Genomic DNA, 1,050,123 nt, shown 5'->3' with positions numbered 1-1,050,123 from the left:
TATCTAAACTCTAATAGCCATATCAAAAAAGTACTCAGCAAACCACTAACCAAACCCAAAACTCTCCTTCGATAAAAAAAATTCACTTAAGTAATCACTAAACTCCAAACAGGACACACCAACCTAAATAACCACCTAAAAAAAACCCACACACTACAGGTAACTGCCCGCACTGCAAACAACTAGAAACCCCGGAACACGCACTCATCCACTGCACATTATACCTAACACATCGAAACGCATTACAAACCACCCTCAATCTAAACAAGGCTCTCACTCTAGAAGCAATACTAAACCCACAAAATAAACTAGAAAACTTCAAGGCCTTAGGCGTATTCTTAATCAAAACAGCATCTAAACACAAACTAATCTACCAAATCAAAATCACATAAACAAACAAACATTCACCATACCCAGCTCCCTTAGTTCTCCTCACCAACCCCATCGGCATCTATTCCAGATCTCAAAATTCCCAAATTCTATATAAGCAACCCCTTAAGCCCCCTCTTGGGTTGTAGACACCATTTTAGCCTCTTTCGGAAACACATTAAATGGCCTGGCCGGGCCCGTGTGCGAAATACGCATCAGTCGGAAAGCGCAAGTTAAATCTCCAAAGTAAGTAAGTAAGTAAGCTTGAGTCGAGGTGCCGTTTTCGCTTGAGTCGAGATGCCGTTTTCGCCCGGTGACGTTTTGCTAAGGTGCCGATTTCGCTATAACCCACATTTGGCTCCACAAGGGAGATAACCTTTCCAAAAGTTAAGGCTTTTTCATTCGTGCCCATATTTGTCTTATTCTTACCAGTATATCTTAGGTGTCCATCTGGCACTTGCTTATTGCTAGTTTCGATATGATTGATATCAAAAGATCTTGAATAATGTTTTCATTAAAAACGCTTCATTTAACCAAATCAAATTCAACCATATAAGTTTGTGCGGAGGTAGTTAACTTCCGGCTAATGGCGGACACGCTTATAAACATTGAATAATTTATGATATAATCGACGGTGTTGAATATGCCAGGGGGGCGTCGGATATTGTCGAGGATTCAGTCATCCTCCTCGTATCCCTCGTCTGTTCACAAAGGATCTGGAGCAGCTGGAATGTGAGAAACATCATTGTTGCGAATAGGAAAATGTGATGAATAACACCTCATATTTCGCGCAATATAGCTACATTGACCTGGTATTGATAACAGACAATCGTATCAAATTAAGTATAAGTATGTACGTATACATGACCACATGAATTAGGGACCACGATGAATAAATTGTACATTGGTGATTGACCAGAATAAAAAGGATTCATCAAAATCGAGTGTTCTTTCGAAAATACAGGAACTTGAAACACTATCGGAGCTTTCAACATCTAAATACCAACCTGGTCACGACCATTTACTTAATCATCAAGTTTATTCAAGATATTTATAAGTTGTTTCATAATTCCTCAGATTTCGATAATCGTAATGTGTCCTCTACTGCTTCCTAGGACTTTGAAAACTAGGAGCTGATACTCTAATTTTGTGTGTAGAAAAGTGTCAATGTCCTATACAGGCAACTTAAAGACAGAACATTCTCTAGGCTAGCTGTACTATTGTTGTGCCTATCACTGCCAGGGATATGTCTAGGCAACTATCCAGGACTGTCTGGGTTTACTTTCCCAGGATAAAAGTATGCCATCCTGACTCAGTCAATGTTATTATGTGACATCTAGAGCAGGATTGGTTTACGCTTCTGAGTTGTGACAGTGGAACACAGTAATTGTGCTATTTACAAACATAACCACTACACAAGTAATATTATCCTTGAGCACAAGCATTCAATGAAATTGATGTATACCAGCTTTATACAGTTTCATCCAATATTGTGAAAACTCCTATGTGAACATATAAACTATTTAGAACTTCAATGTTAAATTATTATTTGGCTGAGGAATGTCCTACAAAGTGTATTCAATTGTCAGTGTGAAATATTACGCATCATCATTGGTTACCATGACAATATGTTATGTATGGGATTCTTATTTTGTCACACTATGATGTAGGTAACGCGTAGTCATTACCCAGATGGTTGTATTAGTAGGACAGGAAACATGCTGTTATCACCATCATCTAAATGTCATATGACCTCATGAAATTTCTTTTTGTTATATAAATTATCTCAGATATCACAGCCATATTTCTTCATGATAATAATGAATAAGAAATGCTTTTATCAACTTGTTGTCAGTCTTGCTGAAGAAGAAGTTGTTTCAACTGGTTGTGTTCCTAACCCCATCACGCAGCTCCCACATGACCACGGAAGGGATGACGTCACTGATACCACATTACTGCTGTCACTCAGAGAGAACAGTCACCTGTTTTGAGCTCTTAGCTATATACATTGCAATATTTGCATGTTATTCAACACTGTTGTTTTCTGTGAACTATATCCTTTCTATGGTTTGTGTCTTCATATGTTCTATATAATTTTTACCATTACATTAATATTTAACTCTTGATAGTGGCGTTTTGTCACGGTAAATACCAGGCAAATTGTTCTAGTTAGCCATTTCAATTATATTGTTGTACCTATGCTATATTATCGTTATTAAAGTGTTTTTTTTCCGCTTTCCTTGCTTAAACTTATTTTTTTAACCCACATGGTTGGGATGGAGATTATAGCATACACAATCGGGTTGGGAACACATAATAAGTATCAAGTATCACTGTAATAAGGTGTGATTCTCAACCTTTGTGTTTTAACTGAATTTACGGTGTTAGAATTTGGCATTAGTCCTGTAGTCCTTGCCAAATTGCCCAACAGTTAAGGTATCATAAGGACTAGTAGAAATTTGCCCTTTTTAAGGGTTTTGCTTTAAGTTATCATTGTAAGGACTGGTGGACTCAAACTGTTAGTTTCTATCGCTCATAGATATCTGCTCAGCAGCTACTATGTGTAGCGCTCGTCTCCCACTCTGTCCTACTGCATTCTACAAGTACCTAAAGGTCTGGTAAATGCCATAAACTTGCCCTCAGGAAGATGTCAGACTCCTCCGAGTCTACAACAACCCCACCAACCACGATTACCCCTCTTCTTCAGGCGGGAAGCCCCCGGTATCCACTCTTCTATGTTCGACTTCGTCTGAGAATCTCTCTACAACCACTTTGCCTAAACTGGTGTTGACGACCCAGACACCGCTGAGTACTCTATCTATGGCACATATCTTTCGACTGTAAAGACATTCCAACAGCGTCAGATCGATCATATGAGAACTTATCTGCGTGCTGCTTTAGCAGAACTGACCACTACTCGGTGTCTTTGGTATCTTGCGCTTTCAGAGTGGGACTTCAAATTCAAGCGAGACTTAATCCGACAGCCATGGTCGTCTATCTCTCTCTTCAATGGACAGGTCTCTGCCACTTACTCCTTACCGCAGAGATGAGACTGCTCTCAAAGCCCTGGCATAAGTTACTCATCACCCATCCTTCAAGTCTTCACAGACTGAAAACTAGCAACCCAAGCAAACTTCCCTTAAGACCTGTGGACATCTTTCGTGACAGAAGGAAAAGGAAATAATCAGGGAACTACCAACTTATGGCAGGAGCAGGGACCGCAAGAGGAAACAATGAAGCGATGGATGCCAACGACTGGGAACTCTCTCCCCCCCCCCAGTCGTTCCAGTCGTCAAAACACCTGTAGGTGGGAGACTAGGATGTTATTGACAGAATTGGGACATCCTGGGACCCATACATCACCAACAACCTGTGCCAGGGGTATCAGCAAACACTGCTAAAAGACCTACCTCTGACATCGTCAACTCTGGCTGACGGCTACCCCCTACACAATATCAACAACTAAGAAACATAAACATGCTGATGGCTAAAGAGGCTATAGAGATTGTACACTCTCCGGCCATGACACCAGGCTTCTACTCCCCAAGGACTCCGACCAATTCTAAATGATCCACAACCTGGCTACATTCAACCAGCGCTACCTAGACTGCCTGCCATATTTCTGTATGACCGCGGTAAGGCTGCTCAAGACCCAAATCCAGGCCAACGATAGCCTCAACATCCAGGATGCCTATCTACATGTGCCAATCCATCCCAGCGACAGGAAATTCCTAAGTTTCATCATCAATGGAATCCATTACCAATGGGCGGTGCTCCCATTTGGCACTTCCATGACCCAATGGCTAAATACACACATCACCAAGCTGATAGCCACCTTCCACCACCTGAGGAACGTCCTGTTCGAGGCGTATTTTGACGTTTGCCTCCTGAACCACCAGAACATGGCAAATCTCATCCTCCACAGGGTTTTTACACAATGGCTCCTCCACCAGTTGGGTTGGATCGTCAATGTACGGTAGTGGGAGCTCACGCCTCATTCACCCTTCAATTCATAGGCGGCCTCTTTCAGACTGCCTGAGACCTCCTATCAGTCCCTAGGACAGATGGCACAAAATCCAGTGCCACCAACTCCCAGCGCTCCAGCAGTCCCGTACACTTTGCCAGTGGCAGGCACTTCTGGGTCTCCTCACGGCTGCACAGGATTTGACCTCCAGAGGCAGGCTTCAACTCCGACGGATACATATATTCCTTGCTCCTTACATCAGACGCCAGGACCAGTTAGCCTCCATCGTCCTCCAGTGATGGATGTTTGAGTCGAATGTCTTAGGAGGCATCTCCTTCACAGAGCTCACGCCCTCACTACACCTGTTCGTCAAAGCCTCTCTTCAAGGTTGGGGAGATCAGCTGGCTGTGGTCAGATGCTCAGCGCCAGGGCACATAAACAACTTAGCTGGAGGCTCTCATTCTGACCATCTGTCACTGGAAGCAGGTCCTTCGGACAACATCACAGTGATTATCAGGGGACGATGTACTCACTGTCCCTGTTATGACAGACGTTCCGGTTCTCCTGGCTGGTTGATCAAATGGACCTACAGTCCAGCACATCCTGGGTTGCCGAAACATTCTTGCCCTCTTCAGACCAGACAATGTGGCTCCCACAGATTGGAAACTCCACCCAGATGCCTTTGACCTGGTCTGTCAACATCTCGGCTACCCCAACATCGACCTGTTTGCCACCCGCCAAAACTTTCAGATCCAGACCTATATATCTCCAGTACTAGATCTGCAAGATTGGGCTGGTGATGCCCGAAGCATTCCATGTGAAGGACTAAAAGCATACGCTTTTCGGCCTCCTGTCTTCCTACCCAGGGTCCTTCAAAAGATCAGATCAACCCAGAGCCTAGCTCTGATTTTATTCACGCCTTGGTGGCCAGCAAGGAGCTGGTTTGTGGATCTCAAGGGATGTCCCCCGTCAACCCCCGCGAACTGCCAGGATGGCCAAACTTGTTTATCCACCCACACAGCAGGCTGCCTCATCCATCTCCTGACAGGTTTTATCTTCACACCTGGAACATCTGCAAAGACCCCTAAGCACCAAGGGCTCCTCGGCAAGGGCGATCACCTTGGCGCACAAACCTTCTACCAGGGGGCTCTATGACAACATATTGTGCTCCTTTGAGAGTTTCTGCAAGGACCCCACATCTGTGTCGTCCAAATTCTTGGCTGAATTCCTCCTCTTTCTGCACCGCCAGCGTCACATGAAGGGCAGTACCATCACTATGTACTTCAGGCCCCAGGCTTGGTATCTGAACTTGGTTGTTACTTTGCTGAGAGGCGCTTCCTACTACAACCTCACCAAGAAGACGGTTTTCCTCTTGGCTCTGGCTGCAGTGGCATGGGTGAGTGACATGCATGCCCTGGATGTCCCGTTTTAGATTTGAGTGCAGAGCGCATGGAGCCGTTCATCTTTGGCTGTGCTGGGACTTCATAGTCAAGAATCATCTACCAGGACAGCCTGATAGATCCTTCAACATCCCTTCACCATTATGGAGGAATGCTTCTGGCGCTCGGACACTGTCTTCACCAGCCTTTATCTGCAAGACACCACCTTGGAAGACGTGGAAGGCATCCACAGCTTTGAACCTTTGGTGGTTGCCCAGCAGGTTACTTTCCCGTAGTGCCATTGACTCTTCCCAATGTTTGGAGCCAACTTTTCTACCTCTCCGCTGCGTGTCACCCTTGACTAGAACGTTTACATGCTACTTGCTTTGGCTTGATACATCAGTTTTAGATTTTAGCTAAATGCCTAATTTCTATTACTGCAATGCTACCTGGACACACCTGAAGGTATGCCCTCCAACTCTTTACCGTCCTATAAGGATGCAGTAAGGAGTAATGTAGGATAAGTAAAAAATGTAGTAAAATCTAAATATTTTTTATATTTCTATACTTATCCTGCATTACTATGTCTAAAGTGGCCCATTCATCGCAGAGCTGCCTCTACACAATGTGTTCAGTTGCTCTGTTTTAGGAGTTGTATGCTGATCAGTGACGTCACCCCTTCTGTGGTCATGTGGGAACTGTGTCACAGGGTTAGCCACACAACCAGTTGTAACAACTTCTTCTTCAGCAAGACCTCACACAGCTCTTCGTTCTGTAAGGGGGGCACGGCTGGCCCAGTTGTCTTAGGAGCCGCGGGCACACCAGAAACCTATGATTGTGGGTTCGAATCCCAGTTCGCCCCGATTATATTTCTAGGTTCTATGTTTCTGTGGTAAACGTCACTTTGGGCTTTCCTCCCACATTAAGCTGACCGCCCCAATATAACTAGAATACTGTTAAAAGCGGTGTTCAACCCAACTCACTCACTCACTCTGTAAAAACAATCAGTAAATGCATTAAGGAGTAATGCAGGATAAGTATATACATATAAAAAGTATCTAGATTTTGCTATCATATTTATGTACATTTTGTGATCTGCTTGTAGATGTTCATTATGAACATATTTCTCATAGGCTTGTGTTGATTTTTTTTTTCACAAAGCCAAGTCAAAGTCTAGTTACAATATTATCCTCTCTGCTAATATCAGTTCAAGTACACCTGGTAATGGCAAGCAGCCATAGAAGTTGGGTTTCTTAATACATGCACTGGTAGAATATGATTCCCATTTTAAGGTTATCCATCAAATGAGTAGAGAAACATTGTTTTTATCAAGAAAAATAAAGTTGATTATTTCTTACCCTGACACAACACATTGCAATTTCCTTCTGGACTTCGATCCTATAGCACAGAACCCCAAAAGTGCCTCTTCCTCCTCCTGGGCATCCCAGCCCTTGGTTACAGGAGTCATCTGTCCCTGATCCCTGAACCCACTACTTCTCACATGCACTTTCAAATTGACTACTATATCCTTGTGTTTTTACAATTTTTGGTCATTCTGAATTACTGTTTCTCCATTAATATCTGTTTCTTCATATTGTGTGGGAAGTTTTTCTTTCGCATGTGTATTTTGAAAATTTTAGGCCATGTGGTGTGTTGGAAATAATTTCCCCGCGAAAAAAAGTGAAAGTATTTCTATATTTCCATTCGCTATTATTTGTTGCTGTTGAATTTGCGTTTGGTTTCTATGCCCTGTGGGGGATTTGTACATGCTTATATGTATTATATGTTTTTATATGTTGCAGAGCATGGCATAGACGACGATGTGTGCACATCTCTTGTGTACGTGACAGTGTGCTTCATGTGTCACAGGGGGAAATCTCACAGTGATTGTGGATTGTCCTGACTGTAGGGACTCTGTATGTGACTTAGTTTCTAGCACATTATCCAAAGAGCGGGTTGAAGTTTATCTCAAATGCATGAGGAAGAGAAGAACTCAGCAAGCCTGCAGAGAAATGACCCGATGGGAGGTGGCCACCGTGACTACTGCCCCGTTCACAACGCCTGCAGTGGTGACTGTTGCCGCTGGGACAGCAACGACTCTATCGACTTCAGCGTTGACCCCTACAATTACGTGTCCGGTCCAGACGTCCCCATGCTCTAGGCCAACAAGCTCTCCAGCTTTAACGCGGGTAGAGGAGCTGACTGGAACTTGCGTGCAACCTCCCAAAGAGGCATTGATTTAGGGCGAGCGCCAGAACTTAGATTAGAGCGACGCACAGAACATGGGCGCCAGCCAGAATATTGGATGGAGTCCTAGCCATGACTTGAGCAACGTCGCTGGACGAACTTGGGTAAGCGAAAAGCGCTGGATGGAGGACTCTGATGTAGAGAGTAAGATTAAGCAGAGAGTGGATTGTCTAATCCGAGTGGCAGAAGTGCCCGGTTTGGAGCCACCCAACCCCAAGAAACCTAAGGTGTTGTCCTGGTACGTCAAAGTTTAAGCTGCATGTCTTACAATCTCCCATTGTGTCACCATCTGTGGACAAGGAGATTCATGTTCCAGGGGAGGGGCTTCCAATGGCAAGTCATGCCATTTGGAATTTCCTCGCCCTTCGTGGTTGCCCTGTTGCACAGCAGACGTGTCAGCTTCCATCCATACATAGACGATTGCATCCTCAATGAACAGGATCCACTAACGCTAACGCAACACATCACCTGTTCGAGCACCTGTTGTCCCAGTTGGGATGGTTGATAAACCAGGAAAAGTCGGAGTTGATTCCATCGCAGTCTCTCCAGTTCATAGGAGGGCTGTTCGACACCAGCAGAAGTTTACTAATGGTACCGATGGACAGGAAACGTAAGATACAATCACCAATTCAACAGGCTGTCTCTCATGACATCACAGTCAGCGATTGGCAGAGTCTACTTGGTCTACTGACATCGGCTCAAGGTGCAACACGCACGGGTTGACTTCAGCTGAGACCCATGCAATGTTATCTCCAGTGTGGTTTGGTTGGAGTGACCCAGAGCTGATTGTGCTGTAACCACAGTGTTGGATGATCCCAACACCTGCAACGGGGTGTCTTTGCGAAACTTCATGCCAACCCACCATCTCTTCGTTGATGCATCACTGAGGGGTTGCGAAGAGCACATGGATCAGCTAACACTTCCAGGGGTGTGGACAGAGGAGCAGGCAGGCTTGCATATTAACAGCCGAGTTTTGGGCTGTGATTCTGGCAGTGAAACTAGCCACCCATGTGCTGATATCCAAGACAATGCCACGGTCCACATCAACAAGATGGGGTCCACACATTCCAGCCACTTGTTAGACCGAACTTTTCACCGGTTTACGAGCTGAAAGAAGTCAGGGCTCGGCACATTCCTGGCATCACAAACGTTGTTGCCGACGCACTGTCTCGCCCTCATCAGTCCACACCGACGGAATGGCAACTGCATCCCAACCAGTTTTGGATGGTGTGTCACCACTTGACCATGCCCATCGTCTTTGTGTCTCCACTTCCCGATCCACTGGGTTGGGATCAAGACTCTCTCGCTATCTCCTGGGAAAACCTTCACCTTCATGCGTACACATTCCCACAACCAGCAGTGCTACCCAGAGTCTTGCAGAAGTTGAGGGAAACGAAGCAGATCCATCTGCTTTTGGTAGTGCCTTTATTGGCCCGGGAGATTGTGGTTCTCAGAGCTCCCTCTGTGGCAGAAGCAACTCATCAACCGGCTTGTTAGCTCTGCACACGTAGTGCATTTGCAAAGAGCATTGACAACTAGAAATTTTTCTGTGAGAGCCGCACAGGCCGTTGTGTGAAAACGAAGCATTTAGATCTGATGAAGGTCGCTACTCCATTTATTGTGGAATACTAACTGTTTCTGTGTTCAGCTAGACATTTGCGAGGCGGTACTATCGGTATGTATGTGGCAGCCCTTACCGGGTAATACCATCATTGCAGCTTCCAGGTCCGTCAAGATTAGTTCAGCGCCAGAAATCAGAGCTATGTTAGAGGGCTTCCAACATCAAGATCAGAAGAAGCGCTTAAGGCCTCCTGCTTTGGATCTAGGGGTGGTCTCTCTATGAACCGATGGAGCAGGCTCAAATTATAGTTTTTGACTCAAATATGGCAGTTCGTATTGGTAAAATACATGCTTTGGACGTCACATTCAGTTTGACAGGGGCCCAGTCGCTAAGGTTCACTTGGGCTTATGTGGAATTTTGTGGCTAAAAACCAGCAATTGGGTGAGGATAATTCGACGGTTCACGATGTCGCCCATATAGGTCATCCTTAGGACGGAGGACACTGACGATGTGTTGTTGTGTCCTGTGCGGGTGTTCAGGCGTTACTTGGAAGTGACCAGAGTTACGGGAGATTATTCCTACCTCTGTCGACCAGAAGTAGAGCAGAGGTGACAAAGAATACCATGGCGTTTTGGCCTCATGCTACAATTCTGCAGGCGGATCAGCATGCAGGATTGGACCCACCTCAGACGCACAATCCACATGAAATCAGAGCCTTTGCATCCACAATAGTGCTGCATACTAACTGTACGCTGACGGATGTCATCAAGGGTGTTTTTGGCGCACTAACATTTCCTTTGCCAACTACTATCTGAGGGACCTCTATGTTGAAGACGTAGAAGGCGTTCATCAGTTCAGGCAGCAGTCAACTGTCCCAGGTTCACATCATTGATTTTGACGCTGTATTTAACCATTTATGAATAAATATTGTTTGACAATATCTTATGGCGTACCTCCATTTCTGTTCACCTCACGAACGATGTTGGATCCTGCTGTGTGTCATAGACTCCTCATCGATGTACTCAGTGCATTGCCAGATATTTCCTTGTGTCACGTGTGGTTCAATAAATATGCTGAGGTATTGTAGGGCGTGGGTTGTTATACGCTACATCCTATAGTTCCGATCGTTCGGGCGTCACAAATCGGAAACCACACAGGTACCCGGACATTGACCGGCGTCTTACATGTTAGAGTAAGGATGTGACAGGTGATACAGGATTAGTGCCGTGAGCACATCAATTTCGCTTCTCCTAATCCAGACTTAATTCGGGTGGTCCCTCAAGCTCCAGCACCATTCAGTGCGTTGCCAGATATTTTCCTTGTGTCACATGTGGCTCAATAAATATTCTGAGGGTTTGTTTGGCTTGGATCGTTATGTGCTACATCCTATTGTTACGATCTTCCTATCAGATGTTACAAGTGATACAGGATTAGTAAAGAGGTCGCCCTGCCAAGCATAGCCTAAACCAGACATTATTCGGGTGGTTATCAATACGGCAAGTGGGATAAGCGTTGCAATGTGTTGTGTCAGGAAAAGAAAAAATCTACATGCATTGATTATTCATGATGTTCGTATACTTATCCTGACACAACAAGACTCAGGCCCTCCCATCCATCCCCCGTCTGTCCCCCGTCTGTCCCCCGTCTGATGTGCACACAAAGCGCTGATGAGAAGACACTGAAGGGATCAGGAACAGATAACTCTTGTTGGTAACCGAGGGCTGAGGGAGCCCCAGAGGAAGGAGAGGCACGTTTTGGGTTCTGTGTTATAGGATCAAAGTCAAGAAGGACATTGCAATGTGTTGTGGCAGGATAAGTATACTAATATCATGAATAACCAATTTTTGTGTAGTATTCCCAGTTCCACCCAATCATTCGTGCTTCAAGCTCATGAATATGATGAAAAGTCACAGCCTCATTAGCATCATATGCTGTCATCATTATCAGAAAGCCAAATCCCTTTTTGCCTGTATACTTACTGTGATAGTGGTAGTTTCATTCGCTGTTCTTTGTGTTTCTTGCACCGATGAAAGTTTGAATGACATGTTAAGGATGCTAACTATTTATTTCAGCAGTAATGGCGATGACCGTGAAACCAACATGATTCCACTGGCATCAATGGTTGTGTTGCCCAAACATGCATCCGTTCCAGAAATCCCTGGAGACAGTAACCTGTACTTTGAGGCGATGTTGTATGTGTTTGGAATCATAGTGATGTGTCTCCAATACATCAACTTGTACAAGACTGTGTGGTGGCTGCCCCATTCACATTCTAGCTATGCTTTAGTAAGAAAACAATCTTTTACTTTTTACCGCTACTTGTCATGTGTACTGGATCAGCTCATACACTCATATGTCAACTGTCTTCACATGTATGTCAGATTAACAAATGTATTTGGGATAAAACTTTCTTAGTAAAGTACAGATTCTCGTACTTTTTGGGTGGAGTCCTGTCAAGGATTCGAACCCACACTGCCAGAGTGAGGCACCTAATCGCCAGCACACAAAGTCAGCAATCTAACCCACTCGGCCACCGAGGCTTCCAAAAAAAATGGCATTGTGTATTCCTAGCTTTCAGCCATGGGATCTGTGCCAATTTACACATGTCAGAGGGGTACAAAAAGTACGTGATCTCGACTACCAGTTTCACTTTATGTTGAAGCCTCGGTGGCTGAGTGGGTTAGATTGCTGACTTTGTCTGCTGGCGATGAGGTGCCTCACTCTGGCAGTGTGGGTTTGAATCCCGGACGGGACTCAACCCCCCAAACATCAAGAATCTGTACTTTGCTAAGACAGTGTTATCCCAAATATAACTTTTCTTACATTTCACCACTTTCTAAATGGCATTGTGTATGTCAGCTTAGTTACAAACATTTAAGATCATGTAATGTTGATAGGGGGTAGGTTTTGCAATACTGGTAAATCATATGTCACACTAGCCTGAGAACAATTTTTTTTTTCTCATATGACATATTTGCATCAATCGAAAAAATTAACACTTTTTCAGTCAATTTCATGTGTCGTACTGAGCAATCACACACAGCTTCCTTCTTTTAAAGGTAAAGAAACTGTTTTTGTCTTTCACTGATTGACCCCTGATGGTGTCAATGTTAAAGATTCTATGTTACTGTTACAGAACTTCTACCTGATTGACCCATACCTGGTACAGTTCCTCAGTCTGCTGATGAGCAGGAGGTTGGTGGCGTGCTTTGTACAGGAGGTAGGCATTATAACAAGTATTGAGTTGACATTGTGATAATGGTAAAATGTAAATATACTGAAGTTAGGGATCCTGAATACTTTTGGGGATATGTTTTTGTAGTGAAAACTGAGCACAAAATTTATAAAAAGTATCCCCCAAAATATTCACATGATCCCTAATTTCTTTTTTGTTCTGTATATATGCACATGCACAAAAGTTAAGTGCCACCATATTCATAGTCTCTTGATTTCACGTGTGGGAATCAGAAATACGAAATATGATGATGTATGACTGAATTGGGCTTCCATAGTTTCATGAACCCAAATTTGACCAGATACCACAAGGAAAGCTTGCTTTACGTGTTGCTGCAGTTCCCCTACCCTATAAATAGTGAAATTCAAGTTTCACACATGTGGTTGCATTTTGCTCCTGTGTGAGATTCCCCTTCCAATAGAGGTTGAAAATCAGCCATGGTGATGAGAAAGTTAACGAACGCTGAAAGATGGCAAGGGATAGGCATGAAAAATGCTGGCATGTCATGCAGGGCCATTGCAAGACAAATGGGTCGTTATCACAGTGTTATCACTCGTTTGATTGTCTAACATGGTCTAACCAATGATGTCAATGACAGGCATAGGTCTGGTAGCCCAAGAAAGACCTCTAACAGAGAGGATAGACGTCTTTTCAGGATAGCCAGATGAAATCCATTTGCCACTTTAACAGATTTAAGACTGCAGTGGATTACCCATCAGAGACTCTCGAGGATGACCGTAAGGCGTCGCCTCAGAGAGGCTGGTTATAACGCCAGAAGACCAGTAAAACATCCTCAACTGACTGAGAGGCACATGGAATCGTCTGATATGGTGTTGTGCCCGTAGTCGATGGAACTTGGCCAACTGGAGAAGGATCCATTGGTCTGACGAGTGTCGAATGCTGCTACGAACTGTTGCTGGTTGAATATGTGTTTGGAGGCAACGTAACACTCGTTTTGCACCAAGGAACATCCAGAAGACCTTAGCATGTGGCAGGGGTCTGTCATGATATGGGGTTGTGTTTCCTTCAGCTGCAAACTTCCGCTGGTGACAATTCGTGGAAACCTGAATGGCCAACAATACCAAGATGGTAGTCCCTCATTTTGACAACCATCCTCTTCAGACAAGACCTGTTTACGTGGACGACAATGCTAGACCACACAGATCTTGGGCAGTTTTGGCTTATTTGCGTCAAGAAGCTATTGCCACTCTTCCTTGGCCGGCCTGTAGTCCGGATCTTAATCCAACTGAGCATCTCTGGGACATTCTTGGCCGGAAAATCAGACATCGTGATCCCCCAGTTCAAAATCTCGCTGGACTTGAAGCCGCACTTCATGAAGAATGGATCCATTTGCCTCAGAGAAGTATTCAACGACTTGTAATGAGTATGAGGCGTAGGGTTGAAACTGTGGTCAATGTCCGTGGATCATACACATGTTACTGATGTTTCTGTCTTGCAATAGACTCTGCACTCCCTAGGGTGTCTATGTGACACCTGATATGGTCTGCTGATATCATGACAGCTACATGACAAAAAAAGTTTTTCAATGTTTTCTAATCCCTCATTCTCTTTCAGATTAAATCCTCCTTGGGTCACTTATTGCATTTTCCTGGCTCAAGAAAATCTACATGACATAGTTGACATTCGTTTTTGTATGATATACGTCCACCCTTATGGTGCCTCACTCTCCACGGCGCGTCACGCCAAGGGAAGCAACTCTCACCCAAATCACTTTCCTTATATCATCTGACAAAGACAGACGTGCCTGTTTTTTTCAAGACTAACAAAAGTACAAGATTATCGTTCGAACAAGAACCATGGCTGACCAAACTGTATGTATGGTACATTTCTTTCATGCAAAGGCGTAATACTTCGCATTGTAAAGTTATATAGTTGTAATTATATGACACGTGTATGATACCTTTGAAACAAAGGCCGTCGTGGCGTCCATATTGTAGTGCCACGTAGGATACATGTAACACCAGGGCCATTAAAAACGGCTTGGGGTTTTCAATGTTATATCATCTTTTCCTTTAATAAACCCAAGGTGGTGTGTTAATTATATTTAAATTACACTTTTTTACGGTTTTTTTACACCTTTGCGTGTAACACGCCCACTTTGGTGTTATAACTATACGACATTGGCTATTAGTATCGCGTTACCCATTGCATTCTAAATTACGCCTTTGCTTCTAGTTTCACAATTTATGCATGTATCTTTCTGATCTTTTAATCGCACTGATACATTTATTACCCTGATTACACTGATACAATTTTTTTTACAGACCTTCAAACTGTGTACGGGGTGTTCGGCATCCATACTTGCAGGCAGGCATGATACTTGCCTCAAGTGTCTGGCGGAAGACGGGCATGACGATGGGTCATGCCCGATCTGTATTGCTTTCACCCCCCGGGCTCAGAAAAAGAGACAAGTGGATCTCTTGCACTTTAAGGGTCTCTTGAAGGCAGGGGTGGATATAAGATCGGCACAGACCATTTCCCCCCCTCTTTAAAAAATCAAAAAAGGGTAAAAAAGCAGCAGAGTCGCCTCCGCTCCCTCCCCGGGGGCCGGGGGTGAAGGCTCTAGGGTCCCCGTAACAATCACTGCACCCTCTCCTGCACCGTCTTTGGCTGACATCTCTGCCTTGTTGAGGTCGCAGATGGCGTTGATGATGGAGGAGGTAAAGTCTCAGCTCCGTGAGGAGATGCGGACCGAGCCTTCCCCGTTGTCGGCGCGGGACGCGGCTTCGAGACCCTGTGATATGCCCGGCGTCGACCGAGGCAGGCCACTTGGTCTCGGGGACGATCTCAGACCGGGCTTCGGCGCCGGCTCGAGGTCGGTCCCCAGCGGAGGGGTGGCGGGAGCTGGCCCGTTCACTACCGACGCACAGTTCTCCCCCTGGCGGAGCCAGACGCCTCTTCCGAGGACGAGGCTTCCTCTAGCGGATTCCTAGCCCAGAGCCAGGTGGGTTCCCTTGAACCCCCGGCACCTTCGTCTGCCTCTTCTCTCGGGGAAGAGTGAATTAATTTCGGCTCGGAATCGAGAGAGGAGGAGTGGATGGAGGAGGGGGGAGACGACTCGGAGACCTCGGGAACATTTTCCTTAGCTTGCTCGTTGAGGCATGTACGGGACAAGATTGTCCAGGTACTGCTTCAGGTGGCTGCGCCCATGCCCCAGTCGGATCCGGCCGAGTTCCGCCTTCAGGGGGATGCTTTTGCTCCAAGCAAGGCGCCCCAGGTGCGGCTCCGTGTTCTATCCTCACTGGTGCATGAAGTCATCAACCCTCTGTTGTCAGGTGCCCGCAGGAAGTTTGACCTGCCCGAACTTATTAAGCGGTACCCGTTAGCAGAGGATGGTGACTTTGAGGTACCGGTGGTGGATGAATGCGTCTGGACCTCCGTTACCCTGGGGGGGTCTTCGACCCCCAACTTGACTAAGGTCAAGCAGGGCCGGCGGTTGCCACCCTTTCCCGCGTGCGTCGCGGAGCTGAAGGTTGCTAACGTTTGCTTCGAGGAGCAATATTGTAACGCATGTCAGCAGCTCTGTGTGTCCGTACACTCCGCATATTTGTCCGCGGTACAGAGGGAGTTAGCGGGAGAGGGGCCGGCCGACTTTTCGGAGTTGGCCGGGCAACTTACGGAGGTCCATAGTCATCTTGCGAGGGAAGCTATTCGTAGCTGTGCCTCGCAGATGATGTGCGCAGTCATGGGCATGCGCAGGCTGTGGATGTTGGTATCCAAATACTCGGCTTCCACACGCCATGATCTATTTGCTTTGCCATATAAGATGGGTGCCACCCTCTTCCCTGGGGCTCAGCAGGTGGTCCGAGAGGCCGCACAGTTGTATGCCTCCATCAAGGATTCTAAGGCCTTGTTGGAGGTATCATGCGTTAAACCGCGTAAGCGGACCTCTCCACTTAACTCCTCCTACGCTGATGCGCCGGGTCAGAAGTCCACACCTGCTTGGAAGCAGCCGCTTCCTTCAGGTAAGGGCGCCGGGAGGAGCAAGAGAGGCAGGGGCCGGGGCAGGGCAGCTGGTCGAGGCCAGCAGCCTTTTCGCGGGGCCGAGAACCCATCAGGTTACGATTAGCGCCCGAAGTGCCCCGGGCGGACCCACGGTCGCATGTTATCGAACTGCCGACAGCCGGGGTCCATTGCCTGAAGCCGGATGTCCCCGTAGGCGGCCGACTGGCTCTATTCCTGAAGGAATGGGAGACAGTCACATCCAATCCCTGGACCCTGTCCTCTCTAAGGGATGGCCATTTGCCTCGGTTGAAACATCATCCGCCCCCCTTCTCCGGGATAAAGCACACTCCGGTGCCTGCTACCCGAGAGAAGGCGGAATTCCTCCGTGCCGAGGTCGACGCACTTCTTATCAAGGCTGCGATCGAACCGGTTCCTGTGGGACAGGAAAGCGAGGGCTTCTACTCGACATATTTCCTAGTCACCAAAAAAGACGGAGGGTTCAGGCCTATTCTCAATCTGAGAAGGCTGAACAAACTTATAGAGGTACCGTCCTTCAGGATGGAGACACTGCGCTCGGTGATCTCAGCTGTCGAGACAGGAGAATGGCTAACTTCAATAGACCTAAAAGACGCCTATCTCCACGTACCCATACACCCCGAGTTCAAGAAATACCTGAGGTTTTCTTTCGACAGGAGGTGTTATCAGTTCAGGGTTCTACCATTCGGGATTTCCATGGCCCCCAGGGTGTTCACCAAGCTGATGTTGATTCCCGCCCAAGTGGCCAGGTCAAAAGGTCGGTTCTGCCATCCGTACCTCGACGACTGGTTACTAAGAGCTCTATCGCAATTCCTGAGTCAGATAGCTACACAAGACGTGATAGACATTCTGTTCACTCTAGGGTGGATAGTCAATCTCAAGAAGTCAGATCTGAGCCCTACTCAGAATCTAGTCTTATTAGGGGCGAATTTCAACACGGTGAGCGGACTTGTATCTCTGTCACAAGATCGCATTACCAAGGTCAGAAGTGTTACTTCCCAGTTCCTTCTGTCCGCAAGTCACACTGCTCGTACATGGCTCCAGTTACTGGGCAACATGGCGGCGACAGTGGATGTGGTTTGGCGGGCGCGCTTGAGAATGAGACCCATTCAACAAGCGCTCCGTCGACTTTGGGTGACTGTTCTCGAGACTCCACAGTGGCTCAATGCACACCTTCAGTGGTCGGGAATCTGTCCCGGGGGCTCCCCCTCGACACTCCCGTTCCGTTTCTCACAGTTCAAACAGATGCGTCACTCTCCGGCTGGGGAGGCTTTCTGAACGATCACACTGCCTCAGGACTATGGTCCAAGCAGGAGATCATACTGCATATCAATGTGCTAGAACTGAGAGCGGTCAGGTTGGTGTTCCAACGCTTCCTGGATCTGCTTCGTGGCCAAGTGGTGCGTCTAGAGATGACTTACATCCGGAAGCAGGGGGGAACAGTGTCTCTGTCGCTTCTCCAAAAGACGTGGCAGTTCCTCCTATGGTGCGACTAACACGTTATCAGGGTGCTACCTGTTTATCTCTCGGGGTTGGACAACGTCCGAGCGGACGCTCTGTCTCGCCGGATCCTCGCTCCTCACGAGTGGAGGCTCGACCCGGGGAAATTTCGGGATTATCTCCCATTTATCGGGTGGTTCCAGGTGGATCTGTTTGCGTCTGGGGTGAATCACCAGACACCAACGTTCTGCTCCCGAGTCCCCGACCTGAGGTCGGTGGCACCGGACGCCTTCCAGCTAGATTGGACGGACAGAATTCTGTGGGCATTCCCCCCAGTACCTCTGATTTCCAAGGTCCTGTCTCAGCTAGCCACTCAGCCTGCGCGACTTCTTGTGCTCCTGGCACCCCTTTGGTCGGTGCAGAGTTGGTTTCCAGTAATACTCAGGTTTCTGGCTCAGCCTCCTGTTCTATTACCTTTACGACCGGACCTCCTATCCCAGGACGGTGCCCTCCTCCCGAATCCCAGGATTCAGTGGGTGGCTTGGCCACTGTCAGGAATCGCCTCCAGAAGAGCGGTATTCCTGCACGAGTTGCAGACACAATACTGGCTTCGTGGAGGGATTTGACAAACATTCAGTACGAGGATAGATGGGCCTGCTATGCGTGCTGGTGTGTCGATTGAGGGATTGCAGATCCCTTTTCTGCAGATCTCATAGTCGTGCTTGAGTTCCTCCAGTCGCGACTAGATGACGGCCTGGCCACATCGACTGTCCGGGGGTACTCTACAGCTATCGTAGCCTTTCACGTCCCTGTCGACGGGGCACTTCTGGGTGCGCACCCATTAGTGCAGCGCTTTTTAGCAGGTGTGGACAGGATCTGACCTTTCGGGATCTGTCGTCTCTCTCTCTTCAGCTGTTGAGCTGGAAGACGACGTTCCTTGTGGCAGTAACGTCCGGCAGACGGGTAGGCGACATTCACGCAATGTCAGCCGATCCCGAACTAACTGTCTTTCACCGGGACAGGGTCAGTATTCGCCTGCCAGACTCTTACCGTCCTAAGGTCGCACATGCCTTCCACGTGACGGCTCCTATTGAGCTACCTGCTCTTTCACAGCCTTCCTCGTCGGGGACCACTACAAGACATACTCATGTCTTGGATGTCCGCAGGACCCTCAAGTCCTATATCAGCAGAACTAAGGGCAGGCCACAAAGTTAAAAAAATTTCAAAGGAGCCACTTGGCTCCTAATTTTTTTTTTCAAGGAGCCAAATAGAATTTCAAGGAGCCAAGGCAAAATGTAAGGAGCCAAAAGTAATGACTTGTAATTTAACTGAGCTTCTGCATAACAAAACACACAAAAATCCATTAGTTTGAATAATCAGTTTTATATCATGAACAACAACTGTTGTTGAAGCTTTTGAGTTTTTCAGACAAACAAGCTTTAGAACATTGTGTCAGGAACATCATCAGACAAGCTTTAGGACATCGTGTCAGTAAATCCATCAGACAAGCTGAAGAACATTGTGTCAGTAACATCATCTGACAGTTTACCGGTGCCAGTTGCAGGTTTGGGTTCATCGAACGTGTCGCCAGACGATGAAACTTCCATGTCAGCTTCGCCATTCAAAGCATTCCGTATTTTCTTGAGTATACTGTGCATTTTTTTCCCAAAAAAAACACAGCTGTGTAGAAGGGGGTGCGAAATAATGAGTTTTGATGTTTTTCCCCCATGGAAAGACATTACCGTGAGCACATAACACCGGAAATACCATGTCAACAAATCCATACTGAAGTACGCAAATTAATCATGTAATTACACTGTCTGACTATAAAAAGTGTTTTTTGGTATATCTGGACTTATGTTTGTAACTTATTTCATTAATTTTATTCAAAATTACTTAAATATAGTTTTAATTAATTTCGATGAAATCGGGTGTGAAGCGATCGGAAGATCGCACAACTCACCGTTATTAACAGAAACCACAGTCAGATTACCGCTATTGACGCCTTGAAACGAACTTTAGTTGACAGAGAATGGATACATATGTCATAAATGCCATACTTTGACTCGTTAAAAGTCATATTTGTTTTTGTTGGACGATTCTATGTCAACACGTAATTCTCGCGATCATGCGATCACATGCGCGGGAGCCTTGACGGTGACTGGTCAGAGTAGTTCCATGTAAAACCATGTAATACCCGGTAATAGCAATCAGCTGCTTTGCTTAGGGTTATTATTATTTCAAATATGTTTAGTAAAAGCTGCATCTAAATTAACAAGATATTGGAATATATTATTCCTGATAAAAAAAAAGTTTCAGATACAATTTTTGCCGATCCTTGCATTAAAACCCTGTAAAGTTATATCATTGGGTGTGTCTTGACTGAATCACCGGTAAATTCCAAGAAAATGTGTGTACAGCTGATTGCTGTGTCCGGCTTAGTTTACGAGAAGATACACATGGTAATCTTAATCCCTGGATAAAAAACAATGCCCAGCAGAAGAAAAAATACAATTTAAACGGTAAATCAACATGTCTGGTGATTTTTTATCTCAAATTTCGAATTTGTACTGACCGAGTTTCTCATCACCCGTTCGTTTGCCGGACTTCGCTAAAGGGGTAGATATATCTACGGTGTAATTATGTCTCCCCCAGAATGGAAGGAGACATATTGTTTTTGGCACGGTTCCCGTCGGCGTCGGCGTCGGCGTCGGCGTCGGCGTTGGCGTCGGTTTTCCCACCGTTTCCGGACCATAACTCAGAAACCGTTTAATATTTTTTCGCGAAACTTGGTATACACATTAACCCAGCACTGAAGTGGTGCCTTTTGCTATTTAGAGATTTTTGACATTTTTATTTTTTCTCGTTTCCATGGAGATAAGTTGAACATAGGCTCTGAATGGGGGTAAGCCTTGTTTCCTGACCATAACTCAGAAACCGTTTAATATTTTTTTGCGAAACTTTGTATACACATTAACCCAGCACTGAAGTGGTGCTTTTTGCTATTTAGAGATTTTTGACATTTTTATTTTTTCTCGTTCCCATGGAGATAAGTTGAACATAGGCTCTGAATGGGGGTAAGCTTTGTTTCCTGACCATAACTCAGAAACCGTTTAATATTTTTTCGCGAAACTTGGTATACACATTAACCCAGCACTGAAGTGGTGCCTTTTGCTATTTAGAGATTTTTGACATTTTTATTTTTTCTCGTTTCCATGGAGATAAGTTGAACATAGGCTCTGAATGGGGGTAAGCTTTGTTTCCTGACCATAACTCAGAAACTGTTTAATATTTTTTCGCGAAACTTGGTATACACATTAACCCAGCACTGAAGTGGTGCCTTTTGCTATTTAGAGATTTTTGACATTTTTATTTTTTCTCGTTTCCATGGAGATAAGTTGAACATAGGCTCTGAATGGGGGTAAGCTTTGTTTCCTGACCATAACTCAGAAACCGTTTAATATTTTTTCGCGAAACTTGGTATACACATTAACCCAGCACTGAAGTGGTGCCTTTTGCTATTTAGAGATTTTTGACATTTTTATTTTTTCTCGTTTCCATGGAGATAACTTGAACATAGACTCTGAATGGGGGTAAGCTTTGTTTCCGGACCATAACTCAAAAACTGTTCAATATTATTTCATGAAGTTGTAACATATTAACCAAGTCCTGAAGTGGTGCCCATTAGTTGTTTGAAATTTCTAGGAGTTCTATTTTTGTCTCTGTTATTTAGTAATGGAGGGTGGGAATGAAGAGATGGGGTTTAACGTGAAGTAAACGAATGAATGGGGGTTAGGGGAGTGGGGGGAGACATATGTTTTTACGAGTAAAAACACTTTCTAGTTTTTTTTCTGCGCTTGGTAGATCTATTCGAATTTTTTTCCCAAAAAAATACTGAATCCGCTAGAGAGGGGTGCGCACTATACTAAAGAAAATACGGTATTCATCATTTGCGATTCACGATTTGTTGTTGTTTTGACTTGCTCAAATATGGAAAAATACTTGTCACCCGGGCGGATGTCGTACAGCGCATGCGTGGGTACTAAACTCTTAACATCATTATTGCATTACTTAATAACGGAAAGTGCTTCCTTCATTCCGGGTATAGAGCTTCATATCGAAAGCGAAAACAGTACACATGGCCTAGCAGTGATCTAGTCATTGTTATTATGTTCTGATATAGATTTTTTTCACTGAAGTTACCGCACTTATATTAAAAATGATCTTTTTTAATATCTTATGACAAGAGATATTTAGTCACCAAACTTAATTAAAGACAAGGAGCCAGTTGGCGACTGACATGAAAATACCAGTCGCAAAATACAAAACTAGATCGCCATGGCGACCAATTTAGTCGCAACTTTGTGGCCAGAAGGGTATCCGTAAGGACAATCAACTATTTTGCTGTTATGGCGGTAGGAAGGCTGGCTCACCTGCTAGCAAACAAACTATCTCCAGGTGGATAGTATCTACTATCTGTACTTCGTACATCCTTCAAGGCAGGGACCCCCCTACCAAGTTGAAGGCTCATTCGGTTAGAGCAGTGGCTACGACACAAACGTACGCCGCGGCTCTGCCCATTGAGGAGATCTGCTCCGCGGCTATTTGGAGCCAGCCGAGCACGTTCATCAAACATTACCAAATCGACAAACACTCAAGCGAGCGTGCTCGGTTTGGGACCTGGGGATGGTGCTACCGCGATCAGACTGTCCGCCGTCCAATCTAGCATCTGGGCCAAGCTGTGATGAGTGTCCCATTCAGCAAATGAATCAAAGTCCCAGGCCATGGAACCTTCTGATGACTGAGTGACAGCATTGCGTACGACACACAGGAGAGCGGCTTCCACAGGGGCGCTTGGACCGAGATGATCTAGATGATCGCTTAGAAGAGACGTCCGGTGACGCTGAATCCTGAGAGAGAACCCAAGTAGAGGCTGGTGAATCCAAACCTACTATGGGTGTAGTTGCGACGGGGAAGGTGTAGATAATACTGCACAAGTCTGCTGCTGGACCAACAACGCTGGATAAGTCGCAGGCACTGGTGTTGATGGAGATGCTGGCGGGACATAAGTTGCCTGAGGCGGTGGCGCTGTCGGCTGATACACAGGTGTCGGTGCTGGATTGCTGCCACCTTGATTACATGATTGATTGCATCCATGCCGTATCTATGTAAGGCGCCGAATGCTGCGCATACATGGACAGGAAACCAGGAGGCACAGTTGGTAACTGGCTGTGTGCAGAGGTAAGCGCAGGTGTAGAGGGTAACTCTGAAGATGCAGCCATCATCAACAAGGCTGGCATCAGTCATCGTCGCAGCAGCCAGAGTAGACAGCCAAGGAGAAGCGCTGTAAGATGCAAGGGAAGGCATAGCCGGTACCATCACAGGAGCGGACAGCAGCACCTAAAAGCTAGAACTAGGTGTCAAACTTACTTCAGAGCCTGGCGCCCTGGTGCTCGGCATCGGCAAAAGAATGTTGATTGTACGCTGGGTAAAGTCCAACCCGATGTAGAGGGCTGATTCATGATGACCTCCTTTTAGCGTGCTGTAGGGACTGATGAACGATATGATTACTTGTCTGTATCTTGTAAAACTTCATTAGAGAGGTGAACACTAGTTACATTTTAATTCTGGTGTACAAACCAGACACTGTGGGTGAGGATCTTTAGCACATCGGGGATCAAGAGAGAAAAGCAATGAACCCTCTGAAAATCCCAATTGTCGACATCCCTGTAGGTGGGAAGCTGGGCCTCTTTTGGGAGAACTGGATTGTTTTGGCAGGCCCCTTCGTACTAAACTTACTGCACCATGGTTACCGCAAGATGCGGATGATTCACAATCTCTCTTGTTCGACAAGCTCTACAACCACCTCACAACTTTGAGACTACTCAGGAGCAGTATCAACGCTCCTTATTCCCTGATCAGTCTCAACTTGTAGGATGCATACCTGTATGTAGCTATCCATCCCTACGACCACATGTTCCTCAGGTTCCAGTTCAGTGGAGTCCAAACAAGGCCAGATTTCGACCCTCGGCTTGGGATTTGAATGTGTACTTTGGGGCGTGCGTGGGTCTTCGTTTGAGCCGCTCCACACACATCATCCCTTTTTATCCTCACCAAGAAGACAATTTTTCTCTTGGCTCCAGCCACAGCAGCAAGGGTTAGTGAGTTACATGCCCTCGCTATTACTCGTGTACGCTTTGAGGATGGTACTCATGGATCGCTTCACCTCGGGTTGTGTTGGGATCTATAGCTAAGAGTAAGAGTCAGCTTACAGGACAACCAGACCGTTGCCTCACCATTCCACCTATCTTTAGGATTGTGGGTGCTGAAGAGAAGAACTACTGTGCCCTGTGCATGCACTACAAATGTTCATCTGTCATTCCAAGACTGTGTGGCACTCGAAAATGGTTGTTTATTCACGTCTCCCAGACATCTATCTCTATGGTTACACGTCATCATCTTTCAGTTATACAAGATCGCCAACTGAGAGCGATCAATCCTCACCAGATAAGGGCCGTCACCTGTACCTTGGCTCTGCATAGAAACTGCTCTATTAGACTTATCATGTTTTTGGAGGTTTGACACTGTCTTCTCAGGCCATTATCTGAGAGATGTAGCACTAGAAGATGTCGAAGGCATGCAGAGCCTTAGCCCTTTGGTTGTAGCCCATCACGTAATCAACCTCCGACGCTAATAATGAACTACTCCTGTTTGGAACCAATCTTACCTGACTCGCGGTGTGTTTGCATGCCTGTTAGAGAGATTATTAGGCTTTATGCCTTCGCTTGGTAATTCAGTTTCTAGATCTTAGCTAATGCTAATTTCTCTGACTGTTTTTTACCTGGACATCCTCAACTCTTGTTTTCTTTCTGATTGAGTGAGTGAGTATTACAGATCTGCGTAGATGACAAGAGATACGGTTTCGACACTTTTTTGTTATGAGGGTTTATCTATATTGAGGAATTACATCTGAAGGTATGCCCTCCACTGTACCGTGTGATAAAGATGCATTAAGGAGTAATGCAGGATAAGTGAAAAATTTAGTAAGATCTGAATATTTTTCATATTTGCATACTTATCCTGCATTACAATATCTTAGGGCCTTTCCATCAGAGACCTGCCTCCCCACTATATCTTCAGATGAAATTGTGACAAGCAGTAATATGAAGATCCGGGACGTCATCACTTCAGTTCAGTCCCGTGGCAAGTTGTGTCAGGGCAGGTTTCAGACTTCATTAGAACAACTTTTTATAACTTCAGCCAGACCATCTGTCAAAAGGTAAGCAGTTGATGCTTCAAGGAGTAATGCAGGATAAGTGTACAAATGTAAGAAATGTATAGATTTTATTAAAATTTAAGATCACCTTGACATAGTCATGACGTGTTCTAAATGTTCATGGCTACCACAAACAACACAAGAAGACTTTGTATCTTGAAAAGCACATCATCCTCTTCACTTGCAAATCTACTGGACATATTGCTTTAAAATGTTTGGATACGTCCTCTTGTACAATGATGCAGTTTCTGCTTTCGAAATGTTTGTATTGGACGTTGTAATGTTCTGTATTTCATTTGCATTTTGTTGTTACAAATTGGACGTGAGTTTTTATTATTTTATGGGTGCTACAATTCTTTGTGGCTTTCTTTACTAAAGTAATTTTGTGCCTCTGCTATCTATTTTAGTACATAAACCAAAAGAGAATGGAGGAAGTTGACTTCTTCAGCACATCATGCATCTCTTATACCTCCACCTAGAGTGTCCTGTTGTGTGTGGGGTCCTGTCTATTTCTCCTGCTGCGCTTGATGGTCTGTCTCCCGTGGCTGGTCCGTTGTCATATTTGTCCTCCATGAATATCAGGGGTGCTGGCAACCAGGGTAGTTGCCAAGGAGGGAACGGTTCAAACGACTCCTCTGGTGCCTCCTGTTAGGCCTGGCAACGAGGGAGATGTAATTCCAAATGTATACTGAGTACTGCTACAACCTTCCACCAAGGGTTCTGGAGAAATTGGGGACAACTTTTCAAGGACAAGTGGGGAGTCGACACCCTTAGACATGGGCATTAACTGTGGTTGAACGAGACCCTTCCCTTTTCATCCAGTCCTCGGGGAAATGCCTTACCCACAGGATTACCTGTCTCTCTTGTTGGAGAAAAGAGCAATAGAATAAATCTCATCTGCAATAATTACTCCCCAAAGAAAAGTTTGTAAGTCGACTATCCATAAATTGTGTCTTGTTGTCATCCGATAACTTCTAAGTAATGCCTATCAAACAATTTAACTCCCTCACAGTCCATGAAGTTCAGCTTTACACAGCTTTGAATCGCCTCTTGGTTCCTTAAAACAGGTGGCTACATATATCCACAACCCCGACATATATCTCAAGTATCCGAGGTAGAAGTTGGTGCTCTACCGAATACTTCTGCTTTTGACAACGCAAGTCCGTCTGTGGGTCCACAACATATATCTTATGATGGTCTGCAGCTACATCATATCCATGCAGTTAGCCTCTCAGAGGCGCGAGAGGGCCAACCTTCCTAGCCGCTGTCCGAGGGTCAAAGATCGACTCAAAGAATGCATACTACTGTCAGACTGACATGTATTGTTTTACGTTACATATATAGTCAGTTTGCAGTATCCTGCACCTCATCAACAATGTTAAGCTTCAGTGGCCAACCGGCCATTCTTAAGCGTTAATTACAAGCCGCTGACCCACACATGACTCTGTGCTGTTAATAATGGTAGCCCAACTGCTGTTGTAATTTGTATTGGCAGCACTGTGAATATTTAGATAGATATACTTAACTTACTTAACTGGGGGAATGTATAAAACATGTATAGACTCCTTGTTTAAATATATAGACTAGCTGTTAAAACCTATACCCCGTCAAACTGCCTGTGATACAAGGTCTGCCTGGAAACACCAGTACACCAATGGCAAGTACTGTTGCATCTCCTTACATTGGCACAGAATGTTACCAGATCGGGTCGACTCCAACCTTGGATAGCCAGAGATCAGCCCGACCTAATAGTGCTTTGAGTCTAATGTCTTTGACAGAGTCTCCTTGACAGACTTTGTGCTCACTCGTCACCTGTGTACTACATCAACATAATGGGGTTACACATTCCCGACCTTTGTTGGAGTTGACATGCAAGTCAAGCCTATCACATTCCGGGGATCACCGATGTTCCCCGCTGATGCTCTATTGTTCCTCAGGCAGAGTGGCTCAGGTGGTAGTGAATGCTCTTTTCATTTCCACTTGCCCCTGTTATGATAGCAACTTGGTGTTATTTGTCTGTTGTTTATGAAGGGTGTTTGTGATCAGTAAGCTGCAATGCAGGTTATCACAGATTTTTCCCTCTTCCTCGGAGAGGCTAGAAATCTTCAAGACAGTGTGATAGCAGCCATCACTGGTTCTCTCAGTTCTTGTGTGCCAGGATGGTTTTGGATCCTCTCTCTGGTGTAACCTGAGGTAAATGGAGAAGGGAACCCTTGTTTCGTCAATGTTCCATGATGCACGGGCAATCTTTGACATCCAGTTACTAAAGGGTCATGGCCAGTGCAACACTTCAACGGCTTCTTTAGCCCTGCAAGAAATCAAAACCAGAGTCAGAACCAGAATTTCAATAATATGAACAACAATAAATCATTTCAATGGAATCCATAATGCGAGGAATAGCTTCATATTTAACCTGAAAGTTGATCTATGGTTTCAAGACAACAAAGCTAGTTTAGCACACCCTCCCCCATCAAGTTTTTAGTGGTATTACATTATCAAGTGGTTTCTCAAACTTGAGAAGACATGCCACTTGTGAAAGTTAATGCTTCATGCTTTGAATACAACTAAAAGTGATAAAACTTGAATGTAACTTGGGTTGTCGAATGGGCATCTTTTTGTTCCAAAGGGCAATAACTCTCCTTTTGAAAAGATTTAACCTGTGACAACTGGTGACATGTGGAGATGGAGCCAAGCTAAAGCTTTACCCTGTTGTACCTTCATTCAAAAACTGTTATTTACAACTGAATATTTTTAACTAGTGCATAATTTGAAGTGATTATTAATTTAGAATATATCAATATTTGTTGAGTCTTCAACTAAAAGACGAATTGTCACGATGGAAGATAGCTGAGAAAACGCCATGAAAAATATTGCCACGGTATTTCTACGTCACAAAACAGTGAGGCATTCTGTCAGTCTGGGCTAACATATCGCATCGATGAAATAATGCAAACTTATTTTATTATCAGCCTTTGTGTTATTTCCCACGATAATCCCAAGCATTCAAGCATCCAAATCTCAACAAATGGTTCTCATACTACCTTGGGCTTCAATGTTTTAAAATTTGCAGCACACAGACATCTTTGACAGGCCTTTATCACTGATCCATAATTAGGCTAGTATATATCCGTGCCTTTATAAAAAATTGAAGGAGAAATATCATTTCGAATTAAACAACTGATTTTGAATGTTACTTTTCAGGGTTTCAGATGGCCCTCGGTCACCGGTCATAGACCGATAAACTCTCTATTTGACCGATGGTTTGTTTAAGTTGTCAGACTTTTGACTGATAGAAATGCTAAGCAAGGCGTCACATGTGTCATAATTTCATGATTAAATAGTAAATAGTAAGGATTATTCCACCTAGGGTATCGATTTGGAGCCATCGATTTTAATGCTCTCATAAAGTATAGTGCCAATCAAGACTCAGTTGTCCTTGTGTCTGGGGGATGGGGGGTGAAGTTGATGGCAGTATTGCTCCCAGACCCGGCGGGTAGCCGGGTGTGCGGAAGCTTTGCCCAATTTTTTAAAAAGTACTGATTTAACTTCGAAATTTTACTGCATCCGGCATCTTTGTTTAAGTGACTTACTGACTTTTGCCAGTGACTTCTTACATTTCTTGGGTCCAAGTCATTGACCTGTATACAGCTTTTTGTGTCAAAATCACTGCTTTTATATCAAAATTTCCTTTTACATCTGAATTTTTAATTTTTATTCTGACTCTAGAAATATGCCAAATGAAAATCTACCATGCATCTATCAAGCAAGCAGTTACTCAGTTGTAATATATATACCAGTCATCATAGTTTGAAATAAGAGATTTACCAATATTATTTTGCCCCTTGTAGATTGTGGTTGATGCATGTCATCATATCCCAATTGGGTGGATTGATGCTCATGATATCAATCACTGGATTGTCTGGTCCAGACTCGATTATTTACAGACCGCCGTCATGTAGCTGGAATATTGCTGAGTGCTGCGTTAGACAACAAACAAACCAAACCAAACTTATAGATTGTGTCCCACCATTTAGTGCTTTGAGTCATGACAGGTGTTAATTCATTGATCCATAATTTCTTACATAATTCTGATACTCATGCTCTTAAAATAGTAGTAAATTACAGAGATTTGTCCCAACAAACAACAAATCCTACTTACAACCCCAGAAGATGTGTATGATACATAAATATGACACGTATCATGATACCTTTTATTCAGGGATGTGATTATCATCCAATACATGCTTCCACAAGCGATCAAGCAATTACACCTGACAGAGTTAGTTTGAGGATTAATTGTTCAAGTATAAGACAAGTGATTCTATTGTAGAATACCCTTTACTTCAGATCATATTTTCATTCATTTCATTCCCACAATGCCGCAGGTTATTGACGATCAGATAGACTACAAGACAAAAACCTTCTACAGCTGTGACGTATTACCAACAGTAGTGATTTCTGAGAGTTATTATACTGTTACATATAATAGGCTGCATACAAGATAGCCAAATTTAAGATTAATACATTGTATTTGTATTTTGTGACTGCAAATGATATTGGATAAGAAATAGTTTGCTACTTTCATTGATTTGATGTTTAATGAACAGGGATTTATCATCAATTTTAACCAAGAGCCCTGCAGGAAAATTTGGAAAAAAAAGTTTCCTTTTGTCAAAATTGTTTTCTCTGTTTTTATTTCCTTTAATTCAGATAGTTTAGGAATGCAATCAATGTATTAATGTTAAATTATGTATTAGCATGATTAAAGGGAACAAGTACCATTTCTCTTTATTGGTCCATTTTTAGTGAAATACAAGTCACCATTGCAAAGCTAAAACATTAATTATTATTGATGATAATACCTGTAATTTGCTGTAGATCTGGGGCCAAACATTAGCCTTTGAGAACTCTTGTATTAATACCTGGTTGCATGGTTTAGGGCATTCAGGAAAAGGTAATAGTTTTTGTGTATATATACAGAATAGTACCAGTTAACATATTACAGTCATTACTAGAAAACCTGTTTGCTGCAGCTGTGTTTGTGTTTTTTGTTCAGAAGCTGTTTGATGTTACAGGTGTACGGGAGTCGGACATACAAGGGTGTACTGTTCTGGCTGGTACAGCTAGTGAAGGTTGTGGTGGTGGGCACAGTGGCCACTCTACTCATCTACACAGGCTACAATGTTGTCATCCAGCACTCCCCACTGTACTGCCTCTTCCTGTGCTATCCGTAAGTATTCCCTATACATGACAGGCACTCTCCTCTTTCTCTGGTGTCTAAGTATTCCCTATACATGACAGGCACTCTCCTCTTTCTCTGGTGTCTAAGTATTCCCTATTCACGACAGGCACTCTCCTCTTCCTCTGCTGTCTATATGTATTCCCTATACATGACAGGTACACTCCTCTTCCTCTGCTGTCTAAGTATTCCCTATACATGACAGGCACTCTCCTCTTTCTCTGCTGTCTAAGTATTCCCTATACATGACAGGCACTCTCCTCTTCCTCTGCTGTCTATATGTATTCCCTATACATGACAGGCACTCTCCTCTTCCTCTGCTGTCTGTAAGTATTCCCTATACATGACAGGCACTCTCCTCTTCCTCTGCTGTCTATATGTATTCCCTATACATGACAGGCACTCTCCTCTTCCTCTGCTGTCTATATGTATTCCCTATACATGACAGGCACTCACCTCTAGCTTTGCTATTATTTGAGTATTGTAATTCCAAAATTTGTTTTCATTGGTAAAGAAGCATGGGGAAGATGTTTTCCTTTCATGATTGCTGATTGGTTGATCTCAAACAGTGACTTTTCATACAAGGTGTTCCCGCTGGCTTTTGAAACTGCCAGTCCTTGTGGACTGGCAACTCTTAAAATTACCATTCCCCCCTACTTTTTGCCAATCCCAACTTTCGACAAATAAAACAACTATTTAGCATGTTTAGTACATATTGTAAAGGCAGCAGTTAAAATAACAACATGTCAGAATATTCCTGGAGTCATTAACAGTGAGGGATCTTTTCACCGTAAAAACCAAGCCTCGTTCTCAAGTGCAGCTTACAAACAGTAAACAAGATCGATAGAAAACAGCTGTTTGAATGCATTAGGTCACATGATATCCACTGACACGGAAAAAGCGTATGGCTTTTGGCTTCCTTGTTTCCGGAACAGATCTTGAAAACCGTACCATATTTCTTCACCAAACTTGGCACATAGATAGGTCTAGTGGTGAACTGGTGCCTTTTGATAGTTTGGGATTTAAAAAAAATATTTTTTTAGTTTCCATGGTAACGACTTTGACTTAGACTGAAAATGGCGGTAGTCCTTGTTTCCGGAGCAGATCTTGAAAACCGTACCATATTTCTTCACCAAACTTGGCACATAGATAGGTCTAGTGGTGAACTGGTACCTTTTGATAGTTTGGGATTTTTAAAGAAATTATTTTTCGAGTTTCCATGGCAACGACTTTGACTTAGACTGAAAATGGCGGTAGTCCTGGTTTCCGGAGCAGATCTTGAAAACCGTACCATATTTCTTCACCAAACTTGGCACATAATGTCATCTCACAGTATTGAATACATTTCCTTTCTTGTTGGTAAGTTCTGCATTGCTTGTGTGTATGTTCCTCCAAAAGTGTCATGGACACGGTTGTTGCATTCACTGACTAACTTCCTATTCTGTATATATTTTCTTGTCAACCATACTCTGTACTTCACTTGCTTGATAACGGTGTTAGAACCTACACCGAAACCAGCAATCCTAATTGTAATAAAGAAGTTGTTTGTCCATATGTTTCATTCTTACTCATTACAAATACTTTTACATATTCTATCATAAACTGCAGATGTCAAAACAACACCAGTAATAACTTTTTTTAGTGCAGCAATTAGGCCATTTACAAAAAGGCCCAGTGAACATAGTTCACAGGAGCTAATAATGCATTGGACACAACCAGACATGTCATATTGGCGGGGGATATGAGTATTTCATGCTTGTTAAATTTATCACATTTCACAATGTCTGAAATACGTATTACATTTGATTTTATGATTTTTTATCAGTAGATTAAAAAATTATTCACTATTTCACGCAATGTTATGGAAAATAAATTTCTGGGACACACTTTGACAACGGATCCTCATTAAACATGTCAAACAACAAAATTTTCACGCAAACGTTTCAAGCAAATCTTTAAATATATTATACAAAGTAATAAAATCAACCAAAATATATCTAAAAGTTGCCAAACTGACATCTAAGTTATTATTTCCATCTTTTCGTGCGATCTCTTGTCAAATGACATCTCTGCTTTCGTCGCCTCGATTTCTTGGCTAGGACACAATGTTTTTAATGCCAAAATATATGCATATGAAATCTTTGTCACAGCTCGTGACCTAGCACGATACATCCACCAAGTTCTATATTTTTAATATAGATCGCAATTTCATGCTTGAAACATTCAGAATAACGTGATTTATCCCAAACCTTTTGTCAAAGTCTGAAAATTATCATACACGAGGACAGTACCGTTGCTGTAATTTGATTGGCTGCCTTAGGTCATGTGCCTAAATTTGACCAATCATGATCCTTGTAGCAGTTTATGTTGGTAAAACAATATAAGTTTTTTTCATGTATACTGACATTGCAGCCTTCGACGTATGTGATATTCATACAAAGCTTCGACAACGGAGGTATTTTCTCATATTAGTGAGCGGACACCCACTATCATCGGGAAATTTGTGATGACAGATATTATTTGTAATTCTTTTTGAAAGAATGTTCCGACTACGTAAACAAATGAAAATAAAAAAGAAATGGGTATGTGGATTTTATGAAATCTTATATTTGTCGAAAAATCGTTAAATTTCCGACGATAGGAATGTTTTAGCTTACTTTATTTTTATTTAAAACAAACTTTATTAAGTTTTTTATGAATTATTATCCCCCGCCCAACAAAGTTGGCGGGGGATATAGAAACGGGCTCCATCCATCTGTCCATCACGTTTCGTTTCCGGAGCATAACTCATAAACCATTCAATATTTTTCATCAAACTTTGCAGGTCTGTCAGGTACATGCTGAACTGGTGCCTTTTGCTATTTAGAAATTTTAGAAATTTTTATTTTTTACGTTTCCATCGCAACAAGATGGACTTAGGTTCTGCAAGTGTAGGGTTCGTTTCCGGAGCATAACTCATAAACCGTTCAATATTTTTTCATCAAACTTTGCAGGTTTGTCAGGTACATGCTGAACTGGTGCCTTTTGCTATTTAGAAATTTTAGAAATTTATATTTTTTTACGTTTCCATGGCAGCAAGATGGACTTAGGTTCTGCAAGTGTAGGGTTCGTTTCCGGAGCATCACTCATAAACCGTTCAATTTTTTTCATCAAACTTTGCAGGTTTGTCAGGTACATGCTGAACTGGTGCCTTTTGCTATTTAGAAATTTTAGAAATTTTTATTTTTTACGTTTCCATGGCAGCAAGATGGACTTTGGTTCCAAACTCTTCTTTTTTTTACAATTTCCACCTCGGTTAAAAAAGGTTAGGGTCTGTTTAGATTTAATTATGTCATAAATTCTGCAACAGGGGCGGGGGATATAGCCACGTTAGTGGCAAACTCTTGTTTAAATAATGTAATGCACATAACTTTCAAATCTATAACCAATAGACCTCTCTTAATATTTTTGCATGACTCCAAGGTCAAACTCCAAAACAAGGTTTTACCCACATGGCAGCAAAGCAAACACCCGGAAGTGATTTATCGTGCGCCTCAGATGTCTCGTTCAGCTTCGTCGAGAATTTTGTTCAAAGCCAATCTAAGAGCGTGGGGATTTCCCAGTTGAACAAGGGATTCCAGTATAACAGTGATGGGTTCATCAACAGTATTAAAAGTAGGTATATTGTAATTTTACACTAAATAACAATTTTTACACTAAATAACAATGACCACTTTGACAGGTCACCTTTCATGTCATTTATGCTGTAGTTTTGAACTGATGTCTATGGACATAATATGAATTGGCTAAGACAGACATAATGACTAATATTCAGCCCTTTTAATGTGTGTAAGCCCTATATTTTATCTACTTCTGTTCTGTTGAATATGTGTGTATGGTAATTATTATATTTCCAGCATCGTGCGATGGAGTCCGGTGTCCTGACTCGGATCTATGGGGAAAAATGAAACCCCTCATAACTTAGAGGTAAGGAATATTTCGTATGCATATTAAATTAATCAAATTTATTTGAATCAATGGGTATGAAAGTTACATTAAACTGCTACAATCATTCTGGGTAACTGACCATGCTGATGATCCGGTTAATGTCAATTATATAAAAGATATTTTTTAGAAAGTCAAAGTGACATGGCACAGTGTTATAAGTGTTTAATAGTAGAACACTTATTTAATTGCATTCACACAATTGACCTCTGTATGTATTTCTTCACAACTTCAATATATTTTCAGATTTTTCTAACAAAAGATTCTGAAGTGAGGGTTTCTGCAGCAAACTGCAATCAGACCGAGCCAGTGCTGTGGACATCAGTTTAAATACAATGTATATATACTCACTAGCAAAAAAAGCAAGTGGTTTTAAGCAAATAGGTAACAAACACGGAACCATAAATTGATACAAGTTTTAGCATGTAGTGAAGCCTGATGGTGTTATCAATATTTTTGGTTGCATTTTGGAAGCCCCGAGTAAGACGCAACATAAAAAACGAATCGCCAAAACTGTCAAATTGTCTGATCCACTCAATGTACAGGAGATGTGTGGCAGTGATCAATGCTAATGGTGGTCACACCAAGTATTGACTGACATTTTGGGTATTGACCCAAAACTGTGTAAGCCCTTAACATTTGAAAAAAACAATTATGTCATCTGCCTTTTAATCCATTAAAACTGTCTTCAGTCAAATTTTTGTCAATCTTGCCCTATTAGTATTTCTTGTCTTTACTGTTGAAAATAAATAACATGTACATGTATACTGCATACTCGACTTGCGTTTCTTTTGCGTGTGAGTATACATTGTGTAATTAAAATATTTCAAACGATTTGACACTTTTATCTCTCACAGGCAATTTTAGCACAATTCTATATGAGTTCGCAAGGGAAACCAGATTCAAGCAACTGTCCACAGCTGATTGATGGTTCTTCAAATTCTGCAACATGAACTCTCAAAGATGCTATGGTTTTAAGCAAATAGGTAACAAACACGGAACCATAAATTGATACGAGTTTTAGCACGTAGTGAAGCCTGATGGTGTTATCAATATTTTTGGTTGCATTTTGGAAGCCCCGAGTAAGACGCAACATAAAAAACGAATCGCCAAAACGCACCATTTCAATGAATATGTGGGTATCATGCACCCATTTCTCGCGAAATCGAAAATGCTTGAACTGTCACGAACTGTAGTGGGTATAAAACTGTGGCCGATTCTTGGACCTACCACTCCTTGGTCAACAATGCCACACCTAACTCAAATTCAGAGAAAGCAGGCTATCGGACGTTTGGAAGCTGGAGAGTCTGTCCAAGATGTTGCCCTTCATTTCAACGTTAACATAACCACAATTAACCGTCTCCTGCATCGATACAATGCTACACAGACCACAGATGACCTTCCTCGGAGCGGTCGTCCTAGGGTCACCACACCTCGACAAGATCGGCAGATTACCCGTCAACACCATCGACATCCGTTCCTAACTGCAAGTGAAAGTGCTCAACAGACCATAGGAACACATAATCAACACATTAGCCAGGTCACTGTGATCTGACGTCTCCTTCCAACAACCTCAGATGTCGCCGACCAGCACATCGACCTGTTCTCCAACCACGGCATCGACAAGCACGACTTCAGTGGGCACAGGGTCATCACAATTGGCGTCAACGTGAGTGGAGGCGTGTCATCTTCTCTGATGAAAAGTCGCTTTTGTGCAGACGGAAGAGTCAGATTTTGGTGGCGTCGAGGTGATCGTTTCGCTGACGGAAACGTTGTGGAACCTAGTGGCATGATATGGGCAGGGATTAGACTAAATGGGAGACTTGGACCCATGTGCTTTCTGAATGTTGGTCAAGGTCGGGGACCTCAGTGGTATATCGACCAAGTGATCAGACCTCATGTTGTTCCATTTTTTGCACAACATCAACAACACATTTTCCAGCAGGACAACGCTCGTCCCCATGTTGCCAGAGCTACCATTGCCTTTCTGCAACAACACAACATCATACTGTGGCCATCCCTCAGCCCTGATCTGAACCCCATCGAACACTTGTGGGATGAGGTTCAAAGGTGTCTGCACAATGTGCGCCAAGTCCCTACAACTGCCGATGAACTACGCACAGCTGCTCTGGATGTGTGCAGGAGGATCCCTAGGGCCTTCACAAATTGTCTGATCCACTCAATGTACAGGAGATGTGTGGCAGTGATCAATGCTAATGGTGGTCACACCAAGTATTGACTGACATTTTGGGTATTGACCCAAAACTGTGTAAGCCCTTAACATTTGAAAAAAACAATTATGTCATCTGCCTTTTAATCCATTAAAACTGTCTTCAGTCAAATTTTTGTCAATCTTGCCCTATTAGTATTTCTTGTCTTTACTGTTGAAAATAAATAACATGTACATGTATACTGCATACTCGACTTGCGTTTCTTTTGCGTGTGAGTATACATTGTGTAATTAAAATATTTCAAACGATTTGACACTTTTATCTCTCACAGGCAATTTTAGCACAATTCTATATGAGTTCGCAAGGGAAACCAGAGTCAAGCAACTGTCCACAGCTGATTGATGGTTCTTCAAATTCTGCAACATGAACTCTCAAAGATGCTATGGTTTGGACTTTTGGACTATTTATTCAGCTGAAAACTGATCACAGTTAAATAGGAAAGAGGGGATATTAAGACTAGTTCTTGTGTTCAAAGTAGTAGCAATAGTAAAGCCTTGGTCTGCCCTCACACTATCACCAGGTTGAACAAGATCAAGAAAAATACCAAACAGCTTTGTCATCTCAACATCAGACATACCAGCTGTAGACAAACATGATACAAATTTCTCAGCATAGGGAGGGGCTATACCAATCAGGCTTTAGAGTGGGCAGCTAGTTTTGTAATGAGTATAAAACTTTGAGTTGAGGACAAAGGCAGATGGGATTTGAATTTTTATTTCAGTGTAGACAACAGCATGCTCCTGGGTCTTCCAGCCAAGGAAACAGTGTCATAACAAATGTAATACATGCTACACATTTTGGTGGCACTGGGTTGATCAAAATTATAACATTACGTGAAAGTATCTAGTTCTTGATACTCCAAAATTCTCAAGAGCCAGATGGCTATTGAGTAGATGGTTCTCCCTCTCAAGTTGTTCAACATGGACCTGCCTCTCCTTTATTTCAAATTGTGCGTCACGCCCTTCATTCTCTGTGGAATGATCGTTCCCTTCAGCCTCATGTCCATCACACATCCTCCTGGAACCAGGTTCTCTTCACACTACAAACAAAATAATTCTAATTTAATATAAATGCTTCATAAATAAAGACAAAAACAATTTTATAATGCAAACTTGATTTATGACATTTACTACTACGCATATAGAATCAAGGGGGGCTTCCTTGGTGTTGTGGCCACAGTCCATGCAAATATTGATGGGATTATTCCTGATTTCAGTATTCTTTTCACTGGGTTGTACTTGTTTACAACACACAAATCTAGGACTGAAATATTAAACATTCAGTTCATTTAAGTCCCCCAAATAATTTTCAATTTGTGTATGAATATAAGTCATAAAAATGAAACCAATAAAGCATAAATTAAAACAACTATAGGTGTATTATGGATTATTTATTTATGTCTGTATATGCATTCATATTACCTTTATATGTGTGCTCCATTTCCAATCTAGAAATTTGTATATTCTGGCAATAATAAATCTAATTGTTTGAAAGTTGATATGTAATGGCTGTGTGACTTACATTAGTATAAATATAAGTTGTACAAAACAACCTTAGACCTAAGACTGCCGTAAGTCTGTCTATATGTTAGGTATGGGAGTCAGATCACCCATACGCTAATATCGCTTTGTACAACGACACCCAGGATGTGTATATGAATTATATATGATATATATATATAACACATATATAACATATAGTATTTATGTAAGGAGAAAGAAATCAATATTGTATTCAGAAAAAGTATGAGTATTTCGTACTGAAATGTCATGTAAGCTGCGATAAAGTCAATAGTTGATAGGCAATATTCGCTCTTCAGTTTTGCAGAAACATGAATGAAAATTATGACTTACAGTGAACAACTTTCCTTTAACTTGTCGGATGGCTGCCAGTCATCGTTTCCGCAAAGATAAATCGACCAGAACAACGATGAAAACTCTTAGATTTATCGCATCGGAAACGCATTTGAGGACACAGCGATGCTCCGATGCCATTTTGGCAGCTTGCGGGGATAGCCTCGTTTTGGAGTTTGACCTCAGGGTCACACATAAATATTAAGAGACGGCTATAGGATTAATTAGACCTTTCAAATAGTGTATGGCCAAACATGTAGCAAAGATGTTTTACAAGCAGATAATTTCCTTGATAAATGTTGGCTTCACACAAGAGTCTCTTGGAACTTGGTATCACAACAGTAATCTTCTGGTTGGCTGGTGTAGAAAGAGTTAAACATTATCCATACCGCCAAAATAGCAGCGTCTTTCATGCATTTCCACCCATGACATGAATATTGTTATATTGCCATTTGTGCACAAGCCGAGTGCCAGGGATATGATAAAATGTTCTTGAAAAATTGAGTTGTTTTTATTTTGTTACTCCAGAATATTTTTTTATACCTACCTAACTTTTAAGGACAAAATCCAAGTAAAAAATAAAAGAGAGTTTGAAATCCATGAACCAAGAATTGTATTTATACGTCCGTCGGCTCATGGTATTAAACCCATGTACCCGGAGTGATCCTGCTACAACTTATCATACATTCACATGAAATTCTATGAGATTTAAAGTTCTACATGATATTAATGCATACACTAGCCCATATGGTACAAATGTACTCTTGATATTTTCCCCTTGAAAATTCATTATTTTTAGAGGTGTCAGAATGCCAATATCTTCATAGCTTTCTTGACAAATCTCCAGTGGTTTCAGTTGAAAGTCGCATCATGATAAACAGTGAGTAAAACACATGGTATTCCAAGTGAGTGCCAACATAATAACAGTTGTAACACACCATGATTGAGCATAAAAATGCCATAGCCAAAGTATTATACAAAAGGAGTAATCCACAACAGTAACATTATTATTCTGCTACAGATAGGTTTGAGTCAATTATTTTACTGATAAAAGTCATCTTGACTACTTCCGGTGCTGTGAAGGGTTACTATTCCTAATTAAATCTAACAAACCAATAAATATTTGAGATTTCAGTTCGGATTCATGCTATGTTTGAGACAGGATATGTAAAGGTTTGTTAATTTTACGTAATTAGATTTAATATTTAGTACTTTTCCTGTCTCTCAGGATATATTGCCCACACATCTAGCCCCAAGGATTGACTCATAGGAATTGTAATCCAGACAAGAATGAAGGCTTGGGGGCAGGCTGCATGCTTCATGAACCTACTGCATTCTGGTGGGACGTTTTAAGTTGCAAACAGTTGTATTTGCAAGCAATGTTACCACTTTTTGTTCAGAAAAAGAGACAAAATGCGATAGTGTGAGACAGGTAACTCTTTCAACACCAGTCAACCATAAACATTTACTGCTGTGAGACCGAGTTCCCAAGACTCTTGTGTGATAGATGAAGCCAACATTTATCAAAGAAAATATCTGCTTGTAAAACATCTTTGCTACTACATGTTATACACCATTTGAAAGGTCCAATCCTATATTGTTTATAAATATGAAAGTTATGTTTATCACATTATTTAGATAATGCATTTACACCTTAACTAAGTTCGTTGTAAATATAGAAAATGTAAGCTAACACATTCATGTTTTTTCCCGCTCAGTTACATGAAGAAATACCACCGTTTTCGAAATTTCGTATGAATAACACGTTCCTCGAAGACTGCCATATGACACATCGCTAGAAAGCTTGTATTTTCATATAGACATTTGTAACATCGCCTGGAGTCTTTTCCTAACTGTTACATGCGATTTTATTGGATAGAAATTGGTTCCCAATGATGCTTTCTTGCCGAAATCTGCTACAAGATTCTTGATTGGTCAAATTTGAGCATGTGACCTAGCGCAGCCAATCAAATTACCGCTATGGTACCATCCTCGTGTATGATGAATTTCAGATTTTAACGAAAGATTTTTGTTAACTCGTGTTATTCTGAACGTTTTAAGCAGGAAATTGCGACCTGTATTAAAAATATGGAATTTCGTGGATGTATCGTGCTAGGTTACGAGCTGTGACAAAGATTTTTCATGCATATATTTTGGCATTAAACATTGTGTCTGAGCCGAGAAATCAAGGCCACAAAAGCCAAGATGTTATTTGACTTTCATTACAACTTTATATATTTTTGTTGATTTTATTTATTACTTTGTATAATATATTTAAAGATTTGCTTGAAACATCCTTATTTTGCTCTTTGACATGTTCGTTGTGGACCGGTTGTTGAAGTGTGTGTCTGAGAATTTTATTTTCAATAACATTGCGGGAAATAGTGAATAACTTCATAATATATTGATAAAAAATGATAAATTGAAATGGAATACATTTTTCAGACATTGTGAAATGTCATAGATTTAATAAATGAATGATATGACAGGTAGGTTTCATAAAATTATATACTATTTTGACTACGGCTTGGCCAGTCTACCGGCCTTCAGTGTCTGAGGACTGGAGGCTTCTTGGCCGGTGTACCGACCTACGGAGTTGGAAGAGTTAAGTATTGAGATATTTTAACTTATCCTGTGTTATTCCTTAATGCATTTACTGTTTGTGTTGACAGAAAGAAAAGCTGTGTGAGGTCTTGCTGAAGAAGAAATTGTTCCAACTATTTTTTTGGCTAATCCTAGAAGTGATGGCGTCACGAACCACCACATTACTGATGTCACCCAGATTGAACAGTTCTCAAGTTTATCCATTGACATCCTTTGCGCGTTATTCAACACTTTTGTATTGTTTGATTTATATCCTTCCGATGATATGTATGCTCTGTTGTACTAAGTGCCATGGTAACAAGTCTGGCTGGGACCCCCACCCTTTGTGTCTGGACTGCACTGATATTTGCTTAACAGCTACTAAGTGTAGCGCTTGCCTACCCCTCTCTGCCATAGCCTCTGCCAACTACTTTAACGACATACGCCACAAGCTCATAAACCTTGCTAAAAAGAAGACTCCTCTGAGCCTGCCTCTTCTCCAGCCATGGCTACTCCATCTTCTTCGGGCTGGAAGCCCCTAGCTTCTAAGCTCGACATCTCCTTAGCATCTTCTCTCTACATCAAGCAACCTCAATTACTCAGGTGTCGTTCCCGAAGCTCCTGTCTGATCCGTTATCACAAGGACTATCACTCAGGCTCTTCAGAGTGCTCCTTCATTCCGGAATTCATGTTGAACTCAGAGGTTATTGGCAAAATTGGAACATCTTTGAGGACCCCTTCATAACCTACATCCTCCGCCAGGGGTACTGTCTCAAACTAATAAACGATATTCCTCTTACATCATCACCCCTGGTGGTCTCCTGGTGGTATCCTACCCTCCTACACAACGTCAACTTCTCTTAACCTACACCTACACGTTGATAGCCAAAGAGGCCATAGAGATTGTACACTCCCCAGCCATGACACCAGGCTTCTATTCCCCCAAAAGACCAATTTTGAAAGATCCACAATCTTACATTCAACCAGTGCTACCTAGAGCTCCCTCGGTACATCCACATGTCTAATTTGAGGTTGCTCATGAACAGAATCCAAGTCTACGATTCCTTGATAAGCCTCAACATGCAGGATGTCTATCTACACATAACGATCCACCCCAGTGACAGGAAGTTCCTCTGGTTCATCGTCAGTGGCATCCTTTACTAATGGGCGTTGCTCCCATTTGGCATTTCTATGGCCCCATGGCTATTTAAACGAATCACAAAGGCCATAGCCTTCCTACAACTAGGGAACATCCAGTTTGATTGCCTCCTGAACCATCAACATGACAATGCTTATCTTTCCTCCAGCTTCTCCACCAGCTGGGATGGATCATCAATGTTACGAAGACAGAGCTCACTCCCTCATTCACTATGCAGTTCATAGGAGGCCTTTTTCAGACAAACCAGGACCTCCTATCAGTACCAAGGGACTGATGGCACAAGATCCAGTCCCTTCTACACCCAGCTCTTCAGCAGTCCAGTACACTTCGCCAGAGGCAGGCACTTTTGGCTATCCTCATGTCAACGCAGGACCTGACCTCCAGAGGCCAGCTCCAACTGCTCCCCATCCTGATGTTTCTAGACCCTTACATCAAGTGCCAGAACCAAGCAACTTCCATCATCCTACCATAGCACCTCAAGCCGCATTTCTGCTTGTGGACGGTAGAGTGGAATGTCTTCGGCGACATCTCCTTGACAGACCTCATGCCCTTGCTGCACCTATTTGTCAATGCCTTTCTTCAAGGTTGGGGAACTCATATGGCAGACCAGGTCACCTCAGGGCTGTGGTCAGATGAGCCATCCCAGTGGCACAACAACAACTTAGAGCTGATGGCTCTCATTCTATCACTCTCTCACTTGCAAGAGGTCTTTCGCTCAGGTCGCTATCTCTACGGACAACATCACAGTCGTGTGGCAGAAGCCTTCTCCAGACCAGACAAGGTGGCTCAGTGAAAGCTCCACCCTGATGCCTTCAACCTGGATTGTCAACATCTTTGCCCCCCAAACATAGACCTGTTTGCAACCAGTCAAAACCTCCAAATCTGGACCTACATATCTCCGGTACCGGACACTCAGACTTGGGTGGTTGATGCCCTCAGTCTTCCCTGGGAAGGCCTACAAGCGCCACCTGTACTCCTACCCAGGGTTCTTCAAAAGATCGGGTCGACCTGGAGCCTTGCTCTAACTTTGTTCACACCTTTGTGGCCAGAGAGAGGCTGGTTTGTGGATCTCAAAGAAATGTCCAAAGTTGAACCTCTCGAACTACCAGGTTTGCCAAACCTGTTGATCCACCCAAACAGCAGACTGCCCTAGCCGTCTCCAGACAGGTTTCATCTTCGTGCCTTCACATCTGCAAAGAGCCATAAGCACCAAGGGCTAAGTGGCCAGGGAAGCGAACCTGATAAGTTTGGCGCACAGATCTTCTACCAGGGGACTCTATGACGACAAGTGGTGTTCCTTTGAAAGTTTATGCAAGGAAAAAATCAAGACCCCACCACTGCGTCCACCCCAATGCTTGGCTGAATTTCTTTTCTTCTTGCACTGCAAAAGACACCTGAAGAGCAGTACCATCACAATGTACCTGGCGGCCCTCAACTCAATGTTGGCTGTCCCAGAATATAATTAAGATGACTAAGATTCTGGAGGTCCAAGCTGCGCTCCTTCCGTTTGGTATATTAGAAGGCCAAGTTCAGACCCCTGGCATGGGATCTGAACATGGTTCTCAAGTTGCTGCAGGGTGCCCCCTTTGAACCAGTTCACTGAACTTTGTTTTACACTACCAAGAAGATGGTCTTTCTCTTGGCTCTAGCTATGGCAGCACGGGTAAGCGAACTTTACTCCCTGGATATCACCTGTGTTCGATTTGAGAGCAGAGCGCATGGTGCTGTTCATCTTGGGCTGTGCTGGGACTTCATACTAAGCATCATCTCCCAGGACAGCTGGACAGATCCTTCGCCTTTCTCTTCGATAGTGGGTGTCAAAGATGAACACGATATCTTTCTATGCCCGGTTCATGCACTGAAGTGTTTTATCCGACACTCAAAGGCATGTTGATGTCTCTTCATTCCTGTTTCTACAATCTCGCAGACAGAAGTGATCTTTAACACGATCTACCTGTGGTTACACACCTCAATCTACAGTCTTATGAGACCGATGGATTGGATCCCCCCAGGGCCAGCAAGCCTCACAAGAGCAGTCACCTCCACCGTGGCTCTCCGCAGCAAAAGCTTCATCTGATCCATTATGGAAGGCAGGTTCTGGCACTCAGACACAGTCTTTGCAAGAAACTACCTCCGAGACTACCCTTCCCATTGTCCCAAGCTGGCCTTTTTGACCTCTCTGGTGCTTGGCCCCTCAGACTACAAATTTACATGCTACTTGCATTGGCAAGGTACGTCAGTCTTAGATTATTTCTATTACTGCACTGTTACCTGGACCTCCTGCATACCTTATATTCTCGTCTCCTTCCGACAGGAATGGTCACTAGATGCCAGTCATCATTCTGGATGCTTTGCTGATTAGTTGTACTTCGTCGAGAGTTTATTGAGGATCACATCTGAAGGTATGCCCTTCGTTGTACCATCCGATAAAAATGCATTGAGGAGTAATGCAGGATAAGTTAAAACATTTAGTAAAGTTTAAATATGTTTTACAATTGTATACTTATCCTGCATTACTACGTCTGAAGTGGCCCACCTGTCGCAGGGCTGCCTCCCCACAATGTTTTCAGATGTTACGGTCTTGCAGTAATGTGGTGGTTCATGACGTCATCACTTCTGTGATCATGTGCGCGCTGCGTGATAGATTTAGCCACACAACTAGTTGGAATAAATTCTTCTTCAGCTGGACCTCACACAGCTTCTTCTTTCTGTCAAAACAAGCAGTAAATGCATTAAGGAGTAATGCAGGCTAAGTATACAAATATAAAAATATCTAGATTTTACTAGTAGTAGTAAGTTTTATGTAAAATTAACACATTGCTGCTTATATAACAATCCCAAGTACAATTGGAAATAAATTATGTTTAGTCATTTTTTTTGTGCAAAATATATATTAACATTGACGTTTTGACCAAGTTTCTAATCTCAAGTTTGCTCTAGCCAAGTCTTCTCCTACAGCAAAACATGGATGTTTTTGACAGCTCATTGTACACATTGCTCTTCCAAACTGTACCCCTGAATGGGGGGGAGGTAAGTATGATAATGCGAAGTATGAACAAGAAAATATGTTTCTCCCACTTTTTTGCCTCTTCCTCTGAAGATTTTAGTAATGCATGTTGCATCTAAACTATCTATCTATCTTATCCTGTTTCAGACTAGCAACTTATTTGATACTGTTTGGGCCCACCTTGAAACCACTTTACCAGAGACAGCATGCATGGCCACGTACAGCCACATATGGGGACAAGAGTGTGGCCAAACACCGCCCCCTGGAGAGGGAGTCAGTGCTCTACCATAACTGTACACTCACACCAGACATTGTCAGGGAGGAGGTGGAAGCACTCAAAAATGACTTCAATAACCGAGTGAAGCAAGTTCTTTTTAACTCCATGTTGACAGCATACTATATGGCCTTTGTGCCCCTCTGCTTTGCACAGGTATGTATCAGATAGGAATAGATTTCACACTGTTAGATTAGCTATGTACTTGAGAAAGTGATGAAGCAGGGTCCCGAGGGGTACATCGGGTTTTATGCGTCCTGCATCATTTTTTATAGGTGGTATAAGACCTAACGCCGGATGCATAAAACCCCATGTACCCAGATTGAACCTGCTGCCAACATGTTTGAATATGACATTGTAAAAGAATTCAAACAAATTCAATATTGATAGAAAACAGCTTTTCTATTGAGCTGGGGTTACCTTGCGCTATGTCACGTGACTTTCATTGACACAGAAAAGCGTGCAGCTTTGAAGGGATTTTTTCAGTCTCTCAGAAATCCATGTGCAGCCTGACCTGCTCGTTGCGGGGTATAAGAGATTTATTCCCCTGCTCATAAATTTATTCCCTTCCACGGCGGGATAAACAGTATCTTATCAAGATCATGTGGACCAATCTGTTGGAGATCCGTGAAGATCCACATAGAATAGATCTTCAGCAACCCATGCTTGCCATAAAAGACAGATATTATTTTTAATTCTTTTAAAAATAATTTTCCGATAACGTAAACAATGAAAATAGAAAAAACAAATAGGTAAGTGGATTTTATTAAATCTTATATTTGCCGAAAATCGTCAAATTTTCGCTGCCTTGGTCCTCAATCTGGCAGTACAGTAAACTATGATTATAACAAACTCAAAGGGACTACTATTTTTAGTTCGTTATAACCGTAGTTCATTATAAGCATATATACAGCATAACTACAGCAAATAGTCGGGACCAAAAAAGTAAGTTCGTTATATCCGTCAGTTGGTTATAAGCGTGTTCGCTATAACTGTAGTTTACTGTATAATGTTTTAGCTTAGGTTTTTTTATTTACGACACTGAATTTAGTTGTAAATGTATTATTTAAATAATGTGATAAACATAAGTTTCATATGTATAAACAGTAGGATTAGACTTTTAAAATGGTGTATAACATATTAGTAGCAAAGATGTTTTACAAGCAGAAATCCCAGACACTGTCAAAAGTTGATGACTGTGGCTCAGTGCATACAGGGGGGAATAGGCCAGAAGAGGGACCACACCCTATGGACGCAGAACAGCTACAACTGTAACTGATCAGTGCACAGCTACTACCAGTTGTGAACAGTAGCTCTTATGTGTATGTGTTTGTTGTTAAACGCCACACTCAGCAATATTCCAGCTATATGACAGCCAGTAGCTCTTTAATTTTGAGACTATTATAATTGGTATTGCAGTATCTAACTAAGATTCAAAGGCAATGAGTAACCAGAAATTAGTAACTTGAGTGATGTGTGAAGCCAATCGTGTATTTCCTGGCACATCTAAAAATGTGATGTCACACTTAATTTGGCATAAATGTGCCCATTGGCACACTTGAAATAAATTTAATTTTGATCCCTGGATCATATTGGGGATGGACTATAGATGTTGCTTTCTATGTGTAATACCTAGTGGCTAATTTCAAAACTGCACATGGTGATCACATTTAGGGTTAATATTGATCACACTCTACAGATTTAATGATGCATCCTTTCTTTTAACAATATGCTTGTTTTGCTTGGTGATCAATATGTCTTGCCTTTCTGTGTCTCAGAAGTCATAGATTGCACCTTGCATCTTTCATACATTTGTATTCATTAACTTTATCGTAATAAGATTTTTCTTAACACGGCATCATGACATCGTTCATGAAACTCTACATAAAGTAATTTCCTACTGAGTTAGGGAGTTTGCGTCACTTATGCACTCGTGTCACCTGTTGCTTTGTTCGCATTATGATAAGCTATGGTGTTCTGCCATACATGCTTGTATCAGGAATAGTTTTTGGTGACATTGTAGGGTTTTCATCATGTTCATGTCAATCTTGTTAATTTCAACCTGCAATCTAGAATGTGCAGAACAACTGTGATACATGCTGGGTAAGTTGCCATGGAGACTGGTCATTGCCAGTTGCTCTCATTGTTGTCGTTGTTGTTGTTGCTGTTACTGTGTTCTTATTTGAGTAAATAGTTCAGTTTTAATATTGTTACATTTTTAGAGTTCTCAAACTGTTTAAGGAGTTGATTATTCTAAGTGTGGATGCCAAGACTGACACTGAACTCAGTACACTATGTTTATCAGCTGTAAGTCGACAGGGTTGTGGGTACACTCAGCTTGCCAGACATCTCAGTAGTAAATCCCTATTAGAACTATATTGTAGTTTATTCACATGACAAACACAATATCAACACAGTCTGGCAACAGTCAGGTAAATGTGGAAATGGTATTATGAGAAAGCTAAGGTCTGTTAGGCAAACATTTTGCTTTGAACTGCTCTGATAGATGACACCATGATACATAGATTATTGAGAATTATAATACTCTATTGTTTCAACTATACATTGTTTGTAGGAATTGACAGTTTTTTAGCTACTTTCTGCAGTGTAAATGTTAAGCTCATGCATTAATTCTAAGCACATGTATTGCGAATGTACTGGAACAACAATCAAATAGCACAAAATGCACATGCAGTATGTTCAAGTGTTCAAATGCAGCACTGATATCGAAGCACGAAGTTAAAGATTCTCATGTTTTATGAGTGTACTGCATGACGTGTCCGTGCAGCCTATTTGTGTTGTATTTATTTTTATTTATTTATCTATTAAAGGGGAACTAATCTCTGGCTTCTTCTCGGCTGTCTGACACTGGCCGCTAGGGCTCCCTAGCTGCCGTGAGTCGATTACCTCGGTAACGCAACTGAGCATGACAAGAGACTGGGCTACTATCTGTAAAGACACCTAAATAAATTTTCAGGCAATATCTGTTTTACGCATTTTTAAACACTGATTGGTTATCCATGAACAGTGAAGATTTCGACAAAGGGCGCATGTTAATTAATTTCTTCAGCCTAAACAAACAGACAAAAAGAACGGTGGAAGCTAATCGGATGTTCTTATTTGGAAATACACCTGATGCTTATAGTTTAGTAATAAAAAAAGTATCCATGCGGTGAAAGCATCTTCCGATTTCGGATTGCGTGGATAATACGATTACTACACCCTTGTTGTCATCCATGTTTCCTGGTATAACCCTACACTTGTGTATTTGTCGTCATTCACTTGATGCTCAGTTAATGAATTTATTAGGGGTACATGTATAAGTAGTGGTAGCACCACTCTGATTACCTAACGGGTTCCCATTTGGCATTTCTTGTGTCTTGTGTAATTATTTAATCTAAATCCAGATTTGAAGTGAGGTGAAATGTGTGTTATGTAATATGCACGTGGCAGCCCAGCAAGAGGAGTGATCAGTTGATTTACTGTTTTGTAAATCAACTGATCATTCCTCGCCATCAAAGGATCAACAGTAAAATACAATGATTGATTAATCACTGTTATCTTGCGGAGTGGATTTGTCAAATGTAAGTGTTTTCATGTGTAGGTTTACTAAAGTAGACGGAATACAATAATATCATGGCGTGAAGTGCCGATGTAAAAACAACATACTTTGTTCAAAGGATTAACCAATAATACATTGATTGATTGCTCATTGTTATCTAACTCAATGGATTTTATTTATGAACCGTGGACATTATGAAAATTGTTGTCACGTGTGCTATCTCAGCTGACCAATGAGACTTTACTCCTATGTGAAACAGCTGAAACAAATTTAGTGATCAGTTGAGAAACGAACACGGGCTACAATATCCCAATTTTAGAATATTTGATTGTTACAGAGACACGTGACATGCAATAAGTTAGTTTGTACAGCTGCAGACGTGTGGGACATTGTTCCTTTATGTGGATATTCACGGATGCATTCCTCGAACAAGGAAGCTGCCTAAAAATAAATTGGTAGGTTGTCATTATGATATTTGCATTTTGTTTTCATTCATTTGCTGTAGCATTGAACAGAATCATTGTTGTTCCTCTACGTCTTGGTTGGGAAGTTCTTCGATGCGAGATAGACGTTGTTTTCACAAGTCTTTTCATTTGTAAGCATGTATATGTTACAGTCAATGTGTAAAATGTTATTCACTTAGCAAAATTTGTAAAATGTCTAAATATTTCAGTAATTTACAAAATGACGGAAACATCTGTCCATTCATTAAACAGATTGACTAACAATTATTAAGAGGTTCAAAAGGGCTTAAAACATCACAATAGACTAATTAAGCTAGGATTAGAAGCCAAAACTGCGGAAATGTACTTTGAATTTCATTTTCTTTTAATCCTATAATTTTCAGCCACTTGGTGATGAAATTAAACCATAAAAATATTTGGAATTTTTTATCAAAATAACATAAATGGACAGATTTTTCTGGCAGTTTGTAAAATACATGTATTTGAATATTTAGGCGTTTAATAAATTGCCTAAATAATTTTTTTACACATTTTGACTATAAGATAAGCAATGCTCAGGTGAAATATTTACTTTGAATTGCAAGTCAAAATAGTGTAAAAGAAAGTGACTTATCAAAACTTTGTCACCATTACTGATGCTACCCACAAAGATACCTACATTTCCTTATTATTTCCAATCCTGTATTTCATTTTGTTGATCAATGTGACCATATGCCCTTTTACTATCAATAAAAGTGACAAATGCGCTTACAGATCGCGCAGCACAGGTCGCGAAATAGTCCAGATTTCTGCGATATCATCCGGGTACTCACGGGGATAAAACAATAACAAAGGCAACAACCAGTACCAGGGAATTGCTGTAGGTCAGTGCCCCTTTAATCTGATTAGTAAGTACTTTGATAATTTGATGCTGTATTTTAAGTCAAGTAACGTACAGGTCACTGAACATACAAACATGTACATTACAAATAATGATATTCGCTGGCTCATAAATTATTTGTTTAATAATGTCCAGTTACTTGTGCCTTATCTTTAACTGAATATCATGACCACAGTTCTGCCAGAAGTGCCCCATCACAGTCTGTGTAGTAGAGTACTTACTGTGTATACTGTGTTAGCTTCAGTGCTATGTGTGGTGGACCGCACCACATGCCACTGTGGTATAACTTGGTTATTGCTGACTACAAGTAAAGTTCTCTTCATTCACAAATTGTAAATAAGAAAATGAAGATTGAGACTTGACTTTGGTACCGGTGTAACATAATGAGAGTGTGATCAGCATCAGAAGACAACTGTCTGCTGGCCAGCACCTTGGGCCAGTGAGCCTGCCTGTTCACTTGCTTGAATATTTGAACTATCAGTGGAGAATGTAAAGTGGCTGTTACTAAAACAGTTACACCTGTAACAACAAAGGAGACATTTCACACTAATCCTGTACTATAACTACCGGTAACATACCAGACATTACTGTTCTTTCAACATTATAAAAGCCAGTTACCAAATCAAATAATGAAATTTGCTCCTAGAATCGCCACCCCCCTTCATTTAGTCCAATTAGTGTTAAATAAATCAACCCACGCAATTGCTTGACAAGGATATTTAAATAGTCAGTCAGTCATGTTTAGTTTCCTATGGAAGCGTATTAGTGCCATCTACATAGATAATACTTTCATCTACGTAGATGATACTTACAACTATGTAAGCACTATAAATCGGCATCAGTCCCGACTAGTACAAGCGGTCACACACACATACACGTGCATGCACGTCGCTATATAAGTGCAATAATCTTGGATGCGACGTTAATCCCCATTTCACCTCACCTCACCTACATAGAAGATTCTTACATCTACATAGAAGATTCTTACATCTACATAGAAGATTCTTACATCTACATAGAAGATTCTTACATCTACATAGAAGATTCTTACATCTACATAGATAATACTTTCATCTACATAGATGATACTTACATCTACATAGATAATACTTACATCTACATATATGATACTTACATCTACATAGATAATACTTACATCAGCATATATGATACTTACATCTACATAGATAATACTTTCATCTACATATATGATACTTACATCTACATAGATAATACTTACATCTACATATATGATACTTACATCTACATAGATAATACTTACATCAGCATATATGATACTTACATCTACATAGATAATACTTTCATCTACGTAGATGATACTTACATCTTTGTAGATGATTCTTACATCTACATAGATGATACTTACATCTACATATATGATACTTACATCTACATAGATAATACTTTCATCTACGTAGATGATAGTTACATCTACATAGATGATACCTACATCTACATAGATTTTACCTACATCTACATAGATGTTACCTACATCTACATAGATGATACTTACATCTACATAGATGATACCTACATCTACATAGATGTTACCTACATCTACATAGATGATACTTACATCTACACAGATGATACTTACATCTATGTAGATGATACTTACATCTATGTAGATGATTATGTCATCTACATTGATGATACTTACATCTACATAGAAGATTTTTACATCTACAAACATTATACTCACATCTACATAGATGATACTTACATCTACGTAGATGATACTTACATCTACATAGATGTGACCTACATCTACATAGAGACTTACATCTACATAGATGATACTTACATCTACGTAGATGATTCTTACATCTACGTATATGATACTTACATCTACGTAGATGATACTTACGTAGATGATACTTACATCTACATAGATGATACTTACATCTACGTAGATGATACTAACATCTACGTAGATGATACTTACATCTACGTAGATGATACTTACATCTACATAGATGATACTTACATCTACATAGATGTGACCTACATCTACATAAATGATACTTACATCTACGTAGATGATACTTACATCTACATAGATGATACTTACATCTACATAGATGTGACCTACATCTACATAGATGATACTTACATCTACGTAGATGATACTTACATCTACGTAGATGATACTTACATCTACGTAGATGATACTTACATCTACGTAGATGATACTTACATCTATGTAGATGATACTTACATCTACATAGATGATACTTACATCTACGTAGATGATACTTACATCTACATAGATGTTACCTACATCTACATAGAAGATTCTTACATCTACGTAGATGATACTTACATCTACATAGATGATACTTACATCTACATAGATGTTACCTACATCTACATAGAAGATTCTTACATCTACATAGATGATACTTACATCTACATAGATGATACTTACATCTACATAGATGATACTTACATCTACATAGAAGATTCTTACATCTACGTAGATGATACTTACATCTACATAGATGATACTTACAATTATGTAGATGATACTTACATCTACGTACATGATACCTACATCTTTGTAGATGATACTTACATCTACATAGATGATACTTAAATCTACGTAGATGATACTTACATCTACATAGATGATACTTACATCTACGTAGATGATAGTTAAATCTACATAGATGATACTTACATCTTCATAGATGATTCTTACATCTATGTAGATGATTCTCACCCCTTCATATTCACGTTTTACCTCTTAAACCTAATTTCGATAATGGAGAAATCATGAGGATCAACATATTCCTCCGGCTTTAACCATGTTATGGTTGATCTATAATTTTGCTAAAATTTTGAGTAATGACCTATAGCTGTTTATTTGTTTGTAGTTTGGAGAACATTTTATGGTATCCTATCTTTATTACAGTTGTAAGAGAGTATGGCATGTGTCATTCTCCAGTAACTTCCACATATTGAAATGAAGATTTACTTTATGCAATGTTAAGATAATACCTTAGTTAAGACATGTCAAGTTAGAAAGTCATGCAAATTGGTCATTATTAATTAAGCCAGTGGTTATATATAACTGACCCGGAACTAGTGTCGATTACTCGAGAAAATATTGATTCCGAGATGGAAGTATCTTGTACGTAGATGTGAGCAGTATCATCTACATAGATTATAGTATCTTCTACATTGATGACGCTTTCATCTACATAGGTGATACTTGTTTTTAGTTTTAGACTGTGGCACTTATACGCTTCCATAGATTCCAGATCATATAGTTCTCTGTTGAAATCTTCCACTGGTACCTTTTGCTGTTCGGGAAGTTTTGAATTTCCTATTTTTGTATTTCTAAAGCAAGGTTCCATGAGGGTGCAGCTTCTACTGCATGTTACAGAGCAGTCAGTGATTCGGTGTGGACACTGTGTGTACACATCAGGCAAGTGCTCACCTGCTGCCTTAGGATGTTCACAAGTGTTATTAATGTTTTCCAACATTTGTCAAATGAGGCTAAAGTTTGATTCTCATATTTTCTTATTTCTTTCCTTATTTCTCCATGAAACTTTACAAATTCATCATGTTAGTTTGGACTTTTGCCTGTTGTAATCACAGAAATATGACATTATATATTTACAATTAAGCATCAGAGGATACCCAGAATGAAACCCAGATTTCCCCCTGAATATATCTGTGCACCAGAACGTTGAACATCTAAGATCTGCATCACTTGGGGGTGTCCTCTGCCATCAACCAGAATCTATATCAGTGAAATTCTGTTCAAAGTGGTGCTATGCCAAACTCACAGTATCTGTTAAAGTTGTAACAAGCTGTGGGTATGGAGGATAATGACTTCTGGTGATAAAAGGTGTGCATACTTATTTTAAGAAATTGCACCAATGCAAGTTTCTCGTGGACACTTGGAATGTTCTGTTTATCCCAGAATACTTTGATTGTATTGTATATCTCATTGCTTTGTTTAGCTCCAAGTATCGAAACTAATCAATGTTTGGTGAAGAATCAAACAATTGTCCACAAAGTGGTTTCAAAATCTTGTACATTAATGAATTCCAAGGCAATGAAACGATATGACAGGTTGTTTTCTGCATGTGAATAGTATGTATATATTCCTTGACTGTCTCCCCACAGTGTCTGGCAGCATGGCCTCTGTCACGTCACATTCAGTATTCCCTCCCAGTTCTTCTGGCACAAATATGATGTTCATTGCCTCTTGTAGAAAGTGGCACATTTGTTGTATGGTAATTCTTTCTCTGTTGTTTTTCCTATATTTTCTCTGCTTCAGAAGAGAGCTGAATTATTATTTTGTCAGTTTCGTTCACTTGTCACCATTGCTGTTAGTGCACAACTTACTGTGTGTTATTAACATGTTCATGTAGCCAACCAGGGAGGACTTTGGGTCAGTACATTTGAGCATTAATTCCTGAGCAGGACTTAAGACCTATGGTATGTTTTCCCATAAATTATATTGATATCAACTTCGTAGTGATGTTAAGCTACGTGTAAACAATTTTTCATTTTTGATAAGTGAGTGAGCTACAAGTTAGACAATATCTCAGGCATGGAGCAATAAACTATACATTAATAAAATGTCAGCAAAACAGTAACATATATAATTCTTGCGAATCCTCTACCTCTATTACATCTTTGGTCATGAATCCTGTATTTTGGCTTCAGTCACACTAATTAAAATTTTGAGATTTTCAACAAATGTCCTCTTCACTGTCAATCACGTACAATAGTCGTTCCTAATATAGCACTATAGCTACCCAAACTATGACATGCATAATGGCGGGAACCTCACTTCTTTCCTGTGTGTGCTAGAGAGTCAACACCTATTTATAGTTGTAACGATCTAGCACTTGGTAGTAGTCACATTAGTCTAAGATTGTTCTAATAGTTTTCTATAAAACAGACAAATTAAGTCAATATTAATAGCTGCTAATTGAAGTGACAATCATACTCAGGTAAGTATAAGGGGGTGTGAGGTGTTTTTGTGAGGTCGTAATGGAGTCACCCTCTACTCCTGGTTGCAAGAAGTGGGGCCTCTTTATGATCACAGGAGATCCTCATAGCAGCTGCTGGAAGTGCAAAGAGGCTATATGAACAGATGAGGCAAGATGCGATCAGTGCTCAAACCTATCCAAGAAAGCCTTCACCAAGTTAGCTGAAGCTTTAACTAAAGCTAGAAGGCGTGAAGCAGCTAAGAAGAAAGTTAAAGTCATTGTGACAATTGACACTGAAGTAGTCTCTGATCTACCCCAGCGCCTCCTACTCCTACTCCGGCGAAAGAATCATCTCGTGCATTCTCTATGAACTTGATTCAACAACTCTTAAAACAACAGCAGGAAATGATGGAGGCCATGTTTGAGTCATGCTTCTCAGCTATAAACCAAGATATGGAGATTATGAAGAAGAGGCAAACAGTATTGGCTAAGTCCTCCAGCCAAGAGGCTGCATGGGGGACAGCAATCTGTTTATGCCATACGGCCTACCCCACCCGACCGTACCGACCAGCTGGGTAGAAGCTCTCAAGCTTTACCCTACCATGATACACGGGCATCTGGATCTCCGCTTGGGTCCCGTCGGGGTACCGCAAGGCCATACATCCCAGCTAAGACACTGTGGGGTCACTGCACGGATTCCATGGTAACCCAGCCGACCGTCCAGCTGACAGGCCTACTTATGGTCGCCATCAACCATCGGTACCCAAGGCATTTACAACCTCCTATGACAGAAAATTCACCACCTAAGATGCCGGAATATGGAAGATGTCATGCTCCTACACATCATCTCAACATATCCACCAGACATTGCTGTGGCCGAGTTATGCAGGCAAGGTGGTAGACCAGGCGTCCGAAAATCTACTCAAGCTCATACATGATGACCGGCTACCCTTACCTACATTGAAGTGGAAGTGGTATAGAACTCATGACTCTCCACTTCCGGATCATCAAGTTTTGGACGAAGATTTTACGAAGCTAGTACGCAACCCTAATACTAATGTCACGTTGCCTGCTTCACGGATCAAGGACCTGTCCATGACATCCAGACATTCAATTGACATTGGCGCATATTTCAACTGGTTTATCACCGGAATCAGGCACATCATTCCACAGTTGCAGACATCATATGAAGGCATACCCGGAGAGACTCCTGTGACTCCTGTGGATGTCACTTCTAGGCAACCTAACATCTCCACAGGATATGACCTTCAGAAGAAGGTTTTATCCTCTGCAGACATGGATCAACTTTCTATGATCCAACACCTTAGAGTTCAAGACTCAGTTACCTCCCAACTTATTACAAGACCTGGATTAGTGGACACACAGAGAGCATTTGATGAGCGGCATTCCTCTGACTTATCCGACTCCCGAACACCATCTATTCACATACGCGCCAGATTCGGGATGGGCAGCCCATATGGATGATCTCGCGGTACAGGGATTTTGGAGCACCAGAGAGAGGATCCTTCATTTCAACTGCAAGGAAATGAAGGCCATCTATTACGCCATCTTGGTATGGAAGATACGTCTCTCCAAATCAGCTATCCTCATAGCCACGGACAACACCACAGTAGTGGCATACATTCAGAAACAAGGAGGAACCAAATCCAGTTTTCTGATGATGGAGACTACAAGATTTTTTGCCTTGGCAGACTCCATCAGTTGCCAGATGGAAGCGAGACAGATTCCTGGGAAGCTGAACATTCTTGTCGACAGCCTTTCCCGCCAGGGGAGAATAGTGGCAACAGAATGGACCTTACATCCCCAGATCTTTGCTTGGATAACCACGTCATGGGACACACCGCATCTAGATCTCTTTGCCACCTGCCTAAACCATTAACTTCAGGTTTATGTCAGTCCAGTTCCCACTCCAATGGCTCACCAGATCGATGTGCTATCGATGAATTGGACAGGTCTATTTGCATACGCATTCCCACTATTGTCTCTCTTAGACAAGGTCATCCACAAGGTGGAGGAGACGGATTGCATGATAATCTTAATGGCACAATTCTGGCCCAGCAGAGCATGGTCCCCCCGATTATTAAGTCTATTAATGGAAGAGCCTCTCCTGTTACCTCTCTGTCAAGATATGTTACGACAGCCCAGGTCAAACATTTTCTATGACAATCTTAACCGCGTGGAAGTTACCATGCAATAGATGCAGACATCCGGGTACTCTGAGCTTGCCTCGGAAGCTGTGGCAAGATCATGGAGACCTTCATCCTCCCTTATATATGACAACAGATGGGATAAATTTGTCCAATTCAGAAGAAGATAAGGGATTATAACTAATACAATATCAATCTTTGTGGTAGCAGACTTTCTTCTACATCTACGTCAGGACAATAAGTTCCGACATTGGACGATACAAGGGTACAGATCAGGATGACCGACTCTCAGAGGGTGAGTACACCCTTGATTATCCCGTCTATTAGGTGTTGGATGGATTAGGAGCACCTTGAGTATTAACTGCTTACAGACGTCATTATCCAATAAAAAGTGAGGTGACATCACAACCAGAAGTGATGTCAGCACTGTTAATAGTGTCACAAATCCAAATTTAACAAGAAATGACGTCATTATCACTCACAAGATCAGCAAATATAATGGTAATTCTAGTGAAGGTATCACATATTTGCTTGGTTCTTGATGCATTCTGATTTTCAAGTCCTCAGGAGGAATTACAGAGGAAATTATCTTGAGTCAGGATTAGAATCAGTGAATAAATGGTTTCCAGAAGAGGATTACTGTCAGTTACACAGGGAGTTACTAGAGGTAGATTCTTCCAGGGTCCGTCAGGTATATTCTGGTACAGATGTAATAGAGGTAGAGGATTTGCAAAAATTATCCACCAATAGTTATCATTGTTAATATAATTCTAAGAATACTACCTCTATTACATGAAAAGTACTTGCACCCACCTCCCCAATTCATCTACCTCTAGTGGTTAGATGTGGGAAAGAAGCTTGGGTTGCTATAGTGCTATATTGGGAACAACTAATTGTGTGTGATTGACAGTGTAGAGGATGTCTGTTGAAAATCTGAAAATTTTCCTTAGTGTGACTGAAGCCAAAATACAGGATTTATGGCCAAAGATGTAATATAGAGGTAGTATTCTTAGAATCATATTTAATGATAACTATTGTTCCATATCACAGATACATAGATACAAGTAAAACACAATGTAATGTTATATTGTAACTCTCTCACTCAAAAGTAAAACATGTCTATAAATGTACAAATAAACTACAATGAAAGCTGTAATTAATACACATATTCATAATTATACAAATCTTTTTTCTTTGTCATATTAATAATTCAAATGCCCACTTTTATTAGTAAGCAGATCTTTCAGACTTGCTGCTTTATAATAAGGACATCTATAATGCAAATATTATTGAGTACACCGACTGTGGCCAGAAGAACATGTTGTAAAATGACCTCATTGTGTCTTGACACACAAGCCATCTAGACCGCCTCCGTGGTCGAGTGGTAGAGCGTCCGCCCAGAGAGCGGAAGGTCCGGGGTTCGATCCCCGGCCGCGTCACACCAAAAGACGTTAAAAGATGGTACTTGTTGTTACCCTGCCTGGCTCTCGGCATTATGAGGCTAAAACAAGGACTGGTCGGCTCGGAGTCAGTATACTGTGTCTGAGTGGGATATTCATGTTAAACTGCGGCATGGTGTCTTAGTGAGCTAGCACTATAAATCGGCATCAGTCCGGACTAGTACAAGCAGCCACACAAACACATACACGTACATGCACGTTGCTATATAAGTGCAATAATCTTGGACGCGACGTTAAACCCCATTTCACCTCACCACAAGCCATCTACAAAGGATCTATATTGGATTTAATTTGCTAACGTGTGGTGATACCTATTTGCATGAGATCCCATACACGTTTTGAGTACAGGTTTTAGCTTTATCATTGGTGTATGAATGACAGTTTATTAACTTGGAAATAAGGGATTTTCCACAGTTTCATTTGTGGATAAGCAGACTGTAGGTTGATATGTTGTTAATATATTTGATCCAACATACTGTATGGACGGTCAGTCAGAAAAGAAAGGTAAGTTCATACAGTCAACGGTCAAATGACCACTCTAAAAATTATGTCAAACTGGTTTGAGGGAGATAAGTTTGACAGTTATTGATAGATTGCAATCACATTTAACTGGTAGACAATTCCTTAACACATCAAGTTTAAGATCAGCTGAATTAGTTAGGCTTGATAAATATCAATAGATTTAGCCCCAATTCAGCATGGTTCAGTAAATGAACTTCTCTTATGCATGTGACATGTTTAAGACGCTGAACATAACTTTCTTTGACCTATAAATGAATGGAATTAACCATTTCAATTTCTTGACAGATAAAGACATACATTTCATAGACAGTTATTATATCTGTTATTATATTGGTCCAAGAGCCCAAACATTATGCTTGTTTCAAACACAGCTCATTGTCTCCTGGTAACAAAAAAAATATCCCAAAAATGAAATTGTCCCAGAAAATTAATTATACTTCAGACTTGGAAAAAAGGAAATTGTTGCAAGGTGTTCTTCCTGAAAAGATAGTCAGGCTCAAAGTTTGAATTAAAAAAATGTCTGGTTTTGCAGCTGTTGTCGGTCCCTTACTAAAATGTTACTGAGATATTGCTGAACTGTTGCTGTATACGAAGTAAGTATGTATAATTACAAACTCCAGTGTTAGATTAGTTTGTGAGTGTATGAGAACTGCAGCTAATAACTCTTCTTCCACAGAACACCCTATACTACGACACATGGTGGGTAGGACAACACGTATGTCTCACCTGGCTCAGTGCTTTTCTCATGCTCATTGCCCACTTCCTGTCACCTCGCTACCTTGACCTTCTGCATCGATGTGCCCTTCACCTTGGTCGGTGGCAGCGTGTGGAGGGACGACATGCTCATGTGCCATATAATGCGTAAGTTGTATGTATACTTAAGTGCATATGTATTAAATAATTGTTATTCTGATAAAACATATCAAATTCCATCTCTCATCAATCCCATAGCTCGGAACCAAAAACCTGTGTCTCTCCAGCAGGTCACTATCCACAGATACCTCCCTCCTTGCCTTTCCTTCTCATTCAGCCTCATTGCAAATGTTTTCAAAATTGAACTTGTTCAACTCAACATTCTATTGTTATGGTAGACTATTTGGGTTAGACTTGTAAGGTTACTACGTATAATAATGTGTCGATTTTTGTTTTGCTTTACAATTTTTGTGGGGTTTTACCACCTGATCATCTGATTGTGACAGAAGGTAATGTATGATTATGTCTACAGTTTGTTATAATTCTTGTGAATACCCTACCTCTATTACATCATAGCCATCAGAACCACACTACAATTTCATTAATTATCAACAGACGTCCTCTTCACTGCCAACATATCTAATAGTTGTTAGGGAAACCCTATCCCTCGACGGAGACGCCACTGCGCATGCGCAAGGCGGGAATCACCCCACTTCTTTCCTATGTGTCCAGATGACAAGGAAATTTTGTTGTTGCATGCATCTGTACATGTGATTGCTGTTCCACACTTACAAGCCACACTAGACCATCTCAAGCTTCACTAAAGACAAGCAGTGACCAGTTCTACAAGCAGAGAACAAGGGTATAAGAAGGCAGAAGTCTCTAGTAAGTAAGTAGTTAGAGAACATGTTGTGGGATGAGGACTTCATCCCCAAAACAGACGCCCGTCTGTTCAGGTTGTGGGCAACATCAAATCTCTGGTGACCCTCACCCTAGGTGCCTTTCATGCAAGAAAACCAATTGAACGCAGTTATTGTGAGCCTTTGTCCAAGGAGAAGTTTGAGAAACTTTCTAAGGCATGGCTCAATGACCCTGATTATAAAAAGAACACCAGAGCGTCAGCAAAATATTCATCTGCTTCCTGTAAAAAAGTGATTAAGTCCGTTGTGACACCTAAAGATAATCAGGTGGGTGACAAAAAATAACTAATTCCATGTCTGTAATGATTGACAAACGGATGCAATCAATGTCTCATGAAATCTCATATCTAAAAGAATCCGTCGCACAACACAACATTCAATAGAGATCTAAGGCTGAATATGACAGGGCATCCTCACACAACAAACACGCACACAGTCAAACTGATTCAGATTATTATTAGGACAGTAGGAGAGTCATAAAAAGAGATCGAGAATCTCATAGATCCCCTCCCTACCACGAACATCACAGGGTAGATCTTGAATCACGGACATCGCATGGCACAGAAATACACACCAGTCACCTTCTAGCCACTATGATAGACAAACTGACAACAAAACTCATGCAAATAGGATAGAATTCCCAAACGTGCGCCATCCCATTACGTCACACAGTCCAGTTATACGAGCGGGGAAAGCGAAATGGATGTTACGTCAGAATCATACAGTTACAGAACATGTGATTCCCGCTCCGCTAGCCTTAGATCAGTTGACCGGTATTATTCTACCCCAAGCCATATGTCCTACCCCAGGTGCAGCCTGAGCAGGGGGTGTGGTTCTATCGCTAACACTGGTTCTTCATGCAATTGGGACTCTACTACTGGGGATAATTACAAACCAAATAATTATTCCATTAAAGATATCATTGCAGAACTTTATAAACTGATGCCGGCCTTTCAACCAGATAACAAAGACAAAACGGCTGCCAAACCCTTGTTAGAACGTGCTGGGTATGAAGAACCTGTCAGCAAAACTGAAGAATTTCATACCCTCCCCTGTCCGTCATACATTCATGACGTCATCAATAAAATCGAAGCATCATTGAACGCTTCATCGGCGCATCATGTCAAACTTGGTATGCCTGCTATTAAAAAAAGTGCTTATAAGTCAAGACACACGATGCTCCTTTTCGCACAACAGCCTAGTATTGATGAAGATTTCTATGATCTTGTTAAGAAACCTAACACCAGGATGCATGTTGACATGGCCAAAATCAGGAACTTTGACAACATCAATAAACATCAATAAATATCAGTTCAAATATTAACTGGATTGCAGCTGGAATTTGCCACGTCATTCCCCCGAACAATCAGAGCGAAAGGTCTTCCCTTAGACACCCCCATGGAGATGAAGCTGCAGCAGACCATGTTTATTCACAGCTCACTGGACCAAATGCTGAAGATGCAGGAAGATCTTCAATCAGCACAAGTTTGGATGTCAGCACAGTTCCTGCTCATGCAAAGAAATCATCTACTACAGCAAGTTCATCATATGATTCCAGAGCCGCTAAGAAGATCCATGCTATCACAGCTCCACAGATATTCAATGGCAGACTGAAGTCAGTGAAGGAAGCCATTGCATCATCAACTAGTCAGAAGTTTCAAGAATCCACAATCTCATTGGCATTCAAGATCCAGAAACGACCTGCAGATTTCCAGCATCAGCAACAGAATCCTAAATCTCGTCATGTGAACTCTGGTCGGGATTCTTTTCGAGCCTCTACATGGAAGGACAGATCGTTCACTCCAGAAATAGGAACTCCAAAGATGATCATCCCACTTCACAAAGAGGAAGAGGTAGAGGCAGAGGAGGCTTCTGAGGGGGATACTCGGAAATGACTCAACCAGAGATTTACAGATTCCTTCAGAACCTACCGACATTGCCTGCCCAGTGGACAACGATTTAGAACTTCAGAAGATCAACGCTACAACCACATTGAATCCCGTCAAACTAGTCTCATAGACATCGATCCAAGACTGTCCAAGTTCAGCACTCCCCCTACTCGGGAACCAGTCGGAGGTCGTCTTATGCAGTACTCAGACAACTGGGAAGCCATCACAGATGACTCATGGCTGCTCGAAGTAGTAAGAAGAGGCTACAAACTTCATTTCTTAAAACGCCCAATACTAGTCATCCATCCTACTGGACCCCGATACCATCTATCAGGACGAAAGTTAATTGCAGCAGATATGGCCATAGGCAAATTACTTGCAAAGAGAGCTATCAGCATCTTAAAAGAGTCGGACACCTCTCACAGATTCTACTCCCCAGTATTGCTGGTATCAAAGAAGAATTTTTCAGAGATGCAATTAATCATAGATCTAAAAGTCCCAAACACAGATTTTCTGGAAAAGCCTCCCAAGTTTTAGATGGAATCTATCAAGAAGTTGAAGAATGCCTTAAGACAACCAGATTTAGATGATAAGCATAGACCACCAAAGACCTAGAGCTGGATGCATTAATTCAACCCCCACCAGTTCGATTCTCAGAACTACATTGGTGGCTGACCTGCGACATGTCTCAACAACAAACTACCAGTCTACGTCAGTCCAGTAACAGACCCGCCAACTCTCCAGGTCGACGCTCTTTCTATGGACTGGGAGGGAATGTTCGCTTACGCATTTCCCCCATGGATTCTTCTAGACAAGAGTTCTGAAGAAAATAGAAGAGACAGACTGCGTAATAATTCTCATAGCCCCGGCATGGCCAAACAGGGCTTGGTTTTCAAGGTTACTACACTGCCTAGTGGAAGAACCTCTGAAACTCACGGTATGTCACAATTTACTGAGACAAGCGAAAACGGACATATTTCACGCTTGGAAGTTCTCTCGAATAAGATGCAAGCGCAGGTTACTCTAAATAAGCTGCACAAAGAGTGGCAAACTCATGGAGACCAGCATCGTCTGGCCTATAAAATTAACAGATGGGACAAGTTCGTCGAGTGGGAATTATTTAGACGTGGAGATAACGATACCTATAGTTGCCGAATTCTTGCTCTATCTCAGAAACGACAAGATATTTTGACATGGCACTACCAAGACTATAGATCCGCCCTGGCATCAGTATTACAACACGATTGCCTATATATAGGTACACACCCATTACTGAATCGACTCATGAGTCTTTTGCACTGGAAGACATTGTAACACCAAGTATATTTCCAAAATGGTATCTATCTATAGTATTGTCAGCATTGATGAAACCACCTTATGAACCCATGAGTAGTGTGACATTACTATTAGTTTCCAGGAAGACCGCTTTTTCTCCTAGCCATGGCCACTGCGGCTCGTGTATCAGAATTACACGCTATCTGATATGTCCACCGTAACTCATACCCAAATATGGAAATCAGTGTTGTTCAGATCACTTCCGGATTTTTTTGCCAAAACCAGTCATCGACTTTCAGCCCACTCGGAGCCAGGCAATATACGATACCAGCCTTAAGTAAAAGTGTGGACTATCCGGACAGATTACTTTGTCCCATAAGAGCCTTGACATACCTCATTACAGATACTCAACAGAAAACTTTTACTCACGAGACATCCGATCTGGATGCACTATACACACTGGGACCCTTGGTGGCAGCCCAGGTGATAGTCTCCAAGTAGCCTTGCCTACCCTCCTTCTCTCGGGAACTTGGGAGGTGGGGTGGGTGGGGGGGTGAAGATTTCAGAATACCTCATGAACTCAGGGTAGGTTGACCTTTGTACTTAGTTTGCTATTGGATAGTAGACAAGTCAAGTGGCAACACTGAAATCATAGATCGAAAGGATATAAGTGATACATGGTTTCTACATGATAATCTAGGATGTATGATGTACTATCACTGGAAGTGATGTCATGGGAGACCTCACATGCGGACTAACATCAAAATATGTTAAATATCACTATCCAAAAGGGCGTAACGGAAACTACTTCATAAGGTGGTATGAAATCAAAGAAGACATATATCGCAAACGAGGTCATTGAATGACAACCCGGAAGTGATGTCACAGGTGATGTCATCACCGGAAGTGACATCATTATACATGTATGTTTAAGTATCACATTTTTGGCTAAATATATGTTTATTATATTCATAATATGACGTTTTTCTCTATGTCTAGCCTTGAAGTTAGGTACAGTCAAGTCTCGTTAATCCGACATCGTTGGTTGCACATGATTGTGTCGGATTAACGAGTATGTCGGATTAACGAAATTAAGTGATTTGTGATCGAAAATCGGACATCTTCACGATAGATAATAACCGTGTGTTTCCTCGTGTAAATTGCAAGTGCTACTGTCTTAACAACTTGCTTCATCTACTTAAAATAGTCTGTCAGTGTTTTCTGTTTCTCACATTTTGAAGGCACATTTCTCAAAGTCCCCTGTTCGCTTGACGTCTAGGGCTGGTGGTCCTTCAGCATCAACATTGTCGAGGTGTAATTTCATTTGTTTCTTATAATAAAGCTTGAAATTCTTTATGATCCCGGCATCTAGTGTTAATTGTTAAAGTTAATCTCTGCAGCCGGTGCGTGTCAAAACACGGGGTTGTGTACTCGCGGGCAGATGACCACGGAGTACGCTGACCACTGTGTCGGATTAACGAGACTGATTAATGAGTGATTTCAGTAATTCGTTGCAAATTAGGTGTGTCGGAGTCGGAGTGCGAGAATGTCGGATTACCGGGACTAAATAGCGCTGAATCAATCGGTTCCCATCATTTGTTTCGGATAAAGCCGAGTGTCGGATTAACGAGACTTGACTGTAGGTCATTAGACATATTCCGTTTGGTAACTTTTGCATACAATCCTTGTATTCCCACTTCACAAAAGCCAAATATCTAAGGGATGCTAGATACCAGTTCCCACCGGTCCTTGGCAGTGAAGAGGACGTCTGTTGAACATTTATTTAAATTTGTATTGTGGTTCTCAGCATAAACAGGAATTTATGGCTATGATGTAATAGAGGTAGTATTCTTAGAATTATACACAATGATTACTATTGTTAGATTTTTGTGAATGTGTTAAAGCAGTGTCAGATTTGGAGTTGGTAGTTTCTGAGAAGACCAAGAGCTTGGATGATATATTCCAGTGAAGTAAATGCCTTTTTGTGTGGTATGCCACCACAACAATTTAAAGTCTACCCACATGCAGGCTGCCTAGTTTAGAGAGGAAGCAACTGTTCTCAGCGTCACAGATGCAGAGAGTGAATCCTTGTCACATGAACAGGAAGAGGTGTATTTGAAGAGAATATATAACAGCGGTCTTTAAATAATCAAGTCTGGACTGGACAATCCAGTGATTGACATCATGAACATCGATATTCGCAATTGGGATACAATGACATGCATCATCCAAGTCAGTGAGTCTGACCACATGATCCCTGTTAGTTGCCTCTTATGACAAGCATGGGTTGCTAAAGACCAAATATAACCTGGATCTTTACAGACAGTGGAAGACAGTCATGAGATCGTTTCTATGACTTGTACTAATACTACGAGATACTTCCATTAACTTTTTGTCCACTTAATTAAACTGCCTGCCTTAAGTTTAGGGGTATGCTCCCATGACTACTACAGCACCTTCAACAGGTTGGTGCCTCCTACACCGTTCAGGCCCTGTATGTCTTCATACATGTGGCTGGTTCCTGTCGCCCCTCGGAGACACCCCTTAAAGATATCACTTAACAGGACGGGAATTCACATTGTTGGACTTTGAAAGTTGCCTTGTGTGAGTGGTGAACGTAGTGAGCACCGCATCTGCTGGTCTAAAGAAGTCTAAGTCTCATATTTGAGTCTCATTCAAGAGGCACAACTGATTCTGAAACATACAGTACCTCTCCAGGCATGATACTGCAGCCAGCTGACTTTTTGGACGAAGCTTTCACCACTCTGCCATGGTGTTAGCAAAGACAGCAATTAATGTTGAGTACAGGAGTTGCTGTTACCCATATCATTGCCATCTTTTAAAAAGGATGCACACATGTTTGGGGCTCTGTCAGGGAAAATTAAGTGATGAAAAGATCATCACAACCATCAACAATGACCTATAGTTAAGTATTATGCCGCTTCCCTTGCCATCTCATGTCTTACTGCCATGATTAAGGTATTGCCTCATCAATCCACATACAAAGCAGGCAAATCCAGGCTTTTGGCTCTGCATGTGTGGTTGATCAACAAAGGGGGTTAATGACCAAAGGGTTCTCTTACAGGGCAGCACGGTTGGCAATGAAGGCACGACTTTATTGTTCTAGATTTCTCTGTTACTCTAAATAGTGTTATTCTGTTACTCTAAATGGTGTGCAGTCTGAAGACGGGAATCAATCCCACTTGCAAGTTGCAGAGAGCTGCCATTGGTACATTTGTAGTGGCTATGCACTCACAGTTGGCAGCATATGGAGAGTACTTCTCTAGAGATAATGGCAATGCTTAAGAGCTTTCACCTTGAAGATCAGAAGCACCAGTTCAAAATGCATCCGATGTGAGTGTGTTATAACGACATTTACCCACTAATCCCTATGTGTCATGAGCAGCAGCGTCAATACATTTTCTTTCCCAGAAAACTGTAATTCATATTGTTTTTGCCATGGCAGTATGCTTGGCGAGGTGCACACCTTTGAATACCTTGATGTTTTGGTTAAGAGATACCAGTTTCGATCACTGGTGTTAGTGCAGAAGTTGACAGGCCAGCATGCATGTAGAAACAATTGAACTTCAGTTTTACCCGATATTTTGTGTTATGTCATGTGGTTTGTCAATAAATATTGTGAGGGAAAGATGTGACTGGTGATATGGGATTAATGAACAAAGGCGCGTCAGCCTAGATCTAGAACATGACTTAATCCTACAGACACCTCCACAAACTGTGGGTTCATTTTGCAATATGTTGTATCAGGATAAGAAATAATTTACCTGAATAGAATGTTTATGTTATTATTATACTTCTCCTGATACAGAGAGAGAGAGAGAGAATAATGTTTATTATAGTGTCACATGTTATATACACTTCATACTAAAACATGTACATGAACAGTAAAATATAACATCCGACCAGGTATGGCCTACGAGACACTAGACATAAAAGCAAATTATAACGTCATGATCTGGGTAAGGTAAAATAAGACATATACTAACACAATGTTTAAAATTAAGGTTGGGTTATGAACACGCACGCACGCACACTCACACTCACACGCCAAATTACTTATAAAGTCACGCACACAATCATACACAAACACGTAGGTACACACACACACACCCCACCATATCATGCACACACACACGCACACACAGACACACGCACTCACACATACATACCCTACGTACATTATAACCCCCCCACACACACACACACACGCACTACGCACACACGTACACATATACCATACGTAGATTATACAGGCGGAAGAATAAGCGAAATACTTCTATGCGTTGCTTAGTGACACATGATTTCCAACCCATGTCTCCCCTGGCGGCGACATTTGACGCATTACGTCTAAGGCCAAGAAAAAATTTACATGCTTTGTTTTGCAGAGTGTTTAACTTTTTTTGTTCATACAATCCCCAGATGGAAGCACCATATTGCATAATAGGCTGAACCAAGGATTCATACAATTTAGTGTAAATTGCATAAGTAAAACCACCAGCATCAAAATATTTTGTACATAAAACACCAAGCGTCTTTGGAACATTTGATCAATTAGCTTACAAAGAGTATAACACCCGAGTTCACATCTGAGTAATGATATAAATTTCTCGGTTGAAGATAAGTTTTTAAAATCTGGCATACATTCACACATATCGTTCATTACATCATAACGTAAATCATCATACATCTTACAATCAATTAAGAAGTGGACCTCAGTCTCTACTGAGTTAAAACAAAAAGGGCAAGTTCTATCCTGAAGGGGGATAGGGGGACGACTGTACCTCATTTTTTCAATGTTAATGGGGAGGCTGCCACTGCGTAAAAGTGCCAAATATTTTCTGGTGTTTCTATGGATATAGTTTGATAAGACATAGGGCTCAGGCACTAGATCCTTCTTAAGCAATCTATAGGTCCTCAGCTTATTACCATTAGGGTTATTAGCATCATTCCACAGCTCTGAAAACCAGGCAGTTTCATCCACTTGAAATAATTTTTGCTTAATGAGAGTGAACTGGCCACGTGTCATCAAATGGACATCGATCAAGTCGACGACGTTTAAGTTTCTAGCTAGCTTGTAAACCTCCTTTTCCCATGAGCGCCCTCTTTTACTTGACCAAGCATGAATGACACGGGGCAATCTTGTAATTTCGATACTGTTAAGGCGGAAGAATAAGCGAAATACTTCTATGCGTTGCTTAGTGACACATGATTTCCAACCCATGTCTCCCCTGGCGGCGACATTTGACGCATTACGTCTAAGGCCAAGAAAAAATTTACATGCTTTGTTTTGCAGAGTGTTTAACTTTTTTTGTTCATACAATCCCCAGATGGAAGCACCATATTGCATAATAGGCTGAACCAAGGATTCATACAATTTAGTGTAAATTGCATAAGTAAAACCACCAGCATCAAAATATTTTGTACATAAAACACCAAAAGCTCGACTTGCCGATTTAGCCAGTTCATTTATTGTGAACTTAAAGTCCATGTGTTCGTTAAGCCACAAACCAAGGTATTTATAATTATTACTATACTTCAAAAGAGTTTCTCCAATTGAGAAGTTGGTTGTGGAGCAATTTGTATTGGTAGGCCTAAAATGAACAATCTTAGTTTTTGTAGGATTAACTGTAAGTCTCCACTTTTGACACCATTCATTGACCACGTTTAACATATTTTGCAGTTTGTCCTCCGTGGGCGCCAATAATAAAATATCATCAGCATATAACATAATACCAATATTTAAATCATTTATATCAACACCACAGTTCATGCTTTTTATATTGGCCGCCAGGTCGTTGATGTAAATAGAGAACAATAATGGAGAGACAAGGCATCCTTGCTTTAGTCCCCGTGGTGCCTTAAACCAGGGTGTAAACAGACCATTTACTCTCACAGTGCACTTCACATTGCTATATAAACTTTTAACAGCTTCAAACATTTTTCCGTTTATACCATTTTTTAATATTTTAAACCATAAACAATCTCTGTTTACATTATCGAACGCCTTTTTCATGTCAATAAAACAGCAAAATGTTGATAATTTTGATTGTTTTCTATTTTTGATTATTGTACAAATGCTGTAGAGGTGATCCAAACAGCTCCTTTTTTTCCTGAAGCCATTTTGCTCCTCAGCTAAAATATTATTTCTTTCGCACCACTCACTCAATCTGGCATTTAGAATGTCACAATAAATTTTACAGGGTACTGAAATAAGAGAGATACCCCTGTATGACAGAGGATTGTGTACATCGGTGTCAGATTTAGCAATAGGATTAATGATACTCTGTTGCCATGCATCAGGTACTACACCATTATTAAAACAATGAGTCATTATTTTAAACAATATGTCAACGCAGACAGGGTTTTTCAGACACTCAGCAGGAAGATTATCAATACCCGCCGCCTTTCTGGATTTAGCGAGTTCTATTGCTTTCTCTACTTCCACCAACGTTATAGGGACGTTCAAGGGATCACAGTTTGTTTTATCTTCCTTTGTTATAACAAAATTGGATAATTCTTGCACTATATTATCCAGGTGTTCATTATCAAAATTTCTATCAGGGTGTGGGTCGTAACCGTATAAATTCTCAAAGTCATCCTTCCATCTTTCAAGGACAGAACTAGTATCACAAACAATATTTCCTTCGGTGTCTCTGACCTCAAAGGGCAACTTACCTGTACGGTCGTTAGCTACACCTAATCTACCAATCATCTTCCAGAAATCTCTTGTGTCAGTATTATCAAACGAGTCTGTCAGTTTCTTCTGCTTTTCTAGCTGATAGGAACGTATATATTTTCTATGTAGTTTATCAAAGTATTTTCTCTGACTGATATATAACTGATGATTGGCTCTTTTCACGCCTGGTGATCTACATGCTAACCACTCCCTTTCTCGAGCGCATGTTAGTGTCCACAGACGCTTAACTCGTCGTTCCAATATGGTTTACGTTTTTTAACATTATGATTATTAACCGGTTTAGGTTTTGCGCATTTGTTAAGCTTGTGTTGGATAAGAGATGTGAATCTGTCGTAAGCTTCATTAAGACGATTGTGTGCATTCAAACTGGACTCAATGCGTTTGATACAGTCTTGTAAACTAACCACATCGTCCTGAGATATCAAGAAATCGTAAGGGGTATCTGGTCTATGAGCGGGTCTCTCAGGCCGGTCTGGGGCAATACCAACAGTGTACCGATCAAAAACATTGATAGCAACTTTGAATTTGAGCACAGAATGATCTGGGATTTTGTCAGGCACAGGAATATTAAGCATAGATATAATACTTGACATAGGTTTAACTTTAAATTCTGTGAAGTGACAAATGTGCTCGTGCGGTACTACAACATAGTCAACGACCGATCGCCCTGTAGTGCACACATACGTAAAGTCGTTACTGTCACCAACCCTCCCGTTCAACATACAGAAGTTGACATCACAAAGGAAGTCGATAAACATAGCTCCATAGCTATTCTCATTGCAATCAATGACTGACCTGGGGTGTATTTTGTCCACTCCCTCAATGTAATCCATTTGAATTCCACATCTAGCATTGAAATCACCACACACACACAAGATACCTTCATTCTGATATGTGTACACCTGGTGTAGCAAGTCACTGAAGAACAGATCCGGGTCCCTTGCACGAGATGATCCTGCAGGTGGGAGATAGCACGCACATGCACAGAGGGTGATGTCACGGGCTTCTAATTTTAGCCATAAAATATCTTCAATTGTATCATCTAAAACTGATATTTTGAACACTTTGGTTAAGCTGTTCTTGATAAGGAATCCTACGCCTCCTGAGCCCCGTTTAGCTTTCTTGTCGACTTGTTTTCTATTATGACCGAACCATTTATAACCCTCAACTTGTATTTGTTCATCGTCGCGTAAAAAAGTTTCACAGAGGGAAATGATATCATATTCACTAGCCTTGATAAGATTTTCTCTGAAAATAGAGTTTTCGTTACTTTTTGTGGACCAACCAGCACAATTCCAATGGCACAGTCGCAAATCCTAATTCTGTACCTTCCTTACAACTGCTCTAAGATCTGGCCTCTTTCCTCCATCTGAAGGTTTTCAGATGAGAGGTAATTGGCGGTTCAAGGAAAGATAACTGATTAGCTACCTGGTGGTGAGCATCCCCTGGTGGAGGGGTACATTTTGAATTCATTTTTATGGGATCAAAGAGAGAGAGAATTTGCAATAGGTTGTATCAGTATATATATCAGTATGTCTGCACCCTGTGTATATATATATAGATAGATATATCTATATAAACATCTTAAGTATACATATAGAGTTGTGTCTGCTGTCACTGTGTAGCCTTTGTATGTCTTCTGTCACTGTGTAGTCCCTGTATGCCTGCTGTCACTGTGTAGTCCCTGTATGTCTGCTGTCACTGTGTAGTCCCTGTATGTCTGCTGTCACTGTGTAGTCCCTGTATGTCTGCTGTCACTGTGTAGTCCCTGTATGCCTGCTGTCACTGTGTAGCCTTTGTATGTCTGCTGTCACTGTGTAGTCCATGTATGTCTGCTGTCACTGTGTAGTCCATGTATGTCTGCTGTCACTGTGTAGTCCCTGTATGTCTGCTGTCACTGTGTAGTCCCTGTATGTCTGCTTTCACTGTGTAGCCCCTGTATGTCTGCTGTCACTGTGTAGTCCCTGTATGTCTGCTGTCACTGTGTAGTCTCTGAATGTCTGCTGTCACTGTGTAGCCCCTGTATGCCTGCTGTCACTGTGTAGTCCCTGTATGTCTGCTGTCACTGTGTAGTCCCTGTATGCCCCCTGTCACTGTGTAGCCTTTGTATGTCTGCTGTCACTGTGTAGCCTTTGTATGTCTGCTGTCACTGTGTAGTCCATGTATGTCTGCTGTCACTGTGTAGTCCTGTATGTCTGCTGTCACTGTGTAGTCCCTGTATGCCTGCTGTCACTGTGTAGCCTTTGTATGTCTGCTGTCACTGTGTAGCCTTTGTATGCCTGCTGTCACTGTGTAGTCCCTGTATGCCTGCTGTCACTTCAAGTCCATGTATGTCTGCTGTCACTGTGTAGTCCCTGTATGCCTGCTGTCACTGTGTAGCCTTTGTATGTCTGCTGTCACTGTGTAGTCCCTGTATGCCTGCTGTCACTGTGTAGTCCCTGTATGTCTGCTGTCACTGTGTAGTCCCTGTATGTCTGCTGTCACTGTGTAGTCCCTGTATGCCTGCTGTCACTGTGTAGCCTTTGTATGTCTGCTGTAACTGTGTAGTCCCTGTATGTCTGCTGTCACTGTGTAGTCCCTGTATGTCTGCTGTCACTGTGTAGTCCCTGTATGCCTGCTGTCACTGTGTAACCTTTGTATGTCTACTGTCACTGTGTAGTCCCTGTATGTCTGCTGTCACTGTGTAGTCCATGTATGTCTGCTGTCACTGTGTAGTCCCTGTATGCCCCCTGTCACTGTGTAGTCCCTATATGTCTGCTGTCACTGTGTGGTCTCTGAATGTCTGCTGTCACTGTGCAGCCCCTGTATGCCAGCTGTCACTGTGTAGTCCCTGTATGTCTGCTGTCACTGTGTAGTCCCTGTATGCCTCCTGTCACTGTGTAGCCTTTGTATGTCTGCTGTCACTGTGTAGCCTTTGTATGTCTGCTGTCACTGTGTAGTCCATGTATGTCTGCTGTCACTGTGTAGTCCTGTATGTCTGCTGTCACTGTGTAGTCCCTGTATGCCTGCTGTCACTGTGTAGCCTTTGTATGTCTGCTGTCACTGTGTAGCCTTTGTATGCTTGCTGTCACTGTGTAGTCCCTGTATGCCTGCTGTCACTGTGTAGTCCATGTATGTCTGCTGTCACTGTGTAGTCCCTGTATGTCTGCTGTCACTGTGTAGTCCCTGTATGCCTACTGTCACTGTGTAGCCTTTGTATGTCTCCTGTCACTGTGTAGTCCCTGTATGCCTGCTGTCACTGTGTAGCCTTTGTATGTCTGCTGTCACTGTGTAGCCTTTGTATGCTTGCTGTCACTGTGTAGTCCCTGTATGCCTGCTGTCACTGTGTAGTCCATGTATGTCTGCTGTCACTGTGTAGTCCCTGTATGTCTGCTGTCACTGTGTAGTCCCTGTATGCCTACTGTCACTGTGTAGCCTTTGTATGTCTCCTGTCACTGTGTAGTCCATGTATGTCTGCTGTCACTGTGTAGTCCCTGTACATCTGCTGTCACTGGATACACCATGTATGTCTGCTGTCATCGGATACACCCTGTATGTCTGCTGTCACTGTGTAGTCCCTGTATGTCTGATGTCACTGGATACACCCTGTATGTCTTGGGTCACTGTGTAGCCCCTGTATGTCTGCTGTCACTGTGTAGTCCCTGTATGTCTGCTGTCACTGTGTAGTCCCTGTATGTCTGCTGTCACTTGATACATCCTGTATATCTGGTGTCACTTGATACACCCTGTACATCTGATGTCACTGGATACAAACTGTACGTCTAGTGTTCACTGTGTAGCCTTTGTATGTCTGCTGTCACTGTGTAGCCCCTGTATGTCTGCTGTCACTGTGTAGCCTTTGTATGTCTGCTGTCACTGTGTAGCCCCTGTATGTCTGCTGTCACTGTGTAGTCCCTGTATGTCTGCTGTCACTGTATACACCCTGTATGTCTGCTGTCACTGTGTAGTCCCTGTATGTCTGCTTTCACTGTATACACCCTGTATGTCTGCTGTCACTGTGTAGCCCTTGTATGTCTGCTGTCACTATGTAGCCCCTGTATGTCTGCTGTCACTGTGTAGTCCCTGTATGTCTGCTGTCACTGTGTAGTCCCTGTATGTCTCCTGTCACTGGATACACCCTGTACGTCTGCTGTCACTGTGTAGTCCCTGTACATCTGCTGTCACTGGATACACCATGTATGTCTGCTGTCACTGGATACACCCTGTATGTCTGCTGTCACTGTGTAGTCCCTGTATGTCTGATGTCACTGGATACACCCTGTACGTCTTGGGTCACTGTGTAGCCCCTGTATGTCTGCTGTAACTGTGTAGCCCCTGTATGTCTGGTGTCACTGGATACACCCTGTATGTCTGGTGTCACTGGATACACCCTGTATGTCTGTCACTGGATATGCCCTGTATTTCTGATGTCACTGGATACACCCTGTATGTCTGGTGTTCACTGTGAAGTCCCTGTATGTCTGCTGTCACTGTGAAGTCCCTGTATGTCTGCTGTCCCTGGATACACCCTGTATGTCTGCTGTCACTGGATACACCATGTATGTCTGCTGTCACTGTGTAGTCTCTGAATGTCTGCTGTCACTGTGTAGCCCCTGTATGCCTGCTGTCACTGTGTAGTCCCTGTATGTCTGCTGTCACTGTGTAGTCCCTGTATGCCTCCTGTCACTGTGTAGCCTTTGTATGTCTGCTGTCACTGTGTAGCCTTTGTATGTCTGCTGTCACTGTGTAGTCCCTGTATGTCTGCTGTCACTGTGTAGTCCTGTATGTCTGCTGTCACTGTGTAGTCCCTGTATGCCTGCTCTCACTGTGTAGCCTTTGTATGTCTGCTGTCACTGTGTAGCCTTTGTATGCTTGCTGTCACTGTGTAGTCCCTGTATGCCTGCTGTCACTGTGTAGTCCCTGTATGTCTGCTGTCACTTGATACATCCTGTATATCTAGTGTCACTTGATACACCCTGTACATCTGATGTCACTGGATACAAACTGTACGTCTAGTGTTCACTGTGTAGCCTTTGTATGTCTGCTGTCACTGTGTAGCCCCTGTATGTCTGCTGTCACTGTGTAGTCCCTGTATGTCTGCTGTCACTGTATACACCCTGTATGTCTGCTGTCACTGTGTAGTGCCTGTATGTCTGCTGTCACTCTATACACCCTGTATGTCTGCTGTCACTGTGTAGCCCTTGTATGTCTGCTGTCACTATGTAGCCCCTGTATGTCTGCTGTCACTGTGTAGTCCCTGTATGTCTGCTGTCACTGTGTAGTCCCTGTATGTCTCCTGTCACTGGATACACCCTGTACGTCTGCTGTCACTGTGTAGTCCCTGTACATCTGCTGACACTGGATACACCATGTATGTCTGCTGTCACTGGATACACCCTGTATGTCTGCTGTCACTGTGTAGTCCCTGTATGTCTGATGTCACTGGATACACCCTGTACATCTTGGGTAACTGTGTAGCCCCTGTATGTCTGCTGTAACTGTGTAGCCCCTGTATGTCTGGTGTCACTGGATACACCCTGTATGTCTGGTGTCACTGGATACACCCTGTATGTCTGTCACTGGATATGCCCTGTATTTCTGATGTCACTGGATACACCCTGTATGTCTGGTGTTCACTGTGAAGTCCCTGTATGTCTGCTGTCACTGTGAAGTCCCTGTATGTCTGCTGTCCCTGGATACACCCTGTATGTCTGCTGTCACTGGATACACCATGTATGTCTGCTGTCACTGTGTAGTCTCTGAATGTCTGCTGTCACTGTGTAGCCCCTGTATGCCTGCTGTCACTGGATATGCCCTGTATGTCTGCTGTCACTGTGTAGTCCCTGTATGCCTCCTGTCACTGTGTAGCCTTTGTATGTCTGCTGTCACTGTGTAGCCCCTGTATGTCTGCTGTCACTGTGTAGTCCATGTATGTCTGCTGTCACTGTGTAGTCCTGTATGTCTGCTGTCACTGTGTAGTCCCTGTATGCCTGCTGTCACTGTGTAGTCCCTGTATGTCTGCTGTCACTCTATACACCCTGTATGTCTGCTGTCACTGTGTAGCCCTTGTATGTCTGCTGTCACTATGTAGCCCCTGTATGTCTGCTGTCACTGTGTAGTCCCTGTATGTCTGCTGTCACTGTGTAGTCCCTGTATGTCTCCTGTCACTGGATACACCCTGTACGTCTGCTGTCACTGTGTAGTCCCTGTACATCTGCTGACACTGGATACACCATGTATGTCTGCTGTCACTGGATACACCCTGTATGTCTGCTGTCACTGTGTAGTCCCTGTATGTCTGATGTCACTGGATACACCCTGTACATCTTGGGTCACTGTGTAGCCCCTGTATGTCTGCTGTAACTGTGTAGCCCCTGTATGTCTGGTGTCACTGGATACACCCTGTATGTCTGGTGTCACTGGATACACCCTGTATGTCTGTCACTGGATATGCCCTGTATTTCTGATGTCACTGGATACACCCTGTATGTTTGGTGTTCACTGTGAAGTCCCTGTATGTCTGCTGTCACTGTGAAGGCCCTGTATGTCTGCTGTCCCTGGATACACCCTGTATGTCTGCTGTCACTGGATACACCATGTATGTCTGCTGTCACTGTGTAGGCTCTGAATGTCTGCTGTCACTGTGTAGCCCCTGTATGCCTGCTGTCACTGTGAAGTCCCTGTATGTCTGCTGTCACTGTGTAGTCCCTGTATGCCTCCTGTCGCTGTGTAGCCTTTGTATGTCTGCTGTCACTGTGTAGCCTTTGTATGTCTGCTGTCACTGTGTAGTCCATGTATGTCTGCTGTCACTGTGTAGTCCTGTATGTCTGCTGTCACTGTGTAGTCCCTGTATGCCTGCTGTCACTGTGTAGCCTTTGTATGTCTGCTGTCACTGTGTAGCCTTTGTATGCTTGCTGTCACTGTGTAGTCCCTGTATGCCTGCTGTCACTGTGTAGTCCATGTATGTCTGCTGTCACTGTGTAGTCCCTGTATGTCTGCTGTAACTGTGTAGCCCCTGTATGTCTGGTGTCACTGGATACACCCTGTATGTCTGGTGTCACTGGATACACCCTGTATGTCTGTCACTGGATATGCCCTGTATTTCTGATGTCACTGGATACACCCTGTATGTCTGGTGTTCACTGTGTAGTCCCTGTATGTCTGCTGTCACTGTGTAGTCCCTGTATGTCTGGTGTCACTGGATACACCCTGTATGTCTGGTGTCACTGGATACACCCTGTATGTCTGCTGTCACTGGATACGCCATGTATGTCTGCTGTCACTGGATACACCCTGTATGTCTGGTGTTCACTGTGTAGTCCCTGTATGTCTGCTGTCACTGTGAAGTCCCTGTATGTCTGCTGTCACTGGATACACCCTGTATGTCTGCTGTCACTGGATACGCCCTTTATGTCTGCTGTCACTGTGTAGTCCCTGCATGTCTGCTGTCACTGGATACACCCTGTATGTCTGCTGTCACTGTGTATTCCCTGTACGTCTGCTGTCACTGGATACAACCTGTACGTCTGCTGTCACTGTTTAGTCCCTGTACATCTGATGTCACTGGATACAAACTGTATGGTGTCACTGGATACACCCTGTATGTCTGGTGTCAATGGATACACCCTGTATGTCTGCTGTAACTGTGTAGCCCCTGTATGTCTGGTGTCACTAGATACACCCTGTATGTCTGGTGTCACTGGATACACACTGTATGTCTGATGTAACTGTGTAGCCCCTGTATGTCTGGTGTCACTGGATACACCCTGTATGTCTGGTGTCACTGGATACACCCTGTATGCATGGTGTCACTGGATACACCTTGTATGTCTGGTGTCACTGTGTAGTCCCTGTATGTCTGCTGTCACTGGATACACCCTGTATGTCTGCTGTCACTGGATATGCCTTGTATGTCTGCTGTTACTGGATACACCTTGTATGTCTGGTGTTCACTGTGTAGTCCCTGTATGTCTGCTGTCAATGTGTAGTCCCTGTATGTCTGCTGTCACTGGATACACCCTGTATGTCTGCTGTCACTGTGTAGTCCCTGTACGTCTGCTTTCACTGGATACACCCTGTACGTCTGCTGTCACTGTTTAGTCCCTGTACATCTGATGTCACTGGATACAAACTGTATGGTGTCACTGGATACACCCTGTATGTCTGCTGTAACTGTGTAGCCCCTGTATGTCTGGTGTCACTAGATACACCCTGTATGTCTGGTGTCACTGGATACACACTGTATGTCTAGTGTCACTGGATACACCCTGTATGTCTGGTGTCACTGGATACACCTTGTAAGTCTGGTGTCACTGTGTAGTCCCTGTATGTCTGCTGTCACTGGATACACCCTGTACGTCTGCTGTCACTGTGTAGTCCCTGTATGTCTGATGTTACTGGATACAAACTGTATGTCTGGTGTTCACTGTGTAGTCCCTGTATGTCTGGTGTTCACTGTGTAGTCCCTGTATGTCTGGTGTCACTGGATACACCCTGTATGCCTGGCGTCACTGGATACACCCTGTATGTCTGCTGTCACTTGTTACACCTTGTATGTCTGGTGTTCACTGTGTAGTCCCTGTATGTCTGATGTCACTGGATACACCCTGTATGCCTGGCGTCACTGGATACACCCTGTATGTCTGGTGTCACTAGATACACCTTGTATGTCTGCTGTAACTGTGTAGCTCCTGTATGTCTGGTGTCACTGGATACACCCTGTATGTCTGGTGTCACTGGATACACCCTGTATGTCTGGTGTCACTGGATACACCCTGTATGTCTGGTGTCACTGGATACACACTGTATGTCTGCTGTAACTGTGTAGCTCCTGTATGTCTGGTGTCACTGGATACACCTTGTATGTCTGCTGTAACTCTGTATGTATGATGTCACTGGATACACCCTGTATGTCTGCTCTCACAGTGTAGTCCCTGTATGTCTGCTGTTGGTGTACAGTCCCTGTGTGTCTGATCTCACTCTGTAGCCCCTGTATGTCTTCTGTTTCAGGTGGTCGGAGCTGCAGGTGTGGCCACAAGGTGCTCTAGTCAAACATGTCAGGGGTTTGTTTAAAGCTGAAGGTATAAATGTCACAGCTGAACCAGGAAACAGCATGCATGGCAGATTTTATGTAAGTGGAATATTTTCTTTCAATTGTTGGAATATGTATGTTTATTACCATAATTAATACCTTGTGAAACATGGGCCCCTTTGTAAGAACAATATGATTCAAGACAAGTGTTCAGTAGTTTATGAAAATGCTTACAAAGCACACATGTAGTTATATTGGATATGTGCTGAGTACTACAAACAATGCCACATTACCAGCGAGTGTCTTTTTTTCATATTTTTTTTTAATTTTGCAGTTCCTGTTTCACAAGCCACTTCGGGTTATCAACTGGTTGCTAATCTTGGCCTGGTTGTTGGTGGCATATCAGTTTTTCCGCTTGCTGCAGTGCATGGAGTGGAGTCACATCATCTGCCTGGCTCTCATTCTGTTCTGTAACTACTATACATTATTTAAACTGATGAGGGACAGGTTCATTATGGCCAAGTGCTACAAGGAAGAAGAGAGTATTAACAGCAACTCTTAGCCTCAGATACTGTGTTGCCATGTAGCAATTGCAGTTTTTGTTGTGGAACATGTCAGTAATGTAATAAACGTGCTGTTTTTACAATGTAATTAATGTCTATGTGTTGTCATGTCAAATTGTCTGACCATGCACTGGATGAGGTTACTAATCAATGGCTTGTGTCTTGCAATGCTGCAAACAGACAGTCCAGATTGAAAGATATTACAAGATGTTGGCTCACATGACTTTCAAGTTCATCCCAGAAATGAAGAATGGGGTTGAGGTAAACTTTTAGCAGTACAGGGATCTTCCACACTGAAATCACACATTGGTTTGTTGAGATCATTAGCAACCTGTCAGAGTGAATTCCCAATGCTTATCATTTGTTTGCTGTCATGATTATTATTGTTACAAAGAGGCGGTTGTGTAGCCTCATGGTTAGAGCACTCGCGCGTCATGCTGAAGACCAGGGTTTTATTGCCCATTTCTGGTGTCCGTAGTTGTGATATTGCTAAAAGCGGTGTCAAAGCAACCAATTGCTTACATTACAATCATGGCTTTCTTCATGCAATTCCCTGAATGTTGAATTGAGCACATTCAAAAGCCAATATATAAGTAGCCACATATACATAATATGACACTAGTATCCATGGAGTGCTATCTCCTTTATAACCTGGGAAATGTTTGACACATCATGTCATAGGTATTCAAGATCATCATGGAGGCCTGATAATTCAAAAAGTATTTACTGTACATCAACGCAACTTGGTACACGTCTCCCTTGTAATGACACACAATCAGATTATGTGTCTCCTTTACAACCCTAGGAAATAATATTTGCACATTGATATGTCAAGTTGTAAGGTCGTCCTGCAGGTCAAAAACTTTCCTGACTAATTCAAAGATTTTCTGTTAGTTAATGAAACTTGGTATCTTTCATCATTATGGCAGGACACAGGTCTGAAAAGGTCAAGAGTGACATCAAGTTCACATTGAAACAAAAGTTTAAATCCATAAGTTAATTATTTCTGTTTCAGGATCTGTCGAACAAAAACAATGAAACATTTGGTGTCAATCCTCTTTATTCATTACACACAATACAGAGAAGCTTAGAATAGACTGAGTGACATGGCCAACAATAAGTGATGGTGCTGTAAACATGACCAAATTGTGCATACATTCACAGAGCTGGCCCAACAAAACACTTCATGTTTCATTTTGAACAGTTTCATAAGTAAGCTTTGTGTCCGAATCTGAAGTTCCCCCAACCACAAACAATTGACTTTCAGCTATTGGCTATATACCATTTAACCATAGGGTATCAGTATGCATGTGTACGTAGGATTCTGCAAAAGCCATGAAGAAAAAAAAGGGGTAAAATATAAATAAATAGGTGGGATTGTAAACTGTGACCCTGACCATTGGTATCCCATGTATTAACAGTAAGCACATGCCATATGTATGTGTCACAAGTGAGGCTTGTAGGCCCACAAGCTTGTCATGACCAGATGTGAAGATATACTGTGTGGCCTGAATTACCAGCAGCATAGGTTCAGCTTACATGAGGTTTCATCTGACCAAGCTGTAGCTTCATGTGACACCTGCCCCACAGCATTTTTCATTTATTCTACTCATAAATGGTTCATTAGGATTGCTTCTAATAATCTTTTCTAAAAATCATCAGAATTAGGATATTTGTTATGGGATCTAGCAAATGCTACAATGAATAGAGGATTCAGATCAGATGAACACTCATCCTATAACAAGCACTATCTTTTTTTAAGAGAAGGCATAATATTTAGGAAGTCAATTAACCTGAAATTGTAATGTTGCAATGATATACCTTACTTTACTGGTGGGCGACCTCAGAAACATCTTCACCTTTCTCATCCACATTTTCTTATAGAATATCATTTGTGCTTTTACTTAATTTCATACATACGTTACCAAATCAGCTCCACGGAGCATAAAAGCCAGTGTCAGGTTGGATGACCAGAACCTAAAACTGCCCTCGGGGGAATGCAATATTTAGGGTCTCAATGGATCAACACAAAACATCAACACACTTCACTTCAGACACAAACATACCAAATAACAGTACTTATATTCACTCTTGTACATGAACAAACAAATATTAATCTGTTAACAAGTCAACATGTTCCCTGTTGGTGTACAGACAACTGCATAGCACAGAGTATGGAGGGATCTGTGGGACAGGCACAGTGCAGTACACTTATCCTCTGGCTTGTATATAACCCACAACTTGTGGTACTCCAGGAAAACATGACAGTCACCATGTGCCAGGAATGATTGCAGTATCACTTGTACTCCATAAAAACATCTAAAAATATATCCTAATTGTTGGTGTGATCACAGGATAAAGGGATAAAAGAGGACTGAAATGTAAATATGTGATGTTATTCAGAACAGAATGATGGTGTTCCGATAAGGTGAAACAATAATAAAAATAGCTGGTGTAATTCTGCCAATCATCATAAAGATGGTTGACACTTGAATTATTTCATACTTGTAACAATAATCACATGAAGACCACAACATTGAGCCTACTGAGGCAGGGACATGTCATCAAATGTAGAGAACACTGTGGAATCACAATATAAGAATGCTTGATGGATTTTCATTTCAAGAGACAGTAGGACATAAATCGACAATGTAATCAAGTATTTTAAACAATAAATAAAAGTTACGACATAACAAACTACACAACTTCACAAGAAAATATTTGTATAAGGGAAGTTTCAAATGCAATTCCTTGAAAACATTCTCCCACAACCTGGTCACAACATGTTGGCCACAGGAGGCATGTGATGTCACCACCCCACAACATGTTGGCCACAGGAGGCATGTGATGTCATCACCCCACAAAATGTTGGCCACAGGAGGCATGTGATGTCACCACTCAGCAACATGTTGGCCACAGGAGGCATGTGATGTCACCACCCCACATGTTGGCCACAGGAGGCATGTGATGTCACCACTCAGCAACATGTTGGCCACAGGAGGCATGTGATGTCACCACCCCACAACATGTTGGCCACAGGAGGCATGTGATGTCACCACTCAGCAACATGTTGGCCACAGGAGGCATGTGATGTCACCACCCCACAACATGTTGGCCACAGGAGGCATGTGATGTCACCACCCCACAACATGTTGACCACAGGAGGCATGTGATGTCACCACCCCACAACATGTTGGCCACAGGAGGCATGTGATGTCACCACTCAGCAACATGTTGGCCACAGGAGGCATGTGATGTCACCTACCTAACAACATGTTCGTCACAGGAGGCATGTGATGTCACCACCCCACAACATGTTGGCCACAGGAGGCATGTGATGTCACCACCCCACAACATGTTGGCCACAGGAGGCATGTGATGTCACCACTCAGCAACATGTTGGTCACAGGAGGCATGTGATGTCACCACCCCACAACATGTTGGCCACAGGAGGCATGTGATGTCACCATCCCACAACATGTTGGCCACAGGAGGCATGTGATGTCACCACCCCACAACATGTTGGCCACAGGAGGCATGTGATGTCACCATTCCACAACATGTTGGTCACAGGAGGCATGTGATGTCACCACTCAGCAACATGTTGGCCACAGGAGGCATGTGATGTCACCACTCCACAACATGTTGGCCACAGGAGGCATGTGATGTCACCACTCAGCAACATGTTGGCCACAGGAGGCATGTGATGTCACAACTCAGCAACATGTTGGCCACAGGAGGCATGTGATGTCACCACCCCACAACATGTTGGCCACAGGAGGCATGTGATGTCACCACTCAGCAACATGTTGGTCACAGGAGGCATGTGATGTCACCACCCCACAACATGTTGGCTACAGGAGGCATGTGATGTCACCACCCCACAACATGTTGGCCACAGGAGGCATGTGATGTCACCACTCCACAACATGTTGGCCACAGGAGGCATGTGATGTCACCACTCAGCACCATGTTGGCCACAGGAGGCATGTGATGTCACCACCCCACAACATGTTGGCCACAGGAGGCATGTGATGTCACCACCCCACAACATGTTGGCCACTGGAGGCATGTGATGTCACCACTCAGCAACATGTTGGCCACAGGAGGCATGTGATGTCACCACCCCACAACATGTTGGCCATGAAGTGTTAAGTCTCCAACAGTACTGTCTCCTGTAGATGTTATGCCACACAACATGTTATTAACATGTAAACATTTGTTTGTATTGTCTAAGTCTAATTAATCAGTAATCCTCCCGACCTGCACTGGAACTAAACTGGTAATCTGTTCTGATGCCAGAAACAAAACATAACAACAGGGCATGCCAGCAGCCTACCTTCTACCTGAACACAACTAAGTACAAATAAAACATGCTATAGTCAATACTTACATTCTAAAACACACTTAACAATAATAAATCTTTGACAGTATTAAAGATTGGTTTCGCAAAAAAAGGCTGGTGTAAAGCTTTGAATTCAGTATGTTTCAATAACATTTAACAAAATTGCCTACATAATCAAAGAGAGGCTCAATGTTAATTGACCAATAAATGTAGTATACCAACCATCAAATATTCCCTCATACCAAATAAACAAGCACATACCAAACTAGAGGTGTATAACAGTCACTCTACTTCTTAAACAGCACTTGTTCTTCCTGTGTGTCAAACTGAACTAAGATGTTTTGGGTTCACTTTGTCAAGTTCTCACTGCCACCTGATCTCAGGAGAAATGTCATCCTTGATCAATTGTTTCTGAAGGTCACTGCATGGACAGTAATATGGATTAGTTATCTGTGTCTGTGCTCAGTAAATCAAGCCTCATATACAAATATGCTCTTTCACCATGTTATAAATACTCTACATCTGATATGCACTGAACTAATTAAAATAATTATTTAGTAATGCCTAGTTTCTTTTGCAGGTATTTTGAGGAGACTCTCTGGGAATTCTTCTTTAGAATAGCTCCACCATCAAATTTGCTCCACTCCTCTTCAAACTCATTCTCCAAAATTTCAGCTCCCTTCCGATTGGTTAAACCAGTTTCCTGTAGGCTCAGTTCACACATCTGCATGTCATCCACACCTGCAGGGGAAAGTCAACAGTCAGTGTACCATTGCTCTGGTAGCTCCAGACAGTAAGCAGTGTCATACACAGCCATCATATAACAAATACATTGTAACCATGTTTAGTTATTTCTGAATAAAAGTTTACCCACCACTTATAAACTGACCAAATAAAATGAAAAGAAAAGGACTTTGATTTTTTATTCCTCATAGAAACTTGAGTAGATGTAAAATCAGGAACACCTCTTCCTTATGTGTATCACTTCTAAATGCCTTTCAAATCCTACACTACAGTAACAGTTATCAGGAAGATGCAACAATACAATAGTAGCTCATCTAAAATCTGGAATATTATGATCAGTAGAGTCATACAAGGGTGAAAAAGGATATACAACAGATATAACAGAGATCTCTACTAAACAGACTTCCTCACAGAACAACTTGAGAGTACTACATGACCAATGGCACTATCGATTTGATACAGGAAAACATAATTTGTTGTTGTAAGTCATACCAAATTGCACTAAGATACATGAAAACTGATGACATTTTCAATATTGGTGCCATGGCAACCAGGTAAGATCAGGTAAGAATTTTGTAAACACTGTAACCAGCATCATTCAGGAAAAAATAATTTTCAAAACAGATGGTGTTACGATGTGTAAATTGGTGGAATGCATGTCATTGTGCCTAAAGGGCATGGATCAATGCCTATGCTGTGAGTCACTGTTTATTAACAGGCTGCCGTGAAATAGATGACTTAAAATTTTTTATTGCTGCCTGAAGCATGAAACTGCACTCAACAATAACCAGTACACAGATCACTGATTTAATGCTTAGACAGAGTCACCAGAAGTACTCACTATTCTCTGACAGTCTGCTGAGATCACCTACCTGCCAGAAAGAGAACTGGCTGTTTCCCAGGGTAACACTCCATCTGTCTGGCTATCCACTGACCATCAAAGTGGGCAAACCAGAAGCCATGTTTCTTCTCCACACCTCCATCTCTGTACTCGTCTGCTGGGCGAGAGAAAGGGATCCGGAAGTAGCGTTGTTCTGCCTTCGCCTGGGAACTGGCCTGGCGTGCTGGTGCCATAGACATACTCTCAGCTGGCAGACAATAAATGGTCACAGTTATTCTCTCATTCCTAGATATCAGCAGATTGCACAAAAGACAAGGTAAAAGGATCAATTAAGGCAACAATTTTACTACGTACTGTGTCAACAATACATTATAGACACAACAAAGTCAAGAACCAGGCTAAAGTATTATTCAGCATTTACAATGAGATCCCCAAACCGAAGGGACATATTCCGATTGTGCCTGAAGACTGTAGATGTTGTTGTATGTTCTGCCAGCTGTCCTACAGATTTTGATTTCATGCAAACATCACCTAATCTAATGACATGTGACATACTACATATATCCCATGTGCAGACAGTGTATGTGCTACATATATCCCATGTGAAGACAGTGTATGTACCACATATATCACATGTGAGGACAGTATGTTCTACATATATCCAACGGGAAGACAGTGTATGTGCTATATATATCCCATGTGAGGACAGTGTATGTGCTACACATATCCCACGGGAAGACAGTATATGTGCTACATATATCCCATGTGAAGACAGTGTATGTGCTATATATAGCCCATGTGAGGACAGTGTATGTGCTACACATATCCCACGGGAAGACAGTGTATGTGCTACATATATCCCACGTGAGGACAGTATATGCAACATAAATCAATGTAAAGACAGTGTATGTTCTACATTTATCATATGTGAAGACAGTTTAAGCCATAAGAAGACAGTGTCTACAGGGGTCTACAAAATAATGTTTTATCTAGCGTACATACACATGCAGCATCTCTTGCAATATCAGTAAAATTTACATGCACATGACCATCACCCTGTCTGCCCAACCTTTCTTCACAATTGCTTATACAAGACTTTGTTTATCACAAACCAGTTGTTCAATACTCCACCAAACACCAGATAATACTGTAAACCTTGAAATTAATGCGAGCGTGAATTTAATGCGAAAAATGCAAGTAGTCTTTGTTTGCATTTATTAAACTTCGCATTTATGTCTCCAATATTACTATCAACAATAAGAGCGAGTCACTACACACTTTGGATAGTGGAAATACCAGTTTGAATATAAACACAAACACGGTTTATTGAGCAGCAGTTGTAACAAGTATATAACAATGTCATTCAAAGAATAGAAATAGGAATTACACAATAGGCATCCGGTGACTTATCACTGCTGGGGTCAAGAGTTCTACCCACTTGTGTCAAACTAGGCATCACTGAACACTCCAGCTGTCCAGACAGATGCCACCCATGCAACACTTTGTGAAAGGCTGACATGACCCAATTCGCACAGATAGGCTTCATCACACTCCTCAGATCTATAGCCTTTGTCCTGTCATTTGCCTTCAAGCTTGTTGACACCTCTGCATACCAATCAGGGAATTCTTGTTGGTTCAATTATTTTATTGCCTTTGAACTTCCTTCATGTCAGTCAACAGAATACACATTTAAACTGTGTTGTGTTTTAGAAAAAACACTGTTTATTGTTTTTACAGAAGTGCTCTACTCAGTGCTAATAAGCAGTGCTATTTGCTGTTTGATTGGATTAAGGTAAAGGTTGGATTAAAGGGGCACTGATCTAACGCAATTCCCCGGACTGGTTATTGCCTTTGTTATTGTTTTTTTTCCCGTGAGTACCCGGATGATACGCAACGCAACTGAGCGTGACCAGAGACTGGGCTACCGTCTGCAAGGACAGCTAAATAAACTTGGAGGCTGGAGGCAATATTTGTTTTACGCATTTTTGCATAAACACTGATTGGTTAACCGTGATCTTTAAAGATTTCGACAAAGGGTGCATGTTAATTAATTTCTTCAGCCTAAACTAACAGACAAAAAGAACGGCGGAGCTCATCGGATGTCGTCATTTGGAAATACCCCAGATGGTTATAGTTTAACACTAAAAAAAGTATCCATGCAGTGAAAGCATTTTCGGATTTCGGATTGCGTCGATAATACGATTACTACTCCCTTGTTGTCATCCATGTTTTCTCATATAACCCTATACTTGTGTATTTGTCGTCATTCACTTGATGCTCAGTTAATTAATTTATTACAGGTACAATTAGTGGTAGCACCACTTAGATTACCTGACAAAGGTTCCCATTTGGCATTTATTGTGTCTGGGGTAATTATTTCAATCTAAATCCAGCTTTGAAGTGAGGTGAAATGTGTGTTATGTAATATGCACGTGGCAGACCATCAAGAGGTGAATGATCAGTTGATTTACTTTTTTTTGTAAATCAACGGATCGTTCCTAGTCATCAAAGGATTAACAGAAAAAACGTTGATTGATTAATCACTGTTATCTTGCACAGTGGATATGTCAAAAGTGAGTGTTTACATGTCTAGGTTTACTCAAACAAAGGGAATACACTCATATCATGGCGTGAAGTGCCGATGTATAAAAAACATACTTTGTTCAAAGGGTTAACTAATAATACGTTGATTGATTGGTCATTGTTATCTATCACTCAATGGATATTTTAGGAACCGTGGACGTTATGAAAATAGTTGTCACGTGGGCTTTCTCAGCTGACCCTTGAGACTTGACACCTATGTGAAACACCTGAAACAATCCAAGTGATCAGTTGAGAAACGAACACGGGTTATAATATCCCGAAACGATATATATCTTTTAAAATATGTGATTGTTACAGAGACACGTGACATCGAATAAGTTTCTTTGTACAGCTGCAGACGAGTGGGATATTGTTCCTTTGTGTGGATATTTACAGATACATTCTTCGAACAAGGAAGCTGCTGCCTAAAATTTATACACATAAATTTGGTAGGTTGTAATTATGGTATTTGCATTTTGTTTTCCTTCTTTAGCTGTAGCATTGAACCGATTTGTCCTTGTTTCTTAACGTCTTGGTTGGGAAATTCTTCAATGCGCGATAGACGTTGTTTTCACAGGCCTTTTCCCTTGTAGGCGTGTATATATTACCGTCAATTTGTAAAATGTGATTCTCTCAGGCAATTTATAAAATGTGTAAATATTTCAGTCATTTTGACTAAAAAATCTGTCCAGATTGATTAAGACGATCAAAAGGGCCTACAAACATTACAACAGATTATTATGTAGGATTAGAAGCCAAACAACATAGAAATGTACTTTTCAACGTAACATTTTCAGTCTCTTGGTGATGACATTAAACATCAAAATGTTTGGAATTCGTTATCATAATAACACAGATGAAAAAAATGTTCAGTCACTTTGTTAAATAACTGAATATTTAGGCGTTTAAAAATTTTGAAAATGTTACACATTTTGACAGTAAAAAATATACCCACTATCAAAAAGCAATGGTCAGGTGAAATATTTACTTTGTGTTGCAAGTCAAAATAGTGTAAACGAAAATCGCAAAATTACCAAGCAAGTGACTTATCAAAACTTCGTCACCATTACCGATGCTATCCACAAAGATACTTACATTTCCTTATTATCTCGAAAACTGTATTTCATTTTGTTGATCAATGTGACCATACGCCCTTATTACTACCCATACAAGTGACTAATGGGCTTACGAATGGCGCAGCAGAGGTCGCGAACTAGTCTAGATTTCTGCTATACATCCGGGAACTCACTGGGAAAAAACAATAACAAAGGCAACAACCAGTCCGGGGGAATTGCGTTAGATCAGTGCTCCTTTAAGGTAAGGATATGTATCACTGGGGAGGGGGTTTGGGGGAGTTGTATTGATATTGAGTTGCATTTTTGGCTAGAGGTCAGCAGTCGTAATAATTTGGAGACGCATTAATTTCAAGGTATATAGTATTTGTTACACATACTCACTAAAGCTGACCACTATACAGTACACCAGTGTGTTCTGGTGAGTTGGGGCAGTAGGCTCATGCAGGAGCAGATGCCACCATATAAATGAGTATATACAGGAGTGAAAAAAAGGTGGTTTTATACATGAAACTTAATTAACACCTGTCTTGCTGGATATTTGCACCAGACATGCTGATGCTTGTGAAAGTGACAATAAACACTGTTTTACATCTTTTAGCCAGGTCAAATCAAATAATCAAATCATGTTGCAATCAGAGGTACTTATTGTGATTTTAAACCTCTGATTGACCAATTTGAATTAGGTATTTCCAAATTCATGGTATAATTCCCTTAAATATGACAATACCATTGAGTAATCTCAACTTGCTCAATCAATGACCAAACTCTATAATTTACTCCTCACAGAGGTCAAACGGCAAAAGCTTAGCTTTCAGCTGGAGGTACCTGAAATGGCCATCTTTGGCAGGTATTCACAGGACCTCAATAGCTGAGATGAGCCAAAAAAAAGTAGGAAAAGTCCATGTCAGGAAACCCGGAGCCTGCCAAAGGTGTGAACAAGGTCTAAAGACCAGAGACACCGGGTCGAGTCCAGGTACAGGGAAGCCAAATAGGCAGGACCCTAAATTGGGTACCAGTGAAGGAATGCCAAGATCGAGAGGATTTTCGAACATCAACATTATAGGGTTCAGGGGAGTGAGTGAGTATGGTATTACGCCGCTTTCAGCAATATTCCAGCAATATCACGGTGGGGAACACCGGAAATGGCCTTCACACATTGTACCAATGTTGAGGGGTTCAGGGGAGCAAGTTCTTGTCCCACCCATAATCGAAGAAGAGACTGATTATGGTGTTACACGCTCAATCTCCATGGGAGGAGGGGCACCATGGCTGTTGAGACAGGCAGCAGCAGAGGCACACTAACACCTCATGATAACATATCTTGGGAGATGAAGTGGAGCCCCGCAACCTTAATGATTTAGCTGGTGTCTCGAAAGAATGAGAGGACAAACAATTTGTATCCCCCCCTCTCTACCCTGCATGCTGAGTACTGCTCTTTCCTGAAGCAGCTGCAGAGACATACTCCTCATGCTCCACCCATGTAGCTTCATCTCAGCCCACACATAAGCATGTAGCCTTCCTGGCAACAAGACAAACATAAGGGGTGTATCTCTTCATCCTTCAGAGGGAATGAAATGATGGTCCTGGTGGCAAAACATCCATGCACAAGGTACAATGCCAGAGCACAAACTTGTCAAGTGCGCAAAGTGGAAACACATCGGCCCAGCACAAGCCAAAGCTGAGAGAAATTAGGAACCTGGTGGTTCACATGCGCTGGTCACAGCAACCGAGGATGGCCCCCAGGTAAAAGATAAGGCTTTACTGTTTTACCTCTTTGAGGAGTACACACTATGGCAATGAAAAGTAAAATTAATGGTTATTTCTAACATTTAGCCTGTGGTGCTTTTTGCAACATCATTGCAGCCAATATTGATTAATTGTGACTATGGATGCCCATTTTAGTTCCACAACAAGAATGGAGTCACCACTGGGTGATAATAACAGATTGTTTCATGATTGTAGGATACAGCGATGTATCAAACAGTGCTTTAATACATCTCATCACACTTAACAGGGAGTGTCTTGCAGTGATATATAGGGGGAAGGGTGGGGAAAGTAACATGCTGAAGGTTGGGATGGAGACACCAGGTAACTCACCAGCCCTAGAAATTGGTGGTGCTGAAAGAACAACACCGTTGTGACAACATATCAGAATCACCAACATTAACATGCACAAATCAGCACAGACAAAAAGCAAGAAAAATCCATCACAATACAAACAGTTGCTTCTTTTGATGCCGCAGTGCTACACTGACAACTTGTCATACTATCTATATAAAAGAAATAACACAGACAAGAACACAACACACATCCATAACCACAAACACCTACATCCATCACCACAAACACCTTCCCACACAATGCTATGTGTGAATGTGTCATCAGGATGTTACCCTCCCGCTTGCAGCAGACCCTGTACATTATGTCATCAACACATCACTGGCTCATACAATACTGCTTGCAGCAGACCCTGTACATTATGTCCCCAACACATCACTGGCTCATACAATACTGCTTGCAGCAGACCCTGTACATTATGTCATCAACACATCACTGGCTCATACAATACTGCTTGCAGCAGACCCTGTACATTATGTCATCAACACATCACTGGCTCATACAATACTGCTTGCAGCAGACCCTGTACATTATGTCATCAACACATCACTGGCTCATACAATACTGCTTGCAGCAGACCCTGTACATTATGTCATCAACACATCACTGGCTCATACAATACTGCTTGCAGCAGACCCTGTACATTATGTCATCAACACATCACTGGCTCATACAATACTGCTTGCAGCAGACCCTGTACATTATGTCATCAACACATCACTGGCTCATACAATACTGCTTGCAGCAGACCCTGTACATTATGTCATCAACACATCACTGGCTCATACAATACTGCTTGCAGCAGACCCTGTACATTATGTCATCAACACATCACTGGCTCATACAATACTGCTTGCAGCAGACCCAGTACATTATGTCCCCAACACATCACTGGCTCATAAAATACAATCAAGCCCATGTATCAACAATGGGCATACAACAGCCACACAGCCCTGTAAGAATATTACTATACTCCTGTATGTGACTGATCTAATGCAGAGGGCAGGAGGAACCAACACATGACACTTTATGAAAGTACCATATTTTCTATATAGTATAGTATAGTGCTCACTTTTTTTCATTATACACAAATTATGAGTTTTGATGTTTTTTCCCCCCATGGAAAGACATTACCGTGACCACGTAAAATCGGATATACCATGTCAACAAATCCATACTGAAGTACGCAAATTTTTCATGTAATTACACTGTCTGGCTATAAAAAGTGTTCTTTGTATATCTGGACTTTGTAACTTATTTCATTAATTTTATTCAAAATTTCCTTTTAATATTGTTTTAATTAATTTCGGTGAAATCGTGTGTGAAGCAATCGGAAGATCGCACAACTCACCGTTATTAACAGCAACCACGGTCAGATTACCGCTATTGACGCCTTGAAACGAACTTTAGTTGACAGAGAATGGATACATATATCATAAATGCCATACTTTGAATCGTTAAAAGTCATATATTTTTTTTTGTTGGACCAAAGACGTATGTATATACGTCCGTGGTTGGACGATTCTATGTCAACACGTAATTCTCGCGATCACATGCACGGGAGCCTTGACGGTGAATGGTCAGACTGGTTCCATGTAAAAAACAATACCCGGCAATAGCGATCAGCTGCTTCGCTTAGGGTTATTATTATTTCAAATATGTTTTGTAAAAGCTGCATCTAAATTAACAAGATATTGGAATATATTATTGCTGATAAAAAAAAAGTTTCAGATACAATTTTTGCCGATCCTTGCATTAAAAATACCGTAAAATTATATCATTGGGTGTGTCTTGACCGAATCACCGGTAGATTCCAAGAAAACGTGTGTACAGCTGATTGCTGTGTCCGGCTTAGTTTACGAGAAAATACACAAGGTAATCTTAATCCCTGGATATAAAATAATGCCTAGTAGAACAAAAAATACAATTTAAACGGTAAATCAACATGTCTGGTTATTTTTTATCTCAAATTTCGAATTTGTAATGACAAAGTTTCTCATCACCTGTTCGTTTGCCGGACTTCGCTGAAGGGGAACGGTGTAATTTTTTTTCTGCGCATAATATTCAATTTTTTTTTTAATTTTAAATATTGAATCCGCTAGAGGGGGGGTGCACATTATACATGGGTGCGCACTATACTCCAGAAAATACGGTAATCATTTTTATTTTTGTTTTCGATTTTGACTTAGATTGCAAAATAAAAATATACTGAACAGCATTGAAAACGCACCACCATGAAAATGGATGTATTTTTATCTGGGCTTAAGTCATATGAAAATATATAAGTGAATGAGTAATGTACGACGTTCTGGACGAAGCATGAAGAAGAACAGCTCGTCAAAACACATTCCTAAATTTTTTGTGAGCGAAATCGCCAAAACACAACAAATTGCGTGCACATCATGGAAAACGTGTTTTGTTTCACGGGAAGCATGCAGAATAAGGCTTAAAAAGACAGACTTTTAAAAGCCACATCACTTGTTGCTGCAGACGTTAAGGGTACTGACACACGAAATGCCAAGATTAACAGCAGAGGAACGTGAACGTGCCTTGGGCATGCTTCAAGTTGGTACGTCAAGTAGAGTCGTTGCACAACGGTTTCAATGCCATCATTCAACAGTCCTCTGGCTACTGAGCAGATACTAGCAGACAAGAACCACCAGAGATCGACCACGTCTGGGTCAACGTCGTGTAACTACACCACGTCAGGATCGCCATATTGTTCGTCGGCATCTTCGTGATCGTACACTTCCGGCTACCAGGACTGCAGCAACCGTACAAGGCTGACGGAATTGATCAGTGCTGACACCGTACGTCGACGTCTCCGCTCAGCAGGGCTACGTACTCGACGTTCAGATGTTGGACCCATACTCACTGATCGACATCGAAATGAACGTCTGCGTTGGGCCAAAAGGCATCGCCATTGGAGATTGCGGCAGTGGCATGGTGTGCTGTTCTCTGTTGAGTCCCGTTTTCATTTACAGAATGCTGACGGTCGACTACGAGTGTGGCGTCGACGTGGAGAACGTTACCAAAATGACTGCGTTGTACAGACAGATCGATGGGGGGGGAGGGAGTGTCATGGTGTGGGGCGGCATCAGTCATAACCATCGAACAGAGCTCCATGTTTGTTGTGGAAGAGTGAATGCCCTTTACTACAGGAATAACATATTGGCAAATCACGTCATCCCATTCTTTCATCAGCACCAGGATATGCACACCTTCCAGCAAGATAATGCAAGAGCGCACACAGCAGGTGTTTCAACACAGTACCTAGCGAACAATAATGTGCCTCTGCTTCCATGGCGAGCCCTGTCACCCGATCTATCGCCAACTGAACATCTATGGGATTACCTGGGTCAACGCCTCTCACGTCGTCTGCAAGTATGCAAACATCTGAATTATTGTCCTTATAATCTTCATTTGAATTCCATTCCATTGTTTGTAGGAGGAAGATGTATGTGTTGAAGCTGAACAAACATTAGTCCACTTATTGTCACACCAGCTGCTTTGTTCAATACTTTTAATGATACCTGTCACCAAAAGTCCTGTGTCTCATTATAAAAAGCGATGTTAATGCTACAACTACAGTATTAAAGTCTGTGAAAGTACTGATTTTGGTAGCAGTAAGATCACTCTGTGGTTCAAGGGCCAGGTGTACCCCAGTTGGACTCTGTAGTTAAGTATCAATCCTGCCCCTAACTGCAGACTGTCACACACAAGAACACAAAGCTTTGAAAACAGACTTTCGACATGTCACATCCAAGTATTACGTAAGACGGAGGGCATCTGAGGCTACTGGTTGAGAAACTTTGCCAGCCTGTCACAAATATACTAGAGTAAAACAAGACATTGAGGAAATCAAACAAAAACATACCATTTTGCACCACACCCTCTGGGGCTCGCTGTTCATCCTTGTCCGTGCGCTTCTTGTTCTTGGATTTCCATGAATGGTAGACCTTGAGGCGGCGGTGAAACTCTTCCCGACAGGAATCAAGAAGTTCCAGGTCTGTGAACACATAAACAGATGGATGACACAATGTGGGAAACAGTCTGCATTTGCTAGTATACTCAACAACAAACGTTCCTGTGACACCAATATCTTAGGGTATTTTTCAAACAAGTAAAGTTTGGTTTTCAATATTGAAGTACATGTATGGAATCAAGTCACAAAAACGCAACTGCTACAGAAAAGCATGCATTCCATGCAAAAGTTGACTTTTATGCAAGCCCCATGCATTCCACTACCCAAGAATGGGTATAAAAACATGTGCGTTAAAGGGATTCCATATGCATTGTTTAGCATCGTGCTGACAACAACCACTCAGAAAAACAACAAAATTACGCAATTATTCAACATTATGAAATGCCATGCCTGTCCGAAATGAGCATCTGCGAGCCATTGGTATGCTTGAAGAAGGATCAAGTCAACGTGATGTTGCAAGACAATTTAACGTCCACAGAAACACCATTTGGTGTTTATGGCAACGTTGGCAACAGACAAATGCAGTCAGAGACCATCCTCGGAGTGGCAGGCCACGCATAACCAATAATCGACAAGACAACTGGATTCGAACAACACACCTACGAAATCGATCCAGCAACAGTGACTGCAAGAAGCATCCCTGGCCTTCGACAAATATCTTCACAAACCGTACATCGTCGCCTCAGATGTGCAGGGGTTGTCGCCAGAAGACCTGCCAGTCATCCCATTTTGACAGGAAACCACCGTCAAGCACGTCTACAGTGGTGCAGACAGCGTCTACGCTGGATGGCCATGCAGTGGGGAAAAGTTCTATTCACTGACAAGTCTTGTTTTCACCTCAGCCACAGCGATGGACGGATTCGAGTGTACTGATGTCGAGGTGAACGTTACGTCAATCATTGTGTCTTGGAAGAAGATCGGTTCAGGGACGGCAGCGTTATGGTATGGGGTCGGATTACAGCAAGACAGATGACCCGTTTGATAGTGGTAGAGGGAAATCTCAATGGACAGCACTACTGCGATGAGATCATCAGCCCTGTTGTTCTACCGTTTTTGTGTCGTCATGGCCCAGGCATTACCTTTCAACATGACCAGCCTCATATTGCTCGACTTGTTCAGGATTCCCTTCAACAAAGCAACGTGAATGTCATCCCCTGGCCGGCTCACTCCCCTGATCTCTCACCAATGAAGCACATGTGGGATGAGATGGATCGGCGCCTTCGAAGTCAACCACGTGTTCCACAGTCACTCCAGGAACTTTGAAACATGCTCCAGCAGATATGGACAGATTTCCCACAGGACTTTGTGTGACGCCTGGTCGAAGATGTATTGCTTGCATCGCAACCAGAGGTGGACACACACGCTATTGATTTGTAAATTGACATTTTGGCATGTTCATGTTTTTTATGAAATCATGCATTTTCTGAAGTCAGTATGGCAAATTAAACCATTTGAACACTTACAGGAGTCTTTTATCTGTTGCAAACCGAAATTGTTTCAGATTTGGTAAAAAAACATAACTTTGCATTAAATCTTATTCAATGTCACAGGAACTTTTGTTGTTCAGTATATTTGCCTCTTTGTACATGTATGGATCTATAATTTAAAAAGTATCTGTTCAAATAAAAAATACCAAGGCATACATGTTGACACCTTTTGCAAGAGCCAACATGGGAAATTTTACAATAAATTATATATTCTTAGACTTATATCTGACACAAAGCTTTTCTTCTTTCAATCCAAAGTAGAAACTTCTTCTGAAATGTATGTTTCCAGCTTCTAAAATTAATTCACCTGTACATACCTCACATCACCATGGTCACCTCCCAACATCTGGGTCGTGCATGTTTTTCATGCTGGTTGACCCACTTGGGCTACTCACATGCCTTTCCCAGCAAACTCATTCTTTTTCAAAAGTGTATAGATGAAGGAATTGTGATGTGAGGACGGAAGGGTTGGGATGTAAAGTGTGAAATTGGATAAGTATAACAATATGCAATTTATTGTAATATTTCCAAATTTATCATATCTTATCCTATCTCACACTATGTATTTATCCGCAGGATATATATGAGGAAGCAGGAGCTTAACAGTGGTACAATATGTAATAAAGTAAAAAACTTGAAGATAGGAATAAAAAATACTCTCTCAAAGAGTGTTAAGATCCTGATATGCGAACAGAGGAAAACTCATGAAGTCGGGTACAATATGTGTTATATGTTCATAGGGCCAAGCCGAACGAGTATGACTTATATTTGAGAAGGGATGTACCCATTCGTCGAATCTACAAGAACGTTAGCATTGGCCGGTCTGGCATCTCTTTTAATGCTTCGACAACCTTTAATCATGCTTGTGGATGCTTAAACCGATGGATTAAGATGTAAGAGGAATGATCGACAATATCCACAAAATGATCATCAATCCACTACCCAGCAAACATACTTAAGGTAGAGGTGTGTGGGATAAGGGGATGATTGAGTGGATGGATGAAGATGTAAGAGGAATGACCAACAACATCCACAAAATGATCATCAATCCACTACCCAGCGAACATACTTAAGGTAGAGGTGTTTGGGATAAGGGGATGATTGAGTCGATGGATTAACATGTAAGAGGAATGATCGACAACATCCACAAAATGATCATCAATCCACTACCCAGCAAACATACTTAAGGTAGAGGTGTTTGGGATAAGGGGATGATTGAGTCGATGGATTAACATGTAAGAGGAATGATCGACAACATCCACAAAATGATCATCAATCCACTACCCAGCAAACATACTTAAGGTAGAGGTGTTTGGGATAAGGGGATGATTGAGTCGATGGATTAAGATGTAAGAGGAATGATCGACAACATCCACAAAATGATCATCAATCCACTACCCAGCAAACATACTTAAGGTAGAGGTGTTTGGGATAAGGGGATGATTGAGTCGATGGATTAACATGTAAGAGGAATGATCGACAACATCCACAAAATGATCATCAATCCACTACCCAGCAAACATACTTAAGGTAGAGGTGTTTGGGATAAGGGGATGATTGAGTCGATGGATTAAGATGTAAGAGGAATGATCGACAACATCCACAAAATGATCATCAATCCACTACCCAGCAAACATACTTAAGGTAGAGGTGTTTGGGATAAGGGGATGATTGAGTCGATGGATTAACATGTAAGAGGAATGATCGACAACATACACAAAACGATCATCAATCCACTACCCAGCAAACATACTTAAGGTAGAGGTGTGTGGGATAAGGGGATGATTGAGTGGATGGATTAAGATGTTAGAGGAATGATCGACAACATACACAAAACGATCATCAATCCACTACCCAGCAAACATACTTAAGGTAGAGGTGTTTGGGATAAGGGGATGATTGAGTGGATGGATTAAGATGTAAGAGGAATGATCGACAATATCCACAAAATGATCATCAATCCACTACCCAGCAAACATACTTAAGGTATGTGGGTGTGGGATAAGGGGATGATTGAGTGGATGGATTAAGATGTAAGAGGAATGATCGACAACATCCACAAAATGATCATCAATCCACTACCCAGCAAACATACTTAAGGTAGGTGTGTGTGGGATAAGGGGATGATTGAGTCGATGGATTAAGATGTAAGAGGAATGATCGACAACATCCACAAAATGATCATCAATCCACTACCCAGCAAACATACTTAAGGTAGAGGTGTGTGGGATAAGGGGATGATTGAGTCGATGGATTAAGATGTTAGAGGAATGATCGACAACATACACAAAACGATCATCAATCCACTACCCAGCAAACATACTTAAGGTAGAGGTGTTTGGGATAAGGGGATGATTGAGTGGATGGATTAAGATGTAAGAGGAATGATCGACAATATCCACAAAATGATCATCAATCCACTACCCAGCAAACATACTTAAGGTATGTGGGTGTGGGATAAGGGGATGATTGAGTGGATGGATTAAGATGTAAGAGGAATGATCGACAACATCCACAAAATGATCATCAATCCACTACCCAGCAAACATACTTAAGGTAGGTGTGTGTGGGATAAGGGGATGATTGAGTCGATGGATTAAGATGTAAGAGGAATGATCGACAACATCCACAAAATGATCATCAATCCACTACCCAGCAAACATACTTAAGATAGGTGTGTGTGGGATAAGGGGATGATTGAGTGGATGGATTAAGATGTAAGAGGAATGATCGACAACATCCACAAAATGATCATCAATCCACTACCCAGCAAACATACTTAAGGTAGGTGTGTGTGGGATAAGGGGATGATTGAGTCGATGGATTAAGATGTAAGAGGAATGATCGACAACATCCACAAAATGATCATCAATCCACTACCCAGCAAACATACTTAAGGTAGAGGTGTGTGGGATAAGGGGATGATAGAGTCGATGGATTAAGATGTTAGAGGAATGATCGACAACATCCACAAAATGATCATCAATCCACTACCCAGCAAACATACTTAAGGTAGAGGTGTGTGGGATAAGGGGATGATTGTGTGGATGGATTAGGATGTTAGAGGAATGACCAACAACATCCACAAAATGATCATCAATCCACTACCCAGCAAACATACTTAAGGTAGAGGTGTGTGGAATAAGGGATCGGGAAACCTGGGTTCGGCTGCGCCTAATGGCGACTTCAAAGTTGAAGACCAGGGTCTCTACAGATGAGCGATATTATCCTTCAACCGGAGACTCAGTCTGGGAAGCCCGAATGAGTACAATAAACACAAACACACGAGGCAGATGTAATACAACAGAAACTGGTTATACACCTCTATCTGCGAAGATGTGTCTTAGGGACTTGTTGTTACAAGAACCAAGCATCCAAACTAGTGAAGGCCTTGGACATCCGTCACAGAGATGTCTTGGAGGTAATGGGATGCGAAGACCATATTTGATTTCCAGAAGCATCCATCCATTATTGCAGAAGAGAACAAATACTGTGAAGAAACATATTGGAGGCGTATGCACAGGTCTTATGAGGGTTGGATACGACGGAGCAGGCAGGCCAGCTAAGGTGTAGGCTTGAATGATGACCGAGCAATTCCAAAACAAGATTGTAGTATGTGATACTTTCCCATGTAAGTTATGCTCAAAATGCACTCTGTTGACATTTTATGCATGAATTTCGGTCACTCAAACCAGCTTCGCAAGGGCCAGAAGAAACAGTCTTCAACTTGACGTCTTTGGCCAGAGGTTCTTTATCAGCCAAAGTCAGATGACGAAGTTAGATGTTAAGGTCCCAGGTCAGTGGTCGGAACCGTGAGGATTAGTCAGCCAACTTGTAAGACCTAATCAATGATTGCAGTTCAGCAACTGTAGAGATCTTTGCATCCATTGTAGCTGTGACAATGGAATTGAATGCAGACAGGTATGTGGCTAGGGTGGAACCCTGAAGCTTACAGAATGATCAGAGATGAGGAAGGTATTCAGCAATTTATTGCGTAGAGGTCTTAGCAGCATGGAAATGTCATGCGTATGACAGAAGGTCTCAGATGCCTTCCATGGTCATTAAGTGCTTTTGTTGATCTGTGAGCCTCAGCGATGGTCTTGGTCACTCGTTTAGAGTAACCCTTGGCTACAAGTGACTTATGTAAATGCACTAGACACATAGATTGAGGGTTGCTGTCGATGGAAGGAGCAGCTCAGAGGAGGCTGAAGAAGAAGATCAACCCTTAGAGGTGGATGGTAAAATCTTCTGTCTGCAGGATGGATAAGCATTGTGAACCAACTTCGTGCTGGCTTGTATCGAAGAGGGTTCCAATAAACTAAAGGCATTGTGTAGGAATCATTCAGACTTGATGGTGTTCATGATCCAACCTATTTGGTGAACTAGATGCTGTGTGAAATTGGGGTGTCAGAGAAGAGTGTTCAGATCATCGTTGTCTTGAATGCAGTTGTCGAAGTAAGATTCGAAGGCGATGCCTCGATTGTGTAGGAATTCACGATGGGTTTGTGAGGCGTGTAAAAAGCCACGAGGCCGAAGAAATTCCAAATGGGTGCACTCAGCATTGGCAGTGTTGGCCTAGGAACACAAACTGGAGAAAGTGGCAGTGCTCTGGAAGGATAGCAACAAGTAAATATGTGTCTTGTAGATCAAGGCTGATCATGAAGTCGCCGGGATGAAGAATCATTCTTAGTAGGGTGATTGATGTCATGAGAAAGTGTGGAGGAGTTGCTAGGTAGAGTTTGTTAAAATTTTTCATGTCGAAAATGGGACGAAGTGGAGCTCTGACTTTCTTTGGGAAGACAGGAAACTGCTTGTCTGGATATAGATGTTGACAAGGCTTGTTCGTTGTCATGAAAGGTAGAGGATACCCTGTTCGCAGAAGAGAAAGCAAACATGGGTCGTCAAGAATAGGCTCTTTTCTATGAATTGGACCACTCTGGAAAAAAATCTGGATGCCTGAGGCAGAAAAATCCAGTTGTTCTGGATGCTGCAACAAGTTACTTTGAGGTTGTGTCTTCTGACTTGGGAGAATCAGTGTTTTGCTTGGGTCCTGAGACCGAACTGACTCGTGGCCCAATCTTTTGCCGACAAAAGAAGAAAAAAATCTTGTCATATGGAGGCAGAAGAATCTGGTCATTCTGATGTCGCAGCAAGTTACTTTGAGGGATGATCTCGTGGTCGATTGTCCGGATGAGGAAGAGAAATGAGTAAAAAAAGATGAGATTCATTATAGCATCTATCCTACAAATATAAGTGTGAAGAATCTGAATATTCTCTCTGTGAAACATGATGAGTTGACAAACAATTCTCCATTTGTCCGATGAGCTGCATTCCGTGGTAACGTGAATCTGTAGAGGTTTGTCGAACCTTAGAAGAGTATGGGTCTTAAGTGTATACCAGATCCTTTGAGGTTCGACAAACCTTAGAGTCTTGTCGAACCTCATCCTAAGTGTGTCAGTCCCTAGAGGTTTGTTGAACCTCCAATGTATGCTGTGTTTCCGAAGAGGTTTGATTCAGTGATGTAAGTCAAACCTCAGGGGTACGAAGAACCTCCGATGAATGATGTCTTCCCAAGGAAGACTGATCCAGTGACGTTTGTCAAACCTCAGAGGTGCTGAATGATGATTCCCTGATGGGATTCGATTCGATGAGGTTCGACGAATTTTGGAAGGGTGGTAATCAGGCATGGGTTGTCGATGCTTCGAAGTGTGGCAAATGATGAATCTAAGCTGTAGAAGTGACTGTAGATGCTAGATGGTCAGTCGAGAATCAAATTGAAGTACAGTGGTCCCTCGCTACAACGCTACCAATGGGGTCCAAATAATTGGTGGGCGTTATAGACGATGAGCCGTTTAAACGAGGCCGAGGCGGGGGAGCGCGCTCGGCAAATCTCAAATCATCAATATGTGTTTATCTCACGTCACTTCAAAATAGTATATATGTTTATGGACCTAGATCTACCTGTAATATCATTCATTTATTAAATCTGTCATATTTCACAATGTCTGAAATACGTATTCCATTTCAATTTATCATTTTTTATCGATAAATTAAAAAATTATTCACTATTTCCCGCGATGTTATTGAAAATAAAATTCTCGGACACACATTTCGACAACGGGTCCGCATCGAACATGTCAAAGAGCAAAATAAAGACGTTTTAAGCAAATCTTTAAATATATTATACAAAGTGATAAATAAAATCAACAAAAATACATCTTAAAGTAATCAAACTTACATCTAAGTTATTATTTCCATCGTTTCGTGCGATCGCGTGTAATGTAAGTCAAATGATATCTCGGCTTTCGTCGTCTTGAATTCTCGGCTCGGACAACGTTTAATACAAAAATATATGCATGAAAAATCTTTGTCACAGCTCGTAACCTAGCACGATACATTCGCGAAGTTCCATATTTTTAATATATATCGTGATTTCCTGCTTAAAACGTTCAGAATAACACGATTTAACAAAAAATCTTTCACCAACTTCTGAAATTTTATCAAACACGAGCTTGGTATCACAGCTATAATTTGATTGGCTGCCCGAGGTCACATGCTCAAAATTGACCAATCACGAAACTTGTAGCAGATTTCGGCAAGAAAGCGTCATTAGAAACAAATTTTAATCCAATGAAATCGCTTGTTATAACTATGGAAAAAAAACAGGCGATGTTACGAAAGCGCGATTACGAAATGAATGACCGCCGTGTTGTGACAGCAACTACATGTGTGTGACAGTGTCGCCTCAAATTGGATTGCCCACTAATTAAGAATATAAACTTCGCTTGTGGTTCTCTTTTATTGCATGCATGCGCTTCTAAGATCAAAGGATGTATAGTGTGAAAAGTTAACTAGTGGAACAATCGTATTTCAGGGACTTGCTGCGGATGTTTTCAAACGGATTATTAGAACTCCATTCAGCGATAAACGGTTGATTATGCAATGAGAAGCGTTATGTGCAAATGAACAACGAACAACAATACAATTATGTCTGTGTAAAACTCTCAGTAATAAAAGCGTACATAAATTTTGGGAGCCATGCGTAACCGCGCGTAGTTCCCGAGGTAGCGCTTTATCGAAGAGCACAATAGCAAGGGATCACTGTATACTCAACAACAAACGTTCCTGTGACACCAATATTTTAGTGTATTTTTCAAACAAGTAAAGTTTGGTTTTCAATATCGTAGTACATCTATGGATTCACGTCACAAAAATGCAACTGCTACAGAAAAGCATGCATTCCATGCAAAAGTTGACTTTTATGCAAGCCCCATGCATTTCACTACCCAAGAATGGGTATATAAACATATGCATTAATATGATTTCTGATGCATTGTTAAGCATCGTGCTGACAACAACCACTCAGAAAAACAACAAAATTACGCAATTATTCAACATTACGAAATGCCATGCCTGTCCGAAAATGAGTAAAAAATTATTTGGTAAAAAACATAACTTTGCATTAAATCTTATTCAATGTCATAGGAACTTTTGTTGTTCAGTATATTTTGTTTCTCATCTGATGATAGACGATCCTCTTGTGAATAATACGGAGAGTAGTAAGCTCATGAACCTTGGTCGGACGGTCATCAGATGAGTGCGTTTGGCGGTCCCCTGAAAATCGGTCCCTAGAGGAACATCGGATCGGAGATCTAGATCGTTGAGAGGTAGAACGTGAGCGCCGTAGGTTTGGGCGAAGTTACCATCGTGTGCATACCTTCCGAGGGTGAGAGGGCCTCCATAACAGTCATGGGGAGCGACGAAGCAAGGGAATGGTGCAAGGCAGTACGAGAGGTCTCGTTAAGCTGAGATGACGTAAGAGATACATGGTGAACATCTGAGCCTATGGAAGCTGTCAAGGGTAGTGACTTTGAACTTAGGTTTGTAGATATGGTTGATATGTCTTAAAGCTCTGCACACTAACGTCGAACCCATTCGACAGAAATGTCACTTCCTGTGCATCGACAGGCGAATAGCATAACGACACCCCAAGATAAAACTCGCCATATCTATTTACCAAGAAGGCTTTGCGTAACATTTAAATTACGTATGACATGCATAAATGCTCAGCTTGCTCAATATCAAAACTTTCAGTCATTTATTTACCTCAAAAAGAAAATATCGCGAGTTAAAAATGTTTCGGCTAAACTTCTCGGCACACAACTACCAGAAACGGCCATTGTTGACTTTTGGCACTTCACGTTGAGCGGCATGCAGTCTGATATTTTCTTTATAATTTCATCATTTTTCCTATTCAATCATAATTTTTTGTTTGCTGACAAAAGGAAAACACTCATGTTCCTTAATTTCTAAAAATTAGCAACTTTCGGTGGAGCTAATTGTAAACAAAAACAATCTGAAACGTAACATCATCGATTGGATGGAACTTGTATGATCATGGCAACGGCGGTAAACAAACAACTCCACATGCATAGTTATCCCGTTAGACTATTACAATCATTTTGTTACATCTAACTTAATTTTCTAGAATTATTGACACGTATGTATAAATCTTTGTAAAAAAAAAATCATTTTTAAAGAGTTTGCAAATGATTTCGTTTGATAAACTTTCGGACACATTGACAAGCCGACAAACGTCAATGATACGTTTGGGCGTGGCCTAACTCGCGATTTGTTGAGTTGAACAAAGTCAACAAACCCTGCGAAAAATTTCAAATATTGGATGATAGGCAAAATCTGAACTGATATACATTCTAGGTAAACCATTCAATAGCAAAATAATGCAGTTTACGAGAAATAACCAATATACTTGCAATTTTAGCCATCATTTCTGAAACAGGAAGCACGTACCGCATGTGACACATGACGGAAAAATATGCAAAAGTTGGTAAGCTATCATAAAGAAATTCCGAAATAGATTCAAATTCAAAAGAAAATACATAATTTACTATTTTTCGTCAACTATTTACTATTTATTGATCTGGAGAGCAGTCTTCACTCCTATTTGTTTCATATTTCTTCGTGATAGTCGCCATCAAATGTGTAAGTCTAAATCCGAATCTGTAATGGATTTCACGCTCGATGATTTTAACTTTAAAATGTTTTCTGAAAATGACCGCAACGGACAGCGATATAACGTATTGATATGCCATAATAATAACAACATAATATTGTTATTGGTCTAACATTACAAAAAGAACAATTTAAAATATTAAAGATGTTGTTGAAAACTTTCTGAGAACCTCCCGTCCTCTGAACTGATTAAAATTTTGGTACACTACGAGGTAGTGGAATATATATAGATTCTAGGCTCCTATATATATGTGATTTTGTACCCAAAACAAATTAAATTGTACCCAAAATACTTTGTGAATTTGTACCTAAGAAAATAAGACAATAGATCTATAATTATATTTATGTTTTCATGTAGATGAACAGAACACATAATAAAATATTTCATCAAGTTCATAATATGATTATGACTGTGATCCTTGAAATTGATTGTTTAGTTTTGAGAGAAAATTGACGTCTTGTCACTGAAGAAGAGGCCAGTTAAGTTGGTTAAACCTAAGTTAGAATGTATTGTTTTGATAGGAAAGTGATATTATGTTAAGTTTAAGACACCAAAATTAATGTATATCTTTGAAATAATTCTAGGTAGATCTACAAAATCACATACCCATTTGGGTACCAAATCACTAGAAATTTTGGGTACAAAAGTCGCCACTGTACATTTCAACTGGTTTTCGTAAATCAATGGGATAAATTTTTTTTGTCTGAATGATTCCTTTTCTCATTTTAAGACAAGAATTTGTTTTACATAACAAAACAGGCAGATCTACACGGATCATGTTTTGTCCTAAAGATATATAAAAATGTGAAAAATATGGACACCTCAGAAATGAGGGCTTATAAAGTTATAATTCTACCTAACTTGTCACATGGTTTGACTTAGGTCTATCTAAGAAAAGTCCTTAGGAAAATCTTTTTTTAATTTTTTTTATGACACTGACATTTCTGGCACTTAGACAAAGTGAGTGAGTGAGTAGTTTTACGCTGCTTTTAGCAATATTCCAGCAATATCACGGCGGGGGACACCAGAAATGGGCTTCACACATTGTACCCATGTCGGGAAACGAACCCGGGTCTTCGGCGTGACAAGCGAACGCTTTAACCACTAGGCTACCCGACCGCCCCCACTTAGACAAAGAGTATTAAAGGAAAGACAGATATGTTTTTGAATGAAAATATGACTTTCCTTTATAATTCTTTTTTCATGATGACAGGGGAACTTTTATACAACCAGCTGAGGAAGTTGTGATACTGTGATTGCATACAAAGGAAAAACAGGTTGGAAGCAGTACCTGTATGTATAAAATGGACCACATAAGGTGAACAAAAGAAATGGATTGGCTGACTGGAAAAAATACATCTGGCAAGGGTAAACATGTACACAGGCATGTGTCTTTTCATTCCAACCAGAAGACTGAGATAGCATTTTCTAAGAAACATATGGCTAGCTTACCAGCTTATGTGCCACCATGGTTCTTGTGATTAAACAAACAATAAATGTCATGTACTATTACAGGTACTGTTACTGTAATTAATGTATCATATTCCTATTAAATTATATTTCAGAATTGTTTTATTTGGAAACAAAACACATAATGCACAAGATTAATGTCCATATGAATTTAGTACATGTACGTATATATGTTCAGGATCTGATTTATTCATTATTCATGGAATACTAAAATTAAAATGATGACATCAGAGAGTTACTTATTCACTTAGTTGATTTTCAGAGTGAAAGATACTTATTGTTGAAAAAATATGTTTAAACTAAAGAGATTGAAGTTTGATCAGTTACACTGTGCTGATGCAAAGACCAATATTTACTGTCCACACACACAATCATTGTGGGGAAAAAATAACTACTAAATATAACTTAAAATTTTAAAACCTGTAAACAGCTGTAAATAATTGAACAATTACAAATCTATCATCAATACGCAATCATGGTGGTCTTCATATTTTTGGAATAAATTTAGAAATCCTTTGTGAAACTTCTAAAATCATGCTAGAATCTATGAATGTATTCCCGAAAGGAAAACTATCCCAAATGTAATGTGGAACTAACACCGAAAAATGTACGTAGCATTTTATTGCTTATATATACACTATCATATTCAGCAACGCGGGGATGTTATTTTGAAACAAGTTTTGTCAAGCCAATTTTCGCGCACCTGTTGTAGAGGGTGATCTTGCTGATCGACGATATCCATAGACGTATTACGTGGGATACACTTGTTGTAGTGAAACTTATCAGCGTGTACATCGCAGAAATATGAATCATGTCCCATTTATATTCACCGTAACATTGAATGGTGATTCTTAAATATCAACAGAAGTTCAAATAAAAGATACCGAGAAACTTGCATGTGGCATGTTGATTTATCGTCTACCGTTTCCGGGTCACAGGAGCATGCAAGGTCAAACTAATACGCGAATTATATCGTCAAAGGCACATTTTTATTTCATGTTAGTGGCGATTACTGATACTGTGTTTGGACTTATGTTTTTGCTGTATGTGATAGGCGAACTATTTCAAAATTTACTGTAATTGTTTTGTTACGAAAGATTATCAGCAGACTATCCCTGTCTGTGACATCACATCCGGTGACCTTTGCACTTATTGAAATAGTGCTGTCAGAATTCACGATCTTTATTTTCGTTTTTCTCTCGTCATATTAATCGGAATATGACGAATAAAACATTCTTCGATGGAGAAGATCATCAACTTTCGCCAAGTTATATTTATAAAGGAAATGTAAACTTTGTTGATATTAAAATAGCAATAAGTTATGCGGAGGTCGGGCGAAGCGTGCCATGTTTGATTTTAGGACGTCTGCTAGCATCATGACACGGGTTGTTTATTTTTGTATATCGTAAGTATTAAACCAAAACGCTTGAAATTAGGATTAGTGAATATATATAAGTCATTAATTGTTTCCTGCAAATTTTATAACATGACATGTCAGATTAACCTGAATATTCATATTTCTGCAACCGACATGATGACCTCGAAAATTAAGTTATTTTTCTGTTTAACGTTTAAATAATAAATTTACTGAAATGGTTCATAATTTACCATCGCGCTGTTATATGCAGATAAAAAAAAACGAATTTTTACTCAATTAAAATTAACATATCGGAGATATGATTATTGAAATCAATTTGCACAAATGTTAGGATATTAAAAGGTTCCTAGCATGAAATGCAAACCACCTTCAATAACGCAATTCAGGTAAGTTCAAGAAAATTTACAAATTTTGTGTTCGCTTTGGTCTTAACCTTGGAATGATTGAAAACATCGGGATATTTTTATATAGTATTGTGTAGTTTTCTATCAGGAATAAATGTGCAAAATATTTCTTCAATTGGCCCTTGTTTAATGAGGCACCGACTGTTCGAAATCACCCACCCTCTTTAGAGCGCCATATGCTAAAATTAATCCAGCAGGCAGGGGTAAGAAGTGTGAAAATAATTCAGCAGGCTAAAGGTTAAGGGAGAAAGGAGTTGAAGATTCCGTCTTTGTCCAGCGAAAATATGGAACTGGTGGGGTTCGTTGTATCTTGGACCGTTGGAGGAGAGGATGTGTCCGATGATTTTTTTCCACTGGTGTCTTCTAAGACTTTGGCGGTTTTTCTGTAGTCTTCGATCAGATATGAGGTGCTGGCTCTCACAAAGCTCTGAAATACTGCATTTGCCATGATAATTGGAGCACTCATAATCCAGGCAAGGATATAGGTGAAAAGCTGGCAAGAAGAAGACTGGCAAAAACAAGGAGGCTGGCAACCAAAAGAAAATAACGCATGACGAAAGGCAAAGTCAATGCAGTCAAGAAGACATAGAGAGAGGCAAATTGGTTAGGAAAAAAAATGTACATCAACATTTCACCACTGTGTGGCACGTGATCGGTGCATGTAGGTCAACCACCAGCAAAACATGCATGACCCAGATGTTTGGAGGTGACCATGGTGAGGTACGTATGGGTGAATTAACTTTAGAAGCTGGAAACCTACATTTTAGACACATTTCCACCAGTGCCAAAACACAGAAGCTCACCGTTTTATACATCAAACAGATTTAAAAGTCAGTTTAAACTGACATACAAGATAAGAGGGAGTTGTTACAAATTCACTAATCTGATATGAGATCTCAATAATAATTATAAACATAGACTTTGTATTTCAAAATATGTAAACATAATCAAATATAGGATTGACAAAAATCTAACAAGCTCCTTGGGTTGGTTGGCATGAAAGTGGTTGAAGCCTCTCACATCTATGACCCAGATTCCATTCCTACAAGAGTAGCATGTTTGAAGCCCACTTACTGTGTTCTGAGCTTTCCCAAAATAGGATACTGGCTCATAGTAACCTTTCATGCAGGTGAGTTTAAAAAGAGCATATTTGAAACCAATGAATAACTACCAATGACTGACCTACAGTTCAGTCCACAGGTGACTAAACATAATTGTATAAGAACATAAGAAGAAAGTTGAATTCCAGGTCACCATCATTCTCCGTGTAGGGACAACCAACTGTTGAAATACTGAAAGTTGTGGGAATTAGCCTACCACATGATGTGTTGATGGCGTCACGAAGCTCAGCATATTTCCATTTAGTCAAGTCATATTTCTTGTTGGCAGCAGCCTGTCGCCTTGCAACAGCTTCAGCTGATCTGTAAAACACATAATACTTCAGCTACCCTGGTAGAGTGGTATACAAGCACAACTTTCACTTTTACCACATCTATGTAACAACAATAAAGGTAACATAGATATGGGACCCCTGGTCCAAGCAGTCACCCTACCTCTGTAGTGGTGGAGGGAGCTGTATGTCCTCAACCTCATTCTGGTCCTCCATTGCCAGACGTAGAGCCAGCTCCCGGTCACGATGTTCTTGATCCAGCATCTGTTGTCTAGGCACCAACGGTAAAAGTACAGTCAATCAACTAGTATATCTGAAGAACTCTTATGTGAAGCAATTAGTGCTTGAATGTCATCACAGTTGAACTGCAATATTACACTGTATAACAAGGCAACATATATTATTTCCCAAACTCTCTTAATTCCATAACAAAGATAGCAAAACAAACTGAACATTCTTGACTTGATGTAAGTAGCAATGATTGAATGTTGGTTCATTATAGGGCTGGGACAAGTCCAAAGTTACTACCCAGAAATCCCGAAATATTACCTGACCTTACCCGGGTGTCTCAAGAGATGGATACAAAATGTCCAATTGTGCATTGTTTTACCCTGGCAAAAACTATTTAGATACACATCTTTACTCAAACAAATAAAAGTAAGAAGGAATGCGTGCATAGTCAGAAAGAAATATGAAAAAAAGCAACTTGTAGTGTAATCATGGAGTATTATTGTTAATGTCATTAAATAATATATCCTGTGACTAACCATGTCCTTTGGGTACCCGGGTCCTACCTAGGACCTACCCGACCCGATTTCACAAGTTCCCCATCCCAGCCCTAGTTAATTAACTCTGTATTTATGAAGGTGTCTCCAACTTTGTCAGTGTACAATGTCACAATCAACTAAGTCGCAAAGCCTGACCACCCAATCCATTTATTCTCCTCTTAAAACAAGCACAGGTTGCTGGTGACCTCTTCTAACCTTGATTCCCTGCAGGGTTGTATGATTTTAATGAGTCATGCTATGCGAAAAGAAACAGTTGTTTCAATCTCATTGAAGTCCAACTTGTTTTTGCCTTAGAAAACAATATCAAATAATATTTTAAAAACTCCTGACTACCAAAGGCATGAGTTAACTTGCTTGCCTAATGTGTATACAAAAGAAAGAAATTTTTTAACAGTTCAGCTTTGGAAACAAACCTTCCCTTATGTAACAAAAATCTAAATTGCTGCCTTACAAATGCAAAAAATCAAGTAAAATCCTAGATATTTTTTATACTTGTATACTTATCCTGCATTACTCCTTAATGCATCTACAGCTTGTTCTTGAGAGAATGAAGAGCTGTGTGAGGTGTTGCTGAAGAAGAAGTTGTTTCAACTAGCAACCCTGTAGTCACGGGTCAGCACGTAACTTCTACAAACTGGACCATTTGCAGGCATCTTGGGGAGGCAGCAATGTGACGGGTGGGCCCCTTTAGACACAGTAATGCAGGATAATAAAACAAGTATAAAAAATATCTAGGATTTTACTAGATTTTTTAACTTATCTTGCATTACTCCTTAATGCATCTGAAACGGACGGAAAGGTGGAGGGCATACATTCAGATGTAGTCTTCCATAACAAACTCTCCAAGATCACTCAGCCAAAGGCAAAGCTCAGCATCGATCAACTGTTCCTGTTGACAGGGAAGGAGGGAGTTTGGTAAGCCGGATATCCAGGTATCGATGCCATAGAAGACAAATGAAATTATAATCTACAATTGATGTACCGAGCCGAAATGTGGGTAGTATGTTGCCATCTAGTCAAAGGTGGTACACACCGGAGAGGTAGAGAGGCCGGCTCTGGATAGGTGGAGAGTAGGTGACTTGTTGGGCCACTACTAAAGGACAAAAGCTGTGCGTGCCTTGCATGTCTTCTAAGGTGTCATCTCGCAGGTAGTGACTGGCGAACACGGTATTGGAACGCCAGAAATAGCCTTCCATAATGGCATGTATGGAGTAGTTGCTGTGAAGTGCCATGATGGAGGCGACCTCATGCGGGTTGCTGTTTCTCAGAGGATCCTATCCTGTGAACTCATAGGTCTGGAGAATGAGGGCTCTTAGCAAAAGGGCGATGGTATTTCGGCTGACTTAAGCTTGTGAGGTCACAGTACCTGCAACAAAGAGACAACAGCGTTGTTTGCAGCGATCCTTGGATCGGCTGATGAAACATTGCAGTGCTCTCACTGGACACAGTAGAAGCTCTTGTTCTTCCTCCGCTACAACTATCAATGATAAAGGCAGATAAAGAAAGATCTGTCGGGCTGTCCTGGGTGCTGGTTATTGGTTATAAAGTCCCATCCCACACATGATCTCCCTGCTCAAACCTGACCCGTGTCACGTCTAGTGCGTGGATCTTCTGGTCTTCCAATCGGAAGGAGCGAAGTAAAGCTTGGAGTTCCGGGATCTTCGCCATTTTACGATCTTCTGGAATTGCCAAGATGGAGTTGAGGGCCACAAGGTAAGTAGTGTAGGTGCTTACCTTTAGATGCTGTTTGTGATGAAGGAACAGCAGGAACTTAGCCAGGAATTGAGGAGATGCAGAGGTGGGATCCTGATATTTTTCCATGCAAAACCTTTCAAAGGAAAGCCACTTGTCATCTGTCGACTTCTGGTGGACGGTCAATGGGCCAATGTAATGGCCTACACCGTTCTGGCTGAGTAACCCTTGGCACTTAAGGCTCTTTAGTAAATGGACCAGATGTGTAGATGTAACTTGTCTGGTGATGTGATGTTGTCACTTGCTGTGTGGATGAATCAGAAGATTTGGGAGTTTGAGAGGGTCGGCGGCAGCTTTCTCTCTGAGATCGACGAACCAGCCCCTCGCTGGCCACCAGGGCGTGACCAAAGTCAGATCAAGGCTCTGTGTTGACTCTGAGATTTGGATAACCCTGGGAAGAAGTACAGGAGGCAGAAAAGCATATGCTTTTGGACCTTCCCAGGGGATGCTGAAGGCGTCGACTACCTAAGCCTGCGGATCCAGTATAAGTGATACAGAGGTTCGTATCTGGTAGTTCTTGCTGGTGGCAAATAGGTCTATGTTGAGGTGACCAAGGCACAGACAAACAAGAGTGAAGACATCCAGGCGGAGCTTCCACTCTGTAGCAGCGACTTTGTCCGGTCGAGAGAGGACGTCTGCCTGGATGTTGCAGCAACCCTGGATGTGTTGAACCCAGAACTGGAGCCCCATTTGATCGACCAGGTTGAAGAACCGGAATGTTTGCTGATGGGGAGAGTGGGAGTGAATCATACCCTGGTTCTGGAGACACCAGACGACAGTGATGTTGTCCGTCAAGTTGGCGATCCACCCGTGCTAGAGGGTCTGCTTCCAGTGAGAAAGAGACAGTATAAGCAACTCCAGTTTGAGGTTGTTGATATGCCAATGCTGTTGAGTGGCGGACCACAGCCCCAAGGCAGCCTACCCTTCCAGGAGCACTCCCCATCCTTGAAGAAAAGCGTCGATGATTAAGGGTAAAAAGGTCTTAAGCTATGTCAAAGAGACGCCCCCTAAGACAATCGAATACACTGTCCACAGCTGCAGATGAGGCATGAGACAGTCTGGGAGGATGATGGATACTGACAGTTGCCGGCGTCCGATGTAGGGGGCCAGGATTTTGTGAATGGAGTGCAGTTGGAGCTTTCCTCTGGAGGTCAGGTTCTAAGCTGATGTTAGGAGACCCAAGAGCACTTGGAAGTCCCCGTGAAGAAGGAGCATGGTCGGATCCAGGTGGTTCAGGGGGCAGTCATGTATATGTACACCTCAAACTGGACTGAGGGGGCAGAGCATGGTCATCCAGATGTCCGGTGGATGAGCCAGGTAGTGCTTGTTGAAGGTGGTGAGATTGTTAATCATTTTGAATTGGTCCGAGCCCTTCTTGAGGACAAGGAATATTTGCGAATAGAAGCCTGGTGTTATGGCTGGGGAGTGTACAGCCTCTTTGGCCTGCAGTGTATTGATGTTCAAGCACAGGAGCTGCTGTTGACTAGGGGGTAGGTGTCTGCTATGGGTGATGACGTGAGAGGCGGGTCATCTGTCAGAAGGAGCTTGTACCCGTGACGGAGGATGTTGACAACGTATGGGTCCCCCAGGATCTCCCAATTTTGCCAGAAGTGACTTGGTCTCCCACCTACAGGAGTCTCGACAACTTGGACAACTGGGGGCGGGGTCTGTCATTTCACTTCTTGTCCTTTCAATCATTGCTCCCTCCCTTGGGGCAATCTCAACAGGGCTGGTTGGAACTGAAAGGCTTGCTTCCCCCTGTTCTTTTCCCAAGGAAGAGGAGACTGAAGGGAGTTGCGCCTAGGTTGATAGGTGCCGCACCTAGATGGCTTGAATGAAGTGGACTGGGAGACGTGGGCTAGAGCCTTGAGGGCGGTCTCGTCCCTGTGAAGGCTGCACCTGGGCGTGAGTCTTGGAAACCTGGTCATGAAAGAGCAAGGAGGACAACCATGGTTGACAGAGGAGGTCTCTCTTGAACTCTGGGTCCTAATCAGAGAGAATGATAGCCAAGGCGAAACGTGGTCGTAATCTAGAACAGGGCGGCGCGAATATGTATCCTCATATGTTCCACCTGTCACTGGAGGTAAAAGAGAGGAGTGTGGTGAGGTGGCCCAGTCGATCAGGACTATCCTCCACGATATCCTGCATAATAGCCCTGGAGGTTAACGCAATGATGGATAGTGGCTTGAGGGAGCGTCTGAGTTCCGTCTCAAATAGGCGAGCTTGTTGTCCGGAATGCAGATGGTGGGCGGCGGTTTGAGCCCGTCATGTGGTGCATGTCCTCATCAAGCATGTGGGCATAATCGGCAAGCTGGAAGGAGCAGATGTATTTCTGTGCCTTGAAGGAGGAATGAGTGACAAGGAATGCGGAGGGATGGAGGAGGGGTCCAACAAAACAGTGTCCCTCTTATCCACATCCTGTCCAGGAAAAGGAGTTGTGGCCTCCAGACGGCCAACCAATCAGCCACCTGGTTGAGGCCAAGGTGTAGAATCATACAAAGGAGCTTTCAGAGTCTGATTGGTAACCGCTATAACAGCGAACTGGAGTGAGACGACTTGCTGCTACATCGTGAGGAAATCCCATGTGAAGAGGGTCTGGAGGAGGACATACCGCACATGTCCAAGCTAGGTCGCCAATAGAGACGCCTGTAGGGATGCAGGTACAGATGCCTGTGAAAACGCCAGGGGAGGCGGTTGGTAAGGCACTGGCAGAGACCATGTAGGAGCCGGGGGAGCTGAGATCGTGGCTGAAGTTGAAGCAACACAAAAGAATACAGCAAGCAAGCCATGAGATCGCAAATGTACCACCAGGTGTTAAATAATTATTCTATGGCGTAAATCATATGAAATATATGAAGATACAAACTGGAAGCACAATATAGTCACAAGAGAAATTCACTTTAGAAACAAACACACAAGGGTTAAACAAGTTCATGACTGAGAGATAAAAAAAACAGTCTTGCTTCTGTGAGTGACAGCAGTTATGTGCTGATCAAAAACGTCATCACTTCCGTGGTCACGTGGGAGCTGTGTGACAAATTCTTCTTCAGCAAGACCTCACACAGATCTTCATTCTGTCAAGAACAAGCAGTCCATGCATCAAGGAGTAATGCAGGATAAGTTAAAAAATAATTATTTCATATAGTGATTTCACAAAGATATCATTAACTTACATGAAACATTTCAGTCAAATAGAAGAATTGCATTTCTAGATTCTCTTGTTGATGTATCTTAACAGTTTTGAGATGTTGTCAAACATCAACAAGGTCATGAAATTACACAGTTTATGTAATTGACACATTGGACAACAATAAAGTCTCTTAACGTCAAACCTACTAAAACCTGACACACTAACTCCTCAATTATTAATGTATATCAAATTAACTCTTAACTATGAACATGTAGAAAGTATATATGGTCGGCCATGTTTGACAATGCTATTCTCACCTTGCCGCATTAGCCTTGGCCTCCTCTTCCATTTGTTTTTGCAGGATGGCCTGAAACAATGCATCATTTTACAAGCTTACTGGAACAATAGCACCTGCTAGGAAAAACTGGTCTGTGACTGTATCGTAACCTACACACAGAAAGTAAACATGCCAATATGAACTTACAGCAGCTTTCCTGTCCTGTTCCTCTTGTTTCTTCTTTTCTTCCTCCTCCTTCTTTCTGCGAGCCTCCAACTCGGCTTTTCTGGTAATGAGCAAGACAACACCTTCTTATCACAGCATCAAGTAAGAGTCAACAGTTGTTGTCAACTATTCAAACAAGCAAAACTTTCAAAGACAGTGAAGTCCCGTTAATCCAACAAGGTTGGTTGCATATGATTATGTCAGATTGATGAGTAAGTCAGAATTTTTTTTTAAAAACCTGTAGAGGTAATGAATTCTCTGATGAAATCCTCCTTGGGGCACTTATTGCATTTTCCTGGCTCAAGAAAATCTACATGACATAGTTGTAACCATTTTCCTTAATAAAAATTGTTACCACACAAAAAACTTCGTTTTTGTATGATATACGTCCACCCTTATGGTGCCTCACCCTCCACGGCGCGTCACGCCAAGGGAAGCAACTCTCACCCAAATCACTTTCCATATGTCTAATGCTGACGGAATGTGGGGAGGCGGGTGGCCGTGCCCCAAGGAGGATTTCATCAGAGAATTCATAACCTCTACATGTTTGTAAAATTCTCTTTCAGATTAAATCCTCCTTGGGGCACTTATTGCATCAAGATAGACTCCTAAAGATAATCTAGGAAGTGGCATCCGTCAGCAACAAGCGTGCATAAATACATCGTATTTTGATTATTGCAATGAATAAACAAGAGTTCAATAAATGGAACCAACCTTATCGTGAGGCACCACCGTCGAAAGGCGGGGGCTGGAGACAGGGCGTTATCGACCATACACAATGAAAAGAGCCATTCTTTGTGGCTTATCATATCGAGAACTCGAGACACACACACCCCCACCCACCCCACTTTTTTGAACAAGTGATATGGGGGCACAGATCACGAGAGACTATATACCCCCGCAGAGCTAGGCCAGAGGGTCCCCGTGAATCGAATGAGTGCACGTGCAAATACGATGATTATCAAATGGTAATGGCTGGTATTGTAATCGACCGTAGAAGATATAATCCGGACCGTTACTGAGCAGTGTTATAACCAGTCCGGGCGGTCTAAAATCTGGAAGGCTCAATCGGCTAGAGATGCAGAACTTTGCCCAGTTCGGAGAACTGACTGACCAAACCGAGCACGCTCGCTTGAGTGTTTGTCGAGTTGGTAATGTTTGATGAACGTGCTCGGCCGGCTCCAAATAGCCGCGGAGCAGATCTCCTCAATGGGCAGAGCCGCGGTGTACACTTGTGTCGTAGCCACTGCTCTAACCGAATGAGCCTTCAACTTGGTAGGGGGTCCGTGCCTTGAAGGGTGTACGCCGTACATATAGTGGAGACTATCCACCTGGAGATAGTTTGTTTGCTCGCAGGTGAGCCAGCCTTCCTACCGCCATAACAGCAAAATAGTTGATTATCCTTACGGATACCCTTAGTTCTGCTGATATAGGACTTGAGGGTCCTGCGGACATCCAAGACATGAGCATGTCTTGTAGTGGTCCCCGACGAGGAAAGCTGTGAAAGAGCAGGTAGCTCAATAGGAGCCGTCACATGGGAAGCGTGTGCGACCTTAGGACGGTAAGAGTCTGGCAGGCGAATACTGACCCTGTCCCGGTGAAAGACAGTTAGTTCGAGATCGGCTGACATTGCGTGAATGTCGCCTACCCGTCTGCCGGATGTTACCGCCACAAGGAACGCTGTCTTCCAGATCAACAGCTGACGAGAGACGACAGATCCTGAAAGGAAGGACCGGACAGACAATCAAGAACGATTGACAAGTCCCAAGGGGGACTGATCTGCCGGACAGGCGGTCGGATCCTGTCCACACCTGCTAAAAAGCGCTGCACTAATGGGTGCGCACCCAGAAGTGCCCCATCGACAGGGACGTGAAAGGCAGCAATAGCTGTAGAGTACCCCCGGACTGTCGATGCGGCCAGGCCGACATCTAGTCGTGACTGGAGGAACTCAAGCATGGCTACGAGATCTGCAGAAAAGGGATCTGCAATCCTTCTATCGACACACCAGCGCGCATAGCAGGCCCATCTATCCTTGTAGTGAACGTTTGTCTAATCCCTCCGTGAAGCCAGTTTGCGTCTGCAACTCGTGCAGGAATACCGCTCTTCTGGAAGCCATTCCGGACAGTGGCCAAGCCATCCACCGAATCCTGGGATTCGGGTGGAGGGCCTCTTTCTGGAATAGGAGGTCAGGTCGTAAAGGTAATAGAACAGGAGGCTGAGCCAGAAACCTGAGTATTACTGGAAACCAACTCTGCGCCGACCAAAGGGGTGCCAGGAGCACAAGTAGTCGCGCAGGCTGAGTGGCTAGCTGAGACAGGACCTTGGAAATCAGAGGTTCTGGGGGGAATGCCCACAGAATTCTGTCTGTCCAATATAGCTGGAAGGCGTCCGGTGCCACCGACCTCAGGTCGGGGACTTGGGAGCAGAACGTTGGTGTCTGGTGATTCACCCCAGACGCAAACAGATCCACCTGGAACCACCCGTATAAATGGGAGATAATCCCGAATATCCCCGGGTCAAGCCTCCACTCGTGAGGAGCGAGGATCCGGTGAGACAGAGCGTCCGCTCGGACGTTGTCTACCCCCGGGAGATAAACAGGTAGCACCCTGATAACGTGTGAGTCGCACCATAGGAGGAACTGCCACGTCTCTTGGAGAAGCGACAGAGACACCGTTCCCCCCTGCTTCCGGATGTAAGTCATCGCCGTTTGGTTGTCCATCCCTAGACGCACCACTTGGCCACGAAGCAGATCCAGGAAGCGTTGGAACACCAACCTGACCGCTCTCAGTTCTAGCACATTGATATGAAGGTGTGCATTGAGCCACTGCGGAGTCTCGAGAACAGTCTCGAGATCTTCCAAGTTCACCCAAAGTCGACGGAGCGCTTGTTGAATGGGTCTCATTCTCAAGCGCGCCCGCCAAACCACATCCACTGTCGCCGCCATGTTGCCCAGTGACTGGAGCCATGTACGAGCAGTGTGACTTGCGGACAGAAGGAACTGGGAAGTAACACTTCTGACCTTGGTAATGCGATCTTGTGACAGAGATACAAGTCCGCTCACCGTGTTGAAATTCGCCCCTAGGAAGACTAGATTCTGAGTAGGGCCCAGATCTGACTTCTTGAGATTGACTATCCACCCGAGAGTGATCAGAATGTCTATTACGTCTTGTGTAGCTATCTGACTCAGGGATTGCGATAGAGCTCTTAGTAACCAGTCGTCGGGGTACGGATGGCAGAACCGACCTTTTGACCTGGCCACTTGGGCGGGAATCAACATCAGCTGGGCGAACACCCTCGGGGCCGTGGAGATCCCGAATGGTAGAACCCTGAACTGATAACACCTCCCGTCGAAAGAAAACCTCAGGTATTTCTTGAACTCGGGGTGTATGGGTACGTGGAGATAGGCGTCTTTTAGGTCTATTGACGTTAGCCATTTTCCTGTCTCGACAGCTGAGATCACCGAGCGCAGTGTCTCCATCCTGAAGGAGGGTACCTCTATAAGTTTGTTCAGCCTTCTCAGATTGAGAATAGGCCTGAACCCTCCGCCTTTTTTGGTGACTAGGAAATATGTCGAGTAGAAGCCCTCGCTTTCCTGTCCCACGGGAACCGGTTCGATCGCAACCTTCATAAGAAGTGCGTCGACCTCGGCACGGAGGAATTCAGCCCTCTCTCGGGTAGCAGGCACCGGAGTGTGCTTTATCCCGGAGAAGGGGGGCGGATGATGTTTCAACCGAGGCAAATGGCCATCCCTTAGAGTGGACAGAGTCCAGTGATTGGATGTGACTGTCTCCCATTCCTTCAGGAATAGAGCCAGTCGGCCGCCTACGGGGACATCCGGCTTCAGGCAGTGGACCCCGGCTGTCGGCAGTTCGATAACATGCGACCGTGGGTCCACCCGGGGCACTTCGGGCGCTAATCGTAACCTGATGGGTTCTCGGCCCCGCGAAAAGGCTCCTGGCTTCGACCAGCTGCCCTGCCCCGGCCCCTGCCTCTCTTGCTCCTCCCGGCGCCCTTACCTAAAGGAAGCGGCTGCTTCCAAGCAGGTGTGGACTTCTGATCCGGCGCGTCACTGTAGGAGGAGTCAAGTGGAGAGGTCCGCTTACGCGGTTTAACGCATGGTACCTCCAACAAGGCCTTAGAATCCTTGATGGAGGCATACAACTGTGCGGCCTCTCGGACCACCTGCTGAGCCCCAGGGAAGAGGGTGGCACCCATCTTATATGGCAAAGCAAATAGATCATGGCGTGTGGAAGCCGAGTATTTGGATACCGACATCCACAGCCTGCGCATGCCAATGACTGCGCACATCATCTGCGAGGCACAGCTACGAATAGCGTCCCTCGCAAGATGACTATGTACCTCCGTAAGTTGCGCGGCCAACTCCGAAGAGTCCGCCGGCCCCTCTCCCACTAACTCCCTCTTTACGGCCGACAGATATGAGTAGTGTACGGACACCCGGAGCTGCTGACATGCGTTAGGATATTGCTCCTCAAAGCAAACGTAAGCAGCCTTCAGCTCTGTACCACACGCGGGAAAGGGTGGCAACCGCCGGCCCTGCTTGACCTTAGTCAAGTTGGGGGTCGAAGACCCCCCCAGGGTAACGGAGGTCCAGACGCATTCATCCACCACTGGTACCTCAAAATCACCATCCTCTGCTAACGGGTACCGCTTAATAAGTTCGGGCAGGTCGAACTTCCTGCGGGCACCTGACAACAGAGGGTTGATGACTTCATGCACCAATGAGGACAGAATACTGAGCTACACCTGGGGCGCCTTGCTCGGAGCAAAAGCGTCCCCAGGAAAGGCGGAACTCAGTCGGATCCGACTGGGGCATGGGTGCAGCCACCTGAAGCAGTACCTGGACAATCTTGTCCCGTACATGCCTCAACGATGAAGCGAAGGAAAATATTCCCGAGGCTCCGAGTCGTCTCCCCCCTCCTCCATCCACTCCTCTCTCGATTCCAAGCCGAAATTAATCGACTCTTCCCCGAGAGAAGAGGCAGACGAAGTCGGAAGGGGACGCCCGAAGGCCTGGGCCTTCGCATCCCCGGGCTGCACCCGGCCCGAAGCCGAGTCCCGGTCCCGAGGTGCCGGGGGTTCAAGGTAACCCACCTGGCTCTGGGCTAGAAATCCGCTAGAGGAAGTCTCGGCCTCGGAAGAGGCGTCTGGCTCCGCTAGGGAGAACTGTGCGTCGGTAGTGAGCGGGCCAGTGCCTGCCACCCCTCCCCTGGGGAGCGACCTCGAGCCGGTGCCAAAGCCCGGTCTGAGATCGTCCCCGAGACCAAGTGGCCTGCCTCGGCCGACGCCGGGCGTCGACAACGGGGAAGGCTCGGTCCCCATCTCCTCTCTGAGCTGAGACTTTACCTCCTCCATCATCGACGCCATCTGCGACCTCAACAAGGCAGAGATGTCTGCCAAAGACGGTGCAGGAGAGGGTGCAGTGATTGTGACGGGGACCCTAGAGCCTTCTCCCCCCGCCCCCGGGGAGGGAGCGGAGGAGAGTCTCAGCTGCTTTTTTTCCCTTTCTTACTTTTTTAGAGGGGGGGGGGGGGACGGTCTTTGCCGATCTAATATCCAACCCCGCCTTCAAGAGACCCTTAAAGTGTAAGAGGTCCACATTTCTCTTTTTCTGCCCGGGGGTGAAAGCAATACAGATCGGGCATGACCCATCGTCATGCCCGTCCTCCGCCAAACACTTGATGCAAGTATCATGCCTGTCTTGGGGGGGGGGATAGATGCGGAACACCCCGTACACAGTTTGAAGGTCTGTAAAAAAGACCGTAATTTCTGAGTTGGGCGGGAAGGGTAATAAAGTGTATGAGTACGATTGAAAGATCGGAAATACGAGCATAAATTGTGAAACTAGAAGCAAAGGCGTAATTTAGAATGCGATTGGTAACACGATACTAATAGCCAATGTCGTAGTATAATTATAACACCAAAGTGGGCGAGTTACGCGCGAAGGTGTAAATAACCCGTAAAAAAAAAAGGTAAGTGTAATTTAAAAATAATTAACACACCACCTTGGGTTTATTAAAGGAAAAGATTGTAGGTTAAAGCCCGATGATATAACATTAAAAACCCCAAGCCGTTTTTAATGGCCCTGGTGTTACATGTATCATACGTGGCACTACAAAATGGACGCTACGATGGCCTTTGTTTCAAAGGTATCATACACGTGTCACATAATTACAACTTTATAACTTTACAATGCGAAGTATTACGCCTTTGCATGAAGAAATGTACCATACATACAGTTTGGTCTGCCATGGTTCTTGTACGAACGATTATCTTGTACTTTTGTTAGTCTTGAAAAAAACAGGCACGTCTGTCTTTGTCAGATGACATAAGGAAAGTGATTTAGGTGAGAGGTGCTTCCCTTGGCGTGACGCGCCGTGGAGGGTGAGGCACTATAAGGGTGGACGTATATCATACAAAAACGAAGTTTTTTGTGTGGTAACAATTTTTATAAAGGAAAATGGTTACAACTATGTCATGTAGATTTTCTTGAGCCAGGAAAATGCAATAAGTGCCCAAGGAGGATTTAATCTGAAAGAGAATAAGTATTACCAACATACATGATCGAAAATCGGACAACTACATGATAGATAATGATAAATGTATGTTGTAACAAAATAATTAAAAAGGAAATATTCATATTTGCATTTAGTACTAACTGCTAAATGACTTTATCTCGCGTATCCAAACTATGGGATAACTAATTCACCCCCGGGTCAGCACTGTGCCCAGGGTACTAGATCCCTTGCCGGGGGGCCACAACCATCATCCCTCCTTTGTTTCATCGTAAATAGTCAACCACTTGCGCACCATCTCTCTTCAATCCCCGAAGCTCATACCAAGGCTGCCAGTGATGCAGCTTGGTCAGCCAATCAGAACACAATATACGGGGATTCTGTCCTTCCATGTGGATGGAACAGACGCCCATGTCAAACAACAGGTGTGAGAAAAAATCTGTTGTGGCGAGTTAGTTGATCTAGGCACTATCCTACCAAACATCAAGGAAAGCAACAAGGATGGTACTATAACCATGGCGTATGATTCCTCGGATGAGATCATTTTTAAACCCATAAAACAGCAACCAAAGCGCACGATGTTTCGTAATCATGCAACCTTGAACAGCTTAATACAGGGTATTCCTAATCACAGTTACGCCCGGTATGACAGATTCAAAACACTTTTGTCTGGAATGGAAGTCGCCAGTTTAAAACTTGTGCAGCAAAGCTCAAGCAAGCTGCTTTCTTACTGGCTAAAGTCGACTTCCAGTTAGTTATTTCATAGGTCGGTCAAAGCCCACAAAGAGTCGTCCTGACGTGACCTGTAATGGGATGTCCTCACTGGTAGCCAGGACTTAGATCTGATTTTAATGAGATTGAAGTAATCTGAAGATGTGATAAATCCTGTTTGATTTATTTAAAGGATTAATTGTTTATTGTCTCGCATTAAAACATGGGGCTGTGTACTTGCGGCAGAAGACCACGGAGCATGCTGATGATCATGGTGTTGGATGGTGGCTGATTAATGAGTAATTTCAGCAATTCATTGCAAATTAGACGTGTCAGAGTCGGAGTCGGGAGGGCAAGATTGCAGGAATAATGGGTCTGACTAGAACTGATTTAATCGGTTCCCATCAATAGTGTCGAATAAAGTCGAGCGTCGGAATAACAAGATTTAACTAAAACCTTTGGGTTAACTATCTGGTTATACAAGTGGTCATTGTGTGTCTTGGACTTATATTTGTAATCTATAATATCATACAAGTGGTCATTGTGTGTCTGGACTTATATTTGTAATCTATAATATTATACAAGTGGTCATTGTGTGTCTGGACTTATATTTGTAATCTATAATATTATACAAGTGGTCATTGTGTGTCTGGACTTATATTTGTAATCTATAATATTATACAAGTGGTCATTGTGTGTCTGGACTTATATTTGTAATCTATAATATTATACAAGTGGTCATTGTGTGTCTGGACTTATATTTGTAATCTATAATATTATACAAGTGGTCATTGTGTGTCTGGACTTATATTTGTAATCTATAATATTAACCAATTCAAAATTTCATTCAACATTTTTCAGATATACGATACAATAATTTCGGCAAAGTCGTAACTGAACTGATTGTATCACCTCACTATTATTTACAGCAACTATGATCAGATTTAACTGCTACTCATGCCTTGAAATTAACCTTAGTCTTTAGAGATACAATGATAGGTATACCACCAGTAAATCACCCTTAGATCAGGGGGATAGTGTGTGTACAGTTTCAGCTGATAGCTATTTCTGGCTTATTTTACAAGACAATTACAAAATCTGAATCTCTGTGTATGAAACAATTCCTAGAATACAGGAAGTAAATACCATTGAATTTGTAAATCATGTCTACTGGTAAACCAGTGTAAGTTGAACCAATTCACAAAATCACGTTTGAGACAAGTAGGTGGTGCACAGAATTTGGACCAACAAATTTGGTGTGTTACAGGTCGAGAGGGTGTACGTATGTTATGCACACAGTCTTGACGATGAAATTGACAATGCTCCTGTGGTCACATGTGTTGCTAAGAAGAATGTTAAGAATTTACAAATAAATCTCAAGCATGGTCACAATACTTCTCAATTGTTGTTATCTATTCAAATTTGCTGTCTCTGTTTTCAGTCATAGGTACCTCACATCAGCACAAACTAAGAACTTGTTAGCCGAGACAGGACATGCACATATCCATCATACTACTTGTTGCGGACCACCTACTACCCCTTTCTTCACAATGGTATGCGCCAGTGGGCGGACCTCATATATAGTCACATGGGGTTAATTGTCAGGTCACAACTCAACTCATCCTGGCTTACCAGGAGTGATGTTTTGTCGGCAAAACAAGCACACAAATTTCTACTACCACCATGATCATAACACAAGATGTGCAGTATTGAAAGCAGTAGGCTTGTAAAGGGAAGTAACTGAATGCTATATTGGATCATTATTCTTCTTTTTTTGTATTGCAGGATTTCACTTTCGGGGTCATGTGTTTGAGATGTGAAATATATACTGATTAATTTATATTGTAAAGATGGAAATAAAACAAAACATGTAGCAGATGTTATGATGATAAAGCAGTGCCTGGGAACTAAGTCACATTTTTTTAGCCTAATATATAACAGTACGTACTGTTTTCTTTGAAGTTCGTCTTCTTTCCGCTTCCTTTCTTCTTCTTCCTTTTTCTTTTTCTCTCTTTCCATTTCCTCCTTTAATTGCATGAAAAATGTTGATCAATAGATGAGTTTCACCCAAACTCTTTGAAATATGCTTGTGCGTATGTCATGACTTAAATGTAAGATACTGACTGTAGTCTGGGACTGCCCTGTCTGATATTGTTGTCTGGGACTGCCCTGTCTGATATTGTAGTCTATGACTGCCTTGTCTGGTATTGTTGTCTGGGACTGCCCTGTCTGGTATTGTTGTCTGGGACTGCCCTGTCTGATATTGTTGTCTGGGACTGCCCTGTCTGATATTGTTGTCTGGGACTGCCCTGTCTGATATTGTTGTCTGGGACTGCCCTGTCTGGTATTGTTGTCTGGGACTGCCCTGTCTGATATTGTTGTCTGGGACTGCCCTGTCTGATATTGTTGTCTGGGACTGCCCTGTCTGATATTGTGTCTGGGACTGCCCTGTCTGGTATTGTTGTCTGGGACTGCCCTGTCTGATATTGTTGTCTGGGACTGCCCTGTCTGGTATTGTTGTCTGGGACTGCCCTGTCTGGTATTGTTGTCTGGGACTGCCCTGTCTGATATTGTTGTCTGGGACTGCCCTGTCTGATATTGTTGTCTGGGACTGCCCTGTCTGGTATTGTTGTCTGGGACTGCCCTGTCTGATATTGTTGTCTGGGACTGCCCTGTCTGGTATTGTTGTCTGGGACTGCCCTGTCTGATATTGTAGTCTATGACTGCCCTGTCTGATATTGTGTCTGGGACTGCCCTGTCTGATATTGTTGTCTGGGACTGCCCTGTCTGGTATTGTTGTCTGGGACTGCCCTGTCTGATATTGTAGTCTATGACTGCCTTGTCTGATATTGTAGGCTGGGACTGCAATGTCTGATATTGTAGTGTATGACTGCCCTGTCTGATATTGTAATTGACAATGGAGTGCGACTGACCTGTGCCTGGCAACAAGGTGTGACTGAACTGATAAAAGATAAAAGGTTGTGACTGACCTGTATTTTGCGCAATCTCTCCTGTTCTTCTGCTATCTTCTGCTGCTCCAACTTCTTTTTCAGTTCAACAAGCATCTGGTCCATGCTTGCAATGAATTGACTGTATGCAGTATTCAGTTGATCCCGTGTCATGTCAGTGCTCTAAAATGTTGACAGAATGCTGTGCATAAGTATCATGTCTATTAATTCCATGAACCAGGGCCAACAGTTCTATGACACGTGTACCAGAGGCCACAGTTGACCTTGGCCAACAGTTCGATGACACACATACCAGAGGCCACAGTTGACCTTGGCAGACAGTTCTATGACACATGTACCAGAGGGCACAGTTGACAAGTGTTGGTTGGTAAGTTGGTTTGTTGCTTAACGCCAGACTAGGCAATATTCCAGCTATATGACGGCGGTCTGTAAATAGTCGAGTCTGGACAAGACAATCCAGTAATTAATATCATGAGCATCGATCCACGCAATTGGGATCAATGACATGCATCAACCAAGTCAGCGAGCCTGACCACCTGATCCCGTTAGTCGCCTTCTACGACGAGCATAGTCGCCTTTTACGGCACGCATGGGTTGCTGAAGACCTATTCTACCCCGGAATCTTCATGGGTCTATGACCACTGTTGACCAGGGTCAACAGTTCTATGACACGCATACCAGAGACCACAGTTACCCTTGGCTAACAGTTCTATGACACGCGTACCAGAGACCAAAGTTACCCTTGGCTAACAGTTCTATGACACGTGTACCAGAGACCACAGTTGACCAGGGCCAACAGTTCTATGACACGTGTACCAGAGACCACAGTTGACCAGGGCCAACAGTTCTATGACACGTGTACCAGAGACCACAGTTGACCAGGGCCAACAGTTCTATGACACGTGTACCAGAGACCACAGTTACCCTTGGCTAACAGTTCTATGACATATGTACTAGAGACTACAGTTGACCAGGGCCAACAGTTCTATGACACGCGTACCAGAGACCACAGTTACCCTTGGCTAACAGTTCTATGACACGTGTACCAGAGACCACAGATGACTTTGGCCAACATTTCTATGACACGTACCAGAGGCCACCATTGACCTTGGCCAACAGTCATTCAACACACGTACAGCATAGAATATTATTAAGTGTTGTAGTGGTTATGACATACACCTATTGTTGACACACATGCATACACACAAGTGAATGTCTTAACAATTAGGGCTTTCAAATGACACTAAAGATAATCATCACCTGCACTGACCTTAGGTCACTGTCACAGGCAATGCCTTAACTCACTTGACAGATTGAAAATATAGATAGCTTATATCATCTATATTGAAAGGTTTTCCACATGATCACCAAAAATTCTGAAATCATGTATCTAGTTGAGTACAGGTACTTCCCATTTAAATTTTAAAGAGTGTGGCATGAATAGTATTTGAATAAACCGTAATCCACTGATGACCATGATCAAAATGGATATTTATATTCAAAGTAATGTGATCACAATATATAATGATAATTTTGTTACTGTCATCTTACTCATAAAACATGAAATTGAAAGATGTATGAGGTTCATCAATGTTGGTGACAATGGACACACTCACCCGTATCTTCTTGATGAGACCACTCAGTGAGTTCTCTATGTCCTTCACTTGTTTCGTAGCCTGGTCTTTTTCCTTCTTGAACTGGGACACAATCTGGGCCATCATTGTCAGTTGCTCAGAAGAAGACTTCAGCTTCACTAAGATTGCCATCCTACAATACACATGCAGGTGAATATGGTAAACAAGCAAATCAGTAGTACAGGTGGTTCATCATTCATGCCATCAACAATTAAACTTTATAATTTTAGGGGTTTTATATAATATGAAACATTGTCAAAGTTCCTATTTATTAATTTTTTATCAAAACTAAAATATTCAATCGTATATTAGTATCCAACTAGAGGAAAAAGTCGTCAATATCCCCCACAATGTTACATAATTGTCATGAATTTGTCAACTTGTATATATACTCTTCAAAAAAAGAAACTTGACATAGATGTAAAACCACTTTTTGCCAAATATCTAAAATAATTACATTAAATGAGAACCAAATAAGTCAAACAGAAAGATGATGTGTCTATAATTCGCGAAAACACATGCAAAGCACATAAATGTAGCATTTGGGGATCAATTTTACCGCTTCATCCAAACGCAACAGCCTGTAAAAAACGCACAGCACAGGATCCTGCATTTAGGCATGCAGTCCCACTTGCTGAATGGGTATAAAAATCCACATCAACAGCTGTTCATACAGTCCTTATAACGGCAGTTGAGGCGGTGACAGAATGCCAAGACTGAATGCAGCTCAACGGAACAACGCCATTGGGAGATTACCAGCTGGAGCAACTCAGCAAGAAGTGGCCAGGCACTTTGGCGTATCCAGACAGACAATCTCCGCAGTGTGGACCCGATACAACAACACCAACAGAGTTGACGACAGACCAAGGTCAGGAAGACCAAGGGTGACAACCCAAGCACAAGATCGATACATCCGGCTGCCACACCTCCGAGACCGCACTACCACAGCCACGTCTACAACCACACAGATCCCTGGGGTACGCAGAATATCAGATCAAACGGTACGCAACAGACTGAGGGAGGCTGGACTTTTTGCAAGAAGACCTGTTCGACGTCATGTATTGACCCCACGTCATCTGGCGGACCGTCTGCTTTGGTGCCAACAGAGGCTTAGATTGGCACGTGCAAGGTGGAGAAATGTACTGTTTACTGACGAGTCCCGTTTCCTACTCACACGTGCTGATGGGCGCGCACGTGTCTACAGACGTCGGGGTGAACGTTACGCCCCCAACTGTGTGCAGCAGGTTGTCCCATTTGGCGGCGGGAGTGTCATGGAATGGGCCGGAATTCATCACGGTGGTAGGATGCCTCTCGTGCATGTGGCAGGTGCATTGACAGGTGTGCGTTACAGAGACTTGATCCTACAGCCTTACGTTTTTCCTCATGTCAACGTTCATGGCGGACAGTTCCAGCAGGACAACGCTCGACCGCATATTGCACGTGTTTGTCAGGACTTCTTACAGCACAACAACATCCAGACATTACTTTGGCCAGCCCGGTCACCAGATTTGTCCCCGATTGAGCATCTGTGGGACGAGTTGGATCGACGCGTTCGCAGAGGGAATCCACCGCCCCAAACACTTCCGGCGCTTCTTGATGCACTTCAGCATGAATGGCAGCACATCCAACAGCGTGTTATTGACAACTTGATTGCATCTGTAAGTCGTCGGTGTCAAGCGGTGATTGATGCACGTGGTGGGCACAACCGATACTGACATTTTCTGTACCCCTGTGACATTAACTGTATCGTGTACGTGTGTCTGTCTAGGTGACACGATTAATGTTTTGAACATTGTGTACATTGATCTTCAAACAGTATTTCAATTATGGTTTCTGTGTCCTATTTTGAAACAATCGCATTATATTACATTTTGAAAGTCAGTGTCAAGTTTCTTTTTTGGAAGAGTATATATTTAGTTGACATGGAAACCCGAAAAAATATATTTTAAAAAAATTCCAAACTATGAAAAGGCACCATTTCACCACTAGACCTATCTGTGTACCTAGTTTGATGAAGAAATATTGTATGATTTTCAAGATCTGCTCTGGAAACAAGCACTACTGCAATTTCATGCCTAAGTCCAAGTTGTTGCCATGGAACCACTATTTTTGTTGAAAATCCCAAACTATCAAAAGGCACCAGATCTATCTGTGTGCCAAGTTTTGTGAAGAAATATGGCATGGTTTTCAAGATTTGCTCTGGAAACGACATCTTGCGCGGACAGACTAACAGACAGATGCACGGACTGACGGGTGTCCAGCGACAACCTTCAAAGCAAAATCTCTGAGATAGCGATTTGCTAAGACAGATAGTGATTTGTGAAGGCAGTTTCCGATAAAAAAAACCAAACTTTCCATAATCGTCAGGATGTAGAGCTTAAGGAGATGCTATAGCTCTGACCTCGTGTAGATTTTATCCTGAGGATGGATCTAGCCCTGCTGCCTTGTATGCTCTGAGAAAAACTGCTCTTATCCAGAAGGAGATGATTGTGCTGGAAACTTCAGCTGAAGTATTCTCTGATAGAGAAATACACAGTCTTCTTAATGAGTGTCTTTAGGAGCTTGCTCTTTGTAGATATATGCTGTTTGCTCTGACTGGGCATAACAACAAATCTTCAGAATCCTCTGATCCAAGAATGGATGAGAGTGGTGGGGCATTGAATTTCTGTCTGGTTGTCTTGGCAGTTGATTCTTGGCAATCAAGTCTCATCTCAGATGTGCCAGTGCTTGATCGCTGTTGCGACTAAAGTGGATCCCATGAATCTTTGACATCCTTGCAGCCATGTTTAGTGCCAGGAGAAATAACCTTGTTCTAAGGGTTCATAGGCATCACTGGTAAGATGTTGGGAGTACTATATCAAGGTCCCATGCTGTGGCTCTGAATTTCTTCTGTTGATCTTTAAGTCTATAAGATCTTAACAGTGCTATTGATTCTGGAACTAGTTTGATTCCGTTGCACATGGTTAGGACGAAGCTGATAGCTGCTAAGTGCTTGCGCTTCTCAGGTTGCATAAGACCTCTGTGGTAAATCGGCTTTTGCTGCTGTAAACACCGCAGACCTTGCAAACTGGTCAAAACTCCTCAATTTATCATCACATAAACTCCCCGTGGATCTGTGAAAGGGCTAAAGAGACTGCCTTGGCAGCTCAGGTTGAATAACCTCTTACAGTGAGTCTGATCATAATGTTCAATGCATGAAGCTCGTAAGGGGCGACCAAAAGCAGCCGATCTTCTGTAATATCAGACGTATTAATTAGTGCTGGTGATGCGAATGCCAGTGCATCAGTGGCCCAAGCTTGCAGGTTGGGAACTAGTGACTAAGGTTGCTATCTGCCTGTTGAATTTGGTTGTAAATAGATCCAGTGATGGAGCATTCCTTCTGTTGGTGATGGTTTGGATGGTCTGGATCGGGCATCTGCTCGTACAGTTTGTACTACTGGGATATCTCTTGCCTTTCTTCTTAGATTCAGACTGTTCAGTTGGAATGTTAATCTCAGAAGGGTTACCGATCTTGTCGTACCTTGGGAGATTTATGTAGACTGCCATAGTTGAGTTGTCTGTTATTTTCATCAGAAGCTTGTTTCTCTACCGTGGTGCCAAATGGACTATTGCCTGGATTACTGCCTCAAACACTAAGTGGTTGATGTGGGAGAACTTTTTTTCTGTTGACCATAACCCTGCGGATATATCTGAGTTGAGGTGAGTGCCCCAACCTTGTTGTGAGGCGTCCATGAATAGATGTTGGTTGTAATCCATCTCTTTCAAAAGGTTTCTTCTGCAGACGTTCGACTTTGTAGGCTACCAATGAAGGAATTTGTTCTGCCGTTTTGTGGCAGTCGAAGTCTGAGATCTTGACGATCTAGCAACAGTCTTAGGAATCTTTGAATGGGACGAAGTTGCAGTCTGCCTCTTACTGTCAGCGCTTGGGTGAACATAAGTAGCCCTACTATTACTTGCTATTGGTTGACTGACATTTGTCTGTGAATACCATTTGGAAGACAGCTAAAAACTTAAGTTCTTTAGGTGGTTTTAAGATCTGACATCTGGTAATTGATTAACCAGCCCAACTGTGTTAACGATCTCAAGAGTTAGGTTAAGATGGTGTCAGAGTAGTTCTATCTGTTGATATGCTTGAATTCCGTCATCCAGGTAGAAGGTGCAATGGCTCCCCATGGAGTGTAGGAAGGCCACAATTGGGTTCTTCACCTGTGTAAACAACCACAGGGCTGTAGAAATTCCAAAGGCCAAGTCTGCCCACTGGTAGTGATGTCCTTGGTATAGAATCTGAAGGTATCTCCTAAAGTCTGGGTGAGTGGGGATGTGCAGGTAAGCATCTTGTAGATCAATGCTTGCTGGACAGTCGTGCTGTCTTATAATCTGTTTTAGCTGTGGTAAGTATAGCATTATGAACTTGTCTGGCTTTTGAAGGTACTTCTTGTTAACTCCTTCATACTGTAGATAAGACGAGGTTTTTTTGGTACCAAGAAAATCGGTGAATAAAACCTCGGAATTAGGACCTCTGGCTGTATTAACTCTATTGCTCCCTTGACAAGAAGTGTGTTGATCGCTTATGTTAACTTGGGTTGCAATACCTCAGAGTATTGTTCTATTGGAGGATTGAGGGAGTGAAGTGATCCTTCTTGTACACCTGGACTGTAACCTTTCTTGAGAAAGGTCTGGGTCTATGAAGGTTGTGATAGGTTCATGAAGCTCTGGAGCTGCGTGAGGGTCATCCTTGTGCAGGTTTCTGACTTCTGCGCTTTAGCATCTGGCTTCATAGACCCCTTCAAGGAGGGTGATGGCAGAGCCTTCGTGGAAGTGATAACCTTCACGAAGATATGCTCTCTTGTAGTTGAAGATGACTTCGATGAAGAGGAAGAATTGCTCTTCTTCTTAGTTAAGACCTGTAGATTCTTTAAGCTGTTGATAGTGACAGCAGGAGATTTAGATCTGGACGAACTCTTTAAAAGAGCGTTGCCATCATTGCTGCCCAAGTTAAAGGTTGGTTGGTTTAACTCAGCACACTCAGCAATATTCCAGCTATATGACGGCGGTCTGTAAATCCCCGATCCTGATAGTTGCCTCTTACGACAAGCATAGTCACCTTTTACGGCAAGCATGGGTTGCTGCAGACCTCTTCTATCCCGGAATCTTCATGGGTCCCAAGTTAAAGGCATGACTGCCTTATTCTTTGTAGAAGGAAGATCAATCCAGATTTCTTCATAATCATTATATGGCCTGTCTTCCTCTGAAGAAGGTGTAGTGTCAACTTTATATCCAAAAAATAAGAAAAAATCTACGTCGAATTAAAAAAATAATTATTGAATATTATAGACATAGGTTAGAAGAATGTAATCCAAGCTAACTACTTTATGAAAAATGAAAAATGTTGATGGGATGGTTTGGATTCTGAACTCAGGGGAAAAAAGACAAATACTCAATGTGTGTGACCAGTCTACCTGTTTGGTCACATGGTTTCAGTGCTCCTGCGCAGCCCAGGGGTGCGTTTGGGTGAGCTGTTTTTCTGTTCTCTAGGAACACAGTTCAGGAAGTATGAGTCAGGATAAGTTAAAATTAAAGATTTTCCTGAGACCTGTCACACATGCAAAGATATTTTTTGGTATTTTCAGGCTAAGTCAAAGTTGTTGCAATGGAAACTTGAAAAATATATTTTTTTTAAAATCCCAAACTATCAAAAGGCCCCAGTTTACCATGAGACCTATCTAATGTGCCAAGGTTGGTGAAGAAATATTGTACAGTTTTCAGGATCTGCTCCGGAAACAAGCACTACTGCTATTTTCAGTCAAAGTCATTGCTATGGAAACTTAGTAAAATCTAAATATTTTTTGCATTTGTATTCTTATCCTGCATTACTCCATAATGCATTCACTGCTTACCTTACGACAACAAGAAGGACAGCGCAACAGCGATGGTCCTGGGTGAAAACATAAAATTGTTGTTCTGAAGTCCCACTTTTACTGACAACTGCCGCTGTCCTATGACCTTGATGACTTCTAAGGTCACCTTCTTCACATCACTGCCTGTCACCCGAGCTCTTAAAAAAACATACTTTTGAGATTTCTGAAGCCAAAGTGGGGAGTCAAGTCGGCAACAGGTGGGCCTTAAACATAGTAATGCAGGGATAAGTATACAAAAGTAAAAAATATTTAGATTTTACTAAATTTTTTACTTATCCTGCATTACTCCTTAATGCATCTGTATCAGTTTGGAGGTGGGCAAACCTTCGGAATACAGAAAGCTCAATAATACACACCCTAAAATACGACACCAGTTGGTCAATAAACCGTGAAGCCGAAAGGTTCAGAAAATTTCCAGTACGGTAGTGTTGTTCAAATATCAAAACGATTGAACATAGAAATAAAAGAGAAATTCCCTATACACATTTAGTTATAAAGCGTTGACAAACAAGATTGTCTAATATTCTTCCACTGGCGGAAACTGAGCGACTGCAGATGGAAGAAGGCTGGCTCTGTATAGGACAAGTTCATTATTAGCATCGGGGGTTGGAAACCTGTGGGGCTATAAACATAGGGTCAAAACTTCGCAGCCTTTGACGTCCTTGAAAGCCAAATCGCGAGGATAATGACAAACGAAAACTGTGTCGGACCTCAAAAAACATCCTTCCATGATTGTTCTAATAGGTAAAGCTAACACCCTGAACTTGTGAGGGTAATTCGCTCTTGCCGGATTCAGTTTGGCGAACTCGTAAGCCTGAAGGATGACAGTCCGTAACCATAGGGATATGGTTTGCGACTAACTTCGGTTGTGGAAGTAGGAGAAACGAGTATTAATAACCCCTTCCTCGAACCAAGCCTAGTCTTGGAGTGGTGGATGAAAACTCGAAGTGCTTGCACCGAGCCCATGAAAAGTTCACCCTCATCTACGGCTCCCACAATAGTCGATATTGGTGGGATGGTGAAGGAACAATCAGGTTGGCCTGGTTGTTGATATTTGCAATAAAATACACGCACAACCAAGATGTACTGCTCCCTGCATCCCATGTTCAAAGCAGACCCGGGTGATGTCACTCGCATGTAGTTCACTCACCCGTGCCGCCGTAGCTAATGCAAAGAGAAAACATTGTATCGTTAGTGAGGTCATAAAATGAGGATGCATAGAGGGGCTTGAAGGGGGGCCATCGCAAACCTCGAAGTACCACGTTCAAGTCCCAAGCAGGTGGGCGGAACTTGGCCTTCTGACCCTCAAGCCTGAACACTGAGCTAAGTGTAACCAAATATGTAGTAATGGTGCTACCTTTCAAGTGTCTTTAGGAGCTATTCCACTAGGAATTGTTGTGATGCAATCGTAGGGTCTTGATTCTTTTGCCTTGCAAAAAGTCTCAAATGATCCCCACTTGTCATCATATAGTCCTCTGGGAGAGGAATGATGAGCTACAGCTATAGCTCTTGCTGACCTGTCGAATAGCCCTTCGCACTTAACACCTTTTAAAGACAAACAATGTGTGTAGACACAAATTGTTTGACATTGGGTGAGGCAATTGGCTGAGTTGGTGCTTTAGGCAAGTAGCAAACAAGTCGATGTTTGGTTGCCCAAACTTCTGAAGCAGTAACTGGAATGCTTATGTGTCAAGTTTCCCCTCGGTGGGAGCCTCCTTGTCTGGATCATCGGCCAGTAAGTTCTGACATTCTGGGATGTGCTGAACTATGAGCTGTAGTTGCAGACAATCCACTAGATGGAACAACCTGAATGTCTGTTGAAGCAGGGAGTGGGAGTGCGTTGCTCCCTGATTGCGCAGGCACCATACCACAGTGCTGTTGTACTCATTTATCACAATTAACTGGTCACTTCATTCAATTTATGACAGTATCTTTTTCAGGATCAATTGCAACAATGCTTTATATAATTCAAATCTGGTATGCAGTGCCCCCTGGTGATGATGAAAATCCAAAATGGCCTCCAATATGTTTTAGTTTTCAGAAATTGTCTATTTCTACATCAGATATAGAAATCCTTTGATATCTTTGGACTACGGATAAGTTGATAAGTTTTGAAACATTTTTAAATGACATTGTATCAATTAATATGTATTGTCTATGATCTTTCTCGGCATATTATTTTATAAATGGTCTACTGAGAAATGTTCCACCTAGATTATATTAGATCACCCCAAAACCACTGATCTGGGAATGAATTCATATCTTAAAAACAGGAATGTATGTAAAAGTATTATTGACATTATCACCATGAACCTATGACATCAACTTTCTTCCTACTTAAGAAGGACCAGGAATATCGGTTCAGTGTATGTGTTTACGGTTCTATAATTCACTTACAGTGAACACTTTCCTTAAAAAGTATCACATAGCACTGTACTCAGGACAGGAGTGTAAAGTTTACAAAGGTTTGCAAGACTTCTTACAGGTGTAGTGTTAGTTTATAACACTTCTTTGTGCCTGACCAAGTGTTGTCCACTTGGGTATCTATATATTACTGCATGTCCTCTCCCAATCCCTGGCTACAAGATTCGGTAGAATGGGACGTTTGTCAAGCACCTGTCCCACAATATGCACTGGTGCAGTCTCAGAGCTGCCTCTTTGGGTTGCAATGTCAATTGTCTGAGATCTTCATGAACAGAGATTTTGCCTTTCATTGACCTTCCAAATAAACCAGTGAGAACGACAAACCACTCAAGAATCTGCATTGTGTTGTCAGAGATATCTGCTGATGATGTGAAAGCATTGGTGACTTCAGGAAATACTTGACACGTATCCCAAGCATATGAACCGGTGAAGGCATGAAATAGTGACAATGTCTTTGAATTCCGTGGGCCTCTAGAAGAAAACTCTCGGCTGTTTCAGTCAATCCAAATGCACTTCCATCTCCTTTCATACGGCTATTGAATTGCTCAGGTGTCTGACCTTGTGCCACACAAGAGAATGTCCAATATTCGGTGCTTGTGCTCTACTGTAAGAGGGCCATATCTGTGAAATGCAAGCCATTAATATGACAAGTGATGCTGCAAACTTTGGGAAATCTGCTTTTTGAATTGCACCAACCAGGCACAATATGCAAAGATCTAGTTAAAGAACACGGGGCCAGTAGTGAAACAGGCTGAGCAGCTTACTTCGGTGTTCCCTTCTGTTTCCTTATATCTCACATATGTCTGATGTTGTAGTAAGATGAGTACACATGATGAAGGAATCAGCAAATCTGCCTGAGGCAATTCCGGCTGCACAGATTGCAGTTTTCCATCTACCTCCTTCGGGACAGTTTCTGAGAATCCCGAAAGCAACTATTTCAATATGCAAATCTACCAAACATGATAAGGAAGTTCATCATATAATTCAGGACAGTTCCACTGGATTGTTTTAGCAATTGTGTACAGTGAATTATCCAAGGCAAGCACATGCATCTGACCAGGATTCAAATGCTCAATACCCTTTTTTACCACATTAATTGAATGCTGTATCATAGCAACAGAGTGTGCTCTTTCTAGAACATTGGCATATGGGCAATATGTTTGTCTAGTTTTCCCAGTACATCCATGTGATATGACCAGTTTTACTCATGGTCAGGCATTGTGTTAACACTACATCCTGGGTGAAAGGTCATTTTAATTGAGGCACATAATTACCCTTCTTGCGAAAACAGGATGGGGGTACATTAGTATATACTGTGGGCTGTTTAGAAATGGTTTTCCTTGTTTGTGTGCTTTCTTCAGCCAAACGAACAACATGTGATGTTCCTTCCTCTTCAGCTGTTGGACGTTGGACGTTGGACGTTGGACGCAGCTGCAATAGTGAAATGTTGATACTATGAAGTGGATATGTTGCTGTTGTAGAGCAGGGATTATGATAGATGTTATCTGTTGAGAATGTTGGTGGGTATACCACACCTTCATCTTCATAAACACCAACTGTGCTACATCTGTTCAAATACACCATATTTTGAAATGTGTCAACAAGATCACGTTTTCTTGTTTAATACCAAGTAAACTGGGACTTGTATTTCTCCGTCTCAGTGGTGTCTTTGTGTTGATGAGCTGGTGCACTGAGATTTCACGCTTTGAAGACAAGATGTTCTGAGATACAGTAAACTATGTTTATAACCAACACTCTTATAATGAACTGTTTTTTTGGTCCAAGTCATTTGCTAATATATATGGTGTATACATGTTTATAACGAACTACGGTTACAACGAACAAAAATTAATCGTCCCTTTGAGTTCGTTATAACCGTAGTTTACTGTAGTTTGGAATGCTTGAAGATTGTTTTTTCATACCTGGTCCTATAAATTTCATACTGACTAGAGCTTACAAAGAGGCAGGTACATACTGTTTATGGCAGTCAGAAGGAAATGTGCCTCTGAAAGCTTGTTTCAACATTAAATCACGTCTGTGGAAAAGTGTTGCTCGTTCAGTTAGTCTTAATGATTCAGAATCAAAAAGGCATGTTTCAGTGCTGGTCCAATATCTTTATCACATTCCAAGTTCAGTTACAGAATTTTAACCAAGTTCATGCAGTCCAATATATTCCCCAGATCTGCCATACAGAATACAGATCTTGCTTCAAATGAATGAATTTTAGTACCAAAAGCATTACTTGGAATTGTTTTAAAGCCAGATTTGATTGAAATGATTGCAATGAGCAAATGATATTGATAGTGTGGACAAACATTTGACATTTTTTTAAGATTAAGTCATTTTGGTATCTTGGATTTTCTTTGCCACCAGTGGGCGCTGCATATTAGATTTGAATTATATACAACAATGACGCAATGAATTTTATATAAATGACTAAAATTGACAAAATAATGATGATATATTGAATATAAATTGACATCATAAGACATCATTTTGGTGGCCATCTTGGATTTTCTGCCACCAGGTGGCACGTACTGCTGAGGTGGATCCATATCAAGAAATGTTCGGAATGATCAATGTATAAGTGTGCCAAGTTTGGTGCTTTTAACCCAAAGTGCACAATTTTGACTAAAATCCAGCCTTAAGTGCCCCACTAATGCAAGTTGGGCTGACTATAGCTGATTCTGCGAATGGGATATGGCCAGAATGACCGCTTCCAACTCCAAGTTATGTATGTGCCACTTTTGATGAGCGCCAGACCATAGCCCTGCTGCTGTCTGGCCTTGCAGGTGAGCATCCCATCCGTGAAGGGAGGCGTCTACAAACAGGTGTAGTTACGGGGATAACCCGGATAAAGAGACTCCTAAGACATTCGACTCTACCGTGTGGAAAGGCCTAAGATGGATCCTGACACCTGATGTAAGGGCTCAGGAATTGTTGAATTGGGCGTAGTTGTAATCAGCCTCTGCTGTTTAAGTCCTGTGCCGAAGTGGGTAACCCTAGCAACATTTGCCATTTGTGAAGCATGCATGGTTGGTGTAGTGCAGGTCACAAGAGGCATAAAAGCTTTAGCCATCTGTCCCTCGGTACTGATAGGAGATCCTGGTCTGTTTGGAACAGGCCTCCTATGAACTGGAGCCAATAGGAAGGAATTAACTCTGACTTTGCCTTGTTGATTATCCATCCATGCATGGTGAATTCACAGTGGCATACTAACGTTGGCGTGTGTTGATGACACAGTAGACAGTCCTCTATCTATGACTCGAACCAAGTGTTCGTCAGGTGTATATACTCAGTTTTTGGCTTCATTACTCAGGTGTATATACTCAGATTTTGGCTTCATTACTCCTGGGAATGCTGGTCTTCCTTGAGAGACGTGCCTCTAGGCTTATAATTGCCTGACCTACCTGACCTGCCAGCCCGCTGGGATAGATTAAAAGAGACATGCTCTAGAGTCCTGAGCACAGTGTCAAGTGTCTTTGGGAACTTGGCATGTCTGTCTGCTATCTGTTCATTGAACAGGGAAGTAGATGACCCAAGGTTGACGTAGCAGCCCGCGCTTGAACTAAGAGTCCCAGTTGGAAAGCGCTAAACAAATAAGTCTGCGTGTAATGGTAATCTCTGCCAGAGCTGCCTCAAGACGAATTTTCATGTGGTCAATCTAACGCTGTAGGAAAATCAGCATAGCTTGGAAATGATCTAATCGGATAGGATTATCCTCTGATAGATCCTGATCCACTGCAATGACGATGTTGGTGGCTTAAATGACGGAGCAAATGTAAGCTTGGAGAAGTCTTTATCCAATGACCTTGTGGTGTCCCTCTTGTTTACCCCGTTACCAGGGGAGGGGGCCACTGACACAAGATGGTCTGCTACCCAATTGGGTACTTGCGCTAGGCCGAGATGTGTATTCCATTCCACAGAGGAATGGCCATCCTCAAGTCAGATGAGTCAGAACAATGATGACGCACTCACTTAGATGGCGATCTGCTCTGGTGTGCAGTGCCTCCTCCTGGATAAGGATTCATGTGCCGATGTCCCTGTACGCGCTGGGGTACTAGCGCTGCCCAGCGATGTTTGCTGTACCAGATAGCACATTAGGCGTTTGTTATAACGTTTGGAAGCTGGAGAGTCTGTCCAAGATGTTGCCCGTCATTTCAACGTTAACATAACCACAATTTACTGTCTTCTGCATCAATACAATGCTACACAGACCACAGATGACCTTCCTCGGAGCGATCGTCCTAGGGTCACCACACCTAGACAAGATCAGCAGATTACCCGTCAACACCAGCGACTTCCGTTCCTAACTGCAAGTGAAAATGCTCGACAGACCATAGGAACACATAATCGACACATTAGCCGGGACACTGCGATCCGACGTCTCCGTTCCAACAACCTCAGATGTCACCGATCAGCACGTCGTCCTGTTCTCCAACCACAGCATCGACAAGCACGACTTCAGTGGGCACAGGGTCATCACAATTGGCGTCATCGTGAGTGGAGGCGTACCATCTTCTCTGATGAAAGTCGCTTTTGTGTCTCCCATGCAGACGGAAGAATCAGAATTTGGCGGCGTCAAGGTGATCGTTTTGCTGACAGAAACATTGTAGAAAGGGATCCATGGTGTGGACCTAGCGTCATGATATGGGCAGGGATTGGACTTAATGCAAGATTTGGACCCATGTGCTTTCTGAATGTTGGTCAAGGTCCGGGACACGGCGTCACTGCTCAGCAGTATATCGACCAAGTGATCAGACCCCACGTTGTTCCATTTTTTGCACAACATCAACAACACATTTTCCAGCAGGACAACACTCGTCCCCATGTTGCCAGAGTTACCATGGCCTTTCTGCAACAACACAACATCCGTGTTCTACCGTGGCCAGCCCTCAGCCCTGATCTGAACCCCATCGAACATTTGTGGGATGAGGTTCAAAGGCGTCTGCACAATGTGCGCCAAGTCCCTACAACTGCCGATGAACTACGCACAGCTGCTCTGGATGTGTGCAGGAGGATTCCTAGGGCCTTCACAAATTGTCTGATCCACTCAATGTACAGGAGATGTGTGGCAGTGATCAATGCTAATGGTGGTCACACCAGGTATTGACTGACATTTTGGGTATTGACTCGAAACTGTGTAAGCCCTTAACATTTGAAAAAAAACAATTATGTCATCTCCCTTTTCATCCATTAAACTGTCTTCAGTCAAATTTTTGTCAATCTTGCCCTATTAGTATTTCTTGTCTTTACTGTTGAAAATAAATAACATGTATACTGCATACTCGACTTTTGCTTGTGAGTATATTTCTATTCTATTCTATTTCTGTACTATTCTAATTCACTATTTTGTAACTTAGAGAGAGATATCCATTTATTACTTGCACATATGAACGCCAGAAGCCAAATGAAATATACTGTGTCTAGAGCATGCACATTTTACGCTCATCCAGCAAGAAGCATGTGCTGTATGCCAACTTTAACTCTTTCCGCGAAGCTGTTGTGTACCTATGAATCAACCACTGTGTCCAGGAACATGACACTTGTTCCCGGACGCTTTTACCCGGATGCTTCAGAACATGCCCCCTTCCATGATTGACCCCTGTCTATCATCTATTTGGATCAATACTTCATCAAGACAACCCAGTTGACAAACTACAAAAAAACCAACATTTTTACAACAATTACTATTCCATGAAAACAGCGGCACTATTTACAACCTTGAACAACTGGTTGTTGTTCAGTCTCGTTATTCGATATTCGATATATATTTGTAACTGGTCGAGTCAACCTCGACCCTCCAACTTTAACATCTACAATTCTAACATGGCAATCTGTGCCTGGGTGAGTCTTCAAAATCCTTCCCATTGGCCAAGTTCCTCTTGGATTATCTTGTGACACGACAATCACCACATCATCAACTTGGAAGTCTCTTGATGACATGATCCACTTTTTTCTGACATTCAACGTTGGAAACCACTCTCTCATCCATCTCCTCCAGATATGCCATATAAGTTCCTGGATCCTCCGCCAACGCTTCTGGGGAGAAAAGGAAGTGGAATCTAGTTCTGGAGTAAAGTCTCCACCAAGCTGCCCGTGTAGAATGCGGTTTGGTGTGTGTGGAAAATCATCCTGAGTGTGCGCACTCTGATATGTGAGTGGTCTTGAATTCAACAGAGCCTCAGCCCCAGTAAAAGCAGTAATCAGTTCTTCATCTTTGACATCACTTGAGCTGAGGACAGCATAAATAGCATGTTTAGCTTACTTGACCATCCTCCAAAGTGAGGAGCATTTAGAGGGTTAAATCTCCATACAATGCCTCTGTTTGCCAATTTTGATTTTGTGATGCCAGAATCTAATGGAGTCACCAGCCTTTTAAGTTCTTTCACAGCTCCAATGAAATTCATCCAATTTTTCGATATGATCTCCTAGGGCATTCCTCTTCTGTGTGCCATGCGGAAGAGAGCATTCAAGAATGAATTTTTGTGTCTAGTCCAAAAGCAATCTCTAAATGTACAGCGCATGCAGCTAGGCATGTGAACAGGCACAGATAATGCTTTTGACGGCTTTTACCTCGACCCTGTACCAGCGAAATCTACCCCAGCTTGAACAAATGCTCTCATTGAACAAACTACTCTCACCTTTGGAAGATTGTCCATGAGTTGATGCGCTGGCTTTGCTTTTTGCTTTTTCCACCAAGAACATGCATTTTTCCCATTCACGAATTTCCTCTCTCGAGGATATTATCCAGAACTTTGTAGACAATGAGGCTAATGTTGTATTTGTTCCCATGTGGTGACACATTTCATAATGATGTTTAACTATCAACTTGTAACCGGGCTTTTTCGGGGAAGATTAATAGGAAACCTTGCTTCCCAGGACAGGACTTCTGCAAACCTCAGTCTGCCATTTAATCTCATCACTTCTGTTTCATCCAGAAAAGGCTGTAAACCCTAAGAGTTTACTCTTATGTGGTATTCTGCTGTCCTGTTTCACTGCCAAATACTCTTTAGGAAATGCTTCCTTTTGATCTTCTGAAATTAGTTTTCTTTCAGCTCCTTCAATCTCATCTAGGTCCAGATCATTTTTCCTTCTCATATTCTTTGGTGTACGAGAGTTACTGAGAAACCTGTAGAATCTACACAGTCTTTTCCAGTCGGAAAACCTACATGGATCCAAACGCCATGTCTGATCAACATCTTGCACCATCATTGTCACTTTCATAGTTGATCCAGTTTTCATTTCCAGCCCAACTTTCTGGAAAGCATGCCTCTGCTTTGGCCATTGGTTTACATCAAGTTTTGAAAACTCAGGACCCTGTAGCCATGCTTTTGTACCAATGTTTCACAGTGGAAGACTAACCTCAGATTAACTAAACATGAACTTACCTTGCAATCAACTAAACGTGAAATCCCCTTGTAATCAACTAAACGTGTAATCCCCTTGTAATGTAATGAACAATGAAAATGTAATAAGATAAAATGAAATTGATTTGAAACTTAAAGTGAAGTTGCCGTTTGATTAGCGTGTGTTAACAATGTAAATGGTTAACTCTCTCAACTATTTCTATTCTATTCTATTTCTGTACCAATCTAATTCACTATTTCGTAACTTGGAGAGAGAAATCCATTTACTACTTGCACATATGAACGCCAGAAGCCAACTGAAATACACTGTGTCTAGAGCATGCACATTTTACGCTCATCAAGCAAGAAGCACGTGCTTGTATGCCAACTTTAACTCTTTCCGCGAAACTGTTGTGTACCTATGAATCAACCACTGTGTCAAGGAACATGACACTTGTTCCCGGACACTTCAGAACAATGCCGTAGAATTGAACAATAATCTATCAGCAAAAGTATGAGCTGAAAGTGTACACAACATTTGTATATACGCAACTCAATGTAACGCTATTTACATTTAGCGTTAGGCGAGCATATCTGCGTGCAAGCCAACCAACGTGGATGATAATCTTTGTGAGATTTTTTCACATTTTCGCATAAGTTATGCAAATAAAGAGTTTTTCATGAAGCGGGTCTGGAAGAAAGCCATAGAATTGAAATTAATCTATCGGCAAAAATATTTTTAACGAGTTGAAAATGTATACAATAATATATATATATACGCAACTCACTGTAACGCCAAAGCTAGTAGTATTTAAGAACACAAGAATATGTTATACATACATTGCTGAGAATTGTAAGCAATTTGACTACTTGGCAGGCAAACAATTGTAACACAATTCAAAATGGCGTCAAACAACAGATACGTCGCTGGATAAAAACCCCATAAAACTACACTACATGGTGAAAGTAATATGAAAAGAATACATCACCCATCACAGATCAATTTTAGAATTGTAGAGGAAAACTGAAGGTCTCAACTACTCCATAAGGAGGGCTCTGCTGGGACACGTCCTTGCTGTAGTGCCACAAGCAGTGATGTGAAGAAGGTGACCTTAGGTGTGATCACGGTCACAGGACAGCGGTGGTGGTCGGAAAAGTGGTACTTCAGAATAACTTTATATTTTCACCCAGGACCATCGCTGTTGCGCTGTTCTTGTTGTCATAAGGTATGCAATTAATGCATTTAGGAGTAATGCAGGATAAGTAAAAAATTGAAAAAATACTTTTTTTTAAAATCCCAAACTATCAAAAGACACCAGTTCACCACTAAACCTATCAATGTGCCAAGTTTGGTTAAGATATCTGTCATGGATTTTGAGTTCTGCTCCGGAAATGAAACCTGACGGATGGATGTATGGACAGATGGACCGCACCAATTCCTATGCCCCCCAGCCACTTTGTACCTCGACCTTCAAAGACAATTACTAAAAATCTGGTCATATCAATTACAAGTATTTCAAGAATATTCCAAAGGTCTAACTAACATATAACCCAAATATGTTAGAATTCAATGTAGTTACCCACTGTCAGTTCTACTTTTGCTCAAAGATTGCCGCCACTGGTAATCAAATCATATTGCCACTACATGCGTAAGAGTTAAAAAAAATCAGCAGGAAAAGGAATTTAATAAAAATGACTAAAAAAAACCATTCAAATTCACCTTAATTGTGACCTTGACAATCTTTGCTCCACTACTACTATAGGTATCTCATTTCTTCTGGCTATGACCTGACCCACTAATATATACAATGATATTGAATAAAAAACAAAATCTTGCCCTCAGGTCTTTTAATTTGAAATGTAGCTATGAGTGGACAATTAAATACCAGATCCTAGCAAGTCAACAGAAGGGAGGGGAGCAAGCAATCAGTGCACACATCACTCCTTACTTGGGTTTGAACTTGCGACACATGTTCCACATGCGAACTGTCTTCTGCACTCTCACCAGCATGTCACGGCGATAATTTATCTTGTTTTTCACTGAAACGAGTTATATAACGATAAAAATACTGAAAACTCGAGCAGGAGTAGTCAATGTTCTTCATTCTTATCTCTCATTACAACGTTTACTTTAAAATTAGGCTTCCTACATCATGCATCCAACTTTTCTTATACCCACATGAAAAATTATGCATGGAAGGGACCCACATGACAGTTTCTTTGCAAGTACTTTTTAACTACTAAGCGGAAATGTGTTCAAAAGGTGTACCTTTTTCAATGCCAAGATCATGATACTGTTTATAAAAAAACGAACGTTTGGACTATTGTTGCAAACCACAAATTAAGCAGGAGGATGAGACACCTTGTTAGCAATATTTACTTTTATGCAAGTTTTTTTCACTTTTGTAATTGGAAAAAAATATACTAAAACCATTCTACTGACTGACCACAGCGCAAACAAAGACTCACATTTAATGACTGACAGAGCACACCATTGTGCCTTTCTCCAGCGCGAACACAGCAACCACCTTTTCACCTTCTTCACCAACTCAGCTAAATTTTCTGGATCACTTTTCAAAATCTGATCAAACTCTGCAAATTTTCCTGGTCGGAAGAAGACCTTGGTCAAACCAAACTTGAAATCATTTTCATCCAGACCTAGAGCTCTGAAGAGTGACTGTGGATAATAAATAATAATCCGAGTATTACAATATTAGCGACATAAAACTACAGACATTTGCTTGTCTGTTTATTATACTGCATGATGGACTCAGACAGACATTAAAGTCACATTTCTTCTCACCTTGCAGAACAGCCGTGGATCTAGTCGAGATAGCTCTGGGGGCAGGTACCTCTTGTACATGTTGTACAGCTCCGAGAACTGGGTGCGGGATGGGTAGCCCTGCTGCATGAGGTCCAGCACCGAGATCATACCTGTAGAAACAACAGACTGAACAACAGGCTGAACAACATACTGTACAACCACCTGAACAACAGGCTGAACAATATACTGTACAACCACCCGAACAACAGGCTGAACAACATACTGTACAACCACCTGAACAACAGGCTGAACAACATACTGTACAACCACCACCTGAACAACAGGCTGAACAACATGCTGAACAACAGGCTGAACAACATACTGTACAACCACCACCTGAACAACAGGCTGAACAACCTACTGTACAACCACCCGAACAACAGGCTGAACAACATACTGTACAACCACCTAAACAACAGGCTGAATAACATACTTTACAACCACCACCTGAACAACAGGCTGAACAATATACTGTACAACCACCTGAACAACATACTGTACAACCACCTGAACAACAGGCTGAACAACATACTGTACAACCACCTGAACAACAGGCTGAACAACATACTGTACAACCACCTGAACAACAGGCTGAACAATATACTGTACAACCACCTGAACAACAGGCTGAACAACATACTGTACAACCACCTGAACAACAGGCTGAACAACATACTGTACAACCACCTGAACAACAGGCTGAACAACATACTGTACAACCACCTGAACAACAGGCTGAACAATATACTGTACAACCACCTGAACAACAGGCTGAACAACATACTGTACAACCACCCGAAGAACAGGCTGAACAACAGACTGAACAACAGGCTGAACAACATACTGTACAACCACCAGAACAACAGGCTGAACAATATACTGTACAACCACCACAACAGGCTGAACAACATACTGCACAACCACCACCTAAACAACAGGCTGAATAACCTACTGTACAAACACCACCTGAACAACAGGCTGAATAACCTACTGTACAAACACCACCTAAACAACAGGCTGAATAACATACTGTACAACCACCACCTGAACAACAGGCTGAACAACATACTGTACAACCACCAATTGAACAACAGGCTGAACAACATACTGTACAACCACCTGAACAACAGGCAGAACAACCACCTAAGTGAGTTTGATTTTAGGCCACTTTTAGCAATATTCCAGCAATATCATGGTGGGGGACACCAGAAATGGGCTTCACACATTGAACCCATGACACAACTGTACCACATACTGTACAACAGACACACCTGTACCACATACTGTACAACAGACACAACAGTACCGCATAGAGTACAACAGACACAACTGTACCACATACCGTACAACAGGCACAACTGTACCACATACTGTACAACAGACACAACTGTACCGCATAGAGTACAACAGACACAACAGTACCACATACCTTACAACAGACACAACTGTACCGCATACTGTACAACAGACACAACTGTACCGCATAGAGTACAACAGACACAACAGTACCACATACCGTACAACAGACACAACTGTACCGCATACTGTACAACAGACACAACTGTACCGCATAGAGTACAACAGACACAACAGTACCACATACCGTACAACAGACACAACTGTACCGCATACTGTACAACAGACACAACTGTACCACATACTGTACAACAGGCACACCTGTACCACATACTGTACAACAGACACAACTGTACCGCATAGAGTACAACAGACACAACTGTACCACATACTGTACAACAGGCACAACTGTACCACATGCTGTACAACAGACACAACTGAACCGCATACTGTACAACAGACACAACTGTACAACAAACTGTACAAGAAATTTAAGAACTGATATGAACTACAGAAAACATACATGACCTCATACAAACTGTTTCTCTAGGCAGTTGTATCTAAGGAAGGACATACCTGCACACTGAAGCTGGCTGAGGATCATACCCCCTTCAAACATGTGGTCCACCATCTTACTGTTAGGCTTGATACACCGGATAAAGTTGGTGCCCTTAAAAAAAGTACACAAATTTAACATTTCCACTGTTAATTTAGTATATACGTAATATGTGTATCTGACAGTCATTTACTACATAAGAAGCCTCATCACACACTTACTGTGCTTCGTAGCTTGTCCATCAAAACAGTCAGTTGTTTTCGGAACTTGGTTCCGACACTTATGAAGCCAAGTTTTCCAGAAGTAACCTCCATGCCCTCAAACAACTTTCTAAGCAGGGTATTCTTACTTTCTTGGACCAGAAACTGTAAGGATGCATGCAGAGCATCGTTGTTTTTCTCAATAAACTGAACCTGCCAAAGTAAATAAACACCTCATATAAGAGTATGACAAATACAAACACATGCATATCATACAGTAGTGAACTCCCATTTGTAAACAGGTTTTGAATGAGATGTATATGCGGCCATTCGGTCAAAAAATACAAAGTTGAATTAAAGGACAAAAGTAAGCAATAATAGTCAAATGTTATGTATAAAGTATTAACTGTTACCAAAAAAGGGTTGACATCATATATGTATAATGTAAAATGTATAATGTATAATGTACACATTGTGTATATATACATGTTGCGTTTGTGCATTGGCATCGGGGAAAGGGACTTTTTGCTTGGTGCAACATGAGGGTGTTCTGATGCCAAGTTATGTTTCAGACACACATTTTCATGACATCTGAAAAGTGAACGTTGTGAGAGAATTGCGCACGGTGTCTACCTCATTTATGGCAAGCTATTTTTCTTTTCGAATGTTCAACGTTATACAAATGCATACAAATCCATTTGATATATATTTTTGTCGTTCAGATTTTAGGCAGCATCTTGTTCGCTCAGTTTCAAAAAAGAGCTGCTAAATAAAACAAAATTTTGTACAGTACTCTCATCGGTTTATGATAATAAGTGGCAAAATTTGCTGTTTTTAACTCAAAACAAAATCTCAGACTCTCTCAGTGTCTCTTTTTCAAATTGGTTTAATATTTAATTTGCAGTTGCTTTAACACCACACCATCCACGGGAAAGTGAACATTTTACATCTCTGCATAATTTCATAGTGCCACAAACAACATCAAATGTAGTACATGGCAGGAAGTTTTATTACATACAAATATTTACATACAAACATTTGGCATAACGTGGGGGCTACCTCGGTTGCCTATTGAGACCCTGGGGTCGAGGTGACCCGGGTTGACACCCTGGGGTCGTGGTGACCCGGGTAAGATGACTGAATGTCCTGTGGTCTTAGGGACCCGGACTGTGTAGCTGTGGGAGGGATATGTCAGTCCCGGACGATCCCTAGAGATAAGCTGGTCCTGGTCGTGCTGACCAGACAGTGCCGAAATAGGGTAATGTTCTTTGGTGGTAGCCTTCCATGCTCTGCGTATGGAGTGGCTTATATGACACCGAGGCAGCCCCAGAAGATAGAGATATATATATATGTAAGCTAAGGGGTGGCTGGAAGGTAACACCGTTGAGTGGCTTGCAACAATGGAGAAAGTAACCTCGTGCGGGGCTGATGGGTTAATAAACGTAAACACTGTGACGTCATGTCCGTCTTACTGGGCATGCGCAGACTGTTTGGAAGTGTATTGTGGGAAGGAATTACTGTAACATGATCCAGACGGAATGAAAACACATTCAGTTTTAAGAAATCGTGTTGAATATAACAGTAATGAGGTGATTGACCTGTAATTGGTAGATTAAATATGAACGAGTAAGTACTGTTGTTGTTGCACAAACTAAAATATCAAATTACCATGTTGACACAGCTCCTAGCAAGCCCAATTCTCGCACAACATTCACTTTTTAGATGTAATAAAATTGATGTTATACATTATTTACAGACCAACGTCATTGCTGGAGTTTTGCTGAGTGCGGCGTTGACAACAAATAATCAAAAACGAACAACATTGTGCACCTCAGCATGCACTTATCATATACACAGCGGAACAAGCCGATTAAATTCGGAATGTTTTACAAATTGCAGCGCCATCTGGCGTTCTTTATTGTCAATGTCCTATAGGAGTTCTGTAATTCATGCACACCGACGTTCTTTCGTACACATTGTTCTTTCTTTTCATAACATTTGACTATCAATATTGCGTACTTTTGACCTTTATTTCAACTTTGTATATTTTAGCTGGCGTCTGTTTCATATTTGACCTTTATTAACATTTTATACTTTATTCATACTTTTGTCCTCTATTTTACCGAATGGCCGCCTATGGACATGGTTCCTTTGGAAAACAAAGAAAAAATATCACACTAAGACACTGTTGCTCAAAAGGTACATTCAAAATGAACTGCGTCTTTCATGTCGTGAACCGTTAGCCATAAAAGTAAAGGGAAATGTGTCTGACTGTGTAATGCGGTCTGTTTCATGAGAGAGGACAGTATGATCCCAATGTGACATCCTTGAAACTATATCCCCAACGTCTTCCCACATTCCTTAGAAGGGGAAGTTTATCAGACTGACTTTACTGGGTTATCCTGAAAGGAGGACACTTCAGATGAAGAACTAGTCATGGATGAATGTATAGCTGTCAACTTCTCCGGAAATTGCAGACAGGATCGACATCTGGAGCCTGGATGTCCCACGGAGCTATGATTCAGGTCTTCATTTCATGATTACTATATACTGTCTCCCTTGTAACACATCCAATCCCCAAAGTATCTCACTATGTAGCATCTGCTGTATTTGATCCATGCCAACAGCTGCCACATCCCCCGTAAAGGCCAACCTCCCGAGAGTCATCTTCACTTGCACAGTTCCTGGAAAACTGCATGATGTACACTAAACTACGATTAAAACTGACTCAAAGGGGCCATTAATTTTAGTTTGTTATAAACGTAGTTCGTTAGAAGCATTCTGACTAAATTATACTGCAAAAAACAGTTTGCTCTATCTGTCAGTTCCTTATTTGCATGTTCATTATAAAAGTAGTTTACTGTATCTGCAAAAACGAGAGAACCATGTGATGGAAATGCCCTTGATCCAGTAGCTGAAGCCTGTGTAGTACTGTTTTAGGCGGAGAGCCAAACAGAATCTGAGCTGGAGCCAGCAAACTCCGCCAATAGCGTACCGGGTCCAGGGTAAAACATGGGTCCAGGGTAAAACATGGGTCCAAGATCATAAGCTGGCCAAGAGTTGAGCTAGACGTCACAACATCGGCTTTAAGAGTGTAGACTGGATAGAACAGGGTCCTTGGAGAACTGTCAGAACTGCACAAGGTCTAGGGTTAGCTGTCGCCAGCAGGAAGTAAGTCGGGAGTCCAGAGTCAAGAGTCCAGAGTGGGGGGAAAAACATCAGGTCTGTACCAGACCTCAGCATTATAATTGGCACAAGGAATGATACTAGAATTACTTGTTACATCAGCACCCATGTCTTTCCTTCTCTGTTTATTTGTTCCTTCATGAGGTCAGACATCACAACAATGATTTAAGCCACCACATCATCCATCAACTGAGGGATTGTCAAATAAAATGGCTGTGACTCAGACAAATTCTGCGTCTAATGTTACAAAATTTTGCTGTACATTCTGTGGTAAAACCATTTCCTCCTAAAAATTTAATACAAACTCATTTCTTTTTCTTTGAAAGTTTTAATCCCTTGCATTTAGACATTTCAGATTTGGTTTAATACCGTATGTCAAGGGTGAGGGAGCTGTGGAGGGAGTTTCCTGTGGACAGTTATCATTGGATAAGACTTAAACAGGATAAGACTTACAGTGTCAATGTTCTTGTTTATGGCTAGATGAAAACATAGTTTAAGTAGTCATTATACCAAAATAAATTTTGAAAGTGAGAATTATTTGTTTCAAGTTATGTTTTATTATAGTATTCATATTTTGTATGTATGAATCACATGTTACATGTTTGGGCATCATTCAAGTGAAAAATAATGACAATTAGTGTATTGACTGACAAAAAAAATAGTCCAATTCCACAATGTTTCTGCATTTCTGCGATAAGTTGTATTTTCTACAAATCTAACAGCTATCAAGGAACAACAGACTTTGTCAGTGGCTGAAAGACGTGCCCATCCACTGGGGAAGGATCTCTACTTACGGGTAATAATATACAAGACAAAAAGTGAGCAAGGCTCACTCATAACCCCAACTCCAACATATTTTTAAGTTCAACACATGAAAAAAGGAATATTTTCTCAGAACATCCACTTATCGAACTCAAAACTTTGCACTGCACCCAATTGGAAGAGAATCCATGAAGTAGTTTTCAAGTTATAGGTTGCACAAATGTTGAAGTAAAAAAAGTTCACAACATCAAAAAACATCCTCTTTTTTCAGAGAATACACATATCAAAGTTAAAGTTTGCACTTCACCCCTTCTATTACTAAGGAAACTGTTCCCTAAATTTAGAAATAAGAATCCATGAAATAGTTTTCAAGTTACGGGTCACTAAAATGTTTCAGTAAACAAATCCTTAGTAAAAAAATTACAAATAGCTCATATAGTTACTTTTTTTTACGAAAATCCATATATTGAAATCAAACTTCGCACTGCACCTCTCCTATAGGAATAAAAAGTGTTCCCCACTTTTGGAGAGAATCTATGCAGTAGTTTTCAAGTCATAGGTCACATAAAAAATATCCTTGGAAGGACGGAGGGACAAATGGAATATAACTTTCTACCCCCACCCTTTAGGTCAGGGGTATAAAAAATACCACCAAGGCACTGTTACTGACCAGGTACAATCAAAGTGAGCTAAATGCTTAGCCTTCCAAAAAGAATAGCGTGTCTGCTAATCTGGCTTTGTAATGTGGTCTGTATGATTCAAGGATATAACTGTGTTATACATTAACAGTGCTAAATTGAATCTACAGGCACCATGCTATAAGCTCTCTTAAACCTGAACTCTTCAGAGGAATAACTTAAACAGATTACACATTAAATGTAAACAATTGCAGGGACATCAATGTATGTCTTCTATGGATCTTTTCTTTGCTTCTTATCTGATAAGTCTATAATGTTAATTGATGGGAACCTTATTAGGAACCTTTCACATTTTCATCTCAACAGTTTGCTATAATTGTGTATTCACATATTTTTTTTACCTTATGCATGGACTTTCACGACTGCATCTGAGCTTATACAATAACTCACGACCAATCTTTGCACCACATTATAATCATGTGTGGCATCAGGCTGCTCCAACAATAAAATGTTATACATTTGTAGTAAACATGACATACCGTGTGGTAGCAAACAGCACCAGCAAAGTGTTTGATGAGGAAACCTTGGTCATCTTTCACCTCTCGATGAGACTTCAGCTTGGACTTTCGAGGAACCTGTAGTACACACAAATAACAGTTTCAACATCTCAATAACTTTTCCCAGTTGAGATACCTCGGGTCTGCTTGACAACATGTCTTTCTTGAGTACTTCCCATTCAAGTTGTTTCTTTGTTTGTTGTTTAATGTCGCACTCAGCAATATTTCAGCTGGTAAATAATTGAGTGTAAACCAGACAATCCAGTGATTGACACCATGAGCATCCAGGCAATTGGGATACGATGGCATGCATCAAGTAAGTCAGCGAGCCTGACCACACGATCCTGTTAGTCGCCTCTTACAACTAGCATAGTCGCCTTTAACGGCAAGCATGCGTTGCTGAAGACCTATTCTACCCCGGGCCCATTTAATGTTATACAGGATGCAACAAAATATGAATGTATACACTTCTAGACTTACACTTAGCCGGAAGTGATTCTTGTTTCGACCATGCACCTCATGGGTAAAGTGGTCAGGTTTTGGCGTAGGCAATTTGCTTTCCTCATCCAGAAGGTCAAAGATACCACTGCTTTTGCCTTCAATCAAATCTAAAAAGAAGTACACAAAGAATAAATCCATTGATTCATTCAAGATGACATCATAAACCATAGTATTTAAACAAACATAGCGAATCAGAGTATTAGCCTTATTTATGTACTTATCCTGACACAACAGTATGCAATATTACTTCTTGCTTTGATTATATAACAGCGTAGAATATTGTGAAAACAATAATCACCAGAACACACCCTCTGATTACATCGCTCCCAGCATGCTCCTGAACTTTTCATCACTTTTTTGCATGAACACCCGTCAACAGTTATCCCACAGTAGGAAGGTGGGTTGGATCAACTGCATATCCCCATTTGCAATTGAGTGGTCCGGCCCATGCATGGACTGAAATTATGTTGCAACTGGAGGTACTCATAAGATCGGCAACCGTAGTTACCCTCACGAAAGGTTGTACCCTTGAAACGGAGTTTAATGCAATCATTCCGTAGAAAGAAAGAACAAACATGCAGGTGTACCGGTATGGGCATCCAGAATGGCAGTCGTTCCGTTCTATGGGTAGGGATGACAAGTTGTTGCGCAATGATGAGAGGATCCAGCTGGTTGAATCCCTCGACATCCTCAACAAACAGATCTCGGAGGCAGAAGTTGGTGAAAGTAGAGTTGGTTTGCCAAAAACAACCTGTGACAGAGCTGTTTGTGTGTAGTGCCATTTTGAACGCCAGCGCTCGAATTATAAGTGGATGGGAAGCTCAAGGCAGATCCAAACAGCATAGGCATGAGCCTGAAGAATGGTGGAACATAACCAAAACAACAGGATATTTTTGGGAGATATTCCTACAACTCTCTTCGGTGTTCGGGTGGAAAAGGCGTTTACGTTGATGCCAAAAACGATGAGTGACTTCAATATAATGACGTAATGCACCAACAGGGCAAGGGGACCAGACCCAACGATCTTAGTCAGCGGGATGATAGTGAAAGTGTGATCCACCTGACCTGACCAGGCAATTGATTTTTAGCAATAAAGGCCCCACAGTTAGCTAAGATGAACCTCCACATGTGGACCACAGTCAAACTTGATTTGTGGAGTTCACTGACATGTGCCGCAGTTGCCAAGGACAGAAGAGAGGCAGTTTTCTGTGTAAAGAGGTTCATAGGGAGAAACAAGGAGGTGATGTAGATCCAGTACCAAGTCCCAGGCTGGAGGGCTGATAGGCCTTACGGTAACCCCGTAGGATAGCGGCGAGTTCAGGAGCAGTGGCGCTACGGGTAGAAAGGGAGGCACCAAGGACTGAGTTAATGGCAATGTTACCGCCGGACAAATGTTTTGTCTCATGTAAATAGACTAAACAGAGTAGAAGCCACAGTGGGATCCATATCATGTTGAAAACAATAAGCCTCAAAAGATAACCATTTCTGCTCATACAAGGAGGTCGTAGAAGTGCGGTGTGTCTGATGAACAGCAAGAGCCATCGCTGTAGAGAAACCCCTAGTTGTCAATGCGCTCTGCAAATGGACCACACACATAGATCCCACATTTCTGGGCACAGGTGTGGTTGACAAGTGTGTGGATTTCTGAGCAGACCGGAGTTATTACGCTCCTCAGACATATTTAACTCAAATCAGACAAATCAGTTTATTAGCTCTACTTAATTAAAAAGGATAGAAAAGCAACACATTATATGTATGACTTGCATAAACTTGTGGTGTGTTCCATGAGACAACATAACTTGTCAATTCCTAAATTATCTCCCTGGTGAACGAAAATTAGTGTCACTTTCAAATTTTGAAAAAAGAATTATGGATCTAGACAGATTAAAAAAAATAATTACATCATCTAAATATAGAATACTAAACGAGCTCCCGTGTAATACCAATTTTATGAAACTCGTGAATAGTTGCGGTATCTGACGAGCGAAAGCAAGTCAGATACCACAACTAGTCACGAGTTTCATAAAATCTGTTTTACACGGGAGCTCGTTTAGTATTTTATTTATTACTTGCCATTTATAACTTTTTAGAATTTTACTGTTGAGTGTGAATAGGCTGACACCTACACGACCCACGGCATAATCCAATTGTGTCCAACATAATAATACTTCAAACACTTCAAAAGTTGAAACGTATGAATTTAATACCATACAACGGTCTACCTTCAGAATTCAGGCATCTGTTCCACAAAACTATAGTAGCGCTAAGGTTATCGCAACTCACATACCTTAACTTAGGCAAACGACTGTCGTTGCGATACAGTACGATCGCCTTGTGGAACGGGGCCTTGCACCTCAAAGTTTACAATCACGTCTCAAAACACGATGACGTAATTTGTGAAATTTTGTTGCAAGATCCATCGGCGAAACAATGCCATGTGACGTCAGCCTAGCAACAAGGTTGCTGGGGTCATCGAGTGTGCATAAGCTCCTCTCAGTGATCTATCATCTCCACACACAATGTCGTTGAATAAACCAAGGGATGTCGAGAGCTTTCAATATTTGTTCGTTAAACGTGTTCCGAGAGTACATAAGCACGCATTTTGGTATTACACAATGTGTAATACAGCTGTATGTTTATTAAACGTGTGATCTCTTGACGGGCAAGAAATAAATACAAATAGCTTGACATTGTATTTGAGACTAAACAAGCTTACATTGTCATTATAAGTCACTCTTAGATGCACTGCTTCCTGAACAATTTTTGTTTTGAGTGTTTCCAGGGTATCATGTTGGGTGTTTCCTCTATAAACTTGACTTTTGACATAAACACAAAAAAACAAGCTGTATACATCACGTAACATCAGACTTGAACACGCATCTTAAATGCTTAACGCCAACTGTTCGATCAAAGGTCTCATCATTGTCATTTAGAATAACTTCCTTTACTTTCGTCCTTGACTTTGTATGCGATTTGTTTACATGAAGTTTGGCGAGCTTGTAAGAGGACCATTTAAAGGGAAAATAGTAAAGCATCTTTTTGCACATTATTTCAGTTCTAATAGCTATAGTGTGGCAACACTACACTTATTGATTATAACATTTATTGGGTTTGAAAAATGCCTTTGCATGGCACCCGAATGCTATGTGTGTTTGGGTAGTCTTGCCATCTTTTATCATAAGAACAAAACATCTACATGTAGGACATATGTAAGGAATGTCACTCAAATAGGTGCGTGTCAAACAGTGTGACCTGACAATATGAACATGAGTGAGTGAGTTAATTTAAAGTCACATCGGCAATATTTCAGCCATATCGTGATAATATGAACATGAATTCTGTGTCACTTCTCCATGTTTTCAGTCAGAGACTGGGAAATCCTCGTGACGTCACTGTCAGAACCAATGACCAAATTTCAGGACCACTAGACATAAGGGATCTATCATCTATCTTGAGGCACGAAGAAGAGGAACGACCCATAGTTTTAGCATCATCTGCATCAAGGGAAGGTGCTGAAGTTGGATTTGATATCCAAGCAATTGAAAGCGGGACGACGTGATGGCGGGTTTGGGAAGTGAATCCTTGAGGGCTACCTTATCCAAAGCCCGCTGCAAAGCAGAGGAATACCGTCGACAAAATGATGAACAGGGACCATATAAGATGGCGTAATACTCTTGGGATCATTTCGCAGAAGGCAGTGGGATTGGCTCTTCGAGTTTAAGGACATCCATGATCAACAGGATCCAGTCCTTAGAGCTTTCGAGTGGCTGCTTCTCAGCTTTACACTAGTCGCCGAACAATAAGAGGAGGCCCTCGGCAAAGAACACACATGCTTGGAAACCCTGTCAGGAGACGACGAAGAACGGGATCTGGAATGCCGAGCAGGAGAGACACAATCAACCCGAGACGCTTGATCAGATGTGATGGATGACAACGGAAGTAGGGGGGCATCCCGAGGAGACGAGAGTGGTAACTGTAGTACCGCACTTACATCCATGGTGGTTTGTTTGTTTAATGCTGCACTCAGCAATATTCCAGCTACAGTCAAGTCTCGTTAATCCGACACTCGTTAATCCGACACTCGTTAATCCGACAATCGGCTTTATCCGACACTAATGATGGGAACCAATTAAATCAGTGCTATTTAGACCCGTTAATCCGACAGTCTCGTACTCCGACTCTGACACCCTAATTTGCAACGAATTACCGAAATCACTCATTAATCAGTAGCTGCATATTACAAAGCTGCAGAGATAAACTTGCTTAACAATAAACAATTAAAGCTTTAAATAAAGAAAACAGGATAATTCACATGCTTAGATTACCTCAATCTTATTAAAACAAGTATTTGTCACAGAGTGACGAAATATCCCCCGCCTGTACACCATACTACCAAATATGAAGACAATCCAGCGATTAGTTCTTGAGATATTGTTCTTGTGGCAACACCGTTTTCTAACTCCAAAAACAGATTTGCCTGCTGTGACCTTGAAAATGGGGTCAAGGTCACCAAATCTGACAGGTGTATGCGGTGTCTGTATATACACTATAGTTCCAAATATGAAGACAATCCAGTGTTTAGTTCTTGAGATATCGCGGCAACACCGTTTTCCAACTCCAAAAGCAGATATGCCTGCTGTGACCTTGAAAATGGGGTCAAGGTCACCAAAACCGACTGGTGTCTGCGGAGTCTGTATATACACCATAGTTCCAAATATGAAGACAATCCAGTGTTTAGTTCTTGAGATATCGCGGCAACAAACAGGTGGGACGTACGTACGGACAGACGGACGTACGGACGGACGTACGGACGGTCGTGAATACTATATGCCCCGCTTCGCGCTTTCGCGCGGCGGGGGATAATCAGATACAAGTTCTCGCTATCGACGAGGCCATCCCATTACAAGTCACGTCAGAACAACCTTTCGCGAACTATGACCAACCAATGAAATGACCAACAGGAAGACGACGTTAGCCACTTAGAAAGCAGCTTTCTTAAGCTTTGGGTACCAGTTTCAAAGTTGCGACTTCCATTCCAGACTATGCTTTTTAAAGTATTTTGAATTTGTCATACAGTCCGTAACAGTTGTTTTGTGTTAAACTTTAGAGGTTGCATGATTAGAAAACATATTCAGCCAACAATGTAACATAACAATATGAATATATATTTTATATTTTTTATAACGTGTTTGAATCCTTATCTATTGTGTAGTTATCTGATTTTCGATCACGAACGTTGATACTATTAAATTTCGTTTATCCGACATACTCGTTAATCCGACACAATCATATGCAACCATCGATGTCGGATTAATGGGACTTGACTGTATATGACGGCAGTCTGAAAGTAATTGAGTCTGGACCAGACAATCCAGTGATTGACAACATGAGCATCGATCCATGTAATTTGGATGACATGCATCAACCAAGTCAGCGAGCCTGACCACCCAATCCCGTTAGTCGCCTCTTACAACAAGCATAGTCGCCTTTTATGGGAAGCATGGCTTGCTGAAGACCTATTCTACCCCGGATCTTCACAGGCCTGACAACCATGTCCATACGTGCATCCTGAGGAGAGGTCACCAGTGTTGAGCCGACCCGTGGCAGAGTCTGCGATGGCTGCTCCTGAGAAGTCGTGGGAACAGGAGGCGATGGTGGCTGAAGAGCTTGTGCTTGTTGGGGTAAAATTGGCACCCCGAATGGCTGTGGATAAGCAGGGTGAAGCAAAATCCAAGACTGATAACCCTGTACCTGGATAAGCAGGGTGAAGCAAAATCCAAGACTGATAACCCTGTGAGTGAGTGAGTGAGTGAGTGAGTGAGTGAGTGAGTGAGTGATATTGTGGGAGGAAAGCCTGAAGTGATGCAGGTCTCAGACGTTTACCACTTCGGTGAAAACTAAAGGCACGGGTATGGTGCTGACAGACCTAGAAACATAGTCAGGGTGAACCGGAATTCGAACCCACAATCATAGGTTTCTGGTGTGCCCAAGGGACACAACTCTGCACAGCAAATCGCGGCGCCTTAGATGACTGGGCCAACGTGCCCCCACCTGTGTATGAAACGCTTGAGGAGGCGCCTAAGCCACGCGAGGATGTGCCGGGAGAGGAGCCAGAAAGGAAGGCGCCTGATGAGGCGCCTGAAGAATCCAGTTCAACTGACATGATGGGCTGCAAGGCGGCAATTGCCAACAGGCATCAATGACAGACGACAGAAGGCGAGGTGACGTGGCAGCTGAAGAGGTACAAGTAGTTATGGCAGGTGCCATCGTAATACCCATGGGACAAGTTCCTGAGCAAACAGATACGAGGGGGGATGACCATGTAAGAGACGTCGAACCAGACGAGGTAGCCCCAAGGATGGATCCACCTGATGACAAGCCCGTAGCCGTAGCCGAGGCAGTGGAGGTGACAGTCGCAGGCTTACGAGAGGGATTCGAAGTCTGGTGCTGTAGTTGTTGGTGAACCATTTTCCGTAGTTTAGCTAGGTAAACGTTAAAAAGGTCAGTTGATCAGTGGGTACATTCAGAGCATCGTGGCTTCAAGGAGCAGGGAACCTGACAGTCAGAGCAAAGGTTGTTAGGATCATAAGCTGATTTCTTCCCATGGCAGTCCATGTACTTTCGAAGATGGAGAAGGTCGTCGTCAACCCCCGACACCATCTCCTACATAATCATGTCATCCATAATATCTCAAAATCTACAAACAGAAAATGGACAATATAATGAACTTTAAACAAAATGGAGCCGTTTGCGTTAAAACTAGGGAGGCATAAAAACACGGAAACCAAAACGGAGCTTTCACGTGCCGAGAGTTATAACAATGGCGGGGAAAGAAACGTTTGAGGAAAGTAAGTAGCCGTTATTTGAGATATTTATTGATAAGGAACAGCGATGGACCCATTGATAAATGTACATAGGGAGATATTCAATTCAAACTGAAATGACAAACAAATCCAATCCTAATTGTGGAGTGGAAGCAAACACATCTGTTCACTGCAGGCGATGAAGGAAAAAGTGAAGTACAGGAGCATGCTGGAAGTGAGGTGGTTGGAGGGTGTGTTCGGGTGATTGATGTTATCTACATTGTTCTCCACTGGTTTACGATCGAAGCAAGAAGGAACATGCACACTATTGTGGAGGGAAAAAAAGTTTAAAAATATATCTGTCCTAAAGTCAGTTCATTAAAAACTAGAAAAACATTGTTATTAAACCTACATTTTGAAAAGTTCAGTTTTACAAATTGAAAATTAGTCAGGTAATCACAGCATTTCAGCTTAGAGGAGGGTACTCTAAAATGATAAGATTATAAATAATAAGAGATGCCAAGGTATGAACCTGAGTAGGCCATGATCAAATGAAGCTGCCAGCTGAAGGTCTCATCAACTTACTGCCCCTTAGATAACAGACACCCATGACACCTTTTAAGATTTAAGCTCATAAAATAGCAACAGACCTACAAAATGCACACATAACATTAAACAAATGGAAGACTGCAACAACACATTTGATATATTTAAAATGAGCCCACTGAAGTAGCAATCAGCTCGTCTATTATTTTTTCATTACAACTCTGAAGAGCAAATCAGGGGCAACAATTAAATCCTAGATTTATCTAGAGCTATCTACCAATGCAATCCTGGTTGTCCGTCCAATTGATCTTCTTCACATTCAGACCTTCCTTCTCATACAAAACTTGTTCCTGAAATGAGGAAACAGAAAAATTAAACCAAACAATACAATACACATGAAGTTCATGATCTCTTGATAGTAATAATATCCTGGTAATAGTAATGGTTGGTATGCCTGCACAAACCCAACTCCAAAACACATGTGGGAATGATCTTAAACAAGTAGGAAGTTGCTTGACTGAGTGAAAAAGATGGTGTTGTCTGAAGCCCTGCTACAGGAGGCCATACACAGTAGTGGTGGTGACAATTAATTTCATTTAGTACTAAGTGCCAAATGTCTTTATAGCATGTATCCAAACTAGAGGTTAATTACTGCCGTAAACTGAACCACCCTTGTAACTAAACCAGGCCAGCACTCTGCGCCTGTGCCAAGACCACTAGTTTACATGCTTGGGGGCCACAAGCGTCATCCATCCTTTGTTCCATCGTCTCTAGTCGGTCATTTTCATGCCTCTTTCCATATTTCATCCTGTATTTGTGCATTTCATTTTCAATTTTCTTTTGTTCTTTTCTTCTTTGAGTGTTTTTTTCAGTATGAGTGTATTTCAGTAACCAGCAGAGCAGCTTGTATATATGTAAATAAACCAGTACATATATAATTAAATTGGGTTCAACAAGTCTTGTATATATGTAAATGAATATGTTTTTACAATACCTGTATATATGTGATGGCCTGTCTCAACAATAAACAATGTCATGGTGTGTGTGGCTCTTGGGGGCTAACCATGCTAGTAACAAATTAACTTGTTACCAACTACTTGCATTAAATCCCACCCGGTTTCAGTGGGAACCTTTCCAGGGGTACCTGCTTCTCAGTGGGAACCTGGTCTTTCCCCAACTTGTGGAATCGTAACATGGCTTCCGTTGAGCAACCAATTGCCAGGTATATTGGCCTGCTCTGAACAGCATTACAGTAACATCTCAGATGATTTACACTTTGATGAAATCCCCAGCATGGGCGCTGACAATGAAACATAATCAGGAGGGATCTGGGATTTGAGCACACAATCATAGGATTACTTCAAGCTTTCACACCGGACAGAAAGCAACAAGCCTTACTTCAAGCCTTTATACAGGACTGAAAGCAACAAGCCTTACTTCAAGCCTTTACACAGGACTGAAAGCAACAAGCTTTACTTCAAGCCTTTACACAGGACAGAGAGCAACAAGCCTTACTTCAAGCCTTTACACAGGACAGAGAGCAACAAGCTTTACTTCAAGCCTTTACACAGGGCAGAAAGCAACAAGCCTTACTTCAAGCCTTTACACAGGACAGAAAGCAACAAGCCTTACTTCAAGCCTTTACACAGGGCAGAAAGCAACAAGCCTTACTTCATGCCTTTTACACAGGACAGAAAGCAACAAGCCTTACTTCAAGCCTTTATACAGGCCCGAAAGCAACAAGCCTTACTTCAAGCCTTTACACAGGACTGAAAGCAACAAGCCTTACTTCAAGCCTTTATACAGGACCGAAAGCAACAAGCCTTACTTCAAGCCTTTACACAGGACTGAAAGCAACAAGCCTTACTTCAAGCCTTTACACAGGACTGAAAGCAACAAGCCTTACTTCAAGCCTTTACACAGGGCAGAAAGCAACAAGCCTTGCAAAAAGCCTTTACACAGGACAGAAAGCAACAAGCCTTACTTCAAGCCTTTATACAGGACCGAAAGCAACAAGCCTTACTTCAAGCCTTTACACAGGACTGAAAGCAACAGGACTTACTTCAAGCCTTTACACAGGGCAGAAAACAACAAGTCTTACTTCAACATCTTATACAGGAAAAAAAACAAGTTCTACTTCAACATCTTATACAGGACAGGAAACAGCAAGTCTTACTTCAACATCTTATACAGGGCAGGAAACAGCAAGTCTTACTTCAACATCTTATACAGGACAGGAAACAGCAAGTCTTACTTCAACATCTTATACAGGGCAGGAAACAGCAAGTTTTACTTCAACATCTTATACAGGACAGGAAACAGCAAGTCTTACTTCGACATCTTATACAGGACAGGAAACAGCAAGTCTTACTTCAAGCGTTTACACGGGACAGAAAACAACAAGTCTTACTTCAACATCTTATACAGGGCAGGAAACAGCAAGTCTTACTTCAACATCTTATACAGGACAGGAAACAGCAAGTCTTACTTCAACATCTTATACAGGACAGGAAACAGCAAGTCTTACTTCAACATCTTATACAGGACAGGAAACAACAAGTCTTACTTCAACATATAACACAGGACGGGAAACAGCAAGTCTTACTTCAACATCTTATACAGGACAGGAAACAACAAGTTTTACTTCAACATCTTATACAGGACAGGAAACAACAAGTCTTACTTCAACATCTTATACAGGACAGGAAACAGCAAGTCTTACTTCAACATCTTAAACAGGGCAGGAAACAACAAGTTTTACTTCAACATCTTGTACAGGACAGGAAACAGCAAGTCTTACTTCAACATCTTATACAGGGCAGGAAACAACAAGTCTTACTTCAACATCTTATACAGGACAGAAAGCAACAAGTCTTACTTCCACATCTTATACAGGACAGGAAACAGCAAGTCTTACTTCAACATCTTATACAGGACAGGAAACAACAAGCCTTACTTCAAGCGTTTACACGGGACAGAAAACAACAAGCTTTTCTTCAAGCTTTTACACCGGACAGAAAACAACAAGCTTTTCTTCAAGCCTTTTACACAGGACTGAAAGCAACAAGCCTTACTTCATGCCTTTATACAGGACTGAAAGCAACAAGCCTTACTTCATGCCTTTACACAGGGCTGAAAGCAACAAGCCTTACTTAAAGCCTTTACACATGACAGAAAGCAACAAGCCTTACTTCAAGCCTTTACACAGGACAGAAAGCAACAAGCCTTACTTCATGCCTTTACACATGACAGAAAGCAACAAGCCTTACTTCAAGCCTCTATACAGGACTGAAAGCAACAAGCCTTACTTCATGCCTTTATACAGGACTGAAAGCAACACGCTTTACTTCATGCCTTTACACATGACAGAAAGCAACAAGCCTTACTTCAAGCCTTTACACAGGACAGGAAACAACAAGTCTTACTTCATGCCTTTATACAGGACTGAAAGCAACAAGCCTTACTTCATGCCTTTACACATGACAGAAAGCAACAAGCCTTACTTCATGCCTTTACACATGACAGAAAGCAACAAGCCTTACTTCAAGCCTTTACACAGGACAGAAAGCAACAAGCCTTACTTCATGCCTTTACACAGGACAGAAAGCAACAAGCCTTACTTCATGCCTTTACACATGACAGAAAGCAACAAGCCTTACTTCAAGCCTTTACACAGGACAGAAAGCAACAAGCCTTACTTCATGCCTTTATACAGGACTGAAAGCAACAAGCCTTACTTCATGCCTTTACACATGACAGAAAGCAACAAGCCTTACTTCAAGCCTTTACACAGGACAGAAAGCAACAAGCCTTACTTCATGCCTTTACACATGACAGAAAGCAACAAGCCTTACTTCAAGCCTTTACACAGGACAGAAAGCAACAAGCCTTACTTCATGCCTTTATACAGGACTGAAAGCAACAAGCCTTACTTCAAGCCTTTATACAGGACTGAAAGCAACAAGCCTTACTTCATGCCTTTATACAGGACTGAAAGCAACAAGCCTTACTTCATGCCTTTACACATGACAGAAAGCAACAAGCCTTACTTCAAGCCTTTACACAGGACAGAGAGCAACAAGCCTTACTTCAAGCCTTTACACAGGACAGAGAGCAACAAGCCTTACTTCAAGCCTTTATACAAGACAGGAAACAACAAGTCTTACTTCAACATCTTATACAGGACAGGAAACAACAAGTCTTACTTCCACATCTTATACAGGACGGGAAACAGCATGTCTTACTTCAACATCTTATACAGGAGAGGAAACAGCAATTCTTACTTCCACATCTTATACAGGACAGGAAACAGCAAGTCTTACTTCAACATCTTATACAGGACAGGAAACAGCAAGTCTTACTTCAACATCTTATACAGAACAGGAAACAGCAAGTCTTACTTCCACATCTTATACAGGACAGGAAACAGCAATTCTTACTTCAACATCTTATACAGGGCAGGAAACAGCAAGTCTTACTTCAACATCTTATACAGAACAGGAAACAGCAAGTCTTACTTCCACATCTTATACAGGACAGGAAACAGCAATTCTTACTTCAACATCTTATACAGGGCAGGAAACAGCAAGTCTTACTTCAACATCTTATACAGGACAGGAAACAGCAAGTCTTACTTCAACATCTTATACAGGACAGGAAACAGCAAGTCTTACTTCCACATCTTATACAGGACAGGAAACAACAAGTCTTACTTCCACATCTTATACAGGACAGGAAACAGCAAGTCTTACTTCCACATCTCATACAGGACAGGAAACAACAAGTCTCACTTCAACATCTTATACAGAACAGGAAACAGCAAGTCTTACTTCCACATCTTATACAGGACAGGAAACAACAAGTCTTACTTCAACATCTTATACAGGACAGGAAACAGCAAATCTTACTTCCACATCTCATACAGGACAGGAAACAACAAGTCTCACTTCAACATCTTATACAGAACAGGAAACAGCAAGTCTTACTTCCACATCTTATACAGGGCAGGAAACAGCAAGTCTTACTTCAACATCTTATACAGGACAGGAAACAGCAAGTCTTACTTCAACATCTTATACAGGACAGGAAACAGCAAGTCTTACTTCCACATCTCATACAGGACAGGAAACAACAAGTCTTACTTCAACATCTTATACAGAACAGGAAACAGCAAGTCTTACTTCCACACCTTATACAGGACAGGAAACAGCAAGTCTTACTTCAACATCTTATACAGGACAGGAAACAGCAAGTCTTACTTCAACATCTTATACAGGACAGGAAACAGCAAGTCTTACTTCAACATCTTATACAGGGCAGGAAACAGCAAGTCTTACTTCAACATCTTATACAGGGCAGGAAACAGCAAGTCTTACTTCAACATCTTATACAGGACAGGAAACAGCAAGTCTTACTTCGACATCTTATACAGGACAGGAAACAGCAAGTCTTACTTCAAGCGTTTACACGGGACAGAAAACAACAAGTCTTACTTCAACATCTTATACAGGACAGGAAACAGCAAGTCTTACTTCAACATCTTATACAGGACAGGAAACAGCAAGTCTTACTTCAAGCGTTTACACGGGACAGGAAACAACAAGTCTTACTTCAACATCTCATACAGGACAGGAAACAGCAAGTCTTACTTCAACATCTTATACAGGACAGGAAACAGCAAGTCTTACTTCAACATCTTATACAGGACAGGAAACAGCAAGTCTTACTTCAACATCTTATACAGGACAGAAAGCAACAAGCCTTACTTCAAGCGTTTACACGGGACAGAAAACAACAAGATTTTTCTTCAAGCTTTTACACGGGACAGAAAACAACAAGCTTTTCTTCAAGCCTTTACACAGGACTGAAAGCAACAAGCCTTACTTCATGCCTTTATACAGGACTGAAAGCAACAAGCCTTACTTCAAGCCTTTACACATGACAGAAAGCAACAAGCCTTACTTCAAGCCTTTACACAGGACAGAAAGCAACAAGCCTTACTTCATGCCTTTACACATGACAGAAAGCAACAAGCCTTACTTCGAGCCTTTACACAGGACAGGAAACAATAAGTCTTACTTCAACATCTCATACAGGACAGGAAACAGCAAGTCTTACTTCAACATCTTATACAGGACAGGAAACAGCAAGTCTTACTTCAACATCTTATACAGGACAGGAAACAACAAGTCTTACTTCAACATCTTATACAGGACAGGAAACAGCAAGTCTTACTTCAACAATTTATACAGGACAGGAAACAACAAGTCTTACTTCCACATCTCATACAGGACAGGAAACAACAAGTCTTACTTCCACATCTTATACAGGACGGGAAACAACAAGTCTTACTTCAACATCTTATACAGGACAGGAAACAACAAGTCTTACTTCAACATCTTATACAGGACAGGAAACAGCAAGTCTTACTTCAAGCGTTTACACGGGACAGGAAACAACAAGTCTTACTTCAACATCTCATACAGGACAGGAAACAGCAAGTCTTACTTCCACATCTTATACAGGACAGGAAACAGCATGTCTTACTTCAACATCTTATACAGGACAGGAAACAGCAAGTCTTACTTCAACATCTTATACAGGACAGAAAGCAACAAGCCTTACTTCAAGCGTTTACACGGGACAGAAAACAACAAGATTTTTCTTCAAGCTTTTACACGGGACAGAAAACAACAAGCTTTTCTTCAAGCCTTTACACAGGACTGAAAGCAACAAGCCTTACTTCATGCCTTTATACAGGACTGAAAGCAACAAGCCTTACTTCAAGCCTTTACACATGACAGAAAGCAACAAGCCTTACTTCAAGCCTTTACACAGGACAGAAAGCAACAAGCCTTACTTCAAGCCTTTACACAGGACAGAAAGCAACAAGCCTTACTTCATGCCTTTACACATGACAGAAAGCAACAAGCCTTACTTCAAGCCTTTACACAGGACAGGAAACAATAAGTCTTACTTCAACATCTTATACAGGACGGGAAACAACAAGTCTTACTTCCACATCTCATACAGGACAGGAAACAACAAGTCTTACTTCAACATCTTATACAGGACAGGAAACAACAAGTCTTACTTCCACATCTCATACAGGACAGGAAACAACAAGTCTTACTTCCACATCTTATACAGGACAGGAAACAACAAGTCTTACTTCCACATCTTATACAGGGCAGGAAACAACAATTCTTACTTCCACATCTCATACAGGACGGGAAACAACAAGTCTTACTTCCACATCTCATACAGGACAGGAAACAACAAGTCTTACTTCAACATCTTATACAGGACAGGAAACAACAAGTCTTACTTCAACATCTTATACAGGACAGGATTGAGTGAGTGAGTATGGTTTTACGCCGCTTTTAGCAATATTCCAGCAATATCATGGCCGGGGACACCAGAAATGGGCTTCACACATTGTACCCATGTCGGGAATCGAACCTGGGTCTTCGGCGTGACGAGCGAACGCTTTAACCACTAAGCTACCCAACCGTCCCTATACAGGACCGGAAACAACAAGTCTGACTTCCACATCTTATACAGAGCATGAAACAACAATATATATACATACATATAGTGTTATATGTTTTATCTAGAGGAATTTGTTAAAGTATGTATGCCCAAAAGAATGAACTGTAAATATAAATGTATTACTTGTATTTTTAATATATCTAGTACATCATGTATATTTTAGTGCCCATCCCGGACTACTTTGTAGGGATCTTCACATCCCACTCCATCAAACAAATACCTTACACTCTGCAAGTACTCACTTATATTTGAGAAGACAGAACCCAGACGTTGGCCCAATGTTTGCAATGGTTGGCAGTGTCGCAGTCGAATTTCATACGCTGTTACAGCGTCAGGTAGCATTTTGAAAAATATTTTTAAGAGACGCTACTCTAAATTGACAGCTTCTCTCAGAGGGTGCTGTTTTTCTGCGCCTCTCTTTAGCAGACGACGCAGACACAAGCACAAGCTCGGTCATCAGAGTACTGTTTTCCTCGTATATGTGAGGTAAGTGTTTCATTATCATCTTATTATAATGTTCAAACAGTACCATTCAGAAATATCAACACAAGTAATCATTTTCCGGACTTCATGACTGCTGGCGAATAATATGTTAGTCAAATTGCTTGCACAATACAGTATATGATGTGTGTATATACCTCCTTCAGGATCCTCTCATTGAAGAACTGCTGCAGCTTCTCATTACAATAGTTGATGCAGAACTGCTCAAAACTGTTCACTTGGAAGTACTCTGCAAAAATCAGTGTCATGAGGTAATCAAATCCCAATTTCTAGTTTGACTGGTTAAAAGATGCTGTGTAAAAATGTTTTAATTGCTTAAATAACATTGAACTTTTAAGCACATTACTGAACCACAATGAGCAAGTGATTGTTGTTTAATACTGCAATCAGTACTATTTCATCTTTGTCACAGAGGCCAATAAATAATCAAGTAAGAGCTATAAAGACCATTCACTGATATCATGAGCAATGTCCACTCCATCAGGGTACAATGACACACAATCAACCAAGTGACACACGTTGCCTCTGACGAGAGGAGGCCACGACAGCACATGTTAAACAACAGATAAACGAAATATCATCCTACCAAAGCCAGCTATATCCAAGACACCTATGTAGTTCGCTGAGGAAGTAAAGGGGATGGACTTGTTCACTTCATTCACAATGTAGTCAAACATCTTGGAATAGACAACCTTTGCCAAGGCATCTCGTGCACTGGCAGCCTCAAACATCTTCAGTGGAACCCTGAAATAACACAAAATAAATCATGCACACAATGTTAGCAGTAGCAAACCTGAAACAAAGGTGTGAGATAAGGATTTTCACTTTATTTCATATAATTTGGCATGTCAAGCTCTCAAAGTTGGTCACAGAATTATTATGTAATTCAAAGGATGGGCATATCGTCCCCTTTATTCCATTACTAGAAATGCTGAACACAACTCACTTGATTGCAGTGTATGAGTGGTATTCTCAGCTGTTGTAGAGGCATACACTAAATACAACTTACATGATGGCAGTGTATGAGTGGTATTCTCAGCTGTTCTAGAGGAGTACACTAAACACAACTCACCTGATTGCAGTGTATGAGTGGTATTCTCAGCTGTTGTAGAGGCATACACTAAATACAACTCACTACAACTCACTTGATGGCAGTGTGTGAGTGGTATTCTCAGCTGTTGTAGAGGAGTACACTAAATACAACTCACTTGATTGCAGTGTATGAGTGGTATTCTCAGCTGTTGTAGAGGCGTTCACTAAATACAACTTACTTGATGGCAGTGTATGAGTGGTATTCTCAGCTGTTGTAGAGGAGTACACTAAATACAACTTACTTGATGGCAGTGTATGAGTGGTATTCTCAGCTGTTGTAGAGGAGTACACTAAATACAACTCACTTGATGGCAGTGTATGAGTGGTATTCTCAGCTGTTGTAGAGGAGTACACTAAATACAACTCACTACAACTCACTTGATGGCAGTGTACAAGTGGTATTCTCAGCTGTTGTAGAGGAGTACACTAAATACAACTCACTTGATGGCAGTGTATGAGTGGTATTCTCAGCTGTTGTAGAGGAGTACACTAAATACAACTTACTTGATGGCAGTGTATGAGTGGTATTCTCAGCTGTTGTAGAGGAGTACACTAAATACAACTTACTTGATGGCAGTGTATGAGTGGTATTCTCAGCTGTTGTAGAGGCATACACTAAACACAACTCACTTGATGACAGTGTATGAGTGGTATTCTCAGCTGTTGTAGAGGAGTACACTAAATACAACTCACTTGATGGCAGTGTATGAGTGGTATTCTCAGCTGTTGTAGAGGAGTACACTAAATACAACTCACTACAACTCACTTGATGGCAGTGTACAAGTGGTATTCTCAGCTGTTGTAGAGGAGTACACTAAATACAACTCACTTGATGGCAGTGTACGAGTGGTATTCTCAGCTGTTGTAGAGGAGTACACTAAATACAACTCACTACAACTCACTTGATGGCAGTGTACAAGTGGTATTCTCAGCTGTTGTAGAGGCGTTCACTAAACACATCTCACTTGATTGCAGTGTATGAGTGGTATTCTCAGCTGTTGTAGAGGAGTACACTAAATACAACTACTTGATGGCAGTGTATGAGTGGTATTCTCAGCTGTTGTAGAGGAGTACACTAAATACAACTCACTTGATGGCAGTGTATGAGTGGTATTCTCAGCTGTTGTAGAGGAGTACACTAAATACAACTACTTGATGGCAGTGTATGAGTGGTATTCTCAGCTGTTGTAGAGGCATACACTAAATACAACTCACTTGATGGCAGTGTACGAGTGGTATTCTCAGCTGTTGTAGAGGAGTACACTAAATACAACTCACTTGATGGCAGTGTATGAGTGGTATTCTCAGCTGTTGTAGAGGCATACACTAAATACAACTTACTTGATGGCAGTGTACGAGTGGTATTCTCAGCTGTTGTAGAGGAGTACACTAAATACAACTTACTTGATGGCAGTGTATGAGTGGTATTCTCAGCTGTTGTAGAGGCATACACTAAATACAACTTACTTGATGGCAGTGTATGAGTGGTATTCTCAGCTGTTGTAGAGGAGTACACTAAATACAACTCACTTGATGGCAGTGTACGAGTGGTATTCTCAGCTGTTGTAGAGGAGTACACTAAATACAACTCACTACAACTCACTTGATGGCAGTGTACAAGTGGTATTCTCAGCTGTTGTAGAGGAGTACACTAAATACAACTACTTGATGGCAGTGTATGAGTGGTATTCTCAGCTGTTGTAGAGGAGTACACTAAATACAACTCACTACAACTCACTTGATGGCAGTGTACAAGTGGTATTCTCAGCTGTTGTAGAGGAGTACACTAAATACAACTCACTTGATGGCAGTGTATGAGTGGTATTCTCAGCTGTTGTAGAGGCATACACTAAATACAACTTACTTGATGGCAGTGTATGAGTGGTATTCTCAGCTGTTGTAGAGGAGTACACTAAATACAACTCACTACAACTCACTTGATGGCAGTGTATGAGTGGTATTCTCAGCTGTTGTAGAGGAGTACACTAAATACAACTCACTACAACTCACTTGATGGCAGTGTATGAGTGGTATTCTCAGCTGTTGTAGAGGAGTACACTAAATACAACTCACTACAACTCACTTGATGGCAGTGTATGAGTGGTATTCTCAGCTGTTGTAGAGGAGTACACTAAATACATCTCACTTGATGGCAGTGTATGAGTGGTATTCTCAGCTGTTGTAGAGGAGTACACTAAATACAACTCACTTGATGGCAGTGTACAAGTGGTATTCTCAGCTGTTGTAGAGGCGTTCACTAAACACATCTCACTTGATTGCAGTGTATGAGTGGTATTCTCAGCTGTTGTAGAGGAGTACACTAAATACATCTCACTTGATGGCAGTGTATGAGTGGTATTCTCAGCTGTTGTAGAGGCGTTCACTAAATACAACTCACTTGATGGCAGTGTACGAGTGGTATTCTCAGCTGTTGTAGAGGAGTACACTAAATACAACTTACTTGATGGCAGTGTGTGAGTGGTATTCTCAGCTGTTGTAGAGGAGTACACTAAATACAACTTACTTGATGGCAGTGTACGAGTGGTATTCTCAGCTGTTGTAGAGGAGTACACTAAACACAACTTACTTGATGGCAGTGTATGAGTGGTATTCTCAGCTGTTGTAGAGGCATACACTAAATACAACTCACTTGATGGCAGTGTACGAGTGGTATTCTCAGCTGTTGTAGAGGAGTACACTAAATACAACTCACTTGATGGCAGTGTACGAGTGGTATTCTCAGCTGTTGTAGAGGAGTACACTAAATACAACTCACTTGATGGCAGTGTACGAGTGGTATTCTCAGCTGTTGTAGAGGAGTACACTAAATACAACTCACTACAACTCACTTGATGGCAGTGTGTGAGTGGTATTCTCAGCTGTTGTAGAGGCGTTCACTAAACACAACTCACTTGATGGCAGTGTATGAGTGGTATTCTCAGCTGTTGTAGAGGAGTACACTAAATACAACTCACTTGATGGCAGTGTATGAGTGGTATTCTCAGCTGTTGTAGAGGCATACACTAAATACAACTTACTTGATGGCAGTGTATGAGTGGTATTCTCAGCTGTTGTAGAGGCGTTCACTAAACACAACTCACTTGATGGCAGTGTATGAGTGGTATTCTCAGCTGTTGTAGAGGCGTTCACTAAACACAACTCACTTGATGGCAGTGTATGAGTGGTATTCTCAGCTGTTGTAGAGGAGTACACTAAATACAACTCACTTGATGGCAGTGTATGAGTGGTATTCTCAGCTGTTGTAGAGGAGTACACTAAATACAACTCACTACAACTCACTTGATGGCAGTGTATGAGTGGTATTCTCAGCTGTTGTAGAGGAGTACACTAAATACAACTCACCAGATTGCAGTGTATGAGTGGTATTCTCAGCTGTTGTAGAGGAGTACACTAAATACAACTCACTACAACTCACTTGATGGCAGTGTACGAGTGGTATTCTCAGCTGTTGTAGAGGAGTACACTAAATACAACTCACTTGATGGCAGTGTACGAGTGGTATTCTCAGCTGTTGTAGAGGAGTACACTAAATACAACTCACTACAACTCACTTGATGGCAGTGTACAAGTGGTATTCTCAGCTGTTGTAGAGGAGTACACTAAATACAACTCACCAGATTGCAGTGTATGAGTGGTATTCTCAGCTGTTGTAGAGGAGTACACTAAATACAACTCACTTGATGGCAGTGTACGAGTGGTATTCTCAGCTGTTGTAGAGGCGTTCACTAAACACAACTCACTTGATGGCAGTGTATGAGTGGTATTCTCAGCTGTTGTAGAGGAGTACACTAAATACAACTTACTTAATGGCAGTGTGTGAGTGGTATTCTCAGCTGTTGTAGAGGAGTACACTAAATACAACTCACTTGATTGCAGTGTATGAGTGGTATTCTCAGCTGTTGTAGAGGAGTACACTAAATACAACTACTTGATGGCAGTGTATGAGTGGTATTCTCAGCTGTTGTAGAGGAGTACACTAAATACAACTCACTTGATGGCAGTGTATGAGTGGTATTCTCAGCTGTTGTAGAGGAGTACACTAAATACATCTCACTTGATGGCAGTGTATGAGTGGTATTCTCAGCTGTTGTAGAGGAGTACACTAAATACATCTCACTTGATGGCAGTGTATGAGTGGTATTCTCAGCTGTTGTAGAGGAGTACACTAAATACATCTCACTTGATGGCAGTGTATGAGTGGTATTCTCAGCTGTTGTAGAGGCATACACTAAATACAACTCACTTGATGGCAGTGTACAAGTGGTATTCTCAGCTGTTGTAGAGGAGTACACTAAATACAACTCACTTGATGGCAGTGTATGAGTGGTATTCTCAGCTGTTGTAGAGGAGTACACTAAATACATCTCACTTGATGGCAGTGTATGAGTGGTATTCTCAGCTGTTGTAGAGGCATACACTAAATACAACTTACTTGATGGCAGTGTACGAGTGGTATTCTCAGCTGTTGTAGAGGCATACACTAAATACAACTCACTTGATGGCAGTGTATGAGTGGTATTCTCAGCTGTTGTAGAGGCATACACTAAATACAACTTACTTGATGGCAGTGTATGAGTGGTATTCTCAGCTGTTGTAGAGGAGTACACTAAATACAACTCACTTGATGGCAGTGTATGAGTGGTATTCTCAGCTGTTGTAGAGGCATACACTAAATACAACTCACTTGATGGCAGTGTATGAGTGGTATTCTCAGCTGTTGTAGAGGCATACACTAAATACAACTTACTTGATGGCAGTGTACGAGTGGTATTCTCAGCTGTTGTAGAGGCGTTCACTAAACACAACTCACTTGATGGCAGTGTACGAGTGGTATTCTCAGCTGTTGTAGAGGAGTACACTAAATACAACTCACTTGATGGCAGTGTACGAGTGGTATTCTCAGCTGTTGTAGAGGCGTTCACTAAATACAACTCACTTGATGGCAGTGTACGAGTGGTATTCTCAGCTGTTGTAGAGGCGTTCACTAAATACAACTCACTTGATGGCAGTGTATGAGTGGTATTCTCAGCTGTTGTAGAGGAGTACACTAAATACAACTCACTTGATGGCAGTGTACGAGTGGTATTCTCAGCTGTTGTAGAGGAGTACACTAAACACAACTACTTGATGGCAGTGTATGAGTGGTATTCTCAGCTGTTGTAGAGGAGTACACTAAATACAACTCACTTGATGGCAGTGTACAAGTGGTATTCTCAGCTGTTGTAGAGGAGTACACTAAACACAACTCACTTGATGGCAGTGTATGAGTGGTATTCTCAGCTGTTGTAGAGGAGTACACTAAATACAACTCACTTGATGGCAGTGTATGAGTGGTATTCTCAGCTGTTGTAGAGGAGTACACTAAATACAACTCACTACAACTCACTTGATGGCAGTGTATGAGTGGTATTCTCAGCTGTTGTAGAGGAGTACACTAAATACAACTCACTACAACTCACTTGATGGCAGTGTACGAGTGGTATTCTCAGCTGTTGTAGAGGAGTACACTAAATACAACTCACTTGATGGCAGTGTACGAGTGGTATTCTCAGCTGTTGTAGAGGAGTACACTAAATACAACTCACTACAACTCACTTGATGGCAGTGTACAAGTGGTATTCTCAGCTGTTGTAGAGGAGTACACTAAATACAACTCACCAGATTGCAGTGTATGAGTGGTATTCTCAGCTGTTGTAGAGGCGTTCACTAAACACAACTCACTTGATGGCAGTGTATGAGTGGTATTCTCAGCTGTTGTAGAGGCGTTCACTAAACACAACTCACCAGATTGCAGTGTATGAGTGGTATTCTCAGCTGTTGTAGAGGAGTACACTAAATACAACTCACTTGATGGCAGTGTACGAGTGGTATTCTCAGCTGTTGTAGAGGCGTTCACTAAACACAACTCACTTGATGGCAGTGTATGAGTGGTATTCTCAGCTGTTGTAGAGGAGTACACTAAATACAACTTACTTGATGGCAGTGTGTGAGTGGTATTCTCAGCTGTTGTAGAGGAGTACACTAAATACAACTCACTTGATTGCAGTGTATGAGTGGTATTCTCAGCTGTTGTAGAGGAGTACACTAAATACAACTACTTGATGGCAGTGTATGAGTGGTATTCTCAGCTGTTGTAGAGGAGTACACTAAATACAACTCACTTGATTGCAGTGTATGAGTGGTATTCTCAGCTGTTGTAGAGGAGTACACTAAATACAACTCACTTGATGGCAGTGTATGAGTGGTATTCTCAGCTGTTGTAGAGGAGTACACTAAATACAACTCACTTGATGGCAGTGTATGAGTGGTATTCTCAGCTGTTGTAGAGGAGTACACTAAATACAACTCACTTGATGGCAGTGTATGAGTGGTATTCTCAGCTGTTGTAGAGGCATACACTAAATACATCTCACTTGATGGCAGTGTATGAGTGGTATTCTCAGCTGTTGTAGAGGCATACACTAAATACAACTTACTTGATGGCAGTGTACGAGTGGTATTCTCAGCTGTTGTAGAGGCATACACTAAATACAACTCACTTGATGGCAGTGTATGAGTGGTATTCTCAGCTGTTGTAGAGGCATACACTAAATACAACTTACTTGATGGCAGTGTATGAGTGGTATTCTCAGCTGTTGTAGAGGAGTACACTAAATACAACTCACTTGATGGCAGTGTATGAGTGGTATTCTCAGCTGTTGTAGAGGCATACACTAAATACAACTCACTTGATGGCAGTGTATGAGTGGTATTCTCAGCTGTTGTAGGGGCATACACTAAATACAACTTACTTGATGGCAGTGTACGAGTGGTATTCTCAGCTGTTGTAGAGGCGTTCACTAAACACAACTCACTTGATGGCAGTGTACGAGTGGTATTCTCAGCTGTTGTAGAGGAGTACACTAAATACAACTCACTTGATGGCAGTGTACGAGTGGTATTCTCAGCTGTTGTAGAGGCGTTCACTAAATACAACTCACTTGATGGCAGTGTACGAGTGGTATTCTCAGCTGTTGTAGAGGAGTACACTAAATACAACTCACTTGATGGCAGTGTACGAGTGGTATTCTCAGCTGTTGTAGAGGAGTACACTAAATACAACTCACTACAACTCACTTGATGGCAGTGTACAAGTGGTATTCTCAGCTGTTGTAGAGGAGTACACTAAATACAACTCACCAGATTGCAGTGTATGAGTGGTATTCTCAGCTGTTGTAGAGGCGTTCACTAAACACAACTCACTTGATGGCAGTGTACGAGTGGTATTCTCAGCTGTTGTAGAGGCATACACTAAATACAACTTACTTGATGGCAGTGTACGAGTGGTATTCTCAGCTGTTGTAGAGGCGTTCACTAAACACAACTCACTTGATGGCAGTGTACGAGTGGTATTCTCAGCTGTTGTAGAGGAGTACACTAAATACAACTCACTTGATGGCAGTGTACGAGTGGTATTCTCAGCTGTTGTAGAGGCGTTCACTAAATACAACTCACTTGATGGCAGTGTACGAGTGGTATTCTCAGCTGTTGTAGAGGAGTACACTAAATACAACTCACTTGATGGCAGTGTACGAGTGGTATTCTCAGCTGTTGTAGAGGCATACACTAAATACAACTTACTTGATGGCAGTACCCTTGGTGCCCCCACGGGTTGCCTGCATGACCCGACTGGTCAATGCATCTTTCAGCTCTTCCTTATCTACCTCAAGTAGATGGGCAGCAATCAACAGAGCTTTTTCTGCCAGCTGTGCAACCTTGCATCCACCTGTGAACAATTATTTCATGACACAAACTTTCATCACTCAAACACTTAGTCCCATTGCTGTATATGACCGCAGATAAGCTGAGGTATTAACTTGACCATTGAAATACAAAAGAAAATTATATGACCCGCAGATAAGCCGAACCAGGAAGTGAAAGGCAAAAAACACTGCGAAGTCGGACTGCAAGACATGTGCCAGTACTCGCAGATATTCAATAATATAAGATGAAAAATGTTGTAATTATATTGAAAAAGTCATTATTCTTTTTCTTATAAAGATTTAACAAACCAGTCATCCACTTTCATAATGTGGGAAGCTGTTTCTCTTGTCTTTTTTTAATCTCATAATGATCATTATATGTTGCCATCAACAATGAAGCGCCATTTTGTGAATCGGTATAGAATTATGAACCCATGAGAAAATATATCAGCTAGAGCAAAGACTCGCAGTTTGGATGCAGCATCGTAAGCATGGTGTTTTCGTTTCAAACTCATGATTAGAATGTCAGTCAGTAAAAATATACTAACTTCTTTACCACTATTGTATGTTAATCCAATTGAATTAAATAAACTATGAACACATTGAATGACCATCACTTACTCACAGGCTTCTCCAGTTTATTAAACTAATCTCTCGAAAACAAAGGAATTAAGCCCCTAATCCCAACACGAACGCTAGGCACCCACAACCTGAAAGTGTATGTGTAAACAACATAACAATACCAATCGGCCCATTATTATCAGTGCTCATTTCTTTGTGTACCGTGTTACTTTTTAAACAACAGGAAGCAATCACAGTGGTCACCGTTTGTGACGTCACAGGAAACAGCTGATTACATGTTTTTGCATATGGCGAACGGAATAGCTCGCCGTTACAGTTGTTTATTTGCCTCTTTCAATAAAGGTAGACACTTGTTCACTATCAATTTATGAACTTTGCAAAACATACGTAATAGCTTTTGGCGATTTCATCTGTGGATTATATGTTATAGCTGTGGATTACATATATTGTTACATGTAAAGATTGTGGGGTTTATGAAGAACGATATACTTTGAACATTCAATTGAAAACTTATTATCGGAAGTAGTAACATGCATAACTGTTTTTTAATAATGACAACATTGGTGTATAATAATAACTTTATTGATGATTTATAACAATAATGGCTCTAGTCGTGGCAACTTCCAAACTTTCGGGAAGTTGTAATCTATCGGAATCATTCAGGCGATGTTCACGATCTGAAAAATACTACAGTGATCGCTCGCTATTGCACTCTTCGATAAAGCGCTACCTCGGTTACTACGTGCGGTAACGCATGGCTCCCAAAATTTATGTACACTTTTATTACTGAGAGTTTTACACAGACGTAATTGTATTGTTGTTCGTTGTTCATTTGCACATAACACTTCTCATTGCATAATCAACCGTTTATCGCTGAATGGAGTTCTAATAATCCGTTTGAAAACATCCGCAGCAAGTCCCGGAAATACGATTGTTCAACTAGTTAACTTTTCACACTATACATCCTTTGATCTTAGAAGCGCATGCACGCAATAAAAGAGAACCACAAGCGAAGTTTATATTCTTAATTAGTGGGCAATCCAATTTAAGGCGACACTGTCACACACATGTAGTTGCTGTCACAACACGGCGGTCATTCATTTCGTAATCGCGCTTTCGTAACATTGCCTGCATTTTCCCCGTAGTTATAACAAGCGATTTCATTGGAATAAAATTTGTTTCTAATGACGCTTTCTTGCCGAAATCCGCTACAAGTTTCGTGATTGGTCAATTTTGAGCACGTGACCTCAGGCAGCCAATCAAATTATAGCTGTGATACCAAGCTCGTGTTTGATAAATTTCAGAAGTTAGCGAAAGATTTTTTGTTAAATCGTGTTATTCTGAACGTTTTAAGCAGGAAATCACGATATATATTAAAAATATGGAACTTCGCGAATGTATCGTGCTAGGTTACGAGCTGTGACAAAGATTTTTCATGCATATATTTTTGCATTAAACGTTGTGTCCGAGCCGAGAATTCAAGGCGACGAAAGCCGAGATGTCATTTGACTTACATTACACGCGATCGCACGAAACGATGGAAATAATAACTTAGATGTAAGTTTGATTACTTTTAGATATATTTTTGTTGATTTTATTTATCACTTTGTATAATATATTTAAAGATTTGCTTAAAATAGTCTTTATTTTGCTCTTTGACATGTTCGATGCGGACCCGTTGTCAAAATGTGTGTCCGAGAATTTTATTTTCAATAACATCGCGGGAAATAGTGAATAATTTTTTAATTTATTGATAAAAAATGATAAATTAGAATGGAATACGTATTTCAGACATTGTGAAATGTGACAGATTTAATAAATGAATGATATTACAGGTAGATCTAGGTCCATAAAAATATATACTATTTTGACGTGACGTGAGATAAACACATATTGATGATTTAAGATTTGCCGAGCGCGCTCCCCCGCCTCGGCCTCGGTTAAACGGCTCATCGTCTATAACGCCCACCAATTATTTGGACCCCATTGGTAGCGTTGTAGCGAGGGACCACTGTATCATGAAAGTGTATCCCGTGGATAAGCCAACCCCTTTCTACCTTATCTTTTTTCTGGTCCTCAAAATTCGGCTTATCTGCGGACATATACGGTAGGTACCAAAACTCATAAAGCATGTGTGTTGGTGAGAGATGAATGCTCATACCTTTGGTATCCTCCAGGTTTTCTTCAAAGGTGATATTGCCTAGGTGGAGCACCGCAGCCACTAGACGGAAGATGTTATTCTTGTCAGCATCTGTGATTCCCATCTTTGTCATGGCCTCCGAGCACACAGTGAAGTCACGGACATCATCCAGGATAGGGTCATTGAGACTGCCAAGTTTCAGGTACTACATACAAAAATCATAATGAGAGTCATCAAATATATACTCAACCTCCAATGAAAGTTCATTTGTGGGTTGAGCAATTTGGAATGTTCAAATTGGATCAAACTCTGAATATTAAAACCGCACAATATTTCAAAAGCCAAACAGAACAGTCTACCAGAAATGTACCATTTACTGTCTGGGAATAGTTTCCTCATTTATGTATGATTGATATATTTCCTAGATAAGAATGAAAGCTGTCACAAAACTACAGATTGCCAGGTTTTACATCTTAATGTTGATGATGCTTACCCTGAGTTAGTCTGATTTTACATTGCTCTGAACATTATGTCAGTTATTTTATGACAAGGCAGTGTAATGTGTGAGAAATGCCCCAAGTGATGCAGTTTAGACATTTACCAGTTGGTAAAGCCTACGAACACAGTACTGTGCTGACAAATCAGGAACTATTATCAGTTTGGAACCAAGAAGATTGGAAATAAAATATCCAACAGTTTCTGGCATGACAAAGGAATGCAACTCTGCACACCAAAACCCTTTACAGCTATAAATATCAAGATGAAAACTGAAAGTGCACATAGATACCCAAGTTTTTGTTACAAAGTAGGGAGAAGTTTGTGACCTTTGTAAACAAGACAAATTCAGTCAGTGTAGGTTATTTATGAACAGTTGTTCGAAGTTTTGCATTGGTAGGTCAACTTCAGACAGTATTGTGACATCTAGATAGATACAGTCGAAGGGAATTGAACAAAAGGACAATCCATCAGTGAAAGTGTGATTCTCTGAACAAATGACAAAAACATAATGATGCATAAGGAAATTAGTTGACATTTCAAATTGTAAATAACTGTAAAACCAAAGGATGGGCATATATGAAAGTTACACAATCAAATCATTTGACATATCATAATGTCATCCCAAAAGCTATATCAAAGCTGTTGGCTTTTAATGTCATATACCAGAATAAAAAAACATATTCCTCAACCAAAGCAAAGCTGATTACTGAATTACCAAAGTAAGCACATTTCTACTTAACTGTCATTTTTTTGCTCACAATACATCCAACAGACAACATGGTAACAACTGAGACACACATGCTGGGGACATAACACTGATAACTAGGCAGGGGACACAAAGTTCACTTGGGACAGAATGTGGTAGGAAACATACAGTGGCAGCCACGGAATTGGTCAAATGACTTCCAGGATGTGAATGTAATATTTTTTACATTGTCACATATCTCCAGGTAATCAACACACCTGGACCTCTTACCTGTTGACTTTTCCGATTTGCATTCATGGCCTTGTCAGATTGCCGGGTAGCAAAGTACTGCGAGCAGCCATTCTTCAAATACTACACGGTGGAGAGAACAACACTGAAGCAATATCTGCATGCTGAACTATGTGTGCTGTTTCAACTACCTGGACACGACACATGGAGCACACACATTTATACCTGCCCACTTCAACTTGCTGAAGGAAGTGTTAGTTATCTCAACATGTGTACTTGTACTGACTCTGTTGCAGAGAAACACTACAAAAACCTCACATTGACAAAATTTGGATTGGAGTTTTACAAAATGTATACTGGATACAGGCCAAATACTACAGTGCCGGTGTTCTTCGGGTGCCTAGGAGTCATTATCAGACAGCCAAGAACTCATGCACTAGTTTCATTGTCAACACCAGCTTGACTGGTTTCTGCCTTGCTTTATTGTGTTCATTATGAGCACAAAACATACTGTCTGCATAATATCATCAAATTACTGTTAAGGGGTAAATTTCAAGCCAAACATAACCCCCAATCTTTGATTTTACATATCAGGATAAATGTGTGCATCATTCCAGTTCCTGTAGTGGTTCAAGTGATTGAATACATCAGTAGGGATACTATTACAAGTACAATTCATGCATGACTTTTACATTGTAACTGTGAATTACAGCAAGCAAACAGCTAGTGTACAAAACCATGGAAACAGCATGCACAGGGATCAAGGCAGTAACTGCATCCTTCGCGACAGTGTTCATCTCAAATGAAATGACTTATTTGATATCATAATACATTTGATCTACACAAAACATCAAAGAATAATTATGATAACCAACAAACAGAACAAAATTATCCTGCAGAAGTTAAACAGTTCACCAATAAGAGAATTAATCATTAAGAAGGAAGGAACTTATCCATGCTTGTACACATTTATAAAACAAAGTAGCATAGGGCAACATTTGAAGTGCGTAATAATTTGTTCCCAAGAAAGGGTACAGAGTTGAAAATGTGGATATTTGTATTGATCATTTATGATAAGAAATTTCAATATATTTACAGGCAATACTGATGTGATACTTTCGGCCTACTGTTGCTGTGTGTTGACTCTGTGTGAATGTTGTTTTATATGGCAGTTACCAATATGTCACCTCTATTATGGTGGCTGCCTTAGCAATGAATTTATTTTGACTCCACAGATTTCTAAGCAAGGTTGGCAATTAGCATGATTAGGTGCCTACATATAAAAATTTGTTCATGATAGGACAATCAACAATAGGTATTATAAACGGTGAAAAAGGAGAAGTAATAATCCTTACAATTTATTGTGGTCTAATGATTCTATACTTCAATATCTGTGTTTTTTAGTTTTTGATATTAAAATCCTTTTGTCATTTTGATTCTGAGGTATAACCATTAATGACTACTTTTTGGACTCTATTTTCTAAGTAGCTTTCAAACCATTTCGAAAGATCACCTTGGATACCGTAAGCATTGAGTTTATGAATAATTCTTTTGTGCCATACTCTATCAAAGGCTTTGCTGACATCACAAAAAACAGCTCTGATTTCTTTACCTTCGTCTAATGCCCTAGCAATAAAATTTATATAGGTAAGTGAGTTGATAAGATGTGGAATCGCCAGGCACGAATCCCAACTGTAAAGTTGTCAACAATTCATTTTCTCTGAAAAAGTTAAACACATATTTGAATATACACTTTTCAAATATTTTGGCTAAGCAACATGTGAGAGCTACAGGTCTATAGTTTGAGCATTCATGTACATCGCCTTTTTTGTGAATTGGTGTTACTGATGCTTGTTTCCAAACTGACGGGAAGGTTTTGTTTTTGAGCGACAAGTTAAATAATTTTGTCAGGATCAGAGCTAGACGAGTCGCTGTTAATTTAGGTAACTTGTTACCTATACCATCTGGCCCTGTTGCCTTAGTTGTATCTACAGAAAGAAGAATATCTCGAACTTCTTCTAGATTTAAATTCACAGATAATAATGGATCGTCGTTTCTGATCTAACCAACATCAACTTATATTTAATTTTGAACTCTTTTCTTTCAGATTCAAAGCATTACAGTTCAGTTACTTACATAGCATGTCACTCAAGTTTCAGAAACACCTGTATAGTGCAGTAAAACCAAAAACTCCTGATGTCTCAAACTAACTTCCAGTCAGATAATACCACTTCCATTTTGGGTAAAACAAATGTCTGATTCACTACAACCTCAGAACAAACAGATGCATGCCATTCACTTGGGACCTTCAAGCACAGCCACAAGCTGACAAAATATCTTAAATTGAAAGCATCAGTGGTGTTGCAAATGTAAAGTTGAAAAATCACTCAAAGTGTGAATGACCTTGACATTTAATACAATGAATTGATACATAACAGGTATTGATTTAGTTATAAATAGTTTATCTTAACTCTCTAACACTTTTTTTTCTCATAAATTAAACAAAAACTACACAGGTTTGCACCAATCATACTGTGACCTTGACCAATACAGAGGTTACCCTGGAGACAATCTATTTCAAAGGAACTATCACCACTTATCTGATTGGATCACTGAGTACACATACAGTAACAAATCAATCAGGTATTTTAACAACTAACAAGCTATACTGGGCAGTCATGTGAACCATAATGTTTCAAGCAAATAGCCCTGGTGACAATTGAGTATGTCAACAAAAAACATGTAATGATGCTCTTTCTTAATTCAATAACTGTTTAACTGACACCAGAAAAAAGCAATTTATCAGCTCCAAATAAGCAACTCCAAGCTCTCTGGCATTTTCTGATGATCTAAATACAACACAAAACACCAAGGCACCCTACACTACCTGGAACTGATCTGGTGGGGCCAACTGTAGCTCTTCTTTCATTTTGTCAGGAGCACCAGCACACAAGCGGTAGAAGATGTGGTAGTTTCTCTCTTCCTTGCTCTGTGTGCAGATTCGTGATTTTTCTAGCAGGTAGTGGGAGATGTAGCCACCACACACAGCTGACTGAAACAGCAAGCATCATCACTGCTAAGTCCACACCATATTGGCTATCTTCAGGGATAATATCAATACAATACTCATAACTAATCAGGAATCAAAATTTCCTCGTTATCTGAATAATCACAATTAGATGTAACTACCGAAACCGAGTCTGTTGACGTATAGATGTATACAGCTTCAGGACACATTCACGTCAGATAGGCCAAAGTGATTCAGTACTTTGAAATATGACATCATGGACTCAAATCATCATTTGAAAATGCTATAAATTCCAAGCTATTGGAAAGTTTGCCAAAAATAGCACAAGTTTCCAGTAGGAAGAAATGGAGTTATACTAATCCTTGTCATATTACGGAAGAAAGAAAAATGGGCATCTGGATGGAATCATATACAGTGTTCCCTCATTATTGCACCCTTCAATATAGCGCTAACTCGGTTATAGCGTGCGGTAAAGCATTGCTCCCAAAATTAACTAACATTTTCAATAAATTAAAGTTTTCCAATGACGCGATGTTTTCCCCCATCTCAGAAAACATTATCATTATTTATGTATGTAAACAAAGATGTGAATTAATTGAATTAAGAAAAATGGGCGTGTGTAAATAAATGAATCGTAACTTGAAATATGTTCTTATGTTATTACTTCATACTTGGAGACAGAAAATATACCGGTCATCATGGATACAGAAGATATACCAGTCATCATGGATACAGAAGATATCCCGGTCATCATGGATACAGAAGATATGCTGATCATCATGGATACAGAAGATATTCCAGTCATCATGGATACAGAAGATACACCAGTCATCATGGATACAGAAGATATCCCGGTCATCATGGATACAGAAGATATACCAGTCATCATGGATACAGAAGATATTCCAGTCATCATGGATACAGCAAATACACCAGTCATCATGGATACAGAAGATATACCAGTTATCATGGATACAGAAGATAAACCAGTCATCATGGATACAGAAGATAGACCAGTCATCATGGATACAGAAGATATACCAGTCATCATGGATACAGAAGATAGACCAGTCATCATGGATACAGAAGATATACCAGTCATCATGGATACAGAAGATATACAGGTCATCATGGATACAGAAGGATATTCCAGTCATCATGGATACAGAAGATATTCCAGTCATTTTGGATACAGAAGATACACTGATCATCGTGGATACAGAAGATATACCGGTCATCATGGATACAGAAGATATACCAGTCATTTTGCATACAGAAGATATCCCGGTCATCATGGATACAGAAGATATACCAGTCATCATGGATACAGAAGATATTCCAGTCATTTTGGATACAGAAGATATACCAGTCATCATGGATACAGAAGATATACCGGTCATCATGGATACAGAAGTTATATTGATCATCATGGATACAGAAGATATACCAGTCATCATGGATACAGAAGATATACCAGTCATTATGGATACAGAAGATATACAAGTCAACATGGATACAGAAGATATACCAGTCATCATGGATACAGAAGATATACTGATCATCATGGATACAGAAGATATACTGATCATCGTGGATACAGAAGATATACTGATCATCATGGATAGAGAAGATATACCGGTCATCATGGATACAGAAGATATACTGATCATCATGGATACAGAAGATATACTGATCATCGTGGATACAGAAGATATACTGATCATCATGGATACAGAAGATATACCGGTCATCATGGATACATAAGATATACTGATCATCGTGGATACAGAAGATATACCGGTCATCATGGATACAGAAGAGATACCGGTCATCATGGATACAGAAGAGATACCGGTCATCATGGATACAGAAGATAGACCAGTCATCATGGATACAGAAGAGATACCGGTCATCATGGACACAGAAGATATACTGATCTCATCATGGATACAGAAGATATACTGATCATCGTGGATACAGAAGATAGACCAGTCATCATGGATACAGAAGATATACCGGTCATCATGGATACAGAATATATATTGGTCATCATGGATACAGAAGATATACTGATCATCATGCATACAGAAGGTATACCAGTCATCATGGATACAGAAGATATACCGGTCATCATGGATACAGAAGATATACTGATCATCGTGGATACAGAAAATATACCGGTCATCATGGATACAGAAGATATACCGGTCATCATGGATACAAAATATATATTGGTCATCATGGATACAGAAGATATACTGATCATCATGCATACAGAAGGTATACCGGTCATCATGGATACAGAAGATATACCGGTCATCATGGATACAGAATATATATTGGTCATCATGGATACAGAAGATATACTGATCATCATGCATACAGAAGGTATACAAGTCATCATGGATACAGAAGATATACCGGTCATCATGGATACAGAACATATACTGATCATCGTGGATACAGAAAATATACCGGTCATCATGGATACAGAAGATATACCAGTCATCGTGGATACAGAATATATATTGGTCATCATGGATACAGAAGATATACCGGTCATCATGGATACAGAATATATATTGGTCATCATGGATACAGAAGATATACTGATCATCATGCATACAGAAGGTATACCAGTCATCATGGATACAGAATATATATCAGTCATCATGGATACATAAGACATACCGGTCATCGTGCATACAGAAGGTATACCAGTCATCATGGATACAGAAGATATACCAGTCATCATGGATACATAAGACATACCGGTCATCATGGATACAGAAGATATACTGATCATCGTGCATACAGAAGGTATACCAGTCATCATGGATACAGAAGATATACCGGTCATCGTGGATACAGAAAATATACCGGTCATCATGGATACAGAAGATATACCGGTCATCATGGATACATAAGACATACCGGTCATCATGGATACAGAAGATATATTAGTCATTTTGGATACAGAAGATATACCAGTCATATAGCTGTAACCATTGACATATACCATAAACAACCCTTACCTTTGCATCAAAATGGATTTCTACAAATTTGCCAAATCTACTACTGTTGTTGTTTCTGACCGTCTTGGCATTACCAAAGGCTTCTAGGAGTGGGTTGGCTGTGGAGAGAGGAGGACAGATATTATCAGCACATTATAATTTAGGTTTCATATAAAAATATTCACATTAGAAAAGGTTATAGTGTCAAAGGAGACAGGTCCATATGACATAGAATTATATTTCTGGTAAAAACAAAGGAGACAGGCCATTAGGACATAGCATTATATTACTGGTATACATAGGAGACAGGCCATTAGGACATAGCATTATATTACTGGTATATACAAAGGAGACAGGCCCATAGGACATTGCATTATATTGCCAGTATATACAAAGGAGACAGGCCATTAGGACATCACATATTATTACTGGTATATACAAAGGAGATAGGCCCATAGGACATTGCATTATATTGCCGGTATATACATTTCATTTTACAAATTACATACAGAGGGACAAGTAGAACTTGAAAGCATGAATTATTATTCTTTTTTTTACATTTATATGGCACTTGGACATCTGGTATTCATTTGCATAATTAGAGTTATAAAACATTCTAAGGCTGGATTATCATAAAGCCGAGGGTGCATATATGCAAAAGTAAGGGAAGTTTTATCTCATCTAAAATAACGGGAAAGAATAGTCTTGCCATGATTAAACAGAAATAGCCTCCCTGGATCACAGCTCACCTGATACATATAAATTCATTATAATACATCCATGTTCCCATGCAACTGCTAGTTTGTGGTAAAAGTAGTAACAACGTGTGGACCAGATGCTTGGGGAAGGAAGTAAAATGTTCCAAGATAATGAGATTATTACATCTGAGCAAAACACAGCTGCAAGAAACAAGTAGCTTTTTATTGTGTATTTGGTTGTTGTTTAACACCACACAGCAATATTCCAGCAGATGGCAGTCTGTAAATAATCGAGTCAATTACGCAATTGGGATACAATGACACACATCAACGAAGTCAGCAAGCCTGACCTACCGATCCCCTTAGTTACCTCTTACGACAAGCATAGTCGCCTCTTACTGCAAGCATAGGTTGCCAAAGACCTATTCTAACCCAGATCTTCACAGGTTAAGCAGCTTATTTATGGCTGTAGCATGGAATACAGAATTCCTGGAAGCAGTCTCTTAAAATAGATGGTTATGCTCATATCATATGCAATTAGGACTGTGATAGGTGTTTGAGTACCTGATGTACACGTCTGAGTACCCGAGAAAGGGAGATAACTCTTAATGAACCTTGACAAGAACAGATAACTCTCATTAGCTGTATATGTGGCCATATTAACTGATGCCATGTCTCAAAACTTTCATATACTTTTAATGAACAAGGATATGTTATTTCATACTCAAAGATGAGTTAAAGACATAAACATTTTTATGTTAACCATGCATTTACTTCTGTGTCTCAGTTTCTAAAACTACAGTAAATACAACATTTCCCCTCAACAGCCAAGGAAGTAATATCAAGTCATATTAGAACCTGGTGGATTTTCATGACACTCCATCATGACAGACAATTGATAAACAGGCCATGACAAAGTGCACTAACACTTGGCATTGACAATCTTGTGTTCAAGACATCATACAAAATGTGCGAGTGCCACAATTAATGTTAGTGTGATTATTTGAGTAAATGCCTTTATACAGATGGATGAAAGAAGGAAGATAGATGCTTCAGAAAGAAGTTAGTTGTAGTAAGCTATCCTGTATGGAGATGTACATTTACTGCAAAAATATTAACACTCATATACATACACAAATATTTAACATTATATCTGTTTTTATAATTTCATGCTGTCTTCATATGAAAATGACATCACATTTTGAAAACACTTAATTTTCACATATTTCTATGAAGTTTTTAATTATGAAGGATGTTAATGTTAAGACAAATAGTATAATGTATTAAATATAATAAAGTTCCATTCATATGACTAGATTGACATTTACTAAATGAGCAGATTTAACTTAATACCAACAAATTATTGTTTAAAAATAACTATAGGAGAAAAAATATCAAATAACTCCCATTTAATCATTAGAGATTAAAGGTTTTTTTCCGTATCCATGTGATAAAAATGAATACCTCAACTGAATGTTTCTATTGAATAGTGGTGTTAGTGAAAGTAATGGAGAGGACTTCATGCATTGACCAGATCCTAGGAACATGCATCCCTGCCGTGTGAGATCTATAGCATATTCTTAAACCATCCAAATGGGAAACATGCTACACAATGCTGACACGAAGGACATATCCTCGCAGTATATCTGACCCAAGTTAGTGGACAGTTAAGGCTGCACACAGATACAAACAGACAGGACTCTGTGAACATGCATCCTCGTAGTGCAGCAACTTCAGCATGTTGCTCCTCCCATGGACTACCACTGATGTCATGCTACCAATTGCTTACACTCGAGGATTCTCTGTTCAATGGGTCCAGCCTTGGTTCCCCAACACTCTGTAAGGTATTTCAGGATATATTTGGTTGACTCAGTCTTCCCTGCGCCAGACTCTCCACTCACGATTACTGACTGACTTAGCTTCAAAACCTTCATGTCACGGTAGGACTTGTCAGCTGAAAGCACACAACAGTAAAACAACCCAAAAGTAATTTCAACATTTCAACCAATATATTGCTGCCTGCACATACAAGTATATATCAAATCATCCACACACTCCATTTCACTGTGGTATTAGCATGATTAGGAGAATTCAAGAGATTGATTGAAAGTATCTCTCAGATCGGCATATGTAAAATACATCCATAAACTAGCTAAAACAGAAGCATTCCCCATCCTCAAAGCTTCTACAGTCTTAAAATACATCCATAAACTAGCTAAAACAGAAGCATTCCTCATCCCCAAAGGTTCTACAGTCTAAAAATACATCCATAAACTAGCTAAAACAGAAGCATTCCCCATCCCCAAAGCTTCTATAGTCTTAAAATACATCCATGAACTAGCTAAAACAGAAGCATTCACCATCCCCAAAGCTTCTATAGTCTTAAAATACATCCATGAACTAGCTAAAACAGAAGCATTCCCCATCCTCAGAGCTTCTACAGTCTTAAAATACATCCATAAACTAGCTAAAACAGAAGCATTCCCCATCCTCAAAGATTCTACGGTCTTAAAATACATCAATGCAGTCCAAAATAACTGTGCATGATATGTACAAAAGGAATTCCCTAGAGATAGTTGGAAGAAGTTCATGGATGAATAATCTCTGATTTTGATAATCTTTGTGTAGTAGTCATAAGAAAAATCAATGGGCCGCGGTCTAATTCCAACAAAACTTTGAATCAGTCCCATATCACAAATGCATCCATTGTGTACATCAATATTACCAGTCAATACACTATGGTAAATTTGTTACATAACATTTCTAGAACTATAAACCTAAAATATAGCTGGTGTCAACAGCTGGGAATTAGTTTCATGGTTGAAACTACAACATGACTCACCAATGGCATATACGTGAGGAGGCAGCACTCCAAGGGACTTCCCAGTGTAGGACTTTATGGTCTGTGATGTGTACAAGTCTGGTATCTCATAATATGGGTTGATGGCAATTAAAATGTTGGCTGTGTAGGTCTGTAAAAAAGCAGCACCACCATTACATCAAAATAATACTCCTTTGTTCATCTACACATGCTTTCATCCTGTGGTGACAAATGACTTTAAAAAATACTTCACTGAAAGGCAAATGAATAAATATATAGTGAATAGGATTAACTGTTTGATTTGCATTCTAGAAGTTGCCAAATAATTAAGAAAAACGAAAAACCTGGTTGATGTCACTCTAGCTTGATAACTGTGTAAGAATCTACATCAAAACGGCACTATACACAATAAGCCAGTAGTTGTTGTCCATAAAGTTCTACATTTTTCTTAATGAATAGGATTAAGTTGTATATCATATGTAATATCTTAAATTCATACCAGGTTGAAAATAACCAACATCAGACAACTAATAATAATTATTTTGTAAATCATACAATCACACACCGTTTATGTGTGAGGATGAATATCATTCAAGATCAACCCAAACTAAACCTATGTCGTGTATAAACCTTCCACCACAAATTAATTTCTATTCATGACAATAACATTTATGGAATCTAACTACCACCCTTCTAAATTCAGAGAGAGATTTTTTTTCCTCAAATAGATTTGGAAATTTTAGTACGAATTTTATATTCATACACTTATCCTATCTCACAATATGCATATTGTCTTTCTTCTTCGATCCAATGTGGAAACATGCTTGAACTTTGTTTTTCAGCTTCTAAAACAAAAATATTTGCTCAAACACACCCCAGTCTTCTGCTGATGTAACTGGTGCAAAAGGGTCGCTGCCTAGACGGGACCCACAGATGACTGTAGCTTGCTCAGAACTAGAAGTCTGTGGGATAGTTGCGAGACCCGAATGTTGGAAGATCGCTTTGGAGTCCGACTGAATGAAAGAATCGACCTGCTGCTGGTCTCGGTAATCTCAATTCATAGGTAAGATTGGAGCACACGATTCTGGAGGGATCGAACTGGGAGGGATCCGACTGTTGATTTTCACATTTATAAAACTCCTAAATAGCAAAAGGCACCAGTTCGGTATGTGTCTGGTAAACATGCAAAGTTTTGTAAGAAATTATTTAATGGTTTTTGAGTTACGCTCCGGAAACGAACACCACCCTTATAGAACAAGTACAACTTGTTGCCATGGAAACGTAAAAAATAAAAAATTATAAAATTCCTAAATAGCAAAAGGCACCAGTTCAGTAGACATGCAAAGTTTTGTAAGAAAGTATTTCATGGTTTTTGAATTACGCTCCAGACCCTTATAAAACCTAACTCCATGCAGTTTCGTAGAGAATTATTTAATGGTTTCTGAGTTATGCTCCGGAAACAATTTCGGAACGCACACACACACGCACACACACACGCACATACACATGCACACATGGACGGAACCTATTTCTAAATCCCCCGCCAACTTTGTTGGGGCGGGGGATAATTATCCCACACCTGTGGACAATTTGCTTAAGTATCAAACCTTGGTTAGTCCCAATAGTTTAATTCCTACGTTGATGTTACTATCCTGGTTATAGTAAGAACTTCCTGAGGGTGAGGGAGCTGATCCGGACCTTGAATCATGAGGGTCCACCGATCATTGTCGTTCTGAGGAGCGCAGAACATAGGAGCAATGTGATCGATCATCTAGTAGGAGAACAAGAACAGCCGCCTGAACATGATCACCTAATCATTGGATGCTGATTGTTGATCCCTCGATTTCTTGTGAGTGTCTTGTCTGCTTGTCAGAGCACTGGCAACCGCACAGCCGCCCCTCACATGGAAGAGTTGCAAGAGCGGAATGTGCTGGGGCCAAGCACAGGATCTTGAACAAAGTAGCATGTTAGATTGTATGACTGGGAACATTAATGATAGTGTTCAACGAGCTTGAGAGCAGAGAAGTCTCAGAATGACCGAATGTCATCCTGGGTGGAGATTGATGAGAGGTGGAGACAGTCATCGGTAGCCGATAGGGTGGGCTCTTCCAATACGTTTGTAGAATTCTTAGAAGGCTTCTAAGAATCTTTTGATTTCGATTGACAGTCCAACAATTGTCTACAACATCATTGGATGAGAAGCAAAAAGCCCACCTTAGGCAGTGAATTGCATTCTGCATGGCGTGAGTCAAGCATACACCGTCTTATTCCATAGACAAACTCCAAACGACAATGATACATTCTCTAGATTTTGTCAAACACATCCACACACAGTGGCAATGAAAAAGGGAAGAGTTGGTAGAGAGTTGCACATGGTCAAAGCGTGGAAGGTTTCTGTGCTCGAGAACACGAAATTGACCCAGTTGTTGGTCATAACCATAGAAATGCTGGGGTGTGTTTGGGCAAATGTTTTTGTTTTAGGAACTGAAAACAGATTTCAAGCATGTTTCCACATATGATCAAAGAAGAAAGATGATATGCATAGTGTGAGATAGGATAAGTTTAAAAATCTGGGTTTTTTTACATTTAGGCAATCTATCATTTTTATAATAGATTCTAATGGCAAGGGGGAAAAAGGTTTATTTAGATGCACATGGTTTGCAACCCGCCATCAAGCCTGATGGTAGAGTGGGAAGGAAGACATCAGTATTACACAAGAGGGCCCTTGGGTAATGCAGGAAAAGCAAATGAGTGAGTGAGTATGGTTTTATGCCACTTTTAGCAATATTCCAGCAATATCACGGTGGGGGACACCATTGTACCCATGTCGGGAATCGAACCCGGGTCTGCGGCGTGACGAGCGAATGCTTAACACCACTAGGCTACCCGACCGCCCGAAAAGCAAATGAAATAGACATGACACTCTGGTTACGAAATATTCTTATCTTATCCTGCTCTTATTCCACTTTATCTGATGGTATGTGATAGTGCACACCTTCAGTCCAGTGCTAGTACAACTACCGGTAACTTCCTTGCACAAAATAGCATGTTCACTGATAGATCATAATACTGCATGGGATGTTGAAAGGAGGATTTCTGTTTATGCAAGGATCGCATATATACTACTGGAAAAAAGTAGCTGTGCTTCAATAAAAATAAATTAACTCTGAAATTAAATAATGCATCTTTCATTACATATTCATGAAGACATCTCCTTGACTTTAAAATCGTGATTTAGCATTTGCATGTTAACGCAATTATCCAGTGATTTGGATGTATACGTGTGTATACGTATACGCATGATACTCATACACATGGTTTTGAATGTGAACACAAAATGGTTGTTTACCTATCAAGTGCTCATAAAACCCTATTGTTTGACCTTCAATAACTTTAATGCAATGCCATGGCTTGTTGAAAACCAACGTCTATGGGCAGCAGGGAACACCCATGACTTGCCGTGGGCTGGTCATCACGTCACATCAATAAATAACCATATTTGATTGGTACATCTATGGAATTGATATCAAACTGCCACATTAATAGCTCAGATAATTCTTTGTTTGAGAGCAATTAATGGCAGAACTGTACCCAACAGGTTTATGGAGCACAACATCCGGTCCCTGATCCAGATCACAACATCCAGATCTGGTCCAGCAATCTACCCAAATTTGCTTCCATGTCACCACAAGGCACACCTAGCTTGGTGTAGAGGGCACCTGGGCTTCAAAAGACAAGACTGGGATGGTATACTGTTTACAGATGAGTCCAGGTCTCATCTGGACAGCTCTGCTGCTCGCACAAGGGTCTACAGGCATCGTCAAGAAGGTTTTAGAATCAGTATAAGTTTTTGGAGGTGTACGTAATGGGTTGGGCGATATCACAACTAATGGGAGAACACAACTCATCATTGTTAATGGCAATCTGAATGGCATACACTACCGGGATGACACTACCATTGTGCAAATGGAGGGACTTAACATAACGTTGCAGCATGATAATGACCGCCCACATGTTCCATGTGTTGTAACAGACCTCTTGAGGTATAACACTCTTGTACTGCTATGGCCAGCTGTTTCTACAGATTTCTCCCCCATAGAACATGTCTGGTATGAGATGGAAAGATGCCTAAAAGAGGACTAGCCAGTAACGATATCTCAGTTAGGCAAACTGACATTTGGAATAACATCCTCAAGGCTGTTTTTAATCATCTTGTGTCTTTAATGTGCCACCACTGCCTCGCCTGTATCAACACAAAAGGTGGTTACACCTGATATTGATATTGCATATTGAGTTGTTACGCTGCCCCTCTTTTAAGGCATGCCGCTCTGTGTCCTATTAATAGGTGTGGATTTTGTCAATGGATTTGTTATGATAAAACATTCATTGGACAAAAGATCAAACATTATGTTACTATTTTCAATAACATAACAATTACACCACTTCATATCAAGTAGTTACTTTTCCCTTGCTAGCATACATAAATGAATCATGTCAGTAATTAGAATGAATCTGAAAATCAAAATTGTTCTGATTGATTTAATGTTTTTCATTCTAGTCTTGAGACTACGTGGAAAGGCAGATATGGTCCTGATAACACTTGAAGGATTAAAAGCTTGAAATCTCTAAACAACTCCAAACTTCTCACTTCTAAAGGAAATGCATTTTGAGAGAATTTAGGAGCATGGTTAAAGTGCAAAGGTCAAACAAAGTCCAAATCTAAACAAGTGCAAAAGTGAGCACGGCTCACTAATACCCCCGACCCGCCTAGTGTGTCAGTAGTTACAAATTAAATAGCTAGGATAGGGTTAGCCTTTAGGGTTTGAAAAATTCATTAAAAAAAATGGAAAATTAATAAAAACAATTTGTTTCTCTTGACTGCACCCCTCCATATGACACAGATTATATGTACTAAGTTTGAGATGAATCCACTGAATAGTTTAAGAGAAATCGCGCAGACAAGGTTTTCGGACGGACGTTAGGGTTTGAAAAATTCATAAAAAAATGACTTTCGCTCGTCACGCCGAAGACCCGGGTTCAAATCCCGACATGGGTACAATGTGTGAAGCCCATTTCTGGTGGCCCCCGCCGTGATATTGCTGGAATATTGCTAAAACCAAACTCACTCACTCATAAAAAAATGGAAAATTAATAATAACAATTTTTTTCTTTTGACTGCACCCCTCCATATGACACAGATTATATGTACTAAGTTTGAGATGAATCCCCTGAATAGTTTAAGAGAAATTGCGCGGACAAAGTTTTCGGACGGACGGAGGGACGACAGACGGACGGACGGACGGACGGACGGAATCTTGGTATAACTATATACCCCCGACATTTTGTTGGGGGTATAAATATCATGAAATGGAACATCATGTGTTTAGAAACACTGTTGACATGACTGACTACACAAGTATTTGTCACAGAGTGACGAAATATCCCCCGCCATATACACCATAGTACCAAATATGAAGACAATCCAGCGATTAGTTCTTGAGATATTGTGGCAACACCGTTTTCCAACTCCAAAAACAGATTTGCCTGCTGTGACCTTGAAAATGGGGTCAAGGTCACCAAATCTGACAGGTGTATGCGGTGTCTGTATATACACTATAGTTCCAAATATGAAGACAATCCAGTGTTTAGTTCTTGAGATATCGCGGCAAAACCGTTTTCCAACTCCAAAAGCAGATTTGCCTGCTGTGACCTTGAAAATGGGGGCAAGGTCACCAAAACCGACTGGTGTCTGCGGAGTCTGTATATACACCATAGTTCCAAATATGAAGACAATCCAGTGTTTAGTTCTTGAGATATCACGGCAACACCGTTTTCCAACTCTAAAAGCAGATTTGTCTGCTGTGACCTTGAAAATGGGATCAAGGTCACCAAAACTGACTGGTGTCTGCGGAGTCTGTATATACACCATAGTTCCAAATATGAAGACAATCCAGTGTTTAGTTCTTGAGATATCGCGGCAACACCGTTTTCCAACTCTAAAAGCAGATTTGTCTGCTGTGACCTTCAAAATGGGATCAAGGTCACCAAAACCGACTGGTGTCTGCGGAGTCTGTATATACACCATAGTTCCAAATATGAAGACAATCCAGTGTTTAGTTCTTGAGATATCGCGGCAACAAACAGGTGGGACGTACGGACGGACGGACGGACGGACGGACGGACGGACAGACGGTCGTGAATACTTTATCCCCCGCTTCGCGCTTTCGCGCGGCGGGGGATAACAAGTACCAAATTCCATTACATTTTGACAGAAAATGGCTGAGAAATGAAGTTTTTCAATATGGTCTGCTTGGCCTCCAGAACAAATTGGGGTGTCACTTTTTCAGTTTAAATAGGTGAGCTGAAAGTAAGTTTTCTTAATTATTTGAGTGTTGTCCCATACACACCGACATATGAAGTGGGGTGTACCACACTAGTTTCATTGATGACAACAGGAAGTTGCATACTAAGAAATACGTACATAGATCTGATTCTTCATGTATCGTATCCTGATGTTATTTAGGAGAGTGGCCTCATTCAAGTACATCAATGCACCTGTAACAGAAAGTGTTATGGCTAGCATCATATATTATACCATATAATACACACTTGCTTAAAGGGGCAGGAACTACCGCACTCTAGTGGACGGAGCTTATACGAGGGATCTGACAGGTCAATGATAACACACACATTTCATTGGTTAATGCATAAATGGGTGACGTCATGAAAACATTTGGTACTAGAATCTTGGCTATGAATTAATTTATGATGTAGATCGATTCGCTTTGCAGCGGAAACAAATTTTTAATAAACAACGGAACAAAGATACAGTTGACCTGGTTCTTTTATGACGGTGCAGATCTAGTAGTATTTCTTTTATTAGATCGGAGCGCAATTTTCAACAGCGGCAGCAAAATTGCGACACGAAAACTTTATATTTATTTTACGTCGGAATGGAGATAAACATATTAAATTACGGGCAGCCTCACAGACTTCGAAACGATGTTCAGATAAATATTTGTTCACATTGATTCTGTCATGTGCTTGAAAATTGATTTCAACATTAATTTCATCAAGCGTATTCAGGTCGCTGGCTGCACAGATCATCCTCTCTTGTAAACTACTTCGGCATAAACACATGTTTTGTCGCGAAGCTCAAAGCAACAATGTTTCTCTCAGAAGCATTTTTTTCTCCATCCATGACGAGCATCTGCCATAATGTCAATGCCTCGACAATCTTCCTGCTCAGTTGAATTCAACAATGTAATACACACAGCCTCATTCACAGCGTCATCACAAGATTCCTTCCAAATACCCACCACATGATAAGGGTTACGACCTTGGGATGAATTCATAAATTAATTTGCATTTTTAGAAAAGAATTTTTTTTTGTGAATATTTTTATTAAAAAATATCCTGTACATGGTACTTTTGGATTGCACTGCGAATTTCTTGTATTACTTTCTAAAACCTTTTGTTTTCCCCTTTCTGACCACTTTATCTCCTAGGAACCACGCCCCATGAGCGCATTGAATTGCTGCTTTCAACTGTCAAGAACTTTGCTTGTCTTCAATATGAGCAACAAAACATTTATATTTAAATTATATTTATAAAAATATATTTAATTTCAACACAATGGCAAAAGTCCACTGCAGAAAAAAGACTAAAACAAACTAAATTCATAATTATTATCATCTTCACAAGTCAGCTCAATAACAATATTTTGAAATTTCCTTTCAATATGTTTACATCTTAAGGGAAAGAAAATAGTGCCATGTCACTGTAGCTCACCTACATATCAAGTCAACAGTTTCAAAGACAATGACAGCCACTGAACAAGGTTGCTTTCAAACTTGATATTCAAAACAATTCTGCATAAAAACAAGAAGGACTGAGGGCTAAAATTTGACACTAACATCTAATGAACTATACAAAATATTATGGTATCACTATGATCAATTCAAGAAACTTATGAGGCAAAGTTCAGCCCCAAGTCTTGGAATTTCAGAGAAGCCAACAGAGGTAAATACTCATTTGAGAGAATTTAAGAGCAAGGTTCTAATTTACAACATTGTAAAATAGGCAACACGTGTGTTTGATTGACAAATGTTTTGAATTTAATCATGTTAATCAATTTATGGTTCTACAAATCCTTTTGAAGTCTTAGATTTTGGAGCCCTGTGGTTTCTTTAGCAAAAAGTCATTACATAACATATTTTTTTCAAACAGATTCTTTGTTTTGTTTGATGCTATCAGTACTCTTATGGTGAGAGATATCCCTTTGAAGTTAAAGATCAGCCATCAGCCCTTAAGAAGTAAAAGAGTAACAACAGATAGATGGCTGAAAAGATAGATGGATGAAATGACAGATGGATGAATAGACAGATGATGGATAACACACCATGCAATAAGCTAACATGGACCTTAGGGCCTGGTGAGCTAAAAATTAAACTTCCATCAACTGTGTCCTTCTTATCAGTGCTTTTGGATTACTTACAGTTATCCTCACAGTCTTTGTTGTCATATTCCTCAGCAGGAAATGTACGATCATAGATAGCATTGATTGTCTGTGAAGAGAGATACATTGGTTTAAACATCAACTTTTCTTCACCAACTGTTCAGTACAACATTGTATAAGCTTGAAATTACAACCTGTAAACATGGTAAATCATGTCAATCTTGACATGGTTATATGTGATACAACATGTGAGACAAAATGATTTGACAAAAGACAATTGGTGTGATGCCTTGCATGCCAAACTTACAGTTCCTGGGGCATCAAATGGCTCAATGGAGATGGAGTCAGATCCAATGTCAGTGATACGTCCCAGCTTGAAGCCATCCGTAGGGTGGGGGACCCACACCTTCTTACCCCCGTCCATTATGCCTCCTTACGTCAATCTGTAAGTGCTCCCACTAGAAATAAACAAAGGCAAATACCTTGTTCACATTGCTGTCTCGCCTCACTCTTGTGTTCACACCACACACCTGATTCATAAACAAAAAACAACCTAAAACCTTGCAACAGAATTAGCATTTATTTTGCCCTACTTATCATGCTAAACAACCCACCTCTTCATCATGTTCATTCCAAATAAAAATCAAAACTTTTGACATGATTGAGCTAAATTATTTTTACGTTCGACCGAAGCAAATTAATCAAACACATTCAGATACTCGAATTATTATTCCCATACTCATGATACTGTACATGCAGAACTTGTGGAAAGTGTCAAAATCAGGGGTCAGAAACGGTCATATGTGCCGGACATGTCCGATTGGGAGTCTCAAATGTCCGGTTTAAAATATTGCTTACCAGACATTTTAAAAAAAACAAACGGGGTCCAAATAATTGATGAGCATTATCATATCCCTTCAGCAAATTCAGGTGAATAAACAGGTATAACGAACTTGGTCAATAAAAGTATGAAATGTGATATAAAACAACACTAGACATGATGATTTACCATCTAAAATGTATTTCCTGCTCTCAAAGGCATTGTTTTATGTGCAGAGATTAAGATTACCGTGTGTATGTTCTCGTAAACTAAGCCGGAAATAGCAATCAGCTGTGCAGCGTTTCCTCCCAATCTACTGGTGATTCAGTTAAAACATATCCAATGATACAACTTCAAAGCATTTTGAATTATAAGAACCATAAGCGTAGCACTTTGGTACAGATGGTATGCAGGATATTTTTTTTATGTATGGATCAATTCTGACCAGTCACCGTAGGGACTTCCCACGCTACATGTATTTCGATTGCGAAAATGTTATGTTGACATTTAATAGTCAAACTGCCTCAAATATGACTTTTAGTGAGTCATGGTATGGCAATTATGATATATGTATCCATTCTCTTGCAACTAAAGTTCGTTTCAAGGCGTCAATAGCGGTCACTTCGCATAATATTTGTAAACATTGTTATAATTATTGAATGAAATTTTGAATATAATTAATAAAATATATTGCAAACATTAGTCCAGATAAACAATGTATTTTTTTTTTATTACCAGATATTATAATAAAAGGATCAAATTGCGTACTTCAGTTCGGATTTGTTGACTGGTATTTCTGGTGTTACATGATCGCAGTGATCAGCTGATAATGTTTTTTGAGATGGTGGAAAACAATCTCATTAAAATCAGACCTCACTTCTCGCTACCGCTAAACAAAGATCTGAGGACATCCCATTAGGGGTCACGTCAGAACGACCTTTCATCCGACCAATCAGAGCATCCCTTACTAGATTATGAAAGTGACAGTCTGAATGTGATTTCTAATCATGCAACCTCGAAAACTTTAACTCCGAACAATAGTTACGGGTTCAACGACTGAATCCATACAATCTAGACCATCTATTAGCCATTCCAGAATGTTCTTTTGTTCAGGTTTCAAATTTGTAATCGAGAATTTGTCAAAATATGTTTCGAAGCGTAGTCGCCAATTTGAAATTAGTGCCGTAAAGCACAAGAAAGCTGCCTTCTGATTGGTCATTCCATTGGTCGGTCAAAGTTCGCGCAAGGTCGGTCTGACGTGACCCGTAATGGGATGTCCTCAGATCTTTGTTTAGTGGTAGTGAGAACTAAGATCTGATTTTAATGAGATTGGGCGGAAAACATCGTGTCATTGGAAAACTTAAATTTAAAACATTAAAAATGTTTGTAAATTTTGGGAGCCAAGCATTACAGCGCGCTATAAACAAGTTAGCGCTATATTGAAGGGCGCAATAACGAGGGAACAGTGTACATAACAACTTGTAATGTGTGGGAAAAGTCGTACTAAAATACACAATTTGAAGGGGGCGTAGCCAAAATACAAATGTACAATTGGGATTTTAAATTTTCCGGACCCCTGGTCAAAATACAAGTGTCCACTGGGCTGTCACCATGGTCACAGATATAAACAAGTATTTGTCACAGAGTGACGAAATATCCCCCGCCTGTACACCATAGTACCAAATATGAAGACAATCCAGCGATTAGTTCTTGAGATATTGTGGCAACACCGTTTTCCAACTCCAAAAACAGATTTGTCTGCTGTGACCTTGAAAATGGGGTCAAGGTCACCAAATCTGACAGGTGTATGCGGTGTCTGTATATACACTATAGTTCCAAATATGAAGACAATCCAGCGATTAGTTCTTGAGATATCGCGGCAACACCGTTTTCTAACTCCAAAAGCAGATTTGCCTGCTGTGACCTTGACAATGGGGTCAAGGTCACCAAAACCGACTGGTGTCTGCGGAGTCTGTATATACACCATAGTTCCAAATATGAAGACAATCCAGTGTTTAGTTCTTGAGATATCGCGGCAACACCGTTTTCCAACTCTAAAAGCAGATTTGTCTGCTGTGACCTTCAAAATGGGATCAAGGTCACCAAAACCGACTGGTGTCTGCGGAGTCTGTATATACACCATAGTTCCAAATATGAAGACAATCCAGTGTTTAGTTCTTGAGATATCGCGGCAACAAACAGGTGGGACGTACGGACGTACGTACGGACGGTCGTGAATACTATATCCCCCGCTTCGCGCTTTCGCGCGGCGGGGGATAATAAGTACATAACAATTTCTGTACACATATTACCTACATTGTTTCACAAAAATGAATTTGAAAACAACTCTAAGCAAAACTGTTAAATAGTTTGATCACTGAAGACCTATCAAATTGTGTAAAATCCTAGATATTTCTTATATTTGTATACTTATAATGCATTACTACTTAATGCATCTACTGCTTGTTCTTTACAGAAAGAAAGGGCTGTGTGAGGTCTTGCTGAAGAAGAAGTTGTTTCAACTAGCTGAGAGGACAACCATACACAGCTCCCATGTGACCACGGAAGTGATGATGTCACAGATCAGCACATTACTGCTAAAAAACGGAAATCTGAAGGCAGCTTTGCCCCGTCTAGAATGAGAGGACTTGCTGCTGTTGTGTTGTGAGGAAGTCCCTGGTAAAGAGGAGTCACAAGAACGGCAGACGTGGAGCATGTGTCCAAGCTGGGCGTGTGTGAGGGCGCCTGTAGAGATGCTTGTAAAGGCTCTTGTATGGACACCGGTCAAGTGCCTGTGACATGACAGGGGATGCGGCTGGAAAAGCACGTGAAGAGACGCTATAGAAGCTGGGGGAGCCGAGACCGTTGCCGAAGCTGAAGGCTCCGGGAACTGAGGCAGGGACTGCTGAAGTAACTGTAGAGAGTCAGTGTGGTGTTAGCTGAGGCGGCGTCTGTTGGGAGACAGGAAGCTCTAAGCCCAGGGCACTTGTAGTGTAGACTGTATAGGCACCGTGGAGTAATGGAACGTCTTCTGCTGTAGAGGTGCAGAGTGATCCATAGGTGCCATGCTGGGCATCACCGCAGAGGCCACAGTTGAGTAGACGGACGGGGTTGTGGTCAGCATCAGTGCCAAGGTGGAGATGATGGAGGTGGTAGATGACAGGGCTTTCGACGAAACCGCAGTGTCAAAATTGACTGGCAATGACAGGCAAGCTGGCTCAGAAACGTCTGACATTTTTTGCTTGTGTTTACGGGCCTGCTGGGTCTTTCTTTAACGAGACACTTGAAGCTATTTGCCGAAAGCTGTGGGGGAAAGCAGGAGACAGTCTTTACATTTTGTAGACTGAGAGCACAAACACTTACAATTAAGGCACATGGGATGGGGATCCCACGCCAATTTATTACGTCAGCACTCGTGTTAAGATGGCATGTTATCTGCAATGAAGCAGAGTGTAATCACAATGTGTCCCCGCCCGATTATGTATGCTGTAATCTTCATGTGTTTATGTGAACACATGAAACAACGCCACTTTAATAAACAATATAATAGCAAGAATACATCAATAATGAAGTGCCAGGCAACACAAAAGAATACAGAATGCCAGCCATGAGAACGTGTGGCCACATACAATACCATATTTTCTTGAGTATAGTGTGCACGCAAGTATAATGCGCACCCCGCTTAAGCGGATTCAGTATTTTGGAGAAAAAAATAATTCTGTATATTATGCACAGAAAGAAATTACACCCTACCCCTTCAGCGAATTCCGGTCAACGAAACTTGGTCATTACAAGTTTGAAACTTGAGACATGAAAAATCACCAGACATGTTGATTTACCATTTAAATTGTATATTTTGTTCTGCTAGGCATTGTTTTCCATGCAAGGATTAAGATTACCACGTGTATTTTCTCGTAAACTAAGCTGGAAACAGCAATCAGCTGTAGGCCTACACACATTTTCTTGGAATCTACCGGTGATTCAGTTAAAACTTACCCAATTATATAACTTTAAAGGATTTTGATGTGATTTATCAGGCATAATATATTCCAATATCATATTATTTTAGTTGCAGTTTCTACTAAATATATTTAAAATAATAATAACCATAAGCGTGGCAGTTTGGTGCAGTTGATCGCTATTGCCGGCGATTTATTTTTTCACATGGAACAATTGACAAGCCACCGTCAAGGCTCCTGAGCATGTGATCTACATGTTGACATAGAATAGTCAAACTACAACAAATATGACTTTTGACAAGTCAAAGTATGGCATTTTTGATATATTTATCCATTCTCTGTCAACTAAAGTTTGTTTCAAGGCGCCAATAGTGGTAATCTGACTGTGGTTGCTGTTAATAACAGTGAGTTGTGCGATTAAAACAATATTAAAAGGAATTTTAAATAACATAAGTCCAGACATACAATGAACACTTTTTATAACCAGACAGTGTAATTACAAGATTACATTGTGTACTCCAGTACGGATTAGTTGACATGTTATTTCCGGTGTTACGTGCTCACGGTTATGTCTTGGGGGGAAAAAACTCATGGTGTGTATAACATTGTATAATGTGCACCTCCTTCTACACAGTGATTTTGTCTTGTGGAAAAAGTGCACACCATACTCACGAAAATACAGTATTCAAAATGGCTACTTGAAACAACAAGACACCCGAGATTACTGTGGTGAAAAATGTACCACCACATGTCAAATAATTATGCTATGGCGTAAATCATATGAAATATATGAAAATACAAACCAGAGGCACAATATTGTCACAAGATATATCACTAAAGATATCAAACACACAAGTATTCAATGTGTGAGAGAGTTCAAAACACAGGTCTTGCTTCTGAGAGTGAAGGCAGTAATGTGCTGATCCATGATGTCATCACTATTGTGGTCACGTGGGAGCTGTGTGATGGGGTTGTCCTCTAAGCAAGTTGAAACAACTTCTTTCTGTCAGAAACAAGCAGTAGATGCATTAAGGATTAATGCAGGATAAGTTAAAAAATTCAATAATTTGATTTGTTTCTTGTTTATCACAATATCTATTCTATACAGTGAGTGAGTGAATATGGTTTTACGCCGCTTTTAGCAATATTCCAGCAATATCACGGCGGGGGACACCAGAAATGTTATTCTATACAGATTATGAATAGTAGAATCTTCCTGTCTGAACAGTGCTTGGCGGTAGACCACAACATCCTCCCTCAACTTCAGGCACTGCATCTTTCCATTGACATGGAATATTAACAAGATGGTGATGAGAGTTGTTGGCACTGATGTTGAGACAGTGTTGCACGGCAATATCGTAAGGCCTCATGAATGTCTACGTTAGAGTGTGGCAAAATCACACAAGAAGTGACACCATTCCTCATATATAGTGGAACCAGTTTGTCCATACGCCACTAAGCAAGAAACTTCCCCTACCACTGCAGTACCAGACGACATTAACAATGTTTACAACAACAACAATAACAAAAATCTGCATAAAATGATCCGCTGTTAAATTTCTGCATGCGGATGGTAAACATCACCAACCAACAATGCAATTGCACAAAACTGTGCTCCACTTACTGGACAGTTTCAATACATGACTATGTAGGTCACTGAGCTACACTTACTGGACAGTGTCAATACGTGACTATGTAGGTCACTGTGATCCACTTACTGGACAGTGTCAATACGTGACTATGTAGGTCACTGAGCTACACTTACCGGAAAAGTGTCAATACGTGACTATGTAGGTCACTGAGCTACACTTACTGGACAGTGTCAATACGTGACTTTGTAGGTCACTGATCTACACTTACTGGACAGTGTCAATACGTGACTATGTAGGTCACTGAGCTACACTTACTGGACAGTTTCAATATGTGATTATGTAGGTCACTGTGCTCCACTGACTGGACAGTGTCAATACGTGACTATGTAGGTCACTGTGCTCCACTTACTGGACAGTTTCAATACGTGACTATGTAGGTCACTGAGCTACACTTACTGGACAGTTTCAATATGTGACTATGTAGGTCACTGTGCTCCACTTACTGGACAGTGTCAATACTTGACTATGTAGGTCACTGAGCTACACTTACTGGACAGTGTCAATATGTGACTATGTAGGTCACTGTGCTCCATTTACTGGACAATGTCAATTCGTTTGTCTATTGGGCAAAAAGTGTCTATTAGGAATTTGACACTACTTTGACAGGTTTTTTAAACAATAAGGTGTGGAAGGCCTGCGACCTCCAATGTGATAACTTGCTTGCCTTTGACAGGTACATGGATTCACATGGCAAAAATTACATATAGAAAATGTGGAAGTGCCAGATAATTGTTATTTATATTGAACAACAAAAGTTCCTGTGACATTGAATAAGATTTAATGCAAAGTTATGTTTTTTACCAAATCTGAAACAATTTTGGTAAAAAGACTCCTGTAAGTGTTCAAATGGTTTAATTTGCCATACTGACTTCAGAAAATGTGTGTTTTCATAAAAACATGAACATGCCAAAATGTCAATTTACAAATCAATTAAGTCCTGTGGGATGGCTGTCCATATCTGCTGGAGCATGTTTTGAAGTTCCTGGAGTGTCTGTGGAACACATGGTTGACGTCGAAGGCGCCAATCCATCTCATCCCACATGTGCTCGATTGGTGAGAGATCAGGGGAGCAAGCTGGCCATGGAGGGACATTCACATTGTTTTGTTGAAGAGAATCCTGAACAAGTCGAGCAATATGAGGCCGGGCGTTGTCATGTTGAAAGGTAATGCCTGGGCCATGACGACGCAAAAACGGTAGAACAACTGGGCTGATGATCTCATTGCGGTAGCGGTGTCCATTTAGATTTCCCTCTACCACTATCAAACGGGTCCTCTGTCTTGCTGTAATCCCACCCCGTACTGTAACGCTGCCGCCTCCGAACTGATCTTCTTCCATGACACAATGATTGACGTAACGTACAATCAGAGTTGCCCACTCACTGTGATCCACTCTAATCAATACCCCCCATTCTTCTCCATTCGTGTAATCTCTGCCTTCACCCTGTCCTGTAAAGCATTAGGTACAAGCCTTGCTTTCATGGACCTGAGAGAAACTCCTTCTTTGACAGACAGGTGAGCTTTAATACCTTTAATTGTACCAATTTCTTCTGAGAAAACATCACAGTACTTCACAAGTATCTCTTCCAACTTTTCCTTACTTGAATCTTCGCTACACCTGTGTAAGTTCTCAAAGGTACTGTGGACTCAACCAAGTGACATCCATTCAAGTGTTCCTTGTACACTTATTCAGTAATGATGGAATTTCACGAACCAGTATCCAGTTCCATTGTTAGGTCAGTACCATTATTGTTGACTGTGACCCACATAACCCCAGAACTTCCGGGCATGGCAAACATCAGATTCAAACACTCTGATAGATCATCATCAAACAAATAATTATCATTGTCAGTTGTGTCAATGGCATTAACGCGAGAATTTGGTTTCTTACCGCCATTGTTTACATTTACATTTCCAGTTGACCTTGAACTTGATACTGGGTCATGACCCAAACTCTTTATTCGACAAACTGCCTGCACATGGCCTCGTTTGCTACAGAACAAACACACTGTATCCTTAAACCTGCAATTGTTGGCAAGGTGAAATGAGTTACAGCAACGATAACAGAATTAGTGTTTCCAGTCCTAGGTTTGCTGTTGAAGGAAAACACTTCGGTGAGCCGTGTCTCTTGTTGCCGCCTCGGCTAAGCTCATCACAGTCCTTGGCCGCTAATTCTATAGAATTTGCAATTGCCAATGCCTGGTCAACAGGTCATTTTCTGCTAACAATTTCCTTTGAATTGGAATAGTTCTCAAACCAAGCACAAGTTGGTCCCGCAGCCTCTCATTTAAAGTAACGCCAAACTCACAGTTTCGCGAAAGTCCCTTCAATGCAACCAAACATTTCGCAACTGTTTCAATTTCACTTTGCATCCGTTTGTGAAATCTGCATCTTTCTGCAATGACTAGTGGTCTGGGCATGTAGTGATTTTGTAGATGTGTCACTAAGTAATCCAATCTGTGGTCTTGCAGTCTCGCAGGCAAAAGTAAAGATTTTAGCACTCTATATGTTCTGCCGCCGAACACGGAAAGAAATCCAGGCACTCGTCGTTCGTTCAGAATTTTGTTTGCGTCAAAGAACAGAATCACTCTTTCTGCATACGACGACCATTCTTCCTTATTTACATCAAACTGTCAAACTTCACCGATGATGCCCGCCATTGTGACGATCACTAGCAGTCCCATTATCATTTGCAAAAAAAACAACACTACTGAATAAAACGATGTGTATCAGCAAAGGCCAACTGTAAAATTCAACCTTGCATGTAATATTTCCGTACTTTGAAGTTTTTATCCTCGTCGCCACTGTAGTGTATTTGTAAGACTGTACATCATGCTCAGGTACTTGTACAACCTGCTGGGAGGAACATTAAGCAACAAGACGTCTGAACTGAACGATGATTTATTCGTAACTGACCACAGGTACATAGTCATGACGTCACTCCCAATGCTGGGGCATGTGAGGTATGACGTAGTAGTTTGTGCACATTGGCGCTCACAATATGTAAACAAACCTAACACAACATTGGCGACAATCCCTGTACATCTGAGGCAACGACGTACGGTTTATGAAGATATTTGTCGAAGGCCAGGGATGCTTCTTGCAGTCATTGTTGCTGGCTGGAATCGATTTTGTAGGTGTGTTGTTCGAATCCAGTTGTCTTGTTGATTATTGGTTACGCATGGCCTGCCACTCCGAGGATGGTCTCTGACTGCATTCGTCTGTTGCCAATGTTGCCATAAACACCAAATGGTGTTTCTGTGGACATTAAATTGTCTTGCAACATCATGTCGACTCGATCCTGCTTTAAGCACACCAATGGCTCTCAGACACTCATTTTCGGACAGGTGTGGCATTTCGTAAAGTTGAATAATTGCGTTCTTGTTTTTCTGAGTGGTTGTTGTCAGCATATGGAATCCCATTAACGCACATGTTTTTATACCCATTCTTGGATAGTGAAATGCATGGGGCTTGCATAAAAGTCAACTTTTGCATGGAATGCATGCTTTTCTGTAGCAGTTGCGTTTTTGTGACTTGATTCCATACATGTACTACAATATTGAAAACCAAACTTTACTTGTTTGAAAAATACACTAAAATATTGGTGTCAAAGGAACTTTTGTTATTGAGTATATTATGATTGATCATGTTGATAGGGGGGAGCTAACTGTGGTCAGTTTACTAAAATTATTCCCATATTGGGAAATTTGTATCCAGACAATTCCATGAAAAACACAAGTGTCCGGATAAGAGAGATTTCACTGTATAAAAGTGCATCTTTATGAAAGCATGTTCTCCAAAATGAGATAAACAAATGGCTAGAGGTGACAAACAAATGTATCTGAAGACCTTGCCATCTTTCCTTCTTCATAAACAATTCATCCATGTCTCCTCATAGTTAACAGCAGCAGAAGTTAAGTGATAAAGTATCTTAACAATTGCTTTGATATGTAAATGATGCTAAACATGCTCTTCAGTGTCATGACCTTTAAAGCTAGATTTCATGTTTAGCTAAACTGCAATCAGCTAACACAACGACAGCCATCACTGATAAACTGAAACTTCAATGCAGAGGTCATGGCACACTGCTTTAGCCGCCCTATCAATTGAGTTTCACATGTGTAGACAGACTGGTTGTATGGTGGATATGATGTTTTCATTGAAGAATGTTAAAGGGCAAGTCAACTCGACATAACAACTCTGCAGATTGTAATATTGCTTTATTAGTAACAATATTGATGATATCTTCAGTTATTTACTCAGGAGTTTAATCACAGACAGGCAGTCATCATGTCAAATAGGACCATGGGCAGCAGATATGGGCAGTATATGGTATCCAAACAGGATGTTGGTAATAAAAATATAGTTACAGACATTAATTGTTATTTCAGTTATTCACAATGTCAAAATAAAAGGTTGTTTCACACACTCAACAATGTGTGCAATGTTGATGTTTTTGTAGGGTCAACAAAAATAGCCACACCTTTACACCATTTGATAGGTGTTGTGGCTGAACTCTTCCTGACAGTCAACACAGGCATGTTTAAGACAAAATGAATAATATTGCTTTCAATTTACTTCCAATGTCTGTCCACAGTAAATGCACGCAGTTCAAGCCTTATTCCGCTTGTGTTGAACAAGCACAGAGGCACTATATCCCTCTGACAAATGTCATGCATTTCAGGGTTTAAATAAAACTAAAACTAAACAACTAACAAAATATTAAGAATTTTAAGAATTTAAGACCAAATTTGACATGTCAAACAATTGCCTAAAAATATAGAAATGCATGTAATTCTTATTCAGTTACCCATAAGGTCACTATTCACTTACCAATAAATCCCATAGACTTTTCATAAATTTATCACAAATAGAAACAAAAATATCAGAATGTTATATCAACACAGACACATTTAGCAGTGTTTACAAGAAAAAATAATACTCGTTCAAATGTTTCACTATTGTTCATGTTGTTTTGCCTCATATGCGGTTACCTGCCGTACTTACTGAATTCATAAAGTCGATTGAAACCCTGTGGAACTTGGTAGACTATTCAGGTCATGAATCTCCCCTTCACTATTGTGACAATTTTTCTGACACATTTTATGAATTTAGGGGTTTCGTTACAAATAAAACTGAACAACGAACAAACTGGGAATATGTGTCAAATATACCGTACATCGCTTTGTATAAGGCAAGTTTTTCGTACCTAGAATGAGGGGGTTAAGAAGGGGGGTTATCTTATACACGGAGTCGAAGAGCTCATGTTTTTTTCCAGTTGCTTCACTTTCAGCTTCCACTGGCGATGTCAACCGGCATTCAATAGCCAGCCCAGCATTTGACAATAAAATTTCGCATTTCATCCTAAATAACTGTTCCAATAACTATTTCCAAACATAAACATGATTTGCAGCTGTTTTCCTTGATTAAAGTTGAATATTTTCAACAAATAAAGTTGAAATGACCCCCCACCTCGATCCAGATTGTCAAGCCAGCTGACACGGTAAAACAATCAACATCCGTGAGTAGAGAGCCGGAAGTACTGGTAAGCATTTGCATATAGCACATATGATAACCAGTGAAGCTGAACTCAATTCCAGTGTTTTTACAGTTTTACAGTTGGTGACAACTGTTGCTGACAGTGTGTATAAGTGAGTGTTGAATAAACACGTTATGGTCCCAAACCAGGTAACTGACCCAACATTTCTCTCAGCCCATGTCAAAATAGCTGCAATGGAAATTCTAAAATAAACATTTCTTAAACTCCTAATATCAAATGGCACTAGTTCAGTATGCGCTTTATATATAGACATGCAATGTTTGGCAAGGAAATATTTAACAGTTTATTTGTTATACTACTTAAGTAAACCAATCCTATATTAAAACTTAAATCCAACTTGTTGTCATGGAAACATAAACAATAAAAATTTCTAAAAGTGCTATATATCAAAAGGCACCAGTTCAGTATGTGCCTGGTAGAGATGCAAAGTTTTGTAAGAAAGTATTTAACGGTTTTTGAGTTACACTCTGGAAACGAACACCACCCCTGTAGAACCTAAATCCAACTTATTGCCATGGAAACGTGAAAAATAAAAATGTCTAAAATTCCTAAATAGCAAGAGGCATCAGTCCAGTAAGTGTCTGGTAAACATGCACAGTTTTTGTTGGAAAGTATTGAATGGGTTTTGAGTTAACTTGTTGCCATGGAAACGTAAAAAATCTTTTTTTATAAAATTCCTAAATAGCAAAAGGCACCAGTTCAGTATGTGCCTGGTAGACATGCAAAGTTTTGTAAGAAATTATTTAACGGTTTTTGAGTTACGCTCTGGAAATGAACAGCGCCCTTATAGAACCTAAGTCCAACTTGTTGCCATGGAAACACATGCACAAGCACACGCACACGCACACGCACACGCACACGCACGGGCGGAACCCATTTCTATATCCCCCGCCAAGTCCAACTTGTTGCAATGGAAACATAAAACATAAAAATTTATAAAATTCCTAAATAGCAAAAGGCACCAATTCAGTATGTCCCCAGTAGACATGCAAAGTTTTGTAAGAAATTATTTAAAGGTTTTTGAGTTACGCTCCGGAAACGAACACCACCCTTATCATGCTTACTAAGTCCAACTTGTTTCCATGGAAACGTAAAAAATAAAAATTTATAAAATTCCAAAATAGCAAAAGGCACCAGTTCAGTATGTGCCTAGTAGACATGCAAAGTTTTGTGAGAAAGTATTGAATGGTTTTTTAGTTACGCCCCGGAAACGAACACCACCCTTATAGAACCTAAGTCCAACTTGTTGCAATGGAAACATAAAAAATAAAAATTTATAAAACTCCTAAACATGCTAAATAGCAAAAGGCACCAGTTCAGTATGTGTCTGGTAAACATGCAAAGTTTTGTAAGAAATTATTTAACGGTTTTTGAGTTACGCTCCGGAAACGAACAGCGCCCCTATAGAACCTAAGTCCAACTTGTTGCCATGGAAACACATGCACAAGCACACGCACACGCACACGCACGCACGCACGCACGCACGCACGCACACGCACATGCACACGCACAGACGGAACCCATTTCTATATCCCCTGCCAACTTCGTTGGGGCGGGGGATAATTAGAAATGCAAAAATTTCCCTGCAATTACCAATAAACCCCCATGTCCTCATAGACTTTAAACAGACCTAATTCAAATAGACCAAGGCCACCATGGAATTATAATCACAAGATAGATGATAGATGCTGCAACCATGTCTGCATACCGTCTAAAATAGGTATGAGTTGAAGACAAGCATGCAGGGCCAATCAATTCCATTAAAATCAGATCTTCTACTGTGAAATGAATCCTCTTGTTGAGTATCTGAGGTCACCAAAAAGGAAGTAACCTCAGGTGAACTCTCTTCAGCCAGTTACCATCCAAGTTTCTGAATTCTCACAATGAAGCATTCAGACACACATATCTAGTATGTGTATCTTGAAAACAATTGCATGTAATATTAACTACCAAATGACTTTATCGCACATATCTAAACCTTGGGCTAATTACTGCTGTAACTCAATCACTCCTTGTAAATAAATCACCCCCGGGGTCAGCACTGTGCCTGGGGCACAAAATCCCTTGCTGGGGGGCCACAAGCATCATCCCTCCTTTGTTCCATTGTCAATAGTCAACCACTCTCTCTTCTAGTACACACGTTTCGCAGTATCTAATCTTGTTTGTTTTCTTTGTTCACAATCGCATTCGTTTTGCCGCTTTAAACTTAAAATACCATCCATTTCAGCACTTGTTATATCAGATTTATTTTCTCCACTCTCGAACTTCACCCCAGGGAAATTAACCAATTGTTGACTACCACCTTCATCAACTCGACTTTCCATGATGCCTCCCAAGAAGAGATCAGCCATCAACCACAAACTCGTGAGTAGTAGGAAAGGACAGCTAGGTGTTAAACCCAGGGAGTACGTATAGTACAGGAAGCGACAGGTGATGGTGAGTTTTTGAATTATGGGAATATCGAGGGTTGCACATCCACCATGTCCCCGCTTCCTCCAAACTATGCAATTAACATGCAATCTGCACAGCTTACTAACTCGGGTAGCCAAGTAAACCAACAACTAGAAAAAATACTTCAGTTGCTGGAACATTCAGCGCCCGGCCCGGTCAGTGCAAACCAACAGGTAAGGTTTTTTTTCACGTTTATCCGCCATTTCGCCCAACATAGGGAGAACCTCTAAAGCTCATAATGATGCCAGTGACACTGCTTGGTCAGCCAATCAGAAATAATAGAAGGGGATTCCGTATCCTTTCGTTTGGATGGAATAGACAAACATGGTGAGGGAAAATCTCTGGCATGGGGAGTCCGTCGATGTAGGCACCCTACTACCAAACACTGAGGAAAGCCACATGGATGGTATGATAACCAAGGCATATCATTCCTCAGGTAAGATAGTTTTAAACCCATAAAGCAGCAACCAAAGTGCTTGTCCCTGGCAAGCTGGACTTCAGCTTTCCACATTTTCATGGATATATAAATGTTAGCAGGGACTCCGAGGTACGCACAACGCAGGGGTTACTATCCTTCATGGAAACCATTACTGCAGCGGCGGCGCTCAGATTCGAAGGTGATGCCTGGTCAACCTACGACCAACAATTATGACACAGAATGTCAAGGGACCCCTCATGCCGCTGGGACAACATTGAAAGCGAACTGTGGGTGAAGTACATGGTCACAAAGCTGGTACGGCAGACGGGGCACAATGACACATGGAGACATCGCCAGTAAGGTGTCCTGGGATTTTAATGAATTTGGTTGTGGCATGGACAACTGTAAGTACGCTCACAAATGTGGTAAGTAAAAATGGCAGAAAGTTCCAAGGCTCTAGGACCTGATTTCAAGGGAATGGGCCAAAACCAAACTTTCCCTGACAGCAAACCAGTCACCAGGAAAGTTGAAATTCAATGGCCCATTCCCCCTTGGATCTCAATGAAATGGCACCCTGGTTATATCAATATGCTGAGGTCAATTATAGTGACGCAAGTTACTTGTGGGTAGGTTTTAGTTTTGGCTTCAAGCTTGAGTTCCAGGGTAGCCACACAAGCTGTCTTGCACGAAACTTGCGATCAGCCATGCACCAAGACACGGCAGGCTACCTCAAACAAAAGCTAAAAAAGGAAGCTGACCATGGCAGGATGACGGGTCCCTTCTCAAGGACATCCCCTGGAGAAACTCCAAGTATCCCCAAAAGGTCTGGTGACAAAGAAGCAGCCAGGCCATGTTCAACATTCGGGTAAGCATGCTGATGATTTCCGTCTTATTCACCATTTATTCTAACGCAGGGGCAAGTCTATAAATGACTTTATAAACCAGCTCCGTGGTGTATGCCAGATTTGATGAAGCTATTCATATAGGTTCAAGGAAAGGGAGCATTACGAGCAAAATTTTACATTAAGTCCGCCGGTCCGCCCATTCAATTTCGAGCTACTAGGCATAAGATTTGAATGCGAGATCTATTTTGATAAATGCTTACCATATTTTCTTGAGTATAGTTGCGCACTTTTTTTACACAGCTGTGTAGAATGGGATGCCCATTATACATAAAATAATGAGTTTCGATGGTTTTTTCCCCATGGAAAGATATTACCGTGAGCACGTAACACTGGAAATACCATGTCAACAAATCCATACAGTCTGGCTATAAAAAGTGTTCTTTGTATATCTGAACTTATGTATGTAACTTATTTCATTAATTTTATTCAAAATTCCTTTTAATATTGTTTTAATTAATTTCGGCGAAATCTTGTGTGAAGCAATCAGAAGATCGCACAACTCACCATTATTAACAGCAACCACGGTCAGATTACCGCTATTGACGCCTTAAAACGAACATTAGTTGACAGAGAATGGATACATATATCATAAATGCCATACTGTGACTCGTTAAAAGTCATATTTGTTATAGTTTGATGATTTGACATAGTTCTCGCAATCACACGATCACGTGCGCGGGAGCCTGGACGGTGACTGGTCAAACTGGTTCCAAATGAAAGATAATATCCAGCAATAGCGATCAGCTGCTTCGCTTAGGGGTATTATTATTTAAAATATGTTTAGTGAAAGCTGCATCTAAATTAACAAATATTGGGATATATTATTCCTGATAAAAAAAATAGTTTCACATACAATTATTTCCGATCCTTGCATTAAAATCCTGTAATGTAATGTAAATTCCTGTAGTGGAATGGAAGGTGCCATTTTGAAACTAGTGTTGTAAAGCTTTTGAAAGCTGTTTTTAGAATGGCTAATGTTGACTTTCTGTAAGGATTGTCAATAATTTCAATGGTCTGTCAAAGTTCACGAAAAATTGTGACCTGACCTGTAATGGTTGTCCTATACAACAACTGTGGCACTAAATATGGTTTACATTTTAACTTCAATCTGTTCATGACCACAGGAAATTAGTCCCACAGTTTCACGGGAGCCGTAAATTTCAAATTGAAGCTCATCTAAGATAAAAAAAATTACAATTGGATATGCACTACAGACTGAAAACTGTTGTGCTAATCATGCTAATACACATGAACCTACAGACAGCAATACAACTGTTGGACTCAGCAGTTCAATATTCAGAACGAAATAGTTTTACGGCATTCCAAAGAACAGCTGAATACTCTCCTAGTCTGCAACATAAGTGAACAATACAGCTATGGATCAGGTATTGACAACATGGTTATACAGTTATAGCTGATCACAATCAGACCTACAGGTAGGTCAATATTCTGTTCTAAAGGGTCTATCGCCACTTCCCTAGCATATTATAGTGTCATTTTGTTGTCTTGGTAAATGGTCACATATCACAAGTATTTATTCTCATATCTACAAATGACTATCTCCAACAAACCAAAATGTCTGTGTTGTCAGTTTAGGCTTTAAAGACTAGAAGTTCCTTTTTATCAATATTAATGCAACCCGCCTTCACACCTTTACACACTTACAGGATTTGGTGTGATACAAGGGCTGGTCAAAATGTTCTAAGCCTGACTAACTTTCAACTTTGGGCCATAATGTAGTGTCAATGTAGTACACTGTTGAGTAGTTCATTGCAAGTCTGTTGAGGCCGTTTGTATACTAGTGACAAATGGACACAGAAATGAGGGAAAGAGCAGTCATCAGGGTTTTGACTTCAGAGAAAAGTATTCCCAAAGAAATTCATGACTGCATGACTGCATGTCACACGTGTATGGGGATAAGTGTCCTTGCTATTCCACTGCTAAACATTGTGCATGATATAACCCTAGGTCTGTACATCCCTCAACTTCCATCAAGATCAAGAAGATAGACAAATTTATACTGCTAGATAGACATATTACCATTGCTGAACTTGAGGGAGACACAGTTCTAAGTCATGGATCCATTGAAACTTTTTTCATGAACATTTAGATGAATAAGATATCTGCTCGTTTGGTGCCCAAGTTTCTAAATTCTGATCTTAAAGAAAAAAGAACCGACATTGACAGAGAAAGGTTAGAGCCAATTGAAGAGGATTTTGTCTAATTCAAAAAGAGATTAGTAACGGGTGATGAAACATGGGTCTACCACAATGATCCCAAGTCAAAATGTCAGTCCATTGAAAGGCACCATTCCACTTCTCCAGCACCAAAGAAATTCAAATCCTCCAGATCAGTGAAGGAATTGTATTCTGGGATGCAAAGGGTGTGATCCCTGTTGATTACTTAGAAAGTCAAAAGACAGTTACCGGTGCCTACTATGCTGATTTGCTTCATTGCCTGAGTGATTCTATCAAAGAAAAGTGGTGAGGAATGCTGACTTCTGGAGTTCTACTACTTCATGACAAAGCCTCTTCTTACACCTCTCAACTTGCAAAGGCTGCTGTTTGAAGAACCTCCATACTTGTCAGACCTGGCACCAAGTGACCCACCTGTTTCCTAAACTGAAAGAACACCTTCGTGGAAACCGCTATGACGACAACGATGACCTCAAAGCTGCCTTGAATGTGTTTTTCAGGGTGGCTTCAGAAAACTTCTTCCTGCCTGGAATTTTCTCTATCGATATGAAAAGTTGATGAAAAGCATGGAGATTATGTTGAAAAATAAAAATTAAAAACAATTTCACAATTGTTGGTTTGTCTTTTAGGATTAGAACCTTTTGACAAGCCCGTTGTATAGATCCAATTCAAGGAGTACAGTGATGACCGACAGGAATTCCTGGAATCACTGCAACTGTAAGTGACTGAGCTACATCACTGCAACTGTAAGTGACTGAGCTACATCACTTAAACTGTAAGTGACTGAGATACATCACCCAAACTGTAAGTGACTGAGCTACATCACTGCAACTGTAAGTGACTGAGCTACATCACTTAAACTGTAAGTGACTGAGATACATCACCCAAACTGTAAGTGACTGAGATACATCACTGCAACTGTAAGTGACTGAGATACATCACCCAAACTGTAAGTGACTGAGCTACATCACTGCAACTGTAAGTGACTGAGCTACATCACTGCAATTGTAAGTGACTGAGATACATCACTGCAACTGTAAGTGACTGACATACATCACTGCAACTGTAAGTGACTGAGCTACATCACCTAAACTGTAAGTGACTGAGATACAACCCTGCAACTGTAAGTGGCTGAGCTACATCACCCAAACTGTAAGTGACTGAGATACATCACTGCAACTGTAAGTGACTGAGATACATCACCCAAACTGTAAGTGACTGAGCTACATCACTGCAACTGTAAGTGACTGAGCTACATCACTGCAATTGTAAGTGACTGAGATACATCACTGCAACTGTAAGTGACTGACATACATCACTGCAACTGTAAGTGACTGAGCTACATCACCTAAACTGTAAGTGACTGAGATACAACCCTGCAACTGTAAGTGGCTGAGCTACATCACCCAAACTGTAAGTGACTGAGCTACATCACCGCAACTGTAAATGACTGAGCTAAATCACTGTAACTGTAAATGACTGAGATACATCACCCAAACTGTAAGTGACTGAGCTACATCACCTAAACTGTAAGTGACTGAGCTACATCACTGCAACTGTAAGTGACTGAGATACATCACCCAAACTGTAAGTGACTGAGCTAAATCAACTAAACTGTAAGTGACTGAGCTACATCACTGCAACTGTAAGTGACTGAGCTACATCAACTAAACTGTAAGTGACTGAGCTACAACACTGCAACTGTAAGTGACTGAGATACATCGACTAAACTGTAAGTGACTGAGCTACATCACCTAAACTGTAAGTGACTGAGCTACATCACCTAAACTGTAAGTGACTGAGCTACATCACCGCAACTGTAAGTGACTGAGCTACATCAACTAAACTGTAAGTGACTGAGCTACATCACCTAAACTGTAAGTGACTGAGCTACATCACTGCAACTGTAAGTGACTGAGATACATCACCCAAACTGTAAGTGACTGAGCTAAATCAACTAAACTGTAAGTGACTGAGCTACATCACCCAAACTGTAAGTGACTGAGCTACATCACCGCAACTGTAAATGACTGAGCTAAATCACTGTAACTGTAAATGACTGAGATACATCACCCAAACTGTAAGTGACTGAGCTACATCACCCAAACTGTAAGTGACTGAGCTACATCACTGCAACTGTAAGTGACTGAGATACATCACTGCAACTGTAAGTGACTGAGATACATCACCTAAACTGTAAGTGACTGAGATACATCACCTAAACTGTAAGTGACTGAGATACATCACCTAAACTGTAAGTGACTGAGATACATCACTGTAACTGTAAGTGACTGAGAAACATCACCAAAACTGTAAGTGACTGAGCTACATCACCTAAACTGTAAGTGACTGAGATACATCACCTAAACTGTAAGTGGCTGAGCTACATCACCTAAACTGTAAGTGACTGAGCTACATCACTGCAACTGTAAGTGACTGAGCTAAATCAACTAAACTGTAAGTGACTGAGCTACATCACTGCAACTGTAAGTGACTGAGATACATCACCCAAACTGTAAGTGACTGAGCTACATCACCTAAACTGTAAGTGACTGAGCTACATCACCTAAACTGTAAGTGACTGAGATACATCACTGCAACTGTAAATGGCTGAGCTACATCACCCAAACTGTAAGTGACTGAGCTACATCACTGCAACTGTAAGTGACTGAGCTACATCACCTAAACTGTAAGTGACTGAGATACATCACTGTAACTGTAAGTGACTGAGATACATCACCCAAACTGTAAGTGACTGAGCTACATCACCGCAACTGTAAGTGACTGAGCTACATCACCTAAACTGTAAGTGACTGAGATACATCACCTAAACTGTAAGTGACTGAGCTACATCACCTAAACTGTAAGTGACTGAGATACATCACCTAAACTGTAAGTGACTGAGCTACAACACCTAAACTGTAAGTGACTGAGATACATCACCTAAACTGTAAGTGACTGAGCTACATCACTAAAACTGTAAGTGACTGAGATACATCACTGCAACTGTAAGAGACTAAGGCTACATCACCTAAACTGTAAGTGACCGAGATACATCACCCAAACTGTAAGTGACTGAGCTACATCACCGCAACTGTAAATGACTGAGCTACATCACTGTAACTGTAGATGACTGAGATACATCACCGCAACTGTAAGTGACTGAGCTACATCACTGTAACTGTAAATGACTGAGCTACATCGCCGCAACTGTAAATGACTGAGCTACATCACTGTAACTGTAGATGACTGAGATACATCACCGCAACTGTAAGTGACTGAGCTACATCACCCAAACTGTAAGTGACTGAGCTACATCACTGCAACTGTAAGTGACTGAGCTACATCACCTAAACTGTAAGTGACTGAGATACATCACTGTAACTGTAAGTGACTGAGATACATCACCCAAACTGTAAGTGACTGAGCTACATCACCTAAACTGTAAGTGACTGAGCTACATCACCGCAACTGTAAGTGACTGAGCTACATCACCTAAACTGTAAGTGACTGAGATACATCACCTTAACTGTAAGTGACTGAGCTACATCACCTAAACTGTAAGTGACTGAGATACATCACCTAAACTGTAAGTGACTGAGCTACAACACCTAAACTGTAAGTGACTGCGATACATCACCTAAACTGTAAGTGACTGAGCTACATCACTAAAACTGTAAGTGACTGAGATACATCACTGCAACTGTAAGAGACTAAGGCTACATCACCTAAACTGTAAGTGACCGAGATACATCACCCAAACTGTAAGTGACTGAGCTACATCACCGCAACTGTAAATGACTGAGCTACATCACTGTAACTGTAAATGACAGAGCTACATCGCCGCAACTGTAAATGACTGAGCTACATCACTGTAACTGTAGATGACTGAGATACATCACCGCAACTGTAAGTGACTGAGCTACATCACCCAAACTGTAAGTGACTGAGCTACATCACCCAAACTGTAAGTGACTGAGCTACATCACCCAAACTGTAAGTGACTGAGATACATCACTGTAACTGTAAGTGACTGAGATACATCACCTTAACTGTAAGTGACTGAGATACATCACTGTAACTGTAAGTGACTGAGCTACATCACCCAAACTGTAAGTGACTGAGATACATCACTGTAACTGTAAGTGACTGAGATACATCACCTAAACTGTAAGTGACTGAGATACATCACTGTAACTGTAAGTGACTGAGATACATCACCCAAACTGTAAGTGACTGAGCTACATCACCCAAACTGTAAGTGACTGAGATACATCAACTAAACTGTAAGTGACTGAGATACATCACCCAAACTGTAAGTGACTGAGCTACATCACTGCAACTGTAAGTGACTGAGATACATCAACTAAACTGTAAGTGACTGAGATACATCACCCAAACTGTAAGTGACTGAGCTACATCACTGTAACTGTAAGTGACTGAGCTACATCACTGTAACTGTAAGTGACTGAGATACATCACCCAAACTGTAAGTGACTGAGCTACATCACCTAAACTGTAAGTGACTGAGCTACATCACTGCAACTGTAAGTGACTGAGCTACATCACTGTAACTGTAAGTGACTGAGATACATCACCTAAACTGTAAGAAACTGAGATACATCACTGTAACTGTAAGTGACTGAGATACATCACTGCAACTGTAAGTGACTGAGATACATCACTGCAACTGTAAGTGACTGAGATACATCACTGCAACTGTAAGTGACTGAGATACATCACTGCAACTGTAAGTGACTGAGCTACATCACTGCAACTGTGACTGAGCTACATCACTGCAACTGTAAGTGACTAAGCTACATCACCCAAACTGTAAGTGACTGAGCTACATCACTGCAACTGTGACCGAGCTACATCACTGCAACTGTAAGTGACTGAGCTACATCACTGCAACTGTAAGTGACTAAGCTACATCACCCAAACTGTAAGTGACCGAGATACATCACTGAAACTGTAAGTGACTGAGATACATCACCCAAACTGTAAGTGACTGAGATACATCACTGCAACTGTAAGTGACGGAGCTACATCACCCAAACTGTAAGTGACTGAGCTACATCACTGCAACTGTAAGTGACCGAGATACATCACTGTAACTGTAAGTGACGGAGCTACATCACTGCAACTGTAAGTGACTGAGATACATCACCCAAACTGTAAGTGACCGAGATACATCACTGCAACTGTAAGTGACGGAGCTACATCACCCAAACTGTAAGTGACTGAGCTACATCACTGAAACTGTAAATGACTGAGCTACATCACCCAAACTGTAAGTGACCGAGATACATCACCCAAACTGTAAGTGACCGAGATACATCACCCAAACTGTAAGTGACTGAGATACATCACTGCAACTGTAAGTGACTGAGCTACATCACTGAAACTGTAAGTGACTGAGCTACATCACCCAAACTGTAAGTGACTGAGATACATCACTGAAACTGTAAGTGACTGAGATACATCACTGAAACTGTAAGTGACTGAGATACATCACCCAAACTGTAAGTGACCGAGATACATCACCCAAACTGTAAGTGACTGAGATACATCACTGAAACTGTAAGTGACTGAGATACATCACCCAAACTGTAAGTGACCGAGATACATCACCAAAACTGTAAGTGACCGAGATACATCACTAAAACTGTAAGTGACCGAGAAACATCACCCAAACTGTAAGTGACTGAGATACATCACCCAAACTGTAAGTGACTGAGATACATCAGTGCAGCTGTGCCTTGAGCTGTAACTGTCAGTGACTGAGCTACATGACTGTAGCTGTAGGAACAGAGCTGCAACCGGTGAAACAGTTAAAAACTAAAAATTGAACTACAGACTGTTTCATATTTAATGGAGTAATTTGTACTGGAAAATGGATAAATTGTGAATTTCTTGCAGGCCACCATTTTCCAATTGTATGATAGAACAAAGGGATGTGGTACGATGCTCGTGTATGTTAATGAGCAAGAATGTCAAAGTATACATATAGTTACTCACATGTAATAAATGTCCTTTAACAAATCAAGAAATCTAACATGACTTAACATTTATAAATATGTAAAGGGTTGGACAGCTGATTATCCTATTTTCTTGAGTATAGTGCGCACTTTTTCCCCAAAAAAACAGCTGTGTAGAAGGGGGTGCGCATTATACACGAATTAATGAGTTTTGATGTTTTTTCCCCCAATGGAAAGACATTACCGTGAGCACATAACTCCGGAAATACCATGTCAAAACGTGTTCTTTGTATATCTGGACTTATGTTTGTAACTTATTTCATCCAAAATTCCTTGTAATATTGTTTTAATTAATTTCGGCGAAATGTCTAATTTAAATTATGTATTTATACAAAGAGAAATTCACTCTTGTATACTTTGCGGGTACGGGTTGGTGTACTAGTATTTGAAATTAAGGCTTCTTATGAGTCCATCTTACTCTTTGTTTTTCTTTGTTTCTTCAGTTGTTATAAAATTCCACAGTCGTAATATGTACAACATGAAAATAACAAATTCTGGAAGGCATACAAAAGTCAGCATTTCAAAATTGATCATGTATATCTATCCCATTTGTCATCGTAATGGGGTCTGAAAGAGTAAGAATTATTTCTATGAACTGTAGGGATATTAGCGACAACCTAAAACGAAAACAAGTATTTTCCTTTCTTAAAAAGAAAAAAGCATCCATTTATTGTATACAAGATGTGCATTTTACGAAACAACAAGAACAATTCATCAAACAACAATGGGGCTATACAGAATGTTATTTTAGCTCATATAAATCAAACGCTCGTGGAACTGCAATTCTTTTTAATAATAACTTTGAATTTAAAGTTTGTAAAGAATATTCAGATGAAGACTTTGGGAATTACAAGGCCCTAGATATTGAAATTGAAAATAAGACATACCTACTCATAACTCTGTATGGCCCAAATGAAGATAACCCCGAATTTTATGAACAGATTGCAGATATTTTAAACGAATCCGAGGCTGAATTTTTAATCATTTGTGGAGATTGGAATTGTACTTTAGATCCTCTAATTGATCAATTTAATTACAAGAATGTAAATAACCCAAAAGCTAGATCCAAAATACACGATCTTATAGAGCTGTATGATCTGAAAGATCCATGGAGATTAAATAACCTAAATGAAAGAAGATATACCTGGCGTCAACCTACTCCCCTGAAACAATCACGGCTTGATTATTTTCTTATTTCACACAATCTTCTCTCCTCAGTGCAACATACCAGCATTGATCCGGATTTTAAAACAGATCACTCGGCTAAAGAGATAAGTCTGTGTTATAACGAAATCAAACGCGGTAAAGGCTTCTGGAAATTTAACAATTCTTTACTAAATGATCCAGATTATGTGAAGCTAGTTAAGGACACTATGAATGAAACTTGTGCGGAATACAAAAAAGATGAAGGTTACAATATTTCGGATCAGCTTTTATGGGAAACAATTTTATGTTTGGTAAGGGGCAAAACCATATTATATTCTAGTAGTGCAAAAAGAAATAGAGAAAATAAAGAAAAACAATTAAATGAAAAGCTCTCCTGTAAGATAACTGAACTAGATATACTAGAAAATGTTGATGATAAAAAAAAAAATACTCAAAGAAATAAATGAAATAAATTCTGAATTAGAGGAAATTAGTGAAATTAAAGCGAGGGGTTGTTTTGTAAGAGCTAAAGCCAAATGGATAGAAAAGGGAGAAAAACCAACCAAATTCTTTCTAAACTTGGAATCAAGAAATTTTCTGATTAAATCAATCACTAAACTTGAAAGAACATCTGGAGAAATTATCACAAACGCTTCAGATATTTTAAATGACATGAAATCATTTTATAAAACCCTATATTCAAAAAAAGATAGATCTCAGATAGATTTAGAAACATTATTTCCAAATGATCAAAATAAAGTTAATGAAAGATTAGCGGAAGCAAGGGAAGGTGAATTAACTTACGATGAAGTACTTAGTGCCTTAAAGCGTATGAAAAACGATAAAAGTCCGGGACCTGATGGTTTCACTGCAGAATTTTACAAAAAAAATTGGCGTGATTTAAATAAATATCTTTTAAATTCTCTTAATTATGCTTATAGAAACGAAGCGATATCAGTCACGCAAGTTCAGGGCATTATTACGTGTATTCCAAAAGAAGGTAAGTCAAAAACGTTTTTGAAAAACTGGAGACCCATCTCGTTACTTAACACTACATACAAACTTGCTTCCTCGGCTATAGCAGATCGGATCAAACCAGTTTTATCTACTTTTATCAGTGAAGAACAGAAAGGCTTTATTAAAGGGAGATATATGGGAGAGATTAACAGGCAGGTGTATGACGTTATGGAATATGTCGATACTTATCAAATTCCTGGCATGTTAATGCTTATCGACTTCGAAAAAGCTTTTGATTCTTTGGATTGGGGATTTATTCAAGACGTGTTAGCATTTTTTAAGTTTGGTTCTTCAATACGTAAATGGATAAGATTATTGTATGAAAACTCAGAGTCATGTGTATTGGTTAATGGTTTTGCAAGTTCATTCTTCAAGTTAAGTCGAGGCTGTCGCCAAGGCGACCCAATTTCCCCGTATATTTTTATCATATGTACTGAGATATTAACCAGATTGATTAAGAATAACAAATCTATCAAAGGATTAAAGATTGGTTCTATTGATCACTTATTAGCTCAGTTTGCAGACGATACAACTTTAATATTAGATGGTACAGAAAGATGTTTACAAGCTGTTTTTAAAACATTGACTCTCTTTGAACGTTTTTCGGGCTTACGGGTAAATATAGACAAAACTAAGTTGATATGGATTGGTTCAAAAAAACGTAGTCGGATAAAACTACTTCCCAAAATGAAAATGGATTGGACCGATGACTTTAAGTTATTGGGCATTAAATTTGATACTGATCTTGAAAATATGGTAGACATTAATTATAACGATAAATTCAAAGAAATAAAAAATTCAATGCAATTATGAAAAAGTAGAATACTTACACCCTTTGGACGAAATACAATATTGAAATCATTATTGTTACCAAAACTTAATCATTTGTTTTCTACTGTTCCTGCTCCATCCGAAGATATTATAAATAAATTTCAAGCAAAGTGCTTCATTTTTAGTTGGAATGAAAAACCGGATAAAATTAAAAGAGAAAGGGTAATGAATAATATTCCTAACGGTGGTTTTAAAGTACCCCTAGTAAAAGATATATTCTTGGCTTCGTCACATTCATCTATCAAATACTACCCTTAAATCGTTTATATTTGAGGCTAATATTATCCCATCTGATATTTTTCAAATGGATGCAAAATACATAAGAGACCACATCGTCAAAACTATCAGAAATCCTTTTTGGCGAGATGTAGTGTCGTCTTGGGGCCGATATATAGAAAAACATCAGAAAACACGAAAGGATGCTTATTCCAAATATAAATGGTACAATGACAATGTGCAGATTGATGGGAAATATATATTTATTAACAAGTGGGATGATGTGGGAGTAAAATTTATCAATGATTTGGTAGATCATCAGGGCCGACTTCTTTCATACTAAGAATTTGAGAATAGATACAATGATTCGTGTAATCGTTTAACGTTTTACGGAGTAAGAAATGCTATAAATGTTTATTTAAAATCTTTAGAAACTTATGATGTTACACCATTGGTAGCCCCAATTTTACCATTTAACATTCATGTACTTATGAAGAGTCCAAAGGGTTCAAAATACTACTATGATGTGCTATTGAGTTCAACATTTCAGCCAGTCAGCAATGGGAAAATGAAATAAAATATTATACAGATTATGAATGGAAAAATATAAATGAAATACCCTTCCAATGTACTGATAGTGTGCAATTGCGTTGGCTTCAGTACAGAATCATTAATCAAATACTTCCGGTTGGTAAATACCTATTTAAAGTGGGATATAAAGATTCTCCCTTGTGTACAAGTTGTGATAAAGTTATTGCTGACATTTCTCATGTACTATGGAATTGTGAAAACGCTAACTCTCTCTGGGCCGAACTTGAAAGATGGATAAATAATAAGGCGGAAATTCATATCAATTTCTCCAAAGAAAACGTTTTACTGGGCTTTCCATTTAAAGGAAAATGATCCATTAAATGCTATATGCCTTGTCATTAAGGATACTATATTCAAATTTTATCTTAAAAAGAAAAAATTGTCTTTCGAGTTGATCCAGAGAGAGTTGGCAAATTACTACTTTATAACTAAAGCGATAGCTTACTCTAACTGTAACTACAACAAGTTTGTGAAGTTTTGGTCCAGCTGCCACAAACTATTTTTGTAACCATATCAACTCAAATACTGAATTATCCGAGTTCATATGCCCCCATGATGTATGATTCTGTTATTGTTTTAAGAATCGCTGTATGAACATTAATATGTATGAAATGCTGTACGACAAAAAAAAGTGGAATAATAAAAAATTAAAAAAATAAAATAAAAATTTCGGCGAAATCGTGTGTGAAGCAATCAGAAGATCGCACAACTCACCATTATTAACAGCAACCACGGTCAGATTACCACTATTGATGCCTTGAAACGAACATTAGTTGACAGAGAATGGATACATATATCATAAATGCCATACTGTGACTCGTTAAAAGTCATATTTGTTTTTGTTGGACGATTCTATGTCAACACGTAATTCTCTCAATCACGCGATCACGTGCATGGGAGCCTTGACGGTGACTGGTCAGACTGATTCCATGTAAAAACTAATACCCGGCAATAGCGATCAGCTGCTTCGCTTAGGGTTATTATTATTTTAAATATGTTTAGTAAAAGCTGCATCTAAATTAACAAGATATTGGAATATATTATTCCTGATAAAAAAATAGTTTCAGATACAATTTTTGCCGATCTTTGTATTAAACTCCTGTAAAGTTATATCATTGGGTGTGTCTTGACCGAATCACCAGTATTCCAAGAAAACGTGTGTACAGCTGATTGCTGTGTCCGGCTTAATTACACGAGAAAATAAACAAGGTAATCTCATCTTTGGATATAAAACAATGCCTAGCAGAACAAAAAATACAATTTAAACGGTAAATCAACATGTCTGGTGATTTTTTATCTCAAATTTCGAATTTGTACTGACCAAGTTTCTCATCGCCTGTTCGTTTGCCAGACTTCGCTAAAGGGGTACGGTGTAATTTTTTTTCTGCGCTTTGTATTCAAAAAATTTGTTTCCAAAATATTGAATCCACTAGAGGGGGCTGCCCATTATACATGAGTGCGCACTATACTCAGGAAAATATGGTAGTCAATTCACGAAAACCTTGCATGTAAATCTTCGAATCTTGCAGTCCTTTGTGAAAGTGCCGCTTGACTTCGAGTGGCAGTGATTTTTCACCAGGTAGCCCAGAGGCCTGTCCCTCGGTATATGGTCTCTGTCCCAACCTGTTGTTGTCCTTCTCTGTGATTCAAAGGTGCTTAACGGCACATCAGCAATCTCTTAACTATTCAAATGCATTACATTCCAAGCAAAACCATAGTCTGTCCATAGTCATAAAACTATTCAATTCCTAACAACTGAACAAGTTTAGTAATGTTGATAACTTTGTAGAACATTGTATAAATACTCATGATAAAGTACTGTCGGAAATGCTAGAAAACTGCTTTTCTGGCTTCATGTAATAAATACGAGTCATAGGACTATAAAAAGAGCATATGTCAAAATAACACGAATTGACCTTATCTAGTCTTACTTACATTGTGATTACCCTTAAAATGTACTTTCACAGGTAAAATGATGATAAACTTGTCCCGACGTGATGACCTCCCACAGTCCCGTGCATTCTCCCAGGTGCAAATGTCACCGAGCTGGGGATGGTCTCAAAATATTGCTGTTATTGTACTTAATTGACATGCGTTGATGGGGTAGCAATTCAGGATATGTGCTGCATTATTTGCATGGAAACATGATAGACTAGTTAAGAGCTATGAAACAGGATGAGTATTGGAAGGTTGCGGTTTTGGAATCCAGAAGTATTTGTTGTTCTACAGATGGTTTCTTGAGGTAGCATTTATTTCCGCTGATGACGAATATGAATCTGTACTTTTGAATGCTGTGTTATGTCTTGCTACCAACCCGTTACACTTAGACAAGATGGGCACAACAGGATTGAGCTTACAATGTTGGACTGCTGTACGTAAGAAAACGTAACCGTGTTGTGCTGCCAGCACATATGTCTTGTACTTAACTGGTTTCTTCTTCAGCCGAATTTTCTCCATGAGTTGAACTTTCGTTTCATATGGTCTGAAGTCGACAATGTCATATATGGTCACCTTCAGACTACTCATGGTTTGGGCAACAGTATCTGATTCCCGGACGTTATATTAACTGGCGTTGTCCATGACAACAACACTGGCGTTGTTTAAAATAGGCAATAGCTGAAGTTCAAACCATTCTATGAACACATCACCTCCTATAATTTCCTAATGAAAATCACCACTTTTCTTTTTCGCCTCAAAAACTAGCACACATCACCATATCATGCGTTGCAGCATGCAAAACAATGACACGATTAGATTTACCTGATGGTACCATGGGTGCTTTTTGTCCATCTGCCGATAGCCACATGTAGTCAGTGGAATGATTCATCAAGGTATGACTGTGATAGTTATGACAGGGTAGGAGATAATGTGACTGGATAGACAGGACGGAATATTTTCCCCTGAAAAGTGCTCAGTCATCGCCATGCGCAGTGTCTTGAAATCCCATCTCTTGAAGAGCAATAGTTAGTGCAGTCCAGGAAACATGAATTGTATCTTTAATTCCTCCCAAATTCTACTACAAGTCAGGGTTACCTTCTGCTCATAAAACTTGTACACTATACGCCTAATCACCCTGTATCAAAGCTGTCTTATATCCTTTTACTTCCCAGTTTTGTTTTTGAGACCACCCCTATACCTGTTTTGTTTTCTTAACATACCTAGACTTGATGGTATGAAGTGAAAACCCCATAGCTTGGGCAGTTCGGTAAATTCACCCTATCTAAATTAATAAATGGTTTCCCTCTATCTCTCTAAAGTGTAAAGAACTTGTAAACATTTCCCAGTATAGACTCCATATCGTGTACCATGGTTATGGCTATGCAAGTGTAATGTAACATGCATCATGGGAGCAATGTTAACAAAGAAACGCAGCGTCATTTTGTCATTTTAGAAGATGCACATCTAGAATTTTCTCAAAATGATTTTTGTGTGTGGATTAGATGTTTTATGAAGACTACATTATTATCATTATAATAATGTGCACATATTTCTAAAGTATGTTTCAGACTGTCATCATTGGACTTAGAATAAATGTGAACTTCCTGTTTTCGTTCGAATTTGTCTCCTGTAAACTTGTCGACAGGACTCCTTGTGACTGAAATACTTCAAACCACAGGTAGGGCTACCGGTAGCTATTCGATATTTCAATAACAACAGTCTGTGAAAAAATATATCCTTTTTTAACAGGCAAAAAGCAGTTTTCTAGCATTTCCGACAGTACTTTAGTAACCTTTCCATTACAAAAGCTTCAACTATTAAACTGGGGAGATGTTTTAATCATGTTAATTCACTACATTGTTTTTCCATTTGTTCCAATCTTGATGAGACAGACCTAAACCCACTAAAGGTGTATCCCAATACGCCAATCAGCTGTCTCAGTGACAAACATTCAGAAACAAATTTTTTTGAACAGCGACCATATTAACACAATTAATGCCTAACAACAACCAACATACTCCACCTCTAACTTGCTAAAAACTTAACACGCTTCATGAGAAATATCTCCTCTTATAACTTCCACTTTCAGAACACACTAACTAAACTAGTAGGACTGCATGATATTACCGGTATACTGCAATAAGCATGATAAGCTTTTCAAAAGATACATGTAGCAATATTTTTTCGGTGTTCTGTTGGTTGAAAAATATATACACGGCTTGGTTATTATTTGCATGGTTTAACCTAAATTCTACGCAGGAATTCATTCACAAATGTTTCCATTTAAAATTGATTGACAAAATGGTGGAAACAAGGAAGTGTACGAATGTCACCGACTGACCATGCCGAGCAATATTTACTTCAGCACAAGATTGTAAAATACATTTTTCTGGCCAATACACAGCCATATTAACTAGACGTTTTACATCACTGCAACTGTAAGCGACTGAACTACATCACTGCAACTGTAAGTGACTGAGCTACATCACTGAAACTGTAAGTGGCTGAGCTACATCACCCAAACTGTAAGTGACTGAGCTACATCAAAGCATCTGTAAGTGGCTGAGCTACATCACTGCAACTGTAAGTGACTGAGCTACATAACTGCAACTGTAAGTGACTGAGATACATCACCTAAACTGTAAGTGACTGAGATACATCACCCAAACTGTAAGTGACTGAGATACATCACCGCAACTATAAGTGACTGAGATACATCACCGCAACTGTAAGTGACTGAGATACATCACTGTAACTGTAAGTGACTGAGATACATCACTGCAACTGTAAGTGACTGAGCTACATCACTGCAACTGTAAGTGACTGAGATACATCACTGTAACTGTAAGTGACCGAGCTACATCACCTTAACTGTAAGTGACTGAGATACATCACTGCAACTGTAAGTGACTGAGATACATCACTGCAACTGTAAGTGACTGAGATACATCACTGCAACTGTAAGTGACTGAGCTACATCACTGCAACTGTAAGTGACTGAGATACATCACTGTAACTGTAAGTGACCGAGCTACATCACCTTAACTGTAAACGACTGAGATACATCACTGCAACTGTAAGTGACTGAGATACATCACTGCAACTGTAAGTGACTGAGCTACATCACTGCAACTGTAAGTGACTGAGCTACATCACTGCAACTGTAAGTGGCTGAGACACATCACCTAAACTGTAACTAGATTGCAAAATACATTTTTCTGGCCAGTTCACAGCCCTATTAATCAGAAACACAAACTAGGATGTTCAATGTTTATCATGTTTATAGACACAATAACATCTCGTTACCCCAATCATATAGACTATGCATGCAAAAGACCCATCAAACATGCTAATTACAACTAATTTATGGAGCAATATTAGATCTTGACCTTTCTCATCATCACGATTACAATGATTACAACTTCTTACACTGCAACAATTGCCTTAGTGACATACACAGTACATGTACAGTCAAGAAGGTGACAACCCGTTCTCCTCTGAATCACGAATACCATCTAATTTTTCATTGCTCAATCCCGAATCTTGAATATTACTAAACACAGATCTCAAAAGTTTTGAAAAAAGGGTGCAATTTAAAGTTAAATTGCTGAAAAAATATTAAAAATTTAAAAGTATGACAGAAACCTTTTTTTAAAATGTTGAATCTGGGTACCAAATATGATGTTATTTGCATTCAGCGTACCACACTACTGAGTCCCGTATACCTCTAAACAGACCCCTGAATCCCACATGCCAAAAGGGGGTTAGCAGCCTCAGTAAGGTGCACAAGCAACATGCAATCACAGACAAAAGCATTCAGGAAATGATTTTCCCTTGTTCACAAAGGGAGAATTCAGATACTTCTATCAAAGCAGGTGAACTAGTGACACATTTGACAAAATGCACCTAGTTTAGTTCTTGCCATATGAGAAAAAAACAAGTTTGCTGAAGACCTATGGACATTTGGTGTAAGAATGTATGTTTGTGCTCTGAACAATTTTCATTGTTAACATGACAGTATTGATAGAGTTAATCAAAGCACAAGGGCACATCAGCATGAGTAAGTGAGTGAGGTTTTTTTTAGTGAGGTTTTACGCCACTTTTAGCAATAATCCAGCAATATCAAAGCGGGGGACACCAGAAATGGCTTCACACATTGTACCTTCGGCGTGGCGATAGAACGCTTTAAACACTAGGCTACCCGACCACCCCTGATATTAAAGTGACAAACATCATCATGATCATGGCGATATATATTATGAGCACATTTGTAATTGCTGTTAGCACAATTCCAAACACAATTGCAGGGCTAATGCATCAATATGAAGTTTCAGTTTCGTAGTCCCTACAGTTTACAGAAATTGCTGACAGTGACAAGCCACCACTGAATAACATTTTGGAAATTTCATACACTGACTGCATGTCAATTACACACTGATACATGCAAAAATGCTGTCAAATGGCAAAGTAATACAGCTTTCAAAATCAAAATATGTTCAGAATTCTGTGACCTTCTTTTAAGTATGCTATAGCATACACTTTTTGACGTATTTTGTGGATACTTACAATACAATACTTCAAAATAAAGACCAATACCTCCATAGATGAAGCAACAGTTTCATTATGACAACCTTGTTTAATAATAACCAGAGCAGGAATTAAGTAAGCAATTTACAAGGTTAAATGGTTTCAGTTTCATGACACTGCTGTTGCTCACCATGTATTCACCTGAATATCTGCAACAGTGCATGCAGTGTGTAATATTGCAAAACATATTAACACTGTTGTGATTACTAACAATTAGGTTTCTGTTACAAACTTTTAACTCTAGTTCTTTGTGCCTTCTGAGTAATATGTTTGAAGAGAGCAGTTTAGATGCTTATAAATCATGTTCTCAGCAAAAACAAATCTACAAAAAATATTATTCATTCACTGTTTACAAGACAACATCACAAAGTTCATAATTTATTCCACATTGGTAACCAGAACTCGGCAGAAGCAAGAATGAAAATAAGTAACAGAAGTTTCTACACGGCAGAAAGGCATGTACTACCAGCTGGCTGGTGTCAATATGTATGATATGGCTACCACAGTTAAAATCAGATACAAATTCAAGTTTTTGCCACCATTGCAGGAATCAGTCTATAATACCGAGAGGTTTCATAGATATATAAAATGGGAGTAAATCATGATAGACAATGGTACGTTGATTGTTTCGGTCAAAGCCACAGCAGGTAAAAAATAGCATTTCCGATTAAATGCAATGTTTTTATACTTACCTGACACTACACAGTGCTTTAGCTTCCCTACCTCACACAAACAGACAGTACTGGAACGGAGAGACAGTTGAAACAGAATAGTCCTAGTATATGACTATAGACCATGCCCCGAAACCCATGAGTTATTCACCTTGGACCCCACTCTCTCATGTTCTTCACTGTATGACAGTAGGCACAGCAGGCACAGCTTACACAGTGGTGCCAGAACAGAAAGAGGGAAGGAGGTGGACGCAGTCCGTGTAGGCCTAAAGTCGTAGCATCATATAAGTTTAAAAACATTGCATTTATTCAGAAATGCTTATGTTTTACCTTACCCAAAGCTACACAGTGCTTTATTCGACTGACATGGAAGCAGTGCTCAAAATAGGCATCAGCCCATAGGCCCAAGGCTGTCAGATTTGTTCTCGGGCAGATAGTTTTTCGACGTAATAAGCGCCCCGCTCTAATAGCGCCCACGGCGATATTTGCTATGTCAGCATAAACCATGAAATTTACAATCTTTTCACTGTTGTTTTTCAACAAAATAATATAGATAATAAGAGCCCTCTATTTCTAATTTTGAGAGAGCCCTGGGCGCTTATTATGTCGAATACGGTATTTCATTTCAATTTATCATATTTTATCATTAGACTTAAATAATGAACTGTTTCTCATAATGTTATTGAAAAAATCATAATCTGGGACACGCTTTTACAACTGGCCCATATCGAACAAGTCAAAAGCAACATAAAGACGTTTCACTCAAATCATAAATGAATTAAAGCAATATACAAAATCAACAAAAATTTCTGGAAATTGTCAATCTTACCTGTAAGTTACTATTTCCATCTTTTCGTGCAATCGTGTAATGTTAGTCAAATCTCATCCCACCATTTGTCGCCTCAATTTTTAGACCCGGACACGTTGTTTAATGCCAAAATATATGCATAAAAAATCTTTGTCACAGGTCGTAAGCTAGCACGATATGTCCACGAACTTCCATGTTTTGGAAGCGGAAAGCCACTATTATCGGGAAATATGTGATGACAGATTGTACTTAAAAATCTTTTTATCAGCATTTTCAGATTACTTAAACAATGAAAATAAAAAAGAAATAAGTAGGTGGATTGCTCTATATTAAATCTTTAAATTGCTGAAAATCTCCATAATGTTAGCTTCCTTGGTGCTTTATCTGGATGTTATGAATGTGTTAGCCTAATATTTTATTAGAAATGAATTAAGTGAGAATTGCACTTTTTAAATAATGTGATTAACAAACATTTCATATTTATAAACAGTATGATTAGACCTTTCAAATGGTGTATGACATGTAGTAGCAAAGATGTATTACAAGCTGATAATTCCTTGATGATAAATGAAGGCTTCATCTGTCACAACAGAGTCTCTGGGAATGTGGTGTGATAGCAGTAAATGCTTCTGGTTGACTGCTTTTGTGTTGTAATTTATATTGCAAGAGTATGTCACCCTGCTTCAGCTAAAATGTTTGGGCCTACAGTTTTTCCACTGGGCCTACAGTTTTTTAAATGTGCTGGGCCTTAACACTGCTGAGTTTCAGACACTGCATGGAAGGTAGGTTTATCGTGATCATCATCCCAAGGCAAGAGAGTTAACTGACTTTTAAAGTCCAGTTTCCACCCTTGCCAAACTAGGCTGGTATTATGGAGCTATATTTTGGCTGGACTAACGAGTCTATGCATATAGTCCAATTAGAATCGTGCATCGAAATCCGGTTCATAAACTGTCATTCAGATTTCGGTCAATTGCAGGATTTGCACCTCAGATATTTCAACAGATATTTTCCAAACCTTTTCATGTTTTTAATCAAGATGCTCGCGTGATTTGCTGCACTTTGCGATGTAAGATCAATTTTACCACAATATAGATCTTTATTATCGATCAGGTCGTCTTGACTGGATGCCGCCATTTTGTTTGAAGAAAATGCAAGACATGCGAAAATTACATCATCTATGATTATGATTGTTTAGTTAATTAAAAAAGGTAAATTTCATTTACCTTCAAATTCTTGAATTATCTCAGAAAATGTCTCGTTGTCCCAATCACTCAATATTTCATCCAAAATCTCCAATGTGGAAGTCAGGGTAAATTTCCATCTGTTCCTCCATGTTGATGATTTCAAAAATAGTTCAATTAATTAATGTATACATACACGGTGATGAGACCCAAAAAATTCAGTGATGTCATGCTCATTCGACAACACTTTTTAACCAATCAGATCAGAGAACATACCTACTTTTATGTTACAATACAATTACAATAGCCACTGTTGGCTCTACGATCGAGCCCAGGAATTCCAAGATAGTTCGACAAGGGTGGAAACTGGACTTTTATAGTCAGTTAACTGTCTTGCCTCATGAAGATATATCGTGAAAAGCACCAGTCACGCTGAGGCAGCATCAGACTGGGAATTTTCCTTTCGTGATGAGTGCGGTTGGGTTTATGGGGCTGGTCTTTGTTCAGGATGTTGGCAATCTGGTGTCGTAGGAAGTCAACATTACCTCCTGGGGCCAGTTGTTGTAAGCCCTTCCCGATGTTGGCTATGAATGCATCATGGTTGGCCCAGGAGCTGGTTGGTGAGAACTTCAGCCCTTTGGCCAGGACTGCAATGTGTTGCTGGTCGAGGATCTTGCTGCTTGAGTTGATGATAGTCTTGCTGTAGTAGTCTGCAATGGCAGATGTTGTTGTGGGTTTAAGGTTGTGGGGTTGATTCTTGTGGTAATTGAACTTGGTTATGCGAGTCTTTTTTTGTGGCAGAATACAGGTTACAGTTGCTGTTCGTCTGGATCTTTCTGAGGGTGGAGTAGGTTTGTTCTGCAAGAACTGATTGAAGCTGGTTTTGATGCTTTGCGAATGGCATCTCGGGTGAAGGACTTGGTTTTGCGATGGTGGCATATCCTCTCTATTACGAGGTGTTTTATGGCTTTCTGGAAGATAGTGCGTGCTGCTGGCGAGTTGACAGGGCTTCTTAGTTGTAGGCCTTTAGGTACGAGTTTGTTGTCTCTGCATCGCATCAAGAACATAAGGTGGTTGGATGATAAGATGCACTTGTTTTCCAGGTTGTTGAGTTGGTCTATGGTTGTGATTGCCATGTCTCCATGAAGACGATGAATAACTTCTTTGAGAGGCATTTAGAAGTTGGAGTTCTAAGCAAGGATAAAATATATGGATGAACAACTTCTTTATTACAATTAGGAGCGACGTTTTCAGTCTCCAAAAGATTACTGTAAATCAGCTCTATCAAACCACATCCGTGACAACCCAAGCCACAGCATCCAGTGGGACAAAGTAAAAGCCATCACCACCAACCTCAAAGACTTCAAAATCAGAAAACTACAAGAAGCCATCAACATCAAAAGACTCCAACTGTCAATCAACCGTGACCAAGGCTATTACATACCCCCGACCTGGTGTACCATGAACTCATCAAAGACCAGTCATAATTCTTTTGTTTATATTACTGGCTTCACCCTTTTGTTTATACTACTGACTTCACCAGTCACTATGTTTATTCTTTTCTGTAGATTATAAACAGGCTTCTCCACTTCAGTGTAACTACATCTTAAATCTACTCTATTATATAAACATTGCCGCCTACCTGTATAAATACTTGTCAACCAGACTCTGTACATCACTTGCTTGACAACAGTGATAGACCTACACCGAAATGTGGCTCCTAATTGTAATAAAGAAATTGTTCATCCGTATATCTTATCCTTACTTAAATTAAAACATGCAAAAATCTAAAATGGCATATGCATAGGGAATTCAGAAATTGAACAGCAACCAACATTTTCTACATCAGAACAGAACCATTATAACATCATAAATTAATACTACCTTCAGCAGAAGTTTCTGAGCGCTCACTCGCATGTTCTGATTGATGCTAACCACTACACATGGTCCTGTAAATTTGGCGAATAAACTGCAAGGTATTCCAACTTGAAATGATTTTGTTGATCAATACATAACATGAACCTTCATGATATACCAGGGATTTATTTATCTAGATCTCCAAACTAGGTACCCTTGGCAGACAAATCCTGACAAAATGGGGAAAAACTAATTATGTAAGACATTTGTAATTTTTTATATATAAAGTATCAATTGTTTCTAATTTAACAGATATTTGAACTTTTCATTTTAAAACTGCACTTAATGCAATAATGTAAAATAAAGCATTAACACCTATTTCTCTTTATTATTCCTGTAATCAGTGTAATACAAGTCACCGCGATCAAGCCATCACATTAATTGGGAAAGTTTATCTCCCATTTGAAAACTTTTACTGACAGCTGCTGCAGACTGCAGGCCAAATATCAGTTTCTCAGCAGGTGCCTTTGCACCCACACAAGTAACAAAATGCCAAAACATACACAAGGAAGAATTGTGCTGCATTGTTGACAGCATCATTTAAAGAAATACCCAACAGATTACAATATCATGAAATTTAGACAAGTTTATTACATTCGTAGGCCCTATAAACCTTTTCCAGAAGTGTTTAAGTTTTGCAAACATAGCTGCTAATTTGAGTTGACTTCAATGGGTTAAAACATTAACGCAATAAATTCAAATCCAATTAGCATGATTAGCAGCTATTATGTTATCCTGATGATAATATCGTTTTGAATGGGGCTGGAGTTCTTCATGAGCACCTTGCAGTGTAATGCGGTTGTGAGTCAGCGACACATACTAAGAAACAAGCAAAATGTGATGTGGACCGACAGGCAGGTGGGAGTAAGATAATAACCTCCCTCTGGCAATCCCACCACAAGCTACACAGTTGCCAATTAGGAGGGCAGGTGCACTGCGGTCTCTTTTCTATCTTCACTTGATCACAGTCACATAGCCATTGATCACAGCAGGAAGTCACCAAGATTCTTACATAACCATAAGCAAACTATTATCAGTAACATCACATATTTTTTCAGCATCTTTGTTGTCTTATCAGTGAAGATAGCACACAAATTGCCTGGATCACAAAATGCTAAAGTATTCCAACCAACATAGTTCCCCAAAGTACCTGCAACATGTAGTAGACCTCTATCTACCTGCAACAACCTGCAGTAGACAACACACCTGTGTTTACCTGCAACAACCTGCAGTAGACAACACACCTGTGTCTACCTGCAACAACCTGCAGTAGACAACACACCTGTGTCTACCTGCAACAACCTGCAGTAGACAACACACCTGTGTCTAACTGCAACAACCTGCAGTAGACAACACACCTGTGTCTACCTGCAACAACCTGCAGTAGACAACACACCTGTGTCTAACTGCAACAACCTGCAGTAGACAACACACCTGTGTCTACCTTCAACAACCTGCAGTAGACAACACACCTGTGTCTACCTGCAACAACCTGCCGTAGACAACACACCTGTGTCTACCTGCAACAAACTGCCGTAGACAACACACCAGTGTCTACCTGCAACAACCTGCCGTAGACAACACACCTGTGTCTACCTGCAACAACCTGTAGCTACAGCAGTTATTGTGGTCAGGTGCAAACATTGAGGAGTCAACACGGCCCATCATGAGGCCAACACACTGCAAGCAGGATAGGACAGTTTAGGCATATTTACAACTAACTCCTAGCACAAACAGAATGCAAAAACAACACAGGGCTTCACCAGCAGACATGGTGATCTTGATTATTTGACAGAACTTTACCTGACCTACAGGAAACCCAATGTAGTGGTTGCAGGGCCTCAAACATGGCCAAAACAACACAACTAATTATGAGGCATACGTTGCAAACAACTAAAATTCCAGGGGTTGATTTAACTGCCGGCCTGTTGGCCCGGACCAGTTAAAATAACAAAGGGCTTGCTAAAAAGTAAAGTAGATCATGTTAGTCAAAATTTCACTCTTCTCCATATATGTTTAATTTTCTTAATTGGACACTACTCGTGAATCATGTAATTTTGAGGAGAAAATATTTAGGGGGAATGTCTTTTGAATAGCTAACTCAAAGGACGATATAGGGCGATCATCTTGGTGCAATGACAACCAGTTGTTTACACATCTTTATTGCTCATAAATCACCACAAAATGAGGCAAATGGAAGCCAAGATTTAATCTAAGAGTGCAGGAAAAGGCTTTTTTAGCGGTGAGGAGTTCTAAAATGTTCAGAGCCCCTCCAGGTGGCTTCACGACCACAGGTTCAGCCACTTTGAAGCCTCAACCATTTAGTTGTAGGCCAGTCATTTGGGAGAAGGGAAAGTAACTTTTAAAAGGAGCAAGCCCTGCCAGCTACATACAAATTTGTTGTTAAATTTACCCCTGATTGCGCTTGAAAGAATTAGTTGAAAGAAACCTGTCATCCATCCACTATCTTCTATTTAAAGCATATATTGTGCAAATTTACCACGGCATTCAACATGTTCATTATTAGCTGTTAAGTAAAGTTAGAATAATCCTTTCAAAGTAATAATAAAAGAGTTAATGAATACTTCTGAAAATATACCAGAAAAAAACCATGTCCTCTAAAAGATGAAATATCACCAGTTATCATGGTTATTGTTGTTTCTTTAATAACATCAGCACACTAATGCTGACAGACAATGAATGATGACTGGATGAAGGTAACTACTGCTGTATCATCTGATTCTCCATCAGATTGCATCATTTTACACAGATTATTACCTACAACATGAACAATCATGTATCATGGCAGCAGCAGAAATGGGTACCAGGATGTACACAACCCTAGCAATGTTGAATGTACACTACATCAGGGTGTGCAAGCACTGGCAGCTGCTTTAAACAGTTTTATGTGACACACTGCGCTTCTCTCCTGGCACATTTAGCACACACACGACACAGCAAGTGAAAGAAGGCTTTGTAAGTCTGCACCAAGACTAACATTGCTGTCTGAATTGGTTGCATGAATTACTTCCTTACTAAACAGCCTGCACAATGTAAGACAATATCTCAAATATATGTCTTTAATATCAGGTTATCATGGTTACAGTGATAATGAAATGATGACAGGAGATTAAAGCTGGACAAAGCAAACATTTTCAAGATAACATTTCTATTGCTTTCTGCAGAAGATACGATATAATGTCAAATACATTTATGCTCTTGTCAAAATTCAGTTTCAAGAATCATTAAAATATTTCCACTGAACTCTATCACGACAACAGCAATACATTTCTTCACCTTTTCCATACATATAAATAGTAGCAAATGAGATATAATGTGTATAGGTGTTCAGCCCTACACCAATTATATAATTGATTATTTTGGATTAGAAGACCTGATGTTACTAAAGACTGATGGGTACCCTGTGTGTAATCTTAACAAAACACTGTTTACAAATATGTGGATACGAGACATCTGCCTGATATGGTGCCATGTTAGAAGTACATAGTGAATATATAATTATGGGTGTGGCTGTCAGGAATTTTCTGTCCATCTATTGTATTAAATTCCCCAACAGGTCATTTTTCAGATTTGTATTCCCTTGAACAAAGTATTACATATCCATAAGATGCCTGTATAGTATGTCTGGTGGAGTTTTGTGCCTTTTGATACAACAAAAGGGGGACAATTGATAAATGTTTGTGTTACTAATTACAATAATGTAACTTCGCAATCTGATGAATGACAATATGTGTAAGTTACTGTAATATAACCTGTACACTTATAGAGAGTAGTAACCTTACCAGAGCCCTACTGTCGAAATGGACAAATATAGCTTTGTACATTGACTAAGAAGTGAGGTATTTCCTAGTTCTTTCGATCAGTGATCAGGTGGTCTTTATCATTGGGGCGTGGACCTCTCGTTTAGAAACCACGCAACTAGTCTAGTGTAAGTAACCAGAAAATATACTAGTAATGTAGCAAGACAGGCAAATACAATGTCTTACCTTGGACAGTGAGTTTGGACAAGTGAAGATGGTCAACGAAATATCGTGACATGTACTAACACCTGAACCGGTACAGTGTCGCGTCAAAGCCGAGACTGTATCCCTCCGCCCTCACCTGGCAAAATAGTCCCTGCCAAACGACATCTCTTTAAGGTGAAACTTTATACATTGAATATGATGCTTGTATATGTTAGGTATGACAGATAGATGTTGACTTGTTAGTGGTTAATATTATATTGAATTGGACTGAACTTCTGGGGTTACTTGCTGAAAAGTTACCAGTTTTCATCGACAGGTGAGTTGTGACGTCATCTCAAGGACAGCTTGATCTGAACCGGAAATTATCTACCATCATTGCTGCACCGCCAATTTCAAATGAAATGTACAGAAATGTATATCCTGTGTGTGCAGTATATCCCGCATTATAGATTATATTACGAACACCTTTACTTATTCATTTGCGTGCAAAATCTATAATGATCAGTTGCACCTGTGGTAGGTTCTGAAAAGTAGTGTTAAATCTAGTGATCGAATTCTAAACAGAAATATATTCCCTAATGGGAGATCAGAAAAAGAAACCAGAATAGCGCGACTGTAGGCTAAGGCTATACGTGAAAGTTATATATTTCCTTCTGGATTGGTGGAATTTTAGACGCTGTAGTATCAACGACATCAGAGCTTACTTATGGATGTCAAACTTGACAATAAATATTGTTATATTCAGGTCAGATAACCCATATTGTCATGTTGTAGTCATGGGTGACCTTAATGCTAGAACCAGTTGTCGCCCTGATTATATCGTAAATGATGATTCCACACATCTACCCATCGATGACGTGGAAGATAATAACTTTTTACCTAGGTCTTCACGGGATAGCATTATTAATAAAAGAGGCCATGCCCAATGAGACTTCTGCAAACTCACAGGCCTTGGAATTTGTAATGGGCGAATAGGTGAAGATGTAGGGATTGGTACTTACATGTTATGCTAACAACGGCCAAAGTGTGGTAGACTATGGTCTAGCGACTGAACATTCCTTCCCAATGTGACATTCGCATTAGAATTTACAATAATAAATGAGAAATGTGAAGAAAAAACACCCAAAAGTCGACTATATTGGAAAGAAGAGTTGAAAAAAAACTTTAATCATAAATGGAATACTATACCAGTTTGTAAAATTAGTGAATTCTCAGATAATCTTGCCAACTGTACAACAAGAGCTCTAGCTTCATTTGTAAACATTATGGCAGCCTGTGCTGAAGGCTGTAGAGTTCCTCAGTCAAGCTTACGTAGAAGTGATGATAGAAGGGGAGGTAACTGGTACGACAAGGAATGTGTTGAAGCACGAGCCGATGCACGCAGGTGGTTGCGTCCATTTCATGCCTCCAACAGTTAAGTTGATGGACAGCTATATTCATCGGCATGGAAATACTATAAAGAAATTTGTGTAACTAAATCACAGTATTACAGATCAGTTTTGGTGGAAAAACTGGTGTCTTCTATAGAAATAAGTAATAATAAAATATTTTGGTCTTTAGTCTCAAAAAGGACTTGTGCCCCCTTTAGAAATATATCTGTTAATCACTGGATTAAACATTTCGAGTCAGTGTTTCAAGGTAGCCGAGAAAGTGCAGATTTTGTTGAGTTCTATAAATTTGTAGATGACTTTGTCAACTCCATTGGTGATGAGTTGATAGAAAATACAGTTATTCCCGAAAGTGAGCTAGACACTGTTATTACTCAAGAGGAATTGGTACAAGCTCTTGGAGATATGAAGTGTAGTAAAGCTCCTGGTTATAGTGGATTTCTTTAATAATGCACCACCTAAATGCCTGGACATGTTATTACAATTATTTAATGCAATATTCATAAGTGGCTCTTATCCAGATCAGTGGTCTTATGGCGTTATACTTCCTATCTTTAAGAAAGGTAACCCAAATGATCCCTCTAACTATAGACCTATTACACTTTTAGAAGTAGCAGGCAAAATTTTTGCAAAAAATGTTTGTAACAGACTTACAAAGTGGTCTGCTCTTAAACATTTTATAACGAGCAAGCAGGTTTTAGAAAGGGATTCCAAACTTGCGACAATATCTTTATTGTATATACATTATTAGATAAATATCTGACTCTAAAACGCGACAGGATATATGGTGCCTTTATATACTAGCCACATAAAGAAACTGTGCACGGAGAAAATATATTCTGGATTGAAATACAACACAGCAAGAACAAAATGATGCAGACGCTGTAGCAGCTGAATGATCGGACCATAAGAAAATGTCAACGGGACCTGAACAACATCTGTTACGATGATGTCAGAAGATCAAAATGGAGTAGGGAGTCAAACGACAAAGTCACAAAGTCAATAACGGGTATGACCACCCTGTGCGTGAATCACAGCAGTGCATCGGCGACGCATGGAGTCCACCAAATGGGCATGGAAGGCCTGGGGAATGGCCTGCCATATCCTCCTCAAATCCTGTGCCAAGTCACGGACGTTATCTGGAAGATGTGGAAGACGACGCAGACGGCGCTCCATTTCATCCCACACATGCTCTATTGGGGAGAGATCTGGAGAAATTGCAGGCCATGGCAGTAACATTACATTGTTATGGTGAAGGAAATCCATTGCGACCCTAGCCGTGTGAGGACGAGCGTTGTCCTGTTGAAATGTCAATTCCAGGCCATGACGTTGCAGGAAAGGAATGACCACAGGCCTCAGAATCTGATCTCTGTAGCCAACACCGGTGAGATTGCCCTGAACAACCACCAAAGGGGTTCGGTGCCGTGCTGTTATCCCACCCCAAATCATCACAGAGCCACCTCCAAAACGATTCCTCTCCACAATACAGTTGCGTGCATAACGTTCTCCCAAACGCCGGTAGACACGTTGGCGCCCGTCACTGTGGGAAATGTTGAACCTCGATTCATATGTAAAGACAACATTTCTCTACCATATTCGAGGTTGGCGAACATGATTTCGACACCATCTTAGACGGTTGACTCGATGACGGTGTGTCAGGATGGGACGTATGGCAGGGCGTCGTGGTCGAATCCCGTACTGACGTAAACGATTCCTGACAGTGTTGGGATGGATACGGCGCAGTCCAGGAATTGTCTGGGACGTCGTTACTGCCGTTTGAAACCTGTGTCGGAGATGTGTCACTCGAATCCATCTGTCCTGTCTTGGCGTCGTTACTCGGGAACGTCCTGAACGTGGGTGGTCGCAACGTCATTTGTGTTCTGATAACGCCTCACCAATGCCGATATCGTGTTACGATGGCATTGGAAATGTGTTGCCACCTGTTGTTGCCTCATTCCCATTCCCGCTTGGTAACGCATGGGTAGTTGGCCGACTATAGTCTATTCTGGTGAAAGGGGCCCCGGCGAGACTCATGTCAGCCGGTTATCTATTACTGTCGCTGATACGCTGAGTGAACACAGGCTATACTGACTATAGATTCATTTATTTTAGTGAGCGAATCTATTCAATTTGAGTATAAGTACAAGATAATCATAGACTATTGCATAGCATAGCAATATGGCAAACGCTCAAGTGAGTGAGTGAATATGGTTTTACGCCGCTTTTAGCAATATTCCAGTTATATCAAGGCGGGTGACACCTGAGTGAGTGAGTTGGGTTTGACGCCGCTTTTGACATTATTCCAGTTATATCAGGGTGTGTCAGCTTAATGTGGGAGAAAAACCGAAATGATGCAGGTCTCAGACGTTTACCACTTCGGTGAAACCCGAGAGCACGGGTATGGTGCTGACAAACCTAGAAACATAATTGGGGCGAACCGGGATTCGAATCCACAATCATAGGTTTCTTGGGTGCCCAAGGGACGCAACTCTGCACAGCGAATCGCGGCGCCTTAGACGATTGGGCAACCCGTGCCTCCGAGAGCAATCTCATTAAAATCAGATCTTAGTTCTCACTAGCAAGTACAAAGATTTGATTTTAATGAGATTGCCCCGAGGGACCCCAGAAATGGGCTTCACGCATTGCACCCATGTGGGGAATCGAACCCGGGCCTTCGGCGAATAAACACACAAATGCCTCGCTGTATTCCAAACAATCTTTGGGGACAGTATTTGGTCTACTCCTGCTACAAATTTGTTTCAAGTCAAGAAACGGAGACAGAATCCACTGGCGCTGTTGTCTGAGATCACGCCGTTCCAGAATGGTAGCCGTAATTCTGAAAGAACAAAAATGTCTTACAGCATCGTGCCAAAAGAGAGTAAAGTTGTTTAAATTCCCATATATTTCAAGTTATTACATCTGCATTTGCTGAATTTTCCTGGTTCTGTTTTTCACCAATTTCCCAGACAAAATAAAATGATAAAAGCCGGTTAACGATTCCTGACAGTGTTGGGATGGATACGGCGCAGTCCAGGAATTGTCTGGGACGTCGTTACTGCCGTTTGAAACCTGTGTCGGAGATGTGTCACTCGAATCCATCTGTCCTGTCTTGGCGTCGTTACTCGGGAACGTCCTGAACGTGGGTGGTCGCAACGTCATTTGTGTTCTGATAACGCCTCACCAATGCCGATATCGTGTTACGATGGCATTGGAAATGTGTTGCCACCTGTTGTTGCCTCATTCCCGCTCGGATCATTCCAATGGCTTCATGGCGCTGTGCAGCTGTCAATCTTGGCATGATTTGCTTGTGATATGCTTGTGTCTGCGCATGAGAAGTTTTGAATTTTTGAATGACCACAGATCCTGCTTTCCAAAGTGACAGCGAATTTTGAGTTGCACATGCTGTGTACAGCTGCACAGGATGCTCGTGCAGTAACACATTGCACGTCCATAGGCCCCCATCAATGACGTCTTATCGCATGGCACGTGCATGAGCGTTTGAATGTCTCCAATAATTGCTGTGTTCAAACCTATATTTCATATATGGACGGTGTGCCCTTATATCTATTTTTTCTCCGTGCACAGTTTCTTTATGTGGCTAGTATAGATTTGAAAGGAGCGTTCGACTCTGTGTATAGGAATGGCTTACTCTTCAAATTGTGGAAAGGGGGTATTAATGGTCGAATGTTTAGATTAATTCGTAATATAAACTGACGGGCAAAAGAAACTATACCAACATTGATTTGGTGTTGACAACATTATCAAATATATCACAAAAATGTAGTGTTGCGAGTTGGAAAGAAAATTTATCTGACAATGTTCTGATTCAAATTCCACAAAGGTGGCATTTACAGGAACTTCAATATCAGGTAAGGAATGACACGGGGTAAATGTCAATTTGCAAAATAAACAAATCAACTGAACGAAAACAGAAAACGCATTTTTTCACAAATGCATTACTGTCAGTATCTTGTATGGCCTCCATTGCTCTGAATACAGGCTTGGACACGTCGCCGCACGGAGTTTACAAGATCCCTGATGACGTCATTGGGGATGGCTCGCCATTCTTCAAACAGTGCTTGAATCAACGTCTGTTCTCTCTCCTCTCCGACGATACACACGCACACGGCCATCAGCTCGATACAACTGGAACCTGCTCTCATAAGAGAATAGAATTCGTTGCCAGTTCCTGTTTTGCCACCCTTGTACCATTCTTGCCTAATGGAGGCGGTTACATCGGTCACGACGGCTCAAGGTCATCCCACGAAAGGGCCGGTAGGCCCGAATACCGTGTTGTCGAAGACGCCTGGCAACTGTCCTTCTGCTGACCACATGATGTAAGGCTGTGGCTGCCGATGACGTCACAGTGACGAAACGATTGCGTAGATGGAAGATGCGGAGGTACCGATCTTCATTGGCGGTTGTGACCCTGGGTCTTCCACTTCTTGGCCTGTCATCTGTACGACCTGTTTGTGTGAGTCGTGTCTGCAGCCTCGTTGTCGTTGTTCTGGTGCAGTTGAAGATGCGAGCAACATGGGCATGGCGTGCTCCCAACTGCAACATCCCAATTGCTCTCTCTCGCTCTTGTGCGGTCAGTATCGGCATGTCAGCTGTTGTGGTCGGTACGATTGTGGTGTAAAACATACAGATTGGCGGATTTTATACCGTTCCGAGCCATTTTGTCGTGATGCACGTGCATCCCATTTTGAATAAAATAAGTTCGATAAAGTCCATATTCGCGAAGAAGCAGGATTTTTAAAACTCAGTAATGATGAAGCTGCGTTCATGCGATTTTGTTTGACAATGAAAACTCCAGTTCAGTGCTGATGTGATATTTTTTAAATAAAAAATACTTTGGTATAGTTTCTTTTGCCCGTCAGTTTATATAGATCTGTAAAGTCCTGCATTTCTCTAGAAGGTTGATATACACAGTTCTTCGAGTGCTACTCTGGTGTTAGATAGGGATGCCAACTGTCGTCTTTTTTGTTTTCATGCTTCATCAATGATATTGTGGATTTTTTTAATTGTGAGGGAGCTCATGGTGTAACTTTATTTATTCTATTGTTTGCAGATGACATAATCTTGTTAGATGTAACAGCTAATGGCTTACAGAAACGTCTTGACCAACTTTCTTTATATTGTGATAAATGGAAATTGACTATTAATACTCAAAAAAGCAAAGTGATTGTATTCAGGAATGGCGGCAAACTTAGATCTTATGAAAAGTTTTGGATTGGAGATTCTGTCATTGACATAGTCCCTAGTTATAAATATCTAGGTGTGCAGTAATCGTCCTCTGGTTCTTGGTATCTTACTCAAAAGACTTTGGCACAACAGGCATGGAAAGTAGTTCGAATACTGCAATCAACACTGGGAAAATTCTCGACAATCCCAGCTCGTGTCTGTTTTCATATTTTTGATATAAAAGTATTGCCAATTTTAAATTATGGAGCAGAGGTTTGGGGATTTCTTCCTTCACCCGATATTGAAAATGTACACGATCGTTTCTGTAAACTTGTTCTTAACTTGAATAGAAACACCCCTAACATAACTGCAAGAGGTATTGTGAATAGAACATCAATCAAGGTTTTGCATTACAAAAAAATTATAAAATTCTGGTTAAGGTCATTGTCACAACAGGTTAATGTTATCATGAAAGGTTCTTATGATTTTCAGTATAGAAGGGCAGAAAATGGTAAAGCTTGTTGGACTACTAATGTTAAATCTTTGTTATATACACATGTCTTTGGGGAAGTTTGGTTACAGCACGGACTTGTATAACCTGGATAGGAAACGATACAGATTTCCTGAAACTATCTCTGCCGCGCATCCGCGAATTGAAATCCGAGCCCCATGTTATCGGTATCCCGCAGGCGCGATGCCAACCACATGTGGACAGCTTATGGCGCATGCGTAGTAGGGCTTAACTTGACTTCCCCTGGTTACCAAATCATCCGGCTTACAAGCATGTTAGTCTGGTCATTTTGGTCGAAATAAATGGCCAACCTCAAGAAAATTGCAACAGAATTAATTCATACTTTATGTTATTTGGTAGCATGTCAGCTTTCAGGAAAAAAAAGTCTACCAAAATCAACTCATGAGAATGACCTTTCTCAAGGTCACAAGATATAGGCCTCTATAATTCGTATTTTCGTATTCTTGGTTATTTGTAGGAAGGAAGAGATTCAAATTTATTATAGTTTTCTTTCTAATATAACTAAATTAAAGAACAATCTGGGTATACAACTTTTATTTACTTCATAAAAAATATCACAGGGATAATTTAATTCATTATAATAGTTCAAGGTCAAATAGAGGACATATATGAAGAGTGGCCGATAAGTTAAATGTTGCCATAGCTTTTCAAATATTGGAATGAAGTCATACATATTATATTCAAATGTAAGATAATCACAGTTCATATATCATTTTAAGAACTTAATGTACTAAGAAATCACCTAATTGTGTGTGTGTGTTGGGGGGGGGGGGGGGGGGGGGGGGGGGCAGCCATACATAGCCATTAATAATTGTAGCCAGTGAAAGTCTGAGGTAACAATGAGTAAGCCTCCAAGCCTCCGACTGAAATATTTGCTATTTTATGTTATTTGGATGCAAGTTTTGACGTTTATATAATTCAAAGACAATGGATGATTTTGAAAAGTCAAGTGTCGTTCAATACAAGTTTTACAATTTCGTACAAGTAATACTATTTTGCATATTTCAGAAGTTAATTTTTTTGTTGTTGTATAATGCCGCACTCAGCAATATTGCAGCTGTTTGACGGCGGCCAGTAAATAATCGAGTCTGGACCAGACAATCCAGTGATTGACATCATGAGCAGCGATCCACGCAATTGGGATCGATGACATGCATCAACCAAGTCAGCGAGTCTGACAACCTGATCCCGTTAGTTGTCGCCTTTAACGACAAGCACAGTCGCCTTTTACGGCAAGTATATATGATACTGTGATGTTGTTGTGCTAGATGTAAATAATATAACGTAGCTGTAGTTTCGAAAGATAATCAAGTAATAAAACACTTACAGAACAATAATCATCTTTAATGTCAATTATATCATGTATGCTATTTCTCATATCACTTTAATACATTGTAATTTGTATGTGTATCATGTTTGGGAGAGGCATTCAGATAAGCAAAATTTGCTTGTTTGCCAATCCCTCAACTTTATGGAAATAAATATGTTAATATCATAAAGAACTGGAACTTGGTAACGCATGGGTAGTTGGCCGACTATAGTCTATTCTGGTGAAAGGGGCCCCGGCGAGACTCATGTCAGCCGGTTATCTATTACTGTCGCTGATACGCTGAGTGAACACAGGCTATACTGACTATAGATTCATTTATTTTAGTGAGCGAATCTATTCAATTTGAGTATAAGTACAAGATAATCATAGACTATTGCATAGCATAGCAATATGGCAAACGCTCAAGTGAGTGAGTGAATATGGTTTTACGCCGCTTTTAGCAATATTCCAGTTATATCAAGGCGGGTGACACCTGAGTGAGTGAGTTGGGTTTGACGCCGCTTTTGACATTATTCCAGTTATATCAGGGTGTGTCAGCTTAATGTGGGAGAAAAACCGAAATGATGCAGGTCTCAGACGTTTACCACTTCGGTGAAACCCGAGAGCACGGGTATGGTGCTGACAAACCTAGAAACATAATTGGGGCGAACCGGGATTCGAATCCACGATCATAGGTTTCTTGGGTGCCCAAGGGACGCAACTCTGCACAGCGAATCGCGGCGCCTTAGACGATTGGGCAACCCGTGCCTCCGAGAGCAATCTCATTAAAATCAGATCTTAGTTCTCACTAGCAAGTACAAAGATTTGATTTTAATGAGATTGCCCCGAGGGACCCCAGAAATGGGCTTCACGCATTGCACCCATGTGGGGAATCGAACCCGGGCCTTCGGCGAATAAACACACAAGTGCCTCGCTGTATTCCAAACAATCTTTGGGGACAGTATTTGGTCTACTCCTGCTACAAATTTGTTTCAAGTCAAGAAACGGAGACAGAATCCACTGGCGCTGTTGTCTGAGATCACGCCGTTCCAGAATGGTAGCCGTAATTCTGAAAGAACAAAAATGTCTTACAGCATCGTGCCAAAAGAAAGTAAAGTTGTTTAAATTCCCATATATTTCAAGTTATTACATCTGCATTTGCTGAATTTTCCTGGTTCTGTTTTTCACCAATTTCCCAGACAAAATAAAATGATAAAAGCCGGTTAAAAGAGTTAATTTTGTGACTTTAAACAGTAAAACAAATGCACTCAAGACGAGAAATGTCAATATCGGGTGTTTTAGAAATAGGTAACTTTTTCCGATATCAATATTGTCAAGATTGGTTGTAAAACGTAATGAATTTAATGAATTGCAAATTACGTACGCATTACGCAAATGATAATACATCATGTCACTCATGGGCTTCCATACATTTTTTTATTTTATCAAGGAGGGTCCACTTTTCGATATAATTTTTCACATAATTATGTTTCTAATCATTGTAACAATGTTGGATGAATTTAAATTGTAATTGTCAACTTACCAAGAAATAATACGGCTCCGTTATCGTTGTTCTTTTTCTGAATATTGTCCAAGGCACAAGCAGGATCACTACGAATTATCTCCCCTTGCGGGCTCTTCTTGATGTACGGTGACCCGTAGATGCCATATTCTCCTCGTTGGTTTTTATCTTTTTTGATGCGGGAATTAACCATTTTCCCGAAGGTTGATTTTGGTAGACTTTTTAATACAAACTCAAATACATTCAATTAAAAGGAAATAGTCGTAAAATATTCTGTTGCAATTTTCTTGAGGTTAAATTACAGAATGACCAGACTATGTGTGGTTATATAGGTCCGTGGTTACAGCAAGGTGTTGGAAATAAAAATGCATTTCTATTGTGTTTTAAGCAAAGATGTAAAGATATCTGCCAACAAACATGGAATAATAATTTAGAATGTTATTCTAAGCTGGAATATTTTTGCTCTGTCAAGGAAAATTTTAATAATGAACGTCTGACTAATTGTATTGATATAGCCATATATAAAAAAAACACTTGTTATGTTTAGCTGTTCTAATCATAATCTTTTGGTAGAGGCAGGTAGGCATTATAAAATACCAAGGCCAGAACGTCTTTGTCCGTTTTGTATTGTGCCATATATAGAAACTGAATTCCTCTTTGTCTCGAGTGTCCATTCTATTCGAATTTAAGGGAACAGGTACTTCCTAAATATTATTGCATAAGTCCAACTCTGGATAAACTAAAACAATTATATAGCTTCAACCTCTATGTTATAAGAAGATTTGCAAAATATGTATTTCTCGCTCTCAAGAAAAGGAACACTCTTCTTGAAGATGTGCCTGTTATGTAGTACTATGCCATTGTAACAATGTGAGACTGATTGTTGCCAGTGTGTGTAACATGTGTTGGGACCCGATCCACGGGGCGTTTGTGGGTTATGACCGGCCTCAGTAACCTTTTGTGCTTCCTTCTCAGCACTCCGATGAGTGTTGACTGCTTTTGTGAATCGGTTCCCTGATGTTAATAATCAGCGCTCTCTGTACATGTGAACTGACTAATCCAATGTACCTTGTATAATGGGCCGGTGGTCCCTTTACGGAATAAACGCATTCGCATTCGCATATGGATGTCAACTTCCCTAATCTTGTCTTCATTGTGACATTTCGATCTGTTCCGACACAGGTGCTCATACCGGCCTTTATCAAGATTAGTTTTTTTAAGACTAGATTATTTTATTGTCGTGTCACACGATGTAGTGGAATTTGTTTATCGTACAATAAAATACTGCAGGGAGAATAAACCATGAGGGATCTTCCTACGATTAATTTAGAGTCGCCACTTTGTTCACCACTCATATACACAATCATCTTCCCGAGGCAAGAGAGTTAACTGACTTTAAAAGTCCAGTTTCCACCCTTGCCAAACTAGGCTTGAAGTACTGGGCTCGACCGTTGCGCTCCCAGTAGCTATTACCAATTATGTCCCTTCTAAGCCTCTCCTATGGACCAATCAGATTCCACCTCTCGTATCACTTGCGTTTGCTTCAAAAAAACGTAACTACCAGCCTAGTTCGGCAAGGGTGGAAACTGGACTTTTATAGTCAGTTAACTCCTTTGCCTCGGGAAGATGAGATACCCATTGCCCGGCGTTAAATTGAGGCCCGGCCTTTATTCGAGGTCAGGCGTTTAATCGACGAAATAGGGTAAAAGATTTTAACAGAATATCAAGGATTTATTTTTTAAAGCCTCAGCTTCAATGTAATCATACCACACGATTAACAGCCGCCTCGGCCTCCTCACACGATATGCATCGAGAAGACTCGTGTCAACATGGGTAAACGGAATGCCGCCATTAGCAGCAACATCTACAATTTTCTGGAAATGGGTCTCATCAAATATGCCGTGTGCAGCATTATATAAAGACTGATAGTCTAGCTTCCATGAACACAGGCCTCCTGAACTACTTCCCGTGGCATTCAGCTGCGTTTTGCATAAGCTATACCAAGTACCCATTGTTTTCCAAACTTCACGGCTCTCCGTAGGTTAATATTCATGCAAAATTCGCTGGCTGATACATTGACGAAGCAACCTGCTTTTCGTTTAGACATATCTCATACTTTATACTTTTCTTTCATGGGGAGGTTTACAATTAATTAAGCCATTCCCGTTCTCAAGAGATTATACAAATATGTGTTATCCCAAATATAAGATTTGTTACATTTAACCACTTTCTAAATGACATTGTGTGTTCATAGCATTGTGAGCTGGCGATTTGGTATCTCACTCTGGAAGTTCGGGATCTAATCCCGGACGGAACCCTACCCATAAAAGTACGCGAATGTTTTTTGAAGGAATCCAATCAGGGATTCCTACCCACGCTCTCAGCGGGAACCGCCTAATCCACAGGTCACAAAATCAGCGACTTCACACCATCAGCATGAGGTAAAGTCATGCTTACCAACACGGCCGTTTAACATGCATAGATTAGATTACATTAAAAAGTACAAAAACATATCACCATGTGAGTTTTCTGAAACGCTATGAGTAGTTGAGGACAGCGCTACAGAACCGCTCCTGGCTTCTGATTGGTCGAGAGGATCACGTGACCTCTGTGACGTCACTTCCGTCCACGTGACATGCGCAGTGCATGATGGGTCCTGCGTGCGCCTCCAAGATGGCGGCACATCCGTTCCCGATGGCGTGCGCCTCCAAGATGGCGTCACATCGGTTTCCGGTGGCGTGCGCACCTCCAAGATGGCTACGCATCCGTTTCCGGTGGCGTGCGCCTCCAAGATGGCGTCGCATCCGTTTCCGGTGGCGTGCGTATCTCCAAGAGGGCGTCGCATCCGTTTCCGGGGAGGAGGGAGGGGAAAAACCCAGAGAAGCGGTCGTAAAAAGTGAACAAGATCGACATATATGTTGTTCTTTGGTTGTTCTAAAAATAGAAAAGGCGGTGGTGGTGAAGGGAGGGAGGGAGGAGGAGGAGGGGGGTTCATTGTTTGAGGGTTTGAGGGTCGTCAAAGCAAAGGATGAAAGCGTTCTTTCGGGAGTGATGGGTGGCCCTGAAAAGGGCCGTTTTGATGATTACATGCAGGTGCACGCAGCGGTGCAAAGGCACGGGTGCATTGTCATTTGGCGTCTTACAGGACACTTACTGGTGTGCGTTAAACGACGCATGTAGGTATCCTTCAAGATGGTCTTGCAATAAACGCATTGGAAAGTCCCATCCCATGCCCTTGTACCATGGACATACACTGGCAGACATCCTTGGCATCTGCCGCACTGCCATGGTGGCGAAAATGGTGGTGATGTTATTATCTCAGTAGAAATCGGCTCCAGATCCCAGTTTTCTGATTTCTTTTCAATGTTGTTCCTGCTGCTGATGATTTTTTTTAAAAATAAATTTTACAAGTGGCACTGATCCACTCGAATGGTTGTTCTCTTGTTTTATAGGAGAGGCACTGACACCCTGCTTCCTGGTTGGTTCCCCAGGCAGCAGCTCCGATTGGTTCGTTCTGGTGCCTGGCCTGCACCTCGGTTTTCCAAAACGGACCGACCCCTGTGTTTCTTTTCCATAGGAAATGGATTTTACCATGGGAGAGAAAGCACAACCTCGAAGCGGTACTTGTTGCCATCTGGCTATGTCATCTGGGTTCCCTACGTGGCACCACTTGTGGGTCCAACAAAGAAAAAACAAAACAAAGCTTGTTGGTAACAGGAACTTGAACGGGAACTTGAACAGGAACGCAGGACACGGGAAACGTCCTCCTAGGCAGCCGGTCGTGCTACGTCATTCGTGTACCTCTGGTTCACATTCTCCTCGCAGAGATAGTGTAGTTGTAGCTTCTTGTTGTGTTTCACCAGACCGGTTAGCTTGAGGTAGTCGAAGTCTGGGGACCACTTGTGATGTGTCACCCAAGGATCGTCGTGGGACGCCAATTGTCTCAGCCGCACCCCACGTTGGAAACAGCACACGCCATCGGCACCCTGAGTGTAGACAAAGCACGCATGGGCCATCTCTTCAGCAGTCGGATACATTTGCGTTGGCCACGCCTCAATCGAAGCGAGCCTTCTTTCAAAGCGTAGATAATAGGGCGGTGGCGTGCGGCTGAGCAGTGACAACGCATCCTCAGCATCCGTACTCTTACTCCAACATCCACGAGTATCTGCACTATCCGTCACCACGTCTCCATCTCACGTCTTTGTCTCAGCCATTCTTGCTGCTGCTGCTGCTGCTACTGATGATGATGATTTCTTTTTTATCACAAGTGACACTGACCCACTCGAATCCACTCTTGTTTTATAGGAGAAGAACCGGATCGAAAATCATTGCTTCCTGGTTGGTCCAAAACGCAGCGCACTGATTGGTCCGTTCCGGTACCTGGCCTGCATCTCGGTTTTCTAAAACGACCCGACCCTTGTGTTTCTTTTCCATAGGAAATGGATTTTACCATGGGAGAGAAAGCACAATTCGGCTCAGGTGCTTTCTTCTGATTGGTCAGTGCTGTCTTCTGATTGGTCGATAACCCAAGCCTCTGATTGGTCAGATTTCGATCCTGTTTTCGGGAAGGGTTGTCTATAAATCAGACGTTCAGTCCAACTTATAGAAGACCCGTGAAGATTCCGGGTTAGAATAGGTCTTCAGCAACCCATACTTGCCGTAAAAGGCGACTATGCTTTCGTAAAAGGCGACTAACGGGATTGGGTGGTCAGCCTCGCTGACTTGGTTGATACATGTCATTGATCCCAATTGGAGAGGAAAGATACCACACGCTCCAGACGATTAAGAACTGCTAATCATACGTATCGTTTGACTTTCAACCCAGACTACTTGGACACCGTACCACCGGAACGCGTTCCCATGGAACTGCCAGCTTTATTTGACAGGGTGATCGATGACTTTTATCAACAGATGTCAGGTCAGAAGGAAGATCGTATTGGTCTAGGTATCGATCATCCCGCTTTGAACACCCCCATACGGATTCCCTTTCGTCGCTTTGAAGATCTCCATGGGCTAGATGTTTTGCATGCCGTGGAAAAAGTCCAACAGTCCGACAAAGCCCTGCACATCGATGCCACCATGGTTGTGACTTTAGTACACGTAGCAGATCCCGACAGGCTAGGATCAGGCAGTGGCCGTCATCAACTGAAAAACGTGATTGGACTTCAAGCCTTTTTAACACGCAAAAAGGCCATTGTACGGATAAAGAACGAAGATCAATCCTGTTTGGCACGGGCCCTGGTGGTGGCACAGCATTATGCCCAGAAACCCCACCCTCTGAACCCAGAATGGTCCGCCCAGCAAGTGAGACTGACGAGAACGGATCGGGTCGACGTTCAAGGCATACGGGCACGGGACTTGTTTCGACGCCTTGGCCTGCCTGAAGGTCCCTGTCAGGGCCTGGACGACCTAGCACGCGTGGGACGCGCCTTGGCCCACCTGAATTATCAACTGAAAGTCTACAGTCAAGAGGTGGACCAGAGACTGTTGTACAAGTGTGATGAGGCTCCACCCCACGCCACTGTGCTGCATTTATACCATCATGATCAGCACTACAATGTCATCACTTCCATGCCAGTTTTTTACGCGTCTAACCATTACTGCCAACACTGCGACCAACGTTACGACCATCCCGAAAAAAACATCGCTGCACCAAGCAATACCGCTGTCACCGCTGCCTCCACTCTAGCTATTGTGGACCCAAGGAAGAGCACGGGATCCCCTGCTTGACATGTCAACGTTGGTTCCCAAATCAACAGTGTTACACCCGACATCTCCAGTCACCGTCAGAGGGAAAACCCAGCGCCTGGGATGGAACCCCCTCAAGAAACCACTCTTCAAAACGTCGACGACATTCATCACCCCCGCAGGAGGAAGAGGAAGCAGTAGAGGGGGAAGATGTCATGGAAGTGGAGAAAACAAAGAAGACAAAGAACAAGAGCACCACCACGACAGTCCAGGAGGATCGCATTTATGTGATGGCCCATAATGCACGATCGTATGATTTACACTTGATCCTGAAAGGCCTGTACCCCCTTCTGGTGTAACTCCCCACCAAGATTGGAAATGGTCAACAAATTTTGCAGGTGTCCCTGGGACGGCCGTGTTTCGAAGACAGTTTAAATTTCATACCTTACCCACTGAAAGCATTTCCAAAGAGCTTTGGGCTGAAAGAACTGAAGAAAGGGTACTTTCCGCACTTTTTCAATACCGAGGCAAACCAGACCTACAGAGGTCCCTACCCACCAGCTGTCATGTACGATCCTGATGGCATGTCTCCCATGGAATGCACAGTCTTCCTCCAGTGGCATACCCCAAAAGTGCAAGAAGGAGCCTTGTTTGACTTGCAAGGAGAACTTTTAGCCTACTGCCAGAGCGATGTGGACATTTTGAGACAGGGATGCGCCGACAGGGACGGACGAAGAGAGGTCATGGGTGGGCACGTACGCCACCGTAGAAGATGCAACTAAATTCGCTCTGGGGCAAGTTTGGACAACGATTAGACTACAGTCAGAACATCTATATGAACGATCCTGTACAGTACTTTACCTTGTGGAGGGATGAACACAATACCATCGAGGATGTTACCGCTGTCAACGAACACATGGTGGAAGTGACCTATACCCAGAAGCAAGAATTCCAAACCCCTCATACTCATTTCAATGTCGCCATCGCTGCTTGGGTCACCGCCCAAGCACGTCTCAAGCTGTACGACACCCTTGCCTTGGTGGGTCGCAGGGTCTTGTACTTTGACGTATCCAGAGCTGGGCCATTCGTTGGGGGAGTTTACAGATGAACTGGTCGGAAACACCATCAAGACGTTTGTGTCAGGAGGCCCCCAAAACTATGGCTATGTGTTAATGAACCCCAGACCTGATGGAACGCGCACGACCTGCAAAGTACGAGGGTTCACTTTGAATTACAGAAACCAACAACATCTCAACTTTGACACCATGAAAGGGCTGATACTGGGACAACGGTCTGGGAAAGAGGGAGAGAAAATCAGTTTGGATTACCCTAATCACATCATTCGAAAAGGACCTCGGCACCAAAACGTTCTTGTGACCCGACCCACCCGAAAAGACTATCATACTGTGTACGACAAGCGATGTCTCGTCTACGATGAAACCACAGGGCTGCCTGTAGACACGGTCCCCTTTGGGTACAGAGACGACTAGATCACTTTTTTATTATTTCATGCCATTGGGCTGTCACAGCGGATCGAAACTGAATCGACATGAACCCCTACAAAAAAAAACGGATCGAAATCTGACCAATCAGAAGCCTGGGTTGTCGACCAATCAGAGGCCGCGCTCGGGCCATGGTGGGCTCTGATTGGCCGAAACGAGGTTGTGCTTTCTCTCTCACGCTACAAGCCTAACCCTATGGAAAAGAAACACAAGGGTCGGTCCAGTTTGGAAAAATTTAGGTGAAAGTCAGGCACCGGAACGGACCAATCAGAAAGCAGGACCTCCGTGCCTTTTAATACAACCAACGCTCTCCGGTCATCACTTTTCACTGAACAGACCAAGCAACAACATCGTCCCTCTGATTGATGTTCCTCACGTTGTGTTGGTTGTTGGCGTTTTATCTGGAAGAAACACGTGTTTGGAGAGAGTACCATCAAGTGTTGACACACATCCGTGAAGACTTGGAAAGAAAAAACAACAACAGACAATCGACAACATCATGTCCAAACCGATGAATGCCAAGACACGGAGCAACATGAGTGGTCAAGCGAATGGAGATGGGAGCGGTGAAATGACTGCTGAACTGTGGGGTGAAGTGTACGACGTGATGTGTGCGAAGATAAAGACCGACAACGTTTACGCCAAGTTACGTGCGAAGGCCGACGAAGTGATGTGCGACATGATACGTTCGAGAATAAGGCAATCGAAGGACCCCAAGAAAGTAGCACCGAAGAAGATGATAAAGAAGACCCAGAAGAAAAAAACAAGCAAACCAGCAGCAGCAGCAGCAGCAGCAGCAGCCACTACCACCACCACAGCAGCAGCAGCAGTAGCAGACACCGAAACGAAGGGGACATCCTTTTTGAAACCTGCAACACCTGCAACGCCTGCAAAAAGACGACCACGGAAGAAATTGTCTCTGAAGATCTCTCATCAAGAACAACTGTAAGTACCATGCTATTCTTTGTCTCAGTCATTCTTGATGTGATGATGATGATGATGTCGATGTTGATCGTGAGTATGACTATTCATATGATTGACTATGTCATATTATTGACAGGACCCCTGATGTCAGTTCAGCCCAGTCCGTGCTAGAACAGTGGTGGGAACAAACCCCTCGGGAGCCAACCTATTCACTGAATGCACCTGTGATGATGACGACCGGTGACAGTGATGATCATGAAGCGCTCAAGCTGGCAACTCTCCCTTCCATGGATCTGGACACACTCCCCCTGCTTGATGCTTCTTGGTCACCAGCATCACCGGAGGATGTCTTCTCCTCAGGTATGCCCATGGTTTGCGATGATGACAACGTTGACAACGATCCTTATGGAGAAGCTCAACTCACTCCCCTACAGCGCGAATGTAGTGTCTGCTGACACAACAACATGTTGAGATACTTAAGCTGCAACAGTGGTCAAGTAATGTGCCATGTCTGTTTCAGGGAGGCCATAGACTGTACCTGTTCTACTGAGTACAAAACATGGTTGGGACCTGTTTGGGACTGTTTGATGGAGGACCACATCTTATGGTGACCACATCTTCACTCGAAGAGCTTGAAGATAACGTGAATGGTGTGCCTGCCGACACAACAACAACATGTTAAGATACATAAGCTGCAACAGTGGTCAAGTGATGTGTCATGCCTGTTTCAGGGAGGCCATAGACTGTACTTGTTTAACTGATGGACCTCTCACATGTGTTGGACCTGTTTGGGACAGTAGGATGGAGGACCACATCTTAGGGTGACCCCCATCTTCACTCGAAGAGCTTGAAGATAGAAGAGGAAACGTTGTCGCGTTGTTGTTGTTGTTGTAGGGACATGCAAACCTCCTCCATTGTCTTTTCGTATTTCTTATGTATCTGGTTGTGGTTGTTGTTCATTATTAAACAGTGATTGATTGAACTGACTCTTTGTGTCTTGATTGATCTCAACTCCAATAGAGTGCCGAACCGAGGGTAGAGGTTGAGTTGAGATGTCGTCTACGTTGTCTGTCTGTCTGTGCGTCTGTCATGTCAGTGCACATGCTCGTTGTAAAAGTGAAGAAAAAAGTAAAGAATAAAAAATAGATAAAAGAGAAAGGCCATGCTTGAAAGATCAACTGCCTGGTGTCAGTCATTCCAGTACACATCACCACTACCACCGTGTGCCATGTCATGTGTCATGTCATGTATCATGCCGTGTGTCAGTCAGCCCAAACACAGGATGACGTCACGTGATGATGTGGATGAGGTGGATGAGGTGGAGGCTAAAGTCATGACCTTCCGTTGAAGGGGGTAGGGTGGAGAGTTTCATAAAAGCAGGTGAACCCTCAGACCTTCTTTCAGTGAAGTCACAGTCATCATGGAGCAAAGACGTTCTATGAATGCCATGTCATCCCCCCGAGATGTCGTCACATATTCCGAGTGGGTGTCTGAAAAGGCGGGAGAACAAGAATCGAGAAAACGCCCACTCTTTATGGACGACACACTCTTGATGGACGACACATGGCGACTCAGTGACATTCTGGAGAGACCTTTTCCTTCTTGCACCTTGTGTCATCCTTCTCATCCCAACTATGATTCATTTCAAGAACGTCTGAGATCTTTTCAAACGTGGCCTAAACAGATGACCCAGACACCTTATGACATGGCCATGGGTGGCTATTTCTATCCAGGACGGGGTGACCGTGTTATCTGTTATTGCTGCGGTGTGACACTCTGCCAATGGGAAGCCACAGACAAACCCTGGAAAGAACATCTGAAGCACGCCAAAGTCCCCTGCGAATACTTGTGTGTGTTTTGTCCTGATGGAGAAGTGAACGAAAAATACAGGCGTTTGGTGTCCCAAGAAGCACGGAAGAGAAGAGTCGAGTGTCTTGTTCACCCCCAGTGACAAAGTTTCTTTTTTTTCAAAGTGTACAGACGTTCATACCCTCGTGGTCACCCTCGTGGTCACCCCCGTGGTCACCCTCGTGTTCACAAAAATCACAGGGATGTCCCCCCTCATCCTGTGACTTTTGTTTTGTTGTGTTAGTTCATGTGATCAGGGGGATTAAAAAAAGTTGAACAAATAGCAGTGTTATGTTGTCTGTAGGAGGAAGAAAAAACAAAACAGGATCGAAATGCACACCCCCATAAAAACCGGATCGAAATCTGACCAATCAGAAGCCTGGGTTGTCGGCCAATCAGAGACCGCGCTCGGACCATGCTGGGCTCTGATTGGCCGAACCGGGGTTATGCTTTCTCTCCCATGGTAAAATCCATTTCCTATGGAAAAGAAACACAGGGTCGGTCCGTTTTGGAAAACCGAGGTGCAGGCCAGGCACCGGAACGAACCAATCGGGGGCACTGCCTGGGGAACCAATCAGGAAGCAGGGTGTCAGTGCCTCTCCTATAAAAAAACAAAAACAAGAGCGAAACCACTCACACACTGCATTCTATGAAACCAACCATTCCAGCTCGATACAGTTGTATGAAGTGCCAGACCGACAGTCACAGTTACCTGTACTGCCCTTAAGTGACATGCCTCGAGTGCCACCCTCAAGGTCACCGTCACTATGTCTGACCCTCAAACCCAAACAATGAACCCGCCTCCTCCTCCTCCTCCCTCCCTTCACCACAACCGCCTTTTCTATTTTTAGAACAACCAAAGAACAACAACCATGTCGATCTTGTTCACCTTTTACGACCGCTTCTCTGGGTTTTTCCCCCTTCCTTCCACCCCGAAAACGGATGCGACACCCTCTTGGAGAGGCGCGCGCCACCGGAAACGGATGCGTAGCCATCTTGGAGGTGCGCACGCCACCGGAAACGGATGTGACGCCATCTTGGAGGCGCACGTCACCGGAAACGGATGTGACGCCATCTTGGAGGCGCACGCAGGACCCATCATGCACTGCGCATGTCACGTGACCGGAAGTGACGTCACAGAGGTCACGTGATCCTCTCGACCAAACAGAAGCCAGGAACGGTTCTACTGCTATGACATTTCAACTATAAATACTGTCCACACCTTCCATATATACACTTAATCTCTGATTCCACACGTGCGTAAACGTCTCCACAGATGCAGGTTAAGTCTTCATTCAGGTACTGAAATATACATTTTTTTAATTCAAGTGTGAAAAAGCATTTCTCCATCATTAACTCTAGTTAAAACACATCTGTGACGTCATTCTATTGTTTGAACGCTCCATTATTTTTCAGGAATGGAGAGTTGCTTGTCAACTGTACATTATCTTGAAGCAGCATTTGAATTTTTCAAATATTTTCAACTACAGAATATTTTGTCAAAGTGTAAAAGTAGGGATGAGTTTTAAGTTGGGGAATATCCTCGTAACTCTCCATTCCTTAAAAATAATGGGCCTCAGCCCCTGCGGGGCCTCTGCTCCATTATTTTTAAGGAATGGAAAGTTACTCGGACATTCCCCTCTACGTAGTAGACCTGGTAGCACACGTGCACAAGCAAGTGACCAACAACTGGGTAGGGCATAGTTATATCCCAGTAGCTAAGATTACATTGTACATGGGTGACTGGAAATAAGCCTGAGACGAAGTCTATAGTGACAGTGCTGTTTTGATTGCAGTGTGTAGTTACCGAGCTAGAACAATAGGATGCCATGTGATTCTAGTTGGTTAGGTAATGGACCTCTGATTGGATGAAGTAACCCTGGTCTCTGTTGATGGACGGCTTGTAACTGTTCTGATGGTGTGTTTGAGGCTGGAGGCCTGGACGAGGAGGCTGCTGCGCTGGATCTGGTTGCTGGGGTGTTGCTGTATGTGATGTGATGGTGGATTAGGAGTCCTGTTCGTCCGCTGATCTGTGCTGTTCTGGATGTTCTGGGATTATGATGTTGCGAGGTGTTAACGTGTAGGATAAAGCACGCCCGAGGGGTTTTATGATACTTTAATCCCCCATTCGCGGGATAAAGTTTTATGTAACTTATCAACATTTTTATGTTTCAAATAAACTTTTCATGAACCTTAGGAAACAGACGTAAAATATCTCTTGCTGGCGGACGGTGCTAAAAAATTATTCTTAAAAGCATTGTGATTTATCAGCGCCTCTGTAGTCTAGTGGTACACTCACTGGGCAGACAGACAGACAGGTTTATTAAGTATTATGGTCATATGGCCCAAAGTACAATTGACGCTAACTCATGATATGATGGCACGTGAATATATAGAAATACCCTATTCTTGAATCTGATATTTAGAACATGCTCTATATGAGAAGCCACTGAAAATGTTAATTTTGTGAGTTGATAACATTTGTCATTAACATTTCAGATTTTTTAGTCTTTATTCAAGAAAGGAAGATACGTAGATCTTAACTTGGAATACTTGTTACACTTAAATAAGACAAGGAAATCATCTTCAATTTCAGATCTGTCACAGTTGTTACAAACACTATTAACAGCATCAATATCTTTCGATTTACGACACATATTTACATTGAAATTATGTAATGAGAATTTAAATTCCAAAAAGATCTTATTAATGACTTGTCTGGTAAGACAGGTAAATACATTTCCTGTTGAAGATGTGATAAGATAAGATAAGATAATTTACTCTAACTGCTAAGATAACGCGAAGATGAAACAGTTTCGTACCAGTTTTGTGCATATGTATCCTTTACTCACTGCTTAAAGGGGCACTGATCTAAAGTAATTCCCCGGGACTGGTTGTTGCCTTTGTTATTGTTTTTTTCCCAGTGAGTACCCGGATGTATAGCAAAAATCTAGACTAGTTCGCGACCTCTGCTGCGCCATTCGTAAGCGCATTGGTCACTTCTATGGGTAGTAATAAGGGCGTATGGTCACGTTGATAAAAAAAATGATATACACTTTTCGAGATAATAAGGAAATGTAAGTATATTTGTGGATAGCATCGGTAATGGTGACGAAGTTTTGACAAGTCACTTGCTTGGTAATTTTGCGATTTTCGTTTACACTATTTTTACTTGCAACACAAAGTATATATTTCACCTGAGCATTGTTTTTTTATTGTGTGTATATTTTTTTTACAGTCAAAATGTGTAACGTTTTAAATTTTTAAACGCCTTAATATTCAGTTATTTTACAAAGTGACTGAAAAACATTTCCATCTGTATTATTATGATAACGAATTCCAAACATTTTGATGTTTAATGTCATCATAAAGAGACTGAAAATGTTACGTTAAAATGTACATTTCTATGTTGTTGGGCTTCTAATCCTACATAATAATCTGTTGTGATGTTTTTAGGCCCTTTTGATCGTCTTTATCAATTTTAGTCAATCTGGACAGATGTTTCAGTCAAAATGACTGAAATATTTATACATTTTATAAATTGCCTGAGAGAATCACATTTTACAAATTGACGGTAATATATACACGCTCACAAAGGAAAAGACTTGTAAAAACAACGTCTATCGCGCATTGAAGAATTTCTCAACCAAGACGTAGAGGAACAAGAACGAATCGGTTCAATGCTACAGCAAATGAAGGAAAACAAAATGCAAATATCATAATTACAACCTACCAAATTTATGTGTATACATTTTAGGCAGCTTCCTTGTTCGAGGAATGTATCCGTGAATATCCACACAAAGGAACAATATCCCACTTGTCTGTAGCTGTACAAAGAAACTTATTCGATGTCACGTGTCTCTGTAACAATCAAATATTTTAAAAGATATATATCGTTTCGGGATATTATAACCCGTGTTCGTTTCTCAGCTGATCACTTAGATTGTTTCAGGTGTTTCACATCGGTGTCAAGTCTCAAGGGTCGGCTGAGAAAGCCCACGTGACATCTATTTTCATAACGTCCACGGTTCCTAAAAAATCCATTGAGTGATAGATAACAATGAGCAATCAATCAACGTATTATCAGTTAACCCTTTGAACAAAGTATGTTGTTTTTACATCGGCACTTCACGCCATGACATAAGTGTATTCCCTTTGTTTTAGTAAACCTAGACATGTAAACACTCACTTTTGACATATCCACTGTGCAAGATAACAGTGATTAATCAATCAACGTATTTTCTGTTAATCCTTTGATGACTAGGAACGATCCGTTGATTTACAAAAAAAGTAAATCAATTGATCATTCACCTCTTGCTGGGCTGCCACGTGCATATTACATAACACACATTTCACGTCACTTCAAACCTGGATTTAGATTGAATAATTACCCCAGACAGAATAAATGCCAAATGGGAACCTTTGTCAGGTTATCTAAGTGGTGCTACCACTAATTGTACCTGTAATAAATTAATTAACTGAGCATCAAGTGAATGACGACAAATACACAAGTGTAGGGTTATACCAGAAAACGTGGATGATAACAAGTGAGTAGTAATCGTATTATCGACGCAATCCGAAATCCGAAAATGCTTTCACTGCATGGATACTTTTTTTAATTATTAAACTATAACCATCTGGGGTATTTCCAAAATGACGACATCCGATGAGCTCCGCCGTTCTTTTTGTCTGTTTGTTTAGGCTGAAGAAACTAATTAACATGCGCCCTTTGTCGAAATCTTTATAGATCACAGTTAACCAATGAGTGTCCAAAAATGCGTAAAACAAATCTTGCCTCCAGTTTATTTAGCTGTCCTTGCAGACGGTAGCCCAGTCTCTGGTCACGCTCAGTTGCGTTGCGTATCATCCGGGTACTCACGGGGGGAAAACAATAACAAAGGCGACAACCAGTCCGGGGAATGGCGTTAGATCAGTGCCCCTTTAAATATTCCCATAAAAACTTGAATGTTACCAATTTCCTGTGCAATCCACACAAAAGAAAAACCACATGTAAATAACAGATTTCTTACTTCAGATACCCAGTTATGTTTACTTTTATCATCCAACTGCTTTAACAATTTATAACATTGAAGAGGAGATCTGCATTCTTCCATTCTTGATAACCTTATCAAGTATTTAACTACTCATACTTGACTATACACAAACATATTGCAGCGTCCAGTTTCACCAAGAATTGCTTCATTTGAGGCATATTTACCAATACACAAAAAGCCTTTGAACTATGAGGTATGCACTTTTTCGATAGCAACATAATATTTGGTTCCCCATATTTCCGAACCATATAGTAACATAGGTGCAATTTTACAATCAACCATGCTGCATGCTGTTGAAAATGATATGTACTTATTTTATTTAAACAATTTATACACAGACATACGCGCTTTTGAAACTTGAATAGCAAGTTGTTTACATGCTACTGACCACATTCATTTAGAAGTAAACATGATTCCCAAATATTTACAGTAAGTTACAACCTTGATCGAAGCATTTCCATAAGTTCATTTTTCCCTTTTGGCAACTATACCACCACTTCTAAAGACAATTATGTTTGTTTTATTCAAATTTACCTCTAATCCCCATTTCAAACTAAACGATTGTAATACATTGAATTTTAATAACAAGTTCATTGATAAAGAAAATGAACAAAACAGGACTAAAAATACATCCCTGTCTTACATCTCTGGACGTTGAAAACAGTTTATTTTACCCTTGTCTGTCAATATACATGCTTTTACTGATGAATACATACTTTGAAGAACATTAAAAAGTAAATACAACAACCTTTGCCTATTCACAAAATCGAAGGCTTTCTTGAAATCAACGAAAGCACAGTAAAGCGGCCCTTCGATTTGTGTATGTATTTCGAGCACAATGAATGTAAAATGTACATATTATCAATGGTAGAATAATTAAAGCGAAAACCAGCTTGAGATTCTGAAATAAAATCATTCCTTTCCATCCATGTTCTCAACCTTTTTTTTAACACAAAAGTAAATAACTTGCCAGTAACATTTAAAAGAGAAATACCTCTGTAACTATTTGAGTCCGCCTTTTTTTCCAGATTTGTACAACGGAATAATCATACCTAAGTTCCATGAAGAAGGGAAATGGATCTAATACTTTGTTTTTTACTAATTTCCAAAAGGGAATGAGAAAGGTCCCGCACACTAAAAAAAACTCTGAGGTAATTCGTCCTCATCCAGATTGGAAATGGCTTCTTCTATCTCGTATGAAGTGATTTCGTCTGATAAATCATCAATAAAATATATATTACAGTTTCCACAAGTCTGGTTATCAAGGAAACCGAATGATCAAATTCAGAACAATTTTCTGTTGTTGCAGAGTTCAATAAGTTTTTAAAGTAGGATGCCCAAACATTAGGCGATATTGTATTACTAGAGTTCTTATTTTGAAGAGCACGTTTAAGTGTATCCAAAAATCTCTTACAGTCATTGTCCTTTGCTACACCACTCATTTTCGTATTATAGATATTCTTCTTTCTTTCACGGCACATTTTAAAATCTGCCTTTGCATCAATATATTTTTGCAAGTTTAGCGCACAGTTATATTTTCTGAACTTGTTCAGTAGTCTATATTTCTCTGATTTGAATTGGACACAGTCATCATCAAATCAAGGAGACTTCTAGTTTGCTTAGATGCTGTACCATAAGCACCCCCATTTAGAGCACTATGAATCATAATTTCGGATAATTTGTCAACGGCTTTGGTAATGTTTTCATCTAAAATCACTGAGAATCTTTCATACATAGTCTGACTTGTAGTATTCCGAAGACATGGTAAGTATGGCCCAAAGTTTTCAGCTGGTCTCCACTATACCATCTGTGCTTTCTGGTGATTCCATTACTTGATTGTATATTACATTTTTTAATGTACACATGACGGGCATATGTCCTGAATCTGTACGCTGGATAACTGACATATGGATGACGTTTGGGAAAGACCACTGGAAACTATGAAATAATCTACAGTACTGCATCCTGTATGTGACTCAAAAGTGAAGTTACTCGAAATATCCAATGGGGCTACAGATACGAAGGTTGCGTGTTCGATCCTCAGGAACATAAAGAAAACATTTTTTTATTTGATTTTACATTTCATTACATTGTGTTCAAATGCAAAATAAATCTCAAGCGAGAAACACCCAAATGTTACATTCTAAACGGAAGTTGTATTAATAAAATCCCTTGGATATTACATAAAATCCCAGGGTTGTTATAACATATTACACAGCAGATATGTCCGATGTCTGTTCACATCTTCATAACCTGATCTCGTAGGCTGACCAGTGGGTCGGGCTTGGCGGTTGTTGCTCATATCAGAGCCATACACCTATCCCCGTATATATGGTCTCTGTTCGTGGGGAAATAGGGTTATGAGTTCCCACGATTTTACTGATACTGGTGTACATAGTACTGGTACTGGTGTACATAGTTCTGGTACTGGTGTACAATGTACTGATATTTGTGTACATTGTACTGGTACTAGTGTACATAGTTCTGGTACTGGTGTACATTGTACTGGTACTGGTATACATTGTACTGGTACTGGTGTACATTGTACTGGTACTGGTGTACATTGTACTGGTACTGGTGTACATTGTACTGGTACTGGTGTACATTGTACTGGTACTGGTGTACATTGTACTGGTACTGGTGTACATAGTTCTAGTACTGATACTGGTGTACATAGTACTGGTACTGGTACTGGTGTACATTGTACTGATACTGGTGTACATTGTACTGATACTGGTGTACATTGTACTGGTACTGGTGTACATTGTACTGCTACTGGTGTACATTGTACTGGTACTGGTGTACATTGTACTGATACTGGTGTACATTGTACTGGTACTGGTGTTAATTGTACTGGTACTGGTGTACATAGTTCTGGTACTGGTGTACATTGTACTGGTACTGGTGTACATTGTACTTGTACTGGTGTACATAGTTCTGGTACTGGTACTGGTGTACATTGTACTGAAATTGGTGTACCCTGACGTGCCCCTACCTCACACATACCTCCTACATTACTTAGGAATTAACACATCGTATCGAAAATTTTGCGTCCCCATTCAATGCTCAAATATAGATACTAACAATGAAATACCTTTAACAGCGAAAGGTCAAACTGTCTCTGCTGACTGCGCCCCCCCCCCCCCCCCCCCCCCTTTTGCAGGCCAGCACTGTGTATCAGCACTCATATCGCCGTATCGCCGACATACAGCCAATATGTTAGTTTAGAGGATTAAGTAATTCATTTCCGTAGTTGTCAAAACTAATATTTTCTGTCAGTATTAGGACGGAAAGCTTCATAGTAAACAAAGGCCTTCCCCAAATTACAAAGGTTGATCCATGTGAAAATAAAAACACGAACTAGTGACACATGCAGTGAGTATAGCTATAGGCGTTCCATGAATTAGCGTTTTACACAGGTAACCACCCTTTAAGGCAACTAACTGGACTAACTGCACACTTGACCAACATGCTTTAGTTTCGTTTGTGTGTTTTTTAACGCCGCTATATTCCATCTATTTGAATATGGCACATCATTCTCACAAACCACATGAAGCGTCATACAATCTCCCGCTTTACCCATGCCAAGATAGGGGGTGCATGGAAGGGGCTGAGGGGCAAAATACTACCTGTAGCATCCTGTAGCACAACGACCCCTCGGTACATATCTGAAGCACCCTGTACCACAACGACCCCTCGGTACATACCTGTAGCATCCTGTAGCACAACGACCCCTCGGTACATATCTGAAGCACCCTGTACCACAACGACCCCTCGGTACATATCTGAAGCACCCTGTACCACAACGACCCCTTGGTACATACCTGTAGCATCCTGTACCACAACGACCCCTCGGTACATATCTGAAGCACCCTGTACCAAAACGACCCTGGTACATACTTGTAGCACCCTGTACCTGAACGACCCCTCGGTACATACCTGTAGCACCCTGTACCACAACGACCCCTTGGTACATACTTGTAGCACCCTGTACCACAACGACCCCTCGGTACATACTTGTAGCACACTGTACCACAACGACCCCTTGGTACATACTTGTAGCACCCTGTACCACAACGACCCCTTGGTACATACTTGAAGCACCCTGTACCACAACGACCCCTTGGTACATACTCGTAGCACCCTGTACCACAACGACCCCTCGGTACATACCTGTAGCACCCTGTACCACAACGACCCCTTGGTACATACTTGTAGCACCCTGTACCACAACGACCCCTCGGTACATACCTGTAGCACCCTGTACCACAACGACCCCTCGGTACATACTTGTAGCACACTGTACCACAGCAACCCCTCGGTACATACCTGTAGCACCCTGTACCACAACCACCCCTCGGTACATATCTGAAGCACCCTGTACCACAACGACCCCTCGGTACATATCTGAAGCACCCTGTACCACAACGACCCCTTGGTACATACCTGTAGCACCCTGTACCACAACGACCCCTTGGTACATACTTGAAGCACCCTGTACCACAACGACCCCTTGGTACATACTCGTAGCACCCTGTACCACAACGACCCCTCGGTACATACCTGTAGCACCCTGTACCACAACGACCCCTTGGTACATATTTGTAGCACCCTGTACCACAACGACCCCTCGGTACATACCTGTAGCACACTGTACCACAACGACCCCTCGGTACATACCTGTAGCACACTGTACCACAGCAACCCCTCGGTACATACCTGTAGCACCCTGTACCACAGCAACCCCTCGGTACATACTTGTAGCGCACTGTACCACAAAAACCCCTTGGTACATACTTGTAGCGCACTGTACCACAAAAACCCCTTGGTACATACTTGTAGCGCACTGTACCACAAAAAACCTCTTGGTACATACTTGTAGCACCCTGTACCACAAAAACCCCTTGGTACATACCTGTAGCACACTGTACAACATCAACCCCTCGGTACATACTTGTAGCACCCTGTACCACAAAAACCCCTTGGTACATACTTGTAGCGCACTGTACCACAAAAAACCTCTTGGTACATACTTGTAGCACCCTGTACCACAAAAACCCCTTGGTACATACCTGTAGCACACTGTACCACAGCAACCCCTCGGTACATACTTGTAGCACCCTGTACCACAAAACACCTTGGTACATACTTGTAGCGCACTGTACCACAAAAACCCCTTGGTACATACGTGTAGCACCCTGTACCACAACGACCCATTGGTAATACTTGTAGCACACTGTACCACAGCAACCCCTCGGTACATACTTGTAGCGCACTGTACCACAACGACCCCTGGGTACATACTTGTAGCACCCTGTACCACAGCAACCCCTCGGTACATACAACTAGCACCCTGTACCGCAACGAGCCGTTGGTACGTACAAGTAGCACACTGTACCACAACGGCCCGTGGGTGCATACCACTAGGACCCTGTACCACAACCCCTGGGTACATACCTGTAGCACCCTGTACAACGACGACCCCTCGGTACATACTTGTAGCACACTGTACCACAACGGCCCGTGGGTGCATACCACTAGCACCCTGTACCACAACCCCTGGGTACATACCTGTAGCACCCTGTACAACGACGACCCCTTTAGCAGTTAGTAACCAGCAGAAGATGTGAGAATGTTCTTTTTGTTTAACTGAAGAAGATATACGACGGGAGATCGATGTGCCCCGAGCCTCATACAGACAGATTTGACGTAAATACATCAAACTGATTGATTTTTCAACATAATCCCCGACCACTTTGACACGCATTTGCCAACGACGATGGGGGGATTTTATCCGAGTTTCGTAGAAGTTCTTCTCCTGGCTGTCCAGCTGCTAGGACGTCACCGTTCGAGTCGAGAATGGGTTCCGGCTAGAGCTTTCTGACGGAGCCAGGTAAGGAGAATAAGGTGGTTGCTGAAGGAATTCAAGGCCATAGTCGTGGATTGTAGCCATGGCAATGAGTGATTAGCGCACTGGCGCATTGTCCTGCTTCCCACGTTTCTTTGTCTGAATTTCATCTGGCAATAATATGCTTCGTGTTGTGACTGGCCTTTTGGGAGATTGTCCACAACTGTGACACCTTTGACATTCCAGAACACGGAGGCCATAACCTATCCAGCTGATGGGAGAGAATTTGCCTTCTTGGTGATGGTGATGTCAAATATTCCAAAGTTTTCATTGTTGTTTGGACTCTGGCAGGAAATGGTGAACACAGGTTTCATCCAAAATCACAAATCGTTGCAAGAATCTTTTTTGGATCAGCTTAAAAAATAGATTATCACTGAACATGTTGTGCATAGTGCGTTTTTTATCAGATGTCAGAAGCTTTGGAACCCAACTAGCAAATACTTTCTTCATTGTTTTATGTACTCTCACATGTGAAATGCCTACTTAATTGTCAATATGGCGCTCAGTTATTCGCCGGTCGATCATCACCATATCTTGGATTCTCAGGATCATTTCTGGTGTTTGCCGACGTCATAGGCCTTCCAGGAGGGGGGTCATCTTCAAGGCTGCCCCTGCCACGGTTAAACTTAAACCCGTAAACTCTTTAACTGTGGCATAGGACAAGGGTTTATTAGTGTCTCACTTCTGTACATACATAAAACAATTTTGTACAGATTGATGGAATGTACAGAACCATTCTATAGAATTATCAGAGACAAATTATCATAAACTTCATACAGATATGCTATGAAGATGATATAGTAAAACGTTATCCATATAAAAGATGCTTTATACATCCGCATATGCTGATGCTGCAATATTAAAATTGTGTACAGTTACACCAATATTAAGACTGTTGAGAGTGTGTAATAAATCATTTATGAACAGGTTAAAAAGCAAGGGAGATGACAAATACCCTTGTTTTCAGCCACGGTTAACCGTGAACCAGAGAGTAAAGAAACCATTCCCTCGAACACTGTATTTAACGTCTTTGTATAATGATTGTAAGGCAGTTAACATTTTGCCTCCAATACCATGATGGGAAAGTTTATCCTATAAAATATCTCTATTAACACAGTCGTAAGCTTTCTTAAAATCTATGAATGCAACAAATGTAGCTATGTTTTTTTACTTTTCTGTTTACTATAATTGCTGTCAGCATCTGGACGTGGTCGACAGTTGATCTCTTTTGTCTGAGTTCGTTCTGTACACCATGGAGAACGTCGTTAGCTTCTGTACACCATTGAGAACGTCGTTAGCTTCTGTACACCATGGAGAACGTCGTTAGCTTCTGTACACCATGGAGAACGTCGTTAGCTTCTGTACACCATGGAGAACGTCGTTAGCCTCTGTACACCATGGAGAACGTCGTTAGCTTCTGTACACCATGGAGAACGTCGTTAGCTTCTGTACACCATGGAGAACGTCGTTAGCCTCTGTACACCATGGAGAACGTCGTTAGCTTCTGTACACCATGGAGAACGTCGTTAGCTTCTGTACACAATGGAGAACGTCGTTAGCTTCTGTACACCATGGAGAACGTCGTTAGCCTCTGTACACCATGGAGAACGTCGTTAGCCTCTGTACACCATGGAGAACGTCGTAAGCCTCTGTACACCATGGAGAACGTCGTTAGCTTCTGTACACCATGGAGAACGTCGTTAGCCTCTGTACACCATGGAGAACGTCGTTAGCCTCTGTACACCATGGAGAACGTCGTAAGCCTCTGTACACCATGGAGAACGTCGTTAACCTCTGTACACCATGGAGAACGTCGTTAGCTTCTGTACACCATGGAGAACGTCGTTAGCCTCTTTACACCATGGAGAACGTCGTTAGCTTCTGTACACCATGGAGAACGTCGTTAGCCTCTTTACACCATGGAGAACGTCGTTAGCCTCTTTACACCATGGAGAACGTCGTTAGCTTCTGTACACCATGGAGAACGTCGTTAGCCTCTTTACACCATGGAGAACGTCGTTAGCCTCTTTACACCATGGAGAACGTCGTTAGCTTCTGTACACCATGGAGAACGTCGTTAGCCTCTTTACACCATGGAGAACGTCGTTAGCCTCTTTACACCATGGAGAACGTCGTTAGCTTCTGTACACCATGGAGAACGTCGTTAGTCTCTTTACACCATGGAGAACGTCGTTAGCCTCTTTACACCATGGAGAACGTCGTTAGCTTCTGTACACCATGGAGAACGTCGTTAGCCTCTTTACACCATGGAGAACGTCGTTAGCCTCTTTACACCATGGAGAACGTCGTTAGCTTCTGTACACCATGGAGAACGTCGTTAGCCTCTTTACACCATGGAGAACGTCGTTAGCTTCTGTACACCATGGAGAACGTCGTTAGCCTCTTTACACCATGGAGAACGTCGTTAGCCTCTTTACACCATGGAGAACGTCGTTAGCTTCTGTACACCATGGAGAACGCCGTTAGCCTCTTTACACCATGGAGAACGTCGTTAGCCTCTTTACACCATGGAGAACGTCGTTAGCTTCTGTACACCATGGAGAACGTCGTTAGCCTCTTTACACCATGGAGAACGTCGTTAGCCTCTTTACACCATGGAGAACGTCGTTAGCTTCTGTACACCATGGAGAACGTCGTTAGCCTCTGTACACCATGGAGAACGTCGTTAGCCTCTTTACACCATGGAGAACGTCCGACTCGTTAGCTTCTGTACACCATGGAGAACGTCGTTAGCTTCTGTACACCATGGAGAACGTCGTTAGCCTCTGTACACCATGGAGAACGTCGTTAGCTTCTGTACACCATGGAGAACGTCGTTAGCTTCTGTACACCATGGAGAACGTCGTTAGCCTCTTTACACCATGGAGAACGTCCGACTCGTTAGCTTCTGTACACCATGGAGAACGTCGTTAGCTTCTGTACACCATGGAGAACGTCGTTAGCCTCTGTACACCATGGAGAACGTCGTTAGCCTCTTTACACCATGGAGAACGTCCGACTCGTTAGCTTCTGTACACCATGGAGAACGTCGTTAGCTTCTGTACACCATGGAGAACGTCGTTAGCCTCTGTACACCATGGAGAACGTCGTTAGCTTCTGTACACCATGGAGAACGTCGTTAGCTTCTGTACACCATGGAGAACGTCGTTAGCCTCTTTACACCATGGAGAACGTCGTTAGCCTCTGTACACCATGGAGAACGTCGTAAGCCTCTTTACACCATGGAGAACGTCGTTAGCCTCTTTACACCATGGAGAACGTCGTTAGCTTCTGTACACCATGGAGAACGTCCGACTCGTTAGCTTCTGTCCACAGTTGTAGTCTTCTGTTTAGGAGGGGACATCCGTCCCTTGTGCTTTACTCATATCTTCATGGGTGGATTTGGATTTTCAGCTCTTTTTCTGCACGTTATTGCACGTTTTGACTTGTCAAAGCAAAGACATCGGCTCAATATATATGTACCTCTATGACACAATGTAATGTCCACAAGAAAAGATTTTACTCAGTTCCTTCTATGTGAGGCTCAGAACTTATCAATCCACCCTCATATGTTTGAAGTGAAGTTACCATATTTGTTCACGACCTTGAAGCTGTACCCTTAGCCACCCCGATTGGTCGCCGTTTTCCTCTGTGTTATCTTTTCAATATTTCACAACAGGGAACATACACACACTATTTCTGAATTATATGTGGACAATATCACCAGCTGCTGAAATGACAACATATTATTCCCTGAGGTCTTCTGTTATGCTGGCTTGCAGTGTACACACTTCCGGTGTAAAGATTGTGTGTTTTTTAAAATAGTTGGCACGATGTCAAGCTGCTTGAATGTAAAAGATCAATTCATCTTGCAGATGGGGTCAGTGAGGTTGTTCGGTATTTCCAATTTGCCCTTTAAGTATCACTGAAGGTTTGACCATCCGTATACGAATTGATATCATAGGCAGACATTCATAGAGACAAGCAAGTAGAGGGTATTCTTTGCACATTTTACACATACATTTGAAATCCAATTATCTCGTTCTCTTAAGTGTGTGTGTGTGTAAGATTACACAAATTGTCCTCCCTTGGAATTGAAAACCTGTTTATTTCTTCTGATTGGCTTGTCAAACGTTTCACCACCTCTGATTGAAAGAGATTTGACGGCCACAAAAGTTTAATTCTTTTGGAAAGAAATTCTGAAACAATAATTTTTAAGTGTGGCGTTAAGCCATAAACAACAACTACAACAATTATATGAAATTTGTTCAATTCTATGTTACAAATGCAGTCTTATGGTTACAACATACATATTCAAAATATGTCTGATTTTAGGCAAAGACATCAGCTGGAAAGTTGTTTCTAATTAATATAGTTTATTCCCCAAGAGATGCATATACAAGGGAGATGGTTCTATGGATATTCAACTTCTTTATTACATTGAATGCGGCGTTTAGGCGTAGATGGGTCAATCTCTAAAAAAAGTAACATTTCGGGCGAAGGCTCAAAAACCCCAACAAACCTGAATTCCCTTTTTAAATGTTTTTATTGAACAGATAAACAGCATAACAATTACTGAATATAAACGCAAAGTGTGAAGGCAGAAAACTAATCTTTGCATCAATGTACCAAGTGTCTGTGCTGTTACCTGGCCTAAAATTAAGTTTTTGTCACCGAAAATAGATCTTAATAGATCTTTTGGTATGGTTGTTGTGTTAAGGCATAGTTCAAAGATCAATAATAGTGAATTTACATTTGTTGGCTTTATTCAATTATTAGACTGTAAATATATGCATACTATGAAATTATATGCATAAAGATATACGATAAACTTGTCTGCGGATTACATTGAAATGGGACTATCATTATGCTATACGGAAAAGATACTTACCACACTTATTCTATGAATTATGTACATCTTTGTCAGCTGGGTTGAACCAATAACCAACTTTTGAGATGGCATAAACCTGGTGACAGGAAAGACATTCACGGTAACAGGACAGACAACACGGTAACAGGAAAAACAAAATTTGCCAAACCTATACCTATTTCTGCGTTTGGTAGTTTCAGAGGCAATGGTAGTAAAAAATATCAGCGAAACTCAATGAATTTACATATCAAAGTGTCAGGTTTAATTTGTATGAGACACTAATTACATAAAAACGTGAGGCTTGGTAACAGCACAGACAAGCTAAATTTGAATACCAAATATTATACGGAATTGCTTATCTTGAACATGGAATCTGATCAGAAACTATAGCCAAAACCTTAATAACATTCCTTTAGGTTATTTTTGCTTACTCCAAGTAAGAAACTGTAAGGAAATGAGAACAGCCAACTTTCAAAAGTTCAGCAGTAACAGCATAGACAAAGTCTGATAACATATTTCAACGGTTACCAAATGATAGCTTGTGTGGTAACATTCCGTAAATCATTAATAATGTCATTCATGTGTACCAGTATCTATAAACACCGGTTATTGTTTGCCACAAATTGTGTACCAAATACCCCCCACCCAAAAAAAGAAAAGAAAAAGAAAAGAAGGCTCAACACAATAGTCATTTTCAGCAGCAGAAATTGCCATTGTTAGGACTGAAGGGAAAAATATATTACCAATCATTTCTGAACCTATAACATTTGTGGCACTTGAAAACTAACAAATTGTTGAATTTCTAAAGATCTTTTTTTTTGTGAAAGTTTTTTTACCATTTGTATCATCATTGCATATTAATCGTAAGGCATTAAACTGTGTCTCTGCTGTTACTTTTTAAATACGGGCTGTTACCAAATAAATCCGCTAATGAGTGTATACAGTGTTTATTGACCCGAAAAGTTAATAATATTCAGATTTTCTTGTAACTGAGAAAAGCCCAAAAGATAGTTTTGTTCAATATTTCAATGTCTTAAAAAAGTTTCTCAAAATCTCTATTAAACTCCAAATGATGTCTGTGCTGTTACTGTTAAGTTTCTGTGCTGTCAAAGTTACTTGTATTTGAAGTGATCATGTAACATTACTTTCCTTTAAAGTTACTAAATATGTTACTTTTCTTAATTATGTAAAAGGGGCGGTCGGGTAGCCTAGTGGTTAAAGCGTTCGCTCGTCACGCCGAAGACCCGGGTTCGATTCCCGACATGGGTACAATGTGTGAAGCCCATTTCTGGTGTCCCCCGCCGTGATATTGCTGGAATATTGCTAAAAGCGGCGTAAAACCATACTCACTCACTCACTCATTAATTATGTAAAACAGTAGGGCGAGTAAAATGAATAACTGTTGATCATTTGTGTCAACATGATAAAGAAAATCCTAAAATGTCTTTGCGTCACTGAAATGTGTCTGTGCTGTTATTAAATTCCACATTGTAGTGTACATAGTGTTTATTGACACAGAAAGTTAAATATTATTCAGATATCCATGCAACAAGTAAGGAGTCAAAATATATGATCATTCATTTTTTCTTTGCCTTTTAATCTTTATTTGTTGAAATGTCTATTGAACACTATTTGTTTGGACACTACTTTGGACAAGATAACTGTCACAAAAAATAATGAATCCAGGTGGAAAATCAACGTTTTTTTGCTGTTATATGCCTTTCATGATATCATGCAACATAAATCATTACGGCTTTGGGAAGGATTTGTTTCAAGAGACTTTAGAGAATTTGAAAAAGTTTAATTTTGTATTTGTGGACAACCAATTTCTGTTCTCATTACCTATTTTACTGGCTGGTGCATTTTGTTCACTTAAGTGTGAAACACATACAAAAATTGTCTGAAAACTACCAAGAAATTTCCTGAAGGTATCCGGATGCAAATTGTCTTCATGTCTTGTTTCTGGTTATTGATGTTAGCCTGTGCATATCAGATATCTTGCATTTGGACAAGAAATGACAGTTTTTAAGAAATGGCCCAGATACTAACTCCGTTATCAAGCAAGTCATGAACAGAAATGTGAAGTAGGAAGGTTATATACATGTTGATGTTTTCACAAAGTTGAATGATGACAGACAGATGTTGAAACGACAGATAGGGCAGACGTATGAAGCCTCATGATGTACAAATAGAATTAACACGGCAAAATAGTAAAACAATACAGTGATTGGCATGATCATACAGCTTGGAAGCCAGTATTAGGTTGAGAAGGATTAAGATATATATACAATGGACAATGGAACCGAGACTAAGATTGTTTAGTGATGAGCTGAAGGGAGGCGGTTAGGATGTAATGACTTGATCTCTGTTCATGACTGGTTGGGATCTTTTGATGTGGATGTGTTCTAGGCGTTTCCTGATCTTGTAGTTGGTATGGTGTTTGTTGAATACGTTGATGTTGTTCCAATGAATGTTGTAATCTGGATTGGCTTGGATATGGTTAGAGATGGGTGATTTCTTTCTTCTGTACTGAGGGTTGATGTTCATTATTTCTAATTTGGAGAGGACTTAATGTTTCTCCACGATATGATTCACCACAATCATATATAACGTGGTAAACTGCACCGGTGGGATGATCTAGTGTTTTTGAAGGTCTGCTGTTGGCTTGGAGCATGGCTCTGATTTCGCCAATCTTGAAGAAGCCTCAATTAGATCATGAGATCTTGAACAACTATCGACCTGAGTCAAACTTATCCTTCATTTCCAAAGTTTTGGAAAGGATAGTAGTAAACCAGCTCGTTGATCATGTCCAAAGTACTGGAAATATGGAGGATATGCAGTCTGCATATAGGCGCTTTCATAGTGCTGAGACTGCACTTGTTAAAGTGCAGAACGATCTCCTACAAGAAGTGGAATCAAAAGGAGCGGCTATATTAGTTCTCCTTGACTTATCAGCCGCCTTTGACACTATAGACCAATCCATACTTCTATCAACATTAGAGGACAGGTTTGGAATAACAGGAAATGATCTCGCGTGGATGCAGTCATATCTCTCCGGGCGATTCCAATCTGTTCAACTGAAAAGCACAACATCTAAAAAGGTCGAGCTAAAATACGGCGTTCCCCAAGGTTCAGTGTTGGGACCTGTGCTATTCACAATCTACACCTCTTCCCTTGGTGTGTAGCCGATATCAAAATATGGATGAGAATCAATTTTCTCAAATTAAACAGTGACAAAACTGAACTTGTCATCATCACCTCGAAGGCATCAAAACACAGGTTGACAATACCAGAGTTCAACATCGACGGAATTGTTATTGAGCCAAGCAACCAAGCAAGAAACCTTGGGGTTATCTTTGATTCAAACCTGACCTACAAGGCACACATCAACAAAGTCTGCAAAAAAGCATTTCTTAACATCAGGAACATCAGTCAAGTGCGACGCTATCTTAACACTAAGACAGCCACTACTATTGTACAAGCGTGCATGCTATCACACCTTGACTACTGCAATGCCCTCCTGGTAGGATTACCAAAACACCTGATCCAAAAGCTTCAGCGGGTACAAAACCCTGCTGCCATACTGATCACAAGAGCCAAATGCTGTGAGCACATCACACCGATTCTCAAAGGTCTACACTGGCTTAAAGTAGAACAGAGAATACGGTTCAAGGTTCTCGTTCTTGTGTTCAAGGCACAGCATGGTCTTGCGCCAAGCTACCTGGAGGATCTCATCATACAATACCAGCCAACAAGAACCCTACGATCTTGTGATCAATCGTTGCTTGAAGTGCCACCATCAAGAACAATCTCCTACGGGGATCGCTGCTTTGCAAGGGCTGGTCCTCTTCTTTGGAACGCCTTGCCCAAAGAACTCAGAATGCTCAGTGAACTTAACAGTTTCAAAAAACATCTGAAGACACACTTGTTCAGCAAAATATATACGGCCATACCAACTGTGCGAGCTTCAAGAGCGCTTTTGAGCAGTCAGTCTGGAAACTAGCGTTATAGAAAAAAATACCAAGTTAATAATGTTCTGGATAGTTTTACCTCTCTGGAACACTACATCGATGTTGGCTTGGTGTTTAAGAAGGCGGCTGTAACTATGTAGGTCAGGCTGATGACAAATGGAGCTGTCTTCTCTCTAGGGTTGAGGGTGGCGTTGATGGTCTGGTCTACTAGTCTGGCGGGTAGTAGTAGGTTATGAAGACATGTCGTGGGTGATGTAGTTCAGCTTCAATCTGTTCTGGCATGGAGCAGATGTTCTAGACTCATCAAGCTAGGGTGGCTATAATACCTCTCTTGACTTCTTGGGGATGGTTAGCTGAGTGGTGAAGGTACTGGTCAGTATGGATGGGTTTGCGATTTGCAGTTTGTTGGACTTTTCTGGACTCTAACATCAAGGAAAGGTAGCTAGTTGTCAGTTGCTTTTTTCGTGGTGAACTGCATGCGTGGATGTTGGGCATTAAGGTGGTTGAGGAGGATGTTTGGATCATCATCTTGCTTTAGAATGACAAATGTGTCGCCGATATTTCTGTACCAATAGATCGGGGTCATGTCTGGAGGTCTTTCTATCTTCAAGATCTGAGATCTGTAAATCTCAGTGATGATGGGGGAGAGAGGATATCCCATGGGGAGGCCATGGGTTGTCAGATCTTGTCTTAACAGCTAAAGTAAGTGGATCTGATGCAGAAGTGGATGAGTCGGATAATGCTGTCTGTGGAGAGGTGAGTACCCAGGGTAGCGTGGATTTCGTCTATTCTTTTTCTGACGATGGATAGGGCTTCGTCTGTGGGTATGTTGGTATAGAGGTCAACCACACCGTAGCTGATGAGGATACCAGGCTGGTTGATAATGCTGATCTTTATGCAGAATACTGTTGAATCAATTATGAAGGACTTGGCGGATTCCCCTAGGGGGCTAGGGGGCAGGCAAGGTGTGTCTTGACCAGACGAGGAGGCGGGCTTTAACGGGATATTTATGGATATTGGTGGTTGCTCTGGTATAAAGTGGTTGGGGATGGGAAAAGTCACTTCTTATGTAGGGCGTGGCCGATCTCTATGTTGTCTAAGAGTTCTGTCAGCAGAACTTTCTTTTCTCTTTGGAGATAGCGGGTTGGATCTTTCTTCAGCTGCTTGTATTGGCTCAAGGGATTGGTACACAATAAAACATCAACTATATTCTACGGTGCATGGCTACTATTTGTAATTTGATATCAACAAGACATGGTTACTTGTTATGTGTTTGATGGATGTACCGATAAGTAGTTTATTATCAATAAATGATACCTGTATAAAGCTTCCTCTTGGAGAGTAATGTTTCTAGCCATTCAAACCCCTCTGTTATTCAATTAAATACAAGTATATAATCACTGTCAAATATATGGAATTTTCAAACTGAAACGCAAAGGTAACCCGGAAATCTATACTTTAAAATCAGTAAATGACCACACAAGTTCAATGAGTAACAAATTATAAAGAAACAGATAATTTTAAGTTTACAATCACACAAAGCATTACAATGGGTTAAATATGTAGCAACAGCAATAAGTAACAGGCCCCACAATATATGTCAGTGCACTCACGAATGTCATGAAGGTTTCACTGTACATGTCTGGAAACAGTACCAGCATATATATTTTGGCTGGTAGTTACTCTTAATAAAACGATACAACGATTACTGCCAAATAGCAGTAATATAAAAAAGATACAACGATTACTGCCGCATAGCAGTACCAACATATATAACTTGGCTGGTAGTTATTCTTAAACCTCCACGGTAATATCAAAAAGATACAACGATTACTGATACATAGCAGTACCAGCATATATAACTTGGCTGGTAGTTATTCTTAAACCTTCAAGGTAATATCAAAAAGATACAACGATTACTGATACATAGCAGTACCAGCATATATATCTTGGCTGGTAGTTATTCTTAAACCTCCACGGTAATATCAAAAAGATACAACGATTTCTGATACATAGCAGAACCAGCATATATATCTTGGCTGGTAGTTATTCTTAAACCTCCAAGGTAATATCAAAAAGATACAACGATTACTGATACATAGCAGTACCAGCATATATATCTTGGCTGGTAGTTATTCTTAAACCTCCACGGTAATATCAAAAAGATACATCGATTTCTGATACATAGCAGAACCAGCATATATATCTTGGCTGGTAGTTATTCTTAAACCTCCACGGTAATATCAAAAAGATACAACGATTACTGATACATAGCAGTACCAGCATATATATCTTGGCTGGTAGTTATTCTTAAACCTCCAAGTTAATATCAAAAAGATACAACGATTACTGATACATAGCAGTACCAGCATATATATCTTGGCTGGTAGTTATTCTTAAACCTTCAAGGTAATATCAAAAAGATACAACGATTACTGATACATAGCAGTACCAGCATATATAACTTGGCTGGTAGTTATTCTTAAACCTCCACGGTAATATCAAAAAGATACAACGATTACTGATACATAGCAGTATCAGCATATATATCTTGGCTGTTAGTTATTCTTAAACCTTCAAGGTAATATCAAAAAGATACAAAAAGTACAAGAGTGTTTGGGTTGCGGCATCAATGCACACTCTTACTCGACGACGGGCAGAAGATGTTAGAGCCTGATATCAAGAAATGGGATTCGAGTGCTAACTCATCCTTGTTTATAATAGAGTAGCGGCCAGACCCTCAAACTGCCGACGTATCCAGCCCCATAGTAGAACGAACCAAAATTAGATTTTCTGCTTGATTTTGCTTCCGGCAGAATATATAATGATGTGATAATTTACACATAGCAGACTGGAATTATAACAAAAGTAATCCTCTAGCCTCGCACAAATTGGATTATAAGTAAAAAGAAGCAAATACAATCGTAAATTTCGCTCAATTTTCATTGATTGGGAAATGAACCACAATGTATTATTAGTATTATCAACCAAGCCATTTGGTATTTCCAAAAGAGTCGACACGTCTTATGATGAGATGGCAGTGTTTATATTCGACATAACCTTTATAAAAAAATTGTTTATCAATATGTTATCCCTCTCCCCATATTGTCAAATTGTGCAATGTTTTATTTCCATTGTTAATTTCATTAATATTAGCTTTATACAACACAAACGCATATCACCGTTTGCAAATATCATGTCTGTATTATACAAATAATTACTCTTGACGAGGTCAATCTGCGGAAACAAGGTTACCTCGTCAATTGTAATCACTCGTTTTGTTATACCGAAATTCACTTTATAGTTTATGAAATCTTTAATACGTTCACTGTTTTGTGAAATGTTCGTACCAGACGCCATCTTGTCTTTTAAGCAGACGAGTCAATATTCATCACGTGACAGGTCAATACTGATTATATGACGAATCAATATTCGAGGTCATGAATCACTTGATTTCGGGATCTACATTGAAATGTATTGTTTCGTCATATCGTACCGATTAACTAATTAAATTGCAAGATTCTTAATAGAGAACAAAGATAACAAAGGATATTATTAAAGTTTAGCCTAAAATCGATGAACGACCGAAGAGGTCAGTTTAAGATGAATGTCATTTTGAAAGTCAAGTTCTAAATTAATACATAAACAGTATATAAAGTGTTACACATGCACATACAACTATCATTACTGGTTCTGGCTATGTTTGATAAAGACCTATCGAATATACGAAGAAACAAAACAAAAATGTGCACAACGAAATAATAATTGCTCCTCTTCACAAATGGACAAGCGGATGATACTGTGGACTCAACAAAGGTATGCTAACCTCACAATTTAACATTTAATTCATTTAATTCAGAACATTTGTGAGTACACTATTGTTCTCAATACCAAAGGAGTGCAGTATTGTGATTATATTTGTTATTAATTGATTCTTCATTAGAGAAAGTCATTTAAACCACAAAAGGCACACAGTTCGGAATGACGAGACTGTCAAAAGTACTAACAAAGCGTGTGGTCTGACGTTGATTAATGAATAATTTGCACACTCGTATGTGCAAGGGGCCGACGTATGGTTCTCAGTAGGAAGTGACAACTTGGAGACGATGGCTTGCGGTATATACAGTTTTACTCCATACATGTAGATATATACATACAAAAGACACTATGTGCCAGGTCAGCACATAGTGGTAGTGGTTGTTGTCTAGGTGCCCCGGAGCACCCAGCCTAACCCTAGCTAGGCTTATAGTCCAAGAGATAGCATGGAATTTATTTACCTCAGAGGTCCAAAAGGTTTGAAATGTGCATCATGAAGAAGATTGAGTATATTTTCGAAAAATCAATTTCTTACAAATTGTATCTTGACCATTTCCTCACAGTATGCTACTAAAGGCATGACTCAGCAATTATTTTTTTTAGTGCACGTGATTAAGGAAAATGCGATAAGTTTAATAAAAATTGAGAATGACTAAAGTTAGTTGGGTATTGAAGTGAAGGTATGAGCATATACTTTATAAAAGAACACAATTTTGCACCCACTATATCAAAATGTCTTATCTGTGATAGGAAATATCATAATATTTATGGTAGAGCGTCCGCCCGGAGAGCGGAAGGTCCGGGGTTCGATCCCCAGCCGCGTCATACTAAAAGACGTTAAAAGATGGTACTTGTTGTTACCCTGTCTGGCGCTCGGCATTAATGGGCTAAAACAAGGACTGGTCGGTTCGGAGTCAGTATACTGTGTATTCATGTTAAACTGCGGCATGGTATCTCAGTGTGCTAGCACTATAAATCGGCATCAGTCCGGACTAGTACAAGCAGCCACACACACACACATACACGTCGCCATATAAGTGCAATAATCTTGGACGCGACGTTAAACCCCATTTCACCTCACCTCACCTGTAATATGAGGTTTTAATTTTCTCAGTAATTTTGCTTTACAAGCCCAACATTATTGAAACAATATTATTCATTTTCAATAATTCAAATGATTATTCATAAAGATTCAGAGTTTTTTTTCAAAGGAGTCAGAATGATTTATTTTTGGTAAAGGGAGATAACTCCATCCTAAAATCATAAACTGTGACATTTCAGACAGTTCAAGTACAATTAATGTAATAAAAAGGACCAGATTTGAATAGAGTTAATCAATTAACCTTTCTAATGAAGTTTTTAGTAAATAATTTCAATCAAGTGCAATGACTGGTCCCTGATGCCAAGATGGCCGCCATGCTGGAATCATTGTAGACAGCAGGATGGAAAGGGTGAGTTGTTGTAAATACCCTTATCAGTATCTTTTACACTGTTTGTCATAAGTTGTGTAATGATCCACAGAAAATATCATCACCAGTTCAACAGTATAAAGTTTTGTGATCAGTCATAAAGCTCCTGCAAAAAGTAAAGGCTATCAAGGGAGACTACTCTTAATTACAAGTATTTCCAGGGAGCAGTTGTTGTATTAGTTTGGGGCTATTCAAGTTTGATTAATCATTTATAAAGCAATTTGTTTGTTTTTTAGATGTTGTGTAGTAGCAACACCATTCATTGACTGCAGAGGCACTTAAATATGAAGAATGGATGATCAAAATCTCAAATGTATTCTGCATCTGGGTCAACATTCAAAAGAACCAGTCAAACAGTTTGACAGTGAGTCTTGGCAACAAATACAAAATGCTGCCAACCTTCGTCTGAACAAGTTTTCTTCATCAAAATACCATAAAGCATGTGAATATGTGAGAACTCTAGATGCCATTGAACTGTCCTTTGGATATCATATCATCTGCTACAAAAATTTCACAGCTATTCCAAAAGAGATAACTGAGCACCAAAAAAATGCATCTGTTTTACTACGTTCAAAATTGCCTGGTATTGCTTGTACTTCCTCTGGGGTATTTGAAAATGTGTGCATTTTCTGCAAAGCTGTTTCAAAGCGTGTTGGGAATCATAGAGAAACACTTGGAAGATGCGAGAGTTTTGATGCTGAAGAAAAAATAAAATCTGCTGCTAAAACCCTGTGTGACCAAACGCTACTTGCTCAAATTTGTGACGTAGATTTCAAATCGAAGGAAGTAAAATATCACCATTCTTGTCGTAGGCTTTACCTCAAAAGAGCAGAAAATATATCCATCAATCATGGAGCATCTATGGAGCAAAGCAAAGAAAGCAAAGAAAACCTGACCAACAATGCACATGAGACAGCCTTCAAGACATTGTCACTCTATGTTGAACAAGAAATTATTGTTAAAAATGGTGCTGAATACCTCACATCTCTGCATAAACAATATGTGACATTACTTGGGAGTTAAATCTAAATACAGTGCACAGAAGGTGGAAGCTAAATTACTGAACAAGTACAAGAATGAAATAAAGAGTACCAAATCCTCCATCAGAAAAGGAAAAGTAATTTTTTCTTCAGGTCTATCAAATGAAGATGCGGTCTTGTATGCTGAGGCACAAGCAAAGTCCAATTCTGCATGTGTAGTGGACGCAGCTTTTATTCTGAGGCAGGAAATAATGAGGATGAGAGATGAGTCAAAGGATCTATCATTGCCCTTGTCAGCACAAGTTATAGGAAAGGGTAATGGCAACCCTCCTGTGATTTAATGCGATTCTTTAGAACATTGTATACAGGCTCTCCAAGGCCAAAAGATCCACCTAGTGTCAAGGCTGAGAGATGCATCAGGTCATCAGCAGATGACGTTCTGTACAATACTTCAAATGGAACTATCAAACCAGGTAAACATCTAAATCTTGCACTTGGGCTTAAAAGTATCACTGGCAGCAGGAAAGTAATTGAGATTTTGAATCATTTTGGACACTGTGTAGGGTATCACATGGCTGAAATGTTGGAAACGGAGATGGCAACATCTGTATCACAAACTGAATCACCACTTCCAGATGGTCTTCTTCACTCACCCGGACTTCACACTGGCACAGCATGGGACAATTATGATGAGAACACAGAAACTCTGTCAGGTGCTTGGACACTTCATGACACAGTCGGTTTATGTTACCAGGATATTCCAACAGCCCCAGTTACACCTGAAGATGTTCCAACACATACATCTTTTAAAGCAGGAAGAAGAAAGAGATCATTCCACGGAGAACAATCTTACATCCAGCCCTACATGAAGAAGCCTAGGATTCCAAGGTTTGAGTATCCATTATCCGAAGATGAGGAGCCTACAAATTATGTACACTTAAGGCACATGGACATGCTCTGGATGATGGGTTATTCATGGAATCAGCAAACCCAATGTGGATAGGATGGAATGCACAATGGTCTGAGGACTATCTACCACAACAAAGAATTGGGTATTTGAAAAACATAACAGAGCCCCCAACACAACTGAATGTGGTTGCTAAAACACTGAGGATATCTCAAGAAGTTGCAAAAGCCTGTGGGGAAAACATGGCACTTGCCACTTATGATTTGGCTGTAGCCAAACTTGCATTGCAGATACAGGCACAAGAAAAACCCACCTATGACAACGTGTTCATTTGCTTTGGAGCTTTCCATATATCTATGACTTTTTTTGCTTGTTTTGGGATACCTCCTGGATGGATCTGGGGGACCATACCTCTTGACCGAGACTGGTGTTCTTGCTGGTGGATCACTCAAGGGATTTATCAGTGATAGACATTACAATAGATGCAAACGCCTTCATCCAATACTAGCCCTCACGTTCTGGAAACTACATTTTCAGTCCTTCCTTGACAAGCACCCTGGAATTGTTGTGATGACATGAAGCAACTGGTGAGTGAAGTCGGCGTCAATCCAACATCAGAGTCTGTCAAACTGGCTTTGGAAAAGAATGCAATTCAAAGAATCCTTGTCACATATGATGCCTATTCAGAGGAGACAAGGAATGGGGCTCATGGGAAAACTGCTCAGTTCTGGATCATCTATATCGATCTTGTAAACCTCTATCTGATGTTTAGCAGGGCCTGCAGGACGTGTGACTTCAACCTTTTTGTGTACTGCCTTGGACGGATGTGTTAAACTTTCTTTGCTATGAATCGTCCAAATTATTCAAGATGGATGACCTTGTATCACTTGAATCTACTGAACATAGATATCACGCACCCGGGAGCAAAAGAGATGCTAGAAAATGGAGGACTTTCAATAAAGAGAAGCACAAATTCTTTCTCCAGAGTACCAGTTGATATGGCACTTGAGCAAACTGTCAATGCTGATGCGGCTTCAAGGATGACAGGAATTTCATCGTTCATACAATCAGAGTCTGCTCGCACAAGATGGATGATAACTCGCTCTTTAAGAAGCGCAGTTGTGTCAGGTCTTCTTGAGATGGCTGGCCTTGACAGAAAAGATGAAACTTCTCATGAGCAAAGGCTATCTCGGGTTGTGAGAGATCACGAGGATGTTGAGAAACTTCTCAATGCAATAGAAAATAGTTTGAATCCATTCAGTGAAGCATGTCCCAACTCCAACCTCTATTGTATCAGTTCCGGAAAGGCTGTACGAGATGAAGTAGCCAATGATCTTGTTGAGTGGTACAAGCAATTTCAAGATGGCTGTTTCAGTGATGCTCGTCGGTTTGACAACCTATTCCCAGACGTAAAGTAAAAAATTTTGCTGATGGAGCTGTGAAACTTTCATGCACAGCCAAAGATAAGAAGGTACATGAGCTGAAATGCACAAGTGATCTGTTTGGAAGACTACTGTACCTAGCTACAACCTCAAACATCAACCTGCAAGAAGTCTTTCAATATCCCTTGACTCCAGTACCTCTTTACTTTGCCCACATAGACGGCTCTCTCAACAAGACTGACAAATCAAGGCTTCTGTACTGTCTTGAAAAGAAGGTCGAGGATCACTCACAAGCTGCCACTCTTGATGTATGCATTGTTGATGGGATGTTCTTTGTACAGTCTCTCACGAATGTACCTCTAAGGTACAAGGATATTGCCCAAACAATGCTTATTGCGCTATGTCGAATGGCCAAACGTGTTGAGTTTGTGTGTGATACATACAAGAGTCCATCCATTAAGGATACTGAACGGCAGATGCGTGGTCCGACTGAATTTGAAGCCTTAGTGACAGGTCCTCTCCAGATTAGACCAAAAGAATTCTCCAACTGAGGTTGAGGTCTCCAACTTTCAAATGATCGCTCCTGAGGTTTCTTGTAGAAGAATGGGCAAAAGATGAATATAATTCAATATTGTCAGAACATGAACTGTATGTTGCCATCGACAGTGTGTGCTATGTTTTCACAGCCTACAGTGGGCAAGTTGTCAGATCACTTGTTTCCCATCTACAGTCTGGCCACGAAGAAGCAGATACAAGATTGATATTTCATGCATGCAGTAGCAACAGTGACTTAGAATCGCCAAGGATTTCAGTCAGAGCATATGATACAGACGTCATGGTCCTTCTACTGCACCATCTGAAACGAATGAATGGTTCTCAGGTATGGATGGACATAGAAAATACAGTAGAACACGGATATAACGAACTACTAGGGACCAGAGAAATCAGTTCGTTATATCCGTTGTCGTTATACACGTTTTCGCTTGGAAACGTCCGCCATCTTGGATAAGACAAAACACAATACACAAGTAACTGCAGCATTGATTTGTATTAGCAGTGATCATTCAACTGATATCAATTTACAACATTCATTTAATAACATTAAGTTCATAACATTTTCTGAAGATTGTTATCAAATACATGTACCAAATTTAAACATATTTATCATTAAATTTTTTTGATTTACATAAGAGAAATGTAGTCTGTGATTTTACTTTGGCCTCGTTTCGCTGACTGCATTCCTGAAACGGCATCGTTCAGATCCGCCAAACTGTCAAAAAAAGTCATGTCTGTTGCTTTTTGCGTATTCAAGAAGAGCTTTAGTGTTTCAAGCGCCTTATTTGCATCGGTAAAGGAGGGTGGGGCTGGTTCCACGAAGTCAATCCCATCTTGCATTTCCTCATCGTCAGAATCCATTCGACTAGTGCCTTCGCGTTTGTCAACAATTGACTGGATAATGTCGTCATTGCTCGGACGTTCGGCACTTGACTTACTTACTTACTTACTTACTTTGGAGATTTAACGTGCGATTTGGAATAGATGCCGATGGGTTTGGGAAGGAGAACTAAGGGAGCTGGGTATGGTGGATGTTTGTTTGTTTATGTGATTTTGATTTGGTAGGTTATTGTGTTTTTAGATGCGTTTTATTAGTTCCGTTTTTATTAAGAATACGCCTAAGGCCTTGAAGTTTTCTAGTTTATTTTGTGGGTTTAGTATTGCTTCTAGAGTTAGAGCCTTGTTTAGATTGAGGGTGGTTTGTAATGCGGTTCGATGTGTTAGGTAGTGTGTGCAGTGGATGAGTGCGTGTTCTGGGGTTTCTGGTTGTTTGCAGTGTGGGCAGTTACCTGTAGTGTGTTTTTTAAAAAATTTTAGGTGGTTATTTAGGTTGGTGTGTCCTGTTTGGAGTTTAGTGATTACTCTGTCGATTTTTTGGGATGGATGGAGAATTTTTGGTTTGGTTAGTGGTTTGCTGAGCACTTTTTTTATTTGGCTAATTGAGTTTAGATATAGGTTATGCCATTTTTTGTGATTTTTTGCTTGTTTACACTTTTAATTTCTGATTTTGAGATGGGTAAGTTTAAGCTTATTTCTGGGATTTTGAGGGATAGTTTAGCTGCTTTATCAGCGTTTTCATTACCGTATATTCCTACGTGGGCGGGTATCCACAAGAAGGTTATTTGTTTGCCTGCCTTAGTTAGGTCGTTGGAGCTTTTAAGTATTTGATTTATTAATTTAGGTCGGTTTTTGGTATTTTTGTTTTGGAGGGCTTGCAGTCCACTTAGGGAGTCGGTAAGTATTAGGATTTTTTTGTGGTTTTTGGATTCTTGATTATGGAGGGCTGAGGCCATGCCCATTAGTTCTGCCGTGAATATTGATTGGTAGTTTGGGAGTCGGAAGGATTGTGTGGTTTTAGTTGGTTGTGTGGTATGGACTCCGAAACCTGTGTGTTTGGAGGTCAGATCTGAGGATCCGTCCGTGTAAATGTGACACCAATTTGGCCAATTTTCGTGTATGTATGCTAGTGTGGTAGTTTTAGCTATGTTTGGGTCGGTTTGTTTATTTATTTGGCTAGCTAGTGTTGTGTCTATTTTGGGTATTTTAAGTTTAGGGGTGAAGATATTTGATTGTTTGCAGTTTTGTTTAAGATTTTAAATTTGGTGTTCATTTAGGTAGTTTGTTATTCTTTGGGATATTGGGGTAAGTAAGGGGTGTTTACGAGCTAGAGCTTGGTTTTTGGGGGCTGATGTTTTGGTTTATTAAGTTTTGGATGAGAGGGTTTGATTGGGACGAGGCCCAGAAATTTAAGCTTAGTTGTTCCCTGCGTAGACTTAGTGGCATTTCTCCTGTTAAGGCCTGAAGTGAGGTGTAGGAGGTGCCATGTTGGGTGCGTGTAATTAGTTTGAGAGCCTGATATTGTATTGAGTCAAGTTTTTTAGATAGAGAGTTGTTTAGGGTGTTGTATATGGCGCAGCCGTAGTCTAGTTTTGATCTAATTAGTGACATGTAGAGAGAGAGAGGAGGGTATCTTTGGATGCTCCCCAGTTAGAGCCAGTTAGGCATCTTAGGGTGTTTAGGTCTTTACTGCATTTAGTTGTTAGGTTTTGGATGTGAGCATCCCAGGTGAGATGTTCATCGAAAATAAGTCCTAAGAATTTGGTTTGTTTTTGAAATTTGATTGTTTGATTGTTTAGCTGGAGGATTGGGGAGGCGGGTTTCATGTTTTTATGTTTGAATACTATTCCTGTTGTTTTTTCTGAGTTAAGGGAGAAGCCCCATTTGTCAGCCCATTGTTGTATTTTATTAAGAGATTTTTGGAGTAAATTTTGGACCATGTTCATGCTTTTAGTGCGGATCCAGATGGCTCCATCATCCGCGAATTTTGATGTGTTTACTTTAGGGGATAGGCCCTCGAATAGATCGTTTATCATTATATTGAAGAGGGTGGGGCTGAGGATACTGCCCTGTGGAGTACCATTTTCTAGGGGACATTGGTCCGATAGAGTTTGGTCTATACCCACGGTTATTTTACGATTGTTTAGGAAGTCCTGGATGTAGTTTATTATCTGACCTTTGAGTCCTATTTTTTAAAGTTTTTGTATTAGCCCATCGTGCCATACCATGTCGAAAGCTTTAGAGAAGTCTAAGAAGATGCCTGTGGTATATTGTTTATTTAGCTGTCCTGTCCTAATATCTTGTTCTAGTCGGGCGAGGTTATCTAGGGTTGAGCGGCCAGGAGTGAAACCGCTTTGATCTGGGTTTATGATGTTATTTTGGGTTAAGTAATGTTGTAATCTATTTTTAGCCATTGATTCCATTACTTTACATAAGTTTGAAGTTAGGGATATTGGTCTATATGAGTTAGCTTGATTAGCTGGTTTATTAGGTTTAGGGATTGGTATGACTAGGGCCTGTTTCCAGGGAGTAGGTACCTTTAGGTAGATGAGATTGTATAGTTTGAGTAGTGCCTGGAGTAGTTTTAGGGGGAGTTTTTTAATTATTTGGTAAGAAGTTAGGTCTAATCCTGGGGCTGTGCCCTTTTTCCTGTTTTGGATTACGTAGAGGTGCTCCTCCATTGTGTAGGGTTGATTTATTTCTAGATTGTTATTGTTTGGTTCTTTTGTGGGTTTGTTTTCTGTTTTAAGTTTATCTTGGAATTTTTTACTGAAGTTGGTGTTACTGCTAACGGACGAAAAGTGGTTGGCGAGATTATTTGCTTTTTGGGCGGGGTTGGTTGAGTTGTCAATGTTTTTTGTTTTTTTATGTCGTTTTAAGCCTCTGATGGCGTGGATTTTGCGCCAGACCATTCTGGCATCTGTACGGTTATTTATACCTTCGCAGAATTTTTTCCAGTCTCTACTTTTGGCTATTTGGACTAGTTTTTGAACCTGGTGGTTTAGTTCGTGGGCTATGTTTAAATATTTGTAGTCGCGTTTTGCTTTATTGAAGGCTGATTTACGTTTTCGTCTAGTCTGTTCTATTTCCTCATTCCACCATGGTACCGTCGGTTTGCCTGTCTTAGATGTTTTGAAGGGGATGGAGGTTTTGGCTGCGTTTATTATATAGTCTGTTAGGTTTTTACAATAGGTTTCTGGATCATTATTTTCTATTTCGTTTAAGTTAGCTTCGTTGCAGATATCTTGGAATTGGTCCCAGTTAGATTTATTGTAATGGAATTTTGGTTCTTGGTTTTCTGTTTGGATTGGTACGTTTGTATTTCCTATGGTTATGTTTATGGGGAAGTGGTCACTACCTAGCGGGACGTCGTGCACTTCCCATTGAGTACTTTGGGCTAGATCTGCATATGGTTAGGTCGATAGCCGACATTTTTTGGTTTATCTTATCGTACCTCGTGGGTTGGTTGCTATTAAGGAGTACTAGGTCGTTTGTTTCTATCCATTCGGAGATTAATTTGCCATGATTATCTATTTTATCATCTATGCTCCATGTAGGATGGTGAGCGTTAAAGTCTCCTAGGAATATAGTAGATTTATCGCTTATTTGGAGTAGTTTGTTTAGATCCTCAGGTTGGACTTTTTGTTCCGCCCAGTGGTAAATATTTATGATGTTTATGTTTCGGTTATTTAATGTGATTTTAATGCCGTTGGCTTCTAGGTTTGGCGTGTCTATTTTTATTTCTTCGTAATTTATATCTTCCCTGATAAATATGATTAGTCCTCCTGCAGCTCTTCTTGTTTTCGGTTTAGCTCTGTCAGTTCTAACTGAGTTGTAGTTAGGTAGTGTGAATTTGGATTTTTTTGAGAATTTGGTTTCCTGTATACAAGCAATGTGAGGGCCTTTATTTAGTTTAAATTTAGTTTTTAGTTCATGGCCGTGGGAGGTGAGTCCGTTGGCGTTCCACTGAAAAATATTTAGTCCTTCGAATATTGGGTTCGGGTGATTGGTGATTTATTTTTTATTTTTTTATTTTATTCGGTGAGTTCTTTTAGATGGAGGTTAAAGAGGAAGAAGGGAAGATCGGTTAATTTTAGATTGAAAGCTACTTTGTAGAAGGATTTCATGCTAGCTTTTGGTGAGTTTTGACTATGCATGTATGCTAGGAGTAAGGTGAGGTTATTTAGGTTTTGGGTGTTGGCTGGTTGGGGAGTTTGGTTCGTTTTAGTTGGAGTAGTGTCTATTGTTTCCTCAGTAGTGGAGAAATCTTCGTCATCGGTTAGATTAGGTTTAGCTGATTGAGTTTCCATGGGGGAGGCATGTGATGTGGAGGATTGTGAAGGTGTTTGTGGGATGGGTGTAGCTGATGATTTCTTAGTGTTTGTGTTTTGTTGTTGTGCTTGCTTGTGGGAGAGCGTTGTTACCATATGGGCTGTAGGGTGCTTGGATGAGGGTCTTGTTGTGGTGGTCATTTTGAGGTTTGTTTTGCATGCGGGGGTTGATGTTTTGGCTATGTGAGATGTGGGAGGGTTCGTGGTTGGTTGAGTGGCTGCTTGTATGTGTGAGGTGGATGCGGTTTCTCGGTAGGGGCCCCAGACAGAGCTGTCGGTTATGGGTGTGGTGTTTGTTTGTGGGATGGTGTTTGGGTTTGGTGTAGGGAGGAGTGGTTTAGATGCAGGTGTAGCAAATTTTCGTGTTTGGATTTTAGCCGTGTCTATGTTTATGTGTTTGTTGGCCTGCTGGGTGAGTGTGTGTCTGTATGGGCATTGGTTTGAGAGTGAAGTGTGTTGGGTGGATTTGCAGTGGATGCACCAGGGTGTGCATGTGCCTGGGCAGTCTGTTTGTGCGCATTTTTTACATTTAGTTTTACGGCATGTGTATTGGGAGGCAGTGTGGTTGTATTTGAGGCACTTTGTACATTGCTTAACCTGCTTTATATAGGGTTTGACTTCTAAGTTGGTGTGGGCTCCGAAGGATATGTGTTTGGGGGCTTCAGGGAATTTAGCGGTCTTTTTGAAGTTGATTATGACAATTGAGGTTGGGACCGTTTTTCCGTTTCTAGTTGAGGTTATTCCACGCGTGCTGGTGATTAGGGGTTGAGGGTTTTGGTCTTGGTTTATGTTAGCTTCTAGAGAGTATAATTGTAAGTCCTCAGTTGTTTCCCTTGGGTTAACCCTAATTACGCCTCGTGTATATTGTTGCCAATTAGGTGTTTGTTTGATTACTGTGACGTGGAATATTTGAGTTATTTTATTTGCTGCGTTGTAAGATTCTCGGTTAGGGAAGATTATCTGGTATCCTTTGTTGGCTTTTTTAATATTGTTGTAATTTATTTTTTCTCTTTTAAACCAAAGTCCTATTTTATCTGCCGAAAGTTCTAGTGAGAGAGTGGTGCCTGAGCCTGCTGAGAAGAAGTAGAGGGCGAAGGTGGTGAGGAAGGCGGCCGGGGAGGGTGTGGGCGATGGAGGTGGAGTGGATGTGTCGAGTTTGCGTTTTTTGGTGTTTTGAGGTGGCGAGTTAGCTGGTTTGGTGGGGGTGGTGTGTGTCGTGTTTTCGCCATACTCGGTCGGGACGATGTTTTCGAGTGACCTCCCGGAAGTGTTGTGCGCTTCCGCAGGCGTGGGTGAGTTAGGAGCTGGCATGTCTGCGAGTGTGGCGTTGCGGGTGTCAGTCATGTTGTTTGGAGAGTTGGAGAGCGTGTGTTGTGGTGAGTGGTGGTGGAGTGGGAGTGGTGTTTTGGGTGAGTTGGTTTGTTGTTTTTACTTGGTGAGTTGTGTGTAGGAGGCGGGGGGGGGGGGGGGGGGGGGGGGGGGGTGTTGCGGTGGTTATTTGTTGTTGGTTTTAGTAGGGGGGTTTGTGAAATGGATTAATTATTAAAGATTTATTTTGTTGCTGGAAGGCTGGGATTAGGTGAGACAAGTGGAAAGCGGGGATTAGGAGATATTTAGTCGAAGGAGTGGAGGTATGTGAGTGGTGGGCGTGGGTGGTGAGTAGGAAAGAGCGTGCGTTGTGTTAAGGAGAAGGGGGGATTAGGTGTTTTTTTGTTTTTAGGAGTTGGGTCAAAGGGTGTGTTTGAGTGGTGGGCGTGGGTAGTGAGTAGAAATGAGTGCGAGCTGTGTTAGGGAGATGGGGGAGGATAAGGTGTTGGTTATTTATAAGAGTTGAGTGTTGTTGTTGGTTTTAAGGATTTAGGGGTTTTGTGATTAATTCGGTGAGAGTGATGTATGTGAATAAGGATGAAAGGATAACGTGATAATTACCGATGATGGAGTTTCCTTGGCACTTGACACAATCTCGTAAAAATTATATGTTTAATGTTTGTTTTACAGACAAGATTACATGTACAGGTAAGATTAACACAATGCAAATTTAACAAGGTTGATCCGTCACCGCTGATTGTATTGATTCGCCGCTGATTGCATACAGCCAATTGTCAGTGACACTTGACACTGAGTGAGATTTCTCAGTTCGCTATACACGTCGCTAATAAGTGATAAATGGGCTTGTCGGTGATCAGATATCAGTTTGCTGTATCCGTTAGTTCGCTGTCGAGAGTTCGTTATATACGTAAATTTTATATGATATTATATAGGAGGTAAATCGGGGATTTTTTAACAGTTCTTTGTATCCGTTTGTTCACTATATCCGTGTTCGTTATATCCGTGTTCTACTGTAGTAGTAACAACACCAGACGCTACATTGATGTCAATGCAGTAGCTTCAGCTATTGGGGAAGATATCTGTGAGGCTCTTCCTTCTTTCCATGCATTCACAGGTTGTGACTACACTGCAGCATTTGCCAGAAAAGGAAAATGTCGACCATTACATTTGTTGGAGACATCAGATGCATTTCAACAAGCTATTTCTAATTTGGGAAGCCAAGACGAAATCACAGAGGAGGTTGTCAACATTATCGAGCACTTTGTTTGCATGATGTACAATAAAGGTGACATTTCAGATGTCAACGAGGCCCGTCATTGTATCTTCAAGGACAAATATGCCCCTCGATCTAAATCAGGACCACTTGATAACATTAAAGGCTGTGATCCATGTGACCAAATGCCAACCTCAATACACAGGAAGCTTGATACTTTCTCCTCAGATGACTCTGATGAAGATGACTTTTCCAATCTATCTGATGATGACACAGATAACGAGAGCAGTGACTCTGATTTTCATTGATGAACATGAACAAAGACATACTGAAAATTGTTGTGTGCATGATGAACAGTGATATCATTGAAGAAAATTGTGAGATATACCACTAAATGGTGAAATTTGAAAGAAGTTTTAAGAACTTGAATCAAATTTTACATTCTACTCACGAATAATAGCTACAATAGAAAATTTTGAAGGAGGAGTTATCTCCCTTTGGTGTATTTAAAATATTATAGAGTATTATAAAAGTAGCACTAGTTTACGTTTTTGTCAGAAAATGAATAACATTTGCAGTGTTTTAAACTGGCTATGCCCCATTCTAACAAAATCAATATAAGTTTCATGAATTTGGGGAGTAGTTTGGTTATGAATCCAATTAAAAGTTGAAGTTTACAAAAAATTAACTTAAATTGCCATTTTGACTGTAAAAAATACATATAAATTAAATACAATTTGTCATTTTTTTGTTTTCATAATAAAATATCATCTTGCAAGATTTGATTTAACATAGAATTTGACCACTATAGGTAACACATACATATCCTGATCATCTCTGAAAACATACTGTCACCTTCAGAGAAAAATGCTGAGTCATGCCTTTAACGCCCCCTACTGGCAAAATGGTCAAGATGTATTTTGTAAGAAATATGTTTTTGAATAGCCCAGACATAATGCAAATGTATTCAAACCATATGGACCTTTCGGGATAAATAAACATACCCTATCTCTTGGACTATTAGGGTAAGACCTTTCTTTTTTCCAATCTCTCTGGACCAAGGCTTATATATAGCCAGGGTCACCTGACATTTAGTAAGTAATAAATATAAATGTAAACAGTAATTCATCTGCAGGATGGCAGACGGTCGATGTACACAAAAATGGAGATTAACAATTAGGATTAGCATGTTATAAATAACAGCAATTAAGTGTTTCAAGGCATATTGATGTCATGGCTCCAGGGTAATGAGCCTCTGCAATTAAATGTTCTTCAGACAATGGGTGTCGTAAATCAGTCGCTATCACAACTTCCCTCCTTTACGTGAAGCTGGGACCCCAAGCTTACATGAGTCCAAATTGATATGTGTGAACTTTTTATCCAACGAAAACAACCATGCCAATGTAAACAAAATTTACATGAAATCCTTATGCAACAAATATATCTATGCAATGACGGTATGAAAGTGATCATCTAGGCAATTTGATGTAGTACCAGTTTGAAAACTAACCAAGTGATCTTTGTAATGTGCAATTTCACGACAAGGTAATTACCTCTTTGCACAGATTCAATAAATATATCACTGAAGGTTCTTTGAATTCAGGAGTCTGGTTTGGCGGTGCGACTCAGTACCGAATAATGATAATGAGTTATGTCATAAAAAGTACAAATGAAACATTTCAGCAAATATTTCGCATAAAGAAATTTGAAACCAGGAGTCTAACTTATCGCGCGACTCAAACGGTACTTGTGGGTACTATTGCCCTTTTAAGTACAATGGGTGCTCTTCCCGTGTCTTTGACAGAGCTTGCCCAGATATTGTGGGTGCGATGCCCAAGAAAAAAAATCCTTAATTCCGACATCAAAACTCTGAAATGCTGAATACTGCTGTGCTGATAATTACTTAATACTGACATACAATAAACATATGTGTGGGGGTGGCTCACAAAAGAATATCCCTAATCTGAATTCAAAGTCCTAGACAATACATTCAATTTTGTACCAAACTGTGTACATTAATAACTTGTAACAAATGATAAATTTTGTCGTTTAGATTTTTGAAATTACGAGTCGAGCTTTAAGGTGTGACTGGATAACCCTACAGCTTAGGTTTGTTTGGGCCCTAGCTGCAACTATATGTCTGGCGTGGCTTGGAGACATTTCAAAGATTCCCTACACAATAACTTCAAAGATCTAGCTTGACTAAAGATGTAATTTGGAGTATATTGCACATATACAAAACTGAATTTTGGAAGACACATTTTGACATTATTATACTGGCTTTGATTAAACATACCTGGTTGCACTATTCAACAGTCACACAATATATATCCTTGATTGAGTCCATGTAAGTAAACACAAATTAGTAAGTCCCCATGAGATATCTTGTAGGTGCCCGTGAGGCGGTTTCTGTATTGTGCAGGGTCTGAATGATGATGGCTGTGGTCGGATCTCTGTGGGATACGCGTGTATACTTCTTTTCTTAGGTCATGTGCAGCAACGACATCTTGAAGGGGAAGTCTTAGCAGTGTTGCTAAGATATTCGAGCAGGGTATGGTTTGGGATCGGAGAACTTGTTCTTGATCGGAGAGGTTCTTGTTCTTTCTTCAATCTTGTTAAAGGCCGTTTCTTCGTTCTTGGGGATTGGCCTTCAGGAAGGTAGTATATCCTTTTAATAAGAGACTGTCACTTCCTACAGTATTGTGAACCATATGCCATGCTGCAAAGCGGTACAGGAAAGAACAGACTAAGAAGTCTGTCATACCCGATAGCTCCACCAAATTAACAACGCGTGTGGTCTGACGTTGATTAATGAATAATTTGCACACTCGTATATGCAAGGGACCGACGTATGGTTCTCAGTAGGATGTTACAATTTGGAGACGATCGCTTGCGGTATATACAGGCTTACTTTCTACATGTAGATATATACATACAAAAGACAGTATGTGCCAGGTCAGCACATGGTGGTAGTGGTTGTTGTCTAGGTGCCCCGGAGCACCCAGCCTAACCCTAGCTAGGCTAAGGGTAAGACCTTTCTTTTTCAATGTCTCTGGACCAAGGCTTATAAATAGCCAAGGTCACCTGACATTTAGTAAGTAATAAATATAAATGTAAACAGTAATTCATCTGCAGGATGGCAGACGGTCGATGTACACAAAAATAGGGATTAACAATTAGGATTAAAATCTTTTAAATAACAGCAATTAAGTGTTTCAAGGCATATAGATGTCATGGCTCCAGGGAAATGAGCCTTTGCAATTAAATGTTCTTCAGACAATGGGTGTCGTAAATCAGTCGCTATGACAGTACTAGTTATCAAAAGTAACAACAAACGAATATGACAGAGATATAATATATTCATAGAGTCCCCAAGAGTTTCTCTCACAAAGTATGACTTGTGATACTAGAAATGTTATTTACTTGATTGTTTGTAGTTGTGCAATGAAAAGTATATCGGAAAGACAGAACTTAAATTAAAAAAAGGAGCTTGAATCTTCACCCTTCACACATAAAGCAGCCACACAACCGAATGATTCCACTCGGTGAACACTTAGATACACGTTGAAGCGGCAACCTTTTAGTTTTCCCGTTATATAAGCTAAATCATGATTATGCACCTACAATGGACCTCGTTGCCCGAAAATCTATAAAACTTTCAAAGATCAATCAATCCATCATAAATCAAACGAGTGTCGCTACTTTCTATATAATATTTACGTCAACTGTTCTAACGACTTTGTTGCCCTGCGTCATTTACAACGTATCTCAGAATAGCAATCGTGAGTTACATGTGCAGTGGTGGTATGGTAGAAGTTGCCTCTTTACATTTTCAAACAAATACAACATTAAACATTTGGGTACCAATAGGTTGGCAACTATCCATTAAACGTGACAGCTTTCTTTATTATGCCAATGGAACATAGATTATTCAAGAATTGACTTCAATAATTTAGTTTATGGAGGTATTTACAAACGAACAGTCTGGAGCGCACACTTTGTGTAAATTCGCAAAAACATATAAGTGAATCCTCGAAAATAAATATCTCAACAATAATAACTTTGGAACTGTTTTAACAGTTTAGTGGGCATGGTCTAACTGTTTTAGGTTTATGGGAATACAAACGCAAACGAAACTAGAAAGTGTTTTTACTCGTAAAAACATATGTCTCCCCCCACTCCCCTAACCCCCATTCATTCGTTTACTTCACGTTAAACCCCATCTCCTCATTCCCACCCTCCATTACTAAATAACAGAGACAAAAATAGAACTCCTAGAAATTTCAAACAACTGATGGGCACCACTTCAGCGTCTAATCAACACCACTAATCCCTCAATCATTTACCCACCTGACAGTGTAGTCATCTAAGTAGCACAGTTTTCTTGTTACTGAAGTATTTGTAGAAAATCCACTTAAAGTACTAATAGAGTTTGGACACAAATATATTAATATCCCCAACATATCAGAAATGATGTAGCAATGTTATATGGCACAAAGGAAAGTCTCTGTGATGTAATTGCCCGTGTATCTGACTCTGCAGGTCTTCTACACAATGACATATGTGATGTCATGGAAACTGTAATAGCAAAAGGCACCACTTCAGTGCTGGGTTAATGTGTATACAAAGTTTCGCGAAAAAATATTAAACGGTTTCCGAGTTATGGTCCGGAAACCAAGCTTACCCCCATTCAGAGTCTATGTTCAAGTTATCTCCATGGAAACGAGAAAAAATAAAAATGTCAGAAATCTCTAAATAGCAAAAGGCACCACTTCAGTGCTGGGTTAATGTGTATACAAAGTTTCGCGAAAAAATATTAAACGGTTTCCGAGTTATGGTCCGGAAACCAAGCTTACCCCCATTCAGAGTCTATGTTCAAGTTATCTCCATGGAAATGAGAAAAAATAAAAATGTCAAAAATCTCTAAATAGCAAAAGGCACCACTTCAGTGCTGGGTTAATGTGTATACAAAGTTCCGCGAAAAAATATTAAACGGTTTCTGAGTTATGGTCCGGAAACGGTGGAAACGGTGGGAACGCCGACGGGAACCGTGCCAAAAACAAAATGTCTCCCTCCATTCTGCGGGAGACATAATCACTGCGTGGTTAGCCAATCAAATGCCATCGAATGTCTAAAAAATTCTTTTTTTTGTAATGATTCTGTCTGCACTTAGTTTTCAACTTACGGGTAACGACTGTACAGTAATGGGCAAATATTTGTACAAGTATCACTTGTCCCCGACTTGTATTTTCATGATCCAAATAAAACTGTTTTCTGTAGCCCCTTAACAGTATCAGAGAATATCACAAGGTCATCACCACGAGACCTTCCACGTTTTAGGAAACTGTAATTGCTTGCTGTATTTCATCCTGCGTTATCTCCTTATCGAGCTCATGCAATCCTACGTCACCTAATAACGGGAACCACGATGACATCCCATCATTCTCATCACCCGTAATGACTCGGAAATAATTATAAAAGTCAACTGAAGAAACGTCAATATTGCCCCTTTTCCGTTTTTAAAGATCGGCATGAAATTGTTTGGGATTCGGTTTTCTGAGTCGATCTTGCCTATTACCTTCAGAATGTAAATGTTCTTTTATTTTTTCTTTCAGTTATTTTATACACTCTTTTCTTATTAACTTAATTTACATGGTTTTCATATGTCTTATTTCTAATAAAGACACAAAGCGCACAAGAGTGATTAGTATAACACGTTTTCAAAGTGTCATCAAATCACGGCTTGTGATCAACCCTGGCAGGTGGTTATGGGTTACGAGTGTCTGGATCAAAACAATAATGGTATTCAACCTGTGTATATTAACAAGGTCAGGTGAAATGGGGTTTAACGTCGCGTTCAAGATTAATGCACTTATATAGCGACGTGCATGCGTGTGTGTGTGTGTGTGTGTGTGTGTGTGTATGCTTGTAGTAGTCCGGACTAATGCCGATTTATAGTGCTAGCACACAGATACCATGTCGCAGCTTAACATGAATACCCCCCTCAAGACACAGTATACCGACTCCGACCCGACCAGCCCTTGTTTTATCCTTGGCAGGGAATCGAACCCCGGACCTTCCGCTCTACCACTAGACCACGGAGGCGGTCCATATTAACAAGAACTGCTTTACTTTGTTCAAGAAAAACTTCACTCAACGATGAATTAGACGCGCTTGTCCCTGAACTTGGTCTTGGTGTGTGACAATGTTGTCGACTTCAAGTGTAAAAAGATACTGTAGACATTTCAACATGGATGGGGGCGTTGTCTGAGAACATGGTGGATATTACAGACAATATACTGATATGACCTTTATATGTAGTTATAATGATAAATGTTTCACATTTAAGGGGTCGGGAATGTAGGCTACCACGTGTGAGGATAAGTAATTTTAGTTCTCGACTTTCTTTGGTTTGTCCTGGTAAATTATCCTGGTTTTAGTCTGTGCAAGGCCAAGCACATGGATGTAAGCAGCCTGGTTCCCTGGGTATGCTGCGCTGGCGCTACAGCTACATCAGTTACAAGTTGAAATATTTCACAGTTGTTTTTATTAAAGCTTGTACCTGTCAACAATAAGCCTTACAATTAAATTGCCAGTTGGAAGAAATACATAAAATCGGTCACAATGGTTCAAGACTGAATCAAGAATGTATGAATCAATCCATGCTGAAGTTTAAAATAAACCATTCAAGACAAGTGTACAGATTTGTGTGTCAATGGCTTAAGTATATCACCTACAAATGGGAACATTTCAAACATGTCAGAAATACATATTAGATAGTCTATGACACTTAATCCACGTGGACAATTTAATGTGAAGTCATTAGCTATGTTATTTTAGGTCGACAATTTAGAATTCCGATTTGATTTACGCAACAACAATTTATTCCCATTCCCATTATGACCGGGATCTGTGGGTTAACGTGTACTGTTGCGTTGATTGTCTGCATCACGTTATCACATGGTCTGCAACTGCACAATGATCTCTCGATGTAGTCATGTTTGGATTGTGTATGATTATGAAGTTTTGTGGTGGGAGGTACAGCAATGCACAAAATAAATCTTTGCTGCAAACAGTTATAGAGCAATGGTTTCAAAACAAATTTGAGCCATTGATACTAGTGAAGATAACATCCTTAATAAGAATAATCATTTCACCTCCTTGCTTTGATTTGGATTTTAACCTTGGGATTACGAACAGTTTGTAATATGGTACATCAAGCTTGAATGAGTTTTCTTGAATGCTGACAAAACGCTTTCCTGCTTTCTTGTATTTCTTTGGGGAATTGCTCCGAAATAGAGAAATAGAGAATTATACATTTTAAGTCTTTTCTAAAAAAAATCACGTTGGAAACTTGCGGAATTTGGCTATGATGGTTCGAATTTTCCCGCTACTTGGCTTTCCAATTCTGTGTGCACATTCTGTGTCCGGCGTCTGTGTTAGCTCCAGCTTATCTGTACAGAAGCTCTGAACAGTAGCCACACAATTCTTGTTATCCCCACCCTCCTGCAGGCTGAAGAGCAGATTATCACGCATAGATCTACATTGTAAATCTATCACATCGTGGAGCTTTCTGTTCAAAGATGAATTCATTGTGGGATGAAGAAATATTCAGCTGCTGGCTAGTTTCTTCTTCATCGGGAGTTCATCCTATTTCTGATAGCTTTCATCCCTTCTTTCTTTTGACCCACTGAGTATTCTATTATGTCTAGTTTCCGTAAACGCTAAGCAATGCCTTCGATTTTAAACAATAAATCATGCGTACAGGGTGGGGGCTGCCATGCGGAAACTGACTGGGTACCCAGTACTGCATGTATTGAGGAATGTTACTCGTAACATACATGTTATGTTCTGACACTGCTTTTGACTGACTTATGCCTGGATAAGCTTCTGTACACAATATTCACATACATACAGTTGCACAAATACTGTCTTTTTGACCGTTCTGACGCAACCCATGGCAGGATGTCATCCCAATGTTCTGAAAAAGGGTGTGGGTAAAAAACATTACTTGATACATTGATGTCAAGATGCATAAAAACTGTTGAAACCATCTTTATTAAGCAAATTTCTCTAAGAAGTATTTACACAAGTTGCTATATAAGTTACCAATATTAAATAAAATACAGAAGAAAACATAAAAATTCACTTTTTTTTAAATCTACCTACAACAGACTTTGAAACTACAGTTGGCATCAATCACTCTGCATTCACTTCTGACAGACGAGCGAGCAACCAACACATAAGTCTCAATTTTCTATGTACATGTTGCACAAAGTGCTAATGACAATGTTATCATCGAATGCCCATGACAATGATACAATCAAAAGAAAAGGTTGCTATTGACAAGTTTAGCACCAAGGCTAAGTCAAATCACAAGGCTGAGCAGCATGGGCTTGCTTGATCACTGGCCACCATATCAACAAACACAAACAAGTCCCTCATGTATAGATTGTGTCATATGTAAAAGTTGTAGAAGTTTCATGTCCAAGCAATTCCACTGTTGCTTGGTAATAAAAGCAAGCCGCTTAATGTGGGCTCAAAATCAACATATAAAATGAACAGGTTTCTTTTCAAAGAAAGTCTTCCAGCATGCATAAAAAGCTTCACATTTTCACAAACTCTGCCAATCATCCATACCTCAGAAAGCAATCTTATGACACATCTGCAAGTAAAAAAGGTCAGAATTACAACAATGAATCACAAAACAACTTATCTATGTAGCACCAAGGCTAATTATAGACAAATACTTTTCCACAAGAGATGAATACAAACCAGACCTATAGGAGCAGCTCAAACTGTCCTTACTGAAATGTAAAGAATGTTGCTTTAACCTTTAGCCTGCTGAATTGTTTTCACACTTCTTACCCCTGCCTGCTGGATTAATTTTAGCATAAGGCGCTCTAAAGAGGGTGGGTGATTTCAAACAGTCGGTGCCTCATTAAACAAGGGTCAATTGAAGAAATATTTTTCACATTTATTCCTGATTGAAAACTACCCAATACTATATAAAAATATCCCGATGTTTTCAATCATACCAAGGTTAAGACCAAAGCGAACACAAAACTTGTAAATTTTCTTGAGCTTACCTGAATTACGTTATTGAAGGTGGTTTGCATTTCATGCTAGGAACCTTTTAATATCCTAACATTTGTGCAAATTGATTTCAATACTCATATCTACGATATATTAATTTTAATTGAGTAAAAATTTGTTGTTTTTTTATCAGCATATAACAGCGCGATGGTAAATTATGAACTATTTCAGTAAATTTATTATCTAATCGTTAAACAGAACTTTATTCGAGGTCATCATGTCCTCATTTCTGAGGTGTCCATATTTTTCACATTTTTATATATTTTAAGGACAAAACGTGATCCGAGTAGATCTGCATGTTTTGTTATGTAAAACAAATTCTTGTCTTAAAATGAGAAAAGGAATCATTCAGACGATTTTTTTTTATCCCATTGATTCACGAAAACCAGTTGAAATGTACAGTGGTGACTTTTGTACCCAAAATTTCTAGTAATTTGTTACCCAAATGTGTATGTGATTTTGTAGATCTAGATCTACCAAGAATTATTTCAAAGATATACATTAATTTTGGTGTCTTAAACTTAACATAATATCACTTTCCTATCAAAAAAGTACATTCTAACTTAGGTTTAACCAACTTAACTGGCCTCTTCTTCAGTGACAAGACGTCAATTTTCTCTCAAAACTAAACAATCAATTTCAAGGATCACAGTCATAATCATATTATGAACTTGATGAAATATTTTATTATGTGTTCTGTTCATCTACATGAAAACATAAATATAATTATAGATCTATTGTCTTATTTTCTTAGGTACAAATTCACAAAGTATTTTGGGTACAATTTAATTTGTTTTGGGTACAAAATCACATATAGGAGCCTAGAATCTATATATATTTACACTACCTCGTTGTGTACCAAAATTTTATTGGTTCAGAGGACGGGAGGTTCTCAGAAGTGTTTTCAACAACATCTTTAATATTTTAAATTGTTCTTTTTGTAATGTTAGACCAGTAAAAATATTATGTTGTTATTATTATGGCATATCAATACGTTATATCGCTCTCCGTTGCGTTCGTTTTCAGAAAATATTTTAAATTTAAAATCATCGAGCGTGAAATCCATTACAGATTCGGATTTAGACTTACACATTTGATGGCGACAATCATGAAGAAATATGAAACAAATAGGAGTGAAGACTGCTCTCCAGATCAATAAATAGTACCGTATTTTCTTGAGTATAGTGCGCACCCATGTATAATTGGCACCCCCCTCTAGCGGGTTCAATATTTTGGAAAAAAAGAAATTTGAATATTATGCGCAGAATTTTTTTACACCGTACCCTTTCAGCGAAGTCCGGCAAACGAACGGGTGCTGAGAAACTTGTCAGTACAAATTCGAAATTTGAGATAAAAAATCACCAGACATGTTTATTTACCGTTTAAATAGTATTTATTGTTCTGCTAGGCATTGTTTTATATTTAGGGATTAAGATTACCTTGCGTATTTTCTCGTAAACTAAGCTGGAAACAGCAATCAGCTGTACACACGTTTTCTTGGAATCGACCGGTGATTCGGTCAAGACACACCCAATGATATAACTTTATAAGATTTTTAATGCAAGGATCGGCAACAATTGTATCTGAAACTATTTTATTTATCAGGAATAATATATTCCATTATTTTCTTAGTTATATGCAACCTTTACTAAACATATTTAAAATAATAATAACCCTAAGCGAAGCAGCTGATCGCTATTCCCGGGTATTATTTTTTACATGGAACATGTCTGACCAGTCACCGTCAAGGCTCACGCGCACGTAATCACGTGATAGCGAGAATTTCATGTTGACATAGAATCGTCAAACAAAAACAAATATGACTTTTAACGAGTCAAAGTATGTCATTTATGATATATGTATCCATTCTCTGTCAACTAAAGTTTGTTTCAAGGCGTCAATAGCGGTATTCTGACCGTGGTTGCTGCTAATAACGGTGAGTTGTGCGATCTTCCGATCGCTTCACACACGATTTCGCCGAAATTTATAAAAACAATATTATAAGGAATTTTGAATAAAATCAATGAAATAAGTTACAAACATAAGTCCAGATATACAAAGAACACTTTTTATAGCCAGACAGTGTAATTACATAATTATTTTGCGTACTTCAGTATGGATTTGTTGACATGGTATTTCTGGTGTTTCGTGCTCACAGTAATGTCTTTCCATGGGGGGAAAAAACATCCAAACTCATAATTCGTGTATAATGCGCACCCCCTTCTACACAGCTGTGTTTTTTCGAAAAAAAGTGCGCACTATACTCAAGAAAATACGGTAAATAGTTGACGAAATATAGTAAATTATGTATTTTCTTTTGAATTTGAATCTATTTCGGAATTTCTTTTTGATAGCTTACCAACTTTTGCATATTGTGCTTCCATGTGTCACATGCAGTACGTGCTTCCGGTTTCAGATATGACAGCTAAAATTGCAAGTATTTTGATTATTTCTCGTAAACTGCATTATTTTGCTATTGAATGGTTTACCTAGAATGTATATCAATTCAGATTTTGCGTGTCATCCAATATTTGTCATTTTTCGCAGTGTTTGTTGACTTTGTTCAACTCAACAAATCGCGAGGTAGGCCACGCCCAAACGTATCAATGACGTTTGTCAATGTGTCCGAAAGTTTATCAAACGAAATCATTTGCAAACTCAATGTTTTTCAAATTAATTTCTGACAACTAAGGCGGTGGGGAGGGATATAACACATTGATATGACATAATAACAACATAATATTGTTATCGGTTTATCATTGCAAAAAAGAACAATTTAAAATATTAAAGGCATTGAAAAGTATTATGGAAACTTTTTCTGAGAACATCCCGTCCTCAAAACCGAGGAAAATTTTGGTACACAGCAACTGGATTCAGGGTGTATATATATATAGGCTCAATGTAATTTTGTACCCCAAACAAATTAAATTGTACCCAAAATACTTTGTGAATTTGTACCTAAGAAAATAAGACAATAGATCTATAATTATATTTATGTTTTCATGTACATTGTGAACATTAGTAAATGATTAAACATAAAAAACATTTCATTAAGTTAATAATATGAGGCGACACTTTTCTTATTTCTTGGTTTATGGATTTCAAACTCATTTCAAAAGTGAGGCAGGCCAATTTAAAAAAGAAAAGAAAAAAGAAGCCTCACTTTTTTTACTTGAATTTTGTCCTAAAAAGTTAGGTAGGTATGAAAAAAAATATCCTGGCGTAACAAAAGTAAAATAACTCAATTTTTCAAGAACTTTTTATTATATCCCTGGCACTAGGCTTGTGCACAAATGGCAACATAACAATATTCATGTCATGGATGGAAATGCATGAAAGACGCTGCTATTTTGGCAGCATGGGCAACGTTTAACTCTTTCAACACCAGCCAACCAGAAGATTACTTCTGTGACACCAAGTTCCCAGAGACTCTTGTGTGATAGATGAAACCAACATTTATCAAGGAAATTATATGCTGAAATTAACATCTTTGCTACTACATGTTTGGCCATACACTATTTGAAAGGTCTAATTAATCCTATTGTTTATAAATATGAAAGTTATGTGTATTACATTATTTAAATAATTCATTAACAACTAAATAAAGTTTGTTTTAAATAAAAATAATGTAAGCTAAAACATTCATAACGTCCAGATTAAGGACCAATGAAGCGCAAATTTAAAGATTTTTTCGGCAAATATAAGAATTCATAAAATCCACTTACCCATTTCTTTTTTTATTTTCATTTGTTTACGTTGTTGGAAACGTTATTTTAAAAAGAATTACAAATAATATCTGTCATCACCCATTTCCCGATGATAGTGGCTGTCCGTTCACTAACACGAGGAATTACCTCCGTTTTCAAAGCTTCGTATGAATGACACATACGTCGAAGGCTGCCATGTCAGTATACATTAAAAAAAAACTTATATTGTTTCACCGACAAAATCTGCTACAAGGTTCGTGATTGGTCAAATTTAAGCACGTGACCTAAGGCAGCCAATCAAATTACAGCAACGGTAATTTTCAGACTTTGGCGAGAGGTTTGGGTTAAATCATGTTATTCTGAACGTTTAAGCATGAAATCGTGATCTATATTAAAAATATGGAACTTTATGGATGCATAGAGCTAGGTTACGAGCTGTGACAAAGATTTCTTATGCATATATTTTGGCATTAAGACATCGTGTCAGAGCCGAAAAATCGAGGCGACGAAAGGCGAGATGTCATTTGACTGACGATTACATGCGATCGCACGAAAAGTTGGAAATAATAACTAAGATGTCAGTTTGGCAACTTTTATAGATATATTTTTGATGATTTTATTACTTTGTAAATAAAGACGTTTCAGCACGTGGAATGTCTTTATTTTGCTGTTTGACATGTTCGATGAGGACCCGTTGTCGAAGTGTGTCTGAGAATTTTATTTTCAATAACATTGCGGGAAAATAGTGTCTAGTGAATACATTTTTGATCTATAGATAAAGAAATGATAAAATCAAATGGAATACGTATTTCAGACATTGTGAAATGTGATAGATTTAATAAATGAATGATATGACAAGTACCGGTAGGTTAATATAATTATAAACTATTTTGACGTGACTTGGACGGTCTACCGTGCGGTGTGACTTGTGGCTTTGAACGGCCAACAGTGTTTAAATAGTTAAACTGGTCACCACTGCGCTTTGAGTTGACAAGCTTTGATGGTATTAGAGAAGGATCCCAGCAAGAAATATCAGAGTGACTTCCCTTTGCTTTACTCTCGACGAGGAAATGAAATCTTTTTTCTTTTTTTAAACTTTTTGTCGAAATGATCAACGGTAATAAAAAAAAGAGGGTAATTTTCATTTTTTTTTTTTTAACATTTGGACTTTGAAAGAGTGGCGCATCCATAAACCAAGAAATAAAAAAATTGTCGCCTGATGACTGACCCTTGAAATAGATTGTTTGGTTTTGATAGAAAAGTTAAGTTGGTTAAACCTAAGTTCATTGTGTTGTCTTGATAGGAAAGTGATAGTTAATTAATTTTAGGATACTAAAATTAATGTATATCTTTGAAAAAAAAAAGGAAAATTATTCTAGGTAGATCTACAAAATCACATACCCATTTGGGTACCAAATCACTAGCTATTTTGGGTAAAAAAATCACTACATTTGAACTGGATTTTGTGAAATTAAGGATGATTCCTTTTCACATTTTAAGACAAGAATTTGTTTTACGTAACAAAACTGGTAGATCTACACGGCTCATGTTTTGTCCTAAAAATAGAAAGAAAATGTTAAGAGGCCCATAGGGCCTGTATCGCTTACCTGGATATTTACGCAATCATGACAAAATATATTTGCAATGTACATGTATATCATACTGCAAATATATTGTAATTTTGACTGACAGCATTTAAAATGGGTGGATGGCAAATCTGACAGCAGGAATGTGTATTTCTCTAGATACAAATGTCGCATAAAGACCTGAACTGTTTCCATGTTATGATCCAGGATAAATCATAATAAAGGTATTATTCTCTTTATAACAAACAAATGTATATGAACAGAAGGGCCAGTCCTGGTAACATATGAGCATTCCATCATTGTACTCTCAATTGAACATATGGTTTTGAGGTGGGGATCTTTACTGTGTCCAAGTTATGAACTCTATTAGGCCCCGCCCTTTAGTCCCCGGGGTTCAGCCCTGCCATTTCTCCAATTTGAATCATCACCATTGGAGAATGCTTCCAATCAAATATGGTTGATAACTATCTCTTAGTTCCAGAGAGGAAGTCATTTAAAGCAATATAGCCAAATAACCCCTATTTGTGGGGTTAGCCAGTCCAGTCAAATTTTGATAATTTCCAATTAGTGGTTCAGAAGAAGTCGTTTGAATAAATTGTGACGTTCTGACAACGGATGCTAGGTATGGCATAAGGTGAGCTAAAAATATGGACACCTCAGAAATGAGGGCTTTTATTATATAAATGAAGTTATAATTCTCCCTAACTTGTCACATGGTTTTGACAGGTCTAGCAAAGAAAAATCCTCATGAAAAAAATGTTTTATTTTATTTTTATGACACTGACAATATCTAGCACTTAACCAAAGAGCATTCAAATAAAGACATGTTTTTGATAGATAATACAACTTTCCTTTCCAATTCTTGTTTCATGATGGCAGGGGCACTTTTATACACACCAGCTGCAGGGTTAGAAATTGGCACTAGTACTATAGTCCTTGCCAAACTGCCCAATGGTAAAGGTATCATAAGGACTAGTGGAAAATTGCCATTTTTAAGGGTTTTGCTATATGTTATTATAAGGACTTGTGGACGAAAACTGTTAGTTTCTAAAGCTGCAGCTGAGGTAGTTGTGATACTGTAATTGCATATAAAGGAAAAACAGGTTTGCAGCGGTACTTATTTGTGCAAAATAGATCACATAAGGTGAACTAAAGTCATGGGGTGTGGCTGAGGCAAGGATATTCATGTACACAGGCACATTTCTTTTCACTCCAACCATAAGACAGACATGTGGAACATGATAAGGACCTTTTTTGACTCGATATTCTGAAACCCATCAATTGATCAAGGATGTCAGATCCAATGCTGGTGATGATCTGCATTTATTTTAATTTTATTTATACATGTACATCAGACTGACAAATAGATGAAAACCTGTTGACCACAGTCATTTACAATGGTTCATGTTCCTTCAGGCATTAATATTTTTGTAAATAGAAATTATTCAATCAAAACATGATTTAAGATATTGGAGATATGATACGGAAATTAGTTTGACGGTTTATGCAGGTTCCTAATAAGGGACACCCACTCATCATCCAAAATGTCTTGAAGGAGCTTTTTTCCAAATACTGTATTTTCTTGCGTATAGTGCATAACCCCCTCTAGCGTATTCAGTATTTTGAAAAAACAAAACAAGAAATTTCAAATATGTGCAGAAAAAAATCCATCATACCCCTTCAGCGAATTCAGGTAAACAAACAGGTGATAAAACTCAAATTTGAAAAAAACACACCAAAAAACAAAACAAAACCAAAAAACATAAAAAAATCCCAAGGCATGCTGATTTACCGTAAATCTGAATGGTATTTTTTGTTGCTAGGCATTGTTTTACATGCTGGGATTCAGATTACCTTGTGTATATTCTCTTGAACTAAGCCGGAAACAGCAATCAGCTGTACACACATTTTCTTGGAATCTACCAGTGATTCGGTTAAAACTAACCCAATGATATAACTTCAAAGGATTTTGATGCAAGGAAAATTGTATCTGAAACTATTTTTTAATCATTTAAAAAATAATAACCCTATGTGTAGCACTTTGGTGCAGCTGATCACTATTGCCTGTTATTTTTTCCCAACATGGAACAATTTGACCAGACACCGTCAAGGCTCCCACACACGTGATCATAAAAACTACATGTTGACATAGAATTGTCAAACTACAACAAATATGACTTTTGACAAGTCAAAGTATGGCATTTTTTATATATGTATCCATTGGCCTCTGTCAACTAAAGTTCGTTTCAAGGCGTAAACAGCGGTAATCTGACCGTGGTTGCTGTTAATAGTTATGTGATCTTCCGATTGCTTTAAACACGATTTTGATGAAATTAAAACATTAAAAGGAATTTTGAATAAAATTAATGAAATACAGTGATCCCTCGCTACAACGCTACCTTCGGGGTCCAAATAATTGATGAGCATTATAGATGATCAGCAGTTTAACGAAGGTTGAGTCGCAGGTGGTAGATGACAACAAAACAGTATACATGCTCTGCCTACCTAACACGATCTACCTTGCACGTTTCAGGGTTTCAAAAAAGATTAGAATAGAAGTTATTTATGATTCATAGTGTAGAAAAAGATTTATCAAGTATTAATATGCGCTTTAAAAAAACCCAACACATTGTATCCCTTCAGGAGAATAAACAGGTAGATCTATAACAAACTTGGTCAATAAAAGTATGAAATTTTATAAAAAACATCACTAGTAGACATGATGATTTAACATTTAAAATATATTTCCTGCTCTCTAAGGTATTCTTTTATATGCAGAGATTAAGATTACCGTGTGTATTTTCCCGTAAACTAAGCCGGAAATAGCAATCAGCTGTGCACGCGTTTCCTCCCAATCTACCGTGATTCAGTTAAAACGTACCCAGTGATACCACTTAAAAGAAATTTGATGCAATGTTGGAAGAAATTGTATCTGATATTATTATTTTATCAGGAATAATATATTCATATATCGTGTTATTTTAGTTGCAGCTTCCACCATATATAGTTAAAATTATAAGAACGACAAGCGTAGCACTTTGGTACAGATTGTATGCAGGATATTTTTTGACGTATGAAACGATTTTGACCAGTAACCGTAGGGACTTTCCATGCTGATTGTATTTCGATAGCGAAAACATTATGTTGACATTTAATAGTCAAACAGCCTCAAATATGACTTTTAGCGAGTCATGGTATGGCATTTATGATATTTGTATCCATTCTCTTGCAACTAAAGTTCGTTTCAAGGCGTTAATAGTGGTAATCTGACCGTGGTTGCTGTTAATAATGGTGAGATCTACCGATCACTTCGCATACGATTATAGAATGTAATAATTGAATGAAATTTAAAATATATACTACTCAAAAGTTAAGGATCACCTGATTCTTTCATATTACAATAGTTAAGCTCATGCCATGACAGATTAACTTTACCAATATGAAAGAATTGGGTGATCCTTAACTTCTTTTGAGTAGTATAATTAAAATATATATATGGCAACATTAGTCCAGTTAAACAATTATTACAAGATATTATAATAATAGGATTAAATTGTGTACTTCAGTTCGGATTTGTTGACTTGTATTTCCGCTGTTACGTGATCACTGATAATGTTTTCTGAGATGGGGGGAAAACATTGTGTCTTTGGAAAACTTTAATGTATTGAAAATGTTAGTAAATTTGGGGAGCCATGCTTTACCACGCGATATAACCGAGCTAGCGCTATATTGAAGGGCGCAATAACGAGGGAACACTGTAAGTTACAAACTGAAGTCCAGATATACAATGAACACTTTTTATAACCAGACAGTGTAATTACTTGATAAAGTACAGATTTGTTGACATGGCATTTGCAGTGTGACATGCTCATGGTAATGTCTTTGCTTGGGGGGGGGGGGGGGGGAGAGGAGTGAGAGAGACATCAAAAATCATTATGTATAATGCGCACCCTCTTCTACACAGCTGTATTTTTTGGGGGAAAAGTGCGCACCATACTCAAGAAAATAGGGTATTGTAATCAATATGCCGCTTGCCTCATCCAAGATTGAATAAATCCTGAAAAATCCCTTCAATCCAGTCAAGACAGCATTATTGGTGGGCTGTTTTTAGTGAAAGTCTAGGTCAAAACAAGGTACATGTACTTACAACTCATTGGAGCATCTCCAAATCTCCTTCGCAATTGGTCATGGTTGAATTTCAAAAATGCCTCGTATTGCTCTGGAAAAAAAGATAATAAGGATCACAATATACAGATTTCCAAAAATGAGGTTATCCAGTGAGGACAAGCTTTGGATAATTATTTCTGTTATGTTCATATGATCAAGCTGATGGATTATCAATTAAATATTGTTTGCGCCTTCCTCTTCCTGAGTTGGCTATCCTTTCAGGAAAGGAAGGCTAAATGAGTGAGTGAGTATGGTTTTATGCCGCTTTTAGCGCCTGAAATGGACTTCACACATTGTACCCATGTGGGAAATCAAACCTGGATCTTGGCGTGACGAACGAACACCTTAACACCAAGGCTACCTCACCGTTCCTGGCTAAATGAAGCAATGACATGGTATCATTTTAATCTCAAACCATGACAAATCTCTCCAAAACAGAAAATGTATTAGCAAACTTGAAGTACCACCACAGCAACTCAAAATTTCAATGGCATTGCTTTTAACAAATGGTAAATTGATGATCGAACATGTCAAAGAGCAAAATAAAGAAGATTCATGTAAATTGGTAAATTAAATAAAGTAATAAACAAAACCAATAAAAGAAAAATATACAAATTGTCAAACTTGTTAATTGTGTAATGCAAGTCAAATGACATCTCAGCATTTGTCACCTGATTTATAGGCTCTGACACAAGTTTTAACAAGAGTTTGCCACTAACGTGGCTATATCCCCCACCCCTGTAGCAGAATTGATGACATAATTAAATCTAAACAAACCCTAACCTTTTTTAACCGAGGTGGAACTTGTCATGGAAATTGTATAAAAAAGAAGAGTTTAGAACCTAAACCCATCTTGTTGCCATCGAAACGTAAAAAATGTAAATTTCTAAAATTTCTAAAAAGCATAAGGCACCAGTTCAGCATGTACCTGACAAACCTTTTACCGACCTTTTAAGCGTAAATTTAGAAGGAAATTATTACACATCACATTCATAATAATGTGTTCTAATCACTATCAGTAGATTATTTTGTAAAATAATAATACTTAGAAAAGGTTGATTCTGTTTATTCAAACAAGTGTCAGACACTAACAAGAGTTTGCCACTAACGTGGTTATATCCCCTGCCCCTGTTGCAGAATTTATGACATAATTGAATCTAAACAAACCCTAACCTTTTTTAACCGAGGTGGAACTTGTCATGGAAATTGTAAAAAAAAGATGAGTTTGGAACCATGTCCATCTTGTAAACGTAAAAAATAAATATTTCTAAAATTTATCAATAGCAAAAGGCACCAGTTCAGCATGTACCTGACAGACCTGCAAAGTTTGATGAAAAAATATTGAACGGTTTCTGAGTTATGCTCCGGAAATGAACCCTACCCTCACAGAACCTAAGTCCATCTTGTTGCCATGGAAACGTAATAAATGTTAATTTCTAAAATTTCTAAATAGCAAAAAGCACCAGTTCAGCATGTACCTGACAGACATGCAAAGTTTCATGAAAAAATATTGAACGGTTTCTGAGTTATGCTCCGGTCACGAAACGTGACGGACGGACAGAAGGAGACAGTTTCAATATCCACGCCAACTTCATTGGGCGGGGGATAAAAATAGGTTGTGATGCCTTGGTTAAGTTAAAATGTTCAGGATAACACGATTGAAGTATTTTTTGAATATATCATACGGCACTTCATAGTAGATTACGGCTAGGGGTGTCACTATACAGGCACCTCAAGATTTGAAGGTCAAGATATCAAGAGTATCTTGATACAGCAATACCGACCTTTTAAGCGTAAATTTAGAAGGAAATTATTACACATCATATTCATAATAATGTGTTCTAATCACTATCAGTAGATTATTTTGTAAAATAATAATACTTAGAAAAGGTTGATTCTGTTTATTCAAACAAGTGTCAGACACTAACAAGAGTTTGCCACTAACGTGGTTATATCCCCTGCCCCTGTTGCAGAATTGATGACATAATTGAATCTAAACAAACCCTAACCTTTTTTAACCGAGGTGGAACTTGTCATGGAAATTGTAAAAAAACCATGTCCATCTTGTAAACGTAAAAAATAAATATTTCTAAAATTTCTCAATAGCAAAAAGCACTAGTTCAGCATGTACCTGACAGACCTGCAAAGTTTGATGATAAATATTGAACGGTTTATGAGTTATGCTCCGGAAACGAACCCTACCCCTCACAGAACCTAAGTCCATCTTGTTGCCATGGAAACTTAAAAAATAAACATTTCTAAAATTTCTCAATAGCAAAAGGCACTAGTTCAGCATGTACCTGACAGACCTGCAAAGTTTGATGAAAAAATATTGAATGGTTTATGAGTTATGCTCCGGAAACGAAACTTGACGGACGAACGGAGCCCGTTTCTATATCCCCCGCCAACTTTGTTGGGCAGGGGATAACAAGTTAGTTGGAACTTGAAATGTACTTTTAAGAAATGCTGAAAAGTGAATACAGTCCCACATTTGTTTGTCATTTAAATGAATGGAAGTGTTCAATTGCTTCATGTCACTTGTGACCACATCTTGGGGAAACAAAATAGTTATCACACATCATAATTAACTCAATGTCAAGCCTCACTTCACCATAATCAAATCATTTATCAGTCAGCTATTGTCATACTTTGTCAGCTACTTTTATGAGTTACTGGTAATTAACAACACTGCCCTGAACATGCTGAACCAGCTCCACCAGTAAAATACCACGAAGAAGAATTAGTATAAAAATGATTCAGCCTACATAGCATAAATGGAAAAAAATGTCAAATGTTCTTATATCTTAATTTAAAAATAAAAAGCCAACAATATAAACACTGCTTAACCCAAGCAACAAATACTAACACTAAACACTGGTTAAGTCTGACCAGACAATAACATCTACCGTATTTTCTTGAGTATAGTGCGCACCCATGTATAATGCGCACCCCCCTCTAGCGGGTTCAATATTTTGGAAAAAAAGAAATTTGAACATTATGCGCAGAAATTTTTTACACCGTACCCGAAGTCCGGCAAACGAACGGGTGCTGAGAAACTTCGTCAGTACAAATTCGAAATTTGAGATAAAAAATCACCAGACATGTTTATTTACCGTTAAAAAGTATTTATTGTTCTGCTAGGCATTGTTTTATATTTAGGGATTAAGATTACTTTGCGTATTTTCTCGTAAACTAAGCTGGAAACAGCAATCAGCTGTACACACATTTTCTTGGAATCGACCGGTGATTCGGTCAAGACACACCCAATGATATAACTTTATAAGATTTTTAATGCAAGGATCGGCAACAATTGTATCTGAAACTATTTTATTTATCAGGAATAATATATTCAATTATTTTCTTAATTATATGCAACCTTTACTAAACATATTTAAAATAATAATAACCCTAAGCGAAGCAGCTGATCGCTATTCCTGGGTATTATTTTTTACATGGAACATGTCTGACCAGTCACAGTCAAGGCTCATGCGCACGTGATCGCGAGAATTTCATGTTGACATAGAATCGTCAAACAAAAACAAATATGACTTTTAACGAGTCAAAGTATGTCATTTATGATATATGTATCCATTCTCTGTCAACTAAAGTTTGTTTCAAGGCGTCAATAGCGGTATTCTGACCGTGGTTGCTGCTTATAACGGTGAGTTGTGCGATCTTCCGATCGCTTCACACACGATTTGCCGAAATTAATAAAAACAATATTATAAGGAATTTTGAATAAAATCGATGAAATAAGTTACAAACATAAGTCCAGATATAAAAAGAACACTTTTTATAGCCAGACAGTGTAATTACATAAGTATTTTGCGTACTTCAGTATGGATTTGTTGACATGGTATTTCCGGTGTTTCGTGCTCACGGTAATGTCTTTCCATGGGGGGAAAAAACATCCAAACTCATAATTCGTGTATAATGCGCACCCCCTTCTACACAGCTGTGTTTTTTCGAAAAAAAGTGCGCACTATACTCAAGAAAATACGGTAAACTTTTCTTTCATTCGCTTGCAATTTTCATTATAAGTTTACAACTCAGGGTTTCAGATGGCTGTCGGTCACCGGTCATAGACTGATAAAATTTCTATTTGACCGATGGTTTGTTTAAGTTGTTGGACTTTTGACCGATAGAAATGCTAAGCAAGCCGTCACACGTGTCATAATTTCATGACTAAATAGTAGGGATTATTCCACTCAGGGTATCGATTTTAATGCCCGATGAAATGCTCTCATAAAGTTTAGTGCCAATCGAGAGAATGTACAATACACATATTGTCCTGTTTTCTATCCGAGCTTTCAGCATCATATACAGTGAGTGTTCTCTCGCTATTGCGCCCGTCAATAATAGCGCTTACTCGGTTATAGTGGGCGGTAAAGCATGGTCCCAAAATTTACTTATGTTTATAATAAACTCAAGTTTTCCAATGACACGATGTTTTCCCCCCATCTCAAAAAAACATAATCAACTGATCACCGCGATCACGTAACAACGGAAATACCAGTCAACAAATCCGAACTGAAGTACGCAATTTAATCCTATTATTATAATATCTGGTTATAAAAAGGTGTTCATTGTTTATCTGGACTTACGTTTGCAATATATCTTATAGATTTTATTAAAAAATTTATTCAATAATTATAATAATTTTGGCGAAATCGTATGCGAAGTGATCGGTAGATCGCACAACTCACCGTTATTTACAGCAACCACGGTCAGACGCCTTGAAACGAACTTTATTTGCAAGAGAATGGATACACATATCATAAATGCCATACCTTGACTCATTTAAAGTCATATTTGAGGCAATTTGACTATTAAATGTCAACATAACACTTTCGCAATCGAAATACATGTAGCGCGGGAAGTCCCTTCGGTGACTGGTCAATTTGTTCAAAACGTAAATAATTAGATCTAACTATGTGAAATCTCCGCAAAAATGCTGAAAATCGCGTTTTTTAAAACTGTGGTCCTCGAAAAGAGTCATCTTCCTCGTAAAAATATAATCAAAGATTAAAAAAAATACTCCGAAAATATCGTGTTTCCGGAGAACCGTCGTGGATTGTCCTGTTTTCGATCAGAACTTTCAGCATCAATTATGCCTTTCTTATTATTCATGACACAATACTATTATCGTCGGATCATAGGTTTTCGGACATCATACGTTTTCAATCACGAATACTTGCACCATAACGGTAGTCGTCACACAGAAATTATAAATACTCAGATGATGGCTTGATTCTAAGATAAAGTTGTCCTTTATGAATAAGTGAATGAGAAGTTTTACACTTACAGTTGTTCATGTGATCAGCGAGAAAACTATGACTGTTTCTTCAGTGTCCGAAAACCCATAACCCTGGATATGTGTTGAAATAATGTCATGTTTGCAATGTTTTTTTCAACAAAAGGTAAGTAAGTACAAGGCTATTTAAAAAAAATATATATTTCAACATGGGGAAAGGTCAGACATTGCACGCTTGTGACAGTTGTCCTCGTGTCTGGGGGATGGGGGGTGAAGTTGATGGCAGTATTGCTCCCAGACCCGGCAGGTAGCCGGGTGTGCGGAAGCTATGCCCGATTTTTTAAAAGTATTGATTTAACTTCGAAATTTTACTGCATCAAGAATCTTTGTTTAAGTGACTTGTTGACTTTTGCCACTGACTTATTACATTTCTTGGGTCCAAGTCATTGACCTGTATACAGCTTTTTGTGTCAAAATCACTGCAACTTCCATTTTCATCCAAATTACTTGTATATTTACTTGAGATTGCAGATGGATGGTGCCTTTGTAAGTGAAAGCTCATGTTGGTTGTGCTACCAGTGTAGGAAATGTGCATTTTACACATTTACACAGAGCCGAGAATTCAAGGCGACGAAAGCCGAGATGTCATTTGACTTACATTACACGCGATTGCATGAAAAGATGAAAATAATAACTAAGATGTAAGTTTGATTACTTTTAGATATATTTTTGTTGATTTTATTTATTACTTTGTATAATATATTTAAAGATTTGTTTAAAAGGTCTTTATTTTGCTCTTTGACATGTTCAATGTGGACCTGTTGTCGAAATGTGTGCCCGAGAATTTTATTTTCAATAACATCGCGGGAAATAGTGAATAATTTTTTAATTTATCGATATAAAATGATAAATTGAAATGGAATACGTATTTCAGACATTGTGAAATGTGATAAGATTTAATAAATGAATGATATTACAGGTAGGTCCTTAAAAATATATACTATCTTGACGTGACTACGGCTTGGCCGGAAAACCGGCCTACAGTGTCTGGGGACTCGATGCTTCTTGGCCCGGAAAACCGGCCTACGGTGTTGAAAGAGTTCAGAAGCAACAATCATACTTTTTTCACCTCTAATACTTACCAGCTACCTTGTTTGTCAAGACTGAGTTGTATTCTTCTCTGATCTGATCTTCTCTGTCTTTGACCATTCTCTCACATATCATACTAACTTGTCTAAATGTGAAAAGAGGTACATCTTTTTTGCTTGGTGATAGGGTGTTATAGAGAGATGACTGGGAGTTTGAAGAGGTTGGGCTCTCCATGCCAGAGGTAGAGGGCATGTCCATGGAGGGATGGGGAGGACTTGTAGAACCTGGATATTGTAGTTGGCGCCTCCTTTGCATCTTCTTTATCTCCAAACTAATGCTAGCAGCAATTTGTTCTGAAAATGACAAAAAAATTATATACTCCAAAGATGCTATTAACTGGGCCAAAGCACTTAGAAATCTACAGTTTAAGTCAACACAGAAAGTCAGTTCACAAAAGATGCCAGTTTTCACATTCACAAATATCAATACCAATCAATAAAACAGCCCCAGAAGAAAATTCTGCGATACAATAAACTAGTGCTAAGCATAGCGGAGTTATGCCCCCTTTTCTTTGTGTGTAACCTCTGTCGCCTTTTGGCGTCAGAGAAAATTAATTAATTAATTTACAGCATGCTATTTTTTACATTGAATGTATGTCGTTATACATACGCACATAACTCCATTTGATATGTAGTTATGTCGTTCAGATATAAGGCAGTATTTTGTTCGCTCACGGTTTCCGTAAAGCTTCTAAATAAAAAAAATCGTTGCACAGTACTTTTATCGTGTACGATAATAATCGGAGAAATTTACTGTTTTTCAATGCAGAATAAATTGTCAAACACTTAGAAGTGTCTTTTTTTAAAAAACGGTTTAATACTGGCAGTTAAATTTACACCATCAAATAGGAAATTTATTATTTTCCACCTCTGCGTAATTTTATAGCCAGAAATAAATCCAGTGCCACGTGAGCGCAATTCTGGCACAACCTTCCCTTTTCGGATCTTAGGAAAATATGCGTCAGAAAAGAAAACTCGGCATCCAGAGGGTTAAGAGCCCATTAGCTAAGGAAATAAACTGTAAAGCGGCAGGAAAATGATGGATGCCTCAGCAGAATTTGTGTGAATATGGCGGTATGCCATAGGCATGATAGGTGTCCGGTATTGCATTCTTTCTAAATTAGTTTTAGAATTGTGTTTTTAGAAGAAAAGAAAGATGGTAGTAAGCAATGACAGAACTAAATGGGCATCATTATGTTGCTGGATTTCTGTCACATGACAACAATGTGTCTTTTAAAAATTTGTATTTGAGCAAGGTACTCATATGGTGTTTTTTTGGCCCTTGTTTATATCAGTTGACATCCCAGGTCCCTTTAATATGATTAAACCTCGAAATTGAACATCAAAGCAATTCCTATACATCTAAACTCAGACAACATTATCACATGAAAATAGCTCATGGTGAGCGAAAACAAGAAACCTGTGGTATTTTTTATTAATTTTGGAAACTGAAAATGGCACTTATGACAGGTTCGGGTTCCAAGGACTTACAAAAGCTCTTTTTAATCTGGCGAGATGTCTGAAAGACATAGAAACTTACTATGCAAGGGACTAGCTTGTGCATATCCCTTCCCAAAAAGGTGGAGGGGTAGTCTGTATACATACTGCAGTAGCCAACCAATGAAGCCAGCTAACTGCTGTCGTCTGTGTCCTTAGCATTTCGAAATCATTTCAAGGATGTATTGTTTAATGAATCCAAAAGTAATTTGGCTGTCAAATTGTCATTAACCAAACATTTTAACAGTTACACATGGAGAGTGAATTTCTTTCGCGGATCATTTGTAACACAACAAAATCCTTAGTACTGGTACAGATAAAGACCCAAAATGTAACATTCTACCCAGATTTTTTTGATTACCTGAAGTGTATTTTGGAGTCACATCTGCAAATGGGGATGGATTGAGCTGATGTGCCTTTGTTGGGGGCGTTGATGGTGACAGTGTCATTGGCATACACCTTCTTCGCTTTGGCGTTCCTTGACCAGGACTATGCAATGGGTCGAAATCATGACTTCTCTTGAGCGTTGCTCCACAAGCCATCTTTTCACCACAAATTGGTCGATGGCTCCCTTGTTTCAATCACCCACAAATCAATAGAAATCCACGGAAAATATTAAATAAACAGTTATAGACGTAGTTCGATAGTATTTCTTCTCTTCTACGACCGAAGACTTTTAAAAATATCTCAACTTTATCAACGATGGTCGCAGATTACCAACTGCTCACCGTACCAACCGATATTTAAAATGGCCGTTTGAGTCCGATAATATGCGCCTCGATCTGACATACAGGTTTGTGGTAATGTGAAATTCGATCATCAAATACGTTTTTGGATTTATCGTACATCATAACACACGAAAAGTATGAGTGGTAATTAGGTATTAGAATAGGGGTGTCTTTTTATTATGGAACATGTCACTCTAAAAAATGACCTCAAACAGAAAGGACTAGTAAATGCGCACACTAAAACCAGAATTCGTGTTTGTTACAATCGGTATTTTCAACACCGGAAGTAAACAATCTTTGTGACTCTCTTGATAAACCCGGTAAATACAGTGTCAGCAGAAATAGTATTTCCCTGTCATTGAGTATATATGCCATGATTAGGAGCTCAACCAGACCCTTTTATATTCACATTTGGCACGATCGCTACCACTAAGATAGTATAAGGACCCAATGCCAATGACAAGTTGTAAAGAAATTTACAGATGACTCAAAAGAGTTAAATTTTCCGGGGCCTCAACAATTCAAAAGGTAAGTAAGATCGTAAACAGCTGGTAAAGGACGCCAAAGGGTGACATTCTCTAGGTATAGTGCTACATGTGTTTATAGTAATTCTGCCGTGTGAAATATTACAGCTTTCTCGCGAGATGATGTGTAATAAAATAACTAGAATGTAAGATATGTGCATTTAGAAATCATTTAGAAAACGGCACCAGAGTGGCTGACATGGCACCTGTTTTGCCTGGGAAAACGGTACCATTTATAATATTTGGTATCTTCGCATACTGTGTTTTCGCGCCCCTAAGAAGTATTGGAGCACCTTTAGAATACATGCAGTAGCCTGCAACCTCAGGGTATCACGGTACTTGTCATATACGCTAATTTGAACAAAATGCACTCACTAACCTTTATGATTATTCATGTTCTCTATATCAGGTGTTATTTATTTTGTCTAAATATGCATATTTTACTTATAAAAGTTCATTATTTACATTAGTTGCACCGAGTAAAAGCTGGGCCTCGCGCTCAGTTTGACAAAGGAGAGAACTCCATTGTATTGCGGGACAGGGAAAAGTTGTGTATGAAGGTCCGAATTGGACAAAAGCAGCCACTAAGTATAATGTTCTTGAATGATCCTTGCTCTGTTGATTAATGATATGATCCTTGAAGGAGTGAAACGAAGACTTTTATTCGTCGTCAATGTAATGAATACTGAGTGCCGCCATTGATACTGGCTCGCACATGGTCAATCCCAAAACGAGACCCTGACCTCTGACCCATACATATACAAGGCCGTAGTTAACTTTTTTTGACAGGGAGGGCAAATATTTGTACGAGTATGACTTGTCCTACACTTGATTCAAATAAAACTGTTTTCTATAAAAAAAATCCAGGGGGGCAACTGCACCCCCTGCCCCCCGGCTGTCTACGGCACTGATATGCATACAATTATAAACCTTGATTGCATACACACTACAATCCTCCTTAACTTTACATTAAAAAGTAGGGCAACATACAACTGATAAGTAATAATCTCAAAACTTACTAGTTAAGCCAGATATCCTGATTGCCTAGAAGAATATTATCTTGAAAACAATCCTATCAGATTATATAAATCACAATATTAACTTAAACTTCTAAAATGATGAACAACCTCAAATACCGCCCTTAACACTGACATAAATCATTACTTTGCTGAATATTAAGATAATAGGGATACTTTCTTGAACAAACATCAAATCTTATGTAAGAAATTGAAGAATATACAATTGTATTCTATCTGCATACTAATCAATAAAAGAACTAGACCACTTTTACATGAACTAACCAGTGGAATTATAAATCAACTGTTGTCAACCTTTATGTTCAACCTTTATGCTCCGGATAGAACATATCTTTGATGATCATAATATGTTCAAAAACACTTTCTAAAAGTTCTGATATAGAGATCACACTTCATGTGTACATTTGTGATTTTACATCACTAATGTTTCTGGATATAATGTATCATTTTGTAGTCCCGGAATCGAACTGGCAAAGTGATGGATCTGGTAGAACGTCTGTTTGGTAGTTTCAGGATGGAAGTAGGCGAAATATGTTCTCTTTGAACTTCATCTGATGTTTCACCTGACTGATTTGAATTATCAATTTGAGAGTCACCGTCACCATTATCCATACTATCTGCAGATCTTGCCATCTCCTCTCGTTTATAGTTAGACAGTTCTTTTGAATCAATACTGATTGGTTTGAAATGTGAGAAGTTTCGGGTTATCTTTTGTGCACTACCAACATGCTTTGCAGTTATCATCGATCCGTTCTCATCCGTGATCACATACAGATGAACATCGAATGCAGGTGTCAGCTTGTTCTTCCTCGGTTGGCGGACAAGTACTGAGTCACCAACACTTAAACTGGATTCCTTAACTTGACGACGTTGATTTGCGTACAGTCTCATCTTCTCTTTGTTGCGGATGTCGTCCAGTCTTATTTGAATCTCATTCTTGATTTTTGGTTGTAGATTGCGAGTATTCACCTGTGGTAATTGAGTATTCATAGATCTTCCTGTAAGTGCTTCGAATAGGCTTACATTGGTGCTTGAATGTGGAGTTGCCCTATAACTGCGAAGGAATTTGAAAATTTCCTGCTTCCAATTGAGTCCTTCTGCACACGAAGCTTGTGTACACTTTTTGAGATTGCGCATGAAGCGTTCTGCTTCTCCGTTAGCTTCTGGCCATAGGGGGGTTGATTTTGCGATGCTGAAATCCAAGGTAATTTGCGAACTGTGTAAACTCCTTACTGTTGAATAGTGGACCATTGTCTGATTTCACAATTCGAGGTATTCCTTGCCTCGAGAATATGGCATCAAGCTTTGGACAAACAGATTTTGCTGATGTTGATTGAACAAATTCCACTTCTGGATATCGACTATAATCATCTACAACCACTAGCAAGTATTCTCCAGACGGATAAGGTCCTGAGAAGTCGATCGACACATTTTCCCATGGAGATGATGGAAGAATTGTCATTTTGAGTGGTTCTCTATGAACAGGAGTGTCGATAGTTGACTGACATGCGATGCAGCGCTTGATCTTGTCTTCAACTAGATGATCTATACCAGGAAACCATTCCTTTTCACGTAGGAGCCTCTTGGTCTTTACTATTCCTTGATGTCCTTGATGCGCAAGATCAACTGCCTGATGCTGTAGAACTTGGGGGATCACAATCCTGTGGTCTCTCAAGACTGTTCTGTTGTATACAGCATATTCGTCCTTGAATTGTACGAATGGTTCAAGTTCAGGATCCAACCAGTTTTCTGTTTCGACTGCAATGATCACCTTTTGGAGTACTGTATCCAGCTTTGTAGCTGCTTGAATTTCCTCGAACTTGAGAGCCTTGGGTACTGCGATCATGGTAACGTAGTTTACATAGTCTTCTGCTATGTTAGGTAATGATGAAACCTGGGGTGGATGACGACTCATGTAATCTGCTGGGTTGTTTTCGTCACGACCCAGTTGGTAGGCAAGTTCTTGTAAGGCATAAGTCGGATGCGCCACCTCTCTATTCTGGCTGAAGTTGGTTTTCGGCTTTTAAAGATTCCGAGAAGCGGTTTGTGGTCTGTGATTATCTGGAACTTCTTCCCGAATGTATACTGGCGAAAGTGTTCAGCTGCCCATATGACTTCCAACATTTCTCGTTCCGTTTGGGAATAACGGGATTCAACATCAGATAATGCCTGGCTGGCATAGCTAACAACTTGATTTTCCTGAGTGAGAATTGCACCTAAGCCTGATGGGCTAGCATCTACAAACAGCTTTACCTCCTTCTGAGGGTCAAAGTAGGACATCACTTCACTGCTACTAAGAGCGGACTTGAGTTTGGAGAAAGCATTCTGCTCCTTTTCATCCCAAGGCTTCCAAACACTACACCTCTAAACCTACTAGTTGAACGGCTTCCAAACACTACACCTCTAAACCTACTAGTTGAAAGGCTTCCAAACAGTGCACGTCTAAACCTACTAGTTCATAGGCTTCCAAACACTACACCTCTAAACCTACTAGTTTAAAGGCTTCCAAACACTACCACACTAAACCTTCTAGTTTAACGGCTTCCAAACACTACACCTCAAAGCCTACTAGTTGAAAGGCTTCCAAACACTACACCTCTAAACCTACTAGTTGAAAGGCTTCCAAACACTACACCTGTAAACCTACTAGTTGAAAGGCTTCCAAACACTACACCTCTACACCTACTAGTTGAAAGGCTTCCAAACACTACACCTGTAAACCTACAAGTTGAAAGGCTTCCAAACACTACACCTCTAGACCTACTAGTTGAAAGGCTTCCAAACACTACACCTGTAAACCTACTAGTTGAAAGGCTTCCAAATACTAAACCTCTAGACCTACTAGTTGAAAGGCTTCCAAATATACTGCTCACACAAAGTAGGGGATATTGAAAAGTTACGACGAAAAGCTTCAGAATTATGTTTAATTTTCATTGGGAAACAATAATAATGTGGAAATAAGAATGTAAAGAAACAGTTTTGAAAGTAATGACTTTGTTCAAGCTGCAATTTCATTTTGTAGACACTGGAAAGTTCATGAGGGGTAGAAACCCAAAAGTCATAAATGGGTTAATACCGGGTTGGCCCACCATTAGCAGCCAAACAAGCATTACACCGACGTCTCATACTCCTAATGAGGCGACCAATGTGAACTTGGGGAATCCTCTGCCATTCCTCTTGGAGTGCCACGCCCAGTTGTTGCAAGTCTTGACATGGGGGATGCCGCCTCTGCACTTGTTTTCCGAGCATATCCCACACATGCTCTATAGGGGAGAGGTCGGGGGACATCGCTGGCCATGGAAGAGTTTCAATGTGGTGCCGCCGCAAATGGTTAAGGACGACGTGCGCACGGTGAGCCCTGGCATTATCGTCCTGGAAGATGAAACCCTGTCCGTGACGGTGTGCAAATGGCAGGACATGTGGCGTGATGATGTTGTCCCGATAGTAAACACCCGTAACTCTTCCTTGGCAGATGTGGAGATCGGTTCTGCCTGTCACCGTGATTCCACCCCACACCATTACAGAACCCCTCCCATACCGATCATGTGGAATCATGGCAGCTGGCTGATGACGCTCACCAGGACGACGCCAGACACGATGACGGCCATCATTGAAGTCTAAAGAGAACCTCGACTCCTCACTGAACATCACATGGGACCACCGGGCATTGCTCCACCTCTGGTGACGACGACCCCACTCTCGCCGGGCTTGTCTGTGACGGTTTGTTAGGGGTAATGTGATGTAAGGTCGCCTTGCTCGAAGTTCTGCAGCATGGAGCCGGTTTCGTACCGTCTGTGTGGAGATGAGATTCCCAGTGGCATGTCTGTGAACCTGCTGCAGCTGTGTCGCATTTAAACGTCGATCACGGAGGGCTCCAGTGATGATCCGCCGGTCATCACGTCTGGTCGTGCATTTTGGACGACCACTTCGGGGTCTGTCTTGAACCCTTCCAGTGGCAATGTAACGTGCCCACAACCGGCTGACTACTGACTGTGAGACATGCAGTTGTGCTGCTGTGTAGGCCTGCGTTCTTCCGGCCTGGATCATCCCAATTGCTCTCAATCTTTCGTCTTCTCGTAACCTTCGCATTGTGGAAAGTGGTGAAGTGATGGATGAACTTGGTCCAAGACACATGTTAACACCCATTTTTGCACGTGAGGCACGTGGATTTTTTCATTTGCACGTGTGACACAAGATGTGATTTCTCATCCCCACCCCCTGGTACGTTTGGGTGCAATTTTCCTGGATGTAAGGGCATCTGGTGGTCATTGTGAGGCATGCTCAGACGGACCTATGCTTTTCCTCAATCATACATAAATTATTTGTAGGCCTCTATATTACTGTCTTTGTGCCATTGATTTTAATTTCAATATCCCCTACTTTTTGTGAGCAGTATACTACACCTGTCAACCTACTAGTTGAAAGGCTTCCAAACACTACACCTGTAAACCTACAAGTTGAAAGGCTTCTAAACAACACACCTCTAAACCTACCAGTTGAAAGGCTTCTAAACACTACACCTCTAAACCTACTAGTTGGAAGGCTTCTAAACACTACACCTCTAAACCTACTAGTTGAAAGGCTTCCAAACACTACACCTGTAAACCTACAAGTTGAAAGGCTTCCAAACACTACACCTCTAAACCTACTAGTTGAAAGGCTTCCAAACACTACACCTGTAAACCTACTAGTTGAAAGGCTTCCAAACACTACACCTCTAGACCTACTAGTTGAAAGGCTTCCAAACACTACACCTGTAAACCTACTAGTTGAAAGGCTTCCAAACACTACACCTCTAAACCACTAGTTGAAAGGCTTCCAAACACTACACCTGTAAACCTACTAGTTGAAAGGCTTCCAAACACTACACCTCTAAACCTTCTAGTTGAAAGGCTTCCAAACTCTACACATCTAAACCTACTAGTTGAAAGGCTCCAAAACACTACACCTCTAAACCTACTTGTTGAAAGGCTTCCAAACACTACATCTCTAAACCTACTAGTTGAAAGGCTTCCTAAAACTACACCTGTAAACCCACTAGTTGAAAGGCTTCCAAACACTACACCTGTAAACCTACTAGTTGAAAGGCTTCCAAACACTACACCTCTAAACCTACTAGTTGAAAGGCTTCCAAACACTACCACACTAAACCTTCTACTTAAAAGGCTTCCAAACACTACACCTCTAAACTTACTAGTTGAAAGGCTTCCAAACACAACACCTCTAAACCTACTAGTTGGAAGGCTTCCAAACACTACACCTCTAAACCTACTAGTTGAACGGCTTCCAAACACTACACCTCTAAACATACTAGTTGAACGGCTTTCAAACACTGCACCTCTAAACCTACTAGTTCATAGGCTTCCAAACACTGCACCTCTAAACCTACTAGTTGAAAGGCTTCAAAACACTACACCTCTAAACCTACTAGTTGAAAGGCTTCCAAACACTACACCTCTAAACCTACTAGTTGAGAGGCTTCCAAATACTACACCTCTAAACCTACTAGTTTAAAGGCTTCTAAACACTACACCTGTAAACCTACTAGTTGAAAGGCTTCCAAACACTACACCTCTAAACCTACTAGTTGAAAGGCTTCCAAACACTTCACCTCTAGACCTACTAGTTGAAAGGCTTCCAAACACTACACCTCTAGACCTACTAGTTGAAAGGCTTCCAAACACTACACCTGTAAACCTACTAGTTGAAAGGCTTCCAAACACTACACCTCTAAACCTTCTAGTTGAAAGGCTTCCAAACTCTACACATCTAAACCTACTAGTTGAAAGGCTCCAAAACACTACACCTCTAAACCTACTTGTTGAAAGGCTCCAAAACACTACACCTGTAAACCTACTAGTTGAAAGGCTTCCAAACACTACACCTGTAAACCTACTAGTTGAAAGGCTTCCAAACACTACACCTCTAAACCTTCTAGTTGAAAGGCTTCCAAACACTACACCTGTAAACCTACTAGTTGAAAGGCTTCCAAACACTACACCTCTAGACCTACTAGTTGAAAGGCTTCCAAACACTACACCTGTAAACCTACTAGTTCAAAGGCTTCCAAACACTACACCTGTAAACCTACTAGTTGAAAGGCTTCCAAACACTACACCTCTAAACCTACTAGTTGAAAGGCTTCCAAACACTACCACACTAAACCTTCTACTTGAAAGGCTTCCAAACACTACACCTCTAAACTTACTAGTTGAAAGGCTTCCAAACACTACACCTCTAAACCTACTAGTTGGAAGGCTTCCAAACACTACACCTCTAAACCTACTAGTTGAAAGGCTTCCAAACACTACACCTCTAAACATACTAGTTGAACGGCTTTCAAACACTGCACCTCTTAACCTACTAGTTCATAGGCTTCCAAACACTGCACCTCTAAACCTACTAGTTGAAAGGCTTCAAAACACTACACCTCTAAACCTACTAGTTGAACGGCTTCCAAACACTGCACCTCTAAACCTTCTAGTTGAAAGGCTTCCAAACACTGCACCTCTAAACCTACTAGTTGGAAGGCTTCCAAACACTACACCTGTAAACCTACTAGTTCAAAGGCTTCCAAACACTACACCTCTAAACCTACTAGTTGAAAGGCTTCCAAACACTACACCTGTAAACCTACTAGTTGAAAGGCTTCCAAACACTACACCTCTAGACCTACTAGTTGAAAGGCTTCCAAACACTACACCTGTAAACCTACTAGTTGAAAGGCTTCCAAACACTACACCTGTAAACCTACTAGTTGAAAGGCTTCCAAACACTACACCTCTAAACCTACTAGTTGAAAGGCTTCCAAACACTACCACACTAAACCTTCTACTTGAAAGGCTTCCAAACACTACACCTCTAAACTTACTAGTTGAAAGGCTTCCAAACACTACACCTCTAAACCTACTAGTTGGAAGGCTTCCAAACACTACACTTCTAAACCTACTAGTTGAATGGCTTCCAAACACTACACCTCTAGACCTACTAGTTGAAAGGCTTCCAAACACTACACCTGTAAACCTACTAGTTGAAAGGCTTCCAAACACTACACCTCTAGACCTACTAGTTGAAAGGCTTCCAAACACTACACCTGTAAACCTACTAGTTGAAAGGCTTCCAAACACTACACCTCTAAACCTTCTAGTTGAAAGGCTTCAAAACTCTACACATCTAAACCTACTAGTTGAAAGGCTCCAAAACACTACACCTGTAAACCTACTAGTTGAAAGGCTTCCAAACACTACACCTGTAAACCTACTAGTTGAAAGGCTTCCAAACACTACACCTGTAAACCTACTAGTTGAAAGGCTTCCAAACACTACACCTCTAAACCTACTAGTTGAAAGGCTTCCTAACACTACACCTCTAGACCTACTAGTTGAAAGGCTTCCAAACACTACACCTCTAAACCTACAAGTTCAAAGGCTTCCAAACACTACACCTGTAAACCCACTAGTTGAAAGGCTTCCAAACCCTACACCTGTAAACCTACTAGTTGAAAGGCTTCCAAACACTACACCTCTAAACCTACTAGTTGAAAGGCTTCCAAACACTACCACACTAAACCTTCTACTTAAAAGGCTTCCAAACACTACACCTCTAAACTTACTAGTTGAAAGGCTTCCAAACACAACACCTCTAAACCTACTAGTTGGAAGGCTTCCAAACACTACACCTCTAAACCTACTAGTTGAAAGGCTTCCAAACACTACACCTCTAAACATACTAGTTGAACGGCTTTCAAACACTGCACCTCTAAACCTACTAGTTCATAGGCTTCCAAACACTGCACCTCTAAACCTACTAGTTGAAAGGCTTCAAAACACTACACCTCTAAACCTACTAGTTGAAAGGCTTCCAAACACTACACCTCTAAACCTACTAGTTGAGAGGCTTCCAAATACTACACCTCTAAACCTACTAGTTTAAAGGCTTCTAAACACTACACCTGTAAACCTACTAGTTGAAAGGCTTCCAAACACTACACCTCTAAACCTACTAGTTGAAAGGCTTCCAAACACTACACCTCTAGACCTACTAGTTGAAAGGCTTCCAAACACTACACCTCTAGACCTACTAGTTGAAAGGCTTCCAAACACTACACCTGTAAACCTACTAGTTGAAAGGCTTCCAAACACTACACCTCTAAACCTTCTAGTTGAAAGGCTTCCAAACTCTACACATCTAAACCTACTAGTTGAAAGGCTCCAAAACACTACACCTCTAAACCTACTTGTTGAAAGGCTCCAAAACACTACACCTGTAAACCTACTAGTTGAAAGGCTTCCAAACACTACACCTGTAAACCTACTAGTTGAAAGGCTTCCAAACACTACACCTCTAATCCTACTAGTTGAAAGGCTTCCAAACACTACACCTGTAAACCTACTAGTTGAAAGGCTTCCAAACACTACACCTCTAGACCTACTAGTTGAAAGGCTTCCAAACACTACACCTGTAAACCTACTAGTTCAAAGGCTTCCAAACACTACACCTGTAAACCTACTAGTTGAAAGGCTTCCAAACACTACACCTCTAAACCTACTAGTTGAAAGGCTTCCAAACACTACCACACTAAACCTTCTACTTGAAAGGCTTCCAAACACTACACCTCTAAACTTACTAGTTGAAAGGCTTCCAAACACTACACCTCTAAACCTACTAGTTGAACGGCTTCCAAACACTACACCTCTAAACATACTAGTTGAACGGCTTTCAAACACTGCACCTCTTAACCTACTAGTTCATAGGCTTCCAAACACTGCACCTCTAAACCTACTAGTTGAAAGGCTTCAAAACACTACACCTCTAAACCTACTAGTTGAACGGCTTCCAAACACTGCACCTCTAAACCTTCTAGTTGAAAGGCTTCCAAACACTGCACCTCTAAACCTACTAGTTGGAAGGCTTCCAAACACTACACCTGTAAACCTACTAGTTGAAAGGCTTCCAAACACTACACCTCTAAACCTACTAGTTGAAAGGCTTCCAAACACTACACCTGTAAACCTACTAGTTGAAAGGCTTCAAAACACTACACCTCTAGACCTACTAGTTGAAAGGCTTCCAAACACTACACCTGTAAACCTACTAGTTGAAAGGCTTCCAAACACTACACCTGTAAACCTACTAGTTGAAAGGCTTCCAAACACTACACCTCTAAACCTACTAGTTGAAAGGCTTCCAAACACTACCACACTAAACCTTCTTCTTGAAAGGCTTCCAAACACTACACCTCTAAACCTACTAGTTGAAAGGCTTCCAAACACTACACCTCTAAACCTACTAGTTGGAAGGCTTCCAAACACTACACCTCTAAACCTACTAGTTGAACGGCTTCCAAACACTACACCTCTAAACATACTAGTTGAACGGCTTCCAAACACTACACCTCTAAACATACTAGTTGAACGGCTTTCAAACACTACACCTCTAAACCTACTAGTTCATAGGCTTCCAAACACTGCACCTCTAAACCTACTAGTTGAAAGGCTTCAAAACACTACACCTTTAAACCTACTGGTTGAAAGGCTTCCAAACACTACACCTCTAAACCTACTAGTTGAGAGGCTTCCAAATACTACACCTCTAAACCTACTAGTTTAAAGGCTTCCAAACACTACACCTCTAAACCTACTAGTTTAAAGGCTTCTAAACACTACACCTCTAAACCTACTAGTTGAAAGGCTTCCAAACACTACACCTCTAGACCTACTAGTTGAAAGGCTTCCAAACACTACACCTCTAGACCTACTAGTTGAAAGGCTTCCAAACACTACACCTCTAGACCTACTAGTTGAAAGGCTTCCAAACACTACACCTGTAAACCTACTAGTTGAAAGGCTTCCAAACACTACACCTCTAAACCTTCTAGTTGAAAGGCTTCCAAACTCTACACATCTAAACCTACTAGTTGAAAGGCTCCAAAACACTACACCTCTAAACCTACTTGTTGAAAGGCTCCAAAACACTACACCTGTAAACCTACTAGTTGAAAGGCTTCCAAACACTACACCTGTAAACCTACTAGTTGAAAGGCTTCCAAACACTACACCTCTAAACCTACTAGTTGAAAGGCTTCCAAACACTACACCTGTAAACCTACTAGTTGAAAGGCTTCCAAACACTACACCTCTAGACCTACTAGTTGAAAGGCTTCCAAACACTACACCTGTAAACCTACTAGTTCAAAGGCTTCCAAACACTACACCTTTAAACCTACTAGTTGAAAGGCTTCCAAACACTACACCTCTAAACCAACTAGTTGAAAGGCTTCCAAACACTACCACACTAAACCTTCTACTTGAAAGGCTTCCAAACACTACACCTCTAAACTTACTAGTTGAAAGGCTTCCAAACACTACACCTCTAAACCTACTAGTTGGAAGGCTTCCAAACACTACACCTCTAAACCTACTAGTTGAACGGCTTCCAAACACTACACCTCTAAACATACTAGTTGAACGGCTTTCAAACACTGCACCTCTAAACCTACTAGTTGAAAGGCTTCCAAACACTACACCTCTAAACCTACTAGTTGAAAGGCTTCCAAACTCTACACATCTAAACCTACTAGTTGAAAGGCTCCAAAACACTACACCTCTAAACCTACTAGTTGAAAGGCTTCCAAACACTACACCTGTAAACCTACTAGTTGAAAGGCTTCCAAACACTACACCTATAAACCTACTAGTTGAAAGGCTTCCTAACACTACACCTCTAGACCTACTAGTTGAAAGGCTTCCAAACACTACACCTCTAAACCTACTAGTTCAAAGGCTTCCAAACACTACACCTGTAAACCCACTAGTTGAAAGGCTTCCAAACCCTACACCTGTAAACCTACTAGTTGAAAGGCTTCCAAACACTACACCTCTAAACCTACTAGTTGAAAGGCTTCCAAACACTACCACACTAAACCTTCTACTTAAAAGGCTTCCAAACACTACACCTCTAAACTTACTAGTTGAAAGGCTTCCAAACACAACACCTCTAAACCTACTAGTTGGAAGGCTTCCAAACACTACACCTCTAAACCTACTAGTTGAAAGGCTTCCAAACACTACACCTCTAAACATACTAGTTGAACGGCTTTCAAACACTGCACCTCTAAACCTACTAGTTCATAGGCTTCCAAACACTGCACCTCTAAACCTACTAGTTGAAAGGCTTCAAAACACTACACCTCTAAACCTACTAGTTGAAAGGCTTCCAAACACTACACCTCTAAACCTACTAGTTGAGAGGCTTCCAAATACTACACCTCTAAACCTACTAGTTTAAAGGCTTCTAAACACTACACCTGTAAACCTACTAGTTGAAAGGCTTCCAAACACTACACCTCTAAACCTACTAGTTGAAAGGCTTCCAAACACTACCACACTAAACCTTCTACTTAAAAGGCTTCCAAACACTACACCTCTAAACTTACTAGTTGAAAGGCTTCCAAACACAACACCTCTAAACCTACTAGTTGGAAGGCTTCCAAACACTACACCTCTAAACCTACTAGTTGAAAGGCTTCCAAACACTACACCTCTAAACATACTAGTTGAACGGCTTTCAAACACTGCACCTCTAAACCTACTAGTTCATAGGCTTCCAAACACTGCACCTCTAAACCTACTAGTTGAAAGGCTTCAAAACACTACACCTCTAAACCTACTAGTTGAAAGGCTTCCAAACACTACACCTCTAAACCTACTAGTTGAGAGGCTTCCAAATACTACACCTCTAAACCTACTAGTTTAAAGGCTTCTAAACACTACACCTGTAAACCTACTAGTTGAAAGGCTTCCAAACACTACACCTCTAAACCTACTAGTTGAAAGGCTTCCAAACACTACACCTCTAGACCTACTAGTTGAAAGGCTTCCAAACACTACACCTCTAGACCTACTAGTTGAAAGGCTTCCAAACACTACACCTGTAAACCTACTAGTTGAAAGGCTTCCAAACACTACACCTCTAAACCTTCTAGTTGAAAGGCTTCCAAACTCTACACATCTAAACCTACTAGTTGAAAGGCTCCAAAACACTACACCTCTAAACCTACTTGTTGAAAGGCTCCAAAACACTACACCTGTAAACCTACTAGTTGAAAGGCTTCCAAACACTACACCTGTAAACCTACTAGTTGAAAGGCTTCCAAACACTACACCTCTAATCCTACTAGTTGAAAGGCTTCCAAACACTACACCTGTAAACCTACTAGTTGAAAGGCTTCCAAACACTACACCTCTAGACCTACTAGTTGAAAGGCTTCCAAACACTACACCTGTAAACCTACTAGTTCAAAGGCTTCCAAACACTACACCTGTAAACCTACTAGTTGAAAGGCTTCCAAACACTACACCTCTAAACCTACTAGTTGAAAGGCTTCCAAACACTACCACACTAAACCTTCTACTTGAAAGGCTTCCAAACACTACACCTCTAAACTTACTAGTTGAAAGGCTTCCAAACACTACACCTCTAAACCTACTAGTTGAACGGCTTCCAAACACTACACCTCTAAACATACTAGTTGAACGGCTTTCAAACACTGCACCTCTTAACCTACTAGTTCATAGGCTTCCAAACACTGCACCTCTAAACCTACTAGTTGAAAGGCTTCAAAACACTACACCTCTAAACCTACTAGTTGAACGGCTTCCAAACACTGCACCTCTAAACCTTCTAGTTGAAAGGCTTCCAAACACTGCACCTCTAAACCTACTAGTTGGAAGGCTTCCAAACACTACACCTGTAAACCTACTAGTTGAAAGGCTTCCAAACACTACACCTCTAAACCTACTAGTTGAAAGGCTTCCAAACACTACACCTGTAAACCTACTAGTTGAAAGGCTTCAACACACTACACCTCTAGACCTACTAGTTGAAAGGCTTCCAAACACTACACCTGTAAACCTACTAGTTGAAAGGCTTCCAAACACTACACCTGTAAACCTACTAGTTGAAAGGCTTCCAAACACTACACCTCTAAACCTACTAGTTGAAAGGCTTCCAAACACTACCACACTAAACCTTCTTCTTGAAAGGCTTCCAAACACTACACCTCTAAACCTACTAGTTGAAAGGCTTCCAAACACTACACCTCTAAACTTACTAGTTGAAAGGCTTCCAAACACTACACCTCTAAACCTACTAGTTGAACGGCTTCCAAACACTACACCTCTAAACATACTAGTTGAACGGCTTTCAAACACTGCACCTCTTAACCTACTAGTTCATAGGCTTCCAAACACTACACCTCTAAACTTACTAGTTGAAAGGTTTCCAAACACTACACCTCTAAACCTACTAGTTGAAAGGCTTCCAAACACTACACCTCTAAACTTACTAGTTGAAAGACTTCCAAACACTACACCTCTAAACCTACTAGTTGAACGGCTTCCAAACACTACACCTCTAAACATACTAGTTGAACGGCTTTCAAACACTGCACCTCTTAACCTACTAGTTCATAGGCTTCCAAACACTGCACCTCTAAACCTTCTAGTTGAAAGGCTTCCAAACTCTACACATCTAAACCTACTAGTTGAAAGGCTCCAAAACACTACACCTCTAAACCTACTTGTTGAAAGGCTCCAAAACACTACACCTGTAAACCTACTAGTTGAAAGGCTTCCAAACACTACACCTGTAAACCTACTAGTTGAAAGGCTTCCAAACACTACACCTCTAAACCTACTAGTTGAAAGGCTTCCAAACACTACACCTGTAAACCTACTAGTTGAAAGGCTTCCAAACACTACACCTCTAGACCTACTAGTTGAAAGGCTTCCAAACACTACACCTGTAAACCTACTAGTTCAAAGGCTTCCAAACACTACACCTTTAAACCTACTAGTTGAAAGGCTTCCAAACACTACACCTCTAAACCAACTAGTTGAAAGGCTTCCAAACACTACCACACTAAACCTTCTACTTGAAAGGCTTCCAAACACTACACCTCTAAACTTACTAGTTGAAAGGCTTCCAAACACTACACCTCTAAACCTACTAGTTGGAAGGCTTCCAAACACTACACCTCTAAACCTACTAGTTGAACGGCTTCCAAACACTACACCTCTAAACATACTAGTTGAACGGCTTTCAAACACTGCACCTCTAAACCTACTAGTTGAAAGGCTTCCAAACACTACACCTCTAAACCTACTAGTTGAAAGGCTTCCAAACTCTACACATCTAAACCTACTAGTTGAAAGGCTCCAAAACACTACACCTCTAAACCTACTAGTTGAAAGGCTTCCAAACACTACACCTGTAAACCTACTAGTTGAAAGGCTTCCAAACACTACACCTATAAACCTACTAGTTGAAAGGCTTCCTAACACTACACCTCTAGACCTACTAGTTGAAAGGCTTCCAAACACTACACCTCTAAACCTACTAGTTCAAAGGCTTCCAAACACTACACCTGTAAACCCACTAGTTGAAAGGCTTCCAAACCCTACACCTGTAAACCTACTAGTTGAAAGGCTTCCAAACACTACACCTCTAAACCTACTAGTTGAAAGGCTTCCAAACACTACCACACTAAACCTTCTACTTAAAAGGCTTCCAAACACTACACCTCTAAACTTACTAGTTGAAAGGCTTCCAAACACAACACCTCTAAACCTACTAGTTGGAAGGCTTCCAAACACTACACCTCTAAACCTACTAGTTGAAAGGCTTCCAAACACTACACCTCTAAACATACTAGTTGAACGGCTTTCAAACACTGCACCTCTAAACCTACTAGTTCATAGGCTTCCAAACACTGCACCTCTAAACCTACTAGTTGAAAGGCTTCAAAACACTACACCTCTAAACCTACTAGTTGAAAGGCTTCCAAACACTACACCTCTAAACCTACTAGTTGAGAGGCTTCCAAATACTACACCTCTAAACCTACTAGTTTAAAGGCTTCTAAACACTACACCTGTAAACCTACTAGTTGAAAGGCTTCCAAACACTACACCTCTAAACCTACTAGTTGAAAGGCTTCCAAACACTACCACACTAAACCTTCTACTTAAAAGGCTTCCAAACACTACACCTCTAAACTTACTAGTTGAAAGGCTTCCAAACACAACACCTCTAAACCTACTAGTTGGAAGGCTTCCAAACACTACACCTCTAAACCTACTAGTTGAAAGGCTTCCAAACACTACACCTCTAAACATACTAGTTGAACGGCTTTCAAACACTGCACCTCTAAACCTACTAGTTCATAGGCTTCCAAACACTGCACCTCTAAACCTACTAGTTGAAAGGCTTCAAAACACTACACCTCTAAACCTACTAGTTGAAAGGCTTCCAAACACTACACCTCTAAACCTACTAGTTGAGAGGCTTCCAAATACTACACCTCTAAACCTACTAGTTTAAAGGCTTCTAAACACTACACCTGTAAACCTACTAGTTGAAAGGCTTCCAAACACTACACCTCTAAACCTACTAGTTGAAAGGCTTCCAAACACTACACCTCTAGACCTACTAGTTGAAAGGCTTCCAAACACTACACCTCTAGACCTACTAGTTGAAAGGCTTCCAAACACTACACCTGTAAACCTACTAGTTGAAAGGCTTCCAAACACTACACCTCTAAACCTTCTAGTTGAAAGGCTTCCAAACTCTACACATCTAAACCTACTAGTTGAAAGGCTCCAAAACACTACACCTCTAAACCTACTTGTTGAAAGGCTCCAAAACACTACACCTGTAAACCTACTAGTTGAAAGGCTTCCAAACACTACACCTGTAAACCTACTAGTTGAAAGGCTTCCAAACACTACACCTCTAATCCTACTAGTTGAAAGGCTTCCAAACACTACACCTGTAAACCTACTAGTTGAAAGGCTTCCAAACACTACACCTCTAGACCTACTAGTTGAAAGGCTTCCAAACACTACACCTGTAAACCTACTAGTTCAAAGGCTTCCAAACACTACACCTGTAAACCTACTAGTTGAAAGGCTTCCAAACACTACACCTCTAAACCTACTAGTTGAAAGGCTTCCAAACACTACCACACTAAACCTTCTACTTGAAAGGCTTCCAAACACTACACCTCTAAACTTACTAGTTGAAAGGCTTCCAAACACTACACCTCTAAACCTACTAGTTGAACGGCTTCCAAACACTACACCTCTAAACATACTAGTTGAACGGCTTTCAAACACTGCACCTCTTAACCTACTAGTTCATAGGCTTCCAAACACTGCACCTCTAAACCTACTAGTTGAAAGGCTTCAAAACACTACACCTCTAAACCTACTAGTTGAACGGCTTCCAAACACTGCACCTCTAAACCTTCTAGTTGAAAGGCTTCCAAACACTGCACCTCTAAACCTACTAGTTGGAAGGCTTCCAAACACTACACCTGTAAACCTACTAGTTGAAAGGCTTCCAAACACTACACCTCTAAACCTACTAGTTGAAAGGCTTCCAAACACTACACCTGTAAACCTACTAGTTGAAAGGCTTCAACACACTACACCTCTAGACCTACTAGTTGAAAGGCTTCCAAACACTACACCTGTAAACCTACTAGTTGAAAGGCTTCCAAACACTACACCTGTAAACCTACTAGTTGAAAGGCTTCCAAACACTACACCTCTAAACCTACTAGTTGAAAGGCTTCCAAACACTACCACACTAAACCTTCTTCTTGAAAGGCTTCCAAACACTACACCTCTAAACCTACTAGTTGAAAGGCTTCCAAACACTACACCTCTAAACTTACTAGTTGAAAGGCTTCCAAACACTACACCTCTAAACCTACTAGTTGAACGGCTTTCAAACACTGCACCTCTTAACCTACTAGTTCATAGGCTTCCAAACACTACACCTCTAAACTTACTAGTTGAAAGGTTTCCAAACACTACACCTCTAAACCTACTAGTTGAAAGGCTTCCAAACACTACACCTCTAAACTTACTAGTTGAAAGACTTCCAAACACTACACCTCTAAACCTACTAGTTGAACGGCTTCCAAACACTACACCTCTAAACATACTAGTTGAACGGCTTTCAAACACTGCACCTCTTAACCTACTAGTTCATAGGCTTCCAAACACTGCACCTCTAAACCTACTAGTTGAAAGGCTTCAAAACACTACACCTCTAAACCTACTAGTTGAAAGGCTTCCAAACACTACACCTGTAAACCTACTAGTTGAAAGGCTTCAAAACACTACACCTCTAGACCTACTAGTTGAAAGGCTTCCAAACACTACACCTGTAAACCTACTAGTTGAAAGGCTTCCAAACACTACACCTGTAAACCTACTAGTTGAAAGGCTTCCAAACACTACACCTCTAAACCTACTAGTTGAAAGGCTTCCAAACACTACCACACTAAACCTTCTTCTTGAAAGGCTTCCAAACACTACACCTCTAAACCTACTAGTTGAAAGGCTTCCAAACACTACACCTCTAAACTTACTAGTTGAAAGGCTTCCAAACACTACACCTCTAAACCTACTAGTTGAACGGCTTCCAAACACTACACCTCTAAACATACTAGTTGAACGGCTTTCAAACACTGCACCTCTTAACCTACTAGTTCATAGGCTTCCAAACACTACACCTCTAAACTTACTAGTTGAAAGGCTTCCAAACACTACACCTCTAAACCTACTAGTTGAACGGCTTCCAAACACTACACCTCTAAACATACTAGTTGAACGGCTTTCAAACACTACACCTCTAAACCTACTAGTTGAAAGGCTTCCAAACACTACACCTCTAAACTTACTAGTTGAAAGGCTTCCAAACACTACACCTCTAAACCTACTAGTTGAACGGCTTCCAAACACTACACCTCTAAACATACTAGTTGAACGGCTTTCAAACACTGCACCTCTTAACCTACTAGTTCATAGGCTTCCAAACACTGCACCTCTAAACCTACTAGTTGAAAGGCTTCAAAACACTACACCTCTAAACCTACTAGTTGAACGGCTTCCAAACACTGCACCTCTAAACCTTCTAGTTGAAAGGCTTCCAAACACTGCACCTCTAAACCTACTAGTTGGAAGGCTTCCAAACACTACACCTGTAAACCTACTAGTTGAAAGGCTTCCAAACACTACACCTCTAAACCTACTAGTTGAAAGGCTTCCAAACACTACACCTGTAAACCTACTAGTTGAAAGGCTTCCAAACACTACACCTCTAGACCTACTAGTTGAAAGGCTTCCAAACACTACACCTGTAAACCTACTAGTTGAAAGGCTTCCAAACACTACACCTGTAAACCTACTAGTTGAAAGGCTTCCAAACACTACACCTCTAAACCTACTAGTTGAAAGGCTTCCAAACACTACCACACTAAACCTTCTTCTTGAAAGGCTTCCAAACACTACACCTCTAAACTTACTAGTTGAAAGGCTTCCAAACACTACACCTCTAAACCTACTAGTTGGAAGGCTTCCAAACACTACACCTCTAAACCTACTAGTTGAACGGCTTCCAAACACTACACCTCTAAACATACTAGTTGAACGGCTTCCAAACACTACACCTCTAAACATACTAGTTGAACGGCTTTCAAACACTACACCTCTAAACCTACTAGTTCATAGGCTTCCAAACACTGCACCTCTAAACCTACTAGTTGAAAGGCTTCAAAACACTACACCTTTAAACCTACTGGTTGAAAGGCTTCCAAACACTACACCTCTAAACCTACTAGTTGAGAGGCTTCCAAATACTACACCTCTAAACCTACTAGTTTAAAGGCTTCCAAACACTACACCTCTAAACCTACTAGTTTAAAGGCTTCTAAACACTACACCTGTAAACCTACTAGTTGAAAGGCTTCCAAACACTACACCTCTAAACCTACTAGTTGAAAGGCTTCCAAACACTACACCTCTAGACCTACTAGTAGAAAGGCTTCCAAACACTACACCTCTAGACCTACTAGTTGAAAGGCTTCCAAACACTACACCTGTAAACCTACTAGTTGAAAGGCTTCCAAACACTACACCTCTAAACCTTCTAGTTGAAAGGCTTCCAAACTCTACACATCTAAACCTACTAGTTGAAAGGCTCCAAAACACTACACCTCTAAACCTACTTGTTGAAAGGCTCCAAAACACTACACCTGTAAACCTACTAGTTTAAAGGCTTCCAAACACTACACCTGTAAACCTACTAGTTGAAAGGCTTCCAAACACTACACCTGTAAACCTACTAGTTGAAAGGCTTCCAAACACTACACCTCTAGACCTACTAGTTGAAAGGCTTCCAAACACTACACCTGTAAACCTACTAGTTCAAAGGCTTCCAAACACTACACCTTTAAACCTACTAGTTGAAAGGCTTCCAAACACTACACCTCTAAACCAACTAGTTGAAAGGCTTCCAAACACTACCACACTAAACCTTCTACTTGAAAGGCTTCCAAACACTACACCTCTAAACTTACTAGTTGAAAGGCTTCCAAACACTACACCTCTAAACCTACTAGTTGGAAGGCTTCCAAACACTACACCTCTAAACCTACTAGTTGAACGGCTTCCAAACACTACACCTCTAAACATACTAGTTGAACGGCTTTCAAACACTGCACCTCTAAACCTACTAGTTGAAAGGCTTCCAAACACTACACCTCTAAACCTTCTAGTTGAAAGGCTTCCAAACTCTACACATCTAAACCTACTAGTTGAAAGGCTCCAAAACACTACACCTCTAAACCTACTTGTTGAAAGGCTCCAAAACACTACACCTGTAAACCTACTAGTTGAAAGGCTTCCAAACACTACACCTGTAAACCTACTAGTTGAAAGGCTTCCAAACACTACACCTCTAAACCTACTAGTTGAAAGGCTTCCAAACACTACACCTGTAAACCTACTAGTTGAAAGGCTTCCAAACACTACACCTCTAGACCTACTAGTTGAAAGGCTTCCAAACACTACACCTGTAAACCTACTAGTTGAAAGGCTTCCAAACACTACACCTGTAAACCTACTAGTTGAAAGGCTTCCAAACACTACACCTCTAAACCTACTAGTTGAAAGGCTTCCAAACACTACCACACTAAACCTTCTACTTGAAAGGCTTCCAAACACTACACCTCTAAACTTACTAGTTGAAAGGCTTCCAAACACTACACCTCTAAACCTACTAGTTGAACGGCTTCCAAACACTACACCTCTAAACATACTAGTTGAAAGGCTTCCAAACACTACCACACTAAACCTTCTACTTGAAAGGCTTCCAAACACTACACCTCTAAACCTACTAGTTCATAAGGCTTCCAAACACTGCACCTCTAAACCTACTAGTTGAAAGGCTTCAAAACACTACACCTCTAAACCTACTAGTTGAACGGCTTCCAAACACTGCACCTCTAAACCTACTAGTTGGAAGGCTTCCAAACACTACACCTGTAAACCTACTAGTTGAAAGGCTTCCAAACACTACACCTCTAAACCTACTAGTTGAAAGGCTTCCAAACACTACACCTGTAAACCTACTAGTTGAAAGGCTTCCAAACACTACACCTCTAGACCTACTAGTTGAAAGGCTTCCAAACACTACACCTGTAAACCTACTAGTTGAAAGGCTTCCAAACACTACACCTGTAAACCTACTAGTTGAAAGGCTTCCAAACACTACACCTCTAAACCTACTAGTTGAAAGGCTTCCAAACACTACCACACTAAACCTTCTACTTGAAAGGCTTCCAAACACTACACCTCTAAACTTACTAGTTGAAAGGCTTCCAAACACTACACCTCTAAACCTACTAGTTGGAAGGCTTCCAAACACTACACCTCTAAACCTACTAGTTGAACGGCTTCCAAACACTACACCTCTAAACATACTAGTTGAACGGCTTTCAAACACTGCACCTCTAAACCTACTAGTTCATAGGCTTCCAAACACTGCACCTCTAAACCTACTAGTTGAAAGGCTTCAAAACACTACACCTCTAAACCTACTAGTTGAACGGCTTCCAAACACTGCACCTCTAAACCTTCTAGTTGAAAGGCTTCCAAACACTGCACCTCTAAACCTACTAGTTGGAAGGCTTCCAAACACTACACCTGTAAACCTACTAGTTCAAAGGCTTCCAAACACTACACCTCTAAACCTACCAGTTGAAAGGCTTCCAAACACTGCACCTCTAAACCTACTAGTTCATAGGCTTCCAAACACTGCACCTCTAAACCTACTAGTTGAAAGGCTTCAAAACACTACACCTCTAAACCTACTAGTTGAAAGGCTTCCAAACACTACACCTCTAAACCTACTAGTTGAGAGGCTTCCAAATACTACACCTCTAAACCTACTAGTTTAAAGGCTTCCAAACACTACACCTCTAAACCTACTAGTTTAAAGGCTTCTAAACACTACACCTGTAAACCTACCAGTTGAAAGGCTTCCAAACACTACACCTCTAGACCTACTAGTTGAAAGGCTTCCAAACACTACACCTCTAGACCTACTAGTTGAAAGGCTTCCAAACACTACACCTGTAAACCTACTAGTTGAAAGGCTTCCAAACACTACACCTCTAAACCTTCTAGTTGAAAGGCTTCCAAACACTACACCTCTAAACCTACTAGTTGAAAGGCTTCCAAACACTACCACACTAAACCTTCTACTTGAAAGGCTTCCAAACACTTCACCTCTAGACCTACTAGTTGAAAGGCTTCCAAACACTACACCTGTAAACCTACTAGTTGAAAGGCTTCCAAACACTACACATCTAAACCTACTAGTTGAAAGGCTCCAAAACACTACACCTCTAAACCTACTAGTTGAAAGGCTCCAAAACACTACACCTGTAAACCTACTAGTTGAAAGGCTTCCAAACACTACCACACTAAACCTTCTACTTGAAAGGCTTCCAAACACTACACCTCTAAACTTACTAGTTGAAAGGCTTCCAAACACTACACCTCTAAACTTACTAGTTGAAAGGCTTCCAAACACTACACCTCTAAACCTACTAGTTGGAAGGCTTCCAAACACTACACCTCTAAACCTACTAGTTGAACGGCTTCCAAACACTACACCTCTAAACATACTAGTTGAACGGCTTTCAAACACTGCACCTCTAAACCTACTAGTTCATAGGCTTCCAAACACTGCACCTCTAAACCTACTAGTTGAAAGGCTTCAAAACACTACACCTCTAAACCTACTAGTTGAACGGCTTCCAAACACTGCACCTCTAAACCTTCTAGTTGAAAGGCTTCCAAACACTGCACCTCTAAACCTACTAGTTGGAAGGCTTCCAAACACTACACCTGTAAACCTACTAGTTCAAAGGCTTCCAAACACTACACCTCTAAACCTACCAGTTGAAAGGCTTCCAAACACTGCACCTCTAAACCTACTAGTTCATAGGCTTCCAAACACTGCACCTCTAAACCTACTAGTTGAAAGGCTTCAAAACACTACACCTCTAAACCTACTAGTTGAAAGGCTTCCAAACACTACACCTCTAAACCTACTAGTTGAGAGGCTTCCAAATACTACACCTCTAAACCTACTAGTTTAAAGGCTTCCAAACACTACACCTCTAAACCTACTAGTTTAAAGGCTTCTAAACACTACACCTGTAAACCTACCAGTTGAAAGGCTTCCAAACACTACACCTCTAAACCTACTAGTTGAAAGGCTTCCAAACACTACACCTCTAGACCTACTAGTTGAAAGGCTTCCAAACACTACACCTCTAGACCTACTAGTTGAAAGGCTTCCAAACACTACACCTGTAAACCTACTAGTTGAAAGGCTTCCAAACACTACACCTCTAAACCTTCTAGTTGAAAGGCTTCCAAACTCTACACATCTAAACCTACTAGTTGAAAGGCTCCAAAACACTACACCTCTAAACCTACTTGTTGAAAGGCTCCAAAACACTACACCTGTAAACCTACTAGTTGAAAGGCTTCCAAACACTACCACACTAAACCTTCTACTTGAAAGGCTTCCAAACACTACACCTCTAAACTTACTAGTTGAAAGGCTTCCAAACACTACACCTCTAAACTTACTAGTTGGAAGGCTTCCAAACACTACACCTCTAAACCTACTAGTTGAACGGCTTCCAAACACTACACCTCTAAACATATTAGTTGAACGGCTTTCAAACACTGCACCTCTAAACCTACTAGTTCATAGGCTTCCAAACACTGCACCTCTAAACCTACTAGTTGAAAGGCTTCCAAACACTACACCTCTAAACCTACTAGTTGAACGGCTTCCAAACACTACACCTCTAAACCTTCTAGTTGAAAGGCTTCCAAACACTGCACCTCTAAACCTACTAGTTGGAAGGCTTCCAAACACTACGCCTGTAAACCTACTAGTTCAAAGGCTTCCAAACACTACACCTCTAAACCTACTAGTTGAACGGCTTCCAAACACTACACCTGTAAACCTACTAGTTGAAAGGCTTCCAAACACTACACCTCTAGACCTACTAGTTGAAAGGCTTCCAAACACTACACCTGTAAACCTACTAGTTCAAAGGCTTCCAAACACTACACCTGTAAACCTACTAGTTGAAAGGCTTCCAAACACTACACCTCTAAACCTACTAGTTGAAAGGCTTCCAAACACTACCACACTAAACCTTCTACTTGAAAGGCTTCCAAACACTACACCTCTAAACTTACTAGTTGAACGGCTTCCAAACACTACACCTCTAAACCTACTAGTTGGAAGGCTTCCAAACACTACACCTCTAAACCTACTAGTTGAACGGCTTCCAAACACTACACCTCTAAACATACTAGTTGAACGGCTTTCAAACACTGCACCTCTAAACCTACTAGTTCATAGGCTTCCAAACACTGCACCTCTAAACCTACTAGTTGAAAGGCTTCAAAACACTACACCTCTAAACCTACTAGTTGAACGGCTTCCAAACACTGCACCTCTAAACCTTCTAGTTGAAAGGCTTCCAAACACTGCACCTCTAAACCTACTAGTTGGAAGGCTTCCAAACACTACACCTGTAAAGCTACTAGTTCAAAGGCTTCCAAACACTACACCTCTAAACCTACCAGTTGAAAGGCTTCCAAACACTGCACCTCTAAACCTACTAGTTCATAGGCTTCCAAACACTGCACCTCTAAACCTACTAGTAGAAAGGCTTCAAAACACTACACCTCTAAACCTACTAGTTGAAAGGCTTCCAAACACTACACCTCTAAACCTACTAGTTGAGAGGCTTCCAAATACTACACCTCATAACCTACTAGTTTAAAGGCTTCCAAACACTACACCTCTAAACCTACTAGTTTAAAGGCTTCTAAACACTACACCTGTAAACCTACTAGTTGAAAGGCTTCCAAACACTACACCTCTAAACCTACTAGTTGAAAGGCTTCCAAACACTACACCTCTAGACCTACTAGTTGAAAGGCTTCCAAACACTACACCTCTAGACCTACTAGTTGAAAGGCTTCCAAACACTACACCTGTAAACCTACTAGTTGAAAGGCTTCCAAACACTACACCTCTAAACCTTCTAGTTGAAAGGCTTCCAAACTCTACACATCTAAACTTACTAGTTGAAAGGCTCCAAAACACTACACCTCTAAACCTACTAGTTGAAAGGCTCCAAAACACCACACCTGTAAACCTACTAGTTGAAAGGCTTCCAAACACTACACCTGTAAACCTACTAGTTGAAAGGCTTCCAAACACTACACCTCTAAACCTACTAGTTGAAAGGCTTCCAAACACTACACCTGTAAACCTACTAGTTGAAAGGCTTCCAAACACTACACCTCTAGACCTACTAGTTGAAAGGCTTCCAAACACTACACCTCTAGACCTACTAGTTGAAAGGCTTCCAAACACTACACCTGTAAACCTACTAGTTGAAAGGCTTCCAAACACTACACCTCTAAACCTTCTAGTTGAAAGGCTTCCAAACACTACACCTCTAAACCTACTAGTTGAAAGGCTTCCAAACACTACCACACTAAACCTTCTACTTGAAAGGCTTCCAAACACTACACCTCTAGACCTACTAGTTGAAAGGCTTCCAAACACTACACCTGTAAACCTACTAGTTGAAAGGCTTCCAAACACTACACATCTAAACCTACTAGTTGAAAGGCTCCAAAACACTACACCTCTAAACCTACTAGTTGAAAGGCTCCAAAACACTACACCTGTAAACCTACTAGTTGAAAGGCTTCCAAACACTACCACACTAAACCTTCTACTTGAAAGGCTTCCAAACACTACACCTCTAAACTTACTAGTTGAAAGGCTTCCAAACACTACACCTCTAAACTTACTAGTTGAAAGGCTTCCAAACACTACACCTCTAAACCTACTAGTTGGAAGGCTTCCAAACACTACACCTCTAAACCTACTAGTTGAACGGCTTCCAAACACTACACCTCTAAACATACTAGTTGAACGGCTTTCAAACACTGCACCTCTAAACCTACTAGTTCATAGGCTTCCAAACACTGCACCTCTAAACCTACTAGTTGAAAGGCTTCAAAACACTACACCTCTAAACCTACTAGTTGAACGGCTTCCAAACACTGCACCTCTAAACCTTCTAGTTGAAAGGCTTCCAAACACTGCACCTCTAAACCTACTAGTTGGAAGGCTTCCAAACACTACACCTGTAAACTTACTAGTTCAAAGGCTTCCAAACACTACACCTCTAAACCTACCAGTTGAAAGGCTTCCAAACACTGCACCTCTAAACCTACTAGTTCATAGGCTTCCAAACACTGCACCTCTAAACCTACTAGTTGAAAGGCTTCAAAACACTACACCTCTAAACCTACTAGTTGAAAGGCTTCCAAACACTACACCTCTAAACCTACTAGTTGAGAGGCTTCCAAATACTACACCTCTAAACCTACTAGTTTAAAGGCTTCCAAACACTACACCTCTAAACCTACTAGTTTAAAGGCTTCTAAACACTACACCTGTAAACCTACCAGTTGAAAGGCTTCCAAACACTACACCTCTAAACCTACTAGTTGAAAGGCTTCCAAACACTACACCTCTAGACCTACTAGTTGAAAGGCTTCCAAACACTACACCTCTAGACCTACTAGTTGAAAGGCTTCCAAACACTACACCTGTAAACCTACTAGTTGAAAGGCTTCCAAACACTACACCTCTAAACCTTCTAGTTGAAAGGCTTCCAAACTCTACACATCTAAACCTACTAGTTGAAAGGCTCCAAAACACTACACCTCTAAACCTACTTGTTGAAAGGCTCCAAAACACTACACCTGTAAACCTACTAGTTGAAAGGCTTCCAAACACTACACCTCTAAACCTTCTAGTTGAAAGGCTTCCAAACACTACACCTCTAAACCTACTAGTTGAAAGGCTTCCAAACACTACCACACTAAACCTTCTACTTGAAAGGCTTCCAAACACTACACCTCTAGACCTACTAGTTGAAAGGCTTCCAAACACTACACCTGTAAACCTACTAGTTGAAAGGCTTCCAAACACTACACATCTAAACCTACTAGTTGAAAGGCTCCAAAACACTACACCTCTAAACCTACTAGTTGAAAGGCTCCAAAACACTACACCTGTAAACCTACTAGTTGAAAGGCTTCCAAACACTACCACACTAAACCTTCTACTTGAAAGGCTTCCAAACACTACACCTCTAAACTTACTAGTTGAAAGGCTTCCAAACACTACACCTCTAAACTTACTAGTTGAAAGGCTTCCAAACACTACACCTCTAAACCTACTAGTTGGAAGGCTTCCAAACACTACACCTCTAAACCTACTAGTTGAACGGCTTCCAAACACTACACCTCTAAACATACTAGTTGAACGGCTTTCAAACACTGCACCTCTAAACCTACTAGTTCATAGGCTTCCAAACACTGCACCTCTAAACCTACTAGTTGAAAGGCTTCAAAACACTACACCTCTAAACCTACTAGTTGAACGGCTTCCAAACACTGCACCTCTAAACCTTCTAGTTGAAAGGCTTCCAAACACTGCACCTCTAAACCTACTAGTTGGAAGGCTTCCAAACACTACACCTGTAAACTTACTAGTTCAAAGGCTTCCAAACACTACACCTCTAAACCTACCAGTTGAAAGGCTTCCAAACACTGCACCTCTAAACCTACTAGTTCATAGGCTTCCAAACACTGCACCTCTAAACCTACTAGTTGAAAGGCTTCAAAACACTACACCTCTAAACCTACTAGTTGAAAGGCTTCCAAACACTACACCTCTAAACCTACTAGTTGAGAGGCTTCCAAATACTACACCTCTAAACCTACTAGTTTAAAGGCTTCCAAACACTACACCTCTAAACCTACTAGTTTAAAGGCTTCTAAACACTACACCTGTAAACCTACCAGTTGAAAGGCTTCCAAACACTACACCTCTAAACCTACTAGTTGAAAGGCTTCCAAACACTACACCTCTAGACCTACTAGTTGAAAGGCTTCCAAACACTACACCTCTAGACCTACTAGTTGAAAGGCTTCCAAACACTACACCTGTAAACCTACTAGTTGAAAGGCTTCCAAACACTACACCTCTAAACCTTCTAGTTGAAAGGCTTCCAAACTCTACACATCTAAACCTACTAGTTGAAAGGCTCCAAAACACTACACCTCTAAACCTACTTGTTGAAAGGCTCCAAAACACTACACCTGTAAACCTACTAGTTGAAAGGCTTCCAAACACTACCACACTAAACCTTTTACTTGAAAGGCTTCCAAACACTACACCTCTAAACTTACTAGTTGAAAGGCTTCCAAACACTACACCTCTAAACCTACTAGTTGGAAGGCTTCCAAACACTACACCTCTAAACCTACTAGTTGAACGGCTTCCAAACACTACACCTCTAAACATATTAGTTGAACGGCTTTCAAACACTGCACCTCTAAACCTACTAGTTCATAGGCTTCCAAACACTGCACCTCTAAACCTACTAGTTGAAAGGCTTCAAAACACTACACCTCTAAACCTACTAGTTGAACGGCTTCCAAACACTGCACCTCTAAACCTTCTAGTTGAAAGGCTTCCAAACACTGCACCTCTAAACCTACTAGTTGGAAGGCTTCCAAACACTACACCTGTAAACCTACTAGTTCAAAGGCTTCCAAACACTACACCTCTAAACCTACTAGTTGAAAGGCTTCCAAACACTACACCTGTAAACCTACTAGTTGAAAGGCTTCCAAACACTACACCTCTAGACCTACTAGTTGAAAGGCTTCCAAACACTACACCTGTAAACCTACTAGTTCAAAGGCTTCCAAACACTACACCTGTAAACCTACTAGTTGAAAGGCTTCCAAACACTACACCTCTAAACCTACTAGTTGAAAGGCTTCCAAACACTACCACACTAAACCTTCTACTTGAAAGGCTTCCAAACACTACACCTCTAAACTTACTAGTTGAACGGCTTCCAAACACTACACCTCTAAACCTACTAGTTGGAAGGCTTCCAAACACTACACCTCTAAACCTACTAGTTGAACGGCTTCCAAACACTACACCTCTAAACATACTAGTTGAACGGCTTTCAAACACTGCACCTCTAAACCTACTAGTTCATAGGCTTCCAAACACTGCACCTCTAAACCTACTAGTTGAAAGGCTTCAAAACACTACACCTCTAAACCTACTAGTTGAAAGGCTTCCAAACACTGCACCTCTAAACCTTCTAGTTGAAAGGCTTCCAAACACTGCACCTCTAAACCTACTAGTTGGAAGGCTTCCAAACACTACACCTGTAAACCTACTAGTTCAAAGGCTTCCAAACACTACACCTCTAAACCTACCAGTTGAAAGGCTTCCAAACACTGCACCTCTAAACCTACTAGTTCATAGGCTTCCAAACACTGCACCTCTAAACCTACTAGTAGAAAGGCTTCAAAACACTACACCTCTAAACCTACTAGTTGAAAGGCTTCCAAACACTACACCTCTAAACCTACTAGTTGAGAGGCTTCCAAATACTACACCTCTAAACCTACTAGTTTAAAGGCTTCCAAACACTACACCTCTAAACCTACTAGTTTAAAGGCTTCTAAACACTACACCTGTAAACCTACTAGTTGAAAGGCTTCCAAACACCGCACCTCTAAACCTACTAGTTGAAAGGCTTCCAAACACTACACCTCTAGACCTACTAGTTGAAAGGCTTCCAAACACTACACCTCTAGACCTACTAGTTGAAAGGCTTCCAAACACTACACCTGTAAACCTACTAGTTGAAAGGCTTCCAAACACTACACCTCTAAACCTTCTAGTTTAAAGGCTTCCAAACTCTACACATCTAAACCTACTAGTTGAAAGGCTCCAAAACACTACACCTCTAAACCTACTAGTTGAAAGGCTCCAAAACACCACACCTGTAAACCTACTAGTTGAAAGGCTTCCAAACACTACACCTGTAAACCTACTAGTTGAAAGGCTTCCAAACACTACACCTCTAAACCTACTAGTTGAAAGGCTTCCAAACACTACACCTGTAAACCTACTAGTTGAAAGGCTTCCAAACACTACACCTCTAGACCTACTAGTTGAAAGGCTTCCAAACACTACACCTGTAAACCTACTAGTTCAAAGGCTTCCAAACACTACACCTGTAAACCTACTAGTTGAAAGGCTTCCAAACACTACACCTCTAAACCTACTAGTTGAAAGGCTTCCAAACACTACCACACTAAACCTTCTACTTGAAAGGCTTCCAAACACTACACCTCTAAACTTACTAGTTGAAAGGCTTCCAAACACTACACCTCTAAACCTACTAGTTGGAAGGCTTCCAAACACTACACCTCTAAACCTACTAGTTGAACGGCTTCCAAACACTACACCTCTAAACATACTAGTTGAACGGCTTTCAAACACTGCACCTCTAAACCTACTAGTTGAAAGGCTTCCAAACACTACACCTCTAAACCTTCTAGTTGAAAGGCTTCCAAACTCTACACATCTAAACCTACTAGTTGAAAGGCTCCAAAACACTACACCTCTAAACCTACTTGTTGAAAGGCTCCAAAACACTACACCTCTAAACCTACTAGTTGGAAGGCTTCCAAACACTACACCTGTAAACCTACTAGTTCAAAGGCTTCCAAACACTACACCTCTAAACCTACTAGTTGAAAGGCTTCCAAACACTACACCTGTAAACCTACTAGTTGAAAGGCTTCCAAACACTACACCTCTAGACCTACTAGTTGAAAGGCTTCCAAACACTACACCTGTAAACCTACTAGTTCAAAGACTTCCAAACACTACACCTGTAAACCTACTAGTTGAAAGGCTTCCAAACACTACACCTCTAAACCTACTAGTTGAAAGGCTTCCAAACACTACCACACTAAACCTTCTACTTGAAAGGCTTCCAAACACTACACCTCTAAACCTACTAGTTGAAAGGCTTCCAAACACTACACCTCTAAACCTACTAGTTGGAAGGCTTCCAAACACTACACCTCTAAACCTACTAGTTGAACGGCTTCCAAACACTACACCTCTAAACATACTAGTTGAACGGCTTTCAAACACTGCACCTCTAAACCTACTAGTTCATAGGCTTCCAAACACTGCACCTCTAAACCTACTAGTTGAAAGGCTTCAAAACACTACACCTCTAAACCTACTAGTTCAAAGGCTTCCAAACACTGCACCTCTAAACCTTCTAGTTGAAAGGCTTCCAAACACTACACCTCTAGACCTACTAGTTGAACGGCTTCCAAACACTACACCTCTAAACATACTAGTTGAACGGCTTTCAAACACTGCACCTCTAAACCTACTAGTTCATAGGCTTCCAAACACTGCACCTCTAAACCTACTAGTTGAAAGGCTTCAAAACACTACACCTCTAAACCTACTAGTTGAACGGCTTCCAAACACTGCACCTCTAAACCTTCTAGTTGAAAGGCTTCCAAACACTGCACCTCTAAACCTACTAGTTGGAAGGCTTCCAAACACTACACCTGTAAACCTACTAGTTCAAAGGCTTCCAAACACTACACCTCTAAACCTACTAGTTGAAAGGCTTCCAAACACTACACCTGTAAACCTACTAGTTGAAAGGCTTCCAAACACTACACCTCTAGACCTACTAGTTGAAAGGCTTCCAAACACTACACCTGTAAACCTACTAGTTCAAAGGCTTCCAAACACTACACCTGTAAACCTACTAGTTGAAAGGCTTCCAAACACTACACCTCTAAACCTACTAGTTGAAAGGCTTCCAAACACTACCACACTAAACCTTCTACTTGAAAGGCTTCCAAACACTACACCTCTAAACTTACTAGTTGAAAGGCTTCCAAACACTACACCTCTAAACCTACTAGTTGAACGGCTTCCAAACACTACACCTCTAAACATACTAGTTGAACGGCTTTCAAACACTGCACCTCTAAACCTACTAGTTCATAGGCTTCCAAACACTGCACCTCTAAACCTACTAGTTGAAAGGCTTCAAAACACTACACCTCTAAACCTACTAGTTGAAAGGCTTCCAAACACTGCACCTCTAAACCTACTAGTTGGAAGGCTTCCAAACACTACACCTGTAAACCTACTAGTTGAAAGGCTTCCAAACACTACACCTCTAAACCTACTAGTTGAAAGGCTTCCAAACACTACACCTCTAAACCTACTAGTTGAAAGGCTTCCAAACACTACACCTCTAGACCTACTAGTTGAAAGGCTTCCAAACACTACACCTGTAAACCTACTAGTTCAAAGGCTTCCAAACACTACACCTGTAAACCTACTAGTTGAAAGGCTTCCAAACACTACACCTCTAAACCTACTAGTTGAAAGGCTTCCAAACACTACCACACTAAACCTTCTACTTGAAAGGCTTCCAAACACTACACCTCTAAACTTACTAGTTGAAAGGCTTCCAAACACTACACCTCTAAACCTACTAGTTGGAAGGCTTCCAAACACTACACCTCTAAACCTACTAGTTGAACGGCTTCCAAACACTACACCTCTAAACATACTAGTTGAACGGCTTTCAAACACTGCACCTCTAAACCTACTAGTTCATAGGCTTCCAAACACTGCACCTCTAAACCTACGAGTTGAAAGGCTTCAAAACACTACACCTCTAAACCTACTAGTTGAACGGCTTCCAAACACTGCACCTCTAAACCTTCTAGTTGAAAGGCTTCCAAACACTGCACCTCTAAACCTACTAGTTGGAAGGCTTCCAAACACTACACCTGTAAACCTACTAGTTCAAAGGCTTCCAAACACTACACCTCTAAACCTACCAGTTGAAAGGCTTCCAAACACTGCACCTCTAAACCTACTAGTTCATAGGCTTCCAAACACTGCACCTCTAAACCTACTAGTTGAAAGGCTTCAAAACACTACACCTCTAAACCTACTAGTTGAAAGGCTTCCAAACACTACACCTCTAAACCTACTAGTTGAGAGGCTTCCAAATACTACACCTCTAAACCTACTAGTTTAAAGGCTTCCAAACACTACACCTCTAAACCTACTAGTTTAAAGGCTTCTAAACACTACACCTGTAAACCTACCAGTTGAAAGGCTTCCAAACACTACACCTCTAAACCTACTAGTTGAAAGGCTTCCAAACACTACACCTCTAGACCTACTAGTTGAAAGGCTTCCAAACACTACACCTCTAGACCTACTAGTTGAAAGGCTTCCAAACACTACACCTGTAAACCTACTAGTTGAAAGGCTTCCAAACACTACACCTCTAAACCTTCTAGTTGAAAGGCTTCCAAACACTACACCTCTAAACCTACTAGTTGAAAGGCTTCCAAACACTACCACACTAAACCTTCTACTTGAAAGGCTTCCAAACACTACACCTCTAGACCTACTAGTTGAAAGGCTTCCAAACACTACACCTGTAAACCTACTAGTTGAAAGGCTTCCAAACACTACACATCTAAACCTACTAGTTGAAAGGCTCCAAAACACTACACCTCTAAACCTACTAGTTGAAAGGCTTCCAAACACTACCACACTAAACCTTCTACTTGAAAGGCTTCCAAACACTACACCTCTAAACTTACTAGTTGAAAGGCTTCCAAACACTACACCTCTAAACTTACTAGTTGAAAGGCTTCCAAACACTACACCTCTAAACCTACTAGTTGGAAGGCTTCCAAACACTACACCTCTAAACCTACTAGTTGAACGGCTTCCAAACACTACACCTCTAAACATACTAGTTGAACGGCTTTCAAACACTGCACCTCTAAACCTACTAGTTCATAGGCTTCCAAACACTGCACCTCTAAACCTACTAGTTGAAAGGCTTCAAAACACTACACCTCTAAACCTACTAGTTGAACGGCTTCCAAACACTGCACCTCTAAACCTTCTAGTTGAAAGGCTTCCAAACACTGCACCTCTAAACCTACTAGTTGGAAGGCTTCCAAACACTACACCTGTAAACCTACTAGTTCAAAGGCTTCCAAACACTACACCTCTAAACCTACCAGTTGAAAGGCTTCCAAACACTGCACCTCTAAACCTACTAGTTCATAGGCTTCCAAACACTGCACCTCTAAACCTACTAGTTGAAAGGCTTCAAAACACTACACCTCTAAACCTACTAGTTGAAAGGCTTCCAAACACTACACCTCTAAACCTACTAGTTGAGAGGCTTCCAAATACTACACCTCTAAACCTACTAGTTTAAAGGCTTCCAAACACTACACCTCTAAACCTACTAGTTTAAAGGCTTCTAAACACTACACCTGTAAACCTACCAGTTGAAAGGCTTCCAAACACTACACCTCTAAACCTACTAGTTGAAAGGCTTCCAAACACTACACCTCTAGACCTACTAGTTGAAAGGCTTCCAAACACTACACCTCTAGACCTACTAGTTGAAAGGCTTCCAAACACTACACCTGTAAACCTACTAGTTGAAAGGCTTCCAAACACTACACCTCTAAACCTTCTAGTTGAAAGGCTTCCAAACTCTACACATCTAAACCTACTAGTTGAAAGGCTCCAAAACACTACACCTCTAAACCTACTTGTTGAAAGGCTCCAAAACACTACACCTGTAAACCTACTAGTTGAAAGGCTTCCAAACACTACCACACTAAACCTTCTACTTGAAAGGCTTCCAAACACTACACCTCTAAACTTACTAGTTGAAAGGCTTCCAAACACTACACCTCTAAACCTACTAGTTGGAAGGCTTCCAAACACTACACCTCTAAACCTACTAGTTGAACGGCTTCCAAACACTACACCTCTAAACATATTAGTTGAACGGCTTTCAAACACTGCACCTCTAAACCTACTAGTTCATAGGCTTCCAAACACTGCACCTCTAAACCTACTAGTTGAAAGGCTTCAAAACACTACACCTCTAAACCTACTAGTTGAACGGCTTCCAAACACTGCACCTCTAAACCTTCTAGTTGAAAGGCTTCCAAACACTGCACCTCTAAACCTACTAGTTGGAAGGCTTCCAAACACTACACCTGTAAACCTACTAGTTCAAAGGCTTCCAAACACTACACCTCTAAACCTACTAGTTGAAAGGCTTCCAAACACTACACCTGTAAACCTACTAGTTGAAAGGCTTCCAAACACTACACCTCTAGACCTACTAGTTGAAAGGCTTCCAAACACTACACCTGTAAACCTACTAGTTCAAAGGCTTCCAAACACTACACCTGTAAACCTACTAGTTGAAAGGCTTCCAAACACTACACCTCTAAACCTACTAGTTGAAAGGCTTCCAAACACTACCACACTAAACCTTCTACTTGAAAGGCTTCCAAACACTACACCTCTAAACTTACTAGTTGAAAGGCTTCCAAACACTACACCTCTAAACCTACTAGTTGGAAGGCTTCCAAACACTACACCTCTAAACCTACTAGTTGAACGGCTTCCAAACACTACACCTCTAAACATACTAGTTGAACGGCTTTCAAACACTGCACCTCTAAACCTACTAGTTCATAGGCTTCCAAACACTGCACCTCTAAACCTACTAGTTGAAAGGCTTCAAAACACTACACCTCTAAACCTACTAGTTGAACGGCTTCCAAACACTGCACCTCTAAACCTTCTAGTTGAAAGGCTTCCAAACACTGCACCTCTAAACCTACTAGTTGGAAGGCTTCCAAACACTACACCTGTAAACCTACTAGTTCAAAGGCTTCCAAACACTACACCTCTAAACCTACCAGTTGAAAGGCTTCCAAACACTGCACCTCTAAACCTACTAGTTCATAGGCTTCCAAACACTGCACCTCTAAACCTACTAGTAGAAAGGCTTCAAAACAATACACCTCTAAACCTACTAGTTGAAAGGCTTCCAAACACTACACCTCTAAACCTACTAGTTGAGAGGCTTCCAAATACTACACCTCTAAACCTACTAGTTTAAAGGCTTCCAAACACTACACCTCTAAACCTACTAGTTTAAAGGCTTCTAAACACTACACCTGTAAACCTACTAGTTGAAAGGCTTCCAAACACTACACCTCTAAACCTACTAGTTGAAAGGCTTCCAAACACTACACCTCTAGACCTACTAGTTGAAAGGCTTCCAAACACTACACCTCTAGACCTACTAGTTGAAAGGCTTCCAAACACTACACCTGTAAACCTACTAGTTGAAAGGCTTCCAAACACTACACCTCTAAACCTTCTAGTTGAAAGGCTTCCAAACTCTACACATCTAAACCTACTAGTTGAAAGGCTCCAAAACACTACACCTCTAAACCTACTAGTTGAAAGGCTCCAAAACACCACACCTGTAAACCTACTAGTTGAAAGGCTTCCAAACACTACACCTCTAAACCTACTAGTTGAAAGGCTTCCAAACACTACACCTCTAAACCTACTAGTTGAAAGGCTTCCAAACACTACACCTGTAAACCTACTAGTTGAAAGGCTTCCAAACACTACACCTCTAGACCTACTAGTTGAAAGGCTTCCAAACACTACACCTGTAAACCTACTAGTTCAAAGGCTTCCAAACACTACACCTGTAAACCTACTAGTTGAAAGGCTTCCAAACACTACACCTCTAAACCTACTAGTTGAAAGGCTTCCAAACACTACCACACTAAACCTTCTACTTGAAAGGCTTCCAAACACTACACCTCTAAACTTACTAGTTGAAAGGCTTCCAAACACTACACCTCTAAACCTACTAGTTGGAAGGCTTCCAAACACTACACCTCTAAACCTACTAGTTGAACGGCTTCCAAACACTACACCTCTAAACATACTAGTTGAACGGCTTTCAAACACTGCACCTCTAAACCTACTAGTTGAAAGGCTTCCAAACACTACACCTCTAAACCTTCTAGTTGAAAGGCTTCCAAACTCTACACATCTAAACCTACTAGTTGAAAGGCTCCAAAACACTACACCTCTAAACCTACTTGTTGAAAGGCTCCAAAACACTACACCTGTAAACCTACTAGTTGAAAGGCTTCCAAACACTACACCTGTAAACCTACTAGTTGAAAGGCTTCCAAACACTACACCTCTAAACCTACTAGTTGAAAGGCTTCCAAACACTACACCTCTAAACCTACTAGTTGAAAGGCTTCCAAACACTACACCTCTAGACCTACTAGTTGAAAGGCTTCGAAACACTACACCTGTAAACCTACTAGTTCAAAGACTTCCAAACACTACACCTGTAAACCTACTAGTTGAAAGGCTTCCAAACACTACACCTCTAAACCTACTAGTTGAAAGGCTTCCAAACACTACCACACTAAACCTTCTACTTGAAAGGCTTCCAAACACTACACCTCTAAACCTACTAGTTGAAAGGCTTCCAAACACTACACCTCTAAACCTACTAGTTGGAAGGCTTCCAAACACTACACCTCTAAACCTACTAGTTGAACGGCTTCCAAACACTACACCTCTAAACATACTAGTTGAACGGCTTTCAAACACTGCACCTCTAAACCTACTAGTTCATAGGCTTCCAAACACTGCACCTCTAAACCTACTAGTTGAAAGGCTTCAAAACACTACACCTCTAAACCTACTAGTTCAAAGGCTTCCAAACACTGCACCTCTAAACCTTCTAGTTGAAAGGCTTCCAAACACTACACCTCTAGACCTACTAGTTGAACGGCTTTCAAACACTGCACCTCTAAACCTACTAGTTCATAGGCTTCCAAACACTGCACCTCTAAACCTACTAGTTGAAAGGCTTCAAAACACTACACCTCTAAACCTACTAGTTGAACGGCTTCCAAACACTGCACCTCTAAACCTTCTAGTTGAAAGGCTTCCAAACACTGCACCTCTAAACCTACTAGTTGGAAGGCTTCCAAACACTACACCTGTAAACCTACTAGTTCAAAGGCTTCCAAACACTACACCTCTAAACCTACTAGTTGAAAGGCTTCCAAACACTACACCTGTAAACCTACTAGTTGAAAGGCTTCCAAACACTACACCTCTAGACCTACTAGTTGAAAGGCTTCCAAACACTACACCTGTAAACCTACTAGTTCAAAGGGTTCCAAACACTACACCTGTAAACCTACTAGTTGAAAGGCTCCCAAACACTACACCTCTAAACCTACTAGTTGAAAGGCTTCCAAACACTACCACACTAAACCTTCTACTTGAAAGGCTTCCAAACACTACACCTCTAAACTTACTAGTTGAAAGGCTTCCAAACACTACACCTCTAAACCTACTAGTTGGAAGGCTTCCAAACACTACACCTCTAAACCTACTAGTTGAAAGGCTTCCAAACACTACACCTCTAAACATACTAGTTGAACGGCTTTCAAACACTGCACCACTAAACCTACTAGTTCATAGGCTTCCAAACACTGCACCTCTAAACCTACTAGTTGAAAGGCTTCAAAACACTACACCTCTAAACCTACTAGTTCAAAGGCTTCCAAACACTGCACCTCTAAACCTTCTAGTTGAAAGGCTTCCAAACACTACACCTCTAGACCTACTAGTTGAAAGGCTTCCAAACACTACACCTGTAAACCTACTAGTTCAAAGGCTTCCAAACACTACACCTGTAAACCTACTAGTTGAAAGGCTTCCAAACACTACACCTCTAAACCTACTAGTTGAAAGGCTTCCAAACACTACCACACTAAACCTTCTACTTGAAAGGCTTCCAAACACTACACCTCTAAACTTACTAGTTGAAAGGCTTCCAAACACTACACCTCTAAACCTACTAGTTGGAAGGCTTCCAAACACTACACCTCTAAACCTACTAGTTGAACGGCTTCCAAACACTACACCTCTAAACATACTAGTTGAACGGCTTTCAAACACTGCACCTCTAAACCTACTTGTTCATAGGCTTCCAAACACTGCACCTCTAAACCTACTTGTTCAAAGGCTTCCAAACACCGCACCTCTAAACCTACTAGTTGAAAGGCTTCAAAACACTACACCTCTAAACCTACTAGTTGAATGGCTTCCAAACACTGCACCTCTAAACCTACTAGTTGAAAGGCTTCCAAACACTGCACCTCTAAACCTACTAGTTGGAAGGCTTCCAAACACTACACTTCTAAACCTACTAGTTGAAAGGCTTCCAAACACTACACCTGTAAACCTACTAGTTCAAAGGCTTCCAAACACTACACCTCTAAACCTACTAGTTTAAAGGCTTCCAAACACTACACCTCTAAACCTACTAGTTGAACGGCTTCCAAACACTACACCTCTAAACCTACTAGTTGAAAGGCTTCCAAACACTATACCTCTAAACCTACTAGTTTAAAGGCTTCCAAACACTACACCTCTAAACCTACCAGTTGAAAGGCTTCCAAACACTTCACCTCTAAACCTACTAGTTGAAAGGCTTCCAAACACTGCACCTCTAAACCTACTAGTTCATAGGCTTCCAAACACTGCACCTCTAAACCTACTTGTTCAAAGGCTTCCAAACAGTACACCTCTAGACCTACTAGTTGAAAGGCTTCCAAACACTACACCTCTAAACCTACTAGTTGAAAGGCTTCCAAACACTACACCTCTAAACCTACTAGTTGAAAGCTTCCAAACACCACACCTCTAAACCTATTAGTTTAAAGGCTTCCAAACACTACACCTCTAAACCTACTAGTTGAACGGCTTCCAAACACTACACCTCTAAACCTACTAGTTTAAAGGCTTCCAAACACTACACCTCTAAACCTACTAGTTCAAAGGCTTCTCAACACTACACCTCTAAACCTACTAGTTGAAAGGCTTCCAAATACTACACCTCTAAACCTACTAGTTTAAAGGCTTGCAAACACTACACCTCTAAACCTACTAGTTCAAAGGCTTCTAAACACTACACCTCTAAACCTACTAGTTGAAAGGCTTCCAAATACTACACCTCTAAACCTACTAGTTGAAAGTCTTCCAAACACTACACCTCTAAACCTACTAGTTGAAAGGCTTCCAAACACTACACCTTAAAACTACTTGTTCAAATTTCTAAACACTACACCTCTAAACCTACTAGTTGAAAGGCTTCCAAACACTACACCTCTAAACCTACAAGTTGAAAGAAGGCAGGGCGGGACAACTTAGGAATGGCCAGGAGTCCGAACTTGACCACACAGAAGGAAGCGAGCTACAAAATCATGTTTTATATCATTGGAAAGCTCTCGAGGAGTCGAATCCAAATAATGTGTGTCCCAGTGTGTTCACATGTTCATAAGCTCAAAAATTGGCTCAGAAAATGCATTACTGCAGAAATTTCTGGCCAAATTTTTTTTTTCTGCAGAAATTTCTGGCAGTATTTTTTTTTTCTACAGAAATTTCTGGCCGAATTTTTTTTTTTCTACAGAAATTTCTGGCCGAATTTTTTTTTTTCTACAGAAATTTCTGGCCGAATTTTTTTCTGTAGTAATATTTAGCAGAATTATTTTAATTCAGGAGAAATAAGATTCGATCATTGGATAGTTTAACCTGGAGTTGCTTCAAATGACCTTTTTCCTCAAAACAAACATTTTTAGTTCACATGATTACAAGCAATAAAATAAAACTAATTTCGTGAGATATTTCAAAAAAAATATTTATTCACATGCTATATTACAAGACAATTTCTTGGGAGACTTTGCACTTTTCATTCTCATGAATGAGTCGTATTTTCTTGGGTGAGGTGATTTTTTCAGAGATGGGTCCTGTCACAAAAGAAAATAGATGTATAGATGAGTGGATCCATATTGTCTAATATAATGGATAATGGCAGCCTATACGCAGCTAGAGTTTAACTTTACAATAGAGCCTGCGGAATAAAATGTATTATGAATGTAAATAGTGTGCTTTACTTACGTTTTCTTCTCAACATACTTGAAATGAATTCTTTTTTTCGTCTGGTCATTGAAAGCTATGTGCACATATTCTGAAAAGATATGAAAAAAACATTAAGATGCTTTTCATTTCAGTAATTAACACATTCCACAAACTTTAGGCACATGAACAAAGTAAGATAAGTGAGGTGAGTTGAAATTGGGTTGAATGTCGCGTCCAAGATAATTGCACTTATATAGCATGTGCGTGCGTGCGTCTGAGTGTGTGTGTGCGTGCGTGCTTGTGCTAGTCGTCTGCATCTTCCGTTTTGTATAGGTCACTCCATAAGTTGTCAGTGACTGCATACTTGTGTAGGGGGCACTCAATGTTCACACTGTCATGAAGCTGAAATTATATAAGGATGAGTATACTGCGAAAATTACATTGGATTAATTCGTTAAAAGAGACTTATGTATCATGTTTGGGAGAGGCATTCAGATAAGCAAAATTTGCTTGTTTGCCAATCCCTCCACTTTATGGAAATAAATATGTTTATATCAAGAGACTTCTAAACCATAACCGAACTCAAAACTAACCCCATGTGTCGTAAATGGGTGCTGTAAGGTAAAAGGAGGGTAAACACGTGTTTCATTGGCAAGGGATACTCAACCCTTATGATCGGAAAGGGGGTCCAAGGACAAAGGAGAGACCAGACCTACTACCCAGAGGGGCCAGCCTGGTACAAGACTTAGTGTAAAGCTAGCCTAGTCTATGTCATCAGCAGCTGGTCACTGCGGCGGAATGTGGTTTTGGCGTTGCTGTTCAAGTTCGAATTTCCGATAGGCCTGTCTCCACTAAAAAAAAATAGATAAATTTTCGGACAGCATAATCTGATGTCAGATCTTAAAAAAGTTCCGAACGACTGTGAAACCATGGTAAGAAGTATTATTATTATTGAAGCAACCTTCCCAAATGTGTGTGCTGCATAAGCCGGAGAGGTTCCCCTTGAATTTCCAAAATATGAATCGACAGACGAAACGAAACATATCCAGTTGGGGGTTATTCTTTTTTAGTTTGGTGGGAAAATGATATGAAACACTGGGGTCTGACTGACTGATATAGGAGATTTAACGTGCGCTTTCCGACTGTAGCGTATTTCGCACACGGGCCTGGCCGGACCATTTATTGTATTCCGAGAAGGGTGAAAGTGATGTGTGCAACCCAAGAGGGGGCTTTTAGGGGTTGCTTATATTGAAGTTTTGGAATTTTTAAATTTGGAATAAATGCCGAGGAGGGTGGAGGAGGGAACTAAGGGAGCCGGGTGAGGTGGGTGTTTGTATGTTTATTGGATTTTGGATTGGTAGAATAATTAGTTTTTAGATGCGCTTAATTAGGTCTGTTTTGATTAGGAATACGCCTAGGGCCTTGAAGTTTTCTGGTATATTTTGAGGGTTTAGTATTTCATCTAGAGTAGGAACCTTATTTAGATTGAGGGTGGTTTGTAGTGTGGTTCTGTGTGTTTGGTAGTGGGTGCAGTGGATGAGTGCGTGTTCTGTGGTTTCGGGTTGTTTGCAGTGGGGGCAGTTGCCTGTGATGTGTCTTTTAAGTTTTTTTAGGTGGTTATTTAGGTTCGTGTGTCCTGTTTGGAGTTTTGTAATAAATCTGTCAATTGTTTTAGAGAGGTGTAGGATTTTAGGTTTTGGCTAGTGGTTTTCTGAGCACTTTTTTGATTTGGCTATTTGAGTTTTGATATTGATTATGCCATTTTATGGTTAATTTTTTGTTTGTTTACACTTTTAATTTCTGATTTTGAGATGGGTAGGTTTAGGCTTATTACTGGTATTTTGAGAGATAATTTAGCTGCTTTATCGGCGCTTTCGTTGCCGTAAATTCCTACGTGGGCGGGGATCCACAAGAAGGTTATTTGTTTGCCTGCTTTTGTTAGGTCGTCGGAGCTTTTAAGTATTTGGTTTATTAATTTAGGTCGTTTTTTTGGTATTTTTGTTTTGGAGGGCTTTTAGTCCACTAAGGGAGTCGGTGAGAGTTAGGATTTTATTGTTGTTTTCAGATTGGGGCTGCCCAAGGACTAAATATATCATACAATTATTGAAATACCGGTATACATTGTGATTGTCGAGTAACCCTGTGAACAACCAACACCCTCCTTTAACCCCCCCCCCCCCCCCCCCCCTAAAGTAGCACTCTAAAGGTTTTCAATATATTCGATAACATACTACTTAGATGCGAACTGTTTAATTGACAGCTGTTAATTGGTAACGGTCAAGCCTCAGTGAATTTGCATTGGGAGTGTGTGTGTGAGGGGGCGTCTGAAATAAAGGTGGATTCAGTCGGAATAAAGATAAGATAATGATCTCATAAATTTTATTGAAGGCTTTGAAAGTTTGGGATCGGCGAGACCGTAACACAGAGTAATTAACAAAACGATCACGTGATCGTGGCGCTGATAGACAAAACCCACCGACCACGTGCGCGAGACAATGTATCACCGTATGAAGTGACAATACCCGAGGATATTTAATTGCCAAGTTGACAGGAAGTCTGGCGGCACGGCACGTACAATATGCGTCGTTTGGGTATTCTATATTGTCTCAGCACCAGCTTTGATGGGGCAATAAGAAAAGATGATATATATGTTTATTTTAGGAAAACATTAATACAACAATTTGTTATATTAATAAACATAGGGTCTATAAAGTTATTTTTATCTAAATATTTCTAACGTTATAAATAATAGAAAACTCGCATGTAAATCATCAAAATACTGCATGGATTGGTATTTTGTAATTTTCCGTGTTTTCACTTTCACAGATCACCACAGGCAAATTCATGGTCACATAGCTACACTACAAGTGTCGCCATACAGCTACAATAAGTTGCCTAATGTACATGTAGACAGTATACAAGTCGCAATAACACCATAGGGGATGGAGATATCTCCTTTTCAGGTTAGATTGTTTGCGTATTTTTTTATCAAAAGTGGTAGAAATAAATACACTAAAATTAGACTCTTACAAATCGCGTTTCGCATGGCAGCAGAGCCACACATTCACTGTTTGGAGTACAGGTTGTTATTTGGTTGTTGTTATATGAAATAACCGTGTTACCAAAATTCCACGTTCTAGGGTCGGCGTTTCCAGAAATAAAACAATAAATATTTTGACGTCTTACCTGTATCGTAACTGCAAGACGGTAACCAGACGCTGTAACTCTGACTGCACGTGGTTCGGGATCTTTGCTGTGGCTGAAATAAAGAGTGCTATGTTTTACAGAAAGAGACCACGTTGCTTGTGCCATTGTTCAAAGACATTGTTCGTAGGTACGATTCTGAATATACACGAATATATACAAGTCACATGACAAAGAAGGTATTTACATGAAAGATATTTCAAATCTCGGTGTTAGAGACCTTGAGAAATGTAGATTTAACTGAATCCAATCCGATTTAGTGTTACTATCATTCATTACAAATGGATAATACGATATTGCATTATAGAGAGGGTAATTATAGCTACCTGAAGGAGCAACCATATGTCCACTCTTTGAAGTTGCCGCCAAACCGGACGCGTTATTGTAACTCGCAAGAACACTGTGTACACAGCTTCTTTCTAAATTTGGAGAAGCGTAAGTGTGGTGAAAGAACAATATGAATGTAAGTCAGGCATGAAGTTGCACGGAGGAACCAACGTGAGACTTTATAATCACATGGGTGTTCATATATGTTGTTTAATGCGTGATAGGTATTACCGCTTAAAAGGTGGTTTTGTATTTATAATAAAAACTGATCGTTTACATTTAACATAGAATATAAAAATAGTTTTGTCTGGGTAGCAACATAACTGTTGCATAGGGTATGTTGTTTAATGATAATACTATATGAAAATTCCTCGAGCCAGTGACTTACACTATGGATAGTGTACAAGACAACAGTTATAGAACATCACGTGATAAAGTTGATGGAAACGGCAAAATATTTATTTACAATATATGTGTTTCCAGGGGAAGAGCCTGTTACAAAGTCTGTGTCTAAAAAAAAGTAAACTCGCTCCTTGTCGGACAAAACTGAATGTAATTAAGTTAACTACCTATGTACATTATCAGTGGAGTACTTGAATTAATATCAAATTGTAACCCGAGATGCTGGTGCCACACCTTATTACGTGACCACCCAGTGAGGCGTGAACACTCAGGGGCATGATATACACCCTTGTGTTAGATTTGATATACCAATCAGCCGTGGACGCCCGACCATAAAAATGGTATATATAGATTTAACCCTAATCAGGTATCGTTAAATATCGTTAAATCGTCGAGAACGTTCTGTCAGACGATCAAACGATAACTATTCAACAAGTCGGTAAATCACATCGAAAACCCAAGTTCTGGTCGCAGTGAGAAGCTCTGGATACCTTGAGGAGGGTTCACCAGCTCTGCTTCAACAACGTTGACATGGGTAAGGCATTTTATTCTATTTTTGTACACCAAACACTGTATATATCTTGAAGAACCTTTGCCTTCTGTTTGGATCATGGTTTCTTTATGAACATATTCACTGAACATGTTGCTACCCTATTACAGATCTTACCAACGTCATCAATAGTCAAGGCAGACATCTTTCTTCAAGAAATCTGCCCAAAAGGAAAAACACTGAAATTGGTAAGTAATGCTTATGTGCAATGTCGTTAACTTTAGTTCATTTATTGCATCGGCACTATTAGGTAGAGTTGAGCTACGAACGCGAAAATAAACTGGTACGGCGAATGTAGGGGTGAGGTACTCCATCGGCTTCGTTGCGCTGGTTTTTTTTACCACCACCGACTGTGTTGCCAATTTAAATTTCGTTTCGGAATCAAAGCACGGTGCATGTTTTTTTTATCAAAATGTCAACATGAGCTAGGAAAGGAAGAGCGGAAGAGCCAGGGCTCTGCGAACATACGCGGATTGTGTAGCCTTTATATATATATGGCTTCGCGTGGCATTATATTGGTGTTACGTACGTAGTATACCAGGTAAGTGTTGCCCTCGTTGCCCACAGGGTGCGAGTTGGTGGGTGGCTCGGTCTACTCGGTGGTGCTAACAGTAGGCGTAGGGCTAGGCAAGTTTACGAGACATACTCTCGCGTGGACCTAGTGATAGAACCCTTTCTTCGTTTTGAGAGGACATGTCGATATCGAATTTCGCGAATTTTCTTCTCGAATTTCTGGGCAACAATGCAGTTTACCGGGCGCAGCCCGAGCTCTACCATCCGCTCAATTACCGCGCTATAGTGCCACGCTGTCTCGTTATACCGTTACCGTGCCTCACGCTCTGGTGACTCTCGCTTCACGATCCAACACCCGTTTTCGGTCTTAGGGAAACTTATACATCTTTACAATAAAACACCCGTTCTCGGTCTTAGGGAAACTTTCACATCTTTACGATCAAACACCCGTTCTAGGTCTTAGGGAAACTTACACGTCTTTACGATCCAACACCGGTTTTTCGGTCATTAGGGTTAGCTGGCTTTGGGCAAGGGTTAGCCATAAATTCTTACTTTTTCAAGCGTTAATTCAGTTAATCCCATTGGTTGTTGACATAAACAATTGCGGTTGTGGTTTCAAGAAAAGATGAATGGGAGAGCGGGCCGTGACGTCACACTCATGCGCAATTCATTGTTTACTCAATTACACATGCATGTCAATGGTGATTCTAATGACCTGTTAAACGAGCACTGAATACATGTGATAGCGCCTGTGGTCCAGTGGTAGAGCGTCGGCTAATTAACGCATTAATGAGCAGAGCCGGTGAGTCGGCGAAGCGCGTTCGAGCCCCAACAGCGCTAATTGGATCAGAAAAAGTGCGCCCGTAAAGTGCACTAATCCCGATGTAATGGGTCATTATTGTGTAATTGGTATCCAAGCACAACATGTCTTTTTGTGATATTTCCTTTCCAGTTTCCAGTGAATTCTATGCTTGTCTTAAGAGGCGACTAACACTATTGCGTGGTCAGGCTCGCTGACCTGCATTGATGCTCATGATATGAATCTCTGAAATGTCTGGCCCAGATTCGATTAATTACAGACCGCTGTCATATAGGTGGAATATTGCTGAATGCGGCAGTAAACAACAAACCAAACCAAAACATATATTACTGTCTACATGTCCTATTGGTAGGGAGTTATGTAGATTCTTATTTAGAAACCAGTGGAGCTTAGTATCCACAGTGCACATATATGGGTTACGTTATTGTAGTTTGTCCAATATTATTAGTAAAGGATGTAATGGGATTTGTTTTGTAATGGGATCGTGCCATGTATGTCAAGACATTTGTTTGTACATTATATTTGTAACACACGTTTAGAAGGATAGAAATTTATCTTTGTCTTAGCTAAATGCTTGGTACGGGCCTGTTGAATAAATTCAATGTTTGTCTGGTAGGCTTGTCTAATTTTGGAGGAATTGTGGATTTTTGAGAATGGAAATTGGCAATTGTTATATTTGTATGACTATCCAATTACATTAAAGTTGCAATTTATGTATTGTTCAAATATTTATTTGACATTTCCAGGACCAGTAAAGCTGCAAGACTTTGTCGGCCAGTCAAAAGTGGACGCTGCAATCCAAGGTATCACTTTTAGTGCTATCATGAAGATAGTTATCAATGAAATTATTGGTATATGACTCCACATACAATATCATGTATAGCATATTTATTCCTTGAGGCTATACTATACAATTCAAAGTAAATGCTGAAGTCACATGTGGTTAATATTTTTATAATTTATGTAAATTGTTTTAAACCACATTACAATTGTTTTGAAGCAAGTATTTCATGTCCAGTTGCTCATCCTAAGTATAAAAGAATCTGCACACAATGTTGAAACTTTTTAAATGCACAAGATTGATTTTTCTCTCAATATTCAAATCAATATTCTGTAAAAATAAACAAGTTTTGTACAATTTGATTTGTTTTCATAGTGATAATACTGATGTAAATACTATTTTCAGGTGAAACTTTCTTTCTCATGGTGGGGCACACGCATGAAGATTTGGATCAACTGTTAAGTGTTTAGTGCAAGGGAACTTAGACAGAAGCCTGCAACAACCCGCGATGCCCTCCTTCAAGATTGGGGACATCCGGACACCCACCACCAAGCTATCAGACTTCAAGTCCTTCATGCCTGCCCCAAGGGAAGCGACAACCCTCCCAACTAAAGTTCAAGAGGCAATAGAGAAGAACAATGATAAACTGCAAAAACAATCAAAGGTAATTTCAATAAATATTGCATTTCTTTTGAAATATGTATTGTGATGTGTAATATTAGGGTTAGTCAGCGTTACTTAGAATATGTGTAATGTGGGCAGAGAAACAACCCAACTTCATGAGGTTACTATTTTTGCTTTTATTGTATAGATGCACTGTGATTTTAATTATGTTCTCATATTCTTTACATTTTTTTTCTTTACTTTCAGATCACTCTGACAAAGCACTGAAGACAAGCGTCAGTATCAGAACAATAAAGAAGGAGCAGCAAGTTTTGCTGAAATGAACATATTTTTTGTCTAAGCTATGTGGCTGAGATATTGCCGAGGATTGCATTGCAGGAGTTTTGTAGTTTGTATGTTTTTGTTTCTTAGTAAAGCTGTGTATTTAGAATTGTATATATATATAAGATATATATAAGATGAGATGTGCACAATGAAATTTATGAAACAATATATGCAGTTATATTGTAAAATCTTGGTTGTGTTCTATTTTTTTCCATATCTGAAGTTAACCTACTTTCAGAGTACCGTATATCACATGTAGGTTGTTTCTTTGAATTCCAACTGGGGATTATATATTTGGTTGGCCCGATGGAATAATTATGAAATCACATTCACCTTTAATGTTGTACACTTCAAAGTCGTCAAAAGGCCATTGAAGATGGTCACTGATATTCTCATAATAATTTAGATAATTATAGGGTAAGCTCAAGGTTCAATGATTTGCATCTGTCTAGTATACCAAGGTATGAGGCCAACATGTTGTTCCATTGTTTAATTCGAGTGACGTCAACTTTTCTTGATAAATTTGGTAAATATAATACCAAGATAAATATCTTCAATTGTTGAATTCAATTCAAACTATCCAATGATTGAATCTTATTTCTCCTGAATTAAAATAATTCTGCTAAATATTACTGCAGAAAAAAATTCGGCCAGAAATTTCTGTAGAAAAAAAAAAATTCGGCCAGAAATTTCTGTAGAAAAAAAAAATACTGCCAGAAATTTCTGCAGAAAAAAAAAATTCGGCCAGAAATTTCTGCAGTAATGCATTTTCTGAGCCAATTTTTGAGCTTATGAACATGTGAACACACTGGGACACACATTATTTGGATTCGACTCCTCGAGAGCTTTCCAATGATATAAAACATGTTTTTGTAGCTCGCTTCCTTCTGTGTGGTCAAGTTCGGACTCCTGGCCATTCCTAAGTTGTCCCGCCCTGCCTTAAAGGCTTCCAAACACTACACCTCTAAACCTACTAGTTTAAAGGCTTCCAAACACTACACCTCTAAACCTACTAGTTGAAAGGCTTCCAAACACTACACCTCTAAACCTACTAGTTGAAAGGCTTCCAAACACTACACCTGTAAACCTACTAGTTGAAAGGCTTCCAAACACTACACCTCTAAACCTACTAGTTGAAAGGCTTCCAAACACTACACCTCTAAACCTACTAGTTGGATGGCTTCCAAACACTACACCTCTAAACCTACTAGTTGAAAGCTTCCAAACACTACACCTCTAAACCTATTAGTTTAAAGGCTTCCAAACACTACACCTCTAAACCTACTAGTTGAAAGGCTTCCAAACACTACACCTCTAAACCTACTAGTTTAAAGGCTTCCAAACACTACACCTCTAAACCTACTAGTTCAAAGGCTTCTCAACACTACACCTCTAAACCTACTAGTTGAAAGGCTTCCAAATACTACACCTCTAAACCTACTAGTTTAAAGGCTTGCAAACACTACACCTCTAAACCTACTAGTTCAAAGGCTTCTAAACACTACACCTCTAAACCTACTAGTTGAAAGGCTTCCAAATACTACACCTCTAAACCTACTAGTTGAAAGTCTTCCAAACACTACACCTCTAAACCTACTAGTTGAAAGGCTTCCAAACACTACACCTTAAAACTACTTGTTCAAATTTCTAAACACTACACCTCTAAACCTACTAGTTGAAAGGCTTCCAAACACTACACCTCTAAACCTACAAGTTGAAAGGCTTCCAAACACTACACCTCTAAACCTACTAGTTTAAAGGCTTCCAAACACTACACCTCTAAACCTACTAGTTGAAAGGCTTCCAAACACTACACCTCTAAACCTACTAGTTTAAAGGCTTCCAAACACTACACCTCTACACCTACTAGTTGAAAGGCTTCCAAACACTACACCTCTAGACCTACTAGTTGAAAGGCTTCCAAACACTACACCTCTAAACCTACTAGTTGAAAGGCTCCCGAACACTAAACCTTAAAAGAGAAGTGAGATAAAATAATTATTATTTCTTTCTGATGAATATCTAATCATACATACTTTTTTAACTGATTTACTACTTACATAATTTCACGACACTTAAGTAGGAATTAAACGGAATGTTGGCTGAATAATACTTTTCAGCAAATATATGTAACTCTTCCATTTCGTTTTTAGGTTTGAGATGGTATTCCACCTAACCAGGGGAAGTCACTCTATTGTTTAGTGGCTTGAAGTGATCTGAACGAAGTAATGTTTATACCTGTTGTAGTTTGTCAGTGGTCCTGGGAGAGGACGCAAACATGGTGTTAGGATCCATCTCCGACAAGGGTAGCCACTGTCTCCAAGCAGATGGCAACTTACTGGTAGCCGGTTCCCCTCAAACATCCGACATAACCCACTTATTGTCAAAATGCGGGAGTCGTGTGTTGAGCCAGGCCAACATGCAACAATGTCGATAATGCAATCGTCGCTGTCAAACACTATTTGTGTATTTCCACTATGGTAATTATGCCTGTTGACAAATTCATTCTCATTAACTGATGGGGCCTGAATCTGAATGTGGGTGCCATCAATTACCCCAACAATACCGGGGAAGTTGGCAGTCTGATAGAAACGCTGTTGATGGCGTCTTATTTCTTGGGGTTGCACAGGAAAGGTGACAAATCTACGATGCCATACGAAGGATACGGTGACTTGTGAGGGAGTCAAGCGTTTGGAAGATTACCCTAGAGATAGTGGGTTGGCTCAGACCATGGTCATCACCATTACACATTTGAAATTTGCCAGCAGCAAGATAACGCAAAGTGACAAGCACCTTGGTAACGCAGGACAGGGCACAACTCCGCTGTGTTATAGGACTCAACTCCTGCTCAAGTATATCACAAATATAAACAATACTGTTCCTGTCAAATCTGTAGCGCTGTATCACAGACAGACAGACAGAAGTTTATTCAGTATTTTAGGCCATATGACCTATAGTACAGAAGTGTTTTTTTTTGTATCAACATTGTACAGTCACGTGAAGGTAATAATAAGTTTACATAAAATATTAACGTCTAATTTCAAAAATCTTCTTCAGGAATATTGACAGAGATGATATTGTTTTAGCATTGCGGGAGTTCAACAAATTTTTCATCAGTTGTTCATCTTTGTACATAGTTGAAATCATAGGGAGGTATCTATTTCTAAGAAACTGATAATATTTACAAATGAGAAGTACATGAAACTCATCCTCAACATAGCCTTCATTACAATAACGGCATAAACTACTTTCTTTATCTTGTACATTTTTCTTTCTGAGATTATTAACATTAAAATTATGTAATACGTAATTTACATAAAGATCTTCTCAAAATTCTATCCTGAAGTAGAGATTCATATTTTTCAGGAACATGTAATGATTTTATATTCGTATAATGGCATAAAAACCTTGAGGATGATATTTGACAGTGCCAATCTTGTGAAAATATATCAACTAATCTTTCCTTAAGCATGAAGATAAATAATTTATCATTTCCAACATCTTGAGATATCCATGCAAGAGAAAAACCAGACATACAAAGAATATTCCTGATATCAGACACCCATAAACAATATTTACCCTTTTCATCCAAGGCTTTTAACATATTATAACAATGAAGAGGAAATCTATTTGAATAGCTTTATCCAATATTTAACTGCCCGTAGCTGGGATGAAACAAAAAGACTGGTACGACCAGTTTCTCCTAGAATGGCTTTGTTAGAGGCATATTTACCGACACCTAAAAAACGTTTAAAGTACATGGCATGAATTTTTCTATGCAATCACTATAATGACATCCCCATATTTCTGAACCATACAGAAGAATTGGTGCTATTTTTCTGTCAAAAATGTCCGAAACAACTCGGAAAGATATAAATTTGTTTTCTTTAAAAACTCTATAGACAGGAATCAAGGCTTTAGATGCTTGCAGAGCCAACTGCTTACAAGCTGTTGACCATGCTAATCGATAAGATACAGTCAATCCTAAATATTTATAATGAAACAATATTGACTGTCTTATTACAATACGTCCATTTTTCAAATTTATTTAAAATACCACCTTTTCTGAAAACAATAACATTAGTCTTTTTCAAATTTACTTCAAGTCCCCATTTCTCACAATATAGCTGGAGAACATTTAACTGTTTCTGGAGGCCACTAACTGAAAATGATAATAAAGCAATATCATCAGCAAATAGTAACAGCATTATATCAATTATATCTTGTGACACAAAGACTCCGTAATCACATTCATGATACATTTCAGTTACAAGTTCATTTATGAAAAATATAAATAGGACAGGGCTGAGTACACAGCCCTGTCTTACACCAGCTGAAGTTCTGAAACATTCAGTGATTCCTTTATCTGTCTTGATACATGCCTTAACTGATGAGTACATGCTCTGTAGAACGTTTGACAATTTCCCTGTTAATCCTTTAGTAATTAATAAAAACATCATTTTCTTTCTATCCACATGGTCAAAAGCCTTTTTGAAATCGATAAAGGCAGAATAAAAACGGCCCTTGGGTTTAATAAGATATTTTGTACACAAAGATTGAAGAATAAATATATTGTCTGATGGAGAATAGTTGGGTCTAAATCCAGCTTGGGATTCTGATAACATGTCATTCACATCTAACCATGTTCTAATACGTTTTTCAATTACAACAGAAAACAATTTGCCAGTCACATTTAAGAGAGAAATACCTCAATAGTTGCTTGGATCAGATATGTTTCCAGATTTATGTAGAGAAATAATCATTCCTATATTCCAGGAATCTGGAAAAACACCAGTATCTAGAATTTTATTAAAAAGCTGCCTAAGATAAGGGTTTATGAAATTTGTTATACTTTTCAGATATTCAGGGGGTATACCATCCTCATCGGCTGCTTTACCCACTTTTAACCCATTTAAAGCTTGTTTAATTTCATTTTCAGTAATTTCACCTGATAAGAGCTGGTCAGTAAAAGGCATATAATTACAATGTTGACATGAATTGGAATCTAAAAATTCCTGAACTGATTTATCAAATTCATTTACATCTCTGTTAAAATCTGGATTTAATATATTCTTAAAATATCTAAACCAAGTGTCAGGAGTTATATCACCTTGTCGTGCGTTACTTCCCAAATAGTGCTTTATAGTATTCCAGAACTCTTTACAATCACTCATATTTGCAGCCTCGGTTAATTTCTGACTCATATGTATTTTATACTCATTTTGTTTAGTTTTACACTTCTTTCTGAATTCAGTTTTTGCACATAAATAGTCTTTTAAGTTTGAGTCACTCTTGAATGATCTGAAACGATTTAGTAGCATGTATTTCTTAGATTTAAGTTGACAGCACTCTGCATCAAGCCATAACAGTTGCTCTTCAGAGGTTTTATTTCTAGACCATCTACAGACTGCCCCCGCCTTTTCCCCACAGTAGATCAGTATATCAGCTAATTTCCTAACTGCAGCGTTTATGTCAGTTTGCAAAACAGAAATAAAATCGTCAAACATTCGGCTACTTTCTCTGCTAAAAACATATTCTTGATATGCTGGTATTCTGTCTATAGGATGCCTATATTTAGGAACAGGAGTGAGGGTAATACTAATAGTGTTCTCTGTAGCTTGCTAACTTTGTAACTCTGACGTGAAGACATGTTCCATACTACATAGAACCGGCAAGTGGTCAGACTCGGTTCTGTTAAGAACCACCAAATCAATAACCCTAGAGAAAACCTCAGATGATACAATAAAATAGTCAACAGTACTACACCCAGTATGGGAAACAAAAGTAAAATCTCCATTTCTATCAGATGTAGATCTTCCATTTACAATATGGATACCTAATATTTTACATAGGTCTAGCAATGATCTACCAAAATTATTGATTTGTGTATCACATGACGCAAGGGGTAAAGAGAAATTATCAGATTTATAGTCTTTATTAATAGGTTAATAGTCAGTCTCATCATTCATGATAAAGTCCTCTTCACTTCCTGTTCTAGCATTGAAATCACCACATAAGATGAATGTACTCCCCTCCCCATAGTCATGGATTATTTGACAGAGCTGCTCTTCCAACCTGTCAATTCCAGTTCCATCTTCATTAACATAGACAGGAGAATAGTCAGGGTGAATATAGATGAATATCAGGAATAATTGCAGAGAAGAGGTTGGGTTTGTCAATCTAAAAAAAAGGGCATTATCCCACTGGCAGTAAACTTGTTTATACTGTGACGATAGATATTTCTTTATGCATACAGCTATGCCACCTGAAAACCGACCTTTATTTGCAGATCTTTTGGCATTACAGACAAATACATCATACTCATTAAATATGTTTTGCAAGATATCTAATGCATCAGTACACATTGTTTCTTAGAAACAGAAGATATTACACTGTTTGCAGAATGTTATGAACTCAGAATACTTAACTTTTGATTTCAAGCCATGGATGTTCCAGATACAAATACCAGTACTGCGGTTAGGATTCTCCAGGGTAAAATTTTAAGTAGCAGATGTGTTTGTCAGCTCCTTTGATATACTGGGATCAGTTTTAGATATACTGTCACTGTTTGTTGTTGTGTCAGGCGGATATGTATTTACCACTGGTAAGGAATCCGAGGATGTGTGGGAGGTAATATTGTGGCATCTCAAGTTGTCAATCACATTAAAGTCAGATTGAATAGAGGAATTCCTGTAAGTACTGAAGTCATGGCTGGAATCCTATTGAGCCTCATGCGACGATTCAGAAAGTCGGTGTATATCTCGGGAGACCCACCCACGTCTTTGACCTATTTGTTTAATATTATGATTTTCTTCATCATAGACAAAAACTTTCCCGTCAATTACAAGTTTGTCATAATTGAGGAAAGCGACCCTGCCTTCGTCTCGTGCTGGCTTCATAAAATCAAACAACTGTGATCTCGTATCACGAACTCTCTGTGTAAAGTCCTCGGACACTCTGAACTCTTTATTTCCTTTAAGGTTTTTTTTGGCAGCATCAAAAACATCACATTTGTCTTTGAAAAAGGCAAACCTTACAATGAGAGGCCTAGACTTTGATTCGGAATGTAACCTATGAGCACGCTCGATGTTCAGTTAAGAGGCATTATCCATATTGAGTGAAGTTTCCATAAAAGCTCTAACACATTGCTCACTCTCCTGCCAAGTCTCTCCCCGTTTATCTGGTAAACCATGAAAAATAAGATAAGACCTTCGAGATTGTGCTTGTGTCTGATCAGTTTTAAATTCTAGTTCGGCAACTCTCTTTCTAAGAGAAACATTTTCCTCCTGTAGAGACACGAGACGCTGATTGCAGTCCTGAGCAAACCTATCAAGCTTGTCGCTCATGCTCATCATCTGTCCCTGCAGCGAGGTGAGCTGTATAGCAAGGTCATTCAGGGTGGTCTGCTGTTGTTCTTCAGATATGCAATGACCAGAAACATTTTGGATTGATAGTCCAGTTTGCATTCTATCAGGAACGGATTTTGGAGGCCCTGGGTTAGATTCGACATCCCCGGCGACGAGCAAGAGTGTCATAGTCAATAGCAAAAATCTCAGCCCGAGACGTGTCCCCTTGGGTATTGTTATACCGGGGTGCATACCATGTGGACGAGTGTGGTGAGGATTGAAACATCCTATTTTAACCCTCCATGCAACAATATCGATACCCATATCCTCTGATACGTTAGAGTGTACAATAAACGGGTATATTCACCACAAAAACGTGTCCAAAACAGTCCCGAAGTCCAGTATCCAGAAAAATTTTCTCAGAGCAGATTCATAACAGCCGCCATACACAAGACCAATGACCATAGCGTAGCTGTATCAGTTCATTATCATCTAATGAATGTAGTATATCTCTTCTCTCATTAAATATTCTTGGATTACGTCTGGCAGCCATTGTGTTTTACATGACTTAAGTCAAATATATAAGATGTAAATCTGGCAAGGTGGGTCTTAATAGTTAAGTCTAAGTCTTTTGTTAGATATGACTTAAGTTTTTCTACTTAACTTAACTCAATAAAACAAGAAAACTTAGTTTTTTGATTGACTTAAGTTTTATTTATGACTTAAGTTGTTTGATACATACGCCCCCAAGTCTTGTATTGGCAGGTTCTGCTATAGTTAAATGTAAAAAGACCCGTGAAGATCTGGGGTAGAATAGGTCTTCAGCAACCCATGCTTGCCGTAAAAAACAACTATGCTTGTTGTAAGAGGCGACTAACGGGATTGGGTGGTCAGGCTCGCTGACTTGGTTGATGCATGTCATCGTATCTCAATTGCGTGGATCGATGCTCTTGATGTGTCATTCACTGGATTGTCTGGTCAAGACTCGATAAGTTACAGACTGTCGTCATATAGCTTTAATATTGCTGAGTGCAGCGTTAAACAACAAACAAATACAAATAATTTGTATCCTCTCCGATACACTGATTCTATGAATGAGTCAAAATATTACATCATGGAAATTGGAACTTTATTGTTTTTTATTTTTTTCAGTGGTGAAGATAAGTGTTTTCATCATGAGCAAGAGAAAAGGTAATATACCCCAGAAAGTTGATGAAGAAAAGCGAAAATGTCTCAGCTGGAACATGATGGATGGTGTTGAAGATCCACATGGTTCAAGTGCTATTTTTGGCGATGGTCAATCGGAAATACTGCCACAACATTCTTTTGAAGATGGCTTGCCTGATATAGCACAAGAAATAACTCTTGGGAATGAGGAGATTTGTGTAAAAGACTCTTTTTCATACACTGAACACCTATTTTATTTCCATTTGGACTACTGTTCCTTTTTTGTCAGCATTATGGACAGATTACACACCAAAGATGGCAACTGGTCATGTGAAATTGGCAGATTTGAGCTTCAAGTGCAACCAGAGCCAAGTTGCTTTTCTCTAATGAAAGGGTTCTTGCCTCAATGTGAAGAATGCTGGTTGTATGTGGCAGATCCTGGTCACAGAAACATGTTGTACTTTGAACTTGATGATAATGATGAGAACTTAAACTCAAATGGACTTGCGAAAAGGAACAAGAAGTACCCTCAGTTCTGGTTTGCAAGTGTGTCATTGCCCACAGTGTGCCTGAAGGCTTTGCAGGTCAAGGCATATCAGGTTTGTTTGTTTGTTTGCTGTTTAAAGCTCTCAACGCTACTGTCGAACCAGTTCGACAGTCTATCACTACCCGTGTTGCTACTGTCGAACCAGTTCGACAGGCGAATAGCATAAGGACACCCACCAACAAAACTCGCCATATCTATTTACCAAGAAGGCTTTGCGTTACATTTAAATTACGTATGGCATGCATAAATGCTCAGCTTGCTCAATATCAAAACTTCCAGTAGTGTATTTACCTCAAAAAGAAAATATCGCGAGTTTAAAAAGTTTCAGCCAAACTTTGCGGCACACAACTACCAGAAACGGCCATTGTTGACATTTTGGCACTTCACGTTGAGCGGCATGCAGTCCGATATTTTCTTTATAATGTTATCATTTTTCACATTCGATCATAATTTATTGTTTGCTGACGAAGGGAAAACACTCAAGTTCCTTAATTTCTAAAAATTAGCAATTTTCGAAGTAATTAATTATAAACAAAAACAATCTGAATCGTAACATCATCGATTGGATGAAACTTGTACGATCATGGCAACGGCAGTAAACAAACAACTCCACATGCATAGTGATCCCATAGACTATTACAATAATTTTGTTACATCTAACCTAATTTTCTAGAATTATTTACACGCATGTATAAATCTGTGTAAAAAATATCATTTTTATAGAGTTTTCAAATGATTTCGTTTGATAAACTTTCGGACACATTGACAAGCCGACAAACGTCGGTGATACGTGGCCTAACTCGCGATTTGTTTAGTTGAACAAAGTCAACAAACATTGCAAATAATGACAAATATTGGATGATACGCAAAATCTGAACTGATATACATTCTAGGTAAATCATTCAATAGCAATATAATGCAGTTTACGGAAAATAATAAAAAAATACTTGCAATTTTAGCTATCATTTCTGAAACCGGAAGCACGTACCGCATGACACATCGAAGCAAAATATGCAAAAGTTGGTAAGCGATCATAAAACAAATTCCGAAATAGATTCAAATTCAAAAGAAAATACATAGTTTACTTTTTTTCGACAACTGTTTACTATTTATTGATCAGGATAGCTGTCATTACTCCTATTTGTTTCATATTTATTTGTGATTGCCGCCGGTGCGTAACATCAAATTTGTAAGTCTAAATCCGAAACCGTAAAGGATTCCATGCTCGATGATTTGAAAATTATTTTCTGAAAACGACGTACTGATATGCCATAATAATAACAACAGAATATTGTTATTGGTCTGTCATTGAAAGAAGGACAATTTAGAATATTAAGGATTGTTTTTAAAACGTTTACTCCCCCTCCCCAATCTTCAGAACGGATGAAAGTAGGTACACACGTTGACTGGATGAATGTAGGGCCTATGTGATTTTGTACCCAAAACAAAATTGTACCCAAAGCACTTGATGATTTTGTACCCTAAAAAAATAAACTAAATCTGTTTGATCATATTTATTTTTACATGTTTATTGCAAACAATGAGCTGAACATTATGGTAAAACATTTCAAGTTCATAATATGACTCACCTAAATGTACCTGGTCCTTGAGTGTAGTCAGTCCACATTGGCACAACTGAAATTGACTGATTGTGATAGGAAAGTAATAAATTCTTGTCACTGGAGAAGAGGCCAGTAAATTGGTAAACCGTAAGGTAATTGTAGATCTAGTGTTTTGACAGAAAAGTGATAATAAATTAACTTTTTTCATACAAAAAGCAATGTGTAAGTTTGAAACTACAAAACTGTAATACAAAAATATTCTGGGCACAAAAGCACATATCTGTTTGGGTACAAGCTCTCAAGACATTTTACGTACAAAAAAGCACATTTCAAATGGATTTCGTAGAACAATGGGATAAAAATAGATATCTAATCAGTGGAATTCCATTTCACATTATAAACAAGTATTTGTTTACGTAACCAAGCTCAGGTAGACAGCTCATGTTTTGTCTTAAAAGTAGAAAAAATTTATGGACACCTCAGAAATGAGGGCTTTTAAAGTTATAATTCTATCTAACTTGTCAGATGGTTTGACGTTGGTCTATCAAAGAAAAATCCTTATGAAATTTAAAAAATAATTTATGACACTAAAAATTTCAAGCACTCATCCTAAGATTATTCAAGGAAAGACAAATGTGTTTTTTTTGTTATTACAAATACTTCTGTTTTTGGCATTTCTTGTTTCATGATGGCAAGGGCACTTTTATACACACCAACTGAGGAACTTGTGACACACCAGCTGATGAAGTTTGATACTGTGATTGCATATACAAGGGAAAAACAGGTTTGCAGCAGTACATGTATGCGAAAATTAACCACATAAGGTGACATAAAGTCAGGGGGTGTGGCTGACAGGACAAAATACATCTGACAAAGGTCATCATGTATACAGGGACATTTCTTTTCATTCCACCCAGAAGGCTGAGACACAAAGAACATAAGGACCTATACTGACTGTATATTCAGAAACCCATCAACATGATCAAGTATGTCAGATCAAAAACTGGTGATGATCTGCATTTATTTTGTATTTTTGTACATTATATTGACTGAAGATGAAAACCTGTTGATCACATTTCACAATGGTTCATGTTCCTTCAGGGGACATGCAAGAGTGTCACTGTCAAGCACACGAGAGCATACTGCAACAAACCTGGAAAGTCCTGCCACACTAATTACACATTATTTCATTGGTGAGAACCCTGAAAAAATACATAAGGTAGGATATTTCCATGTACATTTCTCCAACAGAAACAGAACTGCAAGAATTGTCAATGTATGTATATGTGCCCTATTCCTTTTTCAAAAGATAACATTCTCTTATAAATATATATATGGCTAACTCACCAGCTTAAGTGCCACCCTGGTTCTTGTGATTAAACAAACAAAAACATCATGTTCTGTTACAAGAAATTTATGTATCGTAATCATATTACAATTATATTTAAGAATTAGTTTTTGGAAACAAACAACTTCATACACAAGATTAATGTCCATATGAGTTGTGTATGTATAGGTTCATATAAGGATCTTATCTATTTCTATATTTTTTTATGAAATACTAAACTTAAATAATGACATCAAATAGTTACTTATTCACATAATTTATGTTCAGGTAAAAGATAACAATTGTTGAATAAAATATGTTTAAACTAAAGATAATAATTAAAGTCTGATCAGTTACACTGTGCTGATGCATTGACCTGTTGACCAATATTTAGTATCCATACACATAATCATTGTGGAAAAAATAGATACTAAATATAACTTAATATTTTAGAAGCTGTGAACAGATGTAAATATTTAAACATTAACAAATCTATCATCAATACGCAATCATGGCGGTCTCTATATTGATGGAATAAATTTTAAGATCATCCGTGAATTGTTGTAAAATCATGCTAGAATCGATAAATGTATTATAAAAGGAAAAATTATTTAAATATCCCACATTTGATTAGAAACTGACACTGAAAATATGTATAACGTATTTTTTTTAATATATACATCACCCATCTGCGTATATCCTATCATATTCGGCATCGCCTGAATGCTATTTTGAAACACGTTTTGTCACGCCTATTTTCGCGCACCTGTTGTGGGGTGTGATCGTTGCCGATCGACGATTTCTATGGACTTCACACACATAATTATTATAGTGAAAACAAAGTCATCGGCATGCACATCTCAGATACATGAATCATATCACTTTATATTCAACGTAACATGGAATGGTGATCCTTATATATATCAACAAAAGTTCAAATAAAAGATACCGAGAAACTTGCATGTGGTGTGTTGATTCATGGTCTCTCGTTTCCGGGTCACGGGAGCATGCAAGGTCAAACGGATTAAAAAAAATACGCCAATTATATCGTGAAAATCACTTTGTAATTTCATGTTAGTGGTGATTACTGATAATATGTAGTGATTTGTGTTTGTTCTGTATAATACAGACGAAATATTTCAAAATTACGAAAGCCTATTAGGGCCAAATTCATTGATAACATTTTTTATTTAAAAGTTGTAATTACAAGTTGTAAAGTTGTAATTACAAGTTGTAAAGTTGTAATTACAAGTTGTAAAGGTGTATTTACAAGTTATAAAGGTGTAATTACAAGTTAAAAAGGTGTAATTACGACTTATAAAAAGTTGTAGTTACATGTTTTTAAGGTGTAATTTCAAGTTTAAAAGATGAAAATACAAGTTTTTAAAGGTGTAATAACTAGATTTAAAGGCGTAATTACAAGTTTAGAAATGGAAATAACAAGTTTTGAAAGGTGTAATTACAGGTTTGAAAAGGTGTAATTGGGTGAAAATCTCAACACCGTAACAATTTCCCACTTGACCTGTACATCAGTAGTTTGTTTGCAGAAATGTATTTTAAAATATTTGATTTCCTTTTCAAGACTATTCACAAGTAGATTACCTTTCTTCAAATGTAAAATGCTAAAAAAATGTACTTTCAAGTTAATATTTGTTTGTTTATAAGCAAATATTTTCTGGATTTACTAAAAACATGGCTGTCCCTCAGCTGGACCAGAATAAAAAATAATACCTAATCTATATCTAAATATTCTAAAAATGTAACAAATTTTGTTTTTCACACTCTCAAATGAACATTAATTACATGTATCCTATCATTATTATCTAAAACCTAATTGAAAAAAAAATAAATAAGAAAAAAAAGATGTCCCTCAAAAGGCACTCAACTCCGTTACAACGTACCAATACTAAAAAAATAACTGTGCTATGGGAGATAACTCTCATACGCTTCCTCTTTTGGCAACATGTGTATGAAGTTCATCTGCTGGTGATAGATAGATGCCACATTTATGTACAATGTTCAAGCCAATGACATCAAGATATGTCTGTTAAGTACAGTATGTTTTCTGAGCCTCAACTCTGTTACACTGTCTATAGATCTATATCTCATTCTAATTTCCTTCACTTTTCCAAGAGAAATTGGTTAGCAAGACCATGTTAGCAGTGAGTATTTTAATTTCCATAAAAAGCAAAGCATGCTGGGATATGAGCCATTTATAGTAAGGTTTCTCAACTCCATTACACTCAACTCTGTAATGCTGTACAGCGTAACGGAGAGGAAAAATTTGTGCATCTGCACAATTTCGATAGTTATTGTCAGTACATAGCTTTGTTCTTCACGAATATTTTATTTTATTTTAACCCTATACCTGACAAATAATTTTCCCACAGTCTGGAGTAAGAACTTTATTTTTAAATAGTCACTCAGACTGCTCTGATGTTTTGGATGAACAAGATGTTAGGACCTGTGCAAAATGTGGATTTGATTCTATTGATAGCGCTCTTTCCGACAGTGGACTAATTATTGAAGACAGAACTGGTGTCTTTTACATTGATGGGAGTGCCTGGCTATTGTGTTTTGGCTGCAGAAAGCAATTTCATTATGCATGTATAAACAACATATTTTCTGACAGTGTTGATGATATGATTGATCTGAAATTTGATCTTGAAGTTTTATAATATATTATAGTGATCTAAAATGGCATTTTAAGCAACTTTGTGCTTATTTATTTCAACGTCTATACAAAGGGTTGAACATTAGTAATTTAGTAGACCCACTTTTGTATGCCATTACTGCAGTAACTGGCTCATAAACCATGAGTACCAAAGTCCTGACAAGTAACACAACACAGTGCATGTATTTTCACATTTCATCTCAAAAGGGATGAAAAGGTTGTTATTTTATGCTTGAGAGCAATAACAAAATATATGAGTTACAACTCCGTTACAACAAACTCAACTCTGTTACGTCAGGATTTTTTTAATAGATGACTTCTTTTGACAACTGACGAAAAACTTTGTTGTTTTTATGAGTTTTAACTTTAGATTAGGACTAATGATAATATATGTTGTGACAAAAGATGAAAAATACTATATTTTAGATACCGTCTTTCATGTAAATGACTTTGTTGTCTAGGCAAACTTTTGAAATATGGAGCGAGCACTTACAAATGTCCAATCATACATTTTATTTAGCCAGTTTGCATTTGTTTAACACTGAATTGTATTCACACTTAATGTTAATTGCTGAATACGATTTTATATTTCAAAGCAACCTAGCGCTATTAAAATTACTTTCCATTTTGTGATCCGTAACGGAGTTGAATGTCCTAGCAGATTAGGCTAATTCATTAATTATTTTCTAATTAATTAAACACATCACTGCACTGCATTGAAATAGAAAGTACTTCTCAAGTATCATATTCTCTAATATCAAGAGAAAAATTATATTAGGGACACTTTTATTTTTGCAAGTTGATATCAGAAAATTTGTCGGTTTTGAGATTTTTACCCAATTATGAGTTAGAAATGTGAAATTTCACTGAATGATCGAAACATTTGAAGTTCTGTATTGCCTGAAGGACAGACGTAGAAGTATGGACGAGGACAATCAATTTTGGATGTTTTTAGATGAACTGGGCATTGAAAAGTCTGTAACTGACAAAATGAAACCAGAAAGCACAATATTTCTGTTGGTGCAAGCCCCAAATCATAATACAACTTCACTTTTCTATTTACGTTTCTTGATGCCATTTGAGACAGACGTCCTCTCTCCAAGATATGTTCATTTGCCCCTTATTCTGAATTTATAAGCAGTTCAATGGTTAAACTTGTAATTACAACTTTTTTAAACTTGTAATTACACCTTTACAAGTTGTAATTACACCTTTAGAAACTTGTAATAACACCTTTACAAGTTGTAATTACACCTTTAGAAACTTGTAAATACACCTTTACAACTTGTAATTACACCTTTACAACTTGTAATTACACCTTTACAACTTGTAATTACAACTTTTAAAAAAAGATGTTATCAATGAATTTGGCCCTAATAGGCTTTCGTACAAAATTGACTGTAATTGATTCGCGATTTCTCTTATACTATTCAGGGGATTCATCTCAAACTTAGTACATATAATCTGTGTCATATGGAGGGGTGCAGTCAAAAGAAAAAAATTGTGTTTATTAATTTTCCATTTCTTTATGAATTTTTCAAACCCAAAGGCTAACCCTATCCTAGCTATTTAATTTGTGACTACTGACACACTAGGTGGGTCGGGGGTATTAGTGAGCCATGCTCACTTTTGCACTTGTTGAAATCAATTTGCACAAATTTAACGATTTAAAAAGGCTCCTAACATGAAACGTAAACCACCTTCAATAAGGCAAGATCACGAAAATTTACAAATTTTGTGTTCGTTTTGGTCTTAACCTTGGTATGATTGAAAACATCAGGATTTTTTTACATAATAATGTGTCTTTTTCTATCAGGAATAAATGTGCAAAATATTTCTTCAATTGGCCCTTGTATAATGAAGCACCAACTGTTTGAAATCACCCACCCTCTTTAGAGCGCCTTATGCTAAAATTAATCCAGCAGGCAGGGCTAAGAAGTGTGAAAACAATTCAGCAGGCTAAAGGTTAACACCCCACTGAGCAATATTCCAGCTATTTGACGTTGGTCTGTAAATAATCAAGTCTGAATTTAGACAATCCAGTTATTGACATCATAAGCATTGACCCAGGCAAATAGGATACCGTATTCGACATAATAAGCGCCCCACTCCAATAAGCGCCCACAGCGATATTTGTTAATATATTGGCAAGTGAACTATCCCAATTAGCACCCCTTCCAACTGATCAATGTACACAAGACTTATTTATTCGCGTATGATACACACTTGTGTGTTATATGCACCCTTAATTATGGGCAAATTAATTCTGGAAAAATATATCTGTCGTACATAAACATTTCAGGTTGTCAGCTTAAACCACAAAATTTATCTTTCAACTCTGTTTTTTTCCACCAAAATAATATTCTAATAAGAGCCCCCTATTCCTAATCTTGAGAGCGCCCTGGGCGCTTATAACGTCGAATATGGTATATGACATGCATCAACCAAAACAGCGAGCCTGACCACCTGATCCCGTCAAGCATAGCCGCCTTATCTTCACAGGTCTATCATTTTGGTACATGATCAGGTGCTGAACATTCTATGTAAAGTTAATAGTTGCCAATATTATGTCTGTCAAAGATCACAGTAATCGTTAGACAGCTACAGCTGCAAATCAGATGTTTTTAAATAAAACAAGCAGCCTAAATATATTTTTTCCAAACACCTTGTGATTTTTGTGGCAGACAAATATTTTTTTCAACAGTCTAAAGCACAATTTGTTTTTCCAAACATGTTCTGGAGAAATATATTTTGTGATAGTGAGAGAAAAGTGCCTGTTACTGATCCACTTTTCCTGACACTGTGCATGATATAGGACTTGCCATGGTTACAGCAGAAGAAGTTCTGACGAACAAGCTGAATGTTACATTTGATGTCTCTTATTAACCATGTTTTTGACCGTGTATTAACTATCTGAATTGTTAGTTCAACGCAACTTAGCAATAACTTTGATTACAGAACAGGTTGATGAAAAAATGTATGTCACCAGCAGGATGTGAACCCTGAAAGTGTGCAGTGAAGGCAATGAATTATTTACTTACATTAAGACTAATGGTTAATCCTTTCATTAATTGAAATATATTCGTGTTTGATTCAGGGTTATTTATACATTAAAATTTAATTGTTCTTCTTGCTGATATTTTTGGTCGCAAAGAAAGACTGCAAGAAATTTCGCATGATCTTCAACATGAAGCTGTTCAACGCACGGTACTAGAGAAAATGGCTCATTTTCGCATGATATCCGTCGTTCTTCTTCGCACCATCATTCAACAAGGGGACTACATGGTCAGCCTGGATCTACAAGATGCCTACCTTCATATGCCCATACACCACAAAAAACCGGCATTACCTCTGGTTTATTTTCCAAGGTCATCACTACCAACAGAAGGTGCTTCCATTTGGAATTTCTTCTTCCCCGTGGCTTTTTACCCACCTTACCAAGCCCATCACGAAGTTCCTGCACATCAGAGGGATCGTCTTCAAGTCGTTCATCGACGATTGTATACAGGCCCACACCCTCTCGGCAACTGCAGTTCATTGGAATACTTTCCGACACCGATCTCGGAAAGATGTTCGTCCCTCCGGACAGATGGAAGAAGATACATCGACTCGTGCCATTAGCACTCAGACAGTTGCACAATCTTCAACAATGGCAGCAGTTGCTCGGTCTATTGGTGTCGGCACAAGCCCACACACAGAGAAGTCGACTACAACGTCTGCTCAGAAGTTCCCCTGGAACCCTTTCTACCAATGCACCACCTGTTCTTGGATGCATCGACAGTGGGTTGGGGAGCGCACCTGCAGTATTATCAAACATCAGGACGTTGGTCAGCAATAGAATCGACCCTTCAGATCAACTATCTCGAATTCAAGGTCACATCAACTATCTAGAAATCAAGGTGGTCATTCTAGCGATTTCTTATTGGGAGGAAGTGCTTCGATCATCTCAACTGATGATACAGCCCGACAATGCCACAGTCGTATGGTATATCAACAAAACACCATCCACCCAGTCAGCCTCCCTGCTGGACCTTATGATGTACTTTCGTCTCTCAAATTCCGGATCAAGAAGTAGTATAGGTAATGATGGTTCTGGACCACTTCCACTGGAGCCAGATTCATATACCTATACTGCTACTACAGGGGGCATTTTTTATGCCAAAATGATGATGCGATTCAATGATAGTCATGAATTGTATTAAACGAAACATCAATATTAATTAATAATGAATAAAATTTACTATAGCCCACGAGGATATTGGAAAGGTGTAGGAGCAATAAAAAAATTAGCCACCGCGGCTAAAGTATCTAAAGATGTGGCCAAGGATTGGTTAAAGAAACAAGCGATGTGGCAAATATATTTACCGGCACCACATTATATACCGAGGAAAAAGTTTGATATTTTTACAACGAATGAAGTTCATCAGGCTGACCTCTTGTTTCTTCCCCACGATAAGGTAAAACGCAAAACGTATTAATACGCTTAAACAGTAGTGGATGTGGCAGGTCGATACAAAGAGGCTGAGCCATTAACCTCGAAAGATTCAACAGAAGTAGCTAATGCACTGAGCCGCATATATAAACGCGGACCGCTAAAATGGCCTAAGCTATTTCAAGTAGATCACGGTCGTGAATTTATGGGATCGGTAACTAAACTGTTAACAAAGCACGATGTCGAAATCAGGCGTGGTGAAAGAGAGGCCCACCGCAGTCAAGCTATCGTCGAAAGATTTAACCGGACATTAGCGGAACGTTTGTTTGGCTATCAGTATGGGATCGAAATGAAATCGGAACGATTGAGATCAACCGAATGGGTGACACGATTATCAGCTGTTGTATCAGCGCTGAATAATGAAGTAACGAGATTAATAGGGAAGAAACCATCCGATGCTATTAAAATGAAATCCGTGACTTCCGAATCTTCAGCATCGAGGAGAGGCAAAAAACTTCCGGATAGAGTAAGGGTAAGATATTTATACCAGGCAGGTGAACTAGAAGGAGGCCTACATCGCGCAACTGATCCAATATGGTCCCTTAAGACGTATAACATTAGTCGTTTGGTTATGAAAGAAGGAGAGCCTATTCTTTATTATCTTCAAGATGGACCGGGTAGGGCATTTGTACGAGAAGAGTTGTTCATAGTTCCCGACGGTACGGTATTACCACCATAACCATAAGCATAGGTAGTTACACCATCATTATCAATCCATCTCTTTGTATCTAAGGGGGATAATGATGTCTTGTTCATTCTTAATCCATACATCCTATGATTGTAACTTCTTAAAGAGTTCATCTCGTGTTTGAACGTTCTACCGTTGAATAATGATTCTTTATACTGTTCGTGTTTGATATGCTTTTTTACAACATACTTCTTAACGCCCTTAGCTTTTCTTATCTCCCCATTATCGGACTTCTTTATAGAATACATCTTAGGTCTTAAACCGACATACTCCGCTATAGGGGTCCTAGCACATTCATCCTTCATCTTACCTAACACCTTTTTATTTACTACGCTGTGCAGTGGATTATCTTTTGGGTAATCGCTCGTGTCGTACATATCTATTTTTTCTGCCATATCTTTATACACATCCTTGGTTTGTATTTCCATCAACAAAGAATCTGTGTCGGTATATAACACCTCGCATCTATCGCCGTATTGCTTCTTAAGTTCGTTCTAATAAAAGTCATACATTAAGTGTTTTGACAAGTCGAGAATACTCATACACCGGTCTGTTGAATTTTATAATATTCTTCTGCATATGCAACGCGGCAAAGTCGTTATCGAATATCTTGCTTCTGTTAAAAGCCGGACTGGCTATAAGTTTCCTGAGTCTTTCTTCCTCATTAGATCTGACTAATTTAACATCAACACGCTTCCTTAGATTCTCCATAGTTTTACCAAATACTGAGTTATTCATGAGCTTATACAGATTCTTTTCGAAATCGCTGGTAGCTATCTTTCTTAAATCTGTGTTCAGCCTTATATAGGGCTCCATCCAAGGGCTTTGATCAAACTTTAGAACTGTATTTTCTTAAGTTTCATACCTAACGATAGATACAACTGGAGATTTCTGTAGTGAACTATATATTTTGTCTTCGTTCTTTATATTATTAAGTGGGCACGTATGTTTAAATTGACAATACCTAGCCGTTATTAAAGCTGTGGTGAACGGAGCTAAGAACATTCCGTATCTATGATAAAACTCACAGCTCACTCAGCTTATAGCGTGTTTGATGAATGGGTCTTTCTCGAGAGATTCTCATAAATACATGCGATGTTCTGCCTGGATAGGGAGAAACGTACTAGCTACGACTGTGTATAGTTGTAATATAGCCGAACCTACCGTTTTAGTCATGGTAGCGCCCAGTCTAGACTCGTAACGCGCGTACAGTTTTTTAATCTCTTCGTCGGTCATGTTATCAATGTTTTTGATGGTATAATTTTCTCCAAAATATTGGGAACATTTTCCACCGGCTACCAAAGCCGCGAGTCTTTCTCTATGTTTATCTAAAGATTTATCTACATTTTGATCAACATGATCTTTGAGCATTTGTTCGATGAGTTCGTCGCATTCCATAATGTAATACCTAAGGAGATATTTAAGTCTAACATAATATAATATGGCATATCCAATACATCCCGTAATAATGAACTGTTGCGAAAGAATGAGGATTTCGAACCACATTTTATGTCATATTAACCGCTAATGTTCAATTTGCTCCATTTTGCTATAATTTTGCTATAATTTTGCAAATTTTGCTTTAATTTTGCTAAGCAATTGCATAAGCAGCTGGTTGATCAGTTTTTAATACGAGTTTACAGTGCTTCGTTGCCGATAACAGTTTTCTGACTTTATCTCGTTTGAGCTTGGTATAAATAACGTCTTTTCGCGTAAACATTCCTCGAATGAATCTCGATCTTAGCAATGAAAGAGTGCTACCCATTTGGTCTGCTCTCTAAGAACCTTTAGGACAGAGTTGTATTTTTGAGTAAGTACCCAAACGCTATGTTGAGTATGCCGACCGGAGAATGCTAAATACGAAAGCATATCTTTCTTTTTTGTGAGTTCTTTACTCGCGCTGCAGTCGTCTATTACGAAAAGGGTTGATTCTCCTTTGTATTTTTCGTGACATACTCGTAAACAGTCTTGTAAAAGTTCGCCCGGATCGACTCTGTGTACCCCGTCGTCATTGATTACCCAATCTCTTGATGAGTATGTTTTATTAACGCTTATAGTCGGGCACAGAATAATAATATGATCGAAAACGTCCCAAAATGACTTTGTAAAATATCTAGAATAAAAGCTGTTTTTCCACAGCCCGTTTGCCCGCATATGATAGCGCAGTGCGGATCTTTAGGTAAAAGATTATTAATAGATTGCTTGCACAAATCTCCCATTCTGTATATTAAGTTGCGCATCCATAATCACGTACAAATATATGTTTAATTTACCAGCCGCCTCCCAGAGCTTCGTTATCTGTATAGTGACACCCTCGCTAGCATTTTCTATTCTCCTCCCACTGCCGTGTAGTTGGTCATCGTCCGTTGTTCGCATGTCGAGCCATAGCGCGTACTTCGTGGTGAGGTATTCACCCATCGATACACTCCCGAGAGACAGATCTTTCACGACCGCGTTAACTTCCGGCTTCGTTTTATACAAGGAAGTTTTTTAATCTCATCCCACTGGTGATACGCTAGCATTCCTTGGCTATATAGTTGATTAGGAACGCCCATGATAGTCAATTCTACTTTTGTAATCTTGGAATTGTAGAACTTCTCGGTATTTCTTTTAAACGCATCGGAGGGGTCCTCGAACAACATTAAAATACCCTCCAACGTTCCCGTGGGGACGTTTAGATTGATATTCCACATCGAATCTTTTTTGTCCCTCGTGATCTTTCGGTGTCGCAGCACGCGATCGTACAAAATGGCTAAACTTCCTGTATAATGGTTACGAATTTGTCTGGCTAATTTGGGATCCGTTATCATATCGTACTCCAGCGAGATATTGTCAATGGAATAGCTAGCATCTTCACTACCGGTTCTGATTACTCTACCGTAGTCATTAAAAGTGAGTTCGTATTCTAACCTATCACCTAGGGATGCTTGATAAAAGGGCATGTGGGAATCTAGTAATTCAAAGTCTAGGGGAATATAGAATCTGTTACCTAATGCGTCGGCAACGGCCTTATCTTTTACGACGGTATCATCACCATTTTCAGCACCTACGCGCAGTCTCAATGTGTTCCTATTACAAATACCTTGGTACTGTAAGTTTTCCCGCTCTTTATCCATTCTCCAGAGATCCATGTAACAATAGTATACATCGCTATCATCGATACTCAAACCTCATTACCGCTAATTTTAATGCCGATTTTCTTAACGATAGCATGACCTATGTTCTGAATGGGCTCCCTGTTAACGTCGGTAGAAGTCAAAATAATCGTAAATGCTAGTCGGACAGTTCCGGGAACTAACACATCGTGTGCGCCGAGATTATGAAAGCGAACCAGAAGCGTTTGATTCTGATCGATGGTACTAGGGTTATTAGTTATAGTTACAGACTGACAAATTGCTTTGACCCCTAATGGATCTCGAAGTCTACGTTGTGGGTTTAACTTGTGTCCGTATTGCGAAGACATTGTTATATTGAAATTATATAACCATATGTTTAATATAAAAATGACTGATTTTGATCTAGATTATTTCGATAACCCGAATCCAATTGAAGAGGGTACTGATGAAACCAGCTTTACGAATCTTAACGATGAACTTTTGAACCCAACCGTAAATGATGAACTTTTACAATCAACTGTTGATGATTATTACGATACCTTTAAAGATGAAAGTCCTATTGGTCATGAGTATTCAAAGTTTACGATAGATAGTAAAGGAATATTGCGACTGCGTGGTTCTCCGGATATTGACCTTATGCATTCTCGTACTCGTAAGCCCCTAGCCTTGTCTACGATAGTCGGTAAACACAGTATCAGCACTGTTCGTGATAAATTAGGTTTTGTAGACTACTCACGACTTTCCGCGAAGACTACTAAGGCTCTTGTAACAGTACTGAACTCAGTAACACAGATAATTTGGAAGCTTCCTCGAAGGTGGCCTCGGACGGACTCGAAGAAATCTTGGGTACCTACTACGATAATTCCACGGTCAGTGTATCACCATATTCGGAGTTCAGTATTAGGGAATTACGAGGTCTTGACAAGGCAATGCGAACAATGCGGGGAGAACTCACCAATAATATGGCCAAGATATCCGAAATCGATAAGCATATAGTTTACGAGAAAACAAAACTTGAACAGGTGGGCGATGAGTTCAGTAGACACCGCGTAGCGGAAAGATTGAGTAACTTAGAAGACGAAAGATCGGCCCACCTCGAGGCTGCTTCCACTAATAGAGAGGCACTTCGTTCGCAAATCAGTCGAATTCGAGAAACTATCGATCAAGTCCTCAACGATGACACTACACTGGCTGATAAAATTAAAACATTGTTCAGAGAACAGGGAATAACAATTGCCAGTATTTTAACCGCGTTGGGATTTATTATATCGACTTTGACTCTTGTGTTAACCGGTGGCACAGGTTGTACAGGTGGTGGCGGATCACCGCCTACGTCGGATGGTATAAAAGAGTGGATAAAAAAGCATTTAAAAGCATTAGGTTCAGCACTGGGAAAGCTCGCTGAGAAAGCTGCGGCCGCACTTCCCGGTATAACAGGGAGTGTTGTTTCCTGGCTATTGAATTTATTAGCTAAGACCACCACTTGGCTTAGTCAAAACTTGTGGGCACTGATCGTAGCAATTGCAGGGCTGTTGTACGTATCCGCTAAGAACTATTTAACCAAATCAGTTCGCTAACCAAATCATGAGTAAACCAGCCGCGACTCCACCTAATACAAGCGCTGTTTTTTCATCGATATGTTGTTGATTTTTAGCCGCAATATGTGGTGGCACTTGTAGATGGTTGTGCGTTAGTAGTTGGTTGAGCGGTAGTTGGTGTTTGTGGCTTGACTATTCCCTTTTCGCCTGTGATTGTTTGCGTTATTAATTCGACGTTAATATCTGAATTAATACCTGGTTTTTGTTGATCGGTAGGAATAACAATTTTATTATTATAGCCTATCACTTGACCGATCTTAAGTTCCATATTACTCGGAGACATATATAATCCCGGCGCATAAACGAAGTCCACTTTGGATTGAGCGTACTGTAATACATCTTGATAACGCTTTATAGACGATGGTATGTCAACTGGTGAATTAATGGCGTCCTCAACGTTTGCAACAAACTGTTTTTGCGCATTGATCGCCGTCCCAGAACCGATAATGGACGTTCGTGTTTGCGATTGCGCACCGAGAATTGCCCATACATAAGTTCTTAGCGATTCATTAAATCTTACAAATCCTGGGTTAGTAAAATTATTTTCTGTTTTATCATTAAGAAATTCATTCCAAGCGTTTGCGGTATCGTTCATTTGTATAAATTTTGTAACAATATAAGCCAAACCACCCTTAAAACTCATAAGGGAACCTCTCCAATCGTTACTCGAAAGTTCCCAGCCATGATTAAGATTATGCAATCTTACAAAAAGATTGTCTATCTGTAAGAATTTAAATGGATCGAATGGTTTATCAGTTTTTTTAACTAAATCATCGCTGACTTCTTTAACAGTTCTTTGTCCGCTGTACGGAACACCTAGACCATGGTTTGCTCCTTTAATGCGCCAATCTTTACTCATAGAAACATTAAATTCATTACAAATACGCTCATACGCGGACCTATCATAATTATTATTTGTGAAATTCCACACTCGATCATGCGGTAATGGGGCATTAATTTCTTTAAGTATACATCTAATCTGATAATACACGTGAAATAATAAAACAGACTTATTTAGCATATATCCTGGGGCATTAACAGATACGCCACATGCCGTTGTGGCACACCATACGGCAAAGTTTAACTGATTCTGCCAAAATTGCATCGGATTGTGAAACCAATCGTGCACCATTTTATCGCTAGTTGCCATGACCCTGTACTTTTCAAAGATATCAGGGAATTTAACGAAAAAATCAGTACCATAGGAATTTACCATAATCGATAGATTAGTAATGTGTCTCGATTTCATATTTAAGTTATGATATAGTATCATTGTATATTTAATATGTATGTTACACTCCCGGGAATAACAAATGGTCAGTCTATTGAACTGCTGCATACTATCGATAACTCGGATGGACAACTCGAAGTCGCTATCTGTGACGTAACGTATTACCCGCTGTGGACCAATATAAATGCTGCAAAAAGAAATAATAAGAAGATGGTTATATTAGATGAAAAAAATCTAATTGAAAAATTCATTATTATACCTGATGGGTATTACAGCGTATGCTCACTCAGTGATGAAATTTTTAAGCCTAATGGAATTAGTCTAACACAAGATGAGTCGAATGGGACAGTGAAAATCAACACTGGAGAAAAAGGTGTACGGATTGAAATGAACTTATCAGCTACACTTGGATTTACACGTGGAATTATATCAATATTCAGGTCATCAGATCAGGGGGTTAAATTGCCCGATTTAGTTCCCTATAAAGAGTTGTGCATCCATCTTGATCAAATAAGCACGGCGGATAATATTCAACTAGAAAGTCCTTCAACTCTGCCCAGATCTATTCCAGTGAAAGATGAAAAATATAATAGCGGTAGAACGGAATCTTTCTCAACATTACAAAATATAAAAAATTAAAGCGTGGTATTATTTCAGACCTCAAAATTTCTATATTAGATGTAAAACACCAACCTGTACATATAGGATACTTGAGTGTAACACTCCATATTATAAATAATGGTTGATTCCATATTTAAGTTATGATATAGTATCATTGTATATTTAATATGTATGTTACACTCCCAGGAATAACAAATGGTCAGTCTGTTGAACTGCTGCATACTATCGATATCTCGGATGGTCATCTCGAAGTAGCTCTATGCGATGTAACGTATTACCCGCAGTGGACCAATATAAGTGCTGCGAAAAGAAATAATGTGATGTTTATAGTAGGTGAAAACAATGATAAAGAACTCATTATGCCTGATGGGTATTACAGCTTATGCTCACTCAATGATAAAATTTTTAAGCCTAAAGGACTTAGTATCACACAAAATGAGTCGAATGGGAAAGTGAAAATATACACTGGAGAAAAAGGCATAGCTATTGACGAGAACTTAGCAATTACACTTGGAATTGTTACATATAGAATTGGACGTCCAGTATTATTTCAACCCACCATCACAGTGAATGTATTTGCATTGCCCGATTTAGTTCCCTATAAAGAGTTGTGTATCCATCTTGATCAAATAAGCACGACGGATAATATTCAACTAGAAAGTCCTTCAACTCTGCTCAGATCTATTCCAGTCAAATATGAAAAATATAATAGCGGTAGAATGGAATCTTTCTCACCATTACAATATAAAAAATTAAAGCGGGGTATTATTTCAGACCTCAAAATTATTGTATGAGATGTAAAACACCAACCTGTACATATAGGATACTTAAGTGTAACACTCCATATTATAAATAATGGTTGATGCATCAGGCCCTGGAACGCTCAGAAAATGTAATACAATTGCGCTTTCCGATCTCGGAGACACAGAAGGATTCGATAAACCCGGTACCGATGGTAAGTTATACGCTTTACACTTACTTGATAATGTATACAAGCGGAAAGAAGTTACATTCACGGGTAATCTAGAAGATTTAAGCGATGTCGACGTTGTTAGTAGACTCCTTAAAAAAACCACTTCGTACAATCTTACTCACAACGATGATAATAAATGGACTATGGTCGAAGCAAACATCGAGTGGCTATTGAATATCGTCATTACCCCACCATATGTGATGATGGGTAAGGCACATAATTTAACTAAGATAATAAATAGTGGGATCGTACTCGGGGCTTATATCCCATCAAAACGAAAAAGTGTGTTAGTCTCTCCCCTGCCAGAAAACCCAGGTCATATGTTATATAGTCGTCCGGCAATCCAAAACGTTAGTTTAAATTTGGTTACTGAATTCAATGAAATTAAACAGAACTTGAGTGCAATACCTAATCTTTCTACGCTTATTATTGAAGTCTTGTTCGGAGATACACCGGTAGATGCCTTCGAAATATTACCAGGTCTATCGATTAAATGGCTCAAGAAACACGAGGGTCAACGTTGCAGTATTATTCATATCGGAGCATCGCCCGTTGCAACCCTCGAGGGGGTCCAAATTATTAAAAGTGGTTGTATTTCTCTTACTAAGATATTCTTGCCGTATAATATACATTTGATAAGATTGATGTATACTCTCAAAACATTTAAGCAAGACCAATTAAAGACTATTGTATGATCGTAATATACACTATGGGTTTATATCCAGCGCTCGATGAAGCAATTGAAAAGATGGATACTGTTGATGGATTTCGATTACATCAAATAAACGACATAAAACATCGAATAGAGAAGGATAGAGAGTTGAGACTTGGATTGTATAAAAAGTATCGCAGAGCCGTGAATGCTCTGGACGGAGTTGACACTGCACTTGTAACAGCTGGCATGGGACTCGGCGTAGCTGGTGTCGGTTTACTATCAACTATAATCGCCGCGCCTATCGTGCTCGGCATGGAAATAGCCGCTGGAGTCTTGGGACTGGCAGGAATAGCGATAAAATTCATTTCTCGTAAGTTACAAAAGAAAGCATTAAAACACGATAGTATTCGGATACTCGCTGAAGCAAAGTTGAACAGGATTGAGGATCATATTTCGACAGCAATGGTCGATTGTAAGATATCCGAGGATGAGTTTCGTTTAGTGTTGTCAGAACTCACCAAATACAACGCAATGAAGCAGGAGATTCAATCAAAATCTCGTAAGACCAATGGTATTAGCGAAGACGGGAAAAAAAGGTCATAGAACAGGGGAGGCAACAAGCGCATCAATTATTCCGTGCCAAAACCAAAGAACTGTTTGGAGATTAAAAATAGATTGCTTACTATCGTTAGATCACATTTAGACAAATGCTTACATAAATATATATAATAATGGAGACAACAATCGAAAAAGCTATTAAATGGAGAGAATTACCACAAGGTTTTTATTATATCAGTGATGTCAAACCAACCAAATACGGTTATCAATTGTTTCTTATCAATTTACAAGAAGAGTGTAATTATATAGTCTGGTCTCCTAGTAAAATGAACGAAGAACTTAATAAAAATGTTGAATATCGCTTTATTGATAAAAATAATAAAGAATATTTTTATTACCATTTAGACTCATCTAAAGCAATGATTGGCCCCAGGTATTGGTGAGCTAGACCTAATTTAACTTAATCTCATGACTATCATTGAATCGCATCATCATTTTTGCATAAAACTTTCCCCCTGTAGTAGCAGTATAGATAATAAATAAGGCTCCAGTGGAAGTGGTCCAGAACCATCATTACCTATACTACTCAAGAGGCAAGGGAGTACGACGCTCTGGCCATATCATGGGAGAATCTCAACGCTTACGCCTTTCCACCAACAGCGCTTCTACCACAGGTAATCCCGAAGATCGTGTCCTCAAAACAGCTACAACTGATCATTTGCCAGCTTGCAGCTTATTCCCCGTGTTGGTAGGCCTCGTAAAGGGGTCGGCGTATGTTTCTCAGTAGGAAGTGACAACTTGGAGACGATGGCTTGCGGTACATCCAAATTTACTTTATACAGGTAGATATATACATACAAAAAACACTATGTGCCAGGTCAGCACATAGTCATAGTGGTTGTTGTCTTGGTGCTCTCTCTAACCGTGGGCTAAATGGATAGTTTAAATTTTACAATATATTGTATATGTATAATACTTATCCTATCTCAAACGATTTATGCCTACCCATGCTACCCCCTATCACAGTTACAATAGCCTGTCGGCTTTAAGAAAGAGAATGATGAGGCTGAGGGTGTCAGGTGACCAGATCGAAGACACAGCTCAGAAGCTTGAAACTTTGCTCAAGAACGTTTCCACACAAGGGATCGGAAGAAGAAGGATGAAATGCATAGAATGAGATATGCTAAATATTATAAATATTCAATTTATCGTAAAATTTACAATATGATTATGGATGGCTGACGCTTCACTACATGTCACAGCACCAATACAGTGGACATCTATGAGATTTTGATGAATGAACTAGGCCTGACAAAGGTTTCAGCAGTTGAGTTCCAAGGCCTCTGACTCCTGATCCAGGTTCATCATCGCTCGTGAAGCAGACCCAGCTGATTTTGTTGAGCGATTAATAACCATGGATGCGTCTTGGGTTCACCACTATCAACCATTGACTCAACAACACTCAAAGGAAGAGAAATACCTAAAGTCTCCTCCGAAAAGGAAGGCAAAATTTGTTCAATCAGTTGGAAAGATTACTGTTTTAGCTTTCTGGAATTCCAAAGGAGAATCCTGCTGGAGAACTACTCCCGAAAGTTCAGACCATTAATAGCCAATATTTGCCTAATCTTCTGTAACTGTGTGAGAATATCGTTGTCAGACTCAGAACTTTTCAGCCATCCTTGTGACACCCATCAACATGGGCAGATTGTATTTAAGTGATTGTGAAAAGTACTTTAGTTGATCTGATATGAATTACATACTTGTCTTGGGTAATTTCATACCCTGAATGACCAACTAGCGAAGTGACACCAGTGACACCCGACAACGAGTAGATGCATCAAGGTGTCAAAGGTGTTATTTCAGACACAGTGGACATTATACATAGTGTATGTCGTCACTAAATCTAAACCTATCTTCCAGCAAATATTTAACTTTGATGCTATGTTTAAGGTGTAAAACTTAAGACTGCACAGTATTACCAGAAAACAGTGATACAAAGCTTGAAACATATCTTTTGTGATATGATCTAACTTGGTCAGTATGTTGAGAAAATATGTAAATAAGTATATTTCTTTAGGTTTTATCAAGAAATAAATTAAAATCTTCCTGCTACAGTTATTTTCAGACGAATAATGTTCTAGTACCTAGTGCTATTTGTTACTGTGCTACCTTTCTTGAGTTAGTTAGTGTTATTGTTTCAAATTGCAGTCAAATCTCTGTGACTGATAGGTTTTACCCCCCAGAAAGTGATGGCCTGTTCCAAAGTGGAAGAAAACATTGCTGTTATGTCATTAATTGTGAATATGCTGGAGGAACAAGCAGTCTTTCAACACACCATTACTTTGGCCAACACAGTTATTGTCTCCTGTAACAGCTTCCCAACGTGTTGTCACTATCTGCACATCATCTCAATCAACAACATATAATTGTTTACATTACATAAAAATGTTAATGACAATATAGTGCAATGTCTATCCCAATGTATCAAATAACACACTTCATAGCTGTTGGTCTAACCAGGAAGGAGGAGATATGTTATAATGTCACTTATTTAATGGATTTGGTGGAAGGACCAATCAAAACAGTTGTCTCTCTTTGTGTGTCATAGTCAATGGCTAGTGCTCAGACAGACATTACTTATTATTGTGGATGTGACATTAGAAGGGAGATGTTGTGAGTGGTCTAGATGATAGATCCGTGTAACACTAGCAGGGAGTTGTTGTGAGTGGTCTAGATGATAGATGTGTGTAACACTAGAAGGGAGATGTTGTGAGTGGTCTAGATGATAGATGTGTGTAACACTAGAAGGGAGATGTTGTGAGTGGTCTAAGTGATAGATGTGTGTGACACTAGAAGGGAGATGTTGTGAGTGGTCTAGATGATAGATCCGTGTAACACTAGAAGGGAGATGTTGTGAGTGGTTTAGATGATAGATGCGTGTAACACTAGAAGGGAGATGTTGTGAGTGGTCTAGATGATAGATGTGTGTAACACTAGAAGGGAGATGTTGTGAGTGGTCTAGATGATAGATGTGTGTAACACTAGAAGGGAGATGTTGTGAGTGGTCTAGATGATAGATGTGTGTGACACTAGAAGGGAGATGTTGTGAGTGGTCTAGATGACAGATGTGTGTAACACTAGAAGGGAGATGTTGTGAGTGGTCTAGATGATAGATGTGTGTAACACTAGAAGGGAGATGTTGTGAGTGGTCTAGATGATAGATGTGTGTGACACTAGAAGGGAGATGTTGTGAGTGGTCTAGATGACAGATGTGTGTAACACTAGAAGGGAGATGTGAGTGGTCTAGATGATAGATGTGTGTAACACTAGAAGGGAGATGTTGTGAGTGGTCTAGATGATAGATGTGTGTGACACTAGAAGGGAGATGTTGTGAGTGGTCTAGATGACAGATGTGTGTGACACTAGAAGGGGGATGTGACTGGTCTTGATGATAGATGCTTGTCACACTCGTGAATGGTTTAGATTATAGATGTGTATGACTTGAGAAGGAAGACATAGGTTGTCAAGATAAAGGGTCTAGAATACACTAGAAGGTGTTTTACTTGGTGGTGACAGAACGACATAGGAGCCACAAAAGTGGCTTTTCATCTTGTGTAAGACAACCTGACAAGTCATCACTTAAGCCACAGGTAAACAGGTAAGCTACGATGTCAGTTAGTTATCAGGACACAGAGCTGTCAACTCCATGTTTGGATCCTTTACAGTTCATTAAATAAGACAAGTCTTTCATTCTGGAACTCAGTATCAGTGGAACAGGTTGTCTCCAGCTGGCAATGGAGATCCTAAAACACATTCAGTAGCCTTTATTTACGAGACATACAATCAGATTTACACGGGCTTTATTGTCTCAGACCAGTGGTTGCAGTGACACAGTAGCTTTCCCCTCCTTGAGGAAGACAAGGGATGGGAGACTAGAACTTCCTGCGATGGCAATCATGTAAGGTGGGTTAACCCTTTTGAACCGTATTGTCTACTAGGTGTAGTACCGGTCATAGGCTAACAGCTGGTATCAGGCTCATAAGTCACAAGGATGATGTCACGGTCATCGGAAGTGTTGTGAGAACCGGAACTGACATCATAGAGGTTCTATGAATGACACCTGAGTAGGGTCTGGGATGCAAACATAACGTTATTTCACGTGACCAGGAAGCAATGACATCACAAAAAGAGCACATTACATCTTCGCACCTCCACAAATGGACGTGTATCCACTGTTGTAAAAAAGCTCATTGTTTGCTAGCATGCCTTGCTTGTTCTTCACATCATCGTTTGCTAATATATTGTATTCTGTTTATGGTTTGTGCCCTTTTTGCACTTTCCATACATATTTTATTACGTTTTATCTCTTGTTTGCGGCTCTAGTCATGGTAATATTGTTATTCCATCCACCTATTTTGAATACGCCACATGGCCACGTTTGAGTGCGGCGTTAAACAAACAACCAACCAACCACGTTCTTCGTGTCTTGTCTTCTGTATTCATTTATTTGGCATGAGTAATCCATTGTTGTGATTTACCTCATGTCCTGTGTGTTTTAAAGCATTGTTTTTTCACTAACTTTTGCATAATTGCTCACATAAACCTTTAAAAAGGAAGGTTTTTGAGTTACATTATGCCTCTTGGTTCCTGTTGTGTGCTTGCCACATCAATATGACTTTGCTTAAATTCCAGAATTTATGCCCCCCACCCTGTCTGCCCTGATTGTATGAAACCCTGTACTCTATCAGTGCCGCTATTGGAGATCCTTGTTGCCGTCTGCCTTCCCCCTCTACTTTCGGGTAACCAGGAAACACGTCGCTTAACATCTCCGTCAACAACCTGAGATGGTTGACAACACGGAGAATCCTTCTCCCATCGTGACCGATGCCCTGTTGTGGTCTCCTACGCCACCTTTGCTATCACCTTTATCAATGGTCTTTGCCTTTGGTGACGCCCTTTACCGGGCCTGCTACTACGCCATTACAGCCTTCTACATCCACAGCAACTCATCTACAACGTCTGCCACACTTCTGGCGGCTACATATTATCTCCAGTCTACAATGGCACCACCGGTGCCTCACCTCCTCCCCTTGTCTACAACGTCAGACCCAGCGGTGTCGGCTATGCCTCCTGCATAGCTTCCTGTGGCTCCTCTCTTGTTGGTTCCAGTGGCCTCGCCGATTGCCTATCTGATGCCCCTAGCGCCTTTCAGAATGGGATTCCGAATTCAAGAAATCCCTCCTGCGACAACCAAGCGTTGACCTGTTGGACATAACGACTGGAAGCTCCTAACCCCAGTCATTCCAGTCATCGAAACACCCGTAGGTGTGAGACTGGCTGCTTTGATCGTTGTTACTACATCCACCTCTGACAGTTGCATACTCCGAATATCAACATGAGCGTCTGAACGACAGCACCAACACCCTTCTTCACAAGGAGGCTATAGAGGTTGTCCATGACCTGGACCAGACTTCTGGATTCTACTCCCATGTGTTTCTTGTCCCCAAGAAGGGCTCCAACAAACTATGCATGATCCACAACCTCTCCAATCGGTGCTATGTGAAACGTCCTCCCGACCCCCAGGGCATGCTCTGTCTACCAAAACCGAGGAAAAGTGTTTTTCCATACTTATAAACCGTCTTAATTGATTAAATGTTATAACGAGCATCTATAAATGAGGCGCTTCATTATAGCGCTTCCTTGAAGACGTGATATCATAACTTGCACGTGAAATTCGCTGACTTGCCAGGCGGTCAAGAGCACTTGGATGTGTCAACAACAAAACACAACTAAAATACTTACTTTTAAATGAAAGTGAAATCTTTGGTCTCTAAATGTTTGTGTTGCAATATTCCACTTCTTTTAAACTTTTCAAAACGAAAATTTGCAAATTTAAAAGGTGTCTTTTGCTTTACAAGATTTACGACTTTAAACAATCCAACTGTTACACAGAGGTAGTTGTGACGTAACGGCTAGCAGTTACTTCACTTGCAAATTGTTCAGCATTGATAAGCACTTGTTTAAAAGCATGTGTTTTGAAACCTCGCTGTCCTTTCACCAGAGACTCTGAAGTGGAAAGATGAGCGACGACGACTTTCATTTTGTTACCCAGTCTTCATTCATTGTACACATAACATTCAATTTTAATTGAATTAAAATTTTGAATTTCTACTTGTAGGCATTTTTTCAGTTACTTGGTTAAACCTGGGATTTGAGGTTTTACATTCAAAGTAAAACCTCCAGAACGAAAAAAACCCCTCAGAATAGGTTTTACTTTGAAAGTAAAACCTATTAGGGGGTTTTACTTTAAAAGTAAAACCTCACAATAGGTTTTAATGCCTATAGAAAGAACTCTCTTACTTAATAGAGATCCCAATGAATAGGTTTATAATAAAATAAGAAACATTCTTACTGAACATTTCACAAGAATTGTCCTTTCTGTGTTTCTCGAAATCGCATATCTGTACTAATTCAAGCAATGTAATTCAATCTAACTTCACAAAAAACACTTTGATCACAAGATGGTCTTCACTATAATAGTCACTGTCCACCGGAAACAAAACCACAATTCACATTCTCTGCAGAACACTTCATTGCAGTACATACAGTAAACTACTGTCAAGTCTCGTTAATCCGACACTCGTTAATCCGACACTCGGCTTTATCCGACACAAATGATGGGAACCGATTGATTCAGTGCTATTTAGTCCCGTTAATCCGACATTCTCGCACTCCGACTCCGACACACCTAATTTGCAACGAATTGCCGAAATCACTCTTTAATCAGACTCGTTAATCCGACACAGTGATCAGCGTACTCCGTGGTCATCTGACCGCGAGTACACAACCCCTCGTTTTGACACGCACTGGCTGCAGAGATTAACTTAACAATTAACAGGAAAAGCTATTCAAACCTGTATGTACAAAGCTATACAAATGTAGTTTACAAATTGAAGCCAGATAAATGTTCATGAAGCCATGGTCGACTGGTATGTAAACAAGAAAGCATGGATGACTTCATTAATATTCAAAGCCTGGCTACTGATCTTGGATCGGCAAATGCGATTGGAGCAACGCCACGTGGTATTACTGTTGGACAACGCCCCATCCCATGCTAATGTCGACATAACTAATGTGAAATGTCACTTTAGAAACAGAAAACACTGACAGACTATTTTAAGTAGATGAAGCAAGTTGTTAAGACAGTAGCACTTGCATTTACACGAGGAAACGTGTGTCGTTGATCATGTGATAAATTCAGTGAGTAATGTCTCTATTGTTATGTATAAATGGGAAAATTATTATTATTTTTGCACAGTCATTAATTATAAATTAAGGAATGAATGAATAAACAACATAACAATATTAATATTTCATTTTTAATGATTTTATTACAAGGTACACACGGTTATTATCTATCGTGAAGACGTCCGATTTTCGATCACAAATCACTTAATTTCGTTAATCCGACATACTCGTTAATCCGACACAATCATGTGCAACCAACTATGTCGGATTAACGAGACTTGACTGTACGTTTATAACGAACACGCTTATAACAAACTGACAGATATAGTTAACTTACTTTTTTGTCCCAACTATTTGCTGTAGTTATGCTGTATATATGCTAAAAATGAACTACGGTTATTATGAACTAAAATTGGTGGTCCCTTTGAGTTCGTTATATCCGTAGTTTACTGTATCTGAAACAAAAGAATCACTATTCACCCTTTTCTGCAGAATGTTTTAGTGGAAAACACCTGAAACAATATTCAGAATTCACACACTATTCACTTCCCTGCAGAATGCAGCATATTTCAATGGACACATCTTTTTCACCGGTCTGGTGAGAATATGCTGTCCCACTTGTACGTCCACCACTCTGACGTGTCCGTCACTTCCAGGATGAATCTTGATGATAGTTCCTGGGGACCAAGTCCTCTTGCAGTATCAGGAGATATTATTATCACGACGTCAGCGACACATAGATCCTTGCACAGAGTGGTCCACTTCTTTCCTGTGTGGAGGCTGGGTAGCCATTCCCACACCCATCGCCTCCAAAAATGACATACCAGCTCTTGAAGTCGTCTACATCTCTTCCTGGGATGGTAATCCGTCTCGTCTGCAGACACTGGGGCAAACATCCCTCCTATATGTCCATGGAGGAAATGGTTCGGGGTAAGGTGATTTACATCTCGAGGATGAGCACTTTGATACGTTAGAGGACGTGAGTCTATTAAAATGTAACTCCATAATACCAGCCTAGTTCGGCAAGGGTGGAAACTGGACTTTTATAGTCAGTTAACTCACTTGCCTCGGGAAGATGACTTGAACATAGTTTCAAACACTCCACCAAAGTGTGGAGCATAAGGTGGATTTAAGTGCCATTTGATTCCCTTGTTGGCAACGACCAAGTGATGGTTCCCTTATCCAATGCTTCAAAAAGTTTCTTCAGTTCCCTTACAGCCCCGACAAAGTTCGTACCATTCTCAGAAATGACGTCAGTTGGTAGCCTTCTTCTGTTCATCAACCTAAAGAATGCATTTAGAAATGCATCTGTATCCAAACTGTTTGCCATTTCCAGATGAACAGCTCGTATTGATAAACAAAAGACACAGATATCGTTTGTTATGTGTTTTTCCTCTACTGTGGATGGTGAAGAACGGACCTGCATAAGCTGCATGAGCCAATTTCTGCACCTGTCAAACGTCCACTTAAACTCATCACACCATGTTCATCTGAATGTGGATGTCGTGGTGAGATCTTTGATGGAACTAGTAGAGGTTTCTTGGATATCAAGAACGTGTATTCCTTTGGAAATTTATCACGCTGAGTTTGAACAATGATTCTGTTTTCAGCATTGTGTATCTCTTCCACAGATAATACTCCAGGTTTGTCAATGCATGGAACATGTCTTCATCGTGATGGATTTGTGGCAAAATGTATCTCTCCGACTCTATTTGCCACAAAAGGTTTGAATGTTCTGCTGTTGTTTTTGAGCCAACACAAAACATTCATGCTATGTGACCAACAGGTTACTGTTTTGATATTTACATTTAGAACTCTGCTGATTTCTGAAACCAGTCTGACACCAACAATTGCAGCCATCAATTCAAGACGAGGTATGCTTATGGACTTCAATGGAGCAACTCAACTCTTGCAGATATCAGCCTACTGGAAGTATTCCCATTCGGGTAAGTATGAACAGCATAAACAGCAGCGCCATATGCCTCCTGGGATGCATCGACAAAGCAATGGAGACACACCTCTTCCACACAATTGCGGAGACGGAGACTTCTTGGTATTTCAAGGTTTTGTATTTCTGACCTGTCTTACTTTGTTTTGCAGATGCTGCGGAAAAAAATTGTCCCAATCCTGCCCAGTCAGCCATATTTCCTGAAGGAGGAGCAGTTATAATAAAGGGGCTTATAAGACAAAGGGGATCGAAAAGTCTAGACACATGACTCAGGAAATCCCTGATTGTTTTTGCTTCCCATGGATTGATTAGCTGGCTGAAGGTGAACATATCACTCTTAGCAATCCTCATTAATCCAAGTGTCTTTACTAATGGTAAATGCCCTTTGCTGAGGTCGATCTCAGCAGTTCTGTCTTCCACAGGAATGTTATCAAGAATTCTAAGTGAGTTTGACAACCATTTCCTTGAATGCACAGCAGCACCTGACCACAGTTCATTCAACTGCTTGTACAGCTTCAAGCACTCATCCTCATCCTCAACCATACTGTCGTCCATATATGTAGACTCTAAGACGGTCTCTACTGCTCGAGGAAGATCTTCCTGATGTATTTTAGCGTGCTGTTGGGATACAAATTAGGCTAAGAAGGGAGAAGAAGTATTGCCAAATACCACTCAATTGAACAGATACACCTCGGGAGTAATGGTTGTATTCAAAGACCTCCATAAGAACCTATGAAAACTCACTTGGAGCAAGCTCTATCTGTAGAAACATCTCTGCTTTATCGCAGTTATATGCCACTGGATACCTGCGAAATCTTAACAAAACATGAAAAGGCTCACTGTGAAGCTTGGGACCAGGATCGATCTTGTCATTTAGTGAGATATCCTTATACCTCGCCGATGCATTGAACACTATTCTAAGTTTTGTTGTAGCCTTATCAGGACGCAACATTAGAAAGTGGTAAATACCATTGGGATTCATCAGACTCATTCCGTGATACTTTGGAGATGTACCCCTTTTTCTCATATTTAGAGATTGCATTTCTTTCTTTAACCTCTTTTCAGTGCTATGAGTCTTTGGTGGACCATGGAACCTCTTGTTTCCATGGTATTCCTATCTGGTAACAACCCTTCTCAAATGCAAGCGATTCATGAGCCTTCTCAAGCGATTGTTTCTCAATGGGGCACAGAATTTGTTGAGGATTATTTACTTCATCGATCTCCCAAAAGTTCAAATTTAGTGGGGGGCACGGGTGGCCCAGTCGTCTAAGGCGCCGCGATTCGCTGTGCAGAGTTGCGTCCCTTGGGCACGCCAGAAACCTATGATTGTGGGTTCGAATCCTGGTTTGCCCCGATTATGTTTCTAGGTTTGTCAGAACCATACCCGTGCTCGTGGGTTTCACCGAAGTGGTAAACGTCTGAGACCTGCATTACTTCGGGCTTTCCTCCCACATTAAGCTGACACGCCGTGATATAACTGGAATACTGTTAAAAGCGGCGTTAAACCCAACTCACTCACTCACTCATCATTAGTGAGGATAACTCAACATCAGGACCATTTGTATACTATGCATATGAGCAATGAGTTTGTCAGCATATTTGGCCGATGTTGCCAATACAAGTTCACCCAAGAGGTGTCCTTCTGGTGATAGGATCACCTGGTTGACCTGAGACATCTTCACATGACTGATGAAGCTGTAGGTAATCAATCCCTATCAAGAGATTAACTTTTGGATCCCGCCCAATAACAGGGAAACTGATGTTCTGCAAATGATACCACTTATCCTTATGCTTTTCCCAGTCCATCACCTGCATATCACCTGTTACACGTATCGTGGTGAGTGCCGACATTTCACAATTGATGTCACCACAGACACTTTCTTTTTTTTTTTTTTTTTTTTTTTCTTTTCTTTTTTTTTAGAAAGACACACCTGTTACATAAATGGGCTTCCGCCCAGGGTAGCAGAAAGCCCATGACATAAAGCACAACTTATCAGTACATCTTGCTTTGTTGTTTTTTTTTATACAGAAAATAACATACTTCTCACTCACACATTCACTCTTGTTTATATATCATATTGCAGTTTAGGAAAGTACATGGTCTCAAACATTAAAATCTTAAGTACAAAACTAAAATTAAATTGAAAGCTGCTCCTCATTTTCGAAAAGTTGATGATACAGCATCCAAGCACCATAGAATTTCTGTTGATTACCTGTCTTGAAAGCAATATCTTTTTCAATGTTGTATCGTGAAAAAGCTTCCTTTTTATAAACATGAAAATAAGGTTTTGTATTTTGGAATTTGCATCTATAAATATAGTATTTGGCAATTAGTAAAAGTAAATCAAACACTTTATCTGTTTTTATGTTCTCTTTAACTCCAAAAAGTATCAATTCTGCACAAAATGTCATATTATAAACATGAAAGCACTGGTCGATCCACAATGACACTTCATCCCAAAATTGTTTTATTACATCACATTCCCAAAACAAGTGAGTAATTGTTTCCTTTTCATTGTGACAGAAGGAGCACAAATCATTCTGAGCATAATTGAGTAAATACAGAAAAGTATTAGTGGTGAGAATTCTGTGGGTAATTTTGTATTGAAACCATCGCAGTTTGACATCCTGTGTTGTACTGAAAATTTTATTATAAATATTGTTCCAATTTAAGTTTTCAAATTGTAATTCCCACTTTTCCTGCCCTTTAGTTTTTACTTCTGTAGAAACCAATGAAAAATAAATATGTTTTGAACCGGACTTGGAACTACAAATAGTTTTTACCACACAGCGCTGATCCTCCACAGAATCTGTTGGAACTCTAACTAAATTTAGAGCTCCAAGGTATTGTTTAACGCTGCTAACAACACCATAAAACTCCAAATAAGATGAACAAATACCATACATATCATTAAATTCCTCATATGACAGAAACTCCTTATTGGCCTTGACCAAGTCTATAATTTGGGAGATGCCCTTCTCAAACCAGCATTTCAAGAAAAATGATTTCCTATTAATTTTAATATTAGGGTTATAAAAAATTGGTTCAGTTAAAAAACTACTGAAAGATTCTGGCTTGATTTTCTTATCAAGCACTATAAATGACTGAAAACAACTTTTCCAAAACTCATTACTTATCAAAGATAATTTTCTTTCAAAAAACGTCACACCAAACTCACCAAGTTTACACAAATAAGGATATGTAGATTTAAATAGGTGCTTCCATTTTGGATCACCTGAGGACACAAGTCTCCTTATCCATGTGGCCTTAAGAGATGTTACATATGAAAAGATATTCACCATACCTAAGCCCCCTTGCTTAACAGGTTGACAAACTTTAATCCTCTTTACTTTGTCTCGTTTATCACTCCAAAGAAATTTAAAAAGCATAGCATTTAAAGTAACAAGAAAATCATTTGGGGGATCAGGCAGTGATAACAATAGATAATTGAGTTTTGAAATCAACAAGGATTTAATGATTGCCACCCTACCAATTGGTGTAACTATCCGTTTCATCCACCTATTCATAATCTGTTTTAACTCAAATAATTTGTCTTTAAAGTTCAACTGAACCATTTTTTTCAGATTTGTGCAAAATTTGACTCCTAGAATTCTAAACTCTTCTGGATTCCAACCAACAGGCAAATCATCTTTGAACTTTTCCTTACAACCTCTCTTGGAGCCAAGCCAGATAACTTGAGTTTTATTATAGTTAATCTTAAGACCAGATATTTTGGCAAAACAATCAAGAGAGTTAATACATGATACAAAGGAGGACTGACTACCATCAAGTAATATTTCCATATCATCAGCATACTGACTAAGAAGATACTCACTACCGTCCACCAGGATACCTTTGACATCTCTATTAGAGCGGATCATATTGGCTAGTATTTCTGCACAGAGAATAAATATATACGGTGACAATGGGTCACCCTGTCGGCAACCGCGTCTGATATTAAACCAAGATGACAACTGACCATTGATGGACATACAGCTTTTTATATCATTGTAAAATACCGATATATATTTCCTTAAATTTTCACCAAATCCCCAAAAGGATAAAGATTTGTCTATAAATGACCAAGCAATGGAATCAAATGCCTTCTCAAAGTCTATAAGAAGAAGCATACCAGGAATGTTTGATTTTTCTGTACATGAGATGGCATCATAGATTAAGCGAATATTGTCACCAATGTAGCGACCTGTCATAAAGCCAGTCTGATCTTCATTAATGATAAATGGCAATCTTGACTTGATTCTATTTGCTATGCATGAAGATGCCAGCTTATATGAAACATTCAATAGTGATATGGGCCTCCAGTTAGTTATGAAGCGTTTAGGCTTGTCCCCCTTTGGAATACAGACAATAACCCCTTGTTTCTGGGTAACAGAGAGTTCACCAGATATTAAACCACAATTCAATGATCGCAATAAAAATTGTCCAATATCTTTCCAAAAGAATTTATAAAATTCAGTGGGAAAGCCATCTGAGCCTGGGCTTTTGTTATTTTGCATTTTTTTCAAAGCTTTTGCCAGCTCATCAAGAGTTAATAGATCTTCCATCTCGTCCACATCACTTTTATTTAAAAAGGGGAGAGAATCTCTGTCCAACAGGGTATTCAAATCACAATCTTGCACCATGTGTTCTTTGCTACTGTATAAATTCTCATAGAAATTGGCAGCTTCAGCAATAATGTCACTTGAATTTAGCAATGTGGTGCCATCGTTTAACTCCAAATGAGTCATAGACTTGCTGACAAAATTCCTGTTCTCAAGGTTACAGAAATAGCTGCTAACTCTTTCACCATCCATAATCCACTTAGTTCTAGATCTTATGGCAATTCCAGCCATCTTGTGTTTCCTAATTTCTTCCAATTCTTTTCTTTTATCTTCCAAGTCATCAAAATTAATAACACTAGAAGTTTCAAGAATTTCGATCTGTTGAATCAGGTTTTGTTCTTTTTCAATATTTTTTTTTTTCTTGAAGGAAGAATAAGAAACTGTTTTTCCTCTGATTTCCAGAAGCAGGACTTCAAAGAATAATTGATCATTTATATTAAACTGAATTTCATGATTAGGTATATCATTAATATTTCGAGCATCACCATACATTTTAATATACTGCGATTTAACCTTTAAAATAGTTTCTTTTACTAGATCTATGTAATACTTATCTTTCAACAAAGAAGTATTAAATTTCCAGTATGTATTACGCTTTGGACAAGTTTGAAATGAAATACTCAGATCAATGATTGAATGATCAGTTCTATAACCTGCAGTGATTTTTGCCTGTGTGGCAAAAGAATAGAGTCTTTCTGAGATGAGGAAGAAATCTAATCTTGCTTGTTTTAAGGGTGACTTTTTACGCCAAGTAAACCTTTTGATTTCTGGATTGAAATCTCTCCACACATCTACCAAATCAAAATCACCAATTAATTTTAATATTTTTTCACGAGCACGAGGATTATTGATATTCTGGTAATTATGAACATCTAGTGACTCATTCAAAACAAGATTCCAATCTGCAACAAAAATATAATCCTCATTTCCCATGACACGAGCTTGCTCTTTAACCTGCTCATAGAATTCTGGTGAGTCTAAATTGGGACCATAAATATTCACAAGTGTTACCCGTTGATCACTAATAGTTATATCTAATATAAGTAAGTTACCATTGTCATCCATGTAAGTCCTATGAATCTTATAGTCCACATTTTTGTTAAACAAAATCGCAACACCCCTGGACTGGCTGTTTTTGGAATTGAAGATGCAATCAAATCCCCACTGTGATCTTATAATTGGTTCTTGTTCTTTTGTAAAATGTGTATCCTGTAGTAGATAAAATGAGTATGCTTTAGATCGTAAAAAGTTAAAAACATCTTTTCTCTTGGCATTATCTTGCAGTCCTCTACAGTTCATAGAGCAGCAGGTAAAACCTAAGTTAGCCATTGTCAATAAAAGATTTGTTCACATACACAGAGGCCATATGAAAGATTGAATTTACACACTTTCTACACATACATACACTTTCACAACTATCTGAAGAAAAAGCTTTAAAACCATAAATGACTGAAATCAAACTCACACTTGCTTCTACAAACTTCAAGTAAAGCATCGTATGATACAAACTGGCACCATGTGGCTACCACCAGAAAAAAGGGGTAAAATCTTCACCCAAAAGTATCAGTGGCATATAACAGAAAAGACCAGGAACAAAAATAGCTGTCATAATGATAAGTAAGAAGCACACAAGTGTCAAACCATTACACAACTAAATACTGTCCACTGTGAAGCTAACATCCCAAATTCACAGTTACTAGTGATTTGGTTGAATATTTCCTCATGCAATATTCAATTGACCCATTATACTATAAACTAAATTAGACCACAGACACTTTCAATGTGAAACCTGACAGACTTTGACTGAAATGTTTCTGTAATGCCATTCAATACATTTACAGAAACTGTCTAAGTTGGTCCCTGGAGTCCTAATGTTGAAGCTACGTACATCATCGTTCAGATAGGACCTACTACTTGCGTCACCCAGTAACACATTCACACAAAACCTCCTTTTGCCATTTGTAAGAATAATTTACACTGGTTTGAGAGCTATCAATGGCTTCCTGGGCTCTGATTTTGGAAAACGTAGTATGGGCTCTGCCATTGCAACTACCATTCTTAGTCTGAGGCTTAACCTCAGATTCTTTACCTGTTTCTACAATATGAGGACTGTCTGAAGATCTTAGACCTGGCTTCGGCAAAAGAACTTTTGACTGAATCATGCAAAAGTCTGTTGTGAGTTTTAGTACACCCACTGATACCACATTGTGTGATGAAATTACACTTTGCCCCAAGATGCGTGTAACCAAGACACCGAAAACAGACATTGTGCTTTTTAGCATTGTCCCATCTATCAGACACACACATGTTCATGAACTCTCTACACCTCCACAACTCATGATCATCTCCACAGACTTTACATGAAGTACCGGTATTTCTTTTAAAGGGAGTGCTTTGATGCAACTGGTTCGTGACAAATGTTCAAGGACCTTTACCTTTGTAAACTGTTGTTTTACCTTTTTGTGCTATGCCATTTACAGATTCAGACGCTATGGTCTGATACTCAGACTCTTTAGTATCCATTCTCTCAGAGATTCTGCACTTTCTTGGCGTTCACTGTCGTGAAGCCACCTTTGATATTGCACTATCATTGTTTCAGTCATTTTCTTGAGCAGAATGTTGTATAGTAATCAATTGCCTAATTCCTCGAACCTATCAGCTTCTCCCAGGTTAGCAACTGCTATGTCCAACACATCTTCAAATTTCTCGAGGTCCTTCGCACAGCCTTGGCAAATAGGTTTGAAATTATTTAGTGTTTCTAACTGTAAGGAAATCTGTCTTCTCCTTCCTCTAAACTTTCGTTCCAAACGCTCTAAAGCCATACCATAGGCCATTGCGCTATGCCCTAACCCTTGAATAACTTTCAAAGCGCTGCCTGATAAGTATTGCTGTAATTGCAGAAGTTTATACTCTGCAGAACCTGGGGAAGGATCGATACATGTGACAAATGCAGCTTTCATACATTTTGACGTCACCAGAGAAAACTGAAATCGACACCTGTTTAAGCTGCTTCCACATATCCTTTCTTATTGCTTGACTATGTTTACTCATAACATAACTTGGCATTTCACCACAAGTTGGTTGTGTAGGCAATTTGGTTGTTTGAGGTTCATGAGGGGATTCTACAGAAACTTTACTTTTGACCTCTTTGGTCCTGTCATAAAACAGCCTATCAATTGTGTAAAATGGCCTTGATGTAACATCAGATCTGACCTTTGATCTAGGTGCCTTTGTGCTGTGTTTATAACTTCAGCAGTTTCAGTTTCATTACAACTGATTTCAGTTTCAGTTTGTACTACTTTCTCACACTGTTTATCACCAGCACAAGCCACTGTAAGCTTTACCATGACAGCTATTGCCTTGGCTTGAAGAGAATTTATCTTGTCTTTTCCTTCTCTAACAGTTCTCTGCGAAGGTAAATCCTCAGCCTCTATCAAATTATACAGCTTATTCTTAGCTTTTGTAAAAGCTGTCTTGGCATTTGCTATCTGTTGTTTTTGAATGTCAAGATTTGCTCTATCAAAGATCATTCTTTGTATATTACATTAGGCTTCTGTTCTGAGACCTTAAATCTTTGACTCTCTTCAATACTATCACTTTTTTTTTCAGCCATACTGTCTGTGAATGCTAATAGACAAAGAGTTGCATATCTACTTACCTTAGACTGATACACTGTCAACGAATGAACAGGATAAGGTATTAACCATGCTCTGCTACCAATGATATGAAGGAATATCCAAAATATTGAACGAAAAAACAACAAGGAAAATTCAGCCCATTTACACTGAACAACAAAAGTTCCTGTGACATTGAATAAGATTTAATGCAAAGTTATGTTTTTTGCCAAATCTGAAATAATTTCGGTTTGCAACAGATAAAAGACTCCTGTAAGTGTTCAAATGGTTTAATTTGCCATACTGCCTTCAGAAATGCATGATTTCATAAAAAAACATGAACATGCCAAAATGTCAATTTACAAATCAATAGCGTGTGTGTCCACCTCTGGTTGCGATGCAAGCAACACAACTTCATCTCATAGAATGGACCAGGCGTCGCACAAAGTCCTGTGGGATATATGTCCATATCTGCTGGAGCATGTTTCGAAGTTACTTGAGTGTCTGTGGAACACATGGTTGACTTCAAAAGGCGCCGATCCATCTCATACCACATGTGCTCGATTGGTGAGAGATCAGGGGAGTGAGCTGGCCAGGGGACATTCACACTGTTTTGTTGAAGAGAATCCTGAACAAATCGAGCAATATGAGGCCGGGCATTGTCATGTTGAAAGGTAATGGCTGGGCCATGACGACGCAAAAACAGTAGTATGCCCAGTGTCCATTACCAATTACTTAGCTATGATAAGTTAAGTATTGGCTTCCATTGTCTATTGCTTATCACCTTATCAGCGCCAATCATCTGTTGGCTTTCTTTGTTAGCTTGTATCCTTTGTTAGTTTCCACCTTTTGTTATCTTATTAATTTTGTTGTCCTTACACCTGATGAAGGAGCAAGCATATACTCCGAAACGTTGTGTTCCTCATAATAAAGAAGTTGACATCCATATATTCTCTTCCCTTTTGATTCCATACATGTACTACAATATTGAAAACCAAACTTTACTTGTATGAAAATACACTAAAATATTGGTGTCACAGGAACTTTTGTTGTTGAGTATATTTACCCCAAACTTTGTGTAAATAACACAAACTGCTGTTCCATTACCTTTCACATGTGCAGGTTACACAATGAACTGCAAACAATGCTTACATTCAGATATGGTACAATATAATATAAGGTGTACTCTTGTTGTGAGAGTATCCCACAACACCTCTTTATTGTCCAAACTCACTTATCTAACTCTCAGAAACTCCCATGTCCCAATCATTAACAAGGTCTTCACGGAAAGCATGTGCTTCCCGCGAAGCAGGGTGTTTGTTACACTTGGCTCCTGGACAAGGTAACTCTGCAAAGTAGGGTGTTTTTTTTACAAAACCCTCCCGATCATACCAGGTTGCATGAATGTTCTGGCAGACGTTCTGTCCAGGCTGGACAAGGTGGCTCCCACTGAGTGGCAGCTCCACCCAGATCGACTCCCTCAACATCCCAAAACTGCCAGCTTTAAACCTACATCTCACTGGTGCTTGATCCGTCAGCAGTTGCAGTCGACACGATTAAGCATGTATTCTTTTCCGCCTCTGGTTCTCCTTCCCAGGGTTCTTCATAAGATCCAGGATACTTGGAACCTGACACTGATTTTGGTCGCGCCCTGAGGGCTGGCGAAAAGCAGGTTTGTTGACCTCTGAGACCTCGCCTAGACCCCCTAGAACTTCTAGTGTAGCACAACCTTCTGTTACACCCATTCAGCAGATAGCCACAACCGAACCCTGCCAGGTATCATCTGCATGCCTGGTACATCTGCAGAAATCCCTAGGAGCCAAGGGCTACTTGGCTAGAGCAGCCAAGACTATTGTTTAAGCCCATTGTCCGTCTTCACGGGTACTGTATGTAGACAAGTGGTGCTGTTTCCAGTCCTTCTGTGCAAAGACCAGGATCTGATGACAGCGTCACCCCAGTTGGTTGAAAGGCTCTACCATCCCTACCTACCTGGGTGCCATTAACTGATGAAAAATACACAAACTCCAGGCCTTGCCGTGCTTATTTCATCTTGAAGACCAGAAAGCCAAGTTCAGATCTGAACGTGGTATTACACCCTCTTGGGACAGCTCCCTTTGAACCACTCCACTCGTCTTCCTTCTATGACCTTACCAATAAGATCATGTTCCTGCTGGCTTTGGCTATGGCAGCACGGGTCAGTGAGCCACACACCCTCGTCTCCTGCATCTAGTATGAACGCAGTACCCATGTCACCATTCATCATTGCCAAGAATCAACTCCCAGGACATCCTGACAGATTGTTCACCATCCCTTCCCTTCTCATCTATCATGGGTGCTAATGATGAGGCGTAACTTCTGTTATGCCCTGTGTGGGCATTGAGGGTTTTCCTGCGATGATCGAAAGCCTTGCCCAAGTCTAGGAAATGCCTTTTCCTGCCGGTCTCCTCTTCGTCGCAGACAGAGGTCAGCCGGAATACTATTTCCTGAGCGGTCATCCTACAAGCATATAAAGCTCTTCATAGTAACTGCTCCATCAAATCGGTCATGGAAGGCTGCTTTTGTTGATCCAACATCATCTTCGTCAGCCACTACCTCCGTGATGTAGCCTTGGAAGAAGTCGCTGGTGACCACAGCTTTGTTCCCTTGGTGGTAGCCCAGCTAGTCACCAATCCCCGATGCCACTGAATCTCCGATATCCCGAACGGGGCCTGTCAAACTCTACGGTGTTTATCACCCCAGATTAGTGGGCTCTACTGTGTTCCGCATTCGCTCTTAGGTCAGTTTTCGTTTTTGGTTACCTGCCTCATTCTATTTCTGCACCAATTAGGGGGTTTTCTGTTCCATCAACTCCAGTTTCCTTCTGACAGGAATGGTCATGGATTTTCTGGTCATCACTTGTATGCTGTGAGGGTTCATCTGACCTTGACGAGGGTTTATTATGGATCACATATGAAGGTATGCCCACCTGATGAACCGTCAGATAAAGATGCATTAAGGAGTAATGAAGGATAAGTTAAAACATTTAGTAAAATCTAAATATGTTTTACATTTGTATACTTATCCTGCATTACTACGTCTAAGTGCCCTCCCTTTACTGCAATACCTCCTCACGAAGTTCAGATGTTATGTTTGCAGCAGTAATGTGACGTCATCGCTTCCTGGTCACGTGCCGACTGTGTGAGGGTGCTGCCAGTAACTGGTTGGAACAACTTTTCTTTAACAGCTGGATCCCACACAGTACATCTTTCTGTCAGAATACAGCAGTAAATGCATTAAGGAGTACTGCAGGATGAGTATACAAATGTAAAAAATATTTAGATATTACTAAATTTGTAGGCATCAGTCTTTCTGTTTTAACATATTTCTATGTCTTTTTCAGATGGTACGAGGAAAGTTTGATCCTGCAAGCAAGGTTCTTGAAGTAATCATTTATGCCAAGGAAACAGTCCTGATGAAACCACAGTTTCCTAGTGAAAATATTCGCCCAAATAAGATTACCAGAGCTACAACAGTACTTATGGGTCACTTCTATGGCTTTGAACCAGATTTCAGTGAGTACAGCATGAAACTGAAAAACTGATACAACACACTAACGGTTATGACAACCTGTTTGTAAAGAAGCAAATGCTTTACTTAAATAAGAGAAAACCCACTATATTTTGAAATTTGAGCTCATCGATCTGTAGATTTAATACCTATGATGTTTTTTTAGGAATGAAGCTCTTTAGCATTAGGTATTTAAATTAAAATAAGAAGTATCAAATCCACAGTGACAAGATCTCAAATTCCAAACACAGTAGGTTTATTTTCATTATATCATGGCAGCAAGAATGATTTAAAATGGTAGCCTTTTGGAATTAGTGATTACACATCAGTACATAGGTCAGTGATCTTAGAACATTCTGAAAATGGGTCATGTGTTGTGATAAATGTAACAAATATACTCTCCAAAAAAGTAGGAGATCATGAAATGTAAATGTTAGCATTGGTCATCAGAAAAAAGAACAGCTTTGAAAAATGGCTTCCCATAAGAAGAATGGTTTCGGAAAAACCTAACGTCCTAACACACACACGAATCATTGCTTGTGGACCATGCAAATGGCACAGCCAGTATATTGTGTTGGTAGTCCTGTCCAGTGACCCTTCCCTGGACATTATACAGTGGTGTTCTGGCAGTCATAATGATCCGGCCCCATACCATTTCAGACCCACCTCCAAATCTGTCATATTGCCTTTCCGTTCAAGTTCGCATGACGTTTATCAGGATGCCTTCAGGCATGTCCACACCTATCCAGAAAGTCCAGAGTGAATCTGATCTGACTCATCTGATAAACATTACATGAGACCATCAGTGATTTCCCCCAGTTTCCATGCTCCAAACACCATTGGCATCTGGCTAGAATGTGTCGATGGTGTTAACAGTGGTACAACAAGTGGTTGCTGAGCATGTAGATTACTTGCGTGCATACAATTTCTGATTATCTGTTCAGTCACTTGAACTCCAGTGGCCTGGCACAAGGGAACAGCTATTGATTGGCTGTTTGGGCTCGATTTTTTTAAAGCCAGGTTTCTGATTAATCTATTCTTGACTTGGGTGTTCTTAACCTGGGGCATCCCTGTTCGGGGATGATCATTAACATATTTGTGTGTACAGAACCTTGTACACAAAGCCTCCAAAGCAAATCACAGCTTGAGACACATTGAACATACTGGCTACCTCTCACTGAGTTTTATCAGTTTGAAGCATGTCCTTAGCCCTTAGCCCTTAGCCCTTAGCCCTTAGCCATCATGTTGTAGATGTTCTAGACACATTCCCCATTGGATCACAAATACTGCATTAAAGAGTAGAGCTTATGTGTTACTGTGGATAAAGTGGAGGCGGGATATTACCGATGGTGTGGCATTAACCGATGGATTTATAAATCCCATCTCAAACACGTTAAACATACACATTTACCATCATAAATGCGAATGTCAATAGTTAGTATACTTCCTCTTCCGGAATGAACCTTCGATTGCCAAAAAGTATGTCCTATCAATCCATAACAATCGATGTGCGACACGATCTCCTTGATCTCTAACCCACAAAGTGACATCAATATTCATGACCTACATTGCCCATAAGCCAATCATATCTTGCTTATGTTGGGTTTCCACCAGATGTTTATAGACAAGTCAACCGCGGACTCGATGATGTATTTCTGTCCCTCAATGCAGTCGTCCCGCCACATTGGCAGCCATTATAGTCTGTACCGGTAAAGGCCTCCACTTGAAACGTGAGTGCGGCATTTATCAATAACTCAACCACCAACAGTCCTAGCTGTATGTGCAAATATTAGTGAATTGAAACAACTGATACTTATGTTTCCTTTATTTGAAATTAACACATATGATTTATACATAATATATACAAAATTTGCATTAAATAAAATAGAATGTGTTCTCTCGATTTACAATTAGATGAAATTATTCACATACCTAAAGTAAAGCGCTAATGTGAATAAATTTAGAAACACAAAATAGAATATATAATAGATCTAGTATTGATATATTGATATATATTTATATATGTATACTGAACCGCAAAAGAAACCACACCCCAAGTAACATTGCATGAAAAGTTGTCATTTAAATATCTGGGTAATATTGGTCAAAGTTTCTAAAATTTAACATTAGCTTGCCCGGAATAATGAAATTTGATGATAAAAAAAAAAAGCAGATGACAATAAAACTGATCGCCCAAATGCATCACAGCAACGGCCATGGTAACCCAATGCACGTGAGTTCGGTGCAAATTGAAATGCACATGGGTTCCCCCATTTCTTGCCCTATAAAAATCCAACCAGATCGGATAACATTCATTTGTTATGGAAATGCTACCACATGCCAAGATTGACAAGAAATCAGTGACACAAAGCCCTTGGACGATTGGAAGCTGGACAAACCGCCCAGCAAGTAGCCAATGCCTTTCAAGTCCACGTAAGGACCATATACAGGCTCCAGCAATGGTACCAGACCACCAACACTACAGATGACCGACCACGTAGTGGAAGACCAAGGGTCACCACCTGACGTCAGGATCGTAAGATTGTGCGACAGCATCTTCAAGATCGCTTTGTTACTGCTGAGGAAACTGCTCAACAGACCATGAGGAGACACCAGCGACACATTAGTGCGGACACTGTGCGTTGACAATGGACGAGCAGACACCTCCACTGTCACAGACCACACCGAGGACCCATTCTGACACCACGCCGGGACCGTCTTCAGTGGGCAATACCACCAGCATTGGCGCCACCAGCAGTGGAGAAGAATCCTCTTCTAGGACGAGAGCTGTTACTGTATCTCAACAGCAGATGGCAGAGAGAGAGTCAAGAGACTTCCAACAGCAGAAGACCATCAGAACCATGCAGTGGCCTGCCCTCAGTCCCGATTTAAATCCCATTGAGCACGGCTGAATGACATCCGACCAAGGCCGACAACTGCAGCTGAACAGAAGACTTCCGGTTATGGCGACGAACAGGCGAGACGTGAAACACATCACTCTCCAAAATCCATTCACATCTACAAGATATGGCCAACGATGCTATCTGATTTAAGGAGTGGGCGAAAGCTGTCAACCTCAAAATAAAAAAAAAGTAAATCAAATGAAACACTGGACAAATATATCATGGACAAAAATGAAAAACAAATGACTTCCAAATCAACTGAAAAAAATAACCAGGTGTCCATGCCGGATGACAAGACCAACACACAACAGACCGCTCAAAGTGACTTGATCCAACAGGCTGTTACGAAGATCAAAAGTCATATGACAAAAACAATCGAAGCCAATACAAGTCTTCTGACTGACATGATCAAAATGGAAAACAAGAAACTACAAACAAGAATGGACGGTCTCTTTGAAAGTTTGAACTTTAACGCTAACAGCATTGAAGAAAACAAGAAAAAATTCAAGAAGTGGTAACCGAATATGACCAGAAATTAAACGCATTTGAAGAAAAAATTCATCTCCTAGAAATTCAACAACGCAAGCCAAACCTCTTATTTTATGGGATACCGGATCATAAGGAACCCGAGACAGCAGTTAGGGAAGTACTATCTTTGATTAGTGACGACAACGATTCGGAAGACGAAGCTGTGAGTTACATAGCATTTTCGGCGGTGCATCGCCTCCCACGGAAGACGACAACTTTTCTCTATTCTGAAAAACAACCTAAACCAATTATTGCAAAGTTCGCTTCCCTAAAGGACAGGCACAAAACACTGGAACTCAGCTATAAGAAGTGGAAATCGCTGAAAGAGAATAAAGTCAGTATCCGGACAGATCTACCGGTTACGATGAAAAAGCACAGAGGTCTGCTTGCAGAAAAAGCCTTCAAGTTAAGAAAAGACTGTAAGGTGCATACTAGAATCGATGTTGAAGGTGCCCAAGTTATTCTCGAGATTCGAGAGGATTCTGATTCCCCCTGGAGACCCCTGGGTCTCAATGAAGAATATTCATAGCAAGTGGTTCGTGATTGACAAGCTATATCCTACTTCCTTATTGGACTTGAATTCTGACGGCATAGAACTATATTAGGCTAACAACGGATTAGCCGCTGATTTGATCTAGGTTTGATCAACTTTTATAATTGAACGTAGAAAATGTTTTAGTTCGATATTCATGGAGTGTGGATATTTTATATGGATACTGCCAATGAGGTAATTATTTTAGTTATATCCAAATAGATCTAACAGTATTATCTATAAAAACTTATAACAGTATTGATGTGATGACAATCCGCAAAATATCAAGATAGATTACTGCATAGACCATCTCTTATTTCATTGAAAAAATACATGTGTATTTTGCGTATTTTGCTTTGATTTTGATAACCATGGCGTCTAGATCTAGGTCTAATATGAGAAGATACTCATCAATCTTTAGTTAGATTTATTTTGCTAGTCAAACTTAGTTTGCATTTAACAATTAGCATTAAGATATATGCTAATCTCTCCTTTTCGTATTGATGTATTGTATTTTGATTATCATTATCTAGATCTAATATACGTAGTGATACCTGCTGATTCTAGCACATCAATCTTTAGTTAGATTTTTTAATTTAACGATTAATTATACAATAGGTTAGTTAACGTAGATTTCACCTAATAATTAGCATGATTAGCAGGAAGATATATGCTAATTCATAATACCGGTACCTATATTTTCCAAGGCCTCAGTAAATTTGATTTGGCCTTTCTTTTATGATTTAAATATCTAGATACTCATAGGTGGAATTTTAGGTATCAGATCCAATAGGTGGATAAGACTGATGAAGGAGGTACATGTTTTTGTTTTTTTCTCAATTATGTCCTTTTAAAAATCTAAAAAATTGACAATCATACTTTTAAAATTTGACAATGACTAGTAAAATTAGAATAATATCTGCTAACTGTAGAGGGCTATCAAATAAAAATAAACGCAAAGAAGTAATGAATATTTATCGTAAAAATAAATTTGACATAATCTGCCTTTAAGATATTCATATCTCTGAGGAATATGAAACAATTGTGAGAAATGAATGGGGCCTACAAAGTATTATAGCTCCTTTTAGATCTAATGCTAGAGGGGTAGCCGTTCTTTTTAACAATAACTGTGAAATCGATATACATTCGTATAAAAAGGATAAAAATGGAAATTTCATAATTGTTTCACTAAATATTGATGGAATTGATATGGTAATTGCTAATATTTATGGCCCTAATAATGATGATCCAAATTTTTATAAACAATTATTAACAAATATGCTAGAATTTGAAAATGACTTTTGGGTTATATGTGGTGATTGGAATTTGGTAATAGATCCAAACATATATCTTGAAAATTATAAACATAACAACCCAAAAGCGCGAAATCTTATTATAGAAAATATGGAGAGATATAATCTTTATGATATCTGGAGAGAACTGAATCCTTCTTTCAAAAAATATACCTGGTGGAAAAAGAACCCTCGACAACAAGGTAGACTAGACTTCTTTTTAATATCAGAAAATGTAAGTAATATTACACTAGATGCAAATATATCAGCAGGCTACAAATCAGATCATTCAGCCATCTCTTTAACCTTATCCACATCTGTAAACAAAGAAAAAAGGGAAGGGTTATTGGAAATTCAATTCCTCTTTGTTATATAATAAGGAATTTTGTGATATGGTTAAAATAACACTTGAAGAAGTTAAACTTGAATATGCCTGTAATGACCAGGATAATGTTCCTGTAGAGCTTTTAAAATTAAAATACTCAGCAAAAATTGTATTCGAAACCTTCTTGATGAAAGTTAGAGGAAATTCAATTTCAATATCATCTTATTTGAAGAGAAAAAAAAGGAATGAAATACAATCACTTGAAAAAGATATAAATGAGGTAGAAGATCAAATAAGAAATGATTTTCAACATGTTAACGAAAATAAATTCGCCAAACTTTCCAAGCTTAAATTAGAATTAGAACAAATAAAAGAGGAAGAAGTAAGAGCTCAAGAAATTAGAAGCAGATTAAGATGGTATGATGAAGGAGAGAAACCAACCAGTTATTTTTGCCATTTAGAGAAAAGAAATTTTACAAATAAATTGATACATAAACTAGTAGATGATTCAGGTAATACGATTACAGATGGAAACCAGATACTAGAGCAACAAAAACATTTCTATCAATAATTATATACTACCGGTAATCCAAATTTTGAAAACGATAACCTAAATAGTTTTTTAAAAGATATCAAAACTCCTAAACTTAACTTGAATTTAAGAGATACAGTGGTCCCTCGCTACAACGCTACCAATGGGGTCCAAATAATTGGTGGGCGTTATAGACGATGAGCCGTTTAACCGAGGCCGAGGCGGGGGAGCGCGCTCGGCTAATCTCAAATCATCAATATGTGTTTATCTCACGTCACGTCAAAATAGTATATATTTTTATAGACCTAGATCTACCTGTAATATCATTCATTTATTAAATCTGTCACATTTCACAATGTCTGAAATACGTATTCCATTTCAATTTATCATTTTTTATCGATAAATTACAAAATTATTCACTATTTCCTGCGATGTTATTGAAAATAAAATTCTCGGACACACATTTTGACAACGGGTCCGCATCGAACATGTCAAAGAGCAAAATAAAGACGTTTTAAGCAAATCTTTAAATATATTATACAAAGTGATAAATAAAATCAACAAAAATATATCTAAAAGTAATCAAACTTACATCTAAGTTATTATTTCCATCGTTTCGTGCGATCGCGTGTAATGTAAGTCAAATGACATCTCGGTTTTCGTCGCCTTGAATTCTCGGCTCGGACACAACGTTTAATGCAAAAATATATGCATGAAAAATCTTTGTCACAGCTCGTAACCTAGCACGATACATTCACGAAGTTCCATATTTTTAATATATATCGTGATTTCCTGCTTAAAACGTTCAGAATAACACGATTTAACAAAAAATCTTTCGCCAACTTCTGAAATTTGTAGTATGGAACAAGAAATCACTCAAGAGGAAATTAATAGAGCTGTCAGGGATATGAAAATAACAAGAGTCCAGGTCTTGATGGTTTCAGCATAGAATTTTTTTATTTTTTTTGAAGGAATTAGGCCCTTGGATCTTCAGATACATTAATTAATCTTTTAGTAATAGGAAATTAACAATAACAGTAAACAGAGGTATCATCACCTGTATTCCCAAAGGTAAAAAGGATAGAACTTTACTTAAAAACTGGCGACCTATAACTCTCCTTAATGTATTATACAAAATAATGAGTGCATGTATTGCAAATAGAATAAAGAAAACTCTCCCTTCTCTAATTGATGAAAATCAAACTGGCTTTATACCAGGAAGATGCATTGCAGAAAATATAAGATTATTATATGATATCATATTCAATCTAAAAGAACAAAATAAAACAGGTCTTCTTTTTCTTATAGATTTTGAGAAAGCCTTTGACACAATTTCCAAATCATTCATAATAGACGTACTTAAAAAAATTGGTTTTGGATCCTATATTGTTGATTGGGTGAATATGCTTATAAACAACACCGTATTCGACGTAAGAAGCGCCTAGGGCGCTCTCAAAATTAGAAATAGGGGGCTCTTATTAGAATATAATTTTGGTGAGAAAAAAAAACAGAGCTGAAAGATTGTAAATTTTGTGGTTTATGCCGACAGCCTGAAATGATATAAAAGAAGAATCTGTGTCTATTACACACGATAGATATATTTTCGAGAATTTAATTGGCCATAATTAAGGGTGCATATAACACATGAGTGCTGATTATACAAGAATAAATAAGTCTTGTGTACATTGATCAATTGGAAAGGATGCTAATTGGGATTGTTCACTAGCCAATATATTAGCAAATATCGCCATGGGTGCTTATTAGAGCGGGGCGCTTATTACGACAAATAAGGTAGTTTTTCCTGTGTCATACAAAATGGCCATCTTTCTTCTTTCTTTGAAAATGAAAGAGGATGTAGACAAGGTGATCCCATTTCCCCATATCTTTTTATTCTAGCAGCTGAAATTCTAAGCATACTTATTAGAGAGAATACAAACATTAGAGGTATAGAGATGCATGGAAAAGAACATAAACTTGGTCAATATGCAGACAACACTGAATTATTCTTAGATGGTACTCCAGAATGTCTTAATGCTGCAATTAAAACACTTAATGATTTCTACCAAATGTCAGGGCTAAAAATAAATATGGATAAAACAAAGGCTATATGGATAGGCGCCCTTGCTGGGAGCAGATTAAAAATATGTGATCAGATCAACTTGGAGTGGCACAATGGAGACTTTGAAGTTTTAGGTATTATTCTTAACCTGGAATTAAAGGATTTATGGGTAATCAATTCTCGTAAAAGATTAGAAAATATCACTAAACTTTTAGCAAACTGGAGAAAAAGGCATTTAACATTAATTGGGAAAATTACAGTTATTAAAACACTTGCTTTAACACAGCTAGTTCACATATTCACTGCACTCCCAAATCCTCCTGATGCTTTTATTAAGAAATAAGATAAAATATTTTTTTATCTTCTTTGGAACGGAAAAACAGATAAAATAAAAAGAGAAAATATTAAGAGAGAATATAAAAATGGGGGACTAAGAATGCCTGATATTAAAACTTTTGTGAAATCTCTAAAAATCTCTTTTTTAAGTAAATGTATTAAACATCAGAAATGTCAGCAATATGACATTCCAGTAAAAGATTTACGAAGATTAGGTTCAAATGCTTTTATATACACAAAAGCTTCTAACCCTTATTGGAATGATGTTATTAAAGCTTGGTGTGAATATTTTAGAAAATATGAATTAGACCTTTCTCTTATTGAAAACATTATGAATCAACCATTATGGTTAAACCACGACTTAAACTCCCCAAATTTTTTCATAAAAGATTGGTATAATAAGGGTATTTGGTCCCAAAAACATATATGTCAGGGAAATAGATTTACTCCCTTTGAAATCCTAAAAGAAAGATACAATATTAAAGGGACTTTTTTGCATTATGTTCAACTTATTTCAATTATTCCTCAAACATGGAAAACAGCAATTAAAAAACAATTTGATGTAGATTTATGCTTTGATATGTATATTCTTCCATGTTATCAGGACTTATTGATTTGTAAAAAAGGTTCAAGACTTTTTTATGATAAACTTATTTTTTCTGACTCGCAACCCAAAATATGTACGGTAAGAAATGGGAGATTGAATTTGGTGAATGCTTAGAATGGGCTAAAGTTTTTGTCTCTTTTAGAAAAGACATTAGAGATGTAAAATTGATAGATTTTCAATTTAGATTCCTGCATAGAATGATATATACAAAAAAAGAAGTATAAAATGAAACTTTTCGATGATGATTTATGTGAATTTTGCAAGATAGAGAAAGAAAACTTGATGCATGTATTTTATGACTGTGAATATGTGTTTGAATTCTGGCAGAACTTGGAGTCTTTTTTGAATTCTGTTGGAACTTGTCATATACTTTTTACAAGATTTAATGTATGTTTTGGTGAAATAAGTGCAAAATCTGCAAATAATCATATACTAGCCACATAAAGAAACTGTGCACGGAGAAAATATATTCTGGATTGAAATACAACACAGCAAGAACAAAATAATGCAGACACTGTAGCAGCTGAATGATTGGACCATAAGAAAATGTCAACGGGACCTGAACAACATCTGTTACGATGACGTCAGAAGATCAAAATGGAGTAGGGGGTCAAACGACAAAGTCACAAAGTCAATAACGGGTATGACCACCCTGTGCGTGAATCACAGCAGTGCATCGGCGACGCATGGAGTCCACCAAATGGGCATGGAAGGCCTGGGGAATGGCCTGCCATATCCGTCTCAAATCCTGTTCCAAGTCACGGACGTTATCTGGAGGATGTGGAAGACGACGCATCCCACACATGCTCTATTGGGGAGAGATCTGGAGAAATTGCAGGCCATGGCAGTAACATGACATTGTTATGGTGAAGGAAATCCATTGCGACCCTAGCCGTGTGAGGACGAGCGTTGTCCTGTTGAAATGTCAATCCCGGGCCATGACGTTGCAGGAAAGGAATGACCACAGGCCTCAGAATCTGATCTCTGTAGCCAACACCGGTGAGATTGCCCTGAACAACCACCAAAGGGGTTCGGTGCCGTGCTGTTATCCCACCCCAAATCATCACAGAGCCACCTCCAAAACGATTCCTCTCCACAATACAGTTGCGTGCATAACGTTCTCTTAGACGGTTGACTCGATGACGGTGTGTCAAGATGGGACGTATGGCAGGGCGTCGTGGTCGAATCCCGTACTGACGTAAACGATTCCTGACAGTGTTGGGATAGACACGGCGCAATCCAGGAATTGTCTGGGACGTCGTTACTGCCGTTTGGAACCTGTGTCGGAGATGTGTCACTGGAATCCATCTGTCCTGTCTTGGCGTCGTTACTCGGGGACGTCCTGAACGTGGGTGGTCGGCAACGTCATTTGTGTTCTGATAACGCCTCACCAATGCCGATATCGTGTTACGATGGCATTGGAAATGTGTTGCCACCTGTTGTTGCCTCATTCCCGCTCGGATCATTCCAATGGCTTCATGACGCTGTGCAGCTGTCAATCTTGGCATGATTTGCTTGTGATATGCTTGTGTCTGCGCCTGAGGAGTTTTGAATTTTTGAATGACCACAGATCATGCTTTCCAAAGTGACAGCGAATTTTGAGTTGCACATGCAGTGTACAGCTGCACAGGATGCACGTGCAGTAACACACTGCACGTCCATAGGCCCCCATCAATGACGTCATATCGCATGGCACGGGCATGAGCGTTTGAATGTCTCCAATAATTGCTGTGTTCAAACCTATATTTCATATATGGACGGTGTGCCCTTATATCTATATTTTCTCCGTGCACAGTTTCTTTATGTGGCTAGTATATTATTATGTTAGCTAAGAGACACATTTTTATTTCTAGTTTAAAGAAAATGAAACCCTCAATGGACGTTTTTAAACAAGTATTAAAAGATGCTATTTATTTAGAATATCTGTCAGCAAAAACTAATAATAAGCTTTGTACTTACAACAGAAAGTGGAAATCGTATTTTGGTTTACATGATGCCTTGAATCTTACATAGATTGCTGACTGTGTGTTATTATTGATTATTTCCAATCACTTTGACTCTATTGCCAAAGAAAAACAACAATGTTTCTCCAATATAATGATTAAAATATTATAGTTTAGTATTGTGTATTCTTTTATTATTAGCTTATCTTTCTATGATTGCTCATAAATATGGTGTTAACAACTTTCATGCCAGAACATCTTGCTCGATCCTACATGATCAAGGCCTATCCAATTTTTTACGCTTAGAAAAATATGCTGTGTCAAATTGTTGATATTGCTATATATATATATATATATCACTGTGTATGTAACCACTGAAACTGGAATAAAAATGATTGGAAAAAAACCAAACTGCAGCTGAACTGCGTCAGGTGTTCCTCAGCGGGTGGGCGCAAGTGCCTATGGCCTTCATCAACCGCCTCATCCATTCCATGTATCGACGTTGCACGGCAGTCATCAATGCACATGGCAGACACATGAGATACTGACTTGTGATGCCATTTTCTCAGAGACTAGTGTTGTGTTTCACTTTAAGAACATTTGACACTTTAATTTCAACCTTGATGATCAGTTTTGCCAAGTTCCAACTTTTTAATATGTCTCAAAGTATGTTTACAGTGTTTGGACAAATAAGGTTTCTCATATATCTAAGCATGGTGATGTTTCTTTTGCGGTTCAGTATATATTGTAACATATGAAGTATTTTCACCAAAAATAACATAAAAAATCGTAATATCACATTTATAAAAATTAACGAAGAATGTTATAATTATATCATTGAGTGTAGTAAATCTCTTTTTAAAAAGGCCATCTTCAAACAGTAATCTTATTTCAGGAAACAATGAACAATTCAGAAAATTTTAACGGAAGATGGCCGTGACAATCCGTTTAAAGAGAACAAGTCCAGAAAAGATTGGTATAAGGGGTTCCTAAAGAGACATCCAAATATCTCCACAAGATCACCGGCACAATCAGCTAAAGAGCGGGCACTTGTAATGCCAGCAAAGATGGTTTGACAACTTTAAACAGTATATCACTGTAGAGATCAACCAGCCAGATCTTCTTCATGATCCAACTAGGATCTATAACGTTGACAAAAGTGGCTTCCCAATGTGTCAAATAAGTGGGAAGGTTTTAGCACAAAGCTCGCAAGTGCTGTACAATTTTACTGCCAATGACAAGTCTCAAATAACTGTACTTGCATAACTGGATAATGGCATTGAATTATATTGCCTACAAGAACATGCTTCACACCTGATACGGGTCGGTCGGGTAGCCTAGTGGTTAAAGCGTTCGCTCGTCATGCTGAAGACCTGGGTTCGATTGCCGACGTGGGTACAATGTGTGAAACCCATTTCCGGTGTCCTCCGCCGTGATATTGCTGGTATATTGCAAAAAGCGGCGTAAAACCATACTCACTCACTCACTCACACCTGATACAGCCTCTAGATTTGCGACTTTTCAGCTCATTGAAGGGCACGTGGCGGCAGTCTGTAAGAAACTATCAAATAGAACATGTAGGTGATTACGTGACAAAGGTAACATTTGCCTGAGTGTTCCGTCAAGCATGGCAGAAGTCAACCACTGTTGACATAGCTGTAAAGGGTTTCAGGGATGTTGGGATATTCCCCTTTAATCCGTCTGTACCCCTGTCAACTTCCAAGATGACTCCAAGCAGCGTTTTTGGCCAGTCCTCTATCCTGACACATGAAGCCAGTGGTACCCCCACTGCATCACCTGTTGCTACCCAGCCCATGTTAACAGTTCCTGTTTCCGAGACGGCGCAGGCCCCGACAACTCCGTTGGAAAGTTTCACTGTAACAAAAGAAGCATCTGAACCACCTTCATCTCCTGACCTAGAACCTACCTCTGCCCATGAAGCCCTGACCTCAGCCACAACAACACAGCAAATGTCATTAACATCTTTTCTAGCTGCACTGGGGGAAGAGAGGACACAACTTTTCATCAAGCATTTTGCTGACTTGCTGAACGATGAAGTGTACAACATCTGGCTAGTTATGAAGTCTTGTGTCCCTGATGCTTCTGTCCAGAATATTGCAGATACCACTTCATGCGACAAGGTTCCATCAGTCTTTGAGAAATATCTTGCAATACTTTTAGCTACGATGAAACCAGGGCGGGGTCAAAAGCGAGTGGCAATGGCCAAAGCTGTCACAGGTGAAAAGTACTTAAAGATTTTTGAGAGGAGGGGGAAAAAAGGAATATAGAAGAGAGGGAAAAATAAGAAAACGATTAAAAAGAGAACAGAAGAAAATAGAGTGATTAGAATCAGAAGCAAAGAAAAAGAAAGAAAGGGAATTGAAAAAGAAAGAGAGAGAGGAAATTAGGAAACAGAGAGAAAAGGAGAGATGAAAGCTGAACGAGAAATGAAGAAAAGAGAGAAAGAGTTGAACCAAAATGACAGTGCGACATCTGACGAAGGAGAGTTTTCTGTGGATGACAATTCAGATGACGCCTATAGCGATGACATGTGCAAGGGTCCAGAGAATAATGTACCACAGGATTGGATCGGGTGTAACCTGCGTCCCTGGGGGTACCACAAAGCTTGTGTGGATCCAATTTTTCTTGGAATGACAGATGAAGACATTGAAGCACTGCAGTTTGAATGTGCCTTCTGCTTAAATGTTATTCTGGCATTTTTTCTTGGTGCCGTTTGCAAAGGGTAACATGTTGTTGGTTCACGAATGTAAATGAATTAAATCTTTCAACTGGACTTGATCTGTTTTCTTTCATAAATGAGTATATTAAAATATATACTTCTGTTAAACGTTCTGTGGTATTCAGGTTACTGCAGCTGCACTGTCTCATTTATATACAGTATTGTGCCATATGTTAACAGATACTTGAGTGGCGTCACATACCTGGAAGTGTAATTTGTTCTATTTGTTGTTTCTCTCCAAAGACAAAATATTAAACTGACATACATAATATTTGGTGATGTAGATTAGCCCTTTGCTGTATATAGTCCTATAAATCCTACATGGAATGCTCACGTATTAGTTTTTGCTGAAATCAACAGTCAAAGATTCCCATATGTCACGAATATCTTCTTGCACCTTTCGCAGCACATAAATACACTGTTGTCAGTCCTGATTTCTATCTTAAATTCATTAATAAACACACAGTTCCTTATCCCAGAATCCAATAATTGTCATTCTCAGTTTAGATCGGCACCACAAAACTTTCTTTCATGTTTGTTACATGTTGACTATCTTGAATTCTGATGCGTTTGCGAACAATCCTTCTGTGATAGCCTTCCCGATATACTTCACGCTGAACAGTTCTCTTGGACACAGGCCTGTTTTCATTAAAGTTGTCAGTTGACTTATTTCTCTGCAGGATTTACTTTTCACATGCAGGTCTGTGATAACTTCTTTTTTGTCTGGCGACAGAATATTCCTTCTCCAAACCATCATAAAGTCAGTGGCAGAAATTGTGTGACTACAACAACAAAGCTTGTTGCAAAAGAAATATGTATCCAAAGCATATTTAGCGTTTCTGTAATCGAAGGAATTTAGAAACAGGCTAAAGTCTATCGCCGTCTTCTCGTCACATTACCACATTGATATTATTTTGGGTCTTACATGGTTAGGATGTCATAAATATATCTTTAGCACAACACACAGGTACTAATTACTTAAAGGTGTGAGTTCAATATATATTATCGGTAATTTCCGACCAAAGTCATCGTCAGACCCACCCTTCATCGATAAATGCTGAACTTCTGGGTTTGCGTTTTCGTGCTGTGTTACAAACCCACTACACAAAAAATACAGCCACACTTCATATTGTGGTAATAGTTGACCGAAACCACATTTGAGAGAACTCGTCGCCCAAATGCACTATGTTCTTATTTGCATAGGATTTAGCCCTTACCATATCGGAAATAACTGCCTCCGCTCTAATGAAAACCCACAATATTAATGGCTTGGAGACATTTGACAACATTTCACTGAGGGGCCAAAATCAAGAATGACCCATGGTAAGGGGTCCTTTAATTCCTCCAAGTGCAGAAGGAATTGTATGGTCCATGTGCAATGTTTCACCCCATGCAAGGTTTTAATTCAGAAACCATTCTATTTCTGCCTGTCATTTTTCAAAGCTGATATTTCTACGTCCAATAATAACATTAATATTTCACGATACCCTACCTTCTTTTAGAGTATAATTGTTATATTTATCAACTACCTGTGACCCCTTTTTCGGATTTGTCAAAGATCACACACCTATGTATACATGTGTAACCATGCATTTCCAAAGACTACTGTTTTAAAGCGTTCTGGACATCATACTATAGTGGATATGTATGGAGAGTATGTGTGCATGCACCTTTACAAATTCTACTGCATCTATTTTTTATGTTATGTCTATCAAAGGTCAAGGTCATCTTTGAGGTTATTGTGAAACATCGCTTTTGGCCAATTATAGTCTTTATGTGAACAAAACACAGGCACTTGTCTGATAAGGATACTGTATTGCCACCATTCTCTGCTACAGGATGCTAAGAATTTCATTACTGTTTTATACTTTTCAAATTGTTAATGTTTCCCTTAAGAAATTCATTGCAGTGTTATAGAAAGAATATCAATGCTGACATGTATACAACTGTACACTGCAGAGTATTGCATATGGTGCATGAAACTCTTCTGTAAAGAGACATGGTGACAAGGAACATTGTTTCCTGATGTACATATTTTATTGGATCAGTACATGCACTTTGTATGCAGTTTCATTTTATTAACAAATTTGTTGCCCTCAGGCCTGTTGTCCTGCGATGTACCTCAGCAGCCATATGTAAAAACACATATGCAGCAATAATTCAGCAGCTATTTACCACTAATAAACTGTAATTTGGTACTTGGCTTTAAAACATATTCTAACAAGAATTTGGAATTTACTCGATTCTGATTGGTCAATCAGAGGCTATTAAATCACAATAAACCCCCTCTGATTGAAACAGCTGGTTTGACGGCCGCATCACCACGGAAGCTAATATTCATAGAATAGTACTATTTTCAGTCATTGTCGGTAGGCATATTTAAATAATTATATCTACAATTACAGGTTACAAAATGCACAGATGCGGTTACTACAATATCCAAAGGATGTGTGGCAATACATTTCATACAGAAAACATGATAGAAATCTTCAAAGGGAATGTATTTTCGTTTTGGCGACAACAGGAAGCTTGGAATTTTGGCGCTTTTCTATATATGACTGTGACGTCATATCTTTTGCATCATAATGAGCGATATGACGTCATAATGGTGACCTGCGATGTAGAGCGAAAGCCTTGCAAAACTTGCTTTGTTTTCTTTAGGGATTCCCACCTCATGTTAGCTTACCAAGTTGCCGTGCTTATTAATATGCTTTCAATGCCTGTCATATGTTCGAGTGAAGTATTACGGTGTAAACAAACTGCTTGAGTATATACAGCACCATATTTTGTTCTGTGATTCCGTAATTCAGATCGATAACCCACTCAAAATACTGGACTCAACCAATGCCGCTTCACTCAGTATATTTGTTAACACCAAAGAGTTTGCGTTTTATTTAGTCATGGTAGAATGGGGATAAACATACTGTGTTTTCAATGTAGAGCTAGGGTACCTGTAGATTTAACCACGCTAAATTTAACATTTGAAACTTCACGCTGCGCATTCGGTTCTAAATTCAATTTAGTGACGTTAAATCTACAGGTAACCTAGCTCTACATTGAAAACACAGTATGTTTATCTTCTACTTGTACAATTTTGATTATTTTGATATTAGATCCTGATTTAACCTGACATGAGATCATGCCCCTATATATATATATGTATATCCCTATACTGATATTTTGACTCAGACACTTTTGTTTGTTTGTTTGTTTGTTGTTTAACGCCATACTCAGCGATATTCCAGCTATGTGATGGAGGTCTGTTAATAATTGAGTCTGGACCAGACAATCCAGTGATTGACATCATGAGCATCGATCCATGCCATTGGGATATGCTGACATGCATCAACCAACTCTTTGTATTTATTGAGAAGCTTTTATAATGTTATGCTGCTTGGGACTTGTCGACAGTCATCAGCTGAGAAGCTGAGGTCCACATAACCCCTTGTCTATAACTGTATGTGGCAGAGGAATGTAATATTAATAGAACATAAAGTAGGAAGCCGGTCAGGGTGTTGAAAGGCTGTAACTGGCAGTTGTCTTGATTAAAATCAGGGTCTGGAAGTAATGTATTTGGACTGGAAGTACATAGTACAGAGGAAATGGCAGTGATAGGGCTGCGTCTGTTTTTGCAAGTAAAAGCAAACACGTCCAGTTATATAACATGAAAATCCGGAAAGTTACAACTATGCAGAGGGAGTGAACATGGACAATGCAGTTTTCTCTGATATTCACAACTTCTATATATGAATGTCAACATAATATTGAACTTGTGCACGAGGGCCTTTCACTATGATCTGAATCTTTATCTCAGACAAACACTGCTAATGATGTGATTCTTCCGTGAATGATAAAATTATGATAGCATTTACTGGAGGACTGCAGTCACAGTGTGTATGTTGACACCCTGTAAATATATTGTTAACAATATTCAACATCAATTACCACTGAAGTCACATTAATGGTCCAAGTTTCATTTCTATTCATTAAATAACTAATGTATTTCATATTATTTGATCTGTCTTTTTCTTTTCAGACTTTGATGGCTTGTCCAGGACCGAAAAATATGACTTTGATAAGTTATTTGAAGGTGTGAAGAAGTGCCACATTGAAAGGATAAAGTCTCTGTGTGTAGACGTGCAGCACCCATGCCTGAAGCCAGTGTTAAGACAATATCAGAGACAGGCTGTGACTTGGATGCTGAGTCAGGAGAGATACCATGATGGTACAACACCCACTCCTGCACACACAGGTTAGATAGCTCTGTCATTGTCTACATGGGCTTGGTTAGGACAAAAGCCATTTGAAAAACCATTCTAACTTTTGAAACATCACAAAAAAATCTTTGATAATCACAGTCTGTGACAAAGGGTATTTCTTCATCTTGTCTGGTCGACTTTAATTCCTGCATTGGGCAGGCTGTCTGAGTAAAGATTAACCACATGATAATACAGTCCAAAATGAAATTGCAGCCCATATTTTGCCTTTATGAGATCTATATTCTCATGTTTTAGGACCTGCTTTACATTTTCTGTATGCTGAGGTTACAATGAAGGATGGGAAAGTTTTGTACTACAACAAACACAATGGAGTGTAAGTGTGATTGGGCTGTTGGTGAGTCAAAGTTAAACAAAAGTCAAAGTTTTTATTGCATGTCATTCCTCCGGCCCATATACAAAGGAGTTACATGTACGGTAAGCAGTTTTACATATTTGGATATATACTCTTGTTTAACAATTTGTTTCTGAGGGAAATTGCATTTTTAACATACATGGCCAGTTTTAATATGACAGCATCAACTTTTGACGAAAGAAGAAAAACACAGGCAGGTACAGGATAATTTGACTGATAGCGTTCTGGTATAAACTTGTTTCTTAGATGACAATAATAAGGACATACAAAAGTAAACTGAATTTCATTTACTATAGCTGAATGACAAAATGGGCATAACCTCTTCGACTTTTCAGTGGACATTTTTCTTCCTTCATTTATCATGAGATCTAACAATCGAAGTTAAATTGAATAAATAGATGTCAAAGGGTTCTTGATGTTAATGTAGATTAGTATTTTTCTGGTTGAATAAGACTCTTAAAAGTTCTATACATGTCATACCTTGAACTGTTTTCTAGAGTGGAATGCCATTCTTCGTAAAGCATACTTATAGATTGTTCACGAAATTGTTTCAAAAAGAGTTTAACATCACCAACTGTTTGGTTTAACCATACCAAGCCGTAGCCATGAGAAAACAAAAGGTTTCTAATATGTGATGCACATGTTACTTTGCCCATGTCATCTAAATGTACAAGCATGTTATAAGCAAGTTTGGGGATTCGGCGTTCATGCATTCCAAGAATATTAAACCAGTATTTCAAACATATAATTTGGAAGTTGATGTATAATGGTTATATGCCACACTCGCCATAGACCATACAATTGGGTGTTGAAGGAACAATGGATAAGAATTTTTACAGGCTAAAAGTTGTAGCTTTTTGAGACAATCATATGGCTGAAATCCCCATACTTCTGATCCATATTAACAGGATAGGTTGAATTTGGGCATCAAATTATCCCAAAAAATATATTCGGTGTAAAAGCTCCTACTTTCTGCGAGACAGACATTACATTGATTAAGGCCTTCTTTGCAAGTGATGTTATGTCTGAGACACTTTTCTTGAAGTTCATTGTATGGGTAAACATTACACCAAGATATGTATAATGGCTCAGAACATTAACACGTTTACCATCGAAAAAAACCCTCTTCTGAAAATGACAATATTTGTTTGATGATAGTTAACTGATAATTTCCACTCTTCGGTGTAACATTCTTAAATGTTGTTTTTGTAGTCCAACAACAGAATCTGATACTAAAATGACATCATCGGCAAAAAGAAGCATAAAAAATTCCATTACATTTGGGAACATTTGAATACCATGTTTACCCATAGCCATAATTTCATAATATAATTCACTTATAAAAAATGAGAACAATATCAGGCTCAAGATACATCCTTGTCGTAAGCCAACAGGACAGTGAAAGAAATTGGTTACATCATCACCACATCGTACAAATGATTTGATATTTGAATACATACCGTAGCTTTAAATGTAGAGTACATTTTCCCCTGAACATCAGTAGTTCTTAAACAGTACCATAGTTTATAATGATCAACAGAGTCAAAAGCTTTTTTAAAATTGACAAAGGCTACAAATGCTTTGTGTTTCCGACTTGATAGACATTTTGGGAATATTGCATATAATGTGAATATATAATCTGACGTTGAGTATTTTTTTCTGAAACCAGCTTGAGTTTTCGCGAATCTTTTCTCGCATGTTAGCCCAATTCGTAATTCTGGAATTAAGTACTGTTGTAAAAATCCTTCCAAGAATACTCATTAAGGTTATTCCCTTATAACTGTCTGGGGGGGAATGGGTGGCCAAGTCATCTAATGCGCCCTGTTTTTTTAGCCTAAATTTACACAAGTCAGATTTATATTTCCTACAGCAGGATTTGTAGTGATTCCTCTTTTTGCAGTGGATATTTCTATTGGAGTCAGTACGTCTACGTCTAAATGTTCTCAGTGCTTATCGAGCATCTTACATTCGTCACTTGGTGCCTTGGTATGTTGATAATGCATAATTCTAGTTCTTTTCCCCATACAATCTGCAGAATCTAAGATAACATGGACGAAATCATCCATGGCCCCATCTATGTTAAAATCCAGTTTACTCAAAAGTAGTTGATTACAATTTTTAGACACCATCCTCTCCTGCAGGCTGTTTAAAAACGTTTCACAAAAGGATTCATTCAAAACAATCTTTTCTTTAAAGCAACCAGATGTTGGCTTTTCATTTTGGTTGTTCATGTTTGGGAATTTACATTTCAATTCTAATGGTAAAAGATCGGACTCTATATGATCTCCAATGTTTAACATGTCAGTGTATTGAAGAAGATCTGGAGAACAGATAAAGTAATCATTCACACTACAGCCCTGGTGACCACAATATGTATATTCCCCTCCTGCGTCTCCATATACCCTGCTGTTAACAATAAATAGCTGGAATGAAAAACACATGTCTAACAATATCTGCCCAAATCTGTTTATCACACCATCACGGAATATACGATCATCAATAGGTAGATCTTCCTCCTCATTAAATGGAATGTTGTGTTTATCAAAAGCATCATCAAAGTTGACACATTGGTTGTTTTTTTCACCTGTACGTGCATCGATATCACCTCAAATAACTTTGTAAGAATCACTAATTTCTGAAAGGTTTTCAAATAAGAACTGATCAAGCAGTTCAATGTTACATTTAGAGTTACTCATGTTACAGTATGGCGAGCCAGACGGTGGGATATAAGTACATATCAAATTTATCTTTTCTGTCAACAGAGACCAACTGTTTTGCTACTTTAATACATACAAAATTATCAATATCTGATGTTATTAACCTTGCAAAACTTACTAATTGAATGTTGGAAACATATGCACACGCCACCTGAGAGTCGACCATCCTCAGATGATTTTATTGCGCAGCTGTAGAAGACATAATAACCATCTAACCAATTAATGTCAGACATATCATATACTAATGTTTCTACAAGACACACTATTTGGAATTTGCGTAGGCAAGAGATTTAGTCGCTGTCATCCACTTTTTGTCTCAATCCATTTACATTCAAACATAAGAAAGTTAGTTTCTCATCATCACTCACAGTAGCGCTAATAAAATCGATCGTGTTATCGGTGTTTGATCTATTCCATCCATATGGTATATTATCCGGGCCTTGCCCATTGTGCTATGTAAGTTGCCTGTTCGACAGCTTGAGTGACCCTGCCTCACCTGCGTTGGGGTGTTTCCTGTTGAGTACGGGAGGTACTATTCGAACTTTCACAAGGTTTTGTCACAAGCTTACTGTTCTTAAAGTAACCAAAAGGGCAGGTGTCTTTAAGAGCACTGAGTTGTTGACCTTGGCATGAGATCAAGTAGCTTGAAATTCCAAGCCTGTCTGCCTTACGCACGGGTCTAGCTTTCAGAGCTCGAACCAAGTCGTCTGATATCAGAAGCTTGGCAATTATAGAGCGTTGTTTCTCCACATTTCGACATGTTATTCCAAGGCGATGGGCATGGATAATGTCAGATGAATGTCATGTTTTAAATGTTACGTTTTCTTTAAAAATTGACATCAACGTTTCCTTGCAAGCGATCGATTTCTCAATTTCTGCTTCAGGTACACCATGGAGAATGACATTATCACATCTGCTAAATGATTCCAGTTTGTCCATATTGTCATCAATATCTTAGATAGACGTTCTACGTTCTACTTCAGTTTCAATTTTATCAGTAACAGCATCAATGTCAGTATACATAATCGTGAATATCAGATTTGATTAGTGTAACTGTTACCTTAAGTTGACCACATTTAGAGTTGATTGTGTTCACTTCAGTTTTTAGAGTTGTAATTTGTGAACTTAACTTCAATTTGACGTCGCGTAGGAGAGAATCTCTTACTTCTTCTAGAGAGATAGGCCCCGGGTTTGTTTCAATGTCGTTTGAACACAACATGATCTATGTGATAACCCCCAGGGGCAGCGCGTCCACACCGAGACGACACCTTTCACATGCAAGCCTAGCGCATCTTCCCGAGGCAAGAGGGTCAACTGACTTTAAAAGTCCAGTTTCCACCCTTGCCGAACTAGGCTGGAATTACTTGGCTTGATCGCTGCGCCACCTGTTGCTAATACCAATTATGTCCCTTCTAAACCTCTCCTATGGACCAATCAGATGCCACCTCTCGTATCACTTGCGTTTGCTTCACACAAAATGGTGGCGCCCAGTCAGGACAATCTGTTCGATAATCAAGATCTATATTGTGATAAAACGGGTCTTACATCGCGAAATGCATCAAATCACGTGAGCCCCTTGATTACAAACATGAAAGGATTTGGAAAATATCTGCTGACAATGAGTTGGCGGTGCACATGCTTTGCAAATTCTGCAATTGATCGAAATCTGCATGACCGTTTACGTACCGGATTTTGATTTCGGTGCACGATTTTGATTGGACTATGCATAGACTTGTTAGTACAGCCAAAAAGTAACTCCACAATACCAGCCTAGTTCGGCAAGGATGGAAACTGGACTTTTAAAGTCAGTTAACTCTCTTGCCTCGGGAAGATGGCCAAGCGTGGAAATTTGTCAACACTGGGTCATAGTCCATCGCAGTGACGACACATGATACACAGAAAGAGCTATATTCTTTTGGCAAATACCTATCAAAGTTCATTTTTTTTAAATGATTGAGCATGGCGAAGGATACAGAGTGGTGTATAGCAAATGCAATGGTGCAAATGAGAAGTCTGAAATGAACATCATTCCCAGACACGAATGTCGAGTACTCACTGTCTCTGTGCAGCGTCACTTGTCGAGTTCCCCTCGGGTGGATAAACGAGCCGATTCTGGCTCTATACATATCAGTCAATACCATGTTGATGTCAGGAGTGTTGATCATATACCAAGTTATCTCCTAGCATTGGCAGTGTCGTATATGCTTCCTACCTTGGCATATATTTTGAAAACAGCTTGACATTACATGGTGTTGTCACATCAAGCGCTTATAGCGCCACCAGTGGCTATTACCATATTGCCTTTTGGTGGGAAAACCATCCCCTAGGATCAGATGAATTAGTAAATGGTTTCCCTTTACAGCGCCTTATCCTACAGTATATCCAATTCAGCAGGCTGAAGGTTAACATGCATGTCATCAAGAGATCTCAGTTAGATCCAGATGCGATTGATTGTGATAATAATCAGGACCAACTGTTTTCTTAATGTGTAAATATCCTCATTGTTTCCCTTCCACTTCACAGGGACTCAGACTGTACAGGCTGATAAGATCAAGTCCATGAAAGCCCTATGACTGTTTTAGCTGCAACTTATTGGCCCAACTGTATGTTTTATCCATACATCGTCAAGTGGCAATTACAACAACTACTGGTGTGGCGCTGTCTTTTACGGCAGCCACACACTTGCAGCCACATCCAACCATGGAATTGTTAGCTCTGCATGTGTGGCTCATATTATGGATTCTCTGCTTGAGCGTCTCAGGCTAGTGACACATCATTGCAATTCCATGTTTTTACTTTTGACAACAGTTGGCGGTTGTTTGCTGTCTGTAATCGGTGAAAGGATGATTGACCTAAAAAAGTATCAACACAGTTTGTTGCTGATTTTCTACTTTACCTTCAGGAAATTAGAAATCTCCAGGATGTTCCTGTAGCTTCTTAGATGGCTGACATCAACACTGTATTTTTGGAGGCATGTCAACATGCTGCATTGCTGTCTCCCCCGATTAACAATCCCCATGAATTTAAAGCACTTACCTCTACCCTGGCACTCAACATAGTTTCTTATTTGTTTTCATAATTTGTTACATATCTGAAGAAAATATTTGTAGTAATTTAGTCTACTGCCCAGGTAGCACTGCTCACAGTCCATATATATATATAATGCAATTCATGGACAGATTTACCTGACACTAAAAAAAGTATCATGATGTAGATATATTTGTGAGACATTCTTCTAATTTCTAAAATAACCAGTGTGATTGAACATGTCATTGTAAACACACTCAGCATGTTGTGACAGAGAATATAGATTGCACCTCCTTAATGTTTGTTTTTTGTAGAAAGATTAAAATGTTCATAATTATTGCTTACATTTTGATAAGTAGTCAAACAAGAGCTTAAATATTTAACAGATTTTCTACAAACTCAATAATTTTTCATACCTAACATTTCCACCTGAACGACGTGGTCATTATTCAGTTCTTCCTTTCCAGGCTTGTTATGAAACAACCCCTTATGAGCAGCTGGCCTCCCGGTGGGCTTCTTGCAGATGAAATGGGCCTTGGGAAAACAGTGGAGGTACTCAGCTGTGTTCTCCTGCATCCTCGCACCAGTCTGCCGCGCCCACAGAAACTGTCTTTCTCATGTGATCAGGAGGTAGGTTCAAGGAGTGTAATGATATATCAAACTACTGATCTGTTGCAATTGTTTGCAATTATAAATGCTAATGGTATTGTCAATAGTATTCATATAAGTCGATATTTATAATGACAAACAACATACAGATGATGCAGAAATAATGATTTATCAAGATTTGGCGGAGGGAGATTCACATTGTACCAATGTCCTGAAGCCAGGTCACACAAGTAGGGGTATGTGCACCCCAGCTACTTGCGCTGATTGTCAGGATGACCTTGCTGGTTGGAATTAAAAGGTAAGTGCACCAGCTTGTGATCAAGTACCATGGTGACCACCACCCCAGTCAAGCCAAACAAGCAGGAGTCTATGACACCGACTACGTGTCCTGTTGACTGAGTAAACTAGATTGACAGGAGAGCCTTAGATTACTGTACATATGGGGGAAAAGATCCACAAGAGGATCTGTGGATAACTGCCAAATGATCAGTTGGTTTAAAATATTAAGAGATGACTCAGAATTCCCCATAAGAAGTAGTTTAATAGAAAAAACATATACATTGCACTGAATACATTATGGTGAATTATAGACACAGCATTGACAACAAGTTTGCGACTGTGAAAAATTTAAATTGTTTCCGCATCATGTTCATATAGATGATAAATCACCTGGACGGATTCATGACTAAACATGCTAAAGCACTAGACTGCTGTCTGATAATGACAGGACTCAAGATAGTGGCGAACAAAATCTGTTTGGATGACATTGAACTACATATACATATACAAACAAGAAGGTAACAAAAAGCATGCAGACCAACAGTGGCTAATCTTGCCAACTAAACTATTAGTCTTGCAGTAAAGAAATTGCTATCTTTGATGGGTTTCAAAACATGGTACATGTTTTTCAATTACATCAAAACACACTTTGGCAGTATCGATGCAAACTGACTACACTCAAGTTATCAGTGTCCCAGAGGCATGCGTACAAATACATGGTAGCCAAGCTAAGGCTTAGTGTTGCATTTGGCGAGCAGCAGACAGTGATCTAGGAGCCCCGGCAATGGATTCTTCTGATGTTTGAATAAGGTGTACGTAGCGCCGAGATGACCAACGTCCGAGTGTCTTGATCATGTCATCTGGTATGGCTGCTGCTGCTGCAGATGTAGCAGCACCAATTCTGAAGGAGTGTCCATTGTATGATTCTGGTAACCAGCTGCTGCTAATAGAATCTTTAGTTGCTTGATAAAGAAAGTTCTTGATAGAGCCTTTCTCTCCAGTGACACAAATAGGGGGGCCTCAGGTTGCCGAGTCGCCTGGGTCCACCAGAGTGGGTTGGTGAACATACTCGAAACTGGACAGATGTTGTTGCCTACTCTGTGAATTGTGAGGGTGATACCTTGTCGGAATGGTTCAGTTTTAGATGATTTTAACTTGAGTTTGAAGTGAGATAAGTTGTTGGCAAGACCCACTGAATTAAAGCACAAGTGAATCAGTGGAATACCTCACATGTAAATTCCCCACATCTGAGAAATGCGAAGAAGGCCAAGCAACACATGCTTTCATGAAGAAGGCTAAACTTCTAAGGAAAGCACATTGGTTTAACACATGACACATGTCACTCAGCACCTTAGTGGTAACTGGCAGTCAGACCAATTGGAAGGACACTGGTTTCTCATAATTGCATGAACAATGGTCTGTAGGGACCCTGTCACCAATGGATTATCTGCACCTGCTCTCATGTACACAAATTTCACTCCACAAACATAGGACTTGATGGTTGAATACCGTAGACTGAGTGTTTTGTAACAGTAGGTCACAAAGAGCAACAGTGTCTGTTCTGACAAAGGGAGCAGTTCGCTGCCCCAAACTACATCATACAAGGCCATGAATCTGATGAAGGTTTCTTAACCTGACTGATACACATGGGACGTTCTGACACTGCACAAGACCATAACTGTTCGAGGTCGAATTCTGCCATGTGCATCTTCTCCGTTATGGATACTTCGTCTTGGCCATGGTGGGACACAGGGTTGGCAATCGATAAGCTTCTGGGGCAAACTTTAGGAATCTCGTGATCTGCAACCGAGAGAGTGCATCACTACCTTCCCAGGTATGTGATTGGCTACAAACACAAAATGGTACTCTATGGCAGTTAGTATCAACCTTCTCATCAACTTCATGATAATAGTAGACTTTGATCAGCCTTTGTTCACAATACGGACAGTGGCTGTGTTGTAGCAATGAGATCTGATGCAGTTCCTGCCCAACCTGTGGCCCCATAACACTGCCGCTGATACTATGGGATACAATTCCAACAATGCTATAGACATTTCTTGACCGGCCTATTCAGTTAGTGCTTGTGGCCATGGTGAGGAAAACCATTGTCTTTGAAAATACCCTCCATAGCCAAAGAACCTGAAACATCTGTGAACAACGTGATATCTGTTTCCAGAATAAACATAGACACCCCATTGAACACCGCAAGAACTATCTCCACATGTCAAAGTCTATCCTGCATTCTTCATTGAGATAAAGTTATCATATAAATTTGGTACTGAATGAGCAAGTTGTAACAGGTAGCTCATAAATGAACATCCAGGTCGAATTACTTGCCTGGCAAAGTTCAGGTGTCCTAACACCACCAACATGTTCTGTCAGTTGACAATCTTTTGAAGTAGCAGACTGTCAATGATGGCCAAGATATGAGGAATCTTGTCTTCGGGTAGACAGACTTCCATGTAGACAGAGCCTAAAGTGATACCCAAGTATTCAAGGCATGTGGTGGGTCCCCTATGGTCTTGTGTGCTGCTAATGGGATGCCAAGGTCTTCGAACATCTGTATCAGTGCTGATATAACCATATACCCTCTGGTCAGTGATTCATACATATACATATAAAATCATCCAACAAATGTAGAATATATGTAATGTTGTAACAGTTTTTGGCTTTCCAGCAGATGGCTGTGGAGAGTGTGTCGAAGATTTTTGGGTTGGATCTACACCCGAATACCAGTCATGCAAAATGATATAGTTGTCCTTGACACTTGATGCTGTGTAGATATGCCAGATACTTGTGTGAATAGAGACTAACTTACAAGCATCTGTCAGTCTTGCACAGAAAGGAACCAATGGCTTAATGAAGGTGATGGCATCATCTGCATTGACATAGGAGAGGAGTACTTCTCTTTATCAATCAGCGAGTTTAAGCTGGGGTTAAGTAGATCATTGTGTGGTGCTGTCATGTCCACTATGAGTCTTTGTTTTTTCAAATACTTCCGTTTTATTCTGTGATGTAGGAAATTAATGCTGACCTCAAGCAAAAAATGCAACTCAGTACCAATGCGCCTCCCCCTACCCCATCCCCAGTGGAATGATACATATCCTTACCTTAATCCAAACTTACCTTAATCCAATCAAACAGTAAATAGCACCACTTATTAGCACTGAGAAGAGCACCTCCATTAAAACAATAAAGAGTGTTTTACTAAAAACAACACACAGTTTATATGTTTATTCTGTTGACTGGCATTAAGGAAGTTCAAAGGCAATAAAATAATTGAACCAGCAAGAATTCACTGATTTGTATAACCTTTGTGCAGCTCAGTGTTCACCAGTCCCGAATCAAAGGTGGCATTGTGTAACCCATGGGTTGACTGCAAATTCTGACATACTTTGTACTTAGTTGGAGGATGCTCTCTGCCGTATCTTGGTCTGGGTGAACTTGTAATTATTCCCCGCCCAACAAAGTTGGCGGGGGATATAGAAACGGGCTCCGTCCGTACGTCTGTCCGTCACGTTTCGTTTCCGAAACCGTTCAATATTTTTTCATGAAACTTTGCAGGTCTGTCAGGTACATGCTGAACTGGTGCCTTTTGCTATTTAGAAATTTGTATTTTTTATGTTTCCATGGCAACAAGATGGACTTAGATTCCAAACTCTTCTTTTTTTTACAATTTCCATGACAAGTTCCACCTCGGTTAAAAAAGATTAGGGTTTGTTTCGATTTAATTATGTCATAAATTCTGCAACAGGGGCGGGGGATAAAGCCACGTGAGTGCCGAACTCTTGTTTGGTTTGGAGACTGTCTATAATCAATAATAATGGAATTGCATCCAACTGTTGTAAGCCGAGTCATTTTTGCTGTTTCCAATTCCTGCAAGTACTGTCTGATGAATCAGGGGTCCGGTCTTGCTGGCATCTACTTCTAGGGTGGGGTATCTTGCAGGTAACACAGATGTGTTAGGAACGGCACTGTGGGAATGTGCAATAGTTGTCTTGGTAGTTATTGCACACTTTCTGACCTTGAAAGAACACGATTGGTTGTCCTCTTGAGTCCATAGGATTGGGAACTGCCAGGGGTGCGCACCTGTCCTCGGAAACTTTGGGTAACCTGCCATGTGGTTTGACATGCCTCTGCTGATAGAGGCAGAATTCCGTTATGTGTCTTACGTCCTGGTACAGATCACACTGGTTGACTTGCTTGGAAATGAAAACTTTCCTGTGGATGTCTGGATCTATCGTTCCCCAGTAAAGTCTTTGATTCAGTTGCTCAATAGCTGCGGCAGCTTTGGCAGAGAACAGTTTATGGTATTAAACATTGAGAATTAGTTGTCTCTGTGCTCAGTGTAATGATATTTTGTAGATATTCATCGAGTTCCCAAGACCAACAACCATAAACTTCAGTCACTATCCGCTTTTATCATGAAAATACTGTTATAAAATTCTGCATGGAAAGGGGCTGATGCAGTCATTGATCAGGAGTTCATATGAAATGCAATTCACTGTTCCAATCTCGAACATGTTTCCCTCCATTCTTGTGGCAAGGGTGTACTGTGGCCTGGATCTGAGGTGATGAATTGCAAAGCTGGTTCTGTGTGCATACATTCACCCTCAGTTGCTGGTCCCTGGTTCTGGTGGTGAGATTCGGTTATGAGCTGGCAGAATGTTGTTTGTGAGCATGGAGACTGTGTCTAAAAGGGATTTCACAGTCTGCAGCAACACTGATAGGTTAACTTTTCTTTGGTCGACCTTGCCAGGTGGTGACGTCATGGAATTCATATGTTGAGTGTCTATTGCTTGTAAGGTTGTCCCATTATTGTCCTGATTAATGCTTGATTGCAAGTTCTCCTCCTCTAATGTCCTTTGTTGTCCATTTCTGCTAGAGGTAGAGTTGCGTGTGTAGAGATGTGTGCCTTCGTCATTGATGTTGGCAAGTCTACGGTCACCAATTCCTCTGCTATGTGTTGGCGGAGTTGCGAAATATACCAGTTTTGAGGGTTGGGGTCCATAACACCCTGAGGGTTGTTAGTGTATCTACGAAGGGCCCAAGAAGTCTTGGTAGTCCCGCTGTTGGTGTCATGAGATGATCCCCTTGCATGGGTATCCGCTAAATCACCATTTTGCAGATGAGTTCCTGTGTAAAATGCACTGGCCACATTCGTACGATTGAACCGTCGGGATCTGCGGGTTGCCATTAAATAGTATCAGTAAAACCCTGCATAGGTGTACTGTTGATGCATACTACCGGATAAAAAGTCGGAGGAAGGAGTCCCACCTCCTTTGATACTGATGTGCTACGAACGTTTAGGCCTGGACACAATGGCGACAACTGACAATTTAACTGTCGATTTAATTTCGACTTGAGAATGTTCTGACATCTCTCATATGACCCCATCTGCAGAAACTGTTTATCTACTGTGATCAGAAGGTAGGTTCTAACATCTCTCATATGACCCCATCCACAGAAACTGTGGACATCTCTCTCATATGACCCAACCAACAGAAACCGTGGACATCTCTCTCATATGACCCCATCCACAGAAACTGTGGACATCTCTCTCATTTGACCCAACCAACAGAAACTGTTGACATCTCTCTCATATGACCCCATCACAGAAAATGTCCATCTCATATGTACATCACAAAACTAATTACCCTGTATGCTCCTAATTGTTTGAAAAAAAGGAAATTGTCTGCCACAAATGTGTTTTTTAGAAACAAATATTTTGGCTCATAGTTTTAATTGAAAAAATATCTGGGTTTGCAGCTGTCTCAAAAAATATATCAAATGGTTGGTCCCTAAGGACCACCTCATTTTTTCATATTACTTGGTTAATCTGTCATTGCATGACATGTCCTTCTTTTGAGTAGTAAACACATCATCTCCTCAGAAACCATTGGCCCAATGAAGCTGCAACTTGATGAAACTTTACATGCATTTTCCCACTAAATGTAATTTGGTAGTGTAGTAACATGTTTTAGTTAATAGTGTCAAGTGAAGTCTTTTGTTCATATGAAGGCCACTGGCCCATATACAGATAAAGTGCATATAAGTATATTACAATGGTACATGAATTCACAAGTAGCTTATATAATAGTATTCCAGTATTTGCTAAACTTTGTCTCATAGTTTTGACAAAGTTTCTTAGTAACCTTACATCGTTCAAAGACAGAGTCCATTCTAAATATACATATTCAGATTATGCCAATACATTTTAGACAGTTAGAGGTGTCTTATGTTCTTATTGGAGTTACATATTAAGATAAAATAATATTCATCTTATATACCTGGATTAAACAGAGGTCATAAATGTAAACTAAAATAAATCCCCAACCATCTTCCTTAGCTAACTTTCAACCCTAACAACCCCATTCTCAGTCTTATCCACATACAGTAGAACACGGATATAACGAACTAAAAGGGACCAGAGAAATCAGTTCGTTATATCCGTTGTTCCTTATACACTTTTTCACTCGGAAACGTCCGCCATCTTGGATCAACAGCATTAATAATTCTCCATTTCGTGTCTAAACTGATAGCTTTCCTCTTACTATTGCCCGCCATGATAGCATATGCAAGTGATCTGACACTTGGACACAATCTCGTAATTTTTTTATGTTTAATGTTTGTTTTACAGACAAGATTACATGTACAGGTAAGATTAACACAATGCAAATTAAACAAGGTTGATCGTCACCGCTGATTGTATTGATTCACCGCCATTGTGTTGATTCGCCACTGATTGCGTACAGCCAATTGTCAGTGACACTTGACACTGAGTGAGATTTCTCAGTTCGCTATACACGTCACTAATAAGTGATAGATGGGCTTGTCGGTAATCAGATATAAGTTCGCTGTATCCCTTAGTTCGCTGTAGAGAGTTCGTTATATACGTAAATTTTATATGATATAATAAAGGAGATAAATCAGGGATTTTTTAACAGTTCGTTGTATCCGTTTGTTCGCTATATCTGTGTTCGTTATATCCGTGTTCTACTGTATTACATTGTTTTCTATCTGTTAAAAGGGCAAGGTACTTCTCAGGTTTAATTAGGCTTTAAAACGCTTTATATATGTTACATCTTGCTTGAGCTATGTGCTTTTATACTATTTCATGATTGATGATATATATCAGTTGCAACCTTTTTATACAAACAAAGAAAAGCAAATGTATCTCCAACACGCTGATCAATCCATTTAACTCCAAATCCATGTGAAAACAATGAAGTGTGTACAGTAGATACATAGGTTTGGTATGCACAGTTTTCATGGTACTTAAGCATATTACAGACTTTCTTCGGAATTCTGTCAGTGTGCATTTCTGTATCTTTAAGCCAGTATTTTATTCGATGACAGAGTGCATTTATATATAACCGATATCGGCCACATTTTGAGTTTTGGCATGTATGTCCTGCAATTAAACTGAAAACAGCGGTGGACCTTCAAGTGGCTTGAATTTGTTCATGGCATGAAATTGACATTTTTGTTTTTCAGTATATAATCATTTGTGGAAAATGTTTTAGCATATCCTTTCAGATGTTTTGGTAGGACATCTAGCACTGCAATAGTGCATTTTATCCTGGCAGCTTTTTTTTCTTAAAGTTGACAAAAATCTGTCAAGCATATGTCAGTGGTCAGTCATATGGGTTATCAATTACACAGCCTCATAAACACAAAGATGCATTAAGATTTTGTTGGAATTTGACCAGCATTTCAGCAAATAAAATTTTAAAACAAATGAAACCAGTGTTCAGGTTGGGAAACCCTGAGATTGCTGACCTTTTGCATCACTGCCAGTTACTATACACACTTTCCTCAATCGATGGCCAAAGCTCACTTGAAAGTTCCTAAAGAGCAATAGAGCATTGTCACTATTTTTTTAAATATTTCGTCGGAACATTTGTTTATCAAGTATTTAGCAAGATTGGCTAAAGACTGGTGTATTCTGAAGTTATCATCAATATGTATATGTTTATGTTTTTTGCAGGAGATCACTACACTGGAACACAGTAAAATTGGATTGCACAATTTTAGGACTGATCCTCCATCAGTTGGTTGTCATCAGGACAACCAGAACACAGAACTGACATTGGTCACCATGAGTGACAATCCTACATCAGTTGGTAGTCATCAGGACAACCAGAACACAGAACTGACATCGGTCACCATGAGTGACAATCCTACATCAGTTGGTAGTCATCAGGACAACCAGAACACAGAACTGACATCGGTCACCATGAGTGACAATCCTACATCAGTTGGTAGTCATTGGGATAACCAGAACACAGAACTGACATCGGTCACCATGAGTGACAATCCTACATCAGTTGGTAGTCATTGGGATAACCAGAACACAGAACTGACATCGGTCACCATGAGTGACAATCCTACATCAGTTAGTAGTCATCAGGACAACCAGAACACAGAACTGACATTGGTCACCATGAGTGACAATCCTACATCAGTTGGTAGTCATCAGGACAACCAGAACACAGAACTGACATCGGTCACCATGAGTGACAATCCTACATCAGTTGGTAGTCATCAGGACAACCAGAACACAGAACTGACACCGGTCACCATGAGTGACAATCCTACATCAGTTGGTAGTCATCAGGACAACCAGAACACAGAACTGACATCGGTCACCATGAGTGACAATCCTACATCAGTTGGTAGTCATTGGGATAACCAGAACACAGAACTGACATCGGTCACCATGAGTGACAATCCTACATCAGTTGGTAGTCATCAGGACAACCAGAACACAGAACTGACATCAGTCACAATGAGTGACAATCCTCCATCAGTTGGTAGTCATCAGTACATCCAGAACACAGAACTGATGTCAGGCATCAGCAGTGGCTGTATGAAGGCTATGGATGAAAATACGAAACCTAAGGTTCTGGTTTTATCTACACATATCTGTGAAGTTAGTGAACATGAAAAAGGCAGTAACTCATCCATTCACAATTTAAAGAGCATGTCAAATGAAGATGTGATTTGTGACATGAACTGTCATGATTCTGGTGCCTTATCTTCCAATGAATCTGATGTACAAAGCATTGGGCTGCCAGGACAACCTACAGCAGACAAAGTGTTACGAAGGCGCAAGAACAAAAGGTTAACTTTTGGCAAAAAGAAAAGGATGATGATAACAGCAGATGTTGCAAGGAAAACTAAAGCCCTGAACAAGTCAGGGAAGAGCGAGAAAAACATGAAATTTCACATTCTAGTTGAGGAGAATGGTTTTAAACCAGCCACCTTTTTCATTAATACGCACATCAGTCAGAAACAGTGGTTTGAATGTGTTTGTGGAGGTGATACAAATGACAGACGAAGCAAGAAAAAGAAGCTGACTAATGTGCAGTGTGTTGTCTGTGGCCTATGGCAACATGCACAGTGTCTGCACTATGACCTCAACAACGCCTACCGGGGATGCTATAAGTGCCCACACTGCCATGTATCGTCAGTAAGTAAACAATGACCGTTCAAATCCTTTGTTTCCCACATGCCATCCTCATGTTAATAATTTGTGATATGTTTGTCTCCTGCACATAACATACAGTTTTTGAATACTATACATTCTGACAGTTCTCCCTGTATAAATTGTTATGTATCTTCATGTGTTTCAGTCCCCAATTCCGTCAGGTGCCACTCTGATTATCTCCCCTTTTTCCATCTGCCACCAGTGGAAGGAGGAGATCAAGAAACATGTCCGACAAGAGACACTCCATGTGTTTGTAAGTCTCAAGTTCATCCTTGCTTCAAACAGAAACTAGAAAAGTATCAATCATTTATTCAACTTGCATGTACATCAAGCAACCCCTTGTTAATAGGTATGTTTTAAGGTTATGTCAGATATTGACTATCAGTGCCACCATCACACTATGTTTCTGAAAACATGTTGTGCTGATCAATCATGACAAGGCCATACTCAAAGGTCATTGCCTGAGAAAAGTTTCAAACAAAGCCTCAATAAGCGTTTACTGTAGGTCAAAGAAACTTTGAGGCACTGAAAATGTTTTGTTTTAAAAATCTTAACGAAATTTATGTCCAACTAGTCTGCTGCTTCAACAACTTTGGTGCATCAGGATTGTCTGGTTTATCAACAAAAGCATGATCTTTTCTGTCAAAGTAGTGTTCAGTGAGGTGTTTTCATGACTGTTTCCTAGGCTTTTAGATTATCAGTGGGAACATCTGTAAGTATTGATTGATCTGGCTAACACTGATAGAATGAAAAATCAATGGATGCATTAGTTGTGTCCAGTTGGGTGGTGATATTTTATACACAGGGTATATATCCTCCAACTTGTTATCCAGCCACTTGCCTTCGTGGGACTCTATTTATTCTTCACTGCAGATTCCATGAAAATGTATTTTAAAAATGATAAAACTAATTTACCTGTATTGTACTAATTGTGACACATAACACTGAGAATGAATGTGTTATAAATCTCAACTTGTATTTTCTACATAATACAGAATTTATTTTACTTTCATTTTGAACATTGAGAAATTCATTTTGGAGATAAACCAACAGTATTTTGAAATTTGAGATAGTCAAACTGTAGATTTGATATCTCTTATTTTAATTTGGAACCAAGCCTTTACTGACACAAGGTTTTTGTGTGAAAACGCATGTTAAGTTTTAGATATCAAATGGACTTAGATAACTGATTTTAATAATATTTTGACCAATCAGAACCAAACATTCTTCACTGTCATGGCAGATTAAGTGTTATTAAAATTTAATCAATAATTTGTTTCCAATTTCTATTTTCATAATTGATGTACAGAACTATCATTGTTCCCATAAATATGAAAATATATATTCCATCAATTAGTTACAATTATATTACTTTCATTTGAAATCTATGTTTACTTTCAGGGAAAAGAATTATGTTTAATTTAATTAATTCAGCACAAAAACTTGTAAAGAAATGATGTCATTGAATTTTTAGGAGGATTTTCTTATTTATTACCATGATCATTACCCCAACTGTACAGATTATACATGCCAGTGCTTGGAAAAACAACCATTACATTGTTGAGAGCTGAATGAATCAATCTGAGGAATATTACATGTTAAAGTTAATAAATCTTTGGATAACAAGAGAAGGAATGTTTGTTCTGATTCTATTTGAACAGTTGAAATACTCTCAGGCTCTTCCTACATCCATTGTAATCACAAACACCATTATGTTAACACTGTCTCATAATGGAGTGTAAACAATGTGTTTTCAATGTCAACTATAGTCTGGAAGTTAATTTAAAGTACCGACGTTTACTACAATATCTGAAAAACTATTTGACCTACTCCAGTCAAAGTTGGTATGAGATTATTAAACATTCATACATAACTGGATATTACATTTAAAGACAATTGGTGCATCAATAAAAAATCTGTCTATTTAGCTATCACTATATTTCATCAACAACCAGACCTGTTCGTCACGGGTGGAACGAGCATTCATTGTAACAGCCATCTGCATAATGCTACCCCTGCGTCACAGGGCCATATGACACAGTTGAACCAATCAACTCAACTCGAAAGGTTGCACCTGAATCACGCACGCACGAATACGGTGTTAGCGTTAGATTTCAGGATGTCTCAGCGCAAGCATCCTTCTGCTGATGTGTAAGGTTTCGTTGTTAAAATATTTGAATACTTTAAGGCTGAAAGTGAAAGATGTTCGCCCTTCTTTGACATTTCAAAGTACATGAAAAGAACAATTCATGGGTTACAGCTTCCCAAACAAACCGTAGTTAAGATTTTGAACTTTCATAAAAACACACGCTCCCCTGCACATCCCTTAGGAAATTAAAGTTAGATTCCTTTGATAAGAAAGTTGTCAGGGACGTGATTTGGCGGTTAACACGAGAAAATGAATTTATTTCAACACGAAAACTAAAACAAATTCCCCTTACAGAGCATGACTTAGATATTTCCAAATGGACCATTTGTAAACTCCTTTCCAAATTTGGATATCAGTACAAAAAGACGAAAGGGTCGAAACTAGCAATGTGTGAACGACCAGATATCATTCGTTTGCGTATCAATTATTTGTGCACTAATAAAAAGAAACGAGAAAAAGGCTATGAGCCTGTCTATTTGGACGAAACCTGGGTTAACGCCTGCCACACAGCGGCTTACCAATGGTCTCACCCAGATACAAGAGATCGCAGCGCAAGATCCCCCCTGGTAAAGGGGAGTGCCTGATTGTCGTCCATGCAGGCTCCCACAGAGGTTTCCTCCCTGGGTGTGATCTAGTGTTCAGATCCAGATCTACAGATGGCAGAGACTACCATACCGAGATGAATAGTCAGGTTTTCACTACGTATGTTGCTCCTCTTAGCACTGCCTGATAAATCCTTGGTGGTTATGGACAATGCTCCCTATCACATTTGTCGAGATCCTATTAACCCTTGTCCAACCTCAAATTCCAACAAAGGTGAGATATGTCAGTGGTTGGACAACAACCGCATTGCTCGGCCCACGAAAGCCAAAAATACTGACTACTACCAACTGGTTCTTCAGAACAAACCCCCGCCATCTTATTTGATTGACAACATGTTGAGAGAACACGGTCACGAAGTGCTTAGACTTCCTCCTTACCATTGTGACTTGAATCCCATCAAACTAATCTGGGGTGATTTGAAAAATATGGTCGCACGGCAAAATAAGACCTTCAAGCTTGCCAAAGTCAAGCAGATTGTCTTGAAAGGGATGGGAGAAATTACAGATGTACGTTGGGCAAACTGTGTCCAACATGTTATCAAAGTTGAGGAAGAGTATTGGAAACAATACTGTATCCAACCAGATACTGTCCAGCCTGTTGTTGTTGTTGTTTGTTTATTTAGGTGACAGCACAGACTCCGAATCTGACGACGAGGGCATTTTGTGGGACCAAAAATAGTGCAATACATATACCCCTGTTTCACTACGACATGTAATAGCCCGAATTACCACTGATATGAATTCTTACATATTCGTACATATTCTTAATCATTTCTTAAGAATCTAATATATATCTTATTTGATTCCCAAACATTCTTGTAGTTCGTGGGATTCGTGAGAAAAAATTTGTTTATCAAAGAATTTCTAGGAATCGTCTACAAATTTCAGGTTCGTGCTTTGTAGTACATGTCGTAATCGGATCTTGTCCACTTTGTGCAATTCTTGGCTCAGAATTTGATTCTCTTTCACCCGAAACAGCCCCGAAAGTCTCGAATCATCTACGAAAATATTAAAATATTTTCTTCGAAACAATAAAGCAATGATTTGTCTAAATGAATAATTACGTATGATATATTACACCTAATAGCATGATGCATGAAATATAATAATGTGTCAAGGAATGTTACATTCAAGTCAATAACACTGACCTGAAAAAAGAATGCAAAATATATGGATAAATATTAATAAATAACTGCTTGAGACGCCCAACACTAACACTGTATTTGTGCGTGCGTGATTCAGGTGCAACCTTTCGAGTTGAGTTGATTGGTTCAACTGTGTCATATGGCCCTGTGACGCAGGGGTAGCATTATGCAGATGGCTGTTAAAATGAATGCTCGTTCCACCCGTGATGAACAGGTCTGGTTGTTGATGAAATATAGTGATAACTAAATAGACAGATTTTTTATTGATGCACCAATTGTCTTTAAATGTAATATCCAGTTATGTATGAATGTTTAATAATCTCATACCAACTTTGACTGGAGTAGGTCAAATAGTTTTTCAGATATTGTAGTAAACATCGGTACCTTAAATTAACTTCCAGACTATATGTGGGAAGCTTTCATGAAAACATAACTTGAAGACTAAATCTTGACATTGATGGTTGCAGGTGTACACTGGAGTGAGCAAGCAAGGCTTCATACAGCCGCAGACACTGGCTGATTGTGATGTAGTCATCACCACATATGAAACACTCAGGAAGGAAATTGATTATGTGGATTTACCACACAGTAACAGTAAGTGCTTACTTTGGTGAGCAGGAAACCTGGATAGACACATGATGATTGCATTGATTTATATACTCTTTTGAAAAAAGTAGGGGATCATGAAATATAAATGTGAATACCAAGTATAAGTATAAAGACCTGGTTCAGGTTGATGAGGTCAGTGTATGGTTCAGATAGATGGGGGTCAGTGTATGGTACAGATAGATGATGTAAGTGTCTGGTACAGACAGATAATGTACTTGTCTGGTACAGATAGATGATGTACTTATCTGGTACAGATAGATGAGGTCAGTGTATGGTACAGATAGATGAGGTCAGTGTATGGTACAGATAGATGATGTACTTGTCTGGTCCAGATAGATGAGGCCAGTGTATAGTACAGATAGATGATGTACTTGTCTGGTACAGATAGATGAGGCCAGTGTCTGGTACAGCTAGATGATGTACTTGTCTGGTACAGATAGATAAGGTCAGTGTATGGTACAGATAGATGATGTACTTGTCTGGTACAGATAGATGAGTCCAGTGTCTGGTACAGATAGATGATTTTCTTGTCTGGTACAGATAGATAAGGTCAGTGTATGGTACAGATAGATGATGTACTTGTCTGGTCCAGATAGATGATGTATTTGTCTGGTACAGATAGATGATGTACTTGTCTGGTCCAGATAGATGAGATCAGTGCATGGTACAGATAGAAGATTTACTTGTCTGGTCCAGATAGATGAGATCAGTGCATGGTACAGATAGAAGATTTACTTGTCTGGTCCAGATAGATGATGTATTTGTCTGGTACAGATAGATGATGTACTTGTCTGGTCCAGATAGATGAGGTCAGTGTATAGTACAGATAGAAGATTTACTTGTCTGGTACAGACAGATGATGTAAGTGTATAGTACAGATAGATGATGTACTTGTCTGGTACAGATAGATGATGTACTTATCTGGTACAGATAGATGATGTACTTGTCTGGTACAGATAGATGATGTATGTATCTGGTACAGATAGATGAGGTCAGTGTATGGTACAGATAGATGATGTACTTGTCTGGTACAGATAGAAGATGTACTTGTCTGGTACAGATAGATGATGTACTTGTCTGGTACAGATAGATGATGTACTTGTCTGGTACAGATAGAAGATGTACTTGTCTGGTACAGATAGATGATGTACTTGTCTGGTACAGATAGAAGATGTACTTGTCTGGTATAGATAGATGATGTACTCGTCTGGTACAGATGGATGATGTACTTGCCTGGTACAGATAGATGGTGTACTTGTCTGGTCAAGATAGATGAGCTCAGTGTCTGGTACAGATAGATGAGGTCAGTGTCTGGTACAGATAGATGAGGTAAGTGTATAGTTCAGAAAGATGATGTACTTGTCTGGTACAGATAGATGAGGTCAGTGTATGGTACAGCTAGATGATGCACTTGTCTGGTACAGATAGATGAGGCCAGTGTCTGGTACAGCTAGATGATGTACTTGTCTGGTAGAGATAGAAGAGGTCAGTGTCTGGAACAGCTAGGGGATGTTCTTGTCTGGTCCAGATAGATGTACTTGTCTGGTCCAGATAGATGAGCTCAGTGTCTGGTACAGCTAGGAGATGTACTTGTCTTGTACAGATAGATGAGCTCAGTGTCTGGTACAGCTAGGAGATGTACTTGTCTGGTACAGATAGATGAGGTCAGTGTCTGGTACAGCTAGATGATGTACTTGTCTGGTACGATAGATAGGGTCAGTGTCTGGTACAGCTAGATGATGTACTTGTCTGGTACAGATAGATAGGCTCAGTGTCTGGTACAGCTAGGAGATGTACTTGTCTTGTACCGATAGATGAGGTCAGTGTCTGGTACAGCTAGTTGATGTACTTGTCTGGTACAGATAGATAGGCTCAGTGTCTGGTACAGCTAGGAGATGTACTTGTCTGGTACAGATAGATGAGGTCAGAGGCTGGTACAGCAAGGTGATTTTCTTGTCTGGTACAGATAGATGATGTACTTGTATGGTACATACAGATGGGGGTCAGTATATTGTACAGATAAATGATGTACTTGTCTGGTACAGAAAGATGAGGTCCATCAGTTGATGAATATGTAAGAATATACTCCGAAATGTTGTGTTCCTCATAATAAAGAAGTTGACATCCATAAATTCTCTTCCTAATGTGTATCACTTTTAAATGCCTTTTAAAGACTTAAGCAGTAAATGCATTAAGTATACAAATGTAAACAATATTTAGATTTCCTCAATCCTCAATCTATTTTTCAGGCTCTGCTGGACGAAGGTTCCGGCATAGGAAACGATTCATGGCCATTCCAAGTCCAATCATAGCTGTGGAATGGTGGAGAGTAAGTTGAATTATTTGATCATAAATACAGTTACACAGTAATAATAAGGTCTTGCTGTTGAAGAAATTGTTTTCAAATAGCTGAGAGCCAAACCCTATCACACAGCCCCCACCTGACCATGGAATCAATGACGTCACAGATCAGCACATTACTGCTGTCAACACACAGAAGAAAGACCTCTCCCCATTTTTTCATTGATCCTTTGTGTATTAATAATTATAATGAATATTTCTTGTGACAAATTGTGCCTACGGTTTGTGTTTTCAAAATTTCATATGATTTACGCCATAGCATAATGATTTAACACCTGGTGGTGGTTTTCACCATGGTTATCTCAGGTGTTGTGTTGTTTCAAGTAGTCAAGCTTTTTCGTGGCATGCATTCTGTGTTCTTTTGTATTGCCTGGTACTTCATTATTTGATTCTGGCAATAATATTTTTTATTAAAGTGGTGTTGTTTTGCGTTCTTTGCGTAAATGTGGGGACGCATTGTGACTACACTCTGCTTCATTGCAGATAACATGCCATCTTGTAGCAAGTGTCGCCGTAATAAATCGGCGTGGGATCTCCATCCCTTGGGCCTACATTGCACATCCCTGTGCTCCCGGTCAGCCAAACATAAAGACTGTCTCCCGCTTTCCCCCACAGCTCTTGACCATTACCTACGAGAATCTTGGAAGCGAAAGTCCCAGCATGCCCATAAACTGAAAGACCGTGTCAGGAAAATGTCTGAAGTATCTGAGCCTACCACCCCCTAGCCACGTCACCTGTCTAGTGTCATCAGCAGCCGTGGCCCCTACCACCTCCATCGTCATCTCTACACAGGCGCCTATGCTTGCTACCACAACCTCCATCTACTCAACTATGGCCGTGATGATGATGCTGGCGTGGCGCCAGTAGATCACTCTATGCCACTACAGCAGATGTACCAGTTTCCCACAGCACCTATGCAGTTGATGCTGTCAGTGCCTCCGGGCTTGGGACACCCTATCTATCAATAAATGCCTCCACAGCCTTACCAGACCCCTTACATGGACTCCACTATCTGCAGCTGCTGCTACATCAGTCCATGCCGCTGTACCCGGTGCCTTCAGCTTAGACCATGGCACCTCTAGCCTCTCTCCAAGCGCCTCCACAAGCATTTGTGCAAGCGTCTTTTCAGACGCCTCCCCTGGCGTCTTCCCAGCCATCTCTACTCGCACCCCTACAGCTGCCCTTACACACACCTAGCATGAACACGTGAGGCTCGTCTACAGCCAGATCCTCTTGATCACGTGACTCGGCTTTTCGTGGCTATTCTTCACAATGCAGTGGAAGCAAGGCGTCTCGGTCTAGATGTCGTTTTAGGAGCCGCTCTCCAGTTTGACGCTCTTGGGTCTACTGGTCCGACTCCTTTCTCCTTTCTACCATCTTACCAGAGATCGGTGTTGGACAATGACTCTCTACATGTTCTGAACGAGGTGGCGGACTGGATTGCGGCAGTGGCTCCTTCCCTTGGTTCAGGCGTGGACAAGAAATATATGGGCTAACCCAACTTCTGTCCTACCTGACCCTACGATTAAGGACATTGTTACAGCTCTTGACGAGGATTTCGCCAAGTTGTCTCTCACACCCTCGTTCAAGGCGCCCAAGTAAAAGAAGGAGGATTTCCTGGTACATTCTTTTGACATCGCCGACCATGCCCACCCGCTGGACGAGGATATCCACCGTATGACAGGTCCTAATTGCTCTACCACTATTCGTGTTCCCGACAGCAACTTATGTGGAGACTGAACTCAGACACTCCTTCAAGCCTCTATAAGTCATGGCCGCCTCCAGAGCCATAGGTCAGGACCTCTCAGAGGATAATCCCAACCGATTGGACCACCTTACCACTGTCGTGTTGTACCTCCAGCTGCAGGTGGAACATATGTCATGCACGCTGCTCTGGTTGAGATAACGACTACGTGTCACCTGGGCTACCTTGGGCTCATGAATTGGGACCTTTCTCTTCAACAAACATGTCTCCAAGACCCACACCCGGGTATCAGCCTTCCAAGTTGTGCACTTATCAGCCTATACAGGATTTACTTCAATCAAGAGGACGGGACTCCTCCTCTTCCTCTTCCTCTTCCTACCAGCCCTGCCGAGACCGCTCCAAGGGAGGAAGCAGAGATGACAAGGCCTAGAAGTGAAGCGACAGGCACAAGCAGCTCTGACCTCCCACCCCTTGTTGTTCCAGTTGTAGGTGGGAGACTGGGATGATTCTGGCAGAATTGGGAAATCCTGGTGGACCCATACGTCACCAACCCTTGGGTTCAAACTCACAGAGAGACGACCAGCCTCTAATGTTGTCACCCATAGCAGACACCTACATCCCTACTCAACAGCAGCTCCTGGGCTCAAACATCGGCCACGCTGCTGCCCGAAGAGGCAATAGAGATTGTGCACTTCCCAGCCATAACACACGTCTTCTATTTGCCAATATTCCTTGTACCCAAGAAGGACTCAGACCAATACCGAATGATCCAAAATCTTGCCACCTTCAACTAGTGCTACCTGGCTTGTCACCATACTTCCAGATGACCATTCTCAGGCTACTCCAGCCCAGGATACAAGCTCACAACTCTCTTTTCAGCCTGGACATCCAGGACGCATACCTCCTTATCCCGATCCATCCCGACTGCCTCCTGAACCACCAGGAAAGGCCACTCTCCTTCGTCACAGTGATTTTACACAACGTCTCCTCCTCCTACTGGGATGGATAATCAATCTCTGGAAATCAGAGCTCACACGGTCATTCTGTCTCCAATACATTGGAGGCCACTTTTAAACCGACTGAGACCTCATCTCTGTGCCCACGGACAGGTGGCACTGAATACAACTCCACCCTGCACTCCACCAGTGACGCACCCTGCGCCAGTGGCAGGTGCTCCTGGGCATCCTAACATCAGGACCTGACCTCCAATAAAGATGTTCCATATTACCTACATCAGATGCAAAGACCACCTCAAACCTCATCTCCGGTGGGGGACCGTGGAATCGAACGTCTTAGATGGCGTCTCCTTGACAGAGCTTATGACCTTGTTACACCTGTCTTCAAGGATGGGGACGCACCTGGAGGGTCAAGTCGCCTTGGGGCTGTGGTCTGCTGCTCAACAGCTATGTCATATCAACAACCTCATACTGGAGGCACTCATACTGGCTCTCGATCATTGGAAGCAAACCTTCCAGCGCGCATGGATTACCATCTCGACGGACAACATCACCATGGTCTGGTTCTCCGGAATCAGGGAACGACTCACTCCCACTCGCTCCTACAGCAAACATTCTGGTTCTTCAACCTGATCGATCAATTGGGGCTCCTGTTCTGGGTCCAACACCTCCTCGGCTGTTGCAGCATTCTGTCAGATGCCCTCTGCAGGCCGGACAAAGTCGCTCCCACAGAGCTCAGCCTCGCCTGTCCAAACATAGACCTGTTTGCCACCAGCCAGAACTGCCAGAACTACCAGAACTACAGGCTTGGGCATAAGACGATTTCAGTGTCCCCTGGATGGACTAAATGCATCTGCTCTTCTGCCGCCAGTACTCCTTCGCAGGGTCATTCAGAAGATCAGGTCGACAGAGCCTTGATCTGACTTTGGTTGCACCTTGGTAGCCAGCAAGAGGTTTGTTCATCGATCTCTCCAGCACACAGACTGGCTGAATCGGCTGGTTCATCCACCCAGTAAACGACCACATCCGGCACCAGACAAGTTACATCTACACATCTGGTCCATCTTCCAAGGGCCCTTAGTGCCAAGGATTACTCGGTTAGGGCAGTGAGAGATATTGCCTTAGCGCATAGGCTGTCTACCAGAAATCTGTACGACTGAGAGTTTTTGTAAAGAAAAACAACAGGACCCCATCTCTGTGTCTCCTCAATTTCTGGTCGAGTTCCTTCTCCTCCTGCGTCACAAGCAGGAAAGCACTATCACAACATACACTGTAGCCCTCAATTCTGTCTTGGCAGTTCCGGAAGATAAAAAAGATGACAACCCGGAACTACTTCACTCCGCTCGACTGGGAAGACCAGAAGGCTAAATCAGCGAGATCAACCCACTGAATGTTACGTGTGTCAGGTTCGAGCAGGGAGCACATGAAGCGGTTCACCACGGACTGTGCTGGGACTTTATTGCCAAGAATCAGCTCCCAGGACAGCCTGACAGGTCCTTCCTCATCCCTCCCCTCTAGTTGATATTTTGGGAGCTGAGGATGAGCAGGAGCTCCTATGTCTGGTGAAAGCGCTGTGGTGTTTCATTCGCCATTCCAAGGATCATTGTAGACAATGCCGCCATCTCTTCATTCCAGTATCAGTAACATTGTAGGTGGAAGTCAGCTGCAAATCCATCACCCTTTGGCTTCAAGCCATCATCTTACAAGTCTAAGAGGCTTCCCAGCAACTGCTCGACACACGCCGTTATTGAAGGCTGTTTCTACTGTGTTTGCCAGTCACTATCTGTGAGATGTCACCTTAGAAGATGTAGAAGGCACTCGAAACTTTGGCCCTTTGGCCCAGCAGGTCACCACTACAAGACGTCACTGATGCCTCTATGTATCCAGAGCTGGCTTTGTGACCTCTCTGGTGCGTGTCACCTCTGACGAGAAGGCGACATGCTACATGCATTAGGCTCGGTACCTCAGTTCTAGATTAAAAATTCATTTATCTCCTATGACTGCATCGATACCTGGATTTCACGCATACCTCACTCCCTCCCTACCTGTCAACAGGGATGGTCGCTCGACACCAGACTTCACCTTCGCTGATTGACTGATGGGTTTTGGAGTGTTTTGAGGGAAGATCACTTCTAAAGGTATGCCCTACACCGATCTGTTGGATAGAGATGCATTAAGGAATAATGCAGGATAAGAGAAAACATCCAGTAAAATCCTAGACCCTGTCGCAAAGCTTCCTCCCCGTGATGCCTTCAGATGTTCCACTTTTTAGCAATAATGTGCTGACCTGTGACTACATCATTTCCGTGGTCATGTGGGAGCTGTGTGATAAAGTTGGGCTCTCAGCGAGTTGAAACAACCTCTTCTTCAGCAACACCTCACACAGCTCTTTCTCTCTGTCAAGAACAAGTAGTAGATGCATTAAGGAGTAACGCAGGATCAGTATGCAAATAGAAAAAATATCTAGGATTTTACTATAATTTTTTCAAAACTGTAAGTTTTTAGTTTAGTTTAGTTTAATAGACGTATGAAAATTATGAACGAATTGGGAACACATTACGATTGGTAATGAAGTACGGCAGTAGATGGAGGAAGATAAGGGAAAGATGGGAAATTTCAAAGTTGACTTTTTTGGATATGTAGTGCATAATACCACCATGATTTGCTTTCACTTGGACATTTAACACAAGGGAAAATTCCAATATATACAAAATATACAATTTTGTATATTTGGTATTTCCAAAATATACAATTTTGTATAGTTGGTATATCCAAAAATATACAATTTTGTATATATGGATAGATTTTACCACTGCTTCATTGATTTTCTTCAGACCGTAAATAGGTATTTTGGGGGGTTTGAAAATATTAGTAATGTTGCCGAACAGTATTATTGCAAGTGACAATAATACGTTAATACTTTTTTCATTATGGCAACTATATTTGGAGTGTTATGAAATAATTTGTATTTCTTTATGTTGACAGCATTTTACATAAGAAATAGAACATTTGTGCAGATTTTAGTAACAGATCAATAATATAAATAATACCGCTGTCTTAACTAGATCGCGGTTTGAAAAAGCACTGTTTGCATAACGAAAGGCTGTCGCTGTTTTAACTAGGTCGGGGTTAGAAAAGCACTGTTTGTATAATGAAAGGCTGCCGCTGTCTCAGCTTAATTGGGGTTAGAAAAGCACTGTTTGTATAACGAAAGGCTGCCGCTGGTTTAACTAGATCAGGGTTAGAAAAGCACTGTTTGTATAGCGAAAGGCTGCCTCTGTCTTAACTAAATCGGGGTTAGAAAAAACACTGTTTGTATAGCGAAAGACTGACGCTGTCTTAACTAAATCGGGGTTAGAAAAGCACTGTTTGTGTTACGAGAGGCTGTCGCTGCCTAAACTAGAATAACCAAAAAACGGAATAGCAAGAGAGTAGCCTTTTCGCGATTGTCATGATCATTGCAAAATAATAGATAAAAAGTCTATTAATTTAAAATTGTACAAGGAAACATATATATGGGAAACACTTTGTTGGAATAAATTCCTATTATATTATGTTCACGACATTAGTTCTGGATTTTTCAAAATAAAATTTAATATAATTGTTTCTGTGATTTCATGTAATGGTGATTCTAAATATAAAATATTGGTTGATATTGTTTGACAAACAGTTGTATACGCCGTCCATTGTGATACTTCTACTTAAGGATGTTTGTTAAGTCAATTGACATGCATTCATTGTAAACAAGGATCATTAGTGTGAAAGGATTACTAAGTTTGTCATCCAGTATAATGCACATCCTCGATTAGCATAATTAGAACAGAATTTGTAATTACAAATGTAGCTACATCCGGACTCCAGTTAATCAAGGCAGCTACATCAGTGGAGAGTGTGAGCAGCTGGAGAAGAGGAGAGCAACTCAATGTGATTTATGAATTAGTGGAATTTTAATAAATAAACGGACGCCTGTCGCAAAAATGCATTCGAACATTGAACACGCACAATCGCAGATATTTCTATCGTACATTTGAGGGTGAACGTGAACAAAGCCGTGCAGGATGCCTTACAGCGATTTGTCTTCAGAACCCACAGTGAGCTCAGGTGAGTTTATTAATGATGATATTTTCATTCATTCATAGATATGGCAATCATGAGCGCTGACACTATATGTGTTCGCAATAGACTAGACACATATTGATTCACTATATGACAACATCAAATCCAGTATTTGTTTAATGCAACAGGTTTAAAGCATTCAAAATTGTGCATTATTATAAAATACAATGTGTGTCGCTTCCTCTTCCATGTCAAATACATTAATGATTTTTTTTAAATATAACTTAATATTACTATGACTTTTACATTATAACCTTAAATTATGGCGTCTTGCATGTCGAGCCAACAAACTATTGTACATATTGGAATTTTTGTTTACTGTGTTTGCGGTGGGGTCCAGACAATTCCCCAAATGGACAATTCCAAATACTACTGCGTAAAATATTAATGCCGATTTGGAGAAAATTACCAAATGGATGAAAGCAAGTAAAATTGAATCCAGAGATAAAACAGAAACTTTTCTATTTCACGTTAAAGTCTTCCCAAGTGCAAAACCTAATCTTAAAATGAAAGGAATTAATATTTATGACTATGGGAAAAATATTTCAGTCAGATTCTGATATTGACGATAGAGTTAAAAAGGGAAGCCCTGTGATTAATTGCCTCAGAAGTCTTAGATACCTTTCTGGTGTCCACCGCCATGAACCATACTCACACACTCAGTTAAATAGCTTCTTTCACATACATCGTTAGAAGTTATGTTCAAGCATATAATGCCCATATTTTGGATAATTGTACCAAGAACAAGAATTAATCCTAGAATGTTTACACTAAGATTCATTTCGGACGCTGAAATAATGCCGATGAGACGTTAAATTTTAACTTTTTTTTAACGACTATACAGACTATTTGTGGGGCGATAAGGGGTACAGGCCACGAGAATTTATAGAGAAAGCCATTACACCTTTTTACAAGATGTAAAACATCTTTGCTGTTAGTGATTACATTTATAGAAATCGAACCAATATACAGGCTATATGTTGTAGAACAGAATTCTATGCCAAGTCATTCCTACCTGATACCATTAATAATTGAAATAGTCATCTGATATAGAGGATTATTAAACTTGGACAGTGTTACTTATATACAGTTAAGCCATGATACCAGATTTTGTCACATAATCCTTTATTGCCTCGGACTCGGTTGTAGTGATATAAACTTCCATCGGCTTAAAAGACAATATATTAAGAAACGATTCGCCTTTCTATTCTAAAGGTTAAGTGAGTTTATATTCAGTGGTTTATGGGAAACAATTTGTCAATTTAGCTATTTTGAAATCAGTCAATGTACATCCTACATTCGGGTGGATTTGCACTAATGTAATAACTTTATATATTTTAAGAAAAGTATTAAGTATTAAACAGTTAAATAGCTTTTCTTAGTAATTGAACACCTTTCCATCGACCACACCAAACTGTTGACCAATCATTTTTGTTCTGTTTTAATGTATATATGATTTTTGTATATAGGAAGCTTGTTAGGGACTTTTGGGATATAAGAAATGACAGACTGCCATATTGTCTGAATGTCTTAACAATCACCGGAGGTGACCATGTAGACAGGATATTATTCGGGTTTCTGATAATTACTCCATGAGCATACTGGGTATTGGTGCTTGGGGATATTAAATGTAACAGTTTGTTATCAGAGGTGATTGATAGTGAACTTTTAATACCAGTTAGATATGATATCTATATGACTTCTTTCTGTTTGACAAAGGATTTAGGGTTTATGTGTGGGCAATCCTTTCACACTAATGGAAGAAAGTCACTCAACTAGTTCATGTATTCTACGTCAAATAAGATCAGAACACGTGTATAATTACAACATCTTCAGGATACCAATAACAACGAAATGTACAAATTAACAAACATGACCAACATTATTATTTCATGTTAATTTAGGTGTCATGCATGTAATTATAGCTATAAAAACGTATGTTTAATTTTTCAGTTTGTGTGAAGTCGGCCATAAATACAAGAAACAGTTGATTCTGAAATTCTTTAAAGGGGCACTGATCTAACGGACTGGTTGTTGCCTTTGTTATTGTTTTCCCCCCGTGAGTACCCGGATGATACGCAACGCAACTGAGCGTGACCAGAGACTGGGGTACCGTCTGCAAGGACAGCTAAATAAACTTGGAGGCTGGAGGCAATATTTGTTTTACGCTTTTTTGCATAAACACTGATTGGTTAACTGTGATCTATAAAGATTTCGACAAAGGGCGCATGTTAATTCATTTCTTCAGCCTAAACAAACAGACAAAAAAAACAAGGGAGCTCATCGGATGTCGTCATTTGGAAATACCCCAGATGGTTATAGTTTAATCCTAAAAAAAATATCCATGCAGTGAAAGCATTTTCGGATTTCGGCTTGCGTCGATAATACGATTACTACTCCCTTGTTGTCATCCACGTTTTCTCGTATAACCCTACACTTGTGTATTTGTTGTCATTCACTTGATGCACAGTTAATGAATTTATTACAGGTACAGTTAGTGGTAGCACCACTTATATTACCTGACAAAGGTTCCCATTTGGCATTTATTGTGTCTGGGGTAATTATTCAATCTAAATCCAGGTTTGAAGTGAGGTGAAATGTGTGCATGTAATATGCACGTGGCAGCCCAGCAAGAGATGAATGATCAGTTGATTTACTTTTTTTTGTAAATCAACGGATCGTTCCTAGTCATCAAAGGATTAACAGAAAAAATGGTGATTGATTAATCACTGTTATCTTGCACAGTGGATATGTCAAGAGTGAGTGTTTACATGTTTAGGTTTACTAAAACAAAGGGAATACACTCATATCATGGCGCGAAGTGCCGATGTTAAAACAACATACTTTGTTCAAAGGGTTAACTGATAATACGTTGATTGATTGATCATTGTTATCTATCACTCAATGGAATTTTTAGGAACCGTGGACGCTATGAAAATAGTTGTCACGTGGGCTTTCTCAGCCGACCATTGAGACTTGACACCTATGTAAAACACCTGAAACAATCCAAGCGATCAGTTGAGAAACGAACACGGGTTATAATATCCCGAAACGATATATTTTAAAATATTTGATTGTTACTGAGACACGTGACATCGAATAAGTTTCTTTGTACAGCTGCAGACGAGTGGGATATTGTTCCTTTGTGTGGATATTCACGGATACATTCCTCGAACAAGGAAGCTGCCTAAAACTTATACACATAAATTTGGTAGGTTGTAATTATGATATCTGCATTTTGTTTTCCTTCATTTGAACCGATTCGTTCTTGTTTCTCTACGTCTTGGTTGGGAAATTCTTCAATGCGCGATAGACGTTGTTGTCACAGGTCTTTTCCTTTGTAAGCGTGTATATATTACCGTCAATTTGTAAAATGTGATTCTCTCAGGCAATTTATAAAATGTGTAAATATTTCAGTCATTTTGACTAAAAAGTCTGTCCAGATTGATCAAGACGATCAAAAGGGCCTACAAACATCACAACAGATTATTATGTAGGATTAAAAGCCAAACAACTTAGAAATGTACTTTTCAACGTTACATTTTCAGTCTCTTGGTGATGACATTAAACATCAAAATGATTGGAATTCGTTGTCATAATAATACAGATGGAAATGTCTTTCCGTCACTTTGTAAAATAACTGAATATTTAGACGTTTAATAAATTTGTTACACATTTGACAGTAAAAAAATATACACACTATAAAAAAAGAAATGCTCAGGTGAAATATTTACTTTGTGTTGCAAGTCAAAATAGTGTAAACGAAAATCGCAAAATTACCAAGCAAGTGACTTATCAAAACTTTGTCACCATTACCGATGATACTCACAAAGATACCTACATTTCCTTATTATCTCGAAAACTGTATTTCATTTTGTTGATCAATGTGACCATACGCCCTTATTACTACCCATAAAGTGACTAATGCGCTTACGAATGGCGCAGCAGAGGTCGCGAACTAGTCTAGATTTCTGCTATACATCCGGGTATTCACTGGGAAAAAACAATAACAAAGGCAACAACCAGTCCCGGGGAATTGCGTTAGATCAGTGCCCCTTTAATCATGTACTTTTAAGTATATTTTCCCAATATTATATTATCCCAGAAAGGGCAATTATATTCATGTTATATTTTTTCAGTCAATTTTTGAATACGAATCACGTAACATTTATGTTACTTTCATTGTATAAGACCAATGTTGTTGTTACAGACCCAGGGACTGACTAGGTTCATTACATGTCATAAAAGTGCCGGGACATAATGTGGTGGCAATACATTCTCTAATTAACACCTGTTACAAAGGGACGGGGCATTTGGGTTTGTCCTCAGGGAATGTGTTATGCAATTTGTGTACTCATGAAATAACGTTCAACAAGCTATGTACTTAGTCCGGTGATGTAGGATTGATGCATTCGTACTTCGTATAAATAAATGAATTACATTTTTTTTTCTTAATTGCCTGCAAAAAACACATAATGTCGGAAAGCACAAGTTAAATCCCTAAATACTGACTTCGTTCCTAAATAAATCACAACCCTCACTTATAATTATCACTGTGTAGATTATTTTATATTTTAATGATGTAAATCACGTACCTGTCACTTTTAATGTAGAATACGTCAGTCACTCAACCAGTTCCACTATTATTTTCCCAAAAGATCAAAGATTAAAAACAGTTATCAAGATTTGTTTTCCATATCTTTAGAAATACTTAATCTTTACATTGAAACTGCCATCTTGATGTATTATTCTGTATTGAATGACATTAGATATATGCTCCTATACTGCCGCTGATGTCTTAATTTGCGAGAATTAAACATTTGGTTTGCATCCAACCCTGTGCGTGCCAAATAATACAGCGTCAAGCTTTCAAAGCGCCAACTAAGTTTTCCAAAGTAGAAATTAAGCAAAATGAATATTTATCAAGTTTCCTTTTGCTAGAACATATGCATGCTGTTGTGGTTTTTCAAAAAAATCTTCGTTCTCTCTGTTGTTAACAATATTAAAACAACAAGTACTATAAAATATAATACGGAAATATATTACATATTATTTACACATCCGGCTGCTCACAATACAATGCTAGTAACCAATATTTGTGTCCCTGGGAGTGAATACCAATTAGACCAAGCCAGCTCTACAGACACTGACTCTCTCAAAGACAGCAAGGTACATTATACAGTTAATTGAAAACTGTAATCTCAAACATATCTAATGCTATTTCAACACTTTATCATATACTTAGCAGTTGAATATTCTGTATAATTGAAATTAATCCTCTATTAGTTTACAGTGACGATTCTTGCAGGCTATATAATGCAGGCACGGCCCGTTATGTATCATTCAATCTTTATCTTTCTCACTTTCTTATAAAAGCATAACGATCGATAATCTCTTGTGTTGCAGTGTGGAATGTTAATTTATTATTGTGACTAAGGCTTATACCCTTCTCCAGACATTAATTGATCACTCACCAACAACTGACAAGGGATTACTCCTCGTAAAGGCAGTACTAAGTGATACAGTATACTGCAGGTTAACTAGATTAATTAACTAATTGAGGTTAAATGAGATTGTTTACTTAGAGTGTGATGTCATCTGTTTGATGTCGAATTTCAAAGAGTGAATCTTCAAAAAGGGTAAGCATACCCAACACTACCGGTAGCACCTGCCATTCACAAATAGTGTTGTTCTAATACATCAAGCTATAATACTGACACGTTGCTTAAGGGTTATCGGAATAAATTTGAATTTGAATTTCACATATTTTCCTCCTGATACATGCATATGCATTATAAATTTGAAATGCAATTGTAAATAAAGTTGTTGTTTTTCTTCGGAAGAGTTGTAACCAAGTCCTTGGGATACGCCATTGCGACCTTCCCGTCCAGAAGAAACAGGTATGAGGACGCATTAAAGATAGCTCAGTTGATGTCCTCCGAGGAAAGTAACTATGACGAAGACGGCATAAAGATTTTTTACAGTACGACCAAAGAACTGCGAGTCCATGGAACTGCAGATGGCGAAGAGGCTGGCAGATGAGACATACATGAAGAAGCTGGACAGTCGGCAGCTTTCCCTAAGGCAAGACGTGTCCGTTGACCACCATCCCAAAACCCATTCCCTGACATGAAGAAGGATCTGTCATGGGTCAATACCGAGTATGGAATCCCTTGTGGTGTGGTGTGGTGTGGTGTGGTGTGGTGTGGTGTGGTGTGGTGTGTAACGTAATATATGTGGGTAGGTTAGTGACTGAATTTGCGGAGATGTGTGTTCGTGGTACTTCTTTGGGGGTGTGATGTGTATTTTGTCTTGTAAGCCAAAATGGTTGTTTAAATAGTGACACTTTAATAAACTATTCTTCTTCTTCTTCTTTTTGTTCATTGTCAAGATGCCGTGTATAACTTCCTAGACTGCTGACAAGAGTTATCATTTTTTATCTTCAAATACCACGATGTGCCCACTGATACCGTCATTATGTTGCGATATATTATATGATTGCTTTGTATAACATCGGCATGCTGTTCTCTTTCATTGGGACTGGATTCTTTGCGCAATAGCCAGAGTATCTCACTGTTGAATATTTTTTTATCATTTGCATTTACATAAGTAAAGAAAATATCAATTTAATCTGAATACGTCAATGTGTCAATTTCTTGTTAAAAAAAGTACAGGTATAAGTATTCATATTCGACTTCTTATCATTTGTATTTGTAAGAATTTTTGAATTTTCTTGCGCCTGTTGTACATTACATTTACGGTCGTAGTTTGTTGATTTTGCTAACGATATTAGGCTGAGCCCCTAGAAATGTTTTAAACATTTGATTGCATTTTAAGCAATTTCGTACCGTTTGGATAATATTCATACCAACAAATGTAACAGAGGCAAAAGTCAAATAAACAAAGATGGCGGATGCATTAAAATTTCGGAGTTAAATCAGTACTTTTAAAAAATCAGGAATAGAACCTGGGTTCCAGCCACTAATGCCTACGTCCACTTTTGCCTACAGTTTCTATTGCCTACAAAAACATAAAGCAGTGTGGAATAATGCCTACACAATGAAAACAACATACCCATGCTAGGAATGAACTCTTCCAATATTAGATTTCTTTGAAATCAGCAAATATCTGCTGGTGTATACTATAAGAACTAATGCAATGATGCAGAAATCATAAATTATTACTGTTAGTGTTATGGCAATGTGAAATAAAAAGTGACTTCATACAATTTTCTGTCTTTTGTCGCCTATAGGCATTATTCCACGAAAGTGGACTTGTCCAGTTAGAGGTTGGGTATAGCACTGATAGCAGGTGTCGCTGAAAATCACTGGTGAATGACTTTGTTTATTGTAGACTGTAGGCATTAGTGGATGTAGGCATGAGTGGACGCCGCCGCCACCTGGGAGCAATACTGCCACAAACGTGCAATGTCCCTTTTCCCACGTTGAAGCATATTGAGAAAAGCTTACCTTTGTACTTACTTACCTTTTGTAAAACATAAGACATTAATACAACATATATCCCCGTGTTATGGGTTTTCGGACGCTGAATAAACATTCATAGTTTTTTCACATGAACAACTGTAAAACATCTCATTTACTTATAAAAGACAACTTTATCATAAAAAAAGTCATCATTGGAGTATTAACAATTTTGTGTGACGCCACCCCCCCAGTTATAGTGCAAGTATTCATGATAGAAAACGTATGATGTCCAGAAACTTAAGATCCCATGATTGTGTTATGAATAATAATAAAGGCATGTTTGATGCTGAAGGCTCTGATCGAAAACAGGACAATCCGCCACGGTTGTCTAGCAACACGATATTTTCGGATTATTTTTAAAAAAAAATCTTTGATTTTATTTTGAAGAGGATTTTTCCAAGGACTGCCGTTTTAAAAAAATGTGATTTTCCGCGTTCCGCCGAGACTTGACATTATAACAATGTATAACCTACAATTAAACCGACAGCTCAGAACAAACCAAATTCAACACTTTTAAGTAATGATAAAATAGTTTTCATCCTCTGTGCAATCCACTCTGTTGGCTAATCTGCTATGTGCACGAGAACATGTTACAAATCACATCGCGGCCTCCCCGTACAAACGAATCCAAGCTCAGCACAAATCGATTTCAACACTTTCAATACAGAAATCACCGCCAATGCAATCACCCCCGACAGCTAATCCTCTCTGTGCATTTGACCATTATGTCTACTCACATACCAAGCACCGCGCCAGGAAAAGTACCAGACGCCTCAATCGCTTACCTGTCAATATCATTGTAAGGAGAGTATGTACCCCCGCTAACAGTGTGGAGTACTAATTAAACATTCCAGTTATGTTACACGCCACTATATCACTTTTTTTGGAACTTGCTAATACTATTTTACACATACAAAACAATTATAGAACAACACATAGCAATTATCCCCCCTTTACCAACATACACAAAGAAACACAGTGCTCAACTTAAAACACTTCATTTTGCACATATATAATAATTATACACGAATACATAAAATTATCTCCCTTTACAAATATATACAAAGAAAACAAATTTGGATACATTATATATACAAAATTGTATATTTTTGTATGTGTCATATATACAAACTTGTATATTTTTGTATATATCATCATTCCAATCTTGTGTATGCTTTGGAAATATCATCATTCCAAAGCATATACAAGCTTGTATAGATGGATTTTTTTGCAGTGTAAGTTTAATTTTTCTCTCTCAGATTTGACTAAATGTATCTAGGAAAATCTAATCAAATCACAGTTATTTTCCTCAGTTTATTTGCCAATGAATTTATTAGCAGGTAGCAGTCTCACAACTATGAACATTATGTTAAGTTCTTCAATGTGGTCAGCTAAATGTTGAAGTGATTCCAGGTTAATGTGTTTCATTGGAAATAGAAATATTGCCACATTCAAGCATCAGACACATTTGAGGAATGAGGCTGATTCTGATTTGGCATGCAGTGTGAATCTTTTATGACTGAAATAATTGCATTCTTGCACTTTTCTTGAGGTGTTTGGCTACTGATAAAGAATGTGTAGAAAGGAAATTTATAATTATGGGACTTGCAAACCTGTTACAATCTAACTGTATATAACTCCCGAGTTGTTAGTGCAGCCAACATGCAAAGTGAGTATGTTTGAAAAACATTAGGACATAAATATCAGCTGCAACATACTGTATTTTCTTGATAATAGGGCGCAGCCAAGCATAATACGCTTCCTCCGTGAAGTTTTTGGAAAATTTTTTTTTTCAAGTATTATGTGCAGTATAAAAACTACATTGCATCCTGTCAGGTAAATTCAACATGCAGTATTAGATCAGATAGACTGGCACAAGTTGTCTCAATAGTGTATAAAATAACATTTACATGGCAACTTAGCAATGACAAAAAACAGAAATGAAAAAAAAGAACATGAAGCCAGTGTACCTGTTGTTCAATGTTACACATGCCCGGCCAACGATGCCCTTCTACAGCAATGCAATATGTAACACATTAGGAGTCCCATCTTAAAAAGGGTGCACCCATTGCAAACTCACAGTTTGGAAAATAATAATCCAATGAAAAATGGAACTATTCTGAAGGTTATGCAAAACAGTGTTCATTAAGGGAGATGGGGGCATGGGAGGTACCTCACTCCTAAGCTCCTCACATTGGACATTAATGTGTGAAGTTAACATTGGTGTGTAGATCACGTCCCAGCTCTATCTAACATGGTGGCCTCCGGGGAAGTGTAAATTGTGATGTTTTCCATGTAATAATTCTTATGCTTGTTAACATACAAATGTACCAAGTGATTTAATCATTATTTTAGTGTGGTTGTTTGTCATGCACTTCATGTTAATTTTCACTAGAATGTCCCTTTAAGTATAGTGTTATATAATGTCACAAACATTCAACAGTAAAGCCGTCAATTCTTGTCTGATTATAGTGCTACGTAACGTTGCAAACATTCAACAGTAAAGCAGTCAATTCTTGTCTGATTATAGTGCTACGTAAAATTGCAAACATTCAACAGTAAAGCAGTCAATTCTTGTCTGATTATAGTGCTACGTAATGTTGCAAACATTCAACAGTAAAGCAGCAATTCTTATCTGATGATAGTGCTACGTAATGTTGCAAACATTCAACAGTAAAGCCTTCAATTCTTATCTGATTATAGTGCTACGTCATGTTGCAAACATTCAACAGTAAAGCAGTCAATTCTTGTCTGATTATAGTGCTACGTAATGTTGCAAACTTTCAACAGTAAAGCTGTCAATTCTCGTCTGATTATAGTGCTACGTAATGTTGCAAACATTCAACAGTAAAGCAGTCAATTCTTATCTGATTATAGTGCCACGTAATGTTGCAAACATTCAACAGTAAAGCTGTCAATTCTTGTCTGATTATAGTGCTACGTAATGTTGCAAACATTCAACAGTAAAGCAGTCAATTCTTATCTGATTATAGTGCCACGTAATGTTGCAAACATTCAACAGTAAAGCTGTCAATTCTTGTCTGATTATAGTGCTACGTAATGTTGCAAACATTCAACAGTAAAGCAGTAAATTCTTGTCTGATTATAGTGCTACGTAATGTTGCAAACATTCAACAGTAAAGCAGTCAATTCTTGTCTGATTATGGTGCTACGTAATGTTGCAAACATTCAACAGTAAAGCAGTCAATTCTTATCTGATTATAGTGCTACGTAATGTTGCAAACATTCAACAGTAAAGCAGTCCATTCTTGTCTGATTATAGTGCTACGTAATGTTGCAAACATTCAACAGTAAAGCAGTCAATTCTTATCTGATGATAGTGCTACGTAATGTTGCAATTAAGCTAAGCATACACTTAAATATGGCAATGAACAGACAAAATGGAGCATTGTGAGTATGATAGAGGGGAGTGGGGATGTCCGTATCTCAAGTTGTCGGACTGGTGGTCGTAGAAGGTACTCTTAGTTGATAAGTGGCAAACTATTAGATCTAATTTTGATGTTAAACGGAAATGAATATTTGTCCATTATCGAAAATCTTTAAGGCAGTGCAATTGTTGATAAGTCATACAAAGACATTTGGCTAACACTTTAATGTAAATATACTAATCTCTCTTTTGTACATTTCTTTTATATCTATGCACTCATCTTCTTTTCTGTTTTCCTTGTATATGATTTACTGTACAAGCTTTCGTATATACCATGGAGAGGGAGTCCTAAGTTGGATAACTTGTTCCCAATCCATTTTAATCTGAATAAAATATTTTTTACCCTGATCACTTGACCGATTATCAGTTTTGCTCACATCCAACTAGTGCTCATACAAGGATATATTAACGATTCCTATCGGCAGATCAGGACAAGACACAGATGTGTCAGAATGCCATCTTCCTGATTCAAAGGTTGTCTCATCTTGGCTTTCTGGTTCAGCCAACCAAGTCTGAGCTGAAGCCTAAAACTGATACAGAATATATATATCAGAGCCAGATTTCCACTGGACAGAGGCATCATTTTTCCACCAGTAGATTGTTGTATCAAAATGTTCAACACGAATACTGATGTTGCAGATCCAACTGTAACCTTCCATTCAATGGTGGGTGTCCTTATTAGGGAATCTGACGTCTCTGCAAGGGGGAGACTTCGCCTTCACTCCAAACAGACCTTGAGATATTCAGTCAGTAAACATCCCTCCTACGCTTTTTGATCCAATGAGTTAGTGGACATGCCGGGAGTATGTTCTGACTGGCATTTCAATTGTATACACTGACAGTGTGATTTGAAAGATGGAGGACATGGACTGCATGACCATTCCCATAGCACCAGTTTGGCGAACTCTAAATTGGTTTCCCACTATCTTACCATTAGTCATGGAGGAACCAATCCCACTACCAGAATGTTAAGATCTCCTTCTACAACCTAAAACAGACATAATATACTGTAACCTACACGCTCTCGATATTCATCATCTGCTCGGTTACTACCTGCAGCAACAGCCTTGGAAGATTGGTGAATGTGTTTGTACCATACAGTGTATGAGATGTAGGCCAGGTCACAGGTTAATCACAGGTAATCACACTCAGAAGTCACGGGAATGATGTCAAGACCAATGGAAGTGAAGTCACAAACAGAAGTGACATCATCAGCCCCGGAAGTGACTTCATGTGACAATGGATGCCTAGTTTTGGTCTTGAAATCAACCAGAAGAGCACCATTAAGCACCCCAAATATACTGGATTTAGAAGGAAATATGATGGATAGAAATCATGGAATCGTCTGAAAATTTCCTCTTTTGAAATCCAATAGTCTTATTTACCCTAGATGTCGAAACCCACCAATCCCATGTGTATATTCTGGCAATGATGTAATAGAGGTTGGGTATTTGCAATAATTACCAGACAATAGTTATTGTTGATAATTCAAAGAATACTACATCTATTACATCAGGAGTAATTCTACACAGCTCCCAAATAATCTGCTTCTAGTTGTAGATGTTGGAAATAAGTGAGGTTTTCCTGCCTGGTGCATGCACACGATGCTTGGGAAGGGAGATACTCTTAGTGGCACAACAAATCATGGATAGTTAATGTTTTAATTAGTCACAATGATAACTACTGTTTGATAACCCTGATTATATACTGGCAGAAAAAACAATTCCTGTGCATCACTGACTATCATGGGAAATAATGAATAAACGCAAACAAAGAACTGTTTTGAAATAGAACAATATGTAGAGGTCCATGAAACATGAATTCATGACGGTGTCAACACATGTATTCTGTTGTCTCAGGCTGAAAATAGCATGGGTTCAATTGTCGCTGGCAAGTCAGTATCGGGTATGACACAATTAACAGTGACACAAGCTTGACAATGGCACCTCAATGATGACACAAGATGTGATGTCCATGGGTCTGAAGGAACGTGAGGACTTATAATTGGATGTACAGCTGTACGTCATGGTCATTTGTTATGCTGTCATTCTTGCAGTCTGAAACTGGTTTTACAGGTGAACCAGACGGGCATGACAATCTTGCGGATGTGAAATTACTCGTGGACGGCGAGAACATGGTCTGTCCCTGGTGTTGCCAATCTGTTGGTACTGAACCAGAGTGACTGTATCATCTGTATGGTGTTATTATGAACTAAAAAAAGCCTGGTAAATTCAAACATTACTTTTATACGCAACCGTTTATTTTCAGATAGATGTGGCAAAACGATTGCATGTCAACGAAAAGTGTGACAGATGTCTTACTCATGGTATTTTATACATACAGTTCAGGGTCATCATGAATAATCATGACAAAGTGTCTGTACCTGGTACATGTAATTATGCATGATTCTGAAAAATCTGTGGCAATATTATTTTAATGGGATTTTTTATGGTGTACAGGAATTATTTTTCTGCTAAAATATTAACTGTTATCATTAATAATATTTTGAAGTCTTTCTCTGAGGCTTATCTTTCTAAATGGAGTATTACATTTCAGATATGTCTTGATGAAGCACAGATGGTCGAGTGCACAACAACTAAGGTAGGAGTTTGTAATGTCGGTGTAGGAGTCAGTGATGTGTCTCAGTGTAAAAGTCAGTGATGAGTGTCAGTGTAACAGTCAGTGATGTGTGTTACTGTAGAAGTCAGTGATGTGTGTCAGTGTAGAAGTCAGCATTGTGTGTTAGTGTATACGTCAATGATGTGTCTCAGTGTATCAGTCAGCGTTGTGTGTTAGTGTATAAGTCAGCATTGTGTGTCAGTGTAAAAGTCAGTGATGTGTGTTACTGTAGAAGTCAGCGTTGTGTCTCAGTGTAGGAGTCAGTGTTGTGTGTTAGTGTATAAGTCATTGATGTGTCTCAGTGTAGGAGTCAGCATTGTGTGTCAGTGTAGAAGTCAGTGTTGTGTGTTAGAGTATAAGTCAGCATTGTGTGTTTGTGTATAAGTCAGTGATGTGTCTCAGTGTAGAAGTCAGTGTAGAAGTCAGTGATGTGTGTCAGTGTAGGAGTCAGCGTTGTGTGTTTGTGTAGAAGTCAGCGTTGTGTGTTTGTGTATAAGTCAGCATTGTGTGTTTGTGTATAAGTCAGTGATGTGTGTTAGTGTATAAGTCAGCGTTGTGTGTTTGTGTATAAGTCAGCGTTGTGTGTTAGAGTATAAGTCAGCGTTGTGTATTAGTGTATTAGTCAGCGTTGTGTCTCAGTGTAGGAGTCAGCGTTGTGTGTTAGTGTAGGAGTCAGCGTTGTGTGTTTGTGTATAAGTCAGCGTTGTGTGTCAGTGTAGGAGTCAGCATTGTGTGTCAGTGTAGGAGTCAGCGTTGTGTGTCAGTGTAGGAGTCAGCGTTGTGTGTCAGTGTAGGAGTCAGCATTGTGTCTCAGTGTAGGAGTCAGCGTTGTGTGTCAGTATAAGAGTCAGCGTTGTGTGTTTGTGTATAAGTCAGCGTTGTGTGTTTGTGTATAAGTCAGCATTGTGTGTTTGTGTATAAGTCAGTGAGGTGTGTTAGTGTATAAGTCATCATTGTGTGTTTGTGTATAAGTCAGCGTTGTGTGTTAGAGTATAAGTCAGCGTTGTTTATGAGTGTATTAGTCAGCGTTGTGTGTCAGTGTAGGAGTCAGCGTTGTGTGTTAGTGTATAAGTCAGCATTGTGTGTCAGTGTAGAAGTCTGTGATGTGTGTCAGTGTTGGAGTCAGCGTTGTGTATTAGTGTATTAGTCAGTGATGTGTGTCAGTGTAGGAGTCAGCGTTGTGTATTAGTGTATTAGTCAGCGTTGTGTCTCAGTGTAGGAGTCAGCTTTGTGTATTAGTGTATTAGTCAGTGATGTGTGTCAGTGTAGGAGTCAGCGTTGTGTCTCAGGGTAGGAATCAGCGTTGTGTGTCAGTGTAGGAGTCAGCGTTGTGTGTCAGTGTAGGAGTCAGCATTGTGTCTCAGTGTAGGAATCAGCGTTGTGTGTCAGTGTAGGAGTCAGTGTTGTGTGTTTGTGTATAAGTCAGCATTGTGTGTTTGTGTATAAGCCAGCATTGTGTGTTTGTGTATAAGTCAGTGATGTGTGTCAGTGTAGGAGTCAGCGTTGTGTGGAAGTGTAGGAGTCAGCGTTGTGTGTTAGTGTATAAGTCAGCGTTGTGTGTTTGTGTATAAGTCAGCATTGTGTGTTTGTGTATAAGTCAGCATTGTGTGTTTGTGTATAAGTCAGCGTTGTGTGTCAGTGTAGGAGTCAGCATTGTGTCTCAGGGTAGGAATCAGCGTTGTGTGTCAGTGTAGGAGTCAGCGTTGTGTGTTTGTGTATAAGTCAGCATTGTGTGTTTGTGTATAAGTCAGCATTGTGTGTTTGTGTATAAGTCAGTGATGTGTGTCAGTGTAGGAGTCAGCGTTGTGTGGAAGTGTAGGAGTCAGCGTTGTGTGTTAGTGTATAAGTCAGCGTTGTGTGTTTGTGTATAAGTCAGCGTTGTGTGTTAGTGTAGGAGTCAGCATTGTGTGTTAGTGTAGGAGTCAGCGTTGTGTGTCAGTGTAGGAGTCAGTGATGTGTCTCAGTGTAGGAGTCAGCGTTGTGTGTTTGTGTATAAGTCAGTGATGTGTGTCAGTGTAGGAGTCAGCGTTGTGTGTCAGTGTAGGAGTCAGCATTGTGTGTCAGTGTAGGAGTCAGCATTTTGTGTTTGTGTATAAGTCAGTGATGTGTGTCAGTGTAGAAGTCAGTGTAGAAGTCAGTGATGTGTCTCAGTGTAGAAGTCAGCATTGTGTCTCAGTGTAGGAGTCAGCGTTGTGTCTCAGTGTAGGAGTCAGCGTTGTTTGTCAGTGTAGGAGTCAGCGTTGTGTGTCAGTGTAGAAGTCAGCATTGTGTGTTTGTGTATAAGTCAGTGAATTGTGTTTGTGTATAAGTCAGCATTGTATGTTTGTGTAGAAGTCAGCGTTGTGTGTCAGTGTAGGAGTCAGCGTTGTGTGTTAGTGTATAAGTCAGCATTGTGTGTCAGTGTAGAAGTCAGCGATGTGTGTTTGTGTATAAGTCAGCGTTGTGTGTTTGTGTATAAGTCAGCGTTGTGTATTAGTGTATTAGTCAGCGTTGTGTCTCAGTGTAGGAGTCTGTGATGTGTGTCAGTGTAGGAGTCAGCATTGTGTGTTTGTGTATAAGTCAGCAGTGTGTGTTTGTGTATAAGTCAGTGATGTGTGTTTGTGTATAAGTCAGCATTGTGTGTTTGTGTATAAGTCAGTGATGTGTGTCAGTGTAGGAGTCAGCGTTGTGTGTCAGTGTAGGAGTCTGTGATGTGTGTCAGTGTAATGTTGCACCAGGCAGGGATGTTGTGTGTCAGTGTTGTGTAGTGGTGCTCTAGCTAGAGTTGTATTGTGTCAGTGTAGTGTAGTGGTTCACTAGGTGGGGATGTGGTGTGTCAGTGTAGTGTAGTGGTTCACTAGGTGGGGATGTGGTGTGTCAGTGTAGTGAAGTGGTTCACTTGGTGGGGATGTGGTGTGTCAGTGTAGTGAAGTGGTTCACTTGGTGGGGATGTGGTGTGTCAGTGTAGTGTAGTGGTTCACTTGGTGGGGATGTGGTGTGTCAGTGTAGTGGTGCACTAGGTGGGGATGTGGTGTGTCAGTGTAGTGTAGTGGTTCACTAGGTGGGGATGTGGTGTGTCAGTGTAGTGTAGTGGTTCACTTTGTGGGGATGTGGTGTGTCAGTATGGTGTAGTGGTGCACTAGGTAGGGATGTGGTGTGTCAGTGTAGTGGTGCACTAGGTGGGGATGTGGTGTGTCAGTGTAGTTGTGCACTAGGTGGGGATGTGGTGTGTAAGTGTAGTGGTGCACAAGGTTGGGAGGTGGTGTGTCATAGTAGTTGTGCACTAGGTGGGGATGTGGTGTGTCAGTGTAGTTGTGCTGTAGGTGGGGATGTGGTGTGTCAGTGTAGTGGTGCACTAGGTGGGGAGGTGATGTGTCAGTGTAGTTGTGCACCTTGTGGGGATGTGGTGTGTCAGTGTAGTTGTGCTCTAGGTAAGGATGTGGTGTGTCGGTATGGTTTAGTGGTGCACTAGGTGTGGATGTGGTGTGTCAGTGTAGTGGTGCACTAGGTGGGGATGTGGTGTGTCAGTGTAGTTGTGCACTAGGTGGGGATGTGGTGTGTCAGTATGGTGTAGTGGTGCAGTAGGTGGGGATGTGGGGTGTCAGTGTAGTGGTGCACTAGGTGGGGATGTGGTGTGTCAGTGTAGTGGTGCACTAGGTAGGGATGTGGTGTGTCAGTGTAGTGGTGCACTAGGTGGGGATGTGGTGTGTCAGTGTAGTTGTGCACTAGGTAGGGATGTGGTGTGTCAGTGTAGTGGTGCACTAGGTTTGGGAGGTGGTGTGTCAGTATGGTGTAGTTGTGCACTAGGTGTGGATGTGGTGTGTCAGTATGGTGTAGTGGTGCAGTAGGTGGGGATGTGGTGTGTCAGTGTAGTTGTGCACTAGTTGGGGATGTGGTGTGTCAGTGTAGTGGTGCACTAGGTGGGGAGGTGGTGTGTAAGTGTAGTGGTGCACAAGGTGGGGAGGTGGTGTGTCAGAGTAGTTGTGCACTAGGTGGGGAGGTGGTGTGTCAGTGTAGTTGTGCACTTGGTGGGGAGGTGGCATGTCAGTGTAGTTGTGCACTAGGTGGGGATGTGGTGTGTCAGTTTAGTTGTGCACTAGGTAGGGATGTGGTGTGTCAGTGTAGTTGTGCACTAGGTGGGGATGTGGTGTGTCACTGTAGTGTAGTTGTGCACTAGGTGGGGATGTGGTGTGTCAGTGTAATGGTGCACTAGGTTGGGATGTTGTGTGTCAGTGTAGTGGTGCACTAGGTGGGGAGGTGGTGTGTCAGTGTAGTTGTGCACTAGATGGGGAGGTGGTGTGTTACTGTAGTGGTGTTCTAGGCGGGGATGTGGTGTGTTACTGTAGTGGTGTTCTAGGTGGGGATGTGGTGTGTTACTGTAGTGGTGTTCTAGGTAGGGATGTGGTGTGTTACTGTAGTGGTGTTCTAGGTATGGATGTGGTGTGTTACTGTAGTGGTGTTCTAGGTGGGGATGTGGTGTGTTACTGTAGTGGTGTTCTAGGTAGGGATGTGGTGTGTTACTGTAGTAGTGTTCTAGGTGGGGATGTGGTGTGTTACTGTAGTGGTGTTCTAGGTTGGGATGTGGTGTGTTACTGTAGTGGTGTTATAGTTTGGGATGTGGTGTGTTACTGTAGTGGTGTTATAGGTAGGGATGTGGTGTGTTACTGTAGTGGTGTTCTAGGTGGGGATGTGGTGTGTCAGTGTAGTGGTGTTCTAGGTAGGGATGTGGTGTGTTACTGTAGTGGTGTTCTAGGTAGGGATGTGGTGTGTTACTGTAGTGGTGTTCTAGGTGGGGATGTGGTGTGTTACTGTAGTGGTGTTCTAGGTGGGGATGTGGTGTGTTACTGTAGTGGTGTTCTAGGTGGGGATGTGGTGTGTTACTTTAGTGGTGTTCTAGGTAGGGATGTGGTGTGTTACTGTAGTGGTGTTCTATGTGGTGTTTTTATAGTTGCTCATGATTTTGTGTGATAGTTATCAAAAGTATTACTGATAGAGGCCTCTAAAAGAAACCTATGTTTTCTTTTAATATACAGACTGCAGAAATGGCCTTACGTCTGAGTGGTGTTAATCGTTGGTGTGTCACTGGTACTCCAATACAGAAGAGTGTACAAGGTAAGCTTTCTTAAAAATGGCAACTTACCATCAGTGACATTTATATCTACTTGGTGGAATATGTCATTAATGTTCTAGGTAAATAACGACAGGTAACTACAGGTGTTCTAGTGTGAGTTGTATTATTTCAGATTTGTATGGCCTGCTGCTGTTTCTTGGTATGGACCCTTACTGGGTACAACTGTGGTGGAACAGGTTGCTGTACCAGCCATTCAGCTATGGCATCACTCAGCCCATGTATGACACCCTGTCACAGGCACTGTGGCGCACAGCCAAAAGAGATGTGTTAGATCAGGTTTGTTGCTTGTTGTACTGTCTGTCCTGTGCTGACCAACATATACATGTGAATAGTAACTGTGGTCATCAGACAGCCCACAGTAAGGGACACGATCTCACCCACATTAGTTTAATTTTGAGTGACACCCACATAGGATCATGGTCACATATTCATTATGAAACATGATTCAAAGCCTAGGAAATTTAGGTTTAAGGCACGAGAAATCAAAGCCTTGGTGGTCATCCATCAAAGTACTCTACATGCCCACCAATGCTTTGGATAGCAGAACAGCATATGTTTACAGTGCTATACCTGAAGATCAATTGTTTGACTCTCATAATATGGGTGTGTGATAAAAAATATGAACAATATATGGAAAACTGAAATATTTACAGCAGTGTAAAGATTGACATTGATTTACACACTAGTAATGAAGGTAGTTTATTGAGGGGATGTACGAGTGCGAGTGTGTGAGTTCCAGCCAAACAGTATCATTAACTGCACAGTACTATGTCTATAGACAACAGTGTGAGTGTTTCTTTTGGGTGAATGAGTGAATGTGAGTGAACCAGAAGGTGAGTGAGTGAACAAGTTAACATCTGGAGATGGAAGTGTGTCCAGGGCTGTCACCCAAATAAATGCTTCAATTCCTGTGATTATTCTATCTCTATTACATAATTTGGCTTGTTACACACACTCTAAAAAAGTTCACTTGCACAATAAATTGGTAGTTGTCACGATGAATATGATCTTCAGTGAATACGAAGTTTAGGATTGTTATTATACTGTGATCAATTGGAAGATTGATTTTTTTGGTCGTTATTTACTACACTTTGGTCATAAGATGGTCGGTATAGTGTTGGGATCAACATGGCGCTGGGGACCCTGACCCTGACCCGCAAGAAGGGGCACTTTATGTTTATGTTTATGTGGTTCCCCACAAGCTGAGTCGGAAGTGCAGATCAAAGAGGAGTACTTTGGAGATGAGGTGCTCTCAGTGCTTATCTCTATCTCAGGATGTATTCTTCAAAGTTGAAGAATCATGGAGGAAGGCAATGAAGAAGAAGACTTGGCTAAGTAGATTAACATTGCAGGCCGAGGTCTGAGCCCAGACATCTCCTGGTCAAGAGACCATGAGGTGGACAGGCAATATGTCCAAGGAATAAGCCTCAACTTCCCAGGAGAAGCAGCCTTCCTCATCACGGCACCGCCATTTTCCTTGCAAGCCATGTTTAACAGGAATTTCACACAAATTTCCGAGGAAGTTGAACTTGAAGAAGAGTTCAACTCAACCACCACAATGAAGATTTCATGGGATTGGAGGATGGTAAAAAAAGACATGTATCATGACCCATTGTTTCTCTGGGCTTGGCGTGGGTACTACATGGTGGTTGCAATAGACCAGCAAACGTGGGATCCCAGGATGAAAGAAATACAGTCATTAGCAAACAGCTCCCTTCTCTCCAGCATTGCTAAGAGACTCGCACTGGAGTTGCTAACCATCATGAAAACATGATGTCATGAAAATGTGTGAGAGATACACAAACACACCACTGTCCCCTTACATACATCCTACCCAGCCACAAGAAAGTTCCAGACAGTGCTCTTATAACATAAAACATTACAGAAATTACCATATGTTTCCATAACATACTATTACCGTCCGCAGTATATGGACCGGAAGTTTATTCACCACACTAGCATCTGAATATGGTAACCTCCTGATGACTGATCACTGTCCAAACACAATTCAATAAGCGTCTATCGAATCTCAACAAAAACAATGTAAAATTGTTACAATCATTGTTAAACAATAAAATCCACAGCCCTATAGCAATGGATATCGCTAGGAAGTGTCCACCCAACTAGGGCTGGGACGGGTAACTCGGGTACCCAGGTCGGATGGATCCTGAGTAGGACCCGGGTACCCACAGAACTACCCGGACCTGTGGCAAGTCACGTGACAAATATGTAGTAATAACAATAAAACAGACTGGTCCATGGCCATGGTAATAGTTGGTTACACTACCAAGTCGCTAATGTTCGCATTTCTTTCTGACTGTGCATGCATTCCTTTCATATGTTTGCATAAAGATAAAGATTCAGTCAAGTTTAGAATATGCACTATCAGATCGTTTCATTCTTGTATCTAAATAGTCTTGTCAGGTAGAACAATTCAGTCAGACATTTTGTACCAACACAATGTGTTCCCGATATGAACTCATACTATATGGAAAACATAAATATACGCTTACGGATTTATTGAATGTATTGCCCTGAAATTATACTCCACTAAATGCACTAATATATATATAAAACATTGGAACTTGTGGCTGCCTTGTGTCTACCTGGATGTAACAGCGATATGTACTCGTCTACTCGACAGTAGCTGAAATGACCAGTCATAGTGACCAATTACAGCCTTCCTTTCAACACAGTACCTTCCTTAAACACTTTTGATTGGATGATGACAAGTATGGTCGATGTTTTGACCTAGTTTTAAGGCAACGACGAAAGACCATGTATGACTTTCTTCAAGTTTCTTGTGTCATCACATTTTGGTGAATTGCCTAAACTTTCTCATTTATATCCAACATTATATTGTCATGTCTATGTACTTAAGATCGGAATGTGAAAATGTACTTCGAAGTCAGAGGCCTTGCATCTACGTGACAGTATGATGTCCAAATTCTTTAAGCAGCAAACAGAATTGTTTGTGTGTTAGTTCTTTTTCATGTGTTAGATTGATGTCGTTATAGAATAAATATCATCTCATTTTATTCACAGCACTTTTTTGAATAAACATTTTAATGAGGTAAGTATTACTAAGTAATGTCTCGACCCGGCTAGCATGCTAAGTAAACAACTTGAAATTACCAATACTATTTAACTTGTCTGCGGTTGTAATTGTGAAAGCAGGTGTGATGTTTTGCATTGTCGTATCTCAGCCTGAATAAAATAAACTATGTTTTAATTAATGGTAGTTTTCAAATACAACATACGCATTTTCATGTCATGGAAATCAAATTTTAATGCAAATTTTGGTTGATAAACAGAACTTTAAAATAAGCATCAAACCAGTAACATTTAAAAAGCAGGACTTGTCAGAGTCAATGATGAAACATGTTTTGCTACATTGTCGGCAGCTCCGGCAACTTCGGTTCCGGTCTTTCAGGTAAGAGGGAATGTAGCTGAATTTTTACACTTTGGGAGAGTATAGGAATTTGAGATCTGTTGTTCGCCGCTTGCTTTTCAGGTTTTTGTTAAGGAAAATGATCGCATCAGTGATGTCAGATTCTAGACTAGATCTCTGCTTGGTAGTGGTCAACCCAGCTGTGCTGAAGGCTCGCTCTGATGGCACACTGGTGGCAGGGATGCACAAATATCTTTGTGCCAACCTGGCGACATTTGGAAATCTGAAGCAGTTTTCGCGCCACCATTCTAGCGACGACTTCTGCTTGGCTTTTATAGGATGTGACAGGTAATTTGAAAATTCAATCTCCACTGTTTCATCGGCTGTATCATCTATTTCAATGATGTCACCCATGAGATATTTTAAAACGTCTTGTTCAATTTGGGGGCACTTGCTTGAGGGCTCTCCACACTCTCTGGGCTCTCTGGGCCCACCGGGCTCTTCTGGCTCCACTGGCTCCACTTTCACTCGCACCTGCACTTCACCATTCTCACCATTCGCAGTATCCAGAGCTGTAGATCTTTCTGATACTGTTTCCCCTGACAAGAGACCTTTTACGTGATCATATGTCTCAGTGCGCTGAGTCTCGGTGAGGAATTTAAGCTTCTTGTATTGTGGGTCCTGTACACTGCAGACCATGTTTGGAGACAGGTGCAACATGTCTGTGTCATTTAATAGGCGTTTTTGGAGACCTTCAGGGACGGTTGCCTTGAATGCCCTGACAATCCCGCTCTCTAGTTCTGAAGACTTGAGGTGATTGCCAACAAGACCATAGACCAATGGGTACACAGATCCACAACTTGGATACTCTTCGATACACAAAATTTCTGTGGCAGAGACCAGTGGCTTGAGAACAGGAAGCATCTGTTCGATCAACACCCAATGGTTGTCCTTCAGATTAAGATGCTTATGCTTGATGAAGAGAGCATCATTCATCACAGCATAAATATCTGATTTGATCAGGTGAAGGCGTTCAACCATGAAAAAGATGGAATTCCACCTGGTTTGAACATCCGATACTACACCTTTTGGGTTCTTGCCAAGTTTTTTCTGGTGTTCCTATAGGGTGTTTGTTGTGGAGATTGATTTGGAGAAAAATGCAACCAGCTTTCTTGAGTGAATAATGAGATTGTCGAGGACAGGAAGCGATAGCCCGGCATTCACAGCTAGTTGTAAAGTGTGAGCAAAGCACTTTACATGTTGCATTCCCGCGGTTCGACAAGCCAAGTCCATGTTGGCGACATTATCTGTCGTAATGCCAATAACTTCATGGATCTTGAATTCTTTGGTTAAATTGACCAAAGCATTGGCAATGTTAACGCCAGTATGTCGATCCTCTAAATCTCTAGTGGCCAACATGAAATTTGAAATTTGCCAATCATCTGTGATGTAATGTCCGGTAACAGTGATGTATCCTGTGCCACCTAGGCTTGTTCACATGTCAGTCGTGTTAAGTTTTAACAATAGTTCGGATTTAAAATCTGTGTACATGTTCATAATGTACTTTCGAATTGTCTTGTGTGATGGTGGAGTATAGCTTGGGTTTAAGGCTAAGCAAAAATTCTTCAGACCTTCCCCTTCAAAAAGACTAAGTGGATGCAAATCTCTGACACAGGCCATAGCTGCTTTCTCTGTGTAAGCTTTGTATGTTCCTTGCGAAATAGGTCTCCTAACATGACCTGAAAAGCCGAGTAAAACAAACTTAAAAAATTCGTGCACAAAAATAAGAAAAATATTTTGAGATTCCACATATTCAGGGAAAGAAACAAATTTGCCAATTTCAGGGTTTTTTTAATTTTAGATTTTTAATGTCATATTTTTTTCATTATCGTAACCATCAAAATAAAATACCTAATTTTAAATGTTTATAAGAAAGCAATCAAGCAATACTTGGGATCGAACTTTGCTGTAACTTACAGTCATTCATGAACAAGCAAACTATTTAGTATTTGAAGAGTTAGTTCCCTTGGCTGACATGCATGCATTCGTACATGCAAAGCAAAACCGGATAAGTGACGACAGACGAGTCACTGGTATGGTCAACAAATCGAAATTGTAAGTTAATTTTAAATGCAATATACTGAATAATATTATAACCTTCGATAGAAATTTGTCTGCAGTTGGCGGGAACAGCAGTCATTGCAAATTGTTTTGATGTTGCAGACGGGTGTTTGTTGTGTAGGTGCTTCCACATGGACGATGTGCCGCCCCCTTTATGGCTAAGCTGTTCCGAACACAAAATGCATTTGGTCTTGTTTCCAGATGAAACTAATTCAAAATATTTCCTAACGCCGCTTTTAGTTTCAGCCATGTTTTGAGTGAAGGGGAATAACTCTTTGAGACATACAACGGGGGTCGGGTACCCAGGTAGTAAATATGGACTCGTCCCAGCCCTACACCCAACTGCATGTGCCTCACATGCCAACCTGTTTCACAGATATTGGCCCAGAGTTGGACCCCAACAGACGCCGCATGAGGATGGAGCAGAAGCATCTCAATACTTAGACTCTGACCAAATTGAAGGCTCACAGCAATCAGATAATTTGGCTGTACCCCGTAAGGTACATTTGCTGAACAAATGGAGAAGTTGTATAACCTCATGCCTAGCATTAAACCCAAGGGAATGAAAGTGAAGGAACCTGAAATGATTGAGGAGATTATTTCAGACTCCTTTAAAATGCAAACCATGTTTGATAAGGAATTCTCAGCCATCTCATCTGAGGTTGAAGAGTTGAAGAAGAAATAGTCAGTACTGCTGCCCCAGAAGAATTTCCAGGCCATGAGACCAATGGGGAGTTGTTGGGGTCAGACAACAGAGAACAAATAAGCTTCCTAAAACTTCTTGACTCTCCAGGCCCCGGAAGGGTAATTCTCAGAGGTCAAGATAGACCAATTACCATGGATCTCCAAGAAGATAGGTATCCAGTCATCAGATAAGAGCTTGTTTCTCAATAATCATGAGGAGATAAGCCTCCACAAAAACTCAAGGTGACTGTACTGTTCTAGGTCGGTTAAGGAAGGAAACAGCATGAGTAGTATAGGTAATGATGGTTCTGGACCACTTCCACTGGAGCCGGATTCATATACCTATACTGCTACTACAGGTGGCATTTTTTATGCCAAAATGATTATGTGATTTAATGATAGTCATGAGATTAAGTTAAATTGGCTCTAGCTCACCAATACCTGGGGCCAATCATTGCTTCTATTAGTATAAAAATGATGATGCGATTCAACGAAAGTCGTTTTAAAAGAAATATCAATATTAATTAATAATGAATAAAATTTACTATAGCCCACGAGGATATTGGAAAGGTGTAGGAGCAATAAAAAAATTAGCCACCGCGGCTAAGGTATCTAAAGATGTGGCCAAGGATTGGTTAAAGAAACAAGCGATGTGGCAGATATATTTACCGGCACCGCGTTATATACCGAGGAAGAAGTTTGATATTTTTACAACGAATGAAGTTCATCAGGCTGACCTCTTGTTTCTTCCCCACGATAAGGTAAAACGCAAAACGTATAAATACGCTTTAACGGTAGTGGATGTGGCTAGTCGATACAAAGAGGCTGAGCCATTAACCTCGAAAGAATCAGCAGAGGTAGCTAATGCACTGAGTCACATATATAAACGCGGACCGCTAAAATGGCCTAAGCTATTTCAAGTAGATCCCGGTCGCGAGTTTATGGGATCGGTAACTAAACTGTTAACAAAGCACGATGTCGAAATCGTCCGTGGTGAAAGAGAGGCCCACCGCAGTCAAGCTATCGTCGAAAGATTTAACCGGACATTAGCGGAACGTTTGTTTGGCTATCAGTATGGGATCGAAATGAAATCCGAGCGATTGAGATCAACCGAAAGGGTGACACGATTATCAGCCGTTGTATCAGCGCTGAATAATGAAGTGACGAGATTAATAGGGAAGAAACCATCCGATGCTATTAAAATGAAATCCGTGACTTCCGAATCTTCAGCACCGAGGAGAGGCAAAGAACGAAAACTTCCGGATAGAGTAAGGGTAAGATATTTATACCAGCCCGGTGAACTTCAAGGAGGCCTACGTCGCGCAACCGATCCCATATGGTCCCTTAAGACGTATAACATTAGTCGATTGGTTACGAAAGAAGGAGAGCCTATTCTTTATTATCTTCAAGATGGACCGGGTAGGGCATTTGTACGAGAAGAGTTGTTCATAGTTCCCGACGGTACGGTATTACCACCATAACCATAAGCATAGGTATTTACACCATCATTATCAATCCATCTCTTTGTATCTAAGGGGGATAATGATGTCTTGTTCATTCTTAATCCATATATCCTATGATTGTAACTTCTTAAAGAGTTCATCTCGTGTTTGAACGTTCTACCGTTAAATAATGATTCTTTATACTGTTCGTGTTTGATATGCTTTTTTACAACATACTTCTTAACGCCCTTAGCTTTTCTTATCTCTCCATTATCGGACTTCTTTATAGAATACATCTTAGGTCTTAATCCTACATACTCCGCTATAGGGGTCCCAGCACATTCATCCTTCATCTTACCTAATACCTTTTTATTTACAACGCTGTGCAGTGGATTATCTTTTGGGTAATCGCTCGTGTCGTACATATCTATTTTTTCTGCCATATCTTTATACACATCCTCGGTTTGTATTTCCATCAACAAAGAATCTGTGTCGGTATATAACACCTCACATCTATCGCCGTATTGCTTCTTAAGTTCGTTGTAATAAAAGTCATACATTAAATGTTTTGACAAGTCGAGAATTCTCATACCGACGTACACCGGTCTGTTGAATTTTATATTACTCTTCTGCATATGCAACGCGGCTAAGTCGTTATCGAATATCTAGCTTCTGTTAAAAGCCGGACTTGCTATAAGTTTCCTGAGTCTTTCTTCCTCATTAGATCTGACTAATTTAACATCAACACGCTTCCTTAGATTCTCCATAGTTTTACCAAATACCGAGTTATTCATGAGCTTATATAGATTCTTTTCGAAATCGCTGGTAGCTATCTTTCTTAAATCTGTGTTTAACCTTATATAGGGCTCCATCCAAGGGCTTTGATCAAACTTTAGAACTCTGTGTATTTTCTTAAGTTTCATACCTAACGATAGATACAACTGGAGATTTCTGCAGTGAACTATATATTTTGTTTTATCCATCAAATTTGGTACGAGTTTTTCTACGTTAGCTAACCTACTATTACCCATCAAGGAGCGTTGATATTCCGACATCCAATCTTTATTAACCATTAATCTTACGGGAGCTAGCGGATAACTGTTATGATCTTCATGTAACAAACTTGGATATTCCAAGTCAACTTCTAGTATGTACCCTTTATTCACATCATTCACATTGATATTAATAACATTGATATTATCGATATCATCGACCCATTCAAAACCACCCGTGGGTAAAGGTTGACTCATAGCCCATCCGCACAAATTGTTAGCGTCGAGATATAATATGTGCGTGTTGGGTTTACTCGGATCGTATCCTTCCACTAATTTATTATTAGCCTTAGAATACCTTTTCGCTGCCATCGATATACCACCTCTTAATCCTTTCTCAATAAACAAGTGCATATCGTAATCTGTGAGTAGTTTTAGTTCTACGCCAGTCTTCTTCAACAATGCATCCCACGATAGTCCGGGACTGGAATAGTACCATGCCGGGTCCAAGCCATATTGTTTGAAACATGTCTTTCTAAATATCTCGAATATATCGGCGAGTAACAGTACAACGGTTTTTAAGTACAGATCGTGATAATCGCCTAAATTCTTACAACCTAATTTATCCCAGACCGTCAGAGCGTGTTCATAATCGGCATCTGTTATTCTAGATTCTGTTAAGTTACTATAGAATGATTCGAGGGGTGGTAATTCAGTTTCTTCGAATCTAGACCAATCATCCATATATTTGTAAGGATATACACCTTTTCTCAGCAACAAATGACGAGTAATCTTATCGGTATATTTATTTGTTATCGCGAAGTCATCGGGATTGTTCGCATTAGCTAAATTGTCCAGGGAAGATAACAGAAACTGTACGGAGTCTATGAATCTAAGCCCATTACTTTGCTTTGTTCTAGATTTCCCATCCTTGTCCCTATAATGTATAGGTTTAGTCAACGAGAACGATATGTATTTTTCAATATTATTAGGAATGCACGTTAAACCGCCGTCGGTCTTCGAGATAGCTTGCATAATGAGATGTGAATCGTATCCCCTAAGGTTATGAAACACAACGGGGATGGGTATTGTTTGAGAATTCATTTTTAGTTTCAAGTTACACTCGTTATGAGCGGCTCCCCGATAATTACCCGTGACGTGGCAATGATCTCTTACGGAATCCCCATCCAGGGGTTTATTACAAACGTGACAACTCGTTGACTTCTTATGGGCCCTCCAATCATCCCTCGTCATACGCATGGGTTTCTTACACGATAATTTTTCCCTGATTATTTTCTCCTTATTTTGTAGATATTCTAGGAACTTTCCCGCTGCATCGGGACCTCTGTAAATCACGGGAGTGTTTGTTTTCCCATCATACCTTACAACTATATATCCAAACCCACAAGGAATATGTTCTTGAGTTTTGTACGTAAAACTACATTCAGTATTGCCTTTGGTATTTTCTATGGGTTTGATAAGCGCTTCGAAGTCAGCGTAAATTACGTACGGTACTGGCATTTGATTACAATAATGTTCAAATTTTAATATATTTTTTCCTTCTTTAGGCATATCGATCCTGATAGCATTCTGTCCAACACCTCTACAGTCTTCTTTATGCGCTTCTAATAGATCTTGTCTGCTGTACCCATGCAGGCATCTTTCACAGAAATATTTCTTTCTAGCATGTTTTGTTTGATCGTATAATAGCCTGTTTAAACCTCTTTATCCACGTATAATGATATTTACCATCTTTTTCGATCAGAAATGAATTGATTCTGGGGATATTTTCCGGAGCGGAGCTTATCCTGTGTACAACAATTCCTTTAGAATGTCCGAAAACATTTATAGCTAAATTATTTTGCTTTTCCACCTTATCAATTTGTGATATTGGTGTAGGTTCGTCTGTACCATCGAAGTTTAGTCCATCGTTTTGGGGATAGCTAGAAGGTCTATCCGGATGCTTGTCTACGGGGAACAATGCAGATCTTATCATCATTCTTAAACAGTCATCGGATTTATTTTTTACCTTAATTATGGCTTTTTTCTTCTTATAATACGGGGGTAAATCTATATAAGATCCACCTTTGAAAGGCATATAATTCGCTATATCTAAATATAAACTATCGATTTTATCCACACCCCAACCACAACCTCTATTAGTTCAGCGTTCTAAAGTTTCCTGTATCCTCTGAATTGATGTATCTAATGATGAGTTTATAGTATCGGATTCGGTTATAACTTCTTGATTGCTACGGAAATATGGTTCGGTATATTCGGTACTATCATCTGTGTTACTTTTACTCAATGTCATTTTAATCGTCAGCTGGTATTTTATACTATGTAAATCATCTAATTCCTCGTTAATTTTACTCGATATGATGGGCTTAATATCGTTAACATCCATGTTGGAATTAATATCCATCTTCCAACCTCTTAGATATTTACCAACGCCGGCGGATGTGGGTACAAATATTAATTCTTGTTGTTGATTATCATCATCATTATCAATATCAACATTATCATTAGGTTGATTATTATCTAGTAAAGCGATCAATTCAGCTCTTCTCATTCGAGAATAACCTCTCAGCCCACTGTTTCTCGCTCGAGCTTTGAGTTCTCTAACAGTCTGGGGTCTGTTGTATTCCAAACCGAGTAAATCCATCAATTCAGCTTTTCTCATACGAGAATATCCACGCAGTCCACTTTGCTTTGCCATAGCTTTTAATTCTCTGACAAAAACCATTGTGGTTGAATGGTATATGCAAAATGAGACAAATGTCTAATTGGTTGTTTTCATATATCTAAATACATATTCTCCCCAACCTATTCCTCTCATTGATGTAATCTCTCTTCCTAGCATAAATAATCTGGTTCCTGACCCTATCAGCACCGTGTTTCTTGCATAAACAATAACGACCTTTGACCCCTATCCCGCATTCAGAACACGTATAGTTTATGTTTCCCCGCCTGATGTAATAATTGTGTATACCGCAGTAAATTTCATCAACACAGCGTCTATTACAAAGAGTAGTCTTACCCATGAGTGTAAACTTGCAGTTATTCATGGTATATACATCTATCATATCATTTGTCTTAATGCAAATCACATCTACACTATGAGATATTGATTAGGCTATTTATAGATCGCTCCAAAATAGGTCATAGCCACAGCTGTCACTCTGACTTATGCATAATTGTATAGCTGAAAATCAATAGAGAAGTCAATCCCAACATGATAAATTTTACCTCTCGGTTCTTTTGTTCCTCTGACGGTGTATAAAACTGACTCATTGTTGGTCTCGGTATTGGGTCTAGTTTTTTCCCATAAACGAGGAAGTATTCGTGCATGGCAGATTCGACATCCTTAAACGTTTGAATTGAATGTCCTTCCTTAATCAGTTGTTCATGAATAAAGTCTAATCTCTTCATTCTCTGCTGTGTATATTGTAACTGGGCTGCTTGGTATTGTTCTAAAGCTTCGTTATGTCGTTTACGCTCCTCTTCAACTTCTTTAACGTTTGATTCCCTCATACTGGAAAATAAATAATTACTCCCCGAAAAAGCTAGAGCATTAACAACAGCTCCACCGACCATCATCGCAATTGTTGCCATATTCAAATGTTTATATGAATATAAATATTCAAATGTTTAATTACTTCATTATGTCTTCCGGGATAAGTCCTTGTTTGATGAGCATATCCTTCGTTGCCATAGCCAATCCAATATCAAGAATGGCCATTCCGATGTCATATCCATTAAAATCTAGCTTGGGAGGTGTGGCTTTAGTAATCATTTTAGCCATACGGGCATAGCCAATGGCCAAGCCGGTGACCACCGCTGAATGATACGTCGCGTTTACCAACATTTTACCGTCTGTAACTGGAGTAGTCATGCTTCTTATAGCATTATATGAGGACTAACCTCTAATTGAACTTGTTGTTGCGGCGGGGGTGATGTTTTCTCTTCTCCGGTCTTATAAAAGAACCATACAGCCGCTATACCAGCAACTCCTACTAGTGCCCATGTTTTAATCGGATTTGAATTATTTATTAATTTCGCTTTGCGCGCCAGCCCTCCCTTTCTTCCTGCAGCTATTTTCAAAGGATTCTTAGTAACTCTGGGTTGTTTTTTTGTTTTCTCATTCACATGTGGTGGTTCCTCATTCACTCGTTGTTGTGTGTTCACTTCTTGTTGTGTGTTCACAATCTGTTGTTCCTCGTTCACAATCTGTGGTGTCACCTGTGTCTCCATTATTAATTTGAACTTCGTTCTTTATATTATTAAGTGGGCACGTATGTTTAAATTGACAATACCTAGCCGTTATTAAAGCTGTGGTGAACGGAGCTAAGAACATTCCGAATCTATGATAATTCTCACAGCTCACTGCGCTTATAGCGTGTTCGATGAATGGGTCTTTCTCAAGAGATTCGCATAAATACAGGCGATGTTCTGCCGGGATGGGGAGAAACGTACTAGCTACGGCTGTGTATAGTTGTAATATAGAAGACCCTATCGTTTTAGTCATGGTAGCTCCCAGTCTAGACTCGTAACGCGCGTACAGTTTTTTAATCTCTTCGTCGGTCATGTTATCAATTTTTTCGATGGTATAATTTTCCCCCAAATATTGGGAACATTTTCCACCGGCTACCAAAGCGGCAAGTCTTTCTCTATGTTTATCTGTAACTACTTCAGCATGTTGATCAACATCAGATTCTTTGAGCATTTGTTCGATGAGTTCGTCGCATTCCATAATGTAATACCTAAGGAGATATTTAAGTCTAACATAATATAATATGGCATATCCAATACATCCCGTAATAATGAACTGTTGCGAAAGAATGAGGATTTCGAACCACAGTTTATGTCATATTAACCGCTAATGTTCAATTTGCTATAATTTTTGCTATTTTTGCTATATTTTGCTACATTTTTGCTTGATTTGCTATATTTTGCTATATTTTTTCTATAATTTTGCTACATTTTTGCTAAGCAATTGCATAAGCAGCTGGTTGATCGGTTTTTAATACGAGTTTACAGTGCTTCGTTGCCGCTAACACTTTTCTGACTTTATCTCGTTCGCTCTTGGTATAAATGACATCATTTTCGCGTAAACATTCCTCGAATGAATCTCGATCTTTGCAATGAAAGAGTGCTACCCATTTGGTCTGCTCTCTGAGATCTTTCAGGACAGAGTTGTATTTTTGAGTAAGTACCCAAACGCTATGTTGAGTATGCCGACCGGAGAATGCTAAATACGAAAGCATATCTTTCTTTTTTGTGAGTTCTTTACTCGCGCTGCAGTCGTCTATTACGAAAAGGGTCGATTCTCCTTTGTATTTTTCGTGACATACTCGGAGGCAGTCTTGTAAACGATCGCCCAGATCGACTCTGTGTACCCCATCGTCATTCATTACCCAATCTCTCGATAGGTAGGTTTTATTAACGCTTATAGTCGGGCACAGAATAATGATATGATCGAAAACGTCCCGATAATGACTTTCTAAAATATCTAGAATAAAAGCTGTTTTTCCACAGCCCGTTTGCCCGCATATGATAGCGCAGTGCGGATCTTTAGGTAAAAGATTATTAATAGATTGCTTGCACGAATCTCCCATTCTGTATATTAAGTTGCGCATCCATAATCACGTACAAATATATGTTTAATTTACCAGCCGCTTCCTGGAGCTTCGTTATCTGTATGGTGGCACCCTCGCTAGCATTTTCTATTCTCCTCCCACTGCCTTGTAATTGGTCGCGTACTCATAGCGCGTACTTCGTGGTTAGGTATTCACCCATCGATACACTCCCGAGAGACAGATCTTTCACGACCGCGTTAACTTCCGGAGAACGTTTTATAGAAGGAAGTTTTTTAATCTCATCCCACTGGTGATACGCTTGCATTCCTTGGCTATATAGTTGATTAGGAACGCCCTCGATAGTCAATTCTACTTTTGTAATCTTGGGATTGTAGAACTTCTCGGTATTTCTTTTAAACGCATCGGAGGGGTCCTCGAACAACATTAAAATACCCTTCAACGACCTCGTGGGAACGTTTAGATTGATATTCCACATCGAATCTTTTTTGTCCCTCGTGATCTTTCGATGTCGCAGCACGCGATCGTACAAAATGGCTAAACTTCCCGTAGAATGGTTACGAATTTGTCTGGCTAATTCGGGATCCGTTATCATATCGTACTCCAGAGAGATATTGTCAATGGAATATCTAGCATCTTCATTAGCAGATCTGATTACTCTACCGTAGTCATTAAAAGTGAGTTCGTATTCTAACCTATCGCCTAGGGATGCTTGATAAAAGGGCATGTGGGAATCTAGTAATTCAAAGTCTAGGGGAATATAGAATCTGTTACCTAATGCATCGGCAACGGCCTTATCTTTTTCGTTGGTATCAACACCATTTTCAGCGCCCACGCGCAGTCTCAATGTGTTTATTACAAATACCTTGGTACTGTAAGTTTTCCCGCTCTTTATCCGTTCTCCAGAGATCCATGTAACAATAGTATACATCGCTATCCTCGATACTCAAAACCTCATTACCGCTAATTTTAATGGCGATTTTCTTAACGATAGCACGACCTATGTTCTGAACGGGCTCCCTGTTAACGTCTGTAGAAGTCAAACTTATCGTAAATGCTATTTGGACAGTTCCGGGAACTAACACATCGTGTGCGCCGAGATTAGGAAAGCGAACCAGAAGCGTTTGATTCTGCTCGATGGTACTAGGGTTATTAGTTATAGTTACAGACTGACGAATTGCTTTGACCCCTAATGGTTCTCGAAGTCTACGTTGTGGGTTTAACTTGCGTCCGTATTGCGAAGACATTGTTTATATTGAAATTATGTACCCTATGTTTAATATAAAAATGGCTAATTTTGAACATAATGACTTAGATCTAAGTACCTTTGATGACTTTGATAACCCAAACGAAGAGGGTACTGATGAAACCAACTTTGGTGGCACGAATCTTAACGATGAAATTTTACAATCGTCCGTCAATGATTATTACGATGCCTTAAAAGAAGATACCCCAATAGGCCGTGACTATTCAAAGTTTACGATAGATAGTAAAGGAATATTGCGACTGCGTGGCGAACCGGATATTGATCTTATGCATTCTCGTACTCGTAAGCCCCTAGCCTTGTCTACGATAGCTGCTAAACACGGCATCAGCACTGTTCGTGATAAATTAGGTTTTGTGGACTACCGACGACTTTCCGCAGAGACTACTAAGGTTCTTCAGACTGTGCGGACTGAACTCGGTAATACAGATGATTTGGAGGCAGCCTCGATGGTGGCCTCGGACGGACTCGGAGAAATCTTAGATACCTATTACGATAATTCCACGTTACAGGTATCGGAGTTTAGTATTAGGGAATTACGAGGTCTTGACAAGGCAATGCGAACAATGCGGGGAGAACTCATCAATAATATAGCCAAGATATCCGAAATCGACAAGCATATAGTTTACGAGAAAACAAAACTTGAACAGGCGGGCGATGAGTTCAGTAGACGCCGCGTAGCGGAAAGATTACGTAACTTAGAAGACGAAAGATCGGCCCACCTCGAAGCTGCTTCCAGTAATAGAAAGGCACTTCGTTCGCAAATCAGTCGTATTCGAGAAACTATCGATCAAGTCCTCAACGATGACACTACACTGGCCGATAAAGTTAAAACATTGTTCAGAGAACAGGGAATAACCATTGCCAGTATTTTAACCGCGTTGGGATTTATTATATCGACTTTGACTCTCTCATTAACAGGTGGCAGTACAGGTGGAGGCGGATCATCTCCTAGCGATAAAAATGGTATAAAAGAGTGGATAAAAAAGCATTTAAAAGCATTAGGTTCAGCACTGGGAAAGCTCGCTGAGAAAGCCGCGGCTGCACTTCCCGGTATAACAGGGAGTGTTGTTTCCTGGCTATTGAATTTATTAGCTAAGACCACCACTTGGCTTAGTCAAAACTTGTGGGGGCTGATCGTAGCAATTGCAGGGCTGTTGTACGTATTCGCTAAGAACTATTTAACCACCAAATCATGAGTAAGCCAACCGAGACTCCACCCACTACAAGCGCTGTTTTTTCATCGATATGTTGTTGATTTTTAGCCTCAATATGCGGTGGTACTTGTGCGTTAGTAGATGTTTGAGCATTAGTAGATGGTTGTGAAACATGTGGTGTTTGCGGGTTGACTATTCCCTTTTCGCCCGTGATCGTTTGCGTTATTAATTCGACGTTAATATCTGAATTTATACCTGGTTTTTGTTGGTCGGTAGCAATAACAATTTTATTATTATAGCCTATCACTTGACCGATCTTAAGTTCCATATTACTCGGAGACATGTATAGTCCCGGCGCATAAACGTAGTCCACTTTGGATTGGGCGTACTGTAATGCATCTTGAAAACGCTTTATAGACGATGGTATGTCAACTGGTGAATTAATGGCGTCCTCCACGTTTGAGACAAACTGTTTTTGCGCATCGAACTCCGTCCCAGTACCGATGATTCCCGTTCGTGTTTGCGATTGCGCTCCGAGAATTGCCCACACATAAGTTCTTATCGATACATTAACTCTTTCAAATCCTGGGTTAGTAAAATTATTTTCCGTTTTATCATTAAGAAATTCATTCCAAGCATCTGTTGTATCGTTTGGATGCACAAACTTTGTTATAATATAAGGAATGCCACTCTCAAAGTTCATACGATCTGCTCTAAACTGTTTACTCGAGAGAGCAAAGCCTGAAGGGATCACACCCTCTTTAATTAAATAATCGCTTTTATCTTTAATAGTTCTTTGTCCATTGTACGGAATACCTAGACCATGGCTAGGTCCTTTAATGCGCCAATCTTTACTCGTAGAAACATTAAATTCATTACAAATACGTTCGAAGGCCCTCTTATTATAATGATTATTTGCGCGATTCCATGCTGGATCCATCGGTAATGGAGCACTAATTTCTTTAAGTATGCGTCTAATCTGATAGTACACGTGAAATAATATAACAGACTTATATAGTTTAAATCCTGGGGCATTAACAGATACGCCACATCCCGTTGTGGCACACCATACGGCAAAGTTTAACTGATTCTGCCAAAATTGCATCGGACGGTTAAACCAATCGTCAATCATTTTATCGTTATTTACCAGAAACTGTATTTTTCAAAGATATCGTGGAATTTAACGGTAAACTCAGCACCGGAGGCAGTTACTATAATCGATTGATAAGTAATGTGAGTCGATTTCATATTTAAGTTATGATATAGTATCATTGTATATTTAATATGTATGTTACACTCCCGGGAATAACAAATGGTCAGTCTATTGAACTGCTTCATACAATCGATAACTCGGATGGACAACTCGAAGTAGCTCTGTGCGACGTAACGTATTACCAACGGTGGACCAATATAAGTGCTGCGAGAAGAAATGATGAGATATTTGTAATAGATGACCAAAATAGAATTAATAGAATTATTACTATACCTGATGGGTATTACGGCATAAGCTCACTCAATGATGAATATTTTAAGTCTAATATGGAATTTTTTAATACTAGTAAAATTAGTATCACACAAATGAGGCGACTGGGACAGTGAAAATCATCAATGGAAACACAAAAATAATTATTGGTGGGAACTTAGCATGCACACTTGGATTGGGAGGAGAAATAACATTATCACCCGGCGTAATAATGATTTCAAATGGTGAATTACCCGATTTAGTTCCCTATAAAGAGTTGTTCATTCATCTTGATCAAATAAGCACAACAAGAAAGTCCTTCAACTCTTCTCAGAAGTGTTCCAGTGAAAAATGAAAAATATAATAGCGGTAGAATGGAATCTTTCTCGTTATTACAATATAAAAAATTGAAGCGTGGTATTATTTCAGACCTCAGTGTAACACTCCATATTATAAATAATGGTTGATGCCATATTTAAGTTATGATATAGTATCATTGTATATTTGATATGTATGTTACACTCCTGGGAATAACAAATGGTCAGTAAATCCAATGCTTCGTACTATCGATAACTCGGATGGACAACTTGAAGTCGCTCTATGCGATGTAACGTATTACCCGAGGTGGACCAATATAAGTGCTACGATGGGTTATAATAATGAGACAGAAATAAATGGTAAAAAATACATTATACCTGATGGGTATTACAGCGTATGCTCACTCAATGATGAATTTTTTAAGCCTAATGGAATTAGTCTAACACAAAATGAGTCAAATGGGTTACTGATTTTAAACGCTGGAACAAAGGATGTAAAGCTTTACAAGAACTTAGCATACACACTTGGATGGGGAGGAGAAATAACAGTAATCAAGACATCAGATCAGGGACTCTATTTACCTGAGTTAGTTCCCTATAAAGAGTTGTGCATCCATCTTGATCAAATCAGTACGACAGATAATATTCAACAAGAAAGTCCTTCAACTCTGCTCAGAAGTGTTCCAGTGAAAAATGAAAAATATAATAGTGGCAGAACTGAATCATTCTCGACATTACAATATAAAAAATTAAAGCGTGGTATTATTTCAGACCTCAAAATTTCTGTATTAGATGTAAAACACCAACCTGTACATATAGGATACTTAAGTGTAACACTCCATATTATAAATAATGGTTGATTCATCAGGCCCTGGAACTCTCAGAAAATGTAATACAATTGCGCTTTCCGATCTCGGAGACACGGAAGGATTCGGTAAACCCGGTACCGATGGTAAGTTATACGCTTTACACTTACACGATAATGTATACAATCGGAAAGAAGTTACATTCGCGGGTAATCTAGGAGATTTAAGCGATGTCGACGTTAGTAGACTCCTTAAAAACACTTCGTACAATATTACTCGCAACGACGATAATAAATGGACTATGGTCGAAGCAAACATCGAGTGGCTACTGAATATCGTCATTACCCCACCTTATGTGATGATGGGTAAGGGACATAATTTAACTTAGATAATAAATAGTGGCATCGTACTAGCGGCTTATATCCCATCAAAACGAAAAAGTGTGTTAGTTACCCCCCTGCCAGAAAACCCAGGTCATATGTTATATAGTCGTCCGGCCTTAAAAAATGTTACTTTAAATTTGGTTACTGAATTCAATGAAATTAAAGTTAACTTGAGTGCAATACCTAATCTTTCTACGCTTATTATTGAAGTCTTGTTCGGAGATGCACCGGAAGATGCCTTCGATATATTACCAGGTCTATCGATAAAATGGCTCAAGAAACACGAGCGCCCACGTTGCAGTATTATTCATATCAGAGCATCGCCCATTGCAACCCTCGAGGGGGTCCAAATTATTAAAAGTGACAGCATTTCTCTTTCTAAGATATTCTTGCCGTATAATATACATTTGATAAGGTTGATGTATAGTCTCAAAACATTTAAGCAAGACCAATTAAAGACTATTATATGATCGTAATATACACTATGAGTTTATATCCGGCGCTCGGTGAAGCATTTGAAAAGATGGAAACTGTTGATGGATTTCGATTACATCAAATAAGCGACATAAAACATCGAATAGGGAAGGATAGGGAGTTGAGACTTGGATTGTATAAAAAGTATCGCAGAGCCGTGAATGCTCTGGACGGAGTTGACACCGCTCTTGTAGTATCTGGCATGGGACTCGGTGTAGCGGGTATCGGTTTACTATCAACTATAATCGCCGTGCCTATCGTGCTCGGCATGGAAATAACCGCTGGAGTCTCTGGACTGGCAGGAATAGCGATAAAATTCATTTCTCGTAGGTTACAAAAGAAAGCATTAAAACACGATAGTATTCGGATACTCGCCGAAGCAAAGTTGAACAGCATTGAGGATCATATTTCGACAGCAATGGCCAATTGTAAGATATCCGAGGATGAGTTTCGTTTAGTGCTGTCGGAACTCACCAAATACAACGAAATGAAGCAGGAGATTCGATCAAAATCTCGTAAGACCAGTGGTATTAGCGAAGACGAGAAAAAAAAGTTCATAGAACAGGGGAGGCAACAAGCGCGTCAATTATTCCGTGCCAAAACCAAAGAACTGGTTGGAGATTAAAAATAGATTGTTTACTATCGTGTGATTACATTTAGACAAATGCTAACATAAATATATAATAATGGAGAAAGCTATTCAATGGAAAGAATTACCACAAGGTTTTTATTATATCAGTGATGTCAAACCAACCAAATACGGTTATCAATTGTTTCTTATCAATTTACAAAAAGAGTGTAGTTATATAGTCTGGTCTCCTAGTAAAATGAACGAAGAACTTAATAAAAATGTTGAATATCGCTTTATCGATAAAAATAATAAAGAATATTTTTATTACCATTTAGACTCATCTAAAGCATTGATTGGCCCCAGGTATTGGTGAGCTAGAGCCAATTTAACTTAATCTCATGACTATCATTAAATCACATAATCATTTTGGCATAAAAAATGCCACCTGTAGTAGCAGTATAGGTATATGAATCCGGCTCCAGTGGAAGTGGTCCAGAACCATCATTACCTATACTACTGCATGGACCAAGAAACACCCTGCTAGTGGGGTATCAGTAATATAGAGGAGTCGTATGGATACTGTATGATACGTAGGTACTACAAGGCGATGTTCACCAAACTGCATGTGGCACACAGGTCATGGATGAGAATTGGACTCTAATGCTTGCTGACTTTTTTAAAAGTATGTGGATCGTACGGTGACTTGGGTTGTTGGATCAGAGGCCCTTTACCAAACATGGACACTACGGCCACCATGGGAAGTGAAGAGACAGATTCAAGCTTGCCAAAGGCACCAGACAGTAGACGGGTGGACTCATGAGAGTCATGGAAACCGGGATGACTAGCCGAGCATGCTTGGAGTCTCAGAGCAGAGAGACTATGTATAATTTTTTCTACATGGACTGTTGAAGGAAGTCTCCAAATATCTGACATAGAATCAGCTACATGACCATTATGACCACTTGGTATCTGGGGAAGATGCACAATCATCATATCATGGTAGGTATATGGAAATTTACTGCACAGTAAACTTGATGAAGTCAGAAAACCGAGACATAAACTTGTTTTCCTGCAACGAATACCATGACCATCATGGGTAACACACAGGGAACAAAGAAGTATCCCATAGTGCCACTATTAACAGATCAGACTCTTTGACTGCAGCAGACACTTAGCGAGATATGAATGCCCCCATATATAATGCAGTTTGGATACTAACAAGGAGGGTTGTTATAGCCAAACAGGCCACAGTGAATCCTTTTTTGTCTTATTGTTGCAATATTCCAGCAATATGAAAAGAGGTCGATGATTAAGTTTGGACGAGACAGTCCAGTGAGCAACATGATGATCATCCCATTTGGGATAAGATGACCATCAATCAAGTCAGCAAGTCTGACCACCCAATCCTGTTAGTCAGCTATTTGGACAAACATGCATGGGTTGATGAATAATAATTGATCTGATCTTCATGGGCTCATTTTTAAAATTTTAGTTCACAAATTTGAAATGTTTGGAAACTATTTTAGTTTTAGAAACATTTGGAAACTATGGTTAAAAAGAGTTTCCATATTTGGAGTGAGTAATTGAATGTGGTTCTACGCCACTTTTAGCAATATTCCAGCAATATAACGATGGGAACACCTGGGTCTTTGGCGTTACAAGCGATTGCTTTAACTACTAGGCTGCCGCACAGCTCCTCCAAATTTGGAACCTTTTTGAAACTTGGAAACTACCCTGGTAAGTGTGAAATGATAAACTGAAACTCTAATGCACCACAATACATGGCCTTTGATACGATACACATGAGGAGTCAACATACATATTTTTTACTTGCTCAATGAAAGAGAAACCTGATCATGCTATACAAGCTTTGTGCTGTTTATGATTGTTCGCCAGTCGTCAACATTACAAGCGACATGTATCCTGATTTTTGGATTGGTTCATGTTCACTGAATAGCCAATCTCAAAGCTTAAAACATAGGGTGCTTCATCCTGGCTGCTTGAGCATGGCAGAGGCTGAGGTTGACATCGCAGTTGTGGGGCGGCTGAGGCTGGATTTTGTCAACATTGTGCACTTTGGGTTAAAAGCACCAAAGTTGGCTCACTTATACATTGAGCCATTCAAAACATTTCTGGATATCGATCTACCTCAGCAGCGCCCCATGGTGGTAGAAAATCCAAGATGGCCACCAACATGACTGAAATCTCCAATGATATCAGTCTATACTCAATATATCATAAGTATCTGATCAATTTATACAGATAATTCTTACGAAACTTCTACCTCTATTACATCTCCGCCATAAGTCCTGTATTTTGGCTTCAGTCACACTAACTAAAATTTTCAGATTTTCAACAAACGTCCTCTTCACTGCCAATTAAATACACAACTAGTTGTCGTCAAGTAGTCTCGTAACTACCCAAGCAATGACGTCATAATGGCGGCCACCTCACTTTTTTTCCTGTGTGTGCTAGATTAAACACCTATTGTAATAGTAGTAACAATCTAGCACTTGGTAGTAAGTCACATTATTCTAAGATTATTCTTGATAGTCCTAATAAAAATAAACAGACATATTGGTATACATTAATATTACTGCTGGAGTTAGAGCACACACATAAGTATAGCTGGTGCTTGGTGCTCTTTGTGATTTCAACATGCAGTCTCCCTCTACCCCCGGGGTGAAAGTGTGGCTGTTTTCTTGGTTATGGGAGATTCTCTTGATAACTGCACGAAGTGCAGAGGCACTTCATGTAACAAGAGAAGAGATGTGAAAAGTGCATAAACACATCAGAGAAGACTTTCTCCAAGATGGCTGAGGCTATGACCAAGGCCAAGAGGCGTGAGACCTAAGAAGAAGGTGGAAAACATCACAGCCGGGAAATCAGCTTCCACCCCAGCTTCACCCTCTCCAGCTGACCCATCATCTCCTGTACTCTCCATGAGACTCATCTGTCAACTGTTCAAAGAACAGCAGGAGATGATGAAGACCATCTTTGAGAAGTAGCTCTCAGTGCTGGATGAAAAGATGAATAAGAAGATAAGGAGATAGCTCTGGCAAAGAAAAATTCCCTTGTCACGAGACCACAGAGGGGGATCCATCTGTCCAACTTGTCCTTCTTCAGATGACCAGTAAGTTGGGCCATATGGCCAGCCAACCGACCAGCCATCCCACCAGCCGGGTATAAGCCAGCAGGCTTTGCTCTACTGTGAGACAATACAACATGGTGAGCTGCACGGTATCCAAGGACCAGCCGTCCAGCCAGCCTAACAACCATTCAACTGTTTCAAGTTGTTGTTTTGTGGGTTTGAAGCACATGTTCATTCAAACACGAAGTTTATTAACTGCCGGAGCACTTCCGGTTCTTACATAACATCACGTAAAGCGGAACAAACCAAGATATTGTTACATCCCCCCTTTTTAATTTTTTTTTTAAAGTCCTTTTATTTTCAGCAAACTGATATAGACTTTCTCAGAGTGCATTTCACATTATTAACCCTTTAAATCAAAAGTCTTTTCACCTGAAAAATAAACACAGACAATCATATAGAGGTGACATTGAGTGTCATTTCAATGACTGTTATTAATTAACAACAAAGTCTTTGAGGTAGCCTGGAGCTTGTCTTGATCTCTCTGATCTCCTGATGGCTTGAGGACTTGACTTGTACTTGCTGATTGGAGTCGGACGTGGAGATTCTGAGGAAGGCTGTTTTGAACACTGTAGACTTTTGTGGGGTAGACGCAACAGATGAAGATGCACTATGTTCAAGTACATCAGATGAAGTTGTATTTCTATCACTGATGAGTTCATGTTGAGCTGGTTCCAGCGATTTTCTCAGATGAACTCTGTTGCATCTGAGATTGCATGATTCACACTCAACTTCGTAAGATTGCTCATCATAGCGTTTGAGGATCTTACCTTGCTCCCACTCATTGCATCCAAGGCGATATGGTCTGTTGCAAACTGTATCACCTTCCTTCAAAGGAGATAGATCCTTTGCATGCTGATTGTAGAGGAGCTTTTGTCAATCAGCATTGTTATTCTGGGCAAACTTGTCCAGCTTGAAGTCTTTCTTACTTCTTGGCATAAGGAGGTTGTCAGTGACTTGTAGAATAGATCTGGTTCTTCTATTGAAGAGCTTTTGTGCAGGACTGCTTCCTGTACTTTGAGATGGAGTGTCACGGATCTCTAGAAGACTGAGATATTGGTCTGTTTGACTCTTCTTACACTTTGTCATCATGATTTTAGCTGCTTTAACACCAGCTTCTGCTTTTCCATTTGCATTGGGATCTCGAGGTGAGCTGGTACAGTGCTCAATGTCCCATGTTTTACAGAACTTGGAAAAGTCCTCGGATACACACTGTGGACTGTTGTCCGAGATGATTTTGCTTGGAGTTCCATTTCTGGCAAAATGCTGCTTCAGCACTTTGATTACTGCTGCAGAGGTCGTTGTGTTGAGTTTATCAACCTCCCAGAAATTGCTGAAATAGTCAACTGTCAGGAGATATTTGTTTTGCTCCCATGTGAACAAATCCACACCTACATTTCCCAGGGGAAATCAGCTGTTATTGGCATCAGAGTCTCTTTCTGTTGACTATTTGTGTAGCTTTGACATGTTTCACATGTTTCAGTGATCTGCTTTATCTGGTCTGTCATATCAGGACAGAAGATACACTCACGAGCTCTCCTGAGCATACTTTCTTTGCTAAGTTGAGAGGAGTGTAGATGAGCTATGACTGCTGGATGTGAACTCTCGGGAACTACTCCCCGTTCCCCCTTGAAGATCAGTCCGTCATAGAGAGTTATGTCATCTCGATATGAGAAGTATGGCGTAACTAGAGGAGATAGTGACGCTTTACATTCCGGCCATCCTTGAAGACTTCAGTAGACTCATTGTATTGTCCTTCCTTGTCACCTCATGAAACTCAGTCAGTATCTCTGGGCTGACTCTCAGATGGCTTACAGCATTTACAGAGGAGAACAGGTCTACCTGTGAGTGTTGAGACACAGAGTTGACATAGGCTCTAGACAGCATGTCTGAGATATACATCTCTTTTCCTGGCCGATACTCCTCTTCTATGTCGTATTGCATGAGTCGGAGCATCATTGACTGTAGTCGTTTTGGAGCTTTGTGTATTGGTTTTCTCATTATTGCTTCAAGAGATTTGTCATCTTAGAAGACATGCGTGGTACGCCCGAATGTATACTGATGGAATTTCTCTAGTGAGAAAACTATGGTTAAACACTCCTTTGCTATTTGTGCATAGCCACAGTCAGTGTCTGTCAGGGCGCTACTTGCGCATGCCACTGGTTTGCCTTCTTGTAGCAAAGCTGCTCCAAGGCCAGTGCTTGAGGCATCACATTCAATCTGCAGGTTCAATTTTGGATCATAGTACCTGAGAATTGGTGCTTTTGTCACCAACGTTGTGATTGATGTCATTGCCTGTTCCTGTTCTTCTCCCCATTCCCACTTCACTTCCTTGTGAGTTAGTCGACATAGTGGTTCCGTCACGTCGGAGAGCATAGGGAGAAATCTTAAGAGACAGTTAGCAGTTCCTTGTAGCCTGGGGTCTGCCTCAACATCAGTTGGAGTTTCCATTTGCAGAAGTGCTTCAACTTTCTTATTATCTGGCTTTAGACCTTCTGCTGTGATTTCATGGCCCAGAAATTCAACATGGTCAACTTTGAAACAACATTTGTCCTTGATGAGTTTAATGTTGCGTTTACTACATCTCTCTAGCAACTGTTGAAGATTGCCGTCATGGTCATCGTCAGACTGAGTCTCTTACGAGTGTTGTCGTCCCTGATCCCTAAAACTACCCTGTCTCTGATTAACGAATCTCTCAAACATTCACAAAAGTTACATGTTTTGGCTAGCTGTTTAACATCTGCAACATAGGAGTCTATGTTTTCATCTGGTTGCTGCGTTCGAGTGTTGAATTTATATCTCTCAAACGTTTCATTGCATTCTCCGAGAATGTGCAAGTCAAGTTTATCAATAATGTTTTTGGCAGAATCTGTGTCAGATGGGTCACAACCATTGTAAATTTGTAGCCCTTCCATTCCCATAGTGGAAATTAACAAAGATTTGAAGTAATCTGCACCACAAGTCTGTTCATTCAATCTAGAAATGACACAATAGTGTCCCCACATGGCTTCCATAACGTCCATTTTTTGACTGCATCGCCCGCTTATTTAAGCGAAGCGGGTGCCTTAATGAGGTAAGAGTTTAAGAACTGGTTATTTGCTTGGTTAGGAGCAGGTGCAACCCCTGTGGCTTCCATTTCATTAGAAGAATTTTCACCCGTACATGACATTGCTATGTCAATTCAGAGATGTTTCAGATGTCAATATATCAAAGATATATCAGATCAAAGACACAAATCTTCAGAATATATCTGATCTTCTTAGAGAAAGTCCATACTTTGATAACTAATCACAATATTTCTCAGAGAAAGTCCGTTTCATGATTTCCAATCACGCTGATCGAAAACTGAACAGATTAGAAAGTTCAGGAATTTTCACTCAGAAAGATACTTCAGAGAGACCAGACGCCTGTCACTGTACATCATGTAGCCGATTCACAGCTACAGCGATGCCTGCACACACAGTGAACGAGACACCACGCAACATCGTCCCCTAAAAACGGGAACGCTTAGGCAAAGCCCAAGAGATGGAAACGATTTGTACAGTACAATCTTTTAGATCAAGTAAATTTTTATATTCAACCTGTCCTACGTGACACAGAACGGGTGCACCTATATGTTTACCAGGGATTTGGCATTGATTCGTTGACAACACAGTTTTCACGTTTGGTCATGTCTCAACACGAGCGGAAAATCGACTGACGTGGATGAGCTGATTCCATCAGTTGTCGGATGAAAGAGAGACATATTCCCGGGAAACTGAACATCCTTGCCGACAGCTTTCCTGCCAAGGGAGAATAGTGCAACAGAATGGATCTTACATTTTTTGCTTGTGTCATAGCGACTGATTTACGACATCCATTGTCTGAAGAACATTTAATTGCAAAGGCTCATTACCCTGGAGCCATGACATCTTTATGCCTTGAAACACTTAATTGCTGTTATTTATAAGATGCTAATCCTATTTGTTAATCCCCATTTTTGTGTACATCGACCGTCTGCCATCCTGAACAAGATGTGCAAGTATGTCACTGATGATTTACTGTTTACATTTATATTTATTACTTACTAAATGTCAGGTGACCTTGGCTATATAAGCCTTGGTCCAGAGAGGAGAGAAAAAAAGGTCTTACCCTTAGCCTAGCTAGGGTTAGGCTGGGTGCTCCGGCGCACCAAGACAACAACTACAACCACTATGTGCTGACATGGCACAAAGTGTCTTTTGTATATATATATCTACATGTATAAAGTAAAACTGTATTTACCGCAAGCCATCGTCTCCAAGTTGTCACTTCCTACAGGAACCATACGTCGGCCTCTTGCATATACGAGTATGCAAATTGTTCATTAATCAACGTCAGACCGACACGCGTTGTTAATTTGGTGAGTTGATTAATGAATAATTTGCATACTCGTATATGCAAGGGGGCGACGTATGGTTCCTGTAGGAAGTGACAACTTGGAGACGATGGCTTGCTGTATATACAGTTTTACTTTATACATGTAGATATATATATACAAAAGACACTATGTGCCATGTCAGCACATAGTGGTTGTGGTTGTTGTCTTGGTGCCCTGGAGCACCCAGCCTAACCCTAGCTAGACTAAGGGTAAGACCTTTCTTTCCTCCTTCTTTCAATCTCTCTGGACCAAGGCTTATATAGCCAAGGTCACCTGACATTTAGTAAGTAATAAATATAAATGTAAACAGTAAATCATCAGTGACATACTTGCACATCCTGTTCAGGATGGCAGACGGTCGATGTACACAAAACATGGGGATTAACAAATAGGATTAGCATCTTATAAATAACAGCAATTAAGTGTTTCAAGGCATATAGATGTCATGGCTCCAGGGTAATGAGCCTTTGCAATTAAATGTTCTTCAGACAATGGATGTCGTAAATCAGTCGCTATGACACTTGGACCAATATATGACTGCCTAGGCTTCCAAGTCAATACTTCCAAGTCAGAGACAACTCCAGTTCAAGACATCATATACATCGGAGCAAGATTCCAGCTAGACAGGGGATATCTATGCCCATCAGAGGATTGATTCGACGAGACTATAAAAGATGATTCAATCACTTTCAAGTCAACCCAGCAAGTCGCTGAGGTCGTTGATGTCTCTTCTAGGCAACTTAACGTCTCTACAGGATATGACCTTCAGAGGAAGGCTGATGCTCCGTCCTCTACAGACATGGATCAACTCTATACGATCTCACTGCCTAGAGTTCCAGAATTAGTTACCTGCCAGATTACTATGAGACCTCCATTGGTTGAAAAGCTTGCCGTAAAAGGTGACTATACTTCTTGTAAAAGGTGACTAACGGGATCGGGTGGTCAGGCTCGTTGACTTGGTTGATGCATGTCATCGATCCCAATTGTGTGGATCAATGCTCATGATGTCAATCACTGGATTGTCTGGTCCAGACTCGATTATTTACAGACCGCCGTCATATAGCTGGAATATTGCTATATATGGCGTTAAACAACAAATCTTTAATGAACACCCCTTGTATATCTGGGTATTTTTGGTCAAAGTTTCTAAAATTTAACATCACCTTGTCCGGAAAAATGAAATTTGATGATAAAAAAACAAAGCCAATGACAATAAAACCGATCGCCCAAATTCATCACGGCAACGGCCATGGTAACCCGATGCACATGATTTCAGTGCAAATTGAAATGCACATGTGTTTCCCCATTTCTTGCCCTATAAAAATCCACCCAGATCGGATAACATTCATTCATTATTGAATTGGTAAGAAATCAGCGACACCAAGCCCTTGAACGATTGCAATCTGGACAAACCGCCCGGCAAATAGCCAATGCATTTCAAGTCAACATATGGACCATATACAGGCTCCAGCAACGGTACCAGACCACCAACACTACAGATGACCGACCACGTAGTGGAAGACCAAGGGTCACCACCCGACGTCAGGATCGTAAGATTGTGCGACAGCATCTTCAAGATCGCTTTGTTACTGCTGTGGAAACTACTTGACAGTCCTTCGGGACACACCAGCGACACATTAGTGCGGACACCGTGTGTCAACGATTGACGAGCAGACACCTCCACTGTCACAGGCCACACTGAGGACCCATTCTGACACCACATCATCTCCGGGACCGTCTTCAGTGGGCAACACAGCACCAGCATTGGCGCCATCAGCATTGGTGAAGACTCCTCTTCTCAGACGAGAGCCGTTACCGTATCTCAACAGAAGATGGCAGAGAGAGAGTCTGGCCACGCCGTGGGGAAAGTTATTCAGATGCTTGTGTTGTTGAGAGGGACTCTTGGGGTGGCCCGAGCATCATGGTGTGGGGTGGAATTGGTCTTGCACAGAGAGTCGGCCCTGTGGTCTTCCAGAACATCGGTCCAGGGAGTGGCAATGGTGTCACAGCAGCTCGGTACATTGATCAAGTCTTGAGACCACATGCTATACCTCATTTGGCACGTCACTGCAACCACGAGTTTCAGCATGATAACGCCTGTGCCCACACTGCGAGAGCAACAGGAGACTTCCTCCAGCAGAATGGCTTCAGAACCATACAGTGGTCTGCCCTCAGTCCCGATTTAAATCCCATTGAACACCTATGGGACGAGTTTCAAAGACGGCTGAATGACATCCGACCAAGGCCGACAACTGCAGCTGAACTGCGTCAGGCGTTCCTCAGAGTGTGGGCACAAGTGCCTATGGCCTTCATCAACCGCCTCATCCATTCCATGTATTGACGTTGCACGGCAGTCATCAATGCACATGGCGGACACATGAAATACCGACTTGTGATGCCATTTTCTCAGAGAGTAGTGTTGTGTTTCACTTTAAGAACATTTGACACTTTAATTTCAACCTTGATGATCAGTTTTGCCAAGTTTCATCTTTTTTATATGTCTTAAAGTATGTTTACAGTGTTTGGACAAATAAGGTTTCTCATATTGCTATCCATGGTGACTTTTCTTTTGCGGTTCAGTATATTTGCTTACGCATTCCGACCATGGTCTCTCCTAGATAAGGTCATCCACAAGGTGGAGGAGACGGATTGCATAATAATACTGATAGACCCAAGACGGCCCAGCAGGACCTACTAAGACTACTAATGGAGGAACCTATCCAGTTACCTCTTATGACATCTGCTACGACAATCTAAGTCCAGCCTTTTTCATGACAATCAGTCCAGAATACATCTAACCACCTGGAAGTTATCACGCAGAAGATGCAGACAGCCGGATACTCTCAGATTGCCTCAGAAGCTGTGGCAAGATCATTGACACCTTCATTACTTATGACAACATATGGGACACGTTTATCCAGTGGAGAACACAACATGGGATTGTAACTAATGCTATATCAATCCCTATGGTAGCGTTTTTTTCTACAACGTCTACATCAAGACAACAAATTCCGACATCGGACGATAGAAGGTTATAGATCAGCCCTTCATTCAGTACGCGACGGATTATCAATCGGAAACCATCCCATTCTAAACAGACTAATGAGATCCTTTCTACAAGAAGATGTTCAAACACCTTGTATCTTCCCCAAGTGGAATCTATCTGTGGTACTATCTGCATTGTTAACGGAGCCTTACGAGCCCATGGCCAAGCTACCCTATTCCAAAAAGTCATTAAAGCGTCTTTCCTCCTATCCATGGCAACATCAACAAGAGTTTCAGAATTACATGCCTTAGACTATTCTAGTCTCACCCATGATCAACATTGGACCTCAATAACACTAAGATCGCTCCCAGACTTCGTAGCCAAGAATCAATATACCACGATGGGACCATTGGGTCATAGACAGTATACAATCCCTCCCTTGGGACCAACAGTGGATCACCCAGACAGACTCTTATGTCCCATCAGCGCTCTCAAGTTCTATCTCGCGGGTGAGGATCCGACACCAGTAGCATCAGAGGGTGAGTACACCCTTGATTTTTCTGTCTATAAGGTGGATTAGAAACACCTTGAATATCAGCTGTCTTCATTAGACCAGAAGTGACATCATCACCGGAAGGGTGAACACAACCGGAAGTATCGTCAGTACCGGAAATAGCAGAACAGGGTTAATCGAATCAGAAAATGAGCTCTTTGGCTAGAAATAATCCTAGAGAGACGTCATTACCTAGAAAAGGGGAAGTGACATACTGGAAGTAACGTCAGAACTGGAAGTGACGTCATAACCGGTATTAAGGTAAAAAAATCAAAATTTAATGTCATTAAGTAGAAATAGGTTAGGAATGACATTATCAGGCTCAAGATCAGCAAATATAACGGTAATTCTAGTGAAGATATCACATATTTTGCTGACTCTTGACACATTTCTGATTTTCAAGTCCTCAAGGGGAATTTCAGAGGAAATTATCTCAAGTAGGATTAGAATCAGTAAATAATTGTTTCCAGAAGAGGATTGCTGTCAATTACACAGGGAATTACTAGAGGCAGATCCCAACGGGTCCCTCTGGTATATTCTGGCAGAGATATAATAGAGGTAGAAGGTTTGTAAGAATTATCGAAGATAGTAGATGTGGGGAAAAAGTGATGTTGCCGCCATTATGACGTCATGGCTTGGTTAGTTACAAGACTGCTTGGAGACAACTAGTTGTGTGTATAATTGGCAGTGAAGAGGACACTGTTGAAAATCTAAAAATTTTAGTTAGTGTGACTGAAGCCAAAATACAGGATTTATGACAGAGATGTAATAGAGGTAGTATTCTTAGAATTATTAACAATGATAACTATTGTTCGATATCCATAGCAATTTATTGAGAATTAATTGCAACAATACTGTATGTAATTCAAGTATAGTTTGCAGCGCCCTTTGATGGTATAAAATCCAAGATGGCACCAACATGGTTGAAGTCTCTTATGCTGCCAATCTATAATCACTATATCATAATAATCTGGTCAATCTAAGTAACTTTTGCACGATTAATTGCAACAATGCTTTCTATAATTCTAGTATGCAGCACCCCCTGGTGGTGATGAAAATCCAAGGTGTCCCCCAAAATGATTTAATCTTCAAAAATTGTCAAATGTTTGTTCACAATACCAGTATCATTAGTTCATTTTTTTCATTTCAATTAGATTTGTCTTTAACACAATTCCCAAAAGTGTTTTAATGAATGTATAAGTTTTTTTTATACTAAAATTCATTCATTTGTATTCCGTAAGGCACATCTGGGAAATCTATTAGACTTGGTTTAATTCTTTAACCGTACAGACAACATGACTCGAATCAAATCTAGTCAGCATTTCCACATCTGAGAGCTCACCATCAAGGCAAAAAAGTCATATTGGATTTTGAAAAAGATATAGGACTAGCATGAAAACATGCCTGCAGTCATTAATGCTAGCTAGAGCAGCAACAATTATCTGCAGAGATGTCTTCAGCCATGCTATATATGCTAAAAGCAGCATAAAACCATACTCACTCACTCACTGATATTGGATGGACCAGGTATAAAAGCAAATCCTCAACAAGAGAAACAGTCTCAAACTATCTCAGGACTTCTTCAAAGCATGAAATCTAGGGCACCAGCTCATCAACACAAAGACACCACAGATATGGAGAAACACCAGTCCCAGTTTACTTGGTATTAAACAAGAAAACGTCATCTTGTTGAAACATTTCACAATATGGATTTTTGCATTTCATATGACTGTGTCTGGTGTATTTCAACATATATAGATAGCCAACATAGTTTATGATGTTTATGAAGACGAAGGTATGATCACCAAAACTCTCCGAGAGATAAGATCTATCATTATCCCTGCTGTACAACAGCAACAGATCCACTTCATGGTATTAGCAGTTCACTATTGCAGCATCCAATGGGTTGAAAGGTAGGGAACATCATATGTTGTTCTTTTAAGTGAAGAAAGCACACAAACAAGGAAAACCATTTCCAAACAGCCCATAATGTACCCCCATCCTGTTTTAGCATAATGTGTGAATATGTGCCTCATTTACAAGGACCTTTCCCCCAAGATGTAGTAGATAGTGTTAACACAATGCTTCCATACATTGCTAGACTCCCCACAAATGTATCATCCAACAAAAATTGCCCTTATGCCAATGAAGAAAAGTTCCTTATTATGTTTGGTAGATTGCATATTGAAGTAGTTGCGTTTGAGATCCTCGGAAACTGTCTTGAAGGAAGTGGATGGCCAACTGCAATCTGTGCTGCTGGAATTGCCTCAAGCTAAGTTGCTGATTCCTTTATCACATGTACCCACCAGGCAGATGTTTAATATAAGGAAACAGAAGCGTTCAAGAATGTTCCTTTCTGAAGCTGGTGTGCACCGAAGTCAGCTGCTCAACCCTAGTCTCACTGCTGGTCCCTTGTACTTGAATAAACATATTCTGCCTGGCGGGTGCATTTCAAAATGCAGATTTCCCAAAGTAAACATCATCACTTGTGAGTTTAATGGCTTGCAGGTCACAGATATGTCTTTCTTGTATGTGGAATACCCACCAAAAACAAAACAGACATGTCAATGACCTGGTGAAAGGAGATGGAGGTGCAGTTGGATTGACTGAAACAACCAAGAGAAGACTTCTAGATGCCCACAGAAATCAAAGACATTGTCACTATTTCATGCCTTCACTATTTTATTTCCTGAAGTCACCAATGCTTTCCCATCATCAGCAGACTCAGTCAGAAATCTCTGACAACACAATTCAGTTTCTTGAGCAGTTTGTCGTTCTCACATCTGACAGAACTGATTAATTTGGAAGACCAATGAAGCGAGGCAAAATTTCTTTTCATGTAGATTTCAGACAATTGAAAACATCCCACCCACACAGTGTGTGCAACCTATCAAGAGGGACATGTAGGGGGACATGTGCTTGATAAACGCCCTGCACAACCAAATCCTGCAGACAGAGGACATGTAGTAATACATGGATACCAAAGTGGACAACACAGTCAGTCTTAAGGATAATGTTCCCTGTGACTGAATTTTGGAACCGTATTTACATGCATTGAACTGATATTCCTGGTCATACTTAAGTATGAAGTAAGTTGATATCATAGGTTCATGGCAATACTGTCAATATTACTTAAACATGCATTCCAGTTTTTAAGATGATTAAAATGAATCCATTCCCACAGGATTCTGGGTGATTTTGGGTGATCAATGTAATGGATACAGTTCATTTGCAATTGATCAATGAAAAGATGCCTTTAATATTTTTTTCTCTAAAACATGACATTTTCAAAATACTGAGTAGAAGATTTCTTAGTATACCAATTATAAAATAATAAACCAAGCCATGACACTAATAGATCATGCACAGTACATATAAATCTATACAATGTCATTTAAGCATGTGTTTTGTTCATCCTATTAAATCTGTCAATTTATCCCATGTCAAGAGATATCTAATAGCTATATCTACCTTAGAAATTGACAATTTCTGAAAATTAAGTCATTTTTGAGACCATTTTGGATTTTCGTCACCACCAAGGGGCGCTGCATATGAGATTAGAATTATATACAGTAAAACATGGATACAACAAACACGGATATAGCGAACAAACAGATACAATGAACTGTTAGAAAATCCCTGATTTATCTCCTATATAATATCATGTAAAATTTACATATATAACAAACTCTCCACTAACGAACTAACGGATACAGCGAACTGATATCTGATCACCGATAAGCTTACTTACTTACTTATATTGGAGATTTAACGTGCGCTTTCCGACTGCAGCGTATTTCGCACACGGGCCCGGCCAAGCCATTTAATGTGTTTCCAAAAAGGGGAAAAAGTTGTTTGGCAATCCAGTAGGGGTGTTTTAGTGGTTGCTTATATAGAATTTTGGAAATTTTGAATTTTTTTGAAAAAATGCCAAGAGGGTTTGCAGGACGAACTAAGGGACCTGAGTATGGAAGTTTGTTAGTTTGCTTATGTGGTCTGGTTTTGGTAGTTTATAGGGGTTTTAAATGCGATTTATTAGTCCTGTTTTGATTAAGTATACGCCTAAGGCTTTGAATTTTTCTATTTTATTTTGTGGGTTTAGGATTGCTTCTAGAGTAAGAGCCTTATTTAGATTTAGGGTGGTTTGTAGTGTAGTTCGGTGTGTTAGGTAGTGGGTCCAGTGTATGAGTGCGTGTTCTGGGGTTTCTTGTTGTTTGCAATGTGGGCAGGTTCCTGTTTCGTGTTTTCTTATTATTTTGAGGTGGTTATTTAGGTTGGTATGTCCTGTTTGGAGTTTAGTAATTACTCTGTCGATTTTTTTGGACGGATGTAGAATTTTTGGTTTGGTTAGGGGTTTTTTGAGAACCTTTTTGATTTGGCTATTTGAGTTTTGCTGTGGGTTATGCCATTTTTTGGTGATTTTTTGTTTGTTAACACTTTTAATTTCTGATTTTGAGATGGGTAGGTTTAAGCTTATTTCTGAGATTTTAAGGGATAGTTTAGCTGCTTTATCAGCGTTTTCATTGCCGTATATTCCTACATGGGCGGGGATCCAAATGAATACTATTTGTTTGCCTGCCTTAGTTAAATCGTTTGAGCTTTTTAGTATCTGATTTATTAGTTCAGGGCGGTTTTTGGTATTTTTATTTTGGAGGGCTTGTAGTCCACTGAGCGAGTCGGTAAGTATTAGGATTTTTTGTTGTTTTTTAGATTGTTGATTATGAAGGGCTGAGGCCATGCCCATTAGTTCTGCCGTGAATATTGATTGATTGTTTGGGAGTCGGTAGGATTGTGTGGCTTTAGTTGGTTGTGTGATGTGGACTCCGAAACCTGTGTGTTTGGAGATCGGATCTGAGGATCCGTCTGTGTAAATGTGACACCAATTTGGCCAATTTTCATGTATGTATGCTAGTGTGGTGGTTTTGGCTACGTTTGGGTCGGTTTGTTTATTTATTGTGCTAGCTAGTGTTATGTCTATTTTGGGTGTTTAAGTTTTGGGGTGAAGATATTTGATTTTTTACAGTTTTGTTTAAGATTGTTTATTTGGTGTTCATTTAAGTAATTGGTTATTCTTTGGGATATTGGAGTAAGTAGAGGGTGTTTTCGAGCTAAGGCTTGTTTTTTTTGGCTTATATTTTTGTTTATTAGGCTTTGAATTAGGGGGTTGGATTGAGACGCGGCCCAGAAATTTAGGGTTAATTGTTCCCTACGTAGATTTAGTGGCATTTCTCCTGTTAAGGCCTGGAGTGAAGTGTAGGAGGTGCCATGTTGAGTGCGTGTTATTAGTTTTGGAGCCTGATATTGGATTGAGTCTAGTTTTTTGCTTAGGGATTGGTTAAGGGTGTCGTATATGGCACATCCGTAGTCTTTTTTAGATCTAATTAGTGATATTTATATAGAGTGAGAGGAGGGTGTCTTTGGACGCCCCCCAGTTTGAGCCAGTGAGGCATCTTAGCGTATTTAGATCTTTGCTACATTTAGTTATTAGATTATTTATGTGAGCGTCCCAGGAGAGATGTTCATCGAAAATTAGTCCTAAGAATTTGGTTTGTTTTAGGAATTGGATTGGTTTGTTGTTTAGCTGGAGTTTTGGGGAGGCGGGTTTCATGTTTTTGTGTTTAAATACTATTCCTATAGTTTTTTCCGAGTTAAGGGAGAAGCCCCATTTGTCAGCCCATTGCTGTATTTTGTTTAGAGATTTTTGAAGTAGGTTTTGGGCCATTTGAATGCTTTTTGTGCGGATCCAGAGGGCTCCATCATCCGCGAATTTAGATGTGTTTATTTTAGGGGATAGGCCCTCGAATAGATCATTTATCATTATATTGAAGAGTGTGGGGCTGAGGATACTGCCCTGGGGAGTGCCATTTTCTAGGGGACATTGGTCCGATAGCGTTTGGTCTATACCCACGGTTATTTTACGATTGTTTAGGAAGTCATGGATGTAGTTTATTATTTGACCTTTGAGTCCTATTTTTTGTAGTTTTTGTATTAGCCCGTCGTGCCATACCATGTCGAAAGCTTTGGAGAAGTCTAAGAAGATGCCTGTAGTATATTGTTTGCTGAGTTGTCCTGTTTTAATGTCCTGCTCTAAACGGGCGAGGTTATCTAAGGTTGAGCGGCCAGGAGTGAAACCACTTTGATCTGGGTTTATGATGTTATTTTGAGTTAGGTAATGTTGTAGTCTGTTTTTAGCCATAGATTCCATTACTTTACATAAGTTTGAAGTTAAGGAAATTGGTCTATAGGAGTTAGCCTGATTAGCTGGTTTATTAGGTTTAGGGATTGGTATGACTAAGGCCTGTTTCCAGGGAGTAGGTACTTGTCCGTTTTGATAGATGAGATTGTATAATTTAAAGGGGCACTGATCTAACGCAATTCCCCGGGACTGGTTGTTGCCTTTGTTATTGTTTTTCCCCAGTGAGTACCCGGATGTATAGCAGAAATCTAGACTAGTTCGCGACCTCTGCTGCGCCATTCGTAAGCGCATTAGTCACTTTTATGGGTAGTAATAAGGGCGTATGGTCACATTGATCAACAAAATGAAATACAGTTTTCGAGATAATAAGGAAATGTAGGTATCTTTGTGAGTAGCATCGGTAATGGTGACGAAGTTTTGATAAGTCACTTGCTTGGTAATTTTGCGATTTTCGTTTACACTATTTTGACTTGCAACTCAAAGTATATATTTCACCTGAGCATATGCTTTTTTTATAGTGTGTATATTTTTTTACTGTCAAATGTGTAACAAATTTATTAAACGTCTAAATATTCAGTTATTTTACAAAGTGACTGAAAAACATTTCCATCTGTATTATTATGACAACGAATTCCAAACATTTTGATGTTTAATGTCATCACCAAGAGACTGAAAATGTAACGTTGAAAAGTACATTTCTAAGTTGTTTGGCTTTTAATCCTACATAATAATCTGTTGTGACGTTTGTAGGCCCTTTTGATCGTCTTGATCAATCTGGACAGATTTTTTAGTCAAAATGACTGAAATATTTACACATTTTATAAATTGCCTGAGAGAATCACATTTTACAAGGGTAATATATACACGCTTACAAAGGAAAAGACCCGTGACAACAACGACTATCGCGCATTGAAGAATTTCCCAACCAAGACGAAGAGAAACAAGAACGAATCGGTTCAAATGAAGGAAAACAAAATGCAGATATCATAATTACAACCTACCAAATTTATGTGTATAAGTTTTAGGCAGCTTCCTTGTTCGAGGAATGTATCCGTGAATATCCACACAAAGGAACAATATCCCACTCGTCTGCAGCTGTACAAAGAAACTTATTCGATGTCACGTTTCTCAGTAACAATCAAATATTTTAAAAGATATATATCGTTTCGGGATATTATAACCCGTGTTCGTTTCTCAACTGATCGCTTGGATTGTTTCAGGTGTTTTACATAGGTGTCAAGTCTCAATGGTCGGCTGAGAAAGCCCACGTGACAACTATTTTCATAGCGTCCACGGTTCCTAAAAATTCCATTGAGTGATAGATAACAATGATCAATCAATCAACGTATTATCAGTTAACCCTTTGAACAAAGTATGTTGTTTTTACATCGGCACTTCGCGCCATGATATGAGTGTATTCCCTTTGTTTTAGTAAACCTAGACATGTAAACACTCACTCTTGACATATCCACTGTGCAAGATAACAGTGATTAATCAATCAACGTATTTTCTGTTAATCCTTTGATGACTAGGAACGATCTGTTGATTTACAAAAAAAAGTAAATCAACTGATCATTCATCTCTTGCTGGGCTGCCACGTGCATATTACATAACACACATTTCACCTCACTTCAAACCTGGATTTAGATTGAATAATTACCCCAGACACAATAAATGCCAAATGGGAACCTTTGTCAGGTAATATAAGTGGTGCTACCACTAATTGTACCTTTAATAAATTCATTAACTGAGCATCAAGTGAATGACGACAAATACACAAGTGTAGGGTTATACGAGAAAACGTGGATGACAACAAGGGAGTAGTTATCGTATTATCGACACAAGCCGAAATCCGAAAATGCTTTCACTGCATGGATACTGTTTTTAGTATTAAACTATAACCATCTGGGGTATTTCCAAATGACGACATCCGATGAGCTCCCTTGTTCTTTTTGTCTGTTTGTTTAGGCTGAAGAAATGAATTAACATGCGCCCTTTGTCGAAATCTTTATAGATCACAGTTAACCAATCAGTGTTCAAAAATGCGTAAAACAAATATTGCCTCCAGCTTCCAAGTTTATTTAGCTGTCCTGGCAGACGGTACCCCAGTCTCTGGTCACGCTCAGTTGTGTTGCGTATCATCCGGGTACTCACGCGGGAAAAACAATAACAAAGGCAACAACCAGTCCGTTAGATCAGTGCCCCTTTAAGTAGTGCTTGGAGTAGTTTAGGGGGGAGTTTTTTAATTATTTGGTAGGAAGTTAGGTCCAATCTTGGGGCTGTGCCCTTTTTCCTGTTTTGGATGACGTAGAGTAGCTCCTCCATTGTGTAAGGGTGGTTTATTTCTAGGTTGTCATTTTTTGGTTCTTTGGCGGATTTGTTTTCTGTTTTAAGTTTATCTTGAAATTTTTGGCTAAAGTTGTTGTTACTGCTTACGTCCGAAAAGTGGTTGGCGAGGTTATTTACCTTTTCAGCGGGGTTTGTTGAATTATTAATGTTAGGTGTTTTAAGCCTCTAATGGCGTGGATTTTGCGCCAGACCGTTCTGGCGTCTGTACGGTTATTTATTTCTTCACAGAATTTTTTCCAGTTTCTGGTTTTAGATATTTTGACTAGACTTTGAACTTGGTGGTTTAGTTCGTGAGCTATTTTTAGATGTTTATAGTCGCGTTTGGCTTTATTGAAGGCTGATTTAAGTTTACGTCTAGTTTGTTCTATTTCCTCGTTCCACCATGGTACTGTTGGTTTGCCTGTTTTAGTTGTTTTAAAAGGGATGGAGGTTTTGGCTGCTTTTATTATGTAATCTGTTAGGTTTTTACAGTAGATTTCTGGATCATTATTTTCTAATTCGTTTAAATTAGCCTGATTGCAGATCACTTGAAATTGGTCCCTGTTAGCTTGGTTATAACGGAATTTTGGTTCTTGATTTTCTGTTTGTATTGGTACGTTTGTATTTCCTATGGTTATGTTTATGGGGAAGTGATCACTACCTAGTGGGACATCGTGTACTTCCCATTGAGTACTTTGGGCTAGATCTGCGGTGCATATAGCCGACACTTTTTGGTTAATCTTATCGTACCTCGTGGGTTGGTTGTTATTTAGGAGAACTAGGTCGTTTGTTTCTATCCATTCGGATATTAGTTTGCCATGATTATCTATTTTATCGTTTATGCTCCAGGTAGGATGGTGAGCGTTAAAGTCTCCTAGGAATATAGTGGATTTGTTGCTTATTTGGAGTAGCTTATTTAGATCCTTAGGTTGGACTTTTTATTCTACCCAGTGGTATATATTAATGATGTTTATCTTTTTGTTATTTAATGTGATTTGAATGCCGTTAGCTTCTAGGTTTGGCGTGTCTATCTTTATTTCTTCGTAGTTTATATCTTCCCTGATGTATATAATCAGTCCTCCTGCGGCTCTACCTGTTTTTGGTTTAGCTCTATCTGTTCTAACTGAGTTATAGTTCGGTAGTGTGTATTTGGATTTTTTGGAGAATTTAGTTTCCTGAATACAAGCAATATGTGGGCCTTTATCTCGTTTAAATTTAGCTTTTAGTTCATTGCCGTGGGAGGTGAGTCCGTTGGCGTTCCACTGAAAAATATTTAGTCCTTCCATTATTGTGGTCGGGTGTTTGGTAATTTTCGTTTTATTTTTATTTTACTTGGTGAGTTCTTTTAGGTGGAGGTTAAAGAGGAAGAAGGGGAGATTGGTTAAGTTTAGATTGAAAGCTACTTTGTGGAAGGATTTCATACTTGCGTTTGGTGAGTTTTGACTATGCATGTAAGCTAGGAGTAAAGTGAGACTATTTTGGTTTTTGAAGGTAGTTTCATTTGTTTTAGTTGGAGTAGCTTCGATTGTTTCTTCTGTTGTGGAGTACTCTTCTTCATCAGTTAAGTTAGAATTAGCTGTTTGGGTTTCCATAGGGGTGGCTTGCGGTGTGGAGGGTTGTGTTTGGGCTTGCGGGGTGGGCGTAGCTGTGGATTTAGTGTTTGTGTTTTTTTGTTGTGCTTGCTTGTGGGTGAATGTTGTTGCCTTGTGGGCTGTAGAGTGTTTGGGTGAGGGTCGTGTTGTGGTGGTCGTTTTGTGGTTTGTTATGCATGCGGGTGTTGATGTTGTGGCTATGTGAGGTATGGGAGAGTTGGTGGGTGGTTGTGTGGCTGCATGTGTGTGTGAGGTGGGTGCGGTTTCTATGTCGTCGTCCCAGACAGAGCTTGCGGTTATGGGTGTGGTGTTTGTTTGAGGGATGGTGTTTGGGTGCGGTGTAGGGAGAAGCGGTTTTGATGCGGGTGATGCAAATTTTCGTGTTTGGATTTTGGCCGTTTCTATGTTAATGTGTTTGTTGGCCTGCTGGGTGAGGATGTGTCTGTGTGGGCATTGGTTTGAAAGTGAGGTGTGTTTGATGGATTTGCAGTAGATGCACCAGGGTGAGCATGTGCCTGTGCAGTCTGTTTGTGCGCATTTTTTACATTTAGTTTTTTGAAATGTGCATTGGGAGGCTGTGTGATTATATTTGAGGCAGTTGGAACATTGTTTGACCTGTTTTATATAGGGTTTGACTTCTAAGCTAGTGTGGGCTCCGAAAGATATGTGTTTAGGGGCTTCGGGAAATCTAGCGGCCTTTTTCAAGTTGATGATAACAATTTAGGTTGGGACCGTTTTTCCATTTCTAGTTGAGGTGATTCTGCGGGTACTTGTGATTTGAGGTTGAGGGTTTAGGTCTTGGTTTATGTTAGCTTCTAGGGAGTAAAGTTCTAAATCTTCAGTTGTTTCTCTTGGATTGACTCTTATTACGCCTCGTGTGTATTGCTGCCAGTTTGGTTTTTGTTTGATTACTGTAACGTGGAATATTTGAGTTAATTTATTGGCTGCCATGAAGGATTCTTGGTTAGGGAAAATAATTTGGTATCCTTTGTTGGCTTTTTTAATGTTGCTGTAGTTTATCTTTTCTCGTTTGAACCAGAGTCCTATTTTGTCTATTGAAAGTTGGTGTGTGAGTGTGGTGCCTGAACCTGCTGAGAAGAAGTAGAGGGCGAAGGTGGTGAGGAAGGCGGCCGGGGAGGGTGTGGGCGATGGAGGTGGAGTGGATGTGTCGAGTTTGCGTTTTTTGGTGTTTTGAGGTGGCTAGTTGGCTGGTTTGGTGGGGGAGGTGTGTTTCGAGTTTTCGCCATACTCGGTCGGGACGATGTTTTCGAGTGAGCTCCCGGAAGTGTTATGCGCTTCTGCAGGCGTGGGTGAGTAAGGAGATGGAATGTCTGCGAGTGTGGCGTTGCGGGTGTCAGTCATGTTGTTTGGGTGTTGTGTTGGAGAGTTGGAGAGCGTGTGTTGTGGTGAGTGGTGGTGGAGCGGGAGTGGTGTTTTGGGGAGGTGAGTTGGTTTGTTGTTTTTACTGGGTGAGTTGTGTTTAGGAGGCGGAGGAGGTTGCGGTGGTTATTTGTTGTTGGTTTTAGTAGGAGGGTTTGGGAAATGGATTAATTATTAAAGATTTATTTTGTTGCTGGAAGGCTGGGATTAGGTGAGACAAGTGGAAAGCGGGAATTAGGAGATATTTAGTCGAAGGAGTGGAGGTATGTGAGTGGTGGGCGTGGGTGGTGAGTAGGAAAGAGCGTGCGTTGTGTTAAGGAGAAGGGGGGATTAGGTGTTTTTTGTTTTTAGGAGTTGGGTCAAAGGGTGTGTTTGAGTGGTGGGCGTGGGTAGTGAGTAGAAATGAGTGCGAGCTGTGTTAGGGAGATGGGGGAGGATAAGGTGTTGGTTATTTATAAGAGTTGAGTGTTGTTGTTTTTTGAGGATTTAGGGGTTTTGTGATTAATTCGGTGAGAGTGATGTATGTGAATAAGGATGAAAGGATAACGTGATAATTACCGATGATGGATTTCTCCTTGGCTGGCTATCAGGCAATGCTCTGTGCTGGCTTGGGAGGTGTTGCTCGCTTGGAGTACAAACTGCAACTGCACCGATAAGCCCATCTACCATTAATTAGTGTCGTGTGTAGCTAACTGAGAAATCTCACTCACTGCTAAGTGTCACTGACAAGTGGCTGTACGCAATCAGTGGTGAATCAACACAATCAGCAGTGACGGATCAACCTTGTTAAACTTGCATTGTGTTAATCTTACCTGTACCTGTGATCTTATCTGTAAAACAAACATAAAACATATAAATTTTACGAGATTGTGTCCAAGTGTCAGTTCACTTGCATATGCTATCATAGTAAGAGGAAAGCTATCAGTTTAGACACAAAATTGAGAATTATAAATGCGGTTGATTCTTACATTTTGTACATGTATTTGATAACAATGTTCGAAAAATGTGATGAATTTAATGTTATTAAATGAATGTTATAAAATGTTATCAATTGAATGCTATGAAGTGATCACTGCTAATACAAGTCAATGCTGCAGTTACGTGTATTGTGTTTGTTTTATCCAAGATGGCAGACGTTTGCGAGTGAAAACGTGTATAACGAACAACGGATATTATGAACTGATTTCTCTGGTCCCTTGTAGTTCATTATATCCATGTTCTACTGTACAGCATTGTGGCAAATGATCCTCAACAAATTTATTGTCATAATTTGAATAAATTTGCCAGATCATCAGGCTTTTTTTAATATAGATTGATATCATTTGAGATTTCAACCATATTGCCGCCATCTTGGACTTTCATCACCACCAGGGGGTGCTCCATACCATAAATCATAAACACCTTTTTGTGATTAATCCTAAATACAAAACAATGATAATTTGTATAAAATGACCAGAAAACTATGATTTATTGAGTATAGACTGATATAATAAGAGATTTCAGCCATGCTGGTGTCCATCTTCGATTTTCTACCACCAGGAGGCACTGCTAAGGTGAATCCATATCTAGAATTATGTTCGGATTGGTTCAAACCCAAAGTGCACAATTTTTGCCTCAATCACACCAGTACAGAGGGTGGGACCAATGTGGGCTTGAAAAGACAGCCCTATCTTACAAATCAGCTGTTTATGATCATGTGATATTATTTGGGACAGTTGTGAGAGTTTTTTCTGCATCAAGATTTAATGGCTGTCAAGTGACTTATGTTATTCTTCAGAATGAAAAAAACCCTTTTCAATTCTTGGCAGTTATGTTACTTTTATTCTGCCCTATCGAGATATGTATTTTGTCGTGACCAGTGTCTGGGTATGGGTCTCATATTCCATATCATTGGACCCCAGCTGGAAACTAAACTTTTCCTTACAGTGCTGGAGGTCAACACATTCCAAGCCGGAAGATCGCATCATTAAACTGGAAGTGCATATTTCATTCCTAATTATGAAGCTAGAGGCAAATGACTTTCAGTTGTATAGTTGTATTTGCACTGGACATCATCAGGGATCAGGAATATCGATAGATCGTCTGATTTGGTCCAAAATGTCCAAATGGTTCAGGATGTTTCTGATAGAAAGTTTGGATACATTCAGTAAAAGATGGGGGCTGCATCTAGGAATGTACTTAATTCAAACACCTTTTCTGCGTCATTGATTTTTAAATGTAATACATGCATGGTACTTTTTGCATCTACTTGTGTATATGACACTAAATAAACATAGCTTCGACATTTATTGTTGAAATAATTGGCACAATTGAACTTTCTTTCATTATGGTATGTCCTTACTAATTACAGAGCTGGGTGACTGATAATGACATTTGATCACAAATACAAAATGAGAAATGAAGCATGAATGTTAGATATAACTATAGATAATATCCGATGTGGTATATTTCATCCAGTATAGAAATAAGGCATCATACATTGTGATTTTCTACATCTATAGGTACTTAGGAAGAAAATCTTATGGTCATTGCCTTATACATGTATTTTGATTTTTCATAATTACACTTTTATTAAAAGTAATGGATAATGAGTTGCAATCAGTGTAGTTGTTTATGAACTTATGAGTCACATCAGCCAGATGTGAAGTGGCAGCGATTGGTTTGGCAAAAACTTTCCAACATCTTTTTGTTATTATTGCTTTTTGTGTCTTTTTCTGCGAAACTAGTTCAAATGGTCTTGAACTGGTTGTTTCCGAAACAGTACTTAGAAAACTCTCAATGGTAGATTTTGACACTAAGGATTTGGTTTTAGACTATTTGCACACACAACAAGATCAAATTGTCCAGAGATGTTAGTTTCTGGAGCAGTTATCTTTTTCAACAATGATAACATTTTGTGTCGGTCTTCATAAATCTGATTTTAGAAACTCCAAGGTAAATTGATTATTGTGAAATGTTGAATGGGATGTTTTTGTAGATTCAGTTGCCCCCTCAGAGTCAGGCCGTACACTGGCTGACCTTCTCCCCGGTGGAAGATCACTTCTATCGCCGACAGTACCGTGACTGTGCCAAGGAGGCAGCTCAGGTACACACTTTGTATATAATACATGTGTCTATATTGTACTTGGGCCTGTGGCCTTTATACTGAAATAAACTTAAATATAACTGCTCAAAAACATAAAAATGCATTTTTAGCTCACCTGACTGAAAGTTAAGTGAGCTTATGTCATTGCTTTCTCAAAAAACACTCAACCAATGAAGCTGAAATTTCACATACTTGATCTCACCAATGATGAAACTTCAGTTTGTTCAAGAGGTTTGAATCTGATTGTCAATATTGCTGCCACAGCATCCATATTCAAAAACCTATTTATGACCATTATTCAATCATTTTTTTAACAAAATGTCATGACATGTGGTATGTGTAGTAAGTAGTTTGGCTCAATGATATGTTTCATTTCTTCGCGATATTTTACATTTTATATTTAACTTTTATTTGACCTTAGTTACTGCAATGATATATTGAAAAATATTTATCGTCATAACTCAGCCATTTATGTACAAAATGTAATGAAATATGGTATTTGTTTAGGTAGTTGTGGGATGCAAACACATATGTTCCGTCTTTTGCAAGATTTTCCATTATGACATTACCATGGTCATGTAGTGTCTCAAAATTTGCCTTTTGCTCCCTAAACTTCTCTTCTGTTGAGAAACTGAATATTGGCACGTATGATACTCCTCATGATTACATCCTATTTTGTTTGGAGAATTTTGTTTTACCTTTCCTGACGCTACACAGTAATTTAGATACCCTACCTCTTACAAGCAGACAGTACTGGAAACTAACTATATAACCCTCGCCCTGATACCCACAAGTTAACTACATTGGCTCATACTCCCTCACATTCTATTCTTCTCTGTCTACCTAATGTCAGACGTGCTTATAGTGAACAGAATATTACCTTGGATATTGGTGGTTCTCCTCGAGTTTATCCTTCCTTTGGCACTGATCCACTTCTCTGTGGTATATTTCTGATGTTTGCTTTTTCATTTACGCAAATTATGGTGACCACATAACTGTGCACATCTTTGCACCATGGTCGCCATCTTGCATTTAACAAATCTTGTGGTTGCGAGTTGTACTATCTTCTTAAATTCTTACTTTCATTTTTAGCACTATTAGTAAATCTGTGATAACTGATAAAAAATTGAAAATCAGACATGTCAGTTTGAGATGAGCAGAGAGTGTGATCTTGTCCACTCAGCTGAGACAAAGCCCTGGTGTAATTTCGACATGCTCGACAAATGCAGTGAAACATGAAAAACTGAGAATTCACTCTTTTTTCTAATTTCCATAGTTCCTGTATTTCTGTACAACATAAATTTTGTCGTAAGTTTTAGGGCTGGGACGGGTAACTCGGGTACTCAGGTCGGATGGGTCCTGAGGAGGACCCGGATACCCAAAGCACTACCCGGACCCGTGGTCAGTCCTGTGACATATTGTTTAATGAAAAAACTCACTATGGCTCAGTGGTTCATTACTAATGTTTGCATTTCTTTCTGTTGATGCACACATTCCTTTTGAATTGTATATGTTTCAGTAAAGATAAAGCATCAGTCAACTTCAGTGTACGCACGATTTGATCGTTTCATAAGAGACCATATATCTATTATATGGTCTCTGGTTTCATACATGTATCTAAACAGTTTTGCCAGTTACAAATATCTACAGTTAAACTATTCCCAATCAGACATTGTGTTCCCAACTCTTGAGACATACAGTGGGTACCTGGGTAGGGTGGGGTGATAGGGGGTTGGGTACAGGGGTAGTAAATTTGGACTCGTCCCAGCACTAGTAAGTTAGGTCCTTATTGTCTTTACTGAAGCTTTTATCATCTTGGTATATTGCAAATGGATGTGCAAGTTTCACAAATGGATTGAATGAGTATGTGCACATATACTGAACAACAAAAGTTCCTTTGACATTGAATAAGATTTAATGCAAAGTTATGTTTTTTACCAAATCTTAAACAATTTCGGTTTGCAACAGAAAAAAGACTCCTGTAAGTGTTCAAATGGTTTAATTTGCCATACTGACTTCAGAAAAACATGAACATGGTAAAATGTCAATTTACAAATCAGTAGCGTGTGTGTCCACCTCTGGTTGCGATGCAAGCAACACATCTTCGTCTCATTGAATGAACCAGGCGTCACACAAAGTCCTGTGGGATATCTGTCCATATCTGTTGGAGCCTGTTTCGAAGTTCCTGAAGTGTCTGTGGAACATGTGGTTGACGTCGAAGGCGCCGATCCATCTCATCCCACATGTGCTCGATTGGTGAAAGATCAGGGGAGCGAGCCGGCCAGGGGATGACATTCACATTGTTTTGTTGAAGAGAATCCTGAACAAGTCGAGCAATATGAGGCCGGGCGTTGTCATGTTGAAAGGTAATGCCTGGGCCATGACGTCGCAAAAATGGTAGAACAACAGGGCCGATGATTTCATCGCGGTAGTGCTGTCCATTGAGATTTCCCTCTACCACTATCAAACGGGTCATCTGTCTTGCTGTAATCCCACCCAATACCATAACGCTGCCGCCCCCGAACCGATCTTCTTCCATAACACAATGATTGACGTAACGTTCACTTCGACGTCGGTACACTCGAGTCTGTCCATCGCTGTGGCTGAGGTGAAAACGAGACTCGTCAGTGAATAGAACTTGTCCCCACTGCATGGCCGTCCAGCGTAGATGCTGTCTGCACCTCTGTAGACGTGTTTGATGGTGGTTTCCTGTCAAAATGGGACGTTTGGCAGGTCTTCTGGCGACAATCCTTGCACATCTGAGGGGACGATGTACGGTTTGTGAAGATATTCATCGAAGGCCAGGGATGCTTCTTGCAGTCAATGTTGCCTGCTGGAATCAATTTTGTAGGTGTGTTGTTCGAATCCAGTTGTCTTGTCGATTATTGGTTATGCGTGGCCTGCCACTCCGAGGATGGTCTCTGATGGCATTCGTCTGTTGCCAACTTTGCCATAAACTCCAAATGGTGTTTCTGTGGACGTTAAATTGTCTTGCAACATCACATTGACTCGATCCTGCTTCAAGCATACCAATGGCTCGCAGTCGCTCATTTTCGGACAGGCGTGGCATTTTGTAATGTTGAATAATTGCATAATTTTGTTGTTTTTCTGAGTGGTTGTTGTCAGCACGATGCTAAACACTGCATATGGAACCCATTGACGCACATGTTTTTATACCCATTCTTGGGTAGTGTAATGCATGGGGCTTGCATAAAAGTCAACTTTTGCATGGAATGCATGCTTTTCTGTAGCAGTTGCATTTTTGTGACTTGATTCCATACATGTACTACAATATTGAAAACCAAACTTTACTTGTTTGAAAAATACACTAAAATATTGGTGTCACAGGAACTTTTGTTGTTGATTATATGTCACGAGTAGTATAGGTAATGATGGTTCTGGCTCACTTCCACTAGAGTCAGATTTATAAACCTATACTGCTGCTACAGAGGGAATTTTTTATGCAAAAATGATAATGTGAGTCAGTGATTGTCATGATTCGTATTAAAAGAAACATCAATATTAATTAATAATGGATAAAATTTACTATAGCCCACGATGATATTGGAAAGGTATAGGAGCAATACAAAAATTAGCCACTGCGGCCAAGTTATCTAAAGATGTGGCCAAGGATTGGCTAAAGAAACAAGCAGTGCTGCAAATATACTTACCGGCACCGCATTATATCCCGAGGAAGAAGTTTGATATTTTTACAACGAATGAAGTTCATCAGGCTGACCTCTTGTTTCTTCCCTATGATAAGGTAAGACGCAAAACGTAGAAATACGCTTTAACCGTTGTGGATGTGGCTAGTCGCTACAAGGAGGCTGAGCCATTAACCTCGAAAGATTCAACAGAAGTAGCTAATGCACTGAGTCGCATATATAAACGTGGACCACTAAAATGGCCCAAGTTATTTCAAGTAGATCCTGGTCGCGAGTTTATGGGATCAGTAACTAATCTATTAACAAAGCACGATGTTGCAATCAGGCGTGGTGAAAAAGAGGCCCACCATAGTCAAGCTATCGTTGAAAGATTTAACCGGACATTAGCGGAACGTTTGTTTGGATATCAGTATGGGATTGAAATGAAATCAGAACGATTAAGATCAACTGAATGGGTGACATGATTATCAGCTGTTGTATCAGCACTAAATAAAGAAGTAATGAGATTAATCGGGAAGAAACCATCCGATGCGATTAAAATGAAATCTGTGACTTCCGAATCTTCAGCACCGAGGAGAGGCAAAGAACAAAAACTTCCAGATAGTGTAAGCGTAAGATATTTATACCAGCCCGGTGAACTTGAAGGAGGCCAACATCGTGCAACTGATCCGATTTGGTCTCTTAAGATATATAACATTAGTCAGTTGGTTATGAAAGAAGGCAAGCCTATTCTTTATTATCTTAAAGATGGACCAGGTAGGGCATTTGTACGAGAAGAGTTGCTCATACTTCCAAACGATACAGTATTACCTCCCTAAGTAACCATTAGCATAGGTAGTTACACCATCCTTATCAATCCATTTCTTTGTATCTAAGGGGGATAATGATGTCTTGTTCATTCTTAATCCGTATATCCTGTGATTGTCACTTCTTAAAGTGTTCATCTCGTGTTTGAATGTTCTACCATTGAATAATGTTTCTTTATACTGTTCGTGTTTGATATGCTTTTTTACCACATACTTCTTAACACCCTTAGCTTTTCTTATCTCCCCATTATCAGACTTCTTTATAGAATACATCTTAGGTCTTAATCCGACATACTCCGCTATAGGGGTCCCAGCACATTCATCCTTCATCTTACCTAACACCTTTTTATTTACTACGCTGTGCAGTGGATTATCTTTTGGGTAATCGCTCGTGTAGCACATATCTATTTTTTCTGCCATATCTTTATACACGTCCTCGGTTTGTATTTCCATCAACAAAGAATCTGTGTTGGTATAAAACACCTCGCATCTATCACCGTACTGCTTCCTAAGTTTGTTGTAATAAAGGTCAAACATTAAGTGTTTTGACAAGTCAGGAATACTCATACCATCATACACCGGTCTGTTGAATTTTATCTTACTTTTCTTCATATGTAGTGCGGCTAAGTTGTTATCAAATATCTTGCTTCTGTTAAAAGCCGAAATGGCTATAAGTTTCCTGAGTCTTTCTTCCTCATTAGATCTGACTAATTTAACATCAACACGCTTCCTTTGATTCTCCATAGTTTTACCAAATACTGAGTTATTCATGAGCTTATATAGGTTCTTTTCAAAATCGCTGGTAGCTATCTTTGTTAAATCTGTGTTCAGTCTTATATAGGGCTCCATCCAAGGGCTTTGATCAAACTTTAGAACTCTGTGTATTTTCTTTGTTTTCATGCCTAACGATAGATATAACTGGAGATTTCTGCAGTGAACTATATATTTTGTCTTATCCATCAAATTTGGTACGAGTTTTTCTACGTTAGCTAACCTAGTATTACCCATCAAGGAGTGTTGATATTTCGACATCCAATCTTTATTCACCATTAATCTTTCGGGAGCTAGCGGATAACTGTTATGGTCTTTGTGCAACTCTGTTTGATATTTTAAGTCAACTTATATCATGTACCCTTTATCGGAATCTGTGGGGATCGATATCACATCAATATCATTCACATCAACCCACTCAAAACCACCCGTGGATAAAGGTTGACACATAGCCCATCCGTTCAAATTGTTAGCGTCGAGATATAATATGTGCGTATCGGGTTTACTCGGATCATATCCCTCCACTAATTTATTATTAGCCTTAGAATACGTTTTCGCTGTCATCGATATACCACCTCTTAATCCTTTCTCAACAAACAAGTGCATATCGTAATCGGTGAGTAGTTTTAGTTCTACACCAGTCTTCTTCAACAATGCATCCCACGATAGTCCGGGACTGGAATAGTACCATGCCGGGTCCAAACTGTATTGTATTAAACATGTCTTTCTAAATATCTCGAATATATTGGCGAGTAATAGTACATTGTTTTTAAAGTACAGATCGTGATAATCACCTAAATTCTTACAACCTAATTTATCCCACACCGTCAGAGCGTGTTCATAATCGGCATCGGTTATTTTAGATTCTGTTAAGTTACTATAGAATGATTCGAGGGGTGGTAATTTAGTTTCATCAAATCTAGACCAATCATCCATATATTCGTAAGGATATACACCTTTTCTTAGCAACAAATGCCGTGTTAACTGATCAGTATATTGATTTGTTATTGCAAAGTCATCGGGATTGTTCGCATTAGCTAATTTGTCCAGGGTAGATAACAGAAACTGTACGGAGTCTATGAATCTTAACCCATTACTTTGCTTTATTCTAGCTTTCCCATCCTTGTCCCTATAATGTATTTTTTTAGTCAACGAGAATGATATATATTTTTCCATATTATTAGGAATGCACGTGAAGCCGCCGTCAGTCTTTGAGATAGCTTGCATAATGAGATGAGAATCATATCCTCTAAGGTTATGAAACACGACGGGGATGGGTATTGTTTGAGAATTCATTTTTAGTTTCAAGTTACACTCATTATGCGTGGCTCCCTGATAATTACCCGTGACGTGGCAATTATCTCTTACGGAATCCCCATTCAGGGGTTTATTAAAAACATGACAACTCGCTGACTTCTTTTAGGCCCTCCAATCATCCCTCGTCATACACATGGGTTTCTTACGTGATCAGTTTTCCGTGATTATTCTCTCTTCGTTTTGTAGATATTCTAGGAACTTTTCCGCTGCATCGGGACCTCTGTAAATCACAGGCGGGTTTGTTTTCCCATCATACCTTACAATTATATATCCAAACCCACAAGGAATATGTTCTTGAATTTTGTACGTAAAACTACATTCAGTATTGTGTTCCGTATTTTCTATAGGTTTGATAAGTGCTTCGAAGTCAGGGTAAATTATGTACGGTACTTGCATTTGATTACAATAATGTTCAAATTTTAATATATTTTTGAATGACTGAAAACATTTATAGCTAAATTATTTTGCTTTTCCACCTTATTAATTTGCAAGATTGGTGTAGGTTCATCTATACAATCAAGGTTGAGTCCATCGTTTTGGGGATAGCTCGAAGGTCTATCCGGATTTTTGTCTGCGGGGAACAATGCAGATCTTATCATCATTCTGAAACAGTCATCGCCTTTATTTTTTACATTAATTATGACTTTTTTCTTTTTATAATATGAGGGTAAATCTATATAAGATCCAAATATAAACTATCGATTTTATCCAAACCCGAACCCGAACCTCTATTAGTCCAACGTTCTAAAGTTTCTTGTATCCGTTGAATTGATGCATCTAATGATGCGCTTATAGATTCAGATTCGGTTATAACTTCTTGATTGCTCCAGAAATAAGGTCCGGTATATTCAGTGTCATTTTTACTCAATCACATTTTAACCGTTAGCTGGTATTTCATACTATTTAAATCATCTAACTCCTCGTTAATTTTGCTCGATACGATGGGCTTAACATCATTAACATCCATGTTGGAATTAATATCCATCTTCCAACCTCTTAGATATTTACCAACGCCGGCTGTGGGTACAAATCTTAACTCAACAGGTTGATTTTTATCAACATTAACTGATTTATTTTTATCTAGTAAATCAATCAATTCAGCTTTTCTCATTCGAGAATATCGTCTCAGCCCACTTTTTTTCGCTTGAGCTTTGAGTTCTCTAACAGTCTGGGGTTTGTTGTATTCCAAACCGAGTAAATCAATCAATTCAGCTTTTCTCATTAGAGAGTAACCATGTCGACCACGTTGTTTTGCCAAAGCCTTCAACTCTCTGACAAAAACCATTGTGATGTAATGGTATATGCAAAATGAGTCAAATGTCTAAATGGTTATATTTTCATATATCTAAACACATATTCTCACCAACCTATTCCTCTCGTTGATGTAATCTCTCTTCCTAGTGTAAATAATCTGGTTCCTGACCCTATCAGTGCTGTGTTTCTTGCATAAACAATAACGACCTTTGACCCCTATCCCACATACAGAACATGTATAATTTACATTTCCTTGTCTGATGTAATAAGCATGAATACTGCAGTATATACTGACGCAACGTCGGTTGCATTGAACTGGTTTTCCCATGAGTGTAAATCTGCACAGATTCATGGTTATACACCTATCATATCATTTGTCTAAATGCAAATCACACCTCCACTGGTGAGCAGTTGAGTCATTGCTCAGTTGATACGTAATAGATCATAGCTTATGCATAATTATGTAGCTAAAAATAGACACAGCAGTCAGGGTTAATAGCTGATAAGACTCAGCCAGACATAGTTGATACGTAATAAATTATAGCTTATGCGTAATTGTGTAGCTAAAAATAGACACAGCAGTCAGGGTTAATAGCTGATAAGACTCAGCCAGACATAGTTGATACGTAATAAATTATAGCTTATGCGTAATTGTGTAGCTAAAAATAGACACAGCAGTCAGGGTTAATAGCTGATAAGACTCAGCCAGACATAGTTGATACGTAATAAATTATAGCTTATGCGAAATTGTGTAGCTGAAAATCGCAACTACCGACAACCCAAACATAACAAATACTGTCTCGCTGTCTTTGTGAGCCTCTGACGCTGTATAAAACTGACTTATTGTTGGTCTAGGTATTGGGTCAAGTTTCTTTCCATTGACAAGGAAGTATTCGTGCATGGCAGATTCAACATCCTTTAACGTTTGAATTGAAGGTCCTTGTTTACGCAGTTCATCATTAATAAAATCTAATCTCTCCATTCTGCGTCTGGCCCATTGTGACTGGGCTGTTTCGAGTTGTTCTAATGCTTTATTATGTCGTTTACGCTCCTCTTCAATTCCTTTAGCGTTTGATTCCCTCAGAGTAGAAAATAAATATTTACTCCCCGAAAAAGCTAGAGCATTAACAATAGCTCCACCAACCATCATCGTAATTGATGCCATGATGTTTTTGAACAATACTATGTTTATAAAATATTCAAATGTTTAATTACTTCATTATGTCTTCTGGGATAAGCCCTTGTTTGATTAGCATATCTTTTGTGGCCATTGCTAGTCCTACATTTAGAACCATCATACCGATATAATAACCATTAAAATCTAGCTTGGGTGGTGTGGCTTTAGTAATCATTTTAGCTACCGTATATCGCTGTGTATAAGGCGAGTTTTTCGTACCTAAAATGAGGGGGTTAAAAAGGGGGGTCGTCTTATACACGGAGTCGGAGATCTCACATTTATTTCCACTGGCGATGTCAACCGGCGTCCGATAGCCAGCCCAGCATTTGACAAAAAAACTTCGCATTTCGTCCTAAATAACTGTTCCAATAACTATTTCCATACATAAACATGATTTGTATCTCTTTTCCTTGAATAAAGTTTAATAATTTCTGCAAATAAAGTTGAAATGACCCTTGCCTCGATGCAGATTGTCAAAACACCTGACACGGTAAAACAATCAACATCCGTGAGTAGAGAGCCGGAAGTACCAGTAAGCATTTGCATATTGCACATGTGACCTAACATGTGATAACCGGTGAAGCTGAAATCAATTCCCTCTGTTTTTACAGTTGTATTAACAAGTGTTGGAGACGGAGTGTACAGGTGATTGTGGAATAAACACGCTGAATGTGAAGCAAACATAAGCCTAGTTAGTTACAACATAGTTAATTGGCGATTAAATTACTCACCATTGTCTCTTATATGTTTTGACTTCATAAATGAATTTTATTTTACGGGCACCAATTTGGTGTCGTACCGTGTAAACACAAAATGGCGACGTGTGCTGACGTTACACACGCGACCTATCATTGTAGAAAAAAACAATGCAAGATAAACATATTTTTATTGCATATATAAGGTTTGTGTGCGTACTTGTGATGTGCTTCATTCCAGGTCGCCTTATACACGGAGTATAGGATTTTGGGTTGATTTTGAAGGCGTGTACAGGGGCGTCGTCTTATACGTGGGGTCGCCTTATACACAGCAATATACGGTATATGGGTATAGCCAATGGCCAAGCCGCTGACCACCGCTGAATGATACGCTGCATTTACCAACATTTTACCGTCTGTAACTGGAGTAGTTATGCTTTTATAACATTGCATGAGGACTTCACTCTAATTAAACCTCATCTTGTGGTGCTTGTGCAATTGCAATCTGTGTTTTCTCTTCTCCGGTCTTAAAAAACAACCATACCACCGCTATAATGCCTATAGCATAGGGAGACCTTTAATCGGGCTATGTTCAGTATTGTGTATTAGTTTTGCCTTCCTCGCTAGTGCACCCTTCCTACCAGCTGCGACTTTTCGAGGATTCTTAGTCACTCTGGCTTGTGATGCAATCGCTTGTTGTGACTGTGCAATCGCAGCTTGTGGTGTTTCCACAATCGCTTGAGTTTCGTCATTCACTTGTGGTGCCTCTTGTTGTGCAATCGGGGATTGTACTTGTTGTATTTCCGTCTCCATTATTAGTATGTTTAGATTGACTATACCTAGCCGTTATTAGAGCAGTGGTAAGTGGCGCAAAGAACATTCCGTATCTATGATAAAACTCACAGCTTACTGCATTTATAGCGGGTTCGATGAATGGGTCTTTCTATAGAGTTTCGCATAAATACATGCAATTTTCTGCCAGGATAGGAAGAAACGTACTAGCTACAGCTGTGTATAGTTGTAACATAGCCAAACCTATTGTTTTAGTCATGGTACTTCCAAGTCTAGACTCGTAACACGCGTATAGTTTTTTTAATTTCTTCATCGGTCATGTTATCAATTTTTTCAGCGGTATAATTTTCCACCAAATATTGGGAACATTTTCCACCGGCTACTAAAGCCGCAAGTCTTTCTCTATGTTTATCTGAAGATTTATCTGCAATAGGCTCTGGCTCATCTTGGAGCAGTTGTTCGATAAGTTCTAAGGAGATATTTAAGTCTAACATAATAAAATATTGCATATCCAATACAGCCCCATATAATAAACTGTTGTAAAAGAATGAGGATTTCAAACCACATTATTACATAATAACCACTAATGTTCAATATATCATATTTTTGCTATGTTTTGCTATATTTGCTATATTTGCTATATTTTGCTATAATTTTGCTATAATTTTGCTATAATTTTGCTAAATTTTGCTATAATTTTGCTAAATTTTTCTCAGCAGTTGCTATTTTTGCTATATTTTTGCTATATTTTGCTATATTTTTGCTAAGCAATTGCATAAGCTGCTGGTTGATCGAGTTTACAGTGCTTCGTTTCTGCTAACAGTTTTCTGACTTTATCTCGTTCAAACTTGGTAGAAATAACATCATTTTTGCGTGGAATTCCTCATTCCTAAATATGAAAGCATATCTTTCTTTTTGGTAAGTTTTTTACTCGCACTGCAATCGTCTATTATGAAAAGGGTTGATTCTCCTTTGTATTTTACGTGACATACTCGTAAACAGTCTTGTAAACGATCGCCGGATCAACTTTGTACACCTCCGTATCAATCATTACCCAATCTCTCGATAGGTATGTTTTATTTACGTTTATAGTCGGCACAGAATAATAATATGGTCGAAAACATCCCGATAATGACTTTGTAAAATATCTAGAATAAAAGCTGTTTTTCCGCAACCCGTTTGCCCGCAGATGATAGCGCAGTGCGGTTCTTTAGGTAAAAGATTATTAATAGATCACTTGCACGAATCTTCCATTCTGTATATTAAGTTGCATGTCCATAATCACGTACAAATATATGTTTAATTTACCAGCCGTTTCCTTATCTGTATAGTAACATCCTCACTAGCATTTTCTATTCTCCGCCCACTACTGTGTAGTTGGTCATCATCTGTGGTTTGCATGTCGAGCCATAGTGCATCCCCGAGAGACAGATCTTTTCACGACCTCGTTAACTTCTAGGCTTCATTTTATAGAAGGGAGTTTTTTAATCTCATCCCACTGTTGATATGCTCGCATACCTTGACTAAATAGTTGATTAGGCATGCCCTTGATAGTCAATTCTACTTTTGTAATCTTGGGGTTGTAGAACGTTTCGGTATCTCTTTGAAATGCTTCAGAAGGCTCCTCAAACAACATTAAAATATCCTTCAACGATCTAGCAGGGACGTTTAGATTGATATTCCATGTCGTATCTCTTTTGTTCCTGGTGATCTTTCGGTATCGAAGCACGCGATCGTACGAAATGGCTAAACTTCCTGTATACTGGTTCCGAATTTGTCTTGCTAATTCAGGATCTGTTATCATATCATACTCCAGTGAGATTTTTGTCAATAGAATAGCTAGCCATTTTAACCTCAGCAAGTTTGATTACTCTGCCGTAGTCATTAAAAGTGAGTTCGTATTCTAACCTATTGCCTAGGGATGCTTGATAAAAGGGTATGTGACTATCTACTAATTCAAAGTTGAGCGGAATATAGAATCGGTTAACTAATGCATCAGCAACAGCCTTATCTTCTACGATGGTATTATCACCAGTAGAAGCACCCACACAAAGTCTCAATGTGTTCTGATTACAAATACCTTGGTACTGTAAGTTTTCCCTTTCTTTACCCGTTCTCCAGAGATCCATGAAACAGAAGTATACATCGCTATCGTCAATACTCAAAACCTCATTTCCGCTAAATTTAATCGCAATTTTCTTAACAATCGCACGACCTATGTTCTGAACGAGCTCCCTCACAGTGTCAGTAGAAGTCAAACTAATTGTAAATGATAGCCGGGCAGTTCCTGGAACTAACACATCGTGAGCTCCCAGATTAGGAAAGCGAACCAGAAGTGTTTGATTCTGATCAATGGTACTCGGGTTATTAGTTATAGTTACAGACTGACGAATTGCTTTGACCCCTAATGGATCCCGAAGTCTATGCTGTGGGTTTAACTTGCGTCCGTATTGCGAAGACATTGTAATATTGAAATTATGTAACCTTATATTTAATATAAAAATGGAAGATTTTAATCTAAATAACATAACTGATACTAGTTCAATCGAAGAGGGTACTGATGAAACCAGCTTTGGTGGCATGAATCTTAATGATGAACTTTTGGACATGACTATTCCAAGTTTACAACAGATAGTAAAGGAGTATTGCCACTGTGTGGCTCTCCGGATATTGATCTTATGAATTCTCGTACTCGTAAGCCCCTAGCGTTGTCTACGATAGCCGGACGTCGTGGTGCCATCAACATTGTTCGTGATGAATTAGGTTTTGTAGACTACTCACGAGAAAAACTTTCTGCGAAGACTACTAAGGTTCTTCGGACTGTGCGAACTGAACTCAGTGCCATAGATAAAGATCATTTGGAAGAAAGCTCGAAGCTGGCCTCAGACGGACTTGGAGAAATCTTGGATACCTACTACAATAATTCCACGTACAGCTACCATCCTCGGGGCTCAGTGTTAGGGAATTACAAGGCCTTGACACGGCAATGCAAACAATGCGGGGAGAGCTAATCAATAATATAGCCAAGCTATCTGAAATCGACAAGCATATAGCTTATGAGAAAACAAAACTTGAACAGGTGGGTGATGAATTCAGTAGACGCCGTGTTGCTGAAAGATTGCGTAACTTAGAAGACAAAAGATCGGCCCGTCTCGAAGCTGCTTCGAGTAATAGAAAGGCACATCGTTCACAAATCAGTCGAATTCGAGAAACTATCATTCAAGTCCTCAACGCTGATACTACACTGGCCGATAAAATTAAAACATTGTTCAGAGAACAGGGGATAACCATTGCCAGTATTTTAACCACATTGGGATTTATTATATCGACTTTGACTCTTGCGTTAACCGGTGGAGGTGGACCACCCACACCACCCACACCACCTAGTGATAAGGATGGTGGATAAAAAGCATTTAAAAGCATTAGGTTCAGCACTGGGAAAGCTCACTGGGAAAGCCGCGTCTGCACTTCCCGGTATAATAGGGAGTATTGTTTCCTGGCTCTTGAATTTATTAGTTAAGACCACCACTTGGCCTAGTCAAAACTTGTGGGCGCTGATCATAGCAATTGCTGGGCTGTTGTACGAATCCGTACGAGACTATTTATCCAAATCATGAGTAAACCAGCTGCGACTCCACCTGCTATAAGCGCTGTTTTTTTCATTGATATGTTGTTGATTTTTAGCGGCAATATGTGGTGGAACTTGTGGTTGTGCTTCAGTAGATGACTGTGGTTTTGAAGATATCTGCGGCTTGACTATTCCCGTTTCGCCTGTGTTTGTTTGCGTTATTAATTCGGTGTTTATACGTGTTTTTGTTGATCGGAAGCAACCACAATTTTATTATTATTATAGCCAATCACTTGACCGATCTTAAGTTCCATATTACTCGGAGACATGTATAGTCTTGCCCCATAAACGTAGTCTACTTTGGATTGAGCGTACTGTAATACATCTTGATAACCCTTTATAGAAGATGGTATGTCAACTGGTGAATTAATAGCATCCTCTACATATGAAACAAACTGTTTTTGTGCATCGAGCGCCATCCCAGAACCAATTATTCCCGTTCGGTTTGCGATTGTGCACCAATAATTGCCCATACATAAGTTCTTATTGATTCATTATAGGTAACTCTTACATATCCTTGGTGTGTAAAATTATTTTCTGTTTTATCATTAAGAAATTCATTCCAAACGTTTGCGGGATCGTTTAGTTGCACCAACTTTGTAACACTATAAGGCAAACCACTCTTAAAACTCATAATATCTCCTCTCCAATCATTACTTGAAAGTTCCCAGCCGTGATACCAGTTATACATTTTTAAATAAAGATCTTGCATTCTTACATAAAGTTTGTTTGCCTGTAACAATCTAAATAGATTGAATGTTTTTTTGTGAAGTTGTTTGAGTAAATCATCACTTCTTCTTTAACAGTTATTTGTCCATTGTACGGAACACCTAGACCATGGTTAAGTCCTTTAATATGCCAATCTTTACTCGTAGAAATACCAAATTCCTGACAAATACGTTCATACGCGAACCTATTGTACGGATTATTTGAGGAATTCCATGCTCGATCCTGTGGTAATGGGGCACTAATTTCTTTAAGTATACGTCTAATCTGATAGTACGCGTGAAATGATAAAACAGACTTATTTAGTTCAAATCCGGGGGCATAAAGAGATACACCACATCCTGTTGTGGCAAACCATACGACAAAGTTTAACTGATTCTGCCAAAATTGCATTTGATTGTGGAATCAATCATGCACCATTTTATTGCTAGTTGCCATGACCCTATATTTTTCAAAGATATCAGGGAATTTAACAAAAAACGTAGCACCAGAGGCACTTACTAAAATCGGCTCATTCGTAATGTAAGTTGATTTCATATTTAAGTTATGATATAGTATCCTTGTATATTTATAATATAATATGTATGTTACACTCCCAGAAAAACAAATGGCCAGTCTATTCAACTGCTTCATACTATCGATAACTCGGCTGGGCAACTTGAAGTCGCTCTATGCGATGTAACGTATTACCCGTGTCGGACCAATATAAGTGATGTGAGAGGTAATAATGAGTTAATACTAGGTGTAGAATGGCATACTATACCTGATGGGTATTACAGCGTATGCTCACTCAATGATGAAATTCTTATGCCTTTGGGAGCTAGTCTGAGTCGAATGGGATGCTGATTTTAAGCGCTGGAGAAAAGCATGTAAGGCTTTTCCCGAACATATCAGCTACACTTGGATTTTTTAGAAAACAAGTAAGAATACAACCCAACAAAACATTGCATGGATTTGAATTACCCGATTTAGTTCCTATAAAGAGTTGTGCATACATCTTGATTAGATCAGTACAACGGACAATATTCAACTCGAAAGTCCTTCAACTCTGTTAAGAGCTGTTCCAGTCAAAGATGAAAAATACAATAGCGGTAGAATACAATAGCGGTAGAACGGAATCTTTCTCATCATTACAATATAAAAAGTTTAAGCGGGGTATTATTTCAGACCTCAAAATATCTGTATTAGATGTAAAACATCAACCTGTACATATAGGATACTTGAGTGTAACACTCCATATTATAAATAATGGTTGATTCATCAGGCCCTGGAATGCATAACCTTAGACAATGTAATATCATTGCGCTTTCCGATCTTGGAGACACCGAAGGATTCGGTAAACCCAGTACCGATGGCAAGTTATACGCTTTACACTCACAAGATAATGTATACAAGCGGAAAGAAGTTGTATTCACAGCTGATCTAGGAGATTTAAGTGATGTCGACGTTAGTAGACTCAATAAAAACACTTCATACAATCTTACTCGCAATGATGATAATCGAGTGGCTGCTGAATATCGTCATTGCCCCACCATATGTGATGATGGGTAAGGCACATCAATTAACTAAGATAATAAATAGTGGGGTCGTACTCAGGGCTTCTATCCCCGCAAAACAAAAAAGTGTGTTAGTTGCTCCCCTGCAGGAAAACCCAGGTTATACGTTATTGAGTCGTCCAGCATTAAAAAATGTCAGTTTAAATTTGGTTACTGAATTCAATGATATAAAACATAACTTGAATGCTATATCTGATCTTTCTTCACTTATTATTGAAGTCTTGTTTGGAGATGCACCAGAAGATGCCTTCGAGATATTACCAGGTCTATCAGTTAAATGGCTTAAGAAACACGAGCATCAACGTTGCAGTATTATTTATATGGGAGTATCACCTGTTGCAACCCTTGAGGGGGTAAAAGTTAGTAAAGGTGAAAGCATTTCTCTTGCTAAGATATTTATGCCACACAATATACATTTATTAGGTTGATGTATACTCTCAAAATATTTAAGCAAGACCAATTAAAGACTATTATATGATATAATAATATACATTATGGGTTTATATCTGGTGCTCGATGAAGCATCTGAAAAGAGAATAGAGAAGGAGAGGGAGTTGAGACTTGGATTGTATAAAAATTATCTCAGAGCTGTGAATGCTCTCGATGGAGTTGACACCGCGCTTGTAACAGCTGGCATGGGACTCAGTGTAGCCGGTGTTGGTTTATTATCAACTATAATCGCCGCGCCTATCCTACTTGGTATGGAAGTAGTGGCCGGAGTCTCAGGACTGGCAGGAATAGCGATAAAACATATTTCTCGTAAGTTGCAAAAGAAAGCATTAAAACATGATAATATTCGGATACTCGCTGAAGCAAAGTTGAACAGCATTGAGGATCATAACAGCACTGGCTGAGTGTAAGATATCCGGGGATGAGTTTTGTTTAGTGTTGTCAGAACTAACCAAATACAATGCAATGTAGCAGGAGATTCGATCAAATTCTCGTAAGACCAGTTGTATTAGCGAAGAAGAGAAAATAAAGTTCATAGAACAGGGGAGACAACAAGCGCGTCAATTATTCCGTGCCAAAACCAAACAACTGGTTGGAGATTAAAAATAGATTGTTTCCTATCGTTGGATCACATTTAAACGAATGCTTACATAAGTCTATAATAACCTCAACAAAAACATTTATGCTCCGGGACAAAATTATCAAATGGCGAGAATTACCACAGGGTAAATATTATATCAGTGATGTCAAACCAATCAATACGGTCATCAATTGTTTCTTTCCAATTTCGAAAAAGAGTATATAGTCTGGTCTCCTATTAAATGAACGAAGAACTTAGTAAAAATGTTGAATATCACTTTGTTCAAAATAATGGTATGCGTATGAGTAAAAATAATAGAGAATATTTTCATTACAGTTTAGTTGAGTCTCATGACAGTCATTGAATCACATCATCTTTTTTGCATAAAAAAGTCCCTCTGTAGTAGCAGTATAGGTATATAAATCTGGCTCTAGTGGAAGTGAGCCAGAACCATCATTACCTATGCTACTTTATGAATGTTCTATTGATCTTTTCAGTTATTATCCCCCGCCCCAACGAAATGGGTTCCGTCCGCGTGCGTGCGTGCGTGCGTGCGCGCATGCGTGCGTCCCGAAATCGTTTCCGGAGCATAACTCAGAAACCGTTAAATATTTCTCTACGAAACTTTGCATGTCTATCAGACTCATGCTGAACTGGTGCCTTTTGCTATTTAGGAATTTTAGAAATTTTTATTTTTTACGTTTCCATGGCAATAAGTTGGACTTAGGTTCTATAAGGGTGCTGTTCGTTTCCGGAGCATAACTCAAAAACCGTTAAATAATTTCTTACAAAACTTTGCATGTTTACCAGACACATACTGAACTGGTGCCTTTTGCTATTTAGGAGTTTTATAAAATTTTATTTTTTAAGTTTCCATGGCAACAAGTTGGACTTAGGTTCTATAAGGGTGGTGTTCGTTTCCGGAGCGTAACTCAAAAACTGTTAAATCCTTTCTTACAAAACTTTGCATGTCTACTAGGCACATACTGAACTGGTGCCTTTTGCTATTGAGGATTTTATAAATTTTTATTTTTTACGTTTCCATTGCAACAAGTTGGACTTAGGTTCTATAGGGTAGAGTTTGTTTCCGGAGCATAACTCAAAACCCATTCAATACTTTCGAACAAAAACTGTGCATGTTTACCAGACACATACTGGACTGGTGCCTCTTGCTATTTAGGAATTTTAGAAATTTCTATTTTTCACGTTTCCATGGCAATAAGTTGGACTTAGGTTCTACAGAGGTGGTGTTCGTTTCCAGAGTGTAACTCAAAAACCCTTAAATACTTTCTTACAAAACTTTGCATGTCTACCAGGCACATACTGAACTGGTGCCTTTTGATATATAGCACTTTTAGAAATTTTTATCATTTATGTTTCCATGACATTAAGTTGGATTTAAGTTTTAATATAGGATTGGTTTACTTAAGTAGTATAACAAATAAACTGTTAAATATTTCCTTGCCAAACATTGCATGTCTATATATAAAGCGCATACTGAACTAGTGCCATTTGATATTAGGAGTTTTAGAAATGTTTATTTTAGAATTTCCATTGCAGCTATTTTGACATGGGCTAATAGAAATGTTGGGTCAGTTACCTGGTTTTGGACCATAACGTGTTAAAATGGGCGGGGGATATAGATGACTTTGTCAACTATACGCTTGTTATGATATGTTTAGGAACTCTTTGATATTAAACTCAATTTATTTTTAGAAAGCTGGAGTCAAAGTAATGGAAAAAAATGATGCAGTCAAGTCAGCTGTTTCCTACCTTCAACACATTACAGCTTTGTGTACAACATGTTAGTCACATACCTCTGTGCAACTAGATTTGATTAATGCTCATCTGATTCCAATATTCTACATGATTGCATATTACTGTAATTAATTCTATCAATCTAGATTATATTTATCCAAGTACCCAAATCTGTACCCACATTCTGGTTTATGCCTCTGATCCACGTGGCACTGGTCACACGTGCGATATGATTGGGTGGAGGCATTATGGGTAGGGAAACACTGTCACATTAGAGAAGAGTTCAATTAATGTCTGCCACCTGACACTGGACATTTCCTTCAAGAGGTAGAAGGGGGTGAATGCAATTGGATTTCTTGCTGTATAACATACATCACATTTCATCCCACGTTAGGTGCATTTGAGTGAGTTGCTGCCAATTGTGACAAATCGTGTTACTCCATGATATAATGTTGTACCACCTTCCTCTGAAGAGACATATCTTGTTCCCTTCTTGTTTGATGTTATATAAATTTCTTACACTTGACTCCAGGCTTTGGAGGACAGTATCGGATAATATTTCAATAAAGTGTATTCTGATGTATTTGCATTTATATCTGATTCTCTTTTGAAATGCTTGTATATTATTATAATTGACAAAAGCAAATTAAGCAAAAGCTTAAACTGTTGTCTACAGGTATTTGGTGTTAATGATTAAATAAGCAGAAACTCAATTTTTGGGCTCAATTCTTGAATACACTCAATAAATGTGTGTGTAAATTATATGAAGTCCCAATGTTGCAAGTACCGTTTCCATAAATCAATGTTTAAATTTACAAACCTTTACGTTAATTTATGTCTAAATTTGCATAGCTTTAAAAAAAAGATATGTCTAAATTTGCATAACTTTTATGTAAATATATGTCTGTATCTATGGATCAGTAAAGTTTTTAAAGGTACTGGGGTTTTTTTCAGTGAGAGCTGTGTTACCTATGACAGCACCATTTAGAAGCTGAACATGCAGTATGAGATTTCACTTATAAAATTTTGCACCATCAGATCTACAAGTAACAGACAGCTACATTGTAAATGCTAGGTTTATTGTCCTTCTGCCTTGACAATATTAAAACCAAACTAAAGTACTGTCGGAAATGCTAGAAAACTGCTTTTTGCCTGTTAAAAAGGGATATAATTTTTCACAGACTGTTATTGAAATATCGAGTAACTACCGATCGCCCTACCTGTGCTTTGAAGTATTTCAGTCACAAGGAGTCCTATCAACAAGTTTACAGGAGACAAATTCGAACGAAAACATGAAGTTCACATTTATTCTAAGTCCAATGATGGCAGTCTGTAATGGACTATAGAAATATGCGCACGTGACTCCGTTACAATGATAATAATGTAGTCTTCATAAAACATCTACTCCACACACAAAAATCATTTTGAGAAAATTCTAGATGCTGCATTTTTTTGTGTTAACATTGCTCCCATGATGCATGTTACATTACACTTGCATAGCCATAACCAAGGTACACGATATGGAATCTGTACTTGGAAATGCATACAAGATCTTTACACTTTAGAGAGATAGAGGGAAACCATTTATTAATTTAGATAGGGTGAATTACCGAACTGCCCAAGCTATGGTGCTTTCAATTCATACCATCAAGTCTACGGTATGATAAGAAAACAAAACAGGTATAAGGGTGGTCTCAAAAACAAAACTGGGGCGTAAAAAGATTTAGACAATGCTTTGATACAGGGTGATTAGGCGTATAGTGTACAAGCTTTATGAGCAGAAGGTAACCCTGACTTGTAGTAGAATTTGGGAAGAATTAAAGATACAATTAATGTTTCCCGAACTGTACTAACTATTGCTCGCAAAGAGATGGGATTTCAATACACTGCGTGTGACAATGACCGAGCACTTTTCAGGGGAAAATATTCCATCCTGTCTCTGAGGTCAGATTATCTCCGAACCATTCATAACTATCACAGTCAGGGCGTTCAGATAATTTATCTTGGTGAATCATTCCACTGACTACATTTGGCTATTGGCAGATGGATAAAAAGCACCCATGGTACCATCAGATAAAGGTAATCGTGTCATTGTTTTTTCACACTGCAACCCATGATATGGGTCTAATTGATGGATGTTTTCGAGGCGAAAAAGAAAACTGGTGATTTTCATAAGGACATTATAGGAGGTGATGTGTTCATAGACTGGTTGGAACTTCAGCCATTGCCCATTTTAAACAACGTCAGTGTGATTGTCATGGGTAACGCCAGTTAATATAACGTCCGGGAATCAGATACTGTCGCCCAAACCATGAGTAGTCTGAAGGCGACCATACAGGAATATATGACATTGGTCGACTTCAGACCATATGAAACCAAAGTTCAACTCATGGAGAAAATTCGGCTGAATAAGAAACCAGTTAAGTACAAGACATATGTGCTGGCGGCACAACACGGTTACGTTGTGTACAGCAGTCCCGACATTGTGAGCTCAACCCTGTTGTGTCTATCTTGGCTAAATGTACAGGGTTCGAGGCAAGACAAAACACAACATTCAAAAGTACAGATTCATATACGTCATCTGCGGAGATAAATGCTACCTCAAGAAACCATCTGTAGAACAACAAATACTTCTGGATTCCAAAACCGCAACCTTCCAATACCCATCCCGTTTCATAGCTCTTAACTAGTCCATCATGTTTCCAAGCAAATTTGATGCAGTACATATCCTAAATTCCTACCTCATCAACGCATGTCAATTAAGTACAATAACAGCAATATTTTGAGACCATCCCCAGCTCTGTGACATTTGCAACTGGGAGAATGCACGGGACTGTGTGAGGTCATCACCTCGGGACTGGTGTTAGGTAATTACCTCAGGTTATAGGCCATTTCATACATGCATGACAACACACGAATATTTTCTAAGTTTATCATCATTTTACCTGTAAAAGTACATTTTAAGGGTAATCACAGTGTCAGTTAGGACAGGCTAGATTAGGGCAATTCATGTCATTTTGATTTATGCTCTTTTTATAGTCCTATGACACCTGTCCTGTGGGTGAGAAACCCATTTGAGATAACTGGTATCAAACATATGTGTGAGATCGAATTCCAGGCCCGTGATTGGCTACTCCATGGTGATGACCTGAGGTCAGATGATGACGGACTACTTTCCTGAGTGTGAGTCATTCATAAGTTGCTCGTTCTTCAGTCGAATGTTCACCTACATCTGTATTGAACCACAGAACCACAATTGATTATAAAAATAAACAAACTCGTCCTCGTCTGCGAGTTTGTTTGGTATTATTATCAGTTACATTATCTGTTGTTATGTCATCATTATCGGGTTTTTTCAGAGTGTAACCCCCCTGGATACCACAGCGACACATATGTCCCTCCTCTTCAACCCTCACTTCGAAATCGAATAAAATTCAAAATACATCACGCAGACTAATACACTTCATGTGCACAGTTTTGAATTCCCCCTTCTGTTTATCATTTACTGTCATTTTAGGCAATTCAAAATTACTGAAAGTGACTTCTGAAAATTAGATACATTGTAAACCTCGCCAAATCACAATTCACGGCGTTATATAAATATATATTGTGTGTTTAGAAATCTAAATATCGGATATTTACTCGAATAATTAAAGTAGAAAACTAGCATATTAGCGATCACGGGTATCAAATCACTACTGATAATTCTGAAACGTCGCTGATAAGCCCAGAATCGTTTAGAATGTTTTGGAAATTACGCATACACGAACGCCGAAGTGTACGTTCCGCCATATTGGATTGGATTGTGTTTACAAAATTATGAGACGCCTATTCGATCAGGTATATTTCAAACTCAGCTGCTATACATGCATCCCTGAATTCCTCATACATTTTCGAAACAATGCATAAATGGTCTTTGTCACCAATGCAAATTATCTAGATGAAATCATACGAAATAAATTAGGTATGGAAACGAAAACTGTGCTCGGAAAACTGTACTTGTAAATGTAAACAAAGCAAAATTCAGATTTTACACTGTGTAGCATTTGTAGAGGTACCTTCGTCTAATTGGTGCATACATTGGCTCAATCACGCGTTTGAGAATATTCATGGGAAGAGTATCGTTGCACTAACTATGGTAATAAACATATACACATTACAATCTTGTGGTAAATTCAACAGGAGCCGTAAACTTTTCCGTCCTGTGTGACGCCACGACTGACGCTAAATCACGCACAACGACGACGGTAGTTATCTGATTTTCTGACTAATTCTCCTTGTTACATTGGAAAACATGGTAAACAAATAACAGTACACAGATTGTCAGAATGTTTCTGATTACTTACGTGAAACATTTATGTGTATACGATCCCACAATCAACGAAAATCCTCCTCTGGAAATCCCACGTACTGTTGTCAGTGAACACGTCATATTGTGAACGTCGGTCACCGGTAGTGATGTCATACGGAAGTAAACACTGTTGTACATATTTGGAAATTTCTTTGAGGTGTCAACTTTCAACTTGGCACCCAGCGTGTTCTTTGTTTTTGTCTAGTTTGCATTTTCATCATCGCCTTGATATTCCACAGATAAGACGGAAACCTTTTTGTGTAGGGTCACATTATTTATGAGAAGTAAGCAGCACATAGGATGACGTCACTTATGACAGTGGTGTTATGTATTAATGCGCTACTACAATCATGAGAATAGACAAAATTCATCGGTTCGATGCTAAAAAGGTGCGATTTTAGAGTGTGTAAGAAACAGATAACTGCACTCGTGCCTGTCAGATACCATTGATCTTACAACTCGTTGTTACAAATCGTATCTAACTCGCTTTCGCTCGTTAGATACGTTTTGAGACACTCGTGTAGTAATCTCTGTTTATTAAATGAAGCCAGAAAAGCAGTTTTCTAGCATTTCCGACAGTACTTTAATGCAATCAGACTATGGTAGATCTTCGGTGCTCAGTTTGAGCTTCATGAAACTGTATTCTAATTGGCTACACCCCTAACTACTGATTTGGGAATGCTAGTCAGTGTCAGAAAACATTTGGAGTAAATGAATACATACACAGAGTAACTGTATTTTGATAAATGATAAGTAAAAATTGTTTCTTTTGTGACAGAAATTGTGCAAGTGGACCGACAGCAGTGTTAAACTGAGCAGCATGGACAGACACACTATGAGCCAGGTAATATCAGTCATTGTGTTATACTGTACAACATGCAGGAGGACATGGTGCTCAAACCCTTCCACCCTGTCATCATTAGCTCATCTGGCCTGGTGGGAACTAATCAGATTTCAGTGCAATTTCTAAGATGCTTCACAGAAAGAACAAAGGTGCTGACATTACTTTTTCTTCACATTTACTGAGTTAAATCAAAATGCTTTTCAAATTACCACCCCTGTAATATAACGTATCCTTGGTAATATAGGTCTGTCCTTCCTGTCAATCAAGATGGCGCATCCTTATTTGTTGATCGGAAAAATAGTTTCATACAGTGAATTCGATAAAACTCATTATTTAGTTAACAATCATGGGAAGGAAAAGCAGCCATGCTTATATATTGTAGAAAATGTAATGGTGACAGTTGCGTTGTTAAAAGTTTAAATCTGTACCTTGTTAAAAGATATCAGACAAATAGGCTGGATGCTTTGTTTCCACATCATCTTGTGAATCTGATGTCAGATTGTTGGTATTCTCAGCGGCCAATGGGTCAAAACAGTCTTGAAAAGATGTCAGCCAACTCCCACACTTTGGAGTTTCCCCAAACCATTGTGGCTGTACCAGCAGCACAGCTCTATGTCTGCTTTGGCCCATGCACTTTTAGAATGTTTAGTGTCTCATTTTTCAGCTTTAGATAATATATAATATAGCAGGCATACATTGTATGTGTCACTTGTACATTGCATATACTTTGAAGATCTGGGGAAGGACAGGTCTTCAGCAACCCATGCTTGCCATAAAAGGCGTCTACGCTTGTCATAAGAGGCGACTAACGGGATCGGGTGGTCAGACTCACTGACTTGGTTGATGCATGTCATCGTATCCCAATTGCATGGATTGATGCCCATGATATCAATCACTGGATTGTCTGGTCAAGACTCGATTATTTATAGACCGCCGTCATATAGCTGGAATATTGCAGCGTTAAACAAAATTAAAATCAAACAAACATCATGCTAATTGTTCTACTCCTGAAATTCCACACCCCAAGGAGCTTAGTCGTGAATCTGCACTGACGATACTATTTGTCAGTCTAATATGTGACAATTAACTCCCACAAGCTGATACAGACTGCTTTCAAATCTCAACCTCTGCCTACAATAACATCACTCTGCCCACTTACATCATCAAAACAATCTGTAGACAACTACACAGTACTCAGCTTATCACATAACAAGATTGACACCCAGCTCATCTCACAATAAACTGCAGTCTGTTTGGCTTGAAATGAGAACGATGAATACCCTGAACACAGATATTGTTGGGTACAGGGTATTCATTGCTGTTCTGGGTACAATGTGTAAAGCACATTTCTGGTGTCCTCCACCGTGATATTGCTGGAATATTGCTAAAAACAACGTAAAAAACAATACTCACTCACTCACTCACTCATTGCCGTGTACCATATTGACATTTAATAGACTATTCCCTATTTTAGTTATTTTGCAATATATCTTCTCATTTGGAGCCAAACAGACTGTAGTGACTTTAATATATATATAAATGTCCTTGTGACCTTGACAGTATGCTTGTTTTGATTGCCTGCCTTTTAATCACATGTTTATTTCTTGCAGTTGATGCAGCCCTTGCTGCGTCTTAGACAAGCATGTTGTCATCCACAAGCAGTGCGTGGGGAGTTCCTCCCAATACATAAAAAGTATGTAGTAAACATCGGGGTTTATCTGTAGAAAGTTACTTTTTCACTTTTCTAAGTTATCCTGCATTACTCCTTAATGCATTAACTGCTTGTTCTACATAAGGCACAAGGATCAGTGAGTGTCTGATGGTGCACCTCTGATAGTAAACGGCTTCTCCTTGACAGAGCTTACGACCTCGTTACACCTATTCGTCGATGACTCTCTTCAAGGATTGGGAGCACATCTGGAGGGTCAAGTTGCCTCAGGGCTGTGGTCCACCGTCAACAACAGTGGCACATCAACAACCTGGAACTAGAGCTGCTCATACTGCCTCTCTCGCTCTGGACACTCCAGTGCGCTCAGATCACCATATCTATGGACTACACCGTTGGTCAATCGTTCTGGTTTTTCCATCTATTTGATCAGCTGTAACTCCAGTCTTGGGTCCAACACATCCCCGGTTGTCGCAACAGGACAAGGAAGCTCACACACAGTGGAAACTCCATCTGGATGCCTTGTCTGTCAGCACCTAAGCCACCCCACCCCAACATCGACCTGTTTGACACCAGCCAGAACTACCAGGTTGAGACCTTCATATCACCAGTACTGGATCAACAGGCTTGGGCAGTAGACAGTGTCCCCTGTGAAGGACTAAAAGCATATGCTCTTCCGCCGCCAGGGTGCTTCAGAAGATCAGATCGACCCAGAGCCGCATTCTGACTTTGATCGTGTCTTGGTGGCCAGCGAGAGGCTGGTTCGTGGATCTCAAGGAGATAACTGCCGGCAATCCCCTCACAGCAAACGGCCCGATCAGGCTCCGGACAGGTTACATCTGCAGGCTTGGTCCATCTACAAAGAGCCTTAAGTGCCACATGCTGTTCGGCTAGAGTGGTGAGGGCAATTACCCTAGTGCAAAGACCATCTACCAGGAGTCTGTATGACAATAAGAAGCGCTCCTTTGAGAGGCTTTATGAAGAAAAACACCAGGATCCCACCTCTGTGTCTCCCCAATTCTTGCACGAATTTCTACTTTTTTTGCGTCACAAGCGTCGTCTGAAGGGCAGCACCATCATGCCCTACCATGTGGCCCTCAACTCTGTCTGTGCAGTTCTGGAAGATCGGAAAATGACAAAGATTCAGGAACTTAAACCTTTACTACACTCCTCCTGGCATGAAGACCAAAAGGCCAAGTTTCAACCCCCAGCATGGCTTCGCGTCATCATTCCTCAGGCCCATGAGGCTGCGGGACTGGATCCTCCCAGAACCAGCAACCAGCACGAAATCCGGGCAGTTGCCTCCACCATGGCAGTTAACAGCAACTGTTCCATACACGCCATTATGGAAGTCTGCTTCTCGCGATCTGACGCTGTCTTTGCCAGTCACTACCTGCAAGGTGTTGCAAGGCGTACACAGCTTTGGTCCTTTGGTGGTAGCCCAACATGTCACCACTACAAGACACCATTGACGCTTCCACATGTCCAAACCTGGCTGTGCGACCTTTTGTTTTTACTTCTGAAGGTATGCCCGCCATCAGATAAAGTGGGATACCTTCAGATAAAGATGCATTAAGGAGTAATGCAGGATAAATTAAAAAATCTAGTCAAATCTAGATTTATCTTTGTATACTTATCCTGCATTACTGTGTCTAAAGTGGCCCACCTGTCGCAGAGCTGCCTCCCATTACGATGTCTTCAGGTGCTCTGTTTTTAGCAGTAATGTGCTGATCAGTGACATCACCCCTTCCATTCAGCTTGTTGAAACATGCTTTTCCTCAACAAGACCTCAAACAGCTCTTTTTCTCTGTCAAGAACAAGCAGTAAGTGCATTAAGGAGTAATGCAGGATAAGTATACACATATAAAAAACATCTAGGATTTTACTAGGTTTGTGTTTAACATCCACCTCGTACATTTTGTTTTTTAAGTTTTCACTATGTTTTACAGAGACTCCATGTGTAAGTTCTGGTGTATGATTGCATGGCTGTAGGTTTCAGCATACCTGAACCAAGGTTGAGCTCTTGATGATTTGGGATTTTTCTTGTTTTGTTTTCATGAATTTTCATGATGTGGGATTTTGACAAATACTGAACAGCATAATTTTTTCTTCACTGGACTGAAGGTATCCATGACAATGAACAAAAAGTGGGGCATAAGTGGCCAAATCTATTTCCGATTTTGCACAGACCAGGGGAGATGACTCGTTTCATTTCTGATATACACAAAGAAAAAAGTTAAGCACACCCCTATTTCTGAACCATGACAAATGGCAAAAATCATGCCATGGGATGACTGACCACAGGAGCTGGGCGACAAATAAAGAAGATATTGGTGAGTTGTGATTGAAATTTACTTACAAAAACATCATGGTAATACAGGTATTGTTTTTGACCTAAGACAATACCAAAAAAAGTATGGAGCTGCAGGATTAAATATATGAGTTACGTTTGATTCTTTCATGTGAAAAAGTTCCTTAAAGTCTCTACTTGACATGACACGTGAAACAGATCAGTAGCAGGTATAACCGGAACTTGCCGGATGACACATTCAATTCTACGTCTCATGCTTCCAGACACGTTGGATCTGTTGATGGGTCAACAACAACCACTCCTGATGCAATGCTGCTTCCAATTGGCGTAAATCTTGTACAGGAGGATCTCGTGCCTGTATGCGCCAACCCAGAATATCCCAAACATGTTAAAGAGGTTTCAAATCTGGGCTCATTACTGGCCAGGGTAGAGTCGTTATTGCATTGGCCCTCATGTAATCCACGACTGCATGCGAACGATGGCATTGTCATCCATGTACTGAGGTCGAGTAGCAAGAGGGTGGTTGTCAAAATGAGGAACGACGACTGGCCTCAAAATGTCCTGGATGTACTGAGCCCTGTTAAGCTGACCCTTATGGTGACCAAATCCAACCTGCAATCATGAGAGATACACCCCCAAACCATTACCGAGCCCTCGCCGTATGCAACAGTCGGTTTAATGTTCCTGGGGGTGTAGGCAGTGTTCCATTGCCTCTAAACTCTCATTCTTCAATCAGTGATGTTGAGCAGAAAGTGACTTTGGTCTGACCAATGGATCCGTCTCCAAGTTTTCAGATTCCAGTTCTGTCGCGCTATACACCATGCTAAACGAGCAGCCTTGTGGTGATCTCTCAACCAGGGATGCTTTATAACTCGTCCAGCGCTCAGTCCTGTTGTTTTCAGCCGGTTCCTGACTGTTCTGGTGCTGAAACGACAATTGGGCAACAGCAGCTGTTTCAGACGAGTACTTGTTAAAAAGACTTCTCGGCATATGTCTTCGTGCTGTGTTGTCACAGGAGGTCTTCCAGATCTGGGATGGTCCTGTACATCACCGGTCTGAGCATGTTTCTCGACTAAACGGCTTACGACAGTGTGGGGATTATTTGCCATCTTGTGGCGTTTGATAATCGCCTTCGTGCCATGGTCACACAATGTCATGGAATAACTGTTTAAAACCGAGCTTAAGAAAGCAATCTTAACGTTAAGATATACTGCTTTTTGAGATACTCGAGGGTAGCATGCTGCACTGGCATACCATGCATGGCACGTGAGCTTTCGTCACGCATGACTGACTACATAATCTCAAGAAAACATAATTCTTCCCGTAATTTTACCTGTCATGACTGTTACAAATATTGGGACCAAACAATAATGAAATATATTAGGGTGTGCTTAACTTTTTCCTTTGTGTATATATTAAAGGTTAATCTTGATTTGACCTTTGTGTTTTGACCATCTGCTCTTCAATTGTCTCAAATGCATTCTTGGGTCTGTAACCATCATCTACTCAGAACCCAGTCGACCACTGAAGCTTCATATGCTTGATCTCAACAATGCCACGCCAGTTAGTGGAGGGGCTTAGGACATAGGTTCTATGTTCTAGTTAGTAGTAGGACTCATGACATAGGTTCTATGTTCTAGTTAGTAGCAGGACACAGGACAGAGATTCTATGTTCAGTTAGTAGCCACACTCAGGACATAGGTTCTATGTTCAGTTAGTAGCCACACTCAGGACAGAGATTCTATGTTCAGTTAGTAGCCACACTCAGGATATAGGTTCTATGTTCAGTTAGTAGCCACACTCAGGACAGAGATTCTATGTTCAGTTAGTAGCCACACTCAGGATATAGGTTCTATGTTCAGTTAGAAGCATGACTCAGGACATAGGTTCTATGTTCAGTTAGAAGCATGACTCAGGACATAGGTTCTATGTTCGGTTAGTAGCCACACTCAGGACATAGGTTCTATGTTCCGTTAGTAGCAGGACACAGGACAGAGATTCTATGTTCAGTAAGTAGCCACTCTCAGGACATAGGTTCTATGTTCTAGTTATTAGCAGGACTCATGACATAGGTTCTATGTTCTAGTTAGTAGTAGGACTCATGACATAGGTCTATGTTCTAGTTAGTAGCAGGACTAAGGACAAAGGTTCTATGTTCTAGTTAGTAGCAGGACTCAGGACATAGGTTCTATGTTCAGATAGTAGCGGGACTCAGGATATAGGTTCTATGTTCAGTTAGAAGCATGACTCAGGACATAGGTTCTATGTTCGGTTAGTAGCCACACTCAGGACATAGGTTCTATGTTCAGTTAGTAGCAGGACTCAGGACATAGCCTCTATGTTCAGTTAGTAGCAGGACACAGGACATAGGTTCTATGTTCAGTTAGTAGCAGGTCCCAGGATATAGGTTCTATGTTCAGTTAGTAGCAGGACACAGGACATAGGTTCTATGTTCAGTTGGTAGCATGATTCATGAAATAGGTTCTATGTTCAGTTAGTAGCAGGACACAGGACATAGGTTCTATGTTCAGTTAGTAGCAGGACCCAGGATATAGGTTCTATGTTCAGTTAGTACCAGGGCTCAGGACATTGGTTCTATGTTCAGTTAGTAGAAGGACTCAGGACATAGGTTCTATGTTCAGTTAGTAGCAGGACTCCGGACATAGGTTCTATGTTCAGTTAGTAGCGGGACAAAGGACAGGTTTTAGGTTCAGTTAGTAGCAAAACTCGGGACATAGGTTTTATGTTCTGGTTACTAGCAGGATTAAGGACATAAGTTCTATGTTCAGTTGGTAGCATGACTCAGGACATAGGCTCTATGTTCAGTTAGTAGCAGGACTCAGGACATAGGCTCTATGTTCAGTTAGTAGCAGGACACAGGACATAGGTTCTATGTTTAGTTAGTAGAAGGACTCAGGACATAGGCTCTATGTTCTCTAAGTAGCATGACTCAGGACATTGGTTCTATGTTCAGTTAGTAGAAGGACTCAGGACATAGCTTCTATGTTCAGTTAGTAGCAGGACTCCGGACATAGGTTCTATGTTCAGTTAGTAGCGAGACAAAGGACAGGTTTTATGTTCAGTTAGTAGCAAAACTCAGAAGATAGGTTTTATGTTCTGGTTAGTAGCAGGACTCAGGACATAGGCTCTATGTTCAGTTAGTAGCAGGACACAGGACATAGGTTCTATGTTCAGTTAGTAGCAGGACCCAGGATAAAGGTTCTATGTTCAGTTAGTAGGAGGACTCAGGACATAGGTTCTATGTTTAATTAGTAGCATGACTCAGGACATATGTTCTATGTCCAGTTGGTAGCATGACTCAGGACATTGGTTCTATGTTCAGTTAGTAACAGGACTCAGGACATAGGTTCTCTGTTCAGAAAGTAACATGACTCAGGGCATAGGTTCTATGTTCAGTTAGTAGCAGGACTCAGGGCATAGGTTCTATATTCAGTTAGTAGCAGGGCTAAGGAAATAGGCTCTATGTTCAGTTAGTAGCATGACTCAGGACATAGGTTCTATGTTAAGGTAGTAGCAGGGCTAAGAAAATAGGTTCCATTTTCAGTTGGTAGTAGGAATCAGGACATAGGTTCTGTGTTCAGTTGGTAGGAGGACTAAGGTCATATGTTCTATGTTCAATTAGTTGCATGACTCAGGACATTGGTTCAATGTTCAGTTGGTTGCATGACTCAGGACATATGTTGGATGTTCAGTTAGTAGCAGGACTCAGGATGTAGGTTCTATGTTCAGTTAGTAGCCACACTCAGGACATTGGTTCTATATTCAGTTAGTAGCAGGACGAAGGACATAGTTTGGATGTTCAGTTAGTAGCAGGACGAAGGACATAGTTTGGATGTTCAGTTAGTAGCAGGATTAAGGACATAAGTTCTATGTTCAGTTGGTAGCATGACTCAGGACATTGGTTCTATGTTCAATTAGTAGCAGGATTCAGGACATAGGTTCTATGTTCAGTTAGTAACAGGACTCAGGACATAGGTTCTCTGTTCAGTAAGTAACATGACTCGCGGCATAGGTTCTATGTTCAGTTAGTAGCAGGACTCAGGACATAGGTTCTATGTTAAGGTAGTAGCAGGACTCAGGGCATAGGTTCTATGTTCAGTTAGTTGCATGACTCAGGACATTGGTTTTATATTCAGTTGGTGGCATGACTCAGGACATATGTTGGATGTTTAGTTAGTAGCAGGACTCAGGACGTAGGTTCTATGTTCAGTTAGTAGCCACACTCAGGACATTGGTTCTATATTCAGTTAGTAGCAGGACGCAAGACATAGGTTCTATGTTCAGTTAGTTGCAGGATTCCGGATATAGGTTCTATGTTCAATTAGTAGCAGGATTCAGGACATAGGTTTTATGTTCAGTTAGTAGCATGACTCAGGGCATAGGTTCTATGTTGAGTTAGTAGCATGACTCAGGGCATAGGTTCTATGTTCAGTTGGTAGCAGGACTCAGGACATAGGCTCTATGTTCATTTAGTAGCATGACTCATGACATAGGTTCTATGTTCAGTTAGTAGAAGGACTCAGGACATAGGCTCTATGTTCTCTAAGTAGCATGACTCAGGACATAGGTTCTATGTTCAGTTAGTAGCAGGACTCAGGACATAGGTTTTATGTTCAGTTAGTAGCAGGACTCCGGACATAGGTTCCATGTTCAGTTGGTAGTAGGACTAAGGTCATATGTTCTATGTTCAGTTAGTTGCATGACTCAGGACATTGGTTCTATGTTCAGTTGGTGGCATGACTCAGGAAATATGTTGGATGTTCAGTTAGTAGCAGGACTCAGGACGTAGGTTCTATGATCAGTTAGTAGCCACACTCAGGACATTGGTTCTATATTCAGTTAGTAGCAGCACGCAGGACATAGTTTGGATGTTCAGTTAGTAGCAGGACTCAGGACATAGGTTCTATGTTCAGTTAGTTGCAGGATTTCGGATATAGGTTCTATGTTCAATTAGTAGCAGAATTCAGGACATAGGTTCTATGTTCAGTTAGTAGAAGGACTCAGAACATAGGTTCTATGTTCAGTTAGTAGCAGGATTCAGAAAGTAGGTTCTATGTTCAGTTAGTAGCAGGACTCGGGAAATAGGTTCTATGTTCAGTTGGTAGCAGGGCTCTGGACATTGGTTCTATGTTCAGTTAGTAGCAGGACTCAGGGCATAGGTTCTATGTTCAGTTAGTTGCATGACTCAGGACATTGGTTTTATATTCAGTTGGTGGCATGACTCAGGACATATGTTGGATGTTTAGTTAGTAGCAGGACTCAGGACGTAGGTTCTATGTTCAGTTAGTAGCCACACTCAGGACATTGGTTCTATATTCAGTTAGTAGCAGGACGCAGGACATAGGTTCTATGTTCAGTTAGTTGCAGGATTCCGGATATAGGTTCTATGTTCAATTAGTAGCAGGATTCAGGACATAGGTTTTATGTTCAGTTAGTAGCATGACTCAGGGCATAGGTTCTATGTTCAGTTAGTAGCATGACTCAGGGCATAGGTTCTATGTTCAGTTGGTAGCAGGACTCAGGACATAGGCTCTATGTTCATTTAGTAGCATGACTCATGACATAGGTTCTATGTTCAGTTAGTAGAAGGACTCAGGACATAGGTTCTATGTTCAGTTAGTAGCAGGACTCCGGACATAGGTTCCATGTTCAGTTGGTAGTAGCACTAAGGTCATATGTTCTATGTTCAGTTAGTTGCATGACTCAGGAGATTGGTTCTATGTTCAGTTGGTGGCATGACTCAGGAAATATGTTGGATGTTCAGTTAGTAGCAGGACTCAGGACGTAGGTTCTATGTTCAGTTAGTAGCCACACTCAGGACATTGGTTTTATATTCAGTTAGTAGCAGCACGCAGGACATAGTTTGGATGTTCAGTTAGTAGCAGGACTCAGGACATAGGTTCTATGTTCAGTTAGTTTCAGGATTCCGGATATAGGTTCTCTGTTCAATTAGTAGCAGGATTCAGGACATAGGTTCTATGTTCAGTTAGTAGAAGGACTCAGAACATAGGTTCTATGTTCAGTTAGTAGCAGGATTCAGGACAGAGGTTCTTTGCTCAGTTAGTAGCAGGGCTCATGACATAGGCTCTATTTTCAGTTAGTAGCATGTCTCAGGAAATAGTTTCTATGTTCAGTTAGTAGCATGACTCAGGATATAGGTTCTATGTTCAGTAAGTAGCATGTCTCAGGACACAGGTTCTATGTTCAGTTAGTAGCAGGGCTCAGGACAGAGGTTCTCTGTTCAGTTAGTAGCAGGATTCAGGAAGTAGGTTCTATGTTCAGTTAGTAGCAGGACTCAGGAAATAGGTTCTATGTTCAGTTGGTAGCAGGGCTCTGGACATTGGTTCTATGTTCAGTTAGTAGCAGGACTCAGGACATAGGCTTTATGTTCAGTTAGTAGCAGGACCCAGGACATAGGTTCTATGTTCAGTTAGTAGCAGGACCCAGGATATAGGTTCTATGTTCAGTTAGTAGCATGACTCAGGGCATAGGTTCTATGTTCAGTTGGTAGCAGGACTCAGGACATAGGCTCTATGTTCAGTTAGTAGCATGACTCATGACATAGGTTCTATGTTCAGTTAGTAGCAGGACTCAGGATATAGGCTCTATGTTCTCTAAGTAGAATGACTCAGGACATTGGTTCTATGTTCAGTTAGTAGAAGACTCAGGACATAGGTTCTATGTTCAGTTAGTAGCAGGACTCCGGACATAGGTTCTATGTTTAGTTAGTAGCGGGACAAAGGACAGGTTTTATGTTCAGTTAGTAGCAAAACTCAAGACATAGGCTCTATGTTCAGTTAGTAGCAGGACACAGGACATAGGTTCTATGTTCAGTTAGTAGCCACACGCAGGACATTGGTTTTATATTCAGTTAGTAGCAGCACGCAGGACATAGTTTGGATGTTCAGTTAGTAGCAGGACTCAGGACATAGGTTCTATGTTCAGTTAGTTTCAGGATTCCGGATATAGGTTCTCTGTTCAATTAGTAGCAGGATTCAGGACATAGGTTCTACGTTCAGTTAGTAGAAGGACTCAGAACATAGGTTCTATGTTCAGTTAGTAGCAGGATTCAGGACATAGGTTCTTTGCTCAGTTAGTAGCAGGGCTCATGACATAGGCTCTATTTTCAGTTAGTAGCATGTCTCAGGAAATAGTTTCTATGTTCAGTTAGTAGCATGACTCAGGATATAGGTTCTATGTTCAGTAAGTAGCATGTCTCAGGACACAGGTTCTATGTTCAGTTAGTAGCAGGGCTCAGGACAGAGGTTCTATGTTCAGTTAGTAGAAGGACCCAGGATATAGGTTCTATGTTCAGTTAGTAGGAGGACTCAGGACATAGGTTCTATGTTTAGTTAGTAGCGGGACAAAGGACAGGTTTTATGTTCAGTTAGTAGCAAAACTCAGGACATAGGCTCTATGTTCAGTTAGTAGCAGGACACAGGACATAGGTTCTATGTTCAGTTAGTAGCAGGACCCAGGATATAGGTTCTATGTTCAGTTAGTAGGAGGACTCAGGACATAGGTTCTATGTTTAATTAGTAGAATGACTCAGGACATAGGTTCTATGTCCAGTTGGTAGCATGACTCAGGAAATAGGTTCTATGTTCAGTTAGTAGCAGGACTCAGGAAATAGGTTCTATGTTCAGTTGGTAGCAGGGCTCTGGACATTGGTTCTATGTTCAGTTAGTAGCAGGACTCAGGACATAGGCTTTATGTTCAGTTAGTAGCAGGACACAGGACATAGGTTCTATGTTCAGTTAGTAGCAGGACCCAGGATATAGGTTCTATGTTCAGTTAGTAGCAAAACTCAGGACATAGGTTTTATGTTCAGTTGGTAGCAGGACTCAGGACATAGGCTCTTTGTTCAGTTGGTAGCATGACTCATGACATAGGTTCTATGTTCAGTTAGTAGAAGGACCCAGGATATAGGTTCTATGTTCAGTTAGTAGGAGGACTCAGGACATAGGTTCTATGTTTAATTAGTAGCATGACTTAGGACATAGGTTCTATGTCCAGTTGGTAGCATGACTCAGGAAATAGGTTCTATGTTCAGTTAGTAACAGGACTCAGGACATAGGTTCTCTGTTCAGTAAGTAACATGACTCGCGGCATAGGTTCTATGTTCAGTTAGTAGCAGGAGTCAGGGCATAGGTTCTATATTCAGTTAGTAGCAGGGCTAAGGAAATAGGCTCTATGTTCAGTTAGTAGCATGACTCAGGACATAGGTTCTATGTTAAGGTAGTAGCAGGGCTAAGGAAATAGGTTCCATGTTCAGTTGGTAGTAGGACTCAGGACATAGGTTCTGTGTTCAGTTGGTAGGAGGACTAAGGTCATATGTTCTATGTTCAGTTAGTTGCATGACTCAGGACATTGGTTCTATGTTCAGTTGGTGGCATGACTCTGGACATATGTTGGATGTTCAGTTAGTAGCAGGACTCAGGATGTAGGTTCTATGTTCAGTTAGTAGCATGACTCAGGACATAGGTTGGATGTTCAGTTAGTAGCATGACTCAGGGCATAGGTTCTATGTTGAGGTAGTAGCAGGACTCAGGATATAGGTTCTATGATCAGTTGGTAGTAAGACTCAGGACATAGGTTCTGTGTTCTGTTGGTAGCAGGACTAAGGACATATGTTCTATAAGCAGTTAGTAGCAGGACTCAGGACATGGGTTCTATGTTCAGTTAGTAGCATGACTCAGGATATAGGTTCTATGTTCAGTTAGTATCATCACTCAGGACATAGGTTCTATGTTCAGTTAGTAGCATGACTCAGGACATAGGTTCTTTGTTCAGTTAGTAGCATGACTCATGACCTAGGTTCTATGTTCAGTTAGTAGAAGGACTCGGGACATATGTTCTATGTTCAGTTAGTAGCAGGATTCAGGACATAGGCTCTATACTCAGTGAGTAGCAGGGCTCATGACATAGGCTCAGTGTTCAGTTATTAGCATGTCTCAGGAAATAGGTTCTATGTTCAGTTAGTAGCAGGACTCAGGACATAGGTTCTATGTTCTGTCAGTAGCATGTCTCAGGACACAGGTTCTATGTTCAGTTAGTAGCAGGACTCAGGACATAGGTTTTCTGTTCAGTTAGTAGCAGGACTCAGGAAGTAGGATCTATGTTCAGGTAGTAGCAGGGCTCTGGACATAGGCTCTATGTTCTAGTTAGTAGCAGGAGTCAGGACATAGGTTCTATGTTCACTTAGTAGTGGGAGTCAGGACATAGGTTCTAGAGTTCAGTTAGTAGCAATACTCAGGACATAGGTTCTCTGTTCAGTTAGTAGCAGGACAAAGGACATAGGTTTTATGTTCAGTTAGTAGCAGATTTCAGGACATAGGTTCTATGCTCAGTTAGTAGCAGGGCTCAGGACATACGTTCTATGTTCAGTTAGTAGCATGTCTCAGGACATAGGTTCTCTGTTCAGTTAGTAGCAGGACTCAGGACATAGGTTCTATGTTCACTAAGTAGAATGTCTAAGGACACAGGTTCTATGTTCAGTTAGTAGCAGGACTCATGATATAGGTCCTATGTTCAGTTAGAAGCTTGACTCAGGGCATAGGTTCTATGTTCAGTTTGTAGCATGTCTGAGGGCATAGGTTCTATGTTCAGTTAGTAGCAGGACTCAGGAAATAGGTTCTATGTTCAGTTAGTAGCAGGGCTCAGGACATAGGTTCTATGTTCACTAAGTAGAATGTCTTAGGACACAGGTTCTATGTTCAGTTAGTAGCAGGACTCATGATATAGGTCCTATGTTCAGTTAGAAGCATGACTCAGGGCATAGGTTCTATGTTCAGTTAGTAGCATGTCTGAGGGCATAGGTTCTATGTTCAGTTAGTAGCAGGACTCAGGAAATAGGTTCTATGTTCAGTTAGTAGCAGGGCTCAGGACAGAGGCTCTATGTTCAGTTAGTAGCATGACTCACGACATAGGTCTTATGTTCAGTTAGCATGACTCAGGGGATAGGTTCTATGTTCAGGTAGAAGAAGGGCTCAGGACATAGGTTCTATGTTCAGTTAGTAGCATGACTCAGGGCATAGGTTCTATGTTCAGTTAGTAGCAGGACTCAGGGCATAGGTTCTATGTTCAGTTAGTAGCAGGACTCCGGAAATAGGTTCTATGTTCAGTTAGTAGCATGACTCAGGACATAGGTCCTATGTTCAGGTAGAAGCAGGGCTCAGGACATAGGTTGGATGTTCAGTTAATAGCATGACTCAGGGCATAGGTTCTATGTTTAGTTAGTAGCATGACTCAGGATATAGGTTCTATGATCAGTTGGTAGTAAGACTCAGGACATAGTTTCTGTGTTCAGTTGGTAGCAGGACTAAGGACATATGTTGTATGTTCAGTTAGTAGCAGGACTCAGGAAAAAGGTTCTATGTTGAGTTAGTAGCATGACTCAGGACAAAGGTCCTATGTTCAGTTAGAAGCATGACTCAGGACATTGGTTCTATGTTCAGGTGATGGCATGACTCAGGACATAGGTTGGATGTTCAGTTAGTAGCATGACTCAGGACATAGGTTCTATGTTCAGTTAGTAGCATGACTCAGGACAATGGTTCTATGTTCAGTTTTTAGCATGACTCAGAATATAGGTTCTATGATGAGTTGGTAGTAGGACTCAGGACATAGTTTCTGTGTTCAGTTGGTAGCAGGACTAAGGACATACGTTCTATGTTCAGTTAGTAGCAGGACTCAGGAGATAGGTTCTATGTTCAATTAGTAGCATGACTCAGGACAAATGTCCTATGTTCAGTTAGTAGCATGACTCAGGAAATAGGTTCCATGTTCAGTTGGTAGTAGGACTCAGGACATACGTTCTATGTTCAGTTAGTAGCAGGACTCAGGATATAGGTTCTATGTTCAGTTAGTAGCATGACTCAGGAGATAGGTTCTATGTTCAGTTAGTAGCATGACTCAGGATATAGGTTCTATGATCAGTTGGAAGTAAGACTCAGGACATAGTTTCTGTGTTCAGTTGGTAGCAGGACTAAGGACATACGTTCTATGTTCAGTTAGTAGCAGGACTCAGGATATAGGTTCTATGTTCAGTTAGTAGCATGACTCAGGAGATAGGTTCTATGTTCAGTTAGTAGCATGACTCAGGATATAGGTTCTATGATCAGTTGGAAGTAAGACTCAGGACATAGTTTCTGTGTTCAGTTGGTAGCAGGACTAAGGACATACGTTCTATGTTCAGTTAGTAGCAGGACTCAGGATATATGTCCTATGTTCAGTTAGTAGCATGACTCAGGACAAAGGTCCTATGTTCAGTTAGTAGCATTACTCAGGACATTGGTTCTATGTTCAGTTGGTAGCATGACTCAGAATATAGGTTCTATGATGAGTTGGTAGTAGGACTCAGGACATAGGTTGGATGTTCAGTTAGTAGCATGACTCAGGACATATGTTCTATGTTCAGTTAGTAGCATGACTCAGGACATTGGATCTATATTCAGTTAATAGCATCTTAGGAGATAGGTTGGATGTTCATTTAGTAGCAGGACTCAGGGCATAGGTTCTATGTTCAGTTAGTAGCATGACTCAGGACATTGGTTCTATGTTCAGTTGGTAGCATGACTCAGAATATAGGTTCTCTGATGAGTTGGTAGTAGGACTCAGGACATAGGTTCTGTGTTCAGTTGGTAGCAGGACTAAGGACATATGTTGTATGTTCAGTTAGTTGCATGACTCAGGACATAGGTTCTATGTTCAGTTAGTAGCATGACTCAGGGCATAGGTTCTATGTTCAGTTAGTAGCAGGACTCAGGAAATAGGTTCTATGTTCAGTTAGTAGCAGGGCTCTGGACATAGGCTCTATGTTCATGGACAACCACATGTGGGGAAGCAGCCATCAAGGAATAGATTAGTGGAGCAGTCACAAATATCTGAACAGCTGATTGCTATTTCTGGCTAATATTATATTTTTAAGCTTATTCTTTCTCATATATCTACATGATTGCTATGTAAATGTTGATCCATAGATGATTGTCGATAGGCATGTCGCTGTAAGTCTGAGTCGGAAGATCAAGATGATCCTGATGTTGATGGTGATCCGATTGGCCTGTAGAGCTACATAGCTTCCGCCATCCCGTGAAGAATCGATCTGATGATCGATATTGATCTGCAGAATCAGAGTGATTGTCTTCAGCAGTACGATGTCAATTCTCCTGCTGATGTTTACAGTTGTGAGACTTATCAGTCTTCTGAGATCAATGTAGATCCTTAGAATCACCTGAATGTTATCCCTCGAAAGTTGATATATCAAGTGTCAATCCTTCGTTTGTTGATCTCTTGAATGTCGCTCCCTCGAATGTCAATCCCTTGAGTGTCGGTCCATTGATTGGCGATCCCTTGATTGGCAATCCCTCGAATGGCAATCCCTTGAATGGTGATCATTTAACTGTTGATGTCAATCCTTGTCACGTGCGCGGTTCTTTCTGTAGGTGAAGCGGAAGGCCAACCTGAGGTGTCGATCTCTGCTAGGGTTGATACTACAGGAGGTGTCTGGAGAGAGACAGTGGTGTGTTATGGGACGGCCTCTTGTATCAGTACTAGGTTATCTTTTGGAGCAGTTGAGGATGACAGGCGACTCTCAGGTGAGGGTCGAGGAGCGCTGGGAGGATTGATCACAGGAGTAGTGGCAACTGCACTGGTGCTGTCTTTTGCCAGGGCTTTGCAATATATCTGTCACCGTAGGTTGAGCAGACATCATCGTAGTTACAGGTGCACAAGTGTCGGTCACCAATTTGCTTTTGGCGGGAACATCGTCATGTAAAAGACTGTCCTCTTCAAAAATAATGAAGTGAGGTTGGCCACAGGGGGTGTTTTGATGATCGTAAAGGGAATGGCTGGCTTGGTCACACTTTTGGGTTTCTTTGATGAAGAAGGCCCATGTTCCTTGTCTCTAGACTTTGATCGTTGATCAACCATGCACTTCTGGACTTTACATAGAGTTATGTATTAATAAGCTTCCTCAGTTAACTGGAAACATTGTGAGCAGCGATGAACTGGTTAACATAAACTACAGCAGTCACAACACAGATGGTGAGGATCAGCTGTAGAAAGAAATGCTCCCTAAAAAAATACAAAAAATCGATTCTCTACTAAAACAAATTCCCATATGTTGGTAAGGAGACAGGGACAGAGAATGATGTGGCAGGGGTAGTCAGGTATTCAAGCCGGGTAGGGTCACAGTGAAAAGGATACCAGTGTGTGACCAATTTGTTTGAGAGGTGATGTTGGGATGTGTTCAAGGGAAATGTCTTAAAAGCTGGAAACTTTGATTTAGGACATTTCCAAATATGGATCAAAGGAGAAAGAAGACATGCATAGTTTGGAATAGGATAAGTATACAAAATATACCATTTAATGTCAAATTTTCAGTAACACATGAAATCTTTATCTCTGCGTATAAAACATTGATGAGCATACTGTAAACAAGCACAATCAAATTTGTAAATCATTACGTCTTGTGATGTTTTATTGCAAATTTCATATTTTCATTGACCAAATTTGTGAACGGCAAAACAAGCACACAAATTCCTACAACTGCTGACCATAACACTGGATGCACAGGAAAGCAGTACCCATGTAAAGGGAAGTAACTGCACACTTTTTGGGATTGCATTATAGTATTGCAGCATTTCACTACTGGGGCCATGTGTTTGTGACATGACATATTTACTGATGTAAAAAAAATATTTTAAATGGAAGTAAAAATTAAACATGTGGTGGACTTTATGATGATGCAGCGGTGTCTGAGAACCAGCATACTGTCCTTTCCCATCCAACAGACCATGTGACACAGGATAACTTACAAGGTGGCTAAAGATTTCACTACAAATAACCTTCAGCCTTTGAGCATGAGGTGGATTTGACTTAAACGTACTGCAAATTATTCTTCAACATGTGGTGCACTTCCAACTTTGATAGTACTTGGTGTTTACTTGCTTCTTACAGTACTATGACCATGGAGGAACTGTTGGAATCCCTGACCAGGAAGGCTAAGCTAGAGAGTGAAGAGGCTCACAGACAATTAATTGCTGCCTTGAATGGACTGGCAGCGTTATGCATCATCAAGGAGGAGGTAGGAGCACTTGCACCATCACTCATGGCCAGGAGGGCTTGGCTTGTTAACAAACAATATTGCAAACCGTCATCATATTTAACCAGCCCAAAACACTTTCAACAAACCATGAAATGAAAACAAAATGACAAAAGACTTTGACACTAAATGATGCCTTAATTGATTTGATTATTCGTAAAAATAAATATGTACAGTCGTGCCTCGTTTATACGGACACTTGCATCATTTCACAATTCGTCCGTATAAAGGAATTTCCGTATAACTGAAACCAGCTTCTTACTGGAAGAGTTACTTCCCGTCAATTATGCAACTCATGACAGATGACAGAGCAAACAGATACATCCACTCAATCTTTATTCAAGACATACACGTTTCAAAATATCTGTCATTAAAATGTCACCAATTGTCGATTTTCCTATGGTATGTCCAAATTCAGTGCCATAATGCTTACTGATGGTTTCCAAACTTGCTGACGGGTGTTTTTCCTTAAACAGACAAATTGCCCTTTTTTCGCGTCGCTTGCGTTTCGCTGGTTGACAGGCCATACTCACAGTTTGAAGTCACAACTTTGACCTCTGACCTCCACAGACGCCATATTTATCGAATGGGATTACATGTACAATAAACAAGCTCGTCTCAAACGTAACTCAGTGTCACTTGGTTAATTGACTTCTCACGAATCAAAGGATTACCACCAGCGGAAGGATTACCACCAGCGGAAGTGTATTGTCCGGGTAAGTGAGTCAATTTCGTGTGCATTTCAGTGTTTTGTGTATGAAAATGACCATCCGGTTCCGGAAACTGAATTTCCGTATATACGGGTAAATTTATATAGTAATTATTTTGTTTTGAATGAAAATCGTCCGTGAACCGAGGTTTCCAGATATCTGAAGTCCATAAAAGCGGGGCATGACTGTATTGACAAGAATATTCAACTAGACAGCCGGGTCAGCTTTTCTAGCCCAATCCAAATGTCACTGGCATTTGGCTAGCGGGCAGGCAGTTATTTCGAACACTGTTCATGAACCTTGTGTCTGCAGGTGAATGTTCTCACCACTGATACAATTTAACATGCATATCTACAGAAGGAAGACTGTTAGCTAACTTAGTTTTGTTGTGTTCGTCTGGTGTTTGCCCAAGTTATCTGTTGAAGCTGACAAGCATGTTTAAACAGTGAGTTTATTCATGAGGTTCCCTATTGCAGACATATCCCTTCCATGGGCTTTAGATAACAAGGTTTATGCCCCTTTATATGTCATCGTTATTCTCAAAAGCATATTTCTGAAACTGCTGGGAATATTTCCCTTGAACACCAAATTTTCAAATGGTTCTGATCCAACTTCAAAACAAATTTTAAGTTTAAAAATATACGCAAAAACTAGTGGCATATCATCAGATGAGGGGAGTCAGCATTTCTCTGGATGCTTCTGCCCCAAATGTAATAAAATTCAACATAGATTTTTATCACCATAAGGGCATTGACATTTTATCATTTTATTTTTATTTTTTAAAATAGATGAAATAATTTAATGGCATGTGTGTTTTTTTACTGAATCTGTTTACTTTCTGAAATGTGGATCAAACAAAGGCCCGTAGTACAAGTACAGTGATTATATTGGGTTTGTGGTACATACAAGTTTAGGTTTTTACAGTACATGGTGTATAAACTTAGCCAAATTCTGTAGAAGCTGGTCATTTTCTGTTGACATTTTGTATACAAGATTTATAAATTGATGGGCAGGACGTATATTTAGATGGAATATAATGATTCCTTAGATCTCTATTATGTGTACAGATAAGAAGGACATGGTATTCGTCTTCAATATTATTACGTTGAAACATTCTACATTATTGGTTCCCATGCAGTGGCGTGAAATTGTTTTTATCCCCCACCCAACAAAGTTGGCGGAGGATATAGAAACAGGCTCCGTCCGTCCGTCCATATGTACGTCATACGTCCGTCAAGTTTCGTTTCCGGAGCATAACTCATAAACTGTTCAATATTTTTTCATCAAACTTTGCAGGTCTGTCAGGTACATGCTGAACTGGTGCCTTTTGCTATTTAGAAATCTTAGAAATTTATATTTTTTACGTTTCCATGGCAACAAGATGGACTTAGGTTCTGTGAGGGTAGGGTTCGTTTCCAGAGCATAACTCATAAACCATTCAATATTTTTTCATCAAACTTGGCAGGTCTGTCAGGTACATGCTGAACTGGTGCTTTTTGCTTTTTAGAAATTTCTATTTTTTTACATTTCCATGGCAGCAAGATGGACTTAGGTTCCAAACTCTTCTTTTATTACAATTTCCATGACAAGTTCCACCTCGGTTAAAAAAGGTTAGGGTTTGTTTAGATTTAATTATGTCATAAATTCTGCAACAGGGGCGGGGGATATAACCATATTAGTGGCAAACTAAACATGACATCATAATAACCACATCAAAATTAAAGTAAGACGAGTTCTATGGATGAACAACTTCTTTTTTACAATTGGTGCGACGTTTCGGTGTAGATCCTAACACCTTTATCAAGCAAGTGATGGATAGGGCTAAACAACATAGGTATATATACACTTATTGACATCTAAGTTGTTACAGTGACTAGTGATGGGCACAGAGAGGTGACTAAGCTAATTGGAAGCCAGTGGATGACTGATGAACACAGAGTATACTAGCAGAGTAAACAAGCTAACTGATGGAGATGATGGAAGCCACTGTATTAATTGGATGGACAAAGGGATTGGGCAATTAGGTGATGGTAAGCAGGCGGGATGTAATAGCCTTGGTCTCTGTTCATTGCTGGCTGGATCCTTTTGATGTGGATGGCTTCTAGGAGTTTCCTGATTTTGTAGTCTGATTGGTTGTTGGCCAGGATCTTGATGTTGTTCCACTGGATGTTGTGATCGGGGTGGGTTTGGGGTGTGGTCGGAGATGGCTGATTTTGAGTCATTTTTTTGTACTGAGGTCTTGTGTTCTTTTATTCTAATGGGTAGGGGCCTGGATGTTTCTCCTACATAGGAGTCGCCACAGTCACATTGTATGTGATATACGGCTCCAGCTGGGTCTTCTTTCTTAGATGTAGGGGGCTTGATTCAGTATTCCAGAGAGGCAGGACAATCCAGAACATCCTCAGCGCCAATGGCAAGCCCCCTACATCTAAGAAAGAAGACCCAGCTGGAGCCGTATATCACATACAATGTGACTGTGGCGACTCCTATGTAGGAGAAACATCCAGGCCCCTACCCATTAGAATAAAAGAACACAAGACCTCAGTACAAAAAAATGACTCAAAATCAGCCATCTCCGACCACACCCAAACCCACCCCGATCACAACATCCAGTGGAACAACATCAAGATCCTGGCCAACAACCAATCAGGCTACAAAATCAGGAAACTCCTAGAAGCCATCCACATCAAAAGGATCCAGCCAGCAATGAACAGAGACCAAGGCTATTACATCCCGCCTGCTTACCATCACCTAATTGCTCAATCCCTTTGTCCATCCAATTAATACAGTGGCTTCCATCATCTCCATCAGTTAGCTTGTTTACTCTGCTAGTATACTCTGTGTTCATCAGTCATCCACTGGCTTCCAATTAGCTTAGTCACCTCTCTGTGCCCATCACTAGTCACTGTAACAACTTAGATGTCAATAAGTGTATATATACCTATGTTGTTTAGCCCTAAAAGCTTAAAGCAGGTTAAGCAATGTACAAAGTGCCTCAAATACAACCACACTGCCTCCCAATGCACATACCGTAAAACTAAATGTAAAAAATGCGCACAAACAGACTGCCCAGGCACATGCACACCCTGGTGCATCCACTGCAAATCCACCCAACACACTTCACTCTCAAACCAATGCCCATACAGACACACACTCACCCAGCAGGCCAACAAACACATAAACATAGACACGGCTAAAATCCAAACACGAAAATTTGCTACACCTGCATCTAAACCACTCCTCCCTACACCACACCCAAACACCATCCCACAAACAAACACCACACCCATAACCGACAGCTCTGTCTGGGGCCCCTACCGAGAAACCGCACCCACCTCACACATACAAGCAGCCACTCAACCAACCACGAACCCTCCCACATCTCACATAGCCAAAACATCAACCCCCGCATGCAAAACAAACCTCAAAATGACCACCACAACACGACCCTCATCCAAGCACCCTACAGCCAATATGGTAACAACGCTCTCCCACAAGCAAGCACAACAACAAAACACAAACACTATGAAATCATCAGCTACACCCATCCCACAAACACCTTCACAATCCTCCACATCACATGCCTCCCCCATGGAAACTCAATCAGCTAAACCTAATCTAACCGATGACGAAGATTTCTCCACTACTGAGGAAACAATAGACACTACTCCAACTAAAACAAACCAAACTCCCCAACCAGCCAACACCCAAAACCTAAACAACCTCACCTTACTCCTAGCATACATGCATAGTCAAAACTCACCAAAAGCTAGCATGAAATCCTTCTACAAAGTAGCTTTCAATCTAAAATTAACCGATCTTCCCTTCTTCCTCTTTAACCTCCATCTAAAAGAACTCACCGAATAAAATAAAAAATAAAAAATAAATCACCAATCACCCGAACCCAATATTCGAAGGACTAAATATTTTTCAGTGGAACGCCAACGGACTCACCTCCCACGGCCATGAACTAAAAACTAAATTTAAACTAAATAAAGGCCCTCACATTGCTTGTATACAGGAAACCAAATTCTCAAAAAAATCCAAATTCACACTACCTAACTACAACTCAGTTAGAACTGACAGAGCTAAACCGAAAACAAGAAGAGCCACAGGAGGACTAATCATATTTATCAGGGAAGATATAAATTACGAAGAAATAAAAATAGACACGCCAAACCTAGAAGCCAACGGCATTAAAATCACATTAAATAACCGAAACATAAACATCATAAATATTTACCACTGGGCGGAACAAAAAGTCCAACCTGAGGATCTAAACAAACTACTCCAAATAAGCGATAAATCTACTATATTCCTAGGAGACTTTAACGCTCACCATCCTACATGGAGCATAGATGATAAAATAGATAATCATGGCAAATTAATCTCCGAATGGATAGAAACAAACGACCTAGTACTCCTTAATAGCAACCAACCCACGAGGTACGATAAGATAAACCAAAAAATGTCGGCTATCGACCTAACCATATGCACCGCAGATCTAGCCCAAAGTACTCAATGGGAAGTGCACGACGTCCCGCTAGGTAGTGACCACTTCCCCATAAACATAACCATAGGAAATACAAACGTACCAATCCAAACAGAAAACCAAGAACCAAAATTCCATTACAATAAAGCTAACTGGGACCAATTCCAAGATATCTGCAACGAAGCTAACCTAAACGAAATAGATAATAATGATCCAGAAACCTATTGTAAAAACCTAACAGACTATATAATAAACGCAGCCAAAACCTCCATCCCCTTCAAAACATCTAAGACAGGCAAACCGACGGTACCATGGTGGAATGAGGAAATAGAACAGACTAGACGAAAACGTAAATCAGCCTTCAATAAAGCAAAACGCGACTACAAATATTTAAACATAGCCCACGAACTAAACCACCAGGTTCAAAAACTAGTCCAAATAGCCAAAAGTAGAGACTGGAAAAAATTCTGCGAAGGTATAAATAACCGTACAGATGCCAGAACGGTCTGGCGCAAAATCCACGCCATCAGAGGCTTAAAACGACATAAAAAAAACCCTAACATTGACAACTCAACCAACCCCGCCCAAAAAGCAAATAATCTCGCCAACCACTTTTCGGCCGTTAGCAGTAACACCAACTTCAGTAAAAAATTCCAAGATAAACTTAAAACAGAAAACAAACCCACAAAAGAACCAAACAATAACAATCTAGAAATAAATCAACCCTACACAATGGAGGAGCTCCTCTACGTAATCCAAAACAGGAAAAAGGGCACAGCCCCAGGATTAGACCTAACTTCTTACCAAATAATTAAAAAACTCCCCCTAAAACTACTCCAGGCACTACTCAAACTATACAATCTCATCTACCTAAACGGACAGGTTCCTACTCCCTGGAAACAGGCCCTAGTCATACCAATCCCTAAACCTAATAAACCAGCTAATCAAGCTAACTCATATAGACCAATATCCCTAACTTCAAACTTATGTAAAGTAATGGAATCAATGGCTAAAAATAGATTACAACATTACTTAACCCAAAATAACATCATAAACCCAGATCAAAGCGGTTTCACTCCTGGCCGCTCAACCCTAGATAACCTCACCCGACTAGAACAAGATATTAAGACAGGACAGCTAAATAAACAATATACCACAGGCATCTTCTTAGACTTCTCTAAAGCTTTCGACATGGTATGGCACGATGGGCTAATACAAAAACTTAAAAAAATAGGACTCAAAGGTCAGATAATAAACTACATCCAGGACTTCCTAAACAATCGTAAAATAACCGTGGGTATAGACCAAACTCTATCGGACCAATGTCCCCTAGAAAATGGTACTCCACAGGGCAGTATCCTCAGCCCCACCCTCTTCAATATAATGATAAACGATCTATTCGAGGGCCTATCTCCTAAAGTAAACACATCAAAATTCGCGGATGATGGAGCCATCTGGATCCGCACTAAAAGCATGAACATGGTCCAAAATTTACTCCAAAAATCTCTTAATAAAATACAACAGTGGGCTGACAAATGGGGCTTCTCCCTTAACTCAGAAAAAACAACAGGAATAGTATTCAAACATAAAAACATGAAACCCGCCTCCCCAATCCTCCAGCTAAACAATCAAACAATCAAATTTCAAAAACAAACCAAATTCTTAGGACTTATTTTCGATGAACATCTCACCTGGGATGCTCACATCCAAAACCTAACAACTAAATGCAGTAAAGACCTAAACACCCTAAGATGCCTAACTGGTTCTAACTGGGGAGCATCCAAAGATACCCTCCTCTCTCTCTACATATCACTAATTAGATCAAAACTAGACTACGGCTGCGCCATATACAACACCCTAAACAACTCTCTATCTAAAAAACTTGACTCAATACAATATCAGGCTCTCAAACTAATTACACGCACCCAACATGGCACCTCCTACACCTCACTTCAGGCCTTAACAGGAGAAATGCCACTAAGTCTACGCAGGGAACAGCTAAGCTTAAATTTCTGGGCCGCGTCCCAATCAAACCCTCTCATCCAAAACTTAATAAACCAAAACATCAGCCCCAAAAACCAAGCTCTAGCTCGTAAACACCCCTTACTTACCCCAATATCCCAAAGAATAACAAACTACCTAAATGAACACCAAATTAAAAATCTTAAACAAAACTGCAAACAATCAAATATCTTCACCCCTAAACTTAAAATACCCAAAATAGACACAACACTAGCTAGCCAAATAAATAAACAAACCGACCCAAACATAGCTAAAACTACCACACTAGCATACATACACGAAAATTGGCCAAATTGGTGTCACATTTACACGGACGGATCCTCAGATCCGACCTCCAAACACACAGGTTTCGGAGTCCATACCACACAACCAACTAAAACCACACAATCCTTCCGACTCCCTTACAACCAATCAATATTCACGGCAGAACTAATGGGCATGGCCTCAGCCCTCCATAATCAAGAATCCAAAAACCACAAAAAAATCCTAATACTTACCGACTCCCTAAGTGGACTGCAAGCCCTCCAAAACAAAAATACCAAAAACCGACCTAAATTAATAAATCGAATACTTAAAAGCTCCAACGACCTAACTAAGGCAGGCAAACAAATAACCTTCTTGTGGATACCCGCCCACGTAGGAATATACGGTAATGAAAACGCCGATAAAGCAGCTAAACTATCCCTCAAAATCCCAGAAATAAGCTTAAACTTACCCATCTCAAAATCAGAAATTAAAAGTGTAAACAAGCAAAAAATCACCAAAAAATGGCATAACCTATATCTAAACTCAAATAGCCAAATCAAAAAAGTGCTCAGCAAACCACTAACCAAACCAAAAATTCTCCATCCATCAAAAAAAATCGACAGAGTAATCACTAAACTCCAAACAGGACACACCAACCTAAATAACCACCTAAAAAAATTTAAAAAACACACTACAGGTAACTGCCCACACTGCAAACAACCAGAAACCCCAGAACACGCACTCATCCACTGCACACACTACCTAACACATCGAACCGCATTACAAACCACCCTCAATCTAAACAAGGCTCTAACTCTAGAAGCAATACTAAACCCACAAAATAAACTAGAAAACTTCAAGGCCTTAGGCGTATTCTTAATCAAAACGGAACTAATAAAACGCATCTAAAAACACAATAACTCACCAAATCAAAATCACATAAACAAACAAACATCCACCATACCCAGCTCCCTTAGTTCTCCTCCCCAATCCCATCGGCATCTATTCCAAATCTCAAAATTCCCAAATTCTATATAAGCAACCCCTAAAACCCCCCTCTTGGGTTGCACAGACCACCTTCGCCCCTTTCGGAAACACATTAAATGGCCTGGCCGGGCCCGTGTGCGAAATACGCATCAGTCGGAAAGCGCACGTTAAATCTCCAAAGTAAGTAAGCCCTATCCATCACTTGCTTGATAAAGGTGTTGGAATCTACACCGAAACGTCGCACCAATTGTAATAAAGAAGTTGTTCATCCATAGAACTCGTCTTACTTTATCACTCCAACTTCTAAATGCCACTCAAAGAAGTCACATCAAAATTGCTATAATACTTTTCTTAATTTTCATGATTTTACAGTGGTCACTAGTCAGATACTTTTCACATAAAAAACGTTATTTATACAGTGAATATGAATATGTACATTTTCATTTTTAATTGAGAACAATCTTTACATCTTTGTTGAACAACTGATAACAAAGGTGTAACATTCCCGACATGCCCAGTCCACGGATAGCCAACACCCAATTGATACAGTGGAATTTTAATTAATGTAGCCCAGTTTTTTTTATTTCTTGAATCACTTGCATTTTCAGCCAGGTAAAATAACATCTGTTAATACTTTCCTGTGAATAGATCACCTGCTTAATAAACATACAACTGTATTACACATTGTGTAATACCAAAGCACGTGCTTATGTACTGTGGGAACAAGTTATACTAACAAGCATTGAAAGCTCTTAACATCTCTTGGCTTATTCAATGACATTGCGTGAGGAGATGATAGATCACTGTGATAAGCTTATGCACACTCAATGACCCCAGCAACCCCATTGCTAGGCTGACGTCACATGGCATTGTTTGCCTGGTGGATCTTGCAACAAAATTCCACAAATCATTGAGTATTATGGTGCAGGTTCCGTTCCACAAGGCGATCATATTGTAGCACAATCACAGTCGTAGGTTTATGTTAAAGTATGTGTGTTACGATAACCTTAGCGCCTCTCCTATGGACCAATCAGATTCCACCTCTTGTATCACTTGCATTTGCTTCAAACAAAATGGCGGCGCCCAGTTAAGACGATCTGATAGATAATCAAGATCTATATTGTAATAAAACGGGTCTTACATCTCAAAGTGCATCAACTCACATGAGCACCTTGATTTGAACATGAAAAGAATTGGAAAATATCTGTCGACAACACATGCTTTGTAAATCCTGCAGTCGACTGAAAACTGCATGACAGTTTACGAACTGGATTTGATTTCGTTGCGTGATTGGACTATGCATAGACTCGTTAGTCCAACTACATAATACCAGCCAAGTTAGGCAAGGGTGGAAACTGGACTTTTGTAGTCAGTTAACACTCACTTGCCTCGGGAAGATGTCAAATGCTTGCTGAGACTGTGGTATAAGAAGTAAGATTGTTGACATGTGATCAGAGTGTGGCATTGACCAAGAGCTCAAAGATCCACACCCAAGATGACCAGCATCAGGAAGAGCTTGTGCACCTATTGCAAGGACCTTTCCAAAGAGGAATTTGATAAACTTTAAAAAACTCTAAACTGCCCTAAATTTAAATCAAAGAGAAAGACTAGATTGAGGAATAAAAAGGCATCTCCATTAGCTACTCCAATAGAAAGAGCTAAATTGGATATATGTTCAGCCTGGTAATTTGACCTTCTCAGAGAAACACATAGGCGCAAAGAAGGTAATAAAAAAAAGGGAACCCTGCCTGCCGTTTTGAGGAGAGATTCCGTTCCTCAACCCACCCACCCAAAATAAGGAGCAGGCATCCACCTCTGGTCTTGGGACCTCAGCCCATTGCCAAGGTAGCCCCTCAATGTCTAAGAGAAGCCCCTGAGTCACACTCTATACCACTTAACCCTTTGAGAATGAGTGAATTTTCAAAAACCCGAACATTGTCTGTATCTGCCATGTTTGAAAAGTGCTTTGAGTCCATATTGTGATGGCCATCTTGAAGAATATATAAATATTAATGTATCTTTATTATAAAATGTATAAGTTATGACAGCTTGTAAAAATTAGAAATATTTCCTAAATATTTCCCTGTTGTATTTTTGATGGTTATATGACAGTGCACGAATTATAATGGTAATTGGATATTTTAGTTTGTGCAACAACAACAGTACTTACACGTTCATATTTAATATACCAATTACAGGTCAATCACCTCATTACGTTTATATTCAACACGATTTCTGAACTCTGTCGCCCGAACGTGTTGTTTATGCCGTCTGGATCATGTTACAGTAATTACATCCCACAATGCACTTCTAAACAGTCTGCGCATGCCCAGTAAGACGGACATGACGTCACAGTGTTTACCTTTATTAACCCTGCAGCCCCGCACGAGGCTACTTTCTACATTGTCGCAAGCCACTCAACTGCGTTAAATTTCATCTGCTTCGGTGCTAAATCACGAGTCCAGTCAAGCCATCCGATCTCAGGTTTTGCGATACTCAGCTAACCAAGATTAATAATGGCGGAGCGGAGACATAGACGAGCCAGAAGTCAGCGCAATCGGGTTAATGTTCTCGACTCCGCACAGCCTGAAGAAAATCCGGATAGCCTCGAACCCCGCGCCATTGCTGCCAGTGCCAGTCGTACTACAGGGAGAATCAGCAGTCAACCGTATCTGACCGTGGCCCAGCTACGCAAACAACTGGCAGAGCGGGGCGTGAGGGTCCCAAATAATTGGCCTAGGAAAAGCTTGTTGCAGCTGTTCCAAGAAAACCAGCAACAACGGCCAGCAGCAGCAACGGTGACCTCGTCGGACAGTTATGACCCGAGTGCCATTTCGTCTCCGGCGGCCACACTCCCGGGGGGGGTCGAAGCCAGCATACAGCACAGGAACCCAGATGCCCTCGTTAGCGGGACCACGCTACCCTACAGTGTTGTTTCGGACTTCGGGGACGATGTTACCAATTCCGTGTCACCTGTTAGTGTTGCCAGTCTACAACGCGAACTTGCAGAGCTGAAACACATGATAGCCAACATGACCAGCCATAACGCAGTGACCACCGAGTACCCAGCTACAAGCCAACCGGATCAACTCAGCCATGACGTGCCGTCGGACTCGTTGCCCCACATCCACACAGTCGCGCCGGCGCTCAAGAAGAAGATTAAAGACGGCAAGTACTGTAACCTGGCATTGCTATTGATACCTAATCAAGACACGCTAGACGCTAGAATGGCCGAGTACGATGGCAATGTGTATCATTTAAAGGAGGATGCTAGGCTAAATCTCACTCTTACACTAGCAGAATTTATACAGGCCTTTGGCATTTACAAGGACATTCTGTGTGACATCAATAACGCCAAACGGAAACAATTGGATGGACACGAGCAAACTGTCATCGAACTGGCTACGTTGTATGGGGGCTCTGCGCACTACGACTACCACAAGTTATTTGCTGCCAGAGTGGCGTCCTACGCAGAACAAGGTTGCAGCATTCGCTGGGATATGAGGGACACACGTCTGTACGGGCTGTGTTCTTCGGGGCGCCGTTCCAGATCGTGTGCGATTTGCCACAGCATCACCCATGGTACAGACTTGTGTCCTGAGCGACGTACTGATACAGCTAGGCCTACCCTGTTCTCGGACCGACGTGGCAGCTCCGACAGGATGGGGGCCACGGACAACAACGACACCAGGGGACGACCTAGAGTTAGGTCAAATGGAAGGGAGGTCTGCAATAATTTCAATCACCAGGGCTGTGTGAGAGTGAACTGTGCATACCTTCATGTATGTCTCAATTGTCATGCCCCAAACCACGGACAGGCAACTTGCGCCAAGGCTCCCAAATCGAGACGGGACAACCAAGCTTGACTAACTTTCCCGGATATAACCAGAGAGGAGGACGCAGGCACCTTAACAGTCCAACTCACTCCCATCAATGTTCAGGCTATACAGGCAGAACTCGACTCTCATCCCCATCCTCCATTTGCTACATATCTCGTCAACGGCTTGCAACATGGATTCGACCCCTTAATGTCGGAGGTTCCACAGTCAACAACGGAATGTAACAACAATCGTAGCGCTACATTGGATCCAATAGTTGTGACTAAGGCAGTGCAAACAGAAGTCGATAAAGGATACGTTATCGGACCTTTCAAGCGAGCTCCATACCCTGTGTACAGAATTAACCCCTTAGGAGTTGCCACGGGCAAGTACTCGGGCAAGAAGAGGCTAATCCTTGATCTGTCAGCCCCTCATAACTTGGAACATACCGCAAGTATTAATGACCTCATTAGTAAAGAATCTGCTTCACTCTCGTATGTGACCATAGACTATGCTATTTCAGTGATTAAGCAACTGGGACATGGTGCACAAATGTGTAAGGTGGACATCACCGACGCATTCAAACAGATCCCGCTGCACCCCAGGTACTGGCCGTTCTTTGGTTTCCGATGGGACGATAGGTACTACTTCTACACTAGATTGGCGTTCGGGTGCAGATCCAGTCCAAAGATTTTCGATACCCTATCACAAGCCGTGTGCTGGATATTGCAATACAACTACGGCGTTAAAAACATTCTGCATCTGTTAGATGATTTCCTGACTATCGATCCTCCCGGTTATGAAGCTAGCACAACTATGGACGCCATCTTAACCCTGTTCGACAAACTACAAATTCCACTCGCTGTGCACAAGACTGAAGGACCTGTAACTTGTTTAGAATACCTGGGCATCATCTTGGACTCAGTCTCGATGACAGCGAGGTTACCAGAGAACAAGTTGACAAGGATAGCGGATATGTTAACATCATTTTCTACTCGGACTAAGTGTACGAAAAGAGAGTTGCTGTCTTTGTTAGGGCATTTAAACTATGCTTGTCGAGTGGTAGTACCAGGCAGATCCTTCCTATCTTACCTGATTCGACTGTCGACCACTGTGGTCAAGTTGCATCATCATATCAGAATATCTAAGCAATGTCGGATAGAGATGCACATGTGGAAAAAATTTCTGAACCAGTGGAATGGCATCTCGTTTTTCCATGACGACCATATCACATCAGCTCCGGATCTCAATCTGTATACGGATGCAGCCGGAAGTGTAGGACACGGGGGATATTTCGATGGGGCATGGTTCGCCCAGGCGTGGCCGCAGGACGTTATAAACAGTCGAGACTCAGCACAATCAATTGCTTGGTTGGAACTTTATCCTATTGTGGTGTCAGCCATTCTCTGGGGACGACATTGGACACGGAAGAGAGTACTGTTTCATTGTGACAATATAGCTACTGTGGGTATTATCAAAAAGGGTCGATCAAAATGTATGGACATTATGGCTCTGATGCGGACCCTTACATGGCAAGCAGCTGTAAATAACTTTATTGTGTTAGCGGAACATGTTCCAGGCGTACAAAATAACATTGCTGATGCACTTTCCCGTTTGCAGTTCAGGAAATTCCGAGCCCTGGCGCCCCACGCAGACCTCCATCCAACGCCTTGCCCACCCAGCTCACAAGTGACGTGGACCTGAATCGTCACCTCGACACCCTGTGGTCAGCGGCGATCAGTCGACAAACAAGAACAGCATATTCTACAGGATTCCAGTGCTACCTAAAGTTCATGTTAAAGTTCAGTTTGTTCACCACACTGGGTGCCAGCAGCGGCCTGCCACCAGTTAACGATGCCTACCTTCAGTACTTCCTTGCACATTGCTTCGGCATCCTCAAACTCTCACATGACACCGTGAAGACATATCTGGCGGGAATCAGATTTACGTACCTACAAGCGGGCATCAGGACACTGTTTGACGATGTCTCCACAGGTGCCCTAAATCGGATTCAAACTCTACTCAGAGGATACAAACGGGCCCACACACCAGAGCGGAGGAAGAGACTCCCCATCACTTACCATGTGCTACGTAACATCATCAAGCGGCTCAGGGATGGCGTGTTCGGTCCTTTCAACGATTTGGTAATGGAATGTATGTGTCTTGCAGCGTTCTTCGGATTCTTGAGATGCGGTGAACTCACATGTTCAGCCAACTTTGATCCCAGTAGGAACATAACTATGAGCGACATTAGTTTTGTACATCATAAAAGAACATGTGTTATAACCTTAAAAGTGTCTAAGACTGATCCCTTCCGACTAGGCGTTCGCATTGCCTTATTCGCTACTGACACTATGACATGTCCCTACTCGGCCTTGTCAAAACTGTATTCCATTAGAACGCAGTGCAGGGCTGCATACCAGGATCCGCTGTTCGTCAGTCGGGACTATCTACCAATATCCAGGACTGTGTTTTTGTCATGGTTAGATAGGGTCCTCACGTTGACTGGCTACAACTCTGCCGACTACTCCGGGCACTCATTCCGGATAGGAGCAGCTACCACGGCGGCCACCGTGCACATCGAGGATCACCTAATTAAGACTATGGGCAGGTGGACGTCGGACTGTTACGCCAAGTATATCAAGACGTCCGACTCCACCTTAGGGCAAGCCCACAAGGCTATGTGTCACCATCACTAAGTACCATATTCATGTTATTTACCTATATTAATTCTTTGGGGGCTCTCGGTTGCTAACCTCGTTTGGGCGTCATAAGCCACTCCATACTCAGAGCATGGAAGGCTTGTGGCCCCCAAAGAACTTACGCTATTTCGGTACTGTCCGGTCAGCACGACCAGTACTAGCTTACTGTAGGGATCGTCCGGGTCATCGGACCCCAGGACCGGCATATCCCTCTCACAGCTACACAGTCCGGGTCCATAAGACCCCAGGACGTTGTTATCTTACCCGGGTCTCCACGACCCCAGGGTGTCAACCCGGGTCACTTCGACCCCAGGGTCTCTTAGGCAACCGAGGCAGCCCCCATGTTGTGCCAAATGTTTATGTAAATGTTTATATAAATATCTGTATATAATAAAACTTCCTGCTATGTAATACATTTCATGTTGTTTGTGGCACAAAATGGTAATTGGATATTTTAGTTTGTGCAACAACAACAGTACTTACACGTTCATATTTAATATACCAATTACAGGTCAATCACCTCATTACGTTTATATTCAACACGATTTCTGAACTCTGTCGCCCGAACGTGTTGTTTATGCCGTCTGGATCATGTTACAGTAATTACATCCCACAATGCACTTCTAAACAGTCTGCGCATGCCCAGTAAGACGGACATGACGTCACAGTGTTTACCTTTATTAACCCTGCAGCCCCGCACGAGGCTACTTTCTACATTGTCGCAAGCCACTCAACTGCGTTACCCTCCAGCCACCCCTTAGCTCCTCCTGTCGTTCATGGCCTAATGTATTCACGAGCATCACGAACGTGGTTCTTTGTACATTCGCTAGTACTCATGTATTGGCGTCCATTCCACGGCTGTTTATCAGGCTACCTATATATATATATATATATATTGCGTAGATACCTTATCTCCTGGGGCTGCCTCGGGCGTCATAAGCCACTCCATACTCAGAGCATGGAAGGCTTGTGGCCCCCAAAGAACTTACGCTATTTCGGTACTGTCCGGTCAGCACGACCAGTACTAGCTTACTCTAGGGATCGTCCGGGTCATCGGACCCCAGGACCGGCATATCCCTCTCACAGCTACACAGTCCGGGTCCATAAGACCCCAGGACGTTGTTATCTTACCCGGGTCTCCACGACCCCAGGGTGTCAACCCGGGTCACTTCGACCCCAGGGTCTCTTAGGCAACCGAGGCAGCCCCCATGTTGTGCCAAATGTTTATGTAAATGTTTATATAAATATCTGTATATAATAAAACTTCCTGCTATGTAATACATTTCATGTTGTTTGTGGCACAAATCATAATTATCCTGTAAACTGTAATTAGTTTTGCATGTATATATCAGTATATTTTTGCCAACCTCGTTTTCACGTAATTCAATGTTTTGAATCCCGTTTTGGTAAGAAATCTATCAGAGGATCATAACATGCTGTTATAGAGCTTCATTGCACACTGTTATCTCGTAAAAATAATCATATGTCCATGCCATCATGTTACGCATAATGTTTCCGATATGTCAGTACCTCATAAGCATCGATGTCAACAACGTGCCTGTCAATACGATCTTGTTTACAGATCAGATCAGATTAATCAGATCAGATTAATCATACCTTCGTTTTTCAACAAACAGATCACAATCCCTTGGCAGCTTGATATATATCCATATTTGTGTGAATTTGTGATCAGGGCTGAGCTACGTGTTTTGCCGACGCCCGTCATTTTAACTTTGTGACAGCTAGCTTAGGTCGCAAAGAAGTTACTGAATTTGGCTAAAGCTTAGGATTTTGCATTGTAAAGTTTATTTAATCTAATGAACTATGTCCAGAGGAACCCAGAATCGTATTTGATGATATGTCAAGACGTGTATTAAAGTTACTGTTAATTCTGACATCAGGAACTATGTAATCTTCGCTGATGTATTCATGCGCAGTATTTAGCGTCACTATTTATGAATATGTTTCTCATAAATATGACATCCAGTGCTTCTGTCAAAGCATACCAGTGGCCAATTCGTGTTATTAAACATCTTATGTATCAGATAAATTCCAATTGCCTCCTGACATTTGTAATCTTCCTCATTGAATTGTCCATCGTAATTCCTAGTTGATGTTGCTTGTTGTTATTACGTCCTCTTGGCAGGCAGCAAGGACGTAGCTTTGACATAGCAGGACGTAATTGTTTATCTTGTGATATTGGAAGGCATTTAGTGAATCAATAAGACATAATTAGTTGATCGGTATACCAAATTTTTATACCAAATTACCTCCTGAGATGGTTTGCCTTCCTCTTTATTTCAGTGATTTTCCGTTGTAAAAGTAGATCCCTCCAAGGAATAAGGACGTAAAGAGACATAATTTCTCGTAATTTGATTGGTCACAAACAGACATGTGACCATTTTCTCACACCTATAAATACGATGAGATTCATACTGGGTCATTCTGACTTTGGCAGTCTACAGGTCAGTTTCAATCTAAGGGCAGATCATTCAGCCCAAAAGTTCCTCTTGTCCTTACATAATCATTTCTATAAATACACTGCATTTTTTAAAACAGACACAAATTGCTATCTTAGTAACTGTAAAGTTATTCAGATAAAGAAGCCATCTATATATATAGCAGTAAACTATCATTATAGTTACAGGCAATAATTATTTTGCCCTGACACTGGTCCTTACAAATAAACCTTAAAACTCAGAGGAATCTACTTATTTGGAAGCTTCCACACAGCTCACATGCCAAAAGGAGAGTAGTGGCAAGGGATTACCATATTCATAGATCTTCCTCAGTCCGTACATCTTGTTAACAGAATGTTTCCTTGGTCATCTCTTCGCCTTGTAAGTAGTAAAGATACCATACTTCCCAGGTCTATCAATCTTATACCATAAGGCAGAATGAGGAATATTGTGTAAATGTTTCTCAGCCTGAAAATGCATTCCCTCAGCCACAGCCACAAGTGACAGCCATGATTTCATTCACCATCCTATTGCCGTTATCCGGCACACTCTTGTAGTGAGAGCTGCAAGCCAGAGTTGAGAGACCACATGATGTTGGCTTGCCCCAGCGCAGAATACTAGGGGGTATGATACAGGGAGTATCACTGGCTCTTCGGATGATGAGGTTACTACACTCACATTCAAATCCAACCTTGTTGGTGGATGTCCTGCCTCGGCATGCTTACATCTCTACAAGTAGTATAGATAATGGGGATTCTGGCTCACTTCCACTGGAGCCAGATATATACATAATACTGCTACTACAGTATGCAAGATGTATAAGAACAATGCAAGACAAATATAACATTTGAACAGGTAACATAACAAATATTACCCGCCATTGCACGCTGGGTTGTGCCAAATGGATAAATCAGTTACGTCACTAGCTTAGGTACATTGATGTCTCGTACTGCCCACGTATTGTGTTCGCCATCTTTGTCAGGGTCTTCAACATGCCCGCCATCGTCTTCAGCTGTTGCCCTAGCAACGAGTCGCCGCTAGAAGATTCTCCTGCAAAAATGATGATGCGCATAATCGATCGTCATGATTCGTATTAAAAGAATCATCAATATTAATTAATAATGTATAAAATTTACTATGGCCCATGAGGATATTGGAAAGGTATAGGAGCAATACAAAAGTTAGCCACGGCGGCTAAGGTATCTAAAGAAACAAGCGATGTGGCAAATATACTTACCGGCACCGCGTTATATCCTGAGGAAAAGTGTGATATATTTTTACAACGAATGAAGTTCATCAGGCTGACCTCTTGTTTCTTCCCCATGATAAAGTAAGATGCAAAACATATAAATACGCTTTAACCGTAGTGGATGTGGCTAGTCGCTACAAGGAGGCTGAGCCATTAACCTTGAAAGATTCAACAGAAGTAGCTAATGCACTGAGCCGCATATATAAACACGGACCACTAAAAGTTATTTCAAGTAGATCCTGGTCGCGAGTTTATGGGATCAGTAACTAAACTGTTAACAAAGCATGATGTCACAATCAGGCGTGGTGAAAAAGAGGCCCACCGTAGTCAAGCTATCGTTGAAAGATTTAACCGGACATAGGCAGAACGGACATTAGCGGACATGAAATCGGAACGATTAAGATCAACCGAATGGGTGACACGAATATCAGCTGTTGTATCAGCACTAAATAATGAAGTAACGAGATTAATTGGGAAGAAACCATCCGATGGGATTAAAATGAAATCTGTGACTTCTGAATCTTCAGCACCCAGGGAGAGGCAAAGAACAAAAAATTCCGGATAGAGTAAGCGTAAGATATTTATACCAGCCCGGTGAACTCGAAGGAGGCCTACGTCATGCAACCGATCCCATTTGGTCTCTTAAGATATATGACATTAGTCGGTTGGTTATGAAAGAAGGAGAGCCTATTCCTTATTATCTTAAAGATAGACCGGGCAGGGCATTTGTACGAGAAGAGTTGCTCATAGTTCCCAACGATACAGTATTACCACCATAACCATAAGCATAGGTAGTTACACCATCATTTTCAATCCATCTCTTTGTATCTAAGGGGGATAATGATGTCTTGTTCATTCTTAATCCATATATCCTGTGATTGTCACTTCTTAAAGTGTTCATCTCGTGTTTGAATGTTCTACCATTGAATAATGCTTCTTTATACTGTTCATGTTTGATATGCTTTTTTACCACATACTTCTTAACACCCTTAGCTTTTCTTATCTCTCCATTATTGGACTTCTTTATAGAATACATCTTAGGTCTTAATCCGACATACTCCGCTATAGGAGTCCCAGCACATTCATCCTTCATCTTACCTAACACCTCTTTATTTACTACGCTGTGCAGTGGATTATCTTTTGGGTAATCGCTCGTATCGTACATATCTATTTTTTCTGCCATATCTTTATACACATCCTCGGTTTGTATTTCCAACAACAAAGAATCTGTATCGGTATATAACACCTCGCATCTATCGCCATATTGCTTCTTAAGTTCATTGTAATAAAAGTCATACATTAAGTGTTTTGACAAGTCAAGAATACTCATACCAACGTACACCGGTCTGTTGAATTTTATAGTACTCTTCTGCATATGCAACGCGGCTAAGTCGTTATCGAATATCTTGCTTCTGTTAAAAGCCGGACTGGCTATAAGTTTCCTGGGCCTTTCTTCCTCATTAGACCTGACTAATTTAACATCAACATGCTTCCTTAGATTCTCCATAGTTTTACCAAATACGGAGTTATTCATGAGCTTATATAGATTCTTTTCGAAATCGCTGGTAGCCATCTTTCTGAAATCTGTGTTCAGCCTTATATAGGGCTCCATCCAAGGGCTTTGATCGAACTTTAGAACTCTGTGTATTTTCTTTAGTTTCATACCTAACGATAGATAGAACTGGAGATTTCTGTTGTAAACTATATATTTTGTCTTATCCATCAAATTTGGTACAAGTTTTTCTACGTTAGCTAACCTAGTATTGCCCATCAAGGAATATTGATATTCTGACATCCAATCTTTATCAACCATTAATCTTTCGGGAGCTAGCGGATAACTGTTATGGTCTTTGTGCAACTCTTTTAGATATTCCAAGTCAACTTCTAGTTTGTACCCTTTATTCGCATCGACCTTGTGAATATCATTCGCATCGATATTGTGGATATCATTCACATCAACCCACTCAAAACCACCCGTGGGTAAAGGTTGACTCATAGCCCATCCGCACAAATTGTTGGCGTCAAGATATAATATGTGCGTATGGGGTTTACTCGGATCATATCCTTCCACTAATTTATTAGTAGCCTTAGAATACCTTTTCGCTACCATCGATATACCACCTCTTAATCCTTTCTCAACAAACAAGTGCATATCGTAATCGGTGAGTAGTTTTAGTTCTACACCGGTCTTCTTCAACAATGCATCCCATGATAGTCCGGGACTGGAATAGTACCATGCCGGGTCAAAGCCGTATTGTTTTAAACATGTCTTTCTAAATATCTCGAATATATCGGCGAGTAACAGTACATCGGTTTTTAAGTACAGATCGTGATAATCACCTAAATTCTTACAACCTAATTTATCCCACATCGTCAGAGCGTGTTCATAATCGGCATCGGTTATTTTAGATTCTGTTAAGTTACTATAGAATGATTCAAGGGGTGGTAATTTAGTTTCGTCAAATGTAGACCAATCATCCATATATTCATAAGGATATACACGTTTTCTCAACAACAAATGACGAGTTATCTGATCAGTATATTGATTTGTTATTGCAAAGTCATCGGGTTTGTTCGCATTAGCTAAATTGTCCAGGAAAGATAACAGAATTTGTACGGAGTCTATGAATCTAAGCCCATTACTTTGCTTTGTTCTGGCTTTCCCATCCTTGTCCGTATAATGTATAGTTTAAGTCAACGAGAATGAGATATATTTCCATATTATTAGGAATGCACATTAAACCGCCATCGTTTTTTGCGATAGCTTGCATGATGAGATGAGAATCATATCCCCTAAGGTTGTGAAACACAATGGGGATGGGCATTGTTTGAGAATTCATTTTTAGTTACAAGTTACACTCGTTATGTGCGGCTCCCCGATAATTACCCGTGACGTGGCAATGATCTCTTACAGAATCCCCATTTAAGGGTTTATTACAAACATGACAAATCATTGACTTCTTATAGGCCCTCCAATCATCCCTCGTCATAAACATGGGTTTCTTACGTTATAAATTTTCCCTGATTATTCTCTCTTCGTTTTGTAGGTATTCTAGGAACTTTTCCGCTGTATTGGGACCTCTGTAAATCACGGGCGGGTTTGTTTTCCCATCATCCCATAGGGCGTCAGCAAAATATTTATCTGCTTCATGTAAAAAAGTGATTAAGTCCTTTGTGACACCTAAAGATAATCACGTGGGTGACAAGAGAGTGTCGCGTGGGGACGCCGTCTTGCCTTTTGAGGAGAAGAGATCTTGTCGCTCATCCCACTCTCCCAATATAGTTAAAGAACCGATGTACCTTTCAGGTTTTAATGTAACCAGTCACGTACATCCGGAAGCGGCTGGTAAGGTGGATAATCTAGGCTTGGAAGAAGCAACTGATCTCCACTCTATGCCACGTTGCCCCTTTAACTCAAATGAGTTCACAGAAAAAAAAAACAATTCCATGTCTGCAATGATTGACAAACGTATGCAATCAATGTCTCATGAAATCTCATATCTAAAAGAATCCGTCGCACAACACAACATCCAAAAGAGATCTAAGGCTGAATATGACAGGGGATCCTCACACAACAGACACGCACACAGTCAAACTGAATCAGATTATTATTAGGAAAGTAGGAGAGTCATAAAAAGAGATCGAGAATCTTTTAGATCCCCTCCCTACCGCGCACATCAAAGAGTAGATTGTGAATCACGGACATCGCATCGCAGTGTGCACAGAAATACACACCAGTCACCTTCTAGCCACTTTGATAGACGAACTGACAACAAAACCCGTGCAAATCAGGATAGAATTCCCAAGCGTGCGCCATCCCATACTGTCACACAGTCCAGTTATACGAGCGGGGAAAAGCGAAGTGGATGTTACGTCACAATCATACAGTTACAGAACATGTGATTCCTGCTCCGCTAGCCTTAGATCAGTTGACCGGTATTATTCTACCCCAGGCCATATGTCCTACCCCAGGTGCAGCCTGAGCAGGGGGTGTGGTTCTATCGCTAACACTGGTTCTTCATGCAATGGAGACTCTACTACGGGGGATAATTACAAACCAAATAATTATTCCATTAAAGATATCATTGCAGAACTTTATAATCTGATGCCGGCCTTTCAACCAGATAACAAAGACAACACGGCTGCCAAACCCTTGTTAGAACCTGCTGGGTATGAAGAACCTGTCAGCAAAACTGAAGAATTTCATACCCTCCCCTGTCTGTCTTATATTGATGATGTCATCAAGAAAATCGAAGCATCATTGAACGCTTAGGTTTCCTAGTTCACCCTCAAAAATCAGAATTACTACCCACACAGGACATCTATCATGGAACTGTTCTGGGTGAACAATACCTTCCAAATGGCGTGCTCGTTTTCTTGGGGAATTAGTCAGCAAAGAGCCGGAGTCACAGGAGACTAATCACAATTTTATTAATTAACAATGAGCAAGTTACAATATCTTAGAAAAATAACTGAGGATGCCACAGAGAGTCGGTACAACCCTCTGGGCTGTGGGAGAGAGATCTGCTTGGTAAGAGAGTAAAACCCCTTCTCTGCCCTAACAAGGTTTCTGTATGTATTTAACAAAAATTAGAACAATAAAATGGAATATGATTGGTTGATACACGATGGGTTGTGTCCTATGCTAAATGAATGGCTAGACAGAGGGGAATACTTAATCCTGTTAATCCTGTTGGACTGGCACTAATCTTGTTGACATATTTACTGGATGCTTTGAAAGAGATTATGGTGTCACTATAGACAAGCTTGTGTTGGGGCTAATCCTTAATGCACTATAGACAAGCTTGTATTGGGGCTATTCCTTAATGCCCTATAGACGAGCTTGTATGGGGGCTAATCCTTAATGAGTCTAAATTGAAGTAATTGCTGAATGTTATTCTAATATAGGTGATGACATATTTACCTAAATAAAATAGTTCAAGGTAATCTATAAGATCTATAAGACTATGTAGACATATCTTTTGTCTGGGAGATGGGATCTTGATACCTTAGGCTAGCATTTATCTAAAAGCTTCAAATCAATTAAACTATGTAAACGTACTTCTTGTTTTATTATTATTTTAACCGACCCAAACATAGCTAAAACTACCACACTAGCATACATACACGAAAATTGGCCAAATTGGTGTCACATTTACACGGACGGATCCTCAGATCCGACCTCCAAACACACAGGTTTCGGAGTCCATACCACACAACCAACTAAAACCACACGATCCTTCCGACTCCCAAACAACCAATCAATATTCACGGCAGAACTAATGGGCATGGCCACAGCCCTCCATAATCAAGAATCCAAAAAACACAAAAATATCCTAATACTTACCGACTCCCTAAGTGGACTGCAAGCCCTCCAAAACAAAAATACCAAAAACCGACCTAAATTAATAAATCAAATACTTAAAAGCTCCAACGACCTAACTAAGGCAGGCAAACAAATAACCTTCTTGTGGATACCCGCCCACGTAGGAATATACGGTAACGAAAACGCCGATAAAGCAGCTAAACTATCCCTTAAAATCCCAGAAATAAGCTTAAACTTACCCATCACAAAATCAGAAATTAAAAGTGTAAACAAGCAAAAACTCACAAAAAAATGGCATAACCTATATCTAAACTCAAATAGCCAAATCAAAAAAGTGCTCAGCAAACCACTAACCAAACCCAAAATTCTCCATCCATCAAAAAAAAATCGACAGAGTAATCACTAAACTCCAAACAGGACACACCAACCTAAGTAACCACCTAAAAAAATTTAAAAAACACACTACAGGTAACTGCCCACACTGCAAACAACCAGAAACCCCAGAACACGCACTCATCCACTGCACACACTACCTAACACATCGAACCGCATTACAAACCACCCTCAATCTAAACAAGGCTCTAACTCTAGAAGCAATACTAAACCCACAAAATAAACTAGAAAACTTCAAGGCCTTAGGCGTATTCTTAATAAAAACGGAACTAATAAAATGCATCTAAAAACACAATAACCTACCAAATCAAAATCACATAAACAAACAAACATCCACCATACCCAACTCCCTTAGTTCTCCTCCCCAATCCCATCGGCATCTATTCCAAATCTCAAAATTCCCAAATTCTATATAAGCAACCCCTAAAACCCCCCTCTTGGGTTGCACAGACCACCTTCGCCCCTTTCGGAAACACATTAAATGGCCTGGCCGGGCCCGTGTGCGAAATACGCATCAGTCGGAAAGCGCACGTTAAATCTCCTAAGTAAGTAAGTAAGTTTATTAGGGGCGGTCGGGTAACTTAATGGTTAAAGCGTTCGCTCGTCACGCCGAAGACCCGGGTTCGATTCCCGACATAGGTACAATGTGTGAAGCCCATTTCTGGTGTCCCCCGCCGTGATATTGCTGGAATATTGCTAAAAGCGGCGTAAAACCTTACTCACTCACTCTTGTTTTATTGAATAGTATGTCTAGGAGATGCGCTCCCATTACCTTAGGCTAGCATCTGTCTAAAAAGCTATAACTGAAACTACTGATATTTTATATATGCATTTTACCTGATGATAAGTATTACTTGCTAAACTATTATATGAAATGATGTATAAATATTACACCATGGTAACTCATAAAAGCACTTGATGTGGATCTAATTATAATAGGATAACTTAGTATAAATGTTACACCATGATAACTTCCCCTCCGTCTGAAAAAGTTTAGACCCCAAACGTGTAAAAAATAAAATAATTATGGCTTAGATGGACAATGTATTAAGTTAAAACTGGTAGTATAGTAAATAACAATTATTATAGAGTCTCTTTGGTATAAGGAAACAAGTTCTTTCTGCTGTCATCAGGGAATCTGGATGTGGAGCTGGCTTGTCTTGGCACTCTGTACTGGTGGTTTTATGGTTGATGTGGGAGGCCTTGAGTTCCACATCCTGGTTTCAGGTTTTAGGATAGTTGGCTGTGTCCTTTATCCGTTATAGAGGTTTTACATGGAAAACAAAGAAAAGAGAGTTAGCATGTTCAAATAATATGTCATATATAAACATTATCCATATTTCCTCAGTTCGTATGTAATAACTAGAAAATAAAACAAATATGATAATTATGATGTAAAAGATCAGTACATAATTATTACTAAATGGTGTCATGACCAGGAAGAATGTATCGGCGGCAAATTACACAAAGTATATCATGGATTAAAAATATCCTTCTATTTTTGGATACAATCATTAGAGTGAGTGAGGACCGCCTCCGTGGTCTAGTGGCAGAGCGTCTGCTTTTAGCAATATTCTGGGAATATCACGGCGGGGAACACTAGAAATGGGCTTCACACATGTCGGGAATCGAACGTCTTCGGCGTGACGTGCGAACACTTTAACCACTAGGCTACCCAACCGCCCTACAATCAATAGAGACATTACATATATGTGTATGTGCATATAACAAGTGCATTGTTTCGTTTTGCTTTGATTTTTGTTCGGTTCAATGCGATAGGGTTTGGTTTATTTTGCTTCGGTATGGTTTGCATTGATTTGTTTCGCTTTGATTTTCGTTTGGTTCAATGCGATAGGGTTTGGTTTATTGTGCTTCGGTACGGTTTGCTTCGCTTTGGTACGGTTTCGGTTTGATTCGCAGTATGGTTTGCTTCGCTTTGGTACGGTTTCATTTGCTTCACAGTATGGTTTGATTTGCTTCGGTACGGTTTCGGTTTGATTCGCAGTATGGTTTGCTTCGCTTTGGTATGGTTTCGGTTTGATTTGCAGTATGGTTTGCTTCGCTTTGGTACGGTTTAGGTTTGATTCGGTTCCTTTTGGTTTGACTCATTTCGATTCATTATGGTTCACTTTGGTTGGCTCATTTCACTTCACTTTTGAGATTGATTGATCAGGTCAATGCTCAAAATTTGTTGTGATACAAATAACTCAGATGATCAGGCTGATGTTATTTTATTCTCAACTGGCGAAACTGGTGACCAATAGTGAAAAGACTGGACACAATAACTAAAGCTATCAGTAAACATAACAAGATACAGCTAATAGCTGTTTTGTGTTTTGCACCGTTTATTCAGGAGATTTTGTATTTTGGTCAAGAATATGTTCAGTTGGCAGCTATCGCCATATATGGGGAGTTGATCCTGGTATGGTTGATTGGGACTACAGTCTATGTAATACGGATGTGAAACACGGTAGAAAAAGGTGTTGATGTTTCCAAAGTCTATATGTGGAAAAATAACCCTTGTGGATTTATAAATTGGTAGTTCATCTGGATCATATGGAGGATTATCTTCTCCACAGGACCACTTACGGAGATCCTTCCAGCTATCATCAAGGTAGCGCTGTATGAGGTGGAGAGGAACACTTTCAAAATAGCATGTGAGGTGATTATGATCATCTTTGTTATTGGTATATGAGACCTTAACACAGCAGTCTCCTTGAATAATTTCAATGCCCATAACTCTTTTTATTTTATGATCTACTTTTCGTAGGTGTTTTGGAAAAAACAGATATTGTTTGACATCTAATTCTATGCATGGTTTGGTGTTGTCTTGCTCGACATTCCCTGACATTGTATTCCCTGACAGAACATTGACTGATTTATTGTCTTGTGCTGATTCCTTTTGGTCGAAAAACTTATGATTCTTCAGTGGACGTTTTCGTCGTTTTCCTGACATACTTCTTTTGAGGTGAAATTCTCTCCGAATGGAGTCTGGAATGCTGCTGCCATACTCTCATGTGTTTCCTCTTTCTGGATCCTTCCATTTCACTCTGTAGTAGATTTTGCCATTTGCTCTGTTAGAACTTACAATTGAGTGGATGTCCTCTGGTTGAAAATAGGAGGGATAGCCTTGGTTTGATTACCTGATGTTGGACTCTGACTTGGAGGTTGTACCTGGCCGTCGTCAAGTTGTTTTCTGGATTTTGGCTGGTGATGCTTACTATTCACTCCTCTTTTCCCTTTGTTTACCTTTTCATTTACCTTGGTTGGAGCACTAGGACCTGGTGTGGCATGATTTTCCTTCATAGTTGTCGTTCTGGAACCTGCAGGTTTTGCTGTTGTATTTGGAGCAGGGTTTTTCTTCTTTGTTAGGGTCGTTTGCTTCCAACTCTTGTTGCTGGAAGTGCCTGCCTTTGTTTTGGAATTGACCTTCTTACCTTTCTGTTGTGGAGGTGATTGATCAGTAGCCTGGTAAGTGGAACTTGTTGATGGGGAATTGTTGCTGTCAAGCTGAGTATCATTGTCTGGTTCCACGTTGTCATCCATGACTCCTGAAACTATGTTACTCGGGTCATTGAGGTATGGTTCTGGAGGATACTGTGGACGATCAACAGGATCAAAATATGGCTTCAGACGGTTGGCATGGACCAGTGGTTTGTGTATTTTGTCGTCAGAACTTCGGCGTAGTTTGTAGGTATAATTTGGACCTGTATGGATGATATAATAGCTACCATACCACTTTTTGGTTAATTTGTTGGAAAGGCCTTTTTCAACTTTTTGACAGTAAAGCCAAACTCTTTGACCTGGGGCGAATTCTGGTTCTTTAGCCTTTCGATTATATTGTTCTGAATACACCTCAGCCCGAGCAGTGTTTTCAGCTGCGATTGTTCTAGTGATTTTTAAACTCCTCTAGAAAATTTGAAAGATAACTTTTGTTATTGTGGCCTAAATTTTCTTTTGGAATTAATGCTACATCTTGTGGAGCTCTCATTTCTCGGCCAAAAAGCATAACGTATGGGGATTTTTGTGTTGATGAATTTGAGGCCATCCGATAGGCCATCATGATTCCAGGAATAAAACGGGGCCAATCATTTTGAGACTTGTTACAATAGGCTCTTAGTGATTGATTGATGTAAGAATTGAGCCTTTCTACACAGCTGTTAGTTTGAGGATGGTAAGGGCTGGTATGGGTAAATTTAATTGCCAAAAGTTCACAAATTGCTTTGATAAGTTTGGACATGAAGTTCTGACCTCTGTCTGAAATTAAGGTCCTTGGAGCGCCATACCAACAAAATATTTCTCTGACGAGAACATCTGCTACTTCTTTAGCCACTTGGGTCCGAAGTGGAAAGGCTTCGCACCATCCTGATGATGCATCTGTGATGACCAAAATGTATTTGTACTTGTCTGGTGTTGTTGGCAGGGGACCGAGAATGTCAACGTGCCATCGGGTGAATACCTCTGCAGGTAGTGGACGAAGTGGTGCCTTCTTGCCATGGTAGTGCCTCTTGGTCTGTTGACATACCTCACATGTCTGGACATAAGTAGCAACATCGCTGTACATTTTGGGCCAGTAGTACTTAGGTCACATGGTGTTGTGCATCCTTTCTTTCCCATGGTGGGAACCGCCAAACTCTGAGTCATGATAGGATTGCAGGACTTTATTCCTGAGGGTTCTTGGGATTGCCAGCTGTTTAATGAACTTGTCTGCATGGCCTTTCTGTCTTTGTGGAACGAATCTGTAAAGGATACTTTCATCAATTTCAAAAGTATTGGCTTCAATAAGAATCTTTTGACGATCCTTTTCATTTTGTGGAAGGACATCCTCCTCTTTGTAGTCAAAGACTTGAATGAAATCTGGACAAATCCTTTGTAGGTGACGTAAATTTGGATGTTCTTTTATACTTACTTCAACCAATGTGTCTTGAGTAACATCAGCATTTGTAGCATGTAATGCTGCGACAACATTAACTGTCACTGGCTGATAATCCTCTTCTTATTCAAAGGTGACTGACCAATGTCTTGTCTGTGTGTCTGATTCTAAGTGATTGACAATAGGTGTGCAAATATCCTCAGTCTGACTTGTCTGTGTGACCTATGTGGGTGATTGAGTGTTTGGCAATATTGTGGTACTGCTAGTTGATTTTGTTTGCTGAGTTGAAGTAACTGAGAAGACTGTTTTCTCAGCATCTTCTTCTGTCTGATCATTACAGTTAATATTTTCCTCATATTCCCTACGTGAGAGAGCATCGGCATTCCCATTGGCTTTGCTGCTGTGGTGAATAATGTCAAAAGTGTAGGTAGAAAGTTCCAAAGACCATCGCCCTAACCTACCTGTGGCATCCTTGATGGATTTCAGCCATTTCAATGCTATATGATCAGTGTAGACTGTGAATTTGGAATTTGCAAGGTATGGACGAAAGGATCTAATGGCTTCAACTAGAGCTAAGCCTTCCTTTTCTGTAATGCTCCAGTTCTTTTCGCTGCCATGAAGAGCTCTACCACCAAAAGCTATTGGATGTTCATTATTTTTCTCATTTTTTTTACTCAAAACAAAACCTATGCTCATATCACTGGCATCAGTTGCGAGAAGAAATTCTTTGTCCAAATTTGGATAAGCCAGAACAGGTGTATTACTCATAGCATGTTTGAGTGTGTTGAATGCCTGATCACACTCAAGTGACCATTGGAACTTTGGTTTCTTTCCTACTTCTGACTCTGAATGCTTCTTTAGCAAAGCATTCAGTGGAAGTGCTATGTGAGCATAATTTTTCACATACTTCCTGTAGAAGTTTGTGAGGCCTAAGAAGGAGCGAATCTGCTTTTGTGATTTGGGCACTGGAAAGGTTCTAATTGCTTCAATCTTTTTGTCATCAACTTAAAAACCTCCACATGATAAAACATGACCCAGAAAAGAAACTTTGTCTGTTGCAAAGTTGCATTTGGATGGCTTTAGTGTTAATTTTGCCTGTTTGAGATAGTAAAATACTTGCTCCAAATGTTTGAGATGCTCTTCAAAGTTTTTGCTGTAAATTATCAAATCATCAATGTAAATCAGCGCAACCTTAAAAAGCAATTTTCTTAGTACTTTGCTCATGAGCTGTTGAAAACAAAGTGGAGAATTTGTCAAACCTTGGGGCAGACGTTTGAACTGATAAAGGCCTTGATGGGTGACAAAAGCAGTTTTATGCTTTGAATCTTCATGTAATGGCACTTGGAAGAAGCCATTAGCAAGGTCTAAAGTTGGGAAGATCTTAGCTTGTGCATTGGCGATGTTATCAACAACATCATCAAAAACAGGAAGAGGACATGGCATTGGTAAAGTGACAGAATTCAACTTTCTGTAGTCACAAACAAATCTAATAATAATACTTATCATCAGGTAAAATGCATATAAAATATATCAGTAGTTTCAGTTATAGCTTTTTAGATAGATGCTAGCCTAAGGTAATGGGAGCGCATCTCCTAGACATACTATTTAATAAGACAAGAGTTATGTCTACATAGTTTAATAGATTTGAAGCTTTTAGATAAATGCTAGCCTAAGGTATCAAGATCCCATCTCCCAGACAAAAGATATGTCTACATAGTCTTATAGATCTTATAGATTGCCTTGAACTATTTTATTTAAGTAAATCTGTCATCACCTATATTAGAATAACATTCAGCAATTACTTCAATTTAGACTCATTAAGGATTAGCCCCCATACAAGCTCGTCTATAGTGATACCATAATCTCTTTCCAAGCACCCAGTAAATATGTCAACAAGATTAGTGCCAACACGATTAACAGGATTAAGTATTCACCTCTGTCCAGCCATTCATTTAGCATAGGGCACAACCCATCGTGTATCAACCAATCATATCCTTTTTATTGTTCTAATTTTTGTTAAATACAGTCAAGTCCCGTTAATCCGACATCGATGGTTGCATATGATTATGTCGGATTAACGAGTATGTCGGATAAACGAAATTTAGTAGTATCAACGTTCGTGATCGAAAATCGGACAACTACACGATAGATAAGGATTCAAACACGTAATAAAAAATATAAAATATATATTCATATTGTTATGTTACATTGTTGACGGAATATGTTTTCTAATCATGCAACCTCTAAAGTTTAACACAAAACAACTGTTACGGACTGTATGACCGATTCAAAATACTTTGAAAAGCATAGTCTGGAATGGAAGTTGCAACTTTGAAACTGGTACCCAAATCTTAAGAAAGCTGCTTTCTAAGTGGCTAACATTGACTTCCTGTTGGTCATTTCATTGGTTGGTCATAGTTCGCGAAAGGTTGTTCTCATGTGACCACCTGTAATGGGATGTCCTCGGCGATTGTCGGATTAACGAGTGTCGGATTAACGAGACTTGACTGTACATACTGAAGCAAAATGTTAGGCAGAGGGGGTTTGTCGCTCTAACCAAGCAGATCTCTCTCCCACAGCCCAGAGGGTTGTACCGACTCTCTGTGGCACCCTCAGCTATATTCTAAGATATTATTAATTGTTCATTGTTAATTGTTCTTGTAAATAAAATTGTGATTAGTCTCCTGTGACTCCGGCTCTTTGCTGACTAATTCCCCCAAGAAAACCAGCACGCCATTTGGAAGTTTTTGTTCCCCCGAACAGAACCATAATAGAGTCATCACTATTTATGTTGCCAGCTCAAACGTAACAGATCATAGCTTCTGCATAATTGTGAAGCTGAAAAGAGACACACCAGTCAACACCTATCTATGTTGTCAGGTCATAGCCGTCATGGTGTCATAGCTGATACGTAATAGATCATAGCTTATGCATAATTGTGTAGCTAAATATGGACACACCAGTCAACCCAAAGACTATAAATGCTACCTCGCTGTCTTTAACTAAATTATTGTTGGCCTTGGCATTGGGTCAAGTGTCTTTCCATAAACAAGGAAGTATTCGTGCATGGCTGATTCAACATCCTTAAATGTTTTTATTGAATGTCCTTGTTTACGAAGTTCTTCATTAATAAAATCTAATCTCTCCTTTCTGCGTCTGGCCCATTGTGACTGGGCTGTTTCGAATTGATCCAATGCTTTATTATTTCTTTTCTGCTCCTCTCCTTTCATACTGGAAAATAAAAAATTACTCCCCAAAAAAGCTCGAGCATTAGCAATAGCTCCACCGACAATCATCGCAATTGATGCCATTTCGTGTTCAACAACAGTACTATTTGGTAGTTCAAATGTTTAAATACTTCATTATGTCTTCTGGGATAAGCCCTTGTTTTATTAGCATATCTTTAGTAGTCATAGCTAGGCCTACATCTAGGATCATCATACTGATGTCATAACCATTAAAATCTAGCTTGGGTGGTGTGGCATTAGTAATCATTTTAGCTATACAGGCATAGCCAATGGCCAAGCTGCTGACCACCGCTGAATGATCCGTTGCGTTTACCAACATTTTACCGTCTGGTGTAGTCATTGCTTTTATAACATTACATGAGGGCTTAACTCTAATTGAACCTCATCTAATTTTTTAACTTGTTGTCCCCCGCCGCGCGAAAGCGCGAAGCGGGGGATATAGTATTCACGATCGTCCGTACGTACGTCCGTCCCACCTGTTTGTTGCCGCGATATCTCAAGAACTAAACACTGGATTGTCTTCATATTTGGAACTATGGTGTATATACAGACTCCGCAGACACCAGTAGGTTTTGGTGACCTTGACCCCATTTTCAAGGTCACAGCAGGCATATCTGCTTTTGGAGTTGGAAAACGGTGTTGCCGCGATATCTCAAGAACTAATCGCAGGATTGTCTTCATGTTTGGAACTATGGTGTATATACAGACACCGCAGACACCAGTAGGTTTTGGTGACCTTGACCCCATTTTCAAGGTCACAGCAGGCATATCTGCTTTTGGAGTTTGAAAACGGTGTTGCCGCGATATCTCAAGAACTAATCGCAGGATTGTCTTCATGTTTGGAACTATGGTGTATATACAGACTCCGCAGACACCAGTCGGTTTTGGTGACCTTGACCCCATTTTCAAGGTCACAGCAGGTAAATCTGCTTTTGGAGTTTGAAAACAGTGTTGCCGCGATATCTCAAGAACTAAAGCACTGGATTGTTTTCATATTTGGAACTATGGTGTATATACAGACTCCGCAGACACCAGTCGCTTTTGGTGACCTTGACCCCATTTTCAAGGTCACAACAGGTAAATCTGCTTTTGGAGTTGGAAAATGGTGTTGCCGCGATATCTCAAGAACTAATCGCAGGATTGTCTTCATGTTTGGAACTATGGTGTATATACAGAAACCGCAGACACCAGTCGGTTTTGGTGACCTTGACCCCATTTTCAAGGTCACAGCAGGTAAATCTGCTTTTGGAGTTTGAAAACAGTGTTGCCGCGATATCTCAAGAACTAAAGCACTGGATTGTTTTCATATTTGGAACTATGGTGTATATACAGACTCCGCGGACACCAGTCGGTTTTGGTGACCTTGACCCCATTTTCAAGGTCACAACAGGTAAATCTGCTTTTGGAGTTGGAAAATGGTGTTGCCGCGATATCTCAAGAACTATTCGCAGGATTGTCTTCATGTTTGGAACTATGGTGTATATACAGAAACCGCAGACACCAGTCGGTTTTGGTGACCTTGACCTCATTTTCAAGGTCACAGCAGGTAAATCTGCTTTTGGAGTTTGAAAACGGTGTTGCCGCGATATCTCAAGAACTAAAGCACTGGATTGTTTTCATATTTGGAACTATGGTGTATATACAGACTCCACAGACACCAGTCGCTTTTGGTGACCTTGACCCCATTTTCAAGGTCACAACAGGTAAATCTGCTTTTGGAGTTGGAAAATGGTGTTGCCGCGATATCTCAAGAACTAATCGCAGGATTGTCTTAATATTTGGAACTATGGTGTATATACAGACACCGCAGATACCAGTCGGTTTTGGTGACCTTGACCCCATTTTCAAGGTCACAGCAGGCAAATCTGCTTTTGGAGTTTGAAAACGGTGTTGCCGTGTTATCTCAAGAACTAATCGCTGGATTGTCTTCATATTTGGTACTATGGTGTATATACAGGCGGGGGACATTTCGTCACTTCTGTGACAAATACTTGTTTTTTCTCTTCTCCGGTCTTATAAAACAACCATACCACCGCTATAATACCTATAGCATAGGGAGCCCAAGTTTTAATTGGGCTATGTTCAGTATTGTGTATTAGGTTTGCCTTCCTCGCTAGCGCACCCTTTCTACCGACTGCCTCATTTTGAGGATTCTTAGTCATTCTGACTTGTGGTGCAATCGGGGCTTGTGGTGTTTCCACAATCGCTTGTGTTTCCTCGTACACTTGTAGTGCAATCGATATTTCTGTCTCCATTATTAGTAAGTGGGCACGTATGTTTAAATTGACAATATCTAGCCGTTATTAAAGTGGTGGTAAGTGGCGCCAAGAACAATCTGTATCTATGATTTGGTTGGTTGGTTTGTTGTTTTACGCCGCACTCAGCAATATTCCACCTATATGATGGTTTGTTTTTAAATAATCGAGTCTGGACCAGACAATCCAGTGATTAATATCATGAGCATCGATCCACGCAATTGGGATCGATGACATGACTCAACCAAGTCAGTGAGCCTGACCACCCGATCCCGTTAGTCGCCTTTTACGACAAGCACAGTCACCTCTTACGGCAAGCATTGGTTGCTGAAGACCTATTCTACCCCGGAACTGTATCTATGATAAAACTCACAGCTTACTGCGCTTATAGCGTTTGATGAATGGATCTTTCCCGAGAGATTTGCATAAATACATGCGATTTTCTGCCGGGATAGGAAGAAACGTACTAGCTACAGCTGTGTATAGTTGTAACATAGCCGAACCTATTGTTTTAGTCATGGTAGCTCCCAGTCTAGACTTGTTACGCGCGTATAGTTTTTTAATTTCTTCATCGGTCATGTTATCAATTTTTTCAGTGGTATAATTTTCCCCCAAATATTGGGAACATTTTCCCCAGCTACCAAAGATGGAGTCTTTCTCTATGTTGATCCCTATGTTGATCTGTAACTACAGGTTCTTGGAGCAGTTGTTCGATAAGTTCATCGCATTCCATAATGTAATACCTAAGGAGATGTTTATGTCTAAAATAATGAAATATTGCATATCCAATACAGCCCCAAATAATAAACTGTTGCGAAAGAATGAGGATTTCAAACCACATTATTACATAATAACTGCTAATGTTCAATATGTCGCATTTTGCTAATTTTTTGCTAAATTTGCTATAATTTGCTAAATTTGCTATAATTTGCTTAATTTGCTATAATTTTGCTATTTTTGCTATATTTTTGCTATTTTTGCTCAGCAGTTGCTATATTTTGCTCAGCAGTTGCTATATTTTTGCTAAATTTGCTATATTTTGCCCAGCAGTTGCTATATTTTTGCTAAATTTTGCTATATTTTGCCATATTTTGCTCAGCAGTTGCTATATTTTTGCTAAGCAATTGCATAAGCAGCTGGTTGATCGGTTTTTACAGTGCTTCGTTTCCGCCAACAGCTTTCTGACTTTATCTCGCTCGAGCTTGGTAGAAATAACATCATTTTCGCGTAGACATTCCTCAAATGAATCTCAGTCTTTGCATTGAAACAGGGTTACCCATCTGGTCTGCTCTCTGAGATCTTTCAGAACAGAGTTGTAATTTTGAGTAAGTGCCCAAACGCTATGCTCCATATGCCGTCCTGAGAATGCTAAATATGAAAGCATATCTTTCTGAAAAGGGTTGATTCTCCTTTGTATTTTACGTGACATACTCGTAAACAGTCTTGTAAACGATCACCCGGATCAACTTTGTACACCCTGGGATCATTCATTACCCAATCTCTCGATAGGTATGTTTTATTACGCATATAGTCAGGCACAGAATAATAATGATAGCAGATGATAGCGCAGTGCGGTTCTTTAGGTTAAAGATTATTAATAGATCGCTTGCACGAATCTTCCTTTCTGTATATTAATTTGCGCGACCATAATCACGTACAAATATATGTTTAATTTACCAGCCGCTTCAAAGAGCTTCGTTATCTGTATAGTAACACCCTCACTGGCATTTTCTATTCTCCGCCCACTGCCGTGTAGTTGGTCATCATCTGTAGTTCGCATGTCGAGCCATAGCGCATACTTCGTAGAAAGGAATTCAGCCATCGATACAACCCCGAGAGACAGATCTTTCACGACCATGTTAACTTCTGGGCTTTATTTTATAGAAGGGAGTTTTTTAATCTCATCCCACTGTTGATATGCTAGCATGCCTTGACTATATAGTTGATTAGGCACGCCCTCGATAGTCAATTCTTCTTTTGTAATCTTGGGATTGTAGAACTTCTCGGTATCTCTTGCAAATTGTTCAGAGGGGTCCTCGAACAACATTAAAATACCCTTCAATGATCTTGTGGGGACATTTAGATTGATATTCCACGTCGTAACTCTTTTGTTCCTGGTGATCTTTCGGTGTCGAATCACGCGATTGTACAAAATGGCTCAACTTCCTGTATACTGGTTACAAATTTGTCTTGCTAATTCAGGATCTGTTATCATATCATACCCCAGTGAGATATTATCAATAGAATAGCTAGCATCTTCAGCAGTTTTGATTACTCTGCCGTAGTCATTAAAAGTGAGTTCGTATTCTAACCTTTCGCCAAGGGATGCTTGATAAAAGGGCATGTGACTATCTAGTAAATCAAAGTCGAGCGGAATAATAGAATTGGTTACCTAATGCATCACAAATACCTTGGTACTGTAAGTTTTCCTGTTCTTTAGCCGTTCTCCAGAGATCCATGTAACAGAAGTATACATCGCTATTGTCAATACTCAAAACTTCGCTACTTTTAATCGCGATTTTCTTAACAATCGCACGACCTATGTTCTAAACAAGCTCTATGTTAGCGTCAGCAGAAGTAAAATTAATTGTAAATGATAATTGTGCAGTTCCTGGAACTATCACATCGTGAGCTCCGATATTAGGAAAGCGAACCAGAAGCGAACCAATGGTACTCGGGTAATGAGTTATAGTTACAGACTGGCGAATTGCTTTGACTCCTAATTGATCCCGAAGTCTACGCTGTGGATTTAACTTGCGTCCGTATAGCGAAGACATTGTTTATATTGAAATTATGTAACCTTATGTTTTATATAAGAATGAATGATATTAATCTAGATAACATAACTGATACTAGTACAATCGAAGAGGGTACTGATGAAACTAGCTTTATGAATCTTAACGATGAACTTTTGAAACCAGCTGTTAATGAGTATTACGATGCCTTAAAAGAAGACAAAAAATATGTTACTCCAATTGGTCGTGACTATTCAAAGTTTACAATAGATAGTAAAGGAATATTGCGACTGCGTGGCTCTCCGGACATTGATCTTATGCATTCTTGTACTCGTAAGCCCCTAGCGGTGTCTACGATAGCTGGACGTCGTTGTGATATCAACATTCTTCGTAATGAATTATGTCTTGTAGACTATGACAACTCACGAGCAAAACTTTCTGTGATGACTACTAAGGTTCTTCAGACTGTGTGGACTGAATTTGGTGACGTTGATAAAGATAATTACGAAGAACGCGTGAAGCTGGCCTCGGACGGACTCAGAGAAATCTTGGATACCTACTACGATAATTCCAAGTTACAGGTACCATCCTTTGAGTACAATATAAGGGAATTACGAGGCCTTGACAAGGCAATGCAAACAATGCAGGGAGAACTCATCAATAATAGCCAAGCTATCTGAACTCGACAAGCATATAGCTTATGAGAAAACAAAACTTGAACAGGCGTGCGATGAATTTAGTAGACGCCGCGTTGCGGAAAGATTGTGGAACTTAGAAGACGAAAGATCGGCCCGCCTCGAAGCTGCTTTAAGTAATAGAAAGGCACTTCGTTCACAAATCAGTCGAATTCGAGAAACTATCGATCAAGTCCTCAACGCTGATACTACACTGGCCAATAAAATTAAAACATTGTTCAGAGAACAGGGGATAACCATTGCCAGTATTTTAACTGCATTGGGATTTATCATATTGACTTTGACTCTCGCGTTAACCGGTGGAGGTGGACCACCCACACCACCCACACCACCTAGTGATAAAAATGGTGTAAAAGAGTGGATGAAAAAGCATTTAAAAGCATTGGGAAAGCTCGCTGGGAAAGCCGCATCTGCACTTCCCGGTATAATAGGAAGTATTGTTTCCTGGCTCTTGAATTTATTAGCTAAGACCGCCACTTGGCTCAGTCAAAACTTGTGGGCACTGATCGTAGCAATTGCCGGGCTGTTGTACTTATCCGTAAAAGACTATTTATCCAAATCATGAGCCGCGACTCCACCTACTATAAGCGCTGTTTTTTCATCGATATGTTGTTGATTTTTAGCTGCAATATGTGGCGGCACTTGTGACTGTTGTGGTTGTGAAACATGTGGTGGCTTTTTCGGTAACTGTGGTTTTGGCTATTCCCGTTTTGTCTGTGTTTGTTTGCGTTATTAATTCGGTGTTAATATCTGAATTTATACGTGGTTTTGTTGATCGGAAGCAATAACAATTTTATTATTATAACCGATCACTTGACCGATCTTAAAGGGGCACTGATCTAACGCAATTCCCGGGACTGGTTGTTGCCTTTGTTATTGGTTTTTCCCCGTGAGTACCCGGATGATACGCAACGCAACAGAGCATGACCGGAGACTGGGCTACCATCTGCAAGGACAGCTAAATAAACTTGGAGGCTGGAGGCAATATTTGTTTTACGAATTTTTGCATAAACACTGATTGGTTAACTGTGATCTATAAAGATTTCGACAAAGGGCGCATGTTAATTAATTTCTTCACCCTAAACAGACAAAAAGAACGGCGGAGCTCATCGGATGTCCTCATTTGGAAATACCCCAGATGGTTATAGTTATAGTTTTCTCGTATAACCCTACACTTGTGTATTTGTCGTCATTCACTTGATGCTCAGTTAATGAATTTATTACAGGTACAATTATTGGTAGCACCACTTAGATTACCTGACAAAGGTTCCCATTTGGCATTTATTGTGTCTGGGGTAATTATTCAATCTAAATCCAGGTTTGAAGTGAGGTGAAATGTGTGTTATGTAATATGCACGTGGCAGACCAGCAAGAGGTGAATGATCAGTTGATTTACTTTTTTGTTGTAAATCAACAGATCGTTCCTAGCCATCAAAGGATTAACAGAAAATACGTTGATTGATTAATCACTGTTATCTTGCACAGTGGATATGTCAAAAGTGAGTGTTTACATGTCTAGGTTTACTAAAACAAAGGGAATACACTCATATCATGGCGTGAAGTGCCGATGTAAAAACAGCATACTTTGTTCAAAGGGTTAACTGATAATACGTTGATTGATTGCTCATTGTTATCTATCACTCAATGGATTTTTAGGAACCATGGGCGTTATGAAAATAGTTGTCACGTGGGCTTTCTCAGCCGACCCTTGAGACTTGACACCTATGTGAAACACCTGAAACAATCCGAATGATCAGTTGAGAAACGAACACGGGTAATAATATCCCGAAACGATATATATCTTTTAAAATATTTGATTGTTACAGAGACACGTGACATCAAATAAGTTTCTTTGTACAGCTGCAGACGAATGGGATATTGTTCATTTGTGTGGATATTCACGGATACATTCCTCGAACAAGGAAGGTCCTAAAATTTATACACATAAATTTGGTAGGTTGTAATTATGGTATTTGCATTTTGTTTTCCTTCATTTGAACCGATTCGGTCTTGTTTCTCTACGTCTTGGTTGGGAAATTCTTCAATGCGCGATAGACGTTGTTTTCACAGGTCTTTTCCTTTGTTAGCGTGTATATATTACAATCTATAAAATGTGTAAATATTTCAGTCATTTTGACTAAAAAATCTGTCCAGATTGATTAAGATGATCAAAAGGGCCTACAAACATCACAACAGATTATTATGTAGGATTAGAAGCCACACAACATAGACATGTACTTTTCAACGTCACATTTTCAGTCTCTTGGTGATGACATTAAACATCAAAATGTTTGGAATTCGTTATCATAATAATACAGATGGAAATGTTTTTCAGTCACTTTGTAAAATAACTCAACATTTAGACTTTAAAATTAATTTGAAAATGTTACACATTTTGACAGTAAAAAAATATACACACTATAAAAAAAAGCAATGCTCAGGTGAAATATTTACTTTGTGATGCAAGTCAAAATAGTGTTAACGAAAATCGCAAAATTACCAAGCAAGTGACTTATCAAAACTTCGTCACCATTACCGATGCTACCCACAAAGATACCTACATTTCCTTATTATCTCGAAAACTGTATTTCATTTTGTTGATCAATGTGACCATACGCCCTTATTACTACCCATAAAAGTGACTGATGCGCTTACGAATTGCGCAGCAGAGGTCGCGAACTAGTCTAGATTTCTGCTATACATCCGGGTACTCACTGGGAAAAAACAATAACAAAGGCAACAACCAGTCCCGGGGAATTGCGTTAGATCAGTGCCCCTTTAAGTTCCATATTACTCGGAGTCGTGTATAGTCCTGCCCCATAAACATAGTCCACTTTGGATTGAGCGTACTGTAATACATCTTGATAAGGCTTTATAGAAGATGGTGTGTCAACTGGTGAATTAATAGCATCCTCTACGTTTGTGTCAAACTGTTTTTGTGCATCGAGCACGGTCCCAGAACCAATTATTCCCATTCGTTTTTGCGATTGTGCACCAAGAATTGCCCATACATAAGTTCTTATTGATTCATTAAATCCTGGGTTAGTGAAATTATTTTCTGTTTTATCATTAAGAAATTCATTCCAAGCGTTTGCGGTATCGTTTAGTTGCACAAATTTTGTAACAATATAAGGCAAACCACTCTTAAAGCTCATAAGATCTCCTCTCCAATCATTACTCAAAAGTTCCCAGCCATGATTAAGATTATGCATTATTACATAAAGGCTGGTTTTCTGTAACAACTTAAATGGACTGAATGGTTGATGATTTTTTTAAACTAAATCATCACTTTCTTCTTTAACAGTTTTTTGTCCACTGTACATACACCTAGACCATGGTTAAGTCCTTTAATACGCCAATCTTTACTCGTAGAAATATCAAATTCCTGACAAATACGCTCATACGCCCGCCTATTGTACAAATTATTTCAGGAATTCCATGCTCGATTCTTTAAGCCTTTGAAGGCTAGTCTCACAGAAAATGAGTCGAATGGGATACTGATTTTAAACAGTGGAGGGAAGGATATAAGTCTTTACAAGAACTTGGATTACCGAAAGAATATGTATTACCCGACGCAACAGAGCATGGAGTTAAATTACGCGATTTAGTTCCCTATAAAGAGTTGTGCATCCATCTTGATCAGATCAGTACAACGGATAATATTCAACTCGAAAGTCCTTCAACTCTGCTAAGAGCTATTCCAGTCAAAGATGAAAAATACAATAGCGGTAGAACGGAATCTTTCTCATCATTACAATATAAAAAGTTAAAGCGGGGCATTATTTCAGATCTCAAAATTTCTGTATTAGATGTAAAACATCAACCTGTACATATAGGATACTTGAGTGTAACACTCCATATAAATAATGGTTGATTCATCAGGCCCTGGAACGCATAACCTTAGACAATGTAATACAATTGCGCTTTCTGATCTTGGAGACACAGAAGGATTCGATAAACCCAGTACCGATGGCAAGTTATACGCTTTACACTTACAAGATAATGTATACAAGCGGAAAGAAGTTGCATTCACAGCTAATCCAGGAGATTTAAGTGATGTCGATGTTAGTAGACTCCTTAAAAACACTTCGTACAATCTTACTCGCAACGATGATAATAAATGGACTTTGGTGGAAGCAAAAATCGAGTGGGTGCTGAATATCATCATTGCTCCACCATATGTGATGACGGGTAAGGGACATAATTTAACTAAGATAATGAATAGTGGGATCGTACTCGGGGCTTATATCCCCTCAAAACGAAAAAGTGTTAGTCGCTCCCCTACCAGAAAACCCAGGTCATATGTTATTGAGTCGTCCAGCATTAAAAAATGTTAGTTTTGGTTACTGAATTCAATGATATAAAACAGAACTTGAATGCTATATCTACACTTATTATTGAAGTCTTGTTTGGAGATGCACCAGAAGATGCCTTCGAAATATTACCAGGTCTATCAATTAAATGGCTTAAGAAACACCAACGTCGACATTGTAGTATTATTTTTATGGGAGTATCACCCGTTGCAACCCTTGAGGGGGTCCAAGTTAATAAAGGTGAAAGCATTTCTCTTACTAAGATATTTATGCCACATAATATACATTTATTAGGTTGATGTATACTCTCAAAACATTTAAGCAAGACCAATTAAAGACTATTATATGATATAATAATATACATTATGGGTTCATATCCAGCTCTTGATGAAGTATCTGAAAAGATGGATTTAGATTACATCAAATAAGTGACATAAAACATCGAATAGAGAAGAATCGGGAGTTGTGACTTGGATTGTATAAAAAGTATCTCAGAGCTGTGAATACTCTCGACGGAGTTGACACCGCGCTTGTAACAGCTGGCATGGGACTCGGTGTAGCCGGTGTTGGATTATTATCAACTATAATTGCCGCGCCTATCGTACTTGGTATGGAAGTAGTGGCGGGAGTCTCAGGACTGGCAGGAATAGTGATAAAATTTATTTCTCATAAGTTGCAAAAGAAAGCATTAAAACATGATAATATTCGGATACTCGCGAAGCAAAGTTGAACAGCATTGAGGATCATATTTTAACAGCACTGGCTGAGTGTAAGATATCCGGGATGAGTTTCGTTTAGTGTTGTCAGAACTCACCAAATACAACGCAATGAAGCAGGAGATTCGATCAAATTCTCGTAAGAGCAGTGGTATTAACGAAGACGAGAAAAAAATGTTCATAGAACAGGAGAGACAACAAGAGCGTCAATTATTCCGTGCCAAAACCAAAGAACTGGTTGGAGATTAAAAATAGATTGTTTCATATCGTTGCTTACGAATGCTTACATAAGTCTATAATAATGTCAACCAAAACATTTATGCTCCGGGACAAAATTATCAAATGGTGAGAATTACCACAGGGTATATATTATATCAGTCATGTCAAACCAACTAAATATGGTCATCAATTGTTTCTTTCCAATTTTGAAAAAGAGTATATAGTCTGGTCTCCCAGTTAAATGAATGAAGAACTTAGTAAAAATGTTGAACATCACTTTGTTCAAAATTATGGTATGCGTATTAGTAAAAATAATAGAGAATATTTTCATTAAAATTTAGTTTAGTCTCATGACGATCGTTTGTGCGCATCATCATTTTTGCATAAAAAATTCTCTCTGTAGTGGCAGTATTGGGTATAAATCTGGCTCCAGTGGAAGTGAGCCAGAATCTCTATTACCTATACTACTCTACAAGATCTAACCTACAGAGGGAAGCTACAGTTACGCCCACTTTGGGCATAGATAAACACTACCATAAATATCAAAGTGGAAGATCTAACTCAACCCCCTTCAGGCCTTCTGTTGGAACAACAGTGGCTTGAATGTTATGCTCATATTCCCCTCTCCAATACATCGCCTCCACACAGATGTGTCAGGTTAGGGTTGGGGTGCTCACATGGATAATGTCACAGTTCAAGGGGTTTGTCCAGACCTAGACACGAACATGCATATCATTTGTCTGGAAGTGAGGCCTATTATCCAAGCAATTAAAGTATGGGATCACCTCAGACATCACCACAATACAGTCAAGTCTCGTTAATCCGACACTCGTTAATCCGACAATCAGCTTTATCCGACACAAATGATGGGAACCGATTCATCCAGTGCTATTTAGACCCGTTTATCTGACAGTCACGTACTCCGACTCCGACACATCTAATTTTCAACGAATTGCTGAAAGCACTCATTAATCAATCTCGTTAATCCGACACAATGATCAGCGTACTCTGTGGTTTTCTGCCCGCGAGTACACAGCCAGTTTTTTCATGCAAGACGAGTTGGCTGGCAGCTGCATATTACAAAGCTGCAGAGATAAACAATAAACAATTACTGCTTTAAAAAACAAAAACAGGATTAATCATATGCCTAGATTACCTCAATCTCATTTACCTCGGATACAAGTTCTTGCTACCACTGAGAACATCCCATTACAGGTCACCTGAGAACAACCATTCGCGAACTTTGACCGACCAATGAAATTACTTACAGGAAGTGGACATTAGCCACTAAGAAAGCAGATTTCTTAAGGATTGCGGCGCTAGTTTCAAATTAGCGACTTCCATTCAAGACTATGCTTTAAAAATCAGCCAATTTTGAATCAGTCATACAGTCCGTAACAGTAGTTTTGTGTTACACTTTAGAGGTTGCATGATTAGAAAACATATTCCGCTGACAATTTAACACAACAATATGAATATTTCATTTTTCATTTTCCTACGTGTTCGTATCGTTATCTATCATGTAGTTGTCCAATTTTCAATCACGAACGTTTATACTACTTATTTCGTTCATCCGACATACTCATTAATCCGACATAATCATATGCAACCAACAATGTCGGATTAACGGGACTTGACTGTATAGTGTATACATAGCATTAAGGGGGTACGATGTCGAATCATTTGCCTTATCAGACTTGATGACCTGCAGGATGTAAGCATTACACATACCGGGTTAAGTTAAACATCAATGCAGATTGCCTGTCGGAAGAACAACATAGTGCCCATGAAATGGTCCCTCCATCCCGAGGTATTCAAATATACTTACACTCAAAAGAAACACAAGTGGTTTTAAGCAAATCGGTAACAAACACGGAACCATAAATTGATACGAGTTTTAGCATGTAGTGAAGCCTGATGGTGTTATCAATATTTTTGGTTGCATTTTGGAAGCCCCGAGTAAAAACGCAACATAAAAAACGAATCGCCGAAACGCACCATTTCAATGAATATTTGGGTATCATGCACCCATTTCTCACGAAATCTAAAATGCACGAACTGTCACGAACTGTAGTGGGTATAAAACTGTGGCCGATTCATGGACCTACCACTTCTTGGTCAACAATGCCACGCCTAACTCAAATTCAGAGAAACCAGGCTATCGGACGTTTGGAAGCTGGAGAGTCTGTCCAAGATGTTGCCCGTCATTTCAACATTAACATAACCACAATTTACCGTCTCCTGCATCGATACAATGCTACACAGACCACAGATGACCTTCTTCGGAGCGGTCATCCTAGGGTCACCACACCTCAACAAGATCGGCAGATTACCCGTCAATATCAGCGACATCCGTTCCTAACTGCAAGTGAAAGTGCTCGACAGACCATAGGAACACCTAATCGACACATTAGCTGGGACACTGTGATCCGACGTCTCCGTTCTAACAACTTCAGATGTCGCCGACCAGCACGTCGTCCTGTTCTCCAACCACAGCATCGACAAGCACGACTTCAGTGGGCACAGGGTCATCACAATTGGCGTCATTGTGCTGACAGAAACGTTGTGGAAAGGGATCCATGGGGTGGACCTAGCCTCATGATATAGGCAGGGATTGGACTTAATGCAAGACTTGGACCCATGTGCTTTCTGATTGTTGGTCAAGGTCGGGGACACGGCGTCACTGCTCAGCTGTATATCGACCAAGTGATCAGATCCCACGTTGTCCCATTTTTTCCACAACATCAACAACACATTTTCCAGCAGGACAACCCTTGTCCCCATGTTGCCAGAGCTACAATGGCCTTTCTGCAACAACACAACATCCGTGTTCTACCGTGGCCAGCCCTCAGTCCTGATCTGAACCCCATCAAACACTTGTGGGATGAGGTTCAAAGGTGTCTGCACAATGTGCGCCCAGTCCCTACAACTGCCGATGAACTACGCACAGCTGCTCTGGATGTGTGCAGGAGGATCCCTAGGGCCTTCACAAATCGTCTGATCCACTCAATGTACAGATGTGTGGCAGTGATCAATGCTAATGGTGATCACACCAGGTATTGACTGACATTTTTGGTATTGACCCGAAACTGTGTAAGCCCTTAACATTTGATAAAAACAATTATGTCATCTGCCATTTAATCCATTAAACTGTCTTCAGTCAAATTTTTGTCAATCTTGCCCTAATAGTATTTCTTGTCTTTACTGTTGAAAATAAATAACATGAATACTGCATACTCGACTTGTGTTTCTTTTGCATGTGAGTATAGATCAAGGCGACATGGGATACCCAACATCGAGATCTTTTTGCCACCTGCATCAGCAACAGGCTCCCGTATGTTTCAGTCCAGTACAAGGAGTGGATGTGGGACATCTAATTGTACCCATGGTGGTGTATTTCCGCCTTCATATTTGCCAGAACGCCAAGTTCCACCACAGCACCGTATCTCTGTGCTGTTTCCTAATAACAATTTTATATTGACTTGTTTCTTTGGTTAATTTTCTTTTTAACTTCAGACTATAACTCCTCCAGAGCATAACAAGATGTCAGAACCCACCAATCCCTTGCTTACATTCTGATGTAATAGAGGTTTTGTATTTGTATGAACTTTCAGACAATATTAATTGTTAATAATTTAAAAATTACTACCTCTTTTACATCTATGGTAACCCTCCCCAACTCCCAAATGATCTGCATATAGGTTGCTGAAGTGAAGACTTTCTGGCTGCACATGCACAGAGCTTTAGGAAGGGAGATACCATGAGTATCTCAACTGGTTACGGATAATTGACAGCGAAGAGTACTTCTGTTGAAAATCTGAAGATTTCATAGTGTGATGACAGCCAAAATACAGGGTTTCTGGCATTGGTGTAATAGATGTTGTAGTAATTTAATTATTTACAATTATAACTGTTGTTGATTTGCACGCTGATGATTTAGTGATTTTGTCTGTATAAATTTGAATATGTAGCATTGTCTCATGAAAAACTAATGAAAGTTTCTGAACAATGACTCAGTGTACATATGTATATGTATATGTATGTCCCAGATGATCCATCACATACAAAAAGAAGTTCTGACATATAGCTTGTTGAAATGTCTTTTTCAGATTATTGAAAAATCCTTTGAAAACAGACAGATAATTATCCCCCGCCGCGCGAAAGCGCGAAGCGGGGGATATAGTATTCACGACCGTCCGTACGTCCGTCCGTACGTCCCACCTGTTTGTTGCCGCGATATCTCAAGAACTAAACACTGGATTGTCTTCATATTTGGAACTATGGTGTATATACAGACTCCGCAGACACCAGTCGGTTTTGGTGACCTTGACCCCATTTTCAAGGTCACCGCAGGCATATCTGCTTTTGGAGTTGGAAAACGGTGTTGCCGCGATATCTCAAGAACTAAACACTGGATTGTCTTCATATTTGGAACTATGGTGTATATACAGACTCCGCAGACACCAGTCGGTTTTGGTGACCTTGATCCCATTTTCAAGGTCACAGCAGACAAATCTGCTTTTAGAGTTGGAAAACGGTGTTGCCGCGATATCTCAGGACTAAACACTGGATTGTCTTCATATTTGGAACTATGGTGTATATACAGACTCCGCAGACACCAGTCGGTTTTGGTGACCTTGATCCCATTTTCAAGGTCACAGCAGACAAATCTGCTTTTAGAGTTGGAAAACGGTGTTGCCGCGATATCTCAAGAACTAAACACTGGATTGTCTTCATATTTGGAACTATGGTGTATATACAGACATCGCAGACACCAGTCGGTTTTGGTGACCTTGACCCCATTGTCAAGGTCACAGCAGGCAAATCTGCTTTTGGAGTTGGAAAACGGTGTTGCCGCGATATCTCAAGAACTAATCGCTGGATTGTCTTCATATTTGGAACTATAGTGTATATACAGACACCGCATACACCTGTCAGATTTGGTGACCTTGACCCCATTTTCAAGGTCACAGCAGGAAAATCTGTTTTTGGAGTTGGAAAACGGTGTTGCCACAATATCTCAAGAACTAATCGCTGGATTGTCTTCATATTTGGTACTATGGTGTACAGGCGGGGGATATTTCGTCACTCTGTGACAAATACTTGTTGTTAATTGATTGATCAACTGTTGTGTTACAGTACAGTGAAGCAGTGTTGAACTACCGCTGTGTGCTGCGGTCAGTGACAGAGCATGAAGGTCGCCTGAAGACAGATGACTTACAGCAGCTTCATGCCCTCCACAACCTTCACGAGATCCTTATGATAAAGCCAGCCAATGTTCACCCTACACTCAGGGACCATCAACTCCATGAACAGGTGAGTGCTTTTACCCAAATCAATTTATTCTCAAGATCATTAATCAACAGGTATGACTATTATGATAATTTGATATTGTGGTTTGTGCAAATTCAATGTATTTTGTTTCTACTTACTACATGCTTGTACTGTGTATTAAAAATTTAATTTATTCACAACTATGTGTACATTTTACTCCTACAACTATCCCTGGTAATGTTTCAAAATTCCCCCTCTTCGCATGCGCACATGTCTTGCATACACATGTGCACATGAGCCTCTTTGCCCATAAAGCCCTGTCTCTCTCCATTCCTCTCCCAAACTAGAAGGACAACAAGACTCGCGACAGTAATTGCCATAACTTTATTGTGACCTACTGCCGCTGGCACGCACCACCTCCTGCATGTCAGCAAGGTACCTAAAACACCGGCAATGGCACCGAAACGGACGTCAAGGAGAACCAGGACAGCTGTTCCTGTAGAAAATGTTTCATCTGCATCACGTGAAACTTCCGACAACAGTTGACATGTAGGGTCACAGGTCGGAGCGAGTGTGACAGGCAGAGCTGTTCCTTACCAGACAACAGTTGACCTGAGCCAGAGGCATCACAGTGCCTGCATCATGGGGAAGGAAGACGATCTTACAACTGTACAAGGAGAATTTTAACGATAACCAAACGGCCTGAAGAGGGGGCAGCGCTGTTCAATATGCCTCACCCGATTCCTCATTGTCATCTGTACGTGCTGTTCCTTCCTGAGGGGTACGCACATCAACTGGGGCGTTCCGGACACCAGAATATATACTAGTACTTCTGGCCTTTGCTGTAGGTCATGTGACCTGTGCAGTAGCATCAGCCACGACACAGCCACATGTCCATCCGTGTTGACGAACACCCGCGAACAAGTTGGCCCACAATATACCTTTGGGAAAAAGAATGCTACCTCCACTAGCACTACAAACAGCACCACAGATTTGCATGGTCGACAAAAAATATGGTACCAGGGACAGAAAGTCTGCAACAATTTCAAGGACAGTGGCTGCATGCATATTCTGTACTTTCTGCATGTGTGCTCCATTTGCTTCGGAAAATATTACAACAAATTGGTTTGCAAAAAATCCAACACTACTTTCAATGAGTGACATGGTGTCAACAATTAACAATTGGCTGATTCTCTTCTTAATGAAAAATGAAACTATGGGAGGTCAATGACCACGAATGCAGGAATGAATAATTAGCTATAGGGGCAAGTACACACTTTACGTTTCTAAGGACCAGGAATATTGGTCCATCTAGTTACTATTCAGACCACGAATATTGGTCCAACGACAACAAGTTTCGTTAAAGACCACAAATATTGGTCTACGAGGGTAAAGTGTGTCTTACCCCAACGAACGAAAAGCCTACACTGTGAATATGGTTAACTATAGGAGCAATTACACACTTTACGTTTCTAAGGAATATTGGTCTATGACCATGAAGGTAAAGCGTGTCTTGCTCCAATGCATCACATGTCAGAATTCATTTTCTGCATGTGAAACGAATGCTACGATCTGATTTCCATGAAGCATGTGGCGTTTATGCTAAATGTTCATGTTACATGAACCGAAACTATGTTTGTTTTGTTTTTATTATTTTCTCTCCTCAACATACCCCCACTTGATGATACACCCATGTCTATCAACTAATACCAATAGATTTCAACACGAAGACAAACTAACAAACCAACGAACTAACAATCCCGATCAAAATTCCACTATTTTCACTATGTACAAGAATACTGATCTGATATGCCAAATCTTCTTCTTTTGCAGCCTCATTGAACTGGAAAATTAATTCTCTGTATCACGGTTCCATTCTAAAGTTTTGATTGTCCAACTTGAACCTCCACAACTCTAACTTGACCATTCTGTCCACGAATGAGGAATTCATCTCTCAAGTTTATCAGTGACTGAAGTCAACAACTTCTTTTTGCCAATCATTTTCAGTTGAAGTCATGAATTCAGGGCCTTTTAACCATTTCCTGTTCTCCAATGTTTGAACTTGAGCACCTCTGCTGACAATATCTGCAGATTCAGTTGTGAGGGAACATATCTCCACTGACTAGGATTTGTATTCTTATGGATGTATCCAACACGATTTGCCACAAATGACTTGAAACTTCTACTCAGACTTTTCACCCACCACAACACATTTAAGCTATCAGACCATAGTGTTGCAGACTGAGGTGTTATTGCCAAGGCTTTTTCAACAGCATTGAGAAGTTTAACTCCAATGACAGCTGCGAGCAATTCCATTCTTGGAATACTGACTGCTTTAAAGGGGCACTGATCTAACGCAATTCCCCGGGACTGGTTGTTGCCCTTGTTATTGTTTTTTCCCAGTGAGTACCCGGATGTATAGCAGAAATCTAGACTAGTTCGCGACCTCTGCTGCGCAATTCGTAAGCGCATTAGTCACTTGTATGGGTAGTAATAAGGGCGTATGGTCACATTGATCAACAAAATGAAATACAGTTTTCGAGATAATAAGGAAATGTAGGTATCTTTGTGGGTAGCATCGGTAATGGTGACGAAGTTTTGATAAGACACTTGCTTGGTAATTTTCGCGATTTTCGTTTACACTATTTTGACTTGCAACACAAAGTGAATATTTCCCCTGAGCATTGCTTTTATATAGTGTGTATATTTTTTTACTGTCAAAATGTGTAACATTTTCAAATTTATTAAACGCCTAAATATTCAGTTATTTTACAAAGTGACTGAAAAACATTTCCATCTGTATTATTATGATAACGAATTCCAAACATTTTGTTGTTTAATGTCATCCCCAAGAGACTGAAAATGTTACGTTGAAAAGTACATTTCTATGTTGTTTGGCTTCTAATCCTACATAATAATCTGTTGTGATGTTTGTAGGCCCTTTTAATCGTCTTAATCAATCTGGACAGATTTTTTAGTCAAAATGACTGAAATATTTACACATTTTATAAACTGCCTGAGAGAATCACGTTTTACAAATTGACGGTAATATATACACGCTTACAAAGGAAAACAACGTCTATCGCTCATTGAAGAATTTCCTAACCAAGAAGTAGAGAAACAAGGACGAATCGGTTCAATGTTACAGCAAATGAAGGAAAACAAAATGCAAATACCATAATTACAACCTACCAAATTTATGTGTATAAATTTTTGGCAGCTTCCTTGTTCGAGGAATGTATCCATGAATATCCACACAAAGGAACAATATCCCACTCGTCTGTAGCTGTACAAAGAAACTTATTCGATGTCACGTGTCTCTGTAACAATCACATATTTTTAAAAATACATGTTGTTTTGGGGTATTTTAACCCGTGTCCGTTTCTCAACTGATCACTTGGATTGTTTCAGGTGTTTCACATAGGTGTCAAGTCTCAAGGGTCAGCTGAGAAAGCCCACTTGACAACTATTATCATAACGTCCACGGTTCCTAAAAAATCCATTGAGTGATAGATAACAATGATCAATCAATCAACGTATTATCAGTTAACCCTTTGAACAAAGTATGTTGTTTTTACATCGGCACTTCACGCCATGATATGAGTGTATTCCCTTTGTTTTAGTAAACCTAGACATGTAAACACTCACTTTGACATATCCACTGTGCAAAATAACAGTGATTAATCAATCAACGTATTTTCTGTTAATCCTTTGATGACTAGGAACGATCCGTTGATTTACTGATTTACTGGTCTGCCACGTGCATATTACATAACACACATTTCACCTCACTTCAAACCTGGATTTAGATTGAATAATTACCCCAGACACAATAAATGCCAAATGGGAACCTTTGTCAGGTAATCTAAGTGGTGCTACCACTAATTGTACCTGTAATAAATTCATTAACTGAGCATCAAGTGAATGGCGACAAATACACAAGTGTAGGGTTATACGAGAAAACGTAGATGACAACAAGGGAGTAGATATCGTATTATCGACGCAATCCAAAATCCGAAAATGCTTTCACTGCATGGATACTTTTTTTTAGTATTAAACTATAACCATCTGGGGTATTTCCAAATGACGACATCTGATGAGCTCCGCTGTTCTTTTTGTCTGTTTGTTTAGGTTGAAGAAATTAATTAACATGCGCCCTTTGTCGAAATCTTTATAGATCCCGGTTAACCAATCAGTGTTTATGCAAAAATGCGTAAAACAAATATTGCCTCCAGCCTCCAAGTTTATTTAGCTGTCCTTGCAGACGGTAGCCCAGACTCTGGTCACGCTCAGTTTTTGTTGCGTATCATCCGGGTACTCACGGGGAAAAAACAATAACAAAGGCAACAACCAGTCCGGGGAATTCCGTTAGATCAGTGCCCCTTTAAGAGGTGCCACCTGACTCTTTGCAGCTACGAGATTGCCTGAGACCACCTCACCTTTGTCCATAGTGACTGCATACACAACAGCCACATATGCTTCTTGTGAAGCATCTGCTAAAACATGCAGCATTGTATTTTCTATATCAAAAGCCACTTGAATGCATCTTGGTATCCGAATCGATCTAAGAAGTTCTATTTCCTGATACCACTGCCATGCTTTCTATTCTAATTGGGGGTTGATAACTTCATCCCACCCAGCACCTGTTGTCCATATTTCTTGGAGGATAACTTTGACCTTTATGATGAAAGGTGCCAAAATGCCAAGAGGATCGAAGAGCTTTGCAGTCTCTCTCAGAAAGTTTCTTTTTGTCATGCTAAAACTGTTGCCTTGGACATGGTAACAGAAACGAAAGTCATCACTTTCTGCATTCCATGTCAGACCAAGAGCCTTAACTGAAAGCAACTCCTGCATATGTATATTGATCTCCTTCAATCTGTCCTCAAGAGGAATGTTGTCTAGAACCTGTGTTGAATTAGACACCCATTTTCTGGCATGCATACCTGCTGAACTCCATAAGGCATTTAGCTGTTCATAGAGTTCTATTGCCTGACCATCACTTTCTACTGAATCCATGTTATCATCCATGTAAGTGGATTGCTGAACTGTTTCTGCAGCCAAAGGGAATTCTCTTTCGTGATGTTTGGCATGTTCTCGTGAAATATATTCTGCCAAGAAAGGAGAACAATTCATTCCAAACATAACTCTGGTAAATTCGTAAACATCAGGGGTTTGGTACTGGTCCATACTTCTCCAAAGGAATCTGAAATGAGAACGATCTCCTTCACAGATTACAATGTGGAGATACATCTCAGCGATATCACAAATAATCGCAACTGGGTGCTTTCTGAAGCTTAGCAAAATCTCTTAGGACCATGATCAATTGTATCATTCAAGGACAGACTGTTACATTTTCCTGATGCATCAAAGACTATTCTGACTTTTGTTGTTGTTCTGTCTGGTTTCACGTCAAAACAATGAGGTAAGAACCATTTCGTTTCTCAAATTTCTTTTTCAGGCTCTTTCCTGATGTAACCTTTGTTGATATTGTAACAAAAATTCCTGTTCTAGCAAGGTTAACAGGTACTTCAAAGATCACACTTACAGCCTTTTATGACAGTGGAACAACTCCCAGCCATCATACTCATTTCAACCATGGTACCAGCATCATGTTGTATGTTATTAGGATGACAAACCTTTAAGCAGTGTTTTTTCCAAGTTACAGAATCAAGTATAACAGTAAATTCCGACGCGAGTCACGTCAGTCATGTTTACAGTCGCCATCTTGGATTTTCTGACGTCACGTTTGCGTATCATGTGACCTTTCGTCACCTATAAATAGACCTGTCAAGTTGAACTTCGGGGCGGCAATTTTTACTTTGACAAGCAAGGTAGGGTTCCAGGGTTATGTCACAGCTAAATTCTATTTTTCGCATTCTAAGAGATTTGTATTGTATAGCTTTTAATCTAAATGGCTTATATTAATACATGGTTGGCTCTATAAGTATTTGATTGTGGATTAGTGATTATTTCCCTTTGTGGACATCCGGAGGACGTTTTGTTGACGTCCGGATAACGTCTGACAGTTCCGAGACTCTGACAGCCATTCCGGATTCATTCCGACAGAATATTCCAAGATTGTAATTATTCAAGCATTACAAGTTACAGTTACAGTTATCACAAGTCGCAAGTGATTTGTCGTCCGTATAAAATATTACAGTTTACAGCCTATATTTAGATGTTTTGACAGTCGTCGATTGTCATCGCGATCCGGGGGATCCAAAGTCATTCCGACCGGATTGTTTACATTATCAAGTCGCGTGATGATGCCATCACAGTCAATGGTTTTTATCTACAGATGTTTACAGGGATCGTTCTAGAATCGATCCTATATATTTAATTCCAAGCTTTAATTAGGATTTGACTTAATGATGACTTAAATTGCAGTTTGACAGCTCTTGGAGGTGTGGCCTCATTGTCATCCATTCTGGGTCACATGACTTCCGAAATGTATTGTTTACATTATATGGATCCAGTTCCGGTTGCAACCAAGTTCGTACACTTTCAAGTTTCAAAGTTTATTGTACAGTTTAATTGTTTTAACAGTTCAGATATATCAATCGTGGGAGGGATACAAACAAGTACCAGATTCTAGAGCCACGATGTGACAGACAGTGCTGAGCAACTGATGTTTCCCGTACAGTTCAAACTACAAGATTTTTCAGTTCATTGAATAATTAATAAACTCGTTATTGAACTTTACCTACTCGTTGTGTGATCCTTCTGCATTTCGCTAGTTTCGACATTCGTAACTTTGTAGATCCTTGTGATATATTTTTGCTAAACCTCGTCTCCAAGCTCTGGTATTTATTTTGTCACATTTTGTGACTGGTGGCAACATCCATTTATTTTAGTAATTTGTCCACAAGTAATTATCGACCAGTCTTTGGCTGTTCCGTTACAATATATTGTGCAATGACATCATCATATGCCTCTGAGTTGGCTTTGTCTTTGGACATCTTCTTTTCAATGTTCAACAACCAACTGAAAGCAATATCATAGTTACTAGTAATTTCATCAGCTGTCTTTTCCAAGGAACCCCAACCTTGTACCTACCATTGCAGTACTGAAGAGAAGATTGTACAGATTCAACAGCCATTTGATCATTCACACTGATGATGGGATTAGAACTGGAAACATTTTCTATTTCCCAAAATCGTTGGACCAAAAGATCCATGTCCCTTTCCCTACTTTGTTCAGTGTCAATGTTGTTGACGAAGAATGTACCTGTCCCTTGTTTCTGGATTAACATGGAGCCCTGTTACATTCCCTGCACATGTCCAACCCAAAGGTGTGAGTCTAGCCACTGGTTCTCCAGGCCTACCCCAGACATCACCACGGGAGGAATGCAGTTCCAGGTAATCCATACCTATCAGTATGTCAACGATTGGCCGTGAACCTAAATTAGGAAACTGTATGTCCCTTAAATGAGACCATTTCTGTGCATATTTTTGCCAGTCAAACACTTTCATGCTGCCAGTGACTTTAGTAGTTGATAAAGCTACTATCTGCATGTCAACTGAGCATCAATACTTTCCAATCCAAATTCAACGGACACTGTCAAAGGTTTCTGTTTTACAGATACCCTGCAGACCAAGCTCTGATGCAACATTGATGTATGTTTGAGTACTTGCATCGTCTAACAAGGCATTGACCACTAATCTGTTGTAACCATTCTTCAGTACACCTGGAATGGTACTAAGTGCAGAGAAATGAGATTGCTTCTTCATCGTGGACATTGCATCTTCCCAAGGCAAGAGAGTTAACTGACTTTAAAAGTCTAGTTTCCACCCTTGCTGAACTAGGCTGGAATTCCTGGGCTCGATCGTAGCGCCACCAGTGACTATTACGAGTTATGTCCCTTCTATGCCTCTCCTATGGACCAATCAGATTCCACCTCTTGTATCACTTGCATTTGCTTCAAACAAAACCGTGGCGCCCCGTCAAGACGATCTGATCGATAATCAAGATCTATATTATGATAAAACGAGTCTTACATCACGGAGTGCATCAAATCACGTGAGCACCTTGATTAAAAACATGAAAAGATTTAGAAAATATCTGTTGACAATGAGTTAGCGGTGCACATGCTTTGCAAATCCTCCACACGACCGAAATCTGCATGACACTTTACGAACCGGATTTCGATTTCGGAGCGCGATTTTGATTGGACTATGCATAGACTCGTTAGTCCAGTCAAAATGTAACTCCATAATACCAGCCTAGTTCGGCAAGGGTGGAAACTGGACTTTTAAAGTCAGTTAACTCTCTTGCCTCGGGAAGATGTGGACATTGTGGTTGTCTGTGTTCGGTTCCCTGTGCCACTCCCAGAGATAATACTTTTTTAATCAGTTACTCCAGCACCACTACAGTGTGTATTGTGATTACTTCTTTTGTAATTGTCATGTAGCAGGCAATTATGAATAGCTTGACAACTGTCTATACCACATTTATCTGATATGGTACATAAATGTCCATGATGTTTTGTTCCAAGACATCAGAAGCAAAGATTCAGTTCCTTTGCTTTATCCCATCGTTTTGGAACATCAAGATTTTTAAATATTCTGCATTGCCAAATCTTGTGATTGGGATTTTTACAGACATGACAATGTTGTGCCTTGTTTACACCTTGTGCACCAAAGTACGTACCTGATCTTTCTTTGATGTTGTCTAGATTCTAATGTCTTTGAATTCTCTGATAAGCCATGTTTAACTTCAGAGGCTACAGTATTGAATTCTGCTTCTTGAATAATCCATTCAAGAAGAGTCTCAACAGATTCCTGTCTTTGTTGCTCAAAGACCCATCTAATATACTGAACTATCATGCTTTCAGTTAACTTTTTCAGCAGCAACGAATACAAACAACCATTACCTAGCTCCTCTATCTTGTCAGCCTCTATGAGACTAACAACTGCCACATCTAGCATGTCAGCAAACTTATCTAGATCTCTGGCATTTCGTGGGCATAATGGCTTGACGTTAGAAATTTCCTCTAACTTTAATGATATTTGTCGTCTTTTGCCTCCATATTTCCTCTCCAAACGGTCAAGAGCAATATCATATGCCACCGCACTATGACCTCATTTGGCAACAAGCTGTGCAGGTTCCCCTGATAGGTACTGCTTGAGTTGCAACAATTTATATTCATTTGTTTCTGGAGCACTGTCAACACAAGCAATAAATGCGGCATTCCACCCTTCATAGTGTTTTATATCTCCAGAGAACGTAGGTATTGAAACTCGTTTCAATTGCTTCCACAGATCCTGGCCAATACTGTTTTGATTCAACTTACCTGTGCTATGACATCTGCGACACGAAAGCCCCGGATCAAGAGTTCCATTACATTCTGGTTTGAGATGTGGAACCTGTTCATCATTCTTGGATTTTTGCTGTGTGTGCTTACCATCAGAACTGCAGCTCTGAGCACCATCACCATTGCTACCTTTTGCTCCATGAGAAGTTTGACTTTTTTCTGAATGAAATATATCAGGTATTCCCGATATCATAGACTTAGACAAACTTGAATCCAACGTGTTGCTAAGATACACTTGTGCTTTGTCAATAGCTGAATCTATGTCTTCCTCAATTTCATCTATTTCAATGTTTGTTTTCTTTGCCTTATCAACTTCACCAGCTTTTTTTGTAAGCCTTCAAGAGCTTTACAGTTATGCAAACAGCTTTACTGTGAAGAGAACATACTTTATCAATTGTTTCCCTGATTGTTTTACGTGTTGGAAGTTCTTGTTCTTGATCTTATTCAAGCAGCAAGTGACATCTAAATCATCATCTGTGGATTCTGTCTTTTTGGAATCCACTTTTGATTTAGAACTTTTGGACTTTATCACAATTTTATTACCGTCCTCTGAGTATTCTGATCCTTTAGAATCCACTTTTAATTCCAAACTATGAGATATTATTCTGGTTTAAATGTAGGCCTATGAAGACTAATAATATTCACAGATAATGTAATAAAATTTGATTTACAAAGAAACCGCCTGAACTATCAAAGTGAAGTAAAAGAGACAAAAGATAAACACTCAATAAGCAGAAAACCTTGCTCTGCAACCAATGTTTGTTGCGCAGTGGAAGGCAATGTTCACATGTCTACCTTTTGTCTTTTTGACTCCTCTTGAAATAATACGATTAAATGGGGAACTAAATGCGATTCTCTTCCTACGACATATGGGGAACTAAACGTGATTCTCTTCCTATGACATATGGGGAATTAAATGTGATTCTCTTAATGAAAAATAAAGAAACCACGAATGACCACGAATGCAGGAATGAATAATTAACTGTAGGAGCAAGTACACACTCTACGTTTCTAAGGACCAGGAATATTGGTCCATCTAGTTTCTATACAGACCCGAATATTGGTCAAACGACAACTAGTTTCGTTGAAGACCACGAATATTGGTCTACGAGGGTAAAGTGTCTTGCCCCAATAAACGAAGAGCCTACGTTTTACCTTACCTGTCGCTACACAGTGCTTTATCTTCCCTACCTTATACAGACAGACAGTACTGGAACGAAGAGACAGTTTAAAAGACTACAGCCCGTGCCTAGGCATTGACGAGTTATCCCCTTGGCCCCCACTCCTCATATTCTTTTCTGTCTGCCTCACGGACAGACGTGTATACAGAACAGAGTTCTTCTTACCTTGTCATTGTCTTCACATTCGTCTTCAGGTGGTGTTACACCCATATATCCTTACCATACTTGATATATCCACTCGTTTGCGGTTTACAGCTTGTAATTCGATGGCTGCATAACTTTGCGCGTCTCGCGCCTTGGTCGCCATTTTAACTTTCATGCATCTCATGTTTACGAGGTAGCGCGTTAATGTACCTTTTGCTGTAATTTTCTTAAACTATTTGTGAATCTCTCATTTATTTTGTTGATTATGACTTTCTATTGACATAATTCCTATTAATTAGACGTATTATGTTTTTGAATTGCTCCCAGTCGTGCTTCACACTGTGTTATAATATAAAGCTTGTGTGTTCACATATTGTCCAATCACATGTTTTGCTTCATCTGTGATTCTGCTCGTTACACTTATGCGCTATTTACATTTTTTTGCAGAATGTATTCTGTGCGTTGTGCTTTATGTAAAAGGCCCAAGTCTGGAAAAGACTCTCATCAGCTTTGCCCCTACTGCAAGCCATCTTCCCGAGGCAAGTGAGTTAACTGACTATAAAAGTCCAGTTTCCACCCTTGCCGAACTAGGCTGGTATTATGCAGTTACATTGTGGCTGGACTAATGAGTCTATGCATAGTCCAATTAAAATCGCGCACCGAAATCGAAATCCGGTTCGTAAAGTGTCATGCAGATTTCGGTCAACTGCAGCATTTGCAAAGCATTTGCACCGCTAACTCGTTGTCAACAGATATTTTCTAAATCTATTCATGTTTTTAATCAAGGTGCTCACGTGATTTGATGCACTTCACGATGTAAGACTCGTTTTATCACAATATAGATCTTGATTATCGATCAGATCGTCTTTACTAGGCGCCACCGTTTCGTTTGAAACAAATGCAAGTGATACGAGATGTTGAATCTGATTGGTCAGTAGGAGAGGCATAGAAAGGCCATAACTCACAATAGCTACTGGTGGCGCTACGATCGAGCCCAGGAATTCCAGCCTAGTTCAGCAAGGGTGGAAACTAGACTTTTAAAGTCAGTTAACTCTCTTGACTCGGGAAGGTTACTGCAAGCCTGCGTGCACATTTGATCATCACTGCTCTGATTGCACTCTCATGTCAATTACAGACTTTAATTCTTACAGAAAGGCGCTTCTTTGTCGCCAGAAACAACTTGCTTTTAGGAGGAAGATGCCTGATACTTCGCCACCACCATCCTCTCCCTCTCTGTCGAATCCAGCCCCTCCGACTTCGGATCTGACAATGCCAACGATCGTTCCTTTGGGTGCTCCTCCCCAATCTACGCCATCTGCGCCGCTTGATTTTATGAATCCTACAGCAATTCGTGCCTTTTGGGAGCAACTACTTCAGCATTGCCCAGACGACCTACTTTGCCCGTCTGCTCGGATCTTGCCAGCTCCCGCCAGCCACCGAGTCGACGTTCCCGCCCCTCGTCAGATACTTCGTCCCGCCGTTCTTCTGGTCTCTGTTGCCAATCTCCTGACGACTCCACTGCTAACTCCATTAAAGTCACTAGCCGTCGCTGAATCTTTGTCAGCTTTTGCCAGCTTTCGCCAGGCCGTTGCCATCGTGCGCTGGATCGCCAGCTTTTGCCAAATCTTTGTCAGCTATTGCCAGACCGTCGCCAGCGTTCGCCTGACCTTCCCGAGCTCCAAAGGTCGCCAGGATGCTTTTTCATCTCGCCAAACATCGCCTACTCAACGTGCTCCTGGCGTCCTTGCACTGGACGCTAGACGTCTGGACTCCTCCCTTAACGTCACCTCGCCACCCTTCGGATGATGAGCAGCCTTTTGTGCCAGACTATAACGAAACATCACTGGACAAGTCTCTCACTCCTGCCGATATGCCTGCTTGGCTTGCAGATCATCTCCCTTGTTCTTTGCCTGGACAAGGCGCCTCTCCCCAGGTGGAGTTTTCGAGTCTGGACAAGTTCTCCCACATGACCAGTTGGTAGCTGATGTGGCCAGGTCATTAGACACTGCTTTTACGGCACTGCCGATTCAAGTTCCGAGATTTCGGAAGGAACATTATCCTTTTCACTCCATGGATCCTGCCATCCGTCACTTACATCTGTTCCTGGAGTGGTGACTAGTCCCATCAAACGTCTTGAGTGGTTCCTCAATGACAAGCTTCGAGGCCCACCTTCTCAGTGAAACCGCTTCTGGTCTTTGGACTCCTTCTGAACGTGCGTGGCACATCAACAATCTGGAGTTGGAGGCGGTCATTTGGGTGATTCGTCATTGGCGTGAGATCCTCTGCAACAGCTGTCTCATGGTTGCATCGGACAACTCCACGGTGGTGTATTACTCCCTGTCAAGACCGATCGTCCATCCCCCACAGAGTGGATGCTCCACCCAGAAGCCTTCCGGTACTTGTGCGATCGCCTGGGGACTCCCTACGTGGATCTCTTCGCAACTGTGTGCAACCACCAATTGCCGTGTACGTGTCTCCTGTCCAGGACCCAGCTGCTTGGGAGGTAGCCGGCCTCGCTCTGTCCTGGGTCGGCCGAACTGCGTACGCTTTTCCGCCCCCAGTTCTTCTCCCCCAGGTCATTCAGAAGGCGGCCCAGACCTGTCCTCTGGATCTGCTTTTGGTCGCGCCTTACTGATCTCAATGTTGTTTTGCAGGATTTATGCTGGGCTCCACTTACGTCTGCCTCGTTTGAAGATCTCGCCAAGAAAGACTTGCTTTCTCCTGGCCCTTGCGACAGCTGCCAGGGTTAGCTTCATGCCTTTGATGTGACCCGTGTCTGGTTCGACCAGTGTCCTCACGGTTTGCTTCACCTTGGCCTTTGTTGGGACTTTATCGCCAAAAACCAACTGCCCGGCCAACTCGATTAGCAGTTTCACGTCCCATCTCTTTTGGAGATCGTCGGCTGATGATAACCTGGAGCTCGCCCTCTACCCAGTTCAGGCCCTCTGACGTTATCTTTAGGTGTCTCAGCAGCATCGCAAGCAGTGCCAGAGGCTGTTCATCCCACTTTTCAGACGTGGCTCTGCAGAGATCTCTCTCGTCTCCCTTTGGCTTCGTTCTGCTATCCTTAGGGCTTATCTTCGTGTTGACTTACCACCACCAACAGCCTCCAGTCCACATGAGATGCATGCCCTGTCTTCTTTGCTGGCCTTCCATGCTAAAGTCTCCGTCTGATCAATCATGGAGGGGTGCGTCTGGTCATCTACTACTGTCTTCGCCAGCCATTATCTTCGCAACATTTCGGTGGAGGACATCGAGGGTACACATAGCTTTGGTCCACTTGTCCTGGCCCAGCAGCTGACCAACCCCCGATGATTCCGATTCCGAGGAGCGTGGCTGTTTGCGGCCCCACTGGCCCCACAGGCCCCGCTGATGCCTATTACCAAGGTAGGACCATCCCTTGTGCTGTTCTTCTTGGGTTGCTCGGTACTGTTATGTCGGTACCTAGTAAAGTTTTGGTCCGGTTTTCTCCCCCTCTTTTTGAGCCGGACATGGAATACCTTGCTTTTACCCTCTGTCAAGCTTTGTTCTCTCTACCTTCAGACCACCATTCTGTTCCGAAAGGGCTTGACCTGCATCCTATCCCCTTGCCTGCCGTTCCAGGAGCCACGCTTTGCTGTCGCCTGCTGGGTTTCCTTCCGGACTGTTTTGGTTGTGCTTCTTCAGTGTGCCTGGCGCTTCTCACGGTAACCCTGCCTTCCATCAGTCAAATAAAGCACTGTGTAGCGTCAGGTAAGGTAAAACATGAGCATTTCTTATTAAATGCAATGTTTTTATACTAACCTGACGATACACCTATAGGCCCACCCAGACTCCGTTCTCCTCCTCCACCTTACCGTTGGCCATTGTGTACTCTACGTCTGATGTCATCCAGTGAATGGAGGATAACTTGTGGATGCCTCGGCATGGGCAGTAGTCTGTTTAAACTGTCTCTTCGTTCCAGTACTGTCTGTTTGTATAAGGTAGGGAATCTGAAGCACTGTGTAGCGTCAGGTAAGTATAAAAACATTGCATTTAATCAAAAATGCTCATACTGTGAATATGGTTAACTATAGGAGCAAGTATGCACATTACATTTCTAAGGACCACGAATATTGGTCTACGACAACGAAGGTAAATTGTGTCATGCTCGAACAAACGAAAAACCTACACTGATGATTTCAATGCATCACGTGTCAGAATTCATTTTCTGCAGGTGAAACAAATGCCAGGATCTGATTTCTGCGAAGCATGTGGCGTTTATACTAAATGTTCATGTTACATAAAACGAAACAATGTTTGATTTGTTTTTATAATTTTCTCTCCTCATCAAAGGTGTCACCCTGACCAGACCTTTGTAGCATACCTGTGTGATGGACTGACTCATGGTTGCAACAGTGCCCAATTTTATCTGGGAGTGCAAAAACAATCTGAGCGCCCGGAAAGAACCCGATATCGTAACAAACCTTGTCCGTCAAGAATTAGATCGGGGCTACATTATTGGACCCTTTTCAGCCCCACTCTACCATGTGTTTCGGGTCAGCCCCCTGGGCATCGCAGAAGGACAATACAGCCATTAAAAACCACTGATTCTGGACCTTTCAGCCCCACATGACAACGATGACATCATTAGCATTAATTGTATGATAGACAAGGAAATGTGCTCTTTAACCTACGTGACAATCGATGATGCCATACGGGAACTGAACCGAGTAGGCAAAGGCGCGAGTATGTGTACAGTGGATATAAAAGACGCCTTCAAGCAAATTCCTTTACACCCAGATTTTTGGTCACTGTTTGGATTTAGTGGGGACAATCAGTATTACAAGCGCCTTGTGTTTGGATGTCGATCTAGCCCTCGTATCTTTTATTGCATATCACAAGCTATTGTTTGGATCCTCACAAACAATTACAAGGTCCATTTCGTTCTACACTTGCTGGATGACTTTCTCACCACTGATGAACCCAACTACCAAGCTTCTATTACCTAGAACACCTTACCAGCAACAGATTTCGGGCATTTGCACTACAGGCGGCACTACAAGCAACTCTGTGTCCACAACACTCACAGTTGATAAGGGTTTGGCAAGACACCTAGACACCCTATGGGATGCTGCAGTGGGGGCCAGAACCGAGACAATCTGCTTCTGGCTTTCAGTCACATGTTGACTTTCTCCTGAGATATGGCCTGTACTCTACATGCTCAAGCCTTACACAGACAGCACAAGGTCTGCCACCAGTAAATTCTGCACTTCTACAACAATGTGGCCTAATGTTTTGGAGAGGCAAAACCACAGTATGTAACTGTCAAATTCTGTCTTGCGGGTATCCGGTTTACCTATCTGAAGGCAGGTGTGCATACAGTGTTCCATTTAGTGTCTACTGGTGGTCTATATCAGCTATGAACTCTACTTCATGGATACAAGAAGCTACAACAACAGGGTGTGCCTAAATGTTTAACCATAACCTACTATGTTCTGAAGAAGATTGTGTGTACACTACGAAAAGGGGTGCTCAGACCTCTCAATGATCTGGTAATGGAGGTCATGTGCACCACTGCCTTCTTTGGTTTTCTACAATGTGCAGAGTTCACATGTTCTCGTGACTTTGATGCTAGTACCATTTTAAGCCTATCTGATGTCACCATAGACCATAATACAGGAAAGTGTACTCTAGTGCTCAAAGCTTCAAAGACAGACATTTTTAGACAGGGTATGGTCATTCCCTTGTTTGCCAACCACACTACCATTTGCCCTTTTGCCAATCTGAACTGCTTGAAACAAGTAAAATTATTGCATGGTGCCAGGGACAGTGATCCTCTGTTTGTTGACTGTGTTGGGAAAGCCAAGTGTTCCTGCAATGGCTTAATATGACCATGAAACATGCACGCCTTATCGCAGCTAAATACTCTTATCACTCTTTTCGCATTGGGACAGCGACTTCCACTGCTACTGTTCGTATGGAAGATCACCTCATAAAGACACTGGGCAGTCAGACTGTTTTACACGCTATATTCGGACCCCAGAGGATGTTATTAAGAATGCTCAGTTGTCTTTAATTACTTGTCCATAAATACCTAGTTACGGGGACATCTCCAACCAGATACTTTGAATCGGTTGTTTTGGTCTATTCCTTTGTACGATGTTGATGTATCTTGTGATCCCTCTGTATATTGTTGCACACCATGTACTTTCCTTACCACACCTAGCACAACTTGGGGGCACTCGCTCTTGTAAGGTGGTACCCATCCAATCACTTGCTTTGGGCTATTTCCACTCATCTTAAAGTGTCCTTTCTCCCCCAAGTCCACACCAGAGCTCAGGTCGCAGCCCCGGTCCACGGACCACCGTCCGAGCCGCCCCAACGGCTCCAGGACCAGTACCTAGCTCTTGGTCATTCCTCGTCTGTGATAAGGATCAGTCAGCTCCCAAGTTCGTGCCAAAACCATTATGATGTATGTGTTTTTTATCATGTGTATTAAATATTTTGTACTTTATCTCATTGCTTGTTGTGTTTGCACAAGTTCTTCAATTATTTGAAGTATTACTGACGGCAAAGGTGGTCCAGTTGTCTAAGACGCCACAATTCACTGTACAGAGTTGCATTCTTTGGGCATGCCAGCAAACTCTCATTGTGGTCCTCACTGATTATGTTTCCAACTTTGTCAGCACCGTGGTAAAACATCTGACACCTGCATCCCCTGGGGCCTGAACCTCGAACATAAATGTTCCTCAACATAAACAATTTGAATTAATATTTGTTCTCTTCTATCAGGCCAATGATCTGCGTACTAAGTACATGTTGAAGGCTGAAAACAAGGTGGCAACTGCCCAAGAGGCACTTGGGACAGCACAGTGCAGTGTGAAGGACACCAGTGATGAGGTCAGTTGGTGGGTATGGGGAACACCAGTTAGAGTATGGAGAGAAATTCTATAAGTTCCAAAGTAAGGGATAGTAATAAATACCTACAATAAACTGTTTACATTCTCAGTGCTTAATGTGTTTGATCAAATATGAGCTCTACCACCACAGCTGCAATTGGTTTTCTCAACCACTTGCTAATGATGTGAATGATGATAATAATCTCTAAGGCGTGATCACTACTGTATCAACTTTTGTGTCACTTTTGTATAATTTTGGTCAAGGTCACAAGAGGTCAAAGTATGAAATATAATTCAAATTCCCCCCCCCCCCCCCCTCAAAAAATCAGATTAATTAATGATTAATCACTTACAAAAGAGCCTCTATAATTAACTTAATACCTGTCACATGTTATGGTTGTGTCAAATGTGAAGGTCACTTTGAAAGTCATTCACTCATGAAATAGTTTCATTCAGAAAGTATTGGCAGTGTGATCTGGTTTTCAACAAGTAATGTTCTTGCATGTGATTGGCTGACATATTAGGTCAAGGTCACTGATTGTGAAGTTGACTTTAGAAGTTAACAAATCTTCTTTGGTCAATGGTTTGTTTGAGCTTATTTAATCTGGCATATTTGTTTTCTTGTCCTGCAGTCATAAACTGTTACATTTTATCATTTGTATCTCACATCATCCAATTTCTGTCTCTTCTGAAACTACAACTGAATGTTTTGAAATGGTGTCTTTTTAAGGTTTGAGGATTACACCATGTATTCACTTATTATTTGAGACATAGCAGAGGCCTGGAGCTGGTGGTGTGTATTTCAGTAAGTGTTTCAGACACAGCTGAAGTCTGGAACTGGTGGTGTGTATTTCAGTAAGTGTTTCAGACACAGCAGAAGTCTGGAACTGGTGGTGTGTATTTCAGTAAGTGTTTGAAACACAGCAGAAGTTTGGAACTGGTGGTGTGTATTTCAGTAAGTGTTTGAGACATAGCTGAGGTCTGGAACTGGTGGTGTGTATTTCAGTAAGTGTTTGAGACACAGCAGAAGTCTGGAACTGGTGGTGTGTATTTCAGTAAGTGTTTGAGACACAGCTGAAGTCTGGAACTGGTGGTGTGTATTTCAGTAAGTGTTTGAGACATAGCAGAGGTCTGGAACTGGTGGTGTGTATTTCATTTAGTGTTTGAGACACAGCAGAAGTCTGGAACTGGTGGTGTGTATTTCAGTAAGTGTTTGAGACACAGCAGAAGTCTGGAACTGGTGGTGTGTATTTTAGTAAGTGTTTGAGACATAGCTGAGGTCTGGAACTGGTGGTGTGTATTTCAGTAAGTGTTTGAGACACAGCAGAAGTCTGGAACTGGTGGTGTGTATTTCAGTAAGTGTTTGAGACATAGCAGAAGTCTGGAACTGGTGGTGTGTATTTCAGTAAGTGTTTGAGACACAGCAGAAGTCTGGAACTGGTGGTGTGTGTTTCAGTAAGTGTTTGAGACATAGCTGAGGTCTGGAACTGGTGGTGTGTGTTTCAGTAAGTGTTTGAGACATAGCAGAAGTCTGGAACTGGTGGTGTGTATTTCAGTAAGTGTTTGAGACACAGCAGAAGTCTGGAACTGGTGGTGTGTGTTTCAGTAAGTGTTTGAGACATAGCTGAGGTCTGGAACTGGTGGTGTGTATTTCAGTAAGTGTTTGAGGTGAGGTGAAATGGGGTTTAATGTCGCGTCCAAGATTATTGCACTTGTACTAGTCCGGACTGATGCCGATTTATAGTGCTAGCTCACTGAGATACCATGCCGCAGTTTAACATGAATACCCCACTCAGACACAGTATACTGACTCCGATCTGACCAGTCCTTGGTTTAGCCCCTTGATGCCGAGCGCCAGACAGGGTAACAACAAGTACCATCTTTGAACGTCTTTTGGTATGACGCAGTCGGGGATCGAACCCCGGAAACTTAGACTGGAAGCAGGAATCCTTTAAATTGCTTGGTATCAATTTTTCTCTGGATTTGGAAGAAATGATTGAAATGAATTATGAAAGTAAGCTTAGACAATGTGAAACATTATGGCAATATGGTCAGGACGTAGTTTAAGCCCAATTGGTAAAAATACAGTTCTTAAATCGCTGATACTACCAAAACTCAATCATCTATTCTCAGCACTTTCGAATCCGCCAGATACCGTTATTGATAGGTTAAAAAAAAAATGTTTTAGTTTCATTTGGGGTAACAAACCAGACCAAATAAAAAGATCTCAAATTATATGTGATAAAGAAGATGGTGGCATAAAATGTCCTAAAATAAGAGATGATTTATTCTCAGAAACTAACTATGATAAGACGCGCCTTTGCCTCGAAGTCAAAATGGCGGAACCTTTTCTTTCTAAATACCCCACTTATCACTAAACACAACGTATATGAAATAATGAGTAAAGATCATAAGACACATATCCTTTCCTGTATAAATAAATAGATCTTGTACAGTGTTGGTGGATGTTCGTAGAGGGATTGAACAAAAATGTTTCACTGAACAAAGACATTATGTCTCAATCAGTTTGGTTTAACGATAACATCCGGGTGGGGCACAAAACTATTTTCATGAGAAAATTGTACGACAAGGGAATAAAATTTGTGAATGATTTCATCGAAGACCAAGGGCAATTTTATACACACAGAGATTTTTATAGGATATATTCTGCTGGTGTTTGTTTCAGTGAAGTTGAGAGGCATAGCAGAAGTCTGGAACTGCAGGTGTGTGTTTCAGGGAAGGTGAGAGGCATAGCAGAAGTCTGGAACTGCAGGTGTGTGTTTCAGTGAAGGTGAGAGGCATAGCAGAAGCCTGGAACTGCAGGTGTGTGTTTCAGTGAAGGTGAGAAGCATAGCAGAAGTCTGGAACTGCAGGTGTTTGTTTCAGTGAAGTTGAGAGGCATAGCAGGTCTGGAACTGCAGGTGTTTGTTTCAGTGAAGGTGAGAAGCATAGCAGAAGTCTGGAACTGCAGGTCTGTGTTTCAGTGAAGGTGAGAAGCATAGCAGAAGTCTGGAACTGCAGGTGTTTGTTTCAGTGAAGGTGAGAGGCATAACAGAAGTCAGGAACTGCAGGTGTGTGTTTTAGTGAAGGTGAGAGGCATAGCAGAAGTCTGGAACTGCAGGTGTGTGTTTCAGTTAGTGTTTGAGGCATATCAGAAGTCTGGAACTGCAGGTGTGTGTTTCAGGGAAGGTGAGGGGCATAGCAGAAGTCTGGAACTGCAGGTGTGTGTTTCAGTAAGTGTTTTAGGCATAACATGATATACTTGTTTCAGTATGGACATGAGGGAGAGTGGTGGGCTCAAATGCTGGAATTAATGGTACAGCGGGAACTAGGTGGAGACTTGGTACTGAAAGTTAGAGATGACATTGAAGGTCATGCAAACCCTGGTGTGGGAATATCAATGGCCTCAAGGTAAGTAACTGGCTGAAGCCCAACCTGCATATAATATCTGTAGAAAATGGTGCCTTCTGTCTACATCTGTCTACATTTTCAGAGCAGAATTAGACGTTTATCAACCATGTTTGGATAAGGTTGAAATGTTTGAAAATCAAATAACTGCAGGTATCTTTTGTGGAACAGGCCTCTAAACCCATTGTCAGAGAGCAGCCAAATGCTGCCTTTAGCTGTTTTGACTTTTATAAAAATGTGCTAAGCTTCCCTGAGCTTAAAGTTCATGTGTGTGTGTGTCATAACCCATTGTCCATCATTCATAAACTTTTTTTCCTGAAACCTAAAGGCCTAAAATTCTTGTAAATACCAAACTGACATTGTCAGTGGCTGCTGTGGTAGGTACACTACTGCCTAGAACTTCATTCCCCTTACACGCATGGGCAACGCGTACGCAACCCGTGTGCACCCCGTGGTCACTCGTGTGGAACCCATTCTGCCACGCGTGTGATACCCATGTGCACTGCGTTGAGGGGGAACAAACTTTTGACCAAAGGAGGACCCATGTTTAGCTGAACCTGGAGGTGATAACAAGGAGATAACCTTTTGATTTCCTGACGAAATATGTTAATACACATTTTATTATATGTACTTGCTGATGTCTCATTTTTAGATGTGATTTTGTTGGAAAATATGAGTACTGTTGTGGCTTCTACATGATGTTTTGCGATGGTATTAAGAGAATACATGATCCTGTTAAAGGTGCACTGATCTAAAGCAGTTCCATGGGACTGATTGTTGCCTTTGTTATTTTTTTTCCCCCGTGAGTACCCAGATGATACGCAACGCAACTGAGCGTGACAAGAGACTGGGCTACCGTCTGCAAGGACAGCAGAATAAACTTGGAGGCAATATTTGTTTTACCCATTTTTGAACACTGATTGGTTTACCGTGATCTATAAACAAACAGACAAAAAGAACGGCGAAGTTTCTTAGTTGATATAGTTATGATACCGATGAGTTTAGAGGAGAGTCGTTTCTTAAGAATACATACAGTATGTATTTGATGGTATATATAAAGAGTGCAACTTATTTAACAATGGTCAAAATGGCTAACGCACAAGTTCGAGTGACCATAGTTGATACTGTGCGAGGTGGTCAGCACTTGTTTTATGAGGGATTCAAGTTTTGTTGTAAGAAAACAGTCCGTGAGAAGAAGTATTTGAACTGCGTTGTTGCTGCCTGCAGAGCGTCGGTGATCACTGAAAACGTCATTCTTCAAGCGGCTTTGCAGGTAAGAAATTAATGCACATGATCATGAGGATAATAATCTTAAAGACATAGACTCAAAAGACTTTGCTTAACAAACTATTCAGTTATTTATTTTACTTATTATTATTACTTATTTTTAGATACCACAGGTATTTGTCACATGTATGTATTTGTTTATAGTTAATATTAGTTAAAATGCAATTATTTAATTGCAGGTGAACCATACCCACCAACCTATCCCATAAGAGATGGAAGTGGAATCTTTCAAGTCCAAGCTCATCCACCGTGCTAAGACGGAAACAACGCCGATTCCAACCATATGCGGAGATGAGATTTCCAGACTTCGCCGCCACCACGACGTAGTTCGAGACGACCTGCTTAAGGAAATTCCTTCCTTTGCATCCCTGAAGACCATTCTTTACCGACAAGGTCACAAGACCCTTCCCAAACTTCCTGCCACCCGACCTGAGATTCATCTTGAAGGACAGTGGACATTGACCGAAGCAGGAGAACACTTCCTTCATCGCATCGACAACGACATTCTCATCTTCACCACAAGCAAGAACATTGAGCACCTGTGTGCAGCAGATGAAGTGTTTGGTGAAGGCACCTTCTCCTCGGCTCCACGACTGTTTGAGCAGATCTACACACTGCATGCTGATTCCAAGGCCACATGTTCCCACTTGTGTACTGTCTGCTCCGGAACATGTCCGAAGATACGTACACCAGGACATTTGAACATTTACGTCTAATGGCTCAACAGCAGAATTGTTACTTCAATCCAAGAACTTTCCAGTTAGACTTTGAAATCGCTGCCCACAATGCCTTTCCCAACACTTTGATCAGGGGCTGTTATTTTCACTTCACCCAGTGCATTTGGCGTCGAGTACAGAAGGAAGGCCTGGCTACGGACTACAAGAACGATGATGAAGTGCGACGACTGGTGAGAAGAGCCGCAGCCTTGCCTCTGCTTCCCTTGGACAAGGTCAACGATGTCTGGCTCCAAGCCATCGCTGACAGTTCCGTGGGTCCCAAGGTCGCAGCCTTCATGGACTACGTCACGACAAGGACGCCAATTCGTACCTGAGATCTGGAACCATTTTGGTAACCAAGGGCATCGCACTAACAATAACGTCGAGGGGTGGAATCACAAACTCAACAAACTTGCCAGGAAGAGCCATCCGAACATTTTTGAAGTTGTTACGCTATTTTAAAGAGAACAATCCAACGTAGAAGTCGCCATTCAACGAATTGGAGCCCACTGGTCAGCACCACCCAGAAAGAGAAGATACCGGCTGATTGACAACCGTCTTCAGGCTCTGAAGTACACAGATCACGTTGGTGACCTGATCCACTTGGAGTGAATGACTTGAACACAAGGTGTATGCCAGTGCAACCGCAAATTTATTATAGAATGTATTTATGTATTTACCATTATATTTTAAAATATAAGTTATTGTTGTTTTTGTAGAAATTATAAGGTACATCTATGAAATATTAAAGTATTAGAGTTATTAAATTTGTTAATTGTAAAGTACTTTTGTGCAACTATACTATACTTCAGCATCTAATAAATTACTACTGTGATTACGGTATACGCATTTCTGTGTTTTTCTTGTAATTTGAGAGTCCCGGTATAGCAATATCCCGTGTTTACTGTAGCGTTACCAGTCTTACTGTAGCTTCACGAAAGCGAAGAGATTTTAGAGTTGATTATGGCGAGGTTTCGCTCTTCCGGCCCAGAACCTTCACATTAAAGGTGATTTTTACAATTGCCATAATGATCCTGCTGAGTATTGGTGCTTAGTGATGTCAAATGGAACATTTTATTTTTAGAGGAAATTTGTAGTGAATACATAATACCATCTATACAGGATATCTTCAGGATTTTTAGCCCTTTCTTTCTCTGTGTGTAATTCTGATGGAAAGAAGTCACTCAACAGTTCATGCATTCCATGGTAAACAAAGATCAGACTTGGTTAGAATCCGTGTTTATCCGCGGCAACTTCCCACTGGTGACATTGTAGTGAACTTGGGAAGTGGTGATGCTTTTTTATATTCATATAATTATAATCTGTCAAACTGTACATAAATGTGTGTGTGTTAAATCATAAAATTCAAAGGGACTGTTCCCTACACCCATCAATATCATAATGAATGAACATTAGTTTATTGTATGGATTATATAAAGCTCTTACTAAGTATATGTTTTACATGCATGAGAGATGGGATTAAGGGAGAAAGGAAATATTTTCCTGAACGTTTCCAATAATTAGTGGAGGAAATTGGAAATGGCTGAACCTGTAGATAGCGTCAAATCCGTGATGGATTTGACAGATCTCACAGAGTAACATTCAACAGGCTCATTAGCTTGTGATCATGTGAACATTTTTTCTTAACAGTTTAGAAAAATAGAAGATATTTGAAGTGAACTACATTGGAAAATGAGAGAAGAAATTGATAGTCAATGTTTTTATCATAAAAACTCTCTGTTCAGTAAACAACAGTTGTTATTTTAGTACTTTCAAGAGGAATCCCAAACCTTCTCTTACTCTGTAATGATATATAATGTCAAAGTGAAAGCAAAAAAACATTATCGTGCAACAAAGCATTTTCCATGGACTTGTTTATTTGCTATTTTGATATACATGTGTTCAGATTGATTGAAAAACATACAATATCAACTATAAATTTCTTCCATGTGTGAATGCGTGTAATACTTGCATATTGGCATCCCAGTTCTCATAATGCTTCATATGAAAGCAAAATTGTGTGTTTAATTAACATCATCTCTAATGTCAGTGACTGATTTCAGCCAGTGTCCCAACTCTCGTGTATCTACATTAATGTTTCGCCCTCGCGATCTTACATTATAACATTTCAGGTCATAGACATCCTCTTATACACAGCAGATGCGTTCTGGACATATTACCTTTCGGCTCCATAGTCTGTACTGTCTTAAATTTGACTTTATTAGTCTTCGGATGTTACGTCTAGTACACACAAACAGGACCGTTTAGCCTATATAAGGAATGTAGCAGGCAGTGGATATGCCAGTTGGCTAACTAACTTTTGGTAATATCCGTTTTCTTTTAGCAAATAAGAGGAAAGTTAGTAACAAAATTATACGATATACAACGCATATTTGCACAACTATCACAAAACCATTCGACACTGACACCGCATCAAACCCCGCGGTAGACTGGACACAGTTATGTGCTCACCGATTAGATATACCCTACCGACAGGGTGGGGATGGTGGTTCAAAGCGAAACAGACAACCCTGTCTGTTGTCTAATAAATGCTGGGCAGCGTCTTTGATCTTGCCTCTAACCATGCATGAATGCAGGATGGCATGGAAATAAACAAGATTCTTTCTTGTTGGATATCAAGGTACCAATTCATTGGTCACGGGTTTTTCTTATGTGTATGTGCCCAGTGTATCCACAATTAACTAGCTAGAATGTTTGATATCTACTAAAATGTATATGCATCAGTGTGGTTTATCAACACATGTATAATGCTTATTCATGCTTTGAGTGCCAGACTGAAATTGAACATCATAATAGCGTCAGCAGTGATAATAGAGGTCATAAGACATGGCATATGAAGATCATACATAAATAGGTTTAAGTTACATAGGCAGCAGGTTAGATTATTTACAGCAATACAGTTCAAATATTGTGTTCAATAAAAGAAAATGTTGATTTTTAAAACACTTATTTTTGTGCTATTAAACAAACTGTGGACTTTGAAGACATTTTCGCTTATTGTAATAACATCAAGGTAAAAATCATATCTTTCTCTGAAATCCACGGGCATAGTTGCTGTCAAACATAAGAACGTAATCAGGTTGGCCAGCTTTGACTTGTCATGTGCCTTAAAGTGAGTTTAAACATGTCAAAAGCGATTGACCCTAAGATATAGGGTCATTTACTCCAAAGTTCCAGCTGTCAATCATCTTAACAGGACCATAACGTTTGTTAAATATCGACGACCTGTCTCTATATCTTAAGTTGTTAATCGGTAACTATGGTCCAAATTTATCAACTTATTCATCTATTGTTTCAAACTTGACTGATTTGTTTACACAATGAAAATTCTAATTGATCATGCACTACTGAGGCAGTCAAGGTTACACACAACCAAATGTTTTCCCATAGACTTCTATAGTAACGTTATGATTTTTTTTAAAATAACTAAGCATTCAACAGCTATTACCTGTACGTGTGTGCACAGTTTGGCCTTAGAGCAGCAATAAAAAAAAATAAAAATGACTAGCTTAGCCAGCTCCTTTTCCGAGTACCGGAAGCTAAACACACCACCCCCAGTTTCGCACCAAATGTCACCTACTTGAAAATAGCTGTGGTCACATTCAGCATAAGTCATCATGTTGAAAAAGACAGTACTAAATATAGAAAAACATGGTCAGTTTTAATAACTGGGTGGATGTACATTTGAAAGACATAAAAATCTTACAGAATATCCTCCAATCACAGCCTGCAGATATCTCTCGATCTGCACTGAAGGCTCCCTACGAAAACCGCACTCTCCAAACTGGTACTGATTTGGTGTAGTAGAACCTGTAGACAAATCAGAATGTATTTGCACTTGTCAAATCTGTGATATATATATGTAGCTTCGCAGAAAAAAAATGGAAATTGGATTAAACTTCACTACTTGTTCCTATCCAGCATGTCTATATGGCACCAGAATACATAGTTTTGATGCACAGAAAGAGTTGTGAGAGTTTCATGATGTACACTTCATCAATGTTTTACAAAAGGGAATTTCTGTATTAATAAAGAAGTTTTTACCTTCATGCACTGACCATGGAAGTTCATTTATATTTCATCAAAGGTGGTGGTCAGGGGTCAATTCTATAAATGATTGAGGCTGCATAGATCATATCACCCTAAAATATTTTTTCGACTAAAACAATTGAACAAATCTTTAAACCTCAAAACCAGTTACAATACATATTTAAAATTGAGTAGTGGTCTGTTGTTTGCCTTCCTTTGCTGACATCATCAGAACATAGCAGAGTCTGCTACATTCATGGAATATGGTTTTGACACTCATGACATGATGCGATTGATATTGTTTGAGATTGCTCGAACTTACACCATCCATTGTTTATATAATTAAACACTCAAATGGCTGTCAGCATTTGGTAAATCATCTATGGAGGGGCTATCACAAATATTTGTGCTTTCATATACTCCAAAAATCAAAAGTATAATCATCTATGATATAGGCTGGTGACATAAGTACACATGGAAAGGAATCAGAAAAAAATCTCAAAATTGGACAGAGAGCATGGAATTCAGGCCAACAATAAGCAAGGGACTCATTAAGCAGCTTTAAAGTCATCATATATGTAAGGCTGGATAATGAACTTTACCAGAAAATAGGAAGTAAAGGGGTGCATTGTTAACAGCAATCTCAAACACTGACCAGTGAACCATACTGCCTATTAAAGCCGAGAAATTGAAATGGACCCTCAAGTAGAAAAAAGCTTTTTGAAACCACAACATGGAAGGAAATTACACTTAACTCTATTGATTTATTTAGTTAAGACTTTAAAATACTCACAGGACATCAAACATTCTTACTGTTTAATGTTTCAAGGTGGCTAAACTTGCTTATTTCAGTTATTTGCCAGTTTCAATGAAACAAAGTTAAAATTCCATATAATTTTGAAAATGTACAGCTTATCCTGACATAAATGTAATTCTTTTTATTCACAATTAACAGTGTCATGCAATACCAGCTTAAAATAGTGTTTCTCTCCAATAATTTATGGGTTTATAGGGCAATGAAAGATACAATGCATTTTACTAAACAGTGGAGATAATTTAGTATTGTCGAACACTATCACATTCTTTACAGATGATTTCAGAACCATAATGTTACATTCCAAAAGAGCCACTGGATATTATTTTCATCTAAGCAGGTTCTGGGACTGGTGTATAGCCCTTACTTCATGTTTGCAAACTAAAAAACTGCACAGTGAGGCATTAAGGGAGCACTGTCAGAAATGTCTAGTGCATGAGGGTGATCTTATTATGGCACTTGATAGTGAGCAACAGAGGGGCCTCAAGTGGACTGGGGTTCTTAAATGTACTTACTGTACCTACATGTCCAAGTTCCACAACTTCTACAAGGTAATAAAGCGCAGCGAGGCAAAACAAGGGTTGTCGATCACACACTGCCAACACCGGACTTCGGATCAGCTTCTCCAAATGCCAAATTCGATGTCGAAACTCCTACTTCTTCTGCATGAGTGCACATATACCTCCCCAGTCAACATCAGGCATGTGAAAAGCTGAAAAAAGAGTTCAGACAATATCAAATGGCAAACCAGTTTGGATATAACAGCCAGGAGTCAGTTCTTGAGGGGACAAAATAATTATTTGAAAAGCATATGAGTGAAAAATAAGTCTGTTTTTAGAAACTTAATAGAAAAATAGCATCATTCATTCACACAAGAGCACCTAATAGAAAGACATATTGGTATGTTACATTGTTTACTATAAATAAGGGGATGTTTGACATATTCTGCTGTCAGCAGTGTACATGCTTCATACTCAAGATAACGGCATCGCGTAACTTAACTGGCAAGCGATTGACACAAGGCAGAAATTGTTGTGGCAGTGGTGACTCTATCCTAATTTGTTGTCAAATTCATCAGTTTCAACAAATTCAGAAGGCAGGAGGAGGGCTTGTTGGACAGAGGTATCCTGGGGGGTTCGTGCTGAGTTCGACCACAATACGAAGCAACATTCATTTCCAGCCCATCCAAATGCTCCATTCAACCCAAAATGTCCCCAACTTCACTGTCATTATTTTTAAATTTGCCTCCATGGTGTATCCATGGTGAAATATAAACAGAAAAGCATGTAAAGTATGAATTACTGAAATGTGCACTCACCCTACAGGTTACACACAACCAAATGTTTTCCCATAGACTTCTATAGTAACATTATGATTTTTTTTTAAATAACTAAGCATTCAACAGCTATTACCTGTACGTGTGTGCACAGTTTGGCCTTAGAGCAGCAATAAAAAAAATAAAAATGACTAGCTTAGCCAGCTCCTTTTCCGAGTACCGGAAGCTAAACACACCACCCCCAGTTTCGCACCAAATGTCACCTACTTGAAAATAGCTGTGGTCACATTCAGCATAAGTCATCATGTTGAAAAAGACAGTACTAAATATAGAAAAACATGGTCAGTTTTAATAACTGGGTGGATGTACATTTGAAAGACATAAAAATCTTACAGAATATCCTCCAATCACAGCCTGCAGATATCTCTCGATCTGCACTGAAGGCTCCCTACGAAAACCGCACTCTCCAAACTGGTACTGATTTGGTGTAGTAGAACCTGTAGACAAATCAGAATATATTTGCACTTGTCAAATCTGTGATATATATATGTAGCTTCGCAGAAAAAAAATGGAAATTGGATTAAACTTCACTACTTGTTCCTATCCAGCATGTCTATATGGCACCAGAATACATAGTTTTGATGCACAGAAAGAGTTGTGAGAGTTTCATGATGTACACTTCATCAATGTTTTACAAAAGGGAATTTCTGTATTAATAAAGAAGTTTTTACCTTCATGCACTGACCATGGAAGTTCATTTATATTTCATAAAAGATGGTGGTCAGGGGTCAATTCTATAAATGATTGAGGCTGCATAGATCATATCACCCTAAAATATTTTTTCGACTAAAACAATTGAACAAATCTTTAAACCTCAAAACCAGTTACAATACATATTTAAAATTGAGTAGTGGTCTGTTGTTTGCCTTCCTTTGCTGACATCATCAGAACATAGCAGAGTCTGCTACATTCATGGAATATGGTTTTGACACTCATGACATGATGCGATTGATATTGTTTGAGATTGCTCGAACTTACACCATCCATTGTTTATATAATTAAACACTCAAATGGCTGTCAGCATTTGGTAAATCATCTATGGAGGGGCTATCACAAATATTTGTGCTTTCATATACTCCAAAAATCAAAAGTATAATCATCTATGATATAGGCTGGTGACATAAGTACACATGGAAAGGAATCAGAAAAAAATCTCAAAATTGGACAGAGAGCATGGAATTCAGGCCAACAATAAGCAAGGGACTCATTAAGCAGCTTTAAAGTCATCATATATGTAAGGCTGGATAATGAACTTTACCAGAAAATAGGAAGTAAAGGGGTGCATTGTTAACAGCAATCTCAAACACTGACCAGTGAACCATACTGCCTATTAAAGCCGAGAAATTGAAATGGACCCTCAAGTAGAAAAAAGCTTTTTGAAACCACAACATGGAAGGAAATTACACTTAACTCTATTGATTTATTTAGTTAAGACTTTAAAATACTCACAGGACATCAAACATTCTTACTGTTTAATGTTTCAAGGTGGCTAAACTTGCTTATTTCAGTTATTTGCCAGTTTCAATGAAACAAAGTTAAAATTCCATATAATTTTGAAAATGTACAGCTTATCCTGACATAAATGTAATTCTTTTTATTCACAATTAACAGTGTCATGCAATACCAGCTTAAAATAGTGTTTCTCTCCAATAATTTATGGGTTTATAGGGCAATGAAAGATACAATGCATTTTACTAAACAGTGGAGATAATTTAGTATTGTCGAACACTATCACATTCTTTACAGATGATTTCAGAACCATAATGTTACATTCCAAAAGAGCCACTGGATATTATTTTCATCTAAGCAGGTTCTGGGACTGGTGTATAGCCCTTACTTCATGTTTGCAAACTAAAAAACTGCACAGTGAGGCATTAAGGGAGCACTGTCAGAAATGTCTAGTGCATGAGGGTGATCTTATTATGGCACTTGATAGTGAGCAACAGAGGGGCCTCAAGTGGACTGGGGTTCTTAAATGTACTTACTGTACCTACATGTCCAAGTTCCACAACTTCTACAAGGTAATAAAGCGCAGCGAGGCAAAACAAGGGTTGTCGATCACACACTGCCAACACCGGACTTCGGATCAGCTTCTCCAAATGCCAAATTCGATGTCGAAACTCCTACTTCTTCTGCATGAGTGCACATATACCTCCCCAGTCAACATCAGGCATGTGAAAAGCTGAAAAAAGTGTTCAGACAATATCAAATGGCAAACCAGTTTGGATATAACAGCCAGGAGTCAGTTCTTGAGGGGACAAAATAATTATTTGAAAAGCATATGAGTGAAAAATAAGTCTGTTTTTAGAAACTTAATAGAAAAATAGCATCATTCATTCACACAAGAGCACCTAATAGAAAGACATATTGGTATGTTACATTGTTTACTATAAATAAGGGGATGTTTGACATATTCTGCTGTCAGCAGTGTACATGCTTCATACTCAAGATAACGGCATCGCGTAACTTAACTGGCAAGCGATTGACACAAGGCAGAAATTGTTGTGGCAGTGGTGACTCTATCCTAATTTGTTGTCAAATTCATCAGTTTCAACAAATTCAGAAGGCAGGAGGAGGGCTTGTTGGACAGAGGTATCCTGGGGGGTTCGTGCTGAGTTCGACCACAATACGAAGCAACATTCATTTCCAGCCCATCCAAATGCTCCATTCAACCCAAAATGTCCCCAACTTCACTGTCATTATTTTTAAATTTGCCTCCATGGTGTATCCATGGTGAAATATAAACAGAAAAGCATGTAAAGTATGAATTACTGAAATGTGCACTCACCCTACAGGTTACACACAACCAAATGTTTTCCCATAGACTTCTATAGTAACATTATGATTTTTTTTTAAATAACTAAGCATTCAACAGCTATTACCTGTACGTGTGTGCACAGTTTGGCCTTAGAGCAGCAATAAAAAAAATAAAAATGACTAGCTTAGCCAGCTCCTTTTCCGAGTACCGGAAGCTAAACACACCATCCCCAGTTTCGCACCAAATGTCACCTACTTGAAAATAGCTGTGGTCACATTCAGCATAAGTCATCATGTTGAAAAAGACAGTACTAAATATAGAAAAACATGGTCAGTTTTAATAACTGGGTGGATGTACATTTGAAAGACATAAAAATCTTACAGAATATCCTCCAATCACAGCCTGCAGATATCTCTCGATCTGCACTGAAGGCTCCCTACGAAAACCGCACTCTCCAAACTGGTACTGATTTGGTGTAGTAGAACCTGTAGACAAATCAGAATATATTTGCACTTGTCAAATCTGTGATATATATATGTAGCTTCGCAGAAAAAAAATGGAAATTGGATTAAACTTCACTACTTGTTCCTATCCAGCATGTCTATATGGCACCAGAATACATAGTTTTGATGCACAGAAAGAGTTGTGAGAGTTTCATGATGTACACTTCATCAATGTTTTACAAAAGGGAATTTCTGTATTAATAAAGAAGTTTTTACCTTCATGCACTGACCATGGAAGTTCATTTATATTTCATAAAAGATGGTGGTCAGGGGTCAATTCTATAAATGATTGAGGCTGCATAGATCATATCACCCTAAAATATTTTTTCGACTAAAACAATTGAACAAATCTTTAAACCTCAAAACCAGTTACAATACATATTTAAAATTGAGTAGTGGTCTGTTGTTTGCCTTCCTTTGCTGACATCATCAGAACATAGCAGAGTCTGCTACATTCATGGAATATGGTTTTGACACTCATGACATGATGCGATTGATATTGTTTGAGATTGCTCGAACTTACACCATCCATTGTTTATATAATTAAACACTCAAATGGCTGTCAGCATTTGGTAAATCATCTATGGAGGGGCTATCACAAATATTTGTGCTTTCATATACTCCAAAAATCAAAAGTATAATCATCTATGATATAGGCTGGTGACATAAGTACACATGGAAAGGAATCAGAAAAAAATCTCAAAATTGGACAGAGAGCATGGAATTCAGGCCAACAATAAGCAAGGGACTCATTAAGCAGCTTTAAAGTCATCATATATGTAAGGCTGGATAATGAACTTTACCAGAAAATAGGAAGTAAAGGGGTGCATTGTTAACAGCAATCTCAAACACTGACCAGTGAACCATACTGCCTATTAAAGCCGAGAAATTGAAATGGACCCTCAAGTAGAAAAAAGCTTTTTGAAACCACAACATGGAAGGAAATTACACTTAACTCTATTGATTTATTTAGTTAAGACTTTAAAATACTCACAGGACATCAAACATTCTTACTGTTTAATGTTTCAAGGTGGCTAAACTTGCTTATTTCAGTTATTTGCCAGTTTCAATGAAACAAAGTTAAAATTCCATATAATTTTGAAAATGTACAGCTTATCCTGACATAAATGTAATTCTTTTTATTCACAATTAACAGTGTCATGCAATACCAGCTTAAAATAGTGTTTCTCTCCAATAATTTATGGGTTTATAGGGCAATGAAAGATACAATGCATTTTACTAAACAGTGGAGATAATTTAGTATTGTCGAACACTATCACATTCTTTACAGATGATTTCAGAACCATAATGTTACATTCCAAAAGAGCCACTGGATATTATTTTCATCTAAGCAGGTTCTGGGACTGGTGTATAGCCCTTACTTCATGTTTGCAAACTAAAAAACTGCACAGTGAGGCATTAAGGGAGCACTGTCAGAAATGTCTAGTGCATGAGGGTGATCTTATTATGGCACTTGATAGTGAGCAACAGAGGGGCCTCAAGTGGACTGGGGTTCTTAAATGTACTTACTGTACCTACATGTCCAAGTTCCACAACTTCTACAAGGTAATAAAGCGCAGCGAGGCAAAACAAGGGTTGTCGATCACACACTGCCAACACCGGACTTCGGATCAGCTTCTCCAAATGCCAAATTCGATGTCGAAACTCCTACTTCTTCTGCATGAGTGCACATATACCTCCCCAGTCAACATCAGGCATGTGAAAAGCTGAAAAAAGTGTTCAGACAATATCAAATGGCAAACCAGTTTGGATATAACAGCCAGGAGTCAGTTCTTGAGGGGACAAAATAATTATTTGAAAAGCATATGAGTGAAAAATAAGTCTGTTTTTAGAAACTTAATAGAAAAATAGCATCATTCATTCACACAAGAGCACCTAATAGAAAGACATATTGGTATGTTACATTGTTTACTATAAATAAGGGGATGTTTGACATATTCTGCTGTCAGCAGTGTACATGCTTCATACTCAAGATAACGGCATCGCGTAACTTAACTGGCAAGCGATTGACACAAGGCAGAAATTGTTGTGGCAGTGGTGACTCTATCCTAATTTGTTGTCAAATTCATCAGTTTCAACAAATTCAGAAGGCAGGAGGAGGGCTTGTTGGACAGAGGTATCCTGGGGGGTTCGTGCTGAGTTCGACCACAATACGAAGCAACATTCATTTCCAGCCCATCCAAATGCTCCATTCAACCCAAAATGTCCCCAACTTCACTGTCATTATTTTTAAATTTGCCTCCATGGTGTATCCATGGTGAAATATAAACAGAAAAGCATGTAAAGTATGAATTACTGAAATGTGCACTCACCCTACAGGTTACACACAACCAAATGTTTTCCCATAGACTTCTATAGTAACATTATGATTTTTTTTTAAATAACTAAGCATTCAACAGCTATTACCTGTACGTGTGTGCACAGTTTGGCCTTAGAGCAGCAATAAAAAAAATAAAAATGACTAGCTTAGCCAGCTCCTTTTCCGAGTACCGGAAGCTAAACACACCACCCCCAGTTTCGCACCAAATGTCACCTACTTGAAAATAGCTGTGGTCACATTCAGCATAAGTCATCATGTTGAAAAAGACAGTACTAAATATAGAAAAACATGGTCAGTTTTAATAACTGGGTGGATGTACATTTGAAAGACATAAAAATCTTACAGAATATCCTCCAATCACAGCCTGCAGATATCTCTCGATCTGCACTGAAGGCTCCCTACGAAAACCGCACTCTCCAAACTGGTACTGATTTGGTGTAGTAGAACCTGTAGACAAATCAGAATATATTTGCACTTGTCAAATCTGTGATATATATATGTAGCTTCGCAGAAAAAAAATGGAAATTGGATTAAACTTCACTACTTGTTCCTATCCAGCATGTCTATATGGCACCAGAATACATAGTTTTGATGCACAGAAAGAGTTGTGAGAGTTTCATGATGTACACTTCATCAATGTTTTACAAAAGGGAATTTCTGTATTAATAAAGAAGTTTTTACCTTCATGCACTGACCATGGAAGTTCATTTATATTTCATAAAAGATGGTGGTCAGGGGTCAATTCTATAAATGATTGAGGCTGCATAGATCATATCACCCTAAAATATTTTTTCGACTAAAACAATTGAACAAATCTTTAAACCTCAAAACCAGTTACAATACATATTTAAAATTGAGTAGTGGTCTGTTGTTTGCCTTCCTTTGCTGACATCATCAGAACATAGCAGAGTCTGCTACATTCATGGAATATGGTTTTGACACTCATGACATGATGCGATTGATATTGTTTGAGATTGCTCGAACTTACACCATCCATTGTTTATATAATTAAACACTCAAATGGCTGTCAGCATTTGGTAAATCATCTATGGAGGGGCTATCACAAATATTTGTGCTTTCATATACTCCAAAAATCAAAAGTATAATCATCTATGATATAGGCTGGTGACATAAGTACACATGGAAAGGAATCAGAAAAAAATCTCAAAATTGGACAGAGAGCATGGAATTCAGGCCAACAATAAGCAAGGGACTCATTAAGCAGCTTTAAAGTCATCATATATGTAAGGCTGGATAATGAACTTTACCAGAAAATAGGAAGTAAAGGGGTGCATTGTTAACAGCAATCTCAAACACTGACCAGTGAACCATACTGCCTATTAAAGCCGAGAAATTGAAATGGACCCTCAAGTAGAAAAAAGCTTTTTGAAACCACAACATGGAAGGAAATTACACTTAACTCTATTGATTTATTTAGTTAAGACTTTAAAATACTCACAGGACATCAAACATTCTTACTGTTTAATGTTTCAAGGTGGCTAAACTTGCTTATTTCAGTTATTTGCCAGTTTCAATGAAACAAAGTTAAAATTCCATATAATTTTGAAAATGTACAGCTTATCCTGACATAAATGTAATTCTTTTTATTCACAATTAACAGTGTCATGCAATACCAGCTTAAAATAGTGTTTCTCTCCAATAATTTATGGGTTTATAGGGCAATGAAAGATACAATGCATTTTACTAAACAGTGGAGATAATTTAGTATTGTCGAACACTATCACATTCTTTACAGATGATTTCAGAACCATAATGTTACATTCCAAAAGAGCCACTGGATATTATTTTCATCTAAGCAGGTTCTGGGACTGGTGTATAGCCCTTACTTCATGTTTGCAAACTAAAAAACTGCACAGTGAGGCATTAAGGGAGCACTGTCAGAAATGTCTAGTGCATGAGGGTGATCTTATTATGGCACTTGATAGTGAGCAACAGAGGGGCCTCAAGTGGACTGGGGTTCTTAAATGTACTTACTGTACCTACATGTCCAAGTTCCACAACTTCTACAAGGTAATAAAGCGCAGCGAGGCAAAACAAGGGTTGTCGATCACACACTGCCAACACCGGACTTCGGATCAGCTTCTCCAAATGCCAAATTCGATGTCGAAACTCCTACTTCTTCTGCATGAGTGCACATATACCTCCCCAGTCAACATCAGGCATGTGAAAAGCTGAAAAAAGTGTTCAGACAATATCAAATGGCAAACCAGTTTGGATATAACAGCCAGGAGTCAGTTCTTGAGGGGACAAAATAATTATTTGAAAAGCATATGAGTGAAAAATAAGTCTGTTTTTAGAAACTTAATAGAAAAATAGCATCATTCATTCACACAAGAGCACCTAATAGAAAGACATATTGGTATGTTACATTGTTTACTATAAATAAGGGGATGTTTGACATATTCTGCTGTCAGCAGTGTACATGCTTCATACTCAAGATAACGGCATCGCGTAACTTAACTGGCAAGCGATTGACACAAGGCAGAAATTGTTGTGGCAGTGGTGACTCTATCCTAATTTGTTGTCAAATTCATCAGTTTCAACAAATTCAGAAGGCAGGAGGAGGGCTTGTTGGACAGAGGTATCCTGGGGGGTTCGTGCTGAGTTCGACCACAATACGAAGCAACATTCATTTCCAGCCCATCCAAATGCTCCATTCAACCCAAAATGTCCCCAACTTCACTGTCATTATTTTTAAATTTGCCTCCATGGTGTATCCATGGTGAAATATAAACAGAAAAGCATGTAAAGTATGAATTACTGAAATGTGCACTCACCCTACAGGTTACACACAACCAAATGTTTTCCCATAGACTTCTATAGTAACATTATGATTTTTTTTTAAATAACTAAGCATTCAACAGCTATTACCTGTACGTGTGTGCACAGTTTGGCCTTAGAGCAGCAATAAAAAAAATAAAAATGACTAGCTTAGCCAGCTCCTTTTCCGAGTACCGGAAGCTAAACACACCACCCCCAGTTTCGCACCAAATGTCACCTACTTGAAAATAGCTGTGGTCACATTCAGCATAAGTCATCATGTTGAAAAAGACAGTACTAAATATAGAAAAACATGGTCAGTTTTAATAACTGGGTGGATGTACATTTGAAAGACATAAAAATCTTACAGAATATCCTCCAATCACAGCCTGCAGATATCTCTCGATCTGCACTGAAGGCTCCCTACGAAAACCGCACTCTCCAAACTGGTACTGATTTGGTGTAGTAGAACCTGTAGACAAATCAGAATATATTTGCACTTGTCAAATCTGTGATATATATATGTAGCTTCGCAGAAAAAAAATGGAAATTGGATTAAACTTCACTACTTGTTCCTATCCAGCATGTCTATATGGCACCAGAATACATAGTTTTGATGCACAGAAAGAGTTGTGAGAGTTTCATGATGTACACTTCATCAATGTTTTACAAAAGGGAATTTCTGTATTAATAAAGAAGTTTTTACCTTCATGCACTGACCATGGAAGTTCATTTATATTTCATAAAAGATGGTGGTCAGGGGTCAATTCTATAAATGATTGAGGCTGCATAGATCATATCACCCTAAAATATTTTTTCGACTAAAACAATTGAACAAATCTTTAAACCTCAAAACCAGTTACAATACATATTTAAAATTGAGTAGTGGTCTGTTGTTTGCCTTCCTTTGCTGACATCATCAGAACATAGCAGAGTCTGCTACATTCATGGAATATGGTTTTGACACTCATGACATGATGCGATTGATATTGTTTGAGATTGCTCGAACTTACACCATCCATTGTTTATATAATTAAACACTCAAATGGCTGTCAGCATTTGGTAAATCATCTATGGAGGGGCTATCACAAATATTTGTGCTTTCATATACTCCAAAAATCAAAAGTATAATCATCTATGATATAGGCTGGTGACATAAGTACACATGGAAAGGAATCAGAAAAAAATCTCAAAATTGGACAGAGAGCATGGAATTCAGGCCAACAATAAGCAAGGGACTCATTAAGCAGCTTTAAAGTCATCATATATGTAAGGCTGGATAATGAACTTTACCAGAAAATAGGAAGTAAAGGGGTGCATTGTTAACAGCAATCTCAAACACTGACCAGTGAACCATACTGCCTATTAAAGCCGAGAAATTGAAATGGACCCTCAAGTAGAAAAAAGCTTTTTGAAACCACAACATGGAAGGAAATTACACTTAACTCTATTGATTTATTTAGTTAAGACTTTAAAATACTCACAGGACATCAAACATTCTTACTGTTTAATGTTTCAAGGTGGCTAAACTTGCTTATTTCAGTTATTTGCCAGTTTCAATGAAACAAAGTTAAAATTCCATATAATTTTGAAAATGTACAGCTTATCCTGACATAAATGTAATTCTTTTTATTCACAATTAACAGTGTCATGCAATACCAGCTTAAAATAGTGTTTCTCTCCAATAATTTATGGGTTTATAGGGCAATGAAAGATACAATGCATTTTACTAAACAGTGGAGATAATTTAGTATTGTCGAACACTATCACATTCTTTACAGATGATTTCAGAACCATAATGTTACATTCCAAAAGAGCCACTGGATATTATTTTCATCTAAGCAGGTTCTGGGACTGGTGTATAGCCCTTACTTCATGTTTGCAAACTAAAAAACTGCACAGTGAGGCATTAAGGGAGCACTGTCAGAAATGTCTAGTGCATGAGGGTGATCTTATTATGGCACTTGATAGTGAGCAACAGAGGGGCCTCAAGTGGACTGGGGTTCTTAAATGTACTTACTGTACCTACATGTCCAAGTTCCACAACTTCTACAAGGTAATAAAGCGCAGCGAGGCAAAACAAGGGTTGTCGATCACACACTGCCAACACCGGACTTCGGATCAGCTTCTCCAAATGCCAAATTCGATGTCGAAACTCCTACTTCTTCTGCATGAGTGCACATATACCTCCCCAGTCAACATCAGGCATGTGAAAAGCTGAAAAAAGTGTTCAGACAATATCAAATGGCAAACCAGTTTGGATATAACAGCCAGGAGTCAGTTCTTGAGGGGACAAAATAATTATTTGAAAAGCATATGAGTGAAAAATAAGTCTGTTTTTAGAAACTTAATAGAAAAATAGCATCATTCATTCACACAAGAGCACCTAATAGAAAGACATATTGGTATGTTACATTGTTTACTATAAATAAGGGGATGTTTGACATATTCTGCTGTCAGCAGTGTACATGCTTCATACTCAAGATAACGGCATCGCGTAACTTAACTGGCAAGCGATTGACACAAGGCAGAAATTGTTGTGGCAGTGGTGACTCTATCCTAATTTGTTGTCAAATTCATCAGTTTCAACAAATTCAGAAGGCAGGAGGAGGGCTTGTTGGACAGAGGTATCCTGGGGGGTTCGTGCTGAGTTCGACCACAATACGAAGCAACATTCATTTCCAGCCCATCCAAATGCTCCATTCAACCCAAAATGTCCCCAACTTCACTGTCATTATTTTTAAATTTGCCTCCATGGTGTATCCATGGTGAAATATAAACAGAAAAGCATGTAAAGTATGAATTACTGAAATGTGCACTCACCCTACAGGTTACACACAACCAAATGTTTTCCCATAGACTTCTATAGTAACATTATGATTTTTTTTTAAATAACTAAGCATTCAACAGCTATTACCTGTACGTGTGTGCACAGTTTGGCCTTAGAGCAGCAATAAAAAAAATAAAAATGACTAGCTTAGCCAGCTCCTTTTCCGAGTACCGGAAGCTAAACACACCACCCCCAGTTTCGCACCAAATGTCACCTACTTGAAAATAGCTGTGGTCACATTCAGCATAAGTCATCATGTTGAAAAAGACAGTACTAAATATAGAAAAACATGGTCAGTTTTAATAACTGGGTGGATGTACATTTGAAAGACATAAAAATCTTACAGAATATCCTCCAATCACAGCCTGCAGATATCTCTCGATCTGCACTGAAGGCTCCCTACGAAAACCGCACTCTCCAAACTGGTACTGATTTGGTGTAGTAGAACCTGTAGACAAATCAGAATATATTTGCACTTGTCAAATCTGTGATATATATATGTAGCTTCGCAGAAAAAAAATGGAAATTGGATTAAACTTCACTACTTGTTCCTATCCAGCATGTCTATATGGCACCAGAATACATAGTTTTGATGCACAGAAAGAGTTGTGAGAGTTTCATGATGTACACTTCATCAATGTTTTACAAAAGGGAATTTCTGTATTAATAAAGAAGTTTTTACCTTCATGCACTGACCATGGAAGTTCATTTATATTTCATAAAAGATGGTGGTCAGGGGTCAATTCTATAAATGATTGAGGCTGCATAGATCATATCACCCTAAAATATTTTTTCGACTAAAACAATTGAACAAATCTTTAAACCTCAAAACCAGTTACAATACATATTTAAAATTGAGTAGTGGTCTGTTGTTTGCCTTCCTTTGCTGACATCATCAGAACATAGCAGAGTCTGCTACATTCATGGAATATGGTTTTGACACTCATGACATGATGCGATTGATATTGTTTGAGATTGCTCGAACTTACACCATCCATTGTTTATATAATTAAACACTCAAATGGCTGTCAGCATTTGGTAAATCATCTATGGAGGGGCTATCACAAATATTTGTGCTTTCATATACTCCAAAAATCAAAAGTATAATCATCTATGATATAGGCTGGTGACATAAGTACACATGGAAAGGAATCAGAAAAAAATCTCAAAATTGGACAGAGAGCATGGAATTCAGGCCAACAATAAGCAAGGGACTCATTAAGCAGCTTTAAAGTCATCATATATGTAAGGCTGGATAATGAACTTTACCAGAAAATAGGAAGTAAAGGGGTGCATTGTTAACAGCAATCTCAAACACTGACCAGTGAACCATACTGCCTATTAAAGCCGAGAAATTGAAATGGACCCTCAAGTAGAAAAAAGCTTTTTGAAACCACAACATGGAAGGAAATTACACTTAACTCTATTGATTTATTTAGTTAAGACTTTAAAATACTCACAGGACATCAAACATTCTTACTGTTTAATGTTTCAAGGTGGCTAAACTTGCTTATTTCAGTTATTTGCCAGTTTCAATGAAACAAAGTTAAAATGCCATATAATTTTGAAAATGTACAGCTTATCCTGACATAAATGTAATTCTTTTTATTCACAATTAACAGTGTCATGCAATACCAGCTTAAAATAGTGTTTCTCTCCAATAATTTATGGGTTTATAGGGCAATGAAAGATACAATGCATTTTACTAAACAGTGGAGATAATTTAGTTTTGTCGAACACTATCACATTCTTTACAGATGATTTCAGAACCATAATGTTACATTCCAAAAGAGCCACTGGATATTATTTTCATCTAAGCAGGTTCTGGGACTGGTGTATAGCCCTTACTTCATGTTTGCAAACTAAAAAACTGCACAGTGAGGCATTAAGGGAGCACTGTCAGAAATGTCTAGTGCATGAGGGTGATCTTATTATGGCACTTGATAGTGAGCAACAGAGGGGCCTCAAGTGGACTGGGGTTCTTAAATGTACTTACTGTACCTACATGTCCAAGTTCCACAACTTCTACAAGGTAATAAAGCGCAGCGAGGCAAAACAAGGGTTGTCGATCACACACTGCCAACACCGGACTTCGGATCAGCTTCTCCAAATGCCAAATTCGATGTCGAAACTCCTACTTCTTCTGCATGAGTGCACATATACCTCCCCAGTCAACATCAGGCATGTGAAAAGCTGAAAAAAGTGTTCAGACAATATCAAATGGCAAACCAGTTTGGATATAACAGCCAGGAGTCAGTTCTTGAGGGGACAAAATAATTATTTGAAAAGCATATGAGTGAAAAATAAGTCTGTTTTTAGAAACTTAATAGAAAAATAGCATCATTCATTCACACAAGAGCACCTAATAGAAAGACATATTGGTATGTTACATTGTTTACTATAAATAAGGGGATGTTTGACATATTCTGCTGTCAGCAGTGTACATGCTTCATACTCAAGATAACGGCATCGCGTAACTTAACTGGCAAGCGATTGACACAAGGCAGAAATTGTTGTGGCAGTGGTGACTCTATCCTAATTTGTTGTCAAATTCATCAGTTTCAACAAATTCAGAAGGCAGGAGGAGGGCTTGTTGGACAGAGGTATCCTGGGGGGTTCGTGCTGAGTTCGACCACAATACGAAGCAACATTCATTTCCAGCCCATCCAGCACCTGTATAAGAAATACAAAAGCAGCCATGTTACATGTAGTCCCAAAAGCTGGCAATTATTTCGCCGCAATATAACTGAAAAAATGCTGATGTGACGTGACATATAAACTTACCCACAGACAATACATTTTTCCAGAGAGTGTAGCAAAATTTTATCAAAGTTTTATTTACAATTTGAAAAACTATAATAATATGAGTATTAAAATTCATCATCACTTTTCAAGTTTACTAAAATGTCACCAGTTGGAAGATGTCACAGATAAACAAGGATTTTAACTAAGTTTGATCGTCACAGGTTTATCCCCAATTTGCCAGCACAATGCAGAGGATTAACAGTTACTGGGAGTGAGCATGGTTTCACGCCGCTTTTAGCAGTTACTGTGTTTATACAAGCACAGAAGTCATGCTAAAACACTCACAGTAGTTATTGAGTAAACTCAACTGAGGATTATACAAGTATCCATCACAACCTTTGAAAGCTAACATGTGAATAAACTCAGTTCACTGAAATTTAAATAATTAAGGCACTTGCAGTGACCAATTAACAAGTAATCAGTGAGATAGTATAGAAATACTGGGAACGCTAAACAACTTCATTGTAAATAGACAAATGCACCTGTGAATGGTCAAAGTTTTAAATACCGAGTGAAACAAAGATGAGGTGCCAGCCTACACTGGAAATGCTGTATGCTGCATGTCCAGCCTCCATCATCACCTCCAGTGATCTTTTCGCGATGCCGCGCCTTGCGCATAACCATTGTCATTGGGCAAATGTAAAAATCACAAACCCTAACGAGATTCTGTCTACATGGTCACACTCGGTGATTGTGAAGATCTAAAATTCTATCAACAGTGAGACAAAATGGCTGTTCATATTCTTTTCCAATATCCTCTTAGAATTAGTGATAAATGTTAAGTCCCACACAAAACTTTCTCTTAATAATTCTACAAAATACCAAACAGAAAGTGGGGTGTGGGAAAATGGGACATATTCCTACGTGAAATAATAAGACATAAGCAGTGATGGTTTAAACATATTTTTATTTCAAAAGAAATCTGGATCGGTAAACAAGCAAAACTTGCTTATGTAAATACCTCTCCAGGTAATAACTTTACAACAGCTGGTTATATATCAGATTATATGTAAAATAGTGCTAAACATAAACATACTAAATGCACAAATGAAATATATGAAGCCAATACAAGTGGTGTCTGTGAAATAAGATATAGCAGTTTTCCATTACTACATGCATAAAATTAAGCTACTCGAATCTTTTGCTTTTGACAATGAAATCGTGAACTGATTTAAGAATAGTCATGTTTGTAGAACTGCTAACTGAACTATTGCCATGTAATACCGTTTTTAAATCATACCCATGTGTGTAGAAGTACATAGTGTTTCTGATATTATGGTATTTTTGACAGGTATAGAAAAAGTGAATTGCGTCTTCAAAGTGATACCCACAAGTGCAGTCAGATATGTCTGATACATGTCGTCTAAACTTATCAGCGTTTAGGTCACTACAGCCGAGCCAAATGATAAGCAGTGATGACTGTTCTATCATAATTGTACTATCTAAATCATAAATTTGGCGAACGAAAAACGTTATATTTGCAGTCACCCTAAATGACTCACGTGGGCAAAACTTAAAACGAATATGTTCTCAATCCACAAACAATCACTTCATTAATGGCGAGCATTTACCAACCCGCGACAATTGTGTCAACTCGGGGTATCCCCTAGCAATAAACTCGCTTCTAAACTCACTACTGTTCTACTGTCGGGTAGCCACAATGGCTAGACTGGACCCTCGTGGAATGGTTCATGCCATAAAAGTCCAGCAACCGAACACTAATTAAGACGGGCCGACCTTGTGTTCATGGTCTGGTGAACACAGGTCAATGGCCGCTCATTAACTCAAGATTCACATCTCACTGTTTAGATTTATCTTACTATCCATTTGATATATTTTCCAACTTCAACTGAAACCCGGTCCCGTGTTACACGCATGGCACACACGTATGCAACGAGTGACTCACGGGTGCTCAACGGGTTGCACACGCGTGTTTAACGGGTACTCAACTCGTGTGCAACCCGTTGAGCACCCGTGGCACATGCGTGGTAAAAGCGTTCTCAATGCGTGTTAGGGGAATGAACTTTAGGCAGTAGTGTAGTGTAGTGTTGTGTAGTGTAGTGTAGTGTAGTGTAGTGTAGTGTAGTGTAGTGTAGTGTAGTGTAGTGTAGTGTAGTGTAGTGTAGTGTAGTGTAGTGTAGTGTAGTGTTCTTAGAATTATTAACAATGATAACTATTGTTCGATATTTGGTTGGAAGCATTCTCCAATGGTGGGGATTCAGATTGGAGAAATGGAGGGGCTGAAAAGGGTAATTTGCCTGGATCATGATATGGAAACGGTTCAGATCTTTATGCTACATTTGTATCTAAAGAAGTACACATTCATGCTGTAAAATTTGCCATCCACCCCTTTTAAATGGTGACAGAGTCAAAATTACAAAATATTTGCAGTATTATATACATCTATAATACAAATGTATATTTTGTCATTTTGCGTAAATATCCAGGTGAGCGATACAGGCCCTATGGGCCTCTTGTTCTCAACATGCTAGGCATAATATAGCTGGACAGAGGCTAGGGGACCTTCCCTTCGCTCACCAGTTAACCGTAACCACATGGTACACATGGGGACAGGCTTGCCACGGATGGTTGGAGAACTGCAGGGAGCTGAGGGCAGTTAAGTTGATGGTACAGCCAGATAAAAGAGATCATGTTACAACTGAAGTGTTATTGCAGGATTATGGATTATGGCAATGATGTAATAGAGGTAGTATTCTTGGAATAAACAATTGTTTTGATGAAACTGAAACTAATGTTATGTACCTCCCTGACATTTTCGGTTTGTATTACCATAAGTCATAGATCATTTTGAAAATCTACAGGCAATAAATATATAGTGTTATGAATAACTTTTACCCTGATATGACCAATACCATTGATTTCTATTTGAAGTGCATTTTCGACACATCTATGAAAACATATTTTTTAATTAAATCGATACTTATGTATGTCATCCCAGCAAGGACGTCATTACAACTTGCTCTTTTATTTTCTTGTGGTCATACATCTTATTTTTTTGGTACATTCAACCATATACAAAACTTTATTTAGTGCACCCACTGCATGATCCATTGGCAAATTTCATATGCAGTATGTGGAATTTCCCCAGACATTTGCTATATTTTGTTGTGTATTTGTTATTTGATAAATGCTGTCTTATCAGTGAACATTTTGATTGAATAATTCAGTGATCTTATTTGGATGGGAATATATGGACATATATATCAGCTGAACTTAGCTGACCAAAGAGATTCAAGTTTTGGTCTCATGGATAAAGTCATAAATTGCTTTGTTATCAATGAGATTACGGTAGGTGTGGTGTTATAAACATTTCTAAAATCTGGAATCAACATAAACCAAATTATAATTGAGGTCTACATGCTTTGAATGTACAAATATCACTGATCTATTTGGATGTACATGACCAATATGCTTCTCAGCTTCAATGTGTTTCTTTAGAGCTGTTGTTTGGATAGTTTGGTATTGACAAATGAGTTAGTTTCATGTTTGTTTGTTATTTAACACTGCTGTTAGCAATATTCCACCTATATGAGAGCGGTCTTTAAATAATCGAGTCTGGACCAGACAATTCAATGATTAATACTATGAGCATTGATCCAACACAATTGGGATACGATGACATGCATCAACCAAGTCAGCGAGTCTGACCACCCTATCCCGTTAGTCGCCTCTACGGACAAGCATAGTTGCCTTTAAAGGCAAGCATGGGTTGCTGAAGTCCTATTCTACCCCAGATCTTCACAGCTTAGTCATTTTCATTTATGGGATTAGTGTACACATGGCGTTTAAGTCTATATTTAATAGTTTCATACATTTCAAATATTTTTCTGATTACAGTTTTCGCAACATACAAGGATTGGAGTATTGCATCTATACTCAGCTCTCTGCCATGAAAAGTGCAAGAGAAAAGTTGGTGAAAGCTGTGAAGAAAATAAGAGGGAAGCCAACCATGGATGCTGTCAGTGAGACAGTGGGATGCTGTTTGCGCCCAGCCAAAGAAACTCTTAGGATGTGAGTATAGTGCAGGTGATGTCAAGTACTGTCAGGCTATGAGTACACATCAGGTGATGTCAAGTACTGTCAGAGTGTGTGTGTACACATCAGGTGATGTCAAGTACTGTCAGAGTGTGAGTACACATCAGGTGATGTCAAGTACTGTCATAGCGTGTGAGTACACATCAGGTGATGTCAAGTACTGTCAGGTTATAAGTACACATCAGGTGATGTCAAGTACTGTCAGAGTGTGTGTGTACACATCAGGTGATGTCAAGTACTGTCAGAGTGTGTGAGTACACATCAGGTGATGTCAAGTACTGTCAGGCTATGAGTACACATCAGGTGATGTCAAGTACTGTCAGAGTGTGTGTGTACACATCAGGTGATGTCAAGTACTGTCAGAGTGTGTGAGTACACATCAGGTGATGTCAAGTACTGTCAGAGTGTGAGTACACATCAGGTGATGTCAAGTACTGTCATAGCGTGTGAGTACACATCAGGTGATGTCAAGTACTGTCAGGTTATAGGTACACATCAGGTGATGTCAAGTACTGTCAGGGCGTGTGAGTACACATCAGGTGATGTCAAGTACTGTCAGAGTGTGAGTACACATCAGGTGATGTAAAGAACTGTCAGAGTGTGTGAGTACACATCAGGTGATGTCAAGTACTGTCAGAGGGTGTGAGTACACATCAGGTGATGTCAAGTACTGTCAGGTTATGAGTACACATCAGGTGATGTCAAGTACTGTCAGAGGGTGTGAGTACACATCAGGTGATGTCAAGTAGTGTCAGGTTATAAGTACACATCAGGTGATGTCAAGTACTGTCAGAGCGTGTGAGTACACACCAGGTGATGTCAAGTAGTGTCAGGTTATAAGTACACATCAGGTGATGTCAAGTACTGTCAGAGAGTGTGAGTACACATCAGGTGATGTCAAGTAGTGTCAGGTTATAAGTACACATCAGGTGATGTCAAGTACTGTCAGAGAGTGTGAGTACACATCAGGTGATGTCAAGTACTGTCAGAGTGTGTGAGTACACATCAGGTGATGTCAAGTACTGTCAGAGTGTGTGAGTACACATCAGGTGATGTCAAGTACTGTCAGAGGGTGTGAGTACACATCAGGTGATGTCCAGTACTGTCAGGTTATAAGTAAACATCAGGTGATGTCAAGTACTGTCAGGTTATAAGTACACATCAGGTGATGTCAAGTACTGTCAGGGCGTGTGAGTACACATCAGGTGATGTCAAGTACTGTCAGAGTGTGAGTACACATCAGGTGATGTAAAGAACTGTCAGAGTGTGTGAGTACACATCAGGTGATGTCAAGTACTGTCAGAGGGTGTGAGTACACATCAGGTGATGTCAAGTACTGTCAGAGGGTGTGAGTACACATCAGGTGATGTCAAGTACTGTCAGGTTATAAGTACACATCAGGTGATGTCAAGTACTGTCAGGTTATGAGTACACATCAGGTGATGTCAAGTACTGTCAGAGCGTGTGAGTACACATCAGGTGATGTCAAGTACTGTCAGGTTATAAGTACACATCAGGTGATGTCAAGTACTGTCAGGTTATGAGTACACATCAGGTGATGTCAAGTACTGTCAGAGAGTGTGAGTACACATCAGGTGATGTCAAGTACTGTCAGGTTATAAGTACACATCAGGGGATGTCAAGTACTGTCAGGTTATGAGTACACATCAGGTGATGTCAAGTACTGTCAGAGCGTGTGAGTACACATCAGGTGATGTCAAGTAGTGTCAGGTTATGAGTACACATCAGGTGATGTCAAGTACTGTCAGAGCGTGTGAGTACACATCAGGTGATGTCAGGTACTGTCAGAGCGTGTGAGTACACACCAGGTGATGTCAAGTAGTGTCAGGTTATAAGTACACATCAGGTGATGTCAAGTACTGTCAGAGAGTGTGAGTACACATCAGGTGATATCAAGTACTGTCAGAGAGTGTGAGTACACATCAGGTGATATCAAGTACTGTCAGAGGGTGTGAGTACACATCAGGTGATGTCAAGTAGTGTCAGGTTATAAGTACACATCAGGTGATGTCAAGTACTGTCAGAGCGTGTGAGTACACACCAGGTGATGTCAAGTAGTGTCAGGTTATAAGTACACATCAGGTGATGTCAAGTACTGTCAGAGAGTGTGAGTACACATCAGGTGATGTCAAGTAGTGTCAGGTTATAAGTACACATCAGGTGATGTCAAGTACTGTCAGAGAGTGTGAGTACACATCAGGTGATGTCAAGTACTGTCAGAGTGTGTGAGTACACATCAGGTGATGTCAAGTACTGTCAGAGTGTGTGAGTACACATCAGGTGATGTCAAGTACTGTCAGAGGGTGTGAGTACACATCAGGTGATGTCCAGTACTGTCAGGTTATAAGTAAACATCAGGTGATGTCAAGTACTGTCAGGTTATAAGTACACATCAGGTGATGTCAAGTACTGTCAGAGGGTGTGAGTATACATCAGGTGATGTCAAGTACTGTCAGAGGGTATGAGTACACATCAGGTGATGTCAAGTACTGTCAGGTTATGAGTACACATCAGGTGATGTCAAGTACTGTCAGAGTGTGTGAATACACATCAGGTGATGTCAAGTACTGTCAGAGGGTGTGAGTACACATCAGGTGATGTCAAGTACTGTCAGAGGGTGTGAGTACACATCAGGTGATGTCAAGTACTGTCAGGTTATAAGTACACATCAGGTGATGTCAAGTACTGTCAGGTTATGAGTACACATCAGGTGATGTCAAGTACTGTCAGAGCGTGTGAGTACACATCAGGTGATGTCAAGTACTGTCAGGTTATAAGTACACATCAGGTGATGTCAAGTACTGTCAGGTTATGAGTACACATCAGGTGATGTCAAGTACTGTCAGAGAGTGTGAGTACACATCAGGTGATGTCAAGTACTGTCAGGTTATAAGTACACATCAGGGGATGTCAAGTACTGTCAGGTTATGAGTACACATCAGGTGATGTCAAGTACTGTCAGAGCGTGTGAGTACACATCAGGTGATGTCAAGTAGTGTCAGGTTATGAGTACACATCAGGTGATGTCAAGTACTGTCAGAGCGTGTGAGTACACATCAGGTGATGTCAGGTACTGTCAGAGCGTGTGAGTACACACCAGGTGATGTCAAGTAGTGTCAGGTTATAAGTACACATCAGGTGATGTCAAGTACTGTCAGAGAGTGTGAGTACACATCAGGTGATATCAAGTACTGTCAGAGAGTGTGAGTACACATCAGGTGATATCAAGTACTGTCAGAGGGTGTGAGTACACATCAGGTGATGTCAAGTAGTGTCAGGTTATAAGTACACATCAGGTGATGTCAAGTACTGTCAGAGCGTGTGAGTACACACCAGGTGATGTCAAGTAGTGTCAGGTTATAAGTACACATCAGGTGATGTCAAGTACTGTCAGAGAGTGTGAGTACACATCAGGTGATGTCAAGTAGTGTCAGGTTATAAGTACACATCAGGTGATGTCAAGTACTGTCAGAGAGTGTGAGTACACATCAGGTGATGTCAAGTACTGTCAGAGTGTGTGAGTACACATCAGGTGATGTCAAGTACTGTCAGAGTGTGTGAGTACACATCAGGTGATGTCAAGTACTGTCAGAGGGTGTGAGTACACATCAGGTGATGTCCAGTACTGTCAGGTTATAAGTAAACATCAGGTGATGTCAAGTACTGTCAGGTTATAAGTACACATCAGGTGATGTCAAGTACTGTCAGAGGGTGTGAGTACACATCAGGTGATGTCAAGTACTGTCAGAGGGTATGAGTACACATCAGGTGATGTCAAGTACTGTCAGGTTATGAGTACACATCAGGTGATGTCAAGTACTGTCAGAGTGTGTGAGTACACATCAGGTGATGTCAAGTACTGTCAGGTTATGAGTACACATCAGGTGATGTCAAGTACTGTCAGAGCGTGTGAGTACACATCAGGTGATGTCAAGTACTGTCAGGTTATAAGTACACATCAGGTGATGTCAAGTACTGTCAGAGAGTGTGAGTACACATCAGGTGATGTAAAGTACTGTCAGAGTGTGTGAGTACACATCAGGTGATGTCAAGTACTGCCAGGTTATGAGTACACATCAGGTGATGTAAAGTACTGTCAGAGTGTGTGAGTACACATCAGGTGATGTCAAGTACTGTCAGAGTGTGTGAGTACACATCAGGTGATGTCAAGTACTGTCAGAGTGTGTGAGTACACATCAGGTGATATCAAGTACTGTCAGAGGGTGTGAGTACACATCAGGGGATGTCAAGTACTGTCAGGTTATGAGTACACATCAGGTGATGTCAAGTACTGTCAGAGGGTGTGAGTACACATCAGGTGATGTCAAGTACTGTCAGAGTGTGTGAGTACACATCAGGTGATGTCAAGTACTGTCAGAGGGTGTGAGTACACATCAGGGGATGTCAAGTACTGTCAGGTTATAGGTACACATCAGGTGATGTCAAGTACTGTCAGAGCGTGTGAGTACACATCAGGTGATGTCAAGTACTGTCAGGTTATGAGTTCACATCAGGTGATGTCAAGTACTGTCAGGTTAGAAGAACACATCAGGTGATGTCAAGTACTGTCAGGTTATAAGTACACATCAGGTGATGTCAAGTACTGTCAGGTTATAAGTACACATCAGGTGATGTCAAGTACTGTCAGGTTATAAGTACACATCAGGTGATGTCAAGTACTGTCAGAGGGTGGATTGTACACAGCTCTAAATATCAGATTCAAGCATAGGTTATTGCTGTATATTCATGGGACAATATTTTATGAGTTAGAGTCAATTGTACTTTAGGCCATAAGGCCATAATACTGAAAAACCTGTCTGTCTATCTATTTTCAAACTATGCAATGTCATATACATTGCATAGTTTGAAAAAAGACAGACAGATAAAATCCTGATTTTGTCTTGACATTGTTTTCGTTTCTCTTTCAGATGCCCTTTCTGTAAGACAGATGAGCTGTTTAATGCTTATGAGGCAAAGATTTTCTCCTTTAGGGAAAGGTATGTTATATGCAGAAAAAAATGAATCTGAAGTTATACTTGGGACAGTATAACTGAATGAGAGAGAAGAATTGGAATGTCTGTTATGGGTGATAAGATGATCTCCAATTGCTCCACTCATTATGTTTATCTGTCGAGCATCTTGTTAACTGACTGGTGATTGCATTATGCACTATTCCTTTTCTTAAGAGCTCTGTCTGCTTTTGGATCTTTAGGATCCCAGCTCAGGTTTTTATCGAAGGTGACAGTGTTTATTGACCTCAAGGATGCCTGTTTCCATGATCTTCGAGGAATTTCCTGAAGTCCTTCAGTTTGGACAAGCAGCAGTACTGTCACAATACATGCCAACTCTTTTTGCATGAGATTCAACGTCCCCCGCCTGGGGTATCATCTCTCATTTATAAAGGACCCTCCTCTGACGTCATTAACCCTGGCAGACACCTACATCCCTCATCAGCGCCATCTCCTGTGCAACGTTCTATTACACATGATGGCCATCGAGATTGTGCCCTACCCGGTCAGCCATAGTGGTCAATGCTCTCAGCATTCCTTGGGAAGGATTCCGCCTCCTGTACTCCTTATACCAGGGTTCTCAAGAGGTAAGGAACACTCAGAACCTTGTTCTGACTTTGGCGAGAAGTTGGTTCGTGGAGCTCCGAAGTCTCGCCAGTGATGATTGACTAGAACTTCTGGTTTGGCCAAACCTTCTACTTCAATGTACAGCCAACTACTGCAACTGAGCCCAGACAGTGCCATTAATTCAGTGCTAGGTATAACGGGTGATTGCCATGTGATGAAAATACCGGAATTACAAGCTTTGCTGCATTCTTTTGGGCTTGAAGATCAAAAGACCAAGTTCAGAGCACTGAACGTGATGTTACAGTCATTGCGGAAGGCTCCTTTCATCATAACTTTTACACTCCATCAGGAAGACCAATTTTTTTTAATTTAGTCGCTAACCCGTGCCGTCACAAATTATGTTGGACCAATGAGTGAGTCTGCCAACCTCTTTTCTTAATACCCCAGACTAGAGGGCTCACTAGCTGTTAGCATTCACTCGGTAGATCAGTTCTAGATTTTTGTGCATGCTTTTATCTCTTACTGCCTCTGTACCCAGTCTCCCTGGGTTTTTTTCTTTAAAAAAAACAGCAGTAAAAGCATTAAGGAGTAATGCAGGATAAGTATAAAAATGTAAAAAATATTTAGATTTTACTAAATTTGTGAAGCATGCATCTGGTGAATGAAATATGGAAGTTTTATTCAAGGAACAAGTTTGTATATTTGAGAATATTGTAAAAAAGATTAGAAAGTGAACATTCATTAAATGTTTAAACTCTCAACCAAATTTGGTTGTAAATACAAAAAGGTCAGTGGGTTAAACTGTAGTACTTTGCGAGCGAGCAGATAAAGTCAAAATGAAAGACCAATCAGGAAAAAGCATGAAGAAAGTTACAAATCCGTGGCACAGGTTGCCCAATATTCTGAGGCGCTGCACTTTGCTGTGCAGAGTGGCATTCTTTGGGCATTGCAGAAAGCTATAATCATTCAAATTCTGGTTCGGACAGATTATGTTTCTAGGTTTGTCAGCACTATACTCGTGCTCATTGGTTTCACCATAGTGGTAAACGTCTGAGACCTACATTACTTCAGGCTGTCCTCCCACATTATACTGACACGCCAGTGTATGACTGGAATACTGTTCAAAGCAGTGTTAAAACACAACACACTCACACACTCACACACTCACACGCTCACTTAATGAAGGGAGGTTACACTGTGGAAAATTGCAGTACTTCAAATATTATTCATCTTTGCTGTTCAAAAAAAAATTCTAATTTATTTCAGCATGAAAAAACCCCAAAGAAATACACTTAGGTACATATTTTCTCAATATATAGACACATTTAGATCACTTCTTTCAGTGGCATTTAGAAGTTGGTGTGATGAAGTAAGATGAGTTCTATGGATGAACAACTTCTTTATTACAATTAGTGCGACGTTTCAGTGTAGATCCTAACACCTTTATCAAGCAAGTGATGGATAGTGCTTACTTACTTACTTACTTTGGAGATTTAACGTGCGCTTTCCGACTGTAGCGTATTTCGCACACGGGCCTGGCCGGACCATTTATTGTATTCCGAGAAGGGTGAAAGTGATGTGTGCAACACAAGAGGGGGCTTTTAGGGGTTGCTTATATCGATTTTTTGAAATTTTAAAATTTGGAATAAATGCCGAGGTGGGTGGAGGAGGGAACTAAGGGAGCCGGGTGAGGTGGGTGTATGTATGTTTATTGGATTTTGGATTGGTAGATTAATTAGTTTTTAGATGCGCTTGATTAGGCCTGTTTTGATTAGGAATACGCCTAGGGCCTTGAAGTTTTCTAGTTTATTTTGAGGGTTTAGTATTTCATCTAGAGTAGGAACCTTATTTAGATTGAGGTTGGTTTGTAGTGTGGTTCTGTGTGTTTGGTAGTGGGTGCAGTGGATGAGTGCGTGTTCTGTGGTTTCGGGTTGTTTGCAGTGGGGGCAGTTGCCTGTGGTGTGTCTTTTAAGTTGTTTTAGGTGGTTATTTAGGTTCGTGTGTCCTGTTTGGAGTTTTGTAATTAATCTGTCAATTTTTTTTGAGGGGTGTAGGATTTTAGGTTTGGCTAGTGGTTTTCTGAGCACTTTTTGGATTTGGCTATTTGAGTTTTGATATTGATTATGCCATTTTTTGGTTATTTTTTGTTTGTTTACACTTTTAATTTCTGATTTTGAGATGGGTAGGTTTAGGCTTATTTCTGGTATTTTGAGAGATAATTTAGCTGCTTTATCGGCGCTTTCATTGCCGTAAATTCCTACGTGGGCGGGGATCCACAAGAAGGTTATTTGTTTGCCTGCTTTTGTTAGGTCGTTGGAGCTTTTAAGTATTTGGTTTATTAATTTAGGTCGTTTTTTGGTATTTTTGTTTTGGAGGGCTTGTAGCCCACTAAGCGAGTCAGTGAGAATTAGGATTTTTTTGTTGTTTTTTGATTGTTGGTTATGCAGGGCTGAGGCCATGCCCATAAGTTCGGCCGTGAATATAGATTGGTTGTTAGGGAGTCAGTAAGATTGTGTGGATGTAACTGGTTGTGTGGTATGGACTCCGAAACCTGTGTGGTTGGAGATCGGGTCTGAAGATCCGTCAGTGTATATGTGACACCAATTTGGCCAATTTTCGTGTATGTATGAAAGTGTGGTGGTTTTAGCTATGTTTGGGTCAGTTTGTTTATTTATTTGGTTAGTTAGCGTTGTGTCTATTTGGGGTATTTTGAGTTTAGGGGTGAAGATATTTGATTTTTTGCAGTTTTGTTTAAGATTTTGAGTTTGGTGTTCATTGAGGTAGTTAGTTATTCTTTGGGATATTGGGGTGAGTAAGGGGTGTTTGCGAGCTAGAGCTTGGTTTCTTGGGCTAATGTTTTGGTTAATTAGGTTTTGGATGAGAGGGTTTGTTTGGGACGCGGCCCAGAAATTAAGGCTTAGATGTTCCCTGCGTAGATTTAGTGGCATTTCTCCTGTAAGGGCCTGAAGTGAGGTGTAGGAGGTGCCATGTTGGGTGCGTGTAATTAGTTTAAGGGCTTGGTATTGTATTGAGTCAAGTTTTTTAGTTAGAGAGTTGTTTAGGGTATTGTATATGGCGCAGCCGTAGTCTAGTTTTGATCTAATTAGTGTTGTATATAGTGAGAGGAGGGTATCTTTGGAGGCTCCCCAGTTGGAGCCGGTGAGACATCTTAATGTGTTAAGGTCTTTGCTGCATCTAGTTTTTAGGTTTTGGACGTGAGCCTCCCAGGTGAGGTGTTGATCGAAAATAAGTCCTAAGAATTTGGTTTGTTTTTGGAATTTGATTGTTTGGTTGTTTAGCTGGAGGATTGGGTGGGCAGGTTTCATGTTTTTATGTTTGAATACTACTCCTGTTGTTTTATCTGAGTTAAGGGAGAAGCCCCATTTGTCTGCCCATTGTTGTATTTTATTTAGAGATTTTTGGATTAAGTTTTCTGCCATTTTAATGCTTTTAGTGCGGATCCATAGGATAGTGCTAAACAACATAGGTATATATACTTATTAACATCAAAGTTTATACAGTAAATGATTGATGGACACAGAGAGCTGATTAAGATAATTGGAAGCCAGTGGATGACTAATGAACACAGAGTCAACAAGCAGACTGATAGAGATGATGGAAGCCAGTGGATTAATTGGATGGACATAGGGATTTAGCAATTAGGGGATGGTAAGCAGGCTGGCTGGATCCTTTTGATGTAGATGGCTTCTAGGTGTTTCCTGATTTTGTAGTCTGATTGATTGTTGGCCAGGATCTTGATGTTGTTCCACTGGATGTTGTGGTCGGGGTGGGTCTGGGTGTGGTCGGAGATTATTATACTTGTTTCCTGTAACATATATACCTATGTTGTTTAGCACTATCCATCACTTGCTTGATAAAGGTGTTAAGGATCTACACCGAAACATCGCACTAATTGTAATAAAGAAGTTGTTCATCCATAGAATTCGTCTTACTACATTAAGATCATATTGCAACATGTGTTGTTGAAGGTTTGTATCCAGGTTTACCAGTGTACTGGCCTCCACATGGAACAGTTGTGGCTCCAGGACCCCTTGATGCTCCTTCCCAGGCACACTGTGTAGATGAGCCTCCACCAAGCGCCATGACCCCTTGGTGCTCCTTCCAAGGCACACTGTGTAAATGATACCTTAACCTAGCCCCATGACCCCTTGGTGCTTCTTCTCAGGCACACTGTATATGAGCCTCCGCCAAGCGCCAAAACCCCTTGGTGCTCCTACCCAGGCACACTGTGTAGATGAGCCTATACCGAGCACCAGGCAGGACCCCTTGATGCTCCCTCCCAAGCAGACTGTGTAGATGAGTCTCTTCTGAGGTCTAGGACCCCTTGATGTTCCTACCCAGGCACACTGTGTAGATGAGCCTTAACTGAGCACCATGACCCCTTGATGCTTCTTCTCAGGCACACTGTGTAGATGAGCCTCTTCAAAGCTCCAGGACCCCTTGGTGCTCCTACACCGGCACAGTGTGTAGATGAGCCTCTACCGAGCACAATGACCCCTTGGTGCTCCTTCCCAGGCACACTGTGTAGAAGAGCTTCAGCTGAGCACCATGACCCCTTGGTGCTCCTTCCCAGGCACACTGTGTAGATGAGCCTCTACCGAGCTCCAGGAACCCTTGATGCTCCTGGGGCGGTTGGGTAGCCTAGTGGTTAAAGCGTTCCCTCGTCACGCCGAAGACCCGGGTTCGATTCCCGACATGGGTACAATGTGTGAAGCCCATTTCTGGTGTTCCCCGCCGTGATATTGCTGGAATATTGCTAAAAGCGGCGTAAAACCATACTCACTCACTCACTTGATGCTCCTTCCCAGGCACACTGTGTAGATGAGTCTCTTCTGAGCTCCAGGACCCCTTAATGCTCCTTAACAGGCACACTGTGTAGATGAGCCTCTACCAAGCTCCAGGAACCCTTGATGCTCCTTCCCAGGCACACTGTGTAGATGAGTCTCTTCCGAGCTCCAGGAACCCTTGATGCTCCTTCCCAGGCACACTGTGTAGATGAGTCTCTTCCGAGCTCCAGGACCCCTTGATGCTCCTTCCCAGGCACACTGTGTAGATGAGCCTCTACCAAGCTCCAGGACCCCTTGATGCTCCTTCCCAGGCACACTGTGTAGATGAGCCTCAACTGAGCACCATGAACCCTTGATGCTCCTTCCCAGGCACACTGTGTAGAAGAGCCTCTACCGAGCACCAGGACCCCTTGATGCTCCTACCCGGCACACTTTGTAGACGAGCCTCTACAGAGCACCACGACCCCTTGGTGCTCCTACCAAGGCACACTGTGTAGATGAGCCTTAACCAAGCCCCATGACCCCTTGGTGCTTCTTCTTAGGCACACTGTGTATATGAGCCTCCACGAAGCGCCAAAACCCCTTGGTGCTCCTACCCGGGCACACTGTGTAGATGAGCCTATACCGAGCGCCAGGCAGGACCCCTTGGTGCTCCTTCCCAGGCAGACTGTGTAGATGAGTCTCTTCCGAGGTCCAGGACCCCTTGATGCTCCTACCCAGGCACACTGTGTAGATGAGCCTCAACCGAGCACCATGACCCCTTGATGCTTCTTCTCAGGCACACTGTGTAGATGAGCCTCTTCAAAGCTCCAGGACCCCTTGGTGCTCCTACCCAGGCACACTGTGTAGATGAGACTCTACCAAGCACAATGACCCCTTGGTGCTCCTTCCCAGGCACACTGTGTAGATGAGCGTTAACCGAGCACCATGACCCCTTGGTGCTCCTTCCCAGGCACACTGTGTAGATGAGCCTACACCAAGCGCCATGACCCCTTGGTGCTCCTTCCCAGGCACACTGTGTAGATGAGCCTCTTCCAAGCTTCAGGACCTCTTGGTGCTCCTTCCCAGGCACACTGTGTAGAAGAGCTTCAGCAAAGCACCATGACCCCTTGGTGCTCCTTCCCAGGCACACTGTGTAGATGAGCCTCAACTGAGCACCATGACCCCTTGGTGCTCCTTCCCAGGCACACTGTGTAGAAGAGCCTCTACCGAGCACAATGACCCCTTGATGCTCCTACCAAGGCACATTGTGTAGATGAGCCTATACTGCGGACCAGGAACCCTTGGTGCTCCTACCCAGGCACACTGTGTAGATGAGCCTCTACCGAGCACCAGGACCCCTTGGTGCTCCTTCCCAGGGACACTGTGCTGATGAGCCTCTTCCGAGCTCCAGGAACCCTTAATGCTCCTTCCCAGGCACACTGCGTAGATGAGCCTCTACCGAGCACCAGGAACCCTTGATGCTCCTACCCAGGCACAATGTGTAGATGAGCGACTACCGTGCACCATGACCCCTTGATGCTCCTACCCAGGCACATTGTGTAGATGAGCCTCTAAAAGGGGTCATGGTGCTCCTACTCAGGCACACTGGCACCCACCTCTGCTTTGATGCATCTGAATCAATCATGAACATCTGCCATAGAGATGTTAGCAGTCCAATGGTCTTCCATCATCTTTGATTGTATCAAAAGCAGTCCCTTCTGTAGATTTTTGCCTTCATTTCTGTTGCAGCATAATTTATTAGCACCACATAACTTGTGAAAAACATACTTTATATTTGATCATATTATCCAAACAATTACTCAAAGAAACAATGTTGGCCACTGTTGGTTGAAATGATAAACCTATTCTTTCAACACTCCTCTCTACTCCATCCCCACGTGCCCAGAAATTGTCACCTGACACTTCAGCATCCATTGTAGACAGTGCCGAACAGTTACTGTGCAAGCAATTGCCCCCTGCTTCATTCCCTATTAGCAGGATTGGGTACTTAAAGTACTGTCAGAAATGCTAGAAAACTGATATAATTCTTACAAAACTTCTACCTCTATTACATCTCTGCCATAAATCCTGTATTTTGGTTTCAATCACACTAACAATAACACAATTAGTTCTCGCCAAGTAGTCTTGTAACTACCCATGCCAGATGTCATATGGCGGCAACCTCACTTTTTTTCCTGTGTGTGCTAGAGTTAACACCTATTGTAATGGTAGTAACAATCTAGCACTTGGTAGTAAGTCACATTATTCTAAGATTATTCTAATAGTTCTAATAAAAATAAAACAGACATATCGGTATACATTAATATTACTGCTGGAGTAAGAGCACGCACGTAAGTATAGCTGGTGCTTGGTGCTCTTTGTGATTTCAACATGCAGTCTCCCTCTACCCCTGGGTGCAAGGGGTGTGGCTGTTTCATGGTCACCGGAGATCCTCATGAAAACTGCACGAGGTGCAGAGGCACGGCCTGCAGCAAGGACAAGAAATGTGAAAAGTGCATCAACACATGGGAGAAGACCTTCTCCAAGATGAACAAGGCCATGACTAAGGCCAAGAGGCGCAAGGAAAAGGTGGAAAACATCATAACTGAGAAATCAGTTTCCACTCCAGTGCCTTCCTCTCCAGCCAACCCACCATCTCCTGTACTTACCATGAGTCTGATCCAGCAACTGTTCAAAGAACAGCAGGAGATGGTGAAGGGCATGCTTGAGACGAAGCTCTGAGCAACGTATAAGGAGATGGAAAAGATCAAGGAGATAGCTCTGGCAAAGAAGAATTCCCCGGTCAAGAGACCACAGAGGGGAATGCCACCATCAGATCTTCATCCACGGCTGTAGGCCCGTATATAGAAAACCAGCAAGCTGCAACGTATGGCCAGCCCAGTGACCAGCCAGACGACCATCTGGGTATAAGGCACTAGGCGTTACCCTACCATGGGACAATACCGTCTGGGAGCCGCACGGCATCCATCTACCGGCCGTCTATGGGAACCAAGCCAGCCAGCCAGCCAGCCAGCCGTTAAGACACCGTACAGCCGTCGCAGTGGCCAGCAACCCACGGCTACCCAGACCGACCAACGCCAGCCTACAGTTAGCCGACCGTCCAGCCACTCTGCTCACCATCAACCAACAGCTCCCAAGCCAGCTGCATGGTCTGAGAGGACAGCCACCGCACAGCTACCGTTACCCACAGACCACAAGCCACACAGAGGCAGATTATGAACGGAGTAGACGCGAAGAGCAATGATTATCCACCCCCCACGGGAGCTACCCAAGGCCAGTCGGAGGTGGAGACAGATTGTTTTGAGGATCAGGCTGATAACTCACCCCATCGAGACTACACCAAAGGTTATACCTTCGTAGAATTAATTGATGAACTCTACCTATTCTTCAACCGCATGTGACAGAAAATTCGCCACCCCAGATGCCGGAATCCTACATCGTCTCAACACATACATCAGACATTACCTTGGCCCAGTTATGCTGGCAAGGTTGTTGACCAGTTCACAAGATTCACAAGCTCAAGCATGATGATCGACTACCTTTACCACGTATGAAATGGAAGTTATAAAGGATGCACGAGGCCACACTTCTGGAATTTCCACGTATGGATAAAGACTTGTACAAGTTGGTACGCAATCCCGACTATAATGTCACATTATCGGCATCGAGGTTTAAGGATCTGACATCGGTCTCCAGATTCGGACCGATCAAGTCGGACTCATCCATAGCCTCCTAGACTCAATTGTAAGGACTTACTCTCCCCCAAGTCTGGACTTCTGCATAACTTCTAAGGCAACAACTTTTAGCCCAGATCAGATCCAGAGCTATGCCGAACCAAACCAAGACATTCATGATGAAACAACCTATATCAGCTACTGAATAGCTGCTAAAGCTCATGAGTCATCCCATTCACAGAAACATCCCTGGGACTATAAAACATCATCGTACAAACAGCCTCCTAAGAAGAAGTTTGTCCACTCCAGGAAGGATTCATACCAAATGAGAGGTCTTCCCAGGATTCGCCAAGCAGATTACAAGAAACGGGGATACAATCACCGTAGAAGATCGGGAGGCAGAGGCGAACTCAAGTTCTGTCTTCCTTACCACCCCCTCCGACGTTACAGACCCTTTCGACCTGGTTATGTCTATGGACTGCAATTTACACCTACCGTCTTTCAATATAATGCCGACTCCGGGCGCAGTGCGAGGGCACCTTCTGTCATACGCTGAAAATTGGAAGCAAGTTACGCCCGACCACTGAAATCTAGACGTGGTTCACGGCTACAAGCTATATTTCAGGAAACATCCTATCCTGAAGAATCACGTCGTTGGATGCAGATTTCATCAAGTAGGAGCCAAGTTAGTGTCTGCAGATCCAGCCTTCAGGAAGCTACTAAAGAAGCGAGACTAACGGAGACCAACAACACCAAGGGTTGTTATTCTCCGTTCGTCTTAGTCTCGAAGAAGAATACAACCAAGATGAGGATGATCACAGACCTAAAGACCCTCAGCAAGAGATATCTGGTACCTGCGCCAAAATTCCAGATTGAGTCCATACGGAAGTTAGGGTTGACATTGAAGAAAGGAGACTGGCTTATCAGCCTTTACCTACAAGATGCTTATCTTCACGTCCCGATACACCCATCCTTGCAGAAGTATCTATGCTTTGCAATCAATGGCTGACGCTATGAATTCCAAGTCCTACCATTCGGGATAGCAATAGCCCCTTCGCTATTCACCAGGATTACAGTGCCAGTCATCAAGTCAACGCTCATCTCCAGCTAGTTCGATTCCTGGTTACCTGGACAATTTCCAAGTGGCAGACCAAGGAAAAGATCAGCTACATAAGAACATGATATTCTTGGTCCAAACTATGACCTTCCTAGGCTTCCAAGTCAATCCAGCCAAGTCAGAGACTACTCCGGTTCAAGACATCATATACATCAGAGCAAGATTCCAGCTAGACAGGGGATATCTTAGCCACCAGAGGATCGATTCGACAAGACTATAAAGATGATTCAATCACTTTCAAGTCAACCCAGCAAGTCACTGAGACGGTGGATGTCTTTTCTAGGCAACTTAACGTCTCTACAACATATGACCATCAGAGGAAGGCTGATGCTACGTCCTCTACAGACTTGGATCAACTCTATACGATCTCACAGCCTAGAGTTCCAGACTCAGTTACCTCCCGGATTACTAAGAGACCTCCATTGGTGGAATCAAAGAGAACATGTGATGAGTGGTATCCCCCCGACCTATCCGACGCCAGAACATCATCTATTCACAGACGCGTCAGATTCGTGATGGGGAGCCCATATGGACGATCTCACAGTACAGAGATCGTGGAACACAAAAGAGAAGAACCTTCATTTCAACTGCAGGCAAATGAAGGCCATATGCTATGCCATCCTGGAATAGAGGATACATCTTCATCAAGCATCCATTCTCATAGCCACGGACAACACCACAGTAGTGGCCTATATTCAGAAGCGGGGAGGAACCAGATCCAGCTCCCTGATGATGGAGACTACACGATTGCCTTCAATTGCCTGATGGAAGCGAGACATATACTCTGGAAACTGAACATACTGACCGACAGTCTTTCTCGTTGGGGAAGAATAGTGGCAACAGAATGGACATTACATCCATAGATCTTCACCTTGATAACCAAGATATGGATAGCTCCAATATGGCCCAGCAGGGCGTGGTTCCCAAGACTACTAATACTACTAATGGAGGTATCTATCATGTTACCACTTCGTCGCGATCTGCTTTGACAACCCAAGTCCAGCATTTTCCACGACAATCTGCCCAGCCTACATCTAACTGCCTGGAAGCTATCACGCAGAAGATGCAGACATCCGGATACTATGAGCCTGCCCCAGAAGCTGTGGCAAGATCGAGGAGACCTTCATCCTCCCTTATATATGACAACAGATGAGACAAGTTTGTTCAGTCGTGAAGACGACTCAGGATTTTGACTAATGCGATATCAACCCCTATGGTAGTGGATTTCTACTTCATCTACGTCAAGACAACAAATTCCGACATTGGACGATAGAAGGTTACAGATCAGCCCTTCATTCTGTACTTCAACATAACGGATTATCCATCAGAAAAGATCCCATTCTCAACAGACTAATGTGATCCTTTCTACTAGAAGTTATTCGAACTCCTCGTATCTTCCCCAAGTGGAATCTATCTGTGGTACTATTGGCATTGTTAAACGGAACCTTACAAGCCCATGGCTAAAACTACCCTACTCTAAAAATACAAGAAAACATCTTTTCTCCTAGCCATGGCAACTGTAGCAAGAGCTTCAGAGTTACATGCCTTAGACAATTCTAGTCTTACCCATGATCAATATTGGACCTCAATAAGTCTAAGATCGCTCCCAGACTTCATAGCCAAGAATGAATCTACCACAATGGGACCGTTGGGTCATAGACACTATACAATTCCTGCATTAGGACCAACAGTGGATCACCCCGACAGATTCTTATGTCCCATCAGAGCTCTCAAGTTCTATCTCTCGGCTACAGATCCAAATAGACGCCATCGAAGGAAATTCTTCTTATCTTGTAAGACTAATTCCAACAAGGATATCACCAAGGCTACTTTAGCTGGATGGCTAAAAGCTACGGTTGCATCAAGTTCACAGGCTCAGAATTCTATGCCACAACTCGGATCATGCTCAACTCACGAAATCAGAGCCCTAGCCACGAGTCTTGCTTCATGCACAACAGTCTCAGTAGAACAAGATTTTAGCTCTCAATGGGCCTCACAAAACACCTCCACCAGCTTTTACTTGTGTGACGTACAGCCAGACTTAGAGGGCTTATATTCCTTGGTCTGGTTGTTGCAGCACAAACTATCGTCCACCAATAGTTTTACCCCTTCTATTGAAAAAAGGGGTGGGGTGTGGGGCGAGGGTCCGACACCTGCAGCATCAAAGGGTGTGTACACCCTTGATTATTCTGTCTATTAGGTGTAGGATGGATTAGAAACACCTTAAATTTGAACTATCACCATTAGACCGGAAGTGACATCATTACCGGAAGTGAGAGAATAATCGGAAGTGGCGTCAGGACCAGAAATAGCAGAACAGGGTTCATCTTACCAGGAAATTGTCCTAGAGAGACGTCATTACCAAAAGTGGAAGTGACATACCGGAAATGATGCCATAACCAGAAGTGACGTTAGAACCGGAAGTGATGCAATTGTCCGGTATTAAAGTCACAAATTCAAGTTTATTATGATCAAGATCAGGAAATATAACAGTAAATTTAGTGAAAATATCACATGTTTGACTGATTCTTGACACATTTCTGATTTTCAAGTCCTCAAGGGGAATTTCAGAGGAAATTATCTCAAGTAGGATTAGAATCAGTAGATAATAGTTTCCAGAAGAGGATTGCTGTCAATTACACAGGGAGTTACTAGAGGCAGATCCCACCGGGTCCCTCTGGTATAGTCTGGCAAAGATGTAATAGAGGTAGAAGTTTCGTAAGAATTACCGAACAACAGTTATCAATGTTAATAATTCCAAGAATACTACCTCTATTGCATGCGAACTACTCCCTCCCACCTCCCCAATTCATCTACCTCTAGTAGTATATGAGGGAAAAAAGTGATGTTGTCACCATTATATGACGTCATGGCTTGGGTAGTTACGAGACTACTTGGCTACAACTAATTGTGTGATTAACAATGAAAAGGTCGTCTGTTGAAAATCTATAAATTTTAGTTATTGTGATTGAAGCCAAAATACAGGGTTTATGGAAGATATGCAATAGAGGTAGTATTCTTAGAATTATTAATAATGATAACTCTTGTTCGATTTTGCTGTGAATCGTTAATAAAACAGATTAGAAAGATGTTTTATGAAAATACCTCATCAAAAAGGGTTGTCCTTGGCCGGGGGTGTATGATTTAAATATGCCTCAGTTCTATTTGCAATTTTACAGGAGGGATTTTCATCCAAAATAGAGGTTTGATTATTTTGACTGAGTCCAATGAAGGAAATCAGAAACATACTTTTATCCCATAATTATAATTTGAGAACCTAATGGTATATTAATGCCTCTTAATATGAATGATGTGATGAATTGGTATAATATAATGGTATTTAGTCATTTTCAAGTGATTAATGCATCAGGTCCCATGATGCATGAAGTATTGTACACGTAGAGCACAATCATGGTTGGTTACACAGAGTCGATAGTAGCAAACGTCTACCGGTGCAAGTATTTTGTAAAGGAGAGAGATAGGGGTCACTGTTGATAGGGTGTACTTCAGAGCATGCAAAGCACTTGGAATGTCAAACCAACAAGTATATGGTATAGTAAATAAATCAAAGAAGGTAAGTTCCGTATCAGTAAAGCTTCAGTAGGTAGAAAAAGAAAACTTGATAGTTTTGATAAGGGACTTATAAGACGTATGGTCTACAAGATGTACGAGCAGGAGGTGCCTCCGACATGTAAACAAATTCAGTATGAAATTAGAGAAATGACAAATGTTTCACAAACTACGCTCATCATAGCTCTGCATGAGATGGGGTTCAAATACACCGCACTTGGGGACAACAGGGGGGTGTTCAGGGAAAAGTATTCTATAATATCCATACATTCAAATTACCTGCGTACCATTCATGACCACAGATGTCTCGGATTCCAAATCATTCACCTTGATGAGACATGGGTCAACAAGAATCATTCTACTGATTACATGTGGTTACTGTCAGATAGGCATAACGCATCCATGGTCCCGTTAGGACAAGGTAAACGTGTCATTTAGTCTGGTCATTTTGGTCGAAATAAATGGCCAACCTCAAGAAAATTGCAACAGAATTAATTCATACTTTATGTTATTTGGTAGCATGTCAGCTTTCAGGGAAAAAAAGTCTACCAAAATCAACTCATGGGAATGACCTTTCTCAAGGTCACAAGATATAGGCCTATATAATTCGTATTTTCGTATTCTTGGATATTTGTAGGAAGGAAGAGATTCAAATTTATTATAGTTTTCTTTCTAATATAACTAATTTAAAGAACAATCTGGGTATACAACTTTTATTTACTTTATAAATAATATCACAGGGACAATTTAATTCATTATAATAGTTTAAGGTCAAATAGAGGACATATATGAAGAGTGGCCGAGAAGTTAAATGTTGCCATAGATTTTCAAATATTGGAATGAAGTCATACATATTATATTCAAATGTAAGATAATCACACTTCATATATCATTTTAAGAACTTAATGTACTAATTGTGGAAGAAATAACCTAAATGTGTGTATGTGTGTGTGTGTGTGTAGGGGGTGGGGGGGGGGGGGGGGACAGTCATACATAGCCATTAATAATTGTAGCCAGTGACAGTCTGAGGTAACAATGAGCAAGCCTCCAAGCCTCCGACTGAAACATTTGCTATTTTATGTTATTTGGATGCAAGTTTTGACGTTTATATAATTCCAAAGTCAATGGATGATTTTGATAAGTCAAGTGTCCTTCAATACAAGTTTTACAATTTCGTACAAGTAATACTATTTTGTCCGTAGAAACGGGTCGTTGCAGAATGTTCCTTTGATTGAGTCTGCCCGAATTGTGACTTGCGTACAAGGGGGAAATGAATATCACATGTTCCAGTATACTTGTTTTAGATTTGAAAGAAAATTATAACCAAACTATTGTCGTATTAATCCCAACTTTTATAAACTCTGATGCTTATTCACAACTACTGATAGTTGAACACTCATTCGTTTAAGTAAATATATTGGTTGCATATTTCAGAAGTTACATTTTTTGTTGTTTTATAATTCCGCACTCAGGAATATTGCAGCTATAATAATATTGCGGCCAGTAAATAATCGAGTCTGGTCCAGACAATCCAGTGATTGACATCATGAGCAGTGATCCACGCAATTGGGATCGATGACATGCATCAACCAAGTCAGCGAGTCTGACCACCCGATCCCGTCAGAAGTCGCCTTTAACGACAAGCACAGTCTCCTTTTACGGCAAATATATAAGATACTATGATGTTGTTGTGCTAGATGTAAATAATATAACGTAGCTGTAGTTTCGAAAGATAATCCAGTAATAAAACACTTACAGAACAATAATCATCTTTAATGTCAATTATATCATGTATGCTATTTCTCAAATCACTTTAATACATTGTAATTTGTATGTGTATCATGTTTGGGAGAGGCATTCAGATAAGCAAAATTTGCTTGTTTGCCAATCCCTCCACTTTATGTAAATAAATATGTTAATATCATAAAGAACTGGAACTTGGTAACGCATGGGTAGTTGGCCGACTATAGTCTATTCTGGTGAAAGGGGCCCCGGCGAAACTCATGTCAGCCGGTTATCTATTACTGTCGCTGATACGCTGAGTGAACACAGGCTATACTGACTATAGATTCATTTATTTTAGTGAGCGAATCTATTCAATTTGAGTATAAGTGTATTGAGTGTCAGCTTAATGTGGAAGGAAAGCCCGAAGTGATGCAGGTCTTCGGTGAAACCCACGAGCACGGGTATGGTGCTGACAAACCTAGAAACGTAATCGGGGCGAACCGGGATTCGAACCCACAATCATAGGTTTCTGGGGTGCCCAAGGGACGCAACTCTGCACAGCGAATCACGGCGCCTTAGACGATTGGGCCACCCGTGCCCCCGAGAGCAATCCCTAATGGAATGTCCCTAGATCTTTGTTTGGCGGTAGCGAGTACAAAGATTTGATTTTAATGAGATTGCCCCGAGGGACACCAGAAATGGGCTTCACGCATTGCACCCATATGGGGAATCGAACCCAAGCCTTCGGCGAATAAACACACAAGTGCCTCGCTGTATTCCAAACAATCTTTGGGGACAGTATTTGGTCTACTCCTGCTACAAGTTTAGTTTCAAGTCAAGAAACGGAGACTGGCCACTGGCACTGTTGTCTGAGATCATGCTGTTCCAGAATGGTAGCCGTAATTCTGAAAGAAGAAAAATATCTTACAGCATCGTGCCAAAAGAGAGTAAAGTTGTTTAAATTGTTGGATGAATTTATAAAAGACAGGAATATGGTTATCGGTCCTGTTTAACACACATTTCTCTGCTGGTGCGGCCGTAGTTACATAGCAGACAACGCTATACAATTTATGGTTGATGGGCATGTTAGAAGTATATTGGAAGCCAACTGCTATTATTTTCATCATTATCTATTACATTTTTAAATAAATGTGTATTTGTCAACTTACCATAAAATAATACGGCTCCGTTTTCGTTGTTTTTTTTCTGAATATTTTCCAAGGCACTAGCAGGATCACTACGAATTATCTCCCTTTGCGGGCTCTTCTTGATGTACGGCAGCCCGTAGATGCCTTATTGTCCTCGTTGGTTTTTATCTTTTTTGATGCAGGAATTAACCATTTTCCCGAAGGTTGATTTTGGTAGACTTTTTAATACAAACTCAAATACATTCAATTAAAAGGAAACAGTCGTTAAATATTCTGTTGCAATTTTCTTGAGGTTAAATTACAGAATGACCAGACTAATTGTGTTACATGCTGGAACCTGTGGGAAAAGACTCAGTGACAGGTGTGCCTTAGTCTTTGAAGCTAAAAAGGCTGGTGGTGATTATCATCAGGAAATGAATGAGGAGGTGTTCTTACAGTGGATGGAAGACCAGCTTCTACCGAATCTGAATAACTCAGTGTTATTGTCTTTGACCACGCCTGTTATCACAACATGTGTGAACCAGGTACAGGCATGCCAACCTTGAGCACTGTGAATGCATGGATGCAAGGTAACCTAACTTCTTGCAATGTCATATTCAAACCATCTGACAGCTTATGGACCAGATCTGACTGAACAAAACAACCATTTAATACAGGGTAGTCAAACTAGTAGAGCATCATGGTCACATCATCATACGTTCACCCATCAGACACTGTGAGCTTAATCCAATAGAGTTCATCTGGGGCAAATGCAAAGGAGGTACAGCTATGAATAGCACAAACTTCAGTCTGAAAGATGTCAAAACCATCATACATGCTTCTTTTGCAAGAATTACTCATGAAGTTTGGCAAAAGGCTGAAGATCATGTCCTTGACATTGAACATCAGTACCACAAATGTGATGGAGTTTATACTGGCCTCGTTGCCTCAGTCATCATCTCGTTGAATGACACTACCACCGATCTGGATTCTTCCTCTGACGAATCAGATATTGAGCTGTAATGATACTTCTGTGATGACAAGATACTTTGTCAGTCAGTTCTGCCAAAAGGATACCAATTGCTTGGGCGTCACATAGTATTGAAAGCACAATTTATATTTCAAAATGTGTTGTGCTAATTTTATTCTATTTTGTTTTCTACATATCGCACGTTAATATCATAAAATCAGTACATCTTGGAGCATTTTTGTATTTAAACTGAAACTATATTGCATATTCCAAAATGAAATCTCACATCACTCGTTTAATCAGTGAATCAACATTCCATGTACATTCTGTTATCCCATCATTAAGATAACTTACAATTTTCAATGGTCGTAGAACAATTTTCAAGGGTTGCAGTCTTTACAATTTCAAATGTTAACTTAATATTTTCTATCTTTATTCACCATTCACCCCTTTCGTGAAATATTTGCATTTTAATTTTTTGAGAGTCTCCCCAATGCATCGCCTGTAATTATAGTCTATTTCAAACAACTTGGTACACCACTGGTTTTGTTTGAAGTTTATCGTAATCTTCTATTGTTCTGTGGAAATTTGACATTGCTGCCAGTTATTGTTCTGTCTGCCACACACATTTTATTGACATTAGATATTGATCCTCCATGGATTTCTTTCATATGGCCCCTGGGAATACTTTTGGCATATGTCATGAAAAGGTCAAAGGTCATGAGAAAAAAAAAACACCTCACAAAACAGTTTTGTAGGTACACTTTCTCAGAAAGCCATAATGCATCCTAATTTCATTTCAGGGGTATTGTAAGCATGAATGAAGGTCAAGAAATGGTGCATCAAGTGAACACCAAGCGCCAGGGGACGTGGGCTGATAGTGATGTGGAAAAGACTCTAAAGAGCATCCTTAACTTCTGCAGACACCATGGTGGTTTGTATATGCAGCATAGTTACTTCAAATCTTTCAAGTTGGCTGTCAGAGGGTACTGTGAAGGATTACTGACATTACAGGATATCCCACATTGGACTTCTTCGTAATACCCGTTGAAATTCATTTGGCATCTCATGGCCTGCTTGTCCAGCATATATCTTCCGTTGTGTGATGTGCATCATGCTTTGTCAATCACCTGTCATAAATATCTTCTCTTCAGAAACCGCTGAATCAATGAAGCTGAATTCCATACACTTGTTCTCACCATTGATGATTCCCCAATTTGTTCCAGAGATTATAATTTGATTTTCAATATGGCTGCCACATGAGCCATATTGAAAAACTTATAATTGTTGTGAATACCCTACCTCTATAACATCATAACCATAAATTTCTGTTTATGCTGAGAACCACACTACAAATTTAAATAAATTTTCAACAGACGTCCTCTTCACTGCTAACATATCTAATAGTTGTGAGGGAAATCCTATTCCTCATCAACGCCACTGCGCATGCGCAAGGCAGGAATCATCTCACTTCTTTCCTGTGTGTCCAGATGACAACAAGGAAATTTTGATGTTGCATACATTTGTACACGTGATTGCTGTTCCACACTTACAAGCCACACTAGATCATCTCAAGCTTCACTAAAGACAAGCAGTGAGCGGTTCTACAAGCAGAGAACAGGGGTATAAGAGGGTAGAAGGCTCTTGTAAGTAAGTAGTTAGAGAACGTGTTGTGGGATGAGGACTTCATCCCAAAAACAGACGCCCCTCTGTTCAGGTTGTGGGCAACATCAAATCTCTGAATCTCATAGATCCCCTCCCTACCACGCACATCATAGGGTAGATCATGAATCACAGACATCGCATCACAGTGTGCACAGAAATACACACCAGTCACCTTCTAGCCACTTTGATAGACGAACTGACAACAAAAATCGAGCAAATCAGGATAGAATTCCCAAGCGTGCGCCATCCCATACCGTCACACAGTCCAGTTATACGGGCAGGGAAAGCGAAGTGGATGTTACGTCACAATCATACAGTTATAGAACACGTGATTCCCACTCTGCTAGCCATAGATCAGGTGACCGGGATTATTCTACCCCTAGCCAGGCGCAGCCTGAGCAGGGGGTGCGGTTCTGTTGTTAACACTGGTTCTTCATGCAATGGAGACTCTACTTCGGGGGATAATTACAAACCAAATAATTATTCCATTAAAGATATCATTGCAGAACTTTATAATCTGATGCCAGCCTTTCAACCAGATAACAAAGACAACACGGCTGCCAAACCCTTGTTAGAACGTGCTGGGTATGAAGAACCTGTCAGCATAACTGAAGAATTTCATACCCTCCCCTGTCCGTCATATATTGATGACGTCATCAATAAAACCAGAGCTCAACGGATTTCTTCAGACCCTGCTGACATTGCCTGCCCATTGGACAACGATTTAGAACTTCAGAATATCAACGCTACAACCACATTGAATCCCGTCGAACTAGCCTGTCTCATAGACATCGATCCAAGACTGCCCAAGTTCAGCACTCCCCCTACTCAGGGACCAGTCGGAAGTCGCGTTATGCAGTACGCATGCAGACAACTGAAAAGCCATCACAGACGACTCATGGCTGCTCGAAAAAGAAGTTGGAGAATGCCTAAGACAAGCAGATTGGATGATAAGCTAAGTTCTCCAGGACGCTTATCTTCCCCATCCATCCAAGTCATCGTTGAAATCTGCGCTACACAGTCAACGGTCAGAGATACCAGGTCAGGGTACTTCCATTCGGTACATCCATTGCCCCATGGTTATTCACCAGGATCACTGATCCCGTCATCAGTTTCGCCCACCTAAACTCATAAGGTTACACGGATGTATAGACGACTTCCAATCGGCCGATCAGGACAAGTCACGGATCAGATTAAATACAGTGTGCCTTATTCAGCTACTAATGCACTTAGGTTTCCTGGTTCGTCATCAAAATCAGAATTAGTACCCACACAGGACATCACCTACATAGGCACAAGGTTTCTACTCAACATGGGCATAGCAGTCCTCGAGAGGACAGATATTCAAGGGTCAAAGACAGGATATCAAGTGCACTATCAACCCATCAAATCAAGATGCTGGTAGATGTCTTGCCTTAGCACGCTCACCTCCATCCAAGATCTGACCTGCAGAGACAGACTGCAGCTATGACCCCTGCAAAACTGGATGAACACCACCAAAATCCTAGAGCTAGAAACACTAATTCAATCCCCGCCAATTCAAATCTCATAACGGCATTGGTGGCTAACTCGTCAGAACGTCATGCCCTGTATTCGACTCTCATATTCCCCCCTCCCCTCTACATCAACTCTACACAGACGCGTCCGGAGAGGGTTGGGGTGCCCATGTGAACGATATTTCAGTACAGGGAAAATGGTCCACCAAGAAAAGGTGTTACACATCAACTGCCTAGAAATGAGAGAGATATATCTAGCTCTAGAAGCATGGCTAGATTGTCTGCACCACTTTTCAGTAAAGATTGCTACAGATAACTTGACCGTGGTTGCTTACATACAGCACCAGGGTGGGCACAAAATATCAACCTTTGTTGTAGGAGGCTACACGTAGACTCAGTGAGTTGCAGGATCGAAACAAGACACATACCGGGCAAGTTGAATATCCTAGCAGATTACCTATCCCGGGAAAAAAAGATCGTACCCATGGAACGGTCACTACATCCTGAGGTATTCAAGTTGACAACCTACCTATAGGATACTCCAAACCTAGACCTATTCGCCACATGTCTCAACAACAAACTGGGGGCGGTCGGGTAGCCTAATGGTTAAAGCGTTCACTCGTCACCCCAAAGACCAGGTTAGTTTCCCCGACATGGGTACAATGTGTGAAGCCGATTTCTGGTGTCCCCCGCTGTGATACTGCTGGAATATTGCTAAAGCGGCTTAAAATCAAACTCACTCCCTGACTCACTCACTCAACAACAAATGACCAGTCTACATCAGCCCTGTACCAGACACGCTACCTCTCCAGGTAGAGGCACTTTCTATGGACTGGGAGGGAATGTTTGCTTACGCATCTCCCCCATAGGCTCTTCTAGACAGAGTTCTGAAGAAATAGAAGAGACAGACTGTGTCATAATTCTTATAGCCCCAGCATGGCCAAACAGGGCTTGGTTTCCAAGGTTACTACCACTCCTAATGGAAAAAGGTCTGAAACTCCCGATATGTCACGATTTAATGGGACAACCGAAAACGGACATATTTTACGGCCGCCTCGACAATCTCCAACTTCACGCTTGGAAGTTATCTCGCATAAAATGCAAGCCGTCGGTTTCTCTAAATCGGCTGCACAAAGAGTGGCAAGCTCATGAAGACCAGCATCGTCTGCCCTATGCAAAAACAGATGGGACAAGTTCGTCATGGACATAAAGATACCTATTGTTGTCGAATTCTTACTGTACGTCAGAAACGACAAGAAATTTCAACATGGCATTATCAAAGGCTATGGATCCGCCCTGGCATAAGTATTACAAGACGATGGCCTATCTATAGGTACCCACCCAGTACTGAATTGACTCATGAAGTCTTTTGCACTGGAAGACATTGTAACACCACGTATATTTCCAAAATAGAATCTATCTATAGTATTGTCATCATTGATGAAACCACCTTATGAGCCCATGAGTAGTGCAACATTACTATTAGTTTCCAGGAAAAACGTGTTTTTTTCTGCTAGCCATGGCCACTGCGGCTCGTGTATCAGAATTACACGCTATCTCACATGTCCACTGTAACTTATACCCAAATATGGAAATCAGTGTCGTTTAGATCACTTCCGGATTTTATTGCCAAAACCAGTCGTCGACTTTCGGCCCACTCGGAGCCAGGCAATGTACGATACCAGCCTTAAGTAAAAGTGTGGACTATCTGAAAAGATTACTTTGTCCCATAACAACCTTGAGATACCTCATTACAGATACTCAACCCCACAGAAAGCAGAGAAAACGCCTTTTATCTCTTGCAAACCCTCGTCAGAAAAGGACATAAGCAAGGGTACTTTGCAGGTGGCTCAGATCGGCGATTGTCGATAGTTCAAACTGGCACATGTCTCCACACCAAATTGGGGAAGCTGCAGGCCTCACAAGATCAGAGCTCTTGCAACAAGTCTAGCCATATAGAATACAGTCTCCATTGAACAAGTCGTAGCTAGCCGCCAGTGGAAGTCCCATAACACATTGTCAAACTTTAACTCACGAGACATACAGACCGATCTGGATGCACTGTATACACTGGGACCCTTGGTGGCAGCCCAGGTGATAGTCTCCAAGTAGCCTTGACACCCCTTCTTCTCTCGGGAACTTGGGGAGGGGGGTGTGTGTGTGTGTGTGTGTGTGTGAAGATTTCAGAATACCTCATAAACTCAGGGTAAGTTGACCTCTGTACTTAGTTTGCTATTGGATAGTGGACAAGTCAAGTGGCAACACTGAAATCATAGATCGAAAGGAAACAAGTGATATACGGTTTCTACATGATAATCTAGGATGTATGATGTACTACCACCGGAAGTGACGTCATGGAAGACCTCACGTCCGGACTAACGTCAAAATATGTTGAATATCACTATCCATAAGGGCATAACGGAAACTACGTCATAAGGTGGTATGAAATCATAGAAGACATATATCGCAAACGAGGTCATTGAATGACAACCGGAAGTGACATCACAGGTGATGTCATCACTGGAAGTGACATCATAATATGTCTAAGTATCACATTTGTGGCTAAAGATATGTATATTATATTCATAATATGACGTTTTCTTTATGTCTAGCCTTGAAGTTAGGTAGGTCATTAGACATATCCCATTTGGTCCCTTTTGTATACAATCCTTGTATTCCCACTTCACAAAAGCCAAATATCTAAGGGGTGCTAAATACCAGATACCACCGGTCCCTCTGGTGTATACTGGCTATGATGTAATAGAGGTAGGGTATTCACAAGAACTATCTAACAATAGTTATCATTGTGTATAATTCTAAGAATGCTACCTCTATTACATCAGGAATTAATCCCTCCCACCTCCCCAAATATCTGCATCTAGTTGATGAGGGTCATGGGTTGAAAGAAGTGAGGTGATTCCCGCCTTTCACATGCGCAGTGGCGTCTCTGACAAGGGATAGGGTTTCCCTCACAACTATTAGATATTTGGGCAGTGAAGAGAACGTCTGTTGAAAATTTATTTAAATTTGTAATGTGGTTCTCAGCATAAACAGGAATTTATGGCTATGATGTGTTAGAGGTAGTATTCTTAGAATTATACACAATGATAACTATTGTTAGATTTATGGCTATTACTCAGACATTTTTTTCAAAAGATAATTTGGTACATATGTAGTTAGTAGTGTGGCCAAACATGTTAGCTCCGTTTTTCACGACATTATAAATTTTTACCTTAATTTCACCTTTGAACATTGACCTTATTGAAAGATGCAGCTTCCTATGGCCATTACCAAGCCATTTTATTGAATAAATAATGAAATTTGGTATATTTGTAGTTAGTTGTGGGGCTCGACACATATGTTCCATTTTTCTTACAATATTTTACATTTTGACCTTTATTTAACCTTATTGTTACACCATGCTCTTGTATTGCCCAAACCCAATGAAGCTGAAACTTTGTACACTTGTTCCCACCAATGATGATTCCCCAGTTTGTTCAAGAGATTGGAATCTTGATTTGTAATATGGCCACCACAGCAGCCATATTGAAAAATCTGTTAATGACTGATATTCAACTATCTTTTTTTCAAAATGTAATAAAATTTGATAAATGTGTAGTTAGTAGTGGTGCTCAACGTAAATGTTCCGTTTTGTCAATATTGTGACCTTGATTTCACCTTTGCATTTTGATCACACTGATTCTCATACTTTACAAAGAAAGTGTTGTCCCAAATATAACATTTGTTACATTTGACCACTTTCTAAATGGCATTGTGTGTTCATAGCTTTCGGCCATGGGAGCCTAGCCAATTTACACTTGTCAGAGGGGTAAACAAAATACCAGATCTAGACTACAAGTTGTCGGACTTTCGTTTTTGTGGAAGCTTCGGTGACTGAGTGGTTTGGATCGCTGACTTTGTGTGCTGGCGATTAGGTGCCTCACTCTGGCAGTGTGGGTTCGAATCCTGGACGGTACTCAACCAAAAAAAGGACGAGAATCTGTACTTTACAAAGAAATAATACATTTGTTAGATTTGACCACTTTCTAAATGGCATCCTCAGAAACTACTTGACCAATGAAGGTGAAATTTCACATGCTTATTCACACAAATGATGACATTGGTTCCAGATATTCTGGACTGATTTTCAATATGATCGCCATGTAAGTTATATTAAAAAAAATGTTTAATGGCCATAACTCAAACATTTTTTATTAGAATGTAATGAAATTTGGTACATTTTGTAGTAAGTATTTGGGCTGAACATATATGTTCTGTTTTTGAACAATGTTTCAAATTGTGACCTTGAATTTTACCTTTGCACTTCAACCATAATGAAAGCTGAAACTTTTTATCTTACACTACCATATATTTTTACACTACCATATGTTTGCAAGATGGAATGAAATTTGGTACATGTGTAGCTAGTAGTATGGATAAACCTGTATGTTCAATCTTGGCCAATGTTTAATATTCTGAGCTATATTTGACCATGCCCCTAAATTCTCTTGCATGCACATGTATTTGGCTGTGTGAACTTCTGCTCTGAAATTGCCAAATTGACAAGATGAACTTGGGCTTGGGTGTTTCGCCTTAAGGTGACATCATATTTTGTTTAAATCATCAGATTTTGTTAGCTACCGAATATCAATGCTGACAGCAACTTTTGTTAATTGTCCGTCTTTCTTGACCTTTTAAACTGTTGACTACCTATGCAGGTGAGGTACATGGAGTGGCACTACTCTTTGTGTATTCAGCAGTATAAGCATGTTCATAGTGCCCAAATCCAGTCATACATCACTTTAGTAAGTAATAGTAGTACTTCAGGAAGTATAAACCCACAGACCTGACATTTTGGTCTAAACTTAGGATAGAATATATAACATTGAATTTGCTATAATCCCTGTGATGTCAATCTATTGACTCATCTGTACAAAATAATTGAACTGATTCTCTACTATATTATAGTGCCACATCAGAAGAAGAACTTGCTTGATGCAGGAGCTACACACATACGTCACTTGGAGGCACTGAAAAAGGAATTCAAGGTACAGTCATCTACAGCTCTACCTACCTAACTAAGATGAGTAAGATGTGATAACTAATCATAATTATAATAACCTTAATTGGAGAACTGAGGACTGGGTATGGATTCCATCATCTGTATAATTCCTGCAAGTGTCGGCATGTAGAAAACCAATTGTAGGAGTTCATCCAAATCGTCTCCTTATAAAATGTCTACATGGTAAAAGCCTACTGACAATCAGTTTCTGTAATGTGGATAAACGTTACAATTATACTTGAGAACATCTACTGGTCACTATTCAGCGGTACTGAATGGCCGCTGTTACAGATATGTTACAGATATGTTACAGATAGGATGTGAAGCAGATTTTGAAATTCCTTCCTCACCATTTCAATTTCATTGGGCTGTTATGCCAGACCTTAGGCTTTTGCAAATGATAATCCTCTGAAAAATAGTGTTACCATTATCATATTTTATTTGCTTTCGTAACTATTTGCTGCTCATAAATACTGCAGATGTCCTGAAGAGAGATGCCAATGATTGTTTTCTGTTGGGAATAACATTCTTCATCTCACCTAAAATGGACTATCATTAAAAATTGATATTGGTTTTGAAATGGGTTATATTTTGGAATGGTTATCCTGTCAGCCTCTGAGAGCAGTATGGCTTGCAGCCAGAGAACAGGTGTCAGCAGTAGATGAACTTGACATGGCGACAACCCGACTTCGTGTCCGCCTGCAGGATGAACCTCAGTCAGAGATCCCTCAGCCAAATGTAATAGAGAGAGGACAGGTACAACATCACGTTATCATCATGCTGTTCCTCTTGTTTCTGTATGCTGTATGAAGCATTCTAATCACTGTGTGAAGGTTATGGATGACATGCATGTTAAGCATTGATTGACGGATGTATGACATGTATGTATGACACAGACTGACGGATGTATGACTTGTATGTATGACACTGATTGACGAATGTATAACTTGTATGTATGACACTGACTGACGGATGTATGACTTGTATGTATGACACTGATTGGTGGATGTATGCCATGTATGTATGACACTGACTGACAGATGTATAAAATGTATGTATGGCACTGATAGATGTATGACATGTATGTATGCACTGATTGATGGATGTATGACATGTATGTATGACACTGATTGGTGGATGTATGACATGTATGTATGACACTGATTGGTGGATGTATGCCATGTATGTATGACACTGACTGATGGATGTATGACATGTATGTATGACACTGATTGGTGGATGACATGTATGTATGACACTGATTGATGGATGTATGACATGTATGTATGACACTGATTGGTGGATGAATGACATGTACCCGGTATGTATGACACTGATTGATAGATGTATGACATGTATGTATGACACTGATTGATGGATGTATGACATGTATGCACTTATTGGTGGATGTATGACATGTATGCACTTATTGATGGATGTATGACATGTATGTATTGCACTGATTGATGGATGTATAGCATGTATGTATGACCTTGATTGATCAATGTATGACTTATATGACTCTGATTGATGGATGTATGACATGTTTGACATGTATCTATGAAACTGATTGATGTCATGTCATAGGTTTAGGTCTTTAGTTGTTCCATTTGATGATTGAAATTGTAAGTTTTTGTGCATTACAATCTGTATATAGTGAGCATATGTTGACTGTAGCAAGCTGTATGAAGTAAGGATTAATCATTTTACTCCTCCAAATGGCTCATGACATGATATTCAGTGGAGCTTCACATTTCATTTCCAAGAGCACAACTGTTAAAGATACCATCATCTTTGCACACATATTGACCAAGGGATCTGCTGTTGCCTTTTACATAGTATGCAAATTTCCTTATTTTAACTTCCCCATTTCCAAACAATAACTGCCATCAAATATTAATGAGTGAAAATTGGTGCCATAAATATGATTTTTTCCAGAGTTACATCCCTTGCTTCATGTTCTTCATCATTAACTTCCTATTTTTCACAACTATATGAACAAACTTCTAATGTGGCCCATGGCAAGGAATGGTGAAAATGCTGTTTTCTTGGTTTTCTTGAACATTGTTTCTGTGAATCTGCACAAGCAGAGAGTTTATTCCGATGATAACACCTTCAGAAGTTTCCAGTATGTTTAGACATTCATCATCAGCACTCCCCTTTTGCCATCATTGACAAGTATGTTTGAAGATAACAGGTATTACATCTCAGACATTGATTCACTTCTTATGGTGAAATGTTAGTTGCCACAGTACAAGTTTATGTTACATTTACACAAAGCCACCTACCTAGATATCTTCTGCAGTATCAATTACGAATGTTTGATCGATATATTTCTTTGGTAACTATAGCATTTACAATCCAAGAAATAAACATTCTAAAATCCTAACTGATGAGGATTAGAATTGATGGATTATAAAACAAACAAACAATCCCAGCAGCGAGGGGGCAGATACATTCCACTCCATCTTTACATGTTTATTTATGTGCACATGCCATGTACAGTCTCCACAGGACAAACCATCTCGCTAACTGGTGTCATGTTGTTTGTGTTGTGCAGGTGGCAGTGCACAGGATGCGCCTGGTTGGAGACAAGGCTAATGCAGAGGTGGAGCTGAGGAAGAAACTTGGACAACTGCTGTACCTAACCAATTTGGCAAAGGTGAAGTTAATGAATTATGTGTTTTTTCCAACATATGATTGGGTAACAGTGAATGTTAGGCTCCTTCAGTGTCAGTAAGTATTTATGATGGGAATAAGATAACACTGATCAGCATTATCTCTTGGGTGGGGACTGTGTCTGAGTAAGATTTGATGACCTGTTAAGTTGAAGCTCCCTTTCAAGGTCAGGTATTGGCATTATAAAAACTTCATGTTGTAACAGCACTAATTATGTGATTGGTGTATATTGGAAAGGCGCTTAAAATTTCCAGTGAGGGGCAGTCGAAGTGCCAGTGAGCTTTCCCGCATCACTGAGTTCATGTTTATATCCCTTTTCAGCAATAGGTCTCCTCTGGTGGAAATGTCCTCAAAAGATAATTAATATTGAGCCATGTTATGTGTTTCAGTCTCAGGAAGGGAAGGATGGAAATGGCTCCAACCCTGATCCCTGCCCTATATGTCAGAAAGCCCTTGGGGTAGAAGTGAGTACTGACGTCAGGGCAAGTTGTTCCACAGCAGCCAGGTCATCTTGAGGAGAAACTACTTGTAATTGGAAACTGAAGTCACATTGGCTTCAAGGTCACAGGTCATAGCAAAACAAAGCAGTTGAAGGCCTACCAATATGATTTGTTTGTGATATGATATTGGGACTGTACAGGTATTCAGTCCTAAGTTTATAGGATTGAAATGTTATGGGTAGGGTCTATTGATAAAAAGATAATAAACAAAACATGATAAAGGAATGAAGTATTCTGTACTGGTAACTACCTTTTGTATTTGGTGCAGTGGAGTGTTCTGCTGTGTGGTCACTGCTACTGCCTGGACTGTATACGGATTATGGTGGAACAATACAGCTTTGGGGGGCGCAATCGTTCACTGAAGTGTGCCCTGTGTCGCCAGGCAACACATCATTCCGACATCTCATATGTCAGTACAAAGAAATCAGCTGAGGAAGAAGAAGAAGATACAATAGTAATAGTAAGTGTCATACATAGCACTTCTCTCCTATTGTTACAAGTTAATTCAGACATCGGTACATACGGAACTAAGTTGTGAAATCAGTAAACAACCACACACAGTTGATAAATAACACACAGTATTAGTTTTACAATAAAAAAGCCAACAAATATGTGGCAACAGCAATAAATAACAGGCCCTGTACACAAATCATTGCACTCACAAATGTCCAGAATTTGTCAGTCGAATGTCTTGAATGAGGCAAATGCTCCGTTCTTGAATCCAGGAAACAGTGTTGGAAACAGGCAGAAAAGTCGGCCACTTACCATAGCCATACCAACCCACGACATTTTATGAGAGTTTCAATTCTTAAACTTTTCCTAACTCACACTATTCATTTCATCCTTCTTCTTCCGATCCTTATGTGGAAATGTCCTAAAACAAAGTTTCCAGCATCTAAGCCCATTTCACCCAAACACCCCTTGCATCACCATGGTAACCAGCCCAACAATCGGGTCACCAAAATCCTGTGCACCATGACGTAAGTGGTCTGATCACCTGACATGTTCATTCTCTTTCTCTTTCGCCTCCATGTGGAGATGTGCTATTGTTCGAGAAAATGTCTTGAGTTTTCTGTTCTTTTTTTGTTTTTTGACAGGAGTTCAAGTATATTTCTTGCAAACTTTATGGGGAAGGACCAGATATAACGTCCGTCCTGCAAGAAGTTTTGTCATATTTTTTCACTGGTGGATCCTCACATGATATGCTTTGGCTGTAGTGGTGTTTGCAAATCCGGTATCTGGAATGTTCCCACCTATCAGACTAGACTTTTACTATATACCTACATAAATGTCAGAAGCGGAACACTGACCGGAGATCAAAATCATGGGATGCCAAACATGGACCTTTGTTTACTAAGAAGCCCAAGTGGGATTATATGAAAGCTTGCATCCATTCAACTGTAAAATCTGTTGTCAAGCAACCACCGTCTTCTACTATCACATCCTTATTGTTCAAGGAGGATGCTGTCTCAGACAGTTTTCTGTATGACAAGATTCTCACCAACTCCTCACTATCAACTAATTTAAGCGTTCCACTTTCAAAGACTATTACTCAGTCAACTACATCAGACAAGTGCATGGTTTAGCAGTTACTGCTATGGACCCTTCCACAGTACTACATCCGACTACTGAAGCAGTTGGTTTTCAACGACCATCAACTGGATGACATCTATCATCGACTTCATGGAATAGCACAGTTGACCAGTCGACATTTTTTTTCGCCAAGTCCTGTCTCTTCTCTTCAGGCTCCTCTGGTTTTACCCATCAAAGTTGCTTTTGATTCTTCCCATACAATTTCAACGTCGCCTACTGGAAATAGGAGAAGTAGGGAACGTTCCCGACCCACAGCAGATGATTGACAGGAGAAACCTCACCCGGCCAGGGAACGACACTCCAAAGATCGACCACTAGGATCGAATCGCAAGGGTGGACATTCGCCATTCACGGTAACAATCTTCCAAGGTTGCCATTCAAAGGATCGATACTCCAAGAGTCATTCAACAGACAGATGGTCTACAGATCGACTTTTTCAAGATCGTTTACCAAGGGTTCGATCATCGCAGGACCTAACACGAAACAGAAGGGAGATCATCCTCCTCCTGATGAGACTTATTCCAACTCTCCGGAGCGTCATCCATCCACAGATCGATCCTACACCTATGACCATGGTCTCTCCAGTTCCACCAACGGTCATCGTAATTCCAATTGATTGCCATCCCATCTCAACGCCATCCCTATCGACACTTATCTCGAAGCTATGGATAGGACAGGGAGCTTGATTGGGACCGATAAACGTCTCCGTCACACTGATATCGACCCATGCGGTACCATCCGTTTCCCTCCCCTGATCGTTACAGGGATCATTGATATCACCCTTATTCGGATTACTGTTCAATGCTTGATTACTATTGGTATGATCCTCCTCCACATCGACATCAACATTGACATCGACATCGAGATGAGGATCAATATGAGGATTGACGCCGACCTTCCTCTCATTGCTACGCGTCCAGACCAATGATCACCCAGCGCGTTGCACTCTCCGTCAGTGGCTCCTCCTTCTCAACTTCCCTCGGCAGGTCCTTCTACTAGTACGGTTCCTCCAGGGACAGCCCCCTTACTGACTTCATGGGATCATAGAGATCAGACTTCCCTGTTGGTTTCGCTTTTTGATTCTCTTCTCCAGTCTTTGTAGGTGGCTCTTCAGCAGCGCTCCAGACAGTCAACTGTACAACCCAGAGACTCTACAACCACGAATGCATCGCAGGTGGCTCCTGTTACTTCAACCTAGGCTTGACACCACGCCTACACCACCAGTTTATTTTTCAAGATCTTCACTACCAATGGAAGGTGCTCCCATTTGGAACATCATGAATAAATGATTGAGGTCCACTCTTTTGTTTATCATTTGTACGCTCAGGTTCCCAGATCAAGTACTCATTGGAGAGTCAACACTCATCCGTAGAGACAATATCTTTGACCTAGAACGTTGTGTCCTAGTAATGTAAAGGGTTCTTTTCACTCAGTGCAGTGATCTACCCGAATCATGAGTTCATATCTTCAGATGCTGTTGTGTGACAATCTTCTGGTTGAAGCATGTTTAGCACCAGCTTCCTCGTGTATATCTCAGGGTTGTATGACCAATACAGGCTACGATTCCTGACATGGGTACAATGTGTGAAGCCCATTTCTGGTGTCCCCCGCCGTGATTTTGCTGGAATATTGCTAAAAGCGGCGTAAAACCATAATCACTCACTCACTCACTCAATACAGGCTAGGGAAATGAAATGCATAGTGAGAGATAGGATAAGTATATAAATATATAATTTACTGTAAAATTTGCAAATCTTCTGCCACTAAAAGTCATGAGCAATAAACTTATAATATATACTGGCTCATAACACTATATATATTCAGATAATGATATATAAACTCAAGGGATAACAAACCTGCCTATTGTTAATTCATGGTGTAAATGATCAGTTATATGGAGAAAATTTAGCATATTAATTTCATTAAAACATATCTCCACACTAAATGCTTTGACACTGTCCTCTGTTCAGGGCAGCCACTCGACCAAGGTAAAGGCAGTTGTCAGTTGTATCAAGAAAGTGTGCAAGGAAGACCCAAAAGCCAAAGCTCTTATCTTCTCAATGGTAAGTGACGAAGCATATGTGTTTTTACATGTGTCATTTAATGCATATTTGGGTATTACTTCAAATAACACTTTCTCATGGGATAAACATGCTCAGAAAGCGGCATCTCAGGCAAGAAAAGTTCTACTATGTGTATTGAGAGAATTGTTTGGGCTTAACCCAATTCCTGTTGATTTTCTTTTCAAGGTTTTTGATGGTTAAGTAGTATTTGAGTTAGTTTTTAACTTATCCTGATTACTCCTTGATGCATTACTGCTATTTTTTGACAGAAAGACAAAGTGTGAGTTCCAGCTGAAGAAGTTGTTCCAACTAGTTGTGTGGCTATTACCATCGCACAGCACCCATGTGACCACAGAAGTGATGATGTCACATATCTTCACATTATTTCTTGTCACTGACTGACAACGGTAGTTGTGTTTTAAAACAAAAGCCCCAGCAACCTACTGGCATCCTTTGCTTTTTGTTTAATTCAATGTTTCACATGTGATTTATATCATTGCTATGGTTTGTGACTTCATGTCTTACATTTATTTTTTCTGTTGCATTAATATATTGCGCTTGATAGTGGCTACTGGAAATTAAAGTGTTTTTTCACTTTCACAAAGGCGTAATTTTAGCTTTTAACTGCCAAGTTTTGGTTAAGAATTGTCTGCACTTTCTCATTGTTGAATGTACACATTATGATTATAACCTCTGCTTATATTGCAGATTTATGCCCCGTTGTATTCATTGCCATGGTAACAAGTCTTGCAGGATTCCTCACCCCTTGTGTCTGGACTGTACCAACCCGTGTCTAGTAGCTGCTAAGTGTAGCTTCTGCCCTCCCCTCTCTCCTACAGCCTTCTACAAGTATCGGAAGGTATCAGGGAAGCACCATACTTAGCGGACTACAGGCAACCTAGGATGTCTGTCTCCCAAGAGACCCCTGCAACACCTATAGTCGTAGCTATGCTGTCCTCTTTGAGCTGGAAGCCTCCATCTTCTTCTACGCCTGTCTGCACGGCCTCCCCTACGTCTATTCAGACACCAACAACTAGGCAGACAATGACAGGCACTCATGACTACACAGGCTCCTGCGCCTATCTACACTTCTGTGACCACCCAGGCATTGGCGCCACCTCTGGCACCTCCGAACTCCTAGATGGCAATGCTTACCCAGGCGTATCAACTACTGTCAGCGGCTCTGAGACACTACATGGTGCTCCACGCCTTTGCCCCTCCAGTGCCTTTGCGCCTCCAGTCCACCTGGACCAATGCTGAAAGACATGATCATGCCAGCTTTTGAGGCTCCTCGATTCAAGAAAGAGCACTTCTCTATCCATGCCTTTGAGTTGGAAGATGATCTCCACCGCATTGCTGGCTTCTCTGAGCCTACGACTGTTCGAATACCAGACACACAGTGAGCCTTTGTAGAATCAGAGATTCGGTGCTCTCTAGAACCCTTTTCAGCTCTTGCATCCTTATCTCGAGCTATTGATCAGACTAATCCTACTTGCGTTGATCATCTGATCATCGTTATGACCCACCAACAGCCCAATCATCTCAAGGCTGCTCTTATGGAGATCACTATGAGCCAGTGCATTGGCTACCTAGCACTCACTGAGTGTGATTCTGAGTTCAAGAGAAGGTTACTACGTCAACCCTAGTCTGCCTCTTCCCTCTTGAATGGAGAGAGATATCAGAGAGATATCTGAGACCCACTCTCGCACCTAGTTACACTCAGGATGCTTTGAAGCATGTGTCCAAACATGTGTGCAAACATGCGTTGCACAAGTTTTTCAAGGCTGGGAATTATCAGCCATGGCAGAATTTTCTCAAAGACCATCTGTTTTCATTTCAGAGGTTGGGGTAGAGGAAAACATCAGGGCAATTACCAACCTCACCTGGATAAGTACCAGGGCAGAGTTGGTGTCTATAGGTGTAAGCGCTGAATCAACGGACCTCAATGACTGGGAACTCTCATCCCCAGTCATTCCAGTCATTGACACCCTAGTAGGTGGGAGGCTAGGCCGATTTTGGCAAAGTTGGGCCATCTTAGAGGACCCATATGTGCCCAACATCCTCTGCCATGGTATCGTCTCTCACTGATAAACGATCCACCTTTGACTACACTCTGCCAGCGCGAGTGCTTCACTTCAGCAGGATCTGAAATCCAGAGGATGCTTACATCTGCGCCCATTTCAGCAGTTCCTGGCTCGTCAGGTGCCAGGATCAGTCCATGATTGGTTGACGATGAAGTCGAATGTCTTAGGAGGTGTCTCCATAAATGAGCTAACACCTACCTCACACCTGTTTGTAGATGCCTCTCTTCAGGGATGGCTTATCTGGAGGACTAATCATATTGTGTCAGGGCTGTGGTCAGATGAGCAGCACACATAAACAACTTGGAACTGGAAGCCCTCTTTCTGGCAATATCTCACTGTCAGATTTGTCTTCAGAATGCCAAGGTAGCCGTCTCAACAGTCAATATCACGGTGGTTTGGTGTCCATGCAACCAGGGGACGACACACTCTTAGTCCCTGCTGCAGCAGATGTCCCGGTTCTCCCATCTGGTAGATTGACTGGACTTGCAATTTCTCCTCCAGCACATCCCAGGTTGCCAGAACGTCGTAGCGGATGCTCTATCCAAGCCAGATAAGATGGCCCCCTAAGAGTGGAAACTCCACACCGAAGCCTTTAACCTGGTGTGTCACCATCTCAGCTATACAAACATAGACCTGTTTGCCACCAACCAGAACTTTGAGATGCTGACTAATATCTCTCCAGTTCCGGATTCACAGGCCTGGGCTGTAGAAACTCTCAGCGTCCATTGGGAAGGCTAAAGAGCGTACGCTTTTTAGCCACATGCACTTCTTCCCAGGCTTCTTCAAAAGATCAGAGCAACCCACAGCCTCGCTCTGACTTTCATCGTGCCTTGGTGGCTGGCAAGGGGCTGACTTGGCCACAAACGACCCACTAGAACCAGCAGATTAACCAAACCTTCTGATCCATCCACACAGCATGTTACCACACCCTTCTCCAAGCAGGTTTCACCTGCACGCCTGGTACATCTTCAAAGGGCATTAGGTGCCAAGGGCTATCCGGCTCTAGCAGCTAAAGCCATAGCCGTGGTGCACAGACATTCTATCCAGGGACTTTGAGTCCTTTTGTAAGGAGAAACACCAGGACACCACGACTGTGTCTTCCAAATTCTTGGCTGAATTTCTTCTGTTTTTGTGCAGCAAACAACACCTCAAGGGCAGCACCATTACCTAGTGGCCCTGGACTTTTTTACGAGGGACTCTTGAGGATCACATCTGACCATCTGATTCAGAAGCCTTAAGGAGTAATGCAGGATAAGTTAAAAAAATTAGTAAAATCTAAATATATTTTACTTTTGTATAATTATCCTGCATTACTATGTCTAAATTGGCCCACCCATAGCAGAGGTGTGGAGATACTTGACGTCATCACTTCCGTGGTCATGTGGATGCTGTGTGATGTATTAACCACACAACTAGTTGGATCAACTTCTTCCTCCACTGGACCACACACAGCTTTGTCTTTCTGTAAAAATATACCCGGTAGCAGTAAATGAATTAAGGAGTAATGCAGGATAAGTATACAAATGTACAATATATTTAGATTTTGCTTAGTATATATGGTTTGGAGGTTTGGGGAGTAGAAGTAGTTTAAGAACTATGTTGGCTTGTAATGATTCCTAGATGTGAAGCTTTTTTGGTTGAATTTATCGTTCATTTGTAGTTTTGCATATAAATGTTTCGTAAACTATTGGATTAAATGAATGAATATGCCATATTCAAGATAAATCCCCCAAAATGTTAATTTTTATCATATCCTGCATTACATATTGCATTCTCTCCTGTTTCATGTTGAAAACATGACTGAAAACTGCATACTTTGAGAGACCTGTTCATGAACAAGGTCAAACCTATCCCTTGCCATCGTCTGTTTGCACAGCGGTTGTCTCATTTAACCATCTGTTTCATGTTGTTGGTTTGTTAATTCATCTTCATACATATTATGATGCAGTGAAGTATTTCACTGTATGTCGAACACATGGTTGGATTTCCTGTCATTTTTGCTTGAGCTGTGATAGTCAGGCTTTATTCTAAATGGCTCCATGTGCCAGCTGAGGTACACACAAGATATATTGTTAATGATTATGTATTTTAAGAATTAGATAAATTATTTTTGCTGCTTTTTGTTTTTTGCCTGCTAGTTTTTCCCATCTCATTCATATTTTTGTGCCTCTTTTCAGGCTCGCTGTGAACATAATATTTTAACATTTGTCAGTGTGTTTGTAACATAGATTAAGAAGAAAGGTTATTCTGTTATGTGCGAATTCTTGCATGTTTTGCTTTGTTTGCAGTCTTGCATGTTTAATTCTCATTGCCAAAGATCTGTCAGTTTGAAGTCTGCCAAGGAAGCCAATGATGAGTGTTTGTGTGCCACTTGTTGGCAAGATGTGACTAGTGTCGAACACTTAATTTCACAGACTCCAAGTTATATTTCAGGTGTGCCAGAAGCGAAGTACGGAGCAGCTTCGGACATCATGGAGAAATCCACACCACTGACATTCTTCATCCCCACGACCCCACATCCAGTGGGGCATCAGAGACAACACAAGGGCAACTCGACCCGGTCCTATGGCACTGATTGGATCAGAGTTGATCTCCAGCTCTCTCATCCTACTCTCCTTACTTGTGTCGTTGATGACGGTTGTGTCTCGGTATTTTTTTAACAGCCCAGTCTCCATCAGGTGGTTAGGTTAATTGGCATGCAGGCTAGATCAAGGAGTTGATTGTAGACTTGCATCAGACTTTGGCATCCACATTGCTTCTGCATGGATACAGGGATTTCTATGAACTTCCTCTGTTGGCATGGGTTGTAGACATCTAGTGGGAAGGACTAAAAGCGTACGCTCTATGCATGCTTGGACCGCCTGCAGAAAAGCCTTGAAGGTGAAAGGCTACCCCTGACAGGCGGCGGTATATGAGATATCCGTATGATGAGGTCATTCAAAACATTGTTTTGCTACATGTGAAGGAACCCATGGCATTTATTGCAGACTTGGTCTACCATTGTTGAAAGTGATGACTGAAGAGTGCAATGATTGCTAAATATTTAGCAGCCATCAACCATTTTTTGTGGTCCTTAGGGATCAGAAAATCTCCAAGATCACAAGATGCTGCGTGCCGTCAGGCTACAGAACACTTATGTCAGCAGCCATATCAATCTCATCAAGGTGTCAAGCCTCACCGGGAAAACAATCTTTCTGTTGGCATTGACAACAACTGTGAGGCTCTGTGTAATCCATGCCTTGATGTCATGACAGTCTGCTATGAGCAGGCCAGACGTGGGACAGTCCATTTAGGTGTTTACTGGGTTTTCATTGCCAAAAACCAGCTGCAGTGCAACCGGACTGGGTTTTTTTAACATTTGATTCTTTTGTTGGATCCAAAAATGAATAAACTTCTCCTCTGCTCAGTTCTAGCCCTGCAAGTCTACACAAGTGCACACAGTCCATGAGGAGAAGACACAGGGCATCTATGGTGTGTCTGAACAAAGTGTACATTTTTGTTTGTCAGGCTTGGAAGAATTATTCTTCTGCCCTCTCATTACCCAAGGGTAATGTGACTTACCAGAGGTAGGATCCTTGACTTGTATAGCAAGCACTTGTGGGTCCTATTCCAGTCGGCCTGCATGCAGTTTGCAGTAGCTGTTGGTGTGCAAATGATCTATTCTGGTGTTGCTACGATTACCCACACACGAAGCTTAGATGAACCAGTCAACCCTAAAAGTACACCTTCCTCCAACCATCGGATAAAATATTTAATGCAGGATAGGTATTGATTTTAAAATATATTAGATATTAACAATAATATGCTATTACAAGCAACAATTATGGTAATAGGAAATGTGTCTCAAAAACAAATTGGCTGTCTTTGCATTTTTATGGCTCAAAAACAAGACGTATTTGTAACAGAATTGTATTTAAAGAATATTACGCTTTCAAAATTACGTATTGCATTATCACAATGTTATTGTAGCTCTCATCATTTTACAATGAAAACAAATGGATATTGTGATATTCTTAGAAATAAAAGATTATGTCCATATGTGAAGAGGGTTAGTTTTATTGAAGATGAATATAATCTTTTGCTTTCCTAGAAAATTCTTTGTACATCCAATGCAGCAAAAGTTTTATATTTCTTATGAGTGAATCCATTATACAGTCTCCATACATAACAAAGAGAGATCATACTAAATTTAAAAATTATTGAATTCTGGCAGTCGAATCAAACATAGCATTAGACACAAAAATCAAGAGCAAGTATCAGTGATTACAATTATAAATTCTTACTTCATGCTAAAATATTATCTCATGTCCCAACAAGATTCACTGAAAGAGTCATTGCACATAATCCATTGTAATCCATTCAATGCACAAGTTTTGTTATTGACATATTGCTGACATGGCATATACAATTAAAGTTTCAAACATTGCCAACATGGCACATCTATTCACAAACATTCCTGACTGGGGAACGAACCACTTTAAGTCAAGTTTGACAAATATTCAAGCTACATTTACATAACATCTCCCTTTACTTGGCTGCTCTTTAAGGTCAGCTACAGGGCTTAAATATAGGCAATGGCAAGGTGTGTACTATGTGAATACAGGGTCAGTGTTAATCACTGGCAATCCCTTCATAAGCAATATATAAATAATGGATTCTCATAACATATGCTTATGGGGACTACTGACTTAAATTTCATTACACAGCTTACTTTGTTTGTTTTTCATGTTAAATGTATCAGAAATTGATATTGTTAAGGTCTATAGCAATATTTATTCTTTAATTCTTTATGTTGTTGACCAACACACCCTGCAGAGTTTGTGAACATGGGCTGATGGCCAACCTTCTCCATGAATAAAAAATATATATGTCAATTGTGATAGGCAGTGACTCTGTGGCATGTTCAAGCTCCCATTCGTGTCTGAAATCCCCTCATGTGGAAATAACATGACAACAAAATTGTCCCTTCCTAGTCTAAATGGTTGATGCAGATGTTGTGTCCAATAACTTGTCAACTTCCCAGTAATCTGAGTAGTAGCATTCAGCTTAAACACGATAGTTCTAACCATGGAACTTGCACAAATCAATACCAGTAGTACTCCATGACCGGCCTGGAATGGCATGTGACATCAGTTCCTCATTTGTGTCCCTGCTCTGTTCCTCTCCACACATAGCACCAGTAGTAACTGCTCATTAGCAATATTTGGCCAGTAAATAGCATCTTTGTTTCTTGTTCAACGGCGTACTGAGCATTATTCCAGATACAGTAAACTACGTTTATAACGAACACGTTTATAATGAACTGGCCGATATACCAAACTGTTTTTGGATCCTGTGCATATGCTGTATATGTGCTTATGACGAACTACGATTTTTGTGAACTAAATTCAGTGGTCCCTTTGAGTTCGCTATTACTGTAGTTTACTGTATATAACAATGGCCTGTAAACAATAAAATCTGGACCAGACATCAATATTGATAGCAACAATCCACACCATCAGGGTACGATGACACACAATCAACCAAGTCACCAAGCCTGACCACCTGATTCTAGCCTCTTATGACCAGCATAGATCCCCATGAGTCTGCTAGTAGTAGTATAGGTAATGGGGCTCCTGGCTCACTTCAACTGGAGCCAGATTTATATACCTATACTGCTACTACAGATGGATTTTTTTATATGTAAATGATGATGCAATTTAACGATAGTCATAAGATTAAACTAAATTGTAATGAAAATATTCTCTATTATTTTTATTCATACGTATACCATTATTTTTAACGAAGTGATATTCAACATTTTTACTAAGTTCTTCGTTCATTTTACTAGGAGACCAGACTATATACTCTTCTTGGTAATTGGAAAGAAACAATTGATGACCGTATTTGCTTGGTTTGTCATCACTGATATAATATATACCTTGTGGTAATTCTCTCCATTTGATAATTTTATCCCTGAGCATAAATGTTTCGATAGCTTTTTCGAGTTCTTCCTTTGTTGGTTTGTAATTCTCCATTATTATATACTTACATAAGCATTCTTCTAAATGTGATCTAATGATAGTAAGCAATCTATTTTTAATCTCCAACCAGTTCTTTGGTTTTGGCACGGAATAATTGATGTGCTTGTTGTCTCCCCTGTTCTATGAACTTTTTTTTCTCGTCTTCGTTAATACCACTGGTCTTATGAGAATTGGATCAAATCTCCTGCTTCATTATGTTGTATTTGGTGAGTTCGGACAGCACTAAACGAAACTCCTCCTCGGATATCTTACAATAAGCCATTGCTGTTGAAATATGATCCTCAATGCTGTTCAACTTTGCTCATGTTTTAATGCTTTTTTTTTCAACTTAATTAATTTTATCGTTATTCCTGCCAGTCCTGAGACTCCAGCCGCTATTTCCATGTCAAGCTCGACAGGCGCGACGATTATAGTTGATAATAAACCGACACCGGCTACACCAAGTCCCATGCCAGCTGTTACAAGCGCGGTGTCAACTCCGTCGAGAGCATTCACGGCTCTGCGATACTTTATATACAATCCAAGTCTAAACTCCCTCTCCTTATCTATTCGATGTTTTATGTCGCTTATTTGATGTAATCGAAATCCATCAACAGTATCCATCTATTCAGATGCCTCATCGAGCGCCGGATATAAACCCATAGTGTATATTATTATATCATATAATAGTCTTTAATTGGTCTTGCTTAAATGTTTTGAGAGTGTACATCTACCTTATCAAATGTATATTATACGGCATGAATATCTTAGAAAGAGAAATGCTGTCACTTTTAATAATTTGGACCCCCTCAAGGTTTGCAACGGGTAATGCTCCAATATGAATAATACTGCAACGTTGACGTTGGTGTTTCTTTAGCCATTTAATCGATAGACCTGGTAATATTTCAAAGGCATCTTCCGGTGCATCTCCGAACAAGACTTCAATAATAAGCGTAGAAAGATTAGGTATTGCACTCAAGTTCTGTTTAATATCATTGAATTCAGTAACCAAATTTAAACTAACATTTTTTTATGCCGGACGACTATATAACATATGACCTGGGTTTTCTGGCAGGGGAGAGACTAACACACTTTTTCGTTTTGATGGGATATAAGCCCCGAGTACGATCCCATTATTTATTATCTTAGTTAAATTATGTGCCTTACCCATCATCACATACGGTGGGGTAATGACGATATTCAATAGCCACTCGATGTTTGCTTCGACCATAGTCCATTTATTATCATCGTTGTGATTAAGATTGTACGAAGTGGTTTTTTTAAGGAGTCTACTAACAACGTCGACATCGCTTAAATCTTCTAGATTACCCGTGAATGTAACTTCTTTCCGCTTGTATACATTATCGTGTAAGTCTAAAGCGTATAACTTACCATCGGTACCGGGTTTACCGAATCCTTCTGTGTCTCCGAGATCGGAAAGCGCAATTGTATTACATTGTCTGAGTGTTCCAGGACCTGATGAATCAACCATTATTTATAATATGGAGTGTTACACTCAAGTATCCTATATGTACAGGTTGATGTTTTACATCTAATACAGAAATTTTGAGATCTGAAATAACACCACGCTTTAATTTTTTATATTGTAATGATGAGAAAAATTCTGTTCTACCGCTATTGTATTTTTCATCTTTGACTGGAACAGCTCTGAGTAGAGTTGAAGGACTTTCTAGTTGAATATTATCCGTCGTACTTATTTGATCAAGATGGATGCACAACTCTTTATAGGGAACTAAATCGGGTAATTTATCTCCATGCACTGTTTTGTTGGGTGGTATTAATCCTCCGCGTGCAAGTCCAAGTGTTTCTGCCAACATCTCAGCAAGAATTAAATTATCTTCTCTAACGCTTAATTTCAGCATCCCCTTCGACTCATTTTGTGTGAGACTAATTCCCAAAGGCTTAAAAAATTCATCATTGAGTGAGCATACACTGTAATACCCATCAGGTATAACAATGCGAGTGTGATCAATACCTATTTCACCTATTAATAACTCACTATTACCTCTTGCAGCACTTATATTGGTCCACCGTGGGTAATACGTTACATCGCAGATAGCGACTTCAAGTTGACCATCCGAGTGATCGATAGTATGAAGCAGTTCAATAGACTGACCATTTGTTATTCCCGGGAGTGTAACATACATATTAAATATACAAAGATACTATATCATAACTTAAAATTAGAAATCAACTTACATTACTAATCAGTCAATTTAGTAAGTGCCTCTGGTGCTAATTTTGTTGTTGAATTCCCTGATATCTTTGAAAAATACAGGGTCACGGCAACTAGCGATAAAATGGTGCACGATTGGTTCCATAATCCGATGCAATTTTGGCAGAACCAGTTAAACTTTGCCATATGGTGTGCAACAACAGGATGTGGTGTATCTCTTTATGCCCCAGGATTTGAACTAAATAAGTCTGTTTTATCATTTCACGTGTACTATCAGATTAGACATATTCTTAAAGAAATTAGTGCCCCGTTACCGCTGGATCGAGCATGGAATTCCTCAAATAATCCGTACAATAGGTTTGCGTATGAACGTATTTCTCAGGAATTTAATATTGCTACGAGTAAAGATTGGTGTTTTAAAGGACTTAACCATGGTCTAGGTGTTCCGTACAGTGGACAAAAAACAGTTAAAGAAGAAAGCGATGATTTTGAGTTAAAAAAACTAATCAACCATTCAATCCATTTAAGTTGTTACAGAAAAACAATCTTTTTGTAAGATTACATAATCTTAATCATGGCTTGGAACTTTCGCGTAAAGATTGGAGGGGAGATCTTATGAGTTTTAAGGGTGGTTTGGCTTACATTGTTACAAACTTTGTACAACTGAACAATACCGCAAACGCTTGGAATGAATTTCCATATGATAAAACAGAAAATAATTTTACTAACCCAGGAGTTGTAAGAGTTAATGAATCAATAAGAACTTATGTATGGACAATTCTTGGTGCACAATCGCAAACACGAACGGGAATCATCGGTTCTGGGACGGCTCTCCATGCACAAAAACTGTTTGTTGCAAACGTGTAGGATGCTATTAATTCACCAGTTGATATACCATCTTCTATAAAACGTTATCAAGATGTATTACAGAACGCTCAATCCAAGGTAGACTACGTTTATGTGCCAGGACTATAAATGTCTCCGAGTAATATGGAACTTAAGATCTGTCAAGTGATAGGCTATAATAATAATAAAATTGTTATTGCTACCGATCAACAAAAACCAGGTATAAATTCAGATATTAATACCGAATTAATAACACAAACAAACACAGGCGAAATGGGAATAGTCAAGCCACAGACACCACATCCATCTGTAGCACAACAGAAGAGTCGTTCAGAGTTATAGCGGTTTCTTTAATAACAGTAAACAATACTTTGCAGTACAATACGTTTTTACCAGGGCGAACGTGGCAGAGACTTGTGAGAGGAGACTGTGGTGATTGTTCAGGCACGACCAGACGCGACAAGAGCTTGTCCCTATGTGTTGTTCTGGTGGGAGCTAGGTTGACTGGTGGTTGTTAGTCGTGGCGGCTGTTAGAGACCCGGGGCTGCTCTCCGGGACTGCTCTGTCGATCTGGTCTTGGTTGGTGTTGCTGGTTCTGTGCCTTCTTGCCTCTCTCTGCGTCCCTCTGCGTCTTCTCCGTACTTTACTGACGGACCGGCTTATATGTGGATAGCCCGGCTGGCTGAACATGACCCAACACGCGCTGGCACCACGATTTCGTCAGCCTGAATCACGATTCATCAATCAGCCGACGACAATTGTCGGTCAGTACATGACAGTTCGGGACCATTGGGTCACAAAACAGGTCAGTCCTTGATATATCCCCTGATGTGTGGAGGGTGTCCCTCCACATTAACACAGTTCCTGACCACTAGGTTACTGGAGAATCAAAGCACCACTTTGTCTAACACGGTCGTCAATCAGCTGGAGGCAAATTGTCAGCCAGTAACTGTCTCATCGTGACCATTAGGTCACCTGGACAGGAAACTCTCCAGTATAGCCGGCGGCAACATACAGCCTCTGGCCACACCGAATAGTGCTACACATCTACTGACGCACAACCACAAGTGCCACCACATATTGCCGCTAAAAACCAACATATCGATGAAAAAACAGCGCTTATAGAAGGTGGAGTCGCCGCTGGTTTACTCATGATTTGGTTAAATAGTCTTTAGCGGATACATACAATAGCATGGAATTGCTACGATCAGTGCCCACAAGTTTTGACTGAGCCAAGTGGTGGTCTTAGCTAATAAATTCAAGAGCCAGGAAACAATACTCCCTATTATACCAGGAAGTGCAGACGCGTCTGTCTGTCTGTCCGTCTGTCCGTCCGTAATCATTTCCTTTTCCGGGGCAGAATTCGAAAACTATTCAGTGTAGTTGATCGAAACTTGGCAAATCTATCAGGCACATACTGAAGTGGTGCCTTTTGATATTTTGGGATTTTTCTAATTTTTATTTTTTTAGATTTTTATGGAATGAAGTTGGACATAGACTGAATTGGGGATGGGGTTCGTTTCCGGGGCAGAATTTGAAAACCATTCAGTGTATTTGATTGAAACTTGGCAAATCTATCAGGCACATACTGAAGTGGTGCCTTTTGATATTTTGGGATTTTTCTAATTTTTATTTTTTTCAATGTTTATGGAATGAAGTTGGACATAGACTCAATTGGGGATGGGGTTCGTTTCCGGGGCAGAATTCGAAAACCATTCAGTGTATTTGATTGAAACTTGGCAAATCTATCAGGAACATACTGAAGTGGTGCCTTTTGATATTTTGGGATTTTTCTAATTTTTATTTTTTTCAATGTTTATGGAATGAAGTTGGACATAGACTCAATTGGGGATGGGGTTCGTTTCCGGGACAGAATTCGAAAACCATTCAGTGTATTTGATTGAAACTTGGCAAATCTATCAGGAACATACTGAAGTGGTGCCTTTTGATATTTTGGGATTTTTCTAATTTTTATTTTTTTTCAATTTTAATGGAATGAAGTTGGACATAGACTCAATTGGGGATGGGGTTCGTTTCCGGGGCAGAATTCGAAAACCATTCAGTGTATTTGATTGAAACTTGGCAAATCTATCAGGAACATACTGAAGTGGTGCCTTTTGATATTTTGGGATTTTCTAATTTTTATTTTTTTCAATGTTTATGGAATGAAGTTGGACATAGACTCAATTGGGGATGGGGTTCATTTCCGGGGCAGAATTCGAAAACCATTCAGTGTATTTGATTGAAACTTGGCAAATCTATCAGGCACATACTGAAGTGGTGCCTTTTGATATTCTGGGATTTTACTAATTTTTATTTTTTTTCAATTTTAATGGAATGAAGTTGGACATAGACTCAATTGGGGATGGGATTCGTTTCCGGGGCAGTTTTCGAAAACCATTCAGTGTATTTGATCGAAACTTGGCAAAACTATCAGGCACATACCGAAGTGGTGCCTTTTGATATTTTATTTTTTTACGAATTTTTTTTTTTAAAATGGTTTATGGAAAGAAGTTGGACCTAGACTCCATTTGGGAACGGGTTCATTTCCGGGCCAGAATTCGAAAACCATTCAGTGGGTAAACAATGTATGCTTCTTATTCAACTGTTGACTCATTACATACAGAATTGCACATTTACTTGTGGTTACTTTACAGACAGCTGCAGGGGGGATATGTCATCTTTCTGATGACTCTTGTTTATCCACTTTTTTACGCCACCCCTATCACTAGGCAGTGCACCACCTCCTGTACCACCTGTACCACCGGTTAATGTGAGAGTCAAAGTCGATATAATAAATCCCAATGCGGTTAAAATACTGGCAATGGTTATCCCCTGAAAGATCACCAGGAACAAAAAAGATACGACGTGGAATATCAATCTAAACGTCCCCACGAGATCGTTGAAGGGTATTTTAATGTTGTTCGAGGACCCCTCCGATGCATTTAAAAGAAATACCGAGAAGTTCTACAATCCCAAGATTACAAAAGTAGAATTGACTATTGAGGGCGTTCCTAATCAACTATATAGTCAAGGAATGCTAGCGTATCAACAGTGGGATGAGATTAAAAAACTCCCTTCTATAAAACGAAGCCCAGAAGTTAACGCGGTCGTGAAAGATCTGTCTCTCGGGGGTGTATCGATGGGTGAATACCTTACCACGAAGTATGCGCTATGGCTCGACATGCGAACAACAGACGATGACCAACTACATGGAAGTGGGCGGAGAATAGAAAATGCTAGCGAGGGTGCATCTTCCCGAGGCAAAGGAGTTAACTGACTATAAAAGTCCAGTTTCCACCCTTGCCGAACTAGGCTGCTATTAGGGAGTTACGAGTCTATGCATAGTCAAATCAAAATCGCGCAGCGAAATCGTGCAGATTTCGATCGATTGCAGGATTTGCAAAGCATGTGCATAGCCAATTCGTTGTCAGCAGATATTTTCCAAATCCGTTCATGTTTTTAATCAAGGTGCTCACGTGATTTGATGCATTTCGCGATTTAAGACCCGTTTTATCACAATATAGATCTTGATTATCGATCAGATCGTCCTGACTGGGCGCCACCTTTTTGTGTGAAGCAAACGCAAGTGATACGAGAGATGGAATCTGATTGGTCCATAGGAGAGGCTTAGAAGGGACATAATTGGTAATAGCCACTGGGGGCGCAACGGTCGAGCCCAGTAATTCAAGCCTAGTTTGTCAAGGGTGGAAACTGGACTTTTAAAGTCAGTTAACTCTCTTGCCTCGGGAAGATGGCGAGGGTGTCACTATACAGATAACGAAGCTCCAGGAATCAGCTGGTAAATTAAACATATATTCGTACGTTATTATGGATGCGCAACTTAATATACAGAATGGACAATTCGTGCAAGCAATCTATTGATAATCTTTTACCTAAAGAACCGCACTGCGCTATCATCTGCGGGCAAACGGGTTGTGGAAAAACAGCTTTTATTCTAGATATTTTAGAAAGTCATTATCGGGATCATATTATTATTCTGTACCCGACTATAAACGTTAATAAAACATACCTATCGAGAGATTGGGTAATGAATGAAGATGGGGTACACAGAGTTGATCCGGGCGATCGTTTACAAGACTGTTTACGAGTATGTCACGAAAAATACAAAGGAGAATCAACCCTTTTCATAATAGACGACTGCAGCGCGAGTAAAGAACTCACCAAAAAGAAAGATATGCTTTCATATTTAGCATTCTCCTGACGGCATACTCAGCATAGCATTTGGGTACTTACTCAAAAATACAACTCTGTCCTGAAAGATCTTAGAGAGCAGACCAAATGGGTAGCCCTGTTTCATTGCAAAGACCGAGATTCATTTGAGGAATGTTTACGCGAAAATGATGTTATTTCTACCAAGTCCGAACGAGATAAAGTCAGAAAACTGTTAGCTTCAATGAAGCATTGTAAACTCGTATTAAAAACCGATCAACCAGCTGCTTATGCAATTGCTTAGCAAAGATATCAAAATTATAGCAAAAATATAGCAAAATTATAACAAATATAGCAAAAATAGCAAAAAATACGATAAATTGAACATTAGCGATTATTATGACATAATGTGGCTTGAAATCCTCATTCTTTCGCAACAGTTTATTATTACGGGTTGTATTGGATATGCCATATTTTATTATGTTAGACTTAAATATCTCCTTAGGTATTACATTATGGAATGCGACGAACTCATCGAACAAATGCTCAAAGAACCAGATCAAGATATAGATAAATCTTTAGATAAACATAGAGAAAGACTCACCGCTTTGGTAGCCGGTGGAAAATGTTCACAATATTTTGGGGAAAATTTTACCATCGAAAAAATTGATAACATGGCTGATGAAGAAATTAAAAAACTGTACGCACGTTACGAGTCTTGACTGGGAGCTACCATGACTAAAACAATAGTGTCGGCTATGTTACAACTATACACAGTCGTAGGTAGTATGTTTCTCCCTATCCCGGCAGAACATCGCCCGTATTTATGCGAATCTCTCGAGAAAGACCCATTCATCGAACACGCTATAAGCTCAGTGAGCTGTGAGTTTTATCATAGATACGGAATGTTCTTAGCTCCACTCACCACAGCTTTAATAACGGCTAGGTATTGTCAATTTAAACATACCTGCCCACTTAATAATAATGGAGACTCAAGTGACACCACCACAGATTGTGCAACAGATTGTGGAACCACAATCACAACAAGTGAACAAGGATGCACAACGGATTGTGAATGAGGAAATACCACAAGCCAGAGTGACGAAGAACCCCCCAAAAATCGTCGCCGGTAGAAAGGGCGGGCTGGCGAGGAAAGCAAAACTAATGCATAATTCAAATATTGAACATAGTCGTCCGATTAAAACTTGGGCACTAGTAGGAGTTGTTGCTATAGCGGTGGTATGGTTGTTTTATAAGACCGAAGAAGAGAAAACGTCACCCCCGATTACACAACAAGAAATTCAATTAGAGGTTAGCCCCCATATAATGCTATAAGAAGCATGACTTCTCCAGTTACAGACGGTAAAATGTTGGTAAACGCAACGTATCATTCAGCGGTGGTCAGCGTCTTGGCCATTGGCTATGCCCGTATAACTAAAATGATAACTAAAGCCACACCACCCAAGCTAGATTTTAATGGTTATGATATCGGTATGATGATTCTTGATATTGGATTGGCTATGGCAACAAAAGATATGCTCATCATACAAGGGCTTATCCCAGAAGACATAATGAAGTAATTAAACATTTGAATATATTATACTCATATAAACATGGCATCAATTGCGATGATGGTCGGTGGAGCTGTTGTTAATGCTCTAGCTTTTTCGGGGAGTAATTATTTTTTTAGTATGAGAGGAGAGGAGCGTAAACGACATAATAAAGCATTAGAACAACTCGAAGCAGCCCAGTCACAATGGACAAGACAGAGGATATTAAGATTAGATTTTATTAATGAAGAACTACGTAAGCAGGGACTTTTAATTGAAACGTTTAAGGATGTTGTATCTGCCATGCACGAATACTTCCTCGTTTATGGAAAAAAACTTGACCCAATACAGAGACCAACAATAAGTCAGTTTTATACACTGTCAGAGGAACAAAAAAGACGCGAGATACTATTCATAATGTTTGGGTTATCAGTCATCGCTATTTGTAGCTACACAATAACTACACATAAACCATGACCTAGTTAGGGCGGGCGGGCGGGCGAGTCTTATCAGCCATGTCACCCTGGCTCACCAGTGGAGATGTGATTTGCATTTAGACAAATGATATGATAGATGTATAACCATGAATCTGTGCAGATTTACACTCATGGGGAAGCAGACTCAATGCAACCGACGTTCTGTTGATATTTACTGTGGCATCCACTCTTATTACATCAGGCGGGGAAACATTAACTATACATGTTCTGTGTGTGGGATAGGGGTCAAAGGTCGTTATTGTTAATGTAAGAAACACGGTGCTGATAGGGTCAGGAACCAGATTATTTACGCTAGGAAGAGAGATAACATCAATGAGAGGAATAGGTTGGGGAGAATACGTATTTAGATATATGAAAAACAACCATTTAGACATTTGACTCATTTTGCATATACCATTAAACCACAATGGTTTTTGTGAGAGAGTTGAAGGCTTTAGCAAAACAACGTGGTCAACATGGATATTCTCAAATCAGAAAAACTGAATTGATCGATTAAGTCGGTTTGGAATACAACAAACCCCAGACTGTAAGAGAACTCAAAGCTCAAGCAAAAAACAGTGGGCTGAGAGGTTATTCTCGAATGAGAAAAGCTGAATTGATCGCTTTACTAGATAATAATCAATCCGATGATAAAAAACAACAAGAATTAAAATTTGTACCCACATCCGCCGGCATTGGTAAATATCTAAGAGGTTGGATGATGGATATTAATTCCAACATGGATGTTAATGATGTTAAGCCCATCATATCAGGCAAAATTAACGAGGAATTAGATGATTTACATAGTTAAAATACCAGCTGACAATTAAAATGTCATTGAGTAAAAGTAGCGCAGACGTTAGCACTAAATATATCGAACCATATTTCCGGAACAATCAAGAAGTTATAACCGAATCTGATACTATAAACGCATCATTAGATACATCAATTCAGAGGATACAGGAAACTTTAGAATGCTGGACTAATAGAGGTTCGGGTTTGGGTGAGGATAAAATCGATAGTTTATATTTAGATATAGCAAATTATATGCCCTTCAAAGGTGGATCTTATATAGATTTACCCCCGTATTATAAAAAGAAAAAAGCCATAATTAATGTAAAAAATAAATCCGATGACTGTTTTAGAATGATGATAAGATCTGCATTGTTCCTCGTAGACAAAAATCCGGATAGACCTTCTAGCTATCCCCAAAACGATTGACTAAACCTCGATGGTATAGACGAACCTACACCAATATCACAAATTGATAAGGTGGAAAAGCAAAATAATTTAGCTATAAATGTTTTCGAACATTCTTCTAAAGGAATTGTTGTTCACAGGATAAGCTCCGCTCCGGAACATATTCCCAGAATCAATTCATTTCTGATCGAAAAAGATGGTAAATATCATTATACGTGGATAAAGAGTTTTAGCAGACTATTATACGATCAAACAACCCATAAGGAAAAGTAATATTTCTGCCAAAGATGCCTGCATGGGTACAGCAGACAAGATTTATTAGAAGCACATAAAGAAGACTGTAGAGGTGTTGGACAGACTGCTATCAGGATCGATATGCCTAAAGAGGGGAAAAATATATTAAAGTTTGAACATTATTGTAATGAAATGCCAGTACCATATGTAATTTACGCCGACTTCGAAGCGCTTATCAAACCTATAGAAAATACCAACCGAAGCAATCAAGATAATCAAGATAGTTTTACGTACAAAACTCAAGAACATATTCCTTGTGGGTTTGGATATATAGTTGTAAGGTATGATGGGAAAACAAACCCGCCCATGATTTACAGAGGTCCCGATGCAGCGGGAAAGTTCCTAGAATATCTACAAAATGAAGAAAATGAAGAGAGAATAATCAGGGCAAATTTATCGTGTAAGAAACCCATGTGTATGACGAAAGATGATTGGAGGGCCTATAAGAAGTCAACGAGTTGTCATGTTTTTAATAAACCCCTGAATGGGGATTCTGTAAGAGATCATTGCCACGTCACGGGTAATTATCGGGGAGCCACACATAACGAGTGTAATTTGAAACTAAAAATGAATTCTCAAATAATACCCATCCCCGTTGTGTTTCATAACCTTAGAGGATACGATCCTCATCTCATCATGCAAGCTATCTCAAAGACCGACGGTGGCTTAACGTGTATTCCTAATAATATGGAAAAATACATGTCGTTCTCATTGACTAAAACTATACATTATACGGACAAGGATGGGAAAGCCAGAATAAAGCAAAGTTATTGGCTTAGATTCATAGACTCCGTACAGTTTCTGTTATCTTCCATGGACAATTTAGCTAATGCGAACAATACCGATAACTTTGCGATAACAAATCAATATACCGATCGGTGCCATCATTTGTTGCTGAGAAAAGGTGTATATCCTTACGAATATATGGATGATTGGTCTAGATTCAACGAAACTAAATTAGCACCTCTTGAATCATTTTTATACAGAATCTAAAATAACAGATGCCGATTATGAACACGCTCTGACAGTGTGGGATAAATTAGGTTGTAAGAATTTAGGTGATTATCACGATCTGTACTTAAAAACCGATGTACTGTTACTCGCCGATATATTCGAGATATTTAGAAAGACATGTTTAAAACAATACGGCTTGGACCTGGCATGGTACTATTCCAGTCCCGGACTATCGTGGGATGCATTATTGAAGAAGACCGGCGTAGAACTGAAACTACGCACCGATTATGATATGCACTTGTTTATTGAGAAAGGATTAAGAGGTGGTATATCGATGGTAGTGAAAAGGTATTCTAAGGCTAATAATAAATTAATGGAAGGATATAATCCGAGTAAACCCTACACACACATATTATATCTCGACGCCAACAATTTGTACGGATGGGCTATGAGTCAACCTTTACCCACAGGTGGTTTTGAGTGGGTCGATGATATCGAAGTGAATGATATCCATAATATCAATGTGAATAAAGGGTACATACTAGAAGTTGACTTGGAATATCCAACAGAGTTACATAAAGACCATAACAGTTATCCGCTAGCTCCGAAAGATTAATGGTGAATAAAGATTGGATGTCGGAATATCAACACTCCTTGATGGGTAATACTAGGTTAGCTAACGTAGAAAAACTCATACCAAATTTGATGGATAAGACAAAATATATAGTTCACTACAGAAATCTTCAGTTATATCTATCGTTAGGTATGAAACTAAAGAAAATACACAGAGTTCTAAAGTTTGATCAAAGCCCTTGGATGGAGCCCTATATAAGGCTGAACACAGATTTAAGAAAGATAGCTACCAGCGATTTCGAAAAGGACCTGTATAAGCTCATGAATAACTCAGTATTTGGTAAAACTATGGAGAATCTAAGGAAGCGTGTTGATGTTAAATTAGTCAGATCTAATGAGGAAGAAAGACTCAGGAAACTTATAGCCACTCCGGCTTTTAACAGAAGCAAGATATTCGATAACGACTTAGCCGCGTTGCATATGCAGAAGAGTAATATAAAATTCAACAGACCGGTGTACGTCAGTATGAGTATTCTCAACTTGTCAAAGCACTTAATGTATGACTTTTATTACAACGAACTTAAGAAGCAGTACGGCGATAGATGTCAGGTGTTATATACCGACACAGATTCTTTGTTGTTGGAAATACAAACCCAGGATGTGTATAAAGATATGGCAGAAAAAATAGATATGTACGACACGAGCGATTACCCAAAAGATAATCCACTGCACAGCGTAGTAAATAAAAAGGTGTTAGGTAAGATGAAGGATGAATGTGCTTGGACTCCTATAGCGGAGTATGTCAGATTAAGAACTAAGATGTATTCTATAAAGAAGTCTGATAATGGAGAGATAAGAAAAGCTAAGGGTGTTAAGAAGTATGTGGTATAAAAGCATATCAAACACGAACAGTATAAAGTAACATTATTCAACGGTAGAACATTCAAACACGAGATGAACTCTTTAAGAAGTTACAATCACAGGATATATGGATTAAGAATGAACAAGACATCATTATCCCCCTTAGATACAAAGAGATGGATTGATAAGGATGGTGTAACTACCTATGCTTATGGTTATGGCGGTAATACTGTATCGTTTGGAACTATAAGCAACTCTTCTCGTACAAATGCCCTGCCCGGTCCATCTTTAAGATTATAAAAAATAGGCTCTCCTTCTTTCATAACTTATCTACTAATGTTATATGTCTTAAGAGACCAAATCGGATCGTTTGCGCGACGTAGGCCTCCTTCGAGTTCACCGGGCTGGTATAAATATCTATCCGGACGTTTTTGTTCTTTGCCTTTCCTCGGTGCTGAAGATTCGGAAATCACGGATTTCATTTTAATCGCATCGGATGGTTTCTTCCCGATTAATCTCGTTACTTCATTATTCAGCACTGATACAACAGCTGATAATCGTGTCCACCATTCGGTTGATCTCAATCGTTCGGATTTCATTTTGATCCCATACTGATAGCCAAACAAACGTTCCGCTAATGTCCGGTTAAATCTTTCAACGATAGCTTGACTGCGGTGGGCCTCGTTTTCACCACGCCTGATGTCGACATCGTGCTTTGTTAACAGTTTAGTTACTGATCCCATAAACTCACAACCAGGATCTACTTGAAATAGCTTAGGCCATTTTAGTAGTCCGCGTTTATATATGCGACTCAGTGCCTAAGCTACTTCTGTTGAATCTTTCGAGGTTAATTGCTCAGCCTCTTTGTATCGACTAGCCACATCCACTACGGTTAAAGCATATTTATATGTTTTGCATCTTACCTTATCATGGGGAAGAAACAAGAGGTCAGCCTGATGAACTTCATTCGTTGTAAAAATATCAAACTTCTTCCTCGGTATATAATGCGGTGCTGGTAAGTATATTTGCCACATCGCTTGTTTCTTTTACCAATCCTTGGCCACATCTTTAGATACCTAAGCCGCAGTGGCTAATTTTTTTATTGCTCCTATACCTTTCCAATATCCTCGTGGGCTATAGTAAATTTTATCCATTATTAATTAATATTGATGTTTCTTTTAATACGAATCATGACGATTGTTAAATCGCATCATCATTTTTGCATAAAAAATTCCCCCTGTAGTGGTGGTATAAGTATATAAATCTGGCTCCAGTTGAAGTGAGCCAGAACCCCCATTACCTATTCTACTCTGCTAGTAAATATGGTTTTCCTGATAAAAGGGTCAGATCAAATATGACTGGAATCCGTTTCAACATTTCAGATCTAAGAGCTGGTGAAATAATGACACAACATCCTTGTATAGAACACTATTGTGCAGTGTCAACTCATCTGCTAATGTCTCATATTTTGACACAGGAGTATTGTCTCTGTGATCTGTCTATCCTGCAAGAGCTTTTGACTTGAGAGTTCCTACCAAGTATGCTGTTGCGTCGACGTCAGTCACTGTATTTGATCCAGTCTCAGATTGATGACACTCTCCATATCCATAAAGACTACATTTTCCTGTGTTATATTGAAGATCACATAATCTGTTTGAAACACTTCTATTTGATGGCTTGGGAAAAATGTTCTTGATGGGAGGTCTTCAATGCACATTTCAGAATCCATCTTGTAGTTCATCTCAAGATTATACTTTTGTAATCATAGATCTACTCTGCTTTGGAGCTGATTTGTGTGGTCAGAATTCGCATGTGTCTTCTCCTGGTCAAACCTTTCTCAGACAAACAATAGCTAAACCTTCTATTTTTATCTGTGCATAGTTGCACATTTGGCAAGAGTGACTGAGAAGCAAAACAGATTGGTTGCCCAGTTTGGAGCAAGGTCGCTCCTAGTCAAGCTTTACTATCATCAGCTTCAACTGTGACTTCATGTACATCACAAATTGTGATGTACATCATCTGTAAATCCTTGTTGTATCACAGCCATTTGAAAGTCGTTAACCACATTAAATGTAGAGTATCAATTACTTCAGACAAATGTGGCAGGAATTTGGATGGTACAATCTCATCTCTGAGCCACACTGTTGTGAGATTTCCATGGAGGTGATGAAGAGGGATTTTGTGTTAAAGGCTCAAGCCACCCAAGACCATTACAGATACACCATGAAAGCTTTCACCACATCTAAAGACGGAAATCTAACCATCACTGAACTGCAGGCAGAATCAAGACACATCAGTAAACAGCCGATGTGACCATTTGGTGCTTATTCCAATGAATATGAGCTGGGCCAGAATAGGTGGTGTTACAGCTGGACATCTTGAATGGATCCTGGCAACATGGAGACAGTTTCTTATGGTCTGTGAACTGACATTCACTTGAGTGGCTGTCCGTACCTGCAGCTGTGTTTGGGAGAATCTTTGTTGCAATTGCCATGGTCATGATCAATAACGATTATCCTTAATGGTGGGTTACAAGCTGGTTTGTCAGAATTTGACCACTGCAACAGGTGCCACTATAATTTGTTTTTCAAACCATGTATTGCTTGGACATCATTGGGATATCCTGTACAGAATGTCTGGAGAGTTTGTACTTTGAAAAACAAAGTTTGGGTGGAGCTACAGGTTAGGTTCAAAGTGAAGGGCATTTGAAAAATATACATTTGCCATTTTCACCAATGTGCCTCTTTATGCAGATTTTTTTAAAAGTCTTATCAACATGGTGGTTATATCATTTGAGTGCCTAGTAGCTCAAGGTGACCTACTTTTGATGAGAGCATCTGTTATACCTTTGAATTCCACTTTGGAATGTCATATCTAGTTTTTATCTTCTTGGTAATGTACCTCAAATACTTTTCACACATACTGAAGGTCATACACAATACTCAAATATGTTATGTTATCAAAACTCAAGAAGTGTTTATGGACCGTCTGTTTGGGTTGGAGGAGAGGGACAGCAGTCGTTTTAATTCCAGTCATCACCTGTTTGCATGCATGTAGGAGTGAGTGACATAAGTAAATCTATGTCTTTCACAAGGCATGTTATGTCAGTAAACCTTATAAGAGGATGTCATCAAGCTTGAAGGGGTGTCATAAATTCTGGAAGTGGCATCACACACTAGTGGATGTGACTGATGTCTGATTGACTGGAAGTGATGTCATTTAATGTTGGATGCAGCATAACATCTTCCGTTCTGTAACACAGATATCTAGCTACTACAAACAAGAAAACACATGGATTTAATCCCTTGGCAAAAGTGTTATTCTATAGTTATTCTATATGTTTGAAGCATTGGTTTGCTTCATTCTGTGTTAACTGCCTTGAGGTTAAAGGAACATAATATATTTCTTACCCCTCCTGTCTGTGGGACTCCAGCTACATAAGTAAAGAGTTTGTACTAAAGTGATAGTTCAACAATCTAGTTTAGTGTTGAAAACACATTATGTTCTGGTATCACTATCAATGTGGTGTTGAACAGTTGTCTTGGTCGTGGAGGATTATTGCTTGAAAACTTACTTCTGAATTGTATTTTCATTACTTTGTGCCTCAGTGAGTTATTTCTCTGATCACCAATGTTTCAGCTATAGTATGTCTGCTTGTACTTAGTGTGGTTTAGTCTGATGTATGTAAACTAGAGTACAGCAGCACTGTATCATAATATTCAGTTTATCACTGAAAGTAGCAAGTGAAGCCCCTCATTGCACCCACAGCACCAATTTCTCACTATGGGTTTATTCTTGAAGAAATGGCTGAAAATACTATCTCAAATCTTCTTCATTTCAGTGGCATGATGTGCTGGATGTAATAGCCAAGGGTTTACAGCAAAACAACTTAGCTTTCAGATCCCTTCACATCGCTGGAAAGTTTCAGGTAGGGCTGTCCACAACACTTCATTACCTTAACATAACTTCAAGAACTGAAATGAGGACTTAAGTCATTTGGGAAAGATGTTTAAGCTCACATGAATGAATGTCAAGTGAGCTAATGCTATGGCCTGCTCACTGGACAAACAAGAAAACTTGATGCAAGGCATGCACATGATGCCAAAATCAGTGTTGTATTTTGAAAAGATGATATCATCTTCATGTTCCAAATGCAGAAATGTAGCTAAAATACGCTGGGTGAAAAAGTGTTGCAATAAAGTGTCATGTCATGCGTCATATGACCATGCAAGTTGGGTAATTATCACCTTGGTGTCTGTTAATAGTATACATGATGTATACAACACATTTCGAGTTAAATTAAACAATAAAAACACATGAGGTGACAGTGCATGTACTTTTAATTCACTTCACAATAAGCCCCCTACAGTGCAAGGCAGCACTATGTAGCAGAGTTGAATGTCTATGTTTTCCTCCACTAATGATGACATCTCATTAGTTCTAGAGGTTTAAATTCTATTTTCATTTCAACTGTGTATCAGTGGAGATTGGACACTTAAAATGCATGTCACACGAGTACATACAACTTTGCAGAACTGGATAGATCGTTAATACAAATAGCATATTGAAAACCTCAAAAGGTTTATTTGCAATTTAGTCCTATCAATTTCAAAAGCTGAAACGAAAATACAATGGAGACGGAGGCTATTTATTCAGAGGCTCTGTATAAATGAATGAAGGATAAATTGGTGATTTCTGAGGAAGAAGTGAACGCTCACTTGTTTGAACACAGATTGGTTAGTTTCTTCAGTTTATTTGCTACAAATCACAATATCCTGTTGCAGTCGTGAAGCAGCTCTACAAATATCATGGGCATTAAATATGAACATGAGTTTTGTGATAATGCTGAAATCTTTAAAATTGAAGTAACTGTTAGAAACTGGTAGTTATTCATTAAATTAGGGGATAAACATACTGTGTTTTCAATGTAGAGTTAGGTTAACAGTAGATTTAAATTGAATTTGGAACTGAACGCAGTTGAACATTTGCAAATGTTAAATTTAGCGTTGTTAAATCTACAGGCAACCTAGCTCTACATTGAAAACACAGTATGTTTATCTCCATTCTACTATGACTAAATTAAACGTGAACTCTTTGGTGTTAGTAAATATATTGAATGAAGTGGCTTGGGTTGAGTCCAATTTTTTGAGTGGGTTGTCGATCTGAATTACGGAATCACCGACAACAGCCTTTAAACAAAATATGGCGCTGTATATGCTCTGAGTTTGTTTACACTGTAATACATGTACTTCGATCGGACATATGACAGGCATTGAAAGCATATATGCACGGCAACATCAGCTAACATGAGTGGGGCATCCTGAAAGAAAATTATGCAAGCTTTGCAAAGCTTTCGTTCTACACCGTACGTCATCATTATGACGTCATATCGCGCATTGTGATGCAAAGGAATGACATCACAGTCATATATAGAATGGCGCCAAACTCCAAGCTCTCTGTTGTCCCTAAAACTTAAAATACATTCTCTTTGTAGATTTCTATTGTGTTTTCTGCACAAAATGTATTGCCACACATCCTGTGAATATCATAGTAACCACAACTTTGCATTTTGTCTCCTGTAATTATATATATAATTATTTAAATATGCCTACTGACAATGACTAAAAAAAGTACTATTCTAATAATATTAGCTTCCGCAGTGATGCGGCTGTCAAACCAGCTGTTTCAATCAGAGGGGGTTTATTGTGATTTAATAGTGTTTGATTGACCAATCAGAATCAAGTAATTTCTAAATTCATGGTATAATTAGGAGATAAACATACTGTGTTTTCAATGTAGAGCTAGGTTACCTGTAGATTTAACCCTGCTGAATTGAATTTGGAACTGAACGCTCAGAATCAAGTAAATTCCAAATTCATGGTAGAATAAATGTTAATGCATAAAGTATTAAAATAAAATAGTATTTCAATGTTCTAAATATTAAAGCATAAAAACATTATCACATGAACCAAAACATTCAATAGTTATCTATATTGAAACAATGTTTAATGTAAATGCCCTAATTACCTCGGGCTAATCACCTAATACAATAGATGTCGCCCACCACCTGGTTAGTGTCATAGGGTACATAATGTATATTAAAGTACCAAACGTCAATCTGTACTTTTGTGACACAGAAAAACCTTTTACAGTATTGAATATAGCCCTCTAATGCTTGTGTTTGGTCTCAATGTCCTTTATTCCCGCCATTGCCTTTCTCATTTACATAATCAGAAGGACTTCCGCTTCCGCTCATAAAAACCGGACCATCAACATGATCAACCGGACCAAGCCGGGATATTCACAAAATCATATAGTTAACAATCTCATTTCTGTTTCTTTTCAAGAAAAGATAATGTGAAAGAAACAGAAAAGGTGTCCTGCTCACAAAATCTGAACCAGAAGTGAACAATGTGGAAATTATAACATAAGATGCATCAGTTTTTAAACCTAAGTAAGGATAAGATATATGGATGAACAACTTTTTTATTACAATTAGGGAAGACATTCCGGCGTAGGTTCTAACACCGTTATCAAGCTAGTGATGTACAGATCAATCGATCAATAGTTGGGAGATTTTACGAGCGCTTCAACCTCTGGCTTTTTCGCACTCGGGGCTGACGGGTCTTATAAAATCATAAATAGTGGGAATAATAATAAACATCTAGCCCAAAAAACTGTAAATGAAGGGGGATAAAGTAGGAGAGAGAACGGTATGGGTTGAAGAGGCAGAGAGAGGCCATAACTGATGTACAGAGACTTACTTACTTATATTGGAGATTTTACGATGTACAGAGAATTGTTGACAAGTATATATACGGGAGGCAGTGTTTATACAGTGGAGTAGATTTAAGGTTTAGTTACGCTGGAGTGGAGAAGCCTCTTATGTACACAAAAGTGTAAACATCTTGACTGGTGAAGTCAGTAATATAAACCAAAGGGTGAGGCCAGTTATATAAACAAATGGACGATGACTGATTGGTGTCTTTGATGTAATAGCCTTGGGCACAGTTGATTGATGGTTGGAGTCTTTTGATGTTGAGGCTTCTTGTAGTTTTCTGATTTTGAAGTCTTTGAGGTTGGTGGTGAGGGCTTTTACTTTGTCCCACTGAATGCTGTGGCTTGGGTTGTCACGGATATGGTAGGACAGAGCTGACTTAGAGTCATCATTAAAGGCTGAACTTTGATGTTCTATAATTCAGGTTTTGAGGGGCCATTATAATCGCCAATATAAGCCTGTCCACAATTGCACATAATCTCCTCAGGTCTCTAACTGAGGAACACAGCAAACGAATCTGTCAGGCAATGAAAACACCAGCTCATGGTAAACAAAAGGCTCAGAACACAAACAAAGTTGTAGAGTTCGTTGCCACGGCATTGATCCAAATTACAAGCAGAAAAATGAGTGTCAAAGCCAAAGCCACCTGCATCCTCAAACTGGCTTCCAAAATAATGAAATACAAAGGAACAAAGAAACAGTTCCTAAATAGGGTATGCCCTAAAACTCAAAAAGCGCTTATCTATAAACAATCATGGACTTGCTTTTACTACAGTGGAACGCAAATGGCCTTAAGAGCCATGGCAATGAACTGACTGCACTAGTCAAAAAACAGGTGATGAAGCCGCATGTCATTCTAATACAGGAGACTAAACTCAGTGAAAAAGCCAAATTCACACTACCTGGGTACACCCAATATAGAAAAGACAGAAAAAGACTTATGCCTTGCAACAAGGGAGGAGGACTAATCACCCTTGTCCACGACAGCTGTACCTCCAAAAATATCGAATCAAACGTAGGAAACCTTGAAACACAAGTAATCTCCCTAAAACTGGCAAATGGCAATGAATTACGCATAGCTAACATATATCACAGGGTTACCCATGAAACAAACATGGAAGAGCTAACAAGACTAGCTCAAATAGTAGGCAAAAATGGGATAATCCTTGGTGACTTTAATGCCCACAGCCCTCTTTGGGAAGACAGGAATGATTCATGCAAATACGGCAAAATGGTAGAGAAATTGGTTGAGGACGACAATGTCATAACTCTGAACAACGGCAGTCACACACGTTATGACCAAGTCCACAACACGTGGAGTTCAATTGATCTCACAATTGCCACCAAAAACCTCGCCTCACATTGCCAATGGCAAGTCCATGACGACACTTGGGGAAGCGATCACCTTCCTATACTCACCTACATAGGTAGCCCACCACAATTAGAGGAACAGCCCAATCCTCAGCCCACATGGGACTATGCAAAGGCTGATTGGCCTAAATTCAGGAAGGAATGTATATCATTCAAGTCCTCAGAAATTGCTTGATGATCCTGATCTTTTTTACCAAAATCTCACCTCAGCAATTATTGCCGCAGCTGAAAAATCAATTCCAAAAAAAGACCACAAAACTGGCAAAACGCCGGTACCATGGTGGAACAGGGATCAGCCTTCGCCCAAGTCCGAGCAGCCAGGACAAAAGTAAGACAACTCAAAGATGATTCTAAAAAAGAGTCATGGCAGACCTTCTGCAAATCCCTTGATGAGAAAACAAATGCTAAAACAGTCTGGAGCAAAATACACGCAATCAGGGGTAAGCGTAAACCCACAAAAATTCCCAAGTTAGCCAACGCCCATACAGTCAAAGAAAAGGCCAACATTCTAGCTGAGCACTTCTCATCTGTCAGCAGCAACACAAATTGCAGCGAAGAATTCAAACAGGAAAAAATGCTTATGCCTAAGATCTCAAAACCGCCGCAAAGCAAGCATCTGGTACCATTTACTGTGACAGAGTTTGATGATGCGATACAACATAAAAAAGGCACAGCTCCTGGTCTTGACACAACCAGCTACCGTTGCTACAAAGCGATGTTAGTCCTAAGGTGATCGTAACTCCCATACCTTAACATAGACTTTCGACAGTCGTAGCGCTGAGGTTGTTTTGTACAACGGCACCCTGATCAAACAAAAAGCTTACTCACTGAGTTGTACGATATGGTCCAAAGGTGAAGTCCCAAAAGCATGGAAACATGCTGCAGTTATCCCTCTTCTAAAATTAGGGAAAGATTAAGCCCTATCAAACTCCTATAAACTGATCTCACCTCAAACATGTGAAAAGTTGTGGAAGCCGTGGTTACAAAAAGGCTCATGCACCACCTTGAAACTGGCAACCACATCAAACCCGATCAAAGCAGCTTCAGGAAGGGACACTTGTGTCTAGATCATATACTAAGACTGGAAAATGAAATAAAAAAAGCTCAATTAAACAGACAATACCTAGCCGCAGTATTTCTGGACTTCAGCAAAGCCTTCGACATGGTATGCAGACCTGTCAACCCTCCCACATTTTGCGGGAGACTCCGCAATTTGATGAAATCTCCCAGTCTCCCGCATCATGGACTATTTCTCTCGCAAAACAGAATTCTTCATTATTTTAAAAATTTGCCTCTCTTGTCCCCTGATTGAAAACAAAGAATGGGAAGTTTACGTCCCGATCTGTACGGTAGGCTCACGGATTAGCGACCGCTCCACAGATGGGCCTTTGTCTAGTAATCAACTGGTAATTAAATTCATGTGGTGAACGATTTAACAATGTAAACTGTAAAGAAAACTCATTTAGACCTTGACCATGTTTGAATCATCAAATGGTTTGCTCATACCAGTACTGTCAAAAGTAAGGCACCGCTTGTGGCAAATCAAGATATTTTACTGTCCACTTTTTCCTGTTTTGGCACAGGTCCAGTTTGGCTTTGTTAAGGGTGTTAACTCTATTGTCCCCTTGGCAACTGGAGCCCACATTACCTGCCACTACCACAATATCATCAACTATAGGTCGAGAACACTGCCTACCTATTCTCCATTTTATCTATTATCAGTGCCAGTTAAAGGAATTACTGTTTGTGCGGTTATGCACAACAATAGTAGCCAAGTTACAGGTGTTTATAATCAGTGTATTTTGAGACCCAGAAACACTGAACACAGCTGAGAGGTCATGGGGTCATTAAGTAGTCCAAGAAGAAAGAATTCCCTCTTTAAAAGGGTGTAGCTCTGTTGTCCCTCGCTCTACAGTTGAACGGGTTATTGTTCTGGGTTCACCAGGACCTGGGCTATCAGTCGCCCATGACACATGACTTTTCACATAAGACCATAGAAGACATTTCCCAGCATGTTTTCTCAGAACTTTGCAGTACGGTGCATGGACACAAAGTATGGAACAAGGCAAAACCTTCAATCCAATATAACGATCAAACCAAGCCCTTAAGCGACTTTGACATTGAGGCAAAATTGTTGGGCATCTGATTCCATAGCTGCACAAAATTTAGAAGTCATTGGACCATTAGTTTCTGAGATATTTGCTGCTGAAATTGACATTTTGAATTTGTTTTGAGTTGTCTGTCCTCAGTCCTTGAGCCTAGAGGCTTGGGATTTTTGTGGTATCTACTTCAGGACCTTGGGTACCTTGGTAAAAAATTTAAAGAGCTTTTTACCAGTTACATTTATTCTCTGTATTCTAGGCATTATGTAATACCCAAAGGTTAAATTTCCTGTGTGTAAGTGCAGATAATATGGGCCGGAAATAGCAATAAGCTGTGCTCATCTTTAAGGGTGATTCAGTTATCGATTATGATACTGCGGTTCTGTTCTCAAGACCTTCCAAATGGCATGCTAGTTTGGTTTTTTTAATTAGTCAGCAAAGAGCCAGAGTCACAAGAGGCTAATTATGTCTCCCCCAGAATGGAGGGAGACATATTGGTTTTTGGCACGGTTCCCGTTGGCGTTGGCGTTGGCGTTGGCGTTGGCGTTCCCAACGTTTCCGGACCATAACTCAGAAACCGTTTGATATTTTTTCGCGAAACTTTGTATACACATTAACCCAGCACTGAAGTGGTGCCTTTTGCTATTAAGAGATTTTTGACATTTTTATTTTTTCTCGTTTCCATGGAGATAACTTGAACATAGACTCTGAATGGGGGTAAGCTTGGTTTCCGGACCATAACTCGGAAACCGTTTAATATTTTTTCGCGAAACTTTGTATACACATTAACCCAGCACTGAAGTGGTGCCTTTTGCTATTTAGAGATTTTTGACATTTTTATTTTTTCTCGTTTCCATGGAGATAAGTTGAACATAGGCTCTGAATGGGGGTAAGCTTTGTTTCCTGACCATAACTCAGAAACCGTTTAATATTTTTTCGCGAAACTTTGTATACACATTAACCCAGCACTGAAGTGGTGCCTTTTGCTATTTAGAGATTTTTGACATTTTTATTTTTTCTCGTTTCCATGGAGATAAGTTGAACATAGGCTCTGAATGGGGGTAAGCTTTGTTTCCTGACCATAACTCAGAAACCGTTTAATATTTTTTCGCGAAACTTTGTATACACATTAACCCAGCACTGAAGTGGTGCCTTTTGCTATTTAGAGATTTTTGACATTTTTATTTTTTCTCGTTTCCATGGAGATATCTTGAACATAGACTCTGAATGGGGGTAAGCTTTGTTTCCGGACCATAACTCAAAAACTGTTCAATATTATTTCATGAAGTTGTAACATATTAACCAAGTCCTGAAGTGGTGCTTCTTGCTATTTAGAAGTTTTTCACATTTTATTTTTTCTTGTTTATGGAGACAAGTTTAACTTAGACTCTGTATTGGGATGGGCTTTGTTCCAGAACTAAACTCAACACCCCTTCAATATTTCTGTGTCTTTTGCTTATAATGAAATTTAAGAATTTGATCTTTTCAATATTATTGAATTCAAAGCAATTCTAGAATTAAAATATTGTGAATTATTTTTGTGGGAATGAACAGATGGGGTTTAAGGTGAAGTAAACGAATGAATGGGGGTTAGGGGAGTGGGGGGAGACATATGTTTTTACGAGAACAATGAACAATAACTTCAAATATAGTTGATGGTGCCACAGAGAGTTGGTACAACCCTCTGGGCCGTGGAGGAGAGGTCTGCTTGGTTTGAGTGTCAAACCCCTACTGCCTAACATCTTATTTCTGTATGTATTTAACACAAATTTGAACAATAAAAGGAATATATTAGGTTGTTGATTCACAATGGGGTGTGCCCTACGGTTAATGAATGTCTAGACAGAGGGGAATACTTAATCCTGTTGGACTGGCACTAATCTTGTTGACATATTTACCAGGTGCTTGGATAGAGATTATGGTATTACAATAGATGAGCATGTCTGGGGGCTAAACCTTATTGAGTCTAAATGGAACTATTTGCTGAAAGCTATTCTACTATAGGTGATGACAGATTTACTCTCTTTAAAACTATGTCATAGCGACTGATTTTGGACAACCATTGTCTGCAGAACATTTGATTCCAAAGGCTCATTACCCAGTAGCCATGGCATGTATATGTCTCCATAACTTAGTTGGCATTATTTATAAGACACTAACCTCCCGTTGTTAATCCTCATCAACATTTCATTGTACATTGACTGTCAGCCAACCTTGGCTACCATATCACTTCCCGTTAATTACTGCTATTTTTAGTATGACATTTATTGCCAAAATTGTTCATTCCCTGAGCTGTGTCGGTTCATCATGCCCATATGTCCAATGTCCAGAGCAACATCGTTGTCTCTTTGTCTGCCCATTATTGTTTGTACTGGAGACGAGTGTGGTTTAGCAATGAATCACGATTTCTTCTTCACCGTCGAGATGGGAGACAACATGTTTATCATCATTGAAATGAGTGTTTTGCCCCACATTGTGACAATTTCGGCGACGGTAGTGTCATAGTTTGGGGGGCCATAGCCTACACCACGAGATCTGACTTGGTTGTGGTTCAGGGAAATTTGACAGCAAATCACTACATGAATCAAATTCTTCAACCTCACCTTCCAATCATTGACCGCCAGAGTGAGCTGTTTCAACAGGACAATGATCCACCACACACAGCTTGTGTCATGGTAGACTACCTTCATAATGCCAAAATCAATGCCTTGCCCTGGCCATCGAGATCTCCAGATGTCAACCCAATCGAACACCTCTGGGAGGAACTGGATTGCCATGTACGTCAACGTCAGAACACGCCACAGACACTCCCACTGGCCAATGCGTTACAAGCAGAATGGTGCAGAATTCCGCAGGACAGAATTCATACACTTATCCAGACAGTGCTGAGGAGATGCAGAGCCGTGATTGCTGCCAGGGGCGGTCACACGAGATACTGAGTTCAGCGCAACCTTGTGGCCTTATATGGCACGATAATGAACAGCTTTCAATGCCTTTGTACAACGACAACAAGTGACTATCGAGCTCCAAAAATTCATATTTGTATCTATCATATTAAATTAAAAATATTGACTTTATTAGGCACAATATATTTATTAAAAATCTACCTATGCGTTTCTTTTTTGGAAGAGTGTATATTACTTGCTGTTCTATAATTATATGAAGAATTGTATAAATGTTACACCATGATAACTTATAAAATCACTTGCTGTTGATCTGATTATTATATGAAAACTTAGTTTAAATGTTACATCTTGATATATCCCCTAATGACAAAGGTTCATTTCAAGGCATCAATAGTGGTAATCAGATCATGGTTGCTGTCAATAATGGTGAGTTGAAGCGATCTGCCAATCATTTCACACATGATTTTGCCGAAATTAATGAAAATAATAATGACTGAAATCTTGCATAATGTAAGTCCAGATACACAATGAATACTTTCAGAACGACATGTCATTTCCGGTGTTACATGCTCATGGGAACGTATGCACCTCTTCACAGCACTATATTTTGGAAAATAAGTATGCACTATTCACAAGAAAATACAGTAGTCATACATTCCAGAGTACCCTTTTTTGGTTTTGTCATTTTAGTTTAATAAACCTGAACTATTTGATTGGCATTTATTAGTTAAGAGATAAATGATGAGTGGGAGTTCATTAAATAAAACACTGCAGGGAGAATAAATCATGAAGGGCGCAGCGACCATGAGCCATTTATTTCTTATATGAGAAATCAACATTATGTACAGCCTCTTTAAGAATGATGATAAAATGTACAAGCTTTAAAACTATTTGTCCGTATTTTAATGATGATGAGTCCAGGAATAAAATCCGACCTCAACAATGCCGAACAAGTCCATTTTATGAACAGGTGGGTTTGGTGTTGGTATTTGCTGCATATACACACAGTCCTCACATTGATTATCTGTACCTTTTCTCCCAATACCGATTGTCATACTTTTGGATGCCATCGCTGGGCCACTGTGTTTATCTGTGTACTACAGCTATATTAATGGAGAACGTCTCACAAGACACTTCCCTCTCAAAAATAGCGTCTTCCAAAATACAATGTCATCAAGTTGCGAGCACAGTTTGACTCGGTGGCTGCTAATGAGAATGATGATTTTGGAAGAGAGAGCCACAGAGAGGTGTTGGTGTCCTAGGGTCGAAGACCCGGACCACCTCTGCATTGTCCTGGGGTGCTCCTGACCCAGCCTAGGGATATCCGGACCTGGGGTCACAGCGACCCGGTCATCCCTGGGGGAGCTCCTGATGACCCAGCCTAGGGATATCCGGACCTGGGGTCACAGCGACCCGGTCATCCCTGGGGGTGCTCCTGATGACCCAGCCTAGGGATATCCGGACCTGGGGTCACAGCGACCCGGTCAACCCTGGGATCTACCAGTCCTGGGGCCGTAGCGACCCGGACTATCCCGTGGTGTGAATGTGGCTGCTCCCTATGAGTTGGGGGGGGGGGGGGAAAGCCCGCCCAGAAGTTGGTGAGAAAGCCGAAACAGCAACAGGGCCAGCCCCTAGTGGTGGCAGGGGACGGATGGTGGTAGCATGAGACAAAGGCTTCTAAATGGTGACACAGCATGAACAGGAAGGGTTACAGGAAGGATACCTGCGCATATGCCTGTTATGTAGAAGAATGCTGGGAAGTGATATTTATACTAATATAATTATTGCTAATAAAACAATGGAACAGCCTTATTTAGATGTACAAGAAAAGTGGTAATATGTTACAACTAAAAAACATAAATTTTGAGTAAGAATTTGTTGGTAGGAGAATACGAAACTGACTGGTTAAAAAAACAGAAGTTGGATAAGATACAAATTACGAGCTACGAGGTTGATGGAGGGAATTAAAATGAATGAATATTTAAAGTGTTTTGGGGAAGAGATACGTAAAGAGAACATTTGATGAAGTAGATATGGAATAGAAATTTAAAATGGATGCTTTATAATCGAAACATGCGAGGTATACGTGGCAAGGAATAAGATTTATAATATACATGGATGTAAAGCCTGAAATTGGGTAGGATAATGTACTGATGAAGGGACATGATATCGCTGCACAAACAATAATATCAAATTAACATTATTTTGTTCGGTGATTCCATAATTCAGATCGATAACCCACTCAAAACACTGGACTCAACCCATGCCGCTTCACTCAGTATATTTGTTAACACCAAAGAGTTCGCGTTTTATTTAGTCATGGTAGAATGGAGATAAACATACTGTGTTTTGAATGTAGAGCTGCGCCTTCGGTTCCAAATTCAATGTAGCGCGGTTAAATCTACAGGTAACCTAGCTCTACATTTAAAACACAGTATGTTTATCTCCTAAATGTTGCTCTTAATATCAGTCACTTGATTGTCAGCTCCAGACTTGATTGTTTTCATTCCAATATAATATACCTGGAATATTGCTTAGTGTGGTGCTAATTAGCAAACAAACATATTTCAAAAGGGGGGGAACATTCATGATTTCGTATTATTGATTTTATTGTTAATTGACAAGTTATTCTTCAAAATAGTTCTGCTTTCATGTTTTGATGTTATAGACTTCATAACTTCATAATATGTTGCTGAAAGACAAGTGATGGGACTGTGGGCATATGGCATCTACTGACATATTTTGTTGATTAAAATCAAGAAGACTTCCTTTAAACTATTTGTTTGATCATCTAATCTTGTTTCCTTTTCAAGAATGTCTAGTGCGCAAAATTGGCAGTTTGTTGGTGCATTTGAAAATTTATCACGTCATGACATGTTTTTTCTGGATCAGTTCAGTAACTGTATTTCATGTTCTGTTGCAGCAAAACCTCAGAGGATTTAAAGAAGATGTGAATATAACTTGTCTGCTGATACCCCTGCACTTGGGTTCAAAAGGGTTAAATCTTATAGAGGCTACTCATGTTTTGCTGGTTGAACCTATTCTCAATCCAGCTGAGGAACTGCAGGCTATTGGCAGAGTTCATAGGATAGGCCAGACAAAGTAAGTAACGCACACAGCCATAATCTGGATCATATATGTTGTAAAATACTGTAGTCAGCAATATCAAGTCTGGATTAGGCACACCAGTGACAGAAACATGTACAAGACTCACAACACAAGTGCATGATGACATGTAATCACCCAATCACCTTGACCCTGTGTTCCAATTTAGTCGTTTATAATAACCAGCAATAAAGTGCTAGAGACATATTCAAAGCAAGGTCCCCACTGGTTCACAATATTATCATTCACAGACGTTTAGTCAGAAGACTTTGGTGACAACAGAAACTGTAGTTTTGAGTAAAGAGAAGAGATGGCAACATCCAATGGAATGCACAATAAAAAGGTGCCATGGTCCATTTAGGTGACTTGAGGTTGAACACATAAATTGTCCACCAGAAGATATGCTAACTGACTGTGTGGTTTTACCAAATTTGGTGTATTTATGGTCCCTTGTAAAAGACATTTTATGTTTGAGCCAGAGACGTTAAATTTATAAACTTATCCTATATCACACTATGTATTTCTTCCTTCTTCTTTCGATCCTTGTGTGGAAACATCCTAAAACAAAGTTTCCAGCTTCTAAAACCATTTCACCCGAACACCCCTCACATCAACAAAGTCACCACCCAAACAATTGGGTCGTGGACTACAATCCTAAACACCGTAACTGGAGTGAAGATAACGTCTAAAATTCAAAACAATAAACTATTGAAACAGGCTAGTTCAAACTTTTTAATTTATCTAATCAATTACACTATTTTCTATAATGAACAGTTTTATCCACTAATTGTAGATAAGTTCTCTTTTATATGTGAATCCTGTTACTATGTTGTTTTATAACAACGTTTCTATTCTAAATTCCCATATTGGGACGAAACGACAAGCACATGTTGCCACCTGACAACTTTTACACAACTAAACTGAAAACCACAGTGACGTGACATGTAAAGTTCATCTTGCACGTGAAACACAACATTTTCATGTCCATTTCATGTTCGTTTGGGTATGTTTTGGCACACTGTTTTACTGTTGCATTTTGTCACACAGTCCTTCTGTCCATTGACTATAGTTAGATAGTTGAATTTCACTTAAATAAATCTGTCCTCATTTCACTTTGCACAGTTCTTTGCACAATCGTGATTCTTTTTCTATATGTTTATCTTCAATGCTTTATCCATGAAGGTATATGTTGCGTAGTAACATAAGTTTAACTTCCGGTCGGGCGGGCTGCGCACGCAGCCTGAACTTATGTGAGTTTTTCAGCGGCCACGCAGCCTTAAGCTTTCCCTCAGGAATTGGGTATTGTTACCTCTTTTTTCTTTGCTCAATATCAGTGACTATGTGAATTACTCTCACGGGATGCCACACCGTACCCATAGGAAAGGCCAAACTGAAGAAAGCTAGTCGTTCTCAAGCGGAATTTGAGGAAAATGAAAGTGGGTGGACGCAAAGGAGCGGTCTTTCGCTACCATAGGGGAGCTGCCCGCCAAGGGGTTGTCTACACTGCGCCTCATGTCACAACTGCTCACTCAGGATATACTCGATGCTCACTTCTCTGATTGTTTACCGTTGGCACAAACACTTTTGCTGAAGATGGCGGTCAAGAATTTAACTCCTGAAACGTGGGAAATTGACAAACCGAGACTGTCAAACCGGTTTGCTCTCCGAGTGACGTCACCAACAAAGATGGTGACTCCTATGATAGCCTGCCATTTGCCATACCAGACAGGAAACCAGCTCTAAATAAGCCCCCTCAAGCCACACCAGTGACTCAGAATGACAGCCTCTCTGCGGAGGACATCGCTAACTTGCTCAACTTCCCCTTGAAGATCATGACTCTAATCCAGGTACAGAAATTTTTACTTTCGATCCGTTTTTGCATTCTCATGTTTCCGTGATATGGGGTTCCGGGACATTCCGCGATATCTGTGATTACGTCAGTTTCCCATCACCGGTGAGTGATAAAGGTGCAAGAATGGAAAGACAAAAACGAAAGACACGCCCCTGATAAAATATCCCCTTTGCAAAACTTCAAAGCATCCCTCAAGATACTCAGAGAAATGGTAATGAAAGTTGGAACACAGCAGGCGCAAGTGATGTATGACAAAGGTTATTGCATCAAGATTGCTACTCTGGGTCAGTCATTTACATGGCAGAGCTTACTACATGAAGATAGGGAATACAGGCAGAAACCGTGTGAACTGCAATTCCCTTGGGGGGCCAGACAATTCCTGTCATGCAGCTCTTGCTTGTGAAAAGAGAACAGCCAAAGCTCAGTGCAATACTCCAGCTAGGTCGCTCACTCGGATTGGGTCAACCTCGCCAGAGAGCCAAGATCAACCCATACTCAAACATACCAATATGCATCAAATGGAACTCGAGGGGCGGTTGTCCCTATACACCATGTCGTTTCACACATGTTTGCAGCATATGTTTTGCAACCAGTCACAAGATAATAGAGCATCCCTCAGTACCAGCGATGCAGTCTCATACTGGGAACTACACTAGTCAGCAGGGCAGTAAGCATGATACTATGGGCATGCCACAGCGTCAATAGCTGCCGATGGGACCTACACCATTTTTTCAGTAGGGCAGTGCCAGAGTTCCCCCTTGTCTCAGCTTGCAGCACAAATTCTATTCATGGGATTAAATGTTACAAGGGTACAGTGACAGTGAAGGGATATAAAACGGGTTACGAGAAGGCTTTGATAGTATCAACAGGGAAAAAATCCCTTCTATTGTACCCACCGAAGTAAACAATCATATGTCATGTTTCACAGCAGATAACTGCCTGAAGGTGGAGAAGAGGATTCACGAAGAATTGGAATTGGGGCATCATGAGACAGTATTATACAAGCCCCGCATTGTGAGTGCTCTTAGTGCCATGCCAAAGGGTAGCACAGACATCCGTTTGATTCATGATTTCAGCTTACCCAAAGGAGGGTCAGTGAATGATTTTGCAACTAAGGAGTCCTTCTCTTACCAGACAATTCATGATGTGCTGAAAGAGCTTCTGCCAGGCGCTTATATGGCTAAAGTTGACCTTAAAGCAGCTTATAGGAGTGTGGCAATACACCCTTCGAACTATGTGTGTACAGATCTGAAGTGGACTTTTACAGAGGATACTGTACCGACATATACGATTGATAAGTGTTTACCGTTTGGTGCCAGACGGAGTGCTTTCATATTCAACCGCATTACCCAAGCCATCAACCGATATTTTGCAAGTTAGAACCTGTGTGCAGTCGTGACATACTTAGACGACTTTTGGATTGAAGCCATTTCTTTGGAGAAGTGTGAACTTGCCCTCTTGTGCTTATTAGACTTTTACACCAACTGGGCTTTGAAATAAACTGGAACAAGGTCAGTGCTTTTCAGTACTTTATCCTTGAAACCTGATCTTTGGTCTTTTGAGTCTTCTCCTGAGTCATTCCTTTCCAGTGGGCTGATGTTCTTAATTGATCTGGTTAGTACAGTCTGACCAACCCTTACATCCACTACGCGAACGTGACCATCAGCACCAGGGTAAATCTTTATGATTGTTCCGAGCTTCCAGTGTTCTCTGGGCGTGTTTTGCGAGATCACCAGCAAGACATCATTTTCTTGCAAATCTTGACCTTGTTTGTTCCACATTTTGTGCATGTTGAGACTTAGCAACCATTCTCGCATCCATCTTTTCCAAAAATGGCGGACAAGTTCCTGAATTCTACTCCAGCGTCTTTTGGTGTTGAAGTCTGTTGTGTCCACACGTTCAGCTGCAAATACATGTCCAGCTTGTCCATAAAGGAAGTGATTTGGTGTGAGTGGTGTGTCATCTTGAGGGTGAGCTGACTGGTACATGAGTCGTATAAGAGAGGCCTATAAGATCCTCATCTGTGCTGTCACCTTTGATGAGGATAGCGTAGATTGCGCACTTTGCTGCCTTAATCATGGTTTCAAATATTCCCCCAAAATGAGGAGTATGCGGGGATTGAAAAAACATTTTACTCCTTATTTGCAAGAGATCTCATAACAAAATCTTAATCCATTTGTCGTACGAGCTCCTTCATTGCTTTAACTGCACCCATAAAGTTTGTACCATTATCTGATACCATGACTTCAGGAAGACCTCTTGTGTTTGCCATGCAATTGAATGCATTTAATAACAAGTCTGTATCTAGATCAAATGCAATTTTGAGATGCACAGCCCTAGTCTTGAGACACGTGAACAAACACAAATAACGCTTTTGTCTCTACTTATTCCTTCCTTGTACTGTTAAAATCGGTCCAGCAAAATCTACACCTGCATCAGTAAATGCTTGAAGTGAAGGTTGTACGCTGAACTTCGGTAATGGTGCCATCACTTGGTATACTGGCTTTGCTTTGTCTCGTTTGCACTTAGCACACTCACTTTCCGATTTTCTGATTTCTTTTCTTCCAGAGATGATCCAAAATTTGGACAATATGGCTGATAATGCCTGATATGTTCCCATGACATGATTTCCTGCCTCATGATAGTGCTTAACAATGAGTTACCCAATTATGTCGTGCCAGGATAATTGGGAATCTTGCTCCAAAAGAAAGACATTCAGCATGTCTCAACCGACCATTTACTCTCATGAGTCCCTGTTCTTCAATTACCGGTTGAATACTAAGGAGTTTGGAATTTGGAGACAATACTTTTTGTCCTTTTGACAATGCAGCCTACTCATCACTGAATTCATCCTTCTGAACCTGGGTAAGTATTCTAATTTCAGCATCTTTGATTTCATCTGAAGACTGTTCTGCTTTTGTGATGAACAGTTGTGTAGAAATCGATAGATCCATGCATTTACTCTTGTGAGTTTTTGCCAACTTGAGTATCTAGTTGGTTCAAGTCTCAAGGACTGTTCAGTGCTAACAGCGAGTAAAGCAGATATCTTGTTCACTTTTTCTTTGTCACTTTTTTCTTTGTCATTGTACCATGACATTTTATGCTCTGGCCATTCTGTTTCTTCTTTTTCTAGGAATTCAGGACCTGACCACGAGAACTTGTTGTTTGCCAGTTGTGATGCAGATACACCTCGAATCAACATGTCAGCTGGGTTCTTTTCAGAGGGAGCATGGCTCCACTGAGACAGATTAGTAACAGATTGTATTTCCCCAACCCTGTTTGCTACAAATGCTTTGAAAGATCTACTGTTGCTTTTTATACAGCAGAGGACATTCAAACTGTCTGACCAAAACTTTACAGTTTGGATTTCAAAGTTCAGTGCATTTGCCACTGTCAAAACTAACCTTAGACCAACTATGGCAGCCATCAATTCCAATCAAGGTATGCTCACAGCTTAAAGCAATGCTACAGGACTTTTAGCTACCACCAATCTACTCCATCTGCTCGTAAGAAATGGATGAACTGCGTACACAACGGCCACATACGCCTTCTGTGATGCTTCCACAAAAGCATGATATGACACAAGGTAATTCTGACCTAAGCACAAACACCTAGGTACTTTTAAGGCATGCATTTCCTTCACTTCTTTTAACCACCTTGATAGTTTGTTTTTCAGGTCTCCAGTTATCTCATCGTCCCAGTCAAAACCAGCTGTCCATATTTCCTGGAGCAGTATTTAATCAGTTATGGTAAACAGAGCAACAAACTCTAATAGATCAAAGAGTTTTGCAATATTGCTCAAGAAGGTTCCTTTTGTGAGTTTTACATCAGTATTGGGTTGTTCAGATTTAAACATGAACACATCCGTTTCAGCAATTCACAACAACCTCAATGTTTTCATTGAAGGTAAATGACCATAACTCTGACAACTGCTTGAAGAGTTCTACACCTTTGTCTTCAGTTTCTACAGAGTCCATGCTGTCATCCATGTAAGTGGATTTTGTAACTGTCTCTGTTGCTAGTGGTAAGTCTGCAGCATGTCACTTTGCATGTTCCTGTGTGACATATTGAACTAAGAAAGGAGATGATGTGACCCCAAATACTACATGACTAAATTTGTATACATCAGGTGCTTCATTCATTTTCAAAGATCTCCAAAGGAACCTGTGGTATGATCTGTCACATTCTAGTATTTTTATTTGCAAGTATATTGCCTCAATATCATAAACAAGTGAAACTGGATGCTTTCTAAAGCGAAGTTAGATGTCCAATAAGTCACGTTGTAGTTTTGGACCTGGATAGATCGCATCATTTAAAGATATTCCTTCATACTTAGCCGATGCGTCAAATACCAATCTGACCTAAGTAGTCAATCTATCTTGCCTTATGATTGGAAAATGAGTCAAGTACCACTCGCCACTCTCAGTAGTCTCATCAGTAGGTACTTTGCGGATGTACCCTTTTTGCAAATATTGCTGAATAATGTCATCATATGCCATGGCTATATTTTGGTCCTTTCATAGTATCTTTTCTATGTTTACCAACCATCGATGAGCCATGTCATAATTATCAGGGAGATTTTGGACATTATCTTTACAAGGATTGCCAACTTGATAACGTTTATTTTCATACAACAATGTATCCAGCACTTTAGCAAGAGCATTGCTTTCATCAGGCGTTAACAGGAGCTCCCAAAACTTGTGCATCAAGGTATTGAGTTTAACATCAACTTCATTTGTGAAGTATACATCTGCAAACACACTGACAGGATTTTTCCCTGGATGTTAAATATTCCCAGTACATGTCCATCCCAGAGGAGCCCTCCTTGCCATTGGTTCTCCTGGGTTTCCTTGAATCTCTCCATAAGAGCAATGCAGATCTAAGTGGTCAATGCCTATCAACAGATGGATTTTGCCCTGTGTTTGGGAATTCAATGTTTTGCAAATGATACCAATTGTTGTTGTACTTTTGCCAATCAATGACCTTCCTATTTTTCGTGACCTTTGTTGTCAATGCTGTAAGGTTTGTATTTACAACGCCATCAATACTTTGAAGTCTAAACTCTTCAGGTTTAGTCTTGAAAATTTCCATTTTTCCATTCAATACATTCACAGATATTGCAGACCCAATTCTACATCTACTTTGATGTACGACCTTGTACTAGCATCATCCAACAATGCAGTCATTGTGACATGTTTGTTGCCATTTGAAAGGATCACTGGTACAGTTCCAAGTGCTATTACAGCCTTTTGTACAACACTAGGTAATATGGCATGAGACCTTTCACCTTCACCCTTTTGAATCTCTTTAGTGTTATTTCCAGTCTCATTACATTCACCTTCTAACCTGGTAGAACTGTTTGATATTTTGTCATGCATATCATACGTACCGGCTTTGTCATTGTGCAACAATCTATTGTGGCTGCTTTTGCACATTGTGCCATGCGTTTACAAGTTTTACCACCCGAAGCAAAGATTTGCTTTCTTCGCAGCATCCCATCTTTCAGAAATCTCCATGCCTTTAAAGACATTACATCTCCACATTTCATTATGTTCTTCTCAAAGACTGCAGTTTCTATCTTTACTGCTGAATGTGTTAATTGATTCTGTCTTTGTGCTAACAAAGGTACAAGACAACCTTTTCTTTTGATCTGATTGGTGAACCTTTTGATCTGACTTACCTTTTTTAGCAACACCATGAATTGCCTCTGAAGCAATGGTAAGGAACTCTGCTTTCCGTATAACCCACATTCTCAAAGCTTCAACAAACTTCAACTGTCTCTCCGTTTCATAAACCCACCTCTGACAGCATGCAACCATTGGTTCTGTCATCTTTTTAAGTAGGCTAGCGTAGAACAACCCATTTCCTAACTCTTCGAATCTATTATTTTCTTTCAGATTGACAACTTCAACATCTAAAATGTCTGCAAACTGTTCAACATCTCTGGCAACACCTTCAAGAATGGGTTTGAAGTTACACAACCCTTCCACATGAATGGCTATTGTACGCCGTCTACCCCCATATTTTCTTTCTAACCTGTCTAACCTGTCATAGGCAACAGGGGGCTGTAGGGTAGCCTAGTTGTTAAAGCGTTCACTCATCATGCCGAAGACCTGGGTTCTATTCCCGGCATGGGTACGATGTGTAAAGCCCATTTCAGGTTTCCCCGACCGTGATATTACTGGAATATTGCTAAAAGCGGCATAAAACCATCCTCACTCACTTACTCACTCATAGGCAACAGCACTGTGGCCTAAACTTTCAACGCTTCACCTGATACAACTGGAGGAAGTTGCAGGAGACTGATCTATACATGTCATGAAGGCGGCCTTCCAACTCTCATATGTCTTGACATCTCCATAAAACACTGGTATCGAAACACGTTTGAGTTGCTTCCACATATCATAACAAACAGCAATGTTTTGCTTTTCTGTGTTTTCAAACCTTCTTTGTGAACTCATACTGATCTTAAGTGTCACACAAGCACCCCATCCCCATGTTTCCTTCATTTCCATATGCTATTGTCTGTTTCACAGAATAATCTTTTTTAAGATCATATTTCTGTTCATCTTTGGTATTACCTCCTTTCACACCACTTGTTGTTTTCTTATTTTCATTGAGGTCATGTCAACTACAGTTTGACCTCTACGAAGATCAGGCTTTTTATCACCTTTGAACACCCTGTACAATCTACGGCTAGACAGTGAACAAGTACTTGAACCATTATCCAAGTACTCCTGTGTTATGTCTATCACTTCAGAAGTTTCACATTCATGTTTTGATATTTCAGCATCAAACTTGTTCACATTCTCTGTAGCATGAACATCTGTGAAAGCCTGTGTAAGTTTTACCATAATATCCATGACTTTCACCTGAAGAGAACTCACTTCATCAGTGCCTTCTCTAACTGCTTTTCGTGTTGACATATCTTGTTCTACTAGAGTATTCAGCTTATTTCTTCCCTTTGATAACGTACAGTTTGCTTTTGTTTTTTGCTGTTTAAGGCTACGAGTAAGCTGTTCTAATTCTTCATTTCCTTCATTTGAAGGTTCCATTTTATCGCTTCCTTTTTGGGAACTGATTGACTTTGATTCTTATAATCCTTGAACTTCATCTGAAGGTTCTATCTTATTGCTTCCTTTTTGGGAAGTGATTGACTTTGGTTCTGACATAACTTGAGAAACAATAACAACTGCAATTATAATTTTCAACTGAAGTTAATACCGACATTCAAACTCACCTGTTTCCTATTCTAGTACAGTTGAAAATCAACTGAAACCATTCTGCATTAACAAACCACACTCTACTACTATTAAATGGAGTGAAGATAATCCCTAATATTCAAAACAATAAACTATTGAAACAAGTTCAGACTTTTTAATTTATCTAATCATTTACACTATTTTCTATAATGAACAGTTTTTATTCACTAATTGTGGATAAGTTTACTTTTATATTTGAACCCTGTCACTATGTTGTTATATAACAACATTTCTAATTCCCATATTGGGACGGACCGATCAGCACATGTTGCCACCTGACAACTTTTGCAAAACCAAACTGAAAACCACAGTGACGTGACATGTAAAGTTCAACTTGCACGTGAAACACAACATTTTCATGTCCATTTCATGTTCGTTTGGGTACGTTTTTGGCACACTGTTTTACTGTTGCGTTTAGTCACACATTCCTTCTGTCCAGTGACGTAAACGGTCTGATCACCTGACACCGCATGCCACATCATTCTCTTTCTCTTCACCTCCGTGTGGCAATGTGCTATTGTGTAGAGAAAATATCTTGGGTTTTGTTTTTACTTTTTCTGACAGTGAGTTCATGTATACTTCTCGCAAACAATATGGGGAAGGACCAGATAAAGCGTCCTGCCTGCAAGAAGTGTCGTCTATTTTTTTCACCTGTGGATCCACATGAGTTATGCTGTGACTCTCGTGGTGTTTGTAAACCTGGTATCTGATGTTCGGAATGTTCTCACTGAGGCCTTAACTAATTGCCTACGTAATTGCGAAAAGCGGAACACTGATCGGAGATCAAAATCATGGGATGTTGAACATGGACCATCCCAAGCGGGTTACTACTATAGCTAGTAGTCAAATCCATTGTCAAACAACCACCTGACTCCTACCATCATGTCTTTATCAGACGAGGACGTTTTTCTTCATGATGATATTCCCGCTAAAACCTCACTATCAACTAATTCTAGTGTTCCATTTTTGCGGACAAATTCTCAGTCAACTACTTTGGACAAGCACATGGTTTTAGCAGTAAATGCTCAGGACCCATCTGCAGTATTACATCCGAATACTGACTCAGTTGGTATTCTACGACCATCAGCTGGATGTCATCTATCATCGACTTCCCGGGATAGCACAGTTCGACCTGAAGGCATAGTTTCACCATGTCCTGTCTCCTCTCTTCAGGTTCCACCGGTTTTATCCACTGCGGCTGCTATCGACATATCTTCCCTTATGATTATTCGCAGAATCAATCTTCCAGGGGTTGACATTCGAAGGATCGATCTTCCAAGGGTCAATATTGGATAGACAGACGGTCTAAGGATCGACTTTGTACGGATCGATTTCCAAGGATTCGACCGTCTGAGGATCGGCCTTCTAGAGATCGACCCTACACTAAGCAGATGGGAGATCGCCATCACACCAACGAGATTTATTCTGACTCTACTGAACATCGTCACTCTACAGATTGATCTAACACCTACAACCATGGTTGCTCTAGTTCCATCTTCTGTCATCGTCATCCCCATAGATCGCGATCATCTGTCTGTGACACTCAATGCCATTACTGTCGAAACTCATCTCGAAGCTATAGATACGACAGAGAGCTTGATTGGGATCGATACACTTCTCCATCTTCATCTTCTCATATCAAGCCATGCGGTACTGTCCGTTTTCCTCTCCTGATCGTTACAGGTATCATCAATATCACCCTTATTCAGATTACCGTTTGATGCGTGATTACTATCGATATGCGCCTTCTTCACATTGACATCAGGATTGCCATACTCACTCACTCGCTCTCTTCTCCAGTCTTTGTCAGTGGTTCGTCAACAGCACTCCGGACAGTCAACTTTACCACCCAGAGACTACAATCACGACTGCAATCGCTGGCAGCTCCAGTTACCTTTGCTACAGCTAAGCTCGTCACCACGCCTACGCCACTGGAAGTTACCTCTGACAGTCCAGATTAACCTCTTTTTATCTATGGGTGGATCCTGCTGTAATACTCCCCTGGATGGCGGACACGCTCAATCTTCCTCGTAGTATGTCCGAGAATGACAGAGCTGCCTAAGAAATTGGAATTAGCCTTTTCAGCTTTCCGTCGTTAGAAGGATAAGCTGTCTGCACCCCGGTTTCACATTGCTGAGACAGGTACTCATTGGAATATTGTGATATTACTTCGAATTCCTCTTCTTATTGTCCATCATTTAAGACTGGGAACTGGCTCATTTTGATGTTACCATAAGACGTACTCTGCCTATGTTGTCTACCATACTGTAGTCTACTGATGCTGTGGCAATGTCTGTGGCCCATGCCAAATCATTGAAGGGAGCATACATCAGAGGAGCTCTGAATTTAATTCACGACTAGTTCCAGGATGTTATAGACCTCATCACTCATAATTTAGAGTTGATTACCACCTTACATTGCCGTGGCCTTCTCAATTCTGCCTTTGGGATGAGCACCATGAAGTGCGACTGTATCAGATGCCATGGTCAACAACCTATTTATTTGCAAACAGAATACAGGAAGTCGTGCAGGATTTTATGAATGAAACTCATCTGCAGGTGTTGGATGAACTCCTTTGCCTCCAGAGGCAACATTTAGAGGATCAGTACAGTCAGGACCATAGACACCCACAATTTAATCCATCCCATCAGGATCTCCACATTGTCATCAGTGCTAAATCGAGTTCTTCTTGTGGCAGAGGGCGCAGCCATCAATGTGGCTTCAAGTCTTCAACACCAAGGTCAGTTACCTTTACTCTGGAGATTTGTCCAAGCCAAGCGAGGTCTCCGCCAAGTGACTCCCTTCATCTATGAGAAGACAGGGACCTTCCACCTCCAGTCGTACCAGTAATTCCATCACCAGTAGGCAGAAGACAAGGACTTTTTGCAGCAATGCAATAGCAGACTCCCTATCCTGTCCGGATCGACCATCCTTGACTGAGTGGCGTCTACATCCGATGATATTCAAGTGGATTTGCCATATTTACCATCGCCCAGAGATCGACCTCTTCGCCACTCGTTTTAACACACAACTACCCAGATGGATCAAGAGGCGTGGGAGTACAACACTCTGGCTATATTGTGGCAGAGTCTCAACACTTACACCTTTCCCACAGCATTCCTTCTACCTCGGGTGATTCAGAAGGTCATAATCACGACACAGTTACGTCTTCTTTTTGTCGCGTCTTATTGGCCAGCTCGCAGTTAGTTCACCACTTTGGTAAAACCCCGCAAAAAAAAGACACCATCAGCTTTCCTTTCGAAGACATCTTCCACTTCAACCTCACTACAGCCTGCTGCATCTGTCACTGGACACCCTCCATCTCTGTGTCTGATTCATCTTCAGAAGTCCCAAGTGCTAAAGGGTACTCGAGCTGAGTTGCAAAGACCATCACTGAGGCTGATCGAACCTCGACCAAAGCTCCATATGACCATAAATGGAAGGCTTTTGAGTGATACTGCCGTGGCAGGGCCATCACCTGCCCTGCTTCCCCACAACAAGTTGCAGAATATATTCAGCATCTTCATTCTTTCAGGAAGCTCAAGGGTTCAACATTGTCTCTCTATATATCACGATATAACATTTATACAAAGTTTTCATATAATGTCTGGGCTGTGGGTAAGAGCTATCCTTCGCAGGAGAGTCAAACCCCTCCTGCTTAACATTTTGCTGCTGTATGTATTTAACACAAATTAGAACAATAAAAAGGGACATGATTGGTTGTTGATACACAATGGGGTGTGCCCTACGGTAAATGAATGGCTAGACAGAGGGGAATACTTAGTTGGACTGGCACTAATCTTGTTAACATATACTAGCCACATAAAGAAACTGTGCACGGAGAAAATATATTCTGGATTGAAATACAACACAGCAAGAACAAAATGATGCAGACGCTGTAGCAGCTGAATGATCGGACCATAACAAAATGTCAACGGGACCTGAACAACATCTGTTACGATGATGTCAGAAGATCAAAATGGAGTAGGGGTCATACGACAAAGTCACAAAGTCAATAACAGGTATGACCACCCTGTGCGTGAATCACAGCAGTGCATCGGCGACGCATCGAGTCCACCAAATGGGCATGGAAGGCCTGGGGAATGGCCTGCCATATCCTCCTCAAATCCTGTGCCAAGTCACGGACGTTATCTGGAGGATGTGGAAGACGACGCAGACAGTGCTCCATTTCATCCCACTCATGCTCTATTGGGGAGAGATCTGGAGAAACTGCAGTAACATGACATTGTTATGGAAATCCATTGCGACCCTAGCCATGTGAGGACGAGCGTTGTCCTGTTGAAATGTCAATCCCGGGGGCCATGACGTTGCAGGAAAGGAATGACCACAGGCCTCAGAATCTGATCTCTGTAGCCAACACCGGTGGTGCCCTGAACAACCACCAAAGGGGTTCGGTGCCGTACTGTTATCCCACCCCAAATCATCACAGAGCCACCTCCAAAACGATTCCTCTCCACAATACAGTTGCGTGCATAACGTTCTCCCAAACGCGGGTAGACACGTTGGCACCCGTCACTGTGGGAAATGTTGAACCTCGATTCACCTGTAAAGACAACATTTCTCCACCATATTCGAGGTTGGCGAACATGATTTCGACACCATCTTAGGCGGTTGACTCGATGATGGTGTGTCAGGATGGGACGTATGGCAGGGCGTTGAGGTCGAATCCCGTACTGACGTAAACGATTCCTGACAGTGTTGGGATGGATACGGCGCAGTCCAGGAATTGTCTGGGACGTCGTTACTGCCGTTTGGAACCTGTGTCGGAGATGTTAACTCGAATCCATCTGTCCTGTCTTGGCGTCGTTACTCGGGGACGTCCTGAACGTGGGTGGTCGCAACGTCATTTGTGTTCTGATAACGTCTCACCAATGCCGATATCGTGTTACGATGGCATTGGAAATGTGTTGCCACCTGTTGTTGCCTCATTCCCGCTCGGATCATTCCAATGGCTTCATGACGCTGTGCAGCTGTCAATCTTGGCATGATTTGCTTGTGATATGCTTGTGTCTGCGCCTGAGAAGTTGACAGCGAATTTTGAGTTGCACATGCTGTGTACAGCTGCACAGGATGCACGTGCAGTAACACATTGCACGTCCATATAGGCCCCCATCAATGATGTCATATCGCATGGCACGGGCATGAGCGTTTGAATGTCTCCAATAATTGCTGTGTTCAAACCTATATTTCATATATGGACGGTGTGCCCTTATATCTATATTTTCTCCGTGCACAGTTTCTTAATGTGGCTAGTATATTTACTGGGTGCTTGGAAAGAGATTATGGTATCACAATAGACGAGCTTGTTTGGGGCAAATCCTTAATGAGTCCAAATCCAAATTGAAGCATTTGTTGTATGCTATTCTAATCTAGGTGATAACTTATTTACTTAAATACAATAGTTCAGGGCAATCTATCCAACTATGTAGACATAACATTTGTGTTATTGAATAGTATGTCACGGAGATGGGTTCGTTACCCCAGGCTAGCATCTATCTAAAAAGCTGTAACTGAAACTACTAATATTTTATAACTGCATTTTTCCTGGATCCTAATACTGTAAATCTTGAAATTAACACTAGTGCAAATTAAATGTGAAAAATGTGAGTCATCTTTGTTCGCATTAATAAAACTTAAAATTTATATCTTCAAAATGACTATCAACAATAAGACATCCTCACTGCTCACATTGATTAGTGGAAAAACCAGTCTGAATACAAACACAAACACGGTTTATTGTAACAAGTATATAACAAAGAATAGGAATTACACAATAGCCATCCGGTCAGTTATCACTGCTGGGGTCAAGAGTTTTAGGAAAAAGCACTGTTTATTGTTTTTATGGAAGTGCTCTTCTCAGCGCTGATAAGCGGTGCTATTTATAATGTTTGATTAGATTAAGGTAAGGATATGTATCATTCCACTGGCAATGGGGTGGGCATTGATATTGAGTCACATTTTTGCCTGGGGGTCAGAAGTCGTATTAATTTGCAGACGCATTAATTTCAAGATTTACAGTATGTATTACTTGCTGTTCTATAATTATAAGAAATTTTGTATAAATGGATCACCATCTTATAAAGAACTTGCTGTGGATCTAATTTATTATATGAAAACTTAGTATAAATTTTATATCATGATATATCTAGCGTCTCTTAACTCGGTCATCGCTTCCACGACAGGCGTGATAATGTCAATGGTCGCTGAACTCCAGGCTCTCATCTGTTCTTACAAACTCACTGATTTTGTCCACCTACTTGCGACCTGAATGTTATTCTTTCGGCACTTGATGTCGGCATATTGTGAGCCTCTGGATGAAAAGGACTTCAAACATGTCACTCTCAAGACAGTCTTCCTGTAGAGGCAGCGAGAAACATGCCTTAGACGTCAACAGAATTCATTTTGAGGGACGCAGTGGCAAGGTGCATCTTGGTCTCTACTGGGACTTTATCTCAAAGAACCAGCTTTCAGGTCAACCCCACAGATTATTCAGCATCCCATCTTTGGCCTCTGTGTTACACCCCGAGGATTGTAAGGACATCTCATTGTGTCCGTTCAGAGCTTTGCGCATCTCCCTTCAGATCATCATGTACATCATGAATAAATGATTGAGGTCTGCTGTTTTGTTTATTATTTGTAAGCTCAGGTTCCCTGATCAAGTACTCATTGGAGAGTCAACACTCATCCGCAGAGACAACGGTCTTCGACAATAAAGTCGCCGTTAGTCGCGGCTGTTTCGTTGGTGTCTTAAACCCTTACCTGCTCACCTCTGTCTTGTGCATGTGATGTCTCAGTATTGGTTTGAAGATCCTGGATGTTGTCGATCATTCCCTCTTCTCATCTTAGAATGCTTCAATCCCGCAGTGGGATTGATAGCTTCGACAAAGCATAAAAAGAGATACCAAGCTAATCAGCCTTACGTCTTAGAGCATATGTGGCTGTTTGTCTTTTTGAACTAATTGACTCGAGACCCCTTCCAAATTGGTTATAAGTAGTGGTTGAATCGGTCCCCTACTTCAAACTATGCGGTCGTTCTTGAAATGATGTCCTATGTGAGGACACATAACGCATGTTATACCCGATTTCCTGATGTTGTGTCCCAGTAACGTAAAGGGGTCATGTTACTTATTACAGTGTTCTACCCTCCAGCTTCCACGTGTATATCTCACAGTTGTAAGACCACAGGCGAGGTAGGACTGGGACGGGTAACTCGGGTACTCGGGTCGGGTAGGTCCTGAGCAGGACCCGGGTACCCACAGGACTACCCTGACCCGTGGTTAGTCACGTGATATATTGTTTGATGACAAAACTCACTATAGCTCATTGGTTACACTACAAGTTGCTAATGTTCGCATTTCTTTCTGATGATGCACACATTCCTTTTGACTGGTATATGTTTGAGTAAAGATAAAACTTCAGTCAACTTCAGTGTATGCATGATCTGATTGTTTGATACATGAATCTAAATAGTTTTGGCCAGGGCTGCGATAAAACAAATCCCAATCAGACATTTTGTTCCCAACTCTTGAGACCTGCAGTGGGTACCCAGTTAGGGGATCGGGTATCCGGGTAGTAAATTTGGACTCGTCCCAGCCCTAAGGCGAGGGTATATCTGTGATCCACCTTCCAAACCGTGGGATAAAATGCATAGTGTGAGATAGGATAAGTTTAAAATTTGAAAACTTTACAGTAAATTGTATATTTATATACTTATCCTATCTCACACATTATATGCCTGTCCACCCATCACCGCATCACAGTTACACCAGCCTGTCAGCACCAAGAAAGAGAATGGCATAGGGTGTCAGGTCATCACACTGCTTGCGTCACGGTGCACGGTATTGTAGTGCACTGACCCAATTGTTTGGGATGTGACTATAGTGATGCGAGGAGTGTTAGGGCAAAATGATTTTAGAAGCTCGAAACTTTGTTGTAGGATGTTTCCCAACAAGAATTAAAGTGAGATAAACATGAAAATTTGAAAGGTCACATGACAAAGACTTGTCAAAAGACAGGTAAAGTATATTCATCATCAAATATGGGTCAATATTACTAAAGTAAATTGTCACAAGTCATGCATTGTCTGCAATTGGAATTTCTGGATGATGACTTAAATTATATGAAGAGTGTGAACCAAATTTCATCAGAAGACTCCTCATATATAAACACCTTTGGATAATCATTAATATCAGTCATTATTATTGAGGTCATAGGTCACACTTTGATGACAGGGATGGATGGATTTTAACCAAATTGGGAAATTCTTGTGAATAGAAAACCTCTATAACCTCAGTGCCATAAGTCCATATGTTGGCTTCCACCATACTATATAATCTTTAGATTTTCAACCAAAGTCCTCTTAACTGTCATCTATCCATAATTAGTTGTACCACTGATAGTATCTCTCTTCCCAAGCCTCTTGTGCATGTGCCAATTGAGAAAACCTTAATTCTTTCTTGTCCTGTACCGCTCCTGTCAACATCTTGAAAAAGATATCAATATAAATTCTAATTCTTGCGAATGCTCTACCTCTATTACATCTTTGCCATAAATCCTGTATTTTGGTTTCAGTCACACTAACTAAAATTTTCAGATTTTCAACAGACGTCCTCTTCACTGTCAATTACACAATTAGTTGTTCCCCATATAGCACAATAGCAACTCAAGCTATGACGTGCGTTATGGCGGGAATCTCACTTCTTTTCTGTGTATGCTAGAGTCAATATAGTTGTTACAATCTAGCACTTGGTGGTAGTCTCATTAGTCTAAAATTATTCTAATAGTTTTCTATTTAAACAGACACAGTAAGTCAATATTAATAGTTGATAACTGGAGTGACAGATGAGTATAAGCTGGTCTGAGGTGTTGTTGTGAGGTCGTAATGGAGTCTCCCTCTACTCTTGGTTGCAAGAAGTGTGGTCGGTTCATGATCACGGAAGATCCTAATCATATCTGCTGGAAGTGCAGAGAGATCATATGTACGGAGGAGGCATGATGTGAGCAGTGTGCAAAAACATCTAAGAAAGCCTTTTTAAAGTTAGCTGAGGCTGTAACTAAGGCTAAGAGGCGAGAATCGGCCAAGAAGAAAGTTCACGTCATTACGACAGTCTACGAGCAGGCCTCTGATTCCCCAGTGCCTCCTACACCTACTCCATGAGCATGATACAACAATTAATGAAGCAACAGCTGGAGATGATTAAGGCAATGTTTGAGACATCGTTCTCTGCCTTAGACAAAGTTATTGAGAATATGAAGACAGTATTGGCTAAGGAGAGTCCTCTGGCCAAGAGGCTGCTTGGGAGACAGTCATCTGTTTATGCCACAGCCATGGCCATACGGTCTACCCCAGCCGAGACCATCCAGTCAGCCGACCAGCGTCCAACCAGCTTTCATGCTTTACCATTCCATGATACACGGTCATCCAGATCTCTGCTTGGGTCCCGTCAGGGTACTCAAGCCCATACTCCCCAGCTACACCATGTGTTCACCGCACGGACTCAACAGGAACCCAAATGACTGTCCAACCGTCTGGCTTACCGGCTTACCGGATGAAGATTACCGTATGGGCTCCATTATACATGGGCAGCACAGTTGCACAGACCTTAATCATTCCAGAATCCTGTACACTAGCAGGGGAACATGTAGAGCGTATGGACTATTAGGATTATCCACAACCCCAGGGAGATGCCCACGGGCATTTGGAGGCTGAATGGGAAGCATTTGGGGAAATGAATCAGTCTGACGCTTCATCCCAGCAGGATTATATGGAGGGATATACCTTTATGGAACTCACTGAGGAGTTATATCACCTAATCCCGTACTCCAACCTCTTATGACCTACATGGGGGATGTCATGCTCCTACATCATCTCAACACATCCACCAGACATTGCCGTGGTCAAGCTATGCAGGCAAGTTGGTAGACCAGGCGTTTGATAATCTACTCAAACTGAGACATGATGACTGAAAACCCTCACCTGCTTTGAAGTGGAAGTTGTATAGAACTCATGACTCCACTTCCGGATCAATGACGGTAGGTGAGTTTGGGAATTCCAGGATTAGATCTTGTCATTCATGCCTTGCGGGTGGATGGTTTTCAGATCAAATATCCATTTGAGTTCAATGGATCGGCACCTAGCCATGCTCTGAACTGATTCAGGGTCTGTTTTAAGCTGTTGTATGATTTGATAGTGTAGGTCTCTGGTTGAGTGTCCTACAGAGTTGAAATGTTTTGCGACAGGTTGGCCACTTTGATGGTTGATATCAGCAAAGTGTTCTTTGAGTCTAATGCAGAAGTGTCGTTTGGTTTCACCTAAGTATTGTTTGCCACATTTGGTGCAAGTTAGCAGGTAGATTATGTTTCTACTTTTGCAAGTGAAATGCGAATGGCATTTATATTTTTTGCCTGTAGTGTGGCTGCTGAAGGTGTTGACCGGCTTCATGTTTGCGCAGATTTTACACAATTGTTTGTGACAGCTGTCATCCAAGTTGGACACAGTGCGGCCGCAAATTTGTGGTTTAGGTCGTGGATATGTGATTGCCGCTTTCATGTCTCTGAGTGTGCAGTTCTTTCTATATGCCGTGATGTGTGGGACTCGGAAGGTGTCTTTGCAAGTGTCTGACCTTTGAAGTAGGTGCCAGGACTTTTTGATCATGGAACTGACCTTGAGAGCAGTGGGGTTGTAATCTGTGATAAAGTTCACCGGTTTAGTCTCTTTTGAGGGTGTCTGTTTTGGTAATAAGAGGGTTGTTCTCTCTTTAGCACCAGGTTTCATTTTATTATCCATAAGAATTTTCTTAGGGTAATCTCTCCTAAGATAGTCCTTTACTAGATTATTAATGTGGAACTCATATTGTGAATGCGAGCTGCATATCTTTTTGAGTCAGAGGAATTGGCTGTATGGTCCTTTGACTTTAATGTGACGCGGGTGATGGGAAGTATATAGCAGATGAGAGTGTGTATCCATCGGTTTGCAATATAGGTCAAAGTCCAGTTTAATCGTTTTCTGGTTGAAGATGACCCATGTATCTAAGAAGGCCACTTTTTCCCTGGAAAATTTGACAGTGAATTTAATAGTGGGATGTAATTCGTTAATTTCCTTAATGAAAGATTCTAACCTAGTGTAAACCCAGAGTCCGGATAAGGAAAATGTTGTCAATGAATCTGACGTATAGGTTTGGGTTATCAGTGATTCTTTTAAGAAGTTTTTCTTCAAATTCTCCCATGAAGATGTTAGCGTATGATGGGGCTAGTTTGGTACCCATGGCTGTTCCTCCAATTTGTACAAAGTGTTCATTGTTGAAAACAAAATTGTTTTTGTGTAAGACGAGTCTAAGTAAAGAAAGTAAACTTGTGGGGCCAGTCGGGTTGTTAACGTCTAATGGCCTGAGCTACCGAAAAGGAGGCCTTCCGTGTTTGGTATATTCGTGTAAAGGGATATGACGTCCATAGTGACAAGAATGATGTCACTATTAGGTGGGGGGTTGAAGTTACCTAAAGTCTGGATAAAGTGGGTGGTGTCCCTAATGTAGCTGGGTTAATGTTTGACGAACTCTTTTATGTGTTCGTCAACGAAGCTGCTAATCAGTTCAGTTGTAGTGCCGTTTCCACTTATTATCAGGCGGCCTGGAACTTTGCCAGGTATTAGGCTTTTATGGATTTTAGGCAGGAGTTCGAACCGACCGGGTTTGGGGTCTTTGTTAACAGTCCATTGAATATTTTGTATGTGATTTCTTTTTTGGTGAAGATTTTAGTGAGAAGTTGTGTGATTTCATTAGCAAAATCCATGGTGGGGTCATGGTCTATTTTCAGATAAAAGTTGGTGTCGCTGAGTTGACGTGTGGCCTCTTTTATGTAATCAGTAGTGTTGAGAATTACCACTGCTGATCCTTTGTCGACTTTATTTATCACAATTTCCGAGTTATTTTTGAGACTATTGATGGCTGTTCTCTGTGCACGTGTGAGATTGTTGCGTGTGAACGGGATGGGGTTCATTTTGAGGAACTGGTGTTTAACTGATTTGATAAAAGCATCAAGAGTCGGGTCTATGCCTGGATTTGGGGTCCAGGTACTACACTACATTTCAAAAGTCACTTCCCCTGTATCGCGAAACTATTTCGCTATACGTTCGCGAAAGTGCCGTGAAAGAATCGCGAAAGTGTCGCGATAATACCACGAAAGTGGCTAGAAAGTGTCGCGAAAGTTGCGCGCTAATGCCGCGAAGTTTCGCGTAAGTGGTGCAAAAGTGCTGTGATAGTGCCGTGAAAGTGGCACGATAGTGCCGAGAAAGTGGCGGCATATTGGTACACTGCATGTACACTTCAGAAATGCTGTCATGTGTTACTTCCCCATGTATGTCGGATGTATGTACAATCTAACCTGGAGCTATATAAGCATGTTGCTCGTGTTATATTTAAAGAGGTGTAGGTGGTAGGTCCATTAACAGTATAAAGCTTTACATGGATAAAAAATTATGTTCTTAAAACTGTATTTTTTCCGCAAGGATGCATGACCTATTCTATATTAATCAATAAGAAATTAATGGACAAATGTTTATATTCCCTGATGTGTGTAACTCATTTGTATAAGTTATCAATAGTCTTCGGAATTGGGAGTAGTGTATGAGAACGCAATTCCCAGTGGTGCCTGAATACACTTTTTTTCTAGATTCACCCCGATTTTGGTCCTCAGTTCATCTGATTCATACACAATAAGGACTTGCGTTCGTCCGTAAATGCCTGAAATGCTGAGTGTTAACAGCAGCCATCACAGTCTCTGTTTAGCATTTAGCATTCGGGATTAAATATATGAAAATACATTTCGCTTTGATGTGCTTATTTCCTAAGTGAAACGTTTGCACATTTTGACTGTAAAAAAATAAACACCCTAAATAAGCAATGGGCAGGTGAAATATTTTCTTTGTGTTGCAAGTCAAAATAGTGTAAACGAAAATCACACAATTACCAAGCAAGTGACTTATCAAAACACCGTCACCATTAATGATGCTACCCACAAAGATACCTACGTTTCCTTATTATTTCCAAAACTGTATTTCATTTTGTTGATAAATGTGACCATACGCCCTTATACTGTCAATAAAAGTGACAACTGCGCTTACGAATGGCGCAGCACAGGCCGCGAACTAGTCTAGATCTCTGCTATATCATCCAGGTACTCACGGGAAAAACAATAACAAAGGCAACAACTCTCGGGGAATTGCTTTAGGTAATTGCCCATTTAACAGTATTCAAGTTATATCACGGCGTGTCAGCTTAATGTGGGAGGAAAGCCCAAAGTGATGCAGGTCTCAGACGTTTACCATTTCGGTGAACCCCACGAGCACGGGTATGGTGCTGACAAACCTAGAAACTTAATTGGGGCGAACCGGGTTTCGAACCCACAATCATAGGTTTCTGGCGTGCCCAAGGGATGCAACTATGCACAGCGAATCGCAACGCCTAAGACGACTGGGCCACCCGTGCCCCCCATTGAAATCAAAATCGGGGCACCATGTTATAAATCCTGAAGACGCTCAAATAGCAGTTCATGGAAGATTTACATTCTCTCATCAATTCTAAGAAATGTACTATTAAAATTTCCCAATCAAATCTAGTTACATGTATAATCAGCCTGATAAGTCTATGTAAATACATACATGTATATTCTAGTGTCTTCCTCTAAAACACGAAACCAGCTCTTCCCTAAGTTTATTTCAGAAGCTTCGTATAAAGTTATTTCAATGTGGTAACTGTACATGTATGTCTTTGACTTGCAAATACCTGACTTGCATTTGCATGTGTTTGTGGTGGATACGCTCTAACCTGATTCATGAGTATGATTCATTAACACATGCTTGTGATATAGTCGGAATGGAATGGAAAAGAAGTAAATTATGGAAATGGTTTTGTTTATTTTGTTTCCAATGCACAAAACATTAGTTGGTTATGAGGTTTCCTGACGGTTTCCTGATAGTGTTTGATTCTGTTCTATCTTATTTGTTGCCGTGAAAATCACCTCAGCTAATGTGTGTACGAGTATTTGTGATTGGAGTCATGACCACAAGATCACCTTACATTTGCAGTCTAAATAAAGTATAGATATCGGTATTGGTAAAAGGAAAAGAAGCTTTACACTATGATCTTAAATAATGCAGAGTAGCATGCCATGGAAAACGTAACTCAAAATCAGTCAAGGAAAAAAGTAATACAATATATTGTACCGTACATTTAGCACAACTGTCACAAGATAGCGTGACTATTCTGTCTCGAAGGTATCGCGATAGTGGCGTGAAAGTGTCGCGATAGTGCCATGAAAGTGTTGCAAAAGTGCCGCGATCTTGTAAAATGTTATCGCGAAAATGGCGCGAAAGTGGCGCAATAGTTTCGCGTTAATGGCTCAAAGGTGGCGCGATAATTCCGCGTTAGTGCCGCAAAAGTGGCGAGAAAATTACGCGAAATATTCGCGAAAATAGGGGAAGTTACTTATGAAATGTAGTGTACATGGGGCAAATTTACATTCCAGATCGTTGATATTATCAGTTGGATCTGTTTTGTTTGTCTCATGAAAAATATGAGAGATCCTCATTCTTCGGCAAAAGGATTTAACGTCTGTGTATACTTTGAGTAGTATAGGTAATGGGGGTTCTGCCACGACCCCATTGGAGTCAGATTTATATACCAACTGCTACTACAGATGGAAATTTTTATGTCAAGAGGGCGTCTTCTTGTTGTTGACCACCCCCCGATTTCGGCATCCCCCTACAATATTTTTTCCACTAGAGCAAAACAAAGTATACAACTGTGTCCAAAGAATTTCCAATTGAACTTTTGTGTCCAACTATAGTATAGAACAAAAATGGAAGAAGCGAAATATGGAGAGCATGGGCATACGAGCAGAAATGTCTGTGTTCCAACATATACTAGTGGAGAATGCATACGAAGACAACTTGCTACCAGATATATCCAAGGTAGACTATTTGGAAGGAAATCTGGGTAGAACACATCTCGAACCTTTGGTGGGCCTGCCAACATTTGTAGACGATATGTATGTATTTGGCTATCTACATGAAAACGATATAGTATCTCTATGAGGATCTGTGTCTTGTACAACTAGAAAATCTGGGATCTGCAAAACGTATACTACAAGAAATACAAATAGCAATGCAGAAAGTATACGGATGTCGCGTGCATGCTACTATTGCAAATACAATTTCCTATATAGGAGGCCCCGGGAGCAAAATACATGCATGTTCTCCTACAGACGCTGTATTGTCTAGAATTGTTCCTTCTCTTTTACATCAATCGTATTGTATACCTTGTAGAAAGTATCCCTCGCTTTGTAGGTATTCCACTAGTTTTTTCCTATCTAGTACACCAAAGAAGTCTCAAGTATAGTCTATGGAATATATCTCATATATAAGGAATACAGTTGTGCATGTAGTGCATCCAACCCTTTTTGTGTTTCCTCTAGAAACAACTCAGAGACATCTAATTTGCACACAAATATACCTTTGGGTTCTTCGTTGGAAAACTTTTCCATCCATTTTTTCTTTGCTTTGTATTCTGTTTGTTTTTGTATTCGTTGTATTGTGTCTTGTAATTTGCTCCCGGGGCCTCCTATATAGGAAATTCTTTGGACACAGTTGTATGCTTTGGACACATCCTATTGCTCTTGTGGAAAAAATATTGTAGGGGGATGCCGAAATCGGGGGGTGGTCAACAAGAAGAAGACGCCCTCTTGACATAAAAAAATTCCATCTGTAGTAGCAGTAGGTATATAAATCTGACTCCAGTGGGGTTGCGACAGAACCCCCATTACCTATACTACTCTTTGTTAAGATCCATTTCTAACACTGTTAGGCTTAAAGTGAGGCCCTTGCTAAGAACGCTGAGTTCTGTCTCATTAATTTGATAATCAGACAGATTGACAACAAAAGCAGTTTTGTAAAGTTCAGGATTTTTATTTGAACTATTATTGTTTAGATTCAAATGCGAGAATTCATGGCTAATGTCTGTATTATTATTGCCACTCACATTGAGGGCATTGGCAAGCTGCCTAAGGACTTTCTCCAGCTGGATATGTCCAGACTGGTTCTGTGTCTTCCTTTTGAAGGTCTGCCTGGAGTTGTTGTTGAACCGATTAAAGGGCTGGGAGCTTCTTGGTTCTTGGCTGCGAGGTCTCCCTGTGGGGTTACGGGGGCTAGTGGTAGGTTCCATAAACAGTTTTGGGTCGTATGGATTCTTGTCATTGAACTCTAATTTGAGTTCATTAAAGCACTGTCTGACTAGAGCACCAAAGCTCGAAACTAGTAACTAAGATTGCTCTTGGGTTTTAATCCAAAAAAACCAATTTATCCACTTCCAGATCATCAAATTTTGACAAAGACTTTACAAAGCTAGTACACAACCTTAATACTAAGGTCACGTTACCTGCTTCACGGGTGAAGGATATTCAAAGGACAATGGCGCTTATTTCAACTGGTTTGTTGCCAGAATCAGACACATCATCGCTACAGACTTCATATGAAGGCATAACAGGAGAGACTCCTATGACTATCAGGACAGATCAAATCAGATTCATCCACAGCCTGCGAGACACCATAGTCAGAATGCAGGAAGGCTTACCCTCCACCCAAGTCTGGATGTCTTCACAGCTGCTATGGATTCAGTGTCAACAACTACTAGCACAAATTCGTTCAAGAGCTGTAACTAGCCAAACCAAGAGAATGATAATGGCACAACCAATATCTGCCAAGACATTCAATGGGAAATTGGGTCATATCATAGATGAGGTCAGACAGGATACGACAAAACGTTTTCAAGTATCAACTATCAACCTAGCTGCTAAGGCACATGGGTCTTCCCATTCCCAGAAGTGCTCCTTGGATCAGAAGGACTCGTCTCATAAACAGCCTCCTAAGAAGAAGTTTGCCCCCTCCGGAAATGATTTGTTCGAACCGATTCGGGGTACGACAAGCATCAGTCTTCTCAGGAATCTTTTCGTGAGTCCAACTATAAGAAAAGAGCATCCTATCGCCGGGGCAGATCGGGTGGCAGAGGTGAACGCAGATTCTGACTTACTTGCCACTCACTCCAACGTTATAGATAAGTTTGACCTGATTATGTCTATGGACTACGATTTACATTGGAAATTGGAAGCAGATTACGCCTGACTGATGGATTCTAGACATCGTGGCTCACGGATACAAACTGCATTTCAAGAAACATCCTATCTTGAAATCTCAAGTCGGCGGACACAGATTTCATTTAGCCGGAGCGAAACTAGCGGCAGCAGAACTGGCCGTCAGGAAGCTGATAAAGAAGCGAGCCATTCGGAGACTAACGGAGACCAACAGGACCAAAGGTTACTATTCTATGGTATTCCTAGTCCCCAAAAAGAATACAACATGAGGATGGTAATCGATCTAAAAACACTCAACAAGAAATTTCTGGTACCTTCACCAAAGTTCCAGATGGAATCCATACGGAAGTTGTGGTCGACTTTGAGGACAGGAGTATGGCTCATCAGTCCAGACCTACAAGATGCCTATCTTCACGTCCCGATAAATCCATCGTCACGGAAATACCTGCGATTTGCAATCAATGGATACGTTATGAGTTCCCGGTCTTACCATTTGGGATATCAATAGCCCCTTGGCTATTTACCAGGATTACAGTGCCAGTCATCAGATTTGCCAACCTACGTTTCATCAAAACATATTTCTGGTACAGCTTATGACCTACCTAGGCTTTCTAATCAATCCTTCCAAGTCCGAGACCACTCCGGTCCAAGATACCGACAAGGGATATCTATGTCCACCAGAAAGATCAATTCATCAAGACTATTACGATGATTCAATCCCTATCAAATCAACCTAGCATGTCTCTAAGGTGGTAGATGTCTCTTCTAGGCATCTTAACGTCTCTACAGGATATGACCTTCAGAGGAAGGTTGATGTTACGTCCTCTACAGACATGGATCAACTCACTACAATCCCACACCCTAGAGTTCAAGACTCAGTTACCACCCAACATAGTACAGGACCTGCATTGGTGGACTTACAGAGAGCATGTAATGAGTGGCATTCCTCTGACTTATCCGACTCCCAAACACCATCTATTCACAGATGCGTCAGATTCGGGATGGGGAGCCCATGTGGACAATCTCACAGTACAGGGATTGTGGGACTCTTGAGAGATGACCATTCATATCAACTGCAGGGAAATGAAGGCCATTTATTACGCCATCCTGGCATGGAAGGTACGTCTCTCCAAATCATCCATCCTTATAGCCATGGCCAACACTACAGTGGTGGCTTACATCCAGAAACAAGGAGGAACCAAATCCATTTCTCTGATGAAGGAGACTACAAAATTGTTTGCCTTGGCAGACTCTTTGGCAGACTCTGTTGCCAGATGGAAGCGAGACATATTCCCGGGAAACTGAACAGCCTTTCCTGCCAGGGGAGAAAAGTGGCTACAGAATGAACTTTACATCCTCAGGTCTTTGTGCCACTTGCCAGAACCACTAACTTCTGGTTTTTGTCAGTCCAGTCCCTGACCCAAGGGCTCACCAAATCGATGCGCTATCAATGGATTGGATTGCATTCCCACTGTGGTCTCTCCTAGACAAGGTCATCCACAAGGTGGAGGAGACAGATTGCATGATAATCCTCATTGCTCCAATCTGGCCCAGCAGAGCGTGGTTTCCCAGATTAAGTCTCCTAATGGGAGAGCCTCTACAGCTACCTCTCTGTCAGGATTTGTTATGACTACCCATCTAACCGCCTGGAAGTTATCACGCAAAAGATGCAGACATCCGGGTACTTTGAGCTTGCCCCGGAAGCTGTGGCAAGATCATGGCGACCTTCATCCTCCCTTATATATGACAACAGATGGGATAAGTTCATCCAGTGGAGAAAAAGACAAGGGATGATAACTAATACAATATCCATCAATAGCAAAGATGTAATAGAGGTAGAGGATTTGCAAGAATTATCAAACAATAGTTATCATTGTTAATAAATCTAAGAATACTACATCTATTACAACAGAGGTACTCCCACCCACCTCCCCAATTCATCTACCTCTAGTTGTTAGATGTGGGAAAAAGAAGTGAGATTCCTGCCATTATGCACGTCATAGCTTGGGTTGTTATAGTTCTATATGGGGAACAACTAATTGTGTAATTAACATTGAAGAGGACGTCTGTTGAAAATCTGAAAATTTCAGTGTGACTGAAACCAAAATACAGAATTTATGGCAAAGATGTAATTGAGTTAGTATTCTTGAAATTATTAACACTGATAACTGTTCTGGGGTTGAAATGTATTATAGTTTAGATTGTCAAATTATGTTTAGTCAACTAAATCATTAAACACACATTGCCATTTAGAAAGTGGTCAAATGTAACAAATGTTATATTTGTGTTATCCCAAATATAACATTTGTTTCAACTAAATCAATCTTCACATGGTTGTAGTTGCTCATAAAGAATTAGGTGGCAGTTGTGTTGAGCAAGATGGCTTCTCCTGCTCCATCTGTCTGCTCTACATGTGGGATCCTCACACTTCTTGTTATCTGTACAGAGGAGTCCAGATATTGTGCTCATCTCTCCTGACTGAGGATTGTCAGAAGATCCTGAAGTTTTGGTCTTTAGCTAAGAAGAAAGAGGGTACCAAGAAGAAAGTGTCCAGCCGGTCTCCACCGTTAACAGTGGCAATCTTCCTGAGATGGTAAAGAGCTCCAGGTCTCCTTCTGTAGCTGTTTGCTCTGCAGCTTTTGTTTACCATGTTGCAAGACATGATGAAGCATCAATAGAAGGGCATGCTCATGATGCTTGACAAATGCTTGCAGGCCTTCTCCACATAACATGGTCACCTGAGATCCGATGAGGACTTAAGAAACGAGTGAATTATGAGCCTGGACACTCCTATCTTTTTGAGGAACTTTATCATCTCATGCCGGACATCAAACCTGCGGAGGATGTTGACATACCTCAATTGTTGCATACATGGGGTGTGGTGACCCAGTACCATACCATAGCTATAGGAACATCCTCCAGTAGCCAAATTGTGGATCATGTGTTAGCCAGATTGATATTTGGACAGGAAAGCCTAGAAGCAATGAAAAGTTACCACTTCCCTCTTGGAATCATTGGGTGAACAGTATCCATAAGTTCCCCTTGCTGGACTCACCCATTTTTGATGAGAATTTTCCACAAGTACAACAGATCACCTGAGAGGAACACGCTGTTTCCCTTGACTAGGCGCTAGGACTTGGATCGACAAATTCCATGGATGTTAGAGTGAGTGAATGATTTTGGTTTTAGGTCGCTTTTAGCAGTATTCCAGCAGGGGACACCAGAAATGGGCTTCACACATTGTACCCATGTGGGGAATCAAACCCCGGTCTTCAGCATGACATGGGAACGCTTTAACAGCTAGGGGACCCGACTCATGGATGTTAGAGCATTAACTGGTTTGTGGCCGGTGCACGCAACATTATTTTACTCTTGGAGAAATCTTATGTTGGAATACCTGAGGAGACTCGTTCAGACTAATGCATGGCTGGACTGACTTCATTGTGAGGATGCAAGAGCAGTTACTCCAATGTGGATGTTATCACAACTAACATGGATGCAAAGATAACATGTTCTGTCCCAAGGTAGAACAAGGGTTATCTCAGAGCATATCAGGAGGATGGTCATGAGCCAGGCCACTGCAGCCCCTCATTTGTTTATGAATCACTTTTCCATGGCAAGGCTTTGACTGGACTGCTTTCATCATTCTACCTGGACTTCCCAACTCAAGGACCTGTGGGAGGATGTCTGATCAAGTCACATCTGACCATATGTGTGGACACAAACTCCACTTTCTTCAATGAACCCCTATCAGAGGGGCCATTGATTTAATTTGGAAGGTCCCATGCAGCTTTATTGGCAATTAAGGCGCTCTTGGACAAGTGTGCCATACATAGAAACTTTTGGATAAGTTTTTTTCACCAGTCTTCCTGGTACCCAGGAAGAACACTATCGATATGTGCATGATAAAAGACCTGAACGTTCTCTAAAATAAATTTCTTTCAGGACCACCAAAATTCCAGATGGACTCTGTATGCAAAATTTGCACTTCACTCATGACTCAGGATTGGAAGATCAGCCTTGGCTTCCTGGATGCATACCAAAATGTCATGATTATCAGTCAACAGTAGCCGATACGATTTCCGAGTAATTTCCATTCGGGATATCCATCACACCTTGATTATATACGATGAATACATTGACGACTTTCTTTCTGCCAACCGAGACATGGACCAGATTTGTCAGAACATCTGTCTGATCCAGCTGTTGTCTCATATCGGCTTCCAAGTTCATCCAACCAAGTCAAAACTTAAATCGGTACAGAAAAGTATGTATATGGTGGCCAGATTCATACTTCACAGAGGTTCGATTTGTCCAGTAAAGCTAAAAGCAGCGTAAAACCATACTCACTCACTCACTCACTCACTCACTCACTCACTCACTCTATGCTACAGGATCGTCTATCAAAGACATGAGGTTCCAGCACCCTGACACCATCTTTTTTCAAAAGAAGTTCCAACTTTAAATGGTGTGCGCATATGGACAGACTTTTGATATAGGGACTGTTGGAGCCTCATGAAGTAGATCTTCACATAAACAGTCTTGACATGCGAGCGATCTACTATGAGATCAAGGCTTGGAAACTCCATTTATCCCTATCATCTGTCCTGGTAGCCACGGTCAACACCATGGTGGTGGCATTCATTCAAAGACAGGGAGGAACCAAGTCAACTGAATTGATGCACTAAACTATGTTTATATTCTAGTTGATCGACTCGAGTCAACATTCCAGGAAAACTCAATATGAAGCAGATCGGGAGAGTAGTGATGACAGAGTGGTCTTGTCTCTTCACCCAGAAGTATTTCTCGGGAAAATATTGGTGTGGGACACTCGTCATCTAGACTTATTCACCACATGCCTTAACAACTAGCTCCAAGTATATGTCAGCTATGTGCATGATCCCTTTGTATTGCTCTCCAAGTAGAAGGCTCATCCATGGATTGGATGGGAATATTTGCATTCGTCTTCCCTCCTAGGTTTCATCTGGAAAGAGTATCACACAAGATAGAGGATTTGGAGTGCACAATCATTCTCATGTTCTAGTGCTCCTGGAAGAAACCTTACCAAGAGCGCAGAGACTTCCTTCTCCAACCCAGATTGGACATAATGTAAGCCTAAGCAACACTCCATCTTCACACTTGGAAATTCTCGCAGGGAAAATGCAGGCTTCCAGTCTTGGAGCCCACCGTCTTCTGCCATCTGACAACAGATGGAACAAGTTCTGCCTGTGGTTCGTAAGAGGAGGATTTTATTTGGGATCTGTGACAGTACCATGGTTGGTTGGTTGTTTTGTTTGTTGTTCTACCCACCTCCCCAATAATCTGCTCCTAGTTGTAGAGGGGCGGGCAGGTAGCCTAGTCGTTAAAGCGTTCGCTCATCATGCCAAAGACCCGGTTTCAATTCCCGACATGGGTACAATGTCTGGTGTCTCCTGCCATGATATTGCTAGAATATTGCTAAAAGCGGCATAAAACCATACTCACTCACTCACTCTTGTTGTAGATGTTGGAAAGGGGTAAGGTTTTCCTGCCTGGTGCATGCACAAGAGGCTTGGGAAGGGAGATTCTATTAGTGACACAACTAAGTATGGATAATGAAGAGCACTTCTGTATTAGTCTAATTATTTTATGGAGTCAGACAATACAATGTCCCCCAATACAAGGCACTGATGTAAAAGAGGTGGTATTCTTTGAATTATTAACAATATTTATTGTTTGATTTCTGAACAGATCCTCATGAAGGATATGTCAAAGGTCACTAGCACATGATATTCTTAAAACCCTATGAAAGTGGCTCCATCATCTGTTATATTTTTCAGGCCCACACATATTCACAAGTTTCTGGTTCGTGGAACTATTGAACAAAGAATCAACAACATGGTCAAGTCAATGTCAACTTCCGATTCAACTTATGATGGTGAAGATCATACGATGACAATTGGGGACTTAGCAGCACTTTTTGCTGAGGTAAACACAGATGGAGTTACAGAGAATCCACAATTGTCTTTTATGGATGAAGGCAGCTTTCCAGGCACAAATGAACCAATACTAAGAACCAGCAATGAGTTTGGAGGCCTGGTTTCAGTCACAGGCTCTATGATGAATGACCCATTTCCGTGCAGAAGCTCTATGATGAATTACCCACTTCCTCACACAAGCTCTATGATGAATGACCCACTTCTTGGCAAAAGCACTATGATGAATGACCCACTTCCTGGCACAAGTTCTATGATGAATGACCCACTTCCTGGTACAAGCTCTATGATGAATGACCCACTTCCTCACACGAGCTCTATGATGAATGACCCACTTCCTGGCAAAAGCACTATGATAAATGACCAACTTCCTGACACAAGGTCTATGATGGATGACCCACTTCCTGGCACAAGGTCTATGATGGATGACCCACTTCCTGACACAAGGTCTATGATGGATGACCCACTTCCTGGCACAAGCTCTATGATGGATGACCCACTTCCTGGCACAAGCTCTATGATGGATGACCCACTTCCTCCAACCCGAACAGATGATCCAGTTGCTTAAACCAAACATGTAATAGATGACATGCCTGGATGCAGCACCATGTTGGATGACCCAGTTCCTGAAACAAACATCAGAGTAGATGAAACAACTTTCTGGAACAAGCAGTGTTGTAGACGACAAAGTTCCTAAACCAATCACCATAGTAGATGACCCTGTTCCTGAAACAAGCACCACAGAACAGATGACCCAGTTCCTGAAACAAATCACCATTCTAGATGACCCTGTTCTTGATACAAGCACTATAGTAGATGCCCAGTTCCTAAAAAACAATCACCATACTAGATGCCCAAGTCCCTGAAACAATCACCATAGTAGATGACCCCGTTCCTAAAACAAGCACCATAATAGATGACTCCATTCCTGAAACAAGCACCATAGTAGATGATCCTGTTCCTGATACAAGCACCATAATAGAAGCCCCAGTTCCTGAAACAAGCACCATTGTAGCTGACCCTGTTCCTGAAACAAGCACCATTGTAGATGACCCTGCTCCTGAAACAAGCACCATTGTAGCTGACCCTGTTCCTGAAACAAGCACCATAGTAGATGATCCTGTTCCTGATACAAGCACCATAATAGAAGCCCCAGTTCCTGAAACAAGCACCATTGTAGCTGACCCTGTTCCTGAAACAAGCACCATTGTAGATGACCCTGCTCCTGAAACAAGCACCATTGTAGATGACCCTGTTCCTGAAACAAACACCATAGTAGATGACCCTGTTCCTGATACAAGCAACATAATAGAAGCCCCAGTTCCTGAAACAAGCACCATAATAGATGCCCTGGTTACTGAAACACGCACTATTGTAGATGACCCCTTTCCTGAAACAAGTACCATACGAGATGACCCCGCTCCCGAAACAATCACCATATTAGATGCCTCAGATCCTGAAACAATTACCATTGTAGATGACCCTGTTCATGATACAAGCACTATGATAGATGCCCCAGTTCCTGAAACAGGCATCATACGAGATGACCCCGCTCCCGAAACAATCACCATATTAGATGCCCCAGATCCTGAAACAATTACCATTGTAGATGACCCTGTTCATGATACAAGCACCATAATATATGACCCAGTTCCCGAAACAGGCATCATAATAGATGACCCTGTTCCTAAAACAAGCACCACAGCAGATGACCCTGTTCCTGAAACAAGTACCATAATAGATGCCCCAGTTCCTGAAACAAGCATCGTAATAGATGCCCCAGTTACAAAAAACAATCACCATTGTTGCTGACCCTGTTCCTGAAACAAGCACCATTGTAGATGCCCCAGTTCCTAAAAAAACAAGCACCATTGTAGATGCCCCAGTTCCTAAAAAAACAAGCACCATTGTAGATGACCCTGTTCCTGAAACAAGCACCATAGTAGATGGCCTCGTTCCTGAAACAATCATCATAGTAGATGACCCTGTTCCTGAAACAATCATCATAGTAGATGATCCCATTCCTGAAACAAGCACCATAGGAGATGCCCCAGTTCCTGCAAAAAGCACCATAATAGATGCCCCTGTTCCTGAAACACCAACTATGCTTCAGTTCCTGAAATAATCACCGAAGTTGAGGTTCCTGAAGCAAACAGTGTGGTGGATGACCACATGCTGGATGCTGTCCAGACTCCAGACGTGCAACCATTGTGAACCATTATCAAACTGAAAATCAGGGATAAATAACTGTTACTATGAGATTCTTCTGACATTCAATGGAATGGTTGGAGATATTGTTTTGTTTCCATATGTACTGATCATTTGTGGGGTTTTTTGTCACAAGTTGTTTTCCATCCTTAGAAAGATATTAGGCTTTTGTTGTAAATAATTATATGTAAGTATATAAATGCTAGCAGCTGATCAGATGTTCCATTGATACTAAATTGTTGAATTGGCACAAATTGATAATTAAAATGTGATGAAATAAAATTTTGTTTGCCATATAACTTGTACTATAATAATGATGTATGAAATATGTATGAGAGGTAAGAAGAATGATCAAATCAAATATCCACAGCTGAAACTGTCTGTGTGGAATATTCATTGAAAATGGCTTAATTTTGTCACCATTTCTCATGATTTCATTATGTCTGTCATGGAACGTAGGCATAAGATTTGACAGCACACATTTTCTGCCCTCAACAAGGATAAGAAACGCTGCTCACCAGTGTATAGGATTTGTTTGATGATGAATGCTGCAAGATGTCTTCACCAGGCTCCATGATAAAACTGGATTGCGATTTCTAGACGTGACTGTTCTTGATCTCTAAGTTAAGTTTGTTACTCTGGAGCTGGCTGCTGAATAGGAACAGAACAGCAAGTGTAAGTTTTAATGTTGGTTTGACAAATAATGTTCTCCGCCTTATTAAGCAGATATTTGATATTCTATTTTCTGTTGTGTTGCTTCAGCTTATTCAACTGAGTGAGCTCATGCCATGGAGTATTCAGAGCTGACATCTGTAATCATTTTGGGGTAAATAATAATTATTATTTTTGGACCAAATTCTGCCAAAACGATTAAGTGAAATACATTGCCAGTAACTTAGTCTCACTACAGGATTTGTCACATACACAACCAATTAATAATCACTTGTTTCAGCTAACTTTTTAAGCCAGATACCGAAGTTATCCCTAATTGCTGCAGTCTGGGATTGGCATCTTCCTCTTCGCATTGTCTGTTCACCATGGTTATCTTTTAGAGTTTTGACACATCCAATGAAACTACAAGGCCTTGAACACTGAATTGTCCTCATTGAATTTTGATCAGATTTATATGCGATCGTCATGGCAGCCATATTGATCCATAAACATGTAATTTTCACCTATTACTCTAAAATTTGATGTGCAGGTTGAATAACATTTAAAATTTGGATTATATCTCCCGCCATGAAGTGGGGCGGTTGATAAGGGACCATAGTTCATCCGTCCATCCTCTTTTCAATGTAGACAAATATTCTTAAAAAACTATTAAGCTCAGAGAAACAGCAAATTTTAAACTTACCCTAGCTCATACTATGCATTTCTCTTTCGGTCCTAAGTGGAAACGTGTCTGAAATAAAGTTTTCCAGGTTCTTAAGTTTATTCACCCAGTGGTATCTCACATTGCCATGGTCACCTCCCTGACCTGGGTCATGCACGCTTTGCATGTTGGTTGACCTACTTGTGCCGCTCACATGTCTATACCAGCCAACTCATTCAAATCACCACACAGTGTTGACATGTTTTATCTACATGAAATCCATTGGTTTTTTCCTTAGCCAATTCGCCTTCTTCTGAGTCATCTTTCCTGCATTGGCTTTGCCATTTTGCATGCGTTTTTCTCTCTTGAGTGCCAACATCCGTCCTTTGGCCAGATCTTTGCTTATATCCTTTTCTGGCTTTTCATCATGGACAAGCAGCCCTCACCGCGACCAGTATGTATGACGATGTGTTGTCTCTCATTCAGACTCTCACTTCAAGTGACAATGTCTAAAAAGGATTTCCACGAAGAAGGCTTCATCATTGGACCGATCCTCCTTGCCAGCAGGCCAGGATACTACTAACCCCACCGGTCCCATATTTTAGCTGGATGTAGATGGAGTGTCTGACTCCTCTCTCACTGTAGACATGTCGACCATATCTACGAACCTAGCTTCAAAGCCAGCTTCCAGAGGCTCAAATGTTTGCCGAGTGCTTTCGTCGGACGCTGGTGTGACCGACCTCCTTGAAGGGGCACTGATCTAAAGCAATTCCCCAGGACTGGTTGATGCCTTTGTTTTTGTTTTTTCCCGTGAGTACCCGGATGATATAGCAGAAACCTAGACTAGTTCGCAACCTGTGCTCCGCAATTCGTAAGCGCATTTGTCACTTTTATTGAAAGTATAAGGGCGTATGGTCACATTGATCAACAAAATGAAATACAGTTTTGGAAATAATAAGGAAATGTAGGTATCTTTGTGGGAAGCATCGGTAATGGTGACGAAGTTTTAATAAAGCACTTGCTTGGTAATTGTGCGATTTTCAATTACACTATTTTGACTTGCAACACAAAGTAAATATTTCACCTGAGCATTGCTTATTTTATCGTGTTTTTATTTTTACAGTCAAAATGTGAATATTCAGTTATTTTACAAATTGACTGAAAAATATGTCCAACTGTATTATTATGACAACAAATTCCAAACATTTTTATGTTTAATATCATCACCAAGAGACTGAAAATGTTATGATCAAAAGTACATTTCTATATTGTTTGGCTTCTAATCCTACATAATAATCTATTGTGATGTTTTTAGGCCCTATTGATCGTCTTAATCAATTTTGGTCAATCTGTTAAAGAAATGAAATATTTTTCAGTCACAATGACTGAAATATTTACACATTTTTATAAATTGCCTGAGAGAATCGCATTTTACAAATTGACTGTAATATATACACGCTTACAAAAAAAGACTTGTGAAAACAACGTCTATCGTGCATCGAAGAATTTCCCAACCAAGACGTAGAGGAACAAGAATGTATCTGTCCAATACTACTGCAAATGAAGGAAAACAAAATGCGAATATCATAATTACAACCTACCAAATTTATGTGTATAATTTTAGGCAGCTTCCTTGTTCGAGGAATGTATCCGTGAATATCCACACAAAGGAACAATATCCCAAACGTCTGCAGCTGTACAAAGAAACGTATTCGATGCCATGTGTCTCTGTAACAATCAAATGTTTTAAAATATATATATCGTTTCGTGATATTATAACCCGTGTTCCTTTCTCAACTGATCACTTAGATTGTTTCAGGTGTTTCACATAGGCGTCAAGTCTCAAAGGTCGGCTGAGAAAGCCCACGTGACAACTATTTTCATAACGTCCACGGTTCCTAAAATAATCCATTGAGTTAGATAACAATGAGCAATTAATCAACGTATAATCGGTTAACCCTTTGAACAAAGTAAGTTGTTTTTACATCGGCACTTCACGCCAGGATGTGAGTGTATTCCCTTTGTTTTAGAAACCTAGACATGTAAACACTCACTTTTGACATATCCACCGTGCGAGATAACAGTGATTAATCAATCAATGTATTTTCTGTTAATCCTTTGATGACTACGAACGATCCGCTGATTTACAAAAAAAGTAAATCAACCAATCATTCATCTCTTGCTGGGCTGCCACGTGCATATTACATAACACACATTTCACCTCACTTCAAACCTGGATTTAGATTGAATAATTACCCGAGACACAATAAATGCCAAATGGGAACCTTCGTCAGGTATTCTGAGTGGTGCTACTACTAATTATACCTGTAATAAATTCATTAACTGAGCATCAAGTGAATGACGACAAATACACAAGTGTAGGGTTATACCGGAAAACGTGGAAGACGACAAGGGAGTAGTAATCGTATTATCGATGCAATACAAAATCCGAAAATGCTTTCACTGCATGGATACTTTTTAAAAACTATAACAATCAGGGGTATTTCCATATGACGACAACCGATGAGCTCCACCATTCTTTTTGTCTGTTTGTTTAGGCTGAAGAAATTAATTAACATGCGCCCTTTTTCGAAATCTTTATAGATCACGGTTAACCAATCAGTTATCCAAAATGCGTAAAACAAATATTGCCTCCAAGTTTATTTAGCTGTCCTTGCAGATGGTAGCCCAGTCTCTTGTCACGCTCAGTTGCTTTGCATATCATCCGGTAACTCACGTGGAAAAAACAATAACAAAGGCAACAACCAGTCCCGGGGAATTGCTTTAGATCAGTGCCCCTTTAAGTCATCTTAGCTAAACCAGACCTTAACAGAGCAACCGTATGGATTCGTCTGATAACTCATCTGACCAGGGTTTGCGAACCTCCAACTCTCAAGAGGTGTTGCATGAGGATCGTCATTCATCACATCTAAATCTCGATGCTCAACTGATCATCTACAGTCACTTCACTTTACACAGAATTGACCATCGAAGCGTCGGCCCCCACCAGATTGTGATCTTTAGTCAGAGGTTTGCCAAACTTGGCACCGGCAAACCTCTCACACCTCAAAGCATCGAGACCACTTGCTGAATCACCACCCTTTGAAGGTTCGACGAACATCATCGGATCAAACCACTACGGGGAATAAGCTTACTTCCGAAGAACATCACCTGACCGAACCTCTTTGGGAACACAGCATACATCGAAGGTTAGACAGACTTTGAGGATCGACACACTTCAGAGGAGGTTCGACAAGACTCAAAGCCTTGTCAAACCTCCAAGGATCGGGGATCTTCAAAAGACCGATACTCTCCTAAGACTTGTCGAACCTCTACAGATCAACGTTCACCTACGGAATGCTACTCATCCTATGACAGATGATCCGACAATCGTTCGCCTACTCATCATTTCGAACACATTACATTGATACAGTATTTCTTCTGGCCCATGCAAAGGCGGGTTGAGTACATTAGAAGTCAACAGAGTAAGTTTTGAACGTACCTTACATATAAACCTTACATTGGGCTACGATGGGATTTCATCGCCAAAAATCAAAAGTCAACCTGATTGGTTATTTACCAACCCAGACGATCGCGAAGACTTATCTTTGTGTCCGGTACACGCTTCGGATCTAACTTGAAGTGGGGAAACCGCTTCAACAATTATGGAAGAGGCTATTCATCCTGCTCTCTACAGCAGCTGCTACGGAAGTATCTTGTACTACAATCTTGTTTTGGATATGCTTGGTCATCCTTTGACCTTACACCTTTGCTGGCCTACATGCTCCGGTAGCATCCACCCTCACAAGACCCAGGCTCCCCTATGGCTCTTCACAGTAATTGCTCCTTGACTGCAATTATGGAGGGAAGCTTCTGAAATCAGATATGGTCTGCACATCCCATTACCTCGGAGACATCTCTGTGACAGACAATCAAGGCCTTCACCAGTTCGGACCCTTGGTTCTTGCACAAGTCTCCAAGACTATTCTGCACAGATAGAGGGAGATGTATAATCAGTTTCCATTATGTATTCGGGCTCCCCAGACTAAGTATCCGTTTGGAGGATATAATCACTCGTCTGTAAGTCGCCATTAGGGGCGGCCAAACTTGAGTTCCCGATCCATTATCCCACGCACCTTTACCTTGAGTATGTGTGCTGGGGAGCGGATTAATGTTCTGTTTTTCAATGTTGTTGATTGTTTCCCCTTCTCATCTTAACCCATCGATTCAATCACTGACAATCATGACTGAGGGTTTGATGAAGTGTTAAGATAGATGCCAAATCTGTTCATATTTTTAATCAAGGTGCTCACGTGATTTGATGCACTTTGCGATGTAAGATCTGTTTTATCACAATATAGATCTTGATTATCGATCAGATCGTCTTGACTGGGCGCCGCCATTTTGTTTGAAGCAAATACAAGTGATACAAGGGGTGGAATCTAATTGGCCCATAGGAGAGGCATAGAAGGGACATAACTCATAATAGCCACTGGTGGCGCTACGGTCGAGCCCAGGAATTCCAGCATAGTATGGCAAGGGTGGAAACTTGACTTTTAAAGTCAGTTGACTCTCTTGCCTTGGGAAGATGGAGTTGACTGGGATAGACACGCGCAAAGGTCAACCAGCATGCAAAGCGTGCACCAAGTTCGAAAATTGGTGCTATAAACTATGTTTTTCCAGAGTTATATCTCTTGGTGCATATTTTTAGATTTTGTGCATACACAGTTACGACCCTTGATCCAAATTATTCACTACAATATGTACAAACAAAATTCTAATGTGCCCCATGGAGGGGGATTCTGATAATCCTGTTCAGTTTTCAGATTTAATATTTTCACCCATTGCTCAGCCATTTTTGCATTTCATTATCAAATTTGATAATAATAAATAAAGATAAATATGTGGTATAGCTTACAACAAAACAGGTCATGTTAAATTGTGTGATGTGATATTTGTCACAATATAGACCTGTATGTACTGCCTTGGCTGCCAATAGCAGCATGACAGCCATGATGAACATGTGAGGGCTGAGCCAGTTATGCATGTGTCATTATGTTAATTCATGAACAAGCTGTGAAGATGTCTGTTATGTCTTCTGCTCAACCTTTTCTATGCTTGTATGCCCTTTCTGAGCTGATATAATACCCCTCAAAAGTAAGGATGAGCTATAGGGCCTTGTGGCTCTCTTTAGTGGCCCTATGTAAATGGGTATGCTTTAAGGCTTTGTCAGAATTTGGCTGCTGCCACCACCTCACTTTATTTTTACATCTAAGGGATATGTCAAATTTGTCTACTTGTCTTCTTTAAGAAGCATTGACTGTAGATCAATGAAACTTGGTACATATAGGGCAGTTGGAAATTGTTAGTTTCTTACAATTGGAAAAGGTTATGATTGACCTATGTATGTAGTCAGGGTCAAAGTGAAGGTCATTTACAAAATATGTTTGTCAATTTCACTAGAAAGCAGAGTATTATGCAGTGGTAATTATTGTTTGAATGATATCAGAAGTAGGTCCATGTGATCTACTTTCCATGAGTACCATAATGCAATGCCGTTTTTTAAACCATGTACTTTTGTTACAACCCTTTCAATGAGAAGGATATGCCAGTTTTTCATTGTTATGCTGAATTCCCCTTGGAATTCTGGATAGCCTGTTGAAATGCTCTTGAAATACTTGTCTCTGATATTGAAGGACAATTTACTCTAGAGGTCATACATATAAATATATATTATTTTAAGAATACCTCAAGAAGTGTTCCTTTTAGTATAATGAAGTTAGGGTATTGGTTTAGTTAGGTTTTGAAAGTCAGGATTATTGGAATGGTCATTCATAATGTACTTCTGGCTTTGTGTACGCCTTGTAGCACACATGTTTATAACTAGAAATGATCAAGCATTTGAAATGGAGGGTCAAGGTCATTAAACCATAGGTGCATATAACTTTTTTTATGAATGTGGCAAGAGGCACTAGCCTTTGTTTTACCCATACTACTGCTGATGGCATGCATTTCCCCAACCAGAAGTAATATAATTAAAGTTTGAAAGGGGCATACAAAGGTCTGTTTTAAATTTCTTTCCAAACCACTGGTTTGGTGGAAGTCTGTTTCTATTGGGAGGTGGACTTCGAGGCAGGTTGTTTTCTGGTGGAAGTTTAGTTCTATTCGGAGGGGACAGGAGGACATTGAGGCAGGTTGTCTACTGGTGGAAGTCAGTTTCTATTGGGAGGTGGACGTTGAGGCAGGTTGTCTAGTGGCGGAAGTCAGTTTCTATTGGGAGGTGGACATCGAGGCAGGTTTCCTACTGGTGGAAGTCTGTTTCTATCCGGAGGTGGATGTCGAGGCAGGTTGTCTAGTGGTGGAAGTCTGTTTCAATTGGGAGGTGGACGTTGAGGCAGGTTGTTACTGGTGGAAGTCTGTTTCTATTGGGAGGTGGTTGTCGAGGCAGGTTGTCTAGTGGCGGAAGTCTGTTTCTATTGGGAGGTGGACGTCGAGGCAGGTTGTCTACTGGTGGAAGTCTGTTTCTATTGGGAGGTGGATGTCGAGGCAAGTTGTCTAGTGGTGGAAGTCTGTTCTATTGGGAGGTGGACATCGAGGCAGGTTGTCTACTGGTGGAAGTCTGTTTCTATTGGGAGGTGAATGTCGAGGCAGGTTGTCTACTGGTGGAAGTCTGTTTCTATTGGGAGGTGGACGTCGAGGCAGGTTGTCTAGTGGCGGAAGTCTGTTTCTATTGGGAGGTGGACGTTGAGGCAGGTTGTTACTGGTGGAAGTCTGTTTCTATTGGGAGGTGGTTGTCGAGGCATGTTGTCTAGTGGCGGAAGTCTGTTTCTATTGGGAGGTGGACGTCGAGGCAGGTTGTCTAGTGGCGGAAGTCTGTTTCTATTGGGAGGTGGACGTCGAGGCATGTTGTCTACTGGTGGAAGTCTGTTTCTATTGGGAGGTGGACGTCGAGGCAGGTTGTCTAGTGGTGGAAGTCTGTTCTATTGGGAGGTGGACATCGAGGCAGGTTGTCCACTGGTGGAAGTCTGTTTCTATTGGGAGGTGGACGTCGTGGCAGGTTGTCTACTGGTGGAAGACTGTTCTATTGGGAGGTGGACGTTGAGGCAGGTTGTTACTGGTGGAAGTCTGTTTCTATTGGGAGGTGGACGTCGAGGCTGGTTGTCTAGTGGTGGAAGTCTGTTTCTGTTGGGAGGTGGACGTCGAGGCAGGTTGTCTACTGGTGGAAGTCTGTTTCTATTGGGAGGTGGATGTCGAGGCAGGTTATCTACTGGTGGAAGTCTAGTTCTAATGGGAGGGGACAGGAGGACGTTGTGGCAGGTTGTCTACTAGTGGAAGTTTAGTTCTATTGGGAAGTTACGATACCCAAAAAACATGATAACGCATGCACCGTCTTGATACACATCATTCTTGTATTTCTCTACGATTACTGACATACACCTAGATGGAATTGTGTAATAGTGAAATCTTTTGTGGTGGACATTAGAAGATATCAGGGGTATAGACACAAAAACTGAATCAGCTGAGGAAATTGTTTCGCTGTGACATTGAGAGTAACATAAGCAGGGGTCTGTGATCTCTGGAAAATGGACAAACTTGAACAAGGTGCAGTGATCAGTGATCAGTTGACTCATGTTTTGGGGAATATACTTCTATCGGACATGTAATGTCTAATACAAAATATTTCAGTATTACACAATTCCTTCCTTGTAAGGCTTTGAAATTATCAACCAACCACCATATGCTGGTCACAAAACAGTGTCTAAATCAGTAATACGAAGTAATTCAGAGGATCGTAAGACCCTGTATAAGCCAGTAATACGATGGTAACTCAACTCTTGAATCTGGGAAAGGGGTACACGTTGATAAATAAAAGAAAGAGTTACTTGTTCTTGCTTGCTAACAAGATGTGCGAACCTCCGTTCAGCAGCCCCCAATACGTCCTTAACGAGAGTATTGTCGGTGTGACTTGGTCGACCAATCAAAACATCAACATACCTTATGCTGTAAAATGCTAATAAGACATGAGGAAAACCATCACTACCCTATGTAAAAGGCTGTAGATAAAGTTGGGAACAGAACCGGAAATGAGGTGGTATTCACCCCACTGTCTAAACCGTTCATAATCGGAAGTAGAGGACTTAGATTTTGAAGCCTGAACAGCTCAGTTAAAGGGGCACTGATCTAACGCAATTCCCCGGGACTGGTTGTTGCCTTTGTTATTGTTTTTTCCCAGTGAGTACCCGGATGTATAGCAAAAATCTAGACTAGTTCGCGACCTCTGCTGCGCTATTCGTAAGCGCATTAGTCACTTTTATGGGTAGTAATAAGGGCGTATGGTCACACTGATCAACAAAATGAAATACAGTTTTCGAGATAATAAGGAAATGTAGGTATCTTTGCGGGTAGCATCGGTAATGGTGACGAAATTTTGATAAGTCACTTGCTTGGTAATTTTGCGATTTTCGTTTACACTATTTTGACTTGCAACACAAAGTAAATATTTCACCTGAGCATTGCTTTTTTTTTATAGTGTGTATATTTTTACTGTCAAAATGTGTAACATTTTCAAATTTATTAAACGCCTTAATATTCAGTTATTTTACAAAGTGACTGAAAAACATTTCCATCTGTATTATTATGATAACGAATTCCAAACATTTTGATGTTTAATGTCATCACCAAGAGACTGAAAATGTTACGTTGAAAAGTACATTTCTATGTTGTTTGGCTTCTAATCCAACATAATAATCTGTTGTGATGTTGTTAGGCCCTTTTGATCGTCTTAATCAATTTTAGTCAATCTGAAGAATTTCCCAACCAAGACGTAGAGGAACAAGAACGAATCGGTTCAATGCTACAGCGAATGAAGGAAAACAAAATGCAAATACCATAATTACAACCTACCAAATTTATGTGTATAAACTTTGGGCAGCTTCCTTGTTCGAGGAATGTATCCGTGAATATCCACACAAAGGAACAATATCCCAAACGTCTGCAGCTGTACAAAGAAACTTATTCGATGTCACGTGTCTCTGTAACAATCAAATATTTTTAAAGATATATATCGTTTCGTGATATTATAACCCGTGTTCCTTTCTCGACTGATCACTTAGATTGTTTCAGGTGTTTCACATAGGTGTCAAGTCTCAAGGGTCGGCTGAGAAAGCCCACGTGACAACTATTTTCATAACGTCCATGGTTCCCCAAAAATCCATTGAGTGATAGATAACAATGATCAATCAATCAACGTATTATCAGTTAACCCTTTGAACAAAGTATGTTTGTTTTTACATCGGCACTTCACGCCATGATATGAGTGTATTCCCTTTGTTTTAGTAAACCTAGACATGTAAACACTCACTTTTGACATATCCACTGTGCGAGATAACAGTGATTAATCAATCAACGTATTTTCTGTTAATCCTTTGATGACTAGGAACGATCCGTTGATTTACAAAAAAAGTAAATGAACTGATCATTCACCTCTTGCTGGGCTGCCACGTGCATATTACATAACACACATTTCACCTCACTTCAAACCTGGATTTAGATTGAATAATTACCCCAGACACAATAAATGCCAAATGGGAACCTTTGTCAGGTAATCTTAGTGGTGCTACCACTAATTGTACCTGTAATAAATTCATTAACTGAGCATCAAGTGAATGACGACAAATACACAAGTGTAGGGTTATACCTGAAAACGTGGATGACAACAAGTGAGTAGTCATCGTATTATCGACGCAATCCGAAATCCGAAAATGCTTTCACTGCATGGATACTTTTTTTTATTATTAAACTATAACCATCTGGGGTATTTCCAAATGACGGCATACGATGAGCTCCGCCGTTCTTTTTGTCTGTTTGTTTAGGCTGAAGAAATTTAATTAACATGCGCCTTTTGTCGAAATCTTTATAGTTCACGGTTAAACTAATCAGTGTTCAAAAATGCGTAAAACAAATATTGCCTCCAGCCTCCAAGTTTATTTAGCTGTCCTTGCAGACGGTAGCCCAGTCTCTGGTCACGCTCAGTTGCGTTGCGTATCATCCGGGTACTCCCAGGGAAAAAACAATAACAAAGGCAACAACCAGTCCGGGGAATTGCGTTAGTGCTATCACTGGTTTTTTACTTTCTGGAAGAGTGGATCTCACGTAAGCATTAACACTTTCCAACACGCCTGAAATGAACAAGAAAATACAGAGTATGAATACACATCAGACTGAAAAATCTATCCAGAGTACAAACATCAAATCCTGGAGACCAAATAGCTCACATCCACAACGACTTGGAACGTATGCTTCCTCATACGAAGGTATACATACTAACGGAAAGAAGTAACTCCGCTTGATATAAAGTTCAATAAAAATAATTATGTTTAGAAATTAAATAATGCATCTTTCGCGCGGCGCGGTGCACAATTTGGATGTTTGCATGTTTATTGTGAGGATGATACCACGTGTTTTCTTAATGTGAAAAGCACACAATGATTGTTTAGCTGTCAGGTGCTGATACAATTTGCTAGACATTTTTTATTCTGATATGACACAATATCATCTCTGTGGAGACGTTATCCACAGTAGGGCAACACTCATGACTTGCCAGGATCTGGTCGTCCACGTGTGACGTCACGTCAACCATATTCGGCTGGTGAAAACACAATTCATCATCGTTGATGACAATTTGAATGGCGTACACTACCGGGACGACATCGTTTGAGATCATGTTCTACCATTTGTACAAATACAAGAACGTAATGTCACGTTGCAGCAGAGTAGAAGCCGCCCACACGTGTAAGAGACTTTGTTAGTCGGAATAACAATTGCAGTGCTTCCCTAGCCTCCAGAACTTCCCCCCCATAGAACGTGTCTGGGATGCGATAAAAATTATGCCTACGACAGGAACAGAAATCTGTACATACCGAACTAAAATGTGAAATCAGTAAAACCAACAAGATCGATATCAAGGGATAATTAAAGTAGATTGAAACACCCATAGTTAGGATTACAATCACAAAAGTCCATACGATGGGAAAAATTCATGGCAGCGGCTATGAAAATACAGGCCCTATTACAAGGTCAGTGCACGGTGCAGTCCAGAATTTGTCACAGTCGATTGTCTTGAGTGAAGCACATGCTCTCTTCTTGAATCCAGAAAACGTGTTGGAAGCAGATAAGTATTCTGTCCGCATTGGGCAGGTAGATCAGACGCAGGTCAGGTCGTAGAACGCCTCGAATCACCATCATCTCGCTTTATATAGGTAGTCAGTCTTCTAGAAACTGTAACGTCCCCAACAACAACTAAGGCAGGTAACACTATATTACAAGGGCGGTTTCTGTCGCAAACTGTCAATAATAACAATCTGGAAACGAGAGCACTTGGTATTTTACTAGCGCTTCATTCATTTGCAGCCACTTACAATCAACACTTTGACGTGTAATAAATATTAAATGAGCATAAAATGCATGTTTCAATTATTCAGACATCATGATAAAATTACATAATTTGCTTAGTTTTTTATGATTCTGAGTTTTAATAACTGTTTGTTTGTTTATTGCTTAAAGCCGCACTCCGCAATATTCCACCTATATGATGGCTGTCGGTAAATAATCGAGTCTGGACAGGACAATCCAGTGGTTGACATCATGAGCATCAATCCATGTAATTGGGATACAATGACATGCATCAACCAAGTCAGCAAGCCTGACCACCCGATCCCGTTAGTCGCCTTTTACTACAAGCCTAGTCGACTTTTAAGGCGCATAGGTTGCCGAAGACCTATTCTACCCCGGATCCCGGTCTTTTGTTCAATGAAAAAATAACATAATTGGTTGAACTGAATAACATTTAGGTGGATATATCGTACGTTCAGAGTAAAAATATGGATATACAAATGTAATGATATTCATCTGCAATGTCGGATAGATTGCAAAGAGTACATTTACGCTCTGGCAGGGGTAATATATTTCCAAACTTCACTTGGTAAGCGGTAACAGGAAGTCCGAAAAAAAGTGAAAGGCCAAATGTAGAGGGAATTAAATGAGATGGTAAGTAGCTCTATTTGAGGAATTTGAAAAATCCTCGAATCATTAAATCCTGATTATATTTTAAATCTGAGTTAGTCTTTCCAATGCACCTTGTGACTCCTTCGTTTGCTGCCTCTTACTATCAACTACTGCCTATAACAACGTTTACTGCCTCAGTAATACTACCTTTGTCTATAACAACTATATTGAGGTTATATATACACCTGGTGGGAACCTAGAAACTACAGGAAGCTATGCAACACCATGAAGACCGCCTTGAGCTTACTCGCGATGTGGAGCTCAGCTCCATTTTCGTCTTTGACCTCTGTCCATGGAACACCTTTTCAAACTGAACACATAAGGCACCGAATCCCGTGCTACTGGCATCACTATATACTATTCTTGTAGGAGGACTACAAGAGCACAAATTCCCAGAGTTTAAACGACACATATTCACAAGCCAAAAGCTACGTTGTTATAAACTCAGGATGTAAGAAAACCTTGTTATTTCCCAAACGTTCTTGAAGAATATCAGAAATCAATGGCTTGGTCACTAATTAACGGAGCCAAAAACTAACTCCACTGCAGTAATCTGTCAAATCAGTGATTGATATACGACCAACAGGAATCATTTGACCATGGTTCACTATTAAGTTAAGTTGTTGATACACTGAGACACTTAAGTTAGTTTTCGTTTGGGACAGTGACTTGAAAACAAAGCCACCCAAACTTTCGAGACAAAACCTGACTGAACCTAATTAGGGTTGTGTATTAAGCCCGTTTCTTTTCTCCTTTTTCCTCAATGAATTTGTTCTTGAAACTGATTAAATCTGAAAAATTACATACAGTTATATCCAGATCTAATATTTAATATTCCTTTATTTTTTGTTCTTTTCTCTGATTCGATAATTCGCCTTGAACGCCAAATCAACATTTTGGAATTATATTGTAACAAGTTGTCACTGTCCGTCAATCTAAATAAAACTAAAGTTTTTGTTTCTAAAAACGGGGGGAAATTAAAGAAATGGATATACAAAGATGCAGATAAAGAGCTGGTTCCATGTTTTACTTACCTTGGAATATTGTTTACGAGGACTTTGAGTTGGAATGAATGTCTACATTCAACATCTGTTGATGTCAATCCTGCAAAATGTGTTAAAATATGACAATCTGCCCTGTAATTTATACTTTCATTTTTTGTTATATAAATATAATGTCAATTTTACTTTATGGAGTGTAGGATTATGGAAAATATTGTCGTATATAAATAATTCGTCTTAATGCATAAATGAAGTTCGATCCTCCATCCCAAATGGTATTGTACTTGGGCATGTGTCAGTATATCTTTTCGCTTAAACGCTGTATAAATATCTGGTTAAAACTAACGACTCTTCCATCCACGCGATACCCAGTAAAGCCTACATCATGTTGGTCTACCTCGATCAATAGGCCAGTCACTCACGCAATAAAAAATTACCCTTTTCAGTTTAGGGCTTGGATACACATGGATGGATCAGGGTGTTGGAAATGTCAAAAAGTTTGTCATTGGTACTCCAAAGAGCTAATGATTGTTTTCAGCAAATTCGGATAGAAAAATTAAGAAATAGCAAATGTACATATACCTATTCTCTCTTCAAACATGAATTAATACTCGCAGAATATATAGTTTATGTTACAATAAAAAAGGCTCGCTAGCTAAATTCAGAGCAGGTTATTATGATTTAATGATGTATAAAGGCCTTTATCAAGAGTCTAACAACATATGTACTGTATATATTGTAATCTTAATGTTGTAGAAAATCAATATCATTCTTGTGTGTAAGCTCTATCTTCAGTTAAGATACAAATATATTCCAAAGACGTTTACATCTTATCCAAATACTCATGCATGCTCATGTCAAACTCAAATGTTTCTCAATTGAAAATATCGCATTGTACATGCATCATGCATTCTTACAAAACACACACGCATAACTTGTAAACATGTTGAACTATGGGCCCATATGGCCTCTTAGTTGGCCAGGAAAAACAGTTCGAATCAAATCATTGTTGACTTTAACATCAAGGAAGTTGAAGCAGGTTGTCTACTGGTGGAAGTCTAGTTCTGGATGGTTGTTGACAGATGAAAGTTGAGGCAGATTGAAGGAGGTTACTAGGCGATTCATTTTTGTCATCAGGTGCGGACAAGGAGTCCAGACATCTGAAATGTAAGAAGTTAGTTCCATAAATAGTTGGCGGATTCAACACACGTATGCCATCTTTTAGAATCTTTTAAATTTTGACCTTGATCATGCTCTTAAAATCTCTGAATACATTGGCTCTGTAAACTTCTCCTTCGAAATTGTCAGATCTGAAGGAGGTGAGTTTTGGCAGCTAGGTTTCTCCACATGATGACATCATATGTTGTTCAGATCATTAGATTTTATTATTATTATACTTTTTGTCAGTATTTATGCAGAAAATATTTGATTATCAATATTGATAGCAAATTGCATTACATCTTTATTAATATGTTAAACTGTTAACTATATATCCAGGTGAGCTACAGTGATGTAGCACTAGTTTTTACAATTTATCTTTAACGTTGTTCACTTTAACGCCATTCATACGCGTTTAGGATAATAAATATTTTAGTGAATGTAGTTTTAGCCCGCCCTTAGCAATATTCCTGCCAGGTCACATTGTACCCATATGGGGAATTGAACCCTGGTCTCTAACGTGATAAACTTACAGATTAAAGATTATAAATCATTAATAATGAATTATAGATGAATATATTAGTGTGTCTATGTACATGTATACAGATTCGGCGCGTCGGTCCGTCTCTTTCCATTGGAAACAACCGACAAATAATGACCGGTAGGAATTAGTATCAAGAAAAACAACAACGGAGTAATGTCCACTGTTTTGCATATGGTGCATCTGCATTGGAGATAGGCTCGCTTCTTCCTTACTAATTTCCATTTACCTTGCAAGTTGAGTGTGCTACAATGAGGTACAATGAACAAGTATACGGTAATGATGAACCAGAAATGGGCTTCACACATTGTACCCATGTCGGGAATCGAACCCGGGTCTTCGGCGTGACGAGCGAACGCTTTAACCACTAGGCTACCCGACCGACCCGTGATGACAACGATCACAGATTAATTACCTCAGAGCAAAGCAAAAAACACAGGCTGCTTAGCTAATCAACTGTATTACTTTTCTGAACATGAGGAGAGCTGAAACAACACTTTGACTTTGACTTTGTCCAGGTGCGTAGACAGCCAATTAAGTCGGCTGCGACCCTCGGTTGGGTTAAATAACGGGAAATAAACACCGAGGGCCTATTCCTAAAATAAGTCACTTAAACTATAAAAATAGACGAGTACGCCTGAAAATCAAACAAGTCTGAACAATGATATACTAAAATCCCCAAATAGCTAGACAATCACGGGAAGGTGGGTTATCCACGGATCACTAGAAAAAAACGGAGTATTGGAAACGCTCGTACGTCTTCTGTCTTATCCAAGAATCCATGATGTGGTGACAAAATAATTATTCAGGTTCGATTTCTCGTTGAGTATATATTCTTATCATCTAGTGAAATATTAGCAATACTAAATAAGGAGAGCGACTGAAAGGGATCATTATGAGGCAAATAGTGAATATTTACTGGCTCAATGTTAGATGACACAACACTGAGCATACGGTGAACATTCTGGGATGGTATTGGTCCCAGCTGTTTGCTTGACTGAAATATTCCTTACTTACTGCCGTGCTTGTTGTATAGCGCGTTTCAAGTTGTTTTGCGTTCCCCAAGTTACCGTAAATCCCAGAATAAACACCGTTTAATTATTGAATAAGAACTCTGCTTGAAGCAAAACAACACCTTCTTCGGATAGGCACCGGGTCGGAGAATCAACCGAAGTAAATACAGGCACGACGCTTATTCGAGGATTTACGATGGAACGATGCAGTGGTAAAACGCCAAATGTGAGAACAATATTAGTTCAACTGAGAGTGAATCAAACCATATAAGTGTCACACATCGCATCATTTTCATGACAACAATACATAATATATTCACACAAACACAACCACACTTCTTTCTGCACATACACACACATACCATACACACACATAAGCCATTGAAGCGTGCGTAAACTGTCTTGCTGTAAGGAAAACATTCTCTCTCTTTCTCATGCATGTATTTCCCCCTGTCATTTTACCCCCAAGTCCCACAATTCAACATTATTATCGCCAAAGATTGACGCTGCTTTAGGCGGCTAGAGGATAAATACATTGACGAAACATGTATTTCCCATCCACCTATCCATAAACCCACATGGATTTCACAAAGCAGTTACGAAAAGGGTGCAATGAGTGTATATGAGGCGATATATGCATGGGACAACCTCAAGATACATTTTTTAAAATGTGCTCGCGAATTCTTTTATCAATACACTAGTTTTTATGTCATTTACGAATGCTTCCTCACTGGTCAAAATCTGAAATTTATGCATTTCCTACTCACCGAGTTAAACTTTTTTCGAAATCAGTTTTGCTTCGTTTGTTGTTTACGCCGCACTCAGCAATATTCCAGCTATATGACGGCGGTCTATAAATAATCGAGTCTGGACAGGACAATCCAATGATTGATATCATGAGCATCGATCCACCCAACTAGTATACGATGACATGCATCAATAGAGTCAGCGATCTCGTTAATCATCTCTTACAACAAGCATAGTCGTTTCTATGATAAGCATTGGTTGCCGGAGACTTATTCTACCCCGGATCTTCACGGGTCTCGAAAGCAAAAGAAACTATATCTCTATGATTTTATCATATGTTTGATTTTCAATTGAAAATATCTTAAGTATATTATATCGATATTATATCCCAAAGATGAACTGTACTGGGGCTTAGTCGGCACTCAGAGGATACTTCAACATGGTTTTATTCTGCCCCCGACCTAAAGGGGGCAGAATATACAAAGTTATATCCCGTCCGTCTTTCCGTCCGTCCTTTCGAGGACATGTTGTTGCCCGATATAACTTGAAACCTACTACATAGAGGCTTTTAAAACTTGGTGAACCCTTTCTATACCAACAGGAGAGGTCTAGTGCGAAGTTTGATTTCAATATTTGGATTTTCTGAAAACAAAAATACAGCTATTTTTCTTTTTTTTTATCCTTAGAATTTTTGTACTGAAACATTTGTGCGACCCACAACTGTAAAACTACTGCATTGGTTCTTTTCGAATTTAGGGAATAGTTTCCATACTTATAGAAGAAGTGCAGTGCAAAGTTTCTTTTGATATGTCGATATACTGAGAAAATATTTTTTTTACATGTTTTTAACTTAAAATGTTATTTTTACTTCAACGTTTTTGCGACCTTTAACTTGAGAAAACTGCTTCTTGGATTCTTTTCCAATTCGGGGTATAGTTTTTATACCAATAGGGCAAGTGCAATTCAAAGTTTGATTTCGATAAGGTTTTTTTCATGTCAATTGTACCGTATCCGGCTAGGCTTGCCGGTCGCGATGACAGTGCATCTTTGAATTATGCCATTACTATGATATATTATTGTGCTTTTTTTAAGACAAAATGGCTCAAACATGTACTTCAGCTGATGTTGGAGTCGAGTCGTGGGTATTAGTGAGTTCTGCTCACTTTTTTACTTGTTTTTTCTTAAATAAAATTTAATTTAAAACTAATGAAACTTTCACATAATACACAACTGCCGATGCGTATCTCAGACACCTTATCTTTGAAAATCAATTAATTTGCTTTTTTCGGCACAAATTTACAACAATTCTTACATGGCAGGAACCAAGTGCTTGTAAATTCATTTCTTACCCCAGTCTTAACCAAAGAATTTATTTTTACACCAAATTACCCAGCCACGGATTATGTTTTACAAACTGTTGCAGGAATGAGTGATGGTTAAATAGACACAATCAAATTTAACAACAGTTCGTGCAATGTTCAATTACATAAAAATCAAACTTTGTACACTTTCTGTTGCCCCTCAGTTTAGTAGTGTTTCTGGTTCTGGTGTTTGATGATGGAGGTGGTATGTCGGACGATACACGGGCCGTACAGCCTGCCTCCCCACATCAGTCTAGTAGTGTTTCTGGTTCTGGTGTTTGATGATGGAGGTGGTATGTCGGACGATACACGGGCCGTACAGCCTGCCTCCCCACATCAGTCTAGTAGTGTTTCTGGTTCTGGTGTTTGATGATGGAGGTGGTATGTCGGACGATACACGGGCCGTACAGCCTGCCTCCCCACATCAGTCTAGTAGTGTTTCTGGTTCTGGTGTTTGATGATGGAGGTGGTATGTCGGACGATACACGGGCCGTACAGCCTGCCTCAAGCCGCGACCAGCCTGTGTGAAATGAGGTATTGAGTCGTAAAGCTCACCTCCGGCTCATAGTAATTTGAGCTTACACTTGTAGTCACCATGTTCATACTAACGCCAATAAATCAATCTCTGGCATGAAATTTAGTTCAAAGCCGCCTTCAACAATATTTGGTGAAACCATTTAAGTATCATCAAGAAGTAAAGTGAACGTTTTGTTTTAAAATTATCTTTATAATAATACATTTAACGCACACCAGATGCGTTATGTACTTGACTCGTACGAATGCTTACTTCCTAATGTATGGGTATACTAGGAATAAACTAATCAGACTTTTTGAAGGTTCGGACCTCAGCTTTCCTTTTGTGCACACTAATATTACAAAACAGTGCCCAATGGTGACTCGGTAAGAGAATGATACACGATATTTCGTAAAGGTCTGATGCATGACTGGTCCTATCTCGTACACATTTGTGGCAGTTTTAAAGATGACCGCCGAAACAGGCAGGATAAACGACTGAATAGTTTGAATGTGTGGGCGTTGAAAGCCCTTTACCTAGCCTGAGGCGAGAGTACAGTTTGACAGAATCTAGTTCGAAAATTTAGAACGATGCTTGTCTTCATACTTTATTAGTCTTCATCGACTTTATAATAAACTGAGTGTGTTTGAATTTGCGCATTCATAAGTAAATCATTCGATGTGTATCTGGACAAAGTGACTTTGCATAATATTATTTATATTTTGTCAAACGTTTCGAGTTATATCCGATATTATAATTGCTTCCATCAGTTTCATGTTGTAGAACAAAATCACAAAAATATAATATGCTGTTGAATTTTTGACTGTTGGTAAAACAGTGGTCACTGTTTGTATTGTATTCTAAAGCCTCCAAAAAGTTTATTTCTTCATATATTTTGCAGTGACATGTACCACGGAGAGGTCCACATATTGTACTTAAAGCATCTAAGTTTAGTGTTTCGAGCGCTAATAGTTGCTCAATGAAAAATTGTCCTCCACGTGACTGCAATAATGAAATAAATGGTGGAAGAAATGGTTTGCGCATAATGTCAAACGTTATTCGCTTAAAGCTTCTGAGATAATTATTTATCGGTATAACGTATGTAATGTAATTCAAGTTGATTGTCAACATGAAACACACGGAAACAGTCCTCACAGTGAGTTGCGGTGTCATTATTTACTGCATCAGTCATTCCAGAGCTGGTTCAGGACTTGTGTTTAATCTTCGTGTAAACTCGCATTTCTGGATAAAGAAAACCTTCATGGCCTGTTAAATTATTTTACCTTGTACTCAGTTTGTTTTTATTGCTGTTTTATTGATTTGTACGCTCGGATATCCTCACGATCGTTCCAAACTGAGAAAGACGTTCAAAGGAGGACCCGGCGAGGACTTCAGTAATAATCATTTGTTCTCAAAGACGTTCGCAGAATCCAATCAAAACTGTCCGCAGGACAATGACACTCCAGCATTTGCCTTACGGCAAGACTGGAGCATTGTAGCTATCTAAAGGCAACATCGTATTAAACTAGTCTATGCTCGGTGATCCTTAGTTACCCAGGTCTCATTGTCGCCCCTGTTGGTGAGATGTTTACACAGTGTGTAAACTACCTACCTTGAGTGGCTGTTGATACAACTCATGTTGTTGTGTTCTGCTTATCACTTTGTAAACTGTACATAACTCAACCAAAATGTTGTAAAGAAGACACAATACATTCTGTGATAATTTAATTTCCTCTATCACTCAGCAACACGACTGTCTATAAACTTCCTGGACCAATTTATAAGTAAATCCTAGTGTTACATATATGGAGATCATGATGGTTTATGTCAGGTGTATAACGATTTCATTTTCATATTAAATGCTTCTTGACACAAGATATCTCTCCGTTGATCATATACTGAACCAAATAACAAACTTCACAATCCTAGAATTTTAACATTTTGACCAGTTATCATTGTGGGCCCTTATTGTGTATTTAAACAGTAATGGCCACGTATTGTCTTCAGATAACACCCGTTTTTGTGCAGGTGAATCGATCAAAATCATGTGCACAGCACTATAGTGGCAAAAGTGGTTTTTCACGTGCAACTGGTCACATGGCCATAATACCGCACGTGTTTTCAGCCATACTTGTTAGCAGTCATTAACAAAAAAAGAAAAACACAAGAAAACAAAAGTCTTTACGGCCATTTGTCATGCCACGCCTTTCAAATGTGCAACATGAACGTGTCATCGGCATGTTGCAGACGGGGACGTCCGTAGCTGAAGTCGCAAGGACGATGGGTTGTAGTCGACGGACTGTTTATGATTTACAGAGGCGCCTACAAGCAAACGGGTACCACCGCTGATCGCCCTCGGCCAGGTCGACCACGTGTGACGTCACATGCAGAGGATCGTCAGATTTTCTTACGTCACCTCCGTAACCGATTTTTGACGGCTACATCAACCAGAAATGAACTGTAGACTGAGGGGTAGACTGCGTGCGCAAACTTTTCAAAACCGTCTGAGAACTGCTCACCTTCAAGCACGACGGCCATACTGCGGGCCGATTCTGACTCAATTACACAGACGTCAACGCCAATTGTAGGCACAGCGACACTTACGATGGACTCAGAGGAATTGGAATCAAGTCGTCTTCAGTGATGAATCCCGATTTAATCTTCGATTTGCTGATGGTAGGGCGAGGGTGTGGAGGCGCCGTCATGAACGTTACGCCCAGTGTTGTGTACAGGAAGTTGACAGATTTCGAGGCGGAAGTGTCATGGTGTGGGGTGCTTTCTGTGGCAATGCACGTTCCAGGCTTCTTGTCATCCGTGGCAACCTCAACGCTGCTGCTTACCGCGACTAGGTACTGGCACCAGAACTTCTGCCTTTTATGGCAGCACATGGACCCAGTTTGATCTTCCAACACGACAATGCCAGACCCAACACAGCAATTGTGACAAGGAATTTCCTTCAGAATGCGGGAGTCAACGTCATGGACTGGAAGTCAAGGTCTCCCGACCTCAATTCCATCGAACACGTCTGGGATGCTCTTGGCAGAAGTCTGCGCACTCTTCAGAACCAACCACAGAATTTGCAAGATCTTGGCACCATTGTGCAGCAATAATGGCATCGTCTTCCCAATCATGTGTTCACAAGCATCACAAGGTCCATGCGGAGGCGTTGTGTGGCAGTTGTCAACGCACATGGTGGCCATACACGCTACTGAACTTGTGTGCCATCAGATTCTCGTGCTTGGGACTTATGATTTAAACTGTTGATGTTATTACCGAATACCGTAGGTGCTTGGAACAAATTATGGTTACCACCGTTAATTAAATCTTTCTTTTGACATTAATGATCAAAAATTACCTTCTCTGATACATTTGTCCGTTGTATATCATATATGGGATTACTTTTAAAAATGTGAAGTTTTTAATTTGACTCAGTATATAACATATCGTCTGAGTTATGGTGTTTGGACACAGACAAAAACTATCATCTAAAAACTTCTCGAAATTCTTTCATACAAAAAACCCTTCCTAACGGTAAATTAGCTTATTCCATAAGGCCACAATGTATTGCTATTGTGACTTTTGATTTTTATGGTAAACAGTTAGCTTGGATAAGTCGAGGGGAGGTGAAATGAGGTCTCACGTCGCGTTCAACATTATTGCACTCATATATCGACGTAGGCGTGCGTGTGTGTGTGTGCTTGTAATAAACCGAACTGGTCGAGCGCTGGTCCATTTAGATACCATACAACAGTTTCACATGGATACCTCACTCAGCCACAGTAGACCAACTCCCAGCCGCCTTGGGCTTGTTTAACATCCTTAATGCCGAGCGACACCCAAGGTAACAAGAAGTACCATCTTTTATTGTCTTTTGGTAATCTCGTTGAGCGTGTGGTTGCAGTGGGTATATTTGTGATCATGTAGTTGCAGTGTGTACATTGTTGATCATGTAGTTGCAGTGTGTACATTGTTAATCATGTAGTTGCAGTGTGTACATTGTTGATCATGTACTTGCAGTGTGTACATTGTTGATCATGTAGTTGCAGTGTGTACATTGTTGATCATGTACTTGCAGTGTGTACATTGTTGATCATGTAGTTGCAGTGTGTACATTGTTGATCATGTACTTGCAGTGTGTACATTGTTGATCATGTAGTTGCAGTGTGTACATTGCTGATCATGTAGTTGCAGTGTGTACATTGTTGATCATGTACTTGCAATGTGTACATTGCTCAACATGTGGTTGCAGTGTGTACATTGTTGATCATGTAGTTGCAGTATCTACATTGTTGATCATGTAGTTGCTGTGGGTGCATTGTTGATCATGTAGTTGCTGTGTGTACATTGTTAATCATGTAGTTGCAGTGTGTACATTATTAATCATGTAGTTGCATTGTGTACATAGTTCATCATGTAGTTGCTGTGGGTGCATTGTTGATTTTGTAGTTACAGTGTGTACATTGTTGATCATGTACTTGCAGTGTGTACATTATTGATCATGTAGTTGCAGTGTGTACATTGTTGATTATGTAGTTCCAGTGTGTACATTGTTTATCATGTAGTTGCAGTATCTACATTGTTGATCATGTAGTTACTGTGGGTGCATTGTTGATCATGTAGTTGCTGTTGGTACATTGTTAATCATGTAGTTACAGTGTGTACATTATTGATCATGTAGTTGCAGTGTGTACATTGTTGATCATGTAGTTGCAGTGTGTACATTGTTGATTTTGTAGTTGCAGTTTATACATTATTGATCATTTAGTTGCAGTGTGTACATTATTGATCATGTAGTTGCAGTGTGTACATTGTTGATCATGTAGTTGCAGTGTGTACATTGCTGATCATGTAGTTACAGTGTGTACATTGCTGATCATGTAGTTACAGTGTGTACATTATTCATTTTGTAGTTCCAGTGTGTACATTGTTGATATTGTAGTTGCAGTGTGTACATTGTTGATCATGTAGTTGCAGTGTGTACATTATTGATTTTTTAGTTGCAGTGTGTACATTATTGATCATGTAGTTGCAGTGGGTACATTGTTGATCATGTAGTTGCAGTGGGTACATTATTGATCATGTAATTGCAGTGTGTACATTGTTGATCATATAGTTGCAGTGTGTACATTGTTGATCATGTAGTTGCAGTTGGTACATTGTTGATCATGTAGTTCCAGTGTGTACATTGTTGATCATGTAGTTGCAGTGTGTACATTATTGATCATGTAGTTGCAGTTGGTACATTGTTGATCATGTAATTGCAGTGTGTACATTATTGATCATGTAGTTGCAGTGTGTAGATTGTTGATCATGTAGTTGCAGTGTGTACATTGTTGATCATGTAGTTGCAGCGTGTACATTGTTGATATTGTAGTTGCAGTGTGTACATTATTGATCATGTAGTTGCAGTGTGTACATTGTTGATCATGTAGTTGCAGTGTGTACATTGTTGATCATGTAGTTGCAGTGTGTACATTGTTGATCATGTAGTTGCAGTGTGTACATTGTTGATCATGTAGTTGCAGTGTGTACATTGTTGATCATGTAGTTGCAGTGTGTACATTATTGATCATGTAGTTGCAGTGTGTACATTCTTGATCATGTAGTTGCAGTGGGTATATTTTTGATCATGTAGTTGCAGTGTTTACATAATTGATCATGTAGTTGCAGTGTGTATATTGTTGATATTGTAGTTGCAGTGTGTACATTATTGATCATGTAGTTGCAGTGTGTACATTATTGATCATGTAGTTGCTGTGTGTACATTGTTGATGTTGTAGTTGCAGTGTGTATATTATTGATCATGTAGTTGCAGTGGGTATATTTTTGATCATGTAGTTGCAGTGTTTACATAATTGATCATGTAGTTGCAGTGTGTATATTGTTCATATTGTAGTTGCAGTGTGTACATTATTGATCATGTAGTTGCAGTGTGTACATTATTGATCATGTAGTTGCTGTGTGTACATTGTTGATGTTGTAGTTGCAGTGTGTACATTATTGATCATGTAGTTGCAGTGTGTATATTTTTGAACATGTAGTTGCAGTGTGTACATTGTTGATCATGTAGTTACAGTGGGTACATTATAGATCATGTAATTGCAGTGTGTGTATTGTTGATGTTGTAGTTGCTGTGTGTACATTGTTGATCATGTAGTTGCAGTGGGTACATTGTTGATGTTGTAGTTGCAGGGTGTATATTGTTGATCTTGTAGTTACAGTGGGTACATTGTTGATCATGTAGTTGCAGTGTGTACATTGTTGATGTTGTAGTTGCAGTGTGTACATTGTTGATCATGTTGTTGCAGTGTGTACATTGTTGATCATGTAGTTGCAGTGTGTACATTGTTGATCATGTAGTTGCAGTGTGTACATTGTTGATCATGTAGTTGCAGTGTGTACATTATTGATCATGTAGTTGCAGTGTGTACATTCTTGATCATGTAGTTGCAGTGTGTACATTGTTGATTATGTAGTTCCAGTGTGTACATTGTTTATCATGTAGTTGCAGTATCTACATTGTTGATCATGTAGTTACTGTGGGTGCATTGTTGATCATGTAGTTGCTGTTGGTACATTGTTAATCATGTAGTTACAGTGTGTACATTATTGATCATGTAGTTGCAGTGTGTACATTGTTGATCATGTAGTTGCAGTGTGTACATTGTTGATTTTGTAGTTGCAGTTTATACATTATTGATCATTTAGTTGCAGTGTGTACATTATTGATCATGTAGTTGCAGTGTGTACATTGTTGATCATGTAGTTGCAGTGTGTACATTGCTGATCATGTAGTTACAGTGTGTACATTGCTGATCATGTAGTTACAGTGTGTACATTATTCATTTTGTAGTTCCAGTGTGTACATTGTTGATATTGTAGTTGCAGTGTGTACATTGTTGATCATGTAGTTGCAGTGTGTACATTATTGATTTTTTAGTTGCAGTGTGTACATTATTGATCATGTAGTTGCAGTGGGTACATTGTTGATCATGTAGTTGCAGTGGGTACATTATTGATCATGTAATTGCAGTGTGTACATTGTTGATCATATAGTTGCAGTGTGTACATTGTTGATCATGTAGTTGCAGTTGGTACATTGTTGATCATGTAGTTCCAGTGTGTACATTGTTGATCATGTAGTTGCAGTGTGTACATTATTGATCATGTAGTTGCAGTTGGTACATTGTTGATCATGTAATTGCAGTGTGTACATTATTGATCATGTAGTTGCAGTGTGTAGATTGTTGATCATGTAGTTGCAGTGTGTACATTGTTGATCATGTAGTTGCAGCGTGTACATTGTTGATATTGTAGTTGCAGTGTGTACATTATTGATCATGTAGTTGCAGTGTGTACATTGTTGATCATGTAGTTGCAGTGTGTACATTGTTGATCATGTAGTTGCAGTGTGTACATTGTTGATCATGTAGTTGCAGTGTGTACATTGTTGATCATGTAGTTGCAGTGTGTACATTATTGATCATGTAGTTGCAGTGTGTACATTCTTGATCATGTAGTTGCAGTGGGTATATTTTTGATCATGTAGTTGCAGTGTTTACATAATTGATCATGTAGTTGCAGTGTGTATATTGTTGATATTGTAGTTGCAGTGTGTACATTATTGATCATGTAGTTGCAGTGTGTACATTATTGATCATGTAGTTGCTGTGTGTACATTGTTGATGTTGTAGTTGCAGTGTGTATATTGTTGATATTGTAGTTGCAGTGTGTATATTGTTGATCATGTAGTTACAGTGGGTACATTATTGATCATGTAGTTGCAGTGTGTATATTTTTGAACATGTAGTTGCAGTGTGTACATTGTTGATCATGTAGTTACAGTGGGTACATTATAGATCATGTAATTGCAGTGTGTGTATTGTTGATGTTGTAGTTGCAGTGTGTACATTGTTGATCATGTAGTTGCAGTGGGTACATTGTTGATGTTGTAGTTGCAGGGTGTATATTGTTGATCTTGTAGTTACAGTGGGTACATTGTTGATCATGTAGTTGCAGTGTGTACATTGTTGATGTTGTAGTTGCAGTGTGTACATTGTTGATCATGTTGTTGCAGTGGGTACATTGTTGATCATGTAGTTGCAGTGTATACATTGTTGATTTTGTAGTTGCAGTGTGTACATTATTGATCATGTAGTTGCAATGGGTACATTGTTGATCATGTAGTTGCAGTGTGTGTATTGTTGATGTTGTAGTTGCAGTGTGTACATTATTGATCATGTAGTTGCAGTGTGTACATTGTTGATCATGTAGTTGCAGCGTGTACATTGTTGATATTGTAGTTGCAGTGTGTACATTATTGATCATGTAGTTGCAGTGGGTACATTGTTGATCATGTAGTTGCAGTGTGTACATTGTTGATCATGTAGTTGCAGTGTGTACATTGTTGATCATGTAGTTGCAGTGTGTACATTGTTGATCATGTAGTTGCAGTGTGTACATTGTTGATCATGTAGTTGCAGTGTGTACATTATTGATCATGTAGTTGCAGTGTGTACATTCTTGATCATGTAGTTGCAGTGGGTATATTTTTGATCATGTAGTTGCAGTGTTTACATAATTGATCATGTAGTTGCAGTGTGTATATTGTTGATATTGTAGTTGCAGTGTGTACATTATTGATCATGTAGTTGCAGTGTGTACATTATTGATCATGTAGTTGCTGTGTGTACATTGTTGATGTTGTAGTTGCAGTGTGTATATTGTTGATATTGTAGTTGCAGTGTGTACATTATTGATGATGTAGTTGCAGTGTGTATATTGTTGATATTATAGTTGCAGTGTGTACATTATTGATCATGTAGTTGCAGTGTGTACATTATTGATCATGTAGTTGCTGTGTGTACATTATTGATCATGTAGTTGCAGTGTGTATATTGTTGATGTTGTAGTTGCAGTGTGTACATTGTTGATGTTGTAGTTGCAGTGTGTATATTGTTGATGTTGTAGTTACAGTGGGTACATTGTTGATGTTGTAGTTGCAGTGGGTACATTGTTGATGTTGTAGTTGCAGGGTGTATATTGTTGATCTTGTAGTTACAGTGGGTACATTGTTGATCATGTAGTTGCAGTGTGTACATTGTTGATGTTGTAGTTGCAGTGTGTACATTGTTGATCATGTTGTTGCAGTGGGTACATTGTTGATCATGTAGTTGCAGTGTATACATTGTTGATTTTGTAGTTGCAGTGTGTACATTATTGATCATGTAGTTGCAATGGGTACATTGTTGATCATGTAGTTGCAGTGTGTGTATTGTTGATGTTGTAGTTGCAGTGTGTACATTGTTGATCATGTAGTTGCAGTGGGTACATTGTTGATGTTGTAGTTGCAGGGTGTATATTGTTGATCTTGTAGTTACAGTGGGTACATTGTTGATCATGTAGTTGCAGTGGGTACATTGATGATTTTGTAGTTGCAGTGTGTACATTATTGATCATGTTGTTGCAGTGTGTACATTGTTGATCATGTAGTTGCAGTGTATACATTGTTGATTTTGTAGTTGCAGTGTGTACATTATTGATCATGTAGTTGCAGTGGGTACATTGTTGATCATGTAATTGCAGTGTGTACATTGTTCATGTTGTAGTTACAGTGGGTACATTGTTGATGTTGTAGTTGCTGTGTGTTCTTGGTTGATCATGTAGTTCCAGTGGGTACATTGTTGATCATGTTGTTGCAGTGGGTACATTGTTGATCATGTAGTTGCAGTGTATACATTGTTGATTTTGTAGTTGCAGTGTGTACATTGTTGATATTGTAGTTGCAGTGTGTGTAGTGTTGATCATGTTGTTGCAGTGGGTACATTGTTGATCATGTAGTTGCAGTGTATACATTGTTGATTTTGTAGTTGCAGTGTGTACATTATTGATCATGTAGTTGCAGTGGGTACATTGTTGATCATGTAGTTGCAGTGTGTACATTATTGATCATGTAGTTGCAGTGGGTACATTATTGATCATGTAGTTGCAGTGGGTACATTATTGATCATGTAGTTGCAGTGGGTACATTATTGATCATGTAGTTGCAGTGTGTACATTATTGATCATGTAGTTGCAGTGTGTACATTATTGATCATGTAGTTGCAGTGGGTACATTATTGATCATGTAGTTGCAGTGGGTACATTATTGATCATGTAGTTGCAGTGGGTACATTATTGATCATGTAGTTGCTGTGGGTACATTGTTGATCATGTTGTTGCAGTGGGTACATTGTTGATCATGTAGTTGCAGTGTATACATTGTTGATTTTGTAGTTGCAGTGTATACATTATTGATCATGTAGTTGCAGGGTGTATATTGTTGATCATGTAGTTATAGTGGGTACATTGTTGATCATGTAGTTGCAGTGTGTACATTGTTGATCATGTAGTTGCAGTGTGTACATTGATGATTTTGTAGTTGCAGTGTGTACATTATTGATCATGTAGTTGCAGTGTGTACATTGTTGACCATGTCGTTGCAGTGTGTACATTGTTGATCATGTAGTTGCAGTGTGTACATTGTTGATGATGTAATTGCATTGTGTAGATTGTTGATCATGTAGCTGCTGTGGGTGCATTGTTGATCACGTAGTTCCAGTGTGTACATATTTGATGATGTAGTTGCAGTATGTACATTATTGATCATGTAGTTGCTGTGGGTGCATTGTTGATCATGTAGTTGCAGTGTGTTCATTGTTGATCATGTAGTTGCAGTGTGTACATTGTTGATCGTGTAGTTGCAGTAGGTACATTGTTGATCATGTAGTTGCAGTGTATGCATTATTGATCATGTAGTTGCAGTGTATACATAATTAATCATGTTGTTGCTGTGTGTTCTTGGTTGATCATGTAATTGCAGTGTGTACGTTGCTGATCATGTAGTTGCAGTGTTTACATTGTTGATCATGCTGTTTCAGTGTGTACATTGTTGATCGTGTAGTTGCAGTGTGTACATTGTTTATCATGTAGTTTGAGTGTGTACATTGTTGATCATGTAGATTCAGTGTGAACATTATTGATCTTGTAGTTGCAGTGTGTACATTATTGATGATGTAGTTGCAATGGGCACATTGTTGATCATGTAGTTGCAGTGTGTACATTATTGATCATGTAGTTGCTGTTGGTGCATTGTTGATCATGTAGTTGCAGTGTATGCATTATTGATCATGTAGTTGCTGTGTGTACATTGTTGATCATATAATTTCATTGTGTACATTGTTGATCATGTAGTTACAATGTGAACATTATTGATCTTGTAGTTGCAGTGTGTACATTATTGATATTGTAGTTGCAGTGGGTACATTGCTGATCATGTAGTTGCAGTGGGTACATTGTTGATCATGTAATTGCAGTGTGTACATTGTTGATGTTGTAGTTGCAGTGTGTACATTGTTGATCATGTAGTTGCAGTTGGTACATTGTTGATCATGTAGTTGCAGTGTGTACATTGTTGATCATGTAGTTGCAGTGGGTACATTGTTGATCGTGTAGCTGCAGTGGGTATATTGTTGATTTTGTAGTTGCAGTGTGTACATTATTGATCATGTCGTTGCAGTGTGTACATTGTTGGAAATGTAGTTGCAGTGTGTACATTGTTGATCATGTAGTTGCAGTGTGTACATTATTGATCATGTAGTTGCAGTGTGTACATTGTTGATCATGTAGTTGCATTGTGTACTTTATTGATCATGTAGTTGCAGTGTGTACATTGTTGATCATGTAGTTGCAGTGTGTACATTGTTGATCATGTAATTGCAGTGTGTACATTGTTGATCATGTAGTTGCAGTGTGTACATTGTTGATTTTGTAGTTGCTGTGGGTGCATTGTTGATCATGTAATGGCAGTGTATACATTATTGATCATTTAGTTGCAGTGTGTACATTATTGGTCATGTAGTTGCTGTGGGTACATTGTTGATCATGTAGTTGCAGTGTATACATTATTGATCATGTAGTTGCTGTGTGTACATTGTTGATCATGTAGTTGCAGTGTGTACATTATTGATCATGTAGTTGCTGTGGGTGTATTGTTGATCAGGTAGTTGCAGTGTATACATTATTGATCATGTAGTTGCTGTGTGTACATTGTTGATCATGTAATTGCAGTGTGTATATTGTTGATCATGTAGTTGCAGTGTGTACATTATTGATCATTTAGTTGCAGTGTGTACATTATTGATTATGGTGGTGATTTGAATGTGCATTGAATGTAGCCTCATCATGATATTCAGTGAATATGTGTTGAATTAAGCCACGCAGGTATATTCAATGAATTTCTGTTGAATGTCGCCACACTGTTATATACATTGAATGTGTGTTGAATGAAGGCACGTGCTTGGATTCAGTGAATGTGTGTTCAATGAAGGCTTGCGTTTTTATTCAGTGAAGGTATGTTGAATGTAGCCACGCGGTAATATTCATTGAATGTGTATTGAATTTAGCATTGCGGTTTTATTCATTGAATGTGTGTTGAATATAGCCTCGCAGTCATCGTGAGTGAATTTCTGTTGAATGTCGCCACTGGGTTATGTTTAGTGAAAGTGCGTTAAATATATAGTTATATTCAGTGAATGTGTGTTGAATGTAGCCACACGGTTATATTCAGTGAATGTGTGTTCAATGTAGCCACGCGGTTATATGCAGTGAATATGTGTTGAATAGAGCCACACGGTTCTGTTGAGTGAAAGTGCATTGAATATAGCCTCGCGGTTACATTCAGTGAATGTGTATTGAATGTAGCTATGCGGTTATTTTCAGTGAATGTCTGTTGAATGAAGCCACATGGTTATTAATTTCAGTGAATGTTTGTTGAATATAGCTTCACAGTTATATTCAATAAATATCTATTGAATGTAGCCACACGGTTATATTCAGTGAATATGTGTTGAATGTACCCACACGGTTCTATTCAGTGAATGTAGCCTTGTGGTTATATTCAGTGAATGTGTGTTAAATGTAGCCACACGGTTATTTTCAGTGAATGTGTATTGAATGTAGCTATGCGGTTATTTTCAGTGAATGTGTGTTGAATGTAGCCACATGGTTATTATATTCAGTGAATGTTTGTTGAATATAGCTTCACAGTTATATTCAATAAATGTCTATTGAATGTAGCCACACGGTTATATTCAGTGAATATGTGTTGAATGTACCCACACGGTTCTATTCAGTGAATGTAGCCTTGTGGTTATATTCAGTGAATGTGTGTTAAATGTAGCCACACGGTTATATTCAGTGAATGTGTATTGAATGTAGCTTCGCGGCTCCATTCAGAATATGTGTTGAATGTATCCTTGCGGTTGTACTCAGTGAATGTGTGTTGAATGTAGCTACATTTTTATATTCAGTGAATGTTTGTTGAATATATCTTCACGGTTATATTCAGTGAATGTGTATTAAATCTAGCCTCACGGTTATATTCAAGGAATGTATGTTGAATGTAGCCCAGCGGTTCTATTCAATAAATGTGTATTGAATGTAGTCTCGCAGTTATAGTCAGGGAATGTGTGTTGAATGTAGCCACGTGTTTATATTTAGTGCATATGCATTGAATGTAGCCTCCCAATTATGGTCAGTGAATGTGTGTTGAATGTAGCTACGTGTTTATATTCGTGAATTTGCATTGAATGTAGGCTCGCGTAGACATATTCAAGGAATGTGTTTTGAATGTAGCTTCATGGTTATTTTCAGTGAATGTGTATTGAATGTGGCCTTGTGGTTACATTAAGTGAATGTGTATTGAATGTATTCACACGGTTATATTCAGTGAATGTGTATTGGTAGTAGCCTCGCGGTTATATTCAATGAATGTGTATTGAATGTAGCCTCGCATTTATAGTCAGTGAATGTGTATTGAATGTAGCCTCGCAATTATGGTCAGTGAATGTGTGTTGAATGTAGCTACGTGTTTATATTCGTGAATTTGCATTGAATGTAGGCTCGCGTACACATATTCAAGGAATGTGTGTTGAATGTAGCCTCGTTTTTACTTTCAGTGAATGTGTGTTGAATGTAGCCACGCGGTTTTATCAAGTGAATGTGTATTGAATGTAGTCGCACGGTTCTATTCAGTGAATGCGTAGTGAATGTAGCCACGCAGTTATTTTCAATGAATGTGTATTGAATGTCGGCTCGTGGTTTTTTCAGTGAATGTGTGTTGAATGTAGCCACACATTTATATGCATTGAATATGTATAGAATGTAGCCACGCGATTATATTCAGTGAATGTGTGTTGGTAGTAGCCATATAATTATATTCAGTGAATGTGCGTTGAATGTAGCCTCGCAGTTATATTCAGTGAATGTGTGTTGAATGTCACCACGTGGTTATACTCAGTGAAAGTGCATTGAATGTAGCCTGACGGTTATATCCATTGAATGTGTGTTGTATGTAGCCTTGTGGTTTTATTCAGTGAGTGTGTGTTGAATGAAGCCATGCGGTTATATTCAGTGAATGTGTGTTGGTTGTTGGGATGCGGTTAAATTCAGTGAATGTGCGTTGAATGTAGTTCTTGCGGTTATATTAAGTGAATGTGTGTTGAATGTAACCACACATTTATATTAATTGAATATGTATAGAATGTAGCCACGCGGGTATATTCAGTAAATGTATATTGAATGTAGCCTCACTGTTATAGTCAGTGAATGTGTGATGAATGTAGTCACACAGTTATTTTAAGTGAATGTGTATTTAATGTAGCTTAGTAGTTATAGTAAGTGAATGTGTGTTGAATGTAGCAACACGGTTATATTCAGTGAATGTGTGTTTAATGAAGCTTTGCAGTTATATTCAGTGAATGTGTGTTGAATGTAGCCACTCGGTTATATTCAGTGAAAGTGCATTGAATGTAGCGTGAGGGTTATATTCAGTGGATGTATGTAGTATGTAGTCACGCGGTTATATTAAGTGAATGTGTATTGAATGTAGCAACGCGGTTCCATTCAGTGAATATGTATAGGATGTAGCCTCGCAATTTAAGTCAGAGAATGTGTGTTGAATGTAGCCACGTGTTTATATTAAGTTAATTTGCATTGAATGTAGCCTCGCGTAAATATATTCAATGAATGTGTATTGAATGTAGCCTCAGGGTTGCATTCAGTGAATGTGGATTGAAATTTTCCTCTCGGTTATATTCTGTGAATTTGTATTGAATGAAGCCATGCAGTTATATTCAGTGAATGTGTATTAAATGTAGCCACGCAGTTATATTCAGTGAATGTGTATTGAATGTAGCCACATGTTTAAATCAAGTGAATATGTATTGAATCTAGCCTCGAGGTTATTTTCAATGATTGTGTATTGAATGTCGGCTCGTGGTTTTTTTCAGTGAACGTGTGTTGAATGTAGCTACACATTTATATTCAGTGAATGTGTGTTGAATGTAGCCATAGGGTTATATTTAGTGAATATGCATTGAATGTAGCCTCGTGGTTATTTCCAGTAAATGTGTGTTGAATGTATCCACACATTTATATTCATTGAATATGCATTGAATGTAGCCTGGCGGTTATATTCAGTGAATGTGTATTGAATGTAGCCTCGTGGTTATTTTCAGTGAATGTGTGTTCAATGTAGCCACACATTTATATTCAATGAATGCGTGTTGAATGTAGCCATAGGGTTATATTTAGTGAATATGCATTGAATGTAGCCTCGTGGTTATTTTCAGGAAATGTGTGTTGAATGTAGCCACACATTTATATTCATTGAATATGCATTGAATGTAGCCTGGCGGTTATATTCAGTGAATGTGTATTGAATGTAGCCTCGTGATTATTTTCAGTGAATGTGTGTTCAATGTAGCCACACATATGCGGTTATATTTAGTGAATATGCATTGAATGTAGCCTCGTTGTTTATTTTCAGTAATCGTGTATTGAATGTAGCCTCGTGGTTATATTCGGTGAATGTGTGTTGAATGAAGCCACGCGGTTATATTCAGCGAATGTGTGTTGAATGTAGTCACTCTATTATATTAGGTGAATGTGCATTGAATGTAGCCTCGCGTACACATGTACCAAATTTCATTGCGCGGTGATGAAAAATGGCCGAGTAATGACCCCTAATTATTTTTCTAAATATGGTTTCCATTGCGTCCATGTTGAAAATCGAATTCGAATCTCTAGATTAAATTGCTGTATCATCATTGGTTGGAACATTGTAGGAAGTTTCTGCTTCAGTGGTCCAGTGGTTTCATTGGAGAAGATATTTATGACGCACGACTATCGTGTGACAAACTGGCCTTTACATAAGCTCACTTGACTTTCAGTCGGGTTAGCTAAAACTTAGCATGTGATATACACTACTGTAATATAATCGACGCAATGTGTTCAACCTCCGATCGTGTAAAGCATCACAAATGACAAAAGCATGTTGGCCAAACTGACCACTCGTTTATTGAAATTTTCTTCACTGTAATGTACTTGGCCGGTAATGGTGAAATAAAACTATCTGATCGGACATGGTAATGTAGACTCATATCATCAAATTGTATTTCAATTACTCCAACAGTAAATAACTTTTTTTTAGTTCATTGACCAAAACGTTAATTTGATGTTAATATATTTCTCTTTTATGCCTTAAAATACAGAGCTGTTCATGTACATGTATACAATAGCTGTAATGTGTTGCAGTTCGCCTACAATGTCGTTAGCCTGCGCTGAGGTTCGCCTACAATTTAGTTAGATTGTAGTGCAGTTCGCCTACAATGTAGTTATTTTATAGTGCAGTTCGCCTACAATAAAGATAGTTCGTAGTGCAGTTCGCCTACAATGTCGTTGGTGTTACTGCAGTTCGCCTACAATGTCGTTAGTTTATAGCGCAGTTCGCATACGATTTAGTAAGTTTGTAGTGTAGTGCAGTTCGCCTACAGTGTAGTTTGCAGTGCAGTTCACCTACAATGCAGTTAGTTTGTAGTGCAGTTCGCCTACAATGTTGTTAGTTTGTAGTGCAGTTCGCATACAATGTAATTAGTTTGTAGTGCAGTTCACCTAGAATGTAGTTAGTTTGCAGTGCAGTTCGCATACAATGTAATTAGTTTGAAGCGCAGTTCACCTATAATGTAGTCAGGTTATAGTGCAGTTCACCTACAATGTAGTTAGTTTGTAGTGCAATTCACCTACAATATAGTTACTTTGTAGTGCAGTGTGCCTACGATGTAGTTACCATGTCGTGCAGTTCGCCTTCACCGTGGTTTCTTTTTAGTGCAGTTCGCCTACAGTGTAGTTAGGTTAGAGTGCAGTTCACTTATAATGTAGTTAGTTTGTAGTGCATTCACTCACATACAGTGTAATAATTTTGTAGTGCAGTTCGCCTACAATGCAGTAAGTGTGTAGTGCAGTTCACATACAACGTAGTTAGTTTATACTGCAGTTCGCCTACTATGTAGTTAGTTTGTAGTGCAGTTCACCTACAATGCAGTTAGTTTGTAGTGCAGTTCGCCTACAATGGTGTTAGTTTGTAGTGCAGTTCACCTACAATGTAGTCAGGCTATGGTGCAGTTCACCTACACTGTAGTTAGGTTGTAGTGCAATTCCCCTACAATATAGTTACTTTGTAGTGCAGTTTGCCTACGATGTAGTTAGTTTGTAGTGCATGTCGCCTACAACGTAGTTTGTTTGTTGTGCAGTTCGCCTACAGTGTAGTTAGGTTGGAGTGAAGTTCCCTTACAATGTAGGAAGTTTGTAGTGCAGTTCACTCACCTACAATGTAGTAATTTTGTAGTGCAGTTCGCCTACAATGTAGTTAGTTTGTAGTGCAGTTCACTCACCTACAATGTAGTAATTTTGTAGTGCAGTTGGCCTACAATGTAATTAGTTTGTAGTGCAGTTCACCTACAATGTAGTTAGTTTGTAGTGTTGTTCGCCTGCAATTTAGTTAGTTTGTAGTGCAGTTCGCCTACAGTGTAGTACGTTTATAGAGCAGTTCACCTATAATGTAGTTAGTGAATACTGCATTCCGCCTACAGTGTAGTTAGTTTGTAGTGCAGTTCACCCACAATGTAGTTAGTTTGTAGTGCCGTTCGCCTACAATGTAGATGATTTGTAGTGCAGTTCACTTATAATGTAGTTAGTTTGTTGTGCAGTTCACCTACAATGTAGTTAGTTTGTAGTGCAGTTCGCCTACAATGGTAATAGTTTATACTGCATTCCGCCTGCAATGCAGTTAGGTTATAGAGCAGTTCACCTATAATGTAGTTAGTTTATAGTGCAGTTCACCTACAATGTTAATAGTTTGTAGTGCAGTTCCCCTATAATGTAGTTAGTTTGTAGTGCAGTTCACCTATAATGTAGTTAGTTTGTAGTGCAGTTCACCTACAATGTAGTTAGTTTGTAGTGCAGTTCACCTACAATGTAGTTAAGTTATAGAGCAGTGCACCTTTAATGTAGTTAGTGTGTAGTGCAGTTCACCTACAATGTAGTTAGTTTATAGTGCAGTTCACCTACAATGTAGTTAGTTTGCAGTTCACCTGCAATTCAAAAAGTGACGTTTTCAAAGTATAAAGTTCACCTTTTGACTTTTTTTATACAATTTTTACAAAATGGTGTGTACGCTACGTGGGATATTCAGACAAACCCTCTTCAAGGTTTTCAATTCTGTTTGAAATTCCCTGTTCTGTGGTATCATCCAATCTCACTTTAGTCAAAGGAGAGTCACTGAAAATGACCTCTGGCTATTAGGAACATCGTAAATCATTTTTGACGCATTAGTAAATCACCATTCACGGCGTTATTAGTGCGTTTTTTAATGAAAATATTGGCTATTTACTCGGAGAATTGAATTTCAAAAATGGTATATCGGTGATCTCGGGTATATTTTTTTTTTTTATCAAATCACCAATGACCATTGTGAAACGTCGACGATAACCCTCAAATCGTTCAGAATGTTTTGGAAAATGCGCAAACACGAACGCCGAAGTAAATTTCCGCTATATTTGACAGTGTTTACAAAATCACGTTCACGTATGCCGGTAATGAGACGCCTATTACATCATGCGTTTTTCAAACTCAGCTGCGATATAGATATCACTACACGAGCGTCGGTCAGATACCACTTATCTTACACCCAGTTGTAAGATAAATAGTATTTGGCAGGCACGATTGCAGTAATCTGTTTCTTACACACCCTAAAATCGCACCTTTTTAGCATCGAATCGATGCATTTTGTCCATTCTCATGGTCGCAGTGGCGCATCAATACATTACACAACGGTCATTATTGACTACTGCTTACTACTCATAAATATTGTGACACTACATAAAGAGGTTTCCGCTGTATCCGTAGATTATCAAGGCGATGATGATAATGCAAGACCCGTGAAGATTCCGGGGTAGAATAGGTCTTCAGCAACCCATGCTTGCCGTAAAAGGTGACTATGCTTGTCGTAAAAGGCTACTAACGGGATCGGGTGGTCAGGCTCGCTGACTTGGTTGATGCATGTCATCGATCCCAATTGCGTGGATCGATGCTCATGATATCAATCACTGGATTGTCTGGTCCAGACTCGATTATTTACAGACCGCCGTCATATAGCTGAAATGTTGCTGAGTGCGGCGTTAAACAACAAACCAACCAAACAACCAATGATAATGCAAACTACATCAGATCAAAGAACCCGCAATTTTCAACTCAAAGAAATTACCAAATATGTAGAACAATGTATACTTCCTCATGACATCACTATTGGTGACCGACTTTTACAAAATGTCTTGGACACTACTCGGGGTTTTCAAGAGGAATTTCGTTGATCGAGGGATCGTACATACATAAATGTTTCATGTAAGTAATCAGAAACAATCTGACAATGTCCCTTCTGAACATGTAGTTTCATGTTTTCCTATGTAACCAAGAGAATGAGTCGGGAAATGCAGATAACAACCATCGTCGTTGACCGTGATTTTACTATTTATGTTGAGTTGACCAGATCATTGTAATGTCTATATATTTGTAATTCCATAATCCGTGCTACGATATTCTTCCCATGAATATTTTCAAACACGGGAGCCAATATATGCAACAATAAGACGAATGGATCTCTCAAAAATAGGAGAGAATGCTACACAGTGTAAAATCTGAATTTTCCTTTGTTTACATTTCAAACAATAGGGTTTCCGAGCACAGCGTTCGTTTCCACGCCTAATTTATTTCGTTCGAATTCAACTATATAATTTGTATTGGTGACAAAGATCGTTTGTCATTTGATTCTAAAATATATGAGGAATTCAGGGATGTATGTATCGCAGCTGAGTTTGAAAAATACGCGATGTAATAGACGTCTCATAACCATCATACGTGAAATATGACTTTGTAAACACGATATCCAATATGCCCGAAAGTACACTTCGGCGTTCGTGTTAGCGTATTGGAAAACATTCGAAACGATTCTAGGCTTATCGGCGACGTTTCAGAATTATCATTTGGTAATTTGATGAAAAACAGATAGAAATCTAACCGTGATCACTAGTATGCTATTAATTTCTTCGAGTAAATATCCGAAATTTATTTTCTGAACATACAGTAAATAATTAACGCCGTGAATGGTGATTTAGTAATGTATCAAAAATCGCGAGATTAACAATTTACCTAATTTTCAGAGGTCACTTTCAGTAATTTTGCTTTGCCAAAAATGATAGTTGATGATATCACAGAAAAGGGGATTTCCCATAAAATTCAAAACTGTGAGGTATATTACTCTGCGTGATGTATTTTGAATGTTATTCGACTTCGAAGTGAGGGTTGATGAGGAGGGACATATATGTCGCTGTGGCATCCATAGGGTAACACTGTTAAACCATAACGTTCAACACAGACGTAGGTGAACATTCGACTTATCAATGACTTACAATCAGGAAAGTAGTCCGTCATAATCTGACCTCAGGTCATCACCATGGAGTAGCCAATCACGGACCTGGAATTCGATCTCACATACGTTTGACACTAATTATCGCAAATCCGTGAATTGCTCATGCATTTTAGAATCAAATGATAAATGGTCTTTGTCACCAATACAAACTGTCCAGAGGAACTCAATTGGAAAAAATTATATGTGAAAACGAGCGCTGTGCTCGGAAAACTGCGCTTGTTTGAAATGTAAACAAAGCAAAATTTCTGAAATTACATTGTGTAGCATTTTCTCCTATTTTGTGAGATACAAAGGCTATATATTTTTATAATCTGCAGGGGCGGAGTATCGTAGCAAGAATTTGGGAATTAGAAAAAATACATTACAATGATTTCGTTAATTCAACAGAAATTGTCAAAGTATCCGTCCTCTGTCACGCACAACCACCGCGTTTTTTATCGGCATTTCTGACTATTTCTCTTGGTTACAATGAAACACAAAAAACATAAATAACAATACGCAGATTGTCAAACTGTTTCTTACTTCTTCCATGGCACATTAATGTGTATGTACGATCCGTAAATCAACGAAAGTCCCAACGTACAATCCCGCAAACTGAAGTCAGTGGACACACCATTTTGTAAAGTTGATTACCGGTTGTGATGCCATACGTTCAACACATGTTGTCTATATCTGGCAACTTGTTTTAGATGAAGGTCGGGTAAGGGTGTAGAAATAGTGCTTAACAAATATTGTAGGATATTTGCATATAATTTTGTATTAACGAAACATGTTGAACTATCGATAAAACAGGTCTGTCTAAATGTTATCAGCTTACCAAAAAAAAATGAGATTGAGGACCGTTATATATGACATGCTGGAATGCAAAGGGAAAAGGGACACATCCTTTTCTAAGCACATACTTGATGAAATAGAAACATATATTATAATTTGATTCACTTTCTCATATTTCTAGCTACACATGTTCATGTAAAATCAACTCATTGCTAACTGTAACAATCAACGACATAAATATTCCATACATGAAACATTTTCTGAGAACAGCAGTTCCTGGTGACGAGCAACGAATATCATCTCAGAAGGGATATCTTTTATTTGATGCCTGATCAGGTTCACTAGTCCATGTTTACAGGTCGGCCAACGTTAGGTGAAGTCGTCAATTGGAAGATACGGAATAACACACGGGATGGTCCATGCATTTATCTGCAACAAAACCTGGAGATCCAGGCGAGCCAAGACAGGCTTGGTGCTGAAAGTACTGCTCACTTCATAAATAGCATACGCCTTTCAGGAATGTGCTACACTATCACCTGCATTATTAATATTTAATAGTCCGGCAAAGTTTCCTTACAGTCATTGATTACAGTAAAATTCCTTATTGTGGATTCTAAGTAATGCCTTTCAAAGTAGCTCATTACTAATGAGTAACAATTAGAATTCCAATCAAACTTTGTTCAAACTGGATACAAACATTCATTTGAGATGGTAAACATTTAACTCGATATATAGATTCCCCTGTCGCGTGTGTTGTCACGTAATTGTCGCCATTGTTAGCTGGTGCGATTCTTGCAGGCACGTAGAAGCCGCGGTGCCGTACACTGTCATGCTCTCACGGGTCAGCAGAGGTCAGCGAGGGACGCAAGGTGCGGCTAGCGCCGGGAACAGCCTGTTTACTCACAGGTTGGTTCCGCGCTGGAACTCTTTGCTATTTCAGCTCTCCTCCAATCCATGCTCGTGTGGGCAGACGACACTATTAACGCCGAGAGAAGGAGCCATTCACACTCCCCTCACAGCCCGCCCATCAGAGTCTCGATTCATCAACCAAAGCGTCTTCAAAGGAATGTTCATTTGATGCAGATTATCTCCCTTTTAACACAGTTGAAACTCACGAGAGAGGTCGGTATCACCTGAAGTATCCAGGTCCACATGTGCAGCGGCAGGGCCGTCTCCTCATCCATCGAACTCTCTCACTTCCAATCTGTCGCCATTTGAGGCCCAATTGTTCACAAGCAGATAGAGGGCCGAGTTGTGATCAATGTTATGTGATACTGGTTGGAGCGCCCCCTCTCCATGACAGATTCTCCGCCCAGCTTTGTTAAGGCACGTAAAAAGTGAAAGCTATACACCTAAATCCTTTAAGCCTTTTGATTTGAAAATACAACGACTGTCGCACTCCTACAAGATTTCCTTCTAGCAGGTTCGCACTCATTTAGGAAACAAATGGCGAATAATTCAATCGATGAAAATAATTTGAAGGCGGCAGGGCTCAAATAGACTGTTAATAAGACGCATACGTGAGCTTCTTCAAAACAACTTTCTCAGAGTAAAATCCTCACTGCCTGTGTATCGCTTTCGCAAATACTGCTAAATCGTATTGAGCAGCCAGGCAACTGTTTTGGACTTCAGATTTTCCATTTGGATATTACGACAGGATTTTCGACAGACGTCAAGCTTTTTAGAGATTGGTAATGATTAAAAAAGAGAGATCTTTGCACATAAAGAATTGACACTTTGACCAAGAGACAAGTCGGTAGATGTGCTTCAATCTCTCAGTCGATATCCCGCTTACACGTTGGTACCACAGCCTTCAAGTGACGTGCCTTCATTGTTCTTATCACTGTACTGATATCATCATACAGTTGATGTGCCCATAATCATCACACAGATAGACAATATCAATCACAGATATGTGCCCATAATCATCACACAGATAGACAATATCAATCACAGATATGTGCCCATAATCACCACACCTATAGACAATATCAATCACAGATATGTGCCCATAATCATCACACAGATAGACAATATCATTCACAGATATGTGCCCATAATCACCACACCTATAAACAATATCAATCACAGATGTGTGCCCATAATCATCACACAGATAGACAATATCAATCACAGATATGTGCCCATAATCACCACACCTATAGACAATATCAATCACAGATGTGTGCCAATAACCACCACACCTTTAGACAATATCAATCACAGATATGTGCCCATAATCATCACACAGATAGACAATATCAATCACAGATGTGTGCCCATAATCACCACACCTATAGACAATATCAATCACAGATGTGTGCCCATAATCACTACACCTATAGACAATATCAATCACAGATGTGTGCCCATAATCGCCACACTTATAGACAATATCAATCACAGATGTGTGCCCATAATCACCGCATGTATGTCATAATGATACAGACGAGTGTGATAAAAAGAGATTATTTCATGAATGTCAGTGTCGTTTCAGTGTTTTGTTATACACAAATTAGATCCGTAGATTACACACACATAAACAATTATTTCTTCATCATCCACATGTTATAATTAACTAAATTTTATATTTATTACCCTTAAATGACAACAAGTAGCAAGTTCAGATTTTGCACATTATAAACAAGGATAATACTTCATAAATAATAATCATTTTTGAAGTACGTTTTTAGCCAATTTAGGGCATTGAATTAATAGGTCATATTGCTGAAACGGGACATACGAGACAGCCGTGACTTACTTTAAACAAACATGACAGTGATCTGATTTCTGGCATCGCAGATCGAGATCGTACCGTTGTTTAAATTAAATAAAAATTATTAGACTGTAGGCCTATCTAATAATGCGAAATATTCGTGCAGTTATTATTTTAACATGGAAATATAATGTTAATGTCATTGTTAATGTTGTTTTCATGCTAAATCTTTAAATTTAATTCAGTTCTCGTTAATCCATGGTTTGAATATTTCAGCACTTCTATGAAGATGCAGAGATGCAGGACACAGTAATGAATTTCCTGATCTTATTCCTCTGAATGGGCGCCCCTTTCAAGGCTAGATAGAAGAAAATGAGGTGAGAAGAATAGTGAATTACCGGCAGGTTGAAATAAATATTGATTCTTTTGTTAGATCAGAAATGTTTACAACATAAGTTATTCACTGGCAATGGAATCTCGTTGACATACATTTTAGGGAAATAACACAACAATTAAATAAAATTCTAAGTCATTTTATGTAGTTTACAGGAAATGATAGTAAGATATTTTGAAGAACATAAATTCCTTAAGTATACATGTTAAAGTAATGATCTAATCAAGTTTAAAACAATAATTATTCTTCTCAATTCATTGATGAGATATCAAAGTCAGATTAATATGATTTAACTGCAGGGCAAATAAACACTAACACATTCACGGTGCAGCATCCACTTGGTACACAGCTTGTTTGATTTTTCTATAAGAAAAATTATTTTAAAATAATACATCTATTATAAGGATAAGGTTGAAATTGATTACCAGTGTCATAACACATAAAATATATTGACGCATAATGAATATAATATACTTAATTTTAATTTGTGTTGTATTATTTTTCAATGCAAGTTAATTGATTGGACACATTGAAGTCCCTTGCTTCAGATAATTTTGCCATCCTTTTTCTGGAAGATGGATCCGATGGTTTAGCCATTACCATGACAACTACAGACGCTGGCTTTATCTTGAATACTCGAAAGTATTGTTGAAGTGTGACCAGTGTGATTTGTATCCTGGATTCGAAACTAAGTGCCCTCAGCAGGCACACTGGATTTTTTTAAAATTTTAATTTTATAATTCTCTTAAATTCATAGGTATTTTAGCATTGCATACAAATGTTAAAATTGTTTTAAGATGTAGTAGGACATTTTACTGACATTGCCTGCGGATTTGGGGCTATATATCAGTGTGAACAAGTCCAATTACATGTTCAAGATACTGAAACATAAAACCATAATAGCTTATGTTACGATTCATTTTATATTTAAAACAAACAAACAAACAAAAACAACGTAGCAGAGAGGGGAAAACATTTATTATGCTTGGTTTTTATAAACAATTATTGAACGTTTCTGCATTGAGAAACAACAACATTACTCTATGCCCTTTCAGAATACGGATTTGAATTCGTGTATCAGATATAGAAAGTGTGTTTGTATTTAAGATTTCCACGACATTACGACGGAATTTGAAAAACAAAACTTAACTAAACTGCCAACCGACTGATCCGTGCCCTGCCTGACTTGAATAGTCCTAAGTTGCTTCCTCATTGACCGATAGGATTTAAAATAAACATATGCATCATGATTAAAAACATTACGATATACTAATTATGCTAGGATTAGAAGCCAAACATGTAAACAAGATATACATTGAATTCCGTTTTCTTTTAATCCTATCATTTTTAGTCACTGAGTGATGCAATAGCATATAAAAATACAAATTGGTTATCATGATATATTAAATGGAAAAATAAATGTACAATGACTGAAATATTTACAAAATTGCGTAAGTGGACATTTTAGTTATTTTACAAAATTGGCTGATTTTACACATTGACTGTCACATATATAAATTGTTCGTAGTCGCATGTAGACGGGACATGATGCTCCTTATACCACTGACGTGTATAAAGAACTGTTGGCGGACGCATGTAGACGAGAGACCGACTGGTTTATATAAATATACTTTTCACCATTCAGGTGTGTAGCACATGAATACACTTTATGTGATTGAGGCATGCAGTAAATAAATAGACATTACGTGATTGAGGCATGTAGTATATAAATGCACTTAACGTGATTGAGGCATGTAGTATATAAATACACTTTACGTGATTGAGGCATGTAGTATTTAAATACACTTTACCTTATTGAGGCATGCAGTACATAAATACACTTTACGTGATTGAGGCATGTATATAAATACACTTTACATCATTGAGGCATGGATATAAATACACTTTACGTGAATGAGGCATGTAGTGTATAAATACACTTTACGTGATTGGGGCATGTATATAAATACACTTTACGTGATTGAGGCATGTAGTGTATAAATACACTTTACGTGATTGAGGCATGTAGCGTATAAATACACTTAACGTGATTGAGGCATGCAGTATATAAATACACTTTACATGATTGAGGCATGTAGTATATAAATGCACTTTACGTGATTGAGGCATGTAGTATATAAATACACTTTACGTGATTGAGGCATGTATATCAATACAATTTACGTGATTATGGCTTGCAGTATATAAATCCACTTTACGTGATTGAGACATGTAGTGTAGAAATACACTTAACGTGATTGAGGCATGTATATAAATACACTTTACGTCATTGGGGCATGTAGTGTATAAATACACTTTACGTGATTGAGGCATGTAGTATATCAACACACTTCACGTTATTGAGACATGCAGTATATCAATACACTTTTCGAGATTGAGGCATGTAGTGTATAAATACACTTTATGTGATTGAGGCATGTAGTGTATAAATACACTTTACGTGATTGAGGCATGTAGTATTTCAATTCACTTTACCTGATTGAGGCATGTAGTATTTAAATACACTTTACATGATTCAGGCATGTAGTATATACATACACTTTACATCATTGAGGCATGGATATAAATACACTTTACGTGAGTGAGGCATGTATATAAATACACTTTACGTGATTTAGGCATGTAGTGTATAAATACACTTTACGTGATTGAGGCATGCAGTATATCAATACATTTTATGTGATTGAGGCATGTATTATTTAAATACACTTTACGTGATTGAGGCAAGTAGTAATCAAATGCACTTTTACGTGATTGAGGCATGTAGTATTTCAATACACTTTACGTGATTGAGGCATGTATATAAATTCACTTTACATGATTGAGGCATGCAGTATATAACAACACTTTACGTGATTGAGGCATGTAGCATTTAAATACACTTTACGTGATTGAGGCATGTAGTATTTAAATACACTTTACCTGATTTAGGCATGTAGTATTTAAATACACTTTACGTGATTGAGGCATGTAGTGTATAAATACACTTTACGTGATTGAGGCATGTAGTTTATCATTTCACTTTATGTGATTGAGGCATGTATAAAAATACAATTTACGTGATTGAGCATGCAGTATATAAAATCACTTTACGTGATTGAGGCATGTAGTGTATAAATACACTTTACGTGATTTAGGCATGTAGCATTTAAATACACTTTACGTGATTGAGGCATGTAGTATATAAATACACTTTACGTGATTGAGGCATGTAGTATATAAATACACTTTACGTGATTGAGGCATGTATATAAATACACTTCACGTGATTTAGGCATGTAGTGTATAAATACACTTTACGTGATTGAGGCATGTAGCATTTAAATACACTTTACGTGATTGAGGTATGTAGTGTATAAATACACTTTACGTGATTGAGGCTTGTATATAAATACACTTTACGTGATTGAGGCATGCAGTATATAAATACACTTTATGTGACTGAGGCATGTAGCATTTAAATACACTTGACGTGATTGAGGCAAGTAGTATATAATGCACTTTTACGTGATTTAGGCATGTAGTATATAAATACACTTAACGTGATTGAGGCCTGTATATAAATACACTTCACGTGATTTAGGCATGTAGTGTGTAAATACACTTTACGTGATTGAGGCATGCAGTATATAAATACACTTTACGTGATTGAGGCATGTAGCATTTAAATACAATTTACGTGATTGAGGCATGCAGTGTTGGCTAAGTATGTCCTTGCATCAGCAGGTTCAGGAGACATGCATGTTGGCAAAGTGTGTTCTTGCATCAGCAGCTCCTCAGACATGCATGTTGGCTAAGTATGTCCTTTCATCAGCAGGTTCAGGAGGCATGCATGTTGGCAAAGTATGTCCTTTCATCAGCAGCTCCTCAGGCATGGGTGTTGGCTAAGTATGTCCTTTCATCAGCAGGTTCAGCAGGCATGCATGTTGGCTAAGTATGTACTTGCATCAGCATGTTCAGCAGGCACGCGTGTTGGCAAAGTGTGTCCTTGCATCAGCAGCTCCTCAGAGATGCATGTTGGCTAAGTATGTCCTTTCATCAGCAGGTTCAGCATGCATACATGTTGGCAAAGTATGTCCTTTCATCAGCAGCTCCTCAGACATGCATGTTGGCTAAGTATGTCCTTTCATTAGCAGCTCCTCAGCCATGCGTGTTGGCTCAGTATGTCCTTTCATCAGTAGGTTCAGCAGGCACGCATGTTGGCAAAGTGTGTCCTTGCATCAGCGGGTTCAGCAGGCATGCATGTTGGCTAAGTATGTCCTTTCATCAGCATGTTCAACAGGCATGCATGCTGGCTAAGTATGTCCTTTCATCAGCAGGTTCAGCAGGCATACATGCATGCATGTTGGCTAAGTATGTCCTTGCATCAGCATGTTCAGCAGGCATGCATGTTGGCTAAGTATGTCCTTTCATCAGCATGTTCAACAGGCATGCATGCTGGCTAAGTATGTCCTTTCATCAGCAGGTTCAGCAGGCATACATGCATGCATGTTGGCTAAGTATGTCCTTGCATCAGCAGGTTCAGCAGGCACGTATGTTGGCAAAGTGTGTACTTGCATCAGCAGCTCCTCAGACATGCATGTTGGCTAAGTATGTCCTTTCATCAGCATGTTCAGCAGGCATGCATGCTGGCTAAGTATGTCCTTTCATCAGCAGGTTCAGCAGGCACGTATGTTGGCAAAGTGTGTCCTTTCATCAGCAAGTTCAGCGGGTATGCATGTTGGCTAAGTATGTCCTTTCATCAGCATGTTCAACAGGCATGCATGCTGGCAAAGTATGTCCTTTCATCAGCAGGTTCAGCAGGCATGCATGCATGCATGTTGGCTAAGTATGTCCTTGCATCAGGAGGTTCAGCAGGCACGTATGTTGGCAAAGTGTGTCCTTGCATCAGCAGCTCCTCAGACATGCATGTTGGCTAAGTATGTCCTTTCATCAGCAGGTTCAGCAGGCATGCATGTTGGCTAAGTATGTCCTTTCATCAGCATGTTCAGCAGGCATGCATGTTGGATTAGTATGTCCTTTCAACAGCAGGTTCAGCAGGCATGCATGCTGGCTAGGAATCTGCTTTCGTCAGCAGGTTCAGCAGGCATCAGCAGGTAGTGTAATTCAGGATGAAACACATAAAATTGCAGTGAAATTTTCCGGCCCTGTAGTGAGAAGTTCCGGATGACAGAAACACATGTTTGGGTATGTTTATGAGCGATGTTCCTGTACATTGTTAATGTGCAACATTAAAAACCGGGAAACTAAGACATGCAATCGCTATACAAATAAACATAATCTAAAAGAAAACCAAAAGAATATGATGAAAAATGAAAGCATAACACAATTCCCGATTGTTAATTAATGACAAATGCAAATATGAAAACATGTAATTATGACAGAAACTGCTGCACGAGAATTCCTATTAAATTAATGTTTATGTCAAGTAAATTACACACAAATCTGTGAAATTAAACGTCATGGAATTGAGAACTGAGCCCACAAGCATCAATGACTCTTTAAAGGCAATCAGGTCAGATATAGAAGATTTTAAATCAAAATTTGACATTATGTGGCTTGACATAGATGATGTTGCATCAAGGCCTAGCAAACTAGAAGAAAGACCAGATGACGAAACAGTTTTGAAGACACTTGAGGACAAACTAGAAGAGACTGACAATGGAAGTGAAAATTAAAACAATATAGAAGGAAGAATAAAGTGGTTATCTACGGTCTATCTGAGAATGTGAATAAAAGTATTGCAGAATGTAGACGAATTGTTGGTAATATTTTGAACAGAAATGCTAAAGAAGACGACTTACCTTTAACCATAGACTCATTAGCCAGAGCACACAGAACAGGTAATAAGGAAACCGACCACCTCGACCTATGATCGTCAGATTTATTTATGGTGAGGACAAAGTTTCGACTTTGGGCCAGAGAGGCCAACTAAGAAAAGACTCAATTGGAATCTCGAATGACCTCACATTCAAACAGCGCTGTACTTTATGACTACTTAAGGAAGATAACAAATATGGATACTTCAAGAACGAGAATTTCATAATCAAAGACAACCAGTACCAGCCAGATACTAGGTCCCGTACAGAGACTGACCGTGGTAATCCTGGACAATCTACCAACATAACCAGTGATGAAAGCAACAACTAAAGAAACCTACGACCCTGAGCTAGCCAGACCGCCAGTTCACATAACAGTGTAGGGCAGCAATAAGGGTGTGGCCGAGCCCATGATAGTCAGAGAACACAATCTCACTTCAACTTTGCATTTTGGAACGTGAGTGGATTTCTTACCAAATTCACTGACAATGTCTTTCGTTACTATGTTAAAAACTTTGAATTCGTCGGTCTGTGTGAGACTTGAACTGAAGAGTTAGTGATTATGTGAATTTTTGTCTAATTTTGTATGAATAGCTAATTATGGTCGGGATAATGATTCTAATCCGAAAATAATTTAAAAACCTATATTTAATATTTACAATTTGGTAAGAATGCAATATTTATACTACTTGAAATGAGTTATTATGATTCTGACAAAGATATTCTTATAGACTCTGTATATGTTCAACCAGAAGGGTCTGATTGTGAACCACAGTGTGGAATCACATTACTCCCAGAGGGTTTGTTGGATGTCCTGCTAGATGTTAGGGATGTCGAAGTTCTTCTCGTTGGAGATTTTAACGCCCGCAATGGAGTAGATGTAGACTATGCAAGTGACAATGTTGCTGAACAACTAGTCGTAAATTATTCTTGCTGATTCCTTAACTTAACCAGATATTCATGTGATAAGATAACTAATAAGTTTGGACGAAGACTTTTAGGAATTATGTGCGACCTTAAACTTAAACATATTAAATAGTAGATACAGTTAAGATGCAGGAATTGGCGATCTTACACACATCAGTTCTTTAGGAACGAGCCTTATTGATTACGTTATTGTATCCAGCAACCTAATTTTAAATATGACAACTTCAGCGTCGTTTCTAGTGCAGAGTCCGCTCATTTGTCGATCTCGTGCACGTTGCAGTCACCTGATCATCCTTACTGTGAACCTACCCACGACTCTGCACGTGTAAGTGAGAGTTGCGTGCTTAGACACATGTGGGACAGTGACAGAGTGTCCGAATTTAGAGACAGACTTCTTTCAAAAGAAGTAACAGACACACTGCTCTTGTTTTTTCACAAAGCTTTAGATGATATTGATGACTCCATAAATTTTCTTACCAGCTCTGTATTGAACGCTGCGGAGTCCATGAAGAAGAAGTTATCTTATAGCCTAAAACGTCAACAACCTTGGTATGATAAAGAATGTTCATTTTATAGGATGGAAAGAGATATGCTACTTAAATGTTTTAGACGTTGCAAGGAAAATGTCTTATTACAACTGTACATTACATCTCGGAATATATATACCAGTATTTTACGTGATAAGAAACGTCTGTATTCTGATAAAAAGAAAGATACATTATTATCTAGCATGCATGATGCCCAAAGGTTTTGGGGGATTCTAAAACAACTCAAGGTTTCAGATTTATATAAATCGATAGCCATGACTGAAAAGTGGTTTGAACATTTATAGAAAATATTTGACACGCCTGAACATGACTTGAATGAGAACGACGGCGAAGGAGCCTATGCCAGCGGAACTGATGCAAACAGTCATAATGCTGACATAACCAAAGTTATATTAGACTCTCCTATTACGAAGGAGGACATGTATAAAGCCATTAGGGACATGAAATGTAATAAATCCTCGGCATTGATTATGTAATCCCAATTATTTTAAAGCTGCACAAGACCATATATCGAACTTATATTTAATATACTGTTTAGTACAGGCTACTTTGCAGCTTCATGGTGTACTGGCATAATTATTCCTTTGCATAAAAGGTGATACTCACTCCCCGAACAATTACAGAGGAATTACATTGATAAGTGTTCTTAATAAGGTATATACAACAGTACTAAACAATATGTTAACTTATTGGTCCAACACTTGTGAAAATATTGTGGAATCACACGCAGGTTTTCGCAAAGGATATAGCAATATTGACAATATTTCTATTTTCCAAGCAAGTCCCCAAACGTTACCTGTCTAAAAAAGAGGAAAATATATGCAATTTTTGTTGATTTTAAGAAGGCATTTGACCTCGTATTAGAGACCTAAATTATGGAATGTGTTAACAAATTATTGAATATCTTTAAAATTCCTCCACACTTTACAATCTATTTACAAATGTGTGAAAGCGCCTGTGTTAGGGCTAACAATACTACTTCCCTTGCTTTTGAGTGTCCTTTGGGGTTAAAACAAGGCTGTATTCTAAGGTCGATATTGTTCACTTTTTTATAAATGAATTAGTAATTGAAGTAGAGGCCTCCTGCGGACCAGGTATCCAGTTCCACCCTGAACTTCTACAGTTGTTTTTATTGTTATTTGCAGACGATATTATCTTGATTTCGGATACAGTGTATGGGCTACAAAGACGCAAAATCTGTTTGTGATAATTACCATTTGTGTGTTAATTTTGATAAGACCAAGGTTATTATTTTTAAGAATGGAGGAATTTTATCTAAACATGAGAAATTGAAGAATTATGGACAACCGCTTGTGTGTGTACCTTTATATAAATACTTAGGATTAACGTTTTCTAAATCTCTATCATGGTCAAAACATGCAAAAGAGTCCTCCTTACAAGCTAAGAAGGTCTATATGGTGTTTTTAAATGTTATTCAATACGTAAACCATTACCATTTAATTTATTTTTCAACATATTCAAAATTTGGTAAGAATGCAATATTTATACTACTTGAAATGAGTTTTTATGATTCTGACAAAGATATACTAATAGACTCTGTATATGTTCAACCAGAAACATATGTTCAAGACACAAAGATAAGTCCAATTTTACTTTATGAGGCAGAAATATGGGGTGTAAATCGTGTATTATGTGAAGAAATAGAAAATGTGAAAAATCTACAACTGCAAATCATGTTGTTAGAGGTGAATGTGGAAGATACCCACTAGATATTTATGCCTGTAAACGCGTTATAAAATATTGGTGTAAAATTTTATAATATGCTTGACGCAAAGTTTGTTGGGAAATCCTATGTTTTGTGACTTAATGCTGCACACAATTGTAAACAGACTGGGCCTCTAAAGTTAGACGGTTATTATTATATTCAGGTTTTGGTTATCTGTGGGAGCAACAGTCAGTTTCAAACGTATCAAGTTGTTTGTCAGAATTCTATCAAAAATTGAAACTATCATACAATCAGGATTGCCACGGGGCGTTAACTGATAGCACAAAATCATATGATTACTCATTGTATAAAATTAACTTCAGTACCGAATACTATATCTTAGCCCTAACATGTTATACATTGGCAATGGCACGGTTTAAATGCAGTTCCCATCGCCTAAGAATTGAATTGACACAAGTTTAATGTATTAATGTCGTTCACTAACGAATACATAATCAAAAACCTATCAATGTACATATATAAAGCAATGTGTATTAGAAACAAACTGGCACCCTGAGTCTCCGACTACCTGTATTAAAATTGTATCATGGGCCTATGGCCTACAATACTGAATGTATAAAAATGATTGATTGACTGTTAGGACAAGTATCCTGAAGACTTAGATATCTAACCGAAAATGAGAAAAGGAGAAATTGGTAACAGAGATACATTCAAAGCATTTTTTTAAAGAATGTGTTTACGGAAATGTTTACGGAAGAGAAGATTACGGAAATGTCAAATAGGAAGTTCATACATAGAGCATTTGTTCCGACCTGATCAAATATACTGAACCGCTAAAAAAACGTCACCAAAAGTAACATTGCATGAAAAGTTTGCATTAAATATCTGGGTAATTTCTGTCAAAGTTTCTAAAATTTAACATTACCTTGTCCGGAAAAATGAAATTTGATGATAATAAACAAACCAGATGACAATAAAACCGCCCAAAAGCATCACGGCAACGGCCATGGTAATCCGATGAGTTCCGTGCAATTTTGAAATGCACATATATTCCCTCATTTCTTGCCCTATAAAAATCAACCCAGATCGGATAACATTCATTCGTTATTGAATTGCTGCCACATGCCAAGATTGACAAGAAATCAGCGACACCAAGCCCTTGGACGATTGCAGGCTGGACAACCGCTCGGGAAAGTAGCCAATGCATTTCAAGTCCACGTAAGGACCATATTCAGGCTCCAGCAACGATACCAGATCACCAACACTACAGATGACCGACCACGTAGTGGAAGACCAAGGGTCACCACCTGACGTCAGGATCTTCAAGATCGCTTTGTTACTGCTGCGGAAACTGCTAGACAGACCATGGGGCCTCGGTTAAACTTTTATGTCTTCGGGTTTCCTTTCTAACTAGCATTTCTCCAACTGTGTTTTACCGTAATCAGGGAAGTAATGTTTGAATCTGGCGGTAACTGACCATGTAATTTGAAACAGCCGCCTTCTCCCGGACATATTTCTCCAGTTAGTTACAGTCTGACTGTTGCATTTCTTTTCGCCTCTTGTTTTAACTGACAGGTCCAATGAACATTGTTTTGATCCTGATCTCCGTTGATTGGCTACTGACAGTGCCACAGTATGTATTCCTACACCTGGAATATTTATCAATCTCGTCATTTTTGTCTGTTTTGATATATACAACTGTTTTTGGTTAAACTATTGTAGATAAAACATGTTTTATGCTGTCGAATTTAATTATAAGCATTGACTGTGTATTCTTTTCGGTTCATTGAGGTATGAATCGAAAAACCAATGTGCAAACTTTTGTAAGCTGACTGACTGACTGAATATGGTTTTACGCCGCTTTTAGCAATATTCAAGCAATATCACGGCGGGGGACACCAGAAATGGGCTTCACACATTGTACCCATGTCGGGAATCGAACCCGGGGTTTTTCGGCGTGACGAGCGAACGCTTTAACCACTAGGCTACCCGACCGCCCCACTTTTGTAAGAATCCGCTATGCGGATTCATACAGTTTGCACATTGGTTTTTCGATTCATAACTCAATGAACCGAAAAAAATACACAGTCAATCCTTAAATATATATATATATATATATATATATATATATATATATATATAGTAATAATTAAATAAGTGGAGTAAGATTGAACACAGTTTTAATAGACTAGCGCTTTCAACTCGTACCACGTACGAGTCTCATCAGGCCATAACTGAATAACGAACATGAAGTAGTAACATATAGTTACGTGACGTCATAACATTTAGGAAACTATGACGTCACAATACCAAGGCGACCATGGACAAATAACTTACGCCTTTACATTTAACTTAGGCGCGTATTTATGAATGAAATGTTGCTCTTGTTGAAACAATGTAGGTTCATGATCAACAGCAACCCCTTTCTCAAGAAGAGATACGAAGGCGCATCAGTATACAAAGGTGGGGATAAACTAAAGAATATTAAAACATATGGCCGACAACCGGGTCCCAACGGACCAGGACGTGATCATAAAAACAAATCGTTTGGAAACAAGTGTGATGGTGACAACGTTACCTACATCGGCAATGCAATCAAGAAATATTTTTTTAGGAAGAGGCAGTTTCCACGAAAAGCCAAGACTCCCAAGGTGGAAAAGGCAGGGAATCACATAAAAGATCCTAAAATCATAAACCTGTCTTGTCATCCCCTCAGTGTAAATGAAGTCAGTTTACTGAAAAAAGGTTTAAAGTTTACACCTACACCTACGCCCAATCAGGAGGCTATCAAAACAGACTTAAAGAACTTTACTCGAAAAGTGAGACTGGCTGAATATTTTGAACCTGAAGAGGACAACGACGTTAAATGGGATGATGACGCAGGCAATAGGAAATATGGTGAAAGTCTGGTGAAAAATAAATCCAGTTTTATACCTCCACGCGGGAGAAAAAAATATTTGGAAGACTTTTGTGATAGACTTGAAAGTGCTCCTATTCATGTAAAACAAACAAAACAAAACCTATCTGAATGTGAATTGAAAGGCCTTACTAATCTTAAAAATAATACAGACATCGTTATTAAAGAAGCCGATAAAGGGGGTGCTATTGTTATTATGAATAAATCATTTAATCAAAGAAAGATAATGTCCATTTTAAATGATGATCAATATTATAGGAATTCTAGTAAAAGAGAAGAAAAATCTGTCCAGAATAAGGTTAAGAAATTGTTAGATAAGTATGATGACGAAATTCTAGACAGAGAAAAGGACTATCTTACCAATTTTGAACCTAAAACCGCTAATTTTTATGGCCTACCCAAAGTACATAAAAGTAAATGTATTCAAAAGGAAATTAATGATAAAAATTGTGAAGTTATTTCTATTGAAAATCCCGAAGATTTACCATTTAGACCAATTGTGGGAGGACCCGAGAGCTGTACTCAGCGTCTTAGCAATTTCATAGATATTATTCTTAAGCCTTTATGTAAACATACTGGCTGAGAGAATACCGCCATGAAATATCAGATAGATTTTCGGATGAGTTTATCATTGATGCATTGAAGTTGGTTATTACCAATAACATGTTTTATTTTGATGGATCTTATTATTCACAAAAGAAAGGAGTAGCCATGGGTACTAAGGTAGCCCCTACTTATGCAACCCTTGTGTTGGGATTTTTAGAGAATATGTTTTATGATAAGGTGAGAGATACTCTTGGTGAACCTATGAAAGAACAAATTGAAAATTCATGGAAAAGGTTTTTAGACGACTGTCTTATCATATTAAAAACCAGTGAAAGTCAACTTACAGCTGTTCATGAAATTTTAAATTCACTTAATGCGTCACTCAATTTCACTAAAAAGCGAATCCAGGTTCACCTTTCTCGATGTAAGAATCAATTTAATATCTGGGAGATTTGTACAAACTGATATCTTTTATAAAGACACTGATACGCACCAATATTTGGATTTCGGATCATGTCACCCGTATCATACAAAACGAAATATCCCTTACTGTCTCGCAAGACGTATTTGTACCATTGTTTCCGGGAATGATGTTAAAACTACCCGCCTTGCTGAACTTAAGAGTTTCCTACTGCATCAAAATTATCCCGCAAAGCTAATTGAAGATAGCATACAGAAGGCGCTATGTGTTGAGCAATACAAACTGAGAGAAAAGTCTGAAGAAAACAATATGGTGAATAATTTAACTCTAGTATCTACCTTCAACCCTAATCATGAAAAGACATTATCCATGGTTCAACGATACCTGCCTATTTTGAATCAAAGTATTAAAATAGAGAAGATATTGAGCAAACACAAAATTATCAACAGCCAAAGACAACCCAAAAATCTTAGAAAGATTTTGACAAGTTCTAAATTTGATTCTGTTGTCATCACTCCACAGGTTTCTAAGTGCGTCGACAAACGTTGCCTAACTTGCAGCAATATATTTGAAGGCTGTTCAGTCCAAATTACAAAGGACACTAAATTTACTGTAAAACAAAATATGACTTGTGATACTAGAAATGTTATTTACTTGATTGTTTGCAGTGGATGCAGTGAAAAGTATATCGGAAAGACAGAACTTAAATTAAAAAGAAGAATGAATCTTCACCGTTCACAAATAAAGCAGCCACACAACCGCACGATTCCACTCAGTGAACATTTAGAAGCATGTGGAAACGGCAACTTTTTAGTTTTCCCGCTATATTAGCTAAATTTCGATCATGAACCTACATTGTTTCAAAAAGAGCAACATTTCATTCATAAATACGCGCCTAAGTTAAATGTAAAGGCGTAAGTTATTTGTCCATTGTCACCTTGGTATTGTGACGTCATAGTTTCCTAAATGTTATGACGTCACGTAACTATATGTTACTACTTCATGTCCGTCGTGGTACGAGTTGAAAGCGCTAGCCTATTAAAACTGTGTTCAATCTTACTCCACTTATTTAATTATTACTATATTGTGCCTGAGAGTTAGAACTTTACTGTGCTTTATATATATATACTAGCCACATTAAAAAATTGTGCACAGAGAAAATAAAGATATAAGGGCACACCGTCCACATATGAAATATAGGTTTGAACACAGCAATTATTGGAGACATTCAAACGCTCATGCACGTGCCATGCGATATGACGTCATTGATGGGGGCCTATGGACGTGCAATGTGTTACTGAACGTGCATCCTGTGCAGCTGTACACAGCATGTGCAACTCAAAATTCGCTGTCACTTTGGAAAGCATGATCTGTGGTCATTCAAAAATTCAAAACTTCTCAGGCGCAGACACAAGCAAATCATGCCAAGATTGACAGCTGCACAGCGTCATGAAGCCATTGGAATGATCCGAGCGGGAATGAGGCAACAACAGGTGGCAACACATTTCCAATGCCATCGTAACACGATATCGGTATTGGTGAGGCGTTATCAGAACACAAATGACGTTGCCGACCACCCACGTTCAGGACGTCCCCGAGTAACTACGCAAAGACAGGACAGATGGATTCTGAGAGAAAAGTCTGAAGAAAACAATATGGTGAATAATTTAACTCTAGTATCTACCTTCAACCCTAATCATGAAAAGACATTATCCATGGTTCAACGATACCTGCCTATTTTGAATCAAAGTATTAAAATAGAGAAGATATTGAGCAAACACAAAATTATCAACAGCCAAAGACAACCCAAAAATCTTAGAAAGATTTTGACAAGTTCTAAATTTGATTCTGTTGTCATCACTCCACAGGTTTCTAAGTGCGTCGACAAACGTTGCCTAACTTGCAGCAATATATTTGAAGGCTGTTCAGTCCAAATTACAAAGGACACTAAATTTACTGTAAAACAAAATATGACTTGTGATACTAGAAATGTTATTTACTTGATTGTTTGCAGTGGATGCAGTGAAAAGTATATCGGAAAGACAGAACTTAAATTAAAAAGAAGAATGAATCTTCACCGTTCACAAATAAAGCAGCCACACAACCGCACGATTCCACTCAGTGAACATTTAGAAGCATGTGGAAACGGCAACTTTTTAGTTTTCCCGCTATATTAGCTAAATTTCGATCATGAACCTACATTGTTTCAAAAAGAGCAACATTTCATTCATAAATACGCGCCTAAGTTAAATGTAAAGGCGTAAGTTATTTGTCCATTGTCACCTTGGTATTGTGACGTCATAGTTTCCTAAATGTTATGACGTCACGTAACTATATGTTACTACTTCATGTCCGTCGTGGTACGAGTTGAAAGCGCTAGCCTATTAAAACTGTGTTCAATCTTACTCCACTTATTTAATTATTACTATATTGTGCCTGAGAGTTAGAACTTTACTGTGCTTTATATATATATACTAGCCACATTAAAAAATTGTGCACAGAGAAAATAAAGATATAAGGGCACACCGTCCACATATGAAATATAGGTTTGAACACAGCAATTATTGGAGACATTCAAACGCTCATGCACGTGCCATGCGATATGACGTCATTGATGGGGGCCTATGGACGTGCAATGTGTTACTGAACGTGCATCCTGTGCAGCTGTACACAGCATGTGCAACTCAAAATTCGCTGTCACTTTGGAAAGCATGATCTGTGGTCATTCAAAAATTCAAAACTTCTCAGGCGCAGACACAAGCAAATCATGCCAAGATTGACAGCTGCACAGCGTCATGAAGCCATTGGAATGATCCGAGCGGGAATGAGGCAACAACAGGTGGCAACACATTTCCAATGCCATCGTAACACGATATCGGTATTGGTGAGGCGTTATCAGAACACAAATGACGTTGCCGACCACCCACGTTCAGGACGTCCCCGAGTAACTACGCCAAGACAGGACAGATGGATTCGAGATACACATCTCCGACACAGGTTCCAAACGGCAGTAACGACGTCCCAGACAATTCCTGGACTGCGCCGTATCCATCCCAACACTGTCAGGAATCGTTTACGTCAGTACAGGATTCGACCACGACGCCCTGCCATACGTCCCATCCTGACACACCGTCATCGAGTCAACCGTCAAGATGGTGTCGAAATCATGTTCGCCAACCTCGAATATGGTGGAGAAATGTTGTCTTTACAGATGAATCTAGGTTCAACATTTCCCACAGTGACGGGCGCCAACGTGTCGACCTGCGTTTGGGAGAACGTTATGCACGCAACTGTATTGTGGAGAGGAATCGTTTTGGAGGTGGCTCTGTAATGATTTGGGGTGGGATAACAGCACGGCACCGAACTCCTTTGGTGGTTGTTCAGGGCAATCTCACCGGTGTTGGCTACAGAGATCAGATTCTGAGGCATGTGGTCATTCCTTTCCTGCAACGTCATGGCCCGGGATTGACATTTCAACAGGACACACTCCTCGCCCTCACACGGCTAGGGTCGCAATGGATTTCCCTCACCATAACAATGTCATGTTACTGCCATGGCCTGCAAATTCTCTAGATCTCTCCCCAATAGAGCATGTGTGGGATGAAATGGAGCGCCGTCTGCGTCGTCTTCCACATCCTCCAGATAACGTCCGTGACTTGGCACAGGATTGAGGAGGATATGGCAGGCCATTCCCCAGGCCTTCCATGCCCATTTGGTGGACTCCATGCGTCGCTGATGCACTGCTGTGATTCACGCACAGGGTGGTCATACCCGTTATTGACTTTGTGACTATGTCGTTTGACCCCCTACTCCATTTTGATCTTCTGACGTCATCGTAACAGATGTTGTTCAGGTCCCGTTGACATTTTCTTATGGTCCGATCATTCAGCTGCTACAGCATCTGCATCATTTTGTTCTTGCTGTGTTGTATTTCAATCCAGAATATATTTTCTCCGTGCACAGTTTCTTTATGTGGCTAGTATATATATATATAAGATTTGTGTAAAGTAGTGTTCATTCAACAATATATATATATATATATATATATATATATATATATTGTTGAATGAACACTACTTTACACAAATCTTTTAGTTGTACATGTATAATGTTGTACTGCCTTAAATATAGCTTCATTTTCTATAAGAACGTGATCTGCATTGCCGTATAACAGTAAGTGTTCATCGACAGGTATGTTATGAACAATATATTTAAGGCTGTTGAACATAATTTCACGCTGATGACTAAACAATGTACATTCCATGAGATAATGATATGCATTTTCATATGTATTCGAACATGTACAGTTCGGGTGATCTTTTATACCAATTCTATATAAATCATAATTCAATTGACTGCACATGTATCTCAGTTTTGTGTGTTAGATATTATATTTTCTTTTCCATATGCGAAGTACGCAGGTGACGTGGGCTGGTGCTTTTGTAATGAATTTTTAAAACAAGAAATCGTAGAATTTCGATCTGATAACGGAATAGAGTTCCACAATCGGATAAACGATGGGTAAAAGGATTCACACGAATGTCTTGGTCTTGTGAGAGGAACACTGATGAGTTTTTTTGCAGCAACGGTTTTGGGTAGAATATCTGTCAGATAGGAAGGGGCCATGTTATGATTAATTTTGAAGAAAAGACAAAGTTTACATTTCTTTCTACGGTCAACTAAGGGTTCCCAACCGGTTTCGTAATATAATGAATGCCTGTGGGCATATTTAGGTAGACCAGTTACAATGCGTGCAGCTTCTAATTGTAATTGTTCTAATTTCTTACTCTGTCCTTCGGTGCAACCATCCCAAACCTCACATGCGTATTCAAAGTGTGGTCTTATGAACATTTTATATATGTGTGTGAATGTACCGGTATGACCAGCTCAAAATTCAGTGTGATAGGAATCAAAGCTTGACGCGATATACGCCTCAAAAGCAACAAATGTTGGTAGTATAATTTCCGTATATACACATGTAACCAGATCTTGCTTACAGTTCATCAGGCATGTTTGTTGGAAATGTGAATCATTTCATCAGGAGTTCCATCTGGCATGTTTAGTTTAAACATATTTTATTCAAATTGAAATAGATTGGGAACAAGTTATCCAACTTAGGTCTCCCTCTCCATGGTATTTACAAAAGCATGTACAGTAAATCATATACAAGGAAAACAGAAAAGAAGATAAGTGTGTAGCTAACAAAAGAAATGTACAAAAGAGAGACTAGTATATTTGCATTAGTGTTAGCCAAATCTCTTTGTATGACTTTATAAACATTTGCACTGCCTTAAAGATATGTTGTTTTTCGTTAAAGGACAAACATTTATTTCCGTTTAACATCAAATTTAAATCTAATTTAACATTTTTGTTCACGGCGTTCTGTAAAATGTCCCGTATGTATCTCCTTCTATCACCACGTTCATGATGCATGCATGCTGGCTATGTATCTCCTTCCATCAGCACGTTCATCAGGCATGTATGCTGGATGTGTATCTCCTTGCACCAGCAGGTCTATGAGGCATGCATCAGCACGATGATGAGGCATGCATGTTTGCTAGGTGTCTTCTTCCATCAGCATGTTCATGAGACATGCGTGTTGGCTATGTATATCCATGCATCAGCTCCTTCATGTGACATGCTTGTTGGCTTTGTATCTCCTTGCAAGGGCAATGTCATCTGGCACGTTAACCAGGCATGCATGTTGGCTATGTATCTCCTTGCATCAGCAGTTTCACGAGGCATGCCTGGTGGCTATTTATGTCAATACATTAGCAGGTCTATGAGGCATCCATGTTGGCTATGTATCTCCTTGCATCAGCACGTTCATGGGGCACGCATGTTGGCTAGGTATCTCCTTGCATCAGCACGATGATGAGGCATGCATGTTTGCTAGGTATCTTCTTTATCGGCACGTTCATGAGGCATGCATGTTGGCTAGGTATCTCCATGCATCAGCTCGTTCATGAGGCATGCATTTTGGCTATTTATCTTCATGCATCAGCTCGTTCATGAGGCATGCATGTTGGCTATTTATCTTCTTGCATCAGCACGATGATGAGGCATGCATGTTTGCTAGGTGTCTTCTTCCATCAGCATGTTCATGAGACATGCATGTTGGCTATGTATATCCATGCATCAGCTCGTTCATGTGACATGCTTGTTGGCTTTGTATCTCCTTGCATGGGCAATGTCATCTGGCTTGCCTGTTTGCTGTGTATCTCCTTCTACCAGCACGTTCATGAGGCATGTATGCTTGCTGTGTATCTCCTTCTACCAGCACGTTCATGAGGCATGTATGCTTGATGTGTATCTTCTTCCATCAGCATGTTTATGAGACATGCATGTTGGCTATGTATCTCCATGCATCAGCTCGTTCATGAGGCATGCATGTTTGCTTTGTATTTTCTTCCATCACCACGTTCAGTAGGTATGCATGCTGGCTATGTATCTCCATGCATGTGCTCGTTCATGGGGCATGCATGTTGGCTATGTATCTCATTGCATCAGCACGTTCATGGGGCACGCATGTTGGCTAGGTATCTCCTTGCATCAGCACGATGATGAGGCATGCATGTTGGCTAGGTATCTTCTTCCATCCGCATGTTCATGAGACATGCATGATGGCTAGGTATCTCCTTTATCGGCACGTTCATGAGGCATGCATGTTGGCTATGTATCTTCTTGCATCAGCACGGTGATGAGGCATGCTTGTTTGCTATGTATCTCCATGCATCAGCTCGTTCATGAGGCATTCATGTTGGCTATGTATCTCCTTCCATCAGCAGGTTCATGAGGTATGCATGCTGGCTATGTATCTCCTTGCATTAGCACGTTCATGGGGCATGTTTGTTGGCTTTGCATGTCCTTCCATCAGCAGGTTCATGAGACAAGCTTGTTGGCGTTGTATCTCATTGCATCAGTAGTGTCATCCGGCATGAATGTTGGCTATGTATCTCCTTGCCTCAGCGCATTCATGAGACATGCATGTTGGCTATGTATCTCCTTGCATCAGCACGTTCATGAGGCATGCATGTTTGCTATGTATTTCGTTGCATCAGCACGTTAACCAGGCATACATGTTGGCTATGTATGTCCTTGCATCAGCAGGTTCACGAGGCATGCCTGGTGGCTATGTATGTCAATCCATTAGCGGGTCTATGAGGCATGCATGTTTGCTATGTATATCCTTGCATCAGCAGGTCTATGAGGCATGCATGTTGGCTAGGTATCTCCTTCCATCACCACGTTCATGAGGTTCTGCATGCTGGCTATGTATCTTCTTGCACCAGCATGTTCATGAAACATGCATGTTGGCCATTCATCTCCTTCAATCAGCACGTTGATGAGACAAGCTTGTTGACTATATATCTCCTCGTATCAGCACGTTCATGAGGCATGTATGTTGGCTATGTATCCCCTTGCATCAGCACGTACATTAGGGATGTATGCTGGCGATAAACTCCTTCGATCAGCACGTTCATGAGACTAGCTTGTTGGCTATGTATCTTCTTGCATCAGCAGTGTCGTTTGGCATGCATGTTGGTTATATATCTCCTTGCATCAGTACGTTCATGAGGCATGTGTGTTGGTGATGTATCTTTCAGTAAAGTATTTAGTTCTTTTGTAAAGGCGTACTTCTTTTGAACCTTTGATGAGTTCTGTTTATCTGTGGATACCCAAATTGTTAGATACCCCCAGTTTGACAGTGGAGTAGTGCTGGCTTGCCAAAACATATAACATTTACCAGTTGTTGTCCCCCGCCGCGCGAATGCGCGAAGCGTTGGACATAGTATTCACGACCGTCCGTACGTCCCACCTGTTTGTTGCCGCGATATCTCAAGAACTAAACACTGGATTGTCTTCATATTTGAAATTATGGTGTATATACAGACTCCGCAGACACCAGTCGGTTTTGGTGACCTTGACCCCAATGGGGTCAAGGTCACAGCAGGCAAAGCTGCTTTTGGAAATCTCAAGAACTAATCGCTGGATTGACTTCATATTTGGTACTATGGTGTATATACAGGCGGGGGACATTTCGTCACTTTCTGACAAATACTTGTTGTAATTGACCTATGCTCATATTCTTAATCCTCTGAAAATAAAGATCAAATAAATAAGGATCTTTGAAGTTAATTGGTACTCAGATAGAAACTCAATTGGCACCGTAAGTGAAAAAAACCAATAGGCTAATACAGGTATATTGTTTTATTTTTTACCCGGAGATATTTAACTAAAGAATCATTTTATGACTAAAACAACTTAAAGTTCTCAACTCAGCTTCTTACGAGAATACTGAGTTTTCTCAATGTACATGTATTTACTAAATTGTGCGTATATGGTCAGAGATATCTGAATTTGTCAAAAACATGACAGTTTTGCAGAAAGTTTTTGTTACATCGCAGAAAGGTTCGTCCAGTTGGTCTTTCAACATCACCTCTACAGCAAGAACAAGATAACAAGATTAGGCGTTATGGAGGAACAGGACATGAACCACAGTGAACGCAACCATTCATTAGGAGTGTTTCCCGACAACCGCCCTTGAAGACTCAAAGACCAGTTAACGCGGGGTCAAGACCCCAGTGCAGTATTTGGACGTTGTTAGGTTGACTCTAGTTATCGGTTCCCATGTGCAAAATGATGTACGCATGTAATGTACCTTCATGTAGTAATACATAACATTGTTGAATTATTTATGTGGCAGAATGAATTTTTTTTCATATGTTTAGTCTTATATGCTCATGAGGTGTCTGACAAATAGGGCATGATCGGGACTAATCCATTTTGCTACTTGGGTAACAAGCACTGGATTGTGGGAGAACTAAACCGTGGCATTTTAATGATTATAAGGAATCTGACAAATGGGGTGAGACCTTTCATTAGTGATGCAAAAGCGAGAATATGGCGAGACTAGTTTTAATTCAATGTCTGTAGTAATTCGAAAGAAGTTATTTTAAGACATTGAATATAAGACCATTTTGGATGACGGATCAACACGGCACTCATCATAAGATAGGATGTAATTCGCTGGTTAATCAAGGGTGTATACCTTTTGGTTGTTTTGGCATATTACAGGGAAAGTCGAGAAGTAATTTCATCTGGCAAGTTTATTCAGGCTAGAAAGAATATTTAATGAATAAACTGTGTCATCATTTAGTTTCCACTCAGTTCAATATCTATAAAGTCATATAAATCAGAGTGAGTGGTGCGGCGGTATGGTTTTATTGTGTACATCTATTGTGCACGTTCATGAGGCATGCATGTTGGCTAGGTATCTCCATGCATCAGCTCGTTCATGAGGCATGCATTTTGGCTATTTATCTTCATGCATCAGCTCGTTCATGAGGCATGCATGTTGGCTATTTATCTTCTTGCATCAGCACGATGATGAGGCATGCATGTTTGCTAGGTGTCTTCTTCCATCAGCATGTTCATGAGACATGCATGTTGGCTATGTATATCCATGCATCAGCTCGTTCATGTGACATGCTTGTTGGCTTTGTATCTCCTTGCATGGGCAATGTCATCTGGCTTGCCTGTTTGCTGTGTATCTCCTTCTACCAGCACGTTCATGAGGCATGTATGCTTGCTGTGTATCTCCTTCTACCAGCACGTTCATGAGGCATGTATGCTTGATGTGTATCTTCTTCCATCAGCATGTTTATGAGACATGCATGTTGGCTATGTATCTCCATGCATCAGCTCGTTCATGAGGCATGCATGTTTGCTTTGTATTTTCTTCCATCACCACGTTCAGTAGGTATGCATGCTGGCTATGTATCTCCATGCATGTGCTCGTTCATGGGGCATGCATGTTGGCTATGTATCTCATTGCATCAGCACGTTCATGGGGCACGCATGTTGGCTAGGTATCTCCTTGCATCAGCACGATGATGAGGCATGCATGTTGGCTAGGTATCTTCTTCCATCCGCATGTTCATGAGACATGCATGATGGCTAGGTATCTCCTTTATCGGCACGTTCATGAGGCATGCATGTTGGCTATGTATCTTCTTGCATCAGCACGGTGATGAGGCATGCTTGTTTGCTATGTATCTCCATGCATCAGCTCGTTCATGAGGCATTCATGTTGGCTATGTATCTCCTTCCATCAGCAGGTTCATGAGGTATGCATGCTGGCTATGTATCTCCTTGCATTAGCACGTTCATGGGGCATGTTTGTTGGCTTTGCATGTCCTTCCATCAGCAGGTTCATGAGACAAGCTTGTTGGCGTTGTATCTCATTGCATCAGTAGTGTCATCCGGCATGAATGTTGGCTATGTATCTCCTTGCATCAGCACGTTAACCAGGCATGCATGTTGGCTATGTATGTCCTTGCATCAGCAGGTTCACGAGGCATGCCTGGTGGCTATGTATGTCAATCCATTAGCGGGTCTATGAGGCATGCATGTTTGCTATGTATATCCTTGCATCAGCAGGTCTATGAGGCCTTCATGTTGGCTAGGTATCTCCTTCCATCACCACGTTCATGAGGTTCTGCATGCTGGCTATGTATCTTCTTGCACCAGCATGTTCATGAAACATGCATGTTGGCCATTCATCTCCTTCAATCAGCACGTTGATGAGACAAGCTTGTTGACTATATATCTCCTCGTATCAGCACGTTCATGAGGCATGTATGTTGGCTATGTATCCCCTTGCATCAGCACGTACATTAGGGATGTATGCTGGCGATAAACTCCTTCGATCAGCACGTTCATGAGACTAGCTTGTTGGCTATGTATCTTCTTGCATCAGCAGTGTCGTTTGGCATGCATGTTGGTTATATATCTCCTTGCATCAGTACGTTCATGAGGCATGTGTGTTGGTGATGTATCTTTCAGTAAAGTATTTAGTTCTTTTGTAAAGGCGTACTTCTTTTGAACCTTTGATGAGTTCTGTTTATCTGTGGATACCCAAATTGTTAGATACCCCCAGTTTGACAGTGGAGTAGTGCTGGCTTGCCAAAACATATAACATTTACCAGTTGTTGTCCCCCGCCGCGCGAATGCGCGAAGCGGGGGACATAGTATTCACGACCGTCCGTACGTCCCACCTGTTTGTTGCCGCGATATCTCAAGAACTAAACACTGGATTGTCTTCATATTTGAAACTATGGTGTATATACAGACTCCGCAGACACCAGTCGGTTTTGGTGACCTTGACCCCAATGGGGTCAAGGTCACAGCAGGCAAAGCTGCTTTTGGAAATCTCAAGAACTAATCGCTGGATTGACTTCATATTTGGTACTATGGTGTATATACAGGCGGGGGACATTTCGTCACTTTCTGACAAATACTTGTTGTAATTGACCTATGCTCATATTCTTAATCCTCTGAAAATAAAGATCAAATAAATAAGGATCTTTGAAGTTAATTGGTACTCAGATAGAAACTCAATTGGCACCGTAAGTGAAAAAAACCAATAGGCTAATACAGGTATATTGTTTTATTTTTTACCCGGAGATATTTAACTAAAGAATCATTTTATGACTAAAACAACTTAAAGTTCTCAACTCAGCTTCTTACGAGAATACTGAGTTTTCTCAATGTACATGTATTTACTAAATTGTGCGTATATGGTCAGAGATATCTGAATTTGTCAAAAACATGACAGTTTTGCAGAAAGTTTTTGTTACATCGCAGAAAGGTTCGTCCAGTTGGTCTTTCAACATCACCTCTACAGCAAGAACAAGATAACAAGATTAGGCGTTATGGAGGAACAGGACATGAACCACAGTGAACGCAACCATTCATTAGGAGTGTTTCCCGACAACCGCCCTTGAAGACTCAAAGACCAGTTAACGCGGGGTCAAGACCCCAGTGCAGTATTTGGACGTTGTTAGGTTGACTCTAGTTATCGGTTCCCATGTGCAAAATGATGTACGCATGTAATGTACCTTCATGTAGTAATACATAACATTGTTGAATTATTTATGTGGCAGAATGAATTTTTTTTCATATGTTTAGTCTTATATGCTCATGAGGTGTCTGACAAATAGGGCATGATCGGGACTAATCCATTTTGCTACTTGGGTAACAAGCACTGGATTGTGGGAGAACTAAACCGTGGCATTTTAATGATTATAAGGAATCTGACAAATGGGGTGAGACCTTTCATTAGTGATGCAAAAGCGAGAATATGGCGAGACTAGTTTTAATTCAATGTCTGTAGTAATTCGAAAGAAGTTATTTTACGACATTGAATATAAGACCATTTTGGATGACGGATCAACACGGCACTCATCATAAGATAGGATGTAATTCGCTGGTTAATCAAGGGTGTATACCTTTTGGTTGTTTTGGCATATTACAGGGAAAGTCGAGAAGTAATTTCATCTGGCAAGTTTATTCAGGCTAGAAAGAATATTTAATGAATAAACTGTGTCATCATTTAGTTTCCACTCAGTTCAATATCTATAAAGTCATATAAATCAGAGTGAGTGGTGCGGCGGTATGGTTTTATTGTGTACATCTGTATCTACACGTGAATGGCGCAGCGATATGGCTACATTGTGTACATCAATATCTACACGTGAATGGTGCGGCGATATGGCTACATTGTGTACATCAATATCTACACGTGAATGGTGCGGCGATATGGCTACATTGTGTACATCAATATCTACACGTGAATGGTGCGGCGATATGGCTACATTGTGTACATCAGTATCTACACGTGAATGGTGCAGCGATATGGCTACATTGTGTACATCAATATCTACACGTGAATGGTGCGGCGATATGGCTACATTGTGTACATCAATATCTACACGTGAATGGTGCGGCGATATGGCTACATTGTGTACATCAATATCTACACGTGAATGGTGCGGCGATAAGGCTACATTGTGTACATCTGTATCTACACGTAAATGGCGCAGCGATATGGCTACATTGTGTACATCAATATCTACACGTGAATGGTGCGGCGATATGGCTACATTGTGTACATCAATATCTACACGTGAATGGTGCGGCGATAAGGCTACATTGTGTACATCTGTATCTACACTTGAATGGCGCAGCGATATGGCTACATTGTATACATCAATATCTACACGTGAATGGTGCAGCGATATGGCTACATTGTGTACATCAATATCTACACGTGAATGGTGCAGCGATATGGCTACATTGTGTACATCAATATCTACACGTGAATGGTGCGGCGATAAGGCTACATTGTGTACATCTGTATCTACACTTGAATGGCGCAGCGATATGGCTACATTGTATACATCAATATCTACACGTGAATGGTGCAGCGATATGGCTACATTGTGTACATCAATATCTACACGTGAATGATGCGGCGATAAGGCTACATTGTGTACATCAGTATCTACACGTGAATGGTGCGGCGATATGGCTACATTGTGTACATCAATATCTACACGTGAATGGTGCAGCGATATGGCCACATTGTGTACATCAATATCTACACGTGAATGGTGCGGCGATATGGCTACATTGTGTACATCAATATCTACACGTGAATGGTGCAGCGATATGGCTACATTGTGTACATCAATATCTACACGTGAATGGTGCAGCGATATGGCTACATTGTGTACATCAATATCTACACGTGAATGGTGCGGCGATATGGCTACATTGTGTACATCAATATCTACACGTGAATGGTGCGGCGATATGGCTACATTGTATACATCAATATCTACACGTGAATGGTGCAGCGATATGGCTACATTGTGTACATCAATATCTACACGTGAATGGTGCGGCGATATGGCTACATTGTGTACATCAGTATCTACACGTGAATGGTGCGGCGATAAGGCTACATTGTGTACATCAATATCTACACGTGAATGGTGTGGCGATATGGCTATATTGTGTACATCAATATCTACACGTGAATGGTGCGGCGATATGGCTACATTGTGTACATCAATATCTACACGTGAATGGTGCGGCGATATGGCTACATTGTGTACATCAATATCTACGCGTGAATGGTGCAGCGATATGGCTACATTGTGTACATCAATATCTACACGTGAATGGTGCGGCGATATGGCTACATTGTGTACATCAGTATCTACACGTGAATGGTGCAGCGATATGGCTACATTGTGTATACAATATCTACACGTGAATGGTGCGGTGGTATTGCTACATTGTGTATATCAGTACCTACACGTGATTGTATGGCTACTTTGGTTGTATCAGTATCTACACTTAAGTGGTGCGGCGGTATGGCTACGTTGTCATGATGTCTAATTTTCCACTCTGTGTCTGTATTGTGCCACTCTGGCTTTAATAAATCTAACTGCGGCGACTTTCCATACGAAAACGACCAAAATAGGCGCTAAATACCGCCAAGTCGCTTATGAGCACACTTTATCCCAGAGTCCAAATTTGACAGCCTCTTCGACTTTCAATTTGGCACGATTGTTTGAGAGGACCATTACCTCCCCCAGTTTACAGGGCAAATTTGTCCGGATAGGTAATCTTGGGTCTGGAACTTCGAACCGACCTCATGGCACGGCGGACTGTTTAACTGAGCGATCGCGGGATTATTTTCTGTCTATAAAACGTGTCGTAGGTTAGGGCTGCGCTCGTCGGGAGCATGGGGTTATCATTTACATGAAATGGAAAACATAATCCGTTTCATTGATTTCATTAGAGAGTATCATATGAGCGGCACTTTCTCTTATTAAATTGTCCATCTATCAATTGCATAAGTCAGGGGAGCCAGGCGGGAGATGACCGGGGTCAGGCACTATGAAGACTGAATTTCTCTCTTCACGTATTCGTATCCTCCGCCAGGAAAGTGACCCGGCAAATCTCTAAATCTCACCAACACTATTCCTTCAGTTATCATATAGTGTTAAAGACAACACTTATCCCTCAGTTATCATAAAGTGTTAAAGACAACAATAATCCCTCAGTTATCATTTAGTGTTAAAGACAACACTAATCCCTCAGTTATCATATGCTGTTAAAGACAACACTAATCCCTCAGTTATCATATAGTGTTAAAGACAACACTAATTCCTCAGTTATCATATAGTGTTAAAACTTACGCTAAGCCATCAGTTATCATATAGTGTTAAAAACAACACTAATAACTCAGGTTTCCTTTTGCGTTATGGACAAGACTAACTCCTGAGTTATCATATAACGTTAAAAACAAGACAAACCCTTCACTTATCATATAGCGTTAAAGACTAGATTAATCCCTCAGTTATCATTGAGTGTTAAAAACAATACTAATAACTCAGTTATCATATAGTATTGAAGACAACACTAATCCCTCAGTTATCATATAGTATTGAAGACAACACTAATCCCTCAGTTATCATATAGTACTGATGACAACACTAATCCCTCAGTTATATAGTATTGAAGACAACACTAATCCCTCAGTTATTATATAGTACTGAGGACAACACTAATTCTTCAGTTATGATGTAGTACTGAAGACAACACTAAGTCCTCAGTTATCGTATAGTATTAACGACAAGGCTAATCCATTAGTTATCATACAGTATTGAAGACAACACTAATCCTCAGATATCATATCGTATTAACAACTACACTAACCCCTCTGTTTTCATTTAGCGTTACAGACAACACTAAGCATTTAGTTTTCATATAGCAGTTAATGCTCCATATTCCTGGGACTAGATGGATTCACGACAATAATACCTCTGTAACCTATGTTGTGATGTAATACACAGATTCACGACAATAAAACCTCTGTAATCTATGTTGCGATGTAACAGACAGATTCACGACAATGATACCTCTGTAACTTATGTTGTGATGCAATACACAGATTCACGACAATAATACCTCTGTAACCTATGTTGTGATGCAATACACAGATTCACGACAATAATACCTCTGTAATCTATGTTGCGATGTAACAGACAGATTCACGACAATAATACCTCTGTAACCTATGTTGTGATGCAATACACAGATCCACGACAATAATACCTCTGTAACCTATGTTGTGATGCAATACACAGATTCACGACAATAATACCTCTGTAACCTATGTTGCGATGTAACAGACAGATTCACGACAATAATACCTCTGAAACCTATGTTGTGATGCAATACACAGATTCACGACAATAATACCTCTGTAACCTATGTTGCGATGTAACAGACAGATTCACGACAATAATACCTCTGTAACTTATGTTGTGATGCAATACACAGATTCACGACAATAATACCTCTGTAATCTATGGTGCGATGTAACAGACAGATTCACGACAATAATACCTCTGTAACCTATGTTGTGATGCAATACACAGATCCACGACAATAATACCTCTGTAACCAATGTTGTGATGCAATACACAGATTCACGACAATAATACCTCTGTAATCTATGTTGCGATGTAACAGACAGATTCACGACAATAATACCTCTGTAACTTATGTTGTGATGCAATACACAGATTCACGACAATAATACCTCTGTAATCTATGTTGCGATGTAACAGACAGATTCACGACAATAATACCTCTGTAATCTATGGTGCGATGCAATACACAGATTCACGACAATAATACCTCTGTAACCTATGTTGTGATGCAATACACAGATTCACGACAATAATACCTCTGTAATCTATGTTGCGATGTGATAGACAGATTCACGACAATAATACCTCTGTAACCTATGTTGTGATGCAATACACAGATTCACGACAATAATACCTCTGTAATCTATGTTGCGATGTGATAGACAGATTCACGACAATAATACCTCTGTAACCTATGTTGCGATGCAATACACAGATTCACGACAATAATACCTCTGTAATCTATGTTGCGATGTAACAGACACATTCACGACAATAATACCTCTGTAACCTATGTTGTGATGCAATACACAGATTCACGACAATAATACCTCTGTAATCTATGTTGTGATGCAATACACAGATTCACGACAATAATACCTCTGTAAGGTTGTGATGTAACGTTTCACACATACCCCTTTAACGGTCATGTTCATGAATTTATATCCTCATCTAAGCTAATCTTTATTTGGAAAGAATGTCTAATGTCTAAAAATCACGATTTTGCATTTCGTTACATGTTGTTGGAACAGATTGACTTTTTTTTATCTGATTATAGATTTATTCTGGTTTTTTATCATCGTAGGTGTTTGACATAGATACGCCAGGCTGCTTGTAGTACATCCACCCACAATGTACATTCAAAATTGTGGTGGTAAATGTTAGGAACAGTAAGCGTGTAACATTAATTTACATGCTTTCCTCGTTTGGAGCATATTTACCGACTTAATGTTCGGACATTAGTCCAGAAATGTAGTGTAACACAGATGCACAAAGTATATAAATTAAAGGGAGTATTGGAAGAGTTATTGAGAAATAGACTGGTCTTGTTCGTTAATTATCCTAACAGATAAGAAAGGAGTCTTTAAACACCCAGATAACTATCAGGATTTCTAATTGCGCTAATTTGCGGGACAGGATTCCCGAAACTAAGGCTGGTTTTAGAAAAAACATATTCAACGTCAGATCACGTATGCATATTATATGCAATAATCCAAATATGTCTATCACGGCGTAAACACAAAATGTATGTAGCCTTTGTTGGTGTAAAAAGAAATGCTTTTGACTCCCTTGGTCGTTTTAAACTATGGTACTGTTACTGTTGGTCTACGTTGAAAAATGTACGTGATAGTAGAAACTGTGTATTGAAATATCATGTGTACGTTAGTTCCAGATGTAATATACTAGCCACATAAAGAAACTGTGCACGGAGAAAATATATTCTGGATTGAAATACAACACAGCAAGAACAAAATGATGCAGACGCTGTAGCAGCTGAATGATCAGACCATAAGAAAATGTCAACGAGACCTGAACAACATCTGTTACGATGACGTCAGAAGATCCAAATGGAGTAGGGGGTCCAACGACAAAGGCACAAAGTCAATAACGGGTATGACCATCCTGTGCGTGAATCACAGCAGTGCATCGGCGATGCATGGAGTCCACTAAATGGGCATGGAAGGCCTGGGGAATGGCCTGCCAGCTCCTCCTCAAATCCTGTGCCAAGTCACGGACGTTATCTGGAGGATGTGGAAGACGACGCAGACGGCGCTCCATTTCATCCCACACATGCTCTATTGGGGAGAGATCTAGAGAATTTGCAGGCCATGGCAGTAACATGACATTGTTATGGTGAAGGAAATCCATTGCGACCCTAGCCGTGTGAGGACGAGCGTTGTCCTGTTGAAATGTCAATCCCGGGCCATGACGTTGCAGGAAAGGAATGACCACAGACCTCAGAATCTGATCTCTGTAGCCAACACCGGTGAGATTGCCCTGAACAACCACCAAAGGGGTTCGGTTCCGTGCTGTTATCCCACCCCAAATAATCACAGAGCCACCTCCAAAACGATTCCTTTCCACAATACAGTTGCGTGCATAACGTTCTCCCAAACGCCGGTAGACACGTTGGCGCCCGTCACTGTGGGAAATGTTGAACCTCGATTCATCTGTAAAGAGAACATTTCTCAACCATATTCGAGGTTGGCGAACATGATTTCGACACCATCTTAGACGGTTGACTCGATGACGGTGTGTCAAGATTGAACGTATGGCAGGGCGTCGTGGTCGAGTCCCGTACTGACGTAAACGATTCCTGACAGTGTTGGGATGGATACGGCGCAGTCCAGGAATTGTCTGGGACGTCGTTTATGCCGTTTGGAACCTGTGTCGGAGATGTGTAACTCGAATCCATCTGTCCTGTCTTTGCGTCGTTACTCGGGGACGTCCTGAACGTGGGTGGTCGGCAACGTCATTTGTGTTCTGATAACGCCTCACCAATGCCGATATCGTGTTACGATGGCATTGGAAATGTGTTGCCACCTGTTGTTGCCTCATTCCCGCTCGGATCTGTCAATCTTGGCATGATTTGCTTGTGATATGCTTGTGTCTGCGCCTGAGAAGTTTTGAATTTTTGAATGACCACAGATCATGCTTTCCAAAGTGACAGCGAATTTTGAGTTGCACATGCTGTGTACAGCTGCACAGGATGCACGTTCAGTAACACATTGCACGTCCATAGGCCCCCATCAATGACGTCATATCGCATGGCACGTGCATGAGCGTTTGAATGTATCCAATAATTGCTTTGTTCCAACCTATCTTTCATATATGGACGGTGTGCCCTTACATCTATATTTTCTCCGTGCACAGTTTCTTTAATGTGGCTAGTATATAAATGGTGATGTTTCCCTCGCCGGTGATGTCATTTTAGTTTCAGATTCTGGTGTTGGGCTACAAGAACATTTTCAGAAGATGTGTTCTGGTGGCACTGAATGAAAGATGTCTTCTCCGTTTTAAATAAGTAAATGTGTTGAAACACCATGCATATCTTGGTATAATATTTACCCCATACAACGAACTTCAAGAAAAGTGTTTCGGATAAACATCGCGTGCAAAGAAGGCCTTCATTAATGTAATCTCTGTCTCGCAGAATATGTTTTATATATCGATGCCCAAGTTTAACCAATCATGTTATATGTTTCAGAGGTCTCGAGAAGTTACATGTTTAAGCCTGTAAAAAGATGTTATCTGTTGGACCATCAACACCCAATTAGTGTGTGCAGATATCAACTGCAAAATTAGATGTTTGAAATACTGGTTTTACTTGCTTATAATACGCCTGTACAATTAGATAGCATATGCAAAGTAATTTGGGCATCACATATTAGAAAACTTTTCTTTTCTCATGGCTACGGCTTTATGTGGTTAAATCAAACAGTCGCTAAAGTTAACCTCTTTTTGAAACAATTTCGAGACCAATCTATAAATATGTTTTACCAAGAATAACATTCGACTCTAGAAAACAGTTCACGGTATGACTTGTTTGGAACATTTAAGAGCTTCATTCAACAAGGAAAATAAATATCCATATCATTTTTTTTAAAAAGCCTTTTTCCTCCATTTATTCAGTTTAAGCTTGGACTATTAGATCTCATGATAAACGAAGGAAGAAAATTGTCCGGTCTAAAATCGAAGAGGTTATTCCCATTATGTCATTCAGCTATAGAAAATGAAAGCCACTGTACGTGTGTAGGTGCATATTATTGTAATCTTAGAAACCAGTTTCTACCAGAACGCTGTCTGTCAAGTTATCCTGTGCCTGCTTTTATTTCTCTTCTCTCTTTAAAGGTGATGCTGTCATTTTTAAACAGGCTTTATATGTCAAACATGTTATTTTTCTGAGAAACCAAGATGTAAAACTCTGTACTGATATGCAACTCTTATGGATATGGAAAGGAGGCCTTAAATGCAATAAATATCTTTGACTTCGACGAGGACAGACCTTATTGGACAAAGTTATTGATAAATATACTGAGCCTCAAGTTTTGAAAGACATATATGTTGTTTCTCTATGAACGATACATATTTCAGCTTTCTGTTCAGGGAGCACTATCTTCATCTCTTCCTGAAGAGAAAGTTGACACATGCAGTAGAACAATCCGTGTCGTGTAATTATTTTGTGAATTTCTACAAACATACATATAGTGGGCAAATAAGTACAACATTTTTTTCAGCCATCCAAATCTTTACCATAGACAATGTGCAATGGATGTCTTACGGTATGTGGAGAACATGTTCCAATATAGCGTATTAGTGACAAAACATGATATCCGATGCAATTCTTTTTTTTGACTTGTACCATATGTTCCCGTGTCTTTTTCATGTTAACAATCGACCTGCCTTTGCTTGCGTTTGTGACAGGTCCCATCGGTGGAGCAGGATAAACACATGCCCGTGATATACTCGCCAACGGACAAAGGACTCTAATGGATTTCTTACGACTATGGAAATCTTTTTGGTCGCTTTTATTTAATCTTAACACATCTCGCATCTCGGCAACCTTCTGCTACCATATCTTCCAGATTTTATATGCAAAGTATGAGATATCAATCTAAATCTAGTAGGTGTACGCCTGTGTTTGTAACACTTTACTCACTGATCTTTAACATATTACAGTGTAAAATGTTCGCATAGAACAAGAAAATAAAATTACAATAATTTGTGATTTATTTTAGAACGGTGTTTCCTATCAATACACATCAATACATATCCTATTGACACATCAATACTTTTTGTCGATTGTTTAAACTGAGATGATTAAATACCCCTTAGACCTAGTCTGCCAAGTTGTTCTATGTCAAAATTGGAGAATAATATTTTGTTTTAAATATTGGTTGATATGAAAATCAATGATGTAGACATTGTTATGATGGACACACGGCTTACCTCCCAACTCTTCTGTATTGTACTGTCATTAATTAGAACAATGATGTTTTTCCTATGTTTGCATCTCAGAGTATTTTAACAAGAGATAGAATATAAAATGGTTGAAGCCCTGGATGGTTCATAATCTTTTCCTGAAATGTTTGTATTGTGTAGCTTCTGTAATGCCAAGAGAGTCATTATTTGTTCTGTTCATGTTATGTTGTCTTACTGGAGGTTTTGTCCTGAGGAAACTATATTCTATATTAGCTACTAAAAACTTGCATTTCCTGCAGATGACTGTGAGGAAATTCATGGGAAAACAAATGTGCCGGCATACATGTACAAGTAGTAATCCTGTCTATTATCTGTGCACCATTTCACAATAGGTACGCTTTCAATACAATCAGTCTGTTTCAAACATCATATCTCACAACCATAGTACACTACTGTCAAATAGGGAGTTATTCTTGTATTGGTTTTGAAAAGATGCACGCTACTCCCCTCCTTGAAGGCCACTGAACATTTATACATTTGAAACGTTTATAAGTGATCAAATAATCTATACGTAAACGTCTTACAATATCATAATTAAATCACTGTTCGATGTGTGCTCAACTGAAACACAAGAAAACCAAATGCAAATTGCTAATAGCGAATTATTTGCATTTATCTAGGACTTATATGCTAACTTGCGATCTTAAAATGCACCCCTCATTTTACAAAAAGCTGTATCTGCACAGATGTGATAATCATAAGCCTGAATGCCAGGTTTAATGCCAAATACATGTAAATTGGGAGTAAAGTTTTGTACATGAGTAAAATAAATATATGTCTTTTTGAAAGTCTGTTATTCATTCCGCAAAACCTGCAGTTCGAAAGAATAACGGTATGCCGTAAACAATACGATAGAATAAAGGGTTTATATCGTACCTGCATTCCTTGGCGTGTATGGCAGAATAACTGGCGCATTTTACGGCATTGTTTAACGTCGTATTCGGGTGTATTTCAACACGCAACAACATATAATACCATAAACTGGTAAACTTGTAAGTATGAATAGTAAAAACGTGACGCGTGTATTGAGTGCAGCGTGTCCCTGTCGGGTTATTTCTCCACTGCACATCGCCTGACGGGCCAACAATCAATACAGTCACAGTCCAATATTAGCTCAAATATAAATGTCACCGCTCTCTCACCACAAAACAATGCAAATGGGATCAATCTTTAGTCAAGGCTTGCGCAATATCGTAAACAGACTTGGCACTTGGGTAGACACCAAAAGAATGAAGGGCAAATATTTCTCTTGGTCGGGATTGTAATCATGGTCGAGACGAAACAAACATATAGATGTTAAACAATCCTATACAAGTTAGTCAGGGGCAACACAAGGAGAGAAGGACCTGCTACTACATGGACACTTAATCACAATTCACCAAAAAAAATATGTAAAACCTGATTTACGAATACATAATTACGGAATATTCACATGTTTCATCACAAAATATACCTCCTGCATCACAACCAGTAGCACTTTGTAACAGTCAAATGACAGAATGCAATACAACATACGTGATATCAGAACACCGACACACCAGAAACTACAACATCACGTGATAGCAGCAGAACATCGACGCACCAGAAACTACATTACGTGGTAACGACAGAACACCGACACACAAGAAACAATAACATCACGTGATAACAGTAGAACACCAACATACCAGCAACTATAACATCATGTGATAACAGTAGAACACCGGCACACCAGCAACTATGACATCACGTGATAACAGTAGACCATCGACACACCAGAAACTACAACATCACTTGATACTAGTAGAACACCGACACACCAGCAACTATAACATCACGTGATAACAGTAGAACACTGGCATACCAGCAGCTATAACATCACGTGATGACAATAGAACACCGACACACCAGCAACTACAACATCGCGTGATAACAGTAGACCATCGACACACCAGAAACTACAACATCACTTGATACTAGTAGAACACCGACACACCAGCAACTATAGCATCACGTGATAACAGAGAACACTGGCATACCAGCAGATATAACATCATGCGATAACGATAGAACACCGACACACCAGCAACTATAACATCACGTGATAACAGTAGAACATCGACACACCAGAAACTACAACATCACATGATAATGATAGAACACTGGCATACCAGAAACTACAACATCACATGATAACGATAGAACACCGACACACCGGCAACTATAACATCACATGATAACAGCAGAACACCAACATATCAGCAACTATAACATCACGTGATAACAGTAGAACACCGACACACCAGAAACTATAACATCATGTGATAACAGTAGAACACCGGCACACCAGCAACTATGACATCACGTGATAATGATAGAACACCGACACACCAGCGACTATAATATCACGTGATAACAGTAGAACATCGGCACAACAACAACTATAACATCACGTGATAACAGCAGGACACCGGCACACCAGCAACTATGACATCACGGGATAACAGCAGAACACCGGCACACCAGCAACTATGACATCACGTGATAATGATAGAACACCGACACACCAGCAACTATAATGTCATTTAGCTAAATTGTGATTTGGCCCGCCTGATAAACCTACAAAACTTATAATCTTAACTTTAATTCCAAGCATATCAAACTATCCTATAAGCATCATGTATTCAATTTCATCTACATGTACACATAGGCGTACACTCATCCATTCATACACACACACGCATTCAACTTTACACAGTCACACTAAGTTACAATCATAATATCATTATACACTCTGCGACTCTGTAATTACTGAACACCCTTCATTTATACCATTGGTGATATGCAGCAACCGCAACGATAACACGTGGCCGTGTTGCCAAACAAACACTTCCGCTTGTTAACCGTCTTTCGTTTTGTTTCTCAAGTGACGTCATAAATATTACGTCATTTCAAAAACACTCACTTCGCCATCTTGTAACTGAACGTTGTAACAGTAAAGCACCGGCACACCGGCCGCTATAACATCTTTGCTGGACAGATTAATATAAATGTTTACAGTTAACATGGCAGGATTCTGCCCCCCCCTGGGGTCCTGTGTAGTGACGACTGTGTGCGGGGAATGGGGGACTAAAGACAACCATGAACGTTGCCTCATATCGTATATACAAGTTGAAGTTTCCAAATTGGTAACATGTACATCTTACTGACAGCAAACATGATTCCCAGGGTAGCCTTTTAACAGATTAGTGTTTGTTTACTAGAGAAATTGTTGCCTTAATGTTATGCCATGAGTGTATAATTTATGTAGCGTATACAGGAGGGTCGTACATATGGATTCCAGGCAATCCGGCGGGGTAGCTATTGAAGAGAAGAATGGTAATCGTGCGGTCTAAAAAGCATATCTAAGCTTATGTCTCTGTGACGTCACCAGTCATCTATTTCATCTTGGATTATGAAAGACGGGCTTAACTTCTCAACCTCAGCGTAATATTTGACTTGCTATGAAAGAGGATTATGGGCTTTAAAGATGGCGGCCTTCACGTGCCAGTAAAGTCTATGGTCGTCAGTGTGGCTCCATGTGTGACAACAGTAGCGCGAAACAAATCAAGAAGTGAAAAGCAGAGTGTTATATTGGATGAACCATATGTTTTGAATGCCTTCTATATACTTTGGGGCCTGGGAAAATGGATTAGGAGCTTTAAGATAGGATTTGGTCAAAACGTGAATGTTTCATGATGTGTACGTCAAATAGTTGTATTTACCCAGTGTTTGGTAGGGCGTCGTGCTTTGCGCTCTACTTCCAGTCTATATTGGACATTACGTTGATAAGATTGTCATCAAGCTGTATACTTTCCCAGTCCGATAACACAGAACTCACGTCGTCACGCGTAGTTATGGAGAACACCGTATAGATAGACAGTAGTACTTGACAGAAAAAACTGTGGTAAAAAGGGAATACTGAAACAAGCTGACAGATAACATGTATTTATCGGCGTTGATGTATGCATGCACCATTTATCTAAAACAGGATTGTCAATACACGATACACTATGGGCTTATTACTTTCATATGCTCTCCTTGCCCTTCTGTCTTAGATGTACTTGTTAAAAACTCCGCGATGACCCTCGCCATGAGAAAGCGCGTATTCTGTCCTAGCACTTATACAGCAGCATGGATATAGTTTCTCCTTGATGTATGTCGTCCTTGTGAAGGCAGGCCGGCAACACTTGCCAACAGATCACTGCTTTACCAGTTTCGCCGACAGACACTTTTCAGACATTTTCACTTAGAACTAAGCAGCAATTAAAAACACGCATTGAGCGTAATCGACACACATTCAGCTGTTTAGTGGCAAGCATTCGAAGTGACACTACAGCAAATATAGGCCTTTTCCAAGTTAATTCCCAGCGTAAGAGGTAAACGGCTGAGGCCGGGGAGGCAGGGGAGGCACGTTGACAGGTTTGTTCTTGCCAAATGCTTTGTTGTCTTGCCGCCATGACTCTCGCCCATCTCGGATAGACCTACGGGTCAAGTGCACGAAGTTGACTTTGAAATTACCTTGGGTAAAAATATTTGATTGCTAACAATCTGAACTATTTCGGGATCTTGATTTTGAATTTGTGTTTGCACAATTGCCGTTCTCATTTGTATTTTGTATGTGCTGCTTCGTGTCTAGATTCTGTCTGGTTGTTAAGATAGGGGGGGGGGGGGGGGGGTCGAAGATAAAAAAGGTACAAACAAATATACATACAAGCAATGATTTTCTGGAATATGAATAGTAGGAAGAAACTATAATAACAAGCACAGACATGGCCGTGCAAGAAGTGCACGACTGTTTCCTTCGGGAGTAACACTGATTTGCGTAAAAACATTAACCACCGAATTCCTACCAATACATTTATTCATTCGTAAAGTGTTCAGTCAATCTGAAGAAAAAGAATTCTGAGCCATTTTACCTGAAGTGGGCGTGGGGACAACAATTAAAAAATATATGGCCACGGAATGTTTTCGAATATTTTTTTAAACAGATTTCTATCGTCTTTTCCCCTCTTTCAATTAGCTGAATATAGAAATATACATGGATGCGATCGACTTAATACTCATCCTGCAGAAATTCTGTTGACTTTATTTACCGTAAAACATGAATTGTTGAGAACATCTAAACCTGTCGAGAACCATGTAGCATTTGTGGTTATGGGTATACATTATTGTCTAAATGGTAACATTGTATGAAACATTCTTTTCTTGTCAAATTTACCCATATATATCATAATATGTCATACTATCCACAAACAAAATATTGCAACTGATTGATGAATAAGGCGTCCTTAGCAATAATTTAGAAAGAAAACTTATCTTATCTTGTTGCAAGCTTCGTTATGAAATATAGAGCAACTGTTTCATATACTGTAATGGTTACTCTTAAAAATTACTTATCCACAACCTTTAAATTACTTGAGTTGGTTCCTTTCTAGTTTATTGAGAATAAATGGCAAATGGCCGGACGATTTCAACTCTTGGAGAGTGTCTTCCACAACACATAGGAATGACGCTGCCGCGTGTTCTGAATATCAGATTGTTAAGATTTTAATTCAATTATATTCACAACCTGTAGCCTTTCAATGTCGATACTTGTATATTAAAATCAAGATCAACTCTAGCTAAGTTCGAAGCAAGTGTACTATTTATAAATATGCAGAATGAGCTGAGCAAATATAAATGCAGAGCGGCAAACTAGAAATTCATTTTTGGTCAGTATACAGGGCACCAGGAGGACGTTTACACGGCGAGCATGCTATTGTGTATAGTATTTCTAAATGTATACGGTTAGTATACTATTGTGCATAGTATTTCTAAAGGTATACGGTTAGTATACTATTGTGTATAGTAGTTCTAAAGGTATGCGGTTAGTATACTATTGTGTATAGTATTTCTAAAGGTATGCGGTAAGTATACTATTGTGTACAGTATTTCTAAAGGTATACGGTTAGTATACTATTGTGTATAGTAGTTCTAAAGGTATGCGGTTAGTATACTATTGTGTATAGTATTTCTAAAGGTATGCGGTAAGTATACTATTGTGTACAGTATTTCTAAAGGCATACGGTTAGTATACTATTGTGTACAGTATTTCTAAAGGTATACGGTTAGTATACTATTGTGTACAGTATTTCTAAAGGCATACGGTTAGTATACTATTGTGTATAGTATTTCTAAAGGTATGCGGTTAGAATACTATTGTGTATAGTATTTCTAAAGGTGGCTAATTAAGTATCGTGAAGTAGTCTTCTGTTGTTTATAGGTGCACTCGTATACAGTCTGTGCAGGGACATACTTTTAACGGAGGAACAACTATGAATATTATTCAAACATTTCAAGGACAATATTTATTGTAGTTATTGTAGGAATAAGTTATCTACACAAGTCACATAAATTGCGTCATCATGTTCAATTCAAATTTTAATCCGAGTTAATGTATGGGATGTTTTAGTAAATATACAGAGTGTTTTCGTCATTCCTTGAGTGTAGGATCAACAACAACAGTTCTTTTAATGCTCAGTTGTTTCACTGAAGACCATTAAAACCCATTTGAAATGAATGTGAGGGTACGCGACTTTTATATGCTTTGGTAGTTTCATTGAGCCATAGTTCTGAATTATATGCCATACTTATTTGTTGTGTCAACGAATAAAGCTGATGGAAATGTGGTAGGAGACTTCATTGTCACTAATGTTTACTCTGAGTAATCAGAGACATCCTCGCGTATGTTTCACATAGTCATCAGATAAAAGGTGGTATCGTGGTTACAACTAAATGTAAACTTTCAGTGCAAGAAAAAAACCAGGCTTGATTATTCATCAAAATTCTTTTTGGCATAAAGGGAAATATAGTTCATATGAATGGACCACTGAAAATCAGACACTTATGTAATACTATGTGTGTTTACATTGCTATATACTAACCGTTGGTTAACTACTCTCCCGTAACAGTGACGCATATGATTAAAAAATATTATATCATATAGTAATGATAACGATACAAACAAATACTGAAGATGTAAAAAAATGTACCCTTGCCACGTACCTTGTTTTCTGGAAGATATCCCAGTTTGAGGAACCACACGAATGTAGGTATCTCCCGCCGCTATAAACACATTACGCTTTTAGTAGTGACAGTTTATCAGGAGCTATATGTCTGGTCATTTGGCAGGAAGTTGCTACTCGTAATATAGTTACAAAATCCGCGTATTAATTGATAACTATATGAGCACATTTCCACTTGTTGAAGCACATCATGTGCCTCTAATGGCTATACCCGTAGTTCATGCTGATAACATGTTCATGTATTTCCTCAACACAGATGCAGATTGATGCACTGAGTGTCTGTACCCGTTTCAGTGAAAAGATGGCGACATATTCAAATACCAATTACCAGCTGTACTACTGTGTTTACCAGTCACGCTGTGCTCCTAAGACATTGTCTACTCGCTTCTGTACCAGACGCCATCTCTCCGACTGTTCAAATAGAAGGTACCAACAATGATTTCGAGGCAGTAGTTTGGACATTTCGCACTATGGGTTCAAAGACTTCTGTTTCAACATGAATAAATCTGGTGGGACTTTGCCTTAGCTATAGAAGATCGCAACTTTGATAACCGAGAGTTCAGTCGCACTTACGCGTGTTTGTTTCTACGCACACCCCTCACCCCTCACCCCTCACACCTCAAACCCAGAAGCAATTGCTGCTCTATGATGAACATACACTTACCACTCCTTATAGATGGCTGCTCTGTTTCCGGAAATACGTAAATATTATTACCTTCCTGACAGTGCCTTGCCTACAGCTCCTCTATCAGAGAATAGTTCCGAAAAGATATAATAATGTACACTTAAGTCTCCTACACTCTACCACTATTGCTGCTTCCCAAATTCAAGCAACATATAAAGACTATTAGCTGAATGTACGTGCCATGTGTTCAACAAAGAGTCGAGTGAGCATGCTTTTCGCAATGTTTCCTGTGTGTAAATTTCCCCATCCTCTCTATATCTCGATTCGACGTGACGGAAGGCCTGTCACTGCCGTGCAGACCACACTGGTGAATATCTCTATTCACGTCTATTCTCTGCCCCTTCCGATTTCGTGAACAAGAACAATGCCAACTGCATTCTCGGGTTTCCCCGAGTCACATACTGGCTTAAACCATTCACCAACACTCGATAATTGGAATGTTCTTGCTGATATTCATTTCCTATCAATAACAGCGATGCTGATTTAGATTTGCATCTAAATAACGCCGATCAATGCACCACTGTCTAGTATATAAATGATAACTGATTTGGGCCATATTTTGCAGATGGTGTACAATAATATCTGTACATCGTCAAGTGGTATGAATAAAAGTATTGGTATTGTGACATCGTGACTCATGTGCTTCAAATCAAAATAATTAATTGAAAATGTGGATGAAAAAGACATTTGTTTAGTCTACTACCCGGTTCATTACTCCAGTGTGGTTAGCTACGATACAACGCAAAAGATTTTTATCGCGAAAATTGCGAATAATTGCGATAAGTTGCGAAAAATTCGCAAATAATCACTGCGAAAACTAATGTATTGTTTTTGTTTGTTTGTTTGTTGTTGTTTTTTGTTGTTGTATGTTTGTTTTGTTTTGTTTTGGTTTTGGTTTTGGTTTTTGTTTTTGTTGGTTTGTTTGTTTTGTTGTTTGTTTTGTTTTGTTTTTTTGTTTGTTTTTTTTTTGGGGGGGGGGCATCACGCCGTCATTGCTTGACGGGCCATGGCTATATTCTCTAATAAAATCACGCAAACATAAATGATGCTACAGCGTGAATGGATTTCAGGTGACTTTTGATAAAATAAAGTCTAGTTTGTGGAATATTCTTGCCATAATAATGTTGCCGACATGTGCTCTTTTCGATGTTAACATTTCGCTGGTATATTTCCTACGCGGAGCATATCTATTCTACTCACCGTCTCACAAACAACACGCTGCATGACAAACGGTTTGAACAAAGTAATAAGTTTAGATTGTCCAGTTCAGTGTGTCAAAAACAAAACAATGTATAATATGTAAATAAAACCTATAACTGTATAATGATTGAAATTGATGAGTGGGTTGTAATAATGAGTGATAGTTCATGGTAATGAACCAGGTTGGTTGGCATTTATGGACAGTATATACAAGAACATTACATATAGGTATTACACTCCGGTGATAAATCCAAACTTAAGATTTTTCGTGAGAAAGGCCATTGAAGAAATTTTGTTTCTTCTGTCATCACCTCCCTCATCCTAAGCATTTGATTTGTGCCCATGTTGCTTTGTGTCGTGCAAGTTGTACAGTAATCATATGTAACCGCGTTTCACAGACATTCGATAACAAATTCCTTCTACACTGAGTTTTGAGCTGTTTTCTGATATAGATCCTTACATTGAACGTTTTATACGACGTACAATCGCTATGTTTAGGTGCAGGGATCCCCTGACCCCCTGTGCAATATGGGTGATATGATACTCCGCCCATAAATGAATGTTTTAGTGAATATTGTGCAATGTTATATGTGTAATGGGAATATTGTGCAATGTTATACATGTAATGGTAACTTTGTCATGCGATTTTTGTCAAGCTTCAAATGTAAATTATTCCTTTTCATTACGTAATATTGTGTTCAACTGTATATATGGAGAAGGTGGCAATACGTGTTGCCCTTGTGACCAATCCAATGTATTATTTTGGACAAGAAAATATTTTTAAAAATCCCACATGAAACCTGAAAAAACTCATCTTGTTGATTTCACCCGCAATTAACCGTGTCCGATTTGTCGCAGGTATCATGTGGGGTCAGTATCGAAGGAGTTATGCCGTTAACTGGCCACATTCTACAAGACCAGTGCGTTCAAATAGCCTAGTCGTTTACGTAACTCTCATCGACAACGGCCTCAAACGTCTACTACAGCTACAAACGCTCTGTGTCAAAGTTGCCGTCTAATAACGAGGACGAAACATTAGTGTTTTATGTTGCGCAAACATGCGGTTTGAAATCACACTGACATGAGCATTTAGGATAAGCAGTGAAAAGTGCCTCAGTAAAGGAATATAAGGTAATTAGATTTTAATGAGTGTCTTGTGCATAGGCGGTTTCCAAGGATAGGATATTGCTTAGACAATACGAATGTGTATGGCTGAGCTGTGCACTTGACGAGTAGCAATCGTTTTTCATCTGATGCGTATGCTACCACACACACAACAAATTCCAATACTTGTATACCACCCGTAAGAAGCATTATGAAGCTGAGGACTGACGCACCAAGTATTACACGCATTCACACAGAGAAGCAATATTATTTCCTCTGAAAAAAGTACGCATTGATTAAAATTTGGTAACTAAGAGTTGTTTGGTGTATCCCATAGATATGATTGGCAGTTTACTGACAGCGTTGATTAACAGGGATTATGAAGTAACTTTCTCTTACTCTTATTCACCTGCTAAATAGAATTTCAGCGCATTTCAAAAACGAATTTCAATGTCTTGTAGTAGAACTGTGACCCAAACATTATATAAGGCTGTTATAACTGGTAAATATATGCAGACGCATACATATTGTAACTTTTCATCAACTGAAAAACATTAATCAATGGCATCACAAATACCCGGCAGTAGCTTAATGGATACCCATAATGTTAACCGACATGTAAATACTTCCATCACTTACCCCAGAACGTAGAACTGATAAAATCCAGGCATTTTCATAGACGGAGAAGTGTTTTATAACATTTCCTGTATATCCCTGCTTTGACAAAGGCCCTATCTATTATCGGCGCAACTCTATGTATCTACAGTCTCCAGTGGCAGGAAAACCGATATCTCCTATCAGTCAACACTAATTTCACAAGCACACCTTCAATTACTATAATTACCGACGACAGTTTGAATTATAGGAATTATGAAAAACTATTTTTTAAATAATATTTTGCAAATCTGTTGGAAGAAAATCGAAAAACGTATCAGCTATATTGACTTTTACACCTTCACTTCTTTCTATATTAATATCAGCTCATTCCATTTCTATTGTTCAAATAACGAGGTTACGGAATAATGAGTTACGCTCTAGAAGGTCGTATAATCTTGAAATTCTGGAAAACATCGTAATTTTCCGAGATCTAAGCTTTCTCATTTTCGCGACATCATCAAAAACTAGCTGACGTCAAGCACAGATAGCCCTGAAAAGAAGCTTCATGAATCATTATCAACTACACATTGTTTCAGCCACTTTACTGTGATACTCTGTGACATATTATTTCATTCCTTCAGTGTTAATGTAAATACCATGACTAAATCTTGGTGGACTGCTACATATGCTATCACAATAATCAGCCTTCGGAGACTTTTGGCTTCTGCCAGGGTGTTTCTGAGAAGGCACTTTCCACTGTAAATTTTCAGTTTGAATGTGTTATGTTTTACTGGTACGAAATCTGAATTGTGTAACATCATATCAATGTTTCAGATTCATGGATTTTGTGGGTCTCAAAATTTTTCGGATTTTTTAAATTGTATTTTTAAACTGACATTATATCTTATTTTAACAGAATGAAAAAAATATTCATAAATAAGTGTCGTCCTCAATGTCAGGCGATTCGGAGTAGAAGTACATGCTTAAGGACGGACGGTGACGGACTACTCGCTATGACATCAGATCAATAGGGCCTTCACAGCTAAAATCCTTGAACTGGGAACTGGGAGACAGAGAGAAGGTATATGACGGATGAATTGGGAGACAGAGCGAAGGTATATGGCGGAGGAACTAAGAGACAGAGAAGGTACATGGCGGATGAACTGAGAGACAGAGAAGGTACATGGCGGAGGAACTGGGAGACAGAGAAGGTATATGACGGATGAATTGGGAGACAGAGCGAAGGTACATGGCGGAGGAACTGAGAGACAGAGAAGGTACATGGCGGATGAATTGGGAGACAGAGAGAAGGTATATGGCGGATGAATTGGGAGACAGAGAGAAGGTATATGGCGGAGGAACTAAGAGACAGAGCGAAGGTACATGGCGGAGGAACTGAGAGACAGAGAAGGTACATGGCGGATGAATTGGGAGACAGAGAAGGTACATGGCGGAGGAACTGGGAGACAGAGAAGGTATATGACGGATGAATTGGGAGACAGAGCGAAGGTACATGGCGGAGGAACTGGGAGACAGAGAAGGTACATGGCGGATGAATTGGGAGACAGAGAAGGTACATGGCGGATGAACTGAGAGACAGAGAAGGTACATGGCGGAGGAACTGGGAGACAGAGAAGGTATATGACGGATGAATTGGGAGACAGAGCGAAGGTACATGGCGGAGGAACTGAGAGACAGAGAAGGTACATGGCGGATGAATTGGGAGACAGAGAGAAGGTATATGGCGGAGGAACTGGGAGACAGAGAAGGTATATGACGGATGAATTGGGAGACAGAGCGAAGGTACATGGCGGAGGAACTGAGAGACAGAGAAGGTACATGACGGATGAATTGGGAGACAGAGCGAAGGTACATGGAGGAGGAACTGAGAGACAGAGAAGGTACATGGCGGATGAATTGGGAGACAGAGAGAAGGTACATGGCGGATGAATTGGGAGACAGAGAGAAGGTATATGGCGGAGGAATTGGGAGACAGAGCGAAGGTATATGGCGGAGGAACTGAGAGACAGAGAGAAGGTATATGACGGATGAATTGGGAGACAGAGCGAAGGTATATGGCGGAGGAACTGAGAGACAGAGAAGGTACATGGCGGATGAATTGGGAGATAGAGAGAAGATATATGGCGGATGAACTGGGAGACAGAGAGAAGGTATATGGCGGATGAATTGAGTGACAGAGACAAGGTATATGGCGGAGGAATTTTGGAGATAGAGAGAAGGTATATAGTGGAGGAATTGGGAGACAGAAAGTGGGTATATAGTGGAGGAACTGTGAGACAGAAAGTGGGTATATAGTGGAGGAACTGTGAGACAGAAAGTGGGTATATAGTGGAGGAACTGTGATACATAAAGTGGGTATATAGTGGAGGAACTGGGAGACAGAAAGTGGGTATATAGTGGAGGAACTGGGAGACAGAAAGTGGGTATATAGTGGAGGAACTGGGAGACAGAAAGTGGGTATATAGTGGAGGAACTGGGAGACAGAAAGTGTGTATGTAGTGGAGGAACTGGGAGACAGAAAGTCGGTATATAGTGGAGGAACTGGGAGACAGAAGGTGGGTATATAGTGGAGGAACTGGGAGACAGAAAGTGGGTATATAGTGGAGGAACTGGGAGACAGAAAGTGGGTATATAGTGGAGGAACTGTGAGACAGAAAGTGGGTATATAGTGAAGGAACTGTGAGACAGAAAGTGGGTATATAGTGGAGGAACTGTGATACAGAAAGTGGGTATATAGTGGAGGAACTGGGAGACAGAAAGTGGGTATATAGTGGAGGAACTGGGAGACAGAAAGTGGGTATATAGTGGAGGAACTGGGAGACAGAAAGTGGGTATATAGTGGAGGAACTGGGAGACAGAAAGTGGGTATATAGTGGAGGAACTGAGAGACAGAAAGTGTGTATGTAGTGGAGGAACTGGGAGACAGAAAGTCGGTATATAGTGGAGGAACTGGGAGACAGAAGGTGGGTATATAGTGGAGGAACTGGGAGACAGAAAGTGGGTATATAGTGGAGGAACTGGGAGACAGAAAGTGGGTATATAGTGGAGGAACTGGGAGACAGAAAGTGGGTATATAGTGGAGGAACTGGGAGACAGAAAGTGGGTATATAGTAGAGGAACTGGGAGACAAAGTTGGTATATAGTGGAGGAACTGGGAGACAGAAAGTGGATATATAGTGGAGGAACTGTGAGACAGGAAGTGGGTATATAGTGGAGGAACTGGGAGACAGAAAGTGGGTATATAGTGGAGGAACTGGGAGACATAAAGTGGGTATATAGTGGAGGAACTGGGAGACAAAAAGTGGGTATATAGTGGAGGAACTGGGAGACAGAAAGGAGAGAAATGCGTAGGAGCTGGGAGACAGAAATATGGTAGATGGCAGAGGGTCGGGGGAGCCGATGGAGGGTATATGGCAAGGGTTTAGGAGACACAGAGAGAGGGTATTTTGGTATTTGGGAGAATCAGAGGTGTAGAAAGGCGGGGAGATGGTCAATGGTCGGGGAGACCGAGGGGGTGGAAATGGAAATTAGCGCTCCTTCGTTTTTCATCTTTCATTTTTTATAAGTGAATCTTTTAGCCTGCAAATAGTTTTTGTCCGTTGGACCATCAATAGCCAACAGTTTATGAAGAATGTGGTAGATATCCGGTGTATATCAAGTCTCAGATTAGATGGTTAAAACAATGGTTTAATAGTCTCAGTAAGCATGAACGAAGACCCACAAAATTAGCTTATAATAGACTCAGATAATTTGGGTAAAGCAACATGGGTATCGGGGATTAGAAACCTTTTGTGCTCTCATGCAACAGGCTTCGGTTAAATCAATCAGTGGGTGAAGTAAACCACGACGTGGAACACGTTCCTGTCCAGTCTGTTAACGCAGTGCATGTTAATGTATGTCGTACCAATAATGGCTTTCCACTTAGAATGCAGTTCACGTTATGACTCGTACAGAACGTTTAAGGGCAGAAAGATAGCTGTTTACAATAGCATATAAAACATGATTGATAAAGGACTGGAATTGTGCATTGATACAACTAAGAGGTTATGCCCATTATGTAAGTCAGCAACAGAAACGGAAATGTATTTTATATTTGTTTGCCCATACTGGGATCTGAGAACTGAGTATATACTAGAATGTCATCTTTCAAAACACCCTGTATCTGCATTCATTTTTATATCTTATTTCTTCAATTAAACAGTGACTCTATTTATTAAACTGTCTTTATATGTCAAACATTCTATTTCTCTTGGAAATGAATTGATAAAAGGTAAGGTATATCATTACAGTAAAACTGTCTACGCCTTTGCAACTTCCATGTATGCGGGCCATTCAAATGGCTACTCAGCTTTTGCGAAAGATTTCATATATTATCACCAAAGAAACGAAAAGGTAAGTTCAGTATGATATGACCAAAATAACAAAAGTATTTAATGCCAGTTAAACAGATCAATTTCGTGCTGCGCGTGATGGGCGGGTTGTTGGGGAGAGGGCTAGGTGCACGAGGGGAACGTGCCGAAGCAATTTGTGAGAGTCGCCGCTAAGCCCCGCCCATTCGCGGCTGTCAGCCAAGCAATATGTGACGACCGTACAGTTTCAGCGGATTATATGCAGCCGCACCTAATGTCGGCCAGATCAAACGAACTGCGATCAGACGTATAAGGTTGATGACAATAAGCGCCAATGGCTTCGATACATATATCACCAGAGGGAAACCGTCAAAGTGAAATGCGATATACTCACACTATAAAACATCAAGGTATTGAATATTGGCGGCAGTTATGTTCATTGATTCCGTATGTAAACGACCACTGGTTTGTTGTAGCTGACCACAGCAGTGCAACACACATAATAGTAGATGTTATATCGGGTTTACATGTAAGTTTGTTGAAATAATTTGATAGCTTCTTGGAACAAGAAAGAACAAGTAGAATCAAAAACTGTTTTCTTGATCAGGGATGTTTGGTTTTTATAGGCCAATTAAACATGGGCAGTTAGTGTTGCACAGCTGTCAACCCTAAATTTATTCAATTAGTGAGATGTTATATTAGCCAGTGTCCAGGGGGGTATCCTCGCAATTGTGTCAGACATCCTATTTGTCAGACAGCCTATACCAGGATGAGTCAAGGATGGATAGTTAAGTAATAGTTACCTGTTTACCTTTCATTAAACAGACATTTTGAGGAATTTACAGGAGAGATTTATTATGCAATTTTAATCAACAAATCATACCAGATATATCACACATTTTGACGTCTTCACAAGAAATCACATATTTGAATTATTTCCAGGATAAATTTATTCATAGTGCTTGATTTCCTCAAAATAATATAGTCCGGTACTGATAGTACATGTGAGATTATACTCAGGTTATGTAGAAGTTTAGTTTATATAACGTGTTCTTATTCTACCTAACAATGTATTTAATGAAAATAATGCAAAACAAACTCAACGGTTAAAAGGTTTTTATTAATCCTTACTGAGATTCCTATATTCTGTATCACTGAAAAAAATACTCCTAGTCTTGCCTAATAAAACACCCGCAACCTGGCACAGATCGAACGCAACTTAAAAACACAATCATGATCTGGTTAATCTGTATCACTCAACGAGTTGGGGTAGTTCACTCTGCCCACAGTATGGAGCAGCTCAGTAATTAGTAGGTAAGACAGGCAGTTACACTGGTTTGGGTCGTCTCACAAATGGGATGTCTGACAACTGGGAGTGAACCAACCTCCAGGGGCCCTATACGTAGGCCGAGGTCATGTCCAGGGCGAAGCCTTTGGTTGTGAGTCGAAGGGGAATCTTCGCTCCTCGATCGGAAAGTGATTTTAACAATTTTGCCCAGTATTTTGGAGCCCTCTGGTTGAATTTGTTTTTGTAGATTGTCTTAATAGAGAGATGTAGAAATAATGACAAAAGTTCTATGACAGTTGCGACGAGGAACAAGGCAATTCGGTATAAAATGAAACCACGATGTTTCGAAAAGTTGTTTTTAGCGAATAGGCATAAGGTTGCAGTGGCATTGCGCGATAGAGTGAGTTTTGTTGAAAAAAGTGAGTCTCACGCTAAATGCGTGAAAGTTGACAGGTATGGCGTTGAGTTATTTTAGTAAGGTGTGAGTTGATCCCATATGAATTGCCTTGAGACATGCAGTTTATAACATCACAAACATAACAGTGAAGTGCACGTGCGAAATGTTCTGGAAATACCTCGAGCATCACAGGCAAGGCGGCTCACAAGTCAATTCTTGTATATCTTTCAAAATCATACTTATCAAAACAATCTAGTTTAAATATGTTAGGTGTTAGGTTTAAGGTTGTATTAGCGGTTTGGGCACCTTGGACTCTTAACTGCCCACTTCGACGACTGGACACCCGCTGCTCGTGCACAAACCTGCACTCAACACTTGAATGAAGACTGATATATTTCATATCACACATGCACAAAAAGCGCCGTCACCCTGAACATAGCCGTTTGTCCAATGTTTAATGTAAATATTTGATAAAGATTTAGTTTGAATTCATGGTATTAAATGAAACAACCAAATGGATTTGTGTCACTTAGCATGGACATATGGATGATTACAGAATACTTGAGCACAAAGACACTCATACCCGACAATGCCAGTGACAGAGCCACCTCAATAAGACGTTGTCATTCACACAGAACCACACCGTCATAACTTGTGGAGTACGGATCTTCCTTTACCTGTGTAAGGTATCGTCAGCAGGCGGACAGTATGGCGTTGTACTTTGGCGGATAAACACCGACAGCAGCGGATACAGTGATTCAGACATTTTTCTAGTTGGGTGGCACACCGATGAACACACCGATCAGACGTCAGATCACCTGTTTACATTCCTTGCGATGGACGTTACATTCAGCCATGTGGTCGGGGTATAGGAGCGGTCAACGTCACTTACAAAGGCCCTTGTGCTGGATATCTGAACACTGTACGTTACCGGTAGAAACAAGTTGCCAGAATACTGCAATACTTAGTATCTGCAATAGAATAACGTGAGTGTGTTGCCTTGACCGGTAATATCCCCCAACATATCACCCATTGAGCATGTTTGTGATGAGATGAAAGACGTTATTGTCTTCGTTGGTCTACAAATCCACAAATCAAACTGCAGGAACTTCATCTTGCTCTTACACGAGTCCACAGGACCCTATCCACCATCAGGCGAAGATGCAAAGTCTGTATTGAATAATATACTTGTTTGACCCCTCCCTTTTCATTTGCCTGCGAGAACGTGATGCTGTAAAGCGTGGTCCATAAAAAAGCATGTGTTGTGTGTATACCTTTTCCAATATCAGAGTAGTATTTAAACATTGCTTCCCAACCATGCTTGAGATGGTTCTTTGTTTACAAATGCATGTACATGGATGCATTGCGCATGTATTGTTAATGTGGAACCTGTAGGACCCGTGAAGATCCGGGTTACAATAAGCCTTCAGCAACCCATGCTTGTCGTAAGAGGCGGCAAACGGGATCGGGTGGTCAGGCTCGCTGACTTGGTTGATGCATGTTATGGTATCACAGTTGCGTAGGTCGATGCTCATGATATCAATCATAAGATTGTCTTGTCCAGACTCGATTATTTAGAGACCGCGGTTATATAGCTGGAGTATTGCTGTGTGCGGCGTTAAACAACAAACAAACAAACTGGAACCCGTAAGGATTCCGAGTATGAATATAGGTTCCCAGCAACCTATGATTGTCATAATATGCGACCAAACAGATATGATGCTCAGGCTTGCTGATTGCATGGAATCAGTTGAATACGGGGAGGATGGAGAGCACCAGGAATACAGGGAGGATGGAGAGCACCAGGAATACAGGGAGGGTGGAGAGCTACAAGAATACAGGGAGGATGGAGAGCATCAGGAATACAGTGAGGATGGAGAGCTACAAGAATACAGGGAGGATGGAGAGCGACAAAAATACAGGGAGCAAGGACAGCACCATGAATACAGGGAGGGTGGAGAGCTACAAGAATACAGGGAGCAAGGACAGCCCCACGAATACAGGGAGGGTAAATAGCGACTGGAATATAGGGAGGATGGAGAGCGACAAAAATACAGGGAGGATTGAGAGCACCAGGAATACAGGGTGGGTGAAGAGCGACAAAAAAAAGGGAGCAAGGACAGCACCAGGAATACAGGGAGAATTGAGAGCACCAGGAATACAGGGAGCAAGGACAGCACCAGGAATACATGGAGGATGGAGAGCTACAAGAATACAGGGAGGATGGAGTGCACCAGGAATACAGGGATGATGGAGAGCACCAGGAATACAGGGAGGATAAATAGCGACAGGAATACAGGGAGGGCGGAGAACGACAAGGAATACAGGGAGGGTGGAGAGCTACAAGAATACAGGGAGGATGGAGAGCTACAAGAATATAGGGAGCAAGGACAGCACCAGGAATACAGGGAGGATAAATAGCGACAGGAATACAGGGAGGATTGAGAGCTACAAGAATACAGGGAGCAAGGACAGTACCAGGTATACATGGAGGATGAAGAGCGACAGGAATACAGGGAGGATGGAGAGCGACAAGAATCCGGGGAGGATGGAGAGCTACAAGAATACAGGGAGAATTGAGAGCACCAGGAATACAGGGAGGGTGGAGAGCTACAAGAATACAGGGAGGGTGGAGAGCGACAAGAATACAGGGAGGATTGGGAGCACCAGGAATACAGGGTGGATGGAGAGCGACAAAAATATAGGGAGCAAGGACAGCACCAGGAATACAGGGAGGATAAATAGCGACAGGAATACAGGGAGGATGGAGAGCGAAAAGAATATAGGAAACAAGGACAGCAAAAGGAATACAGGGAGAATGGCGAGCTACAAGAATACAGGGAGCAAGGACAGCACCATGAATACAGGGAGGGTGGAGAGCGAAAAGAATATAGGAAACAAGGACAGCACCATGAATACAGGGAGAATGGCGAGCTACAAGAATACAGGGAGCAAGGACAGCACCATGAATACAGGGAGGGTGGAGAGCGAAAAGAATATAGGAAACAAGGACAGCACCAGGAATACAGGGAGGATAAATAGCGACAGGAATACAGGGAGGGTGGAGAGCTACAAGAATACAGGGAGCAAGGACAGCACCAGGAATACAGGGAGGGTTGATAGCTACAAGAATACAGGGAGGGCGGAGAGCTACACGAATACAGGGAGCAAGGACAGCACCAGGAATACAGGGAGGATAAATAGCGACAGGAATACAGGGAGGATGGAGAGCGACAAAAATACAGGGAGCAAGGACAGCACCAGGAATACAGGGAGGGTGGATAGCTACAAGAATATAGAGAGTAAGGAGAAAGAACGGAGAAAGCATGGGAAAGAAAGACAAAGATCGGTTTCCCTGCCGCACTCTACAGCCAATGATATCTGATTGAATGTTGAGCACGTGACATATGTAATCGTTAACATGATGGAAAACAAGACTACAGCTCTTGCAACGTGAAATAGAATCACGAAAATCGCGTTTTTTAATTAAAGCATAGCAGCATGTGCTTTAAAATTTATAAAGTGACAAGTCATTCCGACTAAATATAGCCGCTCTAACCAGGATTGTAACCACGTGATCAAAACTCAATGATGATGTTTATCGCTAGCAAAATGGATATTTCTTAAAAAGCTCACTTTGCTGTTTTTGTCATTAATTTAAGTTTTCGCCGGAATGGCGTGTTTTCACTTTATAAGTATTAGAACATATCTATCTTCGTTAATTTATAAATGGCAAGAACTATAGTGCAAGTTCGAAATGACAACGCTGAAACTTCTATGTAACTTTGTCCATTAGCTCTTCTTCAACCACATGCATCAAGTGTGTTTTAATCTTAACTGCTTACATAGTTTTAAAAAATAATTATTGTATCTCTACACACAATTATTACATGACATTTAATCACAGGGAACATTAACATAGTTTGTGGGGTTGTTATTGATGGATCGCCCGTGCACAGAGCCTACGTGGAGATGAGACGCACGTGCACTTCAGACACTGGAAACAATTGCTTCAGGTTACATGCTCTGCACCCTGTACGGTTCATAAACATAACATTGAAATCAGTATCTGGAATGCACCCTGCGTAATCGTAAAGAAAGAACACGTAGAAAATATTATCCCATGTTGCTGCGATCAAGATTGCACAGACGCTTGAAACTGGCTCCTGATGTCGACTTCTAAATACAATTGTCAATACAGTACCACTTAACAACCAGTAGGCTACCACCAGTTACAACAACCCAATCTATCTGGTTTTGGCAGGATTTGCTGCAACAATCAAGGTAGTGCGCCTTAAGGAACCGTGTGCAGATCAGGCGGCCTTATGTCTTGGGATCTACCACATAGATGACTAGGTGTTCACATAAGATCATACCATATGGCCTGTTATGGCGTTGCACAACCCGGAAATAACGTCGCCACAAAACAATAGACTTGAAACAAACTTGCATTGTGAAACGAAGGGACAAGAACAGAGTGACCTTTTACTAGGCGTGTGTTGAATTTCTCTACTCTCGGGATTCCCAGAGGCCGCACAACTCCTCACTTCTCCTGCATACTTGACGAGGTGATGGAAACTCCACACGTGTTTTGCTTAGGGTAGGCTACTCCACGCACGGTTTGCTGCCATTTTTGGAGGCATTATATTGGTTACCTTACGTTGAAAGTGATAATAATGTTTGACTTGACACTATTTGGCTTTTAAGATGAGAAACGCAACCTACAGATGTCAGATTTACTCTCAGATGAACCCAAAGATATTCTGCGGCTATGAGGTGAGGTGAGGTGAGGTGGGTTTAACGCCGCGGTCAAGATTATTGCACTTATATACCGACGTGCATGCACGTGTGTGTGTCTGCTTGTACTTGTCCGGAATTCTACCGGGTTTAGAGTACATGCCACGGTTAAACATAGGTACCCCACAAAGACACATTATACTGACTCCGAGCCGGCCATACTTTTTTTAGCCCCTTAGTCGAGTCCCAGGCAGGATAACAAGTACCATCTTTTAACGACTTTTGGTATGACGCAGCCAGGAGATCGAACCACCCACCTTCTGCTCTCCGGACAGACTCTCTATCCACTTGACCACGAAGGTCTTTCCAGCTATGAACACCTAACGTAGCGTCAATCTCGGCTGCTTGGCTATGTGCATTTTGACCATAAACCTCGATAACACAACAGGAAGAAAAAATGATAGTTACACTACATAGTTTCTGTTTGGTAAACTGGATGTGACATCCTCTTAAATATATGATTTCTGAAATTTTTAATAAACTCTTTGACCATGCATTAATGGTAAATGAATGGTATATCATAGACAGATCTTTCAAGTTCAAAATTATAATTATATAGTCTATTGTTGCTTGTCTTTCTAGCACACATTAACGTAAGATGTAATTATTATTTTTCTACAAGTTACACTCATCCATCGGGCATTGCTGATGGTGTTTCTGTAGCTCTAAAGATTACTTTCTTTCTTTCAGTTTCGAGATATCACATTCTATGAATATGCGTGTGTCAGATTTAAAGATGTCTATTTTACCTATCTGTTGTTGAGCAAGGTATCTGCTACAATCATAAACGTGCATATTTCCACTAATAAGGAAGTACTTACTCATGCTCTTTTCAATCAGGAGCTATGGTCACAAGTTGGCGACACAAGTTTAACTCGGAGCGCGGTTTCGATACAAACATGACCGAATTCTACAAACAGGCGATCAGACATGAGCGGCTATTTGTTTTAAAGATGGCTAAAATTTGTCTAAATAGTCAGGTCAATAGAGAGGCTAAAATTTATGAATTCGAAGTTGGTTTGTGAAATATCGGCTTCAGTCCTCACCCCACCTGGTTAGAACGGGGGCGAAACAGGTAAACGACGTTAAACTAAGGCATTTTGCACTAATGAAACAATAAGGCTCGGTTTACTCACCTGCATTGTGTAAATATGAGGAGGCTATAGACACAAATTTGTAAACAAACTTTGCTTGAATTTGTTGAGGGGCCGTGTTTTCGATCGGACCAACTGACAAATACGGGGACCCGCTAGCTGTTTTCAGCTTGCCGTGGTTTTTTAGCTTATGCGCTGTGGCTCTCTCTCCCAAAATGAGCAGTCAGCGCAGAGATGTGACACCTCTGAGGTAGAGAAGATTAAGTCTTGCACCGCGGCCCTAGGTGTTGGAGACTCTCTACAGCGCTTTGGTCACGTACAGAAACAGCAGGCAAGAGAGAAACAGCATTGTCATCGTACAGCAGAGATACTGCCAGCACTTGAGTGTTCATTGATGCTGACAACGGTCATCAGTACTGACAATACTTTGTTTTCAACACAGTCAAGTCTTAAAGGCCTGAAAGTCTTGTGACTGAACAAGTCGGCACTGTGAGTGAGTTCCTCACTGTGTGTGCTTCACTTGGATTGGCTTGTCCCAGGATACTCTCTAGCAGCAGACAATAGGATGAGTTGAGCTGCTTTCCCCGATAGGTGGCGTAGCGTCAATAGAATAACACTGGCTGTCCCCCTAACGTATGTAGTGAACAGGACTAGCGTAGACGTGTGACAGCCTCCAAAACACGAAGTTCTTTAATGGAGCTGCCGGAATCCAGGTAAGTGTCTTGCCATCGTTGCCATATTTGCAGGAACAACTGCTGGACGTGCTGTCATCGTGTGTAGACCCGGTGAGACTCAACTAATGTTCCGGTAGTAGGTGTCGTCACCCAACTCAAACTATCATTACTGAAAGATGTTTTGGGATTGTTATCAGTGCATGATTTACGTAGCACAGCCGCACGTGCGGAGAGAGCCTACGTGAACAGCAGCTAGTTGGAGTGAAAAGGGTTTCACGTAGAATTGGCCAACAATTGGACTTGCAGAGATGTAGACGAAGTCTGCAGATACCCTCCAGTATCCCTAAGTCACGGAGGAGCGTGGTTCCCGGCAGTCTTCCTCGTCTGCATTGGCCCGTAATTACCGCTCGCTTTCACCCTCTTGACAAGTTTTCATTTAAAAATAAACACTTTTTTGGTCTCATGTCACATATAAGGAGAGCATCTGATACCACAACAAACATCATCATCACGAACACAGAACTCTATCTGATGTATAACACGTGTTATACAATGAACAGTCATCATATATTTTCAACTGCAATTACATATGCAATATGTATTGACTTGGGATCAGATTGTTGGTAAACGTGAGTGAACAGAGGCAGACATACTTAGTTGTGGGGTAAATACGGAAGTGTGCACTGTTAACCTTGAAACCTTTAATCTCTCTTCACTTTCTGCAGTTTCCACTTTGAACGCAGACACATATTTTATGAGCGATTTTGTGCTGCTTTGACATAAGAAGAACATACGATTGAGTGGTAAGCTTCAATAACACTTTCTGATGGGATATCTCCATGACACACTGTAAGTTGTTATGTGCACACACACACCACCTAAAGTTCACTATAGGAACTCATATAATGCATCTAAATAATTATTTTGCCGATTTTCTTTCTGTCAAAAGATTATTTCTCGAATGAAAGAACAGAGAATGCATCACAATATTACATTTGATTATGCATGTTGGTGCATGGAGTTGTTTGTTAGTTTCTTGTTTAACGCCGCACTCAGCAATATTCCAGCTTAACGCAATAAAGCAACATACCAAGTACAGGAATCAAAATTTATTTTTTTTGGTCAGAAATATTGAATCGGATAGAGTATGTTAAAAAAAGTAGGCAAGTGTTTACACGCGCAATACATGCTTTGGCACATCATTGCATTTAATTATCTATGTAGAAGAAAGTACCGTCCAGTCAACACATCCAGACATTTTGGTCGACTTAATATTTGACCTGCGGAGTGTGATAATGTCCGTCTGTCTACTGAGAAGGCTAAGCATGGTTGCATGACTTTGGGTGGTGAAGATACAATAGGATGGGTGTCTACTTGGGTCCTGCTATGAAGCACGACCCTGCTTTGTGTATCCTCCATGGTATAAGCCAAGATACCCGGCTTAATTTCTGTCAAGTGTGCTTAACAAGGTTCGTTGTCCTTGTTAAAGAGCAGAGTGTGTCTGTAGCTTCTCGCTGATATCACGGTGTAATTAAATTAAAATCTTGCTCATGGATCTTGTCGTTACTCGCGCTCACTTTAAAAACAATTGAAATAGAAATATTTTCATATATAACTGTGAAAAAAACGACACATTTTTACTTGCTGGAAGCATTACACCTTTCACTTGACGTTGTTCATTATTCATCACATTTCTACAGCAGTTTATTGAAACATAGAAAGGAACTATGAGCGAGCTCTTATCATGTCATTTTTTATCTAACATTGTCACTAAATGAAAATCTTTTTAGATGCACGAACAAGATGCATAACATTTTGAACAGTGAGATATATACAGCGCATATAGTGTACTAAGTTATGAAGTCAGCGTGTCGATAGCCGTCAGGGCTTCTTGTTGGCGTGTACAAGTGACCACTGCCGGCACTGCCAGCTGACTGCTTCTGCCTGTAAGCTGGGTGTTGACCGAGTAAATCATTGTTGAGTATAATATGCCCCTCACAACAACAGATAGATTGTTCGCGACGTCTCGCACGACACAAGTTTTTTCTCTCCAAAACATTCTTACAGAGGGCAGGTTGAGAGACGTCGATTTATAAAATGCACTCAGACCCCGCTTGCTAGATTTTTTCAATGCGTGCTATGTTTGTGATTTCTAAATGTAAATAGATGCCAGCCATTGATAATAAATAATGGGTAAGAACGGACAAATATTTCCCCTTTTAAATACTCCACCAAAAGCGCAAAGGAAATTTGATTTTCAACAAGGTTGTAATGTCACCATCGAACATGAAAGCAGTTGAAATGCATTGTTGAAGTGATCGTCTTGTAGGCATGGGGGACGGGTAATTCTATAAAAACAATATGGAAATTATCAAATAGATGTTCGGTGGCAAACTACGCTGGCATCCAACATATATTTTACCAGATGTTAACACGCCTTTTGACGTGTTTATGATTATTCTTTTATATTTCTTAGTTTCTCTCTCGCTTCTCCTGGGTTAACTTGTAGTAGAGGTGTACACGTAAGCCGGTACATATTTCCATATAGACAGTAGGAACATAATAACGTCTTTGTAATTGTTATAGTTTTAATCCGATTGACTTCCAGGTTTGGCGGGGTGCATGTTACTGTACGGAACTTTAAAATGCATTGACTCCATTTCCAGTCAGCATTCAGTGTTCAAAATTCGTAGGTCCATATGTTTTAAAATTTGGATTATTTGAAACGTTTTATTTGCAAGATTAGAATAAAACATAAATTGTTTTGCATTCTTGTCTCGGGAGCTGAACGCTTAAATACTAGTACACTTGGAGTGTTGGCATATTCCATGTTTATATTCTTAAATAATTTTGATGTCGCCCTAAAAGTATGTCGCTGCAACTGCAGAAATTGACATTAATTTGTTCACTGAATAGACTACTTGAGCGGTTGATGCCGCGAAGAGTATCTGTATATATATCTCGAGGAGATGATTCAGTCATCCCCTCCTTCCCGCTTTATTAAACATTTGTAAAATTATCATGTCATTGTTTAAACCTGTACAGTAACCCTCACCTTATTGAGGGGGTTACAGATACTGTTACTTTGGTGAATCTGTGTCATACATGCATGCTCGGCAAGGATGTTTGTATCCATTCTATATTAATAATCTATATATATCTACAAACACCGTGAATTTAAAGTTTAAAAATGTGCTCTTAAGCATATCATGACGCCATAAGTGAGTTAATGTTTTTCAAAGCAAGAAATTAAATTATAATTTTTCAGAGAAAAACATTCCAATCTCCTTCTCTGGGCCGAGATATCACCGGTCACCTTGCAGCGTATTACTTACCTTGTGGAACATCGCATTTCATCTTCTAAATCAGACAACGAAAATTTCAGCCCAATGAAACTAGTGAACATTTAGGTACATGGCAGATTTTTAGCATCACCAATAAATTATTATCAACTTTGTATACAAAGATGGTCTGGTAGGTCAAAACGGTACATTAGTGTGACGCGATATCAATTTTATTGCAAGCATGAAATTATTCAGTCCATGTCATAATTCCACTCACAGCTTCAGTCCATGTCATAATGATTCCACTCACAGTTTCAGTCCATGTCATGAAGATTCCACTCACATCATCAGTCAAGGTCATAATTCCACTCAAATATTTAGTCCATATCATTATAATTCCACTCACATCTTCAGTCAATATAATAATTCCACTCACATCTTCAGTCCATGCCATGATAATTCCACTCACATCTTCAGTCCATATCATAATTCCACTTACATCTTCAGTTCATATCACAATTCCACTCACATCTTCAGTCCATGTCATGATAATTCCACTCACATCTTCAGTCCATGTCATGATGATTCCACTCACATCTTCAGTCCATGTCATGATAATTCCATTCACATCTTCAGTCCATGTCACGATAATTCCACTCACAGTTTCAGTCAATGTCATGATAATTCCACTCACATCTTCAGTCTATGTCGTGATAATTCCACTCACATCTTCAGCCCATTTCACGATAATTCCGTTCACATCTTCAGTCCATGTCATGATAATTCCACTCTTATCTTCAGTCCATGTCATGATGATTCCACTCTCATCTTTAGTCCATGTCATGATGATTCCACTCACATCTTTAGTCCATATCATGATGATTCCACTCACATCTTCAGCCCATGTCATGATAATTCCACTCTTATCTTCAGTCCATGTCATGATAATTCCACTCACATCTTCAGTCCATGTCACGATAATTCCACTCACATCTTCAGCCCATGTCACGATAATTCCACTCTTATCTTCAGTCCATATCATGATAATTCCACTCACATCTTTAGCCCATGTCACAATAATTCCACTCTCATCTTCAGTCCATATCATAATTCCACTCTGATCTATAGTTCATGTCGTGATGATTCCACTCTCATCTTCAGTCCATATCATAATTCCACTCTGATCTATAGTTCATGTCGTGATGATTCCACTCTCATCTTCAGTCTATATCATAATTCCACTCTGATCTATAGTTCATGTCGTGATGATTCCACTCACAGTTTCAGTCCATGTCATGATGATTCCACTCTGATCTATAGTTCATGTCGTGATGATCCACTCTCATCTTCAGTCCATATCATAATTCCACTCTGATCTATAGTTCATGTCACGATAATTCCACTCACATCTTCAGTCCATGTCACGATAATTCCACTCTGATCTATAGTTCATGTCGTGATGATTCCACTCTGATCTATAGTTCATGTCGTGATGATTCCACTCTGATCTATAGTTCATGTCACGATAATTCCACTCACATCTTCAGTCCATGTCACGATAATTCCACTCTGATCTATAGTTCATGTCGTGATGATTCCACTCTGATCTATAGTTCATGTCGTGATGATTCCACTCTGATCTATAGTTCATGTCGTGATGATTCCACTCTGATCTATAGTTCATGTCGTGATGATTCCACTCTGATCTATAGTTCATGTCGTGATGATTCCACTCTGATCTATAGTTCATGTCGTGATGATTCCACTCTCATATTCAGTCCATATCATAATTCCACTCTGATCTATAGTCCATGTCACGATAATTCCACTCACAGTTTCAGTCCATGTCATGATAATTCCACTCTTATCTTCAGTCCATGTCATGATAATTTCCCCTACATCTTCAGTCCATGTCACGATAATTCCACACTTATCTGAAGTTCATGTCATGATGATTCTACTCTCATCTTCAGTCCATGTCATGATGATTCCACTCACATCTTCAGTCCATGTCATGATGATTCCACTCTCATCTTCAGTCCATGTCCTGATGATTCCACTCTCATCTTCAGTCCATATCATGATGATTCCACTCACATCTTCAGTCCATGTCATGATGATTCCACTCACAGTTTCAGTCCATGTCATGATGATTCCACTCTCATCTTCAGTCCATGTCATGATGATTCCACTCACATCTTCAGTCCATGTCATGATGATTCTACTCTTATCTTCAGTCCATATCATGATGATTCCATTCTCATATTCAGTCCATGTATGATGATTCCACTCACATCTTCAGTCCATGTCATGAAGATTCCACTCTCATCTTCAGTCCATGTCATGGTGATTCCACTCTTATCTTCAGTCCATGTCATGATAATTTCCCCTACATCTTCAGTCCATATCACGATAATTCCACTCTTATTTATAGTTCATTCCATGATGATTCCACTCACATCTTCAGTCCATGTCATAATTTTGACATGTTCCTCAAAAGAATCACCTTGCTTTCAAAAACAAAAATACAGTCTAAAGAACATATGCATCTTAAAACTGGTTAGAAGTTGAAAGCAAATCCAGAAAAACCTAAGAACAATTGAAGCGTGATTTCTGATGATCTCCTGAATGAGATGACAGTAACGTGGAAAATACCTCAGGCTGGTGTTGTCTGGAGTAGGCACGTCCCCGGGGAAGACCACCCCGACTCGCCAGAGCCGTGTGACACAACTCAGTAGCAGGACCTCACACCATCGTAAACCTTCATGGGGATGAGTAGCCGAAATATGGAAAGAGCCGATATATTATATACATTGTAAACTTTCGTTCGTTAGATATTTAACAACACAAGGGACGGTGAAATAATGAATAGAGGAGTATACCAGAAGCAATAAGAGAGGATACCGCTACATGTTATTATGTGGTAAACATATGTTACATGTTTAGCTTTTCATAACGGCCTGTGAGAATATATTTCCTAATATATAGTACTCACGTTCTACTTCTATAGACGATACAATATATGTCTCGTCCATCGTGATTTAAAAAAGTTATGTAATGTTATTCTTAAGTTACAGTGTGTTCGGGTTAATCCTATTCCCGACAGCTGCAACATGAAAAACCATATTCCTTCACTCTCCACATCTTCGGCAATCGGAACGTAGTCTTACAAAACTACCCACAACCTGCCAGCCTAGTAGTGCTACCAGTGTCCTCCACAGCATATAATAGTACGAACACTAGTGGAAACCTCGCCGTTTTCAATCTTGCCAGACAAAGAAACACCTATATCGGTGAAGAACGCACCTACTATATGGAGCAGGTGTGCCCAATATTACAGCAGACAGAAATAGATTTTCAGACGCCTATACGATTTATTCGATGTAAATATACTCAAATCCAATAGTTACTTGGATCATATGAATTTATTGATAAATTAAACTTAAGAGTAATTATTGACAAAGATTAATTATGTACACAACCAACCATGACTGAAGACACCTCAGGGTAGCTGGATGCTGTGTTTAAACGCACTGGGTTCACAAAGGAACGTCACGCCTAAAATTCTCTTTACCTATCAAACCTCGGTTTTTTTGTTTGTTTGTTGTTTAAGGCCGCACTCAGCAATATTACAGCTATTTTGACGGCGGTCTGTAAATAATCGAGTTTGGACCAGACAATCCAGCGATTGACATCATGAGCATCGATCCACGCAATTGGGATCGATTATATGCATCAACCAAGTCAGCGAGCCTGACCACCCGATACCGTTAGTTTTTCTGTATATGTGTTCTTCATAGAAGCCTACTTTAATTTCTAATTGTGCATTCATATGTTCGACTGACTGAGTTGGTTTGTGTAACAGTTGGGTGCCGGGAGATAGGGTAAGGCAGTTGGGAGAATGAGCAAGTGTGGAATTACGCCGCCTTTAGCAATATTTCAGCAATAATCACGTCCAGAGACGAAAGAAATGGGCATCGTGAGAAAATGCTTTAACTACTGGTTCCGAAAGAGAGGGTGAGTCAGTAGGGTTCCGAAAGAGAGGGTGAGTCAGTAGGGTTCCGAAAGAGAGGGTGGGGCAGTAGGGTTCCAAAAGAGAGGGTGAGACAGTAGGGTTCCGAAAGAGAAGGTGAGACAGTAGGGTTCCGAAAGAGAGGGTGAGGCAGTAGGGTGCCGAAAGAGAGGGTGAGGCAGTAGGGTTCCGAAAGAGAGGGTGAGGCAGTAGGGTTCCGAAAGAGAGGGTGAGGCATTAGGGTGCCGAAAGAGAGGGTGAGGCATTAGGGTTCCGAAAGAGAGGGTGAGGCAGTAGGGTTCCGAAAGAGAGGGTGAGGCAGTAGGGTTCCGAAAGAGAGGGTGAGGCAGTAGGGTTCCGAAAGAGAGGGTGAGGCAGTAGGGTGCCGAAAGAGAGGGTGAGACAGTAGGGTTCCGAAAGAGAGGGTAAGGCAGTAGGGCTGCGAAAGAGAGGGTGAGGCAGTTGGGTTCCGAAAGAGAGGGTGAGGCAGTAGGATTCCGAAAGAGAAGGTGAGACAGTAGGGTTCCGAAAGAGAGGGTGAGGCAGTAGGGTTCCGAAAGAGAGGGTGAGGCATTAGGGTGCCGAAAGAGAGGGTGAGGCAGTAGGGTTCCGAAAGAGAGGGTGAGGCATTAGGGTTCCGAAAGAGAGGGTGAGGCAGTAGGGTTCCGAAAGAGAGGGTGAGTCAGTGGGGTTCCGAAAGAGAGGGTGAGGCATTAGGGTGCCGAAAGAGAGGGTGAGGCAGTAGGGTTCCGAAAGAGAGGGTGAGGTAGTAGGGTTCCGAAAGAGAGGGTGAGGCATTAGGGTGCCGAAAGAGAGGGTGAGGCAGTAGGGTTCCGAAAGAGAGGGTGAGGCATTAGGGTTCCGAAAGAGAGGGTGAGGCAGTAGGGTTCCGAAAGAGAGGGTGAGGCAGTAGGGTTCCGAAAGAGAGGGTGAGGCAGTAGGGTTCCGAAAGAGAGGGTGAGGCGGTAGGGTGCCGAAAGAGAGGGTGAGACAGTAGGGTTCCGATAAAGAGAGGGTAAGGCAGTAGGGCTGCGAAAGAGAGGGTGAGGCAGTTGGGTTCCGAAAGAGAGGGTGAGGCAGTAGGATTCCGAAAGAGAAGGTGAGACAGTAGGGTTCCGAAAGAGAGGGTGAGGCAGTAGGATGCCGAAAGAGTGGGTGAGGCAGTAGGGTTCCGAAAGAGAGGGTGAGTCAGTGGGGTTCCGAAAGAGAGGGTGAGGCATTAGGGTGCCGAAAGAGAGGGTGAGGCAGTAGGGTTCCGAAAGAGAGGGTGAGGTAGTAGGGTTCCGAAAGAGAGGGTGAGGCAGTAGGGTTCCGAAAGAGAGGGTGAGTCAGTAGGGTGCCGAAAGAGAGGGTGAGGCAGTAGGATGCCGAAAGAGAGGGTGAGGCAGTAGGGTTCCGAAAGAGAGAGTGAGTCAGTGGGGTTCCGAAAGAGAGGGTGAGGCATTAGGGTGCCGAAAGAGAGGGTGAGGCAGTAGGGTTCCGAAAGAGAGGGTGAGGCAGTAGGGTTCCGAAAGAGAGGGTGAGGCAGTAGGGTTCCAGGGAGAAGACAGTAAACGGACATTTGATAGATAATAATTCAAATTTCAGTTGAGAAGCCTATTGGTCTAATAAATAATCGTGTGGCATTATTGCTGCATTTGCAAACTATTATTTTTCTGTGTAAATTTCACACAAACATGGCCTATGTGTTGTTTGTAGTGTGTGTGATGGGGAGTGTGTGTTGTTTGTAGTTTGTGTACAGTCAGCTCGTACTCTCATTGCTGAACGTGGTTGAGAAAGCATCTGCCTGTGCCGTCAGGTGTTAAGACAGGGACAAACAAGAGACGATGAGACCTCCTCATGCACTGCTTCCAAGGCCCTGTCATATCACCTCTCACCTCTCCTGTAGACGTTCTTTTTCTCATATTAGTTTTCACTCACTATTTGAGTTTGAATTCAACAATATTTTTGTTCCCGTTATTTTTTCTCTTTATGTCTTCTCTTGTTATCTATGCCTACCCCCCCCCCCCCCCCCCCCCCCACCCCACCCCCACACACACACACACATACCCCCACACCCTTCATTATCTGTCCACTGTTGTGGAGCATAATTCTGCTTGTGATCAAAATTTCATAATTCTGTTACACCATTGTAATACAGTTAGTCAGTTGCATTTATATCTAGACTTAGCAGTATTATACTGGAAAGCAATAGTTACTCCGGAGGGCCTACACATACTAACAGTTTTCCCCGGCTGTGTGTGGCAGCTGGGATCCAATAGCCAACAGCCTGTAAGCCTTTGGGCGGCGGAGAGACTTAGTGAACTTGTCTGAAATATTTAAAATACAACTTTTTCTTTACCCTTTGCTTTAAGAGATGAGGTACTTACTGCCTGTCTTCGGCTCTTGCTAAATATTATAAATTTTCACAAGCTTGAGAGTTATGAGAGTGTCTCTACAGACTGGAGGCAGCGGAGGCGCCAATCTCCACTTGCACACATCACTCAAACAACACGCACACACACACACACACACACACACACACACACACACACACACACACACACACACACACACACACACACACACACACACACACACACACACACACACACACACACACACACGACCAAAGAAAGCATGCACACACACACACACACACACACGACCAAAGAAAGCATGCACACAACACGCAAGAACAAATCAATAGTTTTAGTTTCAAAAATGGGATGGTAATTTGTTTTTTGTTCTTACAAATCAAGTTGGTAAAATTTTACTATGCTTTCACTCGAAATAATATGCACACTTTTAAAGTTATTATGTGTAATATATTTTATGCAACTTCTTTTCTGTTTCCGACGAGAAATATTTGTAAACAAACTATAGATAATGCAAAACAAAGTTGTTTAATATATTTTCATCATGAGGAGTTATGGTATTGTGGACTTGGGACCAACACATTCATTGGAAGAACATTTGGTGACATCTTGCTGCTCAGTGAAGTCGCAAATAATTGTCACAGGTTGACAAGGAAGTTAGAGATACAATCCTCGTAAAGTTGTCCATGTCTGTTACGAGCTTACCAGAAGTAGGAACGCGAGTAATTCTATGTGTGATAATAGTCTTTGAACTGAGTGCAATATATGATCATTTTACGAATGAACACCCTGTGTTGGATCAACCAAACCTTTGACTTTTAAGTGCTACATTCCGAATAGATATTTGAATAGATATAATTATATAACTTTTGCTCTGCTGAAATCTATTTTGGCGAAAAAGCAGCCAAAACCATTTCATTCTATTTCAGACAAATATACATTACAGAGATCTTACACATATAAAACAAACTTTACGGAAGGCGGTTTGCAACACTACGGATGAAATACGCAACAGTACACAGACCTTACTGATGTCGGTGTGCAACACTACCGATGTAGTATGCAACATTACAAAGACCTCACTGATGTCGGTATGCAACACTACATATCTTGTATGCAACATTACACAGACATTACTGAAGGCAGTATGCAACACTACATATCTTGTATGCAACATTACACAGACCTCACTGATGTCGGTATGCAACACTACATATCTAGTATGCAACATTACACAGACATTACTGAAGGCGGTATGCAACACTACATATCTTGTATGCAACACTCCATACCCAGCTGAAACTATACTTTTTCACACCTAAAATAATAAAACAAAAGGGAAAAAGAAAACAAATTCAGATATACGAAATAGAGGTAAAAGAGGAAACAGAGGAAACGTTGTGACAACGTTGCAGCAACGTTGTGTTCTTTGCTCGGTATACCTTACAGATACCGGTATACAACATTTCATATAGCCACGTTGATCAATCTGTCATCAATGGTGTATAAGGTAATATTTAAGTGCCTGATACATTCTTAATAAAAAGTGATTGTTTTTTGGCAAAATAATGCAACCAAGTGCGCACTGTTAATATGATAGCTGTTCACCTGATGTAAACTCCACAACTTTAACTGCAAAAGCGATATGCGTGTGTAAAGAAGAGTATTTTGACTGAACTGAAATGAACTTTATCAGCGGCATCAGAGGTACAAAATTATTTCAACAATATAATACATATACATATAGAATATATAAAAAACATCTTGGCCGAGCATGCATGCATATTTTTACGATTTACTATGGCAGAAATATATGTGCAATTCAGAAAGAGGGAGAGTTACTTGATAGGTTTAAACAATGACACGATGATTTTGCAGAATTTTGACAGTTTTCTCAATGTTCCTAGTTGTGAATTATTGAAAAGTAAGTTTATTTTATGCATATTAGGTTTAATGTAGTAGAATCTGTGTCAAAAATGTTTTCTTTCGTTTTCTGAAGATGGACAAATTAACAAATAATGGAATTCCTCACCTATGTCAGATAATTTGCAAAGTTGGCATTTCCTTTTGGTTAAAGGTATTTTTCTTCATCTCCCAGTTTCAATAGGTAGATTATGATTACAAGTTGTAAACTTAAGTAAGACTCGCCAAGCGTTTTCCTGCAGTACGTTTAAATAATATTCACAATTTAGGCAATCATTTTTGATTATACCATGCACTGTGCCTTTTGAAGACTTATCCCTTGCACTGGTCCAACACTGTATGTTAATGTCATTTACTTTTCATGGACTAGATGTTTTAGGTATGTGGGATTTTTTAAACTTTGTGAAAACCAAATGTAGCTAAGTCCAAGTTCATCAAAAGTTCGTTTGATATATGTAATCCATTTATGTTTACATTTTCCAAATAGGTCGTCATTAAATAACAACGTTTTAACTTGTATACAAGAAAGGATAATTTAGATGATTTCCCCGAAAGCAATTTTGCCCAACAAATTTTGACGATGTTTGACTAAGATGGAGTCTTCCAAGTTCCCCATGTACCATGAAATTTTGAGTACATTTTCTTAATGATAAAAGATATTTTAGGAAACGCAAATGTAAACTTTCTAGAGCTGAGATGTTTTCAAATCCCCATACTTCGCATACGTAGTGAAGAACTGGTACAACCACACTGTCAAAAAGCCGCAGTAGACATTTAAGTGACAAAATTAACTTCCATCCTTGGCATAAAACATAGAACATAGCTTTCGTTGCTGGTTCTATTAGGTTTTTTCTTTGTTAAAGTGAATTTCGATTTTTTTTAAAGATAACCCCGAGGTAGTTATAGGAATCAACTTTATCCAAAACATCATGACCAATTTTGAAATTATGTTTATAATCGGTTTTTGATCCACCAAATATTAATATTTTAGTTTTTGGTAGTATTAACCTCCATAGGCCTCCAGTGTATACATTAATTATGAAATGAGTCTAACATATGTTTTAGATCATAAGCTTTTGTGGCCAATAGCACTGCATCATCTGCGTACAGTAAAACAAATAGTGTGACAATATTTTCGATTCGATCATAGAATTCGTCTGATTTCAATTGGACACCTTTAAATAAATCCTGTACAAGAGATGCTTTGAGGTCATTTAAAAATATTGTAAACAAGACAGGCGACAGGTTTTCTCCTTGTACACACACACACACACACACACACACACACACACACACACACACACACACACACACACACACACACACACACTGTATTAAGTTTTTTTATGTGTTATTATTCTTAAACAAAAATCTTCCTTTTCAAATACTTCACAAGACTGATTACATCAACACTGGCTACATCTTGTCAAGGTTTGCACAATAGTATCTTGAACAGCTTGACGTTGTGATGATGCTGTTGTCCGTATTGCTGTGTAAGAGTGACTCTACGTGCCACCAGGGAAATAGGTCAAACAATAGGACTACATATGGGACAGCCATGGGATTGTCTTCTTTGAGATGATTTCACACTTTTGAAACTCATCACTTTCAAGAAGGAGTGAACGTACATACTGCCAGGCATACATGTAGATCCTCAGAATAGGTATGTTCATAGTTTCATACTGTCATTGTCACAAATATATGTGAGTGAGTGAGTTAACATTTAAAGTCACATAGGCAGAAGTTCGCGGCTGAACATTTATATGTACATGTACAAACTACCATTGTCATATAGAGATGTAGAATGGCTCACGCTGCCCGTATGTATGTGGTGCACACTGTCATTGCACTATGTACATATCTATATGGCAATGACAGTGTTACAGTCTGTACATATCTATATGGCAATGACAGTGTTACAGTCTGTACATATCTATATGACAATGACAGTGTTACAGTCTGTACATATCTATATGACAATGACAGTGTTACACTATGTACATATCTCTATGACAATGGCAAGGTAACACCATGTATATATCTATATGACAATGACAGTGTTACACATTTAGATATCTATATGACAATGATAATGTAACACTATGTACATATCTATATGACAATGACAGTGTTACACATTTAGATATATATATGACAATAATAATGTAACACTATGTACATATCTATATGACAATGACAGTGTTACAGTCTGTAAATATCTATATGACAATGACAGTGTTACACATTTAGATATATATATGACAATAATAATGTAACACTATGTACATATCTATATGACAATGACAGTGTTACAGTCTGTTAATATCTATACGACAATGACAGTGTTACACTATGTACATATCTATATGACAATGACAGTGTTACAGTCTGTACATATCTATATGGCAATGATAGTGTTACAGTCTGTACATATCTATATGACAATGACAGTATTACAGTCTGGCCATATCTTTATGGCAATGACAGTGTTACAGTCTGTACATATCTATATGGCAATGACAGTGTTACAGTCTGTACATATCTATATGACAATGACAGTGTTACAGTCTGTCATTGTCATATAGATATGTACAGACTGTAACACTGTCATTGTCATATAGATATATAAAGACTGTAACACTGTCATTGTCATATAGATATGTACAGTGTTACAGTCTTTATATATCTATATGACAATGACAGTGTTACAGTCTGTACATATCTATATGACAATGACAGTGTTACAGTCTGTACATATCTATATGACAATGACAGTGTTACAGTCTGTACATATCTATATGACAATGACAGTGTAACAGTCTGTACATATCTATATGGCAATGACAGTGTTACAGTCGTACATATCTATATGACAATGACAGTGTTACAGTCTGTAATATCTATATGACAATGACAGTGTTACAGTCTGTACATATCTCCATGACAATGGCAAGGTAACACCATGTATATATCTATATGACAATGACAGTGTTACACATTTAGATATCTATATGACAATTATAATGTAACACTATGTACATATCTATATGACAATGACAGTGTTACAGTCTGTTAATATCTATACGACAATGACAGTGTTACACTATGTACATATCTATATGACAATGACAGTGTTACACATTTAGATATATATATGACAATGATAATGTAACACTATGTACATATCTATATGACAATGACAGTGTTACACATTTAGATATCTATATGACAATGATAATGTAACACTATGTACATATCTATATGACAATGACAGTGTAACAGTCTGTACATATCTATATGACAACGACAGTGTTACAGTCTGTACATATCTATATGGCAATGACAGTGTTACAGTCTGTAAATATCTCTATGACAATGACAGTGTTACACATTTAGATATATATATGACAATAATAATGTAACACTATGTACATATCTATATGACAATGACAGTGTAACAGTCTGTACATATCTATATGACAACGACAGTGTTACAGTCTGTACATATCTATATGGCAATGACAGTGTTACAGTCTGTACATATCTATATGGCAATGATAGTGTTACACTATGTACATATCTATATGACAATGACAGTATTACAGTCTGTACATATCTATATGGCAATGACAGTGTTACAGTCTGTACATATCTATATGGCAATGACAGTGTTACAGTCTGTACATATCTATATGACAATGACAGTGTTACAGTCTGTACATATCTATATGACAATGACAGTGTTACAGTCTGTATATATCTATATGGCAATGACAGTGTTACAGTCTGTACATATCTATATGACAATGACAGTGTTACAGTCTGTACATATCTATATGACAATGACAGTGTTACAGTCTGTACATATCTATATGACAATGACAGTGTTACAGTCTGTACATATCTATATGGCAATGACAGTGTTACAGTCGTACATATCTATATGACAATGACAGTGTTACAGACTGTACATATCTATATGACAATGACAGTGTTACAGTCTGTACATATCTCTATGACAATGGCAAGGTAACACCATGTATATATCTATATGACAATGACAGTGTTACACATTTAGATATCTATATGACAATTATAATGTAACACTATGTACATATCTATATGACAATGACAGTGTTACAGTCTGTTAATATCTATACGACAATGACAGTGTTACACTATGTACATATCTATATGACAATGACAGTGTTACACATTTAGATATATATATGACAATGATAATGTAACACTATGTACATATCTATATGACAATGACAGTGTTACACATTTAGATATCTATATGACAATGATAATGTAACACTATGTACATATCTATATGACAATGACAGTGTAACAGTCTGTACATATCTATATGGCAATGACAGTGTTACAGTCGTACATATCTATATGACAATGACAGTGTTACAGTCTGTAATATCTATATGACAATGACAGTGTTACAGTCTGTACATATCTCCATGACAATGGCAAGGTAACACCATGTATATATCTATATGACAATGACAGTGTTACACATTTAGATATCTATATGACAATTATAATGTAACACTATGTACATATCTATATGACAATGACAGTGTTACAGTCTGTTAATATCTATACGACAATGACAGTGTTACACTATGTACATATCTATATGACAATGACAGTGTTACACATTTAGATATATATATGACAATGATAATGTAACACTATGTACATATCTATATGACAATGACAGTGTTACACATTTAGATATCTATATGACAATGATAATGTAACACTATGTACATATCTATATGACAATGACAGTGTAACAGTCTGTACATATCTATATGACAACGACAGTGTTACAGTCTGTACATATCTATATGGCAATGACAGTGTTACAGTCTGTAAATATCTCTATGACAATGACAGTGTTACACATTTAGATATATATATGACAATAATAATGTAACACTATGTACATATCTATATGACAATGACAGTGTAACAGTCTGTACATATCTATATGACAACGACAGTGTTACAGTCTGTACATATCTATATGGCAATGACAGTGTTACAGTCTGTACATATCTATATGGCAATGATAGTGTTACACTATGTACATATCTATATGACAATGACAGTATTACAGTCTGTACATATCTATATGGCAATGACAGTGTTACAGTCTGTACATATCTATATGGCAATGACAGTGTTACAGTCTGTACATATCTATATGACAATGACAGTGTTACAGTCTGTACATATCTATATGACAATGACAGTGTTACAGTCTGTATATATCTATATGGCAATGACAGTGTTACAGTCTGTACATATCTATATGACAATGACAGTGTTACAGTCTGTACATATCTATATGACAATGACAGTGTTACAGTCTGTACATATCTATATGACAATGACAGTGTTACAGTCTGTACATATCTATATGGCAATGACAGTGTTACAGTCGTACATATCTATATGACAATGACAGTGTTACAGACTGTACATATCTATATGACAATGACAGTGTTACAGTCTGTACATATCTCTATGACAATGGCAAGGTAACACCATGTATATATCTATATGACAATGACAGTGTTACACATTTAGATATCTATATGACAATTATAATGTAACACTATGTACATATCTATATGACAATGACAGTGTTACAGTCTGTTAATATCTATACGACAATGACAGTGTTACACTATGTACATATCTATATGACAATGACAGTGTTACACATTTAGATATATATATGACAATGATAATGTAACACTATGTACATATCTATATGACAATGACAGTGTTACACATTTAGATATCTATATGACAATGATAATGTAACACTATGTACATATCTATATGACAATGACAGTGTTACACATTTAGATATATATATGACAATGACAGTGTTACACTATGTACATATCTATATCACAATGATAATGTAACACCATGTACATATATATATGACAATGACAGTGTTACACATTTAGATATATATATGACAATGACAATGTAACACCATATACATATCTATATGACAATGACCGTGTTACAGTCTGTACATATCTCTATGACAATGACAGTGTTACACATTTAGATATCTATATGACAATGACAATGTAACACTATGTACATATCTATATGACAATGACAGTGTTACACATATCTATATGACAATGACAATGTAACACCATGTACATATCTGCATGACAATGACAGTGTAACGCTAAGTAGATATCTATATGTCAACGGCAGTGTAACACCATGTACATATCTAAATGACAATGACAGAAAGTACCTATTAAGAAAGAGAATATATGGATGTCAACTTCTTTATTATGAGGAACACAATTTTTTCGGAGTATATGCTTACTCCTTCATCAGGTGAATGAATGCCATGAGGCAGATAGCATATATATGTACATGTACGGACAACAAAATAAGTCCAACAGATGATTGGCGCGGATAGGTGATTAGCAATAGACAATGGAAGCCAACACTTTACAATAATTAGCGCTGATGGTATGGAAGCCAGTACTTAAGTTATTTAAGTTATAAAGATAAGTAATTGACACTCGTCAAACGTGAGGCCGGGGGTAATTAGCACTGATAGGTGAAAGAATGGGCATAGCAAAGGGCAAATTGAAGTCGCATAGGTAATTAGCACTGACGATGATCAAAACAATAAGTCCCAAGCACTAGGCAGATAGGTTCCCTGATCACGGTTCAAGGCTGGCTGGTGTCACCTGATGTCAATGGCTTCTTGCAGTTTTCTTTGTCGCCACTTGTTGTTGTTGGTGGCGAGGACTTTGGTGGCTTCCCACATGATGTTGTGGTTTTGGTTCTTCATGAATGGCGGATTTCAGGTCGAGTTTGTTAACAGAAGTTCGATGCTCTTTGAGTCTGGTGTTCAGGGGTCTGAGGGTTTCTCCAATGTACTGGTGGCCACAGTTTTCAGGGGATCTGGTATATACATCCTCGGGGCCTCTGCCATTGGCTTGTTGATGGGTCTTGGTGGACGTGTCGCGAGTAAAGGTGACATCTATTTTGGCTTTGTTCTTGGTAAGGCGGGAAATTTGATGGGTGACAGGGCCTTGGTAGGGTATGGGGATTCTGATGGGCGATGGAGCTGGTGTGGGCCTGGGGTCGGAGTTCTTGAGTGTCTTGCGGATGGTTTTGGAGACCAGGTGGGCAGGATAGCTGTTGAGAGATGTAAAGGTTTCCTTGAGATGGTCCAACCTTGACGAGACAAGTGTTGTAACCAGTAGGGCCTTCGCGTAAACATTGACAAGACAAGTGTTGTAATCAGTATGGCCTTCGAGTAAACCTTGACGAGACAAGTGTTGTAATCAGTATGGCTGTCTAGTAAACCTTGACAAGACAAAGGTTGCAACCATTACGGCCTTCGAGTAAACCTTGAGGGGACAAATGTTTTCGATTGGTAGTGTAATCAAAGGAATTACAAAACGGTGGTACAATGAGGAGGGATTTGTCACGGCCCACAGGTACCTATGTCTATTTTTGAAATCGAAGCCACGCGGAATCTAGAATACTTTGTCCCAGCAAGCAGGGCAAGCAATGTTTATTTTATTAACTTTTATTAAGATTGTAAAGCGTAATCCGCGAGGTATCGCATTTTATTCTATAGAGTGGTATCACTAGTCTTATGTTGCAGTTCAGATGTCTAGGGTTGTTGTACATAGACTTGGTCTACCGACGTGCAAACTTGTGGGAAACTAGAACAATACAGTACAATTAAATCTCTGATAGAACCAGATGAATACTCATTCAGTTACAAAAGTAACATCGTAAAATTCGCATTGTGTAGATTTAGATGTGCAAATCATAGAATAGAATGGAATGGAATTATACAAGAGAAATGGAGCTGGAAATAATGTTATGTTATGGTCCACTGTACAAACAACTGAGGTACAAACGTCTACCATGTTTAGCATGCAGCTCAAATTAATTTGCTAAAATACTGACTGACAGTCGTTTGTCAGAATCTGTAGCCCAGTTCATATTGCGATGTATCACATGTTAAAGGGAGATAATCTTCACTATATAACTGTGTAGACACCAGTAGGGGAAACTTTTTTCTCTGGTTGACCATTTGTGATATCACATTTGTAATCATTTAACCAATTTGTGCTGAACGTTGAAACGCGAGACATCTATTAAGTACTCTTTTGTCTAGCTAGCATAGATATTATTATTGCAGTGTTTGACTTTGAGCAGTCAAACGATGGAGATTTTTCAGCTGTTTGACAACTGGTGGAAACAGTTAATACATTTGAATTGTTTCATCAGTTGGTGTTGGTGACATAACATTAGACATATTTCTCATGTGTCAAATAATATTTTCACAAACACAACTCTGTTGCCCAGCTAGCATAGTTATTATGCAGTGTGTGACTTTTTGACCCGAGTGCTAATACGATGTATGTGGTGTGTATGTATACTAGTATATAGAATATTTAACAATTTGTACTAAACTAGCCAGTTTATGAAATAGCTATGAAATGAGTTTAATTGTTTTAGAGATGAGTGTGAAGTATAGCCTAGTTTCACGGACAAAAGAGTTTGACACTTTAGGGAACCATAATGGTTGTTAGAAAGGTTAAAGCAGGTGTTGGAAGTATCTATAATATGAGGAGAGGTTTGTGCCAGGAAAATGTAATATGAGGAGAGGTTTGTGCCAGGTAAATAGACAGAGTATTATGTCCGTGGTGTTTGAGGGTATTTCGATGCTAACTTTGAAAGGATCGTTGTACATTGTGGGTTTTTTTTGCGTTCTGTGTCGAAGTAACGAAGCAACGAATTCAAACTTGATGCAATGAAACAGGACCTTTATTATGTTGTCAAATTAGTAGAAGTGGTATTACTTGCCTTTGCCTTGCAGGAAGAGTAGATAAAATGGGTGTAGGAAGAAGGGAGCTTGAAGAAGGGTATGCAGAAAGAAGGATGGGAAGCAACAAGGAATGTGTAAGAGGGAAGGGAAGAAAGAAGGAAGACTGGGAAAGAGGGGCCTGTAAAAGAGGGAAGCGTAGACATGAGAAAGGATAGAAAGAGTGGGCGTAGAAGAGGGGCACGTGACAAGAAGGTAACTTAGACTGAGTCGAGCGTAGAAAAATGTCTGGGCAGATAGAAGAGGGCGTGAAAAGGTCTGGGCAGATAGAAGAGAACGTGAAAAGGTCTGGGCAGATAGAGGAGGGCGTGAAAAGGTCTGGACAGATAGAAGAGAACGTGAAAAGGTCTGGGCAGATAGAGGAGGGCGTGAAAAGGTCTGGGCAGATAGAAGAGGACGTGATAGGTGTGGGCAGATAGAAGAGGGCGTGAAAAGGTCTGGGCAGATAGAAGAGGGCGTGAAAAGGTCTGGGCAGATAGAAGAGAACGTGAAAAGGTCTGGGCAGATAAAGGAGGGCGTGAAAAGGTCTGGGCAGATAGAAGAGAACGTGAAAAGGTCTGGGCAGATAGAGGAGGGCGTGAAAAGGTCTGGGCAGATACAAGTGGACGTGATAGGTGTGGGCAGATAGAAGAGGGCGTGATAGGTGTGGGCAGATAGAAGAGAACGTGAAAAGGTCTGGGCAGATAGAAGAGGGCGTGAAAAGGTCTGGGCAGATAGAAGGGGGCGTGAAAAGGCCTGGGCAGATAGAAGGGGGGCGTGAAAAGGTCTGGGCAGATAGAAGAGGGCGTGAAAAGGTCTGGGCAGATAGAAGGGGGCGTGAAAAGGCCTGGGCAGATAGAAGGGGGCGTGAAAAGGTCTGGGCAGATAGAAGAGGACGTGATAGGTGTGGGCAGATAGAAGAGAACGTGAAAAGGTCTGGGCAGATAGAAGAGAACGTGAAAAGGTCTGGGCAGATAAAAGAGGGCGTGAAAAGGTCTGGGTAGATAGAAGAGGGCGTGAAAAGGTCTGGGCAGATAGAAGGGGGCGTGAAAAGGGGAAACATTGAAAGAAGGAAGCATGGAAAAGGAGAACATAAAATGTGCGCATAGAAAGAGTGGAGTAGACATTTGAGGTTGTGAAGTGTTGATAATGTCAGTGTTGTTATATTATGCACCTCTTGGTTATGAGATATCTTGTTATGGTGTCATGGTGATATTTCTAGAGAATAACAATATGATTGTTGAGCGGTACAAATCTCATGATACGAAAATTGCATATGTTTCTTCGAAGATTAAAGAGTTGTTTGTTCTTGACCAGGAACTCAATTGTAAATTGTAACAAAGACCTCGATATGTTCAATGTTAACTTTGATGTCATAAAAGGTCAATAATCTCAGTGAATGTATGTATATTTTGCAGAATTCAGTCTGACGCTTTAATGCTTTCTTGTTGAGTGTTCAGATGAAACGCACATAACTTGCTCCAAATGTTCGGTGCCCAGAATTCACGGGTAACGGTGGAAGGGAAGCAACTCTTCCCGTTCACATTCTGATATCGGAACACCATTTCCAGGTTGCGGCTTTAAAATCTTCCAGAACAGCGTCAAATCATTCCCTCGCATGTCAGACAAGTATGTTCATCGTTCGTCGTAGCCTCCGTGTTGCCTTGTTGGCGCACCTCGACAATTATACTTGAGACGCGGGGTTAGTGCTGAGTCCTGACATGACATGTGTGTTATCTGATGGGCGGTGAGTCCTGACATGACATGTGTGTGATCTGATGGGCGGTGAGTCCTGACATGACATGTATGTTATCTGATGGGCGGTGAGTCCTGACATGACATTTGTGTGATCTGATGGGCGGTGAGTCCTGACATGACATGTGTGTTATCTGATGGGCGGTGAGTCCTGACATGACATGTGTGTTATCTGATGGGCGGTGGACCTGACATGACATGTGTGTTATCTGACGGGGCGGTGAGTCCTAACATGACATGGATGTGATCTGATGGATGTGAGTTCTGACATGACATGTGTTTTATCTGATGGATGCGAGTTCTGACATGACATGTGTGTTATCTGATGGGCGGTGGGTCCTACAATGACGTGTGTGTTATCTGATAGGTTGGGGAGTCCTGACAAGACGTGTGTGTTATCTGATGGATTTAAGTCCTGACATGACATGTGCGCTATCTGATGAATGTGAGTCCTGATATGACATGTGTGTTATTTGATGGATGTAAGTCCTGACCTGACATGTGCGCTATCTGATGAATGTGAGTTCTGACATGACATGTGTGTTATTTGTTGGATGTAAGTCCTGACATGACATGTGCGCTATCTGATGAATGTGAGTTCTGACATGACATGTGTGTTATTTGTTGGATGTAAGTCCTGACATGACATGTGCGCTATCTGATGAATGTGAGGCCTGACATGACATGTGTGTTATTTGTTGGATGTAAGTCCTGACATGACATGTGCGCTATCTGATGAATGTGAGTTCTGACATGACATGTGTGTTATTTGTTGGATGTAAGTCCTGACATGACATGTGCGCTATCTGATGAATGTGAGGCCTGACATAACATGTGTGTTATTTGTTGGATGTGAGTTCTGACATGACATGTGCGCTATCTGATGAATGTGAGGCCTGACATAACATGTGTGTTATTTGTTGGATGTAAGTCCTGACATGACATGTGCGCTATCTGATGAATGTGAGGCCTGACATGACATGTGTGTTATTTGTTGGATGTAAGTCCTGACCTGACATCTGCGCTATCTGATGAATGTGAGGCCTGACATAACATGTGTGTTATTTGTTGGATGTGAGTTCTGACATGACATGTGTTTTATCTGATGAATGTGAGGCCTGACATAACATGTGTGTTATTTGTTGGATGTAAGTCCTGACCTGACATGTGCGCTATCTGATGAATGTGAGGCCTGACATAACATGTGTGTTATTTGTTGGATGTGAGTTCTGACATGACATGTGTTTTATCTGATGAATGTGAGGCCTGACATAACATGTGTGTTATTTGTTGGATGTAAGTCCTGACATGACATCTGCGCTATCTGATGAATGTGAGGCCTGACATAACATGTGTGTTTATTGTTGGATGTAAGTCCTGACATGACATGTGTGTTATCTGATGAATGTGAGGCCTGACATGGCATATATGTTATCTGATGGGTGGTGAGTCCTGACATGACATGTGTGATATCTGATGGGTGGTGAGTCCTGACATGACATGTTGTTATCTGATGGGTGGTGAGTCCTGACATGGCATATATGTTATCTGATGGGTGGTGAGTCCTGACATGACATGTGTGTTATCTAATGGGAGTTGAGACCTAACATGACATGTGTGTTATCTGATGGGCGGTGAGTCCTGACATGACATGTGTGTTATCTGACGGGGCGGTGAGTCCTAACATGACATAGATGTTATCTGATGAATGTGAGGCCTTACATAACATGTGTGTTATTTGTTGGATGTAAGTCCTGACATGACATCTGCGCTATATGATGAATGTGAGGCCTGACATGACATGTGTGTTATTTGTTGGATGTAAGTCCTGACATGACATCTGCGCTATCTGATGAATGTGAGGCCTGACATGACATGTGTGTTATCTGATGGGCGGTGGGTCCTACAATGACGTGTGTGTTATCTGATAGGTTGGGGAGTCCTGACAAGACGTGTGTGTTATCTGATGGATTAAAGTCCTAACATGACATCTGCGCTATGGGATGAACGTGAGGCCTGACATAACATGTGTGTTATTTGTTGGATGTAAGTCCTGACATGACATCTGCGCTATCTGATGAATGTGAGGCCTGACATAACATGTGTGTTATCTCATGGACGAGACGTAACTTTACATGTGTGTATCTGATGGGCAGTGAATCGTGACATGGAATATGAGTTATCTGGGGATTGCACTCATGGCATATGTGTTATCTGATGGGTGGTGAGTCCTGACATGACATGTGTGTTATCTGATGGGTGGTGAGTCCTGACATGACATGTGTGTTATCTGATGGGTGGTGAGTCCTGACATGACATGTGTGTTATCTGATGGGCGGTGAGTCTAGACATGACATTTGTGTTATCTGATGGGCGGTGAGTCCTGACATGACATGTGTATTATCTGATGGTCGGTGGACCTGACATGACATGTGTGTTATCTGATGGGCGATGAGTCCTAACATGACATGGATGTGATCTGATGGATGTGAGTTTTGACATGACATGTGTTTTATCTGATGAATGTGAGGCCTGACATAACATGTGTGTTATTTGTTGGATGTAAGTCCTGACATGACATCTGCGCTATCTGATGAATGTGAGGCCTGACATAACATGTGTGTTTATTGTTGGATGTAAGTCCTGACATGACATGTGTGTTATCTGATGAATGTGAGGCCTGACATGGCATATATGTTATCTGATGGGTGGTGAGTCCTGACATGACATGTGTGATATCTGATGGGTGGTGAGTCCTGACATGACATGTTGTTATCTGATGGGTGGTGAGTCCTGACATGATATGTGTGATATCTGATGAGGCATGGGGTGCTGTCATGACATTAGTGTTGTCTCTTGCAGACTATTTGTGTAGAATGTAAACAGAAAATGTGTGTGTAATGATGGGACATCATTTCGGGTAAAAACAATAACATTAAGATGTAAACATAATCATATTTGTTATTACTTTCTGCTAAAAGTCAAACATAAAACATTGTTTCATACGTATTTGGCATTTACGCGGATGCTCTCTCCCAGTGACATGCAGAGGACCTCATAATATATATATATATATATATACTCCAGTAATCCTACTGTCTCACCTCAAACAGCCCCATCCTCCGACGCTTCAGCAACCCTTCACGTCCAGCTGTTTCCTGAATCACCTTAAATGTCCCATCTACATTTCCAACCGCCTCCCCGTCCCCACCATCCCCTCCACACACACACCCGCCATATCTTCTTCATCTCACGCTCTAATGTCACGACGTACCACCACTCAGCCCAACCCTGAACAGCCTCAAAATACACATATTCTATCTCAGCCTCAAACTGCCCCCAAACCTCCACCGGCCCAACCAAACCCTCTCCACTCGACCGCCTCAAAATACCTCTTCTCCGACTCACCCAACAACCACCTTAACCAACCCCCTCCGTCGCACCCTCCACTCCATTTCCTTCCACCTGAACCTTTTAAGTGCTACAACCACCAGCTATTTACAACATGCAGCTGGCTACACTCTGCCTTTTTTATGAATGTTATTTCTCAAGAGGGTAAAAACTATCTTGATTTATGAATCACGTAGAGAGGCAGGGGTGTGAAGAAGGTGAGAGGTGAAGCTCTTGCATAGTGGCGTGTCTCGCTTTGTTATATGGTGGCGAGGGCGCTTAGGTCACAATGTACCCTGTAGCTCCCTCCACACAGGAACAACATGTCTAATCCGTCTGTTTAATCGGTCTAGTAATTATCAATGTATAGTTAGAGTTTTTGAGATCAAATCATAGTTCATAAGTGAGTAGTAGCTTCTGATCTTTTCGCCAATATATTTCTAAATTAGTCATTTATCACTTCCTGTTTTGGTGTGAGTGAAAACAAGGAGCCTGACAGCCAGGGCTGTCTTAAAAGGTCACATGGCATTTTGTGTTCCAATGAATGCACGTGCTGTGCTGCAATGTATGTCCTACATCATGTTTGCTGCAATGTATGTGCTACAACATGTTGTGCTGCCATGTATGTCATGCGCCATATTGTGTTGCAATGTATGTCATACACCGTGTTGTGCTGCAATGTATGTCCAACAACATGTGTTGCAATGTATGTCATACACCATGTTGTGCTGCAATGTATGTCCAACAACATGTGTTGCAATGTATGTCTTACACCATGTTGTGCTGCAATGTATGTCCAACAACATGTGTTGCAATGTATGTCATACACCATGTTGTGCTGCAATGTATGTCCAACAACATGTGTTGCAATGTATGTCACACACCGGGTTATGCTGCAATGTGTGTCATACACCATGTTATGCTGCAATATGTGTCACACACCATGTTATGCTGCAATGTGTGTCATACACCATGTTGTGCTGCAATGTATGTCATACACCATGTTGTGCTGCAATGTATGTCATACACCATGTTGTGGTATGCTGTTGATATCACGCAACACAAACACCCAGACTGGTACAAATCAGATATCGGTGCTGGTTTACATATCGGCCAACCTACTCGTGAAGTAATATTAGGTATCTGTTCTGCCCACCCAGCTGTGTAGAAATATATTAAGGTACCGCTTGCCGTGTAGAAATGTCCAGGTAACTGTTCCAACCCACCTTCTCGTGTAGTAAAATTCAGACAGCGGAACTGGCCCACCTACCCGGATGTTATACACAGGTTGCTGTCTATATGCCTGCGTTGTGCTACGTAGGTTTCGGTACTGGCCCACCTACCCGGGTTGCGCCATACAACTACCAGTATTGGTCCACCTACCCGGATTGCGCTATACAGCTACCAGTATTGGTCGACCTACCCGGGTTGTGCTAAACAGCAACCAGTACTAGTCCACCTACCCGGGTTGTGCCATACACCTACCAGTACTGGTCCCCCTACCCTGGTTGCTCCATACAGCTACCAGTATTGGCCAACCTACCCGGGTCGCGCCATACAGCTACCAGTAATGGCCCACCTAACCAGGTTGCACTATGCAGCTACCAGTATTGGCCCACCTACCCGGGTTGCGCTATGCAGCTACCAGTATTGGCCCACCTACCCGGGTTGCGCTATGCAGCTACCAGTATTGGCCCACCTACGTGGGTTGCGCTATGCAGCTACCAGTATTGGCACACCTACGCGGGTTGCGCTATGCAGCTGCCATGTATTGGCCCACCTACGTGGGTTGCGCCATACAGCTACCAGTATTGGCACACCTACGTGGGTTGCGCTATGCAGCTACCAGTATTGGCCCACCCACCCGGGTTGCGCTATGCAGCTACCAGTATTGGCACACCTACGTGGGTTGCACTATGCAGCTACCAGTATTGGCACACCTACGCGGGTTGTGCTATGCAGCTACCAGTATTGGCCCACCTTCCCAGGTTGCGCCATACAGCAACCAGTATTGGCCAACCTACCCGGGTTGCGCCATACAGCTACCAGTATTGGCCCACCTACCCGGGTAATGCTAAACAGCTACCAGTATTTGTCCACCTACCCGGGGTACGCCATACAGCTACCAGTATTGGCCCACCTACCCAGGTTGCGCCATACAACTACCAGTATTGGCTCACCGACCCGGGTAATGATAAAAAGCTACCAGTACTTGTCCACCTACCCGGGTTGCGCCATACAGCTACCAGTATTGGCCCACCTACCCAGGTTGCGCCATACAGCTACCAGGAATGGCCCACCTACGTGGGTTGCACTATGCAGCTCCCAGTATTGGCCCACCTACGTGGGTTGCGCTATGCAGCTACCAGTATTGGCCCACCTACGTGGGTTGCGCTATGCAGCTACCAGTAATGGCCCACCTACGACGGTTGCACTATGCAGCTACCAGTATTGGCCCACCTACGACGGTTGCGCTATGCAGCTACCAGTATTGGCCCACCTACGCGGGTTGCGCTATGCAGCTACCAGTATTGGCCCACCTACGCGGGTTGCGCTATCCAGCTACCAGTATTGGCCCACCTACGTGGGTTGCGCTATGCAGCTACCAGTATTGGCCCACCCACCCGGGTTGCGCTATGCAGCTACCAGTATTGGCACACCTACGTGGGTTGCGCTATGCAGCTACCAGTATTGGCACACCTACGCGGGTTGTGCTATGCAGCTACCAGTATTGGTCCACCTTCCCAGGTTGCGCCATACAGCAACCAGTATTGGCCAACCTACCCGGGTTGCGCCATACAGCTACCAGTATTGGCCCACCTACCCGGGTAATGCTATGCAGCTACCAGTATTGGCCCACCTTCCCAGGTTGCGCCATACAGCAACCAGTATTGGCCCACCTACGCGGGTTGCGCCATACAGCTACCAGGAATGGCCCACCTACGTGGGTTGCACTATGCAGCTCCCAGTATTGGCCCACCTACGTGGGTTGCGCTATGCAGCTACCAGTATTGGCCCACCTACCTGGGTTGCGCTATGCAGCTACCAGTAATGGCCCACCTACCCAGGTTGCACTATGCAGCTACCAGTATTGGCCCACCTACGACGGTTGCGCTATGCAGCTACCAGTATTGGCCCACCTACGCGGGTTGCGCTATGCAGCTACCAGTATTGGCCCACCTACGCGGGTTGCGCTATCCAGCTACCAGTATTGGCCCACCTACGTGGGTTGCGCTATGCAGCTACCAGTATTGGCCCACCCACCCGGGTTGCGCTATGCAGCTACCAGTATTGGCACACCTACGTGGGTTGCGCTATGCAGCTACCAGTATTGGCACACCTACGCGGGTTGTGCTATGCAGCTACCAGTATTGGCCCACCTTCCCAGGTTGCGCCATACAGCAACCAGTATTGGCCAACCTACCCGGGTTGCGCCATACAGCTACCAGTATTGGCCCACCTACCCGGGTAATGCTAAACAGCTACCAGTATTTGTCCACCTACCCGGGGTACGCCATACAGCTACCAGTATTGGCCCACCTACCCAGGTTGCGCCATACAACTACCAGTATTGGCTCACCGACCCGAGTGATGATAAAAAGCTACCAGTACTTGTCCACCTACCCGGGTTGCGCCATACAGCTACCAGTATTGGCCCACCTACCCAGGTTGCGCCATACAGCTACCAGTAATGGCCCACCTACGTGGGTTGCACTATGCAGCTACCTGTATTGGCCCACCTACGTGGGTTGCGCTATGCAGCTACCAGTATTGGCCCACCTACGTGGGTTGCGCTATGCAGCTACCAGTAATGGCCCACCTACCCAGGTTGCACTATGCAGCTACCAGTATTGGCCCACCTACGACGGTTGCGCTATGCAGCTACCAGTATTGGCCCACCTACGCGGGTTGCGCTATGCAGCTACCAGTATTGGCCCACCTACGCGGGTTGCGCTATCCAGCTACCAGTATTGGCCCACCTACGCGGGTTGCGCTATCCAGCTACCAGTATTGGCCCACCTACGTGGGTTGCGCTATGCAGCTACCAGTAATGGCCCACCTACCCGGGTTGCGCTATGCAGCTACCAGTATTGGCTCACCTACCCGGGTAATGCTAAACAGCTACCAGAACTCGTCCACTTACCCGGGTTGCGCCATACAGCTACCAGTATTTGCCCACCTACCCGTGTTGCGCCATACAGCTACCAGTATTGGCCCACCTACCCGGGTTGCGCTATGCAGCTGCCAGTATTGACCCACCTATGCGGTATGCGCTATGCAGCAACCGGTATTGGCCAACCTACCCGGGTTGCACTATGAAGCTCCCAGTATTGGCCCACCTACGTGGGTTGTGCTATGCAGCTACTAGTATTGGCCCACGTACCCGGGTTGCGCCATACAGCTACCAGTATTGGCCCACCTACCCGGGTAATGCTAAACAGCTACCAGTACTTCTCCACTTACCCGGGTTGTGCTATACAGCTACCAGTACTAGTCCACCTACCCGGGTTGCGCTATACAGCTACCAGTATTGGTCCACCTACCCGGGTTGCGCCATACAGCTACCAGTATTGACCCACCTACCCGGGTTGCGCTATGCAGCTACCAGTATTGACCCACCTACCCGGGTTGCGTTATGCAGCCACCAATACTGCTCCACCTTCCCGGGTTGCGCTATGCAGCTACCAGTATTGACCCACCTACCCGGGTTGCGCTATGCAGCTACCAATACTGGTCCACCTACCCGGGTTGCGCTATGCAGCTACCAATACTGGTCCACCTACCCGGGTTGCGCTATGCAGCTACCAATACTGGTCCACCTACCCGGATTGCACTATGCAGATACCAACACTGGTCCACCTACCCAGGTTGCGCTATGCAGCTACTGGCCAACCTCCCGGGTTGTAATACACTTGCCTTGGTTGTTGTACGTGAGTACTGTCTCCTTTTCGTCAGTTGGCGGGTAAAACGCCATTACTTGACGTTGCACTCGGCCGATACTACTACTGTTCCCAGCCAACCGCTTCGTATAACGTGGGTATTTGCATCGTCCCCCTCCAGCATCAACTGAACGTCAGCATAAAGCTGTACGCGTCACGGATTTATGGGGAAGGTAAAAATGAGTGTTATTGCACATATATTTGGCATGATTATTTGAGAAAACACGGCTGTCGCTTTCATGTGATAGTTATAGCTTAGCATATGGATTCTAAAGTCAAATTTATAGACAACAATTACGGCAGCGAACACATTGATGTTTGAGGAACTCTTAAGCAGTTCTCGTTTGTCTTTCAGTCGACAAAATGTGAAGAGTCCGTCTTGGGGTCTTGCTGCCGTGCTCAAGTGGTGGTGTTCATTTCTACCTTTTTTATCAAATAAAAGTTTACAAATCGGCCACTTGTCGATACTGCAATTCATCCAATTACAGAGAAGCTTGTTAACAAAGAAGCTAGTATCTAATATAAGGGGCAGAGGGCTGAAGATTAGAGGAGTTTCATGAGTTACAATTCTGCTTTCATTTGCCTGTACCAGTTTATTTACTCACAAGCTATCCTTGGATATTAACTCGGAATAGTTTTGAGCGCCATGAAGGCAGAAAGCGGGTGGCGGTGTGCACGGATGTGCGTCATCTACATGGTCAGTGTGCAACAACCTGTGGAGAACTCAATGCAGGACACTGCACACTTGCACGAGACTTCCAACTGAAAATTATTTCTTAAAATTCTGACATAAGAAAAATGCACTGAATGTTCTTCTCAACCTCAATCTCTTTTGAATTCTATGTAGTACAGATTTATAAGTCGGTGTGTCTCTCCGTTTTTCTGTCAAACACTAGTCTTACAGTGCCTCTGACAGATCTGTCATCCAACCACATACCACACGTAGTTTATCTACTTGTAGTACACACGGCGGAACTGCATATGGCATGGCAATATGGGGAGATTTTCTTACACTTTTAATTTCGTTGAGAAAATATTTCACATTGGATTGTCAAATTCACTATATTAAGCTAATTTATCAATATATTTGCAATTCAAATTTTATAATCCAATTCAATAAACCCATTGATATCTGGACTATGGTTTGATCATTTCATTAAAAGTATTCGCTTCCAACAAACGCTGAATTAGTTTGTCATCCCAGCCCAGAGAATTTCCAATATTCATTACGTTGTACTTTACTCTGGTGCATGTTGGCTTTGTTTGAGCGGACACCACCTGACTCCCGCCGGCCGCCACGCCTGTGCTGAGACACAATGCCGCCTATTTCTCTGACCAGCGGTCAGTGAGAGCTACCATAACGCGTTTACTAGCACGGTCACTCCGTCCTTTCCCACACACTGAGGTAACCAAACAATGTACAGTGTACAGTGTATTTTACCAAGCTGTATATATGCAGATACAGATATAGTCTGTGTTCGAGTGTGAGAACCAGTCTCAACATTCCCTCAATACATTCTAACCTTATACAAGAGAAGGAGAGTATCACAATACAATGGACCGCTACGGTAGATTTTAACTATTTAGATGTAAGTTACGAAATGCTTTATTTTAAACATCTCTCCAACCCTACATTTAATCAGCTCCTATTCCACAGATGCACTATGAGCTGTTCTGCTTGATCGCTGTTGTTTTTTCTTTGCTTATTGAATAAAAGCTTAATATGGATGTAATCCATTGCTCGTATTTGAACGAAATGTCTAGTGAATGCACAGCATATATTAATTACTGCCTGGAATACAAAGCTGAATACCGATAATATTTGGAGTTTTTGAAATACCTAATACATATGCATGAAATAACTTTTCACTGTGGTATAATAACTTTGGGCTGAGATTATTTTGGTTATAAATATATATCAAATAAACTCCGTATGTGATATTAACAACGCGTCGTGCGGTTCTCGGTAGGAAGTGACATCGAGTGGATATACTTCATACAGATAGATATACACAAGTAGTCCTGTGTGCCAGGTCAGCACGTAGTGGAAGTTGTTGCAGAGTTAGTGTTGCCGGAGGACCAGCCTAACCCTAGCTAGGCTAAGGGTGCTGCTTTCTTTTCTTCGTCTCTAGACCAAGGTTTATATCGTTACGGATATACGTAAATATGGACAACTGTAATTTCATGATTGACAGTATATGTTCAATACAATTATGATGATTAACAATGGAATTAGCATCTTAGACATAACGACAATTAAGTGATTCTAGACATATCCCTGTCATGGCTGCCTGGTAATTAGCCTTTGAAAGTGAGTGTTCTTTCGGGCAAAAGACGTCCTGAATCGGTCGCTCTGACAATATTCAGTAAATTTAACAAAAAGTCTGCAGCCGAATGGTTTAACAACAGTGTTGAAGTTGTGGCCATCCGACTTCAAACAATGGTCGGTAGATCTACCAGTATTATAGACGAGAGGGGTGGTAGACAATATCCCTCACAACATGGGTGAGATATTTCAATGGTTTAGTGTTACTAAGGCCTTTTATTTTTAGAATAACAATTATTAAAGATGCCGTGTCTCAGAATTCTTTTCTGTTCTCCTATCAAATGTCGCTGTTGTAGTTAGTCTGATTTAAGATTGGAAAACAGTTCACTCCTGCAAAGTGGTGCTTCTTTTATGTAAGGCGGGCTTTGATAAGTTATGTGTCAACAGAGAGCGTGGATTGTTCCCCAAACTAACCCTACTTAGGCGGGGAAACTCTCCGAATGCTCACTTCTACTTCAATCTTCTCATATTCCCCTGGTCGTGAGAATCCTGAATCGAGCAAGATTACAGCTTCAGTAATCCCGATCTGCCTAATTGTCATTTAGACATGGTAAAGGTTGGAAATGACAGAATCAAAGATTGGAGAAAAAAATTAACAAAATCTCATTAGGGTTTTTATGCAATCTCGATAAAGAATAACATGATATGAAAGTCTCGGGCTCTGTGCATGGCGTACACGTAGTACAAGACGGGTGGCTACTGATTCTTTCATACTCTGGACAAAATCGTAGTTTTATGTAATGGTCATAAATCATTAAGTCAGTGGTAGGCGTTGGTGTAGTTGTAAAAGGCAGAGGACTGACCTTGTATCAGACTTTAACAATTGACACATTCTACTTTTCCTCAATCACATCACGATTTGGACTGTACCGTGAGCATATAGTTTCGTTTAAGTTAGGTATTATACTAAACAACAAGGGTACAATAAGAATTCTTCCTGCACCATTTACGCAACATTCCGGATATCACGGAGGCATCAGGAACTGACATGGGGCTGCCCTACCCAGGTGAGGAATTACATCTGAGTGTTGGACGATACGCTGTGACTACTAGGCTGTCACACACACCTCAATGTTATCAAAGAATGTACATGTACATGCGGACACCTCAAACAGCATAGTTCTTGATTGGTACTTGCAATAAAGTCAAAGACAATACATGTGTTGTGGTACATGCAACAACGTCAGAAAGAATAGGTATGTTGTATGGGTGTATTGATGATATATGTCTTCAATCAGTGCAGAGATAATGCTGAATCTGCAATCAGGGCAGTGATAATGATGTGCCTGCAATCTGGGCAGAGTGAGTGCCATGTCTGCAATCAGGGCAGAATTAGTGCAGTGTCAGCAATCAGGGCAGAGGGAATATTGTGTCCGCGCTCAGGGCAGAAATAATGCTGTGCCTGCAATCAGGGCAGAGTGAGTGCCATGCCTGCCATCAGGACGGAGAGAATGTTATGTGTCTTCAAACAGGGCAGAGATAATGCTGTAGTTGCAATCAGAGCAGAGAAATGATGTGCCTGCAATCAGGGCAGAGTGAGTGTCATGTCTGCCATCAGGGAGGAAAGACTGCAGTGTCTACAATCAGGGCAGAGTGAGTGTCATGTCTGCCATCAGGGCAGAGTGAGTGTCATGTCTGCCATCAGGGAGGAAAGACTGCAGTGTCTACAATCAGGGCAGAGTGAGTGTCATGTCTGCCATCAGGGCAGAGTGAGTGTCATGTCTGCCATCAGGGCAGAGTGAGTGTCATGTCTGCCATCAGGGCAGAGTGAGTGTCATGTCTGCCATCAGGGCAGAGTGAGTGTCATGTCTGCCATCAGGGAGGAAAGACTGCAGTGTCTACAATCAGGGTGGAGAGAATAGTGTGCCTACATTCAGGAGAGAGAGAATATTGTCTCGTATCAGGACAGAGATAATGTTTCTGCAATGCCATTGACAGTATCAGGACAGGGATAATGCTGTTTCTCTAATGCCGGAGAGAATATTGTGTCTCCAATCAAGACAGAGATAATGTTGTGTCTTCAATCATGACAAAGAGGATGCTATGTGTCCGCTATCGGGTCCGAGAGATCGTGCAATGCATACAGACATTCGACTTTCAAACATTACTCACAACATAATGACATGCATTTTCTTCAAAATATACACATCAGTGTTCAAAAGCTTTCAGTAAAAGACAACATAATGTTATCTGTTTCACCTGCTTCTTTCAATATATATGTTGTTTTCGACACAGTTCAACCGAAATGGGGATGGCTTGTGAAGTTTTATGATTCGCCGACCGGTTTATGACGTTTAACGTCTCAGAAAATACGAATATTTGTGACGTTATCAAAGTTCAGAGGAAATATTGGATATCCAAATATCGTTGTTATTGTGTACGCGGTAGCAACAGCTCACTATATCATAACTGACGTAAGATATATTGCTTGTATATACCCAGTAATCTGTAATTGCATCAAGTCGTAAGATCATGTATGAACTACATTTGCCGACGCCAAGTGAACACATGTTTTAAGTGCTGCTATTCGCATCATATATAATATCAAAATGAATTTTAACACTTTAAACACTGGATGTTTTACCAAAGGAATCGCCCAATAAACCAATAATTAACATACGGCATATATGAAAGTGATACTATTGGCAGCATATATTACAACAAAGTGAATATAAACACTTTAACAACTGGACGTATGGTTTGTTTTACTAAAGGCAGAGTCCAATAAACCAATTATTACAGGAAATGTGTTGTTACTATATGAATGATCATTCCTAACGAAGGGTGGACATTGATCAGAAACAATTGCATCTTAAACAAGCATTGAAGCCCGCAGTTCAACTCATTCTGCTAGCCCATAGTTTGTACAATCGACTTGCTAACCGCCAGCATCTCTCACACTAATAAGCCTGCAACTGACATCGATCTCTTTTCTTTCTTCACCTGAATGCCGACCTTACTTACTGTAATTCCACTCAACTGACACCCATAAGAATACTTCTTTAACAACCATGCTGAAACAACCCGGAGACACACGATAGGCAAGTCGTGAAACCTGAGCCTGCGGTGTACTACCACAGCCTGTGAACACAACAATATGTTGAAAAACCTCAGCCATCATCCTTAGGTTTTTCCATATTTACTTTTCCTAGATCGGCCAAATTTGATCAATTGATGCCGCAAATCGCGCCTGGCTAGTCAATTGTCGACACGCACCATTTACGCATGCGTTAAGACCTCTATGACATTAAGGGGTTCTGCAAGGCGATCCTCTGGCTCCAGTTTTTTTCCATCAATTGTATACCATAGCTGTTCCCGTGTTTATATATTTGCTTGAAAACTGACACTCTACAAGGAAGAAATGATACCAAAATCCATGAAAGGAGACACTGCTGCCCTTTTGAAAACATATTACTTCCAGAGATGCTAAATTTGAATTACCAGATCAATTTGACGGCTGTTGGTGCATTTAGAAAACTTCGCGCGCGTCAAATCGATAAAAGATCCCTGTACTCACCTGACTAGTTGCGAGTAGACAATTGAAATCAATTCAGGCTGGTCACATTGGTTTTAAATTTCATAGTCGTCATCGACAATCAACATTTTAGGAACATTTTCACGCGTCGTACTTCTGACTTCCCCAGCTGTTTCTTCACACACACACACACACATACACACCACACACACACAAACACACAAATTGCGCTCTTTATCAAAGTGCCAACTACAACTTAAAACAATACAAATGTCACAATGAGTGTGATTAAATTTCCTGTAAGACAACATTTAGTCTTGTGATACTATCTCTAATTCCAACGTATGTTTGACTAGCTCCTTGGAAACCTGTTGACTTGATTTGAGCGCGGCACGTTTCCACCACTCGCAGGTATAATAAAGAGATCTAATTTTACCTTGCGACCACAACTAAAGGTGTGAACATCAGGAATATAGTTTGTCTCGGTCTATAATGAAAGGCAAAATCAGTTTTTTATCAGAAACAATTAAGAACCCAAGTTCTTTAGTTTAGACACTCGTGTTCAAAAGGAATCAAATACATGTATTTCATATTAATTTAATGTACAATTACAGCATAATATCATATGTCAAAAAGCGAAATAAATAAAGACGGAATAAAAACTTCGGCGGTAAGATGATTTGAAGATATTCGTGGTTTCCGATATAAAAGAAACATATATTGCTGAATTGTAAATACAGTGCGATGTAGTGCACAAGACATTGGCGATTCATTGTTGATTTCCCAGATCACAACCATTTGACATCGCAATCCTATGTAGGCCACCCATGCTGTCAACAGCTGCCTAATCAGGCGACGGCATCACCTTGTGTGTTGGGATGACATCAACCGGACATTGTCATTACAACCATATCAATGCAACTATATTTGATATTTGAGAGATATAAAACACATTTTTTTGTACTTGCTACACGGATTTTTTGCAGGAAAGAGAAAAAGCAATTTCATTTTTAGTTATTTTCTCCACTGGTATAAATGAAATAAAAATTGTTTAGTGTGGGAGGAGAAGTTGCAACACACCTGTTACTTTAAGCAATGCAAATCAAATTCTGAATTAATTTTTACCATTTCAACAAAATTTACAGTCGGCGGATCCGTAAAGCAAGTAAAATAGTGTGGCCTTCATATGAACTACGGTCAGTTAAAGTGAATATAGTATATTATTCCTTTACAAATGAATAACACGTGATTCTGACTCAATCCTTAGGTGTTTTATGGACTGAGTTATTAATAGTTATACATAAATTTATTATTTGAAACGTGATGCCTACTTAATTGAATTCAGTCTGACTTTCTCAAGTGTCGATGCATCTCATAAACCTGTTATGAGGATACACCTACCTAACGTCTGGGGATCTATAACTAATATTAAGATATATTTGAAGCAAATATATGTAATTCAAATCAGCATTTAAGTTTAAAGTAAATGTTCAACAACTGATTGTACCATTGGTACCTTCCATAACCTTCTAGGCAGACCGCTCAGATTCGACTTTATTTCCAAAATAAATAATTCATAGAGGGTAAGCCTCTAGACATAAGAGTTTTTTTTTATTGGAGCGTAAAACATTTACATTTGACAATGGCCACAAGTCGTCGACACTGACATGTCTGTGTTTAAGAAAGCAGACAAAGTAATTTAGAAAATCGAAGTTTTTGTTTTATTAGTCTTAGGATCTAATTTGAGAGAATTTCAGGCATTTAGAGGTCGACAGAAAACAAACAAACAAACATATAAGTCAGGTGCGGGGGAAGAGTGATGGCGGCCAAGTCACCAAAGTTTTCACAGGAATGACAAATGTTTGCAAACTTGACGGGGATGGATCCAATTCTAGTTTGTTCAATCCTGTAAATTTCAAGTATTTTTGAATGCGTTACAAAATGAATCAACTTAACGCAACACCAGTATAGCCGTGTCTGTTTTGGACGTACATCGACAAACGTGGAGTCAAGGCTGTGCGCTTGTTGAGAGGTTGCACTGAGGTATTGATCAAAGGGATGGGAATTGCGGTCCTTAACTGGACAGTGTCAATGGCCATCTTACCTATCAGGGATCATGAAGTGGGCAGTGTCAATGGCATTGACACCAGGCAGCCTCACCCATCAGCAGTCGGTAACTGAGCAGAGGCAATGGCATTGACACCAGCCTGCCTCACCCATCAGCAGTCTGTAACCGAGCAGAGGCAATGGCATTGACACCAGCCTGCCTCACCCATCAGCAGTCTGTAACTGAGCAGAGACAATGGCATTGACACCAGCCTGCCTCACCCATCAGCAGTCTGTAACTGAGCAGAGACAATGGCATTGACACCAGCCTGCCTCACCCATCAGCAGTCTGTAACTGAGCAGAGACAATGGCATTGACACCAGCCTGCCTCACCCATCAGCAGTCTGTAACTGAGCAGAAGCAATGACATTGACACCAGACTGCCTCACCCATCAGCTGTCTGTAACTGAGCAGAGGCAATGACATTGACACCAGACTGCCTCACCCATCAGCAGTCTGTAACTGAGCAGAGACAATGGCATTGACACCAGCCTGCCTCACCCATCAGCTGTCTGTGACTAAGCAGAGGCAATGGCATTGACTCCATACTGCCTCACCCATCAGCAGTCTGTAACTGAGCAGAGGCAATGGCATTGACTCCAGACTGCCTCACCCATCAGCAGTCTGTAACTGAGCAGAGGCAATGGCATTGACTCCAGACTGCCTCACCCATCAGCAGTCTGTGACAGAGCAGAGGCAATGGCATTGACTCCATACTGCCTCACCCATCAGCAGTCTGTAACTGAGCAGAGGCAATGGCATTGACTCCAGACTGCCTCACCCATCAGCAGTCTGTAACTGAGCAGAGGCAATGGCATTGACTCCAGACTGCCTCACCCATCAGCAGTCTGTGACAGAGCAGAGGCAATGGCATTGACACCATACTGCCTCACCCATCAGCAGTCTGTAACTGAGCAGAGGCAATGGCATTGACACCAGACTGCCTTGCCCATCAGCAGTCTTTGACACATTGACACCAGACTGCCTCACCCAATCGACGGCCAAAACAAAACACCGACCTCCTGCTCCCCGGGAAACGCTCTGTCCACTAGACATCGGAGGCTGTTTGGTATCTACCCGAAGTACAAAATACAAATTCTTCAAAATTATGGTATATTCAATCTGCGGTATTTTAAGTTACAGCAAATTACCTTACTTTACAGGTGCAGAGTGAATCTGCACTAATGAGATGGCCTCTCCTACTCTCACATCAAGCAGACAGATATACTATTGTACCAGCGCTTCAATCTAGCTGTATAACTCCTGCCACACTGTGTATACATATCACTGACTGTAATATCATATAACTGTCAGAGAGTGCGGAGGTACAATCAACAGAACACCTATTGAATATTAAGCACACAAAATGAGAGAAAGGAGATTGTCAGACGGTGTGTGGGAACAAAGCACTGTGATTTGCACCTTCTGTTTGGTGTCCATCGGAACAAGGGACAAGCGTACAGGGCTAGAGCAGGGCGTGGTCACTACGCTAGCTAACAAGGACGGTTTATTGAGCAAAGAGGGAGTGACAGATTTGTAGATAATTACGAGTTACAAAAGTGAGTAAGTTAAATGTCAACACTCACCATTAACATACGGGTTGAGCACTGGGTGCACGCCAACATTCATGTTTGTCTTGTTAACTTTGTGTTCACATTTCGTATAATGTTTGACATTATATTCCCCGTATTTCTAGAAGAATATATGTGTAAAGGGAATACAAAAAAATCAAGCCTTTGTTATTTTCTACTTTCCTGACGTGGATAAGTCGTGATGCAAGATATAAGTGTTGCACGGGGTTGACAGGATATTTTTCTTTCCCTTTTCAACACTTTCTGCCAACCCTATGTTATATGTCATGTCAAGCTGTCAACCCTTTCTGTCAACAAGAAGGCTGCCAGAGTTGTGCGGGCGGGTTGACAGGAAGTTGGACAGGAAGGCTGTCAGGGTTGTGCGGGCGGGTTGACAGGAAGTTGGACAGGAAGGCTGTCAGGGTTGTGCGGGCGGGTTGACAGGAAGTTGGACAGGAAGGCTGTCAGGGTTGTGCCGGCGGGTGGACAGGAAGTTGGACAGGAAGGCTGTCAGGGTTGTGCAGGCGGGTTGACAGGAAGTTGGACAGGAAGGCTGTCAGGGTTGTGCGGGCGGGTTGACAGGCTGTCAGGGTTGTGCGGGCGGGTTGACAGGAGGTTGGAAGGATGTTTGGGAATTGGTTGGTATTAAACGTTGTGAAAGTTGGAGAGAACCTGATCATTGTCTGTGTTTAATACAACGAAGATTGTGAATCATGACATGTCTCTCATTCGGGGCTTCACTGTTGTTTACAACCGCAACGCGGAAGGTTGGTGGACGTATTCCATTTGCAAACAAAATAAACGGCGTCTGACACAAACAACGTACTTTTAGCGGGCAGCTGGATCCGGCGATTGACGGGATCTGGTATGGTCATGAAGCAGTTTGCTTCGGACTTTATACTGACAGCTGTAGGGTATCAGTTGCCTAGAGGCACGTTCTCCTGCACGGCGCAGGTAAATGAAAGATATTGCGTGTGACAATATCAGTGAAAGACTGCAGAGTATGTCAGATGTGTCAGACACACCAAGCTCATCATTATGATGATTATGCCTGGGGTGAGGAAGTTGGTTTGGGTTCAGTGGCTGAAATCGAAGCATGTTTACATCATATTATTTACAAATAATATGGAGTCGTAGCATACAGGACCGCTAGGTATTAAAAGCTGAAAGATAGGATGATAACTCAATGTAAAAGATAAAGTGATTTTTAATCATCAAAGAGCACTAGGCAGTAGCGCGATAAGCAGGGCCCTGATGTCTGGTCTATTGAAGCAGGAGGTAGATGAGTGGTCAAAGTATTTCCATACTGGAAGTAGGGGAGGCAAGCTAGGACAGACAGCTAGAATATGGGAAACCAATCTAAATCCCCTTCATTTGTTCACGTTTCAGGGGTGCTGTTGTCAGATGATAATAGGGGATATTTGCAAATTATTCGCTAGTCAAGCAATTATACATATTTTCCTCATTAAATAGGGCGAGTAAATTATATGATAGTTATGATAGCATTATGGATGTGTTTGCATTTGTAATTTCACCATCGGAAGTCCATTACCATGACTTTGTATGTCGACGAAATTAGGATTACACCAATACACTCGATGCGGTGCAGACAGGAATAGATGTGGGGGAGAATGTAGGGCAGATGGAGTGAAACCAAAGGGTGGGGTTTAGTGTTTTGTTAGCCGTGGGCGTAGTAGGGATCGCTGGGTCTAAGAGCTCGAGGAGGTCACAGGTGGAGGTAGAGCTTGTGGTGGGTGATATGGTATACTTCTATATAATGATGATGATGAATGTGTTGAATGCATATATGCTCGAATACCATGTAATATGAACATGGCACAGAGACTGGTGCATTAACGGATATGATTTTTCAAAATATTGAAAAACATATGTGCAAATATATTTACAGTTCATAAAGTTTTAGCGTGTTACACAGTAATTTAATGTGTCATTTCCAGATGCGAAACCAAAGATATCCAGTTCCTAGATTAGTATCAAAGAATAACATCCGCCATCTTCGGCCCTCTCCAAGCAAAGCGTTCGTATCATGTACCCCATTATATACAGAGCTATTTAAATTTGCCCGTCATTTTTTCACTCTGAAAAAATTCCATTACGATAACATCCTATTGGTGATCAGATCAAAAGGGAGGGTAGCGAGGTCGAGGGTTATTTTCACAGTCGGGTAGGTGGCATAAAACTAGTGGAGGGAAATGGGTGTGCGTAGTTTACGGCTAGACTTGCTTGATGGAATACATTAATATTTTAAAAATTTCTTAATGTACGTTAGAATGATTTCTTTGATATATTGAAGTGTTGTAAATGAAAGACATTCGGAGGACATGGAAAGATAATGTACCGTGAGTTAAATACTGGCGGAACGAATCTAAATGTGACAATGGCGGCCATTGTCGCATGTGCGTGAGGCAAATGCCTCAACATCAGAAATACACCGTCTAGAGTGGATATAATGATTAACTCGTATATTTGTGGAGGTGCATCAGTCATAACGGGCCTGTGTACAGATGTGTCTGTTTGGTGGGTGTATATTGGCAACTTGTCTTGATAATCGGTGTACATATTCTGTACTACTCATACCATTTTGTTTATATCTACCTATAAAGATACCTGAACACATCGTCAGCGGGATGTGCATGTGCATGTGCACAAGATATACTATTGCATTTAAAGCAGCACTGACTGTTGCTCCTCCCGGGTGCTGCTGTATCACTGCTGCGGATGTGTGCGGTAGTTGTACATCTCACCCTTATCGGACTTAAGAGAGGGCAGCCGCTTGCTCAAACACCAGCCACTTGATATGAACATCCAAACCACACAAATATTTGTACAGAAGACACCAGATAACACCGGGATGTATTCTTAGACCGCTTCTATTATTCGCAGTAGCTTCTAGGTCCCCGGTTTTGAGGAGCGCCCGGGTGGGATGAGGCAGGGTAGAAGACAGTCAGACCAAGGTTGGGGAGCGCAGGGCATGGATGTAGTGTGTATTGGGCAGGATACAGGGTAAATTCACCAGTGAATGTGTATAATTTTAAGTGAATTGACTTTCTCGTCTCTCCTCAGACTAACACCAAACGAACAAGCATTACATTATTTCTCTGTTCGATTACTGTGTGATGTGATTATCTACTACTCAACAAAGATTGCTAAAGAGAGACAATCAAACGACTGACATGGCATGTATTCTGATCGTCCCCTTCAATGGGCTAATGGATGAGCTCTTTCTAGTTACGCGAACAAAACTTACTTTTGTCCATGTGGAAGCTATAACATGGGCTTACAGTGTCGCTATATGATTGTACCGCATCCATGTCTCAATGTCGCTCTATGATTGTACCACATTCCTAGTGTAGCTATCTCATGTATATCGCAGTTAGTTCCTAGTGTAGTTATGTTGGAGTTATCGAGTGAGCTCATGGTGTAGCTATGTGGTTGTTCCACAGTCAGCTCCTAGTGTGGATGTGTGGTTGTACCACAGTCAGCTCCTAGTGTGGGTATGTGGTTGTACCACAGTCAGCTCCTAGTGTGGATGTGTGGTTGTACCACAGTCAGCTCCTAGTGTGGATGTGTGGTTGTACCACAGTCAGCTCCTAGTGTGGATGTGTGGTTGTACCACAGTTAGCTCCTAGTGTGGGTATGTGGTTGTACCACAGTTAGCTCCTAGTGTGGATGAGTGGTTGTACCACAGTCAGCTCCTAGTGTGGATGTGTGGTTGTACCACAGTCAGCTCCTAGTGTGGGTATGTGGTTGAACCACAGTCAGTACACAGTCATATGGGTACTGCACAGACGTATGACTTTAAATGAGCTTATAAAGGTTTGCTATGGTGTCAATATATCGCACAACTCTGACTTAATTGAAAATGATCTCTTTGGTGTACTTTATTGATGATAACCCCCTTGCTGTTACACAGGTTGCAAAAGAGACAGAACAAGAACCAACACAAACAGGACATCAAGTCTGAAATAGAAATTGACTGTGATGATGTTAAAATCTATTGATTTATACTTTATTCATTGATACATTAACGATATTGTGTATACAATCATGCATTTAAGTCTTGTTATAAGGCGCCATCGTTATGTGTTCAAATAGTGTCAGTCAGTTTGTCAGTATTGTATGCTGAAAACTCTGTCTGAAAACCCTAACACTGTACATGTGGTATGTTACAACACTGACACTGTACATGTAGTATGTTAAAACGCTGATACTGTACATGTGTGGTATGTTAAAATCCTAACACTATACATGTGGTATGTTTAAACACTGACACTGTACATGTAGTATGTTAAAACCCTGATACTGTACATGTGGTATGTGAAAACCCTGACACTCTACATGTGTAGTATGTTAAAACCCTGACACTCTTGATGTGTAGTATGTTAAAACCCTGACACTCTTGATGCGAAGTATGTTAAAACCCTGACACTCTACATGTGTAGTATGTTAAAACCCTGACACTCTATATGTGTAGTATGTTAAAACCCTGACACTCTTGATGCGTAGTATGTTAAAACCCTGACACTCTACATGTGTAGTATGTTAAAACCCTGACCCTCTACATGTGTAGTATGTTAAAACCCTGACACTCTTGATGTGTAGTATGTTAAATCCCTGACACTCTACATGTGTAGTATGTTAAAACCCTGACACTCTTGATGTGTAGTATGTTAAAACCCTGACACTCTACATGTAGTATGTTAAAACCCTGACACTCTACATGTGTAGTAAGTTAAATCCCTGACACTCTTGATGCGTAGTATGTTAAAACCCTGACACTCTCCATGTGGTATGTTAAAACCCTGACACTCTACATGTGTAGTATGTTTAAACCCTGACACTCTACATGTTTAGTATGTTAAAACCCTGACACTCTACATGTGGTATGTTAAAACCCTGACACTATACATGTGTAGTATATTAAAACCCTGACACTCTTGATGTGTAGTATGTTTAAACCATGATACTCTAGATGTGTAGTATGTTAAAACCCTGACACTCTACATGTGTAGTATGGTAAAACCCTGACACTCTTGATGTGTAGTATGTTTAAACCATGATACTCTAGATGTGTAGTATGTTTAAACCCTGACACTCTACATGTGTAGTATGTTAAAACCCTGACACTCTACATGTGGTATGTTAAAACCCTGACACTCTACATGTGTAGTATGTTAAAACCCTGACACTCTTGATGTGTAGTATGTTAAAACCCTGACACTCTACATGTGGTATGTTAAAACCCTGACGCTCTATATGTGTAGTATGTTAAAACCCTGACACTCTTGATGCGTAGTATGTTAAAACCCTGACACTCTACATGTGTAGTATGTTAAAACCCTGACACTCTATATGTGTAGTATGTTAAAACCCTGACACTCTTGATGCGTAGTATCTTAAAACCCTGACACTCTACATGTGTAGTATGTTAAAACCCTGACACTCTACATGTGTAGTATGTTAAAACCCTGACACTCTACATGTGGTATGTTAAAACCCTGACACTCTACATGTGGTATTTTAAAACCCTGACACTCTACATTTGTAGTATGTTTAAACCCTGACACTCTACATGTGTAGTATGTTAAAACCCTGACACTCTACATGTGTAGTATGTTTAAACCCTGACACTCTACATGTGTAGTATGTTGTAACCCTGACACTCTACATGTGTAGTATGTTAAAACCCTGACACTCTACATGTGTAGTATGTTAAAACCCTGATACTCTTGATGTGTAGTATGTTTAAACCATGATACTCTAGATGTGTAATATGTTAAAACCCCGACGCTCTACATGTGTAGTATGTTAAAACCCTGATACTCTTGATGTATAGTATGTTAAAACCCTGACACTCTACAGGTGGTATGTTAAAACCCTGACACTCTACATGTGTAGTATGTTAAAACCCTGACACTCTTAATGCGTAGTATGTTAAAACCCTGACACTCTACATGTGGTATGTTAAAACCCTGACACTCTACATGTGTAGTATGTTTAAACCCTGACACTCTACATGTGTAGTATGTTAAAACCATGACACTCTACATGTGGTTTGTTAAAACCGTGACGCTCTACATGTGTAGTATGTTAAAACCCTGACACTCTTGATGTGTAGTATGTTTAAACCATGATACTCTAGATGTGTAGTATGTTAAAACCCTGACGCTCTACATGTGTAGTATGTTAAAACCCTGACACTCTAGATGTGTAGTATGTTAAAATCCTGACACTCTACATGTGTAGTATGTTAAAACACTGACACTCTTCATGTGTAGTATGTTAAAACCCTGACACTCAACATGTGTAGTATGTTTAATCCCTGACACTCTTGATGCGTAGTATGTTAAAACCCTGACACTCTATATGTGTAGTATGGTAAAACCCTGACGCTCTATATGTGTAGTATGTTAAAACCCTGACACTCTTGATGCGAAGTATGTTAAAACCCTGACACTCTACATGTGTAGTATGTTAAATCCATGACACTCTTGATGCGTAGTATGTTAAAACCCTGACGCTCTATATGTGTAGTATGTTAAAACCCTGACACTCTACATGTGTAGTATGTTAAAACCCTGACACTCTACATGTGTAGTATGTTAAAACCCTGACACTCTACATGTGGTATGTTAAAACCCTGACGCTCTACATGTGTAGTATGTTAAATCCCTGACACTCTTGATGCGTAGTATGTTAAAACCCTGACACTCTCCATGTGGTATGTTAAAACCCTGACACTCTACATGTGTAGTATGTTTAAACCATGATACTCTAGATGTGTAGTATGTTAAAACCCTGACACTCTACATGTGTAGTATGTTAAAACCCTGACACTCTATATGTGTAGTATGTTTAAACCATGATACTCTAGATGTGTAGTATGTTTAAACCCTGACCATCTACATATGTAGTATGTTAAAACCCTGACACTCTACATGTGGTATGTTAAAACCCTGACACTCTACATGTGTAGTATATTAAAACCCTGACACTCTTGATGTGTAGTATGTTTAAACCATGATACTCTAGATGTGTAGTATGTTAAAACCCTGACACTCTACATGTGTAGTATGTTTAAACCATGATACTCTAGATGTGTAGTATGTTAAAACCCTGACACTCTACATGTGTAGTATGTTAAAACCCTTACACTCTATATGTGTAGTATGTTTAAACCATGATACTCTAGATGTGTGGTATGTTTGAACCCTGACACTCTACATGTGTAGTATGTTAAAACCCTGACACTCTACATGTGGTATGTTAAAACCCTGACACTCTACATGTGTAGTATGTTAAAACCCTGACACTCTACATGTGTAGTATGTTAAAACCCTGACACTCTACATGTGGTATGTTAAAACCCTGACACTCTATATGTGTAGTATGTTAAAACCCTGACACTCTATATGTGTAGTATGTTAAAACCCTGACACTCTTGATGCGAAGTATGTTAAAACCCTGACACTCTACATGTGTAGTATGTTAAAACCCTGACACTTTACATGTGTAGTATGTTAAAACCCTGACACTCAACATGTGTGGTATGTTAAAACCCTGACACTCTACATGTGGTATGTTAAAACCCTGACACTCTTGATGCGAAGTATGTTAAAACCCTGACACTCTACATGTGTAGTATGTTTAAACCCTGACACTCTACATGTTTAGTATGTTAAAACCCTGACACTCTACATGTGGTATGTTAAAACCCTGACACTCTTGATGCGTAGTATGTTAAAACCCTGACACTCTATATGTGTAGTATGGTAAAACCCTGACGCTCTATATGTGTAGTATGTTAAAACCCTGACACTCTTGATGCGAAGTATGTTAAAACCCTGACACTCTACATGTGTAGTATGTTAAATCCATGACACTCTTGATGCGTAGTATGTTAAAACCCTGACACTCTATATGTGTAGTATGTTAAAACCCTGACACTCTACATGTGTAGTATGTTAAAACCCTGACACTCTACATGTGTAGTATGTTAAAACCCTGACACTCTACATGTGGTATGATTAAACCCTGACACTCTACATGTGTAGTATGTTAAATCCCTGACACTCTTGATGCGTAGTATGTTAAAACCCTGACACTCTCCATGTGGTATGTTAAAACCCTGACACTCTACATGTGTAGTATGTTTAAACCATGATACTCTAGATGTGTAGTATGTTAAAACCCTGACACTCTACATGTGTAGTATGTTAAAACCCTGACACTCTATATGTGTAGTATGTTTAAACCATGATACTCTAGATGTGTAGTATGTTTAAACCCTGACCATCTACATATGTAGTATGTTAAAACCCTGACACTCTACATGTGGTATGTTAAAACCCTGACACTCTACATGTGTAGTATATTAAAACCCTGACACTCTTGATGTGTAGTATGTTTAAACCATGATACTCTAGATGTGTAGTATGTTAAAACCCTGACACTCTACATGTGTAGTATGTTAAAACCCTGACGCTCTATATGTGTAGTATGTTTAAACCATGATTCTCTAGATGTGTAGTATGTTTAAACCCTGACACTCTACATGTGTAGTATGTTAAAACCCTGACACTCTACATGTGGTATGTTAAAACCCTGACACTCTACATGTGTAGTATGTTAAAACCCTGACACTCTTGATGTCTAGTATGTTAAAACCCTGACACTCTACATGTGGTATGTTAAAACCCTGACACTCTATTTGTGTAGTATGTTAAAACCCTGACACTCTATATGTGTAGTATGTTAAAACCCTGACACTCTTGATGCGAAGTATGTTAAAACCCTGACACTCTACATGTGTAGTATGTTAAAACCCTGACACTTTACATGTGTAGTATGTTAAAACCCTGACACTCAACATGTGTGGTATGTTAAAACCCTGACACTCTACATGTGGTATGTTAAAACCCTGACACTCTACATGTGTAGTATGTTAAAACCCTGACACTTTACATGTGTAGTATGTTAAAACCCTGACACTCAACATGTGTGGTATGTTAAAACCCTGACACTCTATATGTGTAGTATGTTAAAACCCTGACACTCTTGATGCGAAGTATGTTAAAACCCTGACACTCTACATGTGTAGTATGTTAAAACCCTGACACTTTACATGTGTAGTATGTTACAACCCTGACACTCAACATGTGTGGTATGTTAAAAACATGTCACTGTAATATGATCCGTCAAGGGTGTATATTAAGTATGTTTCTATATTTCCTTTTTATAGATTAATTAGCATATCAAGCTCAAAACCTGGCTTGCAAAAGCAAATACATGTATTAGAGTGCTATTGTGATGGGTCGAAACTTACTAAAAAATTGATAAAACTAATGTTGCTGTTTTAAAATTGGTGGTAACTTGCATAGAAAGGAAAAATGGCATTATAGAGGGAATCATGTAGAAGCTGTTTCATTTTAAAAATACTTAAGTAAGTGTTTTACAAGTAGATTAACTTGGTCAAAGAATGCACATAACATTTCATTGCAAGCTTTTAGTAGGCATATTAAAAAATCTTAGAGTTTTAGACCATATTACATAGGCTGTGTACTTTAAAAAACCTTATCGTTTAAATGTAAATTTATGTAAGTTCAGAACAGCTCTTTTTCTATTTCGTTGTTGATCACATGGTCTATTTCTTGCAAAAGGCAGATATGTAGGTATTTCAAGAGAACATAGACTTTGTAGGAATTTGTAAAAATGATTGTATTGAAGATGAATATCACTTTTATGTGTATGTCGGGTGTATAACGATTAAAAGCAAAATATCTAAATAACCATTTCTACCACAATCCAAATGTTAACAAATTTAGTAAATTATTGTCATGTGATTGTTCAGAAACTATCAAACAATTATCTATGCTCATTTATCATGCTATGAAACTGAGAAAGTGTATGAACTTTTAACACACACAGACTACGTGCTATAGGTCTTTGGCCTCATCAGTACCATGAATAAAGATTGATTGAATTTGGTATGTTTAAACCTGGCACTGTACATATGGTATGTTTTAAACTGTAACTCTACATGTGGTAAGTTAAAAACCTTTCACTGTAGATGAGTTATGTTTAGATCCTTTCACTGTACATGAGTTATGTTTAGATCCTTTCACTGAACATGAGTTATGTTTAGATCCTTTCAATGTACAAGTGTTATGATCAAACCCTTTAACTGGTTGGCAATCCAGATGAATGTGGTATGTTTGAACGGTATTCCATCGTGTGGGCAGGCTGCGTATGTTCGCATTGGTCAGATCAACAAGAATTTGCTTCGTTTCGTTCACACTAGCAATGCTGTTTCAACATAGCTAACATCGAATGTAAATACAGAACTATATTAATGTACATTCTTATAATACTAGGGCATGTGACGTTTTGTTTAAATATTAGTGACCAAACTCTTAAAAGCTAAACCTTGTTAATCCACATAATGTTAATCCAACTGAACCCTGCATTTCGGAAGCTGACAAATAGAGAATGTACTTTTAAATTGGTTTGTCCGGACGGTGCAAATGATTTTGATTTAACTAGTCTGGTGTGTCGATGTTTCACTGAACTTAATATAGATCTGCAACATCTTGCCTGAATTTATAAAGTAATCGTCCTATTCCTCACAATTATACAATTTTTTCACTGATCCAAGTTTTATGTATGCGCTGCTGTATAACGGGGAGGTAACTAGTCAAATGCTTCAAACCAAACTGGTATATGTGATTGGCCGCTTCAGCTGTAACCTCGTTATTGCCCAGTGTGTTGACGATATCTGTGGTGACCACTTGCTTGCTGTCTACACCTGCTCCGGTACGAGCGCGGAGGATTACCTGGTAAGTATAGGCTATTTTGGTGCACATATTTCAGTAAAGGAGATTGCGCTACTGTTCTCGACATTGGTCGAAATTTCTTTTAAACAAAGGGTCAATTTCTTTTTTAAGAAACATTTACAGTGTGTTGTGCCGAAAATAGATTTCCGTTGCAAAATTTAGATATATGGTTTATTAGGGGACACGCTGTTTGTAACTCAGAAGTAAGGATCCATCGTTTCAAATATATGTTGGAGTGTTGAGCAATCAGTGTTGTTTTGGCCAATGTGGAAAGTAGATTTACTGCCAGGTCTTCCTGTTGTGAGTATGATGTACACTGCAAACCTTACATACATGTATATGCAATGATTTGCCTTCATAATTCTGTGCCAAAATTACCTATTTAATCCAATTAATTATAACTAAATCGTTTTACACAGGATAGCAAGTTTATCAATATGAAGGCTTTTACTGTTACTACATTTTGTTAAAAAGTTATTGCAACTTGTTGGTATTATTTTACAAAATGTGCTATTCTACTGGCGTAGTTGTTCACACGTACCTTCATGTGCACACAAACCGCACTCAAAACTATTTATCAACAACCAGTGACTTGAAGATAGGGGATGAGACTAGCCTACAGCTTATTGTGAATCATTCAGTTAGTTTCTGCGGAGAGTTTTTCGAAGAGTTCATATAGTCAAAATGGATATTCGGTTATTCACACGTAGCTTTAATATGTTAATGATTTGAAATAAAAATTCATACATAATTCAATTAGTAACGACTTCCATTAAAATTAAGAAGAGTAATTGAATCTATCGTGAACATCTTTTGAGGATCACTTTCAGCAAGAAATCCAAGTCTTCATTAAGTTGAAACTGCAGTGTCATGAAAGGAAGATACATACATGCTTTGTTCTGAATTTTATTGAACAGATACAGTTTTCAAATGATGAACAATGAATGTGCGAGATCATGCTCTGTTTCTGCATTTTACAAAAAAAACAAATAAACAAACTGTACAATTCGTCTTTGTCGGGAAAAATACATTTGACGATGCAAATTGTTTAAATATGAAAGCAATAAATAATCTCTGAATAAAAATAAAAGAAGTTAGGATGAACGTTGATTAATGAATGAATTTTTAATCCTACTGGATCGTAAAAAATGTCTCCAAATCCGTAGCGTATTCCGTGTAGTTTCTGTTGACATGTTTGGCGATGCAAGGCGGGAGATGTCGGCTTTACGGCTCTCCCTGTTTAGATGCGACTATTACGTTAACGAAATTGTCAACACAAATGTTGTGAGTGCACAAGTACATGGTAGTGTCCTTCACAGATACATGTCCATTTCAAGTGATGAAGACATGTTCATTTAACCATCAGAAAATATAGAATGTTAAAATATTTTCCAATTCGCTTAATTTTACAAGGCATATATACATTTGCAATCACTGAGCAAATACAGAATACTAAACTGCAGTAAAAGAAATATTTGAATTGCTAATATATGTAGCAATTGTAAAGAGAAACTGTCTTGACATAATTTGTTTGTGGCTACATAGGAACGATTGCAGTAACATTGAACGCTGCTGAAATATAGCTCTCCCAAAACTCTGTTAATTGTGAGGACTGTATCATCAACGCAGATCTTCAAAAAACAAACCAGTAAAATATAATGCGTTCTTAATGAAAACTACAGTGTGTGCGCGGGCCGCTGTGGCTGGTTGTACTGAAACCCCTTCAATGCGATAGTGACAGCTGAAATGAGAGACGGCATGTGTACACCCAGCCCCATTTCATATGTGTACATTTACCAGAAATGATCAATTTCAAATTCTCAATCGTCTCACAACTCATGATCGTATTTAGTTTGCTCTTGCAGAAAATGCTATCCCAAATGTATATATCGATTGTATGGAGACAATATCAAAACAAGAAAGAGGCACACAAATTTCGTTGCTTGCTAAGTTTGTCATGGATAAATTAATTGATTAGGCTAAACTAAAACAACTGAACGTTCTATAATATAATACATATTTAGTCTGTATTCTTACACAATGCTGGTGATGTGTTAATTACAAACGAAGGTTGTAAATAATGTGCAGATTTATTTTCGGACACCATGTGATGAAGGAATATTAAATTAACTACCAATACTCATGACACGCAACAACGTTAACACGCACGATGTGTAGGAAATCAACATTCTACCAATATTATTAAGTTCCAGTCGTTCCAAAAAGGTCATTTATCCAAACTAAAGTGTCCAACAAACATTAATAGCTGCACAATAATAGAGAAATTCAACCCAAACTGATACGTGAACATATCACCGTGATTCTGGAGTGTTTCCATACATAATTGATCTAGTGTAGTATTTTCAATTAGCCATGCCAATTTTAAGAAGACATTTACGAAAAGAAACCTAAAATTGAGTTTTTAAAACACTATAAATTCGGTAAAAATATTTATTAAAAAACAGGACAGTTGAAGAACTGTAGCAATTTGCTTCGTCATTATTACACAAATCACACGAGTCACAAATAAAATCAATCATGTTAGTTAGGACAACGACAATACTACCGCTAATAACAATAACAATATTAAGCACACGTCATTGTTCCTAAAATCCATATTTTGCATTTCTCTAATTTGCATATTCCCTTGTCTATACTAAATCCGGACAAAATGATATATTTGGTTTTGTTAAGTTGTATATCTGTATAGCTGTTTGAAAGTGCTCCCTTCGCCTGAACGGGCAATCTGGTAATAGATGACATATCTGCGCTTTGTCTCCTTGGATTCAACTAAACAATTATCGATCTCTGACTTAAATCGGTGTTGAAACAACAAAAGAATGTTACGCTAATCATGGACAAGAGCGTCTTGTCGCCAGGTCTTAATCACATGCTTTATCACATTCAAACAATCGCGCTAACATTAATTAATCTTTCCAATGTTTTATATTATGTTTTATTTCTTTTCATAAAACAAAACAAATCAGTAATATTGTGTGGACGTTTGACACACAGTAAACATATTAAGCAATTCGAAGTTATGTGTGTTCCTATAATGTGCATATTTATAATGCGCCAAATCCACGCCCAAAAGCGTAAGTCAATCCCTATCTATGTCTCCACCAAATAAAATCACTTTAAATATGATTTACAAATAACCTATGTAATGACATTTATTATTTTGATAATAGTCAAGTTTTGTTTTATGTAATGACGCCAAACTTGCAGAGTTCTACTGTTAGGTTTGTAGATCCACCGCAGCAGCGACCCGTATCTGCGCCCCGGTCTGGCCACAAATCTATAGGATATTGGTCGGTCAGCAGATACTTGCAACAGAGCACCAGCTGTAGGACGTGGCGACAGTTTTGTGTGTAGTTGTCGGCAATGGCGTCATTAGACAAACAGAACTCGTCTCCCCGGCTCACTTGTACACGCTAGTTCAGACTCACATGCAAAATCACTCAACTTCAAAATTCACATATATCGCCGATTTGTGAATGTGAATGCCCCGTTTAGAAAGAATGCAACGACCTTTTTCCTTTTAATATTTATCACATTATTAGTGGTAACATTGCAACTTGATTGATCCCGTGGTTTCAGTATCACATTTTATATTTATGATATTTATTCTCACCTCATATTAACGCATTGGAAAGTAACCCTTTATTTTGTCATGTCGTGTCCTACCATTGTGTGTATCCAAGCCTATAAGAGGACGCATTTGAAGAGTGTTAACACAGCAAAACTACAACTATCAAATTGAGCATAGAGACAGTTGTAACGTTAGAGTGAAACTGTGCTTTATCGGAGATTTCACATGTAACTGCGACTCGAGCTGCTACCACCCCCCCTCCCCCACATGGCACCCTTGTAGCCCTGGCTTGGGTAGGGGTGGGGTGATGTGGGTGGTTTGGGTGTGGATTAGGGTGTGTGTGTGTGTGTGGGGGGGGGGGGGGGGGGGGGGGGGTCCGCCGCAGTGGGCGGGCTGGTGGCTGACGGGTAAGAAAGGTGGATGCAGATTCCTGCAAACACCAATTAACAACATTGTCAGTGCATGTACATGGGGAACGTGAAAACTCGCAGACTATCAACAACTATAGTCGATCCCAACACTACTGCCATGTTTACTCTCGATGTTTATTATGACTGGTATCGGGAGGAGATGGGTGGGACGGCACGCTGGGCTGCTATAGCGAATTGTCTTCATACCGAAATAAGCCAAAACATACCAAAATTACGACACCGCGTTAGTGAGATGCCAGTGCGCCCGGCGAGGGTAAACGGACAGTGAGGGGGTGTCACCCGTTATGTTAGAACGATTAGCGAGGACAAACATCGGGGCTGCATCACATCCCCCGAACACGATTAAATAACCAACGTTAGATAAAATGCAAATGTGTCATTTGATCTGCTGTTGTTATCTGACACTAAGGATAAGATCAAATGAGCACTTTCCCACATGCTCACAATTTTCCAGTAAATTATATAAAATTCATTAGATGCAATCACGCACATATGAGTGATCGTTTACACTCCTGGTTAGAAACCTTTCCATTTATAAATTTAGTCGAGCGAAAGTAAATTGTCCATAAAAAAACATGTCGCAATTTCAACTGACCTGTGTCCTTCATACAGGATGAAAGAATTCTCTTCTTGTGCAATTGCGTTTTGAACGTAAGAAACATAATTACATAAAACATTACTAACAGTGACGGATGGATGGATGGATGGACAGATAGGTAGATAGATAGATGCAAAAATCAGTCAATGATTTCAACTGAAGTTAAACAAACGTTGGGATAGGCATGGCGTAGATCATTGATCAGTTTCCCATATTTCCCACGGGGGACACGTGTTGCTATTGACAACAAAATTAGTTTACTAAACACCACGTGCGTTCCGAGTAGGTGGTTGTGATTTCAGTGGACAACCTAGTCGATATTACTTGACAATGAATGCCATATAATATTCCTAGTTCAGTTCAAACTACTTACAGAAAGATCTCGTTCAATTTTCAGGCTAAATCTACCGACAGAATCCTACTAATTCATGCCTATACACGACCCCTTTTACCAAGCCCTACCGTTGCGGGCCGCCAGCGGTACAACTGAACGTGTCTCTCACGTACGCGCACGCACGCACGCACGCACGCACGCACGCACGCACGCACGCACGCACAAACAGGGATAATATGGAGAGAAGTTCAGATAGGGAATGCGTTCAAAATGGTTTCAAATGTTTTGGGCTGCGTGGTGTATCGGGCTGACATTTAAAGTATTGGGGAACATGTGCAGTATCGTGGACACATGTGTAGTGTGTAAAAATGTGATTTTGTGGAGAAACATATGAGGTATGGGGAACCATGTGGTGTAGTGCTGTGGGAAAACGTGGTGTTCTGGGGAGGGGGGGGGGGGGGGGGGGGGGTCTGTGTAATATTGAGGTACCATGTGATGTTGTTAGGAAACGTGAAGTGCTTGGGACACATATGTGAAGTGTTGTGAAACATGAGGTGTAGCAAGGACAAGTGTTGGATTTTGGGGAAACATGTGGTGTAATGGGGAAACATGTGGTGTTGTGGGGATTCATGGTGTAATGGGGAAACATGTGGTGTTGTGGGGAACATGTGGTGTTGTGGGGATACATGTGATGTTGTGGGGAAACGTGGTGTTGTGGGGAAAAACGTGGTGTTGTGAGGAAACATGTGCTGTTGTGGGGAAACATGTGATGTTGTGGGGAGCCATGTGCTGTTGTGGGGAAACCAGTGGTGTTGTTGGGAAACATGTGAAGTAGGGAGCCATGTGGTGTTGTGGGGAAACATGTGGTGTTGTGGGGAAACATGTGGTGTCGTGGGGAAACAAGTGGTGCTGTGGGGACACGTGTGGTGTTGTGGGGAAACATGTGCTGTTGTGGGGAGCCATGTGGTGTTGTGGGGAAACAAGCGGTGTTGTGGGGAAACATGTGATGTTGTGGGGAGCCATGTGGTGTTGTGGGGAAACATGTAGTGATGTGGGGAAACATGTGATGTTGTGGGGAGCCATGTGGTGTTGTGGGGAAACAAGCGGTGTTGTGGGGAAACATGTGGTGTTGTGGGGAGCCATGTGGTGTTGTGGGGAAACATGTGGTGTTGTGGGGAGGCATGTGGTGTTGTGGGGAAACAAGTGGTGTTGTTGGGAAACATGTGAAGTGGGGATACATGTGGTGTTGTGTGGAACATGTGATGTCGTGGGGAAACAAGTGGTGTTGTGGAGAAACATGTGGTGTCGTGGGGAAACATGTGGTGTAGTGGACAAACTGCAATCTTGTTTGAGAATGTACGAATTTTTACAGCTGTGTACACAATGTAATTACAACTGTTTTATACACAATGTAATTCACAGCTGTCTGCATACACAATGTTATTTACAACTGTCTGTATACACAATGTAATTTACAGCTGTCTGTATACACAATGTAATTTACATCTGTATACACAATGTAATTTACAACTGTTTGTATACACAATGTAATTTACAGCTGTCTGTATACACAATGTTATTTACAACTGTCTGTATACACAATGTAATTTACAGCTGTCTGTATACACAATGTGATTTACATCTGTCTGTATACACAATGTAATTTACAGCTATCGTCTTATACACAATGTAATTTACAACTGTCTGTATAATCAATGTAATTTACAAATGACTGTATACACATTGTAATTTACAACTGCCTGTATACAAAATGTAATTTACAACTGTCTGTATGCACAATGTAATTTACAGCTGTCTGCATACACAATGTTATTTACAACTGTCTGCATACACAATGTTATTTACAACTGTCTGTATACACAATGTAATTTACAGCTGTCTGTATACACAATGTAATTTACATCTGTCTGTATACGCAATGTAATTTACAGCTATCGTCTTATACACAATGTAATTTACAACTGTCTGTATAATCAATGTAATTTACAAATGTATGTATACACATTGTAATTTACAACTGCCTGTATATAAAATGCAATTTACAGCTGCCTGTCAATGTAATTTACCACTGTCGTCTTATACACAATGTAATTTACAACGGTCTTATACACAATGTCATTTACATCTGTCTGCATACACAGTGTTATTTACACAATGTAATTTACAGCTGTCTGTATACACAATGTAATTTACAATTGTCTGTATGAACAATGTAATTTACAGCTGTCTGTTTACAAAATGTAATTTACAGCTGTCGTCTTATACACAATGTAATTTACAACTGTCTGTTAAAACAATGTAATTTACAACTGTATGTATACACATTGTAATTTACAACTGCCTGTATACAAAATGTCATTTACAGCTGTCTGTATAGACAATGTAATTTACAACTGTCGTCTTATACACAATGTAATTGACAACGGTCTTATACACAATGTCATTTACATCTGTCTGCATACACAGTGTAATTTACAACAATGTAATCTTGAACGGAGCTATACCATTTCTTACAGCTGTCTGTTTACAATTGTCTGTATGAACAATGTAATTTACAGCTGTCTGTTTACAAAATGTAATTTACAGCTGTAGTCTTATACACAATGTAATTTACAACTGTCTGTTAAAACAATGTTATTTACAACTGTCTGTAAACATAATGTAATTTACAACTGTCTGTATACGAAATCAATTTACAGCTGTCTGTATAGACAATGTAATTTACAACTGTCGTCTTATACACAGTGTAATTTACAGCTGTCTGTTTACACAGTGTAATGTACAACGTCTGTGTATATATAATGTAATTCCCAACTGTATACACAACGTAATCTACAGCTGTCTGTATACACAATGTAATTTACATCTGTCTGTATACACAATGTAATTTACAGGTTTCTGTATACAAAATGTTATTTATAGCTGTCTGTATACAAAATGTAATTTCCAGCTGTTTATACACAATCTTCTTTACAGCTATCTGTATACAGAATGTAATTTACAACTGTTTGTATACACAATGTAATCTTGTTTGAGAATGTATGACTTCTTATTGCTGGTTTGCATTTACGTAGTAATCCTATCTGTGACATATGTCAAACAAATACGTATTATTCATGTCTAGCTAAGAATTTGCATGACTTGAATTGCGCTGTACATAACCATTACTCTGATAACAGTATATACAAATAATTTTCTTTATATTCTGTTGCAATAAACTTGTTTATTTTCTCAGTATTTGTCAGTGACAAATTTCTGTCCAATCAAAACCTGAGCTTCATGACAAATTAGTCCAGCCGCAAATAGGAAAAAAATCTTATGTTGCGAATACCAACTGTGCCGTGCTTTATAGTGGCCGGCTCAATCAACACTCAATCAAACGAGAACCGAGACAATATTATCACAGGGTGCTCTTTTAATCATGGGTCGATATTTTATGGAAAGCAGAAAGAAATTTGTCTTGCCGGGACTGGTGCTGGTATTTAAACAAAGGGGAAATTATTTCGGAGCACTTTTTTTATTTTGTGAGTGAGCTCGATCGACCGGTGGACAATATAGCGACTAACGTCTCTTTCACAATCAATTCCTTACTATAATCCTCATGTTTACACATTTTTCAAAATGTATATCTTATTGATTGTTTCGGGAAGTAAGTGTAGTAATTACGATATAAAGCGAGAACATTTCTGGTTTGCATTTTCCACCACAGCAAATATTTGCGCATCTTTCTAGGGGCGATCTATGTAAATATATCATATCGTCAGGTTAATATGGCGGACTCGTACATGAAGGAGTAAACAGGACACGCCAAAGTATTTCTTTTAAAATAAACACCACGGATTTGTCAACGTTGTTCTGATAAACGCAATTATAGATGTACATCTCGAGTAAACAGTAGACGTTAGAGGCGCGTGAGAAAACATTGCCTCAATTATATATATGGAAGCAGGAACTTTTCCGAGAAGGCAGCCGGTCGCGGAAATGATACAACCTCATGTGTAATGATTGCAGCCTTTATTGTGGAAAGAACCCAGTGCCGAGGAACAGAAGATTTTTCTGTTTTTGAGTAAGTGTTCGTTCACTGTCCTTCGCAGATTAAAACGTCAGTCAGTTGTATTAACCTTTTGAATAAATTGGGAAGCCTATGTGCTTCAAGGAATGTAGTATATGCACAACCTATGCACAGGCTGCTGCATGTGAGTGAGGCGTGGCTGCCTCCTCCAGACCAAATGGGTCATTGCGTGACGGGCAGTTAACGGTCGATAGAACACTGATGAAGACTACATTTATATTACTCTCTCGTCTCGGGAAGCACACTGTCAGTTTGCATTGAAAACAGCGCTCAGATAGGAGGACGATAGGGGACACCGAAACGCTATTAATCATATGGTTTTAGTGCTGAATGCGGAGCACATGGAGCAGATATTTATTGAAGACGGACAACCCACAAATAGCGGAATGATTGCTTTCCTTACACTAACAGTAATAACAGGCAGGTTTAAATTGTTCAATAATGTAATCATTTTTCAGTTTGAGTGCACATTAAAACCAAGTACCCATACAACTGTACGTAATATTTCTGATAAATTATAAATATAAAAGTGACAAATATGTTAGGCAAACGAAAAGCAGAAAACAAGCATCTTATTTACATAATCAGTCTTCCGACATTAAATATGCCACAATCTTTCAACTGGCCTCTGCAGGAAATAGCAACATTATTATAACGAAAAAGATTTGCCAATTCTTAGAATTTGTAATACGTTTGTTGATATGAATGTTGAAATATATTATAATACTTGGAAATAGTCGATATGTTTAGTTAGACATAGTAAGACTGAATAGTTTACAGCTTATATTTGATTAGGATCTTATTGTGAGCTTCAGTAATGAAGGTGTCTGTGGAAGCTGTATTATTCTCAAACATCCCACACTGTTATTTCCACCCAAATTGTCATAATTGCATATGATAGCATTATAATCAGATGTTAAACCGATAGAAGTAGAAGTAAATATCTCATACACCCTAAAAGAAACATAAAACTACATGTCAGCTTAACATGTTGGGTGTCTGGAAAATGGGGGAATATTTGATTCCGAAAAAGAGCTGTAAGATAAAATATATTACTTCTTTGATTTTCATGATAACCTTTTACACGATTAAGGGAATAATGCAGCAAGATTTTGACAAATATTTTATTCACGATAGTGTTCACGATGTAGCTGAAACATATTTCGTAGAATAGATATAATGGGCCATTTTATATAATTGACACATTTGAGACGGATAAAATGGTAGCTCTGTAATTCACATTCAACACCTTGATCATCAGTTCAAGACAACAATTAAAGGAATATATATATATTAAAGGTTTGTGCCGTGCAATATACCTCCTTAAGTACGACGTGACGTGTATACTATCTTGACCTATCTGGGGACAGCTGTACATGCATTATTCATAGGAGCACATTTTAACCGATGAAGTTTGATATTGGATGTTTAATAACGGCTTCAAAACCGACCAGTTCCTAACCAGTATACATTCATCGTAGAGACACATGGGTCGTTTTTAGATGCTTCATCAAGCAATCGGCAACATCAAAGGAGAGTTAAGTTTATGTGTTAGGTAGATACTGTAACAAAGACTCGTGCCCGAAACCCGGAACCGTAAATTCCAGCTACCCATCCTCCGCCTAATGTTCATTAAATGGAAAGATGGTTGACTTTGCTCTCGCCGGATTTAGACAAAGGTCAAATAAAACACAGGGCTACATTTTCAAATTATACTTGTAAAAGAGCGGCATAATGCGCGTTCCTCGGCCGGCGTGAGATACTGTTTCACCTGGCCGTGCTTCACCAACGTGGGCTGGCAATTATCTCAAATTGAAACTCATTTTCTTCGTCCACTATTTTCGACGAAAGATTGAGTGTTTCCTGTAGCGACCTCAGTTGGTTTTTGTCGGGTCCACTCCGGTTTTACATAGTTTTCTGTCAACAAATGAGCTCTGTTTTTACGGAACACAGTCCGTGAGGAAAAATGGTTGGGAATATTTTTTGTATTCTTTACATGTCTTCTATTTTCAAGAAAATGTGTCTCGCCTACAAGCTCCATGAACCTAAAACAATATGAGTGTTTTGACAAGATGTATCTTTCTTATGTAAGGCTTGTGTAGACAGTGCTCAGTTTCTGCACGTTTTCACACCATCATTATGATACAATAGTTTCAGTTTTGTATGCAAAATGCTGTATGTTACGTCCCATCACCAGGGCATCTCCACGTGTTCAGTATCGTGTAGGGCCTAATTAATACCCACTTTTACAAACTTATTATATTCGTTATATGCACATTAAATATCAAAACAAATTATGTTCAGGACGTTACACGTTACTATTGGACTATTTCCGCGTATTTGTCAGCGTGCGATAAATTATAAACATTTACTTGGTGATGTGGCCAGTCTGTTCAGTGTCCACCAATTGTATTGGGTCTTGTCGTCTTGCGTTCGAATATTGTATATTGACATATGATAATGTAATTTTCTAGCAATCATCTAAGGGTCTCGCAGCCGAAGGGAATCATATTTCGCTCTCCCGCTCTCCTAATCTCATGTCAAACAAAACTAACTGGCAGAAAATTAACTGAAAACTTAGAGAATGCGAGCGATTTGGACCGAAAAATGGAAATTCGATGGACTCACATGTCACTTACACCATGCACGATACATTATACAATGTTCGGGATCACGACAGACGCTAGTGGTCACATGATCTGTTAGCGTTGACCGTGAGCACAAGAGTTGTATTTGACGGGTATGGGAGTCATACATTAAGGCGGCAAGTAATGCATCTACAGTTAGGAAGACTGTTCCAGTCGATGCAACATAAACTACAGTTAGGAAGACTGTTCCAGTCGAAGCAACATAAACTACAGTTAGGAAGACTGTTCCAGTCGAAGCAACATAAACTACAGTTAGGAAGACTGTTCCAGTCGATGCAACATAAACTACAGTTAGGAAGACTGTTCCAGTCGAAGCAACATAAACTACAGTTAGGAAGAATGTTCCAGCCGATGCAACATTAACTACAGTTAGGAAGACTGTTCTAGTCGATGCAACATAAACTACAGTTTGGAAGATTGTTCTAGTCGATGCAACATAAACTACAGTTAGGAAGACTGTTCCAGTCGATGCAACATAAACTACAGTTTGGAAGACTGTTCTAGTCGATGAAACATAAACTACAGTTAGGAAGAATGTTCTAGTCGATGCAACATAAACTACAGTAAGGAAGACTGTTCTAGTCGATGCAACATAAACTACAGTTAGGAAGACTGTTCTAGTCGATGAAACATAAACTACAGTTAGGAAGATTGTTCTAGTCGATGCAACATAAACTACAGTTAGGAAGAATGTTCTAGTCGATGCAACATAAACTACAGTTAGGAAGAATGTTCTAGTCGATGAAACATAAACTACAGTTAGGAAGAATGTTCCAGTCGATGCAACATAAACTACAGTTAGGAAGAATGTTCTAGTCGATGCAACATAAACTACAGTTAGGAAGACTGTTCTAGTCGATGCAACATAAACTACAGTTAGGAAGACTGTTCCAGTCGATGAAACATAAACTACAGTTAGGAAGATTGTTCTAGTCGATGCAACATAAACTACAGTTAGGAAGAATGTTCTAGTCGATGAAACATAAACTACAGTTAGGAAGACTGTTCTTGTCGATGCAGCATAAACTACAGTTAGGAAGACTGTGGTAATTACAGTGCAACTTCTATATCTATGGAAGTACAAGCTGTTTAGGATATCCAACAGTAGTGTTGAATATTTGTCCTGACTTGCTTCTAAATGGTCAGTGTACACGAAGCGGTGGCCGGTGACGACAATTGACCAGAGAGAATGACACTCACGTACGGCAAATGATTCTTGCAACACAGCAAACGCCACTCGCTTAAAAAAACTGCAAATGTTGGGCTTGCCAGGGGGCACTTTTCTGCGGCCATTCGAGCCACAATAGTTTGTATAGTCAACAAAGTCATGTCAAAGTATTTGCTCAAGCTGGGGATCCTAGGCTAAAAGGTTTAAACAAAAATAAAAATTAAAAGACCCTTCGCGAATTTAAACTCAATATTTAAAAGAGGTCGAGAGTATTTGAGTTGAGCTAAGTCGCCCATTACAAAAGGTGCAATAGCCTTTAAATACCTGAGTAAATGTTGATAGACTTGTCTGACAGTAATGATTATCTATCTATTACGTTAGTTTGTTCCCTGTTATATATCCATCTATAGAACCCCTGGTGCATGATGTTCATGCTTCTGTATTTGCTGTTTCCCTGTTATCTGTTGTCCATCCTCCTGTATTTGCTAGTGTCTATGTTCATCCTTCTGTATTTGCTGGTTCCTGGTGTCTCTATTCATCCTTCTGTATTTGCTGGTCTCCTGGTGTCCATCCTCCTGTATTTGTTGGTCCAATGATGTCTAATGTCCATCCTCCTGTATTTGCTGGTCCCCTGTTGTCTTTGTTCATCCACCCGTATTTGCTAGTGTCTATGTTAAAAGTCATCCATCCGTATTTACTGGTCCATTGGTGTCTTATTTCCTTCCTCCAGTATTTGCTGGTCTCCTGGTGTCTGTATTTATCCTTCTGTATTTGCTGATGTCCTGGTGTCCATGCAAATTCTCTGTGTTTGATGGTGTCCATGTTCATCCTTCTGTATTTGCTGGTCTCCTGGTGTCTATATCCATCCTCCTGTATTTGCTGGTCTCCCGGTGTCTAGTGTCCATCCCCCTGTATCTGCTGGTCTCTTGGTGTCTAGTGTCCATCCTCCTGTATTTGCTGGTCTCCCGGTTTCTAGTTTCCACCCTTCTGTTTTTGCTGGTCTCTTGGTGTCTATATTTATCCTTCTGTATTTGCTGGTCTCCTGGTGTCTTAATTATCCTCCTGTATTTGCTGGTCTCCCGGTGTCTAGTGTCGATCCCCCTGTATCTGCTGGTCTCTTGGTGTCCAGTGTCCATCCTCCTGTATTTGCTGGTCTCTTGGTGTCTATATTTATCTTTCTGTATTTGCCAGTCCCGTGGTGTCTATGTTTATCGTTCTGTATTTGCCGGTCTCGTGGTGTCTATGTTCATCCTTCTGTATGAACTGGTCTCGTGATGTCTATGTTCATCCTTCTGTATTTGCTTGTGTCTATGTTCTTCCTTCTGTATTTGCTGGTCTCGTGGTGTCTATGTTGATCCTTCTGTATTTGCTTGTGTCTATGTTCATCCTTCTGTATTTACTGGTCTCGTGGTGTCCCTGTTTATCCTTCTGTATTTGCCAGTCCCGTGGTGTCTATGTTTATCGTTCTGTATTTACTGGTCTCATGGTGTCTATGTTCATCCTTCTCTATTTACTTGTCTCGTGGTGTCTATGTTCATCCTTCTGTATTTGCTGGTCAACTGGTGTCTGCATTTATCCTTCTGTATTTGCTGATGTTCTGGTGTATATGCCCATCCTCTGTATTTGATGGTGTCCATGTTCATCCTTCTGTATTTGCTGGTCTCGTGGTGTCTATGGTAATCCTTCTGTATTTGCTTGTGTCTATGTTCATCCTTCTGTATTTGCTGGTCTCATGGTGTCTTTGTTCATCCTTCTGTATTTGCTTGTGTCTATGTTCATCCTTCTGTATTAACTGGTGTCGTGGTGTCAATGTTCATCCTTCTGTATTTACTGGTCTCGTGGTGTCTATGTTCATCCTTCTGTATTTGCCGGTCTCGTGGTGTCTATGTTCATCCGATTATCTTGTCCAGACTCGATTATTTACAGACCGCCGTAGCTAGAATATTGATGAGTGCGGCGTTTAACAACAAAACAACTATTTTCATCCTTCTGTATTTGCAGGTGTCTATATTCATCCTTCTGAATTTGCTGGTCTCCTGGTGTCTTTGTTCATCCTTCTGTATTTGCTGGATTCCTGGTGTCTTTGTTCACCCTTCTGTATGTGCTGGTCTCCTGGTGTCTTTGTTCATCATTCTGTATTTGCTGGTCTCCTGGTGTCTCTGTTCGTGTTTCTGTATTTGCTCGTCTCCTGGTGTCTATGTTCATCATTCTGTATTTGCTGGTCTCCTGGTGTCTATGTTCATCATTCTGTATTTGCTGGTCTCCTGGTGTCTCTGTTCATGTTTCTGTATTTGCTCGTCTCCTGGTGTCTATGTTCATCATTCTGTATTTGCTCGTCTCCTGGTGTCTGTGTTCATCATTCTGTATTTGCTGGTCTCCTGGTGTCTCTGTTCATGTTTCTGTATTTGCTGGTCTCCTGGTGTCTGTGTTCATCATTCTGTATTTGTTGGTCTCCTGGTGTCTCTGTTCATGTTTCTGTATTTGCTGGTCTCCTGGTGTCTGTGTTCATCATTCTGTATTTGCTGGTCTCCTGGTGTCTCTGTTCATGTTTCTGTATTTGCTGGTCTCCTGGTGTCTGTGTTCATCATTCTGTATTTGCTGGTCTCCTGGTGTCTCTGTTCATGTTTCTGTATTTGCTGGTCTCCTGGTGTCTGTGTTCATCATTCTGTATTTGCTGGTCTCCTGGTGTCTCTGTTCATGTTTCTGTATTTGCTGGTCTCCTGGTGTCTGTGTTCACCCTTCTGTATGTGCTGGTCTCCTGGTGTCTCTGTTCATGTTTCTGTATTTGCTGGTCTCCTGGTGTCTCTGTTCACCCTTCTGTATTTGCTGGTCTCCTGGTGTCTCTGTTCACCCTTCTGTATTTGCTGGTCTCCTGGTGTCTCTGTTCATCATTCTGTATTTGCTGGTCTCCTGGTGTCTAAGTTCATCCGTCTGTATTTGCGTTTCTCCTTTTCACAGGATACTTTTATTTTTCCTTCCAAACACTACAGTTCATGAGTGGCATTTGTAAACGAACTTGTAAACGGTCTCATTTCCCTCCATGTTTATTTGGTGGTCGTCCAAGCGTTCTACCATCTACATCGGGTGGGGCTGCGGTAGACTGTAAATCTTGAAATGTAATTGTCTCTAATTAGTGCGACTGCTCTGTCATTTGGAGGTAAACGAATCGGTAGACGGTTTCATTTCCCTCCATCTTTGTTTGGTGATCTCATGTCTGTCTACCTCGATCACAGTATCTGTGTTCCACCATTTGCATCGGGTGTGGTTCTAAAATATATCATTATCTGTGATGACCGACTTCTGTATATCATCATTCAACTTGGGACTATCAGGAATATAGACCACAGACGTTTGTCTCACCTCTACATGTAAATAGAAGGTTTACTTTGGCAGCTATTGTGACTACATATGATCAATGAGCTGTAATTAACATAAGTGACATTGTCAGAGGCTGACAATGCATGTTTCAGTGCATGTTTTCTTATGTGGCCTCTTTACTGACCGAAATCGAACTTTAGTAACATCTACTTGTGTTTAGTTAGACTGTAAATGTTTATATAACGGTGGGATGAGATAGGAATCGTTTGACTTGGAACTCAAGATGGGCTTGGGTTTTTGTTATTTGATTAGTTTGATTTTGACTGCATTACGCTTCCCGGTTCGAACTAATGACTAAACCAGCTGCTGATGTAACATGTCAATGTGTCACTTGGACGTCGGGTATAACTTTCGACAATACTTGTACTTCATATGAATAGAAACAAAATCGTTGTTACACTTGTCAATTATACAACGAACAATGTAAGGATACAATATCAATGTTAGGATACTATATGAATGTCAGGATAGACTAAAATCTATCTTTACAATTCATCGGTTATGTAAAAGATAGAAAATTGTCGAAGACAAAAGTTAAAGTCAATATATACCCTAAATAACATCAAACTGTTACTTTCTTAACATGTGAAAGTTGAAGAGGGGCTTGTTATTTATATAATTTAAATTGGAAAATCAAGTTACCATTTCTTTGTGTTTGACAGTGAATGTGTGTAAATGCGCTGTATCTCCTGGTCGATCCTGGCCACACGAAAATGCATGAAATTATGAAAGTGTATTCCTTCCCAGCTCCGCATCAAATTGTGGGCGATCTTTGCTCCAGCCGCCCTGACAGAAGATGATCATGTGATGTCCTTACAATTTCCATTTATTTCACCCTCCATTTTGGGAAGTGACTTTGCACATTTTAAACTAATTTACAAATCTCATTAGTGGAAATGAGAAAACATTATACAGTATTTGGTCAACACATTCATTAGATTTTCATAGCTATGCTAATAAGCTTGCTTGGCATTTGTGTGATAAGGTGGGGATTACACGATGTCTTCCATTGGTTGTCGGTGAGGGGATGATCCAGGGAGGGAAAGGGGTAGGGGATAGACAGGAAGGAGGGTACATGGTGGCTGGCTGCATGGCTGTACTAACAATGTGTGGATAACTAATAATACATCCTTGTTTTGCGGATACATACAAAACCCAGCTTCATAGATACATAGATATATATCCTAGCTTTATAGATACATACAAATATATCCCAGCTTCATAGATACGAGCCGTACTTACAAATATATCCTTGTGCCATAGGTAATTAAAATCAGACTTTAGAGATATTGCGGAAACAAATATAACCACCATCGTTCAGTACTTCACGATAAAACAATATGCCATTATTATAGGATATATTCACAGCTCATGAATGATATACACATTCTAATTCCATAAGCATCATAGATATTATGTTGGTGGCGGAACATATGTACGTTTTACGTGAAAATAATATATATTCTCATAGCAACAATATTTATATGAATGAATAATACCAGTATTCTACATTGTTGAAGAGTATAAGCATTATATATGCATGAATAATACCAGTATACTACATTGTTGAAGAGTATCAGTATTATATATGCATGAATAATACCAGTATTCTACATGATTGTATATGACTAAACTCTACATTGTTGAAGAGTATAAGCATTATATATGCATGAATAATACCAGTATACTACATTGTTGAAGAGTATCAGTATTATATATGCATGAATAATACCAGTATTCTACATGATTGACTAGTATCGATATTCTATATGTATGAATAATACCAATATCCTTTGCCTGAACTAAACAAATAATCCACGTGAATGAGTGGTACATATATTCTACATTCATGAAAAGTACAGACACTACAGTTCCAAGGATGACAACAAAAGAAGGTATTCTTTAGTTTTCCTGAAACGTTGCCCCTTGAAAATACTTTTTCCTAAGAGCAGGGCCTTTTTTTATTCACAACCGAATTTCGTTGAAATGATATTTCATTGCTCTAGATTTGTACATCATACCTGACTTGGTTTATTATTTAAATAGGAAGTTTAACAAGGCGGCCTAATAACGTGTTATTGCATGGTACAAACTATGTGCTGTGGACAAACACTGACGCATGCTCACTTTGATGGGAGTTTAGTCATTATGCGGTTCTATGTCACGTGCAATCTCTTCATGCGCACTGGTCACGTCTTCGGTCAAGTATCTATGTCAAGTTTCTTTTATGCACAGTTTGTATCTCTGCCAATCACAGAAAGGACATATTGGACACTTGCTCGAATTCGCCTAAATTACACTTACGCATAATATGTGTCCAGGGTGCCGTTGTATAAAGCGATCTTAGCGCAAGGTGATCGTAAATCCCATACCTTACGATAGACTTGCGAGAGTCGTAGCGCTAAGGTTGTTTTGTACAGCGGCACCTTGGATGTGATCACACAGATAGAAACAACAGAAGATACATATACAGGTACATGCAGATGTTCATCCAAATGTAAACAGAAGATTACAGACAAACTGTATCCTACACGACCTTGCCCTGAATGAGACCAACTGTCAAACTCGTTCAAATTATATTTACTCCAGAAAACGCCACGACGTCTCGTAGTTTTGTCTTATGAGCTAATGCCAGGTGTCCGTCGGCCTTAAAACTTTCCTGGGAATATGTGATCACGTAACAATTGCAATCAGTGTTCTAGTGATATCATCAATGCCGCTACACTCACACAGCCTAGTCGGGAAACTAGATATATGACGTCAGATATATCACTAGGAATTATAAACACTTGTCCGCAGTAATTCATAATATTGATATCATGCTGCTGATATACAAATGTGTATCGATATATATTGATGTGTCTCCAGTATCGATATTGTATCGATGTTTCTTCTATATCGATATTGTACTAATATGTCTCCGGTATCGATAGTGTATCGATGTGTCTGCTGAACTGATAATGTACATTTTTTTCTCTTTTATCGAAATTGTACATATTTGTCCCTGGTATCTATGTTGTACAGATTGAACATTCCATCTTGTTAATGTACTTTTCCGTGCAAACACGACTTTGTTAGTGATATCTATGCTTAATTGTTCCAGACCCAGAGTACGCCAGGGGTTGTTATACAATAAAATGTGTTCCTATCTTTGAAACACCCTCAGAAGGCGTTCATTGGGAACAAAGTGTGAATTTCTAGATTAAGATATGAACACTTACGGTAAAAAACGTAATAATGATCATTCAACAAAAGAAGAGGGCTGTCCAATGTATCACGTGACTGCTGTCCTATCATAAAGCGAAAGTCAAAGTGGACAAGAGGTAAAAGTGACAATGTTCTCTAAATAAGCGACAAGAAAACCCGACGTGGCATTATCATTTTCCTGTTCGGGTACGAGGTGTCTACTTTATGGTATTTCTAATAAATCTGAGGAAACCGTGAGCCAAATAGTTCGCCTGGCCCAAGTAAACACACAGTCACACCTGCGCTCCGAGGCTTTCAATGACATGATTACCCCCGTCCGACTCCAACCTAGCAACCCTCGCGATCCCCTCCTGGGCTTTGTATTGCTCAGATCGCAGGTGGCTGCTGTCTCCTTTACTAGTGCAGTGAATAACGACAGGGCCGCTCAGCGCTAGCTCCAAGCTTCTACCCCTACAGCATGTGAGACCCCCTACCCTATCTCGTGGCAGAAGATTTGCCCATTTCTTTCCCATTCCAAAGAGACTGGTTGTCTTTTTTGTGGGTTGCAATGGTGATGGTTTTTTTGTGTTTTGCTGATGGGGTGGGGCCAGAAAAGGGAGTGTTTTTGTTTGGAGCATAGATTGGGCGTACATGCCAGAGAGACCAGCAGTGTGTGTAGGATGTGTTTCTGTAGGGAACATGAATTGTGTTTACAAGTACATCAGTATGAAATGCAGCTTTGAGAGTATGAAGAAAATATTGTTTGCTACACATGCACTAGTTTCATAAAGTTACATGAAACGTAAACAAACTGGTATGTCATGTCCTTGATGCACTTGAGTTGACGCACTGGTCCTCACGCGGTAAAACTAAGTTGTATGTGACATCTAACACTAGGCTTTCCTAAGTACGCCATAAACTATTGTCAATACCTGGCTCTCGAACCTCCATTGTTAGATGGCCCGGCAATACTGATCAACTTAACTATCCCTCAACAGGATTTCCCAGATATAAAGGCATAGGGAGGGATTAAGGTTTTCTGATAGATATTTGTTTTCTTTGACAAAGACCCAAAAAGAAAGCTTCAGTGGCCATATACTACATATAGGACGACATAAGGAAGCGTTAATGATGTATTTGAGTTAGGAAAGTAGCTGAAAGCGTTACCGAGATAGAGAAAACACAACCTCTAGATCCATAAAATTAGCAAGACGGTTGGACATTTTTATTTGCGGAGTTCCCAACTATGGACTGTGAAATTCAACTTGTCTGTTGAGTTCGCGGGGAGGTTCCGTGGTCAATTTCATGACCAAAACAGGTGTCAGAAATCTATTTGATCAAGGGACTTTCGCAGTGATAAAATTCCCAGAATTAGGACAGGATTTGCTTAAGATAAAGCCTATCTTACAACAGGGGCCAAGTGTAATATCCAACTACACGGCCCTTCTAATCTGATTATCTTAATAGGCTGAAGGTTGGGAAATCCACCAGTTTGTCACTCTTTGGCGATACTGAAACGTTAGCAACAATAATGTGCAGGTCTCGGTTGGGTTATAACAAACTTTCCTTGATCTAATTTGTAATAATTGCTTATTCTTGTATTTGTTGAGTTGGCAGCTGATGACGTATGTCCCAGTGGGTATGGTCTGGGGGGACATGGTCGTCTCTCTACGAGGGGAAGTGATGGCCCCTACACAAGTCATGGTGGGGTTAAGGTTTCTGTGTTATGCCTTGTTTCCATTCATCCCAAGCCTGACAAGGGACAGTGCTATCGGTGGTGTTTAAGATATTAAAGTTAGCAAAGTTCATAAACGTTCACATAATACAAGTGAGTGATAGTGTATATTCTTGCGTCACTTTCAGCATTATTGCACAAAATGATGATGACAGGGGATAAAACGACAAATGACAGTCTGCAGAATAAAGTCCCACTACGAACCAACGCACGTTACGTCAGCAGATGTCTGTGCTTAGTTATATTGTTTACTAACATTATCACGCATGTCCATAACAAGAGCTAAATCTGTATGCGTATTCGTCTTTGGCTATCCTTGTATGTCGCCGGGTGCAGTAGCCGTGCGTTGACTGCCGTATGTGAGAAAGCTGGCACTTGAAGAAGAGCATACCGACATGTTGGAGTTAGCTAACACGCTTTGTAGGTGTGAAATGAGGCATGGGCTATATTCATTGACGCCATACAATGTGTGGAGGTATGGGTTAAGCCTTGCCAGTAACGACCAGCTTGGAGTAGATCTTGAGAACATCAGAAGTCATCACTCACTGTGTTTGTTAAATGACTCAAGAACAGGGGTCGCTATCTGCTATTGAATGAACGGGTAGAGCACTCAGCACACGGGATGCCCATTGACTCTGGTCTGCTCATAGCAAGTGATATTCAATAGTAACAGAGGCACACATTTTGTGATAACCTCGGACGTACTGATCATCATCTCCTATTTACAGCCCCAGCCGACTCAGACAATGAGGGCAGTGCTTGTATGGTACGGGAGCCCCGCCCCGTTCATGCCTTCCTCTCAGCTCGCCGCCACAAGGCAAAACGTAAACCAATGGGAACACTGGACGTGACTCCCACGTATGCAGATTGATCGATGATTTGTCAGCAATTGACACAAGATCAGCCTCCTGTCCGCGGCGATTTGAGATTGACATTTCCACTAGAGCGATAAGCAAACCTCCTCAAAAATTAGCAATACGAATCGGTAAAATATCATTTCAAGTCGACAGGTTTGAATTGATAAACCGAACACGTTTTGTGTATGCGTCGCTTTAGTAGGTGCTTCCGTGACGGTTCCCATCTACTGGCAGTGATCACGTGCTCTCAACTTGACATCAACATAAGAATTAATTATTATAACAGTGGTGACTTCTCTCAGTGTCTAGCTGAGATCCCCAGGTTGCCGGTGACACACTGTCAGCCCTGGCCAGTCTCACTCAAATGGCGAGGAGTGACCACTAGAGAGCTAGATAACGTCACAAACACGGGAAAGAAGCGCGTGGCTAGCAGTGTAATGGCCTGGGAGGTGACATCTATAATACCATGTGGTCAGCATAGCAAGGATCTACTGTAACAGCTATCAGGACCTATTGAACTCGGTACCTGGGACCCACACGTGTCCACCTCACACCGCTCAAGACAACATCAAGCTTGTCGGATACTCGTTTCCAGCAGTTGTGAAACTGACAACTTTAAAAGTGGCTGTTGTCCTGTGTGCACGTAGCCGGCGTTGTTGCTGCACCTTTGTTGGTGTTGACATTTCACACGGAAATACTGTCTGCGTTTTGTCCACGCCACGGGGAGCGAGTCTACCATGTAGGCAGTAGCCGTCACGAGTGTATGTTATTTGTGTGTTTATAGACAATATCCCTGTTCTCAACAATTCTGTGCGATCGATGTTGACAGAAACAGATATTGAGTGCAGTTCCGCCTTGTTTATTACAAAACATTTCAATGCCAAAACATGTGTGTCAGCACGACGAATATTGCTAGTGTAAATATATTTCTTATTGTCTCCTAACACTCTTGTCTTAATTACCGAATTTTGTTGAAAATTTGTCGAAAATTGAGCTTAGCAAAACATTAAAATGCACAAGTACATATCATTAACATTCTTGTCTGTGGATTTTAACAATCAGAAGGGAATATTTGGTGTTTAAAAAAATATATATTGTAATATTTGTTTGTTGGTAATGTTTCAGATCAGACAGCGGGGAGGGAGGCTGCGCCTCTAACGACACAGAAGCGTGCACGGAAAAACATGAGAGGTAAGAGACGCTCAATTTGATTTAGTTTATATATAAATAACTTCATTTCTTCATTGTTTACTTAAATATTTCAGCATTTTCAACTTTCGGAAATTTGTTTGTAAATATATGGTTATCAAACAAAGTACACAGGTGCACGATGTTAATGTTCCCATTAACTTTCATACGTGTATAGTAACTAGGAACATTTTGAAGATGAAGTCAGATGAAGTTTGACATGTGTGGTCGGCCGCCGCCATGCTGGACTGGCGTCAGAAGGTGCCGTGTCAATTCCCGCAATACACAAGAAAGCGACATGCATTTACATATCGGCCGCTGTCAGCTGTAGCTTGTGGCATTGTCCACCTCAAGCAAGCTTTAAGGTGACATGTGTAAACAGCTAATTATTATTCACGGTTTTATTGTGCTGATATGTTGTTGATTTTTATTCTTTTCAAAATTTGTAAATCTATTTTGCAATTTACTGCACCATTCCTTAGAATTTCATTCGTTGGTATTACCCGAATTGGATAGTAACATCAAATCAACAACGGCCTCGCGCACATGTTATATCTGCTGATGCGAGCTTTGAAAGTAATAATAATAAAAATTGGCATGTAATCTTTTTGAAAATGGAAAGTAACAAGATTAGGGTGACAGTATGGCGAGCGTGCATGGGGACATATTCATGTACGTACAGCGGCCTGCGCTATCTATATACACCCCTCGCCGATAAACACATTCACATCCACAAAGCTGTCCACACCTTATACAAAACATGAAAGGGGCATATTTCACTGGAGTCTTAGACTTTATCACGAACAAATAAGTTTATCTTGAGACGATAGTTGAGGCCGGCTGGAGCTGCAGAAGACACATGTAATCCGTATTTCAGTCTCCCAAATTGATCTTTTCAAGATGGCTTTTTGGAAGTGATTTCATCCTTCGAGCTTTATGTAACTGAGCACACAAAACTTGTGTGATATTTTAGATAACAATACATCTACTATACAAGGGTGCCAAAATAATAAGCTTGGCAAACGTAAGGTTAACAGGCCAGTCGAGACATCAAAGGGAAACCCTAGTTAAAATTCAAGTCCCTTGTGTGCAAATTATCACTCTTGCAATTTACATGAGCTGGGATAATTGATTGCATCTCTCAGATAACGCCCGACCTTTTCCTCATATCATATACCACAAGAAATACGTACTATCACGCATACGCTGTGTGAGATTCCAATCATATTATTTGTCAATATTGTAAAATAAGGATTTTGAAATTATTTAGTGAATAATCTAGTGAAATATACAACTAGTCATGTCATTCCAATGGTGAATAATTATTTGTCACTGCCAGATACTCTCTGTAACTCATTTTCAAAAGCTCTTTGTTTTGAAATTTATTGACATACAAGTTCAAGACCGTGTTGACAAAATGCACTTAATTTTCATCTCTACTTTGAAATATGTATATTGCTTTGTTCGCAAAACTAGGCACATACGTGTTCGAATAGCGGAGGCTGCCTCAGTTAGGTGCTTGTACAACTACTGTTAACAAGGGTCCCCGAGTCGGGGAGGAGCGGGGATGGGCGCAAAGGACGGGGTCCGTAACAGTGTAGTGGGCGACATATACCCGGCGTCGTTACAGGTTAATGGTGAGCTTTGAAGCCCTGCCGCAAATTGTGTTTTACACGGGCCAATTTGTGTGAGTTGGAGACAGGAAATGTTTACATATGGAGATTGAGTATGTAGGAAGAGCAGTGAGAGAGGAGACCGGGAAAGGAGGGTTGGGGGTGGAGGCACAAGAGCGACGTACTAGTACCATCAACACACAAAACCTCTCAATATACACCTCAACATACAAGTCCACACAAGACCTCAATATTAAATTTAAGTCAATATTGCGCATGATATTATATTATATTATATTATATTATATTATATTATATTATATTATATTATATTATATTATATTATATTATATTATATTATATTATATTATATTATATTATATTATGACTTTTACTTCATGTCATAAATAAACCGTATTCTACATAATATATTTCCGATGCATGCATATCTGATATAAAATAGTGTTTATTTACAGGTGGACACAATCAAATATATATTTAAAATATAAAGAAAAGTATCGACGAATTCCGTTGATATGCATATGTTCTAGTATATTTGAAACCCTTGGCTGTTTTGGTTGAAGTGGCGCACTTCTTTTTTTTGGGTATTTTACCAGAGACCATCAAAGAGCATCAACAGGATGTGTTCCTTGCAGAACTTATCGAAGGCTCGCCAGACGTGTTACTCACGTCACCAATAGACAGTCTGAAAATAATCATCGGTGATATCCGAACAAGGCACATTTCGTGAGCCCCGTGCACACACGCGCACTGAGGCATATATTTATGACGTGCGTTTGTATGTGCAGTACGAACTCACATGTACATACCATAATTTATTCGTATACATAGAATGAACACTGCAAGCAAACTAACAGTTCCTGTGAATCAATGAAACATTTTCTATTGTCACATACTGAGTTTACAGCGTAGTCTATCGTTACTTTGAACTTGATCTGGCGGATCACCGACTGAATACCCTTCAACTGCCTGCTTTCCATTGAGACATTAAAATATGAACTTTGGGGTATGATGGGTGTTGTTGATGAATCACGGTAGATTCTACCCCCCAAACACGCACTTGACTATATCTGCCTCTACTAAGTCTGGCAGTTGTATACTTGGGCAGTTGTATACTTGTGTAACTCTGAGCGGCAATCTAGGTAAATAGTAGCTGCAAGTCAGAGGCTGCACCCACCTGGAGGCTATTGTTCCCGGGATTGAATGTAATTAGATTCTGTCAAAATTCCATCTACCAATTTGCTGACAGTATGTGTTTCCACACAATGAGAATAACTGAGATTCTTAAGGGTGTGTTTTCAGAATGATTGGGGTAGAGTTTGAGTGGGGTAGGGAAGTACAGGTTGTGAAAGAGTTTGTGAGAGGAATATTTCACCTCTCCCGTGGAGTACGAGCTAACCAATATTTTCCCCAAACCTACGCATGGCATTTTCAGATGCCGTTTTAGAAAATGGGTTTTGAAACAGGAATATCTGTTTCTTTCAAGAATATTTTAAATAGTACGAATGAGGGTTAATGAAAAAACAAATCTGGTTACTAGAACATACCACGACTGTGAACACATGAAACAAATTATTCTTGAACTCACGCGGCATTTCCCATATATTGTGTCACTATAAATATTGGCGCCTAACCCACAACCCCGGGAAATATGCCCTACTTGTCACTCACCAGCAGATCATGATCACATTATTTTCGGAACATACTACATACCTATGTAAATGTAATTTTATGTGAGGTTTTAGTTGAAATGCCATAAAAAAATAATGTTTAAAAGGTTCTAAATAAATGAAAAAATAACTAAATAAATAAATAAATAAATAAAAACGCCTTCATAACTTCCAGGTGGTCATCAGTTTAGCTCGTTCTTTCATTTCTTTTGTATGGAAGATCGTTGTATTTATTTTTCACTAGTTTGTACTACCGTTCTATCTATTTTTCTGGAGACTTCTATTTTAATATCAGTGAAAAATATATATTCTGGCTGAAATCAATTTTTGTAATTAAGATTTTGACGATTGTAATACAGTTCCCAGAATGTGCTAAGGGACCACTCTACCTATTTAGTTACGAAGGCTACTGAGAGAGGGGATAAAATGCGATCTTTAACACCATGAAATAACATAATTGAAACAACCTTGATTAATGAGAGTTATATTCAAATTTATGTTTCATCTGTGGTTAGTGTAAGGTAACGTTGTTTGAGACGGTTTAACACAGTTGATTCTTTCGAAGTAATATCAATACCACATGTTCAACATGTTATTTTAATACACGTAACACCTTTTATTTTAATACCATGTACTGTATATTATTTTAATACCATGTTCTGCATATTATCAGGGTTGAAGCGATGAAGGAAAAATCAAAGAATGCAGCACGCACACGGCGCGAGAAGGAGAATGCGGAGTTTTACGAGTTGGCCAAGATGTTGCCACTCCCGTCCGCCATCACTAGCCAGCTGGACAAGGCGTCCATTATCAGACTGTCCACGAGCTACCTGAAGATGAGGACAGTGTTCCCGGATGGTAGGTCCCACATATGTCTTATTACCTCCCTCTGCCAACTCACACTTACGGTACACTTATAGAAAGTTGACATGCAAGGTAGGTAGGACACACCACCCTGACTGTTCGCATTCCCATACATATACAAGCAGGGTAGCTTTCTGTGGAACCTTTGTCTTATAGACAATATAGACAATATCCCAGGGTCATGATAATTTGTATTGGATACATCCAGCCATTAGAGCGTGTGTGAGGAACCCGTTCCCGCCCATCGACTTGTCACCTTGTCATACAATGTATTATTTTACATTCTTCGGTAATACGGATTGTGTAACTATGTGTGACAGTCTTGTCTAGTCAACCGAACAAACACTTTAAATCCATATCGGTGAAAATGTTGATGATAGTCTCCGCAGTGTCCCACGTTTTCTCTGGTCATGTTGTCCACTTCCCTCATACATTGGTACATAAAACCGGTGTCGACACTGTAACGGTAATTGTTCTGAACAATGAGTATTTAAATACGTACCAGTAAGTGTGGTGAATGAAACGGGTGATATTCTTCCTTCATACGAATGTCATATATGCGATGTAATTTTCTTTTCTGCCGGACGTCCACAGATGGGAAATATACCTACTAGTTACACTCATGGGTTGATGAAACCTAACTGTTAAATTTCAAATGCAGTATGTTCCATTTGAGTTTTATTCCGAACTTGGAGAGAACATTCTGACATAGTGATCTGGTTAATGCCTATTTACTTGTTGATGTTGGAGCTAATATATCAGCCATAAGTCAATTTCCGATTTCGCATATGGCGTGAAAATTGTTTCTTAGATAATCCGGAGTTGCACTTTATTGGATTGGCAATAAATGTGTTCAGCTTGACATAGAATAAATAAGGTAACAAACGTGTGAAATAATGTTTATTATCTGGGCCACTTGAGCCTTGAAATTTATGATATTCAATTGTTGTTGGGACAATATGATTTATACATTATATCGGCAGCGAGTTGACACTACCACGCCTCAAGTGACATGAAATGCATCCATTGATACTCAAACTAGGTTTATTAGACCATAAAATGCCTCCAATATTTGTTTGATTCCATAAATTGTAAAGATTTAGTTACTGTGCGCATTTGCTTTTCTCTGACACAGAAGTGAGATATTGAAATGAAACTGTAGTGAGACGACTTCCCATCGTTATTTGTGTAGTTGTGTCTGTTGTTAATATTATTCGTATTAATTATTGCGTCTGATAACACCTAATTTTACAGGTGCAGAATTTTGGTAAATGGTAAAATAGAATTTATACTTTTAAAACTTATAACTTTTAAAGTTTAAAACAAATGTGTGTTCATTAATCAGTCCAAATGATCAGTATGATGTCCAGTTTTTAATCATTGATCACGACAAGTATATTTGGCTCTGTCTGTCGAGTGCCAGGATAATCAGCCTCGTTTGCAATTTCTTTTTTCCGCCTCGCTCGCAACAAGTCCTACATGGCAGTGCGCGCGTGTTCAGCACAGCGGGGGCCTGCCTAGAGTGTTATTATAATTGCTAAATGCTTGGGGGACAATTAATTTGAAGATGCTGCCATGCGGGAAAGGATAGGGCCTGTGGCAAGATGTGGATCTTTTCTAGTGCTGTAAGATCTGCCTATGCTCCCACGTTGTAGGCTAACACGGCTCTGTTAACCTGATGTAGATAATATCAAGAAGTGCCTCGGCCACAACTTTCAGCATCACAATCAGCCATTTATCGAACATAGCTTACACATTCACTAAATATAGAGTTTACTTTTTCTTTCAAAAGAATATTTCAAGAGTATTTCAGTGGCTCAATGTTAGGCGACTGCCCGGTTGGTTCCTAAATTAGTTGCATTTTCTGTGGCTTGTGTCCTACATCCAAAATTTCCATCACAAAACTATTTGGGAATTATGATAATATGCTAGTAAATAAACAATTGGAAAATCTTTTAATACTATCAATGTCCCTGCAGAAAAGCTAAAACTAAACAAATTGATGTTTTAGGTTTCTCTTAAGATATGCTTTTTATACTTATTCCATGTTAACACTGAATTCCAATTATAGATACTAAGAAATGGTAATTTTATGTGGATCTCATTATCCTGGTATCTCTAATTTATATAGATTGGAGTTTTATTAGGCCACAGTCTTAAAACAACCACAAGCAGCACATTTCCTCTTTAATTCATCAACAATAAATTCCACAATAACTTTGGAGATATCATCTCAGTTTGGCACCCAAGGCGCAACAACACGTGCTATCATCGCAGGGGTTAATTACCAAGCCTGTTAACCGCCATTTTCAATGATGTACTGCTGCGCTCCGAACTGTAGTCCCATTAAACAATCTGATCATTAGAAGAGAGTAACCAGTGCATCAACTGATACGCTTAACGTTCTGGAACAGGACGTTTGAAGAAATAAAGTATGTCTGATGGTACACAATTCCACCATTGCCATCAAACAAAATCACTTGCCCCTAGTTGTTGTAGTTCTGTAAGTTTAAATTATAATAAAAACATGGAAGTAATTCACTATGTTTAAGTAATAAAATACATACTGACATCTGCTACATTACGCTACAGTGGCATATAGTTAGTTTCATGTCCTGCAGTGGTATATCGTTAGTCTCTGGTCCTGCAGTGGTATATAATCTCACTGATATCCTGCAGTGGTATATAGTTACGGTCATGTCCTGCAGTGGTATATAGTCACACTCATGTCCTGCAGTACTATATAGTCTCACGCATGTCCTGCAGTGGTATGTCTTGCAGTGGTATATAGTTACGGTCATGTTCAGCAGTGGTATATAGTCACGGTCATGCCAAGCGATGGGTATATAGTTAGTCTCATGTCCTGCAGTGGTATATAGTCACACTCACGTCCAGCAGTGGCATATAGTTGGTCTCATGTCCTGCAGTGATATATAGTTATTCTCGTCCTGCAATGGTATATAGTAACACCCGTGTCCTGCAGTGGTATATAACTAGTTTTATGTTCTGCAGGGGTGTATAGTCACACTCATGTCCTGCAGCGGTATATAATTAGTCTTATGTCAGCAGTGGTCTATAATCACACTCATGTCCTGCAGTGGTATATGGTTAGTCTTATGTCCAGCGGTGGTATAAAGTCACACTCGTGTCCAGCAGTGGTATATAGTAAGTCTTATGTCATGCAGTGGTATATAGTCACACTCATGTCCTGCAGTGGTATATAGTTAGTCTTATGTCAGCAGTGGTCTATAATCACACTCATGTCCTGCAGTGGTATATAGTTAGTCTTATGTCCAGCAGTTGTATAAATTCACACTCGTGTCCAGCAGTGGTATTTAGTAAGTCTTATGTCATGCAGTGGTATATAGTCACACTCATGTCCTGCAGTGGTATATAGTTAGTCTTATGTCCAGCAGTGGTATATAGTCACACTCATGTCCAGCAGTGGTATATAGTTAGTCTTATGCCCAACAGTGGTATATAGTCACACTCGTGTCCTGCAGTGGTATATAGTCACACCCATGTCCTGCAGTGGTATATAGTCACACTCATGTCCTGCAGTGGTATATAGTCACAGTCATGTCCCGCAGTGGTATATAGTCACACTCATGTCCTGCAGTGGTATATAGTCACACTCATGTCCTGCAGTGGTATATAGTCACACTCATGTCCTGCAGTGGTATATAGTCACAGTCATGTCCTGCAGCGGTATATTGTCACACTCATGTCCTGCAGTGGTATATAGTCACACCCATGTCCTGCAGTGGTATATAGTCACACTCATGTCCTGCAGTGGTATATAGTCACAGTCATGTCCCGCAGTGGTATATAGTCACACTCATGTCCTGCAGTGGTATATAGTCACACTCATGTCCTGCAGTGGTATATAGTCACACTCATGTCCTGCAGTGGTATATAGTCACAGTCATGTCCTGCAGTGGCATATAGTTGGTCTCATGTCGTACTGTTGTGCTCAGAAAGGTATGTTGCGTATGACTTGACGAACAACCAATGTCCCCTATTGTCAATTAATTTCGTAACGATTCATCATAATGTGCGTACGTAGCTTTATACCCGGTCCATTGTATAGTAAGGTCGTAGAAAAACGGTATTGTATCAACAGACAAAAGTTTAATTTATCCTCTGGCCGCAGCCAGACATTCGAATTTGTTGTCATCGTATGCTAACTAATTCTTTTTCAATTACTCTAGGTTTTCAGTGTATCCTATTGGCATCAATATCAATCGTTGTTTGGTTAGGCATGAAATCTGTGCGCGCTTTATTCTCTTCTCTTTCGATTATACCTGAGAATAGGAGTCATTACAGCCAGGAATCAAGTTTGTACGTGACCCCTACATAGAGTTCAAATATGTGCACCTAAAACCTCTATCTCAAGGTACTATCAACTATTTCTCCTATTGATTGTAGTACCTGTCACATGTGTGAATCTCCTTACCGTCTACTCCACACTACCTACCCCGTGTGTGTCACATGTGTGAATCTCCTTACCGTCTACTCCACTCTACCTACCCCTTGTGTGTCATTTGTATTAATCTCCTTACCGTCTACTCCACACTACCTACCCCATGTGTGTCACATGTGTGAATCTCCTTACCGTCTACTCCACACTACCTACCCCGTGTGTGTCATTTGTATTAATCTCCTTACCGTCTACTCCACACTACCTACCCCATGTGTGTCGTCACATGTGTGAATCTCCTTACCGTCTACTCCACACTACCTACCCCGTGTGTGTCACATGTGTGAATCTCCTTACCGTCTACTCCACACTACCTTCCCCGTGTGTGTCACATGTGTGAATCTCCTTACCGTCTACTCCACACTACCTACCCCGTGTGTGTCACATGTGTGAATCTCCTTACCGTCTACTCCACACTACCTTCCCCGTGTGTGTCACATGTGTGAATCTCCTTACCGTCTTCTCCACACTACCTACCCCGTGTGTGTGTGTCACATGTGTGAATCTCCTTACCGTCTACTCCACACTACCTACCCCATGTGTGTCACATGTGTGAATCTCCTTACCGTCTACTCCACACTACCTACCCCGTGTGTGTCACATGTGTGAATCTCCTTACCGTCTACTCCACACTACCTTCCCCGTGTGTGTCACATGTGTGAATCTCCTTACCGTCTACTCCACACTACCTACCCCGTGTGTGTCACATGTGTGAATCTCCTTACCGTCTACTCCACACTACCTACCCCGTGTGTGTGTCACATGTGTGAATCTCCTTACCGTCTACTCCACACTACCTTCCCCGTGTGTGTCACATGTGTGAATCTCCTTACCGTCTACTCCACACTACCCACCCCGTGTGTGTGTGTGTCACATGTGTGAATCTCCTTACCGTCTTCTCCACACTACCTACCCCGTGTGTGTGTCACATGTGTGAATCTCCTTACCGTCTACTCCACACTACCTTCCCCGTGTGTGTCACATGTGTGAATCTCCTTACCGTCTACTCCACACTACCTACCCCGTGTGTGTATGTCACATGTGTGAATCTCCTTACCGTCTACTCCACACTACCTACCCCTTGTGTGTCACATGTGTGAATATCCTTACCGTCTACTCCTCCCTCTGTGTTGCCAGCATGGGAAAGATAAGGAAATTTTGGGAAAACCAACATTACCTGTAATGAATCTTCAACCTGATATGTGTATGGTCATTTAATATAAGTTCAACGGCCCTGTCTATAAGATCAACGAGTTGTGTAGTATATTACCACATGGGGACACATATGAAATCTGAAGAAAGTTAAATTCTTTGGAAAACAAAATACCCGTTACATTGATATGCAGTTTTTAAACCATATCTTATGAGAATTGCTTAATCTAATGCTCGTGTGTAGAAGTGTTCAGGACGCTACAGATACCATGTGATGTCCTCACAGTCCCCAATGTGTACATCCATATTATCATATATGTCAACTCTCTCTGCAGTATAACATCGCCGCAGCCAATCACGACTAACATCAGTTTATTATATAACATATATGTTTCCCACGGCGTTCATTTCAGCAATGTAGAAAAGATGTAAATTGATATTAAATCCGTAGAGCGAAGTCCGTCATGTCGACACTGTTATGAATGGATAAGCTTAAAATGCGAGGGTTTGTGTATGAATTGACACAATAACATCGAGATTAGAAGCAGTGTTTTGTTGACAATGTAACCCTGTAGCCTGGCCGATCACAGTATTAGAATAAACATGTTCCGTCTTTCTAACGGTACACGCTACAGAGAGAGCTAGTATGAAATGAAATATACTTTAATGCCAATCTCTTTGTTCAACATATTATTGTGACACTGATCTCGACAACCGAGAATACATGCATGTTATCCCTTTTTTAATGTTTGACGTTCCTTTGGTCACTGTTTGACATCAAACAATATATATGCAGGCGACCCCTCGTAATAGTTCCTATTTCACATTTTGCTCACATAATGTGTCATGGCTGGATTATACTAGCTAGTCACATGACATGAAGGAATTGTATAAGATTACAGCAAGGAAAGCATTTCCTTAGATTCAGTGTGTGTTTCAGTGTGTGTTTTAGGTCCGTGGTTTCAGACATTAGTTTAACTGCATCGGTGACATTTGAACGAGTTATTGAATCTGTAGGTCCACCATTTGACTGGGTTATATACCAAATTCTCTCGTATTATATGTGAACCCATAAAGGCTTTCTACGAAGGGGTAGACAGAATATTCATTTGTGGCGTCATCAGACAGGCAGATTTGGCCACACAGCAGCGATGCAGTCACCTCAGGCCTTTGTTGTAGAATAACATAGGAAATGCATTTTTAATGATATTTAAATGTTCATTTACATAATTTGTAATGAAAATTAAATCAGAGCTAAAGCAAGGAGAATGGGATGAGTGCGTGTGTATTTACTCATAGCTGACGTCACCGCAGTCCTTATCGTTAATGAGCGTAAAAGGGACAGCTGGGCTGGATCTCCTAGCATGTCAATACTTAAAGGGGGTCGAGAGTACATGGTGGGACACACATACACTGTTGACTGGGTAGCAGGTTTGTTGGGTGGAAGGGGTGAGGCTGTACGACATCCTCCATGCAGTACAAGATGAAGACAGGAGGACGTGCCGGGTACGGTAGGCTTTCATATCGCTGTGCCTCCACGCTGAGAGCAATTTCCCTTGTGGTTTAGCAGCGGCTTACACGTCCTCTCTGGCACTTGCCGCGCATATCTGTGTTGACTTTCTTCTTCACTCACTGAGGATGATCTCTTAAAAAGATTTGCCCTAAGGACCAAAGAGCAGTACTCCACCTCTATAGTTGTCAGCACTGTGAGACAGCTTCAAACATTGACACATGCTTGTAGGACTTACACACTAGTGCACACATCTCCAGTCTCACTACACATGTTTGAACATTTGTGAATAATATTATGAATATTCATATTCTTTCTGTCATCTGCGATGTCCATGAAGCAGCATCTGTCCCCTCCCCTCGCATGCTGACGAGATGCATATAACATCACATAATTACCTCTGGTCACCCGTTATCGTCGGACAATCTATTTACAGACAATGATGGAAACCGGATTAATTTAGCAGAATTTTTTTTATCATATAGAATAACGACATCTATTATACACATTGAACGGTTTACTGAATATTCACTGATTAGTCGTATGAAGCTATTATCCTTACCAGCACTCCGACTGTGTACGTTTACCTCCAACTTCCAGGATAATATTTGAAGGCAAGATTGTAACTTTTGAAAACAGACCAGGCATTATATGTAACGGCCCGTGCACCCCAATTCTCCACGTACGATTTTCCATATGATTAGCAACTATCATAGAAATGTCAACACGTTACATTTAACCTGACCTTACAAATTTACAAGCCTGCTGTGTCCACCAAGCAAGATGCGCTTAAATTTATCCCTATATCTTTTGAATCGTGCTAAAAAAACATATACGTATACAAGGTAAACATTTATGGAATGTTTAGACTAAACTTGATTGAATAGGTTTCTGTATTACACTCAGAACTGCCAATTGTGTAATCAATCGGCTTACGACGTGGCTTTGGATGACGAGGGGGTTGAAGCGGAACCAGCCACTAACAACAATCACTTACAACGACGAAGTATCCTGTCCATATATCTATATATTAGAAAACAACTATAAACTCATCATTTCAGCTTAAGCGGTTGTTTGGTAAATGCGATGCGTTATGTTTTAGTTGGTCATGCTTAGCAGGAATATTGTCATGCGCAGGACAGGGAATAGACTGTTACCACTATTCATAATACGGACGTGGTGTAGACATTAAATATATTACCACCAACCAGGGATTTTTCTGGGTTTTTGTGTTTATTCACATTTTGTATGTGTTAGGATGAACTGTTTTGTGTCAGGTAAAACCCTGCCTTGCACTTTATTATCTGTAAAGTCACAATTCTTTAGTGAGTGGCTGAGAGGAATAATTATTTCATCATCATACCTTACTATATACGCGATATTCGGTTATAGCAGAGCGACAGTACCATGCGAGAAAAGAAATTGTGATGAGGTTTTAAGATTAAGCTTTTTCGCACTGAACCATCGCAATATCGCGTCAGCGTAATATTGTAATATAATAAGGTAGAAAGGTAGCAGCACAAGGTAGGAAGTACTCACACTGAGATATGATTTAAATAGTTGGATTATATGATATGCACTTTCAAATAGATTCTTTATGATATGTACTTTCATATTCTTTATTTATTGATGGACGACTCATTGTTCAGAGTAAGGTACTTGAACATACGTTGACACATATGCATTAAAACTATGTATAGATACATCAGTAGAATGAAACATGACGTGATATTTGTTATTTCACCTTACAATGTGTGTGGTTGAGGTGTGGTATTGTAACACGTAGGCATGTCGGTCATGTTCTGTTCTGTAATTAAGTATTCGTTTTATAAATCTGACATAATATTAACACGTGTATGACCTTTCGTTTGTTCCGATTTGGGACTTTATTAACTAGCATGGCGTCAGTTTGTACAAATGTAAAGTAGACACAATATACACATGGTTTCATCTGCATCCAAGGTGAGATACATTTCAGTGTTTCAACTTTTCAATTGTGACACAAATAAGGGTGTAATAAGAGCCCTAATTTCTTTTGGAAGCCTATTATAACAAACTTGGTTGGTAATATCCAATTAGAACCCAGTTGAAAACAGTTTATGTGACGCATGTTTTATGCATTCAGTTTACATTCAAATATGGATTAGATTAATTGTAACTAGAATGTTTGAACATGATATAATACCATGTTAAGTTTCCTTTTCAATGGTGTATATGAATCGAAATGTTGCTGTACACAACTTAGTCCAAACTAATAGGTGCTTGCAGTATTGAAGATCTAACCCATGGTTTAATCGTCACAGCAGTTGTTCACAATAACACGGCAGGAGTAAAACGTTAGTAAGGAACGTTTTTGTCTCTTTTCTGGGACGCAAATAAAGTGAAATTATGTGGAGAAAAATCATTCCCTCAAGCATTATGATACACAATACCGCGACCAGAATCTCAAGTCTAAATCATAACAGGGTATGCCCTTTCTCTTTCTTACTTTTGGCTTTTCAGAAACTACATACACATGTACACGTGTCGGAATGTATGTTCAATACTATACAGAAATATCCGAGTATCTTTAATGTATTGCTCTGTCATATCACGCGATATTGCGGTATTACGATACGATTATGTCCCCATTTCGTTGTAAGGCATGTATATCAAGTAGTACTGTAAGCAAGGTACAGCAATGCCCCTCCCCCCCCCCCCCCCCCCCGGCCTTCATAGACCTGGGGTCTAGGATAACTCGGATCGGTTTCTTTAAATAATCTTGTTTCAACCACAGTCGTATCCCACAAGCCCATAATGTATGTGACTCTTAATTGTATTTCACCTGATAAACAAAATAGGTAATTAAAATAAGCAGTTGTCTGCAGATTGCCGATGAAGGTAAATACTTGCTGGAAACAGTTGACACAGTTAAATAATCATCCATAGGAAATGACAACCATCCCAATTGGTTCAAATACCGAATGCCACTAAAGTATTGTGCGTATATTTAGTGATGACATCTGGTAATACATCTAATTCTGAATATTGCTTTCACTGTGCAGTGTGTAATGCAATTGTTTTCAGGTTAATTACCTCCATCAAACTGTATGATATTTTACGCTGTAATAATAAAATATAATTGCATGTATATAATATCCCTTTACCCGGTCATAGTTCGCTACAAAAGGCACAGCTCGAAGTTTGTATAAGTCATAAGAGGTTGTATTTCAGGCTGGGGGTGGATCCTTTACATTATCTGTTGTCTCAATCCTCCCCGTCGCTGTCCTGCGATTTATCTCAGCTAATCGCTACTCTCGACTGACACTCACCGCAACAATTACCCTCCGCCCCATGAGACTCGTTATCGCTGTAACCACAGGTGGAAAATAAGAATGGCAGACAATCTGCTTTATCGAGGATTGAATTATGTTGCTTATTGGAATCAAATCAGTCGAGCGTGTTAAAGAATAGACGAAAGTTACTGAGCTGAAACGTCGGAAGCGATAATTTTGTCGTATGTTTGTAAATGTCGTTCCGATTGGTTACATTTGACGTCTGCCATGTCGCTAGCAGACGATAAAACTTTCTGACAGACAGTTTCCTCCCCTCAATACACTAGGGGTCTGTTCGTGTAAATATTGGATAATTACAACTGACGGGACCTTGGCATACAGAGCTGAATTTGAATTTCACGGTTGAAGGACTGCTTTATCGGAGGTGTTAAGCTGAGTCCAAGTCAAGTGACTGTGACACACGTCATTCACCTGTAATGGCTGTAAGTGTGTTACAATCCTATATGTGAATACTGAACACGTCAGTCCCTCGGAAATGATGGAAGAACTTTAGCGGTAAATATGAATGCGTCATTTGCAAGTCGCCAGTCCTCGGCTATGACTGATAATGTATATAACATTAATCCCACACACCACTTGAAGCAAATAAGTTATTAATTGGTATGTATCACCATACCCTGTCCACAACGCTGTCTGATAACGAAAGAAAAGTATGAACTGTATAATCTATTGTACGATTACCGAACTTAACATGGTAATCACAGATCGTGCACTTCCACTTCAAATACGACTGGAATTGTAAAAGTAAATTACACAAAAGGAACGAATTTATCTCGGTTGAGACGCATACTTGTTTTAACCTTGGTGTACCACCGACTCTAGATACTAACTGTGGACAAAATAATAACACCAAAATGAATTTCTAGACAACAGTGAACGAGGCGCCGACAATATCATGACCATGAAGCTAGGCCAGCTGAATGTGGTCTCTCTGAAGAATAGCACAGGGACACTGTCAATATTTACTGTGGATCACTTACGTTGTGATCAGGGTACTGACAAGCACAAGCGAATAAAGGGACACAGGATGTCAACAGTAGCCGCATACAGGGCAAAGGCGATGCCAGATATCGGGGTAGGGTAGGGCAAGACCCGACGCGGAGGGTATTTTATTGTGGAATGAAGCATGGAAGTTGACGAATGGGAAGGATAGTGATTGTGTGGGGTAAGATGGAAGGGTAGGAAGGTGTCCGGAGAAGGCTTGAGACGTGCGGTATGTGGGAATTAAGAATAACGTTGGGATGGAGGTTTTGTTGCGATGGAATGGAGATTGAGCTGGGATAGATTGCGAGTGACAGATGGATGGGATGGCCAAGAGGTGGGCTGAGGTGGAAAATGAGTGAAAGGTAGACGGGGTGGTAGTCTAAAGTGAACTGAAGTGGAAAGTGAGAGGTGAGTGGAATGGCCCAGAGTGAGCTGAGGTGGAAAGTGAATGAGAGGTGGATGGGATGGCCTAGAGTTAGCTGAGGTGTGAAGTGACTGAGAGGTGGATGGGATGGTGCAGAGTGAGCTGAGGTGGGAAGAGAGTGAGAGGTGGATGGGATGGTGCAGAGTGAGCTGAGGTCAAAAGAGAGTGAGAGGTGGATGGGATGGTTAGAGTGAGCTGAGGTGGGAAGAGAGTGAGAGGTGGATGGGATGGTCCAGAGTGAGCTGAGGTGGGAAGAGAGTGAGAGGTGGATGGGATGGTCCAGAGTGAGCTGAGGTGGGAAGAGAGTGAGAGGTGGATGGGATGGTCCAGAGTGAGCTGAGGTGGAAAGTGAATAAGAGGTGAATGGGATGGTCCAGAGTGAGCTGAGGTGGAAAGTGAATAAGAGGTGGATGGGATGGTGCAGAGTGAGCTGAGGTGGAAAGAGAGTGAGAGGTGGATGGGATGGTCCAGAGTGAGCTGAGATGGGAAGAGAGTGAGAGGTGGATGGGATGGCCCAGAGTGAGCTGAGATGGGAAGAGAGTGAGAGGTGGATGGGATGGTCCAGAGTGAGCTGAGGTGGGAAGAGAGTGAGAGGTGAATGGGATGGTCCAGAGTGAGCTGAGGTGGGAAGAGAGTGAGAGGTGGATGGGATGGTCCAGAGTGAGCTGAGGTGGGAAGAGAGTGAGAGGTGGATGGGATGGCCCAGAGTGAGCTGAGATGGGAAGAGAGTGAGAGGTGGATGGGATGGTCCAGAGTGAGCTGAGGTGGGAAGAGAGTGAGAGGTGAATGGGATGGTGCAGAGTGAGCTGAGGTGGGAAGAGAGTGAGAGGTGGATGGGATGGTCCAGAGTGAGCTGAGGTGGGAAGAGAGTGAGAGGTGGATGGGATGGTCCAGAGTGAGCTGAGGTGGAAAGTGAATAAGAGGTGAATGGGATGGTCCAGAGTGAGCTGAGATGGGAAGAGAGTGAGAGGTGGATGGGATGGTCCAGAGTGAGCTGAGGTGGGAAGAGAGTGAGAGGTGGATGGGATGGTCCAGAGTGAGCTGAGGTGGGAAGAGAGTGAGAGGTGGATGGGATGGTCCAGAGTGAGCTGAGGTGGGAAGAGAGTGAGAGGTGGATGGGATGGTCCAGAGTGAGCTGAGGTGGAAAGTGAATAAGAGGTGAATGGGATGGTCCAGAGTGAGCTGAGGTGGAAAGTGAATAAGAGGTGGATGGGATGGTGCAGAGTGAGCTGAGGTGGAAAGAGAGTGAGAGGTGGATGGGATGGTCCAGAGTGAGCTGAGATGGGAAGAGAGTGAGAGGTGGATGGGATGGCCCAGAGTGAGCTGAGATGGGAAGAGAGTGAGAGGTGGATGGGATGGTCCAGAGTGAGCTGAGGTGGGAAGAGAGTGAGAGGTGAATGGGATGGTCCAGAGTGAGCTGAGGTGGGAAGAGAGTGAGAGGTGGATGGGATGGTCCAGAGTGAGCTGAGATGGGAAGAGAGTGAGAGGTGGATGGGATGGTCCAGAGTGAGCTGAGGTGGGAAGAGAGTGAGAGGTGGATGGGATGGTGCAGAGTGAGCTGAGGTGGGAAGAGAGTGAGAGGTGGATGGGATAGTGCAGAGTGAGCTGAGGTGGGAAGAGAGTGAGGGGTGGATGGGATGGTGCAGAGTGAGCTGAGGTGGGAAGAGATTGAGAGATGGGTGGGATGGTGCAGAGTGAGCTGAGGTGGAAAGAGAGTGAGAGGTGGATGGGATGGCCAAGAGGTGGGCTGAGGTGGAAAATGAGTGAAAGGTAGACGGGGTGGTAGTCTAGAGTGAACTGAAGTGGAAAGTGAGAGGTGAGTGGAATGGCCCAGAGTGAGCTGAGGTGGAAAGTGAATGAGAGGTGGATGGGATGGCCTACAGTTAGCTGAGGTGTGAAGTGACTGAGAGGTGGATGGGATGGTGCAGAGTGAGCTGAGGTGGGAAGAGAGTGAGAGGTGAATGGGATGGTCCAGAGTGAGCTGAGGTGGGAAGAGAGTGAGAGGTGGATGGGATGGTCCAGAGTGAGCTGAGGTGGGAAGAGAGTGAGAGGTGGATGGGATGGTACAGAGTAAGCTGAGGTGGGAAGAGAGTGAGAGGTGGATGGGATGGTGCAGAGTGAGCTGAGGTCGGAAGAGAGTGAGAGCTGGATGGGATGGCCTAGAGTGAGCTGAGGTGAAAAGTGAATAAGACGTGAATGGGATGGTCCAGAGTGAGCTGAGGTGGGAAGAGAGTGAGAGGGGGATGGGATGGTCCAGAGTGAGCTGAGGTGGGAAGAGAGTGAGAGGTGGATGGGATGGTGCAGAGTGAGCTGAGGTGGGAAGAGAGTGAGAGGTGGATGGGATGGTCCAGAGTGAGCTGAGGTGGGAAGAGAGTGAGAGGGGGATGGGATGGCCTAGAGTGAGCTGAGGTGGGAAGAGAGTGAGAGGTGGATGGGATGGTGCAGAGTGAGCTGAGGTGGGAAGAGAGTGAGAGGTGGATGGGATGGTGCAGAGTGAGCTGAGGTGGGAAGAGAGTGAGAGGTGGATGGGATGGCCTAGAGTGAGCTGAGGTGGAAAGTGAATAAGAGGTGAATGGGATGGTCCAGAGTGAGCTGAGGTGGGAAGAGAGTGAGAGGTGGATGGGATGGTCCAGAGTGAGCTGAGGTGGAAAGAGAGTGAGAGGTGGATGGGATGGTGCAGAGTGAGCTGAGGCGGAAAGTGGATGGGAGGTGGATGGGATGGGTTTTTGTGGGCTGCGGTGGAAAATGAGAAGTGGATGGAATGGTCCAAATGAGCTAAGGTGGAAAGTGACTGAGAGGTGGATGGGATGATCCAGAGTGAGCTGAGGTGGAACGTGAGAGGTGGATGGGATGGTGCAGAGTGAGCTGAGGTGGAAAATGAGTGAAAGGTGGACGGGGTGGTCCAGAATGAGCTGAGGTGGAAAGTGAATGAGAGGTGGATGGGATGGCCAAAAGTGACCCGGGGTAGGAAGTGAGTGAGAGTTGGTTGGGATGGTCCAGAGTGAGCTTAGGTGGAAAGTGAATGAGAGGTGGATGGGATGGCCAAGAGTGAGCTGAGGTGGAAAGTGAGATGTGTATGGGATTGTCCAGAGCGAGCTGCGGTGGAAAATGAGTGAAAGGTGGACGGCGTGGTCCGAAATGAGCTGAGGTGGGAAGAGAGTGAGTGGTGGATGGGATGGCCTAGAGTTAGCTGAGGTGGAAAGTGAGAGGTGGATTGGATGGTCCGGAGTGATCTTAGGTGGTAAGTGAGTGAGAGGTGGATGGCTTGGAAAGTGAGAGATTAGTGGAATGTCCAGAGTGAGTTGACAGCGAGTTGAAGTAGGATTGAGCTGAAGCTATATACAATATTTCCCCGCATATAATAAATGTAGTGATGAAGTTATGCCCCTCACTATAACATTTGTATTTTGTATTTTGAGTGTTTGTGTTTTCAAAGGTGATATATCTCATGCATGTGAAACGATTCATTACACGACTTACCAAGCGCTTGATGTAGACACACCACGACATCTGAAGTGACTTACCACACACTTAATGTGCCTACATGGCGACACATGAAACGACTTACCATATACCTAATGTTGCTACATGAAGACACGTGAAACGACTTACCACACACTTAATGCCGCTACAAGAAGACACGTGAAACGACTTACCACACACTTAATGTACCTACATGGCGACACATGAAAAGACTTACCATATACCTAATGTTGCTACATAAAGACACGTGAAACGACTTGCCACACGCTTAATGCCGCTACAAGAAGACACGTGAAACGACTTGCCACACGCTTAATGCCGCTACAAGAAGACACGTGAAACGACTTGCCACACACTTAATGCCGCTACATCACCACGTGAAACGACTTGCCACACGCTTAATGCCGCTACAAGAAGACACGTGAAACGACTTACCACACGCTTAATGTCGCTACAAGAAGACACATGAAAAGACTTACCATATACCTAATGTTGCTACATAAAGACACGTGAAACAACTTGCCACACACTTAATGCCGCTACAAGAAGACACGTGAAACGACTTGCCACACACTTAATGCCGCTGCAAGAAGACACGTGAAACGACTTACCACACACTTAATGTCGCTACATCACCATGTGAAACGACTTGCCACACACTTAATGCCGCTACATGACCACGTGAAACGACTTGCCACACACTTAATGCCGCTGCAAGAAGACACGTGAAACGACTTACCACACACTTAATGTCGCTACATGACCACGTGAAACGACTTGCCACACGCTTAATGCCGCTACAAGAAGACACGTGAAACGACTTACCACACGCTTAATGTCGCTACATGACCACGTGAAACGACTTGCCACACACTTAATGCCGCTACAAGAAGACACGTGAAACGACTTACCACACACTTAATGCCGCTACATCACCACGTGAAACGACTTACCACACACTTAATGCCGCTACATCGTCACGTGAAACGACTTGCCACACACTTAATGCCGCTACAAGAAGACACGTGAAACGACTTACCACACACTTAATGTCGCTACATGACCACGTGAAACGACTTGCCACACGCTTAATGCCGCTACAAGAAGACACGTGAAACGACTTACAACACGCTTAATGTCGCTACATGACCACGTGAAACGACTTGCCACACGCTTAATGTCGCTACATGACCACGTGAAACGACTTACCACACACTTAATGTCGCTACATGACCACGTGAAACGACTTGCCACACACTTAATGCCGCTACAAGAAGACACGTGAAACGACTTACCACACACTTAATGCCGCTACATCACCACGTGAAACGACTTGCCACACACTTAATGCCGCTACAAGAAGACATGTTAAACGACTTACCACACACTTAATGCCGCTACATCACCACGTGAAACGACTTGCCACACACTTAATGCCGCTACAAGAAGACACGTGAAACGACTTACCACACACTTAATGTCGCTACATCACCACGTGAAACGACTTGCCACACACTTAATGCCGCTACAAGAAGACACGTGAAACGACTTGCCACACACTTAATGCCGCTACATCACCACGTGAAACGACTTACCACACACTTAATGCCGCTACATCACCACGTGAAACGACTTGCCACACACTTAATGCCGCTACAAGAAGACATGTGAAACGACTTACCACACACTTAATGTCACTACATGACCACGTGAAACGACTTGCCACACGCTTAATGTCGCTACGTGACCACGTGAAACGACTTACCACACGCTTAATGTCGCTACATGACCACGTGAAACGACTTGCCACACACTTAATGCCGCTACAAGAAGACACGTGAAACGACTTACCACACACTTAATGCCGCTACATGACCACGTGAAACGACTTGCCACACACTTAATGTACCTACATCACCACGTGAAACGACTTACCACACACTTAATGTCGCTACATCACCACGTGAAACGACTTGCCACACGCTTAATGTCGCTACATGACCACGTGAAACGACTTGCCACACGCTTAATGCCGCTACATCACCACGTGAAACGACTTACCACACACTTAATGCCGCTACATCACCACGTGAAACGACTTGCCACACGCTTAATGCCGCTACATGACCACGTGAAACGACTTGCCACACACTTAATGCCGCTACATGACCACGTGAAACGACTTGCCACACGCTTAATGCCGCTACATCACCACGTGAAACGACTTACAACACGCTTAATGTCGCTACATGACCACGTGAAACGACTTGCCACACGCTTAATGTCGCTACGTGACCACGTGAAACGACTTACCACACGCTTAATGTCGCTACATGACCACGTGAAACGACTTGCCACACACTTAATGCCGCTACAAGAAGACACGTGAAACGACTTACCACACACTTAATGCCGCTACATCACCACGTGAAACGACTTGCCACACACTTAATGCCGCTACAAGAAGACACGTGAAACGACTCACCACACGCTTAATGTCGCTACATGACCACGTGAAACGACTTACACATACGTAACTTTGGCATCAAAGATAACAATTTGTGTCCACATGTGACTGATGAGAATATTTGGGCCATATAATTACAGGGAATATATAACATTATTTCTCATAGTTGTCTTCCTCCATATCAACAGATGAAGCGCAGCTACAGGAAATAAGGCTGTCTTTTGACAAATAGTGCTTGATTTCAGAACCCGTTTCTTTATCTGTTGTAAGGGGGAGGCAAGAAACTTGGATGATGGACGCATTTGAAACCATATCAACGGCACGCGCAAACATAGTGGCTTCAAGTCCAATCTGATTGGATGAACTAAGCAAGAGGCCTTGCAACAATCTGTGTTGAATGGCAGTGGCGGGGCTTGGTTTGCCACCATGTTACGTTGTCTGCACAACTTTCAAGTGATTTCAATTCTGCCTTGGTATCAATATCGTGTTATCCGTTGAATATTATGTTTCAAACAGACCTGTTTTATCACATGTGATTAAGGGACTCTTTCTTAACAAACAGCAGCATTCACAATGGTTGTATACAAGAGTACCTGGACGATAATTATTGCTGTTACTGTGAAATGTTTTAAGTTTTATGTACCCTTAGAATGATTTCTTCACGACAAAGGCCCGGGTTCGCCGTGATATGCCTGGACTGTTGCTAAAAGCGGCATAAAACTATACTCACTCACTAATAATGAATGAGTGATTAAACTACTTAAGCTGTAGATTATTCTAATCTAATATCACTATTTATGGATTACATTTGCCAATAACGTCCGGGACTGGTTGTTCGTTACGCTGATTTTTGATAGGTTTTTGATCATAGTATAAACGGTCAGCTGTGACGTGGCGAGTCCACCAATCATTGAAGAGGTAAGTTACCTTGTCATATACGTGTAGTGAATATACAAAATGAAACGACGACGCGCCAGTATATGGCGTATTCGGTATTATTATAAGGGTTACGTTATTGTTCAGGGCATTATCATTTGCAGAAACCCGAGGTCTGGCATTTACAGACCGAGCGGTTGTATTAAAAAACATTCAACGGATGTCTTTGATTTACAAATAGCACGTCATTGAACATGATATAGGATGACGTCAAAAACAAGATATGTGACGCCAATGACGTCACATAACACTAGAAAAGATAGCAGCCCGTCGTTAGAGGAAAGCGGACTGCTATCAGGTTACAGTGGCCCGCAGATTTCTGATAACATGCGGGCATGCTCATGATAATTCTATCCATTTTAGCTATTATATACAACTTTTGCCTTTACATGTGTGATGCATACAGTGAAACCTCGTTATCTCAAACTCCAACAGCTCGATATATCGTTTAGATCAAAGAAACAATTTTGTCTAAACTACCCGTTGGTACTTTTTGTCAGGGTAAAAGATATATTACTGTATAAGCATATGCTTGTGTCAAATAGCAAGTTAGAGGCACGTTAAAATCTTCACTTAAATGCAACTTTATACACATTCTTTCTTTACACAAGTGCAAAGTGAGTAATATATCTTTAATCGCCTGCAATGAAGCGACAGCCAAATCGAGCAAACGACCCTGGGAAAATATACAGTGGGCAATCACTGTGAAAACTGGCGGCGTCTTTGAGGAAAAGTGGATCGAAAATGAAAGAGCAATTATGGACACACTTTTTCTGGCAAGTTTGACTTTAACGGACACGAGCAAACATGAGACGTTACATGTCCCTTTACTCGGAACATAGTCTTAGATTGATCGGAATCTTGGGTTGTATATATCAAACATCGGGGACAATGCCATGACCAAACATCACCATGAATTAAGGGTAGTGTCAACATGGTCCCGGACAGGCTTTTCTACGACCGGACAATCACTAGCTCGTAGACTTGACTGGCTGTTTGAAGCCCCGTTCAGTCCTTGTTTGAAGCAGACAGTGTGTCCTCACTATAGGAGAAGGTAAACAGCAGTATTTAGACTCTTTCCCACTCTGCACTCCAGCATTGCTGCACACTAAGAGAAGATTAATATTTTTTAGTGACAGCTTTCATGAACTGAAATAACACAATGACAACTTTGTCTTCAAAAATAGTTCATAATTGTAGCACGTAACTCAGAAGGTTATTGAACATACTCCCCGCCTCCCCTTTTCCCTTCCCTCTCACCAATTAGTTTCCCACTGTAACTCTGTTTCAATACACCCCCCCCCCCCCCCCCCTCCCCTCCCCGTCTGCTTCCAATATGTTTCTATCATCCATCGAATGCAGCTTCCAATATACTCCTAGCTTCCCATACACTCCTTCTTTCCCATTCTGCAGATTGCCATATACCCCTCCCTTCCCCCGTGCGGCTTCCCATATACTCCGACCTCCCCTGTGCAGCTTCCCATACACTCCTACTTTCCCATTCTGCAGATTGCCATATACCCCTCCCTTCCCCCGTGCAGCTTCCTATATACTCCGACCTCCCTCGTACAGCTTCCCATACACCCCTAATCCCCTGTACAGCTTCCCATACTCTCCGACCTCCCTCGTACAGCTTCCCATACACCCCTACCTCCCCTGTACAGCTTCCCATACACTCCGACCTCCCCTGTGCAGCTTCCCATACACTCCGACCTCCCCTGTGCAGCTTCCCATACACTCCTAACTCCCCTGTACAGCTTCCCCTACCCCCCTACCTCCCCTGTACAGCTTCCCATACACTCCTAACTCCCCTGTGCAGCTTCCCATACATTCCGACCTCCCCTGTACAGCTTCCCATACTCTCCGACCTCCCCTGTGCAGCTTCCCATACACTCCGACCTCCCCTGTGCAGCTTCCCCTACCCCCCTACCTCCACTGTACAGCTTCCCATATACTCCTACCTCCCCTGTGCAGCTTCCCATACACTCCGACCTCCCCTGTGCAGCTTCCCATACACTCCTAACTCCCCTGTACAGCTTCCCATATACTCCTACCTCCCCTGTGCAGCTTCCCATACACTCCTGCCTCCCCTGTACAGCTTCCCATACCCCCTACCTCCCCTGTACAGCTTCCCATACACTCCTAACTCCCCTGTGCAGCTTCCCATACATTCCGACCTCCCCTGTACAGCTTCCCATATACTCCGACCTCCCCTGACAGCTTCCCATATACTCCTACCTCCCCTGTGCAGCTTCCCATACACTCCTACCTCCCCTGACAGCTTCCGCTACACTCCTAACTCCCCTGTGCAGCTTCCCATACACTCCTAACTCCCCTGTACAGCTTCCCCTACCCCCCTACCTCCCCTGTACAGCTTCCCATATACTCCTACCTCCCCTGTGCAGCTTCCCATACACTCCTGCCTCCCCTGTACAGCTTCCCATACCCCCCTACCTCCCCTGTACAGCTTCCCATATACTCCTACCTCCCCTGTGCAGCTTCCCATACGCTCCGACCTCCCCTGTACAGCTTCCCATACCCCCCTACCTCCCCTGTACAGCTTCCCATATACTCCTACCTCCCCTGTGCAGCTTCCCATACATTCCTACCTCCCCTGTACAGCTTCCCATATACTCCGACCTCCCCTGACAGCTTCCCATACACTCCGACCTCCCCTGTGCAGCTTCCCATATACCCCTACCTCCCCTGTACAGCCTCCCATACACTCCGACCTCCCCTGACAGCTTCCCATACACTCCGACCTCCCCTGTACATCTTCCCATACACTCCGACCTCCCCTGTACAGCTTCCCATATACTCCGACCTCCCCTGACAGCTTCCCATACACTCCGACCTCCCCTGTACAGCTTCCCATACACTCCGACCTCCCCTGTACATCTTCCCATACACTCCGACCTCCCCTGTACAGCTTCCCATATACTCCGACCTCCCCTGACAGCTTCCCATACACTCCGACCTCCCCTGTGCAGCTTCCCATACACTCCGACCTCCCCTGTACAGCTTCCCATATACTCCGACCTCCCCTGTGCAGCTTCCCATACACTCCGACCTCCCCTGACAGCTTCCCATACACTCCGACCTCCCCTGTACAGCTTCCCATATACTCCGACCTCCCCTGTGCAGCTTCTTATACACTCCGACCTCCCCTGTACAGCTTCCTATACTCTCCGACCTCCCCTGTACATCTTCCCATACACTCCGACCTCCCCTGTACAGCTTCCCATATACTCCGACCTCCACTGTACATCTTCCCATACACTCCGACCTCCCCTGTACAGCTTCCCATATACTCCGACCTCCCCTGTACATCTTCCCATACACTCCGACCTCCCCTGTACAGCTTCCCATACACTCCGACCTCCCCTGTACATCTTCCCATACACTCCGACCTCCCCTGTACAGCTTCCCATATACTCCGACCTCCCCCGACAGCTTCCCATACACTCCGACCTCCCCTGTACAGCTTCCCATACTCTCCTACCTCCCCTGTACAGCTTCCCATACTCTCCGACCTCCCCTGAACAGCTTCCCATACTCTCCTACCTCCCCTGTACAGCTTCCCATACTCTCCTACCTCCCCTGTACAGCTTCCCATACTCTCCGACCTCCCCTGTGCAGCTTCCCATACTCTCCTACCTCCCCTGTACAGCTTCCCATATACCCCTACCTCCCCTGTACAGCTTCCCATACGCTCCGACCTCCCCTGACAGCTTCCCATATACTCCTGCCTCCCCTGTACAGCTTGCCATATACCCCTACCTCCCCTGTAAGCTTCCCATATACTCCTACCTCCCCTGTAAGCTTCCCATATACTCCAACCTCCCCTGTAGAGCTTCCCATATATCCCTACCTCCCCTGTAAGCTTCCCATATACTCCGACCTCCCCTGTACAGAGAGTACATGTCTTCCTCAAAGAGCTCTCCATATACTCTTATCTTTCCCCCATACAGCTCTCCATATACTCTTATCTTTCCCCCATACAACTCTCCATATACTCTTATCTTTCCCCCATACAGCTCTCCATATACTCTTAACTTTCCTCCATATAGCTCTCCATATACTCTTATCTTTCCTCCATAAAGCTTTCATCTTTTCTTACCCCAATACAGCTCTCCATATACTTTTAACTTTCCTCCATAAAGCTCTTATCTTATCTTACCCCAATACAGCTCTCCATATACTCTTATCTTCCCCCATACAGCTCTCCATATACTCTTATCTTTCCCCATACAGCTCTCCATATACTCTTATCTTCCTCAAAGAGCTCTCCATATACTCTTATCTTTCCCCAATACAGCTCTCCATATACTCTTATTTGTCCCCAATACAGCTCTCCATATACTCTTATCTTTCCCCAATACAGCTCTCCATATACTTTTAACTTTCCTCCATATAGCTCTCATCTTATCTTTCCCCCATACAGCTCTCCATACACTCTTATCTTTCCCCAACATAGTTCTCAATATACTCTTATATAGCTCTTCATATACTCTTATCTTTCCCCAATACAGCTCTCCATATACTCTTAACTTTCCCCCATACAACTCTCCATATTCTCTTATCTTTCCTCCATATAGCTCTCCATATACTCTTATCTTTCCTCCATATAGCTCTCATCTTATCTTTCCCCAATATAGCTCTCCATATACTCTTAACTTTCCTCCAAATAGCCCTCATCTTATCTTTCCCCATACAGCGCCCCGTGTACTCTTATCCCATGCAGCGTCTCAGTTACTTCTACGTGTAGCATCCAATATATCAGCCTCAACTCATACGCAGCTTCCATATACTTCTAGCTTCCACCTAACCCACACATGCAGCTTCCATATACTTCTAGCTTCCACCCAACCCACACATGCAGCTTCCATATACTTCTAGCTTCCACCTAACCCACACATGCAGCTTCCATATACTTCTAGCTTCCACCTAACCCACACATGCAGCTTCCATATACTTCTAGCTTCCACCCAACCCACACATGCAGCTTCCATATACTTCTAGCTTCCACCTAACCCACACATGCAGCTTCCATATACTTCTAGCTTCCACCTAACCCACACATGCAGCTTCCATATACTTCTAGCTTCCACCTAACCCACACATGCAGCTTCCATATACTTCTAGCTTCCACCTAACCCACACATGCAGCTTCCATATACTTCTAGCTTCCACCCAACCCACACATGCAGCTTCCATATACTTCTAGCTTCCACCTAACCCACACATGCAGCTTCCATATACTTCTAGCTTCCACCTAACCCACACATGCAGCTTCCATATACTTCTAGCTTCCACCTAACCCACACATGCAGCTTCCATATACTTCTAGCTTCCACCTAACCCACACATGCAGCTTCCATATACTTCTAGCTTCCACCCAACCCACACATGCAGCTTCCATATACTTCTAGCTTCCACCTAACCCACACATGCAGCTTCCATATACTTCTAGCTTCCACCTAACCCACACATGCAGCTTCCATATACTTCTAGCTTCCACCCAACCCACACATGCAGCTTCCATATACTTCTAGCTTCCACCTAACCCACACATGCAGCTTCCATATACTTCTAGCTTCCACCTAACCCACACATGCAGCTTCCATATACTTCTAGCTTCCACCTAACCCACACATGCAGCTTCCATATACTTCTAGCTTCCACCTAACCCACACATGCAGCTTCCATATACTTCTAGCTTCCACCCAACCCACACATGCAGCTTCCATATACTTCTAGCTTCCACCTAACCCACACATGCAGCTTCCATATACTTCTAGCTTCCACCTAACCCACACATGCAGCTTCCATATACTTCTAGCTTCCACCTAACCCACACATGCAGCTTCCATATACTTCTAGCTTCCACCTAACCCACACACGCAGCTTCCATATACTTCTAGCTTCCACCTAACCCACACATGCAGCTTCCATATACTTCTAGCTTCCACCTAACCCACACACGCAGCTTCCATATACTTCTAGCTTCCACCTAACCCACACACGCAGCTTCGAATATGTTCTAGCTTCCCCTCTCGTGCAGCTTCCCATATGTTCCTCGCTGTGCGCCTTCCCATACATCCCAGCTTCCATCTCCAATGCACCTCCTTTGCTTGCACCGCTCTCTTTCTTGCTGCTCGTGTAGATGAAGTGGACGGCCGTCGGGCAGGACATCATTTCTTTTATGGCGTAATGATTTCCCAATAATATCCTGTGGACATAAACTACTTCTCCAAGGATTACTTCATTTCACTGCATAATTAGCAAATTCTTAGCCTACCTTTATCGATTGTTAGTGTGCCATAACACACAAATTGTCGATCGGCATAAACCCGACATTTTCCGGCATCATTTTATCTTCTAAGTCTCAGGGTCAATTAGTGTGGGATGAGTTCGGTTTTATAGTATTTCAGTTATATCACGACGTCACAGCCAAGTATGGGAGAAAGCCTAAAGTAGCGCATGTCATAGCCCTCTGTGAAACCTGCGAGATCTTTGTTCTGCTGACAACCATGGTCCATAATAGTGTCGACTCGTGGATTCTAACCCACGTTCAGCGGATCCAGACACGGTTTAGGGACACAAATATCAACAGCGAACGCGTTTTATACTACTTGGCCCACCGTGCCTCTTCAAGATCCCTGCAGCTGACAGTGTGCACGACCTGTCCCAGTTACTGTCTATTGTAATGGCTCACTGGCCGGCAGCTGAAGTGAAAATTAATATGACCTATTATAATGTAAGGCAGTACAGTATATCTCATGCTTGTCTGGGTATTTTAATTTGTGTACCCTAGTATCACCCTTGTCCATTACCGTACTGCAATTTTCACACATAAAAAGGCATTGGGTTTCTCTTTTCTCTTCACCTGATGTGCCCCGGTACTAAACACATGCTAGACATGCTTTCCTCGAAATGTGTTTAGGATTGTGTTAAATCACAAAAGGAACACACGTTTTGCGTGTCTTATCTAAAGACGCTTAGAATCTGAACACATGAAAGGGTCAATGGCTAGGATTTCACTGCATAACCACATCATCCCTGACTCCAACTATGAAATGTCACAATTAAGTATATTCCCCACGTTTAGATTAGATTTATAAAATGTTTAGATACAAATAAACACTTTTTTCAGTGTGGGTATGGTGCACATTTTAAAATGCCATTTGTTATCCACGCTAGAGCTACGTGGAGAGGACGCCGTTTTCCATGGCAAACAGAAAGGCTTATTTCGGGTAATCACTGAAGGGTTTGCTCTGGACCTGCCTTCATATCGTGTGTGCAGGGATAATTGAAGGACATCATTCAGATCCGCAATGCTGGTAGATAGTTTAAACGACAACCCCAATCTACCCATGATATTCATTCTGTCATAGGTATCGCGTTATGTATGGGACATATCTTAGCAGTGGACTGGCCCCATGATTACGTAAGTTTAATGACAAACCACACAGAGTGCAGGGGTGAGGCGCGTCATGCAGGTCTGCCTGTATGTCATGTGTTCTAATTGCTGCTAATTAGTAGGTAATGAATTATATCACGCACACGTGCAAATGTTATGTCAATCCTCGTCCGTTAATAGCGAATTATCATATATACAACAATGAATATCTCAGTCTTGATGCAATGAAATGCTGAATAAAAGGGGCCATTTAAGCAAGTGAGAAGTCGTCTGGGAACAATAGCTCGTAAACTAAAGCCAAGACAGCACGATGCTGATGAGATACACACATTACTGGGTTTATACAATATGTGGCGCACATTAGGAAATGTAATCCCTGTCCGAGGAAAGTGGGACTTTGTTGCAAATGTTGGCATGTTAATGCTGACATTTTCGTGAAACAACTGGCACAATGAACTGCAACATAGAATCACAACGAACATGACGAATATGTCTGTCTGAAGCATGTAGCTAAACTACTCAGACAGATTCAACAAGATGGAGCAAGAGTCATGTTGGAAGCAGTAAACATATTTGCAATTCATGGGATAATGCATGCAAAATAACTGTAATTAGTTAATTCCTGAAGCATAAAACTTCTCTGAAAACCTGATAAAAAAACTAATCAACTGAATACTCTTAGACCACAAGCACAGATTTCAATGATTTCGACTGGAACGCTGTTTCTTTAATGAAACTACGCCAACAAACACATTTTGTAATGAAAGTGCATCTACCAATATATGTTGAACAATGTATATGTATGTCGAATCTAGAGTGGAAGCTGTTGTTTTGGTAGATAGTGGGTACTTGCCAATAGTTGCATTTCATAAGAGTTCCTAGTTAGTGTAACAACGGGTGTATGATGCTATTCACTGGTCTAAGTTATTGTAACAACGGGTGTATGATGATATTCACTGGTCTAAGTTTCTGTAACAACGGGTGTATGATGCTATTCACTGGTCTAAGTTTCTGTAACAACGGGTGTATGATGCTATTCACTGGTCTAAGTTTGTGTAACAACAGGTGTATGATGATATTCACTGGTCTAAGTTAGTGCAACAACGGGTGTATGATGATATTCACTGGTCTAAGTTTGTGTAACAACAGGTGTATGATGCTATTCACTGGTCTAAGTTAGTGTAACAACGGGTGTATGTTGATATTCATTGGTCTAAGTTAGTGTTACAACGGGTGTATGATGATATTCACTGGTCTAAGTTAGTGTAACAACGGGTGTATGATGATATTCACTGGTATAAGTTAGTATAACAACAGGTGTATGATGCTATTCAATGGTCTAAGTTAGTGTAACAACGGGTGTATGTTGATATTCATTGGTCTAAGTTAGTGTTACAACGGGTGTATGATGATATTCACTGGTCTAAGTTAGTGTAACAACGGGTGTATGATGATATTCACTGGTCTAAGTTAGTATAACAACAGGTGTATGATGATATTCACTGGTCTAAGTTAGTGCAACAACGGGTGTATGATCATATTTACTGGTCTAAGTTAGTATAACAACAGGTGTATGATATTCACTGGTCTAAGTTAGTATAACAACAGGTTTATGATGATATTCACTGGTCTAAGTTAGTATAACAACAGGTGTATGATGATATTCACTGGTCTAAGTTAGTGTAACAACAGGTGTATGATGATATTCACAGGTCTAAGTTAGTGTAACAACAGGTGTATGTTGATATTCACTGGTCTAAGTTAGTGTAAAGCAGTTCTTTGTACTAAATGATATACTAACCTGCAGTTGAGCAGTGACATGGGACAAATGATATACTAACCTGCAGTTAAGCGGTGACATGCGACAAATGATATACTAACCTGCAGTTGAGCAGTGACATGGGACAAATTATATACTAACCTGCAGTTAAGCGGTGACATGCGACAAATGATATACTAACCTGCAGTTGAGCAGTGACATGCGACAAATGATATACTAACCTGCAGTTGAGCAGTGACATGCGAAAAATGATATACTAACCTGCAGTTTAGCGGTACCATGCGACAAATGATATACTAACCTGCAGTTGAGCAGTGACATGCGACAAATGATATACCAACCTGCAGTTGAGCAGTGACATGCGACAAATGATATACTAACCTGCAGTTAAGCGGTGACATGCGACAAATGATATACTAACCTGCAGTTGAGCAGTGACATGCGACAAAGGATATACTAGCCTGCAGTTAAGCGGTGACATGGGACAAATGATATACTAGCCTGCAGTTAAGCGGTGACATGCGACAAATAATAAACTAACCTGCAGTTGAGCAGTGACATGGGACAAATGATATACTAGCCTGCAGTTAAGCGGTGACATGGGACAAATGATATACTAGCCTGCAGTTAAGCAGTGACATGGGACAAATGATATACTAACCTGCAGTTGAGCAGTGACATGCGACAAATAATATACTAACCTGCAGTTGAGCAGTGACATGGGACAAATGATATACTAACCTGCAGTTGAGCAGTGACATGGGACAAATGATATACTAGCCTGCAGTTAAGCGGTGACATGCGACAAATGATATACTAGCCTGCAGTTAAGCGGTGACATGGGACAAATGATATACTAACCTGCAGTTGAGCAGTGACATGCGACAAATGATATACTAACCTGCAGTTGAGCAGTGACATGCGAAAAATGATATACTAACCTGCAGTTAAGCGGTACCATGCGACAAATGATATACTAACCTGCAGTTGAGCAGTGACATGCGACAAATGATATACCAACCTGCAGTTGAGCAGTGACATGCGACAAATGATATACTAACCTGCAGTTAAGCGGTGACATGCGACAAATGATATACTAACCTGCAGTTGAGCAGTGACATGCGACAAATGATATACCAACCTGCAGTTGAGCAGTGACATGCGACAAATGATATACTAACCTGCAGTTAAGCGGTGACATGCGACAAATGATATACTAACCTGCAGTTGAGCAGTGACATGCGACAAAGGATATACTAGCCTGCAGTTAAGCGGTGACATGGGACAAATGATATACTAGCCTGCAGTTAAGCGGTGACATGCGACAAATAATAAACTAACCTGCAGTTGAGCAGTGACATGGGACAAATGATATACTAGCCTGCAGTTAAGCGGTGACATGGGACAAATGATATACTAACCTGCAGTTAAGCGGTGACATGCGACAAATAATATACTAACCTGCAGTTGAGCAGTGACATGGGACAAATGATATACTAACCTGCAGTTGAGCAGTGACATGCGACAAATGATATACTAACCTGCAGTTGAGCAGTGACATGGGACAAATGATATACTAGCCTGCAGTTAAGCGGTGACATGCGACAAATGATATACTAGCCTGCAGTTAAGCGGTGACATGCGACAAATGATATACTAGCCTGCAGTTGAGCAGTGACATGGGACAAATGATATACTAGCCTGCAGTTAAGCGGTGACATGGGACAAATGATATACTAACCTGCAGTTAAGCGGTGACATGCGACAAATGATATACTAGCCTGCAGTTAAGCAGTGACATGGGACAAATGATATACTAGCCTGCAGTTAAGCGGTGACATGGGACAAATGATATACTAACCTGCAGTTGAGCAGTGACATTGGACAAATAATATACTAACCTATAGTCCAGACTCGCAATATAAAGAAATACTAACTTTAAGTCTAGCAGTGACGCGAGATAAATGACATAATTACCTATTCGAGCAGTGCCATATAGTACATGCTATGCAAACTCTATAGTCTATGGTAATATAAATAATACACCAACCTATAATCGATCAGCGACACGAGAAAATGATAAGCACTGTGGGAAGTACTAATGTTTACAGAGGCAGCGAAGGCAATGTGTTCAATATATAACTGTGCTTGAGTAGTGATCTGAATACTGAGACACAACGCCACCGTGTATGGAAGTTTTTATCACACAAAGATCGTTTTTGACATTCTGCAACTGAAAGGAGAACCAAGCATTGACTATAAGATCCAGTCATTGCTGACTATAGCAGGCTTAGTTTAACCGTGACATACATTTAAGGTCAAATTAGACTGTCGCCGGACAGTGAAGGAAAGTGCATGACAGGCGCACTGGGAAGTGATTACTAGTATTTTAGGACATTGTAGGCAACGGCATCAGCTACAGACATGGTTAAAGATAACGAACGACAACGTGGATCTATGTATACGCATACAGTGGTAAGAATTACACGAACATAATAGAAAGTACTCTTTATTTTTTATTTTATTATTCCATATGCTTTTTTGTGATGACATTAAGCTTAGTCCGCAAGAGTAACAGGGTCATTTCCTCGATAGTTGCGTTAATAGTTTGGACGGCCTTTCTTACGCTCCTCATTAGCGCTTTGGGAGCGCGATTAACCGATCCTCCTTTCTTTTAGGGTGGTTAGGCAAGTGTGAAATGTTCCGTCAAACCAAACGATACGGGGGAAATTTATAAACGGTTGCACGAGTTGAAGCCGTCCATTAATAGTGACAAATCGCCCCGAGGCCATTTGTAAATTACACAGCCCTAGGTATGGGGTAATATGGGGCTGATTAATCTTCCGACAGGGATATCGTCTGCTTTGACTTCTTTTATCCCAGGATTTCTATCGATTGAAAGAATGGCCCCTCAGGAGTAAAAGCCTAAACTTCCTTCTCTTTTCGTCACTTAGAGAAAGGTTCTTTTGATGTGATTTTAGTAGAAAAAAATGTGACAATCACTTCGTAGCGAGGATAGCAATGGGTGCATAAATTTCAGGTCAGATTGTGGCGTCGGCAGTAATAGTCCTCGCATGCATCTTTCACAGTAGGACAGAACGTGTCATAGGCTGTATTGCCGCCTCATTCTCATAAAGATGATATAACCTTTGTATTGATAATATTTATTGACAAATAGTAGAAGTGAATTAAAAATATGGGCATTTTAGCAATTAAGGAAATATTTCCCAACGACGTGGGTAAGGTTTAGTCGACAATTACACACATTACGGGAATACACGCTTCAAAAATAGAAACGCACAGGTAGTATGTAGTTCATTGAACCTGACTACACAAAATATCCGATATGTATATTGGATATATGTTATTGGAAAATGTTGGTGACCTGATATTCGACAAACAGTGCGTCCAAACGCAGCCATTTATTGCACGCCACTTCAACGTCCACCGCAGCACCATTTGCCGCCTTTGTGACCGATACACACGGTTCAATTCCACTGCCGACCGTCCGAGAACCGGCCGACCAAGAGTTACCAACCCTGCACAGGATCGCTACATTCGACTGTTCCACCTACGTCATCGCAATGCCACAGCTACGGTGGCTGCAGGACGCATCCCTGGTTTGAGGAGGATATGGGACCAGACTGCCAGGAACCATCTTCGCGAGGCTGGAATCCGACCCAGGAGACCAGTTATCGTCCCTGTTTTGCAACAGATCCATCGACAGCGACGCTTACGTTGGTTCCATACCTCACAACCTTGGAACTGGAAAATTGGAGAAAATGGAGACGAGTGTGGTTTAGCGAATTCTTCTTCACCGGCGAGATGGAAGACAGCGTGTTTATCGTCGTCGAAATGAGCGCTTTGTCCCACATTGTGTACGTGAATTCGACAAATTCGGTGGCGGTAGTGTCATGTTGTGTGTGAGTGTGTGTTGGGGGGGGGGGGGGGGGGGGGGGGGTATCCTACACCACGAGATCTAACTTGGTTGTGGTTCAGGGACATTTGACAGCAAATCGCTACATGAATCAGATTCTTCAACCTCAGCTTCTTCCAATCATTGACCGCCAGAGGGAGCTGTTTCACCGCACCGCACCGCAACGCACCGCACCGCACCGCACCGCACCTCACCGCACCGCACCGCACCGCACCGCACCGCACCGCACCGCACCGCACCGCGACGCACACAGCTCGTGTCACGGTAGACTACCTTCATAAAGCCAACATCAACGTCCTGGCCGCCGAGACCCAATCGAACACGTCTGGGAGCAACTCGATCGACGTGTACGTCAACGTCAGAACTCGCGACAGACGCTCCCGCAACTGGCCAACGCGTTACAAGCAGAATGGCGCAGAATTCCGCAGGACGGAATTCGTACACTTATCCAGTCGGTGCCGAGGAGATGCAGAGCCGTGATTGATGCGCGGGGCGGTCACACGAGACACTTAGTTCAGCGCAACCTTGTGGCCTTAGGTGACATGACAATGAACAGTTTTCAAAGCCTTTGTACAACGACAACATTTGACTATCGAGCTCCACAATTTCATTGTTGTATCTTTGATATTTAATTACATATATCGATTTTGTGAGGTACAGTAAATTTACTAAAATTCTGCCTGTGCATTTAAGAGTGTATGTTACAAGCATTACAGACAAGGTGGAGATATGTTACATATATTACACACCAGGTGGAGATATGTTACATACATTACACACAGTGTGGAGATATGTTACATTACACACAATGTGGATATATGTTACATACAGTACACACAACGTGGAGATATGTTACATACATGACACACAATGTGGATATATGTTACATACAGCACACACAATGTGGAGATATGTCACATACAGTACACACAATGTGGAGATATGTTACTTACAGTACACACAATGTGGAGATATGTTACATTTCACACAATGTGGAGATATGTTGCATACATTATACACAATGTGGAGTTATGTCACACACTTTACACACAATGTGGAGATATGTTACATACTGTATACACTGTATGGAGATATGTTACATAATGTACACACAATATGGAGATATGTTACATTACACACAATGTGGAGATATGTTACAGAACTAACAATGTGGATATATACAGTACACTCAATATGTTACATACTTTACACACAATGTGGATATATATAACATTTCACACAATGTGGAGATATGCTACATACATTACACACAATGTGGAGATATATTACATTACACACAATGTGGAGATATGTTACAGAACTAACAATGTGGATATATACAGTACACTCAATATGTTACATACTTTACACACAATGCGGAGATGTATTACATTACACACAATGTGGAGATATGTTACATACATTACACAATGTGGAGATATATAACATTTCACACAATGTGGAGATATATAACATTTCACACAATGTGGAGATATGTTACATACATTACACACAATGTGGAGATATGTTACATACATTACACAATGTGGAGATATTTTAAATTACACACAATGTGGAGATATGTTACATACATTTTACATTACACAGAATGTGGAGATATGTTACAGAACTAACAATGTGGATATATACAGTACACTCAATATGTTACATACTTTACACACAATGTGGAGATGTATTACATTACACACAATTTGGAGATATGTTACATACATTACACACAACGTGGAGATATGTTACATACAGTACACAATGTGGAGATATTTTACATTACACATAATGTGGAGATATGTTACTATCATTACACATAATGTGAAGATATGTTACATTACACACAATGTGACGAGATGTTACATACATTACACACAATGTGGATATATGCTTCATACATTATACACAATATGGAGTTCTGTTACATACGTTACACACAATGTGGAGATATGTTACATACATTACACACAATGTGGAGATATGTTATATACATTACTCACAATGTGGAGATATGTTGCATACATTATACACAATGTGGAGATATGTTACATACTGTATACACAATATGGAGATATGATACATACATTACACACAAAGCAATGTTGATATATGTTACTTACAGTACACACAATGTTGAAATATGTTACAGTACACACAATGTTGAGATATGTGACATACTGTACACACAATGTGGAGATATGTTACATTAACACAATGTGGAGATATATTACATTCCACATTATGGGAAGATATGTTACATACAGTACAGATAATGTGGAGATATGTTACATACAATACACACAGTGTTGAGATATGCTACATTACAGACAGTGTGGAGATATGTTACATACAGTACACACAATGTGGGGATATGTTACATACATTACACACATTGTGGGGTTACGAAGAATGGGGATATGATACAGATAGATATGATACATATATTACCCACAGTTCAGTGAGGTGAAATGGTGTTTAACGTCGCGTCCAAGATTATTTCACTCATATAGCGTCGTGTGTGTGTGTGTGTGTGTGTGTGTGTGTGTGTGTGTGTGTGTGTGTGAACGCCAAACAGGGTAACAACAAGTACCATCTTTTAACGTCTTTTGGTATGACGCGGCCAGGGATCGAACCCCGCACCTTCCGCTCTCCGGGCGGACGCTCTACCACTAGACCACGGAGGCGGTCCACAAAGTGGGGATACAATGCACACTTTACATACAATGTGGGGATGTAAAGATGATATTACACATGGGTTGAGGAATTATACACACTTTCCCCATCACCCAGAGACACACAAGTGAAAAAGTCGGCTTATTGCACCAAGTAAAGTAAATACATGAAAAGAGAGACACATACATCTCTCTGTAGCTGTAATCCGGAGAAATATACAGACGAACTGCGACATATTTATTGAATAAGATCTCCAGTGATCTCCTGTTTCCCCTTTTATCATTTAAAATAACAAAGTATCTTCATATACATATGTATATCCAATGACTGCAGTCTCCTGGCGTGTGGTATCTGGGACTTTATCTGTAACTTGTTCCCTTTCCTCAAAGAGAAAGCATCTCCTCCCCCGCCCTTCAGCAATGTACAGATGACAGATACGACAGCCACGGCTGTAGGCCCCCCTCAAGAGGAGATGGAATCTAAGCAGCTACCCCGAGTTCTTCCTCTATCCCTCCTGTAAGACAATAGACCAGATGGACAGACGATAACCTTCAACAACCGAACGATAAATCGTGTTGTGAATTTCAGGGTTTCGTTTGGTCGATAACGCCATCTTTCAGCGTCTCAACCGATATCGTATAGGTTAGAACCTCGATCTGGTTTGTGTCGAGACGTTTAAGGATACGTTGTACACAAAGTAAATACGGCAGTCTGTATAAAGAGGTTTCTGTGGCCATGCCAGAGATATTGAATCGGTCCATCTTTATCTTGTCTATTGAATAAGGCGTGTATTTCAGTGTGAAAGGTATAAGGATATTATTATGTTTGGGCATATATGCATTTGTGTCTGGCGGAAAGACTATCATGGCGATTATATGACAGGAAGGTTCATGTTTAGTACATGGTCCTCCTAGTCTGTTAAATGAAGGGTTCTGGTTGCCATCTGCACCCACCGTGTATCTAGTGACACTGACTACATCTGCACCCACCGTGTGTCTAGTGACACTGACTACATCTGCACCCACCGTGTGTCTAGTGACACTGACTACATCTGCACCCACCGTGTATCTAGTGACACTGACTACATCTGCACCCACCGTGTATCTAGTGACACTGACTACATCTGCACCCACCGTGTGTCTAGTGACACTGACTACATCTGCACCCACCGTGTGTCTAGTGACACTGACTACATCTGCACCCACCGTGTGTCTAGTGACACTGACTACATCTGCACCCACCGTGTGTCTAGTGACACTGACTACATCTGCACCCACCGTGTGTCTAGTGACACTGACTACATCTGCACCCACCGTGTGTCTAGTGACACTGACTACATCTGCACCCACCGTGTGTCTAGTGACACTGACTACATCTGCACCCACCGTGTATCTAGTGACACTGACTACATCTGCACCCACCGTGTGTCTAGTGACACTGACTACATCTGCACCCACCGTGTGTCTAGTGACACTGACTACATCTGCACCCACCGTGTATCTAGTGACACTGACTACATCTGCACCCACCGTGTGTCTAGTGACACTGACTACATCTGCAGAACTTGGTATGGGATAGTAGCAGCAGTATGATGGAAATACTTAAAGAAGCGTTATACTACTGATGGGGGTGTTCGCTTAAGTACATGGTAGAGCCATATGCAGGAGTGAGACATTCATCCGTTTGAGATAGCCTGCTTCTGGCGACCCGGTGTGTTCACGGTGGTGGTTATCTAGATTTACCCACATCTCCGCTGTGATCGGCTTAGCGACAAAACTGATTTATTGCACTTTTTGTTAGTTTGTATATACATATTGTAATGATATCCATTTGAATCCAACAGCGCTATCAGAATAAAAGCTGCTAACTAAACTGTCATCTAAGAAGCTACAGTCTAGTGTAAACTGTGGGATAACATGGCGATCATAACTCACAATTGAGTTCCAACGGTCTCACCCAAATTTGTCAACAGTTTGTTGTAATCTGTAGCGAGATAGAGGGGTTATTTCATTGTCATGAAGGTGATACTCGGCGTTGTATACACTGGAGACTACTTCCAGCACTTGGCGTGCACTGTGTGGAAGTTCATCAGAGTAGGAACCTTCATAGAGTTGATGCCAAACTGTATGAACGTCGGAGTCTGGTTGTTACTCTGCTCACACTCCAGCGAAAATACACAAAGTTTATTCTTATGTCTTTAATCAGACAATTTGTTGTCATTTTGTTGCAATAAATGTGCCCAAGAAGCTATATTTAAATACTAACAACACCCATCTTGTGCATTCCTTCATGTTGTTTCCCAAGTTATATCTGCCAAGGAATTATTGTCGTGCCCCGCGGACTATGGAAATATTGACACCATTGTCCCCTACATACGGAAATCATGAGAGTATTTTGTACATGTCAATGCGGATATGAAGATTATGGTTGGTGAAATTGTAGAATGAATGTAAAAATGCGACAAATCTGCGTGACAGCTTGTTACTGTTTGTTTGTAGGTCTTGGGGATGCCTGGGGCATGCGATCACCCCCTCACCGAACGGCTCTGGAGAAAGAGCTTGGCTCCCACCTCCTGCAGGTAATACAAGCTGCCATGATGTATATAACCAATGTATTCCATACTCACATACTCCACGTAATACACGTTGTCCTGATGTGTCTACATATATTCCATACCCGCATACTCCACGTAATACACGTTGTCCGGATGTGTACACATATATTACACACCCGTCTTAACTGTCACTACATCCCCTGTCTTCACTGTCACTACATCCCCTGTCTTCACTGTCACTGCATCCCCTTTCTTCACTGTCACTACATCCCCTGAATTATCTGTCACTTTATCCCATGTCTTCACTGTCACTACATCCCCTGTCTTATCTGTCACTATACCCCCGTCTCCATTGTCACTACATCCCCTGTCTTATCTGTCACTATACTCCCCTGTCTTCACTGTCACTACATCCCCTGTCTTATCTGTCACTAAACCCCCCTCTCTTCACTGTCACTACATCCGCTTTCTTATCTGACACTTTATCCCATGTCTTCACTGTCAGTACATCCCCTGTCTTATCTGTCACTGTATCCCCTGTCTTCACTGTCACTATACCCCCCTGTCTTCACTGTCACTATATCCCCTGTATTCACTGTCAATACATCGCCTTTCTTCACTGTCACTACATTCCCTGTCTTCATTGTCACTATACCCCCTTCCTTCATTGTCACTACACCCTCTTTCTTCATTATCACTATACCCCCCTGTCTTCACTGTCACTATATCCCCTGTCTTCACTGTCAATACATCACCTTTCTTCACTGTCACCATAACCCCCTTTCTTCACTGTCACTACATTCCCTGTCTTCACTGTCACTACACCCCCTTTCTTCATTGTCACTATACCTCCCTGTCTTCACTGTCACTACATCCCCTGTCTTATCTGTCACTATATCCCCTGTCTTCATTGTCACTACACCCCCTGTCTTCACTGTCACTACATCCCCTGTCTTCACTGTCACTATATCCCCTGTCTTCGTTGTCACAACATCCCCTGTCTTCATTGTCACTACATCCCCTGTCTTCATTGTCACTACATCCCCTTTCTACACTGTCACTACATCCCCTTTCTTCATTGTCACTATACCCCCTTTCTTCACTGTCACCATACCCCCCTGTCTTCACTGTCACTACATCCCCTGTCTTCAATGTCATTACATCCCCTGTCTTCATTGTCACTATACCCCCTGTCTTCACTGTCACTACATCCCCTGTCTTTACTGTCATAACATCTCCTGTCTTCATTGTCACTACATCCCCTTTCTTAATTGTCACTATACCCCCTTTCTTCACTGTCACTACATTCCCTCTCTTCACTGTCATTACATCCCCTGTCTTCACTGTCACTACATCCCCTTTCTTCACTGTCATTACATCCCCTTTCTTCACTGTCACTACATCCCCTGTCTTCACTGTCACTACATCCCCTGTCTTCACTGTCACTACATCCCCTTTCTTCACTGTCACTACATCCCCTTTCTTCACTGTCATTACATCCCCTGTCTTCACTGTCACTACATCCCCTGTCTTCACTGTCACTACATTCCCCTGTCTTCACTGTCACTACATCCCCTGTCTTCACTGTCATTACATCCCCTGTCTTCATTGTCACTACATCCCCTTTCTTCAACTGTCACTACATCCCCTGTCTTCATTGTCACTACATCCCCTGTCTTCACTGTCATTACATCCCCTTTCTTCACTGTCACTACATCCCCTTTCTTCACTGTCACTACATCCCCTGTCTTCACTGTCACTACATCCCCTTTCTTCAGTGTCACTACATTCCCCTGTCTTCATTGTCACTACATCCCCTGTCTTCACTGTCACTATACCCCCTGTCTTCACTGTCACTACATCCCCTGTCTTCGTTGTCACAACATCCCCTGTCTTCATTGTCACTACATCCCCTGTCTTCATTGTCACTACATCCCCTTTCTACACTGTCACTACATCCCCTTTCTTCATTGTCACTATACCCCCTTTCTTCACTGTCACCATACCCCCCTGTCTTCACTGTCACTACATCCCCTGTCTTCACTGTCACTACATCCCCTGTCTTCATTGTCACTATACCCCCTTTCTTCACTGTCACTACATCCCCTGTCTTTACTGTCATAACATCTCCTGTCTTCATTGTCACTACATCCCCTTTCTTTATTGTCACTATACCCCCTTTCTTCACTGTCACTACATTCCCTGTCTTCACTGTCATTACATCCCCTGTCTTCACTGTCACTACATCCCCTTTCTTCACTGTCATTACATCCCCTTTCTTCATTGTCACTACACCCCCTGTCTTCACTGTCACTACATCCCCTGTCTTCACTGTCACTTCATCCCCTTTCTTCACTGTCATTAACCCCTGTCTTCACTGTCACTACATCCCCTGTCTTCACTGTCACTACATTCCCCTGTCTTCATTGTCACTACATCCCCTGTCTTCACTGTCACTACACTCCCCTGTCTTCACTGTCACTACATCCCCTTTCTTCACTGTCACTACATCCCCTGTCTTCACTGTCATTACATCCCCTGTCTTCACTGTCACTACATCCCCCTGTCTTCACTGTCACTACATCCCCCTGTCTTCATTGTCACTATACCCCCTGTCTTCACTGTCACTACACCCCCCTGTCTTCATTGTCACTACATCCCCTTTCTTCACTGTCACTACCTCCCCTTTCTTCACTGTCACTGCATCCCCTTTCTTCACTGTCACTACATCCCCCTGTCTTCATTGTCACTACATCCCCTTTCTTCACTGTCACTACATTCCCTGTCTTATCTGTCACTATATCCCATGTCTTCACTGTCAATACATTCCCTCTCTTATCTGTCACTATACCCCCCTGTCTTCACTGTCACTACATCCCCGCTCACATTATATACATGGTGGAAGGGTGCTGTTCAGATTGATGTAACTGGCAGTCAATACGGAGAACACGTAAGGAGATACAGTTACTTTTACATTAAATACATATATAAATAAACTGTTTGACGTTCTGTTTGGCACATCTGAAGTTCAGTGTATTCGTTGTGTTTTGTCAGAAAAATGTTCTACGTCTTCCAGCCGAAGCAATTCAAAGCATCATTTTGATTCAATTTACAATACTGTCTGAGCTATTTGTGAAATTGGTTTAAACTTCTTTTGAAGCTCTACGAATGGCTAAATTTCCCTCAACAAATATTGACAGTGGTACAACACTTTTTTTATTCAATTTAAATCATATCTGTCGCCTGGCACTTGCCGTTTTTGTATCCAACACCGTTACCGCTAATAACTTTTAAAATGAATTTGATGAACTGTCGTGCTCGGAAAAGCCATAGCATAGAGAGAGATGACAACTTTAAAATTCCGATTAACTATAAACAGCAACGTTAAACCAGTAATTTTATGCACAGACACGCCATGGATGTCGCTGTTAAACATGCCCACTTTTTTCTCTTTGCCTCCGGCAAAATTACACGGGCGGGAGAGCGGATTTGTAGAATATCCTTTATATGTGTACATTAAGATAAAGAATTGTAGGGACCCATATAGTTGATAACTGAACAGACGATAGCAGGACTGTCTGTCAAAGTGAAGGATTATTTTGCCTAGCGCATCAACATTTACGGTAATTCGGCCCTAGACGTTTCAAATGTAGGAAAATTCGCGGGAGAGTCTGTTTGTTTTCCTCTTTCTCTCTGATAACATTAATCACTGTCGGATGAGGAATTCCGACTTTTGTAATGACCCCTGGTTGAGCTACAACAAGATCGCCTCTCAATACGTCACCCGGTTTTATCGTCTGCTCCCAAACCTCTCGCGCGCGTGACTCGGCATACTTCTCACTTGTACAATGGCAAATTACCGACATTTCAAATTATGTATTCATGAGAGCCCAGCTCAGTATTTGTTGTTCCACACTGCCGGGATCCTGCCATCGATCTCCCCGCGCCGCGCTCAGCTGTAGTCCCAGTGTCTTCAGTCAGCACTGGGCGGAGCATGACGCACTCCAACTTCTCTCACACACACAGAAACAGTCATACATAAATCGTATATGAATACATACGAAACACATAGTGAACCTATATTTCAGTGACTAACTGAATGTTGTTTTACTCGATATCAAGTGATATTTCAGCTATATCACTGCTTCCTGTTAAATACTCGAGCCAGTGTCAGGAAAACCAGTGACAGAGTGCATGAGCAAACGATCCGCTGTTACGTGTGATGGCACACAGTTATGTCATACATCGAGACTACCTGATCCCTTCTTTTGGCAACTCTTACATAACGCATGTTGTCCTATCTAACTATATAATTAATAGGTAACTCTACCCCACAACCATGGTTAAGGTAAATGTATGTTAAGTTAAGTGACATGAACGCCATGTAGTGCAAGTTGTTCTTCTTATTCTTATTCTTATTGTTGTTATCAGACACTGGATGGCTTTATATTTGTGGTGGCGCCAGACGGGAAGATCATGTACATTTCGGAGACGGCATCGGTGCACCTCGGACTCTCCCAGGTAGGGTGAGCAGAGAAAGACGACTTAAATATTTACGAAAAATACAGATGAACTTTCTTCAGCAATTAATACAAGGGATATTAAAAACGTCCACCAAGAAACTATTTTCTTAATTTTTAGACTATTGGAAATACTCCTAACTATCAGTAGATATTGTAGTGAGCGTCTGGTGAACAGACCCTTGTAAAAGAAGAGCCAGCCGTGGTCATAGGACAGTTGGTTCTCAACGGTCAAGTTCAATGTGGTTACACATTCAGTGTTGGTCTCATCCATGAACAACGCTATACATGTGATGCCTTTATTGTGACCCGACGAAAAACATCATTTTGGTATGTCTTTTATTTGTACGGCGAACTTACAATCTGACTGTACGTACTATTTTCAAGTCAGTTTTATGTTGGCTAAAGAAATCCCCATCTTAACGTATGCATGGTAATGATAATTATACTGTTTGTGTTTTGTTCTGTCTAGGTAGAACTGACGGGTAACAGTATATATGAATACATTCACCCAGCGGACCATGATGAGATGACTGCCCTCCTTACCGTCCATCACCCATACCACACGCATATTCTGCAAGGTATGTATATGCCGCAACAATGGACGTGGATATGAGTTGCAAAGCATCAAATCACATTATGTCAAAGTAACAGACATTAGACATGGTCGAGTAAGGTCCGCTTTTCAAACTAAAATTGAGTTTTGCATTGCTTCATTTTTAGTCATAATCAAAACACATTGAATTAGGAATTCGAGAATGATTCATTGTTATGTAATGCTATAACACCAAGGTTAATGACCAAACTGACTCGATATTCTCAAAACACGTCAGTGGCCACGACACATCGTTTTGAGATAGGTCTTCAATCAATATTCGTCACAGCGTTAACCTCTATAGAGTACATGGACCAACTTTTGATGTCGATGTTGTACCGACCGAGATAACCGAAAACCCCTTTATACTTCTTGTGTAACATTGTTGGTCATATGTTGTCACTATTGTGCAAAGTATCTGTGCATCATATTTACAGGAACTCATAGTGCATACACATATGTATATTTACAGGAACTCACACACACTCACTCTCTCTCTCTCTCTCTCTCTCTCTCTCTCTCTCTCTCTCAAACACACACACACACACACACACACACACACACACACACACACACACACAGAATCTCACCCGAGTGTCTTTTGATATCAAATATATCAACACGAATTGATAAAAGTGGAAAAATTCCGAGGCTTGCCGAGAATTTTTGCCACTTTTATCAACGAGTGTTGATATATTTGCTATCAAAAGACACGAGGGCGAGATTTTATTTATCATCCAACATCATTCTTCCAACATTTCTAATTTGTAGACAGTAATTAGCAATGTCTTCAGTGTAATAAGTACTGCAAACAGCTTCAGTAGCAGAGCCATTAGTGATGTCATTTGATTTGATGGTCTTCAAAGCATTGTGATGTAACTCATAGTGCACACACACACACACACTATATATATATATATATATATATATATATATATATATATATATATATATATATATATAATAAAATAATAAAGTCCACGTTAGTCAAACATCGTCTACATATCAGTTTCAGACATAGTACTTTCACTGTCTCATGACAGCTCTTCAGTTTAACTGACAATGACATATGAATGACGGCATACTTATGATGACGTCATAAATTTGAACTGTGACGTCATAATGTATTTACACAATCCAGCGACGACACCAAGTAATTTAACAATTGTAGGGAGACATTTGAATTAAAATATACAGTATTTGTAAAGTAGCAGTGTAACATTTACGATTGAAATGACAAATGTATTAATACATTCTAGAGTTCAATTTGGGTGTCATCAATTGGATAAACATTGGTTCTTTTTCCAGTCTCTGCTGCTTGTTACTGGTACGCAATTTATAAAACGGAAAAATACTAAATTTTCCGTTTATGCAATCATCAATGTGTTTGTTGACACTTAGCATCGAACATCAGGGTCTCTAATCTGCTGTTTGTGTACAGTGACTCTATCTTTTAATTCCATTCCGGTTTCACCGAATTAGTTTTCGCCGCATCCCGAACATCTCATAACATACACCACATGATACACTTTCTGTACAAGAATATTTGGATGGACAAAGAATTTGCTTGAGATTTTGGGGTTGCCTGATACTTATTATAATTTTTAATTTATTCAGCCCTTGTTTATTTTATCACTTTGCTGTAGAATTGGGAGGTTGTCCCTTATGACTGGCATGATATCACAGTTTTTAGGATTGAAGGTGGATACAAACGGAATTAATTGATCGCCTACAGATTTTTCATTAGGTTTCAAGAGAGTCTTGGACTTTTTAACAACAAACAACAACAAAGTTTAGTATCTTCCTTAACTACAAGGACGTCCAGAAATGGAATTTCGCTCTCGCCAAAATCCGTAGAAAAACTGATGGAAGGAAGCGTATTAATTATATCCAGAAAAATTTCTAAATTTTCACGAGTTGAGAGCCAAACTAAAAACAATCGTCTAAGAATCGCTTCCAAGTTTCGCGCACATGTTTGGCGATGGATTCTGACATGGAATCTTGTACCTTCCTGTTACGAATTTCCTCTATATAACCCATCACAAGTGTAGCGTATGTTGGAGCGACTTTCGTTCCAATGGCCGTTCCCTTTCTTTGATGATAGAATTTTCCGTTGAAACAGAAGGTATTATTTTCTGCGACTAATTTCAAAGATTCCATGATGAAGCTTTCCGAAAATTCAGTGTCAATAGCCTCGGGATGTTTTCTTAGCCAAAATTGAACTGCTTCCAATCCCAGGTCATTGGTTATGTTAGTATAAAAACTCTTCACATCAAAGGTGGCTAGAGTCGCATCTTTAGGTACGGCATCGGGAAGGTGGGTAAGAAAGTCTACATCGTCTCTTACAAAACTCGGTACATGTTTTTAAATGATATCATAATTATATATATAAAGCTACTACGGAGCCCGGGCAGATGGACATTGCTAGATATCAGCATTGATATACCTTTTATTGTTCTCGGCGTCGACTTGAATGCGGACTTTGTATGTTAAAACAAGCAATAAGCATTCGATATAAAACGGAAAGTCCTGTTCACGTTGCTTGTAAAGAAGTTTCAGTAGTTATTATATTATTGTACTCATAACAAAACATTTCCTTATTCCAATGCTGCACATATACAGCACGACCGGACACCAAGAGTGTATGTACATGTACGTAGGTTTTGTCAACATAGGGAGTTGTTGTAAATGTTAAGTAGCAAACTATCCTGTTGTATTTTCTCCCAGTTCATCCCAGGAATATTTCTACAAGTGTCATTTGTCGATTAAATATACTGTTGTTACACAATGTTTTTGTCATCACAAAAAACTTAAATGAAATCATGGAGCGTTAGTGTGTGTCTTTCAGATGACGACAGATGCATGTTGAAAGTACATGTACTTAAAATAATTCAGATATAATGTCAAAGGCGCCGGAAGGCTCTGTAATGGCTGGTCTCACTACAACATACTTGGCTTAATGTATAGGACCCATGAGACCACATGTAGAAGCTAAATATTGTTTTGAGGTGTAGACTATTCACACCCATTACCAAAGATATAACAAGACCAGCATTTATGGTAAATAATGACAACTGTGCTTCAGATAATTACTTTCCATACAACATAAAGACAACAACAATTATTCATAATACAACAAGAGAGATTTATATTTGGAGCACACCAGGACCGGAATTACATGTGGGTATCATAGTCTAACTATGATTGTGATATTTAGTGTGTGTCTGTCTGTCTGTCTGTGTGTGTGTGCGTCCGCGTGTGTGTGTGTGTGTGTGTGTGTGTGTGTGTGTGTGTGTGTGTGTGTGTGTGTGTGTGTGTGTGTGTGTGTGTGTGTTGTGTGTGTTTTAATTAAATTTTAAGATGTATGAAAAATAGTTAAGAATTTTCTTCTGAGAAACCTCTATGTCCAAACATTGATGTGAAGTCCAGCAACATAAATGGAATTAGATTTGTTATTGGCAATAAAATGAAAAAAAACCCACAATACTTTGGAATCATCGAAGAAGAAAAAAACTTCTTAGGATCAACAATACACTTTACGAAAAGTGCGTGTGTGTGCGTGCGTGCGTGCTTGTGTGTGTTACAAATCATGACAAAATGGGCATACGGCTTCCGATATCTGATCCGTAGGGCTGGGACGAGTCCAAATTTATTACCCGGGTACCCAACAACCTATCACCCGATCTACCCGGGTACCCACTGTACATTTTTGCATAGCCCTGGCAAAATGTATTTAGATACATGTATTGAACAATCGGGTCATTCATACACTGAAGTTGAATCAAATTATATCTTTATTCAACCATATGAAAAATCAGAAGGAATGGGTGCATGGTCAGAAAGTAATGCGAACATTAGTGACTTGTAGTGTAACCATAGAGTTCAAGATAATATTTGTCATTAAACAATATATCACGTGACTAACGCGGGTCCGGTTAGTCCTCTGGGTACCCGAGTCCTACTCAGTACCAACCCGACCCAGGTACCCGAGTTACCCGTCCCAGCCCTACTTGTCCGATATTTTAAACCCTTACTGTATCTCACTAGTTGTGATGAAAGTGGTAGCTGACTGTTCGATTTGGTAAAATACACATTATCCTCAGTATTAACTGCTTACGTGACGCTGCAGCTTGAAGTGTTTATGTGGCTGCCATTTTACCACATCGTCAGCTGCGAGATGTTCTTGGATTCCGGGTTTCACTTCTGCCGTTTATTGACTTGCTGTGTACTTGCTAATGTACATGCTCACGAATGACTGCTAGGTTACAGGCTAATGTACATGCTAACGAATGACTTCTAGGTTACAGGCTGGGTTCCTTCCAAGACATTTCAAAGTGAGGTTAGTTAACATTAACAAAGCATAATGAACATCTTCAATTACGGCACTATTACTGAAAGGCAAAATGTCAATACAACGTTCAGTGCTGTTTCCAACAGTGGTGCCCATTGCATGTCAACAACTTAACGGGAAGGTTTGTCGTAGCCATTAAAACCTATCTTGACATACAGTCTTCAGTTCACCGCATATTCTTAGATTAGTTTTGAACATAATTCCGCTTATACTGTCAGACAAAACTAGCGAGTATGATAGCATCTCAATTACCCACCTTCTGATTCATATCACAATCCTAATGTATACATAATGTATTAAACGATATGACATGCTTTGGTTAGTTATTGAGTACAGACAAGTACATATTGGGATAATGCATCCTAGATGATGTTTTCGTTAGTAGTTTTCAACAGATTATTTTTACAGTTACCTATATTTATATTTGTAGATCATTCTTAAAATAATCTATGCTTAGAGATAACACTTATTTTTTAATCTAAATGTCATGATTGAATTTATGCTGAAAAGCTTCACAAATTTCCAAACATCAGCTCATTTTCATAAAGTGTCATTTGTCTAGGTCTTGTGGATTCTAAGAAGATCCTAACAGGTTTCAATAAAAATGTGTCATTTTGAACGTTTTTCACGTCCTCCTCTCGGAGAGTAAAAACAGTAAGAAACAACGACACCTAGCGTGTTGCTGGAGAATTAAACGTAATTCACTTCACGTGACTACTGTTTTCAATTTTTTCCAAAGTATTGCCTTTTTTCATATTATTGCCATTATCAACTGTGAATTCATTTCTGCTGCTGGACTTCATATCAATGTTTAGATCATGCGGTTTCTAAGATGAATAGTCGTAACGATTGTTCACAATTTGAATTATTTACTGTAAAACATAGTCAGACTATGATGCTTGACATCGCGTCCCTGGCTCATGTCATCAGCCGTTAAAAACAAGTTAACAGACGGACAACGCGCCATGTCATTAGCTCACTTATACTTACGATCCTGGCGAGCTTTAAACATAAATCTAAGATGTTTATTATGTTTTGTTTACCTTTTAAGCTCATGTGCCTCACACAGTAAGGAGTTGAAGTAAGATGCATGCGCATGCCGTAATGATGCGTCTTTGTTCATACACATGTTTCATTTACAACCTTCTGGTCAGCGCTGGTTTAATAGTATACGACCTTGTGACCATGTCGGTTGGTAATGTCGTACTTTAAGTGTTACAAATTACTTTGGCATTTATGTAAATATGTTTCTCGCAGGAGAGTTTCAATTATAAATAGTGTAGATTGTCGTTTCCTTAATTATGATGTCAACAGATTAACAATTTTCTAGCAACAATAATCGATGTTAATAATCGATGTTATCGTCGTAGATGCTCTCATACAATGAATCGTACGCTAGCTCACCGAGGAGGTAAATGTTTCTAGGGACGGATGCGCCAGCGCGCACGTCCTTGGAGACCAGTCACGTTGGCCCTGCAATTTTGGGATATGAATGTGTAACTCTGTACATCTACACTTTCTCCGCTGGTAATGAATAATAATAATAATAATAATAATAATAATAATAATAATAATAATGTAGACTAAAGAAAATCTGGACTTCAGAGCTGAACGCTCGCAATAAACTCAAAGCCACAAATACTTATGCTGTGCCCGTCCTTTCGTATTCTTTTGGTGTTGTTGATTGGACCAAACCAGAAATTCAGGGTATTGACACCCTCACACGAAGAATCATGTCAGACAATAGATCCCACCACCCCCGCTCGTCCCTCAATCGCTTATATTTACCAATTATGATGGGAGGGCGTGGTTTGATTAATGTGGAGGCTCTTCATGATAGAATTGTTTTGTGCACATTTGCACACATTTATTTTTTCTGATGATCCTCTTGTGAAGCATGTCAAGACTCATGATGAAAACAATGCATTCCACAGTTTTCTAAAACGAGCCAAGGATGTGGGACATAATCTCAATGTCGGTTTTGATTTTGTTGATGGTTCTGTACTGCTGGACGGTAGAGAAATAAGTGTCAACCAAGCGAAGTGCCATATCAAATCGGCCCAGACTCAGTTTCTAAGGAGAGGCTTTCTGAACGACCACTGCATCGATTTTATGTGCAGTGTGTTGAGAGGATCAGAAATCCTGCAGAGTCCTTCACTTGGATGAAGTCGTCTGGCCTGAAAAGTGAAACTGAAGGCTTTCTGTTTGCTGCTCAGGACCAGTCACTTCCAACTCGAAACCGTTAATGTGTGATTTAACATCAAAATGTGAATATGAAATGTAGATTATGTAATAAATTTAATGAGACTGTCCAACACATTGTGAGTGGATGCCCAGCTTTGGCACAGACACAGTATCTTAAGCGACATGATGGGGTGGCTCGATCATTTTATTACCGTCTTCGCCATGCTTGCGGTTTTGACACAGAGGTCCATCCATGGTACGACCCGGAATATGTAGAGGGCGTCATGGAAAGTGATAAATACAAAATCCTTTGGAATACGCCCGTATAAAGCCTCAGACATATCCATGCCAACAAACCTGATGTTCTTTTTGGTAAATCCAAAACAAATCATTTATATTATTGATTTTTCTGTCCCTTTTGACAGTAAGGTGATTGACAAGATTGAGGAAAAACATGGCAAATACGCAGAGCTCGCTTTCGAAATGTTACGCTTGCATCCCAAGTACCAAGTTGTCCGACTCCCCATTGTTCTCGGTGCCTTAGGTTTGGTACTTCCCAATCTGTTGGCTGACATTGGGAGAGTACCCGTGTTTGCTACCAGGAATACAGCCCTTCTGACAATCTGGGCAATGCAGAAGGCTGCAGTGTTGGGGAGTCTTCACATTTTCCGAAAAGTTCTGGGTGGGTTTGACAAGGCAGGCTTCCTGGGAGAAGTCCCATTCGCTGTCTGGGCTGCGTGTAGAGGGGACAAGGGCCCTGAGCTGATGATGGGCTAACCAACCTGACTGTGCCAGGATCACCCAAACCCTCTTTGCTGCAGTTTGTATTTTAATCTGTAAATAATAATAATAATAATAATAATAATAATAATAATACGCTTGCATCCCAAGTGCCAAGTTTTCCGACTCCCCATTGTTCTCGGTGCCTTAGGTTTTGGTACCTCCCAATCTGTTGACTAACATTGGGAGAGTACCCGGGTTTGCTACAAGGAATACAGCCCTGGGAGAAGTCCCATTCGCTGTCTGGGCTGCATGTAGATGGGGCAAGGGCCCTGAGCTGATGATGAGCCTAGCAAGCCTGACTGTGCCAGGATTACCCAAACCCTCTTTGCTGTATTTTTATTTTAATCTGTAAATAATAATAATAATAATAAAAATACGCTTGCATCCTAAGTGCCAAGTTGTCCGACTCCCCATTGTTCTCGGTGCCTTAGGTTTTGGTACCTCCCAATCTGTTGACTGACATTGGGAGAGTACCCGGGTTTGCTACAAGGAATACAGCCCTTCTGATAATATGGGTAATGCAGAAGGCTGCAGTGTTGGGGAGTCTTCACATTCTCCGAATAGTTCTGGGTGGGTTGACTAGGCAGCGCTTCCTGGGAGAAGTCCCATTCGCTGTCTGGGCTACGTGTAGAGGGGGCAAGGGCCCTAAGCTGATGATGAGCCTAACAAGCCTGACTGTGCCAGGATTACCAAAACCCTCTTTGCTGTATTTTTATTTTAATCTGTAAATAATAATAATAATAATAATAATGTTGATGATGATGATGATGATAATTAAAGATGCAAGCAGCAATGGCGGGCTCCAAGTAACACTGCGGACGAACGTCCATGTTCGAATCCTCAAAGGGTTTCCTTGTACCAAATCCGTAACTAAACAAGATATCCAAAATCGGATATTAAGGTTTGATGTGTTATGTATGGAGAGACTTTCCAGAAAGTTTGGAAGCATTTCATGCAGTGGGCTCGGGAGAGATTGCGTTTGAAGACACGTACCCAAAACACACTGTGAAAACCTTGAATCCAATATGGCTGCCAAACCACGTGACCAATGACCAGAGACAAAGAGCAAAACATGAGGTGCATATGGCACACTAACCACGTGATCAATGACCAAAGTCAAAGAACAAAACGTATCAAGGAACTGAAGCAGCAGATACATGCAAAGCAGGGCAAAATATATCGTCAGAAAATACTTGTTTTTCAGTTATATGCCCTTGGCCTTTCGGCCTACGGTCTTGGAGTTTCGGCGGTCACTAGTAACCAACAGTCTACATACACACGCAAAACTTGAACAAAATCGAGCCAGTGGTTATTTTGCTAGGTCTGGTACAAAAATCGACGGAATAATAAATAATAATAATAATTAATAATAATTATAATAAATCGAACGATTACAATAGGGCTCTACAGCCTTTCAGCTTGGAGCCCTAATAATATTTCTCAGCTGGAAGGTTAATATTTACATTACCATCTCATCATACCGAGTACCGATTCACTGCTATGTTAATGGCGGCACATTTCGAACAAAGCCACTTTGGAGATACCACATGTATTACATGTGCTTCAGTGTGGGGCACGATCGGCCGATAAACTTTCAGGAGCCAACCTGCCGATTGAACACGGTAACCTATCCAAGGACTCTCCGCGACCAACGTTGCTATCTTCACCTTATTTGTGACCTGTGCCTGTACTCAGGACTTCATACCACTTTCTCTATTGTCCGCCTTGGCTCATCGCTTTATTAAGTGTTGTCAATCAAAGTGACACATGCTCTCTGTTGCAGATATTGAAGTGGAGAGGTCATTTTTTCTGAGGATGAAATGTGTCCTTGCAAAGAGAAACGCTGGTCTCACATCAGGCGGCTATAAGGTATGACACCATGAAACATACTGCAATATTATATCTAGGCGTCTCTGACATCTATACAAGTACTAACTCAGTACTGTTAATTCCGAAATGGTATTTCAAGTCACTGAAATGAGTTGCAACAAACACACAAATTAAGGTTGGAGACGTGGAACAAACTGTAGGCGCCTTACTGCGCCGAGGACGTTCTCGGTATGAAGTGAGTCATAAAACAAACACTTGTGATCTATAATGTTTCAAATTTCTGTATTTCTAGTCAGCATTGTCCACATATGTTATGTATGCTAATATGTCAGTAGAATATATTTACAGATAGTATGCCTGGGTACATATCAGTAAGATATATTACGATATGTTTAGTATGGGAGTACATCAGTAGACTAGCAGTGTATATGTCTGGGGCGACCTTCACAATTGTAGGAACGCCGAAAACCCGGGTTCGATTCCCGGCATGAGTACAATGTGTGAAGCCCATTTCTAGTGTCCCCGGCCGTGATATTGCTGGAATATTGCTAACAGCGGCGTAAAATGAAACTCATTCACTTACTCAATTGTAGGCACTGTCTAAAGAAGATACATAGTATCGCTTTAAGAGAATACTCTTCATGAATAACTTAACAGTGGTTCACCAGGCTCATTCAATAGTTCTATTGCTGGAATATTGCTGAGTGCGGCGTTACAAAACAAACAAAGCTCCATTTCTGGATATTTCAATACGTCACCATAGCAATGTCTGTGTGATGCTATGTGGTGAGGCATTTAGTCGTTATAGTAATTGAGATGGATGAAGCAGTTATCTGAGTGCTACATATCTATCACCTAATACCATTTCCCCCTGTAGTGAAGAGGTGATGTCTCTTGAAACCTAACTGACGTGTTGCAGGTGATACACTGTAGCGGCTACTTGAAGATCAAACAGTACACGATGGACATTGCGCCATATGATGGTTGTTACCAGAACGTGGGACTTGTGGCCGTCGGACATTCTCTGCCACCGAGCGCTGTCACTGAAATCAAAATGTTCAACAACATGTTTATGTTCAGGGCCAGTCTTGACCTCAAACTCATCTTCCTGGATGCCAGGTAAGTTGAAACCCCTATCACAGTTTTTCATTTGCATAAGTTGGTGTGATGGTGAATTTGACGTTGTGCATCTGAAGGAAATCGTTTGTTAAACGTCTTACTTTTTTCTAAAGGGTCTTTAAAACTATTTGATATACTTAAATAGTTGATTTGTTTAATCTGGGAACATCTGTCGATGTGCAATATGCTTTATTCCAATTTTTGGACAGAACTACACGTTGTCATACGCTATTTCAGAGTAGCTGCCCTAACTGGATATGAACCTCAAGACCTCATAGAGAAGACCCTGTATCACTACATACACGCATGTGACATTCTACATATGAGATATGCTCACCACACCCGTAAGTACCTGACGAAGAGGGCATACATTGTTTACCGAAACCACTTCCATCAACTATTCTTGAAGCTGGCCAGTTACACGATACTCTCCCAATACGTTCCTTGGTATATCAATGCTATATATTGTAAAAGTAAGTATAAGTAAAAGGCACCGTACTTACAAACTATGAGCTCTGATCAATCTGGAAGAATATTAGGCTGACAGAATGTAGCGGGTGGTGGCATGATTACAACTACTGGAGAAGACTATGCAACTTGTTGCAGGTGGAAACAGTGAACACGTGAACATCAGGCTGAGAAATAAGTCTCACCATAAGTAGCGTAGGCGGGACACCCATGCCCATACCATAACTGGTGGCCATAGCTAGGGAAGAAAAGTATGGAGAGCAATCGCGAAAATCCTTCGTGTCATGAATAATAATTCTGACATGAGGAGTACGGTATTAATCAAGAATACTCTCAATGTAAATGCCTAGGTAACTGGCGTAATAATAATGGAATAGCAGTGGCCGAAGTGCGAGCTTTCCAGTTATACAGAACCGAGCACGTAAAACTACAATTAAAGGTCAAGTGTCCCGTGAAGCACCGTACACCTGGGTCCGAGTGGCCTTACAGGGGACCAGACCAGCTGTTGTGCTTGTCTCTGTTGCTGGCAAATAAGTATCAACATTTGGAAGTCTCCTAGGCTATTCTAAGCTTTCATGGAAAGCATGAGTTTAAGCGGAATTGATATTCTTGTGTTGCTTCAGACTATATGTGTGTCAGGTGGGAATGAACAAGACTTTGGTGTACATTTATGGATAGGTAATTACTTACATGTTTACACACCACAAACCAGGTTATATGAACAGCTACTATATAGTATAGACAAATAGTTTTTTATTGTATGTGTTTATTAAGTTTATCTGAACCGAATCTCAGATCGACCACTGCGGCTTTTTGGTCATGTATTAACCACACACAATGTAAGTTAGGCGTTTCCGTATTAAACGCTGCGATGACAAAACCATCCAGTGTACAGTTTGTGATACATATCGCCCTGGTGATAGGTTTATTTACTAGCATAGGGTCATTACTATTATAAATCGTAGCATATGAAGAAAAAAGACAATAAGCACACATAGGAAAAATAAGAATATAATTATCTTAGTGTTTTGGCTAAAATGGTATGTGAGCTTAAGATATGGGTGTAATTTAGTCGATCTTCGATGTCTGTAATTCTAACTGCCACAACTGCTGAATGAAATGTGATGGGACTTTGTGTATCTGGCCCTGGCTTATTAAACGTTCAGTTTTGTTCAAGGTACTAAAAAGGGAAATCAGGTAACTATCTCATGTTTCTGAAACAAAAAACCTAAACTTGACTAGTAGTATGGCTAAAATAGTAGCTGTGGATTGTTCGTCATCGCAAAACTAATACATACGACGTCGGCATTCGTGTCAAATATCAGAAAAAGCGATACTCTATTGATACTCCAGCGATACTCTGATTTGAGTCAAATAATAATCAATGTTGTCAGAAATAAATTATAATCTACTATGCAAATTTGTTTCACAATGCGACCCTGAAACTAGGCCACAGCCGCTAATGACGTCTTATATCCCCAATTCGAGTTAATATCAATTGATATATATTGTCTGGTAGTTTAGTATGTCAGCCACTCTGTTTAATCATGTTGATGTTAGTGTATGTAATTGAGGTAACCTAAAGACGAATATATCTCACTGGCTTTTCACGCCGCATCTCTGGATGAATAAACTTGACTATCAGGTCCTTTAAACATCTGTTTTCTGTGTCAGTGTCTTTGTGCAGTACAGCTAAAACCAAATTAGTTACATAATAACTTAAGACAAATGTAACAGGGTCACGCGTTTGAAATGGCTTTATTATGTCAGTCTCTACATGTTTACATACTTGTTTGACTGATTGGGCCTTTCCTATACGTATAAGCCGAATTATATCAAGCACTTGTGTCTGTTTGTTCGAATAATTTTTGAATTCAATACATGTTAGTATGTCATATATCTAGTTCGATTAGCTACAAATCATTAGGGCTGCTTTCAATTGTCTCCTTTATAAAGCACAGTGGTAGGTGATGGTGTCCATTAACCAGGATCTCCCATGTTGCTAAATGTATAATCTTCATTGATCACAAACAGTTTTGTTTGAAACAAAATACATGGGTAACTAAACACTAGGTCATCCGTCGTCTCATATATGTGTAAATAGCTAGTAGACATATACTTATCAGTTTTAAATATTATATTACTTTTCATATTGCTGGTTACCTATTGCAGTGTTACTGAAAGGTCAAGTCACTACCAAGTACTACAGGTTTCTGGCCAAGGATGGCGGCTGGGTATGGATGCAGAGTTACGCCACTATTGTGCACAACAGCCGCTCCTCCCGACCACACTGTATAGTGAGCGTCAACTACGTCCTCAGGTAGGCGCTATGTTGCAACTTTCTAACTTGTAGCGGATATATATATATATAAATATATATATATATATATATATATATATATATATATATATATATATATATATATATATATATATATATATATATATGTAGGAATAGTAACATGATGTTTCCAGTAAACCAGAAAGAATCATACTGTTACCCATCTGGAATATTAGAAAACATTTCCGTGCAAAATCTATCCTAAAACTACCACAGAGAAAGTAAGAAAGTGGGCCTTTTTGACACACCCCAAACTTATTCAAAGACAAAATAAAACGGGGGATCTCAGACTTAAAATCGCATGGTTTGCTTGTGAAAGAATGCCTGTTTGAAGTTTACCACAGACTGTAACGCGTGATGGGAATTAAGATTGGACTGACATGAATTACATCACCGAATGAAAATCGACGTTATCATTAATGGCTCTTGTTGATCCGTTTATATCCGAAGTCATACGCGAGATTTGCGTAGCAGTGCTTAGAATTACAATGAAGTTTAGACAGGGTATTCCCATCAAATCCAGCATTAAATGACAAACTCATCGTAATGAGTGCCGAGGACGTTTCCCAATACTCAATATCAACCGAAGATGAACAATATTGATCATCTCCCTTTCTATTTCAGCGACGTTGTTGCCAAAGATTGGCAAATACAGTTGGAACAAACTTTGTCCACAAAAGAGGTGTCTCCGTATTCCGCCATTGCCGATCGATCACGCAGCAAAGTGCGTCCCTCGCGCAAGTCTCGCCGATCTCCATATCCTCAAGTTACCGAGGCGCAAGATTTCTCTTCTGACTACCAAGAAAGAGCGTTTGATTTCGCACCAGATGCTTCCGTCCCAGTGCAGAACTACCCTGGAGTGATGTATCAGCACCCACATGAAGGTGTGGACCGCTACAGTGCACTTTACACAGCTCCATATGCACACCCAAGCATGACCGTGTACAGAGATGCGGCTTGTGTTTACCCGTATCAGACTCATCAACGGTACATAGACGAGCGCAACCCATATCGGGGTTATGAGGAAAGATACTATCCTGCTAGAGACCCTGCTAACTACCCAGGTTATCTTTCGTCCACGCCATCATCCATGCAGACTATGTCTCGGTTAACGCAAAACGAGTCAAGCCGAGATAGCTCACAAAGCACTGGACAACAAACGACTCAACCCCAGTCTCAGCAGTTTGATTACCGTTCTCCTGGACACGGCTCTAGAAGTAGTTCAAGAGACGCTACCTTTAACCAGTCAGCCGCTCATTACACAGCTCCGTACAGCAATAGGTCTGAATCATCAGCATCAGAAGTTGATGTTGGGAGTGAAGAATATGAAAAACGCCATTCGAGTTCACAGTCTCACCGCACAGATCGACCTAACAACTCCAAGTTTGACTCCTTGATGGATACCACCAATCAAATTGTGAAAGAAGAGTCATATAAACCCCAGGATCAGTCTAACGGTCCATTACAAACATTATCGCCCCCTCAAAGAGAGTCTGTGCAGCAATCAGTTATCATTCGCAGATCATCAAATCAACCATACTCCTCTAGTGAGGTGCGTACAAATGCAAACTCGAGTGATACTTATAATAATACGTCCTACAAGTCTCACACTTCCGGTACCGGGGCAATGCAATCTAAACGTTCTACTTCCGGGGCGGAGAGCACTCAATCAAATCTGTTGAACAGTTCTGGTACAACTGATTCCCCTTCCGGGGATAAACTATTGAATATGAGGTTATTGCAGGATAAGTCCTCTATAACCGCTCCGGACTACACTCACTGTTTGAAGGCGGCTGCATGTAGCTATGATAATTACACTCAGGCCAGTATGTATCAAAGTGCTCAGAGACCGTACCCGGTTGTGCCCCAGGCTGGGTACACCAGTGTTATTGTAGAACCACAACAGTACCATATGGCCAATGGATATGTGCATTGATGACTCACCGAGGTGATCAGCGATCCCTTCGGGCTTCCTATTCAGTATTTAAGGCACTAGAAGGCTCATGTAAAAGCAAACTTGCAATTATTTCATGATTCAGGGAATATGTCTATACGCAGAGACTTATGTGAATGTGATTATCGTACTGTATTATGTATTTGTCTGACATTGCACACAGCTACATTCATAGGACATACATATACAGCAAACACAGCGTGTCTCATTATTGCTCCATCATCTGTAATACATGGGCAGCCAACTATCAGCAGTAAACAGAAATGTAAAATCTCAACTTGAAAAGGTGCTATGACTTCATAGTATGTGCTTACTATCACACGCAGAAACCTTTATATATGAAGTTAACATATATTCAACTTAAGTTATTTGGTGCCTTGTTTTTGACAATTGGTTGGCACGTTAGATGTACGTGCAGCACGCCGCTGGTGTAGACGGATGTGCCTGTGAATGTCGTTACATATGAACCGTCTCTGATATTTCTCATCAATGTTCTTTATTCATTTGCATAATGTCAGAAACATTGTCTGATCTTTGTCATGTTTGAATATAATTGTAAACATGATTGTGTCCCATTAAAAACCTCTAGGTTTTTTTTGTCAAATAAACATGTGTTATTGTTGAGATGTCGTCGCATTCTTTATGGATTATAACGTCACCACAAACCATCCGCGGGCTTCATGGGGTGTGTTCTATTTGGCTGAATTGTTAGTTACAAAAATCTCTAAGCGACAAATGACATTTTTTTTATATTTGTTAGTGACGGTACAGTGCGGAGTAACACCCCAGTGAAACATGTTCAAATCTTTGGAGAAGCTCAGTGAGGGCAATATCGATTCATATGATAATCCGCATCACTGAGCATCAATTTGGCAAACTGTGTTGCTGCAACCGCCACATGTCTGCCCCTGACAAGGGACACTATTGGCGATACACGTGTAGCCGGGACAACTAGCGGCGAGTTAACTATAGGCGGAACAGCTTTTAGCTCGACAACTATTTGCGGGACAACTATAGGCGGGACAGCTTTTAGCTCGACAACTATTTGCGGGACAACTATAGGCGGGACAGCTTTTAGCTCGACAGCTATTTGCGGGACAACTCTAGGCGAGACAACTACAAAAATAGCCTACAAAGAGATAGGCTCAACAACTATAGGCGGGACAGCTATTAGCTCGACAACTATTTGCGGGACAGCTTTTAGCTCGACAACTTTAGGCCGGACAAAACAATAGATGCGACAACTATAAGCGGGACAGCTATTGGTAGGACAACTATAGGCGGGACAGCTATTGGCAGGACAACTACAGGCGGAACAGCTTTTACCTCGACAACTATTTACGGGACAACTGTAGGCGAGACAACTGTAACCGGATAACCATAGGGGGGACAGCTATTGGCTCAACAACTAATATACGACCATTTTATGGAATTAATATGTTATGCATTCAATTAAGGGCTTCGAACGTCTGTGTTCTCAACATCTCTATTCATATTTATATCACGATATAAAATGTCATATGGGAAAATACAAGTTACTTATATGGTTGATTTCGGTGAAGTTTACTACAGTGCTATACAGTATAGTTTATGATCATGACTAAAACGCACTGATCGAATAGAGACACATGATAAAAAATAGTCCAAATCTGAATACACACAAAACGAAGACGTGCAAGAAATTAAACTCATCAGTACAACTGACGGCAGCATTCAAGCGATGGAATTATTGATTGTGCCTTGAAACCGCCCTTACTTCCCTGCTTTATCACACTGTTTTACATCCATGCTAGAATTCTGTGAAATACTTACAACACTTGACCAATGAAAGTCCCATTACGTAGTTGATCTCACAAACTGTCTGCAAAGTTCGCTCAAAATAATCCTAATTGTAATACTGCACTCGCTACTTGATTAAGACCATTCCTCGTACCTTCCCGAGACCCTACAATCTGAGGACATCCTACTATCTGAGGAGACCCCATTATCTGAGGACATCCCACTATCTGAGGACATTTCACTATCTGAGAAAACCCCAATATCTGAGGACATCCCACTGTCTGAGGACATTTCACTGTCTGAGGACTTTTCACTATCTGAGGACATCCCACTATCTGAAGACATTTCACTATCTGAGGAGATCCCACTATCTGAGGAGACCCACAATCTGAGGACATCCCACTATGTGAGGAGATCCCACTATCTGAGGACATTTCACTATCTGAGGAGATCCCGCTATCTGAGGAAAACCCACTATCTGAGGACATTTCACTATCTGAGGAGATCCCATTATCTGAGGAGACCCACTATCTGAGGACATTTCACCATCTGAGGAGATCCCAATATCTGAGGACATCCCGCTGTCTGAGGACATTTCACTGTCTGAGGACATTTCACTATCTGAGGACATCCCACTATCTGAAGACATTTCACTATCTGAGGAGATCCCACTGTCTGAGGAGACCCACAATCTGAGGACATCCCACTATCTGAGGAGATCCCACTATCTGAGGACATTTCACTATCTGAGGAGATCCCGCTATCTGAGGAAAACCCACTATCTGAGGACATTTCACTATCTGAGGAGATCCCACTATCTGAAGACATTTCACTATCTGAGGAGATCCCACTATCTGAGGAGATCCCGTTATCTGAGGACATTTCACTATCTGAGAAAATCCCACTATCTGAGGACATTTTACTATCTGAGGAGACCCACAATCTGAGGAGGTCCCACTAACCTCATGTCATCAAAATGAATTTCATTAGGAAATTGAAGTAGGTAATGTATAAAAATGTTGTTATATTGACTGACATGTATGGGTAAATGCACATACATGTATATCCATACCTCGTGCACCAGATATACACATGCACAAAAGTTAAGCGCGACCATATTCATAGTCTCTTGATTTCACGTGTGGGAATCAGAAATACGAAATATGATGATGTATGACAGAATTAGGTTTCCATAGTTTCATGAACCCAAATTTGTCCAGATACCACAAGGAAAGCGTGCTTTACGTGTTGCTGCAGTTCTCCTACCCTATAAATAGTGAAATTCAAGTTTCAGACACGTGGTTGCATTTTTCTCCTGTGTGAGATTCCCCTTCCAATAGAGATTGAAAATCAGCCATGGTGAGGAGAAAGTAAGCGAACGCTGAAAGATGGCAAGTAATAGGCATGAAAAATGCTGGCATGTCATGCAGGGCCATTGCAAGACAAATTGGTCGTCATCACAGTGTTATCACTCGTTTGTTTGTCAAACATGGTCAAACCAAGGATGTCAATGACAGGCATAGGTCTAGTAGGCTAAGAAACAGGCCTCTGGTAGGCCTCTAACAGAGAGGATAGACGTCTTTTCAGGATAGTCAGACGAAATCCATTTGCCACTTCAACAGATTTAAGACTGCAGTGGATTACCCATCAGAGACTCTCGACGATGACCGTAAGGCGTCGCCTCAGAGCGGCTGGTTATAACGCCAGAAGACCAGTAAAACGTCCTCAACTGACTGAGAGGCACATGCGGAATCGTCTGATATGTTGTCGTGCCCGTAGTCGATGGATCTTGGCCAACTGGAGAAGGATTCATTGGTCTGACGAGTGTCGAATGCTGCTACGAACTGTTGATGGTCGAATACGTGTTTGGAGGCAACGTAACGCTCGTTTTGCACCAAGGAACATCCAGAAGACCTTAGCATGTGGCGGGGGGTCTGTCATGATATTGGGTTGTGTTTCCTTCGGCTGCAAACTTCCGCTGGTGACAATTCGTGGAAACCTGAATGGCCAACAATACCAAGATGCCGTTCTTCGTCCAGTGGTAGTCCCCGTTTTTCACAACCATCCTCTTCAGACAAGACCTGTTTACATGGACGACAATGCTAGACCACACAGATCTCGAGCAGTTTTGGCTTATTTGCGCCAAGAAGCTATTGCCACTCGTCCTTGGCCGGCCTGTAGTCCGGATCTTAATCCGATTGAGCATCTTGGCATTCTTGGGACATTTTTGGCCGGAAAATCAGACATCGTGATCCCCCAGTTCAAAATCTCGATGGACTGGAAGCCGCACTTCATGAAGAATGGATCCGTTTGCCTCAGAGAAGCATTCAACGACTTGTAATGAGTATGAGGCGTAGGGTTGAAGCTGTGGTCAATGTCCGTGGATCATACACACGTTACTGACGTTTCTGTCTTGCAATAGACTCTGCACTCCCTAGGGTGTCTATGTGACACCTGATATGGTCTGCTGATATCATGACAGTTACATGACAAAAAAAGTTTTTCAATGTTAAAACTTTTCTAATCCTTCAATTTCTGCTCATATTCTTTTGGAACACGAGATAAACTTGCTTTGGGACAACTTTTGCATCACATGAGGTTTACATATACGGCTTATAACAATCGTACATCTCGTTATAATAGTCATCATTAAGTGCCAAAAGTAACAGCTTACAAATATGGTAGGTGGCGCTTTACTTTTGTGCATGTGTATATAAAGAGAAAACGTGTTGTGTTATTACTGACTAATACACATTGTCTGTATTCTTACCCACTTTGAATTGAAGAATTTAAAAGAAGTTGGCCCTACTGTTTTCCAAGATTACTTCCCCTAAAATCATGTTTAACCCTACTACTACTAGTAGTTCTACTACTACTACTACTACTAATGAAGATCCTGGGCTGATCTTCAGCAAGTAATAGTAGTGAGTGATTGTGTGAAGAATGAAGTTTAACGCCGCAATCAATAATCGTCAAGGTATATCTAGACGGCCTGTAACTAATCGAATCTGGACCAGGATAACCAGAGATCTAAAACGCAAGCAACGTTAACGTCCATCGCCATCGCGTACGATTACATGCAATCAGTCAAGTCACCGAGCCTGACAACCTTGAGCGGATCTATGCGATTCCATTTCAGTCCCACGCGTAATGTTTAAGTTTCCAGTAGAAAACAATCTCAAATTATCCGCGTTTCTTGTTTTCAACCTGAAAGTAGAGTTTCCTACAAAAGAAGTAGGATTTTCATTAAATGTGACTGTGATACTGATTACAATGTTCTGTTGTCACCTATCCACCCTCGTGACATTCCGCACACAGAGAGTGCGGTTTGGGCAAATGCAACTGACTTTCTGAAGTTATTAAATTTGAATCAAATGTTACATAATGAATTATTTCCATTGTTTACTATCGTTATAAGTGCTTCAAATATGCAGCAGCACTCCTTTCCATTATTTTATTATCAGATAGGTAAAGGAACTTATGTTTCGGGGACTAGGTTAAAATGTCATTTCTTTTGCTTTACGCAGAAGGAATAAATGCATCTCTAATCTTACTTTATGGTAGGAATTCAACAGTTTCGAAGTGCATGTATTAGTTTTGTTTCTAAGAGAAAAACGTTAAGGTGAAAATGATAAATTTAATTCACAATTCGTGTTATTTAAGTATGGCAAATATCAACCGGTTTCTACGACATGAGATCGCCAACAATGACTGAAGTCGAGCGATGCTGATAAGACATTGATTGGATGTAATCATACTCAAAGGTATAACACACACTAACAACTAAACAATGATCAATTTAACTGCAAATCAAATGTTTCTTCACAAGTATACAATGTAGCTACACCTACAGTGTTGTGTTCACCCTATATTGTGGCATTGTTGTGAGCATGTGTGGGGAATGTTAAATGTCACTTGGCGAGGTCCAGGACAGTACCAGTTCAACAGCCCTTGACTCTATGCTAAAACGGTAGACATCCGTCTCAAGCAATTCAATTAAAGAACGCAAATAGACAGATACCCCGATATTGAAGTGTCTAGAAAGGTTAGCTGGGAAATAGAAAGCAACTAAGAATAGAACCGGAAGTTAGACAAGATGGCCTCCTCATTTCGCACTCTCGCTGCAGAAAAGGATATCGGATGCTTCTGGCGAATGAAGGACAGAAAATTGAATTCTCGTGTTCCATGAACATCAAGTTGAAATGATCTCGTTAAGCTCTTGACTTAAAGTGCAAGTTTTTAATTCTTTCTGTTTAACTGTCGTTTAGAACGGTTGGTCCATTCATTGGTTAAGGATAGCAAAGGAACATGATGAGATCCGCTTTTTGCTGATATCGGTAATTACAAGATCTTGCAGTGGACGGGTTAGGACACAAGAGTAAAGATTTGTAAAAGTAATGGACTTTTAGGACACTGTCAAAAGAATTTGAGAATATGCTAAAATGAAAATTCGAGGGAAAAAGAGCAATACCTCCTTTGATCTAAATGACATTTTTTATGATATTCACGTGTATTTTCTCTGCCACATTATGTGTATCTTCTAATCCGAGTAATCGTTCAAATGTCGCTGCGAAAAACTTTCATGCTAATGGCGAACAGAGTGTCCCAGTTTGTGCAACAGGAAGCCCAGCTTCTCGTCAACTCTCTTCCGTCGGTTCGACTTAATGTCGGAGAATTCATCCATCAGAATTATGATAATCTCAACTTTCAGAAACACATTAACATGCAGAAAATAGTGATTTTCTATACTATTCTCGCTCTTGGCGTTTGTGGTAAGCCTGGATTACCGAAAAGCATTCTGTGGGGAAGGAGTGAGTGAGTGAATATGGTTTTACGCCGCTTTTAGCAATATTCCAGCAATATCACGGCGGGGGACACCAGAAATGGGCTTCACACATTGTACTGTGGGGAAGGAAACCTGCCACTTTGAAAGCTTACTTTAACAAGACATTTAGATTGATGTTCTTATATAAGTATTTCTTAGAAGTGACATGAACAGGAGAAGATGTTTCAAAGCTCAGACACAACTCACAGGGAGTTGAAACGGTGAAGGGAATCTAACTCTTGGCCACATTTTCACCGCAAGCTTTTTATGAAGAATATTTAGAGTCTGAAATGTTTTCTTTGAAAATTATGCGGTTAGCGTTGTGTGATGAGGGCACTTGAAAATTTTAGCATTTGGTCAATGTTGTCCAGATGATACATTTGCAATAACTAAATATCCTATGTCCGATATTATTAGCTACTTGGTATACCAGGTTTTTTCTTAGTTTTCCTCAGTTTTTCTCAGCACCGTATGATGGAAATTAGGCGCTTTACAAATTTATATTATTAGTAGTGTTTACAGTTTAAATTAAATAAATGCAGCAAAGAGGGTTTGGCTGGCACAGTCAGGCTGGTTAGGCTCATCGTCAGCCCAGGGCTCTTTCCCCCTCTACACGCAGCCCAGACAGCGAATTGAAGCGCTGCCTAATCGAACCCACCGAGAACTTTCAGAGAATGTGAAGACTCCCCAACACTGCAGCCTTCTGCATTACCCAGATTGTCAGAAGTAAATCCAAATACTCTCCCAATGTCAGTCAACAGATTGGGAGGTACCAAACCTAAGGCACTGAGAACAACAGGGAGTCAGACAACTTGGTACTTGGGATGCAAGCGTGACTTTTCGAAAGCGAGGTCCGCACATATGGCACGTTTTCCCTGAATCTTGTCAATCACATTAGTGTCAAAAGGGACAGAAAATTCAATGATATAAATGATTTTATTGGATATATCAAGGACAAGATCAGTTTTTTTGGGCCTGGATAAGACTGAGGCAGTATACGGGCATATTTCAAAGAAAATTTCAAATTTCTCATTTTCCATGACGCCCTCTCCATATCCTGGGTCGTACCATGGATGGACCTCTGTAAAGACTACAAGCATGGCGAAGACGGTAGTAAAAGGATCGAGCCTCATCATGTCGCTCACGAGACTGTAAAGTACTGAATAAAGAATTCAAGATACTGTTTTTGTACCAAAGGTGGTCATCCACTGGCAATGTGTTGGACAGTCTCATTAAATTCAATGTATGATCTACATTTCATATTTACATTTTGGTGGAAAAAATCACATATTGACGCTTTCTAGTGGGAAGTGAGCAGCAAACAGAAAGCCTTCTGTTTCACCTTTTAAGCCAGCCGACTTCATCCAAGCAGCGTTGTTGCTGCCTCAACACACTGCACTTAAACTCGATGCTGTGGTCGTACTGATAGCCTCTCCTTGAAAAATTGGGCTGATTTGATATCGCACTTTTATGATATTATTATTATTGCTGTTAGAATAAACATCTAAACACTTATTGTCGCCAACAATTTTATTTTTTCAATCAAAGGGTTTTGTCATACATCTCCTTTATCTGCTAAAGCGTGAAGATTACAAAGTCGCGACAGCTGACAGTCTTGAATTATCAAATCGATTGTGCAGCGTGTGTTTCCTAACGCTCAGTATTTCGTACCTGATGACATACAGAGTCAGAAGAAAACAGAAGACGCTCGACGTAAATTTTTAAACTACATTTAAGAACAAATGGTACATACACACGGCGTACAACTAAGGCATGTTAGAATACTACTGGTTACAATTACATCATGTAGATTATAATATTTCTTTATGGATTGCCAGCGTTGTCTAAGAGTGAGTTAATGACTTTGATTTTACGCCGCTGTTAGCAATATTCCAGCAATACCGCGACAGTGGACATCAGAAATGGGCTTTACACATTGTACCCATTTCGGGAATCGAACCCGGGTCTTCGGCGTAACTGGCGAACAATTTCACCATTAGGCTACCCGACCGCTCCCCGTTGTCTAAGAAAAAATACATATCCTCAACGATTTTGACTTTGTTAATTTACAATTTTTGTAAATCTGATATTACACATAATAATAATGATCTTTGGGACCTTTCTAACATCTTTCCATTTCTTTATTATTTTAATGTCTATAGCCGTATTGAGATGTTTCATTTTCACGATGCATATGCGTGCAGATGACGACGCCTAAAAGTTATTAGTTATTTTCATCTATACAGTTAGTATAATCACTGAATACTTCTACCAATTTGTTAATTTTATGTTACAAACACCCCGGTGCTTTATGCAAATGCCGTGATTAGATATAATGAATATATCATGATTAACTATACATCTGTAGTGGTGCTATATAAACCTACAATTATCACCTGTCTTGACAAATGTGGTTTACAAAACCAATCTGCTTATCCTTGTTCCACAATTTAATATTTCTTCAATAAAGAATCCAAATAAACTGTATTACTGTTTCTTCAGGATAAAATGTGGAGTTAAGGGCATTTATAGTTCGACACATGAACGTTATTATTATATTGTTACCGAAGCCATTCACTTAAAGTTTCAACTACACCCTATATCCGGTTGGATGTCGATAGTTACCGGACGGACAGCCGAATGAAAACGCGCCATACCAGGGGCTGTTTCGGTCCTGGTGACCTCAAATAGTCAATATAGACACTATGAACTACAGTAAACAATGAATTGCTCTCTAACATTGTAGCATAGGTGTAATTGGTTGATCTTATATTCTATCTCTACAGTGTCCCACACGAAACTGTGCCAAATGACTTCCTTTCCCCGTTTTCTGTGTCTGATTGTCATGACCTGTTTAACACTACGTTCCATTCCATGAAACTATCTTTCGTCCCATATATTTTGTCATTATGATGTTATTACATCGAGATATCTAGGCGAGATGTATTTCCGACTTTTGTTAAAAAGAACCCACTATTTATTTACATTCATCACTACTTGTGTCTCTGCAAGGCAATTTCGCTACTGGGTCTATCAATAACATAACTGTGTCGCATAAGTGTATGTTGTTACTGCGACTACTTTTACGTTTAATGTCCATTTTGACAATATACATAAAAATGTATTAAAGTAATTGATCACCAGTTTCCAAATAATATATGTACCTATTTAACTCTGTTAATAAAATATTGTGTTTCGGACTTTTCAGTCGATAAGTTTGTTTCAAACCAACCATAAAAGCTAATGCTAAAGTAAAATCAATAGCAAAACAGAAGTTATTTAAAAAAATGTAAAGTGGGCATGTAACTGTTGAAAGACGAGAAGCTTAAATTCATATTATATTTTTGCACGGTATTCGTTGATGTTATCAATATTGAACAATTGGTACATCCGCTTAGCCGAGTTTAATGTAACATAGATGTGAATATGATGACACGCAATCAACCAGTAGCAGCAGTAGTTCACATTCAACACATAAGCAAATGATCCTCATTGAGTATTAAAATCATAAATTAAATAGTGGTAATTAAATAGTAATTAAGTCATCGCAATTGCATCCATTTGGCATGCCAGAAACCTATGATTTTGGGTTCAATTCCCGTTTCGCCCGTTTATGTTTCTGCGTATTTCAGCACCATACCCGTGCCCCTGGGTGGGAAACGTCTGAGACGTGCGCCACTTTTGGCTTTCATCTCATATTACGCCGTGATATAACCGGAATACTGTTAAAAGTGGCGTTAAACCAAACTCACTCACCCTATAGCATTATCAACAATGCTTCTATTAGCGCTTAGCCCAGTCTTCATCCCTTCTCTTTCACAGATGCAGAAAGTTGATTCATCCCATTAGTTCTGCGAGTATTTCAAAATAAACTGATAAATGCCAAAACATTTCCTGAAGACATGGTTTGAATTCTATAAAGGATACACATTTAATTATTAAAACAGATTTCGCAAGCCCATCTGCTACTTCATTTACCTTAAACTCAATATATGCAGGGATCCAAACAACGTCACAAGGAATATTTTTGGGATTCAGAAGAGAATGAAGGTTCATAATTGCGAAAAGGATCCCTTCTTGAAGCAGCTACTCAATAGCTCGAACGACAGCCATAGAATCAGTACACATTATGACCCATCGCACTGTCCCAGTGGTGTTTAAGCTTGGCTGCAAATATTCAAAGATGACGTATTCCTTTATTCTAGAAGGTTAACATTAAGTATGCCATATTGTTTTGCTAGTCTTTGGACATTTGATCCCAAAGGGATTTTACCATTTGACCAGTCACAAATGGCATATTCAACACAATAATACAATACACCAATAGCGAATTGGTTAAACTAGCCGACGGCCCTGACAGAGACGTTATAGAACATTCAACTTGAAGAGACGAAACTGACGTTGTTGGAAAGGCCCCTGGACACATTTCAATGCTTTTAACTGAGTAACGTCAAATTTTGAAACAGTCACACTGTCATAAACATTTGACAGTCAGTGTTAATACAGCTGTGTATGCGATGTGTATCGACCAAATTTGGAGTCGGATACAAAAAATAATTGGATCAGGTTCAAGCTTGATTTAAATATTTTGCGTGATCTTCCATAACCACTGATTCTGCATGGAAGACTTTAAATCCACCATACATTGATTAATTTGAGGCATATTGTATGGAATCTACAACAATTGGAAGATGGCTGAATCTTCAGAAAGATCTATCATCTTTTTATATGTAAACTCTGTAACAACCACAAAATGGTGATCAAAATAGCCGACAAAAATCTCAAACAAACTTACTGCGGAGACAGACAGACACGTCGACTCCCTAATGTTAAAAGTCACATCGACGCATGCTTTTTCTACCAAGTTTTCAAAGAGCGCCATGTGACTTTTGTTTAGAAGTTGTTTGATCAAAATGAAAAGTGATATTGTCAATAGGAAGCTAGTGATTGGGTCAGTTTAAAGATACCCTGTGACTTTATGTTCCCCTAAACTGCTGTCACACTTCAGCATTGTGCACTGTAAGTATCTTGGGAAACTACCCATTTCTGATCCCATGCCCTTGCCATTATGGAATCACCACTAAATCAATTATGAACTACTACTGACAGTGGAATACAGCCAGCTTTTTATAGTGGCCATTCTACTGCCAAAGTTGATGATTTGTTTAATTAATGATTTGATGTCACAAACAGCACAAGGTTAACAAAGTACTGTCTCTGTGGACACCCGAGGAGGAGCAGGTCTTTTAGCACAGTCACCTAATGACACTCTTAGTAACACTCTCGCCGTCAGGGCAACCAATTTGGCACGATGTTCAATAATCGGTGCATTGTTGTACCCCATCTGCTACTGTTTTAACATGCTCCTATATAATATATCCTTGTTTGAATATCGTTGTTATTTATCTAACACGTTCATCGTCATGAACCCCTTAGATGGGGATTTATTCCTTTTCATTGATAGTTTTTAAAAAAAGAATGGTTTCAACTGTACAATTCATATCGCCGATTCTTCCACCCTTTTTCGAGAACACTTGTACTTGACATCAAAATGAGAAGCATCAAAATGATATATTGTCCTGTAAATCTGATTTATAGATGCGCAGTCGGAGTTTGCCATGTTTAGACAAAGATGCCAGGGAGGCCATGATGTTTTTCATGGCTAAATAGCTTGCGTTAAAAAAAAAAATAAAGAGATAGTCTGATGAAAGTTATAATCTGAGATCTATAATATCACTCATTTAGTGTTTAAAGCCGCATATATGCAATACTGTTTACATGCAATTGCCAACGGTGTTAAAATATACTCACGTAAATATTTGGTCCAATCAATATCAAACAAAAGCAAAAATAAGTCACTAGAATCAATAGTTATAGTTATTGTGATGATAGTGTAGTTGGTACTCAACTAGTATCTATCATTTTTTCAGTATTCAATTCAATTCGGTTTATTTCGTATGTGTAGGCCATCGGCCCATAGTTACATTTGTATTACAATGGACGTGATGTACACAGCTGTTATTGTTGTGACAATAATGTACTACGAAGTGAGATCGCTTGATAGATATAGATAGCTAGACGTTCAATTAATTTACAATCAGTTGTAGACATAATGATATTAAATTTGTGTTTGGTCGGATATTCACAAATTTTGTGTGATAAGTGATCCACGCGTAGCTTGTTATAACCGGAGCAAACTAACAAGAAATGATACTCGTCCTCCACATACCCAGCATTACAAACACAACATAGTCTTCTGTTACGTGGGATATCAGCGTATCTCCCAGTTTCAACACACAGCTGATGCGAAAAACATCTAAACCGAGCTAGCGCCACTCTCAATTTACTGACGGTCACACAGCTAAGATATAACTCTGTACCAAACGATACCTTGAATAGAGAATACGAGAAAGATTTACTACGCTTTAGCAGAAGACAATGCCAATCCTGTTCATAACTACATTTCAGACGCGACATAAATTCTGTCAAAAACGAATGAGGATGACTTTTACACTGGTTTTCCCATACAGAGCCAAATGCCAAACCAAACAATAAAGATTTACATTTTGAGACCCAATTAATTTTACCATTACTTTCTGCCTGAAGCATCATATAATAACATATCTTTGGAAAGCGATAATCGGACATACTCAATAACCTTATCCAATAACCAATAACACTTTTGTATGCATAAAGATATAATGGATACCGCCCACATTCACCTCGAACCATGTTGTTGGGTGTTGACGATTTGACACCTAGAAAGCGCTTACATGCCAATGTATGTATAGTTTCCATTTCATCATTCTGGTGTGGACCCCAGACTCCGGAACCATAGAGCAAAATTGGAACTATTTTCATATCAAATATTTTAAAATATAAGTCATATCGAAGAGGATGTAATTTTATCAATGACTTTAAGATTCCAAACATTGCTTTTTCCCCCTGTAAACCAGCATTAGAAAAATGACTAGACCAGGACAGGCTTCTCGTAAAAGTAACGCCCAAATATTTATAGGAGGACACACACTCAAACTTTAGATCTTTATAGTACCAAATCTCTTTTCTTGACAACACTCCACCTTTCTTAAAAACAAACACCTTGGTTTTATCCAAATTGACATCTAGATCATAATCATTACAATATTTTTCTAGAACATCAATACGCTTCTGAAGTCCACCTATAGTATCTGCGATTAAAATAATATCGTCTGCAAATAATAACAGGAATATCTCTGTAATATCAGGATGAAGTTGTATTCCTGGTCCAGAATTCTGTTCAACTTCAGCAGCTAGTTCGTTAATAAACATCGAGAATAAAAGGGGGCTTAACACACAACCCTGACGTACTCCTCTTGGACACTGAAACATTTCAGAAAATTTATGTTTAAATTTTACACTGGCCTTAACAGCTGTATAAATAGACCGTATAGCTTTTATCATTTTGCCAGCGACACCTTTATTGACTAGTACTGACCATAATTTCATCCGGTTTACACTGTCGAAGGCTTTTGCAAAATCGACAAACAAACCATATACCCTACCCTTACGCTTACTGATATATCTCTGGATAATACACTGTAATATAAAGATATTATCTATGGTGGAGTAATCATGACGAAAACCAGCCTGGGACAATTTTACCATAGACCTCACACCAAGACGTGACCCTTCTGTTCAAAATAGAAACATACAACTTACTCAATGCACTTAGGACTGATATACCCCTATAGTTGGATGGGGAATGGATGTCTCCTCGCTTATGTATCGGAACAATAATTCCCAAAGACAAAGATTCAGGAAAGTATGCATTATCAAACAACTTATTAAACAGCACTGTAAGATACGGGACAAAAATATCATTCGCATATTTAAAAAATTCTGAAATGAGGTGGTCATGTCCTCCGGATTTATCAAATTTCAAAGAGTTGATCGCACATAGCACCTCCTCTTGTGAAATGGGGGAGTCCAGAATATAGCAACTATATCATCATGACTATCATTAATAGTCGTATCGGTGTTAACCATATCTTCATCTGTTGGATTGTCAAACACATCTTTAAAATGATCGACCCATTGTTCTTGTGATATGTTCGGTACACGAGTTGCCACACTCTGAGATAATCCTCTTATGGTAGACCAGAAACATTTACCATTTGGAAGACTAGATAAAACCTTATTACGCATATAGTCATTATAACTTTTCTTTTTATCACGTAATAAACTTGTATAAGTATTTCTTGATTTTCAATAACTAACTAAGGTGCTATCATTCTTAAGATGTCTATATATTCTGAGACACCTCTCTCTCTCCCACCTGTAGTGCCGACACACACTGTCAAACCAGGGTTGTGAGTGACTGTCGCGAGAAAAGTCCTTTTCATGCACTGAGCAGCTGTACAAATGGCGTCCGTGAATGAGTTAATAGCACCATCTATATTATCTGGTAGTAACAGAGTACATTGTTCAAAACAATCAACCACATGTGGCAGTACAAGATTATCCCTGAACTGTTGTAGTTTCGCCATGTCCCACACATAGTGGTAGTTTTTACGAGGCGCACGTGCGGCCCCTGCTGTTTCAACGGGAATCTCCTGATCACGTGCTTGAAATGAAAAAGATAGTGGAAGGTGTGAGGATTCTGCCCTGGACACAACATCAAATGTGTAACAGTGGAAGAATAGACTGTTGGATACAATAATGTAGTCAATTACACTGGAGCCTGAGTGACCGATGTAAGTATAATCACCTATACCTAAATCCGTACCACAGCGACCATTTAGAATAGACATGTCGAGAGCGGCACACATATTTACAAGATATTTTCCGGCATTGTTTACAATGTTATCACATGACACTCTATCTGTGTTGATACTATCGGACATAACTGACATATTCTCATCACCTAAAACCTCGGCGATATCATCATCAATATGATCAGACAGTGTCCCTGTCCGGGCGTTGAAATTTTTTCAGTAGTACCGCCCCCTTTCAGGTATTTTGTTAATTTTCAATAGACCACTCAACGGAGTCCACCACTTACCACAATTAGGAGGTTTATTTTTCATGATTTATCTCTACTTTCCTGAAAACCAATTCAAACCAATTCACACCGACAACACGTTATCTTTACCACTATTATCACTCTTCATAATTTTGAGACCGAGAATAGAATGTGATAAGCGAGTTCACAATTACAAAAACATTGTCAGTGTACTATTCTGGTCTAAAATTCATGTAATTCTTCCATTGTGAACTCCAATATATAGGAGAGTTGCAGTCCACATAGCAAAAGGTCATCAAAGCTGCTCTATCCTTTCCAATTACTCAACACACACACACACACTCTCACACACACATGTGCACGCACACACACATAAACAGACACAGACGAATGTACACACACATGGACACATATATACACGCACATAGCTAGTCATCGTTACTGCTCTATCCTCTCTCATTCCTCACTCTCTCTCTCTCTCTCACACACACACACGCACCCACGCGCACACACACACATACCTACACACACGACTCGTGTAGATCCGGTCTTCAGCAACTCATGCTGTAAGAGACGACTAACGGGATCGGGTGGTCATTCTCGCTGTCTTGGTTGATGCGTGTCATCGTATCCCAATTGTGTGGATCGATGCTCATGATGCAAATCATTGGATTGTCTGGTCCAGACACATTTACACACACAGACACACACACATACAGACACAAACAGAGACACACATACACGCACAGGTGCACACATAGAGACACATAGAGAGACACACAGACACACACACATACATGTACAGAGACACACAGACAAACACACACACATATGCACACACACATACACAGCCATACACACAGAGACACACAGGTGCACACATAGAGACACATAGAGAGACACACAGACACACACACATACATGTACAGAGACACACAGACAAACACACACACATATGCACACACACATACACAGCCATACACACAGAGACACATTGATACTCAAACAGCCACACAGAGAGGGACACACACAGAGTGACACATACACAGCCATACAGATACAGCCACACATATATACACACAGACAGACACAGACACGGACACCCATATACTCTCTCTCACACACACACACACACACACACACACACACACACACACACACACACACACACACACGCGCGCGCGCGCGCACACACACACCAGACACACACACACACACACACACACACACTCACACACAACAATATTTTTGATTCATGACCATTGACGTGAATGGAATTTTACACCGCGTTGTACATTATTTCAGTTATATCAAGTTGTACATAGGAGGATATCGTCGAAATGATGCATGTCTTAAACGGTTATCACCTTGGCGAATCCCCGTATGGTGCTACCAAACCATTATTCATTATTAGGGCAAATCTGGTATTCGGACCCACGACCAGAGGATTTCAACGCGCAAATCTGCACAGAGAATGGCGGCATTTTAAATGTCTTGAACCCCTGTGACATCGGGCTGCAGGAAGTATATGGTGAATGGGATAAGATACTCGTATAGACTTTTGCTGCAGCGGATCTCATGTGCGTGCGTGCGTGCGTGTGGCTGCTGGTACTGTCCGGACTAATGCCGATTTTATAGTGCTTGCCCACTGTTAGGCCACAGTGAATAACATGAAGACCTCACTCAGACACTGTATACTCCGAGCCGACCAGTCCTTTTTTCAGTCCCTTTACGCCGAGCGCCAGGCAGGGTTACAACACGTACCATCTTTTAACTTCTTTTGGTATGACGTGGCCGAGCACCGACCTTCCGCTCTCCGGGCGGACGCTCTTCCACTAGACCACGGAGGCGATCTCTGAGCATAGGACTCTAGGTAAGTTTATAGATTGATACATTTAAATTGATATTTTGAATGAAAGGTTTGTTTGTCCAAGACCAATTTCAAAGTTCTTTTAATACAAAAATGTTGTGCAATACAATATCTGCACAGTACATGACACGATCAGTCATTGAATAGAATGGGCCCTGTTCTGACACCCATCTAGGCAACCTTAGGGTCAAAGTGATGTGTTGGAGGAACACTTTTGTCGTCTGCTGCGCCCTCAACCACCCGAGTCCCTTCCTTTGTCGACACAGGGACGCAACCAACGGCAAACAGGTTGCCCAATTCGGTCGCAATGGTGTGCTGGGAACATATTCTACCCCGGCTCCCCACGGGAAAGAAATACGGGGATTAGGGTGAAACGAGGGGAACAGGGTGACGCAGTGAGATCAGGATTAAGCAGGGGGTTCAAGAAGGATGGGACAGTGGGAATAGGTTGATGCATAGGAATCAGTATAAAGCATGGAGATCAGGGTGAAACACTGGGATCGGGGTGAAACACTGGGATCAGGGTGAAACATAAGGATTAGGGTGAAATACTGGGATCAGGGTGAAACATGAGAATCAGGGTGAAACTTGGGGATCAGGGTGAAACTTGGGGATCGGGGTAAAACACTGGGATCAGGATGAAACATGAGGATCAGGGTGAAAGATTGGGATCAGGGTGAAACTTGGGGATCGGGGTGAAACATGAGGATCAGGGTGAAACATTGAGATCAGGGTGAAACTTGGGGATCAGGGTGAAACATTGAGATCAGGGTGAAACTTGGGGATCAGGGTGAAACATGAGGATCAGGGTGAAACATTTGAGATCAGGGTGGAACTTGGGGATCGGGGTGAAACATGAGGATCAGGGTGGAACACTGGGATCAGGGTGAAACATAAGGATTAGGATGAAACTTTGGGATCGGGGTGAAACTTTGGGATCGGGGTGAAACACTGGGATCAGGGTGAAACATGAAGATCAGGGTGAAACTTGGGGATCGGGGTGAAACATGAGGATCAGGGTGAAACATTGAGATCAGGGGGAAACTTGGGGATCAGGGTGAAACATTGACATCAGGGTGAAACTTGGGGATCAGTGTGAAACACTGGGATCAGGGTGAAACATGAGGATCAGGGTGAAACATTTGAGATCAGGGTGAAACTTGGGGATCGGGGTGAAACATGAGGATCAGGGTGAAACATTGACATCAGGGTGAAACTTGGGGATCATTGTGAAACACTGAGATCAGGGTGAAAATTGGGGATCAGGGTGGACCTGGGATCGGAGTGAAGCATGGGGAAATGTGGAAATCAGTGGTAATGATGGAGATCAGGGTGACAGTGGGAGCGGGGTAAGGCACTGGGCAGGGTGCAAGCGGGATATCGGGGTGAAGCATGGCGATCAGGCGATCAGGATGTAACATAAGGAAACATGGTGTCAGGATCAAAGCTTGGTATAAGAATGAAGAACAGGGATCAGGATGAAGAATGGGGGTCCGGATGAAACAGTGGAATCGGGGTGAAGTGTTGGAAACAGGAATGAACAGTTGGATAAGCGTGAAGCATAGGAATAAGGATGAAACGTAGGGATCAGGGTGAAACATTGGGATTAGGATAAAGGATGGGGATCCGGATCAGAACGGGGGTTTGGGTGAAACATAGGAATCAGGATAAACATTGGGATCAGGGTGAAGAAAGATTATCAGATCAGGGTGATACGGCAGTACGTCAAAAGGTAAAAATGCATCAAAACGGACTGGCAACGGGCAACGCCCAGCCATAGATATGAAATCTTAGAAGGCATATTGTCGATTCATTTCATTGTCGCCTTGTCATCCTAACCAAACCGCGACTACGCACATGTTCGCATTGTTGCTTTGTCGCCTTTTCCCCCTTATGGTTCGCATGTGTGGAAAGTGAATTAACCTGAGGTGGTTAAATCTTAGACCTGCATCATGATATCACTTCCGGCTTTCCTCGCACATCAGGCTAACGTGCATTGATATAACTGGAATACTGTTCAAAGCGACGTTCAACAAGAGAACTTGGTAAAGTAACAACAAACGCTTGCGTGTAATTTGGTGACCTGATTTAAAATTTTGTGTACCAGCACTGCTGTGTTACAACCCGTTTTGTAATAAAGTTGCAAAGTGTAATAATTATTACAAAACGGGTTGAGAGTCTTATTACAAAGTGAAATGCACATAGCAACCCGTTTTGTAATAAAGTTGCAAAGTGTAATTAACTTGGTGAATGATGCCGAAAGTGTTCAATTGGCACCCATAACTTGCTTATAAGTTCAATTAGGAACTCAAACGGTATTTACGTTAAGATTGGTCGTCATCATATCTACTCTGGATGAAAAGTTGACCTAACATTGGAATCGTTTCAAAGTGTAATAATTATTGCAAAACGGGTTGAGAGTCTTATTACAAAGTGAAATGCACATAGCAACCCGTTTTGTAATAAAGTTGCAAAGTGTAATAAACTTGTTGAATGATGCTGAAAGTGTTCAATTGGCACCCATAACTTGCTTATAAGTTCAATTAGGAACACAAACGGTGTTTACGTTAAGATTGGTCGCCATCATATCTACTTTGGATGAAAAGTTGACCTAACATTGGAATCGTTTCAAAGTGTAATGATTATTACAAAACGGGTTGAGAGTCTTGTTACAAAGTGAAATGCACATAGCAACCCGTTTAGTAATAAAGTTGCAAGGTGTAATAACTTGGTGAATGATGCTGAAAGTGTTCAATTGGCACCCATAACTTGCTTATAAGTTCAATTAGGAACACAAACGGTATTTACGTTAAGAATGGTCGTCATCATATCTACTTTGGATGAAAAGTTGACCTAACATTGGAATCGTTTCAAAGTGTAATGATTATTACAAAACGGGTTGAGAGTCTTATTACAAAGTGAAATGCACATAGCAACCCGTTTAGTAATAAAGTTGCAAGGTGTAATAACTTGGTGAATAATGCTGAAAGTGTTCAATTGGCACCCATAACTTGCTTATAAGTTCAATTAGGAACACAAACGGTATTTACGTTAAGAATGGTCGTCATCATATCTACTTTGGATGAAAAGTTGACCTAACATTGGAATCGTTTCAAAGTGTAATGATTATTACAAAACGGGTTGAGAGTCTTATTAGAAAAGTGAAATGCACATAGCAACCGTTTTGTAATAAAGTTGCAAAGTGTATTTAACTTGACTAACTAAGAAACCAAATTATATTTATCTCCGATACTATGCCCTCATCAGCATACACACACACATACATGCACACATAGACACAAACACACATATACACACCAATACACACACATACATATGTATGTATGTATGTATGTATGTTTGTATGTGCGCGCATGTAGGTGTGTATGTAATGACAGTAAATGTGAGCTCTATGTCATTGGTATCACATATATGACTGCACTTCTACATACTCTAGATGACAGTATCATGCACGTAGATGAAAGTATGTAAGTGGACGATAGTATCTAGATGGCATACTATCATCTACGTAGAAGATACTATCATATACGTAGATGAAAGTATCTTCAATGATGATAGTATTTTCTACGCAGATGGTAGTATCTTCTACGTAGATGATAGCATGCCACAAACATTCCATTTCAAGTATGTTAGCAGTAGTTGAAAAGAGCGATTCAGCATGAAATCAAATTTAAAATGGGGTAAAACAGTTGTTACATAGTGTATGAAATACCCTCTGAAGACATATATTGCAGTCTCAAATTTAGAAGTTTTAACTCAATTTCAGAAAAAAAGTGATAAGGGTAGGCAATTAGAACTAGGTAAAAAAATCGGAGCAAAATATAATTTGACTTTTTGGTAAGTCACCAGTCATTTCATTTGAATTTAAAGAGAGTATGTTATTACAGTGCTTGATGTTAGCCCAAATTACTTTAATCCTCTTAATCTTTCAGAGGACGTTATGTTTTCAGGGGATTATTGTACGTATATATTTCGTTTCAAGGTTTCTTGGCGCAATCCACCAACGATTGTCGAGTTTAATGATCTTCAAGTACGTTTCAAGGTCAAAGAGAAAATTTACTTTAGTGACAAACATATTTTCATTATAAATTTTCAATTCCTTTCTATTTGGATACAAGCAGATATATTTCAGCAATTGATTGCAAGAAATTTATGATAATTCATATACTCTTTGAAACTGTACAAGAGTTATCCGAAGATACCGGATGTTATTTGTGTATGCACGGGATCTGTCAACTCATTTGTTGTATATGAATTTCCTCGTCAAAATAAAATGAATTGTATAAATATGATTAAATTCCCTCGTTTGTTTCAAGAAAACGATAATTTACTCCTTATTAACTCGTATAGCGTTTCCACCGCAAATCGACACACTGGTTGACCAGCCTGTGTTTGTACCCTTCGTCATCACTGAGTCTCTTTCAGTCGTGTCGAACTGGTCAACGTACTGTTGAAGCAAGTCATGCAAAAAACATCTTGAATAGCCTTATAAGAGTATTACATTTTACCGCAAGTAGAGATTTTATTACAATTCACGTCAATTTTTATTACAATTTGCGTATTACAATTTACGTCAAATATTATTACAATTTACGTTGTTATTACAATTTACGTCAAAATTATTACAATTTGCTGCAAGTATTACAATTTACCTTTTTATTACAATTTACGTCGTAACAGCCACTTTGCATTGGAACTAAACTTCCTTCAGAACATGTGCCAATTGAACACTTTCAGCATCATTCAACAAGTTTATTACACTTTGCAACTTTATTACAAAACGGTTGCCATGTGCATTTCACTTTGTAATAAGACTCTCAACCCGTTTTGTAATAATCATTACACTTTGAAACGACTCCAATGTTAGGTCAACTTTTCATCCAAATTAGATATGATGACGACCAATCTTAACGTAAATACCGTTTGTGTTCCTAATTGAACTTATAAGCAAGTTATGGGTGCCAATTGAACACTTTCAGCATCATTCACCAAGTTAATTACACTTTGCAACTTTATTACAAAACGGGTTGCTATGTGCATTTCACTTTGTAATAAGACTCTCAACCCGTTTTGTAATAATTATTACACTTTGCAACTTTATTACAAAACGGGTTATTACACTGCTGGTCAGTTTGCACGGTGTGTCAGCCCTGTACAAGGAAAAGTCTTTACTATATGTACGTGTGTCACAGTCCCATTATAGAATATATTAGAATACGGGGGATTTTCATATAACAGTGTTGAGAAACATTACTTGACATAATACTGAACATTACACCATTCTGTGTAATATTTAACTTTGATAATGGCATTCACATACATTTGTGTCTTTTTCGATATACAATTTTCATTTTGGATGTAACTCACTCTTATAGGTTTGGTAGCAATTACATACAAACATTTGATTTCATCTTCAATACTACATGTTTTACAGGGAACACGGGTGGCCCAATTGTCGAGCTGTGATGCCGCACACATAAAGATAAAATGGGAGGACATGGTTACACACTGCCATCTGATTGTCGCCGATATACACAGAATACTTACAATATAAACCTACTGTATTTTCAAAATAGAGGTTACAACCTGGATTCTATACCTGTTTTGAAAAAAAATGACAGTGGCCCAGATAACTTTAAGTTGAAGAGAACCATTGAGGGGTGGCTGCTGAGATAGATATTTATTTGGAGGTTCAGCTCACCGGGAGATGAAATACTACAACCGGAATCAGTTTCAATAATAATGTTCATAATGCTCATATACATTTTTGTATTACCAACATTTGTATAATACACGAACAGCAGTAACTTTAGTGAACACCTTAAGTTTTATCCTCGGTGATTTCGAGCCATGGACAGCATAACCGTCATTATTTCTTCGTAGCCTCTTGCACATTTGTCCCACCCGTGTGAGCCCTGCCACAAGCGAAATGATCAGTGTCACCATATCCGCAATCGACAACGTAGGCAAATTAG

The 1,050,123-nt window shown here is 40.3% G+C and overlaps 8 protein-coding genes and 2 long non-coding RNA genes across 23 annotated transcripts; 6 read left to right on the top strand and 4 right to left on the bottom strand.

Annotated features, from left to right (window-relative positions):
• Positions 1 to 761: 761 nt before the first annotated feature.
• LOC124114720 (transmembrane protein 39A-like) lies at positions 762 to 80,988 on the top strand. Of its 3 annotated transcripts, none has more exons than XM_046475428.2 (9): positions 762 to 1,101; positions 11,596 to 11,806; positions 12,657 to 12,740; positions 30,549 to 30,703; positions 45,677 to 45,959; positions 47,877 to 47,906; positions 60,509 to 60,693; positions 80,316 to 80,436; positions 80,672 to 80,988. In XM_046475428.2, the coding sequence occupies exons 1-9, from the start codon at positions 1,013 to 1,015 to the stop codon at positions 80,897 to 80,899; spliced, it is 1,386 nt and encodes a 461-aa protein (XP_046331384.1). In that variant the 5' UTR covers positions 762 to 1,012; the 3' UTR covers positions 80,900 to 80,988. The 3 variants fall into 3 exon arrangements, with proteins under 3 accessions (XP_046331384.1, XP_046331383.1, XP_046331385.1); XM_046475427.2 differs by having other exon boundaries at positions 11,593 to 11,806; XM_046475429.2 differs by lacking the exon at positions 47,877 to 47,906 and having other exon boundaries at positions 765 to 1,101; positions 11,593 to 11,806.
• A 954-nt stretch (positions 80,989 to 81,942) lies between these two features.
• On the bottom strand, positions 81,943 to 245,686 carry LOC124114718 (unconventional myosin-VI-like). 4 transcript variants are annotated; one of them, XM_046475424.2, is made up of 32 exons: positions 245,665 to 245,686; positions 202,782 to 202,932; positions 202,514 to 202,583; positions 200,498 to 200,571; positions 194,038 to 194,167; positions 192,985 to 193,149; positions 190,519 to 190,616; positions 187,343 to 187,507; positions 184,498 to 184,578; positions 183,045 to 183,228; positions 180,180 to 180,324; positions 172,033 to 172,190; positions 171,584 to 171,675; positions 163,672 to 163,744; positions 156,025 to 156,152; positions 155,527 to 155,622; positions 150,423 to 150,614; positions 150,222 to 150,315; positions 148,269 to 148,399; positions 147,935 to 148,142; positions 147,415 to 147,505; positions 129,757 to 129,907; positions 128,162 to 128,302; positions 127,120 to 127,196; positions 117,910 to 117,988; positions 117,743 to 117,792; positions 111,919 to 112,026; positions 111,683 to 111,786; positions 96,485 to 96,616; positions 92,587 to 92,607; positions 86,862 to 87,077; positions 81,943 to 85,986 (listed from the first exon to the last, which is right to left on the bottom strand). In XM_046475424.2, exons 2-32 carry the CDS (start codon positions 202,896 to 202,898, stop codon positions 85,796 to 85,798), a joined length of 3,762 nt encoding a protein of 1,253 aa, XP_046331380.1. In that variant the 5' UTR covers positions 202,899 to 202,932; positions 245,665 to 245,686; the 3' UTR covers positions 81,943 to 85,795. The 4 variants fall into 4 exon arrangements, with proteins under 4 accessions (XP_046331380.1, XP_046331379.1, XP_046331382.1 ...); XM_046475423.2 differs by lacking the exon at positions 245,665 to 245,686 and adding an exon at positions 245,386 to 245,626; XM_046475426.2 differs by lacking the exons at positions 184,498 to 184,578; positions 245,665 to 245,686 and adding an exon at positions 245,386 to 245,627.
• Positions 245,687 to 284,295: 38,609 nt separating this feature from the next.
• Positions 284,296 to 285,096, top strand: LOC125373274. Its single transcript, XM_048384273.1, has one exon. The coding sequence runs from the start codon at positions 284,296 to 284,298 to the stop codon at positions 285,094 to 285,096; it is 801 nt and encodes a 266-aa protein (XP_048240230.1).
• A 24,826-nt stretch (positions 285,097 to 309,922) lies between these two features.
• Positions 309,923 to 329,128, bottom strand: LOC124114716 (akirin-2-like). Its single transcript, XM_046475422.1, has 4 exons — positions 328,700 to 329,128; positions 326,836 to 327,135; positions 320,420 to 320,491; positions 309,923 to 310,548 (listed from the first exon to the last, which is right to left on the bottom strand). The coding sequence occupies exons 1-4, from the start codon at positions 328,878 to 328,880 to the stop codon at positions 310,538 to 310,540; spliced, it is 564 nt and encodes a 187-aa protein (XP_046331378.1). The 5' UTR covers positions 328,881 to 329,128; the 3' UTR covers positions 309,923 to 310,537.
• A 26-nt stretch (positions 329,129 to 329,154) lies between these two features.
• LOC124114713 (E3 ubiquitin-protein ligase SHPRH-like) lies at positions 329,155 to 789,405 on the top strand. Of its 3 annotated transcripts, XM_046475413.2 has the most exons (32): positions 329,167 to 329,594; positions 386,922 to 387,535; positions 427,791 to 427,962; positions 445,791 to 446,006; positions 446,269 to 446,347; positions 452,598 to 452,760; positions 461,009 to 462,493; positions 462,657 to 462,764; positions 466,875 to 467,001; positions 469,266 to 469,345; positions 489,643 to 489,687; positions 494,718 to 494,796; positions 494,928 to 495,091; positions 541,039 to 541,146; positions 565,451 to 565,516; positions 567,127 to 567,209; positions 583,474 to 583,600; positions 632,216 to 632,392; positions 649,742 to 649,849; positions 653,120 to 653,259; positions 679,336 to 679,509; positions 684,483 to 684,551; positions 702,928 to 703,058; positions 710,254 to 710,333; positions 710,960 to 711,103; positions 712,908 to 713,009; positions 713,416 to 713,490; positions 713,795 to 713,986; positions 717,090 to 717,182; positions 742,234 to 742,320; positions 754,473 to 754,651; positions 786,748 to 789,405. In XM_046475413.2, the coding sequence occupies exons 2-32, from the start codon at positions 386,945 to 386,947 to the stop codon at positions 787,469 to 787,471; spliced, it is 6,168 nt and encodes a 2,055-aa protein (XP_046331369.2). In that variant the 5' UTR covers positions 329,167 to 329,594; positions 386,922 to 386,944; the 3' UTR covers positions 787,472 to 789,405. The 3 variants fall into 3 exon arrangements, with proteins under 3 accessions (XP_046331371.2, XP_046331369.2, XP_046331370.2); XM_046475414.2 differs by lacking the exon at positions 541,039 to 541,146; XM_046475415.2 differs by lacking the exons at positions 742,234 to 742,320; positions 754,473 to 754,651; positions 786,748 to 789,405 and adding an exon at positions 721,700 to 723,230 and having other exon boundaries at positions 329,155 to 329,594.
• LOC125373204 lies at positions 370,521 to 374,612 on the bottom strand. Its single transcript, XR_007218351.1, has 4 exons — positions 374,409 to 374,612; positions 374,065 to 374,137; positions 370,918 to 370,987; positions 370,521 to 370,766 (listed from the first exon to the last, which is right to left on the bottom strand). It is a non-coding gene; the product is annotated as an uncharacterized LOC125373204 (long non-coding RNA).
• Positions 787,493 to 789,117, top strand: LOC124114723 (cell surface glycoprotein 1-like). The gene is made up of 3 exons (XM_048384271.1): positions 787,493 to 787,580; positions 787,754 to 788,632; positions 789,017 to 789,117. The coding sequence occupies exons 1-3, from the start codon at positions 787,493 to 787,495 to the stop codon at positions 789,115 to 789,117; spliced, it is 1,068 nt and encodes a 355-aa protein (XP_048240228.1).
• An 11,112-nt stretch (positions 789,406 to 800,517) lies between the features above and the next one.
• Positions 800,518 to 875,673, bottom strand: LOC124114717. Of its 2 annotated transcripts, XR_007218353.1 has the most exons (5): positions 875,542 to 875,673; positions 874,858 to 874,917; positions 804,405 to 804,647; positions 803,521 to 803,590; positions 800,518 to 800,601 (listed from the first exon to the last, which is right to left on the bottom strand). It is a non-coding gene; the product is annotated as an uncharacterized LOC124114717 (long non-coding RNA). The 2 variants fall into 2 exon arrangements; XR_007218352.1 differs by having other exon boundaries at positions 803,521 to 804,647.
• Positions 875,674 to 886,877: 11,204 nt separating this feature from the next.
• On the top strand, positions 886,878 to 887,903 carry LOC124114721 (cell wall protein IFF6-like). The gene has a single exon (XM_046475430.2). It carries the CDS (start codon positions 886,878 to 886,880, stop codon positions 887,901 to 887,903), a length of 1,026 nt encoding a protein of 341 aa, XP_046331386.2.
• A 2,962-nt stretch (positions 887,904 to 890,865) lies between these two features.
• On the top strand, positions 890,866 to 1,027,273 carry LOC124114715 (single-minded homolog 2-like). 6 transcript variants are annotated; one of them, XM_046475417.2, is made up of 11 exons: positions 890,866 to 891,122; positions 965,127 to 965,192; positions 969,167 to 969,351; positions 1,006,449 to 1,006,528; positions 1,010,936 to 1,011,025; positions 1,011,497 to 1,011,605; positions 1,020,721 to 1,020,806; positions 1,021,687 to 1,021,886; positions 1,022,124 to 1,022,230; positions 1,024,527 to 1,024,674; positions 1,025,320 to 1,027,273. In XM_046475417.2, the coding sequence occupies exons 1-11, from the start codon at positions 891,103 to 891,105 to the stop codon at positions 1,026,629 to 1,026,631; spliced, it is 2,403 nt and encodes an 800-aa protein (XP_046331373.1). In that variant the 5' UTR covers positions 890,866 to 891,102; the 3' UTR covers positions 1,026,632 to 1,027,273. The 6 variants fall into 6 exon arrangements, with proteins under 6 accessions (XP_046331373.1, XP_046331376.1, XP_048240128.1 ...); XM_046475420.2 differs by lacking the exon at positions 890,866 to 891,122 and adding an exon at positions 941,894 to 941,984; XM_048384171.1 differs by lacking the exon at positions 890,866 to 891,122 and adding an exon at positions 942,263 to 942,281.
• The last annotated feature ends 22,850 nt before the right edge of the window (positions 1,027,274 to 1,050,123 follow it).

The sequence above is a fragment of the Haliotis rufescens genome, unplaced genomic scaffold (assembly GCF_023055435.1).
Source record: "Haliotis rufescens isolate VD_foot unplaced genomic scaffold, xgHalRufe1.0.p SCAF_5, whole genome shotgun sequence".
Classification (NCBI taxonomy): Eukaryota; Metazoa; Mollusca; class Gastropoda; order Lepetellida; family Haliotidae; genus Haliotis; species Haliotis rufescens.
The sequence above is the reverse complement of the archived record's forward strand: the minus strand, read 5'-3'. Positions and strand labels throughout refer to the sequence as shown.

Bases quoted from the DNA above. Each gene is read 5' to 3' on its own strand.
- LOC124114720 (XM_046475427.2), top strand. From the start codon at position 1,013: ATGCCAGGGGGGCGTCGGATATTGTCGAGGATTCAGTCATCCTCCTCG. The intron at 11,807-12,656 runs GTAAGAAAACAA...TTACTGTTACAG, and splicing joins CACATTCTAGCTATGCTTTA to AACTTCTACCTGATTGACCC. The intron at 45,960-47,876 runs GTATGTATCAGA...CCTGCAATCTAG, and splicing joins TGCCCCTCTGCTTTGCACAG to AATGTGCAGAACAACTGTGA.
- LOC124114718 (XM_046475424.2), bottom strand. From the start codon at position 202,898: ATGGACGGGGGTAAGAAGGTGTGGGTCCCCCACCCTACGGATGGCTTC. The intron at 172,191-180,179 runs GTAAGTTGTATT...GTGTTATTTCAG, and splicing joins ACCAAGGGTACTGCCATCAA to GGTTCCACTGAAGATGTTTG. The intron at 148,400-150,221 runs GTATGTCCTTCC...TTGTTTCTACAG, and splicing joins CAGCCAGCTTCAGTGTGCAG to GTATGATCTCGGTGCTGGAC.
- LOC125373274 (XM_048384273.1), top strand. From the start codon at position 284,296: ATGAGAATCAATTTTCTCAAATTAAACAGTGACAAAACTGAACTTGTC.
- LOC124114716 (XM_046475422.1), bottom strand. From the start codon at position 328,880: ATGGCTTGTGGAGCAACGCTCAAGAGAAGTCATGATTTCGACCCATTG. The intron at 327,136-328,699 runs GTAATCAAAAAA...TGTCATTTTCAG, and splicing joins GACTCCAAAATACACTTCAG to AACAAATTGCTGCTAGCATT. The intron at 320,492-326,835 runs GTAAGTATTAGA...CTTTTTTTCCAG, and splicing joins CTTGACAAACAAGGTAGCTG to AGCAATACGAGGCATTTTTG.
- LOC124114713 (XM_046475413.2), top strand. From the start codon at position 386,945: ATGAGCAAGAGAAAAGGTAATATACCCCAGAAAGTTGATGAAGAAAAG. The intron at 711,104-712,907 runs GTACAACATCAC...TGTGTTGTGCAG, and splicing joins ATGTAATAGAGAGAGGACAG to GTGGCAGTGCACAGGATGCG. The intron at 717,183-742,233 runs GTAAGTGACGAA...TCTTCATTTCAG, and splicing joins AAGCTCTTATCTTCTCAATG to TGGCATGATGTGCTGGATGT.
- LOC124114723 (XM_048384271.1), top strand. From the start codon at position 787,493: ATGCCTGGATGCAGCACCATGTTGGATGACCCAGTTCCTGAAACAAAC. The intron at 787,581-787,753 runs GTAGACGACAAA...TCACCATACTAG, and splicing joins TTTCTGGAACAAGCAGTGTT to ATGCCCAAGTCCCTGAAACA. The intron at 788,633-789,016 runs GTACCATAATAG...ACTATGCTTCAG, and splicing joins TGACCCTGTTCCTGAAACAA to TTCCTGAAATAATCACCGAA.
- LOC124114721 (XM_046475430.2), top strand. From the start codon at position 886,878: ATGGAGAGCTACAAGAATATAGGGAGCAAGGACAGCACCAGGAATACA.
- LOC124114715 (XM_046475416.2), top strand. From the start codon at position 964,821: ATGTTGACAGAAACAGATATTGAGTGCAGTTCCGCCTTGTTTATTACA. The intron at 1,011,026-1,011,496 runs GTAGGGTGAGCA...TGTTCTGTCTAG, and splicing joins TGCACCTCGGACTCTCCCAG to GTAGAACTGACGGGTAACAG. The intron at 1,024,675-1,025,319 runs GTAGGCGCTATG...TTTCTATTTCAG, and splicing joins AGCGTCAACTACGTCCTCAG to CGACGTTGTTGCCAAAGATT.